This window comes from Vicugna pacos, chromosome 6 (assembly GCF_048564905.1).
Source record: "Vicugna pacos chromosome 6, VicPac4, whole genome shotgun sequence".
NCBI classification, from domain to species: Eukaryota; Metazoa; Chordata; class Mammalia; order Artiodactyla; family Camelidae; genus Vicugna; species Vicugna pacos.
The window spans coordinates 35,857,818-37,011,250 of record NC_132992.1 but is presented as its reverse complement, the minus strand read 5'-3'; the positions used below and the strand labels follow the sequence as shown (position 1 = coordinate 37,011,250).

Sequence of the window (1,153,433 nt, the reverse complement as noted above, 5' to 3'; positions counted from 1 at the left end):
TAACCAAGGAGAAGTCAAAGGGGACACAGAGATGGGGACTTTTTTTTTTTTTCCAGTTGAATTCTGATCACTCTTCCCTGATCTTGTTTCAGCTTGGGTTATAACTTCCTCCTGTGTGATGCCTCAGGTTAATAGGATCCGTAGGGCCACAGGCACTATTGCCATTTCATATGCGATAGCAGGCGAGGGGAGATGCTGATTAAAAACATGGTGCTGTAACCACCTCTACCTACCACCCCCGGCCTTGTAGTGAAGGGCGGTGTGTCTGTGGTTTCATTATTGTGCCTACTAGCTGTTGCTGTCGTGTGTTCTTTTTATTTTCCATGGGTTTGAAAACTTAACACTCACATTTCAGTACATCATTTAGTCCTTTTCTTCCATTATGTGTCTGGACCCGATTACTTTTTAGGATTTTACTTTTAATTTTTATCAGCTTCTAAGCCTTACCTTTCTCCATTGTCAACCAGGAAAAAAAAAAAAGAATAAAATCACCAGTTAGTGAAAACATCATTTGAAGGATGTTACCAGATTAACATTTACGTTGTAATTATGAGTTAATAACTTTTTCCCTCCTCAGTAAAATTCATGTATTTAATTAGCTACAGGGAAAATAGAAGAGAAAAGAGAAGCAAACACAGAGTGACCCATTTCTTCTACCCCCTCAACCCCTACCTCTTACATCATCAATCAGTTCTCTATATCTATGAGCTTTTATTTTTTTAGGATTTTTTTTACTTAAAATACATTGAATAAAAATTTTAAAAAAGGAAAAATGAAGCACTCTTAAAAGCAAAGAAATAAAATAAATCAATTGAGATATATGTCTTGTGATCAGAAGGCACAATATTATTAAGATGTCAATTCTTCATAAATGGATTTAAAGATCCAGTGCAATACCAATAAAAATCTCAGCGAGTCATTTCATAGATATTGACAGACTTGTTTTAAACGTTGAATAGTCTAGACAATACTAATGAAAAGCACGTCCCAATTTCAAGATTTATTACAAAGCTACAATAATCAAGAGAGCATGATATTTGAAAACAAATAGACACATAGATAAATGGGGCAGGATAGAGCGTCTACAAATAGACCTATGCAAATTCAGATAACTTGACCTTGGTCACAGGAATAAAGGCACATCAACACAGAAAAGGTAGTCTTTTAGTCTTTAGTCGTCATCAACAAGTAGTAAGTGCCAAATGGACGATCATAAGGAAATAAGTGAACAAAGACACAAACTTTGTACCTTGGACATAAATTCACTCAAAGCCATTCATTACTTTAAATCTAAAAATTATAATGGGGTACCTGGAAGAAAATTTACATGAGTTAGAGTTTGACGATCAGTTTTCATATACAACACAAAAAGTGCAATCCACGAAAGAAAAAAAATGATAATGTGGACTTCATTAAATTTAAAATTTCCACTCTGTGAAAGACAACGTGCAAAGAATGGAAAGACAAGCCCCTGACTAGGAGAATATATTTTCAAGACATGTATCTGAAGGAAGATATTAAAGCAAAATATTCAAAGAACTAGTAAAACTCCAAAATAAGAAAAGAAACTTACCAAGTTAAAATAAATAGGGCAAAAAATATCACAGTGAAATGATTCATCATGCTATCATAAAACAGTCACGAAGCTGTGATTTCAAGGACTCATAGTCTTTAAAAACCACCCAGCACAAAAGGGAAGAGGGAATTAAAATGATAATTTTCCAAGTATTAAAAATATATGCTACATTCTGATTAAGTAAATAACTTGTCAACCCCTTCTTCATTATGGGAACAACCACATTGGGATATAACATGTGTTGGAAGAAGTGATTAAAAATTATCCAAACCAGTGCACTAAAATTTTAAACAAATTTTCACTATTGACACAGAAAGAACATTCATTGGGAATAGCAATAACAGCCACTTATGCAAAAATATCTTTGACATGTGATGAAAACATAACCTCTGGATACACATTCTCTCTTTTAGGTTTTCAGTGGGAATTGTGCCTAAGTGATTAGGGCAGGATTTGGTCCAATAAATAAACTGAAAATTTTGTAACAAGTGGTGGAGTAATACATATTAATTCTGAACAGATTGACACTGTAATTTGGGATAAAAACCATAATGATTACAGAACGCAGCCAGTGTAAGTCAAGCCTGATGGACTGGAACAGATGTGTCCACCTGTTTAGAGCCCAGCTCTGCATCACTTGGGATGCATAATATGACTGAGATCCATAACGTTAGCTGTTTAGAAAGGTGTACAGGTTAGGAAAAAGGAGAAATGTCAAATTCTGGATCATTCTTTTGTTCTCCTATGTAACTACTGAGGTCGAAAAGACAAGAGAGCACACTAAGGACTAAAATAAAAGAGAAAGTCCAGAGGAGATGTAAAACTTCTTACATGCCTTTCATGGGAGAGAATTTGTAAAGCTTCATAGAGGGCATTTCAAGGACAGGAGAGGATGGAATAGATTCAAACAGTTTTCATTTTCCTAAAATTGATAAATTCTGTGTAAATTAACCCAGTCTGAGTTTACTTTTTAATGCTGAAGTGAGTGAAGAAAGATGGAAAGAGACTCCTATGTTACAGTGTTCATGCCTGGCAGCACTCCATATATCTAACACCAAGTAAGATTAGGTTTTTGTGAATATTTATCATTGAAATCATAGGGAAAAGGTTTTTTGACAGAATATGCCCCAGGTCTAAATATTATACGGTACGTCATTAGGGGGTAATTTTATTTTTTTCTTAAGGTAAAAGGAAACATCTCTACTGTGATAATAAATATGTCTTTTTATTATAAGAAAGTTTTAATGTGTGATCATAAACATCATTCATTTTAAAGGCTGAACATTATAGATATTACTATTAAAATATCCTTCCTGTGTCTGCTCTTCAGTCTTTCTTATTTAAATTTATTAACAAAACTGAGTACATTGTGGATTATTCTCCTTTTTTTCCCTTTTCTCAGCCTCTGGGCATTTAATCAATCCTTAACCTGTAGAGTCTCTATCATTATAAGGATACAACAACATTTAAAAATTTAATATGTAGAAACCAGTCTTCTAGCTCATTTATAATCTTCAACTTTTTTGTGTTTGTAGGGGGTGTTTTGTATTAAGAAATGACTTCCAGTAACATTATTTTTCTTGGAATGAGGTATTCAAATTTTATAATATGAAAGATACAAGGCCTATCTTAGTAAACAGAAGATATGGTCTTGGCAAAAAGTTACCAACTGTGTAAAACCCAGCAGAAACACTCAAGAAGCTTTCTATTAATTTATTTATTCTTGCATATTACCGTTTTTCATTTTGAGGTTTTAATAATTAATTAATGATTGAAGTATAGTTGGTTTACAGTGTTTTAATTTCTGATATACAGTATAGTGATTCAGTTTTACATATATCTATTCCTTTTCATAGTCTTAATCACTATAGGCTGTTACTAAGTACAAGAAGCTTTTAAAATTTTATCTTCTCTTCTTGCCCCTTTCTGTATGTGGAAAAACTAGGGAAAGATCTTTTCAGTCTTTCTTCTTTACCATGCTCGGCAGAATCTTTAACAATCCAAAGATCTCACTGGCTAAATGCCACTATGGTCTTTTAAAGAAAGTAGTTTGACTTCTTGTATTCAAAGAGGTTTATAAAATTGAATTGCATATGAAAAGAAGAAATCACACCTTATATAAATGGATGAGATATGCAAGCCTTCCGTTTTAAGGGACAAGAGAATGGCTGATTTCTGGGTAACTGAGTATTTGCTAGAGATTCCTCCTTTAAGCTCAAAAGCTAAAAAGGTTCAGAAAAATTATGTATTTTATACAATTCTGCACATAGTATGTTTTATTATCTTATAAAAAGTGTTACTCGCTTATTTTACAACATTGAAGACGTAATTATATAGAAATAAATGCTATTAATCATAATGATTACAGTGTAATGATTATGAACCTAATGATTATAATACTGTTAAATTACACATATAATATTTTGTAGTAGAAGATGGCTAAGGGTTTTCGTGTCTAAATCAGTTTTCAATTCTCATAGTATATCAGCTGGGAAATTTTTAAATAATACTGATGTCTCAGGCCCCAGCCCTCCCTCCAGAGATTGTGATATATTTGACCTGAGATGGAAGCCAGGAATAGAGTTTTTAAGATCTCTCTAGGTCATTTTATTGTTAAGTCAGTATTGAAAAACATTAATCTTGATTTATCGGTTTTTAAGTGAATGAGTTCTTGTGAGAAAAAAGTAAATAAAATAGTACCTTCACGTATACTTGTGTAACATTGTATAGCTGTCTAAAAGAGTTTAAAATCTAGTAGGGACACACTGACTAATTACAGATCAAGATAGAGGTAAATAAGGTTTGGAGAAAGATCATTGAAGCAAATTTTGGGGGTGCCAAGAAATGCTTCTTACAGAGAGAGATTTGAAATCCTTGGAAATAAACAGAAGTAGACTTTTTTCAAGCTTTCTCTATGTTGTAGCATGTATCCGTGCTTCATCCCTCTTTATGGCCAAATAATATTCCACAGTATGGATATACCACAAGAAGCCAGTAACTAAGGACTGCATGTTACATGATTCTGTATATATGAAATATCCAGAATAGGCAAATCTATAGAGTCAGAAAGTAGATTAGTCATTTCCTGTCATTTCCTAGGACTGGGTTAGGGGAAATACGAGGAGATTGGAAAGTGATAACTAAAAGGTACAGGGTTTCACTTTGTGGTGATGAAAATATTCTAAAAGTGACTGTGGGATGGTTGCACTTATCTGTAAATGTACTAAAATGCAGTGAATTTTATAGTTTAAATGGGTGAGTTGTACAGAATGTGAAATATATAGCAATGAAGTTGTTTTAAAAAATAAGAAGGCTTGTCAAGTCAAATGGGTAAGAGAGAGATATGGCAGACAGCATGGAGAGTTTGCTGAAGGGCAAATATTGGTGACAGCTAACATATAGGGTTCAGGGAAGGGTCCCAGAGGTGGTTAGAAATGAAGCTGGAGAGATAAGCTGGGTAAGATCATGAAGGATGCAGTAAACCTTTAAAAATTTACTTCTTTTTAATTATAGTGAAATGCACGTAACATAAAGTTATCATCTTCACCATCTTAATTACATATTTCAGTAGTGTTAAATATAAATATATTCAAATTGTTGTGCAACCAATTTCCAGAACTTTTTCATCTCGCAAAACTGAAGCTCTGTATTCATAAAATAACAACTCCCCAGTTCCCACTCATTCCTAGTCCCTAGCAACCACCATTCTACTTTCTATTTTTATGAGTTTGACTAGTTAAATCTGGCTAAATAATGCAGGATTTGTTTTTTTGTGATGGCTTATTTCACTTAGCATTATGTCCTCAAGGTTCACTCATATTCTAGCCTGTGTCAGAATTCTTTTCCTTTTTTAAGGCTGAATAACATTCCATAGTATGTATATACCACATTTTGTTTATCCATTCATTCATATTATGGATACTTGACTTGCTTCCACCTCTTGACTAATGTGAAACGTGTGCTATGAACAGGGGTGTACAAATATCTTTTTGAGACCCTGCTTTCAATTCTTCTGGATATATAACCAGAAGTGGAATTAGTAAGCCTTTTTAAGGAGTTTAAAATGTAGAGAGTAATGAATAGCAAATTAAGAATTTTGAAAAGCAAGGAAACCACACAGTTGGAGAACGCTAGAGGAAGAACAATAATGGGGATATTTTAATACTGTAGACATGAAAGTTAAAATCTAAGAAACCTAGACAGTTACTATGTGTGATAATGAAGAGAACCAGGAACAGAGACAGAGACAGACAAGAGTCTTCTTGGGATCCAGATCAACTCTGGGGGTTGGAAAGGTAGTATGCGTGTGCTACACAATGCCCATTCATGAGAAACCAGAAAGGGATTTGGGGTAGATTTAAAAGCATTATTTGAAAAACATAGGCAGAACACTCTTTGGAATAAATCACAGCAATATTTTTTGATCTATGTCCTAGAGTAATAGAAATAAAAGCAAGAATAAGCAAATGGGACCTAATTACACTTAAAAGCTTTTGCATAGCAAAGAAAACCATAAACAAAATGAAAAGACAACCTACAAATTGGGAGAAAATATTTGCAAACTATGAGACTGAGAAGGGATTAATTTCCAAAATGTAGAAACAGCTCCTACAGCTTAATATAAACAAACAAACAACTCAATCAAAAAATGGGCAGAGGACCTAAACAAACATTTCTCCAAAGAAAACATACAGATGACCAACAGGAACATGAAAAGATGCTCAGTGTTGCTAATTATTAGCTATATTGGTGGTGTGACTGGTATCACCTCTCACCAGTCAAAATGGCCATCATTAAAATGTCCACAAATAGTAAATTCTGGAGAGAGTGTAGAGAAAAAGGAACTCTCTTACACTAGTTAGTGGGAATGTAAATTGGTGCAACCACTATGGAGAAAGTATGGAAGTTCCTTAAAAAACTAAAAATAGAGTTGCTATATGATCCAGCAATCCCATTCCTGGGCATATATCCAGAGAAAGCTGTAAGTTGAAAAGATGCATGCACCCCAATGTTCATAGAAGCATTATTTACAGAAGCCAAGACAATGTCCATGGACAGATGAATGGATGAAAAAGATGTTGTGTATGTATACAATGGGATCTTACTCAGCTGTGAAATGAATGAAATAATGCCATTTGCAGCAATATGGATGGACCTAGAGATTGTTATATTAAGTGAAATAAGTCAGACAGAGAAGACAAATATTATATATCTCTTTTATGTGAAATCTAAAAAAATGATACAAATAAACCTATTTAAAAACTAGAAATAGACTCACAGACATAGAAAACAAACTATGGTTACCAAGGGGAAAGGGGTGAAGGGAAGGATAAATTAGGGGCACATATACATTTTTTTCTTCAAGTTCAAGCAGGAACTAGTTCCTTGGAGGTACCCTCTTTGATCACTCTTGAAAGAGCACAGCCTTGGGCATGCAGAGTCTTCCTGATTGCTAAAAATGACTGATATTATTTTTAAGCCTAGCTTACTAAAAATTTTCCATGGTTCAGAGTAGCTTATTGTGCAATGGGTGTTTGGTCAGAGGTTTTGCTTCAGCTCCTTAGGCCCATGAGGCTTCTATACGATATTGATGGATCTGTTTGCAACTTGGAGAAAGCTTTTATTTATTTTTTATTGATTTTTACTAAAATATAGTTGATTTACAGTATTGTGCCAGTTTCAGGTGTACAGCAAGGTGATTCAGTTACTTTTTCAGATTCTTTTCCATCATAGGTTATTACAAGATGTTGTTCTATACAGTAGGTCCTTGTAGGTTATCTATTTTATATATAGTAGTATGCATCTGTTCATCCCAAACTCCTAATTTAGCAGAATATCACAAGGTTAACACACACAAAAAAAATCACAAAAGGTTAACAGTCAATCTCTCATCAAAGCAGTGGAGGCCCAAAAGCAGTGAGATGACAGAAAGTGCAGAAGATGAAAAACTGTCAACTAAGAATCTTGTATCAGAAAAATTATCTTTCAAAATGAAGGTGAAATAAAGACACTCCAAGATTAAAAATAGTCAGATTTTATTGCTAGAAGAAATGCCTTATAGAATACAATAGGTTTATCAGGCTGAAATCAAGAGACAGGAGGCAGTAATTTTAGTAATTTGAATCCATAGGCAAAAACATAATTATCTTGTATAAAAGGTAATTGTGTTGGTAATTAAAAAGGCAGTATAATTGCATATTTATTTTCCATTCTTCCCTTGATTTAAAATATGAAGAGACTTAAAATAAGTAAAGAGACCAAGACAGTAATTTGAAGACTTCCCAGAAGAAAAGCCCAGGCTCAGATAGCTTCACTGGTGAATTCTACTAAACAATCAAAGAATTAACACCAATCCTTCACGTACTCTTCCAAAATGTAAAAAAGAGGGAACATTTTCTAACTAGTCATATAATGCCACTTTTACCAGTATACCGAACTCAAGGACATTGTAAGATCGGGAGACCAGAGGCCAATACCCCTTACGAATATTAAGATGAATCCAAAACAACTCAGAAAATAATGTCAAACTGAACCCAGGATGTAAATAGTTATGCACTATGACCGAGTAAAATTTACCTTAGGAATGCAAGATTTATTTAATGTCGGAAAATCAACTAGTTTAATACAACTTTCTAGTTAAATAAAGGCTAAAACCCATATTATATTCTAAATGCAAGTTTGAACTGCTCAGGCCCACTTATAAACAGATTTTTTTCAATAAATATACACTACAGTATTATATGATCTGCAGACAGTTTAATCCATTGATGCAGAACTGTAGATATAGAAGGGCAACTGTAAAGTTATTGAAGATTTTTGATGGCACAAAGGGTTAGCACCTCTAACCCCTGAGTTGTTCAAGCATTAGCTATATATACAGAAAATATCTGGAAAAAATTCACAATATAATGTAAAACTGCTCAACAAACTAGGAATAGAACAGACTTTCCTCCACCATCCATAAAATAGCTGTGGACAAAAAGTCCACAGCTAACATACTTTATGGTGGAAGGCCGAATGCTTTACTGGTAAGATTAGGAACAAGACAGGAAGTGGGTGAGGTGGGGCATAGCTCAGTGGTGCTTAGCATGCACCAGACCCTTGGTTCAATCCCCAGTACCCCTGTTAAAAAATAAATAAGTAAATAAGTAAACCTAATTACCCCCCCAAAAAAATTAAAAAAAAAAAAGGCAAGACATGTTCTCTTGCCACTTCTATTTAACATTATACTGAACATCCTAGCTAGGTACTTAGGCAAGATAAAGAAATAGCATGTAGATTGTGAAGGAAGAAGTAAAAGTATCTTTGTTGCAGATGGCATGGTCTTATATATAGAATATCCTGAAGAATACACACACACACACACACACACACACACACACACACACACACATTATTGGAACTAGTAAGTTAAGTGATGCTGTAGTACATAGATAAATAAACAAAAATCAACTGTATTTTTATAAAAGAGCAATAAATGTTCTGAAAATAAAATTAAAGCAATTCTATTTATAATAGCATCAAAACTATAAAATAAGTATAAATTTAACAAAAGAAGTGCAAAATTTATATAATGAAAATTACAAAACATCATTAACAGAAAATTAAAGATCTAAGTAAGTCATGACATCTCACGTTGATGGAGAATGAGAATAAAAAATGGTAGGATTGTTCTGGAAAAGTTTGGCATTGTCTTAAAAAGTTAAGCATATGCCTAACATATGTTCTTGGCATTTGATTTCCAGTCATTTACCCCAGAGGAATAAAAGCCTATGTCCATGAAAAAAACTTCATGTCACTGCTCAAAATATTTTTACAATAGCTTATTTTTGAAAATGGGAAAAGCTCAAATGTCCTTCAACAGATGAGTTGATAAATTGTGATTTATCTAAACCATAATACTCAATAATAAAGAAAATATATTATTATATAAAACAACATAGATGAATCTCAAAATGATTTTGCTGTGTCATAAAAACCAGAAAAATAGCAATAATCAGGATATGCTCCTTTTATAGAAATAAGTTGAACTCAGGACTTTCTGCGTGTATGTAAAGTATTAGTTGAGAATGATTAAACCACACTATAATAAAAAATATTTGCTATTCCTTTATGTAAACTTTATTAACTTAATTTTGAACTTTCATTTAGCTTTTTTCAATGTTTACAAAAGCCTTAAAGATAAGCATTGAAAATACTGACATATTTTCCTTTCAAGGCAAACTTTTTATCAGGTATATAAAGTGTATTGGTTAGAAACCTTCTGTCCTCAGCAGTAAAAATGAAGTTGAATTCAATGAAGTTAAGAAAAAAAAATTAGATTTTGGAAGTTATAGTACCAAAATTAAGAGAGATAAATAGATGTGGAAAGAACAAAATATACCAGCAGATTCTCGTGAATAATTTAAGAGTAATAGAATTACCGCACTTGCTGCAGACTGTGCACTTGGGGATGCTCATTGCCGGCTCTTTGGCAACCTTAAAGTGCAGCACTGAGTGGATGAAGCTGCCCGCTAGCTGCTCTGGGCTTGGAAGATGGGATGCAATTGTGTGGAGAGGAAGGAAATTGTTTCAGGATGATTTTGAGATTGAAAAAATAAAACAAAACGTGAAGCAACTTTGGAGCTAAACAGAAAGCCAAAGGATACTGTCCTCCATATCCCCTTGAAAAGTGTATGAGAACTTGAAATAGAGAATTGAGTTATTTTTAATTTCCTCTTTAATATTAAAACTATGCTTCTTTAGTATAACACGGTCTCAATGGGATTCTTCCCCTTTGAAACACAAACAGAAAATAATCTGGATGATTATTTTCCCCAGTCTTTGCAAGAATAATACATAACAAATTCCATCCCAGATGCATGGGAGAAAAGTTAATTCATATATAAAAATGGAGGCCTTAGTGCATTAATTGGGGTTTAAGTCTTTCATGAAATCCCGGTCAAAAATGGTCTAGAGTGAATCACAAGCCCCAGTATAGGTTAATTTCACAGAAACCTAGGGCAAAACTACAGCCAGGCTTTTGAAATCTGGCATTTCCTGGCAAAAGAATCAGATTGATCAAGTTTTCATAAGGCTTTTTTCAAAGAATTGGTGTCATGTAGCAAAAACTGGTACTGGAGGCTCACCTCTGTGGGAAGCACAGCTGGTAAAATTGTGAGCTCGCACACGTCCCAGAAGGTCACATAGGAGAAGAGAAAGAGAGTGTATGTGTGTGTGTTTGAGGTGCTGGAAGGCTAGTCTTGTTTCTTCCTCTTCTTAAATTATACGTCTGCTGCTTTTCTTTTTTACATCCTATATTTATCTTTGTTCCATGTGGTGTGGACTTAATATGACACTCTCATTTTCAAACTGCTTGTGCACCCTTAGAAGGGTTATACTTTGCAAAATAAGAGGTACCAGCTTTCCTTATAACACAAGGAATGATATTCTTCTATTTTATAGTCCTACAGCTTTCTAATTTGAGTCTTTGACCCCAGTTCTGCAATCCTTTCATTAAAGAGAAGAACATATTTGTTTTCTATTTTTAATTTACTTTTCAGTAGATAATTTATGGACACATAATAAAATTTTAAAGTTGTAAAAAAAATGTGGAATTTATCTTCCTCACCCCTATTTCCTTACTACTCAGTAATCCTTCTTAGAAGTAATCAGCATTACTAACTTCTTACGTATTCTCTCAGATATTTTATGTATGTGGAGGTACATTTTTCTACGTATAATCATCTTCATATCTGTTTTCTTTAATAAATGTTAGGTATAGTATAAAGAATACTTTGCATACTACTTTTTCCCCATAATGCAGAGCATTTTAACCTTTCTGCAACAAAATTAACTTCTTGAGTAAAATGTAAAGAAAAAGATGACAAGAAAACTTGATTTCTTTGACACTAAATATCTTCCCTGGTTGCCGCATGTTTTGGCTTAACCAACAAAGGAAATACATATATATGTAGGTAATATGACAACCAATTATATTAATTAAATGCATTGGCTAAAGAAGATAATTCATTATATAATTTGAAGTAAGTTCTTGAAAACATGTTTAAATTTGCTTTTTTTTTTGTTTTGCCTTTGCATTTTGTCATGTAGACAAGACTTGAGTAGTGATAAACTTTTTTAAGGAAACAGATACATTTAGTAAGAGCAGTTCAAGTACACTTTATTTACACAGAATTCGTATGTCTAATAACTTGAGGGTTTTGTTTTGTTTTCTTTTGCCAATTAAGAATTTCAGCAGATTGTAGCATAAGTTTCTTTAGAAAGCTTTCTTGGTTTTAGCTGGTAATTTTGGTTTCTGAAAGTTCCTCATTTATGCCACAACAATATGAAAACATAAAACCACTCATTTTGCTAATTTGAACATAGCTCTGAATGGAAGACTATTCTTATCTTACAATATCAACTCTTACAATTCATAAAAGAAGGCTTTTATATTATTTGGGAAAAGAATTATGAGTTGTAAAAAATATAGTTATTCCTTTCTTGGCCTCTTGGAATCTGACACATTCATTTGTTTTAAAGGAATAACCTGGGAAAGATGGCTTTAAAGTACTGGCACTTGCAAAATAGGGTATAGAATTAGCCTGAGATATAGTAAATGACTTTGTTTTTTCCATAAAGCCAACATTACGCCAAATAACAATAACTCTTAGGAACATTTCTAAGTCATTCCATTTTATTTTGGGTTTTATAATATTTACTTGTAAATTAAATTTTCCTTCTTAAATGAAATAGTTTTCTAAATGAGAAGGAAATACCTCCTGTGGTTGTTTCTAATTTCATTTTCTGCTAACATAGCTGTTGGCACTAGAAATGCAGAACAATTTTCAGAGAGTACTGTCAACCATGTAATTTCTTGGCAAATATATGACAATTACTTTCCATGTAATTATAGTGTCATTCCATTGGATCCTATAGCTCAGTCAGGGAGGAGATTTACTAGGCCATCTTGTCCATCATTCGACTTGTGGTTGTTCCCTTACGTCAATGTTCTGGACACACCATACACTGTGACTCCACTTAATACTGCACTTAGGCCAAAACCTTTAACATTCAGTAAAGGCAACTAATTTTCTTGTGCTATTAGATTTTAATCTGATAGCTTAATCTTTGGATTAAGACTAAGCTATATTTTTGGATTTACTTTTATTACTCAGTAACATTTCAAGGGCATGTAATAATGAATGTTGAGAACTATCTTCAAAGAATCAAATAGAAGTTTTAAGCCAAAGCATTAACATAAATAGAAAATAAAGATTTAAAGACAAAGGCATTAAAATGGTGATAATGTTAATTTTACAAAAGACTTCTATTTGACATTGAAAAGTCTTCTAAATTTAGAGTGCTTTTCTTAAAACTTTTCCACTTAAAATTTATGTCTCAAAACTCATCACTCAGTTTTTCAAAAGAAAATAAAAGGAAATTCATAGTTCTTCACAAACCAGAATGGATTTTATATAGGAGAGTGGAGAAGCAGAAAATATACTGACATTTTCAATTTAATGAAAGTGTATTTTTTTGGCTTAGTTTTGGATGTGCTAAATGTTGAAACCCCTGAGTGGAAAAAAATTTTTGAAAAAGTGTCATAAGTTTAAATAGAATTTCATGTAATTTTCAGATGTTTCTCCTTATAAATAGAGAAGTTACATTGATGTTAAAATTTTCCTAGTTCCTGAGAGTGGGTGCTTGGTCTGTATGACTGACTCACTCCATAGACATTTAGATTTACTTAAATGATTGAAGTATTATGGAAAACCTTTTAATTATGATGAAAGTAATCTGGAGATTTGATGGATTTACTGCATTGGGATGTATTGGCAAAATTTCTATAACATGAAGAAACATGAAGGAGAATAGGGAAGTATAAACTAATATGTGGATATGTTTAGTCAGCATTTATTGAACTCTGATTAATTATGAAAATCTCCACTTAATTTTGCCAGAATGCATAGAACCTAAAGGAAAAAGTCTTCAATTTTTACAAATAATCACTACTTAGACCACATATTGCTCTATTTTATTTTAAAATGTTGTTTGTTTATACTACTAAATGATGAACTGTCAGCAACCCCTTTTCAGAGATTAAAAATGTAAAAAATCAGGAAATTACTTTACCAAGATATGTGTATTTAACCACATTCTAGTTAATTTGTAAATGTATACAGTTGATTTCCTCCTAAGGATTTGTTGAACACCGATTTGATTCCAGGCCTTGTACAAGTCTTGAGAGGGAGGCAGAGTACAAATGGGAATAGGAAGCAAAGAACACAGTGGCAGGGGTGACGGTGTGCTGATGGCAGCTTGTAGTGGCTCACAATAGCCCATTGTGAGCATCTCTTCTGAAAGCCATGTGCAACAACATCTTGTTGGTATCAGAAAATTGGCAGCCCTGGAAGTATGAGTATGGTGAAAGTAAGCCAATGCTACAGAAGAGGATTTATTTTTCTCTTTTTCTTTTTATTACTTCCTCTCAGAGTTGACAGAAGCCAATTGTTGAGTATTTTCTAGGACATCACTGGGTAACAGGTATTTCTCTGTTATCGGATATACCTAATCAGCCCTGTTTCATCCTATGTAAACTTAGACAGTTTACTTAACCTCACCTAGACTTTTTCCTCATCAGTAAAGTGCAATTCACATCATCACTAGCATCATGTGTTTGTTGTGAAAATTAAATGAGGTAATAACTGTAAAATGCTTAGCATGGCTTGGTTCATATGTGTATATATAGGCACAGACTACAGACCTGTCAAAACATCCAAATGCATGTTATAATACAACAGATGTTATAATACAGTACACTGAATCAGTAAGTATTATTGAGGTATGTTCAATATCTTCAGTTATGTAGAAAGTATTAAGATAGAAAAGGGGGTGCACAATTCTGCCAAAGAAGCTGAGAAGGACACATAGAGGAGACAAAGTATGGATGGGATTGTGATAGATGTACCAGAGTTTATTAAGTAAAGAAAGTGGAAGATGTGTGGAGAAGCCCAGACAATGGGAACAGTGTGTGAATGGCACAGATATTTAGTAAAATGGGTAGTACCTTCAGAATTACATGTGTGGTTTGATCCCAGATAAACTCTGGACAACATGAGTGAGTATTATTTTGAGAAAGACTATTGACAGTGACTGTTATCTCCAATATAATTTTGCATGGAACATGATGTCTTTTAGTTTTCTCTCTGCTCCATAATTCCTAGATTTGAGAGAGTGAAAAATTTCCCACTGGACACTAACCAGCATCATATGTACAATTGTAAATGGAAACAGAAAGCAAATTAGGTCTTCAAAATGACTTATAAACATTAACTAATTCACTATATTAAGTGTCAGGCTAAGTAGTTAACCACTCATATTAAGTTATATAATTGGAAACTTTGAAAAAATAGTAACACATAGTCATTTACATTAAAAAAGCCAGTACATTTCAAAGTTGTATTTAGCAAACACAATGTATTCCTAAATTGAGTATTTCATTAAATGGAGCTGAGGAAATGATGTTGTTTAAATATTATATACATTGCATTTTAATCTATTGTTTATGTTCAATATTTAACAAATTTGAGGTTACTGTGCTATATTATCCTGGTCATAATAAAATCATAATGCATAATGCTGGCATCAGGCATTGTTTAGAATCCCTTCATATACTTTGCTGGGTTGTTTCAATCTCGTATTCAATTCCATCAGTAAAAAATTAATAATTAAAGGAATTTTTATCTCTTAATTAAGAGAGTGGAAAATAAAAAATCATAAGCAATCAACCACATGTTTTTAATGCTTGAAGTCTTCCTATGGTATTTTTGGGACAATCTTTTTTCTTCAGACTATTTTCTCTCAAGAAAACAGTTCTTGTAATGAGAAATGTGTTCTTTAGTACTAAAATATTTAAAGTACTTAAAGTACTAGACTAATGCTTAAAGCACTATAATGCATTTAAAGGCTATAGGCCATAGATATAAAGCCATCTGATTGTAATACAGCCTTTTGCATTTATTACAGATGCTATGGGTTAAATATATGTGGGTGATGTGTTTCAAGCTCCATTTTAGGAAAAATCTGGTGGTTTATTTTCACTGTGGAACTCCAGTCCCTGAACATCTGGCCGCGGTTGGTGTGCTAAATCCTTGTTTACTCTGAACACAGTTAGCTCCCCTGTCTCTTTTATCCTGGCTACTCAGCTAAAATGAGGTCTGTACCCAACTAGCCCATTGAGAAGGATGATTCAGTTACCTTTCCAGGGCGCAAGACTTATCGGGCATGTCTCACACCCACAGCATGCATACTTTGATACTCAGTAAAAAATGCAATCTCTCTTCTGGTTGGCTTCCACCTCTTCATCCCCCACTTTTGTGCTGCAGCAAGCTCTGCTTGGAGGGTAAGGAATTGAAACCCTCCTTAACTCCTTTCTCCACTTGGAGCAGCCTCTTTACTTTTTTCTGCAGGGTATTTTTCATAGGCTTATATCTTTCAATGAAGGAACACTTATCTAAGGGAAAAGAATCTGATCTAGCTCAAGGTCTGCAGTCAGAATTAGTCTTTTATCAGATCAAGAGATTTGGATCACATATGGTCCATGAATTCAGACTCTAGAAGCAAAGAGATTTACATTGATGTAAGCAAAGGAACCAATAAGGGAATGAGAGCTCTACAGGAAAATAAATCACTTGAATTTCACATACCAGAATCCACATTGTGAAAACTTTCAAAGTAAAATCAAGGATATTCCAAAACTGAGCTAAGACAAGAAAAGTAATTTTTCAAAATCAAACACTGTGAGAGTTACAAAGAAAGTACTTCTACTTCTGACCCTTAGGAGCTGTCATTACTATGAGAGGCTGTAAAAAAGGTCTGGGAGAAAGGTATTAAGGAAGCAGAGGTTGATAAGGTAGAAGTCTCTATAGCTGTTATAAAAGTAAATCTTCCTAAACCAGAGCCAACTGTAAAAGAGGAAGATTTACTGCTGGCTGTCTCTGTCTCTGCTGCTGTAATGGGCACCATTAGCTGTGTGTTGTGAAAGCAGCCACTCGGGAAGATGGGAGACATTACTTTTTAGATTGATTCTGGAATTCTCAGGGCTATTGTGCTACATTCTTGAGAAAAGTTTCACAGAAAGAGCAGACAGTTTTAGACTTGGCTTTCGTGACTTCATCACTGAGGCTGTAGAGTGTGGCGGATTTTGATGTTAGATATACATAGGTTTGCAAGGCATTCTAATTATTAATTGTGTGCTCATGAGGAGGTTGCATTTCATTAAACATTTTAATGTCATAACTGAGAGAATGATATGATGATGATGAAGCAAATACTTAGATCATTGTGAGGATTAGGATATATTCATAGAACTTCCTAAAATTCTTAGTAAAAAACTTGACATGTATTTCACAGGAAATGTTACCTTAAAGTAGAGTCAGATCACAGACTCTCAGTGCTGGCCATACTAATTGACTTTCCAGCTATTGTCATATTGTAAAAAATGACCACATTTTGCATCCATTTGAAAAATGTGTTAGTCTGTGAGATAGCAAACATACGAAAGGAAAAAGGGCAATAACAAAAAGGTTCTTTAGCTCTTCATGTATTTAAAAATCATCCCAAAACATTCAATGCATTGAGCCTTCAACAGTTATTATTCAGTGATTAGGCACAAAGAAACAGAAACTTAAATAGAAGTAGAAACTTAGTTTTGGTTAGGACAAAAGAGAAAGAGGGAGAGAGAAGGTTAGAAACAAATGACAAAAAAATCCTCTGAAAGTTTATTTGTACAGCTAGACTGAAGATTGCAGCAGTATGAGTCAGTCTCTGAAAGAAGCAAGAGGTGAAGTTGACCCTTGAACAACCCAGATTTGAACTGCACTGGTCCACCTATATGCTAGATTTTTTTTCAATGACTACAAACTGCAACACTACGTGATTGGAAGTTTGTTGAATTGTGGATGGCAAACTGAAGGTACAGAGGGCCAACTGTACAGTTATTACATGGACTTTCTACCTTGCAGGAGTTGGTGCCCCTAACCCCCTCAGTTGTTCAGGGGTCAACAGAACCAGATTCTGTGCCATGTTCTTTATATGCATTATCTCACTTAATTGACTCAATAATCCTATGAAGGAAAAATTACTTCCTAATTTTACTAACAAGAAAACAACGACCAGAGATGAGATGGAGTTAACTGGTTTTTTTGACATCCTTCTTAGGCTTTTATGGTAATAATTTACATCAGGGTCACACAGGGTTCCCAGCTTTGGCTGAAATCGAAGTAATGGAGGAAGCTTTTATAGAAATGATCACTTTTTCATTGTGGAAGAGCCCAGGAGAATCTAGTGAGTCCTTTCTCTCTAGGAATCAGGTATGACATCAAGGAGCTGGCCAATTAGATGGCAAGAAGATACAGTATCACACAATATCAGTTTTCAAACTCTTTCAGATCCTTAAAAGTGTCAAGCAGTGCGTGTGGACGTAAGATGGTGGGGAGAGAGAACGGGAGATGAGGGGTGCATTCCCTTCTATCTGTGTCGCCTTTGTTCTCATTGTTATTGCTCATATACTCTGTAGACCAGTACACTGTATGTTTTTCATCTTGATTGTCTTACTTTGATGCTTTTCTTACACTTATTCCCTCTTCTAGGACTGTATGGGCAGATCTGTGCTCTAGCGGGTTGTTAGATTATAGTGGTGTTAGGTGTCTAGGGTGGAGAAGATGGATCCTGTGCCAAAGAATACCTTTCAATCAGACCGCTAAAAACTTTCAGTGTCAGTGAGGCAAAAATATGACTGTCAGTTTATCATGTTATAATGATTCATCTCACAGCAATTAATATCACAGAGAAAACAAATATTAAGGCTGCCTCTTTGGCAGAAAATGACGTGCTTCTCACCACTGTGTATGCTAGAAAAATAGCCTCTTAAATGATCAGTTCTGAGCTTTACAAAATTAATATAAAAATGTACCTTAAATATAAGGCAAGGCATCTAGTGGTCATTATTCTTGTTCAATGGGGAGTTTTCCTCATAGCAATCAGTGTAATGGATACTTTCTGTAGCTTTCTTCCATCTCTGAATGTTCTTCCTGTGTTTAGAAAATTCCCCACTATTAGAGTGCCTGCTTCTTTCTGTGAAAGCCAAAAGAATTTGTCAGCTTCCCCCATAGCTAGAGCATGGTCATGTGACCTAGGTTCTACCAATCAGGAGCACTTGATTCAGAAACTGGTGACCCAAAGAGGCAGATTCTGCACAGAGTCCATTCTGGCAAGATTGGCAGATGACATACCCAATTTCCAGGGTCAATAAGTGATGGATATTCCAAGAAAGTGTCAGTGCCTGGAATTGGAGTTTGGCAGCAAGTATCAGGGACTATATCTAATGGTGGCAATTGTTACTTGATCGATATTTTAAAATTCATTGAATTTTTATTAAATTTAGAGACTTTGATAAAAGTGAAAAATGTATACTTCATGTCTAGGTTATAAACTACAGTGACTATGTGACTGCCCAGAAAGCCCATTCTCTGGCTATGCCAAACAGAGCTTTGAGTCCAAGAGCCCTCAGTCTTCCATAGAATTCTAAGTTAACAGGATATTTTCCCAACTAGCAATCTTTTTTTTTTTGGAGATCTTTGCCTTTTAATTTAATTAATAGACTTTATTTTTAAAGAGTTTTATATCACTGAAAAATTGAGCACATAGTAGAGTATTCCCATATTACTCCCTCCCCCAATGCACATTTTCTCCAATTATTAAATATTTTACATTATTATGATTAGTATGGTACATTTGTATCTTGTAATAACCTTTAGAGAAAAAGAATATGAAAACAAATATATGCATGTATATACATGACTGGGACATTGTGCTGTGTACCAGAAATTGACACATTGTAACTGACTGTACTTCAATAAGAAAAAATTATAAACCATTGCTGATACATTATTATTAACTGAAGTCCATACTGTATTTGGATTTCCTTCAATTTTAACTAACCCCTCTTTTCTCCTCCAGGATACCACATTACATTGGATTGTCATGTCTCCTCTGGCTCTTCTTGGCTGTAAGTTTCTCAGACATTTCTGGTTTCTTTGTTTTTGATGACCTTGATAACTTAAATGAGAACTGTTCAGATATATTGTAAGATGTTGTTCTGCTGAAATTTTTCTGACATTTACACACTTAATTGCTCAGTTCTTGTATACATGTACAGCAGTATCAGAATTATTAACTTATACCCATGTGGGAAACAATTTTATTGATTCAATTATAGGACTTATGTGCAGTTGCTTTTGCTTTTAGTCTTACAGACTCCACTCATATCTCAGGTTGATGAGGTCAGCAACTTTTTCCTCACACTCTTCACTATGGTTGTTTTATACATTTATAATAGTTAAGTTCTCTTATTACAGTCCACATTCTTTCTTGGGATTCCCCTGACTATATACACGATTTATTTTTCAATTTGCATACACCAAGGTTCACTCTTCATGTTGTAAAACTTTATAGTTTTTGACAAATGCATAATGTCATATATGCAGCATTACAATATCATACACAATAGTTTCATTGCTGTAAGAAAATGCCCTGTACTTCACCTATTCATCCCTCCCCATCCCCCAAATTCCTGAACCACTCAACTTTTTACTATCTCTATAGTTTTGCCAAAATACCATAAAATTGGAATCATAAAGCTTTTTCAAAAATTGTAGAAGAGTCAGTTACAGTGTGTCAATTTCTGGTTTACAGTACAATGTCCCAGTCATGTATATATACACATGCACATACATGCCTTTGTTTTTAACACTGGCTTCTTTCACTTAGCAGTGTGGACAGCATTTATTTAAGGTTTCTCCATGTCTTTTATGTGGGTTGATAGTTCATTTATTTATATCAGTGAATAATTCAGTTGCATAGATGGACACAGTTTGTTGATACATTGACCTATTCCAGGACATCTTGGTTGTTTCCAGTTTTTTGTGATTATGCATGAAACTTCTATAGATATTTTCATTCAAGTTTTTATTTTTTGTGGACATAAACTTTCGACTCAATGAAATTAATTACCTAGGAGTGTGACTGATGAATTACATGGTAAGATTGTACTTAGCTTTAAGAGCAACTGCCAAATGGTCCTCTGCAGTGACTGTTATTCTGCATTTCCTCCGGTAATGAATGACAGCTCCCATTGCTCTCTGTCCTCTCCAGCATTTGTTATTGCCAGGTTTTTGGATTTTAGCCGTTTAGTAGGTATGGAGTGGTATCTCATTGTTTTAATTTGTGATTACCTAATGAAAAAAATGTTGAGCATTTTTTGTATGCTTATTTAATAGCTGCATATGTTCTTTGTTGATGTGTCTGTTCAGATTTTTTGTCCATTTTCTAATTGGGATGTCTGTTTTCTTATTGTATTAGAAGGTCTTTGTATGTTTTGGAGGCTAGTCCTTTATCAGATGTGTTTTGCAAGATTTTCTCCCAGCTTGTGATTTATCTTTTCATTCTCTTAACGATGTCTTTCTTAGTATAGTTTTCAATTTTACAATGTCCAACAAACCATTTTTTTTTCATGGAATGCCCTTTTGGCTTTGTATTTTGAGTTATTGTCAAACACAAGGTCAGTAGATTTTCTCACATGTTAGCTTCTAGAAGTTTAAATTTTTGCATTTTAAATTATTGTTTCTGCTCCATTTGAATTAATTTTTGTGGAAGGTGTACAGACTGTGTGTGTGTGTATTTAGATTCTACATATATGAGAAATCATATGGTATTTGTCTTTCTCTGTCTGACTTATTTCACTTAGTATAATGCTCTTGAGGTTCATGCGTATTGTCACAAATGGCAAGGTTTCATTCTTTCTTATGGCTGAATATATACCACGATTTCTTTACCCACTCGCTGCTCATAAATATATATCACAATTTATTTATCCATTAATCCATCAGTGAACATTTATGTTGTTTCCTTATCTTGGCTATTGTAAATAATACTAAAATGGACATGGGAGTGCACTTATCTTTTTGAGTTAGTGTTTTAGTACTTTTGGATAAATACTTAGAAGTGGAATTGCTGTATCATATGATAGTCTGTTTCTGATTTTTTGAGGAACCTCCATACTGTTTTCCACAGTGGTTGAACCAATTTACACTCCCATCAGAAGTGCACAAAGATTTCCTTTCTCCACATGCTCACCAACACTTGTTATTTCTTGTCTTTTTGACGATAGCTTTTCCAGCTGGTTTGAATTGATATATTACCGCACTTTTGATTTGCATTTCCCTAATGATTAATGATGTGGAAAATCTTTTCACACATCTGTTTGCCATCTGTATGTCTTCTTTGGAGATCCTGTGCGTATTTTTTAATTGGATGTATGTTATTTTTGCAATTGGGTTGTATGGCTTCTTTATATAATTTGGATATTAGCTTCTTAACAGATATATTATTCGCAAATATGTTCTCTCATTCAGTAGGTTGCCTTTTAATTTTGTTGATGGTTTCCTTTGCTGTACAGATGCTTTTCATGTTTTAATTTTCATAGAAACTTTATAAGCTTGCTGATATCCAGAAAATACCTTACAAAGAATTTTATTTGAAATTGCTTTGAATCTAAAGATAAAGTTGGGAAGAATTGACGTCAGCAACATTGAGTCTTTTAACCTATGAACTCAGAATTTCTCTTCATTTATTTAGATCTTTGATTTTTTTCCTTCAGAGTCATATACAGACCTTGTGCATATTTTGTTAGATATATACTTAAGTTTTCTCATTTTTTGATGCTAATGTAAGTGATACTCTTTTTTAATTTCAAATCCCAATTGTTCATTGCTGGCATACAGGAAAGTAGATGACTTTTCTATATTAACTGCTTCTTGTGAACTTGCTATATTCATTTATTAGTTCTGGGAATTTTCTCTTTTTTTTGATTCTTTGAGATTTTCTATGTAGTTAATCATGTTATCTGTGAAAGAAAACAGTTTCATTTTTCTTCCCAATTCATTTATCTTTTCTTGTCTTGAATTATAGCATTATCTAGGATTTCTAATACAAAATTTAATAGGAGCTTTAGAGAGAACATGTGCTTTGTTCTTGATTTGGGGGGGATAGTATCCAATTTCTCACAATTAAATATGATGTTAGCTGTAAGTTTTTGTAGATGTTCTTTATCAAGTTGAAGAATCTCCTCTTCCAAGTTTGCTGATGGTTTTTGTCATCCATGGATACTGGATTTTTGTCAAATTCTTTTATGTATTAATTAATATGGTAATATGATACTTATGCTTTAGCCTTCTGATGTGATGAATTACATTAATTGATTTTCAAATGCTGAATCAACCTTGCATACCTGGAAAAAAAAATCCCACCTATTGGTGTTTAATCATTTTAATACATTATTGGATTCAATTTGCTAGTATTTCCCTGAGGATTTTTGCATTTATGTTCATAAGAAATACTGATCTGTAGTTTTCCTTCCTTGTAATGTCTTTATCTGGATTAGGTATTAGGGTAATGCTGGCCTCAGGGTGAGTCAGGAAAATGTCCTTTTCTTTTTCCTAGAAGAGATTGTAGAGGATTGATATTATTTCTTCCATAAATGTAAAATTCGGTATCAAATCATTTGGTTTGGTTGCTGTATTTTTTGAAAGCTTATTTATTATTGAATCAATTTATTTAATAGTTATAGACATATTCTGGATAATCTGTTTCTTTTTGTGTGAGCTTTGGTAGTTTTTGTCTTTCATGGAATTGGTCAGTTTTATCTTAGTTACCAAATTGATTGGCATAGTTCATAATATTCCTTTATTATCCTCTTAACCAGAGTCCATGTGATCAATAGTGATGGAATCTCTTATGTCTGCTATTAGTAGTCTGTGCCTTTTCTCTTTTTTTCTTTCTTTCTCCTTTAATTTTTTTAAAGCCTGGCAATAGATTTATCGATTTTATTGAACCTTTCAAAGCACCAGCTTTGGGTTTATTTTCTCTGTTGATGTACTGTTTTCAGTTTCATTTGCTTCTGCTCTAATTTTATTATTCTTTGTCTTTTCCTTGACAATTGCTCTTCTATCTCCAGTTTCTTAAGGTGGAAGCTTAGTTGTTGATTTGGGGCCTTTTACTTTTCTATTACATCCATTCAGTTCTATCAGTTTCCTTCCAAGTACATTTTGCTGCATCCACAAATTTTTTCAAATTTAATTGGGGGGGTGGGGAGGTAATTAAATCTACTTAATTATTTTTAGATGGGGTACTGGGGATTGAACCCAGGACCCTGTGTATGCTAAGCATGCTCTCTACCACTTGAGCTATACCCTCCCCCATCCCACAAATTCTGATAAACTACATTTTCATTTTCATTTAGCTTGAAGTATTTTTAAAAGTCTCTTGGGAATTCTTTGACCCTGAGTTAGTCAGAAGTTCATTGTTTATTTTCCAAATATTTTGGAATATTCTAGCTATCTCTTAGTTATTGATTTCTAGTTTAATTCTATTGTGATATAATAACATTTATGATTTATATTCTTTTAAATTTGTTAAAGTATGTTTTAGGAACATTAATATGGTCTATCTTACGCGTGTTCCAAGTGAGCTTGAGAAGAATGTGCGTTCTGCTGTTGTCGGATAAAGTATTCTACAAACATCAGCTAGGTCCTGTTGATTAACTATATAATTGCTATTTTTCTATCTGCTGGATCTATACATTACTGAAAAAGGGATGCTGAAGTCTCCAACTCTAATAGTGGTTTTGTCTGTTTCTCCTTGTCTTCTATCAGTTTTGCCTCATGTATTTTTATGTTCTCCTGTTAGGTGCTTATGTTAAAAAGTATAATGTAATTTTGGAGAACTGACCCGTTTATCATCATGTAATGCCCCTCTTTATCCTGATGATTTTCCTTGTTCTGAAGTTTCCCTTGTCTGCAATTGATATTGCTATTTCAGTTTTCTTTTGATTAATGTTAGCATGGGATATCTTTCTCCATCACTTTATTTTTAATGCATCTATGTATTTATATTTAAAGTGGGGTTCTTATAAACAACATATAGTTAAGTCTTGTTTTTTAATCCAATCTGAAAATCTCTGTCTTTCAGTTGGTGTATTTAAACCATTCACATTTAAAGTGAATATTCATATAGTGTTAATATCTATCATGTTTGTAAATTTTTATTGTAAAATTTTATATTTGTTGCACTTGTTCTTTCTTTGTTTTTAACCTCAACATCTATTTCTGCCTGGGCTCTGACTTTCGAAAGAGTTTTTTAGCCATCTTTTTTTCCTTCTAGGTGAGACAAGAAGGCTAGAGGAGGCTATATTTTGCTAATTGATTTTCTTCCAAGAAGATAAGGCTCTTGCAAAGTTAACTTTCCTGCAGCATAGCTCTTTGTTATGGAGATTGCTCTGGGCATAAATGGTTATATTTCTCTTCTCCTACTAGAAACGGAAAATCTGGTGGGGTTCCTGGAGATAAAATCCATGAAAATGAGAGGGCTCTTCTATGCTTGGTCACAGGACTTTCTAACTCTCAAGCTAATCCACATTCAAACTCTAGAAATTTGTTAAAATTACCATTTAAATGTTTCTACAAGTTTATGGCTCTAGCAACTTCTGTTGTAGTTCAGAATGTCTTGGCTGTGATTTTCTGTATTCACTTGTCCCTCCAGATTTCAGGGTGGCAGTTTGCCCTGTGACCTTGATTATCTTATGGGTGTAAGGAAAATTACTGATTTTCAGTTTGTTCAGCTTTTTTTCCATGTTGGAAGGATGAGGGTGATGAGTTTCAACCCTACGCTGGAGCTGACATAGGAATAGTGAGAACTATCAACTGTCTAACGAATACCCTCACATTTATTTTTGGTCACAACCAACCATGAGAGCAACAGACATTCAATCAGTATTGTGTCTTACCTTGGGAGCAAGGTAGGGAGAAGTGAGAAGATAAGATATTATCACTGATTAATGAGGTGTTTAAGCATCTTGTCTTTTCTTATTTTTGGCCACTTGAATTTGCTCTTCTGTTTTGCCGCATTGTATCATTTGCCCATTCATCTGTTGTGGGTGTTTTCTTTCTTTCTTTCTTTTTTTCTTTCTTTCTTTCTTTTGGGGGCGGAGGGTCCCATTTTTGCCATTTTTATGAACAGTTTTATATTATAGACCTTAACCTTTTCAATGAGCTCTCTGAATTTTAAACATTTCTTTCAAAAAACAACTGCCTTTCTTCTGCTTTACTTACACTATCTTTTGCTGTCCCAACTTGAATTTTATTTATCAAATGAAATCTACATTGAAAAATAACTTCTGTTTTTTGTTTCAGTTAAGAATATATTCCTCATCCTTATAGCGTATAGACATGTAAATCTTTCAGGCTATTTTTCTTTTCTTTTTATATTTATATAATTGTTTAATGATACAACTTGCAGTCTTGGGAATGGGATAGATTTTAATCAAATAATCACACAAATAAAATGTGAAATTTCAGTCATGATGAAATTGAGTTGATTTCTGATGAGTGAACAGGAGTTGACTAAAAAAAGAAAGGAAAGAACATTTCATGTAGAAGGAATATCTATGTATAAATGTCTTATGGTGGAGGCAAATTTCATGTAAGGGCCAAAATATACAGGTCCTTGTAAACCACATAATGGAGTCTCATCGTAATCTCAAGAGTCATGGGAAGCCAGTTAAAACATTTACATGGTGGTGGTGGAGGTGATGAGAGGAGACAGAGAGAGAACTTAAACTTGCATTTCAAATAGATCACTCTGGCTCCAGTATGGAAAATGAATTAGATGTACAATAGGGAATATAGAAAGACAGTATGCAGTTGCTGATGAGTGATAATGGTGGTTGGCCTAGGGTAGTGATGATGAAGATAAAAAAGTAAGCATTTAAGAAACATGGAAGAAGTAAATACATTGTTGCTGATACATTAAAAAAAGGAGATGGGGCAGAAGAGGTAGCAAGGATGGTAATTTCATTCAGTGATTGTTGGGCCATTATGGTGGTCTATTTGGGTTTGCTGAAGAAGAATTTAGCAATGTTCATTTTAGCAGTGATTAGCTACTTCAGTGCAGATTTAGAGAATGTGGTCAACCAGGTCTTTTAGGGTGAGTTTTTTTTCAGAGAAATATGATGAAGAGACAGAGGAATTGAGACAGTAGACACTAATAGCAAAACTTTTTGAAATGATATAACATGACATCTAAGATGGTGACAGATAAATGTAAGGAAAGCAGAAGGCAGGCATTACGATCACATTTTGTGATTGTCTGATTAACTTGAGAGGCTAAACTATAAAATTTTACATTTCAGCCACAACTCATATTGTCTAGTCCCCTCACTCTTGACTGATCAATGGGCTTTATTTATTTTTTTATTGAGTTATAATTAACATAAAGTATTATGTACTTTTCAGATATAAAACATAGTGATTCACTATTTTTACACATTATGAAATGATCACCACAATAAGACCAATTACTATCTCTCACCATACGAAGTTTTACAGTATTATTGACTACATGTCTTATGTGTACATTACATCCCCATGACATTTATTTTAGAGTTGTGATTTTGTACCACTTAATCACCTTTACCTATTTTATCCACCCCACCCACTTCTTTCTAATTGTAAATACAATAGTTTAAAAAGGGATTGTTTAAAATGATACTTTCATTCCTGCTGTGGCACTTCCAACACTTACAGTTAAAATAATTAGTCCAATGTTCTTTTTTGAAGAACAAATAGAAATAAACATCTTGTTATGGTACATGAACATCTGTTTTTAATATGAGTCCCCTTAGCTATAAACACCCTAGATGAAACCTAATTTTTTTATGAAGTACACATCATGATGTGACCAGTGTTCTAAGATATAATAAAACAGTTTACCTAAGCCTTGAGGTGGATATGATTAAGAATATTAAGTTACTACCACAATTTTGCTTCAATGAAAAACAAAAATCTTCACAGCACCCAGAAGCCAGGATAACATGAGGGTTGTGAGAGCTCTTTTACATGAAAAAGTTTAGTAACTTTAATTTATTATATGAATTATGTGAGAGTAATTTTGGAAACACAAGGTCCCTATAGCAATGTTAGTGTTAAAGAAAATTGCAAAAAGAAATTGACATATATCGGCTGCAAGACTAGATGGTTAATAAGGCTTCTAAATCTCCTTTAATATGTACCTTATCACATTCATTTCTAATGCTTGCTCATTAATCAGGCTCAGGTGGAAGCTGAGGAGGCAGCTGCACTGTTAAAAACTCACTCATGCTTGCAAAAATTAACAACTCTAAGGTTCAGAAATTTCTAAAAACATATTTCATGTGTATGAGTAAAGAGTTGTTATTACTCTCATTTTCTAACTTGGAACTTTCAATCAGTGCCAGATATAAAGATTTACTTTATACATCTAGGTTCTCATGCAGGGAAGATTAGACAACAATCTACTAATTAATTAAGAAGTCCTGTTTTAGTCCTCTCCTTAATTTACTCCAAAATTTTTGGCCTTATCAAGTTCTGTAGCTTTTAGTTTTGTGAATGTTTGCTACTGCAGAGTCGTCAATAAAACAAAAGCACCATTTCAATATTTCACTCCAAAAACGTCAATATTTTCTCTCAAGGAAAAAAAAAAGTGCACACTGATGACAATAATTAGGAAGACAAAGTAGAAAAAGGGTGGTTGAGAAAAACTGTTATTAGGCCCTAAGTCTGATTTAAGTGCTGTGGGTAGCATTTTACTCTCAGCTCATTTCAAGACCCTGCTGGAGAATTGTACAAGAGGTTGTTAAAAGGAGGTAGATAAAAGTATCAGGTCATTAGGATTTATGTTAGCACTGCTCTGAGAGGAAGGCATTTTTTCCCCCAAGTCTGAAGTGTTGTTTTGGCCCATTGTCAGCTGGAAAACAGATGTCTTGTAGGTGAGATGTTTGCTGCACTATATCACCTAGTGGAAGATGGTGCTTCATTCTACCTAGGGGAATGGAGAATTGTATGTCTCAAATTTTACCATCTATGGTTGACTTTTTTCTTTCTTTCTTTCTTTCTGTTTGTATACAATTTATTGTACACCAGCTGTTTTTGCAGGACATACAGTCCACTGAGTACAGCATTAAGTAACTTAGTTCATATGATTGGTTTGCTTTAGTAGTAGAAAATCTTAAATATGTAACTATATACTATTTATGCATTTAGGCAATCAATACCTGACACATAATAATTACTATTTGCTATGAATGCCAACTAAAAGTTTATTCATTTGAAAAGTTCTTATTTTCATAATCCTTTGCATTTTAGGCAACTTCTTTCATGTGTTTTGTCCTGACATTGTTAAGAGCCAGGGATGACTCTTTCATTACTGTTTTTATGTCTTTTTCACAAGTTACTTCAACTTTTTAGATAGTGAAAAGCACTGAACCCAGTACAGATGGCCATAAAACCACTGTTTGAAACTATCCTATAACAGCATTCTCATTATGTTACCATGAATTTTAGCTTAAAAATCTACACCTCCTTTTTTAAACTCAAAAAAAATTTAGGGCTTCTGCAATATGCAGTCTATTTTGCAGCCAGAGAAAACTGATGATTAAGAATTTCTGGTAATGACAATCATGCTTAAAGTGAAGTAAAACAAATATCAATTCACTTTATTTCTCATCCTTAGCTGGTATCTCTCTGCAGGTTTTAAATTGGTTTGGTGAACTTACCAGATGGAACCTACTAGCAGTACTTGGCAAACAAATTATAAACTGACAGATGACAAACAAACTTTCTATATAATAATGAAATCTTCAATTTACTCCTTTCTGTGATGCTTGAGTGTGAGGAATAATGACAGGATTGTATAATAAATATGAGGAAATCCAGCAATTTATAAATATCTTTATTAACGCCAATAATCCATTTTGTATTGTTCTTTAATTCTATGCCATACTTAAATTTATTTCAAATACTTTGAACTAAAAGGAAGTATTGATTATTTTTCTATTTTATCATTTCATGTTTATGTAGTTTAAAAGGCTATGTTTGATTAAAACAAAAAATCATGGTTCATGTATTTGGAAAACCTATTATCAAATTTTAGTTCCTCAGTGAACTGTAGCTCATAGTGATTTGCCAGAATCTTATGTCAACTTAAACAACTGCAACAGCTTTCTAAAGAAATGGTTTTATCCTTCAACAGTGAAAAATAAAACTCAGTTTAAAGGGGGACCTAAAAAAATTAAAACAGAATTATTTTCCTCTAAATCCAGGTACTATCTATGGAAATAGTTAATTTACATTAACTGTGGACATAGTTGTCTTTGTTACTTTTCCATTGTAGTTATGAATTAACTTTAGAGAATTAATTTTATATACTTGCTGTATATGAGATTTGCTATCTAAGAATAGTTGCCTTTTGTAAATGAATTTAGATTTCAACAGCTACTTCAAGTTTGTATAATTCAAATATGTGTATTTACTGGCTTGAGTAACTTACACAAAATCTGGTGTATGCTTTTGAGTCCTGAGGAGTGAGAGTAATAGCAGAAGCTTACCACAAAATTCTACTTGTAAATTTGAAAGAAATCAGCAAGCTGGAAAAAGTCTTAATGATTTTTACAGTTTTAGGTAGAAGATGATAAAGAACATTTTTATGATACTGACTTATTGACAAGCTGGAGAACTTAGGAACTTTGTAATAAAAAATAGTCATTGTATGTAGAATGCAGATTGCTATTTTAAAGGACAGTGGGGGTTTAATGGTGCAGTTGCATTTACACATCTCAGTTGCTGAACACTCTAATTTCCACTTTAAGAAAGTTCATTATGAAAGAAAAAATTTTGCTCTGAAATTGACATGCTATCCACGATTTATTTGTCATTAGTTATTTAGAGATAGGAAACAGCCCACAATTTTATGACTTTCTAGAATACATTACTATAAACTTAAGTATTAGTAATGAAGTTTTCCTATCCAAGAGTAAGACGATAATTTTTAAAGATGCTAATTAAATAATGACAGCTTGTAGAAATTTTGGCTTTGTTCTAATTATAAAATAAAGAGTATTCTGATTATAGGATTAATTTGGAAAATTAAATTTATTTCTCCTTGTCTAGTAATTAAAGACATGAAAGACTCAAAAGATGTTGTACTTGTATATTTATATTAATGACTAATTATAATAGAAGAAATAATTGTCCTGCTCATTAGGTTTCCACATTTTAAACATTTTGCAAAGGATATTATTGATGATTCTTGCAATACTGCCACTGGTTCAAAAATTCGTGACTAAAAAACACCCACTGCTTATTTGACAGTGTATTAAAAAGACACCAGGTGAGTCACTGTACGCTATCAGAGAAATTGATTATCCTTCCGTTGCTCTGCACCTCAGTTGTCTTCTATAATTTATGTCACTTTGGCTCATAGCACCATCTTGAGTACCCCCTTTCTAGAGCTATATTCATTTTATCATTTGCTTCCAACGAACCTGCTTGATATAGATTTCTGCTGTAAAAATCAATCTTATAATACATGTTTGCCATATGTAAGTTTCCAACTGCTTTGAAGCTATTGATTGCCAGTCCTTAAGAACTTACTACTTACTTTAGCAACACCACCACAGGTTTGCTAAAAATCCCAAATAGCCTTTCATATCTTGTGCTAGAAAAAGACTTTGCAATATTTTTGTTTTAATTATAAAACAGGGTTTAATGTTCACTCAGATATCCTCAAGCCCATTCATAGTTCTTCTGCACAAGCCCTGAATCCAATCTATTGCTCTGTTCCTTTTCCCTGGTGTACTTCTCTTCAATACTAGACCAATCTGTAATGCGCAGCAAACCCAGTCATCCTGAACACATGGATCTGATGAGGTAGTTGTCATACCTACATGCAGTTTGATTTTCACGCAGGAATTTTACACACACACACACATATGTATTCTCTTGAAAATGAAAAGATTAAGACAACTTGCCTGAAGCACTTGGCTGGACTGTAATTATATTTTCAAGGAAGGCCAAGGCATGCCTTTGAAAGATAAAGTATTTCCATTCTGGGAAAATTTTACTTTATATTTTCTCTGGAGTTGCCAAAAAAAGTTATGAACAGAAACAAACATGTTGCTATAAAATTACTTTATAAACAAGATTCTAAAAAAATAAAAGACTCTAGAGCTTCAGTTTAAACCACAGTTTCATAGTATCCAGTAACCATGTGACAACACGTGAGGAGAGAGTGCTAATTTTCACAATTTAATTTGTAAACTGAACTACTAAAAAGTTGCTTTATATAAGTAAAAATCGTTTTGATATCATTTTTGAAGTTTTAATAACTACAGATAATTTATTTAGTATCATATTAATTATTGCTTATTTTAACTTAATTTTGGATTCTTTAACTTTATATGTCTGGGACTTCACTGAATCTATAACATGGTGAATATTTTCAGGTTTATTTTGGCCATTAAAATATCTAAATGTTCTCCATTTATAAATACTTTTTTTTCTACTAGAATATATTTTTCTTCTTAACTAAATTTGCTTTCCTTCTTTAAGTAATTTTTCTGACTATGTCCTCTCTCCCATAAGTAACAAATATGCAGATTTTAGTCAAATCTCTGAAAAACAAATTTTCTAATGTTGCCTTAGGGAAGATTAGGAGATGTTCAGAGATAGTGATTTCTATAGAGTTATTAACATACTTTATAAAATATTACCTTATCATTTATATGAAAAGAACAGTTGATTTTCAGAGTGAACATAATATATTTTAGTCTTTCTTAGCAAATAAATTTGGATTAATATATAACATTTTGCCTATCCCTAGACATGAATCTTATATTTAACTTATGCCCAAAGCTAATAAATACTATTATTATTATTGTTATATGTATCTAAGAGAATGAACAGAATCCGTGTTTAAAAGGGAGTTTAATTATCTCTCTGCATCTCATGTTTGTTACTCTTCTTCCACATAACATTCATATCTTAAATATAAGCAGAATCTTTCAAGACAGGAGGCAGTTTAGTTCTTGAAATTTAACTCTGTCACTCCCAGATTGCCAGTGAAATCACCAACGTACAAAGCGGAATCTGTACTCGCCCTTGAATCTAGGAGAGATTGCAACTCACATGCAGGAAACATCAGTGTAACTGTGCATCTGAAATGCAAGGAACACACAAAGAGTCAGTTTGCAGATTTGCTCTAAACCAAAAGTAGTGCAGGTGCAGGTACAGGGATATATATATTGTTGAATCCTGTAAAAATGTTGGGCCATGACATCAATGATGGAATATAATACTTGGGTTGCCTTTATTTAAGAATAAATGTATTACAAAACTACAGTAATCATAACAGTATGGCATTGGTATAAAAACTGATACATAGGTCAAAGGAACAGAATGGACAGACCAGAAGTAAACCCACTCATTATATAGGCAATTAATTTATGATAAAGGAGCCAAGAATATACAATGGGGAAAGGGTATTTTCTTCAATAAATGGTGTTGGGAAAACTGGACAGCCACGTGTTAAAGTATGAAATGACTACTATCTTACATCATACACAAAAATTAACTGAAAAAGGGTTAAGGACTTGAACATAAGACCCAAAACCATAAAACATTTAGAATAAAACAAAAATAGTAAGCTCTTTGACATCAGTCTTGATGATAATTTATAGGATCTGACTCCAAAAGCAAAAGTGAGTAAGTGAGACTATGTCAAACTTAAAAGTCTCTGCACAGCAAAGAAAATCATCAAAAAATTAAAAAACTTTCTATTAAATGAGAGAAAATACTTGCAAGTAATATCTCTCATAAGGGACTAATATCCAAAATATATTTTTAAAAAAACTCATACATTTTAATAGCAAAAAACAATCCAATTTAAAAATGAGCATAGGATCTGAATAGTCATTTTTCCAAAGAAGATATACAGATGGCCAACAGATACATGAAAAGATGCCCAACATCAGTAATCATCAGGCAAATGCAAAACAAAACCACTGTGAGGTATCAATCACACCTGTTAGAATAGATCTTATCAAAAAGGCAAGGAATAACAAGTGTTGGTGAGAATGTGGAGAAAAGGGAACATTTGTGCACTGTTGGTAGGAAGGTAAATTGGTACAGCCACTATGGAAAACAGTATGGAATTTCCTCAAAAAATTAAAAATAGAACTACCACATGATCCAGCAGTTATACATCTGGATGTTTTATCTGAAGGAAAAATTAAAGTGCTAATTTAAGAAGATATATGCATCCTTATGTTCATTGTTAACAATTGTAATAGCTAAGATATGAACTAACCTAAGTGTCCACCAATGGATGAATGGATAAAGATGTGAAAAAATATATACATATAATGGAATAGTATTCAGCCATCAAAAGAAGGAAATTTTCCTGCTTCTGACAAAATAGATGGACCTTGAAGGCTCTATGTTAAGTGAAATAAGTCAGAGAAAGACAAATGCCGTATGATCCATTATATGAGGAACCTGAAATAACAAAAAAACAATAAACAAACCCCAAAATTATAGATACAGAGAACAGACTGGTGGTTGCCAGCAAGGGCTACTGAATGGGTGAAATGGTGAAGGAGGTCAAAATGTACAAACTTCCAATTATAAAATAAATATACCATGGGGATGTAATGTACAGCATCGTGACTATAGTTAATAATACTTTAATTCATATTTGAAAGTTGCTAAGAGAGTGGATCTGAAAAGTCCTCATCACAAGAAAAAAATTTTTACATGGTATAACTGTGTATGGTGATGGATGTTAACTAGACTTATTTGGGTGATCATTTGGCAAGGAATACAAATACTGAATCATTATGTTTTACACCTGAAACTAATATAATGTTTTATGTTGATTATACTTCAAAAAAAAAACAATGCTATTTCAAAAATACAGCCTACCTGGGGATAAGTCTCACAAACGATGTAAAGATGTTTACAATGAAAAATAGAAAACAATGCTGAGAGAAATGAGAGAAGAGCTAAATGAATGATGTTACATATCTTATTCAGAAGACACAGTGTAGTTAAGAAATCTATTCTCCCCAAAGTTAGATTCAGTGGAATTATAATTAAAATGCCAGTGTTCTTTTTATAAAACTTGACAAGTTGACTCTAAAACTCATATGGAAACATAAAGACCTGAAATACTCAAACAACTTTGAAAAAGAAAAATTGAGCACTAACTCTACCAGATTTCAACAAACTATAGTGTTACAGTAATCAAAAGTGTTGTATTGGCATAGCAACAATTCTATCAAAGGAACAGAAGAGAGCGACCAATTATGGACCCACTCATACATAGAAAATTGACTTTTAGATGTAAATGTATTTATTAAGGCATTTTTTTAACTCTTTAAGGTTATGAGTAAAATTGAGAAGGAATAGAGATTTCCCATATTCCCTCTGCTCTTGCTAAAATAATAAACAAACAAATAAATACGCTGGTGGTCCATCACTACTATAAGTCATCTAATTGGTGGTAATGAACAGAGAAGTAAATAAATTACAAAATGCAAATAAAAAAGTAAATGATTCTTTAAAAGTAATGTGATACATTTCTACTTATTTAATGAAAAAAGGAGCAAGCATTATGTTTGTCATAAACAAATTGAGTATATAGAAAACATGACTTTTACAGATACCAAGATTAAAAACTGTATCTATAAATCATACTTAATGGTGAGAAATGAGATGTTTCCCTTATAAGATCAGGGACAAGACAAGGATATTCCTTCTCACCACTCCTATTTAACATAATATTAGAAGTCCTAGTCACTTTAGAAGACAGTTTTGCAGTTTCTTACAAAGTTAAATATATGTTTACTATCTGTTTGAGCAAATGAATCCCTTGGTTTTTACCCTAGTGAGTTAAAAAGTTATGTCCACCCAAAAACCTACCCATGAATATTTTTTGTAGTGTTCTGCACAATTGCCAAAACTTCGAATTACCAAGGTACTTTTCAGTAGGTTTCAATCAACTGTGGCAATTCATACATTGAATATTATTTGGCGATAAAAACAAGCTATCAAGCCACATAGAGGAATTCAAACAGGATCCAGTGGTTCTCCTGAGATGAGAATACAGAATTATAAACTTGGAGAGGTCAAGTGGTCAGAATGTTCAGGCTACAATACAGGAAAGGAAGGAAGTACATGGGAGGAGAGAGGTAACAGAGAGAGAGAAACTCTAGGAATCTGTAAAGTCCTTGCCATCTACAGCACAGAAATCTACATCTGGAACCTATGTCATGGCATGTTACTGGGACTTGGTAAAGATGGAGCACAGGACTGTGGGCCAGTATAAACTGATCATGTAACCAGAACTGCTCTTCTGGATCTGGATGCTACTAGACTCACAAAGCCTTTTTCTGTGAGTGTGTATCAGTTTCTTGTTGTACTTTAAATTTTAGTTTTCTCCTAAATGGAAAGTCACAAATGATTAAATTATCTCTCTTTAGCATGTGCAGAACACTGTATTTACATTCTGAATGATTACTTAAATAATTCAGCATTTTGTAAAATATTGGTAATAACTAAGTAAAATCATTTATTGCTGTGGTAATAAATTTGCCTTCTATATTAAATGATCCCATGGGATGGGTTGTCGGTCTGAGTGCAATAAAGACAGAGATTTGCTGTAAGGTATATAGATGTATAGTCATGGTGTGCACAGGACTACACTGAACTAGTTTCAATAACCCAAGGCAAAAAGCAGGATAAAGTCATAGAGATTAATTTTAGTTTATAAAATGTAGTTAGTTAATAGCTTAAATTTATGTTGATAGCATTTTAAACTTGTAAGCAATATACATTTTATCCGCCATGGCCAGCTGATTTTTAGGTATAAGAAATATTTTACGACTCAGGGTCACTTAGCCTGGAAACAATGGTGCTGAGAACCTAGGCTCCCATCTCAACTACTATTTCCTGACTCTACACTGAAATTTTTGAATAATGACACTGATTTTCAGTACTATTATTAGTCCATAATTATCACCAGAAAGACTGAATATGAAATAGCATTGTTTCTGTTACTCCATTTTAAAAAATGGTAATTTTGTCATAAAATTCATTGAAAATGTTCTCTTCAATTTCAAACTGAGCCATATTATTATTATTATTATTATTATTATTATTACTATTACTATTACTATTACTATTACTATTACTATTATTATTATTATTTTGCCAAAAATATTTTCCTGGGGTTGGTAATATCTGAAGTCCTGTATTTACACCCCAGTTCCTCTGTGGGCCTTAGGCAGTGTTTAGCGCAGCACAATTGTCTGCCCCACAGTGTGCTACATCCTGTGAGGCTTGGCCCTGGAAGACTGCTACATGGAAATGGGAGGAGGGAAAAATGGAGACAGTCAACGAAGTCTATGAGCAGATATAATTTGTAATTGAGGAGGGGCAGATGTTTAAGGAGATTCTCTGACCACCATATCAGAATAAGGAACTTCACTTTGTAAAATTGGTAACATTTTTACTAAATACAGGATTTCATCATATACGTATATTCAGTTATTGAGTCTTTGAATACTGTATTTTTTATTTAGACTTTTCTGAATAACAAAAAATGGAGATTATATGAATTATAGGATTTTAGAAAGCCAAAGAAACACAAAAAGCTGTCAAGAGTTAAATCAAATGGAAGTCTATAATTTTCAGCACCCTGAGAGTGAATACAGAGGATTTAAATTGTAATGTTTTTATGTTCAATTTTAGCCAACTTTTAAAAAATAATTACTGTAGAAATACTTTCCCTCATGTTAAAATGATACAATTATATAGTTAACTATTCTTTTTGTTTATTGTTTCTAAGATTCTGTAACGGTTATTTTCTTGGTTGAATGGATAAACCTAATAATAGTTAATGGGAAATCTTTTTATTTGTTTTTTTGTCACTTTTCTAAGCTTTTCTTATTTTTGTATTTAAATAATATTCTTTTCCTCTTTAGTGAGGCAAAGTGTATATACAGAAGCATATAAAATATACTTTTAAAAATTAAAATCATTCTTTGCATGTTGCCAATTGGAAAATTTTTTTACCAGAGATGAGTTTTTTTTTCATTTCATCTGGTATTTTGGTGAATGAAGTGGGAATATTTAAAATTATGCTGTCTAGCATATTACTGGAAATGGAAGTTTGGCTACAGAATTTTTTTTTAGCTTTAGAGTTTTATCTAGATTCAAAAAAGTTCACATGGTACTGGAGGAAGATTTGTTGTGTTATATTTTCTGTTACTTCTTATAGCTACCAGTGAATTTGTAAATGCAGTTCGTTTACCTTTTAACTTGAGAAAATACATTACAACTCCCTTATGTTATTTTTTTCTTCACAAAGTTACCCTATAGATTTACATGAGACAAATTGGGTTATCCTCTTTTGGCCAATGAGAAAACTGAGGCAAATTAAAATAAACTGATTTGCCTAAAGTTACTTAACAAATTTAATGATAAATTTGAGATTTAAATACAGGCCTTTTGCATCTCAGCATAGTTAGTGTCCTATTAAATATGATCGAAATTGGTAATTCGGGAATAGCATCCATAACGTGAATTTTTAATACTCTAGTCATTTGAATTACATGACCACAGCAGAGAAATGCTGAAATAAAAAGTAAACAATTTTATTATTGCAAATAATTTTTATTCAAATCCATATGATTTATTCTAAATTTGCAGCATTGAGGGTCCATTTAGTTTATTTTTACCTTTTGCTGATCCCTATTTTTTTCCCTGACTCTTTGCTTCGTTTCTAAACTCATTCCACAGCGCTTTAAGTCCTCTAATTTCTAAAAGAATAGGTGATTATTACTCTGCTTAAATGGAGAGCTGAGAACCATTTTATCTTTGAGTTTCTCTGCATCTTTCCATGTCCTCTCTTTCCCTTTAGAGAAAACCTTTCCTCTATTCTATTATGAAATTAAAACTTCTAACTGTCCTCTTTATCCCATTGCTGCATGTAATTTTCTACTTCAGTCTTCTCCATTCTGCTTTTGAAAGCTCCCATGCATTAATTCTCTTCCTTTCCAGATGACCAGTCCTCATCTATCCTAAAAAAGTGTTCCCTCAAACAGGCTTCTTTCTCAAACCACCATCCCACCCGTTTCCTTTGTTGTCAGAGTTGCCAAGGGTAGGCCACTCTCCTGAATCCTTTTCATATTCACTCATTCCTTAAATTTGTTGTTTTTAAGTACTCTGGGCCACAGAGCCCTTCTAGCTTTTAAAAAATTGGGTAACCTAATCCTAGAATAATGTTCAACAGTGACCAGATTTTTCATAACATTTTAGGTATTAGATATAATGAAGCTCACTGTAGGCCCCATAGAGAAGTAGTTTTTAAGTTTTGCTCTGAAAAAGAATTACCTAGAGAGCTTGTTAACATGTAAATGAGTGTCTTATCCTAGAATTTTTTTCACAGAATTTTAGAGGAGAAGCCTCGGAAATTTACATTTATAACATGTGTCCTTAGCGTGGGAGACATAGTTCTAAAGCTTTTCCTCTAGTTTCCTGTCTCCTGTTTACTCAACCAAATGCAACCTAGGTACTGCTGTGACCAGACTTCAGGTAAAAAGTATGGTTACTAGTCAGCTAGCCTTAAAGAAAAGACATTTTGTTGGGTTACTAGAGTGAGCCAAGTATAATCACATAAACGTTTAGAAGCAGAAAAGTAAAGTGAGAATCAGAGAGATGTGGCAGAAGAATAAGGCGGAAAAAGAATTAAAAGAAGGGGGATTTAGGAAAGATTCAAAGCACAAAAAGACTGTAATGTGCCTCACTGGTTCTGAGATGTGGGAAGCCATGTGGAAGGACTAGTTAAGGTCCCTAGGAGTTAATGAGAGGCCCTTGCTGATAGCCAGCAAAGGAATAGGGACCTCTTTCATACAACTTAAGTAAATGAATTTGGCCACAGCCTGAATGAGCTTAGAATTAGATTCTTCCCTTGAACTTCCAAAAAGTAATCAGCTCTGTTGGCACCTTGACTTTAGCCCAGTGAGTCCTGTGTCAGATTTCTGCCACATAGAAACTGTGAACTAATAAATTTGTGTTGTTTTAAATTGCTGATTTTGTATTCATTTGTTACATAAGCAATGTAAAGTCTATATTTTTGGTGGTTCATATTCCTGTTGTGTAAGAATCCATACCAAAGGGTTTTTGGACTTAGATTAGGAACTCTTGCCCTACCTTGAGAAATTAGTCTTCAAGTATGCCATGTACGCTTTGAAAAAGATGATAAGTAATCTGACTTCTAAAACCAGAAATCTCTTCTTAATTTCTCCTTTGTCCTAGTCTTTCTTATTTTCTTCAGTATTTGGTATTGTAGATTATTCCCTTCTTTCTGAAATTCCTTTCTGCACTGATTCTTCTACCATTGCATTTTTATCATTTTTTTCTTAGTCTCCTTCCTGTCTCCTCATATTCTGTGTATCCATCAAACAGAGATTTCCCAAGATTTTCCTTGAACATTGACACTCAATTCTGAATTACATCATCCACTCATGGCTTTACATAGCACATCTTGAGAGACAAGGTAATGTAATAGATTGTACATGGGAGTTAAAGCCAGATAGAACTTGGTTTGAATTTGAGCTCCATGATTTACCACTGTGTTAGTTATGCCACATAGAAAACAACCCCTGAGTCTTAGTTGTTTGCAACACAAACATTTTATTTCCTTGCTTATATTTCATACTCTATGTGCTCTACTCTGTTTCACGTGCTTTATTTATACTGGATCCAGGCTGAAGCAGAAAATCCTATCTCCTGGAAAAAGGAAAAGGACAACAACAAATCGTTGTGATTGTTCTCGAAGTCTCTAATGCCATACAGCTCACGTATAAGTCTAGAGCAAGTCACATAAACAAGCAAAGTATTCATGACCTGCAGAAGCATATTCCTTTTTCAGGGAGGCAGAGCAAATCATATGGCAAGCGGCCGTTCCCCCTTCCACTACCACAAGCCTCAGGTAACCACAAAACTGATCTCTTTTTCTATGAGTGATTTTTTGTTTCCTTTCCTTTCCTTTCTGATTCCACAAATATGTGTGATCACATAATATTTATCTTTCTCTGTCTGACTTATTTCATTTAGTATAATGCCCCCAAGGTCCATCCATGTTTGATAAACGGCAAAATTTCCTTATTTTTTGTCGCTTAATAATATTTTATTGTGTAAATATACTACATTTCTTTATCCATTCATCCACTGATGGACAGGCTGTATGCATGTCTTGGCTACTGTAAGAAATGCTGCGATGAACATAGAGTGCATAAATCTTTTTGAATTAGTGTTTTTGTTTCTTTTGGATAAATCCTCAGGGGTGGAATTGCTGGATCATATGGCAGTTCTATTTTCAGTTTTTTGAGGAACTTCCATAATGTTTTTAAACAGTGGCTGCACCAGTTTACATTTCCACCAAGAGGACACAAGTGTTATCTTTTCTTCACATCCTCACCAACGCTTGTTTCCTGTCTTCTTGATGAAAACTGTTCTAACAGGTGTGAGTTGAATTTGCATTTCCTGTATGCTCAGTGATGTTAAGCCCCATTCAGGCACCTGTTAGCTATTTGTATGTCTTCTTTTCGAAAAAATGTCTATTCAGAGCCTGTGATGGTCCTTTTTTTTTTTTAATTGGACATTTGGTTTTATTGCTATTGAATTGTATGAGTTCTTCATCAATTTTGGATATGAATCCCTTATCAGATATATAATTTGCAAATTTTTTTCCAATTTAGTAGATTGCCTTTTCACTTTGTTGATGGATTGCTATGCTGTTCAGAAGGTTTTTGATTCGATACAGTCCACTTTTTAATTTTTGCTTTAATTGTCTTTGCTTTCGGTGTCAGATCTAAAAAATCATCACTAAGACTGATGTCAAGGAACTTACTATGTTTTATGAGTTTTATGGTTTTAGGTCTTATATTTGAGTCTTATTCTGAGTTAATTTTTCTGTATGATGTATTGGTCCCGCTTCATTCTTTTGCATAGTGCTGTCCAGTCTTCCCAGCATCATTTATTGAAAAGACTGTTCTTTTCTCACTGTACATTCTTGATTCTTCTGTTACAAATTGATTGACCATAAATGCTTGGGTTTATTTCTGGACTCCCTATTCTTTTCCATGGATCTATTTGTCTGTTTTTATGCCAATATCATACTATTTTAATTTCTACAGTTTTACAATATAGTTTGAAACCAGGGAGGATGATGTCTCAGCTTTGTTTCTATTCTCCTGTTCTCAAAAAATTTTTGGCTATTCATGGTCTTTCGTGGTTCTATACACATTTTAGAATTTTTTTTTCTACTTCTGTGAAAAATACCATTGGTATAGTGATAGGGATTGCATTGAATCTGTAGGTTGCTTTGCGTAGTATGGCCATTTTAACAATGTTAAATCTCTCAATTCATGAGCATGGAATATCTTTCCATATATTTGTGATTTCTTCCATTTATTTCATCAATGTCTTATATTTTTCAGTGGTCAAATTTTCACCTATTTGCTTAAATTTATTCCTAGATATTTTATTCTTTTTGATGCATTTGGAAATAGCATTGTTTTCCCTTTGATAGTTTATTAGTGTATAGAAATACAATACAATTTTGTGTATTATTTTGTATCCTGCAACTTTATTGAATTTATTTATTATTTCTGTTTCTTTGGTGGATCTTTACAGTTTTCCATATGTAGTATCATGCCATCTAAAAATAGTTACAGTTTTACTTCTTTATTTCTGATTTGGATGCATTTTCTTTCTTTTTCTTGTGTAGTTGTTCTGGCTAGGACTTCCAAAATGGTGTAGAATAAAAGTGCGAGAGTGGGCTTCCTTGTCTTGTTCCTGATCTTAGAGGACAGCTTACAGCTCTTCACCATTAGGCCACTGTAGTGTTATCATTAATTGGCCTAATTTCAATATTGTTGTGTTTCAAGGAATAGGGAGGCCCAAAGAGAGGGGGAGAGATGGGAACAGCTGGTTAGCGGAGCAGTCAGAACACGAACGACATTTATGAAGTCCACTCTTCTGTGGGTGTGATTTATGGCACCCCAGAACAATTACAGTAGCAGCATCAAAGATCACTCATCACAGGTCACCACAGCAAATATAATAATAATGGAAAAGTTTGAAATACGGAGAGAATTACTGGAGTTGCTAAAATGTGACAGAGAAAGGAAGTGAGCAAATGCTGTTGGCAAAACGGGCTGTGCAGCTGGGGATGTGGATGATGGAGGGTCATGTGGATGTGTTTCTGACATAAGCATTTCATCCAGGGGAGCTGAAGTGGACAAACATGACTACCCATGGAGCTTTTCTGCTGAAGTGGGTGAGTGGGTGAGGCCCACTCTTTTCTTTTCTTTTTTGACTCAGTTTAGAATCTGGGGATCTGGCCGATGCACGGGTTGGAAAGGACCTTTCTCAGGCTTTTGGATCTATTGCCATGGTTTATTTCTGTTGTCTCGCCATAATTGCTAATGGTCCTTTTAGATATCAAGATTGTCTCAATTTTTATGATATATTATATGTTCAGTATATAAATGGATCAGTCTTGAAATTTGGATCTCATCTCTTGTACCTGCAGTCTTGCTTTCAACTTCTTTTGGAGTTTTGTAATTCTGTTCACTCTAAGTCTTCCTTTTTTTTTTTAACTGTTATTCTCTCAGCCTATTCCCACTATTCACTGAGCACCCAACAAACATGAAATTCTTTTAATCTTGAGAAATTATCATGCAGAAAAAATTCCCTTTAAAAAGTATTTTTTCATGATATTATTAACAGCTTAATTTTTAACACATTTGATAGTAACCACTTAAATCTGTTACAGCATTGAATATTTGAAGTGAGCCTTCATTTTTTGCCCAAACTCAAATCTAATTTTATAGGTTTATTGACCATTGTGGTCTCTGACATTTTTATAACATCTATAAGACTATTTCTAGTGAATCTTACCAAAGAGGTATCTTATTCCCATTAATGAGTATCACTATATTATTCCTTTTGTGAGTTCTCCCTATGTCATCGGTACCATTAAGATTGTTTTACACAGTGTTGAGAAGACATTTATAATACTTGGCAAATTTGCATTGTTTCCACTCCCAAATAAAATAAAATAAACAATATGAGAGTCATATCCCAATGTTCTGTGTGTGGGATCTAATTTGACTGATGTAGTGCTGTGAAATGTTAGTGTTCTATAATATCATAAATCATGATACATGACAGATTTCGGTCTTAGATATTTTTAAAGAGCCTAGATGATTTCTTGTGAAAGTATATGAAATTAGTAATTTTAAATATAAGTTTAAAATACATTGTATATTTAGGCAAAGTTTTAAAGAATGTTACTTTATGTACTATATGTTAAATATTTATTAAATTTTAGCTTTTATATTCCGCTTTTTCTTTTTCTCCTGATATTAAGAAGAAAGAGCTGGAATCCATTTCAAGCTAAAGAGAAAATTCAAACTGGACTATCTTTTTCTTTCAAGAAAATTAACAGAATACCAATGGAGTCCTTTATCTATAGAGCGCAGACTTCATTAATTAATCCTTTTTATCTGTGACAGTTAAAGGTAAATCTAGAATATTTGGCCTCCTTGAAATGATTTCTACTTTTACTCTTACTAGCTAAAATACATTCTTTCAGCCATATGTTATCTTTTTTCAACCATGTAGAAATTAAATCAAATTGCATTGAGCTATTTCTTGCCTTGCATTGACGTTAGAAAGAAGATAGGCATTTAGATAAATACTTTTTCATATTATTAACTTAATATTTTTGAGAGTGACAGAAAGAAAATGGAGTATCTTTCTGTTACTCCTCATTTTCATAATAGTAGAAGGTAGAATTCATATGGCATTATAAGTAGAAATTTTCTGCATCACTAAGAACATGGCTTAAAGTATAATGCCTCCTGGACAAGTCAGAAAAGCATTCTAATAAGAAACAATTCTAGTCATCTATCATGTGCTATCTGCACAGTTCTCTCTCATTTTACTAAATATGCTTTCCACAAAAAAGGAACACTGGTATTTAGTTCACTGTTCCTGCTCCCTATTCCTCATCTCATACCATGTATGTATTTTGACCATCAGCTTTAGAAATAATTATTCAGCCTTTCAAACCAAACCATGGAGAAGCAAGAATAAATCCTGAGAACATAGAATTTAAGGTATTAACTATTTTTGTTTTAGCATTAGCTGTTTTTTTTTTTTAATGCTAATGTTTCTTTTTCATGTAGGGCTATGCTGTTAGACTATAACCTGCCAGAAACCAGTAATGGGAAAACATTCTAGTTACATGGATATTTTCCCATTTATAGTCACTTTTAACAAAAAGTGACAAGCATGTCACATTTCATCAGGTTAAATCAAGTTGTGTCTCAAGAAAAAAAGAACATAAAGCCAGTTCAGAACAACATCCATCATCCAGAAGCACAGAGAAAAAAGGAAGTACTAGGTACTTAAGATTTGAAAAAGAAAATTACAGTGCATCTATAGATCAAGTATACTTCTCTGTATTAATGCCACTTAAATTTCAAATGACCATTGGCTAACAACTATAATTGTTTATCTTTCTGTTTGTATGTGTTAACGTGATTATATTTCTATTTCTTGGATAAAATATTTGTTTGTGTTAATATGATGTATTTAGGCAGCTCTATTAAAAACATAAAGTTAATTATAATGGTGATTCCTTGCTTTGAGGGAACATATTGTCTGGTGGATTATCTAGAACTGTGTTGTCCTATACAGTTGCCACAAGTCACCTGTGACTATTAAGTGTTAATTAAGTTAATTTCAGTTTCTCAGTCTCATTAGTCACAGTACGAGTGTGCAGTGGTCAGGTGTAGTTGTTGGTCCCTATATCAAACAGCACAGATTAGAACATTTCCAACATCACAAACTCTTACTGGACAGTGTTAATCTATAATGTACAGGTAAAATGTAATCCCATTATGTCTCTAATCTCCCCAACACAATGAAGCTATGTATAAGTTACTCCAAAAAGTGGTTTCAGAGTAACATTACCCATTAGCCAAATACTTGTAGCATATACATAAACTTTTTTGGGAAAAGTTTTGGATTTTTTAGAAGAGTTGCAAGGGAACCCCCTCACCTAGATTCAGTTTCTTCTAATGTTATTTTCTTATATTACTGTGGTGTAATTGTTGAAATTAAGAAATAAACACTGCTATATTACTATTAACTAAATTTAATAGACTTAATTTAGATCTTACTAGTTTTCTATTTTTCTGTTTTAGGATCCAAGTGGGATACCGTGCTGCACTTAATTGTCACGCCTTCTTAGTCTCCTGTGGTCTGTGATGGTTTTTCAGTCTTTCCTTGTTTGTTATGAGCTTGACAGAGGAGTACTGGTAAGGCATTTTGTAGAATGCTTCTCAGTTTGAGTTTGTCTCATCTTTTTCTCTCATCATTAGACTGGGCTTATGGATTATTAGAGATAATACCACAGAGGTGAAGTGACTTTCATATCACATCACATGAAGGGAACATTATGGCCACACCGATCATTCAATCTTAATCACTTGGATAAGGTAATGTTTCCCAGGTTTGAACAGCAGTATAAAGTTACTAATTTTCCATTTCCCTAACCCTTCCACTTCATACTTTGAAGCAAGTGATTAAGTTTAGCACACAGTCAGGGTGGAGAAGAATTTATCTCCGATTTCTACAAGAGTAAATATCTTCATAATTTTTTGAAACTCTTCCATAAGGAGTAGTATTTCTCTAGCTATCTATTCATCTATTTATTTATTTCAGCATATCTAATGTATATTTATTTTATACTATGAGTTATAATTCAATACTACTATTATTTATTTTATTGATCATATTATAACAGATTTGGCCACTGGGGACTCTTTCAGGGTGACTTCTGCTCTTCTTTCGCGTGCCCCCATCCTTTTATTTTTTGAGCTCTTCTTTGCTTTCTGCTACTGCAGGATGCCTCAAGGTAGTCTTGTGTTTCCCTACCCCTGTTCTAGAATCAGCTGTTTATCCAAGAAATTCTGAACACTTTTATTGAGGCATGTTATTTAGAAACTAAGACCTGGGCTCTGGGTATGCTCATTGCTGTTAGGTGTCATTGCTTCTAGGCTCTTTCATAGGCTAGAACTTTGTAATGTGTGTATGTCAACTCACTGTTTATACAGACATAGCTATGTTTATTTCTGTATCTATCCACATGTGTATAATATATATTAAGCTAAATGTAAATTCATAGTGATGTCTTCAAATCTAATCCAGTACCAAAGGATTCATTCTACCTTCCAATCATGCTTTGCTTCAACTTTCTCCTCTGACGGTGAGAAACTTGGATCCCATCATTAGTATTCATTTATATGATTTTTTGTATCCAGTATATATGCAAAACAGTTTCATAGTTTTTGTTTTGGGAAAACTAGAAAAGAACAGCTTTGTTGCTTTGCCAGGCAGAGGGGGAGACAGCAGGCTCATGCCTTAGAAACTGTGAGCCCCCAAACAGTTTCATAGATGTTAACCCATACCCCATACTTCTGGCTTTTTACTTACTTCTTCATTTAGGATTTATTTAATACAATACAGAAAGAATTTGTTTCAACTAGATTATTTATCCATCTTCCCCTGTATGAGCTAACTGCTGCATTTGAACATTCCGGAGTGGGACATAAGGGGGAAGAAAGGAAAAGTGCAGTGGTGCTGTTATTATATTATATATTATATTATATTGTATTTATAATAATATATTATATCGTATTTATGGCAGAAGCACAATTGTTGGCCTTTCTTCCCGTGGGGTACTCTTCTTGGTTCTTTGGTGTATTAGTTACCTAAACAGCTGGGCACTTATTTCTTTCAGAAAGTGAGAGTCTGAAGGTAGGTAGTTTAGAAATAAAGAGTGCCATCAAGAATTCAGATTCTTCTTATCTTTCTACTTCCCCATCCTGATGTGTTGACCTGGATTTTCATACCTGTTTCCACCTAGTGGTGAGACAGATGTTGTACCTCAAGATTTGCATCTGTATTACACATAAATATGAAAGGAAAAAATGGGGCATATTATTTGAGTTTGCTCCTCTTTTAAGGACAAGAAGGGGATATTTACGAAGTTTATGATACGATTTTTTAAAATAAACATTTAATTTTAGGACAATTTCAGATTTAAATAAAAATTACAAACATGGCACAGAGAGCTTCCATATACTTCACACTCAGTTTCCCCAACTATTAGCTTGTTACAGTTAGCATGCTACAGTTGTTATAATGAATGAAGCAACAAGGATATGTTATTATTAACTAAAGCCCACACTGTATTCAGATTTCCTTAGTCTTCACCATGTCTTTTTGTTGTTGCTGTTGTTGCTAGATCCCAGCCTGGACACTGCATTATGTTTAGTTGTCCTGCCTTTTTAGGCTTGTCTGTACTGTGAGTTTCTCAGACTTGCTTTGTTTTGGAGGACCTTAAAAGTGTTAAGGTGTGCTAGTCACATGTTTTGTAAAATGCCCCTCACTTCGGATTTGTCTGGTGTTTTCTCATGATTAGGCTGTGGTTAGGTGTTTGGGCAAGAAGATCACAAAGATAAGGTGCCATTCTCCTTACACCAAATCAAGGGTACATTTTATTAACATGATTTGTGACTGTTGATGTTGACCAACACCTGGCTGAATTACAGTTTGTCAGGTTTCTTCATTGTAAAGTTTTCTTTTTTTCTCCCTTTCCATACTGTAATCTTTGAAAGGATGTCATTATGTGCAGCTCTCACTTAAGGAGGGGGGAGTTTTGCTCCACCTCCTCCAGGGTGGAGTTATCTACACAAAGTAATTGTAATTTTTCTGCATGGGAGATTCGTCTCTTCTCCCACATTCATTCATCTCTTTAATCACTTATTTTTATCAGTGTACATTTATTTTATACTTTGGATAATAAACTAATACACTTTATTTTGTTGCCCAAATTGTTCCAGTTTTGGTCATTACAAGCTTTTTTAGTTGGATAATAAACTAATACACTTTATTTTGTTGCCCAAATTATTCCAGTTTTGGTCCTTAGAAGCTTTTTTAGTTGGTTCCTCTTTCTCTTTTACTTACCATCATTATTGTGTATTTTATTATCGTTTCCTGAGCACTTTTTTAAAACTTTATATAACTACAATATGTTCCAGGGAAATTTTTCCTATTTCCTGCCAAGTCCTAGAATCAGCCTTTTCTCCAAGGGCCATTATCCCTTTTGTTGGAGAATGGTATGAGAAACCAAGATCTGTGATTCCGCCAGTGATGGGTCTGGGAGTAGGGGCAGGAGGGAGATGAGTGTTTTAACAATTTCAAAGAAAATCAGGAAGGAAAAGAACCTTCTCGTACTTAGAGGGCTAAGAGGAAGTGGTAATAATAAGGTGATGGCCTGCGGACATCATATTGGTCCCCACAGTACTTAAGGAATCATTCCAATGTTTACTGACATCTGTGAAAATCTGTCAAAAGTAAGCCTACTCATAACTGATACTATCATTTCTTGAAATGACCCCCTCCCCGCCCACTCCTCAGTATCTTGCCTACCATGTAGATTCACTGAGGTCTCTCTTTCTAAGCTTTACTTCCAAATTAATAGCTAACAACATACAAAAATAAAAACAATACAGTAACCATCCTGTCTCCTAAAAACAGATTTGTCTCTTTTTTCCCCACTATTTCTCTGCTTTTGTTCTGTTTAGAGTTTTTAACTTACTTTTTAGTATAGAGATATACTTCCCCCATATCTTCGAAAAGTCCCGCATCCCAGCTTAGAGGGTTGTGTACCACTATCCTTTCTGTTGGTGCTGGATCACCCAGGCCCCTTAACTAGACTCGCTGACCAAGAACCTCCCTTGAATGATGGAGGAATGCAGTGAAATCAGGAGACAAAAACAGGATTATTTTTAGGAGTTGGCAGTGGAGAATGGGAAGAATAGATTGCAGATGTAATTTCATGAAGTTTGTTTTGCCCCAATGTAACTTCAAGTTTGAGAGATTGCTGTTTCTTAGGTTATATCTGTGACCTAATACACCATTTCCTTAGCTCAAAAATGGCATCAAGTGAACTGTTAACTAAAGATCAGCGATGCAAAAGTGTACTTAATTAGTGCCCACAGTGCCTGAAGAGTGTAGTACCTAAAATTACCACTCATTATTAGTCAAGATGTAAACACTCAGTTTCAATGTCTGCTAATGTCATCTGCAGCACTTTGTTTAAAAGTTAATAATGGCATAATTAAACGAAAAGCTGGCTCACTTTAGTTATGCTATAGAAATTAGCACCCCTCCTTTCTATAGTCGGGGTTGACAGCATGTTCATTGAAGGTGGAAGATTGCTTATGAATCTAATTAAAACGCATTTGTTGTCTAATTTCTGATACAGGTTTTCAGATTAAGCAGATTTAAGGGGCTGATATTTGAATCGTCATTTTTGAAGAGAAAGGCGGGGGAATGAGAAATAATTTTTAAGTGCCTATAACATTTTGAAAAATAAATTAATTTTAATGGTACTACCTCTAGTTCTATAGGCTTTTTTTTTTTTTTTGTATAATGCCCCTTCATTACCCCTTTGGTTATGTATTTCTCGATGTGCCTGTATCTATTACATTGTTTCCTGTGGGACAACTGTGTCTTACTATTTTAGCAACAGCACAGCCATGTAATTATCTGTAAATAATTTAGCATGTATTTCATTCATGTGGAAATGATCCAATTAGCCAAAGTGAGGAAAAATAAAAACTTCCAGTGAAATGTTAAACCACTCACAGCATGGCTTTATTTATTATATTATTTTAGTTCTTCAGTGTTAGCTAATTAAAAATATTTTCTATTTCCAATTGTCTGCTAAGTTCCTCCAACTAATTTGAAGCTATTAGTACTCATTTTCTCTTTCTTCGTGTTTGGCACCAAATCTTCGCCTATGGTTGTTGTCGACTTGTAGGTAGGTTAGCTGAGACTCCTTTAACTGTAGCTAAGGCTTTCCCTTTGATGAGTTAACTGGCTTACTCCCATCCCCAAAAGATATAGCCTATGCCACTCATCACGAATAGAGATTTCCTCACCCGTCTACTTGTCACTAGGTTAATGACAGCAGTGGCACAGGTAATTAACAGCTGTAGATTACACAGTACTCCCTTCCACAGACATTGCTGTGAAGGTCTTAGAATTTACAGGAGGAGAGAAAAGAGATGACTTTGGACACATGTAGTCAGATGTATGCCTGCATAGTCTTTGATGTAAATGTTCTGCCTATACATAGTTCAACATCAACTGAAGTTAAATGAGCAGAGTCTGCCCTTTTTTGTTTTCTTGCTATGAGTTATAAATAAGTTTGATGTCAATAGGTTAAATTAATTAAATTCATTTCTGAAGACGTGCTTATCAGGAAGATAAGCTAGTTTGTTTAAGAAAAAAGAGTGCTTACTTCCAAACTTTACTTATCCAAACTAATTCAGTTGAGTACTAAACACACGAACAAAAGTATCGTCAAGATAACCCACTCATTTACAAGTGAGATTGATTGCACAGCCTTCAACAAGAGCCCTGGCTTATTTATATGCTTACTACAATGCTCAGCACCTTTTCTTGTCGTGAACATGGTGCTTGATGTATCAGCTAACAGTCTGACGTGACTGCACAGTTTTTTACGAAAGATATTTTCAAGGTGAAATGTTTTTAAATCCCTGTAAATACTAAATAAGTGAGGGCCTAATAGATGAAAATGTATTGGTTAAGTGATTGCTGATTGAGATTAGTCATGTCATTATTTACTATCAGTGTTACAGGGCATGCTAATATTTTACCTAACACAGTAGATGCATGTGGACCTATGTATAAATGATTTTCTCCAAATTAAAATTACCAATGCTAAGTTATTTTGCAAATTAAGATGTAAAAAGAAAATGTTTTGTAAACCAAATGGAAACAAATGTCAGTATCATTGAAAATATATTGAGCTTTTGTTTCTCAAATATAAATTTTCTTTCTTCTAATAGTTTTTTAATGGAAAATTTTATTGAGATAATTGTAGATTCGCATGCAGTTGGGGAATAATACAGAGACACCCCATTGTAGTCTTTACCCACTGTCCCACTATGGTAACATTTTGCAGAACTATACTACAACATCTTATTAGGATTGTGATGTTGATACAACCTAGTGATCTTATTCAGTTTCATCTGTACTAATTTCTAAATGTGTATGTGCATTTACTTCTATATAATTTTGTCACATGTATAGATTTGTTTATCTACTACCACAATTAGGATACTGAATAGTTTCATTACCGCAAGTCTCCCTCTTACCCTTTTATAATCACACCCTTCTTTGTCTGTAGTTCCACTATCCACCCTGTTGCCTGATACCTGATAACCGCTACTCTGTTCTCCATTTCTGAAGTTTTGTCATTTCAAAATGTTATATAAATGGGATCATACAGCATGTAACCTTTTACAATTAGCTCTTTTTTTTTTCACTCCATGATTTTCTTTGGAGAGTCTTCAGAATTGTTGCATGTTTCAATAATTGTTTTTTTTTCAATGCTGAGTAATATTCCATGGTGGGTATGTGACACAGTTTGTTTAACCATTCACGTGTTGTTTTCAAATTTACATGCTGAAGAACATCTGCTATTTCCAATATTTCACCATTCAGGTTTTGGCTATTCATGAATAATATTATGAATAAAACTGCTATTATGAATAAAAACCCTATATTAACTACAGGTATTTGGATAAGCATAAGTTTTATTTCTCTACGATAAATAACTAGCAGTATAACTGCTGGATTGTATGATGACTGAGTATCTGCTTTTATCACAAACTATATTAACTTATTTCCAGAGAAGTTGTACCATTTTGCATTCCCACTGTCAATGCTCAACTTCTCTGAACCCTTGCTATTTTCACTACTTTTTGATATTTTTATGATTTATTATTTTTAAGATAGAAATGGAGTGATACATCATTGTGGTTTTTATTTGCTTTTTCCTAATGTTGAATATCTTTTCTTGTGTTTATTTGCCACCTGTATATCTGTTTCAGTGAAAAAGTCTCTTCATACTTTTTACCCTTTTCTTGTTAGGTTGTATTACTGTTCAATTTTTTACATATTTAATATATTTTAGATACTTGTCCTTTGTTGGATATTTGGTTTGTGAATATTTTCTCCCATTCTGTAGCTTGTCCCTTCATTGTCTTCACGTAAGATTCTACAGAGCAGAAGTTTTTAATTTTAATGAAAATCAACTTATCAATTTTTCCTTTAATGATATTGTTTTTTGTGCCAAGTCTAAAAACTCTTTAACTAGCCCTAGGTCCCAAAGATTTTTTCCTATATGTTTTTCTAAAATTTTTATAGTTTTACATGTTACAATTAGATTCATAACCATTTTGAGTTAATTTTTGTATAAAGTATAAAATTTAGATCAAAGTTCACTTTTTTGCCTGTGGATTTCTAATTTTTCTGTCACCAGTTGTTGAAAAGACTATTTTTCCTAGATTGAATTGCTTCAATATCTTTATCAAAAAATTCTGTTGGACGTATCTATGTGGATCTATTTCTACATTCTTCATTTTGTTCTGTTGATCTTTGTGTATGGCCCTCCACAAAATACCACACTATTTTGATTACTTGGCTTTGTACTAAGCCTTAATGTCAGATAGAGTGATTCCTCCTTCTTCTGGTCAAGATTATTTTAGCTATTCCAGGGCCTGTTCCTTTTTCCATATAAATTTTAGAGTAAACTTGTCTACACCTAAAAAAAAAACTTTGCTGGAATTTTGGCAGAAGTTTTATTAAACCCATGGATTGCTTTGGGAAGAAATGACATTTTTCCTTTTTTGAGTATTCCAGTACATGAGCATGAAATATTTGTCTACTTATTTGATTTCTTTCATCAGCATTTTGTAATTGTCAAATTAAAATTCTACCTGTATTTTGTTAACTATTTACATAAGCATGTCATTTTCTTTGGAGTGACTGTAAATAGTATTAATGGTTTTAACTTTTTCTAAATGTGTATTGTTAGTTCACAGAAATGTAATTGATTTTTGTGTGTTAATCCTATAATATTGTTGAAATCACTTACTAGTTTTAGGATTTTTTTTTTGTCTTTTGTTTTTTCGTAAATTCCTTGAGATTTTTTTTCTTTGTAGACCACTGTGTCATCTTCATATAGAAACTGTCCAATCGGTATCCCTTTTATTCATTTTTCTTGCCTTATTGAACTCACTGGAATTTCAAGGGTTCAGAATAGTTAAATCAGACATTGTTGGCTTGTTCCCTATTCTAGGGAAAATATAGTCAATTTTTCATTCTTAATATGATGTTAGGTGCAGGTTTATCAAATTGAGGTCGTTATTTGTAACTTGCTGAAAATGGATGTTGACTTTTGTCAAATGTTTTATTTTGTTTCATTTTTGAATCAGTTGAAAGAGCACATAATTTTTCTTCATTAGCTATTTGATATGGAGTTACTTTGGTTGATTTTCCAATGGTGATCCAGCCTTGCATATCTGGAATAAATCCCACTTGGTCATAATGATATAATGACTTTAATAAGAACATTTTCAAAAGAATTTTAGATGGCTCCAAAGGAATTTCAAATGGCCATTAGATCTATTATTTCACAACAATTTTGTGGAAAATGTCATAAAATTGATAGTACATTTATTTTCACTTATCCTATAAAACAAGTCATTTACCTTTGCCCCATATACAATATTTGCTTGAGAAATAATATATGATCATTGAAGTACTAATTTTTTTACTCATCTGACTATTTTACAGTAGTAGAGTCCTTTGTGAGGTTTCCTAATTTTAGAATGACAGTTTTTTTCATACAAATGTGGCTTTTTAAGTTATACACAAAATTTAATAAGTTGGCTCTGTTGATAAGAAAAGCTAAGGCTTAAGTTCCAGTTATATACCTGCTGAAACTCACTTCTTTTTAAGCTGAGTCTCATATACAGTATACACATGTCTAGCTTTTCATAAGGAGACACAACACTAAGAAAAGTGTTTAGTATAAATAAATCCAAATCCACTGGAAAATAAATGCTATATAAATATATCAAAAGGTTATTTTAAAAATTCAACAGAACGTTTTTATTACATTAAAAAATTCAGGTTCCAGAGTAATCTTGAATTGTAACTAATATGATGAAAAAATTTAAATGCTAAATAATCAGAAATATTAAATATAGGTTTAATCATGAGAATTTGACACTTTTTTGTAGGCCAAAACATAGTTAAGTATTAGTAATTCCATGTGGTTCAATCATAACATTTTTTTCCAATTTGGGTGGTCTGACAATTTTCAAAATTAATTTTTAAGGAAAGAAGAATTTTAGCACATTTATGTATATCACTCTCTGATTTTCTCATATTTCTGTAAAGTAACTATCATATCATAATCTTTGTTTCATTCCATCACTTACATAGTTCTTCACTTTTAATTTGAACTGGGAGATAGAGTTAACGTTTTAGTAGGAATATGTATAACAAAATTCTAAGATGCAGGATATTGATTTATTTTATTGTGTTTTTAAACCAACTAAAACAGTGCCTGTGGTGTATAACATCTCTTTTTTTTTCTTGTTGAAATAGGAATACAAATATTTTAAAAATAAGCATATTATTAGGAAAGAGTACATGGAAAAATTAAATTTTTAATCAAAAATAAGTCAAGCTAGAAAAATTGATAGATGGATTTTCTAGATATCATTGCAATTGAGTTGACAGAAGGTATACATTTAGATGAAATATATTTAGAATTTAGTAACACCTTAGATACAAGGTAATGACAGCTTAGCCATAGAATGAATTCAGATTGCTTAGGTATTAGCAAGGGTTTAAGGATTGAAAACCAGCACTAGACTCATCAGATAAAGATAATAATAATAACACCTTCCATGTAAAGCACTTAACTTCATCAAAACACTTTCACTCACATTATCTCCTTTGATTCTCAACAGTATATTTTTAAAAATAAAAATGCCATTTTTGTGAAACTCATTTATAGTTTTTCTTAAACCTGACACTGCACAAGCAAAACAGATTTACCTATGTATTTAATCATATCACAGTGGTTCATGAAAACAATAGACTTAATTCCACCCATTTCTCCCATTTCTTTAGTTCTTCCTTAAATCACATAGGCAATTTCTCCAGCCGTCTTTGCATTTAACCTATTTTACGTGTTTCCATTTGCTTTATAATCTACAAGATTTCTTTTTTGTGTATTTGTGGGTTTATGTGGTCTTTTCTTTAACGCCTTTATTTCTGTTGCTGTATTTTCTACTTCTTTTTTTCTTTTTTTACTTTTGTAAAAATTCATGGGAATTTATAGTTCTCTGCTTTTCTTCTCCTTCATTAATTTCTTCAGATGTTTTCCCATTCCTCTTACCAAAAGCTGTTCTTTATAGGCATGGCATGCAATTGTATTTTCTGAAGCAGGCCCACTCTCTAACTTGGGTTGTTTTCAGCATTTTCATTGCTCTAGGCTGAATACAAATGTTATTTTCTGTGGACGCTCCACCTCATTGTCTTCCCGTCCTCTTAGTCTGCTCTTCTCCTGCCCCCACTTAACTGTATCTTACTGTGCCAAGGTTAAAAGTCCAGGTTTTCCATTTTCAGCTTTACTTCTGGGTCTTTGAGACTGGTTTGGCTCTGTGTGTCTTCTGTTGATATCTTGTGTCCTTGGACAATCTGCATAGATGTGTCCTTGCTTGTCCTACCCTTGATAATGTAGTGTCATTACTCTGTCAGTATTCAGAACATTTTCTGACTACACATGCATGATAGTCTGTGGACTTCTCAAATCACATCCTTAGCAGGTGATCAGCTGTTACTCCTGTCAGTTAAAACTCTTCTTTACCTCTAAATCAAATCATTTAGCAGGTGCTTAACCCTACTGTCTCATTTCCAGAATTATATTCCTTTCTCTCTCACCCTTTCTCCCTCTCCCTCCCCTTTTCTCCCCCCCCACCTTTCTGTCTCTTATCTGAAACCCAAACAAATTTGCCCCTTTTCCCGAGGCTATTACTGCTTTACATTATCTTTTTAGCCATGTCACTGTGTCCCCTGCTTTTGCTGCTTGTTTCAGACTTTAGATTCATTAAACATCTTAGTTCGGTGGGCTTATCAAAAATATTCTTAGCAGTTCTAGGGCTTTTTTCCTACTACATACACTTTCAAATGTAAATCCAAATGCTCTGATAATATGTAACTGTTAGCAAAATTTCTTGCTCCTGGGAGTCAGAACTAGGTTAAATACATCCTTGAGTTCAGCCATCGGGGTCCCACAACAAAGGGTCCCACCACAAAGGGTCCCTGCTTTCCTCTGTAGATACTACAATCCCTTGTATATATAATCCCCACCGTAACAAATCCTTATCAGGTACATGATTTGCATGTATCTTCTCCCATTTAGTATGTTGTCTTTTCATTGTCTTGATGGCTGCCTTTGCTGTGCTTCCTTTTTAGTTTGATATAATCTCATTCGTTTATTTTTGCTTTCGCTTCCGTTGCCTGAGAAGACATATCCAGAAAGGTGTGGCCGAGACCTATTTCAAACGGTGTACTGCCTATGTTTCCTTTTAGGAGTTTTATGGTTTTGGGTATTACATGTGAGTCATTAATTCACTTTGATTCGATTTTCGTTTATGGTATGAGGTAGTTGTTGTTTCCTTCTTTTGCATGTGGCTGTCCAGCTTTTCCTACACCATTTTTTGGAAGAGACTATCTTTTCTCCATTGTATGCTTTTTGCTCCCTTGTTATAGGGTAATTGTCCATATATGTGTGGGTTTATTTCTGGATTCTCAATTCTGTTCCATTGATTTATTTGTCTGTTTGTCTGCCAACACCAAGATGTTGTAATTACTATAACTTTGTAATATAACTTGAAATTGGGGAGTGTGATACCTCCTGCTTTGTTCTTTTCATCAGGGTTGCTTTGATTACAATCCTTTCTTCCCTGGCTGCCTTTAAAATTCTTCTTTTGTCATTGACTCATGACAGTTTTAATATAATGTATCTTGGAGAAGGTCTTTTTGAATTTGTATATTCAGTTCCTTCCTCAGATGTGAGATATTCTCAGTGATTACTTCTTTAAGTAAAATGTCTGCTCCCTTTCCCCTCTCTTCTCCTGGGACACCCATTATCCTATTGTTGCCCTTCCTAATAGAATGTACTGGTTCTTCTAGAATTTAAATTTTTTAAAAAAGATCTTAACTTTCTCTTTCTGTATCACTTGTTACTGTATCATTTCTAGATCTCTCTCTTTGAGCTCACAAATTCTTTTTTTCTTTCTTTTTATTTTTTCTTTTTATTTTTTTAACATTTTTTATTGATTTATAATCATTTTACCATGTTGTGTCAAATTCCAGTGTTCAGCACAATTTTTCAGTCATTCATGGACATATACACACTCATTGTCACATTTTTTTCTCTGTGAGTTATCATAACATTTTGTGTATATTTCCCTGTGCTATACAGTGTAATCTTGTTTCTCTATTCTACAATTTTGAAATCCCAGTCTATCCCTTCCCACCCTCTACCCCCCTGGTAACCACAAGTCTGTATTCTCTGTCCATGAGTCTATTTCTGTCCTGTATTTATGCTTTGTTTTTGTGTGTTTGTTTGTTTTTGTTTTTGTTTTTTAGATTCCACATATGAGCGATCTCATATGGTATTTTTCTTTCTCTTTCTGGCTTACTTCACTTAGAATGACATTCTTAGGAGCATCCATGTTGCTGCAAATGGCATTATGTTGTCGGTTTTTATGGCTGAGTAGTATTCCATTGTATAAATATACCACCTCTTCTTTATCCAGTCACCTGTTGATGGACATTTAGGCTGTTTCCATGTTTTGGCTATTGTAAATAGTGCTGCTGTGAACATTGGGGTGCAGGTGTCATCCTGAAGTAGATTTCCTTCTGGATACAAGCCCAGGAGTGGGATTCCTGGGTCATATGGTAAGTCTATTCCTAGTCTTTTGAGGAATCTCCACACTGTTTTCCATAGTGGCTGCACCAAACTGCATTCCCACCAGCAGTGTAGGAGGGTTCCCCTTTCTCCACAGCCTCTCCAGCATTTGTCATTTGTGGATTTTTGAATGACGGCCATTCTGACTGGTGTGAGGTGATACCTCATTGTAGTTTTGATTTGCATTTCTCTGATAATTAGTGATATTGAACATTTTTTCATGTGCTTTTTGATCATTTGTATGTCTTCCTTGGAGAATTGCTTGTTTAGGTCTTCTGCCCATTTTTGGATTGGGTTGTTTATTTTTTTCTTATTGAGTCGTATGAGCTGCTTATATATTCTGGAGATCAGGCCTTTGTCGGTTTCACTTGCAAAAATTTTCTCCCATTCCATAGGTTTTCTTCTTGTTTTACTTCTGGTTTCCTACAAATTCTTTATACCATATGGTCTGCTCTATTTTAAGTGCTCCTAATAGTATGTTCTTCATCTCGCTTATTGAGTTGTTTGGTTCCAGAATTTCTGTGTAGTTCTTGTTAGTTTCATTCTCTTTAGTAAAGTGTTTCTATTGCTCGCTGATTTTATTCCTGAGCTCATTGAACTGCCTTTCTGATTTTTCTTGTGCATTGGGTTTCTTCATGACAGTTATTTTGAACTCTTTACCAGTTGAATGGCAATATTCTACCACTTTAAGTTTAGTTTCTGGAAAATTGTCATTTTCTTTGTGATACTATATTACTGTGGTTTTTTTTATGGTTCTTGATGGATTGTTGTTGTTGTTTGTTTCTTTCTTTTTTGTTGTTTTTGAAGTAGTGAACACTTTTCTTTAGGTAAAGCCTTTTTTAAAAAATTGATTCTAATAATTCAACAGGTTAGTAATTAAAGGCCTTTTTTTGGTTTTCGAGTAGGTAGCTATGTAGCACGTTTTGGTTTCCTCTCAGCTGAACTCCCTCTGGTTTTTTTATATTTGAGACACTTTCCACCGTCCATTGCCTCCGTTGGAGGTGTCACCTGGTGCTTCACTTATTGCTGCTCTGCCTCTCTGATCATTGATGCCTTGCTGCTGCCAGTGTCACTGGTGTTTCTGCCTGGGGCACTGTGACAGCAGGTGCCTCTGCCACGGCTGGGGTCTCCTGGGGTGCAGGTTTCTCCACTGCAGGGTTTCGGCTAAGGTGGAGAAGAACTGAGGTTATGGGTATCTCTGTCATGACCAGTGTTGTGAGTTTGCAGGTGCCACCCCTGTGAATGGGCATAGGTGGGTGTTGAAGGCACCTCTACAGCTGGAGGGACGCTGTCGTGGGCCCTGCTGCCACTGCTGTCTAGCACTCTGTGGCCATGGGCATGTGTGCTGCCTCCCCTGATGACAGGTTCTTTGGGGCTGCAGGCTTAGCCACCAGGGGTCAGGCATAGCAGGCACTGCCACTGCTGTACCCCTGGTTCTGCCCCTCTGTGTGTTCCAGTTTACCTGCCCTTAGATGTACAGTTGTGTAAAAGTATCCAGCATCTCACTGTGTTGGACAGAGGAACCTTTGTTGAATTATGAATATTTTACTGGTTGTAGATTGTAGGAGAGAGGCATATGTATTGTCTCATGTTGCCATGATGCTGACATCAATCTGGGCATTCTCATCTACTGTGCAGAGTCCTGGGAAAAGTCAGTTCAGCTTGTCCCTGTACTCCCTTCCCTATCACAGTTGCATGGTACATTCTTCCTGTGGCTCACTAAGATTGTTTTTTTCCAAACTGCAACAGATTCCTCTCTTTTTGTAAGCTAGAAAAAAAGCTTGTAGCTTTTAAATTATATTTGATGTTTTTGTTTGGTTTTTACATTTCTAGGTTTCAAAAGATCCCAATTTGAGCCTGAGCACAAGCTCGAAATACAATATATTTTCCTAATATTTACATTCAATAATTTGCCATAATCTTTTATAACAAAAACTTTTCTACAAGTGCTAGTCTTGGGTCAAAATTGTTTTAAATTTCCTTAATAAACCTTAACTTGAAACTTTTGTTCATTTCACCGTAATGATTTGATTCTTCTGATACAAAAGTAACTTCCTGATTTTATAAGAGGACTTTTGAACCCATGCTTAGCCTTTCAGATGATCAGTATATGCACCAAACAGCGGTTCTCATGGGACCAACAGCATTAGTATCACCTGCGGACTTACAAAAATGTAACTTATGTCACCCACTAAAGTCATACCAGTGTGTAGCTTTTTTGGTGGGAATCTGTGGTCTGTGTTTTCACAATCTCTCTAGATTATTCTGATATATAATAAAGTTTGGGAATCACTAGTTTGCTAAAATGGTCTGATTCCATTGCTCTTGCTAGTGACTGATTTAGACAAGGGCATGCTACATAGCATGAGTCAAATGAGATGCGAGAGGAATACGCTCCGGAGGCCTTTGTAAAGATATTCTTGCTCTTATAAAATAATGAGCAAGAAGGAATAGACCTTTCCATGGCTGGCTGTTGATGTGTTGCAAACTGTTCCAGGTCTATCTGTCTTTCTATTTGACCACCATCAGGAAGAACAGCACTGATACTGAGGTTGGTTGAGCTGAAAGGTCATAAATACATAGGTTCTTTTTTTGTGTGTGTGTATTTTTATTGAAGTATAGTCAATTTACAATGTTGTGTCAATTTCTGGTATACAACATAATACTTCAGTCATACATTAAATATGTTCACTTTCATATTCTTTTTCACCATAGGTTATTACATGATATTGAATGTAGTTCTCTGTGCTGTACAGTATGGACTTGTTTATCTATTTTATATACGTTAGTTATTATCTACAAACCTCAAACTCCCAATTTATCCCTTCCCCCCCGGCAACCATAAGTTTGTTTTCTATGTCTGTGAGTCTGTTCCTGTTTTGTAAATATGTTCATTTGTCTTTTTTTAGATTCTACATATAAGTGATATTATACGATATTTTTCTTTCTCTTTCTGGCTTACTTCACTTAGAATGACATTCTCCAGGTCCATCCATGTTGCTGCAAATAACATTATTTTATTCCTTTTTATGACTGAGTAGTATTACGTTGTATAAATATACCACAGCTTCTTTATCCAGTCATCTGTCAGTGAACATTTACGTTGCTTCCATGTCTTGGCTATTGAGTATAGTGCTGCTATGAACATTGGGGGTACATGTGTCTTTTTGAATTAGAGTTCCCTCTGAATATATGCCCAGGATTGGGATTGCTGGATCATATGGTAAGTCTATTTTTAGTCTTCTGCGGCATCTCCATACTGTTTTCCATAAGGGCTGCACCAAACTACATTCCCACCAGCAGTGTAGGAGGGTTCCCCTTTCTCCACACCCTCTCAGCACTTATCATTTGTAGACTTTTGAATGATGGCCATTCTGACTGATGTGAGGTGTTACCTCATTGTAATTTTGCTTTGTATTTCTCTGATAATTAGCAATACTGAGCATGTTTTATGTGCCTATGGCCCACTTGTATGTCTTCATTGGAGAATTGTGTTTATAGGTCTTCTGCCCATTTTTGTATTGGGTGGTTTGGTTTTTTTGTTATTAAGTTGTATGAGCTGCTTATATATTCTGGAAATTAAACCTTTGTCAGTCACATCATTTGCAAATGTTTTCTCCCATTCCGTAGGTTGCCTTATTGTTTTGCTTATGGTTCCCTTTGCTGTGCAAAATCTTATAAGTTTAATTAGGTCCCATTTGTTAATTTTTGCTTTTGTTTCTATTGCCTGGGTTCTTGATACTACTGAATAAGTGAATAAACTAGCCTGGGAATGGTACTTGCTGTGCATTTCTTGTTATAGGAAATAACAAATAATAAACTGGCTTATTACATAAGCCACTTTAAGATGGATTTTCTGTTATCTATAGTTGAAAATACCTAAACTTATAAAACATGAGTTTCTTTTATAGTCAATAATAACATACTATTTGAAAATCACTGATGCATAAGAACATTTTTATGGAGTTTTGTATTGTGTCTACCCAAATAATACTGGCAGTCAGCCAGTGCATAGCAGTCTGTAGGTTTTAATAAACAGCTCACAATTTGAAATATGTATCAGCAACTAAAAATAAAGACACTTAACATAAAGTAGATAAGATTAATCACCTATGAAAAGCTTTTGAAGTATAAAAAAATCCGTAAAATAATTCATTTTGTGATTGGATTAGCCTAGGGACTCTTCTTTAATCTCATAAGGGATTTAAAGTATGTCTATGAAAAAAGACAACAATTGAAGTATAATTAATTTAAAAATAATCTATAACAAAAACATGTCCTTCATATGGAAGTGTTCTAATGATGGAAGATTTTGTTGAGTAATAATAAATATTGGAAGTGGATGGTAAGATCTTTTCAGCATTTATTCAGCTGCTGTATCTGATCAACTAAAACTCTTTCAGGCTTTACTATAGATGAGATCAAATAGCAGGAAAGCTGTTACGACTACCTTTACTCTGACTTTCTACATGCTTAGTTACTTCATAATTCTAAGTTTGTTTTTTTCAGGCATCTTAAATTTTAAAATAGTGTTATAGAAACCAAACTGGTGCATGTTGGTAACTAAAAATGTGTATTTTATATTCTCAGTTAAAAGAGTAGCATTCAGGTTTATGATCAGTATTTTGGAAGTTTGGTTACTGTGACTTACTTACCTATATTCAAAACCACCTCGTGGTGAAAAAACTTAGCTTCTGTGATACAAAACTGAGAATCAGCCTTAGATTGTAATAGTACCCCACTGCCACAGATACTTCATCAAGCACTTTTTCTCTTGCTAATTATTTTAAATGCCTTAGTGTCGTAACTACTCTATAATTTCATTTCTAGTGGAGGCTCTGAATACTTTATAAGAGCAGTTTAACAGCTATAAACAGAAATAGGAAATAATTTTCTTTTATAAATGGAGTCATAATACCTCAACTGCTACTATGAATTCTTAGAACAGTTACTAATACTTTATTTTTTCCTTCTCTTCTTGCTGCTTTCAGATATCTCAAGGAATCAATTACATGAAAAAAATTTTTCATGTATTTACAGGGCAATTTTTCTCTGATTTGTGTTGAAAAAATATGAAAGCAGTATAATGAGAAGCAGTATCATGTTTTTCAGTTAATATGGATAGCAATATAGCTTATAGACAATCTAGCTCATTATATGTATGATGCTGTTGTGAATATGAGAGATTTATTGTAGTGTTTGCCCCTTACTTAAAGGCCTGAAAACTAAGATTTCGGTAAACCTTCATTGAAAGAGTCTTGGTGATACTTTCTCCCTCTTGCATTTTTCCAGACAGTTGTGATAATTACATGTAAAAAAGTGTCATTTGCCATTTCAGGTGTTTTCTTGACTGAGGATGAAAAGATAATAATACGTTGTTTGTTATAGTTTATTCTATAAGAAGGGAAAGATTTGGTCTTCATGTAGGGAGAATGGAATTCATTATTACTTCTGTCACAAAATTAATTTCAGTGTACCTTTTTTAAACTTAACATCTTAATGCCCATTATGACACTTTTTGATAGACTTTCACTGTTTTGGGGGGAAGTGGAGATCTTTTTCTTTTTTTGAATTTTTTTTTTCTGGAAGTGATTTGGTTAAGCAGGAGAAAAGAATGAGGGAGTTTTGACACCTCATCCCCTATTCTATTAACCAAACTACATAATCCTCTCTTTTGCTCGGTTTGATTTTCCTTTATTGAATTTTGCTTTCTGCAGTGTTCTCATTTCCCTTATTAGATTAAATCAGATTGTTCTTGCCCATCCAACATTATCCCTTTGGGAGAGCAAAATTCAGTCTCCCGAGAGAAAAATGTAAAGAAAATCTACTTAGAGAAGATTACTCAGTGACTGTTATTATCCGTTTCCAATTTTCTTTTTACTTTACAGAGTAAGTTTTGACTCATTCCCTCATGGCAAACTTTCCTCCCTTCTACTGTATAACAAGAATGAGGACAGGGCACCTGTAATAGATGACTCCTAATGTACAGTGCAGAACCCCAGGATTGATAAGACATGTTATATATGATCGGTCAGGGAAACTCTGAGGTTATGGCTTGTGCTTGCAGCTACTGCCTTTGAAAACCAACCAACCAAACAAACAAACAAAAAACATAACTGTCCCACTGAACCAAGAAATATTTAAGAGATTCTATTAGTATACCATTTAGCTGACACACAGGTGATGTCTTTTGGTGATGATGGTGGAACCACTGAAATCTGTCACAACAAGGATGTGAGAACACAGCAACTTTATCTGTATCTCTTTGCATTCTATTTCACCTCTGCATAGATCGAAAAGGCTCAAGATACACAACCTGAGTGGAAATTAGGTTTCTGTTCTTTACAAACTGCCCTTTAAACCTCAAAAGAGAGTTTTTCCAAGAAACTTCTTTTTTGGGTTTTCAAAATTGCTGAGAAGCAGTTTACTTTTCCACTGTAGTACAAAAAAAATTTTTTAAGAAGTCGATATAATGGTCCAAATTTTAAGTTCAAGGAGAACCTAATGAATTAAGGAACTAAATTTGTGTGTGTGTGTGTGTGTGTGTGTGTGTGTTTTCTAACCTAGCATCTTAAATTCTCTTGAGGTCACCCTGTCAGTATTGGTTCTGTGGCCAGGATTTAGTTGAATCAATCCTAATTGCAATTCTGCACAGGTCTGGTCCTTTGTGGAGACTGCAGATGAATGACAGTGCAGTGGCAGGAAAGATAAATACGCTGGCAAATAAGATCCCAGCACTCCACAGAGGATAGAATAAATTACTTTACCAATAGAGTAGAGGTAATATGATGGGGAGAGAAAGTGAAATCGAAGCCAGTTTAATGCTAGGTTTCTTAAAGTTTAAAATAAAGCATTTTAAGCTTATGTAAAAATACCGATGGTGATTTGTTTCTATTTAGAACGCGTTCCGTTGCTCTCTATTGTGAAAAATAATGGCGCACACTAATTTTGTTTATGCAGATGACAGCCTGGATGATTTTAATTCACGTAGCATTCTCTGGTAGCTGAAGGCCTGGTGGTAACTGTGGTGGAGCATATTGATTAGTAATTTGATAAATATACAAAATGGCACATTGAGCTTTAGGTGCTTCATGCAAAATGTATTTAAATGACCTTGACTAATTAGAGTGCATAGCTGTGAGGCAGTACCACATGAACAAGGGCAGTTTGTTGGTTTAGAGATTTATGTAGTTTTATGACACAGAATAGGAAGAGATCTGCATGGAAACACTAAGACTTCTATCAAAGAAGTAGACTTACCATACATCATCAGGAGAAAAATCCTTTTTTTTTCCACTTTAAGAATTATATCCCTTATTCTATAAAAGTAATTCAGTGATTTTACATCTAAAATGTATTTCACAGATTTTAACTGGATACTAGACAATGTATAAATATGTACTTTACTAGGGTTAACCAGGCAAAGTTTTTTAAAGCAATCATAAAATAAAATTATTTTATATGGTACTTAAGGATGAATATAAATTTTTCATATGGATTATTAGCTCTGCATTTTATAGCTGCCTGAAGCATAAAGTTCAAAAATGATATGTTATCCTTACAGATGATACAACTGCACATTACCATCACATATTATATTAGGCCTCCTGTAATTATATCTTGAATTAAACTTTCTAATTAGGCTTCATAGATAAGTTTAGGTTTTTACTGTATTCTTATGGAAAAGCTTTTTCGTAAATAAAAGTGAAGCGCTGTAAGAATCTATAGATGTAACTCAAAAACTTACAAAACAATTTTTCCTGTTTCACTTGGGTGAACATTTCATGACAACACTGGGTAAAAACTGAACATATCATACACAGGTGGCTCAGTTCTTATCCCCTCCCATATAATCTAGGCATTTCTTTGAAGTGTATTATTTTTATAAACATCAATGGAAGCTTCTGGAAGCAAAGGAAGCAAGGACTGATGGTTGAGATTTCTGTATAAATATTCAAAATCTCTGAATTAAGTTTATACTGAACTGAATTATTCTTAGCAGCATAGGTGTATGTCCAATTGCACGGGGCTCCTTCAGGGTGCATTTCAGTTGCTGTGAAAGGTCACAAGCTCAACTAATCAACTGTCTACCATTTCAGTGTACTATTCACGTGGATTAGAAATTTTGCAGGCTCTCCTCAATTTGGGGTGACATGTACATACCACAAAGAGGAGGGGTGAATTAAATCCTTCAATAACTTAGCTCTGCATCAATATAACTTTTTTTAATTTCAAATGCCAGTTAAATTCCACCATCCACTCAGAGCATCTCTAAATAAATCTAGGTTATGTCACATACAAGCTTCTCCGACTCACCAGAATCACACTTTTCCTCACGTAGTTGCATAACAACTTCAGAGAGCTGCCAGAGACTATTTCAATTTGGTTTTCATTGTGAGACATATGATTCTGAAAGAATAGATTTCTAAAAAGACTTTTAAAAAGCCTTAAGGAAAAGTTTTCTGGAGACTGATAGGCTCTTTTTTGCAACCTATTCCCTGTAATAATTATTGAATATTTTAAGAAGACTTAAAATCTCAATACAGTCTAAATTTTGGTAATAAAGGATAGATTTATTAATATTAATTGGAGAAGATTGGTATTACTCTAAATATATATGTGTGTATATATATATATATATACATAATTTATTTTTATTGAAGTCTCATTGATTTACAATGTTGTATTAATTTCTGATGTACAGCAAAGTGATTCAGTTATGTATTTATACATATATATTCTTTTTCATTTTTTTCCATTATGGTTTATTACAGAATATTGAATATATTTTCTTGTGCTACAGAGTAGGACCTTGTTGTTTATTTTATATACAGTTGTTTGCATCTGCTAACACCAAACTCCTAATTTATCCCTCCCTCACCTGCTGTTGTCTATGTCTGTGAGTCTGTTTCTGTTTTGTAAATAAGTTCATTTTTGTCATATTTTAGATTCCACATATAAGTCATGTCATGTGGTATTTCTCTTTCTCTTTCTGACTTACTTCACTTAGTATAATAATCTCTAGGTCCATCCATGTTGCTACAAATGGCATTATTTCATTCTTTTTCATGGCTGAGTAATATCTCACTGAATACATGTACAGCATCTTTATGCATTCATCTGTCAGTGGACATTTAGGTTGTTTCCACGTCTTGGCTATTGTAGATAGTGGTGCTTTGAATATTGGGATCCACATGTCTTTTTGAGTTACAGTTTTCTCTGGATATATGCCCTGAAGTAGGATTGCTGAATCATATGGTAGTTCTAGTTTTATCTCTTTAAGGAATTTCCATACTGTCTTCCATAGTGGCTGCACCAATTTACATTCCCACCAACAGAGTAGGAGAATTCCCTTTTCTCCACAGCCTCTTGAGCATTCATTATCTATAGACTTTTTAATGATGGCCATTCTGACTGGTGTGAAGTGGTTCTTTGTTGTAGTTTTTATTTGCATGATTTGTATTTCTCTAATAATTAGCAATATTGAGTATTTTTTCATGTGCCTATTGACCATCTGTATGTCTTCATTGGAGAAATGTCTATTTAGATCTTCCATCATATTTTGATTGGGTTATTTGTTTATTTCTTATTGAGTTGTATGAGCTGTTTATATATTTTGGAAATTAAGCCGTTGTTGGTCACATTGTTTGCAAATATTTTCTTCCATTCCGTAGTTTGTCTTTTCATTTTGTTTATGATTTACTTTGCAGTGCAAGAGCATATAAATTTTATTAGGTCTTATTTGTTTATTTCTGCTTTTATTTCTATTGCTATGGGAGATTGACCTAAGAAAACATTTGTATGATTTATGTCAGAGAACGTTTTGCCTATCTTTTCTTCTAGGAGTTTTATGGTGTCATGTCTTATATTTAAGTCTTTAAGCCATATTGAGTTTAGTTTTGTATAACATCATTGATTTACGTGCATCTGTCCCACTTTTCCAACACCACTTCCCAAAGAAATGGTCTTTTCTCCATTGTATATGCTTGCCTCCTTTGTCAAAGATTAATTGACTGTAGGAGGGTGGGTTTATTGTTGGTCTCTCTATTCTGTTGCATTGATCCATATGTCCATTTTTGTGCCAATACCATGATGTTTTGATGACTGTAACTTTGTAGTATTGTTTGAAGTCTAGGTGTGTTATGCCTCCAGCTTTGTTCTTTTTCTTCAGTACAGCTTTGGCAATTCTGGGTCTTTTGTAGGTCCATATAAATTTTAGAATTATTTGTTCTAGTGCTGTGAAAAACGTCCTGGGTAATTTGATAGAGATCACATTAAATCTATAGACTGCTTTGGGTAGTATGGCCACTTTATAATATTAATTCTTCCAATCCAAGAATATAGAATATCTTTCCATTTCTTTGAATCATCTTCAGTTTGCTTTATCAATATTTTATAGTTCTCAGAATATAAGTCTTTCACCCCCTTGGTCATGTTTATTCCTAAATATCTTTTGATGTGATTTTGAAAGAGATTTTTAAAGTTTCTCTTTCTGATATTTCATTGTTAGTGCAAAGGAATGCAACATATTTCTGTATATTGATCTTGTATCTTTCTACATAACTGAATTACTTAGTCAGTTCTAGTAGTTTTTGTGTGGATTGTTAGTGTTTTCTGTATATTGTATCATGTCATCTGCATATAATGACAGTTTTACCTCTTCTCTTCCAATCTGGGTACATTTTATTCCTTTTACTTGTCTGATTGCTGTGACTAGGTCTTCCAATACTATATTGAATAGAAATGAAGACAGCGGACATCCTTGTCTTGTTCCGGATGTTAGTGGGAAGTCTTTTATCTTTTTACTGTTGAGTTTTATGTTGGCCATGGATTTGTCATAAATAGGTTTTATTATGTCAAGATATTTCCCTCTGTACCAAATTGGTAAGTTTTTATTATGAATGAATGCCAGATGTCAAATGCTTTTTCTGCATCTATTGAGATAATTGTGTGGGTTTTGGTCTTTTCTTTTGTTAATGATGTGCATCACATTGATTGATTGTGTGTATTGAACTACCCTTGTTACCCTGGGATGAATCCATCTTGATCATGGTGTATGATCTTTTTAATGTGATGTTAGATTTGGTTTGCTAGGGGTTTTTTTGAATTTTTCTTTCTATATTCATCAAAGATATTGACCTATAATTTTCTTTTTTTGGTAATGTCTTTGTTTGATTTTGGTATCAGGGTGATGGTGACTTCATAGAATGACTTTGGGAGTGTTCCCTCCCCTTCAATATTTTGGAAGACTTTGAGAAGGATTGGTGTAAGTTCTTTTTTGTGTGTTGGTAGAATTCCCTAGTAAAGTCATCTGGTCCTGGACTATTTTGCAGGGAGTTTGTCTGTTTGTTTGTTTGTTTGTTTGTTTGTATTAATCATTGATTCTATTTTACTTCTAGTGGTAGATCTGTTCAAACTGTCTATTTCTTCTTTGTTCAGTTTTGATAGGCTGTATGTTTCTAGAAACTTGTTCATTTCTTCAAGGTTGTCCAATTTGTTGGCATATGTTATTCATAGAATTCTCTCTGTTTCTCTCTCTCTCTCTTTTTTTTTGTCTTTCTATGTTACTGGTTGTTATTTCTCCTCTTTCATTTCTTACTCTGTTTATTTGGGCCTTCTCACTTTTCTTCTTGGTGAGCCTGGCCAAAGGTTTGTTGATTTTGTTTACCCTTTCAAAGAACCAGGTCTTGGTTTTATTGATTCTTCTATTGTTTATTTAATCACTATTTTTTAATTTCCTCTCTGATCCTTATTGTTTCCTCATTTCTGTTTACTTTAGGTTTTGTTTGTTCTTTTTTCTTAATTCTTTACCTTTCCTAAAGTAGAGTTAGGTATGTTATATTGTTTGAGATTTTTCTTGTTTGTTGAAGAAGATCTATATCACTATGAGCTTCTCTCTAAGAACTGCTTTTGCTGCATCCCATAGATTTTGTGTGGTTGTGTTATCAATGTCATTTGTCTCAAGGTATTTTTTAATTTCCTCTTTGATTTCATTGTTGACCCATTAGTTTTTAGTAGCATATTGGTTAGTCTCCATGTAAGTATTTTTCTCTCATGTCTCTTTCTGTGGTTGATTTCTAGTTTCATGTTGTTGTTATCAGAAAAGATACATGAAATAATTTCTATCCTCTTAAATTTGTTGAGGCTTGTTTTGTGTCCTAGTATGCAGTCATTCCTAAAGAATGTTCCATGTGCACTTGAAAAGAACATGTGTTCTGTTTTATTTGGATATAATGTCTTGAAAATATCAATTAACTCAAAGTGTTCAATTGTATCATTCAGTGTCTTTGATGTCTTATTGATTTTCTGTCTGGAAGATCTGTCCAATGATGTGAGTGGGGTGTTAAAGTCTCTGTTATTGTATTTGTGTCAATTTCTAACTTTATGTCTGTTAATACTTGTTTTACATATTTATATGCTCCTATATTGGATGCATATATGTTAATGAGTGTAATATCCTCCTCTTGTGGTGATCTTTTTATTATATAGTACCCTACTTTATCTTCTTTTTGGCTTTTGTTTTAAAGTCTGTTTTGCCTTATATGAGTATTGCTACCCTTACTCTCTTGTCATTTCCATTTTTATGAAATATCTTTTTCCATCCCCTCACTTTCAATCTTTGTATGTCCCTTACCCTGAAGTGAGTCTCTTGTGGGCAGCATATTGTAGGCTCCTGTTTTTTGTTTTTTGTTTTTTTAATCCAATATACCACTCTATGTCTTTTGATTGGAGCATTCAGTCCATTGATATTTAAGATAATTATTGATAGGTATGTATTTATTACTATTTTAAAAACTGTTTTTCAATTGATTGTGTATTTCTTCTTTGTTCCTTTATTTTTCTTTTTGCTTTTCCTTTCCTCTGTAAATAGTCAATAAATCAGTGTTTAATGACCTTGGTCCGTCAACTGGGGTGCTTGTAATAAATGTGGTTCCTGCCTTACTCCGGGCTTCTGGGTCAGGGTATCTGGGGCTAGAGCCCCAGATTCTCTATTTTTTAGCAGTACCATGAGTGAGTCATGACGTACTTTAAAATTTGAGATCCATACAATAACTACTTCTTATTTGAGATATTTTAGTTTATAAGATAGCATATAGAAACAATATCTCTATTGATTCCTTCCAGTACCATCTTTCTTGAGAGATAAGAAACCATAGATCTGAAGAGCAGTGGCTAACATTTTTTCCAAAGCAGCTGAGGAAGGTAAGGTAGTATAAAACTACTGAATAACTACAATAAAGAACATACATTAAATTTCTTTTGACAGATAGAAGACCATAAATTTCCACTTCTTTTTATTTTGAGAAACAAATTTTGCACACTAATTAATTCCCAGTTTTTAAGTTGCTATCACAAAGAAGTGGACTTTAAAGGAGGTGTGGTAAATATAAATTCCTTAAAAAAAAAAGAAAAATATAAAACACATCTTGCCCATATTGAAATTACTGAGAGAAATCCATTCACATATCTTGTCTTATCCTTACTTATAAAGAATATGATTTTGGTGGTAGTTATACTTTAAGCAGAAATTACAAACAGGATTTTAAAAATGGCTAATCCATGCCAGATTTACTCCTTTATTTACTTTTAGATATTTATGTGATAACCACATAAAAAGAAACAGGAAGGGAGGAGGCAGGGTACTTTTAGGAATGTTGTCTTTATTCTCTGATCCTTTCTCTATTCTCTCCTATAAGGACCTTAATTTATTTGCTTAACTTCGGTTTCAGCAGTCACCCGTATGCAGATACTCTCCAATTTACATCTATCTTCTCTTTCTTTCCTGAGGGATGGTACTACATCCCCTCTCCTCAAACACTAGAAATTTCCACTTGCTTACCTTTCTGTTATTCAGTATGTCTAAAACAAGACTTATAACTTTCTCTCCCAAACTGACACCCACTCTTGGCTTGCCTATTTCTCTTAATGATAGCACTATTCTTTAAAGCATACAACCTCTAAATCTTGGACTAAACTTAATTTTTTTCTTCTATCTAACCAACCACCAGTCCCCAGTATAATCAATCACTACTTTTTGATAATTTTTTTTCATAGTTCCTTTAGCATTTGTATTCTACTCTCAATGCCTCCTTTTCCTGACCCTATTTCAGGTCTTACTCATCTCAAATTTAGACTTCTATTATACCTCTGCATTATGATTCTCTTTAGAATATAGAGCCTGGGCATAATTTTGAAAAATGGAGCTTGAATATCTATAATAGAAATATTTCTGTGTGTAAATATATATAACTATTTATATATACATATGTCTATTATATGTATCTATGAATGTGCATGTTTATGTTGATATGATTCAGCTTTGAATTCTCTCTTTACTTTGCCTCCTGTATCAGTTTTGTTTGAGTTTCTATAGGCTCATAGCTTATCCTCTGAAATTCTTTGTTACCACCCATCTGCATTACCATCTCTCATTTCAACTGCAGCAATACTCTTCCCAAAGGTTTTATATGCTTCTATACTTGCACTTTTAATTAAGTTTTTGTACAGTAGACATAATGATTATATCCTGCATCAATCTTCCCATAAGCTGTCAAAATAGAATACAATTTTTTGTCTTTATCTACAATTTGCTGCATTATTTTCTCTTTCCAACATCTTGCTTGACCTCCTGACAAGTCTTTCCCTTGACCATTTTTTACAGCCATAGTGGCTTTCTTTTGCTTTTTTGAGCCCAGCAGACTCATTTTCACATCTGTAACTGAAAGGTCCTTTCCAGAGATGTTTTCATGATTTGACTACTTATTGTTATTCTATTCTTGCCTCAGTGGCTGTTTCTTCAAGACATTTTTAATGATCATCTTTTCTAAAGTAGTCAATACCACCCCTAGAGTCATTCTATATTTCATTTCCTGGTTTTATAGTTTTATACCACTCATCAGTGATGAAAATGTATTATCATCATCTGTCTCTCCAAACAAAGTGTTTAAACTCCAAGAAAGAGGGGCATCAGTACGTAGAATATCAATTGTCATGTGCTAGGCATTTGAAAGCAGGGAATTTCATTGAGCATATAAAACAGCAGGATGGATATTGCAGGGCCTGAGTTAGAACTATAAGGTCTCCTCCTTCTATGGAAAGTCTCTGTATATTCTTAATCTTGGATTTGATTTTATAAACAAATTTAGCAGGCTTCCTTGTGTCTTCTAAATCCAGATTTGTTAGAGGTCTCTTTATACAAGGTGAATTTCTTAGTTCATATGACATAATGAAAACATTCTCCAACTTAAAAAATTTGTTTCTAAAAAAGTCTTTCTCAGGAATATTAGTTATTTCAGGAAACAGAAGTAAGTATTAAATATGAACAATTTACTGTTTTTATTCCTAAAGAGGGGTGTGTTGTATCTATTAGTAATAATGCATTTATATAGTAATACTATATGCCAGGCATTCTTAAAATAACTTTACATAAATTATTTTATTTACCCCCCAGCTACTCTTGAGGAAATTGCTGTTACTCTTCTGTTTTACAGATGAGGGATTGATATACAGAGAAGTACAGTAACTTACCCTAGGATATAACTGCTCAGTGCAGATGGCTTCAGAATCTGTGTGCCCAACCCCTGTGTACCTTGCCTTCCTCTGATACCGTATCAGGGCAAAGTAAAAGGAAACCAGGATTAGATTTGTGAGAGAATAATGAAGCCAACAATGCTGAAACTAAAATTTGGGGCAGTAAATAACAAACTAAGAATATACAAATAAACTTGGGAGACATTTCTAGAATATATAGAAAATAGTGAAGAAGGGTAGTGTGGAGATAATGGACAATGGAGAACAAATCTTGAAGATATAGTCATAAATATTAGCTATTACATAATAAGCAAAATGAGAATATGCAAGAGGAATTATAATTTAAAATATTAATAGGAAAAAACAGTAGCAAGTAAACATATTCCAAATCTCACAAAGACCAGATAGATTCTGGACAGGGCTCACTGTGTTACAAGATAATTAAACAAAAAAGAATGCAACACACAGGTACACACGCACACAGTCGAAAGTAAAGGCTACTAGTATTTTCTGAATTAAAAATAAGGTTACTTAGAGGAAAATAAAAATAAAGACAGAACATTTTTAAGTAGTAATTGACAGCCAAAATGAAAGACTCTTTTTATAGCTTTGTGTAAAAAATGACTGTGATAAGAAATTTTTCCATCCAGCTCAGTTACTATCCAGATGTTACATTAAAAAAAAGGCTCAAAAGACATTTATGATGTGATTAGTGATTGACAAATCAAAATAACTCAAGAATGAAAGTAGCAAAGATATAAGAAAACTTAGGACATACATTGAAATTAATTAAACATGGAACAACTTCATTAATACCATTAATCTCCACTTAGAAATATGTGGGTGCTGATAAGCATAAGTAATACCAATAATCTTATAAAATATTTAATATGAACAAATTAAAATTAGAAAAAATATTTTGTTCAAATATGTTTAAGCATATTCCCATCTTGGGCTTGGAAATATTATGATTTATTAATCAGACCTAATATTTCCCCAGTTACGACAAAATGTACAACAAAGTCTGTTTTGCCTTACACTATTCTTTAATTGTATTTTGTTCCCTGTGTGCTATAAAAATAATACACTGTCTACAGATGTTTGTACATATTTTAGCATGCTACAAATAACAAGCTATGGCAATACGGCCTAGACAATAATTAGTTTTTCATGTTAAAAGAAGAAACCTGGAGATAAGCGGTTCTAGATTTGGGGTTGGGGTTAAATGCCATAAGGACTTAGGATCAAGCACATGGTGTTTAAGAGTGTAGGTCTTGCTATATTCAGAACTTGGCCCTAATTCTATCTAGATGTATGGCCTGGGGCATATTACCTAACCTCTCTATAAACTTAAGTTCCTCACTTACGTAATTCAGGTATTAATAGCACTCTCTTAAGGTTTTTGTAAAGATTGATGATAAAATGCCTGGCACATAGTAAGCAAGCAACAAATTATAACTATTACTGTTATTATTAATATTTTTGCTTTTATTATTATTAGATAAATTTATTGCTGAACTAGTGATTGTTGATTAATAAATAACATATTAATGACCAAACAAGGAAGCAAAAATTTTAAATAATTGTTTCAAATTCTAGAAATATTGAAAGTTATAGCTTAACTTCAAATATATATTATTAGAAATTTATTAGTAATTGAATTGCATTGGCATGGAATAATGAAAATCAGAGTGATCTTTATTATCTAACTCTGTAATTAAATTATAAATGGAGGGAGAAACATTTTTTATTAATTATCCGATAAGGTTAATTAAATGAAAGTTAATGAAGTTTTCCTGTCAATTTCATTAAGATGCTTAAATGGTAGAGAATAATAAATCACAGTAATGGAAAGAAGTCTAAACCAATGAAGTACAGTACCTGACTTGGCTGATTGGGGTGATAGCCCATGTTCTATCCCTTAATGCTATTTGATTTAAGTTTCTTATGTCACTATTTCAAGCCCTGCAAGATCTCAAGTTTCCAGTAAATAAACATTAGTCCCCAGAGATGGTCTTCTTTCTTTTACAATAACAATTTTATTGTTTTTCTTAGTAATAGAATTCTGATGTGTGCTGGGAAGCAGGATGCTCACTTAAATGACAGTTTTCCAGCTTCTCTTGTAATTCAAAGTGGACAGTAAAAGATGAGTAGAAATTACTGGGTGATACTCCAATGAAAGCTTGAGAAAACTGTTGCCATGCAGTTGAGATATGTGCTATTCTGGCGTCCTCCCCAAACCACCTGTGCTTAGAATTTAGACAGGATTCTGGAACTCAGCAGTCATCTAAGACTATTTTACTGCATTAAAAAGGAGCTTCCTGGGCTAAGAATGGTAGAGCACAAAGATAACTGCAGACAGTTTCTCTGATAACCCATGGAGCCACTATACCAACCCAGAATCATCTACTTGTTTATTTCAGAAAGAGAAAATTAAGCATATATCTTGTTCAAGCTTTGCTACTTATGATCTGAATTTTTAGAATTTATTTCACATATTTAAAACACCTAAAGTGTAGAACTAAAAGACAAGATGGCAGATGTCCTATGTCTTTGAAAAAATATCATGTGTTTTATATGTAATAGCACTTCATACCCATTGACTCTTTCTCATTCATTGCACTGGCCATTTCTTTCTCTTCTTAAAAGTTTGAATGTTTATTTTTTCCTCTCTGTAGTTAAATACATATTTCATGGTGTTGTAAGATTGTAATGACATAATTATGTGTGAAAGTACTTGTAACTATTACATTTTCTTGACAACCATAAAATTATGAGAACTGGAGGTGGTGGTGGTCAAGATAAATGAGGGGAAGATAGTGTTCTTAGTCAAACATCTTGTTTTATTCCCCTTTCATCCTAAACCAATGTTACCTAGACTATTTAAAAACTAACCCATTAATGCGTAAGTAAAATTTGAAATAAAAAGTTAAAAGAGATTGAGGCAAGGGTTGAGAGGGGAAGGGAAGAAATATGTTTGGATGTCTTCTATAGGATACTGTGATAGATGCATTTACATATACTTCCTTATTTAATCTTTATAAATAAACCTCCTGAAAGATAAGTATCATTATACTTACAGTAAAAATATTAGGAAGCTGAGTTTCAAATATATCAGTTAACTTGCCTAATGTTGTATAGCCAGGATTTAAAATCAAAGTTCTTCTCTCCACTATATGATTTTTAAATATGAGATCAGTTTGGATATAATTATAAATATTTCATATCCTAGCAGATGGATATTTTAGCTAATTGTACTTTATTTGGTTATAATAAATTGTTCACAATAAAAATTTTTGTAAACAATAAATTATATATCTAGTCTCTAGTCTGATCAATATACTCTGTAAATAGTGGCTAATATTTGTATATCCCAGAATATTGATTAGCTAATTCTCTATGAGAAATTTACTCTAGTCAAAAGATAGGATAAATCTGAGCTAAACTATTATACACTATCAAAAATGTGGCTACTACAGGGTTTTCTGGACCATAACTTCTATTTACTCCAATATTCTAACTATGTAGTTACAGGGCTGCATGCAGATAGGACTTCCTGAATAAGTCACGTTTTAGTTAACTGATCATCATAAAGTCATTATGAAAATCTAAGAACAAGATCTTTCTGTCCAAAAAAGGGATGCCGGCGTATTGAGACTATTTCATGAAAGGGAGCTAAGTAAATACTATGGCTCATAAAACTGCTAGAAGGAAATGTGTTTAAAATACTGTCTTACGATGCATATGGCATTTTATAATTTACCAGGGCTATCACATACAATTATCTCCTTTAATTCTCACAGTTGCATTAAATATACATTGTAATTATAGAGATGGAGAAATCAGAATCAGAAAATGTAAGAACATTTTGAAGACACCATAGTCAGTAACCCACACACAATCTGAATGCAAGTCTTCTGACCAGACGAGACTTTGAACGTTAAGAAAGTATAGCACACCCTCCAGAAGCAGTGATCGTTTGTCATTTAATTTATATTAATTCATCTTAGGAAGTCATTCCAAGACTGTTCACTCATGCATCCATGTATTAATTCTTTCATTGAATATTTATTGAACAACAACTATGTGCCAAGCTCTGACATAGGTATTGAGGATACAGCAGTGAATAATGAGACAAAAATTCCTGCCCTCAGGAATTTCAGTGCACAGGAGACAGAAGAATAAATAAGAAAATGAGTGTTATATTTGGGTACCAGCCATTCAGCACTCAGGCTCCCTAGTCACACTGCCTGGATTCAAGTCCCAGTAGCTCTTAACATTGCAAGGCATATAGTTTTCTTCTTATTTTCTAATCTATAAAGTGGAAATAAAGTAGTAATCATCTCCTTATTTTTAAGAAATATTAAACTCAGGAGTCTTTGAAGACTGGGTGAAACTCAGGAGTCTTTGAAGACTGGGTGAAAGGATGGAAGTAAAATTCTAGAATGGTTTACTCAAAATAAACCTTTGATAAATGTTATTATTTTGCAGGCATATGGAAGATTTTTTTCTCCTTTCATTTCCTTTTTTATTTTGATGTTTCAGTCATTCATTCAACACATAAAAGGTCTAGAAAATTGCTAGGATGTGCCTCCTGGTACAGTATAATCTGGTGGGGGATTAGGCAGTCAAACTGCAATGGACTAAGTGTCATAAAAGAGCTAATCCACAAGACCCCATAAAGACATGACATAAGCGACTGAATTGCTTGGACTAGTACTAGTTTCTTAGGTTATTATAATAAAGTACCACAAACTGGGTGGCTTAAGACAACGTGAGTTTATTTTCTCAATAGGTTTGGAGGCAAAAATCCTAAAATGAAGGTGTTGACGGGGCCATGCTTCCTCTGTGACCTATAGATGAAGCCTTTTTTTGCCTCTTCTTAGCTTCTAGTGGCTTGCTGGAAAACTGGTGTTTCTTGGCTTGTAGATGCATTACTTCAACCTCTGCCTTTGCTGTCACACGGCATTCTCCCTGTGTATGTCTCTTCACACAGAGGTCTTATAAGGAAACCAGCTCTATTCCATTAGGGGCCCACTCTATTCCACTATGACTTCATCTTAACTAATTACATCGTCAGTCATTCCATTTTGAAATAAGGTTATATTCTGAGGTGTGGAGAGTTAGGATTTCAATGTATCTTTTTGGCGGGGAAAGGGAGAGACACAATCCACCCTATAAGAGTTCAAGAGTCTTTCTGAGGATAGTGATTTTTAAGCTGATAAATAATAAACATGAAATAATGCTGAGTTTTTTCTTTCATCTTAAATACATTAGTATATCTGTATTGTTTCCCAGTAGTATTTTTTTCTTTGTCTCTTATGATAATTTCCACATTGGAATAATAAAGAGTTTAAAGAATAATTGTATGTGATAGTTTTTTTTTCCATAAGCTTTATTTTTCAGAGCAGTTTTAGATTCACAGCAGAATTGATCAGAAAGCACAGAGTTCCCACATACCCTTTGTCCCCACACATGTAAACCTCCCCTGCTGTCAAAATCCTAGACCAGAGTGGTACATTTGTTACAATTGACGAACCTACATTGACACATCATTATCAACCAAAGTCCATATTTTACATTAGGGCTCACTTTTGATGCTGTTCATTCTATGGGACTTGACAAATGGATAATGACATGCATCTACCATAGTAATCTCATACAAAATAGTTTAGCTAGCTGAAGACTCCTCTGTGCTCCACCAATCCACCTCTCCCTCTGCTCCAGCCTCTTACAACCAGTGATCTTTTTATTGTCTTCATACTTTTGACTTTTCCACAATGTTGTACAGTTGCAATCATACAGTAGCCTTTTCAGACTGTTTTTTTTCAACTTAGTAGTATGTATTAACCTTCCTCCACGTCTTTTTAAAGCTTGATAGCTCCTTCATTTTTACCGTACCATAGTTTATTTATCCATTCACCTACTGAAGGGAATCTTAGTTGCTTCCAAATTTTGACAATTATGATAAAACTGCTGAAAAATCCCCATACAGGTTTATGTGTAGACATGAGTTTTCAGTTCATCTGAATAAAAACCAGATAAACCAATTGTTGGGTAAAATGGTAAGAACATGTTTCATTTTGTAAGAAGAGCCAAACTGTCTTTTAAAATTTTTGCATTCCCACTGGCAATGAATGAGAATTCCCATTGTTCCCCATTTTCATCAGCATTTGGTGTTGTCACTGTTCTGGATTTTGGACAATCTACTAAGTGGGTAATGGTATCTCATGGTTGTTTTAATTTTCATTTCCCTAATAAGTATGATGTGGGGCAGCTCTTCATATGCTTATTTGCCATCTGTATATCTTCTTTGTTGAAGTGTCTTTTAATGTCTTTGGCTCAGTTTTTTAATAGGACTATTTGTTTTCTTATTGTTGAGTTTTAAATTTTTCTTGTATATTTTGTCAGTTATCATATGTGTCTTTTTGCAGATATCTCTCAGTCTACAGTTTATCTTTTTATTCTCTTGATGTTGTCCTTTGCAGAGCAAAATTTTTACTTTTAATAAATAAAGATCTGCTTATCAATCATTTTTCAAAGCTTGTGCCTTTGATATGACATCTAAAAAGTCATCACCATACCCAAGGTAATTTAGGTTTTCTCCTAAGTTTTCTTTTAGGAGTTTTATAATTTTGCATCTTATGTTTAAATCTGTGATCTGTTTTGAGTTAATTTTTGTGAAGGGTGTAAAATCTGTGTCTACAATAAATTTTTTGCATGTGGATAGCTAGTTGATCCAGAATCATTTGTTGAAAAGATTCTCTTTGTTACACTGTATTGCTTTTGCTCCTTGGTCAAAGGTAAGTTGACTATATTTATGTAAGTCTGTTTCTGAACTCTCTATTTTGTTCCATTGATCTATTTATCTATTCTTTCATCCATATCACTGTCTTGATTACTTTAGTCATGTAGTTAAGGCTTGAAGTTGGATAGCATCAGTCCTCCAACTTTGTTCTCTTCCTTCAATATTATGTTGGCTCTTGTGGACCATTTGCCTCTAGATACAAACTTTAGAATCACCTTGTCAATATTTACAAAACAATTTGCTTGGATTCTGATTTGGAATTGAATTGGATTTACACACCAAATTGGAAAAACAGACATCTAGGCAAAATGAAGTCTTCTTATTTATGAACATAAACTGTGTCTCATTTGTTTAATTCTCCTTAGATTTTTTTAAAAAAATCAGGATGTTGTACTTTTCCTTTTATAGATCATGCACACGTTTTGTTAGATTTATTCCTAAGTATTTCATTTTTTTGTATTGTGTTTTTAATTTCAATTTCCACTTGTTCATTGCTGGTATATGGAAAAGGAATTGACTTTTGCATATTAACCTTACATCCTGCAAATTTGCCAGAAAGCTCCAGTTCTGTGTTTTATTTTTTGTTGATGTTGATTCTTTTGAATTGTCTTCATAGATAATTGTTTAATTTGTGAACAAAGACACATTTTATTTTTTATTCCCAATATGTGAACAAAGATACATTTTATTTCCTTTTATTATCTTATTAGCTGTAACTTCCAGTACAATGTTGAAAAGCAGTGGTGAGAAGGGACATCCCTGTTTTGTTCCTGACCTTAGTGAGAAAGCTTCTTATTTCTCACCATTAACTCTGAGGTTAGGCTAGGTTTTTTATAGATGTTCCTTATCAAGTTGACGAAGTTTCTCTCTATTTCTAGTTTACTGAGAGTTTTTCTCATGAACAGGTGTTGGATTTTGTCATATGCTTTCTCTGCATCGATTGATAACATCATGTGGTTTTTCTTCTGCAGCTTGTTGACATGATGAACTGTATTAATGGATTTGTGAATGCTGAACCAGCCTCATACCTGGGATAAATCCCTTCTCCTTCTATATATCGTTGAATTCAATTTTCTAATATTTTGTTGAAGATTTTTACATCTATGTTCATGAGAGATGTTGGTCTATAGTTTTGTTTTCTTGTTATGTCTTTGCCTGAGGTTTGATATTAGAGTAATGCTGTCCTCGTAGAGTTGGGTAACATTCCTTCTGCTTCTATATTCTGAAGCAAAGAATTGTGTATACGTTTGGTTTTCTGTATCTGTGAGTTCTTTCATCTGCAGATTCAACTAACCACAGATCAAAAGTATGTTTTTTTTTAATTTCCAGAAAGTTTCAAAAAGCAAAACTTGAACTTGCTGCATACTGGCAACTATTTACATAGCACTCATACTTTACTTACAATTATTTATACTTTGAATACTTCAAAGATATTGCAGGTTTGGCTCCATACTACCACCTGGATAAAGTGCATAAAATGCAATAAAGCAATTCAAATGAACTTTTTGTTGCCTAGTGCTTATAAAAGTTATGTTTATACTGTCTATTAAGTGTGCAATAATATTATATCTAAAAAGTATGTACCTTAATTAAAAATACTTTGTTGCCAAAAAAAACCCTTTAACTATCATCTGAGCCATCATCAGTGAGCCACAATCTTTTTGTAATAGTAACATCAAAGATAACTGATCACAGATCACCATAACAAATATAATACTAATGAAAAAGTTTGAAATATTATGAGAATTACCAAAACGTGGCACAGAGACGTAAAGTGAGCAAATGCTGTTGGAAAAATGCCACTGATAAACTTGTTTGATGCAGGGTTGCACAAACCTTCAATTTGCAAAAAACACAGTACCTGCAAAGTACAATGAAGTGATACACAATCAAACAAGGTATACCTGCACATAGCACTTACATTGCATTAGGCATTAGAAGTTATCTAGAGATGATTTCACATATTCTGGAGGATGTGTGTAGGTTATATGCAAATACTACACCATTTAATGTAAGGGACTTCAGCATCCCAGATGTTTATACTCACAGGATTCCTGAGCCAACCTCCTGCAGATACTGAGAGGTGACTATAATTGTAAAGAACCGTAGAAAATTCTTCCTTAAAAGTTTGGTAGAATTCCCCAGTGGACCATTTGGGGGCCTGATTTTGTTTGTAAGATTACTAAGTTTTTTGTTCAATAGAGGCCTATTAAAATTGTTTCCTCACATGTAAGTTTTGGCAGATTGTGTCATTGAAGGAATTGGTACATTTTATTTTTGTTATCAAATTAATTAATTATCAAATTAATTACTTAGGTTATCAAAATTAATATCATAGCATATTATTATCCTTTTAATGTTTATGGAATCTGTAGTGATGTCTCTTCTTTCATTATTAATATTCATAATTTGTACCATCTCTCTTTTATTCTTTAACCTGGTTAGAGACTCATCATTTATTGATCTTTTCAAGGGACAAGCTTTTGGTTTCATTGATTTTCTCTGCTTATTTCCTGTTTTCAATTACAATGACTTCTGCTCTAATCTTTACCATTTCTTTTATTCTATTTACTTTGGATTTAGTTTTCAGTTTTCTAAGGTAAAAGTTTAGATTATTGATTTTAGATCTTATTTTTTAATATATGCATTTAATGCTATAAATTTCTCGCTAAACACTGCTTTCACTACATCACACAAATTTTGATGTTTGTTTTCACTTGGTTTATGGTATTTTTAACAATTTCTTTTGAGATTTTTTTTTTTTGGCCCATGGGTTATTTCGAAGTATATTGTTTAATCTCAAAGTATTTGGAGATTTTTTTCAAACTATCTTTCTGTTTTCTACTTCTAGTTTAATCCTGTTATAGTCTGAGAGCAGATATTGTATGACTTCTATTATTTAAATTAATTAAGATATGCTTATGGTCCAAGATATTCCATGTGGGCTTGAGAAGAATGTGTATTCTGCTCTTGTTGGATGCAGTACTCTGTAGATGTCCATTATATCCAGTCAATGGTTGGTATTGTTGAGCTCAATTATGTCCTTGTTCACTTTCTGCCCACTGAATCTGTCCATTTCTGATAGAAGGGTGCTAAAGTCTCCAACTGTAATAGTGGATTCACTTGTGTTTCCTTGTAGTTTTATCAGTTTTTGTCTCAGTTTTTGATGCTTTATTGTTAGTTATATACACTACAAGTATCATTATGTCTCCTTGGAGAACTGACGCTTTTATCATTACATAAAGCCACTCTTTATCCTTGACAACTTTCCTTGGTCTGAAAAGTCTGATTAGTCTAAAATTATTAGAGTTGTTCTACTTTCTTTTGATCAGTGTCAGCATGGTGTATCTTTATTTATTTTTAATCTATATGTATCTTTATATTTAAAGTGGGTTTCTTGTAGACAACATATAGTTGGGTCGTGTTTTTTGATCCACTCAGTCTCTTTCACATAATACATTAAACCATTGACATTCAAAGGATAACTCATATAGTACAATTAATATCTCCTGTTTTTATTATTGTCATTTATTTGCTGTCCTCCTTCTTTGTTTCTATTGCATTCCACTTTTTTCTGTCTTCTGTGGTTGTAATCAAACATTTTACATTGTTCCATTTTCTCTCCTTTCTTAGAATATTAGTTGTACTTCTTCCCACCTCCCCACTCCTTTTTTAGTGGTCACCATAGAGTTTGTAATGTATATTTACAACTAATTCAAAACTATTTTTTAAAAAAGCTTATAGCACTTTATGGATGAATATCTTATAATAACAAAATAATTCTAATACTTCCCTCCCAAAACTTGTATCATTATATTCATTGCACTTACACATAGCATATATGTATATATAAGCCCATACATATATTCAAATGCATTATTTGCTATTATTATTAATTGCTATTATGATGTTTTAAAAAACTATAATCTGTTAGCTCAATTAAGAGTATGAAAAATAAAGGTTATATTTTATTTTCATTTATTCTGTCTTTGATCCTCTTTATTTATGTTGATTGATTTTCTGATCCATATCATTTTCCTTCTGTCTGAAAACTTCTTTTTATATTTCTCTCAAGGCAGATCTGTCAGCAACAAATTGCTTTAATTTTTGTTTGTCCGAGAAAAGTCTTTACTTATGCTTCACTTTTGAAACTTACTTCTTTAGTACTGAGTAATATTCCATTGTCTGGTTGTAACACAGCTTATTCTTCCACTCATTTATGGAAGAATGTCTTGATTGCTTTCAAGTTTTGACAATTATGAATAAAGCTGCTACAGACATCATAGGAAGGTTTTTTGGGTGGAACCAAAATTTCAGTTTATTTGGGTAAATACCAAGGAGAGCAATTGCTGAATCATACAGTAAGTGTATGTTAAATTTTGTAAAAAAAAAAAAAAAGCCAACTTGTCTTCTAAAGGGCTATTCTATTTTGTATTCTCATCAGTAGTAAATGAGAGTTTGTGTTGCACCACATCCCCACCAGTATTTGGTGTTGTCAGTGTTCTGGATTTTGGCCATTCTAATAGGTAAGTAATCGTATCTCATTGTTTTAATTTGCAATTCCTAATGACATGTGATATTGAACATCTTTTCATATGCTTACTTGCCATCTTTACATCTTCTGTGGTGAGGTATATGCTCAAGCTTTTGTCCATTTTAAATAATTGAGTTGTTAATTTCCTTACTGTTGAGTTTTTAGATCTCTTTGTATATTTTGGATAACAGTCCTTTTTCAGATGTTTCATTTACAATTATTTTGTTCAAGTTTGTGGTTTGTCTTTTCATCTTCTTGATGCATATATTTTTCTAAAATTATGTAGTAAATATAATTTTCTGATTTACTTTTGGATTAAAAAAATCATTGTAATCTAGAGTGTTCTGATAAAATTAAATTTTATTTTATTACTTGTATGTATTTCAGCATCAGTTATAATAGGATAAATATAACATATTATAGTTATAAAATGATAATATTTAAATTATAATGCTTTCTTTAATCTTGAAAACTGTTAAATACTTCAGATCCAAGGAGTTAGAATGGCTAAGTATCCAAGTGACAGTGGTTATTTAAATATAATTGAAAAAGAAATAAAATTCATTTAGATTTATTTATAATAACAAAAAAATTATCAATGGAAATGAGAGAAAAAAGTTCTTGGGTAATAAATAGAAATGTATTTGATAACTTTCAAACTTTCTTTTCACCAAAACTTTTCAGAGTTTCCAATGAATTACATTAGTTAAGCAGCAGTTTCAATCCTTATCTTGCTCAGTTTCTAAAGGCACCAAGTTACAGAGAACTAACAAAAGGAAAGACACTAGATTAAAAAGGTGAAGAATACATGTTCGATTATCATAACTCACTGAAGCTTGATTATGTTGATTAGACTTTAATAACAGAATATTAACCCAATTTATATATCTCAAACAATATTGTGAAATAAAAAGGAAACTTTTAATCCAGAGTTATACTCAGAATAACAATTAGAAACACAATGTAATCTTCATGCAAGCTCTGGAGTAATAAAATAGTAGTTATTCCCACTAGTATTATCAACATCTCATAAAATGCACATCTTGATATCCCTTGGAAAAGGTGAAGATCCTTTGATAATACCTTAGCAATGAATACGTGTAGTCAACCCCTAAGGAATTAAGGTAAGATGAGAAAAGTTATAAAATATATCTCTTGAGCCTTAATGAGAAACTAAATTCATTTACTGAGTGCAATAAACTTACAGGAAAAAGCAAAGCAATCTGAAAAGCAGACTAAAGAATCTTGAGACATAAAAGTCAAGATGACACAGAAACTTTCTGAGCTATGAAATAAATTTCCCACACACTCTGTCATTGATGGGTACAAGAGATTCCATTTGAGGAAATGTACTAGGTTGTTTACATTGGTGGGGTCAAAGTCAGTTTTCCGTAGGGAGTCATCACCAATGATGGATAAAATGGTAAATCTGTTTACCAAAAAAAAAAAAAAAAAAACTACACTGAATTTGTACAAAGATACTCTCCTAGATTTTGTGGATATGTAATCATTAGCAAGCGAAATGTATACATGTTATATAAACATACAACACTACATATGTAAAGTTTATACCCTATACATGCATATACACAGTATTACTTCTCTACTATCAGGAAACTAGATTTTCTCTTTTCTTCAGAAATCTATCCCGTAAGAAGGATATTCAGTGTTGAAATCCAGGACTGATGTAAGAATATTCAGACGATTCAAAGGCTTATTCTCTGCTACCTAGGGAAAAGATGTAATCAAAGAGATTTGTATGTGAGAAAATTTACAAGATTGATCCTACAGTGGAAAAATCACCCTCTTCTCAACAATTACCAAATAATATTTAAAATACTAATACTCTGAATTAGGCCATCAGGCAATGCTTGGAAAAGCAGTTACTATCCAACAGTAACAGAATAGTATTCCAGGTTGGGATCCCTTTAATTGTAAAAATCATACAAGCCCAGAGATTTTCTTTGGAATTTAACTTGTATATAATGGTTTTAAAAGACTGGATTTCTATGTGACCTAAGTGTAAAATAAAAAAACATCTCATGTTGTACAATTCACATATTCTTTAAAAGGTGCATTTAAATTGATGTTTTATTAAGTGAAACACTGAGTTGTATTTTCAAAAGAAATATTTGTACAAAGTGAATTGTCACACCTTGCCTTTTCTTGTGTGTCTAAATGTTCATGAAAACTTAAAAAAAATTAATTTAGTATGCCAAATATTCTGCTACATAATCTTCATTATTTTTTCCAAACTCTATTGAGTTTTCTAATTTTAATATGTGTGACAAGCTCATGCAGCATTGTAGTGGCCACAGGACTTTAGCATCATGCACTGCATATAGAAAAAAACACAATAATGGCTTCTTGATTCAAATGATAGAAAAAGCTTTATGAAAAGCACCTATGACTATAATTTTGTTTATAATAATGATAATTATCTTTAATGTTAGATTCTGTCTTGTTTCCAGACTTTAGATTATGCTTCTAACAACTGAGTTCACTTCACTTTTTAGTATAGCTCCACCAAGTTTCTATAAACATTTGCGTGAAGCCGTTTATGAAAAGTTTAGTAATGTGGGATTTGGCTTTAGTTCTTACCTTGTAATCATCTGCTAAGTCCTCTGGTGGTCTGTTTTGTGTCATGGTTCTGCAGTCCTGTATTGTTCTATTTGTTTTCACGTCAACTGAAAGCCAATCTAGTGAACTAAGAATTGAGGACCCTGCCTTGTCCTCTTCAAGTGACTTTGTAGAGATACAGCCCATTCTTGAGCTTCTATCTAACAGTTGGACCACTGTCCCTTGCTGAGTCAATATTTTATGCTTACATTAATGCATATTTGCATTTCTAAATAAGATGTTTCCTTAAATTGTTCATGGCCCCATACAAGACTCTCCCAACAGGTTCTTTTTAAGATTCTCTCAGGCTGAATACTGTTCTGTGGTAATAGCCCTAGAATTCTGTATTCTGCCTCAGGGGGCAGATAATCTTGAATTATGACTGAATTATACTCAGAGCTTAACCTCCCCAGGGAGCAAATTTAATTTCAGATTTTTGTACCAGCTAATCTGTCCTTTTCAGTTGTTAGCAGAGAGTTAGGACTAACTTTATCCTGAGATAATTCCTTCATTCCTCAAATAAATTGGGCCTGGATTAAGTTTACTACTCATCCATGTCTAGTAGGATTTCTGTCATAATTCCTGAGTCTCCTACCTAGAACTTACAGCTGTCCAGCTGATTCCTGAGTATATTGTTCTTTTTAAGTTATTTTTTAAATTGAACTTTAAATTTTTTAAGCTTTTTTGAAGGAGGAGGTAATTAAGTTTGTTGACATATTTACTTTTATATTTTAAAATTTTTGAATGCAGGCACTGGGGATTGAACCCAGGAACTCTTGCATGCTAAGCATGCACTCCACCATAGAGCTATACCCTCCCCCTAGTTTCTTTTTTAAAATATTTATTTATTTATTTGTATATTTTTTATTGATGTACAGTTTACAATGTTATGTCAATTTCTGTTGTACAGCATAATGCTTCAGCCATACATGAGCATGTATATATTCATTTTCATATTTTTTTCACCATAGGTTACTACATGATATTGAGTATAGTTCCCTGTGCTATATAGTATGAACTTGTTGTTTATTTATTTTATATATATTAGTTATTATCTGCAAATCTCAAACTCCCAATTTATCCCTTCCTATCCCTTCTCCCCTGGTAACCATAAGTTTGTTTTCTATGTCTGTGAGTCTGTTTCTGTTTTGTAAGTTCATTTGTCTTTTTATTAGATTCCACATATAAGTGATATCGTATGGTATTTTCTTTCTTTTTCTGGCTTATTTCACTTAGAATGGCAGTCTCCAGGTTCACCTGTGTTGCTGCAAATGGCATTATTTTTATTCTTTTTTATGGCTGAGTAGTATTTCATGGTATAAATATACATCAACATCTTTATTGAGTCACTTTTCAATGGACATTTAGGTGGCTTCCATGTCTTGGCTATTGTAAATAGTGCTGCTATGAACACTGGGGTGCATGTATCTTTTTGAATTAAGGTTCCTTCTGGATATGTGCCCAGGAGTGGGATTGCTGGATCACATGGTAAGTCTGTTTGTAGTCTTTTGAGGAATCTCCATACTGCCTTCCATAATGGCTGCACCAAACTACATTCCCACTAACAGTGTAGGAGGGTTCCCTTTCCTCTACACCCTCTCCAGCATTCATCGTTTGTGGACTTTTGAATGATGGCCGTTCTCATTATTGTTTTGATTTGCATTTATCTGATAATTAGCAATATTGAGCATTTTTTATGTGCCTATTGGCCATTTGTATGCCTTCATTTGAAAATTGCTTAAGTCTTCTGCCCATTTTTGGATTGGGTTGTTTGTTTTTTTGTTATTAAGTTGTATGACTTCTCTATATATTCTGGAAATTAAGCCCTTGTCAGCCTCATCTTTTGCAAAAATTTTCTCCCATTCCACAGGTTGTCATTTTGTTTTGCTTAAGGTTTCCTTTGTTGTGCAAAAGCTTGTAAGTTTAATTAGGCCCCATTTGTTAATTTTTGCTTTTCTTTCTATTGCCTGGGTAGACTGCCCTAGGAGAACATTGCTAAGATTTATGTCAGAGAATGTTTTGCCTATGTTTTCTTCTAAGAGGTTTATTGTGTCTTGTCTTATATTTAAGTCTTTAAGCCATTTTGAGTTTATTTTTGTGTATGGTGAGAGGCAGTGTTCTAACTCCATTGATTTACATGCAGCTGCCCAATTTTCCCGATACCATTTACTGAAGAGACTGTATTTACTCCATTATATGTTTTTGCCTCATTTGTCAAAGATTAATTGACCAGACTCTGTGGGGTTATTTCTGGTCTCTCTATTCTGTTCCATTGGTCCATATGTCTGCTTTTGTACCAATACAATGCTGTTTTGATTACTGTAGCTCTGTAGTATTGTCTGAAGTCAGGGAGAGTTATTCCTCTGGCTTCACTTTTTCTTCAGTATTGCTTTGGCAGTTCTAGGGCTTTTGTGATTTCATATAAATTTTAGGATTATTTGTTCTAGTTCTGTGTCTCCCCCTAGTTCCTGAGTATAATCTTTGAAGAAGCTGACCATTTGTAACCAGCATTGTACATCATATTCTGAAACATAGACCCTTGAAGTAGCTGCCACTCTGCAGCAAATCTGCTATTGTTAGTAGGTTTTACAGCCCTCACTCCCTGGGTATTATGTGAATTTGTTCTTTATTCTTTAAGATCATCCCTGGAGGTCTCTCTAGGGTCCCTTAGTTACCTTGAGGTTCTAGCTCCCTCACTTTGAAAAGTACACATCACTTAAGTCCTACCTAATTCCAGTAACTCACTGCCTACACTGTCTTACTGATCAGATTCTGCAATGTCTCATAACTATTCTGTCCATTGTCTAGAAATATCTATACAGCAAAAGAGCTGGAAGTCTCTTGCAAACCTCTTAACTCATAGCTGTGAAGCTATCAGTGTAAACACAGATCTCTCCATCAGTCCTGAATATTAATGCCCTGTTGCTTTGTGTGTGGGCATGAGTGAGAGGTGTGCAGCAGAGGTGTAGTAGCTGTCAGGAAAAGGAAGGAAGGTTTCACATTTTCTACTTTTTCTCATTCCCACTTCCTCACTTTCCTCATTATGAACTATCTTAATATTGCCATTTAGCCATTGGGATGAGAAACCTGGGAAAAGATTATGTCTTACACTGGAATAGGTGATCATCAGTGACGAGGACTAGCAGTGAATTTCCCATAAAGAGCTTCACTGAATCTAACAGGTACAGCAGTATAATTACTGAAGCAATGAGCGGATGGCACAGACAGCAACTGCAGGCAGCTGCTAAGTTTGAAATGTGTGAATATGCTTTTTAGCTTTGCATATCACTCACCAAATCATTTGCCAGCTGATGGGAGGAACAGAATTGCTATGGGCTCATTATAGCCTCAAGACCAAAATAAAACATAGTGAATCAAGATCCTTGAGAATAGCTTTGAGAGCTTTACAATGTTATGGTAACCCCAAAACATTAAGACTGAACTTACTTAGAGTTATTAGTTAAATCAAGGAAATCATTTTTTAAAGGATGAGCTATTTTTCATTTCTTTAAATATTAAAAATAATAGTGGGGCAGGGACAATATATTTACTCTGCTATTAGTGGGAGAAAGGGCTAGAGATTTGGTTGGGGCCTACACAAGGAGGTGGAGCCTAACAGATTTCCAAATTCATTTATCTTCCCAGTGCTCATAACTATAGAATTTGGAGTTGGGCACATATGGGTGACCTCAGCTGGGAACTCTTGCTTAATTTGCTGGATTTGGTAAACTAATGGGCCCAAACACCATTGGATAATTCGAACATACTTAAGAAAGACTCTAGAAGGTCTGTGCATTCAGTTATACCAGGTTTTTATTGTGCTTACTTCCAGCAATAATAGTTTTTCAGAACTGAAAGGAATCAGTCATGTTAATGAAAGTAAAACATTGTATTAATGGAAGCCATTAAGTAAATATTAATTTGTATTCTGTGTTATCTTTAGAAATCTTTAGGGAAAAAAGTTTCAAATAAGTCCCAAATAAGACTAGTTATCTTCATCTCAACATGCAAATGTAAAAGTTTTTTTTTTTTTTAAATCTAGAAAGCCAGTCAAGTTCTGGTTATTTTCGTAGTTGTTACAAGCTTCCATCTGGTGAAACAGCAGCCCCAAATAAACAGATGTTTTGAATTTTTCGATAGGGAATAATGGCCCTCATATACCCTTCACAGCTGCTGGGCAAGGAGCAAGTGCATCCTAGGCTGATCCTCTCACGTCCATCTGCTGGGCGGGCTGGTTGCCTACTCAGGAGTTGGTCGCATTTTTGCCATGTGGCATAGCTTTCAAGTTGGGATCATTTACATGAATAGCCTGAATTTGGATAAAAGTGAACATCATCCATATATTGGGCCATTTTCCATTTTCCATGTGATTTTTTTTTTCATCCCTTATTCTAACTTTGAGTCTATGGCTATGTTTTTCTTTATGCATGCTTTTCTTCCCATTCAGAAAGATGATCAAGCAAATTTTTGCATGCAGCATCTCTAAACATATTGTTAATAAATTAAGAATAGATTACCTGTTTGGAGTTTATGGCTTTCAGTTAGGAAGACCTTCACAGAAACTAAGTCTATGAAATTGACCAGCCTACCAACAAGCAGCCCACAGAGGAATGACTTCCTATTCCAGAGAGCATTAATTTAAAATTACCAAAAATCTTTAACATGTTAATTTAACAGGAAATAGTACCTCGAAGTAGCCAAGAAAGACATTGTTGCAACGCTTATGGAATTGGCTCACAGCTTATAAATGGTGGAAATACCGTAAGACTTTCATTATGAATCTAATTATTTAACATACAGTTTGAAGAGGCTTAATTATCTGATGTTCGTTCCAAAATAGATTACAACCAGCAAATTAGAAACACAGAAGGGAGGTAAGCAGAAGAAGGGCTATTTGATCTGTAGTGTCTAGTACAGAAGCTGTGGCAAAGATGTCAAGAGAGACTGAAGGCAGATGGACCAGCTGAGTGAGTGAGAGTCTTCCTAGATGTATCCAATATCATTGCTGCTGGCTGGTGGTCTAAACAGCTGTTTTATGTTTCTGACCATCTAATGGACATATTTGGTAGCCTTTCTTCCCAGGCTTGTATAGGGGCATCTAAATTTTTGAAAATCATTACAAAGCATAAATGGGAAAGAAAAATCATTTGGGACTCAAGAACCAAGGCTTTTTTCTTACAGTGGAAGTGCAAATTGTACTTGTGATTGTTGTAAGCTAAACTTTGATATAATACAACCTTAGTTATTCAGAATTCGTAGTGGACAAAATATTATTTTAAATTTCACTTTCTAGTAAGTTGAGGACTTTTTAGTGAGAAGCTCTCATTTTAAATGCTGCAAAATTTTATTAGTTCCCGTTTAACCTTAACAAGAGTAAGAAGGTGAAGATAATAAAAGCATTGTTTAATATTTGAGGAGATTATTGTACCTTTAGGTTCTTAGTTTAAGCATCGGTTCTCATTATAGTATTCTGTAGGTAGACAGGTATATGTGATTCATTTCAGTCTGAACAAAACTTTATATGGTTCACATTATTGCTAGACTTTAAATGTGCCTCCTACAAATACTTCTCTTTCTTTGAAAAATTTACAGACACAATTTAATGTTCTATTTAGTTGGACTCTGATTAACTGAGGTATTACTGAATTTTTCTTTAAAAAGTTTTTGAAAGTCTGAAGTTTAAAGAGAAAAAGAACTTATTTTTACCTTTCAAAAGATTTTTAAAATACCAGAGTAATTCCATTCTGTTTGAATGATCTTAAATATATGTTAATACCCAAAACAGAAAAGTATCAAGTGGCTAGGCTTTGAAGGGCCACAGAAGATTTAGTCTAGTCAAATAAACCCAATTTTATTACAGTAATAATTCAGGTAAGTGTTAAGGAAAACTATTTTATTAGAATTGTTGTAACAGTGCTTTTTTTAAAGAATTTTTTTATACGGCAAGATACTCAGGCATTTTAATAAAGATAATATATTACATGTTAAACAAGATATTTAACAATTCCTTATGACATTTGCTGAGAAAATTAAGAGTTGGTAAAAAAGAATATCATATACATTTTTTTTTTGCCTGTAAGTAACTTTGATACTTTATAGGAAACTAATTTACAGCTGAAATAAAAGTGCATGCTGCAATACACATGGAATGAATATTTAGTGTTGGATGGGCAATTAGATATTCTTAAAATATAATGGTAGAATTTTCAAGAGAAAAAAGCAACAGTGTGGCTTTTAGAAGTGAATAAATTATAAAAGTTCATGGGACAAATTACATAGTGAAAAAAATTTGAGCTTGAGTAATTTTATATTCCAGCTTCTCTCCTATTGGTAGAAGTACATCCACCTCAGAATAATGCATTTCCTTTTTAAGCAGCAAATTCCTAATCCTCACCATGTCAGTAATTCCAATTCCCATTATAAGTCCATCTCTTCTGCAAAGTATGAATCATGCCCCTGACCGTTGCTTGTTCCTCAGTAGATGCACAGAAATCTGTTTTCATTGTTCTTTCTAAAAATAACTTGGTATTTAAACTCCATTGTTGTCTGAACCCTCAACATTTTCTTCACTCACCTAAAAATTCTAGTTCTAGTCTCTATTATTTTTTGTAAATATGATGTTCATACTCTCACTTACTTTTCTATACTGTAATTTCCTTCTTCACATCTCTCTTTGGCTACAAAGTTCAGAAGTGTATGCAGGTCTCCATTGCTGATAAAAGGTCATTTTATTTTCTTGGACTCCCAAGTATTATTTTGCTGTGTATATAGGCAGCAAGCTTAAAATTTGTGTAGACAGCTTTCCCTCAGACAAATGGTTGGAAATAGAGGAGAGGATCATTGTGTAGATTTGAGTTTTTAGTAGGTGACCATAAGAGACAAAGAACATGATAAATGAATGGGTGGTACTTTCTTAAGTTTGAATTCATTTTTAAAAGTAAACTTTTCCAAGATATTCTTTGAAAAAAATGATAAAGAAAAAAAATCAGGAGAAATACACAAGCTTCTTCTGAGACTATCAAGCGCCTGCTTTTTTATGGAGGAGGGAGGTGGATAAATTTCTTTCGTTCATTTAATGAGTAGCTAATGATTATAAAAGATTGACTTTCCTTGCTTAATACACATACTAGCAATGATTCATTTATGATGAAATAAAGTTTATTTTGTTTCTATCCTTGATTTAGTTTGGTTCAGTTTGAGATTGACAGATGAACAAGCATTTGTTTTAATCCTGTAACATTCATTAAATAACCAGAAGAATGAGATACTGAAAGCCTATCTGTGTAACAACACTGTCTAAAATTATTTTATGTTAAGTATTTTGCTCAAGTAACTGAAAACATTCACTCATAAGATGATATTGAAGTGGTAGTGTGAGATTTGGCTCTCAAGTGTTTTTTATTCCAGTTACACTGCTCAACAACATTGATATATGGCAGGTCTGCCAAAGTCTACTATACTTAATAAAATCATATCCAGGCAGTTTTTTAATTTCAACAAAACAGTTGCATGAGTCTTAGATCTCTTGTTTTCTACCATGCTAGGCAGCTGCTTGCTTATAATCAATACAAATCTCAAGAGGAATTGCTAATATTTGTATCCTTATGTTCACCCACCGAGAGCTTGTACCTAATATTTTTGGGGTTTTTTTAATACCAAATGCAAAGATATCATTATGAAATTATACATGGAATAGTAGCATTGACAGAGTTGTTAGTGCTGCTAGGTCTGGATTAACAACATAGACATGTCTTACCAGTGCAAGCTCAGAGTTTATGGTTCTCTTTAGAACAAGTATAGCTCCCTAATTCTAAAGTGTTGTGTTGCACTCCACAGGACTATAAGGCCAGTACTTTCGCAGCTTCAAGACCAAAGAGCGAGCCCAGAGCCAGCAACAGAGGTATCAGTGGTTTAATAGATAAGGGAACTTAACATGGGGGCAGTCTTTGCTCCCAAGGGGAAGGGCAGATTACCAACAATGGGGGGGAATTGATGTCAGGCTGGCTCATCAGTTACCAAGGAAAATAGCTGAGGGGCATACCTCTCACCACCCCTTTGATAAGCTATTACAGTGGAGATGTTCTGATCTAAAGATTAGAACAATCACTAGCTGGGGTGGGGGCAAGTGTGTGGGAAAGTCAGTAAGCAGGCACTTGTTGAACAGGGGCTCTACAGAGAGCAAGACGTATCATAATTAAAATGCAAAAGTTAAATGTAAAGAGAGAATTCAAAAGGCAGCAAGGGAAGAACAAAGGGAATCCCCACAAGGCTTTCAGATTTCTCTGCAGAAACTTTATAGGCCAGAAGGGAGTGGCATAATATATTAAAAATCCTGAAGGAAAAATTTCTAACCTAGGATACCTAGCAAGATTATCATTTAGAATAGAGAGATAAGGAACTTCTCAGACGGGCAAAAACTAAAAGAGTTCATCAATACTAAACCTACCCTAAAATAACTATTGAAGGGTCTCCTCTAAATTAAAAAAAATTTAAGAATCTACAGTAAAGAGAAAATCCCACTAGGAAAGGCAAATATATAGTAAGGATTAAAGGTCACATAAATAAACCAGTACATAGATTAAAGGACAAAAATGTGTAAAAGAAACTATCGCTACAAAAAATAGTTACTGAGTAAGCATGCAGATGTAAAATAAGACATCAGAAACACAAAAACATTGGGAAGGGAGGTAAAAAGTGTAGCTCCTTTAGAATGTGTTTGAACTTAAGTGATTACCAGTTTAAAATAAGAAGATATAATTATGAGTTAACACACATGATCCCCATGGTAAACACAAGTCAAAAACCTACAATACATACACAAGAAAATAAAATGGAACACAAGCATACTACTAAAGAAAATCATCAAACCACAAGGGTAGAAACAAAAGGAAGAAAAGAACAGAGAACTACAAAAACAATAGGAAAAAAAGGAATAAAATGGTGATAAATACATACCTTTCAATACTTACTTTTAATGTCAATAGACTAAATTGCTTCAATCAAAAGACATAGGGTGGCTGGATAAAAAGCAAGATTCTTGAGTGTGCTGCCTACAGGAGACTCTCCTCAGGTCTAAAGACACACAGACTGAAAGTGAGGGGATAGAAAATGATATTTCATGCAGAAGCAAATGACAAGAAAGCAGAGGTAGCAACACTCATATCAGAAAAAACAGACTTTAAAGCAAAGGCTATGACAAAAGATAAAGAAGGGCATTTTATAATAATAAAGGGATCAGTACAAGAGGAGAATATACGTGTTAACATATATAAACCCAGTACAAGAACACCTAAATACATAAAGCAAATACTAACAGACATAAAGGGAGAAATTGACAATTATATAATGATAGTAGGGGACTCTGACACCCCACTTACATCAATGGGCAGATCATCCAGACAGAAAATCAATAAGGCAAGTGATCTTAAGTAATACAGTAAACCAACTGTACTTAATAGGTAGTTACAGAACATTACATTCAAAAACAGCAGAATACACATTCTTTTCAAGTGCATAGGGAACGTTCTCCAGGATAGATCACATGCTGGATCAAAAAACAAGTTTCAGCAAATTTAAGAGGATAGAATTTATATCAAGCATTCTTTGCACTCACAGTGCTATGAAACTAGAAATTAACTACAGAAAGAAGAATGGGAAAAGAATAAAGATACGGAGACTAAACAACATGCTACTAAAAACCAAGTCAATGAAGAAATCAAAGAGGAAATCAGATAATACGTCAAGATAAAGAAAATGGAAACACAACACTGAAAAATAATTGGGATGCAGCAAAAGCAGTTGAAGAGTGAAGTTTATAGTGATGCAAGCCTTCCTCCAAACAAACAAAAAACCCAAGAAAAAATCTCAAATAAACAATTTAACCTACCACCTAAAAGAATTAAAAAAGAAATACAAAGCCCAAAGGGAGGAAAAAAAGAGAAAATAATAAAGATCAAAGAGGAAATAAATAGAATAGAGTTTAAAAAAAAGAAAAAAGAAAAGAAAAGATCAATGAAGCCAAGAGCTGCTTTTTTGAAAAGATGAAACAAAACTGGTATTTTTCAGCCAGGCTTACCAAGAAGAAAAGAGGGAAAACCAAAATAAAAAAAACATAAGAACTGAAAGAAGAGAAGTAACAATTGATACCACAGAGATTCAAAAATCATAAAAGAATACTACAAATAATTAGGTGAACACATTGGGCAACCTAGAAGAAATGGATAAATGTCTAGAAACATACAGCCGGCCAAGACTGAATCAAGAAGAAACAATTTGAATAGACTGATCACTAGCAGTGAAATTCAATTTGTAGTTTAAAAAAATATTGACAAAGCTCAACATCATTCGTAATAAAAACTTCCATCAAAGTGAGTATAGCAGGAACATAGCTCAAATAATAAAAGCCATTTATGACAAACCCACAGCCAGAATTATTCTCAAAGGTGAAAAGATGAAAGCATTTCCTCCTAAATTCAGGAACAAAACAAGGATGCCCACTCTTGCTACTTCTATTTAACATAGTATTGGAAATCCTAGCTACAGAAATAAGACAAGATGAAGAAATAAAAGATATCCAAATTAAAAGGGAAGAGGTAAAACTGTCACTATTTGTACATGACATGATACTTTATATAGAAAACCCTAAAGTCTCCACTCAGAGAACTATTAGAACTAATATATGAATTCAGGAAAGTTTCAGATACACGATTTAATACAGAAATCTATTGCATTTCGATATACTAATAATAAACAATCAGAAAGAGAAAGTAAAAATTAAAATTCCATTTAAAATATCACCAAAAAGAATAAAATATCTGGTAATAAATTTAACCAAGGAGGTGAAAGATCTATATTCTGAAAACTTTAAAACACAGATGAAGGAAATGGAAGGATATCCCAGGCTCTTGGATTAGAAAAATTAGTACTGTAAATGGACATACTACCTAAGGCAATGTACAAATTTAATGCAATCTCTATCAAAATAGCCATGACAAAAATAAACTAGTGATTACCAGGGAGGAGAAGAAAGGGGGAGGGGCAAGTTCAGTATGTGGGATTAAGAGATACAAACTACTATGTATAAAATAGATAAGCAGCAAGGATATATTTTATAGCACAGGGAATTATAGCCATTATCTTGTAATAACTTTTAATTAATCTGTAAAAATACTGAATCACTATGCTATACATCTGAAATTAATGTAATAATTATAAATCAACTATACTTTAAAAATCTGCCTCATAAGAGTAGATTAATTGCCTGTTAATTGTGCACAGAAAATAGAATAAATATTGGATAAATATTTAATAATGATTAAATCCATCCAAAATGCTATTTTAATAATGCTTCCCCTTAATTTGCTACTTTTAGGAGTGCAATTTGTATATAATAATATGTTAGATAGTACTTCTACCCTCTTTTTTGCCGTGGCCCCAAGAAAATAGAGGCTCAGTATCCCTATATTCCAGTTGAAGTGCTAGGTCGTGTAAGCAGGGGGAGTAGCTCCCCCCAAATTATTACCTTTACCTGAGTATTTACCTCCAGCACATAAGAGACTGAGAAGAGCTGAAAAACTGGGAATGTTTTGGAGAGGTTTGTGCTGAAGACGTCCCACATTTCACCCCCATGTGATATACTGGGGCCTGAAAGATGCTTGCTGATCAGTTTAAATCAAGGGAGAAGAAAAGACATCAGTGGTGTCATTTGGACAACTGATAAAACCTCTGTTATTTGGGAAACACCAGGTGGACTAGCCGATGACACATGTTGTATAAAATGTCTATAGGTGAGCAGCTGGCTAATGTAATCTGTGGCAGAAAAGTAGAGGGCTGCAATTTAGGAAGTTATTGCACTCCCATAGTCAGCAGGACAGATATGTTTGTTTGTGATGACTCAGTAGGGGCCAAGCAAGCAAGAAAATGAACCTGGGGTCATTTATAATTGCTCCCCAAAAGGGTAAAAAATAAGGGCAATAACATGAAAGAAAGCGGCTGGAAGCTCTGTGAGGATCACTTTGACGAGATCCATTTTTCCTGCATCAAGAAAGGTACAGTGAGAGATGTTTAGTTACATACTCACTGAAAAATCCATAAAGACCTCATAAAAGCAGAAATGAGATTTAATCATTCACCATGGACAGAGGAAACTAACATAAAATTGCTTTACATTATACATCTTTTCTGCCTAAGAATTCTCTCCCTTCTACCTCCTAGTACCTTACCCCAAACCTAAAAGGGGTAAGTATCCAGGCTTATTAGGCAGAAGAGGTGATGTCTACAAGGGCAAATGCTAGGAAATAACTATTCCATAGGCAACATCTTATGTCCGAACATTCTTTTAAGTGCTTCATATTTATTAACTTACTTGACCCAGATAACAATCTAATAAGATTAAAGATTTAATCAAGTTCACAGAATTATTAAATGTTAGAGCTGACCTTCCTTCCCAGGTGATCTGCATCAAGTCAGCGCTCTTAAACAGCCTGCTAAATTATCTCTATTTGTAATGCATACTTCAATTTCAGTCCTAATGGTGGACAAGACAATCTGTACTACTTTCCTTTTGCAGGCTTCCCATCTGGAGCATGTCAGAATTGGAACAGAGAAGTTTTAACTTTAAATTAGAATTTAGAATTTTGATTATTACATGGAATTGCAAATATTAATTATTTATGTGAGGTTGTTTTTTATCACCAGTCACAGAAGGACTTTTTAATTAACCTAGAGTGACCAGCAATGTTCATGTGACCTGTGCACAATTTCACCCAAATTGCAGGCAACAGTTCACCTTACAAAATTTTTTTTGTAGTTTTCTTTTCCTTTTTTTTTTCTTTCTTTTCTTGTTTTAATTGAAGTGTAATCAGTTACAATGTGTCAGTTTCTGGTGTACAGCACAATGTCCCAGTCATGCATATACGTACATATATTTGTTTTCATATTCTTTTTCATTATAAGTTACTACAAGATAGTGAATATAGCCTCCCATGCTATACAGAAGAAATTGGTTTTTTAATCTACTTTTATATATACTGGCTAATGTTTGCAAATCTCAAAACTCACAAATTTATCCCTTCCCACTCCCTTTCCCCCAGTAACCAGGAGATTGTTTACTATGTCTCTGAGTCTGTTTCTATTTTGTAGATAAGTTCATTAGTGTCCTCTTTTTTTTCTTTTTTTAGATTCCAAATGAATGGCTTACTTCACTTAGAATGACGATCTCTAGGTACATCCACATTGCTGCAAATGGCATTATTTTATTCTTTTTTATGGCTGAGTAGCATTTCATGGTATAAATATACGACAACTCCTTTATCCAGTCATCTGTCGATGGACGTTTAGGTTGTTTCCATGTCTTGGCTATTGTAAATAGTGCTGTTATGAACATTGGGGTGCATATGTCTTTTTGAATTAAGGTTCCCTCTGGAGAGGGATTGCTGTATCATATGGTAATTCTATTTTTAGTCTTTTAAGGACTCTCCATACTGTTTTCCATAACGGCTGCACCAAACTACATTCCCACCAACAGTGTAGGAGGGTTCCATTTTTTTCCACTCTGTAGCATTTATTATTTGTGAACTTTTGAATGATGGCCATTCTAACTGGTGTGAGGTGATACCTCATTGTAGTTTTGATTTGCATTTCTCTGATAATTAGTGATATTGAGCATTTTTTCATGTGTCTATTGGCCATTTGTATGTCTTCTTTGGGAAATTACCTGTTTAGATCTTCTGCCTGGTTTTGGACTGGGTTGTTTGGTTTTTTGTTGTTGTTATTAAGTTGTACAAGCTGTTTGTATATTCTGGAGATTAAGCTCTTGTCAGTCACATTATTTGCAAATATTTACTCCCATTCTGTAGATTGTCTTTTTGTTTTGCTTATGGTTTCCTTTGCTGTCCAAAAGCTTATAAGTTTAATTTGGTCCCATGTGTTTATTTTTCCTTTCATTTCTATTGCCTGGGTAGACTGCCCTAGGAGAACATTGCTAAAATTTACGTCAGAGAATGTTTTGTTGTGTTTTCGTCTAAGAAGTCTGTTGTGTCTTGTCTTATATTTAAGTCTTTGAGCCATTTGGAGTTTATTTTTGTGTATGGTGTGAGGGAGTGTTCTGACTTCATTGATTTACATGCAGCTGTCCAGTTTTCCCAACACCACTTGCTGAAGAGACTGTCTTTTCTCCGTTGTATATTCTTGCCTCCTTTGTTGAAGATTAGTTGACCGTAGATCTGTGGGTTTATTTCTGGGGTGTCTGTTCTGTTCCATTGATCCATATGTCTGTTTTTATGCCAATACCAACAAAATGGCTTTGAATGCATGTGTTGGGAGGCAAGGCTGGGAGTAAAAGCTACTTTCTCATTGCACCCTATAGTTCTACATATTCAATGTGCCTATTACTATATAAGTGAGAAATTTCTTTATGAACTCGAACCATAAGTCCATATTTGAATAGCTAACTATTAAGTATAAAGTGTGCTGATATATGTATTGATAACACAGTTAAGGGATGACTAAACACAATAGATAAAAGGCAAAGAAACTAAAAGAAGAAAATCATTTAATGAAACCAAAAAATGCTCAGCCTCAGTGTATCCAAAAAATGCATTCATCATTTTAGCTATCAAGCTAGATGACTAAATAAAGTTAATATTCAATCTTATGAATATATATGAAAAATCTCAAATGTTACTGTTGCAGCTATAAATGAGCATAATCCTTTTGAAAACAAATTTGACAATACATATCAGGAAACCAAAAAAAGTTCATACACTTTGACACTATTGTATCCTAAGGAAATAATCCTTAAAAAAAGAAAAATCTATTGAGTTCTCACCTCGGTATTATGTATAAAATTGAAACACTGAAAGAAATCAATTACTAAATGTCTAGCAATAGGAAATTGATTATGTAACAGCTTAAGTTCAGTATATAGAGTATAATTCAATCATCAGAAATTGTTTAAGGAGACTATGCCTAGATGGAAGATGCTTAGAATATTAGAATATTATTGCAATATTATAGAAAAAGAAAACACTGAGAATTGGGGTATACAACTTTATTTATATAATTATAAATACATTAATATCCTATGCATTTTAAAAAAACCTGAAAAAATGGAATAAAACATTCATGATCATTTTATTTGGGTGCTGAGATTAGAGGTGACTCCTCCCCATTGTTTTTCTTCAAGTAATATCTACTGAAAAATGTAATATTTGCTAAAACATGAAAGCTACTTTGGGTTATGCTATTGACCCATATGTAACCAAAATGCTATTTAACACTATAAATCATAAATTATAAGAATGATGGATGAAGGAAGAACGTGCTGTGAAAACGCTGAAAAACATGGGAATGATGGATTATGTTCCCTACGTTACAGAGGCTCCTTTATTGGGGTCCAGAAGAGAAGACACTTTTCAAGTCTCATCTTCATTAATAGTTCCACCCAGCACATTTGTAAATGCCATATATATGGCACCTGTGCAAAAAATATATATATATGAAATATATATATGTAAAACATAATAAATGTCAACATGAATGTTACTATAACATTTATATAACATTAATGTATTATGTACATTAATATATACTCATATATTTATATTTTAATCTTCAAGATACTTTGCATCTTTACTCCAGTTTGTTTTTTATTTGAATTCCAGAAGGTTTAGGGACTATATTTCAGCCCACCTCTGGAAAAACCTATATAAATTTATAGGAGTGGTCACATTCTTCAAGAAGACAAAGAATCCAAATAAATATGCATCTTATAATAGAGCATCAGATAAGTAAAGCAAAAATTGATAGAACTGCAAATGGAGAGAAACAAAATTACAATTACCATGTAATTCACCACATAAACAGGCTGAAAAAACAAAACAAAACAATCATTCAAATAGATAACAGAAAAAACTCTTGAGTAAAACACAAAATATATTCCCAGTAATATCTCTTAGCAAATTAAGAATAGAATAGATTTTCCTCAGTTTGAGCAAAGACATCTCTAAAAATGTTTTATAGTTAATATCATACTCATTGCTGAAATACTGAAAAGGTTTAGCCTAAAATCAGGAATAAGAATAGAACAATTGTTCTATTCACGTCTATTCAACATTGAACTAAAAGTTCTAGCCAGTGCAATAAGGAAACAAAAATTAATAAAATTCACCCAGATTTGAAAGTAAGAATTAAATCTCTGTTTGCAGAATAGGTGATCATCTATGTAGAAAATCCCACAGAATCCACAAAGAACAGCTACTGGAATAAATAACTTTAGCAAGCTTTCAAGATATAAGAGCAAGACAGAAAAGTCCATTTTATCTCCATATATATATTTGGTAAAGTTGAAGGACTTAACTACCTGTTTTAAAGTGTTATTATAAAGTTTCAGTAATCAAGTCATTGTGGAATTATCATAGATAGACAAGCTGGTCAGTATAACAAAACAGATTATTCAGAATTAGATGCATCCATACATATATGTTTTATAGATGTTTGACAAAAGTCAAAGGCAATTCAGTGAAGAAAGAGTAGTTTTTTTTTTCCAGCAGATGTTGCAGGAACAATTGGTTATCCATATGCAAAACAATAAACTTGACCTATGGTTCACAATTTATACTAATAGATTAACTCAAAATACATCAGAGAACTAAATATTAAACTATAAAACTACGATACAACATACGAGAAAAAATTAGTGATATTTAGATTGTCGAGTATTTCTTAGATTTCATTAAAACAAAAAATGTTCACTCTGCAAAACAGTGTTAAGAGAATATACAAACAAAAAACTGTGCAAGAATATTTATAAACAATATATCTAATGAAGGACTTGTATCCAGAACATATAAAGAACTTTCAAAATTGAGTAATAATAAAGAAAACAACTCAAGAAAATAACTGAGCAGATTTGAGTAATTCTTTCCTCAAAGAAGATATGGCAGATGGCAGGAATGTAAAATGGCAAAACCACCTGGGAAATAATTTTAGCAGTTTCTGAAAAAAGCTACACAAATACCAACCGTAGAATCCAGCCATTTTCTCCCTATATATTTACCCAAGAAAATTAAATCATATATCCATAAATATACCTGTATGTAGATATCAAAACGGCTTTATTTCTAATAGCCAAAAACTGGAAACAACCAAATATCTACCAACAGGTGAATGGATATACAAATTGTGGTGAAGAAATACAACAGAATAACGTGCAGCAAAAAATAATAATAAACTGTCGATTCATGCAATAATATATATGGGTCTAAAATGGTAAGTGAAAAGAGCAGGAGACACCCCACCACCACCACAAACATTAAATCCTTAATGATTGCTTTTATATAAAATTCTAGACAATTCAAAACATATCTATTCTGACAGAGAGAACACAGTCAATGTTTGCTTAAAGATGGGGTGTAGTCTGTTGGGCTGGGAAGACAAAAGGATTACAAAGAGGCATGTGGGAATCTAGGGGGATGAGGGACTTGCTAATAGTTGTCATTATGGTGATGATTTTATGGATGCTTATATATTTCAAACATCAATTTTTACCCTTTAAGTATGTACAGTTTAATATATATCAATTATATCTCAATAAAGCAGTTAAAACATAACTAATAAGAAAGTCTAATATTCATTATCAAGTATTAAAACTTCAGATTTTTCAACATTCTAATACATGAATGAGACAGTAAAATAGAATAGTCGAGGTGAAACTGAAATTCACTTACCATATTATAATGATTATATTATAAATCATAGATGAGAGAATTGTCTTATTGATAATTATCTACCCTTAAACAATAAATTAAATCCTTATCTCATTTCATTAAAAAGCAATTTCAAACAGATTTAAAGGTTACATATAAGTAAGTTGAGAAAACGTTCTGAAAAAAAAAGAGATTAATATTTATCTATCTTAAAAAATAGATGAATATTTATCAAAGCTCAGTGTTAAGAAAACATTTATATAAGACACCAAAGGCAGAAATTGTGCAGAAAGTGATTAATAGCTGTGGATATATAAAAAATGAAAATTCATAAAATATATTATGAACAAAAAAATAATAAGCATTATTAAAATGCTAAAAGTAAATGAAGGAAATAATTTACAACTGCATATGAGGAATACATTTAACATCCTCAGAATGTAAATAGGCCTAACACTTTAAAAAGCAATGAAGAAGTCAACTCTCTCATTAGAAAGTGAGCAAAGAATAAATACGGGCAATTTAGAGAAGATAAAAAGAAAGGAGGAGAGATAACTAACAAACACGTGAAAAAGGCACGTTCTGAAATGTTGACAATCCTTAGATCCTAGGAGTCTAGTAGAGCATTTGTCTTAGATCTTATGACTGAATCCCAATGACTAGTACCATAATCCCTGAGCCCGAGGTGGGAGGCATCTGGTGTCAGACAATTCCAGAAGGGGCGGACACTTGGTTCCTTTTCTGGGTTTGGAGAAGTTTCTATGCCAGTTGTCAAATTAAATGTGACTAGTTGACCTTTTTGATGCCGACTGATCTTTGAGTTTCTGATACCCACCTCCACTGGTGATATCTGTGTCTGTCCAATTAAGTCCTTTCTCTGAGACAAAATTTTTTCTTCCTTTAACACTGTAAGTAACAGAATATGATACACTTACCAATGACCAGGTAAACTGTATACCTCAGTGTTTGCTTTTTCCTCCCCTGAAACATATTTGCTGTAGACTAAAGATACAGTTTCATCTTCTTTTGAAAAAACAGCCATTGTAGACCGGTGCTCATTATTCCTTATTTGACATCCCCCTAGAAAAATGTTCTCTCTCTGCTTTTGAAAGCTGAAATTGCCTAGATCCTCCTGTTGTTTGTAGATTAGCTGTAATTTATTCAGTGCCCAGAGGGTAACATAAGAGGATTAGCCAGGGTAGACCGGAAACAGGGAAGTCCTTCAGGCTTTGTTATGTTACAGGCATGCAGATGAAACCAAAATTAGGCCAAAGTGTCACCTCTTTCTGAGATTAACCACATAACGAGTTTCCAACTTATTCCTCCTCACTATTTTATTTAATATGACTTGCTAAAACTCAAATCCTCTAAAACATAACCGTCAGCTTAATTGAAAGCTGACTACTTTCTATCAACATTATTTTTTCGAAATGTTTTATCTAAACGTAATTCTTGACATGGTAACTATTCCAATAAAATGTTAAACAGAACTGTGCATTATAAGCCTAACACCAGTGATGTTAATTTATTACTTTTTTAAAACACAAATATTCAAAACCTGCTTAGAGAGAGTTACTGTTCCCTCTGTCCCCACTGGCTGTGCTTCTCCAGCACAGGCATTCTGTAAAAATGTGTTCAATGATTAATAGATTAAATAAATGATAAGCTGATTTCCACAAACTGCACCATGAAAAATACTACATTTCAGATTTTGTATCACAATTTAACTTATCTAACATAAGCATTCTTTTTAGTCACTGTTCAGACAGCAAACATGATGTAACTGCCTTTAAGTGCATATTTGCTCAGAGCTGTTCATTTGTTCAACACTTGAACAGAGTGAGTACAATTACATATGTTATACCAATTAAAGGTAGGTGAAAGTATCAAATCTCTTTGAGTAAATGAAAGAAATTTCAAAGCCACTCGAAATTGCTGTCTGATTCATGCATGGCATCAGTCAGTCATTAATGTGTAATACATCCTTTTATAAAACTTTGTGCAAATTTTGAATGGAAGCTGCTTAACTTCCAGAGACTTAAACTTCAATAGAAGAAAAAAAATTTTATATGTTATTAAAATAAAAAAGTGTCAGATCCAAATGTACAGGATGAGTGAAAGAAAAATCACAGAAACAGGCGTGGAATACTTGTAAGCAATAATGCATTGGGGAAAGTGTATAGTTCAGTGGTAGGGTACGTGCTTGGCATGTGTGAGGTTCTAGATTCAATCCCCAGTACCTCAATTAAAAACAAACAAACCTACCTAATTATCCACCCCGTTTTTTTTTTTTTAAGAAAGAATGCATCATCAGGGTTTGTCATACAAAAAACATTATTGTGTGGAAAATACAACATAAATTTATCTGGATTTAAAAGTATTTACAATTTTCACTTGCATCAAAGAAGGATTAGGAAATGTGATTCTATCCTTTTGCTAATCATAGCTAGAATTAGACCATAATGTAATGACATTTTGGTGCTCACAAGCCAACAAATTCCAATGGAAAAAGAAAACCCAGACTAGACAGTCTACATTTTGGTATAGATTTCCCCTGGAAAAATCTGTCAGAATACTGAATATGTGATGGAGAGGCTGAGAAGTAGAGCAGAGCTCCTCTGAAGCTCAATGAATCTATGGAATGGGGCAAATAAAATTAGAGCCCAGGGCACACCAAGAAGGGATATTTAGTTAAACCAGTAAACTGTCAGTGGGGATTCTAAAAGGCAGAATCCTAGGAATAAAGGCAAAACGTCTATCCCTTGCTCTCACAGGGAGGAAAGCCCTATTTAAGAACATCTTAATCTATATAATCAGATTAAGGTATCTTGCATTGCTTTTGTCTGATCTACCTGTTAAATGCAAATGTAATTCCTTTCAGGAGGAAGATGATATCCTACTGAGCCTTGGTTATTTCCTCAATTTTTCAAATACAGTGTCTATGACTTAATCAAAACTCACTAGATTGATTAACTAATTTAGGAAGCGACAATCAATCTGGGGACACCAAGAAAAATAATAGGTAATACAAATAGAGTACTAGAAAAACAGATTTAAAAATAACTATATTTAGTATGTTTAATTAAATAAAAAATAAAATTGAGAATCTTTTCAAAGTAAAAATATTATAACTGAAGTATACTATTATTGAAATAGAGAACTCAGTGAATGGATTTAATAGTAAATTAGGTATAGCTAAAGGGAAATTTTAAAACTTGAATGTAGATTAGAATTTTTAGAATAAAGCATGGATAGAATAAAGAATAGAAAATAAATATAGGAAACAGATTAAATAGGATATCTTATGAGAAAACTACAATGAAAAAAAACCAGAAAAACTGCCAAAGATAAAAAGGCTTATAATTAAATCAAACAGAGAGGGGGGAAAAAAGACAAATTATTTTCAAAAGAGTAAACACTAATATAATGGCTGATTATTGCAACAAAAACAATGGGACCTAAAAGATATCTTCAAGTCCTAAATGAAAATGACTGGAAACCAAAATTCTACGTCCAAGAAAAATATCCTTCAAAGACTACTGCTTCAAGGCAAAATAAGTATATTTTCAGACATTAAAATCCGAGAGAATTAATAACCAATAAAACTACATTATTAGAAATGTCAAGAGGCATTGCTTTTAGGGAAAAGAAGAATGATTCCTATGAAAAGACATTTGTAATGCAGAAAACAATGACATTCAGTAGAAAGGGAAAATGCGTGTGAAAATCTGAAGGCACATTGTGCAAAGCTGATAATGTTCCATACTGTATATAATATATAGAAAATTTAAAAATAAGTTAGAAGCATACAAGTTGAGTGAGATAACTCAGTTAAAGTATCACAAGGTTTTTCTGTTTTTATACCAAAACAAACATCAGTTCGGATAAATACAAAGTCAAGACTAAGATGCTTACTTGCTTAATTGTAAGTTGACTAAATGCTTCAAGTAAAAGATGAAGATTACCAAACTATATTAAAAAGGTGTATGTTGCTTACCAAAGACACTTTTAAAAGATAATACAGAATAGTTGAAAGTAGAGATAACGAAAAAAATACACTATGTAAGTACTAATGAAAAGAAAGTTGAAACAGTTACAATAATATCAAACAGAGTAGATAACAAGGCAGAGACCATCACCAGCAATGAAGAGAAAGGTCTTGAAGATAAAAGGATTATTTCACAAGGTATATATACAGCAAATCTAAGTCTGTGTGGAAATGTAATGAAAAATATGTTGATTCTAGTAGAAGATCTGAGATGCCTTTCAGAAATGTACAACACAAAAATCAGAAACAATAAAAATATTTGAATTAAATAGTTAACAAAATTAATTTATTTCATGTATGTGGAATAATTTGGCCGACAATATCAGATTACATATTTCTTTTCCAAATTTACTTGAAACATTTATACAATGGACCATAGCTTGGGTCATGAAGTAAGTAAGTCCCAAGATTTCAGATTTAGAAATCATTTTTCCAAGTATACTTGGAGCACTTACAAGAAAAGTCAATAATACAAGTTTTAACCCTTCAAGGAATTGAAATTTTAGAGCAAGTATTCTCATCCTGATGGAATTGTTAGAAATTAATAACCAAATTTTAATGAGACTATCCTTATAGGCTTGGTAATTTACCTAGCATGTTTCTACCTAGGTAACCACTGTTACAAAGAATTAACAAGAAACAAAAAGTGTCAAATATAAACTTACTATTAAAATACCACATAGAAAACTTGCATGTGGGTAAAAACTTCCAAGAAAAAAATTTGTAACTTTAAATTCAGATATTGGGGAAAAAGTTGACTTGAAAATCAGTAATCTTTCAATTTCTGTAAGTTAGAAAATGAACAGCAAATTAAACCCCATCACAACCAAAAGAATGGAAAGAAAGATAAAATGGAAAATCTTTATAAATTTGAAAAATTTCAGAAAGATCTGATCAATGAAATAATTGATATAAGGCATGAAAACCAATGTCAGTATTGGAAAGAGTGATATAACTTCTGATTTTTGATGTTATAAAAGTTAACTGGTAAAGCAAAGTTGATTTAAATTTGAAAAGCAATCAGCATAATTCACATTAACAAAAATAGAGAAATCATATCATCATTTCAATGGATGCAGAAAAGATATTTAATAATATTCATTAATGTTTCATAATAATAAAAAAAACCCTGCATAACAGGAATGAAAGGTAACTTAATCTACAGACTCTTTAAAAAAATTCTTTAGTAAACTTCATAATCAGCAGTGAAGTAATGAGAATGTTCTCCCTGAGATCAGGAAGATCAGGAAGAAAAAGGAAGCTGGCTGTGCACACAATTATCGGATATAGCACTTAAGGTCATGACTGTGCAAGAGTGATATAAGCAAAAATACAACCAATAACAAAACTTAAAATTCTAAGAGGAATAAACATGTGAAATAATTCAATGGTCACATTTTCTCACCTTGTAGTATATCAAGTATTTTAATAAACTTATAGGATACGATATCCTTATATTTGATGACATCATAGATTTAGTGAAATACAGCAAGTCTCTCTTCTTTGTAACCTGTGATATATGATTCCATCTGGGAACATTCTTTCTTAGAATTAATGTAACCTTTTGGAGTTTGCAAATTTATTTCACATACACTAGCTCATTAAATCTCCAAAACAATCATAAAATAAATCCAACAGACTAGATGATAGTATACCTAATTTATATCTTATTAGACTTACAGAGGACATTAGGAATAATAATAATAGCCACCATATTTACTGATCACTAAGTGTATCCAATTTATTATAAAATAGGTATTATCATTATCATCACCATTATTACTACTAGCCTCAATTAGAAGATGAAGAAACTGAAATTTGCTAAGATCAGAAATACTGAAAGTGGTAGATACAGGCTCATGATCCAGTTCTGTTAGATTTCAGAGGCCACGTTCTTAAATAGTATATCATCTTGCTTCTTTGGAATAAGCTTTTGTACTCTACAACATCTGATCAGTTTTTGATTATTCTAGCTCTCCCAAAAGAGGAGACATTACAACTGATACTGCAGAACTACATAGGATTATGAGATTACTATGAACAATTTTATGCCAACAAATGGGATAGCCTAGAAGAAATGGATAAATTCCTAGAGACAAACTACTTACAAAGGCTGAATCATGAAGAAATAGGAAATCTGAACATATTAATAATGTGTAAGGAGAATGAATCTGTAATCTAAAACATCCTGACACAGAAAAGCCCAGGACCAAATGGCTTCATTGGTGAATTCTACTAAACGCTTGAAAACTTAACACTAATCCTTCTCAAACTCTTCCAGAAAAAATTGAAGAGGAAAGAATACTTCTAAACTCACTGCATGAGACCAGCATTACCCTGATACCAAAGCAAGGACACTACAAGAAAAGACTATAGACCAATATCTCTGATGAACAGAACCATGAAAATTATCAATAAAATATTAGCAACCCAAACTCAACATCATATTATGGTTACCAAAGGGGAAAACAGGGTAGAGGGGTGGAACAAATTAGGAGTTTGAAATTAACACACTACTATATATAAAACAGATAAACAACAAGGAGCTACTGTATAGCACAGGGAACTATTCAATAGCTTATAATAAACCATAATGGAAAATAATCTGAAAATATATGTATCACTTTGCTGTATACCTACCTGAAACTAACACAACATTGAAAATTAACCACACGTCAATTTAAAAATAGTTACTAAAAAAGTAAAGCAAGTTTTATTCTTAAAGCCTCTTCTTCCTCATTACTATACATAAATTAATGTGGGCTATGAATCTCTACGAAAGAATGAAGTATACATTTTAAAATCTTCTTGTGTGTGTTAGACTGGGGCAGGGTATATGGGAAAATGTATCAAGGAATAGATCTTGGAATAGAAAAGTTTATAGAGCAGTCTTTTAATACCAATCATTATGAAACAAATACTTCTGTTTTCAAGAGCCAGGCGCTGTTCTAAGATACACTAGTAGAAGAGCCAGATGTTCTTGCCCATTGCACTTACATTCTCGTGTGGGAACTCAGACATACTCAAGACAAATAAGCAACATATATATTATTTGAGATACTGATGGGTGATAATAACACAAATAAAATATAGAAGGGATACTGTAATTGTTGGGGGCAAGGTGAGAATTTGGATAGGATTGCCTGAGAAACCCTAACTAAGAAAGGATCTTTGGAGCAAAGTTCTAAAGTAAGAGAGTGAGCCCTATAGACATCTGTGGAAGGGCCTTCCAGGTAGGCTGACAGGACTCTCTCTGAGATGGGAGTGTGACTGACATGTTGAGGAAACAAGGAGTCTAGTATGAACAGAGTGAGTAAAGGGGAAGTTAACAGAAGAGGAAGTAGGAGTCTGTTCAGGTGGGCCATTGTAGGAATGCTGGCTTTGACTCTGAGATGGAGAGCCATTGGAGGGTTCTGAGAGGGGAAAGGCATGATCTGATTGATATTCTAGTAACACTTGCTGTCGTGTTGAGAGTGTACTAAAGGAGGGCAAGTCTGGAAGCAGGGAGATAAGTTTTGGGTGAGAGATAATGGTGAATAGGACAAGGGTGACAGCCATTAAGGTAGTAAGCCATAAACGGTAGATTCTTGGGTGTATTCTGAAGGCCATCCCCACAGAATGTCTTGTCAGATAGGATGCAGACTCTAAATACTGATTCTGCAGGAAAGCTACTGCTATCATCTCCTATTAGATTTCAGTATTACTTTAAACCCTTCTGATTTGAAACACAAAGTAGTTGGCTCAAAATGGAAGGATATACTGCATTAGTTCTGCAATCATGTGTCAGGAGAAAGAGCAATTGCTCTCCAGATTATCCCATTATTTACTGGAAAAATATTATTAGCTGCCAAGTGATGTAGTATATAAAAATTTCCTATGTGCATAGAAATTGCTTTTTCTCTGCTCAGATTCCATCTCCTTGACCTGCATAATGACATTCTGTACATACTAAAACTTTGTATATATCTCTATTTTCAACTAAATCATTGTATTGTAGCTATTTCTTGACATGTATTTCTCTTCCATCTGACTATGACTATTATCTTACTCATTTTCATGATTTCTTGACCCTAATCCACTACCTTGCACTTGGTATTATTCAGTAAATTTTCAACTGACTTGAACCAGTTCTTGAAATATTTAACATTATGTAATTCAGTCCATGTACTATTTCAAAACATGGCATAGAACTCAGAGACTGTCTAGTCTGATGATTCTCAGTGCCCTAGGCGTGTTGCTCTCAAACTTTAGTTTGTGTCAGGATACTTAGGAAAGCTTTCTAAAGTACAGATTTCTGGACCCTACCGCAGAATTTATGATTCAATTGATTCAGTGGGAATGGAGTTGGTCTTAAAATTTACGCTTCTAGTTGTATTTATATACAGTGGAATAGTATTCAGCCATAAAAGAGGAAATCCTACCATTTGTGACAACATGGATGGATTTTGAAGGCATTATGTTAAGTGAAATAAGTCAGACAGAAAAACAAATATTATATGATTTCACTTATAAGTGGAATCAAACAAAACAAAACAAAACAAAAAAACAAACCTACAGAAAAAGAGATCAGATGTGTGGTTAACATAGGCAGGCAGTGAGGGGAGGGAGATTGGAGGAGGCAGTCAAAAGGGTCATACTTTCAGTTATAAGATAAATGAGTACTAGGGGTACAATATAAACATTGATGACTATAGCTAACACTGCTGTATGTTATGCAGGACATTTGTCAAGAGACTAAATCCTTAGAGTTCTTATCACAGGGAGAAAGTTATTTCCTTTATTCTTTTCTTCTTTTTTATTGTGACTATGTGAGAAGATAGATGATAGCTGGGCCAACTGGGTAATACTTTCACAATATATGTAAATCAAACCATTATGTTGTGCACCTGAAACTTACACAGTGGAGCAAGTCTATTATTTCTCAATAAAATGGGGGAAAATTGCACTTCCATTATGTTTCCAGGTGATGGTGATGTAGCTGTACCAGAGGCCATGTTTTGCGGACCCCTGTCCTAAGGGCTTCCAAATGACTGTTTGTGGGAAAGCAACTGAAGTAGAGAGTGAGCAGGACTATGCCAGACACAGTGTCATTATTTCCACCTTCCTGATTTATAGGCACCACTAATAGATTTTCTGCATAAAATGATTTTGATCATGAGAGAAAAGAGACTCATACAGGTTGTGTTATACAAAAAAAAGAGAGAATGTACTATGACAGTTTATTACTTGTGCAAATTAGAGGAGGAAAGAGATCAAGATTTAGGTTAGCTCCAGGAACTCCTCTTTCCTCTCTCTTGCTCGCTTTCTACCTGCCTACACTCTTCCCCCAAACCATTCAGTCTTGTACTTCATTCTTCATTCTCTGTCTACCAATCATCCACTTATCTTTGTATTCTTCAGTCCAAATCCAAGAGAGATATTTTCTAATCAGCTCACTTCATTGTCACCATAGGCAACATCAGGGGTGAATCAGTGGAGCCCGGCTGATTCATTCAGGGGTTACTCGTGCATAAAGTTCGACCTAGCACCCTTTCCCTGAGCAGAGGTCCACAGGCAGGACCACATCTGCTAGGAGAGGATGCTGGGCATTTTGAACCATGTGACAGACATATACAGCAGAGAATTCCTAAAATCGAGATTGCAGGGAGAAGAAAGTCAAGCAGGAAACTTCTTCTTTAATTAGTGGGAGACATGAATATGAAAAGAGATGTCACAGTTCTGGGAAAAAGGATAAGACAACTAACGGTATTCAGCTTTACAGTATTTCCTAGTTTTGACCATCAAGTTTTTCTGACTCTACTTAAAACATAAACGATGTTGGAGTACAGAGGCAGCAAAGTCTAATCCCATCTTGGCATCTTCTTTGTTTCCATCCTTGGAGGACCAGAATTTCCTTTTTCTCCTTTTACTTTTGAACTCACTTTAAATCACATGAGAAAGCGCTAGTAATGTGAAGAAAAAAAGGAACTGATGAGGAACCAGATGCTGCTGGAGGATGCACTTGCCCCGTGGGACCACAGAATGTGGACCTCTAGCAAATTTGGCTCTAGAATGTTAATGCTGTTTTCTTTCCAAGTGTAAATCATTCCTATGATTCCTGCTGAGAAAAACTGACTATGATTAGTTGATCTCTTCCTTGAAAAATAAGATTTAGGCACAGAAAATAAGTTTATGCGGTCTTGGTAGGTGGCCTGTTGCAGATTCCATTGCATGTTAGGATCCTGGGAAAGACAACTGATTATACTTATTTTGGAGGGTTTTTTTTCCACAGGCACCAGCTGCAAGAGGACAGGTCTGCTAAAGGATCTCTAGTATATTTTTCTGTGTTTGTTAGAAAGATAGTCATTGGTTCTTTTCCTTAGGGAAGATTTGTGATCACATTTGAACTTGGTGTTGTCTAGCGGAATAGAACAAGACTTTGATTTTCTTTCATCTGTCTGAATAGCTTTGATTTAATGTTGAGAATAAAAGACAAATTGCATGAATCTTCCTCCTTCTCTCTCTCAGAATCAATTACCTCTCTGAATAGCTTACTTCAGGAAGCTTTAGGGCATCCAATAAATTCATTTACATACTCGCAAGAAATGGTTAGCATCCTGGTTGGGTAATAGAGCACAAAGGACTGATTTACCTCACTGTTTCTTTCCTTGCGGCTATCTGACCAATATTAAGAGTTCATATATGTTGTACTGGGTACGCTGGTCTCTTGCAATATGTGCAGAGAAATCTTGCTGAGTTAATGAACTGTGGCTGAGCAGCAAAGAAAATGAGAATAGCCTAATGAATGTAGCAAAGGATCTTTGTTCCTCTGTTTAAGTCACCTCTACCCTGAGACCACTCAGACTCGCCTAGGCCAAGACCCAGCGAGAGCACACTGCTTCTGTTTAATTAGTATAGGTCAAGCTCATAGTATTTTCTTTTGAACCTGTGGCTCCTCGTGAAAAGATGAGCTGACCACAGTGTAGCCCTCTGGATATGAAATAGAGCATAATTATTTCAGATATTCCAAACATGTGCAACTTCTGCTTTGATTTTACACTTACTTTGTCCTTTTTTTCCACTTAATTTTCTAGTACACTGCACAGCTATGCTAATTTGGCACGGATGCTAAATATAAGGTCAGAGCATCTCACTTTGGTCTTTACTTGATTGCTTATCACCTTTCCTGAATGCCATTTCTATTTACTCTATGCATCTGATCTCATGTCAGCACTGCATCCCCTTGGCAGGCTGGTGTTCTTGTTTTTCTCTCTTTCCAAGCAGCTGTTCAATAATTTCACATGACATAATGTAAATGTATTTTCTACTCATGAGGGAAGAAAGTGAGTCCCCATAATCTAAGACCATCTTCCATCACAGATTTCTTGTATCCAATGATCAGAACAGGTTCCGTGGATTTTGCATTTATAATCTCTTGTATAAAAGCATTTGAGGAGAATTATACAAATATTTATATTTCCCTTTTTTTTCATCATGTGGCACATTCACAATACATTTTACAAGTCATTTCAATATTTATTATAAATCAATGGACCCATTCCCTGGCTTCTCATTCATTGACACCTGCAAATAATCAGTGAAGATAATTAGGCACATGAGTAGACATACTGCTACATAAATTAGTTTGGAAGCATTCTTGTATGGGGTAGATTTGTAAAAAATTATGTTTCTATGTGTAACTTTTATGTGAGGGAAAAAACCCTCCAGGCTGTGAATGTAATACTTGGTTTATGCAGTTGATTTTAAAAAATAGAGTAAAAGTCAAATATTAAGATGCTTTGGCTTCAATTTCTGGCACACAAAGAAATCTCCGTGGGCCCCAAATGGAGAACAACATTAACCAGCATGCTCTGATTCTGTCTATACAATTTCTAACACTACTTTGACTTGAGGTTTTAAATACCATATGGCAAATTCATAAACACTCTGAGTGAGCAGGTTTTTCTGAGAAATAATATGAGATTACCACCTACCTGAGACTTAGGGAAATCAAAAAAAGACGTGCATTTTCTGGATGCGTGGCTTCTGTTAGTGATTTTTGGAAACTCTGCCAGGAGCTATTTAAGAATTTTTCTGTTGATGCCTGGCAAACAAGAACCCTACAGAAGGTAGGCAATATATGTTTCCTAAAGAAAAGAAGTAATACATAAGTATAAGGGTGAATCTGGCTATTTATTTATCCTTTTCTATTAAGTTAAAATATTAAATAAGTCCATTGAAATGATAATAAATTGATTACACTGTCTTCAGAGTTACACTTCTAGAAGACAAATATGATCTTGTAACATCCCTATTGAAAACCCAATTCCCTACAGGGAAAGTTCTGATCTCTTTGTCTTGCCATCCAATTCTTAATGTCCTGGCCCCAAACCATTTCTGAGTTGTTTTCTACATTTTGTCTTTTTCCTTGTCATTTATCTTATATTACAAATTATTATTTAGTCCCTTAAGTGGCCACTTTCATTGAAATTTCTTTTCTCTTTTCTCAATATGGATCTCATTTTTATAATTAAAACCAAGTGAAAGAAGAAAACAACTATATTGACACACATCTCATACCCGTTTCTTCAATGAGCTGTAAATCAAAGATAGTTAACATATCATATATTTAAATGCACCTACTCAAGATCTCAAAAGATTCAGGTACATGGTAGACTCTCAGTAGATGACTGCTTAAGAAAAGAATGTGTGGATGAATTAATGGTATCTATTCTAGACGTCATGTGCAAACATTTAATTTCCAAAGTTTGGTATGTAAAACACTAAGTCTCTTCCAGATACAGTAACTTCTGTGGTCAGATTTTAAGTAATCCCCCAGGAACATCTAATATTAGATTGCTTTCATAATATTATATCCTTTATGGCTTAAAACAAATGCTTAGATTTTTAACCGAGAGCTATATTTGCTTTTATTTAATATACATGAGATAAAAAATTGGATATAGTTTTCATAGTCCAAAGTATATATACATCCAGAAACCTTGAAATACAGAAAAGGGGACAAACAGGGATTTAAAAAAAATGACAGCTCAGAATACTAAAACTAAATATGCTTTATTATACATTTTAAAGCAGTAATTGAAGTTCACAATGGATGTTCTGAGTCATCAAAAAACAAAACAAAACAAAAAACCCCAAAACAAACAAACAAAAAACCCTTGTGCAGATGCTCTACTTAACCAAGGGAGGAAACAAATACCTTATGAAACTGTATCATAATAATAATTATGGGTAAGTGAAGTCTGCCTGAAATTTAAATTTTAAATGCATTTCTGGATGATTTGTGTGAAACATCTCATTGTTCTAAAATGTCAGAGATGTTGGAAAATACAACCTGGGAGTCACAAAAATTACTAACCAGGTATTGCTGGAATGTCCTGAAGCACAGATGATTCTGAACTATTATTGGATTCAGGAAGCCACAGGAACTCTGAACTTTTAATGGATCCAGGAGGCAGATCTGTGAAAGTTTTCAGCTCAGACGTGGTTTCAACTATGGCAGGAGCTAATAAAGCTCAATATGGAAAAATCTGAGCTCTAACCATGTTACCACAGGAAACAAACAAGTGAATGCCGACGGCTCCATCAATAAGCCCGTAGCACAAAGCCCTGTAACAGTGGGGCAAAGGAAATACCGTAACAAATAATGAATGAATAACTAACTAAATGAAATGTGCATTTTTGTGATTTCTGACTGGATCAGAAGCACTTTGAAAGCAGGAATATGTATGATTTGTGCAACATGATATATACCTAATGCCAAGCACAGGACCTTGCATACGATAAATACCTGCTGAGTGAATGAATAAATGAATGACACAAATACATTAAAGCTACACATTGTTTTTACTGTGAACTGTTTTATCACTGATGATACTGTGAAGCCAAATCATCTTGTTCAGAGTTAGAGATTTTTATTCCTTTTAGATTAAAGAGGGACAAGTACACAGATGAGAAGAGAGCATACAGTTTTTGAACCTAGTTGGAGATAATATTTGTTTAAATTCTTTCCACAAATGATCTTTCCTTTTTCTTAATAAGGTATCTTTAAAAAAGAAAGAGCCATTTACATCTTTTTCACATTTGTACAAGAAGTCATATAGCAAAAGGCATATTTAGAGATGTTCATGGGGTTATAGAAGCCAAAATAGAAAAGATTGGAGGTAGCAATTTACTGAATTACTGGAGGAGTAATTTACTCTTGGGTTACTATGAGAACTATTACAGAGCGTTTGCTACATTAGCACCATATTTCTCTGATAAAGAACTCTTTTACAGAAGCTGACATTTTAAAGCATTCTGTTAGGCAAATCCAATTACTTCATTCAAAAGAGAAGTTCACTGTACACTTAAAAAATTAGTCATCCGAAAAAATTTTGGAAAGTGAGAAAAATGGGAAACATTATCATAAACCTGCTATTTAAATAATATTATTGCCATACATAGTATATTTCCTCTCCTAGCTTTATCTTTTTCTATCTGTATGTAGTCATATGTTTCCTGATTTTTCCTCCTTATAGTATATTAAAAGAAGTTTTTCTTGCTAATGTATGATCTATTAAAGAACTGCCTAACCATGACTAATTCTGGCCAAGATGGAATAATAGGAACAAGATAGACCGTCCCACCCCAAAAAGTAATTTTAAAAAGAACAAAATATATGAAACAATGATTTTCAAAACCCTTCAATGAATTACATTTATTCCTGAGAGGATGGGAACAAATGACATAATCTCCAAAATTTCTTCGCCTTACTGCCTTGAGAGAATTTCCAGGCTGTGGCACAAGGAGGGCGATAACACATAGAGCCTGGCTGACTCACTGAGTTGAGGAGATGCACCACATAGCCTGGGAAGACGAGATGCAGCTAGAGCTCTCAGGGAAGGGTATCAGGGAGGAGAGAGCTGCAGAGACAGAGCTGCAGAGTGTCCCCTCAAATATTTAACTGAGTACTCATCATGTGTGTGAGAAACTGCTGAGCTTGGAGAAAGAACCACCTCAAAGGATTAGAGGAGACAATCAAAATTGACTCAGAACTGCAACAAATGTTAGAATTAGCAAACATATTAACACATGTATTATGACTATATTCCTTTGTCCTATATATGTATACATATATATACACACACAAACATACATACACACTAGGTGAACCTCTAAAGATGAAAACATCAAAATCTGAGGTGAGAAATACAGTGGATGAATAACAGCAGGTCAGACAGGGCAGAAGGAAATATTAGTAAGTTTAAAGACATGATAATAGAAACTAACCAAAATGAAACACCAAAAGAAAAAGATTTTACAAAATAAATAAAAATTGCTGTGCTGAGGGATAACTCTAAGCAACCTAATAGGCATGGACTTGGGGTCCTAAATGAGGAAAAAAGAGAGAAGGTGATAGAAAAATATTTAAAGAAATAATGGCTGCATTTTTTCTCCAAATTTGACTAAAATACACTCCGAGTTCTAAGAAGGCCAATGAACTCCCATCACAAAAAATGAAGAAAATTAGATCAAGTCACATTATAATCAATATCCTATAATGAGTAATAAGAAAAAATTCTTAACAAGAGACAGAGAGAAAAGCAATGGATGGATGCTACACACAAAGGAACACAGATAGGCTTGTCAGCAGATATCTCATTAAAAAAAAAAAGGGACAGTGAAGTGGCATCTTTAAAGTACTAAAAGAGAAACGATCATCTTGGAATTCTTTACTCAGAAAAAAATAAAGACTAAATAAAGATGTTTTTAGACAAACGAATGTGAGAAAATTTATTATGCCAAGACCATGCTATAAGAGAATTAATGTTCATCAGGAAAAGGAAGAATAATTCTAGATGGAAACCTTCATGGAAAATAGAGTCTCAGAAATGGAAACTACATGAGTAAATATACGAGATAGATTTCTTATTTTTAAGGTTCCTTAAAAGATAATGAACTGTTTAAAACGGCAGCAAAAGCACACTCAACAAAAGAAGAAATAGGGAAGTTGGGATATAGGCACAGTAGAATTGATATCCTTATTAAAAGAGAGAGCCCAGAGGTCGCTCTCTCCCTCCCTGCAAGCACAGAGGAAAGGCCGTGTGAGGACATGGTGAGAAAGTGGCTGTCTACAAGCCAGGAAGGGAGCCCTCAGTAGATGCTGAATTTGCTAGCACCTTGACTGTGGGACTTAGGACTGTGAGAAAACAGATGTCCGTTGTTGAACCTACCCAATCTGTGGTATTTTGTCACAGCAGCCTGAGCGGACTAACGTGCCCCCTAAAATCAGCAACACCACCAGCATGTCTGCTCCTACCCCTTCTATTCAAGACAGCACTGGGAGTCATAGCCAGCAAAATTAGGCAAAGAAAGAAACAAAAGGAATCTGGGTTAGAAAAGAAAAAGCAAAATTATCTCTGTTCACAGACAATGTGATCTGATAGATGGAAAATCCCAAAACATGCCCCAAAAACCTGTTAGAGCTGATAAACAAGCTGGATAGCAGGATACAAGATGGATACAGAAAAACCAACTGAATTTTCATATGCTTGCAATGCGCAACCCAAAATGAAATTGAGAAAACCATTATGATTAACACAATATTTCTAACAGCATCAAAAAGAATAAAATAAATAACAATTAATCTAACCAAGTAAGTACAAGACTTGTACACTGAACACTGAAAAAAGTTGGGTAAAATTAAAGAAGAGCTAAATGAATAGAAAACCTGCTGTGTTCATGGGCAGGAAGACCATATTATTAAGATGGCAATACTACCCAAAGCAATCTAAGGATTCGGTGCAGTCTCTGTCAAAATTCCAATTGTCCTTTCTTTCTTTTTTTTTTTTTTTGAGAAGTGAACAAGCCAATTCATATAAAATTCATATAAAATTACAAGGAAACACGAATAGTTAAAACAATCTTGAAAAAGAACAAAGTTGGAATAGTCGAACCTCCCAATTTTAAACTGATTACAGAGCTACAGTAATCAACGCATTGTGGTACTGGTATAGACAGACACAGAGATCAATGGGATAGAATTAGAGCATAGAATAAATCCATATATATGTATGATTTATATTTCTATATTGATGTCTATGTCACATCAATATAGATATCTCCTGCTTTTTCAGTTTAGAAACCACAAGAAGACGACAAATAAAAAATAACTGACTCATGTCGGAAAGCAGTGTGAAAATGAAAGGGCTGACAGTGAAAAGCAAAGTAGAGAAGCTTAGAGATTCAGTACCATTCTTGTAAATTTCAGAGTACTTAATGATGCAGCATTTCTAAAGGACTTACTCTGTTTTATGACTAGAATAGTTTGTGGTAACAGAATGTACCAACCCACCATCTATCCTTAGAAAGTGGCATGCTTGCTGGCTGATGGGGAAATGGCAGCTAGTTTAGAAAAAAATAAAAGTAAAGTAAAAGAAAACAGTTTATGATGAAAATGCTCCCATTGTTTTAGATGTCGGGAAGGTATGTGTCTGATGCTGGAAGATAGGACCTGAGATGTTCTCCCTAATGTGCCAAACTTCCTCTGCTTTGTCGGTGCCTATGGGTTGCCTGTATTTTGAAATTATTAGTAAAGCTTAATCCTCGGTTAGAAGTCTGATTCTTGGGAGTCTGATATGCCAATTCAATTCTGTGTTACATCAGGAGAAACAACAAGAAAAATGTCTAACACGACTTTTAATTATATATATTGTGAGTTTATTTTCAAGCTTACTTTCTTTCTTTTTTAAGCTTACTTTCTTATAGGAAAATCACAATAGATCACTTGAACTTCAGAAATTTTTTTAATAACTTTTTCTAACTTTTTTCCTTTTTCATTCATTTATTTATTTATTATCTCAGAAAAATAACAATCAGCAAGGGACACTAATTTCTGCTTCAAGGCTCTCATAATCAGTGTAGACAATAGATTAATAAATAATTGTATATTTTGATAAGTTCTTGATTGCGAGGTATGTGTTAATCAAGCTGTTATTTACATTTAGTTACCAACTCTTTAGAGGAGTAATTTTCAAAAAGAGTTACCTAGCCAGTTCTATATCCAATAGGCAATCTTAATTCTTGGAGAAAATAACAGCTGGTTCAGAAAAGTAAAAACCAAGATTGCTTTTTCAAAATATTTGTGGACCCCATGGCTATAACTACTCTAATCCGTAAAACATGCTTTTGAAAAAGCTGAAGATTGTCAGTGTGCTTGAAGGGAAAATAGCATCCACTTAATTTATCTCTTCAACAAATACTTATTGGGAAGCTACTGTGTGCAGTGATTCACTAGTTAAATTAAGTGATTCACTAAAGGAGAAATGATACGTATACTGCGCTCAATGTACAACTGCTTTGTTCAGAAGTAAACTTAGAAGTTGAAGCAGACTTCGGGTGATTCCTAAATTAAGGTTTAACTGTAACAAATATTTGTTTGCCCTTTTACTTTAAGTTTATGGTATACTATTCAGTTGTGTACAACTGAATTATGAAGCTGAAGATATTAATAGGGCCTGGCTCATGTTTGTGGTATTCTTAAATTGCTCTCATTATTATGAAATGCTAATTTCCCCGAGTTCTGTTTTATAATAAAATTTCCCTGAGTTGTAAGGTTATACTTGAGATTTTTCAGTTACCATCTTGTATGGTACCAGAACCCCAGTGAGTCCATGGATTAATCATGAATTTTGATATTCCCTATTAGTTTATCAATATTTTCGTTGTTTCTTACATGCACAACTTTCCTTAGTGTCCTTGCAGGTTTGTTGAGGCTGTCCCTCCTATAGTCCGAGTTTCTCAGTGGATCTAGAGATCATCCATTCTTTAAGGTTGAGGGTATAGATTCCACGTGGTTCATGAATACTCTTTTGAAGATTCCAGCCCATATTGATCAATTTATATTTTGAACTGTCATGTTTATAGTGAAAATCATGGCCAAAAATTTAATAATCCTGTAATAATTTTACATTAAAAAGTTGTCGACTCAGCCAAATGGTAAATTTTGAGTTATCCACAGAGCAGTAAAAACATCAATACTTATTAAATATGTATTAATTAACTTCTTCCACATCAATTTATACTTCATTTTTCTTTATTGATATTAATGATGATCTACTGGGATTTGTTATATTCCAAGAAAGAGCACAGTTATTTAAAACTTATTTTAATTTCTTTAGTTTTTCTTTGAAGAATGATAATAAATCTCAGCTTTATTCCTTTAGCAGTAAACAACAAATGTCTTACAATGTATGATGCTTATGATAGGTTTTAGATTGTAGTTTGGGTTAATCCAGCAACATGACTAATAAACCTGTCAACTTCTAACATTAAAAGTTTGTGAGCCAGTTGAACTAGCGGTGGTTGAATTGAAAGATAATTTAATTAAATAAATAATTGTGCTGTAGGAAAAAGGAATATAAATGCAAATTCAAAACATAGATATACATTTACATATAAAGTATAAAAACAAACACACGCATACCTCTAACTATGCACCAACACACTCAACTTATCAAGTGACACACTGTGTATAGATAATTGGCAAAAGATTAGTAAGTATATTTATCTTTTAATATAAAAGTGAATATATTTATGCTTATATTCCAATAAATTCAAAATTGCATGGGTATTTATTCCAGTTATATACAACTTATAATAGCACATCACTCGTGAATCTCTCTGAGAAATTCTTCTCAAAAAATTTGTATTATATCTATTATTATGTTAATTATAATATAGCAATATAATATATAATATAATATAATTTCAATATCTTTTATGTCCATAATCTGCATTGGAAATCCTTTTTTATCAAGAATCATTTTTCATGCAACGATATGAAAAATGTTTATTTAACACATGTGTACAAGAAAGTCAGGTATAATAGAAATATAAGAAAATTATAAGCTTTGAGAGAAGGTAAAAGAAACATTTTTGAAAAGTATACAGCAGAACAGAATAAATTAAAATATACATTCTTCCTAATTATATTTGTAGCATAAAGTCTCCAGATTCATATTAAACAGTTGTGGTGCTTCCACTATGTAAATATAAGTTTCCAAATATAATAGGAAGTGGATGACTTTACCATTACAGATGTAGTCTCAACAATTTAATACAAGTATCTTAATTTAGGTCAAGCCATGGTCTGAAGTCCACCTGATAAACATGACATACTTTAAAATATTATTCAAAAATTCCACATTCAAAGCACACAAAATTGCTAATAAAATCAGCACATTGGGTCTGTATATTCTTAAATTTTTAATACTGATTTAGTTATGTTGAGCATCAAGGAATCAGTTATGAGTTGTGTTAAATATTTAGACTTCATCCCCACCAAATCATTTTTGAAAGTTAATGCAGAACTCGTTTGCAAAACATGGAGTGCTGTAGGACTTCAAAGGTATTTGAAAGTGAAAGAGACGTTGAGAACAGCAGTTCAGCAATGAGTACATGATATGCTGTTCCCCGTGGCTCAATCAAATACTGGAGGAAGCCTTAAAGGCTGAGGTAAGATGTTTACTGCCTGGAGTGGAACACTGAGATTAAGCCCAATTATCACCCTCGTTCTGTGTTTTCTCCCCTCTTGCAAAGCTTGTGCAGTGCCAGTCATCATTAATCCTTTTGGAAACTGCGGAATCTGCTAAAAATTCCCAAAGAATATAAATTTCTTTGAAAAGATTGACAGGGCCATATCACATTATGATTTAGAGCCAAATGATTTAAGCCTTTGCATTTTCATGAACTTCTAGTGGTTGACAATGACACACTGAAATGATTGAAATGTTGTGAGGGAAATAAAAATCTTGCAGTGCTAGGGAAGGACTGATGTATGTATTAACTATTTCTTGGCTCTTAACTACTCTTGTAAAGGTTTTAATCAGCTTTAAAAAATAAATGAAGACTTCTGATTTTTTTTTTTAGCAACAGCTCCCATGACACTGAATCTGAAGAAGCAATTTTGCTGGGCTCTTAAAAATTGTGACTGTTCACTAGGGTGGAAGCACACATTTTACATTTTTCATATATATATTCAAGTAATGAATGTTGAAAACCTACATAATTTCATCTAGTCATTATCTGAGGTACATGGAATTTTTCTGTCTTCTCTTCTGTGTTTTAATATGAAAAAGAGGTAAGGGTGATTAGACGTCTTGCTCAGGAACAAATGGAAGAATTTGTGCCTTGTTACCCTATAGTAATTGTAATTGAGTGACTATAGTAATTGTAATTACAATTACAGAGCAACTATCTCTGAGAACAACCTGAAGACTAGCAGAAAACATTTTCTACAGTTAAAGACAGAAAGGAGCCACAGCAAGATGGGTGGAAGGAGCGGAGTGCAGGTTAGTCAGGACCCACACTCCCACTGTGAAGATCCTTAAATGGAAGGGACTTCACAACTGTAGAAGGTCCTTCCCAAGGAGGGAAAGCACCAAGTCTCATTTATGGCTCCCCAGCTTGGAGGTCCAACACCAGGAAGAGGAGTCCCCAAAACGTCTGGCTTTGAAAGTTAGCAGGGCTTACGTTTGGGAGAACCAGAGGGATGCAGGAAACTGAAGCTACTCTAAAAGGGTGCATGCAAAATCTAAACTGCTCTGAATCTCAGCACAAAGGCAGCAGTTTTGAAGGCACCTGGTTCAGACCCACTTGGTGAGTTTGGAGAGTCTCCCAGAGAGACAGGAGACATCTGAGACTCACCCAGGGGACTGAGATGCTGGAGGTAATAATTTTTGTAATCTTGTTCTACATACTGACACTGGTACTGGCATGTGCCATTTTTTGAATTCTTCATCTAGCCTGGTAGTGATGGGGTGTGCTGGCCCACCAGTGTGCTCATAGCAGTTATGAGCTGCCAGGCCGCACAGTCAACTGTGCCAGGAGCATGCTCTACCCACCAGGTCTCACAACCAGGCATGCTGGGGGCTTGCCCTGCACACCAGCACATCTGTAGCAGCTACACAAGGCAGGGCCTTGCAGTAAATCAGACCAGGGACCAACCTTGCCTACTAGTGTGCCCAGAGTAGTTGGCCTTGCCACAACAGAAGGGCTGATGAAGCCCACACAGGGGACACCTCTGGAGCATGTAGCTCTGGTGGACAGAGGGGAGTGTGCTGCTACATCTCATAGTACATCTCCTACGTAAAGCTACTGCTCCAAGATCAGGAGATGTAACAGACCTACTTACTGCTTAGAAATAAACAGAGAATTAGGCAAAATGAGGAGACAGAGGAGTAAGTTCTAAATGAAGCAACAAGACAAAACTTCAGAAGAATTAAATGAAGCAGACATAAGCAAACTACTTGGTAAAGACTTCAAAGTAATAATCATAAGGATACTCACTGGACTTGGGAGAAGAATGGATGAACACAGAACTTCAACAAAGATTAGAAAGTGTAAGAAAGAACCAATCAGAGCTGAAGAATGCAATAACTGAAATGAAAAATACACTAGAGGGAATCAACAGTAGAGTAGATGATATAGAAGAAAGGAGCAGTGATCTGGAAGTCAGGGAGTGGATATCACCCAAGTTGAACAGAAAAAAAGAAAAAAAGATTTTTTTTTAAAGAGGCTATTTTAAGAGACCCTTCGGACAACATCAAATGTACTAACATTCACATTATAGGGGTCATGGAAAGAGAAGAAAGAAAGGGGCCGAGAACTTATTTAAAGAAATCTTAGCTGAAAACTTTCCTCATATGGGGAAGGAAACAGACAACCAAGACCAGAAAGCACAGAGAGGTCCACACCAAAACACTGTAATAAAAATGACAAAATTAAAGATAAACAGAGAATCTTAAAAGCAACAAGAGAACAGCAACTAGCTATGTACAAGAAAACTCCCATAAGAATGTAAATTGACTCCAGCAGAACCTTTGCAGGCCAGGAAAGAGTGGCGTGATACATTTGAAGTGCTAAATGCAAAAACCTACAGCCAAGAACACTCTACTCAGCAATACCCTATTATTCAGAATTGAAGAAGAGGTAAGAAGTTTTCTGGACAAGCAAAAGCTAAAGAGAGTTGATCACCACTAAACTGGCCTTACAAGAAATGTTAAAAGCAACTTCTCTAAGCACAAAGGAAAAGGCAACAACTAGAAATAAGAAAATTATGGAAGAAAAACGTCTCACTGGTAAAGGCAAATACATAGTAAAGGTAGTGGATCCATCATCCATCACTTAGAGAACTAGTTGGAAGGTTAAAAAACAAAAGGAGTCAATTGTCTATGTCTACACTAAGTAGATAAGACATATAAAAATAAAAAGATGTAAACTATGACATCAAAAACATAAAATGGGTGGGGTTGGGGAGAAAGTAGGACTTTTAGAATGCATTCAAATTTAAGAAATTATAAACTTAAAACAGGCACCTATACACAAAGATGAACCTCATGGTAACTGCAAACCACAAACCTATAATAGATGTACAAAAAATAAAAAGAAAGAAATGCAAACATAACAATAGATACAGTCATCAAATCACAAGAAAGTAGAGCAAAAGAAGAACAGAGGAATAGTGAAGAACTACAGAAACAACCAGAAAACAATTAACAAAATGCAATAAGTACACACATATCAATAATTACTCTAAATGTAAATGAACTAAATGCAAAAACAGGTGTAACAGGGAAGTTTATAGTGATACAGACAGACCTACCTCAGCAAACAAGAAAAATGTCACATATACAATTTAACCTTACACCTAAAGGAACTAGAAAAACAAGAACAAATAAAACCCAAAGTTAGTAAAAGGAAGGAAATAATAAAGACCAGAGCAAAAATAAATCAAATAGAGACTAAATAAAAATAAGAAAAGATCAATGAAACTAAGAGCTGGGTTCTCTGAAGAGAGAAACAACATTGGTAAACCTTTAGCCAGGCTCACCAAGAAAAAATGATAGAATCCCACCACAAATAAAATCAGAAATAAAAGAAGAGAAGTTATAACTGGAACCATAGATATACATAGGAGCGTTAAGAGACTACCACAAAAACATATGCCAACAAACTGAACAACCTAGAAGAAATGGATAATTCCCAGAAATACACAACCTTTTAGGACTGAATCAGGAAGAAAATCTGAACAGGGCAATTACTAGGAAGGAAATTGAATCATTAATTTAAAATATTTCCAACAAATGTCCAGGACCACTGGTGAATTCTACCAAACATGTTTAGGAAGAGTTAATACCTATCCTTCTCAAACTATTCAAAAAAAAAAAAATGATGAGGAAGGAACACTTCCAAACTCATTCTGTGAGGCCAGCATTACTCTGATACCATTGCCAGACAAGGATACTACAAAAAAAAGGAAATCACAGGCCAATATCCCTGATGAACATAGATGCTAAAATCCTCAACAAAATATTAGCAAACTGAATTTAACAATACATTAAAAGGATCACGCATCATGATCAAAACGTATACTCTATAAATTACAAGACATTTATTAAAGAAATCAAAGATGTCACAAATAAATGAATATATACGCCAAGCATATGATTGGAATTAATATTTTTAAAATGTCCATACTATACAAAGCAGGCTATAGATTCAGTGCAACCCCTACCAAAATATCAAAGGCATTTTCCACAGAAGTAGAACAAATAATTCTAAAATTTGTATGGAACCACGAAAGACCCCAAACAGTCAAAGCAATCTTCAGGGGAAAAAAAAAGCTGAATATATCATGCTCCCGGATTTCAAACTCTACTACAAAGCTCTAATGAGCTGTGTGGTACTGGCACAAAAACCAGCACACAAATCAATGGCACAGAACAGAGGGCCCAGAAATAAAACCCATGCACTCATGGTCAACTGATCTGTGACAAAGGAGGCAAGAATATACAATGGAGAAAAGGCAGCCTCTCCAATAAATGTTGTTATGAAAACTGGAAAGCTACATGCAAAAGAGTGAAACTGAATCACTTTCTTACACCATATTAAAAAATAAACTCAAAATGGATTAAAGACCTAAGTGTAAGACTAGAAACCAAAAGTCTCCTAAAAGAAAACATAGCGATTAAACTCTTTGACATTAGTCTTAGCTAATTTTGAAATTCTTGATAATTTTGAGTAAGAGGTCTTGCATTTTAATTTTGCAGTGGGTCCTGCAAATTGTGTAGTTAGTTCCTTATGCAAAATCACTATGGTTTTTAGGATTAAATGAGCTGAGTGAGGCCCTTAAATATACTGTCCCTATTCTCTTTGCCATATAAAAAAGTCAATTTTCTAAGGGAAGAAGTGAAAAGAAAGAAAAATCAGAAAAATTCAGCTCCTACACCTCCACCTCTATATACATGGCACTATGCTCAGGAGAGCAATTGTATCACTTTGATTGGCTTCTGAGAACAGTGAAGCATTTTGCTTTGTCAGCTGAAGAGTTTCCTAAATGTTCTTTTCAGATGATATCTTTAAACAGCAATACAGTTATGACAGGCTGCATTACAACATTTAGCACTTTTCCAGGAGTTCTTAGATTTTACATGCTTTCTGCCTTTCAGAAAGATCTGTACCAGACATCTCAGATATTGAATATATTTTTATTGTATATTCTGGAGTGTGTGATGTCATCTAAGCATTGACAGGAAATCTATTTTCTCCTAACAGGAAAACTTGAATAGTCAAGTGATCTCAAACATTTAATGCTCTCTAGACATAAAATTTAAAATTAATCAATCTAGGACTATATATTTATTGGCAACATATGAGCAAATACGTATTCTATATTTTGAAAGTTAGGCTGAAAGAAAGCTTCTGATAATTTATATTTCTGAATTTGGTAATTAAAGGAACAATACTAAACTAATGTGCTAATGAGTAAATAATAGCTTTTGCATGCCTTAGTGAACAGGGAATTATCATGAGTTTCTGCTTGTGATTTGAAAGCTGCAGATGGTTAATTACTATTAATTCAGAAGGACTTACAATAATAAAGCTATTATTTTAAATTTCACAAGCTCTCCACATTGCTATAGTCACGATATTCTGAAATAAGTTAGATCTAAGAACATTCAAAACCAAGTTTCTATCATCTTATTTTGTCGTCTGATAGTTTCACCATTTTGAACATCCTCTTTCGAGAGCACCTGAAGTATAGAATAATCTCATATTATTTACCACAACTCCTCAAATTACCTCCTCCTCCTTAAAAGGCACATTCTCCTTTATGTTTGCAATCCACCTTAACCACAATTTTCCCTGTGACAAGAATATTCTTTCATTATATCTATTAAAGTTTATTAGGCCCTGACTAATATGCATTATTTCATGCTAAATATTAGAAAAATAATGTTATGCAATATAATTATAGTATCTGCTTTCAGGGAGCCCAAGTCTTGTTTAAGCACATACAAAATCTTTCAGATAACATCCACAACATATATAGGTTATCTACCTCTTTGAAAACACTGTGCAAAAGCCCATGGTAAAGTTCCATGTTTTCCCAAAACTTTCCATATGAAATATTAATGTTCTTCCTGATTATTTTGTCTGTCAATAAGGATAGGCATTCTTTAAATTTAAGGTCTGATCCAATCAATAAATACACTCATCGGTTGACTGCTTTAAAATAGAACAAGTTCAGTGTGGAAGAAAACAAGTACGTTGTGATACTTTCAGGTCAGTATCATTTTAAATAGCTTCCCACTGTGATCACAAAGTCAGTTTATTATAACTACAGTATAACCTAGGCATGCTGTAACTTCTCAAGGTAGCCTATGTCTTCTCTTCTAAAAGAGTTTAATGGTTGATGCTTGTCATGTGATCACAGGAAAATGTCATTGTTTTCCCACAAATCAGATGATCTTACTGATCATACATTCCCTAAGGATATTATTAAATAGGACCATTCTTATGTAAACTCTGGGCTTAATTCTAATGGATTTTCTGCTGAGTAATTTCAATGGACCCTTTCATCATATTCTTATTTTCAGAGAACAAACTCTTTTTATTTCATTTACTCAGATATGTTAGAATATTTTGTTAAAATAATATATATTATATTGTCTATTATAATAATTACAAATTATAATTATATTCAGAAAAGTATTAAAATAATCAACTCAACATAATTACACTTAAAATTATACATACATACAAACATAATACATACATACATGTATGAAATTATATATATGTATATATCATACTATTTTCTCAATCTAAATCATTTTAATAATCTACCTCCTTAAAAGGGAAGATCACACAAATTTGAAGCCCTTCTTTTCCAGAAATCTCACTCATATGATAGAAAAGAAGTAAAAGTATTACCAACAAAGAAAAACAGAGTAGGAAACAAGGGTGTATAGAAGAATTCACCCTTTTAGAAAAGAGAAAGAATGTAGTTGAGTGGTAATTGGCACAGCAGAGCAGCACAAAGTGCAAAGTAAAGGACTGCCAAGAGAATTCAAAGGAAAAATTGGGTAACTCACCTTGAAAAAATTCCCTAGAAACTCTGCTGAATATGCCAAGATTATGGAAGGGCATGATGATGCAAAGGGCTGAAAACAGAAGAATAGGTGAGATCTCAATATACGGTTTAGTTCTATATTTAAACCTTCCACCTTGCAGGAGAATAAAGGATAACTTATTTACTGTTTATTCATGAGAAACCTCTTCTACTCAGATACACCAGACATATTGTAATGGAAGAATGCAGCCTGAGAACAAGGGCATTAAGTGAAAGTCTGTATATTGAATTACGTGATACTTCAGCTCTACTTTTCATCCTATCACACTATTTGCCAAGCATATATCCCATTTTCTCCCCCTTCCAGTTGAGGTACTGGATGATTCTCTTCTGAAGAAGTAGAATGACCTCAAAGAATAGTTACATGCATCCCATTATCTCTGAAGGATTTATTGAAAAAGTACTTGATTGTCCTATAATAAATCTCAGGAGCTGTCAAGCCCTGCTAGGCATCCAGAGCTCCCAGTCATCGCTTTAGTTCCCAAGTACATTGATGAAATTACCTCAAAATTTGTGACAGATAGACAAAGCTATTGTGAAAGATTCAAAATTCAATTCTATAGTATTATATACATCTATATTATTTTATATATCTACAAAACTTATAGACCAAAGAGCACAAAAGACATGATCCTGTCAAGTTGGACAGAAAATCAGTTTATGTATTTTAGGATATCATAGCCTTCATAAGTTTTTTGCATCATTTGAAAACGATTTTATGTAGCTCAGGAGCTAAAGAAATGCAAAAATTTAATAGCTGAGTGAGACATTCAGATTTCCGAAGTAGACAGAAGAATTAGGTGTATATGAATGTTAAATTGCCTAATAAATGCAGGGACACTGATTTTGTTCAAGAACAATCCCTGTTGAAATGTTGAAGCCTGAAACAGAGCAACTATAAAATAGTAAGTAATTTCAATTAACTGAGAAGAACTGTCTTTCTTAGTATATAAAACCATAGAAAAGATACACTTGTGTTCATAAGGAAACCATGTATTGACTATTACTTAAGTCAGTAAGGTTTACTGGAGTAGCTTACAGGCAGAGAACTCTGTAATAAAGTGCATGCAATTCTCCGAGTTCTCATTTCCGCACAGAAAAGCTTGCTTAGGCCTATCAGAGAAAGACAGTGTGGAAGAGAGGCAGTAGAGGGGTTCATTCCTAAATCCATGAACATCATCATAAGGGAGCTGGAGACAGGCAGGGAACACCTAATTGACTACATAACAATAGGAGCTTCTTGATGGAGGAAACGTCCATGTTGAGAAGGTGGAGCATCTGGGGAACCTTGTGTTTTTCTACTGTGCTGCTTTAAACCTACTGAGCTTTCATACTTGCCAAGATATAGAAAGGGGGAAAGGAATTAGTGATCTAGGCTACTTGGATTTAAACTTACATTTTTGGTAGTTGATGCACCTGTAATCTTTAAGAGAATTCACCTTTAGAGTGACAGCCTTTTAATTAATTACTATTAAATGACTGATTTAATTTTTGGTTTAAAGATGGAATCTTATTAAGTGTATAGTTGGTATCAAACTCTGAGAGAACTTTAGATTAATCACATTCATAAGTTTACTTTATTAGATTTATGAGTCATTTAAGTACACAGGGAGGTTCTGTTGGAATCAGACAGTTGAAGCAATTTAGAAGGAAATTGAAAATATTACATGTTTAAATGCAATTTAAAGTTCACAATTAACTTCATTTGAAATTGAACACATTTTATTCAAATATTCCTTGTAAATTTACAGTTCATTTGTAAAACATATTTTAAAACTTGAAATTAAAATGATAGCAGTAACAAATTCAATATTAATTCTTAAAAATAAAATATTACCCTTAATAGGCTTTTATGAATGCAAAATGGCCCTAGTAGCCACAATATTCACAGAGCTAGAAACTTGGATAACCAGATATTTGAGGCAGATGGCTCCAATATGAAAATGAGCCCCAAACAATCAATTAAACAGGAGAACAACAAAGAAAGAGAAAATACAAGTAGTAGAATGACACCATAAATAAACCATAAATAAAATCATCTTTAAAAAGAACAAATTATTATGGGAAGTGAAAAAAAAAGAATAGAACAAGAAAGAACTTTTGTACATTTAATTATGATAATCATTTTTATTATTTATTATTTTAATTGAAATAGAAAGCAGGCCAATTAGACAAAGAGATGAAAAACATAAGAAAAGAAGAAGAAAACCAGGGGAGCAATTATGAAAATACAGACATTACATTCCTAAGTGTTCTTCTGGCAGGTCTGTATGTTCAGCACAAGGAGGAAGTAAAGAATAAGGTAAACTTATAAATGGCCTGATGAAGCACTGAAGGATGCTCCACCACAGAATCAATCTGCAAAAATTAGAAGAGAACTTTTGTTACTTATTTTTTTATTGTTGTTGTTTCTTTCAACTCCAGGCATTCAAGGAAATAGCTCTCAAAACACTAGCTGACCATAAGCCCAAAGAACAGAGACTTCAATGACAACACATTACAATGAATACAGGCTTTAGAAAACAGTTTAGAAAACTCACTAAACAAACTACTACAATCACAGCAATCAACAAAAACGAACCCCGAGGAGAGGGAAGAATCTGATTTCCAGAATTAATATAATACTCAAAAATGTTTAATTTTCAACAAAAAATTATGAAGCATGCAAAGAAAAAAGGAAATATGGCCAATTCACAGGGGAGATTACAGAAACTGTTCCCGAGGAAGCACAGACAATGGACTTACTAAAACAAAGACTTTACATTAAAATTTGCTCTAAAAGCTAAAGGGAATTCTGGATAAAAAGCTAAAGCAACCAGGAGAACAATGGCTCTAGAAATAGAGAATAATACCAAGAGATAGAAATTATTAAAATGAATGAAATAGAAATTCTGGAATTAAAAAAGTAAAATAACTGAAATGAGCAATCCATTTACACCTGCTCCCTGCTGGCTAGCTTGGCGCTTTGAGCTTTGCTGCTCTGTGCTGTATTTGCTGAGTTTTGTTATGGTTCTGTGCCCTGGATTGCATGCTTGTGTCCCCCTGACATATTTACATGTTGAAACCCTAATCTCCACTATGATGGTATTTGGAGGTGTGACCTTTGGGGGGTAGTTAGGGTTAGATTATGCCATGAGGGTAGGGCTCTTATGATTGGATTAATGCCCTTAGCAAAAGAAGAATAGACAGATGACCTCTCTCTCCATGCATGCACTGCATGTGTGTATACAGGAAGGCCATGCGAGAATATAACTAGGAAGAAACTCTCACCAAGAACCCAGCCATGCTGGTGCCCTGATCTCAGACTTCCAGACTCCAGAACTGTGAGAAATGTTTGATTTTAAAGCTACCCAGTCTATGATATTCTGTTATAACAGCTTGAACTAAGACACTCTGTCACAAATTTAACCTAGTGAAGTCAGGTCAATAACTAGATGGCATTTAAAGCCAGAGGTGTAGGACTGGGACACAAAAGTACCTCTGTATCACGTGTGTCAGCTTCTACCTGTATATGTGTCATAGATTGAATCATGTGTCTCGATGGCTTTGTAAGCTGTGCTTGACAATAGGCTCACAGAGAAGACTTTTAATCTGTGACCAATTGCTCATGTGTCTTAACCAGGCATTGGCCCTGCCCTGCAGAGCTCTCAAGAGAAAGCCTAGATCCTATGCTAATGCAGGCCCACTGGGTGGTAGTTCATGTGGAGGAAGAAGACTCTGTTCGAGCATGAGCGTTGGTTACTCTTTGAAGATTTGAATTGTCGAGGTTTATGATCCTAAAGGTAGATGGCATATTAGGATTCTATGGCCTGCCTTTGCTGCTGCTGCTGCTGCCTGTGCCTCTGTCTCCACAAAAGCTCCTGACCCCCAAGGTTATAGGGGGAAACAACCAGAGTACCCCTGTGGCTCAGGAAAGGGGGTTGATTCAAACTCTACTTTGGCCCAAGATCCTTAAAAAAACCATTAATGTGGGGGAGGCTTCTAACCCTGACAATACTGATTTGATGTTTCTGGAAAAGCAACTTATAAACAGAGCAGAAAGGACCACTTCCATCACAAAATATATCTAGTAATGACAAAAAAAAAATACAAAAGAAAGAAAGAAAGGATGGAGAGGGAAAGAAAGAAACCTGGATACTAGAGGAGAAAAAAAGTAACTGAAACTGAGGTTCACAATTTAACCCAACCAAAATCCAAAATTTACTAAAATAATTTATATGACAAAAATATAGGAGGATTCTTACTGGTTCTTGCACCTATATAATATGACTACATAGACTATGAGTTAACTTTAACGTCAGCTAAAATGCACCAATTGGCAAATATCTTGGTCTTAATTAAAATTGTGGCTAAATTAATTACACCCAGGGGTCTCACTTAATTTAAATGGGGTATCCCCTATACTCTTAGGGGAATTATCAAATATAAAATAGAGAACAAATAGATATGCCTTATATTAACCAAAAGAACTATTGCTTTGCCTAAATTCTCTATTGTCAGGGCATCCATTGTGCTAAAATACCACATAATGCTCATGAACACTCTGTCCCAGTAAGTAATAAATTAAAATTAAATAGAGTCTTGGCCATTTAAAAATTGGTTTGGCAAAATGGGACCCCATGAATATGGCCACTCTGCTTCAGTTAAAAAAACTAGTATGACCCAGTGTAAATTAAATCAAAGCCTACAAGGATTGAACTCATTATACAAAACTTTCAGAGGAAGTATGATTATCCTCACTGCATCACCATTTAATAGTCCAGTTTAGCCTGCTCGTTAACCTACAAAGAAAGAGTACCATTTCATGATGGATTTCCACAACCTTAATGCTGTGGGCCCTGTTAAGGCCTCCTTACCCAATGTTTTTGAAATCTGAAATTATTGATTCCATCCAATCAACAATTGGTAAATGTTTTGCCTTGACTTTTTTGCCAGTTTTACTGAGATATAGTTGACATAATTTGATACAGGTATCCTTTGCAAAATGGCTTAACTTCTGAAGGGACCTAAATATGCATTTGCAGGCGCAATGTTAACTGTATGCAAATTTCTTCAAGAGCACAGGTATGCTAGTGCATTGATAAGGTCCTCCTCTGAGGAGTTTCATTTCACACACTTATTCAGAACATACAAATACTCACAAAGGAGATCACACACACACACAAAAGAGATGTACCATTAGTGTGAGCCCCTGTCAACTCAGTTAAGTTCACAAAAATCATTTGGTAAACTGAAGACCTCTTCACCTCTGACGCTATTAAAAGATAGCTATGACCCTCTTAGCAACTGCAACATTTTTTAGGTTTTTCTGGGTTCTGGAGGCAACATATCCCACGGTTATGTTTTACTTAAGCCAGGTATGTTGTTACTTGTAAATGAACCCACTTTGAATGGGACCCTCCCACAAAAAGGTCTAGAATCTGTCCAAACTGAAATACAACAGTTACTCCTGATCATGCTTGAAGGAGTCCCAGTCCCTTCATTTTAGGGCCAACAACCTCTCATGCCTCCTGTAATCTCTGGACTTTCCATTATGGCCATAATTAGTTCATGGTTTTGGTGCAAGAAAATGTCCACCTTTGTTCCATGCTATGTTCCATTAAAGTGGCAACTGCTGTCCATATACTGGGCTCTCTTGGAAACAGAAGCTCTCATAGACCCTAAGCCTGTGACTATCCAGCTGTGACACCTAACTGCCTGTTATGCCCTGGGTCATGGAAATAGTGTGCTGTAATACCAGCATGGCTACTGAAACCTCCTTGCTGCATGATGGAGCCACGCCTGGGCTCGCACCTGCAGGAGGGGATGGCCTCCCCTGTATGCAGTCCTTTGCCAAATGCTATAGTGCTGAAGGACTCCTCGGCTATCCCCATGACTCTGTGGGATTTACTGAGTGAATAGCAAGGGGAATTTATGCATTTATGGATAGTGTAGCATCATCACATGGAATGGAGCTCGGTAGAGAGTTGCTGCTTTTCAGCCATAGGATATCCCTGATAAAGGATAGGACTCAGGGGTCAGCACAAATGGCTAAATTGCAGGCAGCCATCTTAGCACTGAACTCCCTGGACGACAATAGGCCCGTATGCACATTCTCACACCTATGGGACATTACAAATAGTGTCGCTGGACCAGCGGCAGCAAAACAGATCCTTTTCTAAGGTTTCCCCTTTGGGGTAAAGACTCTGGGAATCTCTTGCCTCACAGATACTCCAAATATAAATAAAGATTACACATGCCTCTACATAACCCAAAGCTGTAATACCAATCTCACTAAGACACACCTCATCCTCTTTGGAGTTTCAGACTTTATTTATCATGACTAAGCCACATATCACGTCTCAGAATACACTAAGCTGGGCTCTTGGACAAAGCATTCAGTGGAAGTTTTGCCTACTTTACAGGCTTCAGGCTGCGGACTTCATAGAGCATCATAATGGCTTAATCAAGTTTAAACTTAATTAAATGAAAGTTGGCGTATCTAGTCATCAGTTGACACTAGGAGTAAATTGAAATAAAGAATCTGACTCCATAATTTAATGTTTGACTTCTGACAGCTTTCCTCTTTCCTCTTCCTATTCTGTCCCACATCTGGGCAAGATGATAGGAAAGGCTAGTGTGCTGTCTTTTGGCTTCAGCAGGAGATTGAAGCCATGCCAGCCTTTGCCCATGTTGGAAACACTATGGCTTTAGCCCTAACCTCGATAAAACCCCAAGCACGTCTCATTTCCTCGAGGCATTTTTGACCTGCTTGGGAGGTCTGCTCTGATCTTCTCAGACAGCATCATGATGTAAGTAATAAACTTGTTCATATACTCTTGGTCTGTGTGTGGTATCATGTGTCTCATGAAAATCAAATTTTGGGTGTGGGACCATTCTGCTTCTGCAGAGTGGCTCAAACGTATACCAACTATAAATCTATAGCAGTTAAGTCTATGGCATTGATACGCAGATAAAAAATTAGAGCAAATGAAATAATAGGAGACCTAGAAACAGACCCACACATACATGAATCCCTAATTCCTCGGAAAGGTAGTGGTGCAGATCAATACAGACAGGATACCTTTTCCATAAATGGGGTAATGTATGAAAAAAAAAAAAACTTGCCCCAAACCTCTTATCATAAATGAAAATCAATTCCAAGTAGATTAAAAACCTTTAACTGTGAATGGGAAAACTAGAAAGCATTTAGAATATAATTTGGTTGAATAAACATATGAGGAGATGCTTAACTCATTTGTAAGGCAGTGAATGCAAATTAACACACAATGAGCTGCCTGGAGGGCCTTCTCAGTGGCCTGCCAGCAGTCCTGATGGAGACCATCAAGCAGGCTGAGATCAGCCCCCGGGGCTGCATGCTGGTCCTAAGGCTGGACGAGGCCCACGCAGCCACCTCGACTGCTGGCTGCACGGGTTGCTGCCAGTTTAGGAGCCTGTCCTCTGTGACCTGGAGCAGCACGACCCTGCTGGGCCCCTGCCTCTTTGGGATGCCCACCTGAAGCTCACCTTTTCTCCCTTCCAAGAGCCGTCCCTGTTGCTCCAGTTGCAGCCCCCACTGAACTGAGCCCTGAAGGTGGGGTTTTGTTTGTGGAAGGCTTTGGGGGCTCCTCAGTTCTGCGTCCCAGCCTGCAGCAAGGCTCAGTCACCTCTTGAACAATAAACCCTGGGCTCAGGGGGAAAGGAAAAAAACACAATGAGATGGCATTGCAAACCTACCACACTGGCAAAGATTTACAAATCTAAGAAAATTAAGTGTTGGCGAGACTGTGGAACATTGGGTACTCATATAAACTATTGATTTTACCCCATCATTAAATAACAGTTTGGCAGTAGCTGGAAAAGTTGAATATTCACACATTCTGACCCAGCAATTTCATTCCAGAGAAAGTCCTCATATATGCCAAGGGATATATAAAAATATTATATAAAAAACCTTTTATATATAAACATATGTGTATTACATATAAATTATGTGTATATATAAGAATGCTCTATCATTTTTATATGGAAAAATTTGGAAAAACTGAAGTTCTATCAACAGTAGAATGGATAAAGAAATTGTGATATATTAAGATATAATAAATAGCAATTGAAATGAACAAGTTACAATTATACCCTTCTGCATGAACTACTCTCTAAAACATAATTTTGAGCAAAATAATAAAATATTCAAGTCACAAAAGACTAAGATACTTTATTACTCCCTTTTCAAAATTTCATAGTCAAACTATAACTATAATTATTAACAATACATAAGTGGATTATACAACTAAAGAAAATTAAAAAAAACTGAATATCACAAAACCTGATTATTACGGTTACCTCTGGAGAGGGCATGCACTTTAATCGGGGAGAGGGGCGTCAAGGTTTCCGGGGGTACCTGACATTGAAAAGAGTCTAGAGGACACAGCTCAGAGTAGGAATTCAATGAGCATTAAGTGATTAAAACAGACTAAAAAGTTACAGTGAGGGATGAGTTTAAAGGTGAGGAAACAAGCTATATTTAAAATATTTAAGTCAGCAAAACAAACTGTGAAAAGATGTTCCAAACCTTGATTTACATTTATAAAGAGATAGATGTCCTACATCTTAAATTCTATCGATTGTTTCTACCTATTAATTATAATAACCTAAAACAGAGCAAAATTATGTTGAGCATACTCTTGTTGACTCTAGATAAGAGGTGATACAATGAAAAAGAAAAACCTCAGTAACACCAAATCTCAGTTCAAATTAACTGAGATCTTAGGAACTTATTAAGCACGGCGAGGGCAAAGATGGTTCAAGAATACAGCCATATTTTAGCAGGGTACACTAATTATATAAAAGTTAATTACTACATATTTCTTATCTTATTTCCTAGAGGAGAGAAGTAATCTTTGAGTAGGGTAAAAGCAAAATGTTAAGCAAATATTCATCAATATATTTCCATAATATCTTGTTTTCTGTCAAAACCAGAAAACTTATTACTCCTTGTTTCTTTCGATAGACTAATCAAGACACGTGTAAATTTAATATACTAATTTGAAAATGAAATTTGTATACAGTCACATTTTAAAATAGAGAAATACAAATTGGGCTTCAAGCCTGATTACAAACCTCACTCAAATTATATAGATTATGGCATGCCTTGGCCTTGACCGTTATTTTTAGGTACTCTAACATGTTTGGCCTTAACATTTTTATTCTCTAATAGGCTATCTCTACTGCGATTTTGTTGACAGGATAAATCAACTTTTTTTTTCCTTTTCAGTGGTTGTGCAATGTACAACTTATTATGCATGATTGGTTCATTTCTGGTTTTCAGGAGCCCTGATTAAAGGAAATACTTTGCATTTGATTGAACATGTAATAAATACATGTAGAGAGTATGTTCTTTGCAGAAAAGGTAGAAGGGAAATTTATGGTGGAATGGATGTAATGTGCTGGCAAGCTCTGCTGTGACGTGTGGTACCTAGGCTGGGCTGTTACTCAAATACCATTTATCCAGTAGATATTCATCACATGTGATAAATCTAGGATTAAATTATAAAACCTCAACATGTGACCTAGATCATTCCCTTTTATAAGCAGATATCTTTACATTTTTTCTTCTTCCTTTATTTTATTATCAGTATTTCAAAGTGGCAAAATTCAAGTTACATGGTAACTTTTAAGTATACTCAGGGAACTAAAACTAAGTAGCACAGACCGAATTTTCATGCAGAAGTTGAAGGAGTGTATATTTTAAATAACACACAGCCAAATCAATGGTACAAGTCCACAGTATAAATCATCCATTATCTTGTCTTTTTCTTCTCCCTTAAGTCTCCCTATCAACTCTAATACTTTATTGAAGCCTATACTTGAAAACTCAATACTATCTTCAGCACTAAAAGCCATTACGTGGGAAAAAAATGTCTTGGAAGAGTGACAAGGTGATTGGCTACCTCAGGTCCCAATTTTTGTCCATTAGAACCCTACTTTACCCTGCCTAGACCCTGCAATCTTGTTTCTAAAATAAGCCAAAAATAGTCTCTATATTTAAAAAATCTTGAAGTTTGTATTATAAGGTCTACCCTCTGTGGCAGCTTGCAATTTATCCAGCAATGTAAAATGTTGGAAATCTATTTCCCAAGGTATTATTGTAATGAAATATGAAAAGTAACCGATCCATATATAACAAATTGAAAACATTCTAGCCATTCTACAAGAAACAAATTAATTAGCAATTGTAAAAAGCTTGATGAATAAACCTTCCTAATGTTGTAAATCACAAATGTATCTGTTTGGCATTGGGTTCACCTTTTCCTTTTATGAACTCTTGGGTTACATTAAAATTTGAAGGATTTCAACCTGTTCTGCATTCATACCGTTGATTTGATATAGTTCATATTTAATCCAAATTATAAAAATTTAAGTTGAATTAAGTAGAAAGACTCATTTCATGTTTTGATTAATTTTATACCCCCATACTCTTTTAATTATCTATTGCCGTGTTTTGCTTTTTGCTCTGACTTTTAAAAATTCCATTATTTTGGCTTGCTTTTCTAGCAGCTGACATCTGGTGCTGTCAGTATATCTGGAAATGGCCCAGAAAACATAGCTGCCAGAAAAAAAAATAGGAGCATTCTCTTTCTTTTGTAAAGGTTAAGTTCTGATCCTTTCCAAAGCTAACTAACCTTTCCACAAGTCCTCTTTTAATAAAGTTACTTTATTAGTGAAAATTTAATGAATATTTAGGTTCCTTTAACCCTTAAAAAACATTGTTAGAAAAGACATTTATGAACACTTATTTAAAATGGTCGTTTAAAATATTATATATTGTTATGTAAAATCTATCCGTATCTGCTAATTTTATATTTAATGTCTGTTAAATTATGCACAACTAGTATATCCATCAATTATGTCTGACTTCAAATTCTGTGACACCTGTGATAATAGAAATAGAAAAATATTAGGTAGTCTCTTGCTATAATGACCATCCATGACATTTCACTTTCAAATCTAAAGTACTGCATGAAAAATAGTTCTTTCAGGCCTTTCAGAATAGTGCTGAAATATATTTTTAAAAAGGGATTTTTGAAAATAAGTCTTTAATTCTGCAAAATCAGCACAGACTCAAGAATTAAACTTAAGAAGCTCTGTAGCCGTCAGGAATTATTTCGGGAATCAGAAAGCACTGCTACCATTTTAAACAGAAAGCCATTTGACGTAAAGAATGATTATAAAATAACTGGAGGAATGGTAGGAGGCTGAAGGTTGGTCCTCTAAGAACACTCAGAAATGTATGCTACATCTACCACAGAAAAGTGGAATCTGAGACCAGTATTGAAACTGATCAGTTCAAGAACACTCCATAAGCTACAATCCAGGTTTCAGAAAACTACCACCACCACTGCTCCAACTTCCTCTTGCTGCTGACGATTCACTAGGAGGCCGAATCTTGTCATCATCACTGCCTAAGTGCTTTTTTCACCCATGAAGCTGAAGACTGGAACACTACAACAGAAAAAAGCGTGTCCATGAAGAATTTCAGCAGCAGCAATAGACAAGGCTCCAGGAAGGTAACTCCCAATTTCTTTTTGCTTTCAAATATTGTGTTCAGCTGTCTAATTGGTGGGAACTAATTAGAATCCAGAAGCCGATCTGAAGAAGGGCTCAGAATTGTAGCTCTGTGTGTTCTAATGTTGGAATTACAGAAATTCAAACTGGAAGAAACCTGAGATGAGAACTTGCAAAAGGACCAAGCTGTATATTTAAGGTTCAAAGAAGATAAATGGCAGTTTCTCAGAGGATCCTGCTGCTGAGCTAATTAATACAGATTGCTTGCAACTGCACGTTACAATTAACCATGGTTCATACAAAAGCACACCTGATTATAAAGCATGCCAATAGTTTGGAAAAGCTTTCCAAATTAGATAAACATTGTGAGAACAAAACAAAGATGTGATGTTCAATCAAGCAAACTTGATTGGCCATCTATGTTAAACAGAATTATTTCTGTACTAAAAACTATGTGTTTTACACCTGGAGTAGAAAAAAGTAAGTTAGGTTTATTAAAAACCAATTATGTATCAAGACCTGTAGCAGGTGCTTTCACCTAAGCTATTTCTGGGCCCAGTGAGAAAGCAGATTTCTAAATAACCAAAAGAAAGGTACAATTACATTTATTATATGGCAACTATTAAAGTAGAAATATAAACATTTAAAATAGGTATTTTAAACCACAAGTGTAGAAACAGTATTCTAACTAGATGTGGATTTGGGGAGAAATGGTTAGAGATTTAGTCCTTAACTCTCCTTTTCAGTCATCTAGAGTTCAGAACCAACGGACAGAAGTAAGAGTTAGACACCTGGAAATCAAATGTACCTTTATTATCAAAACTGATTTTGGTAAATTTTGTTGTTGTTTTGTTTTGAACATCATGGCGGAGACCTAGTGGTTTGGCCGAGGCGTGTTCTCATTGGCGGAGTGTGGGGTTTTCTAGGGAAGCCAACAAGGCACAGGTGGAGCCCATAGGGTGTGCTTTGTGACTTCAGGTGCGTGTGGGTAGGAAGTGTGATGCAGGGGCGGGGGGAGGATGGGCTGGGACGCACTGCAGGTTAGGGGTAGTTCAGAGAACCATGCAATCAGGCCTCAGTTGCTGCAGCTGATACCTGCTCGGCTCAGAAAAAGCCTGATCTCGCAGGATTTCAGGCAATTTACTAGGGCTGGCGTCTGAGTTGTAGGATGGAAACACTTGGTTCCCGGGTGCCAGTGGTTGCTGTTCCAGACTTGTCTCTTAAGAGTGGTGCGGCAGCCTTAAGTGAGTAGGCCTGGGGCCCAGGCCAAAGTTCGCCATAGCTTGCACCTGGTAAGGGGTAAACGTACGCATGCGCCAGCAGCGTGAGTCGGCATTATGAACACTACGCATGCGCCACTAGCATTCTTAAAGGACAAGTGCGCACACCTGAGTGCCGCCGCCACTCTTACTGCAGGGAGGTGCTGTTTTGCTTGGTGTGGGCTCCTCGCGCTTTCTTCCAGTTGGGCAGCTCACATCCTCGAATTGCTTCAGCGTCTCTCAGCTGACAAGTGGTGAACGCGAACGGACGCTGGCCCGAAAAACTATGCAAAGGAGGGCCTGACTGCGGTCATGGATCATGTTCACCAAATGGGCTTGTTAGTCCTTCCTGCTCCAAAGTTTAGACCCTGAGGCAGCCGTGCAAATGGAAAGACTGAACTGAGAGTGATAGCCTTCTGGTACAGCGGAGGAAATGTGTACTCAGCAAACAAAGAAGAACTCAGAGAGATCTCACCAACAAGTCAGAAGACAATGGAGAAATGAACTGGTAAGTTCAACTGAGAGTGGCTGGATTAAGTGGGATATGTACTGTATGAGTTAGTTTTCATCCGTAAATGTTTTAATTATGTAGGGGAAACGGCTACAGTGTGTAGGAAACAATTAGCCAGTAGGACTAGATACGATATGAGTGAAATTTAAACTGTATTGTTTAAACCATCGAATATCTGAAATCTCAAGGATGGGAGAAATCAATGAAAAATATTTAATATTGGATTATAATGGAGAGAATTTAGTGGCTGTCTACTATGTTAGGTGATTTTTGTACCTTATTTTTGTCATTAAGACTACAGTATTATTTTTAATTCTCTTGATAGTAGGGAAGGGGTTTTCTATCCCCATTTTCTTAGATGAAGAAAGTGCTAGAAATTGTAAATAAATTGGGAGAGAATATAAAGTGGCAATTAAGAGCTTGTGCGTAGACTCAGAGTGCCTGGACTTACAGCCCAGCTTTGTTATATATTAAGTCCCATTGGGAAAATCAGTTCACCTGTTTGGGCTACAGCTTCCTCATTTGTACACGGAGAACCATCATCACAGCATGTATCTCATTAGTTATGAGGATTAAATGATATAGCCCTTAGTGCAGTGTCTGGTAATTCATAACCCTCTCAACAAATATTTTATTATTTTTGTTATTACAGAGCTCATTCAGCAAATGTGTTGAAGCTGGAGTTTATAGCTGCACGACTACTTATGCCACATTGCTGTTATACAAAGCTACTTTAGTGATTACTACATGGTAGATGGTCAGTAAATGTTCCTTGAGCTGGGTTAAGCTCCGGAGTTACTGAGAACATCAGCTGAGTGGGTTATTCCGTTGCTGCGCCTTTCCATACATTGTGAACATAACTGAGGACACCCTCCATATTAGGGTCCCTTGCTCTGATGAACAGCAGCTCTGAGCTGCAGTGTCTGTCACAAGATATATAACCCCATGTATGAGGGCAAAGAAGGCAGAAAGAAATGATGTCTGATTCACAGCAAACCTATGGACCATCTTCTTCCATCATAAACTCTATATCATTTTCCGTGGTAAAGTGTTATAAAACTTAGTTTTATCCAGTTGTGCATTTGTGCACTTTTGGGGACTTTTTCTTAAATATGAAACTTTGTTGAACATTCTTCTCTTTTACCCCTTAGTTTTGCCCCAAGGCAAGTTTAAATTGCAGCTGTCACATTAACTTCCTTACAGCCCTATTAATACGGCTCGCAGTCTCACTGCCATACTGCCAACAGGCTCAGGGAATTTTGAAGGAAAATGCCAAAGAAATGCCTTCTGCTTAGACAGTGGCCCTTAGATGCTGTCACTCTTTGACTTCAACCATATGTTCTGCCTCCAGCTATTGGTCCTTCTTCAAGACCCTGACGTCTCAGTAGCTCAAGGTCAATAGCTCTGTTGTACTGAATAAGACCATAGATTTATATCTAGTCAAGTTATTAATTACTTTATTTTACATTAATATCTAGTGAAATTATTTCTTTTCATTCCTCTTTGAACCCCCAAATATTTTTTGAACACCTATCATATAGAAAATACTGAGTTAGGTTTGGAGAAAGGCATAGATTAACTGAAGACCTGTTCTTGATCCAACAAAATCACAGTATGCCAGTAAAGGCTGAGAGAAATGATGTACCTTATTTTTCATCATGAATAGCATGCATGACATCTTCTCAAGTGTTTATTTAATGCTAGCTTTACTGTCAGAAAGGCATTTAATGTAAGAAAAATATTGAATATTTTCAGTAAATGCCAAGAAAGTATTTTTAAAATTTTGCAAAGGATAGCATTTGAAAGACAAGTTGGTGCCAAGTTATAAAGGGCTATTCTAAAGTGATTGCTGTAGGAAAAGAGAGTCGCCAAGAGTTGTCTTAGAAAATTCAGGAAGGTAAGATTTTTTTTTTATTCAACAGCAGCATTTATCTCTCTCTTCTTGAATTTACTATTCCATAAATATTGGATGAGCACCTACTAGGTGATAGATATATAACTGGATATAAGTCTTGGCTCTCCACTTGCAGAATTTAAAATCTGGTGGCAAAGAAGGGGGAAAAAAACAAGAAGAAGCAGAAAAAATTTATCTCATCTGCAAGTAGGATATCATTTTATATCCCTTTTCAGTCTAATCATCAAAATTTGAGGGGTGATATTTTAATTTTGAGACCTTGAAATATTACGACAGTATTTCTTAGTGAAATTCTTCCTGATAGACGCTGAGAGGTAGGCTTTAGGCAACTCTGAAAGTTATTGTAAAAACAATAAAATAAAAATAGTTCTTATCATGATGCCGGAGAGGACAGAACACTGACATTTAAGAGTGCTCTTGGTAACTGTGACAGCCCTCTGTTCACCCCAGACTTGGTCAGTTGTAGGTATGAAAGATCTTCATCTTGAAATTTCAGCCCCCCCCCCCCCCGCCCCGAGCCTGAGTTAAAGGAAACCAAATTCACAGTGTACTTGGAATTTCATACACCATTCATATGCATCATATGTATTTTGGAACTTGGTATCTCAGCCACACCAAGTACTTGTCTGCTAGTTCTGGATTTGCATCTAGTTCCCTGCTAAGGTGGAAGCTATACCATTAACCTCAGCCACATCCCTAAGACACTGACCACAAGCCAGTTTCTTACCAGCTCACCTACTAGATTTAATTTTTACCCAAAGGATTAGTTTGAATGTGCATTTACTTCTGTTGGAAAAAATTCCTTAAAATGGACACAATCTCAACCACCTGTGAGTCCTGAACTCAGCTTCTGTGTCCCTGTCCCACAGATTAGACCCTTTACGTATGACTTCTGCCCCTGGCTATGTGTACTCTACTTACTTGGATTTTGTAATGTAAATTTCTGACCTTGTCCTGGAGGATACACTACTACTGATTAGAGATCCTTGCTCTGCTGTCTCTAGTTTCCCCATGATTGCCAGTTGAGTTTCATAAAGGAATTTGAACACTGATGAAGCTAAGGACTTGTACTTAGGAAACAAGTAGGTCAGGCAATTAATAGATTTTTATATCAATCTTTGAGCCGTCTCAAAAATCTGGAGAAAGTAATTAACATTTGCTGAGTACCATGAATGTGCCACTTACAGTATGATTGGCTTGCATTACATCTTTCAATATACCTTAGATGCTTTTGAAAGGCAGATAAACAAGTGTAAAACAATAAAATTGTCATAGACATTTGAAGCAGCTTCTGAAGGTCAGGTATTTATTTTTACTTTACTTTTAAATAGTGTTTTATTGAAGTCATTTTAAAAATACGAGTTTCCGTCACTGCAAGGTCTGATGTTTGCATATCAAGTTTATTAAGCTATTTTAAATCACTGAACATGTGATGTTTTGACCATGATTCCTCTTTGAAATAACTGCACTTGGTTCATTACCAATGGATTTCAATTGACACTGTTTAAAAATTCAATTTTATATCAGAATATATATAATTCATGGAGATTTAATTTGGAAGCTGTTATTTTCTCTGCTCGACTCTCAAGGTTAAAGCTGCTGTTCCCAAGCAGTCTGATTCAATGAATACTGCTGTGGATAGTGTATGGTACGCAGTAGACCAATAAAAACAATCTGATTGATCTATCTCGTTATGGACTTGATGGCTTCCAAAGCACTAGCTATAAAATAAGCTAACTGGAAAATCAAAGCTTTAGTGACCTCAGAGGACTCTTCATCACATAGTGCAGTTTAAATCATGTTACTTTAAATTTAGATATCACATGCACAACACATTTTATATAACAAACCAGAGAAAACTTGTAAACAGCATTTTATTTTCCATCTTTCCAGTCTGGAACGCTTGTACTGGTGGATGGCTTTCCAAGTACCAATCTTCTCTAAATGTTTAAACTTTGGTTTTGGCTGGATTTTCAGGCTCTTCAGTCCTCTTTTCTAACCCCTCTACTCTTCTTTAAATGCTTCACGCCAAAGAAACCACTAGTCCTCCATACATAGCTATCTCCCTAGTCAATTTATGTAAATATTATTAGTTTAATTCCAAGATTCTAATTTGGCAAAGTGATTAACAGATTTTCTTTTTCTATTAGAAACTAAGTATCTATAGGCTGGCAGAACAAAGGAAACAGTTTAGTGTGGTGAGATGACTGCCTAATTGGTTTCATTTCCCAGGAAAGATAGTTGTTATTGCAACAACAAAAGATAGTTATTAAGTTCTTAGAAAGTTGAACCCATTTAATCCTAGCAAACATAACTGTTAAATTTGCATCTGCATCATTTCTTAGCACCCCATTTTTAATGTATCCTTTTTCTCCTTCATAACATTCTAACCTCTATTCCCCTCTTACATCCAGTGTCTGTAGTCGTAGCCTCTAGACACCTAAGAATTGCCTTTGCCCGTGTATCAACAACTTGATAGATTCCCTGTGCTTAGGGGCTTTCTCACCTTTCTCTTTTTCAGTATTCCTTGATTATGTACCCAGTTTTTAAGGACCACCTTCGCTACTAGGTAACCATGAAACTGGAGTTGTAATGAGACAGCAATGATTGATGGTGGTATTTATTCATTAATTTATTTAAAAATGATAAATTATGAATCAGTTGTTACCTGGGGGACTTGGATATAGAAATGAAAGATTGCATCCTCTTAAGGAATGTTCATGTTAAGGGGAATATAAACAAGGAAACATGTAAACATGTGGTGATATAGAAGGGGTTGGTTACTATACTAGGGGGAAGCACAGACTGATAAGGTGCTAATAGACACCAACATCAATGGGAGATTTCCTGGAGGAAGGTAACAGGGACTTGACGGTCTTAAAGGGTAGCTGAGCTCTAACTGAGTGACAGAGGGGAAGAGAGCGATCACAGCAAGAAGGACCTGAAAAGATGGCATGGAAGATGAGCACGTGATCCAGCCAAGGGACTGGCAGTAGGTTTCACATGGCTTGAGAGTATGGTATAAGATAACATGTTGGGGAAATGAGGGCTGGAAAGTTTTCAAAGGGCAAGCCATGCAGAGACTTGTGTGTTGTAGTAATAAGTTTGAATTTAGATGGTACCACTCTGGAGGCACTTCATAGTTTAAACTGCACCTCTGTCACTTACTGGCTATATATCTTGGGACAAGTTACTGAAGCTCTCAGTGCATTAGTTATCTCATTTGTAAAGTGGAAGTAATAATAGAACCTACCTCTTATAGTCAGTTTGAGAAACGGGATAATAACATAAATAGCTCTTAGATCAGGAAGTGTCCTATAGCAATCACTCAGTAAGTCATCATCAACATCACAATTATTATTACTATTACTGTTATTAATCATCTTGGCAAAGGAGACACATTGAAGGGACCCCCTCTTAATCAAGTATGTCTTAACATGAGTTGCTTTTGATCAAATGTCTTTGAAAGTTTTTTCTGGCAGCCTTAAGCAAAATGGATTGTCTGTGGCAGAGCTGAAACTAGAAATAGGAAAATCAGTGGTGCTTGCATTGTATCACTTGAGAGATGATGCAAAGAGAGCCTGAACCAATGGTATTAGTGCATGGAGAGAAAATAGATGAATAAAAGAGATTTTAATCAATAAATTTAATAAAAATTTAATGAGAAAATTTTTATATGGTAAGGTTATTAACTAAGTATATATAGAAACCAAGATAATCTACAAGGTTTCTGTGTGGATGGGGTGGTGATTTATTGTTCATTAAATCGAGGAATGTGGGATGGAGAGCTGGTCTGAAGGGGACAATGAGCTGAGTCTTGCAGATGTATAGTGACTGCTGGACAGTGGGTTTGGAGCTGAGACGAGATCCTGGAGAGTCACCAGTTAACGTAAGTGTTAGATGAAATCATGGGAGGGTATCATCAAAGGGGTGTGTGTAGTGCAGGAAGAGTAGAGGGTCTGCATTGGGATCCTTAGAAAGTACCAATGATTAAGAGAAGGGCATGAGTAATAACAATTTAAAAATTATAGTGTTAGACACATCTTCTAAAGAGACATGGAGAAAAGGAAGTGTCAGTGTCACCTTAAATTTAAATCAGGAAACCCCACTGGCTTTGACAGAAAAATGTTTCTAGTGTTAAGTAGCATAAAATCCAAACTCCTTATTTGATACCATTTCCACCATGAAACTCCTACATCATTCTGCATCTGCCACACCATTCTTTTTCTTCTTCAAACACATCCAGTTTGTTCAAAGCATGGGGTGTTTGAACTTGTTGCTCTTTTGCCAGGAATTCTTTCTGCGAGATTCTACATTTCTCAGCTCAAATAGAACCTTCTCAGATTGGCCTTCTCTGACCTACCTAAAATAATTGCTACTTCACCGTCCCCTTCCCCAGCCATGCTCTGTCAGGCTATCCTATTGTATTTTCATCATCATACTTAACACTTCCTGATTCTATCTTGTCTATCTGTCACTTCTCTCATCTGTCTTCCCACACTTGGATGCAACCATCATGAAAACAAGAACCTGCTCTATCTTGTTCACCACTGGATCTCCTGCCCCTAGAAAGTAACTGATGCACAAAATAAGTTAATTAAATATCTGGTGAATACATGGATGTATGAAGTGATGAGAAGGGTAAGCAGAAGGTAGAGGCAAAACCAGGAAAACGTTATGTTACATCATTCAGAAGGAAGACTAATGGTGTCTAAAAATAGTTTTTATCTAATTTAGCAAAAGGGTCACAGATGGCACTGGTAGGAGTAATTTTAGTAGCATATTAGAAGGAGAATTCAAATGCATAAGCATGAGGACTGAAAGAAAACAAATGAGCAAAGAAAATGGATTCTGTCCTTTCAAGAAGTTGGACTGTACAGAAAGGAAGGAGATAAAGAAATTTTTAGAAGAGTAGCTTTTTAAAAGTAAATACAAACAAGCAAATATTCCAGAAACAACTGTTATATTGTTAGAGATATTCTGAAAGCTATAAGGTCAATGCTTTTGTTAGTTTTCTTTCTGGTTTGAAACATTTTTAAACTTAAGAAGTTATAAGGATATTTCAAGGAACTCGCATATATTTTTCATGTATAGGCTTCATGCAAGTTTCAGCAATTATCCCACATGGTCTTCACAGCAAAAGGAGTCAATCCAGTTGCCTTGTAACACCAATATTTTTCATTATAAAAGAGTTTCTCAGTCTTTCTTGACTTGTATCACTTTGATATTTCTGAAGACTGCAAAGCAGTCCTTTTGTAGAATGTCCCTCAAATTGGTTTATCTGTTTCTTTATAGACCCAGGCAATACTGTTCAGCTGAAATATTACAGAAATGATGCTGTTCTTTCCTATTGAGTGATGTATGATACGATACTAATCTGTCTTGTTACTGGTGATTTTAACTTCCGTCATTTGGTTTTGTAGCCGTAAAATCACTTTTTACTCAATTTTGTCTCATATTTAATGACTAAGTATTTTGTGGAGAGGAACTTTGAAAGTATACAAAATTCTATTTCTTATTCAACTTTCACCCACTATTGTTAACATCTGTGGGAATGTATTTCTTGAATGATCATTACTGCAATGGTTGCCAAATGGTGGTTTTTCTAATTCCAGCTTCCTTCGTTTGTTAGCTGTCATTCTATTGTAAGAAACGGCTAACTCTTCCTTCTATTTCTTTCTTTATGTTAATGTAAACTCTTCACGCTGCTACTTTATTCATTTGGTTGTAAATGTTGTCATCATTATTTTGATGCTTAAATTGTCACAGATTTGAACTTTTTTTTTTAATTATAGGAATAATTGTGAATGCTCTGTGTTTTGGGAAAGTGAACCAGTAGAATAGTGACTTTGAATCTGGGTTATGATCAAGGTCACCTGAAGAGCTTTTAAATATTCTAATGCCCAGCCCACACCTCACACCAATTACACAAGAATTTTGGAAGTGAAACCCATCAATAATATTTTTTAAGCTCTTTGGTGATTCCAATCTGAAATCAAGTTTGAGAACCACTGAGGAAAAAGAGGCATGTTAGGAATTCAGCAGAGATAAGAGATAAATGATAAATGATGTGTACACGGAGATTAGAAAAAATTAAATTCATAAAACAGGAGGAGAAATTTGCCTTGGAAAAGAGGCTGTAGAGACAGATACAAGAGCGTGTTTCCATTTGTTTTCAGTAGGTGGGGAAGATGAGTGGTTGAGGGATTTGCCACCTAGGACCTTCTCTTTTCCTGTGAAGAAGCAGGTGAAGTTGCATGTTGAGATTGAAAGTAAATGGTGATGGAGACTACTGAGGCTTAAAATAGCTGTTGTGAGGAGTTAGAAGATAATATAACCATGCAGCAGTGAGATCCTATTGAGGTTTGGAAGATACTTTCTAGGGGGCTAACACAAAATGAGTGGTACTTTTCCTTGAATTCTCATCCAGTCAGGTAGATGGAAAATGATGAGGTTCAGAAACCAGGGGGGTCAGGTTGAATTACAGGGTTAGAATTCACAGAGAAGTTGAAAATAGAAAGGGTCAAACTGTGGGAATATGAGAGTGTCAGAGACATAAACATCTTTAACAGCAGTGGTAGGGTTTTCAGGCATTGTGGCAGGAATTGTATTTGGGGCCTCAGGAGTTATTCTCAGCAGCAGTAAGTCATCTTTCTCTTCAGTAAATCAAAAGCGGAAAACTGGTGAGTGTTATTCTACTTTACACGTGTTGTGCTCCGGGGCTTGCCATGTTAGTACATCTGGAGTATGCCATGGGCTTTTACCTGAGCTTTTGTGGTTTCACGTTTTTGACAGCTATGGTTTCTTAGTTTTGTCCTTTTATGGTTGCAGCTGGCTGTAATTCTGCTGCTTAAGCTTTTTCACTTCAGTGTATATTTTTGTTTTCATCCTGACTGGATATATACCACCTGGATATAAACCCTTCCTGGTGGGTAAACTTCAAGGGTAGGCTCTTTTAGAGAAATTATCATGCTCTAATTGCAATCCATTTGGGAAAAAAAAACACTTCAATTTATTCTTTTCTTAAAAAAACTATTTTAAAAAATATTTTTATTGAAGTATAATCACTTTACAATGTGTCAGTTTCTGGTATATAGCACAATACTTCAGTCATATAGGACCATACATATATTCGTTTTCATATTCTCTTTCACCATAAGTTACTAAAAGTCAATTTGTTGTTTTTAAAATAGGCTTTTCACAAGAAGACTGAGTTTTATTTTCTTAGGTAGAAAACTTTCAGTAAAGTTCTGGGTCACTCTCATAACAGGTATAAGATTTCAAGTGTGAGCACAGCCATCAAAGTAGAATTTTCAAATACTTCTTAATCATTTTTATTATTTGTGGCTGTCTTATAAAATGGTGACAGTTCCATTGTGGTAAAATAGAATTGTTTTATGGCAAAAACAAAACCACTTTAAACTGCTTTAAAATTTCTTTTAAACAATTGTTGAATAGAAATAGACAGTGAATAATTACATACATAACTAAATAAAGGAAAACCAACTTACTAAGATAGATATTGGAGAAGATGCCTTAAACTCAGTATTGAAGCATGTGATGAAAAATTGATGTGGCAATGAGGCCAAAGTATCACCGCTGTAGGCAATTATATTGCTTCTGTACTGCACACAGCTCTGACTGCTTTGACTTGAGACGGTAAGTTTACAAAACTAAGCTACACTCTTGAGAGTATAAAGGATGGAGAAATGGAGAAAGATGTGAGCAGCCAGGATAAATGCTGTCCAGCTAATCAGATTGCACAACTAAAGCAGCTGGTTGCCCCAAGGCAGCAGTCTAGAGAACATAGCAAGTTTAGGCATGTTTCAAGCAGAAAGTCCAATGTGATAATCGAGGTACATCAAGGAAGAATTACAGTCAAGGCAAAGACTCAGAATCAGCAGGAAAATGGTGAGCCTTGGGAGCTCCGGCAATTTTGCCACAATTATCTGTCAATTCCCCTATCAGTGGAGAGCCAGCAATAGCTTTGAAGAAAGAAAGGGCTAGATGCTTGTGGGGTTACCAAGGCCCTAGGCTAATTTTTTTCCTTTAGGGCCTTGAGTACCAATCACTTTCAAATGAAAACCATGAACTTTAGTTCAGATGTGAGCATCAAAGATCTCAAGCTAGTCTCAGGAAACGTGAGACTGTGAGATAATGACAAGAGTAGCTGTACCTCCTCTGTTAATGCTGTCCGGAGTAAGAGTGGCCTTAGTGTCACGTGGAGGCAAAATGAAATCAATCTGGCAACTGTTGAGGTGAATTCAGAATTTTGAAAGAATGCAGAAAATAATGAACTTTTCAGAAGAAATATTTTCTGAATAGGTGCTAAATTTTGCTACTTGCCAGAAATCCAAATTATTGATGACTGATGCAACCTACTTTTGTATTTGACTATTATTCATGATTGCTGCTTGGAGCCGGGGCTTTGTGGGCACATGTTTAATAAAGCATAGAGTTGAGGACCATGTAAGTTTCGCTATTGTATGGGACTTTGTACTGTGGGAAATAATTTTTCTAGGCTGGAATCAGAGACCCACTTTGCCTCTAATCTTGTCCATATCTTTCTTCCTCACTATTTCCCTCTAAACATGCTCCACAGGCACACAACCATTTTACTTTGAAACTAAAAGCTCAAAGCATGATGTATTCTCAGTTCTTAAGTACTTTCCTATTTTCTACTAATATTTTTTCATTGAATAATACTGGGTTTAGTTTTAATAGTAAGATTGGCATATTTTTTAGATATTTTTTCTTTCAGCCTTAATATTTATTTTAGATTAGGAGTTCATCTCAAAGAAAACAAGGACAGAACATCCTCAGATAATTTGTCTTAATTGATGTGTTACCTTTTAGGATTCTGCCTAAAACCCACAGGATTTTATTGAGATTTAGATATCTGTGAGTTTTAGGAATATTTGATTAAGAAAATATTTTTAATGAAAGTCTAACTTACCTGAATGCATCTTTTTATCTGAACAAACTTCATTGATAAGTTGAAATTCTAACTATTGATCTTTATATGTCAGTTTTTTGGACTGAGATTTTTTAAAAATAATGCCATTTTTCTATCTTCCTTCTGTCAGACTCTTTTCTTTGACATTTCATTTGTCAAAAGCCAGAGTTATCTCAGGAAAATTAAACTGCCATCAGTGAAAACTCAACCTCACCAGGTTTGTAGTTTCGTTTTCTGGGCATATCTGGAGTGATAATTGAGAAGTTCAGAGTGTCAGTTAATCTGTAATCATCTGTAATTTGGAAGTAGGCCATTGAACAGTCAGTGTACTCCTGTTTTACATAGTACTACAAATACTAAAATCATAAGAAATGGTAGTAGGGCGTTTTCCCTTACGAGGGGTTTCAACTATATATGGAAAAAAAGATTTTGAAAAATATTTTTCTGTGCTGCTCAAACTTTCTCCTTTATAATTCATCAGTTTAATCAACTTCATAGGGATGTTTTTATTTCTTTAGATTTTGATCAATTATATTAACAATAGGCAGGGGAAATTTTTACCTCCTAAAATGTACCAGATCTTAAAATAATAGCTAACACTAGTATCATTTACCATATGTTAAGTAGTGTTCTAAGAGTTTGATGAATGTTAACTCACTTAATCCCCACTAGTGTATACTATTATTATCTTCATCTTACAAGTGAGGAAACTGAAGAATGGAGATGTTAAGTAACTTTCCCATGGTCACAGAATCCAGGCTATTTTACATGAGAGTCTATCAGTGGGCTACAAGTTGAATAGGATTAACCAGTAATACAAAGCATCAGGTCATTTATTGATTCTATGATACGAGAGATGCACTTGATTTTGAGAGATTGGCATTTAATGATATCTAACTTGCACACAGAGCTTTGAATTGGTGCTTAGTTTATTAACTGATGTATAATATTATACTCGTATTTGTGCATAATGCAGTGTGCATAACTTTCCTGAAGTCCTTTTTCTTCTTCCTCTCCTCCCTTCAATCCAGCTATTGCTACAAACTATACCCTCAGCCCATCCTAAGTTTAACAGATAATAGTTGATACGAACTCAGCATATGGAGAACAAGGCCTTTATCTAGTATCCAAGATTGGTCTCCACAAAGAATAAAATGAGCTACCCAGCTTCACAATGATAGAAGACTTTTGAACAAAGGAAGCAGCATGTACAGCTGTAGCTAATTACAAATTTGGGCTTCACTTTTGTTAACAGCAGACTAATGTTTGCATACAAAGCATTTGTTGTAAATAAATAGCTTTAATAAGTGGGGAAAAAGACAGTAAGCAATACAATGCCAGGGGTAATTACAGCTATGTTTGCAAAAGGCACAAATGCAGTATATAATTATCTTAATATGAAAAATGGAGATTATCTCATATTCTAAGCTCTTTATTAGGAATAATTCTAACATTTGAATATTCTAGTGTGTGAACAGTTGTCTGATTATGACTTAATTTTCTTATTATGCTACTCTATATAACACGTAGGAATACAAAATAATTCAGCCTCGATGAACAAATCTCTATGAATAAGATATTTGAAGCATACTTGATCAGAGATCTATAGCTTTTAGTTTGGTATGATTTACTAACTCAAGGAAGGATAGTACAGAAAGGATATTAAGAGCTCATATAGTTCATCTCAAGTAAGACTACTCAAGACCATCCCCTTTACAACTCTCCCCTCCTAAACAAAGATACCAACACTTCTTATTCTGCCATGATAACAGCAGTGTAGAGGAGCTGCATTACAAGAGTTTGTCCTGAGAGGCAAAGAATTAATGCAGAAGATAAGTATGCATTGACCATCATGTTGTAGTAATTATGACTTAACTGAATTTGACATACTAGTGAAAGAAGGAAAAACAAATCCAGAATCATTAGTAAAAAGCTTATGATTGTCCATGCAAAAACCTACGCACAAATGTTTATCGTAGCTTTATTCATTACTGCCAAACATTGGAAGCAATCGAGATGTCTCACAAGAGGTGAATGAATAAAGATATGTTGGTACATCTTTACAATGTATTATTATTCAACAATAAAAGAAAATTAGCTATCTAGTCAAGAAAAGACCTGGAGGAACCTCAACTGCATACTGCTAAGTCAAAGAAGCAAATCTGAAAAGACTCTCTATAAACTATATGATTCCAACTTCTATGACATTTTGAAAAAGGCAAAGCTATGGCAACTGAGACAGATCAGTAGTTGCCTGGGGTTCAGGGAGATGGGGAGAGGGATGAATAGGTGAAGTACAGGGGACTTTTAGCACAATGAAACTATTCTGTAGAATATTGTAATGTTGGATACATGATACTCTGTATTTGTCAAAACACTGTAGAACGTTCAATACACAGAGTGAACCCTAATATAAACTATGGATTTTAGTTAATAATAGTGTATTAATATTGATTCATCAATTATAATGAGGGAGCCACACTAATAATGCAAGATGTTAACAGTAGAACCTATTTGTGTGCAGGGGTGAGGTGGTAGAGTATGTGAGAACTCTCTATTTCCACTCAGTTTTTCTGTAAATCTACAACTGCTCTAAAAAATTGAGTATCAACTTTAAAACTGATTAATATTCAAGAATAATGGAAGAGGAGATTATTTAAAACTCAATAAAAGGAAGTCTAAAGTTAACCTTAGTAGGTAAGGTAAAATCAATTTAAAATCATTTCTGATGTGTAGTGCCTAGCATTTTCTCCTAAACTCATATTACAGTGTCTTTTTTTTAAATTACAGAAAAAATATTAATGTTTAAAATACTGAAAATGAGTATTATTTCAATCAGTGCTCTATGATCCTATTAATACTCTTCTGTTGCCAGATGCTGTTATTACCTTTTGTTAGGTAAAAGTCAGGTGAAAACTAAAATAGGAAAAAAAATCATACATTTATTATTTTTGCCTGGAAGTAGGGAGGCAAAGGGAAAGGGGTTCCTACTGATAAAATAACAGGTATATGTTAAATTAGACACCAAAATCAAATAATATTTTAAAGTGCCTTTAAACGATAACAATTATGTAAAAAACTGGATAATAAAGAGAAGAACTTTTATGTTCGGGGAATAGAAATGCCATTAAACGAATCTAAAGGTCTACCTCAATTTTTAAGAGAAATATGGGAGAAAGAGAAAGAAAGATTTTAGTTCAAAATAGCCTTCGAAACAAATAAAGTTGCAGTATTAGATTACAAATTAGTATATGGACAGGCTGTTCTAGACCTAATTAGTACACTAGATGAAGACAGATTATCTGGGCTATATGATACCTTTTTTGAAGTTATAAAGGAAATCTTTTTACTTGACAATATGACGTTCTTTGAAATAGCGATTAGCACACTGGGCTACAGTACCAATTTATAGGGCTGTTACATAAAATTCAGGACGCCTAGTGAGATCTAATTTCAGATAAACACCATGTTTTTCTTTTTAGCATGACTATGTCCCATGAAATACTTGGGGAATATTTGTTAAAATTTATTTTTTAATTAAAATTTAACTGGATTTATTTTTAATTTTTAAATCTGGCCACCTGACACTTTGCCAATCTTGTATATTTATAAGCCTTGAAGAACGTAGAATTTAACCATTTAGTCTCATTTTTACTCATTCTTTTGTGGAATTGTCAAAAATAAAAATGATAATGGAATACCTAGATGAGCACTAATATTTTGAATGCTTATTAAGATTATGTGTTAAGTTATGTTAGTAAATATTCTGTCTTCATAGAGGATATACAGATGAAGCATAGGCAGATGATTATAACAGATCTAATGGACTATTATTTTAATTTGATGTAAAATAGCATATAAAGAGGCGACTATAGCATGTAATTGATACAGACTTTTCAAGAAACCTTTGATAAATGTCCACAGCAAAAGCTATTTAAATAAAAATAGCTGTCAGAAGCTAGGGGGGATATCTTAGAGCAATCAAATAGAAAAGATAAATAGACACTTCTCTGGCAGGAGCAGCATAAGTATCAACAGAGAAATTCACTGGAGATAAGGATTTGGCCAGTTTCATTTAGCATTTATAGGCACTATCTGTTAGGAAATGCACAATAAAATTCCCAACTTTGATTGAAATGCCAAGCTTATGAGGATGAACAGGATATTTTCAGGATAATGTGAGAGTTAGTCATACATGTAGTAAATGAATTTCATCGTTGGATATTTCAGTGCAATGCCTTACGTGAACACAAACTTAAATTGTATTTTTAGGTTAGTGGTCTCCAAACTACTCGTTTTGCAAGGGTACTACAGAGGAGTTATTGTGATTCCTTGAAAAAAATCAGACCTTTATGCTACTGTGACCATAAATATCCAATACAGTTCTTAATGACATAAGGCCAATTATAAAGAAAATTAAAAATAGTATTCTACATTTACATTAACTCATAGTACATTTATGTATGGATTTTCTCCTTTTTTAAGGCTAATATTCCATCCCATTTTCTTTAAGCATTCATCCCTCTGTAGACATTTAGAATGCTTCTATGTCTTGGCTATTGTGAATAATGCTGCAGTAAACATGGGAATTCAGATGTCTCTTCACAATCCTGGTTTCAATTATTTGGGATACATACCTAAAAGAGGGATTGCTGGATCATATGATAGTTCTATTTTTAATTTTTTGAGGAACTTCCATACTGTTTTCCATATGGCTGCACCAAGTTATCTTCCTGCCAACAGTATATAAGGGTTCCTGTTAGTCCACATCCTTGCCAATACATGTTAGTTTTTGTTTTTTTTAATAATAGCCATCCTAACAGGTGTAAGGTATCTCCCTGTGGTTTTGATCTACATTTTCCTCATGATTAATGTTTGGCCGCTTTACAAATACCTGTTGGTTGTTTGTATGTCTTCTTTGGAGAAATGTCTATTCAGGTGCTTTGCCCATTTTTTTTTTCTTAAATTGAAGTATAGTTGATTTATAACATGTTTTTGGTGTACAGCACAGTGATTCAGTTATACACACATATATTCTTTTTTATATTATTTCTCATTTTTGATTATTACAAACTATTGAATATATAGTTCCCTGTGCTATACAGTAGGACCTTGTTGTTTATCTATTTTTTTATATAGTAGTTTGTATCTGCTAATCCCAAATTCCTAATTTATTTCTCCCCTGTCACTTTCTCCTTTGGTAACCATAAGTTTGTTTTCTATGTCTGTGAGCTGGTTTCTGTTCTGTAGATAATTTCATTTGTGTCATTTTTTAGATTCCACATATAAGTGATATATATTTGTCTTTCTCTGTCTGACTTACTTCACTTAGCATGATAATCTCTAAGTCCATCCATATTGTTATAAGTGGCATTACTTTATTATTTTTTATGGCTGAGTAGTATTCCTCTCTGTGTGTGTGTGTGTGTGTGTGTGTGTGTGTGTGTAGTTTTTGTTTTTGTTTTATATATATACACACACACACATGCCACATCTTTATTCAGTTATCTCTCAATGGACATTTAGGTTGCTTCCTTGTCTTGGCTATTATAAATAGTTCTGCTGTGAACATTGAGATGCATGTATCTTTTCAAATTAGAGTTTTCTCTGGATATATGCCCAGGAGTGGGATTCCTAGATCATACTATAGTTCTATTTTTAGTTTTTTTAAGGAATCTCCACACTGTTTTCATAATGGCTGTACCAAATTACATTTCCACCAACAGTGTCCATTTTTAAATCAAGTTTTTTTTTTCCTATTGAGTTGTAGAAGTTCCCTATGTATTTTGAGTATTAATCCTCTGTCACATAGATGATTTGTAAATATTTTCTTCCATTTCATAGGTTGCCTTTTCATTTTGTTGATTATATCCCTCACTGTGCAAAAGCTTTTCAAGCTGATGGAATCCCATATTTCTATCTTTGCTTATGTTGCCTGTGCTTTTGGGGTTATATCCAAGAAATCATTGCCAAAGCCAATCTCAAGATTTTCCCTTATGTTTTTTTGCGGGGGAGTTTCACTGTTTCAGGTCTTATATTTAAGACTTTACTTCACTTGAGTTGATTTTGTGTATAGTATAAGATAAAGGTCCAATTTAATTATTTGGCAAACAGATATCCACTTTTCCTAACAATGTTTTTTGAAGAGATTATTCTTTACCAATATGTGCATAGTCTTGGCACCATCGTTGAAATTCATTTGACCGTCTATGTGGAGATTTATTTATGAGTTCTCTGTTTTGTTTCATTGGTCCATATGTTTACTTTTATACTGTAATCATATTGTTTTGATTACTGTAGCTTTATAGTATGTTTTGAAATCAGGAAGTGCGATATCTCCAGCTTTGTTCTACTTTCTCAAGATTGTTTTGGCTATTCAGGGTCCTTTGTTATTCCATATAAATTTTATAAGTGTTTTTCCTGTTTCTTTGAAAAATACCATTGGGATTTTGATCAATATTGTTTTGAAACTGTAGACCTCTATAAGTAGTGTGGACATTTTAGCAATATTAAGACTTTCAAAGGTGAACATGATGGGATGTCTTTCAATTTGTTTCTTTTAAATTTTTTTTCATGAATGATTTGTAGTTTTCAGGTGAACTCTTTCACCTCTTTGGTTAAGTTTATTCCTACGTGTCTTATTCCTTATGATACTATTGTAAGTGGGATTACTTTCTAAATTTCCTTTTCAGATTGTTTATTGTTAGTATATCAGAATGCAGCTGATTTTATATGTTAATTTGTACACTGCAACTTTACTGAGTTTATTTATTAGTTCTAACAGGATTTCTTTTGTGGGATCTTTAGGTATTCGTGCATATAACATCATGTCATCTGCAAGCAGGTATCACTTTAATTCTTCCTATGGGCTTGGATGTCTTTATAACTTTTTCTTAATTTCTTTGGCCAGGACTTCCAGTACTGTGTTGAATAGAAGTGGCAAGAGGAGGCATCCTTGTCTTGTTCCTGATCTTAGAGGAAAAACTCGGAGCTTTTCATTGGTGAGTACGATACTTGTGGGCATGTTGTGATGGCCTTTATTATGTTGAGGTAATTTCCATCTATGCCTGGTTTGTTGAATGTTTTTATTATGAATATTCAAGTTTTTCAGTTGCATTTTCTGCATCTATTGATATGATCATATAATTTTTATCTTCCGTTCTGTTAATGTGGTGTTTTACATTGCTTGATTTTCACATGTTGGATCACCTCGTGTCCCAGGGCTACATCTCACTTGATCATGGTGTTTGATCCTTTTACTGTGTGGTTGAATTCAGTTTGTTAATATTTTGTTGAGAGGTTTTGCATCTATATTTGTCGGTAAAATTGGCCTCTAGTTTTCTTTTCTTGTTGTGTCCATATCTGGCTTTGGTATTTGGGTTTATAAAATCAGTTTAGTGGTGTTACCTCCCTTAAGTATTTTTGGAAGACTTTGAGGAGTATTGGCATTAATTCTTCTTTAAATGCTTGGTACAATTCACCTGTGAAGCCATGTTATCCTGGGCTTTTCTTTTTTGGAAGATTTTGTTTACTGATTAAATCTCCTTCCAAGTAATTGGTCTGTTCAGATTTTTATATTTTTTCATGATTCAGTCTTGGTAGATTTTGTTTCTTAGAATGTATCTATTTCTTCTGTGTTGTCCAATTATTGGTATATAATTGTTCATAATAGTTTCTTAAGATCTTTTTGTTTACTTAATGTCTCCTATTTCTGATTTTATTTGAGTCTTCATTTCTTTTTCTTAGTCCAGCTAAAGTTTGATCAATTTTGTTATTAAAAAAAAAACTTTTAGTTTTTTAATTTTTTGTTCTTTCTCTATTCTGTATTTGATTTATTTCTGCTCTAATATTTCCTCTGTTCTGCAATTTGGAGCTTAGTTCTTTTTCTGTTTTCTTGAGGCCTAAAATTAGTTTTTTATTTGAGATATTCTTTTTTAATGTAAGTATTTATTGCTATAAACCACTCAATACTGCTTTTGCCACATCCAATATGTTTTGATATGTTATGTTTTCATTTTTGTCTTGAGATATTTAAAATTATTTTCTTTTGATTTTCTTTTGATTCTTTAATCCAATGTTTGAAAAAGAGTATGTTGTTTAATTTCTACATAAATGTGAATTTTCTCATTTTCCTTATATTATTGATTTGTAATTTAATTCCATTATTGAATGAAAAGATACTTGACATAATTTCAACCTTAAATTTATTGACTTCTTTGGTCAAATAACATGCGATCTATCCTGTACAATGTTCCTTGTATGCTTTAGAAGAATGTATTCTATGGCTGTGGGGGGGAATGTATTGTGTAAGCCTGCTGGGTCCATTTGGTCTGTAGTGTTGGACACGTACATTATTTCCTGATTAATTTTCTGTGTGCATGTCCTATCCACTATTGAAACTGGTGTATTAAAATCTCCCACTCTTACTGTGATGCTGTGTATTTCTCCTTTCAGATCTGTCAGTGTTGCTTTACATACTTAGATATTCTGATGTGTGGTGTATATATATTATAATTGTTATATTTTCCTGTTGAATCAAATCAACCCTTTTATCATTATGATGACCTTCTTTCTCTCTTAGCAAATTTTTCTTTTTTTTTCTTAAATTCTATTTTGTCTCATATAAGTATAGCCACTCCCCCTCCCGTTTGGTTACCATTTGTGTGGAATATCTTTTTTATTTCTTCACTTTCAGATCATGATTGTCCTTAAATCTAAAGTCTCTTGTAGAAAATATGTAGATGGAGCTTACTGTTTTATCTATTTAGCTACTCTGTCTTTTGATTTTGGAGTTTAATCCATTTACATGAAAAATAATCATTGATAGGTAAGAAATTATTTGTTTTGTTAATTATTTTCTGTCTGTTCTGTAGTTATTTTTTCCTCTTTTTCTTTTGTTGTTTTCTTTTCTAATTTGGTAATTTTTAAAATATTGATTTCTTTCTGGTTTTATTTTGTGTATTTTCTTTGAGTGTTTTCTTTCCTGAGACTTACATAAAACATCTTACAACAGTCTGAGATGCTAATAGCTTTACTTTAATTATAAACAAAACTCTACACTTTTACTTCTCCACTCTTATAACATTTTGTTATTGATACCACAATTTACATCTTTTATATTAGATATCCACTACCAGATTTGTTTAGTTATAGTTATTTTAATACTTTTTATCTTCTAAATCTTATACTAAAATTAAAAGTACTTTATTAACCACCTTTATAGTGTTACTTTATTCTGTATTTGTCTATGTTTACCTTTAGTGGTGAGATTTATACCTTCATATGCTATTGTGTTTCTGTTTAGGATCCTTTCCTTTCATTGTGAAAAACTTTCTTTAGCACTTCTGGTAAAGCTGGTCTAGTGGTTACAGACACCCTCTGTTTTTGTTTCTCTGAAAGTCTATTTCTTTTTTATATTTAAAGGATAATTTTTAATCAGTGTAGTATTCTTAGTTGGCAGATTTTATTTCTTGCGGCATTTTAAATATATCATTTCATTCTCTCCTGGCTTGCAAGATTTCTGCTGAGAAATACACAAGTAGGCTTATGAGGGCTTCTTTGCATATGGTGAGTTGTACCCCTCTTGAGAATCTTAGCTGTGTATTAGAATCTCAGTCATAATTTCTTGTGTAACTTTCTCTCAGACTTCATCTCCTGGCCACATCTTGGCATTAAAACATAAATAAGCTCCTGGGTACTCAGGCTAGGGATTCTCAGAGACATTTGGTACCAGCCTCTAAGCAAGATATAATTGTCACAGTGACTGAGGCCATGGGGGTATTTTGAAACTGGGAGCCAGGAATGCTAGTCATCCTATGACACAGAACCACGAAATGAATTGGCCTGCCCTAAATACCATGAGCATCTTATTGAGAAATACTGACCTGGACCAGGATAATCACCATGTCAACTCATACATTTACCACCCACACTTTTAGTTTTGTCTTCATTTCTGGTCTCTAGTAATATCTGGTAATATTCCTTACTCACTTGTAAGCTCATCTAGTCATATGGAAGAAAATTTGTAATGTAATACTTACCATTATACAACCTGAGGGTTTATTTCAACTTGTTTAATCTGGTATATTACCAAAACCAAATTTCTGTATGTACGTATGCATGTACATATATCTGTTTATCTACACATCTAGTTATTAATATGTCATCTTATTTTTAGATTTTTCTGTATTTAAATATGAATCAGAAAATACTTGTGCTTATATTGACCTCATGCTAATAATGACTATGAGTCTTAACTTCTGATGTTATTTCTTTGAGAATTTTGGAATTTTTCTTACAGTGCTTTTAGTTCTTTGTAACAGTCATGCTTTTCTTTCTAAGACTTAACACTAGCCATGCTGAATGAATGTATTGATTATAACTGAAGACTATAAAATCAGGAAAAGTTATGATAAGCCTGGCTGTTTCTCAAATCTCAAAAACCTAACATCAAAGATGGAGAGAAGTGCAGTCTCTCCTATGGAAATAGACGATGAGGGAAGAATAGCTCTGCCTGTAACCCAAAAGACAATCATCAAATTTGCGCACCAGACATAATTCACATTTATTTTCTGTCCTGCCTCCCTTTCTACATAGGCCAGGAAACTGAAAATTTCAATTTTCTGTCCTCTCTCACAGTGATATGATCTGTGTCTGGCTAATGAGATTAATGTAGAAGATTGCCTGGTGGGGCTGAGCAGAGTGTCCAGAAGTCTGTGCTTAAAAGCTAAAAATGACCAGGCTTAAGGCTATGCCTCGATGATCCGTTTGACTGTGTTTACATGTTAAATGAGTTGACCAAAAGCATAAGGACTAGAAGGTGGCTGTAATTTTGACAGGAGAATTTTTGAAAGAAACTCCAGGCCAGCATCCTCTGTTTATTCAGTCCCCAATACAAACACTTGTATCTCTTAAAATGGATGAAAAACACTGTACCTCAGGATGGCTAGAGATGGAGGGAAAGCTGCTATAGCCATGCAGGTCCCAGGAAGGATGTCTCCTTCCCCTTTGTCCAAGGCATTACCTTGGAGGATAATGAAAAAAAGATTTTTGCACGAAAGAGCGGTAAAAATTTCCAGTATGTCCGATCAGGAAAGTTATTCCATTGTAGGTCAGGAGTCTCACTAATCCTATCAGATAGTTCTGGTATATTTTGGTTTTGATATGTGGCATAGATTGAATACTGCTTAATGTTTTTCATGTCCCCTTTTTCTAAATGGGATTTTTTGTTGTAATTACTTGCTTCTTAACCGTTGTATATTTTGCATGCTGTGGGCAGATAAGCTATCTGTTAAAAATGCAGTCTGGACTCACAGACTGGTTGAACTCTGGAGCCGTCTTCTCCTGAATACTGGATGAGAATATTCTCTGTGGTTGGGAAGGGGATATGTATGAATTTTGAGCAGACAGGATGTACATAATTGATCAGCCTCCTTTGAAGTCAGGATTGAGCAGATGTTACACTTTTGGGTGAAGTTGAAGTCTGCTGAATACAGCGTCTGTGAGAACTTGATGTAAAGGACAGTCTCAGGTGGCAGGGTCTCATTTACCTTTGACTCGTCTATCTTTTTCATTCCTGTAATTAAGATATGATATCTAGATATACAGTAATCCTGCTGTGAACTTTAGGTAATTAGTGCAAAGATAGCACCATGGTCTCATGATAGCACAATTGAGCCGTTGAACCAACGCAAGTATGTCTGCCTCTGGGCTGTTGTTCAGTTATTCTATTATAGGCAGATATACAGACAGCTCACTGAAACATCCAAAATGGAAAACTTTATTATCTTAACACATTTAGGAGCTTAGATCATTAAGATAGAAAGTATTCTTGGACTCCCATGACCTATGTTCCACGTTCACTTAATATGTGACCCTGAATAATCATTGAATAGTGATCGAGCCCACTTTTCCTTTGTCCTTTCTTTTCTTCCTTTGTGCATTTCTTTCTTAACCAATGGAAATAATTTTTCATTCAATGATCACTTGTTATCATCTATTACATTAAAATGGTATTTTATACAGGCATTTTGCTTTATTATACCTAGCTCAGATTTGCTGTGAGAATATACATTTACAAAATACCATTTCCAGTTACTTTTCACTCACTTTTGTGTTCAAACTTTAGTCATAACATGTTTTTGTTTCTAGAGTTTCAAGTTACCCTATATGTAGGACCCTTTAATGTATGCCTAAAAATTTTGTAAATAAATTATACTCTGAATATATTACATATTCTAACTTTATTATTGAATTCTACTTATGTGCTACATACCATGATAGATATTTTTTGCATGCACATTTTAATCTGTGCAACAATCTGAAGACTGATATCTCACTTGTAGATATTAGGGAAATGATATTCAGGAAAATGTGGCTTAATCAAGATTCTATTCATTGTTATTGTCAGTGTGCTAATCACTGTGAGGATAAGAAAAGATTTTGTCCCTGCTCCATGGCCTCTTAGTTTAAAAGGGAAATTCATAAGCAACAAAAGAGGTGCTGTGGAATCCCAGAAGAGGAAAACATTATTAGTCTATTTGCGGGACACTTAGGGAAGGCTTTTCAATGGAGGTGATACTGGAGCTGAGTTTTAAAGATTGTGTTACAGTTTTACCAGATAGAGGAAGGACAGACATTCTCTACAGGAAGAGGATCATTCACATGGGCATATTCAGTGAATTATTCGTTTTTCTATGTAATTCGAGCAGTAGCTCTATGGAGGCAGAATAGTGGCAGAGTGGTGACAGTACCACAAACTAAGTGGAATGGCATTTTGGATTCCATTTTAAAAGATTTGCATTTTACTCTGTAAAGAAATACGGAACTAATGAAAGTTTTTTAAATGAGGGATGGAAAAGGAACATGGTGAAATTTGCATTTTATAAAGAGTAGTCTGGTAATGGTGAAAATGTTGAATAGAATATTAAAGGAATGAGAAATTTGAAGACTAGATAAGCTACTACATTAGTTCAGAGAGACATTTGCAAAGATACAGTCAGTAGAACTTGTGACTGAATGCTTGAGGGAAATGAGGAATCCAGAGTGACCTAAGGAGCTGAGGGGAAAAAAGAGTACATTTAGAATAGGGTTGACAGAAAGAGGAGCACCTAGATATCTACTACACTGATAGAAATAGGTTCTAGACTGTATATGCGGTTAACTCTTCCTTAGATAGAGCTTCAGTGACTCCTAATGCAATTTGAAAGCTTCCTTTTAAAAATTCAGAAAGCAACAAGTATGGAGAATGATTGTTCATACAGAAGAATAAGACATTGCATGTGTATTGTGATGTCACAGATTTTTATAGTACATCTCATGCAAGGACTATCTAGGATTTTAATGGATAAGTTTTCATAATGCAAATGGCATGTTTGAAAATTATGAAGGATGATGCATGATCAAATGAAACAAGTCTGTATTTTGACTTGTTCTCTTCCTCACACACAGAACTCTTAGTGGATACGTTTCATAATTTTTATCAATATGGAAATTCAAATGTGTATTTCTGAAATTCCCTTGGAATTTACTAAAATTTAAAAAATCTCCTGCTCTGAAGACTACTAGGATTTTACATTTATGAAATAAGATATTCAGTGATTTTTATGTTTCATTTTGTCTTTCAACTTAATCCATAATTTGTCTTTGTTAAGAATTTTGAGGAGATCCTATGCATAGCTCTCCTCTTTCTTACCTAAGTTCTGATCTAATTGAAAAATAAGACATATGATTGTGATATCAAAAAGTATCATTTCATCACACATAAAGGCAAATTTAGAGAATGCAATGCAGTATCAAAATTGGTTTGCCAATATTCTTCTCCAATTGAGATCTTGCAACAATTTTCTAAGAATAAAGTGTCTGTCTACGAATGAGAAACTCTTAGCCACGTTACTGGGGCCTTTGGTCTTGGTGGTGAAAGAAGGAAAAACACCAAACCTCCTCATGCTCTGGGCCTCTGTGAGGCTAATTCTATCCACTGGAGAACCAGGACTAACTGCTGTTTGCCAGCTAATTAGGAGGTTAGTCTCACTTCTTGGGGAAATAAAAGGAGTGGGATTATTTTGGGAAATCACGCCTCATACAACAAAACATAGGAATGAGGCAGGAGTATTCCTCCTAATTTCGGTCTGTGGTACCTACCGCAATTAAAATAAAAACATCGTGGTGTTCAACCTTGGCGAGCATTCAGATGAAAGCAGTGGTTCAGGAACTCGTTGGATTAGTAAGATTGCCTGAGGGAAAATTTTAGATACTCTGTTCCAGACTTAATGAATCTAACTTTTAAGTGGTACCCAGAGGACCTATAGTTTTAGAGGATCCTCAGAAACTTCTGTTTTAGATACTTGTTAATTTCATGTATCAATCTCCAATCATACAAGAAGAGTAAAAACCTTTGCCTCTGGTTATCATGACAATCATTTGCCTGTAATTAACATTATCACTTTTGTTGGGTAATTCACCTTCTGCCTGTTAATAAAAAGTGTTGGTGTTTCTTCTCTCAGACTTCCTCTAAAAGTGGATAGAAGAAACCTGATTCAAAAGACACTCCTTGAAATTTGAATATTTGTATACATGTCACTGAACATTTTCAGTAGGGCTTTAAATAGAAATGGGATTATTTTGGCAGAAAGAAAAATAATAAGTATAAAATTCATAGAATTTGAGTTGCCCAAAGTTTTTCATACTATCTCAGTAATAAATTAATCTAGTTTAATCTTATGGATCAATTTTTGAGTAAGAATTTAAATTAAGGACAGTTTCACATGAATTTCCCTTTTTGTTATCCTAAACTACATTTCCAAGGTTTGAAGCATATGTTGAAAGGAGTGATTATTGATACATTTTGAACCTTGTGTTCAATCTTTGATCTTCAATTTTGGGATATTGAATTTATCATTAAAATAATATATTTTAAAGAAAAAAATTAAAGATGTTGTTGGAAATAGCATTAAAGAATCGTATGGCATTCTTTATTTTTTTGTTTGTTTAACATAATGAAATGAGTTGACAGTGCTTTGAGCAGAATGTCCTAGATTTGGGATTGTTTGTGATAAAACAAACCCCCAGTCTATTGATTTATGAGACATGGCTCTCGTACAATTTTCTGGGGTATAAAATGGTGACATTTCATGGCGTTAATGCTCTCTGCTATCTGAGGGGACTCAGGTACCACTTAGAGAACTTGTCTATTATTCTGGTCCAGGAAGTGCATTCCTGATGCTATAAGAAAGGATGTGGGAGCCACACAGGGTCCCAGTCTTCTCCTTGCTTCACCCAGGCTCTTTGGATGCCTATCGCCTTTAAATTATTAGTTAATCTTGATACTGGGTAAGTTTTTTGATCTATCAGAGTCTGATTTGACAAGCTGATCTGTATTAGCTCAAGTGTCAAGAGCAAAATGATTAGGAGCAACTCTCGGAGCCTAATTTGTATGGATTTTTTTTTTTTTTTTTTTTTTTGCTGATGTAAAGGTAGGTCTGTTAATAACAGTAGAACTTGTTTGGAACCAAGAAGGGAGCATAAGATTCAAAACTAATGCTATAGCATAGTTGATACTTGTAGACCTAGTAATAGATTTTTCAGGGCTATTTTTATGTTCTATTTCCCCTTGATGATTAAAATTTAAGGGGGAAGGAAGTATATTATGGTACTTCACGTAGAGCATTTCTAATCCTTGACGTTGGGCGGCGGAATACTTCTGAGGAAGAAATGAAAGAGTTCAGACTCCTTTACAGGAAGGAACGCTGTTGCTCTTCCCTGCGCCCTCCAAAACAATACTTCCAATCTTTCTTTTCAAAAACTTGTTCATTTTTCTTCCTTTTTACCCCCTTGCTCTCAAATTCTGCAGCTATCAAGAGAGTAATTCTTTGAGTAAGACGTTCTGAAATCTGCCTGCACTCCGGCAGCACAAGGTGAGGCAGGTGTCAATAGAGCAGGCGCTGTGCCTTGAGCGAGGATTCATTTATAATGTTTGCCGATCCTTGATGTAAGCCGATCGACACAGGACAAGGTCAGCTGGAATTAGATAAGACCATTTCTAAAAAAATGTGGTGATGCTCCCCTCAGAGATAATCTATAAGCTGTGAAGCAATTCTTACTCTGATTTTCAAAGACACAGACCTCACAAAGAGTTAGAAAGGAGAGTGAAGTAGCTACTCTGACAGTGGAAATTTCAAACTAATTTACACAAAATGATCAGAAACAGCAAAAGATTTTTCCCCCCTGTTCTCAAATGCCAGATATTTATACCGCAAATCGAAAGAAACATCTTGAGAAAGGAATACTGCCTGCTGTTGAAAAGGCCTTTCACTCAGCCTCAAGAGTCCGCTCAGATGAGGCCTGTGTTAGACATTCCTTAAGAGGAGAGTCCCTTTGATGTTGGCCTCATCTTCTTAATTCATTCAGAGCAAGCACTTCTTAATTAATTTAGAGCGAACCTGTTGGAACTGTAGCAAGAATCTGTGGGTAACTTCAGAGAGAGATCTTGAAACTGTCTACAGCCTACTGAATGTGTACTTCAAGTGGTTTCCTCAGAAATGTACTTCCTAGAAATATACTGAGGCACTTAACTGGGTTTTTTTTTTTTCTTCATTTCAAGAGAATAGAAAAAGTAACACTGGGCTCACAATTGAACACTCTGTTCTAAATTTCTGTTTCAACAGTTTTTTAAAACTAGTTATGAATTCTGTTTAATATCAGAATAAGACAGACTTGGTTTGAATCCCAATTTGACTGTTTGACTTAAAGCAAATTACTTTGTCTTTCTGAGATGAATTTTTCTCTTCTGAAAATATAGGCAGTTGAAATACTCATAAGTTTAGGGATTACATGAGATAAATTAATGAAAATAATGCATAACGTACTTCAGCACAAGATAAGAACTCAGTAAACAGGACTTATTGCCATGAAAAATGCCTCCTTGGTTCAGCTTAACACATTCAACAGTATTAACTCAGAGGATATGCAGATCGTGGACGGATAGCATATACTAACCAGGGAGGTGGTTTAACACAACACAGCTATCATTTATTTTCATTTTTTGGATACTGCTAATAAGCCACTGATTATTCCAGGTACCCATGCTGTAAGTAAGAGTATACGTAGTGATGTATAGCATACACAGCAAAAAGAATCCTCTTTAAGTGCAACCTGCTTTTTCCTACTCTGGACTAGAGGATCTTGACCTGATATAAGTACAAACCTACCTAAAGGGATTTTTAAAGTAGGGAATTTATTTCAACAACTACATTATTCATTTCTTTTTTTCAATTGAGTATATTTATTCTGCACCTATTTTCAGTTATATCAGGAATACAGTGATTAAGAAAACATGGACATTGTTGAGGATAAAAAAACCCCAAGCATTTTATTACATGCATATAGTATATATTGCATATACCTGCATATACAATTATATAAAATTATGGAGGTCTGTTATAAGATATTGTATATCCTTGTAAGGAATTAATAACGGTCTTCATCAGTGTGTTAGGAAGTGGTGTTACAGATGTTCAGTTTTGATTCTCTTTATCTCTTTTTGTTATGGCTTGAAGTAGTCTGTTCAATTTGAATAAATCCTGCCTGCATTAGCACCTTTTGTTCGGATCCCACAGAGTGTTGTTTGCCAACCAAAAAAAGGCTGCACAATAGGGTAGCTCTGATGCTAACCTGTGAGTTCTGTTTCTGGCAATTGTGTTCTTAGCAGTGGGTATATTTTGGGCTCAGAAAACTGCACTATATGATTACAGTAATCTTGATTATGGTCTTAAAGTCATGCTTATCAGGAAGGAATTATTTATTCTTAGAGTCTGAACTAAAAATGAATTTTGCCTTTGTGAACTACTTAAAGTGACCAGCAGTCCAGATTTTCCCAGGATTGAGGAATTTCCTGTGATACAGGCCTTTGAGTTGTAAAACTGGGAAAATTATGGGTAAACTGGGATAATTTTGTCACCCAAGAATCTCTGTGATACTTTTTGTGTAACATTAAAAATCCTTGTGGATATGACAAATGTACATATGTATGTGTTATGGACTATCTGATAAGCACTTTACTGCTCTATCTCCTAAAAACTTGAAATGACCCTGTGAAGTGGGTGTTAGCACACATTTTAAATGAGAAAACTAAAGCATCTTTCTGTATACCTATCTATTACCATGCTACATACTGTATATATAACATAGATGATATATGTTTGTCAGAGGCAATGTCTGTCTATAGAACCATGTTTTTGCTATATTGATACCATTTTCTTATGCCATTAGAACTTTTTAGAATTAGTTTTCTTTTGAATGACTGAGTAAAATTTGACAAACTACCTGCTAATAGTAGCCATCCCCCTCCCCTCATAAGGACCGTTTGCCTGCAAAAAGACCCCGTTGGCCCCTACTTTTTCTAAGAAATTACTGGCCATTGAAACCCTCTACCCCAAATATTGAACAATCATTTTTTTTAATAAATTGTTCTGGCTGCTTGATTGTCCCATTGTAAACAAGTAAAGACCAACCAATGTACTTAAAGACCAATTAGCAAGTCTCCCTCACTTCCAAAAATAAAAATCTCCCCTTAATAGAAGGCTTGCCAGAGATCCAATTTTCTTTTATTTTTTTATTTTTACTCTATAAAAGTTACTATCCTTTATAATACCTTTGACCCTTTGCTGAAATGAAAGTGATGGCTGAGAGATTTCCTTGCTGCAAGTTTATGAATGATCTTTGTTAATTTTGTCTTGGACTTATTTTTGTCTTTAAGAAGTAAAATAAAAGTGCAGTCATGTTAGCTCTTTACACAGTTCCTAGTGTCTACACATTTTTGTGGTTTTGTGACATGTATCCAATGAATTACATTAAAACAAACACCCCCCCCCCCAGTTTCTTTCTATTCTCTCTACCAAGGTGCTTCCTGTTTCTGACGATTCTACTTCAGTTGATCATTCTTCATTCCTCATAATCTGTGTCCTGTTTGGTTGTTTGGGGAGCACTGGTCTGCTGGTGGTCACAGTGAGGGTGTTGCGGAAGAGGGTGATGGAAGACCACTCTTGTGTTCTCAAAAGTGGTATCCACTCCGTGGAGGAAGAGTTGTACAATTTTTTGATTGTTATGAACTCAAGGAGCAGATACAATACCTGTGCATGATTTATAATTTAACATAATCTGCATGTTTCTCTGAACAAATCATATTAATGACTGGCTAGCCACTTAGCTCCTAATGCAAATACAAAAGGAAAAGAAAATAAAAAGCAAAAGTTGATAAGCATCAAAAAGTATGAAGACATACCTTTCATTCTTTAAAGTCCTTTTATTCTTAGTGAAACTACATATTTTTAAGTTTGGCTGCTACTTGTTCATGAAGTCGTGGTTTTCGAGCTTTAAAGGCTCTTCTTGCCGAAGTCTTTCAGTTAACATTAGAAAATGTTGATATCTAGATGGTAAAATGTTAGGTGGGAATATGCAGGTAGCACATAGCAGATCTAGAAATCCTGTTTTCTTAGCCTAGTTTCCCCAGAAGAAAGGCCAGAGAAGGAGGCTTTTGTGAGGTGAGTTCATTTGAGAGGTGATTCCAGGGAGGAGGAGAGAACTGGGGAGCAAAAGGGTGAAGGGTAGAAAGAATTGTAACATTCTGTTACCAAGTTGGCCACTGCTACAAGCGACTAATTCTTGAGCCTGATGAACTGTCTACTTTGGGAGCCAGTGAGGCCCCTATTTATTGGCTTTTAAACCCTAATGGCCAAATGTGGCCCCAAGAATTTAACTCCCTCATATTTCTGCGATGAATATCATGAGTGCCAAATATTTTTCCACTGGCGTCTCATGTCAGTGAGTCAGAGATTCCTGAGAAGAATGTGAGAAATAAGAGACCCAGGCAAAGGTGAAGCATATGCTTTGTTTACCTGTCAGAAGCTGGTTAAAACCTGAGCATAACTAGTGAATATAAACCATGGCTTGGAGTAAGAGGTAAGGCTGAGAAGATTTAAAGTAGTGTTCAAGAAGAATCTGATCATCATCATGGATTATATATGTATTATATGTATGTATTATCAACCAAACTGTTTTTTAGTAAATCATGCTGTGTCTGCTGGGTCCCCCAAATGACTTTCATTTCATATATGGACAATTGAGCCCACTTCCGTTTTGAAATTTGCAGTAGAAATTGCAATGGTTTTAATGCTTAACCCATGAAATCATAGCATGTTTTGGCATTTTCATTATGTATTTTTTCTAGATTTCAGGATTTATGTCAAATATGGCTGTACAGACTTTCAAATATCCAGTAAAGTACTTTGCTTTTTGATTTCAACTTATATTACATTTATTTTGCCCCTCGCCCCAAACATTCCACATTTCTTTGTTTCTCACTGACTTCTGCATATGCTTCTATTTTGTGAGGGAGAGAAAATGCGAAGTTAGTCCAGTCCTGCTAAGTATCAGAAACCGAAGACCTTTATCTGTTTCAATTATCAATGTTTTATCTGCCTAGAGATTCAGGTTGTTCAAATCAGACAAAGAACATTCTCAGATCAAATTCTATATGCAAAAGGCAACCAAAAACATCATGTTCTATTAGAAATGCAGGTGCTTGACACTATTTAATGGAACACAGTGGTGTACCATGATGTCTTGACAACCTGAAGTGTGCCTCCTGAATAGACTTGTGAAAGTTTAATTGGATAGGAGACTACTCCACGAGGGACCACTAGCACTTTAATAGCTAGCTGCAGACCCCTGGTGAGGTTGAATAATTACAATCAAGGAGCTATAGCCGTTTCCATGACTGCACGTATACTTCTGCAGAAAGGCCCATTTTCCCCTACATGACAGTTCACTTTGTATTAATTATAGATTACATGCTTCAGCCCTCTATCATTATGCTAGCATATTCTCATAAAGGATGGTACATTAACCATGAAATATTGTGTTCATTGCATGTATGACTGTTCAACTCCCTGCACTGGGTGTGTGTCTGTGGAAGAAAGGGGAAAAGAGGTCACTTTATAAGTATCAGTGGTGCCAGATGTGCAAGCGGCAAATCAAAAGGCAGCAAACGAGAGGCTGGCACTCTCTCAAACTAAAATGGAGCTGTCATGTATACTTTACCCTCTATTTCCATTTTCCAGCGCATGTTGGTTCAGAATGCAGCAGGATTTGAAACACAGTTGACGTTAGTTAATTGAATCGTTCATTTCACTGGAGTTAAGAATTAGTTGCAAAGCTACTCCTAACTGTCGCTCTTCAAACCTCTCTTGTGAACGGCGACCATAGATCTTGGTCTGGAGAAGGAAACTCAAAGCAGATCATCTGCTGTGTGCCCATTACTGAGGTGAAGCCGAAACCAACATAATTTCATTGTGAACAACCCTCTCTAAACTAGGACGTTTCACTTTCCTATACAGCAGAAGTAAAGGGAAGCACGTTGAAGTTAACTACGTCCTATGCCAGAGGGTGGGGGAAAGGGATTCAATTTCCAGACTATCTAATGGCAACATCTGAGCCCATTTTACCCCACTGTCATTTCTCCAGGGATAAAAAGATTGAGGAAAGTTGGACAATACTGACAGATTTTCCCTTAAGCTAGTATATAATAAGCTCTATTTGTGATGAAATTGCATCATGATTTCTAAAACTGGAATTTAGTAGATCAGTTGGGTTTTAATACAAAGTGTCATAAGTACTTCAACTGTATCTTAGCTACTTCTGTGTAAAATGTATTAACATTTCCTCAAACTTTTCAAAAAAGTTTACCCTAACACTGTTGCCCTCTAATAACAGATCATGGCGGGGGTTAAGCGTGTTGCTAGGTACTTTCTATCCAGCTTTCTATGTGTGTCTTTATCTTTTGTATTTCTGAAGATCTGTTTCCCAGACAGGTGTCAAATCAGATATTTTAGCTATTGAGCAAAATGGTTGTTGTGTCAACTATTATAATTTTGTAACAAGATTCATTACTTGCATCTAGAAAATGGCTGTGACTTTTTATTAAAAAAAATTCCTAAAGCAGAGAAAATGTTTAGTGTTGATTTCCCCATTTACCTCTTTTACTAGTTTTTAAATAGTGAATTCATTCATTCATTAACATGAAAGTATTATTGTAAACTCATAGTTTTATACATATAGGTAGATAGATTTACATCCATTTTCACTGTGTCTTTAATGATGCTCAAAATGTTCTTTTGCCTGTGAAAGCTCCTCAGGTTACATCAAAAGCCACTTGTGTATAAATACAGTAGCCTTTCCTTTGTTTCTGATATGAAAACTGTCCAAGTTCACCTTGTAGATTCTTGCCACAGACCTGGGTAGCAGCCATTTATTCCAAGAAGCCCTGGTTCTATTCAGCAGAGAATGGTATTTAGAGACCACAACCCTGACAATAGAGATGATCATTGCTGGCAGATTTATCATTTCTTGAATTTTTGAGTGGACAGCGATAGGAAATCTGTTTTGTTTGGGTTTTTTTTTTTTGAAGAAAAATGTGTCATGAGTTCCTACATTTTTAGTTCAAACATACATTCACAGGGCTTTTGCTTAATTTCTTTTATTTTTCAGTCATATTTTTCCCCGTATCTGGAAAATTTTGTTTCTAATTGTATTAACATATTTCATTAACACAATAAGTATCATTAGCAGTACTAATGCTGTAACTACTAAAACAAAATGAAAGAATTTGAAACTTTTGAACTTTTAAAAGTCTCACTGTCTTACCACAACTTTTCTCTGAATGATTTGTCTACCAATTTTGTACACTACTTAGGTTCATTTCTTTAATTTTTTTCTTTTTATGTATAGGTATATGTATTTCATATATGTATATGTTTCACAAATATGTAAACACTCATAGGTTTCAAATTCACATTTATAACATCAGTTAAAGTTTAAAAGAAGTCTCAGTTTTTATACCTGTCCCTTATACCTATACCTATTTATTTCCATCTCCGTAGGTAACCTTTTATTCCAGTGTTTATGTATCTCCCACCTTCTTAGATAAATGGTAGTTTACTTTAGCATACACACATTCTTCCTCCACCTTGATGTATTTCACTTATATATTACAGAGGATCTGCATAGCACTAAGAGATGTTTCTTTTTACAGCTGCAGAAGACTTTATTACATAGATATTTCAAACTTTACTCAGTTTCTTATTAATGAGGTTTGGGGTTGCCTTTAGTCTTTTTCTGTAATGATTAGTTATTCCAGCAAATTTTAGTCATCAGTTTCTTGACTGAAAATTCAACCAATTGTTTGTAAAGGGAATGGTTGGATGAGGTCATCTCTGTCAGGTTTATCTGGATGGTGTGTCTCATCATGGATTAATGACATGAAATTCAGCAAAGAATGTTTTTGTAATCCTTCTTTGTTTCTACATTTAGATATTCAGTATACCTGGTGGGTAAGTAATCTAGAAATAAAAGTTTCAGAATGTGTTGGGCATTCTTCCTTTATCATGATCAGATTTGCATAGATGATTGCTAAAAGTGCGTTTTTTTTTAACTTCCTAAAGCAGAGAAATATGAATGTTAGGGAGGAAAACTGTGTGTTTCCTTGATACTTACAATGTTTCTATTTCCTGAGGGATGAGTGAAAGGATATTACAAAAATCAGTGTATTCCTTCTTTCCTCAAGAAAGTTCAAGTAAGGTGTTTCCTGCAACAATGGATAGCCAAAAACTGGGGAAGCTCTCTTCCTTTTGGGGATGAAGTTTTAACACTGATGGGTTTGCAAACTGCGCCTACAAACATAATTTCTGTAGCCAAATCCCACTGCCTTTGGCAGAGACATCTTCATTGGGTCACAGCCTTCCCTTTTCTCTATTGCCTGCATTCCTGCTACTACATGTGTTTGGTATAAGCATCTGGCCTGTAAAGGCATTTGAATTTATAAAGTATGCCTGAAAGAATTAAGGTTTTGACCCAAAAAGTGTGAATGTAAGAAATTAATATTCCACATTTTAAAGCTCAATCCAACTTATTACACAGGACTTAGTGGTGGCACGTAAGGTATAACTGACATTGTTTTCCATAGAATTAGATCCTGAGGGTGACTTGCCTTAAGCATGATGCATGTACAATCAGAAAATTCTCTGATTATTTGCTTACTAGAATGATTTGGGAATTCACTTATTACTTAAATGTGATTGGTGAAATTGATTTTTTATAATAAGAGCTGGCATAAAATAATTTTATGTATCCGCCACTATTTTAAGAGCTTTCCCTGAAATATTCAGTTCTTTCAGCAACCCTGTGAGGTACTATTCCTTATTTTATAGAAGAGAATAAAGTATGAAGATCTTAATCAACTAGCTGGCAGCTGACACAGCTGCATATTAACTGAATTTGAACTCAGATATACTTGACCCAGAATCCATGCTCGCAGCACATCCCTGTGCTGCCTCTTCGTTTATTTCACAGTCTCAAGTTGAAATAACTCTGATCAACTCTCCAAACATGCCAGTTTGCTCTCTTTAGGGCTCTGCTTGTGAAAACATTGCTATAGCAACTGTGAGGTATGTGATAGGAGAAACCTTACAGATCGGACCTTGTTTGTCCCTTCCTTATGTTTGTGGTGTTAACGTTTAAAAATATTTCCTTTTTGACAACATAAAGTAATATCAAGATCAAAGAATAAGAATGAGTTGCTGCACTTTCAGGAATTTGATTATTTTACAAAAGCTTCTTGGAAGGAGCAAATTTTATTATGGCGCTCGCTCCTCAGAGTAATCTCTAATCCATGGTACCCACCGCTGTGTTCCAACATGAGCCTTCCGTCTAGGAGGCCCTGGCTCCTGATTTCCCTTGGGACCCCCTTTCTCACTGTGTCTCCGTGCCACCATGCAGGCACTGCCTCAACCTCAAGTGTCCTTTCTCTCATTTATATGCCAATCGATGTCTAAGACCATTTTTTAAAGTTTAAGAAAAGTCTAAACTTTATTCTTTTCAAGCCTACATTAATTTTCTCTTCAAACATATTAGTATAGGTATTGTTTATTCAATTATTTTGTATCTTACAAATGTATTTATTGCATTTTTTTTTAAAATTGAAGTAGAGACAGCTTACAAGGTTGTGTTAATTTCTGGTGTACAGCATAGTGATTCAGTTATACATATATATATATATTCCTTTTCATATTTTTAGTTATAGGCTATTAAAAGACAATAAATACAGTTCTCTGTGCTATACAGTAGGACTTTGCTGTTTATCTGGTTTCTTGAAGATTTTTCTTGTAGTTCAAATTGTGCAGATTTTCTACCAGAGTTCAGTAGGTATTCTGTGAGAATTGTTCCACATGTAGATGTATTTTTGACTTATTAGTGGGAGAGGGTGAGCTGTGAAATCTGAGGTTTCGTATACTTTTCACATACTTTTATATACTTTTTCATATACTTTCTGCATCTTTCTATTCCGATATCTTGAAGCTCCTCCTCCCTTGCATTTTTACTTAGCTGTTCTTGTATATGAATGTCTTATCTCTTCAAATAGATTGTAGATATCTTCAGGTGATTAGATAAATTTTATTCTTGTCCTTTATCTCCCTCTTACCCCATGACTAGCGTTGTTACTGGAAAGAGGATGCATTCACTAAAACATTAATTTTAATTGAAAGGAAGATTGTTTCTCAGTGAGTTGAATGAATTCTATTTCCATGTCATTTATGGAGCAGATATAAAGTCATGGCCACAAATAGAAGATTTGCTTTCCTGAAGGTGTAGGTGTGCATATGGAATTATTGATGTTATATATAATAGTATTTATAGTTTATATTTATTTATAAAATACTATATATTTACATTATTTATAATTACATTTATAATAATGTATGTACTCACACTCCTTCTGAAGAGGTATGCATACATATATCTACTACGCACTGTGTGTGTATTTATGCTCACACACACACACACACACACATTCAGAGATCAGTAAAGCAGAATGAGGATTATGCCGGAACAAAGTCCTGGCAACTGAAAACAAGAGCTTTCATAACCTCTTGTGTTGGCTATCTGAAAGAACCCGTCTCTTCCCACTCACAGCTGCATTGCTAATTAAATTGAATGGGTTCAATTTTAGCTGAACATTAATGGTATAATTGCATTGCTGTAAGTAATTAAAACCTTATCCTACTTATCCTGACAGATGGTTTGGTTGAAAGTTTCATCTGCAAAGGATAAAATTTATATAAGTGGATTCTAGGGAATAGAATCATTTGCTTATATTTTGATTGCCTGGGAAATAATTCCACAGACCTTTATCCCACTAAACTTTGCTGTAGGAGGTAGTAGGTACATGAAAACTCCTCGACCAGTGAAGATTCTATGGATGATCATTTCTTTACGTGAGTTAATTTTACCTATTTTGATGGCTTCACTTATATGATGGCTCAAGAATTAATTTACCATAACACTAAACTTGAATCTTAGAACTTAGTCTAAGGGAAATGTTCTTATTTAAAGGAATAGTCATTTTATTTCACATTACAAACACCCCTTTGACTCAACTGTTCTTCCAAACTTGTTTATTTTAAACACGCTAAATGGATTAAAAGAAAAATAGGCCTGTATTGCATTAATGAAATGTTGAGTCTCTGTGGAATTTACTCCTCAGTTGCACATGGTAGCAAATTTACCACATTTTATGAAAGATGTTGTTCTGCTCCTTCACACAGTTATTTTACAAAACTCCTAGATTATTTTTAATAGGTGACGTCTTCAACGAGAACATAACGTGTCTGAACCCTCAGAATTACTTCATTCAGTGTGTTGTGAGGGACTCGTGTGTCACAGAACCAGCCGCAGCTTCTCCCCCTCTCCACTCCTCTGTCTCGCTTTCTCCCCTTCCTACCTTCCTCCTTGATTTGCTTTAATGTACTGCATCAGAATAAATGCTGAGAAAGAAATCATGCCTTACCCTAGAGGTTTCCAGATGTGTCCTAAAATTTGAAGTATGTGTGTGTGTGTGTGTGTGTGTGTGTGAAAGGGTCTGAAAAGCAAAGAAGACCCCAGCAGGGATATGAGCTGGGTTGAATAAGCGCCGAGACTGCAGAACTCCCGTCCAGGTCATTTTACATTTTTGTCCAGTGAAATCTCCTCGATACCTGGACCCAGTTTTTGAAAATCTGGTAATATTTTCTTCTTGGTCTTGTTTAGGCACCTTTTAAGAATATCTATTAGAAAAAAAATTGAATAACTTTGCTGAATTTGAGTCATCACGAGGAATATCGAGTTCAAAATGACCTATCAGAAATGGGGTGATTTGAAAAAAAAAATATATATATATATGTGATGTTTCTAGCTTTGCATCTTAGTACTTTACAATTATACTGTAAATGAATCTTTTATAATTAACTCCCTCAATTTCTGTATAGACAAAAAATGCAACATTTTATGCTATTTTTCTAGAATTACAGGGATCGATGTAATTCCTGGGATATAATTTCATGGGATTGTCTTCTGAAGCACTTGGGGAAAAAAATCCTAGTAGATATAAAAGATTTGAAAAAACTTGTGCATTCTTCCCAAAGTATTTCAAAAATCAACCCTAAAAATATGTAACTTAATCTACTTGGTATGGGAATAAAATAACCGAATTCAAGCTTTTTGTTTTGTTTTCTGACATGTTGCCAAACAATCCCATGTAAGCAGATGATAACTCTTTCTGCAGGAGAGATTTTAGTACTGGGGAATCACTCACATCTAATATTCTGTTGAGGGCAGGAGAAAAATGTGTAAATTGTCAGTGCTGTATTAAAACATCTTAATTAAGCCCAAGAACAGTAATCTAGGCATACTTTTATCATAAAGTTATGCTAGCATCAACAGGCACATGAAAAGATGCTCAACATTGCTAATTATTAGAGAAATGCAAATCAAAAAAACAATGAGATACCACCTCACATCTGTCAGAATGACTATCATCAACAAATCTACAAAAATAACAAATGTTGGAGAGGATTGGGAGAAAAGGGAATACTTACACACTCTTGGTGGGAATGTGAATTGGTGCAGCCACTCTGGAAAACAGTATGAAGGTTTCTTAAAAAACGAAAAATAAAAGTACCATATGATCCAGCAAGTCCACTCCTGTATATATATTTGGAAAAAAAAGAAAAACACTAATTCAAAAAAGATGCATGCACCCCTGTGTTCGTAGCAGTACTATTTATAATAGCCAAGACATAGAAGCAATCCATGTGCTCATCAAGAGATGAATGGATAAAGAGGATGTGGGGTGTGTGTGTGTACGCATGCAATGGGATGTTAGTCATAAAAAAGGATGAAATTTTTCTCTTTGCAGTAATGTGAATGGACCTAGAGAATATAATGCTGAGTGAAATAAGGCAGATAAAGACATACTGTATGTTATCACTCATGTAGCATCTAAAAAATAATACAAATGGAAGTATATGCAAAACAGAAACAGATTCACAGATGTGAAGAGTAAAATGGGAACAAGACAGACAGGGTCACTGCCATAGTAACACTAATTTTCTAGTTGAAAATACAAGTACTGGATGTAAGCAAACAAGAGCTTAAGGAAGAAAGTGATGAGGTAAGGAGTCCCGTAGCTCTCTGATGGTAATGAAAGGGTTCTTTCAGGAAGTTTGGTAAGATGAGTGACACATACATAAACATGTACTTGTACTAATAATGTCTGAGGGCAGTTACCTGTAAGAAGTTTGAAAAAGTTGTTAGCTCTCAGAAGGTGAAGTTAACTCCAGTTCGAACTTAATTAGAAAATGCCTAATTGAGAACATACATTTATTAGTCAAATGCTGAAAGTAATGATTAGGAAATAAGGTGGATATTGGAGAAAGTGATTTGATAGAGTGTGAGAAGACTAAATAGGGAGTTTGAAAATTGTTTTAAGAGAAAATACTGGTTTGTTTCACAAAGGAAAAGAGAAAAACAAAATGCCATCATGTTTGAGGAATAAACATGTCAGGAAAAGGATGGGAAATATAAGGACTTTCATTATCAATGTACAGTTTTCCTTCAATGATATAATAAAAAGTTGTCTTTACTTTTCAGAAGTGACTTAGATGGGTGATTCTAATTTGTGATTTTTTTCCCTCAAAGAGGATTCCCCCAAACCACAGAAATATGTATCTTCAAAGAAATTCCAATATCTGTAATAAATTATTTGAGATTTGTGATAAATTAACATAAATTAGCTTACATGTAATTAACATATTATAATGAAAGTTGCCCTAAATATCTTATTACAAAGGTATTTATGCATGCTGACCAATAAATAATTTAAGGCATTCTCAATGTGAGCATAATAATCAGAAATGGGGTAGGAGAATATTTCAGTTGGGAAGACAAACTGTGTTGGGTCCACACGTGGAAATCACCATATTTACTAGATACAGACAGACAGTTCTCTCTTACAGGCAGAGTTAGTTATCCAAATTGAAATGACAGCATTAGGATCAGTTAAGCATGTATTTAATAATGCAAGTACATAATGTGATCATGGGAGACCCCAAGAGGAAACAACAACAGAGCAGTTATTACGAGGGACATCCAGATTGAAAACTGGGCTAAGCAGGCGTGCTTCAGCAGGGAAGTCTGTCTAAAGGTTGTAGGGCCCCAAATACCACATCAGGGGTCAGAGACAAGATACCTATCCTTAAAGAGAAACTGGCAAGAGAGTATCAGGGCATCTGTGTCAACATTTAGCCCTCAAAAACAGGAGTCCAGGTATAAATCCTGGATTGGAAGCAGAACAACTATTAGCAGAACTAGACCAAGTGATGTGGTGGGTACTGAAAGTGATAGAGGTCATAGAACCCAAGTAAATAACAAATTACACTAGAAAATAAATAGCAAAGTATTGAGATTTTAATTTTAACGCATGACACTAATTGCTATACTGTGTATCTAAAGCATCTTAAATACCTGTACTTCAGATCAGGATTAGATCCTAGGAAGAATTTTTTCTTGTCAAAGATTTTTTTTTCATTTTATTTTTTATAGATTACAGTCCATTTAAAATTACCATAAAATGTTGCTTGACTATATTCCCCGTGGTATACAATACATCCTTGTACTTTAGTTATTCTGTACATAGTAGTGTGTATCTCTTAATCCCCTATCTCTATTCTGCCCCTCCCTACTTTCCTCTCCCCACTCACAACCGCTAGTTTGTTCTCTGTATCCGTTTCTATTTAATTATATTCATTTGTTTTATTTTTCAGATTCCACATATAAGCCATAACATACAATATTTGCCTTTCAATGTTTGATTTATTTCACTAAGCATAATATCCTCTAGATTCATCCACATTGCTGCAAATGGGAAAATTTCATTCTTTTTATGGCTGAGTAATATTCCATCATAATGATATATCACATCTTCTTTGTTCATTTATCTCTTCATGGACACTTAGGTTACATCCATATTTTAGCTATTGTATATAATGCTGCAGTGAATATTGGGGTGCATGTATCTTTTGAATTAGTGTTTTTGTTTTCTTCATACATGTACCCAAGATTGGAAATGCTGGATCATATGGTAGTTTTATTTTTAGTTTTTTGAGAAATCTCCGTGCTGTTTTCCAAAGTGGCTGCATTAATTTACACTCCCAACACATGTGTACTAGGGTTTCTTTTTCTCTACATCTTGGCCAACATTTGTTATTTGTGGTCTTTTTGATAGCCATTCTAACAGGTGCTAGGTGATATCACATTGTTGTTTTAATTTCCAGTACTCTAATAATTAGCAATATTGAGCATCTTAATGTGCCTCTTGGCCACTTGTATGCCTTCTTTGGTAAAAGTTTGTTCAGGTCTTCTGCCTATTTTTTAATTGTGTGGGGTTTTTTGGCATTGAGATTTATGAACTCTTTATATATGTATGTATATGAACCCATTATTGGTCATATCATCTGCAAATATTTTCTCCCATTTAGTAGGTTGCCACTTTGTTTTGACGATAGTTTCCTTTACTGTGTAAAGGGTTTTAAGTTTAATTAGGTCCCATTTGTTTGCATTTGCTTTTGTTTCCTTTCCCTTAGAGATAAATAAAATACTGCTGCAATTTATATCAAAGAGTGTTCTGCCTAGAAGCTCCTATGTTTATTCCTAGGAGTTTTATGGATTCTAGTCTTACATTTAGTTCTTTTATCCATTTTGGGTTTATTTTTGTATATTATGTGAGAAAATGTCTTAATCATTCTTTTACATGTAGCTGTTCAGTTTTCCTAGCACCACTTATTGAAGACATAATATTTTCCCCATTGTGTATTCTTGCCTCCTTTGTGGTAGATTAATTGATCATAAGTTCATGGGTTTGTTTCTGGGCCCTCTATTTTGGTCCATTGATCTATGTGGGGTCTTTTGCATCAATACCATACTGTTTTAATGACTGTAGCTTTGTAATATAGCCTGAAGTCAGGGAGCATGATACCTCCAGCTTTCTTTTTTTTTTTTTTTCAAGATTGCTTTTGCCATTTGGGTTCTCTTATGGTTCCATATAAATTTTAGAATTATTTATTTTAGTTCTGTGAAAAATGTCATGGGTATTTTGATAGGGATTGCATTAAATGTAAAAATTTCTTTGGGTAATATGGACATTTTAATATTAATCCTTCTAAATCATGTGCACAGTAAATCTTTTCATTTATTTGTGTCATCCACAGTTTCCTTCATCAGTGTTTTATAGTTTTCAAAGTATAGTTCTTTTATTTCTTTGGTTAATTTTATTTATAAGTATTTTATACTTTTGATGCAATTCTAAGTGGGATTGTTTTCTTGCTTTCTCTTTCTGATAAATTATTAATAGTGTATAGAAAAGCAATAGATTTATGTGTATTGATATTACATCCTGCAACTTAATTCATTGTTCTAGTAGCATTTTGATGGAGGCTTTAGGGTTTTCTAAATACAGTATCATGTTATTTGCAAATAGTGACATTTTTACTTCTCTTCTGATTTAGATGCAGTTTATTTATTTATTTTGCCTTATTATTGTTTAGGACTTCCAGTATTATGTTAAATAGGAGTGGTGAGAGTCAGCATCCTTGTCCTTGTTTTTAGAGGAAAAGTTTTCAGATTTTCATAGTTGAGTATAATGTTAGCAATAGGTTTGTCATAATGGCCTTTACGATGTTGAGATATGTTCCCTCTATAACAGCTTTGATGTGAGTTTTTAATGTGAATGGATGTTGAGTTTGCCAAATGCTTTTTCTGCATCTGTTACGTGATTTTTATCCTTCCTTTTATTAATGTGTATCACATTGATTTGTGTGAGGATATTGAACCATTCTTGAATCCCTGGAATAAATCCAACTTGATCATGGTGTATGATCCTTTTTATATGTTGTTAAATTCAGTTTGCTAATATTTTGTTGAGGATTTTTCCATCTATATTTATTGGAGTTATTGGCCTATAACTTTCTTTTTTTGTGGTGTCTTTGGTTTGGGGATCCGCATAATGGTGGCCTTGTAGAATCAATTTGGGAATGTTCCCTACTCTTCAGTTTTTTGGAATAGTTTGAGAAGAACAGGTATTAGCTCTTCTTTGTATATTTGGCAGAGGTCCCCTGTATAGCCATCCAATCCTGCACTTTTGTTTGCTGGGAGGTTTTTGATTACTAACTCATTTTCACTGCTAATAATTGGTGTGTTCAGATTGTCTGTTTCTTACTAATTCAGTCTTGGAAGATTGTTTGTTCCTAGAAATGTATGCATTTCTTCTACATTGTCTAATTTGTTGGCATATCACTGTTTGTAGTATTCCCTTTTGATTTTTTTTGTATTTCTATGATATTCATTGTAATTTCTCCCCTTTCATTTCTTATTTTGTTTATTTGAATCCTCCCTTTTTGTTGATAAGTCTGGCTAAAATCTTATTAATATTGTATACCTTTTCAACACAAATAGCCCTTGATTTTTATTGATATGTTTTTGGTTTTTAAAAATTTCATTTCCTCTCTGATCTTTATTATTTCCTTCCTTCTGCTGACCTTGGGTTTTTGTGTTCTTTTTTCTAATTCCTTTAGGTGGTAATTAGGTTGTTTATTTGGAATTCTTCTTGTTCTTGAAGTGGGCCTGTATCACTATAAACTTCTCTCTTAAAACTACTTTTGCCGCATCCCATAGATTTTGGAAAGTTGTGTTTCTGTTTGCCTTTATCTTGAAGTCTTTTCTGGTTTCCTAATTGCTTTCTTCATTGACTCATTGCTCTTTGAGTAGCATGTTTATTAGTCTCCTTGTGTTTGTGTTTTTGCCATTTTCTTTCCTGTAATTGATTTTTAGTTTCATACTATTGTTTTCAGAAAAAAAATACTTGATATAATTTCCATCTTCTTAAATTTGTTGAGACTTCTTTTGTAGGCTAGCACATGATCTATACTGAAGAATGTTCCCTGTGCACTTTAGAATGTGTAGTCTGTTGTTTTGGGATGGAATATCTTGTAGATGTCTATTAAGTTCAACTGGCCTAATGTGTCATTTAATACTATTTTTCCTTATTGATTTTCTACCTGGATGAGCTGCCCACTGATGTAAGTGGGGTGTTAAATTTCCCTGCTATTATTGTATTATCATCAATTTCCCTCTGTGTCTGGTAATATTTGCTTTATATATCCAGGTGCTTCTCTATTACGTGCATATAATTTTAAAATATTACATGCTCTTTTTGGATTGATCCCCTTTTCATTACATAATGTCCTCCTTTGTCTTTTATTATAAACTTCATTTTAAAGTCTGTTTTGTCTATGTGTACTGCTACCTCAGCTTTCTCATCATTTCTGTTTGCAGGAAATATATTTTTCCATCCCCACACTTTAATTCTGTGTGTGTCTTTAGGTCTGAAATGTCTCTTGTAGGTAGTCTTGTTAATCCAATCAACCACCCTATGTCTTTTGATTGGAGCTTTAGTTCATTGATATTTAAAACGATCGTTGATAGATATGTTCTTATTGCCATTTTGTTACTTGTTTTCTGGTTGTTTTTGTAGTTCTTCTTTGTTCTTTTCTTCTTTTCATTTCTTCCCTTGTGCGGTTTGATGATTTTCTTTAGTACACTCATGTTCCTTTCTCTTCAGTTTTTGTGTATCTGTTGTAGGTTTTTCATTTCTTATTACCATGCTGTTCATATATGTTGACCTATAGTTACATATAATTTTAAAAACTGTTAGTCATTTAAGTTCAAACATACTCTAAAATATCTGCAGTTTTATTCCCCTCCCTCATTTTTTGTGTTTTTGATATCATGTTGGATATCTTCACACTTACCCCTTTCCAATTTATTGTGGTTATAGATGATTTTATAATTTTTTGTCTTTTAATCTTTGTACTAGTTTATTTAAGTGGTTGGTCCTCAGCCTTTACTATATATTTGCCTTTACCAGTGGGATTTTTCCTTTCTAGTGAATTCTTCTTTTTGTAGCCTTTTCTTTTCCACTAGAGAGGACCTTTTAATGTGTTGTTTAGGGTTGACTTAGTATTGATGAATTTTTTTTTTGGTTTTTGCTTATCTGAGAAATTCTTTGTTTCCTCAATTTTAAATGATAATATTGCTGGATAGAGTATCCTAGGTTGTAGATTTTTCATTTTCTGTGCTTTAAATATATTGTGCCACTTCCTTCCATTCTCCAAAATTTCTGCAGAAAATTTAGCTGATAGCTTTTTGGGAGTTCCTTGTAGGTAACTTGTTGTTTTTTTCTTGCTGTCTTTAGAATTCTTTCTTTAGCTTTAAGTTTTGCCGTTTTAATTATGATGTATCTTGCCGTGGGTCTATTTAGATTCATCTTCTTTGGGAGTCTCTGTGCTTCCTTTGCTGGATATCTATTTTCTTTTTCAAGTCTAGGAAGTTTTCAGCCATAATTTCATCAAATACACTTTAACCCCTTTCTCCCTCTCTCCTCCTCCTGGGACCCCTATAGTGTGAATGCTGGTACACTTGATGTTATCTCAGAGGTCCGTTAAACTGTTTTCATTTAATTTTTTTTTTCTTTTTACTGTTCTCATTGTGTTAATTCCATTATTCTGTCTTCTCGATAACTTAGCATCCTTCTGTATCATCAGTTTTGCTGTTAATTCCTCCTAGTGTGTTTTTATTTTAGGTTTTGCTTTCTTCAGCTCTCATAGTTTCTAGTATTTTCTAAAACCTTGTTGAAAGCCTCATTCTGTTCACTTATTCTTTTCCCAAGTTCAGTTATCATTCTTATTACTAATACTTTGTACTTTTTATCTAGTATATTATTTATCTCTGTTTTATTGGTTAGGTTTTTTTTTCAGGTTTTATTTTTTTCTTATTCTTGCATTTGAAACAGATTTCTCTTTCTTCTCATTTTGTTTAACTTTCTCTGTTTCTATGAAATTAGGTGCAATGTTTACCTATTCTAATCTTGAAAAGGTGTCTTTGTGTGGGTGAGTTCCTGTACAGTCTATTTGTGTCCAGGGGCTTTGGTTGCGAGAGGTGGATCTGCAGTGAGCAAGAGTCACATCTTCTCCCAGGGTGTGCTGGCAGTTGTCTCCCGGGTGGGATGTGGGGCTAGAGTTGGAGAGGCTGGAGCTGGCACCAGGTGTGAGTCAGGGCTTCTCCTATGCTCAGTGGCTAACACCCCTCTAATGGGGGCAAGGTCTGGTCCCAAGGTCCTGGAGCAGAAGCCCTGAGGTTCAGGTCCAAGCTGGTTGCTTTAAGTGTGAGCTTTCCCCCTTCCAGCATCAGAACCTTCACCCCAGAAGGGAGCAGAGCTGGAGTAAGTGGGACTGGAGTGTACATCTGGTGTTGGTCGTGCATGTGCTTGGGGCAGTCCTGGCCCACAAGTCACAGTTCCAGACCACTCCCAATCTGCCTCCTCCAGCAGTGCCGTCACCCTGTTCAGATGCTGTGCTGGGTCTGAGCTGGTTCTGTCCCCGACAGCTGAGTACCCTTCTCAGCAGCAGCAACTTTCTCCCTTCTGGGGACCAGTACCACAGAGCCAGAGGTGCCAGACTGGGCACTTCACTTAGGGCAGTCGTAGGAAACTGGCCACAGTCCTGGGCAGTCTCAATCTGCTTCTTCTGCCTTGTTTCAGAAGCAAGCAAGAATGTGTACATTCTTCACCTATAGTGTCCAAGTTTCACACAGTCCTCCTGCCAGTCCCACTGGTCTTCAAACCAGCCAAAGGGACTTGTCTCCCTGGTGTTGGACCCCAAGGGTGGGGTGCCCAATATGTGATTCAAGATGTTCACTCCCCAGGGAGGATCCCTCAGCCTGTGTAATCCTCTGCCATTCTGTGTCCCCTTCTGGTCCTGACCTGACTTCTCCTTTTCCCTTCCTACCTGAATTTATGCGGACTTTTTTTTTGTCTTACACCCTTGGCTGTGTAAGTGTCTTTCTGCCAGTCTCCACTTCGTTTTCAGTGAGAATTGCTCTACTTGTGGGTGTATTTCTGATGTGTTCCTGTGGATAGGTGGGCTCAGCATCCTCCTAATCTGCCATCTTGATTACGCCTCCATAACTTTGAATTGTGTCTGGGAGCATCTGTGCGTTACCCTGATTCATTTTGTGCATTCATTAGTAAGGTGTGTCCTGAGGTAATTGTTTCTTTCAGCTTATGAAAGGTTTCATAGGAATCGTCTACTTTTGGATGGATGGACAGTATTTTGCTTTGCACTCAGTTGGAGTTCTGTAAACTTTCTGAGTAGCAATAGCTTTTATATCCTTTGATTTCCTAGCAAATACACATCTCTATGTTTAATAGCTCCTGAGTAACTTCATAGCATTTGTACAGCTTTAAATACTGAGGCAGAAAGTCAAAGGAAATACTCCCTAGGAGAAGCTCCTAGAAAGCAAAATATTTTTTTCTCCTTGCAATATAAATTCTTTCTCTCTTGGACCAGGACTGACTCATGATTTTTGTAAGGGAAAAAAGAAACACTGGGATTACTGATTTTTCCTTTTTGCCAGTAAGATTTTTGCAAAACACAGGTAATGCCATCACCTTTTTGACTGATTCCTCAATACACAGAATGCATGTGGTTTGAAAAAAAAAAAGTTAATTCACGTTAGGTGCAGGATGTAAACAATTAGTCTTACAAATGTGTCCCAAGGATATACTAGAAGGTGTGCTTACTTGGTATACAGTTAAGAAATGGGCAATCGAGGAAGTAATTTTTTTCCCTCTGACTCAGGAAAAGGGAAAAAATGTTTTAAACATATTCTTTAACTGTGCTGAGGGTCCAGCTGTCCAGGTTTGCCTGGAACTGAGGGATGAAGAATGTTTCTGTGAAAACTATGGCTGTATCAATTGCCTGTTGTTGCAGTGACTCTGCTTAATAAACGGTGGCAGAACTTGAGTGGTCTGTGACATCATACACTTTATTCCCTAATCATGAGTCTACAGGTCAGCTGGAGTGACTCTGCCTCAAGCCGTGAATTTCTGGTTTTGACTTTACCGGTTTCAACCCAGACTGTAGGCTAAAGAGGCAACAGCTACCTGGGGCATATTCTTTTCATAGCAGACTTTGGACTCTACCAGAAGAATTAGCAAAAACATACTCAGACCTAAGCTTGAAATTGGCACCCTGTCACTTGCACACACATGAAATGGAGCAAAGCAAGTTAATTGCTTAAGCCCAACTTCAAAGAAATGGAGCTATGAATAGATGCTAAACAACAATCCAAACTACAGCAGTGGCAAAATTGATACTCTACTTGGAAGAGAGATGTCTTTTTTTTTTAAATATACTGAATTAGGATACTGGAAAGGTTAGTAGGTAGGTTAGTATCTTAGACTGTTTCGTGCTTCTTTGAGCAGTAAGTGCATTTTTTGACTTATAAGATTGTGTTACTCTTTACATGCATTATTTCTAACTTAGAGTTGAATTTAAATGATTTCTTGATGTAGCTATCTGAATTCAATTGCCTTGAAGCCATCTAGAATTCTTCCTCTCTCATTTAACACTGCCAGATATAATACTGGACACCTAGTAAAATTTGAATTTCAGATAAACAGTAAGTACATTTTTTTCACATATGTATGTTCTAAATTTGTGTTGTGTATCTGAAAATCAAATTTAACTGGACATCCTGTAAGTTTATTTGCTAAATCAGGCAACATATTCCCACTTAAACAATGTATTTGTCCAAGATCCTTTGGATTACTTAATAAGTTCTTACTGTGAGTCAGATATTTCCACAGATCCAGGGAGTACAAGTTCCGGACCTAAAGAAGCTTAGTGTGGACTGAGAAATGCAGGATTATACTGCCTGTGATAAAGTCCGTGAATGGCCTACATATATTATGCTTTTGGAGCACTAGAAGGGTCACTTAGCCAGGAGTCGGAAGGTTAGATCAGAAGGTTTTTTTGGTGTAGATATTTAGTGAAAATAAAAGGACAAATTAAATATCAGTTACAACAGGTGCATGAGTCTACTAGGCACTTCAACTGTTCATGAAAATAAAATAGAATATGATTTCTGCTCTATAAGGTGTCACTACATGTTTACATGGCAAGGATGTTCTTACTGCTTATTGTTTCGGGGACTGTTGCTTACTTAAATCACCAAGGTTGAAGAATTTGACTGAGTTCTACAAACCTCAGTTTCTCCTGCTTCTTCCACAATGTCATCTTTGTGTTTTTCTCTTAATCCAGTTTTTATTACTATTAGTTAGTCCACGTTTTCTAGAAGTCTAATATTTTAAAAGTAATTTTCATTTACATTATTTAACTGTGAGTCATCAACTCTGTGAAGATGCAAAGCAGGTGAGTGTTGTTACGGCATTTTGTGCTGAATAAATCAGAAGCCCAGAGAATCTAAAATAACATCGTTTTAGTCCTAAAACTAATGTCTTAAGTCTTGATTTTAACTCAAACCATCTGAGTCCATTGACTTTGTCCCTTCTCTCACATTGTAATGTCTCAATTCTCTTTCATCTCACAGTATGATAGTCCTACAGATATGAATTATACAAATGTGGGGACGTTAGGCAGTATGGAGAATGGGCCAGAATTTCTTTTCCTAAATTTTGTTCCAGATACCAAACATAGTATGCAGCACTCATCACAATAATTGAACTTTTATTATTTTCAGCTGTCAATCTCAAAGCAGCTTAGTTGGAGCAAGTGTAAGAAAGGAGGGAAAGGTTTTGTGGTCTTATCAAATTTAATTCTTTACTGGGCCAGGATTATTACATTTTACCATCCCCATTGCATTTTTATTCCCCTCCTGAATTTTTGTCTAATGTATTTTATGAGATTACTGTAGAATTGAGATCTAAGGAAATTATCAGAAGACTACCTGTAAAAACCAATTTTGAGTGGATTGTGATACATTATCTTAAAACTTCATTTTAATTGCTATCTGCTTTTAAATGAAATTGAGTTCCTCAATTTACAGAAGTAAAATCTAGAAATATCATGTGTTTAATATGCAGAATGCATAACCTGATTTAATCAGTTGTGAGTGCTAGACATTCAAATGAATAAACTGCACATACATAATCAACAATATATTATTTCTAATTGAGTTAAATGCCAAAATGAATTTAGTTTGTTCTTCAATGTTGAAAATGTTTATAATTCACTTTGGAATGAGTTCTTCTTTACTATGGACAGAATTATGAGAAACTAGATTTTGGTTAACCATATGCCACTTCTGTATCTTCAGAGTGGTTTAGTTAAGTAACAAGAGCTTAAATTATATAGAACACTGTGTGGGACTTCTATACATTAAATCGGTTCCTTTACCAATAGCATACATTTTTTATTAGGATTGTTTAGTTCATTTGGGCTTCACTTAATTTCTCTTCTTCCCTCCCTCTTCGTCTTTCTCCATCACCTCCACTTCTTCCTCCTTTTTATTTTCAAAGTATAGGATTTTAAAATGTGAAGTGACTGACTGACCACAAATTGTGAGTTGATTGAAGTTTATTATTTCAGTGTTAACTTTTTTAGATTGCAGTTTGTCCCTAAAAAGGCAGAAAAATGAGGCATTTGGGTAGATTCCCCTCTTGAGACAATATAAATGTCTGTTAATACCTACCTTTTAATCATTTGCAATCATTGTCCTCAAAACATTGAGGTGGGCAAACTCATTTCTTATGTTGTTTACAAAATAGTTATCAGCATTGTATTATGAAAATGATTCATTCATGTACAGAATGCTCTGAGCTGCTCTAATGTTCAAAGCACAGCTGGACACATTGGTAGGAACTTAGAAATGGATAGAACATAGTCCTAAATTCATAAAACCCACATTCAGTACTCCAATAATTGCCCCTGCAGTTTGGAAAAGAAATGCAAACATGGGAAGAGATCAGATGTGCCAATAGAAAAAATTATTAACTTGGATAAAGGGGTTAATGTAAAAGGGGTAGTATATGTAAGTAGCCTGGAGAATAAAATGTGCAGCATTTTAAATTTCACTGAGAATATTTCATTAAGTAATGAATAATGTTAATCAGAAAAAAATCACTATGAATTTTGAGATATGAGACTCAATTTTCAAGAAACATTATGAAATTTCCTTTCAAGAATTTTTAAAGGTTTATGGCTGATAATTATATCTGATATTTATAAATTAGCTACTTTAAAAGTATGTTTGAGTAGAACCAGTTAGAGCCTTTGGGAGGTGTGAGAGATTTACAAAAATGCCCTTTTTTGACCTTAAGGAATGATGTATCATTTTAAAATATAGACAATAAAGAAAAATACAGTGTATTTTACATCTGAGTTCCAAAAAAGTACAGTGTAGGAAGTGCTGTAGGAGATCATAGTATGGGGAAAAAATGGGATTATTATTCCCAATATATTTATTAAGTATATACTATGCACAGTCATTGAGATGGATGATGGAAATGATTTTTGAATTCTTATCCATTCTCATTATGTAGATGACTGACTTAAAAATCTTTTCCATAGACTCCCTAAAACAAAATAAGACTTTTGCCTTTTGATTTTAATAATATCCAGTCATATTTAGACTCAAAGTCTGCCCTGGACCTAAAATCCTTAGCTTATTTATCCTCCCTGTGTTTTGTTCACGTGATGTGATATGTAGAAAAATTTTGGAGAAGTCTGTAAGTAATAGAGATTGAATAACCCACACAGAATACTAAGTTTAATTTCCAGAATCTGACAGTGGTAGTTGAAATTCCTGACTTTGACACCCAAGATACCTTTTTTTTTGCCTGTCTTTCCCATGTGTACCTCTACCATTTGATCATTCCTTAAATGATCATGGTCTAAGGACTTGAGTGAGAACCCCCCTTATTTTTTCACTGCTCTGTCTACACTGCATCTTTAGAAGACATATTTAAAACGCAGTATCTTTAATGGCAATGACTTCTCTTCTGTCTTTCAGACCAGTATGACCCAAGTTCTTAATATTTCCTTGAGGAGTTTCTGTAGCTCACTAATATGCCTAGAAAGAATGAACATTCATCTTTTCTCTCCAGATCTTTTTTTTCCCCCCTGTATTCACATCTTCATAGATTAATCCAATGTAATGGTATTTTGCCTGATGTTTTGGATAGATATGTGAAAGTCATGAAATAGTATGAATCTCTTTTAGTCATAGGAAAGGAGTTAATCAGATTCTTAAAGAAGTGTATCCCCTCAAAGTGTTAACAGCTGTGTTATATAAATAAACCAGAGACACTGAGCTGTGTTACTCTGCTGCATATTACTGAATCTCTATATTCCGTCAGCTGGCAACGTGTACGGATTAATACCCGAACGCTCTGCTGTATTCCTGTCATCACAGCCTAAATTGAAACTATCCTTCTCATGTGAATTTTTGCAGATTCTACTGACCAACCTCTTCATGTTCTGCTCTTCCAGCCCTGCGTGCTGCTGCTGAAATGCCCTTGCTAAATTTTATATGTGTGTCATTTCCCCGCTCAAAATCCATCAGTAGGCCCTGTTTAGCTTTCTGAGAGGACTTAAAGAATCAGAAATTCTGCAGCATCTGAGATTGTCTCCTTTCACCCACATTGTCCACTTAGAATCTTTGCTGTGATGAGATGCAGGTACTAATGAGCTTATAGTTTCCCGGGACATATATTGGGCGAAAAATAATAGATGAGATTATTTATATTCCTGGCCTCTGCCTACCTCTCTAGCTTTATTTCTCATCATTCATATCTATACATTCTTTCATCCAGCACATTGAACTTAGCGAAGTTACTCAAATTGACCATATCTTTCCACTGCCTTTCAATGTGTTGGTACCTCTGGCATGTCCTTCCCAACATTATTTATCTACCTGACTTCAAATAGTACTTTAAATTTAAAAGCTTCTGTTTTACTTCCTTCTCTTGTCCCCGGTATTATTTAGGGTGTCCGCTTATGTGCTCCAAGAGTATTCCATGCATACTTGAGCCATTGCATTTACTACCATGTTGTGATCATGAATTAATATTTGTCCTTCAGTAGACTGTGAACGGAACAGAACAGAAGACCTTTTTATTTGCTGTTATCTTAGCACTCAATAAATTTTTGTTGAATGAATGAATTTTTGTTCTATCATCCATCGGCTGTGTGACCTTGGATGAAAAATAACCTAAATGCACCCAGTGATGTGTTATCTTTCTCAGTGCTATTTTTCTTATCAGTAATATAGGAGTAATAATAATGTCTGCTTTAAAGAGCTATTTTAAAACAAATTAGATGACAACAATCTATTAGGACACGCACGTCAAATTATTTTCTAATAATGCTCTAAAATTTGCAAGTGATTTTTACTACAAATTGGGGTAAATTCAAGAGAATCATTTGATATTGTCACTCCTGTTTATTCATATATTTGAAAGTTAGACGTAGTCAAGTGCTAGATGTCCCTGAAACACACCAGAATGAGCCACATGGAAACCACCTAGCTCGTGCATCACAGCAGGGAAAGATGGTGACTGCTTATCTGCCCTGTGATTGTACTCCTTAAACGTGTATTACTTCCTCCTGTCCTTTATAGACTTATTCCACTTTCCTGAAAAGCATGATGAGGAAGAAAATACTTTAAATGATTATTAAGATGGCAGAAGTGTTTGTGATAGTGGAGAGTGTTATATATGACCAGCAACTGGACACCGATGTTTACAATGACGCCTTTCTTAAATCTTAAGTTACATGCTTTAAATTCCAATGCCTTGGCCAGGTAGGGAGATCCTCTAAATTGTTCCAGTTACTTCTGAATATTTGAATTTTCTTATGGTTTTGAAAATCAGCATCAGAAACAATGAAAAAGTTCCTTTCACCTCAAGTATAGAGACAAAGAAAAGACAGAGAAAATGATGTTGGGTGAAGTACAACATGGGATGGGAACAGGAGGACATTTTTGAGCCAGCTATAAAGTAGTTAGACTTTGCATAGGCCATAGTGGAAGTAGTTGTGCCCTGAAAACTGGCAAATGCTAAAATAAAGAATTCCCCTTCTCTCTCCAAGAGCCAGTTTTCCAGCACCTCCACTGGCAATTGGGAGAAACAGAAGGGACATTCTGAAGATATAACCATGGCTAAATGCTGAAGAATCTGAATTCTAGCAAAGTTTGTTATACCAAATAGATTATCTTGGCTCTTCCCACCTAGAGATTTAGTTGTAGAAGCTATATGAGCTTTAAAATCAGAAGGCATTTGCCTAAAAAACATATCCTAATTTAATTAAAATTAAATTGTACTTTCATGCATGGAAAATAAAAACTATCATGTTCTGAAGAGTTACCTAAAAGGAAAAGGGGAAAAAACAGTCAAATGATTTATTCTAGCCTGTGGTGCTAGTAATTACTATTTTGCAATGAACTTATTTTTTAGAGCGGTTTTAGGTTCACAGCAAAATTGAGCAGGAAGTATAGAGAGTCCCCATAAGCTCTCTGCCCCTACACAGGCACAGCCTCTCCCGCTGTCAACATCCTGTACCAGAGCAGTACGTTTGTTACAGCACAGCCTGCATGTCATCATCATCCAAAGTTCATACTTAATGTTAGGGTTCACTTTGACACATGTATAATGACACATATGCCCCATTACAGTATCATACAGAAAATTTTCACTGTCCCCAAATCCTCTAGGTTCCACCTATTCATCCCTCTCTCTTCTCCTAATCTCCTGAAAATCACTGATCTTTTTACTGTGCTATAGTCTGCCTTTTTCAGGGTGTCACATAATTGGAATAATTCAGTATGTGTTCCGTTTTAAGAGTGGCTTCTTTCACTTAGTGACATTCACTGAAGTTTCTTCTTTATCTTCTCATGGCCTGAAAACTCATTTCTTTTTAGTGCCAAATAACATTCCATTGTCTGGGTGTACTACCATTTATTTATCCACACACCTACTCAAGGACATCTTAGTTGTTTTTAAATTTTGGCAATTATTAACTAAGGTGCTATAAATATCTGTGTCCCAGTTTTTGTGTGGATGTTAAGTTTTAAGCTCATTGTGTGTGAATCCCAAGGAGTGCAACTGCTGGATTGCTTGGTGTGATTATGTTTACTTTTCTAAGACACAAACTGTCTGCCAACATGGTTGTACCCTTTTGCCTTCCCACCAGCAATGAATGAGAGTTTCTGTTGCCCCACATTCTTGCCTGGGTTTGATGTTGTCACTGTTCTGGACTTCTGATATTCTAATAGGTGTGTAATGGTATCTCATTTTTGTGTCAATTTGCATTACCCTAATGACCTATCTGACATTAAGCTTTATTTTCGCATGCTTATTTGCCATCCACATATATTCTTTGCTGATGTATCTGGTCAGATCTTGGGCCATTTTTAAAACCAGGTTTTTAATTTTCTTATTGTTGAGTTTTAAGAGTTCTTTGCATATTTTGGATAACAGTACCTTAGGAGATATATCTTGTGCTAATAATTTCTCCCAGTCTGTAGCTTGTTTTCTCATCCTCTTAATCCCTGACTCATTTCACACTGCTTTCAAGAATTATCTACTTCTTCTTGTTAAAAGTAAAAAAAAAAAACAAGTCTAGACTATAATTTTAGAACAATACTTAGATAAATAACCAGTTCATACTGTATAGTGCAGGAAACTATATTCAATATCTTATAGTAACTTATGGTGAAAAAGAATATAAAAATGAATATATGTATATTCAGGTATGACTGAAGCATTGGGCTGTACACCAGAAATTGACACAACATTGTAAACTGAATACAATAAAATATATATATGAAAAAAAATGTTGGATACCAGACCTTTAAACAAGTTTTAGTTTGAACCATAGGTAATTTGTTCTTTTCATAAGTCAAGCAGTACTAGGAAGTTTTAGTGTTCATGAATTTAATGCTCTGAGGTTTAGATTTTTGGATTTCTGAAATAGAGTACATTTCAGGCTTAGATTTAAGTGTTATAGAAGATAATATGCTAAGGCAGGAGGATTTCTCCCCGTTGACACTGTTGACCTGTGGATTGGACGATTGTGTTTTGTGCAGGGTTTCCTGTGCATGGTAGATTTAGCCACATTCCTGGCCTCTGGCCACTGGAAACTTCCCACCCACCCAAAGTTGTGACAACAAAAAATACATCCAGAAATTGCCAAATGTCTTCTGCGGGATAAAATCATCCCTAACTGAGAACCCTTGTTCTCAGGACACCCTATTTTGATAATGACTTATTTTTAGAAAAATGTTCTTAATCTGTTACATACTCAAAAGAACATATACAATCAATTTATTCAAGTTCTTTCAGATCTTAAACAGGAGCCCTCAGTTTCTAGGAATAAACTGATTAGAACACCTAGTATATCATTATTGCCTTTAAATCAGAAAGAGACTAAAGAAGTTGCTGAATTTTGACAGTTATTTTCCCTGGAATACACATTGAGGGTTTTTTCAGCTTTATTGAGGTATAATTGACAAATGAAATCATAGTGTATTTACAATATACAATGCGTAGATTTGATATAAAGTATACATTTTGAAAGACTCCCGAACCCTGAGTTAGTTAACACATCCATCATTGTGTTACCAACCATAGTAACGTTATACATTAGATCCTCATACCTTACTTGTCTTATAATGGAAAGTTTGTATTCTTTTGCTAGTCTCTCCCTCTTTTGTCCATTCCTCAGAGTTTGGCAGCCATCGTTCTAGCTTCTGTTTCTTTGTATTCTTTTTTTTTTTTTCTAAGATTTCACATATTAGTGATTCTCTACAGTATTTGTCTTTCCATGTCTGGCTTATTTCTCTTAGCATAATGCCCTCCAGTTTCACTCATCTTGTCGCAAATGGCAGGATTTCCTTCCTTTTTTTTTTTTTTTAATAATACAGCATTTCTCATTTAAGTATAGTTGATATACGGTGTTTCAGGAGTACAGCAAAGTGATTCAGTTATACATACATATGTATCTGTATCTGTGTGTGTGTATATATATATATATATATATATATATATACACACACACACACACATATATATAGGTTCTTTTCCATTATAGGTTATTACAAAATATTGAGTATAGTTCCCTGTGCTATACAGTAAGTCTTTGTTGTTTATCTATTTTACATACAGTACTGTGTATCTGTTAATTCCAAATTCCTAATTTATCCCTCCCTCCTACTTTCTTCTTTGATAACCATGTTTGTGTTCTATGTCTGTGAGTCTATTTCTGTTTCGTAAATAAGTTCATTTGTATCTTTTTTTTTAGAGATTCCGCATATAGGTGATATCATATGATATTTTTCTCTGTCTGGCTTTACTTAGTATGATAATCTCTAGGTCCATCCATTTTGCTGCAAATGGCATTATTTCATTCTTTTTAATGGCTGAGTAATATTCCATTGTTATATATACCACATCTTCTTATCCATTCATCTGTCAATGGACATTTAGGTTGTTTCTATGTCTTAGCTATTGCAAATAGTGCTGCTATGAACACTGGGGTTCGAATGCATGTATCTTCAAATTTACAGCTTTCATCTTTTCTAGATACATGCCCAGGAGTGGGATTGCTGGATCATAGGATAAGTCTATTTTCAGGGTTTTTTTAAAGGAATCTCTATACTGTTTTCCATAATGGCTGCACCAAACTACATTCCCACCAACAGTATAGGAGGGTTCCCTTTTCTCACACTCTCCCCAGCATTTATTGTTTGTGGACTTTTTAATGATGGCTGTGCTGACCAGCATGAGGTGATACCTACCTCATTATAGTTTTGATTTGCGTTTGTCTCATGATTAGCAATATTGAGAGTTTTTTTGTGTGTCTTTTGGCCATTTGTATCTCTTCATTGGAAAAATGCTTGTTTAGGTTTTCTGCCTATTTTTTGATTGGGCTGTTTGTTTTCTGATATTGAGCTGTATAAACTATTTGTATATTTTGGAAATTAATCCTTTGTCAGTCACATCATTTGCAAATAATTTCTCCCATTCTGTATGTTGTCTTTTCGTTTGTTTATATGCAAAAGCTTTCAAGTTTAATTAGGCCCCATTTATGTATTTTTGCTTTTGTTTCCATTACTCTAGGAGACAGACCCAAAATATTGCTGTGATTTATATCAAAGAGTGCTCTGCTTATGGTTTTCTCTAGGAGTTTAATAGTACCTATTCTTACATTTAGGTCTTTAATCCATTTTGAGTTTATTTTTGTAGGTATATGGTGTTAGAGAATGTTCTGACTTCATTCTTTCACATGTAGCTATTCAACTTTCCCAGCACCACTTACTGAAGAGACTGCCTCTTCTCCACTGTATACTGTTCCTTATAGGCTGAGGAGCACTTCATTGTGTGTATACACCACCTTTTCTTTATCCTTTCACTGGTCCACAGACTGATGTTGTTTCCATATCTTGACTATTGTGAATAATGCTGCAGTGAACATGGGATACAGACCTCTTTGAGATAGTGATTTTGTTTCTTTTTTATATATATGTGAAGGTAGGATTGCTGGGTCATATGACAGTTCTACTTTTAATTTCCTGGGGAACCTCCATACTGTTATCCTCAGTGGCTTTACTATTTTACATTCCCATCAACGCTGTACAAAGCTTCCCAGTCTCCACATCCTCGCCAGCATCGGTTCTCTTGTCTGCTTGATGATGGCCATTCTAACAGGTGTGAGGTGATACCTCAATGTAGTTTTGATTTGTATTTCCCTGATAATTAGTGATGTTGGGCACCTTTTCCTATATCTGTTGGCCATTTGTATGTCTTATCTGGAAAAACATCTATCCAGGTCCTTTGCTCATTTTTCAATTGGGTTATTTTTTAATTTTTAATTTTTATTTTTTTGCTATTTAGTTGTGTGTGTTCCTTGTATATTTTGGATATTAACCCCTTATTGGATTTTTGGTTTGTAAATATTTTTCCCCATTCCATAGGATGCCTTTTTATTATGCTGATGGTTTCTTTTGCTGAGCAGGAGCTTTTTAGTTTGCTGTAGTCCCACTTGTTCTAACTTGTTGCCAAATCCAAGAAATCATCACCAAGTCTAATGTCACGGAGTTTCTTTCCTATGTTTTCTTGTAGAATTTTTATGGTTTCAGAGCATAGAGGATATATTTAAGTAATTAATACATTTGAATTGATTTTTTGTGTGGTCTACATAGGGGTCTAATTCATTCTTTGGCACGTGGATATGCAGTTTTCCCAGCACCATTTATTGAAGAGATTATCCTTTCCCCATTTTTCATTCTTGGCTTCTTTGATATAAATTAATTAACCATGTACAGGCATGAGTTTATTTCTGGGCTGTCTACTCCACTGATCCATGTGTCTGTTTTCATGACAGTGTGCTGTTTGGATTACTCTCACTTTGTAATACAGTGTGAAATCAGGGAGTGTGATGCCTCCCATTTTGCTTTTCTAACTCAAAATTGCTTTGGTTATTTGGAATCTTTTGTGGTTCACTACATATACAAGGGTTATTTTTTCTTATTTCTATTAAAAATGCCATTGGCATTGAATTTTGATTGGGATTACATTGAATTTGTAGACTTCTTTGGGTAATATGGACATTTTAACAATATTCTTCTAATATGTGAACATGGAATATCCTTCCATTTATTTGTGTCTTCTCCAACTTCTTTCATCAATGTTTTATAGTATTTAGTGTGTAGACCTTTTACTTTCTAGGTTAAATTTCTTCCCAGGTATTTTATTGTTTTTGATGCTATTGTAAATGAAATTGTTGCTAATTTCTCTTTCTGGCTTTTCACCATTGATTATGATATTTGCTGTGGTCTTGTCATATGTGGCCTTATTATATTGAGATAATTTCTTTTATTCCTAGTTTGTTGAGTGTGTTTTTAATCTTTATTATGAAAAGGTGTTTAATTTTGTCAAATGCTTTTTCTACATTAAGATGATCATATGATTTTTATTCTTAATTTTGTTAATACCACTTTTATTGAATTGTGTATGTTAAATCATCTTTGAATGTCAAATAAATGCCATTTAATCATGGTGTATGATCCGTTTAATGTCCTGCTGAATTTGGTTTGCTAGTATTTTGTTGAGAATTTTTGGATAAATGTTTATTGGGGGTATTGGCCTCTGGAATGTCCTTATCAGGCTTTGGCATCAAGGTAATTCTGGCCTTGTAAAGTGAGTTCGAAAGTGTTCACCCCCCTTCTGTCTTTTGAAAGAGTTTGAGTAGATTCATATTAATTCTTCTTTAAATGCTTGGTATAATTCACCCGTGAAGCCATCCGTGGCCCTGGACTTTTCGTTTTTGGAAGGTATTTGATAACTGATTAAAAATCTTCTTGTTAGTAATTTGTCTGTTCAGATTGAGTCTGTGCTGGACCATGTGTGTAGCCTGGGATGGTGCTTTAGTACCCATTTAAAAATTGCTTCTTTATAGTCCTGCTGAACTTGGAATGTGGCCCCTTTTGGCTATCAGAGCTAGGTGATTTGGGGTCCCATACCTCGAGTGGCAGTCATAAATGCTAAGGCTTTGGATGTATGGATGTGATCTTTCCAGGGAGATACTGGCAACCTGTTCTTATTTATAGAGGGAGCTAGAGAAGAACACAGGGAAAGTGTCCATTAACTCTTTTGGGCTCTGGAGAGGATCAGAGTCAGCACCTAGGTGGAATGCTAATTAGAAGCTGGACCCTTAGGTTACAGCTTGTAAAGCACGCATCAGACCCCTGCCAGAGAAAGACTTGGAGGCGGGTGTTTGTGTCTGTTCTGTCTGCACTGAACCGTGGCTGGATAGCCCTGGCTGGATAGCCGTGGTGCGTGCTCATGTCCCCATTCACAACTGCCTCTCTGATCTATAGTTGTACCTTAGAGATAGTGCAGTTCAGTTCCGGATCACAGCACTAAAGCAAGCATCACAGTAAAACAAGTGATACAATTTTTTTGATTTCCCAGTACATATAAAAGTTATGTTTACAGTATACTGTAGTCTATTAAGTATGCAATAGCACTGCCTAAAAAAGAAGTGTAAACTTACTTTATTGCTAAAATATCCTAAGCATCTGACAGTGCAAGGTTGCCACAGACCTTCCATTTGTGAAAACTGCTGTATCTGCAAAACACAGTAAACCCGGATATGCCTGTAGTCCTGTGGGACTATGAACGCAAGCCTCAGTGGCTTTCAGATTCAGGTTGTTTCGAGGGCTCATCCTTTGGCAGGGAGCCTTAAAAGTTGGAGCACACCCTAGATGTGTGGTCCAAACCATTGACTTCTCAGGTAGAGCTGTGAGTTGGAGGTTCCCTTCGGATTCTGTGGTGCTGTGCTGGGGGGAGGGTTTATGGTGAGAGCATCTCAGCCTTTCCTACCCATTTTCATGTGGACATTTTCTTATTTTCCCTCTGTGTTAGAGTTACTCAGCTAGTTTTTGGATTTCTTTCAGAGGAAATTGCTCCATGTATAGCTTTACACTTAGTGTGTCTGTGGGAGGAGGAAAATTCAGGAGCCTCCTACAAGGTCACCTTGGTCCAGAGTCCCACAGTTTTGATAGTGTCTTGAGTCTCATAATGGAGAGGACTCTACTGATATTTCTGTAGATAATTTTCCCTGAGTCTAAAGGAAGAAATCAATACAACTAAAATGAAATAAAAGCTTACCACCTTTTAAAACCCCAACACTATAAGAATTTATTCTTAGCTTAATGGTACTCTAAATTCTCTTTTTAGTGTACTTTTTGACACATAGGAGAGAAATACATGATGTTTTTTTCCTCATGGTTAGGAGCTCCATACACTGCTACGGTTATTTCACACTATATTATAGGTATTAACTATGGAGATCTGGGAGTTTTAACTATTTTTTAAAACCGTGTAATCTGCAAAATCTTTCAGAGATAACTATACTGCTTTGTGGTCATTACTTTCTGTCCAACTAGGCATTAATTTCCTTAAATTCCCTTTACCAAACACAAAAAGAAAATGAGAGATAGGAGAATAATTTAAATGTTCCTGTGGTGCTTGCAGAATGACAATGCTGTGCATCCTTATTTCACTGCAGACAACAATTCCATACACCAAGAGGATAATTTTTTTTCTCGGTAGACTCCAGCAGATAAATTTTTATTGATGTAAATAATTCAGCAGCTTGTTACAGTGAAACCACTTCACATTAAGCATATCCTAGCTCTGTCTTAAATGCACACAGAGATATTCCACTGGATACTACTAATATCTCATGCAAACTGGAGGTTTCCCAGTTTATGATGAGTTGTAGCTCTTTAAGGAACTGAGCCCATTGCTAAGGGATTTGGTTAAACATTTGCCAGAAAAAGAAAAGCTAAGCAGAGTGCAGAGTAAAGAAACAAAGAAAATAATTGAGCTTTGCTGGTCATTATGTTGATCTGAGAGATTTCATAGTCACAGCACATCTGGAGGTTAGTTTTCAAGTTGGTTCTTCAGAGACTGTGGAGGAGATTAAAATTTATACAGGGCAAATACAGTTCTCAATAAAATTTAAGGAGTGGTAACAAGTTTCCATATTTGGTGGCACTCTTTTTAATCACCTGTAGAATAGAAAATAAGACTGTACAAAGTCTAAACATCTTTCTTCTTGAGATAGAAAGGATAGTTCATTTAAAATTTGGAAAAAAAGTTTTTCTGGTACTCTATAGAGTTCTTGCTTTAGCAGCTTAATTCTGTAAATCTTTTCTGATACCTCTTTCTTTGAGGAGGAAGTCCACTTGCCTATTGGCAAGTTGTCCTTGGCTTGGGGTGCTCTCAGCCTTTGTGGCTGCATTCAGGTACTGTTTGCAGAGGATCCACTGTCAAGCTTTTCCCCACAGGCCTGCCTCCTCCCTATTCTCACCAGCTTCAACTGATACCAGGCTTCATACTGATTCTGGGTATGCAATGAGTTGGGTCTTGCTTAATATTTTTGTACTTGTCTGGTATCAAAGGGACGCATTCCCAAGGGGGATATTTCAGCAAATTCAAATGTAGCTTATAAATATTTTATTCAACTTGAGATTTAATGTGCTATCTGGCTTGCAGCTCTTGATGCCAGCCAGCCTCCTGAGCTTCCTGTTAGAATACCTAAAAGAAGAGATCAACTTTCCCAGCCCCGAGGCTGACAGTTTACCTAAGGCTAAAATCTGGGACAAATACAGAAGACATAGAATGCCGGTGAAACCAGATTGAGACAAGCATGTGCAGACCACCTGAGAAAAGATAAGACCTCAGAATCCTCCTATAAGTAAATTCCTATACCCTGGTTCAGTGTCTTTATCAACCAGAACGTTGGCCGATGGTGCCTACACCCTTCAGGAACTAATTTCTGCAGCAGTCTGATCAGCATGGCCCTCCCTACCCAGCAGTTATTTTTAATCGCATTAGCAGTAGACAAAATATACTTTCGTTTATGAAGTCACAGTAGACTTTAAGGGGAAAAGGTTGACTTGTACGCTGTTCAGTGGCACTTTCTTACCTGAGATAATCCCTGTTGCTAATTTGTTAGGTGATAGCAGATCACTTTAAGGTGCATTTACATATATGTGGATATATGTACTTACAGAAAACATGAAGGGATCTTTTTGTTATTTGTAAGCACACATATACATAATCATTCTTTGCTGTCATAAATAGAACCATACAGTATGTATTACTTAGTGTCTTTCTCTTTGTAGTTGTTTTTATTAATAACACATACACATATTTGCGTGTCTTGGGGAATCATTTTGCCAATAGAAAAGAACTTCTACATATTAGTTCACAGTGCTGATGCCTCATGGTTTCCCTAACCAGTTCCTTGTTTACATAAAGAATTTAAGGTGCTCCTATTTTTTTTATTATAAAATTAAAGTGCCTAGGCCAAGCATTTGTTCACATGGATGAATGTTTCTTTAGGAAAAATATCTGTAAGCTGCTTTATCAATCTGTCTCCTCACCAAACATGGCTGAGAGTATCCATTTATTGATACACTTGCCAAAATAAAATCTTACAGTTTCTCAACTTTTGCCAATCTAAAATTGTGTTCATTTTGGGGATCAATTTCTAATGAAGTTAAGCATTTTGCCATTCGTATTTCCTTTTTGTGACCTCCTGTTGTATTCTCTGCCCTTTCATTTATTGAGTTGTTTGCCTTTTTCTGTTTTATAGGATGATTTTTACATTCTGCTAGTTACTTCTTATGCCAATCAGAAACAGTATTTCTCAGAAAACAACTTAAGAGGAAATGGGAATAGGGGTGAGAATTAACAGAGGCACATTATACTCTGAATAGAGTATAATGGGGGGGTTCAGAAGAATCACAGTACTAATTGGAGCCAGGAATTGAAATGTTTTATGAATTTAGTCTATTCAGTGTATGAGAAACTCTAACAGCAGTGAAGGGGAATGTACGCCAGGTAAAACATATTCATACATGAGAATGAAATGTGGAGTTTTATGTGTACATTTTCCCTAATCTAAGTGGGAAAGTCAGCTTTAACAAGTTGATGAAAGTAAAGCAAAGAGCAACCTCTCTTATTTATAAATTGATAAAATAGAAAAAGATATGTGAGCAGAGAGACAAACACAACATGCCAACAGGAATACTAAGAAGACTTGAAGTTTTCATACCTAAAATTGGATTTAATGCAATTAATGTATTAGGGGCCACTGTTGGCTGTATCATAATAGAATTAATGTCATCTGTGTGAGGGAAAGCAGCATCTTTAAGTCATTTTTCATTTTTAAATGACAGTGTAGAGAACTGTGATAGATGATCATGTCTTAGGAGAACCGCACAAATGACTGTGGTGGTGGTGAGAGGACAGAAAATCTACACCTTAAATAAATACTCTCAGGAGTACCAATTTCCCTTGAGTCAGTGTTAAAACAGAGACTCTCAAACATTAGTATGTATCAGCGTGAACTTAGAGTTTATAAAGAACACAGAGACGCAGGCTCATCGAAATAGGATGGAGGCTGGACTTTGCATTTTCACCAAATTCCCCAGGTGATTCCAACACTCAACAAGGTTTAAGAACCACTGAAATAAGTGAATACAGTTCTTAAAAATCATTTGAAAATGAAAATGAATATATATATATTCTATATATCTATCTATATATCTATATAGATAGATATATATCTATATATATATAGAGGCATGACTAGGATATTATGCTGTACACCAGAAATTGACACACTGTAACTGACTATACTTGAATTGAAAAAAAAAAAAAGTTAAAAGAAAGTGGCCTGGATTCCAGCTATCTAAAGTTCCCACCCATATTATTTAACCCATGAATTTTACAGAGAGATGAATATTTTGAAGTCCAGAGAAGCCTTACTACGTACATTTGGGGAGCTTTGGGTTTCTGTAAAAATAGCAGAAGTTGGTGTGAGCCATATCCTTGTCTGTAGTTAATCACGTGCTCAGGAAAATAACTTTTTGCTGGGTGTTCATCTTCTAGCTTTCATGAAAGACACTATTCCCAGTATGCATTATGTGGATGTTGTAATAAACTGACATCGTGATGCTAAAACAAACATCAGTTAAAATAGTGAATGTTGTTGATTACAGACTCTTAAATACTTTTTTATAAGAGTCATGAGAGAAATTGCTAAAAATGCAAATTTCAAGATTCCATGGGCAAAATTCCCATTTGGTAATCTAGATGGGCCTTTCCAGAAATTTCATTAAAAAAAATTATCTACAGATGATTTTCTACGGAAGTTCCTATAAATAAGGGGCTTCATAAACCAGAGTTTCAGAAATATTATAATAGCAATTCATTAATAAAAATGAGCACTCCAAAATGATAACAATAAAAAAGAAATGTCAGTGACTTGCTCTAAAAGTACTTTTGAAAATTGAATTAGTAATTCCAATTATCAATTTAAGGAAGTTTTTTTCTTGTTTCATTTTTTAACATATGTGATAAGATACCAGCAAGAAAAGAAAATATTAAGACTCAGCTTTAGAAAACTTAGTATTTTTTTTTTGAAAGAAAATCTGGATCTGTACTTCCCAGTGTGGTAGTCAGTAACCACGTGTGACTATTTCAGTTTAAATTCGTTAACACTGAACAAAATTAAAATTTCAGGGACTAGTAGCACTAGTCACATTTCCTTTCCTCCTTTCTTTCTTCCTTCCACTTTGCTTCCTTTCTTTCTTTCTTTCTATTTAATTATTTTATTTTGGTGGAGGGAGTAATTAAGTTTATTTATTTTTAGAGGAGGTCCTGGGGATTGAACCAAGGACCTTACATGCACTCTACCACTTGAGCTACACCCTCTCTCACCCACTGGTCACATTTTCACTACCACCTGTGATTAGGAGCAACTTTATAGGAGCATTTCCACTATCACACAAACATCTGTAGAACAGTACTGCAGAAAGAGAAAAGAGGAATTAAATATGAACAAATAATTTTTTAAAATTCTGAATGGAAGAAAGTTTGAGAGTTTGAAGCCAAAGAAGTCTTACTGCTAAGCCTGATTATTTTACCAAGATCTACTCTAAATACAAGCAGGGTATTTTTTTTTTTAAATTAGCATTGTTTCTTTTGAAAACTGAATGAATATTAAGAACATAAAAGGACTTTTATTTACCATTAATAAATATAAGAGATTAATTTTGTGACTGTGCATTATTCATCTTATAATTATGAAGTAATGAAACTGAAGGCAACAAGCCACAGTGGAATTTGTCCTATTACATTATTTTATAGTTTTATGTCTATCCTACATCTGTTTTTCCCATCACAGCAGACTCCAATCAATTTTTAAGAAAACCTTTATTAAATATATGCCATAAAGAAAAGTACACAGATCATAGTGTATAAAAATCTATGAATTTTCACAAAAAGGACACATTCATGCATCGGCATCTGAATCAAGAAACAGAAGAGTGTCAGCAACCTAGAAATCACCCACCCAGTTTTTCAGTCGCTACCACAGGAAAAAGGGTCACCAGTGATACCACTTTTAACACCATTAGTTTTGGCTGTTTTATAATTTAATGTAAACATAGTGATAATTTTCTTTTGTTTAATATGCCTTTGAGATTCCTCCGTGGCATTGCTTGTAGCAGTACTTTACATAATCTCATTGCTTTATTCTGTTCTATTCTATGAATCTATCACAGTCTATCCATTCTGCTATTGATAGACATGAATGTTTGGATAATTTTTCATTTTAAACTATTATGGATGGTCCTGATATGAATATTCTGGTTCATGTCTTATAGCTAGGAGTGGACTCGGTCATGGGCTACGTATAAGTTTAATTTTAGGTTGATACTGTCAGTTTCCCTCCTACTAGCAGATAGTTCAAATTGTTCCACATTCTTCCAAGCATGTGCTACTGTCCTTGCTGTTCTTGATCAGTCTTGTTAGGGAATAAAAACTGTATTTTTTTGTCAAAGAACCAACTCGTCTCATTGTTAATTTTCTCTAATTTTTGTCTTTTATTTTAATTTCTAGCTTTATTTTATCCCCTCTACTTAATCTTACTTTTAAATTGTTCTCTTTTTGAATAAAAACATTTTGAATTATACATTTATCTTTAAATCCTTCTTTTCTAGAGCCCATACATAACTTTTGACATGTCTGTTTTTCCTTTCAATTGTTATATTTTTAATTATCTAAAGGAATTCTTTTATCCAAAGATTGTTTAAAAAAATTTTTTTATTGAAGTAAAGTCAATTACAATGTGTCAGTTTCTGGTGTACAGCCCAATGTCCCAGTCATGCATATACATAGATTTGTTTAGAAGACTATTCTTTTTTTTTTAACATTTTTTATTGATTTATAATCATTTTACAATGTTGTGTCAAATTCCAGTGTTCAGCACAATTTTTCAGTCATTCATGGACATATACACACTCATTGTCACATTTTTTTCTATTAAATATTTTTGGATTGATATCTTTATTATTGATTTTTCAGTTAACTCTTGTGATCAGGGAACATTATCTGTATAATATCAATGTTTTGAATATATTGAGGTATGTTTCATGGCCCAACATTTGTCCAGTTTTCATGAAAATTTCATGTGCACTTGAAAATGTGTTTTGCAGATGTTGGTTTTGGTGTACCAAATTTAGTGTATTAAAATGTCAGTTAGGTGTAGTTGGTTGATAGTGCTGTTCAAATTTTATACATCCTTATTTATTGCATATTCCTCCCATCAATTACTGAGAAAGCACTACCAATGCCTTCAACTCTGTGAATTTTTATTCCTTCTTTTTTTTCTGTCAGTTTTTGCCTCATATATTTGAAGTTCCTTTTCTTAGGTGCATACATATTGAGATTTCTGTATGTTTATGATAAATTGGCTTTTTAGTCATTAGAAAATGTCCCTCATTATCTTTGATAATACTCTTTGAATGACTTAAAATCTATTTTTTTTTCCTGGTACTAAAGGGTAACCATGTGAGCTTTCTTTTTCTTTTATTTTTCTTGGTTGATCTTTTTCTTTTTACTTTGAAAATATATACCTTGTATTTTAAGTGCTTCCCTTTTGAACAGTGTATAGTTGGGCATTGTTTTGTTTTGTTCTTTAAAATTCCAATCTGATATTCTTTGAATTTAAATGGAAATGTTCAGTCCATTATATTAATATGATTACTTAGGACTGAGAAATAAGACTGCCATGCTGTTACTGTTTTCTACTTTTCCTAAGTATATTTTATTCTCTGTTCTTAATTTTCTGAATTGTTTTATATTAACATGATTTAGTATTCTGTTTTATTTCGTCTGTTGGCTTTTCAGCCAACTGATACCTATTTGAATTATTTTTTTTTTTTAGTGGTAGCACTAGAAATTACCATATAAATTCTTTTACATTCTACTTAGAGTTAATTTTGAACAACTACACATAAAATGAAGGAATTTATAAATGTATACTTCTCTTTGAACCCCATTCTTTTTGGATGTTGTCAAATATTTTTATTTAAATAAAAATACTTTATTTAAACATTTTATTTGAATCCGGCAATAAGATACCTTTGCATTAAACAGTCAACGTCTGTTGAAGAAATTGAGAAGGGGGACAATACAAGCAAAGATAACCTTCCAGAGTTACCTAGTATTTAGTATGTTTGGTATTCTTCCTGTACATCCGATTTTCCATCTGGCATCATTTCCACTCAGTCCGATGAACTTTCATTTACATGTGTCATAGTGTATATCTGCCAACAATGGATTATATCAACCTTGCATATTTTAAACGGGTCTGTATTTTGCCCTCATTTTTGGAGGATTCTTTTCCTGGCTGTAGAACTCCAGGCAGAAGGGCGTTGCTTTCATTTCAGCACTCTAAACTTCACCTGCTTGCCTGAGGGCTGACATTGTTTCTCAAGAGAGGTTAGTCATTATATGCAGATGTGTTTCCCTACATAGTATAGGATGGTTTTCTCTTGACTGTTTTACAATTTTCCCTGTATCTTTTTTCCTAATGGTTGAATGGCATATATCTATGATTGTTTATTCTTGGAGTTTCCTTCTTGGATCTATTTAAATTGTTTCTCTCAACTTAAGGGAACTTTTCAGCAAATGTTGTTTTATCAGATTTTTTTTTTAATTCTCTCTTTTGTCCTTCTGAAACAGAGTAGCGTGTTAAAACTTTTCACTCTACTGATCATGTCTTTTATGCATTTTCTGAATGTTCTAATTTTCTCTAGTTTAAATATATGTTTTAGTCTGTCTTCTAGTTGTGTAATCCACTTATAAACATATCTAGACATTTCCTAACTTTATACATTGTGTATAGAATATTATCTCATCAAAAAGTTTCCTTATGGCCTTTCCCATACATTTATGTTCAAGTGGGTTAAGGTATGTTATTTTGTTTATTTTTTAGATGCAGGTCCCTTGTGACATTTTCCAGCTTTTCCTTTATATTGTCCATTTACCTCTATTTTTAAAATAATTCTATTGATGTGCTTTGCTGATTCCTACATCTGGATCACCTGTGGCTTGTTTTTAATGTTTCTTTCTTTTACTATGTATGGGTCTGTCTCTTAAGATACGTATTAATTTTCTATTGATGCCAGGTATATGTTGTACATAATAAAAAGTTGTAGAGGCTTTAGATGATTTTTTAAATTTTACTAGAGAGTATCTGTCTGTTACTCTGCTAAGCAGATAGACAGGGACTGATTACTTTACTCACTAAAGAGGTAGAATTGATTTGATACTGGCTTGCAGCTTTTGCAAGACACAGTTCATCTCTGATTTGACCTTATTCCAAGGACAGAGTCCCACAGGCGTTTCAGCTGAAATCCTGGTGTGTTCACTGGGGCTCTTTTCCCCTGGCATGGCCTAAACTGAAATCCTTATTTTTATAGCACTACAAAATTGCCAAAATCTCAGTTGTTTTTTTCAATTGAGTATGTCAGCTTTGTTATCAGCCTTCCTACTTTTTATGGCTTCAGAACTCCCTAAAGTTTCTAAGAAGAAAATTGTCCGTGACTTTGAGACCCTTATATCTCCAATTTTATCTTTATCCCATTAGAATCCCAGTATAATCCAGTCTATGTCCTCGACAAGCTACCTGTTTGGCCAAAGCCTGGTTTTGCAGCTTCTTTTGCTTAGAATTTACACATACCCCCAGAAAATAATTATAGAACATCAGCTTATCTTTCACATTTCCTCACCATCAAGAATCTTGTTCTCTATAGTCCTCATTATGTTTCTACCTTTAAGCAAAAAGTACTTTGTATTGTACCCTGGGGAATGTTGGTCTGCTACAAAGTAATCCATCCTGTGTTCTGCAGTTGAAATTTTAATATACAAATATAAAAACTATTGTAACTGTTCTAAGTTATTACAGTATTATAAGTAATTAGACAATTACATAGAGGAATATGGCAGACTGGCAACAGAGTTCTGATCCATTGGCATAAATTCTTGCACACTAGCTTCCTGAGAGGTAGGAATTATGAGTACAGAATTATATATACATTTAATTTTTCTTTGATATATGAAAAAATATTTTAATATGTGAAAATCCAAAAAATATGGTTGATAGTGGACTATCTCTAAGGAGAATGAAATTGAGGAGACACTCAATGAAAAAGAAAGAATGCAACACTATAACAACACTGTGCTGACAATATTAATGAGCAATAAGCTATCATAACATAAAATGTATGCAGTGTTTTAATAATATACATGTAAAGGTAAAAGATGTTTAAGAGATTATTTTTAAAATCAAAGACATTATAAAAAATTTCATAATATCAGAACAAATTTTTATAATGCAAAGGATACAGAAGTCAAGAAAAAGATTGTAAGTTAGGTAAAATTGTGCCTGAAATATTCTTTGCTGAAAGGAAAAAGAAAGGCAAAATGTGTTGACTATTCTCAGTGATGGGAAATAAAAACAATTATTTCAGTTAAAATTAAAAATAAGACAGATACGCTGTCACCACCACCTCCTCTTCCTATTATTGTTGTGGTGGTTGTTGTTAGTATTAAGATTTCTTCTGGAGACTTTTTTTTAATCACAGTAGGGAAAAAAACCCAGAATTGTCTCTAATTATGTGAAAAAAATAAAAGATTCAGTTATTTTGTTGATATATCATTATTTATTAATGAGAATCAATTGAAAAGTTATTAGAAATGATAATATATGATCAGTACAAATAGATAAAAGATTTCTTAAACACATGGAAACATACAAATAAATAGCTTTGTAACATGTGAGAAATAAACCAGCACTATTAATTGGAGAAAAATGCTAAGCATTATAGAAAGAAAAAAATAGAACAATTAGATACAAACTTTACAATAAATATAATAGCACCATTAAATCATTTTATTATAGAAATTTATTAAAGTATTTTATGGTAAACAGATACATGGAGAGAGCTATCATTTTACTGAAAAAAATTATATGAAGTCAATATTGTGGAGAGAAATCAGTTTGTGATTGATTTTTCCAATTGAATTGAGTATATGGATGATTTGTTGTATATGTTGACAGACTGATTTAAAGTTCACCTGTAATTTATCAAGAAAAATCCAATACATTGAAATGAAAGACTAAGGGAAATCAATGAAATATCAATTAAAATATCGTTAAAAATAAGCAACAACAACAAAAAACCCCTACACACAATAAAATACAAAAAGCAGAAAGTTTTAGGACAAAAATACAATGTGAAAATGAAACAGACCAAAAACAGAGCACATATAGTTGAAAATTTGGTGTGTGAGAAGAAAGGCATTTTGAATCGTTTGGGAAATGTTGGCATCCCACAAAGTGTGATTTATGTAACAGCAAAGGTTAACAAGATTAATTTATATGGTTCAGAGAACAATTTAAAATTTAAAAACTATTTGCTATTTTAACTGATTTACAAGAAATTTACAAAACAAGTGCCTCAACTCACCCATCCCCCCCAAACCATGAATATAATTTAGGACAAGGATATATTAAGGAGGGTTAAGTTAAAACTGATTTAAATAAAATATTAAATAAGTTATTGTACAGATTATATACAGATATGTTAAAATGATGAATATATATATATATAATGATATAGTTTGAGAATACTTGCAATATTAAAAATGCTATGATGAGCAGTTGTCCATTTGGATAAATTTTGAGTTAGGTACATAATTCAAAGTCTATATCAATTAAGTTCCAGAAGCAATACATTTAAAAAAATATTAATAATATAGTGCAAGGTAACAAAAATGATAAAAAATTCTTTTTAAAGACTTGGGAAAAGACATTTTCAAACTGACCTGAAACTCATAAGCCATATAGAAAAATGTTGCCAAGTTTTACTGCAAATCATTTCAACATATTATCTGAAAAAATATCATAAGCATAGTTAAAAGAAAAATATAAAACTGGGATAAAGTAATTACTATACCACATGTAAACAGAAGAATAGTTAAGGGCTGTGCTATGTGAAAGTTCTACAAGTGAAAAAATAGATAAAAGAATGGAAACATGGACAAAGGCCATGAAGAGGTTATTTACACAAAAACACAAATGACAGTAAGCATAACAAATATTCTGCACACAAATGATAGAAAATGCAAGCCAAAACAATAGGATACTATTTTGTTAACAATATTAGGAAATACTACATTCTTAACAAAATTGAGCGTTAAGAATGGTGTGGAGGCAAGTATTGTAATGCAATGTTAATAGGATAGATTATTATATGCAAAGCAAAATGTCTTAAAATTTATATATGAAATTGCTTTTGGAAGCTGGACTGGGTGTGCAAACCCAGGGATCTAACTTTTCATTTCATACTTTCTGTATCAGGGTACTTTTAAAAATGAGAATTTATTTTTTGCAATTAAAAATTTTTAACATTAAAAAAGGCTTGAGAAAAAATTGGTAATAGATGAACAGACTGCACACAAAAGTTATGCTTAGTAATCATTATATGAAAAGGGGCTAAACCTCACTGAACATCAATTGAAAGCAAATTAATGCAATTAAATATAATTTTGAAATACAAGTTTCTCAAAGACCTTTAAAATCAAGAATATGCAATATTATCTTGATGGAAAGAGTAATTTCTTAAAAGGGTAATCTAGCTCTCGATTTCAAGAAGGCAATTGGCAATATGCATAAAATTGAGTTTTGTTATTGATTTTACTTACACAAAAGAGTGCTAGGAAAATACAGACATGTCTAGTATAGCATTTTTGTTTGGGGATTATTACTTATTGACATAAAATTCACCATTTATTTATTTTAAAGTGTACAATTAAATGAGTTTTAGCTTATTCAAAATATATAATCACCACTATTTAATTCCAGAATATTGTAATCACCTACCCCACAAAAGACTCATATCAGTTAGAACTCAATCTCAGTTTCCCCTTCCCTCCAGTTCCTGACAGCTACTAATCTACTTTCTGTCCCTATGGTTTTATCTGTTTTGTACTTTAATTAAAAATGGAATCATACAATATGTGTACTTTGTGTCTGGCTTATTTTATTTAGCATAATATTGCCAACTTCTTTTCATACTGTGGCATGTATCAAAGCTTCATTCCTTTTTCTGGCTGAATAATATTCTACTGTGTGAATACAGCCCATTTTGTTTATTCATTCTTCACTTGGTGGACCTTTGTGTTGTTTCTGCTTTTGGATATTATGAATAATGCTGCTGTGAACATTTGAGGAACTGTTTCCTACAGTAGTTTCATCATTTTACACCTCTACCAGTAATGTATAAGGCTTTCTATTTCACTATATTCTTGCCAACATTTTCTATATTCTGTTTCTTTCTTGTGATTATTATTATAGTCCATTCAGTGTAAAGTTGTATCTCACTGTGGTTTTGATTTCCATTTTGCTAGTATAAAAAGATGTATAATATCTTTTCATGTGCTTGCCCATGTGTATATCTTTTTTGGAGAAATGTTTATTCGGGTCTTTGGCCATTTTATAAATTAGGTTGTTTGTCTTTTTTATTGTGGAGTTTTAAAGAGTTCTTTATATATTCTAGACATTAGACCCTTATAAGAATTACAGATATTTTCTTCCATTCTGTTGGCTGTTTTTTTTTTTTTCACTTTCGTGATAGTGTTTTTAGACACAAAAGTTTTCATTTCAATGGAGTCCAAATTATCATTTTTCTTTTGTTGCTTGTTTTTTGGTATAATGTGAAAGAAACTTTGCCCTAAGGTAAGATCATAAAAATTGACATGTATGTTTCTAAGAGTTTTACATTTTCTCTTACAGTTATATTTTTCATCCATTTTGAGTTAATTTTGGTATCAGGTGTGAGGTAATTACCCAACATCATTCTTTTGTATGTGGATATCCACTTATTTTAGCACAATTTTTTGAAAAGGCTATTTTTTTTACCCATTGAATGATCTTGGCAACCTTCTCAAAAAATCAATTGAGTATGCATGTCTGGGGTTTTTTAGATGCTCAATTCTATTCCATTAATTTGTATATCTATCCTTATACCAGTACCACATTGTTTTTTGGGGTTTTTTTTAAACATTTTTTATTGATTATAATCATTTTACAATGTTGTGTCAAATTCCAAATAGCACATTGTTTTGATTACTGTAACTTTGTACTGTGTTTTGAAGTCACGAATTTTTATTCATCCAAATTTGTTCTTCATTTCCAAGATTGTTTTGACTATTTGGGGTGCCTTGCATTTGAGTTTGAATTTCATGATCTGATTGTCCACTTTTGCAAAAAAGCAGTTTAATTTTTGACAGGGATCACACTGAATCTGTAGAACAATGTGTTCTAGTGCCGTCTTAAAACTGAACCTTTCAATCCATGAACATAGTCTGTCATTGCATTTATCTCTTCTTTAACTTCTTTCAACAATATTTTACATTTTTTAGTGCACAGTTGTACTTCGGTTAAATTTATTGCTAAGTATTTTGTTTATTTTTATGCTGCTTTTGATGAAATTGATTTTTTAATTTCATTTTTGGGTTGTATAATGCTACTGCATAGAAATACAACTAATTTTTGTTTATTGATCTTGTATCCTGCAACTTTACTAAACTTATTTATTAGCTCTGAGTTTGTATTTTGTGTGTGTGCATCTGGTTCTTTACCATTTCTATATAAAAAGCATATTGTCTGTGAATAGAAATAGTTTTATTTCTTTATTTTTATCCAGTTGACTATTCATTGTAGTGCCTAATTTCCCTTGTCATAATTTCCCATTTATAATGCTGAATAGAAATGACAAGAAATGATACCATGTCTTTTTCCTGATCTCAGTGGGAAAATTGTCCTTTTATCATTAAGTATAACATTACCTGGGGGTTTTCCATAGATGCTCTTTATCAAGTTGAGAAAAATTCCTTCTATTCTTAGTTCCTTCAGTATTTTTAGCATGAAATGATGTTGGATTTTGTCAAATGCTATTCTATATCTATTGAAACATTCATCTGTGATGGTTGCTAGGTTTTGTTTGGTTTTCTCAGATTTCTCCTGTGATTTCTTCTTTGATCCACTCATTACTCAGAAGTGAGTTATGAGATGAATAATATCTTTCCCTCAAAAAGATATGTTGAAATCCTAACACCAACTTTCACAAAATAGGACCTTTCTGAAAAATAGGGCTGTTGTAGAGGTAATTAAATTAAGATGATATCATTCAAGAGTAGGGTGGGCCCCTAATCCAGGGTGACCAATATCCTTATAAGAAGACAGCCATATGAAGACAGACTCAGAGAGAGAATGCCTTGTGACAATGAGACATTGATTGAAGTAATGTAGCTGCAGTTAAAGAAACAACAAAGATCTCCAGAAAATCACAAATCACTAGAAAGAGCCAAGGCAGGATTCCTCTACTGGTTTCACAGGAAGTCTGACCCTGCCAACATCTTGATTTCAGACTTCTGGGCTCCAGAACTGTAAGACAATTAGTTATGTTGTTTTAAGTTTGTGACTCTGTTACAGCAGCCCTAAAAAGCTGAAATAGAATGTGTTGTTTATTTACTTACAGCTTTATTAAGGAATAATTAACAAATATAATTGTATATACTTAAGTGTACAACATGATGATTTGACAGATATTATGCAGTAATTACCAAGATCAAGATAATTAACACATTCATCACTTCACATAGTCAACTCACACACATGTGTCTGTGTAAGCATGTCTGTGCATGTATGTGTGGTAAGAATACTTAAGATTTACTCTCAGTGGCTTTCCAGTATACAATGCAGGGTTACTAACTATAGTCACCATTCTCTACATTAGATCATCAGAACTTACTCTTATAACTGAAAGTCTGTATCCTTAACCAACATTTCCCCATTTACCCCTCTCCCTCATCTCTGGCAACCACCATTCTACTCTGTTTCTATGAAATTGGGTTTTTTGTTTGGTTGTTTGGTTTCAGAATCCACACACAAGTAATAACCATACAGTATTTCTCTTTCTCTGTCTGGCTTAATTCATTGTTGTTACTACATACTTCTGATGCATTCACCTTTTTATCATTATATAATGTCCTTCTTTGTTTCCCATACCAGTTTTTGTCCTAAAGTCTCATTTGTTTGATATGAGTATAGCCCCACCAGCTCTCTTTCAGTTACTGTTTGCATAGAATATCTTTTCCCCATTATTTTACTTTCAACCTATTTGTGCCATTGAAAAGAAAGTCAGTCTTTTATAGATAGCATATAGTATATTCATCCAGTGGTTGCAGTGAATAAAAATTACTCAAGAACATTTTATATTCAATTTTATGATTATCTGTATTGTTTGTTTTCATCTGCATAGATTACATTTATAGTAGAAAAATTGAAGATGTTTTTATTAAAGTAAGTAACTTACAAAACACAGCACAAGATCAAAGCAAGGTAAAATACAGAAAGCAAATGTTTGGAAATAAAGAGAAAAAGCATGGCTACAGGGTGGGAGCAGCAAAGAATATGACAGATGTTGGGACCAAGTGTTCACATTAAAGCAGGCATACTCTGTGGTTGAGTAATGCCAGGGGGAGACTTTTGTGGGAGTTTTCAAAAGTAAATTTTTGGAATGTGAACAGATCTGCCACCTGGCCAATAACAATGAGAACTTACTAGTTACAGTGATTAAAATGATGGACATATGTATTCTATACCTATATTAGTAGTGATGTCAGAAATTGTGTTACGCATCTGTGTATGCATTTTTTTCAATCCATTTCATAACTGTTAAAGATCTTAAGAAGATAGATTAACTTAAAACTTTTGAAAAATGTTATTCTACACAGGGAGAATTGAGCAGATACAATTTTCTTTTTTTTTTTTTTTTTTACCTGACTTTCCTGTCAGTCAGCACTATAACTATCACTACCATCTAACAGTTGGACGCATGTATTAAAGATAAGACATAATGTAAGGTAATTTTCATACTGAATAAAGAGGGATAGATGGGGCTATGCTTTCTTTTTTTTTTCTTTTACATTTTTATTGATTCATAATCATTTTACAGTGTTTTGTCAAATTCCAGTGTTCAGCACAATTTTTCAGTCATTCATGGACATATACACACTCATTGTCACATTTTTTTCTCTGTGAGTTATCATAACATTTTGTGTATATTTCCCTGTGCTATACAGTGTAATCTTGTTTCTCTATTCTACAATTTGGAAATCCCAGTCTATCCCTTCCCACCCTCTACCCCGCCCCCCCCCCCCCCCCCGGTAACCACAAGTCTGTATTCTCTGTCCATGAGTCTATTTCTGTCCTGTATTTATGCTTTGTTTTTGTTTGTTTGTTTGTTTTTGTTTTTTAGATTCCACATATGAGCGATCTCATATGATATTTTTCTTTCTCTTTCTGGCTTACTTCACTTAGAATGACATTCTCTAGGAGCATCCATGTTGCTGCAAATGGCATTATGTTGTCGGTTTTTATGGCTGAGTAGTATTCCATTGTATAAATATACCACCTCTTCTTTATCCAGTCACCTGTTGATGGACATTTAGGCTGTTTCCATGTTTTGGCTATTGTAAATAATGCTGCTATGAACATTGGGGTGCAGGTGTCATCCTGAAGTAGATTTCCTTCTGGGTACAAGCCCAGGAGTGGGATTCCTGGGTCATATGGTAAGTCTATTCCTAGTCTTTTGAGGAATCTCCACACTGTTTTCCACAGTGGCTGCACCAAACTGCATTCCCACCAGCAGTGTAGGAGGGTTCCCCTTTCTCCACAGCCTCTCCAGCATTTGTCATTTTTGGATTTTTGAATGATGGCCATTCTGACTGGTGTGAGGTGATACCTCATTGTAGTTTTGATTTGCATTTCTCTGATAATTAGTGATATTGAACATTTTTTCATGTGTTTTTTGATCATTTGTATGTCTTCCTTGGAGAATTGCTTGTTTAGGTCTTCTGCCCATTTTTGGATTGGGTTGTTTATTTTTTTCTTATTGAGTCGTATGAGCTGCTTATATATTTTGGAGATCAAGCCTTTGTCGGTTTCACTTGCAAAAATTTTCTCCCATTCCGTAGGTTATCTTCTTGTTTTATTTCTGGTTTCCTTTGCTCTGCAGAAGCTTGTAAGTTTCATTAGGTCCCATTTGTTTATTCTTGCTTTTATTTCTTCTAGGAGAAAATTTTTGAAATGTATGTCAGATAATGTTTTGCCTATGTTTTCCTCTAGGAGGTTTATTGTATCTTGTCTTATGTTTAAGTCTTTAATCCATTTTGAGTTGATTTTTGTATATGGTGTAAGGGTGTGTTCTAGCTTCATTGTTTTACATGCTGCTGTCCAGTTTTCCCAACACCATTTGCTGAAGAGACTGTCTTTATTCCATTGTATATTCTTGCCTCCTTTGCAGATACAATTTTCTGACATTCTTTCCTTGCATTATGATATAATAGCAAAATAACCCTGGGGATCCTTAAGGAAGAAAATATATCTGAAAGTACATGTATATTGACTATGTCTCTAAGGAGCCAGATGTTTTGTTCTTTCTGCTATAAGGTTGCACTCTTCATCTCATCCCTGCCATTTAGTATGTTGCCACAGAGGATGTCTCAGATTAGTTTTTAAGAAAACATTATCTTTAAATTTATTTCCTGTATGTATTAATTGGTAACACTTTTTCACTTTAGAAATGAAAGGCTAGTGGACATAGGACAGAAGTCTAATATGTTATCTGACACTTAAAATTTCCTGAAGTTTGTCTCATAACAGATACATAATTATTAGGAGAGAAAATGTGTTGTTGATTTTTAAGAAAACTTTACAGTGGGAAGTTTTACTTTTAAAATACTTAAAATACATTAAAATAATGAGCAGCAATATGACAAATATTCATTTACCTGTTATTTTTAATTAACTATTACAACAATATTTACTTAAGGTTTTTTAAACAAAGAAGTAGAACATTACAGAAGATAGTGACATTCTCTCTGGTCTTCCCCTCAGACATAACTCCCACCATCCCTAGAGAAAAACACTCTCAGTATGCTTTTATATACTTATCCAGCCCATTTAAAAATTTGTATGTTTACATAAATGATGGTGTAACATACACATTTAGGGACTTGATTTATTTTACTCAAAAATTTATTTTCAATATCTGACCACGTTGTGTGCTTCTAGTTAAATATGAATTAAATACATATATTAATTTCTGTTTTTTCCTTAAACTCTAGAAAAATTTTAGTAAAGGAATATGCCCAAAGGACAAAAGGAATGTAAATTATGGTGATAGCAAAGAGAGTGAGCCAACAAAACATGAGTTTGAAGCAGATGGGTGAATGGTGACAATTTAGCAAATTGGAAAAAGCTAAAACCTAAGTCTGCAGACAGTGGAAGAGGGGAAGTCCAAAAGAAAGTGTTCATTTTATGAGGCAAAATTCTAGTACTGGTATCTCTGTAAGTAGGGAGTTAGGCTGAAAATGAGATGACAGGACTAAGGCTCCTGAAAGAGCTGGTTAATTTCCTCACCTCACGCTCCATCCAGGGCCCCCGAGAAGCGAACACTCCTTTACCACTGTGCAGGGAGGAGAGCAGGTAAGGGATTGATTGCAAGGAGGCCTCAAAAAGGAATGTTTTGAGCCATGGAAACCTACACAGTACTGGGGTGGTAAACACATGATTCTATCCATTTTTTAAAACCCATACACGTGTATACCACCGAGAATGGAGAAAACAGCAGGAGTAGTAACAGCGGTCTGATTATAGGATATACAGGATGGAGTGCAGACTTCGGCAAATGAGTACTACAAGTATGTAGTACAGTCTTACTGAAGAGGGTAGGGAAGAAACTGACATGGGTAACTTTGGAAAGCAGTGTTTTAACTGGATAGTTTAAGATTAAATGCAAACAATTACACATTAGTACCACAGTGTAGTTGGTACACGTTTTTATGACAGCATTTCTAAAATTACATGTATGCTAGGATTTAAGAAATAAGTAAATACATTGTAGTTAATGGGAGCCAGATTTCTCACCTTCAGGGAAAGGCGGGAAGGCTAGAATGAACCTTGTGGTCCTGATTGGATTAAAGCTGGAGACACCACTGAACTCATGTTTACTTTAATATCTACACAGATAGGCAGATACTAACCAATATGTATTTGTGGGTTAGTAAACAGCATATAATTCCTAGATCTTTCAACTGAGAAAGCCTAGAATCAGTTATTTCCTGCAGGAATGGTTGAGTCTAGCACTGTGAAAGGGAAAATACAGATATTTTGAGATATCTTGTATTGCCAGAAAGTAAGAAAATGCTTTAAAAAAAAAAAACAGACACAGAGCCAACCTAAAAGACTTCTCAATGGTAAAATCTAGAACAATTTGGTCAACAAAGCAATTAAAGACAGCATTATATTATACCTCAAATAATAAAGTAATGTCGATGAAGACATACTTGATGTAAGTGATTGAAGAAATATATGAGAGAAAAGAGAAAAATATTCTGTACAGAAGAAATCCAAATAATTTTCATAGATAGTTTTTACCTCTTCTCACACACACACACACAAAAATCCATAACCACAGTCTAATTGTGAGGAAACTTTAGTCAAATCTGAGGGATAGTTTGCAAAATACCTCATCAGTATTCTTCAGAAGTGCTAAAGTCATAAAAAAAAATGGAAAAAAACTAAAAATAGTCAGAGAAGAAGACAGCAAGGAGGCTGATGCATGACCGCGTGATGACTAAATGCAGTGTGGTGTCCTGGATTAGATTCTGGAACAGGGAAAGGCAGCAGTAGAAAGACTGGTGACTTCTGAATAAAGGCTGTGGTTACTTAATAGCACTGCATCAATGTAATTTAGTTAAAAGTGTATTACCAATGTTAATTTTTCAGTTTGAGGAAATACACTATGGTTATATGACATTAATATTAGAGGAAGCTGGGTGAAGGGTATACAGAACACCTCTTTACTACCTTTGTAACTTTTTGGTGATTTTAAAATTATTCCAAAATAATGCGAATAAAAATATTTAAAGTCGGAGTGGGAGAAAGCAGTGCTGAGAGCGGTAGTATTCAGTAGCGAAGTGAGGGACGCACTTACCAGGAAGGTGACAGTTGCGTAATGACCTGTTTGAGGTAAAGGAATGAGTCATGTGGAAATACGGGGAGGGTAAATGTCAGAAGAGCAGCAAGGAGATCTGTGTGAGGTGACATTTCATTGCAATCATATACCTATTTTATATACCTCTCAAATCTTTATTTAAAATAGTGACTCAAGAGCAACTAAATGGGTATTTCTAAAGCATTTCAAATGATACTTTAAAAAAAGATATTTTTCCAATTTATTTAAACTAAAAAAAAAAAAAAAAGAAAACAGTTCATCTATTTCTTCCCCCTCATCACCCACCTCTGGCAGCCACTAATCTACTCTCTGTATCTATGAGCTTGTTTGTCTTAATATTTATACACTTTTAGATTCTACATATAACAGAGAGCATATGGTATTTGTCATTCTCTGTCTGACATTTCACTTACCAGAACTTAAGGTCCATCAGTGTTGTTACCGATGGCAAACTTTTGTTATTTTTTGTGACCAAATAATATTCCATTATATATGCATACAATTCATCCATTCATCCATTGATGGAAGCTTAGGTTGTTTCCATATCTTGGCTATTGTAAATAATGCTGTAATAAATAAGAGGGTACACATTAAATTTCTTTCTTGTATTTTTAAACTTTCCATTGCTTGCTGAAGAGTTGAAATCATATAGATTATATAAAACTATATACAGTATTGGTCAAATTAAGGATATCTCTTTTTTTCAGAATGCAAAATATGATATTGCTCCCTAGTATCATGGTGTTAACACATTCTATACATGTAAAGTTGAAAGTTAAAACATTTTATAATACATTAAAAGTAACAATATAATAATTTAAGGCATTAGCAGTATTGAATTGTTAACATTCACACAAAATATATATAAGAGAAATATGTTAATATTTTAAGAGTTTTCAGTGAACACCTCTTTTTGCTAAAGCATTATATTGGTCAAGACACATAATCTGGATGTATTCATTTTTAACAAGGAAAAGCTGAATCAAAGATTTATAAGTGACTAAGATATTTTACTAGCTAAGTCTAATAAATACATAATTGTGCATATTTTAACACTTCTGTGTTAATCTTAATGATTCGTTTACTTAACTAGAGTTGATTTATAAAATGAGTCAGGGAAATTTTTTCATTAGTTGGCTGTTCTGAAAGGACCAGCTTCAAACCCCACAAAATCAGTTACGAGTTAGTCCTTCTACTAAATACAGTCTACTTTCCATATCCGCAGATGTGAAAGTCACAGATACAGAAGGCTGAGTGAATTCACTGTACTGTGTCATTTTTAATAAGGAACTTGAACATCCTCAGATTTGCAGGGGTTCCTGGAATCCATCCCCCACGGATACTGAGGGATAACTGCATACAGTCATATTTCATTTTATTGCTTTTCTCTTTATTGCACTTAACAGATATTCTGTTTTTACAAATTGAAGGTCTGTGATAACCCTGTGTTTAGCAAGTCTATTGGTGCCATTTTTTCAACATAGTTTCCTCACTTCCTATCTGTCACATTTTGGTAATTTCCACTTTATTTCAAACTTTTCCATTATTATTATATTTGTTTGGTAATCATTGATCCGTGATCTTGATGTTACTATTGCAGATAGATTATGACTCACTGAAGGCGCAGATAATGGTTAGCATTTTTAGCAATATTTTTTTAAAAATTTAAGTATATACTCTTTTTTTTTACATAAGGCTGTTGCACACTTAATAGACTTGAGTATGGTGTAAACATAATTTTATATACACTGGGAAACCAAAAAAATTCATGTGACTCAATTTATTGTGATAGTCACTTTACTGTGGTGGTCTAGAACTGAACCCAGAATATCTCCGAGGTATACCTGTATGAATAGAACCATTCCCAAAAAGGCTGAATGCCGGACACCTCCACAGAGCTGTGTGTGAGTCAGGATGGTAATTGCTATATGTTGGGAAAGAATAATCAGATCAGGAGAAGAAATGCTTTAACAGCATGTTGACCCACATATGAAACTGATACCGTGTTTTAGTAACTACATAGAGATTCTTAATATTGTATATGCCTTGTTACAGATGCACGTATAATTCCAGATGCTGCATAACAGTTACCATGTTCTTGTTAACTCTAAACTGAGTTTTAAAATTATTTTGGAAGGGCAAATTTTAAATTTGTGGATTATTGAAAACCACCAACATGAACAGAAAAAGGCACAGCTTTGTAATGAAGATCACACACATACACACACACTCACATACACACATTTTCCCTCAGAAAATTCAAGAAATGAGGGAATAACAAAAACTTGAAACACATTATTTTGGCATCAATGGCTCGGTAATTCCTGACGTTTCTCCTGACAATAACTCCGGTTGTTGCAATGAAGACTGTATGTTTGATTATTTGGATACCTGTCATGCATAACTGGAGGGTGGCTGTAAAAAACAGGATTAATCAAAGTAGGATTATAATTTTCTGCAACACCTGTTTCGACCAGCTGCCTCTGATTGTAGATTCTATTCCTCTAGTCCTCCCAAATTACACAATAAAGCAATTTAGAAATCAGTGGAGAGTCCAGTGTCACTGTGCCAGAATGGAAGTCAAACATTACAGCCGAGGAACCTTTGAGCTACCTGATTTAATTTGTTTAGATTATTGCAGAAAGAGGAGAGCAAGCAGATGATATAATGTATTGGAATAACCCCAAGAGTTTTGTTTTAAAATTTTATACCACTTGTTTATTTTTTAAATTGAGGTATAATTGATGTACAATGTTTTGTTAATTTCTCTTGTACAGCACAATGATTCAGTTATACATATATATATTCCTTTTTGTATTCTTTTTTATTATAGGCCATTACAAGGTATTGAATGTAGATCCCTGTGCTATACAGTAGGACCTTATTTATCTATTTTGTATATAGTAGTTAGTATCTATAAATCCCAAGCTCCCAATTTATCCCTTTGTTTTTTTTGTTGCTGTTGTTGAATTCAACTTGATTTAAGAAGTAAATTTGATCACTTGTGAAGTACTACAAGGCTGTAAGTGAAGTGTGCAACACAATTTCCATCCTAAAGAAGCTTACAGTATTGCTGGGGAAACAGTAATTTAATATTGCATTAAATATTCCGGTTCAATGCACCTAGAAATGTCAGAATAAAACGAGTGATGAGGATAAGTAAGGAAGATTTCTTAGGTAAAGAGTACATTGTTTGTGTTTGATGGACCACACTGGAATGGGTGCAGGGCCACAGGAGAATCTCTTTGACTCCTGACACATGACATATGGCATAATTAAGGGTTCACTGTCACAGCTAATTCAAAGTATATTAAATTATATGAAGATTTCTGCCATAAGATGAGCTCTATGATATATAATTTCTATTTTATGTATGTATGTATATATATGTATGTAAAAAGGTATATAAAAGTGACAGAAGTAATACTCATTTATTTTAATTTTAAAACTTTCACCTATACTCATTTAAGGAGCTTTTAAATGCCATAATGTTAAAGTGTCAATTTTCAATTTACCTTGTTTACTGGTTTCTTTGAGTTTCATACCTTAATTTAATTTGGAAGTAAACAAGTACTCTCAAGTGTCTAAACCTACTCTTCTTTTGTTTTGAAATGAACCACATTCATAGTCTTCCCTATGCTTTGAAATATGGACTAATATAATTAAGACTCTTTTAATAGGATAAAAATGCTAATTATCTAGTTAACAAAAACAATGATTGGCAAAGAGATAAATACATTCAGCCACTGAGCTAAGATTTTACTTTAGCTTATTAGATTAGTATTCGGTATGGCTTCTATTATGAAACTATCCTTCCTTTTTGTTTATTATCCTCAAAGGATGAAAATGAAGAACTGTCCTTAGCATAAATGTATTTAGAATTCTTAGTTGCTCCCCATAGTCACAAGTACTGTGGACTATGAATTAGGTTAGTTGTGAATTGAAAACGTAGGATTTCAGTTGAAAATATATCTTAGAATAAAATTCAGAAAACTCAATTTTCAGCTCTATTTATTTAAAAAGTTAGATTAATAATACCATTTTAGTTGTATAAATTTTCTAGTTTGGACCTGTTTAGGCAGCATATATATAGCCTAGTTGTTAATTACATAATTGCTTTAGGGAAAGTCATTGTATAATGAAAATAGAACTGTTCCCAAACTTGTAAAACCTCTGTTCTTGGCTTTTACCTTGGTAGTCATTCAGCAGACATTGCACAGATACTTGGTGAGTGCCTTTCATGTGTAGTGGACTTAGTCAAGGTGATGTGCCTCTGTGTGTGTGTGTGTGTGTACTCTTGTTTCCTCACATGTGAAAAAAAACCGAATTGGACTTAAATTGCTTTAAGGTTTCTTGCATTATATAATGGTGAACTCAAAAAATAGTCGGTTTTAAAATCTTGTTGACAAATTAAATCACAATAATGTCCTATCTAGATATACGTCTCAAAAATGCTTATACTCAGGGATTCATGAAAAGAGAGAGTAGTTAATTTCCACAGTAATACACAGGAAGTGTTATGTAGAATATCACGTGTGTGTGAGCACACATGCTCACATATAGGGTGCAGTGAGGTTTAAAACACATCATTTTATTGATATATTTTCTTCTGGCTCTGTATTTATCATCTATTGCCTGTACCCATAGTGTTTGGTGCTGCTAAATAAAAATGAAAAACACAGCAGATTGGCACCAATACATAGAGCTCCAACAGGAGGATCTCAACTGGACACGTCTATTAGATAGCTCATTTCTATATTTCTCAAAAAGTTACTTCAGAATTTCTCTGCTTTTAGGTTTTTACCAAAATATGCTGCTACTTCTTAGCACTCTCAGCAAATCACATATTTTCCAGTTTCAGTGAAAATTAGGATCTGTAAGTCAAGCATTTTCTCAGATTCTTAGGTTTTTCATGCTATGCTCATGTAATATTTCTGTAACTTTAAGGTTTTTTAATTTATTCAAATTAATCTAGTATAGAATCCCTTTTTTGTAAAGGTACCCCAACAATGGAAAAGATCAGTCTTTCTCATTCCTTGAAAATTTTAGATCCTGGTCATACTCTTTTTAATACTTCCTTTTTTTGTTGTTGTTTTCTGGTATTTATTTTAATTTATGGTGGGGAAATATTCATAATATAAACTTTTATCATGTTAACCATTTTTTAGTGCACAGCTCAGTGACGTTAAATACATTCACATTGATGTGCCATCATCAACACCATCCAGTCCGTCTCCAGAACTATTTCATCTTCCCAAAGTGAAATTCTGTACCCAAAAACACACCATTCTCTTCTCACCTCAGCTTCTGGCTACCACCATTCTGCTTTCTGTCCCTATGAATCTGATTACTCTAGGTACCTCATGTAAGTGAAATCATACAATTTTTGTATCTGGATAATTCCTCTTGATACAGTATCTTCAGTGTTCTTCCATGTTGTAGCATGTGCCAAAATCTCTTTCCCTTTTTAGCCGGAATAATATTCCACTGTAAGTATAAACCACATTTTGTTTACTCACCCATAAATGGATACTTGGGTTTATTTTGCATTTTGGCTATTGTAAATAATGCTGCTATGAACATGGGTGTACAAAATGGGTATTCAAATCCCTGTTTTCAGTTTTTTGAGATATACCCCTAGAAGTGGTATCGCTGGATCACATAGTAATTCTATCTTTTCTCTTTTATCATTTTCCCTAGTGACTGCATCATTTTGTTACCATCAGCTGTGCACAAAGCATTCCAGTTTCTCCACATCCTTGACAACACTTGTTATTTTTCACTTAAAAAAATTTAATAACAGCTATTCTAATGGATGTGAAGGGGTCTCCAACACTTTCTGACACAATGAAAATTTTGTTTTCATTGTCCATTTAGATGATCTTTTAAAATATCCTTTTATTTTATTCCAAAGATTTTGTTTACCATCTTTCTTTAGCAGTTCACTCTCATGCTCTTGCTTATTATCAGTGACTGCAACCTTGACTTGATCTTCATCTAGAACAGCCCAGTCTCTGGCCTTTACCTCCTGTCTTTCAGCTCACTCTTAGTATTCTGACTTCTAAAATCCTGTGACCATACTGGACCTATAATTTCTTGATTTTCTCATCTTTGTCCTGTCTTTAGCCTCCACACACTCACTTTTCTTCTTCCCTGTCATCAGTTTCATAGATAATCATTAATCTCATTAACAGCATAGATATTCTGCTACCTTGATCTTCATTTGCTTTCAGTTCTCACTTGACAAAGCCAAAACCCTGTAAAATCAAACTCTCTACCTACCTTGTGACTGCAGCCAGGAAGTTAAATACAACTGAGTTACAAACCTCTGACATTTCCTGTGCCCCTTCTTTACATCATTTAATTCTGTGCACTATCACCATCTTGTGCACTGTATGTTTGTTGCCTGTTTCCCCAATCAGAGTAGGCACACCGTGAGTGAGGACTGGCATTTTGTCCAATTTTTTCACTTCTGTACATCCAGGAAAGAGTGCTACAGAAGAATTTTTTTGTATATTGATATGTTTTGTCTATTCACATGTATGAGTCATGCACTTGAAACAGATGGCACACTCAATAGGGTTAAAATGAAAATAAACTAACAGAAGGATAAATGATAATGGGTGAACCAGTAAGGGAGAGTGATCCAGAGATTAGCGGCCGTAGGAAGCAGTTACCACCCATAGTGCTGAAGGGACAAAGCAAGGAAATGATGTAGGTGAGGCAGTGTGGGAATTACAGGTACAGATCTGCCTGACTGTGAGAGACCTGCTGCGGCAGGGCAGGAAGGTGTACATCGGTATGCCACCTTCTTCTTTCTGCCTAGTCAGGTCCCCAGCGGGTGACTTTCACTGGCAGAACTTAATCAGAAACTTAATGTGGGTGAAACAATCCTCCTGGTTGCGGAGGAGGCAGAGAAAGGCAGAGAATGAATTTAGGGGAACAAACCAAGAATAACCAGACTATCACTGTATCTTTCCAGGGGGTGAGTCTGTTCTTATTGGCCAAGTAGGACAATAAAAAACTGACTTTGAACATCTTGAATTTCTGATTTAAGGCTATATTAAAGTAAATGTATCAGAAATTTTACATCTGAATGGATATTGATGGATTCAAAGTAATTGCTTTCCAAAACTATACATTTAATCTAACAAATCATTTCTCTTCTCACAAGTTTTGAAAATTTATTCTTGTATTTAAAAAAAATCAGTTTCTTTCATCTGAATGTTTCAAAAGCATTGACTTGGAGGATAAGTTACATGTTTTGTAAAGAAAGTCACAAGAAAGCAAATTAATAAAATGGGTGATCATTTCAGGGAATTATTTTTTATGGCAAAAATGAGGGAAATTGTATTAATGAGATTGATTCTCCAAGCCTTATGTAGAAGAGATCCTTCTATTTATAATTAAACTATTATACAATCATACTACATGTGACACTACAGTATCCAGAAAAAATAACCAAAATTTTAAATCACTATGTATTGACATGGCAGAGAACTCTAAAGATTTAAAGTATATTTATATTAACGTAAATTTCCAGTTTCCATATTCATGAAATTTTGCCCAGTATTCTCATCTGAAGTGTCTCTTGGTAGTAACAGGCAGAAGCACCTTATTAACCTTTTGGAATTCATTAATGAGATGACATAATTAAGCTGTGTTTTGATAATTAATTAAATATGTGTTCTCTTGGTGGTTTAACCAATGACTCTTTTAAAATAGGAAATGTTATATCTCTATCGTAAAAATATTTTCTCTGTACCACTCTTACTAAGGTAAAAAATACTTTGGTCATATAGTAAACAAATTAAGGCAATGGACTTGGAACTGCATGTTGTTTCTGCTTCTTTTTAGCTGTATGATTTTGGTTTATGACTTAACATTCTCTAAAACTCAGTTTCCTTTTTATCTGTAAAATGAGAATAAATAGGAATCTATGCCTTACAGTCACGTGGGGATTAAAGTATATACTAAATGTAAAGCTCTCAGAGTATTGCCTGATTTTAATTTTGTCTTCATTTTATGAGAAGAGCAGAATGGTAAATAGGTCCAGACTCCACAAATTTTAAACCATAAAGTGCAACTGTGGAAATGCTGATATTTATCTTCTAAATGTCCTTTCTTTCATAGTTTCAATTGGATTCAATTTAAATGACTACTAATTTTTCCCAGGAATATAAACTTAATTGGGAGAATGAGTGAATAAATTTATTTTGAGAGTAACAAATTCACTTTTTTTTCATTGAAGTAAGAGAATAAGTGGATTTTATTTACTTAGTATACTTTATTTCTAAATAATTTCTCTTTAAATTTACTTTTCCAGATAAAAATCTTGAGACAAAATTGAGCTTTCAAAATAAGTCATTATATAGGCAGTATAACATTAAAATAGCCGTAAACTAAGAAATTACTTGATTTAGAATTTAATTTTAGTTTTCCTGCTTAGCTTTGGACAAATTATGAAACATCCTGGGATTCAGTTTCTTTACCTGTAAAATGGGAAGGTGATTTCTATGGCTTCTTTTACGACTAACATGCATGGTCATTAAGAACATGGGTTTCAGATGCTGAGATACTCTAACCTGTTACCAACTTAAGTAACTTCCAGCAAATGACTGAACATATCTGTCTAAGCCCTGGATTCTTTATTTGCTAAATGTGATTAGTAATATCGCCTATCACATAGATTTTGGGATTAAAATGGATAATGTATATGAGGCATTTAAAATGGTTCATGAAACTTAAGTGTTTTAAAATACCCATTACGATAATGATAATATACTGATTCCATCAGCCATGACTTTTGCCTTCATTTTTTCTGTCCTCAACAAAGGATGAATTTTTTTTAAAAAGTATTCATTCTGTCAGATAGCCCAAATGAAAATTAAGTTGGCGAGTTACTTTTAGGGTACAGTAGGTTGGACAATTATAATATTTTTATTAAGTGTGGGTTAATGGTCCTGAAATCTTGGTGGTTTTTTTGGATAGTAATGGTAATGTTAATCAAATGTAGTTTACTTGATAACTGACCAGCTTTTAATTTCTTATTTCCAATAATTGTACTTTTAGAATTACTTATTTTTAGCAAAATCATTTCATAAAGACATAAGGAAAGCAGGAGTAGTGACAGTCATTTTTTATGAAGCTGTACCTTTAAGGAGATATCCAGATTCCCTCACAATGACTGAAGGATTAGTAACTTAGATGATTCTGCTGAATGTATGATATGGTTCATGCCTCTGTTTATGGATGATGACCAAATTAACCACAATAATGCAGAAAAAGTAACTTATTTCTATGAAATACATAATAATTTTGCTTTAAATTCTCTAGAAATTTTATTTTGCCTTTTTATTCTAACTACATAAATGTAGTTAAAATACGTCTATAGCTACATTAATAACCATATGGCTCTGTAGAAGACACGTGTGTCACCTTCATTCATCATTCACATCATCCCTGAAAAACATGAATAGCAGTAAGTTAGTTTGGAGATTTATCATAGCTCTGGAGACACAGTGCATATATTTTGACATATACTTATGTATAAGCTTATACATATACATAATCATACATACACATATTGCTTTCCTCCTCTCATATCTAGTATTATTTCTAACAGAATCTGTTGAACTTAACAAAGGAAAATTTTATGAGATTCACCATTCTTTATAAAAACAAAAATAATCGAATTTTAGAACTTTTATTCCAAGGAACTATAAAGTTTCATTTGGTTATACATTAGCTGAGTATCACCTTTATTAGGATTCCTATTTATTTTGTGCATCCTTCAATGTAGCTTCTGGGAATCAGGCTTTCTCTGATTTCTATCCTCACTTTTCAAACTAATACAAGGTTAATAAAGATGTTCACAAAATCCCATTTCTAATTACTTAGTTATCAGTACCACTGATTTCCTTGGAGGCTACCAAGCCAACTATTTCCTTTCTTTATTTTTTCATTAAATATTATGATAGTTTTTCTAAGCTCTAAATTGTATTTTTAACAATCTCTAGCATTTCACTTATTCTTCCAAAAGATTTTGAAGTTATACGTAGAGTTTAAGACTCTTCTTTTAAAATGGTCTGAATGTTTTAGTTAGAAGTGTAACATATGAATCTAAGAGTAATCTGTCACCTATGAAGATGTTTAATATTTTAATATAAAGACATATTGTACATTAGATTTTTTTATTTTGAAAGCTTTGTGTGGATGGAAAATTATTCTAATTTGTAAACTCTATTTTTAGTTGCTACCTCTTCAAAATAATATAAATAACTTATCTGAGAATATATCAACTCCATGCTTCTTGATTATTTATTGATACCGATTAAGCTTTCAGGGTAAATTCTTTAATATATCTCTGTCATTATGTATGTACACATACATTTGTTTTGTCTGTTTGATGATCTCATCCCATTTTCATTATGTTGACACCTGCTGATTTTCTTTTTTTGAAGTCTACTTATATACACATGTGGTTACTTCAATTTTCTTTGATGAGTGTTTGCATACTTCCGCCGGCAAATAGGGTGTTTCTCAGTCCTGGTGTCAGCATCTGGTAGAAGACAATTAGCCGAAGTTCATACATTTTGTTTAGGGGTTCCTCAGGTTCCACAGCTGTCATGCTAAGCCCATATGCTACTTCTAAGAACTTCCTAAATTTGAGTTGCCTTTGTTTAGTCTGCTTTTATGGCTTCCTCCTCCTCCTCCCATGCTCTGACAAAGGTGAAATAGTTCTCAAGTCCCATCTGTCCTCACAGGGGCTTATCACCCTTTAAATGTCTCACTAGCTCATGTATGTAATGGGCTAAAAATATTATAATTTGTAGATTATACAGGATTTTCTTGTTAGGGAGGTAACCATTTTTGTGTAGATTTTTACATCCACAGTGGAAGCAAAGATATAAACAAAAAGTCTTTCAAAATAAAATTATACTATTATGTAATAAATTTGAATCAAGTTTATTATCTTAGTAATTTTCTATTATTTATTAACAGGTTGAAGATGCTAACAGTTAAACCCAAGAAATTCCATGTTCTTAAGAGCTTCCCCATCAGTACCTTCGATCTATTTCTTAATAATATTAACAGCTAGTATATCTGAAGTGCCTACTATTTGTGGCACCATGTACATATTACATTAATTATAAGTACCCTGTATCATTTTATACTACTGAAGAAGTTTGTATTGTTATCCTCACATGATACAGGAGACAATGAGACTTAGAATTATCAAACTTCTTGCCTATACAGCCATTAAGTGGCAGAGCTGGGATCTAAATCTGAAGGTTACCAGACTCCAAGTAGAAAATAAAGATTCTGTGAAGTCTAAAGAGGAAGAATTTGGAAAAGGAGGTCTTTGATTTGGGTTGAAGTAGTGTTTATATAGAGATACATTTATACAGTTAGTTGAGAACAACATCCTTCTAGTAATGCAAGATCTGAGCTTTTTAACTCTGTGCCCCTCCTTCCCAGACGCCCTCAGCAGTGGCATAATAACACAATATGCATTCTCATGGATAGAGAAAAGGAATTGTAAGAAAGCTTATTCTTTATTTTAATTAATGTATTAGGAATTTGGCTTATTATGCTTTGTTTTTGATTCATTAATAGAACTACTCATGTCATTTAACTACCAAATATAGCCAATGAAGTTTTTTTAAGTAGTGATTTTTCCAACTTTTTTTGTCCACTACCTGTATAGTAAGGCGTATATTTTTATTCATGATCCACTTCTTCTTTAAACCTGTAAATACATATATAATAAAGGCTTCTGAAAAAAATAGTTCCCTTTTCATATAATACATTTTCTGCTGCATTGTAGTTCATTTTAAAAGTGCTGATTGCAAGCCACGAAATTTATTTTTTTCTTGAGATATAATTGACCTGTGACATTGTGTAAGTTTAAGGTATGTAGCATGTTGATTTGATGCATTTATGATTATAGCAATTATGATCACCACCATGGCATTAGCTAAGGCCTCTACCATGTCACATAGTTATTATTATTTTGTGTGATTAGAACAATTAAGACCAAGTCTTTGAGCAGCTTTGACATTTATAATACAGTATTGTTGAATATAATAATGATGCAGGGCATTAACTCTCCAGACTGATTTATCTACTGGTTGCAAATTTGTGCCCTTAATGAGCATCTCCCCAGTTTCCTTACCCCAAGTTCCTGGCAACCACCATTCTACTCTGTTTTTATGAGTTCATCTTTTTTAGATTCTAGGTATAAGTGATTTGTCTTTCTCAGTCTGACTCATCTCACTTAGGATAATGCCCTCAGGGTCCATCTGTGTTGTCACAAATGGCAAGATTTCTTTCTTTCCCATGGCTGAATTAATATTCAGTGGTATATATACAGCACATCTTTATCCATTCATCCGTTGATAGACACTTAGGTTGTTTCCATATCTTGGCTATTATAAATAATGCTGCAGTGAACATGGGATGTATATATCTTTTCAAATTTCTGTTTTTGTTTTCTTTGGATAAATAGCCAGAAGTGAAATTGCTGGTGGTTCTTATGATAGGTCTGTTTTAAAAATTGTTTAAGGAAGTTTAAGACTATTTTCAATACTGGCTGAAACAATTTACACTCCCCCAGCAGTGCACAGGGCTCCCTTTTTTACCACATCCTTGGCAGTACTTGTATTTGTGATAATAGCTATCCTAACAGCTGTGAGGTGGCTCACTGTGGTTTTGATGTGCATTTTCCTAATGATCAGTAATGTCAACTATCTTTTCATGTACCTGTTGCCCATTTGTATGTCTTCTTTGGAAAAATATCTACTCAGTTCTTTTGTCCATTTTTCAATTAGATTTTTTTCCTTTGTTATTGTGTGGGGTTTTTTTGTCACACATTTTAGATATTAACCCCTTATCACATACACGGTTTGCAACTATTTTCTCCCATTCTGCAGGTTGCCTTTTCATTTTGCTGATTATTTCTTTTGATGTGCAGAAGCTTTTTAGTTTGAGGTAGTACAACTTGTTTATTTTTGCTTTTGTTTCTTGAGCTTTTGGTGTCATATCCAAAAGGATCGTTGCGAAGATGAATGTCAAGGAGTTCTGTGTCTGGTTTATTCCAGGAGTTTTAATGTATCAAGTCTTACATTTAAAACTTTAATTTATTTTGAGTTAATTTTTGTGATTCAAGTTTATTTTTCTCCGTGTATCTGTCTAGTATTCTCAGCAAGCTTTGTTGAAGAGACTACCCTTTTCCCACTGAGTGTTCTTGGCTCTCCTGTCAATTATTAGATGACCGTCTATGTGGAGGTTTATTTCTAGGCTCTCCATTCTGTTCCATTTTGTTTGTGTTAGTTATGTCATATATAACGACCCCTATAAAATGCCTCATATATAATTCATATATAATAATAAACTTTCCTCCTTTACTTCCTTCCTCCTTCCCCCATTCCTCCTTTCCTTTCTGTGCATACTATTATTAATATACAGTATATATACTGTTATTAATGTTACCCAGTTTATCTGCTTAACTACTTGATCTGACTAGTGATCTGCTTGGAGAGAGAGGCTTTTTTGCTCAGTTTTTTTGTCCAGCTTTGTATCCTCTCCAAAATCTTCCCTCTCTCAATTTTCATACTGTTAAAAACGTAGGGAAAACTACTATTTTTTCTTTGTAAATTGATCATTCTTTGGTCAAAAGTAAAGTAAAAAAAAATTTGGTGGTAAACCGTGCTTTATTTTGTTTGTATCACTGAGAAACATGCTCTATTATAAAAGTTGTTTATCCCCTAAATGTCAAATTCACATTTGCTGAGCTATTCTTAAAGATAAATTTCACAGACTAGTTTGGTCTAAGTTTGTAAAATTTAGGGAAACCATACTTATGTGTGACCTTCAATAATATGGTAATTTATTTAAATGTGCTTTACTAATTAAGAATATTTAAATAGAAGTGCACTTAAATTACTCTTACCAATTATCTATATAAGAAATTATTGAAATGATCAATTACCATAATCAACAGTTATTACTGAAATAAGATAATAAGCATCTTCAAAATACCAGCTGCCTGAATTTTCTGAATGTTCTTCTTTGCGGACTTAAATTTGTTCCCTAAGCATTTCCTGTTAAATTTATGGACCAAAATGTCCATACCATAACATAAACCAAAAGTCCCACTAATATTGTCACTACTTTATGTAATATATAAAAATATAATAACAAATTTCACTAATATTTTTAAGTAAAAACAATGTGGATAATGAGATAATGTGTGTAGAAATGCTTGCATGTTTTCACTAAACTAAACAAAACGAGATTCTTTTGATTATCATATCTTTGTCAACCTTGTAAGGGTGACAACAACTGCACATTTTAAAAGATTATTTTTTACTTTAATTTTTATTGAAGTATATTTGATATACAGTATTATATAAGTTTCAGGTGTACAATATAGTGATTCAGATTTTAAAGTGTATATTCTACTTACAGTTATTATAAAATATTTACTATAGTCCTTGTGTTTTCCATATAACATATTTTATAGTTTGTACCTCTTTATCCAGTACCTATACCCCAAATTGCCACTCCCCCTTCCCTTTCAACACTGATAACCACTAATTTATTCTCTATATCTGTGAGTCGTCTTTTTTGTTACATTCACTAGTTTGTTGTATTTTTTAGATTGCACATATAAGTGATATCGTAGTATTTGTAAAGACTATCTGACTTATTTTGCTTAGCATAATGCCCTCCAGGTCCACCTATATTGCTGCAAATGGTAAATTTTATCCTTTTTATGACTAAATAGTACTCCATTGTGTATGTATGTATGTGTATATACACACACACACACACACAATTGTTAATGTGTCTTTTCGAGTTGGTGGCAGGTTGGTTTGGATATATATCCAGTACTGGAATTGCTGGATCATATGGTAGTTCTAGTTTTAGTTTTTCAAGAAACATCTCTACTGTTTTCCACAGTGGCTGCACTAATTTACATTCCCACCAACAGTGTATGAGGGCTTCCTTTTCTTCACATCCTCACCATTTGTTATTCGTGTTCTTTTTAATGATAGCCATTCTGAAAGGTGTGAGGTGATACATGAGTAGATTTTTTATAATAGGAAGTTATATATACACATGGATTTTAAAATCTATTTTTCTTATATAGTCAAGTTCAAAAAAAAGTTTGTAGAATATGTCCTCTACTTTGTGAGACAAGTAGTATTTTTCTTTCTTTCTGTATATGGCTCCCTTTGACTCTTGCTGTCTCTGCATGTATACCAATACACACTCAAACAAATGAATACATGTTCAAAACAAAGATTGTTAAGTGTGTACACTAGAGCATTAGTGGTGGTTATTTATTGGAGTTTTATGCATTTCATACGTTTTTCAATTTTTTATTGTTTTAACTTTTATTTATTTAGTGCCCCACTCCTTCGTCAATTGGAGAATGTAACTCTTATTTTCATAAAATTAGTCTATAATTATTGAGTAAAAAAGAAATAATTTAGTTTAATAAACCTACAAGCCTATTTGAAAAATCTAGTAGACAGTATCAGCAAATCCAATTTAAGAGCAAAGAAATTCAAAAGTGGGAGAAAAGAAATACAATAACAAGGATTATAAAAATATTTTAAATAACCTTTTATAAAGAGAAAATATCTCTACATTATTTTCCCTTAAAATTATTTAATGCAACATAAAAAACCTGAGCAATAACTAAATAGTGATACAAGCATTCAGTTAGATACAAATTTGATAATTATATTTATACAAAATTATTTAAAAATGTTATGAAACAGGTTATATTTTTTCTCTAGTACAGAAAAAGACTAGTACTATGCAAGCAGTTGTATGAGCACTACTATAATCTGTTGAGCCTAATAAAGTTAGCAAACACATAAAAATAACATGGTAAATATTAGGTTAGAAATCTCATTTTAAGGAAATGGACTTGGTTGAGTGGTGTGAAATGAATTCTATACAAGTGAGGTTAGATTAAGTGACCAACTACTAAAACTGAATTGAATGAAAAAGAGGAATACGAGGTATTTTGGCAAACAACATAGACCTGGATAGTAGGACACTTGGCTAAATTCTGAATAAACCTGAACAAATCACATAATCCTTTCCATGATCAATTACTTCAAAGAGAAAATCTGAGTTGCACTAGAATTTTGGTTTCACAGTTGAGTTCTCAGAGTTCCAGAAAACTGAGGGTTCTAGATTAGAATAAGAACTACTTTGGTGTGTGTGTGTATGTGTGAGGTGGAGGGAGGTTGAAGGGAGACGGAGTAATTGAGGCTTCCATTCCCACTTCAGCCAAAACAAGTAAAATTTTACTCATTTTATATAGGATTTTTCTTTGTATAAATAAGGGATTTTTTCTTGATGGTCTATCCTTCCCCAAAATAATAGTCAAAATTGCAATGATGAAGATACTGGCTAAAGTTTTCATACAAGAACAATTTTTATCCCCTCTTGAAAGTCATTATAGCACATTCCTCCCCAGCTTGGCCTAATAATTTATCCATAGCTTTCTGAACCTAGCCTGCTGATACAGGGACACATATTCTTATAATTCTCTTCTTTTATGACTTCTTGAACTCTCACCTTCTCTCCCTCCATGTCTATTGTCTCTCTTCTCTTTCTTTTAGCACGAGTGAAAACAATTGGACTATAGAGTTTTTCCTTATTCTGTAACATAGTAAAATCTGAAGTTCAGATATAACCCTTCTTTGAATCTATTTCATTAGTTTCTCCCTTATCCTCTATTCATCCTCCATCTCCTGTAAGCATCTACTCTTATATTTTAATTTTATATTCTTTATTATTTTCTATTTATGTTTATAATTATTTTATACCATAAAATAGATAACCATGATTTTAAGAAAAAATGATTCCACAGTTAATCTACTAACGTGTTCCCAACTTTCGTTCTCTTCATCTAATCTTTAATCTGTTTATTCTAGTATCTACCTCCATATTTGTAAACTATATTCTTCAGATACTTCTTATCAATTTTATACATTTTAATTGATTTCCTACTATGGTACCAAGAATTTAGCTTGCTTAACCACTATCCTAAGTTCCTACTTAACCTCCCTTCCTTCTCCCAACTAAGTACATTGCAGTTTTTGATTAAACAAATACAGTGTTTGCCTTATACCGACTATGACTGGCTACCCTAAGACAGTAATGAGAGTTTCCCTTTCCTTTGCTGTTTCCAAAGTTTACAGCCTCTTTCTCTTTTTTCTTAATTTTCTATGTAATTTCTTCCTAAATTTAGAAGAGAATTGTAAAATTTCTGAATATTATCTTACACATCAACACATCAGGGACTGTACAGACTTTGTTTTTAGTTTTCTTGAAGACCTTCTTTTTGCCCCCTTCTTTTAATCCTATGATCTGTATTAGTGATTCCACATTATGTCCTTCTCTTTCTTGGTTTATATCATATTTTATGGAGAAGAACCTCCAGGATTTCTGGAAGTAAATTTTTGATGATTTGCTTATCAAAAATCATCTGCATTATACTCATGCACTTAATTGATTATTTGCCTGTTTTCAGATTTCTAAGTTCAACATAGGATGACATTGATATATTATTGTCTTTTAGCTTTCAATGCTGCCATTCTTTTAATCCTTGTATGTTGCCTGTTCTGTTCTCTCCGGAAGTTTTTATCATCTTCTCAATGTCCCTACTATCCTGAAATTTCATGATACACTGCCATACTGTAGTGTTGTAGGACTTCCCGGGCATTTTACAAACACTTTTATTCTGAAAATTAATGTCCTTAAATTCTAGGAAATTTATTTTAACCCTTTTCGTAATAATTGTCCCTCTTTTACTTCTGTTTTTAGATTTTCTATTATTTAGCTTTTGATATTTTGGGGCTAATGCTATAATTTATTTAGTTTTTCTCCTCTATTTTCCATTGATTTAATTTTATTCTGATTTTAAATATTTTTTTTCTCAGTGCTGTCTTCCATTCTTCAATGTGTATAACAGGGCTTGTGAGTGGAAGTTTTTTATCATAGGAAATTCTGTCTGACACTTTTCATTTGGAGTCTGAAGAGTTCACTATATTCTTCAGAAAGAATGTCTCCAGTTCCCACTTAGAGGATATAAACTTGGCTTTCAAAATTATTGGAACATGATGGGATGAGTGACTATAGGTGTTAATACTGAGGGGGAAGAGAGATGAATGAGCTTTAAATTTCAGCATTCTCTGTCTCCAGATGTTAAAGCTAAGTGATGATGGAATGAAACTAGCCATAAAAGCAATTTGAAAATTAGGGATTATAGCTATTTCAAGAGCACGAATAATGTCCTTGATGGTTGAATTTGAAGTGATGTTGAGAAATCAAGTGATAATATCAACCTGCTGAAGATGATACATGGGCATAGGAGTCTTACTTAAGCAGAACTAATATTAAAGTTTACAAGATGCTGTGTTCATCACTAATTGCTTTTGGTTATCTTAAGCTGTGTGTGACTATTTTAACATCTAACAGTATTGTTTTTCAGTACACACTGATGTCTGAAAAGTAGAGCATGCCTAGCCTGTGTATCCTCTTAAATATATATATTCTGAGGGTTATTAATAGTAGATGTTATCGCAGAGTATTATCTTTGTCTAAATATACCAAAAGGACGAAAATACTAGAGACACGATTTAAGATAGAAATACACTGGCAAATTAGTGGAAAGACTTACCCACTTAAGCTATTAATATACAGACTATGGAGCCTTATTTTCACATGAAATGTTTAGTAGAATCAGAACATCAGGGCGGCATGCACAGAGGGCATTCTTTCTCAGCAATGAGGATTATCCTCTGCATTTGGCCACTGCTACAGTTTAGATGTTCGCTGTGATGCCATCTGTTAAGGTTGATTGTGCAGTGACCTTAGGCAGTCTGAAACCTGTTCAGTTGAGCCCGTATATAGAGTGCTGGGTGGGAACCAGGAGGACAGATGGTAGGGTTGGAGATGAGGAACTTGTTTGTTACAGCTGATGAAAATCATTCTTCTTGCCAAAGCCATTAAATGTGATATCCTTGGCACAGCATTTCTCAACAAATAGAGTGTCCCACTTGGTGGGTTAGCTGCAGGTGAACTGAAGCATTCAACAGTCTCTATTAGGTTTGCCTAGTTCTTCACTTTAAATCTCTGATGTCCCAAGACTGAGTCAATGTTCAGCAGCAGGGCACTCTGTGCTCCGTTAAGTACAGCATTTCACTGAACTATAATCCTGCAGCTAATTAAACAAGTTTATAAATATCTTTAATTGAATGGCACCAAATAGAGAAGAAAAACTTCTGTAAGACTGAATAAAAACTTCAAGTAAATCAACTCATTTTTCATAACCATAAGACTTCTCAATTCCAATTTTTAAGACAGTGTATTAAAATCATTTTACAGGAGATAAATATGTGTATGATCAGACAAGATAATTATTGCAAAGTGGTTTTTACAACTTGGAAAGTAGGAAATTTTGCCCACCCACACAGGATTTCTTTCTCCATATTTGACAGCCCTAAAAATGCTACTCACTTGTAGAATTCATATCTAAGCTACATAAACAAAAGAGTAATTTTAAAGCATTCTCTTCGGCAAAGAATGTTTAAAAAGTCAAAATTCAACATGAGAAAAGTGACTAGTAGAAATTATATCAACTTTTAGAATTAAAAAGAAAAAGTATGGAAGCCTTTCACTAACCAAATCTGTTTTCTTAGAAGTTTCATTTATAGCATATCAGTCATACATCTTATTTTAAAGATAGTCAGGGAGGTGGCATGACAGCAGGCTGTGGGTAATGTATTTCAGGAGTCTGTATTTTCAACAATACATCTGCTACCAGAGAAATACATACTTCATTTTATTGTTTATAGAAATACCTTTGTGTATAGTGTTATGCAGCCTGTTTGCCCTTTGGTTAATGTAAATTTGAGACCTTCCTGTCAGTGCATTGAGTTCTTCCTTGATTCTTTTGAACGGCTGCATAAATAGCAGCCACAGGGTGGAGGGCATGTGATTTAGCTGCTCAGGTCCACATGAATGGACATGCTATTGGCTTCAGTAAGCTTTCCTCTCCCTTTGGTTATTATTATTGACCATGTTGCAGGGGTATTCTTACATATTCTTTTTGTGCCCTTATTTGAATATTTTCTAAAAAAAGATACATAGAAACCTGATTTTACTGTGGAAGAACAGGTGAACATTGAATATTAATATTCCTATATCTCTGGCCAAAGTGGCTCTACCAGTGTAAACTCCTAGCAGCTGTGTATGAGATGACCAGTATCCTGCAAAGTTGAAAACAACTAATCTCAAAAAATATTTTGATTTTTGCTAACTAGAGGCATGATGAATATATATATTCATGGTTTTCATTTTTATTTCTATATCAATATGAATATGCTGCTTTTCCCCTTATAATTGATTAATATGAGACAATATTTGTTTATTCATTGGTATATGTGTATATGCAATAAATACCTCTTGGCTACCTATTAAATTTTTTATTGAAGTATAATCAGTTTACAATGTTGTGTCAATTTGTGGTGTACAGCATAGAGTCATACATATATATATATATTCCTTTACATATTTTCCATTTTAGGTTACTACAAGATATTGAATATAGTTCCCTATGCTATACAGTAGAAGTTTGTTGTTTATCTATTTTATAGGTAGTAGTTAGTATCCGCAAATCGTGAACTCCCAATTTATCCCTTCCCACTCTCTTCCCCCACTGTAATCATTTCTTGTTCTCTATGTCTGTGAGTCTATTTCTGTTTTGTAAATAAATTACCTGTAGTTTTTTTCTTCATGCTCCCCATATGTGATATCATAGGGTGTTTTTCTTTCTCTTTCTGACTGACTTCACTTAGAATAACAATCTCCAGGTCCATCCATGTTGCTGCAAATGGCATTATTTTATTATTTTTTATGGCTGAGTAGTAGTCCATTGTATAAATACACCACAGCTTCTTCATCCACTCATCTGTCAATGGACATTTACGTTGTTTCCATGTCTTAGCTATAGTAAATACTGCTGCTATCAACATTGGGGTGCATGTATCTTTTCAAATTAGAGTCTTCTCCAGATATATGCCCAGGAGTGGGGTTGCTGGATCACATAAGTCTGTTTTTAGCTTCTTAAGGAATTTCCATACTTCTTTCCATAATGGCTGCACCAAACTATATTCCCACCAACAGTGTGGAGGGTTCCCTTTTCTCCACACCCTCTCCAGCATTTGTTTGTGGACTTTTGAATGATGGCCATTCTGACTGGTATGAAGTGATACCTCACTCTGGTAATTAGCAATATTGAACATTTTTTAATGTGTTTATTGGCCATTTGTATGTCTTCATTGGGAAATTACTTGTTTAGGTCTTCTGCCTGGTTTTGGAATGGGTTGTTTGGTTTTTTTGTTGTTGTTATTAAGTTGTACAAGCTGTTTGTATATTCTGGAGATTAAGCTCTTGTCAGTCGCATCATTTGCAAATATTTACTCCCATTCTGTTGATTGTCTTTTTGTTTTGCTTATGGTTTCCTTTGCTGTCCAAAAGCTTATAAGTTTAATTTGGTCCCATGTGTTTATCTTTGCTTTCATTTCTATTGCCTGGGTATACTGCCTTAAGAGAACATTGCTATGATTTGTGTTTTCTTCTAAGAGGTTTAAAGTGTCCTGTCTTCTGTTTAAGTCCTTAAGCCATTTGGAGTTTCTTTTTGTGTTGCTGTGAGGGAGTATTCTAACTTCATTGATTTACATGAGGCTATCCAACTTTCCCAACACCACTTGCTGAAGAGAATCTTTTCTCCATTGTATATTCTTGCCTCCTTTGTTGAAGATTAATTGACTGTAAGTGTGTGGGTTTATTTCTTGGCTCTCTATTCTGTTCCATTGATCCATATTTGACTACCTATTTTGTAGTAGGCAGTGATTATATAATGGTGAGCAAAGTTGAGACACCGACTTCTCAGAACTTACAAGACAATGAGTTTTAAAAATAAGCCAGTTTTATTGATAATTACTATTTTGTGTAAAATAAATCTTCTGTCTCTGATTATTCCCACTATGTGATTTTTCTATTTTTTTTTTGCCTTTGATTTTATTTAAGATACGTAATTTTACGGTTCTTTTGAAAGAGCAGGCTATTTTACATTGTATTAATATATTACTTAATTACAGGTATTTCTTGCTGTTTTATTATTTTTCCACAATTTAGATTTATGTATTTTATGTTGTTCTTTCTCTAGCTTCCCTAATTGAATGTTTTGTTTTATTTTTTCTTGAGTGTGTTTTTACCTCTAAGCTTATGGTTAAAAATTATTTTTCCATCCCAATTTTTTTTTCCTTGAAATCTGGTTATTTATTTCACTTAATTTTTATTAAATTTTGTGGTCAGGGGCTCTCTAGATGTTGCACTCATTGTATGAACCCAGGATGCAGTTTGAAGGGGCTTGAGGACCAACTACAAGAAAAAGGAAGAGACAATAACACCACACTGAGTCTTATGACCTAGTCTTCAAGACACATACCATAACTCTGCCTTATTCTAGTCCTCAGAAACAAGTCACCAAAGCCAGTCCATTAAATACCAACAGGCAGGGATCGTGACAAGCCCTCCCTGATATACACTTTGATATACTCTTCCAAAGTGTATATCAAAATTTTGGTTTCTAAATTCTTGTGAGAGTAAATTGGAGACATTGTGCTCCTTTACGTCTAAATATTTTGGCATGTAATTCCAAAGAACAAGGACATTCTTTTACATAACAGTAGTACCACTGTCAAAATCAGGAAATTTGATGTTAATACAGCAGTGTTATCTACAACTTTAGCCAATATTCAGATTGCATTACTGTCTCAATGATATTCTTTACGGGTTTAGGCTAAAGAATGCAAAAATTCCAATGTAAAATTCATTTTAGTCATGCTTCTTTAGTCTCTTTTAATCTAGAATACCCCTCAATTTTTCTCTTTTTTGACTTTGACGTTTTGAGAAGTGCAGGCCAAGTATTTTGTATACTGTCCCTCAATTTGGCTTATCTTATATTTCCTTTTTACTGAAATCAGGTTATGCATATAGGCAAGAATACAATAGAAATGGTGTTATTTACGTTTGGAGATGTATCAGTTTGTCCCAGTAAAATAATGATGTCTTTAATTCATTTTGAGTTAATTTTTGTGTCTAGTGTAAGATAGTGGTCCAGTTTCGTTTTTCTTGCATGTGGCTGGCCAGTTTTCCTAATACCATTTAATGAAAAGAGACTGTTCTATCCCCATTATATATTCTTGGCTTTTTTATCATAAATTGACCAAAAAGGTATGCTTTATTTCTGGAATCTTTATTACCATTCATCTATGCATCTTTTTATGCCAGTATCATATACTGTTAATTACAATGGCTTTGTAATGTAGTTGGAAATCGGGGACCATGATGCCTCCCAATTTATTCTTTCTTAAGACTGATTTGGCTATTCAAGGCTTGTGATAAGGACTGCATTAAATCTGTATATTGTTTTGTATAGTATGGATATTTTTGTAGTATGAATTTTTCTAATCTGTGAGCAGGAAACATTTTTCCAATTATTTGTGTCTTCAATTTCTTTTATTAATATAGTTAGGGTTTATACTATATTAGGGTTTTTAATATATAATACTATGTCAACTGCAAATAGTGATAGTTTTACTCTTCCCTTTCCAGTTTGGATGTCATTTATTTATTTTTCTTGCCTACTGGTCTGGCTAGGACTTCCAATATTGTGTAGAATAAAAGTAGTGAGAGTGGTTACCTCTAATTTCTGATTTTAGAGGAAAAGCTTTCAGCTATCACCACTAAGTATGTTAGCTGTGGGTGTCTCGTATCTGGCCTTTATTATGTTGAGCTACGTTTCTTCTATACCCACTTTGTGGAGAGCTTTTATCATAAATGAATGTTGAATTTTGTCAAATGATTTTTATGCATCTGTTGATCATATGATTTTTATCCTTAATTTTGTTAGTGTGATGTATCACACTGACTTACTTGGATGTTGAAGCATGCTTGCATCCCTGGAGTATATCCCACTTGATCATGGTGTATAATTATTTTAATATAATGATGAATTTATTTTGCTAATATTATGTTGAAGATTTCAACTTCTATGTTCATCAGGGATATTGACCTATAATTTTCTTTTTTCTTTTGGCATTCTTGTCTGGTTTTGGTTTCAGGGTTATATTGGCTTTGTAAAATGTATTTGGAAGAATTCCCCCATTTAGTCATGTCATTGTGTGTTTCTTCCTTTAACTGTACAAATATACTAAAGTATTTGTGTCGATTTTTGGATACTTGGGTTATTTGGGTTTTTCTATTGTATGTAAAGCTTTTATAAACATACTTTTTACAACTCTTTTTTAAGGATTTTTTTTTCTCTTGGAAATGTAACTAGGAATAGAAATGTGTGCTCATAGAGTGAGTGCATATTTAATTCTATAAGAAATTGCAAAACAGTTGTTCCAAATTCTCCAGTAATACCTGAGATCATTTCATATCCTCATTAAAATTGTTGCTATCGGTCCTTTCAATTTATCTGTTCTTGAGTGCATGCAGTTTTATGTCTTTGTGGACCTAATTTGAATTTCTGTGATAGATAATGGTATTTAATAACTTTCTGTATGCTTATTGGCTGTTCATACCTTTTATATCTTAACTGTATAAGTCTTTTTTACTGATTTTTGAGTTACTTGCTTTTCTTTATTAACTTGTGAGTTTTCTTTATATATTCTGAATATAAACCCTTTGTCATATATGTTGTGAATGTATGTAACTTGAGGCAGTGGTTGACGTTCTTAATAATAACGATAATTATAATACATTATAATCATTTATCATTTATCATTTGATGACCCATTATGTACCAGGTATTTGAATAAGTACATTAGACACATTATATCATGAAATTTTCACAATGATAGAGGAAAACTTCTGAGAATTTAGTTGAGAATATTTTTAATACAAATTTGATTTTACATTATTTTACTTATCACTTCTATAATCTTTTTTTTTTAAATTAGGTATAAGAGAGAGAAAGGATAAAGTCCTTTTTTGAGTTTTTTTTTCTGTTGGAAATGGTAAGCACATGTAATTTTCATCCTTCTGGAATAGTTGATCATGTCAATCAATCTTTACTGTTTCCATTAAGTGTTACTAATAAAACCCCATTGAGTTTATTTCCTCAACAATCATAGTTTTCATATCTATGATTGCTTCTCTTTTCTCAGGTTTTCCTCTATATCATAACTTCTTTTTATATACATGCAGTTTCCTTCGGAGTCACATTGAAAATGTTAACAAGTGAAAAAAAAATACTTTACTAAAGTTAAGTTTTTTTTCAAAAAGGGACATTTATTAGGGTCTCATTTATTAGGCCCTCCCTTTCAACTCCTGAATCACCCTACTTCCTTTGTTACAAAAGGATCTATGCTTGCATGGAATTTGGAACTGATGTGGACTTTAAAGAATCTTAATCTTACATAGGCAAAAGGAAAAGGCAATTTTCTAATGATTGTCCACCTTTATATATTTTGTAGTCTGTGCAGATTAAGGCATGCATAAAGAATACTTACATAGTATTTTGTCTTCCAAGATTGCCACAGAAGCCTAAACTAAATGTGTATTCCCTCTTTAATGCCCTTAACAGGCAATATCCATGGAAAGGCTTAATGTTTACAAGATTGTCATTTAAAATATGTGGAAGATGTAAGTAAGTACTGTGTAGAGTAGGGTTGAGAATCTATCCAAACTAGTTTGCCAGATTCAGGTGCAACAGATTCAATATTTGCATCCCACTCCCTGCCTTACCTTAGCTCCCTACACTCTGATCTCTAGGTCATGAACTCTGACATTAATATACTTTATAAATGTTTAAAAAAAAAAAAAGATGCTCTGGGTAGACATCCCTGGGTATAAGGCCCTCCTCCTAAGGCACACGGGTTTGGGTTCGAAGTACAACCTAGATTTCAGAACCCACGCTGACTTGAATCAGCACTTTTATCTAGGCTTTATTATGAAAATCCATTAGTGGGGTCTTTGCATTTTGCCCTTACTGCCAATACTTACTTTCAGGCAGGTTCCTTTTCCTTCTTAACTGATTGTTTCATCTCTCATTCTAGTTTAATTCATATCCAGTTTTTTGAAACTGGATGACATTCTCTGGCTTCTTGTTAGACTATATAATTTGTCCTATTAAATTTGATCATTTAAGTGAGATTTAAACACATGAACCCAACCTTTTATTTTGAACAGAAATACTTTAGGAAGATACACAGGGCATTTAAAAAAATACTTGCTTTTTGCAGTAATTGTGTTTTTGAAAGATGTTTTGGACTCAAAGTTCACCTTCTATAAATTGCCATATTTTCTCAGGAAACTAGTGATTTTTCAATGTTAGTAACTCTTTGGAAAAGGAAAGCTGTGCTTGCCTAATTTTGATTTATAGTTAAACAGGAGATTTGTGTGACTTGAATAGTTCAAATTTAAATGGAAATAATCTTTACAGTATTTTTGCTTTATTATTACTGAGATCAGAAGGCTGAGAGAAGGGAGCAGGCAACTAGAATTGCGTTAAGTGTCTCAGTCTCTGTTTTCTAGGTTTGGTGTAAGTGCTCACTTATAGAACAAGAGAGGATTTGCTCTCCACTCAGGATGACCCTGAGTGAAAGGGGCTCATAGACCTCTAGTGGGATCTAAATCTTATTAAAGTCCCCTGCAACCTAAACAACCCTCTGAGTTATGGGCTGTCAGCTCATTGAGACCAGAGTGTCTGTTGTTGACTTTGCAGCTATTCTTCTTGTTCAAGAAAGGATGGTTTGCACATTAACCCATTATCAGTTGTTTGAGTGTAATCTTGGCTGCACCAATTGTGCCAGAAATTTCTCAGAGGTTCTGACTTGTGGATGGTACTCAGTTACAGTTCTAGTTCTGGTACAGAGCTAAAAGCTACTTGTGTCTTTGGTTATACAGGCAATAAAATACAGTGATTACATAGCACAAATTCTAACATTTGACCACCTACATTTGAATTCAAGTTCTTGCCAGTTACTTAGGTTTGTGGACTTGGGAACATGGTTGAGCCTCTGTCTATCGAGGCTTTGTTTTCTGTATTTTTGAAATCTAATAGAGTCATTGTAAGGATTAAGTGAATCTATTTTACGTATACATGCATGTATATATCTATATCTATCAGAGCCTAGCACATACATTGCCTTTTTATCATTCCTACTGGAATTTGAGCTAATTGATCTCCAGCATGTGAAAAGAACTTAGAATAATTACAAAACACACACACACCCCACCTAGGCATAAACTATTCAGACTGCAGAAAACCTGAGACAAAATCTTGAAGGTAGCCAAAGGAAAACAAAGTATCTTAACTATGGACGAACAAGGATAAGAATTACATTAGACTTCTCTTCAGAAACCATGCAAGCAAGAGTAAAGTGATAGATTTAAAGTCCTGAAAGTCAAACCAAAATAAAACCCCTAGATTTCTGTATCCAGTGAAATTATCCTGCGAAAGTGAAGAAAAAATACTTTTTTCTTTCAAGCAAAAACTGGAAGAATTAATCACAGACTTGCTGTGCAAGTACTTTGAAAAGAAATACTTCAGGGAGATGGAAAACTGTACATATCAGAAATTTGCATCTACATTTAGGAAGAGTGTTAGGGAATAAATGAAGATAAAACAATCATATTTTTCTTATTCTTAATTTTATCTAAATTTAACTGGTTAAAGCAGTCATTATTAAAATATATTGGGTAATTATATGAATAAGTACAGTGAATGATGGCAATACCATAAGGAATTGGAGGAACTGAGATCCTCTGTCACGAGGCATGTATACTATATATGAAGTCATAAGTTTATAAAATGTATTTTTAATCAAGTCCACTTTCTATTATACCTTAAGGGAAAACAGAAAAAGTCAAAACGCATAAATGGAATGCCAAGAGAGCTGATACTACTGAATTACAGTAAACTCTTAATTAAAACTACGTAAGAGAAAGATTAAAAAATAAACAAAGAAATGAAACAAATAGAAAACCAGTTACAAGATGGTAGTTATCAATCTATTTTAATAAGCAAGTAAATGTGAGTGATCTAAATTCAGCCTTTAAAAGACAGAAATTCTATGATTAGATACTCAGTTTCCCTATAAAAAAAAAAATAAAACCAGTTAGAAACTTTAGGTTAAAAGTAAAGGGATTGATAAAAGATACCACATGTTAATACTCATCAAACCAGAATATGCTTTGTTACTTTATCTAGACCTCTTCGCATACCCTTCCTTCCTGCTAAGGTAGTAATTATTTAAATCTTTCTCAAATGTTTCTTACTGGTGATCCTCACAATATAAAGAATAAAACAATTTCTTGAGAATTTCTATTACAATAAAAATCAGTCTCTTTTTGAAAATCCTCATGTTTTCTTAGTATTTTCTGATGACATTTGAATTTTTACTTCATACTGCAATGCTTGTTTTAAAGGAAATATAATGGGATTTCCCTCAGTTTTTTAATTGAAGTTTAGTTGACTTACAATGTGTTAGTTTCAAGTGTACAGCAATGTGATTCAGTTATTTTTTTAAAGAATTTTTCAGTCTTTTCCATTATAGGTTATTACAAGATAGTATAGTTCTCAGTGCTATACACTAGGTCCTTGTTGTTTATCTGTTTTATATATAGTAGTATGTATCTGTTATTTTGAAAGAGGGGTGACTTCTAAAATCTTTAAATTTATTTTAATGAAAGAAGGTCCCCGTTTATTCAGTAGTATGCCCTGTTCCAGGTCAATAATCTTATTTTCTAATTTGTGAAGTTTAAGATCTCACTAATGTTGGTGGCTATAAGATAGTTCATTTTATGTCAAAGTGATCCTATATTGCTAGTTTATAATTAAAATTAATGACCAAGAGTGGTCAGTAATTTTAAGATTTTTTAATCTGAGAAAGTGGCCTTACACATTTTTCTCTTTAAAAAGGGCAATACATTTTATAATGACATGCTTCTAAGAAAACTTTATATTTATGGGACAAATCATTCTTATAATATGCTTTTATTTAAAATACTTAGTGATAAAATTTACAAGTAACTATTTAGAAAATTTATATTTTCAGTTACTGTTTTCTTTATATTCTGTATTTATAAACTTCTGCTATCAAGGTTTGATTCTTTGCCAAGCAAATTGGGGACTTCCTATAGCACATATGTATGAATCTAATGTTTATATATCTTGGAACTATGTGTTACTTAGATATATAAACATATTCATCTCTGAAACCTTATATAATAGTATTTTATATAATAAACCTTACTCTATACAAAGTATATCAGAAAATAAAAATTAAATGACCACTTCTTTCTAATTGTTCTTGGTTATTGTTTTTTTTTCGTGTTTTACTTTGACAATTTTGGTAATACATATTGTACTATTCAATTTCAATGGAATCTTTAATTTATTACTATAATTTCTCTTAAATTATATATTTTATTGATTTAATGACTCAGTTATATTCTTAATATTTTTCATTAACCTATTTTCCATTTAATAATCAATTGTATTTATATTCTTATCCATTATTTTAGAAAACTTCATTAATTCCTACCATTTTGTTCATCACCTCTAAAAATGTTCTCTCCATTTTTGAGTTAGAAACCCATCTTTTATTTTTCTCTTGCTCTGATATCTGAAGTCCTATATTTCTGTATATATTTAATCAACCTACATGAAAGGGAAAAAAAATTCTCACTAGTATCCAAGTGGCTATATCTCTATGCTAGCAACTTTATTCAAATTTCTAAAGTCAATTTCTAAGGAAAAAATGAAGGATCTTATGTGGTTCTACTTGTTATTTCTCTCTTTGTACCTTTTGCACCTTGATCATCTTTACTTTAGGTAGTCTCCCTTATTTCTGTATTGAGATATAATGGACATACAACACTATTAGTTTTATACAGGCACACCTCTTTTTGTAGTGCTTCAGCTTTCTTGTGCTTTGCAGATACTGCTTTTTTTTTTTAACAAATTGAAGGTTTATGGCAACTTTACATTAAGTATGCCTATCAGTGCCATTTTTCCAACAGAATTTGCTCATTTCATGTCTCTATCATATTTTGCTAACTCGTGGTATTTCAAACTTCTTGTATTTGTTATAGTGATGTGTGATCTTTGATGTTACTATTGCAAAAAAGGTTGCAACTCACTAAAGGGATCAGATGATGGTTAGCATATTTTAGCAGTAAAGTATTTTTAATTTAAGGTATATACATCTTTTGGACAAAAAGCTATGGCACATGTAGTAAACAATAGTGCAACCAAAATGTGTGGGATTCGCTTCATTGTGCTGTTGGCTGGATTGTTGTGGGCTAGAACCACTTCTCAGTATCTCCAAGGTATGCCTGTGTACAACAAAATGATTCAATATCTGTATATATTGTGAAATGATCACAAGTTTACTAACATTTGTCACCATTCATAGTTACAATTTTTTTCTTCTATTGTGAACTTTTTAGATTCATTCTCTTAGCAACTTTCAAGTATGCAATACATCCTTTTCTTGTTCCTGATCTTAAAGGAGCTGCTTTCAGCATTTCAAAGGTAAGGATGATGCATATATGGTCTCTATTATGTTGAGGTACGTCTTCCCTCTATAACTACTTTGTTGAGAATTTTTATAATCAATGGATGTTGGATGTTGTCAAATGCATTTCAAATATCTATTGAGAATCATATGATTTTTAGCCTTCATTTTGTTAATGTAGTGTATCTCATTGATTTGTGGATATTGAATCATCTTTGCATCTGTGGAATAAATCTCACTTGACTATGTTATAGGATCCTTTTAATATATTATTGAATTTGGTTTGCTAATATTTTGTTGGGGAACTTCCCCAGTAATCTATTCCTGTGGCATTCTTGTCTGATTTTGGTATCAGCATAATGCTGGTGTTGTAAAATGTGTTTGGGAGTGTTCCTCCATCTTCAATTTTTTTGAAGAGTTTGAGAATGATTGGTATTTTTTAAATGTTTGGTAGAATTCACCAATGAAGCCATCTGGGTTTTGGGTTTGTTTTTGGTTTTTTTTTTTTTTGAGGTATTTAATTACTGATTGAATCCCTTTACTAGCAATTGAATCTTGAAGAAATAGAAAATCTGAACAGACCAGGCTTAGTAAGTTGTATGTTTCTAGGAATTCACTCATTTCTTCTAGGTTGTCCAATTTGTTGATGTATAATTGATCATAGTCTCATAATTCTTTGTATTTCTGTGGGATCAGTTGTGATACTTCCTTTTTCATTTGATTTTATTTGAGTCTTCTCTGTTTTCTTCTTTGTGAGTTTAGCTAAGGTTTGTCAATTTTGTTTTTTTCAAAGAACCAGCTCTTGAGTCTCTTTTTAGTTTCTGTTTCATGTATTTCCACAGTAACCTTTGTTATTTCCAGTACCCTTGGGCTTTATTTGCTTGTCTTTTTTCTAGTTCCTTAAGACATAGTTAGTTTTTTTATTTGCAATTTTTCTCATTTCATGAGGTAGCCATTTATTGTTGTGAACTTTCTCTCTCAGAACTGCTTTTGCTGCATCATCTAAGTTTTGGGATATTGTATTTTTATTTTCCTTTAAGGTATTTTTTAAAGTTTTCTTTTGATTTCCTCTTTGAACCTTTGGTTGTTCATTAACATGTTGTTTAATTGCCACACTTTTGTGAACTTTGCACTTTTCTTACAGTGATACCTAGTTTCATAGAACTGTGGTCAGAAATGATGCTTTAGGAGAGGATATCACAATCAATCAGAGTAGGAGGATGTGGAGCTCACCTCCTCCCACAAAAACATTAGACCTACCTGTAGAACAATTCTGACAGAAAACTAACTGGAAACTGGCAGAAGATCTCCTATACAACCAACCAAAGCTGCAAGAAAGTTCTCCACATAAACGAGTAGAACAGAAAAACATCAGGATGGGACCAGCACCCCCATGAAGGATTGGTAAGGAAAAGAAGGTCCATATGGGTGGACTTTCACCCTGGGCAGCCCTCTTGCCTGCTAGGAAATATAGAGACAGACAGAGGGGCTGGACAAGCCTAGACTCTACATGTGAGGCACGTGGGCACACTGGCTTGCACTGATCAGGGCAGATTCAGTCTCACTGCACAGAGCCAGACTGCAGCCATGGGTGGCACCACAAAATGCACAGCAGCTAAGCACTGAACCTCAGGTAGAAAGGTCCAGGGAGAGGACTCCATCTGGCTGCATGCCACACTGCTAACAGCCTGGGTTGTGGTCCAGGAGGCACTGTGGCACCCAGTGACAGTGTGCACTCAGTAGACAGAGGGCAGTGCCATAGGAATGCAGAGTCTGGGTACTGAACAATGGTTCATTTCCCAGCAGGAGTACACAGCCCTACCCACTCCACATCACAGCTTGGTGCTTGATCTGGGATGGACAGATCCTAGGAGAAGTCTGCCAAAGAGGCAGCCCACATCCCAGCTGGCAGCAGGACCACCTCAATTCCTGCAGCCACAGTGCCCTCGCCCCCTGCCCATTCCATTCCATACTACACCCTAGAGCTCGGGCTGGGATTAATACAGAAGAGAAAGGGACAGGACCTTGGATTGCTTCTGGGCAGAACCAGGGATGTCTAAGGGCTTCTGTGACTGTACAGGCCTCACTTGCTTCAGTGGTCATCTTTTTTGGGACAGGATCATAAAACAAGCCTCAACAAATTGAAGAGAATAGAAATAATTTCAAGCATCTTTTCTGACCACAATGGTATGAAACTAGAAATCAACCACAGAAAGAGAAATGAGAAAAGAATAAACACATGGAGACTAAACAATATGCTACTATGATGAAATTTTTAAAAATCAGAAACGGAATGGATACAAAACTTTATAAAATCTATGGGGTTGTTGCAAAAGCATATCTAAGAAGGAAGCTCATAGCAATACAGCCTTCCTTAGAAACAAGAAAAATCTCAAATAAACAACCTAACCTACCACCTAATAGAACTAGAAAAGGAAGAACAAACAAAACACAAATTCAATAGAAGGAAGGAATAAAGGTCAGAGAGGAAGTAAATAAAATAGAGATTAAAAATAGAAAAGATCAATAAAATAAAAGCTGGCTTTTTTGAAAAGATAAACAAAACTGACAAACCTCTAGCCAGAAGAAAAGAGAGGACCCAGCTTAACAAAATAAGACATGAAGGGAAATAACACCACAGAAATACAAAAAAGCATAAGGGAATACCATGAATAGTTATATGCCAACAAACTGGACATACTTAGACTGCATTCTGGCATCTTCTCTGTATGGCACAACAGCCTTGTATAAAGTCTTTGGTGCAGTTTTTGCTTCAGAATGTACAGTATTAACACATTGCAGCTCAATACCTTTCAATCATAGCCCTATTTTCACACTATCAATATTAATTTAGAAATATATATAATTTGTATGATAAAGATTCCTCTTCTTCCCTTCTCATTTCAAATCATCACCCAATAAGAACGTGAAACAAAAACTACATATATGAAATTGGAAAACATCAATAACCATTAAACTCCAAATATACTAAGAATTTCTAATTGCAATCAATATTTGACTGGGATGAGAAAGGACACTCAGAAAAGCTGCCAGTGGCCGAATACCTAAGGCAGAGATAAAAGACCATAGTACTCGCTGGGTGCAAAACAAAAGTATCATAAGCTGAAATAAGAAGTGTGTGTGTATATGTATGTGTGACCTGGTGTATATTTAATGCATCTGCCATTCACACATAAACCCTGGACCATATTAGACTCTATTGTGAGTCAAAGACACTGCCTCATTTGGCCTTTAGTAGAATTATTCCAGTTCCTCCCTGCCCCAAACATTCTCCATAATGTATATTTTAAGTCTGTTATGAAACATAATTTTTACTTCTAGAGAACAATGTCACAATTAGAAAAATGGGGTCAACTGTTACTTGGGCAAATGAGAATTTCAAAGCTTGGTCTCACTGTTGATAACACTAAATTTAACCTGCATATGTGAGTATTTTTGTATAAAAATAAAGCATTTATGTAATTTGCAATGTTACTTAAAAAGTTTCAGATACCTTCTCTGCATCATACATTGAAGCATTTAATCCGTATATATTACAGCAATGTAAATCAATTCTCGATTAATACCTTAGGTAAAATATCTTTGCAGTAAGTCACCACCTCAGATTTAAGCAATGCAATAAAGTGGCCTGCAGTCAGACTTGCTGATTTTAGAGAGACTACATGGAATTTTAAGATGTGTCATAACACCAAAATCAGATACAAATTTTTATCTTTGTTAGAAATAGCCTGTTTAGTTAACTACATGCAGTTTGTATCTAGGTTGTTTTTAGCTATGGAAGTAAAGAACTGGTGAGTCAGTGATTTTATACAACTTGGTCTTTACGTGCCTAAACATATCTTCAATAAATTAAGCAGCAATCTATCTAGGTAGATTCATATTTGCATATACCTGTTTGCATGTACTTGTAACTGCCCTACTCAAGAGACTATCTTTTACAAAGTCATATTGTAAAAAAGATTCTTACGCTTGAAGAAATGACTATTCATAATTTTCCACTTGAAAGACGTTTCAGTGTTCAAAAACAAGCAGAATCACTAAGAAATTAGATTGCTACCTGGATAGATACTGACATAATATAAATATCTCTATGTCATATTTAATAATCAATATGCTATACATTTCTCTATCAAGGTACTTGTCACAAACTTCTTTTGATGATTTTTGAAAAATAGTTCTTACTTATGCCCTTTTGTTACACGTAGGATATCATAAGTAAATATAGACATATTTATTTTCAAACTCTTACTGTAGATAGGGGAAATCAATTCAGGAATAATTGTTTAAAAGAAGTATAAAATAATTGCTGAATACCTGTTGAAAAAACAGTTACTAAAGCTCAACAGATTCTGTTTCAGTGCTAAAATACACTAGCATTTATCAAACAGCTTTACTGATTTGGGAAATATTTGAAGTTACAGAAGAAGTATCAGTTCTCCTTCAAATTGAAATATAAGCTTAGGTTACAGTCCTTTGATTTTCACATCCCCCACTAAAATATCTGTAGTTTTTCAGTTTGACAAATAAAAGATTTCTGTAGCTGATCAGTAATGGCTGTGTGTTATATTACCATTGTGATAGAAACTCCTTATGTGTCACTCAACAGCTTTCTCATCTCAGCTATGTCTGGAGAACTCTACTTGTTATTATGTATATACTGTACATACTTCTCAGTGTCCTTACTAAACAAGAAACTCTATCAAGTAATTACTATTATGTATTATTTCAATATAAAGTCATAGGAAGAGAACTTTTTACAGTTTTGACATAATTTTACAGGAAAAAATCACAAGAATATTACAAAGAATCTCAGAATATTTTTGACTTTTCATTTTATGTCATTTGCCTTAGCCTTTCTCATCTCTTCAAAGCAAGTGTTTATATATATATTTTGTGGGTGAACCAGAGTACAGTGCAGACATGACACCCTTTTATTCCTACGTACTTCCATATGGTGCTCCTAAAACTGAGGAATTTTCTAACAAAATCATGATAAACTTATCAAAATCAGAAACTTAAGATCAATGCTGAACTATTATTCGATACAAAGACTTCATAGAGATTTTGTCCATTGTACCAGTAATGTCCTTTACAACTACAGAAAATGCAAGAACATGTATTACATTCCAACTGTCATGTCTCTTTTGTCTTCTCTATTCTGAGTTATTTCCTGAGTCTTTGTGTTTCTTGATACTGACTTGTTTGAAGGGAATACAAGCCAGATATTTTGTAGAACTGCTCTCAGGCTTGCCTAGTATTTCCTCATGATTAGATCCAGCTTGTTCCCTTCTGGCAAGTATACCACAGAAACGATGCTGAGGGCTCTTCATTGCATCATATCAGAACTCACTTGCTGTCAGTCTCTTTACCACTAAAATTAATTTTGATCATTTGCTTAAGGTCATACCTAAGTATGAGATACTTGGGGGAGATACTTTATATATTATCCTGTTACTCTTCAACATTTCACCCACTAATTATTGCACTGGTGATTCTGTACATAAATTGTTGTGATGATGATGTTTGAAAATGGTACTATTCTCTCTGTATTTCTTAGTTTATTTTATACTGTTAGGAGTTTTCTCTTTACTGTTGATTAATGAATATTTCTATAAACTCGTGGAATCTGTTTATTCTATAAGGTAGAGTATATTATCATCATTTGTAATTTTGTTGCACCTGCTCTCTCATACTTGGCCAGTGGTAGCTTGTTTAAACAGGCCATGGTGTCCTATTAACATAGCCTTATCATTATGTGTTCAAAACATTCCAGCTTATCTTATGCTTTCTGATCCTAATTCTGCAGTCACTTACTGCTCCAAGAAGCTGTGATCATTTCAGTGAAGGTTGGTATATAGAAACCATACATGTATGTGAACATTTTATGTACTCGTTGCTTCTGGACCCTCTCCGAGTAGAGAGCATATTCATTCTGATATCGCCAGTTCAACACTGCTGTGTTCTTTCAACTCTTACTCATTTCTGTATTTGTATTTTCTGTAACAGTGGAAAACTGTTACCCCTTTACACATGATACATCTTATTTATTTGCTCATTCCTAAAATGTGTAAAAAGCCAGTTCAACACTGCTGTGTTCTTTCAACTCTTACTCATTTCTGTATTTGTATTTTCTGTAACAGTGGAAAACTGTTACCCCTTTACACATGATACATCTTATTTATTTGCTCATTCCTAAAATGTGTAAAAAGCATCTCTGAATTGCTATCCTGTACTATTGGAGAAAAAGAGGGAGAGTAAGAAAAAGCCTCTGAGTTAGAGTCACTATTTTTTAAAGAAACATATGGACAATAGGCCCTCTGGCTAAAGTCAAAAAGCACTTTATAGTTGCTTGAATTGTTCTTATTTTTCTTTACCTTCCATTTGGTTTTATCGTTTATTTGCAATAGTTTTTTCACATATTCATGAGAGGTGGTGATTACAATTAAGTTAAATTTTTATCCCCCAATTTTTATCTTTTTTCCTACCTACAAGCTTTTTCCTATTCTGTAGCTAAGAGGAAGAGCTACTGTTGTAATAGTAACAACAAAGAAGAAAGACTGAAGAAGATTGAATGGTTTTTCACAGAAGATCTAGGGGTAAAGTCATATAACCCTCCTGCACTTCAGATTCAATAATCAGGTGTTTATTTCCAATTTCTAAAATTTTAGAGTATAGAACAGTGATGAAGAGCACAGGTCATAGAAACAAATTGACTGGCTTTCTTTGTTGTCTTAGGTAAATTATTTAGCCTCTCTTTGCTTCAGTTTTGTCACTATACAAGACGCTAATATTAGTATATATCTTAAAAGGTTGATACGCTAATCTTTATTAACATCAACCAATACAGAGATTAAAAAATAATAAGGCTGGTTCAAGATGGTGAAGTAGAAAGATCCTGAACTCACCTCCTCTTGTGGACACATCAAATCTACAGCTACATTTTAAACAATTTAGTCTGAAAAAATGTAAGAACTATCTGGGCAACTCCCACACATTGGATGAACAGGACATTACTGAAGTGCGTAGGAGGAGCTGAGAGACAATCTTGCCATAAACCCCACCTCCAGAAGGGCAATCAAAAGCAGGAGGGAACTCAAAATTGAGAGTTTCACCCTGATCAGTGAAGAATAAGCATCCCCCATCAGACACCCCAAATATAAAAACTTGCACCCACAAAACTCACAAGCCTAAACCAAACCAAATAACAGTTCTTACAGGATTCATGCAAGGTCTCACCCATCCCCTTGAAGATGGGAAAGTGGAAACTGCTCAACCAGAGTAGAGAAAGAATTTTCAAAAGTAAAGAGAGCTTAAATCATTTAAGACAATGTCAGCTGGAGGAATATTTGCATTATAGGGGTCCCAAAAGAGAAGGGACATAAACTTATTCAAAGAAATAATGGCTGACAACTTTCCTAACCTGGGAAAAGAAACATATATCCAGATCCAAGATTCCAGGAGTCCAAATAAGATGAAACCAAAGACCAACAACAAAACAAACACATCATTTTAAAATGCAAAAATTAAAGATGAGAGAGTCTTCAAAAGCAGAAAAATACCTTGTTATGTACAAGGGAACTCCCGTAAGACTATCAGCATATCTTTCAGTCAAACTTTACAGACAGGAAGGGAGTGGCATGATATTTTTAAAGTACTGAAAGAAAAAAACTTCTAACGGGGGTACTCTCTACCTGGCGAAGCTGTCATTCAGATTGAAGGAAAGATAGAGTTTTCCAAATGAGCAGAAGCTACAGGAGTTCATCACAACTAGACTGGCCTTCTTTAAGCTGAAACAAACTGGTGCTAAGTATTAACACAAAATATATGAAAGTATAAATCTCATGGAAAAGCTAAATATATAATAAGATTCAAAATAATCTATTGTAGAGGTGATGTGCTAATTACTTATAAAGCTAGTATGAAGGTTAAAAGTAAAAGTAGTGAAAATAGCCATAGTGACCACTGCACACAAGGTAAAAAGATGTGTGGGGAGGGGAGAGTAAAATGTGGAGCTTTAGAATGCATTTAAACAAGAGTTTCTCAACTTAAAATAGAATGTTACAAATACAGGTTGTTCTCTGTAAGCCTCCTGGTAGCCACAAAGCAAAAACATAATGTAGACACATAAAAAATAAAGGAAAAGGAATCTAAGCATACCAATACAGAAAATCATCAAACCACAAAGCATTTAGCAAACTTGTAGTATATACATACCTATCAATAACTGCTTTAAATGTAAATAGACTAAATTGTCCAATCATAGAGTGGTTAAATAGATGAAACCCATCTATATGCTGCCTACAAGAGACTTCTTTCAGCTGTAAGGACACATGCAAGCAAAGTGAATCTGTGGGGAAAGATAACCCATATAAATGGAAACCAAAGAAAGCTGGGATGGCTATATTCATATCAGACAAAATAGACTTTAAAACAAAGACTGTAATAAGACACAATTAAGGGCATTACATAAGGATAAAGGGGTGAGTCAAACAAAGGTTTTACATTTGTAAATATTCACCTAAAATAGGATTATCTAAATATATAAGGCAAAAATTGTCATAACAAAAGGGAGAAATAGACAGTCATGCAATAATGGTAGGAGACTTTAATACCCACTTACATCAATAGATAGAACATCTGGAGAGAAAACAAATAAGGAATCATCAGCCTTAAATGACACAATGGACTTAACCAGATACATATGTGCAGAAGGACAAAATAACCTTAATAGTTCTACACAGAACATTTAATCCAAAAGCAATAGAACATACATTCTGCTAGAGTGCACATTCTTCAGACTAGCTCACATTAGGTCATAAAACAAGTCTCAATAAAGTTAAGAAGATTGAAATCATTTCAAGCATCTTTTGCAACCACAATAGTATAGAACTAAAAATGAATGGCAAATAGAAAATGGGAAAATTCACAAGTTTGTGGAGATTAAGCCACATGCTACTGAACAAGTGCATCAAAGAAAAAAGCCAAAGAGAAATTTAAAAAAAATACCTGGAGACAAATGTAAATGGGAATGCAACATCCCAAAACTTAGGGGATGCAGCAAAAGCAATTCTAAGAGGGAAGTTCATAAGATACATGTCTACCTCATGAACAAGAAAAATCTCTAACAACCTAATTTTACACCTCAAGGAAGTAGAAAAATAATAAAATAGGAAAGGCCTATCTTAGTAGAAGGAAGGAAATAAAGATCAGCATGGAAATAAAAATAGACTAATAGGACAATGGAAAAGATCAATGAAACTAAGAGTTCATTTTTGAAAAGATAAACAAAATTGACAAACCCTTAGCTAGACTCATCAAGAAAAAAAAGAAATAGGATTCAAATAAATTAAATCAGGAGTGAAAGGAGACACTACAACTGATACCACAGAAATACAGATCATAAGAGACTACTATTTATTACTATATAAACTGACATATTTGACATTTAGAAGAAATGAGTAAATTTCTAGAAACCTACAACCTACCAAGGCTGAATCATGGAAAAATATCTGAGTAGACTGATTACTAGTAAGGGCATGAATCAGTTATCAAAAGCTTCCAAAAAACAAAAGTCCAGGACCAAATGGCTTCACTGTTGAATTCTATCAAATATTTGGAGAATTATTATCAATCAGTCTCAAAGCCTTCCCAAACAATTGAAGATGGAAGAACACTTCTAAATGCATTTTACAAGGCCAGGCATTATCCTTGATACAAAAACTAAACAAAGATGTCTTAAGAAAACTACAAGCCAATATCCATATTGAACACAGATGCAAAGATCCTCAATTAGCAATCCAAAGTCAGTAATACATTAAAAGAGATGATACACCATGATCCAGTGGGATTTATTCCGGGGATGCAAGGATAGTTCACTATCCCCAGTCAATCAGTGTGGTTCACCACATTAACAAAATTAAAAGTAAAAATCTTATGATCATCTCAATAGATGCAGGAAAAGCATCTCACAAAATTAAGAATCCTTTCATGAAAAAATGGTCAAACAAGGACCAGACAAAATCACCTCAACATAATTAAGGACATATATGACAAGCACACAACTAACCTCATACTTAATGATGAGAGGTTAAAGCCTTTCCTCTAAGACTAGGACCAAGATAAGGATGCCCACTATCACCACTTCTATTCTACAGAGTACTAGAAATCCTACTCAGAAATCGGGCATTAAAAAAAATAAAAAGCATCCACGTCAGAAAGGAAGAAGTACAATTGTCACTATTTGCAGATGCATGATATATATTAAAAACCCTAAAGACTCTACCAAAAAAAACTGTTTGAATATGAATTTCCTAAGTTGCAGGATACAAAACAATATACAAAAAACGTGTTGCATTTCTGTAAACTAATAAACTATCAAAAAGAGAAATTAAGAAAATAATCCCTTTACAATTACATCAAAAATATTAAAATATCTAGGAATAAAATAAAAGTGGTAAAAGACCTATACTCTGAAAACTATACGACAGTGATTGAAGAAACTGAAGAAGACATAAATAAATAGGAAGTTACTCCATGCTCATGCACTGGAAGAATTAATATCATGTTCATATGGATACTATTCAAAGCAATCTACAGATTTGATGTAATCCCTATCAAAATTTAAATGGTATTTTTTAACAGATATGGAACAATTTTTAAACTTGTATGGAATCACAAAAACTCCAAATAGCCAAATCAATCTTGAGACAAAAGAACAAGGCTATAGGCATCACACTCCCCTGATTTCAAACTGTATTGCAAAGCTTTAGTGATCAAAGCAGTATGGTGCTGGCGCAGAAACAGACGCATTCATTAATGTAAGAGTAGAAAATCCAGAAATAAACCCACACATATGGTCAATTAATTTATGATGAAAGAGCCAAGAATATACCATGGAGAAAGAATAGTCTCTTCAATAAATGGTGCTGGGAAAATGGATAGCCACGTGCAAGAGAATGAAACTAGATGACAGTCTTACACCATACACCAAGACTGACTCAAAATATCAATTAAAGATTTGAACCTGAGGTCATAAAACTCCTAGAAGAAAACATAAGTTGTAAACTCTTTGATGTTACTCTTGTTGATGATTTCTTGGATTCAACAATGAAAGCTAAGGCAACAAAAACAAAAAACAAAACAAGTGGGACTATACCAAACTAAAACTTCTGCACAGCAAAGGAAATCATCAACAAAATGAAAGGCTACTTATGGAAGGGAGAAAGTATTTGCAAATCATGTATCTTATAAAGGGTTGATATTCAATATATACACAGAACTCATACAAGTCAATATTAAAAAAACAAATCTGATTAAAAAGTGAGCAGAGGATCTGAATGGACATTTTTCCAAAAAAAAAAAATATACAGATAGCCAAGAGATACATGAAAAAGTATTCAACATCAGTAATTATCAGAAAATGCAAATCATCAAAACCACAATGAGGTATAACATCGCAACTGTTAGAGGGGCTATTATCAAAAAGAAAAGAAGTGAAAGTATTGCTGAGGAAGTAGAGAAAAGGGAATTCTCATGCACTATTGGCGGGAATTTAAACTGGGGCACCCACTATGGAAAACAGTATAGAGTTTCCTCAAAAAATTAGAAATAGAACTACCACATAATCCACAATTCCACATCTGGGTATTTATCCGAAGAAAAGGAAAACCTGAAAAATTTTATGCACCCTTATGTTCACTGCAGCATTATTTACAGTAGCCAAGACATGGAAGCAATATAAGTGTTCATCTATGGCTGAATGGATACAGAAGGTGTGTGATCACACACACCATGGAATACTGTTCAGCCATGGAAAAGAAAGAACTCTTGCCATTTGTGATTACATGGACAGACCTGAGGGAATTATGCTAAGTGAAATAAATCAGATAAGAAAAGACAAATACATATGAGCTCACTTATATGTGGAATCTAAAAACAAACAAAAGGATAACCAAGCTCATAAATACAGAGAACAAAATGGTGGTTCCCAGAGGCAGGGTTAGAGGGTGGGTGAAATGTGTGAAGGGTATAAAATAGCACCAACTTCTAGTTGTAAAATAAATAAGTCATGGAAATGTACTGTATAGCCAGTGATTATAATTAATTACAGTGTATTACATATTTGAAAGTTGCTGAAAGAGTAGATCTCAAAAGGTCTCATCACAAGAAAAAAATCTGGTAACTGTATTGTAATCGGTGTTTACTAGACTTACTATATGATCATTTCACAATATATACAAATATAGAACCACTGATCGAACTGTATAATATAAACTAAAACTGAAATAATGTTAAATGTCAATTATACCTCAATTAAAAATAAATAAAAATAAAAACCAGTAACATATAAATAATAAATGGTAGCTATTATGATTCTCTAAATTGCTATCTCATGACAATAATTAGACTAACATCTTAATAGAGCCTAATTTACTATGTTTCTATATTTTGATAGTGTATCTTTCATAAGCATTAATAATGTCTGCATACCAATATAAACATAAATATAGTAAAAGAAACGTAAGAGTGCAAGATATATGTAACAGCAAAATTATGTGCCTCTACATTTTTCCAGAGAAAATGAAAAGATTTCACCATGTTTTATATGGCATTGATTTCATAAGATTTTCATGTAACAGAATTTTGTATGGCATTTTGAAAGAAAAGTAGAGGTATGAATTCAAAGAAGAGGGAGATAAAAATGGGTTTTATTAAAGCTTGTAGGCAGGGAAAATACATTTTGTTGGCTAGAGAAAAACTAGGGTTGGAGCTTGTAATTACATGCTAGAATACTGTGAGTTTATAAACTTGCTTAATGTACAACATTTGACTGAAATGCTATATGTATTTTGTGCTTTCATAATGTTTTCATAATTATTTTTTATCTTTATTGAGGGATTCTTTTCTGGTTGACACAATCTGAGAACTTTCTGTTTCTAGGAAACAAACCAAGTCAGTCCAATTCTAAACAGTAATGTAGAATTGTTGTTATCTTTGTTTAGAGTAAAGTTGGAGCTGAAATTAGCTTTTCAGCCTTTCTGATTTTCAGTTGCTTTTCCACTGCTCCTTGGTGGCACCCATGCATTTATATTACAAAAGTCTGTCAAGAATTTGAGGAGAGTTTATATGCCAATTTTGGACCTCCATCCCCTGAACTATCTTCCCTTATGAGCATTTTCCTCCTAAATTTCCATTCTTCTGGCAGCCCCAGATTCTTTTCTCTGATGCCTCAACTCAGAAAGTCTGGAGTTTTCTGCTTGCATTTAGCTGACCATGTGGACCGAGGAGTGCTCTCTAAGCTATATAAATACAGCTGTCACTTGTATTGTTTCCTTCTTTCAAAGGTCAGATCATCTCTACTTTCTGCCAAGATTTAGTTGCTCTCCAATGCCTTCAAGTAGTTGAATTTTAAAATATTCTGTTCAGAGTTTACAATTGTTATCAGAGAGCAGTTTAGTCTGATATAACCTATTCTTTTGTTACTGGAATAATTTTTAACTTTGAAACTATACAATTGCCTTCTGAATTCTTTTTGCTAATGAGCAACGCACTTCAATCTAATTATCATTTTTATAGGTACGTTCTGATTGCTTTTTAATTGCTCTCATTTTCATTGGTTTACTTCTATCTCCCTACAGTATGTCTCACTTTACGGTGTGTGTGTATGGTATGTATGACTCAGTACACTGCTTCAATCTCGGGACTCATTTCTTTCTTAATACTGCAGTGTTGTTAATTTTTTCTTTGAATATAATCTCTCCTAATTCTCACCATTACCTGTTTTTGAATTGAATTTCTGCAGTGTCTTTTAACAGGTCTCCAAACTTCTACCTGCCTTCCCTCAAAGGTCCATTCCCAATATACCAGCTAGAATACTCCTTTAACATAAAGCAGGTCTCCGACATCATTTCTTTGCTTTTCAAGACCCACAAATGCCTCCATAAATGATTGAATTCCTTTATAATTCTTACGTGTTGTGGTGTGTAACCCCATCTCATAGCCTTGTTTCTTGCTTTGCTCTAATCCTACCTCCTTGCTCTTTGTTGAATGCACTATGTGTGTTCCCAACATAGGGCATATGCTCTAGTTCTTTTTCTGCTTGGAGTACAACTCTAAAAGCTATCCATCTGACTAAATCCCTTAGTCCTTTCAGTTTTTTTTTTTTCAAGCTTCCTCTGCTCAGTGAGTCCTTTCCTGAACACCCTATTTAGTGCTGTAATTGGCCCCCACTCTCAAACCTGATTAGAATGTAAACTTCACAAGGATGGGGCTATGTGTGTTTTGTTCACACGTGTATCCCGAGTGCTTTGGATGCACACTGGCATACAGAATGTAAATAGTTACTGAATGAATGGATGTGTGATTGATCTAGTCAGCCTATCCACCATGTCTCTTTACCATTCTTTTATAGTGTGCACATCTATCTGTGTTTGATTCTCAGTGATTCCCAAAACTATCTCCTGAGGGTCTAATTCGCTCTTCCCCTGGATCTAGTCTGTTGCTTACATTATTAACTAAGAGTACTAAGATATTTATAACTGTTTTTATAGCAAGATTTCCTTTTGTTATTTTCTTCACGTTTTACATTTTTGTTGTTACCTTTGATCTCTCTGTCATTTTTTTGTGGATATTAAATATAGTTTTTAAAATTATATTTCAAACACCTTGTTTTGTTTATTTCTTGATGTGAGGATTATTCTCTTTTCTAAACAGTGGCATTATTCATTATGTGGTTTATAATTTTTGACTGTGAATTTATCTTCAGAGGGGTTTTTTTATGGACTTATTATGGTCGCTGTGTTCTAATGGCACTTTTATCACCCCTATATGATTGTGTTTATTTGCTCCTGCCAGGATTCTATGTGTTCCCCTATTTATGAGCTAATTTTAAATGAATTTATTTGCTTGGAATAACTGAAAAATACCTACTAGCTTTAAGAAAAACATGAGATTTTATACAAAACTAGAAGAGTAAAGATTTAAGAGAATCTCCTTTAAAATTCTCTCTCTGATCCTGAGCGTGTGCCATGTTTCACTAGCACCATAATCTTATAGATTGTCTACTCAGTTTTCTGTCTGCCTAATTCAATTCCTACCTGATACTTGACAGTTACTGTTTCTTGGTTTTAGATTTGGCTATGTATTTTTAAAATATACTTTATTAAATATTTTATTTTATGTATTTGAAGCGTGAGGATAACTTTTTGTCATCAAATGCATGTTAAAATTCTTAACAGTAAGTCAGCTATTTGTTTAGCTACATGTAAACTACATACCCTTGGCACAATTTTGCAATCACACTAAACTTCTTATTTTCAAAAACATCATGAATAGTCTTTCCTTTATGACTTTATGCATGGACTTTGCTCTTCTTGTAATTACTTTCTTTAATTATCTTTCTTAATTTTTTTCCTGGAAAACTCATATATATCATTAAATACCAAATGAAAAGTCTCTTCTGTGGAGGCATCACTGACTCTCCAAAGCATAGTTAATTGCTCTATCTCTGGAATTTATGTGTCTGACCTCTGAATCAAACTGTCTATACCCTAAGGGTAGAAGAAAATATTATGCTTTGCTCCATAACTGCTCAACACAGTTACTCAGTAAATAATTTAAAAATTTAAAATGTAAATCAATTTTTGGAAGCAATATTAAACATAGCTTCTCTTCCTTCAAATTTAACTATTATGGAATATAATGAAGTTCTAAGAAACAATGTTCTATGGTATGTTCTGGCTGTTGCCATGTTTGCCTTTTTTTGTAGAAACTGAAAGCAGGAATTGAATCTTTACATGAACTAACTTAAACATGAAGTAAAAGATAAGATTTATCTCTCTCCCCAAAACTAGAAAAAAGAGTAACTGGTTACCTCTATACGTGTCTTGTACTGTACAAATACATTAAAGAAATCACAACTCTAATTTTATTTTCTGCTTCTTACATTCCCATATTATCAAAGTTAAATGGATGCTTAAAAATATCCCAAAAGGTTTCAATTTGGATGCAATTTAAATTCATAGAATTAGAACAGATTACCTCCAAATATAGAGACGTGGTATATAGATAACCAGTTCCAAGTAACAGGAAAATCAAGATCTTTTCATTTCAAACACAAAAATATTGGCCACCTTCTCCGGTGATAAAACTGCTCTCTTTCTCCAGATGAATAATGAAATACTATACCTGGGTACAAAAAATATGTTCTAAGAATTCGTTCTAGGCTACCAATGTAAATGCAGATTTCATTTCACACAGTACGCCCAGAGTTTAAGGGGAAGACTTTTGATTGGGTTAGACATATCTCAATGCATATCAGATACATAAGAAAGACTGACATGTAGGCTAACGAGTGATGAAAAAAGGTTATATCTATTGTGCATCAAAGCATTTCCATAGAGTAACATCAACTTAAATATCTATACATGGATGTTTTAATTTGTTAGTTTATGCAAAATGATGAATACATAATTCTTATCAATTAAAAGCCATCTTAGTCAAATCTCTATTTATGTTGGTTACATATAAACTGCTATATGTATGTATATGCATATGTATACACACATATATAAATTGAATAAGCAGCCCAGTCTGGGCTGCTTCTGTAGCTCATAAAACAGGTCCAGGTGTGTGTCTCCCGGGGTCCTGGCACCTGAAATCAGTGGATCTGTCCCTACAAATCAGCACTGGTGGCTTTGTGAGCGCAGAGCCTGAGGGATACAGGGCTGATTGCCTGAATTCCCATGGTTGTGGCAGGGCCGAGGGCAGTGCCAACAACAGTGTACTTTATGAGTCCACACAGTGGATAACAGGCGACCCCACAGAGTGCACTCCTCCATGGACAGTTCCTATGGAGGAATATGCAGTGGCTCCTCCAAATGGAAGTGCTCCAGTCGTGACTTCCTCACACTACAGCTCAGAAATGGATTTGGGGGCTTCTATTCAAGTAATTGGGGTGCAGATCCTCACCTGACAGGTGTGTAAAAACCACAGAGCAAAAAGGAGGCCTCGCTCAAGATCCAGTGCAGGCTCTGGTCACAACACCAGTCACACCCCCTAACAAGGGAATAACAGCCAGCACACATGGAGGACAGACATGGCAGCCATGCAAACTAAAAACAGACCTTGCACCAAAAATATTAAACTCAACGCAGCTATGCAGAGATGTTCCCACATAAAAACAGTCCTTTAAGACCACAGTAGGTAACTATTCCTCCTAAAAGCTTAGAGTCAGAGAAATCTTAGAAGCAGAGGAACCACTCTCAGTTAAAAGAGCAAGAAAATTCCCCTGAAAGAACAATGAAACAGACTTTTCCAGTCTAATAGACTCAGTTTTAAAAGAAGGTAATAAAAATATTGAAGGAATTAAGAAACACTATCAACAGAAATGCAGATTACTATAAAAAGGAACTAGAAAGTATAAGGAGGAACCAGGTAAAGTCATAAAACTCATTTGCCAAGATGAAAGCCAAGCTAAAGGCAACAGACAGCAAACTAAATAATGCAGAAGAATGTATAAGTGATCTGGCAGATAGAGTAATGGAAATTAACCAATCAGAGCAGCAGACAGAAGGACAAAAAAATGAAACCAACACGAGACCTATGGGATAATATAAAGCATGCCAATCTATGTATAATAGGGATCCCAGAAGGAGAAGAAAGAAATAAAGGATCAAAAATGTATTTGAAGAAATTATGGCTGAAAACTTCACAAAACTAAAGAAGCAAACAGATATCCAGGTACAGGAAGCACAAAGGGTCCCGAACAAGTTGAACCCAAAGAGACCTACACCAAACCATTTTATAATTAAAATTTCAAAAGGTAAAGATGGAGAGTTCTAAAGGCAGCAAGAGAAAAACAAGAAGTTAGTTATAAGGGAACCACCATAAGGCTATCGGATTATTTCTCTACAGAAATGTTGTAGTCCAGAAGGGAGGGGCAGATAGAGCCGAAGTCCTGGAAGAGAAAAACCTGAGCCTGGGATACTCTACCAAGCAGAATTATCACTTAAAAAGGGAGATAAATAATTTCTCAGATAAGCCAAAACTGAAAGAAAACAGCAATAGTAAATCTATCCTGAAAGAAATATTGAAAGGTCTTCTCTAAATAGAAAGATGCAAGAATCTATAGGAAAGAGAAAATCACAATTGAAAAGTGATGACACCTACAGTGACTGCAAAAAGATGTAAAAGAGAACATCAAAAATCATAAAATATGAGCGAGGGGAGTAAAAATACGTAGTTTTTTTCTTTTAAAATATGTTTGAGTTTTATATAATTACTAGACTAAAGCAAGTCAATATAGTAGTAGGTTAAGAAACTTGAAAATCAGGGTAACTGTAAATCAAAAACATAAAATAGATTCACAAAAAACCAAAAAGGAGAAAACTCAAGCGTCATACAAAAGTAAATCATCTACCACAAAAGGAAAAAAGAAGAAATACAAAATCAACTGGAAAACAAGGTTTAAAATGACAATAAACACACATCTATCAATAATTACGGTAAATGTCAGTGGACTAAACGCTCCAATCAAAAGACACAGAGTGGCAAGTTGGATAATAAAACAAGAGCCTACAATATGCTGTCTACAAAGGACCTCTTTTAGGGCAAGGAACACAAAGTCTAAAAGTGAGAGGATGGAAAGAGGTATTTCATGCAATGGAAATGACAAGAAAGATGGGGTAGTGATACTCATATCTTTCCCTTTCTCAGAATCATGTTCAATGTCCTTTCTCAGTATTTGATAGTTCTCAACATATAGGTGTTTTACCTCCTTGGTCAGGTTTATTCCTAAGTATTTGATTTTTTTTGATATATAGAAGTTCCTCAAAAATTAAAAAGAGAACTACATGATTCAGCAAATATACTTCTGGGTATTATTTCTAAGAATACAAAACACTCAAAAGAGATGCACCAGTGTGTTCACTGCAGCATTATTTACAATAACCAAGACATGGGAGCAATCTAAATGTCCGTCCATGGATGAATAGATAACAAAAATGTATGTATATACAACGGAATATTATTCTGCCATAAAAAATAACTAAGTTTTGCCATTTTTGACCTCATGATTAGACCTTGAGGGAATTATGCTAAGTGAAATAAGCACGAGAGGGAGATCTAACTTACATAGGAACTCTAAAGGTAAAGAACCTCATAGATACAGAGAACAAATTGGCGGTTGCCCAAGGTGGAGGGCTGGGAGATGTTGGGTAGAAATGGCTATAGATGGTCAAAGGTACAAACTTCCAGCTAATAAGATAAATATGTCATTGAGATGTTATGTACAGCATGATGACCATAGTTAATGATACTGTTTTGCATATTTAAAAGTTGGTTAGAGAGTAGATTTTAAAGGTTCTCATCACAAGAAAAATAACTTATATAACCGTATAGTGAAGTATGTTAAGTAGGCTGTGGTGATTATTTCACAACATATAAAATTGGATCAGGATGTTGTACACCTGAAACTAATATAATGTTATATGTCAATTTTATCTCAATACAAATGAGAAAATGAAAGAGACATAATTAACTTTAAATATAACTATGACTCTCGATGGGTGAGCTTTATTTATATTATTGTTTCTCCTTGACCCCTGTTTTGTTTTTGTCATCCTCTGTTTTGCTGATATTGTCAAAAAGCTGAATTTGTTGAAGTTCTCTGTTTTCTATTGCATTGATTTCTGCTCTTTATTTTTTCGTCCTTCTAGTAGCTTTGGGTTTTCTTTATAATTTTTCTACCTGCTTAAAGTAGTTTTAGGTATTTTAGTAACTTTTCTTTTTTAATAATTAAAAGTGTATGTGTCATACACATACAAAGGCAGAGTCAGAGATTTCCTTCCAAGTAGTTGTGTCATCTCAGGTGTGACCCTTTTCTTTGAAATTCATCATAATTCTGGTTTTGTATGCCAAGTAGTTTTGAATTATATTATGTGTATATTGAATGATTTTTTTGTGGGGACTGTGGCTTCCTACTCCTCCAAAGAGTGTAGATGTTTTAGTTTTAGTAGGCAGTTAACTTTTTGGGGGTGGGGTGGGGAGGTAATTATGTTTGCTTATTTATTTACTAACAGAGGTAGTGGGGATTGAACCCAGGGCCTCCTGCATGCTAAGCAGTCACTCTACCACTGAGCTATACCCTCCCCCTTAACTTTTTTTTTGAACAAGCATTTTTAATTGAAGTATAGTTGATTTACACTATTATATTAGTTTCAGGTGTACAGCATAGTGATTCAGTATTCATAAAGATTATACTCCATTAAAAGTTTATTACCAGAAAATGACTATAATTCAGTGCACTATGTAATATATCCTAGTTGCTCATCTATTTTATACACAGTAGTTTGTATATCCAGTAACCACTAATCTGTTTTCTCTATCAGTCTGTTTCTGTTTTGCTATATATGGCAATTAACTTTCTTAAGTTCACTTTGCAACCTCTGTGATAGGCAGCAGTTCAAAGATCAGTTTTGTCATTTTTGCCTTAGGTCAAGCCAGTGTGAGTCGGCTTCAATCTTGCATGATTTGCAGCTCAGTTAGTTTAGAAAGACTTTATACACAGCATCTGGGGCTCTTCTTATCTTGATCTCTATTTTTTCAGGTCACTCCCTCTTTCCTTTCTGGCTATTCCAGTTGCACTGGATTTTCAGATCTGAAGCATATAAGGTATATTATCTGAGTTTTAGTACCCTGTGTGAGGCTGCAACAGTTGTCTGCCCTCAGGAAAAAGCCAAAACTTGGGAAATCCACTACATAACAGTCTCTTTTTCAAAATTTATACTCCTCTCCAAAATCTATCTGCTTTTTTTCTGAAGACGTCATGAAGGTTCGTTTTGTATTTTTTTCCAGAGTTTTTATTTGTTATCTTCTGGAGAATTGCTCTGTTAGGAATTTACTACATGATGCTAGAAACCAAAATCTGGGAGCAATTCTTCAAAACTATAGTTTTTTTGTTTAGAGAACAGGGTATTTTCCTACATGGATTATTTAGAGAACATAGTATTTTCTCATATGAATTATATAGAAAATAATAATAAAAACTAGTCTCATCACCTAATACCTAAATTTATTGGCTTTTCATATCTATTGTAAAGTCATCTGTACATTGATTTTTCTTCCAAGTGGCAACAAGAAATATTAAAGCAATTCAATCTGGAAAGATGATGGGGTTGCTAATTCATTTGCTATTAGAATAAATACAATTATGGGCTCTGTAGTATAGAGCTACCTATATTTCTTTGGAACAATATTGGAATTCACATTTTTCCACAGCAGCTAAAATAGTAAGCTTTAAGATGAAGCATCAAGAACATACTTCAGTTTATATAGTCCCTTTGCTTACCATCAGTACAAACCACATACATATGAAGCTGAATTAAATACATATATAATAAAATATATAGTAAGGTAATACATAAAGTGATATAAGAAAGAGTTCTTGGTATATTAGCATATTCTCTCATACTTAGACCCCTTTAATACTATTTGGTGATTTATTCAAAAGTATCTGGAAGATAGATAAAATTTTCAGTTGCCATATGTAAGTGCATAATTGTTAATAAAATCTTATTTTAGAACTGTTTTTAGTAAACATTTTTGTCCAGTATTAAGTTTTACAATTATATACAAGGGACTAAGTTTAAATTTAACATAGCTAATAGTTTTCAGTTTTATGGCAAAATATTCCTTACAATAATAATGTCTTCATAATTTAAGGAAATGAATCAAGATAAATGGAGAAACAAGTCACATGTGGGCATAAGGGATTAAACTGAATTAGTAAACTTAAGCTATTTTAATGAAAACATTTTCAATAAGCATTTCATCTATTTTTCTATTTAATTCTGTTCCAGTGGAGTACCAAATGGCATCAAGGCAGAATCAGATGGTTTAAAACCATTAAGTGGGAAAAACAGTCTGTTCATTTTCACTTGAGATTGGAATTTTTTAACTTCATCTATTTAAAAATAAAGGTTATTTATAATATTGTGAGTACAGGAATATCTCATTAGGCAAGACGGCAACAGCAATAATGAAGTTGGATGAAACATTGTTGCTTTTAGTAAGAGCTTCCAAAAAATAGGCATGTGCAAAAGACAGATGGGTGGACTTACTGAACAAGCTTATTATTATCTCCTCAGACACTGGTTGGATGTCAGTCAAATACATTGATACATGGCCAGTCAGTGCTAAGACCAAGGGTTAACACTCCATATATAAAACGGCATTGTTTTAAGACATAATTTGAGTAAAGTTATAGCATCTTCCTCTCCTCAAATGGTGGTTTTAATTATGTCCCAAATATGGCCATTGTGTTAGTTTTTTTTTTAATTGCATAAACAAACCCTTTAATCCACCTTGCCATTCCCCTACTGTAATGTGAGGAATTTTTCAGCTCACTAGGAATAGAAATTGAAAAACTTCAAAACTGGACTTTTTGGTGTGGTATTTGGCAGATGAAAATAAAAACAAAAACTCTGCAATGAAAAGAAATGGGTATGGCTGGCCAAAAGGTAACATCAGGACAAGGGGAATAAAGAATATACATTTCTGCTCAAATTGATATAATAAGGAAAGCTTAATAGACAAGACTTCATCTCCACTGTAAGCATTCTTGCTAATTGGAAACGGAGTTTAAGTTGCCTGAAATAAGGTCAGGTTATGTGATCCAAACATAATGGTGTATAACACTTGAAAAAAACAATCTGCTTTCTAACATGACAAGAATGATTTGCAGTTAATAATAGAGGGGAAGAGGCCAGTCTTTTCAGATACCCTTGACTTCACCTAGGACAAAAAAAGAAATCGCTTCTGCTGCTGTGAGCTACTTACTTTCTTCCTGGTCATTATTGCTTAGTTGTATTTTAGTGATGGAATCTATCATTACTGACTTTATTGACATTAAAGTTGATTTATTCGTGTGCCTGGTGAATAAAAAGAGCATTATGCCTGCATTCATATTGCTGAGTACTTGAGAAAGCAAGTGTAGCTTCAACTTAATTGTCTTTTGCTGGTTCACTTACCCTCTAATCTCAGTTTAAAAACAAAAAGTACCAAATAAAGTAATAATGGAGAACTGCTAACCCTAAAGTGTTTGCTTGCTTTTTGTTGTTGTTGTTTGATGTTGTAGATCAAGGAATTTAAATTCACTTGTAGTTTTCAAACATTACACCAGAAAGCCATACTTATTTAAAACAGAATTCTGTATCTTAATTCTTTGCCAATTTTTCCTTGGCCACCAGAATTTGATAAATTGTGACCAAACATACCATTTTCATTGTTGTTTTTTTCTTTCCGTCTGCTAAAAAAAAACACAAAAGGGCCAATTTTGAGGTTTTAATGTCTATTCTTTGTATAAATATATTAATAAATAAATGAAATTTTCATTGTTTAGAATGAAATTATTAATCTATCAATACTTAGTTTATTGGGAAACTAGATATTTTATCTATTATTTTTTTCTTCCCACAAAAAATTAAGTTCTTAACAATATGCTTATAGAAAACCATTCCCAAAGTAGCCAGCTTTGAAAATGTCTGTAGATTTTATAACAGATTTGGAAATGAAGACGACTGATATTATATACAGAAGTTATTTTAGAGTTATTTTTACATTAAAATGGAGGCACTGGGAAAGCCACTAGACCATGGTACAAGAGTAACTGTCCCAGTCACCCCAGTTCCCTCATATTTTCTTATGTAGGCATTTCCTCTATTAAAATTTATTCAAATGTAATTCTTTCTTGGCATCTGTTTTTTGATGGACCAGGACCAGCTCATCTACCATGCAATATTGATTTCAGTATTCCTAAGGGAAATCATAAGACTAGTAGTGATATTAAAAAATATTTAACAACCAGTACAGTACAAGCATAAGCAAGTTAAAGTAGATGCCAACCAATCAAACACCAGCTGTAAAAGATTCTGATGGTAAAGAATGTCTCAGATAGAAATACATATTACTCTGAGGTTTTAGAGTAAAAATGAGCAGGAAATACTGAGCTAGATGATTTCTAGTACTCATTCAAGCGATAGAGTTTTTTGAGCAACACTGAAGTTATGTTTGCGTAATATTAATAAATTTCAAGGAAACAGTCTGATGTAACTTGATTTGACTATACATTCATTTTATATTGTGCTTTAAACAGCCTCACTTATCAGCCACTTCCCCATGCACTCAAATATAAATCTTTATCATTAAATGGGGGTGGGGGGAGAACGAGAGAGTGAGGATGAGAATGCATGAGAAAATTTAATTAACTGCTAAATTGACATTGAAATTCTAGTCTCTTAAATCTTTGTTTAGTCCTTAGAAGAAAGCTGCCTCAATTTAAAAAATTTCTAACATCATTTTAATTTTTGATAAAATTTCAACTCTCAGGTCATAAAACCTGAGCATTCAGCATTCACTTAAGTCCATGTTGTGAGATTAGGTAGAACTGGACTGGAATCTTGGCGCTCTGATTTAGTAAATATGTGGCCCCTGACAAATTACATAGCTTCTCTATGCCTCAGTTTCCTATAAGTAAAAGTTACATATTTTTTAGATCTGGTTTGAAGACTAAATGTGGTATTACATGAAAAAATAGAGTGTAATGACGCATAATACGTGTTTAACTAACACTAGCTGTCATCATTGTTTTCAACATCATTACATCAATCATTACATTATGCCATCCAGCTGAAATATGACAAAGAATGTGAGTCATATTATCAGAAACCTGAAATTCTGAGCAGGAAGCAATATTCTTGACTGTATCTCAGCATGCCAGGAAGAAGAGCTACTCTCAGTTTATAATAGGCAATAAAAGACAGGTTCTTTTTTTTTTCTATTTAATGAACACTTATTTCTATTTAAAAGAATCCTTATGTTTCCAAAGAAATAGTACTACAAATCTTTATTTTTGTTGGTTTAGAATTAAATTTCTTCCAAGTGATCTATGTCTGACAAAAAGAAATGAAGACTGTGATTTTATAATGAACTTTCTTAGGTAATCCCAAAAATGTTTGGCCAAATGTATTAATTCATGGCAGCCAGAACACTGGAAAATAAAATCTTCTGGAGAAAATGATTCATAGAAAATTATTTTTACAATGATGGTGTTTTGTAATGCTATCATCTGTAAATAGTGTAAGTATTATTGAGTGTCTAGGATGCTTGTTCTTTTAAGGAACAACATAATGAGGAAAAAATACAGATTTGAGTAAGGAATATGGGTTTTTCTATACTTGCAAAGGTTAGATCTATTCTCTTTTAGAATGCTGCTTATGCTTTTGTGTAAAAAAACAGCCTTAATTACTCACCAAGTGCTATCCTATGATCAAAACCCTCTTTATTCTTGAGCCAAACCCAAAAGACATGATCACGTTCTAGATCTTCCCTTTAAACTTAAATGAAGTCATAAGGCTGCTCTATTGTAGAATGGTATTGAGTTTATAAACTCTAAATTCAAGAGAACCAGTATAGCCCAAGAGGAGACTGAAAAATCCAGGCTGACAGCTTGTTTACCTGGAGCTCCTCACTACTGCAAACCAGACTAATCTGCTCCAGGTTCTGAAAGGCTGACTTAATACTGCCTTAACCTGTAAGGAACAAATTACTGTTCTCCCTAATGTAGTTTCCTACCTAGAAAACGTGAAGCTAGGCATGCCCATGAATAAGTGACTTCGAAGGAAACGTGTAACAAAACAACAATCGATATTCACATTTTCATTAATTTATTCAGATAATTTTGAAAGATTCTGATAACTGAGCTGATAAAAAATGCCTATGTCTATGCCTCCAACACCTATGAAAGGCATCGTGTTGGGCACTGGTATAGCTTATTGTTGAATCTGGCTTATTTTGTGTTGCTAAACCAATATAATAACATAATATGTATGAACTAAACAACAGTATGTACTTGATAAATATTTATCAAGCATCTCTCACATGAGGTCCTGGAGTGGGGAGAATTTGTAAATCAGACATAGATTCTGCCCTCAAAGAACTTAAAGAGAAGTGAATGATGAAATAAGACACAAATATACTGCAAATAGCACAAAGTAGGCAATAATATGTGCTGTGGGAGAGGTACTTACAATGATGAAGAGACAGAATACATATAGAGGAAGCTTTGAGGAAATGCTTAAGAAAAGTAAAAAGGTAAAGATGGCAGGAAGTGTAACCTAGGCTGTGAAGTAGTGATGACAGGGATGCTCATGCATATGTGTACCCCAGCAGTATTGTTTGATTGAAGTATAGAATGCATGACATTGTGACTGAACACTAAGGATTCCATCCAAACTCCATCATCCTGAAATACCTCAATAATATAGTAAAATCTCTAAGAATTCTGTATTTTTTTCCACTGATACTGAGACACAAAAAGTTTTTGTAGACAGTATTTACTTACACTTTAGAAAGATTAATCTGATAGCAGTGTGTTGGATGAAACTGGAAAGGGTAGAAATTAGAGGCTAGAAACACAGGAAAGTGATTATTGTCAAAAAAAGGTTTAAACTTGGGAGATGATAATCCTATGCTTCATGGATTCACATTTTAAGATTTCTGAAGTAATACTAGTATAGCTGCTTTTTGAAGCCCTATAAAACAGTCATCCTCTTACAAAATATTGGTATCTAGAGTAATGGTTTCCATGTCTGTACCTCCTAGATGTAAGTGACAGTCTCTAACCACTGGTCCATTCTCAGCCATTTCACGCTGGTTACTAAGAGGAAAAGGTTCCATCAAATCTTTCAAGTTCCTAGTAAGCACTGGTAAATAAACAGAGCTAGAGGAACAATACTGATATGCAACTAACTATAAAACTTAGATTAAAATGCATTGGAGAAACAATATAAATTGGTTATTTGCTATTAAGCACCAAATTTAAATGTTTTATACATGATTCAAATTATGGCCCCAACTTTTCTATGTGACATAAAATGCACCCAGCAATTCCTCTTAGATCGTCCCCTCAAGGCTCACTTTGAGGAAAATCTTGACAAAATGTTACCTGACTTTAATTATTCCACACATTATTCTCATTGTTACATCATAATTATGTAAGAGGTAGGCAAGATAAGAGTTCTGCCTGCTTAGTCTAGTCTTGGTTTAATTCCGCTTCATTATGCCCAAATCCAACTTTGTTTTTTGTTTTATCCAATGATTAAGGTATAAAGAATAAAAACATCTATATATCCCTCCTTATTTTTCTCTTTCTACACATGGTATAGTAACTTGTGTAATTCCTTAGATTCAGTAATGTTAAAAAGACTAACCCTGACACAGTTCCCCCACTCTAATACAGCAAATTCCAGTTTTAAATACTGTGTGCACCCAACATTCTCCTATTTTTAACATACCTTTAAGAACAGAGCCAACTTTTGTTTCATTTATTTTTCCTCATATTATTGTCACATCTGATTACTAACACAAGAGTGATGCTAATACCCTATTTTAGAATTATTCAAAATAAATTACAGAAAATATCTTCCAAAGAATTCCCTTGACACCCCTGGAAACAATATCTTTTGATTACCATAAATAATTTTGATGTACATTTTTTTCTCTCATTGTCAGAGTGCCAGTCACATTCTCTCTAAATAATTTCCTCTAAATTTACACTCTGTTGCCAGCCACTTGGCTTCAGTAGATGGATTTTATCACTTTTGATTTAAGTCACTCTAAAATATCAAAAGAAGGTTTCAACCAGGACAATTAAAATGTCCTTCTATTTTAAGATAGGAATAAAAACAATTTCCAGGTTGAACACTTTGCAATTTATTACATTATGTACTCCAATTACCTCTTACTAAGAATACCGAAGTAGATTTCACTTAAACACAGAAAGGGCACTGGTGCTAGCAAGTGCCATTTTGGAACTCTCCCTCTGCTTATTAGGGCCAGGACCTGTCCCCACCACCAGTCTCTTACCACCAGTACTGGGATGTCTTGGGCTAAACCAGGCAACTAGTCAGACAGGAACACAGCCCCACCTACCAGCAAGCCAGCTGCCTTAAGATCCCTTATGCTGCCCCAAGGCCACATCCCAGTCCACCAGAGGGCCCAGGTCCCAGCCATACACACCAGTGGGCCAGCACTAGCCCTGAAGTTAGTCTTACCATCCAGTGAACAGGCATCAGGCCCAGGAAATCCTCAGCCCCAGCTTTCCCACCAGCAGGCTCACAGAAGAACTCTGGGGAGCTCATGGCCCTATGGCCTTAGACTTTAGGACCCAGCTCTGCCCATCAGTGAGCTAGGACTAGTCCCATGACCCTCTACCTAGGCCTTGGCCCTGCGCAACCAACAGCAGGCCAACACAAGTTTTGGGACACCCCAGACCTACAGCTAGCTGTGTCAGGAACCAGACCCACCCAATAGCAGGATAATCCTACATCCAGGAACCCTGGCCACACAAAAATATACTCCAGAACATAGCTCTGCCTACCAGTGGGCCAACACTAGCTCTTGGACATGCCTGAGCTCTCCCAGCCAGCCACCAAATGATCTGAGCCCACCTGGCAATCAATAGGAGTAGGGGCCAGCTATGATGGCCAGACTGTGAAAGTAATCAAACTGTCACAACAGAAGGACCCAGTCAGCACACATAGGAGACACCTCTAGAGCATGTAGCTCTGGGGGCCAAAGGAGAGTGCATTGTTGGGATGCAGAGGACATCTCCTACAAAATATCACTTCTCCAAAGTTGGGAAACATAACCAACTTACCAAATACACAGAAATAAAATCAGAGAATTGGGGAAAATGAGGTGACAAAGTAATATCTTCCAAATAAAGGAACAAGTTAAAACTCCAGAAGAACTAAATGAAATGGAGATAAGCAATGTACCTGAGAAAGAGTTCAAAAGTAATGATCCTAAAGATGTTCAAAGAACTCTAGAGAAGTTTGCATAAGCAGAGAGAAGTCAGAAGTTTTAAAGAAAGAGTTAGAAAACATAAAGAAGAACCAAACAGATATAAAGAATACAATAAATGAAATAAACACTAGGAGGAATCAATAGTAGATTACATTATACACAGTAGATAAAGACATAGTAGAAATCACTGAAGCTGAACGTAACTAAAGAAAAAGAATAAAAAGAAACGAGGACAGTTCAGATGACTAGAATAATACCAAGTATACTAACATTCACATCATAGGAGCCCCAGAAAGAGAACAGAGACAGAAAGGGGCAGAGAACATATTTAATGACATAATAGCTGAATATTTCCCTAACGTAGGGAAGGAAACAGACATCCAGGTCCAGGATTCACAGAGTTCCAAATAAGATCAACAACCCAAAGAGGACCACACGAACACATACAATAATTAATTTGGCAAAAATTAAAGATAAAGAGAGGCTATTAAAAGCAGCAAAGGAAAGGCAAGGTGTTATGGACCAGGGAAATCCCATAAGACTATCAGCTGATTTTTCAGCAGAAACCCTGGAGGCTAAAAGGAAGTGGCATGATATATTTAAAGTGGTGAAAGGGGAAAAACCTACAACCAAGAATACTCTACCTGGCAAGCCTTCCATTCAGATATGATGGAGAGAGCAGAAGTTTTAGAGACAAGCATAAGCTTAAAGATTTCAGCACCACCAAATCAGCTTTACAAAAAAAATGTTAAAGGGATTTCTCTAAGCATTAAAAAAAAAAAAAGACTCAACAAGAAATATGAAAAATACAAAAGGAAAAATGTCATTGGTAAAGGCAAGTACACAGTAAAGGTAAAATCAACCATGTATAAAACTAGTAGGAAGGTTAAAAGACTAAAGGAGTAAATTCAGGTATATTTACAATAAGTAGATAAGGGATACAGAGAAAGATGTAAAATACTATGTCAAAAACAGTGAATGTGGGTGGGGAGTAAAAATGCATGGTTGCCAAAATGTGTTGGAACTTAAGAGATCAGCAACCCAAAATAATCACATCTCTACAGATTGCTAGATACAAGCCTCATAGTAACTAAAAATAAAAAAATTTTAATAGATACACACATAGAAAAGAGAAAGTATTCCAAACATAACACTAAATATTGGTATCAAAAAACAGGAGAAGACAGCAAAAGAAGAGTAAAGGAACAAAAAAGAAATAAAACAAAACAAACAAAAAAACCCCAAAACAATAAAAGGGCAATAAGTACAAACATATCAATAATTACTTTAAACATAAATGGACTAAATGCTCCAATCAAAATACATAGAGAGGCTGAATGGACACAGAAAAGAAGATCAATCAATCATCTATCTATTTATCTATCTATGTATCTGCTGCATTCAAGCAAATCTCTTCAGATCTAAAGACACACACAGACTGAAAGTGAGGGGGTGGAAAAAGCTATTCCATGCAAATGGAAATGAAAAGAAAGCTGATCTAGTAATACCTACATTAGACAAAATAGACTTTAAAACAGAGACTGTAACAAGAGAGAAAGAAAGACATTACATAATGATCAACTGATCAATCCAAGAAGAAGATATAATGTGTAAATATCTATATACTCAACATAGAACTCCAAAAATATATAAAGAAAATATTAATAGACATACAGGGAGAAAATTATAGTAATACAATACTAGAGGGCTGTAACACCAAATCTGCCTAAGTGCCCAGGTCATCCATTCTGTAAAGCTTACAGAAAATCAGTAAGGAATCAGTGTCGTTAACAACACATGAATCCAAAGGGCCTTAATAGAAATACATATATAGAACATTCCATCTAAAAGCAGCAAAATATTCTTTCAAGTGCATATGGCATATTCTCCAAGACAGATCACATGCTAGACCACAAATCTCATTAAATTTAAGAAGACTGAAATTGTATCAAGCATCTTTTCCAACCACAATGCTACAAGACTTGAAATCAACTACGAGGAAAAAACTGCAAAAACCCACAAACATGTGAAAGCTAAACAATATGCTACTAAACAACCAATGGATCACTGAAGAAATCAAAGAAGAAACTGAAAAGTACCTGGAAAGAAATAAAATTGAAAACAGGACAATCCAAAATCTCTGGGATGCTGCAAAAGCAGTTCTAATAGTAAAGCTTATACAATACAAGCCTACCTCAAGAAACAAGAAAAATCACAAATAAATAACCTAACCTTATGCCTAAAGGAACTAGAAAAAGAACAAGTGAAGCCCAAAGTTATTAGACAAAGAAAGGATAAAAATCAGAGTAGAAATCAATAAAAAAGATCAATGAAACTAAGAGCTGTATTTTTAAAAAGTCAATAAACCTTTAGCTAGACTCACCAATAAAAAGAGAAAAGGACTAAATAAACAAATTTAGAAATAAAAGAGGATAAGTTGTAACTGACAGCACAGAAATACAAAGGATGACATGAGATTACCACAAACAACTCTATGCCAATAAAAAGGACATTCTAGAATAAAAGGACAAGTTCCTAGAAATGTTTAGTCCCCCAAGACTGTACTTAAATAGAACATGTGAAAAAACCAGTTACAAGTTATGAAACTGACAGATTAAAAAAAAAAAAAGGACTCCCAATAAAGAAAACTCTCAGACCAGATAGCTTCACAGATGAATGCTACCAAATATTTAAAGAAGAATTAATGCCTATCGTTCTCAAACTATTTCAAAATTAAAGAGGAAGATGTGCTTCCCAACTCATTCTACAGGGCCAGTGTTACACTGATTCCAAAACCAGACAAAGATACCACACAAAAAAAGGAAGTTATGGGCTAGTATTACTGACAAAGACACAAAAATCCTCAAAAAAATATTAGGTAACTGAATTCAAAAACACAGTGAAAGGATAATACACCCCAATCAAGTGGGATTTTTTCCAGGAATGTGAGGATGGTTCAATATCCACAAATCAATCAATGTAAGACACTGCATTCACAAATTGAACAATAAAAATCATATGATCATCTCAATGGATGCAGAAAAAAGCTTTTGATAAAATTCAATATCCATTTATAATAAAAAACTCTCTACAGATTGGGTATGGAGAGAAGATATTTCAATGTAATAAAATTCATATATGACAAGTCCTTAGGTAACATCATACTAGGTAGTGAAAAGCTGAAAGCATTTCCTCTAAGATCAGGAACAAGAGAAAGATGCCTACTCTCATCACTTATTCAACATAGTGTTGGAAGCCCTAGCCGCAGCAATTAGACAAGAAAAAGAAATAAAAGGAATCCAAATAGGAAAGGAAGAAATGAAACTGTCACTGTAGATGATATGATACTATACATAGAAAATCCTAAAGACACCACCCAAAAACTACTAGAGCTCATCAGTGAATGTGGTCAATTGCAAGATATGCAGTTAACACACAGAAATCTGTTGCATTTCTATGTACTACCAACAAAATACCAGAAAGAGAAATTTTAAAAATCTATTTATGATTACATTAAAAAATACACCTAGGAACAAATCTAACTAATAAGGTAAAAGACCTATACTTGGAAAACTATAACACATTGACAAAAGAAATTAAAGATGACAATAACAGATGGAAAGACATACCACGTTCTTGAATTGGAAGAAATTATATTTTTTAAATGACCATAATACCTGAGTCACTCTACATATTCAATATGATCTCTATCAAAGTACCAATGATATTTTTCACAGAACTAGGATAAATAATTCCAAAATTTTTATGGAAATACAAACCACCCCAAATACACTAAAAATCTCTTGAGACAGGAGAATAAATCTGGATTTACCATGCTTCTTGATTTCAAATTATATTACAAAGCTACATTAATTAAAACAGTATGATACTGGCACAGAAACAGACACACAGATCAATAGGACAGAATACAAAGTCCAGAAGTGAACCCACATTCATATGGGCAATTAATCTATGACAAAAGAGGCAAGAATATACAATGGGGAAAAGACTGTCTTCAGTAAATTATATTGGGAAAAATGGACACGTACAAGCAAAAGAATCAAATTGGACTACTCTTTCAGGCCCTGCACAAAAATAAATTTGTAATGGATTTAAGACTTAAATGTAAGACCTGAAATTGTAAAACTTCTAGAAAAAAACATAGGGAGTAAGTTCTTTTGACATTGGTCCCATTAATATTTTTTGGATGTCTCCCCAGGCAAGAAAAACAAAAGCAAAAATATATAAATGAAACTACATCAAACAAAAAAGCTTTTGCACAGGAAAAAAGTGATCAACAAAATTAAAAGGCCACCTACCTATTGAATGGGAGACGATATTAGCTAATGATATATTTAACAAATGGTTAAAATACAAAATACAGAAAGAACTCACAAAACTCAACATCAAAAAAACAACCCAATTAAAGAAGGGGCAGAAGATCTGAAGAGACATTTTCCCAAAGAAGATATGCAGATTGCCAACAGGCACATAAAAGTTGATCAGCATCACTACTCACCAGGGAAATGCCAATCTGAACCACAAGACATCATCTCACATCTGTTAAAACAGCTATTATCAAAAGACCACAAAAATAATTGTTGGAGATGATGAGGAAATTAGCAAATCCTAGTACACTATCAGTGGGAATGTAAATTGGTATAGCCACAAAGTAAAACAGTAATCAAAAATTAAAAATAGAACTACTATATAACCCAGCAATTCCACTCCTAAGTATTTATCTGAAGAAAATTAAAATACTAATTAGAAAAGATACCTGTACACCTGTGTTCACTGCAGCATTATTTCCAGTAGCCAAGATATGGAAACAACCTAAAGCCCATCAATAGATGAATGGATTTAGAAGATGTGGGTATGTACACACACACACATACATACATACACAGTGGAATATTACTAGGCCATCAAAACAATGAAATTTGCCATTTGCAACAACATGGGTGGAGCTAGAGGGTATTATTCTAAAAATTTAGAAAGAAAAATTTAAAGATAGGGTATTATTCTAAAAATTTAGAAAGAAAAATTTAAAGACAGAAAAATTTAAATACTGTATGATTTACTTATATATGGAATCTAAAAAACAAAACAAATGCACAAAGAAAACACCATAGAAACAGAGTTCTGTAAAAAGAGTATAAACATGAGGTTACTAGAGGATATGGGGGTAGGTGTAGAAAGAAGTAAGTGAGGGAGATTAAGAGGTAGAAATTTTCAGTTATAAAATAACTCAATCACTAGTATAAAATGTATAGTGTGGGGAATATGACTAAGTAATGACTAAGTAATATCTTTGTGCTATACATTGTAATTAGACTTATTGTGGTGATCATTTTGAAATGTATAGAAAAAAATCATAATGTCATGGACCAGGAACTAACATAGTGTTTTAGATCAATTAAGACTTCAAAAACGTACAAATCCATAGGTAAATAGAGCAGATTTGCGGTTACCAGAGGTGGTGTGGAGTGGTAATTGGATGAAGGCAGTCAAAAGTTATTTATCTTATTACTGGAACTTTGTAAGTACTAAAGATGTAATGTACAACATGATAAATATAATTAATACTGCTGTATGTTATGTATGAAAGTTGTTAACACAGTAAATCCCAAGAGTTCTCATTACAAAGAAAATTTCTTTTTCTATTTTTTAATTTTCAATCTATATGAGATGATGGATGTTCACTAATCATCAAATCACTACATTGTACACCTTAAACTTACATAGTGCTGCATGTCAATTATATCTAAATAAAACTGAAAGAAAAAATTAATTTCATGTTTGAAAGATTACAAGTAGTTCAGATCTCAAAACAAGAATATAATTATATTTAAACCACAATGGAAAAGATAAGACTTAAGATACAGGCTCAGGAGGCTTCTCCTGAGAAAAAGAAAGAACAAGAAACAAATAGATGTAGGAACCATATATAATAAAATATAATTTCTCTGTGAAGAACTCTCAGTTAAAAACTGAGTTTATAAATCAAAATGGCTCATCAATATCCAGGAAATACTGATTGATAAATATATCTAACTCAGAATTTTCTAGTGTAATTCTGGTATAGTTGATTTGGGTCAGTGAATGTTAAATGACAGTTTCACTTCTTCCCTTGACTACTCTAGTTGTGTTAATGACTCAGGGAAGTGCTGATTATTCAGAAACACTAAAAAATATTCATAAAAGATGAACTGAAAAGGGAATGCTATTTTCTGTATCTGCCCTAAGACAAATACTGTATGAGTTGACTGATATGTGGAATCTAAAAAAAATTGAATTCATATAACCTACAAAACTGTGGTTGCCAGGACTAGGGGGAGGGAAAAATGGGGAGATGCTATTCAATGGGTGCAAACTTTCACTTACAATGTGAGTAAGTTCTGGGGATTTAATATATAGCATGGGGGTTATACTTAATAATACTGTATTGTATACTTGAAAGTCGCTAAGAAAGTAAATTTTAAGTGTTCTCATCACACACACACACAAAATGTGGTAACTAAGTGAGGTAATGTATGTGTTAATGAACTTGATTGTGGTAATCATTTCACAATGTGTATGTATATTAAATCATCACATTGTACATCTTTAAAAAATTACACTGTACAACTTAACTATATGTAATTTTTATTTGTCCATCATACCTCAGTAAACTAAAAAAAAAAATAGAGTATCTTTCTTGTTAAATATTTATAAAAAACATTTATGAATCTGTCAATAAAGAAGTTATTATTTTTAAAGATTTTATAGTCTCATTTTCTGAACACAACCACATATAATTAGAAATAATATAGACAGACACAGAAATCTTTACTGATTGGAAATTAAAAGCAACTTCTTTATAATGCTTGGTTCAAACCAAAAATCAAATGAAAAAATGGCATATCTCTAGAAAGCAGTGACAGAAAATTTTCATGCCAAAATTTATAAAACAAAGAAGAGCCTATTCTCAGCCGGTGATGTTTAATTTAAATGCCTTCATTAATGAACATGGGGAAGTCTCAACATAAAGGAAAAACACAGGAGATTTATCTCAAACTAAAATTACAACAAACAAGCAAAATATAACCAAGAAGGATGACTTAATACATTCAAATAAATAAAATAGAAACAGTGAAAGATGTAGATAAAACTATGTAGATAAATACTATGTATAAGAGATTAGCTAGAGAAGAGAAAGTGGCAACTGTAAATACTTGAGAAATCAAAGGAAAAGGAAAAATCTGAGGAAAATCATAGAAATAACAGCAAAAATCAGAGAGCCAAAGATAGAAAAGGGAGGAGAGGACAAAAGGCGGCAAGAATGTAGGAGAATAGAATTTCATGGGAGAGGAAATTACAGCTTATCTGAAAGAACCCACAGCATAAAATTTACAGTAATTTATGAAATAGACTAGTAGTTATGATGGAATAGAGATGTATTTTTAATGAAAGTATTCTCACAATTTTCACACTCTTCCAACCTGGAAAAGTTAGCAGGTAACCTTAAATCCTCCTTTCTCCCCAGTATGTATTTTGTTTCATGTACTGGCAAGAATTGAGGTGATAGTTACTGTGCCTTTACTTTGGGACAGACAATAATATATTAGAAGATTCACTGAAGAAAGATTATGAACATGGTAATAATGCAATTACATAGAATATGTATTCTTTATAAAAATAGCATTCCTTTATCAATCCACCTTTTATGAATATTTTTTAGTGTTTCAGAATAATGAGCACATTCCTCACTTGTTAACTACAACTAGAATAGTCAAGGGAGGAAGTGAAATTATCATTAAATGTTCACTGACCCAAATCAATTAGTCCACCTGCCACATTAATTAAATGGCTGGCCTTGTGCAGTCAGCAGCTCGTGGTGCCTACAATGTCAGAAGAGTGAGATAGAGTGAAAAAAATATGGACTTTGATGTCCAGCTAAACTCCTGAAAATGCTGGCTTAGCCCCTGAGAAATTGAATTCGAACAACGTATAATTTATGAGTCTTGTCTTCTTTATCTTAAAAGAAAGATAATGACCACATCAAAAAGCAATTGTAAAGATTCAAATAATTGATCTCTGTTTTCTCTAGCATATAGTAGGTGCTTAATACAAGGATATAGACTCTTTTTCCTTTGGTATGTTGGATAATGTAAGGTGATCTCATTGATATAGATTTGGGTTTTCATAGAGAAGGCATTTTACAAAGAAGAGGAATGACAATATGCCTCCTTTCTATATAAATCTCTATTAGAAAGTATTATAAATACTAATAAAACACATAGTGTCTGTATTTTTGTGAGATCATTAAGGGAAAAATCAATTTGTTTCTTCATTCCCCTCCTCAGTTCTAAGTTCCTCTCCTTGCTTATTTTAATACGGTGCTGTCAGTCACAATCAATTTTCAGCCTTTTTGTCTTTGAAAGCATTGCACAAGATTGCACCAAACCCCTGCCTGCCCTAACTGGGTTTGGTGTCAAGGTTATCTTAGCATCAGCTGTGCTGTGATTCCTCTTCTTAGCCTTACCAGACAAAAATCCTTTAACTTCATTTATTAGACATTTGATAATTAAGAAATCTATGAAACAGGATCCTGCCTGACATTTTGTTCTCTGGCTTGGCTAGGTTTCTCTGGTGTCTTCTTTAAGCTATCATTCACCCAATCACATTTATCTTTCAAGAGTTGTAATGGGGACTCTGCATAAGAGAAAGTCTGTATAAAAGAAAACTTGACATTTTAACTCAACTGCATAACTTCTGTTCATCTTTCTAATCTGATCTTAAAAAGAGGATTTACTTTCTAATTCATGTGAACCTTTTAAGCAATATTGTAAAGAGAATTAATCAAAACTGGTTTAATTTACAATAATGTGGCAGTTTCTTACAATGAGTTTTCAAAATTTGAGGTCTTAGTTCATTTCTGTAGGAATTCAAAATCACTCATGAAGATGCCAGGGAGAGAAAAGTAATTCTTTGCCAGTAGCACAGTGATATTAACCGGTAACTGTTGTCAGGGTCAAATATAAGAGTCTTATGAATTTTCTGTATTGTATTCATATATTGGCAATGGTCCTATAACAGAGGCTATCAACCACGCAGCCACTTTGTAATCTCAGGTCTGTGATACTCACCAGGCATTGTTCATTGGCAAGTTAGGATGTTGGGTGAAGTGTTGATGAAAATCCACAGTAATAAAAATCTCACAGATATGAAGTCAATTACAGTATCAAGTGAAGTTTGTTATGAAGAGATACTTGTTATTAAAGTATCCATGCCTCAACAAGGCTGACCTTCTCAAATGCTAGTATGTCACAAGGCATGAGATTTTAAAAAAATCCAATAACAAGTTTCCCCACTGTGGTTTCAATTGCCTTTTCAGATCTCCCACAGTGTTCTGTTTCAGTCTAAGATAATGCAGACAGTTCTGGTCCTCAGAGGGTCAAAGTGGCTTGTATTTACACTAGAGTAATCATGGAAAGAATTTCTACCTTGATCAAATGATCTCAATATATTTTCACTCAAATCTTTACTCCATTTGGCCTGTGTAGACAAAGTTTTAAACTGCAGACATGGAAAAAGTTTTCATTTCTATATTTTTCTTAATAAAATACCTCATATGTGTGCTAGGGGCTTAAAAAAATGGTTGCACTATTCTATTGAAGAAGTTCACAAGAAGACTCAAGTCATTTGCTACTTGATAGTACTGCATAAAAATAAGCATATGTATCCAGTAAGATGGCTGTGTTCTGTTGTTTCTTCTGTTTGAAAAGAACTTCCTTACTAAAACTGTGTCAAACAAACAAAAAATTCTAAAGGGTATTTGAAAACTGAGGAAGTTGGCAGGTGTCACTTGGAACACCATGACCTTTACCCATCAGTGCTATTTACATTTCCTTTACATATCCTCCTTTTCCGTATCACTTTAACAAACCAGTGCATAATTTTCTTGTAATCCTGACATTACTTTATAACAACTTTCAGTTACCTCTTACGAGTCCTACCTACATTCTAACAATTTAGAGAGGAAAATAATTTTCTTATATTCTCCAAGTAACATGCCTAGCCCACAGTAGTCACTTCATAAATTTTGCTTAAAAAAATCATATTAAACAAAAATTTTTTGAATAATGTTGAATGAGTCCAAGAATAAAACTATATTCCAAGCTGTAAAATTCACTATTTCATTTATTTGCTAAATAAAATTATTTGTTCCATTATACCAAAAAAGTGAGACTTTTAAATGTACTAAATAGAAATTGAGGAAATTAAGACTATGACAAATCTGTGAACAATTTTTAACATGGCATTAGCTCTTACAATTTGAAATACCACTTTGTCTTGGTGACTTTGGGCTGAGTGGCTTAAACAACAGACATTTATTTCTCACAATTCTGAAAGCTGCAAAGTCCAAGATCAGGGTGCCGGCAGATTCGGTGTTTGGTGAGAACCCTCTTCCTGATTTAAGACAGCCATCTCTGGTTGTATCCGACATGGTGGGAGTTGGGGTGGGGAGACAGGGCTCTAGTCTCTTTTTCTTCTTATAAGTATACTAACCCCATCATGAGGGCTCTACCCTTGTGACCTCCTAATTATTCCCCAAAGGCCCCACCTCCAAATATATCTTACGTATCTTGAGGGGGAAACAGATGTGCAGTCCATGACACCACTAGGTTAGTTAGAGTGGGGTACATCTGGATTTGTGTATGTGTGTGTTATGTGTGTTTCTGTGCTGTTCTTTCTTCTTACTAAATTATACAGCATGGAGTAAACCCCCCAGTATGACTGTAAACATGTAGTCAGTTTCAAGTCACAGGATAATGGAACTTATTCTCTTCCTCTTAATCCAAATGGCTTTTTCAGTCCTTCAGGGCAATGGATTCCGGAGGCACTAACTAAGCCTGACAAAGTTTCACCTACAAGAGTTTAATATCACAGAACAGCGCTTCTCTCTAGGCTATAGTTTCATTGCTGCTGCTGTTCACTTCCTTGTCCTCATTCTCTAGTTTTTCTAAAATGACATATTCTCCATGTATAATCATAAAAAAATCAAGGTAATACATTTGGGGATACAAAACCACTGGCAATTATCTTGAGTTACAATTATCTATATAAAACAAAAGTGCAAAAGTAAAATTTGATTTTTAACTGTCTGTGATATTTTGAGTGTGAACTCTATTTCTGATCAAAAGTAAGGAACATATTCTTTCCATTTTGGATAAGCCCAGTCTGATCCAGAGATATTTCACTATTTGGATATTTATAAAAGGTAAAAGATACTTTTGATTTACTTGTGACTTCAGCAGTTGTCCATCTTGTTAGGGCATTTTGACCCAAAGTAAAAAGAAAAAAATTTTTCCTAAGTCTTCTTTGAGAACTCTTAAGATTAAACTTTAAATGGATAGAACAATATAGTAAATGGGAGTTGATTGCACACTGGGGAAAAAAAAAAACAAACTAGGGCTTGAGAAAGAAAAGAAAATCAAGATTGGAATGCAACCTTGCAAATACCTCCTTACCTGGGAAAACTAATGACCTGTGCCAGATGAGGAATAAAGAATTTCTACTTCATTTATTACTGCAGTTTACCTCCTAAAGGGATGGCAGGCTGGTTTAACATGCAGTCAGTTACGAATGCAACATCGATAAACAAAATTCAAATTCTCCCAGATGAGACATTCAGATAAAAATGCAGGTGGAGAGTGTGAGGAGATATACAGAGTGACTGGTTCCTAACTCAAAGTAATAGTTTTACAGAGAAAAAAATTTCCTTCACATACAAAAGAAACAAGTGTTAGAGAAAAATACGAGATATATATTTTTTTGTCTCTAAAGGTGTTTAATAGGAAAGCACTTCTGTATATTTTTAGGATTTGAGAAACAAGTTATGTAGCACATGGCATGTAAAATAAAGTGATCTTGGAAACATTTGAATATTGTTTAATCCCTGTACATCTTCAACTTGAACAGCTATATGGCTGGCATTTTGAAATTAATGTCATCACTTACAAACATGGAAGGAGATTCCAGTCAAGCAGTTTTAAATGTCTAACTTGTTTTTAAAGGGATTATGAAGATAATTATGATGATAAGAATGAATTATTTTTGTGATTTAATATACATTAATTGGTAGTGAATAACAATTAATCAGTAAAAACTCATCTCTATCACTTATCTTTGAAGGACAAAAAATATTACAGACAGCTGAATGAAGAGCAAAATTTAATTATTATATGACCTAGACTCTGAGGACTGAAATATACTGAAAGCACAGCATTTTTATTAGCTATGATCCTCAAATGTTGGGAAGATTAAAAACATGTATGTATTTGTGTGAGTATGTGTTATATATATGTGTTAATATACATCATTGTTTGTCGTACAGATAGTTGTGTTAATATATTTGTTAACACTTTTTAAAACAGAGAATATCCAATTTCAAATCAATTAGGAATTCTGTTTCATAAATTAGTTTAATGCCTTACTCACACTTTCCTATGTTCTGAAACAATAAAACCCATTTAACTATATCTCCCTAAGCTCAAATCTGGTTAAGTGTGAAGGCAACCTTCAGACAGAAGCTGTTAGTCTTAAGTTAAATCGAGCTGAGACCAGCACAGCTTTTGGCGGGGAGAGCCTTTGAAAACTGTAAAGCTGATTAGCTCCAGAAATGGCCAGGCCAAGATGACACACAACAGGGCAGGACTCATAGCTGGCTTTGAAGAAGCCCCTGGCTGCAGTGGAAAGACCTGATTCCAGGCCTGTTTCATCCTGAAACTAAGATGCTTTTATGTTATTCTAGGTGAGAGAAGGTGAGTGTACTTTCTAATAAAGGTGGATATTAAACTCAATTAGAGAGAGATTGTAACATCAATCTGGAAGAGAATGTGACAGGTATAGTTTTGGCCAAGAGTTTGAGGAAGTAAAATGTGGGATAAGCAGGGGTCTAAAGAAATAAACACTCTCAGATCTGTTTCTCTAAGCTACCAGCCAAATGTATCCCTTCCATATATTTCTCAGTCCACAGAAATAAAAAGGAAAAAGAGAAAGAAAATTGTGTAAATGCACATTTGAGTTCACCTTTTTTGTACTTCGTGGAAAATTTAATTTGTGTAGTCTATTTTTGTAGGTATCATACATGTTTCTTTGTATTTTTTAATGCTAAAAGAAAGAAGATGAAAAGTTGTGGTGCCTTTGTTAATACTCTAAATTTGGCTTGTGAAATTACTTTGATATTTAAAGACATTTTGGGTGTTGATGTACAAGACATATTAGTGTAGTTGGTCAAAAAGAGGAGCCTGCAAAATTTCTTCAATTCTATATCCAAGGGAGAGAACGGAAGCCTGTTTATTCTGTAGCACTGTTCACATCCCTCTCTGCTGATTTACATGCTGCCGAAGCCCTGCAACACAGACCTCCGTATTTGGTGAGTCACAGAGCCCCTTACCTAATCAATCTTATTTTCATCAGTGGTCAAGATAATATGAAAATAAGTCATTTTAAACCGAAATTCTGAGGTCTTCAATTTGGAAAGCTAGCCATGCAGCACACTGCCACAAGGTGGGAGTAAAACGTTTAAATGGCTTAGGAACTGGCCTTTGCTTTTTTTTTCCCTCCTCCCAGCTCAGTGTGAACAAAGACATAAAACAAGCTTGCTTTAAACTTGAATGAAATAACATTGGTTATTTATTCTTTGTTGCTAATATGTGAGGCTTGAGAATGGGAATGTCTTTTCACTCAAATTTGAGGATCAAATATAAGAAATACAGATAAAGAAAGTGGTTTAATAGTAATTTCTTTATCTCCTTTCTTTATTCCTTGCCAACCTTAGTGCCTTTTCCAAACTATATTTCAGGGACTATAAGTAAACCATTTGAATATAATTTCTACTAAAACATTCCTCATTTTGTACAGATCATAATGAGTAATACAAATTCTCTGTACTAATGAATGTTTTGAAGATAGCCTCCCTCTATAAATTTTTTCCTATCATTTTATATCTGAATAATAATGAAGGCAGCTGTGTAAATGGGAACAATAAATTAAACAATCCTAGGAAAATATATAATGATCTTGACCTTTCTAAGAAGTTGAATGATTAAAATGAGTTTTAAAATAGTGCTTTAAAATACTCTAGAATAAATACAGTGCAGGGCTACTGCATACAATTCTGTTGCTTTTGCCTGCTTTGTGTTTGAATAGATTGCACTAGTTATGCTTTGTGTGGTGTGTGATTATTAAATTCACTTTGAAGTAGTGGACTCGAACTTGGCAATGTTATGTGTGTATGTCGGCGTTGTAAATACACACCAACACACACATGCCCTTTGAGATGGAGTACCTGACACCTAGGCTAGCAAGATGAGACATCTCAAGGCAGCTGAGACTCACCAAGGTGACAGTGACACACCCATGGGATCCTGAGTGGTGCAAACTGGAAAGGGCCGCCATATCTCTTGAATAAAAAGACACAGGGGTGGAGAAAAGGCATAAATTGGCTTGCCAATTTCAATTTCTTGCCTTCTGCTGCACATGAATGAAGAATGGGCAAATGGACGGAAGTCTTGTCATTGCTACTGATGTCAGAGTTTCTGGAAAGATTTACCCAAACGTGGCTTTTTAGCCTACTGAGTTCTACATAGACAACAAACCCAGGACTGTATCACCTACATAACTTTGTCCATTTTTTTTCTCCCAATGATAACAATGGGAAGAAGAAAGACAAAGTGGTGCCTAAGGCCATGGAATTGATGCTTTGCTGAATGGAAGCGTAGAAGCTCAGATGAAATAATGCACAGGGCTCAAGCATAGTTTTTGCTGTCTAAAGTCTGAAAGAATGTTACATTTATATTTTAAGGAAGTTTCTTGGATTGAGTGAATATTTTAAAAGTTTGAGATATATGGATAAAATCTATTTACATAATGAAATGCCACTTGAGCATATACTGGGTGATTTGGGATGCTGTGCTATACAGATCCATTTGAGTATCTTGTAGTTAATGTTCCACAAAATCACTGAGCACTGTGGTCTCATAATCTAGCAGATATGAGTCATTCCTGGGCCACTGTTTTCTCTCCTAAACACATTATTTGGGAAAATGGGTGGTAGAAAATGAAGGAAAAAAGCAATTAACTTTAACATTTTAGTGAGTGGCTAGGATTGATTCTTGGAAACTCTGGAAGGATAAAGAGCATCAAGTGTAGCCTGTTACTTAAAAGGAAGCATTATACATACACTGCCCAATGCGTTCTTCCTAAACTCAACATATTCTTCGGTACCCACGAGCCATGTTTATTGACCCTAAGATGTCATTAATAATAAGATGTACCACTATTTTATGTTAACTAAGAAAAAATGTTATTTATTAAAATATGATTCATCATTAATGGTAAGATGCATATGAATTTCAAATATGTGAAAATGTAAAAAGGAAGCAAAAAGAAGGAAGGGAGAAAGGAAGTAAAAAAAGAAAGAAGGGCCTTGGAAATCATGAAGTCAAGACAATAAAACAGCCTGAAATAGAATCAGACTTTGTTGGACTGTTCTGAAGGCTCCCATGTTTTAACTGTGACACCTCACTGGACAGGAACTAGAATAGCTTTGTGCTGAAGTATACGTGACATGATGGAGGTGAGACTGTACAATGAGATGTATATTCATTTTAACCTAAAAGTTTACCACTGTATCTTAAAAATTAAACTTTAGAAAGTAATGCAGTGAAATGTCCAAGCGTTTAAACTTTCCATATAGGAATCTCGTTTTATGTAACTGAACAAAAACTCAATTATGAAGCACAATTTCAATGTACTTGAAAAACATGGTGGTCTTGGAATCAGGGAATCTCAGACCTCGACTTAGCCACAAAGGGATAGGATTGTCATATTTTGGTTTGTACTAGCTTCTTCTATGCTACTTTTTACATGAATGCATCCTCTGTTTAAGCTATATCATTATTTCTCTTAAGCCAATTAACATCTAACATCTACAAAATTTTTAAATTTCAGTTTCTTATTAATCAAGTAACATATTACCTACTGAACAACATTTAAGAAAGAAGGAGCAAAAACATTTAGTTCTAAAATTCCATGCCCTAACAGATCATTGCATTATACATCTCAGAAAAAACTGACACCAGGTCAGCCATCATTTAATTGGTTCAGCAAACAGCAGATAATTTACTTTTATGAATAAATTCCTTAACGAACTACCAGAGACCTTGTCCCCACCTAGTTATAGCTAAGTGAAAAGTCAAAAGTGGATGAACCCTGGCAGCTGAGTTAATCTGACTGTGGTTGTTGTTTTTTACTTTAGATTTTCTTAAGTGGTTTAAAAAAGATATTTTTTGAGTCAGTATTTGTCTCAAGATGTCAGAGGAAAAACAACCTCCATTTTACATCATTCATACTAGTGTTTTGATTTTTTATGTGAAGTAAGAGATATTCTTTATAGTCTTATAAATTTCTATACAGATACTAGGTTCTTTGCACCAGTATTATAATTGATTCATCCACCAGAGGTTGCAATAGGGCTTTTTTGCAGATGAAAGACAATGGAAAATAGTAAGATTGCACAGAATATGAGGAAGCTCGCCATCTACCTATTATCTGTTATGTATCTATCTGGATTCCTAAGAAGAACAGATCAGCTAATAAATAAAAGTCAAGTGACAACTCCCTCAGATATTAAATTTGGCTTAATCTGTAATTGCATGGAAAATGACTTAGCAAAACACAATCATCAAATACTTATTTTAAATTCTGTTTCAGATACCACGGTCTATGATAGCCAAACCTGACTTCCTAAAATTGCTTTTACATTTTTTTTTTTTTACCAGTCTTTTGAATTACCAGAGATGTAACTTTTACATAAACCACATTTTGTCTCTCCAGTAATTTCTGGCCCCTGTGGTCTGAATGTGTGAGACACATTACTTTTTGCAGCATGAGGACAGGAGAGTATTTCCAGGATACCCTGGGAGGACACATTTAAAAGGAATCCTTTTTTTATTTCTTATGCAAAGTCTCTGTGAATAAGTAAACATGCATTTGCTGAAAAGAAAATCAAAAGTTTGGTCCCAGCCCATATTCTCAATTCATTCCTTATTGTGAATTATCATACAGATTGAGTTGTTGGTATCAAAGCCTATTTGAATTTTTTTTGATAAAAAGCTCACATCCAATTCAATAGGAGATACAAGATACGTTTTATGCTTAATAGCATTTCTCTTTAAAAGAGAACTGTAATGAACAAAGAAATGACACGGCAAAAACAAACAAACCAAAAAAAAAAAAAACAAACAACTACCAAGTATTACAACAACCAGATACAAATTACTTTAACTAGAAACACTGCCGTGGACAGAGAAGAAATCTAAGACCAGAAGCGCTAAGTTTATGTCTGTACACAATAGCAGTTCTGGATAGCTCCCAAAGGCATAGGGCTCACTACTTCCAAAAAGTACCCACGATTAAGGTGACATAGGTCTTGTCCCTTGAGCCTCCTTAAAGAAACAACAACTGTTCAGTAGCAGTGTAACAGATGTTAAAAAGAATCATTAGCAATCTAAATGTTTTTCAGAGCAGATGTCCCACTTCTGCTGTGGCTAACTTTTGGGGGAGTGAAGTAGGGTTTAGTGAGAATGGGGGAAAAGAGGAAAGGTTGAAAGGAATCAATAATAAGCAGATCTTCATAAGAATTACTCATCTAATTGTATCACAAGGAAGGTTGACGTGTTGTGTTGGTTTAATTGTTGCTGCTTTACGAAAAATGAAGGTAAACAAATAAAGAGATGAACTAAACTCACTGACTTGGCACATAGCTTTTGATCCATGAGGGAAAAAGAGACAAGCTGTATGAGAGAGAAATTTAATGCTAAAGTTGCAATTGTGCACCTTTCAATAGATAGCAATAGGGAATCAGAGGCTAAAAAAGAATCAGTGAAAAGAATAAAAATGAGGAAAACCAGTCCACCTACACGATGCCCCGTGAAAGGAATAAGAGAAGTTATTAAATTAGGTGACTGTGGTTGTAACTTTATTTCCTTAGGGGCAAAGATAGGAAGGTTTTTCTCAGGCATTTTTTCCTCTCCAATACGTGAGCTGGAAAGAATTCTGTATGAAGAGAAATTTTCCTCAACCAAGTCTTTCCTTATTTTGAAATTTGCTTTCTTTCCAACAAAGACAAAATGTAGAAATATATGTTAACTAATTATTTGCACCCTAAAGAACCATTTTTTAGTATTTGAAAGTAAAGGGAAGGAGGTACTAGAAGAACATAATTTTTCTCATAATTTTATCTTTCAAATGAGTAAGCAAAATAATTATAGGCTGGAGTAAACTCATGGTCATTAATGATATAGGAAACTCAAAACGCAAATTGCGCATTTGATATATTTTATGCACCATGAAGTGCATTTAATAATAGTTTGACTTTATCCATATATACCCAGATCTCTGATTCAATCATTTTAACAAACAATTTTACAACACAAAATTATATGGCCACAACAGAAATTACTTTCAGGATTAAGCAGATATTGTAATACACTGAAAATGTGATTTTTATGTTGGATTTGTGAAAGTTGAAGAACTTGAAAGGCAAATCCCAGTTCTGTAACAAATTCATATTTACTAAGTCTTATGCTACCATTTCACTTTTTTTTTTTTTTTTTGGTCTCAGCAATAAAAGGTGTGAGGACAGAGGACCGTAAACCTAACATCATATTAGGGGAATGAGTAGTTTTAAACATCCATGTTGAGTGACAGATGACATTTAATCATGCATTCGTTCAACAAATACTGGAAACCTATTTTACACTAAGCAGGGTGTTAAATGCTAAGAATTACAAAGATTAAGGAAATGTTACTACTCATAAGTGGTTCACAGTCTACTGGATGAGAAGCTTAGTCTCTAAACAAGATAACACTGTACATAAATTCTGCATCTGGGAATATAGTGAGCTCTGAGAACGCAATGGGAGCCGTACTCCTATTAGTGCTAGCGAGGAAGGACTCAGAGAGGAAATGAAATTTCAGTTCTGGTAATCAACTCAATTTAGAGTTAGTTGAAGTGTAGAAGGTTCTTGTAAATCATCATAAATAATGTATTGATTTAATGGAAATGCATCCACCAAACTCTTCAAAATACAATCTTTCCAAAGCCAATTGAATCTTGTTTATTCTCAGCATTGATGTCTTCAATAACCCTAGCCACAGTATTTGAGAAGTGCCACAATATACTAGAAGAAAACGGTGGTCCACACTCATCATGTCCCTCAACAGACAAGGTAACTTCAATGTTTCAATGACAAAGTCCTCTGAGATTTGCAACTTTCCTATTTCTCCATTATTACCATCCATAACTTAGAAAGGACAATACAAAAACCACTCAGTTATTTATCTGATGTGAAATCTTAATGCAGCATGCTTTCTGAAACTGATTATATATATATGTAATATATGTAATTAAAGAATTATTTAATATTCTTAAGAACAGTGCATTTAGTAAGAACTGCCATGGTAGTAACCATCATAATAATAAAGGCAGCAGAAGCAAGCACTCACATAATACTTAGCATATGCCAGGTATCCATCTAAAAACTTTACACATTTTAACTCATTTTACCCTCACAACTGTCCCATAAGGTAGTTGCTGTTACTATTTCCATTTTACAGATAGGTAAACTGAGTCAAAGAGAGGTTGGTGTTACTTGTCCAAGGTCACATAGCTAATAGGTGGTGGAGTTATATTTAAAAACCCAAACTGGTTCTAAAATCTGTGCTTTTAACCATTTCACTGTGTCTCTCTGCTAAAAGATACAGAAATGGAAGAGGAAAAAATCTTCCTTTTCAGGTAATGAGGGTGGTAGGAGAAAAAAAGGGGGCAAGAGGAAACCTTCACCCTATAGTATTAAGACCTAGAATATCTCTTAACCATTGTCATTATTTTAAAAATAAATACAGCAATGCAATATGTGAGTAAAGGAGGTTGTTTTCAGATATTTTAAACCAGTTCACTAAAGGAAGAACATAAAAAATACAAGTTCTTTTAAAATTAAAAATTTTTGGATAGGCTCTAAACATTGTTTCTGTTCTCTAATCACAATTCCTTGAAAAGAAACTTTGAATCCTGAGATGAAAAAAGATCTATTAGGTCATCTTGTCCATCTCACCGCCAGTAGAGAATTGCTCCTGACAGTAAGGAAGTTAACTTATTGACAGCACTCTTTAAGCAGCAATTTACGAGGTGAATCCCTAAAGGCAAGAATGACTTCTCTGGTTTATCTTTGCCTCCTTATCATCAGTAGAGTTAGGAGACCCATTCAATCTTCTCTGCTGGATGAGGAAAGGAGCAGGATTCTTGAAAATGTTTCTAAACTACAGTAGATTAAACATGTAGCTAATAGCACTTGGACGGTTTAGGATCTCTGCTCTTCTTTCATATTCAGGCTGGCGTGTGCGCGCGAGTCTGTGCACATTTGCTAAGAGATACTCGACACTGCAGTACCAAATTTTACTTTGTAAAATAAGTTTCATATTCTGTTTAGTGAATGGGGAAATACATATAATGAGCTAACAAAGAAATATGGGAAAGTGGATGACCCTTAAACACATTCTGAATAAAGAAGTCTCACTGTCAAAACTGTGGATTGTAACCAATTTCTTAATTCTTTAGAATGATACGCTTATAAGGTAAGACCTTCACCCGGGTTCCTCCTTTCAGTCAGATGTTGGTGCTGCTGTCATTTTTTCTCTGTGTATATCCTATGTGGTTATTTTATAGAAAAAAGTTGCAAAGAAGTAGGTTTGTGATGAACTGTTCAACTAACATTAGTCTCTTTACATTTCATGAGCTTTAAAAAAAAAGTATACAGCACCTCAGTCTTAGAACTGGACAGCCTAATCTCATCATCACTGCTTAGATATATCTGGTTTTAACTCTCACTCACTACTCCAGAAATTGTGTTAACAAAAGAGCCAATACCCTATACAGTGGAACAAGCAATGATACATGTATCATATAAGCTGCCAAATGGGCTGCTTGCTTGGACATAGATTCTATTCCTGCCTGTTTCTGAACTTACATAAATGTAAATATTATACATTGCTCTCACGTCCTCTATTATGGTAGGCTCCCAGCCTGCCGTGTGACATTAGCAGAGAACTAAAGGATCTCAGAAACAATAGAAGAGAAATGGAGCAGGAAGAAGGTAATGGGCAAAGGGCTCTTCTAAAAGGGGCACAGTTCAGATGAGTCACAGAGGAAGGAGAGGAATGATGAGTGGGGAAAAAGGAAGAAAGAAGAGTGTTAAGAAGAAAAGTAAATTTTAAAAATGTACTTGTATTTTACCTACTACATGAATGCCAGGGACTACAGCCATGAGATGGTAGTCATCAGCTACTGAGGTTATAACCAAGGTTATGACTCTGGGTTTTAGCTTTACAATACTCAGGAACTTTGAATAAGACTACAGGGACGTTAGCCTGGGAGTTTTCCTCTCCCTGCCTTCATTTAGCACTTGATTACCGGAATAGGATTGTACTTGGCTTCAGTTTAAAGTGCTCTTTCATGATTGTATTATAAACTTATAGTCTAACTGTACTTATCAACCGTTTCATGCCCTTATAACATTGTTTCAGAAATTGAGTAGAGATTTTTATGCCATTGAAGTATTTATTTTCCAGTGGTTATTTTCCCATTTCTCCCCAGGGGTTTTTGCAGTAGCAATCATCATCATCTCCTCGCTGGACTACTGCTGGTCTAAAGCAGAAGGATGGAGAAAAGGGGATAAGTTATAAACAGATTCCTGATGTCAATATCTGCTACCATTCAGAAAGGGATCAATGATGATTCCAGTTTGGTGTCTTAGGTTAAGTCAGTATCAGTAAGTGAGACAACAGTTAAAGGAGAGGAAGGTAAAAAGTACTTAATTTCATTGTATATGGGGAGTGTGAGTTTCCTGGAAGATAACAGGATAAAGATTTCTTGTGGATGTTTTATGACGGTACTGAACAAAGAGATGATACAAATTTAGGAATCACCAGTATGTAGGAAAGTTTTGGGGACGTGTGAGATATGAGGTGCTCAGTTTATAATAAACCATTACACTGAAAATACTTCAGATCAAGTTTTACAGTGTTATCAATAAGCATTCAGCTTCAAGGGAAGAACACGTAGAGGCTGTATCTGGTAATTTCAATAACTGGCATGTTTTCATAATTTCTTTAAAGACAATTACCCATAACTCCTTTAAAAGGCACAAATTCAGTAGAATTTCTTCCAATAGTCACTTTGCAGAAAGGGGAAAAGATAATCAAGTTACCGATCATGCTTCTGGTGACAGATGGGACTCAGTGCACCTTTTCATTTGGAAGTGATAGAACATGTCACTGCGCTTTACTTGGAACTGCTGAAAATTCACGTTTGCCAGCTCAGTCTGTGCAAACCCCATGGGTGAATCCTCCATGAGAAAACTGAATGTGGGGAAGGAAAGACAGCACAATGATCAAGAACTCTTTGAATTAAATGGTTTCCTGTAGTGCCTGCCATTCATTTGAAATAGGGTCTTAAGAAGTGCACCAAGGTTAAATCTTAAGAGAGGACATAAATCTAAGTCCTGGTGTCTAGTTTGTATTCTAATGAGAAGACATTTGTTTTTAAAATTATCTATTTAGGAGAGATCGAGTTCAGCCTTACACTTTGCTTTCTAGGTAGCAAGTCTGATGCTGTCACCGAGGCAACAGTGCCAGCCCTGGTGACCTCCCCAAACACTGAAGGGATCAACCTGCTGAGAGATTAAATTTCAGTTTTGAAATTGCCCTGTCCCTCTGAGTTAGAGGGCCAGCGTACCCTTGATTGATAAATTGAAGGTCAGAGTTTTTACCAGATTGACTAGTATGGCTATCTCTGGTTCACCTTAGACAATATTTTGCTGACATCATTGTATAGTGATCATTGGTCCACTCACTCTGTTTCCCAGGTAATAGATCCATTCAAATTACTATAAAATGTGACACTGTTGATCCACTGAACTATGTATATACCTGCACAGCATCTCCTAGTTTAAACATGGAAACATAGTAGAGTCCTCACTGGTCAGTTACACTCTTGAATTAGACATAAACTGACAACAAGACAACTGGTCTGGGCCACACTGCTAAGGCTCCCAGAGGCAACATTAGGGGGCTAACACCCCACCTCCACACTTGGATTAATAAGCTTCTTAGCATTATTAAAAACCTGCCCAACTAGTTCGTGATAGAAAGCAGAAAGCTGTGCCCAGTAGTATATTTGCTTAACAAGTGTGCGAGCAGAATAAAAGGTAAGCATCTTTAACTGGTACTTCATCTTTGATAATATATCACTAAAACAGAGGAAATGACATTTCGCATGTTCATAAGCAGGCCTCAGACTTGTATTTTAAGTTGTCAGTAAAATCAGAGTTGTTATGTGATAATTCACTATTTTCAATAATGGGGTCCTTTTCCTTCTTAAAACAATGTTTTTTTTTAAAAAAAAATCTAAACCTTTGTAAACCGTAGTAGGGGCATGTAACATATTAAATGTGAGCACATCATTTACATTCTAGCTAACTTGTAGATACTAAACAGCAACTCAGCAGATGTCTTCCTGTATCCATTTCCTTTTAAAGAGAAAGAAAAAGGCCTCTTTTTAAAATATATTTATTTATCATCATTTTCACAGATGTACTCTGAAACCAAATATTTTAAATTCCATCCAAAATAATTACCTAAACTAAAACTCCTCTATTAAAAATTCTATTTTGGTCAATTTGCAAATACTGTGAGAGTAACAATGAATTGTATTAAATTTTGTGCCTTGTGTTGTAATTGGCTTCCAGTTGGCAAACACACATTATTAATAATTAATTATAATCTAAAAACCTAGTTACCGATCAAATATGTTGATGATTAACTGAATTTGAATATGTGGAAAGTTTCAGATTGACTAATGCAGTCCACATTTAGTTAAAGAGAACTTATGCATAATCCTGGACACAATAAGTATGTAGACCGTATACTACCTTCTTAAAGAAAAATACATTGTCTTTCTCCTCGCTGATTTAATCTGACAGTTTGTGTGGTAAGGTAAATTTTTTCTTCTATGCTCTTTATACATACACTTTTTTGTTATAGATATTTTTCAAAACAGATCATTTTATATTTATTTCTTTTTATTAGGTGGGGGCTGCTCTGTACAAGAGCTGTTCTTGTCACTGAACAAATGTGTACCCGTGAATCCAATCTGGAGTGAAAGGGAGGAAGAGCACAAAAGGAAGAGAATACAGAGCATATCTGTGTGGAGCAGAGGACAATCAATTAGATTCATTATCTGGTCTACATTCCAGTCACTTCTTTAAAAGAAAAGAAGTACATAATGCCATGGCAACAGTTAGACCTGCAGTCTGTTATGGTATATAATCATTAAGAGGTCTTCAGCCGCCCCTGAAAATAGGTAAGAAAAAAATTCACAGTGGTTGCACAAACTCCCTACATTTATGCTGATTAAATGACAAGTTTGTAATTTACAGGTGTCTTATTGCCATGGGAATGCAATCATACAATTCCATTTTAGAATTCAAGAGCTTTTGAAACATGCTGCATTTATGTGAGCTGGGCTGCAAGCTAAGATTAAATTGAAAGGGTGGCATGTAGATTTTAGAACATGGTGTTGACATTTACTGGCCAATCACATTTTGCAGCACTCCTGCATGACAGCAGATGTTGACCTTTCAAGCTTTCTCTATCTGCTTTCACGCATTACCTGCAGAAATTAACATAACTCGGCTTCCTGCTCTATGCTGCTATTAATGTCATCTGGGAATTGAGATTCATGAATTCAGTTATTACCCAGGCTTGAGACCCGTTTTATACTCTAAGCACAGAACTAACAGCTCCTGGGAGCTGGTATTTTTGGATGTTGCTTCAACTACCTTTGTGGTTGAGGGATAGCTTGAAGCTATGGAGTAAAAAATGTCACAGGGAACAAGAGGAGAAATAGGCAGAGGATGACAGTTTCAAGGAGAACGCTAAGGGCCAAATAATTGCAAATATATGGGATAGGATAGCTTAAAACATAAAAAGGATACATTTTAAGTAAGTCAGATAATGGCGTGCATTTTACTTCTCTTGTTAACCGAACCATGAAAATGATACCCCTCAGCATCTGTGTGCAGGGACCTTCAGGGTTTACTCCACACTGCCTAGGGCCTCTATTATCGATGATTTAGGACAGAAACAATCGGAGGTAAAGATGTCGTACGTAGGTAGCCCTTAGGACTTCTGTGCATTATTCTGAGGCAGATTCTGTAGTGCTCCCTTCTAAACAAAAATCCTACAATTCTGTTACCTTGTCAGGTATTTTCTTTTCAGTTTTTCCTAAGCAGAGAAGCTCTGGTTCTGAAATATTTGGAAGGGACTAGTCAATGGAGGAAAGGCATTCTGACATATTATTTTCTGGGACAGGAATTAGCACCTCTTATAAGTCCTGTTAACACAGATATCATTACAATGGATCCTAGCTCTGGAAATTGGTAGACAAAGTTATGACATTATCAAAATGTGCAGGCTGTAAAGGAGGATTCTGAACTTCGCTTAACCTTTTCTCCAGGTTAGCTGTGTGGATTCAGTAAATTTCCTGTCGTTCTGTCTTTTACAGTCCTTGGAGACCATCTATGAAATATCTTAGTCACGGTCCTGTGAATCTAGTCTTTTGAGATACAAGCAAATGCATTTATCTCAAATAGGAATTGATTAACAGAGCTCAAGATGTCACCAATGAGATATGCACCAATGAGATACTTCAATGGCATTGCTCTGACCTTCCCTCCAGCAAATATTCTGTGCTGATTTGCATGTTTCAGCTGTGGTGAATTTTCCAGCAGTTTCTCTAAACCCAGCACCTCTTACTGCATATGTGAAGTACACCAGCAGCATGATTTGAAGGGCCAAGATCCACTCTTAAAAAATACCTTTCTGACTCTGCTCTGCTTGAGATTCTATATTTTGAAATTAATTTATGTGTAGGAATGAACTGTTCAATGCAAAGAAATGCTCTTGGGATAGGTGATAACAATGTGATTAGTATTTTTCTGTGAATAAATTGGCCTTGTTTCTTTCTCATTTGAGAGGAAGGACCAGTGAAGATACATATATCCAAATGCCAGATGGACATCTCCAACTGCATATCCCATAAGCACCTCAAGTTAAGGATGCCCAGTCCTGAACTGGTCATCTTTACCCCTTAACTATTGAATTCACTTTTCCTCCCTTACCACTGAGTGTGAGGTACACTTTTAGCTTTGTTATACATTATACCACTTGGATTTTATCCTGAGAAAGATTGTAAATAGAAGAGTCACATGATCAAACCAGCTTTTAAAAATCATTCTGAGTTATAGGGTGAAGAACTAGATACAGATGGTCTGAGCACAGGAAGAACACAAGTGAGGCAGGGACATCTGGACTGTTATTGTACTAATCCAGAAGTGATGAGTTTCTTAAACAACACAGACTGTTGATCTTGAGAGGTGTCCAGGCTTGATTCTTCTTAAGGAAATCAGAATAGAAATTGATGACATATATAAAGGGCAATATGAGCGGGGGAGGAGTCAGAGATGACCTTCTAGTTTTGACTTCTAAAATACAGTAATAAACAAATGGGACCTAATTAATGTATAAGCTTTTGCACAGCAAAGGAAACCATAAGCAAAACAAAATGACAACCCACGGAATGGGAGAAAATATTTGCAAATGATGCGACTGATGAAAGCTTAATTTCCAGGATATGTAAACAGCTCATACAACTTAATAACAAACAACCCAATCCAAAAATGGGCAGAAGACCTAAACAAACAATTTCCCAATGAAGACATACAAATGGCCAACAGGCATATGAAAAAAATGCTCAGTATCACTAATTATCAGAGAAATGCAAGTCAAAACTACAATGAGGTTATCACCTCACACCAGTCAGAATGGCCATCACTCAAAAGTCCATGAATGATAAATGCTGGAGAGGTGTGGAGAAAAGGGAACCCTCCTACACTGCTGATGGGAACGTAGTTTGGTGCAGCCATTATGGAAAGCAGTATGGAGATTCCTCAAAAAACTAAAAATACACCTACCATATGATCCAACAATCCCACTTCTGGGTATATATTCAGAGGTAACTCTAATTTGAAAAGATATATGCACCCCAGTGTTCATAGCAGCACTATATACAAGATCCAAGAAATAGAAGTAAGCTAAATGTCCATCAACAGATGACTAGATAAAGAAGTTGTGGTATATTTATACAATGGAATACTACTCAGCCATAAAAATAATGCCATTTACAGCAACATGGATGGACCTAGAAATCATCATTCTAAGTGAAATAAGCCAAAAAGAGAAAGAAAAATACCATATGATATCACTCACATGTGAAATCTTTAAAAAAAGACACTATGAACTCATCTACAAAACAGAAAAAGACTCATAGACATAGTAAAAAATCTTATGGTTACTGTGGAAAGGTGGTGGGAAGAGAGTTTGAGATTTACAAATGTTAGCCACTATATATAAAAGTAGATTAAAAAAAGATTCTTCTGTATAGTACAGGGAACCATTTTCAATATCTTATAATAACCTTTAATGAAAAAAATATGAAAATGAATGTCTATGTATATGCATGACTGGGACACTGTGCTGTACACCAGAAATTAACACATTGTAATTGACTGTACTTCAATAAAAAAAAAATACTCACATACATACATACATACAGTAGATGCTGGTGTTTCTCATTGAGGAAGAGGACACAGAGCAAAAAAGATTTGGAGAAAGATGTTGACTATTTTTAATCATGCAAATTTGAAATCCTATAAACTAACCAGCTGGACCTATTTCTTTTAGCTTCTCCAACCACACATGTGTTTTTCACAAAACACCACATAAAACAGAATTACAGCATTCTTTTTCTTCATGATCCAAATTGGAACTTCCTTATTCCAGGGCCTTCTGGAAGAGAGCCAGGGTGGCAAAGAGGAAGAAGGGCTTGGTTTGTGAAATACAAACTATTTATGCCCATGTCTCTGCTCTGCCTTTTGATTGCGGTGATGATCTGGGAGAAACCCTTGGCATTTACATTTCTTTATCTTTAAAATGAAGCTTTTATAACTCATATTGGCATAGAAATGACACTCAAATATGGTAGTTTCTTTTTTTTTTCTTTAACACTCAGTTTATTTGTACTCACTTTTTTGGGTTCTGTTTGTTTTCATGTTTAGTTTTACTTTTAGCTTGATCTCACCATCAACTTTTGCAGGTGGGACCAACTTCCTGCACAAGACCATGTATGCTCCCGCAGGTTGCCTGGGCAGTTCCACTCCATTGTAGGGTCCTCTACTGCTCAGCTATCCTCAACCCCAAAATAACACATTAATAGGATTGCATGGCAATTAATCTGTGTAACCAGAGGTCAGAGTAATTATACTAGATACTATAAATGTAGACACCTACCTACCCCATTAAAATTAGGTTGGTTATTGAATCTATCCAAATAAGAAATTATGCTTCTGTATGTGAGCTTAAATGTTAATGTTGTGGTTACAGTTTTTTCCTATTTTTCTACGAAGAGTACTGAGAAGAATAGAGATAATGTTTTTTTATAAGAGGAACATAAAGGTATTCTTATAGTTCCATTTGATTATTAGTCTTTGAAAACAGCTTTCTCAGTAGGGTTGAGTGCTAAGATCACAAAACCTCTCCTGAAATGTGTGTTCCACCATGTTTTAGCAAGGGTTCAGTGAAGACCTCCAGGTCCAGCAGGAATAGAATGGCAGCTTATTCCCAAGTTTTCTGACTTTTTTGTCTGGAAATTATACAGAATCACACAAAAAGGTAGAAAAAACACAAACAACTTCTTCCATGAAACTAGTACATGAAGAGACCCACTGTTTACTTTAAATGTAAGCATGGTCAAAAATGACAAAGCCCAGGACAATTCGTATGGGCAGCCACAGTTGTTCTCTGTCAGTGTGCTAGGAAGATCAGGGTATGTGTAGGGGCCTCAGTTGATAGCAAATATACTCTCTTGGAAAATATGTAATTTCTGAGCCTCAAGTGTTGGGAGGCAGAATGAATCAAGCAGTGTTCAACATCTGGAGAAGCAGAAGCAGAGAAAGAGGAGGTGGAAAGAGTCTGGAGTCCAAGGTTTGACTCATGGAAGAGAGGAATGCCTCTGAAAGCAAAGGGAACACTTAAAAAATAAAGAACATCCCCTTTGTTAGGCAAACATTTGAGATAACTTAAGAATGGAAAGTCTCCCAATCCAGAGGAGATCTTGAGTGAGAGGTCAAGGGTGCATGGTCACACGCAATAGCCATCTTATAAAGAAGAATGTGTCTTTAGAGCAAAAGGATTGGAAGTTCTTGAAGAGAGAAACATGATACAGTCTGTGGCCCTCCTTCAGCCTTGCAATGACATTATGTTAATATTTGACCCAGGGAAATTCAATGAATTCAAATATAAGTAATAAAAAGTGTAAATACATCATTCCTTTAACAAAGAGATATTATTTAAAAAAAAAAAAAAGAGGGGGAGGGGAATAATAGCATGCAGACACCAATGAATAAAAACAAAACTTACTGGAAGAGTGTTTCATGTGAAAGGCATGTAACAAGCATAGGCCAAATATTTCAATGTGACTTTAAAAAATATATAGACTTTAATGAAATCATGGCTAAGAAGTAAGTCTTCAAAACAGAAATACAAGTACTCAGAGAAGATATGGCTAGTTAGCAGAAAGAAGAAACCGTTAAAACGGAGGAAATAATTTTAGAAAGTAAAAAGGCAAAACTATTTCAGAAATTATCTAAATTCAAAGAGGCAAGATGGAGAACAGACTCCTGAAAAGCGCAGTAAAGAATGTGTCAGGTAAAACTGAAAAAAATTAACAAAATGAAGCAAAAGAGAGGATACAAATGATTAGTGATTAGGAAGAATATGAAATTCAGAATATAGTCAAAGAAGATGGATCTTACACACAAATGGAAACCACAAAGATGAAAACTAAAGCAATAAAAATAAATTTAAAAAATTAATGTAATTCAAACATTTTCCTTAAAAAAAAAGTGAATCTACATATTAAAAGGGCACAAAACACTAACCAAGCTGAAACATATTCCAGAAAATGTATTAGGCTTATAAAAAGCAAGAATCTTTTGGACAGACAGAAAAATACAATAAACATCACTTGTAAAGTGATGAAAATTATCCTGACATCCGAGTTTTTTGTAGCATCACTCAATATTGTGAGACAGTGGAACAACACCCATGAGGTACTAAAGAAAGAAAATGTGAGACCAAAATTTCACAACCAGCCAATCTCTCCTTCAATCATATAGGCTATAGACAAACATCTCCGAGTCTGGAAAAGTGGGGCTAAGTATGACAAAATCTGATGTAGTCATTATTCATTCTGCCAGGTGAGTGATTAAACTACTGATATGTTATGAAAGAAATGAAAGGAAATTTGCCTCATTTGGAGTACCTACACATCTGTAATATATCTATGTATAATCCACATATAATATTTAAGATAGAATTTAGAGCTGAAAAAGAAGTGGTAAAATTTTAAGACTATCTAAGAGTAAACACTAGGGATAACTATTTAATTATTTTATTAGCCAAAATTACACAATTAAAGAGAGGAAAGAGAAAGGGATATAAGAGGATTCAAGCTAAATTTGTTGTTAACGTTGATCCAGTAAGAATATAATACTGACTGGCAGAAGAAAGAAGGAATCAAGGTTACTATATATGGGAAAAGACATACATACACACACACACACACACACACACACACACACACATATGTATATAGAAACAGAAAACAAAAATATCATGACAGAACTAAATTCAAATGTATTGGTTCTATAAATATAAATGGGCTTAACTTGCAAGTTAAAAGATACAAACTAAATAAAAAATCAAAACTCGTATCTGTGCTAAATAAAAGTAACTGATGAAAATAACATAATTTATCAATGTTAAAAAGAAGACAAATATATACCTAGCAAATGCAAAAAAAAAAAAAAGTAGGTTGGGCTGCATCCTTAAAATCAGATACAGTAGAATTTAGGTCCAAGTATATTAAAGAAAAAGGAGAAAACTTGAAGACGACAAGGTATACATTTAATAATAAATATATAACAGTTATAAATATCCACAGGCTAGACAGCATAGAAAAACAATAAGTTCCAAATACTTGATAAAAATACAATGATGAGGTTGTGAGGGAAAAAAGGCGTTTTCATATACTGTTGAATTGAATGTCAAATATTACATTCTCCATTGGAGATGATGTGACAAAAACTATCAAAATTACAGTTATACTCTCATTTTTACTGCTAGGCATTTGTGCTACAAATACGCATTCATACATGAAATAGCTTGTATATAATATTCATTGCTACATTGTTTGTAATAGCAAGAGACTGGAAACAATTCAAGTATCCATCCATTTGGAACTGGTTAAATAATCTATGGCACATAGAAAATTCTCTAGGTAGGATATGGAACATTCTTTAGTATATGGTTAAGGGAAAAAAGCAAGCTCAGAACACTGTGTGTATATATGTATGTATGTGTGTAAATAAAATATATTACATTCTCATAAGAAAGAGGAGGACTAGAAATAGATACTCATATATGCTCACTTTTGTTTAAAGAGTCTCCAGAAGGACATACCCCTAAACTAACAAATCTATCGGAGTAAGGGATGAGTTAGAAACAAGGTGGATGGGGCACAATGAGACTACAACTTTGCAGTATATACTTTTCTTATGTTATTTTGCTTTTGAACCATATACTGTATTACTTACTTTGAAATTAATCTGAAAAAAGCAAAAGCAAAATAAGAAGTATTGCACAGTTTAGGGGGAGCAATAAGGCATGTACTCTGCTCTCAAATGCCATCTATGTAGTAAGGGGAAAAAGAGGTGCTTACAAATTTCATAATACGTGGTCAAACAAAAGACCAAAGTGTTACGGGGTTTCATAGAATGGGTAATCATATCTGGGTAAGTATGATAAAAGTATTCTTACAGGAAAATGAGCATTTGAGCAGGTCCATCTTCATGTTATTCAGACCTGTACTGTTATTCAGAAGAGACCTGTACTTGGTTGAATGTTCCATTGTTGCAATCTTGAAATTCTAGATCATCTTTTAACAAGGGGTCCTTTGTTTTCATTTTGAACAGGGCACCAAAAATTATTTGGAGAATTGGTAGAATTTGGAATTAACATTTCCTCACTGTTTTCCTCTGAACCCTAGGGTTTCTGAGAAAACCTTTAGATCAATGGATAGGTGTGAAATGAAGGGAAAGCAAACATATGAAATATTGAAATTCACATTATTGATAATTATGATTATGATTTACATTTTAATATCTGACTCCTATTTTAAAATCTGCCTTACCCTATCCTATACAGTAATTATATAATATGATGTAGTAAGTGACTATGAACAAACATCCTAGAGGAAACTGTTACTCTAACAACAGATATTAAAAAGCAGGGACTCCAGAATTTAGATTTAGGTGGTACACAGGGGCAACAATAGGACTGGAAGGGGTAGATTTGCTGGATTTCTTTAAAAGTTGTATTTGCCTGTGGCTAAGACCATCTTTAAGTTCCCCCTAGTTAACCAAACTTTAGACAGATTTCTTCCTGACTCTGGACAACTGAATTCCCTTGTCTTTGAGAATTTTCTTTAGAAAAGTTGTGATTATAAAGTATTTATCTGCTCCTTTGAGATGTAATTTTGTTTACATTTACTTTGCCAGTTTTGCAACCCAGGAATGTCTTTCTCAAGGACCCCCTGGACCTCCCTTTGAAATGTAAACATTAAGGAAATTAGAGCTCCTATCTCTCACTTTCTGTAGGAAGAAAGATTGAAGTCTAATTTCTGTGGGTGTCTTGCTCCAAGTTGTAAAACTGTGTTGTGTCCTGAAGATGTAGGAATGTTTACTTTTCCTTTGGGGATAGTCCACTAGCCACACCAATGGCCAGTAAGTTCCCGCTCCACCCCTCCCTGCCACCAGTCCTTAAAAACTCTCCAGCTTTATTTCAGTGGAATTGGTCTCAGACTGTGTTATCACCTCTTAGCCCTATTGCAACATCATTGAGTCAAGTCTTCCTTGTCTGCTTAACTTTTTCCTTTGGATAATTTTTTGCTTTGACACTAGCATTTTACCAACATTGAGAAAGTGTCTATTGTCCATGTCAAAAGTGAAGTGCTGATAAAGATTATGGTTCTGTAGAGGAAATGTGGAAATTGGGCTAAAATTGTAACTCCACACCCAATACATCATGTTTTTGAGGGCATGGGGTGAAATACAATTTTAATAGACTTAATATACTAATAATTAAGCAAATATTTTATTAATACTACCATATAAGGCATCCACAACATTTATGTTTCAAAGTAGATTGAAAGCGAAATGAGATTAGAAACATTGCCCGAGCCTTTATATCGATGGCCCCTTTCCTGGTCCTTGCAGCCTTAAGATAGATCAATGAGTTTTGTTTCCTGGCCTGGTCTCTGCCAGTGGTTGCCTGGTGGTGATTTAGCTTTCCTTTTTGTGCTTGATGTGATGCCATATTTTTCTTAAGATCCTCTACATCTCAGACGTGATTTTTCAAAGCATTCCTTTTTCATGCAGTGCTTTTTGCAGGTCCCCCTCCATTTTAAAATGCTGTATTATCCTCACTGCTCCAAAGAAACGGACCTCATATTTCAACACCTCATCTAATAGGATTTTTGTTTCTGCTCTGATGAAATGTGGCTTAGATATATTTATTTTCTCTGCTCCTCTGCTTGCTGGGAAAGTGCATACCAAGTAATGTGAATGTGTTTTTTGTTTCTATATTGAGGAGTGTTTACAAAAACCAAAAAAAAGGGACTCTGTATGCAAATGAAATCTTTGGCACAGAGTTCCACCTAGTTAAACACCTAAATATGCCCCCTGCAGAAAATTAGGTGCTGAATTGTGCACCAATGTCCTTAAAGGCATTAATTAGACCTTTAATTTTATCATGTGGGAAATGCGCTCCAGTCAAGAAACACCTGGTGAAGACAAATACGAAAGGAAACAATCAAATCAAAGTGTCTGAATAAACAGCACCGAAATATTAAACAAAATGCATTGTGATTAAACAGAACTACAGACCTAGTGGAAAGGGAAAGAAAACTCATACAGAAGCTTCTAACTTCAAGTCTGAAATAAAAATGTAAATTCTATTATTGAAAGAAATATTCTTAGAGAGGAAAACAATTGTTTCATTTTTTGAGGCAGAAGTCACCATGGACTCATTTAAAAATATTAATATCTGTTATTGAATGGATTTTTGGCACCCTCCTTAATTTAAACGGCCCCTTTTTTACAGAAAAATTTATAGAAGTAGATGAATCATTCCTACTAAATTTAACTAGCATAGAAATTATTCCTACTGAATTTTGTAATATAGAAATTTAAGAAATCCTTTGAGATAAAACAATCACTATAATTCAGTGTTTCTAAATACAGTAACTAGTCAGGACAGAGTAACAGTATAATATTTTCTAATAATAAATATATGCAGATATATACCTATATATGTATATATATATCATATGTATATATTATGTATACTAACAAATCAACTGACCTCAAAATAGGGAAATTATCTTGGATTATCCAGCTGGGCTCACTTAATTTTAAGTGTCCTGAAAAGTTGAGTAGAGTCAGAAAAAGAGGTGTGGGTTTAGGAGAATACTGAGATGCAGTGTTGCTTGCTTTGATGATGGAGAAAGGGGCCATGAGGCAAAGTATGTGGGTGGCTTCTAAAAGCTGGCAAATGCAAGGAAAATGATTCACCCCTGCCCAGGACCTTCAAAATGGAATGTAGCCCTATTTACACCTTGAATTTTACCCAGTGAGACTAGTGTTGAGCTTCTAACCTGTTCAGTGACTGTAAGGATGCTAGAGTATCTATATAAGTTATTTGAAATATTTCTGCATGGAGAAGTATTACCTCTCCAGTTATTTATTTATTCAGTCACTTACATAAGTGTCAACTTACAGAATTTATATTTTGGGTTATAATCCAGTACTGTTTTGTTTGTTTGTCAAGCTGTTCCAGCACTGATCATTGGGAGCTCCTTCAGTTGGCTTTGTGTCCCTTTGACATACCCCATTAGTGAGAGAGAGAGAGAGACAGAACGAGAGAATGTTTAGCACTTCCTTATGTCAGGTATTACAAGATATGTCAGGTTCATCTTATATAATTCCTATCTGAATCCTATAATCACCCATTTCTACAAGGAACCCTGGTTTTTACTGTAAAACAGTATTAGAAATCAGGATGTGGGAGGTAGATGTGCTTATTGCCCTCAGGTGTCCTTCATTCCATGTTCTCTACCTGACAAAGCAAGGGCCTGTATATATGTACTCTAACCTGTGTATATAAACGTATCTATAAGTATTTCTATATGTAAGCATCCATATTCAGGTGGACATGAGTTCATAATAATGCCCTCAACTTAGATCTATTAACAGTTGGTCTTTCTAGCCTTCTCCCAGTCCAGCAGTGAGAAGCCTGGCTCTTACCATCCATTACCCATTCATTTACTTCTTTAATTCCAGTATATAAGTATATTGCTATAAGAATATACCAATATATTTCAGCGAAAACAAATTTACTAACTAGAATACAGTGCTTCAGTGAAAACAAATTTACTAACTAGAATACAGTGCTTATGTGCAGTTTACCTTGCATTGCGTCTTAGAGATTCCACTCATTTCCAAAAGTTACTTAGCTCAGCACTTTTTTCCCCACCCTGTTCCGTGAGGTTGCTTCAGATATTTGTAAGGGAATGAGTTTTTCAGGTCCCATATTATATTTGCATCAAACACAGCATGGTAAAAAAAATATATATATATATCCATCAACAGGTGACTGGATAAAGAAGATGTGGTATATTTATACAATGGAATACTACTCAGCCATAAAAACTGACAACATAATGCCATTTGCAGCAACATGGATGCTCCTGGAGAATGTCATTCTAAGTGAAGTAAGCCAGAAAGAGAAAGAAAAATACCATATGAGATCACTCATATGTGGAATCTAAAAAACAAAAACAAACAAACAAACAAAAACAAAGCATAAATACAGGACAGAAATAGACTCACAGACAGAGAATACAGACTTGTGGTTACCAGGGGGGTGGAGGGTGGGAAGGGATAGACTGGGATTTCAAAATTGTAGAATAGATAAACAAGATTACACTGTATAGCACAGGGAAATATACACAAAATGTTATGATAACTCACAGAAAAAAAAATGTGACAATGAGTGCGTATATGTCCATGAATGACTGAAAAATTGTGCTGAACACTGGAATTTGACACAACATTGTAAAATGATTATAAATCAATAAAAATGTTTAAATATATATATATGGAATATACTTATACTAAAAATATGTATCATTTATTATTTATCTGAAATTCAAATTTAATTTGGTTAGGTATTTAATCCAGCATCCCTACCCATTATTTTTGGGAATGCCTCATGTGTATTGATCAGACCTTCAATCTCTATCCTGAAATTCTAACCCAGCCCTAATAATATCTACAAAACAATTCTGTGAATTTCATGTGCACACTGAATAAATGCATCAGAGAATCCTGACTAAAGGCAAAAGGAAATTCCTTAAATGTGGAAGTTTTGCAAAACTAGACTTTTTCAGGAAAACAACAACAAAAAGCAAACGAATTAAAAATAGCATACTCAATCACAATTTTATCTATTTGGATATAAGATAATAAGAGAATTAAAGAACTGCTTTCCTGATGAAGGGATTTGTAAAGATGTGATACTGGTTGTGAAATATCCCAAAAGTATATAATAAATTAATGTCCCTAGGGGAAGTTTAAACATAAGATAATGTTGTTAGAGTTAAAATTACTAAGATAATGAGAAAGCTTTTCAAAGTGTAAGTTGATTGGTGGAAATATTTTCCCATTAAGAATAATAATAAAGTTCCCAAAGTCTTTTTAAGCTTATTATTTCAGATGTTTTTGAAATAAAGTGATTACAACATAAATCCCTTTGAAAGTGAAGGGAGTGAAGGGCATCAAGCTGAATAGGGAAAGTTATTATTTTTAATGGTGTTAAAAATGGTGTGTTCAATTCAGCAGCCTCATAACTTTGTTGTTATTGTTCAAAGAAATTGGGTGATGTCATGTGACTTTTAATATTATTTCTGACAATTCTAGAAGGTGGCCTAAGATTCCTAAGAATGAATGTAGGTGACTAGAAAATATAGAATTGCTTACTAAATTTTGCTTTAATAAAACCCCTAAATTCTATTAAGCAATGTATATAAATGATCTGCAAAGCTCTAAGCAAAAGGCATTATAAATATATGGATAAAAACAGGAAAAGCAATGCAACTGAGAAGCAGTGATGAAGTTAGTAGATGAGGTCGTAAGGAAACATCAGAATTGATTCTGGTTGGGGTAGGGTGCATGGATGAGTGGGTGTTGTTGAAGCTTCTTTTTCAAATATATTTGAAGCTAACTGGAAAACCACTAATGTGCCATGGATATTCAAGAGTTTTATCTGACTATATACTTCCATTTTTTTTCCAATTACATGCTCTTATCTAAAGGAGTTTTTTTTTTACTCTTTGTTGTTTTGAAATTATTCATTTTTTTAGGTGACACCTAAAAATAATCAAATTGGGCAATCATATCCAAAGCTTTAAAAATGTTCTATTTAAAATAACCTTTTCAATAATTCACTTACTTATCTTGCCTATAAAATTCCAATATTGTGCAGAACAAATGGCTCACATATCTCTGCCAGATGGAAGGTTGGGAGAAATTATTATTTAATCGCAGCATAACAGCACTTTAACTTTTCTCTTTGACCTCATTATCTGTAGTGAGTCAGTAAACAATTTTTTTTTTAACCACTGCTTTTGTTGTTTGAGACAGGTACTATGTCCTCCTGATTTCTATTAATAGAATACAAGTGAAGGCAGCTTGGGACTAGGACTATAAATCCATGCTGTTGAAAAATGTTCACTTTTACACATTAAGGGTACTCACTGGATTTCCAAACGAGCCATATTCCTTAAATATATTGAATGTGTTCAGCACATTTTAAATAATTTTTTGAGTATTACTGTTAGGGGTTGAATTGTGTCCCCCAGATCCTCATATGTTGAAGTCCTAAGCCCCAGTACTTCAGATCTTCTTTGGAAAAAGGATCATCACAGGTGCAATTAATTAAGCTAAAATGAGGTTATACTAGAGTAGGAGGTGGCCTTAATCCAGTATGCCTAGTATCCTTATGTGGACATGGTCATGTGAAGGCAGAGACACGAGAGAGGCTGCCATGTGAAGCCAAAGGACTGTAGTGATGCATCCGCAAGCCAAGGAGATGAACAAAGTTTACCAGTAAACCATAAGCAGCTGCGAAGAGTGAAGAAAGGAGTCCTCTACAGGTTTCTGAGGGAGGATGGCCTTAACAATATCTTGATTTTTCACTTTTAGCCACAAAAGCTGTGAGACAATAAACTTCTGTTTGTAATATTTTGTTATAGCAGCCCCAGGACAGTAATTCATGTGTCAGTATATTATGGATGAGTTTCTGGATCTTCTAGTCTTTTCCACTGATCGAGCTGTCACCTCTATGTGAATAATCACCCTGGCTTAGTTATTACGGTCTTAGTATATTTTTATATCTATTTAGGTAAGTCCTTCAACCTATTTTTTCTTTGAGAGAGAAAATAAAGTCTTTTCTATTCTTGGTCCTTGAGCGTTTTATATCCATTTTTAGAATTAGCTTGTCAAGTTCACATATTACTGTTTCTTATAGATGTTTTCACACTAATATGTATTTTTTAAACTTTGTAAACATTTTATATTCTTTACATTATTCTGATCATTTCAATATCTGAAGTTTTAGGAGATACGTTTATGCAAGGTGGAGGTTTTTTGTTTGTTCTCATTCTTAGTTTTTCTTTTGTGCTTAATAATATCTGACTGTGAACTGGCCATTTCTCTTTAAAAAATATATTTGCAAGCCTGATCTCTTAGAGACCTAAAATGATGGTTCATCCTTCTGGGAATGATTTGCGTTTCTTTCTCTTAGACGTCTGGGTACATTACTAGTCTAGAACCACTTTAAACTAGAAAAAAAAATGTCTTACAGATTTTCTTTCTTTTTTTTTTTTTCCGACCAGTTAGAAAAGGTTAACTAGGGCTTCATGTGACTTCCATTGGTCAATAAAATATAAGCAAAAGTGACATGCCAATAACCAGCAATGTCTCAGATTGACCCTGCTTCATCAGCCTAAGTTCCAGTAGGAAGAAAACCTGGATGCGAACCACACTGTGCCTAAAAAGACTGTGTAGTATAAGAAATACATCTCTACTGATATAAGTCACAAGGAGTTTGAATTGATTTGCTACTACTGTATAATCCAGCCCATCTTGACTGAGAGGGGTGACTAAGGTCAATGAGGAAGCACAACAGGATGAGTCCTGTTGCTCTCTGAGATAAGAGTTAGTAGCCCTCTTGCTATGATTCAGAATTTGTCCATCTCAGTGAAGTTGTTTGTGAGAATATACCTCCCTGAGTCTTCACGCTGTGTCATATAATGGGGTTCCCAGGGCATGATTCATGGAGCCTAGGAGACTTCCATGTTGCTCACAAGCAGGCTGCAGAGGCTTTTAAAGGTTGGAAAACTGCACTGCCCTTCCTGAGTGGTAGCTTACTAAGGCTCAGCTCAAGAAACCTTCTGAAAGTTCTTGCATTCCTTAAGGCAGAGGAATGAAGCACAGAAAATGTCAATTATTTTGCCATTAAACAAAAAAGCATACATAATCATATTTCCTAACTTTCTATAGAATGTCTCCCTAAAGCTGATAATCATCCATGAAGAGTAATGTCTAAACTATAAAATATTCATTTTTTTTCACATAAGTATCCCATTTCCTAACACAATGCTCTTTAAATCTCTAAATGAAAGTCTTTGGAAAAATAATTTTCATAAACATAACCATAAAATATAGACAGAATTTATGCTCAAGACATAAAGGGTCTTTCCATTTTTTGGCTCTTTCTTTTTTATTCCTGTCTTTTCCTTTACATTTATAGCAATGGGGGGAAAAAAATCTATCAATGAGGATAATACAATTTTTTTTTTCTTTTGTCAGTGTCATGGCCTGCCGTTTATAATGGGCATATACCTAGAATCTGAAGAACTGTGCCAGGCAGTGATCTCCATTCAGGTCAGCTTTAGGGTTGCTTTATCCAGATGGGTTCTTTGAATTCCAACAGGCAGGCTGGAGTCCAGCCAGTACAAGGCTACAGAGCTGCAGCATTAGGCATTGTCACCAGCTGCAGACTCACAGTGCTTGTTGCAGAAGCTGTCAACTGTCACTGTTCTGAAGACCAATTCTCATCTTGCTTTTGTTAGTAAAAAAATAAAATTCTAGCTGTGCCTGTTAAATATACACGAAATTCAAAAAATGTCTACCGTATTATAATGAAAACATCTGCTCCATGGCCAGTATTTGAAAAGAAGTAAGACTACCTGAGAGATGAGTGCTGAATCCACATGTGTGAAAACACCTCACTGTTCCTCTGAATTTAATCGGTGTCATTGGGGTAATTAGCCTAAAGTTCACTAAACTCGAGGAAACAATTCTGAAAGCAAAGGCGTAAAATAGTTACCCATGATTATGGTGTAATACGATGTAGAAAAATCCTCTGCTTTTTTTTGTTGTTGTTGTTTAGATTATCTAACTAGGTACCACAAGAGATGACAAAATGGGTAAAAATCTAAGTAGAATTAAATTGAATCTCTAGGCCTAGAATTTAATATGTAGTTTTATGATTTCTTTGTTAAAGATATGCAGTTTTCTTAGTTCTAATTCCTATTTTAAAAGTTTTACATTTGTTTATTTATTTGTTTATTCAAATATCCAGCAGGAATGGCTACCAGTTACTCAGGTTTTATTGAGTATCAGACACTGTACTGAGCACTTTATAGCTCTGTGTCAGTGTGGGGACTCGGAGGCCTGTGTTACCTTTATCAGATTGATTACCCAGTGTGCTCATCATATACGACATGTACTATGATAGCTGGGGATACAAATCATAGAGAAGATAAAGATGAGACCAAAGGAAAAAGAAAATGCTTCTCAAATGTGTTTCATTTTGTTATTATGAAAGACCATTTCTGCAGACACTTCATTATTATACTCATAATTGAAAATTCTTTTTCAAATGCTTATTTTGAAATCAAGATTTACATGAGGAAAATCTCCCAAGTAGACCTAATACTTGCTTACAGTTTAGCAAACTAAACCTATGAATGTGCATTCTAGTAATATTCACTATCTGGAGGAGAAATTGAATGTAAGGGAAAGTAGTTGATCTTACCTCTCTCAAATTTTAATATCATAATATTGTAAAATTTTCTTCAGGTCTCTCTAAAATGGTACATTCTTGATGAGCTGAACCTTAATCACCTATGTCAGGGTTATTACTAAGGAAGCAGAGTTATAAATCAAATTCTTGGATCAGTTACATACAAAGTCTAAGACAAGGAGTTGGTCTTTGCAAAGAGAAACTGTGTTGCTTATAAATGTAAAAGTTCCAATTTGCAGTGGCATATGGTGGCCACATAATACCTTTCTAGGCTATTGTATTGAGACAAGAAATTCTGTCTTATTCATACGTCTAGGTCCATCATCCATCCCAGTTTTGGATGGTGTTAATACTAGGAGCTAGTATACATGCCAAGTGTACAGATGAAGTAAAGCCAGTAGATGCTACATCTGTCAAAATGGCAACCAATATTCATCTGGCTATCACCATTAACTTTGCCAACTTGCATTCCTACCACTCTCCAGATGGCAGCAGCTTTCCTAGGAAATTTACTGCTCTGTCTGTTTCTCTGCTCAGTAGACTGGAACACGGTGGTGGGAAGCAACACCAGAACCACCACTTTGAGGCTCTAGCTAAAGAAGTAGAGTGTAGATATAAAGAGAATCCAGACTTTGGAGTCTATGTTTGTGTTCAAATTCCTGCTCTCACACTTTTTAACAAAACGTATGACTCTGGATCTAGCTGTTTGAACTACAAGTACCTCAGTTTCCTCATCTGTACAATAAAAACACACACTTGACTCACAGACTTTTCATAAGAGCAACGGACATGCAAAACTAGTAATAGTTCATAGCTATCATGGTACCAGTTCTCTAGTATGCCTCACTCTTGACCTGAAACAGTATCAACCAAGGGTATGATTACTATATTTTATTGTAAGTACTATAACAGAAGTATGGATAAGGTACAAAGTGGAAAAGAGAGAAATAATTGATTGGAGAGATGGGTAGAAGCTAGTATGGGGAAGAATCAAGAAATCTTTAAGGAAGTTCATATTTAAGCAGTATAGGAAGTAAGTAGTAATTCACCAAGGAGATAACAGTGGTTGGTGTAGGAAGGATATTATATGTGACTACTTGGAGATCTGATAACCGTGATGTATTTCACTAGTTGTGGTAGGAATGAAGTGTTAAAATAAGGTAGCAAATGTGTTTAAAAAGTTAAGGGGAGTAGCAAGATGCTGAAAGTTCTAAGGTTCTGCTGTAGGTTTTGACTGTATTTCAAACCTCATGTATTTCAAAGATAGTTTTAAACAGGGAAACAAAATAATATTTATTTTAGAAATATTGCACAGCCATATAAAGAATTCTTGATGGCAAGATGAAAATTTTAGAGTATTTCAATGATATAAGTTAGATATGATAAAAACTTTAACTTGGTATGTAAAAAGAAAAGCATATCAGTCATAAATGTTTAAGAGACATGTAGGAGATATAAATACATACATTAGATTTCTATTTCCCACTCTAATGGAGTAATTTATCTCAGTACCACCTCTCACACCCACTTCTCAGATAAAATAGACTTTAAGAAGAATTGCTAAGGATTAAGAGGGTTATAATTTCAAAATTATGACATGCTAATTCAATAGGAAAAGATACCAATTCTAAATTAATTTGAAATTGTGTGTGTTTGTGTGTAGCAAGAAATCAATTAAAAAGGAGAGACAGAAATTGTTAGATATTTTAAAACAATTCTCATAGTAACTGACAGAACAAGTATAAAAAATCAGTAAGGCTTAGAAGAAATTTGAATTTGAATTTCAGTCAACCAAATTGAAATAGTGATATTTATAATAAATTAGATTCAACAGCTACAGAAGACCAATTCCTTTCTAGTATATAAAGCTAGCCTCAATAAATTTCAAAGGAATAGAAACTTATAGGTTTATTCTTTAACCACCATGCAATTAAAAATAAACCCCTCATTTTACTTTGTGAAACTACAATGTTTCTAAAGTAAGTAGGAGGAAGAAATTAATATCTAAGAACAGAAATTGGCATTAGTAAAAAAAAAAAAGAAAATGTGTATAAAATTAAGAAACTCAAGGTAGCTAAAAGTTTAGTCTTTGTAGAGATTAATAAATTTGATAAACATCTAGCCAGACTGACCAATCAAATATCACAAATTATCAATGTTCAGAATAAAAATAAGATAACAAACTCTACACAGACTTTTAAAAGATGAGGTTATTATGAAAAAAAAGGATGCAAATGTACTTTACAATGTAGATGAAACAAATTACTTGAAAAATAAAATTACTAAAACTGACATTAGCAGAAATAGAACATCTAAATAGTCCTAAACCTGTCAAACAAATTGTGTCTTTAATTTAAACCACACAGTAAAATCTCCCTCCCTGACCAGATTACTTCACTGCTGAATTTTTCCAAATATTTAAATAAGTGTCAATATCAATTTTAAATATATATTTATATATTTTAAATTGAAGTAGAGTGAAAACGTCCTAAGGCATTTTACGAAGTCACCATAATCTTGTACCTAAACCTGAGCAGACTAAAGCAAGAAAGAAAAATTGGAGGTAGTATTTCTGTAAATGGCATAAAAAATTCTAAATAAGATGCCAGGAAATTAAATCTAGTGAGGTACAAAAAAGAATGTATCATGACATGATGAGATTTAGCTTAGGAAAAAAGATGTATACCATTTGAAAATCAATCATTGTAATTCAACATAATAGAAAAAAGGAGAAAAGTCATATTTTCTGTAGAGCAGCAAAAGCATTCAAGATAGATAAAATCTGTTCTGCAATTTAAATGATGACGATAACAAAGTCCTCTAAGCAATCTTAGAACAGAGAGGGAATTACTTATTCTGACAAAGATATGTAAAAAAGAGAAAACTTTTTCAAAAAGGAGCTAGCACTATCCTTAGCAGTGAAATACTGAAAGCCTTGCCCATTGGGGTCTGGAAGAAGAGAAGATTATTCACTATTCTTTTTCTATTCAACATTTTTCTGGAAGCAGGTAAAATAAATGAAGCATTAAAGTATGGAAGGAAGAAGGAAACTGCATTCAAGGAGGTCATGATTCTCACATGCAGAAAGTTCTAAAGAAACTTTACATATGCAGTTTGCACTAAGAAGTAATGATAAGGAAAGATAATAAGGCCTTTTGATATAAGATAAAGTAATCAATATAATTTCTGTATACCAGAAAAAACAAATTGGAAATAAAATTAAATAAGCATTTGCAATAGTACAAGTCACATCAAGTTCTTCAGAATAAATCTAATGGAAGATATGCAAGCTCTCTATCAATGAATCATTGAACATGACAATTAAAAATTGAAGAAACTTAGATAAATGAAGATATATGATATGTTAATGGTTATAGCACTCTTAAGATGTTAGTCCTTTCCAAATTGATCTATATATTCAATGTAATCCAAATAAAATATTCCAAAAGGATTTACTTACAGAAATTGGTAAGGTGACTTACATGTATATGGAATTTAAAGCACCAGAGAAGAACCAAGATAAACATACAGCAGTAAGTTGAAGGCTTATACTACCAGCTGTTGAAACTTATAAGTCTACACTAATTAATATGCTATAGATACTGACCCATCAATAAACACCTAGAACATTGGAGAAGAGTCTAAAAAATATAATTCTATGTAAATTAAATTATAGGTAAAGACTCAATTTACTTATGAAGAAGATATGCCTGGATTCAGTGGTCAAAAGTATGGTCTAATTAACTATATTTCTGAGTCAACTGAATATTTCATTTTATAAAAGCATCTTGACTCTTACCTCACTTAAGCCATACATGAACACTGGGTGAATTTTAAATCTATGTGTGTATGGTAAAACAATAAAGATTCAATTTAAGAGATAATGTTTAAAAAGACTATAATCCTAAATTATGGAAATGTATTTGAAACCAGTAAACAACAGCAATACCATGAAATAAAAACTAATAGACATTATTAGATTTGCAAATTTCAGTTATCAGGACACATTAGAGTATAAAAAGGCAAGACAGAGCAACAGACATTATTTGCATCACATATATTTACAAAGAGCTTGTATCCAGAATATATCAAAAAATATATATTCCTACAAAGAAATGAGATAAAAGCAAAAGTTTAATTTAAAAAGTGAATCAAAACCTCTAGCAGGAAGTTCATCATAAGAATAACATACGAAATCTTCAATAGTCATCAGTGGAATATAAATTAAAAGCATGTATCATTTAATCATTATCAGAATGTCTAAGTTTTTATAAAATATGAAAACTTACTAAATATTTGTGACAATGTGAAATAATTGAAATCCTCATATTTTTCTAATGAGAATATAAACTGATACAACAGCTTTGGAAAGCTCTTTGCTATTATCATTAAGCTGAGCAAGAACATGTCCCATGATCAGCAGTTCCACTTTTAAGTGTATTTTCAACAGAAATGTATTCATATGATCATCAGAAGTCATATATTAAAGCATTTATAGAAGCACTATTGGAAAGTGCTAAAAACTGGGAGAAAAACAGAAAATCCACCAATAGCACAGTAGATAAGTTCACTGTGGGATAATCAATTAATGAGATAATAATAAGCAATGAAAATTAGTAAACCACAGCAGTACACTAAAATAGATGAATCTCATAAAATTAATCTTTCGGTGAAATAATCTAGATATAAAGTAGAACATACTGTATAGTTCAATTTACACAAATTTCAAAACAAGCAAACCAATCTCAGATGAAAGAAGGACTATGAGAAGATAAATTTTGTTTATCCTGATTTTAAGAGAAGTGTAACAGAAAACAATAGGCAAGAGGCAGGCATACTTCTCTATATAAAGAATTTCCATGCATTTCTATTCCCATCCTAGCTACCACCTAAGAGACAAGTTTACCAATCTGATTGATCAGAGCTCAGGATATTCATTAAGCCATATCTCACTGGTGAATTGGGTGATAGAGAATTCAAATTTCCTTTATTATGTGTGGCTTCTCTTCTCTTACAGCTCCCGTGCCACATGTTAAGGAGAACTAGGCAGGGCCTGTCAACTTGAGTTCACAACTAGTCAAGTGTCACCCTCTCTTTTTTTTTTTTTTAAACACCTGTATTGTGGTATGATTCCTGAATAGTAAGCTACACATATATCAGATGTACAATTTGATGAATTTTGATAGCTGTATACACCAATGAAATCACTACCACAATCAAGATAGCTAACATTTCCATGACTCCCCAAGAGGTACAAATTTAGAATTCCCAGTTTATCCTGTCTGACCCACTTTACGCTCTGATAACCATGTTTGTTCTCTATGTCAGTGAGTCTGTTTCTGTTTTGTAGACAAGTTCTTTTGTGTCCTTATTTTTATTTTTAAGATTTTTACATATAAGCGGTATCATACGGTATTTTTCTTTCTCCTTCTGACTTAACTTCATGTAGAATGAAAATCTCCAGGACCATCCATATTGCTGCAAATGGCATTATTTTATTCTTTTTTTATATATAGCTGAGAAGTATGCCATTGTATAAATATACCACAGCTGCTTTATCCAGTCAACTTGTCTTGCATACAGTGGTGGACAAAGACTATATTAGTTGTGCCAAATGAGATATGGTTTTTCTCAATAGACAAAGTACTCAGAGACATATTCACTTCCTAACCTGTCTTACAACTTGCAGTACAACCTTGTAACAAATGGTTGAATTATAGATATATTTTGCAGCTAAATTCAGCACAATTTCTACCAGATAACAATGTAGAATGTGAGGGGGAAAGTAACAAAGATGATAACAAAGTTGTTGAAATGAAACAACTGGAAAGCTGACATTGTCAACAACAGTGATGGAGAAGAAAATGATTGAGTAGATTTTGGGGGGAAAAATGAGTGTTCCTTTTCCACATGTTAGGCTTGAGGTTTTTAATTATCTAGCTAAGTGGAGGTGTTAAGTGGGCAGTCAGATATCAAAGTCTAGAGTTCAGAAAAGAGAACTGAAATCTGGGAAATTTCACCATTAACAAGTTAAAGAGAAGATCAAAATCCAGCAAAGGAGATTAAGAAGTGATTAGTGAAATAGGGAAGAAAAAGAGAAGATATGGTGTCCTCAAAGTTGTGTGAAGAAAGATTATCAAGGATCCAAGAATGACCAACATGTCTAATGCTTTTGTTGATAAAATAAAGTGAGGACAGATAATTTCTCACAGGAGTTAGCAAAATGGAGGACATAGATGATCTTTTGAAGTGAAATTTCAATGTGATGGTAAAGGCCTGATTGCAGTTGAGTTTAAGAGAAAACAAGAAATGAAAAATTTGTACAACAGGCCCAAAAACTTTTCTGTGAAACTTTAATGTGAAGGGGGGAAAGATGGGAGGAATTAGGCCAAGGGAAGTTTGTGGTTCTTCTTGTAGTTTGTTCTTTAATGTATTTTAGATAGGGTAAATAATGGCATGTTTATATACTAATGAGATGATCCAACAGATGAACATTTGATGAAGATTGAAATAAAGGGGAAAAAAAAACACTGAAGAATTGTCTTTGAGTAGATGAGAGGATAATGCATTAAAAGGGAGATTAGCTTTAGATAAGAGACTGAATAAATTCATTTATGGAAACAGACACATATGGATGTAGATTCTTCTAGCCAGGAGATAAAGTGGTGGAGTCTGTAAAATCTGTCTTTTAATTTGTATCTTGATCCTCCTTAGTGAAGTAGGAAACAGAATCATCTGCTGAGAGTAAGGGGACAACGAGATGTCAGAGATTTGATGGCAAGGAGAGGGGTGTAAAACAGTAACGTGCATGGAAAGCATAGGAGAACACTAGTGCATCAGTACATTAGGAATGTATAGCATGACTGCCAGGTGGTTTGAGGCCTGCGTTCATGGATTTAACTCAGGAGCAGTCAGTGTAGCTATATGATTTCTCTAGCCCCATGTAACTGAATAAATTCAGAAACCCAGTGGATGGAGTTGGGTTGTGCTTTGTGTAGAGAGCATAGAGCAAGAGAAATATAAAGACCATTTGCCCTGATTTGGGGATTTAAGCTGGGAAAAAAATGGGAGACAGGAAATTAAGGCACTATGAAAGGTGACAGAATCGATGCATTGGATATACATATGGATTAAATGATTGCTGGGGACAGGGTGAGAGACAGAGAGCTGCTGATATAGGAGGTGGTGATCTGAGAGAGGGATGCTTGAATTTGAGATCACAGAGGGACCAAACTTACTAGAATATGACAAATCTAGGGTTTGAACGTGCATGAAGTAAGACAGAGGGCAGAGTCACTGGAAGAGAAGGGTTCAAGACATTAACAAGCAGACAGTCTGTATGTCAATATCAAGAATTGAGAGAGAAATAACGTTAAAGAGAGTGCACTTGAACCAGGACCAGGCTGGTAGGTAGATGACAGTAACAATGAGGTATCATTATTGATACAGTCTTTTCAGAGGACATTCAGAGTTTGTGGGGCGGGAGTGGTGGCGTTGTGGTGTCAAGACCTAACACCCAGCGCATATGGGCTCTTCAGTCTCACCAGGGATGAGCTGATGAACAAGGCAGTGGGTCTGGCTTGACAATCCTTTGATTATTTTATTGGCCATTTTGATTTCCCATGTCAGGACACAGAAGTAAATAGTGTGCTGTTCTATTAGACCTTTTAAAAGATTATAAAGCTTAAAACTGTCCTACACTACATGGTGATAACTACCACATTTGTTTTCTGGTTCAGCCCTATTTCAGCATCCTAACATTATTTAGCTCATAATTAACAGTGGAAGCTCCACTGAGAGTTGAATATTCATAGGTTTGCTGCCTGTGTTTTGGGTCCCATACAGAATTCTCAAATGAATTCCAGGAAATAAAAGAAATAAAAAGGAACTACTTGGAGAGAATGAAAAATTTAGACTACACTAAGGAAGCAGCAGCATTGAGAAATTTAGATCTCTGAATTCTAGAGAAAGTCTCAATACAAATGAACCAACCAACCCTAATTTTATCCTTCCATTGAAGCATTCTCACTAGCCCCTACTCAAATCCAAATCTCAACATTTGGCACTTGCTACTATGAACTACTTCTCCCCTAAGCCTTTTTAAAACTCTATTCTTGCTTTACCTTCCTGGCAAGATAGTTTCTCCATTTCCCTTTCCCTTCTCTTCCCATTTCTCCTTCCAGTTTTCCACCTATTAATGATTAGAGCTGCATCAGGTTACTCAGTCTCACTGAGCCAAACTTGTTGATTCGTAAAATCTGGAAATTATTACATGAAAATGTTGGGATGATTAGATGAAATAAAGCAAAGCAACCAACGCAGAGCCTGCCCCATAACCCACACGTATTAATTCTGTCTCTTTCCTTTCCTTCCCTGACTTATCTTCCTTTGCTTCCCTGACTTATCTTCCTTTGCAGTCACTTAGTTCTAAACATTCACCATGTCTGTGTCACACCTGTCTTTTTCAGAGAACTGAGTTACTTGAGCAGCTTAATTATTACCTAAGTACAAATGATTCTTAAACCTACACCGCCAGTTTTGATCAGGAAAGCTAGCCCCATAATCTCTCACTGCCTACAAGATTTTCACTTTCATAAGCCAGTCACCTTTATAGGAATAAAAATAGTCAAGTTAATGACATCATTTCACTCCTTTCAAGTCAGTCATCTCTTCCTGTAAACAGCTGATTTCTCTCAGTGGCACTCTGAATACTCACAGTAACTCAGGCTGAGGGTCTTAGATAACTGTCAGTTGTAAAAATGTGATTATTTTAATGAAAAAGAAGAGTTGGTAGGGTAGTTAACTTTCATTTGGGCAAAAGCTAAACTTCCATCCTAATGAACTTTGAATGTTCAGGTAAATCAACTGTTGAACTAAAATTTCAGTACAGAAGAAGTACCTCATTTGAAGTGAAGAAAGAACTCGTTTGATACCCTGCATTTGAAAATAAATGCTATCTCTTGAAGGGCAGGGAAAAAAAGGGTGTCACAGAGCAAAACAGATACCCTGCTGAAAAGAATATCCAAATGCAGAAATGCCAGACTATAGAGCAGTAAATATCCTGAAAAGACAATTACACATAATTTAGAGGTATTTTCTAGTTTGCTGTGTAGATCACGCAATAACAGAGGCTTTGTGTGCATTTATAACTGCCTGGAGAATAGACTAGAGTAGAATGGTAATGTGTGTGTATTATAACGAGCAATTCTTTTGATAAACCTGGGGAGGAAGATGGGGAATTAGAGAGGCAAATGAGAGGGCTTCTGTGTGCTGGGAATAGCAGATGAACAGCGCCACTACTGCTTCCATTTGGATAAAGGGGCTGTCTCTGACCACTGTTATCTACTCTCCGGGCAGCTGGGTAACAGGACAAAGGTAAAACCACTCTATTCCTGCATGACAGAAAAGTCTCTCTAACCTCTTTCTCTAACAGCCATTGAGTCTTTCCAAATTGCAGTGAGAAACATCACTCATCTAGTACAAGCCTACTTGCCATACACGGTGGCTCTGAACAATTCCAATATATTCTCCTGAAACATGCAGACATGTGCTCACTTCTTCACAATGCTCTATCATTAAAGGAAAGTCATGGAAGATAAAATGCAGAATAGCTGGACCTATAATGTATAATAGCAAGCATTTCTATAATAGCCAAAGTGCTGCATGTATTAGAAGTCATTTTCTGTAAGAGCTCACAATGAAAAGGAAGGGAAATTATAACATGAAAATGAAGGTGCAAAGTGGATGATGCTTTAAAGCAGCGATGTGCTGTTACATGTCATTGGTTGACCTCACCGGTTTCTTTTTTAATGCAGAGTGAAAACTTAAAACATTGAATCAAAGTGACTGAAATGAATTCAAACTTTTTCCTTTTCTTTTTTCTCTCCTCCAACCTATCATTCCTTCCTCCACGTATAGGATACTGGATTTGGGAATAAGATAGGGAAGTATTAATTCTTGTCATTTTAGATATAGACGTATCAGTTTACGTACACGCATTTATGCATTCATTTATATACATGCACATCGGTATTTCACATTCACATTCAATTTACCTACACACAGAGATGCACATTTTGTCTGTGATTTTAGGAAAAAGAATGCCACAAAGTAAATTGAGCCTAGTTAATATAGCTGGACATTAGTTATTCTTATATTTTAATTAAAGGGAATAATAAAGGAGATGCTACTACTTATAGGGAAATAAATAAAAAGTGCTTTATAAATTTGAGAGTGAGGATATCTGGTGTCACTTTTTTAGAGGAAGCAATGTGGTCCCCAGGCTGATTCAGACTCTGGATGAGTTGACATCAATGAAACTGCATATGGAAATTCACAAAGGAGCAACATTAGAAGGTACAAACAGGAATCTATAATCAGCAATCTATAACACTCTCATTCTCTATACATTTTTATTGCTTAAATGTATTATAATCACTTTTGATTTTATTTCTAGGTAGAAAAAGGTAAGGATTATTATGATTCCAATCTGAAAATATGGATGATTGAGACCAGGGCACTATACATTTTGAATAACTATCCGTGGTACTGTTTTTACATTATGGTCAACATCCTTCTGCAAATGTTATGTTCAGGATTTTAAAGCAATCCTACTTTTATTTTATATTTATAATGAATACATCTATTGCCTGCTGCTGAGAGAATCTGTTTTACATATCCCCTTCTGTTTTTCTCTATCTTATTCTTCCTTTATGGAAACAAAAAATAATAGCCATGAGATTAGTTGCCTTTGACATTGATCTTAACTGCATCTGAGAATTTTTACATTCTCCTTAGTCAATCAAATCGTTCCATATCAAGGCTCCAGTGAGGAATCATGTCATAAAACAAGGCAATGTGAGTGAAACTCAAACTTATTTCTTATCTAAAAACTTTGTGGTGTCTTGGAAAAACAACTTTTTATTTACTACATAAGCACTTACATTAAGAGTAGGCAAGTACTTGAAAATACATATTCTTCCAGAAATTAGAGACTTACACCGTATTTTTGTTATTTCAACTTCGGTAAAATATTAAGAAGACTCTGTTATTAGAGAAGTCTCTAATAAGACTTCATGTTACAGACTCTGCTTCATCAATGAATGATTTAATTATGGTTCACCAAGAAAAAAATCAGTCATTGCTAATACACAGAGTGGATCCATGTCTAGTTTATAGAGTTTAGGTAATGAGCTCAGAGTGAAAACAAGGGTCCATTAGGTTAGCTAAGAAGAATCTGCGTTCTTTAACAATTAGCCAATTTAACATCTTCACCCTGAAATCAACTAACCAGTTAAAAAACCTGTCACTGTAACGCTTCTGATTCACCTTGCCTCTGCCTTCTCCCACTGACAGTGTATATACTCACTAGCATGCACATGATATTTAAAAATTTAATCCCTGTAAACACTGATCAGTGATCTAGAGACAGCAGAGATCATGACCTTCTTGTGACCCAAAGACCACTAGGGATTCTGACTCAGCATTCATTCATTCATTCATTTCTTAGTCACTTATATTCTGGGGACTGATCCAACAGGACTCCAATTCTAAAAGGAACGTTTATTCTAATTCCAACTTTATAATGCAGAGTGATAAGTACTTGAAGAGATACCCACAAAGTGCCATAGACACAAACAATCCTTGAAAATTATCCTGGAATTCTCAGCCATAACCTCATTCCAGAAGGGACACTAACAGATGCTAGAAGAAGGGTATGATTAGTCAGGCAAAAAAGCTGGATGAGGAGGAGTTAGGAAGCAGACACTTCAAGAGGAGGGAAGTTTCACATACATGTATACAGTCATGCATGTGTGCAAGCATGCATATATATATTTTTCCTATTCTACCAGGAAAAAGATGACTGGATCAGAGTAAAGACTGTTTACTATTCACACAGCAACTTATCAGCAATTCATAGGCATCACTTTCTCAACAGGCAACACAATGAGGGTTAGATGTTCACCTGTGGTTGCATCAGGATTGCATTAAAAAGGAACCCTAAAATTATAAAAGCCAAAGCATATATAGGATGGCCCACATACCAGCCCCTTCTCCTTTCCAGAGACAGGGAGTAAGAGAAACTTTTATTCTGGAATAGAAACAAGTCTTCTCCTGTTAGGGAAGAGAAGGGTCTCTACTTTAGAATGTGAGCAAATGGTTCTAAATCTCTTGGAGCAATATATTATCTCAAACTTGTTTGGCAGGACTGCCATTCAGTCATCCTTTAACCTTGCTTTTCAGTGCTCTTTGCTCAGAAATCCTGGGCTGTGTATAAAAGTGAAAGTGTTTGTGGAGAATGGTCTCCCAGCAGATACCACATGGAAAAAGACATGGAGGCTTGAAGTCTTGTTTGTGTTTAAGGAACACAGTGTATTTAAATACTGACACAAATGATCCACATGGTTCTTATTCCATTTGAGTTCAAATAATATTTGAAATTAAGAAAAAATTGTTTGAATTCAAATTAGAGAAAATTTCCAATAATGCCATGGTATTTTCTTATTCTTTGAAATGAGTCAATTGCTCTATATTAACACATAATAAACACAATCAGCCCAAACAATGCCTTCACTTTTGTGCAGCTAATAAGTTACTTTTATTTAATGACAATAATTCTCGTAAGATGATTTTTACAGATGTGATGTCACTTTGGTAAATGAAAATTTGAGAAAGGGAGAAAGTCAGCCTGTGAAGACTGGCTGCAGTAGCACTTTACTATTAAGTAGATAGGAACTGTATTCATAACGTTGTCATGGTCAACGTGGGTGCAGACTGTCAGCCTGGACTCCCTGATGTTCTTGGATCCGGCTTTCTTAGAAGATAAGGGTAAGATGTTAGCTGTGTTACCAGAAGTATTTCCTTGACCTGAGCCATATGTTAAGAAGGGAGTGATGTTAGAGGTAGGAAGCAGGGCAGAATCATGATGTTCAAAACTGGTAGACATAAAAGAGATTCTGACCTGGGGCATTATAACAGATAAGTTTACAGAGGAAGCCATATCTCTGGGCAGTAAGGCAAAGAGCAAAAGTTTAATCTCCACATCTCCTTTTTTTAAAAACCCATTCTCAATTTTCTTTCCCTGAATCCATATACTATTTCTGTTTCCTTTTATACCGAGGAGCAGTAATGCTTGAGCAAAAAGAGCGTAGACTTCATCTTTGTATTTAGACAGATCTCCTATTTGTGGGATCTCACTGGGGTTAATAATTCCTTATGGTGTTAATATGATAAGCAAATCAGATAATAAATTTGTAACCAATATACTGAGTGAAAACAACTCCTGTTGTACATTTATAAAGTACATAATTTTTATCTCACACTATGACCCTACATTTGTTCACAAGGGTCCAGCCCTTCTGCTTTCCTAGATGAAAACTCCAACTGGACTCATGATTTTGTTGTTTCTTTACACCAGTGGTTCTCAATGCTGGCTTTCAAGTCTAGTCACACAGGGAGCTCTTAAAGACACTAATATTCAGGACCATCAACAGAACAAGTAAGGCAGATTTTCTGGGGGAGGGGCCTACATGTATGTGGCTCTTTCAAACTCCCAAAGTACAGCTAAGGTTGAAAACTGTGGTTTTTACATAATAAATCATCTCACTATGACTTTCATTCACAAATACAGTATTGATTCTGATGTTAGAATGTCCAGTCCAATATATTATTCAATATTCTGAACTGGATTCAGAGATCAATCTACTCTCCTGTTCTCGCTTGAGGTGGCTATGTGTGGATAACCTGAGTCAGGAAAGGGGTATTGTTGGTTTCTTTCATTTCCACCTTCTCCCTCACTCCCAGGTGCTGCCCTTCACTCCTCCAAGACTAACGTAGCATACTGTGATAGGCTTGGCAGGTATCCAAGCCGAGGTCATCTTTGTCAGGGATGTCACCATTGGTCAGCATGGATACATTTCTGTTCTACCTGGTCACTTGCTAATTTGCAATTTTCTCCCCTTCAGCCTCTGTCAGTTGATGGTTAACTGCTTTCTAGCCAAGCTCCTTTACGCAGATTAACTATGACTCTATAAAGACAGTTTCTAACTTATTTCTGGTTCTCAAATATTCCCTGTGAGAGACTCAAGCACTATTGCCCTGACAAGGCCCAGTGTGAGGGCCCATCCTCAACCATTTGTGTTCAGTCTGCTCCCATTAGCATCAAACCAGTTGGTCTCTTGACTACAAAGTTTCTAGACAGGCATCAAATACTAGGTCACTCTCTGCCTAAGCATCAAGAGGAAAAAGTCAGGCTGAAACTCCTCTCACAGGTTTAAGGTGAGATCTGGGCAAACTCTACCTTTCCTCCTTGGGGATACCTGTTACTGGGAACCAGAGCACATCAACTCAAAAAATCTGATTCACAAATCCTCCTCCTAATTATCACTTCCTCTCACTGACAGCCTCAGTGTGGATGAAGGTTTAAGAGTTAACGTTTGTGGGTTTTTTTTTTTTTAAGAGACAAGTTTTCAAGCACTGATTTGTTTTTTTAACATTCTGACCTTAGTCTTGTACTGTCTTGTACTGCCTCATAGAAACTAATCTGTAGTTTTCTCAAGTTCTCACCAAAATTTTCAGTTAAACTCCAGTTCCATATGGAAATTAATTAGCAAATAATGTCATCAACAGATATTAACTATTGACAATAACCATAATATTACATTTTATTGACTCAAGAGATACTGAAAATATCCGCCCCATGAGTAAGACTCTGTTACAAACACATGGTGTCAGTGCCATCTTAGGAAATAATATGGACATGAACAAAATGTATTGTTCATCCCAAGTTTATAAAATTCAGCACCAAGATCAGAGGGTTAATATTTTGACACACTGGGCACACACAGCTCCTTGGAAATCTTTGAGGATTTTTTTCTTTTTGAGTATTCCCCCTAGATTCCCAAGCAAAAGGGATTTTTCTCAATCAGTCACCAAATATCACTGCTACCGTAACATCTCTGCCTTGCCAAAGTAACGGTAGCCTGCCATTTTTATAAAATGTTTAAACATCTGTTCTAAAATGTGAAGGTAGATGGAGAGAGAATATCCACATGAGTTTTTACAGTGAAAAAAGGAAAATTAGCATATGTACAACTATTCCTCTGAAGCATGGAAGGAGAAAGTCTTCCAGGACTTATATAAATTTGCCTAAACAATTGCCTCCTGTTTCTAACTAGTTGATCCAAAAGTAAATGAATGTTAGGTGAAGGAGAAAAAGAAGTAAGAATCTATTACTGTATACTTTTGACATGACAAAAAATATTCCATATTAATCACTTATGGAAGTATACCAAGGCAAGTTGCTTTAATAATTCCCTTTTGTCCTTTCATAGCCTTTGTTCAAAGAAAAATATTTTTTCTTTGCACCATTTTCCAATTTATGTTTTAAAAAGACAAAAAGAATGATAGAAGATGAACAAATAAGAAAGAACAAGGTTCATATCAATGTATCTTTAATATCATTAAATAGTATTTGCCAGTCTATTAGTGGGGAGGTCAAAATAAGAGTGGAAAGGATAGCAGAAATCAGTGAGAACAACAGAGCATAATTAGGACAACCACAAATAAGACTAAAAGTTAATGTCCCCAAAACTGGTCATCATGCAACCTACTCTTGCTGCATTTTACAGATATTTTGTTGATTTGTAGCATTTTTTTTAATAATGTAAGTGAGGTCAAGGGGTATAAAGTAAGAAAGTAGAAAGAATGTCTATGAACTGGTGACAAATACGTAGATCTTATATTTATATAATTTATTTAAGAGGGCCCTTATTATGCTTTCCTGGATTACAAGAGAAGTCACATACATATATTAATTATATATCTTACAGATTTTTTCTTAAACCCCCACCCTCAAATAAGGTTACTTTACAGACTACTAAGAACTAAGAACTTATTTCTATTCTCATTGCTCTTGAAAGCATTGATACTTTGTACATGTTAATAAGTACAGTGAGTTAATGAGCACATGTCATTGTATCATGTTAACTATTCATACTGTCACTTTATAATTTTCTATTGTCAATATTTCAAGAGTTTCTCATTTAATTTGTTGGTTTTCTTTTGGTGGATTTTAGCTGTCAAGGGTATTATGAGACAAAGTGAATGGTTATTTAATTCATCACTGGAAATGTTGTGGATGTATAATTGACTATTGAAATTACACTGAGATAATAAGTAAACTCAGATACATTTTTTTCACTTCTTCTTGGGTGAACAGGAGAAAAAGGCCCAGGAGCTAAGCATCCGTAATGTTACGTTTGTATCAGTATCATCTTAATCACTGACATTTTTTGCTAGCGTAATCTTCTTGTACTTTTTCACCTTGAAGATCAACAATCAGTAACTATCTAGTACAGAGTGTGTGGAGTGACCCTTCTTGTGAGGATAAGCACCCATCTTCCCCCTTTTGGGGATGTCTCGTGGATGTCCCAGCAGAAATGGGCACATGAGTATAAAACTCTCAACCCCAGGACTCAAGACTCATTGTACTCTCCTTTTACCCAAGAAAGGGCTCTTCCCACCTAAAGGTGGGGCATTTTTTTCTGTTAAAAGTAGCCATGGTGAGGAAAGATCATGTTCAGTCTCCATAACCATCTTTAAAAAGAATAGAGGGGGTCCTATTATGTCTATAGAATTAATTGACATCTGGGTAGTTTGTTTAGACAATTAATTCTATCATTTATCTATTGGATAAACTGAACATAAACAGAATCATATGGATGCTATTAAGAATTTTATTATCTCTAAAATAGATAAAAATGCATTCAGTTTTAAATATTTAAATAATGTGGTTTATTATTACCCATTTCTGCTAGAAGATAAAGTAAAAGATAAGTGCAAACCCATGTTTCAAATATGCCAGTAAATGTTTTTACCTTCTATAGTATTTCATAATGATAGAAATATTTTTAGAATGCATTTTCTTTGCTCATGTTATTGTAGCTTCTTTGGTGTAAATGTCCCAAATGAATGTCTATTTTTCTATAGAACCAGTTTAATCCTAAGAAATAAGGATGTTTATATGAAGAAAAGAATTTAATCAAGTTATATTAACTGCATATCACAGTACATATCTTCACCAGAAATAACTAACAGGTACATGAAGAAGCCAAAATTTTATAAACACACCTCCTTAGTGGGAGCCATGCAGTTAGTGTGAGTTTATGTAAGTATATGTTTAGGGGCTACCATGATTCAGTCCAGGTTTAGGGGATACAGCAGTGAAGAAAACAAATCCAATGTGACAGTAAAAAGGAGCTTTTGATGCTAATAGCAGAGCATAGAAATAATAGTGGCTGCAACAGAGCAATCTTAGTTTCAAAATAAATTTGTGAAATATGTTTCTTATTCTCATTTTACAGATAGGAGACTGAACCTTAGAATGCATTTGGCTGTACATAATAGCAACACCACTCTCAAAGTTTTGGGTGTTGATTTTTCTCACAAAACAGGAGGTCAGGAAGCACACAGTTCGGGGTTCATGCCCTTGCTTGAGGCAGTCCTCAAGGACTTAACCTCCTTCTATGTCTCTTCTCCACTGTTCTTAGCATTCAGTTTTGTCTGCAGAGTTGTGAAACTTTGTTCCTCCTTTAGATCTAAGACCAACACTATAGGCAGGCAGAGGAAAATGAGACCGGGTAGAAGCAGAGGCTCTAAGCAGGATGTAAACATTTTCCAGAAACCATCTAGCTGACTTCTGCCATTGATCTCACTGATTGAAAGTACATTACATCTATTAGTAACTTATGGTGAAAAAGAATGTGAAAATGAATATACATATGTTCATGTATGACTGAAGCATTATGCTGTACACCAGAAATTGACACATTGTAAACTGACTGTTTCAATAAAAATATATATATACCATTCAAAAAAATTACATTAAAAAAGTATTACTCACTCCTATGTGCAAGGGAGGCTGGGAAATGGAGTTTTAAGCTGAGTTATGTTGATGCTTTAATAAAAGCCAGCATCCTATTAGCAAAATGTGGGGAATGGTGTTTGGTAGGTGGTAGCAGCGTGTGCTCGGGAGATTAAGAAATATGCCTCTGGCACAAAACTGTGGAGCTTAAAAGCTGTCGGCAACCAAACATCAAAAAATGGAGTCAAACTCATGATGACACCGAGTCATCCAGTTTCCCCACACCCTCACCAGCATTTGGTGTTATCACTTTTTTCTTTAATTTTAGCTATTCTGATAGGTTTGTACTGAGATCTCATTATAGTTTAAATCTGAATTTTAATAATGGCACATGGTGTTGAATATCTTTGTATGTGCTTTAATTCCTCTTCGTTAAAATAACTATCCGTGTCTTTTTCTCTATTTTCTAATTAGGTTCCTTGGGCATGCATTATTTTAATTTATTTGAAGTCTGCAAGGAAACACAGGGATATCTTGCAGAGCCAAATACAAACAATAAGGATTAGAAATGCATTCACCATTATCTCCCAATTTTAAATATTTAATGTTTCAGTTTTAGTGATATGTTCAATAATTTATGGAGCCTTGGGAATAATCTTCAGGGCAGAAATCCTCCATATAATCAATCTAATATGTTCAAACTACCTTACAAAACTGCTGAGCATTTTTGCTATTCTTTTGATCACTAGTCCTTTTACTAGAGCTCCTGGTTTGGCTGGATTTTTTTTCTTTCACTGAGTAATTTTTTTTTTTTTTTGCAAGTCTCTCAGATGCTATATTCCTTGATAGTTTTTACATTTAGAAATGGTGGTTTGTTCCCTTTCTACTTCTACTCTACAACTTGCTTGGATACAGTGCACTTGGATCATACTTTCTTTCCTTTAGCACTTTATAGACATTGACCTATTAACTTCAAGGTTCAGGTTACTCTAATTTTTTTTTCTCCCTTGCATTTGCCAGCCTGGATACCTGAAGATTTTAACCTTCTGAAGTTGAATCACATGAATGGGATATATCTCAAAGTTGATCATTCTAATGCAAGAGTTTTCCAGCCATGTTGAAGGCATTTTGTTATCTGCTATTTTTGTTCTGTTGAATTTCGGGGAAATTACCTGCTATTTTAACTTGGGATTTATTTTCAGTTTTAATTTGTTGGACTCTCCTCTGCAGAGATTCCAAGAAAACTTTTGTGAGTCTCCTCTTTTGTATGACTTATTAATTATCTTTTCTAATTGTTGTAAAAATCTCTTACCACTGCATTATGCTATTTGCCTAAAAACTTTGTCAGTAATTTGATTTTGAGTCATCTCTATTTATTTACTATTTTTTATCCCGGTCTTTTAATTTTTATTTCTCTATTTTTATAGAGTTTCAAACCATCCATGAGCATCCATTCTTTGTCCCATACTCTTTCATTTAATTTTGAATTCTTTTCACTGAAAACATTTTCACAAATTATTTCAGAGCACTTAAAATTCTTGGAGATGCTCCTTATTTAAGTTGTATTTGCTTCCATAATATATTCATAACAAATTGAAAATTTCACTATTTTGCCTGCTCTGTTACTTTTTCTCCCCTTGAGTGTATTTGCATAGATGTCATGTCACTTTTCCCCCATACTGATCATGTTTAAAATGAACAGCTTCTTTCAAGATTTTCCTTTGGTTGACAAACTGCATGTAAATTTTCACTGGCTTCCTACTTTTCCTTTCTAAATTATTTATCATCTTTTAAAGATCAAAGTTTGAGCCATGGGTACGTGGCCCCTGAGAGCATGAACATGGTGAGGAAGAAGACTCAGCTGAGCCAGCTTTGATGGTCATACATGGTCTCCGTCCTTTCCTTCTCATATGCAAATGTTTTTTGGTGCCTAAGTTCATCTTATTCTGTGTCTCCTTCTCCAACATGGAACATCCTTGGCTTCAAGACTTCCTAACAATCTCTGTAGCGACCTAGAAACCATATTGGTCTGCTCCTCCCCTTCTCTTGTCTGTTTTCAACAGCAGCTTCCACACACCAAAGCAGAAGAGGGAAAATGTTACTCAAAGGTTATTTCTATGCTTAGGTTAAAACTTCAGAAAGGGTTAACACACAAATATAAGTGACTGGCTGCATGCACACCAGGGCTAATTAGTATTTATTTTGAAGCACAGAGACAAGAGCAATGGCTGGTACACAGTCTCCTCCTGCACCCTGCACTCTGGAATATAGCATTCACTTTGATTTCTTTTGGGGGGCAGGAAGGAGAGGGAAGAGAGAAGGTCCAGATGACTCTAGTTGTTCCTATGTTAATGGCCCTCACTCAAGGATCAGGGAACCAATAAAGGGATCCCATCAGTTACCAAGTATCTCTGTTTGCATTATATATTCTGGGAGTGGGAACACACACATACATATATACACATACACACACACACACACACACAATGGCCCAATGGTCCCTTTGGACCCAATATGAAGAGGCAGACTCAGGTCAAGTCTTTATGTATCTCTTGACTTCTATAAGTCTCTGCTCTGATTGGTGGATCATGGTGGTATTTCATTTCTCCAGGGATTAGCATCAGTTTAGAGCCAGTATTTACATAGTTGAAAGAGCTGGCTATTTACCTTACCCTAGTAAGAGTCACACATCCCCTTGGGGAAGGCCCAGGGAAAAGTCAAGATTACACCTGTACCTACATTGAAGATCCCTTTTTTAAAGCGACAAGCCTCTCCCTGTGTTTGATTCTGTAAATAGTTTAGATGTAGAAACTAGGTAAAAGATTATGAATTCCCATTTGGGCCACTGAATTTGTTGTCCATCAGATCTAGAAGTTTTCTGCTTACGTGTATTAAACTAAATTTTAGTGGTCTGCTCATCTATGCTATTTCTTTGTACCCTTGATCAAATAGTCATTGCTATGGATGCTTTCAGGTCAGTTTCTCAACCTCAGCAATATTGATATAAGGAACTGGATGATTCTGTTGTGTGGGGGTGGTGTGCTATGTCTTGTACCATATTCAGCAACATCTTTGGCCTCTATTTACTAGATGCCAGTAGCACCTCTCACATTGTGATAACCAGAGAATGTCTCCAGACATTGCCAAAGGTTTCCTGAGGACAAAAATCTTCAGCTGAAAACTACAACTTTGGGTCAAAACACTGATCAATACCCCATGCTTTGATAACTGTCCCTGCCTTGCCTTTGAGAGTGAACAGCCACCACTTGGTCTCTTCCATTCTGGGATGACATAATATCCATTCAAAGATGGGAACCCAATTAAATTGCAGACCCTTTCACTGACATCTCTTGCCTAGAAGAATGTTACCAGAAAGAATTTCCAGGATGCTGGTGCTCCCCATGCTTTTATATTTCTTGATAATTTGGTGAGGGAAGTTTACTTTGACCCATCTCTAATGGGAGAGCGTAGTTTGGTTAGGAGGTATCTATGTCAACTGTAATGGATATATTCCCTATTCCCATCTCTCTGTAAACTTCCCCCTCCTCAGCCCACCAGGGAAGTCTTTATACCGCAACTTCTCTAATTGTTGCAGTCACTGAGCCCAGGCTTCAGTTAGACATCTGAATGAATCTGGAGGGTCAAAGGGCAACACCCAACACAATAAATCAAAAGGGAGATGATCTTGGATGGACCTGACCTAATCAGCAGAGACCTGAAAGAGACAAGAAGCAGCCACAGACACTTTTCTTTTGGCCTGGTTGAAAGCAAATGCCCAGGTAGTAGGACCTGACAGCTGCCATAGGGGCTGAGAACAACCCATGCGAATAGCCATCAGGGAAATGGGAATCAACTCTACAACCAGGAGGTACTGCATTCTGCCGACAACCTGAATGAGTATGGAAGAGAACCCTGAGCTTTGGAGACTCACGTAGCCTTGCTGACACTTGATTTCAGCTTTGTGAGAGACCCAAAACAGAGGAGTTAGTTATTCTGTGCCCAGACTTCTAACCTTTAGAAGCCAGGAGAGACAGACAGACAGACAGACACACACACACACCCAAGAATCCCCTTGGATAAATTGCTAAAAATGTAGATTTCTGAGCCATTTCTCTGAAGCTCCTATGTCTTTAGGATTCTTCGGTTTGAGAAAGGCCTAGGAATCTCTATTTTTTAATAAACATACTACATGATTCTGATGCACATGGTCGAAGAATCACATTTTCAATACTTATTTTTATCGTTTTAATATGTAATATCTTGCAAAAATTATGCCTGTGGCTCACATTTAAATTAGGATCTTTGGAACTCTGGAAACTGAAATTTGATGAAAGAATCATAAAGAAAATACACGTTAGACATACGTGTAACGCAACAGCTCTCCCTGGTCTTACTCTCTGTACTTTACGAGTTGGTACCCATGCTTGATGGTAGCTGGAATCAGTGGTGACACTGAATTTTCTCTGTAAACATATTTTATCCCTCTGGTGATTTCTGGGTCATCCTTCACTAGTTATGTGGCATTCCCACTAGACCTCAGGCTCCCTGTGGCTGGGAAACTGGTGAGAAACAGAAAGAGGGGCCCTGAGTACATATTGCCGTCTGAGCCTTCGGTCTGATTTCTGAAGCTGAACATCCAGGCCTCTTCATTATTACTCCACAATTCTTTTTTTTTCCTCTCCCTTTCTCGTCATTTCCTTTTTAAGGAACTTTCATCCACAGCTGCCATTTCTAATTGGCTTATTCTCCCCATGTTTTTCAATTCTGATTTAATAGAGAGATATGATCAATTATTTTTCTCCAGGAAATATCCTACTTGGATGTTTGCTATCTCTGTAGCAAGAAGTCAGGGATAATATAAGCTCTAGCTGGAACAAAACATTCACGCTTTTTGCAAGGAACATGGATGGGGAACTTTCAGTTAGAAACCACTAGCATATCAAGCACTGTGACTGAAGCTTTATTTACTCATGAAGTAAGAGGAAAGGAATATTCAATTTTCCATCAGTTTTCTCTATCAGTCTTCCCCCAGTTTGTTCTTGAGGCCAAAGTCCAATGTCACAAGAACCTTCTGAACTAAATTCAAACAGAGTAACAAACCTTGTTAGCTATTGAAAGAGTCTGAAAGTTTCTCACAAACCAAGGAACCAAAACCAGACAAGCAATTTGTATGTGAGCCTGGAAATAAGCAAGGCCAGTAAGGTGAAAGCAAACATAGGATGGCCTTGTATAATTACTAGGCATTTTTCTTTTCTATGCATTAAAATTGGCAGATGAGAGGAAAAAATAGATTTCAGATAATTTTCAAAGAGCACAATTTTTTTTTTAACTGGAGGAAAGCAGGTGTAAGCTCACCAACATGATAAGTGGGAGTTGGGGGTGGGGGAGAGAAAAACAAAAATCAGAAGCAAAGCAAAAAAAAATGTCTCATAATAGCATGTTTCCAGATAGGACTAATATGAAGGATTCTTTTATATTATGCTAATTAGGATACGAAAAAATTATATTTGAAATAAGAATAAACTTTTAGCATTTATTTTTTAGCACATTTAAGAGATTCCATCCATATTGGATTAAATTCTGCTTTTAGTAGTCAGTGAAATTTATGCACAAGGATATGAGGAGAGCATTTATATGAACACATTTAAAACCTTCAATGACACCTTGCGGTCTATCTCCAAAAAGGGACAAATCAACCTTTAAAATTTCACAGGCATTCTCACTGATAACATTTCTCAGTTCAAATGGAAGAGAATTAATGAGTTTGACAAGCTTTTCCTCCATTGATAAGCGACAAGCAGGAGAAAGAGATTAGAAATAAAGTCAGAATATATCAAGTCTCCAAAGAGGAAATATTTTCATCTGTAGATTAGATCAGGACACTGATACGGTGTTACTCTACAACATGGGCTTGGCTGATGGGCCAAGGGAATCTTCTGAGTCCAGAGCCTCTGGGAATGAAATTCAGGAAAGTGGCTATGACAACTATCTTTCCCTTTTGTAATCTGTTCTTTGTTATTGTGTTTAGATTGATAGTACGCTTTCTGCTAGACCAGTGGCCTATGTCAACAGGCCAGGGAGATAACACTGAAGTGAGATTTCGAAGACGGGCAAACAAAATGTGTAGCAGATGAAAATGACAAGGCAGTGCTGATAACTGGCATAGTAAAATGAAATCCATTCCCCATGTCCCTTAACAATAAATGTAGTATCAGAATGCTCTATTCCACAGGCATGTTGGTCAAAGTTGATGAGAAAAATCTAAAGCTCTGATAATCTTCTCACTAATAACAAATTCACAGGTGAACTTACAGCCTTAAATGAGGTTATCGTTTTCTCCATAAATCATATTTCTTTTTTTCATCATAATTTATATAAATGCCATTTAAGGGTTTTAGCAAAATAAATTTCAATTTTATGATATGGGATACTTATGTTAATATAATAGTGTTACACACTGATAAGGAATTTGCTGCAAATTATTTTAGAAAGCCTTTCAAAATTCACATTTTCAGTTACATAAGCTTCTCAATTGGCAATCCATTCTACAGTTAATTGATCACCTACTATGTATAGAATATGGCGCTTGCTAATGTGAAGGTTGTAAAGACAGCCTTCAAAAATTAATCTTTTCAGTAGCCATAGGATTATTCATTTGTGTTAAAAATTAAAACTTGTCAGTGCACTTCCATATACGTGCCACACTTGTGTACTTGAAACAGACTGCTAGAATGTAGCTAAGTTTAAGGAAATTTAAGGAAACAATTTAAGGAAACTGTCTAGATAATCCATGTTTTAAAACAGATAGTTGTGAAGACAGGAAAAGAAAAAAATCCAACCTAATAATCTGTACTTATTTTCAACTGAATTTGAAATAATGATCTCATAGTATAAATCTAAATTTTTATTTGCTTATACTGGGGAAATTTATTTTAAAAGTTTCTTTAAATATTCTTTAAATATCATCTCCTATTAAATGTAAAGTTCTCAAAAATAAGTAGTGTGAGCTACCCTTGGTTGCAAAATTCTCCTTGAAGTGAGTTGTGTTCTAATTCTTCCTTCAGGAGGAGGAATTCCTCTTCTCCATTTCAAGTGTGCACAGAGTGTAATTTTTTTCCCTGTTCTCTTGTTCTTTGCTCTTTTGCTCTTTCCACTAATACTGCTAACATCAAAAAAATTTTTTTCTCCACTCTGCGTTACCTTGGGAAGCTTCATCATTTCATATGCAACAAACCTTTGTATTTTGCTCTGGATTAGGAAAAAAAGCTTGTGGGAATTGAAAGGTGGGAAGACAATGTATTGTTTATTCTCTTTTTCTCTAGTCACCTGATCTACATATTTACCTGGGCCTCTGAACTAGAGATTTATAAAACCATACAATTATAGCCATTTTTTAACACAATGAAATCTAAAGAGTATTTTTGTGCTGAATTTGTAGGCAAAATCAATACAGAGAAAAGCTGACGTGATTTGACATAATACAGTCTGAAAAATAAATGCAAGCAGAAAGAGTAATATAAACACAGAGTTTAAAATATTATGTAAGAAAATCTTCAAAAATTTCAGAATAATCAGCTTCATAGGCCTACATGAAAGAATCCTGGAAATGTCTCAGACTGCAAAAAATATTCTTTGCTATTTTGCCCTCATTTTATGATTGTCTCCTTCCCATATTCTTGATTCTCACAGAGAATAATCTGATCCTGATTTTGATTACACCTCAGTCTCTGTGGACTTGACATTTGAATTTGTTCCCACTACCATCTGAACCTAGTTCAACCTTCAACACTGCTGGCATAGCACGTCCAATTGCTTGTGCAACAGTTTCAAAGCTCTCTGAGCAAATGCTGTCGATTATAATTCCAAAACACATATTTAAAGGGGGTTACAAAGTTCACTGCCAAGGGCACTAATGGGTAAGTATGTAGTTTCTTCCATAAATATATAGCAAATATATATGGAATGTTTCCTGTTTTAGGTGCTGGGATCATAAAAATCAATACCTTTATCACTTAAAATAATTTTGATTGAATATAAACCTCAGCAAAGTATGATTTTTTTTTAATAATAAGAGGAAATTATTGGCTCACTTAACTTGCAAAGTCTTATGTAGAAATAACATGGAGAGAGATGATCCAATGGCTCACCATGGACCAACTTTCTCTCTCTTGCTTCTTTGAAATCTTAGAATTTGATACATTCATAGTTTGACTTGCTTCATAATTTCAAGACAGCCTTCAGTAACTTTTGGGGGTACAGGTTCCCTTTTCCTGGCAGAAGAAAAAAGTCAGCACTGCTAGTTAAAGTCTTGAGTCTGCTGACAATGCCTTAGGTAAATCTCCTTATAGTAATCACTAAACTATAATCCTTGGATAAAATCCAGCCAGTGATCTATTTTTCTATGGGGAAAATAAGAATGATTTTTATGTTTTTAAATAGTTGTAAATAAAAAGCAAGAAGGACGTGCACCTGAGAACTCTGTGGTCTGAAAAGCCTCAAGTATTTATTTTCTTTACCTGAAGAAAGAACCAATTTCATACAGATGAGACAAGCAGATTTCATTTGGGGAGAGAGGTAGTTCAGAATGTAGCCTGAATAGATGAAGATATGGAAAATGCAAAAGAAATCTTGAAAGACACAGAAGCCAGCATGTGGAGGGAGGTCTAAAATACACACGGCTTACGATATTATAGTTGCAGTAAATAGCTTTCTAAAACATCAAATCCAAAAGGTGTAACCTGATTCTGCTGTTACAGAGAGATTAAAAGAGGCATCCCATCCAAATAATCTTGACTGTTTGGTATCTCTGAGATCTGGGTAGGCAACTGAAGAATCTGTGCATACACGTATTTAATCTCTCCTTTAATACTTTTTATAGAAATGAGGAACTAAACCACAGGTTATATTAGTGATGTCAAGTAACATGTTTCATCCATCAAGGTTTAAGTGACTGAAATCATGACTTCCATCAAGAAATACAGAACTATTATAAGAAACATATAAGAAGATTATTATACATTATATAAGAAAAAGAGGTTATATTATATTGTATATATAATTATACATACTAATATTATATTATAAAACTGGAGATTATTATCTGCTATGAAAAATATGTAAGAAGTAAAGAACTTCATAGGAACTAATAGAAACGTCAGGAATTGAAGGGACTTTCCTTAAGAAGGGCATTTTAAAGAAATCTGAAGCTAATATATTCAATGGTAAAAGACAAAAAGCCTCACCCCTAAGATCAGGAATAAGACAAAGATGCCCACTCTCACCACTGCTGTTGAACACTGTATTGAGAGTTCCACCCAGAGCATTTAGACAAGAAAAAGAAATAAAAAGCATCCATGTTGGAGAGGAAAAAATAAAATTATCTCCACTCACTGATGACAGGATCCTATATTCAGAAAACTCTGAGGAATCCACAAGAAGCTCCTATAACTAATAAAAAAAAATTCAGTAAAGCAGAAATGTCAGTTGTGTTTTTACATACCTGTATGAAAAATACACAAAGGAAATTATGAAAGCAATTCCATTCACAACAGCATTTAGGGAATAAAACACCTAGGAATACATTTAACCAAGGAGGTGACACACTTACACACCAAAAAATGGAAAAACCTGGCTAAAATAAAGCAAATGGATATGAGTAGTCCATGTTGATGTGTAGGAAGACTTAATATTGTTAATGTATCAATACAGTTGAGAGCAATCTTCAGTTTCAATGCAATTCCTGTCAAACTTCAAGCATCCTTTTTCACAGAAATGGAAAAGCCAATCTTCAAATTTGTATAGAATACAAAGGGGCCCCAAATAGACAAAACATCTTGAAAAAAGAGAACAAAGTTGGAGGATTCACACTTCCTGACTTCAAAACTTCAAAGCCAAAGTAAACAAGATATCATGGTACTGCGTAAGGATAGACACACAGACCAATGGAATAAAACTGAGAGTCCAGAAATAAACTCATACATTTATGGCCAACTATTTTTGACAATGGTGCCTACTCCATTCAGTGGGAAAAGGACATTTCTTCAACACTTGGTGCTGGGACAACTGAATTTCTATAAGCAAAAAAGTCAAGTTGGAACATTACCATTCACCATGTACAAAAATTAATTCAAAATCGATCAACCACAGAAATATAAGCTAAAATTATAAAGCCCTTATAAAAACATACATGTGGTATATCTACAATTTGACAGCAAATTATTAAATATGATATACCAAAAGCCATATCAATAAAAAATAGACAAATTGAATTTCAATATTAAAATCTTGTGTGCATCAAAAGGCATTATATAGAAAATGAAAGACAATCTACAAAGATAAGCAACCCAATTAAAATTCAGCAAAGGATTTCAACAGACATTTCCCCTAAGAAAATAAACCAATACTTGGTAGGCACGTGAAAACTGCTCAACATCCTTAGTCATTAGGGAAATGCAAATCAAACCACAATGAGATGCCACTTCACACCTACTGGGATGACTGTAATATTAAAAAAAAAAAAAGAGGAAAATAGCAAGTATTGGAGAAACTGGAATGCTTGTACAATTGTAAAATGGTGCAGCCAATGTGGAAAACAATTTGGTGGTTCCCTAAAAAGCTACAGAATTACCATATGACTCAGCATTTTACCCCTAGATATCTACCCAAATGAATTGAAAACAGAGACTCAAAGAGATACTTGCATGACAGTGCTCCACATAGCATTTTTCACAATAGTCAAAACATGGAAGCAATGTTGTGTCCACCAACAGATGAATAGATGAACAAAATGTGGTATATAAATACCATGGAATATTATTCAGCCATCAAGAATGAAGTTCTGATACATACTACAACATAATAAACCTTGAAAACATTATGCTAAGTGAAATGATTCAGACAGAAAAGGATAAATGTTGTATGATGCTACTTATATGACACATCTAGAATAGAAAAAAATCATAGAGACAGAGAGTAGATTGGAGGTTAATAGGAGCTGGGGAAGGGGGGTGGGGAGATTTTAACTTAATGGGTACATAGTTTCTGTTTGGGGTGATTGAAAAGTTTCAAAAATAGATATTGGTAATGGTTGTACAATAGTGTGAATCTAATTAATACTATTGAAATGTATACTAAAAAATGTTAAAAGTAGCAAATTTTATGTTATACACATTTTACTCTAATAAAATAGAAAAGAGAAGTAACAGGAATGTATTGGCAGAATCAGTACAGATGTGATCAAGACATTTTCAAAATTCTTTTTTTCTACTTATCATTGTAATTACATAATATATGCATTATCATTGCAACATAATTAGTAAAAACAGATGACTAAAAAGATATAAAATCACCTGGAATCTCATTTCCATGAATAATCACATCTGCCCAGTCTTGTTCTTTTGTGTCTATACATACATACATACACACACACACATATACAACTTTGTGAAATAAACCTATAAGCCTGGAATCTCATTTCCATGAATAATCACATCTGCCCAGTCTTGTTCTTGTGTGTCTGTACATACACACACACACATACAACTTTGTGAAATAAACCTATAAATCCTGGGACTCTGTATGACCTAGTTAATGGACAGATCTATATTTAACGGGGAAAAAAAAAGTTTGATTTCATGAACTTTGAAGAATTATGTAGCTCTTTATTGATTTCATTCTCAAAATGTCCTGCTGAGAGGGTGGGGATTCAGAGAGAAACACAGAGAGCTTCCTACAAATACAAATCCTCGATAAGTTGTTTTCTATTTCTGGTATTTCCCAGTCAGGACAACTGCTGGAAATCTCTTCTGTGCTCTCATCCATGGGGTTGCCATATCGATCTCTTCTTCCATTCCTTAATTCCACATTTGCCTTCATGTGCCACACAGTCCTCCTGGCTGGATGTGGCCGCTGAGACTTCTGGTTCCCGTGACCTCTACCCAAACCTGACTCTTCTAATGACTCTAGGATTTCTCCATACCCTTTGTACTGTCTTATTCTTCCTGAGTGAAAATTGAGAAAACGTAACAAATATAGCCTGTCACTCTCTGAAACTTATTCTTGATTTAAAAAAAAAAATCATAGAATAAATTAGTTTGAAAGAAACGGCCATATATATTAGCTCCTTCCAGTGAAAACTTGATGGCATCCAGAGCAGACAGCATCACATCAGTGTAGGCTTTCCAGGGACTGTCTATTTAAAGCACATCTGATTATCTCTTTACAGTCTTCATAATGTGCTCCTAAAGACACTTATTTTGTCATTTAAATGCCCTTCTTGAAATTCTTGGGGTTGGGGAATAGAGTCAAAAACTCAGGGTGCAAATATAAGCATTAAAATGTATCACTTCCACATCATAGAGTTGTGCTTCCTATAAGTTCAAGCACATGCTGCAGGCACTGAGTTCTTTCCATCAGGAAAGGAATTACATTATTTTAAATCCCCTTGAGGCACTTGTGTATAACTTGTTTATTTAGGTAGTTATCCCTAGTGGCACAGTGACTAAGGGAAGAAAGTGAGAAAGGGAATTTGGAAAGACAATAAAATATGTATTAATAATCAAGTTGCTACTGTGGGCCACTGAGACAGAATCCCACTGGAAACCCTCAGGGAAGCTTTGTAGAGTAGGTTCCATAATTTTCCTATAAAGTAAGAGGGTAGCTGGCTTGTTTTTTTCTTTTTCCAGGAACTTCCCATCTTTACTAGTTGTGGATTGTGCTTGCACATTAAATACGTGGTAATTCTGTGATGTCATGAGTATGAGCTGACCAAGCTCTTCTGGCACTAGAGAAATCCCCCAGATGGACAAGCAGAGAGGCACAGGTACTGGAATCAGGAAGTTGTCAGAATGCTAGCAATGGTTTATCATATCTGTTAGTTAGTTATGTTGTGACTATCTGGTCTACCACTAAGAGCAATATTGTCTGTTTTTTCATGCATAGCCGAGCTCAAAAGAGAGTAAAAGAAGTATTCAGCAACATAAGCTTGTATTTTAACCTCCTCAGAAATTATTGGGAAAATAATCCATTCAAAATACTGAAATAGAAGAGAAGGACTTCCGTTTCAGTTTTGACACATAAAGAGCTTGAAAGTCATCATTCTTATCCTTACAGCAAGAAAAGCTGGACAGACTGAAAAATCAAGACTTTCTTGTACCTGTCAGAAAACTGAAGTCTCAGGGCAAACTTCCACCCCAATAATCTGGTAAAATAGCCAGATCCAGAGGGACACAGGAAAAGAAACCTGCAAGTCTGCTATCAAGGTGCAGACAACACTGTAGCAGAAAACCACAAGCAGGAACACTAAAATTGCAGTTTTAAGGAACTGCTGGAGGCCAAGTGAGAACTAGCATGACAGTGAGAAACTCCGGGGGACCCAGCCTTTGGGGCACAGCCACAGGTCTATGGGCGTTTCCCCCAGGAACTCCGCCAATTCAAGCAGAATTGAGAAGTATCCCACTGTGACCTGGCAGGGTGGAGGGAAGAGTATTAGGAAATAGGCCTAGGATCTTCTCTATAAAAAATGCCTTCAATCCAGTGTAAAACACTTTGGTAGAGCAGACAAGACTTCAAACAAATAGACTGGGATTACTAAAACCAGGGGAAAAAAGTAGGGGTCAATAGGGAAAACAACAGTAACCACTGGAGAAACACTTCTGTATGTCACAGTCCTAAGACTCAGGCCCTCTAAAACATTGAGCTTTAATCAAAAGATTATAGAATATTTCTCTTACCCAAACATGACCACCACACAACAGGGTCCCATTTAATAACACTAGATTATAATTGATCGAGCTGTAAGAGGAGTTCTTACGGAAGTAAAGTGTTAAGAGGAAAGACAAAAACAAAGACATGAGAAGTGTTAGAAGCCTCTGTCCCCTGCAGCTACAGAAAACATTAAACACAGCCCAACCCCTAATCAGATTAACTTAAAATTTTATGTAAGAGGCCTGTTGCCTCAGTTCCTATTATCTAATACAATGTCTCACTTTCAGTAAATTAAAAATAATGCCAAAAGGCAAGGAAAACAATAACAGTTTGAAGATACAAAACAAGATCAGAATTAGACTCAGATGACAGACACTGGAATTATCAGATAGAAAATTTAAATTAACTAGGATTAGTATGTTAAGGACAATACTGGAAAAAGTAGACAACAGCAGATAGATAATATAAACTGAGAGCTGGAAACTCTAAGAGTCAAAAGGAAATACTGGGAAGAAATAAAACACAGTAACAAAAAAGAAAGGGAGCCTCTGATGGGCTCGTATGTAGACTACACAAAGAAAGAACCAATGACTTTAAAGACAGGTCATTAGAAACTTCCCAAACTGAAAGGCAAAGGCAAAAAAAAAAAAAAGTAGGGGTAATATGACAGAACATCCAAGGACTGTGGAATGATTTCAAAAGGTATAATATGCATACAATTGTAATACCAGAAGGAGATGAAAGGAAAATGGAGAAAAAATACTAAAACTAAAAGTGACTGAGAATTTTCCAAAAATTGGCAAGATTCCAAACTACAGATCCAGGAGACTCAGGAGTCAACCCTCGAACTTTTACTATGATACCCCCTGCCTTCTCTCCCCAGCAGGCTCACAGTCTTAGAGGCATTAGCCCATTGTGACCTCCTTCGCCTGGCAAAGAAATAAAGCTGCCTTTTCTACGTCATCCAAAACTCTGTTCTCGAATCTCAAATTGGTAATAAGCTGGGTACAGAGGTCATGTTTCAGCAACAAAAGTAGGATGACATCTCTTAAACAATGACTATAATAAGGTTCTAGAGAACACACCTGAATCTGAGTTCTCTCTACATCAAGGTTGATACAGAAGCTTTTACCTACACCTGTATACCAAGCTGGATAGGAGAAGGGTAGACAGGGAAGACAGGAACTAAAAAAACAAAACAAAAACAAAGGAAAAAACTGCATATTTGACCATAATAAACTTTGTTAATCTGAAAAAGATTGCATTAAAGAAGGAGACTGAGATATCTTCAGAGCAAATTTAAGACCCCTGTAATTTCTACTTCAATATCTAGTAAGAAGATAATTATATGAATAAAGATAAAGGCAGTTATAGAAAAAAATACAGTATAATACAGTATGTTTTCAAAGCCTGTTTTAGTGTACAAAATTTTGACCTCATTATAAATTGTTCCCATGTGAACTTTATTAGTATACCTCTGAAATACCATGTCCTTTCAAGTAACTTCTTGGTTAAGGAGTAATTTTTTTTTTTTTTTCAAATTGACTACAGAGCCTAAGACTTTTTCTCCCTGGGAATGATGTCAATTCATGAATTTGACCCAGGAATTCTAGCCACTGTCCAGTCTTCACAGTCTTGATCTTCACAGATCTTTAGGCTGTGCCCTAAACAAACAGAACTCTGTATGGGTTTGGTTCTATGAATAACGCCAGGTAGCCAAATCTGCAGTCCTCAATGGCTGAGGGACAATCTGCAGACCGGATTTGATGAACAAATGTGTTTTTGGCAAACCTACTATTTTATTTGTTTAGTCGCCAGCATTTAAAGATTCAAATAGTTCTCACAAAATCTGGATTCCTGGCTTATGGTTTTATTAGAAAAGAAGTCAAAACCGGGCATGTCTTCCTCCATAGCAACAAATCTGTTCCCCAGCAACTTTCCTTTTAGCTAAGGCAAGAAATAGGTTCATAACTCTCTCCACCACTCCCTATTGTATTAGACTCAATCTTTTTACTTATTTATATTATCTGCCTGGCTCTTATAGACATCTAAATATGTGGACTCTTGACACAGACCCTCACTTATGTGCTAGTGTATCTCTGCAAAAATTTTAGTCAAGTCTTGATGAGCAGTCAAAATCCTATCCTGAGTTCCACAGCATGGTACTTTCCATTAATTTCTCAAGTTTCCAAGAGAAACGCATTTGACACCATCTTCCCATAGCTTTATTCATCACAGGTTCTACTGGAGCTGCTACATACTCAGGAGTACTCAGCCTTGGGTGGGGAATTATTTAGCAGTCTTGACCTACTATGAGAATGTGAAAAAGGCTTTTCTCATCATAAAAAGCAGCACTTTTTTTTTCCTGATAAAATTTGTCACGTGAAGTATGGGTAAAAAACAACTTCCTTCTCATAATTTCCTAAGTGAGATTTTTTTTCTACTTATTACATTTAATAGATTTTCATACGATGACCTTAACCTGGCCTTTGGTCTTGAAATATCCTATTCTAGACCATAGTATAACCCAAATATATTTATTTCTGAAATAATTCTGACTCCATCACCAACTCTGTGAAGTCTCTGACTTTTCAGTTGTATTTCTAAGAACCACAATAATGTGTATCTAATAAACCCACACTCCTTTTCACCTGGAGTCTTCCAATTAAGATGTCACAAAGGCACTCTTAAGTCTAACTTTAAACATTTTACCTACCATGTGTTTGACATGACTCAAGAGGTGCTAAATTTAGACATTAGCCCCCCTTAACATAACTCTAGTAAATTATAGGGTCCTTTTGCTAACTTAGAGATATATCCAGAGGATACACATATTTGACTGAAATGTACCTTGAGAAGTAATATAGACATTAACAGGTTTTCTTTAGGGATCCAGCTAACTTGTCTGCTGAGCACACTAGAGAAAGTTTCCTAGATACTACACAGAAAGTTAGTTTTATCTCCCAAAGTCAACATTTATGACAGCTACTTATGTATTTCACTGCTGGCCAATCATGAAATTTCTCACTGCCCCTGGTCACTTGTTCTTCTTCTTAACATTTTTTATTGAGTTGTAGTCATTTTACAATTTTGTGTCAAATTCCAGTGTAGAGCACAACTTTTCAGTTCTACATGAACATACATATATTTATTGTCACACTTTTTTTTTTCTGTGAGCTACCACAAGATCTTGTATATATTTCCCGGTGCTATACAGTATAATCTTGTTCATCTATTCTATATATGCCTGTCAGTATCTACAAATTTTGAAATCCCAGTCTGTCCCTTCCCACCCCCCCGACCCCTTGGCAACCACAAGTTTGTATTGTGTCTATGAGTCTGTTTCTTTTTAGTATTTATGTTCTTTTTTTTTTTTTTTAAGTTCCACATATGAGCAATCTCATGATATTTTTCTTTCTGTTTCTGCCTTACTGCACTTAGAATAATATTCTCCAGGAATATCCACGTTGCTGCAAATGGCATTATGTTGGTTTTTTTGGCTGAATAGTATTCCATTGTATAAGAATACCACCTCTTCTTTATCCAGTCATCTGTTGATGGACATTTAGGGAGTTTCCATGTCTTGGCTGTTGTAAATAGTGCTGCTATGAATATTGGGGTGCAGGTGTCTTTTTGAAGTAGGGTTCCTTCTGGATATATGCCCAAGAGAGGGATTCCTGGGTAATATGGTGAGTCTATGCCTAGTCTTGAGGAATCTCCATGCTCTTTTCCACAGTGGCTGCACCAAACTGCATTCCCACCAGCAGTGTAGGAGGGTTCCCTTTTCTCCACAGCCTCTCCAGCATTTGGCATTTGTGGACTTTTGAATGATGGCCATTCTGGCTGCTGTGAGGTGATACTTCATTGTAGTTTTGATTTGCATTTCTCTGATAATTAGTGATATTGAGCATTTTTTCATGTGCCTATTAATCATTTGCATTTCTTCCTTGGAGAATTGCTTCTTTAGGTCTTCTGCCCATTTTTAGATTGGGTTGTTTTTTTCTTATTATGTCATATGAGCTGCTTATATATTCTGGAGATCAAGCCTTTGTGGGTTTCATCATTTGCGAAAATTTTCTCCCATTCCATAGGTTGTCATTTTGTTTTACTTCTGGTTTCCTTTGCTGTGCAGAAGCTTGTAAGTTTCATTAGGTCCCATTTGTTTATTCTTGCTTTTATTTCTATTGCTTGGGTAGACTGTCCTAGGAGAACATTTTTGAGATGTATGTGAGATAATGTTTTGCCTATGTTTTCTTCTGGGGGTTTATTGTATCTTGTCTTATGTTTAAGTCTTTGATCCATTTTGAGTTTATTTTTTTGTATGGTGTAAGGGAGTGTTCTAGCTTCATTGATTTACATGCTGCTGTCCAGTTTTCCCAACACCATTTGCTGAAGAGACTGTCTTTATTCCGTTGTATATTCTTGTCTCCTTTGTCGAAGATTAGTTACCCAAAAGTTTGTGGTTCATTTCTGGGCTGTCTATTCTGTTCCATTGGTCTATATGTCTGTTTTTGTACCAATACCATGCTGTCTTGAGTACTGTAGCTCTATAGTATTGCCCTGGTCACTTCTTAATTTTACCTCCTGCATTCTTCATGTCATGCTGCATCCTCCCAGGCCCTCATTCCCTCACCACCTGCTGTACCAGGCCACTGAAATGTAACAGAAGGGTGTGTTGTGTTCTGTATCACTAGGTCTTATCATCCTGTAATTGGTACTTGACCCAAGGGCAACTAATCTAAATTCAGGGGCTACTGGAGTTGACAATGAGAGTAGAACTTCTAGGACTATTGTATAGAAAAAAAGGTACATACAATAAAGATGGTAGCCAATATAGGACAAGTTATGATGGAGTAAAATTATGAAAAAGAGAAGGATATTAATTAGTAAAGAAAAGAAAGTGGACAATAAAGGCAGAAAAAAATCAATATAAGTCATTTTAAAAGACATAGGAGGATTCTGTAATTCTGTAAATTTTCTTTATTTTTGAGTTTGCAGCTTTATCCTACATGTGTGATAAAAAAAAATACTGTAAGATGTTGGTATTTTTTTCTCTCTGTGTGTTTCCCTTTCCCATACCTCTATTCAAGTAAATATATAGCTCTGGGCACACTGCTTCAAGAGAGGTCTGGATCTCAATAGGGAAGAAGAAAAATATAGTTTGAAGATACATGTGGCTTTTTGGTTTTGCCTTTAGTTCCCAAAACTATACATAAGGAGAACTTTGAGAGTTTATTGGACGAGTTAAAGGTAAAGGAATATATGAGTGAAGTATCTTGGCCAGAAATGAGAAATTATATGTATTCATCAAAAAAACAAGTTAAATAAATCTCTCTCTTCCATTACTTCAGGTTGTACAGCTAAGAAAGAGAGAGGCTTGCCTCTTGGCTTGTTGATGGCTGTCTTCTCTCTCTCTCTTCACTGTCTTCCCTCTGGGCCTCTGCTCTTAACCTTCTCTTATAAGGACACCAGTCATATTGGACCAGGACCCTCTCATATGATCTCATGTTATTTTAATTACCTCTATAAATACAGTCACACCCTGAGGTACTGAAGGTTAGAGTTTCAACATGAATTTAAGAAGGGGTATAATTCATCCCAAAAAAGAGAGTGCTATAGATCCTAAGAATAGAAGAGCACGTGTATTGAAAAGAGGTAGTGCCACCAGGGAATGTAAAGAGCCTGCACCAGAGAGGATATAACAACACGATATGTCTTGACAGACAAGTCCGCAGGTACAAAATGTCTTCTACTGCAAGAGTGGTTTGCAACCAGCAGAGGGACAAGATCTGAAGGGATCTAAGCATTGGTGACAATGGATGTCCCAGCAGTAACCAGATGACTGATGAACAAGGGCCCAATCATTCCCTCTCTCCAACCTCTTGATACTACAGAGCACTCTGGACTCTTACATAAACTTGGGGAAGTACATCTAATATTACCAACATGACACATTTAAAATAAGTTATATTTTCCCCCAAGTGAAAGGCAACACAGAATCAAAATTTAAGTTACTTTTAGAGAATAGAAGACAGTTATAGTTCTTTCAGGATCCAAGTTTAGGGATTGAAATTAAAACCTGTTACTGTAATAGACTTCTTTAATATTCCTAAGTAACTCAGGTAGGTGTCTGTATCTACAACCAAATGAGTCTCACTAAAACAGAAAACGCAACATAGTAAATGTTCCTAACTACATAAGGTGATGAAGTGGACAGTCAGACGATACCCTTCTCAATCCTGTGCTGATGTATGTGGTGCATTAATTAGTAATTAAATTGTCCCCCTATAGCATAAGGGATCCCGTGCTTAGTGAGTGTAAGGTTCTGAAGGATCTTGTAGCTAATGTTTTAGAGAAGTACCAAAGAATAAGTCATGCTCTGGTGAAAAAGAGATTAACCTCAGACCATGTTGCCTGCTGGAGGCAGATAAGAAAAGGCAGAGAGAGTTTCAGACTCCGTTTCTGGGAACATTTCCCACTTGTAGGCAAATTCTCAAAATCATTAAAAACTCAGGCCAAAACCAAATTATGCACATTACTGAATTCAAATAAATTTCTACTTCTGCTGCAATGGTTAACATTGAATTCCTGGTATGTTACAAGCTACACTCTTAGCAAAGAGGTTCACAAAAGGGATTAGAACCCCAAAACTCAAGCCTTTTAGAAACCTTTCTATCCTAACATACCTGTGGCACTAGGGAGGAGGAGCAAGGTGAATATAAAACCTTTTCTCCCCTTTCAACACAGCAACCAACCCATTCCTGATGAATGTAAGTATCGCCAAATATATTGTTTACGACTTGAATGTAATGAATGCCAAGGAGCAATAGTCAAATGTAAAGGAAGGCTGTCTGATGCTGTTTCTCCAAATCCTGCCATTCTTAAGAATTTGGGGTTATTCACCATTATTAGAAAGATGGAGTCTTGAGGACTGGGTTGTCCCCAAGCAACATGAAACTGCAGATTTAACACTCTGGGCCCCTTTGGCAGCAGTTATACATCACTGGTCAAATGACATGGCTATGTGATGTATAGTTTAATATACCAAGATATTGACTTCGATATTTACCCAAATCTTTATCAAATCTTAGATGTTCAACAACTTTTGATCAGGTTGCAAGAGATGCTATTGACAGACGAAAGTCACTGCTGGCTGTAGATGCCCCTTGGGAGAAATCAATCCAAGAGGGTGGAAAGTGGAGGAATTAGCACTGTGGACCCAGGGACAGACTCCACTGTCCCACTCCACTGACGTGGAGTCTTGCACGTTTGTCAATTCTTAAAGTATGGCAACCAAAACATATCCCATGCCCCACAAATAACTCCAACGGTACTGAACATCAAATGTCTCCTTTGTCTAACCTATATTAAAAGCACTATAAAATGATAATGAATTTGTTAAATTGTCCAATCATATGGCTGATTCATGCTGAGTTGAAAGAAAGTAAAACAATTGTTTTCACAGGCTGAAGCTTTTGATCAGACCACTGTAAGTTTTCTCATGCTTATCATAATTTGCAGTTGGCAGAATCAATGAGATGCTAATGTACTGTATCATACAATCAAGTGGTCTTGAGAGGTGGCAATTAAGGACCATGAAAAGGTAAGTTTTAAGAGTGACAAATGTAAGGCAAGCCACATTAAAAATAAAAACTGTACAAATAGGGGATAAGGAAGATATCTTTTGGAAATTCACATGAAAAAAATTAAATTGAGTGCAACAGAAACCGAAGGGATGGTGGTCTGGATAATTGTGTCATGTAAAGAATAGCTGAAGGAACTAGGGATCTCCATCCTGGAAACCAATAAACACAAAAGCCTCATGAGATCATGAGAGTCATTTTCAAATATGAAGTGCTAGCATACAGAGAAGGAGAGATCTATTCTATTTGGCTAACAGTTTAAAAAAAATAGATTGTATAGAAAGAGTGTTCATTTAGACTTACTATAATGAGGAGTTGAATATATACATTTATCCAAAAATCGTAAAGAACTGTCTTTGAGGTAATTCACCATTCCTATTTGGGCTCAAATAAAAACTGAAATCAACACATTATATTAGGTATTCCTGCAATGGACAGGAAGTTGGAATGTATGATTTCTATGATCCACCCAACGATTAGTAGAATTGGTATATTTTCAATGGGTTATTAGTAAATGTATAAGTGACTCTGAAATGGGTAAGTGTGATGGCTGTATATTTAATGAACCAAGGAAAATATGATCCACTCATGCTTGGAAGGGTCAGATGTGAGCATTCAGGCAGAAATTGGTGGCATCTGTTACCAGTTCAGAATTTTACAAGTACTGAATATTATCACTTCTGTGACACATTCAATGAATGTGCAATGCTCACTGGTTAAAGTGATGAGAACTGTTATATATTAAATTTCTCCCTCTGTTAAGCCACAAAATACAGATTTACCAGTTGATCATTATGATGCTCTTAATGAGACCCTAAAATGTTGCATGAGGCTGGCACCAATGCTGAATTGTTGATTTCCTAATTATTTTTACATATATGAAGGATGAACAAGCCTTATATGTAATAACAGTTTGTTGTGAGTAAATGTGTATGTGTGTCAATATAATTCAAAACAAGTAATTCTTAACATTTTCTGATTAAAAACAAAATATTTTATGGAAGTTTTCTGGCTAGGATTTGAACAACAATCTTCATTAAGGTACTTTGTTATGTTCCTGAGGCACAAGTAACCTTGTAAGAGTGTGGCCAAGATGGTGGAATAGGAAGACACTGAGTTCACTTCCTCCACAAGCACATCAAAATTACAAATATTTACAGAGTAATTATTAATGAGAAAGGCTGGAAAGACTTATCAGAAAATATCTTCTACAAGACATAAAGAGGTAACCATGAGATAGTAGGAAGGGCTGAGATGTTTTACAGTCAAGATACTTCTGGGTGGGCATCCCATAAATAGGAGGGTAACAGCAATTGCAGAATTTCTCCCCAAGGAGTGAGAGGTCCAAGTCCCACATCGGGACCCCTAGCCTGGGGGTCCTGAACTAGGAAGATGAGTCCCTAAAACAGTTGGTTTTTAATGCCAGTAGGGCTTACTTTCCAGAGAATCGAGAGCTGTGAGAAATTAAGACTCCCATCTTAAAGGGCACACACAAAATCACATGCTCCAGGACAAAGGCAAGAACCAGGAATTTGAAAGAAGCCTGGGTCAGATCTACCTGCTGAAATCAGAGAGCCTCCCACAGAGGCAGGAGGCAACTGGAGCTCACCCTGGGAACACAGATGGTGGTGGAAGCCATTTTGGGAAGCTTGTTCTCCCACAAGAACACTGGTGCTGGCATGCGGGCAGACTTATAAGCCCTGGGATCCCCCGGGTTCTGGCCCCACCACTAGTGAGTGGGTGGACTCCAGTCCCAGGACCGCCAGAGCCCCACAGCCTGCCATGGCAGGAACCAGCCCTGAGCCGCGAGCTGGCTGACACCAGTGCCATGATCCTAGCTCTGCCCTCTAGCAGGCCAACACCAGATTTAGGACACATTAGGCCCCTCAGTCATCTGCCCCAGGATCCAGCCTCACCTGACAGAGGGCTGACACTAGCTTCGAGACACCCCAAACACTGCAGCCAGCCATGTCAGACAACAGTTCTGCCTATCGGCAGGCCAGCAACAGGACCCCCAAGGCCCTGCAGCCAGAAACCCTGGAACCTGGCTTTGTCAACCAGTGGGCCAGCACTAACTCAGAAATCCTGGGCCCATCCACAGCAGGCCAACACCAGCTCTAAGACACCTTGGACCCCTCAATAAGCTGCCCTGAGACCCAGTCCCCATCTCCAGTGGGCCCCCACCAGCTCTGGGACACCATGGAAACCCTAGAAATTCATGTCAGGAACTGGCCCCATCCACCAACAGGCCAACACTTGATCTGGGACCACCAACCCCACAACCACCACCATGGAACCTCTGTTCTTCCCACCAGTGGGCCAGCACAAGCCCCAGAACGCCTCAGGGATCCACAGACAGCTACCTCTTGACCTGGTCCCACCCAAAAGCAATCGGCAGCCCCTGCAGTGTGTAGTACTTGGCAACCAGCCAGACTGGGAGCCAGCAATTCCTACCACACCACCCACAGTATTCTGCCCACCACAACAGAAGGGCCCCTAGAGCGTATCGCTGTGGTAACCAGAGGGGAGTGCGCTGCTGGGATGCACAGAATGTCTCCTGCAAAAGGCTGCTTCTCCCATGTTGAGAAACATAGCCAACGTACCCAATACAAAGGAATAAAAACATAAAGTTAGGCAAAATGAGGTGTCAGAGGAATACATTCCAAACAAAGGAACACAGTAAAACGCCCGAAGAACTCAGTGAAGTGGAGATAAGCAATCTACTCAATAAAGAGCTCAAGATAATGACTGTAAAGATGTTCAAAGATCTCAGGAGAAGATTAGATGAACAGAGTGAAGAGTTAGAGATTTTTAACAAAGAATTAGAACATGTAAAGAACCACCAAACAGGGATGAAGAAAACAGTAAGTGAAATAAACAGACTAGAGGGAATCAGCAGCAGATTAGATGACAGGAAGACAAAGTAATGGAAATCACTGAAGCTGAAGAGAAAAAAGAAAAAAGAAAGAAATGAGGACATTTGAGAGAGCTCTGGGGCAACCTCAAGCGTACTAACATTTGCATTATAGGGGTCACAGAAGGAGAAGAGAGACAGTAGGGGGCAAAGAACATATCTGAAGACATAAGAGCTGTAAATATCCCTAACCTAGGAAAGGAAACAGACATCCAGGTCCAGGAACCATGGAAAGTCCCAAACTGGATTGATCCAAACTGAACAGCTACATGCAAAAGAAGCAAACTGGACTACTCTCTCACACTATGCACAAACATAAATTAAAAATGGATTAAAGACTTACATGTAAGACCTGAAACCATAAAATCTCAGAAGAAAGCTTAGGCAATAAGCTATTAAACATCAGTCTTAGTAATATTTTTTGGGTATGTCTCAGGCAAGGAAAACAAAAATCAACAAATGGGACTATATCAAACTAAAAAGCTTTTGTACGGGGAAGGAAACAGTCACTAAGATGAAAAGGCCATGTACTGAATGGTAGAGGATATTTGCAAATGATACATCCAATAATGGGTTACTTCCTAAAATATACAACAAACTATACATCTCAACATTCAGAAAACAAACAACTCGTTTAAAAAATGATCAGAGCATCTGAATAGACATTGTTCTAAAGAAGACACACAGATGGCCAATAGGCACATAAAAAATGCTCAACATCACTAATGATAGGGAAATGCAAATCAAAGCCAAAATGAGGTATCATCTCACACCTGTCAGAATGGTTATATAAGACAACAAATAACAAGTGTTGACAAGGATGTGGGAAAAGGTAATGGTATAAAGTAAATGGTAAAGTAATGCTAAAAGCTAAAGTAATGGTATATCCTGAGGGCCAAAACAAGCATTGTATGCTCGGGCTGGTGGTAGACTCTTCTCTGGACCCTGCTGGGTATCACTGAGTAATAGGGGAGGTGGTCCTGAATGAGTAAGCCACCATCATTTTAGAATGCAGTGCACCAGCAAGGTCATTTTTAGTAGGTAGACTTAAGAGTGAGCAACCCTACAATAGTTAACCTCATGTAACTGTAAGAAACAAGGATTAAAATGACTCCCCTACATATACACAAACACACATGCACATTTATGTTTCAGAGAGAGAGCAGTGTCTAGTACAAACTAGAGTTAATTTCTAACAGCTGAATTAATAAGAATGCACTTTGTTCACAGATAACATGTGGAAAAAAACCGTATCTACACAAAGGTGATATAAAATAAGCCGAGCAAAGGCTCAGGAAAGAGAACAAACAGATAAAGCAAAGCATACTCATCAGAAAAAAAAATTGCCACTGAGCAAATGGAAAGTGTAAACAAGCACATCATTATGAGCAAAGTTGTTAAGAAAACCACTGAATAATTCAAAGCAAGAGAAGACTTAATGGACATTTTTAAGTCGTTTGCCCATTTAAAAAAACCAGATTGTTTGGGGTTTTTTATTGTTGTTTTTGAGTTGTAGGAGCTTTTATAATATATTTTGGATATTAACCCGTTATCAGATACATGATTTGCAAATATTGTCTCCCATTCTGTGGATTGCCTTTTCATTCTGTTGATTGTGTCTTTGGATGCACAAAAGTTCCAAATTTTCATGAAGTCTAATTCATCTATTTTTGTTGCTGCTGTTGTTTATGCTTTTGATATCACATCTAGGAAATTACTGCCCAAGCCAAAGTCATGAAGCCTTTGCCCTGTATTCCCTTCTAAGAACATCAGGGTTAGCCCTTATGTTTACACTTGTTATTCATTTTGAGTCAATTTTTATATATGGTGTAAGGGTCCACCTTTGCTCTACGGCATGTGAATATTCAGTTTTCCCAACACCATTTATTGAAAAGACTGTTCTTTCCTCTTGGGACTTTGTTGAAAAGCATTTGACCATATGTTAGGGCTTATTTCTGGGCTATTCTATTGAATTGGTCCATATTCTTGTCTTTATGCTAAAAACCATACTGTTTTGATTACCGTAGATACGTATTAAGTTTTGAAACTCAGAAACATGAGACCTCCAACTTTGTTCTTTTTCAAATTGTTTTGGCTATCTGGGATCTTTCAAGATTCCATGTGAATTTCATGATGGATTTTCTGTTTCTGCAAAAAACACCGTGGGAATTTTGATAGAGACTGCATTTTGAAGCTGTAGATCACGGTGGGTAATATACTGACATGTTAACAATATTAAGCGTTTCAGTCTGTACACACGGGATGTCTATTTACTTGTATCTTCTTTAATTTCTTTCAGTAACATTTGTAGTTTTCATTGTGCAAGTGTTTTACTTCCTGAAGTTTATCCCTAAGTATTTTATTCTTTGTAATGCTATTGTAGTTGGAATTTTTTTAATCTCCTTTTTGTAACATTCCTTTTAAGCATGTAGAAATACTACCGATTTTTGTTTACTGATTTTGTATTCTGTAACTGCGCTGAGTTAATTTATCAGTTCTAACAGATTTTATGTAATTTTTTGAGTATTCCATGTATAAAAATAATGTCTTCTGCCAACAGAGACAATTTTACCTCTTTCCTTTCTCTTGGGTATCTTTCATTCCTTTTTCTTGCCTAATTTTTATGGTTAGGGCTTCTAGTACTATGTTGAATAGAAGTGGTAAGAGTAGGCATCTTTGTCTTGCTCATGATTTTTCAATCTCTGAAAGAATATTTCTGTATAGAATAATCTAAAGTGAAATATAATGATATGAGTCTAGGACAACAAATAAATGAATAAGATACAAGTAGTTTTCATACTAATGAAGAAGTCATTAGTCCAAAAGAACAGAGGTCTCTCACAGCTACTATATTACAATAAAGCAAATTCCAAGCAGTTTTTACTTAAACACCTAGGATCTTGCCTTGGAATACATTTTCTAAATATCTACCTTCATAATTCTTTTGGTATAATACCGGGTACTTAGAGGTTATACATTCGCTGTTGCTGTTGACATTAACTTTGAAATAGCTCAATGTGATTAGGACATTGAGTTTGGTCAAATGTGGCCTCCCAGCCACACAGTGTACCAGTGCTGCATTTGCTGAACCTTTCTTGGGTGTACCGAGATTCATCACACTTCCTTGGGTGCAGGCTCATACTTCAGGGAGCGATTTTTTCCTATCTGGGAAAAACCCTGAGTGTGGCTAGATAAAGCATCAGCTGGTGGATGACCATGTTAACTATGACTAAAATGTATTCCTCACTGCTATTGACATGATTTTGGTTTATATTTTCATGTGCGTGTGTACATCCACATACCATGCCTTGGCGTCACCACTGTCCTGTGTTTCAGGATAAATCTGACTCATTTTATCTAAAAGGGTCAGTATTAAAAATATTTTTGAAGAAGGGCTAAAATTTCAAATTGGTATGATTACATTTTCAGAATTGAACAAAAATGAATTTCTGAAGTTAGCAGAGAATGTTGAAAAGAGTGATCTGACTTAGCGTAAGTGCCAGTTGACCTTATTAACACGCTTGAAAGAAATACTTTATTGTTGTCAGAAGGATGCCTGTGTTACAGGAATACTTCACTGGCCAGACTATTTCAAAGTATTAGGCTCCTTCTCTGTTGGAATAGTTTATGAGAGGCCCCTTGTTTACACCATGCAGTTATCTGAAGGAAAAAAATCACTCTTCTTATTTACTTAGGGAGTCCTTGGCAGCACAAAATAATTCATTTTAGAAAGTATTTTCTCAGTTCATTTAGGCAATTCAATATCTCCCTTAAACACTCATAAAATTTACCAATAGAGTCCCTTGCCTCTTAAGAGAAACTGACAGGAAAGCTTTCCTTATTAAAATATCTAAGAATTTACCCTGGAAGGAAATGCTACTATTTAGTTAAATTTAATTCAACACATATTTGTTAAAGCACCAACAATCCTTTAGATACTAGACAAGCTGACTGACACAGAGACAATATTAATAAGTCAATAAATGCCCTCAAAGTACATACTAGGGAAATTAAATAAGGCACAGCAAAGAAAATATTAAAAGGATCAAATTAACATTGTGAGAGAGGAGCAAAAGTGCCCTTTTACCAAAACATCCTGAGACATACTTGGCCTACTTAGGCATTTATATAAGGTAAAATCCAGCTCCCAGAGAAGACATTGTGCTTTCTGGTCAGTACTATATCCACCTTCCTGTAACAACAAATGGAAGCATGCAGATAAAACCTTGGTCAACAGTAAATTGCTTTACCAGGATGGTCACTTATGATTATGGTTATGATTATTATTATGATAATCTTCCTTTAATGGATTTATCGTATCTCTCTCTTAAGCACAGCAAGGAAATAAAAGGCAGTATTTTTTAATTTCTTAATGGCCCATGGAATATTATTTTTTTAAATGACAGTAATCATCCAGAACTTTCTTTTTCTATCTGGAGAAGCACAAGTCAATGGCTCTCTTCCAGTCACAAAGAAAGGAACATAGAGAGATGTTGCCACATCAGCTTCTCCCCCAACATTGTAACTTCCAAAATAATTTTTAAGGTTTCTTTTTTCCCATTTTGATCCCTCAAGATGAGCACCTTTTCAATAAGGCAGGTTAAGAAGGGTCTTGATAGAAAACTATAAAATAGTGTAAACTCTTTTTCATATCATGAGACAGGATGCTTATCAGGAAAATCCATGAAATGCAAAGATTACACTGATCAGGATAAAAGTCTACTGTGAGAATAGAGAGGAGTATTGGCTTGCTGCCCTAAAGAGAGAGGCTTGATGTGTCAAAATGCCACTGTTGTGTACTAGTGTGAGATAAAGAAATTGGTCTAACAGATCGACTTAAATGTATACATGGATATACACAACGAGTCCAGCATTCAGCACCATAAGAGTCTATACCTTTAATTTACATTAACATGCTGAAGGCTCAAGATTAGCACTTTTGTCATGTCCACATTTTCAGATCTATATTATGTCATTCTTTTCAACATTTGGAGTTCTTAACGATTTTGCATTTATTCTTCGTTATAGAGATCAAAATACTTTCCCATTTTTCTCTCTTCTCTTTTTTCCAAATATTGCTTTCATACTTCCCCTCAACCATGGACCAGAGCCATATCACATGTGATGTATACCCTCTGCACCCTGAAAAATCCCACTGTCTATGGCAAATCAGATGTAGAGAAAATAACAGTAACAAACTAATTAAGAAATCAATGAAATGGATATTTACACTCTTGATCGTCACATGTCTTAGAAGTAAAGTGCGGCACAAGATGCTAGTGTTACTTTCTCAAAAGGAGCTGAAAACACTACAATAACCATCACAGACTTGGCTTTTACAGCTCACAGGGCTTAACTTGCCATTTACATAGGAATTTGCCTATAAGTTTATATCCTGATCATATTCATATAGATTCTATACCGCTCTAATTGGGTAGGACTTCATGTGTTTCTTCCATGGAATCAACATATTCGTATTCAGCTCATTCTGATCACATGAATTAGACCTTGAAATATATGTTCTATTTACCATATATGATACCCAGAATTTCAATTCCATAGAAACAAAATCTCAATACCAACCTCTACAGCAGAGACACCATTTTCTGCAAAAGAGATACAGTGCTTCAAACAAACTGCTCTGTCACTCAAGAGTTTGCACTGGGGGCAACGTATGTGTGAGCCAGTAATTTTTTTCTTTTTTTGCATTTCTCTATTTGACAGTTGCTACAAAACTTTAGGAGGTATGCCCTCAAATAATACAATAAAATAACCACAGCTATTTAAAAACCTTGAAATTTTAATCTTTTTTCTCCATGAGAGATAATTATCACCCTTTGCTATTTGATGGAAAAATCTTGACAACTGCTCATTCAAGAAAACTTTGGTTTTAGTTTCACTAAATGATGACAAGCCATGCTCGTCCTGGCACTTTATAAAATACTATCTACAGTAATTCTCAAAGATGCTGCTTTAGATAATAGTTTGCACAGCCCCGTGCTCCCCTCAAACATTTGTCTTTATCCTATCAGAGTGGCCCTGTGACCAAAAGCCTTGTTACCTTGTGTGTTATTTTTTTTTATCTTTTGTGAGTGTTAAGATCCTAATGCAGTTTTTAATTTAGTAGCATTTAGTTTCATTTTAATAATTACAGAATTTCCCCACTAAGCTAAGTAGAACAAGAAAACTTGTTAGCTGTGGATTTGGTTGGTAGTACAGGGTACCAATCAGAGAGCTTCTGGGACAAGCCAGATCTACCAGGGTGTGGCTACCCTTGCTGGGCTCCATGTAACCTGTAGATGTTGCAGTGTGCGCGCTCTCAGGCAAAGCACAGTTTAGGGAAATAGATAAGAGAAATTCACTCTAAACTGGCAGAAATTCAGAAACTGGATTCCATTTTTAGAAGAAGACAAGAGTCTGGGAAATAGAAGATAGATGAGAGATGGCATGACCTGCTTGAACTTAACTTTCATCAAAACTGAAAAACAACTCACCAAGCATCTAGGAAAACACATGTGTATACTGAAAACTATTTAGAAAATAGACTAGAATAATATTTGCATTTATGACAGGAAACAGAGCCAAATGATTGCTTTGTCTGTCTGTTAGTGTTTAAATATAAGAGCATGTATTTTAGAAATTGAGCCACTGTCCTTGACAATCGAGCAAAATGTCACTTAGACATTTTACTCAAATTATGTTGTATTAACAACTAAAAACAACTAATTATCCCTGTACAAATTATTTTAGATCCTCAAGAATGTTCATTGAAACATGGATATTAAGGAAAGCAACACATAAAAAATTGGACATTTTTAGAAAGTTGGACTGAGTATGATTAATTTTTGGTTTTGTGACAAAGGATGGCAACTATTTTTGTAATAGACAATTAATGGAATTAATTTAGAGAGATTTAGATTCATAAAAATGGATCAGCATTTCTTACGAACAGTTAATTGAGCAAATGATGTGTAATTGGTAAGTAAACTATTAGAACTGTGTTTCATATTGTTATATGAAACAATCTAAGTAGGTTACACTGAAAATCTGATTACTGGATTTAATAAAATATTTTGAAGTAAAGTAGGCTTAATGTTGACCAGAAAATAAAATTAAAATGCTCTTTGAATCATACTGTGGTTTCAAACCAGCTTGAGTAAATTGTACAGTAGAACTCACCCCTACCATAGTTCCACACCATTTAACCCTGTGGTCTACAGAGAATGCCACTGAAATTGGTTTGGTAAATGCTTCCACAATAGGCCTATCAACTGGTTATTAATTAGCTAATGAAGGGAAGAGGATGGAATTATACTGGGATTCTATTAGGATTTGTACTTCATTGGGAGGCCATCTTTAGACTGCTAGAGTTAAGATTTTTGTTGCTGCTAAGAGGATATGCTCTCTTTTCAAATCTGGAGTTGGTCATTTCAATATCTGATTTATATAAGTCGGGTTACACTATCCCTTCCCACTTTGAAGTGCATAGTTTCTGCGAGTCTCGGGTAAACCTGGATGCTCAGCATTTGCACACTAAGCTTCCTGCTCTTGAACTAATGCATCCCTTGTATCCTCTTTAAGAAGCTCATCATTTGAAAACACTGAATATTCATGGTTAAAATATTTACTTCAGAAAAACAATTTGATTTCATGAATATTGAGACTTAATCTGATGCTCTGTTTTCTTTCATCCTTCCCAATACGGCAGGCATGAACATTTCTAGTGTTGCTTCTTTGTTTTCAACTTTAAAGGTGGCTTAAACACTTGCATTAAAAATATCAAGCAAGCCAAAGTCACTGAATAGATTAAATCTTTTTTTCTGTTAAACTATAAAAAGGTCTTTGTTTTTGCTACAGTGGGCAGATTCTTTCAAAGATATTCAAATGGAATTCACTGTCTTTCCCAGAACATTCAATAGAAGATTGTATTAGTCTTACCTCATGGGATATATCTTCTCAGTAAAGATTGTGTCATACTGGACAGGTCATCACTCTCTTCATTTTCCGAGATGTTTTTCCCTCTGGTTTATTGAGTGAATTGAGGTCAACAGGCAAGAGCTTCCTGATTCCTTTCTCTTAAAGCTTTTTGCCTTCCTAGCTCATACTTAATTTCATTTTGTCACAGCTTTAGAATATGATGAGCCTGTACTTCTGTTCAAGGCCAAGTCTCTAACTCAGCTCCCTGCGTCTCCTCCTTTATCCCCTCTAGGATGACACTGGCACTCAGCCCCTCTCTCTCCTTACCTTAGACCTCTTTACTGGTTCTCTGAACAAGCACATGACCCATCACTTTAGACCAAAGAACAAACAAAACCCAGCAAAAGCCACACTCCCAAAGCCTCTGTATCCTTTCGCCATTTAGGGTTTTTTTAATTTTCATATGTACACACATACACACACACATTTATATACACACATTGATGCAACAAAAGATGGTTTAATCCAGCAAACTGAGTGAACCAAAAACACGTTGAAAAATACATGCATTGCCGTGATCACTGCAGTAATATTTACAATAGGCAAAACATGGAAGCAAACTAAGCGCCCACTGATGGATGAATGGATGAAGAAAACATGGTATCTATGTATGTGTGTATATAATATATAGTATACACATATACATACACATGTATACAATAGAATTTTTTTTGCCTTTAGAAAAGAAAGAAATCTTGCCATTTATGACAGCATAGATGGAACTTGAGGACATTTTGACAGGTGAAATAAATTAGATAAAGATAAATCTTGTATGATTTCATTTACATGTGGAATATAAAAGGTACAAACAAAAGCAAAGCTCACATATTCGGAGAACAGACTGGTGGTTGCCAGAGGTGGGGGGGTGATGGGTGGGTGGGCGAAATAGGTAAAGGTGGTCAAAAGGTACAAACTTTCAGTTATAAAATAAATAGGTCCTGTGGATGTAATGTACAGCATGGTGACTATAATTAATATTATATTGTACATTTGAAAGTTGCTAAGAGAATAGATCTTAAAAGTTCTCATCACAAGAAAAAAATGTATAACTATGTGTGGTGATGGAGGTTAACTAGGCTTATTGTGGTGATCATTTCATAATATATACAAATACCAATTCATTATATTGGACACCTGAAACTAATATAACATGTCAATTATATCTCAATTAAAATAGGTAAGAGAAAAAAGTAAATTTCTTTTACTTAAAAATAGGCATCAACTTCCACCTAAAAACTCAAGTTTAATATTTTTCTTTTGATGTAAATTTTATACACAGTGAAAAATAAAAACTCAAGCGTAAACTTTGTCTTGACAAATATGTATCTGCGTACCCAACCCCTGTAAAGATACAGAAGATTACTGTCACCCCAGAAAGACTTTCCTTATTAAAAAAAAGATTTATATCTTATGCAGGAAAATGGAGACTGAGGCAAATAATTTTACAACTGGAAATGGGCATGCCACTTCTTTTGCTAGGCCTTTAGTGTGGATGATTAGAGTCCATCAATTAGGAGTTCGAGGTTTGTTGTTACTCTGTCTATCCTCAGTATACCGTAAGTTTTAAATTCCTTTAGCTGTACGTGGCATGGTAGGGGCTGGTTTGCTTGCGTGTTTTACTTTCCCTTCCAATGTCTGCTCTACCCTCAGCTTTAGTTCTCTCCTTCATGCTACTGTAATAGAAAAGAATAAATCTGACTCAATATTAGATCTGTTCCTTTGGCTTTAACCCTGTGCTGTCTTAGTCTTGCTGGTTCTGCATGTTTTGTAAAAGAATGCTGCATATAGTCTGAAATGTACAGGGTAGCCTATTCTCAAGGCTCTGACCTTTAACGGTACTAACACTTTTTCATTCACATAAAGATAACAAGTTGCAGAACAGAAAATAATGTTTGTTTTGTTGGAGGTTTACAGGGACACTGTAACATGACCCACATGGATAGCTGCAAGAACAAAGCATTCCAAGAACAAAGAATTCCTACACCAAGAAGTCTGAAACAACCCAGCATACCACCTCCCCTTTTTAGTATAAAAGTAGCCTAATTCTGACTTGTGGGAAGATGGTTCCACGACTTAGTCTGCCATCTTCTTGGTCTGCTAGCTTTCCAAATAAAGTCGTTATTCCTTGCCCCAACACCTTGTGTCCCGATTTCTTGGCCTGTCATACGGTGAGCAGAATGACTCCGGACTCAGTAACACTACATATCAGAGAAGTGTCTTGCAGGGAATTTGGTAGAAGGCGATATTTTAGATGAGGATGTGGTTAGGTGGTGTGTTTTCTCTTGTTTTTATCACATCTCTGCTTTAGGTAAAAACCAGATCCCACAGTTCAGGAAGCTGGTATTCTTAGTGTTGCTACCACTTCTGAGCCCAGGACGGGAGTGAAGTTTCACTTTCTGTTCCCTTTGGCCAGTGGGCTTTCATAAGTGTCCTAGAGGCAACAATGTCTGTTGCCCTTTCTTCCACATATTAAGGATTGTGTTCCATAAGTTAGGAGAGAAAGTTTCTAAGTGGAATTTCCTGACACTCTCCCCACTCCTTCCCCAGCAACTGTTCCCTCATCCAATTCTGCAGCAGAAAAAAAACCCTTATCAGTATTTTCCTATCATTCACCTTTCCATCCATCCATTTCCCTCTACCTACTTATATATGTGTTGTATTCATTCGTTCATTCACTCATTCATATGTATTAGAACTGTTATTTGGGAGCACCTGTTAGGGTTCAGAGTGCAGAGTGAAGAGTGTCTCCTTATTGCCATCACCAGGAACTTCACCTGCCCTCATCATCATACACTTGACTACCCTGCACTGATTTAACTGAAATCTTTACCAATGTGTGGTTGCATCTTGCCCAGGTAAGCCAGGGCTCACGTCTTATGTCTCCCTGTGAGAACTTGTGTCTTAGATTTGGGGCTACTTCATTATCCTGTGACCCTAGAGCTCTACAATGGGTTTGAGAAAGTTGTGAACAGGGTTTTGGCTGACATTATTATTAAGGCTATGAGCAAATATTTTTCAAGTTTTATTCTCCAAGCTGAAACCAATTCCATAATTTTAACACATGTTTAAATACATACTTTTCCCTAATCTGAGGATACCATAACAGAACCAGTATCTCTTGTTAAGCATTGGCTTTGCATCTAGTCTGCTGGGGATCTAGCAAGACTCCATTATTTACCAGCTGTGAGGTCTTAGGTCACTTCAGGTCTTGGGGAATCAATTTCCTTAAGTGAAAAATTAGGCTTATAGTAGTTCTTCTGACATAGAATTTTTAAGAGCTTTGGATAAACTAATATGTGTAAAGCACTTCTAATATTAAAGACTGTATAAATGTAAGCTATTATTATTTACCCTATTACAGCATAATTACTTGTGCATATATGCCCAGGTAGAATGCATAGTTTTTAAGAACAGATAATTCATTTGTGTTACCAATGTCCAGCACGGCACAAGAATATAGGAAATGACTGACAAATATTTCATCAATATATTCATATATCATGTTATTTCAAACTACTATTTTGTTGTGATGATATATTGAGATTACAGAAGCTATAAACTGACTGTATATCTGTCTTGGCTCTATCTCTTACTACGTGATCTTAGGAAAATTATGTAACTTCTTTGCATCTCAATTTTTCATCATTACAATGAGAATAATTATAGTTCCTATCAAACAAGCTTGGTTGAGGATTAGATGAGTTCATGTGTAGCATACTACTAGTATATATTGAATGTCCCACAGATATTAGACACAATAATTATTGTTAATACTAATATTACTAGGCACATAACTATAATTTAAATATCTTAACCATTTATTAATAATACATTGATATTAATTAATAATAATAATTAGTAAGAGAATTTTCTCTTGTTCACTTTGGTTCAAATGTTTCCCAACTTCATTTAGGTTAGCCGAAACACTTTACACCCTTTCAATATCAAATTAGTATCATTTCCTCCCATTTTTTTCCAAGGAAAAATTAATTACTTTTGGTCCTACAAAAATCTTCACCTAATTTTAAAACATCCACTTAATCACATTCATCAGCTACAGGTTTTTATGTCTTTTCTATTACACTGAGTAGACCTGAGGGATGGGCTGGTCTTTGTATTCTAACTATCTATTGCTTTTTTAGAATAATGTGATACTCAATTATTCCTTCGTCTATTAGCTAAAGTACCTTACAGTGGTGTCTTTCAACTATTTTTTTTTTAACAGAACACATTTAAATAGTTTTGTATACACCTTCCTTCTTATTCAATAGAGTTTAACTGCGGCAGAGGGGTCAGATCCACACCTAATCCTCATTGGACCTTGCAACAGTTTTTTAAATAATTCTGCAGACCCCACAAAGCTGTGTACAACCATTTAATAGAAAAGCCTTTTCCATTAGAGATGCATTGTACCATTCTTCACATTTAAGGGATCAAAATTTACATTACTATCCATAGAAAGTCATTTCCTCAATGGATATGAAAAAGCCAGGGAAAACTAGCTCAGCAAATGTGAAAATGATTATCTGCAAGCCTTGTGATCCAATGTTTTTTGAGTCTGGATCTACCTGAGGTAAAACAATGTATTTAAAAAGATATTAACATCTTGATTTTTATTTATTGTATTGGTGGTTGGTTCTTTTAGTAAATCCCACATCAACTGTACTGACTACTTTGAAAATATTTTAAAATTCTGAACAATCAAATCTGAAAACATTTATAGAATCTATAAAAATCTTTTATCTATGACGCCTCATGGTACATGCCACAGCTACCATGTGATCTTTGAACTGCAGAAGATATAATATCATTTTGAATACTTTTATGACTAGGTCCAGGCCTTAAGGTCCATGATACTATTTCACAGTGTTACTTTGGATATGTGTATGTTTAACAGAATAGAATGTGTGTTATCATCAAGCCTAAAAATCTTAAGTTTTTCCATGGTTATACACCCCCTCCCACGTGCTAATCTCTCGAGAAGTTGAACGTGGCATTAGTAAGTAGAGTTATCAGAGCCTAAAAAACATTACATGGTCATGGTAATTATTCTAAAACACATCCGTATTCACAAAATCATTCAAGGGCTTGTTAATGTATTTATTATTATTTCTTTAGTCCCTGAATTAAGATTAAACTAGAGATATCTTTATGTCTGTACCTGGCTGTATTTTGAATGTAGAAATTCAGCTACAACCATAATGGAAATATTCATCACTTCAAACAATTGCTCTTTGCTGCTATTTTATTTATGCTTGAACCTTGGAACTTTATTCTCCCTATCTTTCCACAACAGCTTTAGTTTTTTAGGGTGATTCTTGCATTATAAAACATAATGTTAAATTAATTATACCACAATTTAAATATGTTAATCCTTTGGTGTTATCAGAGGAGAAACACAGAATCTAAAAGTATCGAACTCCTTAGACTAATGTTCTGTCAAGTATTTGAACAAACAACTGAGCAAAGCAACAATAAACCATGTCAAAAATAAACATATAAAATCGTTTCACACTGCTGTACCATGCAGAATTACAAACATTACAAACCACCTATTTTATCACCATTCTTTGCAGATGCTTGTATCTTTATGATTGTTAAAACTTCTTCAATTTCTTTAAAATTGTGTGCTGTTCATATCCTACCTCAATCAAAAAATGACTTGTGACAACTATATCTCTCTTCACCAATCTCTGTAGCCACATACATTCATCTTTATATTCTAAGATAAGTTGCTATAATACTCTAGATATTTTACCTTGGGGCAACTTTGTTTTTCAGCATTCCTCTTAGTCTCTGCACAGAAACAGGGCTGGAGATGATGGTATTATACAATTGCAAAATAATAATTCCATCATTCTGCTCCATCAGTACTTACAGCACGGCCGTGTAGATGCTAACCACTGCCATGCAGAAAAATGCCATTGGATGACCAATTTTTGCATCATATTATCCTATTAAATATAGGTTGGCTATAACTATGGAATTGCAGAATGAGTGGCGCACAGCTCTGAATCTGAGATGCTGAAAAGGACAACTAATACCCATGAGCTGCTACTTGAGGGTTAAAGTTTTGGGGGTAAAAATGGAGCCACAGGAAAGAAATGAAGAGTTTTCATAGACAAGAGTTACAAATGCCTTCCAGGAATAATATTAAACGTTTTCTCACGCTGTCAGATGTCAACATTTTGACAGCACTGGAGAAAGCATTAAACATTTTCCATCTCGTCAAAGTTTTGACATATTTTCAAGACACATTCATTTTGCCTATGGAAGGAAGCTGTGTATATTATATACTAAGGGAAGATTTAGTCAGAAAGAATGAAAATAAGAGAAACAGATGACATCAGGTGTCATCACAGAGTGATAGAGAGTATAAGTAATACATAGACTGTGACAATTTAGAGATAATGTCACAATTTTATGTGAGTGTCTTAAGGGAAAGGTATATGATTAACTCTCAATCATCTGTGGTAACGAGAAAAAGTCAAAGCAGAAAAAATGCTCACAAATTTAAATCCTACCCTTTTCCTTTTATAGAGAGTTTTAATTGCATCAATTATTGTATCAAGAAAAACAAAAGGAAAACATTACTTTTGAAGGATTCAAAAGATTTTTCCTGTTTTCTCTTATAATAAATTATAAAACAAAAAGTAAGTGATAGGAAGAGTATGGATATTAATAAACAGTCATTAAATCATCAAATGTATCTCTGTTTTGTTTTTTTAATTTAGAGTGTATGAACCCTTTAATACCAAACTAATATTTTCAAGTGGTAATATCCAACCCTTCTTCATTGTTAAATATTCTGTAGCTTTCTGAGAAAGTAATACTAAAAAATCTCTGACTAAAAAAAACTTTTCAAAAGTTTTCTATTGTTTGTGAGTTTTTATGCCCAGAAGAATCATTTGAAAGTAAATAGTTTTCTAATGCAGAGATATTAACGGCGCCTAAAGCTATTTACAGATCTCCATGAGGAGACTAAATTAAAAGTGTCATTTTAGGCTCCAAATGACTCATCACAATAGTTTATTATGGGCAAAGTATGTTTTATTCAGCCTCCTAATACAGAACAAGACATAAGAATATAAATATTAAAGTAAATCTATGTAAATTTAAATTTTAATTTTAAGTAAACATCTAACTGATGCAGTTCTCTTGTACACAGTCTGACTCATGTGATCCTAAGTTGCTTTACTACAATATGGCATGTTTTACCATAACTTAGTGTTTCTGTTCTGCATATAAAAACATGCCTTGATATATTTATTTTTGCATTCACCAAGGCAAGCATATTTCATATTAGTTTTGAATTACAATTGAAACTGTCAAGTAAATAATTCAAATTTAAACAACCACTTAGATTTGTACAGGAAACTGAAAGTAAGGATTAATAACTAAAATTTCATTTTGAAGAGGTATTTTAAAACTTTGGTAATGAAGAAACAAAAGGTAATACTTTAATTCATATTTTTCTTTGTAGAGAGGAAAAAGAAAAAGGTTATTCAGATTTGTGCATTTTAAGATAGATTTTGTAAATGGAATAATTTAAATGAAGGATAACCTTGTGAGTAGAGAATGCATTATTTGAAAGCAGGAAGAAAATACAATGCAAAGATACTTAGGAGATTCCAAGTAATAGCCAATTTAGACTAATTATAGAGGAAAACTTTCTAAACAATTCCTGAGGAAAAGTATAGAAAACTCTTCCTTAGGAACCCTTAAAGCAGAATGCTGATTTAATTTGCATGGTTGAGATAACTCACAGATTAGAGATTTGAACAAAAGATCCCTCCTTTGATCTACAGTAGAGTTGTCTGGTTTGCACATAGGTGTAACAGGAAACATAGTGTCAGATACTTCTGTAGTAGGGAAGAACAAATCTGACTTCGTATTAGATCTGTCCCTTTGGCTTTAACCCTGTGCTCTGTTTCTGGTGCTTAGTCATGCTTGTTCTACATCTTTTGTAAAAGAATGTTGCCTACAGGCCTGAAATAGACAGAGCAGCCCATTCGCAAGGGTTTGACTACTAAGGTTATAACACTTTCCCATTCACATAAAGATTAAAAAGTTGCAGAACAGAAAACAACATTTGTCTTGTTAGAGGGTCACGGGGACATCATGACCTGATCTACCGGGGCAACTAAGAACAAAGGATTCCAACACCAAGAAGCTTGCAACACCTCCTCCCCTTTTTAGTACAAATGAAGCCTAAATTCTAACTTGGGAAAGACGGTTCTCTAGGATGTAAGACCCCCATCTTGTCAGTCTGCTGGTTTTCCAAATAAAGTTGCTATTCCTTGCCCCAACACCTCAATCTCTTGATTTATTGGCCTGTCATGCAGCAAGTAGAGTGAGTTTAGACTCGGTAACACTTCCTAGTGGGCAATTTTATTCTGACCACACACATAGTAATAATGATGCAAATGGTGCTTGTGCCATGCAACCTCCAAGACTATCTTCTGTATTTTCTAACTCCCTGTGCAGATATGTACTGAACATGACAATCTATTGCCTCTTAAAAACATGTAACATAGTTTCCTGAAATCCCCTAAGACTTAAATCTATTCATATACGGTCTAAACAAGGTGTGTGTGAGTATATATACACATACATACATAGGTGTGTATATACATACACATGTATACACGTGCATGTACATGCATATATGTGTATTTACACTGTATAAAATCTATATCCAAAAGGAAAGATTCGCCAAAGCTGAAAACAAAGCATATGGTCTATAAAGGACAAAACTCTCTCCTATGGCTGGATGGATAGATAGATTTCCTTACATTATGAATGATATCATCATCAATAACAACAGGAGATGTCACATCCCCTTCATGGTTTTTAAAAGAAAAGAGAATCAGTAGAAGGATTTTCAGATAGAGAAGGATAACTGCAGAAATGGATTAAATTCATTCCACATTTGTCCTTAGTTTCTCTAACAGTGATGATTATCACGCTTAGTCAAAAGAAATACATTGCCCATTAACTTTCATATTAAAATCATGTCCTGCTTAGGGTAATAAAATCTAAAAGTTTCCGAGAGGTTAGTTGGCAAAGTAGACCAAATGTCTTATATGACGCCTTTTGACATTGTAATTCTATTTTCAGGAATTCATCCTAATGAAATTATCTGAGGCCTATGAAAGTAATAAACTATGTGTTCATCATAGTATTCATTACGGCAAAATTAATTAGAAAAATATAAATGTCCAACAGTAGATGTATCTATGTCATGCATAAAACAAAATAGTGTGCAACCTTGAAAATTACTAAGTCACAGAACACTTTGAACAAACAGAAGACAGAAGAATTACATTCATGAGTATTTTCAAATGTTAGCATAAGAAAAATACATTTAAATCCCCCTTATTATGTCTCTTCCCACCTACATGAATAAAATAATTTACATTTGAATTATTCTACTCTTTTTTCTACTTCTGTAATTCCTAGAAGCAACTCTGAAACTTAACAGGAATTTGGGTCTAAGAAATTACTTGGCATTCCCATAACATACCTTTGGCTTCTGTTTCAACAGGTGTCTTCTCATAAATACGAAGAGATGACTTTAACTGACTTGGAGAATATTTAAAAGGGATTCCGAGGCTCACTGCCTTGCATGATTCCTAGAAAACAAAATACCCTTAATGAAAATGATCCAACAACCAACTTCTTTTCAAAAAATCTATAAATACAAAAATGTTTTCAGTATTTCTAGGCAAATAATCAAAGGAGGAAATAAAATGACATCTTGATCTCCTATATTTGTCAATATCTGCGTAGTATTTCTGGAAGGATATTGATCAAGATACTAAAAGTAGCTCTCTGCTAGTAGAGATACAGGTGACTTATTTTTTTAAATAAACATGTATAAATAAACATACAAATTTAAAAACCTATTCAACTATGGATTTTAAAAAATGTTCCCTTAGTTCTCAGTTTTATTGATACAAGCTATCACTTTTGAAATAAACTGAGTATTAATGAATAAGAGATCAGCAAAGAAAATTAAAACTAAGAAAACAGTCCAACTTATGAAATAAGACTATTACATAAGAATTGATACAGAGAAAAACAAGAATCTGGAATTGTCAGAGAGGACCTTGGAGCTCTAATTCTGATGAAAGGATGATGATAACGCATTTTTCTGGTTACCAAAGAGGAAGATACAGAAATAAAGAAAAACAAGGTGGTGACTACCATTAAATGAACAGGATTTCCAATACTGCTGAAGAAATCAGGATCTTTGAGCTTACAGAGGTAGCAACCGCTAACTGGCATATGCATGCCAAGAAGGTAGAAATAAAACATGTCTCAGTACACAGTTAGGACGCAGGAACAGAGACAGCACCAAGGGGTGTAGATGACAACCCAGTGGGAACAAGACTGTTTTCCTGACTGATAAATGCTTTGAGGAAGGGTTTTCAGAGAAATAAGGATGAACTACACAGATCACTGATGCTACCTCAAGGAGAGTGTAAAGACAGATGGTGAGCTGTGCATGAAAATGATGGCCAGGACAAGCTGCAGGTATATGTCCCCTACCCCGAGGCAGGGGTCAAATCTTCTTTGCTGCAGGTGAGTGTGAGGGACATGGTATTCAGGACATGACGGACGATATTCAGAAATCTACAGTGCTATGGGCTGTCTAATCACTGATATGTTATGCCAATTGTTCCAATTGTTTTGAGCTACTGAAAACATTCAAACTACTGAAAGTTAATGCATTGGCTTGCTGCATTGAACAGAAATCTATTTCATGTATAGAAAATTTGGGAACTTTGACAGTTTTGAATATAAAAATCATCATTATCATGGAACCCTTCCCCCAGACATTTTGGATTCCATGCTTCATTTCAGCCACAACCTGCAAAATTTATACCGTCTGTTGTGCCTTTGTCCTTTCAGCACACCTGCCTGGTAAAACTGTGAGCTGGATGAATCCAATTATCTGCCTTCTCTAAGCCTGCACCTGCATAGTTAAACCCAGCTGCCAGTATACATTTATGGCTCAGTATCAACCAGATCTTCTAACTTTCTGGCAACCGTTCCATTTCTCCTAGTCAGGTGCTTCTGTCGTTCTTCAAAAGGACTATTTCAAATCTTTTCTACTTTGGTCATCCCTCCATTCTCTCTTCTATTCAGAAGATGACATTGCCTTCACTTTAGAAAGGAAACAACTCAGAACAAGACGAGGACACAATTCCATTTCCATATTTGCAAAGCTTTCTACCTCTGCCTGCACCCTGTCCTCTTTTATCTTTTTCTTGCAATGCCTGCACCTGGGCTGTCCCTCCACCTAACACGCCTTCCTCTGCATTTATAAATACTTAATCTCAACTCATAAAAAGCACATACATACTGTTTCCTCAAGCCCACACCCATTCCCTCTATTCTTTTCTTGCTTTTACAAGGAAATGCGACTTGATACAATGAAATGTATGTAAAAAGAAGCCTTTTCCATTCACTTACTTCCCCCTGCCCTCCTTCAGAAACAAATTGCAACATAATATGTATCATCACCATTCAACTGAAATCTGTTGCTAAGATATCACAGATTCTAAGGTACACTTTCTATCTTTGTTATTCCATTCACTTCTTTACATCTGAATATCCTTTGGCATGCTGATCACTTCTTTCTCAACTCACTATCTTTGGTTTCTGTGGAACCCACTGTCCTGGCTTTCTTCTACTCCATGTATTCTCTCTCAGTTTCTTTTGTTGACCTGTCTACTAATAAATTTTGCACTGTTGGAGTTTCTTAAGAATGTTTCTGATGCTCCCTTTTTATGCATGGCTTACAATGCTATATGCACATTTATAAATGCAAATCTTTCAAGCTCTCCTTTGAATTCCAATTCTAAATAGTTCTCTATTAAGAAACAGTAAGATTGTTCTATTTTCCTAACTAAAAAGGATGATCACTCCCTTTTTCTTCCCTTAGATGTGGAAATGATGGTTGGAGTTATAGTGACCATCCTGAGACTATGACGCATTCAAAAGAGCACAAAAAACAAACATTAATAATGGCAAAGCCAAAAAGGCAGAAATAGCTTAACATATTTATACATATATGAGCAGATAAACCAATGAGAATAATTTCTTTTGATGTGAGAAAATTGAGCTTCTTTTCATAAAAAGACTTTGAAAGTTACTTGCTACAAACACATTCCCAATAATAAATACATTTTCAGACTTCATGGCACTTTCTCCTCAGCTTTCAGCTTCAGACATATAGTACTTTATTAAAAATATACATATTGATAGGTAAATTTAATTTAAAAATTAAAATACAATACCTTTTCTCACCTGTTATTCCTGAATGGAGACTCTCCTCACCTCATTACTTACGCATTTGCTAATTGTATAAAGTAACTGCTTAAATAAATTACTGCAGATTTTCTTGACCCTAAAACCAGGATAGGCCTACCTGAACATGATCCCATACTATACATTCTGTTCTACTGATGTTTCTATTCTGTCTTATGCTAGTACTGCTTTTTTATTTATAACTTTATAATTACTGCACTAAAAAAATTTTTTTTCTAATGGAGGCAAGATTTAACAGAGGTAAATGCAGATTCCTGGCCACACTGGCCTCCCCGGACTCTCACCTGTTAGGTTCTCACTCATTTCACTGTGGCCTAGACAGTGTCCCCAGACAGCAAGCTCATTTTGTTTCCTTGTCTCAGGAATCACTGTTCTTCACTACCTGATGCCCCGTGTCTGAAATCTGGTGCAGTTTTTTGTTTGGTTAAGTTGGTTTTTTTGTTTTGCTTTGTTTTGTTTTTCTAAATACAGTCTAGCTGTTTCAGGTGGGAGGGTAAATTCAGGGCCTACTGTGTCATACTGCCTAGAAGTAGAGGTCACATTTAATACGATTTGAGTCTACTATCCTATTTAATTTCAAATTATCTCATTTACTTTTTATTTCCTGTCTAAGTGTGATGGGGATAGTGAGAGTTTCCCTAATCCTAGGTTGGACAGTTGACAAGCGTATGTGTACAGTGAAAGAACAAACTTTGACTAGGTGTGTCTTGGGCCCATGCTAGAATTGGAACGCTCTTGTATATTGTGGAAAGGTGCAGAATATTAAAGTCCACTGACTATTTCTTACCTTCTAAATCAAGGTACCACAAGATAGGCAAGCTCAAATCCACAGGGTCTCATGCATAAGAATAGGGAGAAAATAGCAAGATAATTTTTAACTTTGTTAAAGACATGCTTTCTTTTGTGGTGTAGGATTTGAAACCTATTGATGACAAACAGAGTATCATGTGTGAGGCCAGATTTTCTTGCAAGCACCAATTAGTGTGCTGATAATGACAGGGTACGCCCAATGCCATTTGAGTGGAGATAGAATAGCTAACAATTTCAGTGAAATCTGATAACCCCACATATCATCGCTGTTCTCTTGGAGTGATGTATCCCTTTGTAAAGCAAAATCAAATCTAATGAATCCACTAGGTCTGAGCTAACATTACAGAGTATATGAGTTTGAAAATGCTGGACCTTCCCAGATACAGATTCCCAATTATGCCCAGAGAGGGCAACCACTGGAAAGTTAGATTAGCCTCAGATCCTGCGGTTAAAAAAAAAAAAAAAAAAAGATTCCAGAGGATTTCTAGTTTTGCTTTTCACACAAAATTTTCAGAAATGAAAATCATAGACAACTGACAGAAGCTTTATACCGTCAAAAAAAAAAAATCAGTTATGGTAAAAAAACTACATTCCCTTACAACAAAGCCTTTAAGTACCCAACCCCTAGGGAGAAGCTTAATGACCTGAAGGTCTTTGTTTAGTTTGTATTGATGTTCGACTTTCCTCTGTCCTTTCAAAATCTTGTTTGTTTTGTAATTTTCTTTGATATACTTACTCCAATATTAGCAATTGAATTTTACCTATTTCCCTCTTAAGAAGTTGGAGATGGATTTCAGCCTCTTTCTACTAAAAAGACTTGGTATTTTCCATTTTGAATTTTTGTGTTGTTCTGTTAAATAAATTTACTTTTTTTTTTAGATTTGACTAATGTAGCCTGGCAGACAGAATTATCAATTCTAATTTTTCCCCTCTATTTTCTTCTGCATTATAATTTTTCTTCCTCAAAGTTGCATTTTATTTTCTTGTATTTCATTCTGTAATTACCACAACTGAAAGTAGTTTTTCTTTTTCCTTAAATAAGTGAAGCATGTAAGACAGTGATTTTACTTCTAAGCATAGCTTTAGTTGTTCCATTTTGACATTAGTTTGTTTTCCAAAATATCTTATTGCTTATGTGATGTTTCAGAAAAGCATTTTTCTACTTTGAAGTTTTTGTTTGTATATTTTAAAAATATGTTGACACCATATTTTGTAGATTTTATGCATTCTTTTTTTTATTGGTACTTTAAGAATATGTGTATGTTTGGCAAAGCTTGATTCTTTTTTTTCTTCACTTTTTCTTCCATTGAAGTATAGTTGACATACAATGTTGTATTACTTTCAGGTGTACCAAAGTGATTCATGTGTACACACAGTATATATACAATGTGTCTATATTTTCAGATCCTTTTCCATTATAAGTTATTACAAGATACTGAATGTAGTTCCCTACTGCTATACAGTAGGTCCTTGTTGTTTATCTACTTCATATATACAACAATGTGTATCTGTTTATCTCAAACTCTTATCTCTCCCCTTTTCCCACTTTGACAACCATAAGACTGCTATCTGTTTGTTATAAATTCATTTATATCATTGTCTTAGACTCAACATAGTATGATAAAAACGTATCATAATATTACTTAAGTGAAGTCAGTCTCTAGATCCATTCACGTTGCTGCAAATGGTATTTCATTCTTTTTTGTGGCTGAGTAATATTTTATTGTGTACATATTTTATGCTTCTTTAGTTTCTTCCTGTTTTTTAAATGTGGATTTTTATCCTTTTCCCTAGATAGAATATATCCAGACTCCCATGGTTTTGATTTCTTTTATTTGCCCCATAATTTTAGTCTCTCTTTTCTCCCCAATTTCCACAATTTTCTTTGGTATTTTGTTGAACAAATACTTTAAAAAGTTTAAAGCTTAGTCTCATTCAGATAGTAATGAATTTATCATTTCCTCCTAATTTTATAACACTCTTACTATGGCAAAGGATTTTTTTTTAAACCATAAGTTCTTTTTTCTTCCTCATCCTTTAATCAGCCTTGATTGAAAAGAGATGTTTCTAAGCCTAATTTTTGCACCAGACTATAGAAGGATTTTTTTCTTTCCTCCTCACTGCCCTACTTCCTACTGATAAATTTCTTCTCAGAAGTGGAACATGAGGCTAAGTGGATATACACAATATCAAACCAAATTTCTGGTTTCCCAACAGACAATGGCAATTCGAGTTCTATGTAGCCTGAAGCTTATATAATTGTAGGGATCTTCCTTAAGAAAAATCATACAAAACTGCAAATACCAAATGACTTACAAAATTGATATAGAATGTTTAGAATGAGTAGATGAAGAAAAAGCAAAACAATTTGCTGGCACCTTGGAAATCTGAGTATCTTTCTCTTCTGTTACCCTACCAGAAATGTTACATAGAAACACCTGATTCCAAGTTGCTATCCCTTCTGTCCCCCCTTCTTTCACCACCCTCAGCACCCTGCCCCACGAGAACACTCCTCTTTACTCAAAGTGTGAGCCATGGACCAGAAGCAAGAAATCTCCATAACCTTAGGCCACAGTTCAGACCTGCTCAATCAGAATCTGCATTTTGACAACATTCCCAGGTAATTCACGTGCACGTTGAAAGTTGAGAAACAACTGCATAACCCAACCAACTCAGCATCTAACCCGCCTTTGAGAGCGAAGGGCCCGGAACTTAAGTAGGCTTCTGAGGAAATCAGCTTTGCAGTTAGAAAACGTCAGCTCACTTCCATTGCTCAGCCATCTTGCTGTCAGGGGAGTTTATTTCTAAGCAACACAGAAAGTTGTAGTTCTGCAAGGGCTCTACGCAGTACAGGAGAGCTTACTTGCACACGCACACCCTTCACTGAGGGCCCTTCCAGCTTCTGTCCTAACAGCTGCTTCTTTCTCATTCTGGGATGCAAAAATAATGACAAACTAAACTGAGTTTTCTGAGCAGCAGATTCCCCCTAGGCAGTTAGAGGAGTTCATTAGATGAATGATTTGATAAACCTGCTCTGAATTGGGCCTGCAGGGCCTGTAAGTCCTCAAATAGGTCTAGTTAGAAAAATAAAAGCTAAGGCTATTGTCTTGTGGGGAATACTCTGGAAGGAAAGAGGGGGGCCTAGTGGTGACTCATAAAAGAGAAATGTGGGGGAAAATATAAATCTCGAATGAGATGTTTTGCTAGGTTGTTTGCTTTCGTGTGTGTGGCATAAATTCTTTTCTGTGTCCCCAAGAACCTTGTGTAGAATCAACTTTGCATCCTAGTGATTTTGGGGAGTAGATTTTCTTTTTCAGGAAAAAAAAATTGCTGGGCCATGCTGTGAAGTTGGCATAAAGCAAAACCACGGGCTGCGCGCCTGTGGGTTACTTGTGCCCTGTGGCCTCTCCCCTCCGTCCCTGCCTTTGTTAGAGGACTGAGTACCATGTAGATTGGATGCAGAGAGACCTCCGATGACTCTGGGAACCAAGGAGCTCTCACTGTGTCAGAAGGTGCTGCCCTGTGGGAGGAGCTAGACACGCTGAGGGTTTCTGAGGGTTTCAGTCACAGAAGCCTCTTCCTATTTATCTTATTTACCTTAAATTTGGTATTTTGCGAAAGATAAGCAGGTGCCATTTACTTGCTAAAGCATCTTTCATAAAACACTTTGAAGTAATCCTATAGTAGGAAAACTCATCTACTAAATTGCAAGAAAATTTTCCGGAATTTTTGTAAAGAGGAATCTGTCAATTTGGAATGTTTTCTGAAACTAGGGAAATTCCATATGGAAAAATCAGCTCTGATAGAAATGGTTTTTTAAAATGAAGAAACAGATTTCACTTGTCAGCTGTCTGTGGGGTCACAAATGGTGTTTCATAGTCTAGCTGAAGAATCTATCTCACTCATCTGTTCTTTTAATGAGTTGGACTATTTCTTTTCCCTTTTTTTCCTTAATTTATCTTGCTGTCCCAGCAGTGCCAACTTTCCAAAGAAAAATGGATGGTGGACAAAATTGATGGCCATTTTCAAACTCTTTTACACTTTCCAGCGTGCCTCTCAACAGCCAAGAGAAGATTCATGATGCAGAAAGTCTTCTCTGTCCCGTGTCAGGGAGAAGTTTCCCAGCCATTTCTTTACTGGGTGGTAGCAGAAGTTAACGTGAATTCACTGATTAGACAAAGAACTCAAATCATGGAAACACAAACTTCTGCAGTTGTTTCTCAGAAGGTGGTTTATTTCAGCACAGAAGCTAGATGTGCTTTTTCTCCTGGGCATGATAATCTAAATTATATTTCTATATAAGAGTAAATTAAATACTGACTATATTTCTATACATGTAAAGCTTTACTTTTTCTTGTCTTTACTGTTTTCAGATGGAAGTTATCTACTACAAGGAAAGCATAATATTTAGGTACTATCTTGTATCTCCTTTTTTGAAAAATAAGAAATAAACGTTTTATAGCTGCGCTAACACTAATGGGGAGAAAACAACTCTCCAATTGTTATGTCTTCTCTTTCTCCTTAGTCCATAATTTTACAAAATTGCATTTTATAATCAAGAGTCCTGAGTGAGGTGAAGTATTTTGGATGTTGTTTTAATAATGTCTACATAGTGTCTTTTCAAAGATTATTTTCAGATGGTACATAACCATTGATTCTAAATAGCATAGCATGCGTCTTAGCACCAGGTTACAAAAGGTGTTCATTTATATCAACAATATTTTGAACACTATGCGGAAACAGTTCCTTATCTTTGAGATTAGAGGTTTATCTTTGCTGCGGGTCTTTTATTATTTTTAAAAATTTTATCATGGAAAAACTAAAACAAATAATCTAAACAATGAGAGAGAACAGTCTAATGAATCTGGATGTAGTCATTGTATGGTTCCAATATTCTGTTTTGCCAATTTATCAGCTCTATATCATTTTTGTGATTTAATATTTTAAAGCAAATCCCACACAACCATTCTCTGACCTTAATTTTTCAGTAAATATTTCTAAAGCTACAATTACAAAATGTAACCATAATGCTATCACACTTGCCAACATTAATTTATTAAAACATCTGGTATAAGACTGTATTCAAATTTCCAAGATTGCCTCACAAATGTCTCTTTATAGTTGATTTGTTTAAATTAGAATCAAAGAAGGTGTGCACACTGCATTTTGTTTGCCTGTTTTTTTTTTGCCTTCTTTGGTCCATAACAATCTAATTTTTTTTTCCTTTTTAAAATTTATTTTTAAACAATTTTAATTGAGTTAATCTAATCTTTTTTATGCCATGTATTTTCTTTCCCCAGTTTTATTAAGCAATAATTGATATAATAACTGTATAAAGTTAAAGTCTAATGATTTGATGTACATGTATTGTGAAATGATAACCACAACAGGTTCAGCTAACATCCATCATCTCATAGATACAATCAAAAGGAAAAAGAAAAAAGACTTTTTCCTTGTGATAACTCTTAGGATCTAGTCTTTTTACAAGTTTCTTAGTCATCATATTGTACATTACAACCCTAGTTCTTATAAGTGTAAGTTTGTGCTTTGGACTCCCTTCCTCTAGCCTTTTTTCTTTAATGTCACATTTCTTAAGAACCCAATTTTAAGACCATCTGAACTCAAGCATGCCCACATTCTAGACTTGACAGACTGATCGCTTGTTTTCTTGTTCAAATTGTCCTTTATCCTCCATTCAACCTATTGTTATGGGGCTAGTGAGAATGAAGTTCAGTTTGTCCTTTTTTGTTTTAACTAAGAATAGTATACAGATAGTGCTATGTACTTTCTATTCCATCATATCAAGAGGCAGGTGACGTCTGGCCATCCCACTGACTGACTGGTCAATGGATTTGTATGTTGCCCACCTTATCTCCCCCTTTCTCTTTCAGATTGATCTTTAAAAACACTGTCAAGTCATCAGGACTTTAAATTGTATTTGACTTTACATGTGTTTTTTCACAATGTAAGTTCATTGAAGTCAAGAGTAATGCTATATTATACTGTGTTTCTGATGCCTTGCCTTATCCTGAAATATTTTATGAGTAATTAAACATAAGAATAAATTAATGGAAAAACAAGTTAGCCCTGTTAGTTTGTGAATTGTTTTACACATCCAAGGAATAATAGAAAAGAATCGGGATATGTAAACAGTTCAAAGTATAGAAAAGTAGTATTATGCTACTAAATAATTCCCCAAATAACAAACTGATACTCCAAACAGATAAAATATACACACATTAAGTAAAAGACAACTGATAACCATGTATGCATAAATAAAAATACGCATGTATTTTAAAAATATATAAAATACTAGTAATTTTAAATTGGAAAAAAATGAGAAAACTAAACCATTGTTAAGTTTTATTTACCCTAATAATGAAAGAATGGTTCAATATAAAAAATCTATTGACATAGAACAGCACACCAGAACACCACACCAATCAAATAGAAAAAAATACTAGATCATCTTTCATTAGATAAGAAAAAAAGACATTTGATAAAATTTACTTATACACAGTATTTAGAGACCCTTTCAAGGATAGTCTCTCAATAAATGGTGCTGGGAAAACTGGACAGTCATTTGCAAAAGAATGAAACTGAACCACTATCTTCCACACCATACACAACTATCAACACAAGTGGATCAGGACTTGAACATAAAACCTGAAACCATAAAATTCCTAGGACAAAACATAGAAACTGACCTCTTTGATACTGGTCTCAGTGGTGATTTTTTTGATTTGAAACCAAAAGCAAAAGCAACGAAAGCAAAAATAAACAAGAGAGACTAGATCAAAACAAAAAGCTTCTGTACAGTGAAGGAAATCATCTGTGGTGATAGATGTTAACTAGAATCGTTGTAGTGGTCATTTCACAATATACACGTATATTGAATCATTATGTTGTACACCCGAAACTAACATAATGTTATATACCAATTATATCTCAAAAATACAGAAATCACATTTTGAAAAGCCTCAACATGTGATCATTGATTTTCTTTGTCATAAAGGGATTGAAAACACTTGGAGTTTTCATTATCTTGAGACCTGGCAATTTCAATAGTTTTAAAACATGCTAAACGCAGAGTGATTTAACTTAAGGTTAAACTTTTTGAGATTCATCCATCACTAAGGAGACTTAAAGATATGTCCCAAATAGTTTCTCATGCCACAGATTTTTCTAAACATACCGAGTAATTCAAAAACTAAATGTCAATCTTAAAAGCAGTATGAATTTTTGCATTTTAACTAAGAACATATCATAATAGTGAGTCAAAGATTTATGCTTTAATTTCTTAACAAAGTCACTATATTTTTTAAATAACAGACTCCCTGAAAAGTTTTACTTATGATAATCAACTAGACACTGACTGGTTATAATTCTGTAAGTGTTATTTATTGTGAGCTCAGAATACATTTAAATATATAAGATGCTTAACCTATGTAATCATAGGGCATACACAAATTAAAACTACAACTGGAATTCCATTTCTTACTATCAAATTGGTAAAAATCCTAAATTTGGCAACATACACTGAAGAACCCTGATTAATGTAGTTATGAAACAAAATTGTGAATAACTCATTATAAATTGAATATAAGCAAAAAAATTCATGTCTATCACACCCTTTCTTTTTTTGCAGTCCTAGATTTATAGCCTTAAGCCTGGTCTTTCTGCCCCTTGTAATGGAAATTAACCTAACTTTTCTGACTACTTCTGCATCTCCTGTGTTGAGACAAATTCTGTTGTACACAAGAATAAAGACAGAAATTATGCTGCACCATTTCTGTTACCTACCAGGCAATGTGTCTAGCCATTTCCACCACATGACAATTTCAGCAACTCTGTCATTCAATGTAATTAAAATCTGATAGATCAAATCCGTATTTCCCATCAGTGTTGGTCTTAACTTCTTTTTTTACACAGAACTTCAATTAATGAAAAAGTGGACTGATTATTTCTCCTTTTCTTTTTCTTTTTTATCCTTTTAAAGGAATCAAATGAGTTTTATTTGGTTGGGATGACAGTGAGAATCTGGCCAGTCCACAAACTAAAAAGTCATTTGCCCAACCTCCCAACTACTTAAATGACAGAACATCACAAACTTTAAGACAGTCATTTGTTCTCTCCTGATATCTGATAAGAAGCCTCATATCCCTACATAACAGAACTGTGGTCCCTAGGAGGCATCATTAGCCATCAGGAACGTTCCTTCTTACATCTGCCTAACTTGACTTCAGGACTCCTGCGGTTGTCAGACATTATTTGAGGCACTACAGGTGCCAGGGCAGAGAAGAGAGATATTTTAGTATCACCAGAGAAAGTTTTCAACATAAACAAAAGAGTAAGTCATTCTAGATATGTTTTTTTTTTAAATGATGCAAACTGCAATTCTGATTACTGGTTATGAGGATCTGCAAAGTGAAAGCGCATTATGCTATGTATGGTTTTTCATTATGCAAATTTCCTTGTCTGATCTCACTCTTATTTTGGTGTGAAATAGATATATCCTTATGTCCCTGTTCTTCCTACCCTCTTCTCTGTGTACTGCCATGACTTAAAGGATACTCTGAATGATGAGAAGTGTGAATATAAATTAACAGAAAATATTGGCTTGCGCAGTAAACAGAGGAAAAAAGCTGGTACCATATTAAAGACTGAAGGTTTTTATATGGGAGATATTTCCTGATTTATCAAATGACCCAAGTAGTGCTATTAATAGAAAGTATATAATTAAAAGGCAGGAAGTTAGAGTATGTATAGCCATCTATACCCTCTTTATATCTTACATGTAGACAGGACTCAATGTAAACATTTAGTTTTCTACAGACTTCTCTCTTTAAGAATTTCATTACAGCTATCATCCTGATAGTAAAATAAATATGAAGGAAAACTCTCATTTCCTATCACATAATCTGTAAATTTAATTATTGATATATCATGCAAAGCATGTGTGTCTAGCACATAGCTCACTGTGGCATAAAGATAAAATGATTTGAAACTGTTCTGCACACCCAATAGCTGTCTGGTTGGGGCTAACACCTCTCAGCCTCAGTAAACACAAAGGAGGAGAATAACACCTGCCTTCAGAGGATGTAGATGCAACAGATAAACCACGGGGTTTGGCAAAGAGTAGATCTTAAATTTCAGCAACTTTTCCCTTCTTTTTTTCCTTTTTCTGTCTACTCTGAATTGTTCTGAGCTGCTGCTGAGGGTGTGGTATATGATATTACTTTGTTAACTGCCAGTTCTGAATAAACTTCAACAGAGTTGTACTTTGGCAAACAGGAAGCCTGAAATAGAGCTAGTGTCCAATAAACAAATTCACTTCCTCCACTGACCACCACTTTAACCTCAGATCAATTTGGTCAAAACACATAAAAAATTAATTGATGTCTTTGATTAAGAACAAACCAAATAGAATTTATTATCAAGAATTGCCTTTTTTCATTTAAAAAAGACATAGAATTAACAAATCTTCATTTACCCATTTCTAATCAATTTGCGTATTTGTATGAACATCTAACTTCTATAGTTTTTTAATGTATAGCATACTCTTTTTATACTTTATCTGAAATAGAAACTGTATGTAGGTTGGAGTTTATTAGTTTAGAAATTAATACCATGAATTCCTTTAATAATTTGCCTTCACATTTTACTTGGATAAAATTAATACCCCCAGTACAAAATTTAGCATGATATGCTTCAGATTGTTCATAAAAAATTTTTAGAAAGAAACCATTTGCTTTCATGATTTCTCTTTTTCTTTAACATCTTTACCCATAAATGACTTTCAGTAGGGTGAATGCAGAAACGACTTGGCTGAATTTGGACTACAATTCTATTTCTGAAACCTCCCCTGTTAAAAAAAGGCATAGCTAAAAATGAATAAAACAGCTTTGGTTTAGATTGCTTGGAAAGGAAATCCTCCCCTCCGCTGCAATTACCGGATGAAATAGACATTAAGCTCAGAGGAGTTCTTCACTCAGTCTCTTTCGCTTCTTGCCTCTGAGAGGGACTGTTTTTCTGATGCCATTATTGGCAGATCGCCACATTGCACCTGCTGATCCACCTGCCTCTCACTGGCGTGCAGTATTTAAAATGTTACACAATTAAAGTAAATGAGTTTAAAGGGCTGGATTTGCACTACACCTCCCGGGGAGCTGTTGTTCATCCTTAAAAGTGCCTGATGATGGTTTGGGAAGAGCTGCTGCTGGCCTGGCCCTGGGGTGCTGAATTGCTCCCCTTTGAAGAACTCTGTGGTGAATCCCCTCATAAGGATGTTAAATGGTAAGGAAGCACAAAGAGAGACATTTTTGTACCCTAGGAATCCAGTCTTTATAAAATGAGACTAGGCAGCCAAAGAAACATTGCAAACTAACTAGAACCATCTAAACTGTTTCTTGATAAAATACAACTCTTTATCTCCACCTATTTTAATTTGTACTTATTAATTTAGCTTTACTTATTTCCTGCAAAGCTGTGTACAAAATGCTAAGATGTAGAGATATCTCAAAATGGAAAAGTTATCTGCCTATCAGGACACCCTTTAATGTCTCATCATTTTCATTGTGGTCATTAATTAGTCTCTGGTGCCTGTCTTTCTAGTAGGTATGATTTGAAGTAAATTAAAATGAGGTGGTTTATCTTAGTGCATTCTGTTCTTTTGCATAAGAGGTTTGAGCATATCTAGGGCCATTGGTTCAGACCACACAGCCATGCTTTTAAAGCAAGTTAAGTGATTTATTCACTGAAAATGCCTTTAGATGCTGGGCACTGACATATGGGAGATACAAAAAAAAAATACTCTAGATCTTAAGGAATCTAATTTGACATTAGTGATAAGTGGGTAGAGAGAATTGATTCTTTCACTCTACATACATTTTATGACTTTCTGGTCCCTCAAAGGGTTCCAGGCACTAGTTACAAGAGAAGCACGTAAAAGATACATACAGGTTTCCCACCTGGCATATAAGGAACTTGGAAATCACCACTCTGATTCCCATGAGAAATAAACTGAACTGAAAATCAGCAACTCTCCTTATTTCCACCTGAAGATTAAGGTCACAAGGCAAAAAACTACCCCCAAAGTTGGACAAGCAGTCAGATAGAAAGACTTAAAACTTAGCAGAGCACAAATCTCCACAGGAACCTGCACTGCGCTAGACAAACCTACTTGTAATTGACTAATGGCTGGAGGCAGGTTTGGGAGTTAAAAGTTCCAGAGGGTGGGAGATAGCCTTCGGGCAGTCCTGAACTTATGGATGAGTTTTACCTCCAGGTTCCCATAGTGAAGATCAGAAAAAAATAAATCTATGCTTTCAGCAGGGGATGAAAAAAGTAGCCATTCTAAAATACTCCCAGAATAGTCTATTGTTCTTAACAAGGACTGCCCTCAAGATAAATTGTTTTACCAGAGCCTAACTGACCTTGGTGAGGGAAAAAACCCAACTCCAGCTACCTCCTGCTTCCAAGTAGGGAAAGAAAATAGTCAACTGTACCACCAGATCAGTAGAGCTCCTATATGGTAACAGGGGAGTACAACGGAGAGAACCACACATCTCAGACTTCATGTAAAAACACCCCAGGGAAACTCACACACAACAGGGAGACAAAAATAAGGACATCAGAGGAAACTTTAGCCTCTAATACAGCTACAGTAAACATGGCTTAACCCCTAGCCAGATAAACATAAAACCTCACACTAAAGGCATATTTACCTCAGTTCCTTTTATCTAGTACATGACCCACTTTCAACAAAAATTTGCAAGGCACACTAAAATACACAAAACAAAGTCTGAAGAGACAGAACAAGCAACAGAACCAGACTCATATGGCCGACACATTGAAATTATCATATCAGAAAATTACAATAATTTTAACTAATATGCTAAGGACTCTAATGGAAAAGTGGACAGCATGTGAGAATATATAGGTAATGTAAGCAGAGAGATGGAAACTCTCAAAAAGAATCAAAGGAAATGCTAGAAATTGAAAACACTGTAACCAAAAAGAATGCAGGTGATGGGCTCATTAATATACTGAACACAGCCTGGAAAAGAATCCATGAGCTTGAAGAAAAGTCAACAGAAACTCCCAAAATGTAAATGCAAAGAGAAATATAAAGACAGAATAGAATATACAGAAACTGGGATATTCACAGAAGTTGTAATGTACACATATTGGTAATATCATAAGGAAAAGAGAGTTAAAGGAACAAAGGAAATATTTGAAGCAATAATAAATGAACTTTTTCCAAAATTAAAGATAAACAACAAAACACAGACCAAGAAATTAAAGAACAAGCAAAAAAAAATTCCCTAAAAATCTACATAGTCATATCATATTCAAACTGCCAAAAACCAAAGATAAAGAGAAAATCTTTAAGAAGCTGGGGATGGGGAGTTTGGGATAGACCTTGGCTATAAAGGTCCAAGGGTAAAAATAACACTGGACTTCTTTTAGGAACTATACAATCAAGAAGTGGAGTAGAGTGAAATGTTTATAAAGTGTTGAAAGAAAGAAAGGAAAAAAAACTAGAAATCAACAGAAAGATAGATGGAAAACACCAAAATATCTGGAGATTAAACAGCACACTTCTAAATAACACATGGGTCAAAGTACCATGAAAGATTTTTAAATAGTTTAAATAAAACATAGAATTTGCAGGGTACATTAAAAAATCAATGCTTAAAGAAAAATTTATAGGAACAAATACTTGTATTAGAAAAGAAGATCTAAAAATTAAGATTATACATTTAAAAACTAGAAAAAGAGAAAATAAATTCAAAATAAGCAGAAGAAAAGAAATAATAACAACCAGAACAAAGAAAAAAGAGAAGACACAAATTAGTAACATCAGAAATGAAAGACTGACCATGTCTTCTGATACCATGGACATTAAAAGAATAATAAAGAAATATTATGAACTCTATGCCTGCAAGTTTGGTAACGTAGATGAAACAGACTAAGTCCTTAAAAGACACTATTTACCAAAACTCACACAAGGAAAAATAGAACATCTAAATAAAGATATATCTACAAAACCAATTGAATAAATAATTAATAACCTTTCTAAACAGAAAGCATTGGGCCCAGGTGGATTCACTGGTGAATTCTACCAAACATTTAAAGAAGAAATTATACCTAATCTCTACAATCACTTCCCGAAAACAGAAGCAGAGGAAATATTTATAATTCATTCTATGCAACCAGAATTACCTTATTACCAAAACCAGATAAAAATGTTACAAGAAAGAAAACTATAAACTAATATCTCTCACTAACACAGGTGCAAAAATCCTCCACAATTAGCAATTTGAATCCAACAATGTATAAAGAATTACACATCAAATTAAGTGGTATTTATTCTAGATATGATAGGCTAGTTCAACATTCAAAAATCAATTAATGTATCCCATTACATCAACTGACTAAAGAAGAAAAATCATATGATCTTAGGAATAGATGCAAAAAAGCATTTGAAAAAATTCAACATTCATTTATAATAAAAACTCTGGAAACTAAGAATAGAGGGGACTTCATCAATTCATTAAAAACATCTACAAAAAAACCTAAAGCAAATATCAAACTGAACGGTGAGAAACTAAATGTTTTCCTGCTAAGGTCAAGAACAAGATACACACCTCTCAACACTTTTTCAACATTGTCCCAGAAGCCCTAGCAAATGCAATGAGACAAGAAATGAAAATAAATGGAAGAAATATATCTATTTCATTTGCAGATATGATTGCGCAGAAACGATTGTGCAGAAACCCCAAAGATTTCGTAGCCAAAAAAAAAAAAAATCAACTTGAACTAATAAGCAATTATAGCAAGGTGGAAGAATATATGTTTAACACAAAATCCATTGCTTTCTTATATACTAGCAATGAACTATTGGAATTTAAAATTAAAAACATAAATGCATTTACAGTAGCACAAAAAAAGGAAATGTTAAAAGAAAATGTTTAGGTATAAAACCAACAAAATGTGTTCAAAATCTCTATGAGGAAATTTATCAAAACAAACAAAAACCTCTGATGAAAGAAAACAAGGAAAATCTAAAGAAATGGAAGCTATTCTATGTATATGGATAGGCAGATTCAATATTATTAAGATAGTAATTCTTCCAAATTTGGTCTAAAGATTCAGTGCAATTCTAATCCAAATCCCAGCAAGTAATTTTGTGGATATTGACAAACTAATTCTAAAGTCTCAATGAAAGGCAAAAGACTCAGAAGAGCCAAAACCATATTGAAGAACAAAGCTGGAGCACTAACACTACTCAACTTCAAGACTCAGTTTAAAATTACATTAATCAGGACAATGTGGTATTGGTAAAAGAACAAATAAATTAATGGAACATAAAATGACCTGGAAATAGACCAGTACAAATGTAGTCAACTGATATTTGACAAAGGAGCAAAAGTCATTCAATGGAGAAAGGATAATCTTTCCAACAAATGATGCTGGTACAACTGGATACCCACAGGCAAAAAAAAAAAAGAAAGAATCTATGCAAAGACCTTATACCTTAACATACATTAAATCAAAATGAACCCTAGATCTCAATGTAAAATGCACAACCATAGAAATCCTAGACAATAATGGGAGAAAATCTAGTTGGCCTTGTGTACAGTGACGACTTTTAAGTTCAACACTTAAAGCATAACCCATGGAAAAAAAAACTGGTAAGTTGCATTTTATTAAAAATAAAAAGTTCAGCTCTAGGAAAGACAATATTAAAAGGCCATAGACTGGAAGAAAATTTGCAAAAACTCCTATTTGATAAAGGACTGGTATGAAGAAATATATGAAGAACTCATATATTATAAAACTCATCAATAAGAAAACCACCAACCTAATTAAAAAAGAGGCAAAATACCTGAACAGATACCTCAACAACAACAAAAAACACAAATGACAATTAAGTGTATGAAAGGATGATCATCATCATACATCATTTGGAAACTGCAAATTGAAACTACAGTGAGATACCAATATACATCCATTAGAAAAGCTACAATCGAAAACACTGAGAACACCAAATGCTGGTGGAGATGTGGAGCAACAGGAAGTCTCATTCATTGTTGATGAAAATGCAAAATGGTATAACCACTTTGGGAGAGTTTGGCAATTTCTTACAAAACTTAAACTCTTACCATATGACCCAACAATTACATTCCTTCGTTTTTATTCAAATGAAGTGAAAACCATGACACAAAACCTGGACATGAATGTTTATACTTTATTCATAATTGCCAAAACTTGGAAGCAATCAAAACATCCTTCAATAGACAAATGGAAAAACACAAAACATTCTCTGACATAAATCTTAGCAATGTTCTCCTAGGGCAGTCTACCCAGGCAATAGAAATAAAAGCAAAATGAAACAAATGGGACCTAATGCAACTTATAGGCATTTGGACAGCAAAGGAAACCTTAAGCAAAACAAAAAGACAACCTATGGAATGGGAAAAAATATTTGCAAATGATGTGACTGTCAAGGGCTGAATTTCCAGAATACATAAACAGCTCATACAACTTAATAATAATTTAAAAAACCCAATCCAGAAAATGGACAGAAGACCTAAACAAACAGCTCTCCAATGAATATATACAAATAGCCAACAGGCACATGAAAATACACTCAAGATCGCTATTATCAGAGAAACTCAAATCAAAACTACAATGAGGTACTACCTCACACCAGTCAGAATGTCCATCATTCAAAAGTCCACAAATGATAAATGCTGGAGAAGGTGTGGAGAAAAGGGAACCCTCCTACATTGTTGATGGGAATGTAGTTTAGTGCAGCCGTTATGGAAAACACTATGGAGATTCCACAAAAAACTAAAAAAATGATCCAGCAATCCCATTCCTGGGCATATATCCAGAGGGAACTCTAATTCAAAAAGATACATGTACCCCAATGTTCATAGCAACACTATTTACAATAGCCAAGACATGGAAGCAATGTAAATATCCATTGACAGATGAATGCATAAAAAAGTTGTGGTATATATATACAATGGGATACTACTGATCCATAAAAAATAATAAAATAATGCCATTTATAGCAACATGGATGGAACTTGAGATCATCATTTTAAGTGAAGTAAGCCAGAAAGAGAAAAAAAAATACCATATAATATCACTCGCATGTGAACCATTAAAAAAAAAGACAAATGAACTTATTTACAAAACAGAAACACACTCACAGACGTAGAAAACAAATTTATGGTTACCAGGGAGGAAAGAGGGTGAGAAGGGATAAACTGGGAGTTTGAGATTTGCAGATACTAACTACTATATATGAAATAAACAACAAGGTCCTACTGTATAGCACAGGGAACTATATTCAATACATCTTCTAGTAACCTATAATGAAGAAGAATATGAAAAGGAATATGTATGTATATGTAAAACTGAAGTATTATGCTGTATACCAGAAATTGACACAATGTTGTAAACTGACTATACTTCAATTAAAAAAAAAGAAATGAGTTATTAAGCTGTGAAAAGACATGGAAGAATCTTAAATGCATACTAGAGTGAAAGAAGCCAATATGAAAAGACAGCACACTGTATGACTCCAAATATTTGACATTCTGGAAAAGATACAACTATAGAGACAGTGAAAAGAGCACTGGTTGCCAGGGGCTTATTTGAAGGGAGGGAGAGATGATTGGTAGAGCACAGGGAATTTTTAGGCCAATTCTATTATTCTATTTATCCTGTGGATACAGATAATTATATATGTTTGTCAAAACTCATAGAATGTACAACACAAAAAGTGATGAAATTCAGGATGAAATTCCTGGCAGAGGGAACCGGATGAATAACAATAGAAACATGAATCATCTCAATGGTTGGTTTTCCTATGGTGTGCTATGGTACAGAGTGGTGGGGAACTACAGTTGGAATTGTTGGCAGAGACCACTCTGCTCAGAGTGTTAAAACTGTCTTGCAAAGAAGTCTGGTACTCCTATTGATAATAGAGGCAATGTCTGAGTTTATTCAGGGAAATGGCGTGGTATATTGAAAGCATTCAAGTTGTGTGGGCTCTCTACCAGGATTCCAGGAGGTATCTTGGATTAATGATTTTTTAGGAGTAAGGATAGGTATAAGGAACAGAATGATGAAGTTAAGTTTCTAGAGCTTTCTGCAATCAAATATAAAGAATGGAATCTTTTAAAGGCCACCATATTGAGTTTTGCTTAATGCATTTTCTGCAGTGCTTTTGCTTTTTAGCATTTTAAAGTAGTGTTGTAAATGATACTTTGACATGGACTGAGTTTTCTTAAATAAAGGCTTCTAATAGAAATAATACATGTAGAAAGACACTTTCTAAGATCCTTTTGCATAATAGCATGAATATCTATATATGTTGACAAACATATGCCTACATGTATTATATGTACATCTACATAGAAAAATTCTATCTACACATAGCTATGAAAGGTTTACCCCCTTCTGGATTTTGTTACTCTAAGCTAGTTGTAAAGTACATAATGCACAATTTATTTCACAGCTTGTAGAACAACAGAACAAATATCAATTAGCATTTCACTCTTTATTCTTACTGGAAAAATAATATAGACTATGTAAAATTTCCTCCTGGGTTTGTCTGGATGCATTCTAATGAGCTGGCACAAAAAAGTTTGAACTGATATTACAAAAATACACACTATATACATAAAGTAATACCCTTGGGAGGTGAGTATAAAGATACTTTTAGCTGATTAAAAAGTATTAAAAATGTCAATAAAAGGTCTACATAGTTTATAATTTTAAGTTAAAACTTTATTTTTATGCAAATGTAAAAAACTGATTTATATTTTAAGTTTTAGTATATATGAATGGAAAAGTCTTCATTAAGAAAAAAATCTAGTTTTATCTGCTTTTTAAACCATGCAACTGTAGCAAAATATTAAATGATCACTCACGTAATAGTTGATGATTACAAGTTCAAGAGATTTAAAACTGGTTTTAATTCAGAGGACAGAGAAAATAATATTTACCTATTTTTATAGTAAACATGCTTATTATTGATTTGTATATTTGTTCAGAGGTGAATGTTTATCATTTATATGAGACCTGTATTTGCTCATGCCCTTGGAAATAATTTAAATGCATTCAAAAATGTTTGTCTATGTACTAACTTTAAAGTAGCCATTTCAACTTATTAAATACCTTTTGGGGGTACAGTATATAGCAAAATTTTATTATTTTGAATAATTACTTGCAGACTAAGCTAATACAACTTCACTTTTAAAGTATTCTTTTTTGTAGGCTTTTATTAATGCAGATCAGTCTTCTCTAAGTCACATTAAAGGAAATTTATTATATTATTAAAATTTTAGTTACATACCCAACCATGTTGCAAAAGTATATACTTTGCCTTCAAGCCACAATTTTTAGTGTTTTAGAAAAAAAATTTCTCTTAAAGTTCACTGAAGTGTTGTTTGACCATTTATTGATACAGAAATCACCTGTACAAATTCCCAAGTCCTAATCAGAGAGTAAATCACAGCTGTTAATCCTGAATCTTTCACAGACTTGCTCAGGATATGTGATTTCTTTCCACCAACACACAGGGAAAGACTAAATTTATCATTTGGTTCAGAAACTAAATCTGTCTAGTGCTTGATGAGGTGTATCTCCTTATTTATCCTCTCTTAAGATTAAGGAAACAGACAGTTTGCTGAAGGGGAATGACTTTCCAAAGGTGAAACTTGCGAAATGACTAGATAAACCATTAATCCTCTGAGTAAATGATTGGGAAGAAATTATTGGTAACTTTCTCTGGAACTCCTTATTGAGACGTTCCTCTAAAAGCTACTCTTTTCACAGAATTACTGCTTTTATCCCGCTTTGATCCAAGTCCACATTCCCAAATATGTTTGCTGTAAAAACTTTAAGTTTTTCTGAATACTCCCTTCTTTCAATATCCTACATACTACCTTCAGTAACATCTTTTATGTTGTGTGTGTGTATGTATTTACTTTAAAATCTCTTAAAAGATCTAGAATTGTCCAAAAATATTCATCACATTATATCTCCTCCTTTCCAGTAAATGTTAACACACAACAGACACCCAGGTACTAAGCTGAAAAACCTGCGAATTATTCTTGATGATTTCTTCCCCTTCACTCTCCATCCAAATCACTGAGCTCTGTTGATTTACCTAAAACATCTGTTACCAATCTATCCACTATTTTTATTACATGTTGTTAGGGCTCCTGATCAGCCAATTTGCATCTTTTTCCAGGACTATAGCACTGGACTTCAAGTTGACCCCATTTTCACTCTTTCACACTTGGATCAATTCTTCATTCAGTGTATGGAGTAAACTCTTTAGAATGTAAGTTGGATCATGTTACGGCCTTGTATAATACTCTTTAATGCCTACATATTCCACTCAAGGTAGGATCCCAAGTTTTATCATGCCTATTGCCCTGTTCAATTTCACCCTTGATTTTTCTCTCCAAACCTTTCTTATACTCCCAACTCCTCCCTCCTCCCTCTTCTCTGGTTGTGATGTTATGTCACTAAACACTTCCAAGCTCTTTCCTTTGGCAGGATATTTTTGGACCATCTCCTTCATTCTTCAAGAAAATTCAATCAGGACCATTTAAAGAAGTGATATCTTGGACACCATTAATTTATAGTCAAATTCTCAAAGTGAGTAAATGAACCCAGGTGTTTTATTCCAAGTAAAAAAATAGGTGTATTTTGTTTGCTCCGTGGTGACATACATTAGGTCAAATATCAGTAACCTCAGTGAGATCTGACTTCTCATTCTCCTCTCTGTATGCCACGCTCACTCAGACCCCATGCTCTTTCTTTAGCTCATGTATTCAGTCACCCTTGCCTCTCACCTTTGCATATCAAACCTTCCTTTTAAACCTGTCTCCTACTTTTCTTTTCTACCCTTTAGGCTCTTCTACGTATCCCTGATCTCTAATTCTATAAACTCTATTTCCTCTTCTAGTCAATTCTACACAAAGTAGCATTTAAATATTTTAAGTGAATTTATGTGTATTAGTTTTCTTTCTCCAAATAAGTTCTTTGATGGCAGTGATTTATTTTCATCTCTTACACAATCCAAGAAACCTAGTCATCCCTATCCTTTGTCAAATCTAAATATTAATCAATTCTTAACACACGCATGCATTTTCAAGATGCTTTGCAACTATTTCCCCTTATTTCCTTTAATTAATAACATCAATCACAGACTTAAAATTTTCCTGAGATTTTTGCATTCATCCTCTCATCTTTCCTTAATATTTAATACTGTATTCTAAAACTGAGTTTTTTATCTTTAAATGAAGAGCTATTAATTTTTAAACTTAGAATAATCTTGCTTATCATATAAAGTTTGAAAAGTATGGAAAAATACATTGAACGAAATTAGTATATACGTGCTTATCATGTAGAGAAAAACAAAACAATGCAACTTTTAAGTGATTGATCCAAGAAGGTACATCTAATTGTGTAAGGCTCCTCAGAATAACAATCCTTAGGTAGGTACAAATATGAAAGCGTCACATCCAATCCCCAACTCCTCAATAACCTTACTTATTTTTACAAAGGGATAAAATATAAAGTATTCGGCTTAAATTCAAGGCTACAAATGAGTAGGCTATAAACTAGTCCCCCAGTCCTGATGCCACTCAATTTTTCATCACCCCTCACACTAACCAAATGTTTCCCCAAGTACACCCCTTGAGACCGTTCATGAAATAAAAGAGCTGTGGTCAAATTAGATCTTGGATATTCAAAAAGCCTTAATCATTTTTCAATGTAATTTAATAAAGAGGACTCTTATAGAGTAGAACTTAGCATTTGTCAAGCTTCAGTACTCATTTGACCCTTTTCTCATGTTATATCCAAGAAATAAATTTTGAAAAACATACATTGCTTCTACTTTCCCATATGTATGTTGTAAATATGTGAAAGAAATGTCTTATTTAAAATTATGCTCAGATATGAAAATACTATGATTAGCATTGCAGTAGTCTGCATACTGTGCCTGTTTCCTGAATTAGGGTTAGTAAGATCATATCCCAACAGGAGCCACAGTCAGTATGGGACGCAGAAAGGTAGAGTCCACATATAGTGAATCTACCACTTTACAGGCTTGGTCCTTAAAACATCGTTTAGAAACTTGTTCTTGTTGAAAGATCAATAGGAACTTGTTCTTGTCAATAGATCAATAGAAAGTTCTCTCCCAATGGTATATAATCATAAATCTTGCTCACAGGAGTAATAAAAATAGAATTCAAATGTATTAATTGGAATTCACTTATTAACTTTCTATGATCGTTCTCCTGGGTATGTGATATCATAGCTGACATAGCCCCTGCCTTGGATAGACTGACTCAGAAAATCACTACAGAAGTAGTATGCTAATTTAATAATTTACAGAGATAATACAACACAGAAAATATCTGTAAGAAGTATTAATGATCAATCCTAACACATAGAAGGAAATCCAAACCATAATAGGAACAGGGAATAGATCAGGACCAGAAAAAATATGAATTCAGTTGAATGTCTAATAATATGTTGGTGAGTTCACTCTAAATAGAAATGGTACATTATTCAAGTCTTTTTGTTACAAAGAAAAACAGTCTCAATCTAGTTTAACTGTTTTTGTTGTTGTTGTACTTTAAAGAATATATTGGCTCATGTAAATTTGAAATCCAAGGGACAGAACAAGCTTCAGGAACAGCTTGATCTAGAAATTCAAACAATTTTATCAAGCTGAGAGAAATCACACAGTCAGTCAGTTTAACACAGGTGGTCAGCAGGAAGGATGAGAGGCATCTCCAGGTTGTTAGATTTCTTGCCTTGTCCTTTCTTTGCAATATTTCCCTGCCTTTTATTTTTGAGGGACTTCACATTAAGAAAAGCAAATTTACATATATGATTTTATTAGAAGACCATACTATGCAACTACTGCAATGTTAATTATAATATTTTTATAATATCTGCTATTTATAGAATACCATATACCAGTAAACTATTTTATCCATTTCTTTCAGAAATGCCACTAAATTTGCAGAGGTTATTTTAAGAGGATGAGGCTGATATTTCTGGCACCACAACATTTTAAACTTTTTCTATCTCTGCACTGTGTAAACCAAAAAGTTGTCTCAAGTCCTGTTTCAAGAGTCATGAATTACTGAACAGAGAGCACAACACGAATTGTCAAAATAAAGGTGTAGGTGTCTCAGAAAATTCAAAGCCAATTAATATGTGAATTTTTTTTCTGTATTGCCCACAGTAAGATACACAAAAAACAGATTGCCCTGTTTATATCCCGAGTCTTTCCAAAACGCCATCTCTTCTTTCAAGGAAAAATATGTATGATTTGGAGGAGGGGGAAGCGGGACATAGTCAATATTCTTAGAGCTCAGTTTAACCTGCCAAACCTGCTCAATCTGCATGTTTTGAGTCCAATGGGACCAAACAAAATGTAGCAAGATACATAGACATTAAAAGAATTCTGACCACCGTCATCAAGAGCCCTTTTAGAAAAAGCAATTCTTTTATGGTTTGTTCTATTTTTTTGAGTAAATAATACATAAATTACAATCTGAGCTACAAAGAGAACAATCTCAATGCTGATTTGAAATTCACCGAACACACCAGACCAGGCTTTCAGATGGCAAAAAGCTCCAGGGCTCCTTGGCTGCTTTTGTGTTCCTGGGCTTGGAGAGGGCTAGGAGCTGACAGACGCTTATCAAACATTCATGTAAACACTGCTATCAAAGCCGTGCTCTCCAGCTCTGCCTTCACACAAGAGGGTCAGCAGGGAACATCATTAATGCTGAGCCAAAGATAGAAATGTCAGGCCACGAAGTGTGTAAAGCCAGAGACCGCCTACACTGCTGTCCTAAGACGCAGCACTCAAACTGTTAACTTTGCTGACATGAAAGACGAACACGGAGAAGGCAACGCTTAAAACATTGCTGAGTGTTGATTTAAGCATGAATCCTGTTAGGCATTTTTATCTTTGTTTTCTCAAGTTAAGATAGAGTTTGGGGCTTTTGTTTTGATCTGAGAGGACGAGGAAACGAGGTTCAAGTCTGAGAACTACGCAACAATACCTTCATAAACCATGAAACTATCGCAGTGACTTAACTACGGTGCTAGCACTAATACAAGAGGCAAAAAGTTGAAGGTCTGGGATTACTTACTGCATCTTGAAGGACCCCTTTCCTTCTTCACTTTCTCCAGGACTACGGGCCTGTCGCTTTCTTCATGTGCCTGAGTCACACCGCTTTGGGGGATGACTCCTTACCAAGTGACAGAAAGACCATAAAGACATAATCTGGAAAGAAACCTGGCCCTCTCACCACCAAGACCTAGGAAGCAGGCGTCCTCCATTTTTAATGCGTCCTAATTTTCACCTGAGAAAAGTTTTTATAATGACTTACCAGGTTCACATACTTAACAGCTACCCTTTGGCTTACTAGTGCGAACCAGTATTCTCCCAACTGCCTATAATTACATTAGGGTGGCAGTTTCCAAAGCATGGCCCCCAGGGCAGCAGCACAAGCATCTTCCAGGGAGTTGTTAGAAATGTACAACCCGGGGCCCGTCAAAGACAAAAAGAAAGGAAGGAGCCATTGCAGTAGCGCCACCGCGAAAGCCAAAGGTCTGAGCATCTCAGCAGGTTGGGTTTGCCCTAGACTTTTGTAGTGAGAGGAAAACAAGCTGCAGGAGGAGTTAATTTACATTTATGATGGCTTTGCAATCAGGGGATAGCTCATTCAGCTGACAGGGAGTTTCTCTCTGCAGATAGCTGATTTCAGGGGAACAAACAGTTCTACTCTCAGCTAATCGTTCAGGAGGCTAAGAACAGAAGGTTGGAGGGTCTGTGTGTGGCCTTGTCGCAAGTAAACAGGAGTCGTCTGCAAGTCTGTGTGAGTTATGAGAAAGTGTGGACAGTAACTCTAAGTCACAGGGGAAGAGCAATTCTTGGCGAGAAAGCATTTCTCAAAACAGAAGGGTGGGGAGATTTAGGGAAACAAAAGTTTTGGAGTTTTTCTTAACCATCACTGTTTTCCGGGAGCACAGGGCTCACCTAATATTCGGTATTTTCAGACTCTATCCTGGACCCACTGAATGTGCAGCTCCAGGACTGTGACGCAGCAACGGAGGGGGTGGGGGTGGGGGTGGGGGTGGGGGTAACAAACCATCCAGGTGATTCTCATGCACAATCAAGTTTGAGACTCTTTTAGGCTTTGCCTCCCAAACCTGCCTATCCCTCTATCTGGCCTGTTTCAACACTTTGCAGATGATTTTTTTCATTTGCTCCTTTACCTTTGTGGACAAAGAATGTTACCTGTCATATCAGAAAAAACAAAGGATATTGCAACCAACAAACCATCAGCCACCGCAGCCGCCCCTCCCCGCTATAGTGTACCTTGAGGGGAATTCAGGATGGTGAAAACCAAGGATATTTACTGGCCCTAGATAGTTAAGATGCATATCTAAGGAATAATTTCAGTGAGTCCAAACTCTTGCATGTTCCCATATGTAGAAAAGTACTAAAATCGTTAACTTGAGATGTCTATTTTTTTTTGTGGTTAGCAGTCATCTTTTGATGCTCCACTACATGTTTTGTTTTTTTCAGCAAAAACTCCTATACCTCTTGTCTCCTCACTAACCTCTTTGGAACAGTTCCTCAGAGCTGTCTGAGAGGCTGTCTCCTGGGTTTTAGTTGTCAGAGAGGTCCCTGAATAAAACAACTTGCAACTTTTAGGTTATGTGTTTTTCTTCAGTGGACACCTTCTACTTGCAGTCCTGCCTTAACTCTAAGTGGGTCCTAGTCCTCTGTAATCCACTGGGTAGATCCTAAGACCTCACCATAATTGTTCAGAGAACCTTTTTCCTGACACTGCTTGTTCTGTCTTCCTCTTCAGTTGCAACTGTGATCACTTGGTTATGGATTATCCCAACTTTCTCTCCATCCAAGTCAGATTAATTAAAAAAAAAAAAAACTCCCAATAGATTTAGTAAATGATATTGCCCATGACTTCAAACATTGCTGCATACAACATCTGAAAATAAATGGTTGAATTGTGTTCCAAAATTGCTACATACCACTTACAGATATTTGAACTTATATATTATATATAGTATATATATATATATATACACACATATATGTATATGCTACAATTAGCTTTTGTTTTATGAACATACCATGAAATAGGCATCTCAGCCTTGATGATCTGTTTTAACTTACTGGCTAAAAATAAAACGAATAATACACTAAGAATGATTTTAGTCCATGTTTTTAGTGTCTTTTTTTTCCTCTCTCTCTCTTTACATTTTTCTTTTTTTTTTTTTTTTTTGCAAAAGGCAATGGACTATTTCCAATCATGATATAGCATATTTCTGTTTGCTTCAAATACATTCATTTCCTCTGGGCCTCTGAATCCATGGCCAAAACACAATTTCAATATTTCAACTAAGCACAAATGTCTTATTTCTTTGTAATGGAAAAAGTTAGCCTTGTGCTCACCTCTAGGGACTGGTACAGCAAGAAGGTGGGCATTTCTAAAACTTCTGTGCCGGTTTGTAATCCTTTGTTCCGTTGTGATTCCTAAGCCTAATGCAGATGGTTTTGCTCAATGGACCAAATCTACTTCTATTACTTAAACTGATATGGGAAAGCAATCTTTAGGATTTATTTTGCTTCATAACAAGAAAGTATATTTATTTCCTCTTTATTCAGAAAATAGAAATATGAAACACAGATACTAATTCAAAATTGCCTATCTCCTCCAGATAGTCCAATTTGATCAGACACCAGCTTAGTAGATCATGTATAGACTTATGTTTTCACTTTGGGGAAATTCAGGCATGACTATAGTGTCTGTAACAAAAAGGATGAAATAAAACTAAATATGGAAAAAAGACAAACATAAGCCAGTTATGACTTTAAATAGTGACTTGGCTACTGCTTCCTAAGTAAGTTGCCATTTTACTGAAAGTTAAAATGCTTTGTTATTTTAAGTTTGAACCAACTCTTGGAGCCAAACATTCTCAATTTTTTCAGTTGTTTCTTCTGATGATTGTCTCCTTAGCTCTATATAATGGTTTGTAGAATGCTGTTTCTTGGTTCATCAAATTCTCTACTGAATTTCTTTTACTGTGTTTGAGGTCTCTGTTCTTATACCCCTGTTTTTCCTTCCTTCCACTTTCCTATTGTAGTTATAACTTTTGGCTATTAAATAGCCAGTGTTATATTAATCTTTATATGTGAATATAGTTGCAACTGAATCAAGAACTTTAATTTGACTTTTTCTTAGATATTTTTTCTCAATTATTGTTTCATTTCTTTCATTTGCTTCACTTTTTACCTCTTCTTCTTCCTGCTCCAAAAAGATCTGTCAATAAACTATCAATATATTTTCCCAATACTGTATCATATCATTGCACCTCTCTTCCCTGTCCCAGGAACTGTCCTCCCATAACTCCTGGTCCTTCTCCCATCTTTACAAGTTGCTCTCTATCTAATTTTGTATATGTTACTTCATGCTTCTCTCCACCAGTCTCCTGGGTTAGACCCCACTTTTCCAGGACCCTCAGTCTGTCTTGGTCTTACTCATTGTGTGACACATATCCTGTACTCATTCCTAAGGTAGAGAGCACACAAGTAAAGTTTATGAGATTACCTACTGCTTTAAAAGATTTAAAGATTCTTTTGATGGCAGGATACAACATAATCACACTTAAATAGAGGAAAGACAAAACTCTCTGTCACAGCCCTGAGAGAAGTCTACCAGGCAGGGCCATACCGAAAGGGCTGCATCTGGTGACAGATACCATCAAGTTGCAGCTTTCAGGGTTCAGTTAATATATGGCAATCAGGGTGAGATCAACTAAATTTTACAGGTCCCCTGTGAATTGGATAATTTGAAAAATCTCTCAGGCTCTGGGGCAAAGGAGCTGTGGCTAGTTGTCTGGTACCTGGCCCCGGGGCAATTAGGATAGATGCATAGTTGCCCCAGGGTGTGAGAGCTAGATAAGGGAAGTGATTGGGGTGTGGAGTCAATCTGCTGCCCCCCAAAAGTAACTGACCAATCTCTAGCAAGGAAAACACACAATACAAACATGTTGATGAATTATTATATAGTGAACACCCTTTATATACCTATTTCTCATTCACAGCCTTTCTCCAGAAGTATCTACTCTCTTGACTATTTTAGTAATTATTTCCTTGTATTTCTTAGATTTTACTACACAAATGTGCATTCTTTGTCATTATAGTTTAGTCTCACCCAATCTTAAATTCAGTATGTATTTAAGTTTCTTATCTACAAGATCTCCCTCCATTCTTTCCTTTCTCTGTGAATTCATGTGCTAAAAACCAGGCCATCTGACCTGTAGAGTTCCACAGTCTACATTTTGCTGATCTCATTATCACAGTGCAGTTTGATGTGTTTTTCTGTTCTGTCACCTGCAAACAATCAGCCAGATCCAGTGCTTTGATCACACTCAGGTTTAATTACTTTGGCAAGATTATAGATGGTATTGCACGCTATCATCAGGAGGTGCATGAGACTTGATTTTTTGCTATATTGAGCCATCCTGATTCTTTTCACAGATCGCTTTTCCATTCTACCAGCATTCCACATCTTGTTTTGTCTTTTATCTTTATTTTAATTCTTCCTAATGCTGGACTCCTTTCTTTAGTACAAGAGGCCATGGGATTAATTATGAAATAGAAAATTGTTTTTCAAGAATGAGTGATTCATAGAAGAGGTATTATTTGAGATGAGAGTTGGGCAATAAATACAAATTAACCAGGCAGAGAAGGGGAGATTAGACTTCAAGCAGCAGAAACAGCACTGTCAAGGATACAGAAGTCTGAGAAAATGAGGCAAGAAGTCTCAGGAGAATTAGAGCATGTAAGCATAGGCGGCTGAAGATGACACTGGACACATGTGCAAGGGCCTAATAAAGACCTTTGCATGTCATGAAATGAAGTAGACAGTGCTTTTCAAATGCCCCATGCACAATACTGTAAAGGCAGGGGAGAGTGAAAGCAGGTGAAGGTAGGGGGAGGTAAACTCAAAATAGGAGGAGGGAGAGGGAGGTGCACATAAAGGAGGGGGGGGGGGACTTTCAGTACTCCCCCTCAAGAATAACATTTCCATGAGGCAATGTGTCTTTGGTTAAGAGTTAGGCTCCTGAGTGCATAGTTTGCCAAAAGTGTGTCCTTGTGGAATTTTATTTCTGCATCATGAAGTTCACCTACAGCCCAGAGAAGGGAGTGCTTCGAATGTTGTTTAAATGACTATAAACAAGTAAACAAAAGACACAAGCCCCTCTCCCAGCAGCTCCTCTCCCATTTTCCCTCTTTGTTTTCTCCCTTTAGCTGCTCCCTTCCCCCTCCTCAGCTGCCCCCTGCCATGGCCACCGGCCACAGCTGATCTCTATCATCTTGTTTACATGAGCACAATAGTAATAGCTAGCAGGAAGAAAATTTTTAGTAATAGGAATATGCAAAATCCATCATCTATACAGTAAGCCCTGTGTAAATCTTGAATTTGTTACCACCTTAAAATAAATTGTACATTGTACTTCATATATATTGGAGTAATTTCAATATTATAACAATATATTCCTCCACAGTTACTAAGTAGCAATCAAACAATAACAAAGCCCCTGACACGCAATAGCTGTGTATCCTTTGGTTTTGTGCCTCTTGGTCCATTTTTGGGTATATGGTAACCCAGTTTGAGAAACATAGATACAAAGAGGGATTAACATATTTTAAGAACCAGGTAAATCTGATAATAAGTATGCAAGAAAGAGAACAAATTATTAAAGTGTGTGGAAGATACGGGTAGGAATGGGAAGAAGAAACTATTGAGTAATCCACAAATGGAATGACTTGTGACTTGTACTAAAGCAGTGGCAGTAGGGCTAGTGATGAAGGAATGGAAACAAGAGGTCTGGAAATCACCATGAGGTAGTCAGGAAGTATGTATGCAAATACAGAGAAAGTTCCAGGGGTCTTTGTAGTAAGCATATTTTTATATATAACCAAAGAAATTGGCTGTCTTGTGTATTCATCTTGGTATTCTAACATAAATTAAAAGAAGATGCCCAAGAAAAGGATAAGGATTTCACTAACCTCCTTTGGCTACACATTTTCACCAACCCCTATTGTGAAAGTTTGGTAGAGAAGCAAGCATTGTGCTCGTATTAATTTAATGCAATTAAATCTGTAGTTCTCCAGAGTTAAGTCTTGGTGCCATGGGCTTCCTTATTTCTTTGACTCTAAGGTTCCACATTAAAAAACTCACTGCAGGTGCTATAAATTAAAAATACTTTACTCATTCAGCCATAAAGTCATGACTGAAAATGGCTGACCCACTGCCTTTCTAGTCCTCCAAAAACATATTTAATCTGGTAAACATACAATGCAGGAAAGAGTTGAATATGAAAGCAGAGTATATAGAAATTTACTCTAAAAGGGGACATAAAAATCCTATGTGTTAACTTAGAAACTGTAAATATCCTGACAATCTTAAAGTGCAATGTCATTACAAAAAAAAGGAAATACATACATACTTGTTGACATTTGTAAATTATCCCAACTAACATCCCGTCTTAGCCTCAACACATACGGTGTATGATGAGACAGAGGATAGCATAAAGAGGTAGTATTTCTAAGAAGAATCTCTGACTCTTCCCCACTTGAAAGAAGAATGTATTGTTCCTCTTGACATCCATGCCCTGTACACAGGGCTTATAGCTTTCCAAGTAGGATAAATATATTTGTGGTGAAGGATGAAGGTTGTAATATGTTAAGTGCTGAAACACTGAAGGTAATTATTTTTTCCTCTTACAAGTAGAATTAAATTGAGAACTAATAAAAAATGCTATCAGTAAAATTATGGGCAATAAGGCTCATGTGACACTGGAAACTTCTTCATTCAAACATACAAAGTTTCATGTTTTCCATCTGCAAAGAGTTGTTACTTTTATTCTTAAAAAAATGAAAATTATTTATAATTTTGTAAGTTAGGAAAATCACACTCATTTGCCATCAAAATTCTATAGTTTACCATCTGCTACTTGCATTGTACAATATTAGACAACTTTGCCCTGTACAGATTTTTGCTCTTGCCAGGGCTTCACAAAAATAATATATTTTTATGCTTAATCAGGTGTGCCAATTAGATGTTTTGCTTTAGTTTCCATGTAAAAATCTCTAGACTTCTGCAGTGTATGACAAACCATGATATTTTACAATATTGATGTTTTTATAATTACTTCATGTTGTCTTTTTTCCCTAAAAAAGTCTGGATTTCATAGAAATCATAACCAACCATTTATTTTCCAGTAAAAGCCGCTTTGTGCATCCCTTTAAAACAATAAAACTTTGTGTTTCCAAGATAAAGTTATTTAACTGGCCAAACAGCCTAAGATCTATCCTTTAGACTAGATGTAAACCAAATGTTTTGTGTCCTCTTTCCCCAGTTTTTTCCTCTCTGTACTAGCTCGTCCCAAGGAAAGAGACAGTTTGGAGATGGGTTTAATATTTTCTTCCCCACCCCCCAGCTCTACAATCAATGTAGGTTTTATAAGTAGGGCTGACTCTGCAAATCTGTCCAATGTGAATTCCAAAAGATGGAAGGTGAAATCTCTTCTAGGTAAAAAGTTTGCTAGATTCTTAAATTCAGATTTTTTTCCAGAAAATTGAAAAAAAAAAAAAAGCACAAATTTTATTATAAAAAGTAAAATCAATTGAGCCGCAGGCTAAAGGCCAAATAATAAAAGATACAATAGAACATTAAAAAATACTGTTTGTTCCCTCATTTATTCATGTGTTCAACAAATATTAGTTCGGTACTACTGTGCATTAGACATTGTGTGAGGCTATAGATACAATGACTAGATGATCCCTGCCTTCAAAGAGCTTATAGTGTTGTGATAGAGACAGAAAATAGAGAGATAAACATGTAAACAAGTAAAAAATAGCAAACTTAGAAACACAGGGGAAGATTTTTAAAAATCTGAATTAACTATATTTTTGTATTTTCTCTATTCTTGTTTTGAGGTGACATCTGGGACCCAGATGCTGACTCAGGGACTACCCCTCTGGGGATCTGCTAATTGCTGGAGATAGTAAAAGATAAGGCTCCCAGGCAAGTCATTAACATGTAAACCAACCAATTCAGAGCCCTCATCCCCAGCCACCTCCTTTACTGGGGCTCTCACAATCTGGGAACTGTTCTCCTCCCGTACTCACTCCAGGGCCAGGTACCAGACATTTGGAGACCACTCTTACATTCCCAAGCCCAACAAAATCACTCCAATTATCATCCAATCCTAAACCTACTTAGCTGTATTACCTTGCCTAGCCTACTCCTTCCCATGAAAACCACAATAAAGGTAGCAGGCAGTGGTACCTTTCTCTTTCTCTGCCTGCTCTCAAGTCTCTGTGCTTCCCCGTGTGGCCTTGCACAGTGTCCTGTGCCTCCTGTTTCTAGGGGGTGTAAATATAATAATACTCCCTTCAGTGACAATCATTTCTTTGTCTACATGTCCTACTATACCTGAAAAAAAAAAAACCTTGGGTATCATTAAAATGAAATCACATGCGAATATTTAAAATCAGTGTTATCTACTTTATCTAAGAAAATAATTTCCTTGAAAAACAATTTTAAAATATATTTGCAAGAAAACAGAAATCTAGGAAAGACGTGTGACCAACAAAGAAAATAAGCCCTTAGTCAAAAATCTTCTACAAAACCTAGTGTCCCACTCCCATCGGCATTCCCAGATGTTTCTACGAGTTATTCCTACCAAACTTGCAAGAAAAATAACCCACACAGAATAAGATTGAAAAAGAGCCTCAACTTATTTTATGAGACTTGTATAGCAATTTGTATAAGAGGTATTTAAGAAAGAAAAATATCACTTAATAATGTGGATGTAAAAATCCTAAATTAAATAATAGCAAATATAATTTAGCTATATAAAGATTATATATGTATACATATATATAGTCATTAGCAAGTTTTCTAGCTATACACCAGCTCTAAGAAAATCAGAAACTGTAAGTTTTACAATATGCCCTAAACAATAGCAAAAATTACATAAGTTATTTACAATAAACCTTGAAAAATGTGAAATAATTATGTAAGGAAAATCTTAACATTGAATCAAACATCAACATAAGACAAAAGGAGACCTAAATCAATCAAAATAATTCTTCAACAACATAAGGATGGAAATTTCCCCCAAATTAATCTATAAATACCTTGCAATTCTATGGTATTTGAATCACTGACCTTAAACTTCATAGATAAAAGGAAAGGGTAAAAATGATAAAGACAATTTTCAATAATAATTTCAAGCAGAGATTCTCATTGCCAGATAGAAACATTTAGTAAGAGCTAAGAAGGGGAAGCAAAAATGTATTTAATATAAGATTAAGTGTCAGAATTTTGCTTCCTGTCTTGACCAACATTAATTAAGAAGAATAAATTGAACTCCATTAATTTTTTAAAAAATCCATATTCTAAAAGTAACCACAATTAAAGTGAAATGAAAAGCAACTGATATTTGAGACCCATATAATTGACAAAGACTTAGTATATAGGTTATATTAAAAACATTCTACAAAATATTATGAACTAGTAAACACTTAGACCAGAAAATTTATGGGTAAAATGCTTGAAAAAGTAATTCACAAAAAAGAAATACCCAAATGGACAGCCAAAACATTAGTAGTCAGAGAAACAGATTCAAACAACCATGAAATTCCATTTCACATCCAACAGAGGGGCAAAAAGTCTAATAAATCTACAGAGTGGACAGGATGCGGGAAGTGGGAACTGTCATATGTTACTAATAGTCATATATTACTAAAAAGAAGCTAAATTAGTACAATCATTTCATAGAATAATTGCTAAAGCCTACTAAAGCTGACAAAGTGATCCAAAAATTGGTCAATTATATATTTAGCTTCAGTCTAGAGAAATTCTTGCACGTATGCAAAAAGAGTCATCTGCACACCTGCAAGGATCTTTACTCCTCAGCTATGAGAGTGAGGAAGGAGAAACCACTTGGCCTCAGTAGGTGAACTGATACAGAAGTGTTTTTTCTACAAATATCATACAACAGTTAAAATTAATCTATATATATAAAGATTGCCAGTTAAAAAAAACATAATGTAAAGTGAAAAAAAATTACATCTATGTGTCATTTGCCCAAAACAAAAGTGTATTTTTACGGATAAACATGGAGTCATAAAAGAGTCTTCACATAGGGAGGCTGGAAAGGATAAGGAGATGTAGACTTGACCAGTGAAGAGAGGTTACCTATCATATATATTTTATCTATCATCTGTCTGTCCTCAAGTCATAATCCTTCAGGCTGTTCTTGATATTTTTCTCTCCTTTATTTTTTACATCCAATATGCAGAAGGTGGCCAGGAATGTGTGGAGACCTTACAGAAGGCCATTTTATTTTCAAAATTTCCTTGTTAAAATTCTTGCTGCTTCACTGGTTCCTTGCTTGCTTTAACCAGAACTGTGACCTCAGGCCATCAAAGCTGCTGATCTTCATTTACTTGCCTCTAAGATTGCTACTTTAACCAAGGAAAGCGTGGGTTTTCTACCTTCTACTCCAAACTGAGTCACTTCTGGTATTGAAGTCGAGGGTTTTGTGTCTTTCTTCATCCTGGTAGAACTACAGCCCTCCCGAGCTGGATGAATGGGAGCAGCCTCAGGCAGGTATGCCACAGACTGCCATTTTTCTTATGCAAAGTTCAACCATTTTTCAAGAATGCATTTGTTTGTATCTGGCCAATTTCTAAAGCCCATAAATGTTAGTTCTGGGCAATTTTGTCTAGTATTTATAGTTAATTTAGGGGAAGGGGATTTGCCAACCTTCTCACTTATAACCACATTGAGAGTTCTACTTCTCCCACATTAAAATCAGATCAAACAACTGAAGAAATATCTAAAAATTAGTGTTCCAATAATGAAAAATAATATTGCAACGTTTTTATCTATTATATTTTTGAATTGAATTAAAATAACATTGTGAAGTATTTTCTCTTATTTTACATTAAAGAAAACTCCATAGGTAATTTAAGCTAGGAAGTGGGCCAGAACTGGACATAGAAATCCAGTCCTCTTTTTTCAAAGTTCATCTCTGTCCAATGAAACATCCAGTTATAGTACAGCTGTAGAATTCTTAGCCCACTAGTCTGACATTAGCCATCAAACTATTGTGCTTAAATTTGGACTATCCCAGTAGAACTGGGCATTCAATCATTTATTCAGTGGCCATATAGTAATGCTATTATTCCTAATAAAAGTAGAAAATCTTGAAGTGTAGCCTCTGAGTTTCAATGGTACTTTTAATAATTGATGGTAGATTTTCAGCATTTTTCCATAAACATATTAATAACAGATTTCTTTGTTCATGGGTAGATTATCTTTAGTGATTCTTGTATTTTAAAAATGACAATAGAGATATAAGTTAGGGAATTCTAGAAATCAAAATTAAAATTAGTTTACATGTTACTGAGTATAAGCAAGTTATAATCAAGTGTCTGTTGACTAAAGATAAGCTCAAAAGTTTGCCCAAATGATCAGAGGTTTAAAAAACCAATAGAAACTTTTACTTTGAAGCATATTTATAAACTTGTTCTTAGATTTTCATGATTAACAAGAAAAAATAGTTCAGTTCATTTAATCTAAATTCTTGATTCATCAGCAACTGATCAAATTTCTGCAAAAGAGAAAAGCCACATTTGGATGGCATTGAATTAAGTGTATTAACCGATAATTTAAAATCTAAACTAAATACATAACAAGATACAAAAAGGCATATTACTCATTCACCCACCAATAATTATATATGAAAATATTATGCTGATATGGCTTTAGCAAAATGTCTTAGCATTTTAGGAGTACATAAAAATTTGCTGACATGGTCAAATTAAAAATTTGCTAACTTTTGCATTAGTTATCCACCCAAAGTCTTTTCATTTTCTGTCATACACATGTATTTTAATATAAAACAATTGATAAAAAAGTACAGAGATGCACTTTATACTAAATGGAGTTTAGCTATAATAAGTTTCCATGTTGCTGAAAATCAATAAAATTATTATCTCTTTGTAACTAAACTTGCAAGCAGAGGAATGTACTTTAAATCAAATAACACGATCTAATAATTTTATCTGCTTAGGGGTGCAGTTCCTTCTTTATTTTTTAAGTGGGATAATGCATGAAAATGTCTTTGTGGGGTGCTGCAAGCAAGAAAACCTTAACAAAACTTGTCCTTATTAGAAATCCACTGATCATTGACAGAAACATACTACATAATACTAAATGCATTGTTCAAACTGATAAAATAATAATATAATAGTAGACACTGAAAGAGTATATTCCATGGGTCAAGCACTCTATTAAGTGTCTACCTCTACTCACTCATTTAAGCCTTTCATTAATATCATGATTAATACTGCAATTACTATTTTTATTCATGCTTTAATGATGACAAAATGGAGACACAGATGGGTCACACAACTAGCAACTGTCAGAAAGAGGATTCAAACCCAGGAAATTTACCACTAATGTCTATGGTCCAGTACAGTGTATAGTATTTATATACATTTTATTAGCCCTTCAAATAATAAGATAAATTATGTTATCAAGAAATAAATTTCTATTAATAGTGCACAATTTCTTCCTATTTCTCTTGAGATTGATATCAGGAGAGTCCATTTCACAGTTGAAGCTCCTGGGGAAATACATGGAGTGAAGGGGGAATGGGGTAAATACTAATTAATTTTTGATTCCATGGAATTAAATGATAAATACATCAAATTCTCTAGGTTGGGAGGTGGAGGAGCAAGAAAAGATGGAAGTAATTAAAGCTTTTTCACTGGCAGGTAAATTGGTCCTCTCTCTCTATCTTGCATCAAATAATTAAGTTCTTGCATATATAAAAAATGTAAGACTAAAATTCATGGAGAAAGACCAGGAGGGAGGAAATATTCTCTCATGTAATAAGGTATCCATGATCTTTTATTCCTATATATATATTGGATAGTGTCTTTCTCAATAAAGAAATGTGTCTTGATGTTTGATACATAAGGCAATTCCCTGGGTTCAGAATCAATCATCTTTTTTTACCTAAGAATCTGATAAAGACAAAAAATGTTTAATTATAATTGCAAGAAATCCTCTATGGATTTTTGCAATGAATTAATCATGATCTGCATTGAAGCAGAACATAGGAGTAAATGAACATCAACATAAACAGCAAGAAATATTTTAAACCTTTTTATTTTTGACCACTTAAAAAATTATAAACTTCCTATTTTAATACATGCATTTCAGAATGTCAATACATAATTATACACTTTCCTCTAGAAAGCTGTAAAATTGATGTGTATAAACATCTTTTAAGAAAAATCAATGGATCTAATGTCAAAGGGAATGAAATTTCAATGCATGAGACCTTTCTTCTTTCCAATAGAATTGGCCCTAATGATATCTGCTTAACAACACAAAAATTCTGTGATTAATTAAAAGTATTAGTAATGCCAGGTAATCTTCCATTAAATACAATCAAAGTATTAAAATCAGAGTGAAAATTAGAGACTTAAAAATGAAACTAGGTTGGAATGTTATTTATTATACTGACTTCTCATTTGTGTTTGGTTTAAACTTTTGATAGTATTTCTAAGAAATAAGCACTATTAATCTCATTACAGTTTATCTCCTACATCTTTGTTTTCTCTCAACATTTAAGCTAACTTTGGGTTTCTTTTTCTCCTTTCCTTCCTTCCTTCCTCCCTTCCTATCTGTATCTCTCTTTCCCTCTCCCTCTTTCTCCCTTTTTTTCTCTCCAAGAGTTACATTTATGTATCAGCTTGACTGGGCCACAAGGTGTTCAGCTATTTGGTCAAACATTATCTTGGGTGTTTCTGTGAAGGTGTTTCTGAATGAGGGCAGATTGCCCTCCCTAATATGGGTGGACTCATCCCATCAACTGAAGACTTGACTGGAACAAAAGGCTGATCCCCCCCTGAATAAGAGGGAATTCCTCCTGCCTGACTGCCTTCTAGCTGTGCCATTGGTTTTTTCCCTGAATCCAGACTCAAACTGAAACATTGGCTTTTCCTTGGTCTCAGGCTTGCTGGCTTCTGGACTGGAACTAGGCCACTGGCTCTTCTGGTTCTCTAGCTGGTGGACTGTAGATCTTGGGGCTTGTCAGCCTCCATAATTGCTTAAGCCAATTCCATATATATATATAAAATCTCATTGGTTCTGATTCTCTGGACAAGCCTGACTCATGTCCCTCCTTTACTTGTATCTATATATATATACATGTGTGTGTATGTGTTGGTTTCAGGTAAGAATCACTGGGCATGTAACAGCACTATGTAAAGAGATTAACCTTTCTTGGCCTTTTTAAGTACAATTGAAAAGAGGAGTTTGAAAACATCCAAGAAAACCATCTTTCCCTAAGTAAGAATAAACTTTCAGTTTGTCCATCACATGTTGTTAATTTCATTTTAAAATGCCTTTCCTGGAGATTTAGACCCAAACCATCTGGATTAAGAATGTTAGCTCTGAAGTCTGACAAACCAGCTTTCAATTCAGGTCCTGAGATCTAGGTCCTAACACTTAATGTCCTTGGGTAAATTATCTACCCTACTAAGACTCAGTTTTCTCATCTATGAAATTTGGGCCAAAAAACAAACAAACAAAAAACTTCTAAGGTAGTGGATACAGTGCCTTGCACATGTTAAGATCTCAAGAAATAGTATTTTTATTTATCAATTGTCTCTATCTTATGCATATGTGGTTATTTTGTGTAAGACCACAACATCATAACAGAAAGTGTTCTGTTAGATATTTCATCCAGTGAGTTGTCAGATAACTTATTACATTATTTTTTGCTCCTGATTCACTGTTACAATTGTATCAGAATTTTATTTTAAATCTCATTGTTTTAAGCTATCGTAACTTATAAAAAATGATTTACTACACATTAGTGGCAATGTATTGACAAGCAAACCAATGTATTATCACTTTCTTCCTTTGTGCTCAAAATCCACATATAGTTTGAGAAATTCCTCCTTAGATAAGTCATCTTTCTTGGCTGTACCTAAACTCCTCTTTCCAGTTGCACTAACAAGGGCCAAAAGAGGTGAGTCTCTCTAAATAGTCCTGTATCCTAGAGTTAAAGATACATTGCCTGAGGTAGTAATAGTTCATTGCTGTTGGCTTCTGTCTCAGAGACCTATGTAACTCTTTGAAAGACCAACTGCTGTTCATTGGTTCAGATTGTAAGGCTCTCAAATGTCTTATCCTTCTGAAGAGTCCCTTCTGATCATACAATAACTAAGTGGTAGGCAGAAATGGATCTACCTTTAAATTAACATTATATCATGCATAATGTATTTGATCTTATTTTTTTAGAGACTTTAACACAGTACAATAGACACTAAAGAATTATCCTTTATTTTTTTAAAAATAAAGCAAAGTAAGTATTTTTAGAAAACTGTTATTGTTTATTGTACTTTCCTTTGTCTTTTCACAAGAAAAAGTCACCCTTCATTGGCATGTTTCATGGTTTCACTGGACACAGCATTGTATTGTTGAAAATTAGGAAAAATTGTTGTGAACTGAAGAGTTTTTGTGTGATTACAATCATTCATATGCTTTCAATTATTTATTGGGTATGATATACAACTCTTTTTTTCCCTTTCTTTCTTTCTTTTTTTTTTTTTAATGATTCCACATTAGTAAGTGGGCAACATACAGCAAGCACTGTGTAGGCCTAAAACTGATTTATTAAACAGATTCCAATTTTCAGGTTATAGGATATTATTATCCCAGTTAGCACAGGCCCAATTTAAATTTCACTGTCATATAATTTGCAAATTCTTGTAGCTGGGAAAATCTGAGCATATGGTTGTAATGTTACACATATGTTATGCCTGTGTTAAGTATTGGCTTCTTGGATTTAATTTATTTTAAACTAATAAATAATTGATTTCTTTCAAGATATTTTATTGATGGTTTTCTTTAGGTTAAATGATGAGTATATATTCAAATATTTCTCATCTTCATATTTCACACTTGAATTTATATTGATACTAGATATGACGTCAGATCAGTCATCTGTTGTATGGTTTATTTCCTTCTTTTGTAACAAAACTTAAGTTTCCATTATCTCTCTAGTAGAAAACAGAAATGCATTCTGGAACAAAAATATATTAGTTTTAGGCTTTGACTTAAAAAAAAAATGTTATGATCTAAATGAGTCCATCCTAAATTCATATGTTGAAATCCAAACCCCCAAAGATGATAGAATTAGGAGGGAGGGCCTTTGGGATTGCTTCCACCATGAGGGTGAGCCTTCGTCAATGGGATTAGAGCTCTTATCTGTCAGCTGATTATTTTACAATTTGTTGAGAACTTGAAGAGTTGATTTTGATGGAATTAAACATAGAATTTTATTAGTACCCCTCTTGACTTTTCTATCCTGTAATCCAGCTTATTTTTCTAGCTGAAAATCCTTTCAGACTTATAATTCTCGTTCATTATCTCTTTGAATTTCATGCCACTTGGCCATCATTAGGAATATTAATAAATATTCTAGTTCATCTTACATTCCTGCATTCTGGAAGTTAAGTGCATTTTTGTGATTTGCTTTGTCCAAAAAATTTTAGCCAGCATGTCTTACATCATATCTGGAAAAACACAAAAACCATTTTTCCCTCTGTCACTGTGACTGGCAACCTTAAATATGATGGCTGTTCCTCAGTCCGGGTCCCAGAGTGGGGATGATGCAAAACAAAGACCCCTCACAGACCTGAGATTAACATGTAAAATAGCAATGAATAAACCCTTCTTGATTTAATCCACAGAGATGGTGTGTTTTGGGGGGAGGGTGCACCTATGTGCTGAGATTTTTTTGTTGTTATGTATTCATTAGAATAGTCAGGTTTCATAACAAAATGTCAGTGGCTTACTATGACAGAATTTAATTTCTTCCTCATACATGTCCAATGTGAGTTTTCAGGGCAGCTTTGTTCACTGGAATCAATCAGAGACCAGGCTGATGGTCGTCCATTTTGACACATGCTTTCAGGTTCTCATGGCAGGGAAAGTGAGTGTGGGAGAAGCCTCACCCACTCTCAGACTCTTAGAATAATTGTTACTGAGACGTGACACAACACATTTTGTATTTCATTGGCCAAAAGAAATCATACACCTAGATCTAACTTCAAGTTGTTGGGATGTCTGAATTATCTGTTAGCAATTCAGTATAATCACCATATTCTTTTTTTTAAATTTTTTTGTTTTTTTAGGGGGAAAGGTCATTAGGTTTATTTCATTATTATTATTATTATTTTTAATTATTATTATTATTTAATGGAGGTACTGAGGATCAAACCCATGACTTCGTGCATGCTAAGCATGTGCCCTACCGCTGAGCTATACCTTCCCAATCACCATATTCTTTTAAAATCTCTATCTAATAGTGGAGAAGACTGGAACTATATTTCCTAGAATCCTCTTTGAGAAAGCAGGAGAGAAGTAGAGGTCATTATTACCTGGAAATGGTGACAAGCACACTAGTGAGGGGATGTGAGATTCACAGCTGCTTCTTGGTGAGAATTGAGAACAAGCACTACATTGCTGCCAACTGAGATAAGTGGAGGGAAATTTTCTAGAAATTTCTGAAAAAAGGAAATAATTTCCAGCTAGCTTTTGACAAACATCTTCTTCAATATGTCATGCGAGGTATTCAGCTCTACTTCCCTAACCACATGGCGGCAGCTTCTCTGCTTTCTCACAAGGACTTTTCTGTACTTTGCTTTCCCATCTCCTTCATATGGATAATCAACTTCAATTCCTATATTAATTTGCAAAATAATGCTTAGATTGACTCTCTTCCTGACAACACACACACACAGATACAGCAGAAACATGCAAACTTATCTCAGAAAAAGGATAACCAGAATATTTACTGTCAGCCCTTAGGACTACCACATATACTGTGCACCTACAGATAAATGATATTCTTTTATTAAAAAAAAATCCAAATGATTTTTGACAAGGTACCAGGACCATTCAATGGAGAAAGGACACTTTTGTCAGCAAATGGCACTGGGAAAACTAGATATCCACGTACATAAGAATGTTCACTCACTTAACATCATATACAAAAATTAACTCAAAAAAGATCAGACCTAAAACTGATGTAAGACCTAAAACTATAAAACTTTTAGGAAAAAACATGGGACAGAAGCTTCATGACATTGCATTGGGCAATGATTTCTTGGATATAACACCAAAGGCACAGGAAAAATTGAATAAATTTGACTTCATAATTTTTTTTAAAATCATACACCAAAAGATAACATCAACAGAATAAAACGGCAGCTCACGGAATAGAAGATAATATTTGCAAATCAGATATCTGATAAGGAATAGTATGCAGAATACATAGAGAACTTCTAAAACTCAACAACGAAAAACTAAACAACCCAATTCAAAAATGGACAAAGGACTTAAATCAATATTTCTCCAAAGCAGTTACACAAATAACCAAAAAACATATGAAAAGGTGCTCAGCATCACTAATCATTAGGTAAAAGCAATTCAAAACTACAATGATAGGCTACCTCAGATCCGTTAGGATGGTTAGGATGGCTACTATCCGAAAAAAAAAAAAAGTTTTAATGAGGATGTGGAGAAATTGAAGCCTTTGTTCACTGTTGGTGGAAATGTAAGATAGTATACCTTCTATGAAAAACAGTATGGTGGTTCCTCAAAAAATTAAAAATAGAATTAGCATATGGCCCAGCAATTTCACTTCTGGATATATACCCAAAAGAATTGAAAGCAGAGTCTAAAAATTAAATTTGTATACCTATATCATAGCAGCATTATTCACAATAGCTAAACATGAAAGAAATCAAGTATCCATCAACAGATGAAGGGATAATCAAAATGTGGTGTATATACATACACACACACACACACACACACACACAGACACACACACACACATACATTAGGATATTATTTAGACTTAAAAGGAGGGAAGTTCTGACATAGGATGCAACATGAATGAACTTTGAGGACAATATGCTAAGTGACATAAGCCAGTCACACACACACACACACAAATGTACTATATGATTCCACTTGTATGAGGCAGTTAGAATTGTCAGTAAAAATCATACAAACAGAAAACAGAATGGTTATTGCTAGGGATTGGAGTAAGGGGGAAGTACTGTTTAATGAGTATCGAGTTTCAGTTTAACCAGATAAAAAGTGTTCTGGTGATGGATGATGGTATTGATAACATAACATTATGAATAGAATGAATGCCACTGAACTGTACACTTAAAACTGGTTAAAATGGTAAATTTTACATTATGTATATTTTACCACAATAAAAAAAAATGAGAAAATAAACACCAAACCCTTTGCAGTCTAACAATAGGCTCACAGACTTGAGTTCTTTGAATTATGCCCAATAGGAACTTGAACCAAGGATAAATAATGCATATATTTTTACATCAGATCCAGATGTCCCTACCGTTGATCTATACATCCATGCACTAAAAAATAAAATGAAAGCAGTATACAGCAAAAAAATGTAAGTGATTTCCCCCATGCTCAACTATATACAATTGTGAAATAGGGACAGCGATACCATGATTTTTTCTCCTTTGTCCTTGTTTGTTGGTCTCCATAGTCTATGGTTTTCCTCCAAACACCATCTCAGCCCACTGACCCTGTGGTCATATGATTTCCACTGACTGGAAGTTCTTTCTTCTTTTTTGGAAGTTTTTGGGACCAATAAGTAAATCATCACGCGCTCTTTTCCTCTGCTATAGTAAACAGTAACATTCTAGATGGTATACTCGTCATCATTCTGGATCCTAGAGAGAGGAATAAGGAAGCAGGGTTCCCAGATCCAAGCATGGGATGGGCATGTACCTTTTTACTGTAAGCCATTAAGGTATGTAGGGGATTATTTATTACTGCAGTGTAACAAAGATTATCTTATCAAACACAATTTAAAAAATACTTTGCAATGGGCTAAATGTTCATGTTCCCCTCAAATTCGTAATGTTGAGACTCTAACTCTCAATGTGATGGGGCTTGGAGGTGGGACCTTAGGAGATAATTAGGTCATGAGAATGGAACCCTCATGAATGAGATTAATGATCATACCAGAAAAGGCTAGCTAGCTCTTGTTCCACCACGTGAGGGTACAGCAAGAAGATGGCCTTCTGTCAACCAGGAAGAGGACACTCACCAAGAACTCATCAGTGTCAGCACCCTGATCTTGAATTTTTGCTTCCAGAACTGTGAGAAATACATGCTTATTGCTTAAGCCATCCAGTCTATAGTAATTTGTTGTAGTAACCCAAACAGATTGAGGCAGAAATTGGTACTACAAAGTTGGGTGCTGCTATAAAAAACACTTTAAAAATGTGGAAGAGGCTTTTGAACTCTGTGATGGATGGAGGCTGGAATTCATGCTAGAAAAAGTGGAGATTGTTGTGAAGGGACTTTCAAAGGTGATTCTGGTGAGGGCCCAGGAAGGAAAGAGGGAAGCTATAGAGGAAGCTTCCATCTTCTTGGAGAGACTACATAATCATGTATAGAATTTGGGTAGAACTATGGACAGTAAAGGCCTCTCTGATGATGTTCCATATCCAAATGAAGAACAGGTTATTGACAATGGAGAAAAGGCCGTCCTTGGTATAAAGTGGCAAAGAATTTGCCTGTGTTTTTGGTTTAGCCCTTTTGAAAGCTAGAACTTGAAATCAATGAAACTGGATATTTACATGTATATTAAGACCTTTTGACCATGGGTGAAATCAAGAATTCAATAAATGTATTTAGTTTGATAATACTGTTTCTGGGATTTCAAAATATATATAGAAATACATTTTAAAACAATAATAGTATAAAGAGGAAGACTAGAAAAAAGTTTAAACTGTTTTAAGGGTTTTGCAGTATCTGGAAGTGGTAGTCATAATTTAAGTTAGATCCTAATGCAAGTTGTAAATCCTACAGGAACCATTTAACTGATATAATTTTAAAAAATCATTTTAAGACATAAATCCATTGGATACCACATTATGTTCAATTAGAAGTCTCTATGTAGTTAAGGTGAAATTTGTCCCAACTGATCTATAGATTTTATGCAGTTCTAATCAAAATCCCCGCAGCTTTTTAATGGAAATTGACCAGCTAATTCTAAAATATATACAGCAATAGAAAGGGGAAAGAAAAAGAATCAAAGGTACATTTGAGGAAGAACAAAGGGGGAGGACATACATCACCAAATATTAAGACTTATTTTAAAGCAAATTAAACAGTGAGATGGTGCAAGGAGAGGCGAATAGACTGATAACAACAGATTAGAGTCCAAAAACAGATCCTTGCATATATCAATCACCAGAATTATCAAAAAGATATTACTATAGTACAGGAGAAAAGCATGATCTTTTCAATAAGCTTACCAGATCAACTAGTTTTCTATACAAAAGTAACTTTGACTCTAATACCATACACATAAAAATTCATACAGATTGTAAAATTAATTTGAAGAGTAAGACAGTTAAGTCCCCAGAAAACAGTTGGATTATTTTCCTAATGCTGTGGTAGGTAAAGTTTTTTTACGCAGACTAGAAGAACACTGAGAACAGTCATCATAACTGACTGTTGTAGTATACTTTGTCAAAATGAAATTTCTATTTCTCAAAGACACTATTAAGAAAGTGAGAACATAAAGCAACAAATAGGAGAAAATATTTTCAGCATATATGTAAAAGAAAGGACTTATAGCTAGAACATATATAAAGGATGCCTACAATCAATAAAAATGTCCACAACCTAATTTTTGAAATGGACAAAAGGTTTAAATAGGCACTTAGCGAGGAAGGATATTCAACTTGCCAATAAGCATATGAAATGGTGTTCCATATCACCAGTCATCAGGAGACATAGATATGCTTATTTTAAATGCAGGTATTATTTATTTACTACTTAGTTCTATAATCTGTTTATATGTAAAGTATGATCTAAACCTGAAAAATTTAATAAAAATAAAAGTATCTAAAATAAACAAATGAATTTTATTTTATCTCTTTAAATATTTTAGTATAATTTATATATTTTAACATTTTGTGATTATATATTTAGATTCTTTCAAATATTTGAGTATGAATGAATTACTTCTCTAAAGTTATAGCCTAATTGTTAAAGTTGATAACATGTATACTAGTTAAGAGCTAAGTATCTGGAAAGTTTAGGACAGAACTTTTTTATGAGGATGCATTTGGCAAACACGTATTGTTTTTAGGTATCTTCTGAATGTATTTTTTGTTTTGTTTTGGGGTTTTTTGTTTGTTTCTTTCAGGTGTACAACATAGTGAATTGATATTTTTATACATTAGGAAATGAACACCAGGATAAGGCTAGTTACCATCTGTCTCCATACAGAGTTATTACAATATTATTGACTATATTTTCTACACAGAACATTATGTCCCCGTTACTTATGTCTTTTATAGCTGGAAATATGTACCTCTTAATCTCCTTCTCCTATTTCTCCTGTCTCCTAAGGCGTCTACCCTCTGGCAACCACTGGTTCTCTGTATCTATGAGTCTGTTTCTGTTTTGTTTAGAACAATAATCACTCAAAGTTCAAATTAAACAAATGGAGATAATGTTGGGTTTTTACTTTAAAACGTGGACTAAGATTATGTTTTAATGCTATCCTAAATATTAAAATTGTACTTATGTGTTGGATTCCTTATTTTTAAGACAAGGAAAATGCATTACAACAACCTTAAAACAGCCAGGTCCACACAAGTTTTCTTTCATCTTAACAACTATGCAAAGTAGGTGAGGGAAGTGCCAAAGGTAATTGTAAGAAGGGATGTGTTTCCTGCTGAAAATGTTAAACAGTAATAAAACCAACAGAAGACAGTCTGCTTGGCAATTTCAAACAGTCATTGATAAAATACTGTTCTTCTGTGTGGTGGCAGACTGTGTGCACTGCCCTTCCTCTGGGATGCCACTGCTGGGTAGATTTCATTTTGCAGGGAAAATAAATATATGACATATATGTGATCATAAATGTATGATAAATCCATGCCAACTAAACTATTCCATCAAAAGTAAAGTATTTGTCTTCTTTGTATGAAATAATAAAAGTGGTTACTTTGAAAAAGCCTACTATAACCCTGATTTGATTATTTTTTCTTGAAAAAATTCATATACACCATAAATACAGACTTTCCAACTGAAATCATCAAAATCCACGTGTGCAACAGCTGAGTAACTAAAAATTCAATTTAGAATTATTTCATAGTGGTTTGTTAACTCTTCACTGGAAATATTTTTAATTGTGAGGAGACTTTATGAGAATGACTGTGCTGAACGCATGGTTGTTTAGAATGAATTTATATTTATTTATGTTCAAAATGTTTTTCAGCATACAGTCCACCCACCCCCTTAGAAGAAAAAGTTAAACTTGAAAGAGTTGTTATAAAAATGTAATTCATCAACCATATATGTGTATGTATTAATCTGACAAATTCATAGTATTAGTCAGCCTTCTGAAACTTTAATAGTGAAAATTCTAAAACTCTGCATGCATGAATTACAAATCTGTAGGGATTTTTTTTGCTATGCTGAAAGAGATGACTTGAAGGTTTGATATTATAAAGAATTTTAGTCATCTATTAGAAATATACTTCATGATAAGACTCAGTTTTTAATATATGTATTAAATTGTTAAATCTACTCATTTGCCATTAATATCTACTGCTGGCTTATCTGTAATCCTTGTTAATATTTTGCCTGATGGAAAATGCATTTTATATCAGGTCAGTGTATAACCCATAAGGAATTTATGTATTTGATTCAGAAACTACCCACTGAGGCTTCACTTTTTAAAAATACTCTTTTGTTGCCAAGGAATATATTAAATTACACTATCACTGAAGAGAAAAAATAATCAAATCAGTTCATTAGACAATTTCATAAGAAGTCATTTTTTTCTTAGAAACTTTTTTTAGTAAGAATTTTTTGGTTTTAATTTAATTGAAGAAGCATTATACTTGTTTCATGAAGGCAATAGTTAAGGTAAATACATAATTCATTTGTAAATATTATAATATGACATTTTCAAATGGTTTTATATCATAACTTTTTACTTTTTTCCTTTTTATTATTAGTTTTGTTCACTGAAGTAAATGTCAATAATGTATTAAACTCATTAACATGAAAAACATTATATTTCCTAACAGTGGAAAATGCCAGGATTATCTTGCCCTGTATTTCATTCACATGCTGAAAGATACAATTACACTGCAGATAGGTCGAATATCTCCATCAAATGAAAAGTTCTCCAGTTGAATTCACAGGAATGATTATATAATGTTGACATCTAGTCCAGATCTTGAATAGAACCAGTTAAAAAGATATGAACCTAGAAGTTTCCGAAGACCGAAAAGCATTTATAACCCACAAGACCTGAAGAATCAACCATAGAAACTACTTTCACCAGCTCCTGATACAAATTTCTCCTGACACAAATTTAAAAGCCTCAAAAGTCAAACTTAGGGGGAAAAAAAAGGTAAACCAAGGCTATCCAATTCTAAGAATTGGAAAGAGAAAGTCTATTATTAGCTTAGTTACCTGCTGAAATACACTAATCACTATGCGAGAGATGCTGTTTTAACTAAGAGTAGGTCAGTGTATTCATGACCTGAATTTATTTCAAGGATTAATATTTAAACATGAAAATCTAAAGTTGGGGAAGGGATGAAAAATGTGAGCTCCTGAGTGATGGACGCAAAGACCCACAACAGAGCAAGACAGAAAAGAGTAGACACCAAATCTACTTAATTTTATCCATTTATGTTATTTCTTTTTCTGAATCTGTTATTTCTATTTTTAAGCCCCACTTTTAACAAAAATTGTCATCTTTTTGGACAAGTTTTGTTCTACTTTTTCTAATCTCTTTTAGTTCCATTTTTCTCACCTGGCCTTTGCTTCCCCCACCTCCCTGTAAGTGTTCCAACAACAATCAATGTCTGTTAGAGACATTGTGAGGAAACTCATGAATCAGAAGAATAGCTGGCTTCTCAGGTGCCCCCAAACTCTGACATATGAAATACAGATTATAGTATGTCTATAATACTGATTTTCTTGGATAAGTGTTTATTAGTAAAAATAGATGTAAGTGCTTTAGACAAATTAAGGTGCTGAGAACAGCATATAACCGAAGGAATGAAGGCACTTGGTGAGTAAGAAAATTATAACCTCTTTGAGGATATATATCTGATCATTTGTAGGTAATATACTGTAATATTTATAGAATAAAATCTCAAGGAATGTAAACCAATATATATTTTGGCTGCCCCAGTTCTCAGAAAAACCAGGACAAAACCAAGCCTCTGTTCCTTTATCAAATAAATTTACATTTCTCTACAATGACTTCTTAAACAATGAGTAGCAGTTAAAAATAAAGTCATTATATACAAAGTGAGTTTTAAAGGTGGTCACTAAAGTCTAACCTGATAGTCACAATGTAAGTCAAAACCCATTTGTGGTAGCTAAATGAATTTTTATCAACAACTAAAAAAATCATAGAATAGAACAAAACAGCACAAAATAACTGAATCACACAAATAGGGTAAACACTGTTTTGTGAAATAAATGTGGCATGTATGTGTATTAGTATGTGTATGTACTCTTACAATGTAAAAGGTATTCTTATTGTGAGTCATAGTCACATTTGAAAGCTACTGAGTTAATCTATGTATAATCACTTCGACTGCCGATCACTTTGACAGAATTATTTTAATAATTAAAAATAATGTATTGGCACGAAGAAAAATGGCATAGAAAAGTCGACAAGGTGGATATTGTAGCTATATAAGCACAAAAGAAGTTAGATAATAAATTAAACAGAAGTTATTTTAAGGAGAGGAGGCTGTTTTAAGACTAGAGAAAGGATTAAATGAAATAAACTGTTTAATCAAATTCAGAAGAATTGGAAATATAAAGATGGTATTAAAGATAATAAGGATATTTGAAAGTGTTGCTACTGTAATGAAAAAGCTAATTGTCAAAATGTGTTTTTGTAGACTTTTTTGTTTTTGTTTTGTAACAGAATCACATAAGGAATGACAATTAAAATGCAAGGTCTGGGGCCTCCTGCCAAAGTATTTAATCCAAATCTCTAGAGGTGCAGCCAGGAATATACATTTTTAATAGGCACCTCAGATGATCTGTACGCACACCAAAATTTAAGAGCAGCTTTTTAATATTCTAACATAAAAATTTCTCCTTTTATCAACTCTGAAAATTTTCACTAAGAGAATGATTTAACTATGAGCCAGCTCACAATTTTCTCACAAAGCCTGATATGTCTTTAGCATTGCAAAAGAAATAATAAAATGGCATGAAATGCATTCTGATGAACTTCTGAAGATTATAATGAGGGCATATTCATATCAAATGTATCTAGTATTGGAATTTTTATGAGTACATAGGATAACACTATGTCCCTGCATTCTAGTGCCATGGAGTAAAAAGAGAATATGGTAGAAAATTAACTTAAGCAATTATCAATCTCATGCTTCTTTTAAAGTACACACTTTGATGTTCACTTATTGGGATGCAAGAAGAACTATGGAAGCATCGAGAGCCACTTGGTATTTCAAAGGAGAATTAAACACCATCTAGCTAAAAGTTCCGGTTGATTATTTGTAGGCAATGTACTGCAATTAGCATTTAAATAATTCAATGTTAGAAACCATTTTCTCTGAGATTAACAATGATTCATTCTTACATGCTGTGTTTTTAATCAAAGAGGTGAAAGGTATAGAGCATGGGACAGGAACAAAGATGTCTAGTTACAAACTCACTCTTGCAATTTGCTGGTAATGTGCCTGCCTGCATGTTTAAAAGCAACTCAAATGTGGTGTGCTGCCTATTCAGACCTTAATGAGAATGTAAATGAAGGATTATTGGTTCCACCAGCAGATGATATTTCTTTAGAAATATTGCCTGAACCTTACTCTATTATTTCCCAGCTTCCAAAAAATCTGTACAATAATGCACCTCATTAATGATACTGTCATTGTCATTTAGAAAACATGTGGAGACCTGCAAAGTCATTATTAATTATAGCCACATGCATTAAAGCAGAAACACTCAAATTCATCACTGTACTTGTTAATTAGCTGAAAAATCAGTCCTATTTTATGAATATTTCCCTAAAAATAACCTTATTATTTTCTTGATCAAGGACAATTTTTTTTCCCAAAAAGGACACTGATCAGAAGAATCATAATATACTTTTCAACACAAACTACTCAATTTACTCCAGTCTAAATTGTCTCATCCAAGAGAACATGGTAAATACTACAATAGCAAGAAGGGTTTTTTTTTTTTCCCACTTTCCCTCCATTAAAATGGTCTGATTGCCCCTTGTCCATTTCTAAATGATAGATAATATCCTCTCCTCTTTTGCTTTTCTTGTCTATTATGTCCTTTATAGAAAACCTAAAATGAGGTATTTCCTGCCAGCCTGCAGAGAGAGAAGACTGAATAGGAAGCTGAACGGGAGTATAGAGACCAGGATAAAAGGCAGTTATTAAATTTGTGAACTCTATCAGAAGACAAGAAAATAAACTGTACTGCTGGCTGGAAGGGTAGTGAAGTATGACATTTCATTTTTATGCAGGTCTCAGCATGAGAGAAGGAACACAATGGAGAACACTGGAAAAAAGCAGTTACTGCCTTCATTGAATGCCAGCACGGCTCCTCTGCTGTTCTTTGGTTGATCCTTTTCTATGTCTTTGTGGAACAGTTGTTCAGAGATTCATATATATGAGATCAGACCCACCACCAACCCTTTGTGAATTTTGATGATGAGAGGCCGAAAGCTCATTCTGTGTAACTCCATGAGATTCAAGGTCCAGGTGTGCTTTATGTATTCTTTCTCATTTCTTCTCCTTCAATGAATGAACGCAGTCTCATGCAGTTTCAATCTCTCTCTCCCTCTCTCTGACACACACAGCCTCCCAGGATAGGGCTGCATATAAAGTTCTTATGTTCAGAATTCTTATGGATATTTAGTGTTTTTCTTTAGTTCATAAAAATAATTTTAAAACTAAGTATTTCTTATTCTCTTTAGTTCTTTTAGATATTACATAAATAGATATTAGATAAACAAGTGTGATATATTTTTAACTTATATATTTGTAACTTGTTAAAAATTGTTTTAATGAGCTGCACAGAATGGACAGTGAACACAACACTAATTTTATTTTTTTTGACCCTTTCCTTTTTTAAAATCTGATTTCTAGTCTCTATGTCTACCAACCTGAGATGAAATCTTGAGCAGGACAGGCTGCTTTTCAGATATTATTCAGTCACAAAAATAGCCTCAGTTTCAGAAATGAAAAGGTGCTGTCATGGGTAATTTTAATGCTCCAAACACATGAAAACTTTAAACTTTTTTCCCTTCTGCAGCTCAAGCCTAACTTAAGCTTGAAGGCCTCAAGTGGGGACAGGAGGTTCATAAGCTGGTTACTATGCTGTGTACTCCAAAACACCATACCAGCCAAGAATCTTGGCCCCTCTTGGATGGAAAGGAGCAGGAAAGGCCTTCCTATCCGGGTGCTGGTGCCTTGTAGGCGCCAGACATTCAGCTGCTGAGTCTTTCTTTTGGGGCTGTGTGTGTGTGTATTCTTTTGATAGAGAACTTCAAGCAGAGTTCTTTCCTACTTTCTCTAGCTAACTATTTTCAACAGTCTCTTAGTCTAGGATATTTGGCAGTTTATCATTGCACTGATACCTCCTTGCCTTCCAGGGACCCTCCTGGATAGAATTCCTTTTAGTATCTCCAGGCTGATCCACATCTGGTCCTTGGTAATAGGCAGGTCTGTCACCCACTGGGGAAGTGCTGACTCCTAGCAGTGCCTTTCTTTCCTTCCTTTCTCTTCCTTCCTTCCTTTCCCTCTCCCTCCTTCCCTTTTTTCTTTCTTTTCTTTTCTCTTCCTTCCTTCCTTTCCCTCTCCCTCCTTCCCTTTTTTCTTTCTTTTCTTTCTTTTCTTTTCTCTTCCTTCCTTCCTTCTCTCTTTCCCACTTCAAGCCTTTTAACCATAGTCATTTATATTTAGACTTGTCCCTGCAGAATCTGAAATCAGTTTATATGTCCCATAAATTTCATCCTACACTGGCCAATATCTCCTAATTTTGCCTTCATTTGGTTTGAAAAGAAGGGAAAGTACATCTATTTTCCCTCCATTTTCAAGGAGAGCACTATACTGTACTTATCACTAACATTCTAAGGCTCTTACTCTTTATTTCTCTTTTCTATATAGACTTTTCAATTCTCTTTAAAAAGCCCCTAAGGAGAATGATGAGTTCAAGTCTGTAAAACTGCTTTGGCTCAATTATTTTCATAGATGTCAAAAAACCCACTTTATTTGGAAGCTGTAGTTTGTTACCAGCTTTGGGTGCTTTTGAAATAAACTCACATGACGGAAAAAATATATGTAAAATTTGTAATAGCAAAGAAAGCTACAGTGGTCAGACCTACTTACATCAACAGACGTGTTAAGCTGTCCCCTCTCCCTCTACGGAGACGGCCCACACTCTGTCTATGGAGAGTGTACCTACTTTTAATCTGAGCACCCAACCCCCACACCTCGTGGCCTTTCTCTTGCCTTTCAATGTATCTCTCTGAACAAATCTACCTTTACTCAAAAAAAACCCAAACAAACCAAAAAAACCCCAAACCAGACGTGTTAAAGTTATCTGTGGCACTTTGCCTGGACCAGCTTGTTCCTTAGCACTAGTCCTTACATCTGCCTGCACATTTACACTATCTGGGAACTCCTAACACACTGAAATACTCAGGCTTCACTTCTAACGATACTGCTCCCATGTGTTGCTTTGTCATTCGGTTGGTTTGCTTGTTCTGCAGCATTCAATAGTTAGTTTACTTATTTATTTTCAACTTTTCATCTTGAAAACTTTCAAACATGCACCTACGACTAGAAAGGACAATACAATACCCGTCAGGACTCTTTTACAACTGCCATTAATATATGGCCATTTATTTCATCTTTATCTCTTTCTTCTTTCTCTACCTTCCCTCCCCGACCCAACCATAGTGAATTTTAAAGCAAATCTTAGAAGTGACATCATTTCATCCATAAATAATTTGTTACATATTGTTAAGTGAAGACACTTCTAAAAAAATAATGAAGACAGTATCACACATCAATTTAAACTATAACATCTTCATAGCATCAAATATCCTATCAAGGCCATAGAGCTTTGATTTTCTTAGAAATGTAATTAAGTTTTTTTTTCAAATAGTAAGTCAAACATGTTTCAAAAATTACGTGCATTTTAAATCTCTTTTATAGGAGATTTGCTTTTTAAAAAATTTTCTTCTCATTTATTTATCTGATAGAACACCTGACATTTGGATTTTCTACACTGTACACCTGGGGTATCACTTAATGTTTTCTTCTACCTGGTTTCTGTAAACTAATTTATCTAAAAATTAGATATTTTATTTTATGGCAAAAATACTCCATAGATGGTTTTATGGTTTTCATATTGCAACACAATGGCTAGTGGAAGCCTCTTCACACTGGCATCTGTCTCATGGCAAAACATCAGCAGTGCTTAATAGCATCCTTGGTTTCTAGCTGAACAGGAAGTTTCAGTTGCATATTGTACATGTCCTACTGTTTCTCTAAGGAGTCTTGTTTCTTTGGATAAAGAAACCGTAAACAGAGATCATAATTTAAGCACTAAGGGTACTCTTTGCTAAAATGTTAGTCACTGCATCTAGGTTTTTACAAGAAACAGAGTTCTCCAGACAAACAGAACCAATAGAATATTTATATGATGATGAGATTTATTAAAGGAATTGGTTCACATACTAATAGAGGCTGAGAAGTCTCAAGATCTAATATCTGCAAACTGGAGAACTAGGAATGCCAGTGGTGTAAGTCAATCCTAGTTCAAAGGTTTAAGAATGAGGCTGATGGTGTTAATTCCCAACTGAGGTCAAAAGCCAAAGACCCAGAAGTGCTGATGTCTGAGGGCAGAAGATGGATGTCTCAGCTCAACCAGGGAGCAAATCTCCTTTCCTCTGCCTTTTTGTTCTTTTCTGGCACTCAACAGATTGGACAGTGCCCAACCACGCTAAAGAGGGCCGTCAGCTTTACTTGTTCACCAATTCAAAGGCTAATCTCTTCTGAAAATATCCTCACAGACACGCTGAGAAATAACGTTTTATCAGCTACTGGGCATCCCTTGTCTCATTGGAGGTTTATAGGAACACCGTGACCAGACCTACTTGGACAGCTGCAAGAACAAAGGATCAGCTCATCCCCTCCAGGGCCTGGCCAGCACCAAGTAATTTGCAACAACAAGCTACATTCCTCCCCCTTTTAGTATAAAAGCAGCCTGAATTCTAACTCAGATTAGATGGTTCACTGGGACACAACTCTGACATCTTCTCAGTCTGCTGGCTTTCCAAATAAAGTCACTATTCCTTCCCTCAACACCTCCTCTCTCAATTTATTGGCCTGTCATGCAGTGGGCAGTAGGAGCTCGGACTTGGTAACATGATTAACCAATTACCCAGTACCTCTTCTCAAAAAATCCTTCATTTTCCACTGATTTATTTGCTACCTTATCATATACAAAATATTTAAAAGTACTTTATTTAATTTTTTTGTCTACCTCTTTTTTTAATTGATAGACTATTTTTTTAGAGCAGTTTCAGGTTCACAGCAGAATTGAGCAGAAAATACAGAGAGTTCGCACATAGCCCTCCCCACCCACACATATATACGCCTCTACCCTCAACATCCCTCATCAGTGCAGCATATTTGGTACAATTGATGAACCAACATGGACATACTATTATCAACCAAAGTCCATAGTTGACATTAGGGTTCACTCTCAATGTTACAAATTCTATGGGCTTTGACAAATGCATAATGACATGTAGCCACCACTATAGTATTATACAGAATAATTTCATTGCTCTAAAAATCCCTTGTGCTTCATCTATTCATTTCTCCCTCCCTCCCTCTCCCCAAAATGTTTAAATGTACTTTAATCTATTTGTGAATTTCCTATCCTTATCCATTTGATCTATTAATGAATCAACAAATACAATTTTGATTTAAGGTACTTCGGAAAATACATTAATATCTGTTATGCGTATCATTATTCAAGAACAACATAAGTGCTCTCAAGGTGAATCTGATTTTATAGCCCAGGTAGAGACCCATTCACCCACTAGTCTACTGTATTTCTACTGAGTTTATGTTTAATGTTAAGGTATTTAGTAAATACTAAAGTCCAGTGTGAGTTAAAAGTATCAAATTAGTGGGACTGTTAAAAGTGCTGATACTAAGAAGTATAAAATTTTAATAAAGAAAAAAACTGAGTGAATCATGAAATGACGCTTTTGCTTTTGGCAACATTGTGAACTACAAGTTCAGAAAACACTGACAGCACCCACTAGACTGTGAACATGATGAAGGTAAACTTAAGTCTTATTTGTTGGTATAGTCATTGGCAAAAATAGGCACTAAGTTTAAAAAAAAATCAGCTGCACAATATATGCAGATTATGTCTATGTGACTTACTTTCATCATCAAGAGAAGAGGAAAACTGATTGATAAAATTGAGGAGGAGACAAAATTTTTGAGTGTATGACTTCAAGAGGAGTCTCAAAATCCTGAACCATGAGCCTTATGGCAATTAACTAAAAAGCCAGAATAGAAACCCTAAGCATCATGAAAATATCATACAATATTTATTATTAGCCAAGAATGGTTCTATATATTTTGTAAAATTAAAATGAGAAATATTTTTATTTTTCCATTGATCATGTATCTCTTGTTTCTGTAATAAAAAAGATCATATGGCAGTGTGTTTCTGTCCTAACCTCCTTCATCACTGTTATAGTCTCCTATAATTAGGCTTAGATGGCTATACTCTAAATAACAGAAAACTGAGTTTAATATAGCATTAATTTGACCTAATAAGATTTTTCTTATTATTATATGACACAGCATGAAGAAGCAATGATTTAGCATATAATTATTTGCCAACAGTTAACGCTAGGCTCTGAGGTTCCAAAGACGAATAAAATGAAAATCCCCTAAGAAGATCACGGTCTAGTGTCAAAAAAACTTATATTTTTCTGCAGATTTATTTTTAATAACATGAAGCACTCCTATCCCCCTAGACCCAATAACTTCACTAAAAGGAAAGCTGTCTTCATTAAAAATATCAATGTTTACATAATTCCTCATTAATGCTTTGCAAATAATGGAGAAAATTAATGGTGTGTTTTTCTGCATATTTCATTTGTGAATGATAATGACACAAAACAAAGCAAACCAAAATAAACACACAGAAGCAGCCAGGATGAAAGGTACGGATGAAATCAATTCACAGTTTGATAGCACTAGTTTCCCTTGCAGTCTTTTTGCATGTACTATAATACATTTATGGTAAGCACTTGTGATAACGCCAGCAAAAATTTTCCATCTTGCTGCATGCTTAATTTCATCTAACTTGTTTTATGGCAGTGTACTGAAACACAGAGCGAAGGTCTGTTTAAACCATTTGTCTCTGTTTCTCTTTGCAGAATGCCAACAGATTTGTTTAAATCAAAACAAAATGCATAAACAATCATGTCTTCTTTCAGCTAACTATACAACTTCAATTCCAGAACTTGTTTTTATAACATGCTGAAATTTGTGAACTCATATTCTGATGTGGGGTCTTTCTTGTACCTTTTTTCTCAAGGTGAAGAATGCTTACTCATTTATTAATCTTTAGGTTCCTGTTTTGCATATTGTTTTGGTTTTATAAGCTACACAATGCAAACATCCATTTGATTGAAAATAGGTTAATTTCAGGTCAGTGGTCAGATAAATGTAGTGTTTTTACTATTTTTTTTGAAATTCAGACCTCAGTGTGGTCATAGGTCCCTAGTAAATTTTTTTCCCAGATTTGAGTGCAGCCGTATATTGTTCCTGTATGGTAGCTAACGTCAAATTATTTTCTGCAGCATTTAGTTGAGTTTAATCTTTTTCGTGTATGATTTGCAGACAAGCAGTATTAGCATCATTGTTTTAAAAATGAGGAATTTCAGACCCCCCCCATAACTTCTGAATCAGAAACTGCATTTTAACATGATCCTAAGGTGATTAATATGCACATGAAAGCATGAGAAGCATGTTCTTATTGAGAACTAGGTGATGAAGGAAATCTTGTTCAAGGAAGGTTTATTCCTATACTAGGTCTTATTACTAGTGGACGTCAATGGAAAGGACTTGGTAATTGTTGGTTTTGCTTAAGAACAAGAATTCATATCGTCTTACACTATTTGAGCCGAAAAAGACCTTAGATATTATATAATTGGTAATCTTTTTTTTTACATGAGGAAATTGAACCATCATTTATCATTTTTGTATTTTGAGAAAGCAGCTAATGATGTATTTGGATTCATGTCAGAACTGTAAAAATATGTATTTTTATATCAATGCTAAAATTTGTTCCAGAAAGGTTTTAAAGGATTTACAATGATATATAAAATATAACATGATAAATGAACTTAAAATGAAAAGAAACAAACACTGAACAAGAATGTAATGACATAAAAGTATGAGGAAAATATGGCTAAGAAAAAATCAATGCCAAATTTAAATTAAGATTTTTAGCTTCGTAAGACAGAAGAAACCCAGTTAGTTAGACAAAGCTGCAGCAAAGATAAGATCAAACCATTTGCTGATGAGAAGCAGATTACTCTTTGTATAAATTGCAGACAGAAATTTCTCTGTTGTGTAATAAACAACATCTTCACATTATCCTAAAAAGAGACACAGGTACAATGAGTTTCATGAGACTGTAGCTTTTCTTATAATGACACCTAATATCAATTGGCAGTATCATGTAGAATTATATTTTCGGTAAACAGTTCTGTTAGTGGGCCAGTGAGATCTGAAGAGTCAGTTTTTGCTGATCTGACTGCAACTAATGAATAAGTAAATTTCAGCTATAGACTGGTAATGGAAAACTTTTTTTTTTAATATTGTATGAATATGACTATTGTTTTTGTCATCCCAAGCACACAAGTTTGTTTGCACACTTACTCACTCAGTTCCTGAGGTTTTTCAGGGGAGGATAAATATTCCTTACAACAAATCTCGTTACACATCCTAAAAGAGACAAAAACATAAGATATTTATTCTCTACAGTGATCTAAACCATAACAATTCCAATAAACATTTAATTATCTATTTGCTAAATTCCTCCCTTCCATAGTATAATTGCCAAATCATATTTTTCATCTGTAAAGGCAGAAACAGTCCTGTCTAGGCATAATAGACAGTTCGTCTTATTATATATGCATTTATTTAAAATATCTGTGAAAGAGTAGACACTTAGTGAAGCTTAGAGTTAAACAGGATATACGTTTTCAACTTTCACAGTAGTGCCAAAAAAAAAAAAAAGACAAACAAAAAAGAGAAACACTCATCTCACTGGTTTACAAAACAAAACTTTTATTTCCTGCTCATGTTACATGAAAGCTTCTCATTGGCTGTGACTCCACTGGACTCCACCAGGATCCATGTGCCTTCTCCCCTGAGACCCAGACTAAAAGAACAACTGTCCTCTAGGCTGTATCAGGGTGGTGGTAGAGGGAAGGAGCACAAGAGAGACAGAGGGTCCACACAATCATATTTAAAGCATCCACTGTGATGGGGCAATGCTGTTCGATTCCCCTCTCATTGGCCAAAGCATAGCATCTGGCCAAATTAAAGTCAACGAGACAGGAACTCAACATACCCCTTATCGGATGAATTACAAGTTGGGAAAAAATAATTCTGCCTAACTTGACAGGTTAAAATATTTTCTATTCAAAGGAGCAGTAACTCCTAAGCGAAGTGCAGCAAGCCTGGCTGGGGAGTCAGACAGTGTAGGTTTGAATCCTGAATCAGCTTGGGAAGATTATTCAGCGTATCTGAAGCTCAGATTTCTTCCCGTAAAACAAGGATAAAATCCATCCTTACGATTATTTACGATAACAGTAAATCATTGATTTTGTTTCTCTTTTTTACTCTTCATTCAAAAGTGATTAGAAGGTCCTAAGTCTAGATTCATTGTTTTAGACTTGTTTTAAGTTTATCATCAATGAAAACAATGCTTTTCTCATGTGCCTGCTAAATTGTAAAAAGACATTGTTCTCTATGAGTACTTATGATGCTCATTTCTTAACCTTGTCAACAAATTATAAATTTTTATTATTGTTGAAAGTTGGCTAGGACACATCAATTTTGCTGATGCAATCAAGTGGTATTTTAAAATGAATTAGAAAGTGTTAAATTTTCTATACTTAAAAAACATTTTAAAACTAGCAGAATCCCCTTGCTCCTTAAAGATTAGAAAAGATTTTCTGCCTTTCAAATGTTCAATTTTAGATTTGCTACACTGGTGACATTGGTGTATTTCTTTGGGCCACACTAACACATAAAAATGGAGCTATTTCCAAAATATTTCAAAAATATATTTTCTATGAATGAATTTTATTATTCGAAAAATAATTTCTACTCTATCTTGTTAAGATGTCACATTTATACTGCAAAGCAGTTGTAAGTTTCATATTTCCTAGTGTTATATTGCATTCTCATCATTTATACTTTATAATCTTGGCTAGTCAAGAGCTCTTTCTAGAGATAGCGGTGTCCAGCTTACCTTTTATCACTGTTTCCTTTCAATTGTATTGTTAGTATTTTCTCTAATCCATGTTTTTGTGCAGATAGTTTTATGATACTTTTCTACTTGGTAATGTTTAGTTGAAAAGTAGATAATATAATTCGTTTCTCTCTGTCTCTACACACACACACACACACACACACACACACACACACACACACACACACAGGGATGTCACTCTAAGCTCCTCCTCTTTGCAGAAATATCACCTAGATATTTAGATATCCAGACGGTCTCTCTACATGGTGTAAGAAAATTGTCTAACTTGTCTTCCTATTTTGTATATTATGCCCTTCTAGAGTACATACAGCCATATAGGAGACCAACAGTTAGAGTACAAATGCAAAGTGCTATGAGAAAACAAAGCCAAATAAAAGTCAGTCAGTCAACAGTGAGAAGATGGTCTGTAGATAGCCCCGTCTCAGGAGCCTGGTTACACAGCATAGTTTAGTTTGACCCTGGCTCCTGTTGCACAAGAATTTCACAGATTGATTGATTTCCAAACTGAGGTGGATTTCTACACACCTATGCTAACTGTAAGGTAGGCCAGCAGCTCTTAAAAATTTAAGAAGTCAATTAGTTCAACAACTTTCATTTCTAAAGTCACTTTTTCATTTTCATAACAGCTTTATTAAGATAAAAATACATGTTTATAAAGCATAGTCTTTTAAAGTGTACTATTCATTGGTTTTTAGTATACTCAGAGATTAGCAACCACCACCAGTATGTACTTTTAGACATTTTCATCACCCCACATGAAGCCCCATATTCACTGGCATGATCCATTATCCCTTCTCCCTGTACTTGACTATCACTAATCTCTTTTTGTCTTTACTGATTTGCCTATTCTAGATATGATATCAATGGAGTCACACAATGTGTGGTTTTCTGGATCCAGCTTTTTTCACTTAGCGTAGTATTTTCAAAGTTCATCTATGTCGTAGCACATATTACATTCCTTTTTCAGCTGGATGGATATACTGCATTTTTTAATCTACTCATCAATTCATAGAAATACGAGATTTTTCTTTTGGGTATTATAAATGCTGCTGTGAACATCAGTGTACACGTTTGTTTTACAGACACGTGTTTTTAAATCTCGCATATATTCCTAGGAGTGTAGCTGATGGGTTTTAGTGGTAACTCTATACATAAATTTTTGAGGAACTGCCAAACTGTTTTCCAAAGTGGCTGCATCATTTCATATTCCCACTAATTATTTTTGAGGGTAACAATTTCTCTATATCCTTACCAACACTTGTCATTGTCCAACTTTTTTATTGTGGCAATCTTACCGGGTTTGAATTCTATCTCATAATGGTTTGGATTTGCATTTTCCTAATGAATGATTTACGATATTAAACATCTTTTCATGTGTTCATTTGCCATTTGTCTATCTCCTTTGGAGAAATATCTGTTCAAATCTTAGCCTATTTTTAAAATGCCAGTTGTAAAACCTTTTTTTTAATATATTCTGGATATAAGTTACTTATAAGATAGATAGATAGATAGATAGATAGATAGATAGATAGATAGATAGATAGATATAGATATAGATATAGATATAGATATTATTTACAAATATTGTCTCTCGTCCTGCGGACTGCCTTTTTACTTTCTTGGTAGTATCTTTTAAAGCACAAAGATTTTTAACTTTAATGAAGTTCAATTTACCTATTTTTGTTTCTCCTGCTGCTTTTGCTTTTAGTATCCTACGTAGGAAACTATTGCCTAGGCCCATGATTCCAAGATTGACTCCTATGCTTTCTTCTAAGATTTTCATAGTTTTAGATATTAAATGTGGGTCTATGATTCATTTTGAGTTATATTTTGCATATGATGTGAGATGGGCATTCAATTTTATTCTTTTACATGCAGATATCCGGTTGTTTCAGCACCATTTATTGAAGAGACTTTTCTTTCCTTCACTGAACTATCTTTACTCCCTATCTAAAATAAATTGACTATAAATATAAAGGTTTATTTCTAAAATTCCCATTCTTTTTCACTGCTTTAAGTGTTTATTCTTATGCAAGTGCCTCACTGCCTTGATTATTATAGCTTTGTAGAAAGTTTGAAATCACAAAGGGTGAGTCTTCAACTTTGTTCTTCTTCAAGATCATTTTAACTATTCTGAGTTCCTCGAATTTCCATATGAATTTCTGGATCCGGTAGAAAATTTCTGTTAAAAAAACACACCTGGGATTTTGATATAAATTGTGTTGACTCTGTAGATCAATTTGGGAAGTACTGCCATTCTAATAATACAGTCTTCTAGACAGTGAAAAAAAATGGTTATCTTTCTATTTTTTAGGTCTTCTTTAATTTCTTTCAACACAGTTCAAGACTGTCAAAATTCAATCTTTCTATAATGATTTCTATAATGTAAAGTTATATTTAAAGGGTTTGACAATCATACTATTGTTCTTCCCAGTGGAATATTACCTTTTAGAACATTATGTACTTCCAAGAATCTAATTTGTAAGGTTATTTTAAAGCCATGGTAAGTGATTATATTTCTCTTTATCAACAACAGAAAGATACAAAAAATTCAATTTTTTTCATAGTTAAATGCTCTTGGTTTAGAACTCTTGGTGGAGAAACCTCTAGACCATATATTACTACTAGGAGAATTGTTTTAACATGATATTTAAGCTTAACTTTATTGTGCTTTTAAAATAAGAAGATCACATGGCAATAAATTGCATGTCTGATATTTGAAATAAATATTTTAATTACATTTTACAGAACTCTAGATCCCCAAACTCAATCAAGATAGACTCACCTAAGATAATTTTTGGATTACCATACTCTTTTCAGAAAATAAGGTGAATATGATCCAGATAGTTTAAATCACTCCACTAACAGCAGGAGGAAAAGTAGAATTGACAATTGATTCATCCACTGCCTGCCATATTATGGCTACTCTGCAACACTATCTTGCATTTATTGTTTCTAAAATCTGAAAACTTTATAGTTAGGGCTACCAGATTTAGCGAATATACATGCATGAAATGTAGTTAAATTTGAATTTCAGATAAACAAGTAACACTTTTTTAGTATAAGCCTGTCCTAAATGTTTTGTGGGACAAACTTATACTAAAAAGTGTGTTTTACATCCAGAATTCAAATATAACTAGTTGTTCTGTACATTAGCTGGCAGTCCCACATACAATATTTGTCTAAACTATGCTCTCTGAACATAGACTTGATTAATGATTGGATGATAAACAGATCAAAAAAAAAACCTCAGTTGAATTCAAGATTATTTTTTAGTAACACGCGCTGACCTTCGTTTATTGATTTCAAGACACATGGAAAGAATTTGTGAACTCCTATAGACAAGATTTTATCTTCATAGTTCCTTTGGGAACATGTTCTACAAGAGAAACTATAAAGTCACTTTCAATTCAAAGATTATATAATACTTTGCAATACCAAATGAAGTCTGGTGCTTTACAAGACACATACATTTTTAGTTAATCATAGTCAATTTTCACAATTTTACTTCATCTTCATTTAACTGAGAGATATATGTAAATTTCCCCCATTAAACACTGATGAGAAAACTGAAACTCAGACAAGATAACTGCTCAAGGACTTATAGTTGGTGATACTACAATTAAACCCTGAACCTGTCTTAATCTAAATCCTATATTCTCCCCTTAAATCTTTTTTACGCTCTTCAATGTTTGCATATGGTTACCTATATTATCCAAATGTAGTAAATGTTCACCATTTACTTCACTTCATCATACACATCTGCACTTTCAGATATTATCTAAAACCAAAACATAATGACTAATTTCACATTAAAGATTTTTATTATTACTAAGCCCAGAAAAATTCTATATATATTTTGTAATTCACTGATAATGATTCATTCAACTGTATTATGTAGGAACAAAGTGAAGAACGAAATTGTCTTGTTTATTATTTTAAACCTTCTAGAGATTTTTCAAAAGAAAAGTATCTATTATTTATCTTGTTATATGCATTTATTCCTTGACATAAAAATATTTTAAATGATACCAGATCACTAATTAAAGTAGAACCTCATAGTTTATTGTGTTTAGCAATATGAAGCCTTTATGTTCCTTAATATTATCCCAAGGTAAAAGAAATGTCTGTATTCAGGACAGTTTTTATATTCCCAGCTCTCTTTGGTACATAGCAAAGTGAAATATAAACACTGCTTGTCATTTACTGGATACAGGGTTAAGTTTCACTAGGATGACACAAACTGCTTTTCTAACATAATTCCCCTGTGGTGATTTAACCAACCAAAAATATCAATAAATTACATATGGAATTTTGCTGTAGGCAGGATCTAGTTTAATCATATTTTTGCCTGAAAAAAATCTTACTTATAAGATTCAGGGTTATCTACTATGCATATATTATTGCAAAGTGCTACCTACTAACCTTTATGAATCTTTGATACACTTTGAAAGTGTCAAAGTAGAAAATGAAGGCTTTTATTATCTCTTTAAGAAATTGGCAGGTAACCAACATGGCAGATATATTATACATAAAAAACTATAATAATGTATAACAATCTAGGTTCCTAGTAATTTATATTCCAAAATTTCAATACTTGCTAGCTTTTTTTTTTTTTTTTTTTTTTTTTTAGCTAAATCTAAGTCTCAGCCCCAGGTTTAGCCCAAGGCAAAGCTGTGAGATATTAGAAATTTGTCTTTACAATTTTCAGCCTCCCTCTTGTATACTCTCCTCCTCAGGTAGCACATCTGCATACGGCTCTATCAGGTGTCCTAGGCCATTAAGCTCTTATCACATTTTACGTAACATTTTCAATTCTTCATTCAAAATTCTGTGCTACACCTCCTAGAATTATTGATATTTTGACATCTGCTTATTCATTTATTCAACAAAAAATGAATGTCTACTGTGAGCAAGTCCCTGATGCTGACTTCTAGAAACTGAAGCTCCCTTAAGGGGCTCACAGCCTGTTGGCTAGAGAGAAATACAGATAAACAAGAAAAAGGAGATAACCCAGAGCAAAACACCATATCTTTACTTAGCCCACAGGCTGCCATACCCGCTTGGTTTGATTGCTCCTTCTCTAGAAACAGTTTCTCAGAGCTGTGCTATTGCTTCTTGTCCTCCAACAATTTTGAGAGCCCAGGGATTCGTCATGAATTTCTTCTCATATCTTTCTACACCTATTTCTTGGTGATCACATACGGTCCACTGGGTTTAAGAAAACTGATGGTCCTCCAGGTTCTTAACTCCAGCCCCTAACCTCCCCTGTGAATTCCAGACTAACATATAGAACCGCTTACTTGACATCTTCCTTCTGATGCTTAATAAATACCTCACATTTACCATGTATAACAACTTTGACTTCCTCTTTTGCTTCCTCAAGTCTGTTCCTGCACAAGGCTTTCCTATCAAAGGTACTGTCATTGCTTTTGCCCCAGGTGCTCAGGGCAAAAAGCTATTTTTCTCTTTATGCCCTGCTTTTCAACGAATCCTTCAGCAAATACAGTCAAATGATACTTTTAATTCTATCAAATTTACTTCTTCCATTTCTGATTTTTTTCTCAGCCATGATGATCTTTTACTTGGACTACAGAAATGGCATCTAGCCTCACCTCTGTTTCCATGCTTGGTCTCTCTGTCTCCCCATAATTTATCCTAGGAAGCAAGATACTTTAAAAAGAAGAAAAGATCATGAGTTGTTTTCACTGCTCTAATGACGTTAGGTCACACTTGGAATAACATTTGAGTCTGTAACCATCCAAAGGACCCTATATGATCATACTTCTGCCAAAATTTTTACCTTCATCTTCTAAGACCTTCTACCCCACTCTCTTTAATCCAGCCACACTGGTCTTTTTGTCATGCCTTGAACACATCAATCATGTTTCTACCTTAGCACTTTGCATGGACTGTTCCTTCTCCCCAGAATATCTACTGTACAGTCACCTGGCTTGTATCCTCACAACACTTAGGTCTTTTACTCACACCTTACCTCCTGAGATTTTACTGGACTACCCTATTATCCATATGTATGCCTCATCTGTAAATCATCTGTATCCCTCACATCCATCCCACATATTTTACTCCTCTCATCTGTCTCCTTATCTGATTTTATTCCTCTTTATAACACTTCTTAATGACATGATAGTATATATTTATTTTTTAAAATTTTTTAATTGAAGTATAGTCAGTTTACAATGTTGTGTCAATTTCTGATATGCAGCATAATAGTTCAGTCATACATATACTCTTTTTCATTATAGGTTACTACAAAACATTGAATATAGTTCCCTGTGCTATACAGTAGAAACTTGTTGTTTATTATATACTTATTTGATTATGTTCTGTCTCTCTGACAAGAAGCTAAGCTCCAAAAAGGCAGAAACTTGTCTGTTCTTTCCACTGCTGTTATCTCAATGCCTAGAAAATAATTGATAATATAAAAGACTTTCTCCTTTCTTTTATGGTGTCCATCACAAAATAGACGTTTGTGTTCAGTGATTCTATGATTCATCTCCCACTTTTTTTCAAACTCTAATCTGTATTCTGTTCCCCCAATCCATTCAAACACCTCTTTTTGCGTATAAAAGGAGCTTTCAATCACTGTCAGTTATGGAGACATTTGTAAACTCCTTTTGGATATCAATTTTCCAATATCTAATCAAGTTTCTAGTGCACATATGCTACACTCAAGAAATCCTATATCTAGTTACATGCCCAGAGAACAGACAAGGAGCCATGTGCAAAGATGTTCACAGCAGTGTTATTTGAAATGGAGAAATACTGGGTATAAATGAAATGCCAGTAATTAGAAGAATGAGAAAATACCTTTTGGTGTATTTTTATATTCATATTCAGCAGTTATAATCCATGAAATAAATCTATATATATCCCCATAAATACCTAGAAAATATGATGTTGAGTGAAAAAAATCAATAACACTATAGTTAAGAAATTTATGAAAATGGAAAAAACTAACAATATCACAGTTGTGTGGTATACGTACATGAATGTGTATGTGTGTGCGTGCGTGCAAAGTATAAAGACATGAACTGGATAATATTTTTTAGGTAGACCACTAAGTGAAGAAAATGACAAAACCTGAAATCTCTTTCTGTGTCTGTCTCTGCCTTTGCCTCTCTTTCTCCCTCTCTCTCTCCTCCTCTCAGCAGCAATTCATAAATCAGCATCCATCTTCCAAGTCACTTTAAAATTTACTAACCTAGAACATGAGTAATGATTTTCTAACTCTTCATATTTCATACCTAATGTCATGTTTCAAATGTATTTGTTCTGATTTTTTCCCTTTTTTTGTGTATTAATTCTAAGGGCTATACACTTGGAATGCATGATTGGCATATAATATCCCACGTTGTGACTTACTTTCAAGGTTTTGGTATAAAGATGATGTAGGTCTCAGAAATATTATAGATAATGTCCCATTTATTTTTATCAATTATTTTTCAAATTCTGTAGTAGGAATCACTGGTAAAGACAAATGATCTTCAAAGTTTCACTGGGGGGAAATTTTAAATTAATATTTCAATTACTTAATAGTTATAGACCCAATTAAATCTCCTACTTCTTTACGTGTCTGTTTCCAAAGGGTTGTGTTTTTCTAGTATAATGATTCAATTTAACTTGTAAATTTGTTTTCATAAAGTATTCATAAACTGTGTAAAGTATTTCTCTGTGAAATGATATGACTTATATATAGTAAGATGCACACACTTGGATGGAGAGCTACATGTGTTTTACATAGGTACGCACCCACGTAGCCACCTGAGAGACTAAGACATTAGGCATTTCTATCACTCCCAGCAGGTTTTCTTGTGCCCCTTGTTGGTAACACTATTCTGACTCTAACTGTACATAAGTTTTGTCTTTTCTCGCACTTTATAAATGGAAACATACTCTAATGTGTCTAGTCTCTTTTACCCAAAATAAAGTTTTTTTAAAAATTCATCCCTATTGTGTGTATCACTACTACCCTTTTTATTATTGTGCTAAATCCCATTTCATGAATGTACCACGATTTGTTCAACAACTTTCCCCTAGATGAATACTTGGGTTGTTTCTAGTTCGTGGCTATTATAAATAAAACTGCTCTGAACACTTTTGGGGGGATCTTGTGTGCAAATATGCACTCTGCGCTCTTGAGTGTATATCTAAAACTACAATTGCTATATCCCTTTAGATATTGTTGAATAGCTCTCCAAAGTGAATGAAGAAGTACACTTCTGGCAACTATTTATGAGATTTCTAGTTGCTCTTACGATCTCACCAACAATGAGTCTATCCAGTTTTTTTTCTGTTCCTTTATATCAATCATTAGGGTGGGGATTACATTTCAAACTAATGCTATATGAATCCATGGAAATGTATCATTATCTTAAGTGAGGAATCTTTTCTTGAGAGCAATTTAGTCATCGGTTGAGAAGGATTATCTATGCTTTTGGAGATCAGTGTACTACTGGATCAAATTAAATGCATGTTAAATACATTACTAATTGTCCAAAGAAATCATTTTTCTTCCAAGAGTAAACAATATAGTTTATATTTCAGATACTGACTTTTGTGTGTAGATGACACCATGGAGAATTTTCTTAGGTTAATTTGGCACATGGGTGCCTTTATATTTTTTAATTACATTGCACAAATACCTTATTTTAAAATAATCACTGGTATCACAGTTCCTGTTTTTGTTAACCTCTTTGTGTGTAGGATCTGATTATTCACAGTCTCTCTAGTTCCCTGCACATTTATATTGGCACAAATCTAAGCACCCTGAAAATGTTGCCTTTGTGTATACTTGATGTTTTTCAGATTTTAACCCAGCAGACTTTCTAGAAATGGGGTTTTAGAGTGTAAATTCCACTCATGATATGCACCATCTACATACATCCATGCACACACACAAATACACTGTGCACCTCAAACCCTCCCCACTCCCTTTGGAAGACAGGCCCTTCCTTGTATGAAAGAAAATTTACTTCCTGTTTCAAATTCAGTCTTTTCCCACAGGAATACCAATATTTTTGGCTAATTATTGCCATTTTTACTATCCTTCACTGAAGCTGACAAGCCTACTTTTTCAGGAAGATGTTAAATTTTTAACATGAACATGAGGACTTCAGAGTGAAAAACATGAACCCAGAAATATTATGTCAGTGTAGACACTGATGTCACCCATCCATTCTTCCTTTCACTTATACCTGGTTTGGTGTGCTTAAAAGTGTGTATGGATAACTGTACCAGCTCATCCACTATCGATTCAAGCAACAAATAGAGTTTTCATAACTTCTATATGTGTATGTATGTGTGTATGACAGTATTTTTATACAGATGTTGCTGGATTTAAGGGGTAAGTTTCAGAGGAACATTAAGTCACTGTAAGTGTACACATCTTCTAAAATTCTGTCCATTTTTCATTTGATTCTATTTTTCTTTCTTCTCTCCCTATCATTTGCAAGAAGAGTAACACTAAATATTTCCATGCACCACAACATAGGTATTATTTACTAACTAATATTTCAAAATAACATAATTGTTATTTTGTCCCTTTTTTGCCTTAAATCAATTCTTCTAGCTTGTAAGTGATTAATACTCATGAAATAGAGTCATTCTAGGATGCATGGCAATAATCACTTACATTACTATAAAAAAGATACTTTGTAACTTCCATGTTAACTCTATTTTGTTGGGAGGAGAAAATAATTCAGATTTGAAATGAAAGTCCATTGTATACATTTGTTATATATGATTGCATATTTGGTTTGTCAATGTCACAAAGTATTTTATCGTGAGGACAAATAGTGAAGATGATTTTGCTTAATTTTATTTTCATTCATTATAGACATTCAATAAATAAAAAAAAAGGAAAGTGAAATTTGCCTCATTGAAATCATGCAGGATTGTGCTTTTTTGGGAGGGATGACTCTTGGCAAATTTGTAATCCTCATTTATTTAGACCTTGTGATTTTATTCACAGTTACATGTGCTTTAAAGTTATCTGTATCATACAGCTCAATCTATAGAATAAAACTTTCTTTGTCAGATCTGTATCAGTAAGTTTGAGTACCCTATAAATGTGTTCACTTCTGCAATACCATCTACATTCTTCTAAGGAGTAAAAAACAAGATCATTTATTACCTTTTGGGAAGAAGCTGTCTTATAAAACAGACTGGACTGAAGCAAAAGACAAAGCCCCCAAATAAAAAGTTCTCTCAGTATTCTCTATAGCTCTTGTCACACTGGATACTATAAATGACTATTTCTGAAACAAAATATTTCTTTCCTTTATCTTCTTTTAGTTAGTTATCTGGTTCAAGGTCTAATTTAAAATTAAAAGAGGGGGAGGGTATAGCTCAAGTGGTAGAGTACATGCTTACCAAGCACAAGGTCCTAGATTCAGTCCCTGGTACCTCCTCTAAAAATGAATAAATAAACCAAATTACTTCCCCCTGCCAAAAATAAAATAAATAAATAAAATAAAATAAAATAAAATAAAATAAAATAAAATAAAAGGATGCAGCAGATTTTAGTGTTAGATGGTAGAAAATTAAGGGTTGCAATATTCCATTTTATTTTGCCCTGTTGTGTGATGGCAATGCTAATGGAAGTAGACAAAGATGCATACAGACATACTGATGTTTTTAAAAAATTATATATTAGGCAGTGTTCTGATAATTTCCTGAAGATATTATCAAAGCAGGGATATATACCTAAAACAGAATGACATAAACAGAGAATAATGTCTACTTTTCTTCAAAGAATTCCAGCAATTTAACACTTCTGTTTGGGCCATTCTGTGTATTTTCTTTTTCGGTATGTGGTTTAATCAAACTTGCTAATTACCCTGTTCATCCGTGTCTCTATTAATCTTTCTGCCTTTTTCTATTAAACAACATATTGAGACCAAGTTCAGCATATGGCTAGATTAAAAAAAAAAAAAGCCATCGAATCAACACCCGTGTCCCGCAGCTACATAACCAGGTAAGAGTGGGCTTATTACCCATGAACACTAGAATTTTCCATTATTCTTCAGATTAAATTCATGGTACATTATTTCCTTGGTCTCCAAGTTAATAAAAAGTCTTTAGAAACCTGTGCAGCAGAAAGAAAAGTCAGGAAGATTCCATGCATGAGAAGGATTTCAGCTGCCATTGCTGATTCTGAGATGCAGGGGCCCATATGCAACGACCAAAGAGGAGCCTCTTACAGCTAGGGGAGGTCTCTGGCTGAGAGTCAGCCAAAAAAATGGGGACATCAGTTCTACAACTGCAAAGAACTGAGCTTGGCTAACAACTCCAAAGAATTGTTTTCCCTCACAGCTTTCAGTACAGAGATAGCCCTGCAGTGAGCTCGATTTTAACCTGGTGAAACCCATGTCCCAGAATTTGAAGCTACAGAACGGTGAGACAGTAAGTTGGTGTTGTTTTGAGCTGCCAAGTTGATGGGATTTGCAGGGCAGCAATAGAAAATTGGTAGAGGCAAACTCAGAAGATGCTCTAAGGAGAGTTCTACAGTATTTCTAATGTCTTTCTACTCTTAGAGATACGGACAAAGTAAGTTTACTAATGATTTTAACTTCATAACTATTTCTTTCCAAACTCTCCTTCTGAAGGAGTACTAAGTCTGTTTTTTGGCTCACTACTTTCTCATCAATGCGGCAAATTCATTTAGATTTTTGTTTGTTCTCCTGCCCTATTCTCCATTGTTTATTTTTTCAATTTATCCTACTGTAATTAAAAGAAATTTTTTATACTGTAGTAATGGGCCCTCAATTTGGCTGATACAATATAAGCATTAGAAACAGAAATCTAAATCAAACTATTTTTCATCACTTTTACATTTATCTGATAACATTAGCAAAAAACTTAGAGTAAAATTTTTATAGTATCATTATAAAATATAGACAACCAACGATACTTAAGTATACTTATTTAATTTTTATATGGCTAAATTTTCATTCAGTATTTCTGAGGCAGAATACTGTCAACAAGTGCTCTTACATTTATTTTAATTTAATGTCCATGAAAGGAAGATTTAAATGAAAGTGCAGAATGTAAAACTCATGCTGTTATTTATTGCCTTACATGACTGTTAAATAAATGATTTTCTTTTAGAGTATTTTGATACATGAGGCAAAGAAAAAGTATCTTTTTCAGTAATTTAGCAAAATCTAATTTTCTGTTTCTGAACAGAAAAACAATACAGTATAGAGAAACAGTAAAACTGTAGTATTCAAATAAATGAATGATGTATGTTTTATAAACTATTACTAGCCAAAGAAAAATTTTCAGAGGTGGGTATATAACTTCCTTTATATCCATTTGAGGGGAATTAAATAAAACTTGGGAAACTTTTTTAAAACCACAGATGATGATCAATTATTACAAAAAAGGATGTTTTCTATATCTGATAATTTCAATCAAGCATATGTAAATGCCCAGTGATATCAGAAAAGGTCTATCAGTTTCTAATCCTTGCAGTGGGGAGGATATTGCTCAGTGGTAGCGCACATGCTTAGCACGTATGAGGTCCTGGGTTCGATCCTCAGCACCTCCACTAAAAGATAAATAAATAAACCTAATTACTAAAAATGTCTAACCCTTGCATAAATAACTTATAATATCATACCTATAAGATTCATTTTAATCTACAAAATTATAGGATCAGTATGAGATGCTATGTGTTAGTAAATTCAAAAATTAGATCCTTTTCAGTGGTACAATATAAAAAAGTGATGATATTTTTGAACAAGACATGCCCACTTCTATTTATTCATTTGCTCTAGTACACACCATGCATAACACGGAATTCTATTATGGGATGTGTAGATAACAAAACTTTACCTGCAAACCTAGCCCAATATCTGAGTGTGACATAAAGAGCAACTATTATCCTCAAAGAAACTGCAGCATAACAGAATGGATGGTAAGTGCATAAAATTAAAATGTAAAGGAGAAAGTATTAGTCCTGTAAGAGTTCTAATTTTCACATGTAGTATTGTTTCCAGTTGTTGGGATCAAACAAGTTTTCACTGACAGAGTCATATTGATACTGAGACATGAAGAACAAATACAATGAGGCAAAAAGAAATAAATAAGCATCTCATAAAAAGAAGCCTGGGACACCATTAAATGAAAAAGCATGACAAACTGGTATCAAGAATTGGGTTTTGCAATTTATCAGAAAACCCTAGATTGGCTAGAAAATCTCTAGTTTGGCAAGAATGTGAGAGTCAGGAAAAGTAATACAAGAGAAAACTTTTCCCATTAGATTCAGAAAGATAATTCAGGACTGGAGTGTCTGGCCAAGACTCTAAGATTCACTAACAGAAACAATGAGAAACAATTAATGGTATAATTAACAGTATTTGGATGGGGTTGAGAATGGAGTTTCCATTAGACCAGCAATTTAGTGACACTCTTGACTGAAGCTGTAGGCACCTATATATATATATAACAGGTATGTTAACTATTAACATTCAGTTTAGATACTTATTTTTTCTAATTTTATTGCTATATAATCATGTTAAATGATGCTATCTTCAGTATTGATGCAGAATCTTTATTATAAATAGATATAATTATATGTTTATACTTAATATATAAAGAATATTGTTTATAAAAGTTTGTATTTATAGAATGTATTCCCATTGTTCAAATTTGGAATTCTCTATTTGTCTTGAATCTACTTAAAGCCAGATTGTGTCTTTTTGACACTGTATGATAACTGAAATCTAATATACTAAGATAAACTCATAAGATCAATATACATTTGGATGACTGTAATAATAGTGATGCTACACTTTAAAAATTAAATTTGCATATTGTATTCTGATGTAGCACACAAACATTCACTTGGGATGAATTTTTTTCTGAAGTGTATGCAGCCAAAAGATTTCACTAAATTATGTTGTGGTAACAAATAACCCCCGAAATCTTAGCAATCCACAACAAAAGTTTATTTTCTCTCACAGTACATGCCCTTTGAGGATTACTTATAGCTCTGTTCGAGGTTGCTATTCATTCTATGATCCAGGCTAAAAGCATCACCTCTTTCATTACCTCCTGGCAGAGAAAAAGGACATGGGCAATCCATGGCATAGCTCTTAAAGCTTATCCTCCAACTATGCCTATTATCACTTCTGTCCACATCCTATTGGACAAAATAAGTCTTATGTCCAAGCGCAAGTCCATGGGACAAGCATATATTCTCCTTTCACAATGAGGTTCTGCCAGTTACATAGTGCCTGATAGGAACAAGTCATCATTTTAGTCAAGGGAGCCAGTAATTGGGTATAATAATGCAGTCTCTAACATGTAATTCCATAGACCCTGATATCATGAGATGGTCTGGTTAAAGAAAAAAGCCTTTGAAATTTTGTAACTTATATTAATATGGAGATCATGATCTACATTAATACGTTAAATGTATTTAATTGTTTTGCAGGATAAAGATGGATGGATTTAAGTTTATTTTTTAATGCAGTTTTTCACAGTAATCTGCTTAAGTCCTGTGGATGGTAACTTCACCTTATATCACTTACAGAGACCTGTTATTTTTCAGCAAACATTTGAGATCTGAAATGCTGTACAGGAAAGTACTACGTTGACAAAAAAACAAACAAACAAACAAAACTCATCTATTCACATCTTCTCTTAAAACACAATATAGTAAATGCACATGAAGTCTGTTGGTCATTTGTTGTCTTAGATATCATCTCCATCAATTCAAAGGAGAGTGGCAAATTTGCAATATAATAAGATATATTCCATTTCTTACTTCCTTGTATCAGCCATCCATAATTTTTTCTCCATTACTACTTTACAAACACTTGCCTATTATCAAGGAAACAAAAAAGACATACTAACTAGGAGAAAGGAAAGAAACTCACAGATTTGAAATAATTGAATTTGTACCACTACTTGCCTTTTAGAAAGTCATTTACCAGGTGAGAAAGTCATTTCTATTATGTGCTATTACAATGCCTATGAGATTCATTTACGTAGAATCCCTTGACACTGTTATTACCTCTTCATCTGGATAGTAAAAATGGTTCATTGTTATAGATAGTAGTGCAGAGATGAGTATTTACAACTGCAGCACTTACTGAGTCAGTCTTCTCATATACTATTAAACCATTCCTTAGAATTATGTGCCTAAATTTAAGTGAGTACATTTTTGTGTATTTGCTAATAAAGTTTTATCTGCTCTTATTTTCAGTTCCAATTCTACGAATTTCAAAATAGTAGATGTAGCTGAGACTGCACTTTACATACCATTAAGCCAGCTGCTGCCACTTAAAGAAATATTTAACAATATACAATCCCTTATTTGACTTGATAAGAAAAAGAACATAGTTTATCATTTTATACAATAAGTTTAAAACTTGGTCTGTATATTTAAAATACACTCTGCTTGAAAAATGAATGAAATTATCCTACATTTCCCCTTATAAATACTAAATTTCCACTCCTGGTGGGCAAGTAGATATTCCGTGGCTGCTAAAAATATTTCTGTTAAGCCAATTATTTATAGATGAGCTAGATCTCAAATCTTAGTGCATATACACAAACTTTTAATACAGGATTTATATTTCATGTCATACTTCATACTCTCCTGGAAGATGTGGCTAAAATCTGCTTATGTTTTTTAGATGTATAATAGAAGATATCTTTGGGAAAAGTACTCACTGTATGAATCAATGTTCTCACAAAGATTCCTCTTTGATCAAACTGTAGTTAGGCTCCTCTGTGCCCTTGTCTCAACTAGACCTCGACCTTGGACTTCTGTGGATTTAGCAAGAATCCTGCTAAGTCAGCTTAATGAGAGTCCCCCCAACCTTTGATATCTGATCACCCTGGCCTGCTTTTAGTGGAAATCCTATTAAGTCGGTTTAGCAAGAACACCTTCCCACAGCCCCCAACTACCCCTGTGATTTCTCTTCTTAGTAATTTTCCATCCACTGACCTCCCTTACCCTCCCATCCTGCTCCTTGGCCATAAATTTCCATGTGTCCCTGTTGTATTTGGAGTTGAGCCTGATCTTGCTCCCTATTGCAAGACTCTTAAATTAAGTTTTCCTTACCATTTTAACATGTCAGAAATATTTTAAAAATATTTTTTCCAGAAAAAATATTTCAGTGAGATATAAGTATATAAAGAAAGAGATTTATTTTAAAGAATTAACTGATGGTGATTCTGAAGACTGAGAAGTCCAAAATCTGAAGGGCAGCCTGGCAGGACAGAAACCCAGTCAAGGATTGAAGTTCTAGTGTTAAATCCAAAACATATAGAGCAGACTGACAGACTGCAAATTTAGGTAAGATTTCTGCATTACAGTTTTAAGGCAGAATTCCTTTTTCTCCTGGAAACTTACCTCACTTTTTGCTTGTAAGACCTTCAACTGATTAAATGAGTCCTATTCACTTTATTGCAGATAATCTCCTTTACTTAAAATCAACTGATTCTAAGTGCTGATCACAACTATAAAATATCTTCACCTTCAACATTTAGACTAGTGTTTGACCAAACAACTGGACACCATAGGCTAGCCAAGTTGACACATGAAATTAACTATTATAAGCACCAAAAGCCATTCTATTGTGTTCCAAACAGCAAGTCACCATGCCAAAGCTGTATATGAATAATTAAAAGGCATATCTCAACTCTATTTAAATGTGGATTACTGATACTTTCTACCTTGTCCTTATCAAAATTCCACTATTCATATATCTTTGATCAATTCCTAACTGAAAATGATCTTCAAGTTCTGAGTATGACCTCATATGTCAAAAAGCTCCATCAGAAAAAAACTGTAGAAGATAGGAAGGTAGGATATTCATTTTCTTTCCAGAAATCTTGATGGACATACTACTCTCATCATATTCCCAAGTCAGCTATGTTTTTTACAGACAAAACACTCTCCTGAAGCATTCTTAGGTTTAAACACTTGGAGTGCATTGAACCATTTATGTAGCCCACTGGCGCAGTTTATGGCAGTATTTCTATCACTCACAGAAGCCTTGGGGAAAATCATGGATTTCAGGGGCTTTGTTGGCTGAGTTAAGGTTCGGATTTATGCTTTTTACTAGTTTTAAATAAAGAGGGAAAATGATCATAAAATCCAGGCTCAATGACTAAGAATGATTTACTTAAACATTTATTCCTTCAAAAAATTTACTTAGATTTGACAATTTGCTATCTAAAAATTAAAGAGATAGTAGAAATAAATGACAAATGTTTACTTAAACTCTTCCTTTCTTGGAAAAGAAAGCAAAATTCAGATCAAAGAAATGATTATACTAGGAGTATGAAGGTCACAAAACTCCACTCAATCAAAATCAGAGCAAAGGCAGACACAAAGTAGCAGCTAAGGAGTCTGAGGGGTAAAACATGCAGAGAGAAGAACAGAGGACTAGGAAAGCTTTTCAGAAAGAGTAGATAGTTTCCATAGCAACAAAGCATAATGTTCTCTCAATGTAAAAGGTCCTTTTTTTTTTTTTACTTAAGTATGGTCAGTTACAATGTGTCAATTTCTCGTGTACAGCATAATGTCCCAGTCATGCATATATATACATGTATTTGTCTTCATATTCTTTTTCACTAAAGGTTATTATAAGATATTGAATATAGTTCCTTGTGCTATAAAGAGGAAATCTGTTTTTTTTAAATCTATTTTTATATCTAGTGGCTAACATTTGCAAATGTCACAACTCCCAAATTTATCCCTTCCCAAACCCTTTCCCCAAAAGATCCTATTTTGAATGCATTATTGCTGATTCAGATGCAAAAAAAAAAAAATGTTGCTTAGAGAAGATGGCATAGGAATTTACATACCACAAGTCCCAAGTCTAGGAAGCTATGAGTTGCTAAGAATACACTTGTAATTTCTGTTGTTAGAGTTATATGTCTATAAGATATTTGTATTTGGAGGTGCAACTTATTCAATCTATGAAGACTTTAAAGCAAAAGGGTAAGAATAACCTAAAATTTGACACTTTACTTACCAAATCTTGCACATTAGAAATGTCTCCAACCACAAGAAAGAACTCTTTTCCCCCATATTACACATGGGGTAGTAGTAGCTGTGCATGTATGTGTTTATTTAGAGACAGAAAGAGAGAAATAAATAAAAATTTCATTTAAAAACATGTGTACCAATATGGAATGAAGTTGTTGCAAACTAGATAACTATTCAGAAATATTTACTTCAACCATGCCCCACCTCTGTGGGCATAAGGTGTATCACAAAACAAGCTTTCTTTAGAACAGGTCATGTTGTTTGTATTTTTTAGTGGATTATAGCAGGTGTGAAGTGACAAGAGTTAAAAATCCATGTACTATTCTTTCTCTCTTGAACTTTAGTCATCACCCTAAGATAAATATGTGTAGTCTAGCCTGTTGCTGCAAGCAGTATAAGAGAAACACGGAGCAGATACACTTCAACTGAGTCCATCTTAGATCAACTAACCTAGTTGAATTTGGGAGTGTTTGTTACACAGAAATAGTCAACCATTATTACAATCGGCAACTAGAAATGGAGTGCTAGAATAATAAGACCCTAAAATATGTAGCATTGGCTTTAGGAGTGAGAAGCAAGTGAAGATAGGAAAAAACATAATAAAACTACTACTGGAGGCTTGAAAAATAGAAATCTGTCTTATGTCACCCACAGTAACTAAAAGATATTTAATGAAGATTGTTGCCAGGCAGATTGTGGAATGCACAAACTAGCTTCTTTTGACCTCATATAATCAGGTTCTACAAGACAGAGGTAAGTTCAGGAAGAAGAAAAAGCAAAACACAAAAAAACCAGGCCACAGGCCACTTAAAGGCAGAATTTCGAAAGAAAATAAAACTGTTGAGTGTGGTTTCTACTTCCACATATAGGGACTTGGAATGGAAGTCACCACTTCATCCTAACAGGTAAAAAGCTGAACAGACTGAAATATCAATAACTTTTCTTGGATCCATAAGACAAGGGAGAACACAGGACAATTTGCTGCTCACCAAGACTGGAGAGACAATCGAGCGAATACAGGGAGTCATTGCTCACTGGAGCAGAGACTCACAAGTGGAAACCAGAAACAGCCACAGGAAGCAATGCCAGTGTGAGGAGACCTGAACTGCAATTGATGAGTTCCCTGAGGCTCAATGTGGACCAGTCCAAGAATTAAATCTCCCGGGGAAGCCCATCATAGAAGGAACTCCACAATACTGTGCCATTTATCTCTAGGAACTTGACAAGGTTTCCACAGTAACTGTTAGAAAAAAAAAAAAATCTCATAGTTCTGGTAGGAGGAGAGGAAATGGAACAATTCTGAAATATGCCAGAGCACTCTTGTTCTTAACAAGGCCTACCCTCAGGGGAAAGTATTTCACAAGAGCCTAACCTACTGGTGTATTATCAGAGCTGAACTGATTTGGAGAAGGTAAAATACCCAACTTCAGTCCACTGTACCATCCTATCTCACCCAAGAAGAGGAAACAAAAAAATCAGAAAAATTCCTATCAAGTTCAGAATCCAGATGTATAGGCTCATTTAAAGGCTGACACTTAATCACAGGATTATAAAATGCTTCTCCTTTCCCTGCACTTTACCACCACCTTACTAAAGGCCTATATTTACAGCAGTTCCTTGTACCCAGTACATCATGTTCAGCTAGCAAGAAAAAAATTACAAAGATTACCAAAAAGAAAATGACACAATTTGAAGAGAGAGAATAAGCATGAGAACCTGACATGCAGGACTGTCGGAATTACTAGACTGAGAATTTAAAACAACTCTGATTAACATGCTAGGGGCGCTAATGGATAAAGTAAACACCATGCAATAGCTGTAATCAGAGAGATGAAAATCCTAAGAAAGAACCAAAAAGAAATGCTAGAGATCAAAAACACTGTAACAGAAATGAAGAATGCCTTTGATGGGCTTATTAGTAGACTGGACACAGCTGAGGAAAGAATCTCTGAATTAGAGGATAAATCAATAGAATCCTCAAAAATGGAAAGGCAAAGAGTAAAGATTGTAAAAAATTAGCATAAAATATCTAAGGATGTAGGAAAACTGCAGAAGGTGTGACAATGCATAATAAAAATACCAGATTAGTGCTCACTTCAGCAACACATATACTAAAATTGGAATGATACAGAGATTAGCCTGGCTCCTATGCAAGGATGACATGCAAATTGTGAAGTGTTCCCTAAGCGTGAAAAAGAATATGAAATGAAATATATGTATATATATATATGTATGACCGAAACATTATGCTATACACCAGAAATTGACACATTGCAAACTGACTATACTTCAATAAAAATTAATTAATTAATTAAAAATACCAGAATATATATTGGAAAGAGAGAGAGAAACTAAAGATATATATGAAACAATAATGACTGAGAATTTCCTCAATTTAATATCAGAATCCAAACCATTAATCCAAGAAACTCAGAGAACACCAAGCAGGATAAATGTCAAAAGACTACATCAAGGTATATCATTTTCAAACTACAGAGAATCAAAGATAAAGAAAAACTCCTGAAAGAAGTCAGAGAAAAAAAAACCTTAACAATAAAGGAACAAAGTTAAGTAATTACCTCACACCAGTCAGAATGGCCATCATTCAAAAGTCCACAAACAAATGCTGGAGAGGCTGTGGAGAACAGGGAACCCTCCTACACTGTTGGTGGGAATGTAGTTTGATGAAGCCATTATGGAAAACAGTATGGAGATCCCTCAAAAAACTAAAAATATACTTATGCTATGATCCAGCAATCATACTCCTGGGTATATATCCAGAGGGAGCTCTAATTCGAAAAGATTCATGTACCCCCAATGTTCATGGCAGCACTACTTACAATAGTCAAGATATGTAAATGTCCATCAACAAATGACTGGATAAAGGAGTTGTGGTATATTTAAACAATGGAATACTACTCAGTCATAAAAAGGAATAAAATAATGCCATTTGCAGGAACATGGATGGACCTGGAGAATGTCATTCTAAGTTAAGTAAGCCAGAAAGAGAAAGAAAAATACCATACAATATGACTCATATGTGGAATCTAAAAAAAAAAAAAAAAACGAAAAGAGAGAGAGAGACACAAATGAACTTTTTTATAAAACAGAGACAGACTCACAGACATAGAGAACAAACTTATGGTTACCAGAAGGGGAAAGGGGGTGGGAAGGGATAAACTGGGATTTCGAGATTTACAGATACTAACTATTATATATAAAATAGATAAACAAAATGTTCTGTATAGCACAGGGAACTATATTCAATATCTTGTAGTAACCTATAATGAAAAAGAATATGAAAACAAATATATGTATGTATATATATGACTGAAACATTTTGTACACCAAAAATTAACACAACATTGTAAACTGACTATACTTTAATAAAAAAAACCCAAAAAATTAATTGGTACTTCTGGTTTTTAAAAATTACATAGATACATACATATGAATGTATATATTTTTACACATACATATATACATACAAATATACCATTAATTAATTAGTTTGTTTAACATAGCTTTCATGAGAACTTACCATGCATTGTACTAGGTATTAGAGACACAGAAGTACATTGTATTACCTATGCAAGGAGGAGATGGTGAACATTAGAGTAACAGAATTCCAGTAAAAGATAACAACATGGGCAAATTTCCAATAAGGGAAGAATCAGGAAGTTAATTCTGAAAGTGAAATAGGTTGGCATTGATAGACATGCATGGGGAAGGAGAGCCTGTGAGATAAGGCAGAAAACATAGTACCACTGAGGTACTTTCAAGATGTTCAGATTTTTGGTTCTCATATTAGACAGAATGGAAACCACTGAAGGATTTTCAATAAAACAGTGTTGGTAATATTAGTATTCCTTCAAACTTTACTTTGATTGGGTGTTTCAGTTCAGCGAATCTAACTCAACTTAAATTTATCTTTAATATGCAAATGTGATAACTTTTAAGTATCTGCCACATCTCTTTTTTCAGTTTATTCATATTAACTATTTTATAGTAATTTTTACCTTCTATTTACGTGTTGCTTTTAAAATTATGACATAGACTTGATCATTGGTGATGTATGACAACATTTTGATGATCTGTCCCTGAAAATTTTGTCCTTTCTGGAAAGCTAGGATTGTATCGTACTGGAAATATTCTTCCTTTTATCTTGTTTATAGAAATATCACAATGGGACTCTGAATGAAGCATGACAAACTGATTTGACTCTTACATTTTTTTCAGGGAGGGGGCAGGAGCACCACCTCTAAGAACCTATTTCCTTACTCTCTCCACAAAAATACAGAAGGAGAAAAGTAACATGCAAAACAACAAGATCAGCAAAGACATCCTCCTCCTCAGATTGTCCAAGAGTTAAGGGCAAAGCAGCCTCTCCCCACCAAGGATTCCCACTCTACTTCGGGGTCTGAAATCTAGAAGAGTTGGGTGCTGGGCTCAACTAATGATTGCAAAACACAATGATTATATTAAACCAGAGCTTGAAGGCTCATCTCACCCATTTCCTTGGTTTCCTCTCTCCCAAGATGAGGTCAAGGTAGGACAAACTAGCTCTCAAGGGCATGTATTCTGCAAGACACTTTCTAAAGTTCAAATATTCTCAAAAATGAAATTTGCAAATGGAAAGATCAAAGGACAGTTGACCATTTCAGAAATGTAATAAGATAAATATATATACATTTTTAACGTCAACAGAGAAGACTTTGAAGGGTCTTGCATTGGCAGTTAAATGCTCTAGTTCAAGTGTGACTCATATCTTTTCTGAGCATTAGCTGTTGGTCAGAATTTGTCATATGTCTCGGCCTAACAAACAGCGGACTGTGGAACTGTAATCTTCCCTCTTACCCCAAGAAACAATTTGTTCAGAGGTTAAAAGGTATGTTGTCCTACTGTCTTACACATGTATACTAGAGACTGGTAGGAAATGGGTGCTTATCAAACTTAGGTTGATTGAATGAATGTATGAATGAATAAAAGAATAAGTCGGTCTAGATTTGGCCCAAATCAGAGACAAATTGTTATTGTTTTCCCCAGGGAAAATTGATTAAATTGATACATTCAAATTTCCCTGTCCAATGTAATTGAAAGTTATATGGCTGTGTAGTAGAAGAGTCAGAGCTTTCCAATTTGATAGCAAAAAAAAAAAATGCTGAATAATTGGTTTGGAGTTGAAATGGTGTTATACATAAAAGGAAAAGTGACACATTAAATAGCTCTTTCTTAGAAATATAAGTGATCTCTCTCGGTCAGTAGAAACCTTAATAGCTTTTTAGAAACCCGCTGTGGCCGAGAATGAGTTGGCCATCCATGAGTGGTTACTAGTGGTCCTTCTTACAACTACATTGCACTGACATTAGCTGGCACCCTATGGTGGTAGATTCTGCACAGAGGCCATGGATGGAGCACATTTGGTAACTGAAAAATCCCACCACCTGTGGAGCCAATCTCTACAATGCAGGTTTAATTGTTAGACTGGCATTTCTTTTTCAGTACCTATCTTACATACAGAATGCCTGTCCTTGTTTCAGTACTTTTTCTCATATGTGTATTGTTCAAATTAATTTTATTTCAAAAGCCTGTCAAGAAACATAAAATAACTGTAACTAAATATCTCATTTCAGTTTTAATATCTAAATGCAAAGCCTATATATTTTTAAAAAATTCATTGCCTAATAGAACTTCATTTAATTTTCTTACATTGTGTGTTAGTAATATGACATGCATTAAATCAATGTGTTTATCATACATATTTAAACTGATTTTTTTATCCAATGATGTTCAAGACATGAACAATATTAATCCTAATTAGATCACAATGAGTCTCTATTTTTTTATTTTTCATATTTCTTCTCCAATAGTATCAGGTTACTTATGTAATATCACTATCTGCGAGTGTAATGGGACCATTTATTTCTACATGGCTTTAGAACAATTGGTGTTTACATCTTGAGTGTCTTAAGACAACATTGCTTGAATCTATTCAAGGACCAGCAGTACCAATCTCACCTGGGAGTTTTTAGGAATGTAAATTCTTGGGCCACACCTCAGACTTATGAACATCTAGGGGTGAAGCCCAGTTATCTGTATTTTAAAATATCCTTAGGCACACACTAAAGTTTGAGAACTACTGCCCGAGGGAAATACAATTTTACCATATTCTCTTCCAGTAAAATATAGCAAAAAACTTTTAATTCACAATTTTGTTTCTTCTTTTTTTTGTGCTTTTTTGTAATGTTACTTTATGTGCTTTTAAGTAATATCACTGAAAGGCTGGTGCAGAATTCTTAAAACATTAAGCATAAACAGTATTTGAATCATTAACATTTAACTTCAAGGTTTTCCTAAAAGTATTTCTGGCTTTCTGGAAAGTGACATATATATGTTTCCACCTTTGAAAGAACAAAATCATTAATTGTATATTCCAAAACATCAACTAATTGGCTACCTTAAGAAGTATTTGTGAAAAATAAACACATGCTAATGCATATTTGGAATAGGAAAATGTCACCAGCACCAACGGGGCAATTATAATTTGGCCTTCAACAGCATATTTTTAAGAGTGATGTGTACCACAACCTGAGAGTAAGTCAGATATTAAATCAGAGTCACACAAAAGAAGAATGAGATAGATTACAGTTATTCATCTTCATTTGTGCTTTAGGTATTTCTGTTGCCCTTTAAGGCATTCACCTAGTGGATGTTTCTATAAATAATAATTAATGATGGTGACAAATTACGCCTGGCTTCACTGTAGATAACTGAGACCATACAATAATATTAATATTGTAAAAAAAAAAAGGTATTCATTGGCAGGCAACTCTCATAAACAAATAGGACAGATACATAGACATGATATTACTAAGAGTGGAGAAGTAACCAGCCAGAGAGAATATTTAGAAAGAAATTGGTGGCATTGGTAAGATACCCTAAGGAACTGTTATAAGCATTTTCTTTACCTCTAGACCTTAAATCAATTTTATTTTCATATAAAAAGATATGGAGTTCATAAAAAATTAAATCATTAGTAATTTTACAGTAGTATACCTGACAGTTCTGACAGCCACTGTGGTAGCTTAGAACTATATTCCTTTGCCAGCTAAAATATTAATAGAACATTGACTAACTATCTTTTTCATGGTCTATAAGGCCCAGAAGTTATTATGAAATTCGGCTTTGCCTTCAGGGGATTTGGTTTAGTTACTATACCAGCAGGTAGTTTTTGTGTATTTGCTTTCTGAAGGATGGATAATTTTTGAAGCAAAGGCAGAGAAGTCCTAATAAATCATATCTTTATGAAATATTCATTACACCTGTATACTCTTTACAAGGCTTCTGTCAGAGAAATTAAAATAAAGAATGATTAAAAAAACATTTAGTAGCAAGTTGACAAGGTACTTTATAAAGCTAGAGAAGTTTGAGGTTCTAACTAGAAAAGTTTTCAAAAGAAATTCTGTCCACTCTTATTCAACAAGTAGAATAAAAATGAAATCAAAAAGCAAAGGAGCCCAGATATTGCTAAATTGTCTTTTTCAGAGCTGAATTATTTCCTGCTACTCTCTTTTGGACATTATCATTTTTACCAGAGGATTTCTAATGTTTACTACTCAGACCTGATGATCTGCTGAACACAAAAGATTGGTAAATGTGGACTTTAGGTCTAAAAGACCCTCAGTTCAGGTCAAAAAAAGCAAGTTGATATGATATATCTTAACATCATGTGTGGTATTTAGAGCATAGATTCTAGAGCCCTACTGCCTGGGTCCAAATTTCAGCTCCAATAACTAATTTGGCCTCTCTCTGCTGTCATTTCCTCACTTGTTAAATGGAAACGTTATTAGATATCTCACTCATGTGGTTGTTTTAAGTATTAAATGAATTAATAAATGCTAAGTGCAAATAAAAGAACAAAAATTAATACCACAAATCTTGATTATTCTAAAGGATAAAAAAACACTATGTAGGAATTCTAGATAAATTGATGAGTGTACTTGATTTGTGTATTTTAAATCTCATTTAATCTCACATGTCTATAGCTAACAGCACTCATGGCTTTTGGTGAGACAGAGATGAAACACATTACACGTATGTCACTCCCATCCTTTGCTCTAAGATCATCTTAAATGGCTAACCTACGGGCTTTAAGCCTAAAGTCCCTGGCTGTGTGAAATAACACCCCATTTTTTTTTTCTGGTTGGTGCCAGTGCATCATTGTCCAGCTTTCAGCCAGTCTCTCTCAAAGGATATGGGCTCTCACTAAAGCAATTTTCACATTCTTAAGATTCATTTCTGGATAATTAATGACTGTCTTACCACCACTCCATTTTAAATAGCTCATGTGCATCCTGCTGAGAAACTCTTTATTTGGGCACAGAAATTAATGATGCAGACCATTTTATTTCTCCCAAGTGCAAGGGTCTATGAGAAATAAAAGGATGGTGCTGACAGACAAAGTAAGTTTTAGTATCACAACTGCTGTGGAATATTTCATAAAGCTTCATTTGTCTTAGTGGTGTATTTGCTTCTGACAGTTCATCATAATTGTTGTGGAAAAGTTAAAGGCAGGAAAAAGAATCATTGTAGATCTGAAAATGAAGACTATTGAAAGCAGAATTTTATATTATAGGTAGAATATGGCAAACATAAGAAAGAAATTCTCATCTTTTTAGAAAAATGGAAAGGTAACATTGATGAAGATTAGATCCTATATTTCATGCTATTTTTTTCAAAGCAGCATTTTTGACCCAAAGTTATCTAAAGTGAAATCAGAGACATAGATGCTGCAGACAAATTCTTCCTCCAGGTTCAGAGGAAGCTCAAAGCAGTGCGTTTAAAGCACAATACTATGATGTTCATTGTCACCTTGAGCTACAAACAATATTTAAACTGAAGCAAATCAAAATGTTATATCCTCTCTGCTATTTCAATCGTCTCTTTGGGACTTCATTAAGGTCTCAAGTAAAAGGAGAAGAAAGTGGGATTTCATAGGAGCCATTATCCTAAACTATAGGTATGTGTGATTAAATGAAAAAATACTGAAGTGCGGAGATCTCAATCTTTGGCCACGATGCCAAATTCACTGCACTGTACTAGACAAATCTTAGCCATGTTATTTTAGCTAAAAATGGTGTTTATATAAACTACAATATTGAGTCAGTAACATTTATGTGGCTCTATTGTTTATTAAGCATTATCTTCAGTCCTTCTTAGGACTATGGTGAGTGTAAAATAACTGATATGAATAACATTTGATAAGCATACAATTTATACATTTGTTAGCTGACACCAATGATTATCATTTTCCCTCACATCATCAGATCTGGGTACGTTTGTTTGAAACTAATTAGAATAGATGCTGAAGCATTTAACTGTAGGAAACCTGTGTTTTAGGCTTTTGTTCATACCAACTCCCATACACAAATTTCTAACAACATTCTTACAACATCGGTTAAACTATTTTCATATGTTAATTCTATGACTTAAGAGACTCAGTTTTACAAAATTAGCCTCAAATTTTTTCTTTGCCATCGATTTTTTTTAATGTTGTCTTTTAAGTTGCAGAACAAAGTTATATCTAGAATAGAATTTTCCCACGAATGTTATTCACTGGTTGTGAAAAGGAGCATTTAGTGATTTGACCACTTAAATGTAAAACATAGAGAATAAATATTGACAAAAAGGCAACAAAATTGTGGTTCAGCTGTTAATCAATATTTTCATAATTCTTCCTTAAAAAATGACTAGAGATTCTACATTCATGAGAAAGTACTTTCGTTTACAATCTGGCCCAGACCAGTGTGAATGGCTTTCCTTTCATACCTCTGAACTTAGAATAGAAAAAAAATATAAATAAATAAATATAGATAGATAGATAGATAGATAGATAGATAGATAGCATTTACATTGGATTAGGTATTATAAATAATCTAGATGATTTAAAGTATATAGGGGCATGTGTATAGCTTACGTGCAAACATTATGCCATTTTGTATAAGGGATTTGAGCATCCATGGATTTTGGAATAATTCCACTGAAGATATGGAGGGACAACTGTAGGCAGTTTTCAGAATTATATGGTTGTGTCTAAGATCTATATATATGATGGTTGACAATGAACATTTTTTTAGGTAAACTAGGAAAGGATTCTGTTCCTAGTCTTTATTGTAAAAGAGCAATCAGGGGTAAGTAACTAAATTTTTATTACATAGTGTTAATTTTCATTCTCTTATTTATTAATGTATCTTTAAAAAATGCCCATAGATGAGTTTATTAATTGCTCAAAATAAACATAAATTCAGTTCAAGGCAAACTGTGTCTCTGGAATATCAATTATCACTTATTATATAGAAGGGATAATAGAAAATGCCAGCTTTCTCATTTGTTTTACTTCAGTGACTTTCAGCCTTTCTTTTAAAACAGTGTGTATTTTAAGCATAAGTCCAGACAACATCCGGCACAACATTTGGTTTAAAACCCAGATTTATAATGACTTTATCTCTCAACCAGCCAAAGGCTAGTTGCTGGTGTCTGCCATTGTGCATATGGTCTCCGCAACTCCCAACCGAGAAAACATGCGTGAAAGCATTTTCCTGCCTGAGATCATATTAAAAATCCATACCTGTGCTAGCAGCATGAGTTCAAGTTGATTATTGTTCTAAATCTGTGACTCCCCATTTATCCTCCTAAAGATATAAATGCTTGCTTTTCAATAGGCCACATGCATAGAAATTATTATGAAGGCAAGATTTAGTAACAATAATATGCATAGCACTCCATTGAGATTGAATTTGAACACTCACATTAAGCTCTCTTAAAATATGTGGAGCAGAACGCATAAGAGAGGCCCAAAGCATATAACTGCACACGAGCATTGCTGCCGTGGCCCACCCCATCTACTCTGATACCATCGACATCAATGTTACGGAAGTTTCCAGGGAAGATTCGCCACATGTTGCCTTGATATGCTTTTGTTGTTACATTTTACTCTAAAAGGTTAAATAACCCTCCATGCGATAACAAAAGTAAGCATGAGAAGGAAAACCCTCAGAAATAGTGAAAGTGGATAAAGTAAATCCAAATGAAGAACTTTTTTTAAAAGGTACTTGTACAAAAATTCAGGTTGGAAAAGCATTCTGGAAGCTGATTAAAACCACATCTACATTTCTTGAATTGTGACCCTGGCCTAAAACTTCCACGTTGGGAGACGTTTTTCATTGAGGAGGCAGCCTACTCGATTTTTTAGAACTGTAATTTACAGGAAGTTCAGATTTTGCACTCAACCAAGATCTGAATGCTTACCCATCAGTTTTAGTAGCCAACCTCCATATCCAATTGCTTTATCACACAACATGCTTTCAAATGCTCTATGACTATATACACATCACTGCACCTATGTCTTTTCAAAGCAAACTATCTCTAATGCTCATCTTCCAAGCTTCTAGATCTTTCACCAAATATCAATTATACTTAAGACACTTCATCTGTCAAAGTTCATCTTATGATGTTTCAAAAGTTGGATTTTCCCTCCTTGTGTTGGGACATAATTATTCTATTCTATTACAGGGTAATTCATTTTTATTATATCACTATATGTGCATCAAAATACCATCTGAGGCATTGAGTTCTCCTATACTAGAAGTATTCATGTAAAAACTTGATATGATGTTAAGTGAAAGATTCAAATATGGAACTTATGGCATGTTCCTAAGGTCTATTATTAATAAAGGCCTACAATATGGATAATTTTACACACGGCTTTTTCATTCAACTTCATATTTGTGAACTATGTCTGTAGTTTTCTGTGTAGTAGATATGGTTTTCTCATTCATTTTATGAATATACAAAAATCTATCCCTTCTATTTTTAATGGGTACATGGATGTTACTAGTTTAATGGTATAAATAGCACTGCTACGAGTATTTATTTACATGCCTTTGCATATGGATTTAGTAATTTCTGTTGGCGGCATACCTAAGAAGCAGAATTGTAGGATGCCATGGTATGAGTATACTGCCCAAGAGTTTGCCAAAGTTACTGAGCAAACTTATAGGCCCAGCAGGGTAGGACTGAGGTATTATATTAGTCATAACAGCAGCAACCTGAAACCTATAATGTCCCCTATAGAATTTTATTTTTTGCTCATTTAACCATACTGGAAAAATAATCAGGATAGTGGAACAAAACTTCTCCAGCAAGGCATTCAGGCCAATGAAGCATCTGTCAGCTTCAACAAATGGCTTTTTAGGTACCCCTGAGTATCTGTGATTATCTAAATGAGACATAATAATACAAATGAAAAATAGAGCATGAAAGTTCAACAGTATGGTTTCAGGTTCAATGACATAAATATGTTTTTTTTTATTTAAAGGTATAGAATTCAATGTTTTACTGCCTCTAGCATTTCATAGCAAAACTTTCAGAATCAGACGCACCAGACTGAGGCCCAGTCTCGTACTTACAAGCTAGGTAAACGAGCTATTTAGGATTTCCAGTTCAGGAATTACAAGCAAGTAAGACTTCTTAGATATTACTTCAAGATGACAATATTTAGCACACAAATTATTACAATAACCAATGAGATAATTTATATGGACTACTTTTTGAAATTTTATAACCATAGACAGATGTTCTCTTATATTCTTTGTGGAACCAAGGAAACAGTCATACATAATACAACAATGTAAATATTATAGTTTCTCAAGCTTTTATTTTTCTGACTGCTCTGGTCAATTTTTTAGAAAGAAGGGAGAAGAAATGTGAATCTGCCTGAAAAAAATTAAGTCTTGGAAGATGTAATTGCCAACAGCTTATTCGGAAAGGAAAAAAAAAATTAAAATCAATGACTGAGTGCAGTTCATGAGATGATACAGCCCATCTTCACTTTGCATGATTTACGGATTTCTTCCCATATAATGAGGGGAAGGTGAAATTTAATAAAATGAGGTAAATGATCTACAAGGAGATACACACCAGGTGCACACAGGCCTGTAACCAAATGCGTGTGTCCACGGTGAACAGTGTGAATCAGGAAGATGGGAGACAAAGACACGTGACATTTACTCCTCCTGCTATCTTCTCACTTGTAGAGTCTAACTGAAAACCATCTTCTCTAGGGTAAACTGAGTAAAACTCAGTTTTGGATTGTGTTACTAGTCACTTCACCAAGAGCATCTGAAACTCTGTCTGAAAGTGTTTTAATGCTCAAAATAAATGATATTACTTTTATAGCTTAATCTCCTAAAGTTAATTAAAGCCTTCTCTCCAGACTGACACTTTGAATATTAAAATCAACACTGCTGTCCTTCAAGCATCAACATTAGCCTGCGGTGCAGCAAACTGTTGATGGCTAATAAAGCATAATGTTCAGTTGCTACCTGAGGGAGGGCAGGATTTGGAATTGCCACATCAACCCACAACCACATTTTCATTTTTGGGAACAAGTTGCATTACTTGAAATTAAAATATTTTCATTTCTGTCATTTTCATATCTAGACTCTACTTCTGCTTATTCAAAAACTGAATATATGAACTCATTAAAATTCTTACAATGTGTATATGGAGTTTAATCTGAGAGGGATCATTGATTACGAAATGGTTAATAATTTGTAATAGGAGTTAGCCCATCTCAATTGCTGAGCCAAAGTTCATTAAGTATATTGGCTAGTTTGTAGTTACCATGCAAAGCCTCCATAAGAGAATACCGAAATGGAATCTAATACCATTACACACAGAGGATAGACAGCTGCAGGCAAGTAGATAAATGGATGGATAGAAAGGTAGGTAGGTAGGTAGATAGATAGATAGATAGATAGATAGATAGATAGATAGAACGAATGAATGAATGAATGAATGAATGAATGAACAAACTGTGGGCAAGTAGATAAACAGATGGATGGATGGATGGATACGTAGAAAGATAGACAGATACAAATGATGTACTCTATTAAAATCCACATTCCATTATTTTTAGAGTGAGATGCCTTCTCCCTGAAGGTGCAAACAATGTTTTCCTAGTAGTTACCATAAAATCTATTCTAAAAATATTCTTTATATTGATGATAAATTTAATCAATAAATGATTAATGTCCTCTGAACAATCTTTCAATATGTCATTGTTTTTGGAAATGTGTGTTATAAATGGCTTCCTAAAAAATAACTTTTGTGTAATATTTTAGGGGGTGGAAGCCAAAGGTAGACAGTAAGAACAGACAGAATATTCTAATGTGAAGTCCACAGCTAGAGGAAAGGCAAACCTGTAAAAGAAACAGCTTAGAGATTGAAAAAGAAAAATGATTTGTGTCCAGGTGAAAAATAACAATATCAGACACAGCAATATAGAGAATAAATAGTTTTTGTCTTCTAATTGGAGTATTTTGTCCATTTAAGTTCAATGCAGTTATTAATTTACTAGGATTTTGTAGGAACCTATAATGAAAAAGAATATGAAAACAAACAGATGCCTGTATATATATATATGACTGAAACATTATGCCATACACCAGAAATTGACACAACATTGTAAACTGACTGTACTTCAATAAGAGAAAGAAAGAAAGCAAGAAAGTCTACAAATAATAAATGGTGGAGAGGGTGTGGAGAAAAAGGAACCCCACTGTTGGGAATGTAATTTAGTGTATCCACTATGGAGAACAGTATGGAGGTTCCTTAAAAACCTAAAAATAGAATTACCTTATGATCCAGCAATCCCATTCCTAGGCATATATCCAGAGAAGACTCTAATTCAAAAATATACATGCATCCCAATATTCATAGCAGCATTATTTGCAATAGCCAAGACATGGAAACAACCTAAAGGTCCATTGACAGATGACTAGATAAAGAAGCTGTGGTATAATTTATACAATACTAATACTACTCAGCCATAAAGAAGAATGAAATAATGCCATCTGCAACAACATGAATGGACCTGGAGACCATCAGTCTAAGTGAAGGAAGCCAGAAAGAGAAAGAAAAATATATGGTATCACTCATATGTGAAATATTAAAAAAAAGACAAATAAACTTATTTACAAAACAAAAACAGACTCATAGACATAGAAGACACACTTATGGTTACCAGGGAGGAAAGTGGGTAGGAAAGGATAAATTAGGAGTTCAATATTTGCAGATTTTAACTACTATATCTAAAATAAATAAATGATAAGCTTCTTCTGTATAGCACAGAGAACTATATTCAATATCTTGTAGTAATCTATAATAAAAAATAATATTAAAATGAATGAATGAAATATTAAAATGTATGACTGAAACATTACATTTTACACCAGAAATTGACACAACATTGTAAAGTGACTATACTACAATAAAAAAAAAGGCCCCACTATATAGCACATGGAATTATATTCTGTATCTTATAATAACCTATGATAGAAAATATATGTGTGTATGTATTACTGAATCACTTTGTTGTATACCTGAAACTAGCATAACATTATAAATTAACTATACTTCAATAAAAAAACCTAAAAAATTTAAAAAGGAAGTTAAGATAAAATGATTAAGCAGTATATTTAATCAAAAATGCATGTTTCAAAGTATTATAGGATACTCCTATCCCAATTACTAAAAAAGCAAATATATATATAATGTATATTATATATATATAAATTTATATCTATACGTATATTTGTGTATATACACATACAAAATTAATGGTAAAATTTATAGCATGTAGTATGTGCTGCTTCTGTTGTTGCTATAGCTACCTGGTGATTAGCTTTCTTGGCTAGTGTTTGAGCCTGAAGGCTGAAGGAAGGTGAGCAGGAATACTGCATTAGGAATTAGTAATTCCAAGAACCAGAAGAATTGGCAAGACACTAGTTTCTCTCTGCCTTCAGTCCGATCACTTGCCACCCTTCAGCAAAATTTGGTAGAGGACTAGGGTGTGGAGAATTTCTATTTTGAGATAATTGTTGTTGCTTTGAGTTTTCCAGATATGCCAATCAATCCCTCTGCCTCAGTCATTACCATTAGATCGATTGATCTCTTCTTCACCTGCTTGGTTTTCTGTCCCTGGAAGTCCTTCACTTCTACCAATTTTTGCAACCAGAAAGCTACTGTAGCTTGTTATTAAACTAGGAAGAGCTCTGCTTGCTGGTTAGCAATTTATCAAGGCTTTAGTGTACACAGCTCACAAATAATCATAGATTTATATGACTTTAAGATTTTGCAGATTTTTCTTAGTCTTCTCTTTCCCCATCCTCAACTGGAAGTGGAAGCCTAACCCATTTTTCTTTGCTACGTTCTTTTGCATTTAATGGACACACACACACACTTCCACAGCCAGTCTCTAGTTCATTTAAGTATCCTTTTGCTTTCCCATAATTTCAATCTTCATCCATCTTTCAACACTGAAATTTTTAATACTGAACTATCCTTTTATGCCAACCCTCTTAATAGATATCTAATTAATATATCTCTTCATATCTATATAATAGATACATAAATCTGGATTCTATTGACAGAAATAAGAATGTATTTATAATCCTCCAAAAATCATTTGGTATAATTAAATATTTAAACTTCTGTTTATTATGTTTATGAAAGTTTACTTCTCAAGAATGCACATAGAGCTGATAAAGAATTCAGCAAGGTAGCAGGTTACAAGATTAACGTTGAAAAATCAGTTGCATTTCTTTACACTAATGATGAATTAACAGAAAAAGAAAGTAAAGAAACAAACCCCTTTAAAATAGCATCCAAAGTAAGAAAACACCTAGGAATAAATCTAACCAAGGAGGTGAAAGAATTATACAGAAAAAACTATAAATCACTGATGAAGGAAATTAAAGAAGACTTTAAAAAATGGAAAGATATCCCATGCTTCTTGATTGGAAGAATCAATATTGTTAAAATGGTCACACTGCCCAAGGCAATCTATAGATTTAATGCAATTCCTATCAAATTACCCAGGACATATTTCACAGAACTAGAACGAATCATAATAAAATTTATATGGAACCACAAAAGACCTACAATTGCCAAAGCATTACTGAAGAAAAAGAAAGAAGCTGGAGAAATAACTGTCCCAGACTTCAGACAATACTATAGAGCTACAGTCATCATGACAGCATGGTATTGGTACAAAAACAGACATATAGACTAATGGAACAGAACAGAGAGCCCAGAAATGAACCCACAAACTTTTGGTCAACTAATCTTCGACAAAGGAGGCAAGAATATACAATGGAATAAAGACAGTCTCTTCAGCAGATGATGTTGAGCATGTAAATCAATGAAGCTAAAACACTCCCATACACCATACACAAAAATAAACTCAAATAGATCAAAGACTTAAACATAAGATAAGATACAATAAACCTCCTAGAAGAAAATATAGGCAAAACATTATCTGACATACATCTCAAAAATGTTCTCCTAGGACAGTTACCCAAGCAATTGAAATAAAAGCAAGAATAAACAAATAGGACCTAATGAAACTTACAAGCTTCTGTACAGCAAAGGAAACCAAAAATAAAACAAAATGACAACCTACGGAATGGGAGACAATTTTTGTAAATGAAACCGACAAAGGCTTGATCTCCAGAATACATAAGCAGCTCATATGACTTAATAAGAAAAAAACAAACAACCCAATCCAAAAATGGGCAGAAGACCTAAACAAGCAATTCTCCAAGGAAGAAATGCAAATGATCAATAGGCACATGAAAAAATGCTCAATATCACTAATTATCAGAGAAATGCAAATCAAAACTACAATGAAGTATCACCTCACACCAGTCAGAACAGCCATCATTCAAAAGTCCACAAATGACAAATGCTGGAGAGACTGTGGAGAAAAGGGAACCCTCCTACACTGCTGGTGGGAATGCAGTTTGGTGCAGCCACTGTGGAAAACAGTATGGAGATTCCTCAAAAGACTAGGAATAGACTTACCATATGACCCAGGAATCCCACTCCTGGGCATATATACAGAAGGAACCCTACTTCAGGATGACACCTGCACCCCAATGTTCATAGCAGCACTATTTACAATAGCCAAGACATGGAAACAGCCTAAATGTCCACCGACAGATGACTGGATAAAGAAGCTGTGGTATATTTATACAATGGAATACTATTCAGCCATAAAAACCAACAACATAACTCCATTTGCAGCAATATGGATGTCCCTGGAGAATGTCATTCTAAGTGAAGTAAGCTAGAAAGAGAAAGAAAAATACCATATGAGATCACTCATTTGTGGAATCTAAAAAAAAAAAAACAAACAAAAAAACACATAAATACAAAACAGAAACAGACTCATAGACATAGAATACAAACTTGTGGTTGCCAAGAGAGCAGAGGGTGGGAAGGGATAGACTGAGATTTCAAAATGTAGAACAGATAAATGAGATTATACTGTACAGCACAGGGAAATATATACAAGATCTTGTGGTAGCTCACAGCAAAAAAAAAAAAAGTGACAATGAATATATGTATATTCATGTATAACTGAAAAATTGTGCTCTACCCTGAAATTTGACACAGCATTGTAAAATGACTATTACTCAATAAAAAAAAGAAAAAAAAAGAAAAAAGAAGAATGCCCATACATTTTTCCCATGTTAAGTTTCCAGAAGAAGCTTCAAATAATTTTTTTCATAGCCAATGGTGAATTTCTCCTGAGAAATATGTATATTATGATAAACAATGATGACATTAATTTCCCAGAAGTTTTAAAAAAATGTTATTCAGCTAAATATTCAGAATTATTTTACTTATAAACTGTACTCTTCTTAACAATTATGTGTTTTTGAATGAAATTTTGACTGATTAAAAATGGCAGCACAGAATATCAAACTAAAAAATTCACAAAATCCTTAATAGAATTCACTATTTTAGAAAGTCCCACTTTTTATACAGTCTATACATAGTACAGGTATTTAAAAGGTATTTTTAGCAGTTGACTTTCTTATTAAATAATCTCTCTATATTTTGATAGGACAATAGTCCAAACCATTGTCTTTCTCTTTCTTCCTACCTGGACCTGGAATACCTGGAAGATATATATGATGGCTGACAAAGATCCCCTGTCTTATGACCATGAAGAAATAAAGACACCTATAAATGACTGAAACGAATATGAACTGATCAGGGACTATACTACTACCTTAGAGCCACTACATGGGCTTTAGGCTACCTATAATAAGCCCTTCTTATGAGAAATACACATGAGCCACTGAAGACACTTCTTCACTGATACAAATATTTTAAAACACTGGTGAATTAAACATACAAATATGGAAAAATTTTATATCACTTTGTCTGCTGTAAAATTTGAAATTGTTTCTTTATGGATCAGTAAGTCATTTAATGTTCTTTCACTCTTGAATCCACATTGTAAATTAAAATTATGTCAGCTTTGAAGAATAACCAATTTGAAATTATGATCTAAATTATACTTGGATTTTGACTAACAGTAAGATCTCTTGTTACTTACTCTATCTGAAGGAATAACATTTATGCAACTTCTAAATACATAGAATAACCTGTCTTCATGAAGGTAGAATATCTAGAATATGTTTAATGCATTTCATTTTTTGAGGAAAAGGACATCCTTAGTAACACTGCCTCAAACATTTAGTTTAAAAAATGAGAGAAGAAATATATTGTAGGTTGTTTGGATTTATTCCCAACATGCCAAGTTCTTAGAAGTCATCACTCCTTTCTTTATAATAACTAAAAAAAAAAAGCTAAAAAAATGAAAATCAGTGATTTTTTTTCTTGGACATATCAGAGAACTGAGAATGCAGAGCAAATATCATGGCAAAATTGAGAGAGACAGGCAAATCAGCCAAGATCTACTTCTTGGGACAGATGTTGCTGAAGCCAAACCTTGCAGGAACGCTTAAGTGGTAATTTTGGCAAATTACTGGAGGCTAAATATGGATTAGTGTGAGGGGAGAAACTCCTGTGGGGAAGTTTTATAGATACCCCCAAACTTCCATGGGTTTTACTTCCAAGAACCCCACGAAGTTCTCATGGAAAAGGCTAAGAAAGATTCTTTACAACTCTGACAGGGCAAGGATAAGAGTAATCATATGAAATACAACAAGCGCCTTCTTCATAGCAAAGCTCATAGTCCAGGGCAAATGATACAGCACAGCCTTATCACATCTTGGGGAGGGCAAGCATTTCTCTCTGCTGAATCTTCTTGTCTCATGAGGGGAAATAAAAGATATACTACTGGAGAAATAATTGTAAAGGTCATAACAGTACATAGGTCCACACTAAAGGAGTGAGACTTAATTATAATATTGTAGAATGTTTCCTCTCCCTCATACCTTAAAACTTAAGCCAACAGGACTCCAGTATAATAACTGGGATTACAGCTGAAAGAACTGTAAGAAGCAGACACTCTTTGAGGAAGACTACTAGTCTAAAGTCAAGAGAGGAGACATAAATAAGGAAGCTAGAGGAATCTGAAGCCTCTGAACCTAGAGTTATAGCAAACACTAAATACAGCTCAATTTCTAGCCAGATTAGCATATATCTTCACATTAAAGGTCTATTTACCTCAGTACCTATTACTGATACAACATGTCTGGCTTTCAACAACAACAGCAATAAAATTACAAGGCACGGCAAATCAAGAAAAAAAAAGTACAGGGGGGAGGGTATAGCTCAAGTAGTAGAGCACATGCTTAGCATGCACAAAGTCCTGGGTTCAATCCCCAGTACCTCCTCCAAAAAACAAGCAAGCAAATAAATAAACCTAATTACTCCCCCCCCCCAAAAAAAAACAAAATGGCATAAGATTTAGGAAAAAAAAAGGAAAAAAAAACCAGTCTGAAGAGATAAAAAGATCTTCAGAATAAGATTCCATGACGATGAACATTTTGTAAGTACTAGACAGGTAATTTAAAAGTACTATGATTAAGAAGTTAAGGGGTCTAATGAAAAAAGTAGACAACATGCAAGAACAGATGGGTAATATAAGCAGAGAGATGAAAACTCTAAGAAAGAATCAAAAGGAAATACCAGAAATCAAAAGAACTGTAACAGAAATAAAGAATGTCTTTGATGGGCTCATTAGTAGACCAGACACGGTTGAAGAAAGACTCAGAGAGATTTAAGATAGTTCAAGAGAAATATTTCGAACTAAAATGCCAAGAGCAAAAAAAAAAAAAAAAATACAAAACAGAACATCCAAGAACTGTGGGAGAACTTACAAAGTTGTAACATATGAGTAATTGGAATACCAGAAGGAGAAGAGAGAGAGAGGTGAATAAATACTTGAAGCAGTCATCATCAAGAAATTTTAAAACATAATAATATCAACCAGATCACAGACCCAGGGGGAGCCCAGAAAATATCCAACATGATTATCATGTCAAAAATGCAACAACTAGGCATAATACATTCTATATACAGAAAATCAAAGATGAGAAAAATCTCAAGAGAAGCCAGAGGAAAAAATACATTACCTGCAGAAGAAGATCAAGGATAAGGATTATCGCCAACTTCTTGTAAGAAAAGCACAAACAAGAAGAGAGTGGGATGAAGTACTTCAAGTGTTGAAAGAATAAAAGCATCAATTTAAATTTCTATGTCTAGTAGAATTATCCCTTAGTGAAGGAGAAATAAAAATTATCAGACAACCAAAAGGTAAGAGAATTCTCTGCCAGCAATTTTATTTTTATTCTATATTGGTATAACTATAACTGTTTAGAATGCATTGGGTTATTATAGCTGGAAATGGATTAGTGAAATGAATGATAGCAATGTTATAAGAAATGGGAATGAGGAATTGGAAATACTGTTAAAAACATTGTAAACTGACTATACTTCAATAAAAAAAAAATACCTTAACATATGAAGTGGTATATAATGTTACTTGAAGGTGATCTTAGATTAGTTTAAAATGTATATATGAAACTAGTTAAAAATATGTGTTCATATGTTTAAGAGTGACCTTGAGTTTGATGATGAATTTATAATGACAGCCTCAAAAATTTGATCTGTAAAGGAAAAAATTCATAACTCAGGCTTACTAAAATTTAAAATGTCTATGCTATGAAAGACCCTACCAAGAGAATGCAAATACAAATCACAGATGGGAGATAATGACTACAAAACATACATCTGATAAAGGACTGGTATCTAAAATACACAAAGAACCCTTAAAACTCAACAACAAGAAAATAATTGACTGGATTTAAAAATGGACAATGGGCCTGAACAGAATCTGCACTAAAGATATACTGATGGTAAGTAGCACATTAAGAGATGCTCAACACAATTTGTCATTACAGAAATGCACACTAAAGCAATAGTGAGATACCACTATACACTGATCCAACTGGCTAAAATTTATAGACTTAAACAATACCAAATCCTGACAATTATGTACAGCAGTAATTATTCTTATTGCCAGAATTTAAAATGGTACAGACACTGGAAGACAGCCTGTCCTTTCTTACAAATCTAAAAACAGTTTCACCATACTCTTCAGCAATCATGAGCCCATATATTTATCCAAATGAAATGAAAACTTAGAGCATATAAAAATGTACACACAAATGCCTACAGCAGAATTTCTCATAATCATCAAAAACTGAGAGCAATTTTAGATGACTCTGAATAGGTTAATTGATAAATTGTGGTACACCCATACAATATAGAATATTATTCAGTAATAAAAAGGAAGAACTCTCAAGCTGCAAGAAGAAGTAGATGAATGTTAGATATCTATTGGTGTGAAACAAGTTTCTCTGAAAATGCTATGTACTTTTTGATTCTAACTATATGATATTGTGTAAAAAAGGCAGAATTATTGAGACAGCAAAAAGATCAGTGGTACCAGAAGGGAGGGTAGAAGGAAGAGGACTGAATAGGTGAAACACCGGGGATTTTTTTAGGAAATTGCAATGATCTCTATGATATTAAAATGGTGGACACATGACATTATTCCTTTGTCAATATCCATAGAATTCTTGAGCCAGAAGAGTAAACCTTAATTTACAGAATATTAAAAAAGTATCTTTTGGGAAGGAGAGAGGTGACAGATTGGAAAGCAGAATTTGACAAACATATAACTATTAAAATGTATGAAACAATCTCACTGAAGTGGGTGACAGAAATAAGCTTAACTAAGTAACTTTGGAATTGAAAGGAGACTGTAAGATTGGAAGCAACAGGAACTGCAGTAAGCAGCACAGTACTCCAGTTAATAAGGTTTTTTCTTTCACAGGGGTACAGCTTCACCATTCTGATAACACTATACGTGTATACTGCAAATGAACAATTACATAAATTGGTGGTGGATGGTGGAAGCCAGAGTTTTCACTGTTTGAATAAGAGTTTACAAACAAGGTGAGAAAGCTAGAATGAGCCATGTGGTCATGTCTTTAAGTGGAAGACATCAGTATGAATTCATGTTTAGCTTAATATAGATATGTGTGTTCACATACAGAAATATTTACAATTAGGTGGATACATATGAGCTATATTTCCTTGCTCTGTCAACTGAGAGGGCCTGGGAGCAACAACTCCCCAGAAGCAACAAGCAAACCTAGCATCCATATCTTGATTATGAATGTAATTCTTTAATAAAAGTTAACACATTAATCAGTTAAATATAGGTCAAAATTGTAATACCATATTTTGTATTTCCAGGATTCTCAAAAAAGTGTATTTAAACTGTGTTTTTAAAAGCACTTTTCAAGGATAAAAAGGTCATTTTTTTCAAGACTAGTTCCCCAAACTACTAATCTTCAGAAATACCTCCACATTCCCACATGTCTGTTTGCTACCATGAACTACTGAAGAGAGGATAAATAAAATATATGGTGTCACTGAGGAACCTTAGTTTTCAGTAAAATAATCTTTGTTCAAATAAAAATGCATGAAAATATCTTGTTAGTATACCATAAGGAATCACTAAATAAAGATTTTCTTTGAGTAAAATCTCAGTTATTCAATAGGCTATATTCAATGTTACAATCCCTTCTATAAATTTGGCAGGATATTTAAGGAGAAATGCTTCCTCCAAATTTGGGAAACTTTTTTATCTGATGGTTGGGTTCTAGTTAGATTCTGGTTCTTACCAGAATAGTTCAAGCCAAATGGAAAAATTTTGCAAAACATACAGGCATATGGCATTAATATTAGAATTTGGGTGTAGAGAGGACTGAAAAACATCCCTTTCGAATTCTAAGTTTTAGACAACTTAGTACACAAATCAATCAAGAATTAATGACCATGTATGAATAAAAAGTAAGTTCTCTCTTAGGGAAAAAAAATCCTATTACCCCCACTATGCCAGGTATTTTCAATGGCTCTATTGAAAAATTTCTCACTTACCTATATAAGCTGAAAAGTTCTGTACAACATGGTAGAGCTCTGAATTGCTATCATAAATTGAGCGAGCTTGTGTCTCAGGCTACACTACCTGGAGACTGATATACTGAGATGAAGAGAATGAGACAGAGCTGGGCATAGCAGAGAAATGTCTACCCTTCATCTCCTCACCACATAAAAAACAAAAGCACAAATCAAGTCCACAGCCTGAAACCTAGCATGCCAAGCATACAGGTTGCCATGCCATACACAAATATATTAAATAACTTAAATATGTGTAACAGAAAAATAAGAGGTTTTTATGAATCTGTTGCCCAAAATTAGGAATTCCTTTTCTCATACGTAAAGCAGACAGAGGCTGTTAAGGACACTATAAAAAACACTTCAGTATTTCTATAACAGTATAGGTTTCTGAAAGACATAATTATTAACAGAGTTTATTAACTAATCAAACTTGATATCCTCTTTATTTTGGCAAGGAGAGAGAAGAGATAATACCAGGAGTCTGAGGAGATGATCAATATATCTAATACCTATGTATTTCCTTCTTTGGCCCGAAATGTAATTCAGAACAAGATAAATAGAATCAAAATCTGAAGTTGCTGATTTAATGCCTAGATAATAGTGCACAGACACAAGAGAAAACATGAAAACCTGTTACCCTCAGCTTGGTTTAAAACTTAACATTTGGCCTGGAATTCTGCCTGAAAAATCCATAATAAGGACAAAAAGTAATCTGGTGTAGCACAAGTGACCTCGCCAATATATGCTGAAAATCTGGTATATAGAACTCTGCTTATTTGAATTGAGTTTTAAAGTTTTTCCTTTAAAAATTATTTACTTACTTCTGTATTGTCATTCCAAGAAACTCCAACCTAAACAGGACAGAGTCACACACAGGAGGTTCACCAACAGCCTTCGCAGGGGGCGTGCCTCCACTCTGGTGCTAGCTCCAAGTAGACGCAAGCATCAATTCTCAGCCAGTATGATGGCATGTGCTAGATCTACATGCTTACTTAACGTTTTCCCCATCCTGGTTTTAACCTGTATCATGGAAACAAAAGAAGACAAGGGGAATCAGTTACCAGCTTTACTAGTTGTTCTCTAACTCAGCACAATTGAGACTATAGCTGGGACATTAAGGCTAAAGAGGGGCCCTCAGACTACTTTTCACAATATATACATTTATATGTGTCAACATGTATTCACAACACATGGTCATGGTCCAACCATGGAACACCATGGAGACACCCATCTGAGTTTCTTGAGCTTGGACAGGTCCCACCACATAAGATGATTATATTTACATTACTCTGTGACTGTCCTCAAAGGATGATTGAACTACCTTAAGCTAGCTCATATATGTGGAATCCTCAAAAAAAAAAAAAAGACACAAATAAACTTACTTACAAAACAGAAACAGACACACAGACATAGTAAACAACTTGTGGCTACCAGAGGCGGAAGGCGGTGGGAAGGGATAAAGGGAATATGAGATTTGAAGATACCAACTACTATATATAAACTAGATAAACAATAAGTTTCTACCATAAAACACAAGAAACTGTATTCAATATGTTGTAATAACCTATAATGAAAAAGAATATGAAAAGGAGTATGTGTATGTATGACTGAACCATTATGCTGTATACCAGAGATTGATACAATACTGTAAGCTGACTATACTTCAATAAAAAAAGACAATAGTTTTTTGACTATTCAGCCATAAAAACAGACAACATAATGCCATTTGCAACAACATGGATGTTCCTGGAGAATGTCATTCTAAGTGAAGTAAGCCAGAAAGAGAAAGAAAAATACCATATGAAATCACTCATATGTGGAATCGAAAAAAAACAAAACAAAACGTAAATACAAAACAGAAACAGACTCATAGACATAGAATACAAACTTGTGGCTGCCAAGAGGGCAGGGGGTAGGAAGGGACAGATGGGGATTTCAAAATGTAGAGCAGATAAACAAGATTATACTGTATAGCACAGGGAAACATATACAAGATCTTATCGTAGCTCACAGCGAAAAAAATGTGACAATGAATATATATATGTTCAGGTATAACTGAAAAATTGTGCTCTACACTGGAATTTGACACAACATTGTAAAATGATTATAACTCAATAAAAAAAAAGTTTTAAAAAAAGGCAATAGTTTTTTGGTTTTATTTTAATAAGGCAAAATTTTAAATTGAACACATTATATTCATAGGTAAACATCAGGCCTGGAATTTTTTTTTTAACGAGTTGAATATAAAGAGAATCAGGAAGAAGATAAATAGAACTACAACTTGAATGTAAAACATAACAGTACTCTAACCCTCCAAATTATGTCTTTGAAACAGATCACTGCTAATCAAAATGGAAAACAATATATAGAAAATGTGGGGCCCTCCAAAAAAGCTGCTATGATGTTTAGGCTAAAACTTGATAAATTATAAGTGCTTTATAAAGGTACTTTTTAGTTTTTAAAAATGCAAGTAATTCTCTGTATAATCATCCATAACCTTATACTTTATAGATCAGTCATTTACTGGACACATTTCCTAGTTGTAGACATAAAGTGAAAAACTATGGGATTGAGCTACTGCTATGTCACAAATTTGCTTAAGTAAATTCACTTTCTGTGAGCTCTGTTTGCTTCATCTATAAAAGATCTAGACCAAATGACCTAAGGTTTTTCCAGCTATAAAATCCCCAAAGCTTAATCTCCAATTTACTTAATGCGTAGGAAAATTTTTTAAAAATGAGTTCTGTCCATCTAATCACTATTGTATAGTCAACCAAAAATTGCACATTTCATATTTATTCTAGGCACTGACAGTAGTTTTCATATGCCATGATATTTACAAGTAAGAAAAAATTCAATGTGTTGAAGTCAAAGATCACACAGGATCATTATTAACATAAAGATATATGACTTGGCTCTATTCGTAATTATATCCACAGGTAGATAAACATGAAGAATGATCTTTTATGTGTCTCTGATGTTAAAGTTACATTAAGTCCTTCTATGGCAGTATAATATAAAATGTTTTTTTTTCTTTAAACTGATGATGGCAAAGGGAAAATAACAATAACAATAAGATAATGATATACCTTACAGTTGGAAGAATGATTTATCCATGGTTTTAAAGCTGTTCATGAAGAAACACATATGAATTCTTATTTTTAATGAATAGTAATTTAAGATAATTTAAAAATCAAAATAAAAACTATTATTTTAAAATATCAACTGAAATCTTGGTTAAAAAATTATTAATATGTTGTTCACTCCTAGCTTCAATATTACAATTTTGTTTCTTATTAACCAGGAGTTAGGTAAGTTGAAGTCAGATGTTTTACAAGCAGGAAACATTACAGGCAAAGGCACAGAGGCTCAAAATGTCCAGACTATAAGGCAAATATAATTGGGAATAATGCAGGTTGCTGAAGGGAAGGTAGTATGAAGCCAAGACCTCTGAAGTTAGAAAAACTAAGGATTTTCATTTCTATTATCCATGCTGTGGAAAGTATATGCAATATGAGCAGACATATGAATCCTGGTTTCCTCATCTTTGAAAGAGAAATAATAGTAATTATTCCATTGAGATATTAAGAATTAAACAGGATACTGAAGGCAAAGTATGTCATATATTTCCTGGCAAGTAGTAGGTTCTCAGTAAATGATAACTGTGATTATTAAACAAATAGATCTTACAGAATTGTGTATCATTATTAAAGAGAAAATGGAAAAAAGAATTATTTCATGGCTCTCAATGTAGGACAGTTTGGATGAATATATGCATATATTCTATACGTATAGGTTAAGTTCTCAGCACGTGGGGTTATTGGGGAGAAGAGCTGCAAAAATATAACCTCCCAAACTAAGAGAAGGAAGAATGCTATCTGAGATTTAAGCATTTAAAGCAGCCTAAGAGGTCTAAAGCCAAGAAGATTTTGCAGTTTGGTTTGAATTCATTAAAATGGATAAAGAAAGCAGTCAATCACCGGACGGGTGTAAGTCACCTATGGAAACTGAGGCGCAGATGGGTCCCTAAGTTATAAATCTGTATTCTCTTCAAGTGCAATTCCAAGTCCTGAGACAGGGAGGAAGCCCGGGCAAGTGAAATTGCCAATTCCATTGACAGGACTTCCTATCATGAAAATGCCTGTGTCCATTTATTTTAACCTGGTAGCATTAAATTTTCTAATCATTTAACTCTTTTTTTCTGACATTATATATACCCAGCTATCATGGGACTATATTTTCTTTTTCCATATAGATGTGCCTCTGGGGGAAAATATGTCCTAGCCATGCTGGAGTAAGAATTTTATTTCATATATCATACTTATTATAAATTAATAATCTAACATTCTGATTGTTCTGATTGCATTTTAGTTGTTACGGTTAAATTATGTCTCCAAAAAGATACGTTGAAATCCAAACCCTAGCGATTGTGAACCTGACCTTATTTGGAAATAGGAACTAGGGTCTTCGCAGATATAATCAAGTTTTAAGAAGAGGATATGTGGGATTAGGGTGCGCTCTAGTTCAATGATTAGCATCCTTACAAGAAGAGGAAATCTGGACATAGAAAGACACAGGGTTATACAGGGAAGACCTCCATGTGATGACAGAGGCAGAGACTGGAGTAATACATCTACAAATAAAAAAACACCAAGGATTGCTGGCAACCACCAGAAACCGAAAGAGGCATGGAACACACACTCCCTCAGAGCTCTCCAGAAAGAACTAAACTTGTCAACTCCTAGATTTTAAACTTCTAGTCTCCGAAATTGTGAGATGATACATTTTTGTTGTTTTAAATCACTCACATTGTGAGACTTTGTTATGGAAGCTCTAGGAAATTAATGCAATAGCCAAAGGAAATCATTTATTTCCCTATGCCCTGTAATTTAAAACGACTTTTTATCATACACATTTTTTTTTCACGTGTTGGTTTGGCTTTATATATATATTGGATCAAACATTTTTAACGATACTTTTCTTAGACATTACTTTTGGAAACATTTTAAAGAAGACTCATGGAAATGAACCTATTCTGATTAACAACTTTCAGTTAAAGAATGTGAGATTTTTCATAGTTGATCCTTTGTGGCTACTGTGTGATGTGTTACTGCCCTGAATGCTGTGTATGTGTATCACTTGCAAAATCATCCCAATTCTTGTTGAAGTAGGAACTAATACTTCAATTGTTGCCTTCAAACCTGGATCTATTTCTTAGCACAACAGAGCAATAAGTGTGTCTGTGTGTGCTGTTGAAGAAGCTATTAACTGAGAAATGTTCAAATATGTTTTTTATTTCGATTCTGTAGCTGCTAACTAAATTCGAGTGCATACTGTTGTTATTTTAGTAAGAAATGATGAAACACATCATCAATAAAAGTTAAAGGAACAAGGTGAATCAATCTAATGGGAGAATCTAAATCTTTCCAGGGATCTATCTAAGTCCATTAAAAAAGCACCCATTGATAGGTAACAGCAGGGGATTAAAGACTGAAGCAGTTTACTGCAGGCTATGAATGACCTGATCCCTTAATCCATCTGTCTTTTTATATGAGAATGCTATGCTAATTAGCTGCGTAAATTGTTTCCTGATGACATTAATTTTGTGCCTTTTTGTTATTCTAGGCTTTGACTTTCACTGTGATAAAAATATACTACGGGACATTTCCAATTTAGATGGTTCTGATCCTGATAAATTCCAACACAGAAGCAATGTTGTGGGGAAATATGCATAAACAGCAAACTTAATCAATCCTGGGGATAGACACAGAGGACTTTGGCTTCCTATATAATCGTTCCCTTTAGCTTCGAAAGCATTACATTAACACACTTGAAATGTTGAAACATAATTCAAGGAGAACTTTTAGCAAATGCAATTTTCATTGCTCCATTTTCTTTGGTGAAATTCAAGACCTGAATATTAACATAGAGAAAGTAATGGAACAGATAGTCGTGATGTGAAATCTTATTAGTAAACAAGAGCTGCATCTGAAAAAATATTGTCATTAAAAGCTATGTAGTAGTTAATTGAGTTTGATATGAAATTTAGTGCTGGAAAGTTAATGACTAATGCAGCTATTTCACAGAGCTTGGTTACTGCAGACTCCATAATGATCTCCTTTTGCTTCGGAGCAACAATGAAATTAACCTCTCTTTTGTCCTGCAGGTGTTGTGTTCTGATAATGCATATCCCTTACAAGTTTGGGTAAATTATTTGCTTTGCATATAAATTAACCCTAAAGCTGAATCAATATTAGAATAATGAAAATGTAGGGAATATTTTTATTCTAAGGAAACAAAGATTTATAGCAAAGTATATCAAAATCCTAGGTCCAGATCCAATTTCAGAAGAGTGAATTACAAAATATTCACAATGAGAGAGAGAAAGAGAAGACTGAGCTAAAGGAAGAATGATTTTGGAAAAGAAAATATTGTTATTTTTTACATTAGTCAGGATTAAATAATTGAGAATCTCTACATTGTGTTTTCCAGTATAAAAAAAATGAGATAGTACTTATTTAACAATTCTTAACATCTTCTGAGCTTTGCTTTATTGGGTATGTGCTGTCCTTTAGTTAAACTCTAATTTCAAAATGTAAAGCGTTATAGCTTTAAGGTAAAGACACAATTTTCACTTCTATGCAGTGGATTAGCAGTTACACCTCACTGCCGATAGAACATTTCTTTCTCTTCTTTTGCACTTCCAGAGACTTGCTCCCCACATATTTTCCTGTGTTTTTCCTTCTTTGGTATTTCTTCCTTTAAAAATATGTGTGTGTATAAATTATTTATAGATGTGACTTTTTTCTTTTTGAAATGACACCCAAATTTAGATTGCTTTTATCTTGACTCAAAATTCAGAGGCAAATTCAGCAGTGACCTATTAAATGTTTGATAATGTGTCATACTACATAAGCTGCACAAATTCTTATGAATTGGAGAGAAAAGTTAGCACTTTCCCTGGCTCTCTACATTTAATAATGTGTTTACCCATGGATATTGATCAAAACACTTATGAGTAATATTTAGACAGTAAAAAGGGAATACATGATATTATGAGCATTTTATCAAGTGATAAATCAAGCCCTTAATGTTTACTTTAGTTTAGTTTAACTGTTATAGGAATAATCCTGTTTTGTTTACTCCAAAACATTCTTTAGTCTCCTTTACAGTCAAGCATTGGGTTTAGCTTTGATATTCTGGGTTACTACCCTTTGGGTTCATTCTTTGTTTCTAAATTCCAAAAGCAAAGTGGAATCTAAAGTACAATAATAATCATTAATAATTTATAGAATGCCTATTTCGAAAACAAAATCAGGGACACTATAGACAATAATAAGCACGCATTAAACCAGCTGGGCACTGTGCCCAGAACAATCTGCCAAGTCCACACAATAGGCAAGAAAATAGCTTGCGTATATGTGAGGAGAAATAAGTAAGAGAAAACAACGCATGAAAGACTAGCAAAGAGAACATCTAGGCAGTCAACAGATTTCCAAACTTCCATTGGAAACCAAAATATTTTTAAGTTCCTTCTGCTGTGTCTACTAACTGTCTTACAATGTACAAGAGATACGAACCCTCTCAGGATAAGTCAAATATATTCTAACAATTTCAAAACTTGCTAGGTCTAGGCGTATTAGATTATTTTAGGTTTTACAAGCTACCAAGTGAGGAGTTCCAGGACCACCATCTACCTACAGATTTGTGAGACTTTTTATTATAGGGTATGATGTAAACCAATTCTTTTCTCATATGATGCATTGAAACTACAGGACTCTACTTGGGATGGCACATGGTTATGATGAGGTGGGACAAAGAGTCTCCTGTCTGCTTTTTCCCACCTCATAAAACAGCACTGCTACTTTCTTAGGTCAGGTCTCTACTGGCAAATTAAAGCAGGAAAATGCTCCCCTGAGCTGAAGAAATCTATGAAAGTTAACTTACTGAAATGTTGCTTCTCACTTCATTTAGGTGGGGTTTCACAGGGTATAGGTCTGAAGAACAACAAACACAAAATACTAACACTATTTCTTTCTGAGGGAAAAGTGCTTCACAATTCTATTCTGTGCAGACTTGAGACTTGAACACTAATCTGCATAACATGCACTTATAAAACATCACTTGGGTAGGTGCAATCCAGCTGTATTTGGCAAGAAAGCAACCAAGGATGTACATTTACTTCAGCTACTATATCCAAACCAGAGAATAATACATGGAAAAAGCCTTTAAATAGAATGAAAAAGTTAACACAGTGATTAAATGTAATTCTACTCAGTACAAATCATATTTGGTAGAGTTTTAGGAACTTACTATATATTCTAATTCTCAACTTGTAATCAAGATTATTGACAGCATATATCTTGGGATGAACCAGGTAAATTTTGGAATATGAACTTTTTCTCCTGAAAAATATTCAGTGAACTGATAAATCTGTTCTGTTAAATTGAAGCTTAGATTTCAGGGATAATATACTCACTAGGAGAACTATTTACATTAAGAAAATGACTTTTACTCCATGAATATTTATTATTTATCAGAAATGACTGTCATTAAAATTTGCTTTCAAGTGATATACATGAGAAATGACCCTTGTGCCAACTTGTCCTTAGGGTACGAAATTTTGTATTAGCAAAAATATTTAGAAATGAAATTCTGGAAATCTTTCAACATAAAGTTCTCAACAGTTACACCATAATTAAATAAGTTTTCTCTAACAGTGTGTGTGTCTTAGAGGTGGAGGGGCAGAAAGGCTGGAGGTAAATATCTCACTAGTAAGAGAGGATATCCACAGTCTAAAATTTACTTCTCTCGGTTGAGTCTATTAATTGAGCTGTCATAACTTTGTTGCTTAATGCGTCACACACATTTGGATAATTCAGACTGAGTATAGAAAACAACTATTGTTTCTAAAGAAAACTATGGGAAGGGGTGTAAACTTACTTATGCAAAGACTATTAAGAGGGGAATTTGTTGTTTTCTTCTTAAAATGCATGCTTGACCAGTTAAATTTAGCACTATTCCTTGGAGAAACCTAAATATCCAGGTAATATAAATGAGTCAGTCATGATTCATTAAGTCAAAGGGATTTACATTTTTAAAAATTGTTTTACCAAGTGGCTAGGAAGATTTACTGGATGTCTTTTTCTAACAACTTCACTGGCCCATTTTTGAGTGCTGGACATGTACAACACAGAGTTAAGTTCTAAGGATGACTGTTGCAAACCATGAGAAATAAATGACTTTTTATGACATTATTTTGAAAGCAAAAAGTGATTTCCAGGCAAAATGTTTTATAACTGGATTATCTTTCAGGATTACATATACTGCTTAGTTATGTTGATCTATTTCTACCCAATGTCAAATTTTCTCATCCACTCATTCAACAACCGTTGATTGAATACCAGTTGTGTCCCAGGAATCAATGACAAATAAGATTCTTAACCTCAACAAGCATATGGTTGGAGACCAAATAAAGAAAACAAACCAAGGTAATTAAAGCAAAGTGTTTTAGTGATATATTGGCGTTTCGAACAGGGAGCTATTAAAAAAAACACTGGAAGAACATCTAACTGAATCTTTGGGAAGTTAAAAGCTTTCTTTTGAGAATAACCTCTAGTCAGAGTTCCGAAAGACAAAATAGAATTAACCAGAAAGAACATTCCAGGTGTCAAAAGGGCTTGTTCAAGGTCCAGGAAGCAGATTATTAAAATGTGCATTTAGGTATGTGTTTCTGTTCAACATCTGAAACTAGTATCAAATAGTCTACAGCACAGTTTGGATCAGAAATGTTGGCACATGTAACCCTAATCCTGTGAGGTACTGACAGGTATTATTTGAATAAAAATGGAGGTATTCAGTGTCTACCTACATTTAGGAAAATCATGTACTAATCCTAAATTTAGTTTTTTTCCTATATTATTTCTCTTTAATAAATTACAGTACAATGTGAATTTTCAGGAAGTGTCAATAGCAAGCAATACTTTCCAAAATTATGAGACCAAGCAACCCTTTACTCACAGAACAACTCTTAGAACTAGTTTCCTGAGGAATATGCTTTAAGAAATGCTGCCCTAAATACATGTGGATATGAAACTTTCCAAATCCAAGTTCATTGTAGTAGAGACTACCAAAAGCATGAGAGAAAATTTTAAAGTTTGACAGAGAACTTAATGGGTTGAATGATGTTCCCTCCAAAAATTATGTCCACCTAGAAGCTCACAATGTGACCTTATTTGGAATAAGGGTCACTGGATGTATAATTAAGATAAGGATCTAAAATGAAATTATCCTGGATTATGATGAGTTCTAAATCCAATGATGAGTACTCTTACAAGAGACTAGAACAGAAGGAGAAGGCCATGTGAAGACAGAGGCAGAGATTGAAGTGATATGTCTATAAAGCAAGGAACACCAAGAATTGCTAAGGATGTAGAATGAATTCTCTCTCAGAGACTCCAGGAGGAATCAACACTGCAAACACTTCCAAGTCAGACTTCTGGCCCCCAGAACGGCAAGAGAATGAATTTCTGTTCTTTGAAGCCAGCAAGTTTGTTGTAATTTGTTATGACAACAGTAAGAACCAAATGCAAGTATATGTTACTTTTACATACAGGTTATAGTTCAACAAATTGTAACCTTACTATATATTATTTCCAAATGATTTTCAGTGGATCATGATGATGCCTTTTGAATTCTTGTCCTTGCAGTATCCTCCCAATAGCCTTATGAGTTACTTGAACCAAAAGAATACAGCAGAAATGACATCAAACATGTTTCTATCCTAAGGACGTTTTCTAGTTTCCATTTACTCCTTCTTAGCCCTGAGCCACTGTGCAAAGATGTTCAAGTTAGCTTTCTTGAGAATGAGCGTTCCCATGATGAAAAAGGCCCAGGAGAAGGAAGGACCAGGAAGATGGAAGGGAAGGCCTGGCCATCTAGTCACTCCTGTCCCATGTATAAATGGGGTCATCCTGAAACCTCCAGTCCTGGTGGAGCTGCCCGCTGAACACAGACACATGGGAGAACCTAGCCAACACCACCCGGAGGAAAGACAAGCCACACAGCTGAGTCCAAGCCCAGACTGCAGAACCATGAGCAGATACATGCTTGTTGCTTAGTTGTTTCAAGCTGCCATGTTTTGGAGTGATTTGTTAGGCAGCAATAAAAAGCCGTTATCATCTAGGACTATCTTCAGGTATTTATTTTTAAAACAACGATAGACAAAACAGATTATGGACAGAATGCCAGTTGGTATCCTATAGCAAAGGTAGATCTGACTTCTTTCCACCAATTAAGAATTGTGATCACCTCTCCCGTATCTTTTTCAAGTCTGTTTTCCATCAACTTTAAATCCCTGGGAAAGAAATGCAAACCACTCTTGAGTAAATAGAGATTATTTTTACGAATACCGAAAGCAGAAGTTTTATTAAAATTCAGAGGAAGTCCTGGGTTCAATACCACGAGGTCCTGAGTTCAATCCCCAGTACCCCCATTAAAAAATAAATAAACCTAATTACTTTCCCCAACTCTCCCCTTGCCCAAAAGAAACAAACAAAAAATACACACACACACACACACACACACACACATATTTATATATATATATAAATACAATTCTGCATAAGTATAGACAGATTACAAAGAGCTGAACTGGGGTTTTAGCATATGCTACACTCAGCTGAATTCATGAGAAACAGACAAAGAACAATCTAATCTCTAGGATTTATTTGAAAAGGTTGTATCACAAGTACAGCATAAATGAAGAACATCTCTTATAACCTGTATCTTCAGATCACTGCAGATAACTGATATTCATAACAGCCATGCATGATCTTGAAATGGCTTCTGGACACTAACAATTAAATTCTGATCAGTTGTGGTTGTAAACATTGAGATATATTTCGAGGTTTTTTTTTTTTTAAATATATGTTTGTAACCCACATAAAATTTATAGTGAATCAGGTGATTGGACATCAAATTAACATATATCCTGTTTTTTAACCATTAGGAGATACAATCTGCTTAAAGATACAAGTGTAAACTGACTATTGCTACAAATGAATTCTTACAAAAACCAGTTATTCAAGTCACACACACACACAATTTTAGACATGCATGCCTGTGGAGAGGGAAAGAAAGCCACAAATACAACATCATATTAGATTTCTTATAGCAAATAAGCTAACAAGAGAATTGAACCAACTTGGTAACTTGGTCTTGAAAAGGATGGGTTCTCTTGCTCTATCTCAGTCTTTTTATTAAGTGAAGGTGGGTATGCAATGACCACTCATCTATTTCCTGTGGACACATAAATTGTATATTACATGGAGAAATGAGAAATAATCCTGTTCTTATTTAATCCTTATATTAGATAGCTTGATAGAGTGGTATAAAATTAATTTCTTCTCCTTCCTCCTCTTCTCTTTCTCCCTTTGTCTTCTATTTTATTTTTTTCATAGATGCTACAACTGATTTTTGCTCTGATAGTACAGATGATCTCTAAGGGTAAAAATCAATTTTAATGATCATTGTTTCTTAAGAAAGAAACAGCAAAAATCTTTTGCAAACTGAATTTACTATATATAAGTAAATAATAGCCATTGCTACTAAGATAATATTGCAACTGGTTTTCTTTCATCCCTGGCAACATTTTTATCTGACATTGTCTCTGCTATTTCTAAGTTCAACGTCCTGCAGCAAACGTTGCCTGCCATACCGAATACTTTCAATTAGTAGTTCTCTACTTCTCTGGTCGCTAGGCAACTGACCTATGGTGAGGAATACATAATGATCTGCAGAGACACCTTAAAGTGGTGGAAAGTATAGGCTTCACAACTTTCACTTGCTCTCCTGTGTGGATGCTACAATAAACAGTTAAATGTGTGGAGATGTTTGGTATTACTTGGCTAAAATAAATCTAAAGGCTATACATTAAGCTGTGGACAAATGTAGGAATACACATGACACAAAATACCAGGTTTGTCTTTCATAAATGATATTATATTATTTACAGAGAAGACAAGTAATCAAGCTCATATATTATTAAACATATATATGCTAACGTATATATGCTAATCACTGGTGAAAAATTCAGCACATAGCAGAACTGATGAGAGGGCTAAGGAAAAAATGCTGGAAAAAAATGGGGAAACTAAATGGCAAATAAAATAAAAATTGCAAACGAAAACCATTATGTCTGATATATATGTGAATGTTCAGTAGAGTGTCTTCATATGTGTTAAAAAAGAAAAAAGAAACAGCCAGCAGCATCGGCAGAAAAGATCAGACACTTGAACCTTGCATATTTTCATTTTATCCGTCCATCGCATTTTTATTGGTTTTCATTCCATTGACTACTATGTGCACTGACCATTACATTCACTGACCCTCACTGGATCCACTCAATAGAGAGGAGAGATTGTATCTCCTCTATATCAGTAGAGCTGCTTAGAAAGATTTTTCACTCTGCTTCTTGTATGTATTTTATCCAATTTGTACACTGTATTTTACAAGCTGCTGGCTATTTCTCTTTTTTTTTTTTTTAACAGATATGAAGACACATTAGAACAGTGGAATAACTTTCCTTCATACAATATAGAGCTTTTGATATATTTTGAATAATTGAAAAATAAATGATTGCTTGAAATCTATGTTCTCATAATCTAAATGTAGTATCAGTGGAACCAATACTACTGGGATTAATAAAAATGATAATATTCAAATTTAGAGAAAAGCTGAGTATTTACTGAAAAGCAATAGATAACTAAAACTTCATGTTATACAATGAAGAAGACTTGAGAGGTTTTTTTTTTCCCTAACTTTGAATGTTTATAGCAGCTTTATTTATAATAATTGAAAACTAGAAACCACACAGATGTCCTTCAATGGGTAAATGGTTAAACAGACTGATATATCCAGACCATGGACTATCACTCAGATATTAAAAAAGGACAAGCTATCTATATAGTCAACAACCTGGATGAATCTCCTGAGAATTATGCTGATTGAAAACAGTGATCTCAATGGTCACATTTTTGTATGATTGTTTTTGTATAACATACTTGAAATAACAAAACTGTAGCAATGGAGAACAGGTTAATGGTTGGCAGGGAGGAGCTGGGAGCAGGAGGGAAGTGTGTGTGGATATGAAAAGGCATCATGGGAGATCCTTGCGTTTATGGAAATACCGTACATCTTTACTGCATATATGTCAATATTCTAGTTGTGATATCAAGACTTGAGATTTTAAATTGGGCTTTTGTTCTTTTTGATGATGCCATTCTACAAGTTTAACTCCTACTATGATGGCTAAGACTAACTTTTAATTTTCCCTTCAAACCACACACTGAATGCACCTGTGAAAAAGGACCTATAAATATACTTTATAACTTTAATTACATATCTTCAGTGGGATCTATCTTCTTAGTTTAGCATACATTTATGCAAAGCTATTCTATTTGGTAACATGTAATAACAAAATAAAACAAAACCTAGTAGACCCAGTCCCAACCACTGCCTTGGTAGTACCAGAGAAGGCCAAGTGGAATGTAGGACTTCCCTTTCTACCAAGTGTAATAATATGCTCCTCTCCTTCCCCACCAGAGTGGTGTCAAAGGAGACCAAGTGAGAAACAGGAACTTTCACCACCATCTAGTGGTAACAAGGACCAAGGCCCCCTGATATCTGCCCTTCCTTTGCAAAGGCCACATAGGAAGCAAAACCAAGAAGCCCCACTGCTCTCCAAAGGAGTCTGAGTGGGGAACCTGGACTTCCATTCCCTCCTGGCAATAACAAGGCAGCCTCCACTTTCACCCTATGTCACGTCACAGGAAGCTTACTAACCAAAACTTAAACAAAATACAGTCTTATAATACTCAAAAATGCCCTGGATACATTGAAAATTACTCAGCATAGCAAGAAACAGAAAAATCATACCTTCAGTGAGAAGATCATACATGTTAACATAGAGATGACACCGGTATTAGATTTATCCAACAAGGACTTTAAAGCCACCAATATAAAAATACTCTAATAAGCCATTATAAACATGCTTTAAACAAATGAAACAAATGAAAGCTTTACAAAGAAACAATAGATACAAAGAACAAAGTAGAAATTTTGGAACTGACATTATAATAACTATTTAAAAAAACAAACCTTGATATTCTAAATAGGAGAATAAAGAGGACAGAGGAAAGAATAAGTGAACTTGAAAAAAAAGATTAATACAAATTACGCAATCTGGAGAACAAAGAGAAAATAGACTGAAAACAGGAAACAAAGCAAAACTACAGAATTTCAAGGATCTGTGGGACTAAAACAAACAAACAAAAATCTACTAATTATGTCATCAGACTTTTACCAAGAAAGGAGAAAAATGGTGGGGTTTAAAGTGTATTTGAAGAAATAACACTTCCAACTGTGGCAAAACAAAACAAAACAAACAAAAAACAAGCCATGATTCAAGAACTCAGCAAACTCCAAAAGGTAAAACTGAAAGAATTCACACCAAAACAGGAACCAAACAGACAACTTCAGAAAACAAAGCAGAGAAAAAAAGTCTTGGAAGCAGTGAGAGTGAAACAACACTTTACTTAGGGGGAAAAACAGTTTGAATGAAAGTGGATTTCTCATTAGAAACCATGAAGGTCAGAGAAGTAAATGACACATTTTTCAGGTATTCAAAGACAAGAACTGTCAACCCAGAATTCTGTAATGGGCAAAACTTTCAGAAACTGAAGGAAATTAAAGAGCTTCTCAGAAGAACGAAAACTAAAAATCTGTCACCAGCAGACCGACCCAAAAGAACAGCCAGAGGAAGTTCTTGAAACAGAAATAAAATCATAAAACGTGTCTTAAATCATCAAGAAGAAAAGAATGAGTAACAAAAAACCAAAAATATGATAAATGCAACAGACTTCCCCTCTTCTCTTCAGTGTTCTAAATTATGTTTGACTTGAAGCAAAAAAGTTAACATTGTCTGATGTGGTTTTTAAGGTATCTAAAGGAGATACATTTTAAAATTATAAGCAGGGTAGGTAAAGAGACTTTGGGGAGTCTTTCTATTCTTCACTAGAAGAGTTCAGTGTTTTGATAGCAGTGGTGGCTATAGGAGCCTTCATGTGAGATAAATGACATAGTGCAATAACATATTTTATAAATGTCAATTTCCTGGTTCTGATTTTGTTGTAGAGTCACTAAAAATGTAACCACTGGGAAACTGGGTGAAGGGGTACGAGGGATCTCTCTGCACTATCTTACAATTTTCAGTAAATCTTTTCTTCAAAACTGACAGTTAATAAATGCTTAATGAAATATGATCAATAAACTAATAGTGTCATTTGGAGGGCAGAACGATAAAAAAAAAAAAGAGGTTGTGTTTATATAAGTAAGCAAAGGCATCCATGAAAGAGATAAGCTTTGCAGTTGAGAAAGTCCAATGCTGAAAGAGCTTGGGGACTAATACAGAGTTGATGTTAGATACTTAAGAAAGCCAAAATCAATTCTGTTTGAAAAGTTCTACATCCATGAAGCCAAGGAATCTAAGAGAGTTCTTGACTGACAAAATTATCCTATTTCTAAAATACGAGTGAATATTCTCTTTATCCTAAACCAGACAGACACTAAGACTATCACTGATAATCATTCACCGTGGGGGGGAAATGGGGATGAAAAGTAAAGAAATGAAATATGGGAGGAGTAAAAAGAATACCAAACTTTAAAAGCTTCCTCGGAAAGTTTTATCTACATATATTTTATGTAGATAAATAACATACAGTAACTCTGCCATAAATTTCTTACTCCTTTTCTAGTACTGATTGCTCTTTTGCTGAGTGAATCTACTTTATGAACATATGTAAAAAGATTGTACCCATTATAGGTAGAAAATCATCAAAAATACCTATATTTTTATAAAGGTTTCAAGTCAAAGTGGATCCGTTTCCATTGTTCTCACAGGGAGATGGCTACTGTCCTATGTTTCTTTAATGAAGGGGCAAAGGAGTATATTCACCTGTAATAGGCAATAATCATTTTAGCTAATATCCATTAGCTGATACTTATGAGATAATTTTGCCACATTATCTGCCACTCCAAGAATGTGGGAATATTTAGAAAACGGCCTTCATGATAACTGTAGAATTATCCAGAACAGTGTCAAATTTGCTTTCAATCTTTTTGTCATATTTTAGTTGCAATGGAATGATTTTTTAATAAAATATTTTCATGATTTGCATATCCCTTTCAAGGAATCTTGGAACCCTTATTTGTAATGTTTATCTCTGACTAAATTCCAAAATGATGAGATTTTAAATGTTCATGGAAAAACACTGGGATTTACAGATCAGAGATCCAGAAGCTACAAAATTCTAATATAAATCTTGTGGTATTGACCCCTCATCATAAAAAAAAATTAACTAACTGGCAGTGTTTGGTCATGTCCATACACACAAAATGCATCACTCTATGTCCCTTGAACTCATCCATTAATATCTGCCTAGCATTAAACCAGAAGATGGATATGGACATTGTGGCTAAGGAGGCTTGAATGATTTCACGCCAAATAATTATAAGTATGTCACTTGAACAGAAATACCACCATGAGCAGAAGACTGCAAGTAGAACATTTCTGTCCAGATAATATGAGCTAAATGTTTCCTATACTGATTATATCAATTATTCAATGGATGTACTGGAATTCTTTTACTGGTCTTATGAAGCTTTTTGACTGCTTTTCTCAAAACACTTTAAAAGGTGCTTTATACTGCCACAACTCTTTATTGTCTACTAACTTACTAAAAAAAATTAGTTAATTATTTAAATAATTGCTAATGATATACATTGAAATAAAAAATAATCATAACCATAATGTCACTATAGGTTACCGATTCTCAAATATTCTCTACCATGAATTTCACAGTCTAATCATTTTAAGTGGTATACATTATTTCTTTTAAAAATATTACAGAAAGCAACATCTAGAGCTATACAAAAATTAGATAGTTTATGTATTTTGTTTCCTTAATCTTTTGTGACCTAACAGAGGCTACTTTAAATGGCCAATTTCTAACAATGGTCTGTAAAATTTTTTAAATCACCATGTGATATTACAATTTACAAACTGAATATATGAATTATATATATACATATCCATCCAGAAGTACTACCATAGAAATAAAAATATTAATATATGTACATACTTTGTATGTTAAATATGGTTATAATTTTCCCTAAGGTAGTTTTCTCTTTGTATACGTGTGTAAATATATATATACACAAGTACTCATAGAGAGAGTGAAGTTTGAATGTGGTCTTGGGAAATAAATATTTTATGAGGAAGAGGAAGGAATACATATGATTTAAAAAACAAGTGTACATTTTTGGTGAAGTGATTATAGAAACATTTTCAGAGGTTTACAGAATGTGTAAATTAAATAAAAGAATGTGATTGAGAATATCTGAAGATATAATTAGAAATTAATGGTCAGGACCAATTATAGAGGATTTAGAATATTAAACTAAGGAATTTAAATTTTATCCTGTAAATAAGTGGAAAATGAATGAATGCAAGTTGGGGGGGTACCACCCTACAAAAAGAGAGTCATGAAACAATAATACTTGTTGGTTAGGTATGGCCAGAAAGAAATCAAGAAGACTGTCTTCCTCATCCTTCACCTTCACTTTCTGAGTAAAAGGGCAACAGTACATAAAGGAAGTTGAAATGTATTTGACAAATCATTGAAAAGAAGAATTTAAATATATGTTATTTATGTTATATATGTTAAATATATGCTATGTAAATATGGAAAAACCAAGGGAACAAGAGTCTAACTCCAAATTCTGAATCAGATTGACAATGATACCTCTGACACAAATAGGGGAAACCTGGCATGGAGTTTGTCCTTTACCCGGGTAGCACCTGGCACAGGAGAAGGAGCCAACTTTGCACAGCTGATGAGTGGTAAGACTGAGATCTGAATTTATCTTGTCTGATTTTATAGATTATGCTTTTAACCATTATGTTATACTTCCTTCCTGAAGTATTTATTGATTCACATAGAGACACAGATCCAGGAGAGGCTGGTGGCACTGTACAATTAGAGGAAAGACAGGTTGCCTAGGTCCTGTTTTCCCAGAGAATATGACGGGGAAATATACTCCTTGAATAAATTATCAAACCAAATTTCCAATATTCTAGGAATAGAAGACTAAAATGCTAGAATTCTTTAATTCTAAGTATGTTATTATGACAGGCTTTGAGAAGAAAATCAAGAGGGGATGTAACTACATTGCAATTACAGTAGGAAGTTATAGGGGAAATATTTTTAGTGAAAGAAAGTGGGAGTATGAAATGGTAGCCACATTGAGTGAAATCTTTCATGATAGACATACACACATGTGCAGTGAGTCAAGAAGGAACCGCAAATGAGCAGCTTAGCGTTGCTAGAAGAAGATCTGGTACTAGAGATGAAAGATGGAGATCAAAGTTCTGGTGGCAAAGTTAGTCTGGATAACAGGCCTCTTGAAAATTCATGGATGGATGAGAACCAAATGCAGGAAATGTAAGCTTGGAGAACTAAAGGCACATGAGGGAACCCTCCACAGACAGCCATAGATGGTCTCAATAAATAAAAGAGTCCATATGCCAAGAATAAAGGAAGAGGGGTAACTGGGATCTTAAGGACACTGGGCAAAGCCTGAAGAATATCATGGAAGAAACAAGTCAAGTCTTACTGACCTACATTTACCCATTCATTCAAAAAGTGTGTTAGTCATACATGTCTTAGATCACGTTCTTATCACAATAACATGATTGTTTCTGAATTCATTTCTAACTGCTTTTTTCTGACCCTAACATCACATTGCTATTCATATTTCCCTCTGCCTCTCACTCCCACTTCAGTTCTGCTACTCTGTGAACAATGTGTTTGCTGTAGACACTTGAATATGGATGTATTTTTGAGCATTATGTAAAATTTTATAGTTTTTGGATATTTATGTTACTTTTTGTTTTTTTATTCAACACTCTGTTATTGAGATCTATCTTTCTTCTTGTGTGTATCTCTACTTTATAGTTTTTTATGCTGAACAGTATCCATCATTTTCAGCGATTATGTGTATATATTATTCTCGTAGTGCTGCGTATTTGGTTCCCTCCAACAACAAATAAATCTTAAATGGACATCAATATGTCCTTTCATAGATTTGGGTGGAAGTGTATTTGGCAAGTAGATCAGAAATAGGATTGCCGTTTCGCAGGTTTGGTTTCATTTCTCTAAGTACTTCTGGATTGCTTTCCAGAATCCACCAATCCATACTCCCATCGGCAGTCTATGTGTATTCTAGTTTCCAGACGTTTCTTTATTATTTACCACTCTCCAAACTTCATTGGCTTACTAATGTACCCCTCAAATGTATCCCTTCTGCTATTCATACCATATATTTCATCTTTCATTTCAACAGATAACGGTTTTCATACTCAATGTATATTTTTTGATTGTCTATTTCTTTTTCAGGTTTCAAATATTCTCCCTTATGGCTTTGAGAACATTTGATACACATTTTACATGACTGCCACTCTAGCACAATTAACTGGCTGTCTTTGTTGCATGTTGACTTTCTGCATGGTTGAATTTCTCTGAGGTCTCATTTTGGTTTTGGTGATCTTTATTACGCTGAGGTGGAAAAGGAAACGTGGCAGAGGGCACTAAGAGCAGGCCCAAGTTTAACCCCTTCATAGTCAGTTTAGAATGAGGGGCAGCCTAGGGGAGTAGCTGGATTCTACCCCTCTTTGTTAGCCTTCCTCCCCCATAACCATTCCCACGTGAGATTTGATGTATACGTGCATGCTAACTACTGCTTTTTAGCAAGAGTGATCTCCCTCAGTTTTAATCACCAGCCTAACTCTCAATATGTGCAGTCGCAGATTTGGAAGAGAATGCCCAGGATTCAGATGGTTTTTCTTCACTTGTCATTATTTCCTTATTTTCCAAGCTGGGTTGAGTTTCATCCTATTGGTAACATCCTGCCTGGCAGATTCCAAACTAGCCTGGAAGGAGTTTGCAGTGGTCTCTTTATCAAATCCTCTCCCGCTAGGATGGAAGCTCTACTGGGGCAGGAGTTTGCTGCCTTTGCTCTCTATTGTATTCTCATCACTTAGAAGAAACCTATGCACAAAGTAGGTAATTTAAATTTTGAGTCAGCAAAAAAAGAATGAACGTGAGGAAAAGAAAGTGGTACAAATAAACACCTCTGCCTCAGCCTCTTTTGTTATCCTCAGAGCCTACTTTTTTGCTTGCTGCTATCTTCTCCTCCACTAGCCTCACTATAATTCGTAACTCCAAGGGCTTATCACACCCTTTAGTAGTAGATGGATCAGCCTTCCTCTTATTTCTGTGACATTTCCAGAGTTATATTCTTGGAAGGGAGAACATATAATGTTAGTTTTCCATCTAATCAGAAAAAGCTCAGCTTAGTCTACTTTAAAGTTTTCATGATATCCACAGCTCCCATCTATTTTCTTTTCAAGTTACACCCACTTATGCAAATTTCTTTGAATAACTTTAAAATTTCAAGAAGCTAATCAATTATGGATTAATTCAGGATTTATAACTGTCTCCTATAAGATGAATCTGTGATGAATATACTTTTTAGTGCATCTTTCTGATATCACACAGCCAGTGATAAAGCATCAGCAACTGGTAGTTTCTGAATCCTCACTTCTGATACCCCAAAATGGGGTTTGTCAATGACTTTGCTATATGAATACAAATGTAAAACTCACCAACAGTGAAATGAAACAAGTATCCATAGGAGTAGAGTTCACTTGGACAAAATAAAAAGTGAGATACATAAGAAAATATGCAGATACAGATCTGACCATCAATCATCATTACTGTTAAAATATTCTTATATTATTATTCAATAATATCAATCATTATTATTCTGGGGAGCACATTTCTTCTCAGGCTCAGTTTTTACAGAGGTAAAATGGGGACAAAAATGACTTCCCTGCCTGGCTCACAGAATTTCTATGAGAATGAAAAGCAGTGAATGTTTATGAAAGTATTTTATAAATATTATAAAGCTCTGCAGTTATAAATATAAGAGGAATGCTTGCTTCTTTTTGTATCCATTTTTCTATAACAAATGCTTGCTTGGTTTTTAAATTTTAATATTGTTTTTCTAGTATTCAATATTTGACCACTGACATTCTTACACATACGCCTTCTGCTAAAGTTACGACCATAGACTAGTAACTTTATGTGCTCAGTTTCTTAATTTAAAATAATTCTATTGTGATTCCTTTGTAGAGAAAAGAACTACATTCTAATTTAGATTCTATGCTAACTATAATAACTATACAGGTTAAGTAAGATAATTCATGAAGGCTATTTGTTCTTGTTGTGCTGTTAAGACTATTTTTGATATATTCAAACTTACTAATTGTTCCCAATCAGAAGTGAATCATAACCAAGTAAGTAAAAGATTTGGTCTAAAACACTTTGGTTTCCAAATTCATGAAATGCTATCATTATCCTCTTTATGGTCTGGATACTTATTCTAAATCACCTAGGAAAAAAATAGGTTAAATAAAATAAGTATCTATAAAAGAATACACTTGCACTTTTTTTTTTAACATTCTCTAAATCTCAGGCAAAAATAAAAGAAAAAACAAAGGAAAGGGAAATTATACTCAAGTCACATAGACATCTAACATCTCTGATTTATGTGGAATCTTCTGTTTGGTAGAGGATATAGAGGAAAGAAAGGGATATTGAATTTCTGACAACATACGTGCTTAGTGCTTTGCTACCAATGCAGTGAGTACATATTTATTCTTTTTCCTGTGCTTTCTGAATTGAAATCAGTACATTATAAGCTTATCATACAAATGATTGCAAAAAAAAAAAACCCAAAACAAAAAAACCTCAAAAAACTTGCCATTTATTTTCTATTAGATCTTTTTCTCCTGAGGTTATGGCCCAACACAGAGCCATTTTAACCTCCTCGTGTCTTTGAAAACGGGAACATCTAGACATGACTCCAATTCCAATTTGTTGTAAGAATAAAAACATATTTACTTTAAAATTCTGAAGCATATTAATGATGCCATAGAAATACATCTCACTTATGAGAAATCTATTCATTTTACCTTTATTAACATGTTTCAGTGCGACTCTGTGATTAAGGCTTCGCTCTGTGCAGACTGCAGCTGAAGCCATTGCAGCTGCCAAGAAAAATAGCAAAATACTTTCAAAGCCAAAGCAAACAGGAAGGTGGCCACATATACCTTATTCATTCATCTTCTGTATCTTGGTTTGTTGTGCTGTTCTTTCTTACTCTAACTGTATAATGAAATACTATTCTGACTGTCATCATCCCTAGATTAAAGCTTAGAGAAAGAAGGAAAATCCTTCCTAACATAGATTTTCAGACCATTTTGCTCTGGAAGATCAGCAACGACAGGATTTCCATTTGCTTCTGTATTGGAAGCAGGCTGCTGTGCATCTACAGCAAAGGCAGCACGGGTCTCTGTTTGCATTCTGGGGTATTAGTAGCAATAACCCGTAACAGCAAGGATCTGAGGTATTTACACAGATCATCATGGAGTAGATCCGATTGGCTTTGTCATGAAGATCTTATCAGCTTCATGTCCACCCCAATTTCACCAAGCCCATAGATGGAATAAGCAATAGGAAAAAAACAAAACAAAACAAAACAAAACAAAACAAAACAAAACAGGGTGGGCATTGTTAGCACCGGCGACACCTCTGACAGCTATAGGCATATCCCTCCCATAACAATGCAGTGCTAGTGACAAATCCAAGACGGTATTTCAACGAAGAATCTGAAAGTGTGAGTGTATATGCTCTGCAAGAGGACTTTCTTTGATTTTCACCCTGTTGATTTCAGCTTGCTCTAGATAGACCTATGGTGTAAATGAGCTAGCAGTAGTTGGGACTTGCTTTTCTCTCCATTTACTCAGGACTGCAATTTGCTTACTGCTGTTTGGGATGTAGGGGCCACGACATATGAACTCATGGTGAAAAGCCACGAAGAAGGGGAATTCACGAGTGAGAGGGCATGCTGAACTCACTGGCCTGCCTGACCTCTGTCGCAAATATTGCTTACAGAATCAGTAGCATTCAAAATGCTGACAGAAAGACTGTGAGAGGTCAGCAAAGGATGAACCTGAATGAGCATCTCAGGACCAAACCTTAGAGAATTACAATCAACTATTAGCTAGATAGTGGCTACAACTGAAATGCAACTGTTCATTTAGTTCCCTGTTTGCTTTTTGACATGTGCCCAATTCAATAGTGAATAATTCCTCCTTTGTCATAGGAAAAAATACAGAAGCGTAGGAAAAAATACAGAAGCCGCAGATGATGTCAAGCCCTGGGCTGTTTTAATAAGCAGTTGACTCTGAATAAAAATTATTTGAAAAGAGAGTATCTTAGAGTAGTCCAGCTTTGCTCCTCTGTCTCTTTGGTTTGCTTATCACTTACTAAGAACCACAGGGCTTCCTATCATTGTAATCTCTACTTTCTGCCCTAGGAAGACACGAAGATTTTCTAAAGTCAGTGGTATTTAATAGATTTCCCATATACAAGGTAATGAAAGAGAAATGCTGATTTGTCAATTTCTGAAGTGTTTACTGTGCTGCTACTTGTGTGCCAGGCTTTGTGCTAAGCACAGGGTAGAGAGCAAACATGTTCCCTGCCTTCTTAGGTTCAATCTAGGAGGGAGAGATCGCTTCTCGGCCTTTTGGCTAAGATCAAGTGCAATCTAGGAGGGAGAATGCAGGTTCAGATATAATGTGCTTATTGTGCTTTATGTTAAAACATCTTTTTGGTTCCTATCTTTATTTCCACCAGAGGAAGGAAATGTGTGTCTATGGGATCTTTCTCCATATATTCATTTCACTTTCGGACAGCCCCACTTCTGGTTTCTCAACTGAAATTTTATCTAGACCATTTTAAAAGGGACTAGATCCAGGCTTTGTGGGAATAAACTTTATAAAATACAGGGTCCGTCTTTAGGAAAAAGAATACAAGGCCTAGCAGATGAGAGAATCCACATGTGAGCAACTGCCTAACATTTGGAATCAAATGTACTTAGTATGGTATACGACGACTTCTTTTCTGAGTGGAAGATACTTTACCAATTCCAAAGAAAGTTAAACTTTCTGTCTGGGTTATTTTAGTTTTCAGCAAAATAAATGCATATGCACCACAACGTCTAAGTGCTTTCTTTAGAGTATGTAGTTTGAGTTCAGGATACCAAATGACTTTCAAAACTGTTTCTAACTGCATAAGAGTTTATACATAAAAATATACTGTCATTTAGAATTATACCAAACTTCTTAAGATATTTAAGAATATATATGGTGGATGAATGGAAGACTAGAAGAGCAGAAGGAAAAAAAAAAAACACAAAGGGAAGGTAAGTTAAACCTTTTGTTAAAGTTCTGGAGCCAAAAGTAGAAATTTAAAATTTGAATTAAAAAATACAAATAAGCAAAGTCCAGTAAAGGCGAACAGATACACATAAAATAATGTAAATGTTATTATGCCCCTTCTATTTGAAGGAATTTTTAGGATATAAATACAGGTAAAGCCCTAATTACAGTAGTTAGAAGGATTAAAGAACATTGTGTCCCACACTATAAAAGTTACAGTACGACTACACTATACACACATTTTGATTATTGTGAAGTATTTAGAATGAGCAGGCTAAATGTATGCATTGTTTATTGTGAATTTTAAGTTTGGTAGGAGGCTACCAAATTTGTATTAATTAAAGACCTTTAATTAAGAAAAAGTAACATTTATATTTGGTTATACTTCCGTAAGTCCTATTTGAGGTATTTTTCTTATGACTTTCCCTTCTCACTGTAGGAAGCTACTAAGAACATATCTGCCATAGTAGTTAATTTAATCAAACTTTCCCCCCTCTTTTGGTTGTATTTTTGTTAAACTTTATTGAAGGATAACACATACAGAAAACGTGACCTGCATACATACTGACCATAAATGCACGACTTGATGGAACTTCAGGTGCATGATACTTTTTGGTAGTCAGCATGCAGATTAAGAACCAGAACACTCTGATTTCCCATCCTCATAACTTTCCCTTCTTGTTTCCATTTACTCCCCACTCCATTTCTGCCATCAAAGACAGCAGTTATCCTGAATTTTAAGTTTTAATATTGAATTTTAGATACAATTTTCCCCATTGTACATGTACATATACACATATGTATGTAACTCTTTGATATAATTTTAAACTTACAAAAAGTTGCAAGAAATACTGGAAGGAACTCCCATGAACCCTTTACTAGATTCACTCCTGATTACATTTTGATGTACTGCCAGCTCTTTCTCGTTATCCTTTCTGAACCATCTATAAGTAAATTGGAGATGTTGTGGACTTTCAACCCTAAACACTTCAGTGTATTTCCTAAAAACCAGGATACTCTCTTAAATAATTACATTCTATTTTATCATTACAATACAGTTAACAGAATCAGGAAATTTTAGAGTATACTGTCAGGTTTTTTAAATTTTAAAATATACTAGGTTATCAATTATTTGTTAATGAATTAAACATGGATTTGGAACTAAATGGCAACTTGTTCTTTGTGGAAATTACTGGCATATTCTCGAGGAGAAAATATTAAACTCTAGGAAGCAGGTTTACAAATTAATTATCTAACATGAGTTACAGTAACCAGAAAGTAATGACTTTCTTGGGTCTTCAGTGAGGTCCCTGGATTACAACAATCTTTAAATTGACAGCAAATCTAATCCCTAATCCCATACACCCCCCCTTTTTCTTAATAGACTTGGTGCCAGAGTTTAATGCCATTGAAAATCATCTTCCTTTACCATATTCAGCTATCAGTTGGTTTGTTGGTGTAAATACTGTTAATGATATTTCTTAAGGTATACAGATGGAACAATTTACCATTCAATTTTGAGTTATTTTTTACTCCTTGAGCTAAATTTTTTGAGAAAATGTGATATCTAGCATGGATCTGGCACATAATACTTTTACCAACAAAAATGAATATAAAGCATCTTTGTTCTTAAGGAACTTCAAAACTAATAAAAAGATAGACCTCTTGTGTAAGAAAAAAACTATCTTATGTGTAGAAGAGGGTAAAAGTGCACTAAGGATTTTGATGAGGGAAAGATCACTTCTACTTGGGTGATCAGAGAAGGTTTCTTGAAAGAGCTGTCATTTGAGACGTGTCATGAAAGATATGCCGGATTTCTATAGGTGATAATAGATGAAAAGAGAAGGCATTGGAGGGAATTTGTGTGCAACATCACATAGGTAGAAAAATGCCAGGCAAACTGAAGGTACTGAATAGTAAGATGAGTAGGTGGTTTAGCATTGGCAAGAAAGAAGAAGTACTACTGGAATAGTTGTGAAGGGCTATAAACAACCAGCTAAAGAATTTGGATAATAGTAGGTCTAGGGCACAAGTGCACATTTTATTTTTTGAATAGGTCATATATGTACATGACTCAAAATTAGAAAAACCTTCCACTCTACCTTACTGCTCATCTGAACAGTTCTCATCTCTTACCATGAGTGCTGCTCTTGGTGTCTCAAGAGTTCAATGCACATATAAGAATCAGAGATGTAAGTTATCAATTTCCCTCATTTTGGCAGCATAATGTATGTCCTTAAAGAGCTTTCCATGTTAATACATATGAAGGATTCTCATTACTTTTTTTTTTTTTTACAGTTATGGAATATTTCATCATAGGTAATTTGATAGGGATTGCATTAAATCTGTAAATTGCCTTGGGCCATTTTAACAATATTGATTCTCCCAATCCAGGAGCATGGGATATCTTTTCATTTCTTTAAGTTCTCTTTAATTTCCTTAATCAATGTTTTGCAGTTCTCCATATATAAATCTTTCACCTCCATGGTCAGATTTATTCCTAAGTATTTTATTATTTTGGATGTGATTTTAAAAGGGATTGTTTCTTTACTTCTTTTTCTGCTATTTCATTGTTGGTGTAAAGAAATGCAACTGATTTCTGTATGTTACTCTTGTTTCCTGCTACCTTACCAATCAATGGGAAAGAATAGAGAGCCCACAAATAAACCCACAGACCTACAGTCAATTAATCTTTGACAAAGGAGGCAAGAATATATAACACAAAGAGAAGACAGTCTCTTCAGCAAGTGGTGTTGAACTGGACAGCAGCATTAAGTTAGAACACTTCCTCACACCTTACACAAAAATAAACTCAAAATGGCTTAAAGACTTAAATATAAGATAAGACATGATAAACAGAAGAAACCATAGGCAAAACATTCTGACATAAATCTTAGCAATGTTCTCCTAGGGCAGTCTACCCAGGCAATAGAAATAAAAGCAAAAATTAACAAATGGGACCTAATTAAACTTATACGGCTTTGCACAGCAAAGGAAATCATAAGCAAGGCAAAATGACAACATACAGAATGAGAAAATATCTGCAAATGATGTGACTGACAAAGGTTTAATTTCCAGAATATATAAACAGCTCATACAACTTAGTAATTAAAAAAAAAAAAACAATCCAAAAGTGGTCTGAAGACCTAAACAAGCAATTCTCCAATGAAGTTATACAAATGGCCAATAGGCACATGAAAAAATGCTCAATATTGCTATTTATCAGATAAATGCAAATAAAAACTACAATGAGGAATCACCTCACACCAGTCAGAATGGCCATCACTCAAAAGTCCACAAACAATAAATGCTGAAGAGGGTGTGGAGAAAAGGGAACACTCCTTCACTGTTGGTAGGAATGTAGTTTGGTGCAGCCACTATGTAATACAGTATGGAAATTCCTCAAAAAACTGAAAATAGACTTACCATATGATCCAGCAATCTCACTCCTGGGCATATATCTGGAATGAAATTTAATTCAAAAAGATACATGCACCCCAATGTTCATAGTGGCACTAAATACAGTAGCCAAGACATGGAAGCAACCTAAATGTCCATTGACAGATGACTGGAAAAAGAAGTTGTGGTATATTTATACAGTGGAATACTACTCAGCCATAAACAAGAATAAAAATAATGCCATTTGCAGCAATATGGATTAACCTAGAGATCATCATTCTAAGTGAAGTAAGCCAGAAAGAAAAATACTACATGATATCATTCATATGTGAAATCTAAAACAAGAAAAGAAAAGGACACTAGGAAGAAAAGTTTTCAGTTCTTGTTCATTCATGGTTCCTGGATATTAGCAGGGAACCCCATTATTTTGTGTGTCTCTACTTAATAATCTACCTATCGGCTTCATCCTGCCTCTGGTTCCCCTTGTAATGTGAAATGGTTGCCAGGAGTGATGAGTACTACAGGGTTTCTCATCCAAATCCAGTGAATAAAAGGGAAGAGGTGTTCCCCTTTTAGGAATAAAAGTCTTTCCCTTCAATACAATTGAGATAATTGGAACTAGCTAAGTAGCTAATTTTTATCCACTTTTCCCTGGATAACAATTAGGCAAATCCATGCACTGACTGACTTCTGATTTTCTGAAATAATTTTGAGTGATGACAAAGAATGACTAGGATTGCCTTAAAGTAAATAGGGCTTAAGTCTGGATCTAGGAAATAAAAGTCAACCTTCTCCAAGTCTCAGGGACTATGTAGCAATAGGGGGATAGCTAAATGAAGTTAGGGTCCTGTTAACAAAGGAAACTGTGTGTTGGGTAACCAGCAGTGTCCACTACACCATGTTTCCTTAAGAATTCTGGAATTCACTGCATACTCCTTTGCATATTTGTGGCTAATCTTTCCTATACCTGATAAAATGTATCTGTGTGTAGATTGGTTTTTGTGACTCTAGTTTCTGAGTTTCCAGAATGGCAAATAACTATTTGATAATCTAAGATTTTGAATAGCTGATACAACATATTTACTGTAATTGTGGAAATGACTTGGGGAACTAATGACTTAATCGTGATGTAAAAGTGAAATGGGTTCCTGTATGAATCCACAATTTTATGCTATGGTCTATATTATGACACATGTATCCTAAGATTTATTTGCTTAATTCAAAGCTATGATTAAAATGGTGAACACTTTTACTTCAGAGGAATTACTATTAGTAATATATTTGTTTTTTAGAAGAAGAGATACTTTGGTAGCTCTCAAAAAAATGAATTGTATACTTTTACTACACGTTCAAGTGCAGGTTCACCCCAGAATTCTTTGGTAATAAGCATTCTTTGTTGCTTTAGCACAGCCTTTGAGAAGATTTAACTTATCTCTTATCTCCGTAATCACTTACTAGTTGTTCTTTTGAAGCCCCTCTCTCCTGCAGGCTTTGAGGCATTTAGGAGCTGAGGGACAAGAAGCAGGTTTGCTATCCATACTCTCTCTTTATCTGGGGGAAACATCGAGGAAATAAAAAATTTATATCCTTGCTGTTAATGGACTGATTCGGGCCTCCCCAAATTCATCTGTTGAAGCCCTAATTCTCAGCGTGACTGTAATTGGAGATAAAGTCTTTAAAGAGGAAATTAAGGTTAAATGAGGTCATAAGGGTGGGGCTTAATCCAATCCTCTTTCATAAGAAGAGGAAGAAAAGCCAAGCCAGGGTGGATACCCCCTGAACAAAGACCATGTGAGGACCCAGTGAGAATGTGGTCACCTGCAAGCCAAGGAGAGGGACCTCAGGTGAAACAAAACCTGCCGACACTTTGATCTTGGACTTCTAGCTTCCAGCACTGTGACAAAATAAATTTCTCTTATTCAATCCACTCCATCTGTGATACTTCGTTATGGTCACCCTAGCAGACTAATACGCTTGTAAATATGCTAATGGAAGACTTCCTGGCAGGCAAGCTAAATATATTGGCTAGTGGAAGAGTTCTTATCTATGTTGTATTTTTATCAGGATGTACCTGGTGGCCTAGCATTCCTTATGATTAAATACACCTAGAATCCATAAATACATGAGGCCTGAATTCCTGGAAAATATGTTATGTGTCTCTATTCTTAAGAATGCAGATGTTTCATAACTGATACTGTTTATTTTTTGTGTAACGTATCAGAGTCTATCTGATGCAATAAGAAAAGACCCAGAGTCCTAGATCTCTCTTTGCTACTCCCTGGGCCTCTAGATCCTAGTCTTTTAGGGCCTCAGAACAATTAGTAAATCCCTGATTCATATGAGTCTGATTTAACTTTTAAATCACTTGAATTATCTCACTTATAACATCCAGGAGTTACTTCATGTGGTATATACACATTCTTAGCTGAATAGGTTAGAATTTCTCTGGTCTATATAGAAAAGAATTTATGTCCACTATTAACTGATGATGAAACAAAGAGCAATGACTTTTCTACGTATCTAAGGTATCAAAAGAATGTAGATGTGGGAATTAGACAAAATGACTATACTTCAGCAATGTACATCAGCTTAACTGGTAGGAATATCCACTGGAGGAGAAATACTTTGATTTTTTTTGTATAATTTACCAAGGACGAGATATAAACCATCTTCAGTTTTATTCATCAAATAATTATTGTGTTGGAAGTGAACAAGTGAGCCTGAGAGATCATATTTAAGTAGTCTATTTCAAGAGCTTCTGATTATACACATCAGAAAAAGAAAATTACTGAAAATTACTGATAGAACATATCCAAAGGAAGTTCTCAAACATCTCACAGAAACACATCACAGGATCTAACAACCCTAACAGTCGAAATGATTTACTTAATGTCTCAGTGTAACCATTCCTGTCATAAATTTAAAACACGCCCACTCTCTTATTCTCAGCGGACAGAAAGAACAGTTGCTTACCATTTCAAGGCCCCTTCTTTATTCATTTGCATTCTATGCCAGTGAATTCCATATATACACACATACATACTATATATAAATATATATACATATATGCACACACATACTTTCTTAATAATAGGAGTGAAAGTTATTCCATTAATGACATCAATCCACCTTGGTTGTTGTAAACAAATTTTATGATGCTAGAGAAAACGCTACTTGCCATTAAAATTATACTCATGCTATTTACAAAGATTTTGAACACAGCTTAATGAAAAACACAAGGTGATCATCTGTATGAAAAAAGAACCATCCTGGTTGGAAAGAACAATTTAAACTTTGGATTTGTCATTAAGAATTTTATCTTGCCCACATCTCCCTCCTTACCCCACTAACCAGCTGTTAAGCTATACTTTTTCTTTTTGGTTTTTTTACTGAACTCTAGTTGATTTAAATATGCTATACTATTCTTAAAAATTGTCATGGGAAGACAACTCCATAACTTCTCTTGGTGTTATATGTAATGTTATTTACATTCAGAATACCCTCTTCATGTCTAAACTAAAAAACTGAGCTGTAATTCATGACAATTATTTCCAGTTTCCCTCTCCCTCCCTCCCCAAATACATACACATACACACCCCCCTCACACATATTCACTCACTCAGATCTAATAGCCTGCAGAATTAATAGATTATATACTTTCCTCCTTTAATTTCACTCTTTTACTAACAAAGATGTCGTAAGATGCAGTATCTTAAACCAAAGGTTTAAATAGTGAAAATGTCAAACACTGTGGAAGGCCACTATAAGGGAGATTTTTCTTCAATGTGAGAGTCACTTTAGCACGAGTCAAATCACATGGCAGCCAATTCAATTCTCTGATTACACATGCATATGCAATGAATTTCATCTGTGAGAGAACCGCTTCTTCTACCCTTATTCTTTTTTCTCTCAAATTTTTGCATTCTCATTTCCACTCTTTTCCTAAAGCAGTTTTTGAGTAATGATTATGTGTTAGTCATTTTGAGGAACATGAACTTTACCCTATCAAAGGAAATTTCACCTAAATGATCTCCTTAGCCCTCTTGAAACATCACACTAGGGAAAAATATGTGACTCACCCAGCCCTATTCTATTGGAGCCAAAGTTAGTTCTGAGTGAGTGTGTATGGATGGGTGTGTGTGTACGTGTGTATGTATTCGTCTGATGAAAACTATTATCTTTCCAAGTGTATGTGAAGTTACTTGCTGGTCTGCAATATAAAAACACATGCTCTCATAAATCTAGTATGTACTTTTAATTTTTTTCCTCACAGTGGCATCATAGTAGAAATAAACATTGCAATGAGAGGAAAGAAATTTGACTCTGCATCTAACTTACACGTGAACTTGACCACACTGATAGTCTTTACAGTTGTAAATTTCTGTATCAGTAAAAAAAAGTTATTTGATTTCACAAAGTCCCTAGGATGTCTCTTTTCTCTGAGACTCTCTGAAGCTCTAGGAGATTTTCTGTCCTAGTCTACTACACGAGAGTAGCAAGTGAAAACTATGACGTTTGATCATGAAGATTATCCTATGACACTCCCAAGTGTCAATGTGTAGAATTCCCTATTTTGTTCTGGAGATAAAATCTGTGTTCCAAAATGGATAAATAGAAAATTATTTTTCAACAAAAATGTATTGTGTGTGAATCAGGCCAATCAATATGATGACTTGTTTTGGAAGACAAAGGCCTCTTCACACAGCCTCTTGCCTCTAGAATCTTATCACTTGCTAAGTGAAATAAAACAATTGTATAGATAATTGCCAGTAGGAAGCATTAAATGTCCTAAATGATGGATAGGAAGAGAACTAAGAAGGAAGTGTCCCTGTGAATGCTAAAATGCTAATGAGGCTCAGATCTCAGGTGGTGGTGATGGGAGTAAATGAATTGAACAGGTTTCAAGTGAATTAAAATGAATAGAAATCAAGTGAATTGAACAGATTCAAGAGAGATCCACGAAGGAAATAAGCCTGTATCCAAGGGATCTTTCCATTTTTAAGAACATACTACATTTGAATCTGTTTCCTTAATGGTGTATAGTTAGTCTTCCATTTAAAATAGGTGTAATAAAATTTTCACTGAAATCTTAGATTCTGTAAATCATAGACGACAATAGCTGAACAACATGTCCTGTGAACAACTGCATGTGTAATTATGGAAACAAGGAAAGAGGTTCTCTGAGCTGTTAGAAACAAAGGATTTCTTTTTCTCTGTCTTCTCTCTTACTTCCATTAAGCTTGTCTTTTCTCCTTTAAAGCTGTAAGAAATAGTCTGAATACTAATGTGACAAAATCAGATGCAATCCCCAAATACCGTATTTGCCTAATGATAAATACCTAGTTCTTACCTTTAAGGATATTTAGACAATTCAGTTTGTCCTGTAGCCTTAGAGTAGTCAGGAAAGTTAGGCACAGTATTTTAATGCTCATGCCTCCTCTTTCGCTGTTAGCTATCATTAATCCCTAATGCCTGGAACGGCATATATTTCTTCTACAAAGGAAGCCCACAGGTCGTTTTTATTTGGAGCACTTTTTTTTTTTTAATATGCGCCACAATATATTCCGTTATGTATTACCTCGTCTGAATGCAAAACTGTTTTATATGCAGATTTAAGGTAATGAGCACTCAAGTTTAAAAAATGGCTCTGGTATCCTGTAGCTTCTCAATAATAATATACTCTTACATTCCAACAGAGAAGGATGGATTATGGGTTTTTCAATTTGCATCAGGCATATTAATTGCAGAGTAGGGCTTCCACATAAAATATCAATGTACTGGAACAAACTGTTAATGTACCAGAATATGAACACTTACATTCATTTCTGGAACTTTAAAAGGAATCATCCTTTTTTCTTCTCTCTTTTTCTGTTTTGTTTTGTTTTGCTTTTTCCTGTACCTCTAGAGATGGTATAGTTTTTTGGGGTTTTTTTGTTTTTTTTAAGTCAGTTAATGAGAACTATGTAACCTCTGTTTCTCAAAAAATCCTTAATTAGATTAAGTGCGATAGGGCTTTCCTAGTCATTCTGCTGGGGAACAATGCAATAAACCATTAGGGAAAGAGAATAATTTAGAGGATCTGGAGGAAACTTATTTTAGAGTTGCTTTTAAGAAACATGACATGGAAGATCAACTTTATGTTGTAGTTGGAGGCAGAGAAGCACACTCAACTTTTATTTGCATTATATTTCTCAACTGTGACGAGAATATCGAAACTTGTAAAATTGTAATTGGAACTTTTATAAGTAATTTTCAGCTGAGGTTTTGCATTTTAAGTTTAATTGTAGAGAACTGTATGATATTTTATTTCATGGAAGTACTTACATGTTTTCTTGTAAGCATAAATTTGAATGTCCATTTGAAAACAAAAAGAAATGTAATAAACAAATGAACAAAACCCTGCATTTTACTTATCTTAAAAGGTTTGATAACTAATATAGAGATACAGATTGACTCGACTAGCATACAGATTTGAATATTTAAAAATATGCTCTCTACACTTTGTAATGTAGATGTCTTCCTATGTTGAAAAGGTAAAGCAGCAGGAAGAGATAAAGTCTAAGACTTAAACATACAGACAGCATTTTTTTCCCTGAAGGCTATGCATGATATGCAAATTCTAAGTGATGAATATTCATGGCATGAAATTCTCATCTATTGTATCCTAAATTGTTACTTCTTTCCCACTATATTTTACTTTGCATTCTTTTTGACGCTTAATGAAATCTGTGGTTTTATTCTCCCCAAACAACAGTGAAATGGGGACCCACTTTTTAAAACCATCCTGAGAAAGACAGCATTTGAGTTCGCATGCCACAGCTGTAAGCAACGAATTATCTCACTGGGGAAGAAAAGAAATACCACTCATATAATCCAACAGGAGACCTGATTCATTTTGTGTCTGGAGCAATCCGTGCAATGTTACAAACTGAAACGAGTTTCCTTTTCAATCTTCAGGTGAAAAAAAAATAGTGAGAATGCCCTGCTTTCTCTATCCATGTAAATTCTTTTCTTGCCTCTTTCTTAAGAAATCACATATGTTTGTGTGTGACTGCTTTTTATCTTGCAATGGTAGTTTTGTCCTCGTCATACTCTTATAAGGCTAACTGTGTCATGGGACAAAAATAAAGGCAAAATAGACTTTTCTTAGCGTTAAAACACAACCTAATCTATGGTAAAAGGAATTTTGATACCGTTTTAAAGAAAAAGCCCTGGGCAACATGAATGTTGCTTTGCTGTAGCATGTTGGCTGAAAAACAAGCATAGATATATGCTCAGTGAAGACACCAGGGTAAATCACTAGCATATAAATTCTACCTGCATCTTTTAGGTGCTAACATTTTGAGAAATGCTGATAGTGTGTTATTCTCATTTTCTATTACATATAGTGGGTGTATCTTAAACTCCAGGAATTTGATTTCTAGCAAGAAAGCCAAATAAAGTGTTGCAATTGTTTTATTTATGGGCGATTCTTTCAACTGAACACCTTTTATTTCCAGATTTTTTTTCTTCTTGTAAGAAATGCTACATAAGACAAGATGCTGCCTGTTTCTGTGTCTTTTTATGTTGCATACATAAATGGAAAGTAGGTTCAATTATCTCATTGGAAAATCTTTTTCTTAATTCCATCAGTTGAAAGATATCACCTTTTCAGAATTAGCTTTTCTTAGTAAACATCACTAACCAAAGAGTAATGTTTATGAAGGATACTATACATCTTAATTTGATACGTTTAATGATATAAGCTTGTATGAACTTTCATTATTGAATAAAAATTGCTTTCGGATCATAAAGGATACTTTCATAGGTAGTGAGTAAATTCACCTGCCCCTCCTGCCAAGACATCTGCCTTCTATGTCCTAGGATTAAAATCAAATGAAAATTAATTTCAGGTTCAAAGTGATGTTAACTGAATTCAGGAATCTTATGATGTCCTGTACTTCCTTTGCAACACCATTTGACAAAAGTACAATTTCAGCATAGCTGTTGATTTTTAGCTGTAGTTTTTATTTTTTAATTCTTGTGGGGAAAAGGATTTAATCTCTCAAACTTCGTTGATAAATTACATTGATGAATGCATTCTGACAGGAAGCTTTACTGAAATGAAAAGGACTCATGTGTAAGGGTGGGAATAACTATTCTAAGAGCTTTTTCATGGTGCTCGTTGCCAGGGAAACCACTGCTTTGTCTGTACGTGTTCGGAATGGCTGCCTCATTAGAACTCAGGCTCCCAGTCACTTTGTGATACTGATGAAATGAAAGGGATGAGCCTATTTCAGTTGATTAACTCCAAATTAAGAAAAATAGCATATTTAAAAGACAGATTTCTAAAAGCTAAACATGTAGAGGTACAAGGAAACTGTCAATGTAGTATTGATTAGGCCTTTTTGGCCACTTGTGTGTCTGGAAGAATGTTTTTATTTTTTTCTCTCTCTCTTTGCCTATTTACATATTTATGGAAGAGTAAGCAAATGGAGTATTATACATTAACATCGCCAGATACACACTGGATGTGATAGATCCTGATATTTACACAAATATGCACATATTCCTCTTACTAACAATACAGTTTTTTCCTATCAGTGACTGACCTATGTCATGGCTACAATATGTTTAGAGCAGACTGAATTCATTGACTCAGGGGCACAATAGGTATTGAAAACCTGTTAGATACCCACGTTGAGGGGTAGTTTTCATCTTTCTTGAAAGAACAAAGCAGTGGCATACACAGAAATTATGTGAGTCAATATTAACAACAAAAAGGCTAATATAACTTGTATTATTGAGGTAACCTTAATTAAAAAAAAAAAAGCAAGTAGGCCTGAAAACATCTCAAGTTCAAAGAAGCTCAGACCAACTCACAATGTCATACCCTTCCTGCTTTTTATTACCAGACAAATTTCCTTTGGCAGTTCATTGGCATTTAAAATTTCTGGTTTTGACTCATGACAAAGAGATGAAGCAGCAGATCTATAAGCTCTTTTCTTTCAAAAACAAGTTCTAGAAATTGCTTTTTCTGCCATTCTATGTAAGTATACTCAAGGTACTAGAATCTTCAATATTAGTATCTAATAATTTAACCTGAGGGGAAGGAGAAAGATATACAAAATCCAAATTTTATCCCACCAGATGTTTTTAATCCTTATCAGATAAGTTAGCTTTAATCAAATTGACAAGATTTTTTTTTTTTAAACCTATAGTACCATTTCCAGAAGAGAAACGCCAAAATGATATTCTGGACTTTGCCAAGTCTCATTTTGACTGGCAACATCAGAAATTCGGCTTTGTACATGGTAAGCTTCAAATGGTTATTAACATTCAAGAAAAGATGTTAAGGAATCTTTTACAAAGGTAGAATGCACAAGACTGGGTTTTTAATTGAGTGCAGATGAAAAGAAGGTGGCGATAAATTTAGGGTTTATCTTGACTCCCAGGTCTGGATGAGTACAAATTATTAACTTATGGTTGTTTACTGAAATTGGAACCATGAGAGCAATGGTTCTCCGTCTTGGCTACACATAAGCATCACCTGGGAAGCTTTTCCAAATACTAAAGCATAAGATCCAACCTCAGTAATTGGAATTCAATTGATAAGGGGTTGTGTCCAAAATGGTATTCAACAACCGCTCCCCTCATAGTTCTAATGCGATGTCAGACTTGAAAAACTTTATAGAACTCAACACAGTGTGTCTTAACATGCCTGAAAATTAGAGGCACCTGAAACATTTTAAAAAAATCCCAATACCCAAGTAGAACCCCAGATTAATAAAATCAACATCTGTGAAAGTGGGCCCCAAAATTTTAAATTTCCCCAGGTAATCCCCATGGGAATCAGGGCTGCGACCCATGATACTAAAGGAAGAGTAGTTGCGGTGAAGAGCTGGTTAGGAAGAAATACTGAATTTGAATGCATGCTGGGGTCACTCAGCTGGAAGCACTGAGCAGACATTGGAGTACGAATCTGAAACTGTAGAGCACAAGTCTAGATTTAAAATGTGGATTATGGAAGACATTTATAATAATGGAAAACTGTGGGGAGGAGGGAGTCATTAGTGCCCTTATAAAAAGAGAAGAAAAAAAGGGGCCAAAAGCAGAAGCTAGTTTGATAAACAGAATTTCTACCTCTTACATTTGAGTTTATTGATTTTCTTCCACATGTCACCTCACACGACTACGCTTTTTACAGTGTCCATGCTTATTCATGGACATTACTTCATCCAAAACTACTTCAAATCACATCAGCTTTTCATCTATTCAAATGGCGGTCTATTTCAAGCAAATTTATGCCAATATTCTCGAAGTTGAACTCTTTTGCTCTTACATCATACTTCCCTGAGAATGACAACTGTTGGATCACTCACCATTCTTTTTTTCCTGTATCTTGATATCAAAATATCATTGGAGAAAATCACATATTTATATAGATTACGCTGTTCTAAATCTCACCTGATCAATATGAACTACTTGAAAGTTACCTAAATCAGTTACCTTTCCCCTCATAAGTTGTTCCAAATTGTTACCAATTTCTTCAAATCCCTCACATTTCTGTCACAACTATCGCAGAAAATGAATACAATCTTAGCGAAAATTGTGGCTACCGGTGAAATTCCCTCAACTGCCTGTTCTAATCTCCTCATGTAACAATTAAAAAAAAGAAAATCAACAGCAGCGTAATTGTACTCACTCTAACATCTTTCTCTCTGGTCACACAGGATGAGCTGTTCACCATTTTCTTTTCAGGGATGATTTCTCCACCAGTGACTGCAGTCTCTATGCTCACAGTTCTCCCATAACCTGGATCCTAATCTCAAACATTTCCAGCTTCTGTTCAGAAACAGTTGGCTTTCTCACAACTGCTATCATCAAGTCGCTTAGTTTTCCCTCGCAGTTTCCTCTCCTTCCATTTGCAGTCAAGCTCCTGAAAAGAATGCCCCCTGCAATTGTTTTCAAACCTAAGTATTGAAATCACCTGGGGAAACTGTAGACCCTATTGACAACCAATCCCCTCCCCCAGAAATTCTGATTCAGCTGGTCTAGAGCAGAGCACAGGCCCTGGCATTTTCTTTAAGTCCCCAGGTGATTCTAAGATATGGTTAGATTTGAAAACCACTATTCTTACAAACTCAGGAACAGTTGCTCATTCCCTACTCTTTTACTCCAATTAGTTCCCCCTTTTACACTTCCCCTGAAACTATTCTCTGAAAGAGCAGTAATATCTACTTGATTTTCAAGTCCAGTTAACTATTTTCAGTTTTCATATCAATTTTTCATACTGAGCCTCTGTCAAAATTGACCATTCTACTTTTCTTCAAAAGTTTTTGCTTTCTATTCTTTGCACAGCTGCAGTAAAATCTTGCTTATTACCTAGCTATTTGCTGATCTAAATATGGGCCATGTAACAACGAAACCAAAACGACTGTGTTAGGTAGGTAGATAAGTGGGGGCACTGGGCAGATAGGTGCAGGAGAGGGAGGAGGGTCGGAAAGATGGTGTTATGCCCGCCTCCAGCATAAAGAGACTTCTTTTAAATGAGTGCCAGCAAAAAAAGAAAAGAAAAGAAAACAAAACAAACAAAAAAACCCCCCACAACCGGTTAAAACCCGACAGACACGACTGCTCAGTAGCAGAAAGGACTTAACCAGACACCAACAATGTTCATTGTATTATAATTAACATTGCAATTTAGGCACCCCATCCCCCACCCCCTGGATTTTTCTGTATACACCATGGGTAAGGATATGCGCAAAGGGCCCAAACACGACTAAGTTTTCCAGGGACAAGAGCCATCAATCATTGAAGACACCACCTCTAAGTGAGGGTATAAGAGAAAGGGGAGACAAAAACCGCTGCTTTTTCCTCACTTGAATCAGCCTGCCTCCCATTCTCGGGGGTGTACTTTTCCTTTCCCTTTAAATAAATCTTTGAAATCTTTCGCTACACAACACACCGTCTCCCGACTGTAAACTTGTCTTTCAGGTATGATAAGAACCGGGGTCTTTACCCCTTGTTATAACAGGACAGATTTCTTGTGTTTTATAAATATTTTAAAAAATGATTTTCTGTACTAATGTTTGTGTGCTAGTGGCGTATTTCCTTAATATGAAGCTTCACTTAAGCAGATGGAGTGATTCTTTGTTTAGCAAGTTTAGTTATGAAAAAATGGTAAGAAATAATACCCATGTTGAAGAAAGCATCACAACAGAACTGTGGGAGTCGAAATTTAATAAACTGTCTTTAAAAAGCCTAGGATATACCACATTTTATTGTTTAAAATCATTGTCTTATGTTAAATTCTTTTTGAATAAAAGTCCTGAATAGAGGAATACTGACTGTTCTATAAGACACGATTTGAAGGCAGAGTTTAGAAATAGGAACACTAACTGGAAGATTATTTTGTCAATCAGAATGTAGGGACCGAAGGCCTTGGGTAAAAATCTCAAAAGTAAAAGTGGATAAGAAGAGACAAATGTTAGAGAAGTTTAAGTGATAATGTGGAAGACTCAATAATAGATTAAAATTTATAGTGAAGAATAAAAGGGAAAAATGATTTCAAAATATATAATCTGGCAATGAGAAGATCTGTGTAACAAGTGACATTAAAGGACAGTTAAAAAACAAACAAACAGACAAAAAAACCCCAGTGATTTGCTATAGGAGGAACGATTTCCAGTTAAGAGCATTTCGAACTTCATGGCTGGCCATTTATGTGGCTGTTGAGAGTCAGTGCCTTGTCAGCGTGGGACTGCAATACATGGGAATACATACCATACGCAATATATGGAAAATGCCAGGACTGGAGATATTGCTTGAAGTGTCATCCATACAGAAGTGGACATTCAAATCTTGGATGAGGTTTCCAAATAGGTGATTATAAATGATGGCAGTAAGAGAACCAAAGGATGCTGAGAAATACCAGCATTAATGAAGAGGCAGCAAGGTGTAATGAGAGAACATAGCCTGTGAGATCAGACTGAATTGTGTTTGTATTTTGGTTTCAGCACATACTAATTATGTGATCTCAGACTTTTATATGAACTAGTTAGCCTCATTTTGTTCATCTATAAATTGGGGTTAATACCATCTCCTTCACAGGATTGTGGGGGTCTGTGTGCCTGAGTGTGTGTGTGTTTGGCAGAGAGAGTGAGAAAATATAAATTATTACTCAATGATAATTTCTATCTTATGGTAGATTACAAATACAAAGTTAAATCAAAGAAGTGTGAGGGATTAGAAGGTACAAGAAAATGCAATATTTTAGAAACCACGGGAAGATAGTTTTAAGGGCAGTGAATGGTCAACAAACTGAAAAATCACTAAGAAAAATTATTCCTAGAAGAGAATAAATCTATCCATTGTAATGACAATCAAAGCCTAGTATTACATCTGTTACTTTGCTACTTCTCAAAATTGAAACATGAAGTACTTGTATACATATTATCCTCTTCACTTTATTAAAGTGTTAAAAAGGGGGCAGCTATGAAATTACAGATTTTTAAAAGACATATATTGTTTTTATCTAAAATTCAAATTTTGGCAGGAAAATTGATAGCTGAATGAAATAAAAAATTAGAGTGCCAAATGGTTTGCCTGTAAAAAAAAAATAAAAGGCTTTCTCTGACTACACATACCAGATTTCTCCTCAGCAGCAACTGCTCTTGGTTTCTTGTATTAATGCCTCAGATACATGTGTGCATGTACAGGCATATCTGAATATAGTCATTATCTTTTTTTAATGAAGAATGTGTGAGTGTCTGTGCAGATACCTCCCCCCTCTCTCTTTCTCTATTTCTCCACATTTGGGGGATCATTCCCAAAGGGACATACAGATCTTTTTTCTTGTCCTTTTCTTCCTCATCCTCTCCTCTTCCTTCTTCAAATTGCCTAACAGTTCATTCCATAGCATGCCAAAATTTATTTAGCTAGTTCTTTGTTGATGGACACTTAGGGTCCATGCAAAATGTCTTGAGACTTATAATTAACAGAAAGCTTTCATATGCTAAGAGAAAACTGGAACTCTAACAGAGAAATTGCAGTTTTTCTCCCAGCTGTACCCACAAGTTTAAGGCTAAACAGATTCTGGAACTCTCAGGGTATTTCTAGGTTTTCACTCTGCTGATCTCCAATTCAAAACGTGAAGGATTTTTTTGAAGTTAGTGCATACTGTAAGTTCCAAATTCAGTATAACAACACAGAGGTTGCATTGGGAGACTTATTAGCATCTTTTTAGAGAAGGAAAAAGAAACGACCCATATGGGTGGCTAAATTACACTTGTGTCTTTGACGAAGCAAGACATTTTGATTGACCAAAGCCATGTGTACAATGGATACGCTTTATCTAGTCTCACAGGAAGGCAGACATGCAGCCCATATATTAAAGCAGATGAAGAAAACCCCATGAGGTAGGTGGTCTGGTTTGTTTTTTTAAGTTTTAGTCCCTGCTCAGAAAAAAACAAAAAACAAACAAACGAAAAAACTTCCTTATTCTGGTTCCAACATTTAAGGATCACAAATATAAGAAAAAATTTCTGCATAATTCTTGGTCTTTGTGATTTGAGACATAGAGGAACATAGCACTGGCAGGGGATGCTTTGGATGTGTATAACTTGTAGCTATGTCCTCCAAAATGCTGATAGTTTATGACAGGCTCATTTTTCCACCTTCAGAAGAACAAGTTATTATTATTATTTTTGTGGGAAGTGGTCATTACAAATTAGAATTAAGCTGCATGAAGTTAAAGAGAAATCACAGCATCAAATTCCCTCCTAGGGAAGAATTACATTTGCACATGTAGAAAGTTCTCTGCAATTCTCACTAAGCCAAAGCATATTTCTAGTTGTAGCTGAGAATTTGCATCATTCTGAAAATAGCCACATTCTAGGTCCTCATTTTCCACATAACAACAATGTTTACTGAGAGTAAATGTCTTCCTGAGTTTCAATTTCTGAATATTCACAAGGTGAAAATTGTGTTCACCTCTATTTAAATGGAGATTCTCTGAACTGCAATTGTGTGGCTATTTCATACACTGAAACTCAGATAGAACATATCACCTTTAAATGATATATTGTAAAAGGACTCAAAGTGTGCATGTACATGTGTGGAGGGGGTGTGTCAGTATTGCATGGAAGCTATGTGGACGGGTAGATAAAAAAACATAAAACCATATATGCATATATAATGATTTCCTAATAATTAAAAATGAGATCATGTCTATGGTGGAAAATAATACCAAAAAAATTTACTTTTTTTCCAAAAATTTTACATGTGCTCATTTCTACCATTATCTGTTTTTTCAGAAGAACATCTAAAAATTGCAAGTAAATGAAAATATGTTTCAATTTTTATTTGCATGATAATATTTGGATGTTGCCTAACTTACATATTTCTCAGGAGGTCCTATATTAAATCAATGATTTTGTTTTTTAACAAGGAATATATTCTTAAAAACATCAAGGTATTAAATTATCAATATTATTTATAATATAAACACATTTTAAACAACCTAAATGTATACTATAAAGAGACAAGTTTAGTTAAGTGGTTATACCTCCATGTTATGGAATACTTTACACACCACTGAAAATAATGCCATACATCTATATACGTAGACATAAAAGGGGTATCTGATATATTGGTAAATTGTTTCTTTAAGTGAAAATTATTCTGTCTGTATAAGTAAAATTATATGCCTGTAGGGCTGTATCATTGTGCACCTCTAGCAAGTGCATAATTCAGTAGCGCATCAGTATTATATATGCATTCTAGATACTTCTGCATACAAATATACAATGAAGAGAAATTATTAGCACTTAAAAATGTATTCCCATCTAGTAGAAAAAGTTACGGAGTAAACAGTGCTAATTATCAACAGTGGAAACCCTTAATAGGTAGGATGGTGGAAAGGATAGAGGTGAGGTTAATTTTGCTTTTTATTTTTGTTTACATACCTTTGTATGGCCTGAATATTTCAGTTGAATTTGCATTACCTCCATAAGATTTTTTTTTAATATAACTATAATCAGATTCTAGTTTGTGAGTTGTATGTCTGTTTAACTCACATTCTTTCCTTTTAATTATCAGTTTCTACACTGACTTCACAAAAATACAGGACTCCCACCAATTAAAGAAACCAAAACATTTTTAAAAAGCAAAATAAAAAAGTAAACAAATTAAAACCAAATCTTCTGTTAGGGACATCACCATTTATACAAGGCCTTGAAATGAGACAGTGTAAACTATCTTTGACTTCTCTCTCTCCTGAAGATGTTGGACTTAAATAATCAAACTCTGCAGTGTCCTATTCCTCTAACTCCAAACTCTGCAGTGTCCTATTCCTTCTAAAATACTGACCTGGTTCAGACTGTATCATCTTACTTGGATTATACTTAGTAGCTTCTGCATTAGTTTCCCCGCCCTTGATTTCTTACCTTGGCAATCACCCCTACACATTGCCGTAGTGTTAGCTTCCTAAAGCATGGGTGAAATCAGCTTACTATACTTGTCAAAATATCTGTATCAAACTATCTGTGGGCTCCATCATTCACAGAATAAGTTTCAAATGTCTAGGCGTAACATCTAAGACCTTTCATATCCTGGTTCCAAACTGCCTATTAGCATGACTTTAAACTGCACCTTTCTAATTTAAACTTCCATAAATATAACATGCCATTCCATGCCTCTAAGTCTCTTTACTATGTAGTTTACTTCTCTTATTTTCCTCATCCTTCAAGGATCATCACACATACCACTCCTTCTAGAAAACAAACTATTTTATCTGATAATGAAATTAAATACACATATTCTCCTATAGCATTTTGCTTCACCTATACTAGAGATCTTACTTCATCAGCATCTACCCTAGTTGGTTTTTAATCTGTTTTGCTCTTCGATAAATAATTTGTTTCTTCGAGTTAGTACCTGCTCTCAATTGACCTATAAATTTTCAGGATTCTTAATAAAATTGTGTTTGATTAATTTGTTTGCCTTGCTTTTAGCCAAATATACTTAGAACTCCTTCAGCCATACAGTTATTAGGAAATACTGTTGATAATGTTGCTTTATATGAACATGGCTACAGCAAAAATGTCACCTTGGTTCTATTCCAAAATAAGTATACGTCCTGCCCATTTGTTTCAATAGATTAGATATTTCCAGCTATTTGTGGATTTGCATTTTTGTCTTGTTGACAAATATGTGCTGTCCAGTATGAAGCCAACAGACACAGGCACCTATTTACATTTATATTTAAATTAATCAAAAGTAAATAAATTCCAAATGCACTCCACAAATTTCTAGCCATACTTAAAAGGCCATTTATATATTATATAAATTTCCATCATTACAGAATTTTCTATTTGTGCTGTTCTAAAAGTTTAAACTCAAAATACAAACTATAAGACACTGATGAAAGAAGCTGAAGATGACATAAACAGATGGAAAGATATACCGTGTTCACGGATTGAAAAAATCAATATTGTTAAAATGGCCACACTACCCAAGGCAATATACAGATTCAGTGCAACCCCTATCAAATTACCAATGACATTTTTCACAGAGCTGGGACAAAAAATGTTCAAACTTGTATAGAAACACAAAGGACCCCAAATAGCCAAAACAGTTTTAAAAAAGGAGAACAGAGTTGGGGGAATCATGCTCACTGACTTCAGACTATACTACAAAGCTACAGTAATCAAAACAGTATGATACTGGTACAAAAACAGACATATAGATCACTGAAACAGGATAGAAAGTCAAGAAATAAACCTACACATTTATGGTCAATTAATCTATGACAAAGGAGGCAAGAATATACAATGGAGAAAAGACAGCCTCTTCAACAAGTGGTGCTGGGAAAACTGGACAGCTACTTGTAAAAGACTGACATTAGAACATTCTCTAACACTATATACAAAAATAAACTCAAAATGGATTAAAGACCTAAATGTAAGACCAGATACTATAAAAATCCTAGAAAAAAACAGAAGCAGAACACTCTTTGACAATCCACAGCAATATTTTTTTCAAACCAGCTCCCAGAATAATGGAAATAAAAGCAAAAATAGACAAATGGGCTCTAATTAAATTTAAAAGCTTTTGTACTGCGAAGGACATCATCAACAGAATGAAAAAACAATCTACCGAATGGGAGAAAATATTTACAAATGATGTGACCAACAAGGGACTAATTTCCAAAATATACAAATAGTTCACACAGCTTGATATATAAAAAAAGCAACCCAATCAAAAAATGAGCAAAAGACCTAAATAGACATCTCTCCAAAGAAGATATCCAGATAGCCAACAAGCACTTGAAAAGATGCTCAACAGCACTGTTAGAGAAATGCAAATCAAAACTACAATGAGATGTCACCTCACACCAGCCAGCATGGCCATCATTAAAAAGTCCACAAATGATAAATGCTAGAGAGGATGTGCAGAAAAAGGAACCCTCCTACACTGTTGGTGGGATTGTAAACTGGTGCAGCCAATATGGAGGACAGTGTGGAAGTTCTTTAAAAAACTAAAAATAAACTTAACATATGATCCAGCAATCCCACTCCTGGGCATATCGCCAGAGGAAAATAAAATTTGACATATGCACCCCAATGTTCACAGCAGCACTGTTTACAATAGCTAAGACATGGAAACAAACCAAATGTCCATCAACAGATGACTGGATAAAGAAGATGTGGTGTATGTGTATATATATGGAATACTATTCAGTCATAAAAAGAATAAAATAATGCTATTTGCAGCAACATGGATGGACCTGGAGATCATCATTCTAAGTGAAGTAAGCCAGAAAGAAAGAGAAAGAAAAATACCATATGATATCACTTATATGTGGAATCTTTACAAAAGGACACAAATGAACTTATCTACAAATCAGAAACAGACTCACAGACATAGAGAACAAATTTATGGTTAGCAGGGGGTAAAGTGGGTGGGAAGGGATAAATTGGGAATTCAAAATTTGTACCTTGGGGAGTCATAGAAATGTTAGCTATCTTGATTGTGGTGGTAGTTTCATTGGTGTTTATATCAAAATCCACCAATTTGTACATCTGAAATGTGTAGTTTACTGTACAGGAATCATACCACAATAAAGGTGTTAAATTTATTTAAGTAAAAAATTAAAAATATATCCATGTTCAGTTGGTGACCCTGATGGATAAATGCCATGCTTTAACAATCGAATCTCTGCACTGATTTGACCTAAGTTGTATATATCTATATGACAAGCTTACTAGGCAACTGATACAAAGACCAATATTTCTCGAGCACTTCAAAGTTGACTCTCAATAACACAGTTGATTGTGTATATCCCCTTACACATCCCTTTACACACACATCATCTACTATGGGAGGAGAGTGTGAAGGACTGAATCTATGTATTTATGAAGTACATATTATTAAATGAAAATCCCAGTTGCCTGGGGCAGAAGATCTGACCATTCTGAACATCCTGTTGGCCGATTTAGTAAAAATGTCAAAGAAGGGACCAAAAGAGAATGGATATTTAGAGCTCAGAATAAAAAAGTCCACTTGTTCTCAGCTCTAGTGTGGAAATGTACCATCCTTACACAAGGTCACCCACAACGTCATGATTTTACATCTTTATACCATAACATTTACTTCACTTCCTCTCCTCATCATTCAAGGCTTACCTTGAAAAATTTTCCCCCTGTTTTTCTCCATGCTGGTTAGGAAGTCTGCAAGTATAGGATGGAATTTAAAAAAAAAAAAAAAAAAAGGAAATCCCTCTACTTGGGATGGATGAGGACTGGCCTCTCTTTGATACGGTATGTTGGATCCTGTGATAACTGCATGTTTTATGCAGACAATATATATTTGATCATTGAACACAGAAGTTGAAACTTCGGCATATGCTTGACAATCACCACTCTGCTGCCTCCATTTTACACCAATAAAGGAACTTGCTGCCCTTTTTGTTAACCAGATGAGCTATATTTTTTCACTTTGTAAAGACATACCCTGACGCTTTGATGTTGAGAGACTGCCTCACAATGTTCTTTCTCTGTTATTAAGGCACAACAGTTTTGATTTCATTATTTTCAGCAGAGATTCATTTAATAATGGAGTGCACAAAAATCTAACAAAGGATCAAACTGTTATTACTGGGGCTATAATAACCTCTACCAGCTGACCTTCAGTAATGGAGAGACTCCTCCGTGGGAAGAGGGCTTTCATGTCGACACTTTCCTGATAGAGAACTCCTTGCATACAATCAGTGAATTGTGTGTATAGCTTTATGTTTAACATGAAAAATAAAAAGACATCTTAGAAAGCTACAGAACTAACTAGTACTGTTAGCTTCTTTCAAAAGTGGAAGTAAGAAAGATGTAGGGGAAGACAACCTCCTCAAAATTTTTGTCCAATCAATTTCCACAGGAATATTTGAAAAACGCTTATCCCACAGAATTAATCTTCACTAATTACTTTTTCTCAGTTCACCTCTGCAATGTCCTTTTTTACATGAATGTTTTCTTTAGCGTATTATATAAAATATCAGGTATATATAAATTACTATTGAATTGCTTTTCTAATAAGGTACTCATTCAATATACATGTATTAGCACTAACCACAGCAAAGGCAGGAAAAAAAGCGCACTATCTTTTCTCTACCTAGACAACCAATCTCATGCATTCTATTTGCTTTTCTATAACTATACAAATATATTTATATTCTGCAGAATTGCAAAACAATTTTAATCAGGAAACTAAATGAACAGATATTTTTCATCATTTTAAACCTCTTTATTTTCCTTTTTTTAACCCCCTGCATTCATGATTTCTAAGTTACTCTAATGTGAAACCTCCAAAGATTTCTCTAGGCAGAGTCTAAAGATCACTTCGTTAGGATTGCTAAACAAATGTATTCAAATGCATTTTTATGACTGAATTTTTATTAAGCAAGTTCAATGTTTACCTTTTCTTTGACTATATGAAAAACATTATAGGATTTTTCTGAAAATAACATCATCCAGATAAAAATGTTGAAAATATCCCAAAACACATAAGGCTCATAAAGAGCGAGGGAAGCAAGCGTGCCAGCTAATCTAGTTCACCATTCTCATAAAGAGCAATGGTGGCACTTTAGAGCCAGTACATCTATTCATTTTCATGGTAATAAAACCATTCCTGAAAGTGACTTTGTCCAGAGTAAATGGCTCTGTGTTATAACATGATGTACTTCAGAGGTGAGTTGTCATAGATCACCAAATAATGTGCCACCTTCTATCTTAATAAAAAGTTCTCTGCTCATTCTAGTATTTTTTTTTCCTTGCAAACTGAGACTGTATTACCATTTTCCCAAAATTTAACCCAGTCTTTCAATGGAAAAATATCAAATATAAATGCCATCAAAGCCAACAAATAGAAAGGGATACAGAGGAAATAAGTTTCTCTATTCTCATAAAAAAAGTTAAATTTTTCCATTCAAATAGCAAAGAAAAGCTAACATGCTGTAAAAGATAAAATTCTGATATAAAGATTATCGGTTAAAAGTGAGAATTATGAAAGCAATACTTATACATATTCAGTGGATATGACTTGCTCCTTTTAGAAGTGTATCACTTAATATACTTTTTAGATGTGTGCTAAGTTATAATAACTTTAAAAATATTTTTTATTAATTATATAACCCTCATTAGGCTGAGTCACTGAAGTACAAAAAATTGGACTTAATTTTAAACATATGCTTACAAATAAATTCCTCATGTGGATCACAAATGTTATAGACTGATATTTATGATAAATACATCAAGTAATTGCATTTTCTGTTTATAATTATATAGGATAGTTATGCATTTGTATTCTCAAGGATAGTTTATTGTAAATCTTAATCATCGATCCCACCAAAAATGAATGAAAAATAGTAAATAACTATATAGGGAAAAGACCAGAGGACAGAGACGTTTAAGGAAAGGAAATTAAAATGCTCCTTGCTTTCGTATTAAAGTTGTAATTCTGCTCTTATTGCTGATTTAAAACACCTGCAGTTTGAGTTCAGGGTTATTCTGTCTGCACTTGGATTAGAAAAGAGGCCAGGATGAGTAGGAAAATCCTTCACTGGTAAGAGAATGCTTCTGATCAGGTCATAGTTTTACCACATTGTTTTCAATATATAATTCTCATGGTTAACTGAAACACAGTGTTAATTGAGGTCAGTCTTGATGAATGGTTCAAAGACTGAAGAGGGGATTAAGAACAGCCACTCTTCTTCCAGCAGGTGTAGGAGAGCCTAGCAGAAGACAATCTATTACTCAATCACATTTCTCTTGGTGCATAAATTATCTGGGGCATAGACTAGCAGCCCCTCTAGACCTACAATGATATTCCTTCTAGGTCTCAAAGTGGTTTTTATTAAAGAGTTAGAAATAACCTTTGTGTTGATCTGGTTCAAAGGCTCAGTCAAAACTTTGGTATAAAGAATTCTGCACAAACAGACATGATAATACCCTCTGAGCATACTCAGTGCTCGGTGTCTAATGTTTTACTGTTGGACAGTTCAAATGATTGTAAAATTTTAACATATTCATCATTACAAATTTCAAGCGTTGTTTTAGGGTTGCCTTTTAAAGAAACACTGAGAACTTGCTTCTGTTTTTGACAAGTTAAATAATCTTTTGGATACTTTGAAGACAATTAACTTCTGCAGTTGATCCTGGTAGCTATAGTTTATCCCTATCTGCTTCCTCATCTTGCATTTCTTTTAACATTTCCCTTGGAGATCAAATCCCAGCTCCAGGTGATCTAGACCAGGCTCTCTCAACTTAGACTACTGCCATTTCGGGACAGAAATTACTTGTTGTTGGAGGATGCCCTGTGTATTACAGAAAGTTTAGCAGCGTCCCTGGCCTCTAACTATTAGATTCCAGTGGCACCCTCACACATTTGTGACAAGCAAACATTTCTCCAGATATTGTCAAATGACAAAGTAATCAAAGAACACTCTTCCCCACGTCCATGCGAAAAAAATTTCCTGTCATCACAGAAGGTCCTGGAGAAGTCTATTTAGGTTGATAATCTCTGTGTCAGACATCATCAGGTGCCTCCCCAAACAATTCTTTATTTCTATCTATTAAGAGAAGCCTGATTGTATTTATGGTAGTCTGAATTTGGTGAAAAAACACTTCCCAATTTCCTAGGCAGTTAGAAGAAGCTACCTGACATGGATGTGGCAAATGAAAAGCAAACAGAAGGTACTAGGTGATGCTTCTAGGAAAGCCCTTTAAAAGGAAATTATCCAGCATTGTGTGTCCAGTGTTCTGTGTCCTTACTACCTAGGCTGTAGGTACAGTGTTAAGTGCTGTAAGCTATGAAGACTAAGCAAGACTCTTAAAATATTGGAGTATGAATATTTCAAGAATTTTGGTCCTTGATTATGTCCTTGGCTTGCTCTTGTATCCACCCTGGGCTAACTATTCCAGACATCTTGTTGGAGGGAAGAATAGTGAGGAAGTGGGGCAACTTTTTTTAAAGCACTAGTTTTGTTCTGCCTTTTATAAAGGAATTCAAGATGACACAATCTTCAACTAATAGTAATAGCTTTGCTTTAGGAAAAAATAAAACAGATGTCTCTTTTATAAATATCCCATCTCTTTTCATTTTAAGGCTGCTTTTTTATATACTTATTTTCAGTCATTCCACATTTATCCTTTTTTAACTATAATAGGCAAGATATTCTATTCAGTTCAAAATTTAAAGATAAAAAGAAACAATACATTCCCTCAGAGAGTTTCTTAGGCTAAGAAAAGCAAAATTTCATGGGTCTGTTATTGCTTTGCAATAAATTATCAGAAGAAAAGGAAAATATTAGACAAGATAGGTGATGAACTTCAATGAGAAATAAGAAAAACAGTAATAACACAATGTCAATGTTGAATCATTCAAAATGTATGATAAAAGCAGGAATGGCTCCTAGGCATATATCTGGAGGGAACTCAAATTTTAAAAGATACATGCACCCCAATGTTCATAGCAGCACAACATACAATAGCCAAAACAAGGAAGCAACCTAAATGTTCATCAACAGATGACTGGATAAAGAAGCTGTGGTGTATTTATACAATGGAATACTACTCAGCCATAAAAAGAATAAAATAATGCCATTTGCAGCAACATGGATGGATCTGGAGATCACCATGCTAAGTGAAGTAAGCCAGAAAGAAAGAGAAAGAAAAATACCATATGATATCACTCATATGTGGAATTAAAAAAAAAAAAAGAAAAGGAAAGGAAAAAAAGGACACTAATGAACTCATCTATAAAACAGAAGCAGACTCAGACACAGTAAACAATTTTACGGTTACCAGGGAAAGGGGGTGGGAAGGGATAAATTTGGGAGTTTGACATTTGCAAAGGTTAACTACTATATATAAAAATAGAGAAAAAATAAATTTCTTCTGTGTAGCACAGGGAACTATATTCAATATCTTGTAATACCCTCTAATGAAAATGAATACATGTATATAGATGCATAACTGGGACATTATGCTGTATACCAGAAATTGACACATTGTAACTGACTATACTTCAATTAAAAAAAAGGAAAAAGAAAAAAGCAAGAGTGGCTATTTCTGAAAAATTTGTAATTTTTAATCTGTGATATCACTTTCACATATAAAAAGGACATAAAATAAACCTGAGTTTTAAATATCCCAAACTGTTAGCTAACCATTTGATTTGTCTTTTTGTATGTGTGTGTGGTTGTGGACAGAAATTTTTTTCTAATTATTTTTTTTAATTGAAGTGTAGTTGATTTACAATGTTAGTTCCAGGTGTACAGCAAAGTGATTCAGTTATACATATACATACATACGTATATATCTATCTTTAACAATATAAACATGTGTGTCAAAACCAGCACATTTTCAAGTGTCATTCGGCTCAACTTTTTTTGTTGTTGTTTCATGATATATAATATCTTCACCCCAAAGACCTTTGCTGAGAAACCATACAAACTGTTTCCCACAGATACGCCATCAGAAGCAAGCTCTCTGCTCACGAATCTCTCATGCACGTGTGGACGTGCCCCTGTCTTCCCTGCACATCTCTTACTGATTGCATTCCTCTCACTCCCATCAGCAGATTTGTTTTGCGAGCACTAGACTGTGTCATTAGTTATGACTCATCAGTTGTGGCATAATCATATCAATTCGAGCCCAATGTCTTCTGTCCTCATTTAAATACAAATTTTTCTTCTATTGCCAAGCTATCAAATATGTTTTATTCACTGAGTCTTGTAATCAAATGTGAAACAGAACAGTCTGCACTCAGCAGCACAATAAAAAAAAAAGAAGGAAAAAGTAGTAACATTCAAATTATTGCATGCAGTTTTCTAATGTACTTCTCTATTTTTGAAAAATCTAACAACTATGCAACTATATATGTATATGTATACACACACACATACACACACACACACATATATTCTGATTACAGTTAGCAATCTGAGTAAATACTTATGGAAAAAATCAGGAAATTGTCGATCATATCAAATTGCATTTTTAACCAGTTGCCCATCCATCTTGGAACTGATACAGATTAAAAGGTCCTGATGATTCTCTTCATTCATAATGCCTGAACTCCAGACTTTTGAACCTGAAAGGCCAATGCACTCAATACTGTAACTGCAGTTTCTTTATTGTAGTGAAATATAATGAAGGATAAACACACATTCTCATAGTTTAGTTACAATCCTCTTTTAGTTTCATCCATTGAAGTATCACCATTTGGGTTTATTATGTTTTCTGTTTATTTTGTTTAAGATTATATTAGTACCATTTCCCCCATTGTTGTTTTAGCGCTGAACTCTGATTGCTCAGGGGTCTGTATCATAAATATCATAAATAATACTTACGTGTTGCATGAGCTCAGTTACCCCTTAAACCTGCAGTATTGGCAGAAAACAAAAACAACTGAATACCAAACTTTCCCAGATAATTTTACCACATAGTACAGCTTTTAAACTCCCATTTGTTTAGTTTCTACTTATTGACAGATTGGAGTTTAACTCTCACCCATTTTGAAAGACAGAAGTATAACTGTGTTATAACACGGTTAGGTTATAATGCCATAATAAAATTATATTTTGCTATTTCTCAGTACCATTACTAACAATTCTCTGATATCTTAGCTACATCTCACATATTTCTACATAATAAAAGAATTCACGAAAAATATAGAAAAGATTCAGGAAATTAGAAAGAATTCAGGAAATTAAAATTGGTGAAAATTACAGAGCAACAATTCATTTTTTTTTTAATGAACAAACCAATCTCTGTGATGTCATTCAATGCAACTTCATTTTTGTCCTTCATGGTTCTATAAAATTTCTTTCAGAAAAGGTTCCTTAATCTTAACTAGATGGATATCCTAGCATTTCTGTAATTTCAATTTTTTTAATTTATGTATTTTTTATTTCTATTGTTCCTATTTTTCTCTAACCACTCATAAACTACCTCTGGATTCAATTCTCCCCTTAAGAAAAACAGTATAAAAATCTGAATGGAAGTGTCAAAAAGATACCAAGCCATTAAAGATTAAAGGGCCAAAATACTGAAGAAAAGCGCACTTCAGAAAGGAAAGAACACTGTTGATTATCCTTTGCCCCTTGAAAGATTTTCCCATCTGTAAAGGTCTGTTGATAGGCTGAGAAGCTAGACAGAAATGTTAACAGTCTTATAGTGCTGAGGGGGATAAAAAAACACGGTTCAACATAGACATAGAAAACAAACTTACAGTTACCAGGGGGGAAGAGGGTGGGATAAATTGATAGTTCGAGATTTGCAGATACTAACTGGTATATATAAAATAGATAAACAATTTTATGTTGTATAGCACAGGGAACTATTTTCGATAACTTGTAGTAGCTTATGATAAAAAAGAATATGAAAACAAATATACGTATATTCATGTATGACTGAAATTGTGCTGTACACCAGAAATTGACACAACATTGTAAGTTGACTATACTTCAATTAAAAAGTGAAAAAAAAAAAAAGATTCAAGACTCACTATTAGGAAGTCCCCTTTCAACCATTCAAAGCTTTCATCTGATACCTCAGAAGCCTAAGAGCAAGGATGGAAATAAAACAGATTATCATTCAGAAGAATTGCAGCCCAACCACAAACCAGTTTAATTGCTACTTGCTTGGAAGTGATCTGCATTGACTCGCAGACCACCCCTAAAAAACAAAATCAGTCTTTAGCAGAAAAAGGTAATATAAACCTGATGTTTTAACTTTAACTTTTCAAAAGAATTTTAATAAGCAATGAGCATCATTTAAATATGCATGTGTGTGTGTGTGTGTGTGTGTATAAACAGTAAAATTCTAAAGAATGAGTTTGACTAAAAACTAAGGGAAAAAAAATATTGACAGTAGAAACAAGCCTGGATCCAAATACTAGGGGCATCAGACTTAGACTTTAAATACTTGTGATTCAGTAAAGAAACACAAAGAAATTCTAAGCATAACATAATAATCAAAATTAAGAAATGGAAAGGTAGTCCTAATAGCATTTATATGCAGTAACATATGTTTAGAGTTAACCAGAATTAGCTAGTAAGTAGAATTCTGGAAAGAATGAGGTATAATGGGCAAAAGCCACAATGAAAGGGGTAGACGCTTAGAATTTTTCCAAATGATGAAACATTTTAAGTCACAGATTCAGGATGTACTGCAATAAAGCAGGACAAATACAGAGATGACCAAATAGCTCCTAATTTAAAATTAAGGAAAACTAATGACAAAAGACTATCATAAAAGTAGTTTTAGAGGAAGGCATTACTTAAAAGGAGTGACAATATGACAGCAATGACTTCTCAGATGGAAACCAATTGCTAACTAGAATTCAACACACAATTAAAGTATCTTTTAACATAAGGAAATATTATTTCAGAAAAACAAAAAAAATGAGGTATTTGTCTACATCAGATATAAATACTGAACTAAAGGGAAAAAACAGTATTCTTCAGGCAAAAGAAAAATTATTCCAGATATATAGATATCTGGAATTCAAACAAATGTCATGTAAGGGAAGGATAAAATATGTGAATAAATCTAAATGAATGGTGACCATATAAGCAAAAAAATGCTATAATGTGAATTTTTAAATAAAAATAGACAAAAACTACCTAATAAAATATATCAGAGGTAATCTATGATCTTTATAGTTTAAGTAAAGTGATTAAAGTTTTATTTTATATTAGACATTAATAAGGCAAGGAATCATATGATATCTAGGGTAAAATCAAAAGATACTAAAACTAATAGGATAATAAAGGGGCAAATAGAAGAATAAAAATGCTTAATTAAAATGAAGGCAAGAAAAGAGAACAAAAGGAACCTATAATAGCTGGAAAAAACAGTAAGGTGCTAGCTTAAAATGTAAGTATCTTTAGTTAAATACAAATGATTTTAATAGTTCATTTAAGGGAAATTTCCAAAATGAATTTTAAAATTATTTAAAAGCTTTTTGCAAAAAATAGCAAGGACATAGAAAACCCAGGTAAGAAAGATGAAAAATGCCCTATTATGCTAACACAACCAAAAGAAAGCTGGTATAGCTATACTAACATGACAGAAAATAAACTTTATGGCGAACGAGTACTAGGGATAATGAAACATTTTTCATAATGATAAAAGAGCAGTAAATCAGGAAGATATGGCACTTTTAAATTTGTATGCATGTGATAGTGAAAAAAATATGACTCCATAATCATATTAGGAATTTTTACCATATTATCTATAGGAAGAATTAGAAAAAAGTTTATCAGTAACAATTGAGCAGATTTAAATATTTCTATTAAAATTTTGACTTAATTAACGTACATAAACCATTGCTCTCAAGAATGGCAAAATGCATCCTTTTGATGTGCAGATTTAATATTCATTCAAACAGACCATATGCTGTTCCATGAAGCAAGTCTTGACAAATTTAAAGGACTGAAAGAACACATTTTTTGACATCACTTGAATTAAGCTAGAAATCAACTACAAATGGCAACTTAAAAATCCCTCAATGTTTTAAAGTCAGGCAACCTATTCCTAAGTAATTATAAATCACAACAAAATAATTAGAAAACATTTAATTGAATGGGAATAAAAATATGACATATTGAAAACTCAGGAAAATGTATAACCTCAATGGTATATATTAAAAAGGAAAAAGAAAATCTAAATTCAGGTTACAATCAACAGTTAAAGAGACAATAAGCCTAAAAAACTTAACATACAGAAACTAGAAACTAAACAGTAAACCAAATTCAATGAAAATAGAAGCCATGTGAAAAATTAAGATATTAACAGAAAAGAGAATCAAACAGTCAAAAAGATTTTTTTTAAAGTGGTTGCTCTCTTGTAAAGAAAAGTAAAATCACTAATCTGCAAAACTCGAGGTGGGAAGGGTGAAGGAAGAGAGGGAGGGAGAGGACAGCAGAATGTACAGTAATTTAAAACACAGTATAATGAGAGACCTACAGAATCTAAAGGAATTTGTAAGATTTGAGATACTTTATGCCAATATATTTGACAATTCAAATTGAATGGAAAAAAAATCTTTGAAAATTACCGCTTACCAAAACTGACATGAGAAGACATGAAAATTGAAGTATTCTTACACCTATTTTAAAAATTAATCGATAATAAATAACTTTGTCATACACATGCAAAAATTCTAGGTCCAGATGCTTCAATGGGGAATTCTTCAAAACATTTAAGAAGGAAATAAAATCAACCTTATACACCTATTTCTAGAGACAAAAAGGAGATAATTCCCAGCTTGTTTTATGAATCTAGCATAACTTTAATTTGGAAATCTGAGAAAGACATTACAAGAAAAGACAATTATAGGCCAATCCCTCTTACAAATATAGATATAAACATTCTAAATTAAATATTATACATCAAATCCAGCAATTGTTGCATTTGCTAAAGAAATCATGTAGTTTGATACTCAGAATTTTAAAAACAATTTATTACCTTAATAGCAGAAAGTAGAAAAATAATAAGAAATTCTCCATAATTAAAAAAATAATAATAAATTCCAAATTTTATTCATGGTAAAAACTATTACCAAAACTATGAATAGGAGAAAATTCCCCAATTGACCAAAGGTTATCTCCAAAATGAGTGTAGCAAACATCTTTTGTAATGGTGACATATTGGACATTTCCCTCTAGATATTGGGAACAAGAAAATTATACTCTCTATTATCAACTTTGTTAAACACTTTACCTGACAATATAGACAGTGAAAAGGGCAAGGATAAAAAAAGGTGCAAGAACTTGAAAGGAAGAAATGAAACTCATTTCTCTCAGAAAATCTTAAATAATGTATAGATAAACTATTTTTATATATGAATACATTTACAAGGTAGTTAGCTATAAGATGAGTAATCAATTGTATTTCCATTTACCAAAAAAAGGGAGCTTACAAAATAAAATTTGAAAAAATGATTCCACTAATATTAATATCAGAATCAATTATCCAGGAACTAATCTACTAAATAGAGTATAAGAGTTCAAAAGAGAAATCTAAAAAGCATTATGCAGAAAATTTTGAAAATCAAGATATTAGTTACTTAGAAAAGATTAGGAGGAAATTATCCTAGAAAGGAACTTACTGTGTTGCTAGTAATGTTTAATTTCTGACCTATGTTGTTGTTACTTATGTTTATTGCAAAATTCTCGTCTGTTTTTTCTTTTTATTTTGTATCCACTGAAACGTTTTTTATGTACTATTTGTTAAGATATGTATTTATATTTATGATTTGCATATAATTTTCTATGCATGTGAAACATCACTAAAACATTTATTTTGAAAAATGAATAAATAAGTTACGATAAATTTTATTGAGACATTTTAGGATTTGGACGTCCTGTATCTCTTGGCAGGTAATCTATATTGATTTTGTTATTTGAATAATTTCTTTAAAAATATTTTCAGTATACGCTTTGTATATCAAAGCAACTGAGGCTGAATGTGCCTAGGAGTATTTTTTTTAACATTCTCAGTGTTCAGTAACATTTTAGTTGGATGTAAAATTCTACATCAGAGTTGTTTTCCTTCCACACTGTAATGATACCCCATTATCTTCTTGCAACCAGACTGCAGGTATTAAGACTTGATATACAGCTAATTTTCAGCTCTTTGTAGGTGATCAGCTCTTGTTCTTTTGTTTTTAGAATTTTGTTTTGACCTAATTGAATATCTACAGAAGGCACACCCTTTTCAAGAATAAACAGGACATTTTACAAAATAAAATGACCATATTTTGGCTATGTAGCAAGTAGATTTCTAGGTATTTAAATCACTCAAGATATGTCCACTGGCCAAAATGCCTGGAGAAAAGCATCGTATTTTACTTTTATTTCAAATTCTACAGAGTATAGATGTCTAATTTCTGTTATTTCTGATAAATATCTGGTGACGTTAAATTTGTTCAGCTCTTCTTTTGTGGCCTCTTTGTGTCATAGACCTTATTGCTTTGGTTTTTGTTCATCTTTTTGTTTTGTTTTTATTGTTCTTGTTTATTTATTCTTCCGGTGAAAACCTATTTTTCCCTTCAAGTTTTAAACTTTATTTGTTTCTAAATTACTACTTAACACTGATCAAGCTAGTATATTTAATTATTATTTCCATCTCTCATCATTTCCCCAACCTTAGGTTAAAATTTTTTCCAAGTTGACACTGAGGGTTAATTGTTTCCAGTGGTTATATTTACTCTGCCTTAGAGAGGAGTGAGAAAAAGACAGGAGAGAGGACTAGAATTTTGCAATCCAGAAATCAAATAATGAGGTTTGGAAAAGACAAAGACTATAGGAATACAGACAAGCATGATGCTTGCCAATACAATACTTACTCCCTACAATTGAGTCATCGATCAGATATGAGTTCTGAAAGGAGCAATGAAAAAAGGAGAAATTAAGAGAATATAGATGAAACCTTAAATTTGACACTGGGTTTCCAAACCAAAGAGAGTATCATTTACTGTAGTGGAAAAGGGAAGAAAAGATGAACTTGAGTGTATAAATATAAAATTAGGTAAAATAAAATAAGGAGCAGCACTGCAATGGTTTGAATATGATTTGATCTATTAAAGAAAATAATCAGTCTGCATAAAGATTCAGTTAGTATATAATTCAGAATTTTTTTGAATTAACTAAAGGTTTTTTTGTTTGTTTAGTTTTGTATAGTGTTTCTCAGTAAAAGTAAATTGAGTTTGAATATAGATTGTTCCTTTAAAAATGGAAATATTAGCATTGTTTTATTACTTTCTCTGCCTCAATTTTCTTATTATATTTATGTAGGTGGAGATCATAGATCTGTAATGCTTATTAGCACAATTCCTGATATGATTCCCTTTCTTTGTGTAATCTGGATGCTGGTCCAGGGATATGTTTGCTGGCTAACTTCTTGAACATATCAAGAAATGGACAGTGAACAGCAATACATTATTATGTCAAGGCCAACAAAGTATACCATTCTACAAAATAAACAGTAAAAACCTTCTCTTTAAAAATTACAGTAGATTGCTTTTAAGATTAGAAATGAACAACAGCAATGCAATGCTATCTTCGGATTGGTTTATACAGTAGTATTTAAAAACAAAGAAGAGTCATGCTGTACCACACAAAACCTTGCACATAAAAGCTTACTGGAGCTTTATTCATAATTGCCAAAACTTTGAAGCAATCAAGATGTCCTCCCATAGGTGAATGGAATGCAATGGATAAATTCTAGTATATCTAGTACAATGGGATATTATTCGGGGATAAAAAGAAATAAGCTATCCTGTCATGATAAGACATGGAGGAACCTTGAATGCATTTTGTTTAGTGAAGGAAAACAGTCTGAAAAGTCTGCATGTTGTGTGAAATCAACTATAGGACCTTCTGAAAAGAGAAAAACTACAGGGATAGTTAAAAAAAAATCAGTAGTTGCTAGGGGTTGAGTGTGGAGTGATAAAGAGGTGGAGCACAGGGGGTCTTCAGGGCAGTGGAAATATTGTGTGTGATACTCTTATGGTGGATATTTGGCATTGCTCATTTGGAAAAACCCATAGAGCTGTGCGATATAGTGAACTCTAAACCACAGGCTTGTTAATAAATAATGTATCAGTATTAGTTCATCAATTGCAGTAAGAGTACCACACCAATGAAAGATGTTAATAATAGGGAAAATGATGGCATGGGTGGGGCATGATGAGAAGGGAGACAGTATATGGGAACTCTGTACTTTCAGTTCAGTTTTTCTGTAACCTAAAGCTACTCTAATAAATTAAGTCTACTAGTTAATAAAACAAACCAAAAGATAATGTAAGCCAAGCATATTGTCATGGCAACATGCAATTTAGTTTTTAAATATATATAAATTCCCTAATTTTTTCTTGCCCGTTATTTCTTTTTCAGGGTGTATTTTTAATAACCTCTAGCTTAGCTTGACTCTTTTCTAATCAGTAAAGACAGTAATTAAATATGCTTTTAATATTCAGAAGCTGTGTTACAGTAACAGGGAATTATTAATCTATAAGAATGCATTAACATATTTATATAATATTCAATGGATTTTTGTTTCCAAACAAAATCAATTGACAGGATAAAAGTAAAATTACCCAAAGATGAGCATCACAATGAGCAATATGGATGTATTTCATAGTTAAACATTTTATCCTGTCCATCACAGAGATACTCAGTTTAAAGAAATAAAAACAAAACTTTCTCAGGGCTCACTGAATTATTTACTATGGGTTCATACTGTGTAAAAGATTATATGTTGATAAATATTCTTAGTACACTTCTCTACATACAAAAGTGTGGGACATCTTGGTTGTAACAAAAAAACAGATTTATAGATTACAGGAAGAACAACAGTCTGTTGTGATTCATGATAACAATGAGGTCTTTAGAAATTATAAATTATTTTTTTCCTTTTTCATTGAAGTGTAGTAAGTTTACAATGTTGTGTTAATTTCTGGTGTACAGCATAGTGATCCAGTAATATAGATATATATATATATATAGGTATATATATATTCTTTTTCATATTCCTTTTCATTATAGGCTATTGCAGGGTGTTAAATATAGTTCCCTGTGCTATACAGTAGGATCTTGCTGTTTATCTGTTCTGTATATAGTGGTTAGTATCTGCAAATCTTGAATTCCCAGTTTATCCCTCCACCCTCACTTTTCCCCTGGTAACCGAAAGCTTGTTTTGTATGTCTATGGATCTGTTTCTGTTGGTAGGTAAGTTCATTTGTGTCATTTTTTTCAGATTCCACATAAAAGTGATATCATATGGTATTTTTATTTCTCTTTCTGGCTTACTTCACTTAGAATGACATTCTCTAGGTACATCCATGTTGCTGTCAATGGCATTATTTTATTATATTTTATGGCTGAGTAGTATTTCATTGTATAAATATACCATAGCTTCTTTATCCAGTCATCTGCAATGGACATTTAGGTTGCTTCCATGTCTTGGCTATCGTAAATAGTGCTGCTGTGAACACTGGAATGCATGTATCTTTTCGAATTAGCGTTTCCTCCAGATATATGCCCAAGAGTGGGACAGCTGGATCATATGGTAAGTCTATTTTTAGTTTTTTAAGGAATCTTCACACTGCTTTTCACAATGGCTGCACCAAAGTACATTCCCACCAACTGTAGAAGAGGGTTCCCTTTTTTCCACACCCTCTCCAGCATTTATCATTTGAGAAAGGAGAAAGGAAACAGTGGAAAGCATGACTTGACTCTCAGAGTTTTTTATATTTTGTCTTAGTTGGGGTCTGTACAGGAAACAGATGGTAAATAATGAAGAATAACTTGAGGAATGTTCAAATACAAAGGAAGGAGCCTAAGGCAATTACTGCAATATATTTGGAACGGGAGCTGGATGAGGGAAGAAGAGGTCAGCAAACCTGAAAAGAGAGGAGACTGCAGAGGGGGCCCCCTGGAGAGTGAGTGACCTCTGTGAGGAGATCTAGCTAAGGAGACCCCATGGGGATAAACAGCAGGATTATAGTACAACATGTCTCTCCTCTTTTCTTTCTACATCCTTCCAAGGTTCCTTACAGGCCAAACCTAACCTGAAACCAGAGGGTGAGGGAGCCTTCTGATGTAGTCCTTATCAGGCAGGTCCCAAATCCAAGCAAGGTCAGGACTTACAGACAGTCAATTGCAGGTGCAGTAGAAGATACTTGGCCCATTAAGTTATTTCCATTTTTTGCAATTAAAAGTAATACTTTAAGGAGCAATCTTACACATCAATCCTTATCTACAGATCAAATTATTTATTTAGGATATGGTCCTAAAATAAGCTTATTCAATTTTAATTTAGCTAGTAGATACTTTATAAATCCTAGTTGGTTGTTCAAGTAACAAGTCTTTGTGATTTGTCTTTGTGATTCATAGTTCCTCTTAACACACAGACCTTTGTTCAATGTTTTTCTTGTGAAAAGTAAAAGGTCCCATTTTACAAAGATGGCTATGTTACATAGTGTCAAGATTCAGTTCACTGTGTAGAAGACAATTATTGAGGGTGATTTCAAGAAATAAAGTGTCTTAAATTAAGCTTTGAGTTACCGAAGACCAGCAGTACATTAAATAGAAAATAGTTTTAATCTATTTAAGTTCTTTTTATCTCTTTATTTATCATCTGCTTTGAAAATATTTTTGAAAATCTAACTTTAGATTGGTTTGCAATATGCTTTCAACATAGAGACCCTGACTATTTCTAGTTATATCTATGAAACTGAATTTTTACATTGTCTCTATTATTAGGTTAGTAATAGTGAAGTATTAGTAAGAGTGAAGTATTGGTTATACTGATTCATTTATTTGGTAGCTATTAAGAGGATCATTATTTAGCCAATGAATACACTATTATGCTTGATGTTGTGATAAATTAAAATTAGAAAGGACACGATCTCTGTTCTCAGGGGGATCACATGCTTGTTGGCCACCAGATTGTAAAGATAACTGTAATATACAGCAGGATGAAATAAACACTATACTATTGTCTGTGTTAAGAGATAATTTTAAGTATTTGGGAGGAAAGAAGAGAATTATTGAGTTCTACATTGGGAAATAAGAAGTGTGTTCACAGAGAAAATGACATTTCATATGAATATTAATGAACAAGTAGGATTTTACAGTTGAGAAAAGAAGAAAGGACATCACAGTCTCAGGGATTAATATAAGCAGAAGTACAAAGCGGGAAATAGTACTCTCAGGGAAAGAGAGAATAGCACCTTTTGAAGTGCAAATATTTTAAATTTTGATGAAGTTCAATAGCAAAGGAAGATGGCTGAAGAGGAGGCGTAATGGCTCCTTCATTTTTGTTTTAACTGATGTATTTTTAAAATTTGAATAGAGAGTTCAGTACAGGGGAGGGAGAAATAGAAGCCTGCTGAGGCAGGTGGGTCAAGACAGAAAAGAAAATCCTCATAATATCTTCATAACTACTAACCAAAGTGGACTGAACAAAGGAATACACGGAAAAATCGATGGAATAAAGTATGTTTGCCACAAAGGTTTGCAATGGCCTTACCTCTTAATAGGGTCTACTCTTGGCAATGTGTTAGAGAAAGGATAAAGATGCAAGGAAGCAGATGTGAGTGCTGGATGGGAGGTACCCCTCTCTAACCACAAGAACAGATAAGCCAAGTTAGGAAATTTGATAAATGAAGAGGAGTATCTGCCAAAACTGTCCACTCAGACTATGATTATTACTCTCGTCTTCTCCCTTGTACACTTACACACTAAATGGCATTGCAAAAAACCCATTTTGTAGTGCAAGTTATTAGGGAAGAGCTCCTAAACTTCTCAAGTAAATCAGCCTGCAGGGATCAGGAAGGAGACTTATTTATTGTTCATTAAAATGGGGAGACCAAATGCAGGGCTCATTCATTTCATTAGCTATAAGGCATCATATACTTCATCATCTACCTGAATACTGCCTAATAGAGGTATCAGTCATGCTCAGATAAAATGGTCTTAAGTCAAAGATGAAATGAGAGGAAAGCCACAATATAGAACCTATTCAAAAATAGAAGAGAAATGTAGTATGTGAAAATGACGACAAAGACAAAAAACCAAACCAAAACAAAAAAACCATGAAGAGATCACTTTAGACGATGATCTACTTTAGAAAACAGAAAAAAGAAAAAAATTCTCCTGCTTTGATCCATAAGAGAATTTTTAGATTTCATCATCTGTATGAACTAAGAAGTCAAAAGAGACACTACAGTAAAACAGAATGAGAGTAAAGGGAAGTTATTAGAATTGAAACAAGGCGAATGTGTAACTGCTTCAAAAGTATTCCTTTGTGGTTTATGACGAACATGAGTGCGTGCTGCCCATATCCGCTTCCAGGAACAATTTGATGCTTAAACCTGCTTGCTTCTCCCTTCTCTGGTTGATTCACACCATGTCTCAACATTTACAAGCTGAAACAAGTGACTTAAGTTCTCTGTACTTTATCCCCCTCATCGATATACTGGGATAATAATAATACTTCGGTGTAGTGATTATGATTAAATAAGTTATTTGCAAAGTATTGAACGCCCCAGTTCATTTTATTCCTTCCTCTCTCATGTCAGTTTACATCCTCCTCTCAATTTACCTTTATTTTCCAGGTTAGATTTTATGGAACATCATTTTCATAAGCTTTATCATTATAACTGTGTATCTATATTCCAAATAAATGTGAAATAAAATATATACTTTGTCTGGATATCTGAACTCTGCTGGAAAATATTAATACCATAGTGTTATTCTGTGCTATAGTCTATGTCTATATTCTGCTGATTCTCACTTCACTACTTCAACAGATTCCTAAATCCTCATCTATCTCTGTCCTCTATCAAATTCATTCTTCATACTTCAGCTTGAGTGATACGATTAAAAGAATTTGATTATCCCTCGATTATAACTGTTTCTCATTGTTTACAGATTAAAATTTCAGCTGGTCTACAAGGCCCCAAATGCCATATTTTTCCTAGCTTTCTGTTTGTGACAATCCCATTCAATCTCTGTAGTCTAGCTACATTAGCCTCATAGTAGGATTTTCAATGTGCAATAACAATCCTTCCCATCTCAGGGCCTTTGATTCAATTTCTCACTGTGTGCAACTCTCTTTACTTTTTACTATTCTGCTTAGCAAATTTCTGTTAATTTTCTTCATATAGCAACTGGAAAATGTAAGATTCTTCTCACATACACTTTAAAAGTCCGTGTACTTTTTCTTCAGCGTTTTTAATTATATATGTATTCGCTTAATTATTTGAATAGTATCAGTTTGCTCTGTTATAATACAAGCTACATTAGAGCGTCTATTCTGCAGTAAAATATTATTTAAAGTAATAATTGAAAAAGCTTAAGAAAAATCACAGAAAATTATTGTAAACTTCCATCAGAATTAAAGGGATTCAGTGAGAAAATGGTCATTATGGAGAAGACAACTAAGATTCAGTGTAGAGACAATTAGTGTTCCTGAAGGAAATAGGAAAACATTGGTACAGGAAAAAACTTTCAAAAATTTAAAGAAATGTTCTTGAAATACTAAAAATGCCTAAAATTTAGATATAAATTATTCAATATATAAAAAAAGACAAAGCATAATGATTAAGACATATCCTGATGAATGTACTGACTACATGGATTAAAAAATGAATTCTATAGGGAATTATCCTGTCTGTGGAATTCGCCTCTAAAGAAAGAAAATAAGAAGGATTATCTATGTATTTTTATGGAAAATAATATCCCTCATATTACATCACTGAAACATAAGAAATACATTCCCAAATACTCAGGAATTATGAAAGCATAGCATGCATATACTTTTTGAAAAAAATTTATTTTGAGCACATAAGCCAGCCAACTGAGTGTTTAATCAAAATTAAATTACAATACAGTAGTTGTGTAATTAAAAAACCCAATGCTACGCACTAAATTTTTTTAACTTCCTACAATAATGCGTAATTCTCTTTAATATGAGTTATGTGTTTTTTTTATCACATGTGATCAAGCTATAGTGTGTCTGCAGAATTTTTCCTAAGGATGTATTTTACATTAAGTTGAACCACATGAAACTGTAATTTTTGTAGATCAAAAATGGTTGAATATAAGCGATTTCATGAGGTTCATTCTCCTAGTTAGAATTTTTAGTTTCAATGATGTTAAAATAATCTTAGGCATCTTTTTCTTTGATGATTTAGGTCAGATGTTTAAAGTTTATCTTTGCATGTCTATTCATATGCTACCAAGTTTCTCTGAAATCCATGAATTTTTCTTGATTAGATTTCCTAGTAAGCTCCTTTATTTCATATTAAAAAAAAAAACAAAAAACAAAAACCAATCTTGCCAGAACAGAATAATTAGGTTAACCTTTCTTTGCTCCAAAGTTCACTTGTAAAAGTCATTGTGATTTATAGTAACATAAGTGTACCCTCTCAATGTTTAACAATTAAATCTATTTTTATTCCTATCTTCACTTTGAACTAAAATTTAACCATTTTCATTATGTCCTAGAAAAGACTTACTGTATGCAATAAATAATTTCCAAAGCTAATAATTCAATCACTTGAAAGTAAACATTTTCAATATTAACACTTTATAATTTACTGTTTTGCTTATAAATTTTCATGAGAGAAAAGCCATAGCTTGTTTAATCTCAACATCCTGCTATTATTAACAAGAGATCCTTTTTGGCTGAGGAATTCTGAGAATATGGCAACCTGACTACACCTTCCTTACCCTCCAATCTCAACTATAATTTACTTGCCTTTGCTGAACAAGGATCCTGCTAAACCTGGAAAACAACTTGGAGTGGCAATCCTCTGTTAATATTCAAAGGGCTCCCTCAACAGTCTTGGGGGAAAAAAATCAGTAGAAAGGGCAGAGCCCAGGCAATAGGTCCCAGGAAGAGCTTAGCTGTCAAAGGTCTGAGTACTCAAGTCTAAAAAGAACTTCAACTGGAACAAGTATGCTGATGTCCTTGACACTGAAAAAGGTCAGGAAAAAGTCATTAGCTTTTTTACCTTTCACTAGATGGGAGATTCCACTCTTACTGATATTCAAAACACAGGTCTAAAATTCAAGGAGTCATAAAACAAACAAACAAACAAAAACCTAAAAAAACTTCATTGAACTTATTTGCAAAAATACAAGTTCCAACAATTAATAAATGAGAAAACAAAAGAGTTAAGAAATGAGAAAATGAGAGAAATAATTCACTCCAACAGTACCATACCTGTCATAGGAGAGAGAGAAAAAAAGATATATTATGCTAATTTAAAACTGAGAAACCTTATTATTTAAGTACTTGAAGGAAGATTTCAGCCAAAATAATAAACTGAAACAGAGAACTCAATATGGAGCAAGATGAACAGCAGACGAAATAGTGGTAAGAAGTAAACCTTGGTATTTAGGTATTTAATGGCTAAAGACAGCTTCTTTAGGACTATGTGATATCAATATCAAGGGAAGTTTCCTGAATCAGAAGAGTCATAGAGTAAGAAAATTTCCATTAGATACTAATGATTAGGGGAAAAAAAAAAGCTAGGAAATGAACGCTGAGAGGGAGGATGTAAGTATATTCTAAAGGTATCATGGAAAAATGTGATGAAAACTCACAGATGGGAGGAAAGTTAAATTATTATAAAGATCCTTCTTTTGAAGGTGAGGTAAATTAAAGTGCCATGGTTGGGGAAAATATATCTCAGTGATGAAGAACAGTTATCATTTTAAAAATTAAATATTAGTCATTCATATCTGATTAGGAGAATAGGTTAAAAAAAAAAAGGTCATTATTTAAAGAAATAGGGAATTGGAGTAGACACAAACTAACAATAAATTTTTAAAAGTCCCTGATCTCAAGGAGTTTAATTTAGTGGGAGGAGATAAAAACAAATTCATTTTTAGGAGGTGATATTTCTATGAAGAAAAATGAAACAGTGTCAGTGATGGCGAATGATGGATGATTAAGGAAATGTTTCTTCAAGTGTGTAAGTGCTCTAATTTGGAAACATGCTTGACTTATTTGGAAGACAGAAAGGAGCTATGGTACCTAAACATGATGGAGATTCAGAAATAGGAGTTTGGAGAAACAGAGAGGGCCAACCTCATGGAGGGCCTTACATGCCATGGTGAAGAATAAATTGTATTCTAAGTGAAATGGGAGCCACTGGAAGTTTATAAACAGAGAGATGAGATACTTTACCTTATGTTTCAATACAATTACTCACCTATGTTAAAAAGAGGATTAGAAGCAAAAGGAAAAAGTCAGGGTGCACTCTTATGTATATGTATATGTATATGTATATTTAATTTGGGAAGTTTCCCATGTACAGAAATAAGGTGTTGACAAATTCTGTGTATGCCTAATAATGGTCTCTGCCAAAGAATATTTGTTCCCCAATATCAGTTGCTCAAATCCTTTAGAAATACAGCCCTACATTTTTGGAAGGATACATTCCATTTTGCCTAAAGATTACATTTCCTCCTGTACTTTGCAACTGGACATGGAAAGGTGGACACACTCAGGCCAGTAGGAGCAAAACATAAGTGTCATGCTTCTTCATCATGAAATTCATCTGACATCAGTGCTGGAACGACCACTATGGACCATGAAATGACCCTAGAAATTAAATACATGCACAGCAGAGCACATATAAAAGAAGCTGAAATAACTACCACAACAGAAAACTACACCAGCCCTTGGACTACTTACCTCTGGCCTTTTATTTGAGAAAGAGATAAACTTCTCTATCTTCTTTTAATCATAGCTATTTTGGGTTTCTCTCATCATAGCTAAATATAATCCTGCCTGATAAAATTTAGTAAAGACATTAAAGCATCTGCCTGACACCTTAGCCAGGGAAAATTTCTCCCAGTACACATGAGCTAAGTACATGAAGCTCCTATTACAAATATTTTGGTCAAAAAATTTTGTGAGCAATCATAACAGCAAAAATGTGTTCATAACTACAAATGGACATTTTGAAAAGGAGAATTTCCATTTGTTAGTAAGTTTGAGCAAGTGAAATTGACTAACAAGATTCCAAAACCAACCTCACAAAAGGATTTATAATCTTCCACCTACCAATCAATTCTAGCCACTAGCTAACTGGATTTTCTTTTCAGGGACACTAGGACAGAGGGGAATGTACATTTTTACTATAATTAGCATATAATTGATAGCCAGTAAATGTTCTAAGCATCAGGCCACTGATTCCAGTTTATTTTTAAGCATTCAGATAGTGTGAACTTTTGATTTCCATGGAAACATAACAAAAAGGGAATTAGAAAACACTAGCTTATTTCTTTTCATTTTGACTAATTACTTAAATTTTCTGATTTAGATATAGGGTTTGTGAGCCAGTGCTTAATTTTATGGCTGTCACAAAACTTATGGTTTTTAAAACCAGGCAAAATGTTTCCAAAAATGTATAAATAACCAAATTCTCAAAGACAGTCTTGTGATACTCCTGAGCATGAACTTCATATTTTTAAATTATAAAGTACATATTTATTAAGAAATATTTGGAAAATATAACATATTATAAAATCATCCTCAAAAAATCATATGGCCAGGTATACGTATCCAATTACTTTTATCTTCTTAGCTAAATAGCAATTTTTCATTTTGCCATTTTATAAATATCTTTCACTCATTTGAAATAATTTACTCATAGAATAATTTGACATTGTTATTCTTTACATTTGAAAGGCTGTAAGATACTTAGTTTTGTATTTATTTATAAATTTACATATTAAAATTAGAAAAAATATATATAATTAAAAACGTTAGTTGATTCTAGTAAAAATATCCAGGATGCATACAAAACTCTGGAAAATTTGTTTAAATAGCTACCACTCCTTAGTCTGGTTTAGTTTTGCTGAACTACAGCAAAACTCTTCTCTGGCATAGTAAAAGAAACTTTAGAGAAGGAAGTTGTTCCTATCCTGCCAAAGAAAACAGCTCATTGACATATAAAACTTTAATATATAAGAGCAAAGTAAGATTTATCCGTGTAAAGTTACTAACTTCAGGAAAAAAAGAACAAGAAAAACCTACAAAGGTCTAGGCAGAAAAATAGGTTGCCCACAAAGCAAACAAATAACTGGAATTATTTTACAGTTTTCAACATCTACTCAACAACACCAGAAGCCAGAAGCCAATAAATCAACTTTGACAAGTAAGTATGGGCGAAAAGACCCATGCCGATGACCCTTTACCCATTAAGTTTATTTTTATATGAAAAGGAAATGGAAAATAAGTTTAAACTATTTAATGATTCAATAATATAATCATATACACTTACAGAAGAATTTATTTGAAGATATAATTTTGTCAAAAGAAAGATAAATGAATTAACTTACAAATGGGGAAGCCATTTCAAGGAAACTATGATATTTAATTGTCTAAAAACAGAGTATATCTAAAAGACTGCTAACAGATCAAGATTCCTTATTATATGTAATTGTCAACATTGTTTTCCCATAATATAAAAATAATAAATATAAAAATACATTGATTCCCAAATCATTTAAGTGTATGGTGAGGTATCAGAAATTAGAAAAAAATAAGTTAATTCCTTCAACTTTGGTCTCAAGATTAAAAATCTTGGCTAGAACATCTGATTAGCTCATCCATGTCCCGCAGTCTCCATGCTTCTAACCTTTCTCTTTTCCCTGTAGTTATATTGAGATATAATATTGACATATTACATTGTGTAAGTTTAAGCGATACAGCATGATGATTTTATACATGTATGTATTATTAAGCTATTACCACAACAAGGTGAGTTAACATATCCATCACCTCACAATATCACATAATTATGATATTTTTTCCTGTGATGCTAACATTTAAGATCTACTCTCTTAGTAACTTTCAAATATATTATATAGTAATCAGTTTCTAACCTTCTAACACTCATTATAGCCAACCCCAGCTGCTCCTCTTTCCAGTCCAATAACCGGCTGAAGTCAGATTAAGATTTTGAAAGCCTACATTAGATAATGGAACACCTTACATTGAAATCATCCAAGGGCTTCTAATTTCACACAGAATAAAATTCAAACTCATAACCAGAGATTATGAATATCTATGATCTTGCACCCATCCATCTTACCAACCTCAGATCACACCACTCTCTTTTGTTCAATGAGCTCCAGTCACATTTCATGGACTGCATTTTCCACCTCAAGGCTCTTCACTTAAAGATCCACTAGTTTAGAAGTCTTTTCTCATAGACTCTTTGATTTCTTCTCATCCTTCAACTCCCAGCTAGAGTTTCACCTGCTCAGAGAGGCTCTACCTGATCATAAAATTTAAAACACTTTCTCAGCATTTCATTCTGTGGAAGTACCCCATCTACTTTAATCATAACACTAATGCTTGCAGTCTTTTAGTTTTTTTGGTTTTTTAATAAAATTACAATTCTTTCATTTTATTACTATTTAGGCTTTTTTAAAATTGCAAATGCTCACATATATAAGGAAGTCAGATATTTGGCTGTAAGATATACCAGATATATCACTTCCTGCAATATGGAGAATGATTTAGAGAGAAATAATATAAAAGACAGCAAAATGTATAACTAATAAATCCTGTTCAAGGTGATGAATGTGATATTAAAGGTACATTAATATTGCTATGGAAGCATTGAAAGTCTTTCATTTGAGAGTAGTTTACTGATCTGGACATTTAGAGTGTTTTAGCAGTAGTACCAATTCTGCATTCATCTTTCCTGCTCATCTCACTGAAAGATTTTACTTTGAAATCACATTTGAGATTATAAATCTTTGAATAATACTTTTAAACAGTACCTTCATCTTCAATGCAAAAAATCTTACTGATCATTATATCTCTAACTATATTCTGCATTCAAAATTAAATATATAAATATTGTAAAATACATTGAAATTATGAAAAACAAGTCACTCTGACCTTTGAATAAGTAAAATGCACAGTAACAAATTTCCTAATGAGTCTCAAAATAATCTTGATAATGAGTTATTTTTGATGTCTTTTAAAAGGAATAGATTCAGAACTAATTTTTAGTAATGAAAAGATGTTAATGCATACAATTGTAATAATAGCATTAATATTAATCACTGGTGAGATTATGGTTGTTTTAACTGTTTTTATTATGTTTTGTGTATTTCCAATATTTGTTAGAATTAGCATTTGCTATTTGCATAACAAAGTTTTGGTAATATACTCATTCACGCAAAAATATTTATTGAGAAGCTACATGTATTTGAATTTCTTCTGGGCTCTTAGGTACATTAGTGAATAAAACAGAAAAGATCCTTTGCCCTTGTGGGAGTTTATATTTTAGAAAGTGGACAGTATCAACGAGCAATACACATAATAAGTAATTAAATTATAGAATGTATTAAAAAGTTAAAAGTGTTATCAAAAAACAGGAAGAATCAGAGTAACAGAAGGGAGATCAGAAGTGCCTGGGGAAGGAGACGGTTGCATTGGATAGAATTGTCAAAAGGGGCCCTAATGTGAAGTGATGTTTGAATAAAGCTGGCTAGGATGAAGATGGAGATGGAGAGAGAACCACGTGTACATCCAGAGGAAGAGAGAACAGCAAGTACCTCTCAGGAGGAGGGAACAACCATATAGTGGCCATGATGTGCCTGCCACATTTGGGGAAGAACAGGGGGCCAGAGAGGGGTCTCAGGGGACACTGGAGAAGAGGTGAGAGAATCTAAGTTACCTCAAATGACTGACTTTGTCTCTCTCCCCAATCCAAAATATATCTGAGATGTGTTCATCTATCTGATACATATGTAACAAATCAATCCTCTTAAAGAACTTTCTCTGTCCTAGCTGTTTCCTCATGCCCCAGACCTTAAGTTGTGCCTCTGGTGGTAAAATGAGCCCTGGCTAAATGAAAAGGCTTCCACATCAAAGAGATGTACATTCATGCCCTGGCCTCACCACTAGGGAAATCTGTTCTTATTCAAGTATTTACTTTTTCTAAGCCTCCATTTCCTTACATGTAAGATCTAGAAAATCATACCACCTACTATGTGGCTTGGTTCTAAGGATTAAACTACATGCTATTTAGCACAAAGAACACACACAGTGTTTAGCTCACAGGAAGAATCTTCATTTTAGCTCTTTACCATCATTATGATTGTTATTATAATTATTGTGACCTTGTCGTCACACTACTTCATTACTTTCCCATATTATCTCCCGTTGTTCTCACACACAGGCCACCTGCTACAGATACACTGGAATAAATGCCAGTTCTATGCTTTTTATATATCCTTTATTTTTTCTAAATTCTAATTATCTCTGTGCCTAGCAAAGTCCACAGAGTGCATTTGTGTGAATTTTCTGTGTACTTTCTCTCACCTTGAACATCCTATAGCACTTGATACCTAGACCATTAACTTGGCACTGGTCAATTGCTAGCATCTATTGTTAGTTTTATTTCAGAGTTTATAGCCTGCTTCCCCAAACATCTTTAACCTCCTTAAAGACAGGAAAACTACTTCTAAATAGTTATTATAAAAATGTCTTATATATGGTAGGCACTCCATCAATTTTGTTGATTTAGTGTTTGAGGAAAAGATAATACATCCCTTTTATTACAAAATAGAGTGGGTTTTGCAGTTGTGGCCGGGGTCACTTTGTTAATAAAAGAACTACTGGCAGGATGTTTAAATTATGGTTCTGCTTCTAACGTATACTGCAAAATGAAGTACTACAGTTTTGTGCATTACTTCTTCATCTGGCCTGGAGAGAGATGTGGTAGTGAAGCAATTGTGGGGGTGGGAGGTGGATATAAAACTTTTAAAAACCTGCTGGAAAACCGTAGAAAACAAAGTGGGAACCAAGACTGGAATGGCAGGAACATAGGTCTAGTTGCCAGAACTACTGTAAAGTAATAAAAGCCTTTCCACCACCCTCATTTAGATCACTAACACCGGCCCCAGCAGCTTAAGTAGCTCCAGGTTAATGACTGGCCTACCCGAAACCGAGCTGCTGCCCTGATTACACTATTAACCTCTGTTGGCTTCACTATAGGTTTGCCAATGCATGTCAATCTCTATACTAATGGTCTAAATGAAAAGACTGACTGAAAGGTCATGCATTTCTCCCATATATATACTTATAATTCATCTGGACGTGAAGAGTGAAAACATAAATTCAGGTGCCAGTATTGGTTTCGCCTGGTCTTAGATTTGAAATGCAAAGTAGAGGAATTCAATCTTTAATAAAAACAATGTAGAAAGTTTGGGGATTCTAACACAGTATTAGAATATTCTCAGGAGGTCCTAATTATAAAATTGTTTATTAAAAATATTCAGGAGAAGAGATTTCATTTCCAAGTTTCTGATAAATAACAAAAATGATAAGATACCATGGGCATTTAATTATTTTAAAAGCTGTACATTTTACAATATTATTTTGCCAAATGATAGTTTACAAACATGTGTCAATTAGTCTTATTTTTAAATGGAGGTCAAACTTTTCTAATGCATCATTATTGTGGGACCAATTAAAAATGAATGTAAACATGAAATGTGGCCATATTTTGTAAACTAATGATACAATAAATCGTTCAGAAAACTGACAAATAATTGTAGCAGAAAAACACTGATGAGGACTTTCATTCATTTTCTCCCCAGAGAGAATTAACAAGCAATGTACTGAATGGCTGATGGTGGATCAGTTAGGTGTGCCTCCCGATAGCAACTGCATTTGAAACATCAATTGTGCCCTGCTGGGTGATTTAGTTAGAAGCACATTGGCTCTGGTGTTTTAGAACCTGGGATGAAATCCCAGCTTCACCACTTGGCACCTTTATAAACAATCAAGAGATGGGACCACTTCATGTCTCAATGAAACAGAGATGATGACAGTGTTTAAGTAATCGTGGTTTGTTGTGAGTATGTATAAGATAATCTATTTAAACTTTATTCGTAGCTGCTTAATAGCAACAATTATTGTGATGATTAGATAAACATGTGAATTGTGGTGCCTAGCAGAGAGTTTCACCCATTTATATTTAGGTCTTAATGATTTCATATACCTCACAGATTCTTGGAAATCAAATTAAGACAAAATGCTCTGAACAGCAGGCACATTAAAGATGCGATCAACTTATAAACTAAACACAAAGCAAGAATTGTAAGATTCAGCAAAATTGGAAAGAGACTCACAGGAATCTTTACATAAATTCCAAAATGTACTGTTCAGAATAATTTTTTTAAGTGAGAAATAAACAATAAAGCCTTTAATTAATCTGTCCCATAAGATAGCATCTTGGCTTAAGGAATCAGAATTTCAATCGATTTTTGCCCATGACAAGGAAGGAACCACACTTCATCATTTTAACCTTTCTATTTTTACAAGATGATAATTTATTTTTCCTCCAGGCAAATGGGTTTTAAACTAATTTTAGAATAGATAGTTATAGAAAATTTAGTAATATACCAGTCCTTTCTAAATGATGCACTGCATTATGTAGATGTGTTTGTAAAACGCATAGATGGTCTATTTAACTTTTAAAATATACTGGTAAAGAAAAATTTATTGGTTTAATGCATGTACATTTTATTATAGCACATGAAATTGACTAAAAACTTGAAGGTGAGGCATGGTAAAAGTATCAGCCGAACTGTATGATGGAAATCATATAAGATGGAGGAGGAATAAAATTTTATTTTCTATTGCTCTTGTGGAGAAAAACTGGAGAGAAGAACGTAAGAAAGACTGGAATTAGTGTGCTAAGTACTCCAAGAAACAGTACGAGTTAAATATGCTCCATTGTGGGAATGGAGAAACTCTGAAATACAACTAAGATGTTGGTAGAAAATTATCTTGTGGACAGTGGCACTGATGAAATTGGAAGTGAAAAATGTTTGAGTGATTATAGCTATGTAAGAAATAACTTGCCCTTGTTTTAAATTTTATTTCATTTCAGAATGAGTCACACATAAAATCTGAATGACACATGAAACAAAGTTTCCAAATTAAGAAATATTTTTAATCAAATACTAGTACCTCTTTTGATATAAAATTGTATGTGTATTTTAAACCCTTAAATACATATGATGATTTGAATAAAACAAATACTAAGTTAGGTGAGGTGGGCGGGATGACCCCATTTTGAGCAAGAAATATCAAATTAAAATAGTTTTTTTCTCCACCCAGAAAGGCTCAGGATTAAACAAATGCAGAAGAAGAATACTTAGAAGTGAACTCTTTGATCGTTACCTGTGAAAGGATGGATTTGGTGGGAGTAAAGGCAACGACAGTAATAACTACAACAGTACAAGAGTCACATCTCAAAGGTGAATTAGCAATTCGAACTCCCTGGACACCGAAGCAGAAGAACAACGCCCACGATGTGAGAAGTAATTCTCCCAGCATAATCACCGTGCTGTGTACAGGCTTGGACTCACTAAGTTAAAAAGACCTTGGAAAACTTGAAGACGGTTTAAGGACAAGCAATAAACATGATTAATAGCTTGGAAAACAGAATCTCAGAGGAAAGGTTAAGGGAACTAATATTATTTAAGTTAGAAAACAGGCTGGGGGAAACAAGTTGGTTTTCAATTACATGAAGGATTATTACCTAGGAGGTGCTGATCAGTACTCCGATGCCACAGAGGGCAGAACAAGAATAAGTGAGCTTGAAACGTTGTACAAAGCATTTAGGTTGGCTAAAAGAAAGAACTTCCATCAGGACTGCAAGTCATTAAAACAGAAAGCACTAAATTTCCTTCTGTATAGACCTTTCAAAATGCACTTGAAACTCATTTGTCTAGGGAAGTTTACATGAAGGCCAGCCTAACGAGTGGGGAGCAAAGAGAAACACATGAAGTCTTTGCAAGGACTATTTTCCCCAAGTTATCCCCACTGCCCCTTCCCCCTCTGAATTGTGAACGTTTTCCATTTGTGTCTGAACTGTGGATCTGTGTTACAGATTTGGTAAAGTACATGACAAGGAAAAGTGTTCGCAGATCAGATTCTTTGAAATGCAGCTTTTAAGTGTGCACATACCCTTGTTTAATATAGCAACCTTAAGTAGCATCGCAACTCTAAAACTTCTTGTAGCTGTTCAAGCAATTTAAGCTTGTTTACTAATTCAAGTTCATGAAACTACTGGCAACTAATTGCATTTTTGTTTCTTGGTCTCTCAACTTCTTCTTTGCAATACCTTTCTTGTTGGTTCTTTTAGAAATGAATCAAACCAATTGAATATTCTTTCATAAGGTAATAAAAATAATACATTTTCTTCCAAGAGATTTTATTTACTTAGAAAAATAGGCTATTCTCTGAACACCTGCACACTTAATTCTCTTAGAGTTAAATTATACAAAAATTCCATACCACTGATTTCTGAGGCTTGTGCTAACAAAGATAAATGAAAGCAGGGATTTCAATAAAATTTTGCAAACAATTCTGTTAGAGCTTGTCAAATACACACAAGATATGAGTTTTAACTCCTTTCATTTATGTGTCAATGTTACAAAAATCACTAAATGAAAGTGTGGACTACTGCATACAGTCTGTACACAAAGGGATAAAAATGAAAACCCTAGCTGGAAGCTTTTAACTATTTCTTTGGTGATGATGTTTATTTTCCCTTGTAAACAATTTCATTTTCTTTACAATATATTATAAATAGACTAACATTTCTATCAAATACAAAGAGTCAGTATAAATTGTATTGTGAAAAGTACTTTTTTAATTTAAAAGAACACCTATTTCTTTATGTTTGAAAAGTGCTTTGAAGCCATTAATAATTAATTCTTTAGAATGTCAATAAGAATGGGGGCAAGTGACAGATAACATTTCCTCCTCTAAGCTGAGAAAGAGATTACCATGAACAAATGAATTACTAAATTTACATAACAAGTTATTGAAAAGACGAAATTGTAACTTTGAGATCTTGACTCAAGACTTTTGCGTTTCGATTATACAAAAAGATTCAGAAAAGTTGACACAAACAAACAGGGAACAGTGTAAAACCTGTACTAGAAAGCCAGCCAAATGGGAGTTAATCTTCTACCATATCTAATCGCTAGCTTGTGTTAAAAGTTTCTGTTTAGGAGAGAGTATTTCCACAACGTGATACTGCTCTCTGTGCAGAACAAGGTCAACCAGCAAAGCCTCTTCCCCTGGTAACTAAGGTAACATATATGATGAATAAGAAAGATAACCTTGAATGAATGAGTATTCACGAATGCTGTGCCACTGAAAAAAGGTGGCAATGCTTATCAGAATTTTATATTTGTCCTATTTGTGCAATTCGTCTGAAAAGAAATGACTTTTTCACTGTGTTAGCTCCAATCTAGTTTTTCGGACTTTGGCATTTCCCTTCAAACAAATCTAATAGGAAAGCTACTCACAAGTTTAGAATTTCCTACATCTGTAATTCCTATGCCCCACACAGAAGATCATCAGCTTCTGCTTAGCATCTACACAAACTTAGAATGAGTGATACTCATTGTAAATCAGATGGGAATACTCAGTCACAACCATTTGGTATCCAGATGCCTCCTGCAGTATATTCATTAACTCTGCCTTCCAACCTTCACCCATGTTATTATTCTGTTCATATGCTCAGTACTCCAGCATTCTCCTAGAATTAGGGCATAACAACGACTTGGATATCCACAAACTAGAGAACAATCATCACAATATTTTCCACATCTGCTCCTTGTAATACCACGTAAAGTATTCCATCATATTTGGAATGATTTTTTTTGGAAAGACTAATAATTCCTCCTGAAACACTTATATTTCTTTCTACCTGAAACTAAATATGATCCATGTTAGCATGACACAAATAACGCAGTTATATTTGCCATTTAGAACAAGGAATAGAAGTCTACCATTTTGTCACATATGATAGAGTTTTGATATTTGTAGTTGTTTTTCTTGGCAATGAAAACCTACATTCTTTTTTTTTTTTGGCTTTTTTTAGAGGATAGATACTATTTTCTGTGAAATATTTGAGCTGTCACATGAACAGTTCTCTTAATGTCAATGGGAATCAAAGATCCTGAGGTTTTTGAAGATGGATTTTTTTTGCCATCTATGAGGCCATAGAAAGTCTATGTTTACTTAGAGGAAGAGAATGTCACTTTACTGGAAAGGTCCTGAACTAAACTTCACTTTGAACACCGTTTAGACACTATGTATTGGGCTTCCTGGCAATATGCCTTGAGGTTCACATGCAACTAATTATTAAATCTCCTCCCAGTAACCTAGGAAATAAATGTCTTCTTATGTCCAGCTTCTTGTTTCTCATGTGCTAATACCCATAAATTGCTAACTTCCCAAGAATGCGCTACAGAGTCCAAAAAGTATGTGTATCATATTAACATCATCAGATTGTTACATAACAACAAAAAAATCAGAACTTCTTGGTTTTTATCTCAAAGCACCATATAAAAAGATGCTCAAATTCTTTACTCAAAGGAATTCAGTTTCATCACCAAATTTTGATATTTGTAGTTGGGCTGAGACAAAAAGAGTCATTTCCCTTAGTGCCACGATTCTAGGTTTCTAAGAGTTCTTTCGTATTTTGACATAATATAGAAGATATAGTGAATTGGACTTGTGCTTCAAATATGTCAGCAGCAAAATTATTTTAACTATTACTGAACAAAATCATTAGAAGCACATACCTAAATCTTGATTTATAGATAAAAGGCCAGTAAGTAAAGTACTTCGCATCAATAACCAAAATTCCCGTTGCATGAAAAGTATTCTTATACAAAGTCTTAGAGTTCCCTATAAGAAACAAGCAGAAAAGGGCAGAGGCCAATGAGAAACACTGTGCAACTGTCCTACGTCATATCCTGTGGAGAAGAAATCCATGCTCAAATGCATGAAATTCATAGGAATTTGAAAATGCCGGAAAGTTGTCATGCTTTCTTCTGTGTTTCTTTAGCTGTCAAATGGTGGTATCTGCATATAAATTTTCTAACTCTATTAAAAGAAAGCTCATTCAATACTGATCAGGGCAGGCTATGATTTTTCTAAGAAAGCATGCCAAATTTACTGCCAATTGTCAGAAAAATATTCTGGGAAATATCAACACTCTTCTGTCATAACCACCTTAATTTCAATGTTTTGTTTTTTGTTTTTTGGGGTTTTTTTGCTTTGTTTTGTTTCTGTTTTTGTTTTTGTTTTTAGTTTTTTACATTGACAAGCTTTCCCTCTTTGTTACTGAGCCAAGCTTGGGCGTAATGTCACATTCTCATTTTCCCCCCATCTTTCCTCACGTAACTTAGTGAGCTAGTCCACACAATAAAACGCATATCCGTATGGCTCTCTCATCCTTTATTAGGTTCTGCCTTTGAGAAAGATGCCAGGAATTTGATCCTTTAGACACACTGACATTAACTCATTTCTATATTAAATACCATATTTATATAGAGCATGATGAAAGAAAAGTCAAAATACCTTACATGTAAACAACACCAAAATTTTCACGTGAACATCTCTTACATTTCAGCTAGTAGTATTGAGGGCCTTCAAACTTTTGACTTCATAGTATTTTATGAGTTCATGTTGCTTTGCTAAAATGCTTATTTTAAAGGAAAAGTATTCTGGAGAAAGAATTAGCAGCTAGCACATGAAAAAAGTTTTAAATATTGTCATTTTCTATAAAGAAATTTTACATTTGTCATTTTCTATCAGTGATATAAATTTTTCCAAAGATAAGCCTCTAACTTTTTCCTTTTCATTTGATATGAGCAGTTCTAGATTTAAGTCATGAGAGACAGAAATTGTATACTTTCATCTTTATGCCTCTCTGCCTATGGTATCATCTAACAGTGTTTGAAGCCTGCTTTACCTGTATTATTTCATGAATTGTTTATAAAAACACTGTCCTTTTCTGCATTATAAAGATGAAGAAAATGGGATAGAGAGATATGAAATAATTTGCTCAACATTACAAATTTTATAAGCAGAACAAAGAGAAATAAAGGCTGTCTAATATGAGAAAGCCCATTTACAATTGCTATGTACTACTGACATTGTGCTATGCACATGCTTTTTACATAGAGTAGAATTACATACACACACACACGTGCATGCATGCAAATAGATTTGAAAGGGGCACATACACAGGTCTACTTGCCACCTACTGAATGGTATATTACCTTTAGGAGAGTCTTGCAAAATACAATACTACCTCAATAATCCAGATAAACATTTTAGCCCTCTTGAGGTTATGATTATACAAAATTACATATACATAGGGTGGAATTCAATTCTCAAAAACTTTAAAACAAGGAATGGACTGCCACAGTGTTTGGGGAGACAACGGAAATTTGTAACATCTCGTTTGGGGGTGAAATCAATCACCAATGTACAGCAAAAATTTTTCTCAATTACGGGCTATAATATATAATGTTCTCTAAGCTTCACTTTTCAAATGTTGATCAGTGTTTCTACAAAAACTATATCACCAGAGATGAAAAAAATATAGCTAGCTAGCTAGCTAGCTAGATTGATAGAGATATATAGATATAGCTGGTCCTCATGCCAGTCTTCATCAAGGAGAGCCGTGTAGGGTACAATCATGCAGAATCAGCAAGTACCTGGACTAAAATGGATTCACATCAAATTTGAGAATCATCTCCCTAAGACAGGAAGAGGATTGACAAACAAGGGAGACAAAGCAAAGGAATCATTTTGCAAGGTTCTCCTACAAGTCAATGACAACACATGAGCCAGTCATGTCTATGTTGTACTGTGTTTTTCCTCATCAGATTATCATATTACATCACCACATAATTATGGTGAGGAAGATGAACACTTTACATTTGAATAAAGCTATATAATAAAAATGGATTGAAATATTATTTGTAGGGATAAACAAGAGGAAGCAAATGATGATATTTAGGCAGTGCCAAATTTAGAAATGAGTAGGCTCTAAGAGGATTAAAATCCATAGAGAAACATAATGAATGGTTATAAAGTTGTGAAAATAGAGCACTGAGGAAAAAGTAGAATCTGAGGCAACTGGTTGGGAACTATTAATTTAAACTTCAAGATGGAAAGACAGTTACATGACTTTCTGTAAATTAAAAAATTTACTACACATTTGCTGAAGAAAAAGAAAGAAACTGGATCAAATATTATTTTGTTGATAATGGAACAGAGACAAATACACTCATTTATCAAAAATCAGAAGTTTCTCTACAACACATAATTATTGTATCTGTGTCAGAGGAAAAAAGAGAAAGCAACTATAATTTAAGGAATACATCATTTTTTCAAGTCTGGTGGGAACTATTGCACCAAAATTAGGTGACCTTTCGTGTGCAGCATTTTTATTTGTAAATATTATATTTGGCAAAATAGTGCAGACATGTTTATGTGAATAATGGATTTGAATAAGTTATGATAGGATTCACTTGATAAATATGTTTTATGTTTACTTTATGTGAAGAAATAGACTAGAATAAATGTATGGGGTATAGAGAAATAACTGAGATGTAATCATCTCTTCTTTTTAGTACAAACAAAAAATAGAAGAAAGACATGAAAATGAAGTAGTAAATAGATGTGTTGAAAGAAGAAGTTAAAATCTCTACTGAGTATTGAGACTTCATAGAGTAGGAGTTTCAATGGACCCACAGAAAGAGAGGGATATTTAAGATTAAAGAAGCAGCTGGAAGAGTTCAAGAAAATGTGAAATATACTTCATTTTCAGAAATGAAAGAGTAAGTTGCAATGATGTGTTCAAGTTAATTATTACCTTGAGAAAACTTAAGATCAGTGACCATATAAGACTTATACACAACTTTAGTTGAAAAATCAATGGCAGAATTGCCTAAAGACAGACTTTTAGTTATACATCCTCAAGTTATCTAAGAAACTCTAGATTGCTCAAATTATCAGTTAAAATGGACACCAACGTCGCAAGTGTTGAACATTGTTAATTGAAAAAGCTAAACTCTTGCAAGAGTTCTATTTAATTGTGATAAATAAGATAGATCAGTAGTTAGATGGATGGATGGATAGATAGACAGACAGGTAGGTGGATTGCTGACTGGCTGGCTAGAAGGAAAGATAGATAGGTGTAGAGAGAGAGAAAGAGAGAGAGATTTGTACACAATTCTTCAATATTTGTGGAATAAGTATTTGGAGCAACACTGAGTGAGAAGAAAAACAGAGTTTATTTTTTCCAATACATGCTTCCAAGCCTTCTCTCTGGATCTCTTACATGTGAGGAAGTGAAAAGAAAGTGGGAGAGAAGTGAGGAGAGAGCTTAGGAGCTGAAGATTATATTTGTAAAGCTTATTAGCAGCTCAAAAAGTACTTCTGCAAATCTGAAGCTACAAAACCATTCAAAAAGAAGAATGATTTTTTTTCTCTATCTGCTGTTATCTGCTGACATTATGTATAATAAGACACAAGTGATTATTTGCAGAAAATTATAGAAACAAAGAACGTAGACTTTGGAATCAGAGAGCCCTGAATTCAGAATCAGGATCTCTCACTTAATATTTAAGACAGTTAACTAACTTCTTTGGATCTCCAATCCCTCTTCTACTCTTGGAGATACTAATCCCTGACTCAGGCCATATCTGGAAGATGAAATGAGGCCACCCATGTAAACTGCCAGCATGTTACCAAACACACTGAAAGTCTGATATGGAAAAGTAAGTGTGGTGTTTGGAGAGAGAGATCCTTGTTTTGTCTCCTTAAAAATCTAACATGTGATTGCTATTATTTTATTAACAACAAGCAACCATGATGTCTTACCTCTTATGAGTTAGAATCCAGAAATGCTCTCTGTAATTGTCTTTTAAGCGGTTTATAAATTTTAATTTAAAATTATATTTTATCATTATAACTTTAAATAAAGTTTGAAATGATTCCAGGATAGTATGAAGTCTGCACTACATGAAAAAAAATATATATCATTAGAAATGTCATTGTAGACACAGTATTATTTGAATAGTGAAACTTAGAGATTTATAACATTAGTAGGTATCATGGGGTGATAATGACAAGAATATTAGTTATTTATACGACATTGTGTGACAGAGATGGTTAACTCAATTAGATCTTGGTGGTATTAAAGTCAAGGTCACATATTTAATTTCCACACGGGCTAGTACACTTCTGACTGGGAAAATTCTGTTCTCTACTCACAGACTGCACCCCTAACCCCAATCTGTTATTTCGCAATTATGTGCCATTAATTGATGCAATATCCTACTGGTAGTGGGTCATCTGTGCCGTCTGCATAAATGAAGGACAGCATGTCTATGAGGCAGCCGACAGAGAACAACTTGAGGCCAATAGTACCAGAAAATTCACTAATAACCTGTAGTTTTCTTCGGTGGCAGGGGGAACAGCTCCAAATTTTCCAAGGGAGAATTAACTGCAAACATTATTCAAAAGAGGGTTGGAATCAACTCACAGTCCCTTTCTGTAAAAATGAGTCAAACAGAAGCTTGATAGCCCTAGTATGCTTTTTCATTTTTTGAACTTATATCCAGTACATATTTGTCTGATAGGATGTTGTCTCATGTAGTGTGTTTTCTAACAAAGGAGACTTTTTTATTTTGCTGTTATTGTTCATTTTCTAACTCTATGCTTCCTTGTATTAGTTCTAAATTTTACTGGGAATCTGTAATATTTCCCAGCGCCACCCATTAATAAATGTAACGCACCACCTCGTGTGATTAACAGGCACACTGTAACATACACAGGGAGTAATTGGATATTCCTCCTCCTTCACTTGAGAGATCTAAGTCCTATACTCTGGCAAAGAACTGAACCAATGCAACGTCATAACATAAAGTCTATACACCAAGACTTATAGTTTAAATAAAGGCAGGCAGACTTCTAAGCCCTGACTTCCATGTCCTCCTCCTCATTTAGGAATTCTCCAAATAAGCTCCGTAGCAAAACCTTCTCTAAGAGAGTGACTGATGAAAATCTTTAAAATTCTTGTTAATTTATGCTGAAAATGTTTAATCTATGAGAACAAGGATTTGAGGTGCTATCTATCCAAGAGATAGAAGCATCTGTCTCCTATTAATATATTTCAAGTAGCAGTCACCAGATAGAACAAAATTTTGTGTGTATGTGTTGGGGAACATCAGGACACCCTACACAAATGTTTCTTCAAAACATCTGTGTTGGAAGCATTGTATTAGCAATAGACTTAACAGAATATAAAAACTTGAAAGTCCCCATGCTGAAGGATTTGGTATCCTAATGAAATAGAAAATTAAAATGTAAAAAGAGAGAGAGAGACTATTTTTGAGATGAGAATTACATCTTTTTTAATTTTCAAATTTAATTTTAACTATTATGAAACTGCCCTGAGCAGGTCCCAAAACACTATGATTTTGATTCCACCGCAATTAACAAATTTCAAAATTTTATAGTTCAGATCCCCTGGCTTATATGTGTCACTTTTTGTGAATACTTTTCTCCTTCTCTTTTCAGTCGAGTAAAATTCTACCTCATTATCAGGTTCAACTTTTGCATTATATGTGGCTCCTTTCCCAGATACAAAATAGAGAAATCTCTCACTGTTCTGATTTCTCATGACATCTGGAGTCTATCTCTACTGCTAGACTCATGAGACTCTGTGCTTAACCCCTTCGTGCTTTAGCCTTCTGACTACCTGAGATGGCAATGCCCAAGGTGACTATGGTCCCCACGGACTGAATCATCACAGCCTCTGTCAAACCGGGTCATTAAATGAATGTGTGGAAATTCCAATCTCTACCTTGGAATCAGCTTGAACTCTTAGGTGAGCTACAGATAATCTATTATGTTGAAACAGTTATACAGTTTTTAATTTATACATTCCTATAGCCTAGACTTCCATAATCAATACACCCCATAACCATTTTGAATATATCCTATAAATAACTTCTACTTCACCAATACTACTCTTAGAGTGTGTATTAGTCTGGGTTCTCCAGAGAAACAGAGGCAATAGGAGTATAGGTATACAGAGAGATTTATTATAAGGAACTGGTTCATGTGGTTCCGAGCAGTCCCAAGATCTCCAGTCAGCAAACTGACTGGAGACCCAGGGGAGCCCATAATATAGTTTCAGTCCAAGTCCAAAGGCAGAAGACGAATGTCCCAAATCAAAAACAGCCAGGCCGCGACAGCAAACTCTCCCTTGCTCTGTCGTGTTCTATTCAGTTCTCCAGTGGTTCAGACGAAGCCCACCCACACCGAGGCGGGCGATCAGCTTTACTCAGTCTACAGAGTCAAATGTTGATCTCACCAAGAAACACTCTCAAAGACACTCCCCAAATATTGTTTAATCAAATTTCTGGGCAGCCCAGGCCCAGTCAAGTTGACACAAAATTAAACATCACAGAGAGTGTTCTCCAAAACTGAGCATAATTCTATGACGCAACCTGACCACAGTGAATAGCAGAATAAGATCATTATCTCCCCTACTTTAAAGATTGTATTTCTACTAATACAAACTAAGTCTATAATTTTCGGAAGCCCATTAACACATTATGCCTTCTCAGGGCCACGCAACTCAGGTAATTGATCAACGTATCAGTCACAATTTTATTCTTTTAGTTTTAGAAGGAGTTAAATAAGAACATTATAGAAGGTGAGTAGATACTATACGCTGATTTTAATCCAGATAAAATTTTAATCATAAAGATGATTTTAGGTATCATTTTGCATGAGAATACAGGACAAAATCCCTTTTTTCTGCTGTAAGATAGTTGTTTATTTTTGGCTAAAATCTAAAATATAGGTGGCTACAATAAAGAAAAAACAGCAAAACAAAACATTGCCCGTGTTTACATTGTGCAGGCTAAAAAATGCTGTGACCATCAGGTTATAACCTCTGCTCTAAAGTGCCTTGCCACTAAATTTCCAACCTTCCAACAAACATACCAACAAAACAAGTCTTACTTTTCTCAAGAACAAATGGACTATTTAACTATACGGTGTCTTTGGTTCAAGCAGCAAGGCATGAGTGAAAGAACTAACAGTATCATAAATAGAACAGACCAAAGGTAAATTCTCTCACTGCTCTTTGGATGCTTCTCTTGCAGGCCTTTTCAGTATGGCACCTAATCTTTGGATAACACCATTATTTTTCTACTCCTGTGCAAAAGGATGAACTTAGAACTGTCTCCAGTTTCTAAGCCCTTAGAAAAGCAAACAGAAATCAGCACGCTAGACTACATTCAGTTTCCTTTAATGACAAGATGACTAGACTGGTTAAAAGAAGTTAGTTCAGCATACTGATGAACAGTAAATTAGACTTGACAATTCAGAAAATATTCATAATTCTACAGTATGAGACTGCTCTTTCCTTGAGAATGGGGTGACAATCTGATGAATCAAGTCAATCCATGTTCTAGGGCTATATTCCTCCCTGTTCATCAAGTGACATGTGAACACTGTTCAGTGTGTTATAATTAAAAACTTAATTCACTTTGGAGTTATCAGAAGTGGCCATGGAAATTATTTATTCTTGAGTACTTAGTTATTTTGTTGTTAAGTGTGAAAATTTACTCTCCCATCTTTAAAACTATAAAACTCAAGGCGAGAGAGATTTCTTCTGACTGTGTTTGCTGAGGTATCCCAAATGCCTAGAGCAATTAGTGGCATATAGGAGATGTTTTATAAATATCTATTGAATTATATGAAAGACTGAATGAATTATTTGCTTGGTCATCACACTGTACCTTCTTTCTGTTTTTAAAATGCCAAGTTCCTTCTGGTTTCAGGGGCTTTTGCACAAGTTTTTCCTTCTCCTTGAAGCTTTTTTCAGCTAATTATCCCTTACTCATGGTGGAGGTCTCACATCTAACAGCACTTTCTCCACTGAGGCCTTCCTTGAGCAAAGGCTTTCGTCTCTGGTCTTTCTCCAACATACTACTCTACTTTATGTCTTTATAGCGTATGTCACTTTTTCTGCACTGGAATAGGTGTATGGAGGGTAAAGATTACACCTGTCTTTCTCACCACACTCCACTGCCCGGAAGGGTGTTTAGGGAAAAGTAGGGGTTTGACATACACTTGCTGGTGGCTTTAAAGACCACTGCATCCCTGACCTTATGCTCATGCTGAACATACACCAGTGAACAACTGCTTTCATGGAACTAACAGAAAGAAAATGAGCAAAAAACCCAAATTACTGTAAGAATTTCATAAGAAATGAATATGGTAATATGAAAGGGAATAAAAAGAGAATTTATTTAGATTTTTTTGATCAGCAAATACCTCTCAGGTGGTGACACAAACAAAAGCTTAAGGATGAGGCAGTGGTCATACGGAAATCTGGGGAAAGATCTCTACAGGAGGAGGAAACCATGTGTGTTAAGGCCCAACACAGAAAGAACAAGGTGTGTTTGAGAAACTGTAAGAAGACAGTGGCCAAAGCGAGGCCAGAGATGTACACAAAGGCCAGGTCAGATAGGGCCTTGAGGAAGGAGTTTAGATTTTATTGTTAAGAGTAATGGAAACAAAAGATAGATATTTGCTTTGCTTTAAGAAGATCACTGCATCCACTGTGGAGACAAAAGATTTGAAGAGTGAAGTGAAAGTGAGGAGAGAAACCGTCTGCGGAGTCTGTTAGCTGATCTAGAATGATGGCAGTATTGACAGAGAGAAGAGGCTAGATTCCATGTACTTTTTAGAGATAAAATTGACAGGACATAATGATTAGCTCTAGAAAATCATAGATGATTATGTTGCCGTCTAATTGTTGTCTAAGTGGGACAACAATTTTGAAAGGAAAATGAAGTACTATTAATAATTATGCCTGGACAACAAGTGTTTGTCCAAGGCAAACTAGGAAGTATGGTCACTCTCATGCTGTTTTTAAATATCTGGTGAACAATACTGTTTTTCTTTAAAATGGAGGCAATTCAGGAAGAAAAATGGTAGTGAGGAGTTGAGCTAAAACGTATTTTTTGGGCTTTCAAGACAGAAAGATCTGAATGTGCAAAAACACTGAGACGGAGACAACATGACAGGTTTCAAACTTCACAAATTGTTTGATATAACCAAAATTTGACCAGGATTTAAAAAATATGGGCTAGTATTCATCATACGCTATCATTAATTACTTATTTGTGGGGGTGAAGCTTTACTACATTTGCCAAGCATATTCTATGTCTGAAAATAACACAGCTAGTAATAAAAAGCTAGTATAGTTTTCTACTTGCTGAAATTAACATTTTAAGTTCCACTAGTTTAATCTCCCAATAGTTCTAAAATGAATCATGACTCCTTAATTATAAATACTTAGAGATACTTAAAAGAAAATTGGAGATGCAAAGAATTTATTTTGCTGAATTGCTCTTGAAAAAAAAAAGAAAGGACTAATGGCAAACCTTATTCATACACTAATAACTATTAGAATAGAAAATATTGATGAGTTTTTGATGTAACTTGAATTTAAATGCCTAAGGAGACTCAGAAAATCCCTACATCTATTTACTCCAGATTGGATCTGAAAGTCCATTTTCATTCAATTTCTTAGCGTTATTAGTAGTGAAATATAAAGCCAGGATTACTGACCTCAGTGAGCCAACAGATTTAGAGAAACTCATACATCACATAACTTTGAATACAGATTACTGGGCAAGTGACTGTTATTTTGAGTTCAGTCAAGTTTGATAGGGTTTTTATGACTGGTTCTAGAAATGAATTACTGAGGTTCATCTTTTACAGAGAATTTGTTCACTGCAGCCTTAATGTGAAAGTCAGATTGAAAATTCATATCCATAGCAGGTACAGTAAATGGAATTTTTTCCATAGATTAGAAAATAAAATTATTATTAAGAACTGTTTCCATTCAAAAAATTGTTTTGATGTCAAACCCCTGATAGGACAAGCCTTATCTATCTAGTTATGCTTCACCCGGCTACATTTTGATCATTGTTTAAATGCATAACAGTATGCAATCTGCTGTCCTGATGGATAGGCTTGCTGCAGATATGGTGCAGCTAATGAAAAGATGGCACAAACACTTAAAAGATACATAAAGATTTATGAATCAATAAGAAAACCTGCACCAAAAAATAAAAAAGAGAGAGAGAGAGAGAAATTGTACTATGCTGATTATGCTTAGAGGATTGTAGTTCCAAATGTTTCCACTTTTTCTCTTCTGTTTGGACTATTCTAGAACCTATACAGGACTAAAGAGATAAATGCAGACACTATTTTCCAAAATGACTTTGGGCCAGACTTCTTAATAATTTCGAACTTTTTATGGAGGAATAAAATATATAGAGAGTGCACAAATTGTGACTGTAGAGCTGGGTGACTCTTCATGAACTGAACACACCCATGTGACTGGCACCAAGGTCAAGTAGCCATATTACCAGAACTCCCATGCAGGCAGTCACATAACAAAGGTTAACTGCTCCTTGACTTTTAATATAGTGAAGATACATCTTTTGCTTTTGAACTACTATATACAAATGAACTCTGACAGCATGAACTCTTTTTGGGTACGACTTCCTTCATGCAATATTGTATTTGTGAGATTCATCCATATCAGTGAAGGCAGTCACGGTATGTTCATTCTCATCGCAAATCACTATTCTATGTGTGAATATTCTGTATTTTTTTTTTGTCCATTCTTCTGCTGCTGGGAATATACGTAGTTTCAGTTTTTAGCTATACAGTGCTGCTGTGAACATTCTAATAAATTTATTTAGTGAATGGATGTACATATTTCTGTTGCTTACATACTTAGAAATGGAATTATTGGGTCCTAGTGTATGCAAATAACCACTGCTAGTAAGCAGTGCCAAATCAGTTTTCAAAGTTATTTTATCAATTTATATCCCCACAACATTACCAACATTTTGTCATTGGCTTCTGTTTCAACTCAGTGGTAGTGGTAACATACCATAGTTACATTTTGCAATTTGTAGAAGATGAATGAATTTAAAAACTTTTACATATGTTTATTGGCCATTTGGATGTTCTCTTTTTTAAAGGCTTGTCCAAATCTTTTGCTTAGTTTTTCTAATAGATTTCTTTGTCTTACTGATTTTCAGGGGTTCTTAATACATATTCTGACAAGTCACTTGCAAACACATGTATTGCAAATATCTTATCTCACTCATTGGGTTGCCTATTCACACTCTTACTGGAGGGATTTTACCTTAATGTAGTCTAATGAATTATTTTTATTTTGGTCATAATTAAAGCTCTCTTCATCCCATTTAAGAATATTTTGCATACTTCATGGTTATGAAGATACTTTCTCAGATTTTCTTCTAAAATGTTTATTGCTTTACTTTTCACATTTAATTCTGTAATTCCTCTGGAGTTGATTTTGTATATAATGTAAGATAGGAATTCACTTTTTTAATATGTAAAACCAATTGACCTAACACTGTTATTGAAAGGTCATTATTTCCTCACTACCCTGCAGTGTCACCTTTGTCTTAAAGTGACCATGTATACAGTGATCTGATTTTGAACTCTCTACTCTTTACCAATGGCATTTCTTCCATTATGTATGAGAAGTAGAGAAGTAGGAGTTATAGAATTTTAAATATTTTTTTATTACTTACTGTGATAAAATGCATGAAGTTCAAAAAGTAAAATATGGTATAAAACTAATAGTAAATATTACAAATAGTAAATGATACAAATAAGCAGAAAGATATTCTATGCTCATGGACTGGAAGACTCAATATTGTTTAAATGTCCATACTACCCAAAGCAATCTCCCAGAGTCAATGCAATGCCTATCAAAATTCCAATGGCATTTTTAACAGGAACTGATTAAATAATTTTAAATTTTATATAGAAACACAAATGGCCCCAAATAACCAAAGCAATCTTGAGAAAGAAGAATGAGGGTCAAAGTATCACACACTCTGATTTTAAACTATATCACAAAACTATATTAATTAAAACAACATGGTATTAGCATAAACAATGGACACATAAATCAATGGGATGGAATAGAGAGCCCAGAAATAAACCCATGCATATATGGTCAATTAGTTGATGACAAAGGAGCCAAGAATATACAATGAGGATAGGACAATCTCTTTAATAAACGGTGCTGGGAAAGCTGGATAGCTACATGCAAAAAAATTAAATTCAACTACTATTTTACATCATACAAAAATTTATTCAATATGGATTGAAGACTTAAGCATATGACCTGAAACCATAAAATTCCTAGAAGTAAACACTGGCAGTAAGCAACCTGACATAAGTTTTGGCAATGATTTTTTTGAATCTGACACCCAAAGCAAAGGCAACAGAAATGAAAATAAACAAATAGGACTACATCAAACTAAAAAACTTCTGCACAGCAAAGGAAATGAGGGGAAAAAAATGAAAAGCAAGTTACTGAACGGGAGGCAGTATTTACAAATCATATATCCGATAAGGGGCTAATATCCAAAATACATAAAAGCCTCATATAACTCAATAGCAAAAAAGAAACCAATTAAAAATGGGCAGAGGATCTCAATAGTTTTTTTTCCAAAGAACATACAGATGGCCAATAAGTACATGAAAAGATGCCTAACATAATTAATCATCAAGGAAATGTAAGTCAAAACCACAATAAAACCTCAAGCCTGTTATAATAGCTATTCAGAAATAACAAGAACCTTTGTCCACTGTTGGTAGGAAGGTAAATTGGTATAGAAAAAGCATGGCAGTTCCTCAAAAAGTTGAAAATAGAACTATAATCTGGTTCAGTAATTCTACTTTGGGGTATTTATCTGAAGAAAACAAAATAATTAACTTGAAAAGACACATGCACTACCCCCCATACTCATTGCAGCATTGTTCACAATAGCCAGGAAATGGAACAAACTAAGTGTTCACTGATGGCAGAATGGATAAGAAAATATGTATATACAATGGCATATTATTCTGCCATAAAAAGGAATGAAATCTTGCCATTTGTGACAGCATGAATGTACCTTGAGGGCTTTATGCTTAGTGAAATAAGTCAGACAGAGAAAGACAAATACCGTATGATTTCTCTTATATGTGGAATCTAAAAAAGAAAAAAAACTAAAAGGACAAGTTCATTGATAGAGGGAACAGACTGATAGTTGCCAGAGGCAGGGGTGGGAGGTATGAGAAATGGGTAAAGGGGGTTAATAGGTAAAAACAGAAATAAACTGAAAATGGCTTAAAGACTTAAACATAAGAGAAGACATCATAAACCTTCTTGAAGTGAACATAGACAAAACATTCTCTGATATAAATTGTAGCAATGTTCTCCTAGGGCAGTCTACTCAGGCAATAGAAATAAAAACAAAAATAAAGAAATGGGACCTAATTAAACTCATTAGCTCTTGCACAGCAAAGGATATCATAAATAAAACAAAAAGACAACCTACAGAATGGGAGAAAATATTTGCAAATGATGCGACTGACAAGGGCTTAATCTCCAGAATATACAAACAGCTCATACAAGTCAATAACAAAAAAGCCAAACCACCCAATCCAAACATGGGTGGAAGACCTAAACAAACAATATTTCAATAACTTGTAATGACCTATAATGAAAAAGAATATGAAAAGGAATATATACATATATATATATATGTATGTAGATATATAAATGAATCACTATGCTGTACACCAAAAATAAACACAACATTGTAAATCAACTATACTTCAATTAAAAACAAAAATACTGTCAGAAAACAAAAAGCAATTACAAATTTTCATAAGAATGTGGTAAAACTGAACATTCATTCACATTTTGGAAAACAGTTTGGCAGTTGTTCAAGAAGTGAAACATAGGTGTAACACAGCAATTCCACTCCTAGTTACATTCCCAATAAAAATGAAAACATATTTCCATGCAAAAACTTGTACACAAATGATCGTAGCTACATTCTTAATACCTAACAACTTATGAACAGAAAAACAAAATGTCGTATATCTATAAAATGGAATATTACTTGGCAATATAAAGAAATAAAGTAGTGATCACGCTACAAAATGGATCAACCTTGAAAGCACACTAAGTGGAAGAAGCCAGTCACAAAGACCATAGATTGTATTATTCTACTTACATGATATGTTTACAATAGACAAATTCAAACAGACAAACTTAGAAAAACATCAACTTGGAAAAAAACCAATGAGAAAATTAGGTGAAATTTCAAGGTATAAATAGGCACCAGACCAAACAAAAAAAGTATTATATAAAATAACCACCCAAGGAATGCATACAATTTTTAAAACTGTACAATCCATAACTGGTGACAAAATAGAGAATGAATAGTCTCATATTTATAAAAATATAGTTGTTCAAATTATAGTGAGTATTTTCAGAAATAATTGCAATCTAGCAATTCTACTCTAAGTATTTAGCCTAAAGATACTATGAATTCATTTGTGCAAATATTTAAACTTTTGGTTGTTCTTTGTAGTATTGTTCAAACTATTAAAAAATTATAAAATAGAGGCGCTGTCAAAATACAAACTTGCTTAAAAAATTATATTTCCATACAGTGATATAATATTCAGCCTGTAGAAATAAAGTTGCATATGAAAATGTATTAGCATAAAAGCTTACCATGATTTATTGTCAATGAAAGCAGTTTCAAAAAAGTGTGTCTGTGCTATGGCTATGTATTACACATATGCACATTAATGCAGAAATATAAATTTACAGTGAAAGAGAGAGACACAAGGGAGAGATAGCTAAAAGTATATACTCATAAAGACATTAATGGTTTATAGCCACTTAATAATCATTTGTGTAGTACTTTTATTTTTAGGGAAACAAATATACATATATTTGTTCAGATGAGTGCATCAATTAGGATATTTTAATTGTCTGGTGTCCAAAATTAATTTTGAGATAAGTCATGATTGTACCCTTGATATTACATACTGGAAATCACTCCAAACTTTGTCCAGTTGTAACGTCTTCCCTTTCCTTGGTGGAGGAGAAGAGTACTAAGGGAAGTGGCTGATGTTTAAGTAAGCATTTTGATGTATAGAGAGTGTAATGTTTTCTAAGGTTGTGACCTGGTTCTGAAGCAAAATAGCAGACATAATTACAGTCTCAACAGTCACTGATGGACTCGAATGAAACGAAAATTAGTGCTTTAAAATTTCATAAAATCATGCACATAGGCACATAAGGAATGACACTAGCTGGAAAGTAGCAGTGTTATATTTCATAGACAAAATTACGAGAAGTAACCGATTTAGAAATTTGTAAGTCATTTGAGCTATATTAATAAAGAGTTTTCAAAGTGCTTTCTTTATAGTGTTTTTTCAGTATAACATATAATTTATTATAATGTCTGAAAATTGAGAAAAATGTATATATGTGGCGAAAGACTCTTCCTTTTTTACAATCCTATATATTGTCTATTATTATTTCATTGCCTTTCAAGAGTGACATAAATTGAGTCAATAAGGAAAAGCATTTTTAGCAAAAAATATTATTTGCATAAATAGCAGCCTCTTTGGAAATATCTAAGAATGAATATAAACATAAAAATTATAACAGTATGCTAATGTTTATGGTATATGAAAATATAGTTATCTATTGCATTAAAATGTAGATCCACACAAGTGAAAAAAATGTTTTAATGTTACCATGTTTGCTTCATACTTCTCTTTGTTTAAATGATGGAGACAAAGCGTGGTATGGACAAATGAGCATGGGCTTTGTACTCCAACAATCTTGAATCTATTTCTGCCCCACCACTAATGGATTGTAATACCTTTGGAAATTTCCTTAACCTCTCTCAGTGTATTATCTATAAAAGTGGTGACAATAATATATCCCTCTTAAGGCTGCCCAGAAAACTGAATGAGATAAGCTGATTAAATGGATGTAAAGTGAGAACATCTAGGACATTATTAGCTATGTTTTCCCATTAAAGAACAAAGAGGAAACATGTCTTAAAAGTACAGTCCATTCTGCTATAATGCTTGTTTTAGAAATGCAAATTTATTCCAATACTTGGGAACAATTTGAGCATAAAACAAATTTCAAGCTTACTTATACATAATTTCACTCATGACAAATAGCAGGTGAATGCATAAAAGTGCACTGAGCTGAACTAAGTCATTCAGGAATAGCATTTCCCATCCCAAACACACTGTGTGTGTGTGTTTGTGTGTGTCTGATGAGGTACACCCATCCGCATCTTGTGTTACCACTTTGTCTGATCAGATAACCTCCACCACCATTTATCTATAATTCACAAGCTGCAACCCTTCCTGTGACCACTTTTACAGGCACAATTCAGGTCCTTTTCAAGGTAAAGCCCTTATTCACTGTAGTATCTGTGCATTCCCTAACAATTTGACCTGTATAAAACTGTTAATGTTTTTATCATGGCTCACCTCTGTGTATGTGTGTGTTGCAGTCTATTCAGGCTGCTGTAACAAAATACCACAGACTGGGTAGCCTATGAACAACAGAAATGTATTTGTCACAGTTCTGGAGGCTGGAATTCTAAGACCAGGGTGCCAGTGTGGTAGGGTTCTGGTGAAGGTCCTCTTCCAGGTTGCAGACTATCACTTCCTACTGTGTCTTCACATGGTAGCAGGGAGGAAGGAGTGATTTCAGGCCTCTTTTATAAGGGCACTGTTCCCATACATGAGGGCTCTGCCCTTATAGCCTAATTACCTCCTAAAGGCCCCACCTCCTAATATCACCCTCTTGGGGGTTACCACTTGAATGTATATAAATCTGGGGGGACCCAAACATTTATTAGTAATGTGTCACCAATGAAATTTTTGAGTGTTGTGTCTCTAATACCATTTTTCCCATGAAGCATGCTGTTTTTATTGTACTATGTTGCATAATTTTTGCACATTAATTTTTATAATGTATATGTCAGGTTATATGATACTAATGTTTCATAGTTATTATATCAATATTTAATGCTTTTCAAGTTCCTCCTATCCCTACAATTTATTCTGTTTTTTCTTGAGCAAATATATCAGAGTCATGATCACCTTAAGTTTAGGGAGTGAGAAGAGACTGATTTATCTATGCATTTCTTGACTAATCCTCAATATTCCAATAGACACTTCTAAATAACAAGACTCTTAATCCTCATGGAATATGATACTCAATTTTTTGAATGTTGAATACACAGAAACATCTTTGTAAACACGACTATGGTAGTTAAGCTTCCTGAAACCAAAACTTGTAGCAGATAATACAGTGGGTGCCATAAATGCACTACCCAGTCCTCATCAAGAAAGGACTTGCTGACCAGCTGCAAAGAAGCTGGTCAGATAATGGCCTGCTAGTTGTCTGCTATTTTATGGTCAACTACAGCTGCAGAGAACTGCCAAAGAGGTCACATCCTTCCCAAAGCAGCCAGCCCACATTGGTTGAATAAGCAAGATGGAGATAAAACTGTTGGCCATTTGGCCTCATTTCAGGTAATCTGATGGCCAGTACATGCTCCAGAGCTTCCAACAGGGTTGACTCCATCCAGACTGTATTGCAGTTTGACTTCTTCCTCTGCCCAATTCTGCTTTTTCCCTTCCCTTCACGAGAATGAATCACTGATAAACATCTTACAGCCCCCACTTACAGCCTGTCTGACGTTAGAGAATTCAACCTGCAACAGATAACTCTTTGAGATCAACATTTCCCTTGGTAGAACATTATAATAAGTATCTCAATAAATAAAGGCACGTAGTGGGGGGAGGGAATAGCTCAGTAGCAAAGTGCATGCTTAGTATGCACGAGGTCCTGGGTTCAGTCCCCAGTACCTCCATTAAAAATAAATAAATAAATGCATATAGTAAATCATCTCAAATTAAGGTAGGTTAATAATACCAGAGAGGCCTGTTTGTGCGTTTCTTTTTAACAGAGAGTTCCATTTCCAAGGATTCAGAATGATTTAGACACGTAATAACTTGCTTATAATGTTGGAGACTTTGCATCATTGATTTTTCCATTTTCTTATTTGTTGTTGTCAGTAGTATTAAAACTCAAAGTAAGTTTGATAGGGATCATAAAACTTTCCAAAAAAAACAGTCTGGTATATCTATCCCTACAACTTAAATACAAAACCAAGTGATGAATGCTTGCTGATTTGAGCGTCTTGAACAAGGGAGGGAAACAATTGCTGGAGAAATGCCTGGGGGTAAGGCTGTCTAATAGAAAATGTTTACACAACAAACATATTTTTGCCAATAGTTTCAAAATTCTTTTTTTGTTATATTCTGTCAAACACGAGAAATGTTTTTTCCTTTCAACTGAAAATGTCTGGAGATCAGAGTTTCCTTCCTGTTTTCAAGCAAGTCTGATTCCTGATAGAAAACTTTCTATGAAGCGTAACTATTTTCCTATTACTGGCTTTTCTTTAGAATGAGTTTTTATCTTATCATTCATCTTCTAAGTGAGGCAGACAAGGAAATCAGTAATAAGTGTTATGATAAATTTTTCTATTGGGTAGCATAGAAAGACGGTAGAGAAGCATGTGGTGCTGGTATGTTGAATAACATGACACACGGATTGCCATCAAAATGCAATTTGACTGTTTTATGCCATCTCATTTCATATTATTCAGGGGAGGTAATCTTACTCTGCCATTAGATCTCAACTCTGGTAAGCTCGTAACATTTCTATCCACTCTTGGGTAATAGTCCTACCATCACATAAAGTCAGAAACAGACTCAAACAATTAGAATGCCTAACCCCATGTAATAATTAAAACTGACCAAACATACTTGTTCCCTTTCCTTGCTGGGGGCTGCTTCAGGCTGGATGCCTGCTGTGAGAAAGGGGTATATATAGTTGTTTGTTTCTGTTTCTGGTCTTGCTTCTCCCAGATTGCTCAGTCCCTTCATTGCTAATATTTGGAGACCAGGGAGAGGAACAGAGGAGGTTACAGATTCACTTGAGCTGAAAATTTCCGAAGCTGGGTTTGCCTCTTCTGGTGATGGTACTTATTGAAAGACAGAGTTCTATATGCCTGTGACAGAGTTCTCCATGGCTACAAGACTTTGTATAGATCCCTACTAGGCTTGTTGATCTTACAATTCCCTTAGTCTAGGCACCTCAAATCCAAGTACTTTCTGCTAAGGTCTTTGGTCCACCTGGTAGCTCCACTGGAAAAGACTCAAAATAATTTCATACTGTTCCTCTCTCCCACAGAGCGCACATCCACTCCACAGTAAATCATCACATAGTCCTTGTCCCCCGACTCCAGATATCACAGAGCCGTACTCAGCTGGCTCCTTCATCCAAGCAGCTGTCAGCCTTTTTCTGCCTTCTTGATTTCCTTGTACAAGGGTCAGTGCCCAGTCCAGTATTCACCCAGGAATCTCAACTGTTAGTTTGGTACTATTCTCTGCTGTGCATATTACCCCTACAAAAAAACATATTTCAGAGCTTCCCAAGGCTGCTAAAGGCACAGAGATTAAAATAGGTAAAGGCATGAAGACCTACAGAATGTGAAGTTCTTGAGCAACTTCCCTGTGAATTTACTGTGCTTTAACTGCAATTCACTACCCCTTTCTCATAGTCTCTCAAATCTAGCTCCAGATTTCAGGCTCCTGGCAGCTGCCCATGTCCTAGGTCAGTTAGCACTCCCAGTCTTTGGAAACAGCACACTGTGTAATAGATATGGTGGAGTACAAAAAAAAAAAAAAAAAAAAAAAAAGAAGAGTCCATACAATGAAACTTATAGATAACAACATATTCTTAGAAGAGTTTGAGGCTGTTTTTATGATTGTTGTTTAATAGTGTAAAATAAGAGATTGGGAAGTTGTCCAAATATCTATCAAAATATTCTAATACACCAATACACTGACATAAACTTGAAATTTACATTACCACAAACTAACTGCCCACCTAGATTAAGGCATTTAAACAAAAGAAGCAAAAAGCCAGAATAACTGATAATTGATGTCCTTATATATAAACAATGGAGTTGGACTCTTACACCCCTGTATTAGTTATCTATTGCCGAGGGGTGTGGTTCCTCACTGCTGTTGGCTGTAGGACCACCTCAGTTCTTGCCACTGTAACATCTTTATAGGACCACTCACAACATGGTAACTGCCTTTCATCAGAGTGAACAAACAAGAAAGCAAGACATGGGGAACAAGAGAGAAGCCAGAGTCTTTGTAACCTAATCTTGGAAGTGACCTCCCATCATGTTTATTGTATTTTCTTTACTAGAAGCAAACCATTAGGTCCAGTAAACACTCGCTGGGAGATGACACAAGAGCATGTGTAAAGAGAAATGGGGTTGCTGGGAGACATTTCAGAAGCTGACGACCACAATCCCCCTCCTGTTTTAATACTCTTTGATCCAATGATAACTTGCTTTCTTAATTACAATAGAGCACCTACTGATAAATTAGTAATATCATAAACTGCAATTTATAGCAATGCCCTACTTGCTAGTCTTTAAGAAAAGTTTTGCTTGGAAGAGTTGCAAATTTTCTAATTGTGTTGACCAATCAGAAGAAGCCAATGAAAAAAGTCATGTTTTCCACACACTCCATCATTAATAAGCTCTTCTGCCCAGGCCCACAGACATGAGATAAATATAAGGAAAAATTAAGCACAAAAATAAAACAGAAGTAGACATAGGAAAGCAAAAGAATGATAATGATCCTTCTCCTTTGTCACTACTCTGGACTTCAGAAAAGAAAAAAATTGGCAAGAGAAAAAGGGTGGTGGCTGGAATGACATGGAGATGAGAACTCCGGAATAATTTAAAACTGATGACAAATGGGAAAGGAGGAGACCTGCTGCAGAAGAAGAAGAGTAAGGCCGAGCATAACTGAGTCCTAGCTAGTCTTGAATATGCAAGCCTTAAGTTTTATTGAAATTTATGTCCCCCTACAAAACAATACATTTATTTACCATTTGGGAAACATGAATCTAAGATTTTATTAATAACAACCCCCCCCTGAAATTCCACACTGTGGAAGAGTGAGAGTTCTGCTGTGTTTAAAATTAATCTTTAAAAATCAGGTGCTAGGTTTTGACTTGCATAAACTTTAGGCAAAATATTTATCGATAAGAACACTCTTAATCTAGAAGATATAGTTTTTATATACTAAGTTATGATTAGTTCAGTGAGTGAATTATCATAAAAAAAGGGAACAGATTCAACTCCTTATGACAACTGTGTGATACAAGGTTAAGTAAATAAATGCAATTCTTCAAAACAAACATCCTAACAAATGTTGTTTCTTATAAGTACATGAATAGTTTCAAAGTTACCAGCTATTAATGTTTGTTAGTTAACTATTGAAACATCAATTCAGTGTCACGGGAAAACATTTTCTCTTTCTAGTAAACAGATAGAAACGTAACTATATGATGAAAAGACACAAAAAGTATACATTAATGTCCTTTTATTGAACGGAGGCAAATATTTGCTGACCTTTAAAGCTTTTCTGTGCAAATCACAAGGATAAAGCTTGTGCTTAGCATACTATCAAGTACTTTTGTCAACAACTTCTTTACACAGTCTATTAAGAGATACTGAAACTTGTTCCCAATGATTTAATTAATTTGCAGAATGGCAAACCAAAGAATGTGTGGTTAATCATCATTATTTTTCACAAACATAAATGAAAACATATGTAGAAATTGGAGAGGAGGTCCAGATCAAGATGGCAGAGTCAGGAGATGCTGAGCTACCTCTTCCCACAGACACACCAAAACTATAGCTACATAAAGAGTAATTATTACTGACAGTGACCTGAAGACTAGTAGAACAAATTTTCTATAACTAAGGATGTAAAGAATAGGCCACATTGAGTTGGGTAGGAGAAGAGACATGATTAGTCAGAACCCCCACCCCTAGTGTAGCAACAAACAAGCAGGAGGGAAATCACAAATGCAGAGGTGCCCCTGAGTGGTGAGGGGTACAAACTCCACATCGACTCTCCTGCCCTGCGGGCCTGTACCAGACAGACAAGCCCCCATAAGATCTGGCTTTGAAAATGACTGGGGCTTACGTCTGAGAGAGTTGGAAGGCTGTGGGAAACTGAGACTCCACTCTTGAAAGGCTTATGCATAAACTCACTTCATCCACATCTCAGTGCACAGACAGCAGCTTGAAAAGTACTCGAGTAATCTGAGAAGATTCATTGACTAATTTCAGGCTGTGTGCTGGAGGGGAAGGGATCTGGTGGAACGTTCTCTGGGGATAAAAGTGCTAGTGGGTGCCTTTTTCTTTTTTTTTTAACTCTCCTTCCACCTAGCTGTCCTTGTGCTGGTGGGCTCCATGTCTGTCTCTCTCTATGGACCTTGCTAACACCATGCACCCTGCCCTGGCATTCCCCTGAGGAATAGACCCCGTCCAATCTGCCCAATCCAGCTGGCTTCTCCAAAGTGGCTTCCACCCCACCACACCCAGTGGGGGACCATGACAGGCACCAGCACCCCTCCAACATAGCTGCAGCTCCAGGAGGCCAGCTCCACCTTACCTGGCAGGCAGTCTCAGATGGCACCAATGCCTTTCCAAGGCAGCTCCTGCTCTGAGGGGCCAGTACATAAGCACACCTGCACCATTTGTGGCTAGACCTCTCAGCCAGCCAGCCAGCCTAGGGGTATACCCACAACAATCTGGCCCAAATAAAACAGGAGGGTATTTGCAGATCACAGAGGCGATATCCCTGGAGAACCTGGCTCTGGTAACAGGGGGATTGGGCACCTGGGCCTCATAAGACATTTTCAACATAAGGTCACTCTTTCAAGACCTGCAGACATAGCAGGTATATCTAATACACAGAAACAAATACAAAAAGTTAGGAAAAATTAGGAGGCAAACAAAAATATTTCAAGTGAAAGAACAAGACAAAACCTCATAAAAAGTACTAAATTAAGCAGAGATAAGCAACTTGACAGATAAAGAGTTCAAAGAAATAGTCATAAAAATGCTAAGTCAGGAGAAGAATAAATGAACTCAAAGGAGAACTTCAATAAAGAGGTAGGAAGAAAAAAAAAAATCAGAACCAAATAACCCAATAACTAAAATGAAAAATATACTACAGGGAATCAACATCAGATTAGGGGATACAGAACAGATCAGCAATCTGGACGATAGGGTAGTAGAAACCACCCAATTGGGACAGAAAAATGAAAAAAGAATTTTAAAAAATGAGGGTAGTTTAAGGTACATCTGTGACAACATCAAGCATACTAATATTCACATTATAGGGGTCCCAGAAGGAGAAGAGAGAGAGAAAGGGACAGACATCTATCTGAAGAAATAATGGCTGAAAACTCTCCTAACCTGGTGAAGGAAACAGACATTCAAGTCCAGGAAGCATAGAGAGTCCCAAACAAGATAAACCAAAAGAAATTCACACCAAGATGCATTATAATTAAAAAGTCAAAGGTTAAAGAGAGAATATTAAAAGCACAAGAGAAGAACAACTAGTTATATACAAGGGAACCCCCAAAAGACTACCTGATTATTCAGCAGATACATTACAGGCCAGAAGTAACTTGCATGATATATATTCAAAGTACGAAAGAGAAAGAATTTATGATCAACAATACTCTACGCAGCAGGGTTAGAGGGAATGTACCTCAACAATAATGAAGGCCATATATGACAAACCCACAGTAAACATATACTCACAGTAAAAGATGAAAATTTTTCTTTTAAGATCAGGAAGAAGACAAGGATGCTCACTCTCACCACTTTTATTCAACATAGTATTAAGAGTTCTAGCCATAGCAATCAGACAGAGAGAGAGAGAGAGAGAGAGAAGGCATTCAAATTGGGAAGAAACATTTGCAGATGACATAATGTTATATATAAAATATTCTAAAGACTCCATTAAAAAAAAAGTTAAAATGAATAAATGGATACAGTAAAGTTACAGGATACAAAATCAATGTACAGAAATCTATTGTTTTCTGTAAACTAATAACAAACTGTCAGAAAGAGAAACAATTCCATTTACAAGCACATCAAAAAGAATAAAATACCTAAGAATAAATTTAGTCAAGGAGGTGAAAGATATGTACTCTGAAAACTATAAGACATTGATTCTTTAATCAATGAAGGTGATACAAATAAATGGAAATAAATATGATCATGGACTGGAAGAATTTATATTGTTAAAATATCTAGACTACTCGAAGTAATCTATAGATTCAGTAAAATCTCTATCAAAATTCTAATGGCATTTTTCACAGAACTGGAATAAATAATCCTAAAATTTGGATGGAACTACAAAAGACAGCTTATATTGAAAACACTGTTCAGTAAGAAGAGCAAAGCTGAAGGTATCATGCTTCCTGATATCAAAATGTGCTACAAAGCTATAGTCATCAAAACTGAATGGTACTGGCACAAGACAGACGTATATATCAATGGAACAGAACAGAGAGCCCAGAAATAAACCCACATTTGTATGGTCTATCAATTTACTACAAAGGAGGCAAGAATATACAATGGGGAAAAGACAGTCTCTTCAACAAATGGAGTTCAGAAAACTGAGTATCTACATACAAAATAAGACTGAACTACTTTCTTACACCACATACAAAAACAAACTCTAAATGAATTAAAGACTTAATTTAAGGCCTGACTTATGAAACACTTAAAAGAAAACATAGACAGTACATCTTTGACATCAGTGTTAGCATTATTTTTTTTGGATCTGTCTCCCCAGGCAAGGAAAATAAAAGCAAAAATAAACAAATGAGACTATATCAAACTAAAAATTTTTTCACAGTGAAGGAAACAATCAACAAAGTGAAAAGGCAACCTGCTAATTGGGAAGATATATTTGCAAATGATATATCTGATAAGGGTTAATAACCAAAATAATAAAGAGCTCACACAACTCAATATCATAAAACCAAACAATCCAAAGAAGTTCTACACAGAGGACATGTGTTTGTTAAAGAGAAATTGCACTGACTCTGAAGAAGAAGGAAGGAAGAACTGAAATGAGGCTGCCAGATGCCTAGGTGGTAGCATTTTATTGGGCAGAAAATTACAAGTAACTTTAGTTATTATCATGTTTCCCTTTTCATTGAGGCAGCTAATTTCCTCGCTCTCTAATTGCATAAGTACAGCAAAAGATTAGAAATGAAATTTCATGTTTTTACAGATCTAGAAACATCAGAGTTCAGATGCTGTTAACACGGCTTAAATGTATTTGCTGGTGTGCAAATTCTAGCAAGGTCACAGTACCACGTTAAGAAAATAATTATATGCATGTTGGATAATTTGAGCATTGTCTTTCTGATGAACATCTGATCTCAACGGGTCCCACTGAGGAGAATATATTCCATTCTGGGTCACACCTGCCAAGCCTTCCACATCAAAACCTGTGCAACTGCCTCTGGTCCGTCTCCCAGATAGTACATTTTTAACACATCATCTGCCAGGGGGAAAAAGATCACATAACAGAAGCTCGCTTCAAATGAAAGATTTTCTGCCAAGAGGATTGGGAATTATGCTGCCAGGCTGGCAGATGATATGGAAGCATAAATCTGAAACCTATTCTTTTATGTCATCTGGTTTGAGACACTTTCATTACCATTTCAACACTGGATTCTATGCATAAATCTGTATTAAGTTAATTTAAATAAATAAATAAATTTCAAGCATTTTTAAAATTATGAATTAATTTTTCAACCAAATTTAAAATAGAATCTTAACCATATATATTATAGAATCACTGCAAATTTTTTTCACAACACTTGGTTTTGGCCTCAAATGCACAGATCTGTCATTGCCTTTAGCTTTTACCATTGTCTATTACCTGGCTATTCCTCAACATTCTATAAAATAAACAAACAGCTGTTGCTAACACAGTGTTATTTGGTCAAACCAGCAGAAGATCAACCAATTGAAAGGATTATAGATTGAGTCCTAAAATATTTTGGATAGTCAAACACATAAACTAAATTCCCTAGAGAATGACAATCATTCACTTATATATTTCATGCATTCAATCCATAATCGGCTCAGAGAATATGTTCTTAGAAGAGTTTTAATAAAATCATAGAGACGTGGTATGACAGGCACTGCTAAGTGCACTGTATGCATTCTGTCCTTTCTTTTTAGCAGGGGCCATACACCTCCTCAGGAAGAAACGAATGGAATGAAAAATATGCTTCCCACCCTCCCTTGCAGCCAGATTTGACCATATGGCTAGACCAGTTAATGCACTGCAATAGAAGTTTGCTAGGAGATTCTGGGAAAGTTTTTCTTTCCTAAGGTCCTCCCCACCCTTCTCATGCCTACCCGGTTTGTTCCTTTCTCCTTCTTTCTGCCTGGAACACAGACACGCTGGCTGAAGTTGAAGCAACCATAATGCAATTAAAATGAAATCCAAGAGAGTCCCAGAGATTGTGGCATCCTGATAGCACAGACAGTGACACTCAGCAAAAGACCTCTTGTTGCATGGGAATAAATAAACTTCTATCCATTTTTATTCTTTTCTTTTCTTTCCTTTTAGTTACTGAGGCATAAGTTACATACATCAAGGTACACAAATCTTAAATGTACAGCTTGGTGGACTTTTAACAGATGTATACGTTCATGTAACCACCACCCATATCAAGATAGGTTCAGCTCTCCAGAAGCCTCCATCCTGACTGATGCCCTTCTCCAAAGGCAACTTCTGTTCTAACCTCCAAACCCAAGTTTCTTTAAATCACTGTTTAGTCAATTTTACTGCTACTTATAGACAAATATAATTTTACACAATTCTTTTAATAAGCAAATTTCTGTTGATGTAAATTAGGATTATATTAGGTGCCCCCCACAATACTTTTTTAAAGTTTACCTTTGAAAAAGGCTTTTTAATCCTACATTAATTTCAACCTCAACTCTGTTTTAAAACCAATTTTCTAAATTCAGTGGACTTGAAATAAGGAGTTTGTATAGATAATTTATTAGATGTTACAAAATTTTGCATACCTTATGATCACATACTTCATAATTTCTTTATCCCTAAATCTAATTTCTAATAATTTCTATGAATATATGCAAACATTATCTTCCTATTTGATACAGATTTTAATGATCAATGTGAAAGAAATATTAAGTATATTTAGATACATAAACTTTATCACTTTATTAAAAAAATAAATACTAACAGTTTCATGGGGATTGTTTAAATGATAAAATAACCCAAATGTTTAACTATAAACAGCAAACGTATTTATTCCTACTTGTTAATCACTTCCGTACTGAAATTCATGCCTAAGAGAAAACTATTTTGTATCCTTCAATAATCCAGAGATCAAATGGCTATTTTACTAAACTTGTCAAAGTTATTGTATTTATTAAATACCTTTTAACTCTTTTCTAAAATAGTGAGAATGATTAGGAAATAATTGAAGCATTTATCTATTAAAACCTAACTTTAAAATAGTAAACAAGATCATTCAAAATTAACCTTAAATCTTTTCCACAACAGGCAAACTTTCATTTTGGTCACCAAAGTAAAATTAATACTGGAACTTACATTGTATGTATCGAGGGTGTGATTTTAATTCAAAATTGAGCCATAGTTCATTAGCAAGTATTAAGCAAGGTTCTTTCGAGAATTAAGAAAATTATCTATTTTTTGGTCGACTATAGAGAAGGGTACATCAGCTGTGTTGTAATGTTCAATGACCATATAAACCCATGGATAATCTTTAATTCTGCCTCTGATTGTAAATAACACGATGGGAAGAAGTTTAATAAGTATGCCAATTTCATAGGAGTTAGTTTAATGCTAAGATTGTTGTGTAAAATAGGTATGGCACAACCAGGGATTTTGCTTTCCTCACCTTGCTTTACTAACCCACTTCCACATAAACCAAGGCCACAGTACTACTCCTTGTCTTATCAGACAGTTTGGGCAAGACAAACGACCTAGAGAAAATAGTTGGGCCAATGAAACTCAATCAGTTTCCCAGATTTTATAGGTGTGAATTTGAGGTTGAAGTGGATAAAAAGGAACAGCTCGCTGTGTCAATTTTTTTTTAAATCAGAGAGTAAAAAAGAAGCTTTCAGGTGGACTTGGGTCTGATACTGACTCCTGCAGGGTCTTGATAGGTTACAGAGCAATAGCCTGCAAATCCATGAATGCGAAACAAGTCAGGCAGCCCAAACTGTGATGCCTGCAGCTCCTCCAACTGGTCTCTTCTAGCAGGGTGAATCTCTGGGAGACAATGAAGAATTTGAGGAAAATGTAGGAGAGACACACTACTTAGAAACTGACAGACATTTCAGATTAGACTAATTCTATACCCATAACTTTTCAAAGATCTTTTTATATGCTTCCTTCGTTACCATTGATAATACAATAGATTTGTTATGAATCTCATGATTGTGAAACCCAAGGATGGTCTGATGTCTTAAATGAAGGTCTGAAATATTGCCAATGATACTCTTTTCTCCTGTTATCAATGATATTTGTGCTCTCTGCTGTATTTTCACCATTTGTCAACAATATAAAGGTCTACGACAAAGATTTGGCCACTTACAAGTTGACAGAGGTGACATATAAATACACAAATAGATTAAAGTTACCCAGGTAGATAGTATTGATTAGTGAGTATGGTTTTTCACCTTAAATGGGTTCTAACAAAAATTTTAACACAAAGATAACAAAAAAATATTCTTTTTGTAATGAGTATAAAATTAAAGCAGGAAAAATATTCTTGAGCTTGACATCTACAGAGGCATTAAATTTTAGTCAATTTTTTCTGAATATATAACTGTACTAAAAGTATAAAGGTAAAATTTCTATAAGCAGATTTCTCTTCTGTACAAAAGTTATAATATCCTGGGATATCTTATCTCAGACATATAGACATCTTTCCATGGGTATAAGAAGCCAGAAGATAAATGTGCAGGATTTGATCATAAAGTGTCAATTTTACTCAGTGGAGTATCCTTAAAATATAAATATATATTACAGAATGTAACAAAAGAGACACATATTACAGCATAAAGAACTCAATTTGTCTAAATATTTCAAGATAAAACAGCTTCTCAAAAAAGCATCAACTATGGACCAAGTTTCAATGGTGTTTTGATGGAAAAATTTAACAACCATAGTCATAATCTATAGTGTAAAGACAAATGCAAAATTTCTAGAAGGAAAGATATAATTTATTCTAACAAAAATATAAGTCAATATTCCCAAAAGATTCTTTTTTAGTAAAATCAGTAGTAATAATATAATGAAATGAATTCCTTATAAATCATTCAATGAGTAAAGTGTTTTACCTACCTAATTTGAAAGTTTTTTTTAATGCCTTATGTCACTTCAGTCAAAGAAATTAACAGCTATTATACTGCTCTAAACATGTGTTGTCATTAACTCTATATCAGTAACTCTATTTACTTCCTTAGTTTATTGAGTCCTTTCTACATACTCACTTGTTACTTAAAATAGAGTTAGTATGTCTCAAAATTAGCCATTAATATTTCACTTTTATCATCTAGAAAATATTTCAATAACATCACACAGATTCCCATCAGTTTATATTGTGTTATGTTCACATCTCAGTTAACATATCATCTCTCAAATAAATTCAACACAATAGTATTGATGCTAACAAACTAAGACTCTATGTGAGAACATAGTTTTTTAAACTATGAAGTGATATACTCATTCACACAACACATGTTTATTGAGGGCCTACTATTTCTTCTATAATGTCTCTGCAGTAAATAAACTACTCCTATGATAAGATATAATAGAATGCTTCCCGGAGGAAATGATAAGTAGACTTGAGAGGACGAGCAGCATTAACTCTCAAGTTTTAGGTACTAGCATTAGAAAGAGGTAGAGTTAACATTAAAAGTAGGGAAGTTGACTTTAAGTCCACTTTTTTAAAACCACGAGGCATTATAGACACACTTACAGTGAATTCTGCTTGGACTGGAATCTTGGTAGCATATGAGAGAGGTAGGAAATATCCTGCTTGGACCCCAATTCTTCTACACAAAATGGCCCAGAATGGGATGAGGAAGAAAGGTTTTATAAAGGTCAATTTACTCTCTGCTGTCAATTATTTCAAAGCAAAAGAGATCCAGATTCAAGGTAGAGTGCAAGAGGAAAGCATATCATTTACCCAGGACTCAACCTTAGAGCATCAAAACAAAAATAACTGAGACAAAACTGACCAAAAGAGGCAAGGAGGTCCAGCAACTTTGCTGTCTCTGCTCCTGATCATACTACCTAGCCTGATGGCCATTAAATTTTCACTGTAATAGACAAAACCTGAGGGGAGCATAACCACCTCCCTAGTTATACTCCTGAAATGCAAGTCAATACTGAAGGGAAAAGACATGAGAAAATATATCATGATACCCATTGGCTGCTGCCGCCTGTCTCATTTTCTGACTCACTAATAACAGAAAGCTGAACAAAGAAGATAATACATCCTGTAGCCCAAGAGTCTTTTTCAATTTCATTAAAAAATTATGATCATCCTCCTCCCCTCCCTCCAACCCAGTTTTGATATGAGTGTTATCATCTACTGGCTTGATATAGAAGACATGGCTCTTGCTTTATGCTCTGGAGGAGGGTAATTAGCATAGACATTAGGTCTTCGTTGAAAGTTGGAAGGAATACACCAGTGCATTTGTCTGACATTGAACTTAATTTCCAACAGGTGGGGAGACTGGGAATGGCAAGACAAGAGTAGCAGTCTGATGTAATTCTCAATATTTTCCATTGTGATCTCTTTATGTATTTTTAAATACTTTTAAACAAATTTCAGGTTTAAAGATTTTTGTGAGGGATGTTCAGTTAACAGTCTAGCATATGAGGAGCTGGAAGTGTCTGTTCTAATGAGTTAAAAGCCTAACAAACTGAAGAAAAATCAACAACTCTTCTTAGATTCTTCAGAGAATTGATGTCACACAGAAATCCACTGCCTCAAGTTTGATAGACAAATAGGTGAATACAAAGAACCACAACTTACTAGAGCAGGAATCCACAAGCATATAATTCTGTGGGAACCAGTGCTGGAGTACAAAAACCTAAACTGTGATTGACAAATTTCTGGAGGTTCATTGTGAATGATTTTGAGACTTAAGAACTCCAGGGGAACTTAGTCATGGGGCCCCTCATGTTCTTGTGAATTTTACCTCTAGGAGTCTGATCAGGTTCTCACAGTGAACTTGAGAGTAAAATCTCCTTGTGCTGTTGGCAAGGGAAGGGGAAAAGATACCATTTTGAACTATCCCAGATCATCATTTTCTTCTTAACAAGACCTGCCCTCAAGAGAAACTATTTTACCAGAGCCTAAACTTTTAGACTTTTATTTTTTTCGAGAGCCTAACAAATCTGAGGGGAGAGAAATACTCAATTCCAGTTTATTCTAACCATCCTGCTTCACTTAAAGAGAGGAGTCAGGGAAACTGAGATGCACTTGTGGGGTTATCATCCAGAGTCACAGGCTCACTGAAAGACCGAGCCCTACTCATAGGACTATAAAATGCTTCCCCTTCCGCCACACATTAGCACTAAAAGCCTACTTATGACAGTTATTTTTACCCAGAACATCATATCCAGCCATCAGGAAAAAAATTACAAGGCATACTAAAAGGCAAAAAAACACATCCAAATTGCTGGAACAGTCACATTTTTTATTCAATACAGTAAGTCCTGGATGAATGGAAGACACAGGATGTCTGAGCCCTCAGGGAAAACCAGTCATCCTCCAAATGTAATTTTCGTATCCACCACCCTTTTAGCTCATTTATCTCTCCCTGGAACCCTTTCTTCATGGAGCACCGAGTTTATATATTCCTGAATTGGAGTTAGTGAAGCACATGTGAAGAAATGCTGACCAAATATAAAGTGATTAGTAGAACAAAAGCATTTGCAGAACCCAAATCCATTCTTGAAGAAGAAGAAAACAAGAAATAACAAGAAGAACAACAATAATAAAACACTTCTTATCAAACTCAAAAAAGAAGTAAAGCTTCTTGGCTAAATTCACTCAGGCTTCTATTTGGATGTTCAAAGAAAATGTTAAATCTTTTTTTTCCCCCAATATTTTGACCCTTCTCTTAAGCCTTCACCTTGCTGGCTAGTAGGAAAAATTAACTAAGTATCCACTCAGCAAAAACTGTTTTAAAAACTTACTAAATTTGTATTATAACTATTATACTATTTTATTATAATAATTATAATAAATTAATTATATCATATAAGTATTTTATAATTTTAATTTAAAGGAAATATTTTTTATCTTCCAGTCACTTTTAGATTAAAAATTGCTATCTCCATTTCTTCTTATTTTTTCTGTTTTTGAGGAAAAAACTGAAAATTAAAAATGAATAAAAAATACCAAAATGAAGCTGTCTTTTATTGTCTAATCCTACCTGTTCTATGGAGCAATATCTCTTGTACTCCTTCTGCTTGCACACTTACATTCAAGACTGAAATTTACAAAGGATATAACTTGTGATCTTGTCTTGGTCAGAGCCTGGGTAAGAGTCCCTGGCTGACTCAGTGGCATCCCAGGCCCTTGTAGCATTGTAGTCATCTGAAATACTGGGCTCTGACTTAATTAGTCCCAGAGAGGGTGGTCTATAACACAGCCCTCAGGGCAAAGCAACTAAAACCCTGTCCTCAAGCTCTCCTTTGACAAGATCCTAGATGCACTTTCAGCTTTCTGCTTCAATTCCATTCCTCAAGGAAACTATGGGTGGCCAAGAAACACCAAGACACAAACTTTTAGGACCTCCTTCCATCTGAACATTTGCCGTCAAAGTTTCTTTGATTTATTGATCCCATGTTAATTCTCTATAGCTCAACACTCAGTCTTACTCTTAGTAATTTGATCAGTTTTAGCAGCTTTGCAACTCCTAGAGCCAAAGTTTTTGGGTTTCCTTTTCTCTCCTATATTGCATACTTTTACTGTAGAACACCACACTTCAAGAAATTGTTGCCAAAGATAAAAGGATCATCTTGTCTACTTTACAAGTTAAAGTGTGGTCCTACTCCCTTGGCCATGGGAATGATAAATTAGCATTAAAAGAATTAGGAAAAATCTCTCAAGAAAATATGTTGGCTTTTAATGTTAATATATTACTGCAAAATCCTAGTTTTGTAGGTTAGATTTTTTTTTTCTCCCAATCTTCTAGGATAATTCCTAATTGTCCATTCATAAAACATATCCTACTCCTCAAGCAATTAATACTCAGACCAACTGAGGTAAGTATTCTGTAGTCAGAAATGACAATTGAAAAAACACATTAATAATTATTTTTAAAAATTATCACTATTGCATATGTAGTTTTAATCCACACAATTATACTCTGAAAAATCCATCAAAAAGAAACAAATGCTTATGTGATAAGATAAGTTTATCCCCTTTTAAAAACTGCAAAACAGTAATAACAAAATTCTAGATAATAATTATTACTTTGTGCCAAGTACTACTGATATGAAAATATCTCAAAGGCATATTGTTAACTGAAAAAATACATCATATTAGAATAAGTATACATAATAATACAATCTCCTTTAAATAAAAATGTTTATTTAAAGAGATACATGTGCATAATTATGTTTATTTAATGTAGATAAAATACCAAGTTAACACAATCAAAATAGTTAACCATAGTCTGTGGTTATGTTTGGAAACAAGGAATGAATCAGTTAGGAGATTGAACTTGGACATTCACTGAGTTTTCCTCTGTATAATTTGATTCTTTTGCCAGAATATATTCACATATTTAGTTGTATACCTTTTTTGATAATTGAAAAAAAAAGTAAACTGAATTATTTACATATATGTTTAAGGGACTTAATAAGAAGGTTTTCACTAAGATTCTAAAGGGAGAAAATGATAATCCAGGTTACTAAACGTGCTGGTGTCAAACCTTCAGTGACATTTGCTTCTGAGTCTCTGCTATCTGACAATTAAAAGCTATTTGCTCAAAAAGAGAAATTGCACACAGCAAAGTGGTCTGTTGCTAGGATTCCAGATTGGACTAATGTAGAAAATGTTGAGGAAAATAGTACAAAAGAGGTTCTATTTACACAGCGTGAAATGTAGATTTTCAAGCAGTGTCAGCTGACATAAAAATGGAGGCTTCAAAAAAACCATTTTTTACTTAAATGTAGTTGACAAGCAATTTGAGGGTTTTTTTTTTCAGTTTTAAAGAAAATGTCTTTGAAAATTTAATCTTGATTTGAAGAAGCTCAAATGTCTGCATGTTGTGAATCATTTGTGAAACAAATGTGAAAATTCTCATAGAAAAAGATAAAGTTATTTCAGGTGCTTTTTAATTTGTGAATTTTTTGCTTTCTGTTGGAGAAGAAACAACATTTAAATTAAAGAAATTTCCAAGACATTCATCTCAATGTTATTTTTAATATTTCCTTTATAGATCTTTTATCATTTATTGGTGAATATGATTTTATTCAAAGTAGATAAATTGCTTTTAAAATGAGATGCTAAACAATTATACAAATGGCATGCTGCTTTCTACTCCTTTTTGGATTCATGAAATTATTTTAAATGTCTTGCAGGCACTTATAGATATAGAAAATACCTTTCGATATTCATTTTGTAAATGCTATTTTATGTATCTTGATTTATTTCTACCATAATTAGTCAAGTATAAATAATTTTAAAAATGCTATTTGATTACATTTTTTCCTTTTGTATACTTTGTAGCTCTTCTTTGATACAAATATGTATAAATGCATGTATCACATTCCTTTTAATTAACATCTATTGAAAGATGCCATGAAAAATACATAAAGGTAAATGTGCAAAGAAGAACTTGTTCATAATTTGAAGTTTACTACAATCTCAGTGAAATGCTATCTATATAAAATTGTAAAAAAAAACCTGTTTAGTTAATACATATTATCATTTGGCTCAGAATTCTTATCAATTTCTTTTCCTGATAATTATTATTAATATAATAAATGTAGTTTGATTTTTAACTAGTATATTTTAAGAAGTACATTAGGTTAGATGTACTATTAAAAGAAATTATGAATAAAATAATGCCATTTGCTGCAACATGGATGGACCTGGAGACTGTCATTCTAAGTGAAGTAAGCCAGAAAGAGAAATACCATATGATATCATTTATATGTAGAATCTAAAAAAAACAAAAAGACAAAAAAACTTATTTACAAAACAGAAACAGACTCACAGACATAGAAAACAGACTTACGGTTACCAGTGGGGAAAGAGGGTGGGAAGGGATAAATTGGGAGTCCAAGATTTGCAGACACTAACTAATATATATATAAAATAGATAAACAACAAGTTCGTAGTGTATAGCATAGGAAACTATATTCAATATCTTGTAACTTATGGTGAAAAAGAATTTGAAAATATATGTGTTCATGTATGACTGAAGCATTATGCTATACACCAGAAATTGACACAATATTGTAAACTGACTATACTTCAATAAAAATATATATAAAAGAAATTACGAAAGTTTACACTCAATGTATAGTCATACTCTACTATTTTTTTCAAAATTGTTAAATTTGTTTTTATGTTTGAAACAACCTTCAAAGAATAGGGGAAGGTAGCTCTTTATTGATGCCTTTTTTCATCTTGGCCCATCATCCAAAATAATCTACTTAAGATCACTAAAATTCAGGTTACTCTCAACTACTCTGTTTACACAATAGTTTCCTGGACAAGAATCAGTAAAAAAAAAAAAAAAGAGAAAGAAAGAAACAAGAAAACTCAAAACAAAATAGATCAAAAAACATCTAGGCAACATAGTTATTGTTATTATTACAGTATTAGGATAGATAGAATAGCGTTAAGCATATTTTTGCATGGAAAGTACTATCAATAGATAAAATGACATTTGCATCTACAATATAGTCTAAAGGAAATGCAGCTACATATTTAATCATAAATATTACTTGAATTATCATTTATAATAGGACAAATGAAGAAATAAATTAATCCTGATTTATTCATCTAATGAAATTATATATGTATATAGAAATTATATTTATGAACATTTTGATATGAAAATAATTACTTTAAATGTTAAATTATAGATATATTAGTCTTTAACAAACAATATATTTTAGACAATAATTTTAAAATTTTATATATGTGTCAAATAGAAAAGCCACAAGCATTAATTTTCCTTACCCTGTGAAGGAATAATGAGTGCATATAATGATTTAAATGTCTTTATTATTTAAAAAATATTATGCAACAATGAAATTATAGCATGTTTAATTTCACTAAATAGGATTTTAGCCAGATCTCTGATTTCACATTTGGCAAAAGCTTTTCATCAATTCCCAAAGTCTTCTGTTTTCCTTACACTATCAAGCAATTTGATTAACAAGTCTTACGAGGAGATTTCTTTATTTTGCTTGGTCACACAAAAAGCATTTCTAATCTCTTTATAACCTGAAGTTAAAAGCTACAGTCACTCATAAATCTTTACAGGTATCCACTGTTTAAAAGCTATGATCACATTTCTGTGTCCAATTATGCAATTGAAAGAGATAAAAAGCACTTAATTTTTGTACCTTAGACAATGAAATCCATTAAACTGAAAGTAGGTATCTCTGAACACCCTCCGCCCCAACATTCAAACTATGTCAATCACAAATCAAACTGAATAAACAAAGATTCTATATTAAAAAGTATGATTGAAACTGTCCAATATATAAATCAAGTCTTATGGGCATTACTACTGTTACTTCAAGATACAAAAACCATAAAAAAGACACTATCAACAGATTTTTGGAATAGGACAAAACAGTGTTTTGTAGCAACTGTGGCACGTGGTTTACTTTATCTTTGAGAGTTTTGTTTCTGTTCCTGTTTTTTGGTTTTTGTGTTTTGCTAACTTGGTTGAACTTAAGCTGTGATATTTGGTTCCCCTGCATTGTTTCCCAAGATGATGTCTGTCATCAGATCTTATAGTTTTAATTTATACTTTTTAGCCTGGCTCCTGAGGGACCAGACTTTTATTTGCATAGTTCAGAGGTCAGCAAATACTTTGGCAGACATTGTGATCAGATAATTCAAGCTCTGCTGACTAAGCTGTATGTTGGCTGGAAGCATTCAAACTTGCAGCCAGTTCTCAAGTATTTACTTGAGTTTCATAATTTGCTGTGCTTTCTTGGGTCTCCTGAATATATAGTTTATTGGTTAGCCAGTATATGTGAAGACATTACCTTTACCCTATGGATTTTTCACTTTCAGATTCTTCCCATTAAATTTCTGGCTCGTCAGCCAAATACTCCAAAATGCATTGGAAAACTGCAAGTTTTCCCTTTCTGTTCTGACTTGTGATGCTGGTTTTTATCCCTGATTCTGAATTGAATCTCTACCTCTGGTAACTACAATTGTTTGATCCCCCAGCCAAGAATCTAATGAGCTCATGGGAGAGGGATGGGATGGAGCAAGCTGCTAAAGACTCAACACATCTTTTTATACAGAGATCTAACAATTTTTAAGAAGTATTTTATCTTACATTTATCATATATTTCAAGTGTCCTTAAATGATAATTTTAGAAAATTGCACCCCAGATTTTCTTATTTCCCGCAGAGAGAAATTGTGACCTCTATATTTCTTCCACCAAAACTTAAAAATTTCCAAGCTATTTATTCAACTTAATTTCTTTATTTCTTTCTTTTTAAGACTTGTTTTGTGGCCTAACGTAATGTGTTCTTTATGGAGAATGTTCTACGTGCACTTGAGAAAAAGATATATTCTGCTGGTTTTGGATGGAGTGATCTGTACATGTCTGTTTAGCTACAATTGGTCTACAGTGTTGTTCAGGTGCTTCATTTCCATATTCATCTTCTGTCTGGTTGTTCTATCCATTATGGAAAGTAGGATATTAAAGTCTCCTACGATTACCATAGAGCTATCTTTTTCCTTTCCTTCAAGTCTGTTAAATTTTACTTCACATATTTTGAAGCTCTGATGTTTGGTACATGTATGATTATAGTCTTCTTAATGAATTGCCTATTTTATCATTATATAATACTTTTTCTTTGTTTCTTGTAAAAATTTTTACCTAAAGACTATTCTGTCTGATATTAATATAGCCATCTCTGTTCTCTTTTTGTTACTATTTACATGGAATAATTTTCCATCCTTTTGTTTTCAACCTGTGTGTTCTTAGATATAAATTGTGTTTTTTTGTGATAATATACCATCGAAGCCTGCATTTTTAATACATTTTGCCAAACTCTCTCTTTTGACTTTTCTTTTTTTCTTCTTTCTGCTTCTCAAACTCAGAATTTTTTCAAGTTTTCTGATTCTTTCTTCTGCATGTTCAAGTCTGCTGTTGGACAATACCAGTAAATTTTTCAATTCAACTATAATTTTCATCTCCAAAATTTTTGTCTGATTATTTTTGTAATTTCTCTTTTTTGATATTCCCATTTTGATCATAATTTAAAATTTTTCTTTAATTCTCACCCATGCTTTCCTTCAGCTTTTCAAACACATTTAAAGGAGTTGTTTTTAAGTCACTGTTTACTTTGTCTTTTGTGTGTTTCCTCAGAGACTATTTCTGAGGCTTTGTTTTGTTCATTTGAATGGGCCATGTTTCCCTGTGTCTTTGTTTGCATTATAATCTTTCATTGAAAATTTGGCGTTTGAGGAAACAACTTCTCCCAGTCTTGGCTGTCTGGTGTGGAAGAGCTTTACTAGTTAGCAGGCTGTTAAGTCTCAAGATGAGCCTGATGTACAGGTATAATTTCTTCAGAGGTGTATTGTGGAATATGTCCTGTCTGGGTCCATGCGGGTGTGCTTCTTTTTCCAATTTCCCTCAGCTGCTTTTAAACTATTTAATTTCCTGAAGAGTTTCACCCAGCATTTTTTCTCAGGGTCTTACATAATCTGTTGTATTCCTATGCTCATAATCTCTTGTCCCCAGGCATCTGTTGAGTCCTCAGTCCTTTAATTTTTATGAACTGCACCACATATCATGCCTTTATGGCTTCCAGTTTGAGATCCTAACAATGCTGCCATTCCCACATGACCTCCAAGTAAGGTAAGACAGAGAGCAGTCTTTTAGAAAGCCCACAGACAAGTCAGTATATTGTAAGCACTGCAAATATTTTCTGTTTCAAGGGAAAAAATCTGGAACTGAGCCACTTCCAACTGTGTAGCACTGAGAAGGCAATGAAGCAAGGGTGAATAAAAATGCTATGAAATTTTCTACCATTTTGAATGACTCTTTCTTGTTTGGGCATTTGCTTAGTTGCTGTAGATTTTTGACTGGTTTCCAGGGCTCCTAAAGTTATTTTAATCAGCCCGTTGTTTTTCATTAGATATTACTGTTTGGAAATGAGCCTGGAGCTTCCTGTGAATTTAGTTTCTCAAAGGTAACTTCAGTCACCGTGGAAAGAACATAGTGACTTCTCCTCCTCATTGGTTACTACATGCCTGATTCTCTAGTTATATGTTCTCATCCCACCAAAGAAAACACACTAGTGAAGCAAAACAATCTCTCAACATATTACTTGGCATGCAGGAATTAGGTTGCCAGCTTCCTTATTCTTTTCACTTACTCAACAGGAGTGCTGGTGTAGTGTGATCTCTACATATATATGACTGGAATCTCTCTAATTACGTGGAAATAAGTGCTCTGTGAAACGTAGGGTGTTCATTGCTATCTGTCCTAAACTGAAATAACATTTGTCTTTACTCTCATGGAAATGCTTGATAATTCACTTACATCTATCACATTCTCCACAGTCATAAAGATTTAACACAATAGATCAATCCACCTTAGGTTTCTTTTGTACTTCCTCTTCAATTGCTTCTGGTGGTAGATTAGGGACGTTTGGATAGTAGCATTAGCTAACAACATGAAATAGGTCATGTTTAGGTAATTATTCCATGCTAGTATTCTTTAAAATATTTCCTATTTTTAAAGATAAATCGAGCAGCACACTATTATGAGCCTCTGGCTATCACTTTCCGTTGTTACCATTTCTATGGTTTTTACTAGGGTACAGTGAATATTTTTCAGGAGCAAGAACAATACATAAAATGTTGTAATTAATATATTAAATGCACATACGTACACATACATTTACAGACACAAATGTATCACATAGCTGTGTCACATAGTAGTTAAGAGTTTGGATTCTGGTGCTAGTCTTCCTGAGTTTCAATTCTAGTCCTATTATTTACTACTTCTGTAACCCTGAGCACATTACTCACCTATCTGTAACTCATTTCTTCCAGGTGTTAAATGTGGATAAAGTAACAATGCAGCAAAATTTTGTTATCAGAATTAAATTACTTGGTACCTACAAAACGTATAGACTATTTCCTGGCATATAATGTAGCCTTAATAAACTATATACATATATGATAAAAATCATTAGCTTTGAAAAATTTAAAGTCTAAGTGAAATACACATATACTTTAAAATTTTCAAAGCTAAATGACTGCCTAAGTTGAATTTTTCTTATGTGCAAGGTATACCAGTTCTTTCTTTAATATATTACACGTTCTTGCTTTTCTAAATGAATTTTATTTTTTAAAATATAAATACCTGTATATCTTTAGTAAATACAGTACCTATTAAAATGCTGGCTCTAGCCACTGAGAGAAACCACCTATATGGTTTTCATATGCTATATAAATAGGATGACAAGAACAAGGGTAGCTATATTACTAAATACATTTAAGAGTGAACTCGGCAATATTATTTTATGACATGAAAACAAGCACATTCTAGAACTTTTTCAAAATATGCAGGAGATAAATATTAGATTTAAGCACTTAGTAGCTCTAGAGGCCATGGTGAAACCACCAGGATATAATATAAATTATCAGAAAGAATGTAGTTAAATAGAGGTAAAATGAATATTGCCAAAACAGAAACTGTGTCACAGTTCAGTTCTAGCCCTAATATGGATTAAATTGGTTAGCCCTATTCCATTTGTACAGAAAAGAATGAATAAACTCTCTCTTACTGAAAGTAAAATTATCTGATGCTTCTATACTTTAAAAAAAAAGTTAACAGAGGAAAACATGGAATATAAAATAATATTTGATTAATTTAAGAAGACAAGGAGGGATAAATTAACATAGGTAGAAGAATTTGGAAAAATTAGACATTAAAATTTAAATATATCAGTAATAACATTAATTATTTAAAGACTAATCACAAAACAAAGCATATCAGAGTATATTAAAAATTTAAAAGATAGGCTATAAGGCATTGTAATTATAAATAAAATGATGGTAAAGTGTATAATGCAAACTACTGAAAGAAAAAAAAAAGGAAAACCACAGCTAAACTCATATTCAATGATGAAAAATCGAAAGCATTTCCTCTAAGATCAGGAACAAGGCATAGATTCCCACTCCTGCCACTTCTATTCAACATAGTGCTGGAAGTCCTTAGCCAGAGGAGTTAGACAAGAAAGAGAAATAGAAGGTATCTGATTGGAAAGGAAGTAGTAAAATTATCTCTGGTCAGAGATGGCATAATCTTATATGCATATATGTATTTGACCCTAAAGATTCCACAAGAAAAACTATTAGAACAAATAAACACATTCAGCACAGTTGTAGGATATAAAATCTACATACAAAGATCACTTGCATTTCTATACACTAACAGTGAACAATCAGAAAATTAAGAACACAATTCCATTTACAATAGCATCAAAAAGAACAAAATACTTAGAAATTAACTAAAAAGACAAAACACTGGTACACTGGAAACTACAAAACATTTCTGAAAGAAATTAAAGAAGATACAAATAAACGGAATGTTATCCCATGTTCACGAATTAGAAAACTTAATATTGTTAAGACGTCAATACCATCCAAAGTGACCTACAGATTTAATGCAATTCCTATAAAAAATCCCAATGATGTTTCTTTGAGAAATACAATCTCAATACCTAAATTGCCAAAACAATCTTGAAAAAGAAAAAGTTAGAGGTCTCACACTTCCTGATTCCAAAACTTATTAGAAAGCTTCTGGAATCGAGGAAGGTGATTTTAATTCAGTGTAGTTCTAAATTCAGCAAAAGAGTATTTGTAGAACCATACCTGTTTTATTGCTATATTTCGCAAATACCCATTGAGATATTTAAGGCTATTTGCCTTGTAAAAAATGGCTTTACATTCAGTGTTCTTTTTATTTCTTTCGACTGATGTTTGAGTCTTTTCCCCTTATTTCCATTCTAGCACGGTCAGAAGATATGAACAATACTAATTTGTGGCTTGCAACATTTTATTTTTAGGTTTGGAAACAAGTCACACAGATTATTAGAAGCCTAGGTAAAAAGTATTCAGACTCTGGTGGAGTCTTAACAACTTTCTCATAATTCATAGTTCTGGATACATGAGTCATCATTTGTATGCTTAGAAATGTGTCAAATCTTACATTTTTACTTTAAATATCAATGATATATTTTATGCTAAACATTGTTATTATTTAATATGATCTTACTCTGTTTTTTAAAATTTAAATCCCCAATAGCTACTAAGGAGAAAAAAGGCATTATTTAGAAATATAAAGTTGTCCTATCATTATATTATCATCATGAAAAATATAAAAGGATACAGTATGAGTAAAGATAGCCCATATATTGCTGCATAACAATCCTCTTCCCTCCCCAAAATTCTCAGAGGCTTAAGATAGCAAATATTTATTTCTGGTTCATGCTACAGGTGCAATACAGGAAGTTCTGCTTAATATATTACTGAATTAAGCTAATAAGGCTTCATTTCAATACATACTTCTATATCTGAGAAATTAAAAAAAAAAAGGAAGTGTGTAGGTAATGTAGAATCTGGCTCTCAAATATTTCACATTGTATTTTCCAGAGCAAGTCAAGCTTAATTTCACAGTGGCCAAGCTTAATTTCAAAGAAGCAGGGAAATTCATGTCTCCTACAAAATATACAGGAAACAACTGGAATATCCACCCTAACGATCACTACACGTAGTTTTAATAAATCTCTAGGAAATAATTTAACAGGGTCCATAAAACCCTGGGAAGTCTAATAAATTGCACATGTATGAATTCTGTAAAAATGTTTGAAAAATTAGATGTAAAAGGGTTAGATCCAGTGCCTTTGTCAGATTATCAAGGATTATTAGACTCTTTTCATTAAAAAAGCATGAAGAAATTATATTATGTATCAGAAAAATACAGAAATATTTCCAAATAGGCAAAGTAGTAAAAAATATTGTATAGCACTTTACTCATATAAATGTGACTATCTTTGAAATATACTAGAAGATTTCAGTCAGGACTATATTTTTGGCCCTCAAATCTTTGTGTAATGTAACAAACAGTATTACTTCTTAGGATCTCAGTTGTTCCACTTCATCTGTGCAGCAACAAAATCAGGACATACGCCGATTAAAGGAATTGGTTTAAATTCACTGGAACAAATACCACCTTGTAACATTAATTTTAGAATTCTTCCCAGCTTCCCTTTTCCCATTTGGAACATCGAGTTCTAGGTTAAATGATGAATCTGTGATCTTGGAAGAAACCAAGGTAGATAAAGAGTTATATTCTGTACTAAATTGGAAAGTTTTATTTCCTATTTTCAGACCTTTAAAATATAGGGAAAATTCATATTGCTCTTTGTGCTGACATATCTCTTCAAGAAATGATCCACTTTTTGCCATCAAAATGGAGTAGATGAATTCAACTCATTAAAAAATGTTATGAAAGAGGTTGTGATGATGCAGATTAATTTCCTACCATTCAGTGCTTTAGACACTTTAGAACATTTATTATTGCCATGTTTATGTGCTTGTGCAGTTCAGTAAAATGACAGCAACATTTTATCTCAAGCAGTTAGAGAAGAATGCATTTTTGAAATACATTTATTGGGCATTTTACTGAAATACAGGGCTATAATAATGCATACAACAGCATTATCATAAATAGTAGCTATAATAAACAATAGTTAAAAAGATTTTATGGGAAATAATAGCTAAAAAACAGCAGTGTTCTCTCACTATCTAGAATATATACGTTAAAACTATTAGTTTTCCTTCTCCTACAGTTAATGGAATGTTTGTATTTAACTAACAGAGCAAAAAAGTTGATAAAGAATTGTCAGTATGATTTTTGTGTGTCAGATGTTAATAAATCTTTTGCTAGCTTAATTTCATAAGCAGTGCTAAAACATGCAAAGTGAAAGAATCAGACATTACCTAGAGTAAACAAATCCCTTCCCCTCCTTGTCTAGATTTTTAATGTATGGAGTTATTCAGGCTTTAAAAAAAAAACTTTCAGAAAGTTATGTGAAATTGCCCTTTCCCATATTGTTAGTAAGAATGAGTAATATTTGATTACACTAATATTATTAAACTTGAATTTTTTTATATCAGAAATATACTATGAAAAATACGATTAATTTTTTAAGAACATAAAGAATTTGGGATAAGATTTTTTAATTGAATGATTTTTAAGTAAAGCAGATTGAGTAAATAGCTGTATGTCAGCAAATGTGAGTATTGAGTTCACAATCTTTATCTGCATTTCTTATAAAATAGGCAAGAGATTTTATAGGCAAGAGATATTAACCTCACTCATCGTAAAGGGCAATCAGACAAGCCACAAAATTTCAGACTAGGAGAGGGGACACATACTTCACAGCTCCTGTGAGATTTACAGCACATAAAATAGACTTTTATGACCCTGGATGAGATTGTGCTTCAGTCCTGGACATATCTGTTTTTTATGGTCATTAAAAGTTATTGAGTTAACTGCTCATTATACAGTTTAATCTGCACTCTTACTTTTGATCTACTTTTAGGAGAATGAAAGTAGTTAAGTTAAAATAAGAGTTCTCTCAAAACTCTGAAAATGTGTAAAATTTGACCTCAGCTATAAATGTGTTTGAAATTCAGAAAGGGTTTGTTGATTTAATTATTCTTATTTACCTGCATTGCAAATACTTTCCCAGTCCATAGCTTTAACGCATAATCTTTTTAATGCTGGCTTTGGAAGAGAAGGTTTTAACTTACATGCAAGCAGTCCCATATATCAATTCCTTTCCTTTACTGGTTAGTGATTTATGCATTCTCTTTAATAAAACTTTCTACACCACAATTCAGAAATGAATTCTTTCAGCACTCTCTAGAAGCACTAGGGGATTTATTTTTCTTCTATATTTATGTAAATAATCTACTTGGAATGGATTTTCTGTATATGGTTATGTTGGGGGTAAGGTCAAACTACACTGAGGTCATTAAGGTAGTTAAGGGAGGAAGTGTTAGACTGGGCTGGCTCTAATGCCTTGGCAGTCTTCACAAGCAAACCTAAACCTAGGCCAAAGCAGATCTGAGAAAATGAAACTTAAGAACAACCAATCACAAATCACCAACTACGCTTTCCCAAATAAGGCAACTGCTTAAGGTACAGCCAATCAAATAATTTCCTTGCTTTGCTTCAAGATTTCTCTATAAAAAGGTCTGCCTTAGATCCTGCCGGGGCATGCTCCTAATCACTTTTGGTCTGGTGCTACTGTATTTGAATTGGTGTATGTGTGCACAAGTAAACTCTTGAAAATTTTAATTTCTGAGTCAATCCTTTAACAAGATAAACTCAACACGGGATTGTACTATTGAGTAAACATAAAAGAACTGAGCACACTAACAAATTATAGCATTTCTTGATAAATACAGTCAAATATTGAGGCTATCTTTGTATTTTAGAGATGGAGACAGCTTCATATATATGTATATATACATATCCACATATATATTTAATTATGAAGTAAAGACTGAATTTTATACAGTATACTTTCAGAAAGAACCCATACTATTTAGCCAATTAAGACATTCAAAATGATTAAAAGTTTGATGTTTAAAATAAGGAAGCCCTTCATTACTCTTTCTAGATATTGATTCTGTAAAACAGAAAGCGCTTATTTGAATTCCAACTATCATAATTTGTTTTATATGTCACACTTCTTTACCTAAGCTTCCTAAGATTATCCAAAATATTGAACTGGATTTTGATGATTCTTCTGTATAACACACACCTCAAACTTGCTTAGGGCTCCTCAATGATACCTTCAAACTATCTTTCTTCCATGTTCATTACATACTCACTTGTCCTTTGATCTTATCATTTCTGGTTTAGCTATTTTCAATCCCTCTTTGTGCTTATCTCATATAATAATCACCTGGTCATTCACTTTATTTACTAAAAGACTTTATATCTGTCATATAGACTTTTTGCCAACCTACAATTCCATCTTGAGACTATAATTACAGTCTTATTTCTTCCTTTCAACTTCTATCCATCCATCCATCTGCATATTTATACATCCTCCTCCTTGCCCTGTACATGGGTGGTTTAGACTCCAAATACAATGTTAAGTCATGCCAAGGGGCATCATCTTCCCATTCTCAGTCTCAGGGAAAAGCTTTCAATATTTGAAAAATCAGTATGAATTGTTTTGTAGAGTTTTGTGGGTGCTACCTACTGAATAACAGTTTTCTTTTACTTCTGATTAGTAGTTTCTATAAGGAACGTAGATTTTTTTAATTTATTTTTTTCAATTAATTGGGTATTTTTTCAATTAAATGAGGGTATGAAATTTTTCTTCCATATTTTTTAAACATAGTGAATTATGATAGCTTAATTTCTAATGCTAGATTAATTCTAAAATCCTAGGTTAAACATATTTATTTGTGTTTTTTTAACATTTTTTATGTATTGTCAGATTTGTGATTTTGTCTTTTGTGTTCCTGAGGAGAGTTTACTCATAATTTCTTTTCCCCTGACGATTCCTAGTCTGGTTTTGTTGTTAAGATAATGATAACTTGATAAAAATAAACTTGGAATTATTTACTATTTTCCTGATTTTCTAATAATTTTATTTAAATGGCTTTATTTGTTTAACTATTTGGAGGAAGTTGTTGATAAATCCCACCTGGGCTTAGAAATTTCTCTGGGAGGATATTTTAAAATACGGATTCAATTTCTTTTATAGATTCAGGACTGATTAAATACATTATTTGTATTTGTATCAGTTTTGTAAATTATGTTTTGTAGGGATTTGTCTATGTCTTCCAAAATATATTGGTAGAAAATTGCTCAATATCGAGAAATCTAACTTCTGGTTAACAAATCTGCCTCCTACATGTGTTTTTTCAGGCCTGCCCTCACCATAGACAATTACAAAATCTTTACCTGTCAGGCTTTATGGAGGAAAGCTGCCCTCCTCACACCAGACTTGTAGCATAGCTAATGCATTGCAGCCTCTGAAGAAGGTGCACTCAAGGACTCAGTTCCCAGGCTGGCCACGCTCCTTTACATATTTACAGTGCTAGCCCCAGCACCTTCATGCCTGGGTCTCTTCATCTGAGACCTCAGGCAAAAGTCTTCATCAGGAGGGAGGATGGGGAAATCTGCTGAGCCTTTCATAAGGAGGGAGGATGGGGAAATCCTGAAGACATCTTTCCCCACTCTGACTTAAAATCCTATACTTTTCACTCTTAACCCTCCTCCTTCCCACTGCTCTCCATCTACTCCCCCATGCCCCCAAGTCAAGGTCCATAAAACATACTATGTGTCTGTTTTCATGCCAACACAATTCTGCTTTGGTTTACTATAGCTTTGTAGTAATAGTTAGGAATCAGGAAGTGTGATGCCTCCAGCTTTGTTCTTCTTCCTTAAGATTTCTTTTACTTTTCAAAGATTTTTGGAGTTCCATATGAATCTTAGGATTTTTTTTTCCTATTTCTGTGAAAAATGACATAAGAATTTTGACAGAAATTAAACTGATTCTGCAAATTGCTTTAGGAGTATGGACATCTTAATATTATTCTTCCAGTCCATGAACACAGACTATCTTTCCTTCATTTGTGGGGTACAGAGGGAATACACTCAGTACAATAAAGGTCATATATGACAAGTCTACAGCTAAGATCTTAACTGTGATACACAAAGTTTTTCCTCTAATATCAGGAATGAGAAAACGATACTCATTCTGACTACCTTTATTTATTGTTAACTACATTTATTTAAACTATAGCTTTAATTGGCTACTCTGACACATGGCAGTTTGGATCTAACTTTCACAGCAGAGCTGAACTCCAGAAATGTATGTTAATAATATAGAATATAAAACATAATGTATATTAGCATATATATCAAATATATAATATATATGCTAATATATAAAATACATTAGTATTATTTGTTCAGCAACTCTAAAATGTGCACAGATTTTTTGTTTTTTGCACTTATGAAGTTCTTTGAATCTTCCTTCTCTCCCTCTTTTTTCTCTTTCTATTGATTGGTCTTTCTAGAGACTTTCAGTATTCAACTTTTGTCTTTATCTGTATTCTCTATTACATTTTTTATTTAATAACTTTTTCATAACAATTTATTTGATGTTATCAATTTCTGCTTTAATTCTGTTATTTATAACTTTAAAAAAATATGTAATTGATTTTCAGCATCTTTATTTCTTAATATACATGGTTTTAATGCTATAAATTTTCCTCCTGCATGAATTTAGCTGCATTCCACACTTTTTTAATGTTTTATTTTTATTATCATTCAGATGATATTTTCTATTTCTATTTTCTAATTTTCATTAAGATTTTTTTTCTCTGACTCATGGGTTATGTCAAATGTTATTGCTTACTTCCAAAATATTTAGGGGATTTTTTTTCTTTTTTAAATTGTATTCTAATTTAGTTTCATTACAGTTAGACAATTCTCAGAATAATTTTAATCTTTTAAATTGTACTGAGGCTTTCTTTATGGCCTAGTATGTGGTCAACTGTATAAATGTTCTGTCTGTTCTAGAAAAAAAAATACATTATGCAGTGTTCTATATACATTGATAATTTAATTTTAAATTTTATTCAGATTTTTAATATTTCTATTTATTGCTTGTTTATTTTCTCAACTGTTAAGGTAGATGTGTTAAAATCTGCTATGATTGTGGGTATATCTATTTCTTTAATTATCTCAAGTTTTTCTTTATATATTTTGTAGGTATGTTGTTACTTATATGTAAATTTTGTATATTATATATTCTTGATGAATTGACCAATTACTTAATAACATTAATATTATATTATTCTGTTTTTTAATCCCAATGTCTGTCAACTAGTAGTCACTCAATACATGTTTCTTTAATTTAATTTACTCAATTGATGAAACCTCAGCTATCTTTTGTCATACATTATTATATCATGTGCCTTACTTTGCCCAACCCCAGACATAGAACTTTTCAGAGGACATTCTGGGGTGTGTATTTCAAATATTTAAATACTTATCTCAAGGGAATTTCATAGAGTAAAATCCATTGTTTTGAGAATAATGACTTAAATTTCTACAAATGGTAGAAAACAGGTAAAATTTATCTTATAAATGCTATCTATTACAAAAAACTATTTAAAAATGTGAAATTTCTTAGAGTTTCTGATTTTGTACATATGAGCCAAGAAAAGCTATTATACTTAACTTTAAATATGATGGCTTTATTATTTCTTAGCTATCCTATTATAAATAACTATCTGCTAAAGTCATATTAAATCAAATGAAGGAATTAAAGGAGACAAGATGAAAATGAGATAACTAGTCACAATTTGTAGAGCTCAGTTACTTCATGAATGGGCCAACTGAAAGGTTAGAATGAATTAGAGAAGCATAGTGTCAGGAATTTCTATTATAATCTTTCATATATTCACAGGGCAATAAATACACTTAAATTTTTTCTACCAATTTCCAGTTTAAACATACAAATAATTTATAATGCCAATTAACTCAGTATTAATTTCACTGAATGTTTCCTGGAAAATGACAGAGCATGGAATATGACACTACTTTTATATCCATAAGACAAATAAGTTACATAGCATATTGAGGTCTTTGAATCTTAGCTTTAGAGATCATTACTATCTTATGCTTTTTCATATGAGAAGAATAAAACTTGAGGACTGAAAAGACTTGCTCAAAGTGACCCAATTAGAAAATAATGAAAACTGCCAAACATTCCCATGCTTCTTCCAGAAGAGTATTTCCACATGCCATTCTCTTTCATTAAGGTGTATCTGAAAAATCTTTATACCTGCAATTCTAAACCCAATAGGATACCATGCAAGTGAGCTATATTATTGTAAGGTACCTAAATAAGGTAATTATCCAGTGAAAATAAAATAGTCAAGAGTTTATGGCAAATATCCTAAATGTATATCAACAGATGAATGGATAAAGAAGATGTGGTATACAACAGAATTTTACTCAGCCATAAAAAAGAATAAAATATTGCCATTTGTAGCAACATGGTTGGACCTAGAGATTATCACACTAAGTAAATCAGGCAGAGAAAGACAAATATAATACCAGTTATATGTGGAATGTAAAAAAAATTCAAATCAACTTATTTACAAAATAGAAACAGACTCATAGGCATAGAAAACAAATTTATGGTTACCAAATGGAAAAGGGGAGAGAATAGGGTAAATCAGAAGTATGGGATTAACAGATACACACCACTATGTACAAAATAGATAAATAATAAAGATCTACTGTTTAGCACAAGGAACTATATTCAATATCTTGTAATAACCTATAATGGAAAAGAATTTGAAACTGTATACCTGAAACTAACACTATTATAAATCAACTATAGTTAAATAAAAAGAAAAAGTTTATAAAAAAAACAAAAAGTTTATAGCAAACAGAAGAATGAATCAAGGTGGTTTTCAAAGGACTTAAATAAAGGGAACAGTATCACACAACTGTGGTGTTAGAAATGTTTAGTGACAAATGGTTTAATTTATAGCTATTGTTTCCCAAGACAACTTCCTCAAGCTTTCTACAAAATATTTTCAAAGACTGAGAAATAGGTTAAGAGCTCAAAGAAATTTTAAAAGAGAATGAAGAATTTACTTTTTGCCAATAATCTGGAGAGATTTTACTAATTAGGTCAAACCTAATTATTTCACTTTATTTTATTTTTGTACAGGTGCCAATTTTTATCTCAAAGGCATAAATCCCAGAAAGTGACAATTAATAGTGTATAATTTCAACCAATAGTTGCAAGCTGGGTTAAAGTCATGGAAAATCTTAGTAGTACTATATCCTGGAGATTCTAGTTTTACATACACCTCACTCAGTGCAAACTGTCAAGGAAGTATCAATGAAAATATGAGAACATTCTTCCCAATTTTCCTCTCAGTGAGTAGCCATATCATGAAACTTGAGTATTATCCTTGACCTTTCTCTCTTTATCTCCTGCACACAGATTCACATATATACACAAAGTCAGCAAGTACTAACAATTCTATATTCCAATTAGTTTTTGAATCATTTATGTTTGATCCTTCATCAATTCTTAAGTGAACTATGCTCATCACCTAACTCATCACGATTCTCCAGTACTGTCAATTTTCAGCCAAAGTACTTTGCATAAAATACAAATATGATTATATCACTGTTATTTAACCTAGTCTTAAAATGAGTTCTAATATGTGAAATTTATCTTGACATGTCCCTTACTATTTGACCTACTTAATCTTTCTCCATTCTGACTTTTGTACTTCCCTTCTTCCACTAAATGACTTCTCTCAGATCATTAGATTATTTATTAAAAAGTATTTACTGATCACCTACTTTGCACTCAGTGCCATGCAATACCTGGAAAGAAACTATGAAAGAAATATTTAAATGAGAAAAGCTTTCTTTTACTTCTGGATCTTCATTTGGACAAAAGGGAAATATACTAACTTTCATCCTACCTATCATAAAATATATTCACTGTGGTACAAATACCTATAATTTCAGGAAATTCAAATAGAAATACTAAAATGACAATAATCACAAAAGCAAGCCCCCCATACACACAAAATGTAAATTGCTAATAAAAGAAAAATCTGCAACAAAAACATTACACATATTTTTTACTACTTAGTGAGAAAAAAGATGGTGAAAATATTTTATCACAAAAATTTTTTAGGAAATGTTTAATAGTTAATTTTAAGTATACAGGATATGTAGCTTCAATAAACTTGGAGCAGAATATACAAAAAATAAATTAGGAGAAAGAACAGCAGAATGGATTGAAAAGGGTTTATAGACACCGGAAATAATTTCAAGAAATATAACAAATCACATAGGAGAATTAAAATTTGTAGTTCTGTCATAGAGATCAGAATTGGGCAATGAAAAATAAATTTAATGATGGTCCTACTGGAAATACTCTCACGGTAAAGTAAATACAAAATACCTTGTTCCTAGACAAACACGTGGGAAAGTGAAGGAGATATGAGTACCTTTTATAAATGGTAAAAATAACATAGAAAGATTATACAAAGTATGTGTCATGAAACATAGACAATGTTATATAGAAAATAACAAAAATATCTGATTACGAACTCTAAAATATAATAGAACATTGGGAAGAGAGGGGAAAACATGAGAAAACAGTACTAAATTCATTGCCAAAAATTATATTTGTCCATGTTATTTAAGAGTATTTAATAAAAAATAAATTAAAAAATGAGTGAAGAACACAAAAGAAGACACAAAATACAAGCAAAAGGAAGAGTACAAGAACATGTAAAAGAGACAAGAAAGAATCAAAACAAAACTTATCCTTAATGACAATAAATGTAAATGGATTAAATCTCCATACGAAAAGCAAATTATACTCAGAATTGTGTGTGTGTGTGTATGTGTGTGTTTATGTGTATTTTAAGTAACTACAATTAGCCCATGGTACCCATGTCTGTGGATTCAACCAACTGTGGATCAAAAATATATTTTTTTACTTTCCAGGAAGTTCCAAAATGCAAACTTGAGTTTGCTGCATGTCAGCAACCACTTACATAGCATTTACATTTCAGTAGGTATTATAAGTAACACTGAGATAAAGTATATAGGAGGATGTGCGTAGGTTATATGCAAATAATACACCATCTTATGCAAGGGAAACTGAAGCATCAGTAGATTTTGGTATCTAAGGGCGGTCCTGGAACCAATCCCTCAGGGATACAGAGGGACAGCTATATATCCAACTAAGATAAGGAAAACCCAAACAAAAACATAAAACATAAAATGCTTTAATGTTATCTATAACCAGATTTTCCATCAATGTTTCTTGCACCTTTGTGAATTATAGTTTCACTTTTCCATGGTAAAAGTGAATCTATTGGTAGACTAGGTAGCACATTGTTTCCTTAGGGAAAAAAAAAAAAGAAGCCTAAGTTGCAGAAACTCACCTAACTCAGCATTCAAAAGAACTTTTTAAAGATTACAGAAACACATTATTATTTTTCATATTAAATCTTTATGGTACCACTCAAACTATTTTAAAAATTTGGGGAAGGTAGAACAAGCATAGCTAATAAAAAGTACAGAATAAATGTAAAAAGCTAAGTTTGTTTTCTATAGCAATTTCAGGTAATTTAAACAAATCTGAAATACTAAAGACAAAAATCACAATGAAAATTCTAATTTCTGATGTTCTTTCCTTGATGGAAGTAAACATATCATATAACTGTAGTGTGAATTAAATTAAAATATGTATCAATCAAATCACCTTGGTGATAAAACAATGAAGTCTTAACATCTGCTATAAAAAGTTGGCCCCTCCTGGCAATATTCTCAGAGATATTAGGAAGCATAACTTAAAGTGACATTTATTTGGATATATCAAATGCTTGAGGCCCCAGATAATGTGAGTGTTCTGTCAACGTCTGCAACCCAAATATCCAGTTTTTAAAGTACCTGGCAGAATGGTTCACCTTTCTACAGCATTGCCCTTTTACTAAATTGTAGATGATTTCTCATAGGTGGATTAGAGAAAGAATTGATTTCCAGCTGCCGAAAAGTTTCATTCACATCAACTAGATTGTAAGAATAAGAGCAAAGAATATATCTCTAAATTTTTAAAGATGAAGCTGTAAACATCAGAGGCCATTGCACGTTTCAGATTGCATAGTGTATATAAAAATGTTTATATAAAATGGAAGTAGTATTTATACAAAATGAAATATAGTACAAGAAAACTGTCTAGCTTAGAGAAATGGAAGTTATGAGAAAGCACTTTTTTTTCTTTGAATTTTCTCACTAATAAAATATCTCATTTACTCATCACAAAATTTCTATTACGTACATGTCATTATGATCTTTTGACTTTTAAGGAAGCATTTCTCAGAGTTGTTAAGTAATCTGCTACCTTTCAGACAATAAGCAGGTGACAAACCAGGATTCAAAACTAGTTCTGACTGATTCTGATAGTGTCTTTTATGGGTTTTAGGTTTTTTGTTTTTGTTTTTTGGCATTCATTATACCCAAATGAGGCTACATGTACTTCTACTGGAGGATGGACTTCAGAGAGGAGGGAAAGGCAGTTTGGGGTTCACCCCAATGACCACCAGGAGGCTCATAACAATAGACTGTAAAGGGGTACAGAGGAAAATGCCTCCAATCAAACCAGCGTCCAAGTAGAGCTTTAATTCTCGAACTCAGGCTAAATTAGAAACAGTGGTGGGGGCTGTGCTTTTGAGAAAACATATGACACTTAATCTTTCTTTTGTAACACCAAATGCAGAAAACATCTCATGAATGACTCTCTTTAAGGACAAAGTGAGCCTGAGAGACACCTGATAATTTCCATAAAAAAATTAACTTTCATTTCCTATCACAAACAGGAAAGTAGTTACAGCTTATCATTTTGATGTCTCAAAACCAGAAAGAAAGCAGACTGGAAGTAAGGTACCATCATAAAGACCCCAGAACCTATGTCTCTAGCATAATGATGAGAAAAAAAACTTACATAAAACTTTGAATGAACAGGTTGTTCTGGCACACAAGATAAGACATCATATTCCTTTTTAACCAAATCCTTATTTTCCACTGAGGCTTGGAATACGGAATATAGGGTGAAATGCCAGGAGGAGACTGGGCAAGTGGGGAGATGGAAACGTCTGGTAGATACAAGCAAAGACTTGGTGACTCCATGTTAAATTAGGGAATTGATTCAAGAGCGAATCTGTTTCTCCAGGGAAATAAAACTTCCTCCAGGAAACATGCAGCAAGCCCTTATATTGGGGTTTTAATAACATTTCAGACGTGGGAACAGGAGTCCAGGCCCTTTAACCAAGGCTGCACACCGGCTGAGTTACCTGTCTGTTCCCTACACACTCAGGCTGAAGAAAAAGTAGACACGTTTCAAAACTCAAACCTCCAACTGTAGCTCAACATGAAAAAGTGGAGACAAATTCATCCACAATACATCAGAGTGAAAGCGCAGTCCATCTTAAGCCCAGGAAGCCAGAGAATCATGGCACGTATGAGATTATTTTACAGTAAGAAGACAAGGCAATAAGAGAACATAAAAGAACATGCAAGCAGCAGATTTGGAATTCATTCTATAAAACATAATCAAACAAAATGACAAAATGCCCCAAGAGTAATCCTACAGAAAAATACCATGAGAACATTAATTCAATAAAATAAGAATCCACCAAGGAGAAAAAAAACAAAAACAAAAACAAAAAAACAAAAAACACTAGGTTAAAATGAAATGAAAAATCTCATAGCCAAGGATATACACCTGTGGCCAAAATCACATTGTTAAAAACATTAAGAAAATTAGACACAGGAAAGGATAGAAGAGATAACAGTCTATCACACTGAAAATTTTAAAAACAGTTTATAGAAACCAAGGTTTGCTGAGGGTGTGACAAATAAGCACTGTTTTACTTTTGTCTGTGGCATTATAAATTGGTGTAATTTTGCACAGGAAGGCAGTAATATGGAGCAAAATTTAAAGTGCATGTATGATTTGACTTTACTATTAATCTCAAATTTTAATATAAAACATGTATGACTTTATATTAATCTCAAATTTTAATATAAAACATATGCCAAATTATAAACAAAGAGGTTTATTGTAGCATTACTTGTTTTGCATCAAATTTCCAACTGATAACACACTGGAAACAAGCAAAATGTCTATAACTGGTAGACTTGAAAAATATTATACAACAACTTAAAAACTAAGATATATCAAAATATCTTTGTAGGTTTAGGGTAATACAAGCTGAGAGTCATCCTTCTGAAGTAATGCATGAATATATCATAAACAAGAACAGCTTTATTATCTACAAAAGTGAGTCAGAAACTACATCACGAACCCTGGCCAGATTAACTACTTTATCTCTAGAAGTAAACATATACGCACTACAGTGAGGGACTCCACATGTAGGGGAAAGAGCCTGGTAAACTCACTGAATTGAGGTCTATAACCAAAATGAATTGAAAACAGACTGTTCCCAAAAGAGACAGTGGGCTGAGACACATATTTTGTTCTTTTTTGTCTCAACCTCACCAATCCGAAAATTCACGACTTCCTGAGAGAGAGATGGGAGGGAGCAGAACCGAGAAAGTCTTCTTCCTAACTGTGCTCTCTGGGGAGAATGAATGGAAGTTTCTTACTCTATCAGCCACAGTTAAAAGAAATGAGAGAGAAGATATTTCCTCTAATGGTGTGAATAAAGCCAGGTGTGGAGCAATGCTAACTTATAAACCTCTTTATGCAAATTAAACACTTATTTCTCGTAAGAATTGATATCACATCTCATAAATGAAATCCAACTTGTAGGAAATGAAAAAGATGGCTTCAAAAAAAAAAAGAAGAAGAAGAAGAAAAGAATTCTTTATCCATAAGGATAATTTGTATTCGCTTCTGGGCTGAATTTGCCCATACAAGCATTTTGAATGAGGTACTTTATCTTGAGCCTTCTTCATCTTCAGTCTCCCTTTTCTGTTTCTCCTTTTCTGTTTCCAGATCTCACTATTTTTCACTCCCACCCACCTTTCCATGCATCTTCAAGCTATCAGTGTCCTTAGTGTCCTGGACCCTCATCACATAATGCAAAGCCTGGTGGTAATTTCAGTCACTATATAACCTAGGTAAACAGGTAGGGGCAGATTAAACACAAGGTTAGTAGAAGGATCTAGGTTTGAATTCTGTTTCTTTTCCTTAGTTTTCTAGATGTTCTTAAGCAAGTCACTTAAGATCTACTAGATCTATTAAGATCTCATTTTTTTAAGTGTAAAATACAGATATCTAAAATTATCAAGGTTTCTGTTATATATAAGTTCTTGGAGGAGTATAAATTTAATTAAATTGTAACTATTAAGAAAAAAAATTAAGAAATTTTTCTAGTAGTAGAATAGAAATCAGGACTTTGTTGTAGTCTGTTAAATAATTTATTTTTAGAAGAATTTTTCTTCCTAGAATCCAACTATTACTCTGGAAGTAAGGAAATATCCAAATATCTTCTGAATTCAAAATATGTAGCCCACATAGATACAGTTTAGAGAGTATATATTACATTTGCATGATTTTAGACCTCATAATGTAATATTGAGGGTACACACTGTGGAGACAAACTCAGTTTATAATCAAAGCACTAAAGTACTTTAAAATATTCATATAATCACTTGTTTTGTTTGCCCCCCCAAAAAGCATTAAAACATGTTAGAATTGTGTGAAGCATCCCTTGTTTTATAAAGCCAAAGAGAATTGATTATTTATGAACATTTAACAAGAAATGCCTAACTAATATCAAAACTGTTAAACCAGTTCCGTTGGTCGGGGTCGGATAAGGGTACTGCATAGAAAGCTTAATTCAGTTACAAACTAATTGGCCTAATACCAGTTAATACCGGATTTCCTTTCTAGAAGACACACAGCCCAGAGCTCCAAATTAAAGTTCACCATACTGTGACAGAAAAATAAATTCACAAAATACTGGCAAAAATTGTTATTAAAAATACATAGTTACAGTTTATGACAGATTATGAGCAGAAGAAGGTAAACTTGGTAACAAAATCTCATTCTTCTCCATTTGATTTTATTTGTTCTATCTGAATCAGAAATAACTCCAAATATCTGGAAACTGACCATTTAGGAGACCTGTGGCTCAGTACCCTGGTAGAGCACATTGACATGTAGCCACTGAAGTTGTTTATTGAGAAACCATCTCAGAGGCCAAGCAATCCTGTTCTTACATCTATTTACTGAACAATCCTTTCACTCTCTTCCCCTATAGTGTTCTGATAGGGCTGACTTTATATAAATCACACTAGTTACTGTAATCAAAGACATTCCTATGTCAGTCAGCTACCCTTCCATTCTAAATACACACATACACATACATATCACACATTTTTTAGAAGGGAGATAATCAGGGGGAGGGTATAGCTTAGTAGTAGACTGCATGCCTAGCATGTATGAGGTCCTGGGTTCAATCCCCAGTACCCCTATTAAAATAAATAGACCTAATTACCCCTCCTCCCCAAAATTTTTTTAAAAGGAGATAATCATATATATCATAAAGATATATATATATATATGTGTATATAAAACAGAGGCATAGCCAAATCCCACAGAATGACTTTTTATTCAGTTGTCACATAGCCTGCTATCTCAGGGGAGAAATATCTATCGGTTTCTTTTCACAGCTGAAAAAAAAAGAAAAGAAAAGAAAAGAAAAGAAAAAACGAAAGCCCCTCCTTCCAATGTTTGTCATTTAAGTCCCAACTGTGCTGTAGCCTTTAACTGTGTAAGACAGCAAGACAGCACATTTTGCAGATTAAACCAATAAACTCGCAAACATAAAAGAAACAAATCTCATAATTGTGGATTTCAATTAAAGGAAGGGGGATCAAAGCAAACATTCTGCTGGAAATTACACAGCTGCTATCTATACAAAATGAGAAAAACGTCTAGCGCCTGCCATAATTTTGCAGAGGGAAAAAACCAGGCGGCAAAGCCTGCAGTAGGACAGATTGTCTATGCTCCTCACGTTCCAATCAGTAATACAGAAATATTGAGTAATAAATTCCCTGCCTCTCTCGATCTGAAAAGCTCCCACCATCTGTGAAAGACGATTTGTAACAGCCTCAATATTAAGATTCAGTAAACAGACAATCACTCCTATTGTGCCAAGCCGTGGCTACATTTGGAGAAAAGCATAAAGCAAAACAATTAGTAACACCAAAACCCCTCCATTACAAATTAGCCAGCCACCAAAACAACTAGTTTCAACTGCAGAGTTTCCCATCAACTGGAGAGGAAGGCAGGAGATTGTGCAGACCTGGCTACCTCTGTGGCCCGGATGGAGGCCTCGTCCTAATGCGGTGAATTATTATTGATGGCTGAGGCAGTTCTGCTCTGTTGGTGAACCAATAATGTCAAGGCAGTACCTGCAAGATTAATTATAGGAGAGAATAGGCTGAGGTTTCCCGGGACTGAGACATTAATATAGACTGAGCATTAGTTTCGGGACTCAACAGACAGCTGAACCAACGCCTCCCACAATGTGATCCATACTAAATCCTGGCAGCTGTACCTTCACAGCACTTGGAAGTTTACAATTGTTTTTAACTGTGAGACGCAACGCATTATGTAAAATAATAATAATAAAAATCCAAAAAGAAAAAAGTGACAGTCCTACCTGAGTTACAAATTCAACCGGAGCTCTACCCAGGGTGTAAACAGATGACATCATTTCACAAGAGAAGTTGGTACTGCTTTTGTTTTCATGCCTTTGTCCTTGGAATATTGTAAAATGTGTGCTTCTCATTTACTGTATTTTCTGGGGTTTTGAGCAGGGTGACTCAAATTTTTCCTGGTCTGCCTCAGTGATTATTAAAACTATACCCATTTTACTCTTAAAGTGCCCAGTTTGGATGATATGATCACCCTAGTTTATAAAGCATATGGAGCCTGAAGTATTTTCTCTCGGTGGCTAAAGCAATCTTTTACCTAAATATTTTATCTGCCTATGATATATGGATATTTATACACTTTCAGATATTGAAAGTAAAATTCATAAAGAGAAACAGACATGTATAGTTAAATACAGTGAAGGAAACATTATTTTCTACTTCAGTGAAATTCAATTTATAGCTTCCACTTAATTTTGCCAAACTGAAAGTTGTATAATATGCAAATATATTCATATATATGCATATATACAGACATATATGCATATATGTGTATAGACAAAATGCATGCACATATGATATTAGAAAACATTCATTTAGTTCTTACTCTATCCCAGAAAGTTGTATGCAGACTTGACATATGTGAATTCTTTTAATGTCTATAAATACATGTTGGTTCTATACATGTTGGTTCTATGGTTTATTAATATTTACAGCTAAGAAAAATGAGGCATAGAAAAGTTAAATTTTGTAACTACGGTTAGAAGGTGAAAAAATAATAGTGCTCAGATTCAAATCCAAAAAAACTCTGGCCTCAGTGCCCAGTCTCTACCAGTAGACATGCTGTCTTGTAATATGTGTGTGTGCATCTGGTACACACCAGAGAAAAGCACAGTCATGGTAACAAAATTATGGGATGGCCAGAGGCTTGTATCCATGTATTGCTGAATTTGTCATTGTAACTGGGAAGCTTTCTTATATTTTAATACAGAATAATTATCCAGAAATAATTTATGTTGTGAATTAATGCTACTCTCCACTTGGTCTCTATTCTCTCCAAGCAGCCATTATTAGGGAGGTGATAAAATAAAACCCAAGATAGATTTGATCTATTGTGTTAAAACTTCACGACTGTGGAGTGTGTGATAGAAATGAATTATCAAGCATCTCCGCATGAGTAAAGACAAATGTCACTGTCAATCCTAAATAGACAGGGAGGAACACTCTGCTGGTAAAATAACTTTAATTCCAAGTAACTGGAAGGATTGCATTTATATATATGTATAGATCACCTATCACTGGCACTCTTGTTGAAAGTGTTTCAGTAGAAAATTTAAAATTTAAAGAGGTTTCCAATGTGACTTCACCACACAAGATTATACAGGTTAATATAATTTTTAAATTATAAGATAACAAAAATTTAAATTTTAAATTATACAATAGTTTTAGTCATGTTATTCTCTGGCATGAGGAAAACACAAAGATAGAGCCCACGTTCTCTGCTAGTGAGAGGAGATAAAGAACAACAGTCAGCCCTTCCACCATACTCTTCCCTGGTGCCTAAGTCACATTTAAAAGAATAAGTTAAGCAAATGGTTTCGGAAGAAGTTCTAGCTCTTCTATGACCCAGTAGTTCTACTTGCCTATGGGGAATTTCCACGCCAGCTGACAGAACTATCCTCTTTCCTTTGCTCTTCATCCCAGATATATTCCTCAGTTACTAAGCGTTCATCATTTCAGGCACAGATCAACAATTTTGATACTGAAACTTTGAGGCAATTTCCCTAATTGTCATTGTTCTCTTCCTTTCCTTTCCTATGAGATTTTCAATGACAAAAAGCATGTTTAACACATATTTTTTATGAATAGCAGCTATGAAGTCTTTAGTATTACTTTCTTGATTTCTTTCTTGTTTTATATAGTTGGCTTTCTGAAATGAACATCTGGTTTTTTTTTTTTTAGGTTGCTTCTCTTTACTATTGAGTGTACAATATGTCTTTATATTTGTGACTGTCTAAAATTTTGTAAGGTTTTTAGTTCAGAATTTTCTCGATTTGAATCTCATTATTATTAAAATATGCTTTTAAAGTTGGGATTCAGGTACCGTGTGTTGAAATAAGTTCCCAGCACATCAGCATCATTGGTTATACCACAAAACTCTTCTTTTCTTTTGTTTATTTGTTTTATTCACTTTATTTCTGTATTCCCCAGTTGCATTGCTCTCTTCCACATACTACCAAGAAAGCCATTCTATAATGTTGAGTATGGGAGCAAGTTTTGGTATATATTCTTTTAAAACAGACATTTATATTCAATGTTTGTATTTTAATTTACATAATGGAAATGCATAATCAACTTCAAAATAATTCTTTTTTTTCCACTTTCTTTTAGGTTTTGAAGATCTATGTATGTTGTCTTGCCTGTATCTAATCTCTTACTTTAACTGCTGCCTACTGTTCCATGGAGTGTGACCATCAAAGCTACCTGTACACTTGCCTAATGACATACAACCTGCTACAATAAATCCCATGGTAAAAACAAAAAAAACAAAAAGACTTAACTCTAAAATGTTCCCTCATACATACTTGTGTAATAGTGTCTATGGATATATACCAAGTGGAATTTCAGTGTCATGGTTTATAGAAGAAAAGGGTTAACAGCAGGCTGTGGTCTATTTTTCCCATCTATCTGGATGTCTGAGACAGAAAGAAAGATCAAATCACCTTGTATATATATTAATGTCTGGTATTCTGCAAAACACATAAGATTTTCTATATGTGGGAAAGCCCTTAAGTTTGGAATATTTGGGAAGGCTCTATCAGTTTTCTAGGGCTACCATAACCCAATACCACACACTAGGTGGCTTAAAAGAAATTTATGTTTTCACGGTTCTGGAGACAAGAAGCCCAAGATCAAGGTTTTCCAGGTCTGGTTTCTTCTGAGGGCTCTGTCCTCAGTTTCCAGCTGTCTTCCTTCTTGTAGTGTCCTCACGTGGTCTTTTCTTTGTTTTCTGCATTCCTGGTTTTCTCTTTGTGTGTTCAAATTTTCTCCTTTTATGAGGACACAAATCAGATTGGATGAAAGCCCACTCTAATGGCCCTGATTTTAACATAATTAGTTTAATTTCATTTTAAATTAATTAGAGCTTTAAAGGCACTATCTCCAAATATAGAGACATTCAGTGATACTGGAGGTTAGGGTTTCAACATAAGAATTTGGAAAGAACACATGTGAGCTCATACACAAACTATAGCCGGTCCATCTAAATTGCTTGCTATAAATTGACTTGGCATAGCTCTCTAGAAAATGTCATGTAGACAAAATAATTTTCAGCGTGTAAAATGGAAATATTTCATAACTCACATAGCTCCCTTTTGTGTAGGTGGTGTCCCTCAAGAACAACTGACAATGCATGTGTTGAATCCATGTCAGACAAAATGAAAAGGAAGGACATGAGGAGTGTTACTGATTGTCCTGGATTTCTTCATGCCTCTCCCATACTTCACAATCATCCATGTCCTTGAAATTATTAGTAAAATTTGATATTATATGAAAGCTCAGATTCAACGTGTCTTATTACTAACTCTTTGTATCATCTAACACGTGTAGCTATGAAAACTGACATGTTATTCTATTTTTGTTCTTATGTCTGCAGATTGTAAGTCCTTCTCTCCCTGTTTTCGTAAGGATTTTAGAATCATAAGACCTAACATTTTTAATTTTGAAACATATAGGGAACCTATCAATCATATCTTAGTGCTATCTTTCTTAAAAAACTCATTGTTCTGTATTATTAAAAAGTAATCTTTGTTCTTTGTGTTAAAAAGAGATGTTGGAAAGCATTCAGAAAGCCAGAATAGCTTGTAGTAGAGGAAACACTAACAAGTAAAATCTTCAAAAAAGTAGATGAAGGCAAGAAGACATCTCTGAGAATGAGAGGAACTAAGGGATCAAGACTGGGTACTAAAACAGTCAATTAATCATTTAGACAATTATTTAACTTCATTGAGAAACAAACCTAGAATTATATAGGAAAACCATAGGGAAGTTCTTTCATTATTTTCTTCATTAGCAGTAAATTCTAAGAAGGGAAAAAAAAAAAAAAGCCTGGTTTGATGAACCATAAATGAGGATGGCCATCCCAAACTTCCCTGCACTGTCAGAAGATTATCTAGATAGAGTGTTAGCCCCCAGTTAAAATCAAGATGCCTAAAGGATAACCAGACTAGCAGTCCAAAAGATTCAGTAAGTTTAAATATAGAGAATTAATAGGAAAAAACAGCTGGAGGTTATCTGCTCCACTCAACAGGACTATTGAACTACTAGTTCAAAACCTGAGTATACCATCACTAGGTTTTTATTTCTAATCTACAAAAAAGTTAACTTAAGATACAACAAATACATTATTGCATTAAGACTACATTTGCTACAAATAACAAAAAACCCAAATGTCAGTGGCTTAAACATAACAAGGGTTTCCTGTTTTCTTATCAACCAAAGATGCAGACCTAAACAAGCAATTTTTCTAGGGAGAAATACAAATGATCAATAGGCATATTAAAAAATGCTCAATATCGCTAATTATCAGCGAAATGCAAGGCAAAACAATAATGAGGTATCACCTTACATCAGTCAGAATGGCCATCAGTTAAAAGTCCACAAACGATAAATGCTGGAGAGACTGTGGAGAAAAGGGAACCCTCCTACACTGCTGGTGGGAATCTAGGTTGGTGCAGCCTCTGTGGAAAACAGTATGGAGATTCCTCAAAAGACTAGGAATAGAATTACCGTATGACTCAGGAATCTTGCTCCTGGGCATATATCCAGAAGGAAACCTACTTCAAAAAGACACCTGCACCTCAATGTTCATAGAAGCACTATTTATAATAGCCAAGACATGGAAACAGCCTAAATGTCCATCAACAGACGACTGGATAAAGAAGATGTGGTATATTTATACAATGGAATACTACTCAGCCATAAAAAAGATAACATAATGTCATTTGCAGCAACACGGATGTCCCTAGAGAATGTCATTGTAAGTGAAGTAAGCCGGAAAGAGAAAGAAAAATATCATATGAGATCGCTCATATGTGGAATCTAAAAAAAAAAACAAACACACAAACAAAGCATAAATACAAAACAGAAATAGACTCATAGACTGAACACAAACTTGTGGTTGCCAAGGTGGGGGGGAGTGGGAAGGGACAGACTGGGAGCTCGAAATTTGTAGATACTGACAGGCATATGTAGAATAGATACACAAGATTACACTGTATAGCACAGGGAAATATATACAAGATCTTGTGGTAGCTCACAGAGAAAAAGAATGTGACAATATACATATGTTCATGTATAACTGAAAAATTGTGCTCTACACTGGAAATTGACACAATATTCTAAACTGACTATAACTCAATAAAATAAATGTTAAAAAATAAAATAAAATAAAATAAAATAAAATAAACTACATTTGCTACAAATTACAAAAACCCCAAATGTTAGTGGCTTAAACATAACAAGGGTTTCCTGTTTTCTTATCAACCAAAGATGCTCCTTTAGGTAGCGACCTCTATTCCAAGTAGATAGAAGAAGGAAAACAGGAAAAATTCGTGAAACTTTTTTTTTTATCAGAGAGGCACTAAAACTCTCCCTGAAGCCTATTACAGAATTCCACTTAACATATCATTGGTTACAACTCTATCGCATGAGCAAATTGTGTTGCTGCAGAATGTTAAAAGATGGATATTTTGAGCTGTGCACCTAGCTACTTCAACTGTGATCTTTCTAATGAGAAGAAAAAGAGAGTATCAGATATTGAGTAGACAACTAAGAGTGATTGCTGAAGTAATGACTCCTAAGCCTATCTATAGAGACATTGAATATTTGAAACAGCAGATCAAAGAACCTATATTAGACTTGGGTTCTCTATCTATTTATTTTAAATCAATGTAACAGTAACTGTGTTACTACAAAGCACATGGCTGTTAAATTGCTGTCCACAAATAAAAAGTTGGTTTTATTAAAAAAAAATAAATAATTGCACAGTATTTTCTCAAGAAATTTGAGCAAACAATGCCAAGAGAAAACTTTATTTTTGATGTCTATTTCACAACACTGTGCACATAATAACTATCAGAAAATGTAAAAAGGGAGCCCGGGTCTTTAGTAAATCTCTGACTCATATCCCTTGCAGTGATCACAGAATCTTTATGCATGTCATCTTCTTACATAATCTTGACAATTACTGCTCCCACAAAGTTATCTCTCTTTTGCCTAGAATTTTTAACTTCCCTTATTGCACTGATCTATTGTTACGTGGTGATATATTTATTGAGATTTCTTGTTGATTTAACTATACTATGATATCAGACAAGTGTTTTAGTTACTTATGTACCCCTTTATCATCTATCCAATTTTCAGCAAAGTAGGTTTCTAACATATAAATAAAGAATGAATGAGTCTGATGAGTACCAATGACCTCATTATTCCATAAACTTGTAATGTTTAGTGAATTTGTCTAAAACATAATTTCAACCCTAAACTCCATCCATCTAGACTAACCTTTGTTCTCATGGTGTGTGTGTCTGTATGTGATTGTATGTGTTACTACATTTTACTGACACTGTATAAACCAGAGATATGTGCAAATGTAAAGGAAATAGTGGGATTTTGTTGTTCTTGTTGTGTTGTTTTCAGTATATTTACAATGGAAGGAGAAAATCTGCATTCTCAGATATACTGAGAAATATGTAGTTTCTTTATTCCAAAAATTTTATCTCCTTTTTGATGAGAGGAAATATAAGCAAGTAATAATGTAAATTTTGGTCCATGTGATAAATTTTAATTTTTGTATATATTTGATTTTTTTCCAAGGTCAACTTTTGGAGTAGGCATTATAATGACTTTCTCCCAAGAATGTCTCAATTTCCATAACCTGTGGCTATGTTACTTTACATAGTAAAAATGACTTCCATGTGTGATTAAATTAGACACCTTGCCAATGAGAATATATCCTGGATTACCCAGTGGGCTCAATGTAATCACAAGGGTCCTTGTAAGAGGGAGGCAGAAGGGTTAGAGTCAGAGAGAAAGATTTGAAGATATTACACTGTTGGCTTTGAAAATGGGGGAGGGGGTCATGAGCCAACAAACACAGGTAACTTCTAGAAGCTGAAAAAGACAAGGACAAATTCTTCCCTGGAGCCTTCAGGAGCAACACAGCTCCACCAACATATTGATTTTAGCCTAGTAAGACTCACCTTGGATTTCTGACCTCCAGAATTGTAAGGTAATAAAAGTGTGTTGTTTTTAATCACTAAGTTTTGGTAAGTTTTACAGCACCAATAGGATACAAACACAACTCCTTACCACAAGTAATTGAAAAGATGTCTTTTGAATGACACTTCAGAGGTAGGGGAAATATTTAGTGTCTCAAATTCCTGCCTTATCCCTATTAGTCTCCAAATATAAGGGATGACTTACAGTGTTTTATAAAAAAGAATTAAAAGGAAACTTTCAAAACTGTGCAGGGTCAACAGCTCCTATGTCCTACGTCAACTTTGTTCTTTTCCTGATTTTGCTGCAATGATTGGAGTATTAGTCAGTCTTTCACCTTTTACTATGTTAACTGTAGGATGTTTGTTTGTTTGTAGAAACTCTTATCAAGTTGAGGTAGTTTCCTTCTTCACCTATTTTTCTGAGAGTTTTTAAAATCATAAATGGGTGTTGAAATTTTTCACATTTTTCTGCACAGATTGATATATAGTCATGTGATGTTTTTGCCCAGTAACAAGGCAGATGATATTAAATAATTTTTGAATACTGAACCAGCTCTGCATCTTAGAATAACCCCAGTAGGTCATGATGGATAATTGTTATCTGTTGCTGAATTGTACTTTTTGTGTCTATATTTATAAATGATATTACTCTATAGGGATTTGTTAAGGGGAGGCCTCCTTGTGTGGTATCAGGTATTAGGATAACGATACCTTCAAAAAATCAATTAAGAGTTGTTTCCTCATTCTGAAACATCTGTAAGAATTTGTATACAATTTGCGTTAATTCTTTAAATAAAAGTTTGGTAGAATTAGACATAGAAATCATCTGGACCTGGAGGGTTCTTTTTCAGAAAGCTGTAAATTACAAATCAAATTCCTTTATAGCTATAGGGCTATTCAAAGTATCTATTTTATTTTAGATGAGTTTTGGTAGAGTTTTTCAAAGAACAAGTCCATTTTGTCTAATTAAGTCCAAATGTATGTGTTTTAGAGTTCACAGTATTTCTTTTTTTGCCTTTTAATGTCTGCAGGATCTATACTGATATCCTGTCTTTGACACTGATAATTTTTTTGCTCTGTTTTTCAGTCTTGCCAGATGTTTGTGAATTTTATTCACCTTTCAAATAATGAACTCTTTGTTTCATTGACTGTTTTCTTTTGTTTATTTTTCCATTTTCTATTTCATTGATTTCTGATGTTATATTATTTTCTACCTTCTGTTTGCTTTCCATTTGTTTTAATCCTCTTTATCTATGTTCTTGAAGTGGAAGTGTATATGCTTTATTTGAGAATTTTCATTTATTCTAATGTTTGCATCACTGCTATACATTTCCTTCTCAGCACTGATCTAGCTATGTGCCACAAATTTTGGTATGTTATCTTTTCATTTTCATTCATTTCAATGTATGTTTAAAATTTCTTTTGATATTTCTTCTTTGACTCATAGATTATTTAGATGTGGATTTTAGCTTCTAAATATTTGGAAAATTTCCCACTATCTTTCTGCTATTGATTTCTAGGTTGACTTCATTGTGACTGAAGGACATACTGTTCATGATGTCAATGCTTTTCACTTCTGAGGATTAAAAATAATGTTTCGGGTTGCCACCTGTCTTTGAATTTGTTTTTTGGACATTTGAAATTAATGTGTATTCTTCTGTTGTTGCAAAACATCTTCCAGAAATTTTTGTTAGATCATGTTGGATGATGATGATGTTGAGTTTTTATATATACTTGCTGATATTCTGTTTAGTTAATCCGTAAGTTATTCAGAGCAGGGTGCCGAATTCTACAACTGTGGATTTGTGTATTTCTCCTTTCAGTTTGATCGGTTTTTACATACATATTTTGCAGCTCTGATTTGGTGCATACACTTTTAGAACTGTTATGTCCTCTTGGTAGAATTACTCTTCTATCATTACATAGTGTTCCTTTCTGTCTCTGGTAGTGTTTTTTTATGTTTTGGGGTTTTTTGCTCTGAAATTACTTTATCTATAATAATAGATATCAATTTGGCCACTATTATTTCCTTTTGATAATAATAGATATCTATCAGGCCACTATTATTTTCCTTTGATTCAAGCTTACATTATATATTTTTATCCATCTTTTATTTTCAACCTATATATAACATGCTTAAAACAAGTTTCTCATTGACAGCAAATGATTGGGTCAAGTTCTTTAACTCACTCCATCAATCTGTCTTTTATTTGGTGAATTAAGACTAGTTACATTTAATGTATTATTGATAAGTATGGTCTTAAGTCTGCCATTCTGTTCTTTTCCTCTATCTGTTTCCTTTTTCCTGATTTTATAGTGGTTCTTTAACTTTTTTTTAGAATTCCATTTCTATTTACCTATATTTTCATATAATTATATCCTTCTTTGTATAGACTTTTCTGTGGTTGCTCTAGGCATTACATCATATATACATAAAATTACCACAGTCTATTGATTTAACCATTTATCAGTTTAGGTAAAGTATTATGTTGTTTGTTTGCTCTTTACTTAAACTCCCTTGTTCACAATATAAATTTAAAAACATTTCTTCTACACTTAGAATAAAATCAATCAGTATTATATATTTTTTATTCAATGTCAACAATAATTTAGAAAACTCATGAGAAGTATATTGTACTTACTGAAATTTTTCCTTACGCTTTTGTTCCTCTTGATATTACAAAATTTCATTTTTTCTTTATTTTGTTTTAGAGAAATTTCCTAATCCATTCATTTAGAAGGTATTCTCATGATTTATTCTCTTGGTTTTCAATTATGTGAGAATGTCTTAATTTCCTTTCTATTCCAGAAGGATATTTTCACTGGGTACAGAATTCTGAGTTGATAATTCTTTTCATCCAATATTTCAAAAATACTGTGCCCATTCCTTCTAGCCTCTGTTGTTTCTGAAGAAAAATTGCTCTCATTCTAATTGTTTTTCCTCTATTTCATTTTAGATGTTATTTCAGAAGTTTAATGATGATATATCTTGGTGGCATGGCTATCATTAAGTCTGATGCTTTATTAAGCTTTTAAAATCTGTGTGTTTATGTCTCTTGCAAAATTTGGTAAGTTTTCCTCTATTGTTACTTAAGTAATTTTTCTGCCCTAGTATTTTCTCCTGTTCTCCTAGGACTCCAATTACACAAAATTTAGATCTTTTGCTATAGTCTTAAAATGATCACATAATCTCTATTGTTCTCTTTTCCAGGCTCTGATCCATTTTTCTTTCCACTTCATTCTACAATTCAGCTCATTCATTGCCTTTTTTAATCCACTGAATTTTTTTTATTTTTGGCAATTGAATTCTTTATTTCTAAAATTCCCATTTGGCCCTCCTATATATACCTTCTATTTCTCTGCTGAGATGTTTTCTTTCTTTGCTGAGGCAGACTATTTTTATTGTTTGTTTCAAGCATGTTTGCTTGTTGAAGTATGTTTATCATGGCTGCTTTAAATACATTTCAGATAATTTGGATATTTCTGTCATCTCAGTGTTGGCAGCTACTGAGCATCTTTTTCATTAATTTTGATATCTTCCTCGTTCTTGGTATGATGCATAATTTATTATTGAAATCTTGACATTTTTGTATTATAGTATGAAACACTGGATCTTCTTAAACTTTGTTTTAATAGGATTTCTGAGATACTGCTCCAAAAGAGGAGGGGTTGAGTAAAATTTTATTACTGCCAGATAGAAATAGAAGTCAAGTTCCTCCCTCAGCCTCCATTGATACCCAAGAAGAAGTGGTCTCTTTGTTACTGCTAGGTGGTGGGGTAGGAGTTCTGGTTCCCCACATGCAGTGTACTGATGCTGTGGTGCAAGTGGGTTTGTTACCACTGGGAGATGGTGAAATTCCGATTCTCCAGTAGACTTCCTCTGAGTGCACCTCAGGATAGAGGGGGATGGGCACCTCACTCTTGGTTCTCTATTCAATCTATCTCTACCTTTCACTTGGAATTTTTAGCACATTTATCATTAATTTACTTTTCGATAATGCTGGGATTAAATATGTTATCGTTTCACTTTCTTTTGTTCTGTGTGTTCTTTGATTCTTTTTTGTTGTTGTTCTTTTCCTGGTTTCCAAGAGATCATTTTTAAAATCATTTTATAAACTGCAGACCAGAAAATAGGGAGTTTTTTTTGTCTATAAAGTCTTGAAGCACATTTTCAGTAAATTCTCGTAATATAGTAATTGTTGTCTGACTCTTGTTTTTTCACTGCCAAAATTAATTTTCAGAGTTTTGCGTGTGACTGTCTTGACAGCAATGCCTTAAAACGTGTATACAATAGAATCAGTGATTACTCCACAAATTATATAGTTACTTTGAGAGTATTCTGTAATTATATATTTGATATTCCTCTTTCCCACTAAAATATGTTTCTAAAAGTGAAAGACATCTGAAAGACATCTTATTCCTACTTGTATCTCTAGCATCTGGAAATGTGGTACATAGTTGTATTCATCTTCTAGGGCCACCATAACAAAATACCACAGGCTAGGTGGCTTATACAGAAATTTATTTTCTCACATTTCTGGAGGCTGAAAGTCTGCAAACAAAGTGTTGGCAGGTTTGATTTCTTTTGAGGCTTCTCTCCTTGGATTGCGAATGTCTGCCTTCTTGCCATGTCCTCGCATGCTCTTTCCTCTGTGCATGAGAATGTCCATGTTTAATCTCCTTTTCTTGTGAGGACACCAGTCATATTCAACTAGGGCCCATCTATGTAACATCATTCTACCTTAATTACCTCTTTAAATGCCTTATCTACAAATACAGCTACATTCTGAGGTATTAGTGATTAAAATTTTAACATGTGAATTATGGGGACATAATTTAAGCCCATAGCTGATATATTCAATAAACAAATGTGTGCATAATAATTGTGACATATATGAATGAGCACTGGAATAATAAAATAAATTATGGTGTCTTCTCACCATTGATATTAAGTTGAGCAAATTAAATGTAGTTGTAGATGGTTTTAGTTGCTTAATTTTTCACTTCTACAATTCTGTTATACTACCTGTATTAAACCACTGTAGTTTACTTGCACAGAAAAATTATTTACATAGAGCTTCCAAATTTTTAACTGAATGATCAAATTAATTTAAAAATATTGCTGTTAGACAAATAAATCTGATAAAAATAAAATATACTTTATGATGCAGGCCAACATTATCTATTCCAAATAACATTAATATGTATGTACAAAAATTGCACTGGAAATTTTCACTACTTAGGAATTTTAGTAACATTTCTTTTATTTTAATTAGTGTGTTGATTATTTACATGGTGCTGCATTTTATTTTTAGATTTCTCCAAAGATATAAATAATTATAAATCTTTGTAAAGAATTGTAGGCATAAACATAAAATTTTGAAGTTGGCAATATTTATTTTTACTGTCTTCTATTTTTCCTTCTCCTCCTTAAGAAGTGTAAGAACCCGTGAAGGTGAGACAAGCATTTAAATTGCCAAAAGACAGGAAGAAAAACAATTAACTCATTCAATCAACTGGATGAGTCCTTGAATACACCAGGGAAGATTATCAAGTTTATTGTCTATAAGCAGCAAAATTTCCAAACTAAGGGTGTAACAGAAAATTTTGTTGCAACAAAATAGTTTCAAATAGAGCTTGACTACGTAATGGTTTTTCAAAAGTGTTTATACACTAAAAGGGGAAGTTTGCACAGCATAATATCTAGTCAGTATTTTTTGAGAAAGGATTTTATGGATGATCATCATGATGATTCCCCCTTGTTCTCAGTAAAGGAGACAGTACATGTTTATGTCTCATTATGCAACATTCTACAGTACTCTACTAAGCACATATTGTGTTAATATTTTCTTTTATTGCACCATGTCATGCTTCTCAAATGTTTTTAAAACATAATTAAGAATATTCTGTTAAAATTTAGATCGTCTGTGGGTAAGCATTTGGATTTCAAAAAAAGATTGTACTATTCAAGTTTAATGTGTTTCATTTTTATTTAAAATAATATTCCATTTTATATGTTTATAATATTTTAAGAAGATAATCTTAATGAATGTATCAGTTAGGGTCTAATAAAAAGACAGAAACCACCAAATAATTTAAATTTGTAACAGGGAAAATAATATGGAGAATTAATAACTATAACTGGGGTAATGAAGAACTGGCAAAGAGAACTCTCAATAACATAACAATGGTAGATATAAGGAGCAAGCAGTTGATGGACAGCCCATAGGAATACCCCTCTAAGACTGAGATCTGTCTCATGTTGAAGACAGCATGATTATTGTTCACTGAAGTGAACAAGGAAAGGTGCCATAATGTTGCTATTTCTTATTATTTCTTTTCCAATATTGGACATCATTTATTGATGCCTATTACGGAAGATGAAAATTTAGGTATCATCTTGCTGCCATCCCCCTATCATCATAGAAATAATATTCTCTTCCCCGTTGAACAAATATAGTCAAGAATAAATTTCAAGTCATAACTTAATCTTTACATTGTTTATTGACATAAAAGCTAAGCTGAGGCTTACAGTAACAGTACACTATAATTATTTTTCATTTCTTTGACAAGTTTTGCTTTTCTTGGAGTTAATCATTAATTTCTTGTTTTCATTTGTTAAAACTTTCTATTTATTGAATGAGATCAACTTTCAAATATATCTTCTAACTATATTTCCAACATAATGGCAAATTTTTCTGATGTCAATTATTTTTTTTCTTGAAGATATCACCTGTTGATCATTGTCAATTTTATAGCAACACAAACCCTTGAAAACGTCTTCAATTTAGAAGAGAAGCCAAGAACTATATTTCTCAGTATCTTTTTATTCATACAGTTCCAGGCTAGAGTGGACCCATAAGAGGTACTTGTGTTCAGATTTCGAAGGCAAAGGAAAATGAGAAGACAATACTCAAGGAGGTTGTTATTACCAGATGTTTGTTCCTATGTGAGTAGAACTATGATGTCCACAGAACCAACCTCAGTGCAGCCAAAGCTGAATTTGCAAGAACTGTCTTAAGTTTCTTGAGAATGTCAGTGACTTCCTACTTAAGCAGATTTTTAGAACCATTGTCTTGAGGCCTCAGGCTGAAACCTTAAGTGCTACTGTCCCTGACTATCACTCCTCAATGTTTCCAAACAGAATTGTTAGCTTCCAGCTCCACCTATTCAAATTCATACCGGGATCACACAGAATGCTTTCTGCTTCCTTGAACAAATTCTGATTAATATTTTGTCAGCAGCCTAGTTGCTCATGTTCCAGCTGGAACTTGCCACTCTCTAGGCCCACTACCCAACTGTAATGACTGGAATTCCTTAGTCATGATCTTGGGAAATCCATCTTCTATCTCCAAATATTTGATCCCTTCTTTCCTGAGTTGCATATTTAAGTACGTTCTTGGTTTACTCATTTTATTGCAGGACATCAGCCAGAATCTTTTTGAAAAAGGTGCATAGGAGATACTGGTTTGTGGCTGTTGTTTGCTTTTATCCCTTGCAAGTAAGAAACAATTTTATTCTTTTCATTAGTAAATCATTTAATTACAAAATTTGATGTCGGACTTCAATGCTGCATATACTTCTAAATTTCAGTTTAACCAATCCATTGTATGACTCCTATTTATTTGTTTTTATTTGTCTTTCCAGAAGTTCTTTGGCATTTTTTTCTTTGTCATTAGAGTTCAAAATACAATGATATGCCTTGGTGCACAGTCACTTCTTTGAGGTAAAATATGTATTCAGTAAAACTCTCCAGTTTAAATGTATAATTCTACATGACTCGGCAACTGTATAAAATCATGTGACTGCTCTTACAGCTAAGAATTAGAACCTTTTGATCACTCCATTCTGTTACCACAGTTTTGACTTTCCCAGAATTTCATGTAAGTACACAGTCTTGAGTTTGGCTTATGTAACTTAGCATACTGCTTTGTTTTAGATTTGTCCAAGTTGTTTTTTTTGTTCTTTTCTTTTTTATCAGTTGTTTTTCCCTTGTGGTTGCTGAGTAGTATTCTATTATGTGGACATATCAAATTGTCCTATAAATTCACAAGCTGGTGTGCATCTTGGTGGCTTCTAGTGTTTTGGTTATTTTAAATAAAATTGCCATGAACATTTATATACATATCTTTGTGTAGACATGTATTTCCCTGCTCTTAGGTAAATACCTAGGAGTAGATGAATGTTTAACTTTAGAAGATGCTGTCATTCTGCTTCCAAAGTGGCAGTATCATTTTTTTTTTTTAATTCCCACCATTGTACTGACGATCATCGGCTTTTTAAATCAGGAAATTCACGCCTTATTTTTAGAGAAATTTTGTTATAGTCTGTCCTAGATAATTTCCTTTCTTACTCTATTCTCTTTTTACCAAACTCCCATTAGTTATTTTGTATTTGCCATAGGTAAAATATGTTAATACTGAGGTATATATATTAGATTTGAATATAAAGTTGTAGAAATATATATATATATTTATATATATTTATTTATTTATATATTTATATATATAAATATATATATTTATATATTTAATTTATATATTTATATTTATATATTTATATATTATATATTTAATTTATATATTTATATTTGATACTAAAATGTTCATGACATTTTATTGGATTTTAAAAATTCTAACATTATTTTATAATGGTATTTTCTTTCTGATATATTTTTAAAGGCATTTACTTAAAATGAGAATAAAATGGCTAAACTCTACTTCTTCAGAGTGAATAAAAACAACTCAGCAAAGCCATTTTCATAGAAGAAACATCAAAACTCATAAACAGATTAGAGCATCTTCTTAAGAGATGTGTTTAATGAAAGCTTGAGGAGTTAAATACAGAATTTCCATTAAAATGACTGAGAAATTGTGCATGAAGTTTCCTATTTGCCTTGATGAACATTCTGCTCCTCCTATTGAATTTGAAAAATGGGAGTAATTCCATAGTTTAAAGAGTACCTGACAATCTTGTCAACATAGACATTCTCTCATACCAAGTATAAAGTGTTTACAAGTATTTCTGAAGTTCAAGCTAATGACGGGTGTACTTGTTTTACATTTTGCTCCTATGTATCTTCTTGCAATAGTGCAAAGTGTTACATTAAATTTTTTTCATTACATTTAAGAAAATTTAGTACTTAGTTATTTGACTTCCTTGATGAACAGAGTCAGATTTTTCTAGCACAAAGTTGATTCCTGGCAAACAGTGTGCTAAACATTTATGATACAAAAGAATTAAGGAAAAAACCGTTTTTATTGCATTTCGTCTTTACATTCCTAAGGGAAATTTTAAAATCCCTGACACCCCAGTCTTACATGCCAACATTTAAGGTATGGCTAGATTCTTTTAAACTTTTGCTTACATAATGATGTTTTTAAAAATCCACTCATTTAATAAATGTACCACACATATTATAGATGACATAGTTAAACTGAGAAGTTTAATAAAAAAAGAAGAACAAAGACCAAGTTAGTACAAGCAAGGAAATAACAAAGATTAGAGCAGAAATAAGGGAAATAGAGACTAGAAAGACAATAGAGAAGATTAAGAAAACTAAGAGCTAGTTCTTCAAAAAGATTAAAAAATTGACATGCCTTCAGTTAGATTCTCCAAGGAAAAAGAACTCAAATAAATAAAAGCATAAATAAAAGAGGAAATGTTACAACTGATACCAAAGAAATACAAAAGAACAGAAGAGACTACTATGAACATTTATATGCCAGCAAACTGGACAACATAGAAAAAAAATTCTGAGAAACATACAATCTACCAACACTGAATCATGGTGAAATAGAAAATATGAAGAGAATGATTACTAGTAAGATTGAATCAGTAATCAAAAACCTCTCAACAAACAAAAGTCCAGGACCAGATGGCTTCTCTGGTGAATACTGCCAAACATTCAAAGAAGAATCAATAACAATCCTTCTCAAGCTGTTCAAAAATAGAAGAGGAGGGAACTCTCCTAAAGTCATTTTACAAGACCAGCACTACCTTGCTCCCAAAACCAGACAAGGACACCACAAGAAAAGAAAATTATAGTCCGATATCCCTGATGAACATAAATGAAAAAAATCCTCAATCAAATATTAGCAAACCAAATTCAACAATACATGAAAAGGACCATACACCATGATCAAGTGGGATTTATTCCAGGGATGCAATCATGGCTAAATATCTGCAAATCAATCAACATGATACACCACACTACCAAAATGAAGTATAGCAATTATATGATCATCTCAATAGGTGCAGAAAAAGCATTTGACAAAATTCAACATTTACTTACGATAAAAACTCTCAATGTGTGTATAAAGGGAATGTACCTCAATATAATAAAGGCCACATATGACAAGCCCACAGCTAACATCATATTCAATAGTGAAAAGCAGAAAGCCTTTTTTCTAAGCTCAGAAACAAGACAAGAATGTCCACTGTCACCACTTTTATTCAACATAGGATTAGAAGTCCCAGCCAGAGCAATTATGCAATAAAAAGAAATAAAAGGCATACAATTAGAAAGAAAGAAGTAGCACTGTCATTATTTGCAGATAACATGATATCATACATAGAATACCCTAAAGACTGCATTAAAAACCTGTTAGAATTAATAAATTAATTCAGTAAAGTTGTAGAGTACAAAATCAATACACAAAAATCTATTGTGTTTCTATATAAAAATAAGAATTAACATTATTACAATGTTTTACTACTCAAAACAATCTACAAATTCAATCCCTATCAAAATTCCAATGGTACTTTGGAAAGAAAGTAGAAGTATTTGTAGAAAGTATTTCTACAGAGAAACAGAACAAATAATCCTAAAAATTTGTATATAGTCAAAAACAGAAAACTTTAAACCCAAAGCAGTAAGAAGAGCAAAGCTGGAGGCACCATGCTCCCTTTTTTCAAACTGTATTACCAAGTTATAGTAACTAAAGCAGTATTGTATTGGCATAAAAACAGGCACACGTTATCAGTCGACCAGAACTGAGGACCCAGAAATATACCTATGTATGTATGGTTAATTAATTTACAACTAAGGAGCCAAGAATATACAATGGGGGAAAGGATAGTCTTTTTCAATAAATGGTGTTGGGAAAATTGGACAGCCACATGCAAAAGAATAAAACTAGACCACCATCTTACACCATATTAAAAAACTAATTCAAAATGTTAAAGACTTGAACATAAAACCTTAAACCATGAAACTCCTAGAAGAAAACATAGGTGGTAAGCTCCTTGACATAGATCTTGACAATGATTATTTTTAATCTGACATCAAAAGCAAAAGCAACAAAGCAAAAATAAATTAAGTGGGAAAACATCATAATAAAAAGCTCTGCAAAGCGAAGGAAACAATTAACAAAATGAAAAGGAAACCTAACTGGATGGAAGAATATATTTGCAAATCATATCTCTGATAAATATCATTAAGATGATTTCCTCCACAAGATCAGAGGGGAAAATTTAGGTTCTTATAAGCATAGTTTATACCTTTGTATGAAAAAACCATAATTTTGTATAACACTAATATAATGTATTTATTAAAATATTTAATATCTAAGTTATAGGTTCAAAATCCTTGGACACATTAGGGCTGGTCATTTCAAAGCACCTTTGTCAAAAATCACCCTTGCTATTATGAGACTTCATTATCAAATGGAAACCAATTTATACAGCCTGTAATCTCTGTTATTACATCTTTCTATCCTGTGTGGAAAGGATATGCAATTTTAATTTCATATTTCTATAAATATCAACTCCAGATATTTAGAAAATCTGCAACATACACACTAAACAAATTAAAAAGGAAAATTAATCTTAGTCTCAATTTATACATTTTATGTTTTAAAATTATGTCAGCAGAATTTATGAATATTATGAAATTGTGTATCTATTACACTATATGAAGAAAAAAGTAGTTTCTCAAGCTTATGGAAATGATGATTCATTCATTGGCTTGGATTACCCATTAGTTTAATCTTCTTATATCTTAACACCTTGTGTTGTTTCTTTGCTTTTCTTCTCCGACTGTATCATAGCCATAAAGTTGTTGCTTTGGAACAAAACAAATTTCTTTGGATCTCATAATTTATTCTGCATAAGAATCACCCAATGAATTTATTAAACTATAGATTCCTGTGTGTGGGTCCAGAAATAAAAGTTGTAATAAAGCCCTAAATTGACACTGATACAGATAAAGATTGTCTTTATAGTATAATTTGTGAAGCACGTTCCTAGAGGGTTGACAAGTAAATAAAGAAAGCAGGAACTCCCACAAATCAAAAGAAAAACACATAACCTGGCAAAATGAAATGGAAGATGGCAATACATGTGAATAGGCAACTTACAGAGAAGAAACCCAAAGTAGAACAAGATATAAAGATATACTCAAGTAAATTATGAGTTAAAGATATAATAAATAAATAAAGGAAAAATTCAATTTCACTATATACCAGACTGGTTAAAAACTAAATGCTGCAAAATGTCAATATTAAAGGGGCTATGTGGATATGGAACCCAGTGTCCCATTAGTTGGATGGATGGCTGGTACACTTGCTTGGGAGAGGAAATTGGCAGCTCTTAGTTAAATTAAACGTACACATGCCTTGACTTAGCAGTTCTTTTTCTGGGCAGACACAGTCCATAAGGTAACACATATAAGGATGTGCACGCATCTGACAGTACCAGGGAGGGAGACATTATCCTCGTTCCCTTTCTGGTGTAGTGGCCATACAAGACGTGGTGGATACACACCATGCTACAGCATATAGGGATTAGATGTAACAGACCAGATATTCATAGTAAATAAGGCAGATCTTAAACCAAGTACTAAAAAAGAAAGCAATACACAGAACAAAGTGTATAATAATATGCTATTATATAAACTAAAATCAAAAATAACATACACATTTTATAAGAACATAAACAGACCAAACGTACACTAGATATATCAGAATGGCTCCACACAGGGAGGGAAGTGGGAGAGAGAGATGAGAATAGAACAAAATAAATAGTTTAAAAAGTAAGAAAAGGAACTTTATGTACACTGACTACAATAATATTTTAGATTTACTCCCTAGTTCATGAACATATTGTGTATGTGATTTTTCTGAGCCGTAGTTGTTTACCTGTAGCTTGAATGCTGAGAACTGGCAGATTATACACAAAAAACAAACAAACAAAAAATACAGCAGACCTTTATCTATATACTTCATAGACCGCATTGATTCCATGAAAGGTTTTCATTTATTTCAACCTGTGCTTTCAATTGTGAAAAAGGATTATGTTTGGCTTTGATTTTTACAAATTCTCCTCAAGTAGTTGTTTTGGGCAGTAACATAAAGATTATGTTCAGTGATGTGCAGAAGCCTGCATACAGACCTTAAGATTTGAGAAAACAGAATGAGTTATCCTAAATACAATAAAGATAAAAGATTTATACAAAATTGTGGTTACATCCAATATTGATTTGTAATAAACAGAAACTTTGTTTAAGAGTTGTGGAGGAAGGTTTAACATTCTTCATAATGGTTTAGTGGCATTTATTTTAATAATATTTTGAAAGGAGATTCTGTCATCTAAAAAAACCTAAAGATGAAAAGGATATTAATCTTTGTTTCTCAAAATCTGCACAATACCTCTCCTTCTACTCCCAACAAAGGTAACTAAATGGCATTTAAAATACACACTTTGATGGTTTTCAGACTGATTTCAAAGGCAACCAAATTAATATTTAAATATGACAAGATAAAGATATTCATTAAAAATATATAACATTAATAAAGATATTCTAATACACTTTCTAATAGAATACAGCCTAATATAAAGTGAATGAAATAGTCACTGCTCCGTAATACATTTACAGAGCATAGGCTTAAAAAAGTGCCCTTGTTTTTTATTTCCTTTTCATCTTTTCTTCTATGAAATAATGATACTTTTCATTTAAGAAGATCATACTGATATATATTTGTACATGTTGATTCACCTCCAAAAAGGAGAAATGATACGAATGTCAAGAAACTATTTCTGGGAGACCATAAGCAAACTGTATTTACAGTTCAAAGAAAACTATACCTATCAACATCCTTATCTGTTTACAGACACTTCTCTAGAGGCACAAGCTCATTCCTTTTTTAATCCACCTACAGACTATCAATTCTTAAAACTGATAGATTTTGCCTTTACCAAATCAATTCTGATTCACAACATCATTATCTTCATCTGTACTATTGAGACAGCCTTCACACAGTTCTTAATGATTAGCTTTATCACTTTACTTAACATCTCATAAACCTTCCGTGACTATCAGCTTCAAACTCATTGATATCAGACTTCTCATCCTAATATCTGAAGCCCTCTATAATGTCTAAGCCTGACCTAGGTTCCAAAACTTCTCTCTCTCTATTTCATGACACTAAGCTTGTTGCAATAGAATTACTCTATGTAACCTCTGTATTTTAAATACGTGTATACATACATTCTTTATTAAGGTCTCTGTCTTAAACATGGAGCCATCTAAACTTTTTGAACAAGCCAAACTCTTCCTATTCTTAAGGTTGCTTTCCATTTTTTCCATGAAATTGCCTCCTGTTTATTTTCACTCTGAATACCCGTATCACTTATTAATTTTTTTATTTAAAACAATTACAGATTGACAGGAAATAAAAAACAAAAACAAAATTATAAAGGGAAGTCCCATGTTCCCTTTAACCAGTTTCCCCCCAGTGGTAACATTTTCCAAAACTATAGTACAATATAAAAATAAGAAATTTTATATAATTGACAGGGCTTATTCAGATTTCACCAGTTTTACACTCACTTGTTTGTTGTATAGATGTGTGTAAAGTTCTATACAACTTGATCTTTTGTGCAGATTTATGTAACCATCACCACAATCAAAATACAGAACGATCCATCACCCACCATAAGGTTCCCTCATGTTACCCCTTTATATCCATACACCCTTTCCTCACTACCTGCTGCTAACAACTGGCAAACACTAATCTATTCACTACCTCAATAATTTTGTTATCTTATAAACATTATATACATGGAAACATACTGTATGTAACCTTTTGACTGGCTTTTGTCACTAATTTCTCTGAGATCACTCCCAGTTTTTATGTGTATCAGTAGTTTACTCCTTTTTATTGCTGAGGGGTACAATCCATAAGGTGGATGTATTCTCATTTGTTGAACCATTCACAAATTCAGAGATATTTACTTTGTTTCCAGTTTAGGGCTATTACAAATAAAGCTGCCATGAACATTTATATATGGTGTTTGTGTGAACATACATTTTCCTCTCTCTGGGACTGACGTACAAGAATGTGATTACTAGGTCTTATGATAAGTGCACATTTAATTTTGTATGATTTCCAGACTGTTTCCCAGAGGGCTATACCATTTTACATTCTAACCAACAATGTATGAATGAGCTAGTTTTTCTGCATCTTCACTAGCATTTTGTATTATTGCTATTTTATTTTAGCCACTCTGGTAGGTACATGGTTGTATCACATACTAGTTTTAATTTGTATTTCCCTAATGGCTAATGATGTTGAACATCTCTTCCTGTGCTTATTTACCATTTGTATATCCTCTTGGTCAAAATATCTGTTCATGACTTTTGCCCAATTTCTAATTAGACTATTTGGTTTTTACTGCTGAGTTTAAGAATTCTCTATATATTCTAGATAAGAATGAATTATTTGTTGGACACATGGTTTGTAAATATTATCTCCCACTTATGTAATTTTACTTATTTATTGTATGATCAACATCACTCTCTATCTTGTATTTTAATATTAAATATCTGTTTTTGTTTCTATCCTCTAAAAATGCAAGTTTTTGAAACTTGCATTAACCCTCATGTAGAGCTAATTAACCCTCACGTATCCCACAAATGCACAGAGAGATCTAACAACACATTACTGGTGGAGTAGTGAACAAAGAAATCCATTTAAAGAAGCATTCCAATAACAAACTACCTCATAAGATTGTTATATTAAATTAATATGAAATAGACTCACACTTCTAAGTGACTAAATATGTTGTTATTTTAATACCTGACTTTTCGATTTCATATCTTTTATGTAACCAGACTTTCTTTAAACTGGAGGTTTTTTCTCAACCTATAAAAATGTGGTATCTTTCATTATATAAGCCTTAGGTGATGCAGTTCTTTAGTTTATCTTGGTGTGAGTTTTTCTAAGTACTGTTTAGGATTTAGTTTAAGCCTAGACTGGAAGATCAAGGTGTGGACTCTCCAGATATGTCTATACAGCTGCATTATCTTCTCTTCATTGGTATCTAATATTTAGATCATAATGCAAGTCCCTATTTTACTGCCTTTATACTGTTAGCCATTTATTGATTCACCTGAGATTTAACTGCTTGCTCTCAGTAAGTGTTCTAATCAGAAAAGTGAAGATCACTTTATTACTTCCAATTCCAAAGGAGTCACAGAAATTAGAGATGCAAATAACCTGTTATGTCATCCTTTTAATCTTTTCTCTGGGCAGGGTTATTCCCTATGGTATATTTTTTAGGTTTTTCTTTTTTTTTTCTTTTTCTTTTTTTTTTTTTTACTTTTTTGTCAATCTGAACTTTAAATAGGTTCAATAAGTGTGTCTTTTAATGCTTCCACTCCAAGACTGAACCTGGCAATCTCTCTGGAAGGAATGAAGGTCTATACTCTTACCAGTATCCAGTATCTTATTGGCATGAACCATGATGGTTCTTTTTGCCATTACTCAATAAAATTTTCTGAGTTCTTGGCTGCAGTTTCGATGATGAGAGAGAAAATTCTGCTTTTATGAAGAAGATTGCCTTCCTTTGCTACTAACTGCCAGTTTCATCAGAAACATAATTAACAGAACTGTTATAGCAGTTATAATGGTGATGAAGTTATGGCACTAGGAAGGAAAAGAAATTCAAACAGTTGTGTCATTTATATTCACCCTGAATTCCCCTTTCCTGAGTCACTTTTCTTAAACACAGGCCTAATTTTCCTATGAAAGTTAGAAATGTAGGAAGTCAGGAATGGAGTGTAATTTGACTTCAAATACCTCACTGGGGAATAGTATAACATGATTGCAAGTTTCTGTCAAATATCTTATTATACTTTGAGTGTTGAGGTGAAATGGAATGGGTTATTACCCACATTTTACAGATGATTGTGTTGAGGTTCTGATCTAGTGAGCTGAGTTAGGTTACTCAACTAAACATGTTTCCAAAGCTAGTTCTTTTTATAATATGTGAAATCCAGAAGCATTTATTTTGGGGGACCTATTTTATGCAAAATTGGTCAAAATACAACAGGCTCCTACATTTCCCCCATCATATTTCCTATTCCTTCCAAGACTCCTTTGTGAGCACATTTTCCTCTATTTTCCCTTAAGTTGTAATATATTTTATAGCATCAATTATCAATTTTTGCTGCAATTTTATTGTATCAATTATCAAATTGCTATCAATTTGAATCACCTATGGAATTTTCAGATATCATGATGCTCAGATCATACCCTAATGTGATTAAATAAAAATATCTAAAGGAGAGATTCAGGATTCAATATATTTTCTTTAAACTCTCCAGTTAATTCCAAAGTGAAGCTGAGTTTGAGAACTACTATCTTAGATTTCTATCCTGAGCTTTCTTCTCTTACTACTCTGCATTTAATCACACATTGTGATTTCACAACCACACATTGTAATTTTATTTTCCAGTTGCATGCTGATTTCTCTCAAGTCCACATTGCCACCTAGAACTCTGTCTTGGACTTCAGAAGCTTCTCTACATGTATATCAGTCTCCATAAAGGCTCAATAATCCCCGTATTAAATTTATAATTTTCCTTCAAAATATCTTTTTTCTCAGAGAATAGACTATTCTGCTGCAAAAACAAGATTAATTCAGTGTTTTTATCAAAACATGACATTTTCTCTCTGTTTTGAGTCTGAGAAGCTCTGTTCTTTTCAACTTCCAGGGATCTTTTTTTAATTCTCATCACTACAATCAGCCAACTGGGGGAAGAGATGAGGGAGTCCAGATGCATCCCTTTAAGGGTCAGGACTCAGAATGTGAAATATTCCTTCTGCTTTTATCCCATCAATCAGGTATTATTCATATGGTCACATAAGTCTATAAGGGCAGATAGATTTGTTGTCTTTTACCTGGCTAACACCAAGAGGAAGGAACTTCTGACTCTGGACAAGATGAAGTAACAGACACCCAAATGCTCCTCCTGCCTGAAATAACAACACAACTACAACAACAATAACAAACTGACAAAATAAATGAAACAACAATTTTTAAGACGTTCAATGTGGACAAGAGAACTAAGAGATGAGAATCAAGTGAATTCAGTGAAACAACTTCGCTAGCTTACTGCCTTGACAGAGATTCCAGTTCACAACGTAGGGAGGAGTAACCTATCCAGACCGAGGAGGATTCCTTGAGTTGAAAAGGTAGAACTGAAAGTCAGGGGAGACTAGAATTTTCTAGGTAATTAGATCTCATGGTCAGATTGTCAGAGATTACAGAGTGGGACAAACAGAGAACACCAGAGTTCTACAGAGAATGCTCTCGTAGTTCTCAGCATACAACTAATCAAGGCATGTATATAAAACTACCCTCTGCTGGTCCATGAACCAAATGAAAAGATTAAAAGTAACAGTGGCTGGTGTTCACAGGGACCAGGGACTGTGTTTGTTCCTGTCCACCAGACTAGAATACGTCTTGAGTCACAGAGCATTGAGCAGAGTACATAGAGCGAATGGAGACTACTTCGCTCTCCTTAGCCATGAAAGATACTTAGCACAGCTCCAGTTATTTCTTTAAAGATCTTAAAAACTGGATCTCAAAGGATAAAATTATTTTCAAGTAACTTAGCTGCATCCCAGTCAAAGCTCAAAAATTTGTCATATAAAAAAAAATGCAACATCAACTAGTGAAAGTCCCAATGTATCATACCAAAACAAAACTATAAGGCATGAAAGAAGAAAAACAAATCATTATGACAAAAAAAAATCATCAATCTATCAAAGGCAACAATAAACTGACATAAGTGTTAGAATTAGCAGGCAGGTACATTTGAAGTTATTATAACTACATTCCATATTTTCAAAAAGTTAAGTAGAAACATGAAATATATGTTTTTTAAAAAACCAAACTGAACTGCTAAAGATGAAAACTACAATGTGTGAGATGAAAATACATGGACTGGAATTAACAGCGGATTAGACACTGCAGAAAAAAGGATTAGTGAACTCTGAGAGATAACAATAGGAGCTATTCAAAATAAAACACAGAGAGCAAAAGAGAATAAAATAGTGAAGAATATGAGTGAGCTGTGAAACAACTTCAAGAGGCCTCGTATAGTTGCAGTTGGGAGATATCAGTTGGAAATAAAGAGGGACTAAATTTTTTTTTAAGAAAAGGTGGCTAAATTTCTTTTCAAAACTGATGAAAACTAGAAACTCACAGTCCAAGAATTCAATAAATCTCAAGCACAAGAGACATTAAAAATATATATATTCCAGGGCACAACATAATCAAATTTCTCAAAGTTAGTGATAGAAAATCTTAAAAGCAGCCAGAGGAAAAGACATCTTCTTTAACCTAATTATGTATTTAACATAATACATGTTATGTACAAAAGCAAAGATAAGGATGATTTATTTCACACAGAAAATGTGTAAGTTGAGGTGAATGGGGTAGCATCTTTAAAGTTCTGAAAGAAAATGTTGTCAACCTAGAATCATTGACCTGGTAAATATATCATATACAAAAAAAATGAAGTAAAGGCTTTCCAGACATCACCAGCAGACCAGCATAACATTAAAGGCATTTTCTTCAGGTTGGAGGGGGAAAAAGACAATCAGATATGAAATAGAGCAGGACCCTGTGGGGCCCTCCCTGATACAAATCCAAGTCCCTCGTTTCTCAGTTTGTAGCAAGTAAGCTTCATTCAGCCTCCTTGACCTGCCCTGAGTTCCAAAGGGCAGATTCAAACAGTTACTAAGCAAGGAGGGGAGGGAATGCAGAGACAGGGGAGGAACAGACAAGAAACAATAGTGCAGCCTTGGGACAGGGTCCTGGTTCCTCCTTGAGGAATATATATAACAATATCTTTGAGTTCTTCTGCAGAAACTAAGATCCCCACCCAGGTGGAGGATGGTGACCTCAGGCTGAGCACAAGATTCCTGGAAACCTGCCCTGTTCCCTCACCTCCAACCAATCAGAAGAAACTCACACACCCTGCAGCCCTCATGCCAAATTTTGCCTATGAAAACTTTTCCTGGAAGACAATTCGGGAGTTGGGGGTTTTCTGAGCAAGAGACACCAGTTCGCCTTGCTTCGCTCTGTAATAAACCTTTTTCTACTCAAAACCCTGATGTTTCAGTTTGTTTGGCCTCACTGTGCATTGGGCACATGAACTTCTGTTCAGCAATGATGGTGTATAAAGCAAATAAACTGACTTCCCTGATGCTAAGACCATTTGCTGATTCATTCTTTACTGAGAATAACTTTAACCCTGGAGGCTATGCTCCAGGAAGGAGATAAGAGGCTGATAAACTCAGAAGAATGGACAGAGTTCCTCCTGAGATTCATCAAAGTTAAGAGGAATGTAGCTCCTTGTGAAAATGCCCTGATAGTTATCACCTTTTCTGTTCCATTCAGTTTTTCTATGAAATCTCAAGACCTCAACCCTAAAAGGGGCTAAGAGTTGTGAACAAAAAATACTGCAAACCATATCGGTAAACAAAGAATGCTGAAACCATCAAGTCATCTGAGGCTGCCCCACCCCTCAGTGAAGACAAGCCTGCAGCCCAGCCTCTGCAGCCACTCACAATGGTGCACTCTGAGCAGACTCAGAATAAGAAAGGACAGGATACTGGCCCTAGATAGCTAGGTGCTTGTCAAAGGCATGAATTCAATGAGCCCAAATGTTTGCTTCCTCCCATACATAGAAAAGCATGAGATGCCTGGTTTTCTTTAGATAACAAGTAGTCTTTTATTGTTCCAACTACTTGGTCTATGTTGTAAAGCTCCTATACATCCTGGCTCCTCCCCTACCTCTTCAGAGCAGTCCCTCAGAGCGATCTGAGAGGCTGTCATCCTGGCTCGAGTCCTCCTGCCAAATAAAACATAACTCTCAACTTTCAGGCTGCACATTTATTTCAGTCATCACAGTCTTTAAGGCATTAGCCTGCTGTGACCCCCTTTGCCAGGGAAAGCCATAAAGCTGCTCTTTTTTTGTTGTTCCCAAAACTCTGCCTTCGAGTCAAAATTTGCTGTGCAGGATGCAAAGACCGATTTTTTGGCAACAGTAACAGATGGAAATATGGAATGAAGAGCACTTAGAAATGAAAGTTACATGGATGAATACAGTTGATTTTTTTCTTGTGATCTAAACTGTATTTTAAAGATAAATGATAAGTACCCTAAAAATAATAATAATGCTTTGTGGAATTTAAAATAAAAGATGTGACAGCGACAGCACAAGTCCAGGAGGCCAGAGATGGGAAAGTGCTACCAGAACACTTTGTAGAAGGTAGATTGTGATAAGATAAAGATGTATACTGTAACCCTAAAGCAACCATAAAATGTCTAAACAGTGAGTTACAGCTATTAAGTTGACAGAAGAGGTAAAATGGATTCATAAAATGATTAAATTAATCCACAAGAAGGCAGAAAAAAAGGATTGCTGTGACTTTGTTAAATTAACATTTGTTAAGCAGAGCCCAGGATAATGGGCTTCAGCTCAACAACAACAACAACAAACACAGGAAAACTAAACACAGAAGCTTATCATTCACAGATCTTACACAAAATACACAGCATGCCTTAAGGGTCCACTCAGGAGGTCAAGGCGGGGTGCAGAGTTTGCAGCAGCACCTGGGGCACATGAATTTATTAGGGTCTGTGTGTAGTGTGCTGTGGGGTTCCCAGGGCAATTCAAACCAAAAAGCAGGGTTTGGTAAGCTCTGCTGGGTGGGGAGTGGGGGAAAGGGTTCTTATCAAAGGAACAAACAAGGGGAAAACCCTGAGAGGCCGAAAAGACTTTATCACAAGGGTTACTGGAGAAGTCAGATTGGGGACTTACATTTACTTGTGACTCTGTGGGCTGTTACAAGTCATGTGCTTGCATGAGGGGCTAAATTCACTTTAAGGTCCCTAGAGGCAGCCTGACCAGATACAAGGGATGTGAAAGCAGCAACATCCTAGAGTAGCATAGCTAAATAAGGACAGAGGGAACAAAGGTAACACTGGGAAAGTAGGAAACAAGTAGTATGTGATGGAGTTAAACCTAACAATATAAAAAAAGAAAAAAATCACAGTAAATGCAAATGATTATAAGTACCACAAATTCATGAAAACTGTTAAGAAAATGAAATATTTGACATTTACCACATTTCTTCCTGCTTAAAACTTTTTGATAAATTTTTATAACTTTAAAGATAATTTATAAACTCCTCAGTATCTCTTATAAGACTCTGTGTGATCTGACTCCATCTCTCTCATTTTGGGGGTATCTCCTATGATGTTCTTATCTCCCAACAAACCAAAACTCCTTAGTTTTACTAGGATGCTATATTGTCTTTTTCCTTAAGTTAAGGTTCACCTTTCCTGAAAAAGTCTCCATCCTGGACTCTTCTTCATAGCTAAATCTTACATCACTGTAGACTCCGCTGTCTTTAGGACCTGACCCTCCAACCCTGGGCTAGCTGCCCCTTCCACTCATTTCTGCATCAGTGTCTCCTGTTCCTATGAGCCTGGGAAGCAAGTAGGCTGGTTAAAAGTCTTTTTATGTACCTTGTAGAATACACTGATTTTGCCTTGACCTCTGATTTTACTAATAGAGATAAGTAATCAGATTTAATACATAGGTAAGTAGAGCCAACAGAATTGCTGATAGTTGGATATGAGTATGAAGAAAGGAGCACTATGAAGAGTGAGTGACTTACCACATTTCACTTTAATGACTGTTTGCTTATCATTACTGCATAGTATACCACGAATGCCGTAAGAGTAAGGAATACTGTTATACCCAGACATAGGAAACGGTGTAACATAGTACTGTTATCCCCAGTGAGGAAAAGGCATTCTTCAAATATGTTTCAATTGAAAACTGAACTTCACAGCAGTTCTGATGCAGGAAAACCGATGTGGGGCATGAGGAGGGCCGAGTCCCAGGTCTCAGTTGAGCCCCTGGGATGTGCCCCGTCAAGTGTGGGTCCTTGGCTTCGTGCAGAAAAGAATTCAAGTGCGAGCCACTGTTGAGTTAAGGTAGATTTATTTAAAGAGATATGTACTGCATAGAGTATACGGTAAGAAAAAGGCAAGGAAAGAGGTGTGGGAATTGGGTGCTCAGGTTAAAGTAAAAGTAGACACACACTCCATAGACAGAGTGAGGGCCATCTCCAAAGGGGGGAGAGAGTGCAAAAGGGCTACTAGGCGTGGTGTTGTCACTTTTTATGGTCTCAGTAGCTTCATATGCCTACAGGTGGAATCAATCCAACTGCCCTGGGGAAGGGGCTGAGATTACCAGGAATTGGGCCATCGCCCATACTTTGGCCTTTTGTAGTTAGCCTTGGGGCTGTCATGGTGCCTGCGGGCATGTTATTTGATCACGCTGTTACAAAGAGCATATAATGAAGCTCCAGGTCTACTAGAAGTTAAACCTCTTAATCCTTAAGGCCCACTAGGAGGTGAATCTTCCACCATTTTGTTGTTAAATTGCTGTCATTCCTTGAGTGGCTGTGGCCTGCCCCCTTCCCTACTGTCTCAGTTCTACACATTTTAATTTACAATTCCTACTTATAACTAAAGAAAATGATATTCACAGAAGTTATATAACTGTAACTACAAAGTAGCATGATCTATTAAATTCAGAATATATTTCCTGGAGTCATACAATCTGAATTTAAATTCTCATTCCACCACTATCAAGCTGCATGAACATGGGCAAGATATTTTAACTTTCTATAACTTGCTTTCTTCTTCTATAAAATGGTGATATCATGAGTAGATCATGAGTAGGCTGTTAAGAGGATTATGGGATAATGCATGGACACCATTAATACAATGTCTTACCAGCAAAAAGCACTCAACAACTGTTAACTATTGTTATTATAATTATAATTATTATTATAATTATTACTATTATCAAAAGATCATTATTTTAATCTTTGTTATCCAAAATAATCTAACTAATTAGAAGCTAATTAGATCCCTTGGTTGAACCAGGCCTTTCTGCAGCTTGTACTACAAATTAATACATTAGAGAATAGTACACAAAAATAATCAGATTTCAAATTTCATTATTTCTTTTTTCCTATGTTCTTTGGACTCTTCAAGTACTTGGATTTGAACCTCACTGATTATTTCAACAACTTAAAATTTAATCACTTCTTTATGACATTTCAGGTTTTCACTCTCTAAATTTATAATACAGATACTGAACCAAGTATGAGTCTATGGTGATTATTTTGGGGACTGTTTCATTAATATTAATAAATGACAATTGTGTTATCTTTTCTATGACCTTCAACTTGTTTTTAATCTACGTATTTGTAGCTCAATTAAAAATCAATTTGAATTGATTTAATAAGAAACTTGACATACATTTTCAAAGATTTTAAGTACTGTTTCATAATGTACACATTAAACTTTGAATTGCTCTCAAAGAGCTTTAGCCTGAGGACAGGACTTTACAGAAAAAAACTAAGAATATTAGTAAATATACATTATTTCACTTACGTTTGTTTTACTTTAGGTTTCCATTGAAAAAGATTTGCTCAATCCAGTGCAAATGTTATTCAGTGGAATTTCTGGAATCTGCATTAACTTTTCTAGGCCAAATTACTACTTCAGCACTCTAAATAATATTTTAATGGCCTGAAAAGGCCACATAGGAAAAAGGCAAATTGTTTAACCCCCACCTGCAGGGAGGATTACACCTATGACAAAAATTATTGAGTCTTATCTAAATCAGTAGCAGTAAAGATAATGTGCTGCAACCTTTACTATAGGGAATGTTTTACTTAAATGGCAAAACTAAATATTTTCAGCAAATACTTTAAATTTTACTTTAAGAATATGCCAAATTGATAACAAACATGTTTCCTCAAATAAACTTAATCTGACCAGAAAAATAAACAATAGGTCCTAATTATAAATCTAAATCAAGAAAAGAAAAACATTGTGCTCTGCAAGAGGCTTATCAGAGGTTCCAGAGAGAAGAATTCAGAAGGGACTAACTACCTGAATAATCATGGAAAAAATCAATGCAGTAAGTCATACATTGTCAAAGCAATTCATACAAAGCATGGCTAACATGTCACTTTAACTGAAAAGAAGAACAATTTAGGGAGGAGTTAATTAATTTTTTCAAACGGAAGCCCAGTCATAAACAGACAGCATTTAACAACACCAGGAAAGGAGGAAAGAATGTTGGTAATGAAAAGAAAAGAAACTAGAAATGTGTATTTCAATTAGATTAGGGAATTCTTTGGATTGCCTCTTGAAAGGGCTAATGAAACACAACTGTTCTGGAAAGGGGAGCATTTGTTAAACAAATGATTATAAAGACAGTTTCAGATGCCAAAGAAGTAGAAAAGGTAGGTATAAAATCACATGAGAAGTGGAAGGAATATTACTCAAAATTAACAGGCCAGGTCATCAGGGTAACAAATGTCGTTTTAACAAAGTTATATTTAATTCAGACCATATTAGTTAAAAGTGAATCAGCTTGACAACTTTTTTAGTTTAGGGTTATATTATGAGACATACAGATAGCCAATACTTGATATTATTAAAATTATTATAAAATAAATGTTTAACCTCTCTGAAAATTAATGAACTATCTTGACTTTAGCAAAACCATTTGCATGTTAAAGGCAATGTACAAACCACAAATGCTGGAATATCTCACAAATCTGGAATAATTAGAGGAAAGGAAAATATAAACAATATCAAATTAGAATTTCACTACAAATACATACTTTCAGGAATTTGTGGTATTTCAAATGACAAACTATTACCTAATAGAAGGCTTTAGGTATTTGCAATTGCATGAATTTTGCTGATAAATAGTTCTATTTTTCTGGAAAAATATTTTATTTGCTTGTAGAAGATTCTTCTAAAATCTTATTTACACCAATAATATTATTTAGCTAAATGCAGAGTATAATAAATACCAGACTACCATGGTCCAGTTCATGATATAGCAATGGAAAAGAAATGTTGTTCTATGTCAGATACTGAGCTAAGTTCTTTGCATATATTTTCTCTACTAATCATCATAACAACAATATGTGGTAGCCTGTGTGAATGAAAAGTACTGCAAACCATGTCAGTAAACAAAGAATGCTGAAACCATCCCAGTGAAGACCAGCCTGCAGCCCAGCCTCTGCAGCCACTCACAGTGGTGCACCCTGAGCAGACTCAGAATAAGAAAGGACAGGATACTGGCCCTAGATAGCTAGGTGCTTGTCAAAGGCATGAATTCAATGAGCCCAAATGTTTGCTTCCTCCCATACATGGAAAAGCACTAAATTCTTTAACTTGAGATGCCTGGTTTTCTTTAGATAACAAGTAGTCTTTTATTGTTCCAACTACCTGGTCTATGTTGTAAAGCTCCTATATATCCTGGCTCCTCCCCTACTTCTTTGGAGCAGTCCCTGAGAGCGATCTGGGAGGCTGTCATCCTGGCTCGAGTCCTCCTGCCAAATAAAACATAACTCTCAAATTTTAGGCTGCGCATTTATTTCAGTCGACACCTATGACAAGGAAAAAAATGCTGCCTGCCATTCTAGTTCTACAACGATCAAGCCATTAGCCACTGCAGTGCACCTGAGAATTCAGGATGGAGAAAAACAGGACTCATTCTGTGCTTTGGATACTGGCCCCTAGATAGTTAAGATACATATCTAAGGACAGAGTTCAATGGCTCCAGAGTCTTGCACCTTCCCATATACAGAAAAAGCTCAAAAACATTAACTTGAGATGCACCTCAGCCTGTTCTTTATGATTAGCAGTAATCTTTCTGTGCTTGACTACATGTTTTTCCCAGCAAAAAAAAATTGTTCATATGTGTATATCCTGGCTCCCCCTTACCTCTTTGGAGCAGTTCCTAACAGCTGTCTGAGAAGCTATCTCTCAGGCTATTGCCTCAGTAGGGTCCTCAAATAAAACTCACAACTTTTACACTGTGAGTTTTTCTTTCAGTTGACTCTTGTATTTTGAAATATGTGTACTATCTACAATATGCATCTATATGTATTTTTTTAATTGTAAGTATTTTGTTAAAAGGAAGTTTTCCATCACTTGTTTAATCAAATATTATAATTGTACATATTTTAATATTAATTATAATTGCTAATTCACATTATTAAATTTTATTCTAAGAGCATGAAGCATTTTCATTTGGAATGATATTAACTAGGCTGTCTTTTTGTAAGTAGCCAGAAAAAAACTATATATACTGTTGCTAAAAAAGTAGCCTCTGTACCCCGGTCGCTGAGTCTCGCTGAGAGTCAGAGGCACAGCTTTGGGAGAATTAGGAAAGATCAGCTTTGTTGCTTTGCCAGGCACAGGAAGTCACAGCAGGCTAATGCCTTAAAGACTGTGAACCTGTCTTGGGGTAAGTAAGGGTCCTGGGGCTTAAAAACAAAATGGGAACAGAAGGGTGATAACAGTCAGGGTGTGAGCAGGGGCTATGTTCATTTCATCTGGATAAGAACTTGCTATTGTTATGGAAGAATTTAAGAGGGGCTGCCTATTTTCTTGAGGTTCAGACCACGACCTTCTTTCAAGACCTCTAGAGTAAAAGGATAAGTTATTCTAAGAAAAGAATGTACAGGAAGGGGAGCGTGTTAGTCTTAAGATCAGTTTAGCTAGAAGTACAGGCCTGAATAACTAAGTAGTCACCTTGTTAGTTTTCTACTCTTTCAATACCAATGTAGCTTTACAGTGATTTAAAATTTTATTCTGAATGCTTTGTAGCAGTCTCTACATCTTATGTAATAAGTAGTATTGACTTTTTGTGATATTGTGATTTATAATGTAAGGGAGGAAAGGAGGAAGAAATTTTCCTCTACCCTTCTAGGTTCTTTTGGCTAGTCTAAGAATTAAATCAATATGAGACAGATTAATAGGAGAAAATCAAATAAAAGTTTAATAACATGTATACATGGGAGAAACTGAAAGAGAATTGAGTAACTTGACAAAATGGCTGCATCCCTCACCTTAAAGACCATCTTCAGCTAAGGACAAAATAGGATGTTGAAGGTAGTGGTTTGGGACTTTCAAAGGGGGAGGAAGGCAATCCACATGGAGGTGGAAATGCAAATGTTCAGTAAGTAAATGTTCGCTGAGCCAGGCAGAGACAGTGGGACATAGAGAGGAATTTTAACAAAGAGACTTTACTAGGTTCCTCCCCATCTACATACCTAGTCCAAACTCTAGATATTTATGGTGAAGGCCCCTTCCTGGATTAAGTCCTCTATCTACATATTTCAGGCAGTTAAAGGAAAGTCATAATTTCTTCCTGGGTCTTTTGGGCCTGGACTGTTTTCACTTTGAAATAATCTGCATGCCAGACACATTTTCTGGTGCTCCCCTACAAGAATAAGAAATATATATTTGGTCTTCCTCCCCACGCCCCATTTCCAGCACAGGGCTTCTAAAACCATTGGAATTTCCTAAGTGCTGAGAGCAACAAAATTGTCTTTATTATGTCAATGAGGTGACTTTTAGAAAGCTCCTAAGGATGGGGGCTGGTGGCCAGTGGAGCCAACCTCTGAGGAGGGGAGAGAGGCTGAAGGTTGAATGGCCAGTGATTAATCAATCATGGGGAGCTGCCATAAAAAAAAAAAGGATAGGGTTTGAAGAGCTTCTGGGTTGGTGAACATATGGATGTGTTAGGAGAATGGTATCCTGGAGAGGGCATGGAAGATCTGAGCCCTGTTCTGCATACACTGCCCTATGCATCTCCTCCATCTGGCTGTTCCAAGTTATACCCTTGTAGAAAATATTTGCAAATGATGAAACTGACAAGGGCTTAATTTCCAGAATATATAAACAGCTCATACAATCTAAAAACAAAAAAATAACAACCCGATCCAAAAACGGGCAGAAGACCTAAACAAGCAATTCTTCAAAGAAGACATACAAATGGCAATAGGCACATGAAAAAAATACTCAATATCACTAATCATCAGGGAAATGCAAATCAAAACTACAGTGGGTATCACCTCACACTAGTCAGAACGGCCATCATTAAAAATCCACAAACAATAAATGCTGGAGAGGGTGTAGAGAACAAGGAACCCTCCTGCACTGTTGGTGGGAATGTAGTTTGGTGCAGCCATTATGGAAAGCTATAATTAGATTCCTTAAAAAACTAAAAACAGACTTATCATACAATCCAGCAATCCCACTCCTAGGCATATTCATCTCAATGTTCATAGCAGCAATATTTACAAAGCCAAGACATGGAAACAACCTAAATATCAATCAACAGATGACATGATAAAGAAGCTGTGATATATTTATACAATGGAATACTACTCAGACATAAAAAAGAATAAAATAATGCTATTTGCAGCAACATGTATGGACCTGGAGATTGTCAATCTAAGTGAAGTAAGCCAGAAAGATAAAGAAAAATACCATATGTGGAATCTAAAAAAGAAATAGAGACAAATGCACTTATTTACATTTGTAGAATGTAGAAACAGACCTACAAATATAGAAAATGAACTTATGGCTACCAGGGGGAAAAGGGATAAATTGGGAGTTCGAAGTTTGCAGATACTAACTACTATTTATAAACTAGATAAACAACATATTTATACTGTATAGTACAGAGAACTATATTCACTATCTTGTAGTAGACCATAATGAAAGAGTGTTAAAAGGAATACATATATGTATATGCATGACTGAAACATTGTGCTGTACACCAGAAATTGACACAACACTGTAAACTGACTATACTTCAATTAAAAAAAAAAGTCCCATATTCTCTCGACAAATACTTTGCTGTCATATCCATACCAGAGGAAAAAAAAAATCTAGCACACTTTTAAGCCAATAATTGACATATTGCTTTTGATGGTACTAGTGAATAAAGGGATAAAAGAAAGGGGAGGGTTATCTTCGCACATAAAGAAGGCTTAACCTTTGCTCAATAGCAGTTAAGTTGGGGAGCCTGGAATATGATGACACATACGTTCATTTCCTATCAGTTACTCTCAGTCTTTCTTTCCCTCGCGCTCCCTCTCCCTCTCTCTATACATCTGGAAACACATGCAACCTAATCTATCCTACCTCACAGATTTTCCATTTCTGAATAATCAACACATACTTCTAAAGCTTACTTTCCTTCATTTTTTCTTTTGTTCTATTATATACAAGTACTTCTGACCTTGAATCCCACTTCACTGTTGTGTGCTATCATTTAGGTGGAAAGCTGTTTAACTTCAAGGATGGATGCTCTGTAGCACAGAAACATCCTCCTTTAGACATTCTTCAAGAGATTTTATAACATGATTTTATTGAATTAAGTGATAATCAATGTGTGTCTAAAGAATATATAATGGCTTTAATTACGTGTATCAGAAAAGATTTAGATAAAGATTCTGATCATTATTATGAGACTCTCACAGAAATATTTTCTTAAAAACTTTTTGTTTCAAACAAATGCAACTTTTGACTTTTACGCTAAATGGTTACTCTCCATGTTCCATTTCTTGGCTTGACAATACATACTAATAATGTTTCTCTGTCTCACCAGGCCTCAGAGGAAATGTTGATAATGATTCGCAGCCTTTAATGTTGATTCATGACAGGTTGCATATATTGAGTAAGATCTTTTCCCCCAGCTCATATTTGCTCTACAGTTTAATATTGTAATTTAATAAAAATGGCTTTGCAGCTGTGAAAGCTATCCTGGTAAAGAGATATATGTATTTCAAAGCTGGTTCAGGTTCAAAGTTAAAACAAGAATTTTCTTTTTTCCCTCTTGCCATGTCCGTCTTTCCCTACCAAGGGAAATCACCTCTTCAAAGGAAAAGACAGTAAATCTCTAAATCTCCATATTTACTCAAGTCCTGAGACTCTGCAGGGCAAAAGCTGCCAAGTCTATAGATTTACAATGTTTTATGATAATGATTTCCTCCAAGGGCTCACCCGAGATGAAAAGATAAATTAATTTATCCACTTTCAACCACTACTGAAAGTTTAGTCTCCATTCCAAAAGCTGCCTTCAGAGCAGCTCCTGCACTATATAATTCATCACCAATGATTAAAATTTAAGAGCCTCTGGATATGACCATCTTGTGCTGGGCCTATCAAGTGGAAAGTATTGTAAAAAAAAAATGCATTTAGAGCTGAAAGGGAATTACGACTTTTTTTTTCCTGACCTTGTGATATTGCTTCTACTGTTAATGATAATAACCAGTTACTTGCCACCTACCCTGTGCCAGGCACATTTTACATGCAATCCTCATTTCATTCCTCCCAGTATCCCTATGAAGGAGATTCTAAGAACCATGAGGATCAGAGAGGTTAAAGGTCTTCCTAGAAATTATATTTTGTAACCAACAGAGCCAGATAAGAGCCCACATTAGCCCGATTTCATGCTCTTAAGCAATTTGGCCTCCAGTCTGCATTACTGTAGCTGCTGAGTTTGGTTTGGTTTAATTTTTCTGTGTAAAGATATTCCTTGAAAACTGTGATGTATTCTTCGACTTCCTGTATTGATTTTCCTCTTTTTCTTAAACGAGTAAACTGGTGAGTTCTCTTCATAGCCTATTCAACATGCTGTATCTTTACCTTATTTTCTATTTATATCTTTCTGGTTTTTAATATCATAAGAAAATCATGCAATTACCTGATCTGGGGCATGTAGTGATCAACAGACCAATCAGTGTTTTGAATAACACATCACAACACCTCCTCACCCCCCATTTCCATTTCACCATTCTAATCACACAGACCTTTTTTCTCATGTTACTAGTAGCTTTTAGTCCCAATAATCACTGTCTTCTATTGCCTTCATCATCACTGGAGAACTGCACCACAAGTGACACAAATTAGGACAGCTTTAAAATTTGGGGCGTCATGCTTTGAATCAAATGCTTAGAAAATTGTGTCATCTACAAATCTGCAAAGTGCCTTAAGAGGTACTTTAAATCAGAGCATATTCACAGAAACAATGGTTATACATAATTGTCATTACTGAAAATGCAGTAGGCCTGAGACAGTTTATGGAAGACCCTGACAAGATTCATACACATCTATGCTAGTGCGAACTATTTATGGGGAATTAAGGGAACAGATAATATCTTGAAACATATTACTTACTGGATGTCACATCAGAAATCTAGATCATTAGTAAATAGAAACTCAGGTTCAAATCTATTCTGTGACCTAGGAGAATCATAATAACCAAAAGCAATTTGGGTCAGCTTTTCAAATCTGTGTCCTAGTTGAGCCTGAACTTTATAAAGTTTTCAAAATTTTTAAAAATAAAATAGGATGAAAGTTTAAATATAAGCATTTTCATATTTCTAGAGGTGGTGACTCAACTTTGGGACAAAAAGATTTTTGCTTAAAAAAATGTCACCAGTGGGATATTTAGCTACACTAGTTGAAGCTATACAATCAGCTTTAACTCTAGTGCTGATGTTTGAGTGAAGGCCTTTCAGAATATTACATTTTGTAAATGAAAATTGCCATGTGTAAAAGAGATTAAACTGTGTTTTAATGCTAATTACTATTTTGGTTGGTTAGTTTTGGAGTGGGAGTGTTGAGGGGAAGTATGGGACTCTGCTAGATTATTTTCCATTCTAATGAGACAAATATTTTTGTTGGAGTTTTGAGTATGGTTTAAAGTACCTAAAATCTTCCTTGTCAGATATGTGAAGATTCAGGAAGAAAGCAATACTGCTTCAGGGTCCAGCTGATCACCTGCAGCTTGGACCTGTGGAGTGGGCATTTTCCAAACTTAGGTGAAGAATCCAAGACCACTTTGGGAGTGTCTGGAGCCCTGGCATGTGCACTGGTATCTCACAAAGAAATTCCATAGCAGTAATGGAGATAGATACCCCTTCAGTAATTCTGTAGAACAACAATCACCAGCTAAACGGAGTGAATGCATGAATTGAATGAATGAAAGGTAAATAAAAAAGAAACAAAAACCCAAGGAAAGAAAATTAAATCAGACATTTCCTAGATACTGATAATGGCATATTTTTTCAAAATGTTCTTGTGAATTCTTGTTTCCCTTAAAGAGATCAACAAAAAATGTGAGGAGAGAAATAGATTAGACAACTGGTTAACAACCGTAAGAGCACCCTTTTTAACAATCCAATTGCTGTCTATCTTAGAATCTAAAACAATCTAACAAAATGTTTTTGTCCATAAAAGTCACTCAAGATCCAGAGCTATAAATGTCAATAATTTGCATAAAAGCTCAACTTTAAAGATTTAGTACTATGTACAAATGAAGATAAAAATAAGCACAAACATAAGAGTTGCATTTTAATATAGGTATCCATTATCTAATGTTTATATAATGGAAGCCAAATGACTTCATTATTATCTGTGCTATTACACTGAATACCAAATGAACTCATCATACAGGCATACTTGCTTTAAAAACTATTACAGCCCCATCAACGACAAGGGAAACATATATATGCAAACTTCTTTACATGACTAATTTGATTTTTGTGTTAACTGCTAATGTATTATTAATCAACAGTTCATTATACTTTTAGATAACCTTAGTTTATTTATGCTTTATTTGTACACAACTTATTTTTGTAATCTCTTGCTCTATAAAATTTTATTCCTATTTAAACAATATTATCCTTAGGTAATGAATACATATATATGCAAAAATCAGGTGGAAGGATATGGAACCAACTAAATTATTTGCTATATCCAAATCTCAATAAGTGCAATCATTTCAGCACAAAGTTGTTTTTGCCATTAACACACTATTTGCAAAATAAAATGATTGTGCTCTGGCTCAGACTATACATTTATAGCAGAACAGTTCCTTGAACGTATTCAGTTTATCCTTTCAATTTTTATTGGCCTGAATTGGTTTCAAGTATGGAAATTTAATTTACTTGTTTTGATTTGCTAGGCCATACTCAAAATGAAATACTGAAAAGTGGATTTAGGTGAGATGATATCTGAAAAATAATCAATAGTGAGTCAAACACTGTGAAGTTGCTTTAAAAATTTATAGAATGAAAACAGACACATTTTTACAAGCAGGTGATTGAAAGATGTTGATGCTTATGAGAAACAGCATATTTGTTATGAGAAAATCTAGAATTCAAAACAACCTGGTGTTATTATGGAAAGACCAACTATTAGTGAAGAAAACTGCAATGGTTTTTGATCTTTCAATGAGGCAATCAGAGATATTCATTAGAATTTCATACATTTGTGTATAAAAACTATTCATTTAAAATCTCTAACTTGGAATTTGCTTGGGCATAGTTCTAATGTATTATAAACCCTTAAGTCTTTCTAACAACATGATGGATTACTGAAACATGTGTGATTGGGCTTCTTCAATATGGCGATTTGAGCAATATAAATTGCTTCATATCAACTTAGTGCAATGTTTCCCAAACCTTTACATGTCATTACAATGATAGAAATACTTATTCGACATACTATAGTGACAGAGAGGGGTGCTCATGGACAACAGAAGCAAGCCCAAGATCTCTGGTTACCAATGGCCATGGCACATGAACACATTCTCAGCACTGGCTAGGAAATTCTGCCATAGAAATATACTTTATATTGCAGACAGTGACTCTGACATTGTATCAAGTGGGATATTAATTAAATGTATTTCCATAGGAAACTACAGAGTGGCATCAAATGAGTATCTCTTATGAAAACATTTCAACAGATACTAGTTAATGATTATTTAATGCTTGATAAAAGCAGGCACTACTCCAAGCTCTTTACTTGTGTTCAATATTTTAAGGCTTACTGCAAACCTGTGAGGCTGGAGCTCTTATCTTCATTCTATAGGTAAGGAAGCTGTGGTCTAGAGACATAGCTCTAGTAGGGACATGACAAAGTTTCATGTATTTGTCCAAGAGGAAATGGCTAGAAAGGAGTAAGAGGTTCAAACCCAGACAGCCTGATTCCAGAGCTTAAGTTCTTTACCACTGGCCTTTTTAGAGTTACTTAATTCACGAATAAAAGAGTCAAAATTAATGTCACATGATTTATAATCTTTTGAATTCTAAAGAATGTGTTGGGAAGAGATTTGTTAATCTGAAAATTTATCCAATGTATTTGATATATACACATTTTGATTTTCTACTTGATTCAAGAGAATAAGCACATCCTTAATTAACCAAAAAAGAATATTGATCCTGATTTTATTTTAACATGGGAAAAAAGACTTACTAAAATTGGTTTCTTACATTACTAATTTACACATAATAATTGTCTGCCTATACAATGTTTTATTTTTCTGTAGTTATTTATTACAAACTATATTTTTTTCTCTAGAAAGTTTTCTTTTTATAGTAGTATAGTATAGTCAGTAGAATATTGGATAGTATTTTTGGTTAAATTTGATATTATATTTCTACTGGAACTAATCTTGTTACAAGCTAGTCAGCCATTCACCAGTCTAAACATTTTCTTGCATAAAGTGTACTTTTTTAGGGATGGTCCTGGCAAGGCTGTGAATGTAACAGATGTTTCAAAAGTTCAGTTAAAATAATCCCAACATTGAGTAGTATTTTCAGTAAAAAGTTCTTGTAATTTTTACATATTTTGCCACTACAAGGAGTTGGAATGAACAGAATGTTTGGCAGTGAATCTTGTTCAATTTTTAACAGCTTCTCTGCTCCCAAATATAACCTTAACAGGGATATACATATTTCAGCTTGAAGCAAGTTGATTTCTCTGTGGTGAAACCCCAGTCATTGTAAACATCTGCCTAATATTCAGCAATCAAGAAAAGGTATTTTTTTTCTTTTGTGGGAATATAGAGTTTTATGTACTTCGTTCATGGAATTTGATTTCATGTACGGATTGTTCACTTAAAATAATAAATAACTGCCTTGTTGAACGTAGAAGAAACTAATCTAAAAAATATAAACCTACATGCTAACAAGTTTACCGCTATATCCCACCAAATTACTGGCAACAGTGATGTCTACAGATTGTTTTGAAAGTCTTGGATGCCACCAGATGGTGCTCTTACAGAGCCAAATAGACAAAACATTCACTACAAAATTGAAAAAAAAAAAAAAGTGACTTTTTGGACTAGAGAAGTTATTATTATTCTCTCACATATTCAGAGAATTTCATGATGTCCAATAGTCTATGACTGAAATCACACTCATGGTCTGAAAATTTTGGACCCTAATAAAAAAACAGCAAAAAGTGAATATAAAATTGCTTTTAAATTAGCAGGACTCTTGGGATCCATAGATGGATAGATAGAGATATAGAGATATATAGATATATGTATATATATATTTCTCTAGATAGCCTGATCAATAGTAAGAACTGAAATGTTAAATACTATCATGAAATATTATCGTTAAAAGTAGTTGTGTAATATGTATAGAGTTATTCATCACAATGTTAAATTTACCAGATGCTCACTAGAAACTGTCACATATGAATATATATGCATATATCTAAATGCATGCTTATTGTTATAATATGAATAAAATTTATAATATATAGGCTTGAAATGCATGTGTGGCAAATAACAAATATCAAAATATTAAGTTGCTGTGTTCACGCAAAACATTGTTCGATGACAATAGGACACTCAAACTATATCTATTTGAAATAGTGATATAAATTTGAGGAGAACATAAATTACTGAAAAAAAAAAAAGAAATACATGATTATTTACTAACATGAAGCACAGAACAAGTCTAACATTTGCTGGGCATCCTTCTCTTGATATCCAGGATCAAAGTGTCATCACATTTTCTGTCAAAACCAACTTGACTATTGGTACTGTTCACTAACGATTTTCAAAATTTGTGCATGCACTACTTTTGCCTTCACTAGTTTCACCTCCTCCCTTTGGTAATTTAGAGTTTTGTACAACACCTTACATCCATAAAATAGAAATGATAGAGGTCAACACTTAACATCTGCTGAGTTTAAATCTTGGACCCGTCTACATAACTGTGGATTGGGGGCAAGTGATTAAATTTCTCTAAACCTTAGATTTATCCTCTATTAGAAGTGATAAGTGGTATCTGTGTTACAGTGTTACTGTTGTGTTTTTTTTTTGCTTGAGAATTAAATGAATGGGTATACACACATGTATGTATGTATGTATCTTGAAGTATTTAGCATATCATATGTGTTTTTAAATGTTAGCTATTATTACCAACATTATGGCTGCTGTTGTGAATGGGCTCACAGCAGAACAATAAAGACAATATAACAAGTTTTTACTTCTAACTTATTTTAAAGATTTCTGTTATTAAGTGATCATGACATTTAACAACAAAGATGTAAATATCCCATCAGTATCAGATATGTAAATGTCATGATAATATGGAATAGTAGTTTAAATATTTTTATGTGGAAGGGTTATAAGCTCTTGTAAAACACAAGTAGTATTTAAGAATATAGAATCACAATTATCATTTTTAGTGTTATTTTTAATGGTCTTTCTTGGAAAACAAACAAAACAATTGCAGTCTTTCTAATTCATGGAAACCAGAAGTTGAAGGATGTCTAATGGATTCTGCCTTTAAATGTAGGCAGGAATGCTCTTCCTCTTTTTTTGACCGAAAATGTTTAAATATTAGGTAGTTAAGAGGAGCTCATATTCTCCCTTCATACTTTCCACTATCCACCCATTATTTTCACAGAAATTTTATTAATTCAGTCCAAAATATTTACCAAGTTAATCGTGTTTCCTTTTATACCTGATTTTAGGTCGATAATAGATATCAAAATATTATGCTTTAATTATATATATAATATATATATCATAAGTCACCCAAGAACAAACACAAATCAAATCATTGAAATAAACTGTTAAGAATATCAAAATTTTATTCATAGAAGCTTTTTAAAGTTGTAAATGAATATAAATATTACTACATTTACTCAAGATTTTCAATTCTTTGTGTTTTTAAATAAGAAAAATATGATTAGCAAGTACTCCTTCATTTGCTGATAGTAAACTCAAAGACAGCCTTCCTTTAAATTGCAATCTCCTTCCTAAAAGATGTTTGCTAATATATCCCTGTCTGGGTAGTAAAAACCTCACAGAAAACTCTGAAACTTTATTAGAGTCTATATATTTTTAAAATTTTTTTATTGAAGTGTAGCTGATTTACAGTGTTAGTTTCAGGTGTACAGCAAAGTGATTCAGTTATACATATGCATAATATATATTTTCTTTTTCAAACCTCTTTTCTTATCCAACGTATTAGCAAAATGGTTAAGAGTTAGAATAAGTGACGAGTGTGTGTATTTTTTCTTAATTAATTATTTATTTATTTTTCCTCCAGTGGAAGTGATAATAAGCAAATGGCAGGAAGCCAGGGATGTGTTAATGTGAAGGAAATGGGAGATGCTAATGCCCAAATGGTAAAGCAGAAGAGAGACATATAAAATGATAGTGAATAAATAGTTCCTAAAAGAAATTGGAATATTTGCAAATACAGGATGAAATATTATTTTAATATACAGAAATTAGGACATTATGGAACTTTAACTATTAAAAAAAATTTAGCTATGAATTACATGTTGTACTAAGCTAAATTACAAAGCTTCCAAAAACACGTCCTCACTTCTGCTCATACTGTTGTCCTTTATCTTCCTAAGCAATTGTCCCTAATTTGTGCCTTCACTCCAGTTTCTCTCTTCTCCTGTATCGCTCTCCTTGGTTTCTCTTTCCCACACACCCTTCAATGTGTAAACCAGAGTCCATTTCTTTCACTAAAGAATTACTTAATTTTCCCAACAATTTATCTTCCTCTTTTGAATAGTTATGGCTTATACATTTGTACTGTACAATTTATTTTATTTTCTTTGCTGTTACTTCAGGTGAATCAGTCTTTCCTTCCCAGAACACTCATAACTTATGGGCAGGAAACATGACTATGTTGTTTCTTCGTCTATACCTCTCTGCCCTCCCCTCCCTTTATTCAGTGATGACTGTATAGAAGACGTTAAAATGCAGAATATAATGGATCTGAGTATCATACACACTGATTTTACACTCATCTCAATGTGTACAAAATATTTTTCCATTCAAACTGTAAGAAATATATGGATATAGGAGAAAAATGATATTAGGTGTCTCCAAATAACTGGCAAAGAAGATAACTTGGTTATGTTCTTTTGCAGTTAATTCTGACAATTGTTAAGCTGGTTATACCCTTTAAAATTATTTTTCTCCTTACTTAATAATAAGGAGGCATGTATTAGAAGCTACAGAGATGAACTGAAAATCATCTGTTTGCCAGTTTGAATGAGCCCTGCTAGAAGATATCTCAAAGTTCCCACTAAGTCATGTTCCATTTGCTCCAGGACACTGCATATTCTGTGGTAATGGGAACCTTTTGATCCAATTTGCAAGCATCAACAATTCAGACTCTTTAGTCTCTCTGGAACATGATTAGGAAAGACTGGATTAGTAGGAGAATGGAAGCAAAAAGAAACCAGAAAGGACTTATTTTCTTTTCCCGTATGTATGTTCCTCTCCGCTTGAAAACCCCTAAACTCTCACACATACCATCTCCTCCTACACTAAAATTATTACCACCACTGCCATGATCAATGTCTCTGTTGCTTGAGCTGAGATATTATTCTTTAAAGGAACCTTGAGTTTCTAGATAACAGAAAAACAGGATGCATATTAAATAGAGAAAATCGTCTCCTATCTAAAATATATCATTCTAAGTGAAGTAAGCCAGAAAGAGAAAGAAAAATATCATATGGTATCACTTGTATGTGGAATTTAAAAAAAAGACAAATGAACTTATTTCTAAAACAGAAACAGACTCACAGACATAGAAAACAAACATGATTACCAGGGAGTAAGGGGGTAGGAAGGGATAATTGGGAGTTCAAGATTTGCAGATACAAATTACTATACATAAAATAAACAACAAGTTTATACTGTATAGAATAGGTAACTATATCCAATATCTTATAGTAACCTATGATGAAAAAGGATATGAAAATGAATAATGTATGTGTAAGTATGAGTGAACTACTATGCTGTACACCAGAAATTGACACATTATAAACTGACTATATTTCAATTAAAAAAAACTTTAAAAAAGTGAAAATAAATAAAATGTATCTATTTTTGATACAAAGTATAAATTCTACAGTCATGAATTTGCTTTGCTTGTTGTAAATTAGAGAAAACAGTCAAATATTAATATATTGAATTTTCTGACTAGACTTCCTTACCTCACAGTTGTTTTTCATTGTGCTTTTTTCTGGTATTACTTAAAAAAAATTTTTTAAAAACTCTTAGTACCTGTTTCTAAAATCCATTAATGGTAAGACTGAATATTACTGTTTTGTATATACTAATTATCTTATGTTTCTGTATAATTTTTTCATTATTTAAGCAAAATACGTAGCATGTCTTTTAACATTTAGTTTATTGATTATTTTCCCTCCAAATGTATTAAATGAAGACATAAAATTATTTCCTCCTACACTAAAAATATACATCACGAAGAAAATAAAGGACATGATCTATTTAAGATCTTCCTGTAATTAGGTACAAAATTATAATATAAAATTTTAGAAAACACACATTTTGTTCTGTAATTAGTCAAGCAATTGAATAAATGAGTATGTGTCAATAGGGTTGGCAGTAGGCACAACCAGGCAGCTTTTAAAGTTCCTTGTGGGTCCACATTTTCTCCCATTTTGTTTTCTTTTCTTCATGTCTCTTCTGAACCCACATCAATTATTTGGTGCACTTGACTGTTGTGAACCTTTTACAAAGTCCATGTATCTTCAAAAAGTGCTAATAGTTAACAGCAAGTTATAAAACAATTTAGAAGTATTTAAGGGAGAATGACAAATGAGTTCAACCTAGTTTTTGTCCTCATGTGTTTTCTGATCATCTTTGTAGGGTAAAAACTACACACACACACACACACACACACAGGAAAGTACTCTCAGTACAGCATAAGAAAGGCAAACATAAACTTTTAACATTTCAGTGGAAGGAGGAGTTATTTCTGACTGGAATTATTTGTTAAATTGCATAAAGTCTGTTTTGTGTTTCATGTTGAAAATGTTCTTTTTTTTGCAAATTGAATAATCCAAACTGTGATAATGCATATTCACAGAGATTAGTAATAAATCAATTTTTTAGCTAAAAATGATTTTATGGGAGAAAATGTAAAAGGAAGAGAATGTTTGACAGCTCATTTACTGTAAACTGGTTGTTCCGCTGTTTGATGAAAAGATGTTTATACAAGTTTATTATTAACTGGGGAATGCCAAATGGTAATTGTAACAGGTCCCTACAGTTTGACATAATTTCAAACATGTAGTTTTAGAAACCTGATTTTTGTTCTCAGCCAAAGACCAGAAGATACTATTCTCAAAGGAATAAGTTAATATATTCATACAGACTGATAAATATGTAATAGCAATAAAATATATAAGTGGAAGTGATAATAATATTTATTTTTGCATCACTTTCCACCATTTAATCCTGGGATTTATCTATCTTCAAGGAGATTTCTGTCTTTGTACATAACTTTTCCAGCTCCTTCACCTTATAAGACAATAGCTTGAGGCCTGAAATTTTGTGATGGATACTCAAAAAATCAGGGTAAGAGACACAACGAGAGAATCAGAGTTGAAAGTTTTATTAGAAACAAAGAATATTTATTTACAGGAGTGAAAAAATGTAGAGGTTAAATAAATGAGGAAAAGAGCTAAATCTGGATCTTGTAATCTTAAACTTTGGAAAGAGATTTTGTTAGTACTGAGAGTAACAGGTGAAGAAAAAGACTTTGGGGTATATCTAGAAAGTTTGGAAAGGTTTATACTGTAATTTAGATAGCCTTTAATGTTTTTTTAAAAATGCAAGTAAACAGTTAGAAAAATTGGAAATACTTATATGAACTTAGATGGCAGAGCTCCCAAGGAGGTATTTCTTTTAATGTTCTATATAGTATACACTAGCTGTACAGGATTCTGGGTGTTACTTGGATTACATATAAAAATTAGTGTAATTTATAATACAGTTTATTCATTTCAAGTTGAACTGATAATTACATTACCTGAACAATAAGCTGTTTCCTAGATAAATGGCAGTATAGTGGTAGATAAATTACCGGGGAGCATGATTATGGAATTAAAAAAATGATAGCTGATATTAATGGCTGTATTAGGAGTCCCCATTATTTCCTCTTTACTTTAAGCAGAGAAATTTAGTGAACTTCAAAATTTAATAGTTTTACTGTGATCCATACTACCACCCCCTTATTCTTGGGATTGCCAAATATTTCATATGCATCTTTATTAAAATAACCCACTGAAGATATAAAGTACTTTAAAAACTCACTTTACTGATAGGAAAAATTGGAACAACAAGGAAAAAATGAATGTCATTGTTTCTCCTAACCTGCTGTGATACATTTAGATTATAGGACATTGCCATCTATTTTTAAAATTATTTTCCTCCTCAGTTAAAAATATAAATAAAGGGCATCATCCTTCAAACTCCACATTTCTCATATCTCTAGATATTAAACAGTTTAGTAAGCAGCTTTTTGGGTGATCAGTCAGCCCATTTCCTAATGTACATAAAGACTCTAAGTAAATGTACAAACATTTTCTAATTAATCTCAAGTAAAGAGAATGTTCAAAACCATAAAAAAATTTTTTTTAAAGTGAGGATAAAGTTATTACTGCCCTCATATAGTACTGGTTCTTTCTTGTTTACCTATTATCATATTAATTTTTAATGATTTTCAGGGGAAAAAAAACCCCTGGACAATTGCATAATTACCAGCAATCTTTGTAAGTGGACCAAGATTAGAAATGTGTGTGTGAATTATAATCTATCCATCCATCCACCCCAATCCACAACAATGACTGATTTGAGTTTGTCCTATTCTAATCATAAATTAAGTTTCCCCTATGACTTAGCTAGCCAAAAACAATATTTAGGTGTTAATATATCTATATTGGGTGAGATACATTCATACCGGCAAGAATTACAGGTAAGCTGGCAAAGAGAGAGATGTCTAAAGAAACTATTTCTAAATTCTGATTTTTCATTTCATTAAATTAAGCATTTTTAAAATAGTAAAATTGGTCAGGAAAGACATTAATAAAGCTTCAAATTATTTTATATAAGCAAGGTAATCTTTTGATGATTTTACTAAAAGCATGTGGAGAACTAATGAGAAACATGAAAAAGAAAGAAAATTCAGAAAAATGTTTCATTCACTGCAACCGTAAGACAATCAAATCAATCCTTTAGAAGTTTACTCATGAAGACTTTCTATATTATTTTATATTGAGTTTCTTTCCTGCTTCACATATAAGCAATTCAACCTTACAGAAAGGTAGGCACAGCCAGCCATCAGCTCAAAAATGGAAAATTATAATAACTGTATTTTCGGATGTAATTCACAGGTTTAACCTGGTGGGAATTGCTTTCCTCTGTGTAGACTTTTAGGGATGATGCCTTCCACAAAATGTGTCTTTCCTTCATTTTTTTTTTTTCCCCCTTAAGATCACTGGGTGTTCTGAGATGCAGATGATGATACAGGTGATGTGATAGACTGCCACCAAATTAACAACTCTGGATTTCATCAGCAATCTGTTGATATATACTGACTCCCATGTCATTTCTTTTTCTCTTTTGGTTGGGAAATATAATCTTTAATGGTTGAATGAATTTCTCTCCACACACTGACTAATAGTAAATCTTTTTAGATCTCATTCAGTTTTATCGTTCCCTCTGGCAGTTTAGTTGTTGGCCCAGATTTATTGAGGTCCGACAGAATGCAATTGAAATCTCCCTTTGAAATAAAGTTCCTGGCATGAAGAAAAAAGTCCACAAAAAAGCCTCATCCTTAGGACAGCAACTTTTATAATGCAGAACTGATCTGAATAGCTCTCAGATGCTGGCCTTGGATAATAGTTTAGATTGTATTATTGGGTACAGACCTTGAACTGAGTCTCTTCTCTTGCTTTTTCTTTCTCTTTTACTAGGCACACCTACATATATTCTTGCTTGCCATATGAAAGAGAATTCAATCTTAAGTTAGATATAAAACAGCCTCTTGAGGGTTTCTCCCTTCCTTACAAAGCAATATCCAGGAAACTAGTAATATCACTAATCAGTTTTTAAGGATTTTAGAGGACTTCGTTCATGTTCCACTTATTCCCACATATATATTGGAATGTTTCCTTGAAATTAAGTATAAATGTGGAAGCACCAACATTATTTAAGTAATAACATTAAAAAAAATCACCACTTTCTTAAAACAATTACTGGTTTGTTTATTTTACAGGAGTGTTGTACAAGAGCTTTCTAGACATATAGGACTTCACTGTGGCTTAGCCTTTTTCTTGGGTGAAATGAAAAAGTCACCAATGAGCAATATACAAAGAAAAGAGATTCTAAAATAAACCATACCTCGATATAACACCCAACTGTCAATTTCTTTCAATAATGCATTTTTATTTATTTATTTATTTTTATTTTTTAACTTCCCAAAGGCAATCTCATCTATGACTCCAGTATGTACAAGTCTAGAGAAACTATTTGTGTTTGGAGCTGAGCTGGAGGAGAAAGGGTACAGAGTACCTGAATTTCTGAATTCCTCACACATCCTTTATTCTTATTACCATATGTAACAAATGTATTGCTGTGGTAAGAGAATTCACTCTTTTTGTTGTTGTTGTATTGAAGTATACAATGTTGTGTCAGCTTCTGGTGTACAGCATAATAGAACAGTCATACATATACATACATATATTCATTTTCATATTCTTTTTCACTATAGGTTACTACAAGATATTGGATATAGTTCCCTGTGTTATACAGAGGAAGCTTGTTGTTTGTCTATTTTATATATAGCAGTTAGTATTAACTGCAGAAGTTTTCTACTGTGCTATCTTCTAGGATTTTTGCAGTTTTCTGTTTTGTCTATGTTGTAGGCCTGTGATCCTTTTGGGCTAAATTTTTGTGAAGGGTGTAAGGTCTGTGTCTGGATTCATTGTTTTGCATGTGGATGTTAGTTGTTCCAGCACCATTTGTTATTCTGCATTATATTGCTTTTGGTCCCTTGACAAAATCAGTTCACTGTATTATGTGGGTCTATTTCTAGGCTCTGTATTTTGTCCCACTGATCTGTCTGTTCTTTCACCAATACCACACTGTCCTGATTACTGTACCTTTACAGTGAGTCTTTAAGTTGAGTGCTATAAGTTATATGACTTTGTTCTCCTTCAATATTGTGTTGGCTGTTCTGAGTCTTTTGCCTTTCATGTAGACTTTATAATCACTTTGTTGATGTCCATGAAATAACTTATTGGGACTTTTATTGGAATCACATGGAAATTATAGATCAATTTGGGAAGAACTGTCATCTTAATGATGTTGAGTCTTCCTGACCATGAACATGGACTGTCTTTCCATTTATTTAGTTCTTCTTTGATTTCTCTCATTAGTTTCATAGTTTTCCTCACATAGAGCTTGTACATATTTGGTGGCTATATACCTAAGTATTTTGCTTTTTTTTGATGTTGTGTAAATAGTAATGTGTTTTTAATTTCAAACTCCACTTTTTTGTTACTGGTGTATAGGAAAGCAATTGACTTTTGTATATTAACTTTGTATCCTGAAACCTTGTTATTATTACTTATTAGTTCCAAGAATTTTGTTTTGTTGTTGATTCTTGATTTTCTACATAGACAATCTGAAAAAAAAGTTTTATTTTTTCCTTTCTCATCTGTAGGCATTATTTTCTTATCTTACTGCATTAGCTAGGACTTCCACTATGGCTTTATATTTATTTTGTATTTGAAAAACATTATTCTGAGAAGATATCTGTAGGTTTTATCAGATCCTCAGTGGTCCTTGGCAAACACATACATAGACATACAGTGTTAGGAACTACTACTCCAAAAGAAAAAAGAAAAAAGAAAAAAAGAAAACACTGCTGGAGGCTGAATCATTTGCCTGATATGATACAAGCCAGCAAAATGAAAGGAAAGATACAAATTCTCTTTAAAATTAGATTTTCTGGTTAGGGCAAGTGATTAAATATAAGTCATTTAAGCACTGTAATTACAAAAGGACAAATAAAACTTGTAGGCATTTTTGCTTGTTTGTTTTCATTCTGTTTTAGGTATGTGACTCCCAAACCTTATGCCAAATCACCCCAGGGCACTGTAGTGAACTTAGAAAGATAACCCTTAATATTCCAGAAATTTTAGGTAAAATCAGTGATGCTCAACATCTATCAGTCATTATGTGAACACTAACTCCAGATAGTTCACAACTTCAACATTAGATCACACTGCTTTCCTTTTGATGATATCGTATCTTTATAAGGTTGGATTTTTGGAGGTACTTGTAAGAAAAGCTAGTACTAAGCAAAAGTCAGTGTTAAATAGAAAATAAGGATAGTGGTAAATAATCTAATTGTAAGCTTTAAGAAACTGCGGCATGCCAAGAGACATACACATCATCTAAGTAATGTGGTTGTTTAAAAATTAAATTAAAATATTACTAATCTTTTCACTTGATGTGTATTATTTTATCAAATGTCTACTAAATTATTAGGACAGATGTTTAATAGGAGTTTATATCAGTCTTCTTAATAAATGGAACTTTAAAGATTATGATTATCTGTCTATCTTTCAATCATCTTTTAACCTATTTATTTATTGACTAGGGGAACTATGAAAAATTTCTGAGACATTGTCACTGCAAACTGAGAAATTTCAGAAATCTCTGCATTACATTTTACATTGGAAAAGCATAATTGGCATTATGGGAAATGATTATAAATTGGGAAAGTAATACAAGAACTTCAGGTAGCATATTTTCTTTATAGGTGGCATAACTTCATTTAAGCCATTTCCATGGAACACAGGAGTATGCACAATATAATTGTAAAACTGTGGGTTTTCTAATTACATGAGTAACTAAATTTGGCATTATATTGCACAGAAATTTTTGAGACAGTGAAAATTGAAAGTGGAAGATCTAATAGTAAGAAAAATAGTTAGTCGCCAATTGCCATTAATGGTTTGAAAAATTATGAGAAGGCAAACTAAGGAAGTTTGGTAGGTGTAGAAAGGAAGGACAGATGAGGTAATTTTGAACTGAATAGCAAAGACTGACTATGTAGGGAATGAAGGAAGAAAATGAATGGCCCAATATTTCTAGCTTTAATGGCTGGATCAGTAATCATACTATCAGCTGAGTTGTTAATGCAACTTGGTATGGAAGAATTTCTGACTTAAAACTTTAAACTTATAAATTTAAGGTTCCTGAGGACATACATTTGGAGATATCCTTTTGGTTATAAGTGGAAAACAGATGGTTAAATCCTGAGTATAAATGAGGAAGGAGAAACAACGTGGCATTGTAACAATAAGAGATAAAAAGCAGCAGATAAAAAGACAGGAGATGTTTGGAGAAGGATGTGAACAACTCTAAATAATACCATGGAAACTAATGAAAGAATTTTACAGATGGAATATGTCTTCCTTGTTAATTTTTTATATAGATTTGTATTTTATTTCCACAAGATGGCCATATTACTCACTATACCTCTTTATTTCTAAATGAATCTAATATAGTGGAAGATCATTTAGAGTAGAATTAAACAAGCTTTGAAATGATGAGTCTGAGTCAGCTCCACAGTTTATCTGGTGTGAGACATGGGCATTTACATATCTGAAGACGTCTAAAATTAAAAAAATAGCATTTACTTCCTAAGGTTATAAGAGCATTACAAATCCTCTACACAAGGAGTTAGAAAAGTGCTTGGCACACAGCATTGAAAAGATTTAACAGTTTGTGAATTGTTCTAGTTTGCATCTGGTAAGTTAGGAAATTTCAGTTCACATATAATTTTTCTTTTCACATAATTTAAAAAAAAAGTAGTATTACTCCTCTTTTTGTTGAGATTTTGTTCTCCATCAGAGTCCTTCATCCATGGGTTCCAGTTAAATACCTATAATCACCTGGAGTTAGATACTGCTTTCTTACTGCTGTAAGTGGTATGGGATTCCATACTGTATCTCCTTAATTTATCTAAGAATAATCTCTGTAGTTATGTGTTTAAATAGCATTATGATTTTATTTTAGTCAAAGTTTCTTAGAGTTTTCATTTTACTAGCTAATTTTCCCCTCCTCTGAGTTGTTTTTTTTTTGTAATTTTCTTTACTTTGAATTCAAATTGCCCAATATATGAATGTATTGTATGCAGAATTATTATGCTAAGCATTATTTTCTTATTTCCTTTAATAGCCATTCCACTTATTCAACCTCATATGTTAAAATTTAAAACATCATTTCTTTCTATAAGCTTGTTTTTGCTACCAGGAGCAGATCTATACTTTCCCAGGTACCTAAATTTCCAGTCTCAGTGACCAAGCTACTTTGTTCTTTGTTCCCTTGTACCTAATCTATCATCGAGTCTTAGTATTTTCTCTGCTACATCGCTATTAATATGGAAAACCACTACCACAAATGAAGGTCTGAATTATCTCAAATAGTACTATAATTTTAACTGTATCTTTTACTTATTTTACGAGGACAAAAAAGCAGTAAGAGAGCTGTGAAATGTTTAAAAATACTGTACACCAACCACTATAAAGTAAAAAATGTTAATAGTGTGTGTGTTTTATTAGCATATGCTTATTTGCTTCTTATTCTTGGGCAGATCTTAATTATGAGGTTCACTTTCCTCAAGTATAAAAAAATGGAGATAATAATATATACTTACTGTGAGGATAAAATAGAGAAAAAAGTGGAGAATGGCAAATGCACAATAGGCCTTCCATTTGTTTCCAGAAGGAAAGGCACAATCTATTTTGCAGCTAAAATCTTAAAATCTTCCAGAACAAAAATTATTATTAGTTTTTGGTAAATACTCTCTCAGCCTGATTGGGTGTATTTCCAAATATGGATTCCAGGGATGTGTCACTGAGGTGAGACATGGCAGCGGGAGGCCCCCAAACCAGTTTTATGTAGACGGATCTTCAAAGCACCACTTCCTAAACCTTGTGATTCCTTCCAATCACTTGTTGCTGTAAAGGTTATGTGCATGGAAATCACATAGTATGTGTGGATGACAGAGACAGTGTCTTAACACAGCATCCGTCATTATTATAATTATTTAGCCAAGAGGTATCCCTTTGGTAACTGAGTCGCAATTATTCTTCTCCCTTCTCTCTGGAATGTCAAAATGGATAAGCCAGTGTCTTCCAATTTCTCTAAAATTATGAAACATTTTCCTAGTCATATCCTTCACCTTAAGATTAAAGAGAACACACATATTTAAAAATAGTATTAATATCTTAGTAATTTAAAACCTTTCTCCCAATCCAAATTGATTATGGAAATTTACAATTAACAGACAAGAAATGAAAAGGATTTAGGCAATTTCCGACTTTCTCACAGCTCATTCTAAATTGACCCCAAATTGTTGAGTTTTTTTAACATATATTTATCACTTTTAAATGTGTTAATTGTGTTGCAAGCACTGCAGCTGGGATTAATTTAGGGAGTTTGAATTGCCTTCACTACAGCTGGTGAACACTGAAGCAAAACTGTGAAATAAGCTTTGCTAAAAGAATTAGATAGTTTGCAGTGCTAATTATTCAAACCTTTCCTTCAGAATTCTTTCTAAGAAGTCTAGTTCTAAATTATAAAAGGAATTGTATTTTTTTCATACTATGGTCAGGAGTATGACATTTGGTTGTTTATGAAGCTGGTCCTATGTGTATTCTTCTAGTTTAATGTCTAAAACTTGCAAGAATTTTAGGAAAGACAGTGCATTCCAATAACAAAGCGACACAATAGAACACCATCTATTATTTAAACATGACCCCAGAAAAGGGGATTAGAGCACCCTTAATATTTATTTATGGCTCTTTTTTATGTTCCTTTATCTCTACCCATAAGAGACACTATTCTGGAAGTCATTATTGTAAAGTCTCAATCCTCTTCCTTTCACTCTGTCCCTATATATGTCTATGGACATATAAAAAGTATAAAATTCTTGCTCCCTAAGCATAGATAAACGTGATGAACAAGATCAATTAACTCTATTTCTCTCTCTGTATCTGTGTGTACATATACATATTCATGTATACACACATACATATAGGTAAATATACATGTATACATACATTATATATATACATATACAAATTAGATATGTATCTGTGCATGCACTTCTTTGAATACTAAGATATGAATAGAGAAGAAGAGGGTAAGGGTGATCTCTTACAGATTTCCTCTTTTAAGTTAGAAATGGACCTCCTAAGTAGTCTCTTGAAATTAAGTATTAATTAACCCAGAAGAAAAATACAAATACATCATCAGATTTGGTTTATTCTGTTATTAGCTCTGACTACAGACAATAACCTAATTATTTAAAATTGAAGAAAAATATCTAACTTACAAGATAGTTTAATGATATAATATACAAAAACTGCTTTGCCAATAGCTTCAGCATAGTTTCTTAATAAATGCCTCTGTATTTTCTGCTCAATTCTGCTGTGAACCTGAAACTGCTCTAAAAGAATAGTCTATTAAAAAGTAATAAATGCCTATCGTATATGTATACTTCTTTAATTTGTGCTAAGAACAATTTCAAACATACACTGAAAAAGAGACATTTGCATGATAAATCTCATGTATCCATCACCATCTTCAAAATTTACCAACTCAGACAATCACTTCTACACTATTGATATCCTTTCCATTTCTTCTTTTTCCTTAGAATTTTTTGTTGAAGATAAAGTCCTTTATCATGTGATTCTCTACAATGTGTAATTTGCTAGTGGCATAAATATGATGTTATCTAACAAGTTTCTTCATCTCGCAAATTTCTTGTAAATTGAAAGCCATATCTGAAGACTTGATATGAATATAAATTTTTTATATCTGACTCCCTGTAGCTATGTGGTTTATATGTTCCTATTCTACCAATCCGGTTTCTCCATTTGTTTAAGTGGTTTATTTCTGAGTCTCTTCGAAACTGTAGATTCAAACAATCCACAAATCAAAGGAAGATGTACAGCCTTTCATCAGAAATGTCTGACCCCTTCCTCAACTTAAAGTTCTACTTAGGACTCAGTCGTGGGCTGGACTAGAATCTCAATGGCTGGCTGACTGATTAGTCAGTTTTTTCATAATTATTTGTAATCACTCAGTCACTCAACAGATAGGTATTAAGATTTTATATATGCTAACCATTGTTTTAAGTGGTGGAGTTTTGTTTTTAAAATGAATGTACAATGAAAGTTCAAAGAGCTTACATTCCAGCGATACTCATAAACTGGCTTGAATTTTCTGTCATTACTCACCAGGGAGGAAAAATTTGCTACATGAACTTGCCTAAGCGAGAAACAGTTAACAGGAAATCAATATGTGCAAATTCTAAATTTGAGCCTTAGCAATGTTCAATTTTGGGCTTGTATTTTAAGTGTTTGTTTGGTCTAAATGTGCTTATTTCTTATGAAGTACATCTGTCTTTGTTTAAGCAAAAACCAACTTCTGAGAAGTAGCTTTTGACTTTATTAATCAACTCAACTGAATCTGTACTATAAACTCATCTTTCTACTTAAAAACTGAAAATTAAAAAAGTTATTATGCTAAAATACACATAACATAAAATTATAAACTTAACTTTTATTTCTTTTATTTTAAAATGTCTCCAGCTTTAGTGACATGTAATTTACAAATAACATAATATATTTAAAGTGTATGATGTGATTATTGGATATACGTACACATTGTGAAAGGATTTCTGCTATCAGATTAATCAATACCACCTCACATAGTTATCTTTTGCAAAATTAATTAATTAATCAATTTACTTTTGGTGAGAATGCTTAAGAGCTATTCTCTCAGCAAATTTCTGTTATACAATATAGTATGATAGAAGAAATTTTTACTATGACTTGGGGGAATTGACTACAGGGAAGTCATTCTAGCTTAAATATGATTTAACTTAAACTTCATGCTAACTAGAACAGCCTGGTTTGGGGCCTATTAAACATACACTGTATCTGCTTTAATCATTAAATAAATCAAAGTGGAGTACCTGTGGTTCAGACATCCAAAAGGGAGAGTGGCAGCCATAGTGGATGTGGTTTCAGACACATTCTTACATCACTGAGAATCTGAATTTTCTGAATTGTATCAGACTCAAGGACACCAGTAGTTCTCAAAACAGTATCTGCAAGCAGCTGCCAGCTACAACTTTATGGTTTCAAGGTCTCCCTGTGTAACTATGCAACCATTTTGGACCCCTACCAATTCTCGTTTAACAAGCACCCTTACTTCTTGCCAGTTCCAGTCCTAATTCTTGACAAGCAATTTATGTGATTTTACAGTTTTTGCCTTTCTAAGCCTCCCCTATTTTGTAGTTTAGGGATCATAACTCAAGAACGTTTTGAATCTGTGTCTCCCAGGATATAGTCCTCACTTTGGCTCAAAATTTTTTTCTACTCCTTATAGATTGTTTACTGATTATTTCTGTTGACATGTTTTATCAATTGAAGTCACCATGCTGTACATTAGACCTCCAGAAGTTATTCAATATTCTACATAAATGAAACTTTGTACTCTTTGACCAACCTCTTTCCATTTCTCCCACCTCACAGTACCCTACCTTCTGTTTTTAAGTTTGACTTTTAGATCTCATGTATCTATGAAATCAATGCAGTATTTATCTTTCTTTACCTTGTTTATTTCACTTAGCATAATATCCTCTGGGTTCATCCATGTTGTCACATGTTACGATCTTCTTCATTTTTTAGGATGAATAATCTATTTCATATATATTACATTTTATTATCTATTCATACATCAGTGGACATTTAGGTGGCTCCCATACCTTGGCTACTGTGAATAATGCTGTAGTTAACATGAGAGTGCAGGCTAGTTTTTGAGATACTGAATTTTTTTTCCTTCAGACAGATACCCAGTAATGGGACTGCTGCACCATATGGTTATTCTATTTTTAATTTCTTTAGAGATTTCCATATTGTTTTCCACGTGGCTCTGCCAATTTAGAGTCTTACGAACAGTGTACAAGGGTCCACTTTCCTTCACATCCTGACCAGTATTTGTTATCTCTTGTCATTTTGATAACAGACATCTTAACAAGTGTGAGGGGATATTGCACTGTGGTTTTGATTCTCATTTCTCTATTTCTCTGATGATTACTGATGTTGAGCATCTTTTCATACATCTCTTTACCATTTGAATATCTTCTTTGAGAAAATGTTTATTCAGATTATCTGCTTCACCTTTTAATCAAATGTTTCGATTTTTTTTTGCTATTGAGTTGCATGATTTCCTCATACATTTTAGATATTAAGCCATTATTAGATATGTGGTTTGCAAATATTTTCTCCCATTCTTTAGGTTGCCTTTTTATTTTGATAATGGTTTCTTTGCTGTGCATAAGCTTTTTGGTTGATGTTTAGGATGGTGGTTAGGAATTTTATGACTTCAAGTCTCATGTTCAAGTCTTTAATACATTTTTAAGCTGAGTTTTATGTATGGTATCAGATAGGGGTTCAGTTCCTTCTCTTGCATGTAAATATTCAGTTTTTTTCAACACCATTTATTGAATAGACTTTCCTTTCCCCACTACACAATTCTTTGTGACTTTGTCAGAAATTAATTGACCATATATGCATGGGTTTACTTCTGAAAACAAGAAGTGTTACTTCCAGCTTTGCTCTTCTTATTCAAGATTTCTTTAGCTATTCAGAGTCTTTGTGGGTACATATGAACTTAAGATTTTCTTTTGTATTTCTGTGAAAAACACCATAGGAATTTTGATAGAGATTGCGCTGAATCTATAGATAACTTTGAGTAGTATGGACATTTCAACATTATAATTCCTCAAATCCATGAACACAGAATACCTTCCACTTATTTGTGTCCTCTTCAATTTCTTTCATCAACATCCTGTAGCTTTCAGTGTTCAGCTCTTTTACATCCTTGGTTAAATTTATTCCTAAGTATTTAATTCTTTTTGATGCTATTGTTTTCTTAATCTCTTTCCGAAAATCTGGTTTTAGTATAAAGAAACACAACTGATTTTTTTGTAGATTGATTACATATCCTGCAACTTTACTGAATTTGTTTATTAGTCCTAACAGTCTTTAGGTGGAGTTTTTAGGGTTTTCTATGTGTAAAATGATGTCATCTACAAAGAGACACAATTTTACTTTTTTTTTTCCAATTTGGATATTTTCTTATTCTTTTTCTTGTATAACTGCTCTCTATGAGACTTTCAGCTTTTCACAACTGAATATGATGCTAGCTGTGGGCTTGTCATATACAGCCTTTATTATGTTGAGATACATTCCATCTATATCTTACCTATTGAGTTTTTATCATGAAAAGATGTTGAATACGGTCAAATGCTTTTTCTGCATTGACAGAGTTGATCGTATAATTTTTATCCTTCATTTTGTTAAAATGATGTATCACGTTTTACTGATTTGTAGATGTAAATCATCTTTGACCAGAAAACAACAGGAATCCAATTGCAGATGGCATGTAAAATATGTCATGCTAAGTCATCCCCACCATGGTAAAGAACAAATTATTGCACCTTTCAGTTCCTGCCAATAATATAAAATGAGAGCTCCTGGTAGGCGTTTTTAAAGCTTAAAGACATCACATACCACATTTGAAAATTTTCATTTTACCAGTTTATGATATAATTCGGACAGTAGTTTTGATTGGGGTTCAGAATAAGAGAACACTCTGTATTACATTCAAACTACAGGCCAAGTGGCTCTGCCCCTTGTCCCATATGGCCTATTAGGTTCACGGTGCTTATAATACTGATAGTAGGTAGAGCTTTTCTGTGGAATCCTCCACAAAGCCAGATAAGGAAAGCACAGTGAGACTTCTAGGGCTCTATAGTAAGTTCATGGTTTCTATAACAGAGAACTACTCATTGTACAAAAGTCAGCTCTAGTAGAAACTATATGCTTGATCATAAAACATCAAATGGCTACATTTCCAAAGCATCCTAGCATATACTGTTTATTAACAGATCCACAAGTCATACAGTGGAACATGCCTAGTGGCAATTTATCGTATGACTGAAATGGTGCCTTCAGGAGAGAGCTCAGACAGATTTAGAGGACTCAAATGAGTTATAAGAATACATGGCCTAGATTCTTTGTCATCTAAGACTGTTGCATCAAATTTTCTCCCCCAATTCCCACCTATGGTCTCGAGAGGGAGGAGTTTCCCATTTAGCCAAGTGATAGATTAAGAAAAAATTCTAGGCCTGGTTCAACCAGGATGTAGAGGGGAACCCAAATACAATATAAACAGGGAAAAATGAATAACCATATTATAAATAATAATATAAAAACACTGAATGGGGTGGAAAAGAAAATAATTAACCTTAGTAAACCTGGCCATCTTTGTCTAAGATGAAAGATGAAAACAAAGTCTATACACAAATATGGAACTCCAGTTAGCAAATTTCTTTTTCATGAAGGTATGGATTAGCAATTCTGAAATTCCTTTATGTGTATTCTAGGACTGAGCACATAAGTAAATATAGTACACATAGTAAGATGTGATTTCTTACTCTCATAGAAAGGAATTACAAACAGAAAAAGAAGACAGACTAGAATGAACCCTACAGTGTTGTAATAGAATTGGAATTATCAGTATGAATTTGTGGTTTTATACAGAAACATACACAAAGAAACACACACAGATAGGTATATGCAGAAATCTCTCTCTCCGTGTGTGTGTGTGTGACAATAACTATGTTAGGTATCAGTGGCTTTCAAGTAGAATTTTAATTGCTAAATGGACAAAAATTATGGTAATAGAAAATTGCAGCAATTTGTTTTGAGTCCTAAGTGAAATTTGATGAAAATCTGTGTAAGATGAACCCATTTTCCACTGTTTCTAGTCTCTCTAACATTAGTGGCTTTTTTTAATTATTATTTTTTTATTAAAGTGTAGTGAATTCATAATGTTAGTTTCATGTGGACAGCAAAGCAACTCAGCTATATACATAAGTACATATATATATTTTATTTTTTCTTACAGCCCATTAAAGAAACTGAATATAGTTCCCTGTGCTATTGGGTCTCAGACACCTTTGTAATGTACGAGGGAGAAAGACTGAAAGACACAGAGTGTTAGCAATAACTTGCTTGCTCCAAATCTACTTAAATCTGATAAACTCAGGAGAAGGAAGTCCACCCAGTACAGTTAAATTTTCCACAGCTCACTACAGTATGACTTTATGACAAAGGATAATTTGTTTCTCCTTTGCATCATCATTTGGAACTTCACCATCTTTGGATACTTCTTGAAGAGAAGTGATTGCTTTGTGGGCAGTACGCCATCTCAATAAATGCTAACTTATAATATCTAGTATTCTTAGGCAGTTATTTTAAAACCACCTAGAGAACATTAATATATCGGTACTTTTTTCCAGGCTGCATTATCACTGACATTGTTGATTCATGAATAGGAACAAGATAACATTTTTTAAAAAATAGAATTGCATAGCTAACTGTTTCGTTGAAGTCCTTCTCTTTTTCTACTTTCCATGGTCTACTCTTTCTGTTTTATTCTGATACATATTTTTTTATGATTGTTAAGGACTGTTAGCTCTGGAGTCAAGTAATGAGAGTTTGAATCCCAGCTTTTCCACTTATTTGATGTCTTAAGCTATGTTGAAGGAAAGAATTATTTCTTCTATTGTAATGACCAATGTGAAAAGGGGAAAATGATATTAGATTATTTCTATTATTGCTTTCAAATAAGAGCTAATTTTACTGAAATGTACGGTAGATATTTTGATATTAATTTTGATATAAAATTTTCAAAATAATCTTCAAAATAACTCTAAATTAAGTATTATTTTCATCCTCACTTAGCATAAGAAACCAATTATTAGATGTGATGTAATTTACTCAATGCCATGTCTTGAAACTGTAATGGAGCATAGTTATGATTTCTTATCCAGGCCAATAACATATTTCTAAATTTATTAGTTTATTCATGCATTTCTTTATTCATTCAGAAAAAATATTATATGTTAGAGCTGTGCTAGATACCTTCCACAGAGACATATTACTTAGTTTTATGAGTATTCACCCCAATAATAAACAATACAATTTCAACAATGCAAAAATAACAGTATAAATTTGTGTAAATGAAAACATACAAATAAAAAGTATAAAAGAACACCCTCTTACCTATTCTTTAAATTTAAAATAACCCAGTGGCTAAAATCCAACCCTATTTTGTTTTTCAGTTTCAATGAAAAGCATTACAAGGCTCCTTAAAAAAATCAAATCAATAGCAAGTTCAGGCCATGACTTTTAGAACACACATATTTGTTGTAATCCCTCTTTCATGCTTCAAAGGTTGCAAATTCAATTGCAGAAATTAGGTATTAGAAAGAATGTTAATAGTTGTCACTGTCACAAATGCAGAGAAGCCAAGATGACATTCTTTACAATTTCTGGAACAAATTCAAATACCGTGTATTCTTATGCTCACCAGAAAGCTGTCATTTCACTCATGCTTGTATATCTGAGAAAATATATTACTGCAGTGTGTTCTCTTTATTTGGCTTTGAGAAAGCCATACATAGATTTTATGCATTTGTAATAAAATGGAGCTATTATTTGCACAAAGACTAAATCACCAAATTGTTCTATTGAAGGATAATGACCCACAAGGAAAATACATGTATCCAAGAACACACAAAATAAGAAACTTTAGTAAATATTTTAGAGTATGCTCAATGAACAAATGAGGAAAACACTGAATAGAGGAAAATTAATGTTTATTTTGAATAAAGAATATTTTAAAATACATTTTAACAATTTATTATAAGCAGCTAATTAAAGAAAATAATATGAATTATGGTGAAAGGAAAAATAAAAGTTGTAGACTATAGCAAAAAAAGGGCAGAAATAGACAAAGACAAAGCAGGTAAAGAAAAACAAGAAAATGACAGTTAAAAAACACAAGAAGCAACTTTAAATACAGATTGAAATAAAGATAGATATGGGAAGAAGAAACAAATGAAGGCAATAAGGAGATGCCTGTGTTTTTAATAAAGTTTATGATATTAGTAAATTACTCATAAAACTTCATTGACGATTACTGATATAATTGCTTCCTATCACTTCCTTTTATGAAACTAAACATTTCAGTAGTCATTATACAGTTCTTCAAATTTTCTTATCTAAAAATATTGGAAAATATAATCTGAATGTCTCATCCACAGCATCTGGTATTTTGTACATTTATATAACTTATGCCATAATGATAAATTGAGTGAATACAGAGTTGAGTAGATTCTAATGCTTTCCACTGTAGAAGGAAGACAAAATGAGCACAAAGTTTTATATAAAGGCTGCTAGCAAATGACTTGGCACAGATAAGTCAAAATCCAATTTCTAGTTGCCTGAGAGTAGAGCAGTGGGAGACTGCACACAGATCATATGCAAGCCCCTCGTGGTACGTGGAGCTAGTGTCGGGGCACCGCCTCGTCAAGATTTGATATGGCACCTAGGGAAAAATCAGTGTTTTTCTGGGCTAGTGTCTCCTGTATTGCTGCTCACCTTGTTTCTGTTATTCTCTATCCCTAGACCTGATGGGCTACCAGGGCACACACCATGGAGACCAATGTTTCAAAATCTTACAAAGCACGAACAACCAAAAGAACATTTTTAACTCCATACCCTGCTAAGATGCCTGAAGAGGTCTTCAAGCTCACAGGTAAATGTCAAACTCCACACAAAGCCAAGTATCAGGCTAAGAGTTTGTTTTTGAGATCAAAAGGCTCACCAGTTCTCTCTAGTACCAGAACCACCACTGCTTTCCTGGCCTGGGTACCAACCTAACCCCTGTAGGTAAACTGAGATGTCCTGGAACCAGAGGCAAATGCCCATGAATAGACCCATGATGGACCACAAAAAAGTTATCTGACCACAATGTTATGAGACTTGAAATAAACTTCAAGGAAAAAACTGCAAAACATACAAAATGTAGAAACTAAACAATATGCTACTAAACAACAAAAGGATCACTGAAGAAATCAAAGAGAAAATTAAAAAATACATGGAGATAAATGAAAATGGAAACACAATGACCCAAAATCTGTGGGATGCAGCAAAAGCAGTTCAAAGAGGGAATTCTATCGTGATACAAGCCTTCCTCAGAAACTAAGACAAGTCTCAAATAAACAAAGTAACCTCATGACTACAGGATCTAGAAAAAAAACAGAAAAACCTCGAATTTAGTAGAAGGAAATAAATCTTAAAGATACAGCAGAAATAAATGGAAACTAAAAGAACAACATAAAAGATCAATGAAACAAGTAACCGGTTATTTGAAAAAATGAACAATATCAATAAACCTTTGGCCATAAACATTAAGATAAAAAGAGGGCCTAGATCAATAAAATCAGAAATGTAAAAGCCAATATTATAACTGACAACGCCACAAACAAACAAAAACCGCACATGCAAACTAATTAACAACCTACTGAAATGGGATAAAATACCTGAAAATGTTATGACCGATAAGGGATTACTTTCCAAAATATATAAACAGCTTATACAACTTAATATCAAAAAAACCCCAATCAAACAACTAGTTAAAAATGGGCATCAGACCTAAATAGGTATTTTTCCAAAGAAGATATGCAGATGGCCAACAGGCACACGAAAAGATGCTCAACATATCTAATAATCAGAGAAATATAAATCAAAACCACAAGGAGGTATCACCCCACACCTGTCAGAATGGTTGAAGTAAAAAAATACCACAAATAATAAGTGTTGGCAAGGTTGTGGAGAAAAGACACGCTCATAAATTACCGGTGGGAATGTAAATTGGTACAGTCACTACTGAAAATAGTATGGAAGTTCTTCTAAAAACTGAAAATAGAATTAACATATGACTTAGCAATTCTACTCCTGGCTAATTACTTGAAGGAAACAAAGACACTAATTTGAAAAGATTCATCACTCCAATGCTCACAGCAGCATAATTTACAATTGCCAAGATGTGTAAGCAACCCAAGTGCCCATCAACACTTAACACCAAAGAAGGTATGTGTGTATATATATATATGTCATCTTTTAGAGATACATACACACACACACACACACACAAATACTACTCAGCCACAAAAAATAATAAAATTTTGATACAAAATGTATTTATCTGAAGGGTATTATGCTTAGTGAAATAAGTCAGAGAAAGACAAATACTGTATTTTATCACTTAGATGTGAAATCCAAAAAACAAATGAATATAACAAAACAGAAACAGATTCATAGAAAACAAACTAGTGGTTACCAGTGGGAGAGCAAAGTGGGGAGTGGCAAGATGGGTTGGGGATTAAGAGTTCCCAACTCCTATGTATAAAATAAACAAGCTACAAAGGTTTATTTTACAATGTGGGGAATACAGCTACTATTTTATAATAACTTTAAATAGAGTATGCTGTTTTATTCAAAGTAAAAATTTTGCATCACTATGTTGTATACCTAAAACTAATACAACACTGCAAATCACCTATAATTCAATTCAATTTAAAATTAAAAAAGATCATGTGGTGGTGGGGATGCTATCAACTTATAAAACACATTGTAAAGTGTCTCTAAAAGTATACATTGGTGCAGAAATTGGCAAACCAATCAGTGAAGAAAAATAAACAAAAGACAATTAAAAAAAAGATTCACAAAAAGTTATGAACCTCAGTATGCAATAAAATAGAAAATTTAAAACAATTCAGAAAAAGCAACATTTTAAAATAAATGGCATTTTGGCACCTGAACGGACGTAATGAACAAAGATTAAAATGGATATGTACCCCCACCACCACACTACAGGATTAATCCAGTTAGATCAATTCTAAATTTAAACAGAGTGACATCATTTGGAGTCTTAAACAAAAGCATAAGTAAATTCCTGGATTTCTTTAATTACTACAGAGCAGGTAAAACTTTCCTAATTATTACTTAGAATTCATAAGCACTAAAAGAAATGACTGTTCAGTTTGACTCTATAATATTAAGAGAAGGAAGAAATAACTTTGTGTATAGCAAATGCACGAATATGCACCTACACATTCAATATACAAATTTGAAAGAAAAATGCCCAACTGGGAAAAATCTGGATCACATCTTACACAAAGACTACTATGCCTATTACACAAAGATATCTGAAAAATTAAAAAAAAAAAAGAACAAAAACCATCTGAAAATAGGGCACAATATGTAAACATTTCTTTGAGAAAATGCTAATATACTTTACGGATTTTTTTTAGTTCATTAATAATAAGAAATAGATAAATTTGAACAACATTGAGATATTATTTCTTACCTATTTCACTAAAAATATCCCAAATGTAACCTGTATAAAATTCAAAAGGCATATGATGAACACTGTATTCACTGTGATATCATTTGTAAACATAAAATTTTGAAAACAACTCAAAGGCCTATTGTCAGTGAATGGGTTAAATATAACCTAGAACAGATGCAGTATAATAATGAATGAGACAGAATTTCTAGATAGAAATATGTAGTAATCTGAAAGATATACATTTTATTTTTTTTCTTGTTGTGACTTAATTTGCCTTCTTATTATTTTCTATTTTTTAAACTTTTTTTTATTGAGTTATAGTTATTTTACAATGTTGTGTCAAATTCCAGTGTAGAGCACAATTTTTCAGTTATACATGAACATACATATATTCATTGTCACATTTTTTTTCGCTGTGAGCTACCACAAGATCTTGTATATATTTCCCTGTGCAACATAGTATAATCTTGTTTATCTGTTCTACATATGCCTCTCAGTATTCACAAATTTTGAACTCCTGGTCTGTCCCTTTCCACCCCCTCTCCCTTGGCAACCACAAGTTTGTATTCTATGAAAGACATACATTTTAGATAAGAAGAATCAAGGTGGAAAATTATTCATATTATAAGATCTCAATGATCAGGGAGATGGGAATTTGTGGGCCTTTGACTAAGTAACCTGACCTTCTGTCTTTTAAGTAGTTATCTTCTCTGTGTCTCAGGAGCTTCCAGCAGCACTGAGCCCCTTGTGTCTTAATAGCAGTCACCTTAGTAATGCACCACTGTATTAGCTCTCCTTCCTTGTCACATTCTTCCTGTTTCCACTTTCCAACTTCCTGGGTTTATCTCAATAATCAGCTCACACCCAAGTCCTTATCTCTGGCTCTGCATTTGAGGGCACCCAAATACATGATGACACCAAGGAACTGCAGAATCTCAGAAGTCTCTGGACATTTCTCCATAGCAGCTACTGTATATTAGTTCTCAATAAATAATTTATTGATGACGAATCCTTCTGAATCATGCCATCCATGATTAACCTCTTTAGGACACATGACCTTCCTAAGATCAAAAATGTCTGTACTATAGACCTGATTTTTTGGTGGGGGTGAATCAAGCCTTAATGTTCTTACTGTAAAATCAAATTGTGCATACCTACAAAGAGGATTACGATATGTGGTTGTAATATAAAATCTCCAAAATACTAGCAGATATTATTCACATTTTAAAGATAATCATTAGCTGAAAATTTTAAATGACGGATGAAGAGACATCTGGATGAAATTTAAACCAGTTATTTTCTAGACTACTATTTGATTTTATTGTGCTTTGTTTTCAATGTTGTTTTATGATTTCTCTTTTACTGTCTATGATTTTGGCAGGAAACTTAAGACACCAGAAAGTGGATAATATATCCAAAATGTATATAATATGCAATGATGGACTGGGACACAATTTTTAAAAAGAAATTAGCTACCCCAATTTACAAATGAAAAACTGTGACCTAGGTCACTGCCACTACCGTACAGATCATTGATAGTTGAATAAAGATCTGAATTATATCTCTCAAATGAAAGTCCAAAGCCCTTTTCATTATAATAGGCTAAAAAGAGTTAACCGCATTAAGAATTTGCATATTTCTTGTTTAATGCAAAAATGTTAGCAGAATTATGTAAGTACAGTCTTAACCTATTTTAGCATAAAGTGACTGCATATGAGGTGTTTTTTTCTAATAATTTTTTTCTTGAGCCATAAATTTTGTTCTCATTTACCTCTTTTCTCCCTATTCATCTTATCTGCAGAAATACTTCTTTTATTAGAAAAGTTTTGAAAACATTTATTCACATTTTCTATGCCAATAGGAATTAACTTCATATTTCTTATTTTGAAAATTAATCAAATTTTTAGCCTGGACTATTGATAAATTTTATTTCTTATAATGAGATGCACCCAGAGTTCCAATATTGTGTACCATCAAATAGAGTTTTTATTTATTCATCATTTTCATTATGAGTAATCTTCATGCTCAATATTTTAGTCATCTGAATAAATAGCAAAATTATACTGTACAATGTCATGAAAATGAAGTTAGCCTATGTACAAGTCAAGTGAAAAGACTTTCTCTCATCTCAACTGAATCTGTGAACTAATAAATAATGTAAGAGGGAAAAGACTGGCTGATGAAAATCAATTCCACTATCTAAATTATATCAATAAGTCGAAAATGTATAGAAACTGTAATAAGGCAAGCTGCTGCAGAAGTGGGAGGAAAAAAAACCTGTAGTAGGCTGCAAGGTAGAATCTCATTATATATAATATTACCACATCACATTTGGTCAAAAGATCATGACTCAAGTAAAACTCTCTAAAATAAGGCAGGAAACACTGTTATAAATAAAACTATAAAGTGAGATTTGAGGAGTCCTAAAATATTTGATATAAACCCTCTTTAATTTTTGTGAGTAGTCTCCAATTGTAATTTTATGATGGTATTTTTTATTACAATGACTCTCAAATGAAACAAATAAAATATGTTATGTTCTCAATGAAAAAATATTTCCATTATCTATTATCAAAATCACTTAAGAAGAACAAAACATGAATATTTTGTCTCTAACCAAAATATAATTTTTTTAACATCTAAATTTGTATCTGTGACAATGGCTCCCCTCAAAATTAAATGTAATGCCCACTGGGTAGACCTTGAAGACATTAAGTGAAATAAGTCATACAGAGAAAGACAAATACTGTATGATCTCACTAATATGTGGAATCTTAGGGAAAACAAAAAACAAAAAACAAAACTCATAGAAAAAGAGATCAGACTTGTAGTTACCAGAAGCTGAGGATGCAGGGAGGAGAAACAGGAGGAAGGTGGTCAAGAGAGACAAACTTTCAGTTATAAGTTCGTACAAGGGATGCAACGTAGATGAAAGAAGGGATGGATGAAAACACAAAGTTATAGAACAAAGAAGTTCCCTTGTGTCCCATTGGATTTACCATCCCCAAGCCTTCTCCCTACCTCACACTTTCCTCCCTGGCAAACATACACAGATAGTTTTACAACTATCTTTACCTCTAACATTGTAAATTAGTTTTGCCTGTTTGTGAACCTTCCTTAGATAGAATAAGAAAGCATGAATTTTTTTGGCTGAACTTGCCTTTTTTGGGCAAATATTATGTTTTTAAGAATCATTCCTCTCATTTCCGTGATACTACTTTTGACCTCATTTTCATTGTTATGCAATAATCCATTACATTAATATATCATCATTTATACATTTCCCTTCTGATGAGCTCTTTCCAGTTTGGAGCTATTACAAATAGAATTCTATTAATATTCATATACACAAATTCTTTCTGGTAAATATAATATTCATTTCTCTTGGGTATATGCCTATATACCTAAGAGTAGAATTACTCAGGTCTAGTATATGCACATACATATGGCCAGTTTTCCAATGCGACTGATGTCAGTTTACACTTCCACTAACAAAGTAGGAGAGTTCAAGTTGCCCCAGATTATCATTAGTTCTTGTTATCTTTAAAAAAATAATTTAGCCATCTGGTAAAAATGTAATTTGCATTCCTTTGAAATCTCATGAAGTGCAGTGCCTTTCCATACTGGCCAATTGGATAGTCTGATTTTTGTGAGGGTCTTATTCAATTATTTTTGCCCACTTCTTACATTAATTTATCTCCCTTACTAATTAAGGAGTTTTATATATATTCTGGATATGAATTCTTTCTTGTATTGCAGATATCTTAGGGTGAGTCTTCTCATACTACTGATGATGTTCTTTGATTAACAAAAGTTCTAAATTATAAAGTAGCTCAGTTTACCAATGTTTCTTTTCTAGTTAACATTTATTGTCTTTTTAAAGAAATCTTTACTATCCCCAAAGTTGTGAAAACATTATCTTTCCTTATTTTTCACGTTAGGTCTATAATACATACTGAAATTGATTTTTGTGCATGGCATGAGGCAGAGGTCAAGGTATAATTTTCCAAATAAATTCCAATTAAACCTGCACCATTTATGAAAAGGCTATCTTTTTATCACTATACTGCAGTGTCATGTTTATCATAATTCTGATTATGTATATGTGTGGACTCTATACTCTTCTATTGGTCAATTTGTCTGTCTTTACACCAATATAATATTATTATTGGACTTAAGAAACAAGTCCTTTAGTTTTCTCTTCTCAATACCACATTGGTTATTTTTTGGCTACATGTGTTACTACATACAACTTGATATTCCTATCAATCCCCCCAGAAACTCTTACTGTGCTTTGGGTTGGACTGCATTGCATTGGATTTATATATCAATTAGGGAAGAATTGATACCTAAAAGTATTGTCTTCTAACTCATGAATATGGTTCAACACTTCACTTCTTAAGTTCCCATTACTCTCCATGTTTTATAGTTTTCAGTATATAAGTCCTGTACATTTAATTTCGTTGTTATTCTGTTTTGTTTTTGTAGAAATAAGATTTATTTTCAATAATAATGTTTTAAAATGTTTTATAATTACTATCAAGGAAATTAATACATTTCTAATATAATTTTTGACTTTTAATGGATTTTTGTTATTATTTATTTATAATTGTAGTAAGAATACTTAGCGTGAGAGGTTTACCTTCTTAACAAATTTTTAAGTGCACAATACAGTATTAATGTTGTGCAGCAAATCTCCAGAACTTATTCATCTCTCATAACTGAAACTTTATTATTTCCTTGTACACTTGTTAAAACCCACAGAATGTGTAACATCAAAAGTGAACCCTACTATAAACTATGGTCTTCGGGTAAAAATAATTTGTCAATGTAGGTTCACAGATTGTAACAAATGCACCACTCAGGTAGGAGATGTTGATAGGGAGCTTGTGTACTGATGGGGGCAGACAGTTAAATATATCAACTTTGCTTCTTCCTTGTGTATCTGAAGGCATGAAGTAAACTTTCTGGACATTCTTTTGTTTTACTTCAAGGAATTACAAAGTCTATCCTTAGGAAAAAGTAGTAATTGTCCCCTCAGAGGAACTATAATTTTATTGTTATATAAGTAATCTCTTCTAAAAATTCATAATTATGTATGAAAGTATTTTCATATCCAGTAGAATGTGAAGAAAGTAGAGGGTTTGATCATTTTTCTACATTTAACTGAAATTTTTTTAATCTATTTATCTCTTCCAGTATGATTTTTAGAAATTGTAGCTATACCTTAAGGGTTTTGCTTTGAGAAATTAAACAAGTGTTTGAACTGTGAGTAATACTTTTATCACAGAATTTTCAGGAGAGGAAACAACATCGTTCAGGAACAGGGAGAATGCTGTATCTTGCTACCTCCATAAATCACTTTCTAAAAAATTAATATAAGAAACAAAAATTTAAACTGTGTAAATTCTCTTGCAATACCTTGGTCTCTGGGATACCAGGATGTTTCAAATAGCAATAGCAGAAATAAGATCTGATTGAGTATCAGGGCTATGTAACTATAATAGCTGTTTGTGGCCTTTTAAAAACCTCAACTGTTTTAAAGATAAACAGTGATAATAATTTTGTTGTAGTTTATGATCCATTCACATAACTTTGCCTAAGAACAAAAAGCCAATAAAATAGGTCTCCAAGGAATATAATAGAATCCAATCTATGAAACAGAAAATAAATAGCATTTTGTAACACGTCTGAAATTTCTATCCAGTTAACATGTATTGCCATTGAAGACTATAGGTCATAAAACATTTTAAGTTAAAAATTTCAAACAAATTACCCAAACTAAAAACAGTATGATACCCTTTTGTGTATTTCACTATGGCTTTATATGCTGAATATGTAAGCTTGAATGGAGAGGGACTGACTTTGTCTGTAGTTACTGATCACATTGGATTAAATATTATTGTGAGATTAAAAGAGCCTGTAATAATTCTCTCGGGGGTTATAGTGTTAATTATTTATATGATGTCATTCTTATCGAAACATCAAATTTCAAAGTTACTTGCTAAAATTTCCTTAATATTTGATTGACATATTGACTTGTATTTAGTACAGATAAAGCTGACAAAAACATTTGTAATACAGAAAAAAGAAAATGTCTGTAACACAACCAAAACTGGATACACTTTTTAATAACAGTATTTCAGGATCTAAAACTTGCCAAACATTTAATTAATGGTCTGGGCAATTATAGTTAACCAATTCTTTTAATGCTGTTAAATTATTTGATTATGGAAAGAAATCCATTTGTAAGGTAACTATATTCATAATATCAACAATATCAATAGACCATCCAAGATTTGACAGATAAATTTTAAAATTCAAATGTGTCTCCGGTGTAGAAAGCTGAAAAAAAATTTAAAGGGGGCCTGGTTTAATTTGACACTTTAAAGTACATTTTATTTAAAATATTCTTGACAAGTATTTACTAATTTAAGAAAAAATAACTTTAAAAATTTACAATTTAAACTTAGTCTAGAGCATAATGTATATTTGAGTTGAAACCTTAATGATTTAACATAAAAACTCAGGAAAAGATTGTTTCAGGTAGAAAGAAGAGGAAATACTAAGGCCTGTTAACAAATACATACAGCTAGTGATGAACTGATAGATGTTTTATGAAATATACTGTATATATTGTACTCCCTGAACAATGGAACGTAGAAGTCAAAGCAGTGTGAGAGATGAGATCACAAAATATTGAGACCCCTCCAGGGTGTGCTTCTTTTAAGCTTTAAGGGAAAAAAAATGATACTGCTACACCTACAAATTGTGTTCTGGTTTATGATAGTGCTTTCAAAAAAGTATGCAATTTCTTTCTTACATTATTAGCATGACTTTAGAAGTGAGCCATTGAGGTCAATGATGTTAATGACTTCCTCTAGTTTACACAGCTAGAACTGGCAAAGCAGAGATCAGACTCTAAGTACTTTTACCTCAATGAAGTGCTTTTTCATACAGACCAAAGAGGGCCAGATCCTCAGTGAGGACATGTCACATGGTGTGTCAAACATTCCAATATGAGAAGATACCATGGTTATTTTCCCCATAGTACACCAAAGTTCTTTGAAAATATTCTAATCCATAAACCAGTTAACTGTCAAATGTTGTCAATATCCAACACTATATCAAGTTGTATGGGAAAGTTAAACAAGCAAAAACAATGATTGACAATTTGTGATTTTATATGTATATACACATACACCCACACACCCCAGTTAGTGCTGTTTATAATTACAATGCTGATTCCATGTGCTTTTTACATTTATTATACTTCCTATTGTTTGAATTTTCCTTTTCTTTAGGACACCAGGAAACTGAGCTGGGACTGTTACTTCAGGGACACTATTACAATTGCCCAATCCTTCATGTAGAATTTTTTACAATAGTTTTTTGTTTGAGAAACTAATGATCACCATCATTTTTCTGTACTGCAAGCTAGGGATTCTAATTTTTAATTTATACTGAACAGCCCCAGTTTTTAAACTGTCTTTTATCTGACATAGAGAACTAAAACCAATATACTTTCTGTCCCTTTACTAAATAATTTTGAGATAAAACACATTTACTCTTTCCAATGCTATGAACCAAAATAAATAGCTCACATAGTAAGACAAAACTTTGCTGATCAAGGCTCTCTTCAAGAGGATCACCACATTCTGCCGATTAACATAAAGGTAACTTATCTTAATCCTGCCCATCCTGCCTGTTCACCACCTTCAAATCACTGAATCCATGTCTTAAAATGCAACAGACATCCCCCTACTACTTTTCCTATTTTGAGACACTGTTAAGATGTTCTCAAGGTTGGTTCATCCTTCCTGGAGTTAGTCTAATAAATTTCGGTTTGCCGCATCCACAAGTTTTTCTGGTGATCTTTAAGAGAATTGACTAGCAGCAACATAGCTTTCTATCCACTAATTACACAGGTCACTCTCTTTTTCACACATTCCAATTTGTTAGTGTCCCTTGTAAAGTGCACAATGAGGGGAAAAAAGAAACCAACAGTATCGCAGGTACAGCATAAATTCAAAAAAAGCAAATGAATAACAATAAACGAATCAATGATCTTCCTAGTTTCAAATTATGTTTTAAAAGTAAACTTTCTAATATTGAAATATACTCCCTAAAATTATAATTTTGAAATAGAAATAAAAACTGGCTATTACATTCTTTCTAGTGTAATTTGATTTACCAATGACTGTAATTATAGGAGCAAGGTTATTTTATTTTGATATGAAAGTATCTCCATAGTAGATATATAATAAATGTCTCTATAATCAACGAAAAAAGTGAAAATAAAATAATAACAATTAAAATAAAAAGATATATCTTAAGGAAGAACTGAATTCACTAACCCTCAGAAATGCTGTCAAAAAATTATATATTGGTTTTTCATCTTATTACCAATTTCTATGAAGAGAATCTATCTTGACCATTATTTGTTGTATGCTTTGACTTAAGTAGATGTTCTGTCTTATTGATTCTAACGGCTTTTGTTCAACTAGAAGCTACACCAATGTTTTAAACATTTTTTCTATATTAAGATTCATCATCACTGACCCCTTTGACCCAGGCTATAGCACACTGAAAGAACAAATGATATTTGGCAAAATTTTCTTCCATTATTATCCCAAAATATTATTTGCTTGAAATACTATCTAGTAAATCATTTTTGTTTTTGAGATATTTTGAAAGTTATCTCTATAATATATGTTCAGTATGTGGTAAACTGTGAGTCATGATTCAGCTCATAGCCTTACTTTTAATTAACTATACATTTACTGGGTGCCTACTTTGTTTCAGGAATGGTACCAGGTTCTGGTGTATAAGAAAACATATATTTTAAAAAGTATATAGATAACACATTTATTTAATTCAAAATTCAAAAGGTATAACAAAGTACATTAAAAAACAACCCTCTCAAAAGAAACCCTCCTACACTGTTGGTGGGAATGTAAACTGGTGCAGCCACTATGGAGGACAGTATGGAGTTTCTTTAAAAAGTAAAAATAGTCTGGCCATGTGACCCAGCAATCCCACTCATGGCCATATATCCAGAGAAAACTATAATTCAAAAGGACACAGGCACACCAATGTTCACAGAAGCATTATTTACAATAGCCAAGACATTGAAACAACATAAATATCCATTGACAGATGACTGGATAAAGAAGATGTGAGATATACATAATGGAGTATTACTCAGCCATAAAAAGAATGAACTAATGTCATTTACAGCAACCTGGATGGACTTAGAGGTTATTAAGTGAAGTAAGTTAGACAGAGAAAGACAAATATCATATGATATAACTTATTTGTGGAATCTAAAGAAAAATGATACAAATTCTATTTACAAACCAAAAACAGACTCATGGACATAGAAAACAAACTCTGGTTACTGAAGGGGAAAGGGTGAGGGAGGGATAAATTAGGAGTTTGAGGTTAACAGATACACATTACTATATATAAAATAGATAAACAAGAAGGACCTACTCTACTGTATAGCACAAGAAACTATATTCAATTTCTTGTAATAACATATAACGGAAAGTAATCTTAAAAGAAAATATGTATGTATGTATATGTATAACTGAATCACTTTTCTGTGCACCTGAAACTAACATTGTAAATAAACTACACTTCAATTAAAAAAAAAAGTCTCAAAAGAGTGCCATCTACAGGAGCAACTGAAGTTTGTAGTTTCTCACTTGTTAACAGAGACAATGCAAATGCAAATCAAATACATATATGCTTCACATTACATTCCCTCTTTTAAAAGTTAAATTTATTACAAATAATAAGTATAAACTTCAATGAAATATGACAAATGTATACACCATGTATGTACCATCAAAATCAAGATATGGAATATTTCCATCACTGCCAAAATTCTACTGTGCCCTTTTGCAACCAGCACCTGAACCCTACTGTCTTATCAGGAAACCACTGACCTTTTTTTTGCCATAATAAAGCTTTTCTATTTCTAGAATTTCATGTGAATGGAATCACACAGTATATATAATGTCTGTGCCTAATTTTTTTCTCCCTTCATAATATTTATGAATTTTATTCATATAGTTTTTATGCATTGGTAGTTTATTCCTTTTTGTTGCTAACTATATTGTATTGTATCAATATAGCATATTTTATTTTTCACCTACTGATACAAATTCACATTATTTCAAATTTTTGGCTCCTATATATAAAGCTGCTATGAGCCTTCACTTGTAAGTTTTTCCTGTGCACATTTTTTCATCTTCCTTGAATAAATTAAGAGTGGAATTACTAAGTCATAGAGTATGTATATAATAAACTCTCTAAGACACTGTCAAATATTTTCTGAAGTGGCCATATTATTTAAATTCACACAAGCAATGAATAAAACTAAAGTTATGCACTCTCTCCATCACTTGGTATTGCTAATATTTTTAAAGACTTTCTAGTCATTATTTATTGGTATCTTACTGTAGTATTAATTTGCATTTCCTTAACTAATGTCTGATATCTTTTCATGTGCTAGTTGGCCATTTGTTTTGTTTTATTTTGTCTTTAATGAAGTGTCTGTTCAAGTTTTCTGCCCTTTTTCAGTGTTCCTTTTCCTACTGAGTTAGAAGAGTTCTTTATTCTGGATATAAATCCTCCATCATCTGTATTAGTCAGCTCTGACTGTTAAAACAAAATTCCACAGACCACACGGTTTGTACTACAGAATTTTATTTTTCTCACAGTTACAGAGTTTGGGAAGTCCAAGATCAAGGGACTGCTGATTGGATACCTAGTGACATCTCATTTCCTGGCTTGCAGATGGCTGCCTTCTTGCTGTATCTTTAAATGGTAGAGAGAGATTCTATGGTGTCTTTTCTTATAAAGATACTAATCCTATTGGATCAAGGCCTAAATCCTGTGAACTCATTTAACCACAATTACTTCTTTATAGGCTCTATCTCCAAATATACTGGCATTGAGAGTAAAGGCTTCAAGATATGAATTCTGGGGGACACAGTTCAGTCCGTAGCAATCAATAGATGTATTGCTAACATGTTCTCTTAATCTTTGCTTATACTTTCATTTTCTTAACTGTATCTTTACAAGAGTAAGTTTCCATATTTGGATAATGTAAAATTTATTTATTTCTTTCTTTTGTGATTTTTGCTTTCTGCATCATATATGAGGACTGTCGGCCTAGCCCAAGATAATAAACATTTTCCATTAATACTTCCTACTTAGAAGTTTAACAGTTTTATGTATTTATATTGAGATTAAATATTTAGGTTTGTGGTCCATTCCAAAATGAATTTTGATTATGTATGAGGTAAGGGTTAAGTTTCTGTTTTTGTTTTTGGTTCCATATACATACCCAGAAATTCTAGTACCACTTGATAAAAAGACTATTGGGTCAGAGATCCTCAAAGCCACCAGCAGGCTAGATATTTGCTAGAACTCATAGGACACAGAAAAGCTGTTCTACTCAGTATGCTTTATGATAGTGAAAGGGCACAGTTCAAAATCAGAAAGGGAAAAGGTACATGGGGTCAAGTCCAGGAGAAACCAGGCACCAACTCCCCAGGTATCTCGTCCCAATGGAGTCACATGGGGATTTGTTAATTCTCCCAGCCACGACTTATGACAACACTTGTGTAGTTTTGTCAAACAGGGAAGCTCACTCAAGCCTTTAGTCAGAGTCAGTCATGAAGGAATGCAGTGCTCATCAGGCCTGGGTTTCTCAAAATCTGCACATCTATTCTTCCCTTACTGAATTACTTTGGCACTTTTGTCAAAAATCAGTTGACAATATGTGTATGTGTTTACCTGTGAACTGTCTATTCTTCTCCATTGAGTTCAGTTTATACACTTACATCAATACCAGTCTGTCATAATTACTACAGCTTCATAGTAGGTCTTGAAATAAAGTAGTACGATGATGAGAACTCATTAAATGTAATAGTGGTAATGTAATGCTGTCATCTGAAGGTACTGAATTTGCTTAGAATAGTCAGTTGGATCTTCTAGCTCTTGTTAGAAAGGGTTGACATAGTAGAAAAATAGTCAGAGAACAAATAAATTCAACTATCATAGCACCAAACACAGTATTATGAATCCTTGCCATTTAATGATTGTTTTTCTACTCTGTTCTGTAAAAGAACTAGTCATGCTTCTCAATATTGATCACAGATATATCAATGACATTAAATGATAATCTAAAGATACCTTTTTAGTTGACCTTTGTATTAATTTTGGCCATTATGTTTTTTTCTAGAGGAAATAAAAGTGATATATTCTTATTCTTACAAAACAGAAGCTATATATTAAATATAATATTAAATTAGGAAGACATTGATTTATATTTTTAAAACATGTACCCACTGATTAAGAGGTTCTTTGAATTTTCTGAAACTAGGTATTTTCTCATAAAGGAATAGGGCAACCCCCCTTGTACTTCAAACTAATTAGAAATAAACCACTGGGAAACTTTTAAAAATGTTCTCGGAATTATTATCAGGACAGAAATGTCAAAACACCCAAGAAAATATATTTTGGAAATACTAGCTGCCAACCAATAAAATGCTCAATTCTAAACTACACTTTAGTTTACTTACAGAGTTATCACTCATCATAGACCCAAATACTGTAACTCAAAAAGTGAATCTTTGCCAATACTTTTTGGGTGTATGTGTGAGTGAGTACAGTAGTACTTGACTGATTTCCTTTTTAACGCGAGTCTGCTATATTTTACTCCATGACACCAATTAAGTGACCTTTTCTCTGATTCTTCAAAAACAAATGGGAGGTAGGGTTAATAATATTTTCTCATTCCCACTTCACAGTAGTATGCAAATATAAAAGAAGTAATAGTTGTTTTTAGAAGGGGACAAATATTCTGGGTATATCTAAAACAATAATTCTCAAGCTCGCTTAATATATAATTACAATGTATACTTGTCTGTTCTTAAATATGAATATGAATAGTTAAGATGTGTGGAGAAGAGGAAGGGTAATGAAGCCACTCTCTTTCATTCACATCGTCCACTAAAGTTAGACAAGTAAGGGATCATATATTTATATAAATGTTCTACTTAGAAGGAGGAGCTAATTAAAGGCTTTATAAAAGGCCCATCATGGTGAGAACAAAGCACACTTTTTTCTTTTGATTCACTTAGGCTTTGAAATAAAACAAAGGCAAGAGGAGAAAGGGATGATGAAAGACAAAAGGAAGCAGCAGCAAAAATTATCTTTTTCTTGATTCATTCAAAAGCTGAAGAATTTTCTATGGATTACACACTTGTGTTTGACAGCTGACTCTAGGGTTATTCAACACTCTGACCTTATTACATCTTTGTCCTTGAAAGTTATGAAACTAATGAAGTCAGAATCTGAAAACTAGTGACAAATGCACATGATAATTCTACCTTAATTTCTACACTGGCTTTAATTTTTCCCCCACGTTTCACTTTTCACATTTATATTTATAGCTTATTTTGTCACCACAAGACCATGGTGAGTGAAGAGTAGTTATAACTGTTTTATTGTTGATAAAGTCGACATCACTTAGGAGTTAATGCTCTTTATTTTAATTCTTTTAGAACATATATTTTGAACACTTGATATATACAAGATATAACAGGGAATGGGATGGGAGAAAAATATAATGTTTAAAGCAGAATGCCTGTTCCAAAAGTGTCTATGATATCCTAGAATACAGGACACTCTATGAATATCAAAATATAAGAAATACATGTACAAGTGACCTAAGCAAAGTACAGAGAACTCTCTCTAGAGTTCAGCAAAATAAAGATTACATTAGCTATAATTATATGTAGATACTTTATGGAAAAGGTAGAATTTGAGTTAAGATTTTATAATAAAACATATGCTGGAATAGGAATAAGAAAGTATGTGACATCTCATTAGAATCTTCTAGTAGGTACTATTTATTGAGCAGTTACTCTACCCAAGTCTTATGCTAAGTGCTTCGAATGTACTAGCTAGTTCATAAATTATCGCATTAGCTCCATGAGACAGAGAAGCATAAATAGTCCCTTTATGTAGATGCGGAAACTATTTTAGGGCTTTTATTTTATATCGAAGTCACAGAACTAAAAAGCAACAAATCCAGGATTTGAGTTCACATTGACTATAGAGCCTTCAGACTGTAGTGAATAGAATCAGGCTCTCTTTTAATCAATCATGTTTGAACCATTAGGAGGACATATGATATATCATCACTTAAAAGATACTGAAGTTTTAAAAACATTTACACTAGTATTTCTTGATTATTCCCAATTAGAATTGTTTTCCATATCATCATAGCTTAGAGAAAACATTATCAAAAAATGAATTACATTTTTAGAAAGAAAGAAATTGGAATCTAAAAGTGAAACCAACTAAAAGGATTGATGAATAAGTTTGTCAATGTCATTACATTATCATTTCTACTGAATGAAAGTAGAAAACAATGAATCAGAGGCATTCATTGTTCCTGGATGTTCACATCTTATCAGTTACCTAATCCTGCTGATTCTAGCACAACATTTCTCAGCTGGGGTATGGTGGGTCTAACAGGAAGGAAAGAGATCACACTCTCAAGATGATGCAAGTGTTAGCAAGCATCTACAGGCAGGGGCCTGGGGAGTATCTGTAAGATTGAATTTTGAGGATATTTCATCAAAGAGGCCAGATAGTAAGACTGAATATATAAAATGCTATGAATCTGGGGGAACTTTCTGAAGACACAAGATGTAATACCTGACAAGGACCCCAGGGCATAGGGCAAACTTGCTGTTGGGATGACTCTAGAAGCTGGAATAAGAAAGGTCCATACTAAGTGAAACGGAAATGCTTCATTCTTTTCCTTCAAGATGGTGGAAAAGAAATAAGGTTCAGGGAGATGAACATAAAGGAAAGGACATATGATAGTGAGGCCAGGAGATCCAGGATGATATTTCACAGGAGAGCCCAGAGGACACATCATTCACCTGAAGCCATCAGTACTATGCTGTTGAGAGGAGCACTGGTATCAATAAGAAATTTAGAGGTCACTCTCCTCTGCAGTCCAGGACCAACTTAGCCATAGCAGAGCTGTTCTCAATGGGGAAATGGGGACAATGGGATACGGAAATAATAAAGGGCAGGTGGTGGTGCTTAAACATGAGACAGGAAACTGCAATTACTGTAAAGACAGGAGAGCAATAATGGATGGGGAGCCAATACGACTGAACCGCCAGGGAGACAGGAACATGGTAATGCTCAGGAAATTGGCTAGGAGAGCCAATGAGGGTGCTCTCTAATATCCACAATAAAAAAGTAAGGATGGAAATACAGGAAGCTGAGTGTGACTGTGAGGATAAAATATAACAATAAATTGCTTGGTTCCCAGATCTGAGTAAATAGTTAGATCTAGAACAAACTGAAAGCAAAAATGGACCCTGCAACACCACGGCAAGTATATGCTAGGACAATTCACCATTCATTCACAAAGTCATCTCTGGCCATTAACTGAGGTAGCTGTGCAATATGAAAAGGGTAATGCTCAGATATTCCAAGGACCATTGGGCATAGCAGCTGAGTGGATACTGACACCCAGAGACTGGAAGTGTCATCATGGCTCCCCAGTAGGAAGGGAGCACATGTAGGGACATAAGGGATCTAGTGGTAAATGTGGGAGCAGGTCCTAAGCTGTGCTTGGCCAAAGCCTAGTTTAAAATGTATCCACTGGATCCACAAACTTTCCCAGTGGACATCTAGCCAGTCTGTGATGGCAAAGTTTGATGGACATACATGGAAGTATGAGTAACTCCCAAATTGAATCCTTGGCCTGTGAAGTGAGAATCAGCATGGTGGGGGAAAGCCAGTAGAGTCCCCTGAAACAGCTGTTTTCCTACCAATAAAAGAGTAAATTGACTCTACATCTCCATTTATTTAGGTGAGGCAAAAAAAACAACATGTCCCACACTGAATAAAAGGCAAATAACTATAATCCCACAACTTAAGTGGCATTCTCTATAAATCTAAAGATACAAGAATTTCTCACTCTTAGCACTTGGATAATTCAGAAAAAAAAATAACCTCTGAACTTTGCTAATTTTTGTTCCTATCCTGCCATGGTTTCAATAAATCTCAGATTTAAAATATATTATATGAACAAAATAATCATCAAAAACAGCAAGAGTAATTTATTGTCCCCTTTGGGGTCAGGGGCACTGTGGGTAAATGAAGTACATAGTAATGTTAAAACTTTACTTTGATAATATCCATTAACATTGCTGTTAGTATGAATAAGACAATCATTGTGAATATCATCATTGACTGAGTACTCAATATGTTCTAGATACTCAATAAATCTTGACATTTGAATTCTCCCAGCAGTACTCTTACACAGGTACTATTATTTCCCCCAATTTATAGGCAAAGAAACAGAGCCTCAGAGAAGTCTAGTCATTTGTCTAAAGATACACAGCTATCAGTGGAAGATCAGCCTTAAATCCATGCCTGTTTTTTTTTTTTTTACCCTTTCTTGTGTTCCACTGATTCTATGAATGCTAGATCCGTTTAATATGTGTTTGAGAGAGTGTCTGCGGGGAGAAGAGCTTCTAGGATAACAAATTCCATGATCAAATACATTTACAAAACACTGTCTACTCTACTCTTCGCTTCGGGAATTCACTATATACCTTACTATATTAGAGGCTTAGTGAAGTTCTGTGGTAAACAAAAAACAGAAAACAAACTAAAACTAACCCTCCTAACAAACAAGATTCTTTAGCATTGTTAAATCTAGTGTTTCCTAAAGTTGTCAGTATAGTCACAGTGTATTCTATCTGTCAGGACACTTTGGCCAGAAGTCACAGCAAATTCAACTCAAAGTGCATTCACCAATGCAGGCACTTATCTTGCATAATAAGAAATCATAAGTAAATTAGTTTTGGAATTGGGTAATTCAGCAGATCGACTCAATTAGGAAGCACTCAGAATCTTTCTTCTTCTCACTTTGCCAGCAGCAACTTTTTAATTATTTTTCAATGTTACACCATAAAATCTTGTATCAAACTATGCTCAGATACTCTTTTTCCTGACACGCCAATTGACCTATGTAATTCTGTAAAGTGGTATTAAGGGAAATTTTCCATCTAAAAAAAATGGATTTCATTTAGATACATGTCTTAATTTTTAAACTTTTAATTTGATGTCTGATTTCTCCTAATTCAAGCAAATATAAAGTTAATTTTGTTTAAGAACTTTAAAATACATATGTCAGCTGTACATGAAATGAATAACATTCCTAAATTACTGAGGGCAAGCATTACTTAAACATTTAGTGATAGGATTTATCTTTTATCTTGATTAAAAATTTACAACTAATTTTGCATTTCTTAGAACACAGCAGAATCATGAGGTCAGTATTTCATAATTAATAACTATATTTTGAGAATTCTATCATAATGACAGTTTTAGGTTCTTTTTATTTTTTCCAAAAAGTTCAAGAATGATGGAATTCTGGCCAGATCATTTAGAACTACATTAGTAGTTCCTAAACAATAGTAACTTAAATCGCTATTTATTTTTCTACAAGTAGTTCAGCTGTCCTAGGATGCCACTAGGAATTCAGGCTTTTATCTTTCTTTCTAATCCACCAATCTTGAGGTACAGGCTTTTCTTTTCTCTTTTCTTCTCTTTTCTTTTCTCTTCTTTTCTTTCCTTTTCTTTTCTTTTCTTTTCTTTTCTTTTGTAATACTGGCAAAATTGCTGCTGTAGCTCCAGCCATTATGAGTGTTCAATACAGGTATAAGGGGAAAATTTGAGGCAGGGATAGTGCTAAACCACAGTGGTCTTAAAGAATCACTTTCCCAGAGACACTGGTAACAAACTTGTCCTTCATTGCCCGGAATTGGACCACCCATATCTGAAAGTGATGCTGGGAGAGTGAGAACAAGAATTGTTACAACTGTTTCAGATCAATCACAATTGAATGCCTAGATTTGTTCACATTTGCACCACCAAGTAACAGGTTCTGTTAATAAAGGAAGTAGTTTGGGATCTTGCCTGGGCAACGTTGTCTTTAACACCTGCCTACTCTCAGGCATGCTTATAGAAAAAACACAGGAATAGACTCCTGAGTTTGAATCTGTTTCTTCCATTTATGAGTGATATGACCTTGAACAAATTATGAAAATAAAAGAATACTTCAGAAATTGAAGCAATCAGAAGAAAGCATTCAAGACTCCACCACTACATACTCTCACCTACCTTCACCAACACCCACAAATTCTTCACTCCTGCCTGACAACATATATAGACTATCTGTGCTCCTATCTAAATCTCTCTATTTATTCCCTATCTCTTAGCCCTTCTTCCCAGTTCAAAATTATCGGTTCAGCAATGCCCCCAACTCTCTTTTGTGCCATTAATTTTCCTCTCTACTGGGTCTTCCTAATCAGCCTCCAAATTTTTCTTCCAACTTCTTCATTCTTCTTATAAGCTTCCACCCCACTCCTTTGTACCCCTTTGTAGCAGCAGTCATGAAAAGAGCCACACATATTAATTCGTAAGTTTTGTAAACTTGTTTGAAAGACTGTTGCAACAATTGTGAAAATGACACTCTGATATGACAAGGTTCAAAGGCGGAAAGAGAGCGTTTCCTCTGTGTCTTATAAGACAAGACTACATTTCTCCTCATTCATCACTGCCAGAACTTTATCACACAGGGATGAGTAAGCAACGAGACTGGGACCACTGTAATTGCATTAGGCTACTCTGGGGTGAGCCTCTCCTGAAATGTATTTGACACGTTTGGGAAATGGGAGCAAATATTTGGGGAAATTCAGAGTTATTTTACTCTAGAAAGAAGGCTGGATATTGAACATACAACCAACAGTGGTATCTGTGTCACCCACTGTCATCCCAAAGACATAGTCAGTTGGGAAATAAATATCAGGTATCTATTAAAACCCAAAATGGACATCATTTCTGATAAAGCATCAGTTCCTTTTTGGAGTAATAGCAGTTAATATCCCACAAGACACTGGTGTTCTGTGAAACACAATTTGGAGAAAGAAATAACATAGTATAAAAAGAGGCAGAGGAAGAGATATATAAATGACTTGAGTAAATCTCTAAGGAGTAATCCGTTTAAGTTAAACATTAACATATTTCAGAACTGAAAATGCAGTGAACACTCAAACCAAATAAGGTACACTAGGAAGAAGAATACATTAAAAAATGACAAACTTCCCTACCTAAGAAACCAACAGCTACATGAGCTCCATGGCCTTTTGAAAGTAACTCATACCAGTAAGATCTGACCTGCTGTTTAGAATAAAAATAACATCTATTTTTTGAAGTATTTAAGAGTTGCTGAGATAACCACAGATTTATATCAATGTGGTTAGTGACTGATTTGTTTTTTACAATGAGGTATAATTTGCTATCCCAGCCATCCTTTCTCATATACTAATTCACACTGAATTAGCTAGAACGGGAAAATGGTTACAGCACAAATGTAAGTCTTTAACCAACAGGGAAGTAATCCTTCAATGGTTATGTTTCAGGCTTAACCAGAGATAAGATTTAGTTTTAGTTTTCTGGGGTATTTTTTGTTCTGGGTTTTTTTTTTCTTTTTTTTCTTTTGCTATAAACAAACTAGGTGGCACATATACACCCAGCAAGAAATTAAAAAGAAAAATAGATGAGCAAAGAACCAGAATCTTTTATCAGCAATCCTCCTCATGAATAGTGATCACATGGACTCCATGACCGCCTGGCTCTGCACTGCCTTTTCCTGGTTTTACCCACCCTCACAGGATATATCACAGCAACATCATCTGGCAGGGGAAAAAATGCAATACAGGAGTCTGAACGCAAAATTTTTCCAAAGATTCTGTTGGTAAATCTATTGCTTTGAGGCAGGAACCACACGTTCTTCCCTGGAGAAGGGTATAAATACTGACCGTCTACAATGTAAATATTATTTGGCTACCATCTTCCAGAAAAAATCCAAAAAACTGGAGTGCCATTTGAGAGGACTACAGTAGTTAATGGTGATACATTCTGTTTCCAGTGTCCTCATCAATTGGGAAATAAATATGACGGTCATTTAAACAGAGTATGAGCATTATTTCTTATAAAACCAGGTAAGAAAACATGAGAGAAATCAGGTTCCAAAGTAGAGTTTCTTATTCACTGGTACCTTGAACTGAAAAGAAGTTAAAATGCAGAGCTAGACCGAACTGACTATCCACTCATTTCCAAGCTCCAAACTCAGCATAAAACCAATGTGATTATTTCATGGAAACTAGATTCTGAAAGAGATGTTTGACTAACTTAAAAATGTTCCAAATTGGGGGGGTGAGGGGGACGGAGAGGGAGGGAAGGAGAGGGAGAGAGAGAAAAAAAGAGAAAGAAAGGGAGAAATTTTTTAAAAAAAACAAATGTCTCTCATACAATATAACCTCCATGGAGGATTTTTGTTTCAGTCCCAAAACATAGAGAGTGTTCAGTGAATACTTATAGAGTGAACTTCACAAAATTATCACTAACATATGTAAATGTCTCTCAAGTTTGCAGGGATGGGATCTGTTAGCTAAACAAAAAGAGTTGGTTCCTTAATTGAACATCCAAGAATATTCTGCAAATTTCCATTTTAATGATTAGCAGCACATACACCTCTCCTAACTGAGAGCTAATTCTCTAACTAGTTAACTCCAACTTCCAAAGTGTGTCCTCTGGCAGCAGAAACGCACAATTCCGAGTTAGCTAGGATGAGCATGTGCTGCACCTGGAAACAATTAAGCTCCAAGGCCATTTGACAAGCGCAGGTGCGCTGGCAAACAGAAAACCGCCCTTCTCTGTAACCAGCTGAAGATCCTGATTAATTGACTTGATTTTTAACCTCAAGTAATGTCCACTGAGTTGCCGAAGAGAAATGAGATGACCATGAACCTTAGTTACAAGGGGAGAAGTAAGAGCCATTACGTGTTTCTGTGGAAAATAAACCTAATTCATTTTAGCAGGTTATGTAAGAAGATATTAGTATTAATAATTCTTTAGATCTTATATACTTTTCTTTCTGATTCTCAGTAGACTTCATTGAAAATAATGGACCTCAGAGAGGTGAAAATTCTATTTATTTAAGGGAAATATAGTCATTTCAACAATCTCCTCTTAAGGAATCTATATTGTCCTATACTGTGGAATCAAGTTTCTGCTTTTTTCTTGTAATGTATGGCAAGGGATTGGAGATAATATTTCCAGAGAAAGGACATCAATACAAATCTGTGAAATTAGTGCATCATTATTTCCCTTTCTGGACAACATTCTTGCTTAGACAACTTACACACATGCTAAAAATAGTGATATTCCAAATCTGTGGTTACTGGCATAGCCAGCAGAGGCAAAATGTTTCCTAACATAACCCATGATGGCTGATTGATTGGATGACAAAACATGTTAATTTTTAATTTGTTTTTAATTTTTGTGCAAATTTGTCCAGATCTGATAGTTTTCCAGAGCTGCTGAAACCAGCAGGAACCAGCTTCAGCAAATTAATTCATATGCTTCTTTCCACATACAACATACTTTTAAGATACATCTAAGGGCTGCCTGCTAATTTTCTCCTCTCCTTTCCTCCAATGGTTAACCACCTTAAAAATAATAATATTCAACTCTTGTTTCTGAATAATTTAGATGTTACCATCTAGCAACTAGACAAGGTTATGCCAGAAAAAACGTTGCAGAGAATAAAAACAAAATTATTCGAAGAAGGTTATCTGTTACTAGAAATAAAAGATGTTATATAATTTCTAGAAAAAAAACATAAACAACTATGTCTCTATCAGCACAGAGATGCATTCTAATGACCAGTCCATTTCCCGAGACTTCACCTCTGAAATTGTGAAATATACAGACAATATTTTCTGTCTGAATTATATTAGGAAGGTAGTTACAGTAAGGAAATGTTTTAAATACTAAGAAATCGATATGAAAGATGTAAGGCCTTTAATAATAAAAAATAGTTCTTTATCCTGGCCTTGTGTGTCTTTAGTCTTGAGTCACCTGAGTTTACTCACAATTCTGATGCCAAAATATTCCTTCTCTTTCTCCTATCATCCCTAACACTCTTCTTACACACACCACTTTCTAAATGAGTATATATTTTCTATATATTTTATCATTCCTTTTATTGTTTCCTCTCTTCTTACCTGAATCAGGACCTGCAACAGTTGCTGATAATAGGTCATAAATAAATATTTCTTGTGTAAGTAAGTGCATGAATTACATTCCAAAGGCAACAGCTCAACGTTAATAGTGCCATTTGCTAGTTGTAAGATAATCGGCAAGTCATTTAATGGTTTTGAATCACGACTGGCTAATCAAGGAATGACGTTAACAGCTATATTTTTATCATCATTAATTACAGCTGTATCTATTGGCTGTTTACTAGGTGTCAGAAAGTAAACTTTCATTATATCAGGATGATTTAATATTGTTTAGTGATATCATTAAGATCTTTATAACTATTCTGAAGGTCAGAAAATGGAAACAAATTGTTCAAGTATCTTTGAAAAGATCACATGGCTTGACAAAAAGATAGATGAGCAATTTGAAGCCTCATCTACATTGGCTGTGTGCTTCTAATGAACAGGTTGCCAGCAATATAACATGAATATGTTTTGTAAACTTAAAAGCCATCTACAAGTATAAAAAAAATCGACTTCTTTCCATATTCTTTTTGATGCCTCAGAATGAGTACAACACATAATGTAATAAATTTTATAATAATGGCATATGCATTTCTAATGGTTCCCATGCTCTACTGACTTCATACAGAGGAAAGTATACCAAGGAATACAAATATAACTTTATCCCTCCCACAACTAGAGCTACTGGGGCTGCAACTCTCTTGTGCTGATAAGAGAAGGGGTTGAGGCTAAACAGAAGTGCAGAGAAGAGAGGGGGAAGGGGAACAAAGTGAATGGAGAGATTCAGTCACTTCCCTCTATCCTTTGGTGAGATACAGGTCCTCAAGAGTAATCTGTGCTTAGAAAATAATTGTGAGGAGTCACTGAAGCCTGTCAGCTTTTTGGTATGGTGAACATATCATAATAGTACTACAGAAACTAAAATTTATTCTGGAGTCCAGGTTTTCTGTATTATACATACAATTAATTTTTGTTCACAGTGTTTACAATAGTTAAGCATTTTTATGAAGCTTCATATTATTCATTGACTGAGGCTTTGTATTAATCCCTTGATTTGTGTTTTTTTTTGTTTGTTTTTTTTTTTACAACCTTCTTTGTATATGCGAGGTTTGCGTTTGTACTGGGTTTAAAGCCATAAGAATGATCTGGAGACATAAAATGATCAAAAATTGTCATAGTTCCTAGTCACTTTAAAAATAGACTTTGAAAATTTTAGCATTTAGATTTACAGAAAAATTATGAACACAGGATATAGAGGACCCATATATGCCACACCCAGTTTTCCCTTTCATTAGCATCTTACACTGGTATGAAACTTGTGTTACAATTAATGAACCAATATTGACGCACTTAGTAAAAGTCCGTATGTTATTCAGGTTTTCTTATTTCTAGGCTCATCCTTTCTCTGTTCCAGGATCCCATCCAGGATACATTCACTTGTCATGTCTCCTTAGACTCCTCATGACTGTGAGAATTTCTCAGACTTGTTTTTAATGATCTTGACAGTTTTGAGGGGTAGTGGTCAGGTATTTTGTAGAATACCCCACAGTGGAGATTTGTCTGATGTTCTTCCCATGATTAGACGGGGGTTATGTGTTTTTGAGAGAAAGACCATAGACATAAAATGGAAGGCACAGTGTCTGAAAACTCAGTAACTTGGTCAGTTCCTTATCGGTTACGTGATTCTTTCAGCACCATTTGCAAGGGGTGCATGCCACACTGTGACATTCACCTTTATTAAAAATAAAATCAAAACCAACCAAAAAAAATACCTAAAAAGATTCAGAATGCAAACTGAGTAGCGGTGTAAGGAATATGCCTCCTCCTCATACGAACACTGCATAATGCCCACTTCACATGAACATTGTATTAATGGTAAGCGCCTACAATCCGAGTTGATTAGCTACAATAGCTCCTGTCTATTCAAATGTGTTAGTTCTGAAGGGACGTTGCTGCACCTAATTTGATTTCCCCCTGAGCAGTACATGATGTGTTATTTGATGCCCTTCAAAGGACACGATTAGCCGAGCTATAAAGTGTCTGATTTTATTAGCTTTGCTGGGTTTTATCAGTTTGTAAATGTGTTATTTTCTCCATTTATTGTGCCTATGGGATCCAGAGATAGAGTAAGCATCAAGTTAATATGTTTGGGGAGGCAGCGATGGCCATACTTTAACACTTATGCTGTGCTGTGATGACATTGAAGATGGAGTCGTGGAAACTGTAATGTCACGGCCATTTATCAAGGCAATTCTTCAATGCTATAAACCTCGGCTCTGACATTGAATTCAACAGTAGGTTTTTGTTTTTAAATAGAACCAAGTGTTCCTGGGCTGCACTGCTAACAATCCTCCTTAACTGAATAACAAATAGTCAATAATAAGAAAATAGGTCAGGCAGGTGGTCAGAGGAGAAAAGGAAGCAAAGGTGTTGGCCTGAGAGGCTGTGTTTAAAGTTCTTTGAGGAGAGAAAGACAGGATTCAATTTTAGGTATTTAAATAAAAAAGGAAGTGCTCCATAAGAATATAAAAATGCCACCAACTCTTCACTTTTAATTGGGACAGAAAACACAGTACGCTCATTTAACTAGATCGCTTAGCAGGAAACAGTTTCAATGCCATGTATTCAAGGGGTGCCAAACCAAATGACATAATCAGCACTGAAGATGCTCACAGTAGTTAACAGGTGTTTGTGGATTTGAGTTCCTATATTCTTTTCAGGTTGCCTTCCATTTAGTTTTCTCAGTGCTTATTCAAACTATTTGCCAATGCATCAAAGCTGGATACTGCTCTTACTGTTCAAGCAATTAATTCATTAAGAATAATGCCTACTCACACAATGTTTTTATTTTTTGCAATCCCATAATTAGCGTTTTCTGTTAGTCTGGAATCCAAAAGAAAATCAAAGGTTTCCCTCCCCTACCAGGCAAAACTATTCCTTTCATTTGATCATTTCTAACCATTTGCTTACAGAGATATGAGTATGGCTTGTAAGTGATCTGTTTCAAGTGATATGCATTAACAGAGATTAAAAAAAAATAATCATTACTCTATAAGTTTAAGGACCTAAAAAACAACTTGGTGTGTGTGTGTGCACGTACACATTCATTGTGTGTATGTTAGGTGAGAAAAGAGACAAAATGTATTATATGCCAGTATCCTTCTAAGTACATTTTCTGTGTGGTGTGTTAGATATTATCATTTTCTTAACTCCACACTATAATCTTATGAGATTGAAACCATTCTTATCCCAGATTCACTGATGTGAAAATTGAGGTTGAGAGGTTAAGAGATTTGCCCCCAAAATCCCACTAGGAAATAGGAGAGTAGGGATAAGGCAACTGTGAGATGAGGTCTAAGACAAAGCAAGTGGACCATTTGAATGCTGTATCCGAGATACCTGTGAAATTTTCAGTTGGAAGTTCTGCATCAGCAGTTCTCACATTCCTCATGTGTTTTCTTCCTCTATACGCTTGTATTCCACCTTATCTTATATATAACCTTCATTTACGAGATGCAAACTCTGACTTCCATTAGACAACCAGTGGGTAAATCAGTACTCACTAATGTAGTTGGATTAATGAGAGGGCTGTGTGCTTAAACTAATCCAGAATATCTTTATTCCACTTAGAATGGAAGCAACTGAAGTTAGGTATCATTATTTTTCTGTTTCCTGGCAGGGCAGGGCATAATTTTTTTTTAAGTAGATTCATATACATTGATCATTATATATCTTATTATTTAAATTTTCAGATGACATCCTTTGACTATGTGATAGAGCATACTATATCTTCACAATTTTTAAAATCCTATAAAGTTTGGATACATCACTTGAATGTGAAAGAATATATCAACATCTGTATCTACTGTCTATCCATTTTTATCTTGGACATGACCTGAGTTATTGTGTTTTGCAAGGTTACATTCAAATATAAGCAGTTCAAGATTGACATTAAGTTGCAAAAAGTTATTCTCTGCTATAAATTATTTTGTCTTATTCTGAATCAAAGACATTTGGCACACATGCATGTATGCATGGGGATACACACATGCACACTCAATTACAGTGATTCAGTTAATTTTTTTAAATGTTGTTTTTCACATGTAAGCAACGTTGAGATGAAAACAGGAGTTAGAAATGTAGATGTTGTGGTACCATAGAGAAATGTGGGCATTTAAAATAATGCATATGTTTTAGAAAAAAAATTCTATCTCTTCCCTTTTTTCTAATTGATGTTTTATATTCTTAAATCCTCAAACATTTAGTTGGTAAGGAAAAGTAGCACCCTAGGCATATATAAGATGAAATATCTTTGACAGACTCTTCTGTCCCTACAGAGAGCTTAGCCATCTGTAAGACCGTATATAGTCTTACCTTCCTGGACTTGCATTTAGTACATACTAAACTGCAGTCTAACACTCTGATACAAATTCTAGCATTCCTGTTCTGGTTTATTAAAGAAGAGTAAGTAAGAGTACTGATTTTCAAAGGAGGTTGTTTCCCTGCTCAAATAATTATAGAAAATCAAATTGTGAGTCTCTGAGATCTGTTTTGCTTTAATAATAGAACTATGGCTCATTAATGATGGAAGTCACAAACCCTTCTATTATTTACTTTCTTTTTTGTTTTACTATTCTGTTTGATATAAAATCAATCAAATATAATTGTATATCCATTATTTTCCTGTAATCATTAACTATATATTCCCTAAATTAGGCTTCCTTTTAGATTTCTCACTTTTCCCTTGGCTCAGAAATGTGTGTGTGCATGCAATGATTTGGGATACATATGCATACATGTACATATAACACATACAATTACATGCAGTATATGTGTAAACTATGTAGAATGTATATATGTGAAATATGTAATTTATTATATTCTCTTTTATTATAAACACCATTAAATACGTTATACTTTTTCATTCATCAAGCAATAATAGGAAAAGTAGGAAAAAGAGAAATAAGAAACTACAAGATTCTAACATGTAAGAAATATTTCATTTTAATGGGAAAGAATATAAAACTTCGACATTGCAAATGACCTTAAAGGCATTAAGGTTAAGCAGAGAGCTGATGTTCATTGTAAATAATAGACATCATTATTTTGAAATAATTTCAAAGTTGTGAAAAATCAAAGCAAAGATAGCCCTAAGACTTTCTGTTATACTTATTTCCCAGGTTTGCCAAATGTTAACCTTTGCCACATTTGCTTTATCGTTCTATTTTTTTCCCTGAAATGCTTGAAAATGGGTTTTAAGCATAATCCCACTTTATTTGCAAATACTTCAAAATGTGTTTCCTAAAATCAATGACATTCTCTTACATAATGCAATAATATAATCATCAAAATCAGGAAAGTAACATCAGTGCAATAAAAATCTTATTCAAATATCAACAATTCTTAACTAATATCCTATAAGCAAAATAAAAAAGAAACAATGACTTGGCCAGAATTCAATCCATAATCACAGTTAATACATAGTTGTCAAGTCTCTTTTTTCTTATTTAATCTGGAACAGTTCTTTAGGTATCCTTCATGACTTTGACACATTTTAAAGAGTATACTCTATTTTGTACAATGTCCCTCATTTTGGATTAGTCTGATGTTTCAGCATGATTTGGCATAGGTTATGGGTTTGGGGCAGACAGAACACAGAAGTGATGCTATATCCTCAAGGTGCCACTGTATCACACTGTCTTGTCCCAGTGCAGGTGATACACACACTGCACACTGCACTGAGACGCTATCTGTTAGGCTTCTCCATTTTTCTTTTGAATTAATAAATAACTTACAGGGATATACTTTGAGAATATGTAAATATCTCATGATATTTTTGTTCATTAAATGTAACATCCACTGATGAATCTTGCTTGAAACAAGAACTATGATGACACTTTCTAAACAGTGATTTTTCTAATTCCATCATGCTTTCTACATTTATTATTTGAAATAATACCTCAAGGAAGAGTTTTTTCCCTTCTCCATTTATTTCTTTCTTCATTAATATAGATCAAAACAGAGTCATGGAATCTTATTTTATTCTATATTTACAATCCTTTACTCTCATTATGTATTTTCTTACCAACATTGTCTCAGATTTGGCCAGTAGGATCCCCTTCAAGCTGGCTCTTGTGTCCTTTTTGGAAGGCCTCCATCATTTTTTAAGGACTTCCTTACTTTATAGCATAGGAATATCTGAGGCTTACCACTTACTCTTTTAGTCCCAGAATTGCTTGAATACATATGCCCTCTCTTACTTCTAAGATTTTAAATTCTCATGGCCCTCTTTCTGCTGGTCCTTCTTTCTCCCTATTTTTCCTTTCCCACCCAATCGATATCCTCCTACTACAGGCATTCAATCCTTAGCTCAAATATTGCCTTTCTGGGAAAAACTCAAGCTATTATTCCTTTACACTAAAGCAAGCATGAAATAAATCATGCTGAGAGTGATAACCTCTACCTATACTCCTATCATTGCATTTGGAAAATTGGCTTCTAAGCACATTTCTTTTCTTACCACTTTGTCCTGGACTGTGAACTTCTTGAGGGCAGGGACTGCCTGCCTTGCTCACCAGTAGACAACATGGCAATTTTAATGTTGTGAATCCTCCATAAATGATTGAAGAATGGACTTATATGCAAGAAACTGAACAAAAGTAATTTTAAAAGTTCATATAACCCAGGAGTTAAATGGACACAAAACGGATGGGCTATAAAATCGGACAATATTTGAGCTACTGAGATGAAGTTAGTGTAAATCATAATTATAAAATAATATTTCAAAGGGTGTTTAGATGTGCTTACTCAAGGTGTCTGAATAGTAAATGTAGCTGCTCCAGCTCATCTTACTAAGCAGAGGTCAAGAATGGAATTTGATACCATCAAACACTGTACAGATACTGGAGCCATTCTGCTTGTGCTCAAATCCCAGAACTGTAATCCTGCACGAGGTTTTTGTTATTGTTATTCCTTTTTATCCCAGTCCCTCATCTCTATGGGATGAGCACTGTGATAAAGTGCTCATCCCACAGAGTAGGACTAAATGAGCTAATATGTGACAAGCACCTAGAAGAAGGCCTATCTCCTTGTAAGCGCCATACAGAGTTGCTGTTATTATTACTATTACTACTACTACTCATCATTATTACCTTCAATACTTCTATAGCCTTAATTCAAGTTTATATCAAGCTTATTAACACAAACCACAAGTCAGGCAGTGAATATAAAGTGGCACATGCTCTACAGCTATTGTTCCAGTCTGGCCCCTGGAGGTTGCTCAGTTCTGTTACTGGCATTACATTTTATCGTCTCTGCTTCCTCACTACCTACTTCAGTTGCTTGCCTATTTGTCATCTATTTGTCCACCTATTACTGGAATTAAACCAAAAGTTCTCTGACAGAAGTTTCATTTTAATCGTTTTTGGGTCCTGCCTACATGCTACACACCTTCCGAGATTCCTGCCAAAGGGCTAGCATGTGTTTAAACCACAGTGAATACTGGAATTGCTCTATGTACCTATTAACCTGTTTTTCTTTCCATGTATCCACCCTAGTGAGCTATCAAGTACAGTGATATCGCTTGTATAAAATGTTAATTATATGCCTAACTTTAAAACTTCAGAAAATTGGAGCTACTCTGAAAATGAAATTGGTCATTACTATGATGTATCTTTTCCTATTTAAGAAAATAATTTGAAGGTAGAATTGTAAATATTTGATTCTTCTTCTCTTGCTAAGACGTAAGTTCTCTGTTGCTCCAGCATAACTTATTTTTTTCCTAGGAATATGTGTGTAATGAAAGAAAGTGATTTATATTTTGTTTTCCTTAATCATACCACACACAGAGTAAATAAGATATCTTAATACCATATCTTAATACCTCTCTAAGCCCACTTACATCCAGTCCCTGAAAAATCACTATCTTTTTTTGTATGTGGGGTGTAATTAGGTTTATTTATTTATTTATTTATGGAGGTACTGGGGATTGAACCCAGGACCTTATACAAGCTAGGCATGTGCTCTACCACTGAGCTAAGCCTCTACCCTCTGGTTATCTAATATAAACAGGAAAAGAATGTGAACTATTTCATTCCATGGACAAATTCAGTAATGAAGATCTGTCATTATTTTTGTTTCCCAACCACTTTAACTTCTTTTCTGATAGATATGAACTCTGGTTAGGCTCTATCAAACCAGTTTGAGTCCATTGGTTAGATTAGAAGGCCATTTTTAATGACCCACCCCTCAAAAGAAAACAAGATGGACTGGCCCTCTCAGTCTGTAGAACAGCCAGCCTTTCATAGACTTAATTTGAGGGCGTTTGTAGACAGCCCACCCTCTACATTTTTTATTTTAACTGCTCAAAAGCTTGAAATCTACCTTTAGTGAATCATCCATGCATTAGTTAAGTTTGTTTGCTAGGAATGACTCAGTCAGTTTACTTCAAAATTTGGTTGAGAAAGTTTATAATAAAGAAACTTGTGCAAATTTGGATAACGGGAAACTGAAGAACCCCTTTTGCTCTAAAATTTAAGTTGTTTGGAACAATTCTTTACAAATAAGATTATCTTATCGTTAAAATAGAAATGTCCCTGAGGTAGGTAGCATACATCATCTCTCACATCTTATCAAAAGTCAGTTTATTAGAAATCACCAACTGATTGGGTGGGAAGATGCTGACTATGGAGAACTGGAAAATAAAGGCAAATTTGCCTCAGACATGTTTTTTTGTTGATATAAACACTGTGCAATGTTTCTGTGGCAGTGGCAGACTGCTGTATCATGTTCTTGGGATATGACCTCTTCCTTAAAATGACTATCAAACAAGAGTTCTGAAATGTCAACAAAGAAAAATGCACCTAGTATCCCGCCAGTGGTGGGTGATATTAACTGCATTAGATTGAGGATTATATCAGAATTAGGGCTTTCAAAGCCTTGAATACTGTGTTCATTTCCATTCATATCTCATAACATTGACTGTTTAAGCTTCCCGAGCTTAGATTCTTTTCCTTGTCCCTCATATCACTCTTCATATTTTTCAATACTTGGCAGGTCTACTTGTTAAATGAAGACTTGTTAAATGAAGTTATTTAGTTATTTATGCATGTATGTTTGTTTGTTTTGCTTTTATAATTTCCTTCCTTCCTACCTTTCTAAAAGGAAGCTTCCTAAAGATTTATCAAAAGCCAAAGTCTATTCTGGGGTAAGACTTCTCAAAATTATATCTTTAGTCAATTTGGCGTTATAGAACCAGGAGAAGATATGTTTTGTTTTGTTTATAGTCACTAATCATTTATATTATTCCAAAGAAGGTATTCATTTAGGGAGGGTAATACATTTTTCAATACAATTATTTATTAAAAACTCTAGGTATATAAATCCTAACAAATGTTTACCCATTTCAAAACATCTAAATGTTAACTAGATTCCCCTATTCTGCATGGTTGTTATTTTGAAATCTTAAAACACCAAATGAAATAATAGGAAATACTGGAAAATATATTATTTTCCTCTGCATTTGCTACATTCAAAACTATATCTTAATATCTACAAAGAACAAGTTTATAAACATTTTATTGCTTAAAATCTAAATCACATATCATGTACCTTTTTAAAGCCATTCTTATTCTTTGTGTAGATATTTCTTTATGTAGTTTCTTTGAGTTTGGAAGAACTGCATATGCAATTGCTCAGCAATTCAACATCTTCAAGTAAAAACTATAATACATGTAATGTTGATAACCATGGTGGCTAAGCTTTAATTTTTCTATTTTCTGCTTTTGTGATTATAAGTTTTAGCTTAAAAGTTTCTTCAATGCAGTAACATACTCATTATTTTAATGTATTATTTTTTTATGTTCTCTAACAGCAGTCACTTATGCAGAAGAAATAAATTCTAAGTATTCCTTTCTGGATGTTTATAAGGAATTATTGGGAGTGCAACAGGAAAATTGTGTTCTTTGAATTAAAAATACAGAGTTTCTTTATACCTATAGCCATGGCAATAGGTGTTTATTTCTAATAGAGTATAACATACTGCTTGAAAGCAGGTATAAGATGTCAATTAGATATTGTGTGCATAAATGTTTGTAGATGTTTGTATAATCAAAGAAATGTCTAGAGTTACATAAACCAGATTAACAGTGACTGCATTAGAGGGCAGGTTTGGAGATGGAGAGTGATGTGTTGAAAGAAGGATAAGAAGAATTGACAGATTTTTCTGCAGAATTTTCTAACTCTTCCGAATTGCTAAAAGAACACATTCATTTTATGATATCAAATTAGGAAATTAAATTCAATATTGTTATTTTTAAGCATAGAAAAAAAGGAGAATTTAAGAAGACAGTCAAATATCTTAGCATTTTGTGCCTGAAACATAATTCCCCTGCACATATTTTTATTATTGTCAAAATCTATATATTTTCCAAAAAAATCAAGTTAAAGATACTATATTCAACCAAATCACCTCTATAACTTAGAATTGCGGAAGATGAAGGTATTTCTATGTTTATCTATTATCTTCTTACAGTGTAAGTGGTATTTCAGTAAACATGAAGATGCAGAAGGTACAAAATCTGCAGAATGTTTCATTTTGAGTTTCAAACTCTATAGCTAAATAACAAAGACCTTTGTTTTTAAAACTCTGTAGTATGCCTTTGTGCTTATCCTTAAATGAGTTACTAGTTTATACTGTAAAATTTTTCATTATACTATTAATGATGTATATTTCTTCATATGAGACACTGAGTACTCCATAATTTGTTATTATAATTACTATAATTATTATGTGATGCTACAACTTTCTCCACATTCAGATTCAGTTCTCCACATTCACATTCAGATTCAGTTCCCTCTATCCCCACTTTGTTGAGAATTTTTATCATAAATGGATGCTGAATTTTGTCTAAAGCTTTCTCTGCATCTATTGAGATGATCCTATTATTTCTATTCTTCAATTTGCTAACATGGTGCACACATTAATTAATTTGTGGACACTGAAACATCCTTGCATGTGTAGGATAAATTTCACTTTATCATGGTGTTTGATCTTTTTTAAACATTGTTGAATTCAGTTTGCCAGTGTTTTGTTGTGGGTTTTAGTGTCTGTGTTCATCAGTGATATTGGCTTATAACTTTATTTTTTGTGTGATATCTTTGTCTAGTTTGGGTAACAAGGGGATGATGGTCATGAGTTCAGAAGCATTCCTTCCTCTGCAATTTTTAGAAGAGTTCGAGAAGGATAGGGATTAACTCTTCTCTAAATGTTTAGTGGAATTCACATGTGAAGCCACCTGGTCCTAGACTTGTTTGTTGACAGGATTGTTTTTTGTTTTTTGTTTTTAACTGATTCAATTTCACTACTAGTGATTGCTCTATTCATATTTTTCATTTTTTCCTGGTTCAGTCTTGGGAGACTATAAATTTCTAGGAATCTGTATATTTATTCCAGGTTGTCCATTTTATTGGTGTACAGTTGTTTGTAGTATTTTATTATGATTCTTGTATTTCTGTTGTGTCAGTTGTAACTTCTTTTTCATTTCTGATTTATTTATTTGGGATCTAGAGTATTGTGCTAAGTGAAGTAAGTCAGACAGAGAAAGACAAATTTTGTATGATTCACTTATATGTGGAATCTAAAAAACAAATGAACAAACATAACTAAACAGAAACAGAGTCATAAATAAAGAGAATAAACAGGTGGTTTCCTGACGGGAGTCGAGGGGAAGAAGGGAAATTGGTGAAGGAAATTTAAAGGTATAATAAACTTTTGGTTATAAAATAAATGAGTCACAGGAATGAAATATACAGTGTGGGTTATATATTCAATAGTTATGTAATATCTTTGCATGATGGGGCAGATGTAACTAGACTTATCATGGTGTCATTTGGAAGTATATAGAAATATCTAATCACTGTGTTGTGTATCAGGAACTAACATAGTGTTGTAGGACAATTATACATTAAACAGGCAAATCATAGAAAATGAGAACATATTTGTGGTTACTAGAGGTGAAGGGTGGGAGGAAGGGTTATCAGATGAAGACAGTCAGAAGGTACAAACTTCCAGTTATAAGATAAATAAATACTAAAGATTTAATATACAACAAGATAAATATAACACTGCTGTACATTATGTATGAAAGTTGTTAAGAATAAATCCTAAGAGTTCTCATCACAAGGAAAAATTATATTTTTTCTATTTCTTTAATGCTGCATCTATATGAGATGATGGATATTCACTGAACCTACTGAGGTTATCATTTCATGATGTAACTCCAATCATTATGCTGTACACCTTAAGCATATACTGTGCTGCATGTCAATTATCTCAAAACTGGAAGAAGAAGAAGAAAAAGAGAATCCTCTCTCACTGAGCTCCTTGAGAACTAAGTCCAGGAATGCCCTGTTGTTTTTTCTTGAAAAAGTATTCAACTAATCCCACAATAGATTTGTTAATGAACACAGAACTTTAAGTCTTTTGAAGATTCTAGGATGTAAAAGAGTAACTAAAAATCATATCCTTTCAATTTGTTTTCCTATTTATTGATGACAAATCTAGAAGAGACATCAATAGACTAGCTACAGATTGGTTATCTTAAAATTACAAGCCTGATTAAATGCTTGAAATTAAAACAAGAATTCTGATTGTTGCACCATTTATTAATACCCAAAATGTATTCATTGTTTAGTAACTTTTACTTAGCACTTAATAGACAAGATCTGAGCTAGGCACTGAGGTCATGGCTGTCAATGAGTAAAAGCCTGCTCTTGCATTCATGAAATAGTAAGAGACAAAATCAAATATCTTGGTGGGGAAAGTGTAAAACACTCCAGAAGCTCTCATCATTAGAATTTCATTTATTGGTTTGATAGTTATATGAGCACTGACTCCAAATTATCCTAGACAATGTTTAAGGAAAATTAAATGACAGGATAAGGCTGATAAAGTCATGGCCTGACTTGGAGAATGTCCAATATCAGTTAATACATGATTTTATATTATGTTGTATTTATACTGAAACCAACCAACTTTTGAGCTTTAATCACAACTATTTTCCATGCATTATAGTTGTTTTTAACTGTACTAATTGGAAAGGGAAATGGGTAAACAAAAAAATAATAAACACATAAGTTGTCATGACAACAAAAGTCAACAGTGAGAAAGGGATATCAAATATCTCTTCTTTCTTACCCTTTTCAGGTGGTTCACGGTCAAGATTAGTTATTGTGGATTAAGGTATTTCTGAGAGTCTCAAGTGATGGTAGATAAAAATCCTACTAGTTTCCTGTTTTTGTTTTTTTCCCCCATTTTGTTTTGTTTCTGAAGTAATCAGAAGACCAGCAGAGTAAGAAAGGGATAGCTCTTGCATGTTACTTAAGTGCCCCAAATTATATCATTTATAAAGGTGTAAATTTTGTTCCCATTCACAATTTGGTACATAACAACTTGAAGGAAAAGACTGTTTAAAAAACACAAAGACACATACAAATACATGACATTTAGAAATCAAGAAAACAGAAATAGAGTAAAACACTATGTATAGAATAAAGCTTAACATTAATGAAGGAAATTAAATGCTCAGAAAGAATTTTAACATTATATTGCATAAAGAACAACCATATATGGTAAGTAATAACAGAACAAGTGATGTTTCATATATGTCCTATTATGTCAAGAAAATGGTAAGGCGGCTATAGAAAAAGTATATTGTATATATGCCTTATATTTTAAAGTAATACAAAATAGAGAAATCAGTAAGCCAAAGGTGTATATTAAGGAAAATCTGAGTATGCAATTGGCAAAGTCAAAATTCTCAAAGAAGTAAATTATGAAGCCAGATGAGAAATTATGGTAAATCAATAGGACCAGATGGTATTTATCAGAAAATCCTAAGAGAATTAAAATGTGAGTTAGTGGAGTCGTTGACAAAGACATGCAATGAATACTTGAAAATATCAGTATTTATGAAAGATTAGAAAGTAATACATTGCCTAGTCTTTAGAAAGAAAATCATCATCCTTGATGTTCTAAAAATAATTTATTTTTAAAGATAAAATGCCAAGGTACTTGCTAGCGATGTTTTTGGAAGTTTTAATATGTTTTTTCATTCATCTATGTCTTCAACCAGCATTTACTGAGTACATTTTATCTTCAAGAAAAATGTAACACTCTGCATTGCTACTAGAATGGATTAATGATGGCCACTAAGATCCTCACAATCTATGACTTAATATTGTTATATAACAGTTTAGTTACAATAACAGTTAAGTGTTAATATAAGGATTGCCATAGATATGAATATTGAGGTAAAACAATTTTTTTTATAAAAATGGCAGAGAAAATAAAAATTACTCCTTATACTAGAATTATATACATTACATAAGTACAACTAAATTTTTAACAGAAAAGAATAAAACCTTAAGCAAGTAGTATAATTAATAATGTAAAGAAATATTCTAATTAATGAATGCATCAAAATCGTATTTTTCAAGTGTTTATACTGGGTAAAAGGACCTAATTACACATTTCATTTCAAGGTATTTGTCTAGTACCCTTAGCAACATTAGCAACAAGAAGCTAGAAAAAACAGAACTTCTAAGCCAAAAACATCCAGTAACCAAACAGGAAACACATCCCAAAATCTGTTCACTAGACCTTGTGTACTGGCCATAGAAGAAGAAGAGTGTGAAATACGAGCATGTCTCAAGAGATCTGAATGGTCAGTCAGACCAGCACATTAATGGTGGATATGAATGATCCTAAGAAGAAGGCAGTACTAAGCAGACACCCAAAAAATGTAGGTAGGTAAGGACTTAACTGTTGAGCAAGAGATCAAATGAACAAGATCTTGATCAACACAACCAAGGGTATACCTGGGCATTACAAAAGGCAGGCAAGGCACCAATCGTGAAAGGCCTTAGCACAACAACTAAAATATATTTACACATCTGTTCAGATATTTATTGAGCAAGTTCTCTATGAAAGATACTGTGTGTGTGTGTGTGTGTGTGTTTAAAGGGGTCCAATATCCTCATTGGGCTGGGGATAGAGAGACAAATAAATCTAACTTTCCTGAATTCCTGAGGTTGACGCTCTCATTCTTTCAATATAGGAGATATTTACTTTATGCCCTCATAGAATTTGTAGGTACCTTTATTGTGTAATTTGCCACATACTTCTCACCACACCTAAATTTGTAATAACTTTACTATGCGATTTATCGTATTTTTTTCTTCCTACATTATAATATTCTAAAGGATGCATTGTATCAGATATGTTTAGCTATATTAAGTGCTTACTGAATGAATAAAACAAAGCCCCAGTAGTTCAGCATCCAATACTAACAACTTTTATGAAAACCATATACCATTATTTGAGCAGGGAAGGAGCCAGCATTTTTAGGATAAAGTACTGGAATACACAAATGAACTTACAAGCACGGTACATGGATATTGTTGGCTCCCAGTGTAGATTTACAGGTCATATCCTTTTCAGTCAATACTCTTCAAAAGTGAATAATGGTGGAGCCAGGAATCCAAGGGGAAAAGTTGTCCAGATGTTTTATTCTATTAATATGTAAAGGAAAAAGTGAAGCATGTGTACTGAATTTGGCAAGGTAGAAAAAATAATTTCCAGAATACACGGTGAAAGTTACAGATTTGAAGGAACCACAGTTCATTGGGCATTGACAATGTCAAGGTTAGTGACTGTGAAAGTTTTTTTAAAAGCAGTATTGTTCCATGTAATTTATTTTAATTAAAGCTGTATTTATCTATTTATTTTCTCCCTCTCTCTCTCCCCCTATAAGGTTTAGAAAAAGTAACGTATTCTTATAATTAGAAATAAACCCAAACACTTTATCACAGCTAAGGAGACTTTTCAAAATATGTCCCTCTACCTCTCTAATTTCATCTCCTGCTAAGACTTTCTTCCCTCCTTTTGTTCCAGCTACAATGAACAAGGAGTTTCTTTCTACTCCTTATCCAGATAAGGTCATTTTTATTTGAGCATGACTAAATATTCTCTGTGCCTGGAACACTGTTCCCCAGATCTTCACACGACTGGACCCATCCCATTAATCAGTTCTCAGTTCAAATGTCATCTCCTCAAAGAAGCCTGACATAAACCCTATTAAAGCTAACTCTCCTTTTCCTCTCCCCTGTCCAGTCACCCTCTCGGATAGCTTTCACAAGCACTCACCACTCTCTGAAACAATCTGATTCATGATCTGCTTATGTTATTTATTATCTCTCTCTCCTAAGAAGACAGAGTGCTTGTTTTGGTTATTGTTGTTTCCAGATCCATCTGCAACATACTTAACAGTGTCCAGCACATAACAGATGGTCAAAAACTAATTGTTGAGTAAATGAGTAATTGCAGTGAATAAATAGCCATATTTGCTTCTTTATATCCATGTATCCTCACAAGGTACGCTATTCGTTTTAACTTTGTAAATTTATATTCTATGGAATTTTCCACGTAGCTTGCAATCCCCTAATTGGAAAGCATACCCAGGAAATCAATGAGCTGATGCTTTGGACATAAAACTTAATGCCTCACCACACCCAAATTATAGATCCTAAGGTCCCAGAGTAATACAAATTAAGAGAGAAATTTTTTTGGCTGACAGAGTGTTAAAAAAGTTGAATGATCTATAGATTTAAAAAATATGATGGGAATGAGAATAGCTTCAATACTCAGTTGAAGTTTTTTAAAGACTCCCATGATATCTTCCAGTTCCAAACATAGGAAATGGCTCTATATGGAGGAGAAATTATAGGATAGACAATGTATATTACTTCATCCTTTTTGATATACCTTACCATCTTATCTTTGTGGAATTTTATGATCTTCAATTTTCAGCTATGTTATGGAAGAATCTGGGCTTTCAACTGGCACTCATGTTCTTTCCCTATGTGCAGTTAACCAGATATAGATGTGGACACATAGATACAGATGACTATATATCCTATCATCACCCTTTAATACACATACACACAGACCCACACACAGGAAAAGGGAAATATCAGGATATAAGCACCACATGGCTCTCTTCACAGATCAGAGACTATTGACTAAAGAGCTTAACCAGATGTTAACCCTGGTACAACTATGTGTCCAGACTCACAATGCTTCCTCAACTTCTTAAAGATACTTTTACTAAATATGTAAGGAACTGTACCAGAAGATTTTTACACATAATCTAAGATATACAAAAAGCTGGGGAAAATTAATAGAGATATTTTCTACATAACCCTCCCAGATTTCCTTCATATTATCATCTTATAAAATCATGATATAATTATCACATACAAGGAATTAACCCTAGTGCAATACTATTAACTCAACTTTAGAATTTATTCAGATTTTACCAAATTGTTCCTCTAAGGTCCTTTTACTGTTTCAGTACTGTATTCAAGGCCCACACTGAAGTAGGTTGTTATTTCTCCTCAGTTTTCTATAGTCTAACACAGGTCCAGTCTTTCCTTCTTTTTCATGATTGATGCTTCTAAAAAACTTTTTCAGTCACTGTGTAGAAATACCTCAATATGGGTATGTTTGTTTGTTTTTTTTTCATGATTGGACTAAGTATGAATTTTTGGCAAGAATAACATAGAAATAATTATTGTGTCATTCTAAATCCATCATATATGCACTTTCTGTAAGTATGGACTTATGGATATTTAGTTTATACTGGAGATTATAATCCAATAATACCATTATATATTTTGAGTTTAATTTTTTCTAGCCCATCTTTTTTTTTTTTTTTGAACATGTCCTTACTTTTTGACACTACAAGAAATTTCAGGCTCATCTAGTATTTTCTCTGCTCTATAAATTAACTACTTGAAGTCAACCATTTTTCCAAGTACCTTGTTCCTTTTATTGAAGAATGATGTTTAGAAATTAAGATGTAGGGACTGTGTGTGCTCATTATTACTGTGGTGTCATTGTTTCTAGTCTCTCTTAATGAACAGAGCTATAAAATAGGTGAATGGACAATAACCCATACATATAACCTATATTTTTATGTATTTCTATTTTTCTATCTTTTCCACAATATATGATTAAAAATTATTAGTTTCTAAAGATAACCTCAAATTTCAGCAAACTTTGGCCTAGAAATTATATCCACTCCATTAAGTTAACATCGATCATCAAAAACCACGTCCATCATAATTAGGACCTATTCATTTTGGCCAAAAAAACCAAACAACAACAACAAAAAACACTTATGTTTTCCAACAGAGAGGATAAAAATAAATAAGGCTTAAGCTTCACCCTCAAAAAGTTTATACAATTTAATGAGAGATAAGCGGAGTTTGATAGAGCTATCAAAGCCAAACCATTTGGACTGAAGAACTTTGTGAGTAAATAATACATGATAGTAATTATGCAGACCAAGAATCTTTATTTAGCAAACAGCTGGAAATGGAGCAGAGGATGATAATATAACGTTAATTTAATGAGTGTTTAGTATATGCTGGACACTTTGCTAAGGGCTTTACACGTATTAATTCATTTAAGGCTCATAACCAACCTATTAGTTAGTGTCTGAGTCCTTTAGGACTGCTCTGACAAAATAACAATACTGACTGGGAATCTTATAAACAACAGGAATTTATTGCTCACAGTTCTAGAGTCTGACCCAGGTCAAGTGACCAGCATGGTCAACTTCTGCTGACAGCCCTGGTTTCTTGCCTTCCCACTGTGTTCTCACGTGGTGGAAGTGAAAAGGGATCCCACTGGAGCCTCTTTTTTAAGGTGTTAATCCCATCCATGAGGGTTCTTCCGTCATGATCTAAGCACTTCCCAAAAGCCCCACCTCCTAAAACCATCAGCTTTGGGAGTTTAGGATTTCAACATAAGAATTTTGAGAAGATACAAATATTTAAACATGGCAATTAGATACCACTGTCACCTAGCTATATATAGGAAAGCTGAGATGCAGAGAAATTAAGTAAAACAGGAAAAGCCAAACAGCTTTTAAGAGGAAGACAAGGGATTTGAACGAGGGAAATCTAATTCAGGGATTCAGCCTTCATCCAGGGTAATTCAGAGAACAGATTGGGCGTTGGCTGAGAGAGAATTTAGTAACACAGCACAGATGAAGTAGTCAGTAACTGGGATGGATTTAGAAGAAATATCCATGATAATCCCTTAACAAATAGACTTCACATATTGACAGTTCAATGCCAACCTTTAAGACAGATTCGACAAGGAACTGATGCCTCTCTTGGGAAAGAAGGAAAAAATACCTAGGTCATTTTTCTTTTCTCCAGTTATAATGTAAGTTTATCACAAAATCACGAGGACCCTTAGAGTCTGCAGCCAATAGTAAGGTAAGTGGATTCCTCTAATTCCCTATAATTATTATTCTTTATACCATTAAGAGATACTTATTAAATATGTCAGGATTTTTTAAGTATATATGGCAGTCACAAACTTAAATACCACATCTTTAAGTGCTGCATACCATCTAAAACATTTTTGCCAAGGCTGATCCTTTGATTCTAAGGAAGAAGAGTATTTGGATGATATTCCACACCATGGTTCTTAAGTGAGTCATTCATCCCATAAAGTAGTTACATTGAATTTTAATGCTTTGTAAAACGTGAGCTATATCAAGTAGTTGCACCTTAAAATATGAGCTACAGTGTATTCTTTGAAACTATAGCATAATTTTCAACAGCATTAACTGCAAAAAACTTACTAAATATCATTTATCTTGCTCAGCTAATCTTACTTAATAAATGATCATTGCATTAGTGTATTTGAATCCTGGAAAATAAAATAGGATGGGAATATGAAAACAATTGCTAGGCAAAAAGTGAAAAAAAGAAAAACAAAAAATCAGACAGTAATTTTCAACTCTTATTATAATTAATAGTATTATCATATCTTCATACTTAGTCCTAGATAAAATATTACACACATTTAGGTGTACTTGATGATTATTTATGTTTCCTATACTTTACAACTGAAGCTAAGCATTTTCTTGAATTGACTAATTGTCTTCTATTACAAGTTATTCATTAGAACATAAATCTAAACCATATATTTAATGTCATTTACATTGCATTGTCATAACACAATACGACCCCTTTCTTCCTAGAGGGAAAAATTAGTTTATGAATACTGAATCATAATTTTAAATCATAGTCAGAATGCTGCTTATCCTAAAATATTTATTCTTCTATTGCATTAATATTGGTTTATCAGCATTCTCAGAATAAATTAGATTATCAGAATAAAACTACATTGTTTGAACAACCTATGGTTTTTATAATAAAAAGAAAATAAGTGGTGTTTAGTATATACTACTTTTCATTGCTATAGTTGGAAAGGACATTCAATTAAAGCAAAGTATCCTATCTAAATTCCAGTTAGAATAAACAGCAGGTATTCATTACATCTATCTAGATTTGAACAAAAGGACAAATCAGTATTCTAATACAAGTGAATCAGGTTAGTATGGTGATAAATACTACAGGTATCAAGGTCCTAGATCAATGCAGCTACTCAAAATATGTGAAAAATTATAATTATTTTGTTCCAATCTGAGACATTTCTAAAAGAGGAAGAATACTCTGAATAAGTTTCCCCTTTGCAACTGTCTTTTCAGGAAGAAGATCAATGAGAAAAAAAAAATCACTTTTCATTCCACTTCATTTCATCGATTATATATATAACAGAATTTCATGCTGAGGTATTAAAACTGACCTTAGCAAAATATCAAAATACAGCTCCACATATGATTTGGCGAAGTACTGGTAATCAACCCAATTTCCCAATAGGCATTTCTTAATTTGGCTGTAGGTTGCCCTCTATTCACATTGTATAAAACTAAAGCTCATGCTTAATATGTGGTATGCTTTAGTCTCCCATCCAGTATGTGGAAACAATAGGGCCTTATTAATACTGAATTCTCCGATCTAAAAGTTTAATATTCTTGGCCTTGTATTACTTCCCTTGGAGATAATAAATTTTACTAAGTTACAGACCTCACTCATGATATCATCCAATACCCTGATAAGATCAATATCATAATGTTCTAGCAAATTTAGAGGTTTAGAAGAGAGAAATACAGCCACCAACATTAGGTCTGCAATGTGCAAATGCTAGTGGAACAATAGCCACACCCTCTAGCCTTTCTGTATTAGCGCTAGAGTAAGGAAAAGTCATCTTCCTTCTATAGGTGCAGGAAGAATATCGTTGTATAATCTTCCACCTGTGATTTTACTAGTTCTTCTCAATGTGGCTATTCTGATCTCTTGGTTTGACTCTTTTTCCTATTTATTCCAGGGCTAAATTTCCAGCCTTACTCCAATCATTGGTCTTGCCTAGGTATGCCTTTTCATTGTAGTCTATCATTCATTCAACTTTTAACAATAAACATAAAAAACCTTACACACAGTAGGCATTACTCTAGGTGCCAGAGAAACAGCTAAGAACAAGGGTCTTGTTTGTGAGGAGTTTACTTTATTTATATAACACCCAATAGAATGTAACTAGATACCAGATTATGATAAATATTATGTTGAAAATTAAATAGCCTAAGTACACAGGATTTTACTTGAAATGAATTGACAGGTAGAGGAAGTAATGTGTACTGTGGTCAGAACAGTAAGGATATAGTCAAGAAAGACTAAAATAAAGAACATTTCAAGTAAAAGGTATAGATGGTTCAAAGGATTTAAGGTAGAAACTAACTGTGTATGTTCATGGAATTAGAAAAAGACTAAAACATCTCAGTGAATCTGACTATAGCAGTGCAGCAGGTAAGAGAAAGTGTGTGCAGTTTGGCAAGGTGCGAATGATTTTATGTTCATTATTATTAATATTTTTATAGAGAAGTGTGATTTATGTTTTGAAAGTGAGTCTGTTAAGCTGAAAATAGATTTTATAGAGGCGGACAAGAGTGGAAATCAGGAAATCAACTGGGAAACTATTGCTTTGTTTTATGCAAGAGGTAAATGCAGTTTTGTTCACATTGGCAGCAGTAAAGGATAGAGCAAAACACAGATGGAAGCAGGAGAGTAAAGGAAATAAGGATAATGCCCGTAGTTTTGGCTGAATTGGACTGTAAAATCATTTACTGACTGACGGAGACATACATTTGGGAGCAGACTAGAGGAAACCAAGGGTTCTCTTTAGAATATACTAAATTTGAGGTAAACATTTGACAATAAAATGATGTGGCCTAGTATACAGTAGGATCACTAGGATAATGCATCTGTAATTTCAGAATGATGCTAGAGCCAAAGATATAGATTTGGGAAGCTCTCCGTCACTCTTCCTTATTCCCCATCCGGAGATGCATCACTCTGCCAACTCCACTTTTAGCCTTGAAGTAAATTGATCTTTTCAACGACTATATCGTCTTCTTTGCCAACACTGTCTTCATCACAATAGTTTTGTAATTAGTTCTGGTGTCTGACAGCGTGAAGCCCTCCAGTTTTTACCTTAGCCACCTTTGCTGTTTCGCTCCTGTGCAATTTCATACCAATTTGAGAATCAGCCTGTCAATTTCTGTCAATTCACTCTATAGGTTTTTTGCACCTGTTTTGTTCTGTTAATTCCTAGGTACTTGATATACTGATATCATTCCAGATTACATATTTTATCAATAAATACATTAGAAGTTGTACTTATTTCAACTACCATTTGAGTTGCTAAGTTTATCACTAAAAGATGTTTAAAGAAAGCTTGTTAAAAAATAAACAAAAAGTGAGACCCTAAAGCCTATAGCATAAGTATTCAGACACTGACATTATTTAATATGCTTCCCCTCTTCTTTCACTGAGCAGAATACATTTTCAGGCTTAATTTCTGTGGTGCCAGAAGCTGGATATTCATCTATTGCAACTGAAACTTTTTAACAATGCAGTCTCATTACTGACAATTTGGAAAATCCAAGAAAGTAGGTAACAATTCTTATCATCTCATCAATCAAAGACAGTAACGTTAACTGTATTTCTTTCTAACGTTATTTGTTCCACTTATCTCTTACGTTCCTTCTGATATATTTTTATGTATTTTCATCACTACTAAAGTAAAATATGTTTCAGCTTAATGTAGAAATATTCTAATTTCCCTATTACACTTTAGAGTAAGTACGTGAAAAAATCAGTGTAGGAGCTTACATTAGTACAGATTGTCTCACTAGGAAATAAAACAAAAATGTAAATGTCCCTCAATTTTATACAATTCTCTGAATTACCTATCTAGTTTCAACTCACAGTTGCAATGTGTATGTGTGATGCTTTGTCCAATACAGCTTCAACCCACCTTATTTCTAGATATTGTTTCATTACCCATGACTATGTGAAGGCATTCACTTTCATGTTAAGCAGGTGAAACATTACCTAGAGAATAGACAAGATAAGCATTCAACTTTTGGAATGGCAGCAAATGTCAAATCAGAAACTAAATGAAGTTTAGAATCTAGAAGTATGAGAAAGTAGGCGGTTAATTGGAAATAGTGTCCTCCAGGGAAAAGAAAAGTTTGGCAGTGCCGCTGCAAACTTCTACCTGCATTCCCACCACCCTGCCACTGGCTGATGGCCTTGATGCTTGTCATCTGGTTTTGATCTCTCTCTGACCAGTGTACAGAGTAGATCAAATTCAGGCAACATTCCATCTGGAATTTGTTGGGTCCCTTTTTTCAATGTGGAGATAGAATGGTAAAGACTTGACAATAATACTGACACAATATGAGAAGCTTTACATCTTTGATTGGATTTCAGCCATCCCAGCAACAACCTCCACCGCTGTGTTATAAATTTTGGATGTGGCTATCTAACAGAAGGCTAACTGAAATTATAAAGAGACAACTGTTTGGCTCATTATAAAGTCAGATGTGTTGTTTGGCATTTGAGTGGACAGCAGAGACTTTGACATTAACGCATGGCTCATTAGGAATGAATTTGAGCTTGGCCTTTTGCTGCACTTAAAACAAAATATCTAATATAGAGAAGCAACTCCTTGAAAATGCCGATACAATCTCTTAAACATACATAGCGGTAATTTAAAATGAAGGCTCCATTCCTCCAGGCATTTGCCGTTAAGAGCATAGTGCGTGTCTTAAAACTGTGAAGCAAACAACGAAACAGCACAAGATCATGTTCCTTTTATCTTTCTTGTTCCTAGTGACAAAGACACTGACTTTTCCTGTTCCTCCTAACTGTTTGTCATGTTCTAGAACAGGCTGTCTTGTAGTCGCACAACAGGGTCATGTTTACAGCATTACACAGTAGTTAATGGTCAGTTACCACTTTTATGATAAATTTGATTTTGCAACTCAGCTGGTTCAATTTGCACCAAGCTGCAACTTGAAACATAAAGCAGTTTATCACCTTACATCTACAAAGCAGAATGCTCTTTCATATTAAGGCAGCTCAGCACTGGGTGCTGAAAGCAGTCTGTGCACTAACTATGAGCACAAATTTTTTTTTTAACTTTGTGTTTATCAGCTTTGCATTTCTACTAACCTGCATCATTTCTGTTGCTGTTATTTCTACAATAAAGAACAAAGTGTTTCATTTGAAAATAATTTAAATATTATTTTCATTTAATTTTGAACTAGGTTATCATCTATTAGGCTGCTCTGAGAATTTAAAATTGTAAAGAAATAAATGCTGCTTTTGTAATTTATGTACATCAAAGCAGGCACTGAGTCAAGTGAGAGAAGAGTATCTGCCAGTCCTGTCAGTTATGATGAAAATTACAAATTCCTTACACTATGAGATATGTTTGTAGAAGCAAATACGATGCTCAAGGAAAGAGCACATCTATCAAATATTCCACGGACAACATGACATGACTAAAAGCTTCAGAACTTGAGTAATGCTGAAATGCACAAAATGGGTTTACATATTTTTAAACCTTCAACATTTTAAATGATAAAGAGGTAGTACAAAGAGTCCATAAAAACAAACGAACAAACAAGTAACACATAAAATGAATCCAAACAAAGAAGTTTAGTTTGAGACTGAACCAGCACCCACAATAGACTATTTTGCTTCCATTACTGGTAGGGACTTAAACAGGGCATATTTCATCTGCAAATGACGGAATATTCTCCTAGAGATCGGTAGATGAAGAGTATGGCAAAACTTTCCCAAAGGGTCTCTGCCTTGTGTTTAACTGAAATATACCCCAACCAGAATGAATCTACCTTCTAGCTTATGTCTGTATGTCTTCTATGGTTCCTCACCTATAGGAGGCACTTAAATAGCTATTTTTAAAGGACTAAACATCTTTTAAACTATTTTATCTTTGTACAAATTTTCTAAAAGAAAAGTATGCGTGGAGGAACCCAAATAAGTAAGATCCCAGAATACAAAATGAAAATAACCACATAGTTAATAGCACTGAAGAAGAATTAGGATAAGTACTTTCTAGATATGACCAGTGATAAACTATTTAAGCCAAGTCTCATTTACCTAATCTGTAAAATAAAAAGAATGGCATTTGCCTTTCTATACTTCAGACTTGTAAGGAAAAAAATAGAAAATCTATAATATCACTTTATAAAAATTGTAAATATATACGGTTTGGGAAAATGATGTGCATTTAGAAGACCCAACTCTGAAAATTAAATTTTGAATGGATTTATGAAATTTACTGACAGTCCAAATTCTCATTAGAAAGTATACCTTTTGCAAAAATGTGACTTTAGCTTTTAAGAGTAAAGAGATATATCTTAAATCAGTGGACAACTTTTTAATTTTCCCAGGCTTACTATTGTAAATGATCATCACTGCTCAATAATTCAGAGAAGCCTAAGATAGATATACTTCCTGAACCAGAGACCCAAGTGTCCTTGACCTTAGACATGTGCTGAGGCACAGAACAGTTTGGAATTCTCTGCAGAATTATTCATTATGTGAGATTTCTGGGTCTTTCTGATGAACTCGGATTATTTCCTATGGAAAAAAGAAGTCTTTTACCAAGGAACTATTCTGGTTTAACCCTGTTTTGTACAGACAGACATCTATGTTGCTTGTTCTACATGAAGAGTACAGAGAGAATCAACAGCTTGAAAACGTGCTTGGCCCAAGTATTTCAAATGGACTCATTTAGATTTGGAGAACATAGAAATGCCAGTAAAGAGTGAACATGAGCACACGAGAAAGAGAGGGAGAGAGATATACAACTGAAGATGGGATTTATAACTGTGACCAGTAAACTGGCTAAAAGACTTATGAACTATCATAGACAAATGCAAGGATATTTGTGTTGAAAAATATAATATTCTGCTGCTAATTGGCTAATGCTCATTCAGTTCTCCACATGGAAGCAGGAAGAAGACAATGGAAAATGCCTCATTTTTTGTAATTCTTCCAGAGTTGAAGAAAATATGGATCCGAGGAATGACGGTTAAGAAAGCACTATTCTATCAAGTATAGCAGATGACTACATTCAATTCAACATGTCTTTTATTAATAATTTTGGAGACCCTGCCACCCCATACATACACATACTTTTGTCTAAGTTTTTTCAATTATCATTCACTTAAAAAGTAAAAGATCACTTTGGATTTTATATATAAATAATGCATATGTCACCTGGTGTAGCAGTAAGAAAAATGGAGCCCTCAACTAAAACAGTCTTGTCATGTTTCCTGAAGAGTCTGTCCAATTTCCTGCAGTGTAGCCATGAACTCACTACTACAATAACCAGACTAACCTATCCAGAGTGCTTTAAAAACAGCTCCAAATTCACTTCAGACCTAACCTAGCCCTCTCCTTGATCTTCAGCTCCCAAAACACACATACACCTATCTTCTAATAAGCTTCAGAAAATATATTCCTATTTATCCCCTTGTTCCCCAAGGTGCATAAACAAGCTAAGTGACTCTAAAAATGATCTCGGATCATATACACATGTGAATCCTGGGAATAGTAAATATTTTCAAAATCGTTATTATTATACAACAGTTTATTGTCCCTAAGTTTGCACTGTATGCATTCTCCCACTCATCACGAGTTCTATCCATCAATAGCCCAAAGTCTGAGATTAAGAGAATGCAGAGGGAGACTTGAAAAATAATCCTTCAGCATTATGTCCGAACACTTCTAGAAATGAAAGAGTGGAGATGATTCTGAGCACAAAGGGTATTTTTAGTTTTAAGCTCCATGGCCTGACTTCTACTTAACTACCATATTCATTTTTATTTGTGAAGCCTTTATAGAGCAGAAGAACTGGTGCTCAGTTTTACACTGTCATATACATTTGCCACATTCTTTTTCACTTGTTTTTGACAGTGCTTCCTACCTTCTAGAATTAAATTTGAGGAGAATCTATGTCCCCATCATTTCTCTAACCAGGGACACTTTAAATAGACATTGGTTACTGGTGAAACTGTAAGCACTGACCTCTGAACGTCCTAAAGGAAAAAGCTCTCATCTATTGCCAGAAAAGGTCTCTCAGGGATATTCCTACTTGTATTTGGCTGGATTTCTGAGCCTGAGAATCTTTGTGCATCACAGAGGTTATTCCTCCTGGTATAATCATCCTATCAAACAGCCATTTATCCTGAACAATGCCATTCTGCTGCCTACATTTAGTCCCGTGGTAAGAATGAAGTCATCTCTCATGAAATCCCTTAATAGATATCTCTACAACTCATTATTTTTTATTGTAAATAAGGTGCTAGGCAATAATAAAACATGGTAAAATGTACAATGCATTCAAGTTCTTGTGAAATCTCAGGTTGGTGGTGCACCTTAAACTGTATTTTTCAGAAAAAGGTTTCTTACATTTAAACAGGCTCAAAACTCTCTTATTCAATAATTTTACTTTCAGGGGTATGCAAAATAATTGACACAGAAAGAAGTAAGGAAATGGCGATTTTAAGCATCAAGCATCCTGACTGCTGTGACAATACACTACCAAAAGGAGAGCTGAAGGAAATCATTTTCCTACAAAGTTAAGTTCCCAGTTGAGTGAGGGATCAAACCTGATATCTGAACACAGCATTTGAAAAACCCATCCACAAGAGGAAAATCAAGTGCAAATAAAAAAGGGACTTTTATCATTTGAATATTGACACAGATTTGGATACATTTCAATGTCCTTATTTCAGAATTTTTGTTTGGACTATGCAAAGGATCAAGCAACTCCCCTCCTCACAGAGCAAAATGAATGTGCTCATTCACAAAGTCGTGTGTATAAAATGGTGTGAAGTATTGGAAGGATGCTTTTCTTCTTTGATCAGATTTGTGTAAACTGCAGAAAAGGAAAAAAATTTTAAATTGTTGTTTAGTTCTTATTCTACAATCATAAACCTAACTCTTAAATCTAGCTAGACTTGGAGGGAGGTCAAGAAAATATGGAACCAAAGGAATTGTGGCAAGAGCAGAGATTACAGGGCACTGAGAGCAGACAGAGGTGGAGGGGTGCTCTCCTGAGCCACAGAAGAAACGGTCTGGTGATTGAGGTAAAACATAAGTCAAATATATTAGTGTTGCTCGCAGTGGTAATGGTGATCTTGCTGGTCTTGCTGTTTCTGGACCCAAAGTTCCCCATGGCTTCTAAAGCACATATATGCTCTTTTATCTTGCTAAAGACCACATTTGTTTTTAACCACTCAGTCTTGGCCATGCAGATACAAAAGTGGGAACTGTTTGTGCTAGGCCCAGTATTTGCCATAAACAAGATGCCAGGACCTGTGTGCTCAGGATGAAGCTCTCATCATCAAATTTGTCCCCAAAAATGGACTTGCCATCACTGCCATTATGATATGAGAAGTCACCACCCTGGCACACAGACTCCAGAATAATTCTGTGAATGCAGAAATCCTTATAACTAAATGCTTTCTCCCCAGTGCTAAAAGTTTTCTGCTGTCTTTGGAACTTTGTCTTCAAAGAGCTAAAAGGAAATGCAGTCCAGGGGCTCACTGTTGATGATGATGTGGAAGAATATGGTGGAGCTGTCTAAGGCCTGCGTGGCCTGGTATGTCTCCCAGTGGCAGCCTTGCCATCAGCAAAACCCAGAAGAGGTGAATTTTTAATTTAACTCTTTATTCAACTTTTCTTTCCCATGTGTTCCATCACATGTTTCAGAACAGCACTCCTCATGTACTCTCAGGCTTTAATATTCTCTTCCCCTCCAATCATAAAAAAGAAAGCTGATAAACACATTTTGATCAGATTTCAACATCTCAATATTGTAATCCTCAAGATCTTTCCTTATTTACTTATTCTGAATGCTATGGAAGAAACCGACGTGTTCTACTGTGTTCTCCACTTCTTCTTGGGCGTCCATCTCAGCCTCTGTTGCAGGCATGTGCAGCCACGGGACTGATCACTATCCAGAAATGGCAGTGGAAACGTTATGTGTGACTTTCAGGCCATAGACCATAAAACCACTTGGTTTCCTCTGTGCTATTTTTCCTCTGGAAGGTTAGGGTAGAGATGCTTATGTTGACCATGGAGACTACACACTGAGGAAGGTAAAGCCTCCACTAGCCTGCCTCCCTGAATGACCACGTAGAGAAAGACCTTTTCTATTGATTTCAAATACCTATCTTTGGGCTGTTACACAGCAAATCATAAAATTCCATTCTTTTGGTTCATTATCCACTTTCTGGACAAATATATTACAGTAAGTAGACTATGTCACTTTAATACAAATGCTTATTTATAAAGATCACTGACATAATGGTGGAATTTCAGACACCCACAATCCTAAGTTATAGACAGAGGAAATTTTACTTAACAATTCATCCTAAATATCTTTCCATACTGGTATGAAAAAAGTTATTTCATTGTTGTAAAGGCTGCATAATGTTTCATGTTGCCTTATTTCATTTAACTAGTTTCCTATTGACAGGACATATCATATTTCATTCTGTTATACATTTAAATGTATTCAATGCTTACTGAAAGTCCTTTCATACCACAGTTTCATCATCCCTGATTTATTTTAATTTATATTACATCATTTGGCTGATGCTTAACAATTTCAATTTTTTTCAGGAATGCTTGGATGCTATCATCTCCAAGTGCTTTATGTGTTTGAGATTTTTGTCTTTATATTTGAATGAGAATTTGGCTAGGTCCATAACAACAAAACTTTGGTTTATGCCTGTTTTCTCTTAAGATTTTTAAGACATTGCTCCTTAGTCATCTTATGCTGAATGTTTTAGTGCAGAGTACTGAGACAAATAAGATTTTTCCCTACAATTTTTGTTACTTGTCTTTGTCTGAACACTTATAGAATCTTTTTTTACCTTGGTGATAACTGAAAGCAGAGATTGCCTCCCCCCAGTTTCTATAGAATACACATTTGTTTTTACTCTATTAGTTCAATACTATATAGTATATAGTAAATATTTATAGAGTTCTGTTGGTTTCCCTCAGATCAATATGTCATTTGATCTGGAAATTCAGACTTTTATCTAATGACTAAACCACTCTGTTATAGTGTTAATAATTTTCAGGTTCATCAGTTATGTCTAAGTTGTACCATCTTTGCCTAACTTTGTTATACATCATCTCTTGGGTTACATTCATTCATTCATTTATGCATTTTCTATTGCAAACTGTATGATTTGTCAACCTTGACATTCATTTCCCTAACTCAGTTTTAAGGTGTGTTCATTCTAATCCTTATTTCTTCTAATTTGTCTCACTTATTTTATGTCTTTATTTAAACCTTAGGTATCATTCATGATAGTGAAAACATTTATTACTTCCTAATTCACATTCTTTCTTCTTCATTAACAAACATTTTTCATTGCCTTTATTCTCTTAAGAGTCATATTTTCTATATTAGGGGGTAGTATTTATCTGATTCTTTTATTACATAGTATTTATTTTTATTATAAAAATTCAATGTGTCTTATTTTTTTACCATTTACCTACCTTTTATTCATTATATTTATCTTGTCTACTAACATACCAATGGATGCACTGCATGCTATGCTGTCTTTATTATTTAATTAAATAATATTTAATATTATTATTTAATATTCAGATAAGCAAAGTCTATCCAGAGCAAGGATTTACCTAAGGATACTGTGATAAAAGAAACTGGGGAATAAACTGGAGGCGATAAGAAATAAGGAACGTACTTCTAAAATATGGAACTGTAGGACAAATATAACTAAAGAATGTCCCAAATAGACTGGTCATCTATGTTTTCTGCAGCACAGATTGCTAACTCATACCAATGGTCTGAAGTTCACAGTTAATGTTGGACTGGAAAAAGATATGGTGCAGTATTCTAAATGTGCAAAACTGTTTCTTGTGAAATAAATTTACATTTCACAAGGCCTGAGGCCCTCATACCAGTCCTCATATAAGATTCCCGCAAAATTTATCCCATCAATTCTTCAGAAATGCCCAGTCTAAATCAGCAATAGCAGTTGATTCCAAAGTACCTTAACTTAGTCCTCCTCTCATACTTTTCTAACACACCAGGCATTGCACAGCTAGTACATCCTTTCCTATTGTGTTCACCACTGATGGGAATTTGACAGTTAATTACACCATTAGTGTATGCCAGGAGTTATCAGCAGTCCACCTACTTTCAATAATGGTTCTCACTGTCAGCCTGCTAGCAGGTAATCCAGCTTCAAAAGCTCAGTTTAGAGACTTCTTCCTGGAAACACTCCCATTGTCACCCGCTCTCTTAGATGTGTCTCTGAGATGGTCTCTGAAGTTAGAGATTTTCAGGACAGAAGTATCTTGGAGGATGATCTCAGAAACAGTATTTGAAGGGATTGAGGGAAGCTAATTTGAGTATCAGAAGGTGTTCAACTGCAGTATGTTGCAGCAGAAATCTGTGAGGACTCCATTCAGAACTCTGGAGCTGAGATGGCCTTTTACATTGGCCCCAAAGGTAAGGGGGCTTGGGTATTGTACCTCACATGGTATTAGATGTAGGTTGCCTTCCTGGAGAACGTGTAATCTTGGGTGATTCCTTCATCTAAGGACAATTCTCTGAGAGCATATATGTGAACTATTAGCAGCCAATATTCTTTGCAGTCATGAGAGTAAGTGCTTAGTCTAGAAGGGAGATTTGGATAGCACAACCCAGAATCCACTATATTACAGTTTGTATAATTCCAACTTCATACAGTTTTAAGATAGGTAAAACTAATCTATAGCAATAGAAAACAGGATAGATTAACTTTAGGAAGATAATGGTTGGAGTAGGGCATGAAAGGGGTTTCTGTGGTGTTAGCGATGCTCTGTTCATGATGTGAGGAATTATTACATGGGTAGGCTCAATTTATGAAAATTCCTCAAGCTATAAAATTGTGTATTTTTGTATATATCATATTTCAATTAAAAGTTTAGTTTAAAAGCAACATGTCACTCAGACACATAATTGAAAGGATTTTTTAAAATAATTTAATCGTTAGTTTTACTTTTATATAGATTTGTATTTTAGAATGTTGTAATAACTTTGTATGGTGACAGTTAACTAAACTTATGGTGATCATTTCACAATGTATAAGAGTATAAATAAATCACTATGCTGTACACCTGAAACTAATATAATACTGAAAGTCAATTAACTTCAATAAAAAATAGCCTACCTAAAATAAATAAATAAAAATTTTAAATAAAAGAAAACAAAAATTTGTACTTTGGAATTTTTCTTTGGATCTTTATATATAATTTAATATTCAATTTTCCATAAAGAATATGGACCATTATTATTATGATCAGGATATTTTTTAAATGAACAAATTGACAGATTTGCACAAATGCCTAATGGTTGTTTAAAATGTACTTTCCCCCAAATTATTAATATACGAAAAACAAACATCAGACTAACTACAAAAATACCAGTGACAACTGCTTTAAGAAATACACACTTTGGTAGTTAAAAATTATTTAGCTCAACTGCTTTGCCTGAAAAAGATTTAGGAGATGGAGTTGACGAGATTAAAGGAAAGGCAATATAATGGCTTGGTAATTGCCATGTAAATACCCCATCATTACAGTGTGAATATGTGATTGCTTCCCTCCTTTAAAGAAGGCTCCAGTTTACATGGTATTTACCTAGGGACTATTAAATGTAATTATAGGGTGCATTTCAGGAGAATGGAAACAAAGTGAAGTTTGGTTTTGCATATCTATATACGCTAGGAGTTAATAGCTATTTTCCAAAAGTCATTTTGTTTGGGTGTGAGTGCACTGCGTGTGCCTATCCTTAACCAACTGATGAAGTTACTCAGATATCCTAGAATAATTTTTTGACATAATTTTCTTAATATGTTGTGTATCTTATTTTGAAAGTAGAAGAATACTGCAGCCAGGAATAAAATGATTATCCCCAGGTGCTGAAGAAGTCTGTCAGTGACAGTGATACCACGTGACAATCTCTGTGACCTAGTTTTTATTATAATACTCTTTATAATATAATACATAGTTGATGATATATAGACAGTAGGACTCTGTAGCACATGTTCTGTGTTTATGAAATGTCTTTCTACTGCCTTCTGGGGAAACCAGAGTACATTTCCCAGCCTTCCCTAACAGTTAGATGTAGCTCTATGACCAAGTTGTGGCCAAAGGATGGTTCTGGGAGTTGCAGCACACCACATCCAGGCTTGCCCATAAAAATACTCCTCTAAGTAATGTCCTTGTCTTCTCTTCCTCTGACTGCCAGCTAGAGGCAGACACTCCATCAGAGGCCTCTGAGGCCCCAAGGATAGCAAAGACAAACATGAAAGAAGTTTCAATGTCTAGATGTAAAACTATAACACCATGTAAAAACTATAGATATATCAGGCAGAAAGAAAAATATCATGTTAAACCACTGAAATCCACAAGTGTTTGTTATAATACTTATATTTATAATAATCTATAATAATTATATTTATAATCTTTATATTTACCCACTTAACATAAACAATTATTTATGTTAATAATGTCAAAAATTTTTACTGTAAATGATATGCCACCATTAAAAAAAACTACACTGTTTGGCACTGGTTTAATAGTTTAGGAACGGACAACAAGAAAACAGATACTGTAGGTTTGAAACCGGGGGTTTTCAGTTGAGCTGTGACAAAATTTCCATCTGCAACAACTTGGAAGGTAAGTCATATACATAATGAGACTATTGCTTTAGAGGAAGTGACTGGGAAAAGGCAGAATAAAAAGGCGTCTCGGTTATTACTGGCTGCCTTTAGCCAAATGTTTCTGGAAAGATATGCTACAAAGTTTAAAAAGAATTGAAGATAATCTGGAGATGTAAAGCTATTAAGGACTGGAAAGGCAACTATTCTAGACTCTTCTTTAGAAAGTGCTCAGTATGGGGGGAGAAAAAAGTTGAACAAAAACTTTTCTGTTAAAATTAAGTAAGTAGAAAAATTAAATAGCTAAGAGAAAGAAATAGAGAGTGAGACAGGTAGGAAACTCAAAATTAAAGTGTATTAGAACTTTGGGAAAGAACTATAGGTGTGCTTACTGGCCCATGGGACTGACTGGACTCAGATGGATCAGTAGGTTAGCAAGTTTTTGCAGGAACTGTGTAGCCAAAAGAAACTAAGAGTATTGTCTAAAAATGCCTCTAGTTTTTCAAGTCTTAAAAAAATCCTGACAGTAAGTAAACTTTAGCACATGTAGACCCCAGTCAGGACATACTCTCCTTTATACATAAGATATGATCACAGAGGATAACAAGAAAGACCTTATGAATGATAGAGCCAAGGCCCCAGAAAAATGATGGATAGAGAGAATAAGGATGTTTCTCCCCAAACTCAGAGCCTAATTAAAGAATTTTCCTCACCAACCTCCACCAAAATTCTGAGTCTTCATAAAACATGCCTAGCAGGATATCAAACATGGAGATGCAGCCGTAATGCCATATCTTTCAATTTCCACATTTGCTTTTGCTATTCTGGACCTTCTCCACCATTGTGCATAATTGATGTATTAGGGGCAGATAACTTGTCTTTGCTAGTTCATTGATGTCTGGGCCAGGACTGCTGGAGAGGACAGTGTATCATCAGAAAAGCTTAAAGGTGGAATGGACAACTAGATAGGATGTTGGATTGTCTCTCAGGGTTACTGTGTCTTATATGTAGGGGGAAGAATAAAACAGGTATTTGTTGATCAAAAGTCAGACAGACTATGCAGAGATTGCTTTTCCTGCTACCTTCCTATCTGAGATTGAGTTCCCCCAAAACAGACTCTGAGATGCAGATTTGCAGGTGGGTTTGTGTACCTGTACTTAGGAGTGGAGGAAGTAGGATTCTATAAAGGAAGGGGATGCACTGTTACAAACTAGCACAAAGGCCTCAGTCATCCCATAGGAAACACTGTCACTGAGGGGGCCCTTCCTGGTTGTCTTGCCTGTGGCAAGAGGGCCAGGTCTTTCCAGTCTGCATTGACCACTGACGGAAGTGGACTGCCGATGAGGATGGGGCAAGAACAAGTTGTGGCAGATTTCTTCACCTGAGAGCCATTTCTAGAGAAACAGTTGGAAGTTATCCCCCACCAGTATTCCAAGCAGCTGGAGAAACAAATACCTCAGTCCTGAAGGGAGATCTGAAGGACACACCACAACATCTACTATCCTCCAATTTGCAGAAAGCAAGATGGTATTTTCTGCTCTGCCACCCTCGCAGCCAGGGATGGCTCCATGATCAACAGACATATGCAATTTTCAGGCTTGATGAGTAAAATTCCCCTGCACACTCATCCACACTGTCTCCCCACAACACAAACTGCCTGTTACAGATGACCCAGCAAAGGACAAGGTGTCACGGTGAATCCTGAAGGTTTCACAAAACTTGGATCCTAAATGACCAGGATGAATATTGCCACCTAGCAGGAAATATCTCAGTTTGGATTTTTCATAAGGAAAAAAGTGAATCCATTTTGCTAAGGAACAGAGATTTGGGAGTTATGTGTTACAGAAGGCAATATTATTTATGCTAACCAATAAACATCCATACAGTGACAATAAATCATATATATGTGACAATGTATACTTTATCCAAAGTTCAAAAAGAACAGTAGTCATGATGGTAGTGATAAGAAAAAAATTACAAAAAGAAATAGGCCTTAAATGTATGTAATTCATTTGAGCACTCCTAGTTGGTTTGTTTGTTCATTGGTTAATTAAAGAATTGGATTGAATCACCAAGGTTCTTTCCAGAGCTAATAATCAATGATTTTATGACATCCTCTCAGAGACAGAATGATGGTATACAATCACTTTTGAGAATTTCATAATTCTATAAAGCCACATGGATCACCCAAGGTGGAATCTGATATGTAGAATTCATGCCAAAACCCATGTAATTCATTTACTGTAAGTCCTATCATCACTGGCCAAGATTCAGACTTAGACGCTCCATGATTCATGATTAATGTGCTTCCTTTTGGAGTGTTTAATTAATGTCTTTTATGCCAGCAGTCTAACTTTGCTGCTGACTGAATTACCAACACTGCTCTGTTGGGACTGGGTGCTTCACATGCAGGTCATCTTAATACTTTTATCCTAGTAGGAAGGATTTGCAGAGAAAAAATTCTCTTTTTCTTTCAAGAAATTGGTCTGCTTCTTGTGCTACTAGAAAGATTTTCCATGATTCAGTCCACCATAATAATAAGGATGTCTTCTCAAAAGGTATCTTTCCCTGATATAGTTGTCTGGCCAGTCACTGTGTCAGATTGAGAGAATCCACTGGTATACCGAGCATTCCAGGGACAGCACTACTTAGCAGCAAATGCATCAGCTTCCAAAACTGTGCACAGGCGATAGTCAGGAGGGAGAGTTTCAAGTGAAATTAATAGCCACCTTGTGCTTTTTAAAAAAAAACCAATGTATTATTGAAATAGTATTCATTCAAGGTTGCACAGCTGGTTTAATGCTGATTATGCTTTAAGACAGAATAATTAAATAGGACAGAAAATGGTGTAAAGTTATGTGACAGAAAAGATGCCAAGAACACTACAACCAAGGCCAGGCAGAGCCTCATAAAAGAAGCTCAGATAAATTTAATGAAAAACTGTGAGTTTACAACTTTTTTTTCTTCATCTAAAGGAGTTAGCTTTGTGAAAATACCATGCATACTTGCAGAGTTCTACACTTTAAAAATAACTCTAATACACATTCTTATGCTCATTTCCACAGCTTATATGCAGCGAACAGAACATATTAAACCCAATTAAAGTTATGCCTTATGAGATTTTTCATGTATGTGTTAATCAAATAAAACAATATTCCAAAAGAAAAAGGCCCTGGGGGACCTAGATTAAAACAAAAATTAAATAAAAATTTAAGAAATACAATCCTATCATAATTATTTTAATGGGTATTCATGAAATACACTTACGTCATTAGGTAATTTTAGGGAACTTGAATTTCATGGCTAATGCTTTAAAAATTATTAGCATTTGATTTTCTCTGTTATGCTCTTTTGTTAACAATGTATTGATATTAATCTTTTAAATATTGATGCTTCTTTAAGTATAATAATTAAAATTACTCAAATATTCAGACATTTTAAAAAAGCAGTATTAAACCCATTCATGTTGTAAATTCTTGTTCTCATTTTAACATTATGGTATTTTTCATTTGAAATGACTTGTCTCATTTATATTAGGTTATTTTAAATGTTATTCCCTTGCTGAATTCATTTCAAAAATTTACTAGCCTTGTTATTATTGGTTAATATCTGAGAACTTTAAACTACTTAGTACACAGGTACATATATATGACTTAAAGGATTTCAGAATCTTTAAAATCCTTAAAAAATAAACAATTGAAATGTATACATACACATATTAAACACACATTCACAGAGCCTGAGGTTTGGGGGGACTGATGGCATTACTAAAATTTGCAAATTAAAAGCCTAACTTCAGTGGTTCTAATAAGTATATAGAAAACATCTAGTTCTCCACTTGGATGGCTGCACATATGCATTTCATAGAGGAATCACAACTATCTGTTACATTCTCTGTTATGAATTTTAAACTCTCTAAGCAATGATGCATTTGACTGAGCATCTTCAGCATTCTCATTACATTGGATAAGAGCAAGATTAAAATGTCTCTTCACTTTAAAAATGAAACAAAACTTTGGGCTGGGAATTACTATTTTAAAGAAAGAATTATTTCTGTAGATTTTGCCTTGGTTCAGCGGCAAAACTGGTTCTACGCTGTTTTGCTCAGCATCCTGCTGGTTGTTCAGTCTGTCACAATATATAAAATATCATTGCTCTGATATCACTGCAAGCTTTCCAAGCGATTGCATTCCAGACATAATTAAGAATAAACTAATGCTTCAGACATGCTACTTTCTCCATTGCAAATGATCATTTTACAGAAGAATATATTATATTTTTCCACAGTTTGATTTACTAGTCATAGCTGGAGAATAAATTTGATCTGTTTTATCTACTGGATACTTTAGAATAAATTTCTACTTCCATTTAAAAATTTACTAATTTAAAGTTATATTACCTCTTCTTATCAGTTCATGTTCTCCTATAACCTTCAATTCCTCCTGAAAAAAGCATCTAGCAACTTTTCCACAGTACTTAAACTGATTTTTAAAGATAAGGTAATAGGAACCCAAATGGAAAAATCCTATTTTAGCTGCCCTTTAATAATGTGCTTTTAAGAGATATATTGGGGTCTTATAATTTTGAGCTGACTTCACAGAACGGAAAATTTCTCAGATCTTTTTTTGATATTTCAGGCATCAGTGAAACAGGGGAACACATGTTTTGTTTTTTTAAACCAAGCAAAAACAAGTGTTTTCTGAAGAGTACTCAGATGTGACCTCTGAAAAGCTTAGTTTAGAGACTCCAGGACTTCATTCTCACTGCCAAGGGCACAGAGACCATATTTTCTCCTTCTCACTGATTCTCAAGTCATAGTGAATACCTCTCAGGAAGCGTCACATCACCCTTCCAACTGTTCTTACTGTAAGAAACACCGCATTCTCAAATTAACAATTCTAAACAGATAACTTCTAATGGCATTAAAATGCCCTAAATTCAGTTCACCAGGGCTTCTCATTACCATCACATCCCTATTCTCAAACCTGATTGGGTTAACAGAACTTATAAAAGATCCCACCTAACTGTGTATTTTGTGTTTGAACCCTCTCTGTACATCTGATAAGTGATGTCTCTAGCTACGCTGTGTGAGCGGTAATTAATACACCACTGTTTTCCAAGCTTCATGATGTGAGAACCAAAGAATTCCTTTCTAGATCCCTGCCCACTCAATGGACTTCACGCAGTCTATTTGTTTATCTTGATCATGGGTAGGTTTCTTAGAAGTCAAGCAGAAATGAGTCACCTCTGAAACTGAAGCTACCTTCTTTTAAGCCAGCTGATTTCACATATGTTTTACCTTCCAAATACACATAGACATTAACAAATATATTTTTGTATGTGTTTAAGACAAATTTATAACTGCCCATAGGTAGAGTACCTGTATTTATCACATTTTAGTTGAAGTGAACAAACAGTTCAGTCAAAAGAGTATTTATTTCAACAGAATGACTTCTTAAACTAATTTTCAAGGCATTTAACATTTTAATCAAAGTTCACTGCTAGTAAAATAACAAAATTGTTCTAGCATATAAAAAGATAAATTTGGTATTTTTAATATTGGATATATTAAAAAGAATTTAATTTTGAAAATTATATAATTTAGATACTTGGCTTACTCACATTCTATACCCAATTCCTAAGAAATTAAGCACCGTTCTAGCCACAAGAAAAAGAGTATATTTATGTGAGCAGCAGTTCAGTCAGCTGCCAGATTCACCCTGATTTATCTTTATTTCAGTTTCTCTTCCCTTCTACTTCATACACTGAGTTTTGGTAAGCTATAATCAAACCACTTCTGCCTTACATTCTTTAGACCCTATAGGGTTTTAAGTTTATTTTATTGTTTTTAATTGAAGTAGTTGATTTACAATGTTGTGTTAGTTTCTGGTGTACAGCATAGCAATTCAGTTTATATATACACACACACACACACACACACACACACACACATATAGCCTTTTTCATTATGAATTATTAAAAGCTGAGGAATATAGTTCCCTGTGCTATACAGTAGGACCTTGTTGTTTATCTATTTTGTATATTGTAATTTGTATCTGCTAGTCTCAAACTCCTAATTTATCCCTCCCCCTGCTTTCCCCTTTGGTAACCATAAGCTTGTTTTCTATGTCTGTGAGTCTGTTTCTATTTTATAAAAAAGTTCATTTGTATCATTTCTTTTAGATTCCATATATAAGTGATAGCATATGATATTTGTCTTTCTCTTTCTAGCTTACTTCACTTAGTATGATAATCTCTAGGTCCATCCATTTGTTGCTGTAAATGGCCTTATTTCATTCTTTTTTACGGCTGAGTAATATTCCATTATGTGTGTGTGTCCACACACACACACACCCCGACACATCTTTATCCCTTCATCTATCAATGGACATTTTATAGGGTAGATCTAATAAAAATATACATTGTTTCTCAGACTGGGGTATGACTAGAACCATGTGAGTTCACGAAAAAGCATGCTGAATCCAGTGAGACTCTGTCACTTTGAAAGACACAGGATGTGATTCCCCCATCACATCATGTGGCCAAAATCCCACTAAATTAAAACCTGGCAAATTTGCTTTTTTTGTTTTTTTGTTTTGTTTTGTTTTTTTTCAGCTGTAAACAGATTTTAATTGAAGAGAATAATAAAGAGAACTTTTTTCCAAAAAATAAATATAGTTATGTAAAACTTTGTTTAAGTTTCTTATGGGGATGAGGTGTGATTTTTTTTAACATTTTTTATTGATTTATAATCATTTTACAATGTTGTGTCGAATTCCAGTGTTCAGCACAATTTTTCAGTCATTCATGGACATATACACACTCATTGTCACATTTTTTTCTCTGTGATTTATCATAACATTTTGTGTATATTTCCCTGTGCTATACAGTGTAATCTTGTTTCTCTATTCTACAATTTTGAAATCCCAGTCTATCCCTTCCCACCCTCTACCCCCCCTGGTAACCACAAGTCTGTATTCTCTGTCCATGAGTCTTTAGATTCCACATATGAGCGATCTCATACAGTATTTTTCTTTCTCTTTCTGGCTTACTTCACTTAGAATGACATTCTCTAGGAGCATCCATGATGCTGCAAATGGCGTTATGTTGTCGGTTTTTATGGCTGAGTAGTATTCCATTGTATAAATATACCACCTCTTCTTTATCCAGTCACCTGTTGATGGACATTTAGGCTCTTTCCATGTTTTGGCTATAGTAAATAGTGCTGCTATGAACATTGGGGTGCAGGTGTCATCCTGAAGTAGATTTCCTTCTGGATACAAGCCCAGGAGTGGGATTCCTGGGTCATATGGTAAGTCTATTCCTAGTCTTTTGAGGAATCTCCACACTGTTTTCCACAGTGGCTGCACCAAACTGCATTCCCACCAGCAGTGTAGGAGGGTTCCCCTTTCTCCACAGCCTCTCCAGCCTTTGTCATTTTTGGATTTTTGAATGACGGCCATTCTGACTGGTGTGAGGTGATACCTCATTGTAGTTTTGATTTGCATTTCTCTGATAATTAGTGATATTGAGCATTTTTTCATGTGCTTTTTGATCATTTGTATGTCTTCCTTGGAGAATTGCTTGTTTAGGTCTTCTGCCCATTTTTGGGTTGGGTTTATTTTTTTCTTATTGAGTCATATGAGCTGCTTATATATTTTGGAGATCAAGCCTTTGTCAGTTTCACTTGCAAAAATTTTCTCCCATTCCGTAGGTTTTCTTCTTGTTTTATTTCTGGTTTCCTTTGCTCTGCAGAAGCTTGTAAGTTTCATTAGGTCCCATTTGTTTATTATTGCTTTTATTTCTTCTAGGAGAAAATTTTTGAAATGTATGTCAGATAATGTTTTGCCTATGTTTTCCTCTAGGAGGTTTATTGTATCTTGTCTTATGTTTAAGTCTTTAATCCATTTTGAGTTGATTTTTGTATATGGTGTAAGGGTGTGTTCTAGCTTCATTGTTTTACATGCTGCTGTCCAGTTTTCCCAACCCCATTTGCTGAAGAGACTGTCTTTATTCCATTGTATATTCTTGCCTCCTTTGTCGAAGATGAGTTGACCAAAGGTTTGTGGGTTCATTTCTGGGCTCTCTGTTCTGTTCCATTGGTCCATATGTCTGTTTTGGTACCAATACCATGCTGTCTTGATGACTGTAGCTCTATAGTATTGTCCGAAGTCTGGGAGAGTTATTCCTCCAGCCTCTTTCTTTCTCTTCAGTAATGCTTTAGCAATTCTAGGTCTTTGAGGGTTCCATATAAGTTTTATTATGATTTGTTCGAGTTCTGTGAAATATGTCTTGGGTAATTGGATAGGGATTGCATTAAATCTGTAGATTGCCTTGGGCAGTGTGACCATTTTAACAATATTAATTCTTCCAATCCAAGAGCATGGAATATCTTTCCATTTTTTAAAGTCTTCTTTAATTTCCTTCATCAATGGTTTATAGTTTTCTGTGTATAATTCTTTCGCCTCCTTGTTTTGATTTATTCCCAGATATTTTATTACTTTGGGTGCTATTTTAAAGGGGATTGTTTCTTTACTTTCTTTTTCTGTTGATTTATCGTTAGTGTAAAGAAATGCAACTGATTTTTGAACATTAATTTTGTAACCTGCTACCTTGCTGAATTCTTCGATCAGCTCTAGTAGCTTTTGTGTGGATCTTTTAGGGTTTTCTATATATAGTAACATGTCATCAGCATATAATGACACTTTTACCTCTTCTTTTCCAATTAGGATCCCTTTTATTTCTTTCTCTTGCCTGATTGCTGTGGCTAGGACTTCCAGGACTATGTTGAATAGGAGTGGTGATAGTGGGCATCCTTGTCTTGTCCCAGATTTTAGTGGGAAGCTTTTGAGTTTTTCACCGTTGAGAACTATGCTGGCTATAGGTTTGTCATATATAGCTTTTATTATGTTGAGATATGTTCCCTCTATACCCACTTTGGCGAGAGTTTTTATCATAAATGCGTGTTGAATTTTATCAAATGCTTTTTCTGCATCGATTGAGATGATCATATATTCTATATTTCCCTGCCTCCCTCTCCCACTCTCAGTGATTTGTATGTCTTCTTTTATAATTTCGTGTTTTATTTGTAAATTCATGAGTTATCACCTTTCCAGTTGTGAGTTTCTCATTTCTGTAGCATCCTGCTGCTTTTCTATTTAGAATAGCCCTTTCAATATTTCTTTTAGCATGGGTTTAGTGTTGCCAAACTCCTGCAGCTTTTTTTTGTCTGTGAAACTCTATTTCTCCTTCCATCCTAAAGGATAGCCTTGCTGGATAAAGTATCCTAGGCTGCTTCTTTTTTTCATTCAGGGCTTTGAATATATCTTGCCACTCCCTTCTGGCCTGTAGTGTTTGTGTAGAGAAATCAGCTGAGAGCCTTATGGGGGTTCCCTTGTAATTCACTCTTTGCTTTTCTCTTGCTGCCTTTAGAATCATTTCTTTATCCTTGACGCTGGCCATCTTGATTATGACATGTCTTGGTGTGGGTCTATTTGGATTCTTCCTGTTTGGGACCCTCTGAGCTTCCTGTACTTGGATATCTGATTCCTTCTTTAAGTTTGGGAAGTTTTCAGTCATGATTTCTTCAAAAACCTTTTCAATCCCCTTTGACCCTTCTTCCCCTTCTGGGACCCCTGTTATGCGAACATTGGGACGCTTTATATTATCCCATAGGTCCCTTATGCTATTATCATTATTTTTTATTTGCTTATCTTGTAGTTCTTCTGAATGGGTGCTTTCTATTGCCCTGTCTTCTAGATCACTAATTCGTTCCTCTGCATTAACTAGTCGGCTTTGCACAGCTATTAGATCATTCCTCATCTCTGTCAATGAGTTTACCCATTCTGCTTGGCTCTTCTTTATAGCTTCAATTTCATTTTTGACATATCTTATCTCTCTAAGCACTATCTCTTTTAATTCCTTCAGCAATTTGATCACTCCTTTGCTGCTCACTATTTTTCTGTCTGCCTTTCCATACATGCTTTAGTTGCCAGTAATGCTGAACCTGTGTCTATTTTCTAATCACTTGATTGCCAATAAATGGATGTTCCATAAATGGTTAGCTAAAATGTATTCAAATAATATAGATACATTATACAAGCATTTGAGATGGAGATTCATATTTTTCTTCACCTTTCAGCATGATTTTTTCAGCAAAAATAAGTCTAAGAATAGCCTGGAGTAACTATTATTACCATTAACAAAATATTCAGCAGATGCCTACTAGTTAGGACACATTCTGTTGCAAGAAACAACGATTAAGAATTCAACTTTCAGGAATAAGGAAATTTGCCTTATGTGACAAGAAATTCTGACAGAGAAAGAATCTAGACTTAAGTTAACTCAGTGCTCAAAACACATCCCAAAGGCTCCAAGTTCTGTTCAGCTTTAGAATCCGAGGTGTTTCCTCGGACTAGACAACTTTGGCAAATCTAAGGGTTGCTTCCAGAAATGAAGGGAAAAAAAATCAAAGAAATAGGTTTCATTTGTATACTTCTCTTTGAAGCAAAGACACAGTCAAGTCTCATCAGCTGGAGTGATACTATATGCCTCCAAGAAAACCATTCACTAGTAAGAGGAAAGGGACCACCATGATCAGCTTAGAGCAGTCAGGACTGACTCTTAGAGCAAAGGATTGTGCCAGCCTCCCCTGAGGTACAAGATATAAGGAGGAAATGGGATAAAACAAGTTGTTTTCTTTTAGAAAGACGGAAATGGTTTGGGGGGAATTAAAATTAGGTAGGTAGTGTCAGACTTAGTGACCTAAAAATGTAAGGTCATAAGGTAAATAAGATAAACTTTTTGAAAAGTAAAACAATTTCTTCTATCATTTTACATTTTTGAAAAAGAAAACATTAATTTAAAAAGCATATTCTGTTCTTTTATATTCCCCAATACGAGATACAATTTTCACCTTGTAATTTGTGTGAGCCATTTTCTTCCATTTTAAAACGGAAGGTAGTATGGGCTTGATGTTTGGACAGGGTCATGCAAGCAGCAGGGGGCTTGACAGGAAAAGCTAAGGGGAAAGACGGACAGTCTGTAAAATTACAAAGGTGAACAGAAACAATGTGTTCTGTCTATAATATGTGACAAAGTTATAACAATGAAGTGTCTTTTGTTTAGGTAAAAAATAAAGATAGACAAACAGGGACAGATAATACCCAAGAAAAGCATTGAAGTCTGACATGGAATGTGGAAATCTTTCTTCTGAGGTGACTTTAAAATAATTATAAATTTCTTATGATTCCAAAATAAAGATTCTACTTTTTCTCTTTTCCTTTTTTCAAAAAAAAATTAGCTAATATTCTAATGAATTTAGTTGAAACTGAATGTAGAGTTCAATTAACATTTGTTCCTTGTAGTCAGGAATATTACGAAAAGCATCTTAGCATGATACTAAAACCTCAATATACATATAAGCAGGGAAGTTAATCACCATCATTACCATTTATACCTCATTCCGATAACTGCTGAGTCTTGCAGCAGTAAATTACATAGATGCTATAAAACAGCAAAAAACATTATATTCAGCAGAGAACTAAAATAGCTTAAGCAATATCAGCCTTAGATTAAATAATTCTTTCTGTAAAAATTAAAAATTAGCACTAAGTAACACTAGTTTTATCATGGCAAAGATGATTTCAAAAAGCTCACAGAAGTGTCCTGCTGTGATAACTATTACAACTGCTCTGACCATTGATAACTCACGAAAAACATACCCACTATGGACACTGTCCAGATTCCTTCACTTCTACTCTATTAGTCTTCCTAACTCATTTCAGCCCTCATCAGCATATCTCCTAAAGGATAGCAGAGAGAATGAGGCTTAATACAAATAAATCGTCAACGTGACTCTGGTAGATTGACTAAAGACTTCAGTTGGATAACAACTGTTGATTACAGCATAACATTCAGAAAACATTACTGCAGGAGTTAAAATTTTAAATATACCAATAAATTCAAGTATAAATTATTCAAGTGATGTATTTCCCTTGAAAATTACAAAATATTTAAAGAATGATAAAGTTACAGGAACACTGCATTACAAGAAATCAGACGAGTCTCCTATAAAAATGGGGTCTTGATTCTCAAGTCAATGCTCTATCCTGTTATTATTCCTACATTCTAGGGCACAAAAAGGAAAAACTATGTTGACTTTTAACAACTTCATTGAGATACAGTTAAGGTAAAATATATTGTATATATTTAAGTTTTCACATATGTGTACTATCACCACTGACATGGAAATGAATACATCCATCACCATAAGTTCCCTATGAATTTTAGAATCAGCTTTTACAATTCTGCAATAAAATCTACTAGAATTTTGATAGGGATTGAACTGAATACGTAGGTCACGGTAGAGGTGTATGCCATCTTATTTCAGTCTTCTGATCTATAAATACAGAATTTTCCTAATTATTTATATCAATTTCTTTCAGCAGTGTTTTATTAGTGTAGAAATCTTATACCTCTTAGATTACATTGATTCTTAAGGATTTTATTTTTTTGATGTTATTGTAAAAGAAATTGATTTTAAAATTTCTCTTCAGATTGTTCATTGCTAGTGTGTAGAAATACAAGTCATTTATGTAGGTTGACCTTGTATCCAGAGACTTTATTGGACCGACTATTAATTCTAGCAATTTTTTATGGATTCTTTAGGATTTTCTACACATAGGATCATGTTATATGAAAATAGAGATAGCTTTACATCTTCTTTTCCAATACGATGCCTTTCTTTTTCTAGTCTGATTGCTTTGCATACAAATTTCAGCACAATGCTGTACATTAGAGGTGAAAGTAGGCATCTTTGTCTGCTTTCTTAAGGGCAAAGCTTTCAATTTTTTCACCATTGAATAGCTATGGATTTTTCATAAAAACTCTTTGTCATGTTAAGAAGTTATCTGTTATTCCTAGTTTTCTGTGTGTTTTGCCATTTAAAAAAATTTTTTGTACATTATGATAGTATGTTAGATTTTGTGAAATGTCTTTTCTGCATCAGTTGAGATGTATTTTTAAAATCCATTCTATGTTGATTGATTATTTTTATACTGTGAACTACCCTTGCATTCTTGGAATACGTTCTACTTGGTCATAATACATAATCCTTTTAATATGCAGCAGGATTTGGTTTGATAGTATTTTGTTGAGAACTTTTGCATCAATATTCATAAAAGATACTGAAAAGATTTTTAAAAATATTTTCTTATGAAGCCTTCAGTAATGGCTTCACTTTCTCATGAGTGAGTTAGGAAGTTTTCGCTTTTTTTCTGGTAAGACTTTGATTAGTGTTGTGAATTCTTCTTTAAATGTTTGATACAATTAACCAGTGAAGCCATCTCACTCTGGGTTTTTCTTGGTTGGGAGGTTTTTGAATATTTATTCAATCCTTTTCCTTATTACACATCCATTTAGACTTTCTATTTTTTCTTTCTACAAGTCAGTCTGTTTCATGTAGGGTATCTAATTTATTGGTATGTAATTGTTCATAATACTCAAATCTTTTTCCCTTGAATTCATGTAAGGCTATTAGTAATGTCCCCAATTTTATTTCTGATTTTGGTATTCTGAGTTTACCGCTTTTGTCTTTGTTCAGCCTAGCTAAGGATTGTCAATTTTGTTGATTATTTTCATAGAAATGACTTCTCATTGTATTCATTCTCTCTACTGTTTTTATATTCTCTATTTCATTGATCTCGATCTTCATTATTTTGTTCTGCTGCTCTGTGTTTAGTTTGCTCTCTTTCTAATTCCTTTGGTTGAAAATTAAGTTATTGATTTGGTATCTTCCTTTTTTAAACATAGGTACTTAGAGCTGTAAATTTCCTTCTAAGTGATGCTTCCACTGCATTCCGTAAGTTTTTGCATGCTTTGTTTTCATTCATCTCATCTAATTTCCCTTGTATTGTCTTCTTTGATGTTTTGGTTGTTTAAGAGTGGTTTATTAAATTATTATTTTCCACAGATTTGTAAACTTTCCAGGTTTCTTTGTTATTGATTTCTAGTTTCATTCCACTGTGGTTGGAAAAGAAACTTTATATATAATGTCAGCCATTTAATGTATTGAGACTTGCTTTGTGACCAAATATATGGTCTATCCTAAATAATGTTTCATGTGTACTTGAGAAGAATATGTAATCTTCTCTTGTTTGATAGATTGCTCTATATATGTGTGTTAGGTCTCTTTTTTATAGTGTTGTTCAAGTTTTCACTTTTCTAGTTGCTATTCTGTCCAGTTTTTGTATTCATTATTGAAAGTAGGATACTGAAGTCTCCAACTATTATTGTAAAACAATCTATATACTCCTTCAATTCTGTCAATTTTTATTTCACATATTTGGAGACTGTTAGATGTGTATGTTTATAATTCTTATATGTTCTGCATGAATTCATTCTATTATCAATATATAGTCATTTCTTATGAAAGTTGTTTTAAATATACCAATGTATTTTATATATTTGCAAAGAATGTCTTTTTCTATACTTCACTTTCAATGTATTTGTTTTTAAATCTGAAGTAAACGTCTCATAAATAACAACAGTTGGATTATACTTGGTTTTTTCCTTCCTATTCTGTCAATTTCTGCATTTTAAGGGGAGAACTTATTTACATTTAATGTGATTTCTGATAAGGAAGCACTTCTGCCATTTTGCTATTTGTTTTCTATATACCATCTTATTTGTTGTTAATTTCTCTAAATGTTTTCTTTTCTTAAATTGCTTTTTTGTGTGTACACCATTTTGATTCCCTTCCTATTTCTTTTACTGAGTAGTCTTTAATTATTTTCTTAGTGGTTACCCTGAGGATTATGATTATCTTACATTATAATAATCTTGTTTGAATATCAATTTGGTTTCAATAGTATACAAAAATTTGCTCATATTTCATACCCACCACACACTATGTTGTTATTGTCGCAAATTACACTTTTACAGATTGTGAGCCCTTTGAAATGAATTTATAGTTAATATTTTATACATCTATCTCTTAAGTCAGACAGGTAAAAAGAGGAATTACAAACCAAACACAAAATAATATTGGCTTTTATATTTACCTATGGAGCTGTCTTTTCTGGTATTCTGTTTCTTCATATGGCTTCAAATTACTCTCTGTTGTCCTTTCATCTCAGCCTGAAGGACTCTCTTTGACATTTCTCATAAGGAAGGTCTACTAGAATAAGCTCCCTCTCTTTTTGTTTAGCTAGAAATGTCTTAATTTCTCCTTCATTTTTGGGATAGTCTTGTCAGATATAGAACTCTTGTTTGACAGTTTTTTTGTTGTCAGGACATTAAAGTTACCATCCACTATTTCTTCAAATATTATTTATGCCCATTTTTCTCTCTTCTCTCCTTCTGAGACTCCCATTATGCATATGTTGGCACACTTGATAGTATCTCAAAGATTTCTTAGGCTCTATTCCTTTTTTTCTTCACTCATTTTTCTTTCTGCTCTTCAGATTGGATCCTTTCAATTGATATATCTTCAAGTTAGCTGATTCTTTCTTCTGCCTGCTCAAATTTAATGTTGGATCCCTCAAGTGAATTTTTACTTTTACCATTTTATTTTAATTCCAGAAATCTATTTGGTTCCTTGTATATAATTTCTATCTCTTTATTATTACTCTTTACCTGGTGAAATATTCTTCTGGTATGTTTTAGTTTTTTTACCATGGTTTCCATTAGCCATTTGAGAATGCTTAAAACAGCTGATTTAAAGTATTTGTCCAGCAGGACCAAAATCTGAGCTTCCCCAGGGACAATTTTTTGTTAACTTCTTTATTCTTGTAAATGGGCACTATTTTCTTATTTTTTTGTATGCCTATTGCTTTTGTTGTTGTTGAATACTGGACATCTTTTATTAGATTAGATTAGATTCTTCCCCACAGCCAGGATCTGTTGTTGCTTCTTGTGGTCATTGTTTGTTTAGTGTTATTTCTGAGTTACTTCTGTAAAGTCTGCATTTTCATCATACCTGGCCACTGAAATTTTTGTTCCATTAGCTTACTGATCACCTAATGATTTGAAAAATATTTACTTAAACACCTGAAATCAAAATAAACAGGAAAAACTGAGAACCCAAAACTCTCCCAGTCTTTGAAGATTGGCTGTATGTAGACACTCAGTCTACAGCTCTTATCTCAGCCTTCACTTCCTGCTTATGTGGAGCCTTCAGAAAAAGGTGGAAATATAAAGTCTTCTCAGATCTTTTCTAAGCATGTGTCCAAATCTAATATATGTATGACCTTCTAAATCACACATAATACATGGGACTTTTTCAAAACCTATTCCTCTGTATATCTCCTTCTCCAATCTGCCTCCTATTCAAACTTTTTGTTCTGGCTGTTGCTTGCTTTAAATGTTACCTAATCCCATGTGCCCAGGGCTAATTTCATTTGTCTTTTAATGCTTTCAACAAATGCTGCCCTAGAAATGATCTCAGTTCTGGAGAAGTTAAAAGGCAGACAAAATAAAGGAAAACCTTTCAGGGATCCTTCAGAGAACCAACAGACAGATCATAAGACACAATCACAATTTTTGGAGAATATGGTCTGTTACTTAACATCAACTTGCACCAGGAATGCAGGCTGCTGTCTTCAAGGTTTTCCCAAGTTGGGGAGTGAGAAATAATTGAATATGTTAAAATCACAGAGGTCTCATAAAAATTCAGCTGTTTTACTTTTTCTTTGTTAAGCATTCTCTTACTTGTGTTAAATTTTTAATTAGATGCCAGAATTCAAGAAGAGTTTATTCTGATAGTTTTTGCCAGCTTAGTCATTACTTTAGTGAAGACATGGAGTTTTAGATTCCCAAGTCTAACAATTTCACTGATATAACTCTTGTTGTACCATTTTTAAAACAGGGGATGTTTTATTTCTTCTTTTTGAGTCCTTATGTTTTATTTATTTTTCTTTCCTCATTGCGATGGTTCTAACTTCTATTACAAAGTCGTGCTAGAAGTTATCATTATCATGTGAACTAAGGGAAAATTTAAGTGGTTCATTTTTTTAGAAGCACATTGCTATTTTGGCATTGGAAAATGAATACATTATTCCTTCATCATTTCCTAATACTGAAAATTCTTCTTATATCCAATTATTATTCAACCTAACAACAAAAAATGTTACAGGTCTCACTGTCACCACTGCAATAAAATTATTGTGATGGAAGCAAAACCTGTGCTCTCAATGTAGCCACATTAACAATTTCTGGACACCATGAACAACAGTGCCCATTTTCATCTAGAATGAGGCTTAGTAGTTCACTTTTTTTAAACATCTGTATTTAATTTGAATAGTATAAAATTCACATTCAGTTGTATAATGCAATGACTTTTTGTAAATTTGCAGAGCTGTCCAACCATAACCACATTCCAATTTTAGAACATTTCCATCAACCCAAAAAGATCCCTCAAACCCATTTGCAGTTACTCTCGATTTCCATCCATAGCCACAGGCAATTACTAATCTACATTATGTCTCTACAGATTGCCTTTTCTGGATATTTCATAATAAGAAATCATACTGTATGTCATATTTTTTTTTACCTGACTTCTTTCAGTTGGCATAATTTTTTTGAAGTTCATCCACCACGTGGAATATATTGGTACTTTTTTCTTTATATTGTTGAACAAATTTCCACTGTATGAGTATACCACACTTTGTTTATCCATTCACCAAATGATATACATTTGGATTGTTTCCAGTTTCTGATTATTATGAATAATGTTGCTATGAAAATTTACATAGAAGACTTTGTGTTTAATTTATCTTGGACAGATACCTAGATGTAGAATTGCTAGCTTGTATTATAAATTACGCTTTCCTTTCTATGAAACTGCCAAATTATGCTCCAAAGTGGCTGGCACAATTGACATTCCCATAGAAGAGGATAAGAATTCCAGTTTCTTCACAATCTAATCAGTATTTGTTTATGAAGTGGTATCTCACTGTGGTTTTAGTTTGCATTTCTGCAATAACTAATAATGCTGAGCATTTTTATGTCCTTATTTTCCATTTGAATACATTTTCCAGTGAAGTGTCTATAAAAATCTTTGGATTTTAAAATCTCTACATTTTTAACTGGGTTGTCGTATTGAATTGTAAGAGTTATTTAAATTTCCAAGATACACATCCCTTATATGACATGATTTGTAATTGGTATGTGATTTATAATTATTTTCTCAAAGTCTCTGGTTTGTTTTTTCATTGACTCATTGGTGTCTTTTGAGGTGCAAAATTTTTCAATCCTCAGCAAGTCCAATTTAATTATTTTTCTTTACGGATTACAGTTTTGTTGTTGGGATTAAGAAATATTTGTTTACTTCAAGTTTACCAAAATTACTCCTGCGTTTCCTTCCAAGAATTTCAGTTTTAGCTCCTACATTTAGTTCTATCTTCCATTTCAGTTAATTTTTGCATACGGTGTGTGGTGTAAATTTAGTTAACTTAGTTCTGTTTTCCATTTTAGTTATTTTTGTATATGCTTAGTTCATTATTCTGCATGTGGATATCTGGTTGTCTCAGCACCATTTCTTAAAAACACAATCCTTTCTCCACTTGTCTTAACAATTTTGAAAAATTGCCTTGGTATCACTGGTAAACATCTTTAACTATCTTTAATCAAACACATATTATTTTTGTTATAATTATTGATGCTGTTATTATTAAAATTACTGTTACTATTATTACAATCAGTTTTTGTTAGCATGTAGTATACTACCTTATGTTAGCACGAGGATATTACAGACTCGACAGTGTTAACACCAGTTGTTTCTATTTAAAAAGCACAAAACCAAACACCTAAGTCATTTACCCAATTTTTTTCCAGAGCTAGAATAATTTTTGATTTATATATATTTTTTATAATCAGAAGCTCTTCATATAATACAAATGCTGTTCCCTAAGTATTTAAATTTGTTTTATACATTCAAATTATAAATAATGGTGAAATAAATGCTTGAGTTATGTATATGCCTGTATACACAGATACATGTGCACACGCGCACACATAGCTTACTGCTACATACTGGATACATAACAGAATATGCTATTGTGTACCCTGATAATCTTCTCCTTCAAAAGAAAAGTATGAATATGTTTCCATGTCACTTGTGTTCATAGACATTATTTGTGTGGCTTCACAGTGTTCTATAATGTGGAGATTGCAATATAATTTTATTAATTTCCTATTTTACAGTATTTCTCTGGTATCTGTGTCTACATGCCACTCTTTCAAAATAGATTGTTTCTCTAGTTTTCTGGTATCTCTTCAATCTTCAGTTCCATATCCCAGATATAATTTCATAAAGCCTAGGAATCTAAATAGGATGCCTTTAGCTTGCTGTTCTTTTATAACTGCTTTACCTATCTTGAGATTCAATCATCATATTTTCTTATATTCAGGCCAAGTTGACCAAGCAACTACCTAAATTGTCAACTGGTAACTCAGAAATAATGGGGTGTGCATCAGTGAGTTCATACCAATCTTATATATTTTTAAAGTAATCTTTTTTGTGCAGGGACTGAAAAGTGACATCTTATAATATTAGAAGTTACTTATGTTAGTATTGTCGTGGCATTATTGTACTAAATCCTAGTTTTCAGAGTGAATTTTTACCTACTCTATGTCTCAAGTTTTGACACATAGGCACTGGTCAAAATGGGTTGGTTATTACCTGGTCTCATAATTTCATATGTGTTACACATTATGGGTCATGTATGAAAATATATACAATAAATATTTAAATCTTATAGTTTGTTGAATAATTAGACAGTATGGATTCAGCCTCAACAGATAGCTATAGTTCTAAATATTCTTTAAAATTTACTTTTCAAAAGAAAAACAGTTATATATAATCTGTGGGTGTGTGCACATGCATGTGTGTAGGTGTATCATACACACATACCCAGAATGACAGAAAGACAATGAGGACCAGTCACATTTTTTATTTCTTCAAGACTAATTCATTGGATTTTAGAAAGGTTAAATAGGTCAGCTGTTACCAGACATTTAAAAATACTTTAAAGATATTAGTTTTAAGGAACATAATAAAAGTGTCCTCTTGGAAAGATGTGAAGCAGCTTGTCACATTAAAGCTCTGAGAACTGTGCAGAGCCAGGTATTTCTCTATGTTACTAAGGAAATAACAATTATACAATTATAATACTCAGATCACTGCATCAAAAATTTTCATTTTATGTCAATATTTTCACTCTTTCTCTGTTCATTTCTGGTTGCCTTAGAAGAGAACAGTTATTCTTTGTCAGGTTGAGGGCATTCAAGTGAACCAAAAGGTCAATCTAATTAAAAAAGGGAAAGAACTTCAAACCACAAGGGGAAAAAAGATACAGCTAAATGCCAAGGAATTTATATTACTGAATGTATGAGGTAAACAGTCAAACAATGAGATGAATGCACAAAGGTGTCAAAGAGGAAAAAAAAAGTAGAGTCTGTGACCTTTAAATTATTTTTTTGTAAATTAAATGATATTTACTCCTTGAAAGAGAAACACTGCACATTAGAAACATTTAAAAATACAATTATTTTTTATTATGTCTTAGTTTTGGAAAGCTTTATTTTCCTCAAATGATTCACAGAAATATTTATAAACTATTGGGTAGGGAAACTAGATTAAAAGGTAGCAACTGCTCTGAATGATTCTTCCCAAGGACACACTTAATAATTTTAATTTTTAATCTCTGCAAAAGCTATCCATCTTTTGAAACTGCCCCCCCCCCCAAAGTACTGTTCAAAACACATTTTCACTTTAGTTGTTTCCTATGCCATCTTTTTTTTTTTTACACCAAACATGAAGCCATCCAGTAGTGAGGATACAATAAAGGGTGACATTATCTTCCTGTATTACCTAAACTGGTAGTTCAACTGACTACACTGCAGTCAGTCACCAAATGATTTTAATGCATTTTAACAATGCAGTTTGATGTTTTATGATAGTCTATTGATAATTACTAGTTCATCAGGGACTTTAGTGTCATGGTGGCTGGGAAGTGAGACATTCCATTAATAATTTTACCTCTTGTTAAATCTACTGGTCCAAGCAAACAATATGCTGGATTAATCTTATCATCAATCATTTTGTGCCTATACTTTTAAAAATCATAGGAGAAAAAAGTGTGGTGCCTCTGCAAATTGACGGTCTTTGGTACCACCTGGTTTATGAATAACCTAAAATACCCTTTACCTTTTCCTTTGCCAAGTCATTCTTAGTTGAAACAGGACTGAGCATCCACCGCCCAAGTGCTAGTTTTAGGCTCACAAACAGATTCTGAGGCAAAACATTTCTCCTGCTGCTTTCCTCCTTTTCCTCAGTAGTTCTCCATGACTGCAACTGTCCTAATTTCCTAGATGAACACCATCGTTCCGACTGTGACTAGCACTGAACTCCTCAGCGCTGCACATTCAGTCAGACCCCAGCAAACTAGCTAGAAGCCCACAGACCTGACTGACTGCTCCTACTTCTTACGCAAGCATCTCAGAATCCTGGGCAGTGCCGACCTAGTTCTTCGTATTTGATTGAACCATGGATTTGCCTCTGCTCTGACTCACAACCTGGATAAACACTAAAGGTGTTTATGATTGAATTACAATGGCGCCCATTCTCTCATGCTGCAACTGATCACCAGTGAGAACCAGCCTCTGGATTGGAATTAGCTCCAAACTAGTCATGTATTTATGGAGCGGGTTTTGGCCTAGTCCTATCTATCTATGTCCTATGTCACTTTCCCGCTGGATTGGTAAATGTTGTCAAAGTATTAGCATATTTTCTGCTAATGATTTCAGTTTTAAGGCATAACCAACTATCATTTTCACTAAAAATAGAAAATCAATCATAATGTGGTTGATTATGTGTATAAATAAGCCTTGTCAGTTACTCTCCACACTATTACATCTTATAGGAAAGCATTTCTGAGGGAGCATTTTTCACACAATATTTTTCATGTCAACAAGCAACCAAAATCAAAGAATTCAAAAATAATTTGAATGGTGATGGATTGTCATGTTCCTTTTTTATTGTGGAATTAAATCCCTTTATCTTTGATAATATAAAGTGAGGACATGTATACTTTTCAAAGTTAAAACCATTTCTGTAAAGCAGTATTATATCCAGGCTAATGTGAACATGGGAAAACATGATAAACTGGCTATATTTCAGTAAAGCTCTCCCATACAGAATATCTTCTTTTAAAGGAAAGCTACTGATATGCACTTCTCAAGTCCTCTGGAGAGCTTATAGAGGCTGTTCTTTGCTGTGAAAGTACTGAGAGATTTAGATTTCCTTTCTGAACAGAATTAAGTCAGTGTAGACCTCATGATGTTAAGATCAGAATATAGTTTTAATTTTTCAAGAGATTCTAACCTTTGTAAAGATCCTGAACAGGAAGCAGTAATACAAGGATGCAAAATATCAACTTCCCTTGAATATTTTCTCTCATCATTTTAACCTCCAGTACTTCACATGTATTAGGCAGACAACATGTATTTTTCATGTGAATTGATTGTAAATGTTTTCAACTGGTCCATACAATTAATGCTGTCAAGCTCCAGATTTGACTATTCTTGGAAGGCTGACTTCTTTTGATGTTATAGCAAGCAGAAGCTGAAATATTTACCAATGGTTCTTTATGCTTTAAAATCTACCTTTCTAAAGTGAAGGAGCACTAACATTCTATGACCTTCTATTCTTAGACAAGGCAATAGGAGAACCAAATTATAATTTGTCAATCTCTTGGTAAGTAGGGCCAGAGTAGGGGGAATTAGCATTTTAGTGCATTGGACTTACATACATTAATGATATTTGGAATGTATGTTTCTGATATGAGTTACACTTGGCTCTTTGGGTACAGAACCATCTGTCATGGGCAGGTTGAAAAAGTATTCCCAAAGACACTTCTTCAGTGGTTTTCTTCTTTTTGTTTTGTTTGTTTTGTTTTGTTTTGTTTTTCTCTGAGCTTCTACCAGCATGTTCTATCCCCCACCCCTGATCTACATATTCTTTCTTTAGGTATTTATTTCTTATGTATTTATTTATGCATTAATAACTTTAATAGGATTGGGCCCAAGCCTTTCCCTATCTGGTCTTGACACAATTTAGCCTCCTAAGGAAGTTGCCTCTCCCTAAGATAATCACTTGTTGTATAATCATAGTTTAATTCATATATCCATTATATTGATGGTCTTACTAACACCTTACTACCACCCTACAGCTATATATAATTTGGTGTAAATATATGCATTGTGAGGATCTGACATCATGATTTCTTATACCAAGCAATTACTTCTAAATTGAAAGCAGGAAAGAGTGGCTAAAATTTCCTCTTTTTCTCATTTCTGTTCCATAAGCAAGAAAAAGATATTTAATCATGTAACATTTACTGTTGATTAAAAACCTTTATATGTATAGGAAGCTACCACAAAATATTAAATATTTCTAAAAGTTATACTTAAATTTCTTCCTGATCTGCTTAAAACACACACACACACACACACACACACACCCCTCAAGAGACTCAAAGTGATTTTCTCACTTCTTAAGACACGGGTTTTTTTTTTTTAACTATATAATCACATTTATATGTTTGCTAAAAAATTTGTCACAGTGGGAACAAGTATTTTACAGTTATATGAGATTGACAATTTACAGAGGAAACGAGGCACAGTAGAATTGAAGAACCTTCTAGGGTTGACAATTTGCCAAGAGCACAAACATAACATTTTTATACGTGCTATTCCAAGATTATAGTGTATTAAAATAGTAGAGTTCTAATAGAATACTCTCCAGTTTCTAGAGCTGCATATCTAACTTTTCTGGCCTCCATCTAGTTCTCAACCTACAGAAATAGTTGGGAAATGCCTTAATATATAATAAAGAATTGTCACATATTATACTCCTAGATCTGCTACTTCTTTGGAATTTTAATTAACCAACAATCCTTGCTTACTTCTCTTGCCATAAGTTCTGTAAATGACAACAGCCAGTCTTTGGCTTTACTTATTGTTGTTCATGGTGAATCATGTTGGCACTGACCTTACAGCCTTTTCAGAGGAATACTAATCTAGATGTGCACAAACTCAAAGCAGAGGCCAGACTCCCTGGGATCTCCACATAAAAGGGCTGCGCATTCATATATTCCTTCACTAACATATGCAACAGTTTCTAAATCTCCGTCTAAGTTTTTCACAAGTGATGGGGCCCAGGGCTGACTGTTACTACTGCAAGAAGAGGAAAACAATATTCTGTTTTCCATGGGTCTGTAAACCAGGATCCTTAATGCACTGAGGACTAGTTTTATTCCTATTGTAGCAAATGTATCAGACACTGAAACCAGCATACATTGCTTCATTTGTGTTATAGGTAGCATGTGATTATTACTATTGTGATATTAATATCCTTTCACATCATTTACTGAATGATATACTAGCTTTCTGAATTTTCATGAAAATAGTATGACTGAGGTATAATTTTAAATTCTATACAATAAACTTGCTTTACTGATATTAGCATTTAAAGATCAAAGTAATCCAATGATTATAGAGAAATTTGAAAAGTAGAGAAAAGTATTTTCAACAAAGAAATAGGAAGAAACATACAAAATGTTTCATTTCAAATGTGTTATTTTTAAAGTAAGTTTTCTTTTAGGAAAGCAGCAAATATTTAAAAAGATGAATGTATCCATAGCATTCATACTTTTAGTAACTTACTTTGATTTAAAGAACACTGGAATTAATTGAAAAATGAATGTTACTTATTTAAATGTTACTTTAATTAAAAATTCTCTTGGATACATCTCTTATTGACAAAAAAAAAAAGAACACTGGCATTCAGCTAATAAAATAACACATTGTATTGCATGTATACATTTTGCTTTGTTTGTCAAAGATACTTTTAAAAGACAAGACTTAGCTATAAAACTAATTCCGTATAATGAGAAAACAAAGGTAATCTATTTTCCAGTGGTATTTAATGGGTAACAAATATTAAGGTAATATCACTAGTGTTAACAATTAGCAGATTATTATGTTATTCTGGCCTTAATAGAAAAGAATAACAATCTACAACTTTCACAATATTGCAGTAAATTAGTGACAAACATCTTAAAGGTTTAAGTTATGACTTCCAAATTTCTATGCCAGACATTTTACAAAATGGCAAAGCGTAATCTAAGCTTCCACAGAATAATCCATCATTTCTATTTATCTATAGAAATCTGAAAGTGATTTGATTCAGGGACAAAACCCAGCTAAACCCTTAAAAATTAATAACATACATTAATTGACTGAAAAGAAAGACTTTAAAAATTGCCTGTGTAATTCAATCAAAATGATAGGAAAATGTGCTAGATAAACAGTTGCAGACAAGGCATAAAAAAGTGAATTTTCAATTGTTCTTTAGATCAGGAGACATTCAAGAGATTTTTATAACTGATGATTAACATAATTGGCAAGTTCCAATTTCTCTGTTTGCAAACAAGCAGCTTGCATTTTGAATTCGAGATGTGGGGAGAGAAATAGCAGTTTTGACTGTGAAAATCTGCTAATGAAAGCTGCTACTTCATGCTCAATGCATAGAAATTGCATAACTACTGCAGTGAATTGATATTCTAACACTACAGAACTTCACAAAAATACGAAAGAATGTACTTCATAGCTTACTACTTCTCAAACAACTACTACTGAAAGAAGAAAGCAGCTGAACAGGCTAATAGAGAAATGCTGTTAGTGAATATATACAAGGAAGACAAAACTAGATACTTTTAATTCATGATAAAAATTTCAGGTACATAAGATGTCTTATTTCTTCTCCTACATATATAGAATTAATAATCAATCCAATAGTAATATTATTAAAAAGTAGTCCTACACCAGATCAAAGATAGATGTAAACTATTAAATGGCAAATGGAAATGTTAATACAAAACTTGTTGGGGTCAAAATGTGTATTATATCTATGAGTGTATTAGAAAAATTACCTACAGAAATCAGCTGCTACTATTAATACCTGTACTTAGTATATAGTTAGGGATAACTAACAATATACAACTATCTCTTATAGGAGATTAACTTTAGTTTTTTTAAGTAATACCAACAGCAGTTAATATTTTAGTTACAGTAACATCACCATCATCAAAATAGTTACCAATATAGATTGAATAATTTATCATAAAAACAAAATTAAAAACTGTTATTATCCCTAATTAACCTATGAGTAAGCTGAGACAGAGATATTTAGCAAGTTGATTAGGGTCACGGAGCTAATAAGTGATAGACCCAATGTGTATATTTGGCAGTTTGGATCCATGAAAGACCTAATGCAAATGATTTAGCACAAAATTCCATTGTTTGAAATAACAGCTGGAGCAAGGCAAAGAATATGCTACTGGCTCCTTTTATTTCCCGGTTAGTCAGGGACTTTTCCAGCCAATCATATAATTAAGTAGCAAAGTGAAAGAAAAAAAAAAAAAGAGGACAGACTTTGCTTAAAAGTCACAATAGATTTCCACTTTCAAATATGATGAAGAATTATCTTGCTTCAGACCAACACTATCAGCTAGAAAAAGCAACAACTAATGAAACAAAAAGAAATACGTGAGAGAATTAAAGCCATCAGGAATGAGAGGCCAAAATCAAAGAAAGAAAGCAACCACAGAGAGGTTAGTCAATATTCTGCTCACCTCCCTTTCCCTTTGCATTTAATAATTCTTTGTGCAGAGCGATAGGCTGAAGTCCATGATTAGGATGTAGGCAGAAAACCAGATGTACTAACAATCTTGCAAAAAAAGACTTAGAATTGACCTTTAAGAGTAATAATCAAATCTAGGAAACAATGAAGTAACAGCTTTATAATGCTGAAATAAAGCCATTGTAAGACCCTATATACAGTAAAAAAAAAAAAATTCTTCAAAAGTAAAAACTAAATAAAAATATTTGCAAATGATTAAAAACTGAAAAATTCACTACCAGAAACCTGATACTAAACAAATTTAAAATAAATGTCTTCACACAGAAGGGCAATGATCCCAGAGTGAAATGTAGAACTCCGGGAAGTAAATAAAGAGCAAATGAAAAAATACAGATCATAAATAACAAATATAACAATGTCTGCAATATACGCATAATTTAATGTATGGCAAAAGTAGCTAAAAGAGAAAGTCAGGGTAAATGGAGTTAAAGTGTTCCAAGGCCATAGCATTATCTGATAAGTGGTATCATTGCATTATTACAAGTCAAGGATGCATATTATAACATATAGGGTAACTACTGCAATACACACTCTGCTAGAAAACCATTAGCACGACCTTTTACACTCTAGATGTGAATAGACTATCCCAGCTCAGTGTCCTTAGCTTTAAAGGAAGGCAGATGACAGAAGACTAAGGATGTTACTCGGGCAGCATCAGTCATGCTTCTTCTGTGGGAATTCTCACAAAAATCCAGGGGTAATTCTCTGGCCTACCAAGTGAAAGGTTAGGAGTAAGGCAACATACCAGAGTATGGAAGCAACTTTATCTTAGAAGCTGTAGGCTCCCTATAAGAAGCCTTGGGTATAACTTTCAGATCCCTGCAAAAACAGAAAACAAAGCAAACAAACCAAAAAACTCTCTTAACATGTCATTCTACTCAGAAGGAAAATCAAAGCTGTGTCTTCCAAGTGGTATTTATAAATTAATCTATGTCCCCCAACTCCCAGTCCAGCTGCTGGGGGTTTCCTAGTTAGTCCGACAACTGAAATACTGCTATCATAGGCCTCTGCTAAGTGAAAAACAGCTAAGTGAAAGTTAACCCAAGGTCAGTTTCCCATATAGGAAGAGAGTTTTGTTAACGCTATACTCACAGATATGAAAGGAATAGTAACAAGCTGAATACTAAAATTCAGTTGATCAAGAAGACATCATGGAGAGAAAAAGAGGGATGAAAATTCAGTGGGACAAAGAATAAACAAATCCTAAGATAGCTGATATAAGCCCAAAGTTATAAGTACTTCAGTTAAATGCAAATAGGCTAAATGTTTAGGTAAAACTTGTAGAATGAGTTAGAAAATAACAATACCTATGGGCCACAGATCACGATGGCAAAACAAGAAGAGAAGGTGCTCACCTCCCCCCATGAACACAGCAAAAATACGTCTACACATGGAACAATTCTCACTGAAAACTAACTGGAAACTGGCTGAAGGACTCCTGCACAACCAAGAGGTTGTAAGAAAGATATACACCTAATCAGGTAGGAAGGGAAGAAAAGCGATCAGGTAAGGACCAGTGCCCCTGGGAGGGAGAGCAGAGGAAAAGGAAGATTACAGGGGTGGACACCTGCACTGGGAATTGAGCAGTGCAAGCCAAAGCCTGCATACCCTGTCACGGGGTCCTATGTGGGAAGAACAAGCCCCCTTGGCTGCCAGGAGGATCACTGGGATTAACAGAAGGAAAAGCCTACACTCCGTTCATGAGGAGCATGTGAACACACAGACATGCCCCCAAGGTAGGGCAGAGAGAGATCTGCTCTGGTGGCTGCAGGGTTTCCTGTGACAGCAGCTCGCCCAAGCCCAGCAAATGCACTACACCCACTCACTCGTGTCATAGTGTGTTACTGGATCTGGAGCAGCCAAGATCAGGAAAGGACTCAACTGTGGGACACAGAGGTGACCCAGTTCCAGGGAAGAGTCTCTGGGATGGGGGGGCAGCAAGTGGCAGTGGCCAGGCAGCTCTAAACAGATAGCGTATAGGGTCCTCAGAGAAAGAAAGCCAGGTATGAGTTTCTTGACATAAGAGAAGCCATTTTTTGCCCTGAAGTATTTTGTGATCTAAGCCTGGCTACAATGCTTGCCCTTAAACAGGTCCCAGAGATGAATAAGTTAATAGAACAAAAGAATGCAGAAACAAAGGACTGTTACCAGGCAAGAGAAATAACAACAGCAAAAATAATACAGTTGTAAAGACTCTCAGTTCTCTTTAAATGGTAAAGATTAGCCTGAAGTGCTCAACCACCAGACCAGCTGGAACCTAAGGGATGATTTTTGACCTTTTCTTACCCTGTTGACTTCAGGCAACTAAAGTTTGGACTCTGTCAACCACCCAAGCTCCTAAATGAATATGCTTCTAACCTTAGCTTAAAATTTCCCCAATTTTGCTGCTTGGGGAGACAATGCTGTGGGAAAGATTCCTCAGTGTCCTCTTTGCTTGCTGCAAGTAATAAATCCTTCCTTCTCCTGATCTTTGGCTTGGTTATATCTTTTGACTCAACATCCAACAAAAGGTGAACCCAATTGGGGTAACAGGTCCTTAGAAGAGTCCAGATTTCTCTTGTTGACCACTCCACCACAGCTCACCCCCAGCATATGCCAAGAGGCCATGTGGGCCCCTCCTGCACTGCAAAGAGATTCCACACCAGGATGGGGGCAGCAGAGGCTGAGTATAGTGATCAGGTGTGAGGAACAAAGGGGACTTGCACCGAGACTGTGTCTGAGTAGAGTCATGGATGCCTGCACAGAAGTTCATCAGAACTGTCCACAGTGGACACACGCTGAGAGCCTGCACAAGCTCCACTTGCATCAGCATTCTCCCTCTTTGGGTCAAGCGATCCTATGTTGGCAAAGGGAAAAACACACACTTAAAGACACACAGCCAGCTCAGGCCTGACCCTCAGGGTTTGTGCGCCAGCAACTTGGGATCAGATTCCACTCCCTGTAGGGCAGCAGTGGCCACTGAGCAGAGGGGAAGTCCTGCCTCACACCAGATGCCAGCTCTAGCCCCTCCACCTCTAGCTCTACCCCTCACCAAGGCAAGGCCTGCCAGCACATTCTGAGGAAAGTCATGACTTATGTCCATGTCAATTCCAGCTCTCCCAACAAAAGCATTGGGAACATGAATTCTATTCTGTATAAGGATGCTCTCACATAATGCCGCCCTTTCAAGATAGCAGTAGGTAAATTTCTAACCTAAATTCATAGCAGCAAAGTTAAGCAAAATGAAAAAGCAGAGGAACTACTCTCAATTGAAAGAGCAAGAGAAAATCCTAAAAAAATAATGAAACAGAAGTAAACAATTTAACAGAGAATTCAAAGCATTGGTAATAAACATGTTAACTCAGGGGAAAGATTGATGTACACAATAAACATGTTAACAAGAAACCAGAAAATTTTTTTTTAAAGACCCAACCAGAGATGAATAATTCAACAGTGAAATTAAACACACACACACACACACACAAGGAAGAATGAATAATTGATATAAAATTATGAACACCCAAGTGTCTGGAAGATAGAATAATGGAAATCACTTAATCAGAACAGCAAAAAGAATTTTTTTAAAAATGAAAACAGTCTGAAATAGATCTCTGGGATAAGATTAAGCATGCCAACATTTGCATTATGGGATTCTAAAAAGAAGAAGAGAGAGAGAAGGGGATCAAAAAAGTATCTGAGGAAATTATGGCTGAACTTCTCAAACCTAAAAGAAACAGATACTCAGGTACAGGAAGCACAGAGACTACCAAATAAGATGAACTCAAATAGACTCATACCAAGACATAACATAATTAAAATGGCAAAAGTTAAAGATAAAGGGAAAATTCTAAAGGCAGCAAAAGAGTCATATACAAGGGAATCCCCAGAAGGCTATCAACTGATTTCTCTGCAGAAACTCTGAAAGTCAGAAGAGAGTGGCAGGATATATTTGAAGTCCTGTAAGGGAAAAACCTGCAAACTAGGATCATCTATCCTAAAAGATTATCATTTAGAATAGAAAATGAAGTAAATAATTTATCAGACAATGAAAACCTAAAGAATTCAGCAATAACAAATCTACCCTAAAAGAAATGTTGAAGGTTCTTCTCTATGGAAAAGAAGCAAGAATGTATAGGAAAGGGGAAATTCTAATAGGAAAGGCAAATATACAGTAAAGATTGAAAACTACTCAAGTAAGCCAGTATATAGATTAAAAAGCAAATACAAAAAATTGTAAAAGCAACTATAATTAAAATAAACAGTAAAAGGATAAGCATGAAGATGTAAAATATGACATCAAAAACACAGAATGTGAGGTAAAGAAGTAAAAAATACAGATTGTTAGAATATGTTTGAATTTAAATGACTACCAGTTTAAAACAAGTAGATACAGTTATAGGTCAACATATATGTTTCCATGGTAACTACTAATCAATAACATACAAAAGAGAAACAAAAACTAAAAAGAAAGGAGCACAAGCACATTACTAAAGAAAATCATCAAACAACAAGAGAAAAAAAAAAGAACATAGAAGAGCTACAAGAACAAACAGAAAAAAGTAATAAAATTGTATGTACTTATTGCATACATACCTATCAATGGTTAATTTAAATGTCATTGGACAAAATGCTCTAATCAAAGGACATAAGGTGGTTGATTGGATTTAAAAAGAAATAAAAGACCCTTCTATATGCTGCCTACAGGAGACTCACTTCAGTACTAAACATACAGAGTGAGAGGAGGGAAGATATTTCATGCAAAGGGAAATGACAATAAAGTGAGGATAGCAATACTCCTATCAGACAAAATAGACTTTAAAAGAAAATCTAAAACAAAAGACAAAGAAAGGCATTATACAATAACAAAGAAATCTATAAAAGAAAAGGATATTATACTCATCAATATATATGTACGCAATGCAGGCACCTAAATATATAAAGCAAATACTAACAGACATAAAGGGAGAAACTGACAATGACAGTGGGGGACTTTAGAAGTCCACTCACATCAATGGACAGACAATCAAGACAGAAAATCAATAAGCCAACAGTGGTCTTCAATGACACAACAGAGCAGTTGGACTTAACAGATAGCTACAGGAAATCCTATTGAAAAACAACAGAATGCACATCCATTTCAAGTGTACATGGAACTTTCTCCAGGACAGATCATATGCTAGTCCATAAAACAAGTCTCAACAAATTTAGGAGGATAGAAATTATATCAAGCACTTTTTCTGACCACAAAGGTATGAAGCTAGAAATCAAATACAGAAAGAAAAATAAGAAAGGAACAAATGTGGAGACTAAACAACATGCTACTAAAAAAACAATGGGTCAATGAAGAAATCAAGAGGAAATCAGAAAATACCTTAAGACAAATGAACATGGAAACAAAACACTCCAAAATCTATGGGATGCAGTATAAGCAGTTCAAAGAGGGAACTCACAGTGACACAGGCCAACCTAAAGAAACAAGAAAAATCTCAAACAAACAACTAACCTATATTCTAAAGGAAATAGGAAAAGAAGAACAAAGCCAAAAGTCAGCAGAATGAAGGAAATAAAAAGATCAGAGTGCAAATAAATAGAGATTAAAAAAGCACAAAATCAATGAAACAAGAGCAAGATTTTTGCAAAGATAAAATTGATAAAACTTTAGTCAGGCTCACTCATCAAGAAAAATGAGAGGACCCAAATAAACAAAATAATAAATGAAAGAAGAGAAACAGCAATTGATACCACAGAGATACAAAATATCACAAGATTACTACAAACAGTTAAATCCCCCAAAATTGGACAATTTAGAAGCAATGGACAAATTTCTAGAAATATACAACCTGCCAAGACTGAATCAGCAAGAAACAAACAATTTGAATAGACTGACTACTAACAGTGAAATTGAATTTGTAATTAAAAAAAAAAACAAAAAAACTCAGCAAATAAAAGTCCAGGACCTGATGGCTTCACAGGGGAATTCTAACAAACATATAAGGAAGAACCTAATACCTATCCTTTTCAAAATATTCCAAAAATTTGAAGAGGATGAAACACTGCCAAATTAATTCTATGAGGCCACCATTACCCTTATATCAAAAGCAGACAAAGGTACTACAAATAAAGAAAATCACAGGGCAATCTCTTTAGTTAACAGACGTGTAAAATTCCTCAACAAAATAATAGCAAACTGAATCCAAAAATGTATAGAAAGGATCATACACCATGATCTAGTTGAATTTATTCCAGGGACACAAGGATTATTTGATATTCACATATCAATGTCATACACTACAATGACAAAAGGAAAGATAAAAATCACATGATCATCCTAATATATGCAGAAAAAGTACTTGACAAAATTCAACACCTATTTACGATAAAAAACTCACATCAAAGTGGATATAGAGGGAACCTGTATCAACATAATAAAAGCCACTTACAACAAATACACAGCTAACATCACAATCAATGGTGAAAAGCTGAAAGCCTTTCCTATAATTTCAGAAACAAGACAAGGATGCCCACCCTCACCTCTTTTATTTAACATAGTACTGGAAGTCCTAGCTACAGCAATCAGACAAAGGAATGGAAAAAAAGGCTTCCAAATTGGAAAGGAAGATGTAAATCTGTCATACTGCAGATGACATGGTACTTTAGATAGAAAACCCTAAAGTCTCAACACCAAAACTATTATAACTAATAAATGAATTCAGCAAAGTTGCAGGACACAAGATTAATACACAAAAATCGGCTTATTTTCTATACACTAATTATGAACTACCAGAAAGAGAAAGTTAAAAAAAAATCAAGTTTTAAATTACATCAAAAAGAATAAAATACAAAGGAATAAACTTAACCCAAGAGATGAAAGACCTATACTCTGAAAACTATAAAATATTCATAATAAATTAAAGATGACACAAAAATGGAAATATACTCTGTTCTTGGATTGGAAGAATTAATATTGTTAAAATGGCCATACTACCCAAAGCAATCTACAGAACTAGACACAATAACCTAAAATTCATATGGAACCACAAAATATCCTGAATTGCCAGTTATTTTGAGAAATAAACACAAAGATGAAGATACAACCCTCCAGTACTTCAGTCTGTACTTCAAATGTATAGTAATCAAAACAGCAGGCACAAAAACAAATTGTAGCAATATTTTTTTGGATCAGTCTCCAAAGGCAAAAGAAATAAAAGCAAAGATAAATAAATAAAACCTATTAATTTAAAAGCTTTTTCATAGTAAAGGAAACTGACAAAACAAAAGGCAACCTACAGAGTGGGAGAAAAATTTGCAAATGATATGACTGGCATGGGGCCAAAATCCAAAAAATATAAACAGTGTATACAACTCTTATCAACAACTCAGGCACATGAAAAATGCTCAAATCACTAATTATTAAAGAAATGCAAATAAAAACTACAAAGTGATATCGCCTCACACCTGTCAGAATGGCTATCATCAAAAAGCCTACAAATAAGAAATGTTGGTGAGTATATGGAGAAAAGGGAAACTTTGTACACTGTTGGGAATGTAATTTGGTGCAGCCATTATGGAAGACAGTATTGAGGTTCCTTAAAACACTGAAAGTAAAACTACCACTTGATCCAGCAATCCCACTCCTAGGTATATGTTCAGAAAAACCAAAAACTCTAATTCAAAAAGCTATGTGCACCCTAAAGTTCATAGCAGCAGTATTTAAAATACAAAATATGGAAGCAACCCAAGTGTCCATTCAACAGACAAATGGATAAAGAACTACTGTGTGTGTGTGTGTGTGTGTGTGTGTGTGTGTGTGTACACATACACAAATACATATACATACAGTGGAATATCACTTGGCCATAAAAAAGAATGAAATTCTGCCACTTGAAGCCATGTGGATGCACCTAGAGTATTATGCTTAATGAAATAAGTCAGAGAAAGACAAATACTGTATATCACTTATATGTGGAATCTAAAAAATAATACAAAGGCATATTGTAAACAGAAACTTATTCATAGATACAGAAAACTAGTGGTTATCAGTGGGGAAAGGGCAGGGGAGGCCTGTTAGGGATATGGGATTAAGAGGTATTAACTACTATGTATAAAATAAATAACCAACAAGGATATATTGTACAACATAGGGAAATACAGTCATTCTGTAATAACTTTTAATACAATATAAACTGTAAAAATACTGAATAACTATGATATACCTGAAACTAATATAATATTGTAAACCAACTACACATCAGTAAAAACAAAAAATTAACAATACCTATAGTGCTTACTGAAATCACACCTTTAGTGTAAGAAAAGAAAAATATAAGGATAAAAAATGCATATATGAAGTACACGAAGCAAAAGAAAGTAATAATTTAAAAAGGAAATTACATATGATAAGTGGGTTAATGACAGAAATTAAGAAGAATTTATGAGCATTATAAAAGTAGAATTGCTAAATGATAGCTATTCAAATTATATGAATTTAAAACTAAAAATTATGAAAAAAATCCAAATCAGAGTAGGAAATTTTCAGATTACTTTCTCAGTAACTATTAGAACAAACAAAAAATATGCAAATATACAGAAGTCCTGACAACACAATTATCAGACTTGACCTACTTGATATACATAAATCTATATAACCACAAAGACATAATGTTCAATGTTTTAAGGTGTGCATGAAAAATCAACCATATAGTAGCCACAAAGCAAATCTGTAAAAAATTGCAAAAACTATAGAAAATGCCAAAAGAAAATAAGAAAATCCTCAAAAGAAGGGAATTGGCAATATATTTTAAAATAACCCTTGGATACAAAAATTTTTCAGTGGAAATTGTAAGATGTTATGTAAATAATAAAGAAAATATGATATATTAAACTTTACAGATTATATCAAAGCTCTGAGGAGGGAGGGATAAAGCAGGAGTTTGAGATTAATATACACACACTATTATATATAAAACAGATAAACAACAAGGACCTACAGTATAGCAGAGGGACATATATTCAATATCATAACTTACAATGGAAAAGAATCTGAAAAAGAATAAATATATATGTGAATGAATCTTTGCTGTATATCTGAAACTAACACAACATTGTAAATTAACTATACTTCAAGTTATAAAATGGGTAATTCTTTTTAAATTAAAAACTGAAAAAGTTCATAGGGATAATTTATAGCCTTAGAAGCACACAATAGCAAAAAATAAAAGGATTAAATAAATGATATTTCATGAAGTTAGAAAAGGAATGACATACTGAAACCAAAGTATAGAAAGAAATAATTCAAAGCTGGAGTTAATAAAGAAAAATATTTAATATAAATAAAATTAATCCAAAATTTTTTTTGTTAAAAATACAAATACAAAAAATAAACTCTTTGCAAATGTGTTTTTCAAAAGGAAGAGAAGGTACAAATTTCTTGCATCAGGAGTAAAGAAGAAACATTATAATATACACTACATACATTAAAAGTTAATACAATATTAAGAATGTTTTTATAAAATTGGAAAAATCCTAGGAAAATCTAAAATTTCCAAAAGAAGAAACAATCAATAATTCTATATCTAGCTATAAAATTAAATAATTAAAATATTCCCACAAAGTCTATCTCAGCCCCAGGTATCTTTACCAATGCTTTCCTAAAAGTATTTAGATACACAAGTTTCTTCTGTACAGTACAGGGAACTATATTCAATATCTTACAGTAACCTATAATGAAAAACAATATAACGAATATATGCATATGTATACATGACTGAAACATTGCTGTACACTAGAAATTGACACAACATTGTAAACTGATTATATTCAATTAAAAAAACTAAAAATAAGTATTTTGAAATAAGAAAGATCATATGCAAATTCTTCTGTAACATCAAGAAATGCAGAATATTTCCCAGTCATTTTCTGAAGTGACAAATAAAATTTACACGGTCATTATAATAAAGAAAAATCACAGTTTAATCACTATCATGAATATAAAGAAAATTATAAGCCAAAATATAAACAATAATTCCAGTGGCATATAGAGACAATAATATATCATGAAATAGTACATTTTCCCCCCAAGGGACAAGATGAATTTAGCATTCAAAAATCAAATAGCTTAGCACATTAATTTCATGTAGAATAAAAACATAATTTTCATAGATACAGAAAAGGCTTATGTTTAAAGCCAACACATTAATGATAAAAAACTTTTAGTCAACTATAATTAAAAAGGTTCTTCTTTAAATTGTAAAGACTATCTATAAAAACACATACATAAAATTTTATATTTAGTTGGTGAAATCTGAAAACTTTTTCATAAGTGATATGAGAATGTCCAGCATCTCCACTAATATTTAACACTGTCATGGGAAGTACCATATAGAATTATAAGAAAAAGAAAAAAATTAAGTAGGAATTAAAAAGGACTAAAATAAAATCACCATCTTTCACAGGTAATAATTTTGTACACGTAGAAACCCCAAAGTTGCTTATAATTGAGAAATGAATGCATAAAGATCCCTGGACACAAGAACAACTGCTTCATCAATTTTGTGTATTTATGCATACAGACATACATCTACACAACAAACTGGGCAACTCAACATTTTAAACCTCAAATCTGCCCTGCATACAATGGAGATGCTCAATTATGCTCTAGTCCTCCTTCTATACCCATCACTTGACTATCTGAAGAAAGTTCCCCTAAGAAATGAGAAATCCCTATACTTTGCTTCACAGAATTTCAGAGGTCTCTTTTACCTTCATACTAGTTGATTTCTGAAGTTCCTTCAGCTCTAAACATCTGTGATTTCATGATTTATGAATATAGTCTACAGATCTGCACACTCTCAAGACGAGCTGAGTAGCTCCATTCACCATTCTCCCTGGCTTCCTATGACTTCCTCACTCACTCCTTTCCACACTTTATGGTCCACCTACATTCCTGGAACATGGAAACAGTGTTCCCACTCCTTTCAGACTTACTGAAATACTTTATTGTTTATAAAAGTATTAAATTAAATGAAGGCTGATCAGTTCTTTGAATAATTCATAATATATCACGAGGATAAATCTATCCACTCATAATCAGTCATTGTGCTTGGTAATTGCATATTATACTGTATCATGTATATGTATATATCTAGAAATTATCTATGTTATTCCTTTTAACATGTAATTTGTTATCTTATGTCATTGAATGTATATTTAATATATACCTTACTGATACCTGACTTTTTAAAAGCAATAGTGTTAACATGTAATCAAGGATTTAAAAGTGAAGGTAACATTCCCTTACACAGAGAGATCGTATGTATTAGAAGTTAAAATGCATTCATCAACCAGGGACACTGGTTTTTAAGTAAAGCATGACTAAGTTGTTTAATAGAGTAATGCCATATTTGTAGTACCTTAAAAGCTCCTGGTGTTAAGAAGGATTAATGTACTTATACGTACTATCCATGAAACTCATGCTTTTAGTTTTTTTTTCTTAACTTACAGTAACAGACTATACACATTTACACTGAGCTCTGAGAAAAATGTAGTATTATTCTTTCATTTTGCAAAGGAAGTAATAAATCTTCTCCAATTGATTAATTTATTAAAATGCATTGTGACTCAAAGGAATGAAAACTTATGAAAAGCCAGTTTTCTTGGCAAAATCTATTTCACATCTTCACAGCAATTCAATTTAATTTAACAAATATTACTGAAGTAGTCTCAAACATTTCAACTTCAAAAGAATCAGTATTACTATAGTAAGTATATAAAATATGCAAACCAACATCAATAGGTTAAAATGCTCATTATTTACATATTATTTACAACACCCCAAACTAACATCAATAATTTGTTAAGAAAAACAAATTCCCCAATTGTAAATTAATATTTATATGTTAAGATACTGAATTATTTTATTTCTTTACTTTCTTTTTTTTTTTAAGTGAAGTACAGTTACAATGTGTCAATTTCTGGTGTACAGCACAATGTCCCAGTCATGTATCTACATACATATATTCATTATTTCTTTACTTTCAAATGAATTTTAGCATAAAGCAAAGCAAACTATGCCACAAATTAATACATCAAACAAAATACATTGCTTCACTTTAAAGTTAAAACAAAATAGTCATTGTAAATATAGTTAAAATCATTTTATGCAAGATCTGAATTCATTTTATTTCCATCCTGCTACACAACATAGCAGAAGTCAAATCTAACATATATGACACTAGCCAATCACACAATATTCCTAATATTCATAAAGCCAACTGTTTTCTGCTCCAGTGGTGTAGTGAATTAATTTAAATTGAGTGTATCTCAACATAAATTTTGAAATGCCTTTGCTATGTTCCTTCTATTAAAACTTGCATGAATTAAAAATTCATTAGACACCAAGTGAGTTAACTATAAATTCTGAAACCTCTCAGTTATTTTATGTAGTTTATATTCATTCACCTTGATTTATACAAATTATTGGTATGTTAGAATTAATGAGTCATCACATCCTATATAAGATCATATCTTCCCTCATTCTATTATTCCTTTATGATTAAAACATTACATTCTGAAAGATAAGAAATATTACTGGCAATGTGGGTTTTGATGTATACGTCTTATTAAGCCAAAAGGATGTCAAAGCATTTTATTGTGCTGCCAAGAGAATGAAAGACATCAAAAGGCCAAATATGAGCAAACTAATGAAAAGAAGTTATCTTTGTACCCCTTTAAAGAGTTCATTTAACTTCACATTTATTCCTTTTAGTAGTTTCCATTTTTTAACTTTAATCGTGTGTTTTGTGCTAAGATTCAGCTTTAGTTTTTATAATAAACTATTTCTTTAATTTATGATCAGTCAAATATCTGTTTTCTATCTATCTAGTTATTAATCCAAATGAACTAGTATCCCTTACTGTTTAATTATAATCCTAAAAACAAGTTATATTCTTCTGTTTTATTTTTAGATACTTTTGAACCCTTTATGTGTTACTCTTTTTTCAGGACATAAATATTCCTAGACCAAAACTCATGTGTAAATCTGCACTATTTTCTGAGGAACACTGCATTATTTCATGGAAGATAGTAAAAATCAGACTTAATCTATTTTATAACTTTAAAATTTAGATTTAAAAATTTTATTTTACCTAGATTTTTACCTTTTGATACCTAAAATACAGAATTCAGAATTATGTGATTTTAGTATGTGTCATTAATATTTAATAACCCAATTAAGATAGTTACATTGTGTTTATGTTGTTTCACCATTAATCTCCATCACTTTGACTTGTAGAGGTAGCAATATTTAAAAATTCAGCCTCTTATATTTCCCATAGCCAACTCAAATTCAGCATGTTCAAATACGAATTTTTAATCCTCCTTAAGAATCTTTGTACGCCCATGATCCATGTCCCTATTAAAGTCATCACCGTCCATTCAATTTTACCAACTAGAGACTTGAAATCATTTCCCTTCAATTCCCATGGCTATTCAACTAACAGTCCTAGGAACTTCAAATCTTAATTATCTCTTTAATTCATAGAGTTTCTTCAATCTTTATTGCTAATATCCTAGTTTAAGTGCCATTAATTTTTCATTGTTTATTTGCAAAAGGCTCAACCCATGTCCCAGCACTAGTCTCAAAACTGAAAAGTCATTTTTTACACAAGCATTAGAATGATCCTTAAAAAGATATGTATCATTCCCAGGCTTAATAACTTTCATGTCTGACACTGCACTTGATGTAAAGGATCAAAATACACCCTGGACAAGCACATCCAAGCTTTCCTCATTCAGCTCCTAGAATGGTATTCTTTACTTACCTCTTTGCATTGTTTCCTTTGCCAACACAACCTGTGCTCATTTTTGCTTCTATGCCTTTGCTCTTATTTTTTCCACTGTCTAGAATGTTGTCTATCAAGTTGACTCCTTATTAGTCAGCCATAGCTACCAAGCTTTATCATGAGTAAGATAGATAAGAACCTCTCTACATCAACAAGAGATTAACTATCAGAAAAAGAAGTTGAAAGAACAGGAGTTTCCAAATGCAAGCATGGAGGAAAACCTCCCACAACAAAACAGAATCAATCCATTAGGAAAGCTACTGCCTTTGAGGGCAGCCCAGAAAAGAAGGACATAAGAATAGTCTTGAAGAATTAGTTTAGTTTTGAAACTATTTCTGGTGTGAAGAATCCATAATCAAGCCAATGTAATTACTGCCTCCACTGCAAATGACTCTTGACTCTCAAGAAGCTGAAGAATTCTAAATCTTTTATGAGTCCATTTAATGGGTGGAACCCATTTGCATCTAAACCCATATTGCAATCAAGTCTATGGAATGTAGCATTGGTTCTCTTATTTTTTTAGTATAAAACACTCTTACAAGGAGGGTGGGATGTGGACTGGGCAACACAATTGATAGTGTTAATCAAATCATCTTTCAGAGATCAACATAAATATCACTCATTAAAGACTTAACTTGTCTTTCCCAGATAGGTCAGATCTTTGACAGGATGTGAGATTAGTCTATGGTCACAACTGTACTTGAATGAAGACCTAAGTAATTGCTTGTTACCTATCTAGCTTCCTCACTAGAACATATAGAATGTAACTTCCACGAAGGCAGAGACCAGGTCTGTTCATTACTGCAACCACAGCACCGATGAACCACCTTGCGTATGGCAAATATTCCACAAATATCATTGAATCAATTACCATGAGTCTATAGATTATCAGTAGGCACTGTATTTGTTTTCCATGAAAATAAAAAATTTTCTCAAGTATTGTATTAGGATCATATAAAGAACTTTGGTAAGACCAGTTGTGTATAATGCAGGGAGTTTTTGCTACACTGTGGTAAGTTTTACAGGAAAACCAAATGAACCCAATTGTCTTATTATAACTTGACTAGCTTAGCAATGTAAGTGAAGCAAAAGCAGGAATAAGTGAGGGAGAGGGGGGAGGGAACCTAAGTGACATTGGTAGTTTCTATTCATATCTTTAAAAATCTACTTAATATTACAAAAGAAAATTCTGGGTTCTAAATTCAAGTCAAATAAGCACAATAAAATTAATAACAGAAGCATAAAATTCTCTTTACATTTACCTTCATGGAATGCATAAACTAGCATGCAGACATACAGACAATAATTTTTTTGATCCTATAGAAAATGTCATATACTAGCTTGAGAAATTAATTCTTTACTTTTAAAAATCCATTTGTCTATTTTCTTCAGTTACTTATATAAAAAAATCATATAAAGCAAATAGAAAACATACAGGAAGAGAACCTTCTCAGACAACACACAAAAAAAGTGAAATAGAAGAAATGAGGGAGTATTGCATAATTTACTAACCCATCCTCTCCTGAATCTGACGTTGCCTACCCTTACCAAACAATTCACTATATTGTGTAGTAGAACTAATTTAAAAGTGTCAAGCTAAAAGCGAAACAAAATACAAGGAAAGACTGAAAAACAATCACAGATTGAAGGAGACTAAGAAGGCATGATGACTAAGTGAATCACAGGATCCTGCATTGAGGCCTGGGTCAGAAAAAGAGTATTACTGAAACTACTTGTGAAATACAAGTTTGTAGTTAGTCAACAGTATTGCACCAATGCTAGTTTCTTACTTTTTATAAATGTACCAGATGATATGAGCTGTTAACATTAGAGTTGGCGGGAAGGAGAGCATAAGGGAGCGCCACTGTTTTAACAACTCTTCAGTAAATCTAAAATTATTTCAAAATAGAAAGTAAAAAAAAAATAAAACATAAACAAGTTTCTCTTTACCACAAACTGTGACTTGAAGTTCAGCTTACTTGTTTTTTGTTTTCTATTTTATTTCAGATTGCTTCTATTTTTCTAGAATATAGCTGCATTTGACCAACCCTTCTTTAGATTTCTTCATAAGATTTCTGACTTTTAAAAACTGACTGGCAAAGTTAAAAAAAAAATTTATCCCCTGATCATTTCTTTATGCTGCCAGTGCCATTCACATTCAAGATCTTTGACCTACAATTCTTCTAACTAAATTTCTACAGCATTGACTGCCATTCAAAGAAACATAAATACCACCCTCTGGGAATTGTATGTGCTGTATGGAAAGAAATGCTGTTATGTCAAATGATTCGGTTTGTTTCCAATTCATCATAAAATAGATATATGGAAAAAGTTTGAAATTCAGGCTAGAACGATATATTTATTTCACTGATACAAGTCACACTCATGACCCCATCCCTTAGTGTTCATTGTATATAGACCAGCAGACATAATGCAGCAGAACTGAAAAAGTTAAAGTGGCCATTCTAACATCAAATAAATTACAGGATTAGATTACACATAAGTACCATTGCAAATTTAATATGCCATGAGTCTATGTATACATTGATTTCCAGCAGTTGTATCAAATGATGCTTTTAAATTGTCCCTTCACAATTAATCCTAGTTGCCTTCAAAGACTGAGCATTGACGAAAACTAGAGTTGTTACTTTCATATAACTACGTTTCCCCTGATGTCCACTCTTATCTCTCATCTATATACTAAGCACTAAATGAGCCCCTGACTCTTGGACAATTCCAGCCCCAGATGTTCACTCACAGCCTCCATTTACACACACACAAAAAAGCTACCAAGAAGTGAATTGGCCTTATAGACTTATCCAGAATGACTGTTTCTATCCAAATTCTACTTTTATGCCTCTTTATTATGTATCATGTTATCTAAGAGTGGGGTATAAGCCTTGTTTCTGGGTCAGAGGCAGTGGTAGGTGAAGAATAAAAGGGTGAAATCCAGAATCAGAAGAATCAACAGATGTAGGGCAGAGGTGGTAATAAATGGTAAGTCAGTAGGATGGTCAGGATGAGGAATTTTGAGAAAAGTAGGTCAAAAAGGAAATACTCCTCCAAAACCATCTAACAATCTGATGTCAAGAAGCACGCCCAAGATGGCAATCAATTTGGTCAGCCAGGTAAGGTTTGGACAAGAGAATCAGATAGAGCACACTAGAGATTAGAGGACCTCTGGTTCAAGAAAATCTGACCTCACACATGTACAGAATTTTCACTATATCCTGCTGGAATAAGATTCACTGAGTATGGCTAATCAGGTAAAGCCCCGTCTGCTGAATTGAAGTAATTCTCTTTTCTAAATCAATATTCTGAAACACACAAAGGTAAACTCCTTATATTCATCCACAAAATGTAGTCTGTGCTTATAGCCTTTTTCTTTGATAAAGGCCACCAGAAAATATCCAATCATTTATACTTAAATTGACAATTCATTTAATTTCTCATACCCTTCTACAGAAAACAGATAAGGGCCTCTATCCACAAACATCTTTTGCATTCATCCCGTTTCCCTTATGTTATTGATTTAATTTCACCTCTCATCATTTCTCACAAGAAATTTCAATAACCTCTTAAATGTTTTCCTTATTAAATTTCTTTTCCATATTTAATTAATTTCCTCAAAGCCTGGCATGACTGTATCAACCGTAGTCCAAGAATCGTTGACTGCTTACAGAATGAGCTTAACCTCTAGAATGAAAATTGTAGATCCTCCCTGGACAGGCGATGACATACACTTTCCAGAAAACTTGCCTGCTTGTGTAGACTTTGTTGACCTCTATTAGATCACTTAATATTCCAAACACTTTAATTTTTCCCCATATCTACACACTTACTTACCTTGCACTGCTCTAAGTCATTCTCCCTGCCCCCACCTCCACTTGTGAAAAATCCCACCATCCTTTACAGTTCAGCTTACATGCCACTATGCCTATCAATCACTGAGTATCTCCTACCAAATATTTTTCTTAGCTTGTATGTTCCTATCCATGATATTTACATTCTTACATGACACTAATCATATGGGCTTTCTTCATCAATTGATTATCAGCCATCGAGGTGAGGAGGCCTCTCTGGTTAACTCTACAGCTATCTAGATTGAATAACTGCGTAAGAATTAGTTTGAGCAATTTAGAAGAACATTAGAATTTGGAAAGAGGAATAAGAGAAAAACAAAATAAGGAAAGAATGTAAGATTTTGTAAAAAGAGAACAGCCCCTTAGAATAGATTATTCCCTAAAGCATACCTAACCTTTGCAGATGAAAAACTAATTGCTAATAGATAAAACAGCTCATTTTGAGCACCCGACATTGAAAAAAAATTGTTTTCCCTCTTGTTGCTAAAGATTCTCCACAGGTGACTCTCAGTAAGAGACTGTCATTAACCAGTTTATACCAGAAGATACCTAGAGGTGCTGCTCTTACCAACAAATTCCCTAAATGATTCATGTGCTTCTATATATTTTCACAGGTATGTCCCAAAGTAACAAGGAAAGGAGAAACATAAATGTTTCATGCATTAGGAGATTTTTATTGTAAGATTATTTTCATCTAATGGGTACTAAATAGGAGATCCGAACTGACTCATCTCTATTATCAGAGGGAATCATTGGAATAATGTCAAACAAACAACCTGACTTTCACACCCACACGTTTGACATACACTGTTTTTGCCATCTGACTCACGCTGCGCTTCTTGGGCCATATTGCTGATGCTATGAAGAAACTTCCTGCTTTAATTTCACTTTGGTATAGATACAATCCTAAAATTTTCCAGAGATAATTTTTCAAGAAAACAGGAACAGAAATAGCCCATTCAGGGAGAAAAAAAAAGAATCATTTTCTGAAAACTTGTACCTTCAGAAGAGTGAAGCTACGTGGGACATTTCAAATTCTACTGCTTGTCCTACTATCTACAGCCTTCCAGCACCTCAGCATCTACCTGTCTCCCCTCCTGTGTACTCTCTCGAATTAAAGGCAAATGAACCTATCCCTTTAGTTCAGTTACTGTGGCAGAGACAGTATTATCAGCCACACAGTCCATGTGTTTCACTACATTACCTAACCTCCTGGAAATTACGCGAGGTCTTGTGAACAGTTCTAATGAGCTAGGATTAATACACATCCATTCTGACAAATTGTGGAGCTGAGCTCTCCTTGTGATTTCTTCCCTCGTCACAGTGACGAAAAATGCCGACAAGAAGCGACGAGGATCATTTTGTCATTATATAAAATCTTGGAAAGGTATTGGGAATCACGGTGGATTTTGCACCTGTGAGAAATGAACTGCTGTGTTCAGCTGCTTAGATGTTGAAGTTGTTTGTTACTGAAGAATATCCTAGCCTACTCTGTCTGATATAGCTAGTTTTTGAGCTTTCAGACCATAGGGAGACTAAACATATGCTGTTCATATTTATGGTGCGTATAGATAACTAATCAACATTTTGGATAATCTAGTCTGAAAATAGACGCATCAAGAATTTTTATGAAAGGTTTCTTTCCACATTACACTGTGTGCACATTTCTATTACATATGCAGTGGTTCTCAATCCTGGGAATTAAATATTTTAGATAGATAGACAAACATATGCAAGCTTCTCAACTCACACCAATTAAATCAGAATGCTTGGTCTTGAGGCTGAGAATACAGATTTTTTCAAAGCGTCTGTGTATCTAGTTTATAGTGATGGTTAATAATCACTGCTATATGGGGTAAAGTTATAGTTTGGGGTTTGTTTGCTTTTTAATAAACATAACTTTTCCATAAGTGAAAACTTCAGGAACAAACTTGAAAAACGTATATGTTTTTATAATAAATGATGATAATAGTAATAATAATAATAATAATAAAGGTATAAATATCAACAACTCTATTTCTAGAACATCATCTGACTCATACTTTTAGAAAGAAATTGTCTGAATCTAGTAAACATGTAAATCAGTAGAAAGAACATGGATTTGGAGTAAAAAACAATCTGTGTTCTAATGAGTCCTTCACTTTTTTACTGTAGAGCCTCAGGCAAATTCCTTAATCTCTTTAATGTCAGTTTCTTCTTCTAGAAACTTGAAATAAATTACTCTAGGATTATACGAAATAATTTGTGTAAAGCAATAAAGTTGCTCAACAAAATTATGTAATTTTATATAAAATCAAGTGTGCCAAGGTTATATTATGACTCAAGAATACATTTCACACTAGTTTGTCAATGCTGAAACTTACAAAACTGGAGGCCTGTTTTTTTGGTTAAGTATACACCCTCTGCTTTGTAGACAGGATATACTCCCTGCTTTATATACAAATATTTTAGAATGGTAACATATTATTCCTTATCAAGAGTATATCCCTTCCAACACTGCCTCCATGTTCTCTGTAGGATTCTACCTTGAGAATAGTCCTTCAGAGGAAAAAATATTGAGAAAACAATGTGGCTACTGGTTTCCTGGAAAAGGAGATTCAAGTGGAACTAAAGCAGAGAAATGACTTTAAAAAGGCAAGCATTATATTTGTTTTTAAAATTAATTTATAGGAATTTAGCCTACAAAGAAAGTGTTCTCAAGGTGATTCAAACATTTCTGGTATTATCCACTCTCATCAAATTCTTGGCTCTTCTTTGGCAAGATTCCATTTCATCTGAGACCCTTGTGTAGTGCCAAGTATTAAAGCTAAATTGGATTTGAAAAAATATCCTCCCTTCAGAGAGCTTTCACTACAATTGGTGGGAGATGGTCAATAGAAAACTAACTAGTGACAAAAATATAATATAAAGGAATATAAACCAACACTTTAATAGAAGGATCAGCAATATACAACAGGAGGAGAAAGAATTGACAGTAGCATTTATCAATTAAAGGAAACAGTCCCCAACAAATAAATTTCCATTTCATTTTACAACCCAACAAAAGTTTTAAAAAAGTGTTTATGGGGGAAGAAGTGCATGAAAAAAGAAGAGCTGGAAGAGAAATATTGTTTGGGTTACTCCAGATTCTGAATGTCATTAACATGAGATTAACTGACTCCACAAGATCATGCAAAGATCCAAACCACTTGCTACATTCATAGCAGATGCTCAAATTTTTAAAAGATAAATCAATGAGTACATGAGTGTTCTGAGTTACCTAGCAATGACTTTTGTCAGTCTCCCTAAGCCTGACCAATAGTTGTTTGCCCCCCAATCTCAGGTAGTTTTATGAATTTATGGATTGTTGAATTGAATCTGATAGACTCTGGAACACTGGTTCTAGAAACAATTTTGTAAAATAATATTCTCAAAATAGGAACATTTATGAAGATAGAAAAATTCTTGATAAATATGGCAAAAGTAACAAAAGTAAATCTAAGTCCCAAAAAGGTGGTAACAATATTTACACACATGCTATCCAATTAAGAAAAGGACCACAAACATTTAAGAAAATAGTTTGCATGGGTTTGACAAGGGAGGAAAAAAATTAATTTTTCTAGTCTATTTCTATGCTTTGAAAAAAGTACTACCCCCACTGCAGTTAAAACTAACATTGCATTTAACATTCTTATAAAGTGGCAGGTGGCACCAAGAGTACTACTGAAAGTTGAAGGGGTATGTGCAGAAGGAATTGGAGCTGTGACTCATTTTGCCTGGTGTACACTTCTTCACATTACAAATGCAGAGAAAAAAGCATTAGTAGTGAAGGCATATTTAGGTTGATACATTTATATTCACTTAGTTTTTTCTATAGGAAACTTTTCTCTAAGAAACTCGAACTGTTGCTTTTTGAGGAAGTCAAGTGATTAAAAGAGCCTAATGAGGAAAAGAATCAATGGGCCAGAAGAACTGAAATTAGAATTAAGAATTAATTGATTTTGAAAAATCAGATTCAAAAGGAATATTAAATGCAATTCCTCAAGAACCATTAAGCTTATAGTAATAAAATGAGTGGGTATTGCTTCTAAAGCGGAATATTTTGATTAGATAAGTTTCAAATTTCAAGAAGTTGGTTTTGAAGAAAGTTTCTCTGAAAAACATCAATAATGTCTTCCTTCATTAGTGAAAATAACATGAAGCCAATGAAGGGACGCTCCTTCACTGGAAGAAAAGCAAACTCATGATTTGATATAATCACTATTTTCATATAAAAGTATGCATATTGTCATGTATTATAGGTACAGACACATTCTAATTATAAATTTAAAATGATTAATTTAGCCTTTCAACCTCTCTTCCTATCTTGTCTTTGCTTTGACATGTGAATTAGATTTTCCTTTTTTGCTTCTGCATTAAGAATCAGTCAGTTATAATCTAATATATTGCTGTTAAAAGACTGAAACAAAGAGTAAAGCTGTTTGGCAAATACTTTCAAATAATTTCTTACTGGAAAGTATAATCTTGCCATTGTGCTCTAAAATCAGAGACTACCCTGAAATTAATGTGTGGAAATTAGCCATCCTATTGTAACCATCTTTATTGTTTATGAAGTATCTTAGATGAGCAGATGTGTTTTTGCAATTTGGTTTAATAATTTACAGAAAGTACAAAACTCTGTACAAGTATCAAAAATAACAGATGCTGTATAGAAGGACTCTAAGGAAGCTTTATTGAATTTTATAGATTTATCATTTAAAAGCCAAGAGCATATGAGAGGATAAAACCATGGGCATTAATAAGCGCTAAGAAGCTTGATAATCATACAGTCATACAGTCAAAAGGGAAAGATGAATCTGTTTTAACCAAACTGAATCCTGTGGAACCCTCCCTCCCTCTCTCCTTTCTTCCCTCCCTCCCTCTTGCCTGCACAACAGACTAGCTGAGTGCATCGTTGACTCCATCTAACCAAAATCATTGATGGTACATAATGAAGGCAATACAAGAAGAGTTCATGGAAATGAAATCACTATACACTTAAAATATACAGTTAATAAATTTTCTAATTACATATGGTTATATTAAATCTGGAGGGCATTCAGAGTATAACTCAAAGTAATTATCCCTTTGAAAACACCTGTCTGAACTTTCCACATCTATGCGATTACATTAACACAACCCACTATACCTTATGATATTGAGAAATCAACAGTAATCAGAAGAACTTGCCTTCTCCACACAAACTCTCTTACCTTTCCAACAACAACAAATGCTATACTTAACATGTCTGGAAATGGCATGTTTAGAATATTAATTATAAATGGTGTTTATTAAAAGTTGTATGTAATATACTACTAATGGAAAACAATTTTTAAAAAAACAGCACATTGCTAAGTTATAAATTCTTTTCTACAGGTTTAAGTAGAACTTGATATTGCTTTGCCTCAGGGGAATCAGTATGATCACCAGTTATCAATAAAACAGGTCAATTTTCACTGAATCTAGGTCCTATATAAAGTAAGCCCTAGCACGATCATGGCCATATCAAATTAATAACAGTGAATGATGGATATTTCCAGTTAATTTTGAGTAAAAGAAAGATGTCAAAGTACTAGAAAAACAAAATAATTCTGTATATTTTCAATGAAAATTCCTGAAAAGGTTTAAACTTGTGTGCATATTTTTGGTTGAGGCTGGAACAAATTCCTCTGTCATCTGAATTGAAAGGTGTCTTCAGCGTATTTCATTTCTACCATTCCCATCTTGAGTAACCCAGTCTAAAATCTCCTCTGTCACTGGAGACTTCACTGCTCCCTCAGTATCACATACTCAATCATAATATTGCTTTGCTCTGCCTTTTTGATGTACATAGGTTAACCTGAAGCCTCCTTTACTGCCTAAAAATCGTAGACCAAAAAAGTTATACTTTGTGATTATTAAGAACATAAGCTCTTAAGTTAGACTCCCTTGTATTCCAAATCTTGCTCAGCAACTGAGAGACTTTGGATAAGACAATTAGCCTTTCTAAGCCTCAACTTCCACTTCTGTACATTGAGAACTAATATTTCAGCTTTATTTCTTTGGGTCTTTGTTTTAAGTGTGATAATACACAGACAGCCCTCAATGTTAGCTATTATTATTAATTCACTCTTGTGGTTCACAGTGATCTACTCTCTTCTCTTAATCTCCATTTTGGTTGTTTCCTGTGTCACATGGCATACGATATTTACGTGTGTCATGACAAGATTACAGATTTATTGAAAGCGTTGATTGTACTTTATTTCATAGGCATTACTCTTAGTGACAGTTGCTGCATTATAAAAATAGAAAATACGTGGCATCTTCGTACTCTCTCGTTGATATCTTTGTGGCTATGTTCGAAGAGAATGGCTTGAATAATCGGCAACAATATTAATAACTATAGCTTTTTAACTAAAATATGATAAAAGTATGCCAGGCAATTTGGAGTATTTTATCTTAGCCTCCACAAAATGGATTTTGAAACTAGGGTAGAAATACAGATTTCTGTCATTCCTAAACCAAAGCACTGCCTTCATAGATATTAGAATATCAGCATAGGTAAGGAAAGTTCCTTTTTATAGAATTGTATATCTTCAACTCTAACTATGGTAATTTTAGAACATTTAGCCATGCCTTAGAACAACTGAGCCATATCAGTTAAAGTTACTGATCGTTATACTTATTTAAGTAAAGAGAATCAAAGCCTGAGGTTTCTTGTTTGTTGTTGTTGTTGTTGTTTAAATTTGGTAAAGTGGTTGTCAGAGAAAGAGTCTCATTTTCTTTGAAAACAGGGTAGATAAAAGAAACAGGTTAATAAAATAACAGAGTTCAATTTCAAATAGATTGGCTGAGACTGAAGTCTCCATTTAAAAACAACATAAAGGGTTTTTTTTTAATACCCTAGTTATGCCACTTAACATGTAAGTATATTATCAAAGGAATACAGAAGAGAGGTAGTTTTTTAAAAACTAACATGCACATATAGGTTGCTTTGCATCTCTCAAAAACATCTACATTGAGTTTAAAAAGTAAGCATTTATTGGAAGCAAGAGATGCATGGCTCAGATCTATTCGTAAAGCAATTTTATATTTGCCCCCAGAGGACAATTGGCTTTGTAACCAACATGATTTATCACAGAATGACAAGATAGGAATGAGCTTGAGATTCCATAAACTCTGTTTTTTCCTCCAAATAGAGTTCAGACTAATTTATCTGAAGCAGATAAGAGTCTTTCAAAGTAACCAAATGGTTATAATATGGACTGCTACCCTGAGCACTGCACTATAATGCTGTTAGAGAATGAACTGGTCACTGATGCCATGACATGAAAAATTGATTTAGTCTAAGAATCTCTTCCTGGGGAGGTAAGTCTTCATTCTACATAAGATGCCCATCACTGGTGTGATTTAATGCATTAGTTGCTCAATACAAAGCAGCAGCAACAATTTTTACACTGAAAATCAAAAGCAAAAACAAAAATAGTGGCTTCAATGAGCAAAATAAAGGTTCACAGAATCTATGCTCTTACTGAATAGTCCATCTATTTTCTGCTCAGACTCTATTCAAGAACTTACTCTTTTTTTACCAAAGCACAAAGAAAAATAAAGCAACTCTATACTCCTTTAACACTGTGCATAAACACAGGACCCAGCATGCTCAGGTCAAAAGCAATTAATCAAAGGCAAAATTAAAAAATGTGCCAAGCTCTGGCCAAAGAGTATTACATATGTAAACTCATTTACCTTAATTCTTTGCAAAAAAATAGAAAAGACAATCATAACTTATAGAGTGAATATGTAGTGGCAAGCATTTTGCAGAAATTAACTAAAATTTCTTAGAAATAGCTGATATAAAAACCAAGTAAATTAATAAATTTTGAATAATTATGGATCAAATGAGAATATAGACCTCACTTAGTAAATCTGGCTGATTGAACAAATTCAATTTTGGAAGTGGGTTCCACTTTTTATAAAACTTGTTTACTCAACCATATTTCCTAAGTGAAGTCTGTATTCTAGTTCCCTATCAAGTCCTAGGGACACAACAACGAACCAGACATGTATGGCCTTGCCTTCATGAAGAGCACACAGTCGCTCAGGACTCAGAATTTGCTGAGCAGAACACAGATGACATAAACTGAAGAAATGCCATTTCCATGCTACTCTTGTGCTAGTGTTTTAAATAATTTTATATAAAATGACAGAAAACTAGAAATTCGTATCAGAATCTACCATTTTTAGTTTTTAAATACAATTATGGTTATGTTAAATATATAGAAACAGATGTATTTATTATTATTCTGTATTGTAGTTTGAGCCATCAAACTTAAAAAATTGACTTTACAACTACATTTATGCTTGAATCTTCTTTATAATTATGTGTCATGTGTCCTATGAAAGCCTATCACAATATATATTATCTCAGAAATGTTACTATTTAAAAATTTTTCCACTCTTTAGTGTTTTTATCTTTGTCTTAAAAAATATTAGACTTGTGCTTTGAACCATTAGATCACACTTAGCTCTCAAAATTTCTGAAAGTAACTATAAACTATAATAAAATATTTATACAATTGGACACAATAATATTGACTGAATGTGTTCAGTTTTATGGCACAGTTTTACCTACATGCATTTCCTGATAAATTGGGCTGGGGAATCCAGAAAGAGGGCATCGTGAGTTGGTGTTTCTACCTGAGCCATGAGCACTAGTACGTACATCAGATAGACCATTTACTAGGCATACGATCAGAGATATATTTTTATAGTGATATTTCTAAGATTTTGACAAAAGAGTTAAAGATGTACAAAACATAGTAAATGTGCACCTCTTTAAACTGCTCTTTCAAAATCTTTAGATTTTGGAACTGTTATATCTGACTACTACAGCCAGATTAGAGAAACATTTCTGTGGAAGAAATATAATCTTGTATTTCACCCCACAAACTAGAGGCACATTAGATATTTTAAATATTTGAGTAAATACAGTGCTTTCAGGAAGAAGGAAAAGACTATTTCCCCCCAATGAAGTTTTTCAACAAGATTTATTGATGCTGACCGAGGCCCAGCATCAACTCGTCTAAGGATGCTGTCTAAGTAACATGAGATAAACTAGAATAAGACATATCCAAATAAACTGAAAAAGTAGTTTGACTCAACTGTAGAAAATCAAATATTTTCCTTGTAAAATTAAAGATGATATTGTACTGGGATTAGAAGGCAAAGGAAGTTATATTATTATTCCATATAAAAAAAATCTAAAGTTTGATTTGTGTTTTTCCTTGTATCTATTTTGGCCCCTTATTTTATTGCTAAAACAAAATTACATAACATTATATCCAAGTTAGTTGTTCATGTAACTAGGTTATTTAAGACAGTGTTAGTTTATATATGTGTGTGTGTTTTAATATATACAGAGGCAGTATAATCTACTTTTCTCTAATAGGGCCTTAAGATTTTAACTCTCAATTTGGAACAATTTGTAAGAACATCTATTTCCACTGAAGGTCCAAACTTTAAATTCCATGATTACCAAGGGAAATCTACTGATGAATTGACAGCTTAAACCTTAGATTTTCATTCAGTTACTTCATTTCTATTGATTGTTCTCTGCACAGACCTCCATTTCTGAATTCCACTTTCACTCTCACGCTAATATGTAACCACTTTTGCCTGCTTCCAAGAAAAAGTAAGGGCTTGCCAAGAAAGAGTTTAGAAAATTTGATTTTGAAAATAGTAGTCTAAATGTAACAGTGTTCTTAATGCAGACTGTTTTACTAGACAGACTGACATCTACCCATTCAAACCTCACTGACCTAGACAGAGCTATAAATTAAAGTGAGAAATACTAGCAGGATGATGGCCAAATGTTTGGCCTAATCTATCTGTTGTCAAACAGAAGAATTATAATACTTATTCTGAAAATATTCTCATGTGGATTATTTTTGCTTCAATCTCTACATCTACTAAATGCAATTATTTTTCTAGTAGGTTAATGCACGCATTGATTCCAAGAAGAACATAACACCAGATTCTTGGACAATTATGTTTGTATTTTTGACATGACTTAATTAACAACCTCTCATACATGATACTAGGTGTCAAATGCCTCCCATATGCTTTCTGCTAACACCCTAAATCCCCATCCAAGTAAATAGATTTAATGAGTTACAAGTGGTTATTACAAAAAACTAAGTAAAATTTAACATAAAACCTCTCTAGTGAAAAATAAAATGGATCAGTATGAATTTGTGTAAATACTGATCTATATTATATATATTTTTGGGGAATGAAATTTTATGAATATGGCTAAGTAATTAAACTAAGGACTCTTTATTAAATATTCAGTCACATTTCGAATAACCAGATAACAACAGCCTGTGATTTTTCAATAAGTTTTATATATTATGTTTCAATAATTTATTTTTCAAGTTTGATGTCAGCATTTTAAATATTCTTCCTTTAAACCTACGTGCTTATTCAACTTAAAAAAAAAAAAACAGAAAAAAATCAATGATGTGTTTCCACCCACTCATGTACAAAATTTCCAAAAAAATTTAAAGCTTTACAGAGATTTCACTCTATCTCTTAGATATTTTGCAGAAAATAGACTGTTTTTGTCTGCAAGAGTGAAAAAAAGAAAACAAAGAATAATGTCAGTTTGTAATATATAAATATTTAAATGATTAAGAGATTTCGAATGACTTCATGTAATACCAAATTAGATTAAATGTCTAAAAGTGTAACTTAGTCCCCTGTGAGAGCTTTCAAGTTCGAACTGTTTCCCTTCCAAATGTTTTGCTATAATTGTGATGAATGACCACTTAGAGCAAAAGTTCAAAAATAGAACTTAAATTTAATTAGCCAATGAAAAGTCTAAGTGCTGCCATCGTATTTCATGACTGCAGTCAGTTCCTAATTTATAGTATAGTTAGGGAAGCAGCCCTTTACTCCTGTATAAATTCATCTGTAATATTTTAAGGGACAATCAACATGTCCTGTAAGTAGTGATTTTTTTAAATAAAATAAACATAACAATAGCAAGATACAATTTGCTGACACTCTTATAATACAAACCTATGATGATGCTTAATTCATGAGCCTTGAATCCATCTATTCCATTTCTAGCTGGAAAAATTCCAGTTTCAGTTTCACACTGCATATGGGACGAAGTCCAAGAACATTAAAGTAGCAGCACATCTCTACCTGACCGAGGCCCAGCATCAACTCTCACCGCTCTAAAACCATCCTGCAATATGAAAATGGATGTAGTTCTCCCACATTAGGCTCCTCTTACTTCATGGTGTTCCTCCACTGAGGTGCTCTTTAGGTTTCTTGTTCAATTGATTAATTCTTAGCCATACAGTAAGACTTAGCTTAAACACACCTGGAGTAAACCCTCTCTGATACTTCTAAACCGGAATGTTCTAACTGGCCTTATCATCTTGTCAGCCACAGAACCTAGGCATTCTTCTAATATAGGATTAGAATTTATTTCTCTACTCACAGCACACCATGGATTAACTGAAAGTATAAAAAAAAAAAAAAAGAAAGAAAGTATAAAAAATTCATCTTCCTTAGTGCCCTTACTCTGGTTTTATATATATACAAACATACACACATATATATACATATATATAAAATATATACTCATACATAAATACAGTTGTATATAATGCATATATATGTGTAAATACATACGCACACATATTAAAAGGAAATATGCTCCAGCTCTGTTAATCAGGAATATTCAGGAAAACAGAAACGACTCTATGTCTTCCACATAGAAAAATTTAATTGGGAGAGTTAGGTGCTCCCTCAAACTCTGGAAGGACCAGAAAATGAAGATCAGGAAGACTAATCCAGTTAGTTTTGATGAAACTGGATAGTTTTAGGAATCACAGGAAAACCGCCAGTTAGGTCAGAGCTACCTGCAGAACTAAAACAGGTAATTTTCAAGCTCAGGGGCATGCCTGCCACTGCTGGAAGTTACTCTAATACAGCTTTTGCTTCTTTTCTGCCTTCCAAATCTCAAACAATTATCTTGCAGACTCTAACCTAGATTTTTGCTAGCAAGGAGTCTGAGAACATAGTTCCCAATCTTTCATTTCTTGTGATAATGCAGAAAGAGAAGAAGAAGGGCTTTTCTGCCAAGCTGCCAGGAGACAATCAGGTGCATTCCACCACACTGGCTATAAGCATCCCTACAGCTCCTTCTATTCGCCTTCACATCCCAAATACCATTCCATTCCAATCAACAATGACAATATCAGCATTCTTCAATACTCTTGATGTAACCACCCTTAAACAAGATACTCTTAAACAAATGAAGACATGCTTATGCTTGCTTGACAACTCCAAATACAAGAGTGCATTAACCTGTGGTTTGGTAGCAATTGAGATATTACCATGCGCATGCCAGAAGGACAAAGCAAAGGAGTGAATATAAAACTGAAAAGGATCTGTTAGATCACATATCTCCAAAAAGAAGTGACCTTCAGGGGAATAGTTAGCATGAGGCACTCTTAAAGGGAGAGTTCTGGAACAAGATACTCTGACCTCACTCTCTCCCTCATCCAGACCTTTTGCTAGGGCTCCTCTATTGGCTGAAACCAACTAGAAATCAAAGATTGGAATGGCTTTATACCATCAGCACCCCAGAACAGAGTGAAGAGTGGAAATGGCAAAGAATAGATCAGGAGTGCTAAATGAAGAAATACTTTAAAATAAACTAAAGTAAGGTTAATCACGGATAGGAGTATTGGAGTACATTGTACCTCTGCATTGTTCAATGTCATAAGCAATCAGTGGTCGTCTCAGCATGAAGTTTTGTGAAAACATTGCTTATATTAGTGGAAATATTATTCTTTGAAAACTAAAATTTTTAGACCAACAGTATTTAATCCTGTGGAGATGGAAAGCAACATTGATGATTATTAGAATCAATCAAGAGCCACTTCCACATGTACCCTTGGTTCTTGGACTCATTTTCCAGTTAAAGGAGAAAGAAAACTATCTATTGGCTGCTATGCTTTATTGGTTCAAAGCCTATACTGAAATTTGTAGAACATCCCTTCACCCTCAGTAAGCATATTAATAAAGTCTTTAGTAGGCTGATCCACCATCGTATAAGGTTTCTGCTTGTTAGGATACATAGTGGTAAAACTTCTGAAACCTAGTGAACCAACTACCTCAGTATTTTTCTCCTACAAGTACTTATTTAGTTGGGAGTAATATTGTATGGGATACTATTATCTTCTGCCTGTACCCCAGGCTTAGCTTTACAGAAAAAGAAATGAACACATTTCTTAGAAATGTGAATAATAACACAGATTTACTGGGCCCTAGGCTCTTCATAAGAAGAAGAATATAAAATCATGTCTAGTTTATACTGCAGGCCAGCAAATCACCTGTCAATGTACGTGTGTGCTACCAAGATAAAAATTCAATGATTTTAGTCTTAGGTTATCTATTCAGATTCTTACTATAGAGCAGTTGGTCTTATGATTGAGCTCACCATTTCTCAGGTCTACCTACAGTAGACTGGCTTCTATGCAGAACGCTATAGAGTATCTCACTGAGTTAAAACTTGTCACTGCACAGTGGTTTATGGGTGACCAGCTGACAGACTTATCAGTCCCCACAGCTTGCTGAGATGGAAAAGTTCCTTTTAGACCACAAACATACCTTAATATAAGTATGCTGCCCCCCCCCACCATATAGCTGAATAAAATAGAATAAAACTAGACACATTATTCCACCCTAGTTCACACCATTAAAGATGGGAAACAGACTGGATTAAACTTAATTTATACAATTTATCTTGTTCTAAAGTGGAAAAAAAAAACCTCAAGATGTATATAAACTTCTCTGGTAGTGGTTCATATTCTGAAATTTTATCCCACTGTTTTTATTAGAGGGAAGTAAAAAAAATTAGGGGATCCGAGCTTAGTTTCTCTTTAATATTGTTTGGAAGTAAGAAGCCTATTTGCAAAATGATAAGATACAAAGATATTAAAAGCTCATTGATTATTATAACAGAATTAATAAATTGTTAATATACAACCTTCATTATACAACTTAGGTTATAGCCAGATGACAACCAAGGCTTGAGTGCTATGAAATATTTGATTTTAAAAATTAAGAAAAAAATATGGTATAAATGATACCAAAAAATTACATTGGAACATTCCATTTGTTTATTACAGTAGTAGTTATCAAATTAAATCAAATTGGTTTGATTATTGACACATGCCTTTGCAAAATCTAGTGTAACTATAATAATTTATCTTTTTAAACTAGGTAGGAAAAAAGCCACACAGGCCTCAATCTCTAGTTATTATTCATGTTTGCTATATTTATCCTATTCTAAAAGAAGAAAAGGTCAAGACAAACTTCTGGATAAGAGGCAACATCAACATTCATGAATCAGTTACAACAAATAAATAGTTGCAGAATATCATGCTCACCAGGCATTCAATATAATTTCACTGAAAAAAAAAGTGATTTGGAAAGAGATTAGATTGTCATTAAATATGTATTACTATGCTAAAATTAAAAGTTGCAAAAGTTGGGGAAGTTAACCAGTAGAAATCTGAATTCAAAAGAAAAGATTAATTTCTGGCAGAAGGCTAGCGGCTAAAGACCTGCCTTTAGTTCTACTTCCTCCGGATCATACGAATAAAATTCAGCACAGGTATAAAGTACAAACTCAAAAGGGTATAAAGGCAAGAGATAAAATAAAGAGTCAATAAAAATAGTCTTTTTTTAATCATTTGCCTTTTGCAAAGACTGAAAACAGGTGAGCGAGAAATACTGACTTTTCAGAAAAACAACTTCTCAGAACTCTTAAGACATTTCTACATGGCCATAAACTGAAGTAGGAAGTAAACAAATTTTCTTGCAGAATCCCAGAGGTGTTCAGGAAGTGTAGAAAAGCACTAGTGAGTTTGAAGTTAAAATTCAGATTTTAAGTAGTATGTGGAAAGAAGTTAGCCTTCTGCTTACATCCTATATACTATTTCTCTCTCGCCATGCATAAAATTTGAGTTTTGCACTGTACAGCACAAGTCAGAAAATTACAGCCTGACAGTCATCCCATCCTGCCGCTGATTTCGTAAATAACTAATGAAACCTAGCTATGCCCGTTCCTTTCCTGCTCTCTGTCAGGACTCTTGCTTTTGGAACCCAATGACTATGGTGTGAGAATGTTCAGATTAGCCCACGAAGAGACCTCATGAAGAGACAACGTAAAGAGGCCTCACTGGAGAGGAACTGACACCTCCAGCCAACTATCAATATTCATCGCCAAACTCAAGAGTGAATGAGCTGTCAAGTCTTTCAGCTTGTCAGAAACAGTGGAGCAAAGATAAGTCCCATCCACATTTCTTGCTAACAGCATTCATAAGGTTAATAATGTGTGTTTTACACTATAAGTTTTACATTTATGTCATGTTTTCAAAGTAATTGGAATAAGTGGTCACTTTGTAACAATTTGTTGAACTTTACTAAAGGTTCATACAGTTTTCTGTATACTTTTTTTTTCACAATAAAATATTTTTTAAATCAGATTTTTAACCATGTGGCTTTTTTTTTCTATTTTGTCTCACATGGTATTAGATACATTAATTTTTCTTTAACTTCCTGAACTTACAAAGCAGCAAAACTTGGTTCAAAGCTCATTAGCAAAGTTGATAGATTCCACAAATTCAACTCTAAAAAGCTCTACCTTCCCATCTCCACTGCTCCCATCCTTATTGTATCTCTTTCTAAAATTGACTAGACAACCTCAAAAACTTTACTTCCCATACCACTCCAATTCATATTACACACTACTATGTTATTTTTCTAAAACACAGTTCAGACCATAATCATTCCCTGATTAAAAAAGAAAAACCAATGATATCAACTCATGAGTTAAGAAGGCAAATCAAGCATATATAATGTCTCCCACTTAAGAATGCACTAAAATTAAAAAAAGTAAAATAGAAAAGTATAGACTTCAATCAATAAAAAGTATGTCATGTAGGGTATGAGTGGGTAAGAAATCCTAAAACTTCACTGGAAGATGAAAAATAGAAAAAGGTGAATAGATTGATAAAATAAAAACAAAAGTTTCAAAAATGTTAACAGTAGCAGAGGATACAGCTGAATGGCCTGGAAGAACACCAAGGAATGCTGGACTCCAGGAACACAGTGACAGCAGAGGTAGGTATGAGAAGTGGGGATGGGAACTGGAGGTACTGAGTGCATGTAGGTGCAGTGGTCCACCAGCATTGACCCACCTTTCTAGTTTAATTACAGGAAAAAAAATATGTATCCAAAAATAAGTCATCTCTAAAGAGCTTTGGCTAATAGTCTTAGAATAAACAGAATAAGGGGATATCTGTACCATACAGTAACAGAGTCTACATGCATTTTTTGATATTATGGGTTTGGGGATACCTACATAGCTAAATTTCTGCCAGCACTTTCTTAACTGAAGTCTACCTGCCTGAAAGTCCCATTCAATATTAGAAATGAATGGATATTCAAGGATCACCAAATATGTGAAGAAAGATTTCAGTACAAATAAGAAAGCTAACCCCCAATTCTAGATGAAAGAATAACATTTCAAACACTAGAGAAGGAAAAAAAAAACTATATCTAATTGGTATCTTTAGAACAATTTTATATTTTGTATCCATAAAAAAAAGAATGGAGTTCTAAGAAAAATTTTTTAAAATGACAGAGAAAGAAATAACCCTTGAAAATTAGGAGTGCTGAAACGGTGATAGAAGAATTGAGGAAAACTTGGAGAATTTAGAGCAAAACAATTAAGAAACTGAAAATCTGGGATACATAGGAAAAGCAAACCTGGTATGAAAAGCGTTTCAAAATTATCTTGTCCTGATGATGATAGATCCTCTCCATGTATTTGCTCTCAAGGCATATTATATGACTAGTCACTGTTGTAGAGTACATGTTTACTCTTGCCTTTTTAAAAAAATGCCGTTTTCCTTTTGGGGAATGCCCTTTCATATCCATGTCACATGACCTTGCTGAAATTGTTTATTCATATTGCTGTGGGTAAAATTCAGACAAATGGCTTCATCCACAGGTGTATCTGTTGTACTGGGAGAGGCACAATCTTTCTGAAATCTTTCTTGATTTGTAGTCAATAGACTGAGTTTTCTTTCTCATTTAAACCTCAGTAGCACCTTCTTTCACCTCTACGATGATGTTTATATTCTGCCACATACTACAGATGTTTGGGTACTTGTTTCATCCTCCCTATGAGACTGATTAATTTCTAGGAGCAGAGACATTCTCACTTCTATAGTTAGCACTTTGGCCATGAGAGGGGCTTGCTAAAGATGTCCTGAATTAAAATGACTCAGACCAAATCTCCTTAATCCTTGCCTTGATATAAATCTTCGATAGAGATTGTTAAGACAAAGTTCCAGGTCGTGCTTTCTCACCAAGCTCAGAGGTTCCTTTTCTATTTACTTGATAAAAATGAATATTCATAATGCAAAGGTGCAGTATTTATTATGCCACCCCCAATTCAAGCCCTTCTAGGGCCCCTACAACTTCTTGTATCCATTAAAAACGCTTAGCCTAATATTTAAGGCCTTTCTCAGTTAGATTATAGGTTTCTTTCAGAGCTTTCATTTTAATAATTATATAATGTACATTTGCACTCAATAGCTATTAGCTAAAAGTATGGTTTAATAAATTAATGAAACATTTTGGAATGGGAGATCTAAGCCTACCACTTTTTCAAGCAGTCATGGATATGTTATTGAGAAAAAAACCTAAAAGTTAAAGTTCTTGTTTCACTTTAGAAAAATCCATAAAAGAGAAATAAAATTCCTGCCACCCTCACTCAGTAGGATACCACAGAGATTAATGAGGTAATGCAGTACAAAGTGCTGTGAGCTATTCATACGAATGGGGCTTTACAGAGGTACTTTATTGTAATTATTCTCTGCATTTACCTTTAATGCCATATCTAAAGGATTTTGGACTAGAAAAGAGAGTAACTTTCTAGTATACAAAAGTTGTTTCAGAGTCATCTGTTCCAAGCTTGACTCTTAGCTATTTTTTCTTAATTAAAATCCTCACCTTACACAATTTCTTTGTATTGAAGATTAGTGTAATGAAGTAAGCAAGATAATGTATATAACGTTCCTGGTTCTTGGTAAGACCCTAGTAAATGCTTGGCTTTGTACTGTTTTTTAATCAAAAATAGTTATAGTAGAAACTATTTCAGAAGTTTTATCAATGCAATTTTCAGGAGTATCTGGAAAGAGAGGGAAGCCAATAAAAGCTGGAGTGCTGGCATTTAAGACCATTCAGAATAGAGAAAATTAATGGAGATAAAATTCTTGGATGATAGTTTCTTGCTTTTTTGTTTGTGTGTTTTTATGTGACCTATTGTCCAATCATACCACATTTTAAAGTTGAACTTTCAAAAACTGTTCACAATGATGGCCTAGTTGAGATAGGCCAAGATGTTTAAGAAGCAGCTCATTACTAAGTGATCATTAATGGAACATGGTCTCTTCTGAAACACAAGAAATTTAACACCAAGACAGACTGCTTTCAGTGTAGTAATAAATTGTACCTATTAACAGTCAATGTTTAAATAACATCATATGTTGAATAAAAAGCATGTTGATAAACCTATGTGCATCACACTAAACCTATAGGCATCACATTTCCTGATTTCAAAATATATTATAAGATACATTATTCAAAACAATTTGGCACTGGCATAAAAGCATACATATCAGTGGAAGAAATACAGAAGCCAGAAATAAACTATGCATATACAGTCCACTGACTTGTGGCAAGGGTGTCAAGAATACACAATGGGGAAAGGACATCCTCTTCAGGAAGTGGTATTGGGAAAACTGGATATTCACATACAAAAGAATGAAACTAGACCCTTATCTTACACCATTCACAAAAATTAACATAAATTGGATTAAAGATTTAAATGTAAGACCTGAAACCATGTAACTCCCAGAAGAAAATAGAGGGAGATGCTCCATGACATTGGTCTTGGCAATGATTTTATGCATATGACACTAAAAACACAACAAAAAGAGCAAAAATAAACAAGTAGGGTACAACAAACTAGAAGGCTTTTACATAGCAAAATAAATGGCCAACAAAGTAAAAAGGCAACCTATGAAATGGGAGAAAATATTTGCAAATCACATATCCAATAAGGCGTTAATCTCAAAAATATATAAGAATAACTCATACAACTCAATAGCAAAACAAAACAAACAAAAATAACCCAATTAAAAAATGGGTGAAAGATATGAATAGACATTTTTCCAAAAAAGACATACAGATGGCCAACAGGTACATGAGAAGACGCTCAACATCATTAATCATCAAGGAAATGCAAATCAAAACCACAGTGAGATCTCTATCACCTCTCATCTGTCACAACAGCTATTATCAAAAAAGTCAAGAGACAACTAGTGCTGGTGAGAATACTGAGAAAAGGAAACCCTTCTTCATTGTTGGTGGCAATGTAAATTGATGCAGTCATTAAGGAAAACAGTATGGAGAATTCTCAAAAAATTAAATATAGGACAACCATATGATCCAGAAATTCCACTTTGGGTATACACCCAAAAGAAACAAAACCATTATCACAAAGATATCTGCACTTCCATGTTCACTGAAGCATTATTCACAATAGCCAAGATATGGAAACAATGTTAAGTATTGGATGGATGAATGGATTAAAAAATATATGGTATATATACAGTAAAATATTATTTAACCACAAAAAGAAGAAAATTCTTCCATTTGCAACCACATGGATGACTTTGAAGGCATTATGCTAAGTGAAATAAATCAGAGAAAGACAATTACTATATGATCTCACTTATACATGGAATCTAAAAAATCCCGAATTTATAGAAACAGAGAGCAAATTGGTGATTGCCAGGGATGGGTGTGTATGTGGATGATGGCTGAAGGTGGTCAAAGGTCACAAATTTCCAGTTATAAGATGAATGAGTTCTGTGGATATAATATACAGCATGATTAGCTAATGATACTGTACTGTACATTTGAAAGTTGCTAAGAGTACATCTTAAAAGTTCTCATCACAAGAAAAGAAATTTTAACTATGTGAGGTGTTAGATGTATTAACTAACCTTACTGCAGTAATTATTTCTCACACACATACATCAAGTCATAATATTGTATATTTTAAACTTGCACAATGTTATATATCAATTATATCCTAATAAAGCTGGAAATATTTTAAAATAGAAAATAAAAAAAAAATCAAACTAAGGAAATGTTTGTCATAGGCAGACATCTGAATTGGTCCCAAGGGGAAGAGTTCTATAGTCCTATAATTAGATCTCAGTCTTTTAGTGAGCCTATCCCTCTGGACTATGAACTTCCCAAGTGTTTCTTAATTTTTTCTTCCCAACTTAGTTGGAAGAAAACAGCTAGAATGAGCTGGAGATGGGTATTTTCCTTTCCCAAATAAATTAGTCTCTGATTTCCATCAGGTTAAACTCTGGTTGACTAGATTCTGGAGGGCAGCCCTTGTAGAGAAGAGCTGAGTGCTCTGAGTTACTTCAAAATGGTTCCTTTTCCCCTCCCTCCGCAGGAAGTTCCATGAAATTTTTCTCTGATATTTATTGTGGAAATCTCATCGAACTCCTAGCAGTAAAGCCCACGAAATCAAGGAGGCTGCCTATCAGTGGGTCCCCATAAATTTTTTTTAACTATCAGATTGTTGCCATTTTCTAATTGTTCAGTAAATTATGCAGCACATACAAATATCTCATGAGACTGTGTGCGCATAGTTTCATGAGTGGACATTTTACATCTAAGAGAGTGTGAAATGGGAAGCTTGGAGAGGATACTGAGTTGATCCATGAAATTAATGTTCTGAACAAAAAGCTTTGAGCCAGAGTTTATCATGATGATGTACGTTACAAAGGCACTTACCCTAATCTTAAGGCAGAGGTGGGTGGATGTATATTGCCATTGATTTTTTTTTTTGCACAATGTAAAATGTGAATTTGAGTCAATATCATGGATATTTAAGGTAGAGTGACAATAGCTAAGAGCTAAACTCATTTAAATGAAAACAAAATTCCAAAACAAAAACTATCACAAAAATGTCTCCACATAAGGAACATGCTAAAAAGAGTATTTCCATACATTTATTTGTAAGTAGCACTAATAAACATTTTTATGTATCCTATATAAACTCAGTCAAAACTGAAACATAGTGCATATAGTATATTGTTATCATTTATGATAGTTTCATATTGTACAATGTAGTCTCTGATAATCCAATTTCATATCCATTAATAATCTGTTTTTCCAAAGATAGAGAATGTCTTTTGGGATGCAGATTTGATGAAAGAATGTAAAATTATAAATTACACACTGAAATCACCACATTCAATTAGAGTATGATTTTTATAAATTTTACCAGTTTCACTTATGACTCCACCATTAAATATGAAATTTAACATCATCAACCAAAACGTGTTCCATATTCTAAATCTGTAATGAGCTTAGGCTCTTCAGGAATATAATTACTGACATCAATTGCTTGTAACTCTACATGTTTAAATTCTATTTTCACAATCAGTAGGTTATATGTCATCCAATGTCATCCCGAAACTGAAGCAATAATGGAAAAGTCAGAAGCATAACATGCTGATTTCCTTTTAAAACATGAAAGAGAGGAGAGAGAGAAAAGAATAAAAAAGATAAGGAGGGAAAGAAGATCTGAATATTGGAGACTAAAGAAGTGAGAGGTTTAGATGCATTTTAAATATATCATCACACTAGTTTCCATTATAAATCATTAAAATAACACCTCTCAGGTTCTCTTTGAAATAGCTTGGAATCTGCATGCCATCCATTTGTATTGTAGGTCTTTGATTGGATTATTTATAAGTCTGAAATGGCTTATAACAATTTATTTTCCATTTAAAAGCCAGCTATTTTTTCTATAATTTGGAGATAGAAATGGGTAAAAATAAATAAAAAAGACTTTTTCAACCATGGCATCTTGAATTCAAATGAATAAACCCTGGATTTATTTACAAGGAGAGCATTGCAAGATTTTTGTTTTTGCTTTTTGCTAGCACTTCTTTTCTAACATTCCTCCTCTAGAAAAATAATTCTCTGTGCCAGAGTAGTGCATGACCTGATTCTTTAAATAGAAGGCATCCACAGGATCACTGAACAGTCCCATCAGATGCTCTTACAAACAAGATCCCTTGACGAGAGATTCTTGGGACATAACCATTCCCTGAATACAATGGTTTGAAAGCAAGATAGGGGTAAGACTGGTTATTGACTACACAAGAATCTCTCAGGTTCTCTTTGAAACAGCCTGGAATTTCCATGCCACTCATTTGTATGGATGTTTTACATTGATAGGTGTTTATAAACTAAATTCCAAAGGGAAGCACTTAACCACAAACAAAACCCAGCAAACTCTGATTTTAATGGTGGAGAAATATAACTGTCAAAATTATGAAAAGGGAAGAGAAAATGTTGTGCATCCTCTCATTTACCTTCTTATTTACCTTTTATCTGCTAAAAGGATGAGAAAAAGACTTAGTGGTATTGAGAGGCAACAATTAAACTTTTTTAAATTAATGCAATTTATTTCTACAGGATAATACTGAAGCAAATAGTTTAGCGGCATTAAAAAATGAATTTGATTTAGTGAATGGGAAGAGTATCTGTAGTTATTTTAGCTGGGGATAAAACAATTAAAAGCTTTATGCTTGCATGTTTCAGTAATAAAATTTAAATGCTAAGCTGGAGAAAACTCTCCCTTTTATTCTGGTTTGTTAAGAGTAAATATACACACACAAACAAATAGCACAGCTTTTTTTTTTCCACGTTCAGAAATCAAATTAAATAATCTATGAATATCCTCCCATCTAGGAATCCAAGGGGTCCTATCCTGATGAAAATCTTATGACTATTCCTTAAACTACTGTAGTGCAACACAAAGAAAAGAATTATGGGCACTTTAAACCTGGGTAGTATTCATCAAATGGCAACCCAAGGGTGAAAGGTCCTATATCCCATTTCCAATCCTCTGAATTACCTACCCAAGTAATGTATTTTTCTCTTTAAAATGTCTTAAAAGATATAAGATGTCACTGTACTTACAGGGTTTTGAGATTTTATTTTTAAGAACCAAAAGAAATTTGCTCTGTGAGCAGGTTTTTAAATTTGGCTTGAGGCCTCCAGTTCAGGGAACAAGCAATCTCCTTCCAACTCTCCCTTCTACTGGAGAAATGTCCCCTTTCAACCTGTGCCTTTTGGTCCAATCAATGAACTCAAGACCCAATATACCATGTCTTAAAAATCCATTTAGAAAACAACCACTCCATTCAGAGTTCATCTCCTTCCTTTATCAGAAATTGCTGGAAATGTAATTTTGCAGCAAGCATTTCATTTCTTGAATTGAAATAGATTGAGATAAATGTGAAGTCAATGATTAGATAAATGTAATGTCTTGGGTTGATGCCACAATGCAATATTCAATGTTGTGGTCAGTACTGATGGATGTTTTGTATAGTTACTCAGCTGTATAATGGGACAAATTCCCATGACTCTATTTAAAATACCATGTGGCTCTTCTCAATTAATATTACCAAAAGTACTTTGGCACGAATACAAAAAGCATGAGGGATTAGTGCTGAGCATGCAAGTGCAGTCATCTTTGCTCTGTACAGAGATTCCCCTTTATACAATAAACTGTATCTACATTTATTTACTGAGCTGCATTGCATGCAGTAAATAACACAACAGAGATTATTCCTACTTCAGAAATCACTTCCATGAGGTTATAAATAGAAACCCTGTGCTAAGTAATCTCCTACAGTACAGTTAAGGGTTAAACCCCTATGGGGTTAACATACATACACTGGTGCATGCACAAGCACTACAGCCATAGAACACATTGTTTATGAAAGTCTCTTTATTGTAACAGCAGTCCCTGCTATCAAGGTGCATATCATTCAGTATAAAAGAGGGGGACAGGAAAGAAAGGACTTTCCTCAAGAAGGAATAAAAAACCAGAATATTGGTAGTGCCTTTAGAAATATTTTTTGGAAATGAAGAGGCTAAATTTTCTGGTCTACTGGTACCCAGACTGCATAACATAGGAATGAATCAAATGATACAATGATAAATACCTTTTTTTCAAGTTCTGCTTCCTGTGATTGCTCTTCTTCGGTGGTTATATTTCACTGTTACATAGAAATCTATGATTATCAGGGATGATATCCAGCCTATCAAGTGCTTCAGTGATCAAAATTATACATTTCCATCCACAATCTACCTTTTTAAGAAATTAAGATGTTTTAATATTTTCTAAAGATCTAACACTTTAATAAATGTCAATACACCAACATTTTACTTTCTAGTGTCCTTAGGTCCAGCACAGGGTAGTGATTTAGAAAGATTTGTTGTCTCTCCTATTGAAGAAATACATGATCACTATCTGCAACACTTAAAATAATTTTTGATTGATTAATACAAACACTAATAACTAAAAAATAATCAAACTCCTAAATTAGTACTTGCTTCGGCAGCACATATACTAAAATTGGAATGATACAGAGATTAGTGTGTTCCCTGCACAAGGATGACATGTCAATTCATGAAGCATTCTACACACACAAAAACAATTATACACCTTCTTCCACATCATGAAAAACAAAATCTTGATGCATTTTTAGAGGTAAATGCTTATGCCTGTAACTTGTAAATATAGACGTGTTTTTAAATGTTTGTAATATTCTAATTTTTAAATCATTCTTTGTAATTAACTTTTTAAAACATTCCCCTTCAGAAATATTTTAGATTTTTCTATTTCTGGAATTCTATAATCATACAATCCTGTATCTTGGTGTGTTTTCTTTTTTCCTCCTGAAACATTTTCTCCCTATTTGTGGCGTTATAAAATTGCATGATAATGGTATGTATACTTTGGTTAGGGCCATTTTAATTCATTGGGCTTAGTGCATGACTTTTCACTATGGAGTCATGTATTTTCCCTTCAAGGGACTCCCATGAATTATTTCTTTGTTAACTTTCCCCACCCCATTTTCTCTGATATTCTAGAACTTCTATTAGAAGATATTTAAACATATAGATCATTTCTTCACTATTTTCCACTTCTTTACCTTTTGTTCCTGTTTTTTAGATTTCCTCTATCTTCCAAGCTTTCTACATTTTTTTTTCAAATAATGTCTAAGCCTTTTGTTTTGGATGCAATAAACAAAAACTTCTTTTCTTGTTGAGGATATGAGTTGGAGGTTTGTTGTTTATTTTTTTCTCTTTCTTGCATTCCCCCCGTTTCTTCTGACCTTTTTGATTTATTTGTTTTATCCTTTGTTTTTCTTGTTGGAGGCTTCACTAAGGGTGGCAGTCAGGCAAGTTTCAATTGCTAAAGCACTCTCACAGGACCCACAATTAAAATACTTAGGAATCTACAAGTTATAGCAAGAAGAGAATACAAAACAGCAGTGGCATCTCAAAGGCTCACAGCACACAACAGGACAAGCCAGGCGCGACCTCCGTCGGTAGGACAGCAGTGGATCTACTTCCTCAAATCAGAAACCACCAAGGTAGGCCCAGAACACCTGAAGACCAGGGGACTAACGTAGGTATATTCCCGTGAAGTAACCTGCCCCAACGGCTCAACCGCCGAGGGCCTCGCTTACACCAGGTGTAAACCATCGTCTCATTGTTCTCAATCAACAGCGCTCACAAGCCCGTACGTCATGGCCCCTCGGTTGAAAAGCAACCCAATCAGCACAATTCATGCCTTGACTAGGAGTCAACACTGTCTTGGCACATCTCTTACTTCAAACAGCTCCAAACATGCCAGAATTAACGTTCACAGCAGAGGCTTTCCTTAACGGAAAGTATGCAACCAAAATACTGACTGAAATTCTGCATACACGCGCATGGCTCACCTCCAAATCCTGACAGGCACTTTCAGTGGAGAATACCAAGTGGAAATTTGAGGAATTGTCATCCGAGGTTATTCATACTCTCCAGAGAAGGTTCTGGTCCGAAAGAAGCCACAAGTGGCTCGAGGTTGGGCTCCAGGGAGAGAGCAGGGTCGGGAGCGGAGCCTCGAGATGCCGCCCGCCGCGCGCCCCGGAGCCGCTCCTCAGAGTCTCACAGCCCGGCCGCCCCGTGCGGCTGCGCAGTTCGCCCCTCGCGCTCGGCGGAGCTCTGTATTGGCAATGGCTGGGGGAAACTTTTCAGTTACTGCTTCTGATACGTGACTGAGTGAAGGCTTTTCAACCTGACGCGGCCCCAAATGTTACGAATTAACAAAACAGTCCTTGAATGCAGCATTTTTCATAGAGAATGTTTCACTGACAAAGACTACTGAAGCAAGACTAAAGATGTATAAGCAATCTAATATGAAGGCCATGACTGGGGCCAAAGCTGCAATGCTGTTTACAATCCTCAACTTAAGATGCTTCTTTTTATACTGTGTTTACATCATCAGGGTGGAGGGAGTGAAGGGAGCCATCTATAGTTCTGACCAGGTGGGGTTCCCAACCCTGGGATTTTCCTGGGTGAAATTCAAAACTGGTGCATGTTAGGTGGAAGGCAAGGAGAGGCTGGAGAAAGGTGGGCCACTTTTGATTGGTAGATGGTAGGGTTTTTTTAATTGTATTTTTTTATTTAAGTGTAGTTGATTTACAGTGTTAGTTTCAGGTGTACAACAAAGCAATTCAGTTATACATATACATATATATACATATATTTTCAAATTCTTTTCCATTATAGCTTATTACAAGACATTGAATATAGTTTCCTGTGCTATACACTATGTCCTTGTTGTTTATCTATTTTATATATAGTAGTGTGTATCTGTTAGTCCCAAACTCCTAATTTATCCCTCCCCCACCTTCCCCTTTGGTAACCATAGTTTGTTTTCTGTCTGTTCTCTGATTTGTTATCTTTTTTCATATTCCACATTTTAATAAGCAAGGGAAATTACAAAGCTTGTCTTGGATGGCTGCAAGATCTCTGCATTTGCCCACCAGAATCTTAAAAGAGTTTATGTACAGGTCTTAACAGGGTTCAGTCTTCTATACAGTCCAGATGCTCTCAATAACAACAGTACTCTTTCAAGGTTGTGTCCTTCAAGTAGTTCCTAGTGCAGTAATAGTATATGGAATGTACATTCCAAGAACAGGGGACGGGGTAAGGAGCCTCTGATTGCCTAGGTCCAGCCAGAAGGTCAACCACCTGTTGGTCATGTTTCTTGATGACCTCCTCCAACACCCCACACCTGGTGACCAGCTCTTAAAGCTTACATGCCCCCCTTCCATAATGTGCCCTGAGCAGTCAGAAGGCTTTATTAGCATGAAGGTGGCTCATTTGGCTCATCACAGCAACAATACAGGCACATGCAACAGAAAGCCCAGATTAAGATAATAATTCCCAAATAAGTAATAATTTTTTCCACCCCATGATCTGAACCACTGATTTATTAAGTCCCTGAGGCTAGGGCTCAGTTCTCTCGGGCCTTTCACTTGTGTTCTTAGGTGATTTAATACAGATAATACAATAGTAGACTTATCAAGTATGAACACACAACACTCTGTTTGGATAATGGCACACGTGCCCCCTTGGGAGACAGTAATAATGTCCAAGTCCATCCTATTTTGGAGGACAAATTTTCTCATTAGAGACATTTCAGTGTTCAGTAAGAACAGGCTTTGCCAGCTATCATGTATGGCTTGCTAGGTGAATTAGGAGGGCTTGTATGAGTGCTATTAATGTCTTTTAGGCCAATGGAGATACAAAGATGTGGCCAAATCATCACTCCACCAGAAAAAAGAAATGCCCAGCTGGCCTTGAGGAGATGGCAGTTAGCAACTTTTGTTACTATGGGGCAAGTGCTGGTGCCCAGGGAAAACCCAGGGTGCAGCAGCCCAAAGATTTGTGCCACACAACCAATGGGTCCCATTTGGGACTACCACCTAAATACGTGGGCACTGCAACCAGTCAGTGCCAAACCAGTCACTATCCTTTAATGTGAGAGAAGGACTACACAGTTCTGGTGATGTCCATCTCAGATCCCTGGTACAATTGCATTGGTTCAGTTTAGAGTAATTTTTGTGTTCCCAACATAGGGTGCCCAGTGTTCTAATGTCCATAATCCAGGGTAAGACACATGAATCTAGCCCAAATCTGAGTGTAGCCGCCCATGGCTCCGATGGGGTATTTTCAGGACCTTTTGGTCAGCAGTTTGATGGGCTGCCTGTGTAGTTTGATTGACAGAAAAAGGATACCCATGCCTAGCATTACTGATATAGCATGTGACAGGCCAGCCTTCTGGATCAGTATTGGTAACATCAGATGAATTAAGAGTACTAGTCCTAGCTTATTCTTCCATAATTTACTACTTTAGTACTTCTAATCCCCTTCCTAGAGTGGTGATACCTACCATGGCAATCCTGATGAGCTAGACAGGCAGCTGCCCACATATCCAACAGCTGGATTGATTCCTTTTACAGGGTTACTATGAGTAAGTCCACTGTAGAAAGGTTATTATCATCAGGATAATATCTACCACAGGAGCAGAGGAAGTCTAAGGCTGAAAAGATAGATATTTAGTAGGGTAGGTCTTTCCCTTCTGTATGAATTACATTTGTGGTCCAACTCTTAGATGTTAATGTGGTGGCAGCTTGAGGAATCTGACCTGCTTGTGCATATCATCCATGTTGGTGGAGGGAAACCGCACTGCCAGGCGTAGAGATGGACTGGGGGTGGGATATATCAGACCAGGACCCTCACCTGCTATCCTCTTTCAATGGTGTATGTTCCATTCCAGGTATAATGCATTTCAAGAGGTCCAGTTTGCAGCAGGACAATGAAATTTAAGTGGAGACTGAGTAGTCCCCCCTCATCTAAGGGTATAAATATAACTCATCCATCCTGGTGGGAGGTTTCATTGCAAGTTCCAGTAGATAACCCTTCCCCGTTGTGATGGAGCTGAATGTTCTCACATCCATGGTGAAAGCTGGGGCAATGGCCATCTCTCAAGACTTCCACACCTTTATGGTGTTGGGTGTAAGGGTCCTGGCCTGGCATATGGGGCAACTGGTTGTATCGGTTGATCATTCAAATACATTAAAGCCTGGGATGGTACTTTAGTCCACCTGGCCAAGGTAGATTTACTTGTTCGTAATTTAATCTGCTGTTTTAACAGTCCATTCCTTTCTATCAACCCTGCTGCGTACAGTTACAGAGGAAATGGAATTTCCATTCAATGTCATGTTCTTTCGCCCAGTCCTGTGTATTATGATCTTTGAAATATGATCTCCAATCACTGTCTGTTCAGTGAGGGTCTGTACACGGTACTCAGCTTCTCTAATCCCCTAATGGTGGCAGCCTGATCTGCATTGTGATGGGGAAAATTTGGGTTAGGCCAGAGGCAGTGTTCACACAAGCCAAGGCATATTTAAAACCTTCACTCAAAACGAGGGGACCAATATAATCGATTTGCTCATCTCTCACTGGTGAGGAACTCTGGTGGATGGCCCCAAAACTCCTTTGGAATTTGCCTTGGGCATTGTTTAGAACAAGAAAACATGCTATTACTGCATTAATGAAGGAACTGTATTTCAAGGGCAATAGGGCATCCTTGGCAATACACCATCTCACCCAGGTGTTATGGTGGCCACTTCCAAGGCACCCGATCTGCTGTATCTACTGAAGGGTTGGTTGCTAGGCTTATATCAAGGCTAGGACATTAACTTCCTGATTGCCAGGAAGTGTCAGTGCCTTATGAGCTGGGAGGTGGAAGAGAGTGAGGCCTCAAGCTCTAGCAGGCAAACCCAAATGTCTTTCCAAATATCCTGACCACACAAGGGCTCACTCGCACCTCAGGTGATCATCCACACCTTGGCTTACCACTGTCTCAGCCATAAGGTTAACCCATTTAGAGCAGCCATCTATCTTAATGGCCAAGGCTCATGGGTGATCACCAGCTAAACTGCTCTGAGTTCAGCCCAATGGCTGTTACAATTCATTTCTGTTTTCATCCAGAAGGTGTCAATGTTGGGCTGAATAGTGACTGCAGACCATGTAGTGGGTTGCCCTGGCTAGACCCCTCTGTATAGCAGGAATGGGTGGGAATTTCCCCCATTCCCTCTCTACAGGCCACAGAGGCTGCCATAGGAATAGGGGTGGGGGTATTTGAAGAATATGCGTACTCTACAGGGCCTGGTAGAACCTGCGTTTCTATAGACAGTGGAACCTGCAGACAGGTGCTGCAAGTAGGCATGCTACCTAGTCCAAATAGGAATTTGAGCCATGGCTGAGGTGGCTTAATGGAACATATTCTCCATCCACCCCTTGATAGGAAGTGAAGTTCTTACCAAGATGTGCTGTTCCTTCACGAGAGGCTATACCTGGAGGGGTGCTGTGTCACTGCAAGGAGCCCTTGTTCTATGGGAATATGCCAGCATTCTTCCCCCTTGCAGAGTTAGGACCAAAATCCTAGGGGTTCTCTCTCCTTTTGTTATCTCTGCCAAAGTGCCCAATCCATACCTTCCAGGGTCATGGACACATTTAACTCAAGTGGTAGCCCTGCTTGGGAGACGTCCAGAGCTTTCATCTGTTTCACTAGTATTTTTGCTTTCTCAAAGGCAGCTGATTGCTCTGATCCCCTGTGTGCCCTTTCTTTACGGATGGATGCTTTGTGCCACGTAGGAAATAAAAGTCCTCCAAAACCCCCAAATCCCTCAAAGGCTTGAACTTATTTCACATTCTTAGGGTTTGGATAGGCCTGTGCATTGTCAATTACAGCCTCTGGAACAATGCTTTTGTCACTCACCTACATGACTCCCAAAAACTTTACAGCAGTGCCTGGTCCTTCAACTTTCAGCAGTTCAGTATCCATCTTCTCTTCACAGATGTTCCAGCAAAATCTGCAGTGTCCTGCAGCAGAGGCAAGTCTTCACCTGTAAACATTATATCATCAATATAATGGGCCCATTTTACTGACTTGGGGAAGGCGGACAGAGACAGGTCTCGGGCTAGTATTCCATGACATATGGTGCTGTGTAGGTAGCCTTGGGGAGGCACTTGAAAGATCCATCGTTACCCCTCCCACATGACAAACATGGCAAACTGACTTTGCGATCCAGTAGTCAGGGGTATACAGAAGCAGCATTTGCTAAGTCCAATATAGCATGGTGCACTCCTGGGACCATGGCCAAGGTATCTAAGATGGTGGCAATACTGGGCACAGTTGCAGCAATGGAGGGTGCTATCACGTTCAATGATCGGTAGTCTACAACCATCTGCCAAGAGCCATCTGGCTTTTATACTGGCTATACTGGGATGCTGAAGCACTATGGATGGTGGCACTGGGGGCGAAAAGGGGGTACAATACCCAGTTGGTACAGTTCTTGAATAGTTCTTCCTATTTCTTTATTTCTCTCCAACAATTTATATTATTTAACCATTAATCACTCTTCTAGGGGCCTGTAGACTTACTGGTTCCCAGTTGGTATTTCCCCTCAGCACTGGTTTGATTACTCTAACCAGGTGGTGGGATTCACTGATAGAGGTTTGCAGAGTTTGGCCTTGTAGTATATCAATACCCAGTTTGTTCTCTAGTGAGATATAAATGTCATATTCTATGGAGGGTTAAGTGCCCCATTTGCAGTATCGAAGTGACCTTCCTGACCATAACCTTGCCCTCCATAACCACTGATGGTGATGAGGGGGCCAGAAATATTTCATTGCAGGAATGAAAAGTAAAACTCTAATGAGATACTGCTACACAACCAACTTAGTACAAATTAAGAAGCAATACAATATCAAGTATAGGGTAAGGACGTGGAATATTAGGGATACTCATACCCCGTAGGTGATAAAGTTACTTTGGAAAGCAGTATAGACATTTCTAGTAATGTTGAAAGTACATATACCAAAAGTGTGTTTATGCACACATGATATATAGACATAATGTTCTCAGCAGCATTATTTATGGTGTTGGAAAGATCTAAATCTTTTTTTGTTTGTTTGTTAGAATGAATAAATGAAGTGTTTGCATTCATAAAGTGAATGTAAAACTCTAGTATTGATATGTTATTTTATTCATTTATACATTTGACTGGTTTCAAAAATGAGCTTAGGCAACAAAATGCATGCAAAAAATAAGATGAATAAGAAAGGAATAAAAGCAAAATAAGTAAATATAGGGACAACAGATCTATACAGAAGCCATTACTAACGTGGCTACTGTTCACACACACTATATTAATACCAAAATTCTGAAATTTGTGGAAATTTAGTTTTGTGGCTATCAGATGCTAAGATTTGTGTTCTTATAGCCATGTCTAACTACTTTTCAATGTAATCACTTGGAAAAGTGCAATTAATATTTGAGAGAGGCAAAAATTTTCCACATTTTCTTGAAACCAAAAGACTTTCACTAAATACATGAGTGTCAGGATTCTAACTCTGTTGTTACTACACTGGATGATACGACGCAGCATCGACATATTGTATATTTCTCCCACTCTCCCAATAGTATTGATATTATCACATACTTTAAAGTAGTATGTGGGAGGTGTGGACATAAACTCTCATTAGAAGCTAATGAAATCTCTGCTTATATGGAGTTCTACTCTGTATGTATTAATGTTAAAAATTATCTCTGGATTTGGGAGAGCATATATAAGGTCTCAGCATAGCCATAGCCTGTGTCCATTGTTATGAGCGTGATTTAATTACGTAGCTAAAACAGCATGTCAGCAGCCTACGAGCATTTTAAAAGAAAGCAATTTGTTTTTCTCTCAGTAACGTTTCTATGAATTTTAGATGAAAATGGCACTAAAATGATCTATGCCTAATGCTTCCTTTTGTCAAAGAAAAGGTGATTTTCCTTCTTTCTACTCCTGATAACCTTTCCATTGGGCTTTATTTTCTCCAGCCTTCCCTCTGAGATCTTGCCCAGTTAATTTTACCCTCTCTTTTTGATAACTGCAATCTCTTTTGGCTTCCCTGGCTAAAAAACACGCCAAATTCTCCTGTTAAAATCAAAACCAAAAATGAAACAAAACAAACAAAACACTCCCTTGATTCTTAATCTGCCGTCTTGTGTACTTATTTCTTTCTATTCCAATTGCCTAAATGCTCACTGACTCTCAAATAAATTCTGAGTTCTTCCACTCTCTGCTTTATTCTAAGTATGTTTTTGCTAGAGTAACCAAGGATTTCTTAATTTCCCAGAAGAGTAACCTCACTTTTTCCCTTATTGTAATATTCCTCATTCTAACATTAGTCCCTAGTAATGCTTCATACTTCTCAAATTCTCTCCTAGACTTCTATCATAACATTCTTTTTTGGCTGTTTCTTACCATTTTGACCTTTTTTCCCCTCTTCCTCTCCAGCACACACCCCCCTTCAAAGATGGTACTCTCTTGGGGGTCTGCTTATATAGCCCTCAGGTTTTCTTCTCCTTCTATACTTTTCCCAAAGTGATTTCTCTCCATCCCCATAATTCACTCCATGGTCTCTAAACTATTAACTCCCAAGTCTAAATTATCTCCACTCATTTTCTTGGACTAAAGGCTAGCATTTAGCATTGCATGCCAGTGTCACGCTGACACATTAAATACATGCCCAAATCAACCGTTTCTTTTTCCTCGAAACACCCATTTTTCTATCGTTTGTGCATTGTTAAAAATTCTGTGTTCCAAAGGAAAATCATAGATTATTTCTAGTTTGCTTTTCTAATTCCCTCCTCTTCCCCTGACATACACAAACTTTTTATTACCAGGACTTGAAATTTCTACCTTCAAAATTTCTACCTTCAAATATTTCTACCAGTAAATATTATATTTGTGCATTATATTCAAAATTCTCAAAACAGTAAATGGCTCATGCTAGACTCACTCTCAATAAATTATTTCGAGTAAATAAGTGAAATATTACATTTTTCCCCAAAACCAACTGCCGCTGCTTAAACTCAGGCCTTCAGAACCTCTTCCCTATACATCATCATAAACCTTCTCACTGTTCTTTTTGTCCTCATCCTAGTCAATATTCTGTCAAGACTATTTTTCCCATATAAGTGTGACATTATATTCATATTCATTCATATTCTCCTTATGGGAAGAGTTTTTCCAAATCCTAAGGTCTTATGGATAAAAACTTAACCTACAACTTGATCTGCCATAGAGATTCTTTCAGATCTTGACCTACCTTCATTCCTGTCATGTTTGGCCTCTGCCCACCACACTTCTGTCATCCTCACCTAGCTCTGTGCCCAGAGAAGTGAAATTAACTCAGTTCCCTGACAAGCTGTCATTGTAGCTATAGTTATAGAACTACAGGTCTGTAGACCTCCTCCAATATTCTTCCTCTCTTCCCAGCCTTACAAACTGCTATTTATCTCTGACATCTACCTACATTGACAACAAATGGAGTATCTTTTTGGATCCCTCCAAGCAGAGTTAGTAACTCCTTTCCGGTAAATTCCCAAAGCCCTTTTCTCTTTTCAATATTGTATCATTTGTCATTTTGTGGCAGAATTATCTAATTATACATATGTCTTTCATACAAAAAGACTCTCCTAAAAATAAATCTCAAGTTTTTAGTCCCTGTTACATTGCCAGGCAGCATTACTGAAGGCACTTAATACATGCTTGTGGAATAAATTGTACATTAAACATTTTCTTCACCATGTTTTAACCCATTTTCGAGACTTCTATACAGTATTTTCAAGTGCATGATGTAAACCATGTTGATATTGGCTCATATATACAAATCACGGCAATGTATGTTAACATAGTCCTTGATTTCTAAAATTTTCAAAAATTGAGGGGAGAGTATTGCTCAGTGGTAGAGTGCATAATTAGCATGCACAAGGTCCTGGGTTCTTTCTCAGTATCTCCATTATAAAAAAAAAAACAAATAATTAAATAAATAAATAAACCTAATTACCTCCCCAAAATAAATTTTTAAAAATACAGAAAATTAGATTTTACAAAAGGAAGAAGTACTGACAAGAAAAGCAATATTTCTGTATTTTCCCAATTTTAAATACATATCATGTTGAAGTTTTTATTAACAAACTGTACTTTTAAAATTGGTTGCATTGCTATTTTTTCCAAGCAAGTGGTATTGAACTTAAAGTACCGATGTTCCTCAAAGCTCTAAAACGTCTACAATGTAGAGTCCAGCAATGTAGATTTCTATAAATGGCTAACGTATCCTATCATTGTTTCATGAGTTAGAACTCAGAATAAAGTAAAATTTCTCATAGTATGTTAGGGCTTGGAGGCTCTAGATATGTATGTATATATGAAGAAACTAAGTCAACAAGATGTTTCCTCATGTCAATAACAATATGTGGAGCCAGGTATGTTTTCTAGGTCATCCAAAGCTGTCTTAATATGATGCCAAGAGAGTTCCCTGTTTCAGACCCACAACTAATATTCTGAGGTCTGAGACCAAAGTACAAATCAGGATGCACATTCCAAATGTTTAACGTGTAAATCCAGATATACTCATGACTCAGCTGGCATTCCTACCAAGGGCTCCCAGCCCATTCGGCATGAATTCCACTCCAATCCAGACCATCTGCTTTTCCCCAAGGCTAGGGATTTTACAGAGCAGCCCTGGGTAGGGCACTGTATAAAGTGATGCTGGGCCCAGAATTCTTGGACAGTGACTGTACCCAGCCCCATTCCAGATGTTGGTGAGCTTGGTCAAGCTTCCCAATGAGTCAGGGTGACCTAGGTCCCCTCCACCTGCTTCACTTCTCCAACTCAGAATTTCCAAGGCAGTTTTAAGTGCGTCTCTAAACTGCCTCAAACAAGGGGAAGTAGCACAGACCTGGGAAACACTGTGGGTTTCTTTGGGTAGCCAACTTTTTACAAACGCATCCACCCTTTCATGGGTTTCCCAGGGCAGAAGCTTAAATTTGCTCCTTTCCCTTCACTTGCAAGTGAACACTTACAAACTCACAATCCTTCATCCTTTTGCCTCTGAACACCAGTTTGGTTTGAGTGACTCTTTAACATAATTGGAATTTGTTAGCAAACATTCAAAAATTTTCCATTTGGGCATCACAGGAAAAAATGTCTTTGTATATTAGTGCTTGTGATTTGTAGAACTCTAAAGTGTGTTGCTACTGATGCCTGTAACTAAGAATGGCACTGCCCTAATTTCTAAAGTTTGGAATCTTGAAATATACTTATTAAAACCAATAGTCATAATAAAGTCTTGAAGGATCCCAGACTTTTGGCATGCCTCAGTAGTTCACACTGACTTCAGACTGAGCATAATCTTATAGCTGAGAACATGGATAAGGTATAACAAGGTTTCCTAACCTTTTCAAGCACATGATCATCTATCAAACAGATTTGTACACATACATTGCCATATTTTTTTCCTAGCCAGTGAACAATTCACATAATAACTGTAATAATTATAAAAATACTTATAAATCAATCTCTGTCACCTTTTAAAACTGTGTGTGGTACAGCAAATGTATAAGAAAAAAGAGATCTCTAGCAGCCCAGTATACAAAGTGCAGTGTGTACACAAATGTTTTGGATGAGATTAGGTTTCCAATGCTAATACCTATAATTACCATAAAATTAATTATATCTGGACTAGTTATTTTAAAGGTAAAAATAAAGAAGCATTGTTCTTCCAAATCCTAGAAGCTGGACTTAGAAGAACCATTTCTAGACTGGGATCCAGTTATGATAAATATCATTAGGTTGTCTGTCCTTGAAATTTAGATTCAGTTTCATTCACTGCTTAAATCTGATTTTACAAATCAAACTCAAGTACGGAAAGAAATGGAAATGCATCTTTCAGCAGCATCTTCTGACAGTATATGATAAACAGCATCATTTACAGGACACTGCATCATGCCATTTACATCTAGAAGGAAGAAAAATGCTGATTTAGCTTCCATTTGGTCCAAGCATTCCAATATGTGGTATGTTAGGCAATTCAATCTTTGTAGTTTTAAAACCACACACATCTCTAATCATAACACACCAGAGCGATACAAGTACCAGAATGAGTGCGACTGTTTGCTTCTGACACATTATAACATCTCTGAGCCAGCAGTATTCCAAAAACATGTGTTATTATTATCTCTGGATTGACAGCTCAGCACCCAAGGGTCTCTTCCTCTCCCCAAGGTTTGTTTTTAAAACCTACAAAGGGCTCCCTTAAAATAAGTGTAAAAATGTATTTTCCATCCAATAATTCATCCACTAGTTTAAAAGAAGAAAAAAAAATCTGACTGTTCTGCAATCAAATAATCTCCATGTTTGGAGCAGAGTTAAATAAAACAAGAAAACTGCTAAACATTTTGAATTTTTGTTATTAGATTTGGTGAAAGTTGTGCATGCATTAAAATTGATCATGTTTATTTTTAAATGTATTAGAGATGGTAATATGCCTAGAGGAATACCAAGGATTTACAGCATAAACATAAAAATACAAAAAGTAGTTTTACACATTACTTTATCATTTCTGATGATTAAATAAATGTCTGAGTTGACACTGATATTTTTACTCATTATGAAGACAATTTTCCCTATGTAAAGCATTGAGAGTAAAAAAAAAAATGTAGATAGACTATTAGATCCAAATAGTCTATTTGGATAACTGTTTTTAAGTACTCTCCAGTATTTCAAAATAATTTTATCTTATCAATGTGTCTATTTATAAATCATTCTTATCTGTTCCTTAATTTCCAACATATAGTCCTGACATCCAATTTTAATTACTGAATGTAATTAAAATAAGTAAAATACATATATATTTAGAATAGTTTTCAATTGAGACTGGCTTTCTATTAGTTCAAAGTACTTAGTTCTTTTTTTCATTTTTGGGAACTCTTGGTTGGAAGCTAATATTCTTTCTTTATTATGCCCCATTTACGTTAATTATCCTTGCAAAAAAAAAAGGAGAAAAAGAATACTTATGTCTTAAATTATCCTTATTAAAATTCAGAGAGAAGACAAAGTGGACGATCAGTTCTCATACGATAAAGGTTGTAAAACAGAGAACTGAAAAAAAAATTAAGCTACATCTAAATATGACTATGGTATTTTATATCAGTAAAATTTTAAATTATCTGAGAAATTTTATTTTTGTTAGGTATAGTACTTTAGGCTTTCCATGCTAAGTTGTGGTAAATGTGTGCATATGTGTGTGTGTGTGTGCACATGTGTATGTATTCAGAGAGAGAGAGAGAAAGAGAGAGAGAAAGAGAGGGCACATGTGTGCTAATCTGGATTGCCCTTAAATTTATAACTAGGGTAACATTCAGTTCCTAACCCTTTGTCTTGATCTGAAAGAAATCATGGCTCAAATCTAAGCTTAGACCACTTCTGGACATTCTGTTCTTTTCTTTTTTAAACTACAGTTATCATACTATTGTATGTGTATTTATCATGTGCTGCCTTGTGGACTCTGTGTGTGTGTGGGTGTATGTGCATAATCTATTGTCTCTTCACTTACAAATTCATCTTTCAAGTAAAAGCTTAAATGTCACTTCCTCTTTAACGCCTACTCAAATCGTTCCCAAACTGGGTCAAATCTGTTACCTTTATATGCTCACAACACTCTACACTTGTCTTTTGACACCTTTTTAAAAAAACTATACTTGAGTAAGTATTTGTGTGTTGACATACATTTTCCTACTCTTGATTCCATGCTTCATGACTCTTTCTGCCAAACCATGCCTGTCTCACCAGGACCCAGTACAATGCATGGTCATAAAATGTGAGTGGCCCCATGATGAATGAGTAATTAGCATGAATGAACACAAATGAATAATATTGTAAGATTCTTGAGAACCATAGAATCACAGTTTTGTATCTGGATGTATGTTTCTTGGAATTACTACTGGAAAAGAGTTCCAAAATCTATGCTAGGGAATGAATAAGGTGTCTCCCCTAATAGACATACGGTTTAGTGAGGAGAGAGAGGTTAATCAAATAATTATATAAGTGAATATGAAACAGCATGGTGGTAACTGTGTGATAGTAAAGGAGAGGTACATGATGCTGTGGTAGACGGAGCAATGGAATGTGTATTTCCCTAAGGCAGGAGGAGATCACACTCAGCTTTTTTGACAGAGCTGAGGTCAGGAACCGGCTTTGAGTAAGGTTGATTCAACATTATCACATCTTTCAGATAACAAAACTAGGGCCTAGGGATGTTTATACATTTGCCATAAATGTAGCCAATTTGTAGAAGGGTCAAGGCTAGATCTCAGAAAGAAGTCAAAGTGGTGTTTACTGAGGCATCAAGTGTTAGGAGCTGCTTTGAAAGATTATTTGTTTTATCTCATTTAGTCTCTCCTTCTCTCTTCCTCTCCCTCTCTCTCTCCTCCCCACCCCCTGGGAAAAGTTTCAGTCCTTTTTATTCTACTCCTTGGCTCCACATACAGGGAAGGAGAATCAATAATCTGAATGTTTGGCAACTAATGATCTATTATTCTACATTCACTACTAATTAAGATTACCATTCTCTGAAAAGCAAATTCATATGGATTTATGGATGATCTTTTCTTTTATGCTTTCTCTGGGTATCTACCTACATCAGTAAATGAAACTGTGGCCAGTTCTGTAGTTGGAGCTGCTTTGTCCCACCCATTCCTACGACATTCAGTGCGGTGGTTTAGTGGGTGCTCAGCTGCCTTCAGGAGCCACACTCACATTCTTTACCTCTGCATGGTTACCACTGTTTCTGCTTTTTGTGGCCTGTGACCAGAAGGAGATCAATAATATCCAAAGAGTCAGGTTCTCTTTTGATGTTGATAGAAAAGAAATCCCCATTTTGGCCCACAGCCTTATTCATGTGATTCAACCATGAGATCCTTAGCTCTACGTTGGAAGCTGCCTGGCTTCTACCCTCCTAAACTAGTATTTAATTTCTCACATGACTAGTACCACGTGGACACACTTCTTGGGGAACTTTGGGGAAGTGGTAGATATGATATTTATGGCAAGTCTGTCACCCCTGATTACTTAGCTATAATATTATCTAATCCAAGGTGTTGGCAAATTCCTGCCCGTGAGTCAAAATTCTATTGGCTGCCTATTTCGTAGATAAAGGTTTACTGGAACATAGCCATGCCCATTCTTTTGGGTATCACCTCTGGCTGCTTTCATGCTACAGTGGCAGTGTCAAAGGGACTGTATGGTCTGCAAACTGAAAATATTTACTATCTGATCCTTTACAGAAAGAGATTAAGAACTTGATCTAAGATAACCTTTACTTTTAAGAAAAAGTAGTTTACTTAATGTTTATTATTTTAAAAAATCTTGATTGAGTCACCTGATAGAAATACTGAAGATTTATAGTAACCTAATTTTTCTCAAGAAGAAATTGTGTGCTTGAGTAAAATAAACATTCTTACCAATAACTTTTACATTTAGGAGAGAATAGAGGGCTTAGAGATACTTGAATTTCCTTCCACAGTGAGTGAAAAAATAAAAAGACCTGAGGTATACAAAAGAACCCTTAGATTCCTTATATTCCCCCATTTTTGTACATCAGCCCTTTGGGATTTATTTCTTCATCTGAATTTTTCCTTAGTATTTATTTCAACTAGATTTCCCCTGTCCTGCTAAAGTTGACTCTGGAATTCACCTTACCCTAGGGAGGCTTTGCCTGAGGAGGCTTGATAAATAGCATTTTTTCTGGAGCTGATGATAAGGAAAGTGTTCTGTAGCGTGGATGCACAAAGATCAAGGCTGGTCCTTGGTTAGTTGGCTCCGCTGACTGCAGTCATCTAGACTACATGCTGGCAGACCTATATAACAATGCCATACCAAAACAAAACAAAAATATACACCACAGATATGTTTTTAAAAATTCCTTATGAATCAAAGATTTTTCATGCTGACACTTTCAAATTAAATTTATGGAACTATCATGCAGTATGACATATTTATGAAATATTCCAGGATATTTCTATAAAGATACTGCTCAACTTTTTGTGAAAGCAGTCTGAATTAAAGTAGAGCCCTTATTTTTTTGGTGTGAACAAGAGAATAAAAAATACTACAACTGGATAACCCTGTTCAGCATACGACAGTACTAAAGGACTCTCCTATCATTATGATTATTTGCCAATAGAAACTTCTCATGCAAGTCATTAACCTCCAATGGTCTCATTTATTTCTCTTCTCAACATTGATCAAATGATATATAAAATGTAAATTACCTACCATTGATCTAAATAGATTATATTTTTATCCTGTGTTATGTCAAGTATTCTCAGAACATTCATGCAAGGAATATAAGACTGCACACAACTGTATTTATTTTGTAGGTGGAAAATCAAGAAGGTTCAAAATCAGGGCAAAAATGTAACTTCAGCTCACTTGATTCTTAGGGATACAAAATTACAATTAAAATGCAACCTGGAATTGGCACTTCAGGCACTCTTCCGGGAGAATATCAAAATTTGGGAAACATATTATTTCTTTTGATTTCATTTTTACTTCCAAGTAATAGTTGTATAAGGTTTAAAGGCTCAAATAAGACTGACTATATGACTTGTGGCAAAAATCAACAGTCTGCTAATTCCCCCTTTAATTTACCACTCCACAGAGACAACCACTTTTATCCTTTAAAATTTATTCTATTGATATGTATGTAGATAGATAGATATATGTATATATGTATGTATGTATCTAAATAAATACTTATATTACCATTTTAACATTTTTGACTTTTAGGCATTCTCTGTGACATCCTTCCATAAAAATGAGGATCTAAATGTCCTTCAAACACTGCCACCTCCCCCTCAGTACCTCCTCGCCCACACCCAGGCACACTTCCTATCACTCATCCACATACAGTTATATTGTCATTGTCCTTTAAGTTACATAAACATTCCCTATATGCAGTTTATAAGTACGTAAACGGTATTGACAGCTGAGGACTGGCTCACAATGGATGAAGAGTCCTAGTTTAAATATTGAACTTTCAACAATCTTTTAATTTTGGCTTTACATTTTCTCCTACTTCAAAAGGCACTTGGTATCCCTTTTGAGGGTTCCACAGTATAATATCATTTTTAAAAATTAGCTTGGCTCATTGCTAGGTAGAAATCATCTTTCTTAGGTTTATAAAATCATTTGTTACAGGGAGAGAGAGACAGACAGAGACAGAGAGAGACAGATTTATTATGAGATTTATTACAAGGCTCACGTAATTTTGGGGGCTGAGAAGTCCCACGATCTACCTCTGCAAGCTGGAAATTCAGGAGTACCAGTGGTGTAGTTCTAGCCTGAGTTCAAAGGCCTGAGAACTGGGAGCACAGATGGTGTAAATCCCAATCTAAGAGCAAAAGACCAATGTTTCCATTCCAGCAGCCACACAGAAAGAGGAACTTCTCCCTTCCTCCACCTTTTTGTCCATTCAGGTCCTCAACAGACTGGGTGATGTGCACGCATACTGAGGAGGGCCATCTGCTTTACTCAGTTTATCACCTCACATGCTACTAGCTTATACAAATACCCTCACAGACACACCCAGAAATAATACTTGATCAGATTCTGGGCATCCTGAGGCCCAGCCAAGTTGACACATAAAAATTACACATTACACCGTGTGGAAATCTGGTTCCCACTTTCCTAAACATTGCATTATTATGTTCTATCATCTTTGTCTTTTATGGCTTCAGTATCTTTATAAGTTCCTTTGTTGTAAATTTATTGGTATTTCATGAGGGAATGGAAGATCATGTGTGTGACAAATCCACCATATTAAACTGGATGCCCCTAATAATTATTTAAATCTTCATTAATAGAAACTCCATTTTATTGTATGAAGAACATGCAGACTATCCACTCCTTGAGGATACTCGTATATTCACACTTACAGCAAATGAAATAACCAGCTCATAAATAACTAACCTCAGAGGAAAGGCTCAGATGGATGGAGTATCTGCTGTAAAGTGACTGTTAAATATTCTAAACAGTTGAATATTTTTTACTCCTAGGAAACCATCAACTGAGGAGTATTAGAAAATGTATGAGGCCCCAGATGGGAAGGAAGGGGAAAATCTTTGGCCACTGCTCATACAGAGGAAGAGGAACATCCTTAGTATCCATTCACATTTACCAAATTCTGCATCACACATAGAGTTCCCCTGCAGATCCTTATGAATATCACGCCACTGCAGATACACATAGATTTTCTTCCCTTTTCACATGCTGCATCTTCTAAGAAACTCATCACTTGGTCACGTAACTATTAACAGTCTTTTGAAACTCAGATATAATGTCATCTTTTTTTTCCAAATATATCTTGGCTAGGTTTTACTGTCATGACCCTCTTCTGTACTCCCATAACAGCCAGAAAATGTCTATAGCATAGTCCCTTACTAGGTATCCAGACTGGCCCCTAACATTTGTTATCCAGGACAGAGCACAAAGAGAGGGACCTAGTTCAAGTTCTATGTTCTTTAGCTTTCCACCCTATCTCTATTTTGCACCCTTCCTTTCCAGAGGTTTTATACACAGGTCACAAAAAAAGCTTCAGAAAGCCAATACACAAAAAAGCCACTCAGGAACTCCTTGGAATTGTATAACTGGGACACCTGAGAAATAGTAAGTGTGTTCCAAATCAAGGCTAGTGTAGTCAAAACACTTGACTAGACATCAGGAAAGCTGAACTATGTTGATCTGCCACTAACCAGCCAAGTGACTTTGGGCAATGTAAGAGAGCTAAATCTCTTACCTTGAAAAAAAACTACAAGGTTACTAAGGGCTTTTCCATTATGAAAACTAAATAGTTCTATCATAAATATGTACTGGCATAGTTTTAAGACAAAATTTAAACAAAAAAAGAATTTGCATAACGGAATGTAGGTTTACATTTCCACCGAATTGTGTGTGATATTGTGTTTACAAGTGTAGTAATATCACAGATGTCTACAGGACTGTTGAAATTCACAGAACTGTCACTTGGACTGGCTTTCTGAGGATTTTAAACACCAAGTTGACACATTTGCAATATGAAATACAACATAAGAGTTAAATATATACTTAAATGGATATAAGTAGGAAAAAGATGATATAAAATGCATGAAACATTTTCCTGCAATCCTGACATATTCCTTATCATCTCACACCAAAAAACTGAATGAATAAAACAAGGATAGAGAAGAAGGATGTGTCATGATGACTCTTCTCAATAATTTCTCCATGAACTCAGTACTGCCTCTGTTAACCTTGGATTAAGAGCCAAACACATTACTGAAGCCAGCTTCAAGTCTTCACCCCTTTGACAATTACAATATGTCGATGATATTTTGCATGGAATTGTAAACCTAGATTTTCACTTATTGGGAAAGACGAGGGAAAGGGTATTAGGAGAGACCCCTTTCTGGGCTCAGAGCATCATTTAGATTGCAGTGGGGGAGGGGTGGAGAATATTACCTCTGAAAAAATTAAGGGACAGAAAAAAATGGAGTACCTTCTTGAAATGCCTTGTTCTGAGGTAATCTGAGCAATTGTTGTTTTTAACTTCCCTTCAGTTAAATATGCTTCCATCATGCTGTCTGTACAGAGCAATGATTTGTTTTCTGTCACTGTTGGCAAAGCAGGAGGTGTAAATATGTTTTTCAAATCCTTCAGGGGACTGTCGAGGTCCTCCCCACCCCCACTTGAAGATTAATATAACTACAGCCTCTCTGTCTTTGGCAGGCTTCCATGTATGAGCCAGAAAGCAGTCCTTCTCCATCTGGAATTCTCAGTGAAACAACCCTAGCAAGCCCCTGAGGGGGAAAAAAAAATAAGCTTAAAAATCAGTGTTTTGCCACTAATAGTATTGAGAATTTTGAAACTGTACACGATACTATACACATATTGTACAGAAAAGGAACCTGTTTTTTACAACTGAAGAGCTAGTACCGGTACATTCACACATGTACCTATCATTCTTCAAATGGACATCACAAATGGGAAAGAGGGGCAATCGTATGTGCTAGGATTGGGAAGGAATCCTATCCTGCTATCCTGTCCTGTATCCTAGGGTATTTGATGCATGGAATTTAACAGTCACTTGGAGATCTACTTTAATTTGCACATAGCTACAAAGAGAATGTATGTCTCACAAAAAAGCCTCAAAAAGCCAATACACAGAGCTAGTTAAATAGACATGGTTACCACTTCTTCTAGGTTTGCCAATTACAAAGAGAATTAAAAGCTTCTATCCACCAGAAAAATGTCAGCTGGAAACAGAGATGTACAAGATATATTCTTCCTTAAAAAAAAAAAAAGATATTCTTCCTTAAATAAATGGATAATTCCTAAATACTGTTATTTTCTTTGATTATAAAATAGACATAACTTCCTTATTTAAACATTTCTGACATTGAAAAGTATCAATCAATAAATGCACTTAATATAATGTTTCTTTATGTCTCACCAACATTCTCTTGTTAGAGATAGAGTGTCCTACAATCACTGGCATCTTAAAATGAACAAAAAAATGGTCTATGGGAACAATCTTCTTGACAATGAAATAAATGGGTGCACAGTGACATCGTTCTTGTACTCAAGAGCTGAGGAGAAATAAATGTTGGTGAACACTGATAATTCTGGCATAGGTGTCACAAATACTAAAAATGTCAAAATATAAAGGATTTGGTGACTTTTCTTAAAATTAAATTATCTATAGTATTCAATAATCAAAATATTACATAAAGAAAATCTTAACTGGTGAGCTTCAGAAATCAATGCACATATCTGGAATGAATGAATTGTGTGCCAAATGTGCATCTAATTTGTTTGATTAGTAAGAGCCCTCAGTTTGTCATCTCTGCAGCATCTGCCTTCATTTTTATATCAGGCCATATAAACACAAACCTAATTTTCTGCATGTGCTATGTTATAAAAAGTTAGAGAATCACGTACATAAGAGGTGAAAGTTGGAGAAGATATTAAAAGTTTATTACAACTGTTTTCTGAAGGACCTGTTTTTGCTGACCACATGTATTGAAATCCAAAACCAACTACTGACTCTCCCTCAAACAGTCAAGTAGATAAACAAGCCAAAAAAATCCCTCAGTGACTGAAGACATGTTACAAACATATGGATGATACCAAGCCAAAAATATTTTAATACATAGGAACTGAAGATAGAAATAAAGCTAGAAATAAATAAATAAATCATAAATCAAGGACATGCTTTAACCAGGAAACAAATGGCATTCACAAATGGAAATTCAAGGCCATTGGGAAGCAAAGCAGGTACGGGTATGAAAGTGAATGTACAGGATCTCAATGGATTGGTGAGACAGTCAAGAAACTGTGGCAAAGTCTTAAAAGAAATTTTCCCTGGAGCACTGGAAATGTATTCGACCTGAGATAGAAATTTTACATCAGGGGCTTGGTAGGATTGTATTTAGGTTTCAAGAAGATTACTTTGCTAATTAAGTGAATGGAGGAAGAGAACCGGAAAGAAAAGATCCAGTTAAAATATGATATCAATAGCCTTACAAGAAATGATACCAACAGGGAGCAGAAGATGGCAGTGAAGATAAGGGGCTTATGGAAGAAACTTACTGCATGCGGCGAGCAAGAAAGAGGAAAAGGCACTGGAAACAATACAAAGTTTTTGTGCTTCAGTGACTCAGAAGATGATAATGGAAATATGAGAGGTGGTAAAGAAAATGGAAAAAAACAGATATGAGGATAAAATGATGAGTTCAGTTTTAGAAAAATGTTTTTAGAGGTATTAGTGGAATGTGGAACTGGGAATTATACACAGGGGCTGAGAATCAATAGCAAAAGTCTACATTCAAAAAGATGTGGGTCTTAACAGATTTCTACATGCGGTTGGCTGTAAGATCCTTTCTGTGTTTGTCTTCTCATTATTAGTAGGGATTACTTTTCGTTTTGATTAAACTACATTATGCATGATATTGTATAAGTCATTACTTCTGTAACAGCAGTGACTAATAGCATGCTGTTCCTAGAGTAGCTGTAGACACCAAGTGACAGTATAGGTCAGTGTGTAATAAATGACCTAGTACCTAGTAGTCGTAGGCAATGGGAGTTAGTTTCTGTCCTTGGAAAATAAGCGAGAGAAAAGGCTTTCAGATAAGGCTTTGGGAATTATTTGCATGACTGTGATAATAAAAATAACTTAGTTGAATGATATTCCATAGGGGAAAGTGGAAAGGACACAGGAGAGGCAAGACACAGACTTAGAGAAGCTACCTTGCAGCAGATGGAGAATAAATGTGGAGGTAAATAACAGATACAGATTTTGGAGGAGGACAAGTAAAACTCAACATGATGAAAACAAAGAAAAAAGAGAAGGAAACAATATAAAAGAAGGAGTAATAGTAGTCATTTCTTCAGAGATAAACTGATGTACATAAAGAAAGTTAAAGGACCACTGAATATTACTATTAGGAAGTTGTAACCATGAGCATTATGAAAGCAAATTAAATACTAAGACAGAGAAATATCAGAATTTCAAAAGTAATGACTGTGGATACCAAAAAAATAAATTACATGCTGTATTAGTTTGCCAGGGCTGCTACAACAAAATACCACAGTTTGAACAGCAGACATTTATTTAATTTTATTTTCTCATAGTTCTAGAGTCTAGAAATCCAAGATCAGAATGTTGGCAAGTTTGGTTTCCCCTGACTCTTCTCTCCTTGGCTTTCAGATGACTGCTTTCTCTCCGTAACCTCATATGTCCTTTTTTCTGTGCATTCTCACCCCACATGACTCTTTCTATTCTTATAAAGACCCCAGTCTTAGTGGATTAGGGCTTCACTTTTATTATCTCAATTAAACTTAATTGCCTCCAAGACCAGTCACATAGGAAGTAAGGACTATAGCATATAAATTTTGGGGGATACAATTCAATTCATAACAAATGTATCCTATCATTATACAGATACATATTTACTTTGGTCCTATTTAACATACTCTTAAATTTTATTATATTTCAAATATACCTAAGAACTTATCAAAAATGTAATAGGTGCTATCATACTCATTTCATTTTCAAACTACCCATCTGTCATGCCTCAGAGTTAACCTCTATCCTGAATATGGTATTACCCTAATTATTATCCCTAAATAATATATAATTTTGCATGCTGATGAATAACATCAGCAACTTGTTTTGTGTGTGTGAGGTTCTTGTTTTTGACAGGTGTATCTCTAATTCATTCATTTTCACTGCTGTCCACTCTTTTGTTGTAAGAAATGAATATGGCACAAATTTCCACTCTCTTATTAATGGACATTCAGGTGATTTGTCATCATTTATACTATCACAGAGAAGCTGTGGTGAACATTCTTGTGTATGTCTCCAGGTGCAAATGAGTGAGTTTCCAAAGGGCTGTTTATTTTAGGGTGGAATTCCTGGTTCATGAGAATGGACATCTTCAACTTGAACTAGATATTGCTCAGTTGCTTTCCGAAGGTTCTATTGGTTCACATATCCACTGGCCATATCTAAGAATTGCTTTGGAGTCGAAGTCTCGCTAACACAGAGTTGTCACATTTAATTTTTTCAATCTGTATGCCACATAGTATCTAATTCCACTAGTAATTTGCATATAATAAGAATATATTCTTATTCTTCTTTCTCCTGCTCTGTGCTCCAGGAATATCACCCATATGGACTGCACTGCTGGGGTTCTTTGTTACCTGGTTTCTGGTTGAGTTTGTCTATTGAAAGACACAGGGTGAAGATGAGACGGCTGAAAGGAAGAGAGATATAAATATTTCTTCCCTCTTTCCTCTGCTTTGGCATAGGAATTCTGCCGGTTGCTGAGTCCCACTGTAATTACAGGTCTGATCAGGTGGTCCTTTCTGACAGAGGCTCTCACTGAACTCTACAAAACTATTTCCTGCTCTTTCCTATGGGTGGCAGTGTGATAATGGCTTCCTCTTCTAGGTGCCTCCACCTCTCTTGTTAATTTCTTCAACCTTGCCTAATACTTAGTCAAAACTTGGTGAAAAATACCTTAAGTTTTAACCATCTACTGAATTTGCTTTCCTGACATGATCTTGAATGCTACAAAGATATATTATGAAAACTTTCTTCTGAACCCCATTCACTAGATTCTCATTACCTACTGTCAATACAATAATTTTGTTACTGCTATTTAGAGCTAATATAGAGATACTTTATACCCACTGAAACAATTAAAATTAAAATTAAAAAGTTCTCATCCTTTTTTATCACAAAAGGTGAAAAGCATTATCACTATTTACACATAGAGTATACAGTATTGATGGACAACATACAGTATTGACATGCACTAGTCACTATTCTTCAACTTTTTTAGTTAGTAACATACTATGGTGGTGATCCTGTCAGCACCTAGGGAGATTCCTCATTGTGGTATTTAATAGATGCATAGTAATACATTTATGAATATACCTTATTTATTCAGCCCTCTAATAATGGATATTGTATTTATATCATATTACTATAAATATTTCAATAAATTAATTAATATATGTCAATATCCATGTAGTTTTGCCGGGTCAGAGTTATTTGAATCTGTTGCCTTAATAATTCTGTCGAATTGTCTTCTCTAAGGATTGCAGCCATTTGCATTCCCATCAGCAATGTATGATAGAGTCTATTAACCTGCAGTCTAAACAGTACAGTGGGTCATCGGATTTCTGCAACATTATTAATTTGATATGTGACAGATGGTATTTCCTAGTTGTTTTCATTGGCATTGTTTTTTTATTGGTGTTTGAAAGGCATTTTCATGTTTAAAAGTTCTTTATATTTCTGTTACTAAGAATTAAATGTTCATATCCTATACCCATATTATACTGAACTTTAGTCTTTTTATTTTCAATTTGTAGGCATTCTTTATTAATATTAGGGAGGCTGTCTCACCGGTTTTTTTTTTTTTTTGGTGATAGGAGTTTTTTTTTCCCCATTTTGTCATTTTTCTTTTCACTTTGTTTTTGTTGGATGTCACCACACAGAAATTTTTTTCTTTTCTAGAGAGGAATTTTTCAGTCCTTTCTTTAATGGTTTTTGGACTTTTTTTTATTTCCAGAGAGAATTTATACACTCAGAGGTTGTAAAATATTCTTCCATGATTCCTCCCAGTATTTTCATCATTTCACATTTTACATGGAAATCTCTGTTCCAGTTGGAATATCTTTCTGAAGTGTGGGTGCAACTTCTTTCTTCTTCATCGAATAATGCTAAGTATGTTTTCAAAGTTTCTTACTTCTTTATTTATTCAACTCTTTTGTTTAGTTAGATCTTTTAAACACACTTAGCTAATACTCTGTTTCCAAATTTTCAATATCTGTTGTTTTTGGAATTTCTCATTTTGCTGCTTGTTATTTCTACTAATTCTTAGTTGTAGCGGCTTGTTTATTTCTACGTTTGGAAATTTTGCATTGTGAGCTCAACTTTGGCAGAGTTTCACATGTGGGAATCTATGTGTCCTAAACTGAGGCTGAATCCCTTCAGAGAATATTTGTATTTCTTTCTGCTAGGCACCACGAGGCAAAAACAATTTTTAAATTAGTGTTTCAACTTAGAGTTTCTTGGACCATACAGGTAATATAAACAACAAATTCAAATTTCTAGTGAAAGGAGAATGATCTTCACATGTGAAATCTCAGAAAAGATTTTATTTCCCCAAGATTTTAGGTTAACAAGATCTGTAAACAGTCTCAAGGCACCTGTGGTTTCAGCATCCTTACTTACAACAAACTTGTTTTCTACTTCATCACTCTCATCACCTGTAGATTTACTTTCTGGAGAGCACAAGGTTGGTGGTTGTATTTTACTTAGCGTTTTTAGGATGTCTACAGTGGGAGGAATATTTTTTTCTCAGCTATCTAGTCAACTAGGTGGCAGTAATAGTATAAGATGATTTTTGGTATAAATGAAAGAAAAGGAAGTAATTTAAAGCAAGAACAGCATTTAGGATGTGCTTATTGTAGAACAAAAACATTTTGATCATGTTTTTAGGCAGAATGTAAGGTGTAAAACTTAAGGGAAGATGAACTATTCCAGAAAGTAATATCAGTTAAGGGGCATTCCAGACAAAAAGAACAGAGATGGCACATACAGTGGGGTCAAAAAGGATAGGCCATTCTAGACTAAAATGAAAAGTATCTGTTTTTGGCTGGAGTACAAAAGCAAAAGTAATACTTCAGATTAGAAATCTACAATGTGTCCAGGTCACAGGGAACTGTGAATATATGCTCAAGATTTTAGAAGTTTGTCTGAATCTAAACGAGAATTTCAGGTGAACCCTGGCCACACAACTAGCTGGCTTTGGTAATCTTGTTTGGAGCCTCATTATTAGACCTTATATTCATTTTATGCTAAGCTGTGGCCATTTGACATGTTCAGTTCTTTCTGTAGGACCAGGCTGACCTGAGACAAGGAGTTCTAATGTGACAAAATAATCTTCGGCTGTTTTTTCCACCCAGATGTGCCTGCCTGCTTGTACTGTTTATGTACTCTCTTAGAATTAAGAGATGATCTGGAAATGAGTTTATACTGAGAATTCCTCAGCAGACACTTAGTCACTTATAATGTAACTATTTCTTACAATCCCTTAGTAGCTAAGTGTGCATCTGAGAGTGGCAAAGAAACTCTAGGGTTGCTCATTGAATCAAGGTAAAGAGAGAAAACTGGATTTATTAGACAAACAAGAAAGAAAAATTAAATTAAAAAAGCATGAAATGTTTCGTGGACTGATTCAGTTTGGAACGAGGTAATAAGCAGTGACCAAATCCTAATATTTTTCATTAAATTATCTTGTCACTGTAGTTTGGATGATTGCTGTGGATGTTTTCTGAACATTATCAGAGACATGGGTTTGGGCCCAAATCTGTCTTTTAGTGCAACCCCCCTCCCTCCACTCCGACACACAATGCGGGTACTTGGTGACAGTCAGGCAGCTAGAACCTTTCAGGAAGTCCTCACTCTGTAAGACCTGCGGGTTGCTCTGAGGAATAAAGGGGTCATTTAATGTATATATGTTTGCATTTGTATACTCTGCACTTTAGTGCAAAGATTTCTGCCTTAATTGTTTAGATGTTAATGATATTTATTTTGTCACAAATTAGGAAGAAATCTAGAACTCTCTGAACCTAACCTAACTAAAAGTAACTGTAGTACACATACTGGAGTTTCAGAATTTGTTATAATTTATCCAGTTCTTGTAAGTGAGAAATTATTCCATTAACAGCCCTAAATCCTGTTTCTGCTTGCTTAGACTGCTGGCTTTCATTAGAATAGAGCAATGACTTTGTGTAGTTTCTCTTCTTAGATATTTGAGTACTGTGCCTGGAAGCCAACCCCCTGCTATGATTTTACAAACTTGGCAACATAAATAGTCTGCTTAGATATCAAAATATGCCTCATCTCTTATCCTCCATACTATACTTGACTGCATTTTTCACTTGGTGCCAACACGCTTTTGCTCCATGTTAAATTTCTGTGTCAAGTCTTTCCTGTTCAGACTGGAATTTCTTTTAGCCCTGCTTCTGCAGGTTTCAACTTTCAATCCAATTTCTGGACCTCTTATGTCTGCCCTACTAAGTTGTAATTAAATACAATTTGCCCATCCACTTTTTAAAATATGACCAGAACAGGTTTTCATGTTGAGGTTAAAGGAGAGTTAGGCAGCAGGGACACTGCATTATTTCTCTATTGTGCTACTTAACAAATTATTACCAATTTAGAGGCTTAGCACAACATAAATTTATAATCTCACGGTTCGGATGGGTCAGGAGTTTAGGCATGGTTAACTGGGTCCTCTACTCAGCATCTCATGGGTTACAAGCTATTTGTTTGCCAGCCTGCTCACGTGGTTGTTGGAAGACTTTAATTTCTTGTGGTTGTAGGATTGAGGTCACTGCTTCCTTGCTGCCTGTTAGCAAGGTGCCACTCTCGGCAATGAGAGGCCCTTACAGTTCCTTGCTACTAGTGGTCTCGTGACATTGCAGCTTATTTCTTTAAAGCCAGCAGGAGAAAGTCTCGATCCAGTTGTCCAAGACAGAACAGCATATAGTGTAACAACAAGGGAGTGACTTTCCTGTTAACTTTGCCATATTCGATTGGCTAGAAGCAAGTCACAAGTTCAGTTACACAATGTGATTATACAAAGGCATGACTCGGAGATTATCTTAGAATTCTGCCTACTACAGATACGAATTTGAAAACTGGAGCACAAGGAGTTCCACCTACTGCCACCTCCTCAAAACTCTGCCTACTATCAATTCCTCAAAAACTAAAAATACAAAATAATAACAAACAAAAAGACCAATACCTAATAGATGCACACAGTAAATGCCTGTTGTAATGATTACTTTTATGCATAAGCTTGACTGCGCCATGAGGTGCCCAGATATTTATTCCATCATTATCATAGGTATTTTTGTGAGAGTGCTTCTGGATGAATTTAATTTGTAAATCAAAAAACTGAGTAAAGCAGACTTCCTTCCCTAATGTGAGTGGGCCTCATCCAATGAGTTGAAGGTCTGACTAAAACAATAGGCTGACCTTGTCTCAAATAAGGGGGGATTCCTCCTCCTACCTGACTATTTTTGAGCTAGGCCATAGTTTTTTGTGTGTTTTTTTTTCATGCCTTTGGACTCAAACTGAAACATTGGTTCTCCTGAGTGTCTAGTCTGCAGGCCTTCAGATGGAACCACACTGTCAGATCTCCTGGGTCTCCAGCTTGCCAACTGCCAGTCTTAGTACTTATCAGCCTCCACAATTGCATGAGGCAGTTCCTTATAATAAATCAGATCAATCTCCCTCTGTGTCCCTCTCACTCACTTCTACATCCTATTGGCTGTGTTTCTCTGAAGAACTCTGACTTATATACCCATTCAGTTGTACATATTACATTAACTGACCATCAACTATGCATTATCTAACAAATCACTAATTACTAATCAAGCATTGTCTAATAAATCCCAGTATTTGGATGGAAAACATCATCATTGTTATTTTAAATGAGCATTCTACCATCTTTGTGGCTGTTTAAGTAATGGGGGATGGGCTAAAGAAGGTTTCACAGAAGAGTAGGAGATGGAGAAGGGCTGTTTTAAGAACTGAGCATAAGGAACTCAAAGTTCTAGAGGTAAAGACTTTGAAGAGGTTTAATATGACAGAAGCATGGAGTTTGGTGTATCTATATTTGGGGAAGGGAATGCCAAGAAATGAAACTACAGTTACACAGCGATCACCACCGTGTAACGAGTACGAGCAGCCCAAGTCAAGGCCTTTGAAGTTAATCCTAAAGACAAGAGGAGGCCATTGGAAAGTGTTGACACAATTAGATTTATCAAAGTTAGGGTTTCATTTTAGACAATTAATCTCGGTTGTTTTTATTTTTATGACAGCTTTATTGAGAAATAAATCACATACCTTAAAATTTACTCTTTAAAATGTACAATTCACTGGTTGTTAGGGAATTCACAGAGTTGTTCAACCATCATCACTATCTAATTCCAGAATATTTTCATCATCCTCAAAAAGAAACCTCATGCTCATTAGCACTCACTTTGCATTCATCCCGCTCTTCAGTCCCTAACAACCACTAATCTACTTCTGTCTTTATGTATTTGCTTAGTATGGATATTTCATATACATGGAATCATACAATAAGTGGTTTGTTACCATTTTACTTAGCATCATGTTTTCAAGACTCATTTATGTTGTAGCATGTATCAGTACTTCATTCTTTTGTAAGGCAGAATAATATACCATATTGTTTATTCACATATTCATCAGTGGATGGACATTTAGGTTGTTTTCATTTTAGGTTATCATAATAATGTTATTATGAATGTTCACATACAAGATTTTATATTGTATTTGTTTTTATTTCTCTCGGGTATGTACCTAGGAATGGATTTGCTAGGTTATATGGTAGGTATAGATTTAATGATCTGAGGAACAAATTGCTTCAAAATGGCTGCATTATTTTACATTCTCACCAACAAGGGGGAAAACAAAGTAACTCTCCCAGTCTGATGGTTACTATTTTCCTCATAGCCTAGCCAATCTTATTACTGTACATCTTTTTAAACATTTTTAAACCATTTTAGGGGTGTGAAGTGGTATCTCATTGCAATTTTGACTTGCATTTCCCTGATGGCTAATCATATTAAACATCATTCATGTGCTTTTAATAATTTCTGTATTTTCTTTGAAAAACATCTTTTCAAGTCTTTGCTCATTTTAAATTATGTTATTTGTCTTTTTACTGTTGAGATCAAAGATTCAGGTCTCTTGTGTTTTTATTTTCTTGATGGTGTCCTTTGAAGAAAAAAGCTTTTTAATTTTGGTAAAGTCCAGTTTGTCTATGTTTTGTTTTGTCACTTATTCTTTTATCACACATAAGAAACTACTGCATGATTCATAATAATATTCCCAATAATATTCCTCTATGTTTTATTCCAAGAATGTTATAGTTTTAGCTCTCACTTTTAGGTTTCTTATCCATTCTGAACTGACTTTTGAATATGGAGTGAGGCAGGGATCTAACTTCACTTTTTGGTATGTAGATATCCAGTTATTCCAGCACTATTTGTTGAAGAGACAATTTTTCCCCACTGAATGATCTTGGAACCCTGGTTGAAACTCATTTGTCATTTCTAGGGGTTTATTTCTGGAATTCCAATTATATCCCATGGCTTTATACGTCATTCTTATACCAGTATCACAGTGTTTTGATTGCTGAAACTTTGTACTAAGTTTTGAAGTCAGGAAGTACAAGTTCTTCAACTTTGTTCTTTTTAAGATAATTTTGGCTATTAGGATGAACAAGTCAGCTTCTGCCAAAAGAGGAAACTGGGATTTTTATAGGGATTGTGGTAACTCTGCAGATCAATCTAGACTGCACTGCTCTCTTGACAATATAAGTCTCCCAAACTATAAATGTAAGATATTTTCCCATCTATTTAGGGATTCTTTATTTTCATTCATTGATGTTTTGTGGTCTTGAGTGTACAAGTTTTACACTTCTTTTGTTAAATACATCCCTAAGTTTTTAGTTGTTTTGGGTGTTATTATAAATGAAATTGTTTTATTAATATAATTTCCAAATTGTTCATTGCTAGTATATAGAAGTACAGTGGACTTTGCTACATTGATCTTGTATACTGGAAACTTACTGGACTCATTTATTAGTTCTAAATTTTTTTTTGTGTGTGTGTGTGGATTACCCTGGATTTTACGTATACAAATCAAGTCATTTGTGATTGTGTAGAGACAATTTTACTTCTTCTTTCTACTTTGGATGCCATTTATTTCTTTTCCTCAACTAATTGCTCTAACTACAACATCCAGTACAACATTTTTAGAAAGTAGCAAGGGTGAGCATCCTTTTCTTTTCCTTTCTTTTTCTTTTCTTAGAGGGACAGTATTTGCTCTTTCATTTTAAGCACAGGTGTTATCTGTGGATTTTCCACAGATGCCCTTATAAAGTTGAAGAAGTTCCCTTCTGTTTCTAGTTTGTTGAGTGTTTATCATGAAAGGATTGGATTTTGTCAAATACTTTCTTTGCATCAATTAAGATGACCAGGTTTTGTCCTTTATATTATTAATATGGGCTACCTTGGTTGATTTTCATATGCTAAACCAGTTCCTCCTTCCAAGGGATGTATGCCACTTGGTCATGGTGTGTAATCCTTTTTATATGTTGTTGGATTCAGTGTGCTATTATTTTTGTTGAGGATTTCCACCTCTATGTCATAAGGGATACTGGTATGTCATTTTATTTTTTTGTGATGTGTCTGCCTGGTTTTGGTATCAAGGTAAAACTGGCCTAATAGAGTGAATTGCTTGAAGTTCAAAGAATGAACTAAAGAGAAAAAGATAGTGCCAGGTGGACCAATGAGGGAGCTGCTGGAATAATTCAGGTGGATATGATTAATATACGGCTTAGAGTAATGATAATGAGACTGGAAATGTGGAAAGAAAATGTCAACATTTAATATAAAAAAAAGCTGACTGTTTCCTTGGTAATCAAGGAAGAGCTATGCACGTAGGATACAGTATCTCTGAACAAAACCAATTCCTAATCTTACGCAGGCTTTGAGAAACAAAAATGGAACAAAATAAAATGTTCAGGACTTGGCAGACTTTCAGGAAGGTGTTTGAGGATAGTGGCCTTGGAAACTGCTACTAATCGGTTGGTTTTCAGAAGCATGGTTACTAATATGAAATTGTAATTGGTCAACTGGCAAGGGTTTAAACATGGCATGCATTTAAAACCGATTCTCATGCTTACTTAACATTACAGACAAAGAAGAATAGGAATATTTTATTCTCAGAGAGAAATGAAGAAGTGAATTGAGGGTATATCTGACTTGATGGGGCAGTGAAGCAGAGGACTGCATTAAAGATGCCCTTCAGATTTCCGGCCTGGACAATTAAATGTAAACTCTGCCAGGTCAAGAATCTCTCTCTTTTCTTGTCTGATGAATACAAGCTCCTAGGAAATAGCCTGGTGTTTAGTAGGCCTTTTATAAATATTTTTGAATTAAAAAACATTCCATTAGCATAGACAACATTAATGGAATTACAAAATCTAGACATTTTCAATTTCAGATGTCTGCAAGATATCCAAAAGAAGATAGTTTATAGTAAACAGGATATAAAAGTTTTGAATTAGAACAGATGTTTGTTCAGCTTTGATTTCATAGCCTCCAGCATATAGATGGTTATTGAAAACATAAAACCAGATGAAATATCTGAGAGAGATTGTGAGAGAAAAGAATACGACTAATACAGACATCTGTCAATCACAAACATTTAAGGAACTAGGGCAGCTATGGAATATACAAAGGAAATTGACAGTAAAAGACCTAAACTATTGAGAGAAATGTGGAAGCTAGGGGAAAGGTTTTTTTTTTTCTCTCTTTGATTTTTCTCTCTTGAAGGAGAAAGAAATTAACCTTGTTAAATGATCTCTAGAGGGTGAACAAGAAAAGAAAAAGACTGCAAGGCATCAATTGGCTAGATCAACAATTGAGTCACTGGTGTCCTTGATAAGAGTTGTGTCAGTAGAGTGGCGAGTTCTTTGCGTGGAAGGGGCTCAGGTGAGGAGAGTGGAGAGAAAGTTTAGATGTGAAGGAGGAAAGAAGGTTACATGGCATCTGGAGGCAGGCTTAGGGTTGAAAAAAGGGGGGGGTTAATTTTTAAGTTGAGGGAAACTAGAGCATGTTAAATGCTGATTGGAAAAAAATCAAATGGAGAGAGATTTAAGATACAGGAAAGAGAAGTCTGACCAAAAGGTTAACATACAGGAAGTGGAAATTTATAATTCTATAATTTTCTCTGACTCAAAACCATTGTGGCTCTAAATTTCTATGATTATTTCAATGTCTACATAAATTACTATATTTTATAATGAATTTATTGAAGTAATACAAAGATATGTTATGCATAACAAAACTGATGACATCCTTTTTATTCTTTTCTGGGGGATATAAAACAGAGTTAAAAAATCACTGTGCTTTTAAAATTTTTTCACAAATTTTATATTGAAAGACTTTAAATCTATCAAAAAAGTTGTAGAAACTTTTTGATGGTTGAAGAAAGCATGTGTTTTGCCCCAATATATATCAATTATTAATATTTTACTAATTTTCTCCCTTTACCTCTTTCACTCCTATTCCCTTCTCTTTCTTTCTGAGTCTCTCTCTCTCTCATACTCTTTAATAAACCATTTTAGGATTAGTTGCAAATATTGTGACACTTCATCTGTAATTAATTCAGCATGAAATATTAATCATCTAAGAATAGGGACAATCTCTTATATAACCATAATAAAATTGTCATAGAAGGGACATTTAACATTGATACAATAGCATTATCTAATATATAGTCCACGTTAAATTCTACCCACTATCAATTACCCCAATAATGTGTTTCATAAACTTTTTTTAAGATCCAGAATGCAAATAAGGTTTGCACATTTCATGCAGTTCTCATAAATTCCTTAGCTTTCTTTAAATTATAAACATCCCACAGATTTTTTTCTTTTTTAAATACTACAGAATATTGACATTTTTAGAGAGTCTATTCTAGATTGGTTTACAGAATGTCCCTTAATTTTCTAATCATTTCTTCATTTTTTTTTTTCCTGATTAGATTTAGGTCAAGAAATTTAGGTGGAAGTACTACCTGGGTAATTAGTTCATCATGCTGCAAAGTACATCAAGTCAATTTGTATTATAGGTGATATCAAGTTTAGTCACATGGTTAAAATGTTTTCACCTTACTTATCCACTGAAAAGGTATTTTTTTCCCTTTGTAATTAATAAATAATTTATAAAATGATTCACTGTGCCTGCATGAATATCCTATTTTTCAAAGATATCTTGCCCAGTGTTTTTATCATCTACTGATGACTTTTTCCTGAATCTATTATTGCTATGGTGGTTATAAAATGGTGAAATGCTACCTCTATAATTTCTTCTATATTTAAAAGTTTATTTGGCTTTATTATTTTTTATAACTAAGATATGTGTCTATCATACTAAATTTTTATTTTTCAAAATGACTATCAGCATAAATTAATGGATTAATTTGTAATTCAGTATCATAAGCCATTTCTATTAGTTATTCCCATCGGTCTTTGAGTACTTTCTTACATAATTATAAAATTACTCCCATATATGTTTAGAATGATGCACATATGTGTATGTACCTATATGTATTACACACATATATAAAATTATGTTTTATTCTCTCTCTAATTCAAATAAAAGACAAGGTTTTCTTTCTCCTTCCATTTCCTATAGTATCTCCTTTTTTCCACTGTGAGGAACTTAATTTCCAACAATACTGATATATCATTTGCTCAGTTCTGTCACACAGATGAAATAGTTTTAAACTTACTGCACTAAGACCACTAACAACACACCTAAATAATATCCAAGATTTATTTTTTTCTTACAATATGTTTTATCTATTGATAGGAAGAATAACTGAATATTTCACTCAGCCTTTAAAAAAATAAGACTACTGATCGATGCTTTTTTAAAAATAAGCCCTGTAACAGCACGCTTGAGCACACACGTGATTATAATGATATATCAATGAAGAGAAAGCCAACTGAAATTTAAACCAACATTGTAGTGCTCCCTTCTTTCCTTTCATTTTGTGAATATCTCATTGGACAGGAACTTACTCAAAAAAACTGATCTGAAGTTAAACTCTGATGGCAATTTGGCGAAAGGCAAAAAAATATAATCTCCTCTCCCAAAGTTATTAAAATGTCAACCCAGTATTAGGTCTCACATGGAGGGAAAAAGGATCATTGGTGCTCATTAAAAATAATAATGTTCATTTCTGAATGGTTTTCAGAGATGTATATTTTGGGGGAAAGAGCCACCTGTGTTCTCAAAGGTATGGATAAAAGGAATACGCTCGTTTAACAGGCTTCATTTCACATTCTATGTCTTTATTATTTCAAAATGACACCTTTGCAGTTTAGAGGGACCAGTAGGCACTGTTATAGATAAAATTGAATAAAATTCCAAGCTGTGTCAAAGACATTGTTTGAATTCACTTAAAAGTGTTTTATGTCACTGCTCACCAACTCCCCTTCTAGTCATGATCTGCCTGTGGCAAACTGTTTCTCTCTGGGACTGAAAAGATTACTCCCACTGATACTCTTCTGACAGTGTGAATATTGACTTGCACTTATAAAGGTCAGACAGTTCCACTAGTTAATAGGAGTGAGAAGAGCAGTTCCAACAAGTCTCTCTGAAAGGAATTTAACCTTCAAATTGCAAAGCATGCTGCTCTGCGGAGCCAATTTTGGCAACTAACAAAATACATGCTTCTCTGCTTTCCAAAAATACCAACAGGAGCCTGAAAGTTAACATCACAAAAAGGAAACAAGCATGCGATGTAACAGACAAAAGTTCGTGGGAACACCATCCGGAATTTGCCTTGTTATTTTTTATTTTTCAAAGAGAGTTCAATACTGTGGAGTCATTCTCTGGGCCTTTAACTTCCTTCAATGTATAATAGCCTTTCGACTTTTAAGAGCCATGTGCTGTAAGATGATAAGACACCACATATATTTTTCTCAGCATCATTCTGACACAAGATCAAGAAAAAGGTTTAATCCCACTGGAGCATGGCATCTCCTCACCCATCCTTTGAAAAGTCCTTTGCCTTCTGTTATGTCTTGTGCCTGAGAGTTCAGGAAAGGCTGACATAATTTAAGGTCTCTGGGAATGTGGCCTATCTGTTAATAGCAGTGTCCCGAGGTACAATGCAAGAAGGATGGGAGTGAGAAAACACAACTGAGAAGGAGAATGAGACTTCACTTTTCATCCTGATGGAAAGGAAAACCAATATTTTTAATTTTTAATAAAACACATTAATATTGTGGCACCAGCAGCAGAATGTGCTGCATATAAATGAAGACAATTCCCTAGTTTGTCTTGAGCAGTGGGAGACAGGAGACATAATGATGAAGAGGGCCTTTTGCAAGTAATAAGTCGGAAGAAGAAGTCCCGGGTGTCTTGGAAAGCCAAGCTTTCATGATTTCTAGAACAGATTTGAGAAAAGGCATTACGGCTTTCACTGCTTTAAGTTTGGCATCTGCGAGATTTTAGATTGTGCTAAAATCATCCTTAATGTCCTTTCTGCCTCATCAGTAGGGGACCATTCAAGTAACAAAGTGCCAATCAGGGTCTCTTGTTCCTCTTTAGCTTGGAGATATTACTGTGGAGATTTTTGTGGGAGCATGATCTCTCCGCTTGAGATGCCCTTTATTAGAACTATAGTTAAAGGTCTGCTGACTTAGCCATTATAAACCCCTAATGTTCTCCACTACAAAAATTTGCTCTAAAATAAAGCTTAGCATACTAAGTTGGAGCCCAGGGGAGCTCTGATTTTGATACATTTGAAGGGAATAAAGTAGTCATTTGAGTGAAAAAGAGAGTAGCAAAAATACAAATATCGAAGCTTTGTGAGTTATGTGTGTCACTGCTCTGGTATCTCCAAAAATAGCATTGTTAATTAAAATGAAGGTGGAAAGTAATTACCTCATAAAGTGCACTAATCATTTTTGTAAGTTTGGAATATAAAAATGTAACTAATAAAAAGAAAAATGGGTTATAGACGGCATAGTTTTCTTGACTGAGAAAGCTGTTAAACTCAAATATTTTCTAAAAACGTGGGACCTTAGCTGTTACTGCAGTGTCTTTGCGGTCTTTCAGTCAATGAGTCAGATGCTCCTCATGAGTAAGCCTCTCCCTGTAAGTTTCTCAGCCATATTTTAAAGCTTTACTAATTGAGTTGAGGCAGAAATAGACATTTGTAACAAATTATACAGCAGCCTAGAGGCAGAGTGTTAGTACAGCAGAAAATAGATCTCAACATGATTTTTTTAAAATTTTGAAGACAACTATTTAAAAATATAAGCTTTTAATGTCTTATTTTTAAGAGGATACCTAAAAAAACACACTTTTGTAGTGATGTAGAATCTTTTTAGAATTTAAAAAGCATCAAAACATGTTAATAAGTTTCCAGCACATCAACCTTTCTGCAGATAATGTTTATAAACCTAGGACAAGACCAAAACAAAACAAAGCGAAAAACTACTGTCTCTGGACAGTGAATAATGGCAGGTAGATTCTGGAGCTGCACTGATAACTGGAAGAGGGGACCTCCACAGGATGAGTTCGCAATTTATACAGAAATTTTTAAGGAAATAAACAAGGTCATATCTTGGAGAATGAAAAGATGTCTCCTTTTAGACAGTGCGGTCAGGAAAGGCCATTCTGAGGATTCATATATGAGCTAAGACGTATTAGATACAGGCAACGAATAGAATTTCTGGGGAGGAATACTGCAGTCGAGGGCTGCGGGGAGCTGCTCGTGACGGAGGGCTGCCGAGCACAAAACTTGGGCGTAAAACCCCAAAGTGCAGGGCGCCAGGCTCTGAGATTGAGGCTGCCGAGCACAAAGGTTGGGCCTAAACTCCCACAGTGCGGGGCGCCCGGCTCAAAGGTCAATTGAGTCAGAACAATCTCTGTCCCGCCACACCTTTTACTAAAGAATGCACCAGATGCGCCTATGCCTGAGGAAATATCCTTGAGCTACTAAGTCACAAAGGACCTTCAGAGGGAGAGATACAATCGGCACACAAATCAGTAATCTTTTTAGAGAACAATCACCTGAGCTAAATATACACGAGTTCCTCTAGTAGCCTAGAGGAACAATGTCTTAGCTTATCATCTTGGTTCCAGGAACTCTTAATCTTAGTTTTACAAGAACTGTAAACAATAATGATGTCTGTAACAATATACAAGTTAATGGTTTTAGTACACGCCTTAAAACAATACCTTTGCCTACAGGCAGGAATGTATGAGCTAATGGGTTAAAATCATATAAATTGACTGCAAGAAATAAACTCGTCGTCCACTCTTGACCTAGCGTCTTGCGGGCTAGAGTGAGACCCTCTCAACCCCAACTTTTCTTGTCTTGCTGTCTTTTTGTTACGTCTTTCCTTTTCTCAGTCCTGCAGCACAGGTTTCTGGACCTGATCGATTGTCGGCTGGCTCCGACAGAGGGCAAGCACAACGCTGAGGTAGCAGGGCGAAGCCAGGCATTTCCAGGAGCAAAAGGGAGATGCGTGGAGCTGAAATTGGGTGAGTAAGAGGCAGACTGGTGAAAAACAAAGTTGGAGAGGAAGACAGGAGCCTGATCATATATTGAAAAGAAATGGACCTAAGGCCTACTTTATGCCAGGGATTGCACACAGAAATACGAATCAGACATGATTCTTGCCCTAAGGGATCTCCCAATCCCGTGGTGAAGTGAGGTTTTGGGATTTGCTGTCAAAGCAGCTCGTTGCACGTGGATCCTAGTCAGGTCTGTGTTCAATCACCTCCCAGCTCACAGTCAGACAAAGTCCTCAAAAAATGTTTTTTGGACAGATGGATGGATGGATGGACGGATGGATGGATGACACACTGAGAAAGTCCAGCTGGCTGCTCAACAACACCTCACAAGTGATATTTTCCTGGCTCTGTCGCCACATACAGATTCTGAAATTGAGGTGTAATTCATTCATATATATTTAGCACTTACCAGAGTTCCTGGTCCTAAGAAAGTATTTGTATTTAATTAATATGTTCTGAATAAACAGATGGGCAGATGGATGAATCTATCACAATCTAGTAATCTTTGGGATGAAAGTGAACCATGGGCACTTTGGGGATCACAAAATTAAAAATATACTACACACCAATATTTAGAATTTTTAAAACCCAAATTACAAATTCTCTTTAAAAAAAAGTGGGAAAATCTAGCAACACTGACCCCACATTCCAGCATGGCAGTGACCAGCGGGAGCTGAGCCGTATCTCTGCCCTTTAGAGGAGCATGTGTGGTCGAATTTGGCACAGTCAGACAAAGTCCATCTCCCTCATTTTTGTTGCCTGCCTGGAGCCAGTAGGCACCCATTAAACTCCTCTAACAAAACAGACTGCAGACACACACATCCAATACGATACAGGCTATATTAGTTATTTCTCCCCTAATTTTCTCATCAATGTCCTCCTTACCTGTGTACTACATTTCAGTGAAGAAAAATATTCTCCATGTTACTTAAGCCAGAAAACAGGGGACTTGCATTTTGCTCCCATTTACGTCCTCCACCATCTTACCAACCCTACACCGTATAAACATACATCATAAATATCCCTCTGGCTTGTCTCCTCCTCTCTTTATTTTAGGCACACATCACCTTTCCCCTGAAAATGTGATGGGCTCCTAACTGCTCTTCTGGCTTGTTCTTGTCTTCTCTCTGTTCTTTCATCTGAAAACCTCCTTTACATCTTTCTCAAGTCTCAGCTCTAGGGCCGTTTCTCTGAGACGCTTATCTGACTTCAGAGGAAATGCATCTATTTCTCCCTGTATCTAGTAAATTGTTATTTATGTAATATTGTATTACAAAAATAATGATAATGATGATAATTACAGCCAAAATACATTCAGTGCTTTGTATAGAACAGGAACTATTCTAATAACTCAACATACATGTTATCATTTTATCTGTGAAATGCTGAGAGGTAGATAAGATTATTATCAGTATGTTGAGCTTAAGAAGTAGAGGTAGAGACAGATATATTAATTTGACCAAGGTAGCGTTGGGGGTTGAATGCAGCTATTCTGAGCATATAGTCTCTTTTAAATCTGTATGTCATTGTTCAACAATTCAACAAACAGCATCAATTTATTTTAAGGCTTCACAATAGTTTGGTAGTTTTTTGTAATTGGTGTGATTCATCTAGTGACTGATGCCCAAAAGAGGGTAAAGGAGTTTTGCTGAATAACTGAATGAATGACACAGCTGCTTGAAAGGGTAAAGGAGATCATGCAAACAATCAATCTCCTTTTTGTAGTCTAAGACTCCCCAGCGAATGCCACTTGAAAGTGGGATTTTTTTCCCTCTGTATGAAGGCTGTCCTCTAAAGTAGTTGAAGCCTAGGTCTTAGACATTAAACATGCTATTACACAGTTATGATAAAGCCATTTGTATTTAGGCCTCAGTGCTTTAAACGTGATGCTTAATGTGTTGAGTGACTCCTCTCTGGTCAGCCCAGCCTCTGAGGGCCTAGTAGCTTAGCCACAGTTTGTGAATCCTTTTATTTATTTATTTTTTTGGTGTAATAAGCCAAGGAATAATAGAGTTTAAAATAAACTGTTTCCTGCCACCCCAGCAGTAACTAGAAAACTTTCTTTTGAGTAGTCTTTCTTACTGACCGTAAGATCCAGGTACAATAAAGAAATGCATGCAGCCAGGAAAGAGTGAAGTTATGATCAGAACAAAACCAGAATAAAGACCTTGCAAATTCGAGTCCTGAGGGTTGAACAGTTCCACATGTTGATATGCTGCCAGTTTGAATCTGCTGCTAAGTGACTAAATTGAAGAGGAATGAAGGTCATAGAGTTAAATAGTTTGAGAAAAGTTAAGGTCAAGGTAATAGCTGTTGAGATAAATGTTGAAGACATAGCACTTGTTGCCTGTTCAACATACTTGACATTAACCATGCTATTTCCCTAAGGCATCTGCTGTCTAATATGTAATTTTTAAACATAAGCACATCTTTTTTTGTTGTTGTCATTAATGAAACTATAACTACCTAAGGATTGGTATTAATTGCTAAACCTCTATGGTATACCCACAGGATCCTGGGAAAATAAAGGTGAACTATACATCAGTCAACTAAAGAAGGAAGCATTTCAGTCCAGTGAGATTCAATATATATTCAGTTTCTCAATCTGATAATCTATAATTTAGGATTTGTTTGTATCTGAGATTTTTTTTTTTCCCTTTTGATCTTGTAACTCTGAAGCAGGAATTTAATGATCCCAAATAACTCTAGCTGAATAACTGTATATGAAATAAATTTGATTTGAGAAAAGCATTGGTTAAGCCTCATTTTTTTTCCTGGAGAAATATGTATTTAGACTGTCAGAGCAAACTAATAATTTTCCTTTGAATTTGTATTAATTTCTCACAGAAGAACAAGAGAAGTAATCTTTGTTTACAGAACTTCTTTTGTGTTGGTGGGGTGATTCATATCAAAATGCAGTTTCTTTCAAGTGTGTCATTATAATGGCAGACTTCATAGTTCTTTTTGTTAAATTACAACATTATAATCTGTGGCAATATTTTAAGTTTTCTTAATGACAGTATAACTTTGTGAAATATCATTGCTATTAAGAGAATAAATCCACGCATTATGGAAGTTCATGACACATTTTGAAAATATAGATGCTATGATTCATGTATACTCTAGCTTAACCTCCAGTTTAGAGTGGCACAATTAAATTCCAAAAACAGTTTATTCATCTTCTATAAAATGCTAATATCACAACAACTATAAGGGTAGTATTTAGTAGGAATGGTAATTCACTTAGACGATAGTAGAAATTGATTTTAAAGGAATTTTTGGATTATTTTATATATTAGTAAACTGAGACTTGGGTGATGTGCCCAAATTAATAACATTGACTGGTGCTAGAAAAACGTTTAAGAACTAACCTGGAATTTTCTGCTGCCATCTAGAATTGCTAACTACTACTGAATTAGCCTTCTTAAAAAAATTATAAAAGTGGAAAGAAAATATGAGCCAGTTGTTTTTAGGCATTGGACTGCAGGTAGTAGAACACTGTGGTCCCTAAGAGAAGGGCGCTCAGATGTGAACTCTGCAAAGGCACAGGCTTTGTCTTTGGAAGAGGAGGGAGGTACAGCATTGGAGCCACAGAAATCCATGTGAGGAGGTCTCCTGAGAATCCTGGGTTGTGGGCTGGGCTATGAACACACAGGGTGAGACTATAAGAAGTTTACCAGAAAGCAGGTACTACAGAGTTGAGAACAGAACAGCAATATTAGAGATCAAGCATTGCAGGTAGATGCTGGAATTCTAACCCAGACAGAGTAGAGATTTTAGTGATACTGTTGTTGTTGTTGTTGGACATGTCCATAGACTTATTTATTTTTTAACTTTTCATTTTACATAATTATATATTCATTTGCAGTTATAAAAAGATAATACAAAGAGATTCTAGAAACTCTACCAGTTTCCTTATTGGTTATAACTATTGTACAATATTTCAACTAAGTGACTGATGTGGATAAAGTCCACATACCTTACTCAAATTTCACTAGTTTGCATGCATTTGTGTGTGGGTATTTGTGCGTGTGTTTTAATTCTATGCAATTTTATAACATGTGCCAATTAGCTTAACCCATTCACCTATTGACAACGATCAGCTCCTACTGGGCATGCAGACACCAGGGGTAGAGGTGCCAACCAGCCCTGCTTCGTCATATTGCCACCAGATGAGGGTGGGAGTTCAGAACACTGTTGGACTCCAGTGACAGTAAACTGGGTTAACTGGGACACAATCTGTTTACTCCGAGTGGAGTATGGAAGATTACCTCCCTGCTCAGCCCTGCAAACACTACACTGAAAGAGAAATAGGGGCACTGCCTGTTTTGGGCAGGAGAGGGAAAATAAGCTCTCTGCTTGTCCACCAAAACTGGGTGGGGTGTGGAGGGGAAGTTCTGGCTTTTTAGGTATTGCATCTGGAGGATTAGAATTAGAAAGAATTATTTGACTTCTGATTGACCAAGTTAGATCCCATTTTTCCCAGGGTCTCCTTCTGGTAACTAAAAATCCCTAGCATACAGCAAATAAACATAGGAAAACTTTGAAGAAGATAGGCTTCCCAGGGCCTTGGGATTTTAGGAACAACATGGTGGAGCTTTCTTTGGGTTTCCTCCCATACATCCTGGCCAGGAGAAAGGAGAAGCCTCTAACCTGGACCTACCGATAGGGGCAAACAAAACACTCCAAGGAAAGCCGCTTCCCTCTAGCCAAAGGACAGGGAAAAGGGTAGTCTAACAACAAAAATCTTTTTGGCAATACCCACCCTACTCTAGCCAAATTTCAGTGTGTGTATAGAAAGTCTGAACAATATTAACAACTAGAATTAATCGACTTTTACAGAACAGTACACTTTGAGAGAACACACACACACACATAATTTCAAGTACACTTGAACAGTCACTGACATATGCTAGGCCAATAAACTAGTCTAAATATATTTCAAAGGTTAAATCCTTTAAAGTATTCTTTCTCACTACAGTAAATTATATTAGCAAAGAATAAGAAAGATGTTTGGAAATTAAACACTTCCAAATAACCTACAGATTAAAGAAGAAATTCTAAGGTAAATTAGAAAATATTTAGAAATGAATGACAATGTAAACAAAATAGATCGAAGTATTTGGAATGCAGCTACAGTGGTATGTGGAGGGAAATTTAGAGCTTTTAATGCCTATATTAGCTAAGATAAATGATGTTTCTATAAATAAAAACCAACAAAATAGAAATCAGACAAGAGAAAAGGAGAAAAATCATCATATAAAAAAGCCAATCACTGAAAATATTAATAAAGTTTATAAGCATCTAGGAATGATAATCAAGAGAAAAAGAGTAAACATAATTATCTATATTAGGAATGCAAGAGGAGATATCACAAAAGAGCCCATGTATGTTAAAAGAATAGAATGAGAATATTAATGATAATTTTATGCCAATAAATAGGATAGAAAAAACACGACTTTTGAAAACCAACTTTAAAGAACTATTATATAAATTGAATTCATAACAAAACTCATCCTATAAATAAAACTCTGAGGTCGGATAATTTTACTGTTGAATTCTTAAATGATTAAATTCCAGGCTTTCACAAACTTTATCAGAAAACACAAGAAAACTGATTCCATTTTATGAGACCAACATAATCCTGTACCAACACCGGACAAAGAGGTTAAAAGGAAACAATGATTGATCAATAACTCTCTTTAGAATAGATACACAAATATTCAACAAAATAGTAACAAATCAAATATCGAAATAGATAAAAAAAGATACTCTACCATGAACAAGTAATCATGTTCCCTGGATTATAAAATGAATTTAATATATGAAAATCAATCATTGAGATTAACCATATTAACAGAATAAAAGAGAAAAATCTTGTGATCGTACAAGAATGTTAATTCTCATCATTTCTACTCCATATTTAACTGGAGTATTAGCTAGTGATAGATGCAAGAAAAGCTGACATTTTTAAAAAGTAGAAAGAATGAAAATTGTCTCTATTTATGAAGATAGCCTATTTGTCTAACTAGGATATCTTAATACTGCTTGAATTTAGCAAGAGCACATGATTCAAGATCAAATACAATAATCAATTTCTGAATAGTAGCAAAAAGAAATTGGAAAATAAAAAATTTAAGTCAATAGCATGAAATATAAAAACTGTTACAGGAAAATTTAACTAAATATATAGAAGACCTTTATACTAAAAATAAGTATGCTGAGGAAATTTTTAAAAGATCTAAATAAATGGAATTATATACCATATTCATCTATTGAAGCTGTATTATTTTTATGATATTCAATATGCCCCAATTTTTCTATGGATTCAACAAAATAGCAATGAAAATATCAGCAGATATAGAAATTGACAAACTGATTCTAAAACACACGGAAATGAAAAAGACATAGATTAGCAAGCATTGTGAAAAAGGACAAAGAACTTATATGACCTGATTTCACTTATTTTAAAATTACAAAAAATAAGAGTCTAGATTTTGTGTTCCATCAGAAGTATAGGTCAATTAAACAGTATGGAAATATTATCAATTAATGATATAAGGCCACATGAGTTTTGAGAATGTGTAATCATATTTACAGAATAGGTAATTTAAGTGGGGGAGAATAGTCTTTTCAGAAAGTGGCTCTAGAGCATCTGAACATCTACACTGAAAAAAAATGAACCTAAATTTCTAACTTGACCATTGTCAAAATTAATTTGAAATGGATTAATAAGAAACGAGAAAATCTTCATAAATTTGGTAGGCAAACTTTGCATTACATAGGCAGGAGACAAATATCACCAACAGTAATCAACATTAGACAGTTAAGTGTATTTTATTCAAACTAAAAACTGTTGCTCGTTCAAAGATAAAATTATGAAATTATAAATGCAAACCAAAGATTGGAAGAAAAAGTAAACATGTATATGTAATATATGCATAGAGGCACACACGGGCGTGCACACACACACACACACATATAGGACTGCGCCCAGAATTCACAAGGAACATTCAAAAACTCAATAATATGAAGACAAATAACCAAATGAAAACAATGGGCAAAACGTTTTAACACACACTTCATCAACAGCATTAAGCACATGCAAATATGCTTACCCTCAGTCATCAGAGAAATGTAAATTAAATTCATACTGAGAATATATTTTCACACTCCCTAAAATGGTCAAATTATAAAATAATGGCAACCATTTGAAAATTTAATGGGAATTTAAAATTAAATACTGGCAAGCATGTGGTGCAACTGGAAAGTTCATCAATGCCAGAAAGTATTTTAGTAGTTTTAATCCTAGGTATTTTAGATAAGAGAAATGAAATATAAGTTCAAAAAAGGAAAACTTTAAACTAGAAACAATCCTGATTTCCTTCAACAAGAGGATGAAAATATCAGAATGAAAAACAGATAGTAGTATATTCTTACAATGGTGTGTTGTTTTAGCAATAAGGGATGAACTACAAATAAATACAGTAGCAAAGATGAATGACTCTCAAAAATAGTATACTCGGTGAAAGAAGCCAGAGAAAGAAGAGTATAAATGATATCTTTCTGTTTATATGAAGTTCTGGAATAGCTAAAATTAGTCAATAGTGATACAGCAGACAACTGATTGCCTGAGGTAGGATGAGAGATAGAACATTAACCATAAAGAGGAAGCTTCTGAAGTGATGGAGATGTTTCATGTCTTGATTGGGTGTTGACTACATGAGTGTATACATTTGCCAAAATTTATCAAACTGTGTATTTATAATTTGTGCATTTTATGTCAGGTAAAATTAAAAAAAAAACCTAGTTTAAAACTACTGCCTCTAGAAAAAAAAAAGATGTCTGGACTAGCTTTTGTAACTTGCAAAAAATCAAAGTTAGAGGGATTCTTGCATATGACTGCATTCTAAGCTTTTGATATACAAAGAAGGACAACTAACCCTTAAAATATTAAAATCTCCTCTTTCTTCAGAATTTATCAGAATTGGGGCTGAAGTCCAGATTCCTTAATCATTGTCTAGTGTCATCTCAATGATGCAATGCGGACCTCCAACAAATTGGCACTGTTATGAATATGGAAAGCTTTATTATCAATGACAAGTATTAATGCACTAAAAAGGAGACGGCTCAGTGTGGTTTAGTCTATCTCCTTAGTTTAAGAAAGAGTAAGCTATATATTTTTTAATCTTATTTTTAGAAAGTTTCAATTTTGTGAAAGCTAAGTAGGTTCCTAAATTGGCAAAGAAGATGAACTCTACCTGCAGTGTGCATCATTAGCTCCTGATTTGGCCCATTCTCTAACCCACCCTCCTGTAACAAAGCTGGTCCAGAAAGACGGTATCCAAGTCAGTCTGTCTCATTCTCATAAACCCAGATTCTTACTTTTCTTACTATGCAGAAGAAACATGAAGACCTCAAAGATACAGCAAATAAGGCAAAAATAACCGAGTGCATTGAGAAGATTGCTTTTAGGCACTTCCTCTAGAGGTGTCACTTCATTTACAAACCATTAGAAACAATTATCACCTTCCCCCCAAGGAGAACTTTTTGCTTTTTTCACATACCTGTCATGTTACCATCTATTTTTGATATAATATTCAGCTTTTCAACTCATCAACAATGTTATCAGTTAATTCTTTCTAGTTTATAACATACAGCTTTGCATATAAATGTAACTTGTAAGATTATCTCTATTAATCACTAATTTTTTTCTTGATTTGTTGCCTCATTCATACAATGATCTCTATGGTAAATAAATAGAAAATTTAATTAATACTCATTTTTATATTTCGACTAAAATTACTGAAAGTCTAACTTAAGTTTATATACTTTACATGTTACTATCTTTTAATCTATTACAATTTTTTTCCTTCCCTCCAAACTGGGAATGCTTTTACTAAATTTATGATGACCCCCGAACCGTCAAATCTAATACTCTATATTCAATCATTAATCTATTTGATTCTTATTAATACAACTGTCCTTGTTCACCATTCCAACTTTTGAAATTCTCTCCTCCTATGAATCTTGGACATCATGTTTGCCTAGCTTACTTGCTATCTATATGAAATACTATTTCTTTTTAATTTATTGGTTCCACTTTCAGCATTACTACATCTTAGCATTCTCTGAGATTTTTGTCCTTGGCCTTTTTATATTTCTCTATATACACTCCCTGTAATAATTTCATAAGATCGTTTCTAACAAAATATGTATAACTAAGGACGCTCAGATCTTTTGTACTCTCTTGAGTTCCCAATCCACTCACTGGATTGGGGCATCTCCAATTTAATAAACCACCGGCAACTAAAACTTAAGATATCAAATATAGTACTCAGTATCTTCATTCTCACTCTAATCTGTTTCTCCTGTATTTGTTATCTCAGTTACTGGTGTTCAGATGTCCAACTAGACATGATGGTGTCATCTTTGATGGCTCTAGGCACTTCACAGATGATATAACATCAGCAAATGAATGTTACACATTCGACCATTAAAACATCTTTTTTTTTCTGTTTACTTCCCTCTGGCCCCACTGCTGTTACTGCCTTTGTTCAGATTCTTATCATTTCTTGTCTGAATCATTAGAGCAAATTTCTTTTTGAACTTCCTGTTGTCACTATTTCCCCTTTCCAGTCTTTCCGCTACCTGCTGCTAGAACAATGTTTCTTAAAAGCCTAACCTAACTCTACTGCATTGCGAGCTATAAACTGCATATCCATTACTTCTTATCAAAGACCCTTCATTAGCTGTCTTTCAACTACTTCTTCAATCTCACTGTCTCTTATGTATACCTGACATTTCAAACAATAACCTTTTGTTTTGACTATTTTGAATAAATTAGTGTTTTTATATGTTTGTGTCTTTGCACATTTTACTGCCTCATGTTCACATTTCTTCTCCTTATTATTCCACCTGGAATCATCTATTTAGTCCTCAATACTTAATTAAAATGTTTTTTCCTCCAAAACAATGTGTCTATGACCTCTAAAACTTTAATGTACTCTATCTATTTATCCATCCATCTATTCATCCATCAGTCCATACAAGCACATATTCGCACTCCTGCTTATTCTTGCTTAAAGGGAGAGGTTAAAGCCTTGTTTTTATTGCTACTTACAAAGAAAAATATTTCCTGGAAGAAATACCCTTCAGAAATAGTACTGAATGGGAGGTTTCCACACCACTATTTATCAGGTCTTCTCAGCTCAGAAGCTCACGACTTCTCACATTTAAAACACAAAGCAATAGTTAATTAATTTCTATTACAACTTCCATCTATGGTAGGTATATAGATGCAACATAATCTTTGGTAACTCAGTTCACTTTTCTAGACCTTATTTTTCTCTTCTGTAAAATGAAATGTTTATACTAGATCTCTAAGTTTACTTTCATACATAAAATTTAAACTTAAATGGTTCTAAATATATCCTCATGTTTTACTCAGAAGAAATCATTTACACTAATTTCATCACTCAGATTATGGTCATTTTTATGTGCATAGATTTGATAGTCAAATATATACATCTCATGTATTCTCAGTAATTTAATATTTCACTATAATAAGATTCTAAAGCTGAGTTTATAAGTAGAGAGAAAATACAAACATGGAAATACTAGCAGATTATATTTCCATCTGCAGTGAAATGAATTAAAGTCATTCCTTTGTATGCACAGTTGCTCTAGTTTATAAAGCGTGTCTCTGCCTTTGGAAATATGCCGAGAAAAGGTTAATAAGTCAGATATTCTATTCTGTGACACTACTGCAGTTTAGCTCCTTCAGACCTTTATTAACTTTTTCTATTATTAGCTCACTGAAGACACTGCTTGTTTTCCTGGGTTGTGAAAAAATATATATATTAGGAGAAAAATGGTGTAGTGTCAAGACAAGCAAGCTGAGATTCCAAAGGTCTGAATCCCTCTTTTGTCACTGTCAGATGCATCCTCTCAAGCGACTTCCTTATCAGTCTGTGACTCTGTTTCCTCATATGGGCAGTGGGGTGCAAACAGTATCATGTATTTTGCTTTCTCTAAAGGATGCTGCAACAATAAATAACAGGTATGGAAACAAACTGACCTTTTAAAGAAAAAGCCACTTTATCATTTGGTAAAATATTATTTCATATTAGGGTGTACATACACATTTACTACTTTTTATCATCTTTATTTCTTCATACCTCTCCCGTGGCAAGCTGAAAGATAGGATTATAGAAGCTGGTATCCTTGTTTGTCCTCTGCTTTCAAAGAGACAAACTGTTCTTTCCAATTGCAGTAATATATTTTTGGTGAGGAAGGAGGTAGAGGGAACACAGACAGACAGAGGCTTACCAGAGTTATGTTTCTAATTGTTTGAAGAAGGTAATGGATTACGAGTTCTGTTATACTGTGACTCACACTCAAGAGGATAAGAGAGAGTGAGGAATAATCCTGTTCTGACATTGTCTGTTGGAAAAGACACCATGCACAGAGTAACAAACAAAACCCAAGACAAAGAGGTGGAGCGGGTGGTGAACGATCTTGTGGGAGTTCTCATAATTACTAAATCTTCATACTCCTTTGTCTCATGGCAACTATTGAAACTGACCTCATTGTAACAGAAAAAAAAAAAAAAAGACTAAAGTAGCCATCTAGAACCAAACTGGAAAAGATGTAGAGTGATTTCTCATGAGCAAATAAATTTTATAATAAACACATCTGATTCCCAGTGGCATGAATTTAATCACTGACTTGTGGTAGGTCTTGATAAACATCCTTTGCCCTAACTGGACTTCTTATTAGTGCAACTGTACTTACCAAGATAAAATCATACTCATCTACCTCCTGAAAGCACTTCAGTTCTGTTGGATAACAGTAGAAACAATTAAATACATGAGTCCTGTTCACTGACTGTGGTGGTAAACAGCGCACGCCATAAAACAGAAACCAAAGTCCAAGAAGCAAGAGTCCAGAGAAGACCCTCCCCACTTTATCCTTATTTTTAAATATTTAATTTAACCTCTCAACCATGTCCACTTTCTCAGTATTGCTTGCTTTTCAAAGATCAGGCAGCACTCCTGCTATATTAGTCACAGGTTTAAAGTGCCATCTTTCTAAATGTAATTTTTTTTTCTAAATTTTCATGTGAGGAGCTGGACTGTAGTTGATGTCTTCTGGAAAGTGATCCATTATGAAAACATCTTATTCAATAAATTGTGGAAGCTCCTAAAACTTCTAAAGTGGAATAGTCATATATAATTTGTTGAACAGAGGATACTTTCCCTTTAGTATCAGATAGCTAAAACATAAATATGTGAGAATACTAACTGATATAAAAATAGAACAACATAATTTACAGTATTATCATCACACAAAATACTTTCCAACATGAAACTCTACAATGATGAGTTCAGATTTCCCATTTTCATCAAATATCTACTCCTTATAAAGTAACATACAGATAGTAACAGAAATATCTCTAAAAATACCACAGCTTTAGGAAATATTCCCTAAAAAGAGCTAAGTAATAAGGAAAAGCCTGAACAAATTGTGTATTTATTCCAAGAATAACTGAAATTTGATGTGGATAAAAATACCGCACATATTTTTTCTTAAATTTTTTACATTTCTAACTTTCTTTTATAAGTCTACTCCACTTGTACCTAGAAAATACAAAATGGAAGAGTTAAGTTATTATCACAGACATTAAGTTTCAGATCACATTCAGGTGTCCAAACAATCACACAGTAGAGCTAACTTATTAAAATTTTTAAATATTTGCATCATCTATTGTTCATCCCTGTGTGAAAGTCAGGCAGAGGTATGATTCTGAGATTCTACCATTATGCTCTGAAACTTCAAAACAGATGGTGAAGTTTCATAGATCAGGGTACTACTCCTGTGATAAACCTCACCATGGGTGCTACTTATTGAACAAGCAACTGACAGTTTGGGATTTGGCACTGTGGGGCTTACAAGATGCAGATAATACATGATCACTACTCTTGGGGGAAACAGTGAAAATTCCATGAAAGAATAATATACTTAAGAGACTACCAGTGAGTACCTTTGTGTTGATGCTTCTTGACGAAACTCTACTACTTACCATATGACTTGAATTGCAATGTAATTTCCTTCTGCTTCCATCTTTGGGGTATGTTTGTGATCAAGAACACAATGGTCATAAATATATATGAAAATGGAAGGAAATTCAAAAATTTACAGCAATCCTAGAAATGTTCTAAATATTTGATGCCCCAAAGTGGAAACCTGCCGACTTAGCTCTTCTTCAGACAAATTGCTAAGATGTATTTCTGGGAAGCATGTGACCTACTACCATGGCCCCAAAGTGAAAATCCTCACATATTCTTGGGAGCTAATGCCAGTAGAACTACCCGCATCTGACCCTTCTCCACCATCAAGACTAATCTGACCATAGAGATGAGTTAGAGAACTTTTTATACACTTAAGCACATATGCTGTTATACGATTTCATTTTGATGTTGTTATTTGTGTGTGTGTGTGTGTGTGTGTGTGTGTGTGTAAAAGTTTATGTCTGCTTCTAATCTCTGGTGTGCTGTTTCATTTCTCATTATGATAATGTTTTTGCTCTATCCCTTAGTTCATTTCTTTGAAGAGTTCCCCTTCCAATTACTGTATTATCATCAGACATACTCCTAAGTTTATTCAGACAAAATTAATATTATTTATGATATTTTCATTTAATTATATTATGTTATTTAGGTTGTTCTCTTGTTCAAAAAATAGGAGTCTAGCTGACTTTCCACATGTTAAATAAAAACCATACACATAAAATTGACTTTGTTAGATACATTTTAAGATCCCTTTCTTCCCCTTAATGCTTTGAATCTATGAAATTCTGCCTATGGTATTTAAGTGTTTTTGTACATGAGCTTATGGTGCCTATATAAATGGTAACTAGGTTCAGACTGAATAAGGAAAAATATAATCACCAGGACATTTTCAAGGGTATTTTCATTCTATGCTTAAACAAGAATTGTGCTAACAGAGGATTTAGTAACCTGGGACATAGAAGAGATTAACTGTTCTAATTTGGGGCCTACTCATGTATTATTACACACATGGAAAAGGCCCCCCAGAGGCAGGGTGTGGAAGAAGGGTGTGAGGTGTCAAATGCATAAGCTGCAAATTTCATTGCCAAGAGTGTGGTGATGGTGACCACACAGTTTCACTTTCTCCTGTATAATTTACAATGCAAAAGATTCATGAAGAATAATCTTCTCATAGCTTCAAATCACAGTATTAGGCCCCAAGTTGTGCTGCACTCTTCCACAGCACAAAACAGAATTTCTGTCAGTATTTCAGTGAATTTCATTTGATAAAAATCTGAACAGATTTTTTAAAATGAAGGCAAAAGTGGAAACATCCTCTTTCCAAAATATAAATATGTATATCAAAATACTAAAACTGCGGGTCATGCTGAAATGGATCTTAGCTCTGTTATTCAATTATTTAAACTATTCATAATCTAAGCAGTTCTAAGTACGGCTCATCTGGGTAACCTTGATGAAGTTCTGAAGTTCTCTGAATCTGTACTTCCTTATCTCTTAAATAGGAACGCTAAAGTCTTACCAATTATCACTCATTTTAAAAATGAAGTGCTAAGGTGGCTGGCACGCTATAAGCCTGTAATAGGACACCATTTTAAACTCATCATTAACGTGTCCTTAGGGGATGCAGCTCAGGGACTAGCAGTCCTTAATTGGACTTTATTAGATTTAAGGGAATCCAGGGCTCTCTCCACAGTAAGAACAGCTCAAGTGCAAACCTCAGAGTCAGAACAGTCATGGAGAATGTCAGGAGAAGGACAAAGGAACATTTTCGGGGCTCCACGAACAGAAGTGATTATTTTTCTTGTTTTAGTATCATCGATATGCTTTCACAATCCCACTGGCCAGAATCACATAATCAGTAATTACTTGGGTGACCTAAAAGAACTTTTTGAACTTATGAAATAAATTTGTAAAGTTCACAGGCATACACAAAAACAAAAACCCAGACCTGATAAAGGTCTAGAAAATAAAATGACTGTTTTTACGTGAATGAACAAATGTGTACAATATTTCTATGGCTGACACTTAAATCATAAAGTTATAAATGTTACAGATAAATTCAGTTATTTGTTTAGAGATTCTATGACTCACAGAGGCTTGAGAGACTTCAGTTTTTCTATAAACAAGAGTCAGGGGTGGGGGCTGGGGGGCCCAAGGGGTCCTGCTCCCTTTCAGTATCATCATCATAAAGGACCATCAGTATTACCTGCAATAAAGGATCCCAAAATTCTACTCAATATATGATCTAATTCTTCTACTTCTTATTTATATGCAGAACTTAAAGTTAAACATCCAAGAGACAGTCCATAAATGTTTGTGTAAGAAAGAAAGAAGGAAGGAGAGGGCAAAGTTGAAACACTAATACTAGTTGGAAGAGAAGGTAAGTTATAACTGTCTAGGTTTAATGTCTAGGACAATTTTTCCCTACTCTGTTTTCTATGGAGATTATAAAGAGACAAATTTCTGAGTTTACGTTGCACCACCACATTTATATTTTTAAAACAGTATCCTCAGGCAAAGCTGATATACAAATACAGTTTATTTCAGAATATCCCCAAATATTTTGCTAATAAATAATTTTAACCTCTTTGTAAATAACCTGAATTAATAATACATACATTAAAAAAAGTTCCTTGCTATGATAGATCCACTAGGTATCTTTAGTAATACATGTTTCCTAGTATATCAAAAACATTAAGAAATTTAGAATCAGAAGGATGTAAGATCAGATTCTGCTCTTCTACTTACTAGATTTATGACTGTGACAAGTTATTTCACATTTTTAAGGCTGCTTTCTCATATATAAATTAGAAATTGTATCTAACTCTCAGAATTTTTGCTAAGATTAAATGACAAATTTTAACAAAGATCAAAAGAATATCTATCTGATGTGCAGAAAAGGTCAATAAATATCAGTGCCCACCACCTTTGTCTTAGTTTGTTGATGTAAATTCAGACATTTTTATTTTTAAAGCCAAATAACTTTTAACATATATTATGATCAAAATTTTCATTGAGAAATTTTTTAATTAGTTTAAATATCACAATGATTATTCATATTTATTCTATCCTATATTCTACCTACTCTGTCTATATCTTTTCTCTCCTTTTCCAGCAAATATTTGATAACTGACAGCTACATGCCAAACAACATAGCAGATGATGAAAGGAATTGTTTTAGTTATATTTTGCTGTGTAAAAAATTAACCCAAACTTAACGGCATACAACAACAAACATTACAGCAGTGTTTCTGAGAGTCAGAAATATAAGAGCAACTTACTGAGTGGGTCTGGTTTGGGGTCTCTCCTGATGTTAGAGTTAAGATATCAGCAAAAGCTTCAATCACTTTAAGATTTACCCAGAAGAGGTGATACACAGTCAAGTCGCTCAGTTACATAGCCCTTGATTAAAGACTTCAGTTTCTCACTGATTACTGGTAGAAGAACTCAGTTCCTCAAAATGTGGACTTTATACAGTTGCTGGAATGTCTTTACAACATGCTAGGTAGTTTATTCAATGCATGCAAGAACTTTGAGGATCAAAATTATATTGGCAAAATTACTGCCTATATAAGACTGTCCCTTTTAGTCCAAGTGACATTGTTTTCACTAAAATAATTCTTTTAAAACTGGAGTGAGAGGATATAGCTCAGTGGAAGAGTGCATGCCTAGCATGCACAAGGTCCTGGGTTCCATCCCCAGTACCTTCATTAAAATAAAAAAGTAAATAAATTTAATTACCTCCTTCCAAAGCAAAAACAAAAAGCCATAAATAAATAAATAATATATTTTAAAAAACCCCAAAAAACCAACTGTTTGGATCTCCTGTTAATCTTAATGTGCCAAAAGTCACACTGACAAATCTCTTTGATATATGCCCCTTTTCTACTTTAGGCTTTTGCTGATGGGCACTTTCCTTAAGCTTCTTAATGCCTTTACTATTTGATTTATAGGATCTGTGAGGCATACCCTTAAAATCTTTAGAGGACCTTTTTTCTTCTTTTTTTTTTTTTCTGACTGAATGGTATTCTGGGGTTTCACCTTAGAGTTTTATGAGATCTTAACAAAGATTTTACAGCCCCAACCTCAATTTTATCTGTACAGCATGTTTTCCTGACAGTGGTTTGCTATCTGGAGTGGTTGAGAATTTTCAAAGCAATCAAATCTTGCCTCTTTGTGTTTAACAATATTTACTTTAGTTCATCTCTCTCGTCACATTTTACCTAAGTATCAAAAAGAACTCAGATGGTATCTTCAACACCTGGTCTGGAAAGTCCCACAGCTAGACTTTCCAGCTCATTAGGTACATTTTCTACTTTCTTTGTTTTTGCCAGAATCATTGTTGATTTAACTTTTTATCACTACATTATAGACTCCCTTTCCTCCAGGTTCCAGTAAGATATTGATAACTTTATTTTTAGCCTTTATGCATACCATTCTAAGTTGTCATCATTCTTCTACATAGAGGTTGTTTTTCAAGACTTTTAAATCTTTTACTACTCTTCTTTTCAAAATCCTACCAGTTCTCTACACTGTCCAGTTCCAAAGAGATTTTATATCTCTGTCATGGCAGCATGATGAACCACTTCCAAATACTAAATTTTGCGTTGATTATGACCTAGTCTTGGAAGTTATACTCTGTGATTTCTGCTACATAGAAGGGAGTCATAAAGTACAGCCCACACTTGAGGAAAGGGGATCTAAACGCATTCTTTGGAAGGAGTGTTAAAGTATTTGATTTGTGGCCATATTATAAAACACTGCAGGAAGAAAACATGAATAAGACATACCCTTTTACTTTAGGGCTTTCTTAACTAGTAAAAGTAACAAATGCATAAAACAAGTATGATACAGCATACAATACACTTGAATAGATTTATAGGAAATTTTTTTTAGATACAGAGGAAGGAATTTATGTAGTTTGTAGTGTTTATGTAGTTTGGATGAGTTGTAAACTTTAACAATGAAAAGAAATTCACAATTCAGAGAAACTGCGAAATGGTACTTTAGGCAGAGAGTAGAGAGGAAAGAATTCAGAGATAAATGGAGAGACTGGGAAGTCTGAGGAATGGAACTAGTAGTCCACCAGAGATGTCTCATAAGAATGTAAGTAGTAAGGAGTCACAGGATATAGTGTTAGCTGGTGTCCAGTTGTTAAAAGAATTATATACTATGATAAGAAGTTTGAACACAAAATCCAAAGAAGATGGATTTTACAAGCATCACATCTGAGGTTTCTTATTTTATTATAAAATTCATATGGCATTTCATGCTATTCTGTAAAAAATCAGTTTTTTTTGTTTTTGTTTTTTTTTTTTTTTACTTAAAGAGTTTACCTAGCTTTTAAGTAAAACTTCCATTCTTGGAATAGATGCAACTGTTTATGATCTGGTTTCACATACAGTTCACATGTTACAAGGTAATCTTTGAGCAAGCCAAGTAAAGATGCTGCCCATGGTACCGACAGCAAGGCTGAAACATAATTAGATATTTTAAAAGAGGATATCAGAGTAAGATCTGTATTTGAGGAAGTTAACTCTGTGGATAATAATGATGACTATAACCTGCATTTGGGAAATTAGGAAGGGCAAGTTGAAGGTTATTGTAAGAGACAGATGATACTTGAACAGTAAGTGTGACTTGAGAGAAGCAACAGCTTCGAGAGAGTTACAGGATAAGGGATTGCTTCCTGGAATTCACTGAATTATTTATATTTCCTAAAATGTTTGTTTTCAAACAACTGGCTCAGATAACTATGTGCATAGAATGTATTTCTCTTGGGGAGCCACTCATTCATTTCGTGGTCCGTCTTGTAACAACCACCATCAGGGAATCAACTGTGTAAGACAATACAGAGACAGAGCACATTCTACTCCTGAGAGTCTACTTCATTTTTCAATAATGACTAGCTATTTCCACAGCAAGCCTGAAAGAAGTCTAATTAAATGACCTATCTTTATTCATTTATTTAGCCAGGAAAACTAAAGGTAATTTTAAAGCTGTTGTTAAAAGAGGCCAAAAGCTGGTTCAGAGATTAGATTCTATGCACAGAGACGAATGATCTACCAAAATCTTAATCCACAAGTTAATTTTTACAGAAAAGAAATGATATTTATGTTGCTAGCACTCTATCTTCAAATGAAAATGTAGTATTTTTTTCAAATAAAATTAAAATACACATTAGTTATGTACAAAACTAATCCTCCTTATACCCCTACAACTTCTGTTTCAGCAGTTCACTAGTGGCCCTGGAGAAACTCAACTGGAAAATAAAATGTCTCCCAATCCGTCCCACAAACCCAATTTCTGATGTGACAGCGAAAAAAAACCAGGATGACTGCTACCTAAATCCAGTTTTTCAACAGGGTGATATAAATCGTGCATACTGAGAAGATGCGGATGTTTAAATGCCTTACTTATCTTCCATTAACAGTCAATTAGCCTGAGGAGAAAACTTTCAGTGGAAGGTGTGGGAGGAATTTTTAGAATGCTTACTGGAGGCGGATCAAAAAGTAATAATGATCTCCACGCCAAGATGCCTCCTACTCCCTAAATCCCCGTGAAATCTCAACAATCCCTGAGTTAAGCAGATGTGATTCTACAAGCTTAAAACAGAGAGAAGGGAGAAAAAGAGAGAGAGGGACAGAATTAGCATTTTGGAAAGAATTCCCGTAGGGAGGAAGAACCAACTTTAAACATTTTAGAATGGAAAATAATTGAAACTAAACCAGAGAAAGGTCTTTACAATAGTGATTGCTTAAGATTGTAATTAAAATCAGGAAAACATTTCTATCCTTTAAAAACCTCCAGGACAGTAGTGTGTGTGAAGGAAAAATACTGCAAACCATATCAGTAAACAAAGAATGCTGAAACCATCAAGCCATCTGCGGCTGCTGCCTCCCCCCAGTGAAGACAAGCCTGCAGCCCAGCCTCTGCAGCCACTCAAAATGGTGCACCCTGAGGGGACTCAGAATAAGAAAGGACAGGATACTGGGCCTAGATAGCTAGGCGCTTGTCAAAGGAATGAATTCAATGAGACCAAATGTTTGCTTCCTTCCATACATAGAAAAGCACTAAATTCTTTAACTTGAGATGCCTGGTCTTCTTTACACAACAAGTAATCTCGTATTGTTCCAACTACCCGGTCTTTGTTGTAAAGCTCCTGTGTACCCTGGCTCCTCCCCCACCTCTTCGGAGCAGTCCCTCAGAGAGATCTGAGAGGCTGTCATCCTGGCTCGAGTCCTCCTGCCAAATAAAACATAACTCTCAACTTATAGACTGTGCATTTATTTCAGTCGACAAGTGTAACCCTTAGGAAAATATGCAAACAGGGACATTAGAGGTTTTTCCCCTAGAATCCCATCTCAACACAATTTGTACTTAGCACAGAAAATGTGAGTCAGGAAAAAAAAAAAGAGGAATTGGTATTTTACTGAGGTTATAAATCCAATTTTTCACATAAGATAGCGTTTCCCAAACAGTAGATCACGATATATCTTGAGTTACAGAATGATTATACCCCTTCTATTAACTTTGACAATCTGGTATTGCCCTCATGCTAGAAGTTAGGATAGTGCAGTATGGAGCAGTAGGTAAGAGCTTCAGCTCTGGAGAGGCTAGAAAGCCAGCAGCATGTTCTTCAAGTTGTGTAGGCTCTTAAATGAACTACTGACATATTTTTAAAACCTTTATTTTGAAAAAAAAAGACAGGTGCAAAGAAAATTGCAGAGGGATATAAAGGGAGGTCCAGTTTACCACGTATCCAGCTTCCCCCAGTGTTGATGTCTTGTATAATAACAATGCAAAGTCAAAAGGAGGCAATTATCACTGATACAATTCAGAGTTAACTCATATTTCACCAGCTACACATGCACTCATTTGGGGGGATGTGTGCGTGAACTGCTAAGCAATTCTATGACATATATTTTCATGTAACCACCACCACAATCAAAATGCAGAACTGTACAATCACAGAGGGCTCTCTTGTGTCAATCTTTACAGCCACATCCACCCTCTTTCACTTCCTCCATAAACCCTCCCTACAACTAATCTTTTCTTTATCGTTCATTATTTCAAGAATATTTTATAAATGGAATCGTATACAGGTTAGATTTCATATAAACCTATACATAGTATGTACACATGTATTTTATATATACACTATATACAAAAGTTGGACATTAGGTTGGACTTTTTTCACTCAGGATGATTTCTTTGAGGTTTATCCAAGTTGTTGCACGTATCAATAGCTTATTCCGTTTAACTGCTGAGCAGTATTCCATGCTATGGGTATGTCACAGATTGTTAAACCCACTGAAGGGCATTTAGATAACTGCCAGTTAGGGTCTATTATAAATGAAGCTGCTGCGAACATTTACGTACAAGTTTCTGTGTGCCTATACATTTCATTTCTCTGGAATAAATGCCCAAGAGTACAACTGCTTGGTCCTATGTAGTGTCCATTTTCAATGTTAAAAGAAACTGCCCAACTGTTTTCCAGAATAGCTGTGCAATTTTACATTCCCACCAGCAATGCATGAATGATCCAGTTTCTCCACATCCCCACCTGTATTTGATGTTATTAGTAATGTTTTTTAAAATTTTAGTCTTTGGATAAGCATGCAGTGTTATCTCACTGTGGTTTTAACTGCATTAGAGTGGCTAATGATGTTGAACCACATTTTCTGTGTTTATTGGGTGTCTGTATTCAGTGAAATGTTTATCTCTTTTGCCTATTTCCTAACTGGATTATTTGTTTTTTTAAATGTTGACTTGAGAGTTCTTCATGTAGTCTAGATAAAAGTCCTCTGCTGGATATGTAATTTGCAAATATTTTCTCCTAGCCTGTAATTTTTCTTTTCATCCTCTTAACAGGATCATTAGCAGAGTAAATATTTCTATATTTGATGAAGCCCAATTTATTAACTTGTCTTTATTAACTTTTTTTGGTGTCAAGTTTGACAACTCTTCACTTATTTCTAGGTTATAAAGATTGTCTCCTTTTTTTCCCTAAAATATTATACTTTTATATTCAAATTTGTTATCCACTTCCTGTTAATGGTTTATTAAGGTGTGAGACTTAGGTAGAGGGCATTTTTTTAATGCCTTTGTATATAAAATTGTGCCAAAACTGTTTCTTCCTTAATTGAATTGCTTGTGTAACTTTGTCAAAAGTCAATTGAGTATATTTGTGTGAATCTATTTCTGGTTACTCTATTCCTTTCCATTGATCTATGTAACTTTCTCTGTAATATTACAACATCTATTTCACTCTACTATATACCATAACTATTATAACTATATAACAAGTCTTAACACTAGAGAGAGTGATTTTTCCTAATTTTCTTTTCCAGAACTGCGTACTCTAGGGCCTTTCCTTTTATATACATATTTTAGAATAAGTTTATCTATGTGTACAGAAACCTTGCTGGGAATTTGATAGGAATTACATTAAATTTATATTTCCTAGGTTGAATCCTCCAATCCATAAGCATAATGTATCTTTCCATTTACTCAGGTTTTCTTCTATTTCTTTCATCAACATTTTGTAAGTTGCAGCATACAGCTCTTGTATATATTTTGTTAGATTTATACCTAAGGATGTCCTAGTCTTTGGAAGATTTGTAAATAGCACTACATTTTTTATGTCAGTTTAACATGTTCCTTATTAGTATACAGAAATGCAATTCATTTTGTGTGTGTGTTGATCTTGTGTTCAGCAATATTGTTGAACCCACTTATTCTAGTTTTTTTTTTTAAACTGTTTAGATTGTCTATCTAGACAATCATATCATCTGCAAATAGGGATAGTTTTATTTCTTCCTTTCCAAACTTGTGTGACGTTATTTTCTCCACACCCCCTGCCTTTTCACCTTATTGCATACGCTAGAACTCTCAGTCCTATGTTGAATATGAGAACTCAGAGTGGACATCCTTGCAATCTTCACAATCTTACAGTGAAAACAATCAGTCTTTCACCATTACATATGATGTCAGCTGTAGATTTTATTTGTAGATGCATTTATCAAGTTGAGGAAGTTTCCCTCTTTCTAGTTTGCTGATCGTTTTTATCACTAATGGTATTGGTTTTTGTCAAATACTTTTCCTGCATCAATTGATATGATCATATGATTTTCTTCCTTATCTCACTGATATGGTAGATTACACTGACAGAGTTTCATATGTTGAACCAGCCTTATATACCTAGAATAAATTTCAATTGGTTGTTAGATATAATTTACTCTATACTGCTGGATTCAATTTGCTAATATTTTGTTGATTTTTACATATACGTTTATCAAAGATTTTTGTCTGTAATGTTATTTCTTTTTTCTTTTTTTGTACTCTCTTACTTGGTTTTGGAATTAGGGTAATGCTGGCCTCAAAAATTGAATTGAGAAATGTTTATTTAACTTTGTACAGACTTAATTTTGTACAGATCTTTCCTTATCTGAAAAACAAGGAAAATAAACTTTTAAGTTACTGAAAATATTTAAGAACACATATTCTTACAAGTGTTAAACTAGAATCTGGAATTGGGAAGATGCTCAATGCCTGGAAACCATTTCTATCGATCTGGTACCCAAAACACAGTGGGCAGGCTGGAACTCAGCACTGTCCCTCCCTTCTATATCCTGCTTAGGAGCTTCCTCCAATCAGCATGCTACGTTCACTTATAGGCTTTACCCACGATACTATTGGGAGAACAAAAACTTTCCTCTATCCCTCTAGGTTCCTCTGGCTGGTCTAAGAATTAAATTGACATTAGACGGATTAACAGGAGAAAATCAAATTTAATTTCATACATACAGGAGCCCCACATGCATGAGAGGTTCAGAGACAGAAAAGCAAAATGAGGTCTATATGTCATTCTGAGCTAAGGAATGGGACAGGGGACTCAGCTTCCAAGGACAGGAGCATCCTTCACAGGATGATAATAAGAAAAGCGGTTGTTTGGAAATTATATGTTTGCCCTCTCACATACAGATGGGGACACTTAGATAAAATTTATCTCTAGGAATAACATTTTTTGGGGAAAATCCCCAATTTAAACTCTTGGAGGGGGAGTAGTTTCTCTTGAGCCACAAGATCGTTACTGCCTTTAGCTCAAAATAATCCATGTGTCAAAATGGCACATTTTGGGGAGACCTGTTCTGAAACCCTATAATTAACCATCATATTGCATCATACACTCCTCATTAATATCACAATTAGGGCTTCAAAAATATTAAAGAGTAGAACATTTTATGCAAAATGACATATAAATCTATCTAATGTAGAAACACCAAGATAAATTAGCCAACTCTAAGAAGACTCAAATGAGAATAACACCAACTATAACATTAGGAAGACACTGTACACAAAGAACAAAGAGTATTGCTTAGCACTGAGCTCTAAGTCGTCGTCAGCCACTGTAGCCGCTGACCTACAGTGTACTCTGAGAGGAACTGGGGATGAAAAACTCTGTGCTTTGGGAAAACAGGCCCCTTAGATATGTACCACAGCAAGAATTTTAATGAACCCAGATTCTTACATATTCTCATACATAAAAAGCACTGAAATCATTAACTTGAGTTATCTGTTCTGTGTGAATAGCAGTAATCTCTTACCAAGATGAATGCTTGACTGCACGTATTCCCTGGCCAAAAGCCATATATAAACCAGGCTTCTCCCTCTACCCTTTCCGAGCAGTTTCCTTAGAGCTGCCGAGAGGCTGTGTCTCAGGGTATCGTGCTCAGTAAGGTCCCTGAATAAAACTTAAATCCACAACTCTTAAGCTGTGCATATTTTTCTTTATGCTGGCAACATTAAGAGAAGAATAAAGAAATTAAGATTGAAGGCTCTTGTTATTAAAAGCGTGATCTAGACCCAGCAATGTCACCATAACCTAGGAGTTAATTAGAAATGAAAATCTCAGGCCCCCAGCCCAGATTTACTGAATCAGAATCTGCATTGTAACAGAAACTCTAGGTGATTCCTATGCATATCAGTGATGGAGGGGAAAAAAAACAACAACTTGATTTGGCTGCAGAAGACAGAAATAAATAGATATACATATATGAATATGTGTATTTATTTCAGCTTCTCCAGCTTTCTTCATTCTCTTCTGCTTGAGTTTGGCAACTGGTTCTACTGGCTTAGCTTTGAAAGAAAAGATTGGGAAGCTAAGCTGATGAACTTACTGCTGAGTTATTCACAGTTTTTCTTTTTTCTTACCATTTGTGAAGTTTGGGATTGTCACAATAAATATTATTTATGCCTCAAACTTAAGTACAGTTACAAATCCTCAATTTCAAACTTTAAAGGCTTATTAAATTACTTGGCAAATATTTGCTATTCTTATCTCCAAAGAAATGAACAAAAGGAAGTTAAGTTATTCTGCTCTTTTGGGTAATATATGCCATTGAATGGCACTGGCAGTTAGAAATTTCAAAATGTGCTCTATTTAGGTTCTCTATTCTTTTCGTGAATGAGGAATAACAAGAAAAACTAAAGATATTTGTAGGGGAGGAAAAATAATTTTCCTTCTACCTTTCTGGGTTCTTACTGAGACTGCCCTATGCTAAAAGACAGATGAACAGAAGGAAAACTAACAGAAGTTTAATAACATGTATACATCCTGTATACATGGGAGAGACCCAGGAAAACTGAGTAACTCTCCAAAACAGCCCAAGTAACCACCTTGAATATCATCTCCAGCTAAAGAGAAAACATGTTGGGAGTGGAGGAGCGAATTACTGGAGGTCATCAGGTAAAGCAGGGTAAACCAGGTGACGGTTGTTAAGCAGATTTAAGTCCAAGCCTTCTTGACTGATAAGAGTTTCTGGAGATTTGACCACTCTCTTCCTCTACAGAGAGGAAGACTCCCTGACAAATGCAAGTTTCCCTCATTAATGCAAACGTCTCTTACAAAAGGGCAACTTCTATTTGGCTTTCAGAGCTTCTCTCCTGTCTGCTGTTTTTAAAAAATAACCAGCTCAAAATATCCTTATGACAGAGACATATTTTGGGATGGCAAATTCTGTTCCTCTTCACAGTTTTAGGGGCTGGAAAGCTGCAAAGGGAAGTATAAAGACAGGATATTGGCATATTAAAACAAGCCATCCAAAATATTGATCTAGGATTCTTCCTTTTAAAAGATCTAGGATTAAATTAATTAAATCATTATTGGCATGTTTTGTAAAGGAGTTACAATTAAAATGTATGAACTTAAAAATAATATAAACTGTTATAGAGTGAACTGCATTCTCCCTTTGGATTTTTCTACTTCAAATGTAAATTTGTCTAATTGAAGCAGAATTATTGCTTAGATTTTCTGTGCTCTCTTTTTCATTGTTGCTCTTTTTCACCTTAATCTTATAGTGGTCACTCTGGGAAATAGGAATTAGAGTAGTAAGGTTTTCTAACCTTTTAAGCCAGAATCTCTGTGGAATCAACTAGCTAAACTTTTAGCAGAGTAAACAGCTAACAGATACTTCATGTCTCTCCTGTGCTGTTTGTGGGGAAAGGTGTAGTGTTAGTGTCAACTCTTCAACTAACAGTAACCTTGAAATAGAGTATACCTCTGTAAACTCAACTGTTTTGTTTTTCAAATTCCTCTTCTGTTCAGTAAGTCTAAAAGTGTCTAGCTCTGACTCTATGCTCTTTCTGCAAATGACCCTGAAAATATTTGTGTCAGTATCACTTAGCATTTCCAACCACAGCCTCAATAACATGCTGGGTGTTGATGGGTTTTTAATACTAATGACACCATCTTTTCTATCCTGCAGGGAATCAAAATCATATATCTAACTCCCTTCCCATGGCAGATTTCTCCCTAACTAATACCAGCAAGTTATTCACATCCCAACAGACTCCCATTTAGAGATATAGTATTTTTTGTGAGAAAATATGAGAACTGAAAACTCTGCACCTTAAGCTTAGTCTAATTTTTATATGTCTTTTTTAAATGCACACCTTGCAGTAAAACAAAAATGACAGTAACACCTCAGTTTTGTATAAAAGTATGTTAATTTTAATACTCTTATGCGGTGCTTACATTATTTCTCACAACTCCTGTTTTTTTTTTTTGTAATTGAAACCCAAGTTACTTAAATTTACTATATCCACTTTTACCCTGTTTCCCCAATTTTCTGCTAGACATGAACCAATATTTTTAAAGAAATAAAAGCACACAGAGAACTATATTCAATAGCTTATAATCGCCTATAATGAAAAACTGAATCGCTTTGCTATACACCAGAAACTAACACAACATTGTAAATCAACTATATGTCACAGAAAGAAAGAAAGCAAGCAAGCAAGCAAGCAAGCAAGCAAACAAGCAAGCAAGCAAGCATCCATGCTATATACTTCAATACAAGGCTGCTAAGAATAATGTAACCATGAAGTCTTGAGAGGGATAATAGAGATCAACTTTTGAGAAACTCAAGCAGCATTTTCCACACCAGATCAACATCCACAACAGATAAGAATCCGCTTGTTTCATCAGAAAGAGGAGGCACCCAAACCTTACCAAGCATTCTATTCTGTTGAGAGCACTTTCAACGAATAGAAAGTGTTTGCTTAAACTGAATACTTATGCCTTTGGCCACTGGCTCTTATCTCTTCAAACTGAACAGAAAAGTATGATCATTCTCTGAAGTACAGATCCAGAAATATTTTAAATTCTTATAGGTTTCTTCCTTCTCCAGGATTAAGATCTCCTTTATTATTTGACAGACCTTCAATGTACAAAGTTCCTGGCACATAGTAGGCAGCAATAAATATTTGTTGGATGAATGACAGCTTCTTCAAATCATGCAGAGTGGAAATAAAATTCCCTTCCTATGTTCACTATGTTTCTATTTTTTAAGTCTGAGTTGGAGTCATCTGAAAAAGCTTGGATTTCCCCTTACTCAACTTTACTCCAGTCATTCCAAATTTATTTGAACAGAGGAGTCAATATTTTAGAGTATTAACATGATTTCTGAGCTGTGTCAGTATCAAATTCAATAAGCATGCTTTTTATGATTCATCAAAATCATGATAAAATTTTTGAGGAAGCCAACCATAGAACGAGACAATAGACATCTATCCCTTACTTTCACTAGTATTAGACAAAGAAGCCAGAATGCTCGTGGCCCTATCTACTTACCAATTTTTTTAAGTTGTGCCACAATATATATTATTTGAGAGTATATTAAATCTTTCTAAAACTCAGAAATATAATCCCAATAAGTAAGTAGAATGAGTTTAGCAAGGCTGACTGTTATTGAATTGGTGCTAGTTGCTAGTACCCCTAAAATTCCCTTATGATTACTCTAGTACTTTGTGTTTAATAGTCCATTTTCTTTTTTTCCCTAGAGATGCTCATTATACTTAGTTTATAATTCTCATAATCCATTTTTTTTTTGGAAAACTGCAATCTTAGCCCATCTCCATTTTTTGGTTCGATTCCCATTCTCCATGATTTCTCTAAGATTTCCAAGAACTGTTCCAAGATGTGAGAGAGAGAGGAGTACAGATATAAATATAAACATATATTGCTTACACTATTCTATTAGTTAATTTGTATAATTTGTGTTTATGATAAAATTAAATTTCATATGTAGCCTCTTCATGTATCCCTACCTATCTCATTTATTTTTCTCATTAAAGTAAGATGTTCTATGTTTCTCAATTTCAAGACCATCTTCTTTGATGCAGCAAAAAACTGAGTTCTATTTAATTTTATTTTCTGTAAACATTGCCTCAATTCTGGGTCTCTATTTTTTAAGACCAAAACAAAATTTAAAATCGTTCTGTTTCTAGTACCTTTGGCTCATTTCTAGGTCTGAGTTCATTGACAACAGACTTTGAGATTTAAGTCAGTATTCTTTATTTGCTTGTATGTTTCTTGATTCTTTAGAAATCTAAACTGATAGAATAGCAATCTACATGATTATGGTAAATTTTTAGCTGCTTGTTTTTCTCTTAATATTTCTTAGATATTTTAATACACTTTTAAATTTTTTAAATAAACATTTCCTATCTTCAGTCTATCTCTTTTTATTATTTCAATCCATGGTGTGATGACTTTCATTTCTGTGAAGCTCTTAACTTACTTCCTGAAGTTCACATATCTGATTATACATCCTAATTCCAATTTATGTTTTTTAATCATGATCACTTTGTGCCAATAATATATAGTTCCATGCTCCAACTACCCTTTAGTTTATTGTTCATTAATAAGGCAGAATAGATTTTCAAATTTTTGACTTTTCAGCCAGGCAGATAAAGAAAGGATCAGTTCACCTGCTTTAATTGAATAAAATTTCCAGTCAAAATGTGGATAAGATTTTTCATGCATTTCACATGCATGTTTCCCATCTTTGCTAAAGTTTTGCTAAACTGCTTTCTATCACTCTAATAATCATCACTAGGTTCATTAATACGTTTATCTTGATTAGGTGATTATGCTGCACCAGTAAATTAACCATAACCTATGCATTGCTTAAAAACAACAACATAGAAAATTTGTTGCTTGCTCATGATATAGGCTCAAACAGGCCTGGTGGTGGGGAGAGTCCTCTGCCCCATGTAGTTATTCAAGGTCCCAGGCTGAGAGGATCTCTACTACCTGGAATGTCACAATTCACTGATTCACTGGGCGCCAGCTAGAAAATCATTTGCATATTTTCAATGTTCTGTCTCGGAAATGTTATGCATTACTTCTGCCCATGACTTATTGGCCAGAACTAGGCTGTAGTTAATCCTTCCTAACTGTAAGCATTGGCATATAAGTTGGCTACCTGGTGAGTACCACTGTCCCTATCTGGGTTTGTAGATTAATTTACGTCTATGTACTTCCTTACATCCAACTTCTTTGACTAGAATCATTTCTTAAAATCAACCACTATATTCCAATGATGAACCTTCTTCCACTGAATTTCTGGTATAACCATGAGAACATACCCACTTACTTTCATTAAAATATCAGGTCCTCACTTTTTTTGCATAGTTTTGGTAAACACTTACTGAAGTTGCATATGGCAGTATCTTTACATCTCTATATGTACTTCCCATGCATTCTCTCTACAATGATTATTTATATGACATACCTCCTTCTTTTACAAAATCTAGTTTACAGTTTGCTTGAGAATTCCCTCCTCTGATATTTCACTTTAAATTATTTTGATCAGACAGGAATGTTTTGGCAACTACATTATTCTAAATACTGTAAGATCCAATGTCTTCAACAATAAGAATTTTAAAATCCTATTTTTAACTTCACATCCACAGCCATCTGTTCACTCCTCATAAATATGTGTTCTTTCAAATTTTAACCTTCAATTACAAGTGGCAAATATTTTACATATGTTCCCAAATGCTTCTGTTTACTATGATATTTACTAATTTGCTCATCAATATCACTAGAAAGTCAAGTTTTCTTTATCCACTTATTCCTTTATTCTTCATATATTAGTTAATTTAGCAAATGTGTGTTGAGTATTAACTCCATACGAGACATTGTAATGGTGTTAGTATAATTGCTCCAATATGTTTCAAAATAAGCTGAAAGTGAGTAGAAATTAAAGTAAGGATAGTTGATTGAATACCCACAAATATTTTGTTATCTAATGAAATTTTTCCAAACCAACAATAATGTGAATTTTTAAGTCATTAACTCATGAAAGTGAAAAGAAAGAGAAAAAAGACAACAGCATCACAATTGTGGAAGTCAGAAAGCGTGAAGAGTGGAAATACCTAATGTAGCCAAGAAATCTGAATCATAAATCCATAAAGGGTCAATTCACAGCCAACTCAGTTGTTTTCACAGAATCTTGAAAGTCAGTAGGCAATCGTGGATTGGGAGATACAGGACCAGAAAACTAGATTAAGGAGAACTAGCTGAAAACCTCTTCAAGAATCACTCTAGTATCCAAATTCCTTCTTCTGCTTTGATTAACAAGGTGATTTCTCCTCCTGCATTTTGCAAAACAACTGGATATTTATTCTGTGGATGAAAAAGTTAAAAAGAATAAGTAGCACAGAGTCTCATCATAGGCAAACTAGGTACCATACTTCAGACTGAAGAAACTATGAGCACGCATGCACATGAAAGTGTTGATCTTCCCTCAGTACACTTCCCTCACTGGATTCCTGGGATCATCCAACACTGAAGCCAAGTCTACTCTCCAAGAAAAATATTTTAAGAGGCTTCTATCAAGAATCTTTGTAGCCTAAGAGAGAGAGATGGGACAGGATAAGAAGGGACAGGATAGGAAGGGACAGGAGGGAAAGGAAAAGAAAGCCCATGATAGCATATCCTCAAGTAAAATACCCAGTTAGATCACCCATCGTAAAGCTTCTATCTGCATTTTCTACTCACATGTTCAGTCCTTTCATAAGCTTTATGGTGGTACAGTATCAAATATGAGAAAACAAAAAGAATAATTAGAAAGATTAAAAAGCTACTAATATGAAAGGTGTTGACCAAAATAAACAAAACAAAACAAAACAAAAACATATAAAAAAAAAAAAAAGAAAGAAAGAAAAACTGCATGTGGAGGAAAGAAAACAAAAATAAAATCTACCAGTAAGATAGGAGGAGATACAGGAACTGTGAAACAAGAAAGGGGTCCCTTGACAAAGAAATATTCAGCAAATTTAAAAGGAACTTTTGGACATTAACATTTGGTGTCAGTGCTAAAAAAAAAACCTCAAATGATAGTTGTTGGAAGAAAATGCTAAAGGTATCTCCTAGATATTACAGGAAAGAGAGAATTGTAGGAGAAAAAAGAGCAAAACATTAGAGGACCTTTCCAAAAGGCCCAAATAACATCCAAATAACTAGACTTCTGGATAGAAGAAAAGGAAGAAACTTAAGACAATACATTATTAACATTCATAATGATAATTTCCTAGAACTCTAAAGTCCAGATTGAAGGTGCCCCAAAATTGCTCTGCTCAGGGAAGACAGACTCATAACAAGACACCATCATTTAGGAATTTTTGAAAACTGGGAGCAAAGAAAAGCTTCTGAAAGGTTCTAGAGAAAGAAAATAAGTCCTAAGCAAAAGATCAGGGATCAAAATGGCATTACTCCTCTACAATTCTAGAAGTGACTTATGAAAGAAAGTATTTCCTACCTAAAATTCTATAATGCCCCAGTTTATCAATTAAGGGTATCTGGAGAATAAAGATATCTTAATACATACAAAACTGCAAGAATTTAACTATGAAAACCCTTTCTCAGAGTCAGAGAACTAACTGGGAAACAAGAGTCAATTACTAATATTATACTTCAGAATATTTATTTAGGAAAAAAGTTAATATGTAAGATATTGTACTATTCTATTTAATTCAAATTTATAGCTAGCTCTCGGTTTTGATTTTGATTTCAAGGGTATTTGAAAGTGAAGACAGTATTAATGGCACCTCTACTTTTTGTGCTTTTCTTTTTCTATTTATCTTATTGGTAATTTTTTTTTCATTTCAGTAACTATATTTAAATAAAATTATTTAAGTACATATTCTCCATGGTCCTCAAAGTTCACAAAACTCCTCATAAGGAATTAGAAAAGTTCATTAATGCATTGGGTAGCAGAATCTTACTGTGCATTCTAACGCTTCTGAAAGAGGTTTTATCTTTATTGCCTCCCAAACACTATTGGGACAGTGGATTAAACTATAGACAAACTAGTAAGATAAAAGGTAAAGAAGTTCTGTTGGATTTCTCAAATTGTTTGACACAGTGCATGGTAAACTCTGATTACGGTGAAACCCTTATTTTTCTACCAAATACCATCAGTATGTCTCCTTTATTTTTCTTATACTTGGTATTAGGCATCCATGTAGAAGTGGAAAATATCATTGAAGTGAATGCCCTTTCAATTAGCACTATAACATAGAATCAGTGAAAGCAATGAATCTTGTTTCTTTTTTTCCCACCTCAGGTGTATAGTACCTAACAAATTAAGACACAGTCAATAACTATGAATAGACAAAATAATGGAGTGATAAATGAAGGAGACAAAGGAATGTACTGAAAGAGCCCTCAGGATGAAGAGATCTCAGGATGGTAGTTGCACGTGTGCAAGGGGCAGCCCATCCAGATTGTAACAGGTGAGATGATTCTAAGACTTCTTCATAAGTATTAAATCTTTAGAATACCTGATGCACCAAAATGTCTTGAGAGATGACATGGTAATAGGCAATAGGCAAAAGTTTGGGCTGAATTAGAGACATTCACATATGAAAACTAAACAAACAAGAAAGCAAAATTAACTCCAGAAGAAAAATAAAAGAGTAAACAGGGAAGAAAAAAGAGCTAAGCCCGTGTTTTCTATAGTTGGAACTCAAAGCATAATACTCCAAAACTAAAAAACAAACAAATTCCCCAAAGAGAACAATTAAAAAAATAGCAAGAACTATTAAGAGAATGCCATTATCTAGAGCCATCGAGTTGCTTTTCAAAATAATCAGCTAAAAGAAATAGAAGCAATTGCTGCTGAGAAAGAATTGCAGTGGGATGCCATTTTTCAGAATTAACCTGTACAACTACCTGACACTTTTCACTATGTGCAAGGATAACTGATAAAAGTAAAAAGTAATGAAGAAATTTTAAAAAAGAGGATCAATGTACTTGAGAATGGCCTCTGTTTGCCTGGCACATGCCCCAACCCTTAATTCCACCCCAGGAAAGGGTCTTCATCCATCTTCCTTTGGAACCAACACCACCAGTCATCTTTTCTTCCCAAGGTTAACAACATGATTGTTTCAACCTTCCTGTGACTGCAGACCTCATTATTGTTAGGTTAGAAATTGAAGGGCTAGTTTTTCTTCATTCTGAAAATGTCTTATAATTTGTGAGGAAACTGTACTAAGTCCTTGACTCTTGTTTCCATCTTTTCTCACAGCTTTTCATTTGCCATGCTGCTGAGGATTATCACGAACGTTTTTAGCATAGCATTCTTCCTGTATTTCATCCTGAATTACTGTTGTATCCAGTCTAGAAATTCCACTTGTTACATTTTAAATTTGATTTTCATCAAAACAAGCTTCCTTCCAAGTCCACTAACTCATAACAATCTCAAGCGGGAATAAAAACATAGCACCTGTATTTCAAGTCATTGAAGTGAATAGTTTTTCGCACATAATTCAAGATTTTAAATCCTTCCTCCACACGTCTTCTTTCCAAGCAGCCGGTAAGCATGACACACTGAGAAGAAGCATCTTTCAATCTATTGTCCTTACATTATCTATGTCCAGATTTGCTAAGAGTCTACTCTCACTATTTTTAATTGCTTAAAATTATTATTTTAATTAATTAAAATTAAATTATTTAATTAAATAAATTAAAATATTTTTAATTAATGTTCATTTATTTCTTCTTCTATCCTGAAAAATCTTCTGACTCACTCCCCAGTTATTATCCAATAAGCTGGTAGTATTCAAATCAGATAGCCACTTTCCCGCCCTAACCTTGCCCTGACTTGACTTCTCTGTGGCATTTAACACTAGTCATTCCTCCTTTTACTTTAAATTCTCACTGCATCATTTCCAGGACACTGATTCTTTTCCTGCCACTACAGTTTATTTACTCTCAGTATCTTTGCTGGCTCTTTTTCTTCCCTACTTAATCTCTTTATTTTTACCTTTATCTTTTTGCAAATAGTCTCACCTATCCTGAAGCTCTAACTGCTACCTACATATTATTTACCCTCTTTCCTGTATCTCAAGGTCAGGGGTTTCCCAGGACCTCCAGGTGAGAATTTGGCTGTCTCACAGAATCCTCATTTTGAATTCATCCTTTTACCCAAACTTCTCCTCCTTCTATGCTCTTTATCCTGTTACAGAAATCCCTAGAGAAGGGAGTCATTCTGATGTGCTTTCTATCACATGCCTCTTTACAGGAACCCCACAACTACCAAGACTTACTCTTGTCTTTTCTCTGTGTCTACTCCTTTCCACTCCTACAGCAGATGCTTTAAGGTTCTGTCTTGAGAAAGACATCCCAGCTCTATACCAATTAGTGGAATACTTAAGCAATTTATTTCATCTCTTTAAGCCTCAGTTTCTTTACCTGTAAGTTGGAGATAACAGTCTTTTCTAAATCATAGGATAAAGAGTTAATTGATGTAATATATGTAAATGTTTTTAGCGCTGACACTGATATCTACTACTTGTATTCTTAAGGAGGTAGAAGAATAGCAAAGATATTTATAAAATGTAAAAGAAAAGTTAAAAAAAAGGAACGAGACAAAGAAAAAATAATAGTGTGTTAGAAATGGCTGTAAACTCAAGGTCTGCAGAACATTTGATTCTGTCCCTTCATCCTGCCTTTGTGGCTGTGACCAGGATTCTTCCTCACCTTGACTGTGGCCTTAATTTTCACATGATATTTATGACTTCTTTTCCTTTCTTTGAGGAAACTTTTTTAAAATTAGGTTTTTACAGGTAGATTTCTGTTAGTAATATTTTCAAATATTGTTGTAGTAACTTTTAAAACAGTTGCCTTTCTCAGACTAGCCTAGAAAGTGATTTGCACACTGAATTCTAATTTAATTCAGGGATGTGTTCCCACCTTGCTGATGACGGTGTATGGTAAGAGGTGCCAAGACTGCAGCTTCAGCTATCATCAGCAAAATCAGAAAGAGTCAGCGATGCAAGATCAGCTCTTCACATAACATTTTCTCTTTTTTCTTCCAGGATGCAACAGATGTGAACAGCAGGGAAACAACTTTTATGTTTCTAGCAGAATTCCATTAATTTAAGTCTTCAGAGGACACATTCCAACTTTGTCATTGATTTCCTAATTTCGTTCTGGCAAGTATCTATAATGTGTATTGCCAAATAATAGGTTTATACAGGTATATACTCCACCAAAAGGTATATACTGTGGAAAGTTATATCTGTACACTCCTTCACAGTAAAGAAATCAACTTACACACAGGAAAATCAACGTTTATAAAAAATTATATTGTTCTAAGTGTCGTACTTCAATTTCAAGTGGAGATAGAAAGACAAATTATTTATTATTCAGTTTTACAATGTATTTTCATGTTAATTATCCATTGGAAAAAAATAATGCTACAAAGTGCATACTTTAAACTTGTTCATGCACATTTTAGTTTGTCTTAATTTTTCTATCAGTTCAGGCTTTTTAACTGTAACTGATTCATCCTTCCAAAAAATATTAATGGAAAGATTACAATTAAACTAAAAAAATAGTGCTTGAAGGCTCTGTAACCGTTAGCAATCCCTAGAACATTTTAAGCTACTTTAAAAAAAAAAAAAGACAGAAATACTGAATGTGCTGCCCACACATAAGCATACGGGCCTCCCCAGTGTCTCAAATCACAGGAAATTTTTCATTTTACCCCCACAGCTTCAGTTAATGCATGTAATAGAAATGGATATTAGAAATCTATTCTCATTTATTGTAATATGAATGCAAGCAGAGAAAACAGTAAAAATCTGCAGTGTCTGCACCTTTCCTAGCAATGTGGATTGAGGGAGAGTAGGAATTATTTATGGACATTCTGGCCCAGCTCTGATATTTAAAGGGCTTCAAGGCTTTCTCCATCAAGAATTGCAAGTTTTAAAATGTCCCACAGAGATTTCACGAATCAACCTTCTTAAAAGTAAGGGGAGAAAAATTTGCTTTTCCATGGATTAAAAAGGACTTAGATGTATGATGTTGGTATGAGTCTTTTATTATGCATTTCTTTATGCTAATTTACCATGTGACTTAATTAAAAAGAAACAGAGGTAGTTATCTTTACTAGGAAAGATTAGAGACAAAAATACTCTGGCATTCAAGACTCTCTGAAATCTTGTGTTTATGCCTCTAGTTCTGTGTTATCTGTTCTCCACGTACACAGAAGCACACAAAAACAGGAAAGTAACACAGTTTTCAATAAACTAGCTTACATTTTTAAAAATATGCTGCAGATAGTAGAGTCTGGATTCTTCTAATTAAGGAGTATTTTCCTTGGCCTACTGGAATAAAAGGTAGTTAAACTGATATTCTGGCTTTTCACTGATTATAAACTAGGTCAATTTCTGTATTTCCATTCCAATCACCAGTGGTGACTCATATTTTTCTCATATTGAACTCTAGGACTATCCAGTAATACCTAAAATAAATCTGCCCAATCATCTGAGCTCAGGGACAGAGCCATGCGTTTCTAGTTTAAAAAAAAAAAAAATGTGAGTAAGCTGGTAAGCCTTTCCACCTTAATTCATACAAATGAATATTTATATACCAATATAATTTGCATTGGGAATAAACCAGAAATCTCTATAGAACAGGATATGAAAAAATGGAACAAGTAAGCAAAATATTTCACAGTTCTAGAAAGCAAGCAGCAGCAATGAAGAAGCAGTAATCTTGCGAAAGATTTATCCCGATGATGGAAACTCATGCTGATTGACAATACCCTTAGAGACATCTGAGGAGGGGCTTCGGGGTGGGCAGGTACCACAGAATTAAAATCTTACTTTTCCATGGCCCTTGACAAAGAATAACTACATTCACTGTAATTATCCACCTTCAGGGGAATCTCCCTGATAAGGCATCAGAATCAAAGGGAGACTTCCCCATTACATTACTTTTCACCTATAAACACTTTATATTATATAGTATAAGCTTTTTACTTGTATATGCAATACAGATATGAAATACAGATTTAAACTCTTTCAAGATACCACGTGAGAAGAAAAAAAAAAAGACTTGTAAGAGTAACAAAAATACAGTCCGAAGCCTCTTTGGTGCTTTTGCTTATCAACTTCTTTTCCTCTTTTACACAACTCAACCCACAAAATAAATCCTTGGTGAAAATATAAGGTATTCTCTCCAACTCTGCTGCTTACATATAGTCAGTTACCGCAAATGGCTGTACTTCACATTGGCAGCGTGCATTGACAGTTGTCTGAGCAGATTACTGTCTTAGTTTGTGTGGTTATACTATGTTGTCCAATAAAATATTACCTGGCGAGTGACATAGCCTTAGTTTGTGATTTGGAAATTAGATTTGCCTGTTTTGAAGGCAAATTACTTAACCCACACTATCCATTATTTTCCCCATATGCAGGCATGTCCCTATTTAACAAAGACAATGGAAATATTTGAAGATTGCCTGTAGTGCAAAACAAATAAACACTACATTGTTAGAAAGATAAATGCAATGTAAGTTTGAAACAGAATTATACATATTTAATGGACAAATAAACATATATTTGAAGAGTGAAATCATATTTGACATTTGCAGAATCAAACACAGGTGCAGTAACAGTGTGTGTTTGCCTCTAAAATGAACACATTTCATTTGATAAATCATCGCACAATTTCAGCTTTAACTTTCTGTAATTCTCTGATTATGTATTTTTTAATGCAAAAAAAATTTATAAACGAGGAATAACAAGCAAAAGCCTAAAATCACCATACTTTGTAATTAATGCCTTGAATCCAAAGTTTCAGAAGATAAAGTTTGTAATTGGATATTTTAGCTCCTTATTCCCACTACTAATTTTGGCCATTACTGCCAAGAAATTGACAGTAAGCAACAGTTCCACTTCTCATCTGGAGTCTAGGGCACCACTTTTTTCCCCCACAAATACTTGCATTGATTATACTCAATATTTCAAATGAAAAGCCTTCTGAATTAAACAAGTTCTGTGTTTTGTTGAGTAATGCGTATGTGTGCCTTTATTATGACTCCTTTGCTAAGCTAGTTTCTTTCTGAAGAGTCTATGTGTTCGTGTTGCCTTAGCATCGATGCTTTATCACTTTGCTGAGATAGTTTATGTTTTAGTCACCATGAAACAAAGTAACTCCAAGACAAATGCATTCATATATGGAGCTTTAAAAAATCTCAAGTAACAAATCAAAAGTAATACAAATAGACTTACTCATTTGAGGGAGAAGAAGAAAATAATGAAGAATTCTTCTTTGTTTCCATCCTTATTCTGTTTTGGTCATTACTGCTTCCTCTGCTCAATGAATTTAATATAATCAGATATAGCAAGGATGTGATTTGTACAAACTTCTTTTTGTCTCTCATACAAATGAAGCCTGTGATATGTAAAAAAAAAATGGAAATATAGTCAGGATAATACAAGATGTTGTAAAAACTGAATAAAGTTGTAATAATTGTAAAACTAATTATGCTGGATGTTCCTTGAGTTGAGTCAGTTAAAAATACGAGTGGATAAAATAGTGATAGGAGATTCATCTCTTGGGAGATGAATTTTTAGTCATGTAAAAGTTTAATAGCAAATATTTAATGATTAGTTATAGAATTAATTATAGTTGCATCTCTCTAGGAATCAAGAGGACATCTTTAGCACACATCTACAGAAATAAAACACTGAAATTAAAGTCATTTTCAGATGACATCACCACACGTCAATAAAAATTTAGAAGCAGGCAGATAAAGTTATTCAGTCTATAAGAAATGTTCATTGGATAACTTTGGCAATTTTCAGAGCTCTGAAATAACTAGAAACAATATAATATGGTGCAAATGGCTAAATTAGAGAAAATTCAATTCCAAAAGGCAAACACTGACAAAGACAGGTTTCGGATTAAGTACATGAGAAACTCATTCTGAAAACATATCCCATGTTAGAAGAGTAGTTTTTATTTTAATTTTGTCTGAGTCCTCTGGTCTAAAATATATATGCTATTCTTCACACTCCTAAGCAGTAGACTTTGGCCTTGGGACTGTGGCTCAGCTGAGTACTGGAATGAGAGTTATTAGAGTGGCTGAAGATGGAGTGGATGACTGATGAGGCAATTTGCCCTTTCTCTTCCACAAAAGCTTTCCTGGATCTAACCTTCTATCCTGAAAAGAAAGGCTGCAAAATCTCTGAAATGTGACATTTTCCAAATGGAACAATCTGAGAAAACCAATTACATTCTTACTCACTCATTTTCTTTCTAGCACTCTCCTTTACAGTAACTAAAATCAGAGGTTTAGTTAGAGTCTCAGTAGAGCAGCCAGTCACTAATTGCATCCATTTTCAATTAATGTTTGATGAAGCAAATTTCTTCAAATTTCCATCCAGCCTATGCACAAACCAGTTGCATGTGATCTAAATTCTTAAATTATAAAATTCTGTATGTGCTAAATTTTAGACGTGAATGGAACAGCAAAAGAGAATAGTTTGTGGTCAAGGAGTTTGCAGGATGAATACAATTTGCCCCAAGTGAAACCAGAATGAATATCCATGAGATACTCATCAGTCTTTTTAGCTCAGTTCCTGACAAATGCAGATAGCACAGTGTGAACACGGTTATTTTCCATGTGACCTGGTCAGATACTTGGTAACAGCAGTGGCTGATATTTTTTAGGGAAAAATCTAACAACTTAACTTTAATTGAGTGCACTGCAAGATAGCCACCAACATGATTTTATTTTTCAAAGATTTCCCAGGATGGGAGAAATGTTCATAGATAGACCTGACAAGCATAGTGATTGCTTTTCCTCTGGGTAATAAAATCAAATACATTTCTCTCGCTTTTGCCAGTAGTTCCTAAATGCAAAAGAAAAGCAATCATCACATGAAATACATGCCTAAGGTACATTTCCTGCATTCGTCAGTAGGTACCTATTTCCCTTTCCATTCAGAAGTTTCTTCTGGAAGGAAAATAAAATTCCAGGCTATGTAAGATATGCCCCCAAAGAAAATATCTGTGAGGCTTGGAGGGTTTCTTTTTAATTTGTTTTGTTGACTCTAATCTAGAACAAAGTCAGTTTTTCTCTAATTATGCCAAGTGAGATTCCCTTAAGCCTATTATTTCAGAGAAAAAAGGCTTAGAAACAAGAAAAGTCCTCACAGTCAGTCACCTTTAACAGTTTTTCTCTTTCATTTTCGAAGGTTTAACATAAAACAAGCATTTCAGATAGGTAATTAACTGATTTGAAGTTTATATAAAAAATCCTCATGCTCTCTTTAAAAATTGTATGTCTTATACAGATCTTTTATAGATGTTTTCTCTTTGTTTCAAGGAGGAAATTCAACTAAGTATACCACTGTTTCCTAATTAATATCCATAAGTGATAAAAACAAAATAAAATTATGACCTAGGTTTTGAATATTTTATACTAAATCTCGGGCTGAGAATTAAAATATCTCAAATGCCTCTGGGAAAAAAGTAATGAGTTATCAAGCACTCCGTTTCTTACTCATATTTGAATGGCCATCCTAGTTGGATCTAGGAAGATTTTGAATCTCCAGCATCAAACACAAGCCCAGGCAAAACAGAGTCCTCCATATACATGTGTTTAATGAATACATGGAAAAAACGAATTTTTGAAGTATACATCCAGTTTTTATCCAAATACGCAAATATACTCAATCACACCCCTGCACAAACATCAGGAACTGTGCTAAAATGCAGAGACCACCATGATGAATCAGATACACATTATCTTAGCTCTGACAGACCATACGTTCTAGTGAGAATGAAAAATTGTAAACACATTTTTAAAGAAGACCCAAAAAACCACTTTTGATAAATTCAATAAATAAGTAGGGGTAGGGAGTGATCAGATACTTTGTTTAGAGTTAGGGAAAAGTTTCCTGAGGAAATGACCCTCTAAGCTGAAACCTCAGGGGAAAAAAAAGAGCTTGCCATTGTAGGAATCGCCAGGAAGGAAGGAAGGAAAGGAGGGAGGGAGGCAGGGAGGAAAAGAAATGAAGAGAGGGAAGGAAGGAAAAACATAAAAACTACTTGCTGATCTTGGAACATTCTTACTCTAGAATTACTCTTCCCCAGCAATGTTCTTCCTATGCAAGGATCTTGAGCAGAGAAATGGCAAGGGGTCAAAAGGGAAAGGTGAAACAAAAACAATCCTAGCTTTCACAAATAAAAATTTATTCAGTCCTGAAAACTAAAGATGAATAAATGTTACATGGATCCCAAGAGAAGTTATGCAATACATTTCTAAATATATTTGATTTCACTTATAAGAAAAACTAATCACTTGTAATTAGCATCTGTTCATTAATAACAAGTGTAGCCAGATTTAACTAATTTCCTATACTGATCATGTTGTAAAATTGCCAAGGACAGATTTTTGAACTTCTACAGGGCATTCAAAACTCCTACAATGTGCTTAACTGAGGGAAATATATATTAGGGAATAATGCCAATTAATTTCAGAGTTTTCTTCAGCGATATGCTATAGAAGTGGCCATGCTATTTTAAAGATTAAATAAAAACCCCAGGTAATGACACAGGCATTACTGGTAGAGCATCTATGATATTTGGAAGGAAACAGAGCATTACTAGCCAGACAGAATCTCCTAGGTCTTCCTGTAACTTTTATCTTTGGATCTCAGTTTGGTCATCCGGAGGTATACAGAATACTTTCAGTCTTTCTTCTATGTAACATCCCTCTGAACATTTGAGGAAAAATATTACATTCACATTCAGTTTTTTCCAGATTAATCATTCCTTATATCTTTACCTCTTATTCTTATTTTTGATCATCTGGGTTAAGCTTCTCTACATACATTCCAATTTCTCAATATGCAGTTTAAAGTGTGATTTCCAGACAGTGAGCACAGGATGCCCATTCCAAGGATGAAATGGGCTACCTAAAAAGATGGTCAGCCCTCTGATATTTCACACCTGGAGCTAGACGATGACTGGGAGCTCAGTCACTAGTCAATGGCTCTGTAGTTTTCAATGCCTCTAGCACGTTAAACATCATCCAACAATGGTTTATCAAACAAAGATTATGTAAACCTAAGGATGAACTAAGTATTATATATTTTATCAACAGTTTTGGCAAACAAGTGCTATTCTGGATCCACAAGTATAGGGAAAAATCAGTAAAGGAAAATCAGATTAAATAAAGAAATGATTCTTGATTCAAAATTCTACCAATAATCTGAAACAGTGTGGCTTTTCTCATTGAAGTTGTTCTATTCTTAATTGGTAAAAGCAGCTTCCCACATGCAGTATCTATGCTTTGGATTAGTGTTTTATCTCTATCAAAGCATCTACACTGATTCATTGACTGAGATGACTATACCTGGTTTGTGGGCATGACAAAGCAATTAAAAAAATTTAAAATGTCACTGGACTATTTCTGTGTAAGCTGACTTAACAGACTTTTATTGTGTATTATACTAAATGCAAGTGGGACAATTTTTCAAAAATATGTTAACATTGAGAAAATGTGAGGTTTATATCAAAATAGATCACATATCTTCAGTTTGGTTTCTCAGTTTTTCTCTACCTTGATTTCCTCATCTTTGAAATATATTTTGCTTCTATTCTCATCCTCTTCCTAGTATAGATTGGCAATTACGCTTTATTTTTCATTCGTGAAGGAATAAAGATATGAACGACAAAATGAGTGATTGTGTACACAAATGACTGTATAAATGCAATGAGTATTTGTTAAGCACTTGGGTTTCTGGTGAGAGATAAAGTTCGAGAAAAACAGAGCCCTGAAATTTCACTAAGCAATTCTAACAAATTGGGTATAACAAAGTCAACTAAATTTGTAATAGTTAATAGATATGCTCAGAGGTGTATATTAAGGTTGAAGTGGTAATCGGGAGGTCAAAGGGTTGGAAAGGACACATGATGATTCTCCAGTACAGGCTAGGCACACACTCTCAGAACTACAGACTTAATATAATCCTGAAATCCTTAGAAACATGAGGGAAGGTTATAATAACCATCTCAAGGTTTATAAAAGAATTCTGTACCGTGGGTATTTGAGAATGACTGTGAATTGTTTGAACAGCAAACTGATTATAAGATTGTCCTCATCATAGCAATAACTGAGAACAACAGCTTGATAATAATGCATTTGTGAATTTGAAAGCCAAATACATGCCATGCATTTTACATATGTAATTGCTTTTGTGCCTACAAATACTGAAAGAGAGGTAACTTTACCCCCATTTTTAGGGAATACAAAATTAGTGGTATTTATTATTATTATTATTATTACTTGAAATGTGGGCCCCTCCCCACAAACTAAAACGCCTCCAAAAATAAAAATTACCCATTGCAAATAAAAGAAGTAAATGAAATCTGCCTTGGCGTTTCTCCACCAAAGGAACCATTTCTATGTTTTTGATATACATTATTCCACATTTCTGTCTAGGCCTACAAAATTCATATTTCTTATATATTTTAAAATAAAGTCAGATATACACACATTTGCACATAAGTTTCTCAACACAATGGAATCAAACTGAAATAGAAAATAACTAATCTGACTCCATACTACATCTGTTCTTTTGACTTTAACCTTGGGCTATGTCTTAGTCTTAGTCTTGCTGGTTCTGCAGCTTTTGTAAAAGAATGTTGCCTGTGGCCTGAAATATACAGGACAGCCTACTCTTAAGGCTCTGATCTTTAAGGATATTAACACTTCTCCATTCTTATAAAGGTAACAAGTTGCAGACTAAAAAAAATTACATTTGCTTTGTTGGAGGTTTACAGGGACACCATGACCTGACCCATGTGGACAGCTGTAAGAACAAAGGATTCCAAGAACAAAGAATTCCTATATCAAGAAGTTTGCAACAACCAAGCCTACCCTCTCCCCTTATTAGTATAAAAGGAGTCTGAATTCTGACTTTGGGTAAAATAGTTCTCCAGGATGTTAGTCTGCCATCTTCTTGGTTTGCTGGCTCTCTGAATAAAGTCATTATTCCTTGCCCCAACACTTCGTCTCCCGATGTACTGACCTGTCATGCGGGGAGCAGAACAAGTCCAGACTCAGTAACAAAACTATTCCTTGATGCTTTTTAAAGCTAAAAACTTTTCATGTACATCTTATTAGTGTATATATAGAGATTCATTACTTTTAATTGATATAGTACATTGCATTTATGTTCAAACTTTATTCAACCAATTTTCTACTAAAGTCAATTTAGGCAGATCGCAACTTTTATTAAAAACAAGACTGCTACAAATGCTGCAACATATATTTTTCTACTTTTTGTTTTTCATACTATTATTTTTGTAGAACAGTTTCTTAGAATTATTGGGTCATAGAGTTTGGGAAATGTTTATAGATAAAAACTGCCTTTTAAAATATTGTTCCAATATATACTCCTATCAAAACTCTACTGGAGTACCAATTTCTCCCCAATCTTTTCAAAAATAAATGTCATTAAACTTTTCTTTTTTAATTTTGCAAATTTGCTGGAAAAACAAAAGGGACAATGTTTTTGTTTTCAGAGAGATAGTTTAAAGTCAGTAAGCAGGTAATGAAAAGGTCCACGTTCTAACCAGGGATATAGAAAACATGACAACTAGATTTGTCCTGAGATGATTTTCAACTGATATTTCAGCAACAGACAGTGTGATCATCAAAGAGCAGTGAACAATGAAATAACAACAACTTATTTGACTTTTGATTTCTCAGAATCTTTCAGTATCCCTCCCATTTACTTCTTTTGGAGAGGGTCAGAATAAGGTCTTAAAACACCAAAGTATGTGGATATAATCTTACTCTCCCTCTCTCTCATTAAAAGCATTCATTTTTACCCTGGAGAGGCTTACAATTTAATGATGAGTCTCACATGTAAAACAAATAAAATTTAAAAAGTTAAACCCATATGGATGGCACTGAATAGACTTCATGGATTCAGAAGAAGTAAAGTAGGATAAAGTTTGATGAGTTACAAAGCCCTCAGTTAACAGGACAACTGAAGACTGGTTTTGTTTTTGTCATAGAAAGCACCTTCAGATCTTCATGATTATTCCTGCTATCATAGGCAGCATTACAGGAAGTAAGAAAATTGTGCAATCATCAGCAAGTAAGCTAAACTCATTGTAGCTAGTAAATTAGGAAAGATAAGAAAGCAAAGTTTACCACACAAATAGAAACTGATAAAAGAAAGCAAGCAATCACTTTCCCTCAACACTGGTCACCAACAAAAAGTGCAAAGGAAAGCATTAAAGATCTGTGCAGTTTTAGGACTGCAGCCGTATTTACCATGCACTGTATCTCTGTTGCTGTTCTGCTGACAGAATTTGACCTTGAGAACCACCTTTTAGAGATAATAATAATGATTTATATACACTTAAAAATCAGAGGAAAACTTATGAGTTTCACACGAAGTTTGTATTTTCAGAAAATTATTTTCAAATACAATATTATCAAGTAGAGGACACAGGAAAAAATGTATGTATCTTTGAAAAATATACCTCTATTATCCAAGTTGAATATTTGGTGGGGAGTAGAAGCAGTCAAAAGCCTAAGCATGTGCAGTATTTTAACACATGGACATAAAAACATACATATACACACCTAGTTTTAGCTGATTCACAAATCAGTCACGTTTACAATATGCATGAATTTATTCAGCTCTGTTTCAAATTTGAAGTCTCCTTGGGGCTAATCTGATCCTGACATTATTCTTTCTCTGGGCACACAGCTGAAAAAAATCCGCTTCTGGTATGTCAAGTTCTCATGCCTGAGTGAGTATCTGACTTGATAATCGACTAAATACCAAGACTTTCTGGAATGGAGTATTTGTTTTCTGAATGAAGTCACTTCAAGTCCCACATCTGAATCTGGGTTCTATAGCCAGAACTTCTTAAGGGCCCAAATCTTAATTCTCTAAGAATCTGTGACTATCACTTGCTATGAGATTCTTACTGACCTCTTACTTAATGATCTCAGTGGTCAAGGTGAAGAGTAAAATCATACGGACCTTTGAGTATTTTAAATTTAGGAAATGTAATTTGCTAAAGAAAACTTTATTTCCCGAGCTCATACTCTTATAGTATCAATACAGGCTTTTCTTTTTTAATTATACGGAGGTGCAGATTGCTTTAAAAGGGGTACAGCTTAAACTCTGAAGTAACAGATGAGTGATTCATTTCACAGTTCCTAAGTAAAGACTCTTAATAAGAAGGTTCAACCAATCAGAGCTGCTGTACAAACTAATGCAGCTCATCTGGACAGTTCTGCCTCCTGGTCTTCATAGAGACCATTAAGTCATGTAGCCATGGAAGTGCCACTGACAGCCAGCTTTAGGAGGGAAGGATTTAAACTTCATCTGTGCCTCCACTTGCCTTTGGTGTATTGTGCCAGGGAAAAGTTCTCATAATTTTCTGGTTCACTGTCTACTTACAGAAACCGAAAAGACCCTTTTCCAGAAAGATACAAATTTAAATGTCAAGCTAATAATGTAACAATATAGACTTAATACTGTGGACCTAATCCAGCACAAACATGAAAGGTAAGGTAGAGAAAATTTGGGATGTAGGGAAGAGACACGTGAATCAGCATTCACAGGTGATTAGTTGGGAAACCAGGTAAGGCCTAAGTAGTGTGATGCAAGCTTATGTTAACACTGCCTTGGACTTCAGACCATTCTCTTCCAACGAGTGCAGGAGTGTGCTTTGAAAAATTAAGAGGACTGAATGGAAAGAATATATTCCAAACATGCACACTACAAAGAACATAAAACAGGAAATGCCCATATAGACTGTAAAGCCTTTCTTAGGATGGAAATAATTCCACCTTCTCCAAATTACTTCATTTCAAGTGGCTGGTGTAGGCACATTCTTTATCTTCAGTACTAGTTCATTTATTATAGGCAGTCTAACAACTGTCAGATATTTTAGAAATAGTGCTAATATGGACACACACTAGAAAATCTTTAAAGCTTAACAAGAGGAAAACTTTATAGAGTGTGAAAAAATCCTATTGCATTCATATCTTCATTTTTCCCTTGGTGATTTTTATGTTAGAATGACTGCTGTGATTTTAATACTAACACAATCTGTTCAACCAGACCTAGGAGAGAGAGTGATTAGAGTTTTAAAATAATATACAAGATTCTTTATTAGGAAGATTTAAGGTTGTCAGAAAATCTTTAAGTTGGAGCTATTTCACTCTTCAAAGGTTTGCACCCTAAGTATCACTTTATTTGAATGCAATTGATTGAAGATAGAAGTGTAAACAAACATGTTTATTTATTATTTTTTGCATTATGTTCTTCCTGACTTGTGGGTATTAACTAGACACAGAGGTAAATTTTTATTTTATTTTCATAAATAATCCCTTATAAAATTCCTATACAATTGCAAACGGTGGGTAAAGAGGAAATTGAGTACACAATTTTTTTTTTTAATTACAGGCTACCTAGTTTGGAGTGAGAACATCCCCAATAAAGGATACAGCTAAAGGATAAATTTCTTGATTAAAACAATTAATTAAGAATTAATATCATTAAGCAATAATCACTGAGTCAAATAAAATAGAATCTCACATATACCCAAAGTCTATTTGTGAATAGTTATGATGTACAAGTGATGCTAGAGGAAAGGAAAAGTGATGAATAGATTTGCATGTAAAACTTGCCTCTGCTTTTCAGGAATTTATAGTCTAGTAAGTTTAGGAAGAGTCCAAGCCCTTAAAAATGTATAATTTAGTAGAGTGTTAAAATTAACACAAATTAGACAAATAACAGTCTAATGTAGTATAGCAGAAAGCACATGTGCTGTAGAAATTCGAAGACTGGTTGGTTTGTGAGAGGAGGCTTCACAGAAAAGGTGAGACTTGAGGCGAGTTAAAGGAATGTTGAAGGTATGGAAAGGCTCATGTCAGTAGAAGAATCTTTCTTCAGAGCGGGTAGTAAGGGGTAAAAGTACATAACCCCAAACATAGACATGGACAGGAGGGAATTCCAAGGACATACTGAAAGATGACTTAGGTGAGCTAGTGGGAATAAGGCTGGATAAGTGGATTATGTATCTGTTTATTACTATGTTCAGTCATGTGTAACAGAGACTTAATGGCAGTGGCTTAACCAAAGAATGGATTTTTTTCCTATAAAAAACAAGGAATCTGGAGGTGGACACCTTAAGGATAGCAGGGAAGCTCTAAGGGACTATTAGATCCTGGATTCTTTTCTATTTCTGTTCTGACATTCTTAGTCTGCTGGTTACAACATAGTTCCTGCACTGCCAGCAGAGTATCTGTGTTCCAAACAAATGAAAGGCAAAGAGAAATCTACCTTTTCTGATAGTTTCCAGTAAACTCATCCTTTGTTATCTAAAGTCATGTCACTTGGTCACCTCCATGAACAAGGGACCTGAGAAAACATGTTCTGTTTTATTTTTAACTGTTCACAGGGGGCATACTTATGCATCAAAGAAGAAATAGGGGGAAATGTATATTCGGAAAGCAAAATGCAGTATCTGGTTAAGAAAGGTCCAAAAGTTTAAAAAAAAACTAAAGAAGATGCAATGTGATAGGTAGTAGTGAACTATTATAACTTCATTTACAAGGCAATTTGGCAGAAACCCAGAGCTTCATAAAACTGAGTTTGGCAGCAGTGATATGGAAAAAAGAGGCAATCATGGAAGGAGGCTGGAGAACGATCTAGAACCATGCTGCAGTCTCACAGAAAATGTAAGGAGAGCTTGTGTTTGTTTACTGATAGAAAAAAGGAAATAGTAGAGGAGAAATTTCCGTATCTGAGCAGGATGCCATTACACAGGTGTTGAAGGACAGAGAAAAGTAAAGATTACACATCTTCCAGCCTGTGAAAGTTTTAAAAAGTATTTGTAAGACCAATTTCCTAATTTGAAAACTAAAACATAGGAAAGGTCAGAGATGTGTTCAACTTTACAAAGCATCAGTGACACAGCCTTGACTGAATTCATTTTCTAATTCTCAGTCTAGTACTGTACCATTTTTGAATATCATTTCCATGATATACTATACATATATACACACATTTTAATAAGAATTTATATTTTATACATACAGTACATCCTTTGGAGTTGCATGAAGATTAGGAATCTAGAGTCTAGGAATTTTGGATTATTTTATTATATTTCTTATATTACAAAACAGTTAGTGTACTTGTGCTACTATATTACAAGAATACTGCTTGAAAAATACATTTCTAGCCCGCAGAAACAAGAAGTAAACAAGATAAGATGTATAAGCTTCACATAAAAGATCAGAAAGTGAAAAGAATTATTCTGTACTGATACTGAGAATATTTCATTTGCACATTTATCACAGAAAAGTTGCTACAAGCAAATAAATTATTATAGAGGGGTTATTTAAGAAGTCTTGGTGTTGACTGATAAAAAGCCATTCACTCTTATAGTATTTATTTTGCTAAAGTTTTAATCTGTGTTCACCAGCCCTATAGTGCTCTTCCCACACCTAAAACTATCACAACCACTTACTCCAAAGAGAGAAGACATTTCACAGAAGATGTATCTTGCTATCTAGATCTTTCTGCTACAGATTCCAGCTAAAACAGTAAAGGACTACTGATTTCACATCTTCATTTCCCATCTCCCATCAAAACCGAACTCTGCTATCTCCCATTTGTTTAGGTCTTTCCTTTCTTCTTAGGTCAATAAATTGGGGTTAAAATGTTTACTTTCAATAATGACATATTATCTCCTCTAAGATAGTATTTCCTTTTAATCATGTATTTTAATGGAACAACTAAAATGGCATTTCAGACTTTATAGGAAAACAGCAATTGTGCATCTCTTCGGTTACTATTGCAAATAACACATCATCATTTATGCAATTAACAAATACTTCTAGATTATCTATTATATGTTAAACACCAGAAATACAATTTCAAGAAAAATAGCCATGACTCCGGTCCTCATGGAGCTCAAAGTACAGTAGGAGAGTAGGTGTTAACCACACACAAAAAAATACAACATTCCAAACTATGGTAAATTCTGTAACTATGAAGCAAGGGCTTCTAAAAAAAATTTTTTTGAAGGTGAGATGCTGAGGGAACAAAACACAGTGAGAGATTTATTCCTAAATGTTTCTTTTACCAAAAATTTCAATTAATGGTCTTTTCTATTTCTGGGATTACTATAAAACTTATACTTTGATACAGACATCTAACATTTCTATCTAAAACAGTCTTTCCTCTAATTGTGCAATTCACTCTGAAGACTGTATGGATTGTTGTTTACGGAGTTTAGAGGAAAGGGACCAATAATAGAAGCAGGGAGGTCTTTTTTTTAAGCTCATGCTGGAAAGAATTATCCTAGAAGTGATACAGCATATTTTAGGTCACAGTTAAAAATTTTTCCAGAGCATAAACTCTGGAAAGCTTAATTTTTCCACTTGTTCATGAATGATGCCTATAATTTTCAGAAAACCCTGTCTTTTTAATTTTGAGTGAGTTCGGAGAAGTGAACAAGAGGCTATACACAAACCACACAAATGATTAAGGAGTTGGCAAATTGGTCTTTGAGTAGTGATAAAATTAAATAAACTGAAATAATTTAGTTTGCAGGAGAGAAAATTTAGTGGTAATATATTGATAGTTTTCAGATGTGTAAAAGATTAGTAAGGAGGAGATGGTAACCAGATGTTCTTGATCTCTACGGTGGAAAGAACAAGATTAAATCAGCTTAAAGTTCAGCCAGAGAGATCAAGGATAGACATAACTTTCAGAAAATAAGGGAATATAAGCCCAACAGCAGACCGCTAAAGGAAATTATGCACTCTCTGACAACTGCTTGATACTTCTTAGATACAGATCTGTTTGAGGGTTCCTTCTGTCTTATTTCTCTGATTATTTGCATTTAAAATTGAGAACAAGATTACTCAGGAGGAGGTTAACTAAAAACCAAACTAGTAGTAAGACTTAAGCAGCCAGAGGAAGAAAAGCAACAGATTTGAAAACAGTAACAATGATTTCATATTTACCTCAGGAAGCAGAATGGGAGCTGAGTTCAAAATCAACTGAGATCATGTCTTTTTTTTTTTTAATTGAAGCACAGTCAGTTTACAATGCTGCATCAATTTCTGGTATCCAACACAATACTTCAGTCATACAGGAACATACACATATTTGCCTTCATATTCTTCTTCACCATAAGTTAACACAAGATGTCGAATATTGTTCCTTGTGCTATACAGTATAAACCTGTTGTTTATTTATTTTATGTATATTAATTAGTATGTAAAAATCTTGAACTCCCAATTTATCCCTTCCCACTCCCTTTCCCCTCTGGTAACCATAAGTTTGTTTTCTATGTCTATGAGGCTGTTTCTGATATGTAATTAAGTTTGCTTTTTTTTTTTTTTTAGATTCCACATATAAGTGATATCATATGGCTTAAAAACTTAGACATACTATAAACCTCTTAGAAGAAAACATAGGCAAAACATTATCTGACATAAATCTCAGCAATGTTCTCCTAGGGCAGTCTACCCAGGCAATAGAAATAAAAGCAAAAATAAACAAATGGGACCTAGTTAAACTTAAAAGCTTTTGCACAGCAAAGGAAACTATAAGCAAACAAAAAGACAACCTACGGAATGGGAGAAAATATTTGCAAAAGATGAGACTGACAAGGGCTTAATTTCCAGAACATATAAACATCTCATACAACTTAATAAGAAAAAAATTAACAACTCAATCCAAAAATGGGCAGAAGACCTAAACAAGCAATTCTCTAATGAAGACATACAAACAGGCACATGAAAAAATGCTCAAGATCGCTAATTTAGAGTCAGAGAAATGCAAATCAAAATTACAATGAGGTATCACCTCACACCAGTCAGAATGACCATCATTCAAAAGTCCACAAATGATAAATGTTGGAGAGGGTGTGGAGAAAAGGGAACCCTCCTACACTGTTGATGGGAGTGTAGTCTGGTGCAGCCACTATGGAAAACAGTATGGAAATTCCTCAAAAGACTAAAAATAGACTTACTGTATGATCCAGCAATCCCACTCCTGGGCACATATCCAGAGAGAACCTTAATTCAAAAAGATACAAACACCCCAATGTTCACAGCTGCACTATTTACAATAGCCAAGACATGGAAACAACCTGAAGGTCCATGGACCAATGACTGGATAAAGAAGCTGTGGTATATTTTTACAATGGAATACTACTTAGCCATAAAAAATAATAAAATAATGCCATTTGCAGCAACATGGATTGACCTGGAGAATGTCATTCTAAATGAAGTAAGCCAGAAAGAGAAAGAAAAACACCATATGAGATCATGTCTTAAACCTCAATTTCTTTACTATGGAATCCAAGATTATTTGGAGGTTAACTCCTTCCTAGCCACCAATACAGAAGAAATCTGATTCATGAACTCTAGGTATCCGAGCAGTTCTTCAACAGAACTTGGATCTTGACAACACAAAACATATGCCCTTAAAGTTGAGCCTTTTAGAAACAAATTTGATAATATGAAACGAATTTATTTCTCATTCCTCTATAAGTTGATGGTTAAGAACTGAAGTAAATGGAGCAAAATAGGACCATAAACAATTTAGGGGCAACAAATGGAGATTATCTACCGTCTTTTGAAGCTTAATGTTAATAACAATGGCAATTATAATATTATGTACTTGAATACCAGGCAGTGTGGTAAATATACATTTAATCTTCATGACAACCTTATGAGTTGAGTACTCTCGTTACCTTTTATTTATACATAAATAAGCTAAGACTTAGATTAAAAGGTAATTTGCCCAAGTAAATGACAGTGTTTGAATTAAGCATGAGTCCTTTTGATTCCTGAGGATAAATTCTCAATTGCTTTGAAATGCATTTACCAAAATGCAGTAATGTTCACAACTCTGTTGTAGAGGAATTTCCCAGGACAAATTCCTCCTGTCATTCAGGTGCTAAAAATGACTATTTCTTGAAGGAATAAAAGGAAAGTAAAATTGTAATTTATTATGATTTACTAGTTTAATGTGTGTTCTAAATTAAATTTTGTGAAATTAAGTTATTCAATTGATAGGATTATTACTTGCCAACTGCCCACATTCGAAAAGCTTTATGGAAATTGATTGAGATGATGGTTTTAATTACTCTAATCCACAGCACAAGAGAGACATGGCAAGAATTCCAAAGGTGACCAAGTTGTAAAATGGAAGCAGTAAGCAAAAGAAACGGATTAAAAAAAAAACAAAGACTACATAAATATATGAAAAAGCTTATAAAAAACTTTTCTTTTTGATTTCATATCTTCTCCATAAACCTCCCTATATTCATTCTTTATTATTATCACTATCTTTAACTAACCCTTTTAGAAAATTACCTAGAATATTTATTTTTTATAAAACTAACTTCCTTACTTTCTATATCTCCACTATTTAGTTATATTTACAGACTATTCTTAGATTAATTTTCTGGAAATATGGCTATAATAACACTCTACTGCCCCAAATTTCTTGATGGTTTCCAATTGTCACCATAAAATATTATTATATTGTCATTATTGATAATTAACCTTTTCTTTTACTGATCACTTTCTATGTGCCAACAACTGAACACATTCTATCTCACTTTATCCTCACAAATATTTTGACATCTATATATTATTATCATTATCTTATAGATGAGAAACTGGAGCTTAGCAATGTTTCCGTAAATTGCCCAAAGCCACAAGACAGAACTTGGATTCAAACAAGTTTTTGCTCTGCTCCTATTGGAATAAACTCCAACTTCTTTCTTCTGGCATCTTAAATCTTAAATAGTATGTCCTAATGCCCTGAATTTCATAAACTCTTCTTCAAGCATTGACACATCTTCAACACAGCAATTTTCAAGAGTTTAGTCTTGTCCCTCCAACTGAAAGAAACTGAACATTTCCTGAACAGTAACACTACTATGTGCATATTTTTGTCATTAGTCTCCATATTTGTTTGAATTCTTAGCTTATCTCTTTTTGAAGGCTAAAACATTTTATAACAGCAAAATCAGTATCTGACTCAACTATGCATGCAACAGAGACCAGCACTGTGACTTCCTGAAGAAAATTGTTATATTTGCTTCTGAATGAACAAATGAACTAGACTTATTATCAGGGTTTAGTTAGGCCTTAGAAAATATTGACAGTAAGAAGTGAGAGATGCAGAATAGTTATTAAGGAAGGAAGCGGATTTTCACCTCTGAGGATCTTAGCAAACAGTATAGATTTTTATCTTCCATGACAATTTCCAAGTGGTTCTATCTGAAGAACGGGGATGGGATTTAAAAGCTCTTAAAACTTCTTTCCAATCATTTAACTTTATGAATGAATGAAGAAATTTGGGTCCAATGAAATTAAGCAGAAAAGTTAAAAGAAACACAGCTACTAAGAACATATATCAACATTTTCATCGTTTCATTCTTTTTTGTTGTCAATCGTCTAAAATCCTCAGTAGGTTTAGAGAAATGTCTAAAAGTTTGCCTGTAGTTTATTCCCTCAGTTAAATCTTCAGGGATAAGTTTAGCTGTCCATAAAATTTTTACATCCATATTTGAGTTTGGAAAGAAAGGAAGGGAAGAAAACTGCTCATGTGACCTTATTGCTTCTCCCTTTCTGTTAAAGGTAAAAACACAACCATAGGGTACAGGAAATAAATTAACTATGTTAATATCGGTTGTAGTACCCTAAAATAATTTGTAATGCAGGCCGAGGCTATGAGGAAGGCAGGAGTTAATTTCACTGAAACTATTTAACCCATAGACTCCTTGCCTCTTTCTTTGAGTAGAGATATTGCTACAAATGTAGTGCCAAATGATGGTGAAGTAATACTAAACACAAATCTCTGCTGGGTTCCTGATGGGAAAACATGCCTTAGTCACAAGTAATAAAGTAAATACAGAAGCTGCAAAAATCCATCACCAGAGAAAAACAATAATTTAAATGAGTGATAAAAAAGGCATTTCATCTATTCATGATAAGAAACCACTGAACAAAACAAATTAGACACTACACCAGAATGGCTCAATGCCCACAGAAATTGCAAACAGCTTATGATGACAGAGAAAGCCGGAGAGACTCAGAAATGAAAGAAGAGTGTCTCATATTAAGAATTCAAATATTCTCTTCATGAAAACCCCACCCAGAATCTTCTACTCAGTTCCTGGATCTGTACACAAGGAATACATGGCCATTAGTGATGGAAATTGTAGATGGTACTTTGGATGATAGAACAGTGCCATCAACAAGACATAATTTGTCATACACACCTGGCAGAGTATTTACATTATACCAGTCTCTCCAAGTTAATGCTTCTTCAGGTAAAATTTAAACAGTTGGACAAAATATGGCATGACCTTTTCTATTTAGAATAATAATTGTTTTTATAACCATGGCTTTTGGCAGGTGGTTTATGCTTGAAATATTTATTATAAAAGCAGTTTCTATTATGGAAAATGAAGAACAGAAATATTTTATTAGTAGTAGTAATAATAAGGTATGCTGCATTGTAAGTCAATTTCCGTTCCCAGACAAAACTCAGATCTTATAAACTTCTCACACAGTAACTGTTAAAACAACATGTTATTATTCTTTTGCTTCTATTGCTTTGTGATTTTATTAGTATTTATAGAGAAATTCTCACAATCTCAGAATTTAAAATAAGAAGTTTAGAAACTGCAAGTTTGTCATGTGATCATATATTTGAAATAAACTCACAAGATTAATGGATAATAATTTAGAGTACATACTGAGTTGAAGATGTACTACATAATAAGATCTAGGTTTAGGTGGTAATTCATGTCTATTGAGTAAGTCACCATGGGTGGTTGTTGAGTATGAAAAACAATCGTGACCAGTTGAGGAATAAAACTCTGGGACTTTTTAATAATTTATTAACATGGAGAAAAATGATGAGAAAAACTTCTGAGAAAAAACTAGATGATTCAGAAGTATATTCCTTTGTCCATCAGCTCCCCATTATTCCCTCTGCCCTCCCACTCAGAAATCACCATTCTATTCTCTGCTTCTATGAGTCTGACCATTTTAGATTTCACATATAAATGAGATCATACATTATTTGTCTTTCGTGTCTGGCTTATTTCACTTAGCATAATATTCTCCAGGTCCTTCCATATTGTTGCAGATGGCAGGATTTCTTTCTCTTTTTTTAAGGCTGAATAATATTCCATTGTTTGTATCATATCTTCTTTATCCATTCATCCACTGATGAAAATGTAGGTTGTTTCTATATGTTGGCTATTGTGAATAATGCTGCAATGAACATAGGAGTGTAGATATTTCTTTAGAATCCTGATTTCATTTCCTTTACATAGGTACCCAGAAGTGGGATTGCTGAATCATATGACACTTCAATTTTTTATTTTTTGAGGAACTGCCATTTTGTTTTTCACACTGGCTACATCTGTTTACATTCATATCTGTAGCATACCATGGTTATTTTGCTTTACATCCTCTTCAACACTAACAATTATTATATTTTATAAAAAAAAATAGCCATTTAAAAAAGTATGAGGCAATATTCCATTGTGGTTTTGATTTGCATTTTCCTAATAATTACTGATACTGAACATATTTTCATAAATCTATTGATCATTTGTATGTCTTCTTTGCAAAAATGTCTGTTTAAGACCTTTTTCCAATTTTTATCAGGTTATTTCTTTTTTTTTGCTGTTGAGTTGTAGGAATTTCTTAAATATCTTAGATACTAACTCCTTGTCAGATGTATGGTTTGCAATATTTCCTCCCATTATGCAGACGGCTTATTCAGCTTATTGATGGTTTCCTTTGCTGTGAAGAAGTTTTTTAGTTTAATGTAGTCCCACTTGTTATTTTTGTCTTTGTTTCCTGTGCTTTGGTGTCATGTCCTAAAAATCATTGCCAAAACCAATGTAAAGAAGCTTTTCCCTTATGTTTTATTCTAGGAGTTTTGTGGGTTTAGGTCTTACATTTAAGTCTTTAATTCATTTTGAGTTAATTTTTGTATGGTATAAGACATGGGTCCAATTTCATTCTTCTACAAATGGATATCCAGTTTCCCCAACCCTATTTATTGAAGAAACTATCCTTTCTCCACTTTGGATTCTTGAAGACCTTGTCAAAAGTTAGTTGACTATATCACCATATGTGGGTTTATTTCTGGGTCTTCTATTCTGTTCCATTAGTCTATGTGTCAGCTTTTATGCCAGTAACATACAGTTTTCATTGCTATAATTTTGTAATATAATTTGAAATCAGGAAGTGTGATACCTCCAGCTTTGTTCTTTTTGCTCAGGATTGCTTTTGCTACTCAGCATCTTTGGTGGCTCCACATGAATTTTAGGACTGTTTTTTCTCTCTCTGAAAAATGCCATTGGGATTTTGATAGGGATTTAATCTGTAGATTACTTTGGTTAGTAAGGATATTTAAACAATATCAAATCTTTGAATCCATGACCATGGAGTATCTTTCCATTTATTTGTGTCTTCAATTTCTATCACCATAGTTTCACACTTTTCAGCATGCTGATCTTTCATCTTCTTGGTTACATTTGTTCCTAGGTATTTTATGCTTTCTGATACTACTGTAAATGGGATTGTTAACATTTTTTGCAGACAGTTCATTGTTAGTATATAGGAACACAACTAATTTTTGTAGGTCAATTGTATCCTCTAAGTTTACTGAATGTGTTTATCAGTTCAAAGAGGTTTTTAGTGGAGTATTTAGGATTTCCTATGTATGACTATGTCAACTGCAAAGCGAGATAATTTCGTCTTCCCTTTTGATTTGGAGAGTTTTAGTTAACAGATACATAAATCTTCAAGTATAAAGATCTACTGGACAGCATAGTGCCAACAGCTAACAATACTGTATTGTATACTTAAAATTTTCTAATAAGGTAGATCTTACATTAAGTGTTATTTCCACAGAGGAAAAGATAAAAATATAGGGAGTGGGAGGAAACTTTGGGAGTTGGTGGATAAGATGATGGCACTCATGGTGGTGTTATTTTCATGGATGTATACTTATTCCCAAAACTATTGCATTGTATATATTAAGTATGTTCACCTTTTCCAAGTTCAAAAAAAGTAAATGAAATAAAAATAAAAATTAACAGAAAGTGAAAAAAAAAAAGGAAGAGAGAGTTGCATCAGAAGTAAGGTAAAACATACAAACTAACCAACTAAAACAGAATTAAGGGAAGGGAAATTCAAAAGTCACGTAAGTCAAAGAAAGGAAATAAGGGCTAAAGCAGCTTTGGAAATTAGGAGACAATTTAAGAGATCTTAGCATCAGCAAAAGCACTGTGCTACAGAACAAAAGGACTAATTATCCTTAGTGATACTGTGCTGAGAAGACAGTAAGAGAACAGATTAAAATGGCAAACTGATTACAAAAGCATAACTTATAGTCTTGAATATCTAGCTTCAAAAATACATTATTTTTGTAAAAAAAAAAAATCTGATGCACCCCAATGTTCACAGCAGCACTCTTTAAAATAGCCAAGACATGGAAACAACCTAAATGTCCATCAACAGATGACTGGATAAAGAAGATGTGGTATAGTTATATAATGGAATACTACTTAGCCATAAAAAAGAATAAAATAATGCCATTTGTAGCAATATGGATGGACCTGGAGATTGTCATCCTAAGTGAAGTAAGCCAGAAAGAGAAAGAAAAATACCATATGATATCACTTATATGTGGAATCTTAAAAAAAAAAAAGACAAATGAACTTATTTACAAAACAGAAACAGATTCAGACATAGAAAACAAACTTTTAGTTACAGTGGGGCAGGGAGTGGGAAGGGATAAATTTGGAGTTCTAGATTTGCAGATACTAACTAATATGTATAAAATAGATAAACAACAAGTTCATACTGTATAGCACAGGGAATTATATTCAGTATCTTGTAACTTAAGGTGAAAAAGAATATAAATGAATATATGTACATGTATGACTGAAGCATTATGCTGTATATTAGAAACTGACACAACATTGTAAATTGACTATACTTCAATTAAAAAAATATATATACACAAAAATAAAAAGCACTGAAAATTCTAAATGCTTTTTAGCTTTGGGGAAAAAATCTGAATTAACTGTGAAACAGAAATAAGCAAAGTATTATCAGAAGACTAGAGAGTCTGAGAAAGCACTATGAGCTGGGTAGGTCAGCCGCTTTCTGAACATTATACTCAAGTGTTGGCAAGAGAATCACTTGCAGAGGGTGGGTGTAGCTCAGTGGCAGAGCACGTGCTTAGCATGCACAAGGTTGTGGATTCATTCCCCAGTACCTCCATTAAAATAAAAAAGAGAATCACTTTCCCTTGATACTGGAGCAACAGTTGTAGCAATTTTCAGTGAAGGGAAAGGCCACTGGCAAGACTCTGGAAGAACAACAAATTCTAATACCCAAAAGAAGACAAAGTTGTAGTGTTTAGTAGCACGTCTCACCATTACCCATGACCCACTGAGTCAGAGTTTGAGAAACTAGTTCTGCATCAAAAAATAACTAGGGGAAAACTAAAAAACAAAAGATAAGCATACAAGCAAAGTTTTAAAAATATTATTAGAGGAGCACCAAACTCAATAATCAGAAGTACTAACACAGAAAAGTTATTAGAACAATAACAAAAATGTAAAAACTGTAAATAATAAATCTAATTACTTAAAAACATTAAAACCACAATACTGCAGTTATAAAAAAAAAAAGATTACAGACTCCAGAATTAACAACAAAGTTATTTGCATATAAATACATTAGGTACAGCTGAAAAAGCTTAGCAACTTAGAAAATTTAAATGGTAGTCTCTGGAAAAATAAGATGCAAAAACCAAAAATGATAGACATAACTAAAAAAACAAAATTTAGATTCACAGAGATTAGTCCCAGAAATTCCATCTGCCATCTATGATGTGGAGAGAGTAACAGGGAGAAAACAATGAAAGTTATATCAAAGTTCTTTAAAACAAAGCTATATTTCCCCAAATCAAGAAAGTTTGTGGTTTAGAGCAGGAAGATAGGGAGACAGAGTACCCTTAGTTTCAGAACTTTCAGGAGTAGCAAATTAAAAATCTAGACATGAAAAATATTGGTTTAAAAATTTAAAGTGGATAGCTGAGTGAAACAGCAGATTAGAGATAACTGAAAATATAAATACTAAAGTAAAAGACAAATCTGAAGAAATTTTCTAGAGTCTAACATTAAGATATAAAGTAACCAAATTAAAGACAGAGTAAGAAACATGAAAAACAGAATGAGAAGATCTAAAGAGAGATTTTAGAGGGCAAAAAAGCTAAGGTAAAAAATGATTTGTAGAAATAATGGCTAAGAATTTTCCATAACTCCATTATTGAAGAAAACATGAACTTAGATTTGAGAAACAAACATCAGCAGGATAGATATCTAGACAGATATTCATGTAACTCTAGGAACCAAAGACCATGATAAACTTTGAAAGTAGCTGAAGGGAAAAGACAGATTATCCATAAACAAATAAAATTCTACAGTGGAAGCAAATATTTAACACAAAGGTCCATGAACAAGAATTTTATAACTCAGTGATTTGTTTTATTACCAAAAAAAGAGATATCTTGAGTGTCTATCATCAGTAAATGTAGTAAATACGTATCTGAACACATGTCTAATCTCACACTAAAAGCTACAAAAATGAAACAAACCAACCAATCAACCAACCAGAGTTAAAAGTATCAACGTAATTTTTGTGCAGAATTACAGGTATTTATACATGAAAATAAAGTAATTATCTATAAGTAAGAGCCTGGACATTTAGGGATATCTAACTTAGATGAGTGAGGTTTCAAACCATGCAGGCCTATGCTGTCTGAAAGAGGGTGGGGTTTAAAAGGTTCAGCCAAAAAGTTAAGGTTACTCTGTTTTCCTCTAGCATAGCCCAGGGGAGGTAGGTGCTGGCCAGCTGACACAAATGTTTGGTTACCCTGACAGACTCCACCCTACAGTGACCACAGAACCATCTGGCTTGCAGCACCCCATAGCCTCAAACATTAAGGTCATTCAACAAATACTCCTCCCAATTACATTTAATTTGAAGGGGAAATGAAGAAGGAAAAAAATCAAAGTGAAATAGGAATAAATGTTGAGGATTACATTATCATTATAATTTATTTTTTGAGAGCGGCATCAGCATATGTACTTGCTTAGAAGAAAAAGTTGCATAGTGGATGGGGACAGGCCATAGAAGGCTCTTTGGCTATAGAATAAGTAGACCTAAGGAAGGATAACACTTCCTCTAAAATGAGCAGGGCAGACAGAACAAAGGAACTGAAAAGTAATTGAAAATGCCATTGATATTAGAGCACACCACTGAGAAAGTTGATGTATTATATCTACTTTTTCAAAAAGTGAAGTATAAAAATAACTTGTTATGTTGAGGAGCAGGGGTAGAGATTATGAGAAAAGCAGTAATGTTGTTCAATAGCTATATGTGAACAAAGAACAAAGCTGATCAGTGACAAATGCAAAGGTGGCTGAGAAATGCTGAAGGCCTAACTGAAGATAAAGATAATAGATTTTAATGACTCAATCAGCATGGTATAATTCTCTAGAAAGCAGCTGACAGTTTTAGCCCAAGGCTGGGTGTCACTAGCATAAAGGAAAGACAAAAATAAAAAAGAAAATAAAAAAGAAAAATATGGGAAATGAAAAAGTTAGCTAGAAAGTGGCTGACAAATCGATTTATAGAAGCTCTACTATATAAGAAAACAAGTGAAACTGGATAAAGGATGTAGAGCTACACTATGTGAAAATGAAAATATCTAGGAAATGAAAATCCTGATATGATCAAAGTGATGGAAATAAAGAAGTGAGAAACTTCCAAGTATAGGAATAGTGTGACTAGAAATTAACTTCTCTCTCACATAGTTATTCTCAATCTCACCACCGTGCTGTTTTTAGCACCTATTCCTACTTGGTATGTTCTTCCTTCCTGAGGACTGGGATCTTATTTGTCTCATTTACTGATGTATCCCCACCACCCACCTAGACTAGCTACTTTCACAGCAAGAGTGTTCAATAATTATTTTTGAATATCCGAATAATTACTGGAATTAGGATTTCATCGGTGCTGCTATGAATCTTGGTATGGGTGATGAACTGGATGAAAGGGTTTACAAAAGTAAGACGACTTCATCTGAGAGAATTACAAGGGAAACACCAGTGGTAAAGTTGGATGGAGTATCTCATTCTTAAAAGACACAGTATGGTGTATTAATTTACAGCTAGGCCCCTGGAATAAATTTTAAAGAATGGATTTGGTGCTGGCTCCACAATGCATTAGCAGTAGGATACTGCACAATGACCTTGCTCATTGTGAGTCCTCATTTTCTCATTCATAGAAAAGATTTAGCACCTTCATAACATTTTTTTGAGGATAATTTAGATAATAATAAACATATGCCTTGTATCTGGCATACAGGAATGCACATTTTATGCCAGGTATTTTTAAATGCTCCTCAAATCACTGTGATGTAATCTATACCCTCTTTTTATGCAATATATTTTATCAAGATATTAAAGATTCCAAGTTTAATCATTTGCCAGCTCGACAAGTCAAACATTTGTACGTACTGAGCATTAATAATGTTTCTTTCAGCATTTTCATCAAGGAGAAAATCACCATGGCAATGATACTGATAGGCCCAGCTAGCTGTGCCCTGTATAAAAAGATGAGTTTTGCCCTATAGTGCTGGTGCTGACACTATTAACAATGTTCAGTAAGACCAAAAAGCTCACAAATCATTTCTGCCATGATAACTCTGTGTCTTTAAACTCTGATGTATCTCATCGCATTGGGACATAGTATAGTGTTGTTGGATTTTCCAACATGCTTATAGCCACTCTAAGAAAAAAGATCATGTCCTGACTCCTGAAACCATCTTCTACAAGGGCTGCTGTATTGAAAGGACAAGTGCTGATCTTGAGACGACAAAGTAGGAACATCAAACTTTGATGGCTGAATAGAAATTTTCATTTTAAATTTCCTTATTTGCCTCTTATAAACTACTTTGTCTTTGTAAATGGAAGGATTTAAAATATCACCTAGAACATGTTTAAATTGTTTCATACTTTCTGCTTAGCCAATCAAAAATAATGTATCTAAATAATTCCACGTGAAATGGCATGCATGCAAGTATAGTCACAAATTCTTCATAAAGGGTGTTTCACACTGTGAATCAAAGTATAATTATATAAAAAGGAATAAAAAGATTCCTCACTATGACCATTGGAAATTCATGCTTCTCTTGTTTAAGAGCCTTAATTCATTGCTGGAAACCTCACCACTAAGTGAAAAGTTTTGAAAAATTTCATATATAGATACAGAAATAAATTCACAGATAGAAAAACATATTAATTGACAATAAAACATGTTTATATAAGGAAAAACAATTTGCAAAAGAATACAGATTTTAAAAAAAGTTATGCTATATAAGTTTATTATTCTTAAGGAAAAGACTTGATAGTAGGTATGAAAAATAGATGGAAAGCCGCCGTTCTTTTTTTGGATAGTGCATTCTTTTACCACACCATTTGCATCACCAGTTTTTCACCCCCTCTGTGACTCATGGTTATCCTGCACTCAAAGTTCACTTAATACCTTTAGAGCAAAACAGAAAAGGCAATCAAACATAAGAGCACTTTGAAATACATGAAAATTGTTCATGTGCACAAGAGATGCAAGAGTAAAAAAAAAAAAGATGCTATTTCTTCATCCCTTTCACTGGCATACATATAAAAGGAAAACATTTTGGGTTGATCCAGACATGGGACACAATTCGATTTTTTTTTTCTACTATTTTTCTAGGAACTGTTTTGTCAAGTAAATTATTGAGTGCGTCTTTGTCTAAAATTAAAATTTCAAAGTATCACTTTTTATAGCATATTAATTCAGTGTGCCTTTAACTGAAAAGTCATCACACTGGAACAAAAGGAGATTTTATTGAAAATATAGTAAAAATATTCAAGAGCTATTACGGTAAGTAGTTAAGTGAGCAGGCATTATGTTAGGTAGGTCTGTTATTCTCTGTTTTTAGCTTTCTATACTTTTCTGAAAGGGAAAATTGAGTCATAGACATTAAAACATCTGCAATATTTTAAGGGAACACAGATTTCAAAATACTGAGCTCTCTGAAAACAGTTAACAGCAACTTTTTCTTAGCAGAAACACACACATAATTACTAATTTAACAGGCTGTTCATGGTGGAAAAGGAACTGTTTTATCACATGCTTATCATATCTGCAGACATCAGAACTGCAGAAGTCAAGGATATCTTTGTTTTCAGTATTGACCCAGAAAGTAGTGAGAAAAGGCTCACAGTGCTGTTTGAGGACTGGTGCTAGCTAAAGTACAGTTACTGTTTTAAGTTTATCTCAAGATTAAATGTGTTGCTTCCCGATCCCACCTGGCGGTATGACACACTTAGAAAGGCAGTGATACAAGGGGTCAGTTTTGCTTTATTGGTTTACTACCAAGAAGACCAACACGGCCAGATTAGAGATGTGACCCAGCTCCATCTTAATAAAGACGTGCACAATGTTTCTTACAGGCAGGACACAGTACAGTCACTGACCTATGAGATTAATACACTGTTTTATTCTTGGGACCCAAGTACTTTCAGCATCGTTACGAAAGCACAAAATCTGCATGTCAAATTAATTTGTGCTCTCTTCACCTCACATTGATTAAGACAAATTAAGTTTCACACACATCACCTAGGGCAATTAATAAGTAGTAGTATCGAATTCCATTACCTTCCCCCGCTATAATTCTTTCAGCTGCTCTTTCCACAAGGCCTAGTTAATAGAAGCCTGTAGTACTCATTTCAAAGCAATCATGTGAAATGAAGGTGCTCACAGCATGTCTCAGATTTTCTCAGTGCTGGAAGATACAGTTTGGAGACACTTGTGTATTTTATAGCTAAATTGTTTCAAAGATGGATCCAGTAATTAGTTAAACAAGTGTGGTCTTAAACATTTTAAATATTCTATGAATTTGCATGAAGAAAACCCAGAGGCATATCATCAATCCCTGGATTGTATTCATTTACATAAAAAAACAAATGTAGAGGTATCACATCAAAGCAAATCCTAATATGAACAAAATGTGAAGTTTTAAATCGCTCTACTTAAAATATTATGTTTTCTATTGCCTCAAAAGAGAGTTAATGAAGGAGGAATTTTGCTGAGAGTCTATATTTTAAGTGTTCTTATAGAAACTCCCTTTATGTTAAAGTTTCATAAACATAAATACGTGGAGCGATACCATGAGAGACCTATAATAAAGCATATGTTAAAATATCAAAGGGGAAATATATTTTATTAATTTGTTTTTGTATTTTACGATAGTCAGAGAACATGAGGATGATATGGTAATAAAAAGTCAAATTAACCGGTTTTATAAAGTTATAAACAAAAAAAATATTAACCTATGTAAAACAAACACTCTTTAGCCATGATATTTGGGAAGTATTTGCTAATTAAATTTGGATAATATGTTATCTTGTAAGCACAGAATTTGTTTTTAAGAAAAGGTGTGTGTGTGTGTGGGGGAGCAGTTAAAAAGGATTCCCTCAGATTATCAAAGGTAAAATCCAGAAATGGTCTCCAGTATATCCATAACATAAGCATCACAATACTGATACTGTGGGATGTCTATGATACTGTGCCCTGTATTTCCATCTGGAAACTAAGCTCAAGGACCAAACCAATGTCTCTCATTTGTTTGTCTGATTATCTTCTTTTTTTCCCTTGATGGCTTGTAAAATGTTAAATCTCAATAATTATCCTCTGCATTCAGTTATAAAACTAGATGTTCATTTATATTATGCTGTGTTACGGACCGAATGTTTGTGTCCCCCTAAATTCATATGTTGAAGTCCTAAACCCTATTGTGATAAATTAGAAGATGAAGCCCTTGGGAGGTAATTAGATTTAGATAAAGTCATGAAGGTAGGGACCCACTGTGGGACTAGTGTCCCCACAAGAAGAAAATTAAATACAAGTTGTCATTAAATATAAATTAAGAAAAATATTTTTCTCTGCCATGTGAGGATACAGCTAGAAGGTGGTCACTGCAAACCAGGTAGAAGACTCACTAGGAGCTGAATCTGAACATACTGAAAACCAGTGAGCTGTGCGCTATGAAAGGGTAAATTTCATGGTATGTGAATTCTAGCAAGCTAGACACCTATCTAAAAGAATTAGGGAAGATAAGAGGAAGGCAGTTACAGCCGTGTAGTACTTGCGGTTAGATCCCCCTATGATTGCTTCAGTCTCCGTAACTACAGAAGAGCCACGGCCGCCTTCACTTCCTGGTCATGGACAGCCAACAAACTGCATATTTATAACAAAGAACAGACACTATTTGCTTCGTCTGAAGGATGTGACGTCAAAAAATTAACATCAGTTAACACTGTATAAGTCAAAAGCAACTTCTGAGTAAGAAATATGGCTAAGTAACTTCATTACATCAGGATACCAGATGAAGCTGTCAGCAGCCTGGTTGGATCCACCAAGGAGAAAAGGAAGCCGGAAACAAGGAAGGAAGACTGGAAACACTTACCTGCATGCTCCAACTTTGGCTGGTGACTTTAAACATTTCCAAAGAACTCTCATGTCTTCCTTCCCAGCCTCAGAGCTTCTATGGGAAGAAAGAGGATTTCTGGATAGGAGACAAGAAGAAAATGTGCTTCATTAAGGATACAAAAGCAACCTCCAAAGCAAGAATCAATAAGAGAGAACAAATGAGAAAGGAGAATCGAAAGTTAAAGATTTCTTACACTGTTTTCATTTGTAGTTTCATATAGTCTACAACCACAGCGATTGTTTTCCCTGTCACATAGTGTACAGTGAATTGCAGAACACTATCTTAAAAACAGTGTTATATGTGTATAAAATACCTAAACTGTTTCCCTACTAAGTTGGTCAGAATAACCTGTGAGCTACTATAACATGGATTCCATAACCATATCTCAAATTTAGTAAGTCAGAATGTCCAGGAATGACAACTAGTTGATGATGATGAAAACAACAACATCAATAACAATAATAATAAACTTTGAGAATGACTTTTATGATCATCCAGGTTTGAAAATCACCAGGCACCATTATGAAAGACAAGACACACACACAAAATAAAGTACATACACCTACAAAGATGTAACTTAAAGTATGAAATGTGCAAATTAAGGGTATAGAGACAAGAAGTGGTCTCCATCATAAGTGGCTAGTTGGCAATGTTGCATAAGAACTTAGGTTTATTAAAATAGTCCTCTACTAGCCGAGCTCATTGCTTCCCTTTGTCTTCAGCTCACATAAACAGTCCAAGAAATTTAAGATATAATGTTACACAGTACAGTAGTTTCTTGCATTAGCTTTCAAATCTCTTTAAAACCAAGGGCCAAAAATAATTTCACTTTTGTACATGATAAATATTAGAAACAGCTTAAAAATAATTTTTAAATCTTCATATGTATTTAAGAATTTGGAAGACCATTTCACCAGAGGAAAAAACACCAAGCAGGAAATGGTGATTGCGTCTAGGGAGTCCAAGGAAGGTGATATGGGTGTGTAGCGTAGGAGGGATACTCATACTGTGTAAAGTTGTGTAATTTTAACTTTTTTCAAAAATTCAGGTTCATAAATTTGGTTTTCATATTTTTAAAGGAATACAGAAAAAAAGGAATAAAAATATAACTTACTAAAGAAAATTTAATAGATTAGTTTTTATTGATATATAATAAATTAGCATAATTTTAGCAGCTTAAAAAACATAAATTTATTATTCCACAGTGTCTTTGAGTCAGGAATCTAGTCATCTCTTAAATGGGTCCCCTGCAAGAATCCTATTAAGGTAGTGGCCAAGGCTGGGTTCTCCTGTGGAAGATAGTCTAAAGAAGATTCTGTTTCCAGATGCACTTGGATTGATGGAAAACTTCATTTCCTTGTGATTACAGCCCAAGAGCCCTTTGCTTCCCATTGGTTGGAAGGTGCCTTAAGTTCCTAAAGGTCTCCCTCAGTTCCTTGCCAACTGGGTCTTCCAAAATGGTTATCTACTCCTTCAAAGCCAGCAAGGGAGTCTTATATAAATAACATAATCATGGGAATGACATCTCATTATCTTTCCCATATTCTACTGATTAAAAGAAAGTCACAGGATGAGTCATGACTGAAGTTTTTCTGGATCTTGTCGATGTAACAGAGATTATATTTTGGAAGGAAAGAATTTATTGAGACTCAGTTTTGTGTCAGGTACTCTGCTAAGCACTACAAAATATTTGCATATAGTATTTCTTATGGCATTCCTATAAAACAGGTACTCCCAGTGCTACTCTATGATGAAGAAAGACAGTTATTTTCCTTGTGTAACGTAAGTATTAAGTGTTAGAGCATGAATTTCAAGCAAGAACTTCTTCTAATCAAAGATTTTCTCTTTCCATTTTACTGCTTTACTATAGTGGCAGGCTAGAAGCTAAAAAACCATTTCATTTGTTCACTACTTCGAACAAGACAGTAAATGTTGAAAGGGCCGAAGTGTAAAGAAAGGGATGTGGAAAATAAAAACATCAGGTCAACTTAAATAAGATTTCACAATAAATAGAGCTAATTCACTTTATATAATTCTTAGTTACTTAACTGTAAATATACAACTTTGACACTGAAGATATTCCTCAGAAATGGGCCTTGTGGATTATGTAGGTCAATTTCCAAATCTGGGTTTTCTAAGGAACAGTTTAAGAATTACAGCTTTCTCCAAATGGACATTTCCTTGACAGATAGTAATAAAATCCACTTGGATATTTAATGTTTTCCATAATTGGCAACAGTAATTTCTATAGATTAATTGCTAAGAATTTTCATTTCCCATAGGTGGTAGCAAAAAAACTTCAACAGACTTCATTACTAGCAATATTAGTTCCAATCTTCTATCATAATGGCAAAGTACTACTTTTCTGATTCTATCAACAGTTTTCTGATTCTACTGAGTCCATCTTTTGAATCTATTTAAAATGCTTCCAGGAGGAAATGAGTTAATTTATTTTGTTAAAGTACAAGTATAAGTGTAAGTAAAAGTATATTTCAGTGCCATTTTATGAAAAAGCTTTTAGCCTTACCATTTAACAATGAATAAATGAAAATAAAAAGCTAAGATTAAAATAAAAAATTAACGCTTGTTTTAATTGGTATGTTTAGGTGGTCAATATATCACTGTCAGAATTGACAACATAAGGTAATACTATACTGATCAATAGATTCTCTTATCATGCACTGAATTCTCCTTTTTGTATATGTACAAGAATGCATGTATGTGTAATATCACATGCAATATTATCTGATTAAATTGACTCTCTCAAACTCTTATTTTAAAGGTTTGCTCACTTTTTTGAATTTTCAAAGCGGTCAGCGAAAGGGCTCATATTTGCATTTTAAGGAATGCCAAAGATTTAGTCAACTGTAAGCTGATTTTTACATACCCTTTGAAACAGTGGAAACATTTTCACTCTCCCAAGTGTAACATTTAAACTCTACTTACTTAAATGCTGAAAAAAAGGAAGAAAAAAAAAAAAAAGACTTCAGTTGCAGTTACCCCTAGGTTAATGTTCAATTGGAAAGATGTTTTACCTTAATGTGTCTCTGTACTTGTTTCCACCTTTTTTTTTTTTTGTAGAACCCCCCTTTTCCTACCTTTTTTTATAACATTGGTTCTTGAGAACCCAGTGTATTCTGAAGAAATGGCATATTTCAGAGAAAGCATCCTGTATTTTAAGACAGGATATTTAACATATTTGCCTACCTTTAGGTGTCCTGCTTTATGTATCAAAGGCATGGGAGCAGTTCAACATTCAAATATCTGCTTTTTATAACCTTTCTCCTAGGATATGTTCCAAAACAATGAGGTATATTGTTGACAAAGAATTAAATGTAATAATCAGGCAATTAACCAAGAGTATTTGCATCACTACATAAAAAGACAAATTAAGAAGACTACCATGGTACCCAGAAGCCATCTGTTAACCAATGTCAAATTGATGATAAAGAAAATTGAGTTCCCTTGGCAGTTGGTTTTTCTCCAGCTGCACGCAGCTATAAAAGAGCCATCAAAGACAAATCTGCATTTGTTGTTAATTCACACATGCAGTAGATAGGCACTTTAGAAACCTCTAGTGACAACTTTTTATTCTGAAAGTTGATGCTAAGATTCCCAGAAAAGTTATACATTGGACCTTGGATCAGCATTTAAGACCATCTTGGCAGGGTAAAAAGAAGAGGACTAGTACAGTCTCATATGTAAGTGAATACATACAAATACAATAAAAACACATTCAAAGCATGAAATGAGTGGATCATTTCCAAAGTAATCAACCATAAAGGTTAGTTATCCCCTACATATGCACCGATTTATTACTGCACATATCCTAATGTGAACCTCACTTTAAGGAAATCTTCATGACAGAGCAGTACCAGAAAAGAATCATAAATTTGGGTAAATTTGGATTATTACTAAGCCCTGATAAAGGCTAATGTGAAAGACTTAACTAAGGTGCCCTCCAGAATGATTAAAATACTAATGCTCAATGGAAACTGAAGAAGTTAACATAATGCCTTTAAAGAAGCTGGGATCTGGAGTCAGGCAAAAGTGATGCTTTAAATTCACACTTCATTTGTTAACAGTTATATGACCTTGGACATATTACTTAATCTGTTCTAGTGTGTGTATAAAAATGAGAATGATAATAACCTTGCAGGGATGTTGAGGGGATAAAATGAATTAATGGGTGTCAAAACTTATTTCCATCAAATAAAGCATTAAATGTCTTATCAATGGATTATTGGAGCAATACTAATTGCTAAGGACTTTAAGCTTATTGTGGAAAGGTCACTGGGCTGAAGGTCAGGAAATCTAGCTTGCTCTTCCAGCTTTGCCATAAATTAGCTGTGTGACACTATACAAATCATTTAAGTTCTCTGGACTGCAGTTTACTCTTTCCTAAATTGAGGTTGGGATGGGCATGGAATTAAAATGCCTCTATTAACTCTAAAGTCCTACAAGTACTTGAGTTGGAATTCAGAAAGAAATGTAGAATATAAAATCACAAATTTGTAGAACACGGAAATCACTGCAATCATTGCCTATGTGTTTATTACTGATTTTCTTTCAAAGGGAAAATTAAATAGTGGTCCATTTGAGGTTTAAATTTCTTATATATGTTTTTATTTAAATGCACTTAATTTTAAGTAAATGTGTTTAGATTAGTCCATAAAGCTGCCTAGTTGAACCAGATTAACCCAGAACTGTGTTTGACTTTTCTTGTCCTAGCAGCTTAGAATTTTAAAGTTGAAGTAGACAAAAAAACAAAAACAACCCCCCCCAAAAAAAACCCTACTTATTCATTCTCCATTTTACGGCTGAAGAAATAAAACAAATGAGACATAACTTTGAGAGCAAACTGGTTCCAGAACCCAAGTCAAGTCTACTGACTCCTAGGCAATCTTTTTCCACATTGTATTTCACTATTTTTACTTTTTTTTTTTAACAGTCCTGAAAGTGCATTCTCTCTCAGCCACTTTCTCTTCCTGACACCATATCTAACTTTGTTAACTTTGACTGAAATTACCATATTCAGTTTACTAGTGCAATGTTGAACAAGTATTTCACAGTGGATGTGATCAAAATACAAATGTGTTTGATCTCCCACTGCCAGTTTAAAATCCACTACCGTTATAGGAAAACTCAGTAACTCTCATCAGTTTTCAGTTCTTTCCGCAGTATCAGACATTCAACAGTTGTTTCAAGTTATAGCATAGTTTCAATTCAGAATTATTAAATGCTACTTCAAAATAGGAACCAATATTTACATCTTCATTGACAGATACGTCTCTTCTCCTCTTAAGGCACAGTTAACTTCTATTGCCATGAGTTAGCTGCTGTATTGAACCTAAAGAATAGTGAATTTAGAATGAGAGAAAAAGCTAAAAGCAGAATTGTTTCTATTTCGATAGTTACTGCTAATGCAGCAGCAAGTTTAAATTAAGTTTAAATTTTAAGAAAAACATGCAGGACACTGTAGAACTCTGAACATAGAAAACAAATAAAAAGGAACAATTAAAAGTATGTTACAAACCAGGCTGGTTTTGTCCAATGCAAGCAAGGCTCTGCACGTACAAAATGTTACCGAGCATACCCAGTTGAAAGGCCAGTGGTCCAATCCAGTCTTAACCAGCTCAGCTTGAAGTAGACACAGCTGACTCCAAGTTTCTGGAAAACAAATCGGGCAAACATCTTATTGTTTAGGCTACTTGCCGCTTGAGGACATACAAGCATTAAAATAACCTTGATTAGTGAAGGCAGGTAAAATGGATTTGACTAATCAATACACTGAGTTTCAAGTAAAACACCAATCTTTGACAAAGAAGCAAAGTCAATACAATGGAGAAAATATGGTCTTTTTAGAAAACGGTGCTGGAACCAAAAAAATGAATCTAGGCACAGACCTTACATCTTTCACAACATAGATCTAAATGTAAAACATAAAATTATAATACTCCTAGAAGATAAGGTAGGAGAAAATATAGATGTCCTTGGGTTTGGCAATGATATTTTAGACAACATCTAAAGCATGATCAATAAAATAAATACTTGATATGCTGGACTTAACTAAAATTTAAAAAACTTCTACTCTGTGAGAGACACTGTGAAGTAAATGAGAACACAAGCCACAGACTGGGAGAAAATATTTGCAAAAAATAAATTTGAGAAAGAACTGTTATTCTAATTATACAAAGATTTCTTAAAACTCAACCATAAGAAACTAAACAATCTGATTAAAAAATGGGTCAAAGACCTTCACAGACACCTTACCAAAGAAGATACACAAACAGCAAATAAGTACATGAAAATCTGTTCAACATTATATGTCATCAGGGAAATGCAAATTAAAACATCAGTGAGATACCACTACACACCTATCAGAATGATGAAAATCCAAAGCACTAATAAGATCAAACGCCAGAGAAGAGGTAGAACAACAAGGACTCTCATTCACTGATGGCAGAAATGCAAATTGCAAAGTCATTTTGGAAGAGAGTTTGGCAGTTTCTTAAAAAACTAAACATATTCTTACTATATTATGATCCAGCAACCACACTCTTTGGTATTTATTCAAATGAGTTGAAAAGTTATGTCCACAGAATAATCTGCACACAGATGTTTATGGCAGCTTTATTCATAATTTCCAAAAACTAGAAGCAACCAAAATGTCTTTCAGTAGGTGAATGAATAAACTATGGTATATCTAGATGATGTAATAATATTTAGTGCTAAAAATAAGTGAGCTATCAAGCCATAGAAATACATAGAGAAATCTTAAATGTATATTACTACATGAAAGAAGCTACATGCTGTATGACTCCCAAAATATGATGGTTGGGAAAAGGCAAAACTATGGGGACAGTAAAAGAATCAATGGTTTCCAGGAATTAGGGGAGAGAGGGATAAACAGGCAGAGCACATAGAATTTTTAGAACAGACAAAACTATTCTGTATGATACTATAATGGTGGATACGTGTAATTATACATTTGTTAATACCCACAGAATGTACAACCCCAAGAGTGAACCCTAATATACACTATGGACTTCGGATAACAATGATCTGTCAATGTAATTCATCAGTCGTAACAGATGTACCACACCGCCAGGGAAATAGTGACAGTGAGGAAGTCTGGGGCAGAGAGGACAGGGAACATGAGGGAACTCTCTACACTTTCCACTCAGTTCTGATGTGTATATAAAACTGTTCTAAAAAGTAAAGTCTACTTTTTAAAAGGTAAAGCAGAAGAATCTAACTTGATACATTTTTTAAAAAGTGATTTTACAGAGAAATTGAACTTTTTGTTAAGGTAATTGTGTAAACAGTTTTGGGCACATTCAGCTGAAGGTGAGAGTAAGTTTTGAATTAATTTTTAAAACAGGTGCATATCTGACTACAAAATGAATTACACTAAAAAGGGAGGGAGAACAAAAACAAAGGTGTTGATTGTAATTCATGTAAGGCTATCAATCTCAGGTCTGTTTTAAACATTGTCTAAAGATGAATAATCACTAACCAAAATATAGATGATCACATCAAGATCACTCACACCAATGTGACTTTTTACAGAATATGAACCAACATAGATCTACTTTACATTCACAGACTAAGTTAGAGATGATGATATCATAATTACTAGGCAAAATTTATTATACAGAAAAAAGTGTGAAAGTACCATAAATGGTTAGAAACAAAACGTGTCATTAAGCTGTGGAGATTCAACATTAGGATGTTAACTCTCAGACAGCTTTAAGAAACCATCTTTATTCTTTAGAAGCTAATATAATGGTCAAATAGTGAAGTATTGCTAAGTAGGAAGTGTATCTACCACTGAAACTTGAACAACAGGGGTTTGAAAGGCACGGGTTCACTTACATGCTTAGCAAATGGCTGCAAACCTTTAAAACATAGGGAGTTAACAAAGTTAGTAGGAAAGGGGAAAAAATGACCAGAATGGAGTTAAAGCAGTGTGCCAAAGAGCCTCCAGTAAACAGCTGAAGTAAATAAGTAAGCTGCTATGACAAGATTTAGGAAAAAATGTTCCCTGGGAATTCTAGAAGCCAAAAAAAGACTGTGGCTTCGATGTTACTCACAAAGAAACAGTGAGATTATTATTCCTCTGACTTTAAGGTCTTTACTGCATAGGTTGTCCTGATCTGGCAGGCACTGATAATGTGTGCTAGAAATACAAACTGGTTGCCCTGATATGGGAAGTGAACAGGTTCAAGAGACAATGTTCTGTCCCTTGGTTTATTATAGCGCATGAAGAGCTCCTAATATGATACAAGAGATTATACAGGAAAGGCTAAAAAGAATATCCTGATTAAAAAAAAAAAGAAAAGGATACCTACAGATTTTACACAATCTTAGAACTTCTTTATTCCTTAACCTACATGATTGAGAAATTTTAACATGCTTAAAACCAACATTAAAGAGTTGCAAACCAATGCTCAATCATGGTTATTTTAATAAGTGAAATTAGGGAGTAACAGCCAGAAATGAAATTACTTGCAGATGAAGACACAGACAAGGAAACACTGCCACCCGTAAAAATAAATGGGGCTGAAGCTTAGGTATCTGGTACCACCATGTGATTCCTGCACCCAGGCATGTAAAGAAAATTGAAGTGTGTTTAGGCAATTGATGGAGACCAAGAATTTAGACAGCATGATGACTGGGTACATCTAGAATAGTGCCCCCAAATAGGGTCTCTTCATTTTGCTCTTCTCATGGAATTTCTGCTTTGGCAATTAAGACACCTGCATAAAGTCAAGGTACCGTATCTTAAGTGTCTCTATCCAATTTTGCCAGGCTATAGGTAGCCATTTTAGAATGACGTTTACAATAAAAATGAGTCAAGTTATTGGGAAATAGAAACACATGTCATAGAAAAAAGAAATAAAATAGCTCTGCACAACTGGTACCAGGTACAGGCCCATCTTAGTGAGACTCTAAAACTTCTGGAGTCATATCAAATCATCTAAGGCACAAAATCAGAAGCTGGAATGAGTTTTTATGTTATAGAATAAGTCAACAAGTATTTGAAAAGCCAGGACAACGAAAGGCGTATCTTAGCTTTTTTCAGTACAAGAACAAAGAGAGGATAAATTTGCTGAATCTTCTTCAAATGAATATTACACTCAAAAGAGCAAAACAAACATGTAAAACAGACAATTCCAAGACAGAGAAGAACATAGTAAAAGATCACCCTGCTACCTGGTGTATAGATGTCACAGTTAGTTATAAAACAGAACTGAAAAAGAAAAAAAAAGTGGTATCATTGCAGAATCACCAAGAATCATTGTTCACTCTATTTCGGATCTAATGCAAAATAGAAAATGTATAAAACAAATATTATGCAAGCAATTTAAGTTCTTTTTAGTTTAATCATTTTTATGCATATGTAATAAATGTACATTTTTCCCAATAGGAAGAATTTTTTTAGTGATGAAAAGATACAAGGGCCTGCTTTTTGTCACAATATGTTTTTTAAAACATCTTTAAAAAAGGAAAAAAATCTTTTTTTCTTTCTCTGTATATAGTGAGTTCCTATTTATAGAAATGGCCATAAACAAACAATGAGATGTTAGAGACAGTCTGCAGTGTCTGAGAGGTTGGGATAGGTGAACTCTAAGGTACTTTCCAAATTTTTGTACTACCAAGTGCTAAGAAATTCACTGTCATCCTTATCATCACAAGGAAGGATGATATTTATAAATGCCATGTCCATGTTAAATATTAATGTATATAAATTTAGGCAGTAAACTCAAATGGGCTGCTTTTGTTCTAGTCTCAGAATAGGCTCATAAGCATAGGGTAACTTTAAATGCCTCAATTCTCTGCTTCTTTTATTCCTGTCTAATTATGTATCTGTTAAGCAAATAAATCTAGGCTTTAAAGTGAATATAAATGATAGCAAAAAGATGATGCAATTATATCATCCTTAATGTTTATATAAAGTCTTGATAACTTGAGATTTTTAGTGTTTCACATAGTTAGCAAGCCATATGTTTGTCATTAATTTTAATTAATAAAATGACACATAGGAATATTTTATAAGAAAGAACAAATGTTGTACAAGAGTGTCTCTTCTTAACCTCTCTCCAGCTAACCAAAGAAACACCACCAACATGAGCACCTCCATACTGATTTCATTGCTTAAAAATGCATGGTTATAGTATTATGGTGGAAGAAGACTAGAGAAATTTGGCTCATAAAAATTGTGAATAATTTCCAAGATATGTTTAAATGGGAACCTTTATGACCAATAGAATTCTGTAATACTCTGCCTAACATGAAATCCCCTTTTTTTTTTTTAAGTATAGTCAGTATACAATATAGTGTCAATTTCTGGTGTACAGCATAATGTTTCAGTCATCCATATACATATATATTCCTTTTCATATTCTTTTTTCATTATAGGTTACTATAAGATATTGAATACAGTTCCCTGTGCTATACAGTATAAACTTGTTGTTTATCTATTTTATATATAGTAGTTAGTATCTGTAAATCCCGAACTCCCATTTTATCCCTCCCCACCCCCTATACCCCCTGGTAACCATGAGTTTGTCTTCTACGTCTGTGAGTTTATTTCTGTTTGGTAAATAAGTTTGTGTCTTTTTTTTAGATTCCACATATGAGTACTATCATATGGTATTTCTCTTTCTTTCTGGCTTACTTCACTTAGAATTATGATCTCTAGGTCCATCCATGTCACTGCAAATGGCACTATCTTATTCTTTTTTATGGCTAAGTAGAATTCCACTGTATGTATATATCTTCTTTATCCACTCATCTGTAGATGGACATTTTGGTTGTTTCCATGTCTTGGTTGTTGTAAATAGAAGGACCATAGTCAAGACATTTGGTTACTATAAAAATACTTTCATAGAGTACAGATATTACTGTGTTTATTATTAAATTATTTTCTTAAATGTAAAAGATACCCAAAAGCACTTAATATTTTTGAAAGAATGAATGAAATTACCTCTTAATTATTCACTGAAATAGCATACATGATCAATTGCAATCTCCCCTAACCAACTCTCAAAACTGGTGGACAAATACACAGATACAAAAAAGGATATATTGTTTAACATATCTGTACAAATTACAATGTACAAAATCCTAGAAGCAGACTGTAATTTCCAGTGGAAGGGTCTGTAATTTCCTATGTTAATGTTTTGTCCTTGTTCATATGTCTAAAACTGGAAATTTTATTATTTGTCAACATGAACTATGATAAAGAATATATTTACAGGCAAAGGCATAGGTTGATAAATATGAGGCAGGAAGTACAGGCCTTAGCCATTACACTAGAATTGATTCTCAAAACAAAACTTGAGAGATTATACCTTCAGAAATTACCAAGGGCTTCTTTTAATACAAGTTTAATTGTACATTTCTATACATTATGTTGTTGGACATGATTGAAATTCCATGGGCTCTTCATTGTTTTAAAATTGCAGGCAAAGTATTTTTTAAGCCTCCACATAACAACACTTTGATTCCTATAGAGTGAGGATTGTTTCAAGAAACGGTGGGTAGAAAACAGAAATAGTCATAGTTTGAAGAATCTAGGTTAATACTGAGCCAAGGAGACAGCAAGCAGCTAACTTAAGGAAAATGAGAAAGAAGGGATTTAAAATAAATTTAATTAAACTAAAACAAACAAAAACCTCACAATCATGACAAACAATAGCACTATCTTGTGTTCACCCAGACCATTTTATATATACCAAATGAATTGGCAGAAATTATTTCATTAATACACTTAACATTTGGTTTCTGATATGGACTGGAAACAGATATTATTCCTGCTTAACAGTTGCTAAAAGTTGCAATTTTAAAAGCAATTCAGTGACTGTCTGAGTAAAACCAGAATCTAAGCAATCATGAATTTTAACTTACTAATCTATTTCCTAGCACGCATTACCAATATGAAAGGTTTTAAATTTCTTCCCCTGTTCAACTTGCTGAACATTTCACTATTTGCTGGTGTCAGTTTATTTCTGAACAACGACAGCAATTAAAAAAAAAAAAACTCCCAGTGCAAACCATTATTCTTCTTTAACTTCTGAGGACTTCAGTGTAAACAACATTGCAAAACAGACATAAGGAAGACTGCTATTATCACAGGCTGAGAACATCCAGAAAACAAAACAAAAGATGCTATTACTTTTCAACTCTCTTGAAAAGAAAATATGTAATACACATCTCAACATCAAATTGATGGAATAATACATACTGATTTGTGAAAACGATTTAAAACAGTCCCCTAACATCATTTTTCATATCAGATCTTCACTGAAAGAGAACACTAGCATAAATCACCTTATTACAATAAAAGTCAGTGATTTCCTCTCAATTTAAGACAGAAAGGCAGTTACTTGGCTTCACTGTGGCCATCACAGGCACACCCAAGGTAGCCATCTCTCGAGTCATGTTGTAAAACTAAACAAAAAATAAATAAATAACACAATTGGCACAATGACTGATGGCCTCAGGACACTCCACAATGACAGATAGATAGATAGATAGATAGAGATAATTAATAGAGATAGGTTAAAAAATGAGTATCTCCTTTTGATTATGTTAAGTAATTGATGCTTGTCAAACAAAAAACTATGATATGTATCACTATTTTTTCAGCATCAGCAGAAGGAAAACAGGAAAACCTTAGCAGGGTAGAAGCAGCCTACCTGCTAAAAATACCGAGTTTGCAAAGGACAATGCTTTCCAGTAATTATTAGCATAAAGAAGGATGGTCTTACTGTTCCCAAAGTTAGTGACAAACTGTTAGTCATCATGTGTCAAATCAAAACATTCTAAAACTATCTTGATCTCGCTTCTAAGCCAGCCAGCCTGTCAACATCTGAAAATCAATGTTATCAGAGATCTTCTAGTGGGAGGATTACTTAACAGGGAAATCTCCACAGTCATCCTTGGCACACCTGGTCACAGGAACGCTTGATTTACACAGCTGCACAGTTGGGGTTTGTGTTGAAAAAGATTTTAGCAGATGAGGCATAAAATTTGAAAAAGCCACGGAGAAGGGTAATATGAAAACCCTCTGTTCTGTAAACATCAGTCTTCTTCAGATTTTTTGCATAAGTCTTTCCAGCTAAATAGAGAAGTCACAAAGTTCTGAAAGCGTATATGAGGATGCAGGAAAACAGATTAGCTATCACAAGTTGACATAAATGCTCATCATTTATATGTTTCATTATACGTAACAGAATTGAATAAGCACATTGGCCAGGTAATACTGGGACAAAAGACACAAATACGAATGTTAGCGTATGAAAACATGTTAGGGACAGATTTAGAAAAAGCAAAGGTATCTATACCTTACTTGGCAGGTAAAGTGAGAATTAGAAATATAGGGGAGGCCATCCAGGAGATTCACCTGGCTGTGCTTGTCTTTGGACCCGAAGTGCTGTGTAAATTTACTGTATTAAAAAAAAATGGGATAGAAACCATGATTTTGCTAATGTATATACTGTGCATGGATTTCAATCAGCATTATTGTATCCAGTTAAATCCCAATTACTGAATAACTGTACTATATCCCTTGGAGAGAATATTAATCCATAAAAAAATTTAGGAGTATATTTTAGAAAATGAACCAGTTTCTCTTTCAGTTCATTTACCATGAACCAGTTTTCCTTTTTAAACAGTATTATTTAGTTAATGACATCACTTCTTTATTGCACATTTTTAGTGCAAACTATTAGGAAACACTAACATACTGAAACCTCTTGTTTCACCACCTCAGTGCTAATAACGTTACATAGTCACATGTATTTCACCACTTTCCCCTAGAACTTTACTACATTCTGTATTATTTTAAACACACGTGCACATTAATAAAGACAACAGCTTTAAAATCTTTATTTTAGGACAGAAATAGAAGCCTAATTTATGTCAAAAATAAAGATAATAAACACACCTACTGAATAGTTGTCAAGTATAAATCAGATCTTGGATAAGCCAATGATGTAGAAATTAACATTTTCAACTCCTTCTCAAAATAAAATGGTGAAATTTGAATCAACTTAGACTAGACACCAATTACTTCAAGTATCCTTCCAACATATTCCAACTTTAAATAACAATTCCTCTTAAGTCTCAGAGCAATTTACTCATACTTGTTTTATGAAAAAAGTTGTCTTTCAGTTATTCCATATATTTAAAATGTACTTTATCTCTCTCTTCCACTCCTCTATAATATTTTAAGGACAGGAGTTTTAACTGATTTAATTTTTAAAAGACATATATTTTAATAAGCAATATTTTTGAACATGAATGATGCAGTAGTATTAAGGTATTACGAGATCTTGCCAAGGCTATCATCCTCTTCTGGGACCCCATATCAAGCTTCTTACAAAGTTGAAAAAAATTCAGTTTCTTGCGGTTGTAGGACTGAAGTCCCTGGTTTCTTGACCTATTACTCCCTTCAAACTCAAGCAAACAAGGGAGCACTGAATTCTTTTTGTGCTTTGAATCTTTCTAAATCCTCTTCCTGCCTTGCCTTGTACATTAAGGAATCATGTGATAATATTGTGCCCCTGCTGCCAGATAATCCAGGATAATCTTCCTGTTTTAAATTCAACTGTTTAGTAAACTGAATTACATATACAAAATTCTTTTTGACGTATTAAATAATATATTCAGCCTGGCGATCAGGGTGTAGAGTCTCATTGGGAGCCAAACTCACCTGCCATATGCATCTTGCCCAAAATTTCATCATCTAATATATATTTAATATGTAAGTAGACTTTTATTAGATTATCATTCCTAAACATGACAGTATAGTCATTATTCACATTCACATTTCATTGTGAGTGAGTTTAGTAAGAAATTTAACTTTTAAAACCTGAAATTTGTCTTAAGGAATAACAAGTGTAGAGATGAAAAGGAAAATAAAGGATGACATGTAATTTTATAGCATCCCTGAGGTATTTCTCAGGGGAAAACTAAAGAGTGGCCTGAGTAGAATATTGAAGTGTGGCATTTTGGAAAGGGATGCTAGAAAATAGAAGAGTGAGTGAGACAGAGACAATGAAGGACCATAAAGTAGCTTTCTTATGGGCTGTGAATGATAGTAATTGAGCTAAATAAGTTAACCAGAACTTAGCTGTTCCTCCTTTTTTTTTATCAGTAACTCAAACACCACACACATCCACCCCCACACATGCCTAAACAGAAATAGAGGTATAAGAAAATATCCCATTAAGTTTCTGAAGATAAGAAACCTGTTTCTTTTCCCTGGAGCACTATGTAGCATTTTCATAAAGTAACAGCCAAGTTGGGGTTGAGGGAAAGGAGCATTTAGAGTAGAAGAAAAGATACAATATACAACTATTTCAAATGGTTTCAAAATACCCCTTAACTTCCAGAAATAACCTTGTGTATTCACTTATTGTAATGCATAGTTAAAGAAAGAAATCATTTTCTGTTGGGACAAATATTAAGTTCACAATAATCCAATCATAACCTTAACACAGAGAAGACCAATCTGTGTTTCACTTCACAGCACCATAGTATTTAATCTTTTTCTATTGATAGTTAGTGCATGCAATTTTCATTAGAAGAGTTTTAAACATCAAAAGTAACATTTGGAGGCAGCAGTAGATTCACAGCAGCTCTTTAATATTTGGTCACTTCATAATTAGATTATAACTTTACAAGAAAACACATAGAAGGCACCAGGTCACAGCTTTAAAGTTATAAAATCAATAAAATCATCTAGGGTGTGTTATTATTTTGAAATCACTTATAAGCAGTTTCATTTTACTACCAAACATTTTTATAATTTCTTTCCCCAAGACAAATGTGTTCAGCCTGATTTATGTTTGTCTTTGCATTTAATCATGTTTGCAGTCCTTTTTTTGAATTTACAATTAATCCTCTTTACATTTATGTAACACTATTCTAAACTTTTTCTCCCTAAATTTATTTTAGTGGGTAATTGCTTATTATAATTTTATAATGTTGTAATTATTATATATACATAGTGCTTTGAGGATACTGGCAGCAGGTATTTTATAATTTTATTATCTTATTGCTCAAACATTTGCAAATAACATATTCATTAAGTTTAAAACATGTAAACGTGACAAAAATTCTAATGCTGTTCAGAAAACCACTGCATCAGAAATATTTTATGTAAATGAAAATTAGCACTTTACATACTACTGACTAAACTGCATGTGATAAGCATCTGGATTTAGTCAGCTTCCTCAGATAGTTAACAGATCTGGCATTTGTGCAACCACAAAGATTACACAATGGACAGGTGAGGCTAAAAGTGTGTGGACTGTATGTTTTGGTAGTGGTGTATTCTAAAGGAAGAAAAGAAAATAGAAGTTTTAGGAAAACAATGGGTCTAAGAATGAGGAACCCTGTAATAGTTCTTCCACTTATTGAACTCACCAGCATATCATTTAAGCGCTATGATTTTGTTCAGCATGTGTGAGAACGTGGGGCTGCACTAGAGCTACACCACTGTACTTCCTAGTTCTGAAAATACAGGAGTCTATGGATTGAAGTGTGCTCTGTCCTTAAACTATTATCTGATTGTAAGACAGGTAACTTGGCAGAAAAATTAACTCTTTTAAAGCACTACTATGATTTAAAGGAAAATCACACAAATAATGATTAATAATGCAAGTGCCAAGAGTTATCTTTCTGCCCTAAGTTAACTTTCTGTCCTAAGCAGTTTGATTAATGTCATTGCTTCATTTCATATCAGTGGAAATATTTTGAGATAATTAACAAGCAAATTTGTTATTTAAAATGAGAACAGTAAGAAATGATAACTAGAAAGAATATTAAACATTTATGCAATTAGTTATAGGAATCCTGATAGGAGGAATGAACATAAGCAACACAGGAGTTCTGACAGGTGGGAAAATGAGGGGCACAGAAAAATGAGAGACATAGAAAAAAAAGTTTAGGAAAGTTCATCTCCTAGAGCTGATTAATTTGCCAAACTTGGCCAAGGAGTTTCACTTATTTCTTACTAAAGAGTGGTTATAGAACCAAATCAGAACTCCTGTATGTTTCTGGTTCAAGACAGTGAACTCAGCACATATGTCTCTTTCTCCTCCTTACCAAAAGCCAACTGAAATGGCAGATACAAATTTTAAATAAAACACATACAAGCACTGTTAACAGGAAGACCAATAGATAAATCTTAAAACCAGATGAAACAGAGTAAAGAAAGCCATCTTACAAAAAGGAGATGATGAAAACAACAGACATGAGAGCAGTGCTCTTCAGTGGAAAACAAAAGATTCAACCAGCGTACAAGCCTAGTGGCAGTGGTTACATGGTGTGGAAGTGTGAAAAGGATAGACATCACTTAAATAATTTAAAGCCTTTCTATGCAATTACAGGACTTAGGCTGTCCTGACTGTCTATATATATATGCAAGTCCTACACTGACAGATATCCTGGTTACTCCCAGATCAAGCTAAAGAACTCTCAGAAGAAACTGGACAACCTATCAGGGAGGACTAGGATTCTAGTGTAGGTGTTAGCATGCCAGATTTTTTCCCTTTTTATTTAATTCAATTTTACTTATTCATTTTTGGAAACTAGAATAAAAGCTAGCTTTTCTATCTATTCCTTATTCACATGTCATTAAAAAAAAAAGCCTATCCAAAAGAAAAACAATTTTGGGAAACTGACTGACAGAAAAGTAAAGGAAATTAGTATCAGCCATGTGTAATATGAGAAATATTTAAAGATGTGCCTCAGCTAAACATTAAAAGTAACAAAGAACGTATATTATATAATATCAATGAAAAAGTAGGTATAATATGTAAGTCTAATAAAAAGAACTCCAGTCCAGGATGACAATATGCATCTTACAAAGAATTTAGAAAAATTTAGTGTACATTTGTCCATCTTCCCAATCTCCCCCCTCCCCTGCCCCGTCCCCTGCTTCCAGCATGTGAACCTTCTATTTCATTTGGGAAGTTTGTTAATATGTTATCTTTAGGGGAAACTTTTTGGACCAATGTCAATGCCTAGTTAATACCACAGTTAGCTCCCCAAACAATGCATTTTAGTGACACTGGGTATAGTATTGGCTTTTACCGTGGACTAGTAATGTCAATACATTTTCTCAGGGATTTTTTCAAGTGTCTCTATTATCAGATAACACAATTGTTGATGTTGTAAATCCTTTAGACTATGAAATAATGGTTCTTAGAACTAACAAGCAAGTCACCAGATACAAAGTCAATATACAAATGTTAACTGTATGTTTATATACTAGTAATAAACAAGTAGTAGTCAAAAGTTTTAAAGTGCCATTTAAAATGGCTCCTAAAATAATAGGTATAAACTTAACAAAAGATGTACAGAATCTGCATGCTGAAAACTACAAAGTATTATTAAAGAAAGCAAAGAAGACCTAAAGAAAAAGAGATACACCATGCTCATGGGTCATAAAATTCAATATTAACATAGTATTTTTTTTCAAATTTACCTATAGATTTAATACAATCCAACTGACCACAACAAAATTATTATAAATATTGACAAGAAGATTCTAAATTGTATACTGAAAGGAAAGGGAATTAGAATAACAAAAACAGTTTTAAAAAGAAGAGCAAAGTTTGAAGACTCACAGTATCTTATATAAAACTGTAATAATGACAACAGTGTGGTATCAGTGAAAGGAAGGACATGTAGATCAGTGGGACAGAATACCCAGAAACAGAGAAACACAACTATGGTCAACTGATTTTTGTCAAATACGCAGAGGCAAGTAAATGGATAAAACAAACTTTTTAGCAAAAGCTGCTGGAATATTTGCATATCCACATGCAAAAAAAAAAAAGTAGATTTGACCAGACCTCTCATCTTATGTAATAATTGACTCAAAATAGATCACCAATCTAAATGTGAAATGTGAACTCTCTGAATATTCTAAAGGAAAACATAGGAAGTCATTTTGGTGACTCCTGGAATACGCAAAGGGTTCTAATATTTAATATCAAAAGCATGATCCCCAAAGAAAGTACTGATACACTGGACTTTACCAAAATTTAAAATAGTTTTCTTTTTCATGAATGATGCTGTTAAAAGAAATTTAAAAACAAACTACAGCCTGGGAAAAATATTTACAAAGCTGAGTGATAATCTCACAACGAACATGGATCCGTAGAACATAAAGAACTTTCAAAACTCAAAAACAAGGAAACAAGCCAATAAAAAAAGAAAAGAATTGAAAAGACACTTCACCAAAAAGATATACCAATGGCAAATATATATATGAAAGAATATTCAGTATCATTAGTCATTAGGGGTAATGTGAACTAACAAAAAAGAGATAGTACTGCACAATTATTAACCTCAGCAAAAACAACTGCAAGCCACTGATGAAGCCACATGCACTGGTCTGCAGAGCAATTATAAATTCTGTAGATTTCTAGCAGCAACACAAAAATGGTACAGCCAAGAGTTTCACATTTTCTTGTAAAATTAAACATATGCTTACCACATAACCCAACAATCTCCCTCCTAGGTATTTACCTAAGAGAACTTACATTCATAAAAATCCTGTATATGTATGTTCATGGTAGTTTTATTCATCTGTTCCCAAAAGTAGAAACAACCTAAATGCCCTTCAGCTTATGAAAGGATAAACGAACTTTGGTGAATTCATACAATGCACTTTTGCTCAGCAATAAGAAGGAACAAATAATTGATACATGCAACAATATGTACATATTTCAAATGCATTATAATAAGGGAAAGATGCCAGGTTCAAAAGGCTATGTGCTTCATGATTTCATTTGTATAACATACTGGAAAAATTATAGAGGATGAGATCAGATGATAGATGTCAGGTTTTAGGGATGAGGAAAGGAGCTGATTACAAGGGACAGTGCTGGAGAATATTCTGGTTGATGGACTTGCCTCATATCTTGCTTACTGTGGTACTTACCCAACTCCATACATTTGTCAAAGATCAAAGATAACTGCATACCAAAGAGAGAGAAGTTTACTGTATGTAAATTTAAAGTGTGTCAATAAAAATTAACATGGACATTTTGAAACATATTACTTAAATTATTAAACATTATCGATAATAGAACTGGAGAGCAGGAAAACTGTTTATATTTGATTTAGTAAGAGAAACAGTAATACAAATATATTATTTAGAGATCTAGAAGTAATCAAGAAAGTTAAAGAGAAAATGGCTATTCCTGAGAAGGCGTAATGGGGAGAGAGATATATACATATATATTCTTATTAAATTATTTATTTATATTGTTAACTGACTATAACTCAATTAAAATAAAATTTAAAAAAGCAATAGTGATTCTTACAACAACAAAAAATTATTTATTTATTATATACATAGTACATATAATAAATAAAATGAAGTATGTACTGTTTACATTTTATAAGTGTATTCATAAGAATTATATTGAGTTAAGATGATAGAGGGTATAATCTTAGATCAATATAGTAAATTGATCTAATTTAATGATGTGAGTTTAGTATTTATTTTATATAATCCTACCACTGTCTTCATAGCATGTGAGGATAAACCATTTTTTGTTTAAAGTTTATTTCTGGATCTGTTAGATCCCAAATCACAATTATTTATGAATCTTGTAAATAAAGCAAACAGACAATTTAAGGAACATTTTTTATACAACTATATCTTACTCTTCTCTTGTCAGTTTGTGCTGCATGCTTCTTTGCAGTTTGAAGAGTATTCCATACGAGTACTTGGGGAGTTCTGAAAAGTTCTAACAAATAGTAATCAATCTGCTAAAAGATGTGTGTCTCATAGACTTTGTGCTTGACATAAAATTCTCACTACAGCAAAAACATGGCTCCCACTACAAATGACACAGAGCTCCAGAGCAGGCTGATAATACAAGCTGCTATTGGGAAGCACACTATATATCTTCATCCAACTGTTTTAGTACATTTCCCTCTTTAAATTCTTAAGAAACCCTACCAAATATTATTCAGGCCCTGATACACATATTCTTGTCCTTTCTCAATATACCAACTTTCTCATAGCAAAGATGGTTTCTATCATAAGGTATTATTAAATAAGTTACCACTGTCATGAGAAACGCTGAGAAAACTGCCTGTATTTTCTAGGTATTTACTTTGCACATGTCAACCCTACTGAAAACAACTTTCTGTCAACTTTCATAAATGGAAACCAAGGATTATCTATTGATTCTGAAAAAGATTGCTCTGACTACTAAAACAAGCAAAAGTTATAAGACCTGATAAGCTAAAATCATCGATCTTTTTATAAAAGCTTCAATTCTATTTTTGGGAAAGGTATTTTTTATTTGACATGGATTTTCTACATTTAGTACAGTTATTGCATGCATTTACTGAATTCAATTAATTTCATGACAAAACCAGAAGAAAGATCCCAAGTGTGGCATTATGCAAACAATACATTTGTTGAGAAATGATACACAGCCCCCTTTATCCTATTTTTTATGGTATAAGGCATGCTGATTAATATATCAGTATTCTAGACCTGTCTTTTTATTTGAACAACATTACAACAATAAACCAGAGATGGAAAGCTTATTGAAGGAGGGGGAGGAATTACATTCCAACAAAGAAATAGATTTCATTTTAAGTACCCAGGGGGTTATTTTACAAGAAAGTAGAAACAAATTTAAAAAAAAAAAAAAAAGCTTGGCAGTGGCCTTTATTTCTAGAATATTGCTTTCTCAATATAACCCCCCGTGAGGCAAAAGTAATATTAACAAATAATAAAGTTTTGCTGTAATTCTTAGTGTTTTAATAAACATAGTTATAACATGCCAAGTAAATTAAACTCCTTAATCTTTTCACCCTATTTTACTATAACACTGCATTGCTGTACTTGGAAAATGATCATTCCACAAACAAAGTTACTGATCATTTTAGACTGATTAAAAAGAAAAAATTTTCTTGATTCCTCATGATCCTTAAACTGAAGTTTCTGACTAGGAGATTAAAGCTTAATTATTTTGATGTACCAGTTCAGTGTTATCAATCTGAACTCTTCACCACTTTGAAAGTATAAATTGCTTGATTTAAATAGGTGAATGCTCTGTCCTTTCCTTTTTTGAAGAATTCACATTTTCAATTGCTAAATGAAAAATAATAACTTCACTAAATGCTAATCATACTTTCTGCTGACAGACATAGAATAAACCAGGAGATTATCAAGAATACTAAGGGGACAGCACTATGCATAAATCAATACTGCCTCTACCTATATCATTAATCTTCTTTCAGACATAAAACACAACGTGTTTTAAAAAAAAAAAAAGTAGACCACTTTGAGATAAGGTTTAAAGCGCTCTCTCTATTTTAAAATTTAGTTTTCTTTGCTAAACTACTTTAAACTGAACTATTTTAAGTATAAAAATTAATCTGAGGAGAGTCAGTACCCCCTCACTCCATCACTGTTGTCTCCTCAGTGCTGCTTCACAGAGGTAACCCCATCAGTTTCATATATGAACTTCCAGAAATATTCTATGTTGCACAAATATTGCTTTATAGAAATTTCAACATGAAACTACATCTTGTATCTTTTTCTTGAAAAAACACAGCTTACATATTGATCCTTATAATATGCATATACATATAATATATATATATATATAAAATACATATAGATTTAGTATGTTATTCTGTTATGTAAATGTTCCATAATTTATATAAATTGTCACTTAGGATGTGTTCAGAAATAGTTAAGTCTTGATTCTCATCTCAGTCCACTTTGTTTTTTAAACTGAGGTGTACTTGATTTATAATATTGTATTAGTTTCAGGTGCACAACAGGGTGATCCAATGTTTTTATTGATGATACTCCATTTAAAGTTATTATAAAATATTGGCTATATTCTCTGCGCTTTACAATATATCTTACTAGCTTATTTATATTATACATAGCTGGTCCATTTTTATTTTTCCTTATGGTGACTTTCCTTCCATACCCTCTTCATTCCTACCCTGCCAACCGTGCACAAGAGAAAGGAATCTCATATAAGATTGCTTGAACTCAAATTTTGGCTGCACCAGTTTTTCACTATGTGAATTCTGGGTAAATTATTAAGCTTATCTGAACCTCAGTTTATACTTCTGAAAAAATGGTATAATAATGCCTTGTAAGTTTTATAAATCGTAAGATTTATGAAACATATTTAGCATAGCCCCTGGCACATTCCTAAAGGATTTATAAATAGAGTGGAGATTAATACCCTTAGACCCAGAAGCCTTCTGAACAGGAGGTAAAAGCATCACTATATGTGAAGTTTCAAATATAGTATCCTCCAAGTATCTAGAGACCTGGCACTGACCAAGCCTATCTACAGAATGGATTTCTTTTCCCTGGTCTCTTCACAGTAGCAGGAATTTTCCTAACATCTGCGTAACTACAATGAGCAGGTGAGTCTTGTTACAAAAGGATACAACTCTAAAAATGATAGGCTCTTTCCATTTAGAGGAAGTTAAGTTGCCAGTATCATTTAAATTGCACAAGACCTCATGTGCCCAAGTAATGTCTATATTAAAATTCATTTACATAGATCAAGCAGCCCAATGGACTGGTTTACATTCAAGTAGCTTGTATGCATAAGAGTTAACACTTCTCTCCCTGCACTGAGAATTCAGCTGTGCCCTGTAAAGTGATTTGTCATTGCTTTATCCCCAGAACTAAACAAACAATCCCCATTGTGTTTGCATTTAACTGCTCTGTAAGTAAACGAGGGTGTGTGTGCAGGGTGTGTGTGTGTGTGTGTGTGTGTGTGTGAAATTTGGCCCCATTCCCTTCTGTATGTATATAACTTGGAGAGAAGATAAAATGGAATCTAATTCTCTTGTTCTCTGAGTAGTCTTGCTCCTTGTGTGGCACTAATATTGTATCTTACATTATCTCATTTATTTTCACAACATCCATGAGTAAAGTGTCTATTATTATTATCCCCATAACACAGAAAAAGGATCAGAAGCTTAAAAAGCACAGAAAATTTTTTCAAGGTCATAAAACCATTAAGTGACAGAGTTAGAACTCAAATCCAGTTTTCACTGACTTCAAGGTCTTATTTTTCTACCACATTGTATTGTTGCTAATGAATAACTAAAAAGGTTCTGTGTGAAACTCACTAAATTCTCTAAGGGTCTTAACTAAATCAGATTAAAAAAAAATTTTTTTTTGCCACAGGAAAAAATCCTACATACAGGGGTCTAAATGTTACGCTATGCTGAGCAGTATGTTAAAATGTAAAACACAGTAACTGTTGACATATTTTCAAAGATATCAGTCAGGAAGGTGACAAAGCAGTGGTTACAGGCCAAACACAAAGATGGACCGACAAACACTGAGAATGAATAGAGATGACAATGCACAAAAATTCACATAAAATAATGTAGGTGATCAAATTACTTTAAGATCTCTAATTAGAATACTGTTTTTGCTCAAAATGGTTGTATATTTGGCCAATCAAACCATGCATTTTTTTAATAATCACCTTTGCTCTGTAATCTAAAGAAAATATATAAACACTGGTAGTCCCCAGGAAGTAACAGCCCTCTAGGCTATTGAACAAGACTTTTGCATAAAGGAATTAAATGTATAAACTTGTTCTCATGAGAACTTTGCTTCACATCGGTGCTTCCAAGCTATGGTCTAATCTTAACAATACTAACTTACAATGTTCAAATTGCCTTCACATTCATTTACTTACTTGGGTCTCACAAGAACCCTTTCCTGTTGACAAGGTGAATACCACTATGGCATTTTTTGAGATCATAGCATTGAATGAAGTTAATGCATTTGCTCAAAGATTCTTTTTTCCACCACTGAGAAAGAACACAATTTCCTCACCAATAGCCAGATGTTCTTCTACTGATAATGGCAGTGATGGTGACAAAATAAGAACATTACAATAATACAACAGCAATAATAATAGTGTTGAATTTCCAAACACGTATGTGAAAATTCCTCTGCTGTGGCCATGATGATGTTTTACCTTATCTAATCCTCATTATAATGCTATGAAATAAATATTATCTTATACAAACCAGGAAACTGAGGTTTGGAGAGGTTTAAATAACTATCCTAGATAATATAGTTAAAAAGTACCAGAGCAAAAACCTAGATGCATCTCAAGGTAATACTGCTTATTAGAGACATAGGTCAAAAACACTGTGCTGGTCCCTTCTAGTTTTAGTGTTCAAAATAGGATAAGGTCTGTGTTCTATTTAGGACATGAATTATTATTTCCTCAGTTTCTAATATTAAAGTCCTATGTCATTATTCTTTAAATATCATAAAATTCTAGTTCACCTTTATTAGCACAAGGATTTTTGGGGTGTTTTGATGTAGTTGCTTTGGAATATCTTCTCCTCTGATCATAGTAACAAATGAGTATGATTTTTTTTTTTTTTAAGGCAGAAGAACATTTTCTTCCTCACCTTTGTAAGTTCTGTTCTCTCTGTATTTCTCTCCACATTTCCTCAGGTTTTGCCTTCTTTCTCTCACCCCTTGATCTCTCAGTCCAAATCACTGATATACTCAATTGCAAATACTCCTTTCCATCACAGTTCAGTCAATAAACAGCTGTTAAGGATCTAAAATACTTGACTACTTTATTAAGTGCTATGAATAAGGCAATGAATGAAATTAACATGGCATCTCCCCTAATAAAAGCATTTATATAATGACAATGGCATTAAGCAGAAGCATTAATAATTGAATAATGGTCAAAAGGCAGGATGGAAAAAAAGGAGGATGCAGGATGATATGTGAACTTTAATAAGAAAGATTCATCTAACTAGCAAACTCAAGAAAGGTCTCCCTGATGGAGTAATTTTTAGCTGAAATTTGAAATATGAGTAGGAATTATGCATATGAATAAGGTTGGGACATACCCAAAGGCCCTGAGGCAGGAAGGTACTAAATGAAGGTTACTGGTGCTAAAGTTTAGTAAAGAAGGATGAGAGAGCCCACTAGGCTACAGAGGTAATCAAGTGGTGTGTATACCTTATTCATGATAATCATTTTATTTATAATTGAAAGTAGTAACTGAAAGATTGTAAACAGGGAAGGGTTTTCTAGTTTAAAAACACAGATGGGGAAAAACTGATTAGAAACTCCTAGACTATATTTGAGAAGACTGGTTATGCAAAAGTTACAAAATCTTAGGGAAGAAATGCTGGTAGATAAAATTAGAATGGCATCAGTGGATATGGAAAAATGGAACAGATGATCAGGACAGAGTTAAAGCACTTAGTCTACACACAGTAATTATCACAAGAATGAAAGAGCAAGAAGAGTGAAGAATAAATTCAAATATTTTGGCATAAGAAATTGTATACAAATTTTTAAAAATTTCTTAAAGATTAAAAATAAAGCTTAAAACATGTTCACTCTAAAATACCAAAGAGATATGAGGAAATTGATTTTTAAAACCTGTGAAACAAAAGAGAAGCATGGAAAACCAGGCTGTGATACATTTATACAACTCAACAATTAAAAGAAACATTTAGTGCATGCAAAAACATGGATAAGTCTTCAAAACTAACATTAAGCAAAAGTAGCCAGACATAAGTCACAATATTAAGATTTCATTTATGTAACTATCTAGAATAAGTAAAACTAATTTATAGTGTTAGAAACCAGGAATGGTTGTCTAGGGCAGTGGGAGTGGGAAAAGGTAGTCAGAGAGACAGTTAAGGGACAAGATGAAGCCTTTGGAATGGTGGAAATTATCTAATATTGATTGAGGTGGAGATTAAACAGGGGTAAACATATATATAAACACTGATTGAACTGTATAATTTAAAAAGGTACATTTTATTATATGCAGCTTACACCAAAAATTGATTTTTAAAAGATAATGTATGATATCAGCTAATTTTATGATTTTTTTCCAAAAGTTAAAAAAAATCAGTTAATTTTAAGGTAGGACTAAAAACAGTGTTTAGGTAATTGAAAATTCACTCCTAGAAATAATACTCTCAAATAACACACAGAAATGAAGTAATGATATATTTAATTGTATTGAACTGTTGAATCTGAACCTTCCTTATGCTTCTACTTAAAGCTGAAATATAGCATTAAAGTTAAAATTTTCTACTCGGCAAAGACACTGTCAAGAGAAAGAAAATACAAGCCACACACTGGGAGAAAATATTTGCAAAACACACTTCTGTTAAAGGACTGTTATCAAACTATACAAAGAACTCTTAAAACTCAACAACAAGAAAACAAACAACCTGATCAAAAAATGGGTCAAAGATTTTAGCAGACATCTCACCAAAGAAGATACAAAAATGGCAAATAAGCATATGAAAGGATGCTCCACATCATATGTCATCAGAAACACAAACTAAAATAACAATGACAAGGTACTACATACTTATAACAATGGCCATAATTCAGAACACTGACAACATCAAATGCTGGTGAGGATGTGAAGCAATGGAAACTCTCATTCATTTCTGATGGGAATGCAAAATGTTACAGCCACTTTGAAACATAGTTTGGCTGTTTCTTACAAAGCTCAACATATTCTTCTCATGTGATAAAGCAGCTGTAGTCCTTGGTGTTTATTTGCCCCAAGGAGCTAAAAATTTATGTCCACACAAAAACCTGCACAAGGATATCTATAGCAACTTTATTAACAACTCCCAAAATGTGGACAAAGCAAGATGTCCTTCAGTAAGTGAATGCATAAATAAACTGTGGTACATCCAGACAATGGATATTTAGTCCAAAAAAAAAAAATGAGTTTTCAAGCCATGAAAAGACATGGAAGAAGCTTAAACACGTATTATGGAGTGAAAGAAGTTAATCTTAAAAGGCTACATTCTGTATGATTCCAAGTACATGACATTCTGAAAAAGTCAAAACTATGTAGATAGTAAAAATCAGTGGTTGCCAGAGGTCCGCAGGGAAGGAGGCAGGAATAGGCAAAGCATATAGGATTTTTAGGGCAGAGAAACTACTCTGTATGATACTATAATGGTGATATGTGTCATATATTTGTCAAAATTCATAGAATGTGCAATATTAAGAGTGAAAAAAGTCTTTTAGAAAATAAAGTCTTAAAAGAAAAAAATTGAGGTTGATGACTATTATTTCAGTTCACTGGATATAATTGAAGAATCTTGCTGCTAAGACTGCAGTAAATGATCTTTACTATATATTTTTAAAAGTTGTACATTATATATGATTTTTCACTCAAATCATCTGCTTACTATCCCTGAAAATGTTCCGTATCTTTACAACTGTTTCAAATTCACATATGATTATTAATCACCCCTGCGTATCCAGTGGTATTCAGTTATTCCACTGCCCCATTGGAGGCCTGCACTGACTTTCATGTGCAGATATTACAGCAGATATAACTTTTCAACAAAATATAAATTTACTTCAGCTGTGATTAATAAATACAAAGAGTGAATGTCAATTTTAATACTCAAACAGTAGCATTTAAAGGATTTTGGTGAGTTCAAATGGGATAATATTGCTTTTGGAATACTTCATAGTGTTTTAAACAGGTTTATATAGAATCAAATGGTTTGACTTTATGTAAACAGTTGCATTGTGTTCACACTTTATGTAGAAATCATCATGTGACCTAACACCCATCAATTTCTGAGGGGCTCCTACGAAGAGGACATCATTTGCTGACAACGTAAATACATAGTTTGGTTATCTGTCAAAACAAAGAGTCATCAAAGTTGAAAAGGAAGAGAGCAAATATATAACACAAGTGACATACAGCAGGCTACTACTATGAGGGACCTGACTGCTACAGTTCGATGCTTGATTAAAGCACAAGATGAATAGGACTTGTCTGATTTTAATTTTTAGACTCTAGGGTTATTTTCCCCATATTTACCACTAAGAATATTCATAAAATAAAGCAATGGACTCATGCCCAGAAAAGAAAATTAAAAGTCCAACTTAAATTATTCATATAATTTAACATGGAAAATGAAAAAGAATGGCAGCTGGAAAATAAAAGGAATGGAAAGCTAATAAAGGTGTCTATCCTCATTAAAATATGTTTTGTGGGAAAAGAAAGAGAAAACCGGAAGTTGCTTATGTAAATATAAATGTACGTACCTTTTACTATGAAAACCAATTCAGAAGGATCAATAAATTGAATTATAACCACCACGAAATCGACAACAATAAAGATTTAAATAACACCAGATAATCTGGTGAATACAAAACTGTTTAGACTTCAAGATAACTTTAAGAAAAATAAAAGCATATTCTATCAGTTTTAAATAAGATGATGATTGGTCCATAATAAAATGATGAAAATTCACACCCACAGAAGAAAATGTTACAGCTGAGGACAAGATAATCAGTGTAATCACAAATCTGACAAAGCCTCAGAAAAAGAAATTATCTACACACCTTTCTTCCTTTAGTACAAGTAACATCTCCTACTCTATTCACCCCAGTCTATAGTTAACCAGTATAGTTCCATAAGAGAGAATGATTACATCTTTGTCTCAGTGGGTGAAAGTACCTCATCATGCATTAGTTCTACATCCATTAAACCGTCTGACCCTGTAAAGTTGGGTGAATCCATTTGTGATTCAGACAAAAAGAAAAAGCAACTTATTTCCAGGTAATATTCATTCATTTCATATTTTTAGGGTTTATTCTTTCATTCAAAATATCCATAAATAACTTTCATGTTCTAATGCTCAACTACCTTAAATTTTATTCTAAGACAACAGACATGCAGATTGTAATCCCGAAAGAGCAGATGGAATGTCTGTTTTGTTTACATTTGCTACAGCAGTGGGACTGGCAAAAAGCTCACAATAATATATAAAATTTTTTTCCTTCAAACTTTACTGAGGCCATCAGGGAAATGCAAATTAAAACCACAATGAGATATCACTTCACATCTGTTAGAACGGCTATTATTAAAAGATGAGAGATTGTAAGTGTTGGTGAGGATGTAGCGAAGAGGGAACCCTGGTACACTGTTGATGGGAATGCAAATTGGTACAGCCAGTATATAAAGCAGTATGGAGGTTTCTCAAAAAATTAAAAATAAAAACTACTATATAATCCAGCGATCCCACCTCTGGTATTTAAGCAAAGGAAGTGAAATCACTATTTCAAAGAGCTATCTGCACCCTCATTTTCATTGCAGCATTATTCAGAATAGTCAAAATAAATGGCCAACGCCAGATGAATGGATAAAGAAGATGTGGCATATATATATACACAATCGAATGTTATTCAGCCATGAGAAAGAAGAAAATCCTGCCACTTGTGACAACTTGGATAAACCTAGAGGATATTATACTAAGTGAAATAAGTTGGACAGAGAAAGACAAATACTGTATAATTTTACTTATCTGTGGATAAAAAAAAAAAAGGACTAATTCATAGAAACAAAGTAGAATGGTGGTTGCCAGGGTCTGGGTGGTAGGGGGAACAAGGAGATGCTGATAGAATGGTACAAATTTTCAGTTATGATTAGTGAATGAATGAATAAATAAACTACCAAACATAAAACAATTAAATTGCAATGACCAAATATTCAAAGAATAAGTAATTTCAATTCCACAAACACCTGTACTTGTAAAAGACATTAACTACTCTATTCATTTTTGTGAGGCTGGTAAAATCTTGATGTCAAAAATCTAACAAGGAAAAAAATTTTAAGTAAATCTCACTTATATATTTATATGCAAAAACCATATATAAACTACTAACAAATTAATACTCATTACATATAAAGGAGTACTGATGAATGCAAGGATAGAACTAGATATCTAAATAGTATATGTTACAATATGAACAAAACATAAAAATCTTATCATCATTAATCTAAAATTTTGATAAAATTCAGTACACATTCACTATTTAAAAAACATACCAAACTAAGAATTGCAGGATCTTTCTTACTCTTATAAAAGATATTTTCAAAAATATAGTAAGCATTATATTCAATGGTAGGATGTAGATAGAGCAAGAATGTTCACTGTCTCCACTTTTATTGAAAATTGTATTGAAGTACTTATTCAATAGTATATTGAGGAAAGAACAGTATATTGAAGAAATAATAGTATACTGAAGAAAACTGAAGCTTAAAAAATTTAAAAGTGTAAATATTGATAAGAATACAATTTTACCTCAGATCATATAATTCTCTATGCAAGATCCTCAAAATTTTTTCAGCTAGATTACTGGAATTAGTAACAGTTCATAATATACACTGGTTTTAAAAACTAAGTATTCAAAAATAATCAGATTATCACTTCTGGATATGATGCACTAAGATGATCTCAGATGATTCCAGATGACCCCAGAGCAGAAAACAGTATAAAAACATGGACATAATGCTAAAGCAACTATTTAATTGTCCTGCAGTGTGGACAGAAGCAAAAAAAGACTGTGGTTAGGAGGGCATACTTTCTTAGAGAGTGGAAAATGGGTAGCTATACATTTAGGTTACAGTTTCCACAACTTGCAGGCTAAAGCATGATCTGTAAGACATGCATAATGGGAGCAGAGGGCACACTTGGAAAGACTATACTTTTTCTGGTCTGGGAAGATTGAAAAGTGAAGCCAGGAAGCTAGGAACGGCAAAGATAGTAGGGGAATCATGAATGGAAAACGGACCAAGAGGGGAATCTTCAACATTTCTACCCATGTCTGTGACTGATCTCTCAAACACACATGTGTGGAACAAATTCAAGAAAAATTAAGAAAAAAAAAAAAAAGATCTGAACTAGGACCAGACTTGTTCCCCAAGAAACAAAATATAAAGATCAAGTACAGCCAAGAAAAACATTTACTGAAAGAAACAAAAACATAGTCATTGGAGAGTAATAACAGAATTAAGAACCCACACAATGTAATATTCATAATGCCCAGGATACTATCCAAAAGGTCATGAAATACCAAGAATCAAGAAAATGGAACACAACATCAAAGAAAGGAAATCAACTGACTCTAAAAATAAGGGAATCCAGATGTTAGTACTAACAGAAAGAATACAGAAATGGTTACTATGTCCTCAATGAAATAAAAGACCACGTCTTCAATGAATACAAAATTCCACATAAGAAATGGAAAATCTCAGGAAAAAAAATGATGAAAGAACCAAATGTTATTCTAGAAATGACAAATAAGATAAATATATAGAAAGAAAGATAGAAGAAATTCTTGATTTTGTGGTAGGACAATATTTTTAAGAGTACACAAATCACAGGAAAAATAATTTAGAATTCATTAAAAATGTGCTTTAAACACACTGAAATAATGAAAATGCAATTCACTGGGAGAAAATATTTATAATACGAATGCCTGATAAAGGGTATGTAATTAGAACATGTAGAAAACATTTCAACTAAATAATGAGACATACTGCCCAATGTGACAAATGTGACATTTAAACAATGAAAAAGAAATTTTAAAATATATATATCCAATAAGTAGACATTAAAATCCTCAACATTCCTAGATATCAGAGAAATCCAAAATAAAATCGTAATATGATACCACTATATACTCACTAGAATATCTAGAATTAAATGATTGACAATAACCAGCACAGATGCCAAACAAGTGAAACTTCCATCGCTGGTCAAAATACTAAATTTATCTATTATTTTTTATGGCTGAGTAGTATTCCATATACCAGAAATTGATACGACATTGTAAACTGACTATACTTCAGTAAAAAAAGTAATAAAAAATTAAATTTAACCATTCAAAAAGAGTTTGGTAGTTTATTATAAAGTTTAACATCTACTTAATATACAAACCACTTTTATAAAAACTAGAAATTTCACTCCTAAGCATTTCCCCAAGAAAATTGAAAATATATATGCATACAAAACTTGTACATTAATGTACATAACAATTTCAATAATTATTACCCCAAAATGGAAGTAGCACAAATATCCATAAGTAGGTAAAATGATAAACAAATTGTGGTGTAACCATACAATAAAATAATATTCAACAACAACAAGAAATTGACTGCAGATAACCAAAACAACTTCCAAAATTTTATATGGAGTGAAAAAATCAAGATGCAAAAGAGTATAAATTGTATGGTTCCATTACATGAATGTTTAGGACAAGTAAAACGAATCTATAGTAGTAAGAATCAGACCAGGGGTTGCACTGCACCGGGCAAGGGTTGACTGTGAAGGGAAAACTGCAAAAAGCAAAGAGTCACAAAAGAACTTCTGGAGTAATGGAAATATTCTAAAACTTGATTGGGGTTTTCAGTACAAGGCAGAAATACATTTGAAAAACTCACTGAACTGTTCATTTAAACTAAGTGCATATTACTGCATGTTAATTATATCTCAATAAAGTTGACTACAATGAAACTTTGATTTCACATTCAAAATTTAATGTAATTCACTATATTAACAAAATAATAAAGAAAAAGCACATAATCATCTCAATAGACACAGAGAAACCATTTAACTAAATCCAACACATTCTTTCCTGATTAAAATATCTCAGTAAAATAAAGGTAGAAGTGAAGTTCTTCAACCTGATAAAGGCCATCTATAAAAAAAAATCTAGAGCTAAAATCACTCTTAATGATGAAACTGCAAATGCTTTTCCTCTAAGACTGGGAACAATGAGATTAGCGTAGGTTATAGTAGTCAGGAAATTTTTCATGAAATCATAAAAGAACAATTTGAAAGGTAAATATATTTTGGATGGTAATTCAGACAAAATAGGATTAGCATCAGCTATAATTATATATATGTATGTGTGTATGCATATGTAAACACACACATATATGTATAATTTGTTCTAAATGCTTTAAGGACACAAATTATAATGACAGGGAAGGGTGTGGCTAAATGTGGTGTGCAGGCTTAAAATTCTGTGAAAAATATGAAACTTTCTCTGTAAACACTGGGGAATTTTGATCAGAGAAGTATACAGAAACAATTTTAAAACTATTTTCCTTTAGTTACTACCTATTAGAATGTGAGACTAACATGGAGTTCTTTTTGTAAAGTCAAAATTAACATGTGTCTATTTGTAAAATTATTTCTAATCTTCAAAGTAAATCAGTGTAAATATACTCTGACACTCCAACTGTTCAGTCACCCTTCCAAGCTACAAATTAAAACATTGGATATTTGAGTTGATTTTTAATAAATTACTATCCTAAATACCATTAGGATAGTTAAAGACAGTTAATATTGCAAAAAAACAAGTAACTATATACCTGGAAATGGAAGCACATGACACATACACATATAGACACACACTGACTCACAGATTAAAAGCCAAGTAAATCACTTATTTACCACTGCCAAAACTGCCACATAAGTATATGTGTTAGAATTTAAAGTTTGCTTGAACTCCAAAAGAATAAAGATAATGGTTATTTGGAGGCAAATCTTTCTAAAATATAAAAGGTACTTCCTCTCCATTAAATAAAATGTTTAACGCAATTTCCTCATTTACTGGTGATTCAGTTCATTATGATCAAAACAGTCACCATTTCACAAATACATATAGGCCTAAAGACTATTCCAGAAGAATATCCTAATTAATATTCTGTTTAAAATATTCTCCAGAGAACTAAACAAGTAGAACTACTTGTGGACAGCAAAGGAAACCATTAACAAAATGAAAAGGTAATGTATGGAATAGGAAAATACATGTGCAAACCATGTACTGGATAAGGGGATAAAATCCAAAATTTATAAAGAATTCATAGCAAAAAAAAAAAATCTGATTTAAAATGGACAGAGGAACTCAACAGATATTTTCCCAAAGAAGATATACAAATTTTCAACAGGACATGAAAATGTGCTCAATATCACTAATCACCAAGGAAATGCAAATAAAAACCATGATGAGATATCATCTCATATACGTTAGAACAGCTATTATCAAAAAATAGAAATTAACAAATGTTGGTGAAGTTGTAGAAAACGGCTGTGCATTGTTAGTAGGGATGTAAATTGGTGCAGCCAGTATGGAAAACAGAACAGAGGTTTCTCAAAAATTAAAAACAAAGCTATCAGATGATCCAGCATTCCCACTTCTGGGTATATAGCTCTCTCCTTAGTACTCCTTAACAACACTAAATGGTCTTGTCCTGCTGGAAAGGCTTTTCACATATTACAAGGTGGAAGTTTTTCTCTGAATTGTCAAATGATCAGCAATAACTTCCAGGTAAGTAGCTCCAGATTATACACTTTAAAATATGAAAATAATGACATTGTATGGTTATCCTTGTTTTTGTCCTTTTTCCCTAAGGTTAGAGAGTTGCAAATTCTCAATGCTCATTTAAAAGAAAAACTAAGAATATGAAGATTTTGTACTTTTACACAGGGTTATCAAAATTCCCCTTTTTCTTTTCTTTATCAAGTTTTTACATATTGAATAATATTGTCAGGAGATTTTTTTAAATAATTTTAATCATGTCATAAGCTATGAAAGTGCATTTTTTAGTAAAACTTGATTTTAGTTAGTATTTTAATGGCAGAAGAGTGTCCTTGACCCCTACTTTCTATATTTTGGTATAGTCTTAAATTTGCAGCCTCTTTTTCATGTTTTGATAATAGGATTCCACTGGTCTCATAAAATAAGTTGGAAAGTGTTCCCTTCTTATTTTCTGAAAAATCTGTGTAAAACTGGTATTATTTATTCCTTAAATGTCTGGCATAGTTAATCAGTGAAAGCATCTAGGCCTGGAGTTCTTTGTGGAAAGCTTTTTATAATGAATTCCATTTTTATTATAGATGTAGAACTATCCTGATTTTCTATTTCATCTTGTATCAGTTTTTATAAGTTATATTTCAAAGAAATATGTATGTTGCATCTACTTGTCAAATTTATTATTATTAAGTCTTCCCTTATTACCATTCAATATCTATATGATATAAAGTGATATATCTTTGCACTTTTAAGACTGAATTTCAGATCATTATACAAGATCAAAAGAGAGGGAACTTGATTAATTCAATTATTTTCAGTTTCTAAGCATTTTCACTCAAAATGAGAAATGAAAAATTAAGAAATGGATTAGAAAGATTGAGATTTTATATATATGAAAGTATCATACTTCTATATTTTATACAGTATTTGTTTACTGAGTGAGAAGTTTAGATATATAAGAAATATTTTTTAATTATTATACTAAATATAATAATTTCAGTTAAAAATGGAAGTTCCCAACCTCCTGTTGGAACTAATAACTGGCAATGATAATACGTACATGTATAGGCAATGCCAGCTGGATGACATGATTTCTACTTATTTTTTATTGACTTAGCAATTAGCAATCACACAAGGTCCCACAAAGTATTATAAACTATAACTGAAAAAACAATACTAAAAACAAGTAAAGACCTCACATATGATTTATCCTATGTAGTCTATGAGAACTCACTTAATATTTGTGTTTACTACTTACTATCTTAACTGCAGAAGTAGAGACAGAAGATTTTAGCAAGACACAAGAAAACAATAATCAATTGTTTTTGAAAACAAAAAATTTTTAAAGTGCACAAGATACTGTCTCCCTCATTTCTAACACAAGATGGCCCACTAAGCTTTAAAAATAATTATTATTTTGGAAGGCCCATTAATATCTTGCACTGATGATGTTTAGACCCCAGTCTCCTTAGAAAAGATGGACAATTTTGCTGTTGTTGTAGTTGTTTCTCTCATAGATGATTCTCTAAATTTTCAAGAAGCATGCATTTAAAACTTTATGCCTGATTCACACACAAAAAACAGAAGTCCCTTGCAAAAATCTGTCTCCTGATGCTTATGTTTTCTCTAATCATCATACAAAATACCTCTTTCCAAGTGCTTTGGGGAATATTAATATTATACCCAATATGAAGTATATGAAAGGCACCCCAAAATTAAGCTACATTCAGCCAGCATCAATGACAATGCCAAATTTGACAGGGGGTTGGCACTTATTAACACATACCATTAGTAATTATAGCATGAAAACATGTTCTTGTCTTTATTGCTTTAACATCTCTTGAATAAACAGAACGGAATTACACAGTACAGAAAAACTTTTCCTTATGCCATGAGAATCCTCTGTTACTACACTTAGAAATAAGCCCATCTTCTAATTTTTCAGTGAAAGGTTTCTTTGAGGGATATCTTGAGTTTTCTTCAGTTTTTTCCTGCTTTGCTTAGCATTTCATGTAAACAGTAGACCCAATAAAAATTTTCAGTATCTAGAGTAAATATTCATCTAATTGCTTTGATAAAAAACACTTACTGATCATCCTACAGTAGGCAAAATCAAAGACAGTTCCAAGTACAGTCATAAAGTTTTTACTCCTTTTACTCGTTAAGAAAGTAAAAATCTTCCTCCAAGATTTCTTTAGATTGCCCTACCAACCAGAAAATTAATATAAGGCCACCCAAAATAATTTTAAAGTAGCCCACTAAGTTTTATTTTTCACCACAAAATACTATTCAGCTAGAAATGTAGACTTTTTTTTAAAAGAAAACATCTTTAAAAAGCTAGAAAATCAATCTTAACTATGACCAGGAACGTTATTTAATGCTATGCAAATCCTTAGATAAAATCCTAATATGTCATCTTCATTAATAACACTCTAAAAATAGCATTGCATATGCATTGCAAATAATGTACAGATGATTTTTCAATCATCTTTATACCAAAAAAGTATTTAATTTTAGAGACATTAAATAGAATAGGCCACCATCTTCTTTTCCCTGTGGATTATCGAGTGCTTCTGGGAACAAAAGAAATAAAAAATGCCTTTTTCATATACCTATTAATAAAATAGGGTGATTGCTTAGGTTTAGTAGTGAAAAATTCTCCTTTATTGGTTAATTTAAATGCATTTTAAAGCACCTTTTGATGTTAGATTCTAGTTTAGACTGAAGATAAATATGCTAAAATAACTCTTCAACACTTGCTATATCAGAATGACATCAGTTACAAAATACAGAAATTGTAGTTAAAATGGCTTAAACAATAAGTGGATATATTATCTGAAGAAACAGGAAGTTCATATATCAGGAATATTCCATTGTTGGTTAATTTATACTCATCGTCAAGAGCAAGGGTCTTGTTTCTTCCATCTTTTTGTTTTGACTTGTTCTTCATGATTATATGATGTCTGCTGTAATTCCATATAGAGCTAACAACATCCAATAAATGAAAAAGGGATATTTCTTGCTGACTACTTTTCACACCAGTGGAAACTCCCAGCTTGAGAAAATTTCAAATACTTTGTCAATGGCTAATAATGATCCCATTCCCTATCTTAAACTAATCCCTAGCAAGAAAAATATAATTATCATAAATGACTTAAATAATTGATCTGCTCCTTGGACTCAAGATACTATGATGTTTTATAAAACACACAGCCAAGTAACAGATTTCTGTATCAAAAGAATTAGGTTGGTAAACAAGAGGCTTCACTACACTGCCCTGAAAATATTTGTTTCTCAAGCATAACTGTTTCTTGAAATGGTTTTCCTTTTCCTTTCTTAAACTTCTTCCAACTCCAATATTGTCTATCTTTTAAATTCTTTTCCAGCCTTCAAGAGTCAACTGTAAGTTAAAAACTACATACAAATCCTAACTACATTTGTGAAAAATTATGACAATAAATCATGAGAAGATTGTACATTATTTTGTTCTGAATGTACCAATAGTTGTTTGTTATTTCAGAAAATTTCTTCACCACTGGCAATTTAGCTCATAATTTTTGGGTCATCACCACAATATAACTGTATTAGTTTAGACTTAGAGTGGACACATGCAGTGTCTCTTTTTATGTCTTACAGTAGAGTTGTGCCTGAATATTTACAAATTGAAATATAATTCTTTGATTATAAATTGATTTTTTTTTTGGTTTCTTAGAACTGCTGGCTTTCTATTTCACTGTGATATAAAACTGGGTGTGTATAAAAGTAATCCATTATGATAACATGGTATGAGTGAGATTAGACTTGAGTAGTTCTAGAAGACATAGCAAATTGCATTTGGCTCATACTCCATGGTATTGCCACCTTACCTTTTTTACACTGATGGGTCCATGGAGAGTTCTTCATGACAAGTCTATTGAGCAAAAAACATCAGGCCTGATGTACAGATGATCATACATAATATGCTGCCACCATATACCTTCTACATGACAAAGAAATACAGTAGTGAAGAGAGAACCTACAAGTGGATAAAATACAAGGTGATTTCTGTTTGTCCACTTTTGATACAAAGATAATTAAATAAAAATATACATGTACCGATTTATGATAGTATTTAACTTTTAAAAAAATTAGTCAGGAAAATGGATTGAATATGTTCAGAACATTGAGAACAGGAAGCCTAGAGTAGGAGCATGATGGTATACTGCTCAAAATGGGCAATCTATGAAAATATTTGTTTCCCACATGAATATTCACCGAAAGGCATCACTGCAGAGAAGGCATTGCATAATCAGGTGGATGAGATGACACAGTTTATACATGCACCAATTTATATTCTTACCAACAGTGTACAAAGGCTCCCTTTTTTCCACATCCTCACCAACATTTGTTATTTGTGCTTTTTTTGACAACAGTCATTCTAAGAGGTGTGAGATGATATCTCATTGTGCTTTTAATTTGTATTACTCTGATGGTTAGCTATGCTGAGCATCTTTTCACGTGACTACTGGCCATCTGTATACCTTCTTTGGAAAAATGTTCAGGTGTTTGCTTATATTTTAATAGGGTTGTTCATTTTTTTTTATATTGAGTTGTATGAGTTCTTTGTATATTTCGGTATTAATCCCTTAAGGGTCATATCATTTGCAAATATTTTCTCCCATTCAGTAGGTTGTTTTTCTTGTTGGTTTCTTTTATTGTGTAAAAGCTTTTAAGTTTAATTAGGTCCTATTAGTTTATTTTTGCTTTGGTTTCCTTTGCCTTTGGAGACAGATAAAATATTGCTGTGGTTTATGTCAAAAAGTGTTCTGCTTATGTTACTGTTTTCTTCTAGCAGTTTTATGATTTATGGTTGGGGCAATAAACTGGCATTTAAGAAGTTTGGGAAGTAAAAATTATAATATCTATGGAATTGAATGGCTTTCTGTAGGTGCTTCTAATGCACTGAAGAAAGTTGATGAAAGAAAAACGGTAGAACTACTCACCAATTAAAGTATTAGTTTGAAAGCTAAAGGGCTTCCAACATGTACGTTGACTCTCATCTTTAGGAGTCAGAGGACTCATGGGCAGTGTCAAATGGCTTGACTGACTGAAGAGAAGCTGGAAGGAGAAATATTGGAAGACAGGGAACAAGGACATCTTGGGAAGATGCACAGGCACTATGAAAAAAGGGCACAAATTGAAGAGTTTCATATTACATGAAAACACCCAGTTTAGAGGGTACATTAAACTAAGTCAGTCAGTAACAGTCAGCCTCTGTCATAGTCCACCCTAGGACTGGGCGAATGGGCTTATAAATGCAGTGGCCATGGAGACAGTAATAAATTCTACATATGGATCCGACTGTACGGACTTCAATCTCCAAAATTTACTTATGTACTGCTGCTGCTGAAGTCAGTAATAGAGACTAATTCCAAGTTCCTACTATAATGCTATCCCTTGAAGAGACAATCTATTACTTGAGGGCAAGTTAATTACATTGGATTCCTTTCATACTGCAAAGGGCAGTGATTCATCTTGAGCGGAATATATATATACACATCCAATAGGGTATGCTTTACTCCCTGTGAGGCCTCAGACAGAATCACATCTAGCATGATCCACTTACCCACGACCCCACATAACATAACTGCATTTTACAGAAAAGAAGGTATGAAATTTAATATACATGGGATCCACTGGTCCTATTATCCATCTCACTGCCTAGATGCTGCTGACCTGAAGAGTGAAGGAAATATCTTCTGAAGGTATAACTGAAACACGTCAGCTTGGACATGATAGCTTACAAAGATGGGGAGACCTTTTTCAATATTCACTTTTATGCTAAATCAATGACCATTTACTGTTTCTGTGCCTTTAACAGATAGGATGAAACACGGGTTTGGTTAACAAGGATAAAAGTCATAGTGGCCTTAGTTAGTATCAAATGCAATGTCTTTACTGGGAAACTTGCACTTCCTGTCCCCATGGCAACATGTGTGTAGATGTCCAGGTTGCCAGAGACAAATATTTCCCTAAGGGAAACAGGAAGAGTCCCACTAAACTTAAATTATGGTTATTACCTGGCCACTTAAAGGCTCCTTATATTAAGAGACAACAGGCAAGGAAAGGAATTATCAGCCTGGAAGATACAACTGACCCAAATCATCATGAGGAGGTAGAGCTGTTATTAGATATAGGTATGGAAAGGATTATGTTTGATACCTAGGCCAACCATTTGCATGTATTTTGATATCAGTTTATCCATTTTTGAAGGTAAATGGCCAAGTGCAATAGCTATGACTTGAGAAGATGTCAAGACTTCTAAGAGATAAGGATCTCAGTAGGTAACCTCTACTGGCAGAAGCACTATCCAAAAAGAGGGAATCTCAGATGGACAGCAGAGAATGAAGACAACACATATCACTTTCACTCCTGGGACCAGATGCAGAGGGGATTGTAGTTCTTCTTAGTAATCTTCCACTTTTTCCCCAAGAAAAGAGACCAATCATAATCATAGCAGAGCTTCTCACAGAACTTATGATACAAAATGAGTAGATCAGAGCAGCATAAGAGATGGACAGCAACAGATGATGTGTGTGGCACCCAGATCACTCCTTCTGGACTGAAGCACTCGTGCCCTCACTAGTTGGGGTGCTGACGGCTAAAGGCACCCAGCTGAGTCTCTCTCTACACTGAATGGGGGAATACCAAGAGGAAACTGGGTTCCAATACACAATGTAAGCAGGGAGGAACGTGTCTGGAACCCACTTTCTGAGGAGTCTTCTAGTACTCTGATGTCATGTGGTTAATTTAATATAAAACTGCAATAACCAACACAAATAGGAGTCCTAATGGCTCCAAAATAACTCTTAATGGCTCAGGCTCTATAAAAATAAAAGTTTGGGGTGGGGTCACTTTACCAGCCAAAGAACCTTGATCAGCTACAGTGCTTACTGAGGGCAATGGGAAAATGTTGCAGAAATCTTTTTTTCTGGAAACTCTCATATAAGCTTTACTTTACCTTTATAGCAGTAATCACAGATCTCTCTATGCACTTCTCTTTAAAGTGCTAATTTAGCAGCTAAATGGGAAGCCTTTTTATCCCTTCAAGTTTCAGTTTCTCCAATATATCTAGATATTCCAATGGAAGACATTTAGTGACTATTTCTTCTATACTCCAATTGCAGCCTTCTGTGCTTTCACTGCCGCATCTCTTCCCATATCCATGTAGCTTCTAATATCTACATTAAACCCCTAATTACTATAATACTTAGCGTGGAATGATATGATATGGAATGAGTGATAATGGAAACTAAATCACATTCCAAACTGGGATAAAAATAATGCAGGATTTAGACGTATAAATTAGAAAAGAATAATTTATTATAAGAGAAAATCTTTATGACTTTGGAGTAGTTGAAGATTTCTTAAAAAGGTACTGAAAACACTAACCATAAGGTAAAAGCGATGTCTAATTGGACTTCATTAAAATTATCAAAAGATACCATTAAGAGAGTAGAAAAGGACTCCATAAACTAGGAGAAGATACTTTCAGTACCTGCATTCCACAATAGATACATATCCATAAATATTTCTAAAAATCTATAAAATTAATTGGAAAAAGACAGACATCACAGTTTAAAAAAAGGAAAATGACTTAGGTAATTCTCAAAAGAGGGTATCAAATCACAGACAAGTTTGCAGATATATAAATTATAACCAAAATGCCATACCTCTGCAACTTGGCTAGATTGATTAATTCTTTTAACTGAGAACACTAAGTGTTGTTGAGCATGTGTAATAAGTGGAACTCTTATGAACTGCTCATGAGACTGTGAGATGATAAAACAATTTTTTGAAAATTGTTTGGCATTATCCACTAAAGCTGAACATACCTAGCAAGGTGTTTAACTCTTTGTTTTTTAACTGAAATGACACACAGGGTAGGAGAGTTAAATGAGACTCTCAAAATCAGAGATATTACTCAGTATCAAAATATATCAATAATTCTAACGTTAGAGATAACTGCAAGATGCAAGCAAAACATGAACTCTGAAACACCTCGGACATAATGAGTCACTTGTTGGTGCCTAACTCCAAGGGGTTGGGAATGTGCCTAGAAAAAGAGGAGAACCAGGCACAGATGGCTTTTAGATTGGTTATGAGTCTGACAAAAAGGAATATATCCTTGGCAAAATCTGAGTAAACTGTGTTGGATTAATTTATTATAGTTGTTAGAGAGAAGAAATGATTATAGGGAAGGGGGTCAACATAACCTACTTAGACTTTTTTACATTATAAAACTTCTCTCAACGACTTTTAAAGGTTTACTGAATGATTGTGAAAAAATCAGAGGAAATTTAAACTTTGGCAGAGCCATTTAGTATTTTTCTATTGCTCTTATTTGGGATTGAAGATGGAGATCAGGGTGTATCATAATCCTTTCAATCAATAAGTCTCTAAGATTCGAAATCTTCAAGTTGCTGGATCATATCAGACTTTTTCAATAAGTGAAGACACTAATGAAATAAAGCATAAGGTCTCACAGTTCAGTACAAATAAGCAGAAAAGTAGAAGCCACAATCTGGAGTAGGGAAGCTCAAAGGAAAGATAATAAAGGCACAAAACTCAAAATTCAATTATGTGTAATTATCTATAACCTAGAAAAGAAGAGAGATAATAATAGAATATTTTATTGATACTTATATTTTTTACTTGCCATCCTTCTTCCGCTCCCAGGCTATTAACCCTGTCTTGGGATAACCAAAATGTTTAACAAATTCTTATGCATTTTAATGACAGTGATAGACACAACCCAAAGTACAATGTCCTGAATCAATATAAAACAATGTGCTTCTAGAACGTTATGTAGACTCACATAATAATTCACATGATGTTAATCATTTAATTCAAAAGGTAAAGGTATAGAAGAAATAGGATCAAACTTTTTGTAGACATGAATATAACAGATAAACTACCAATAGATTTTTTTGTCTAACTCTTTGTCTAACTCAAAGTTATCTTACAATAAAGATCAGGAAGTTCATAGTCTTAGTGGATAATAAACTTAAAGAACTATTTGTTCCAAGAAGTGGCAATGGCAGGAAATTAAACTGGATTCAAAAATGACTTTCATCAAATTGATGAGTGAAAGAACTATAAAAAGTTACTAAGAAAAACTGGGAGATGATTCAACTTTCAGGTTAAAGTGAGGAAAATTAATCCATACCACTTACGACAGGTAAGGTGTAATTGTCCACAACAGAATAACTGCTTAGAACTGAGGTGTCTAATAAAAAGTCACCAGCCACATATACCTATTCAAATTTAAATTCAAATCAATTAAAATTGGATGAAATAATAATTCAGTTCTTTGATCGTGATACACACATTTCAAGTTATTAATAGCTGCATGATGCTAGTGGTTTCAGTATTGAACAGCACAGCTTATAGATCATTTTAATTGTCTAAGAAAGTTTTACTGTGCAGTGTTAGGAAAATGGCCAGGAATGTTACTTAAACTCTTTTATGTTTCTATACTACTCAGTGTGGAATATTGAATTTTATATCTCACTAAAAGATAAATTATGGGGTTAAATATGACTTTCTAAACTCAATCTTAATGACTAAGTCAAAGAAAAATGTTCTGTGAGATGTGAAAAGCAGTCCCATGAAAAATAAGTGGGAAAAATTCTGTAGTGAAATAGCTTGGGAAAATGCTCCATGCAATGCCCCATATTAGAGACTCGCAGAATATTGTGCATTAATATGTTTTAAATGACACTGAAAAATTCTACAGTAAATACACCATTCAAATTTGCTTACATATTCAAAGAGAGACTAATTTTTTCTTAGACCTCTGTAGTGACATTAATGTTCAAAAAATACTGAGAAACTGTACAGTATGATTCTTAGTACCTATAAATGCAAATTTCTTATATGTAAATGTATTCATTCAACTTGTATGGTTGGTTCTATTTTAAAGTATCATTTAATACAAGAATGAATAAGCTATACAACGATGAGCTTATGATAAAAACATTATCTTACTTCATTTTACTTTTCACAATAATTATGCAGTATATAGATGGTGAGTCTTATTTTAACGACTCAATATTCAGTAACTTGCCCAAGGACAAATAATTTCATCATGCTAGAGAAACAGTTACAGCAAAATTTGTTTCACTCCAAACCTTGTTTCTTTTCTATCATTTAAAAAATTTTAATAGCCTTTTTTCCCCAAGAAATTAAGCTATAGATCAACATGCAAAGCAGCTAGATGGGCACTTCCTGAAACTGAATCTATCTGTGTGAATCAGACCCCACCCACTATGCGAACATATCCAACTCTACCGTGGCCCTCAAAGAGAATGGGTATCACTGAACTAGATTCTGCCACAGGCTAAGCACTATGCTTACTGATGCAAATGTAAGATAACAAAACATGATCTTTCACTTCAAGATAGCTTAAATCTAGAGAAGAGAAAATTGAGAAATCAAAACTTAAGTTAGTAAGTTGCTCTAGTCCAATTAATGGCAACCTTGGTGCATGGAAAGGGAGCGTAAGTTTACTATGGTAAGTCAAAGGTGACTTTACTAATGAGTTTTGACTGAGTCTTAAAAAAATTCTTGCTTTTCTTGTAAGAAAAGCATTGTAGAGCTCTTTAGGCAGAAGAAAGGCATGCACAAAAGCAAAGTGGCACGAGAAAGCTGGTAAGTTTAGACCAGAGCAACTCTTCTGATAAAGTGGGAGTACAGAGGGCTGAGTTGAGATAGCTCGCTATAGTATGTCATGAATTTCTAATTTGTCAAATTGAGCTAAGGGGCCACTTCAACAATTCAAGCACAGAAATGGCACAATTTTATCTGTGTATCAGAAACATAACTAAGTATAGATATTAACTTGGTTACAGAACAAGAAGCAGGGCAACTAGTTAAGAGATAACTGCAACAATTACATAGGCAAATTTTGGATAATGGATAATGAGAAATACCTAGTCTGTGGCAGAGGCAAAGGCAATAAAAAACAATTTGAAAAAAATGCTGAGTTTTAGACACACTGTTATGAAGGAACGTTCTTGTGAAGATATCCAATAGAAAGTCTGATTCAGAAGTCTGGAGTTTGCATGAAAGGTTAACTCTGGAGATGAAGTCTAAAGTCAATAATAATTAGATGGAGACTACAGAAATGGAAAAGAGCTTCCATGTAAAATATAGAAGATAAAAATCGGGGAAAAAAACATGACTGAGTCCTGGAAAACACTAATACTGTAATGGTTGATTATGGGAAATAACTAACCAATTGTTGTTCTCACTGAAGACTCCACTACTCTGGTATTATCAAGACCATCAGTGTTCTTTGACGATTCCACTTGATATTCTTTACATGTTAGTATTAACCTTTTTATTAGATTAAAGGTGGGGAAAATACAAAAAACAGTCCAAATATGTGTTCTTCCCTGTCAGAATAACATAGCCTTATCTTCCTGATGAGGCATCATTATGTAAGGTTATCCAAGCTAAGGAGCAAGAGATTATTGAATGATGAGCAATTTCCAATCTGCACCTTCCTAAGGCCACTTTTCAAATCTTTAGCTCTGCTTATATGTCTGAGTAGGTAATTGGTAATTAACTGGTAATTAATTTCATCATTTAAAATATCAGTATATTTTAAATGTTGCTGCCAAATCAGTAAATTACATAAAGACAACTTTTTAGTTAATTATAGCCAGATACTTCTATATCCACTAGAAAAAGAACCATATCCTATTTTATTTCACTTTTCAAACTATGTTCCCTTATATTTTTAAACTAAATTTGGCAGAAAAAAATGGAATGTAAACATGTAGAAGTTAATTTATTTGAGTAAGAACAAAGTTTTTTCTAAGATCGCAATATGTGTTTTAAACACAAAGCAGAAACAAGGATCAAGATATGCTGGATCTGCAAATCAAAACTAAAATGAGATATCACCTCACATCTGTTAGGGTGGCTGTTATTAAAAACACAAAGATAAGTGTTGGTGAGATGTAGAGAAATTGGAACCCTCGTACACTGTTGATGGGAATGCAAAATGGTGCAAGAAAACAGTGCTTTGAAAACGGTGCTATAAAAAACAGTATGATGTTTCCTCAAATTTTAAAAAATGAACTACAGTATTATCCAACAATCCCACTTCTGGGTATATATGCAAAAGAATCAAAATCAGAATCTCAAAAAGATACCTGCGCTCTCTTGCTCCATAGCAGCATTATCCACATAGCAAAACTGGATGGACAAATAAAATGTGATAGATATGTGCGTGTGATACATATATGTAGAAAATTATTCAACCTTAAAAAAGAAGAAAATTCTTCCATTTGTGACAACATGGATAAACCCTAAGGACATTACACTAAGTGAAATAAGCCAGACACAGAAAAACACTGCATGATCTTGCATATACGTGGAATCTAAAATAGTCAAACTCATAAAAGCAGAAAGTAGAATGGAGTTTGCCAGAGGTGGGGGATTGGGGAGAATGGGAGAGGTTGGTCAAAAGGGTACAAAGTTTCAGTTATGCAAGATGAGTAAGTTGTGGAGATTTAATGACACACAGTAAATATTAACAGTACTGTGCTATGCTCTTGAAATTTGCTAAAGAGTAACTACGTAAGGTGATGGATATATTAATTAGCTTAATTGTGATCTTTTGCAATATGTACATGTATCAAATCATAAAGTTGTACACCTTAAATATTTCCAATTCCTATTTGTCAATTATACCACCAAAAAAGCTGAAAAGGGTTAACAAGTTGAGCTTTTTATATTAAAATTTGAGGAATCTGAAAGATTATATTTGATAGAAACTAGGGAAGCATACATGAATGGCCAATAACAGTGGTTTTCATCAAAAAGCCATTTGCTCATGTGGCACGTTTTGTACAACAGTATTTGAACTGAACACCCATACATCCTGATATAACTGCTTGGCTCCGAAAAGTTTTGTGATTTACACAATCAAAATATAATTGCAGCTAATAAAGATATTCAAAAGAGTATTTTAGAACAAGTGAAGACAGTGGCACAGGAGATTTTAAAAGGTTTTAAACAGTGGTAGTATTATTAGAGTCGGCATAAAAAGTTTCAGAATGACAGTACTGAAGAAGATAATACTTACTTGCATACATTCCATCATGTTTGTTGCATAATTGATTTAGAAATACAATCAGTAGCGTGCACCAAACTAGCAGCTAACTGTTGCTGAGTAGGCTTCTTTCGTCAGACTTGCTTATTAAACAGACAAGAAATAGCTGAACTTAGCACATAATATATTTGCATGTAAATTGTATTTCCAAAATTCTTAAAAATAGTTTATTTTAGGTAGATTAAAAATTATCCTCTTTAAAATTTACAAAATCAATTTGCATATCCAGACCTTTAAAACTGGTAATGAAATTTTAAATGGTGCAGCCTGTAGATGAGTAATTTCACACTCCAGTTTATTAAGGTCTAACTTATATAATTTTTGTTTTATTAAACCAAAGATATATTTTTAGTGAGGAAAAATATTTCTGATGGTACTTTGTTATATATAGTTATATATTACAAAGACAATTTTAATTTCAAATAAATTATTATTTGAAACAGTTTCCTTTGAAACAAATGAGGCAGTGAAAAGCAGAGCAAAACAACTAAATGAAAAACAGGTAAAATAAACACACTATTTTTCCTTTGCTCTTCAGTTAAAGGCCATGTTTAAAACCCCATGATTTTAGTCACCACCACACTTTACACCTAAACAGCTAGGGCAGTTCCATTACATTCAGAAACAAAGAGAAAAAATGTCCAGTATTCTACTTTTCAACATCATTCTGGTTTATACCATTAATGTAAAAATGTAAATTGTAAATAAGAAATACAAGTAATGGCTAAACATATGAAAATGTATTGAATATAATCTACGAGTTAAAAATTCAATTAAATAGTAATAAGATACAGTTTGATCAATTATCAAGCATTTTAATAATGAGAATAATACTTGGCTAGGGTACAGTGAACATATCCTTCTAGGCATTGTAGGTTGGAATTAAATTAGCACATCTAGTTTGAAATTATTTTGGCAGTTAACAGCAAGAGCCTTTAAAAAGAGGCTGCTACTTTGTGACCAAAGAATTTCATCTGTAAGAACTGATAATAACAAGAGAGTTAAAAATTGGGCTACAGGGTTGTGAAGAAAAGGTATTTATAGAAAAGCTATTAGTAACAGATAAAATTGGAAACAGTAAATCTTTGACTATAGGTAAACAGATGACTACATAGTACATATATAAAAAGAATTCTATAAAGCTATATAAAACTATGTTTTACATGAATACTTAATGATATAAAAAGTTCACAATATATGTGAAGTGCATAAAGGAGAAAATAAAATTGTATAATTCAATTTGATAAAAATAAAGAAAAACAAAGAAACACATATAGCGTGTATACACACACAAGGGCGAGAAAGTCTGAAAGGACAGATAAGACAGATGATACAGACAGAAAGCAAGAAAGCAAGTAAGCAAGCAAGCAAGCAAGAAATGCCCAGTACCTCCTCCAAGGATGAACAAATAAACCTAATTACCTCCCCCCACCTAAAAAAAAAAAAAGAAAAAAGAAAGAAAGAAAGAAAAGAAAGAAAGAAATGAGTTACACAGAAAATAGATTATTCTTTGGTAGAAGATAGGTATACTTTATTTTCTTCTTTTTGCCCTCCTGGGATGAATATGCATTAGTTTTATCATTTTTTAAAAAGAACATGTTGTAAACCTCTAGGACATGCATTTTATTACATAATTTATCACACTTTAATTGTTTAGAAGAGTAACAGCTCTAATTGTAACATTTAATAAATATTTTATTTTGGAAAAATCTGGCCCCTTCTTGAAGCATTTTGTCTTCCTCTCATTCCCAGTTGTACTTTTAGAACACAATCTATGTAGAAATTAGCAGAGGATAATAATTTAATAGTGGTACTACTTTTGAATGCACTGATTCAAAAATAAAAGTCAAGTTAATAAATTCTTTATAAAATGACATTGTTTCACAGAAGGGCACTACCATAGATTGTTGGTTGATTAAACCTTCAGCAAGATTCATTTGTTTTCTAGTTCCATACTTATTGATTCTGTAGTAATAACTGCAATGCAGAATTACTGCTTGCACTTACCTCAGCACAAGATGCCTACTGTTTTTTTATCAGAACGCTATGTTTCCTATTTTACTTTCCGGTTTCCTGTAAGAAGAAAGAGAAAATGAGTCTAAAAAAAAAAAACAAACTGGCAATTGAGAGTCCAACTTAGATCACCTAAAATATAATGGGAAATGTAAAGAGTTTCCACGAACACAATTTTAACATAACAGAAATTAAAATTATACAAAGTGTAAGTGGTGACATAAAACTACTAATTTTCAATACTTTTATTTTCATATTAGAATAATATTTAATATTTGGGTACACCTATCTCCCTTCCATGTTACTGATTTTCTATAATGAAGTTTAATAAAGGAAAAGTGTTTCTAGCTGGAATAAATATGAATGGTAAACTTTGTATTGCTTTTTTGTTGTGATTGTTGTTTTTTGCAAAAATTTTTTGCTACTATATATTCTGAATTACAGTAACACAAATTTGCTTCCAAGGATACTGAAGATTCAATAGTGAAAAAGAATTTATTTTTAAATGACATCATAATAGACTTCTAACGCTTTAGTACCTTAGAATACAATAGCAAAGTGACAAGTCGTAAGTGTTTTCTGCTCATTCTAGATACAGTCATAAATTAATTTGGAGATACCTTTCAACTTTTCTTTTTTTTTTTTTCAATTAGGACAAAGACAAACTATTTTAAATTATCCCCTACAACAGTTGAGATAAAGTTAGATTAATGTATTTCTTGGATCTTTACAGTTTCAGTTAGATATTATAGATTTTATCCTTTTTTAAAAAACTGGTGTAGGATAGGCTAAAAAACAACTGGACCCAAATATGTAAGAGATCAGCACAGAGAAAAGTTATTTCTTGCTCCCATAAATCATGGAATTTCCAAGTTTACAGGGTACAAGAAGTGTCTCTACACCAAAATCATTTGAAAATCAAAACTGAGGGCAAGTTCTCGAACATGTCTACAGTTTCCAAGATAGCTCTGGGGATCATATTCCCAACCCAGAAGCTCTCAGAAAACCATCCTTTTGGGTTTTTATAGAGGCTTCATCCTATAGGCATGGCTGATTAAATCACTAGCCATTGGTGAATGAACTCAGTCTCCAGCCTGGAAGCAAGATGAGGTTAAGGTGAAATTTCCAACCCTCTAATCATATGGTTGGTTCTCCAGGCAATCAGCCCTCACCCTTAGGTGTAGTCTAAAAGTCACCTCCTCAACATGACAAAAGACATCTTTCTCTCCCATCAGCTAGGAAATTCCTAGGGTTTTAGGAGCTCTGTGCCAGAAATGAGGAAGAGATCCAATATATATTTCTTACTATAAATCACAATATCACATCTTCAATAGCCACACTGGAAAGTAGGTGGGGTCAAGGATGACCTACTTGGAAACTTCACAGTTTGAACAGCTATTTTCCTGTGGTGAAATGCCTGGCATTCATTGGTTGATGATCACATATTCTTCTCTTATTGGCAGATGAGGGCTTCTTTTTGACTTTTCATTTTAATACAATATCAGATTCACAGAAAAGTTGCAAGAATAATGTTAAAATCCCTACATCCATGTCACTGAAATTCCCAAATTGCTAATGATTTTATAGATTTAGTGGTTTCTGAAGTAATACAATTCCATTAAAAATGAATATGCTTCTGATAAGTTCCATGTTCCAGTCATTTTTGTATTCTAAATAAGCCAAAGTTTTTTTCCTAGCTGTAGTTTTAATTCAGCTCTATTAAGTTGGCTTTATTTCTTTGTTCTTCCTCTGCCTCCACACACCCTGCTGCTTCTTCCTTCTTTCCTTCCTTCTTCCTTCCCTCCCTTCCTCCCTTCTTTCTTATCTTTCTGTTATCCTTCCTTCCTTCTCCCTAACCCCCACCCTGCTCATGCTCTCTTTCACTCTCTCTCTCTGATAATTCTTTAAGGCCATCTGAAACAACAGGAGTGAATGAGAAGACAACCCCTCTCAAGCTGATTTTGCTCAAGCTGAAGCCCTTTGATTATGTCTTTGGTTCTTAGAGCCTTTCTCAGTCTTATCTCCTACTGTAAAGAGTTCAGAGCAGTTTTATTTTTCAACCCTATGATGCTTTTAATCCAGCTTCTCTGTTCTTTTCAATCTCTGTTTAAAAGCAGCTAATTCTTGCCTGGGCTCAGCAGTTTCTCAAAATACAATGCAGTGCAGCAAATAACAGTTACGCATTTATTAACATGCTTACTTTTTCTCCTCACTCCTCCTAGAGTTACAGATTCAGTAGACATTGGTTTACCTTCCAGTCATTGCAGGCAAGCACTTTCAAAATGTTTTGCCATCATATAGTCCACATTTCCACTTCTGCCCCTTGCTGTATATACTTTTATCTGCATCTTATACATGACCTCCATTTTTTTTTGTTAGAGCAAAAATTTATGTTTTAACACATTTCAATTTTTCACAGCAGCATTCCATTTCAAAATCATCATTTTTCCATTAGGTAGGATGAACTGGGCTATAGACGATGTAACTAAATGTGTAATGATTCAAGAGAGTCTTATTCTCATGCAACTGTCTAGGGACATTCCAAGTCAATGATCAAGCTTGAAGATAGAGTAGGGGTACTCTAGGAGTTCCTATTTAGGGTAGAAAGAAAGGAGAAAAGCATGAAGGAGAGCTTTTGGGCGATTTTTACAGGATGGACCTGGAAACATGCATATCACTTTCTCTCACATACCACTGGAGAATGCTTGATCACATGGTCACAACAATCTACAAGAGAAGTCAAGAATATAGCCTTAGTTTGTGTGCCCAGGAGAAAAAGGGCAGATGGCAGGTCATGGTTAACTCACTTCTGAATTTCTCAAAAGTGATTCCATAATTCATGAGGAGCCAAGTATAATATGAAAATATAAAAGCAGGCAAAGCAAAAGAAAAGTACAAGTAAAATATGTTCAAAGGACAGAGCAATAAACACCACCAAATTTGTAGTCATTTCATAATTTGTATTTTATAAATTGAGAGGAAATACTTCTTCCTTCAGTTCCTTGAATGAATATATAGAGTCCCCTAATCACTCTCACTTTGCTTATATATGTTATGATACTGGTGATGATAAATTTAAAATTAGGCTATGAGGTTTTTTATTTTGTTTCATGGAGTATGCGCATTTGGCTTAAAAAAAAAGCAGAAAAGCAGTAAATTTTCAAGTTTCAATAAAGCTTTAATTTCTGATCACTTTGTGACTTAGATGTAATTATGTCAGTCAAAGGGCAAATATTGCCCAGAAATAAACCAATACACCTACAGTCAATTAATCTTCCACAAAGGAGGCAAGAATAGACAATGGACAAAAGACATCCTCTTCAGCAAATGGTATTGGGAAAACTGGATAGTCACATGCAAATTAATGAAGTTAGAACACTCCCTCATACCATACACAAAAACAAACACAAAATGGCTTAAAGACTTAAACATAAGACATTATAAACCTCCTAGAAGGAAATAAAGGCAAAACATTCTCTGATATAAATTGTACCAATGTTTTCTTAGGTCAGTCTCCCAAGGCAATAGAAATAGAAGTGAAAATAAACAAATACAACCTAATTAAACATATAAGTTTTTGCACAGTAAAAGAAACCATAAACAAAACGAGACGACAGCATTCGGAGTGGGAGAAAATATTTACAAAAGATGCGACTGACAAGGGCTTAATTTCTAAAATATACAAACAGCTTATGTAGCTTAATATCAAAAAACAAACAAAACAAAAGACCCTAACAACCCAATCAAAAACTGGTTAGAAGACCTAAATAGAAATCTGTCCATGAAGACATACAAATGGCCAATAGGCACAAGAAAAAATGCTCACTAATTATCAGAGAAATGCAAATCAAAACTACAATGAGGTATCACCTCACACCAATCACAATGGCCATCATTCAAAAGTCCACAAATGATATATGCTGGGGAGGGTGTGGAGAAAAGGAAACCCTCCTAACACTTTAGTAGCAATGTAGTCTGGTGCAGCCATTATGGAAAACAGTATGGAGATTCCTTAAAAGAACTGAAAACAGACTCACCCTGTGATTCAGCAATCCATTCTTGGGCATACATCCAGAGTAAACTCTAATTTGAAAAGATACATGCATCCCAACATTCACAGCCACACTATTTACAATAGCCAAGACACAGAAGCAACCTAAGTGTCCTTCAACAGATGATTGGATAAAGAAGTTATGGGGGTGTGTGTGTGTGTGTGTGTGTAATGGAATATTACTCAGCCATAAAAAGGACTAAAAATAATGCCATTTGCAGAAACATGGATGGACCTGGAGATTGTCATACTAAGTGAAATAAGCCAGAAAGAGAAAAAAAAATACCATATGATATCACTTATATGTGAAATCTAAAAAAAGTGACACAAATAAATTTATTTACAAAACAGAAACACATGCACAGAGATAGAAAACAAATTTATGGTTACTGGGGGGAAGCAAGGGGTGGAGGGATAAACTGGGAGTTGGGATTTGTAGATACTAACTACTATGTATAAAATAGATAAATAATAAGCTCTACTATGTAGCACAGGGAACTATACTCAATATCTTATAATAGCCTGTAATGAAAAGAATATGAAAAGGAATATATATATACACATGTATAAAGGAATCATTATGCTGTACACCAGAAATTAACACATTGTAAACTGACTACACTTCAATTATAAAAAAGGGCAAATATTGCTTTCCTTTAAAAACAATGGTATCTTTCAACAGTAGGAAGAATTTCCTGTGCTACATAATTCATTTCTATTAAGGTTGTCATGTTTGGTTTTTTGACGTAGTTCAGGATTTTGTCCTGACAAGGGAGAACACTGAACTGTAAAACAGATGCTCAATAATGCATTTTTAATACTGAATCTGGAATATATTATATTACTTCTTCCTGGCCTATACATCTGTAACAAAGCAATTTTAATATATACTGAATTTGGTCAAGGATTATAAACTATATTCATGTGGCAAAATTATTTTATGTGTAAATAAAAATTAAAGATGATGATTAGATTTATCAAGCATATGTATCAGAATTTATTTACTCTCATTTAATTTACGTAGATCCTATCATTACGCTTATTTTACAGATAAGAAAATTGAGCCTCAAGAGTCTGATTACCTATCCAAGATCTGAAAACAAAAAAATAATACAGGTATCCTTAGAGACAGAATATAAACACCCATGTGCTGATTCGAAAATTCAGTAAAAATTGTCAATATAATATATTGCCCTGTATTATAATAGCAAACTTGTATAGCATTTAATCAATGCTAACATGCTTCTATTAACTCATTTAATCCTCACAATGACTGAATGAGGCAGGTATTATTTTAATTATGGAAGAGGAAAATGAAGTATGGAAATATTAAATGAATTGCTCATGTTTACACAGCTAGTAAGGAGGAGGGCTAGGATTCACACCCAGACTGTTTGTCTCCAGGATCTGCCTATTTAACTACTTTATGCTGTGTCTCACAAAATGTTCAATTCCTACCAAGAAGGAAATGTATTAGAAGAATTCAAGTTACCATTTGGCTTCAACTAGGGCAAAGTATTGGATTGCAATACATGCTTAAACAATGTATGGCATAGATTCGAGGATAAGAAATATAATTCTGTCATTTAAACATGCAAAACATGTTCAAATAATTGTTAAACTGATTATATGCGATTTCCTTTTGTTTAACTGTTGATTACTAACACATAATATTGTCCATCTGAAAAATACTTTTTCTATCTGTTGATCTGCACACTTCATACATATTCAGGCTCTGAAGTTCATTTTGCTAGAAATAAAGTGAATCAGTTGTATAGATATGGCATTCCTTTCCACACACATTTTATTTTGTATTTCAAACCAAGCAGGACACAATGAGATTATGTTATACACCCAGAATGACTTTAGTTATGAATGACAGAATCATATCTCATATCCTCGAATCTATGATACTCATCTATTTCTCTCATTCAACCAAACTGCAGTGTTATAAATATAACAGTCCTACAACTTCAAATTTAATGACAGCAGGAACATGTACACTTTTTGGTGAAAAATTGAATGTAAGTTGTTTTCTACAATGAAAGTAAAGTTTCATTGTTCAAAAGAAGAAACTTATGGAGAGAAATTTGATTTAAAAAAATATTTCAGCCTATCTCATCCTACCTAGTTATCATGACTTTGATATCAGAAACAAAACAAATAGGAAATTAAAATGATGACACTGAATGCATGCAATACAGCAGGTACGGCTTAAACTACTTTTTCTTTACCTAGGTTATCTGATCTTCCACTACTTTCTGTTCCAGAAGGCTTTCACTGTTTCTCCATATCACATAGCACGCATGTAAGAATGACTATCAAGTGGAATACTGGCTCTGAGGGCTAAATGGATTGCCCTAGTGCATGGCTAGACGCAGAGAATCTGCTGCTTGGGGCTGGTCCTCCAAAGGAATAGCATTGCTATAAGCTCAGGTCTGAATTCTGATGATTACAAACCCCCTACTTGTCCACCCTTAGATTTGTTTCTCACCAAGATCCTTCTGAGAAGATAAGACAGGTTCCATGTTGAGACCGTCAGTGCTGCCTCTGCTCAGCAGCATACTTAGTTCTCTTTATGGATCAGTCTTTTTGTAGTGCAGTTACAGGTTTGAGACACAGAGAAGGAGTTAAAGATGTAACCCAAAGACACAACACATCTAGGGTTCCAATGAACTGGAAACATTCCTCCTGAAAGCAAAGAAAATAACTGCTCTCTAAAAAACAAGTTAACTTTAGTATGACTAATGGAGGTTACTAAGAATCAATATACTCAGCAACAAGCACTATCAGATGTCTTCCTCTGATTTTAAAACTCATAGCACCAGAATAAAAGAGTATTCCCTAAAAACAAGTAGTAGAGTATCCCATTTACCTCTCCATTTATTTATATCTAAAATCTCTAGAAAAATAGCCATGAATGGTCAGAGAAACTGAGAAATTGATCAATTAATTAAAGAGATGATACCATTAGTTGAAAAAGAAAAAAAGAATTTTACAGTACAGAAATGTACCATAAAATAATAAAGGTATTTTTTACTTCAGGTAAAGTGAAATGAGAAAATTAAACGAATTCATTATTACTGACGGTTAATAAAAGCAGATGAGATGGATGACTGTAAATGTTTTACTCAGATCTTCTATCACTTACAACCTTTATAAGTGGTTTAACAGTCCCTCACTATTGGGGACTACCTACCTAATCTTACAGTCAAGGTGTTCCCTAATAAGAGGATTAGATAGCACGAGTGTACAAAACTGTTCTACACTGAAAGCCTCAACTTCAGTGCTGCGAAGCAAAAGCCACTAAGACAATATACAAATGTTTGTTTCCTAAACCTAATCTAGAGGCTGTACTTGGTTATACTCTTTCCACATTTTTGTCATCTTTAAGTGGATTCAAATCTAAATAATATTTGTAAGCAAATTAGGACTTTTCATAAAGAGAATAAATCATTTAAATATGTACCCTTTTGTTCTCAGGATATTTCCCTTAGGGGAAAAAATTTCCTCTTAAAATTTAATTTGAATAGTAGGGTGAGAAATGATTAAGACCATGTATTTCTGAACTGCTTATGTAATCTGATGACAATGCCAAAGACTTACTTCAGAAAGTTCAATATATTCTTTTGATTAAATTTTTACTATATCATTAATAAATTACAAATAAGTTCTGAATGAAGAATGGTGTGTATTTTTCTATTAACACATTTTCTTGACCCATATTTCCAAAGATAATATTTTCCAGTTCATTCCAAGCTTTCCATAATCACTTCTCTTAAGGTCAAGAAAAAGATATAATAATGAGAAAATAGAATAAACAGCAGCTAATGGAAGAAGCAGTTCATAAAAATCTGCAATGGCAATTCCACCCAGACAGCAAAGGAATGCAGTATTTTTACTGAGCACTACCTGACAGATTCAATAATCAAGGGAAAGCCTTAATTGATGACACTTCATTAGCATAATGAGTCGAAGCTGGGAAAAGAGAGTCCCTTATTAATTAATCAAGCAAAGCACGAACTGTTTCAGTCTCCTACACTCTGCCATTTTCCATTAATCAAGAAAATGTGTATTAAACTGATTTGAAATCCCGGCATATGGATTATCATTCCAAGGAAGAGCAATGGCAAAGACGTTTGCCCAGCTGCACACATCTGGTCTGGACTCATGCATGCCTCCAGCTCGGATTTGCAAGGCTGAATCCATGCGCACAGGGCACAGAGTAAGTGGTTCTCTAAAACATGTAAATCACCATCTCATTAGGAAAGTAAACAAAACCCCAACAACCTCACTAGGAAAAAAGAAAAAGAAAAGAGAATTAACTTCATTTGCCATTCCTTCACCTTTTGTCTAAAATCTCTACTGCATGAAATATTATAAATTGTGTATATTAGCAAAATCTTTATAATAACCTGTTCAACATCCATACGTGATTCCAGATTCACTATTCCTATCTCTTCACATTCCATTAGGTCACAGGAGAAATGATTATTGGTGGTGGGCTCTGGTACAAAGAAGTCATACACACTAGGTCCCCAACAAACCACAGGCACAGGTGTTGTGAATCAATGCTAATGAGGTTAACAAGCCAAGATCAAAACTGTGGAATCCCTATAGAAGAATGGACTTCAAGAGAGACTAAAACCACAACTCTATTATTGTAAGGTCACTTCCCTGTGATGTCTCTTACAATCAAGGGAGAGGTGGCTGTCAACATATTAATAAGATAAGAGAGCTGGCATAGAGTTTTGAAAACAGATCACTGGAAAAGAAGTCTACAGACTGAATTTTAGATCTAGTTCTGACAACCACTACCTACCTATAGGACTTAGTTCAGCCCCTTGGTGAGTAGGGGCTTGAGTTTACTCCTGTATGGCAAAGAGTTTGATCTGAACTAGAGGAACTCTTAAGTCAATTCTTGCTCTTATAGCCTAAGATCAGAAACCATTAAGAAGGCAATTCAAAACAGGTAGGGGTCTGATTAACTCATTTAACCAACCACGCAGTTTTAGTGACGGTTTAATCAAACTCCTTACTTGCTTTGTATCTACCTGTGGTAGGGCCTCTGTGTACAGTTGTGCCAAATGTGCAATATCCAGATACAGGATAAGACTAGAAGTGACCAATCCTCCTTGAAGTTATGCAGTGCCCCAGCTGCATGGCCATATATGACAGCCATGAAAACCCAGCCAAGTAAAATCAAGGTCAATTTCACATTTATCTATACTTGTTCCAGGCCAGAAAGGATGTGAAGAATTATTCGAATCTTAGCAGTTCCAGAATAAGTAGAAAAAATAAAAAACTCTGATAAAGCAGAACATAATTTTATCCATAGCCTATTTATCAGCACTATTTTTAAGTGCTTGATATTCAAAAGACAAATCTGTTTGACAAAAAAGTGACTCATCTAAATATTCAAGTGGGTGCATTAAGCCCAGTAACAAAATAAATTCAAATCTGAAGTACTTCTGGCATTCTAGAACCTAAGTGCAAGGATACACAGATCACCAGAAAAGACCCACTACCACTCCAGGGGCTCTTTCATGTCAGCCAAGTTGGCCCCAAGTGCTGAACATTAACCGTTTGCGCTCTGAGTGGAGATGGGCATTACCTCCTTGAAGGGCAATAATCTGTGTCAATTTGGAAAGAGCTTGGCTGTGATAAAGAAGATTTTATAGTAATAAATTGTATTTTGCAATCTGAAAATAGCTGAAGCCATCACCTATAACATGGAATGATAACCAGGAACTGCATGTTCTCACTAGCTGTTTTTTCTTATAAATATTTTATTGATTTTTTTTTAGGTCCACAAAGATTCCCTGTTGTCATAAAACTGGTTTAATGCATACAACAGACTTTGTCCTATGCATTTAAAATGAAGTCTTCTCTCAAGTATAGTAGAAATAGGAAAAGTGCTTGTTATTTGTAAGATCTAACTATTTCTGAGTTCCAACTATTAACTCTCCAGGAAGACTTACAAATCTTTTCACTGTCTGCTGAATATTTTTGCAGTGTGGTATTTCTGTGTACAAGTATCATCAGTAAATAAACATCAAAACTAATTTTAAAATGAGAAAACATATTACATGCCAAAGGCAAAAGTTAACATAATTAAAAACAAGCACAAAGGAAAGGGTAGGTAGAGACACAGAGTGATAGCAATTCTTCTTATACTGAGAAACAGTATCAGAAATTAATGTTTATTTCAATAAATATCAGATAGCTGCATTTTGGTAAAGAATGGCTCTCCCCTACTGTTGGTCAAATAATAAATTCCTACAAAAAGGTAAGAATTGAGATAAGTTAAAAACATGGACCTCATTATCTTGAGAGTATAAAGTAGGGTTGAAAGAATTGCTTCACATAAAATAGAGCAAAATAACAACTATTTAAAAAGATTCTACAGATGGTTAATATAGATTTATGTATTTTCAAATTTTACATTAAGTACATTTATTTTAAAATGTGGGCTGAATTTCAGAGATGTGCTAAGTTTAGGGGCTTGCCCAGCAACCTTTGAAACGATTTTACTTCTAAAAAAGCCAACCATATTCACCAATTATGAACTTATTTTTTGTTTTTGGAAGATGATCCATCCCAAAGAATATTATCATTAGAGAAAGACAACTTTAGAAAAACCTTACAGCATAGGAAAAGTTATACTATCTTTGTACTTGCTATTCTTCATACAAAGAGAATACTTTCTGTAAAAACAGTAGGATACATAGCAGAAGAAAACGAAGAACAGCTTTAGATAGCAAGCACATCAGGGAAAGACACAGATGTCCACTATCTCTGAGTATATTTTACAGTATGTCCAGCTCCTAATTAAACAGAGAATAAGACACTGAATATCGCTAGGAAAAAGAAAAAAAAAAGCCCCATCCATAATTTCAAAGCCTTTTGTTTATTCAATCACACAGCACCTTCTGTAGCCAATAGGTAAGGAGATTTACCTTCATCATTCATCATCGTTTAATATTTCCTGAAGATCACTAGGATACACTGGACTAAACAAGATATTCTGTGGATGGAAAGGCTCCTAGAGAAGGAATAATACTCAAGTGACAAAATGAGTAAGTGATGAAGGCAGAAACAAATCTCTATCTTCTAATTGTCAGATCACTACATGCTAACTCTTCTTCCGTTGCTTTGCTGAGACCAACAAGTGTACCTGATAATCCTTGCTTGGAAAACTGTAAGCGCAATTCATGCCATTTTAACAGGATGACTGAGAGAACGAAACTGAATAGGATTTCTATTCTTGATACTTTTTATATATGGAGTTGGGGGTGAAGAAATTACTCTCATAAAAATTAATGCTAAGAACCGCAGTCACTAGGCCTCTTAGTTACAAAAGAAATATAAAAATTAAATTGTGACCTATTTTGATAAATACATTTTTAAAGAATGTAATTCTTTCAACATACTATTATAGCAGAATCTTATGTGGTTATAGCTAATATGTATATCTTATTACCGGAAAATTTGGAGTTATGACATAGTTTGAAATTATTGTTATAATTCATTGTATTTAAAGAAACTTCCAAGGGAATCATGTTTTAGAGAGCACTTATTCCACGAAGTTTTTGTGCCAAACCAAGAGCCAAAATATAAGAAATAACAAACACAGTTTTACAAAGACATGGCTAATTGCTTTGCTATTGTGACTCTTTCAAAGAACATAAATTAATTTTTTAAAACTGGCTTTATGCAGAACTTCAGTGTTTCATACACACACACACACACACACACACACAAACATAAAATTTCCTGAACATGCAAGTGAGGAAGAAATTAAAATCTTGAAGAAAGAGCTAAGAAGCAGTTTAAGACCTAGAAAACTTTGTTAGTCATGATGTGATCATCTCTACTCTACATAAGCCTAAAGGCTAATTACATTCCTTTAATAATTTTAGTAATCTCAAGTCATATTAATTTTAGAAAGAGAATTGTTCACATTTTTATATTCAGGTTTCAGATTGAGAAAAGCATACATGGATATATATTATAGTGTGAGGAAATGTGAAAAAACAGTGCATTCAGCACATCTTGGGGTCTTTATTAAAATGTTTGATTGCCTGAATTGTTTTAGAATGCAGATTCAGAACATGTTAGATTATAAACACTTTTAAAAGTTGAGCTTGAGTCTATTTGAGATAGAATACCAACATTTTCTAAGTCAAGCCTTCAACCAGTAATTTGATATACGTATGCTCAGGAGAAATGGCCCAGTTTCAAACCCATACTGTCCCAAGAAATTGATGTATGGTCATTCAGTCACAGAGACTGATCAAATAGGAGTGGATGCTGATTTTTTATTTTATTTTATTTTTTACTTCACTAACTTATTACCATATTAATTAATGGCTTGCCTCCATTGGTAGCTTTCACTGGTCCTTTTTCACTGCCTTCTTCCCAGGCCATGATGTACAGCTGATACAAAAAAGAAGTGTGTAAACACAAATCATTATATTTACAAATATTTATATTTGTAAACACAAATCAATATATCATTATAAATCTATGGCATCTCTCCACTTATTTAGAAAACGTGCTGCAATCTTCACTGTATTTTCCTCCTTTATTTTCCAAATTAGATCAATTAGTAATTTCTATTGATGTTCCTCCACCACATCTCTCATCTATTCACTCTTTGTGATTCCACAGATAATCTTAGTTCAGGCTGTCTTTACCTTCCTAGAGGAATAGGAGAGAAGTGGCTAATTACAGAGGTCACATTTTGAGAAGGTAGAATGCAGGTCACACCTGACACATTTAATTGGAAGAGAGATACTTTATTCAAAGTAAGTAAAGGAAAATCAGACAGTGTAAGTGATTACAGATGCAGGTTGAGTTGACAGTTTTGTAATGGGAAGGCGAAAGAGTAAATGTCTGATTAGATCTAATTTCTCAATTGAGTACAAAGTTTGGTCATCAGTGGAGGGCTAAGTAGTGAAGGAGACAGGAATAGAACATGCAGGGGGAAGTAAGACAGTATCAGTAGTTGTTTTGAAGCCTACTGGATGTTTTACCCAAGCAAACAACTATACATTCCAATTAAAGATGTGAAAAAACCTTTTCTTATACCCATTCTCCTTCAAATTCGGTAACAAATGCTCGAAAAATCCACTTATACCAGCAGGTGTTCTTCCAGAAGATGTAGATGCAATGGACAGAAGGGTCCTTAATTGCAGATGACATTGTTAAGGGCTCATCCTGATAACATATATATGGTTCTCCACTAGTCACTCCAACAAAAAGCTCTAGGGTTACCAGAAGAAAATTGTATGACAAACTACTCACACACCTGTCTTCATAAATTTGCTCAATAATTTTACTTCTGGTCCCAAAAAGGAACATCTGTGACCTAATGCAATCTCTGCCTTGAGTGCATTATGACTTAGCCTTGGTCAGGCTAGATGTAGATGTTCTCATTCTTCACTTGGTTCTTGACAATAAATCTCTTTATTTTTCTCATTGGAGAAAGCATAAAGCTCTACTCACGGTCATATTGTGAAATATATGTCCTATTTTGGATTTCAGGTAAAGAAGCCAGCGATTTCAGATGAATTTATCAAATATCTAAATGGCAACTATTAGACTGGAGTACATGGGAGGGAAAGCTACTATATTCTTGGAAAGAAAGAAGAATAACACCTAGTAAGAGTAAGGGAATTATTTCTTTACCAGAATGGTGGAATAGTTTTCAGATTAATAGTATAGAGACACAGACATAAGAGATATTGGAGAAGTCCACTTCAAAAAAAAAAATGAAGCATAGGTTGGAGTCTGATTTTCATGAAGCTGAACACAGTCTCAACACTAGTCTATAAAGAATCATGATTTGTTGCTAAAACCGATAATGTTAATACACAATCCCTTTAAGCTGTCTGTCCTAGGAATGATGTAGTATTCGAGGCAGATAGAGACTTTAAACCTGTGGTTCTCAACAGGAGGTACACTTAGCCTCCAGGAACATATAGCAATGTCTGCAAACATCTTCTGCTGTCATAACTTGAGGGTGTGGTACTGTCATTTAGTGAGTAGACACCATGGATGCTACTAAACATCCAACAATGCACAGAACAACTCTCACAACAAAGAATTATCTAGAGGAATATCACCAACCAATATCCCCAAAATGTCAATCTCACCAACATCAAAGATCTCTCTTCTAAGTAATGGCTAAGTGGTCCGGGTTCTAAGAAGACTGAAGAGAGGGTGAAGAATTTACCATTCCCATGTTTCAGGGTTATTCTTACTTGATTTATGTTGCAATTGGATGTCTTCACATAAATCACTGAGAAACAACTTTGTATTCACATGGCTTCTGGGTCATTATTTGGAACATTTTCTTTTGTCTTGTCTGAAGACTGACAGACATTTTGGTCATATTGTTGGTCTCATTCTGGAATTAAATCTGTTGCCTCCCTACAAAGTTGTCCCTACTTTACAACCTGCCCCACTTTCATCTCTTTTTATCTAACTTCACATTTTGTCCCAGTTGTTGCACTTCCAGACACAAGTAAAAGATTTTGTTCTGGACACTCTTATACTGTGTTCTTGCCATATTTTAAGACATGGTGTGACAATCGAAAACATGTGCCTCATTATATAGCCAGGGTATTTCACAAAATATTGTTGGGATAACATACCACTGTATTACAAAGAACTAATTTGAACTAATGCATATTGAGCCATATCTTTTTTCCCCCCTCACACTTCAGTGTGTAAGACCATTTGTCAAATGTGGTTCTCATTCATCAGAGAACAAAAATACCCTGCCCCAGACGCCCACCAGCCCTGGAGGACTGCCAAAGGCTGCAGTTCTACAGCCACTTTCCTGGAAACACAAAGGACAATGTGTTTATTTAATTATGTTGTGGTAGAAGCCCACAATATTTAGCTGCTTCCAACTCATCTGCATAATAATGATTGCATGGAATCAGTTATAGTGATAAAAACACATTCATAAAGGAGGTATTGTTCTTTCTTCTTGAATCATATATCTCTTTATCCATATACATGCTTTAAATTCAGCACATGTTTGGATAATCCTCTTTGTGACAGCTCCTGCAGCATCTCTGAACAGAAATAAAAATAAGGAGAGAGCTTGGAACATTTTATTCCTCTTAGTATATAAAGAATTGAAAATGCAAAGCACTGAAAATTTAAGGATTTAGAACTCCTGATAAGTATAAAATCTTTTCCAACCACACTACTTCAAATTCTAGAGGGAAATAATAATGCAATAATAAATTAGTCTGTAGCATGTGGAGTAGCTTTAGAAAACAAGTTTGTTTGTTTTTTGCCCACAATATGCCATTGAAAGTACTTCTTCCTGATGAACTGTCCTCATTTTTCATTGCACAATGTTAGTTATTTATTGGTCTATCAAAACGGACCAGCTCTCATCATATATTTTCTGCATATTTTATTATGAATGATAAAATTTGTTTACATGAGTAAAGTAAAAAAGCCCACATTTTTCATGATGAACTAGTTTTAGGATAGAGGCATGATTCTGCTCCTCAAAAAAATACTCAACTTGATTGCTTATTTAAATTATATCTCTGCTCAGCTCTAAATTTGTATTATTATCTTTTGACATAAGGCACTGCATCATTTAGCACATGTATATGTAAGAAATACTACAGGAAAGAATATTCTACCTGTGGATAAGCGCCCCAAACTTCCACACGCACATCAAAGTAACTAAGGTAATCTTTCCAAAAGAGTAGAGATGGATGGGGGATAGCTATCTAGGCCATCAGTCATTGTCTGCAAAGAAAAAAAAATTGTTCTCAAAACCCCTGCTGCCATATACATATGACTTTAAGATTGCAAGATAGTCTGATCTGATTTGACCTAAATGCTTTCTTTATTTTCTTCACTTACTTTTGCTCATTTTTCAGTTAAACTGTGATAGTAAACTGGGAGTGTAATGGGGAGATCGGGATGCTATTGGCTGGAACTAAAACTAAGGCAAAATATGCATACAAGGGCTATAAGACGATATAAGATGTCACAGAACAGGCACTGATGATCGTAAATAAACTACATTTCCATGAAAAAATACTCAACTTGTTCTAAAATGCTTGCAAACACAAAAGTCATATCACATGGGGAGGCCAGAAAATCTCACATAGCAAGTATGCAGAGGTTCTGTGCTCTATGTCAGCACACTCTAGGCAGAAAGTTCTTGTAGAAGATTTTGTAGTTAATTCAAAAGTGGTCCTTTCTAAAGAGGAAGTATAATCTCTTTTATTCCACAAAAGACCTTTCCCGATCAAGAAAAGACAGTTTTCAAATTTAGTGGAGATTTACTTCTTAACATCCAGAGAGCTATGAATGCAAACCATCTGTTTACTTGAAGGGATTACCATCAGTAATTCTGGACTATGACTACCACACTACTCTTAAATCCCTTCTATAGACAGGCAAGCTGTGTTTTTATTATTCTGAGTATCAGGTCAATACGGCATAGCAACAAATATACTTAAAAACTATAGATTAATAATCAGCATTATTTACAGAACAGTGACAGTTAAAGAAAGCAAACAAATGACAACAAAATCAATAATGCCCCCCTTAAAAGGAAGGATTCGGTGTATGTCGTAGGTGCAGTGTGACTTAGCTGAATCTCTGAAGTACAGACCATGTAACCTACCAGATGGTGAATGGACAAAGAATGCTTCACTCCATAGTCATAGAATTCCTATCCTGTGCAGGCTGAACCATAAGAGTTGGCAGAATAATTTCAAATAATTTGTAATAAGGTTTTAAAATTAAAATAGTAGGGTTTGGGTGGGGGACTGGGGGTGGGAACGTGTATCATTTGAGGATGGAAAAAAAACCCCAGAAATTCCAACAACTAAAATCATTTCCTTAAAATATTCTGGTTAACTATGATTTATTGCATGTTCCATGTTTCTTTCAAAGCACAAAATTTTCCTTAGAAGTACCAAAAGAGTAGTTAGAGTGTATGGGATTTGAGCCTCTCATCATATGTTTTAGACTTTGACAAGTTGTGGTTTATCTGATAAATAACATGATAAAGAGGAGCACAGCTGGCAGTGCTCACATGTTCTGGTTATTCTTTCTTTCACAATGAACAAGCTTTTTAAGAAGCTCATGGTCTAAAGAGGGAGGAGAACTAAGTCCTATAAGAAGACAGGGACAAAGGAAAGAACATCCTTCTGTGTCCTGGAGAATACAACAAAGCTTTCTGCCTCTCAGTTCTGAGATGTATATTTACGACTATTAGCTAATCCAATCGGTGTCGTATTAATCTGACTGCTTCTTCAGATTGATAGTCATGATTTCATAAACTTTTACATGTGGAATTGCAAGTTCTTCTGGCAGTAAGATGGTCTAGAAAAAAGGTTAGTAATTCAAAGCATAATATTTTCCATCACTTCACGGTTTGTGTTAGCAGTACATATGAAGATCTTGGTTTCTAACCTTGTATTATACCTTTAATCAAAACATAGGTAGTACCAAAGTACAGCTTTCATCTTCTCTATTTACTATTATTCTTATGCTAAATGAGATCTGCATGCAACATTTGGAAAATTCTCATATCAACTGTACCAAGATGGTGATCAGAGTTTTATCTAACAAGATCAATTCTCCACTAAAGATCCTTAAATGCCTTCCTCACCATCACCTTCACAATACTTAAAAAGGCACACATCATTATCTATGAACACTTCAAACCTCATCTCTTGTGAGGAGTTCATCTTATGCTTTAAATGCTGAATTATTTCAAATTTGCATTACAAGCCAGCAGGTTCTCACCACTCACCTGTACCCTTGTCATTTTTTCTGCCTGATGCTCATACCACTTCACCTGACTAATGCACTGTTAGTTTTTACATCTTAACATAGATGTCACCTCTTCCAAGAATCCCTCCTCAGGCGCTCCCAATCCAGATTAGGTGCCTCTTAAAATTGTTTCCTATGAATCTTATTCTCTATTAAAAACTCTGCCATGTTCTATTTGCTCATATGTTTACACTTCTAGTGAAACAGAAGCTGCATATTAGAAGCAGCTCTGAATTTCAAATGCCAAATGTTATTTCTAGTCATAAGTAGTTGCTTAATGAATGTCTATTGAATAAAGTAAGTAAAAAACATGTAGATGAACACTGTTTCTCCCTCCCTTTATGTGGGCATCTTTGGGTTGGTTCAGTAATGCTAAGTTATTTTTCCTCTGTCTTCATATTGAGTTTTTATTCATTTAATTCATGTGTTAGAGAAAATTGATTTTCTTGCCTGACTTCTTAACTCAGCAGTACAGTTTTGACAATGCTGGAGCCTGGTGTTTTGTCTATTTGCTTTTTCTGTGCTCTGAATGGATTTCATTGGTTTATTCTATACTGCTTACTATTATAACCTGAATTTCAATGAGAGTTTTACAATATCACGAACTGTGTGTATGTGAGTGTGTGTGTGTGTGTGCTGCTTCTGACAGGAGGAAGCCCAAGGTTAGCAGGTTTAACATGTACTGTATTTTCTTTTACTGGGCTAGTTTGCGTGCATTAGTAGACATGCATCTTTTTTTACAACAATATCTGAAATTACTATAGGATAATTCCATAATTCCGAGGAGTTTTATTTACACATTTGGCATCTTGAAATGAGAAAGCAAAGCCACCAAACAGCTGTTGAGTTATTCTGAACAATCTAAAACTGTCTGTCTTTAATAATAAAATTTTACTTTTTGTATAGCATTAAAAATTCTATTGTAAAATGTCTTGATCTTTATAAAAATATTTAACAACTACTATCTCTACCTTACAATTATATGACTGAGTCAACGAGGTATTAAAATAAGTTTCCAGAGATCAAACTGATAGTGATCGAACACACTGCGGCATTTCAGCCCTAGTCTCTATTCAGCTGAACAACGAAGTAGAATGAATAATTGGAATTTAATGAGTTAATACTTCCAATAATAGTTTCATAGACATTTACCTATCTTTTCAGAAGAAATCTTGCCTTTTAAAATGTCTTTATACTGATTCTGTTAGTTCTCACCCTGAGTGATTCAGGCTAGCCAGAGGGACAGTGATGTGACAGTGTTAAGACACCAGCAGGTATAATTAAGGGACATACATTTTTTAGGAAAAGAATAAAGATTTTTAGAGAGATCATTGAATTAATAAGGAGAGGATATAACATATTACCAGGTGGAAGTACAAATTCCCAAGTCCTCCCAAACTTCCCCAAGGAAGAAGAAAGCTACTGACAAATCCATCCACAAGAAGGGCACTTTCCACTGGATGTGAGGAAGCCCAGTTCTGACATTGGCAAAGGATGTTTATACAGTTCTGTCCCCGAGTCCTCCCCACCCTCAACGCATCTGTCCTGGGCACTGGCTAAGGGCTTACTTGCTTATCAGTACACACATAACTGGGACAAAACTAGCCAATATTACTGTTCCTGAACGACTAAATGAAGCAAAAGTCAGTTCTTGAGGTGGAGCATTCCCTACAGTGTTTCTTAATGGATGGGGGGGGGCACAGTTAGCATTTGGGACAGGATACTTAGCATCCCTGACAACTACCCAAGAAATCCTAGTGTTATCTTTTAGTCATTGTGCCAACAAAAAAAATACTTTCCTCACATTCACAAATGCCCTAATTTAGACCTATGAAATGGGCTGCATGAGAATTCTTCCCATATCAAAAAGTTCTGGAAAATAAGAGAAAGAAAAACATTTTGCCTTTGTTTCTTCAAGTTTTGTTGGAAAAATGCTATAGTATTTCCTGTAATCATCCTTGTCCATTATTCCCTTCTGCAAAATTATTTAAAATAAAATTATTGAGATGGCTAAAGTACATTTATTATGTACTATATATGTTACACATGTACATACATCATTATTTCATAATAGTGAACAGTGATAGATAACAGAAAAATGGAAAGAGAAATAGTTCATATAATTTAAAGTTAAAAAGAGCACATACCTACTACCATCCTCATCTCTCAGTAAATTCAGATACACCTGAGAGATGACTCTATTCTCTAGACTCAGAATTTACTGTTTGAATGCTTAACAGGATGTAGCATTACACATCTGAACAACCACAACTGTTAAAGTTCTTATAAGTGTTTTCCTTATACAAGTCATTTTCTGCTTACCTATATAGTTTACCAGTAGTTTTAATTTTGACATCTGAGTGACATATTATACAAATAATACACTCTATATTTCCCAGTAAAATACTTTAAAATTTTAAGACAGCAAGCTTTTAACATGCTAAATATTCTCAGTCCCCCTATTATTCTACATATATCATCGTTTCCAAATATTTCTCTATTCTGATCCCTTTAGTCCAGACTCACTGCAGGCAGTTAATGTGTCTCTTAATATGGAGACTCTCAAAACGTTCACAATAGGCACAAACTATGTGACTAACACAGAATATTATGACGATACTACCTCCCATGTTCTGGGTAGTATCAGGGTTTCCACTGATGAAATTTGGAATGGCTTTTCTTGCTACTGGCAACCTCAATTCACTGTTAACTAACACTGAGTTATTAGTTGATCTTAAACTGTACACTTCTGTTCACAGAAAAAATACCTCAAAGTCTTATTTGCAGTAAGTTTTTTTTACATAAGGATTTTTATATAAATGTAGTTTGGGTCTTACATAATTCTCTACCTATACTCAGGTGCTATTCTTGGGTTCATAATTCTGATTATGCATCCAATAATTTGGCTGTCTTAAACTTTGTCTTGCAAACATTAGATAAACATATTTTATGCTAGTTACCACTTCTACCTGCAAACTGTGATGATAATATGTGTTAAATTACACTGAATCTATATTAGAGGGTAATCTGGTCAAAACTAGCAAAAATGACACACAAATTCTGAGAAGAGTAATATTTTATCATGGAATTTTTTGCTGAGATTTAGAGACCTCTGCTTTTTAATGTATGTGAAAATACATACAGTAATGGAAAATGTCTGCCACATAATAAATTCAATCATATAAAAATGGTTTGATTCCACCACAAATTAGATATTTCCAAAAGCAGCAGCCATATTTATATCAACAGAACTAAACATAACATCCAATATTAAAACACTCCACCATCTATTGTGCAGTTACACACTGAGTTTTATATTTTTACTACCTTTACCTTTATCTTTACCATAAAGTCAATACCACTACATAGAGACATAAGCAGTTTTTATTTTCTCCTGATCCCAAAGGTTGGTGATAACTGTCAATAAAATGCAGGTGATAAAAGTTTAAGGAACAAGAAATGATTTTTGCAGAACAGTTTAAAATGTTAGCTTCAGCAGTTCTCAGACACTATATGCTAGTGAATAGAGCTTGGTCTTTACCTTATAACCAAAAAAATCTTTTGGCCACAATACCCTAAACTTAATTCCAGTAGCTTTTTGTCAGTTTAGACTTTCCTTGTTAAAAGAGCCTAAAGTAAGGCTTCGGATATAAAGTGTTTGTGGAACTGATCTAGTACAGAGGAGTGAGAGGACAGAACAGAGAACCAGGCAAAGCCAGTTCACAGGTCCTCTGTTGAGCTGGTTTTCATCATGAACAACTGTATGTAGCTCAGTTCCACTGGGGAAGCTCTGAGTATCTGTGGAGAATGTATTCCAGAGTTGTCTTTGTTATTTGGAAAAAGAAAGTATTTTTTTGTTTTTCCTCTCCCTCTGACATGTCTTTAATTCCAAGCTAAAAAGTTCCAATTTTACTTTACAAATAACACCATATTATTCATTGAGCATTACATATGACACGACTTCTCTAGGTACTGTTATTTAGTCCATATTTCAGATGACCAAAATAAGATTCAACAACATTAAATAAATTTTCCAAGTTTATCTAGTAGCAAGTGGCAAGGCCAGGACCTGAAGACAATTTTCCAGTCAGGAAAAAGATGGTGCAATAAAATTAGTACAACATAGGAGCGTTTAATGAAGAGATTATCTATAAAGATATAATGTAGGAAAACCACTAGGGACAATGCAATGCCCCAGTGATAGTATGGGGAGAGAGTGTGAGTAATTCTATCCTTGTATTTGAAGGAGTGTGGGAAAGAAACTGTTACCAGAAACTGGAAGGAGAGCACTGCATGGAGAAGACCACATTGATGGTAACTGTGGCTTCTGGCAATAGAACACAGCCAGTCCAAGACTGCAAGCACAGGCAGGGTAAATTCAACAATCTACAGTAAGCTGAAGAGCAAGAGGGATATGATTGTAGTCCTTGACATTTCAGCCTCTTGCTGCAGGCTGAAAACAAGGTGGAAATGAATAGAGAGTGGATCTGGAGAGAATACAAAACAAAGAAGACATTCAGTACAAGAAGACCATCAGGTTTCAAAGCCATATTTTTTAATCTCTATGTTATTAAATAGTTTTTAAAAGAGACATTATATTATACATCAATATTTGTTTGTAAAGTTTTATCTGCAAGCTAATGTTTGAAAAACACAGGATGGAGTTGATACTGGAATTGAGGAAACTGGGTTGATCTGTCATGATCAAATAGAGTATTGAGAACCTGCAACTTTTGTTGCAGTGTGTATGGACTGATCATGATTACACTGGAGAGGCAAAATCTACAGGACTTGGTAATTAAATTGCATATACAAATATAAGACAAGGGAGAGTGAAAAGGTCACTTTGTAAGTATGTGTGTCTTGCATAAAATGGCACTATAAAAGAAACAGATAAAATAGAAAGAGAAGCAGGTTTAAGAAGGACATGATTATTTAATTTGGGAGCAGACTGTATTTGAAATTCTAATGGAATGTACTGGTGAAAACATCTAGCAAGTTGTTGGAAATGCAGCAGTATATCTCTGGGGGGAGGTCAAAATTTAGACTACAGATGACAGAGTCATCTGCAAAGAAATGATATTTATAGTCATGAGTCAGGATAAGAAAAAAAGATATTATATAGAGAGAGATGGTTTCGACAGCATATACAATTTAGATAAAAGGTTAAATTCACTTGAAAGGTATAACAAATTTATTGTTGTATCTAATAACCCAACTTCAAGACATATAAAGCAAAAAGTAACCAAGCTAAATGCATAAAATGAGAAACTAACCTTTAGAGAGAGATACTTTGATGTATTTTTAATCAGTCAAGTAATCTGTAAACTTATAGATAATTAGAATGATAAAAATTAATTAATTTAATCTAATGGATATATAGAAAAATACTGTACCCAAAGCTGTTCTATGAATTCTTTTCAAGAACACGTGGGAGAAAAAAATGAATATGCTTTCTGTATTAGTCAGGGTTCTACTGAGAAACAGAACCAGTAGTGTATGTGTATATCTATATATAAGGAGAGAGAGACAGAGAGAGAGACTGAGATTTATTATAGAAATTGGCTTACATAGTTGCCTTCTGCAAGCTGGAGAACCAGGATTGCTGGTGATATAATTCAGTTCAAGTGCAAAGGCCTCAGAACCAGGGGGCTGCTGGCATAAGTCCCAGAGTCCAAAGGCCCTAGAACCAGTAGCATCAATGTCCAATGGCAGGAAAAGATGACTGTTCCAGATCAAGAAGAAAGAGGAAATTTGCCCTTCCTTCACTTTTTTATTCCACCTGGGCCCTCAAAGGATTGGATGATGCCTGCCTACACATGTAAGCGTGTAACTCTACTCAGTCTACTGAATTAAATGCTAATATCTTCCAGAAACCTTCATAGATACATCCAGAAATAATGTTTTACCAACTATCTGGACATCCCCTAATCCAATCAAGCTGACATATAAAGTTAACTACCATACTTTCTTCATATATTTAAAAAAAATCAATTCTTATCAGAGAAATTGGTAAGGAGTGAGATTTTAAAACTTTGTGAAGCTATAATGTGATAATATCCTTAAGAGGCTGGTATAGGGAAACACTTTTTAAAGATAATACAAGCACAAACTATAAAGAAAGAGTGATTAATTACCAAATTGGAATTGGAATTATGCAATATATCAAAAACATAGAAAAGAAAATGAAAAGACAACTCAATAACAAGAAGATATTGGTCATACTTACACTGACAAAAACTAATATACAAAATATATACTTTAAAACCCCAACCTATCAATTACAAAAAAAAAATCAGTAATACATAAGAAACATGTGTAAAAGACATGCATACAGAGACTGTGAAAAAAATATATACAGAAAGATATTTAAAATGATCATTAAACAGAGAATACAACTACTATGAAAACCATTCACATTCATCAGATAAACAAGTATGGATCTAAAGAAAGACTCACACTATTGGCAGTTACATAAATTGACACTACTTTGAAGGAAACCAATTTGTGACTAGCTAATAAATCTGAGCAGCAATTTCACTCATAGGTAGATACCCTAGAAAAATGCTTGCATATGTACCTAGGAGACATATACAAGAATATGCATATGGGTATTATTCATAAGAGCAAAAAATTGGAAATTACCTAAATGTTCATCAATAATACAACAGGTAAACTGCATTACTGGCATAAATAAACACCTTAGCGCTATAAAAATGGATAAATTACAGCTACACCATCAACTGGAAATGTTCACAAAAGAAAAAATAATGAATTACTAAAGCAAATGTCAGAATACATCAAGCATAATATAAAAAACGTAAAATGTAAAACTTTGAACAAGTAAATAATACATTTTCAGAGAAAGCACATATATGTAGTAAACTAAACAGAAAGAAAAAAGTAAAGAAAAAAATCACAGTAGTTACCACTTACAAGTAAGGGATGTGATGAGCAAGGGACACAATGAAAATATGGTGTATTTCCCCAAAATGGCTAAATAGCAGTATGTCCAAGCCCACATATTTTTTCCAGAAATGTGCCATTTTCTCATCAATAGATGGAGTTCATTTACCCTTTTCTGCACTTCGTGACTTCCTCGATATTTATAATATGGCAGAAGTGATGCTGTGTGACTTTCAAGACCCAGTCATAACTGGTAATACAACTTTTGCTTGATTCCTTCTTGCCGTTTTGAGATGCTTATCACTGAGACACATTCACCATATTATGAAACAGCCTAAGACACAGATAGATGTTTAGGGCTAAAGTCCCAGATAACAGCCAGCACCAACCACCAGACACTGTATAAGAATACACCTTCTCCTGACTGCAGCCTTTATGCTGCCCAGCTCTCAAGAATAAAGCAGAGATAAGTTGAGACCTGTCCTGCTGAGCCATGTCCAAATGGTAGATTCAGGAGTAAAAACAAATACTATCATTGCTTAGAGGCATTAAGTTATGGGGGTGCTTCTCATATAGAAATAGGTAACTGAAACGAACAGATTCTGCTACTGCTACTTAGAAATAGAATGTAAGTAAAACAAAATCCAGAACATGTGGCTTCAGAAGTGGGTGGTAGGTTGGAATGTCAGTGAAGAGTGTGCTAATAGAAACCTAATGCAGGAGTTTGTAGGTGAGGGCTTAAAGGAATGTGAGAGTTATTGGAAACTGGAGGAAACGGGGTCATTTATATAGCAGAGGAAAGTTTACCAAAACTCTTCCCTTAAATAATGTGCATAATGGGAGACGCATCTAATGAGCTGAATGATCTAGGGAAGGAAGAGTGTCGAAGACACCGTTGGTCTCCCTCCAGCTAGCTGCATATGGAAAAAGGTGAGAGGAAGAAGATAAATTAAATGAATATAAAGGAGCCAAGACTTACGGGGCTTGAAAACAAAGCTGCTTCACATTTTTAGTCCCTCCAAGATTCTCAAATTATAATCAGTATCCATCAAAGAAAAAGTGAATTAGAATGATCTAAAATAGAATGGCAGCTGAAAGGGCTTTACTCTGAAAAGATCAGATTTTGTACGCAACTGTTATGTTAGAACTAACCCCACTGAGGATCTAACCAGAATTTTTATTGACCATTCATTGAATTATGACACTGTGTGACTTTATAAGCCATGAGTGATACGCATCCTTACTAAAGAGTTTATTCTTAAAAGATTGGAAATACAGTTATTCGGTCTGAACTTCACACATTTTTGTATTATTTGGCCTTTGGTGTCAAACCAAAATACTTATTGCCAAGACTGATGTCAAGGAGCTCACCCTCTATGTTTTCTTCCAAGAGTTTTAAGGTTTCAGGGCTTGTGTACAAATCTTTAATTCATTTTCAATTGATTTTTGTGTATAAGGTGAGATTGTGGTCTAGTTTCACTCTTTTGCATGTGGCTTTCCAGTTTTTTCAACACCATTTATTAAAGAAAATTTCCTACTGTATATTCTTGGCTCATTTGTCCTAAATTGATTGACCATATATACATGGATTTATTTCTGGGCTCTCTATTTGGTCCCACTGATCTCAGCTTTTCTTTTCTCAAGACTACTTTAGCTTTGGCTCTTTAGGGTCTTCTGTGGTCCCACACAATTTAGGAATTTTTTTCCAATTTCCTTGAAAAATGCCACTGGAATTCTGACAAGGATAGCATTGACTGTCTGGATTGCTTTGGGTAGTATGGACATTTTTAACAATATTAATTCTTCCAGCCCTGAGCATGGTATATCTTTCTATTTATTTGTCTTCTTCGATTTCTTTCATCAATGTCTTATAGTTTCCAGTTTATAAATCTTTCATAAAAAAAGAGCTCAAATAAATAAAATCAGAAATGAAACAGATATTACAACTGATATCACAGAAATTCAAATGACCAGAGACTACTATGAACAATCATCCATTTGCCCTTAATTCTAAAAAGCACCAAAGAAAACTAAACAAAGGAGTCAGTTACCTGGACACTATTTTAAGGTTTATCTAACTAGGAAAGATAAAATTACTATAACTACAAGAGGAAATTAGAGTGACCAGCCAGGATAGGCAAATTACTAGCTGAGAGGCTAACGTTAACAGGTTGTCAGATGAACTGAGCAAGAATGCAATGGAGCAGTCACTTGGTTTTGAAGTGCATTTTATTTAAAAGTTAAATGTGGGATAAAATGAACACAGGCTGTTTGCAGTTGTTTTGTGCTGGGTGTAGCTTGGCTTTAATGCAGTTGCAACATACTCTTACAGAGACTGAACCTTTGGCATGCAAAACAAATCTTTAGAGTTTTCAAAGGAAAATATGTGATCTTTGCAATTCAGGAATCATTAAATGTTATAGTTTTAAAATTCGGTGAAACTTTTTAAAATAAAGAAAAATTATCCTACCCCCAAATTTCTAAATTAGAATGTTCAGAGGGTAGGAATCAGCCATATACATTTTTGAGAAGTTTCACAGATGGCCCAGAGGACTACAAGTTTAGAAATAAAAGATTATTAAGAAAAATGTTGGTCATGTCAATTCTATGTTTATTAGAATACTTGCCTTGGGATTTTGTGTAAATATCACAAATTGAAAAGAGTTATGAGAAAATATATATACTTAGGAATGTCAATTCAGGTAACACTGGTTACTGTGACTATGAATATAAAAATACAATCCATCACCCTGGCTTCAGGAGCTCTTAGTGTAGAATTCACCAAAAAAGAGAGGTTTAACTCTGATTTGTCTCCTCAAAAGGCCTTATTCTTAGCTTTCCTTCACAGATTTTTCTATAGGAAGAGTATTTTCTACATATTTAAATGTCCCCATTTTTCCTATTCTTTGAAGTTTGCTGCAATTAGTAACCAAAACTTTTATTTGATTTGACTGTACTTTTTTCCAAGTTTCTGGAGTGTGATCAACATGACCTCTGCATTTTATTAATATTTTATGGAAGGTCATTGAGTCAACTTCTCAGAGATGAAGTATAACTTCCTATAGTCTCCAAATTTTCTGACTCTGATAATGATGTTTCCAAGTGGTTTCCTAGTTTTCAGATTTGATTATATTTATGTATATAAAATATTTCAGGCACTAATGATGTTATCTTTGAGAACTACATTTGGATCACATAAATAAGACCCCCCCAAAATGGTATTTTGTAAAGGCATTTTGTGAAAATGCCACCCCTGTTTTCATTATGATGCTCTCTTCCTCATCACCATTTTAAATCCTTAATGAAACATTTAACAAAACTTCTCATAGGAAAAACTTCCATCATGGAGAAATAGTTAAATAGATGCCAGTTCTTCCAAAGCCAATGCTTGTTGATGCTTGCTCCCTGGCTGGCAAAAGAACCTTTTGCACAAATGCTAAGAGGTTTCTTGGCTCCACTATGTACTATAATTCACCCTGTTATGGAGGAAAACAGCTGTTTTGTGATCATGGTCTGGACATTTTCCACATTGGCACACTGAGTTAAAATCCCAACTTGCCTCTCAGCACTGCAGTTCAGTCTCTAGGCTATTGGATAATGAATGAAGGAAAGAATCCTTGAACTTTTTCTTTTAATTCATTGCCTTTGATTGTCCTCTCTAAATTATAGTATGTTTCGGTATTTATCAATAGTCAAACTTGGAAAATATATAGAAATACAACATCCCTTGAAATTTTATGTTTCCAAATCAAGATATTCAAAGATAACTACAAACATTATAAGTGAATCCCCTTGAGTGCAGTTCATGGCAACATATAACTTCACTGGTTCATGATGACACCTATATTCTAAACCATATTCATAGCTCAGTGGCTGGTGTCAGCACTTGGTTTGTATGCAATCTGACGTCAATAAATGGCCCTCAATACTTGTTATTATATATTTGCAATGTACCCAAATACAGATTGCTGCAGGAAAAACATCATTGAGAATTCCCTTACCTCCACAAACGTAAAACCTCATAAAATAGAACTGTATTTTAAACATTCAATCTTAAGGGGTTTCAACATCAAGTACACAAGACATTTGAGAATTTGGTATAATTATTCTCCAGAATAACATAAGCACATATTCTAAAACAATTCACACAGAGTAGTCCATTTGAAATTCAGATAATACCCTCATATTCTCTTAATAATGGTAGGTACATTAAAAAGGAAAAGAACATAATGAGACACATTGGGATGAATAAAGAAATCACTTCCTTTCGTAGAGATGCATCAATATCCTTTGGATACAGTTACTATATTGTTGTGAGATTTCACTAATCTAACCATTACACCATGGAACAATTCACTAATAATTCACTAAGGATCATTAGACTTCATTTAAGGCAGTTAGTGGTTTAAAAGGGACAAAAATGTTAATTCCATCTCCAAATGGAGTCACAGGGCATGAAGACTCTCAAATCTGTCATCCAGATGAGGAAGGCATGTATATGCATGTGCATTTCGATCACTGAGCATAAGTAATGGCCATTCCATTGAAAGGGCACAATTTACATTCTGTTCTAGTTTCTATAGTATTTAAAGTCTAAGTTTGTTTGTAGGAAGATAATGTTACCAAGTCTTTACCAATAAACGTGATGCACTTAAGATTTCTATCTAAAAGTTTTAAGACCATTAAATACTTCCCCATACGTTCAGATATGGATGAAGAAGCACACTGCATTATTTCTTGCAAATTATGAATCATCGTTTTTCCACAGGAAATTGAAATACAAGTCATAATACTGAGTATTAGTAATGGAAAAGTGGCAAAAGGACCTTCATCAAGTTTTCAGGAAATAACAGTCATACAGAAAAGTTAACCTGGAACCAGAGTGGGTCCCATAGGTGATATACAGTTGTAGGACTCACGTATTTCCTCGTGTAAGTGCACAACAGCCAATTCTAGGCACACATTCTAAATCCCATTTCCAGCATTTGGAAAAGAGGATTATCAATAAAGAGATGGGCATAACTCTGGAATAAACATTCCACTGATTCTTGAAGAAGGTACAGTGTGAGACACAGTTCACTAGTTATTAATTTTAATAATTTTTCAGAAGATTTACCTTGTTGATACTTATTTTGTGATGGAACACTTTTCCTTTCTTTAAGAGTCTGCTGCATGTAAATGTACTAAATATTAAAAGGACAATTATTCCAAGAGAAGTATTTATAAAATACTCCACATTCATTAATAAAATGCTTTACAACAAAATAAATATTTTGTGTCATGGCAATGTCAGCAGGAATAGGTCCACTAATTATTTTATATAAGGTGGAATTTTTTTTTTTGCTTCTGTTTGTTTAATATGCTTTGTTCTCTGAAATTCTCCATCTTCCTTAGAAAGGTCTTTGCACCTTGTACCTGAAAATTCGTCATTTTAAAAGAAGATCTGAAAATGTGTTCATGCCTGACTTAAAATATCTACTGAAAAGTTTTAAAAAAAAGTACTTGTAGCTCTTCAGCTCCCAACATGAGCCAATGTTTGAGAAAAGAAATCTGTTTGCTTTATACAATACTATTCACAACCAAATTATCCTAAAGTGCTTTACAAAGTAATTAGTTGGAGACTAGCATGAGAGTATGTAGGCAAACACAGGAGCCATTAAGACACTCAGCAATAGCTCACACACTGCTTTCGACATTAGAACCTATTTTATTGAGAGTAGAGATGTTAGTTCAATTATAGAGTAATTTAATAGAATAATTGGAATTCCTCTGGGTCTGGTAAGTTTAACAGATCATCAAAAATGATAAACTAACTCCATACTTTTTAGTTTCTAAAAATTTCCAAATATGAATTAAAACCATATATTTTCCCTCAGGTAATTTATTTACAAGAAACTATTGCTATGATGTTGAATTAAACAGAACAACACTTACGTGGTTCTTTCTAAATAATATTTTACAAATTTGGTAAAGCCAGATTATTTTACAAATTCTTTTCTTTACCTTCACCACGTGACAAACATCTTACTTGTTTTCCCCTGAACTTTGTCATGTAAGGATTCAACCAGAAATCCTTTTCTTTCTTCTCAACATATTTAATCCCCACCCTTCCTTTAAGTCACAGTTTAGATCTAACCTCTTTCATGAAAAATTCCCCAACTAAAACACCCACTTTCCTGATTTTATATCACATGTTTCCTGTATTTTACACTTGGACTGAGTTCAGGTTATTTTTGATTATCATTTGTATTTCAAGAATAAGACCCATGAAGATAGCAAGAATGTCTATAATTTCACTTATCCCCAGTACTTTGAGTATGGATCACATATATGATTTCTAAAGTTCATACTGATAGCACTCTGAAGGATATACTGACAAGAGCTTCTGTAAGAAAGCACTGCACCATGATGGAACAGTTAACAAACAGCCAAGCTTCTGGCTTCTACTCTTTCACCAACCTGTGGTTCCCTCCTCATCCACCCATGTTCCAAATTCCTTTGATCAAGGAGCCCTCTTTAGACACCATTTCACTCATGAACAACCGCTGTGAGGCAGATACAGTGACATGACTGCTGTCTTGATCTTTTCACCATCCTGAGTGTCAAAGGCAGCTAGACTAGGCTTAGCTCAGTAGCTGTCAGACCATTGCTGATCTTCCTCTGGTCCTTATGTTACAGTATGGACTGCCCCTAGTTGGCCCCTCTTTCTCTACAGGAGCAAGGAAAATATTCAATAGATAAACTAATAAAAGGAAGAATGAATTAGAGAGTAAGAAAAAAGGGGTTGGATTTTACCTAAAACACATCATAAAATGTTAAAGTCGCTGGCTCTAAAACCTGTCTCTGCTTCTAACATGGTTGCTATATGTGCACAGAGGCCTTAGTTTGAGTGTTTACTCAATAGAAGTCATAAATCAATGGTTTCTGTTAGGCAGAATTATGCTCTGTCACTTTGAATATTTGTCACTTTTTTTTGTCTTGGGCAGGTGCTCACTTTGGAAGTCTCTTTGGCCATGAGACACTTCTTAATAACAGGTGCAACCTGTTATTAGAAACTAGATGAGTGCCACTGAATAGTCTGTAAGGCAGAGGCTAGTTTCATTTCTGTGGTTACAGCCTATCTGACTCACTAAGAAACCCTGTCCCAGGCCAGAATACAATCTATCACATTTCAAGGCTGAAGCCAGTTGCCTGGGATGAACTGTTACATCTCGGCCACCCAGGGAAGTGTTACACCCCAGCCACCCTGGGAATATGGAAGCTACATGGTACTGTGAGTACCAGTTTGGGCTCTCTTGTTTACCAGTGGCAGAAAATCAACCCAAACAAGCTGATTCAAAAAAGACTTCACTAGCTTACATACAGAACAGTCCTGGTTCAGACTTGCCAAGATCTTGGAGTTCATATAATGCCATGAGGACCTTATCTCTCTTAAACACTTAGCTCTGCATTCTTTATGCTAGCTCCATTCTTTGATAGGAATTCCCATCATGGTGCCAAAATGGATACAATGGCTTCATATTTACAATCTCTGAATTCAAGTACTGTAGCCCCAGTGGATATCTAATTACAGCTCACTGGCTCTGATGGTGCCAGCGGCCCCTCCCTTAAACAATTACTCAGGGCAAGAGAAACGCAATGCTTAATTCCAAAAACGGGAAAGGAGTCAACAACCATCAAATCAGCAAGGGCTAAAAGTAGCAGAAGGAAAATTGGGGTGCTATTTGGGAGGGAAAGGTTGACTATATAATAAATGGCCAAATTGCTACACTATAAATAGGGAAACTTCTTCCTTGTTTCACTAGGGGCTTACTACAGTACCAGTGGCATTCTTTGTGACATAATTTTCATCTATTTCCCTTTAAGTGAGCTTTGGATGAAAATGCTCATATATATTTCAGAAAATATTGTCCTCACAGATTTAGCTACATACACACATATGCATAAAATAAGCATATATGCTTAGGACACATTATGAACTGTTAATGGTATTTTGTCAGTCTAAATTCTGAAAGCCTCTCTGTGTGATCAACACCCGCTAGGATGGGCAGAATAATGTCTCTCACTTGGGTTAAAATATCCTGATATTTGAGAATTCTATTAAAATATTTCTCCCAATTTCATTCATTCATTCATTGAAATTACTTGTTGAGCACCTATTTTGTGTCTGATGACGTGTTAGTTGCTAGGGATATAATGAACTGCAGGGACAGAAACTCTACCCTCATGAAGTTTAAGAAGAGTGATGATGTGACCAGACTTGCATTTTGAAAAGATTACTCTCATTGAAGCATATGTAGGGAGTCTAGTTTGGAGGTTACTATAATAGTGTGGGGTCAGAGATGATCCTAAGTTTAACCTGAACAGAAACACATGAGATGGAGTAAAGTCATAAAAATAGGAAAAAAACTGAATATGAATTATGGAAAACTTGCTAATGGCTAAGAATTGAAGTTAGGATACAGCGAGACATTACTGTTACTTCCTATATATCTGACATACAAAATTGAATGGTTTCCATTCTCTTTAATAAGGAACACTGAAAGAGGACTAGGTTTGATAGATGCTGAATATTTTTCTCTCTGCTATGACACTATGAGTATGTGTTGCATTTTACTTAGTTCTGGGCTTATATTATTCCCAATCACAACATTACTGCTCCAGTCGGTGAGAGATCAAGTTTCATGTTTACCCTAGAGTCATCATGATACCTGGCTCACAGGAGTGCTTACTTATTGTACTCACTCCACTTTTACAGACTGATTGGCTGAATAAATGAATAAGCAAGTAAAGAGCCATGTATTGCAACACCTATAAATATAACGTGATAGCATTATACTCCTTTCTATTCACCATTATCTTCTCTGGAAATCCTCTTTAGAAGACAAAATTCTGAAACTTTTAAAAAATAACTACCTTTTCAAATATAATTAGATTTACAATTGTTTGCAGCAATTTATACCCCTTTTATAGAAAGTTATTTGTTTTTTCTCTAGTTTTATTGAGACATAATTGACATATATCATTGTATAAATTTAAGGTATACAGCATAATGGTTTGACTTACGTATATTGTGGAATGATTACCACAGTAAGTTTAGTTAGCATTTATCATGTCACATAGCTAGAGGAAGTTTTTAATCAAACAAGAGAGGGCAAGAAAATTATATTGGTAAATATAATAAATGAGGCAACTATGCGCATCTTTTCTCTTGTAAAAAGCTAGGGATGGCTAGGTCAGAAAGGTTAGTTTCAACACTTACTGTCCTTTCTCTCCCCCACCCCCAGCATTAAGAGCAACATTAAGTGGGAAATACTGAAAAATAAAGCTAAAAAAATAAAAACAAAAAAACAGTCAATGGAAAGATAAATAAGGACCTATATTTTTCATGTTATCATGTTACAAGGTATTTAGATTTTATCTGGAAGACGATCATTCGGAACCTCTGTTCTTTTTGCCTCTGAACCCTCAAAACTACTTAGTTTCTAAACATTCACATAACTATCTAAGTGCCGTATAACTGATCATCTATGATAGCATTAGACTGTAAATTATCTCTTTTTTTGCTATTTAACTTTTCAAACATTTGTGTATTTGAGTCAAATGTAAGCCTTTGAGTTCCAGGATGACCTTGATCTCCTTTGTAGTCTGATCCCATCCCTTAACCTGTCTTGATGACAGTAAGCACTTTTCTGGTTGCTAGGCTTCCTATTACTTGCTGTATTAATTTATTAGGAGGTTCTTATTCTTTCAGTGGTAAATGGTTAGCCTTTAGAATGTGAATAAAGAACATATTCTCTCTGACAACATTCTTCCCGCCATTTCTACTTTAATGTTCTTGCTGAGTCGGAGTTATTTCCAATCAAAAATGATTTCAACTCAATCATAAATCTCCCATATATCTTCAGAGGGAATGGTTCCTAAAGCACACCCTCAGGGTTATTTTTTAATCTTCTGATCTTGTAATCACTAGAGCTCAAATAGTTACCAAGTTACTCTATAACCTTTAGACAAGCATTGATTTATTTTCTGAGTTTCATCTTGCCAGACCTCTCATTTTAAAGACTGCTTCAAAAATGAGATCTCCTTTACCTTAACACTGGCTTTTTCCTTGATACATATCCTGCTGTTAACTGAATACATGACAGAAACACTGGAGACAGACAGAGGGCACTTTCTATGCTAATCATTAAACGGACTTGCTAAGTTTTTCCTCTCAAAATTACTCTGGGTAAAATAGCACTCTAGTCCTGGGCTAAAGGAACTGCAAAATTTTCTAATGAATCTCCAAGTGGACCATTGTTTCTCAGTCCTGGCTCTGCATTACATCATGAGAAAAGTTATAAAAATTTGCAGGGTGCACCATATTCCCATAGATTCTGAATTTAATTGGCCTGGAGTGGTGCCTAAACATTAGTAACACCAAAAATCAGTCAAGCTTAAGAAGCATGCTGCACTAATCAATAAAAGAAACATTTTTATTGTTTTGTTTTTAACAAAACAAGAACCTAACAACTTAGGTTCAAGTTTTCTATAACTCTGTCAGCAGTTACCTTGTGAATTTGGATGAGTCATTTCATCTTTCCAAGTCTCAGATTTTTTACCTGCAAAATAAAAAAGTTTAGATGAGATGATTTAATCCTTTATTAGGCCAAATCTAATATTATAAATTCTAGACACACTAAATTCCATGTTGGATACAACCAATATGAACCAGTCACTGATTCTGGTCCACAGAGTTTTTAAAAAGTAGCTATTATATCCAGCAATTCATTTTATTTTATAATTAAATTCTTATGAAAATAAATAACTAATTCAACAAAATTTCACTATCCATTATTCAAAACATTCTTTCACCTTTCTGTTTATAGGTAATTGATTAATTAAGTAATTAAATTGCTATATTACACTGAAGGATTTTTGTAGATGAAGGCCAAGGTTGGTTTCTTGTATTTTAATCACCCTATAGCCTCACCGTACTAGGGCAAAATGAAGTTGATCATAACAACCTTTAGTTTAGTTGTATAAGTAAATAATAAGGCAAAAACTATGGCCTAAGAGGTAGGAGGTTATGCATGTGTATTGATATTTAGGGCAAAATGAGAAACTGTATCAGCATGTCTGGGAAAAGCTGCAAGAATGACTACCCAAATATCAAAAGTCAGATCACTGGTGACTTAATGGTCCATCATACAAGATGATATCCTGCCCAAGACCAGATTACCTAGATCTGGTGGTACTTCCGTATACCATTACCCATCCCGTCTCTTACTCATATTCATAAAAAAAACAGAATCATTGACACTCCTATTATCCCAAGTTTTCAAGAGCTTTATTGTCATTTTATCTTCTAGCTCATTGCTACTAATCGTTATAGAATTCTCAGCAAACACTCAACTTTCTCTTATGTTTTAATGATCACCCAAAATAAGCAATCTTTTACCTTTCTCTTTCATTTGCCTTTCTCTGCCATAGTACTTCTCCCAAACAGATACTGTGGATCTCTGAGGTTTATTGCATAAAACATTCCAAATGTCTTGATTTATAAATTATGAACTGAGATGTGTGTATGTACAGACATTTGAACACTATTGATTTGAACAGACTGCCTATTATGAGCCCTAGTAATCCTCCTTTACTCTGCCTTGCTTTATTATTTAACTCTTTGGATTCATTTGGTGGCCTGAGTGTAATTTGGAGTAAAAGAGAATTAGCACTTTGGGGCAATTCTACATTGCATTCATGCTGTAGAACAGACTGAATATATTTTTAGGCACTGCATGTTTATAACCTAATTTTCCCTCATTACTTTACAGAGGTGACCTTGTTCTAATACCTTCAGCACCTGATGTTATAAAAGTGAAAATTTTTTTCAAACCTGCTCTGTTAATGTGCTCCTGCTCAGAAACAAATGCAAGATAGCATTAACATTCCTGCCACAAAATACCTGCTAATTTGCTTGCAGTGAAGATAGAAAGCTTTTCATTACATATCACAAACTTCATTTATGTAGAATGAGTCACCAGGCTTGCTGAAAAGCCAATGAGCATCTAATCTCTAATGCTGCCTTCAGCTCTAACATCAATCCTCTTAGTTCAACTCATCTTTTATCAGCTATTCAGCTTTTCTTTCTTTTTTTTTTTGTTTCTATCTTGTTACAAAATTGTGTTGTTCATCTGTCAAAACAACTTTGATTTATGCTTTTTTAATATTACAGCTTCAGAGAAGAAAACACACACACAGAGGAATATGCTATTTTCTTATTACGGTCAAAATGAAATCTGTGCAACAGAAAATGAACAACTTGGTCTGGAACAAATGATGACTCTATTGAGTTCATAAAAGTTGCATTGCTGATCTTTCATTCCACTTGATACGTATTCCTCCATGTTGAGTTTCTCTTGAAAATGATCTTCAGAGACCTGTGCAGATTTCTATGCCATCTCCAGGCACAAGTGAAAAATAAAAACAAAGAGGCTTTCAATGCCTTGGTTTATTCTAGATTTATTGACAATGACATTTCAACTGCAAATATTCTATTAAAATCATTTCCTTATGACATACTATCATTGGTGGAGTCTTCCGTTAGTCTTTCAGAATTTTCCTTAAGATTAACTCTGGAGAGCTACCTTGTGTCAATCTTGGATCATTTCCTTAAGAGGGAAAAAAATGGTTTATGTACTATATTTAACTATCAACTTTCATTTAAAATATTTAATGAATATTCTTATTAGATATAAAATCCCTCAAGAGTTTTAGGGCCTTAAAAAACCTGACTAGGAATGAACTTTTTTGCAGTGGCAGATTGGGGAAACAAGTTAAATTGAATTTAATAATCTTGAAGGTGAAAAGTCAATAAAAGTCGGGCAAAGAACATGTGTGTGGAAGATTGAAGATATTCTATCACTTTGTCTTGGGGACATATTATGCAAAATAAGAGAGGTTTTTTTTTTTTTCCCCTTTTCTGCATTCTTTCCTTTTAAACATCAAAGACATTTTATCCTTCCCAATAGGCTAACACAGAGGCATGTCCTTGCTATAAGCAGCAGAGCCTGAGGTCATTATGCCCAATTTGTTGTACCCCAGGCCCTAATAGGTCTTCATAGCATCTTGATGAAAAACACAAGGTTAAATGGAGCTCCAGAGAGTTTTCTTCCCAGAATGAAGACTAGTCTATTTGTCTGCAGAAAAAGCACACACTTCTCCATAGGGTGACTGTTCCATGTGATTAACAATGAGAAAGACAGGGGTTCGGATCAAAACGAAGGACTGAGAGGATGTGGAACTCATCTCCTACCATGAATACATTAACAATACATCTACATGTGGAACAATTCTAACTGAAAGCCGGGAACTGGCAGAACAATTCCTGTACAATCAAAGCTGTAAGAAAGATCCACACATAATTGGGTAAGAAGGGAACAAAACTGATCAGCTCAAGACCTATGCCCCTGGGAGAAGACTCAGAGGAAAAAGGAGATTACACCTGAGGACACTTACCCTGGGGAATGAGCAATCCAAGTCACAGATTGGGCATCTCAGTTCCGGGGTCCTATGTGGGGGAGACAAACTCCTCTGTCTGGCTAGAAGGCCACTGAGACTAACAGTAGGGCTGTGAGGAGCCTGGAATCTACTTGCAAGGAGCTCTTGCCTGCTGGCTTGCTTCTAGGCCGGGTGGAAAAAAATCTGTTAAAGTGGTTGCCAAGGTTTCCTACAACTACATCACTGCCATCCAAGTCTGGGCTGAGCACATGCTCTGGCTCGTTACTCCACATCCCAATGCGGCACTAGATTTGGGGGACCACAACTGGGGAAAAGACTCAACTGTGGGATACAGAGGAGACCTGGCCCCAGAGCAGACATGGGTAGGGCAGCACTGGCCATTGTTAGCACTTACACAAACATTACATCATAAACAGTCCAGATCTCTAATGGTGGCCGGTCCACCACAACTCACCCCTGATACAAGCCAAGAGGCCACATGGGCCCTGCCTTCCATGTAGAGTGATTCCACAAGAGAGTGAGGATGGCAGAGGCTGGATCAGTGATAAGCTGTGAGGGAAAAAGGGGACTTGCACCCAAGACTGCCTCTGAACAGAGCTGCAGGTGCCTAGACAGGTAGAATATCAGAACTATTCTGTGGCCTACACAAGCTGAGAGCCCACATGGGCCCCACTTAATTTCATCACTCCACCATGCTGGGGCTAGGGTTCTGGTACAAGAAGAGAGAAAAAGACACACTTAATGGGGAAAGAGACAGCTTGGGCTCAGTGCTCAGGGCTTCTGCTCAAACAATTTTGGAACAGACCACACCCCTGATAGGACAATGATGGCTACTGAATAGAGGGGAGACCCTAGCTAACCCCTCGATCTCCAGCTCCACCCCCTAACAAGGTCAGAGCTGCCAGTACACCCTGGGGAAATATGTGACTTGCGTGCATGTCAAATTCAGCTTTCCCACCAAAGGCACTGGGCACATGCAGTATGTACAGGGATGCTCCCACCTAAGATCATCCCTTCAAGACCACAATAGGTAATTGTTTCATCCAAATTTATAGAGGCAGAGAGAGTTAAGCAAAATAAAAAGGCAAAGAAACTAGTCGTAATTGAAAAAGCAAGAGAAAATCCTTTAAAAAAATAGTGAAACAAAAATAAACAATTTACCAGATAAAGAATTCAAAGCATTGGTAATAAAAGTGCTAAAGGAATTAGGGAAAGAATTGATGTACACAGTGATATTAACAAGGAATTAGAAAATTTTAAAAAGATCCAATCAGAAATGAAGAATGGATCAGTGGAAAAGAATACATAGCCTAGAAATAAACCAACAAACTTTTGGTCAATTAATCTTTAATAAAGGAGGCAAGAACATACAATGGAGAAAAGACAGTCTCTTCAGCAAATGGTGTTGGGATAACTGGACAGCTGCATGTAAAACAATGAAGTTAGAATACTCCCTCACACCATACACAAAAATAAACTCCAAATGGCTTAAAGAGTTAAACATTACACAAGACACTATAAACCTCTTAAAGGAACACATAGGCAAAACATTATCCGACATAAATCTTAGCAATGTTCTCCTAGGGTAGTCTACCTATGAAATAGAAATAAAAGCAAAAATAAACAAATGGGACCTAGTTAAACTTATAAGCTTTTACACAGCAAAGGCAACCATAAGCAAAACAAAAGGACAACCTATGGAATGCAAGAAAATATTTGCAAAAGATGAGACTGATAAGGGCTTAATTTCCAGAATATATAAACAGCTCATACAACTTAATAATAATAATTAAAAAACAATCCAAAAATGGGCAGAAGACCTAAACAAGCAATTCTCCAATGAAGACATACAAATGACCAATTGGCACATGAAAAAATGTTCAGTATCGTTAATTATCAGAGAAATGCAAATCAAAGCTACAATGAAGTATCACCTTACACCAGTCAGAATGGCCATCATTCAGAAGTCCAGAAATGTTAACTGCTGGAGAGGGTGTGGAGAAAAGCGGACCCTCCTACACTACTGGTGGGAATGTAGTTGGGTACAGCCATTATGGAAAGCAGTATGGAGATTCTTCAAAAAACTAAAAATAGACTTATCATATGATCCAGCAATCCCACTCCTGGGCATATATCTAAAGAGAACTTTCAATCTAAAAGATACATGCACCTGCAGTGTTGTTCACAGTAGCACTATTTACAATAGCCAAGACATGGAAACCACCTAAACATCCATTGACAGATGACTGGATAAAGAAGATGTGGTATATTTATACAATGGAGTACTACTCAGCCATAAGAAAGAATAAAATAATGCCATTTGCAGCAGCATGGATGGACCTGGAGACTGTCATTCTAAGTGAAATAAGTCAGAAAGAGAAAGAAAAATACTATATAATATCATTCATATATGGAATGTAGAAAAAAAAGACAAATGAACTTATTTACAAAACAGAAACACTCACAGATATAGAAAATAAACTTATGATTACCAGGGGTTGAAGGGGGTGGGAAGGGATAAATTGGGAGTTCAAGATTTGCAGTTACTAACTACTATATATAAAATAGATAAACAACAAGTTTATGCTATATAGCACAGGGAACTGTATTCAATATCTTGTACTAACCTATCATGAAAAAGAATATGAAAATGAATATATGTATGTATATGTATGACTGAACTATTATGCTTTACATCAGAAATTGGCACAACAATGTAAACTGACTATACTTTAATAAAAAGAAGAATAAAATTGCAACCCTCCCCCCCCCCCAAAAACAAGGTAGTGGCACAAAAACAGATACACAGATCAATGGATCAGAATAGAAAGCCCAGAAATAAACCCATAAACGTATGGTCAATAAATGTATGACAAAAGAGGTAAAAATATACAGCAGACAAAAGACAGTCTCTTAGCCAATTAGTGTTGGGACAGCTGTACAGTCACATGTAAATCAATGAAGTCAGAACACTCCTTCACACCATACACACACACAAAAAACTCAAAATGGCTTAAAGACCTAAATGTAAGACCTGAAACCATAAAACTCGTAGAACAGAACATAGATAGAATACCCTTTGACATAAATTGAAGCAATATTTTTTGGATCTGTCTCCCAGGGAAAAAAAATAAAAGCCAAAATAAACAATGGGACCTAATTAAACTTATAAGCGTTTGCACAGCAAAGGAAACCACTGACAAAACAAAAAGATAACCTGTTGAATCGGAGAAGATATTTGTAAATGATAAGACTGACAGAGGGTTAATATTCAAAATATATAAACAGCTCATACAACTCAGTATCAAAAGAAATTCTACACAACCCAGTCAAAAATGGGCATAAGACCTGAATAGACATTTTCCCAAAGGCATACAAATGGCTAATAGGCACATGAAAAAATGCTCAACACCCTAATTATTAGAGAAATGCAAATAAAAAGAACAATATCACCTCACACCTATCAGAATGGCTAATATAAAAAACGTCCACAAAAACAAATGTTGAAGTAGATGTGGAGAAAAGGGAACCCTCCAACACTGTTGGTGGAAATGTAAATTGGTGCTGCCACCATGGAAAACAGTACTGAGGTTCCTCAAAAAACTAAAAATTGAACTACCATATGACCCAGCAATTCTACTTTTGGGTATATAACTGGAAAAACTGAAAACACTCATTTGAAGAGATAAATGTACTGCAATGTTCACAGCAACACTATTTACAATAGCCAAGACATGGAAGCAACTGAAGTGTCTATCAACAGATGAATAAAGAAGATGTGATATATATACACACACAATGGAATGCTACTCAATCAAAAAAAGAAAGAAATTTTGTCTTTTGCAGTAACATGAATGGACTTAAGGAATATTATACTTAGTGGAATAATTTAGATAGAAAAAGACAAGTGCTATATAATATAATTTACTTGTGGAACCTAAAAAAATAATACAAATGATGGTATATAGCAAAACAGAAACAGACTCACAGATATAGAAAACTAGTGGATGCCAGTGAAGAAAGGGAATGGGGGAGAAGTTCCCCCAACATTAGGTTATTCATTTATTCTATATCAACAAATTAGAATAGAAAAGACCTTCTGAACCTTCAATATTCTTGATTATTCATTTACTAATACCAGATTTTTTAATGCCTAAACAAATACTACTTCAATGCTTCTGATGCCAACAAAAATAAGATTTATTCTGAAACAACCTACAAATGATTTTGTGTTGAGGATTTTGCTATACCTTTTCTTGTCAAACACTTTCATTTATCTCTGGGAAACTTTTCAACCCTGAGAAATTTACATTAAAATTACCATAATGGCATACAACTTATACTACTACTATATACAACTTCCTGTGTATTTATAAAGATATCTTTTATGATCACTATTAACAACACTGTGAAGAAGATACGTGGTCAACTGGCATACTGTCAGTGTTGGGGTAGATTGGAAGGAATTCTGATTCGTAATTCAGAAGGTCTGAGGACTAGTTGTAGCTTCAACAATTTTAAACATTGTTTTGGATAAGTTATAGAATCCCTTTGAACTTCAGCTTCTTAAGTCACTAAACTGACTAATGAAAACAAACTGTGGGTTATAGGTTGTCTGGAAATGAACAATATAATTTATATATTCAAGTTATGATACAGTAGAGACTCACATATATATTTAAGGCTACCTATATGATACTAGATCTATAAATTAAAGTTTGTAAGACAGTATAATGAAAATTATGTGGAATACCCTTTGCCAAATATTGTTTAGATAAAATGAAATAAGAACTAAGAAAGAAATTTGAAAATGGTACACATATTATGCAAGTGCAAAGTATTGTCATCCATATCATTTTCGTAAATATTCCAGGTGCTGTAGGCAGAATAATGTCCCTCAAAGATATCCATGCCCTAATCTCTAGAAGCTATGAATATGTTCCCTACATTTCCAAAGGGGCTTTGTAGTTATACTTAAAGATTTTAGGATGGGGAGAGTATCCTGGATCAGCCCAATTTAATCGTAAGAGTCATATACAGCAGAGAAGTAGAAGAGAGGATCAGAGCGATGGGATGTGAAAAGGATTCACCCACCAGTGATGGCTTTCAAGATGGAGAAAAGGAGCCATGAGCCAAGGAACATGGGTGGCCTCTAGACTCTACAAATGTATGAAGTAGTTTCTCCTTTGTACCATGAGGAAATGCAGCCCTTTTGACTCCTTGATTTTAACCCACTGAGACCCTGGTTGAACTTGTAACCTACAGAAATGTAAGAAACACATTTGTGTTGTTTTAAGTCACTGAGCTTGTAGTAATCTGTACAGCAGCTATAGAACACTAAAACACCAGGCACTATGCTATTTAATGTCAGACTGAAGTAGTTCCCAGGAACTCGGCCACCAAGAATGAAAGGCACACACCAAGTGGTTTAATACTCTGGAAAGGCACCTAGTGGCCACGTTATACAAGGGGCAGATATAAGGCATGAAAAGAGATGGAGTAGCTTTTGGGCTAAGTGAGGAGAGACCAGAAAATATGAATCATAACTGATCTGTTGTTCACATATTATTAAGCATCTGTAGTATACATAATTGTTTTCTAGACATTTAAAAAAAACACAAGAAAGGTAAACATAATGCATATTCTTAAATGCAGAATCCAGTTAAAGAAAGATAATAGTAATATAGGATAGCAGTGAGTAAATGTCACAAAAGAGTACAAATGTCATAAAATACTAAGTTTTTAAAATGGAATAAATTATACATAAAATTATGAGTTTTGAGTCCACAGATGAGAGTATTCAACAAAGGGAGAGCGATGAAGATGTGAAGAGGTGCAAAGATTATAGGGCCTAAAAGCCAGTATGAGAGCAAGAGGAGGTAACATGCAGAGTGAACAGGAAGATTGATACCCCCACTTTCCCACTGCTTCTAGGGCACTTGAGTGCTTATCTTTTTGGACATACTGGACTTCCATGAAAATTCCCCTTTGAATAAAGATGTAAAGCTTTTTTTCAAATAATTTGACAACCACTGCAGCAATCAACGGGCAACCAGTGAACAGATTTAAGCTTGGAAATCCCACGAATACTTTAATGGAATGTAAAAAACAGAACAGAGACATTAATTGTGCGAACTTAAGTTCAAGGTCAATGGAGAAAGATTTGAAAAAGACAATTCTGATAGGTTAAGGAAAGAAAAGAACTATTACAATGTGACTGTGGTTAGATAAGGGAGGGAGACAGAATGATCCTAAGATTCCTGGTCTAAAGGACAAGGGGGATAGTGCTGCCATTATTCATATTGGTGTGAATATATTAGCTAATTTAATCCTACTAACAACTCTACAAGGTGGCTTGTACCATTATTCCAGGTTTACTGATGAGGAATCTGAATGTGCATGAGGCTAAGTAATTTACTCAAGGTCACCTGTTTAGCTACTGCAGGGCCAGTATTCAAATTCAGGCAGTGTGGCTCTAGAGCCATGTTCTTAGCTGCTGGGCTGCAGTTATTTAGAGAAAGAGAACAACTTTCATTCTGGATACATGAAATTATAGGCAAATGAAATAGAATAACTCTGTATTACATTTTGCTGTCATTATCGGGAGATATCAGAACACTGCTGCTGAGCAGAGCAAGGTTGACCCTGACAAATAATAAATCTAGATTCCACTACATTATTGTTTGAGTCAATAGAACATCCTGACTTTTGCTGAATGTGCAAAGAACTGTAATATTATTTCATTATTATTAAACTATAGCAATTCATAAAGGAATTAGAGAGAGAACTACTTCCCTAGGCACAATCATGCCATATGGCTGTTGCTAAAATATAGTTTTAAACCACATCAAACCTAAGGAGTGCTGCTGAAATCTCTTCATATAACACTAAATATAATCCCTAAGGAATTCCTAAGGGGTCAACAGAACACTAAGTAAACCACTGTAACAAGGAAATTATCTGATTCTATGTTACCTGTTTTCTTTAATAAATTATAAAAATACTTTAATAATTGTATTTCACCTTTTTAAATGTTGGTAAATTCCTCCTTAAGGTTAAGTTACTGAAGTATCACTGATAACAAGTAAAGTAACAGATATTAGCTTCAATTTAGGTATGAAATTTCTGGCACATAATTAGAGATCTGCAAACTATTATGCAGTCAAGAGAAGCCTCATTACCCACAGGTAGTTGACAAAATGCTTTACCACCTGCATATTTCCTTTTAAATTTAGATCAAGATTGACAAAACAGGTTTTCCTCTGGTGCTTATATTTCAAAAGACAAAACTTCTAAGACTCCCTTACCCTAGTTTCACTTTTTATTTCTTATTTTTATTTTTTCAGAAATCTTTCTTCATAGAAGGCTTTGGAACTTTTTTGAAACTTTTTTTTTTAACTATTCTTTGTTGTTTGGAATTCCACTTCTGAGCTACAACTATGCGAAAGCTTTAAGATAACCACCACAACAAAAACAAAAGTGTGGCTTCAAATTGAATCTGACCTTCTGGCAGGCAGAATGGAACAAAATCTTTCCTTTAAATCCCTCCAGTATTTGGTGAACCTTCTAATCCTAAAGAGCTGACTCTTATTGATTCTTTTTGTGTTATAAAAGAAGTATCATATCTGAAGGACTTTTTTTTTTTTTTAATAGAAGTCTAGAGATTCTCAGCTACTTTGTTGCAAAGAATTCTGATGCTGAATAAAGAGTCAGTAAGTACCAGAAGAAGGGCTCTGACCATTTGGAGAAAAAAGTGAAAATGAATCTTTCATTTCCTTTGAATTTCACATTGAATCAACTTATGACTTTCTGACATATGCTATATTTGGTTGTAGAATCTGAATACATGTCATAAACAGATTGAGAGAATTCTCAAATATTGAGAATATACTAAGATTAATTTAAAGTTTAATTGATATGAATAAATTGGGATATATATATATATATGCATATATACATACATATATATGCTTGCCTGCTTTTTTTTTACTGTAATGTTTTAAATTTAGAATTTCATATATGTTTGAGTACATTTAGTATGAATATTTTCCTTATGTTATCTGTCAACATTTCAGCACTTTCTGCACGTGAAAACTACGATTCTCTGAGTTTGAAGTCCTATCTGCCATTCATCCTGGAAGTTAGAGAATTGTTTTGGGAGCTCTTAGGTCACTCTGCTGCATTTGGGTCACTGAGCTGAGATCCAGGCAGAAGAGAATGCTGCTCTTCTCCCAATGGACTTCTTTTTTAGTGCATGCTGCTGTTAATATTCACTCTCTCCCTAGGGTCTAACCAGGTTACACTCCAAGTCCGGTTCAGCATAGTAGCCAAAAGGTTTCTGACACTTTTGCGGATATTGTGTGCTATGCTAATATTTAAAATATGGGTAAAGAGCCACATACAGATCGAGAGAATAAATCCTTCAACTTCACACACACATAAAAGCCGTTCTGTAAATAAGTCCTCTAAGTAAACCATTAAAATAATTTATGATAATTCAAGTGACTTAATTGTTAGAATGTAGTTATTGTTTTCTAGTCTTAGCTCTAAGGTGAGTCCAGGCAAAGATCTCAAGGGCAATGTAATAAGAAATCTGGAATTTATTCACTTGGTGTCTAGTAAAATATTGAGAACTCAATTGGTAGGTAGATATGTCTTTATAAATTTTCTCCTGAACACTGGCATTTACACTCAGCCTAGGGATATTTACAAAGTAATTAGTTACACCAAAAACACAATTCATTTTAAAATAGCTAAGATCCCAAAACAGAAGGGTCCCAATTGTGATTACCTTTCATCAATGACAATCCATTTTAAATTCCCTATTCAAAATTGAATTAACCACAAAAAATATTTTTGGGGCAGCAGTGTTAAAGTATTTGTTTTAGAAATGATGGAATGCAAAATGTCATGAACAACAATAAGAATATGAATTCTTTGAAATGCACTTGACAACCGAAAGTGCAACATATGACAATTTTTGGAAAGATGTTGAGAAGTCCGAAAGTTCAGTTCTCTGCCTTCACGTGAGGCCATGCCTAAAATGACTTAGGAGAAATTCTGTTTTCTTAGGAGAGAATTATGTGACCACTTTTAAGAACTGTATGAAGTAAGAAAAACATATCCATTTAGGTTTTTCATACTGAGGAAATTTAACTAGAGAATTGATTAGGCAAGTGATAAAAAAGTTGAATAGCCAAACCAATTACCACAAAGTAACAGCAGGAAGACACCAACTATCCCTAGGGAAAAGGGACAATATGAGGGAGTAGTGTAAGCAAAGCAAGAAGCCTGGTCTCATGGGCATTAGAATCCACTGTTTCGCAGGCAGAAGCTGGAACTATGGAACAGTGGCTTTCTATTAGGACCTGTAACCAATATGGACATACAGTCACTGTTAGAAATACTACTGTAGGCAGAACAAGAAGGGGAGAAACACTCTAATATATCCTCTTCTCACACCCATCAAAGACTACAACTTGCTGAATGTAAGCAGAAGTTTACAGACATGAAAATCTGTAATACAGAGCAAAGCAAGGTTATTGGAAAAATAGACTAGGGACCAAACAGGCAAATGACCAGCACAGGCATTGTGAGAAGTAAAAATACTAAGAATCCCTCATCCAACCTCTTACCTGTTTCAAAGCATTCCATAGCCAGAAATGGTTCTGAAAAATGCTGTGCTTATATTGAAGCAAAATCCTTTATTTGTAGTCTGATCACATTTTGTAGTGTTCACTGATCTGATCACCATCCTTTATACAGTCCTGCTTCAGCTGTAAAGTTCATTTGGTGACCTTAATTATTATTGTGATTGGCTATGGAAATTAAATATATTCAAGTTCATTCTTGAGTGGCTATCTTCAAGAATGAACAAAAAGAATGATATTGAGATGCCAAGGCAGAAACATAGAGAACGTAACAGTTTCATCCTTCTTTAAGTATTTCTCAAGTGTCCTGTCTATAGATTTTTATGTTTCTCTTTAGTGTAGAGGAGAGTAAAGAATAGTTAACCAAAATTGTTCTCTTACAGTAGTTTCAAGTCATAAAATCCAATCTACATCCATTCTGCTTAAAACACCACCTTTTATTTTGCATAAATATTTACAGGATTCCAATCATCTATCTCTAAAATCATGTTGAAGAGATTTATCACCTTCTTTCCTCTGGGAGGTAATGTTAAATCTTACTCATATAAAAATACCATGGACTTTCAGTTTCTTTACTGTTTTAAATGTTCTTCCAAGTCTTTATGTCTAATTCATTTAGAGTACATTTTGACTTTTTTTTTTTCTGCTTTAAGTCATGGTCTTAAGCTGGTTTTTGGCACTGATAATATGGTTATTTTCATCCCAACCAAATCTAATTAATTTTTCAAATTAAATTCCAAGGCACATTATATCAAAGTTTTTACTCCAGCTAAAAACAAAATTCAGGAATGAAGAATAGCCATTTGCCCTTCCCCACTGTTTCCTAAATTCTATCTAAAGTTTTTTGTTTCTTTTTACATTAGGATGATTTCTATAGAATTTAGTGGTGTTTTTTGGGGGAGGAGGGAGGTATGAGTATAAACCCTGTATCAGTCAGGATTCTCCAAACAGAAATCAATGGATATATGTATGTGTGTATATAAATATGCATGGGTGTAGGTGTGACTAAGGAAATGGCTCAGGAGATTGTGGGGGCTCCAAGACTGAAATCTGCAGGGCAAGCTTATAGTCTAGAAGTTCTGATAAGAGTTGGTATTTCAGTCTTGAGTTTGAAGGCAATCTGGAGACAGCACTCCTTCCTCTTTGGGTGGACTTCAGTCTTTTCTCTTAAGTCCTTCATCTGACTGGCTAAGGCCTACCCACATTATGAAAGGTAATCTACTTTATTCAAAGTCTAGGATTTAAATGTTAATCATATCTAAATAATGACTTCGTAGCAACATCTAGACTGGTCTTTGACCAACAACTGGGCACCATAGTCTAGTTAAGTTGACATAAACTTAACATTCTCATTTTCATTTGTCACACGTTCCTTCTTTGCCATTTCAAATGACCAGAAAGCTATTCAATTTGCATTGTAATGCATTGTTATCTTTCATAAAAAATATAGTAATATGAAATATTTGGGGAAATGTGTATTCTGAATATATGACTATAATTTTTAAACAGTATTTTAGAATATTAAATATTATTATTAAACTGTATTTTAAGCAAATGCATCAAAATGAAAAATGACTAGTAATATTTCCCAGACAGAAAATCTGACAAAACCCTGTAGGAGAGGTATATTAACTTTGATTTATTATAAAATGCCCTCAAAAGCTAACTTAAATTTATTTTTAAAAATGTTTGTCACTGAACATTTATTCTATAATCTTCTTTGTATTAATTTTCCATACACTTTACAAAAGTAAATTGTGGTGGCTATATATGAAGTATCAATTTTGAATAGGTGCCTAAATCAAATTTTTTTACAAAGAACACATATTTTAGTAAGCTTAAAAGCCATTATGTGTCTAATCACCATCATTTAAAACCTGTTAAGCATTACCTCAGTAAATGTTTCCCTAGCACTTTATGCAGTGTTCTAGTTTAGATAGTATTTATTTTCTTATATAAATAACTGCTTTATCACTTTTTATAAATCTACTTATAAAAAAGCATGAACTTAATATTCATAAAGAGACTAATTTCTTAGTTACTTTATAGTTTTTATTAATTAAATGTCATTTCTCACCTAATGATAATCTTTTTTAACCTTATAATTTCTTCAGCTGAAATTAGAAATAAAATAGTTCTCTTTTAATTCTTTTGTTCAATGTTGTTTTAGTTTTTCTTCTTGATACTGTTCTTACTCTTCTTTCCAGAGATCAGCCACCATAGAATTTAAAAACTTAGAGGTTCTTAATTTTTTTCAGTCTCTAAACAGTAGGATGGATGGTCTACAAATTTGAACTCCATTGGGAAATATATTTGTCTTTCCTTTTTTTATTAAAGAACTTCAGCAATATTTAGATTATCAAGTCACACACTGCTTTTTAAATAATAGTAAATTTCAAAGTCAGAGTGAAACTCCATGGATTTCCTTTCACAAAGCTATATGCTAAGCTTGTGTATAAGAAAAATATGGATTATTAATAGCTCCTTTCCCGGAGATAATGCTTTTCCCTATGTAATTTAAAGATTTTTCATAAACATAGCCTCATTAATCTTCTCAATGTCCCCTAAGGTAATTGTGTATGCATGATTTCCATTTCACAGATTATAAACTAACCTGAGGAGACTGAGTGTTGTGGGATTCATTTTGTTTCTCATGCCACAGCTTTGACCCACAAAGATTTCAAATTTATTATAGGCACAGACTTTATTTTACTCTTCTATTGTATTCCCCCAAGGTCCAAAGAGAATGCAGTCTTGTGTGACCAAAGGAAAAAGAAGTTTCAAAGTTGGAAAGCCAGGATTTGAGACAGCTTTCCCACTTGGGCAAATTATTTAACCTCTCCAGGTTTACATCTGTGAAACACCTGTTCTCTCCACAACACAGTGTTGTTTGGGAGGCTCAAATGAAAGAAGTATGTAAATTGTAGATATTTTGTAAATTGAAGCTCCTACATAAATGTTAATTATGTTATTCTTGTATTTCCACTTGACTCTTTGAAACAAAGCTTGAATCTTTTCAATGTTGGCATCCTTGAAGCCTAGTACAGGTATATCAGATACGTTCAATAGTCATTCACTGAATACATTCATGAATGAATGCTACTGTGTGTCAGGCCCTGCTCTAGATCTTGGTGTTGATAGTTGCATTTTAAAATACTGTTATCAGGCGGGCCTGAAGTCACTAAACGACTGAAGGAAGTAAGGTGCAAGCTTGCTGCTAATTGGGAAACAAAACAAAACATCTACATAAAGGGTAACTGCACTTTGCAAGAGCAAAGGCCTTGATGTGGAATGTGTCAAGAATGTTCAAGGTACAGAGGAAGATTGATTTGGGCTGCTACAGTGAGAGAAGGAGATGGCAGTAGGACGTGAGATCTGAGGTAGTAGGGATAGAGGTAGATCAAGAAAGGCATTTGTGGGTTCTTACAAATACTGATTTTCACTCTGAACAATCTGGAGAGTACTGGAGTGTTTTGAACAGGAAGAGACACAACACTGTAGATCTGTGATAAACTATACTGTGGAGGAACAAGAGCAGAAGCAACAAAAACAGCTAAGGGGTCAATGCAACAGTCCAAGCAAAATATGACGGTGAATTCAACTAAGATGTACTAGCAGAGCAGGTGGTGATAAGAAGGCAAATTCTAGACCCAGTTTAAATGTAGAGCTGATAAATACATGTAATTGAAATTAAAGAGAAACTACAATAAATTTCAGAAAAACTGACATCTTTATAAAATTGAGTTGTCCAATGTATGAACACAGAATGTCTTTTCAATTATTTAGACCTTTAACAATTTTCCTTAATTATCTTTGAGGCTTCCAATGTTAAACTCTAGTACTTATTTCCTGTATTTTACCCTAGATGTTTAATGTTTTGATTATTATTATAAGTTCATCCTTAATTTATTTTCTTAATCCTCCTTATATAATCTTTACATATATATATATACACACACAAATATACATAATCTTTCTAAGTACTACAGTAATAACTAAAAGAATGGTATCAGATGTAAAACAAAAAGATAACCGAGGATAAAGAGGAATTTGAAAATGCATAAAAATTTAAAAAGGAGAGAAAGGAGCCATAGAGAAATAAAGGACAAAAACATGAATAGCAGGAGAAACACAAATATAACACAAATGTAGTGATATGCATATGTATGCATGCATGTGTATGTACATATGTATATACACACATTGTAAAATTTTCAACATCTATGTATATGTCTATAAAATGTTAAAAATGTGCTTTATGTATTTCATTCCCTTGTTTCATGACTTTTTTCCCTTTCTTTTTGTCCTTCATCTGGAGTAGTCAAATATTTTTTATTATTCCATGCTTTTTCTTGATCAATTATTTTCACACTATTTTTTTTAATGATTATACAGTATATTTTAGCATCTTTGATTTATTGCAATCTGATACAAATTATTTGTTTTACCACTTTCTAAGTAATGCTGGAACCTTAGGACCTTTTAAGTTATTTAATCCTCTTTTGACTTTTGCATTAATTGAATATATATTTTAAATTCCAAAATAATTATTAGTAAATGTTCATTTTGATTTAGCTACATAGTTAATATTTCCATTACTCTTCATTTTAACCTAAATTTCAGTGTTTCTACCCATTATTATTTTCTTGTTACCTAATTATTATTATTTCATGTTCTCTGATGAGAAATTCTCATTTCTTCTCTCTTTTTTTTTTTGTTAAACATAACTTTATTCTACCTTCATTTTTAAGGGGAAGTGTTGCAGGGTACAGAGGGGACACAATTACAAGTTCCCATATTTTAGGCATCTTTTCCATTTTATTCTGGACTTCATTATTTCTGTTAAATATCAGTTTTATCAGCTTTGTAAAATCCATATTTTCAAATATTGTTTTGCACTGTTCTCTGTTGCCTCTAGTTCTGGGATTCTCATTACTATTGTGTTAGACAATGGAAATCCCACATGTGTCTTATATTGCTTTCCTTTACTTCCTATTATTCTTTTCTCTCTGTTTTCAATTTAGATATTTTCTATTGTTTTGTCTTACAGTTAACTAATTGTGCTTTCCACTCTAATTTACTGATAAAACCACTTACAGAAGTCTTCTTTCAGCTTTATTGCAGTATAATTCACAAATAAAATTGTTAGGTATTTAAAGTATCTATCATGGTAATTTGGTATTTGCATACATTGTGAAAGTATTCCCACCATGTAATTAATCAGCATATCCATCATCTCACAGACTTATCTCTTGCTTTGTTTTGTTTTTGGGGGGAACATTTTACTTCTATTCTCTTACAAATTTCATTTATATAATATAATGTTATCAACTATAGTAACCATGCTTTACATTAGAGCTTCAGAACTTACGCACTTTAGAGCCAGAAGTTTGTACCTCTTTACCAACGCAATTTCCCTCAATCTCTAGCCCCTAGCAACCACTTTTCTACCCTCTGTTTCTAAAAGACTGACTTTTTTTTTTTTTAAGATTCTATATATAAGCAATTCCATGCCGTATATTTGCCTTTTTCTCTCTGGCTTATTTCACTAGCATAATGCTCTCAAGGTCCATCTATGCTGTTGCAAACAGCAGGATGATTTCTTTCTCATGGCTGAACATTATTCCATTATTCCATGTCAAGGAGCTTACCCCTTTGTTTTCTTCTAGAAGTTTTAAATTTTCAGGTCTTATGTTCGAGTCTTTAATCCTTATTGAGTTGATATTTGTGTATGATGTAAGATAGGGGTCCTGTTTCATTTTTTTGCATGTGGCTGTCCAGTTTTCCCAGTACCATCTGTTGAACATACTGTTCTTTCCCCATTGTATATTCTTGGCTCCTTTGCCTTAAATTAATTGACTATACATGCATGGGTTTATTTCTGGACTCTCTATTCTGTTCCATTGATCTATGCATCTATTTCTATGCCAACACTATTCTGTTTTGGTTACTATAGCTTTATAATAGATTTTGATATCAGGAAGTATGATGCTTTTAGCTTTGTTCTTCTTTCTCAAGATTGCTTTGGTTAATCAGGGTCTTTTGTGGTTCCATACATTTCAGTATTTTTTTTCCTATTTCTGTGAAAAATGTCATTGAAATTTTGATGGAGGTAATACTGAATCTGTAGATCTCCTTGAGTAATGTGGACATTTTAACAATATTAATTCATTGAATCCATGAACATGAGATATCTTTTTGTTGATTTGTGCCTTCTTTAATTTCTTTCATTGATATCTTAGTCTTTAGTGTACAGATCTAACTTTCTTGGTTAAAGTTATTCTTAGGTTTTTTGTTTTCTTTTGATGTAATGTAAATGTGTTTGACTTCTTAATTCGTCTTTTTGACAGATCGTTGGTGGTTTGTTGAAACAGAACTTATTTTTGTCTATTGACAAAATTTGTATCCTGCAACCTACTCAATTTGTTCATTAGTTTTAATACTTTGTTTTTTTGCTGGAGTCTTTAGGACTGTCTACATATAATATCATGTCAGACGCAAACAGAGAGAGTTATACTTCTAATCTGATTTGAGTCCCTTTATTTCCTTTTCTTACCTAATTGTTCTGGCTGGGACTTCCAGTACTACACTGAATAAAAGTGTAACAGTAGGCATTCTTTTCTTGCTCCAGATCTTAGAGAAAAAGATTTCAGCTTTTCACTTTTGAGTATGATGACAGCTGTGGGCTTGTCACACATGGTCTTTATTATGTTGAGGTATGTTCTCTCTATACCAATTTGTTGAGAGTTTTTATCAAAAATGGATGTTGAATTTAGTCAAATGCTTTTTCTGCATCTATTGAGATAATCACATGAATTTTAGCCTTCATTTTGTTAATGTGGTATATTACACTGCTTGATTTGCAAATATAGAACCATTCTTGTGTCCCTGGAATAAATTTGTCTTCATCATGGTGTATAATCCTTTTAAAGTATTGTTGAATTTAGTTTCTTAACATTTTGTTTAGGATATCGCATTTATGTTTATCAGCAACACTAGCCTGTAACTTATTTTTCTTGGGCTTTGGTACCAGGGTAATGCTGTCCTCATAAAATAAGTTTGGAAGTCTTCCCTCCTCTTCTATTTTTTGGAAGGTTTGAGAAAGATTTGTTCTAGTTCTCTTTTAAATGTTTGGTAGAATTTACCTGTGAAGCCATCTGGTCCTAGGGTTTTCTTTGTTGAAATGTTTTTGATTACTGATTCAACTCCTTACTAGTAACCGGTATGTTTAGACTTCCTATTTCTTCATGATTCAGTCTTGATAGAGTGTATGTTTCTAGGAATTTTTCCATTTCTTCTAGGCTGTCCAATTTGTTGACATATAATTGTTCACAGTAGTCTCTTACGATACTTCGTATTTCTGTGGTATGAGTTGTAATGTCTCCTCTTTCATTTTGCATTTTATTTATTTAAGTCCTCTCTTTTTTTCTTTCATAAATCTAGATAAATGTTTGCCTATTTTATCTTTTCAAAATCCTACTCTTAGTTTCCTCAATTATCTTTTAGTCTATTATCATTTTCTATTATGTTTTACTCTCTATTTCATTTATTGCTCTGATCATTGTGGTTGAATTTCTATAAATGGCCAACAGCACATGAAAAGATGCTCAACATCACTAATCTCAGGGAAACACTGAGATAAACAATGAGATATCACCTCACACTTGTTAGAATGGCTATCATCAAAAAGACAAGAGATAACAAGTGTTGGCAAGAATGTGGAGAAAAAGGAAACTCATATACTGTTAGTAGAAATGTAAATTGGTTAGTGACTATGAAAAAAACTTGTGAGTGTCCTCAAAAAAATTGAAAATAAAAACACTGTATGATCCAGCAATTCCACTTCTGAGTATATACTCAAAGGAGATGAAAACATGATATTGAAGAGATAGATATATGCACTCTAATGTTTACTGCAGCATTATTGGCAATAGCTGAGATATGGAAAACAATCTACAGGTGAATAAATACATGACCGAATGAGAAGCCATGAGAAGGAAGGACATCCTGCCATTTGCAACAACATCGATTGACCTTGAAGGCATTATACCAAGTGAGTTAAACCTGACAAAGACAAATACTGTATGACAACACTGATATAGAGAAGCCAAAAAAAAAAAGCCAAACTTGTGAAAACAGAGAGTAAACTGGTGGTTACCAGGGGCTGGGAGTCAGGGTGGGGAGACAGATGTTGTTGAAAGGTACAAACTTACAATGAGTAGTAAATAAGTCCTACAGATCTAATTAATGCACAGAATAGTGAACATAGGGAACAATATCATATCACAATCAGCAAACTTGCTGAGAGAGTAGATCTTAATTATCCCAACCACTAAAAGGAAATATTGTGATGTGACAGAGGTGCTAATTATCACTACAATGACAATGATACTATAAATATATAAATGTATCAAATCAATATGTTGTACACTTTAATTTTACACAGTTTTGTATGTTAAATATATTTCAATTTTCAATGTGTTGCTTTATATGACTTCTTTATAATTTTTACTAAAGAAACCTCTGCTTTGAGCATATCCTACTTTATGTCCAATGACTTGTTTCAGTGGTTGCACCTAAGAGGCACCCAAACCATCTAGTAATTGAATGACTGAATAAATAACTAAAATCATTTTCCAGTCTCTACAATTGCTTAAATCTATGCTAATATTCAAATCATCTTTCATTATATGTTGGATGATTTTTCTTTTTTGAGAGATAAAAGAATTAAATATCTCTTCTAACAATATTTGTCTATTCAATTTCCTTCTCCAATCAAGTAATCAAGCAACTTGTATTTTTTGCATCCCCTTGTTAGTGATGTGTAAAATAACTGCCCAGAGCAGAGAGAGGTAATATGGTATTACTGAACAAGATGCAAAGATTTATTGCAAGACAGACTGGCTTCCAATTCCAGCCACTAGTTATAACACAATAATTCTATGACCTAAAGCAAGTTATACTTTACCTTTCTAAGCCTCAGTTTATGCAGTTAAAAATGGGAAAAGAATAGCTATCTGTAAAGGTCACTGTAAAATTTAACATGATTATATATAAGCATAATGCTTAGCACAAGTATTTTTTATTATATAATAATAATAACAATAATAACAACTATTATTATTATTATTATTATTATTATTATTATTATTATTACAAATCAATGACTGCACAATTCCTGTACATACATCTCGCTGGAAACTCCAGCATTTCTAAATAAGAACTTAGGCAAAGAAATGTGGTTGTAAGAGAAGTTCTAGAAAGCATGTTTGTGATTACAGTTGCATGGCAAGTGCACTCTTCTTATTTAGAGTACATTTTTTATTTGACATGTTGGGCATAGTGGGTAATGGAGAATATGGGGAGTGTTGATACTCCCGCAATGACACTGTGCAATTATCCTCCTGGATGTGATGAATTTCCTACTCAAATAAAAGTCTAAAGTAGAGGAAAAAATATATATTGCCTTTAAAACCAAAGTCATTAATTCTAAAGAGGAGGAAGCTAAAAGGTGGCTGCTAAGTTCTATGTGGTTCTATCAAGAACACTGAAAGCATCTGTTAACTTGTGGCTTCATGACTGAATGATACTTGGAATATGCTGGCCTTCATTAGATAATATGTTGGCCTTTACTGTCATCAGTTTATAGCACAGGTGCTGAAAAAGAAAGTAAAATTGGTGGAAAGTTATATATTGCAATACAGGTAACTCAAAAAAATTTTAATTTTTAATATAAAATGTAAAATTAAGTTTGCATAAGATTTGAAATAATCTCAAAATTACATTATTTTAAAAACTATTAGCTACTCAAAGGCAATATCCAAGACTGACGCAGAACTGAAGTAATAAATATAGCTGAAATCATCTTAAACCAGAAGGTAATACGTGGTCATTCTCTCCAAAGAGTTCTTGATTCTTTTTTTCCCTAACAAAATCACAAAGTGGGAATATAACTAGAATCTCAAAGAAATATAAGTAAACATTTATGAAACAAATGTTTTAGTTGTTTCTGGGGCTGGTTAAGCCCTGGAGATAGATCAGTATAAAACCTGAGAGTCCTGCCCTTCTGAAGTTTACATTCAGGTATTAAAACATAAAGTGTCAAATGTTTCTAATCAAATGTTTATAAAGTTGAGTAGGACAGCCTTTATTCAGTACTTCACCTCTCAGATACAAATTAACTACAATCAAAACTGAATGAAAGAAGTTATTTCACATGAACTCTTTTGGGACCAAGATTTTTGACTAGTAATATGGTTCTTTAGACTCAGATATAAGGTGCAAAAGAAGAATTTGGAGGTTAACAGTACTATCATACTGAAGAGAATATAATTCCCAAAGATTACCAATACTAATATAATGATGGAAATTTTAAGATCATTCTACTGAATTGTTTAGTAAGTTTGGGCTGCTAACATTTTGCAAGCAAAATTTGGGTATGAAAGTCTGAAAAGACAGTGGTACTTTTGGTTTGTTTGTTTGTTTGTTAGTTTACTTGTTAAAAACAGAGAGCTACAAATTGAGGGTGATAGAATCTATTTTCCAAATCCTCACTGCAACTTGGTCTTAGAAAGTCCTAGAATCTGAATTTTGACTAGAAGTTCCTAAAACACCAAGTGACTGCAGTGCTGTCTGTCTCACAATATTTAATTGCAAAAATCAACTGTGGGACTCAGAAAAGCAACTGATTGTGTGACTTGATCAACAAGAGTCCATAAGCACCTATTATAATGTGCTTAAGATTATGCTAGTTGCTGTGAATATACAAGGGAAGTTTAAGACATAGTCCTAACTCTGAAAAAGTTTAAGAGTTTATTTGGAGAGTCATATGAAATAAACACTTTAAGAGAACAACATTACACCTTGCATAATTAAGAGCTTACTGGCAAAATTTCAGGGCAGGGGAAAGTTAACAGATATTTTGCAAATTAGAAAAGAACTCTATATTCAGTATCTTGTAGCAACTTATGGTTTAAAAGAATGTGAAAACAAATATATGTATGTTCCTATATGACTGAAGTATTGTGCTGTACATCAGAAATCGACATGTTGGAAACTGGACTATACTTCAATAAAAATGTATTAAAAAAAAAGAACTCTAAGAGGAGACAAACTAGAGACAGGCCCTTTGGATGGGATTTGTACAGGCAAAAAGCAAATGGTGAGAACACTGTAGACATGCATAACATGAGTGAAGACACATAGTGAGAAGGAACATAACTGTGCAGTTGCTGAGTGTACAGGCATTCCTGAAGTCTGAGCTGAGAATCCTTACCCCATGTCACCACAGAATTTCTGTAACATAATCCTAGTCAGCATACAGTCGTCTTCATGACTGAGACTTTTGTAGTGTTTTTCATTGAAAAATACAAATACAAATAAATAAAATAAAACGTATTCTCTAAACATTCTTCAATACTGATTGATCCTTTAAGTGGGCTGTATTTTGTCAAGAGACTTATAAGCATGAAAATTAGTATACGGAAAGCAGGAGTATATGGGGATCAGAAATAGTTTTACGACAGAGCTCAAACTCAGTTGTCATAGCCTCCAAAGTGTCTTTATTCTCTTTTCAGATAGAGTATGAGATTTTATATAAATGGTGGTGGACAAGTTCTCTCCATTTCTAGGATACAAAAAAAAAAAAAAGACAAATGGACTGAAAACGAAGGCAAAGGTTTTTAGAAAAAGTATCTTGCCTATCAGAATTTTAACACAGAGGAAAAGATTACTAAAGTAAGTCATAAACTCTTAAAAATTAAAGGAAATGTTATTAAGCTATGTTTTCAAAGCACAGATTACAAACAAGGGGTGACTGAAGTGCTTACTTGAAGTGAATTCTCTATGAATCCAACCCTTTCCAAAAGAAATATATAAGGATGTTAAAAATGGTTTCCCTGTCCAATTGTACAATATAGCTTTCTTGAATGCTGAAATACTGTTCATAGTGAGTTATAATAAATTGAAATAGATTCAATTCATGGGATAGGGATTAACATCCCAATTATCCATAGTATTAGTAAAGACAAGAATAAAATACCACTGAGGAAAGTCCACTAAATTATGCAGCTTATCACTTCACAGAGTTGTCAGACATTCGGCAAGAATATTTTTGTTTTGCTTAGTGCTAACTAAAATTAAGAAAGCTCTAGGGGGAAATCAACCTGGAAATTTAACCTGTGGTCAAATGTTTAAATGGGCCATTACTTTTAGCCAGATAGGCACATATTGATAAACTCAGTCTTAGAATGCATTGCTCTACTATCAGAGTTTTCTCTTGCCTTGATCTAGGACTGCAATAAGAAAGAGATGTGGTGAGCTCAGTATTTCTGCTGGAGGCTTCCCCTATCAGCACCCTGCAAGTATCATTTGCATCATTTATTATTTACCAGCCAAAATGCATATTGTTCACCTTCTTTGGACACTACTGCAATTATTCAGTAAATACACTGTACTGATTCAAATATTTAGACATCTTATTGTTCTTGTAAACTAATTTTGAACTGATTGGTAGTGAGCAGATAGATATTGTAAAATGATTCCAAACAAAAAAAATCACTAAAAGACAATCTGTAATTCCCATTCCACCTTGTTATAGTCACTCCAGAGCTCATAGTACTTAGATGGTTAAGCACATCTGAACCTGCATGCAGACAGCGTGTTTTGTCAAGCTTTACTGAAGCCTGCAGAGCACGGTAGGATCCAAGCCATATCAGAGGATACACAGTCCCTTTCCTAATGCCACTTTAGTGTACCACCAGGATGCCATATTGTGAACATCAGACCTATCACAGAAAGCGGTCCCTGCTCTAGCATCACATGACCCTGGTCAGCACACGGATACTCTGCTCAGTTATACACTAAGTTCTCTATTATCTTGAGCTTCAGTTGCTTTGAATTATTTCTTCTTATAGCTATTGCTGATGTCTTCTTAAATAGGACTAACCATATTGGGGGATACTCCTTCTGAATTATAGAAATAAAAATGTGAATAATTAAGTATTCAATTTTCCATTACTTTCAAAATCTTGCATCTAAATCTATGTTTATCTCATGGTAGAGTCCATTAAAAAAAAAAGATAGTTCTTCCCTGGAGCTACATATCTTGCGAAGTTAGGAGACATAAATCCATACATGAATGCTGTATTTCATGATTCACATTGTAAAAGCCCCGTTAGATTCCAAGTTAAGATCATAGCATCCTCTCAAATCTGGTACTTCATAATTCTTAAACACCATAACTTTATAACATCTTAACACAAGACAAAGGTGTTAAAATTATCCACAGTGATCATCTCAATCAACTACTGCTTCCCTCCCACAGACTCAAGCCATCTCTAAAACAGGGCTTTGTTCAAACTATCGTGGGATCTCATCACTTCTCATATATATTTAGTTCCTAGAATCTCCTCTTCTGCACTAAATGGGATTCTTTACTTTAAATGATATAATTTCGGCTAGTTCTCTTCAGTCTCAGATTTCACGGAAATGTATACGCTCTAATGAGCAGTTGATCTCTATTTTCACATGTTTAAATTTGATATTAGCCTTTCCTCTGCCTTCTCTTCTATTCTTAGATATTGTAAATGTCCATATTGAGAGCATGGGCCAGGAGATCTTTTTAATATCTGTCCTTCGCCTTTTACAGCATGTCCTTGCCGGCTGTCCTCTTTTCAAATTTTGTTTCCCTCTGAATGGGCTATTGCACTGATGCCTTTCGGCAGCTGCCGAGTGCTAAACCTGCATATAAAATCAATCTGTGGGGCCAGTGCCACAAAACAGGGCCTACTTGAAATGATTTTTTTCAGCTTTCTGGTTACTGTCATATTAAAGTTTAGTGCAATGGGCAAGGACAATAATTCATTTTACTTTATGGGAAATCTTTATTTTCAAGGGCCACTGCTTGGTTGAATTCTTTTCAGGTCATCTTCTTGAATTTATGCAGCACATATAGTAATTCAAGATCCTCCTCTTACTCTAAACATTGTGGAGAGATCAAGCCAGAGTATTCTGCACCATATTTCACATCAGTATATACAAAGTTACTAAGATATTATGATACACTCATTGCTTTCCCATACAGGGACATACTACAAGAATCCATTTCACACCATCTTCCTCTTATATATTTTTCTGCTTAATCTCAGGAATAAAAGCCGTATTTCATTGCAGTTAACACTTTGGATTTTGTTGTCAACCCCACCTAGATTCACTTAACTGCTCTCTCCGAATGGGAGGAATGAGTATCCTCAGGCTAATTACTTATGTGGTATTTAAGCCTCATTATATTCATGTGTAAAATATAATGATAGTTCCTACTTTAAAGGAATAAGATGAAGATCAAAAAACAAATTAATAATTTATATACTGCACCTACACAATACCTAACACAAAGGAAGCTCTCAAAATATGTCATTACATTTATGATTGTTGCTTCTGTTGCCTACTAGTATGAGGAAGTTGCACTGTGTAAGTCAACCCACTGCAATCACCTACTCTTCTGAACAACAGAAATTAAAAATGTGTGGCATTTCCAAAAGTGGTAAAGTGCCTCAAATAGTGTTTGAGTATACAACAAGAACAGACAACTTTTAAAAATACAATTCCTCAAAAAGCCTTTTGTTACCTTTATCTTTAATGTTTAACAAATCACCCCAATTTAATGGCATAAAACAATAACCATTCAACTAACCTTACAAAATCAGTAGGTCAGCTATCTGGAAAGGTACAACAGAACTGACACTTATTGCTTTACAGTGTCTGGGAACTCAGTTGGGAAGAGTCAAAAGATGAGAGGCGGTAACAGCTATCTGGAGGTACCCCTTCCAAGATGTCTTCTTTGTTCATAAGCGTGGCCCATCTGGGACTGCTGACCCAAAGCAAGCGCTGAAACGTGGCCTCTATATGGTTTGGACTCCTAACAGCATGGTAGCTGAGTTCTGCTAGAGCATTTCCTGAAACAGAATCTCTGAGCAGATACTGTTTCAAGAGACCACATAGAAGCTATATGAGCTTCTCTAATCTAGCCTCAGAAGTCAAGTAGTGGTTGCTTTGGCTATACTTCCTTGGATCAAAGTAATCACAGACCTGTCCAGGTTCAAGGGGAGAAGACACAGACTCCATCCTTCTTTGCAATAAGAGTTAAAAGAATTTTGAGGCCCTGTTTTAAAATATCACATCTTTTCTCCATAAACTATCCTCATTTTGATTATTCCTTCTTTCTATGCTTCCTTCTTCCTCAATTATTCAGTATTACTTACTACTCATTCTACATGGCTTTGTGGTTATTCCTGAGTTGATTAAACTTTGTAACAGTTATCAAGAATATTGTAAACTCCAGGGTACAGGAATCATATCTTGCCTTCATTTGTGTTTCAAATAATTTCCAGCAGGGGACCCTTGCACTTTGCTGATTCATGCGATAAACTTAAATATTTAGCAGTATCTTAGAACAAAAGTGTATATGCATTGGCAACAATGGTTAATAACTTTAAAAATGAGTACCAGCTTCAAGAGATAAGGAAGTATATGATAAATACCAATGCAGATTTCAAGGCAGTCTGACAAACTAAGACTTTCCCTAAGAAGATTTAAAACGGTGAAAGAATGATCTTTTTATTTAACAGGTCAGGGATCCCTAAAGAATCGAAGTGGTTAATTCTTTTATTCTTTCATTCAAAAATTATCTCCTGAACACCTACTTCCTATAATCCCAGATGCTATGAATACAAAGATACATAGAACACAATTCTTGTCCACACAAAGATTACCTTCGAGTTGCAAAGATAAGTAAGACTGTAATAAATATTAAATATAATAAGTGTGCTGAGAAAGGAATATTTAAAATGCTATGGGGACAAACCTTAGACATTAAGAAATAATCAAGTCAACTGTAGTAAATGCTGTGCTCTGCTGTCCAGGTTTCCCACCAGGACTGAAGGAATTATTCCTTCAGCTATGGGGAACACTGTTCAGACCGTACTCAGCTGTCAAACTTTTTCAGGAATCACCTACACTGCCTGGTCACCTTGCAGGAGCTCATGGCCCCTTCCCAGTACAGTTCATAGTATTTGACTGTATGAGCCAAAGAACTGATCTTCTCGAAAAAAAATTAAGTTTCCCTTATTTAATGAATAAAATTTGAATTACTCAGTGTAGCATTTAAAATTCTTCATTATCTGATTCTGACCTTACATCCTCATTTCCCATTCTTCCCATTTATTTAATATTCAACTAAAAAACTTGAATTACTGCAAATATTGAATCTTTTTCCACGTCTGTGCCTTTGTTCATAAATAGATCCTTTGCCTTGACATGCCCACAAGGGCAAATTCTACCCATATTTTAAGATTGAACTCAAGGAACCTCCATCCATCAAATTTTACAGATCTTTCCTTTCCCCATTCAACAAGCTAAAGGGGATTGCTCTCTTCTAAACATTTATTGCATTCTATGTGCTTTTCTTTTGTGACTTCCTGTTTTCCAGTTCATATTGTAATTATTTTAAAAATGGTGTTTCCTTTTCTAGATCCTAAATGGTGTACAGTGGTTATCACAAAGATGTAAAGAAGAAAAGGAAGGCCCAAGAGGAAGAAACTGGAAGGGGAAGAGTGAGGAGGCTGGGGGGGAGGGGACGAATGGGGATAGAGAAGAAGCACCAGAGAATGAACAGCAAAAAAAAAGAAGGGTAGCACTTTGTCTTTCAAAGGAGTGGACTGAAAAAACTGCCTGATAATCTACTTTTTTTCTTAATAAGAATATCAGAAACACTTTAAGACAGCTCCATTGGAGTTAAATAATAAAGACCATCATCACTTTGTACTTTGGCCAAGGCAGTAATGAAATGGCAAGCTTTGGAAGTGAACTTTGAAATACGTTCCTATTAATTAATATACTTTTGTCCTTGAAGCTGAGGTTGTACTCATATAAACCATTTTACTTCCTTCAGAGCTATTTCAAGCACTATTACAGAGCTCTGTGTTGCTCATTAAAGAACTTAGAAAGAAGAGCAAAGGACTTAAAGAAAGATTACTTTATGGATGCTCTAGAGAATTAGAACCATGGCCAGCTGAAGATGTTCAGCAGACCAATACAAAAATGCATCTTCCCTGTGAATGCTCCCTACCCTGGTCACCCAGCACCTCAATTTTTGTCATGTTTGAATTTTCCCAAGACCAGCACTCAGAAGGGCAAATGGAGAATTTAATTTCAAATATTGCCACAGTTTTAATTTAGAGAGATTAGGAATCAGCACAATGTCAGTTTGGGTGCCAGTGGATCTCTGAATTCCCTAGTCCTGTCTCAGGGCAAAGCAGAGCTCCAGTAGTCCCACAGGTACAGAGTCCCTGGCCTGAGGCTGCCCTCACGTGCCTCCATCAGATTTTCTTCAAACCAGAGACAGAAACCGTCCATGTCAACAACATTGAATTCTGCTCACAGATAACTCTCTTGTCGTAAGCACCTCAGGCCGAGCCACTGATAATTACTTTACACTGTTTACAAAGTTAAAAAAAATAGTAATATATCCAGCAAGCAGTCACCAAGATCATAATAGCACCATAGATTGGTCCTCTCATCTGAACTGTTCTTTTGCCTGCTCTTACTTTCATTTGGTTTCAGCCTCATTTATCCCAGAATGGAAGTCTGATCATCCCCAATAATTGATGATGCTGAAAGAAGTCATATCATCAAAATCCTGGGCAGCTGTGGTTTTTACATTTGCTGACTCTCTCATGTCTGCCATTATCCAGGCTACTGGTCAAACATTCCAAAATGGCTGGGCTATTTCCATCAAGTAGGCTCAGCAAATTCGTGTTTGGAGGCAGCCTGTTTAGCCATTATCCCTTCACCTTTCCTACCTGTCCCCTAGTGAAGTACAAAGTGCTGCGTAGCCTCTAGTTGGGAAGCAGTGGATGCTTCTTACTCCAGCTCTGCACTCCAGATTATCCAAGGTCTCATCTCTATGATGTCGAATAAAGTTCACGTCATTTTTGTTTGCCTGGAAACTAGAAAGGAGTGGACCTAATTTAGGACTAGGAGTCAGAAAATCTAAACTTGAGACTTCTTTCCATCATTTGCTCACCAAATCATCTTTTAAAAAGCTGCAACATTTCTGCCTCTATCTCCTCATCTATAAAATGGGAGAACAGAATGTTAAAGTCATTATTCTTTATCTCTGTTGAAAACATTTAAATAAAATTATAGACATAAAATGGTTTTTGAAATAAATTTATAAACCTGTGCAAACATTTATTTGCACTAATAATTAAATTAGTATGGCAAACTTATAAGCTGTGTTTCTTAACCAGCATTCAGTAAATTACCAGGGTCAATTAGGAAGGAAAAAGTTATCCTCTCTTTTCTATTTCAGGATATCATTAGTTTTTTTTTTCTTTTTCCTGTGGGAGACTTGCCAAGCCCAAACAGATGGTGTTTGTTAAAAAAGAAAAGGTAATTTAATAAAACCAAACTCATGTCGTTGATAACCCATTTTAAAGCACAAAGCATAAACCGTTTTACTCTCAACCAGTGGCATCAGATCACTGCTTCACCAAAAAGGTCAACTCAGAAGGACTTGTAGTTTCACAGCCTCTTCTCAAAACTGTTCCCTGAATGTGTCAATAAGATTTTCAACAGAGAAAAAGTTAAGTAACTAAAGACTTCCAGTTGTATTTTAATGCTTAAAATAGAGTGGATGATGACATCAAGGATTAAATATATTTCAAACAGAAAGCCAAAACTTTAAAGAAATGCCATGTTACAAAACTTCCCAAATCGCATGTTCTCTCAATACTTTCTAACCAAGCAATGGTGTTTCTGTCACTTCTCTCTGGCATATTATGCTTCTTCAAGTGGGAACCAGAGCACTCTTTGCTTGTTGAATGTCTGGGGTCTTCAGTCAGTGGTTGCATTGCCCCTCAGCTTAATATTTTGTTCCCAAAGGCAATGATGACTTCCAGAATCTAGCTAGGAAAATAATGCCCCAAGGTAGCAGTGAGAGCTGGGCAAGCTGTGTAGACCAGCATGTAAGGAGGAAATCATTGAAGCCAAGTGACTTAAGAGGCACCATGCTGTCTGCAAACAAGCCTTCTAACTTTTCTTCCACAGAGCAGTGTAACAAACAAACTGCAAGGTGCCCTTGATAGAGCCGATCACAATAGAGAAAAACACCTAGGATAAAGCCTTTTTGTTGTTGCTGTTTTTAATACAGGAGCTATTTCTTCAAATCTTTTTAGATACGATCTGATTGATTTTTAAGTGTGGAAATTATAATTGATACCTTTCCTAAGACTTGTTTCTTAGAAAAAAAAGTGGCTAAAACTGATTTGTGTAAAGACATTTGTCTTGCAGCAGGCATGAGATTAGGCTCTGAAATTTCTCTTGCGTGTGTGTACATACACAATTGTGTTTGTGTATGTGTGTGTGTGTCCATCTGTGTGTATATATATGCATTATATGTGTAATCCACATATATATTAGACATGTGAGCATATTAATATTGAATTGCTACATTATACATTAACGTTAATTAATTATAATTAAATGTACTATTAATATTACATTATAATTAACATACGTGATTTTATATCACAGAAAGTCTCCTTGAAAGCAATAACAGTGCACCATTCCAGACTCAAATGTTGTCACTGCGTAAGCAGGATATGTAATAGCCACAGCCAGGGTTCTTATGAACAGAGATGGATTTAAGGTAGAAGTGACAAAATAAAAGAAAAGCTATAGTGTAAAATATATATTAATCCCAGAATCTCATTTAATGATTTGTAATTTGTATGCTGCTTTGATGTCCTAGGGCCTCAGTCTTTGAAGGAAAAAAAAAGTAAACCCGAATAAACCTTTTATAATTTGTTAAAGTGCAGGATGAGTAATGTTAGCATGAGTTGAGGAAAACAAAACACTAGAAAGATATGTGGAGCTGTCAGTAATTCATCAGGGCCAGCCTATTTTAGCACCTAATAATTTTTTCTGTGCTCCTTCTTTAGAAGAGAACAAATCAGAACGCCAATGCAGTAAATTCTCACAGGGGAAACCATAATTCTATTGATGTGCTTCAAGATGGCTTTTTGTTTTCAATTCTGCAAAAGCAGATCGATAAAACTAATGCAGGTTCTCTCCTAAGATTTTTCTTCTACATTCATAGTTAGGAGACTTGATAACACTAGTTTAACTGATTCAGCACTGGCAGGCATAACAGAGCAAGCTTTTGCAGAGAAGTGGAAAATAAGAGGTAAAAAAAGGAAAACGAAAAACAAACAAAATATAGTGCTACAGTGGAAAAATTTCATTTATCTGATAAACATATGAATTCTTGAGTTAAGGTACCTAGGTCTGAATCCTAGTTTTACTTACTAGCCATGTGACTTCATCAAGAGAACAGACCATTCTGCACCTCATTTACTTCAAATATTAAATGGAGGATAATGAGAGGTAAGAGAATTAAATAAAATTATTCATGCAAAAATCTGGGACGTTCTAGCAAATTCTAAGTGTTCAATAAATATTAACTTATCATTCTACTATGGTGTGATTCTAATATTCTTGCTCTCTGAGCCTGGATGCCCTTCCTAGATCATTCAAAAAACAGTCAGAAGAAGTGATGTCATCTGACAAACCAGAGTCAATGCCTTTGGATGCAGATTTGAGATTTGAGCAGAGCTCAGGATAGGGGTAAAGAAGGAGTCTACGAGGAAGAGAAGGAGTTTAGAAAGGCTTTTAGCAACTCCTGTCTGTCTCTTTTTTCATTTACTACAATCCTAAGGGCTGAAAGAAGAAAGAAGAAAATATAATACACATGCTAACCAGTCTGAAGAGGCCTAAGGGGTATGCTGAAGTGGTCAAAGCTTTCAGATGCTAACATTTTCTTCTAATGCTCATTTAAGTTAGGCTTGCTCTCCTTCAAAACAATTGTTACCTCTACTCTTAAACAGGAATGCACTCAATCCTTCGTATCCACTTTACTGAAACTGTAAGCCTATTCCTATAAAAGTTCTTTCCATGCAGTCTGGAATGGCCCACCCCTCCCCTCTGACAGCACAGCACTTAGGACTTTCCAGGGTACCAGCTCTGAGGCCTTCACTTACTAACTGCAGGGACTTGAGCAAATAACTTAACCTCTTGTCTGTGCCTGAAACTTCACATCTTGCCTAAGCCCTCATCTGTAAAACAAGGCAACTATCACCTGGTTCATAGCATTGTGGGACAATTCAAAAAGGTAATGCATGTGAAGTGCTTAGCTGAAATGCTGGAAAGTGAATAATGAATAGTAACTACTAATTACAACTTTAATACTACTGTTTTGTTTTTAACTTTATTTGGCATCATTATCGTTCATATGTCAGGATCTTCCTGGACAGTTGCTTTCTCTCTGAAGTCTAAACTGAAAAACCTTCAACTTCAATGAATATTCATTATTCTAAATTTCTAAAATCCTCATGCTCTGTACTACACACTCAAGCTCTTGAAAATTTTCAAGAGAGTAAACTGTCATTTCATAGATATATCTGTGCATATTTCATTTGTTAGCTGGATGTCTTCATTCTTATACACTCTTATAAATATAAAATTTGCTCATATTGAAATAATCTTTATAACATATAAAAGTTTCATACAAATGTATAAAATTTCTAACTGGGTGTGGAGGGAATTAGGCTTATTTGCAGCCTCCAGATTATAAACAGATAAAAGTACAAATGGTTTCATCAACATGGTTAACATAAAAATACCAATAGTGCATACTGTATTATATCTAGATACATAACAAAGATCTCTTCACCTTCACATAATATCAGCATGATTCAAAAGCCAGTATACTAAAAAAAAAAAACCTACATTTACATTGTTATATTTTCCACTGAAATTAATAACTTTGAGAGATGTGTAAAAGGGAGAAATAAAATTCCCTTAACTGTTGTTAATTTTAAAAGTATTTTTCCATAACTTAGAATATTTCCTCAGCAATTCATATCCTAAGGTTATATTTAATACACTCAGCCAAAACTTCCACTTAAGACTTGATAATAGCTCTCAGATGAGTGGTTCACTGTGCAACTATGCATTCAATGATATTTGAAGAGAAAATTGATAGTGGAAAAATTATTCATAACAAATATCATTTAAAAAAATTAACAGACTGTTTTTCAGATAAATTTTAGAGTTACAGAAAAATTAGGCAGTAAGTACAGGGTTCCCCAACACTCCCTACTCGTACACATATACACTTTCCTCTTACTGACACCCATGTGCTAGAGTGATACATTTGTTACATTTGATAAGACAAAACTGTTAATTATTATTAAATAAAGTCCATAGTCCAAAACAAGCTGATCAAGCACTGTCAGTTATTTTCTTCCTTTTCTTTCCCGAATTTTAGATAAATCAGGACAATCTTATGATGAGCAACCTTTATTTATCAATTGAACAAAGGTCCCAAAGAGCTGTAATCAAGTCTTCACAGTTCCTTTCCAATATGCTCCTCATCGCCACAGTTCACAAAAAGATTCACTCTCCTCAAACTGACCAAGAAGCCTCAATAAGAACAATAAAGTCTATCTTTCCATATTGATATAATCTTACTTTGTTCATTGCTTGTTTTTAGCCCACAACATCATCTCTGATAGTCCTAACCAAGATCAGAAATACCCAAAGCACCTTCACCCTTTTTGTAAATGCACAAAGTTTTGCTTTATGCTTACAACTGCTTCTTATATAAAATAAAATTTTTAAAAAAACCCTATGTTTTATCACATGTTAAAATATCAACCTGAGTACCACATCTATGCTAAAATCAATATACAAGCAAGGTAATTTTTGTTGTCAATAACATAGATATTAAAATTACAATGTCAACTCTCAGATTAGTACTACAATTAACAAAAGTTTGGCCCATCTTAAAAAGCTTTTTCGAATATATGTAGGTATATGTATAACTGAAACATTATGCTGTACATCAGAAATTGACACTGTAATTGATTATACTTCAGTTAAAAAAATTTTTTTTTTCTGAATAACATCAGATTTCAAACCCTGAGGCAGTTTCTTTTTCTATCTTTTTAATTTGTTTTCAATAGGTGGTGCCAAACTATCTCATTACTGAGCAAAATCTTCTTAAGATCTTGAATTTTCACACTGGTTTCACATTTGTCACAAAAGGTATTTTTTGGTAAGTAAGGTATTTTGGCTTAAATTTCTTATATATGATAGATAATATCTCAGCAAGATATGAATGCATTTTAAATCATCCCTGGAGGTGTAGAACGACTGTGGTGTCTATTACAACATTCAAGGAATTTATTCAGACTGTTTCATCTTACGTCTCAGGTTAGGAACTGAAAATTGTCCCTTGAATTTGTATTTATAGCTCAATTTGGGAATTTTCTATCTAACATTAACTTCCTTGGCATTTGATTGTTGATTTATCCATGATTTATAGGTATGTACGCTCCTAAGAACAATTCTAAATCTTTTGATACTGCATATAATAGTTTTAGTTTTTTATAACCATATGTGACTTAAAAGGATATAAGTATTTTATATAGATTCAAGTATTAAATAAACTAGCAACAAATATGGTTTCCATTCTAATACTGTATAAATTTCCAAAGCCCAAAATCTGCATCATATAATGTTTATAAACCTCATATCCTTTCAAACATAAGCTAAATGGCTTTTTAAAGTTTTATGAAAATATGATATACATGCAGAAAATGTACCTATGAGAGTATATTTTAATAGATTTTCACAAACAGAAATGACCTATGTACCCACCACACCAGAAGCACTCCTCATCCCCTCTTCCAGGTCCTGTAACTCACAGGCCACCTATATTATGACAAGGTGTGCTCTGCAAATGCACACAGTAAACCCAAAACATGTTGTTGGTCAGGGAATCTATGTAAAATCCCAGAAAATTGTTGATACGAGCTTCCATAGCACAAGTCCTCACCTGATTACATGTGCAACATTGAGAAAAAGCCAACAGTGCCTGGGAGTTGAAGACTACAGTTTGTTTGAATCTAGGCTCTGCAGTTCAGCACGCCTTGAAGAAACTCAGTTAAATCAACTGCTGAACCTCAGTTTCTGTATCACTGTTGTACACAGGATAATGCATTATCTCAGAGTTTTATGAGATTCAGATACAAAAACACAATGAAAGTGCCTTATATATTTTAAGGACCCTGTAAACACATCATTACTTTTGTTTATTAAATACAAGATTTCCTCCAGTTCGGTCAGCGCTGTAACTCGTACATGCTCAACAACGGCTTCAAAACATTCCTACATGTTACAGAGCACATTTGGCCCATACTTGCATAGCCTTAATCTGAAATGAAGTTTCAGACTGACATCAACAATGACAGATTTCTTAACTATGGTTCTACTGTAATACTCCCAGATTCTTTCATAAATAAAAGTTCTGCTGCTTTAAAAAATAGGACTTATTTCCTATATGTGTTTTCAGTATTAAATTACACATTTTTCAAAATAAACAAGACACTGTGAAATTAAAATATTATTACTTAAATTTGCTTCAGAGTCCTAGTCTGCTCACTACCTAAAGATTTCTTTCTTAATAAATTTAAATGTGACATACTTATTGCTGATGCTCTTATTCTAGACTTATTTTAGCACCAGTGATCCTTGCGTGTAAAAAAAATAAATTCACTTTATGGCCCATAGGATTTTATTCTATTGCATTCACTACATAGGCTTTCATGGATAAAAAAAAAAGTGCTGAAATTATTGTTCATACTATTTATTAAACATAGAGAATGAAAAATTGTGCTTTGTGGGAGAATAAAAAAAATGATGCTATCTTCTAAGTTTAAGATGAAAATACAAATATCCTATTAAAAGATAAACATAATAGAAAAGATAAAAATTAAGAATAATATTGGCTGGTTTAATTTAAGGTTCTAAAAATGCAAACACATATCATCAATCATCAAGTGTTTACTACATGCTCAGAGACGCTCTAATTATTATGCAGGAACTGTATGAAGAAGACACTATTCCTAGTGATTTACATTAGTTATTCCACTATAAACTCAGCATTGAAGGTCCTGAGTCCTGGATTTCTTTTTACCCCTAGATCTACAGCCCCTTTTACATTTCAGCTTCCCTTTCCTAGTCCAAATATATAAACACCTGCCCTCATTACTGGTATTTTTTCAAGTTCTCCTTCTGGGGTTAAAACCTTGCTAGTATTTAGAGACCTAGACATTTACCTGCCCCTTGCCAGTTTCCAATTCTTGAAGTCTCAACCATCTTCTCCAAATTTTTTAGGTGCATTTGTCTCCATCTGCTCTCTTTCTGATTTCAGAGCACTGGCATCAATTAGAAATTCCCATTCTTAGGATCCATGCATCAAATCTGATTCTCTCAGATGATAACACTATCTTCAATCAAACATGATTTGGAGGGCCAGATTTTCTCTAAAATTTTGTATAATGTGTGCAAAGTGTGAAGGAAAGTGGAATATCCCCCTAGACTTAACGTAGGATTTCACAGCTTAGTCATAATTCCAGAAAGAAATAAAGAATATGGCATTGAAGGCAAAAGATAATGTAAACAGTTAGGAAGCAAACACTTCTAAGTCATATTATGGTCTTCATGATTTTGGGGTTAGTTGGAAAACCTTTGGAAAAGCAACATTATTCAAAATGGAGACACTACCAAGCCTTGAGCACTATGTAAACTCTGGCAATTCTAAAGGGTTTCAATTACGTTGGCAAATTTGTTTTAAAAAGACAGAAAAAAAGTAAAGGTTTTTCTCAGCTTATCATACATGGCCATTAAGAGAACAGTCCAGGAGTCAAAAGAGCTATACATAAAACAACAGCAAGTAAGACAAAACAATACACAATTTAGTGCCTACTTCATTAAGACTTTATAAATAGAGCTGGAAGAATTCAGTCAAGAAGGGACTGATACTTGATCCTGAAAAAGAATTAGGAAGAGAATGGAGACAATATTCATAAAACAATGGATTCATCTGATCAGATACAGTGTAGCAGGAATCAGTGTTGAGTTTTCAAGGCAGAAAAAAAAATCAAGCTAAATATTGCAGCATTGGGTTGAGGATTAGCAGGAAATTCGATTAACCCAGGGAAAGCAAAGCCAAATTAAGGACTATCTTGAAGGCCAGATTAAAAGAAGATGAAAATAAATGTAGTCAAAGTGAAAATATTAACAGATTTGGAGCAAGGGAAAGATGTATATCTTCACATATTGCAACTACTTTATTTATTCTTGTTTTCCTCTGTTAAACTAATACTGATGAGTATAGTCTAGGTCAATCAAATTCATATTAAATTGTAACTGACTATTCTATAGAGTTCTCTGAGACTGGTGAAGGAGGAAGTTTGAAACAGATTGTCAAGCAGATGGAGAGTAAGTCTTCCACCTCTGACTCACCACTTTGATCTAGTTTATACATTGTGATTCTGGTCATATTTTTTGAAACACAGCTTTAGCAGGTTAGAATATTACAAACTACAGCTATAGGGAGTAAAATTAGAAAATTTAGATATGGAAAGAAACTTTTAAAGCTAAGAAACATTTCAAGTTGATGGCTACGTGCCTCAAAAATACCTGGAATAACTGGAGCTCAATAAAACTTTCTGCATTGTTAAATTGAAGGCAGATCTAAAATCTCCTAGACCAAAGACGGTTTGCCTCAAAGCTCACAGTACTTGGTAAGACAGGGGAAAACTAGCCTCTGGGTCTCTTGAGTTTGGAGATTCTTATTATTTTTTAACCCTGACCCTGCATTTCTGCTTCTGATATCGTGTGGCAGTATCATTGCTTGGGATAACAAAATATATATTTTACTAAATCCATTGGCTAATCCAAAAACAATGGATATTAAAAAAAACCTGACTAAATCAAACAACTGACTATATTAATCATAATCTCAGAACTAATATTTTTCAATAACAGGTATATTTATGTTATAATGAGTTTTTATAGTTATTCTTCCTTGTTCAAAACTGACTTACTGACCACCTCTATTACTTTTATCCAATCACACTTTAGAAGAACATCATCAACATTTGCATGTCTCATCAATAGAACTGTCTTAATCCACCAGAAAGGTGAAGGATTTCTCCCAGTTTATTCTAAGCTCAATAGCATCATGTTTTTAAAGTGCACTACTTATTATAGACTTTGGCTATTGTCAAGCTAATTTGCTCACAACTGTATCTCTGTTTAGTGTGTTTGGTAAGACTGTTTTTAGTACTTTACAAAGAAAATTACTTAAATCATCCAGCTACCATAATTTACTGGGCACAGTGTATGGGCAAGGTACAGGGGCAAATGCTTCAGTGGAAACACCAAAGAAGTACATTTGTTGTGTTTTTGAAGAGCATCTTAGAATGTGAGGTAAAGATATTCCAATGAGGAAAAGTTTCAAAACACTTGCAGTGCAACCTATAAATGAGGGCAAATCAAAAGTAAAATTAAAATAGTGTAAATGTGAAGGGACATAATATACAGGAGAGTTCATATACTATTGCACTCTTATCCGGCTGAATCCCACCAGCATCAAGCTCTTCTATTATCATCAGAGTTGTTTGTTTTATTAGATACTGTTGCAGGTTGCATGCACACCCTGCGGTAAGCCCTCAGGACTGCTTGAAGATGGTGCCTACATTCCGTGACAATCTTGACTTACCTCTGGAAAATTCATCTGCTGAATTGTCCTCCTCAATCTAGCAAGCATTCATTTCATTGTCATGGTTTTGTTTTAAGTCTGAAATTGCTGATGGGTCCAGCACACCCCCTAACTACTATCTTAGTCAAAGAAAGAAATCTTGTAACTCAAATGAGAATCAAACTGGGCTGAAATTCTCTGTCACCATGGACTGAAGAGCATGGACACTAAGAGCAGAACATGACCTCTCATGCATTTGTTTTGAAATTCACTGGCATTTAATGTCAATGATAGGTTAGATCAGAAGAGTGAAAACACTGCCTCCAGAAAAATCATTTCTAAAATATGCCTACTTTTGCTTATGTAAGAAATGTCTTTTACACTAATATATTATCATATTGCCATGACTCTCAAATATTTATCTTCTCCAGCATCAATTTATTATTCAGAGGGAGTGAGACCTTAAAGAAATGTAATACAGGCCAATCTCATTTCAAATGTGATATAGGGCAGTTCCTACAGGAGTCTGTGGGAGTAGGAACTGCACATGTAGGGCAACTTTAATATGTAAGGCAGGACAACTCAAGTAATGGCATGAAAGTCCCAGGCCAGGATCCAGCCATGGAAACTGGGATAAAAGGAAGAAGGGAAAGAAGAAAAGAAAGTCATTACCATGAAGTAAAACTTTGACATTAGGAGGTAATGCTCCAAAGAAAAAAATTATCTTTCTTATCAACTCTGCCATTGGGTGATGAAAGACAATTTTGGTTACTGTTGAATTGGGATACAGGGGGGATGGACGAGGGGGAGAAGGAAAGCAAAAAAGGAAAACCAATATCCTTAGTCTTTCCGAGTCTAGATAATACTGATTACCTAGATGAATTGACTATGAATCTGCCCATTGACTATAATTTCACAGATCTTTATGGTCGTCCACTCTCTGAGTGTCAAATTCCTTCTGTAAGTTCTTGTGACCCTAAGCTAAACTTCTAGGCCTGTCTTTGATTGTGAACTTCTTTTTAAGTGCCCAAACACCAGCCGTTCAAACACATCATACCAAAAGTTGATTTCATTTTCATCTCCACAAGACTGGCTTCTCTTACCGTCCCAAGCTAACTCAGTGAATGACACCCACAATCAATTCTAGGATTCTAATTGAAAGACAGTTGTATCTGATTAGCCTTTGATGATGATTTTTTAAAAAGTTTTGAGACCTTACTTTCCACTTATAATATACAACAAGAGGTACTAATTTTCCATGTATGGGACTAATAGAAGATTTTTAAAATAAGTTCACGCAATTAAAAAGTTGAGTTGACTTAAAGAAAAAGTTTTGAGACCTTACTTTCCACTTATAATATACAACAAGAGATACTAATTTTCCATGTACGGGACTAATGGAAGATTTTTAAAATAAGTTCATGCAATTAAAAAGTTGAGTTGACTTAAAGAAAATATCAAAGTAAACAGTCCATGGACTATGCTATATAACTATTAACTATGTAAGTTAAAGTTTTAAAATTTATACACAAATGACTTATTGAAAAACTCTCTCACAAGCCTTAGAATACCCTCTACATGCTGGTTGCTGCTTTTAATCTTTAATATTTACTGTCACTACTTCTACTTAAACCTTATGCAACAGTCATTGTTATAATTCCTTGCACACAGCTGGACTGCACCTCCTGCACACCCCTCCACCTTTCCCAAAGTCAGTTACTCTGCTCAGATTTAACCCCTCCAATCAGGGGTGGATGGATCATATCCATCTCCATTTATCTGCCTGACCAATGTCTCCTCATGTTTTAAAGTTCATCAAAATATACCTCTTTACAATAATGTTTTACATTTTCATATTTATCCTTCAAAGTTCTTAACCTTCAAAGACATGTTTCAGTCTTTTTTGTATCTCTAGGCACTTGCCACAAAGACTGAATCAGGATAGGAACCTAAAAAAATGTTCTGAATTAATTCTTATTTCTTTGATATTAGAAATTAATGTTTAATACATTAGAGCTATAAGTAAATCTTGTCTTTTGACTCTGGATAGCAATTCCACCAAAGATTTCTGTTGGCCATGTTTGCTTCTCAAACTCTAAACAGAAGCATATATGAATCCTGAGCACTGACAGTCTCCAGATGTTGCTTCCAGAAGCCAACAGCTCATTTTTATGGTTTATTCTCAACTCTAACTGCTTTCCATTATATATTCTCTCCTTTTAAAGAATCTCTGTAATTTAAAAGTCAAGCATTATCAAGCCTTCTGTCCTGCATCATAGGATGTAGAGGATATTATTCCAAGTCCTGTGGCTTAATAGGTGGATGAGCAAATGTCCCTTATCCCTCAGTGTACTGTAGCAATGATTTCTAAGTCTAACACTCCACAAGAGGTTGGAGTATTTGCCAATGGTTCTGTTTCCTAGAAGAGAACTGTAAGTTTTAGAGCACAGCATTGTATCAATTACTCTAGTTAGTCTTTGGCATTAAAAATAGACCACTTTTAGCTTGAATTATGACTTTGAGAAATCTCTTGGTCGCTGTAATCTTTTCTCAAAATTCTTCATACTATGTATGTCAGAAGAGAAGAAAGACCCTTAACAGGAGATCCATAAGACTGGATCTGGATTTTTTAAAAAATTTGTTTATTTTTGCTGTTTCAGAAGAAGTCATTCAGCCCATTTTATTCAATTCATTCTGGGTATGGGTGCTAGAGGTGATGACTTTCTCAGGGCAGAATCAGACTGTCAATGTCCTAACTCTATTTATTCCTTTATAAGTTGTGGACACCCAAATCATTGGGTTTCAACAGACAGAGCTCTCCCAGGTTTCAAGAAAGAGAAAGATAGGTTTTCTAATCAGTTAAGTACCACATAGTCTGATTTGTAACCTATGGAGATTGTCAGAGAAGGCAAAGAATTCTTGTGGAGTAACAGAGAGAGGCTGAAAGTTCTGAAAGCACTGGAGTAGAAGACTAGGATCTCAAGTCAGGAGAGTGGATTGGTACTCAGACGTGTTAGATAAGTGATCCTAAAGACACTACAATTGTTGCCATTTAAATGCCCAGAAATACTGCATTAGAATTTGTGATAGCTGACCAGCCTCTCTTCATAGCACTTGTGTCAAGAGACCTCATGAAGGAAACATTGAACTGTTTGAACCCAAAGTCTCAATCTACTACTACGTTTCTGTGATAGGTAAAATAAACAGCCCCTCAAAAAAAAAAAGGATGTTCAAATATTAATCCCCAGAACGTGTGGGTAAGACATGAGAAAAGGGGAATTAAGGTTCAGAAACAATTGAAGTTACTTATCAACTGACCTTGAAATAGGGAGAGTATCCGGAGTTAGTCCCAAAGTAATCACAAGGGTCCTTAAAAGTGGATTAGACAAACAGAAGAAAGAGCCAGAGCGATGGCAGTGTTAGAACGACCCTGGCCAACATTGCTGGTTTTTGAACATAAAAGGGATCAGGAGGCAAAGGGAGCAGGCAGCCTCTCAAAGCTGAAAAAGGCAAGGGATTAAATTCTTCCCTAGAGTCTCCAGAAAGTAATGCAACCCACCAACATCTTAATCAGAATAGTAAAATAATAAATTCATCACTTAAGCCACTAAATGTGTTGGAAATTATTACAGCAGCAATAGAAAACTAATACAATTACAAATGCCAGGATTTTTCCCTTTGCCATTATGACTACTTCATGGGGAGTCTTTTTCCCAGTTCCACACTGGATGACACGAAGACCAAAGGGAGCCCCTGGTCACTTGGCAGAATGGTATACAAAGTATCTCATTCTTCTACTTGGAGCTGAAACTGAACTCACCATGTGATCTTAGGATACTGATAATGAGAAAAGAACAACTCTGATTTTATGATGGAAATGTTCTCTGTCTCTGCACTACCCAACACCAATCACCTGTATCTGCACCCATCCTATCCTTCTCTGCAGCATTACTGGGGATTTATTACCTCTCCACCTACCTACAGGTGATGATTTGAAACTTATTCCCTTCTTCCCTCACAAGCATTTGACTAAATTGATTAATTTTCCTCTCTACTGTGCATTTAATCCCTCCCTGTGGAATGAAAACTTCCTGCTGTAGTTTTTAAGCATTATCAAGTCTCTTTCATCAGCAAATGATCAACAAAAGAAAAACTTTCCTTCTGTTCCCTATCCTATCTCTGTCTGGAACCTTGAGGAGGGGAAACTTGCTCTCTATAATAGAAGTACTGCTATCTCATGGATCCATTTGTCATCTCCCTATGTTTCTTCATTTAAGTCTAACAGAGGCATAGCTCTATCTAAGGTGACCAGTGCTATCTATGCCACTAAATCCAGTGGATATTCTTACAGCAACTGATATTTAAGACTTCTCCCAATGTCTTCAAACACTTCCTTATTCAACTATTTGCAAAGAACAATTCTCTATCTAGAAAAGCTATTTTTGTCTCCACTTCAGATGATTATTGGTGTACATATTGCAGTCTGGCACTTACACAGGAAGGGCTGTCTAATTATGTAAAATCCCTCTATTATATGATTACCACACTGTGTTTTTAAATGTGGGTTTGTGATTATTTGAGTAATGTCTGTCTTTCCTATGGGAATGTTAAGTACCTTGATCTCAAGGCCCATGTCTGGTTTTGCTTACCATTATGGTCATAATTTCAAAAACACTTCTAAGAGCAATCCCAAGAACATAGACAGGTACTCAAAAGAGATTTGTGCAGTGAATGATAAGTTTCAAAAGGAAAAATACATTCCTAGAAAAAAGAGTGAGAAATCAGTAACGTTTACCGAGTAGTAATATGTGATAAGAACATGCTAAACACTTTGATGGCTCAGCTTATTTAATTTTTTAAATGACCCAATGAAAATAGTAGTTATATAGATGAAAAAACTGAGGATACATGGAGAGGATAAACACATTTTCCAAGGTCTCACACTTATCTTGTCTTTATCTAATTTTTTGATATTTTGTTCATCGTCAATTTTTGCTTTAATTTTTTAAAAAAATATTGCATTGAACTATTATTTTTCTTGGTAAATGTGTCTTTGAAGCCTCCTTACATTTTGCACCTAAGACAAGGGCCTCAACATGCCTTGCTTACCCTATCCTAGTCTGGCTTGCACAAATATAGAGTTTGGTCGAAATGTTTATTTGAAAAGTAAGCTATAGATGGAATTACGCAGTAGAAATGGGTTTCTCAGAGAGACAATAGGAGAAACCAGTATTTTTCACCTGGATCAGAAGGATGAGAATGGGTTTAAACACAGACTCCATCACTCAATAAGGTGATGACGAGTGACCTGAAGGAGCAATGACAGCTCCACCACAGCACAGGCAGAAGAAGAGAGAAAGCCTTCCAGGCTTTTCTATGCAAACATAAAAATATGGTTATGTTTGGCACAAACATCACTTCCACCATATTCTGGTGGTTAAAACAAGTCACGAGGCTAGCCTGGATTCAAGAGGAGGGCAAGTATACTCCACTCCTTGCTGAGAGGAGTTGCAAAGTCATGTGGCCAGAGGTGTACACCTCAGGCAGGAGAATGGCTCTTACCATTTGTTGCCAATATTCTACTCTAAGCAGCAACGTTAGTGCCATCTTAACATTAATTACTAGCACTGAGTTTTTCATTTGTAAATCTTTGGCAATGTGACTGGCAAAGAATGTGTATGTTGCTGTTTTATTTCGCTTGTTGATGTTTAAAGATGAACCTCATTTTGTTAACTGTGTAAACCACATTCCACAACATTCTGAATGCCTTCAGGAGAGAAGGGATGCTTCTCAAATAGGAGACACTCTAGTTTTTGTTTGTTTGCTTTTGTTTTTCTTGATAGAAGAAAAATTGGCAACAATCTCTGTTCCTCTGCTCATTTAATACATTTAGATCAGTTTACTCTTGGAGACATGTGGTCACTTGGTTTGGGCACATTGTGTTAGGAAAGGCCATGGGCAGGGCAGAAATGACGAGATACCAAGTAGAGAAAATCTGCTGAAGCCCTCTCTATTAAAAATATATCCTCTTAGCAACACTTAATGTCTCCAAGGGTGAGTAAAAATATTGTAGAACCACCCGGGAATGGACTAAACAAATTATCTTCTGTTTTTAACCTCCTGGACACAATTTTCCTGTCCACTTCCAAAGTAAAAGAATGAATCAGGGAAACAAGTTCTTTACTTTACTACCTCAAACAAGGTTTCATTAATAATGGAAATTGTTTCAGAAAAAATTTTTTCCCCAAGTATTGTTTATATGCCTGTTTAAATTCAAATTTGAGCCAACAGCTCGGGAAATAAGAATATTTGAAGTATATGGCAAAAATCTCATATGTTGAAGCCTGATTTATTCAGAAGGGTAAATGCTGAATTATACACCCCCCACTTACTTCAAATTGAACTGCCCACATCCTTGTAGGGCTGCCCACAAGGTGTCTAATGAGTTATATGCCTGCGCTCATTTAACAAAAAAAGAAACCAAATAGAGCGTAACTGAAACCTGGGTACATTTTGTTTTTGTTTTGTTTCGGAGAGCTGTCAGATATTTCAGTCCAATCTTAAAGCTGTTGCTTCCCTTTATTGCAAGTCGACTTCAGAATTTTAGTTACTTCTTGCTACAAAAGGTTTCAGTTTACGGGGTGGCAGGAAGAATGAAGATCGATGGTTGCTGGGTCTGGTTGGTCATACCAATTTGTACTGCAATCTAGGTGCTACAATCTCTGAGATTTGAGTTAAAATGTGTGCCTTGCAGCTTTAGAAGAAAGATGTGGTCTGCATACAGCTGTAGATCAACGCTGCCAGTTTATTCACATCCATCACGCCCGGTGAGCATGGACATTTCACAGGATAGAGAAAGGAAAGGAAAAGAAAAGGACAGAGATAAGAGATGGAAAGAAGACAGAAAGGGAGGGAAGGAGGAAGAAAGAAAGGAAAGAAGGAAGGGAGGAAGTATGGAGGGTGGGACACAGAGAGGTGATCTTTTTTATTTTCCTAAAATAGTACAGTTACAACTAAACCTTTCAAATTATGTTTCCTTCACAGAAAATAGCATCAGTTGAACATAAAAATAGTATTATTTTTTAATAAAAACACGATTAGTAAAAATCTAATAATAACTAAGTTCCAATGCATACTGAAAAAAGTATTTTCATTCTAATTAATCCAAATGAGTTGCTTTTTAAAAATCTTAGCTTGAGACATTATCTTCCGGATTTATCCTGTAAAGTGACTGACAATATTGCAATTTTGAAATATTTATACTTGAAGAATCACATATGATTCATAATTTACAATTTTTTTCCAAATAATCACACTAAATTTATAATGAAAACCAAGCACCCTTCCTATTTCATGAATTTGAAAACTGAGCAACACAATGGGTTAGAAGTTCTAATTTTATAGTGCAACCGCATTCAACTTTCAGTGATCCAGTTTCCTGCTTAACCTTTGAGACAAGGCATAGAACATGCAACTTAACAAGTGTGATCGTTTTTAATTGCTTGCTTTCTTATCCTATGAAACCCTAAGGAAAGGTAATAAGAAATAACATGTTTCTTTGTAGTGAAGGAAAAATAGCTACAGTTCATTTTACAAATACAAAAGGACTTCCTTGGGGAGTTTTGCAAGAGCATCAGGCCTAACTCAGTGCAGAGTTTGGGTTGTGAATCACAGAACAGTTCTAGCTTGACTGGTATCATGTGCATATTTGAACTGGGTTGGGGGGACCTACTGAGGTGAGAATAGAGTTTTCAGGTCAGAATTCTTCCTGCTTAGCATATTTTTGTTTGTTTGCTTGTTTCTTCAAGACAAGTAATTGCAAAGAATATATTTCCTTTTAGGTTTGGGATGGATTTAGTTCAGTTAGTGAAACTAAATGCTAAAGTAATAAGCTAATATGATCTTCTAGAAAGAAATAGATATGTCATGTTTATTTTGTTTAAACAATTGGAGCAGATTTTATATATTATACACAGACTAACTTTTCAGATGGGAAAAATTTAGTTTTTGCATACATGAGGTTAGACTTAATGCATTTACTTAATGAAGATTAATGGTCTGTGTTTAAATTATGTAACTAGGAAAGTTACTCTTTTCTCTAAATAACCTAAGACCATTCCCTTTGGCTCTATCCAAAGCATAGATTATGCTCTGATGGTAAAGAAGAAAGGTCATAAGAGAGGTAAAATGGTAAGTGAAGAGTCAAATCCAGATGAAATCCAGATGAAAAAAGTCTTCCTTCCCTCTTCATTCATTTTCGAAGGAGAGAAACCTTTATGCTTATTATATATACATAAAAAAATCATTCTTTCAGATACTGTCACAGTTATCTTTCCCATTCCAGAGATAAGGATAGTTAGGCTCATAGAGAAACAGCAGATATCTTTGATAAAGTGTTGTAGGTAGTGATCAATAATGGCGATTTGTGCTTAAGTAAACATCACAGCCATTAGCTTAGAAATACTTGCAACAGCCAATATTTTGCTCATTCAGTCATTATTACATATTTCCTATCCCCAAGGAATCAGTTTAATCATATGGTAAGATGATGCTAAGAGCTAGTTTAAGACCTTTAGAGACCCTAAATATTGTAAAGAGAATGCACCTGATATAGTCAAACCATGACCCCTACTAAACAGTTTAATTAATATTAGGAATTGCAATGTTTCTGATTTTTCCCATAGAGATTTTGATTTCTTTAAAAAAATACTATACATAATATTATTTTCAAAGAAAATTTGCTGTTTTGGTTGCTGGGCTCTAAACACAATGCTGACCTGCCTCTTAGGTATTTCAGAGTGACAGTGTTTCACACGTCAACACTGCTGTAGCACCAGACTTTCACATTCAATCTCTGTTTCCTTTCTCCCCATCTTCTTGAATATTTTAATTAGGAATCATTTTAATAGTAACATTTGAATTACCTAATATAGTCTTTAAACAACAGCCCAAATAAAGAAAAAAAATGTTCCCCTTAAATGGAACTGTCAGTTTTGCTGAGCATTCAGAATAGCTGAGTATATGGTGCTACTCTGAATTAGGTCTTTAGTTTTCATTAAAGCATTACATTGAATAAGTTAAATATCTCTGCTCCTAATTTAAAATGGTAATGAGAAGCTGAAAATAAAAGACAGTGCAATAAGGAATATCAGGGGCATGCACGTCAAATTTAATAAAAGGATTCTTTATCCTTGCTTTAGCTTTGGTTTTATTCTTTTGACCCAAAAGAACATTGAAATCTTGAAATAAAAGAGAAGACTATAAAATGAAGTGTAATGACTTCAGAGATAAATGTATTGGTTCATTACTTGGTATTGAAATATAGAATCTCTTAGAAAACCAAATTTCCAAAACCTATTAAAAAGACATAATTAATAATTCTACCAAAAACAATTTCTTTTGCTATTATTATTATAAGTACTATATGAAGATATGCTTTAATCAAATCACTTTGATCAAGAATTTAACTGATGGCCTTCTTGAAGTATTTTTACAACTTTATATATTTCACTGTATGATAAGTGATGTTTGTTTCTACATTCGCACAGTATCAGCTAATATAAAATGGCTTATCCAAGACACATGAGAAAGTGAAAGGCATTACTTGCAAATTTCCTCAAAAGACATAACCCCTTCATGATGTATTATGGTCTTCTGTCTTAAAAATAATCACTAACATATAATTTTTACCTATTTTAGAGCTAACTGCATTGGAAGACAATGGTGTAATATAGGAAAAAGGAAGTTAGTTATAGTTTGATATGCCAGTTTCTTCTGACTAACAAAACCGTTTCCTTCAACCGACAAAAACCCTTAAGTGATTAGAGCTGGGGCATAGGTAGGTGGATTATATGGCCACAAGAGGGCAGCAGATGGTCTGAAACTAATGAACTGAACTGACACGTGTGGAACGCTTACAGTAGTGAAGGCTTTTCAGTCTAGAAAGGGTAGTTTCTAACATCAGTATGAAAATGGAAGGGAGGAAGAGAGGAAGGGAGGAGGGCAGGAAGAATGGGAAGGAGAGAGGAAGGGTGGGAGGGAGGAAGATCTACCAAGAGAGACAAAAAAGGAACAAAGATTCTTTTTAACAGGTTGATTGGTTTGTTTTCATTTGCTTGTTTTTGAGATAGGGAATGGGGGGCGGGGGGGGGTGTATTACCAACGGCTAAACTGCTGCTCTACTGCCCGAGGCCAAAATACATAGAAACTCCTGGTTTTGCCCAAATCTACCCCCAGAAGGTGCAATTATTGGTAAACCTTCCCACTACAAAAAAAAAAAAAAAAAAAGTAGCTTTTAGCTGTACAGTTTGTTCTTCTCACAAACCATTTTTTCTCTCTTGAATAATTAATCTCCATCAAAATATGGGTTTCTGAAAATCAAAGAGCATAAGCTGCCTGGTTCTGCCCCATGCCTCCAAAGTTCTAATCCAGGAGCCAGAAATTTCTCTTTGCTAAATTTTATGCTCTTCTTTCATCATTTTCAATTATTTCTTGCCACAGGCTATGTGTCTTAGCTGTGGTCAAGATACCACTAGGGAATTCAGGTCTGTATGTTAATCATCCTCTCAGTTCTTCCAAAGACCACAAGAACACAAAAAAGATATAACTTACTATTATACAATTAATCCACCATTGAACCACCTTATCTGGTTTACTAGGTTTTGCCTCAGTAATACTGAATTAGATTTAAATCATATGCAGGTTTAGATGGGTATATACCATTGCATGTAGCAAATGGAGACTCCTGCAGCTCTCTTCAGGGGAGGTACCACCATTCATCATTACATCTGGCACATCCTCATTAAGTAGGTACTATATAAATACATTCTTGGGAAGTCACACAAGAAGCATCAGTCCCAAATCACAGTTTGGATTATAAATCACAAAACAGCTTTAGCTCTCCAGTTCTTTTTACAATTACATCAGACATCCAACTTTTATTACAATTTGGAATAGTAAATATTTGCCCAGGTCTCAATCTGGGCTCAAAAGTCCAGGAAGAAAGAAAGAAAAGTAAGAAGATGTGTCTTAATTATACTGACTGATTATATACCAATACACAACAACATGCATTTGGAATATTTTCAACTGATCTGCTTCTTCACTTAGTCGTTTACAAAACCTTCAAAAGAGACATAAGTAATTATGGCAAATATGGTTTTGCTCCCTCTTGTTTGCACCTGTTTTCTATCAGACAGTCTTGACTGAGCAGGAAAACGATGAAAGAATAGACACCAAAGTGGTAAAAGGGTTTATGAAGAAACTACATAATACATAAAACTATAAATAAATAGCCTATAGTTCACTTTAAGGGGAGAGCAATGCTGTGTTCAAGTTAGAACACTTGCTAACTTGGAGAAAAATAATGAACACATTATATGCCAAGTATTCCTCTAAGTACTTTACACATATTACTCATTTTAGTCATGAAGCATCCCCATAATTTGATCTTATTATTACCACATTAGTTTTACAATTGAAGAAAACAGGGCAGGGAGTGTCGAGTCACTTGCCTAAAGTTATACAACTAGGAAGTAAAAAGCCTTACTGCAAAGCCAGCCTTTATAAGTTTTGGCCTCCCAGGTAGGAAGCTTGAGGAGAACACGCAGCTGCTTTGACGACAGTGATGCCTTATTTTCTCCCTTTAAATTAGGAGAATAGTTAAGTTTAGCAAAAATAATTAGAGGTTACTAGAATGACTGAGGATAGTTGCCTGAACCACAGAAATAGGGGTTATGTGTTTTGCATTGTAGCTTGAGAAATTAGCACACAAAGCACTGATATAACTTCTCAATCCTATCTTAGACTTCTCATGTGTTTTCAAAATTTCCTATAATTTTTCTTTAGTATTTTGCCTGTGCTGTGTTTCTAGCCAAAAATTCTTAAAACGATGGAAAAATCTGGACAGAGAATCAGTATATACACACACAGGTTCTAGAACAAGTTTTTTCTCCCTACAGACCAACTTGTCAAACTCCGTCATTTCACATTTTGTTCCCTGAGTGCCTAACCTGTCCTCTGATATAGCTCCATTCAACAGCTGGTCCTCTTGGGTGATGGCTCTGGAAGAACTGTTCCCATGTCACAATTTCTAGCAGGTCTAGCTGATCCAGCTCTTTGAAAGATACTTTCCCCATAGTAGAAATAAAGCTTTTCAGAGTGATTTTGTGTTTGCCTGTGTGTATATGTGTGTGTGTGCATGTGATTCTTATTAGAGAATGGGTTGGCCTATTTCTGTTAGTAATGCTGCCTTACTTGAGATCAAAATGACTCCAAATTTCCAAATCATTGTCCACTGGCCCTTTGCTCTGGCATGGCACACTTAGTTAAACAAGAAATCCAGTAGCTTCTACTCTGCAGTCTCGGTCAGCTCAGGCCACTACCATATATTACCATAGATTGGGTGACTTAAACAACAAGCATTTATTTCTTACAGTTCTGGAGACTAGAAAGTCCAAGATCAAGGTGCCCACAAATTTGGTGTCTAGGGAGGGTCCTCTTCCTGATTGGTAGATGGCAGCTTTCTTCTTATACCCTCACATAGTAGAGAGAGAGAAATAATATCTCTCTCATGTCTGTTCTTATAAGGTCACTAATCTCATCCATAAGGGCTCCATCTTTGTGACCTAATTATCTCCCAAAGGTCTCACCTTCAAATACCATCACATTAGGGATTAGGGCTCCAATATAGTAATTTTAGTAGGATACAAACATTCAGATGGTAGCACCAAGTAAAGTATGTGTGTACATAAATATATATTCCCATCTTCTCTTTCTTATTACTGTTATCATCATAGTGTAGATTCATTTTATTCTTCTCAGCTGTTAAATGAACTCATAACTTATTTCCAACCTCAGGCTCTCTCCACTCTAATCCATCTTCCAGAGGGCTGTCAAGAGGAATTTTCCTCAGCATGACTCTGCATGTTACTTTCCTCCTCAAAAATCTTCAGTGATTACCGTTTTTTACCAAATCAGTGTGGACACATGGCAAGGTGATTAGGGCTCTCTGGAGTGTGACCTCTAAATAGCACTCTCTGAAGAGGCAAAAAGGAATTTAAGAATATCTGTGCTATGCACTGGACCCCAAGCAATTGTGTCCCTCATTTCCCTCATTTATAAAAGTGTCCTTTCAGCCAAGATGTCAATTAAAACCCTGCCGTCATTAGGATTCTGTTCAGTCTACCTTCTCAAGGTTCTTTCTCCTGCTTCCATATCTCTACAAAAAAACTTTGCATTCTCCATGTTTACGTCTTAGCTTCTGTTTTAGTCATTTTGGGCTACAATAAATACCATAAACAATACACATTTATTTCTCACAATTCTGGAAGCCAGGAAGTCTTAAGATCAAGGCACTAGCACACTTGTTGTCTGGTGAGAGCCCACTTCCTAGTTTGTAGATGGCCACCTCCTCACTGTATCCTTGTATGGTCAAAGGAGAAAGAGCTCTCGTGTCTCTTGCTCTCAAGTGTCTCTCCTTATTAAGGGCACTATGACAACTCTAATGACCTAATTGCATCCAAAAGGTCCCATCTCCAAATATCATCATATTGGAGATTAAGATTTCAACATATGAATTTGGGGGCACACAATGTTCAGTCTATAGCAGCAACTCTACTCAAATTAAGCCTCAAGTGGGCAGAAACCATATTTCTTTCATCCTTTTATTGCCCTAGGACGTTGTCTCTACAGATTTTCAATAAATTGAATGATTTACTAAATCATAGGATATGAAAATCAAATAATATGAGATTTAAATTTCTGATAAATATTTCAAATGAAATTAATATACCTTAAGGAAGTTCCAGAAGAAAGCTTACCTACCTCTCAAGTGATGATTCACTGAAATTCAGAGTTCTGAAGTCACTGGTAGCTTACAGAGAGGGAAGGAAATTTCTATGTGACTTGATCTGTTTCCTCAAAAGAACTTCTCTGGATCAAATGAAAACTCTGAAGAAATGGTACTGAATATATCCACCAATAAGACCTTGAAAAGAAATATTTATAAGAGTCAAATTTATTTCTTAGAATATTAAAGAGAACTCCTTATGATAATTATATTTTAAAACAAAAGTAATGACATTTATTAAAGCACGTATGTTTAATTTTTTAAGTAAATTGATAAAAACATAATCTTTAAAGAATTTAGGGGAAAAAAAGACACTTTGATCTCTGTAATAGAGAAGAAATGTATATTAAAAATTATTTAGATATGTATATAATAAACATATGTAATGAACATACGTTCATCTTCTAACAGCAGAAATAACTGTTGATCCAAACTTTTGGAAATAATATCTTAATTCATAATTTGTGACAGTTAACAAAAACAAATCTTGGAAACATGTTTCTGTTTCTCACTTGCCTTCGCAAAGGAATAAAAAAGTTAAACATTAAATTTAACAATAACCAATCAAAAATAGAACAACTCAGGCTTCACTAAACTGTATCAAAAATAGCATCTAATTCTAGGAGAAAAATAACATCTTGGATAAGAAAATACATAGACACACAGTCCAAGACAATTTTTTCACAATATTACAATGTAATATTCATCTTTTTGCCTTTGAGACTTCTCCTACCTCCAAACTTTTTCCTAATATTCCATCCCTCTTTATTAGCCATGGCTTTCCTCAGGGCCTCACGAAAATGCAAAAAAAGACAGAGACCACTTTGACTTATTATGTCTTCCAAAATCACTCAGGCTTATGATGTCTTCCAGCATCATAGAAGAATAAATAATCTAAATTCAAAGGCATATCTTTGATAGCTTTATGTAAAAAGACTTTAAAATTCTTTACCCAACAAGTTTAACTTCCCTCATCATAAAAATATTTTCAGATATATGGAATTATAATAAGTCTGATGATCCTGCCCAAAAGATGCAACAAAGGTGCTCTGGACCATTTAATGGTGTATTAGAGTTCTTTGCTGTTTGCCCAGGTTATGCTAGCCATCCTTTAAGTCATACACTCATCTTTCAACCAAATATATTTCCAGAACTCCAGATGAACCCGACCCAACCCTATGCAGTGCTCTGTGGATACACTGATATAAAAACATAACCCCCTTTTTCCTAACCCTGTAATTTAATTGACTTATGTTCCTTGAAAAAGTCTGTATCATAAAATCCTTGCTGTTTTACCCCAGGACCCTTGCAACTAAAAGCATGTACCTTCAGGATAGCAATAATGTGTTTCCTATGAAGAACAGGCATGCAGCAATAGGCTGAGATATGGATTTCAAATCCAGTATCCTGGACCTGTCACACAAAACCTGAATGTCACCTTGTATTAAACTGTTCTTATGTGAATGTCAACTCACTTGTTTAAATTAGAAAACTGTTCTTATATGTAAAGTAGTATAAACTTTGAGAGTAGACTGTTATAAGTTAAAAATGCATATTATAAACTATAGAGCAATTTCTAAAAATTGTAAAAAGAGATATAGTAAACAAACCAATCAGTGAATTAGAATGGGAAAACCAAAAATTCCTAAATCAATGCAAAATAAGGCAGGAAAAAAAAAAAGTAAAAAAACAGATGGGAAAAAAATTTTGAACATATAGCATAGTATAGATACGAATCTAACAAATTTGATACTGTCATTAAATGTAAATGATTTAAGTACCCCAATTAAAGGTGAGCAATTGACACACGGAGTAAAGAAGCAAGACCTATTTGCTCTCTATGAGAAAACTATTTTTCATCCAAAGAAATAGATAGTTGAAAAGTAAAATCTGAAAAAGAGATAAATCTGGAAGACATTAATCATAAAAAGTTGGAGGGGTTCTTTAAATATCAGGGAAAGTAGATTTCAAAACAAGGGGTATTAAAAGGGATAAAAAGGATAACTCATAATGATTGAAGGGGCAACTCACTAAGAGAACATAAAAGTTCTAAGTGTGTATGTACCCAGCAACAAATCATTAAAATACTTGAAGCAAAAAAGAACAGAACTAAAAAGGAGAAATAAACATTCACACTGCAATTGGAGACCATAACACTCTTGACAGAAAATAAGGAACAATACACAAGACTTAAACAATTCGCCTACAACTTGATCCAATTGATATTATAGAACACTTTACATCACCAGGTTACACATTAGTTCCAAGAACACATGAAACATTCATAAAGATAGACCATAAAACAAATTTCAATAAATTTAAAAAGACTGAAGTCATAAGAGCATATTTTCTGACCAAACTGAAATAGAAGTGGGTAACAGAATAATATATAGAAAATCCATAGTATCTGGATACTTTAAAACACAAGTCTAAAGAACTTTTGGTTCAAAGAAGAAATTGCAAAAGAAGTGAGAAAATATTTTGTACTGAATGAAAATGAAAACACAGTATCTCAAAATGTGTGGGTTGATACTAAAGCACTGTGTATAGGGAAAATGTCATTAATTTTAAAGGCTCAGATCAGAGAAAAGGGGTCTCACATCACTGATCTAAATTTTCACATGAATAAACTAAAAAGCGCAAACTGAACACATGGTAAGCAAAAGGCAGAAGAAGTCCCGAAGATATAAGAGGAAATAAATATACAAGAAAACAGATAAAGAATGTTTCCAATGTAACCTTGCAAAGACCAATAACATCGGTAAATCTCTTGCTAGATTTATCAAAACACACAGACACACACACACACATGCACACACACACACATACAGGGAAAGAGAAGACAAAAATAGTAACATTGAAGAATGGAAGATAGGATATTACACATCTTACAGATATTAAAAGGATAATAAAAATACATGAAAAATGTGTCAATAAATCTAAAAACTCAGATAAACTAATTCCTTAAAAGACATACTGCCAAACTGATTTAGAAAGAAACTGAAAATCTTAGTATCCCTAAATCTGTTAAAGAAATTGAATTTTAATTAGAAACTTTCCCACAAAGAAAATGCAAGGCCCAGTTGTCTGTACTCATCAATTTCATCAAATATTTTAAAAATAATCTTCCACAAACTCTATTAGATAATTGAGAGAGATTCAGTGAAGTTTATAAAGCATGACCTTAATATCAAAATCAAAGACATTACAAGAAAATAAAACTTTCCCATCAATGTCTTCACAGATACCGAAGTAAAAAGCCCTCACAAAATATTAGCAAAAGAAAACCAGCAGCATGTAAAAAGCGTATTACATCATGAGGTTTATTTCAAGAATTTAAGTTTGGTTTAAGAGTAAAATTTTCATTCAAGAACTCATAAATGATGTTGCAAATGGCAGAATCTCCCTCTTTTTTAACACTGAGTAACATTCCATTCTATGCATATACCACACTTTCTTATCCACTGATCTGTTGATGGACACTTGGGTTGTTTTCACATTTTGGCTCTTGTGAATAGTGCTACAATGAACATGAGAGCACAGATATTTCTTGGAGATCCCGATTTCAGTTATTTTGGAAATACGCCCAGAGTGGGATTGCTAGAACATATGGTAGTTCTATTTTTAATTTTTTGAGGACCCTCCATACTGTTTTCCAAGATTGCTGCACCACTTTACATTCCCACCAACAGTGGACAAAGGTTTCAATTTCTATACAACCTCACTAACACTTCTCATGCTAAGTGAAATAAATCAGTCAAATTAGGATAAATACTGCATGATTCTATTTATATGAGGTATCTAAAATAATCGAAGTCATAGAAGCAGAGAATATGATGTGGTATCAGAGGCTGGGGGATGAAAGAAATGGGGAGATGTTATTTAGTGAGTATAAAGTTTTAGTTATGCCAGATAAATTTTAGAGATGTGCCTAGAGTTAACAATACAAATGCATTTCAGAATTTTTAAAAGCATAGCTTTCATGTTGTCTTCTTACCCTTCTTCCCACAAAAATGAGACACAAGGCAACTCTGAGAGGTGTTAGGCATGTCTATTACCTTGATTGTGCGAATGGTATCACAAGTGTTTGCATATGTCCAAACTCACCAAATTGTTGTACGTATTAAATATGTGCAGTTCTCGGTACATCAATTATACCCCAATAAGGCTGTTAAAAACAATAATAAGACCTATCTCAAAAACTGCTATAAGAGTCCAATGAAATAATGTCTGTTCCATGCTCAGCACAACATCTGGCATAGGATAATCAAAAATCATACAGTAGAATAAAATGCCTAAAATACTTTTAATAAAAGAAGAACTAAATGTGAGAGTTAAGCCAGTTTGAAGAATATGGGGTTAACATACAAAAGTGATTATATTTCTATATCCTAGAAAAATAGATCAAGATTAAAATAATCACATTTACAACATCATTCAAAACCATAAAATATTATGAATAAATTAGCAATGTTTTGTATGAACTGCACACTGAAAACTGTAAAAGATTGTTGAGAAAAATTTAAGATCTAAATAAGTGGAGAGATACACCATGTGGATGAATCAGAACACTCAACATGGTCAAAATATTAATTATCCCAAAATTGAACTTCAGATTCTATACAACTGCAATCAAAATTTGAACAGGCTTTTTTTTTTTTTTTGGCAGGAAAAAACTTCTGACTCTGAAATTTATAGGAAAATTTAAAGAATCAAGAATAATTTTAAAATTTTGATAAAGAAGAATAAAAATATAAGAATTACACTGCTTTATTTCAAGATTACTTTAAAGCTACAGTAATCAAGACAATGTGATACTGGCTTAAAGACAGAGCAACAGATCAATGGAACAGGAGAAATACTCCAGAAATAAGCCAACAAAGACATATTTACTTGATTTTTGATGTTATTAAGGCAATTCAATGGTGAAAAAAATAGTTTTTCCAAAATAAACTGTGACAGAATAACTGAATATCAATATAGGAAAAACAAACTCAAATCTTTACTTACACACAAAAATGAACTTGAAATGTACCTAGCCCTAAACATAAAGTTAAAACTGTAAAATTTCTAGAAGAAAATCTCTGTGGCCTTGGGGAAAACAAATATTTATTACAGAGTTCACAAAAGTCAATTAACATAAAGGAAATAATTGAGCTCTGTGAAATTAAAAAAAATTCTCTTTGAAAGACTTAACTGGGGAAATTAAAAGGCATGAAACTAACTAGGAATAAATATTTATGATACATAGTCCTGAAAACTAGCTTGTATCCAGAAAATTCAGAGAACTCATATGTATCAATAAGAATACAAAAATATTTAAAGTAGGCAAACATATTAAAAGTAGAAACAAAACTTCACAAAAGAAGATACATTAATGGCCAATGTACACAGAAAAGATGCTCAAAATCATTAACCCCCAGGGAAATGCAAATTTAAATTACACTGAAACACCACTTCACAAATATGAGAAGAACTGAAATTAAAAGGACCATCAATATCAAACAGTGACTAGGATGTAGAACAAAATAGTGCAGCCACATTAGCAAACAGTTTAGAAGTTTCTAATAAAGTTTAGCATAACCTTACCATATGAACCAGCAGTTACAGCTTCAGGTATTTACTTAAAAGAAATTAAAACATAAGTCCAAACAAAGATTTGCCTACAAATGTTTATAGTACCTTTATTCATTATAGCCAGTAACTGGAAGCAACCCAAAAGAACATCAACAGGTAAATGTATAAACAAATTATGGTATATCTCAGCAATAAAAAGCAACAAGCTACAAACACATACATGATGTGGATGAATACTTAAAACATGCTGAGAAAAGTCAGATGCAAAATACATGTGATGCCATTTATTTAAAATTGCAGGAAAGATAAACCTAATATATTGATTGAAAACAGATCAATGGTTATCAAAGGCTGGCAGGGGTTGGGGGAGGTTGAGTAGGAAGGGAAACAAGGAAATCTGTTGGGGTTATAGAATGTTCTATGTCTTAAAAGATTTGGCCAAATTCTTCACTGCACTTAAAATATATTCATTTTATAGCTTGTAAATTTAACCTCAATAAAGTTACTCAGACTGGTCCCCTAAATTTTTTTTGACTAGAAATAACATGGCAACTATTTCTATTACATAATATCAGTCCTTATTACTTCAGAGCCTACAAAGTTAGCACTACCCCAATCCAGGCACCTATGAACTCCACCTAAAATAAACGGATTATAACTGAGAGCAAATTAGTTAAATTAATAAATTAACTGATTATTGATGAAAATTCCCTAGATATACTCCAAACTGATGATGTTTCAGGATTTCATTAATCAAATATTGAGGACATCTTGCATCCTTTTCTCTCATAAAGGAGACTTCTCCTTAGCGGTAAGTCCTGCATCATAAAGTAAAAACACAGGGAATTTTAGAGGTCTGGTTCAACCTATGTAGAATGAGTAGACAGGCAAGTTCTTTGTATATTCAGTGATACCCTTGTTTAACACAGGGCCACTCTCTGGTCAGCACTGAATAAACAGCAAATTACAAGAATACTAACCTTGATAACCGCCTTGATAAATTTGAGGAAGTTTAATTTTGGAAATAAGAAAGGATGTCCCCAATCTGCAGTCTGTAAGAAAAAGAAAAAGAGGACAAATATGTTAACAGGCAGCTGCCTGCACCCTCTCTTTGTGTTCTCAAACTATCCTTTTTTTTCAACAGCTCAGCAGAAAGGAGAAATATACCACTTATTTTCTGAACAGGAAACAGACACAGTAAGAAAGAAGCTCATGAAGCAGAGACTCTTTGAGTGCCTTGTACAGTTCATCAGTGCACACAGATCTGGCCTCTAATGAAGCCATTTACATGCAGATGCAGGCCTGGGTGTGTGGACACCAGTCCCAACTCTGGGAATTGTTGTTTCATCTAATCAAAGGAAATTTGCACATGAAAGCCACATCCGTGTTCATTAACCCCACAGCTCTCTCAATATTGCTTTCTATTATTCCTAACAAAATTGCAAACCTTCACACGATTAGGTACCCCACTTCAGAGCTTTATTTTCCTCCCATTCGCAACCTAGGTCTGCATCTGAATGCAAAACTGAATGTGGGTCTGAAAGCCTGAATAATTTCTAAGTAGACTTATGAAAAACCAACCCCAAGCACCGTTTTTACACTGATTGGCCAACATAGACACTGTCTCTTACTCTCTTCTCCAACAGAGGAGAATCCTCCATGCTTACAGTTGTATCATTACTGGAATGTAACAATACTCTTCAGGATGGGAATTTCAAGACAGTAAGTTTAACTGCCAACTTTATTTGCATGTGCAAACAAGACAAAAATCACAGTTGGATCTGGTAGCAAATATTATTCTCACATTACACTGAAATACATTACAAGGTCATAGTAAAGGTATTTGCAGCGGGTCTTAAAAATAAAATTCATGGTTACTAGTTGATACAAGTCCATCACACACTTAAGAATTACCTCTTCTGTCAATTGTGTGGATATTAACTGTGCAGAACTTGTGCCAGTGGTGTGGCTACACTGCCTTCTCATAGGGGACAAACATGACACATAATATTTGCACCCATTTTTACTATCAAAAATAATCCTGAGCCTGGAACTTTCAATACAGTTAATAAATGTATAGTAGTTAATGTACTAGGATTGCTTATTTTGCTATTAATAGCAAATTGAGTTTCTCTTTGTACAGAATTAGAAGAGCAATAAGAACCTAGCTTTGTTAATGCAATTCAACAGTGACCTGCCTGGAAGTTTAGGGCTGAGAGGCCAGGCTGATCTCCCTGCCCACTCAGTATCTGGTTTTTTTGCTGAAGCTGCCAACAGTGGTCTTAATCAGTGCCATTATGATTTTTTTTGAAATGTGGACACCTGCATAATATAAACTAGATGGAGTCCTGCCACATTTTCTATCAACTATTAAACAGCTGTCAGAAGTTGACAATTTTAGTTGCTATTGTTCTGGGAAAGATTCAAATTACTAGAATAGAGGTGTATTTATGTCTCATTTGTATTAATGCTCTAAATCATCTAGATCCTTATTATTTCCTCTTCTAAATATATATATATATTTTTCTTTCAGATAAAAACACAGCTTATAGATCCTCCCTAAAACAAGCAAACAAGCTGAAGTATGATTCAGTGTTTCAGTTTACTAAATAGCTTAAAAAATTGTATCACCATATTATTAGCATTGAAGAATTAGCCATAACTATGGGCCCAGCAAGTCCGGTTACAGAAGAGACTTTAAATTAAAATGTCTATAGTATAGAGTTTTACATTCTTTAGGGAAAAAAAACTTTCAGCCCAGAAGTTTTGCAATGGTGTTCCGTGGGTACATCACAGAGGCCACTGTAGAGGCTTAAGACAAGAAGGTCAAGAGAGTTCACTTCCCCTACCCAATGCACTTCCTCCGCTGCCTTGCAGAGGAAATTTACTTTTCTGTAACTAAAAACATACATATTTTAAAGAATGTCTATGCAGCTGAAAGAATTTGAAATCATTGGCATATGCAGAAGAAGACAAAGAAGAGAGCGAGAAACATAAAGAAATCACCTATTATCATTTATGAAAACAAAAGGAAATGGAAAATTACACTATCACATTTTCTAGTGGCAGAGATGCTCCCGTGGAATCATTTTATTGCTCCAGTTGATGCGAGAGCAGTAAAACAACTGTTGGATTTCATTTTCAATTGTTGCTTAGTCTGTAAGAATGTTCAGCAAGTAAATTTGCAAAAACTTTGGAATAGCCCATCTGTTCATTTTAAAGGATGAAGGAGAAGAAGGTAATTAGGAAATAGATGGACTTTTCTTGTTTCATATTTGTAAATTATACCTTTAAATAATAATCTTTGAATTCTGGAACACTTAGTGTAGAAAAAATTCCACAGGAAATGGTTTGATAAGTAGCATATTGTATTTTCAAATCATTTCAAGTTTCTACAACCTCTTTTAGTCACTTTATATGACATTTCAAATTCAAAATGCATAAAAGACCTATTCATTTATTCACTTATTTATTCAACAATTATTAAGCAATGACTAGATCCTAGGCACCATGCATTTTATGGTTCAAAACATATTCAGTGAAAAGAAAGCCCAGAGAGTAGACAGCTATAATGCAGGGTGGTAAATAATATGATAGCAGTAGACATAGAGTACCATGAGACCTTCTTGCTTAGAAGTCTTTTTTATGGAATTATGTTTCGGGAGAAAAAGTCAGTAAGTGGAGAAAGAGGAGAAAATTCATCCAATTCAGGAGTATTACTGAAAAACAGCCCATATTTGTGAGATAATTAGAAAGGGAATATTGAATATGAGGTTAGTAATTTGATCTTGAAATTAAGTTTCCTCAAATTATTAGTAAAAAAGTTACTATAGGCAAATGATAGCTCTTAAATGAAAGCACTGATGTGCTAATAAATACAGTCAAAGATCAAAAGTCATGTTCTATTTTTTAAAAAGGCAGCATTTACTTGGTCTTTTATCAGCTGAAGTTACCTTCTGAAGAATACTTTGCTAAGTAATTCCAAATAAAAAATGTGAAAAGGGATGAGAAAGATAAGCCATAAATGCACAGTAAATTAGCACCTCAGTTGTTCTGAGTTAAAAGGGATTAAAACTGAAGTTGTAGAACAGGGTATCTTTGGGGATGGGTGGGGCGAACTCCTCACTGTAGTAGTCTGTCATCATTTCCCACTATCAAGTCCATGGAAAACTAATCTAGAAGGTACTCCATGAAAAGAGTTCTATGCCCAATTAATTTTGGAAATCACTTTGTTCCAACAAAGCCCCTCTTTGGAAATCCACAGTCCATATAAAAACAGTAGAAATTACATGAAGTTTTTCTTTAAAGAAACCTCCTTAACTTGGTATATCTCAGTATTTTCCAAAATAATTTCGTTTTGTGAATTTCTCAATTATATCTAAATTATTTGCTTGGAATAAAAATAATAAAGAAGGCATTATGCAGTTCATCCATGGATGCCATTGTGTAGAAGGACAAAAGATAGGTAGTGAAAGATAATTTTCAAATATTCACAGCTTCTCCATGCTGTACCAAATTTCCAATAACAGTTTCTAATACAACCTGAAGTCAGCAGTTACTAAGGACACACATGAATCTCTGCTATGTCCACCTCCTTATAAATGTTCTATTTTGATGACTTTATTTTGCAATGCATTTTTTCAGAACACTACACAATTTGACAACAGTAACAACAGTCAGACTGAAACACTCCCTGCTCTTTTCTCTTCCAATAATATTGCGGATTACTTCTTTCTCCAACTTCCTGCTCACTGGCCACTTTTCTCTTTGTTATTTGCTGTTTTATCCTCCTCCATTTTAATTATTCTCCAAGGCTCAGATTTTAGCCTCTGTTCTTTCTCCTCTCTTTTCATATTCTAACTGATCACCTCTAACGGCTTAAAATACTACTTGATGCTTAAATGTATATTTTTAGCTGCTTCTTTTCTATGTCCTCTTATTTTGGGTACTTATCATAGTCATAAAATCTAATAATTCAATATGAAAATCATCACTGAAAGTACTGATATTCATTTCAATCAATTTTAGGCTTGAAATTTTGACAGTATTTCTCCTTCATACTTTATATCCAACAAAATATCAAATCTCTATCATGGTTCTTTCATTCTCTATCCTTTTCATTCCAATCATCCTCTCAAGTATACACAGCTATATATGCCTCCTCCCTCGTTGTATCGCATCCCTACCCTCTCATACATGGGTCTTCCTAAAATACAGAAGTCTTTATATGGATATCTTGTCACAAATTACTTTATGACCACTTATCTTTTGAAAAGTATTAAGTACTACAGAATGATAGCTACTCTATGTATAAAGTTTGTGAATTCAGAAAAGGTCAAAAGAAAATAACCACCCAGAATATTCTTTATCCATTGCTAACAAGTGTTAATATTTTGTGTATTTTTCTATACCATCAGTATCTGCTTTTACCCAGCCTAATTTATTAAATATCATTATATTTTTGTGGCACAGATTTTTTTTAAAACACAGCGCTTAATGAGCATTTTATGTTCCAAGAGGTATCCTAATTAATTTAACTGTATCCTTATTAGTTGAACGTTTAGGCAAAATTCAGCTTCTAAATATAATTAATAGCACTGTAGAATACTCATTTTTTAAATAACCTCTCATTTTTCCCCTCAGGATAAATTCCTACAAGTAGCAATTTTGTGCCAAAGGGTAGGAAAATTTTCAGAAATATTGGATCAATTTTCACTAGCATCAGCAGGGGAAGGTTTCTTCTAAAACTTCGTAATTTCTTAGTACTCATTGTATAAATTCTAAAATCTCAGCTTGGCTTTCAAAACTCTATCTAACTTCATTTCACACTGCTATAAATATTCCATTGAGATAATTACAGTTTCCTGACTCTCTCTTAAATACAACATATTATTTCTTGATCTCAGACTTCGATTTATGTTTTCCTTTATTTCAGAATGCTTTTTATCTTCCTCCTCTATCTATACAAATCATGCTCCTCCTCCTCAACTCTTATTTATATGGCTCATCTTTAATTGGCTTTTCTTCATAAACCGCTTTCCCTCTCTCTCTGAACTTCTGTGTCATCATCAAATATTTTGATTTTAATTTGAATTATTCATAGTTCGTATAAATTTTTACCTGAGTTTTAATTTGAGGTCATCACTTCTCTCTAAAATTATGTTACTTCAAATGTCTCAACATTTAACAAGATGCTGTGCATCTTATAATGCCCAGTGGGTGCTGAATGAATAATAATAATAGTTATTAAGATAGTAACCTATACGATAATGAAACTTCTAGCTACCGTTATATTCATTTCACTGGCTAGTTATTCCTTAACAGTTGAAATTTTAGGAAATACTATAAGAGGTCACTAAGTAAGACTTTATTTGCAGAATGTTGACTTTTCTCAATTATCCCTTTCTTTGCCTTTGTATGTTATGAGAAGTTGAAAGAGTTAAATTTCAATAAGCTTCCACCCTAAACCAACCCCAAAGTAGGTCTTAGAGAGTGTACACTCTAATGTGATTCCTCCAAAATATGTACTCGGGAACTGAAAATATTATTAAAGAGGAAATTAAAATAATGATGTATTCTTGGAAAGTATTAAAATGATTTGTTTCATTCCAGTGCTTGGTAAAGTACCAGAATATTTTCTCCAAGATTTATAGTTTCATGACCATATTCAACCTTGGTAGTAACTTAAAAACTAATTGTAACAAAAGTTCTGAGATTTATTACAAAATTAGAAAAAGAAATAGTATTTGACTCATATGTACATCTATATAATTATTAGGATATGAATATAAGATTTGTTTCTACAATCCCTTACTATATGTTTGTGAAACTTTGAATATTATGTACATTATTAGCTCCTCCAATTTGAATATGTTAAACCAGATTCTGAAATGATGATGAACAATATTGTTACATTTTTATTACAGTAAGATATTTATAGATGAAATTTCATTTAGCGCTGCAAGACCTCTAGCGACCACTAAGAGAAAATTAAATTTTTCTGGGTTTTCTGATATGGACTTTTATGGAGCATTAAGCTTATATAATAATAGCAGTCAAAGAATTATGCCTCCCTTAAAATCACATTCCTGGCTATATTCTGTTAAGATAATTTTTGAGATAGAGACTTTAACCACACTCTGCCTCATGTTACACAGGTCTGATTGTGTTAAAATGTCTAATTATGAAAAAAATCTGTTAAGATATCAAATACACTCCAACTTCTACCTAATCAAGAGTATTTGCTTTATGTCTTTTTTTCTACTGATTTCTAAAACAAACTGAATTTTCACGTAGAAAAGCACTTTGTTCCACCTTTAAATGATTACCCCCAAAACAGAAAGTAATTTGAGAGTACTACTTCGACTTCCAATTATTATTTCTCTTTAATAACTCAAAAGGCATCAGGACAATCTAGTTTAACCCCACAGGGATAGAGAGAGACTCCAGCAGGTAAGTTACCTAATGATAAAGAATTAGAGATTTCATTTTGCCTCCAAATTCTCCAATTTCTCTTGTATTCTAATGAAGATGTACATCTCTCAACAATGGAAGGCAGGGCCATCAACACAGAACTAGGAAATGGCTGGAGCAGATCATAAAATTCTTAGCCTACAAACTCTTAAAAAGTTCTAGTTTTTCATATAGATACACTAGATAAGGTTTTACATTTTTCTCTTTAATAGTTAATTTACTTGAAACAGTTGAAAAATGAGAACAAAATGCTCAGGAGAGCTACATCTCTGATTTATGTGTTTGGAAGAGGACTGACTTCTTATGTCCCAAAGATTTTGCAATAGTTTTCCATGTGTTATCTCTTTAATCCTGGAAATATCACTGTGAATTAGATGATCTTATGCTCACTTTTACAGATGAAGCAAGTAAAGCTGAAAAAAGATAGTTTAGTAATATCACAAAGAGAAATGAAAAGTTAATAAGTCAGGATCTAAGGCAGTAATTTGACTGTAAACTTTAGAAAAATAAACAAAGAATTTATAATTAAAAAGGATCATGGAAAACCAACTGAAATAAAGGAGAATGCTTGCTTTGTTTTTGATCCTGGACTAGAATTCTTTAACATCTCACTGATGATCTAAATGGCTATAATCCCAGGTCCAAGGACTGAATCCAGCCAGCACCTGTGCATGACGCTGAGTCATCCGTGTGATACTTCTTGCAGCCTTGAAAAGACCCTATGCCTTAGAACAAAAAGTACTTTCAGGGACAGAATGACATTGACTTGACCTATTCCCCAGCTGCCTGGCAAGTAGTTCACACACAGGTCTAAGACTGTTTGCCTATCTAAAGGAAGCTTTGGATGAATTGCTCCTTCATCAGCCCCATGTCTATAATCAGGGTTGCTCTCTGTGAGGGTGCTCTATTACTCCCCAGTAATACCAAAAAGCCAAAAGTTATACAAACAAGAAAACTCTGTCCTTCACCCTATTGTGCAAGAAAGCTTACAATGTCTGTCTGTCTCTTTCTAAGTTGCCATGAATCCTTACTCATGAAAAGATGAATAAGGGCATGTGTTAATGAGGAGTCAAGCACAAAGTGAATGCAAATAAAAGAGGGGTCTTCTAGTCATGAAAAATACTTGAAAGTGATTTCTCTTTCCTCATCTTTCATTCAGAATTCACTTGCTCATGCCAACCTTCCTTTCTCCCCTTAACAGATTTGTCGAAAGACTAAATTATTGACATTGAAGATATTTTATGTCTGTGCGTATGTGAAAAGAAAAAGAAACAAAACTGTGTATGCTTAAATTGTTGTGAATATAAAAGTTGTTAATACCCTCACTTACTGTTTCATATGCTTGAGTAGAACTTCCAGATTTTAAATAAGGAATGACTAGTTTTCATGAATATATAAAAATGTCACATTTTTTAACTTAGATGCTCTCCTATAAAAAAGATTTGGTCTTTTCTACTAATGAAAGAAAAGTTTAAAATAATAGCTTTTCTAGCTGTGAATCTAACAGTACATGCAATTCACTAATTCAAAGTGAAAATTTCTTTTTTCACAAAATTTTTGTTTATTTGAACTTGACAAAAGAAGTGGAAAAAATTAGAAGGGCTGTGTAATTAGCGGTGTTGCTGTTGATTATTTTAACCCTTTTCTCATAAGGTTCCTAGTAACTTACCACTTACAAATATTAATCCTATATTGGTCAACTCTATATGAATCCATCAAACAGAGAAAATGCATTAATATGGAATGAGGCTATGCCACAACAAGCTTCTAGGTATTTTAAGTCTCCTACAGTGTAATATTTATAAACTACTATATATATGAACATGAACAGATGAAAATTTGGTATTTATTTCTTAGCTGATATGTTCTAAGAGTAACACTGAAAAGAAAATACATGATAATGCCCAGCAATCTGTACAAAGCCACCTACCATCAATTCAGAATAATACAGAAAGTCAAAACCATGAGGAAACATCTGTTTCCAGCCAAACTCTTCCCCACAATGCCAACACCATGCTTATCAGACAGATAACCATCTCTGAATGATGGCAGGATGCAGCACAGGAAATGAGCTGTACAGAGATGCTGCCTACTAACCTACATAACAGTATGATAAACAGTACATAATAACTTACTCCTACCCTGTCTTTGCTATCAGATCCCTAGGAATTGCATAAGACCATCACCTACCTCAATATAATTCTATACATCATAGAATGTCCATTTTATGGCTCAGGATTGGAGTTATGGTTGTCATAAGTGATGTATCTTGCTTTAGACTCTGTTGCTGCACATTTGTCTAAAGCAAAAGACAGCAGCTTGCCACTAATGGAATTTACATTGAGACGCTAGGGACAGGACTTTATTAGGAAAGCTCCTATTTTGTAACCTGTTGAGCTATTCTTTTTTTTTTGTTTGTTTTTGTAACAGCTAATCTGAAACACGGTTTTTGTCTAGAAAACTGAGTGCACTGTGGGTAGCCACTATTTAGTCCTGGTTCTACTTCCTTAAACTTTCATCATATCCAATTTCCTCTTCCCACTTTTGAGAAGCAGGCCTACTCCATCAGTCACAAACTCCCATAACTGGATCCTGGATTTCCCAACTCCAAAGCCCTTAAAAATAAGTTACTGGCAATCCTTATAAAGGCTAGAATAATTAACAAAACATTTAAAGATTTTAAGTATGAAAATTAGAAATGTTGATACTTGCCTAAAGTATTTTGAGAATATTAAAAATATGATTGTTGATTTACAATCTAAGAACTGGTAACTTCATGAATGTCATTTATTTTCCTTTGATTCCGATCTAATTCTCAGTTTGTAAGTCCTGAGTCCTTCCGTATCACACCCGACTCGCCCTGTTCTTGCCTCAAGTAAAACGCACCTTCACGCGGTAGAACGCGACCTCATCATTCCCTCTACCTCAGAGGCTCCCTGTGCTCTCCTCCCTCCCTGCAGTTCTCTGACTGGCAAATCTGCTTCCGGACTTGGCTTAAAAGATGTTTCTTCAATGATTTTTCCCCCTTGATCCAACCCACCTTCTCAATCCCCCCGATCCCTGACAAGACTAGGATTCCCTTATACTTTCTCTTGTAGTGACTAGCACTTCTTCCAGTTGTATTTTTTACCGTTATTTGTGTGATTAGCTCTTTAACACTTGTCTTCATCACCCCACTGCAAAGTACATGAAAACGAGCACCGTGTACACACAGTAGGTAACCTATAAATAATAAATAATTATTGAATGAATGAGAAAATAAACTAATGGACATAATGAAGATGTGAATGTCTTGAAGAAGATAAAGAGAAGATGCTTTTGTTAGCATATCTATCTGCTTTGCTTTAACTGTGGATTATCTGTAGCAAAAGCATTTTTAATAACCTTTAATTATTTCCCTAACATCAGACAGTGAATTTACTTACAAAGGGAATCATTATTATAACACTTATAATTGGCAAGCCTATGTTATTTTCAGCTGAGACCATGACCTGCTTTAAGATGACTCATTACAATATTCACTGACTGCTCACTACAAAGAATGCCTGTATTGGGGCTCTGAGAAGACACAAGTAAGGCAAATTTCCTGTACTGCAGATGCCTGCAATTTATCCTAACCCCTCAGCCCTGAGAATACCACCACCCTCAAAACAAAATTAAACAGGGGCTTGAAAACAATGAAAAGAGAGTATAGCAGCAATTACTTTGTGTTGTGTATATTTAAATAAAAACTTCCCTAGCACTTTGCCTGTATCTCCCTGGAGCATTTTATCATATGTCAGATAGGATTTGAGGCTCTGTGGCTAAGAAGACATAATCCCTACCCTCATAAAACACATATTCCAGTTAGTAACACAGAACAGGACAGAGATGATTGCTACACAACAAGAACCAGGGCTCTACAGGAACTGCAGAGAAAGGTCTGTGAGAGCACTTAAGAGGAGGAGGGCTAATTTGCATAAAGAGAAAATCATTGTATGCAATAGGCCACTAAGAGCTGGGTCATCTTGAAGAATGAGTAGGTTCTGTCAAGTGTATCAACAGGGGAAGAGCATTATGGGAAAAATTATCTGCATAGGAAAAGGCAGGCTCTCTTTACAGGATATATTTTTAAATAAGTGTGGCAGTCATAATTGAATCTTATTTTAAGGAACAAAAATTGTTATGACAGGAAATACCAAAGGATAAATTGGACAGAATCATTTCCAATTTTTCTTCTGCATTTTTTATAACATAATTGTCCTATTCACAATACTAAATGTTTTCACCATAGAAGAGTATTAATAGAGTGGTCATCGTAATAAACAGGCTGATACCAATGCCAATACCAATGACTTTTTGACACTGTTGAACTTACTATCCTCTTCTTTACAGCAGCACTGTTGGAGTGATCTACGAAATAAACCATGACAGAATTTTCCTGATGATTACGTATCTTGAAAAACTATAATAGCCTAGAAAACCAAACAACTTAAGATTTCCAGTATATTAGGAGTTCCCTGGAATTTGAAAAGATTGTCTATGTTTTAGGACTTAGAAAGTATGAGTTAATGTCCTACTAGACTGATGGATGGCAGTTGGTTTTTATCAAATGCCACCATCAGGGGAAATTTCTATTTTGAATAAAACTTAGAAGAATGTTTTTTGGTTCAGAAACTGAAGAAACTGAAGTTTTAATATGAAACTCAACACTAAAACATTGCTTTATGTTTATACACATAGCTATATATCTCTGAATATTGACATATTTCTTAAAATACCCAGAGAGTGTCTTGGTTGACTTGTTTCTGTGAATTTTATTTAATACAGGATTTGTGGACTTAAAATTTTTTTCTTATAACATTTAAATAAAGCTGTTAATTTCATTTTAAAGCTGTATTTATTCTGAGTAATTTTTAAAGCATTTTAAAATGACTTTGGGGCCACTTCTAATGAAGAAATAAACATACAGAGATTAGACATTCCAGCCTCTCTGAATAGTATTTATGAACATATGGGACACTACAACCAGACTAGGGAAAGGGGGGATCTGGACAACGGAATATTTTCTTAATCTTGATTTAGAAGGAAGAAAAAAATAAGTGGTAGCTATTATATAATCATAGGCATCTGAAATGTAAGAATAATTTTTGATATTTGTTTCCAAAAAGATTTCCAAGTATTAAATTTTGTAATTCTCATATTTTATCCAGAAACGATTTTCTAACTTCATAACATTTGCATTTCCCAAATAATAACCAATTTAACTATAATTCCCTGAGAAACATTTAGATATCCTGGGTATTTGTTTGTAGAGTTAGATAATTGAGAATAAAAACATCCCAAAGTCACATCGAACATTCTATACATACTAATTAGGGATCTTATCTTTCAGTATCCACTCAAAAATAGCTGTGATTTGATGGCCTTAGAGAAGACAGTCAGTTGTTTAGAGAGTTTTTGTTGGATTATTTTTGTTTGTTTGTTTGTTTCCCCAGAGGGTTAACTTGGTTTCTAGAAGTTAGCTGTATTTATATTTGAAACATTTATTTCACTTGCTGGCTTTCTGAGACGAGTCACTTGAAACCATATGCATAAGAGAAAATAGTCATGCCATCTTACGTGCAATTGTGGGTATGTATGAAAATATATTAGTACTGTCATCCCAACAGCTATCTTTACATACAGTGCATGGACTGTGCATGCTATTGAACCAACTTCCCATGCGGGCATAAGAGTGTAGTTTATAAATACATAAATAGGTGCAGTATATATTTACAAGGGCGTGATGCATTCCTACTGCAGTGAACTCCACAGGGGATTACAGTTTTCATCTTCTTCGCACCTACCCTCTCCCTGCCCCACAACAGCAAGATTTCATTGTACACTGCTAAAAATCATATTCCCAGTTGTGGCTGAGAGTAAATAAACTCAAAACAGGATCTCCAGGTCTCTTTATTGATGCTGCCCTGGAAGGAGGCAGTGCATTAACAAGTGGGGGGAAGAAAAAAAGTAGAGGAGGAAGGGCTCTAAATTCAATGCAGTGAAAAGAAGGAAAGAAACTCTCAAAGGAAAGCCATTTACTTTCCAACACTACTCGATAAACAGATTAATTTCTTCTTTCTTTCTCCAGGCTCCGAAACGCCTGTGTTGGGAGCAGAGGGAATGGAATTGTGGAAGGGAAAAAAAAGGGTGTTAGAGGCAAGATGGAGTTCTCCAGACTGGGCGTGTGTAATTATTTAAGGTGACTGCATTTGAGGGAATTAAAGATGCCTTGTTACAGATAGTTTTGTTTCCAGAATGAAAGCTTCTGTTCTGTTTTATAACTTCTTGTTTAGATCTAATAGTGCAAAAAGACTAATACACAACTGGTATTTGTATGCACTCAACACATAAGTCTGCTATTAGGCACTTTTTTAAGAGAGAATGATAATAATAGGAATTTCTATGCAAAACATATTTGCTGTGAATTATTACACAGAAAATACACTTGTAACCTAATGAATAAAGCAGTGGTGTATAAATTATAAATGGAAACATGGAACTTGGGATAGTTGTTACAAAGAACTTTCTTTGTGCAGGCATTCTTCAAAATCCTAATCTGAATTTTATTGATGCCCTAAGAGAATATATATCTAAATGATTAGAAACAGGAACAGGGGTTCTAAGATTGAGATTATGTTGTTATAACCACCAGATATACTTCTTTTCCAAATGTTCTACCTACAGGTGTTAGTTTGAGAAATGAATCCAACAAGTCTGTTGCCATCATTTCCATTAAACACACCACCTTGCAGCACTGTTCCCACCACAGGTGACTGCCCTTCCCTTTTGTTTACTCCACCACAATTATTTTCTTACACAGTGGAAGCAAACGGGGAGATTTCAACTGTTGGTAAATAAAGGGCTGTGCATGAGTGCCTCTTAATAGCTTATCATCGTGTGTAATCAAACTGAATAATTGCCTGTGAGGAGAGTTCTTAAGGGTTGGCAGATGCCCGTGGGCTGAGCTCTGCTCTGGAATGTCACCACACAATGAAGCCCTGGATGGATAATGCATCAGCAGCACTGGAGCTCTAGGCATGTCATGCAGGTGTGCAGAAATCAGCGAGGTGAGGCAAATGTAAGTGTGCCAATGACACAGGAATGGTATTAGATGGATAGGGGGCAAGTAAAAAGACAAAGAAGCCAAGAAATTGAAGAAAACAGCTTTCACCACTAAATGGAAATTACCTTGAATGCTGCATTGCACCAGTGACTTTGACAGCTGAAGCAGCAGCAAACAGAACTTGACTAAGATATTGGCTGTGCTATTTGCTTTTGCAAGGGGCTAAGTGTGGTTGCCTTTCTCCTGACAAGATCAATCACTGTTCGTACAATACTATGAGCCAAATTCAAGAATATTTTCTTGGGGGCATTCATAAAAAGATTGAAAAGCAGCAGGCTGTTCCTATGTCCTGAATCCACAGGGACAAAGAAACACATTCTCCAAATGGCCATTACCTAAGAATTTTCTTATGTATAACATAAATTATACTTTGTGAATGTTTACTATTTATGTCATATAATTAAACTTTGATGTCATTTATCAATGGAAAATAGATTCATAGATTCTAGATAATCTTAAATCCCCACTTATTTTGCCCCATTTTAAACTAGATTTTCACAGACCAGAACCTCATTTTCTTGCTCTGTTCCCAGTGTTCTCCTAGAGAACACGTATGTATATGGCAGATAGGCTGGCACTTAATATTGGGTCATGCAGTGAGTTATCTTTAACATACTCACATTCATGCACACCAAGTCAAGTGAGCCTCATTATAGGCTGGCATTCCCTGTGACAGACAAGTAACATCTGGGCTGCTTTGTCTGCAAACAGTGTGTCTGCTGGGGAATCTTATTCACAAATCCTTTAAAGCACACAGGCTCTCCCTTTCTTCTCTTTCCTTTTTACATGAGGATGTGAATATGAATTGAAATTCCAAATTAACTATTCCAGATAAAGCTTAAGGTTTTCATTAATATTTAAATTGAACTATCAGACGTGATGTTGTGATATTTCATACCAACAGCCTGCACAGAGGCTTTTAAATATTAAGGTTTCATTATTTTCAAAGGAAAGAAGGAACTGTTCTTTTCTTTCAAACAGTGATACTGTGGAAACTAATGTGAGCCATGTAAGAAACAAGAAAAGCATGAAATTAGCCGTAGATGCTTAGGTACTATCTCTGCCTTTGCAGATCACCCTGAATACCAGAGCTCAGTACTCTGTCAAATAGGCTTATTCTAGCACTTAAATGGGAAGCAACTGCAGTTGTTCACCCAGCAATTTGTTTGGCTCTTTCCAGTGCCTGGCTCCTAATAGCCATTCAATAATCATCTATTTGATATTGAACAAATAGAGGTGTGAGCTAGATGTTGTAGGGAACACAAACACGTAACAAACAGCCTCCATCCTTGATCATATTAGAGTACTGGTAAATTATTCTCATGATTCACAGAGTAAAAATGGGAAGATTTTCTAGAAGAGGAGTGACAAGAATTGGTCTAACATTAATTGAATGGGGAGGACATTCCAGAAAAATGAAATGCTATAAGCAAAGGGTAAAATATAAATACTCCAGATTTTTGAAGGGACATTTAAATGGTGAGATACCTGGGAGCAGAAGGTTCATGTAGGGGGGTAACAGAGGTTACAGTTGAAAAGTTGAGACCAAATCATGGAGCACAGGCCTTTAAACTTTCTCTTCCATTTCATGAGCAACAGGTCATTTAGCAAGAGAGTGATGGAAAAATTACTGTATTGGGGAGATTACTCTACCTATACTAGAGTCCAGTTCATATTTCTACTGGGAAAATATATATATTCAACACAGGCTATTTCAGTTTTCTAAGTAGGAAGGAGCAGATCCTTAAAGTACTCGTGCTATGATCAACTTCTTTGAGCTATTCTTCTTTTAATCATCTTATAATTTCTCTATCAGTCCTTGATATGCCCTTGTATCTAATTAATTGTTTCTTCTGTCTCCTTTAAAGGATCCTTCTATACCTGGATATTATATTGGGGCATCTCAATGCTACGATTTAAACTGGTTGTTTTCTCCCATCATACTCACTTCCTAAGGTCCTTCTTTGTGTACTCACGATTACATAGCTGTCTACCAACAGATGACATTCAAAATTATATCTTGCCCTCAGCTATTTCTTTTGAGCTCTTGCCTCTTAGAGCCAACTGCTTAATTAATATTTCCTGTTGGGCATATCAAGAAAACTTATCACTACCTGAGATGATAAATATGTATTTGTTAATATCGATCTCTTCCTTGCAAAAATGTAGGCTCTTTGTGGACAGGAAGTTTTATCTTTTTGTTCACTGATGCATTCTTATGTCTACAACAGCACCTCACACATAAATCGTACTTAAAAATATTTTTGAATGAGTAAATAGCTGAATCTCTGATCCAAGCTATTATTTAACATCTCCAATGGTATATCAAGTGAATAGACTATTTTAATCACCAACATTGTTAGAATTACTGGTACAGAGTGATAATAAAAAACGATCTGACTCTAAATTGATTACATTATTCTCTTAAAATTATCTACAGATAATGTACCCCTTTATCCCAGGCCTAAGGAGAACAGCTTCCCCCACCGATAATCTCTCCTGGACTATTTCTATTACCACTCTTCCCTATTTCAAACTCCACACTATAATTATGTACACCTTTTTAAAACATATATCGGACATCATGCTTTTAAAAACACCAAAAAGGCTTTTTACTGCTGTTAAGATAAAAAACAGCACATGATCAACACAGACAACAAAGTCTTGCATGATCAGGCTCCTGCTTATCTCCCCATCTCTCCTTGAGTTAACACTCCTCTTCTCTGCCCATGCCCACTCCTGCTTTCTCTGCTCCAGTCGTAAGGTCTTCTTGCTTCAGAGTCTCATTCTCTGCATGCCACTGCACTACTCTAAGGACTTCTGTTCCTTTCTTCACCTAGTTAATTTTCACTGCCCCCTTTAGATCTAGACTCAGAGATGCCCTTCCTCAGGGAAGACTTTGCAGATCTCCTTGACTCAGTCAAGTATCCTTTATAGAACTTAGAAAGACAATTTGATATTTGTGTCTATCTAGGTTTGTTCACATTTGCAAATACCTAATTACTTAAATGACTTAAATACTTATACTTATTAGGTATCATCTATGAGCCATGAGCCATACTAGACACTTGAAATTTAGCAGTTAAGAACTGCAATTATGATGCTAAAATTCAAATGAGGGCGGCAGATAATAACTAATATAATACATATTATAATGTTAAGCTATACTAAGAGACAAAAGAAAAATAAAGCAGGGTAAGTGGCTAGGGAATGTACAAAGTATTATATCAGGCAGGGTGGTCAGGGAAATTATTTCTAAAGAACAGATATTTGACCAAGTAAGAGGATAAAGTAAAGGAGAGAATACTACAAATATTTCGGCAAAGATCACCCCAAACACTAGGACTAGCACGGGCAACAGTCTTGAGGTATTAGCATGCTGGGCAGGTTCAAAATCTAGCCAGAGCACCAGCATGGTTGGAAGTAAATGAGCAAGTAGGAAATGAGGTGAGAACAGACAAAAGGGCTAAGATCATATGGGATATTATAAGCCAAGGAAAATATCTTGAAATTGGTATTTTATTCTGAGAGTGCTGGGAAGATATTTGGGAACAGAAATATAATAATCCAATTTTAGTTTTAATGTAGCTGACATGGAGAATAGGTTATGGTAGCAAGAGAGTAGAAGCAGAGACTAATTAGGGTGCTACTGCAGTAGTATGGACAATGAACTAGGAGGATTAGAAAAAGGATGATAAGAAGATGTTAGATTCACAATAAATTTTGAAAGTAGAGCCAAGAGAGATGGTTTGGATGTGAGATATGAGACAAAGAGAAAAATCAAGAACAACTCCAAGATCTTTGGCCTGAGTAACTGGATGAATGGTGGTATTATTTACTGAAGAAAGGGACACTGGGAGATGGACAAGTTGATGAAGATTTGAGCTTTGGACATGTTAATTTTAATGATACCTATTAAGAATCTAACTAGCGATGTCAAATATACAGTTGGATACATAAGCCAAAATTCAAGTTTCAGTACATTATTGAATATTGCTGATTTATTTTATTTAGATATAATTGACATATAGCATTATATTAGTTTCAGGCACACAATGTAATAATTCAATATTTGTATATATTGCAAAATGATCACTGTAACAAATCTAGTTAACATCTATCACCTCACATAGTCACAAAAAATTTTTTCACTGGGATGAAAACGTTTAAAATTTACTCTATTAGCAACTTTCAAATATGCAATACAGTATTATTAATTAGTCACCATGCTATACTACAACCCCATGACTTATTATATAACTGCAAGTTTATACTTTTTAACCCCCTTCACCCATTTCACCTGCTAACATTGCTGATTTTAAAAATATCAAAATGAATGGAACTAAAAGACTGGAATTCCTTCATAATAATTTAAAAATAATTACTTGTTTTATAACATTCAAAATAAAACAAAACTATTTGACTTGTAGTATGTGTTACCATTGGAGAAAAAAACCGTCGGCATGAATGTGACTTACATGCCTATTCTAACTTCAAATACTGATGGGTTCAATGTAGGTGCTAAGTAAACAATGACAGTTTATTTATTGTTGTTTTTGGTAACCAAAAGAAGCAGAGAAAGAAAATAACAGCAACTCAGCCTTTGACATAATGTAGCCCTAGGAGAAATTTACAGGACAAAATTTTATAAACTGTCTAAAGGCAAAGAATTAGGAAAGATGACAGAAAACATGTAATAGAAAGAGCAGTAGACAGGAAATTAGACTTTGAGCTCTGGACCTTTCAAGAATATTTTTGTTAACCTTGGTCCAATATCCTCATCCTTCTGGCCTATAATAAATCTGCTCAAAAAATATACAAAATCTTAGAGTTCTTCCTAATTAAAGAAAGTCAAACTTTGTCTCGATCAGTTACCTTTCAAAATGGCCTGATTTTTGTTCACAATATATACTGTGGGCTGCAATATTGACGTCCATTTTAGACACTCTTCAATCTGGGCCATATGCCACTAGTGCAATATTGTTCTACCAACCAAAAATAACATATCCTCTTTAGCTACACAGTTATAGAAAGTCACCAGCTTCTGTAAGTTTTTACACCCCAGTTAGTCATTTTGTGAGGACATAAATTAACTACAACCACAAAGAAAATGTGTAAACAATTGAGAATTCCAGGAGGGAGGGGGCGCTGTAAACATTTAAAAGAACAATTTTATGATTACTGTTACCCATATAGACTTAAAAAACAAAACAAAAACCTTTGAAAATACAGTAGGTGCATCACCATTTAATTAATTATAAAAGGACAATCTAATTAAAATATATATCTAATATAATCTTCCTTTGACTTGGTAGTCTAGAAATATTTGAGGACACTCATCCAAATAAGAGGCTCAAAATAAATATGAGGGCCACAGGACTTCCTGAGTATTGCTTATAGGTGAAACAAATGCTCACATTTGATAGTAGAAACTAGATGCTGTACCACAGTCAAGAGAATTTTTTTTCCTTATTCTGAAAAGCAGTCATAATATAAAGAAAGGATACTCTACAGGGACCAGTCTAATTTCTGTTTAATAGATATAACATACTATATTATTAAATAATAGAAAACATACAGATAAATAGAAATTATATGTTACTATTAAAATTGATATATATAACTTAATTTACCAATCTTTAACTTCCCATGAAATAACTCTTTTCTTATTCAAGAAAAAAGTTGACTCCTTTACTGTTTTCCTAAACTGTGTTCAGTAGAATACTAGCACTAAAAAAAGATAGGTATACTCTATCAAAAAAAATTAATAATAATAATAATGATGATGAAATACATGAAACAGGAGAAATTAACAGAAATTCTGCATGATATATTAATGGCTCTAAAAAAGTCCCACAAAAAAAATAACTAATTGAAATTGTTTAAACCAGCAATTTTCATCCTTACTGACCAGAAAAGGCTTTTTTCCTTAGTACTTATGAAGAATTCCCAAGACTTGTGTTACACGGAATATAGTTCTGTAAACAATTTCTAGTAGTTGATAAATACCTCTAGTACAGCACATTCTACATTATGTTTTAAGTTACTAGACAACGACCTGTGTATATGTAGAAACTTTTTTTTAATTCTTACTTTTCTAGAGTCTTTAATGGGATCTGGGCAACAGTGTGTTTACTAATGTTAAGGGTATGCAGTAAGAAATATATAACTTAATTATATATATAAACCCCTTAGTTTATTATTGCTATTTAAAATCATGCTTTGGTCCAATCTGAATATATCCCCCATATAGTCTCACAGTGCTCTTTGCTGACTGGTGCAATTTTTCATGTTATGTTGGCTTGTCAAAATCATACTCATCCTTCAAGACCTAGGTCCAGTATCATTTCCTCTGTGAATTTTTCTTTAATCTTCCACTGAAAATGCTCTCTCTTCTCCCTCTCTTGCTTTCTCATGGCACTCCTCATTTATCTTGGTTCTCAGTAGACTTTCTACTTTGTAGTACACTTTATATTTATGAACATACCTCATCTTCCATTTGCCTGCACCCTGCTCTGTGCCTTGAACAAACAAGTACCCAAAAAATTACACAAGAATATGAAGAAAAGATTATCCTAATAAGACAAGATACAATTACAAAAGATTTACCATTTGGTTCTTTGAACAGGACTTCAGAAATTATTTAATCATATAACAGAGAGGGGAAAATGAAAGGATTTAATCCAGTTGTTTTCAAATCTGGCTAATTATCAGAATCATTCTAACCCCTTTTAAGACCCTTTGTAGACGTGAATTTTAATTTCCAAGGATGGAATAAGAACCTAGACTACACAGTTTGTCTGTAACGTGTCTTTTTCCCACCAGAGAAAACACATTCTAAAGCCCCTTCTCTTTCACCACCTCATCATCTGACCCTGGAGACTCAGAACCTGAAAGCAGAGCACTGAGAAATAACAGCTCTCATTGGTTGCCATCTGTTCTGGAAACACAGTGACTTGCCTACAGGTATCAGTTGTAGATTCTATGCCAGGGATTGAGAACTAAGAGGCAGTTAGAAATAGCATAGTATTACTTACAGTACCTACTGGCCAGCAGCATTAGAGCCACTGGAAAAGTTGTTACAATGCAAGTAACTGGGGCCCAGCAAACTACATCTCTAAGGCAAGGTCAGAAATCTACACTTCTGATGTTTTTTTAATGCCCACTAAAGTTTGAAGCTAAATGAAATACTGCTAAGGATATATGACCTCTGGGATCAAGAAGACCTGTTTTCAAATCCCAGATCTGCCACTTTAATTGGTTGCCAAATTTTTAGCAACTGTACAATGAGAATTTTGTAACAATTAAATGGAGTGTGCCACACCAAATCTAACAAATAGTCAGGACTTCGTAAATAAAAGTTATTCTTGTGTTGCTGCTGTTGTTGGTAGTGGTGGTGTTGTGGTGGATATACAAGCAGAACATTCGTACTGTGACCCATTATATGCAATATTACACTCATATTTAACCTGCTTTCAACTCATTGACCCATTCCCTGTGGGTCTGTAAGAACCTCTTTTTATGTATATAGCAGTTCATGTAGAATATGATAAGGAGTCTATGGATTCCTTATCCATAGAGCAAATCTAGTAATTTCTGTTATTATGAATATTTATTCTTCAAAACAAACTTAAACAATTTATAAAATTTTTGATATGCCAAAATTTTACAGATTTTTTAAAGTATAAAATGTGGTTTATGTATTTTTGTTATACATTACCTCTTATTTTTTTAGCTGATTAAAAAATAACTGCATAAATACAAATATTTTTTATTTATAAAAAGTGTTTTTTAACTACTATTCCAGCTTTGCAGGCAAGAAAACTAGAGGTATAGAGGTGTTAAGCGACCTTCTAAAGATCACACAGGAGGTACCCATGTGGCAGACCTGATACTTCAAATCTTTATTTCTGCCACTATATCAAAGCAGGCTGCTTGAAACATTTTCTGAAAAGTTAAAGAAATACTTATTAAACTTATTTTAACCCATTAAATATTGGTAATTCTTATAAGGTAATTCTATACATCAGAATATTTTATTAACCATGCTGAGAAATACACAAATAAAGAAAAATCACATGGCCCACAGGGTCTATGAAGAAATGCCTTGTTGTGTACAGAAAATATGGGATATATTTAATTTTGTGAATAGGTAAAACATCTAAGTGGTTCAAATATCAAAACATATTAAAAATATTCAAGGCAAATTCCCTCACACACACATCTCTAAGTGTGAACCACACAGTTGCTCTCCTCTAAGAGGGTCATACATTTCCCAATTACATGCATATCTCACTTACCTCCAAATATTAGGTCCATATGCAGAAGTTCTAACTCACCTCCTCCCAAAAGCAAATCATTATTATAAATTTTAGTTTTTATGCTTATGCACTTAAATATAACATTTACTCAATTTCCCTCATTTTTACACAAAATATAGTATATAGTACACATTGTGAAAAATCTTGTGTTATTTCCCCCATATAACACATATACTGGTAATCTTTTCCCTAGTTGTATGAGCAGATTAACTTAATTATTTTCATATTATTATTTTAACTTAATGCAACATAATTTATAGAACCACATCCTATTAATGAATACTTTTCACAATCATTTGCTGTTACAGGCTGAACCATATCAAACTGGAACAAACACCTTTGAGCCACATAAAATGCCAATTTCATATAGTTCAAGTTAATATAAACAATGCTGGAATAAATTGCCCTATATGGAGGTAAGTAGAACTCCTAGTAAAAATTTCCAAAAATACTCAAAGAATATATAATTTTAATATATTGTGTCAATTTACTCACCCTTAAAATTATACAAATTTATACTGTCAATATTGTATATAAGTTTCCATTCTCCCACAGTTTAACAATACTCCATCAGAATACTGTTAAATTTTGTGAAATTTGTCAGTGCAATGATTTCAACTTTCTTTGCTCTTAATCCATCCTCCTCTCTGCCTGTCTGCATGTCTGTCTCTTATATTTAACAATTATTTCCCTATGCCCTTCAGATTTTGATTCAAGTCCAAAAGTTCTTTCAACCCCCAATTTATAAATGAATCAACTCATGTTTTCTTATAGCACTTTTATAGTTTATTTCTTATATTTAAATATTTTACCTATTTGAAATATATCCTAATGAACACTGTGATACTGGCCCAAATTTATTGTTTTCAGGTATTGTCTTCCCAGTTGTTCTAATACCACTAACTAGTCTATTTTTTTCCCAGTTGATTTTAGCTATTAAGTTTAATTCATACATAATCCTCATATGCATTTGTGTCTATTCTGGAATAGCTCATCTTTTTCTTTGTTATGTCTCTCTGTTGTTGTACCATTATCACACCATTTTAATTTTCAGTACTTTGCATTTTAATATGTTAGACTAATTCTTTCTCATATTCCTACTTTCCAGAATTCTTCTAGTTATTATTTAATTTTCTACATGTTTTTATTTCCTACATATTTTAACTTTCTTTTTAAATTTAATATATACTTTATGATAGTAATATGTGCTTCAAATATAAAAATCAAGTAAAATACTTGATTCATTGCTGTCTCCCTTCTGCCCACTTACTCCCTCTACCTTCCACTACAATTATTGCTGGCAGGGTTTTTTCTATCATTTCAGAAATTCTTTATGCATATAAAGTGAATATAATTTAGCCCCTTTTACATACAGTGGTATAATATACACCCTGTTCTATGTCTTTTGTGAACAAACTTTATCCAAAGAGAACATCAAAGAAGTAAAAAATAGCTATTATTTTAATCCTCATAACTATCCTCTGAATTAGGTAATAATAAAGAAACTGAGGCAAGAAGATGTTAAGTAAATGACCCAAAGTCACACAATTTTCATTGATAAAACTGGGATATCTATCAAGTCAGTTGGATAATTTTCATAACCAATCATCTTAAATGTTTCTATTATTGTTTCTTTTGTGTCTTCCCCAATTTTTTCTCTCATGTAAATTTTGTATAGTATAATTCTCCTCTAGACTAAAATTCAATAACCTCGTTTCTGAGCATTGATTTAACTCTTTAAAGAAAACAAATAATACATGCATCAGTCAAGTATTTGCAACCTGAAAAATGTTTGAGTCATGTTGGCGGTGGTGGAGAATGGGGTGAAATAGGGAAGTAGGGAGTGATGAGTAGCTAGATAATCACTGTGCAACATGGAGAAGTACAAATGAGTTAGAAAACAAAGACTCAATTTATTCAGTGCTAGCTACAGAAACGGGGACTGGGGAGATGCATGACAACATCTTGTACACAAAAATCTTCCAAATCCAACCCCAAGGCATTCTTGAAGTAGACTTTTTTTTTTTCTTTTTTGCTGCTCTTAATCTAAATCTTCTTTCTATGTTTCGGTAATCTCCCATTTAAGGATTCTGGGTAGGAGGCATAGCCCACCTCCCACCCAAAAATCTTAAAGTGGTAGATTTTTATATTCATAGTCTCTCTTCTGTGTAAGTAGTGTGTCTTTGGCTCCTTCAGTCACACAAATCTGCTCCAAACATTAGACGTGAGCTAAGGACTCTGCTCTGCCACCATGCTGTTTGCATCTACCTCTGGGCAACAGAAACAGATGGTGGTAAAAGTCGCATCCAGTCTGTGCATCAGATGTGTGGAAGGCTAAGCTGCAATGAATAATGCTCAACACTGGTGGCGTATTGTTCTCAAAGGGCCAGTCCTGCTTTGTTATTTTTGCTTTTGTTCTTGATTCTGTCCGTCTCAGAACCATAATCCCTGTCCTGTGTTCAAGAAACGCACATCATATCTGACACAACGTATAAGATCCCATAAACTGCACTCATCAGTTTTCCCTGATGTCTGAAATTTTCACCACTCTAACAATGTTTCTGGATTAAAGTACTGTGTATCTAAATGATTGCAATCACTAGTATTGCCCTGGAAGTTATCCCAATTATCCATTGCATTTAATACCTATTGACAGTAATTAGTTTGGTGGGGCCACCATTGTTATCTTGGAAACTCAAACTGAGAAAAACTAAGTATATTTCCATTGGAGAGAGATTATCCAGAATACCTATTCTCCAAACCTGCTCCAATTTCTTCCCCATGTTTGTCTTGTCTACATCCACCCCAGGCAAAAGACTGTTGATGGAATATTTTCATAAAGTCCAAGGAATGGTCTAGGTACTAGTGTATTTTTCACCACCATTCTTTCTCTCACTCTTGTAAATTTATCTCGCACTCTTATAAATTTTACTTTAGTTGAGTAGTTACACCTTTATTGAACAAGTTGGATTCATACCGATTTTATTGAAATCCTATTTCCATCTCTTATAAAGTTACTGACTGCATTCTATGGCATAAACACTTTGCCCCCTGTTCTTCTTGAAAACTGTTACAGCTTGGAAGTTATAGTACGTTGGTGAAAGTATTTTCAAATGACAAAAATGTAGGCAAGAGAAGAGACATCACATTATCATAAAACATGTTTTGGGGGTTTTTATTGTTTTTGTTTGTTAGCTTTTGTCCTTTCTGGCAGCCCAATCAACAACTGCTAAAGAAACCTTTTTGTATTATATCTGTGTCATGTAGGACTCTTTCATTTGGGAGTCACAGAAAATGTACTGAGCTATAGTGTGTGTATTCCAAGAACAGTGCCCTACAAAACTCAACGGCATGGATGCAGCTGAACCTTATGGTTCTGGAAATGGACTCAAGTCAGTTATGGGAGTGCTCCAGAAAACACAGCTCTCTACTGCTAAACTATGATTCTCCCCATGGATGTGCTGTATTCTACTGGCTTCTGGACAGTTTTTTTTCTGTTCTCAAGCCACCTGGAATAACATGTTCACTGACAACAGCTCCCAAGTCCCTACTTCTCTGCATTATTTTATATTATACGTTCTCAAGGAAGAAATCTATTCATCCCGCTATGAGCATACAGACTTTACTGTTGGAAAATCATTTAACTCTCTCAGTGCAGGTTCATGGTGACCACTATCACCTCCACAACTTTTTATTATACAGTGTTCTCCTACATTGATCATCTCTTCTGAGAAACTTTCTTAAGCCTGCTAGTGGGCTGAGTGAAGTGCCCCTCCAACTGTTTCCCTTAGTATCCTGGGCATACTGTTTTTTTTTGTATCATATTGATGAGGAAGGTCAGAGGAAGTTCCCAGAGCAGGCATGTGGAAGGGGAAGAGAAAGAGTGACCAGACAGGCAAATGAATCTGGTGAGCACCATTCTGTACAATGACACATATAGACAATGATACTTTATTTGTGTTAGTTTTGTTTTGTCTAATTTTTTTCTCTTTGAAGGGAACTGAGCACAAGAATATAAATGAGTCAAAATGTTCCCATCACTAGAATAAGAAAAAATATTTTAATATATTTATATTAAAACATATGCTGAAAGTAAATACACATACACACAGGTTCTCAAAGTAAAAATTCAGCAACTGCCCTTAGAATGTAACCTTAGAAAAATATAGGGGTATTTCACTGTATATTTATAGCATTTACATGTAAATGCTATAAATATAAATTCTGCTGCTGAAACAAAAATATCTCTTTTAAGGGTTAGAGTTTTTACCAGCTGCTAAAATATTCTTGACTGTCACAATAGTTTTAGGATTTTGAGACCAAAACAAAAATTACATGTTTTGCTATATTCTTTTTTTATATTTTTATATTTTCTCCTACTCAACCATATTCACATTTGCAAATACAGAGATAGAGAGACTATTTAATTAGCAAACTTCATTATGTTTTATCATAAAAATATCTTAGAGATGATTCCCCACTACATTTTCAATAAAATATGGACTTTTCAAAATAATGTATAGCACATACACGATCTGGCTCCTCCCTGCCTCTCCAATTCCATTCTTGTCATGTCTCAACACTGAACTATATGTTGAACTATGTGCTTTTTTTTTCTTTTTTTAAAAAACAGATTCTGTTCTTAGATGCCTCAGAATATCAAATCTTCCATGGGTCCAAAATGCTATATAACACCCATCCCCCAAAGACTATCATGATCACTGCAGCTCTTCATTACCTGGTGATCTCCTACATTGATAATTCAGGTAATATAGTTCCTCTTCTGAGAACTCTTCCCAAGCTTTTCACGCCCCTAAGCTGAGTGAGGGCCTCTACAATTTCTCTTAGTATCCTGTGCTTCTTTTTATAAATTGCATTTATTGTATTTAACATGCTTCATTGTCATGGGTTTTTAAAAAGCCCATCTTTCTCACTAGGTTATTATTATCATGTAACATAGTGCTTGGCTTTGTCCTTTGTAGGTCTTTTCAGAATTTACAAATATATAAATACAAAAAAGGAACTGTCTTATTATTTGTCATGTTTTTACCTGTAAAATAGGAGTTCCTAAGAAACACTGGGAAGCAGCTTCTGTTTTCTCTTCCACTCTCCAACCTCCCAAACCCACCACTTACTCCTTTCTTACCACTTCAAATAGAGGAGCAATAAGATGATCTAATGTGAGGCTTTAGGAAGACGGTCTCGGAGCATGCATAGCTCAGCCTGTCTTGGAACCTGCCTACCTGAAAGTAATGTGCTGTCTCTTCTTCCTACAATTTATGCCTGCTGGGACAGATCCTACCCCTTGCAGAGATGAGCTTGAGTTGCTCGGCTCCAATGCAATGACTAGGTGAGTAAAGTCAACTCAGAGCTAAACCCAATTTAGCTTTAAATCTAAGTCATATGTCATATTCTGATTTTACTGGTAATAATGAAACTAGTTTGGTCTCCATATGACTCAGATGTTCATCTCTCAATGGGTTTATAATTTGGAGGGAACAGAGATATGAAAACTTAGTCCCTTCAGAGGCCCTCAAAGTAATGCAAAGGTAATATGAAGTAATATGAGGGGATTAAAAGGTACAAACTTCAAGTAATGAAATAAATAATGAGGATATAATTAATGTAGAGCACAGTGATTATAGTTTTTAAAAAGTAGTATAAAGTTTAACACTTAAAATTACACTTAAACTTCAGTGTAATTAATCTTTAAGGGAGGCTTTCCAGTAGAAAAATGTGACTAGAAAAACACTGGTAATAATAATGTTGTTTTAAAACTTGTCTTCAATAGTTGTAATTTATATTTAAAAATAACTAAACTTCCCACCAACAGAAGCACAGATATGAAAATTTACAACTCTTTAGATGTTGCTGGGAGAAATTAAAGAGGCTTTATTATTCACTACAGTCAATACTCAACTTCTACAGCTTTGATTTAAAGAGTTAATTCATCTTTGCTGAGGAAAATTATCAATACAAAATCTAAAATTAATTGTATGTTGAGTTAGAGGAGACTTGAGTAAAGTATTTTAAAATAACCATTCCCTTGGACAGTGAACTGTGTGTGACCTTTACTAGAGCCACAGGATATTTTAAAAAATTAAGTGAGTAGAAAATTAAAAAGAAAATGTTCTACCATTTTTCTTCAGTCTCACTGACACCACTGCCCTCTATTTATCTACAACCAAGAAGTACCTAGTATTTCCAATAAATATGAAGTAAAATCATTTTAGGGTTAACTTTCAAGTAGCAGAATCAAAGGAATTCTAACTGCTAGATAAATTTGAAGCAGCTTTCTGCAGTGGAAAGACAAGTACGTTGAGAGAGAAGGGAACTGAATTCCAGATAACTTTACTAGGCTAAGTTACTTATGTTTCTAAGCCTCAATTTATTCCTTTATATAATGAAGATGATGATGATAATAGAAAAATTTCATACAGTAATATAAGAATGTGAATGAGAATTATATAAGGTTCATATATGTAAAATGCTTACAATAACATTTAGCATATAATTAGTAAATGGTAATAATAGTGAACACTTGATATATTCAGTCACTGTCTATGTATATTAGCTCATTTAATTCTCACAACTCTATGAAGTAGGTATTAAATATTAGTTACCATCACTGCTTACATTACTAGAATCTCTAAAATGTTTTTATGTTTCTTGTGTCCCATATACACATTATCCTTTTGCATTCCCACCCCTATTTATTTTGAAGGCACTTCAAGGGCAGGGAATCATGTTTTTCATTATATTCCATAGCTCCCAGGATCTCACAGTTTAATAACACAGCAGTAAAAACAGCCAACAAAGGAAAGAATGTGCTAGGGCAAAGGCCTACCTCAGAAATCTAAAGACAATATGTGGGCAAACTGTCAGTTCTGCACAAGCAGTGGCAGTTCTTTGTGGCCCCAATGCTTGTCACTGTGCCTGGTACCTGGTACCCATGACACAGATGTGGACTACATGAATGAGTGAGGGACACTAACAAGCATCACGCTTGGATTCTTTCACTTACAGACTTGAGGCAAAGGCAAAAAAAGAAACAAACAAACAAACAAAACAACTGAGGACTCCTTATATAACACAGCATTCTTATTACTTAGGGCTAGATTATGGCCAATAGCAGGAAAGTCACTAGGTTCTGGCATACATATGCTCTCCAATATGTAGAGAGAGAGTATATTTGCACATGCACAATTTATTCTTGGAAGGAATCAAACAGAGCCCCAAAAGGGCCATATGCAGGGCCATCAACATATAAACATATCTGAAGATACTGTTTTTAAAGGTACATGCAAACTAATTTCCATCCTTCATTTCTGTTCTCAAGGAGCTCACAGCTGAAGGAACAATTGCAACATTAAAACACAACACTGCAGCTCACAGAGAAAGGGACTATGACTCAGAAAAGGGATGTCAAGGATGGTTTCTATGGAGAACAAGAATGAGCTAAGTCTTGACAGTACAAAATACACTAGCTAAGTATACACAGAAGGAAGGACACTGCAAGCAAAAAGAACATCCTGTTCACTTCAGCTGATTCAACATGAATGGAGAAGCTGTGGGTTAGAGAATGCTGGAATGAGAAGCTGGAAAAAGGCAGAGCAGATAATGGAAGAGTTGCTATGCCACACTTAAAATTTTAGCCTTAGTTCCAGAAGTAACAGAGCTAGATGAGGCATTTTAAGCAAGCCATAACCTAACCGGATGGTCTAGATATAAAAAAAAACTGTGTTAACTATTTGAGAGTTTAGGATATAACACATAAAATAAAATGATAGGAGCTTTTAAATTTTTATCTTCATTATGCACGAATATGAGTCTCATTAGTCATTAAATAATACACCTAAAAATGCAATTCTGTATTTGTGAGCATAGAAAAATGAAGCTCCAGCAATAATCATTTTATTCTTGCTGCAGGTGCTACTCCAACAATCATGATATAAATGGAGACTAACCATACAAATGAATGAGGGACACTCATTATAGTAGCCTCCAATCATTCATGAGGAAAGGATGACTGGAAGGGAGCAACTGGTGAACAGATGAAGAACCACTTTCAATTCTTTTCTCGAAAATGGTATGAATTTTGTTTAAATGCTATGCTGAAAAAGACACATGTTCATTAGGAGATCATATCTAAAGGTATACATAAAAGAGAAGATCCAAGAAAAAACAGCTTTCAGGAAGGTAATAATTAAAAACTATGCAGCCAATAAGCACGATGTTACAGAAAATTTAGATGACATGAAAAACAGTTACTACACATTATTTAGTGGAAAATTCTAATGATATTTTGTATGAATGAAGTATAATAATGAAGAAAAAAATATAGGTGGACTATTAACAGTGCTTTAGGAGATAGGATTATAGATATTTTTTGTTTTTTTTTGATTACTTGTTTTTTTTTAATAATATTCTACAATAGATATGTGTTTCCTGGATAAATAAAATGTTAAGTGTTTATTCAAATTAAGGAATGTGCAGCAAAGAGCCAGCCTATGAAATCAAGAGTTATAAAAAGAGAAGGTATGTTTCTAACAACACAAAAGTAAAAGTACAGTGTGTGCATGATTCAGTAAATTTAGTAAATTTTAAAATATTTCACTTTAAAAAAATGTATCAGTGTCGTATACTCACAGAAAATTTACGCTTAGGTCAATATTTTTTAAATTACTTTTACTGCTTACTGTTTTACTGCTTTCGAGTAAATGCTCTCATAATCCCTTTTATAGGAGGGATTTCAATGATTCCCAACTCACAATGTTGAATAACTTAAAAAACAAACTGCAAAGAAAACTGCAAAGTAAAACCAAGAAGATAGGTAAAGAAATACAGATTAAAGAATGTACAATAAGCAAAACTAGAAGTATTTTTAATTTAAATTTTAAAAAGCTCATTTTATGGATAATTTGGTTTAATTTAAGTTCGTTAAATGTACAGAAGTAAAGCTGCAAAATGTTATCTCAGTTCTAAACTACATCTTTTGATATGAGAACTATGTAAGCATGAGCTAAGTGTACTTTGCACAGATTCAGGTAATGTTTCTGAGCATATTACACCTACATATGCTATGCAAAAATATTGCAGAAGATTAAATTATCCTAGCCACATTTGGGAAGCGGCAGTATGTCTGTCATTGCATGTAAACATATGCAGATTTATGCAAAAGATTCTTAAATATGTGTATCTAAAGCCCCGAACTCCCCACAGACATGCAGAGCCAGAAGGTTTTGTTTATTTTCAAATTATTGGAAAACCTATAAATGGGTCTAAAGAAATAGATATGCTTATGTTGTATGTTCAAATTTGGGGCATCTGTCTGTATTTTTCCTTTACTTCTTTGTTAAGTCATTTGGCCAAGATTTTAACTTCATCTGCAATAATCTGTATAGTACACTTAAAGCAAGTACAAATTTTACATTTGCTTCAGAAAATCCTCAGAGTTAAGAACAGAGAGTCCATGAACCATTTGGCATGATGAATCTGATTCTTTCAGCACCTAAGTCCCTTTCTGATGGTATTTGTTTGTTAGTCTTTCAAGGGGTGCATTAACTCTCTCACTTATCGCTACAGAATATGAAACACTGTTAAAGTGGTTTGCGAGGGTGAAGTCACTTTCCAGAATGGGTGATTTATCATAGCATAATGAATTAACCTCTGTTTTGGTAAATAAGGTAGAAATCACAACAGTGATAGTTTTAGGAGTAATGTAGTATCAGTAATGAGAAATAAATAATAATATGAATATTCTCTAAAGGAGTCATAATAGATTTTAAACAGTAGATAGTTTCTGAAAAGCTGCTATACATTGAATCTTCTTTTATATCAAGTAGCAGATTTTACCAAGGGAGTTTTTAAAACTATGTAATATTTTAAAATGTGGACCCCAAGTTCTTGACGCCATTAGCATCAAGAGGTAGAGTGTATGTTTCTTCTTTTTGAACCTGGAATCTGTGGCTGCTTGACCAATAAAACATAGAGGAAGTAATACTATCAGCTTACTATGATTAATACTATGAACTTAGGCTTCAGTAAGCTGGCAACATCCGTCTCCTGTCTCTTGGGATGCTCACTTTTGGGACCCAGCCACCATGCCAAAAATAAGCCAAGGAGCCCATAGAGAGAATCAGGCAAAGATGAACTGAGGTCCTTGACCTTTAGGCCCAGTTGAGCTCCCAGCCAAAAGATGTGTCACTTTGCCAACAATATGAGTGAGCTCTATTGAAAGTAGATTGCTCAGCCATATGGAACAGAGAGGAGTATTTCCCCACTACGTCCTGCCCAAATTGCAGGTTCAAAAGCTAAACTAATGATTATAGATTTAAGTCACAGGTTTTGAGATTCTGTGTCATGCAGCAATAGTTAACCAAAACAGGAAATTTTGTATAGTGACTTTCCTTCCACGCGCACGCGTGTGTGTGTGTGTGTGTGTGCGCGCACGCATGTTTGTATGTTTTAAATACATTTAGATTTGCTCACATGAGGCTTCTGGGAATAATGTACACTTCCAACTAAGGAATCTTAGACTTAACTGTTGTCATGTTCTAGCAATGGCTCTGGATTACACAGAAGCATATAAACAGGTTTTGGTATAAAAGATACAAAGGCCAAGGAATAAATAAAGTGTGTTCAAGAACCTATGCTTTAGAGTTACTGTAATGTTTACCTGAGTTGTATGCACTTCTCTTGATTAAATATTACTTTATCAAGAGTTGTTCCTATTTCCCTCCTTTCCAATTAAATGATAAACTAAGAATCTGCGGTTCTGTTCACAATATTCTGCCAACTTCCATTTGATTATATAGGTTTAGTAAATGTATTTATTACTGGCCCACTTTGGAGTTGAAGTACCTCAAGGTTGTTTTGCATTCTGTGTCAAACTCTCTTTTCCTTTAAAAAGGACACAGTCAAATTCAAAACTGAATTATCCTTCTCTAAAGTACCTCCCAATCAGTCTCAACCAGTCTCAACCAGTCTCAAAAGGATGTTGTTCTGGCAAGTGATTCAAGTTTGCAAGCATCTGACAAGATTCTGGGTGGATACTAGTGCAGAGCGATTCAGGGCTACCTTCAAAACTATTTTCCCAGAAGCCTTTCCCTTTTGGAAAGAAGGGGCAAATTAAACAGTTGTGTCATTAAATCTTTAATGTAAATTGTCTTAATCAGCTCCCATTATACATAACAGCTAGCTCAAAGTTTGTTTGGATGGCAAGGGAGGAAGTTACTGTCCTTAGAGAATCAGGTGTTGAGCTGAGGATGGGACAAAGTTACTGAAGTCAAATGACACAATTTTGTCTGAACTTGTTGCTGTAAAGCTGAGTTAAAAAAATATATACATGTGGTTCAGTGGGATTTTTATCTTTCTAGAGCCACGGCCTTTGTTGGTGGCATTACATACTCAGAGAAGCACATTCAGGTTTTCATCCCACTGAGGGACACTTAGCACAATACTGTTTCAATGTCCTCCTAGCCTCCAAGAGTGAATGAGATTCTCCGTGCTGACTCACAATCAGAGAGTAACTTAGGCAAGGGAATCAGGTTACGACTCTTAAGGCTCCTTAAAACTCTCATTACCATTTGAAAGTGCAGTTGGCATGGTTATATGATTGAATTCTTCAGACAAAGCCTGTTTTCTGTTCCAACAGTAGTTTTATCAGCCACTGGTCTGTGATGTCCCGAAAATGTATACCGTTGGTGGCCTCTGTCCTGCCCCAATTTGAGTTGGTGTCAGGTTAATTCTGCAATCCCTTGTGATCAATGTTCTATGGTTTTTATAGACATCCCTCCTCTGCATAAATATTTCCTGGTCTGCCTAACTGTTCTGCGCCGGAGGTCTATAACCATTTCCTAAAATGGCTTTAAAAAAGGAAAGTATTTCTTTCACCTCTCCTTAAGATGTCTCGGCAACAGCAGACAGGAGGTAGGAGCTGTTGCTGTCATTGTGATTTCCTTCGATCTCTTACACATGTATACATATCCCTGCCTCAAAGAGTCCATCATGTACATTAACAGCCTCTTGATAATCCAGAGTGAAATTAACTTATATTTGCCCAAGGAAGGAGGTAGAAAAACAGTGCTTTCTAATCAGATGTCTGACTGTGTGCCAAGTGCTTGCCTTTCACTGTGTCCTTTCACTGGGGCATTGTCTGTACTTTTCAGTGTTTGTACACATATACATGTGTCCTCATTTATTTATATCTTGAAATAATAATAATCTCCTAGTACTCATTTTCTTTGTAACTGCTTTCTTTTACAAGTTGATGCTATTGCTGGGTAAATAATGCCAATTTAAGACTTCTGAGGGAACTTTAAAAAAGATGACCAAAAATGAGCAGATCAATTGAAATTAGGAGTCTGTCATTATAAGTAAACTCATTTCACAGAACTTAAAAAGTTTAGATTATTTAAAATACTGAGAACAATAAAAAATTCAGGCTGCACTGTCATATGCTATTGCATGTATGGTGTTAATAGATGCTGAAAAAGTAAAACTCAGTTTTAGCTGAGGAAAGGAAACCAGTCAACATGCACTTTTAGCCTTAACACTACATTTATGCACATTCTTTCACTTGCTGCCCACAATAACATTATGAGATATATATACTGAATTTTTCATTTTACAGATGAAGAAAATGAAATTCAGCAAGGGTAAGAAAATTTTCCAAGTTCAAACAGCTGGTAAATTTCAGATACACAATTTTAATCCTGATGTCTCATTACAATCTGAGGTTTTTCAGTAATGTCATACAAATAACTAAACTGAAACAATGAAGAATGAACAAATATTGCAGAATGTTAAGAGGTCCAAGTTTTAAAAGTATGGGCAAAAAATTCTAAGGTTTAGCAGAATGGCAAATAATTGAGATAAAGTCCTAGAACTGGGAAAATGTGACTTTTGCTGAAAGTGGCTGGGAAAAAGAACAAACAAGGAACAAATAAGTAACATATACAGCTAAAAAGGTCAGGTTGTAGACCATCCAGTGATTAATGCTGAGCTTGCAGAGAGTAGATTGTAACCTTAGAGTGGCTTCTTTCAAATATTTTCAAATCCAGGAATTTTGGCACCTTTTTATTTTTTTTTCCCACAGAGAGTATCACACCTCCTTTTTAAAAAAAAAATGTTGTAATTGAAAGAGAAAAATAGGTTTTTCTTGAAATTGGAGATATAGAGTTCACCAAACAGAATACTGAATATTTCAAAATGAAGAATTTTTAATATATATAATTATTTGGGTTTTGAATCTTTCCTATTTTAGACTTGGAATAGATAAATGAAGGTAAATTCAATATCTATTAAATTCTTAGGCTGATAATTTATTTTCTCGGGTTTTTTTTTTTTTTTTTAGGTGTGAGGTAAAAGGCAAATGAAAAGATCATACTAAAAGCAAACCAAAACAAAGTAAAACACTCTTTACTTAGAAAGAGTATCATGTCTAAACAGTTATAACATTCACCAGTTTTTTAAAAGAGTATTTATTATATTTGATATTGGTCCCCAATTTGAAGCAGGCTTTAAACAAGCTTGGACAGTTTTTAAGGGTTTTGTAAACTAGATGGGCTACAGAGGCTAGAAGAAATGATTTTATTAAATCATTTTTCTTAAGAATGAGTCGGTAATAGTTGTCCAGAAGAAAAGCTAGAATTAATGACTTATACTTTACAGTTGATTCCTTATTCTTATGAAGAATAATAAAACAAAGGATGAGTTTGCAGAGCAGCATGAAGACTTCCTGGATATGAACACAAACTTTCAGATCATTAGAGTATAAGATACTTTATACTCCAGTATACTTTTCTTACAAACCTAGCAGTCTTCGTTCTGCTGCATAATAAATACGAATAACCATTAAATATTTAAACAATTCCCCGAAGAAATAAATGGTTAACAAAATGAATAAGAATAAAGTAGAGCTCTGTCACAATAAATGCTTTTACCAGCCGCATTTGCCAGTGGCCCTCTGAAAAGATGGAACTTATCAGTTCCTAAATAAATAGTTCCATTTGAAACAACTTTCACCTCAAAGGTCCCTAGAGGTGATAATTCTTCTTTTTCCAAAATGTCTAAGTAATCATTTATTTGCTACTTTAATTTTGATTAATGAGTTAGACCTATCTCTTGATTGATTTTCTACTTATAGCTCCCTTGCAGTTTTTCATTCCTGTCAGAAATTTGTCTTTTGAACTTTATCTCTCTTCTTCATATAATTTCTCAGTCCTACACATGACTCTGAACTCTCTTTGTAATAAGATTTTCTAGACTGGAAGATCCCTGGACCTAGGCTACCCCCACATTAAAGTAGCAACAATATTCCTATAATTTTAAAACTGAAATTTTGTTACATCAAAAATGATTCTTGAGCCTCTCACTGTGTCTTAGGTCCTGGTGATAACCAAAATGTAATAATGCCACAACCTCCTTCTGCCACCCATTTAGCTCAATCTCAGGACTCCTATTTATATTCTGTCTTGGTAATAATCCATTCTACTCTATTGTCCCTAATGACATTTTTTTTTTCTGTAAAATCCCTATAGCTCACATTCCAAATGTTATAATTCTCAGAGAGCTAATGCTCTCAGAGCTGAAATGACCTTTACAAGGTCATATAGCTTCCTGCTGGACAAATGCATAATATGATAACTTTTTTAATTTATTCAACATATCTTTTGGATAGTTGCTCATTTCTGCCTGTTTTAACTCCTTATGCACAGTTTATCATCCATGGTGGCAACAGGTAGCTAAGAAAACAGCTGCTGCAAATGCTCCTAGCCCAAGCCATTTCACAAAACCATAATATTTTCTATAAATGATAGGCCTGTATGTCTACAAATACGAAGAGCTGACAGAGGGTCCTTCACGATGAAGTAAAAAAATCCCTAAATCAAAGCACACCATTTTGAATTTTCTACATGTCAAGGATAAAGAAAAGTTTCTAAAATCATCAGAGAATGAAACAGGGTTCCACCCAAAAGAATAGGAATTTCACATCGCAGAAATTCTCTACAGCAAGAGCCAGAAAACAATGGACTAATGCCACTAAAATTCTAAAAGAAGGATGACTTTCAATTCACAATTATGAATCCAGCTCATTTATGAATTAATTGGAAGGGTAAAATAAATTCATGTTTAGAGATGTAAAGGTTCAAGAAATTCCTAGCCCGTTTTTCTTTTCTATAAACCTACTGAAAGATGTGCTCCAGATAAGCAAGGGAATAAACTAAGAAAGGGGGAGTAAGATTTAACAGAAGAAGGAAAGTAAAGAAAGCCTCCAAAGGACACAAGGCCCCAAAGAAAGAGCACGCTTAGAAAGCAAATGGCCCAGGCTGGCACAATAGGGTAAAATATGGTCTTTAGGAAGAAAGGGAAATGATATACCCTCTACTGGAATAGAGCTTTTGGAAAATAATGTTGTTAATAGACTGATAATGCATAAAATAAGTACACAGAAAACTAATCAAATGAAAAATGAAGCAAATATTAACTTCAAGAAAAACAAATAACTGGTGATAAAACATACATTTCAGACAATTTTGCTTAACAGTGAATAATGTTTATATTGTTAAATAATATAAAGACAATTAATCTAACCAGAAAATTTGATATAAATCAATTTTTTAACAGATGTACTGGGATGTTGAAATGTGGTATGAAAAAAGAAGAAATCCCGACTTCCATAAGAGAAAAAAATCAGTGAACAGTGATTAAAACAGATGCATCAAGAAATATCAGTATATGCATATTATTTTGTACCAGAGAGAAACAACAAGAGATAAGGCTAAAAGAGTAAGTCAGGAGGGGGATCAAGATGGTAGAGTAAGAGGATGTGGAGTTCAACTCCCAGCACAAACATATCAAAAATACATCTACATGTGGAATAAGTATCACAGAAAACTAACTGGAGACTGATGTCCTATATAACCAAAGCTACATGAAAGATCTCCATATAACCAGGTAGAAAGGAAAAAAAGAATAAGAGTATCAAGTCAGTACCAGCACCCCTCGGAGGGATCAGGAAGGAAAAGAAGGTTCACACTGATAAACCCTCACTCTGGGGAGCCCCCTTACCAGCTGGGAAACCCTCTGAGACATAGAAAATGGAGAAGTCCAGATTCCACTTAGGAAGAGCATGTGCATGCCAGCTTGCTAACAAGCAGGGTGAAGAGAGATTTGCCATGGCCACTGCCACCTCGCTGCACTTTCCAATCTGAAGAGGCAAATGCCCCAGCCCTGCTTGCTCCACACTGTAGCTTCACATGAGATCAAGGCAGAGATTTGGTCCATCTGCACAGAGACAGACCAAGAGGTCTGGGATGTGATCCAGGTGAAACCACAGAGACCATTGTCAGTGCACACGTCGGGGTGGTGGAATGAACTGAACAGACATTATCAGTGTGTGCCAGGGTGGCACCACAGGAATTCGCATAGGTTAAGCACTGAATATCATCAGACAGGTCCTGGGCAAGCACTCAATCTAGGTGCTCAGAGACAGCCTGGAGTGCCTGGGATGGGGCTGCAGGTGCCATGGAGCCTAGTGTCAGCACAGAGGCAGTAGGGGTGGCTCTGGCTGTGGAGCCATGGCTTCAGCCATGGCAGGCACTGTTGACACACAAACTGGGCAGTGCCACAGGAACACACAGGTACTGGGTGTGGAGTCTCTGGCAAACAGGCCCTAGGGAAAAGTACATGGCAGTTCATTTCCCGGGAGAGGGCCCCAACCCCACCCACTCCACATGACAGCAGCCTGGCACCAGATTCAGGGTGGACAGATCCTGGGAGAGGTCTGCCACAGAGGTAGCCCAGGTCCCAGGTGACAGCACAACCACCTCTATTTCTGCAGGCACAGTGCCCCGGCCACCAGCCCCAGCCTACTCCACATCACAGCCTTACATTAGACTTTGGATAAAGACAATGGAGAAAGGGATGCAACCTTGGGCTTTATCTGGGTGGAGCCTTGGACACCTGCATGGGTGGTGCATAGGTTCACTGTGACCACACAGCCATCACTTGCTTCACAGTCACCTCCTTTGGGGTTGGACATGCAGTCAAGTACAAGAAAGCCTGATCAAACCCAATCCTCAGGGCTTCTACTCTAACAGCTAGGAGCAAACCCTGCCCACAACTGGGAGGTGACGAACATGGAGCAAAGAAGCCCTGCCTCACAGCCAGAGCAGGTTCTGGATACCACAATAACAATCACACTCCTTATCAAGGGGATAATGGCCAGCACATCTGAGGAAAGATGTGACTGGCAACTATACCATATTCAGCCTTCATACCAGAAATACTGGACCCACATAGTCTACACAGAAATACTCTCACATAAAAACACTCCTTCAAGACCATGATATATAACAATTTCTCCTAAATACAGAAAAAGTGAAGTAAATGAAAGAGCAGAGGAATGACTCCCAATTAAAAGAACAAGAGAAGTCCTCTGAAAGAATAATGAAATAGACCTCATCAGTCTACTAGACTCGAGGTTGAAATAGGAGGTAATAAAAATGCTAAAGGAATTAAGAAAGATAATTGATAGAAAGTAGATCACTGTAACAAGGAACTAGAAACCATAAAGATGAAATAATTAAAACTAGATAATTCAATTGCTGAGAAACAAATCAATTCAGAAGCAATGAGTAGCAAAGTAAATGACACAGAAGAACAAAAACTGATCTGAAGATGTATAGAATAAAGGAAATCACCTTCAGAACAGCAGACAAAAAATACATATATATAAAAAAGTACAAGCAACATATGTGATTTATGAGCTAACATAAAGGGTGCCAACCTATGAATAACAGGGATTCCAGAAACAGAAGAGAGAGAAAAGGGGATCAGAAATGTTTTTGAAGAAATTACAGATGAAAATGTCCCAAACCTAAAAAGGAAACAGATATCCAGGTACAGAAAGCACAAAGGGTCCCAATCAAGATAAACCCAAACGGACTCATACCAAGACATATCATGATTAAACAGGCAAAAGTGAAAGATAAGAGAGGATTCTAAAAACAGCAAGAGAAAAGCAAAAAGTCAGTTACAAGGGAACCGTCATAAGGCTATCAGCTGATTTCACTGCAGGAACTCTGCATGCCAGAAGGGAGTGGCATGATATATTCAGTCATAAAAGAGAAAAATCTGTAATGTAGGATACTCTACCCATCAAGATTATACTTTAGAATAGAAGGATAGAGAATTTCTCAAAGAAGCAAAAACAGAAAGAATTCACCATACTAAATCTACCCTAAAAGAAATAGTAAACGGTCTTCTCTAAATGGAAAAGAAACAAGAATCTTAGAAAAGGGACATCTCAGTATAAAAGGCAAATATATAAAAGGATTAAAAATCACTTAAATGAGCCAGTACATAGATTTCAAAAAATCAAAAAGAATTTAGTTATAAATTACAACTAAAATCAACAGCAAAATAATAAAAATAATGATAAAAAAAGATCAAAATCACAAAATATGGGGGAGGCAAGCATAAAAATGTAAATTTTTAGAATACACTTGAATTTATTTGACCATCAGTTTAAACAGAGTAGATATAGTTATGGGTCAACATACTTAAACTCCATGTTAAACAGAAATAAAAAATGTACAGTAGAGTCATAAAAATTAAAAGAAAGGAAATCAAGTACACTACAAAAGAAAATCATCAAGCTATAAAAGGGAACCAGAAAGAAGAAATGAACAAACAAGAACCACAAACACAACTGGAAAACAAGGTTTAATATGGCAGTAAGTACATATCTATCAATAAGTATTTTAAATGATAATGGACTAAATGCTCCAATCAAAAGACAGAGTGGCAGACTGGATTAAAAAAAAAAAACCCCAAGAATCTACAATATGCTGTCCACAGGAGACTGACTTCAGGGCAAAAGTCACACAAAGACTGAAAGTGAGGGATGGAAAAAGGTATTTCATGGAAATAGAAATGCCAAGAAAGTAGGGGTAGTAATACTCATATCAGACAAAACAGACTTTAAAATAAAGCCCATAAAGAAAAACAAAGAAGGACATTATATAATGATTAACTATGTCAACACAATAAGAGTATATTAAAACTCCTTAACATATAAGCACCCATATAGGAGCACCTAAATACATTATAAAAGTACTAACAGACATTAAGGGAGAAATTGGCAGGAATGCAATAATAGTAAGAGACTTTAATGCCCCACTGACATCAATAGACAGATCATCCAAACATAAAATCAATTAGACAACAGAGGTCCTAAATGATATAATAGATCAGCTGAACTTAACTGATAACCTACACAACACTATATCCAAAAAAACCAGAATACACATTCTTTTCAAGTGTGCATGGAACATTCTGTAGTGTAGACCACATACTAGGTTACAAAACAAGCCTCGACAAATTTAAGAGGCTATGAATGATTTTAAGCATCTTTTCTGGCTACACTGGTATGAAACTAGAAATCAACTACAGAAATAAAAATGGGAAAAGAATGAACACATGGAAACTAAACATGATACTAAAAAACCAATAAGTCAACAATGAAATCAAAGAAGAAATCAGAAAACACTTTACAACAAATGAAAATGAAAACACAACCTTACAAACTTTATGGGATGCAGCAAAAGCAGTTCTAAGAGGGTAATTAATGACAATATAGGCCATCTTCAGGAAACAAGAGAAGTCTCAAATAAACCACCTAACCTACCACTTAAATGAATTAGAAAAATAAGAACAAACAGAAACTAAAGTCAGTAGAAGGAAGGAAATAATAAAGATCAGAGAAGAAATAAATAAAATAGAGATGTAAAAAACCAGCAAAAAAGATCAATAAAACCAAGAGCTGGCTTTTTGAAAGGGCAAACAAAATTGACAAACCTCTGGCTACGATCACAAAGGAAAAAAGAGACAGAATCCAAATAAAAAAATAAAAAATGAAAGAAGAGAAATAACTGACTCCACAAATACAAAAAATCATAAGAGAATTCCATGAACAGCTATATGCCAAAAAACTGGACAACCTAGAAGAAATGGGTAAGTTTCTAGAAACATACAGCCTGCTAAAACTGAGTCAAGAAAAAACAGATAATTTAAACAGGCCGATCACTGAACTGAAATAGAATCTGTAATTAAAGAAACAAAAAGTAAACTCCCTGCAAGCAAAAGTCCAGAACCTGATGACTTCACTGAAGAGTTCTACCAGACACACAAAGAAGAATTTATACTTATCCTGCTCAAATTATTTCATAAAATTGATGAGGAGGGAACACTCTCAAATTCCATTCTATAAAGCTACCATCACCCTGACACCAAAACCAGACAAAGACACTACAAAAAAGGAAAAATACAGGCCAACATATTTGATGAATATAGTTGCAGAAATTCCCAGCAAAATATTAGCAAGCCAAATCCAACAATACACAAAAAGGATCATACATCATGATCAAGTTGAATTCATTCCAGAGTCTCAAGGATGGTTCAACCTACAAAAATCAATCAATGTGATACACAAACAAAAAGAAAGACAAAACCACACGATTATGTCAACAAATGCAAAAGTGAGCATTTGATAAAATTCAACATCTATTCATTCTAAAAACTCTCACCAAAGTGATTACAGAGGAAACATATCTTAGCATAATAAAATCCATTCAATACAAACCCACAGCCAATAAAATAGTGGTGAAAAGCTGAAAGCCTTCCTGCTAAATTCAGAAAGGCAAAGATGCCCACTCTCACCACTCCTATTCAACACAGCACTTGAAATCCTAGCCACAATAATCAGACAAAGAAAGGAAGGAAGGAAGGAAGGAGGAAAGAAGGAAAGACAGACAGGAAGAAAGACAGAAAGAAAGACAGAAAGAAAGACAGAAAGACAGAAAGACAGAAAGAAAGACAGAAAGACAGAAAGAAAGACAGACAGAAAGAAAGAAAGAAAGAAAGAAAGAAAGAAAGAAAGAAAGAAAGAAAGAAAAGAAGGAAGAAAGAAAAGAAGGAAGAAAGAAAGACAGAGGGAAGGAAGGAAGGAAAGAAAGAGTATCCATATTGGAAGGGAAGAGGTAAAACTATTACTATTTGCAGATGACAGTATAATCTATATAGAACATCCTACAGACTCCAAACAAAAGATTTTAGAATAAATGAATTCAGCAAGGTAGTGGAATATACTGTTACTATACAGAAATCTGTTGCATTTTTTACACTACCAACGGAGTATCAGAAAGAGAAAGTAAAAATACAATCCCATTTAAAATCACATGAAAAAAATACCTAAGGAATAATTTTGACCAAAAATGTGAAAGACCTAAACACTGAAAACTGTAAGACTGATAAAGGAAACTGAAGATTATTCAAAGAAATAGAATGATATCCCATGCTCTTGGATTGGAAGAACCAATATTATTTAAATGGCCATACTATTCAAAGCAATCTACATATTTAACACTATCCCTATCAAAATACCCATGATGTTTTCCACAGAACTAGAACAAATAATCCTAAAATCTATATAGAACCACAAAAAGACCCAGAATTGCCAATGCATATACAATTCAGAAACACACTCACAGACATAGAAAACTATACTACAAAGCTACAGTAATAAAAATAACATAGTATTGACATAAAAACAGACTTATAGATAATTGGAACAGAATGGAGGGCCCAGAAATCAACCCAGGCACCTACGATCAATTAATCTATGACAAAGAGGCAAGAAAATAGAATGCAGAAAAGACAATCTCTTTAACAAATGATGTTGGGAAAGTTGGATAACTAGATGTAAATCAATGAAATCAGAACACTCCCTCACACCATATACAAAAATAAACTCCAAATGGTTTAAAGACCTAAATATCAGACCTGAAACCATAAAACTCCTAGAAGTAAACATAGGTAGAACCTCCCAACATAAATTGTAGTCATATTTTCTTAGATCAGTTTCCCAAGATAAAAGGAATAAAAAGAAAATTAAACAAACGTAACCTAAGCAAACTTAAAAGCCTTTGTACAGTAAAGGAAACCACTGACAAGACAAAAAGACAACTTACTAAATAGGAGAAAATACTTGCCTATAATGCTACTGTTAAGGGGTTAATATTAAAAATATAAAAACAGCTCATACAATTCAATCTTGAAAACACAATCCATTAAAAAAAATTAGAAGACCTAAATAGACATTTTTCCAAAGAAGACACACAGATGGCCAAGAGACACATGAAAGTCTTTAGTAGTTAGAGAAATGCAAATCAAAACCACAATGAGGTATCACTTCACACTGGTCAGAATGCCTATTATCAAAAAGTCTAAAAATAATAAATGCTTGAGAGGGTGTGGAAAAAATGGAATCTCCTTCACTGTTGGTGGGAATGCAAATTTATAGAGCTACTATGGAAAACAGTATGGAGGTTCCTTAAAAAATCACAAATAGAGCTACCATATGATCCAGCAATCCCAATCCTAGGTATATATTTAGAAAAGACAAAATCTTTAATTCAAAAAGATACATGCCCTCCAGTGTTCATAGCAACACTATTTACAATAACCAAAATACAGAAGCAACCGAAGTGCCCAAGAGACAATCAGCTTAACAACGTGTGTATGTGTACATACACAAAAATTGTATTATATATACACAATGGAATATTACTCAGTCATAAAAGATAAAATATTGTCATTTGCCACAACATTGATGGACCTAAAGAATATTATAGTTAGTGAAGTAAGTCTAACAGAGGAAGAAAAATATTTTATGATATCACTTATATGTATAATTTTTAAAATAATGTAAATGAATCTATATACAATTCAGAAACATACTCACAGACATAGGAAACAAACATGGTTACCAAAGGGGAAAGAAAGGGGAGTAAGAAATAAGTTAGGAATATGGAATTAACAGATACAAACTTCTATACACAAAATAGGCAAGCTACAAGGATTTACTCTATAGCACAGAGAAATACATTCAATATCTTATAATAACCTATAATGAAAAATAATCTAAAATTATATATATACACATATAAACTGAATCACTTTGCTGTATTATCTGAAACTAACACAGTATTGTAAATCAACTATGCTTTAATAAATAAAAAAGAGTAAGTCAGGACTCACAGGGAGCAGCCTTAAGCAAAGGGTAGAGTAGAACAGGGGATTGCTATTTATTTTCATATAAACTTTTACCACAATTTGACTTTTAAAAGTCACCATTTTATTGATTAAAGTAAAAACAAATTATTGTGACAAACAAACAAAATATATGTTTATTCTAACAAAAACCTTTAAAACAGATATAGAGGTAGTCTCTCTAAACTTCATACCCAGATACAATGACTATTTCTTCCCATGATATATTTTTATTTATGTTTGAACATAATATCATACTTAATATGGAAAAATTATATATACTAATTATCTCCCACTAAATTTACTAATTATAAAGATGACAACAGTGCTATGATATTTCATATTAGTAATACAATTTATCTATTTCAATTTTAACACTATGGACTTAAGCTACTTAAAATTTTTTTTGAGAATAAAATATTTGTATACTCATATATACAAAATAGACAGGGATAGCAAGGGAAGGAGACATGCTCCTGTTCTGAATTAAGAGTCCACTCCATTGAAGGTATCTGAGAGAAAAATGTTCTGGCAGGGTTAAAAATCTCTAAGGTGGAGCAAGCTGAAACATTTGAGAAACAATCAGGAGGCCACAGTAGCTGGAGCAGAGAGTAAGGGGAAGTGCAGTAGGCAATGAAGTCAGCCAACACCTTCTTTCTACAGACTTAAAGGACTTTGGCATTTTCCTAATTGACTTGAGGAATATTGCTGTTTTTCTTCTTTTATGTTTTTGCAGTATAACTGACATACAATATTATATTAGTTTCAGGTATACAACACAGTGATTTGGCATTTATAAACATTATGAGATAATCACAGTAAGTCTAGTTACCCTCTGTCATCATTTAAAGTTATTAAAATATTACTGAGTAAATGCCCTATTCTGTATATTACATTCACATGACTTATTTTATAACTGGAAGTTTGTGCCTCTTAATCACCTCCACCTATTTTGACCATCCCAACCACCTCCTCAACCCTTCTCCTTTCTGGCAACCACCAGTTTGTTTGTTTTCTGTATCTATGAATCTGCCTCTGTTCTGTTCTATTTGCTCATTTGCTTTGTTTTCTTCTTTTTTTTTTTTAAGATTCCACATGTAAGTGTGAGATCATATACTATTTATCTTTCCCTGCTTGACTTATTTCACTTAACATAATACTCCCTAGGTCCACCTACGTGGTTGCCAATGGCAAGATTTCATTCTTTTTTATGGTTTAATAATATCCTATTACAAATAATTAAATACACACACACCCCCCGCCCCACATCCTCTTTAACCATTCATCTATCAATAAACACTTCAGTTGCTTCCGTATCTTGGCTATTGTAACTAATGCTGCAATGAATCTAGGAGTGTATATACCTTTCTGAATTAATTGTTTATTGCAGTTTTGATGAGGGGAATGTCCATGTCAGATTTACACTTCACCAGGCTCAATCCAGTCGTTTTATAAGGTTCAGTGTTGCAAGTCACAGGTAATAAAAGCTTCGTCCAGCATCTTAAAAATAAAAACATAAGAAGGGGTCAGATTCTGGATATATAAATGAAAAGGGAGAGTTTCAGGATATTCTGTGTACTGAAGGTCAATACTTTTTACCTTTCCCTTGCCTCCAGCTTACTGAAGAGATCATTAAATTTTTTTTTTAAATGATCAAATTGCAGTTAAAGACAATTCAAAGCCAAAATTCAGGGTTCCAAATATTTTCCACTCTACTTCTCACATTCATCTAGGTTTAATGTGATGGGTCTTAACGCTTATTTGTTCGTTCCACCTCCCCCTGCCCCCCAACGTACAAAGCACAACGATGAAAAAAGCTGTTTGACAGCACAGAACTGTGATGGGATCAACTCTTACACCTAATAGCCATGGGAGCCTAATGACACAGAAAAGATCTGGCAGGGATCCTCAGAAGACAGCAAATTGATAGGAACACAAGTTTCCCATTAGGAACATTAGGCTACCTAGTTTTATACACCTTATCTGAATTTCCCAGTGTTACAGACTTTGAAAATACAAATTATGACTAAAACTCATAGGCCTGTATTGAGTCTCAAAGAATTAAAAACTTCAACTTAAAAATTAGGAAGAAATATTTCCCTTTATCTACATCCTTCTACCTCCTCAACTGCAGTAAACAATTGGGTCTGCCAGGAGTAAGTAATAAAAGCATCTATGTTTGAAGGGTCCTGGTTAGGTTATGTTGAGTCACATAAAACAAACAAGACATGAGCAGGCTTTCCGTTGTGCTTTTCTGTGGCTTCCCCTGCCAATCGGTGCAGTGAACAACTAACATGGAAAGCAGTGTTCTGGAAACTGGCTGGATTAGAACAAAGATAAAGCTCTTGAGATTTCCAAACACTTATACATGCATGCTCTATGCATTGTGAATCCTCAAACTCTGCCCTCTCACCTCACAAATGAGCGCTCTTCACAATGAGAGAACATATAGCCTTAACCAAAGCAGCCTATTTCAATAATACATTATGCTTAGGTGTTTAATAGAGAATATGCTGCACTTTTTGAAATGGCTTCTGTGTGTCTCTGTACCTTACTTTTCCACAAAAGACTGAAATTAAATTAAATATCGGTAAGCTAAAGAGGCAATATAGCAGTGGCATTTACATTTAAATCCCAAAAGCATACTTACTACATGGATGATATTGGTCCAGTTATTTCAACTCTTTACATTTTAATTTTTTTCTTCTATAAAAATTAATGGTATTTACCTCAGAGTTTAGTGTGAGGATGAAATGAGTAAAAACATGTAAATCACTTAATATAGTCCCTGTGCGTAGAGTCACAGAGTAAATGTTAACACTCTTATTAAGAGGTTTATTGTTCTTAACTGACAATAAGAAACCCTCTTTGTTATATTCATTTTAGTTTGATTCTGCATAGTTTTCTTCTGTTGAAGAAAAGCAACGTTTTAAAGTCAAGAAACAAGGCAATACACGGCAAAGTGCTTGGTGGCTGACCTGTGCCCTAGAGGTGCTGAGGTTTGTTGTATTATAAATAACACTGTTCACGTCATTCCTCCTGAGTTTCTGCAGCATGGTAAAGGTAATAATGTGTAACTGATGGAATTTCAAATAAAGTATTATTAAAATATTTGTTCAGTGACCTTTTTGCTCTTTACCTTTTGTCTTCTTGTGGCTGTTAACATTTCAGTGCAATCTCCATTCGTCTTATATATTTATTTCAGTTCTACTCATGATATACCCTTAATTTGTTCAGGACATCTATTTTATTTTCTTTTTGGAATACAGAAAAGATATGTAATAGTACTTATTAAGAAGTTTGTATCTTAAATTAGGAGATCCAGGCCTAGAGAAAGATATAGCAATGAGCCCATCTCTTCTTTAAAAGGGAATAAAACATCAGTTAGCTTCTCAAGGTGTATGAATTATATAAGTACTTTGGAGGACCTTTCAAGTTCCACAACCTAGCAGGGTGCCATATGGTAAGATCTTTCCTTGGTACTACTGGATGCTTTTGCCTGTGTGGGGTGCTAAATCTGTCAGTGCTATTTTTTTCCTGACAACTGAGGGAGCTGAGGTAGTCTATAAACCTATTTACATATTTACAATATTCTTAGGATATAATTCATAGATTAGAAAATTTTAGATGAAAACAGCAGAGGAGGGTAGAAACAAGAAAGCATAATTTTTCAGGAAAAAATGCTTAGAAGAGCAAGAAAAAGTATCTTCTTGTGATCCATGGATTAGGAATGACTCAGAACATTCTTACAATAACAGTCTGTTTCCACAAGGCATAAAATTTCAGAGTTGAAATCGTGCTTTGCCAGAATCTGTTGGGGAATACTGGTAGGGAAGAGTGGGTACCTATTAAGTTTACCAGTCAGAATCTAGGCTTGTGATGTAGTGAATCAGATACATTAAAGGTTCTAGGCAACAATACTTTCTTCAGAATAACATTAGATTTATAAAGTTAAGAATAATAGTTTTAGAAGTTTCAGTTCCCCACAGTCAAGATTTACAGAAATAATAAAATATACATTAATTCTGAGTTGATATCACCTGTGAATATATCTATTAATCTACTTATCTATCTATCTAATCTATCAATTCATGTCACACAAAAGGAAACTCTTGGAGCTGGGAATCTAACAGAGGTAAATTGACTCTGGCACATTTGCTTCTATTCTTTTACTTTGAACTAAATTCTTATGCATTGTTACGTATTTATGCATTAGGTAGTTCTGTATCTATCTAGCCAACTGCTCTTTCTATCGATTCATGGGCCACATTCATAATGCTTCCTCTGCAGTTTTACAATATATTTAATATTTGATAGGATAATTTCTCTCTCAATATCTTACACATATTTTTCAGTACCTAAATTAATTATCTGAACTTAAAAGGCATTATTAGAATTCAGGTTAATTGAGGAATAATCTTGCATACAATAAAGTTCATACTTGTCTAAGGTATAGTTGATGAGTTTTACAAATGCCTAATGTCACCACAATGGAGTCATAGAACATTTCCATCCCCCCTAAAAGTTCCTTCATTTCCCTATGTAGTCAGTTCCTTCCCCTCTAAACTTTAAAAAAGTTTAGAAGTAAACACTAAACCAATAGGAAGGGTTTTTTTGTTTTGTTTTGTTTCTTTTTACAAGACCAAAAAGTAAATTAAAAAAGGCTAAGCCTTAAAGTGTAAAGTTGACAATTTTCATTATATTTTTAGTTTATTTGTTAAAGAGCCTCATTTAAAAAGTAAAAAAAAAAATAAGTTTAGGTAATAGAAGCAATGTTATATAACAATAATAATACACCATTCCAACTTAAGCAGATTGGATAATGTTAAGATTATATTTAATGTTTGGAAGGAATATACTAGGTAGAAGTATCATACAGTACCTCATAAATTGGAGACTTGGTGAGCTGAAGTTTCATCTTTTAAAAGAGAGAAGCACAGGGAATTATATTCAATTTCTTGTAATAAGCTGTAATGAAAAAGAATCTGAAGATACATGTTTGTGTGTGTGTGTGTGTGTGTGTGTGTGTGTGTGTGTGTGTATATATGTATATATACATATGTGTATGTATAACTGAATCACTTTGCTGTACACCTGAAACTAACATTGTAAATCAACTACACTTTAAGAAAAAGTAAAATTTTTTTAAAAAGGTAGAGAGAGTAAGAAAACTTATTACTTTGGTGTTAATTCTGGTTGCCAAGAGTATACTGACTGAAGTGACAGTAACAAGAAATTTGTTAGAAATCAAACACATTGCCTTTGTATTAACCAACAGAGATGTCTGACATAGCCAACTAAAATACTTGGACTTTAGATATGTAATTTAATTAAAACCCAGCAAAGGTAGGTTTGGTCCCACAACCTGAGATTTAAAAAAATTAACAAACAAAAAAAGATGACTCAAAGGGTTTCAAAAACACAAATTCAAGATTCTGTAAAATCCTTTTCAATATCTTCTATCAGAAATATCAAAACCAACTTTCACAAAAGGGTAAAATTAAATACATATTATGGCACTTACAATTTATACTCATTGTATTTTCCACTCTTGGTGGATGAAGGTTTTATTTTATGGAAAAATTCTTGCAACAAATTACAGAACTCAAATGATAAAACTTTGGATATTAGGTAGCAGAAAAAGGTAACTATGAGATAATTTACAAATGGATTATATTTCCTTTGTATCAGTGACAACACATCATACATTCTTCTTATGCTAAATATTCGACAATGTGTTCTGCTTTTATAACTCCCCTCATGCCATTTCTTCCTCAATCCACTGTAATCTTTGTGCCACCACTAAAACTGACTCCTTAAAGCAACAAACATTTTCAATCCTAATTTTTGTTGATTCCTCTGCTGTTTTTAGTATCGTAGATCACTTCATATTGCTTAAAACTTTCTACTCCTATCATTTCCATAACATCAAATTGTAATTTGCTTCTAAATAATGTAAATCTTCACTATCTCTTTCATCTTCTAAATGCTGGCACACTTAACTCCAGTGAATGAACTTTCTTATGTTAAATTTCACCTTGAATTATCTCTGCCACTTTTATAACTTTAATTCGTATGATTTCAAAAGTTATAGCATTAACCATGATCTCTCTTAAGAATATTAAACGTGCATATACCTAACTTCTGGACCTCTTCACTTTGATATCTCAGGAGTCTTTTTAAGTCAGATGTCTAAAATGAAACTCATACTCCTTCCAAAACCATTTCCTTTTCTAAATTCCATGTGTCAATTTATAGTTCCACCAACAATCTTAACATCTACCCAGAAATCTTGGCTTTTTTTTTTAACCCTTACACCTTATTTACAAATCCTACTGGGCAAGTTTACCTAGCAATTATGTACTGAATCTGAATAACCATATTTATTTTGGGGTACATTCTGCCAATTTAGACCCTTACCTTCTTCAGCCAAGAACGTCCAAATAAACTATTAATTTTATATCCCAGATCTCTCAAATCTATTCTCCACACTATCAACAGATTGATTTATCTGAAGCATAGAGGTGATGCCACTTAATTCCCTAAAGTCTTTCAAAGACTCCTGTTTATCTAAAAATTTAAAGATTTTAACATCTGTACAACAATCCACATGGCCTTACTCCTCGCCAGCTTCTCTATCTTCATCTCCTCCTGTGTGCCTTGTACTTTAGCAACAATTACTTAACAAGCACTGAACACACTGTGGTAAGCCACATTACATCTTTTGCCCAAACTCTTCCCTCTGCCTAAAATAGACATACTTATGCCATTCTTTCTTCCTCTAGTGATCAACACCCTGTCTTTTAAGAGTCAACTTACAGATCACCTCCTTCAGAGAATCTTCTAACACCTCTCCCTTATTAGCTTAACTATATAACCCATCTGTTTTTCACAATACCCTACACAATACATTGATGATATTTAGATTATTGCAGTAAAATACCACTTTATGTTCCTTTCTCTCTTATTACTCCTTTTGCCCAATAATTGAGATTCCACAGAAACAGTTTTATTCTTCTTTATATCAACATAGCCTGATAATTACCAGAGGTGTAATGGGTTCAATAATGTTGGTTGAAATGAAATGGAAAAAACAAAACATCTGACATGGGTTGTCTTGTTAGAGGGGCAGAAATACGTCTTCACTAGAAATATTTAAAGATACTTAGATATTCCAATACCTGTTATATCTCTTCAACTATTGTAGACATCGCAGAGGGGATTCATACATCAGAGGTTCTAACTAAAGTAGAGGTACTAATACTCCATGATTCCAGTTATACTGTCTCTCTTAGAGCACAATTTCCAGCCTCTAAGATTTAGGAGCCAATAGAATTCCAGTGACTAAATAATAATCTTGAGATTATTGTAGTATGTTAGCATAATATAGAAAAATTGTATATGTTAATTTGTGCTTGCCATTTTAATTCTTGGAATCTCTGATATGGGATTTCTTCTCCAAAACTACCACCTGTTTAATGTTGCTCATACATTTTTTACTATTGTTAAAAATGATGCATACTTCACACAAAGGGGAAGGTAATTTAATTTATATAATTAATGAACTTACACAATCCAATGTACACAACAGGGGATTATAATTGATTTTTCAAATGTATAAATATAACCAAAAATAAAATTATAAGACATAGAGTTTATTGGTTTTCTATTATCTAAGACTTTAAAACTAAGCTTAGCTCTTGACCTTTCACTGGATTCTTTACTGGCAAATGCTGTGTATTTTCCCTTTAGTGCTCTTCTTTCCTGATTGGACTTTTTAAAACACTTACCAAAGAAACTTGTGATTAATGACAGTTAGAACTTATTGGACTTGAAGGACAAATGCTTGCTTCACCAGTTAAGGGAATGAGCTAATCAAAATGAAGAAGTGCAGGGCAAGGGAGAACAAGGGGAGAAACAAATGCAGTGAATCTATACGGATTCGCTTGAAGTGATGAGCTGAACTGTTAACTTCTCATTTACTGCATCACAAACTTGACTCAGCCTTTGTCTGTATTAAGAATAATGGAGCAGTTTTTATTTTAAAAAAAGTATAAAACTTCTCAAATGAAGCCTCCTCCCTCTTATTTTTATAGCTACTGGTTGGTATTATTCCAGCTTCTTCACAGTAAATGTTTCACAATATCTTTCACAGATTGGAAAAACTTTTCCACCTCCACAGTTACAAATCCTACTATAACAAACCAAACTGGCTGTCTCTTCAGAGACCATACTTCATACTTCAGCATGAAATTGAGACTGAACCTTTTATTTGCTGAGAAGGTGACACAATTTTCTTTTATATGGTGTGGTCTCATTCTTTGCCTTTCCACTGACCTCAGATGAGTGGGTGTCTCAAATATTTCAATGCTAGATTGTTTGTGAACTAGAAATGAATCAGTCTTGAAAAGAAGGCAGAAATCCTTTTTGGTGGAAAGGTGCCAGGTAACAATTCAAGTTTGCGGTGTTGATATTTGCTATGTGTTTCATCAAAAACTTGCACTATTGTTAGAAACTCAGTATCTAACAATATAATCTAGCTGGCTATGTGTTTCTTTCCAACTAATCTCTGCAAAATAAAAGAGGACAGGGTTAGAAAAACAGAGATAAAGTTTACTGTCGTCTGAAGATTTCTGTACATGTACAATAGTGCTAATTGAAAGAGATCTGTGTACCTCCTACATGATACAGAAAAAATTTACTAATCAAAAAATTATACCCACACTGGATTTCAGGATAATTTGTTGAGAAGGTGACATATTAGGTCAGAATATAATAGGAGCTCTACTAAACCTGAAAATTTGAAGTACCCTAGGAGTTTACTCTTTTTTGTTATTCTTGGTTCTCCAGAGAAGATTAATTTGCCGATTTCTTTAAAATATTTCTGCTCTAGATGTGCTAGTCTGTGCAGTAAACCATCACATAAACCATGTAGAATGACAGAAGGTGAAACAACACAAAAAGTATGAAGTAATTTAGCCATTTTATTTCTATTTGTGTTTTTTATTGTCTTAAATACCCTTCTCTTCCATTATTAATCTTCTGGAAGGAAAGCACTTGTTGTTCCATTTAGAGGTCTCCAGGGGGCGATGAAGAGAAACATCATACCCCTCTGCAAGCTACTCAAGCTCCAATGTAGTAATGGGAGCAATGTTTCCAAAGCTGTTCTTGGCCATCTGATGTCTGTTTGATTTGGCACATTCAATGGCTAGTATTTTTCCTTTAGTCAATTTACTGGAAGTTCCTCCCTTTCTGACTCCTTACCCTCTTCTCATACACAAAAGTTCCCTATGGGCCCACAGTACTTTTAAACATTATTAAAATGTTTATTTTGTTCTGTTTGTATTCCAGCATACAAGTGTTTCATAATTTTCCTTTTTTAAAACAATTCTTTCATTTTTCAGGAAGCTTCTCTGTAGTATATCTCAGAGGAAAAATCCTACAACATAATGCAGTCTTTAAAAGTTACTTTAGCATATTATTATTAGGTTTATTAATATGACAACTCACATCGCATTAGGAACAATTCATATTTCCTATCTCTGTTGAAATTGTGTGATGCATTTTCAGCCCATTTGTTTCTGTAGTCAATTCACTTAACCTAAAATTTCAGAAAGGAAGAAATGACTAGACACAAAGGAAATTAACTGCTGAAAAAATAACAGAAAGAGGAAGACACTATCTGACTTTAGAACCTAACGTAATGCCACAGTAATCAAGACATTGTGGTATTGGCAAAAGAAGAGATATATAGTTCAACGGAACAAAAAGAGAGTCAAGAAATAGATCTATACAAGTATGGTCAATTGATTTTTGACAAAGGTGCAAAGACAATTCAATGGAGAATGAAGAGTTTTCTCAACAAATTGTGTTGAAACAACTGGACAACCACATGCAAAAAATAATGAACCTCAACCGAAACCTCCCTCACTATATGAAAAGCAACTCAAAATGGACCACAGATCTAAATAATAAAATGTAATACTGTAAAACTTATAGGAGAAAACATAGGAAGAAATTCATCATGATCTGTGGTTAAGCAAAGAGCTCTTAGACATGACACACAAAAAAATTCCATAAAAGAAAAAAGACAGATAAATTGGTATTCATCAAAAATAACAACTTTTGCTTATGTAAGGCACTATCAAGAGAAAAAGAAAAGCTACAGACTACAAGAATACATTTGCAAAACACATATTTGACTAAGATACTTTTATCCAGAAGGTATTAAGAAATCTCTACAAATAATCCAATTTTAACATGGGCAGACTTGAACAGACACGTCACTAAAGAGGATGCACTAATGAAAAAGAAACACATGAAAAGATGTTCAACATCAGAACATCCATTCAAAATTACATGAAATGCAAGTTAAAACTGAAATGAGATTCAACTATACATTATAAGAATGGCTAAAAAAAAAAAGTACTGACAGTACCAAATGACAATGAGGATGAAGAGAATTGGAACTCTCATAAATTGCTGCTGGGAATGCAAAATGGAGTACTTCCAAAAATAGTTCACTAGTTTCTCATAAAGTTCATCATAAATTATATGATCTAGATATCCTACACTTACACATATTTACTCTAGAGAAACGAAAATTGTTCACCCAAAAAATCTATACACAAATGCTTTTAGCAACTCTATTCATAACTACTGGAAACATAACCTGGAAACAACCTAAATATCCTTCAGTGAGTGAATGCATCAACAAATGGCAGTACACTCCTACTAAGAATGCTACTTAGAAATAGAAAAGAACTATTGATACAACCAACAACTTAGATAAATCTCTTAGGCATTATGCTCAGGGAAAGTCAATCTCAAAAGGTTACATACTGTATAATTTCATTTACTATATGATATTCTTGAAAAGCAAAAATACAGTGATGGGAAAGAGATCAGTGGTTGTCAATGATCAGGAGAGAGCAAGTATGTGGCTATAAAGGAATGGTACAAAGGAATTTTTTATAGTAATAGAAATATGATATATTCTGAAAGTAGAGGTTGTTGGATAAATATATGAGTTAAAATTCATATAATTCTACATAAAAGTTCAGTTTTATTTTATGTTAATTTCTAATAATAAAAAAGACTTTAAATGAATCTGTACAAAAATGAAAATAAATTTGTGTTTAGTTTATTTTTTCTTTTATTAAAACAAGGAAAAGGAGAAGAGACAGAATGATTAATTGAATAAAGTTCTTCAAATATATGATATATTTTAAGGGTAACAACTAACTTCCAATTTCCTCTTAGACTTAAGATCAAGATTAAATGTGATTACATTTTTGTAGAAAATACTTCAAACACTATTAGAAAAAAAAATAGAGCTAAAAGCAGATATGGTAGGAAGTATCACCACATATCTAAAATATTTGATTAATTTTCATTAGCCTCAGCATTTTCAATTGGTTGAGAACTATGAGGTTACTCATTATCTCACAGGGTCAGCAAAAAACAACATTAGAGTTGAGATAAAGGACAAGTCAGGGAACAACAGTGATTCTAAATAAAATTATACTTTTTATCTTCTGTGAATTTTGTTTACACTTTTTTGGAAATGTATATTTCAATAAAACTTTCTGACTTTGTTTATAAAGATAGTTACTTCACTGTTCAGCAATGAAGGAAAGAGATAACAGGGCATAACTATGCTTAGGTAAGAGTATCACTAATACATTAATTTTTCATAAAATAAATATTGTATTTGATGGCTATGTTATCCTTAAAATCCACTTTAAAGCATGCCTGGATGACCTTTAAAATGCTACTATTATAAAACCACCAGTGAAATATGACCAGAACTCAAGCTGGTCATACTTAGTTCCAATTCTCTTCTTTTTCTTCAAAATTAAAGCAAAATACTAAAAATAACAGCCAATATTGTACAAAATCATTTCTCTTCCTATTTACACTGATATATTTTATTCCAGTTTATATGGTATGGATAAGATGTTCTCATTAACAAAAGACAGTATGGTTAAGCAATAGATTACTGAATAAAACTGTGTGAATATATAGATATCCATAAATGGCTCAGGAAATCAACTTGATTCTACATATAACTTACCAGTTCCCAATGACTTTGAGTATAAAAATGGGTTAAAATATACTGGATATGATTTTATCTACCTCTGACAATTTCTTATTCAAGAAGTAATGGAGCATAGTCTTGTGCTTTGTTTTCCTAGCTTGAACTGATATTTAAATGTTCTTTTGGTATGAGAGCAGCAACTGCTGCCTTTATATAGGCTTCAGGACCTAGCAGAACATAATTGTGAACATGCTTTTTATTGCATGAAAATACAAAACACTTCTGTGCAGTTTAAGTTTATAGTTACTGGATCCTTAAAGAAAAGGAATTTGGCTTTTTTGATGATTTTATACTCTACTGCAACAAGTGCAATATAAGACTAAATTAATTGGATTACAACACTGAAGAATACATTTTAAAATTACAATTGTGGGATAGAGATAATTTTCAACTCTATGGGTAACTCTCTATGATCATGCCTTCCCAAAGAGTCTGAAAACAAAAGAACACAGGTTTCACAGGCCACACTGCTATAACTATTACCTATGCAAAGGTTGGTATATGCTTTCACTTCTTTGTAGTAATACTTCTTGTTCATGATGTAAAGGACAGAATGGCACCAACCTTACGAGGGTCAATATGAAAAGTTATTGCCTAGAGGTATTCTCTCTTAAATGTCACCCAGAATAGTATTACTCCTTCAATTCATCAGACTCCAGACCCAGGGTCATAAAATAAGCACAATAAAGTGCTTTTTGTGCTCTCCAATTGTCAACAGCCTCCCTTCAAAACCATTCATCCCCATAGGTGATAGATTTCTTGTCTTTTTCCTGTTTCTTTTGGCTCTTGACTCGATAAATAATTTCCTGTTAACAGTTCTGTCTCATATTTTGGAAATGATGTTTCCTATGTCTTCTGTGGCCTTGACTTCTGGCTTCCCTCCTTGACCACAAGAATGATATATACCCCCTTAATTACACTGCCTCTAGCTTCTCTGAGTAGATAACTCAAATGCTGTAGCTTGACAATGAAATCTAGTCTCTTATTAGCAAAACTGTGTGATCAGCTTTATCATTTGGTTTACTCTGAATATGCTATTGTACTTTAGAATGTATAGAATGTTTTCATCTATATCATCGTTATTCATAATACCCAGTTTACATACCCAGAGTAAATATAATCATTTTTATGAGGCCTAGAGAAGTAAAGTACCTTGACTAAGGATTTGACAAAGCTCACTAGAGGGTTTAGAACTCCCACCTGCATCTGCTGATTCCTGTTTCAATACTATTTCCACAGGTCCACACGATATCTAATTTATCTCCTGGAAGACTGAAACCATAAGTAAAAACTGCTACTTCTTAAAGTTTCTCATTTTTAATTTCCAAATTCTAAAATTTCTAACAGTTTTATGAACTTAACTTTCTCTTTTATAAATGTAAATATTTAATAGCTATATGCATGCACTTATGCCCTGTTCTATGCCTGAGAGATATATGACGAGGCCTCCAAAAATCAGGTAGTAGTCTAACAGGAAAATTTAATATATTCAGCCTCTTATTTCCCTTCTGTTCTTATTAATTTTACATGAAATGTGACCATAAATTAACTCTTAGTATCCACTGGTTGTAGGATATGATGATGCATATATTTTCTTAGTTTTGTGGAGAATAAAAGAATAGTTTAATACAGTAAAAGTCAAGAAAATAGGAAAATGAAATGGGAAGTAAAGATCAATGCCTAGTTTTTAGGAGAATTTATATATAAATCCCTTTATACATACATACGTACATATATATATACTAGGCACATATTTTGTTATTATTCCATTTTACTCACCTTAATTTAACTGAACATGTGCTTATTAGTCATCCATGATGATTAAGATACAGGATATTATCCATTAGTATTCCTAAGCTTCTGATCTTTAGTTAAGAAACACAAATTTAACCACATAATTGCCATGGTGGCTTTGCTGTGTGAATATTTGGCATGCTGCTCATATACATATTAAGCACTGCATAAATGCTTGCTATTGTAATAACTGCTAATATTATGAAATGAGGTCAATAACATTAGGAGAGAAGAGTAACCACTCTGCATAATGTGAATATGCTATTCATTTAGCCCAAAGTTTTCTAATTTCTCTATGTAATTTTAACAGCTGAAATTCTATTAAAAGCATTCTTAGGTGTTATTTCTTTCTTGAATATTACTTTAAAGTTTTTGTCCTCTGAGTAATTTTTATTTTAATTCTTTAGTTTTAAAAATATAAAAGAAATATTTTTCTCACAAAATGTAATTGTTTTGGTTTCTTTGCTGAATGAGCATAATGAACATTATTCCTTTTCTTTTTGTTCTACTTGATTTTTTGAAAATTTTTAATCAAGCTCCTTGTTTTTTTTTTAACTGAAGTACACTCAGTTTACAATGGTGTGTCAATTTATGGTGTACAGCACAATGTTTCAGTCATACATATACATACATATATTCCTTTCATACTCTTTTTTTCATTATACAAGATACTGAATATAGTTCCCTGTGAAACTTTTTTTTATTTTATATATAGTAGTTAGCATCTGCAAATCTCAAACTCCCAATTTATCCCTTCCCACCCCCTCCCCCTCTGATAACCAAAAGTTTGTTTTCTGTGTCTATAAGCCTGTTTCTGTTTTATAAATAATTTCATTTGTGCCTTTTCTTTTTTTAGATTCCAAATATGAGTGCTATAGTATGGTATTTTTCTTTCTCTCTCTGGCTTACTTCACTTAGAATGATGATCTCCAGGTCCATCCATGTTGCTGCAAATGGCATTGTTTCATTCTTTTTCACGGCTGAGTAGTATTTCTAAGTATTCTAAATTAATAAACATATTCTAAATAAACAACCTAACCTACTACCTAAAACAATTAGAAGCACAAACAATCTATAGCCAGCAGAATGAAGGAAATAATAAGGATCAGACCTTTCTGACCAATTAACAAAATAAGAAATGAAAGAGAAGAAACAACTGATACCACAGGAATACAAAACACCATAAGAGAATACTATGAATAGTTATACGCCAACAAATTGAACAACCTAAGAGAAATATACAAGTTTCTAGAAACACACAGTCCACCAAAACTGAGTCAAGAAGAAAATAGATAATCTAAACAGAACAATCACTGGAAGTAAAATAAAATCTATAATTTAAAAAACCCCAAAAAAACCTGCAAACAGAAGTTCAGGACTGGATAGCTTCACTAGGGAATTCTATCAAACATACAAAGAACTTACACTGATCCTTCTCAAATTCTTCCAAAAGACTGAAGAAGAGGGAACATTCTGAAAGTCATTCTATGGAGTCACTATCATCCTGGATCCAAAACTAGACAAAGACATTTCAAAAAAAGAAAATAACAGGCTAATATCTTTGATGAATATAGATGCAAAAATTCTCAATGGAATACTAGAAAGCCAAATTCAACAACACATAAAGTGGATGAGACCACAATCAGGTCAAGTTGGATTCATTCCAGGGTCATGAGGATGGTTCAACATCAGCAAAAAATCCATGTGATATACCACACCAACAAAAGAAAAGACAAAAACCACAAGAACATCTCAATAGATGCAAAAAAGCATTTGATAAAATTCAACATTCATGATAAAAACTCTTACCAAAGTAGGTATAGATCTAGTAAACACATCTCAACAAAATAAAAGCCATTTATGAAAAACCCACAGCCAACATAATACTCAATGGTGAAAAGCCAAAAGCTTTCCTGCTAAAATCTGAAATTGGAAGGGAAGTGGTAAAATTGTCATTACACGCAGAAGACGTGATACTATATAAAGAAAACCCTAAAGACTCCAAACAAAAACTACTAGAACTGATAAACAAATTCAGCAAGGTAGCAGGACAGAAGATTAACATACAGAAATCTTTCGTTTCTTTTACTAACAATGATATATCAGAAAGGGAAAGGTTAAAAAAAAAACTTTTAAAATTGCATAAAAAAATAAAATATTTAAGAATAAACCTGACCAAGGAGGGGACTTATATGCTGAGAATTATAAATCATTTTTATATAGAAAAAGACTGATCTAAGTATTTTACAAAGCATTTCATGTTGTTTTCTCTTGCTGCAAAATTATAATCTTTTAAAAATAGACATTCAGAACCTTGTAAAATATGTCACATCAAGAGCATAACAAGTACGTGGCAAGAGCAGCGCATGTTTCCAAAGACCCCAGTGGCCAGTAAATGTCTCAAACAGGGAACAAGTACATAGAACAGCACCAGGTATATCACAGACATCTCATAAATGCCTCTGATAAGGAGATGAGGAAACAAATGAATTTTTAAGGTAGACTTAAAGCAGCCCATATTCTAATATCAGTGCAAGGTGTTCCTGATTGCCCTTTGGTTCACTTAGGTTTTAAAAGATATAAAAATCCCTAAAATGAGTCAATCTCCATATTCAGGTATGTGACAATAATTATGTTAACAACCCCAAGTTCTAATTCCTAACCCTAGAAAGCATCATCCTTAGGAAGAAATAGTAGTGTAGACACTGGAAGTAGTAGTGTTACAACAGTATTCTCTCGAGATCACTATAATCCCAATTTATTAACCAGGAATGCCAGAAAACAAAGTCTCAGGTATGGCATCTGAGAACAAGTCTTTGCAATGGTATTGACAGCTGAATGGTCAAAACATGATCAATCCACTCTCTGCAATTTTCTCAGAATTAGACTGATAGAGAAAGATAATTGAGAGAAAAAAAAATCCATGTATAGAACAACAGATGTTCTCAAATAAGCAAGCTTAGATTTGCATACTTACACAAAACCGAACCCAACATTTCATAGTCCTTTTTTTAAATTTCTCAAGTAAATAAATAAATTGCTCCTGACTTTATATTGCAAACTATTCTTATGTCTAATGAAAAATATAACAAACTCTTCATGATGATACTTCATTTTAATGTGGGGGGCTGACTGGTGTTCTAAGCTGTATTGTACAGCATATGTGCAGTCTTCTCTTAGTGTAATTTTGAGGCTAGTTGCTTTTATTCCAAGTATGTGCAAAGTATATGACCTGGATGTTGTCCAAATTATGGGAAAAAAAACACAGTGTTTTCTTTCTTTCATCTTATAAAAGGTTTTAAATTGAACTGTGTTTTTCTTTACTAACCTTGAACTTTTAATTTTTTATTTTTGTCTGTTTTTCCTAATTACTATTTAAACATTTTAGTTAATTTTATCCCTTATAATTTTACTTATCAATTAACATTAATAATATATTAATATTTATTAAATACTTAGTGCTTTTTGTACACCTCCATTTGTTATTTACATTTTGATCAATATTTATTACATGCTGTGGTTATCTCATTTAAAAATTTGGCTCTCCACCCTTGAATCTCAAAGACTGACTTTATTGCCATTCATTCACTTAATGGAAAACAAAATTTATATATACACACACACATACATACATACACACACACACACACATGTGTATATGTATGTGTGTATATATATGTGTATATACATATATATACCCGATGTTATTCTGGGTCCTAGGTTCACAGTTATGAACAAGACAGAAGAGGACCTTGCTCTTTGAAGTTTACTTTCTAAAATAGGAATATAGACAATAAAAAATAATTTAAAAACTAAATAAATGAGAAAATATTAGATTAGAAATAAGTACAAGGTAGAGAACTAAATTAAGGTGCTGCAGAGAAGAATGACAGGTAGATACTTTACGCTCAATGGTCAGGGAAATCTTTTTGAGAAGATAATACTTAAGCTGAGATCTGAATTTCCAATAGATAATTTACACTTATGTCATAAGTTATTTCCTTCCTTTGTGTCCCTCATGTTTTGCATTGTTTCTCATTTGGATTTTTTATTATTGTTTTCATTGCTACTACTTTATTCATTTTAAGTTTACATAGAATAAACTTCTTTTTGATGTGCAATCCTATGAAATTTGATAAATGTTTACAGTCATATCATCATGACCACAATCAAGATATTAAACAATTTCATCACCCTAAGAAAATTCCTCTTGACGACCATTATAGTCAACCCCTCATACTACCCAGCTCATGGCAAATGAGTGTTTTCTGTTCCTATAATTTACTTTTCCAGAAAACCATATAGATAGAATTGTACTTATGTAATTTTTTTTTCACTCTGGCTTCTAACACTTAGCATATGCATTTGAGATCCATCCATGCTGTTGTGTGTATCATTAGTTTGTTCCTCTTTTACTTCTAAGCAATATTCCATTGTATAGATATGTCACAATTTATTTACCCATTCACCAGTTAAGGGACATTAAGGTTTTCCCAAATTTTAGCAATAATTAATAAGACTACTATAAACATTTGCATATAGACTTTTGAGTACTCCAGGTTTTCATTTCTCTGGAGTAAATACCTGGGAGTAGAATTACTGAGTCATATAAGTTTAATTTTATAAGAAACTTCCAGACTGTTTTCTAAAATGGTTATATCATATTTATTTTCACTAGTAGTACACAAGAGTTCCGGCTGCTCTGCATCCTTGTTTTAAGCACTGCAAAGCTGCTTCTTCAAGATTTGTTTTCTGCAAAAATAGAATTATTTTCATCCACTTAAATTGAATAGTTTCTAAAAAGTGTAGAGAATATTGATTCATTTTTTCCAAGAAATTTGAAATTTAAGAGCTGTTGGAGAATTCAAGTCATCTAATCAGTTGCCTTTATATTTTTCTTTTCTTAATCAGGTTATAGAAATTACTTTTTTTAAACTGAAGTATTGTTTATTTACAATATTATACAATGTTTCAGCATACTGATTCTGTATTTTTATAGATTATACTCCATTAAAAGTTATTACTAATTAATGGCTATAATTTCCTGTTCTATATAATATATCCTTGTTGCTTATCTATTTTATACATAACAGTTTGTATCTTTAATCTCATACACCTATGGGACCCTTTCCCTTCCCTCTCCCTACACCAGTTACCAACCACTAGTTTGTTGTCTACATCTATGAGTCTTTTTCTGTTTTGTTATATATGTTCCTTCATTTTATTTTTTAGATTCCACAAATAAGTGATAACATACATATTTGTCTTTCTCTGTCTGATTCATTTCACTAACCATTAACATTCTCTAGGTCCATTCATGTTGCTGCAAATAACAAAATTTTATTATTTTTTATGGCTGAGAAATACATACATACATACATACATATATATACACATACATACACACACACACACACACACACACACACACCCCTCACATCTTCTTAAGCCATTTGTCTGTTGATGGAAACCAGCTGTCTTTATACCTTAGCTACTGTAAATAGTGCAGCTATGTCTTTCCATTTCTTTGTATCACCTTCAGTTTCCTTCATCAATGTTTTATAGTTTTCAGAGTATAGGTCTTTCACATCCTTGCTTAAGTTTATTCCCAGGTATTTTTTATTCAGCTGCCTACAGTTTAAAGACAAGCTCTCAAGCATCCAGGAATGTAAGTGATCTATACTGAAGTTTAAAAAGTCTAATCAGTTAGTGATACATTTAAGAGGAGAACCAGATCTCTTCCCTTTTCTCCCATCAATCCTGTTTTCTATCCCAATGTAGTGGACTAAAAAAAGAGTGAGGGCACAGTGTGATAGGAGAAATTTAGCCTAGAGTAAATAACATTTTCTTAGCAACAGAGTTTTGAAAGGGCAGTGTGGAACCAGAGAGCTCCATGTTGGGGAATAAGACAAGAAGAGGTATCCATTAATCTCTGAACAATCCAGAGGTGGGGGATGTGAAAGCAATGAGTTGAAAATTCGAGTATAATTTTAGGTGGCGCTTTGTATCTGAGATTCCACATTCACAGATTGAACCAACAGCCAATTGTATAGTACTGTATGTAGTATTTACATACTGAAGAAAATCCAACTTTAAGTGAAACTGAGCAATTCAAACCCCATGCTGTTCAAGGGTCAACTGTGATTAGAAATATGTATAAAATAAGGGAAAGTGAAACAATTTCCTTACCATTTGTTTAAGAACTGTCTACTTTCTCTGATATTCATTTACTTATTTTATATTCACACCTATTCTAGTCTAACTTAGTAAAGCCATGACTATGCTCATGTGAAGAAAAATATTAAACAGTATAGAAAAATAGAACATAGGGAAATATTCTTCTGTTAGCGCCTCCTCTTTCCAGATGAAAATATGCAGAAAGTCTATATTTTAATAATTTTGTCTTTATTATCACTTTAAATAATATATAAATGAAAGTTATTTCTCAATTTATCGTAACAAGGTTATTATATAATGATTTTGTGCTGTAACAGATGACACGATGCAGTTAAAATATGTTCTGTCTATCATCCCTCCCTTTTGGATTGATAGATAAATTTATATCATAAAGTGTGGTGCTTCTGAACAAGGTTGATTTTGTCCTCCAGGGAACAACTGACAAATCTGGCAAATGTGGAGACTATTTTTGGTTATAACAACTGGAGGGTGATTCTGGCATCTAATGGGTAAAGACCAGGAATGCTGTTAAACATCTTAGAATGCGCAGGACAGCACCTCATAACAAAGAATCATCTCATTCAGAAATTAATAGTTCTGCTATTGAGAAACCTTGCTCTTGTATTTTCCTATAATGACTTTAGATAATACACCCAAAATGTACCTTAAACAATTTGACAGCAATGTTTGATATAATGGACTCCTTGCTATGAAAAATGAGGTAATTAGAATTATATTCTCTTTTACTTACCTAAAGTTTTTATTACATGTAGTAATTTTACATTGTTATGATTTATAAAATTTTTATTATTGATTATTAGTATAATTATAACTATATAATATGTTTTATTTGTTAAATAATTCTTAGAACTCTGAAACATTAAATAGAATTTAATATACCATTATATAGGTAATCAGACAAAGACCATCAATAGATGTTAAAACTGCTGGGTTAAAGGTAGGAATAAGATATTTAGATATCAAAATATTACTCCACATATGATTTATTCCTTTGTGGGGAAGTTCACTTTACAATGGATGGCACTGTGGTTACTTTCTGAACTGAGTAATTAAACTTAATATGTACGGTTGGGTCGTTTCATTTGCAAATATTTTCTCCCATTCTGTAGGTTGTCTTTTTGTTTTGCTCATGGTTTCCTTTGCTGTGCAAAAGTTTTTAAGTTTAATTAGGTCCCATTTGTTTCTTTCTGCTTTTATTTCCATTACTCTAGAAGCTTGTTCAAAAAGTTGCTGCTGAAATTTATGTCAAAGAGTGTTCTGCCTGTATTTTCCTCTAGGAGTTTTATAGTATCTGGTCTTACATTTACATCTTTAACATCTTTGAAAAGACAACTTACAGAATAGGAGAAAAATATATGCAAATGACACGACCAACAAGGGACTAATTTCTAAAATATACAAATAGCTTTTGCAGCTTAATATCAAACAAACAAACAAAGAAACAAAAGCAACAAAATCAAAAAATGGGCAGAAGACTGAAATAGACATCTCTCCAAAGAAGACATCCAGATGGCCAATAGGCACATGAAAAGATGCTCAATATCACTAATTATTTCAAGACTTGGAAACAATGTAAATGTCCATCAAAAGATAACTAGATAAAGAAGCTGTGGTATATACAATGGAATATTACTCAGTCATAAAAAGAACGAAATAACGCCATTTGCAGCAATATGGGCAGACCTAGAGATTATCTTACTGAGTGAAGTAAGTGAAAGACAAATATCATATGTTGTCACTTATATGTAGAATTTTTTTTAAAAATGACAATATTGCTAATTATCAGAGAAATGCAAATCAAAACTACAATGAGGTATCACCTCACACCAGTCAGAATGGCAGTCATTCAGAAGTCCATAAATGATAAATGCTGGAGACGGTGTGGAGGAAAGGGAATATTCCCACACTGTTGGTGGGAATATAGTTTGGTGGTGCAGCCATTATGGAAAACAGTATGGAGATTCCTTAAAAGACTAAAAATAGACTTACCATATGATCCAGCAATCCCACTCCTGGGCATATATCCAGAGACAACCTTAATTCAAAAAGATACAAGCACCCCAATGTTCACAGCAGCACTATTTACAACAGCCAAGACATGGAAAGAACCTAAATGTCCATTGACAGATGACTGGATAAAGAAGTTGTGATACATTTATACAATGGAATACACAGTATATATACACAACGCAATATTACTCAGCCATACCAAAAGAATAAAATAATGCCATTACAGCAACATGGATGGACCTGAAGATTGCCAGTCTAAGTAATAATCTAGAAAGAGAAAGAAAAATACCATATAATATCACTTATCTGTGGAATCTAAAAAAAAAGATAAACATTTGCAAAACAGAAACAGACTCTCAGACATAGAGAACAAACTTGTGGTTACTGGCAAGGGGAGGGTCAGAGGGGAGAAATTAGGAATTAGAGATTTGCAGATATTAATTGATAATATATAGAATAGATAAACAAGTTCATGCTGTATAGTGCAGGGAACTATATTTGATATCTTGCAGTAACTTATGGCGAAAAAGAATATGAAAACAAACATATGTATGTTCATGTTTGACTGAAGCATTGTGCTGTATGCCAATTTGACACAACATTGTAAACTGACTATACTTCAATAAAGATATACATTAAAAAATAAAAAATAAAAAATAATGTAAAAAAGATACAGATTCTATTAACAAACCAAAAACAGACTCACAGACATAGAAAACAAACTGGGTACTAAAGGGGAAAGGATGAGAAGGGATAAATTAGGGAGTGAGGCTTAGCAGACACATATTACTATGAATAAAACAGATAAACAACAAACACCTATTGTATAGCACAGGGAACTACATTCACAATTTTTTGTAATAATATAGTGGAAAAGAATCTCATAAGAAAATATATACATGTATGTGTAACTGCATCACTTTTGCTGTACACCTGAAACTAGCATTGTAAATCAGCTCCACTTCAACAACAACAAAAAAAAACATGTAATGGGACAAATTCATATCATGTACTTCATGATATGATGCAATGTGAAACAGACCACATCATCTAATCATGAGGAAATCAAATACATTCATATAATGAGAAATTCAACAGCTCTTTTAAAAGGTCAATATCATGAAAGACCAGATAAAGAAATACAAAAAGGTAGGGGTACTGATCTAGATTGAAGAAGACCAAAGAGACATGATTACCAGATGCAGTGGGTGATCCCTCATTGTATCTGTATCAGAGCTATAAAAAAAACTTTTCAGACATCTTTTGAGCATAAGTATGGAGTGAATATGAGATAATGTTATTGTACCAGCATTATATTTATTGGGTATGAGATAGGCTAACTTCCTTGATTTTTAAGGTTATGTAGGATAGTTTCCATGATACATCAGCAACTTATTTTCATATGGTTCAGAAAGGGGATGGGAAGGCATGTATGGCATGCATATTCAGAGAGAGCAAACTAGAGCAACTGTGACAAAATATTAATAGTCATCGAATGAGATAAAAAGAATATCTAGTTTATTAATTCTATCATTTTTCTACTTTACTACAGGTATGAAATTCATCAAAATAAAAATTGTTAACTACGTTATGTTTATTCTCTGATAAAAGCTTGAGAACAAATCTCAAATGTTTTATAAAAAGTGGACTTTATGTAGTGGTATAATGACATTTAAAAATTAGGTTTCCTTGGGGGGGAAAAAAGCCCTCATTTGAAGCATATTTTTTGTATCTCATAGTCTAAACAGTCTTACCATGATCAATTTCAAGTACTGAATACAGAATTGGAAAGAGATGTCCAGTACCACACTACTCTATGGTTTTTCCCCCATACAGATAGATGTAAATAACCTCAAAAGCATAAATAATAGTAAAAAGTAGTAAGATAATTAGGAAGTATTACATTTTGAGTACTTATTTCCTCTCTTTAAAATATAATTTATTTAAGTAAAGTTTATGTTATAGAATTTTTAATAATGGCTATATTAGAAACCACCTTGCAAAATTCCTAAAACATTCAATTGGTTCTCATGAGACTCTAGAAGCCAACTGGTCCTATGCTTCGGAAGATTCCTAGAGGGGAAAATGGAGCCTGAGACTGCAACAAAGTTGAGATTATACTACTCTCCATCTTGGTCAGGCATCAAAAGAGGAAAATAACCACTCAAAAAAAGGTGGCTCTCCTTTCCCTCCAAGAATTACAATTTTGTATGATGTATTAATTAATTTACGTGTCAAGCACAATTTTAGATTCTGGGGTAACAGCAGTGAACAAGACAAATGAAATCCCTTCTCATGGACTCCATTATTGTTGCATTATGACTCACTCCTTTTAATTTGTTGACTCATAACTTGGAGCTTCTCCTCGGTTCCCATGGAAAAAACCATATTTATTCTTGGAATATAGTTTAGTATGTGGAATC

The 1,153,433-nt window shown here is 34.2% G+C and overlaps 3 long non-coding RNA genes, 3 other non-coding genes and 1 pseudogene across 9 annotated transcripts; 3 read left to right on the top strand and 4 right to left on the bottom strand.

The window, feature by feature from the left end:
• Window positions 1-238,066: 238,066 nt before the first annotated feature.
• Window positions 238,067-832,435, bottom strand: LOC116280921 (uncharacterized). Of its 4 annotated transcripts, XR_012073474.1 has the most exons (8): window positions 832,263-832,435; window positions 830,475-830,528; window positions 496,149-496,347; window positions 451,310-451,375; window positions 389,381-389,489; window positions 240,447-240,496; window positions 239,135-239,305; window positions 238,067-238,206 (listed from the first exon to the last, which is right to left on the bottom strand). It is a non-coding gene; the product is annotated as an uncharacterized lncRNA (long non-coding RNA). The 4 variants fall into 4 exon arrangements; XR_012073472.1 differs by lacking the exon at window positions 240,447-240,496; XR_012073473.1 differs by lacking the exon at window positions 240,447-240,496 and having other exon boundaries at window positions 451,314-451,375.
• On the top strand, window positions 473,058-473,160 carry LOC116281135 (U6 spliceosomal RNA). The gene has a single exon (XR_004190585.1). It is a non-coding gene; the product is annotated as a U6 spliceosomal RNA (small nuclear RNA).
• Window positions 520,083-520,259, top strand: LOC116281116 (U2 spliceosomal RNA; annotated as a pseudogene).
• On the bottom strand, window positions 778,945-779,080 carry LOC116281101 (small nucleolar RNA SNORA1). Its single transcript, XR_004190557.1, has one exon. It is a non-coding gene; the product is annotated as a small nucleolar RNA SNORA1 (small nucleolar RNA).
• LOC116281134 (U6 spliceosomal RNA) lies at window positions 830,858-830,961 on the top strand. The gene has a single exon (XR_004190584.1). It is a non-coding gene; the product is annotated as a U6 spliceosomal RNA (small nuclear RNA).
• A 36,686-nt stretch (window positions 832,436-869,121) lies between the features above and the next one.
• Window positions 869,122-943,087, bottom strand: LOC116280918 (uncharacterized). Its single transcript, XR_012073476.1, has 4 exons — window positions 942,963-943,087; window positions 937,403-937,501; window positions 908,987-909,149; window positions 869,122-869,992 (listed from the first exon to the last, which is right to left on the bottom strand). It is a non-coding gene; the product is annotated as an uncharacterized lncRNA (long non-coding RNA).
• Window positions 943,088-1,023,064: 79,977 nt separating this feature from the next.
• Window positions 1,023,065-1,026,412, bottom strand: LOC116280920 (uncharacterized). Its single transcript, XR_012073931.1, has 2 exons — window positions 1,026,101-1,026,412; window positions 1,023,065-1,023,204 (listed from the first exon to the last, which is right to left on the bottom strand). It is a non-coding gene; the product is annotated as an uncharacterized lncRNA (long non-coding RNA).
• Window positions 1,026,413-1,153,433: the final 127,021 nt, after the last annotated feature.